Source organism: Orcinus orca, chromosome 10 (assembly GCF_937001465.1).
Source record: "Orcinus orca chromosome 10, mOrcOrc1.1, whole genome shotgun sequence".
Classification (NCBI taxonomy): Eukaryota; Metazoa; Chordata; class Mammalia; order Artiodactyla; family Delphinidae; genus Orcinus; species Orcinus orca.
The window spans coordinates 8,812,997-9,966,429 of NC_064568.1; the positions used below are offsets into that span (position 1 = coordinate 8,812,997).

At 40.1% G+C, this 1,153,433-nt stretch overlaps 2 protein-coding genes and 1 long non-coding RNA gene across 7 annotated transcripts; all 3 read right to left on the reverse strand.

Moving 5' to 3' along the window:
- Positions 1-106,053: 106,053 nt before the first annotated feature.
- GRM7 (glutamate metabotropic receptor 7) lies at positions 106,054-959,306 on the reverse strand. Of its 5 annotated transcripts, XR_007469857.1 has the most exons (14): positions 958,470-959,306; positions 680,459-680,675; positions 524,035-524,176; positions 516,546-516,700; positions 434,744-434,884; positions 396,747-396,947; positions 386,522-386,661; positions 273,194-274,129; positions 158,488-158,734; positions 152,631-152,722; positions 149,782-149,928; positions 148,182-149,696; positions 147,955-148,075; positions 145,148-145,925 (listed from the first exon to the last, which is right to left on the reverse strand). XR_007469857.1 is itself a non-coding variant. In XM_049693592.1 (11 exons), exons 1-10 carry the CDS (start codon positions 958,986-958,988, stop codon positions 152,652-152,654), a joined length of 2,769 nt encoding a protein of 922 aa, XP_049549549.1. In that variant the 5' UTR covers positions 958,989-959,306; the 3' UTR covers positions 106,054-107,232; positions 152,631-152,651. The 5 variants fall into 5 exon arrangements, 3 of the variants coding, with proteins under 3 accessions (XP_049549549.1, XP_049549550.1, XP_049549551.1); XR_007469856.1 differs by having other exon boundaries at positions 148,182-149,928; XM_049693592.1 differs by lacking the exons at positions 145,148-145,925; positions 147,955-148,075; positions 148,182-149,696; positions 149,782-149,928 and adding an exon at positions 106,054-107,232.
- On the reverse strand, positions 172,384-215,373 carry LOC125960309 (uncharacterized). Its single transcript, XR_007469876.1, has 3 exons — positions 215,341-215,373; positions 215,127-215,208; positions 172,384-172,513 (listed from the first exon to the last, which is right to left on the reverse strand). It is a non-coding gene; the product is annotated as an uncharacterized LOC125960309 (long non-coding RNA).
- Positions 959,307-1,134,743: 175,437 nt separating the features above from the next.
- On the reverse strand, positions 1,134,744-1,135,887 carry LOC101284096 (calmodulin-1-like). The gene has a single exon (XM_033437215.2). The coding sequence runs from the start codon at positions 1,135,817-1,135,819 to the stop codon at positions 1,135,370-1,135,372; it is 450 nt and encodes a 149-aa protein (XP_033293106.2). The 5' UTR covers positions 1,135,820-1,135,887; the 3' UTR covers positions 1,134,744-1,135,369.
- Positions 1,135,888-1,153,433: the final 17,546 nt, after the last annotated feature.

Consider the following 1,153,433-nt stretch of genomic DNA (forward strand, 5'->3'; position numbering starts at 1 on the left):
CTTCTTTTCCTATTTGGATTCCTTGTATTTCTTTTTCTTCTCTGATTGCTGTGGCTAAAACTTCCAAAACTATGTTGAATAAGAGTGGTGAGAGTAGGCAACCTTGTCTTGTTCCTGATCTTAGTGGAAATGCTTTCAGTTTTTCACCATTGAGGACGATGTTGGCTGTGGGTTTGTCATATATGGCCTTTATTATGTTGAGGAAAGTTCCCTCTATGCCTATTTTCTGGAGGGTTTTTATCATAAATCGGTGTTGAATTTTGTCGAAAGTTTTCTCTGCATCTATTGAGTTGACCATATGGTTTTTCTCCTTCAATTTGTTAATATGGTGTATCACATTGATTGATTTGCGTATATTGAAGAATCCTTGCATTCCTGGAGTAAACCCCACTTGATCATGGTGTATGATCCTTTTAATGTGCTGTTGGATTCTGTTTGCTAGTATTCTGTTGAGCATTTTTGCATCTATATTCATCACTGATATTGGTCTGTAATTTTCTTTTTTTGTAGTATCTTTGTCTGGTTTTGGTATCAGGGTGATGGTGGCCTCATAGAATGAGTTTGGGAGTGTTCCTTCCTCTGCAATTTTTTGGAAGAGTTTGAGAAGGATCAGTGTTAGCTCTTCTCTAAATGTTTGATAGAATCCACCTGTGAAGCCATCTGGTCCTGGACTTTTGTTTGTTGGAAGATTTTTAATCACAGTTTTAATTTCCGTACTTGTGATTGGTCTGTTCATATTTTCTATTTCTTCCTCGTTCAGTCTTGGAAGGTTATACATTTCTAAGATTTTGTCCATTTCTTCCACGTTGTCCATTTTATTGGCATAGAGTTGCTTGTAGTAGTCTCTTAGGATGCTTTGCATTTCTGTGGTATCTGTTGTAACTTCTTTTTCATTTCTAATTTTATTGAGTCCTCTCCCTCTTTTTCTTGATAAGTCTGGCTAAAGGTTTATCAATTTAGTTTTTATTCTCAAAGAACCAGCTTTTAGTTTTACTGATCTTTGCTATTGTTTTCTTTGTTTCTATTTCATTTATTTCTGCTCTGATCTTTATGCTTTCTTTCTTTCTACTAACTTTGGGTTTTGTTTGTTCTTCTTCCTCTAGTTCCTTTAGGTGTAAGGTTAGATTGTTTACTTGAGATTTTTCTTGTTTCTTGAGGTAGGCTTATATTGCTATAAACTTCCCTCTTAGAACTGCTTTTGCTGCATAGGTTTTGGATCATCGTCTTTTCATTGTAATTTGTCTCTAGGTATTTTTTGGTTTCTTCAGTGATCTCTTGGTTATTTAGTAACATATTGTTTAGCCTCCATGTGTTTTTGTTTTCTGTGGTTTTTTCCCCCTGTAAATGATTTCTAATCTCATAGTGTTGTGGCCAGAAAAGATGCTTGATATAATTTCAGTTTTCTTTAATTTACTGAGGCTTGATTTGTGACCCAAAATGTGATCTGTCGTGGAGAATGTTCTGTGCGCACTTGAGAAGAAAGTGTAATCTGCTGTTTTTGGATCGTATGTCCTATAAATATCAACTAAGTCTATCTGGTCTGTTGTGTCATTTAAAACTTGTGTTTCCTTATTAATTTTCTGTTTGGATGATCTGTCCATTGGTGTAAGTGAGGTGTTAAAGTCCCCTACTATGATTGTGTTACTGTCGATTTCCTCTTTTATAGCTGTTAACAGTTGCCTTATGTATTGAGGTGCTCCTATGTTGGGTGCATATATATTTATAATTGTTATATCTTCTTCTTGGATTGATCCCTTGATCATTATGTAGTTTCCTTCTTTGTCTCTTGTAACATTCTTTATTTTAAAGTCTATTTTGTCTGATATGAGTATTGCTACTCCAGCTTTCTTTTGATTTCCATTTGCATGGAATATCTTTTTCCATCCCCTCATTTTCAGTCTGTTTGTGTCCCTAAGTCTGAAGTGGGTCTCTTGTAGACAGCATATATATGGGTCTTGTTTTTGTATCCATTCAGCCAGTCTGTGTCTTTTGGTTGGAGCATTTAATCCATTCTTGTTTAAGGTAATTATAGATATGTATGTTCCTATTCCCATTTTCTTAATTGTTTTGGGTTTGTTTTTATAGGTCCTTTTCTTCTCTTGTGTTTCCCACTTAGAGAAGTTCCTTTAACATTTGTTGTAGAGCTGGTTTGGTGGTGCTAAATTCTCTTTGCGTTTGCTTGTCTGTAAAGTTTTTGATTTCTCCATCGAATCTGAATGAGATCCTCACTGGGTAGAGTAATCTTGGTTGCAGGTTCTTCCCTTTCATCACTTTAAATATATTGTGCCTCTCCCTTCTGGCTTGTAGAGTTTCTGCTGAGAAATCAGCTGTTAACCTTCTGGGAGTTCCCATGTATGTTATCTGTTGTTTTTCCCTTGTTGCTTTCAGTAATTTTTCTTTGTCTTTAGGTTTTGTCAGTTTGATTACTATGTGTCTCAGTGTGTTTCTCCTTAGGTTTATCCTGCCTGGGACTCTCTGCTCTTCATGGACTTTGGTGGCTATTTTCGTTCCCTTCTTAGGGAAGTTTTCGACTATAATCTCTTCAAATATTTTCTCGAGTCCTATCTCTCTCTCTTCTCCTTCTGGGACCCCTATCATGCGAATGTTGTTGCGTTTAATGTTGTCCCAGAGGTCTCTGAGGCGGTCTTCATTTCTTTTCATCTTTTTTCTTTATTCTGTTCCACGGCACTGAATTCCACCATTCTGTCTTCCAGGTCACTTATCCGTTCTTCTGCCTCAGTTATTCTGCTATTGATTCCTTCTAGTGTGTTTTTCATTTCAGTTATTGTATTGTTCATCTGTTTGTTTGTTTGTTCTTTAATTCTTCTAGGTGTTTGTTCTTTAATTCTTCTTGGTCTTTGTTAAGCATTTCTTGCATCTTCTCCATCTTTGCCTCCATTCTTTTTCTGAGGTCCTGGATCATCTTCACTATCATTATTCTGAATTCTTCTTCTGGAAGGTTGCCTATCTCCACTTCATTTAGTTGTTTTTCTGGGGTTTTCTCTTGTTCCTTCATCTGGTACATAGCCCTCTACCTTTTCATTTTGTCGATCTTTCTGTGAATGTGGTTTTTGTTCCACAGGCTGCAGGATTGTAGTTGTTCTTGCTTCTGCTGTCTGCCCTCTCTCACTCTCTCTTGATTTTAAAGAATTCACAGCCCCAGCTTTGTCCCGAATCTTGACTCGGTAGACTTTACCATTAACGGAAGTAAATGTATATCAGGAGTGTATCTAATTTATCCTGCTCCCCATTGGAGACATCAATAGCAACGAAACCCATCCAGGGAAATGGTCTTCCCCCAAGAGCAGTGAGTTTGCCTCGACTAGTAATCCCCAAGACCGTTCTCTGGATTGGAACCTTGGGAGACTGTGGGTTTCATGACTTCCCAGCCCAGAGGCTGAAAATCATCATCTTATTCCTAGACATGAAAAAGAAAAAAGCAAAAACAAAACCTTACCTAATACATATAAGGCAAATGAAGTCTTAAAAAGAATAAAAAATAAGCCCAAGTTAAAACAAACAGACAACTTTGCCTTCATATGTATATTAAAAAACCTAGAGGGGAAAAAAACAAGCTGTTAACAAGGGTTTCCCCTATGTTCAGAGGTTATACGCAGCTGAAATTTTTTCCCCTTATTTTCCAGATGGTCTGCAAGGGCACAGTTACATAAAGTGTGAATGTGTTTTAAAGATTAACTTTCAAATGTGACAGTAATAAGACAATTGGAGTATGTAATCCTTGCCCAGTATCAGTGAACTGGCCACAAAGGACACAGGCACATTGGACGTCTGCATTACCCCTGTCTTGACCCTGCAATGCTCTTTGAGCAGGAACTAGGTGTAGTAAGGATGGCCGTGGTTGTGTAACGGAAGTCACCTGTCAAGAGATATTTTGGAGTGAAAATACCTTTTTCTTTTTTGGAATACTGTGGAGGCTTTCAAATGCCATCAGGGACATCTATTAACATTCATACTGCCTTTTTGAGAGAAATCATGAAACTCTATTTGTTGTTGTTAGTTCCTGTTACCCAACGTAGTGATTCGGTATTTCTGTACATTTCAAAATGATCACCAACGATAAGTCCAGGTACAATATGTCACCATACAAAATATTTCATAGTTACTTACTGTGTTCCCCACAATGTACATTTCATGCCCATGACTCATTTTGCAACTGGAAGTTCGTCCCTCTTAATCTCCCTCCCCTATTTCTCTCCTCTCCCACCCCTCTCTGGTAACCACCTGTTGTTTTCTGCATCAATAGCTATCTCTGTTTTGTTTGTTCATTTGTTTTGTTTTTATTTAGATTCCACATCTAAGTGAAATCATACAGTATTTGTCTTTGTCTGATTTATTTCACTTACCATAATACCCTCTAGGTCCATCCATGTTGTCACAAATAACAAGATTTTTGTTTTCTTTAAGGATGAGTGGTAATCCCTTGTGCATATATAGCACATCTTCTTTACCCATTCATCTACTGATGAGCACTTTGATTGCTTCCATATCGTGGCAACTGTAAATAATGCCGAAGTGAACTTTGGGGTGCATATATCTCTTGTAACTAGTGTTTTCATTTTCCTCAGGTAAATACTCAGGGGTGAAATTGCTGAATTGTATGGTAGTTCTGTTTTCAATTTCTAGAGGAATCTCCATACGTTTTCCATAGCGGCTGCACCGATTTCCATTCGCACCAACAGTGCACAAGTATTCCCTTTTCTCCACACCCTCGCCAGCACTTGTTATCTGTGGTCTTTTGATGACAGTCATTCTGACAGATGTGAGGTGATATCTCGTTGTGATTTGGATTTGCATTTCCTTGACGATGATGTTGAGCATCTTTTCATGTGCCTTTTGGGCATCCGTATGTCTCCTTTGGAAAAATGTCTGTTCAGGTACTCTGCCCATTTTTTGATTGTGTTTTTTTGGGTTTTTTTTTTTTTTTTGATGTTGAGTGTATGAGTTTTTTGTGTGTATTTTGGATATTAACGCCTTATTGGGTATATCATTTGCAAATATCTTCTCCCTTTCAGTAGGCTGCCTTTTCGCTTTGTTGGCAGGTACCTTCACTGTGCAAAAGCTTTTTAGTTTGATGCGGTCCCATTTGTTTACTTTTGATTTTGTTTCCAATTCATGAAACGTTTTTAAGGAAGAAGACCAGCAGGCCTTAAAGGAGAGACGCTAAAATTTATTTCACAGTATCCCTAGTTTGGAAGAGCATAGAGAAGAATTGTTGAGATGCTGCTGCCATTGTAAAAGAGTGTTTAACAAACACACATTAAGCCTCTCTGTTGGTCTACTATGATAGATTGGCATTTGGGTTACAGAGAATGAAGACCTTTCTTGTGGCTTCTCACAGTGGGTTTGAGAAGTGAAACAAACATGAAGAAATGATATTAAAATATGATATTTGCTGAGTGGGAGGGATGCAGAAGAAAGGGGCACGGAATCCAGCACTTAGCAGGTCAGTGTGTGCTGTAACCTCTCTCTCTCTTTTGATATCTCAAAGTGGTTAACTAATGAAGTTACTTCACGGAGGAGCTTCCTAGGGTGCAGGCACTGTTTTGGTTTTTTTTCTCCCTCGTATGAATTATTTACTTATTACTCCATCTCCCATAAAAGCATGGGGGTCTGGTGCTACTTCTATCCTCATTTTACAGCAGAGGAAAGTGAGGCACAGAGACATTTAACAACTCACCGCAAATCACCCAGCTGGTAGGTGGTGAATCCAGGATTGTAATCTAGGTCTTTCTCACTCCGGAGTCTACAGCCTGGCCCCTGTGCTATCTGTCTCAAGGTGGAAAAGTGTCGTTCCTCGATGACAAGTGGCCATGGCAGGCCCTCAGAGGATAGACCTATCTCAAGACCAGTGTTCATCCTTCTAGGGTCAGTCTGGTGAAGGACAGAGAGTGATCCATGAAACTGTCTTACTTCTTTGATACATGTGCCATCTGGAATGTTTGTAGCTTGGAGGAAAGACGAATGCCTCTGTTTCAGGTTGTAAATTATTTTTTATTGTTAATTTTATTATGTTTCATAAATATACCAGACAGTAAAAAAGGTGGAAAGCAGAGAAGGAAACTGAACTTTATTTTTTTGCTCCTGGTTCTAAGTGAGAGTAAGTCTTGCCATTGACAGCTGATTAAGCACCTCTCAAGCTCTCTCTTGATGCAGAGATGGGGAATTCATGTCCTCATGGTCTTGCGCGTGTGCTATCAGTTGCCTTTTTGAAGGCCCCCAGCATACAGGTACTCAGAAAGTGACCCTTGCCTGCCTTTTCTTCAAAGACCTGCCTGTCCTGTGACCCTCAGGCTTCTTTGCATGGCATTCATGGAGTCTGCCCCAAATCCTTTTCCCACCTCAGTGCTAACTTCTCCCAGCTCATGCCTTGTACCCTTTAGTCTCTCTTTGTTCATGCCCTTTGCAGATATGTCCACATGGCTAAGTAGTGACTATCTTTCAAGGTTCTGATCAATTACCAGTCCCCACGCACACTCCCCTCCCCTACCCCCATGAAGCTTTCCCTGTGAAGTTTTCTTTTAAGTGTTATTTGATTACCTCCTTTTGAGAGAGGTTTTATATATATATATATATATTTGACTTAACAATGATAAACGTTTGAGAAAAAAAACTAAGAAAAATAAAGATTCTCAGAAAATGAAGGAAAAAATCCTCTACTTCTGCAGAAATTATCTTGGAGAGGAGGGATCAATGTCTTATCTCTCTGGAAGATCGATCTGGGTTTTTTCTTCTTCCTTTATTTTTATAGGGCATTGTCTTAAATGTACAGTATAATTTGTACCCATGTATGTGGTGAAAACAGTTTAGCAGCATTGCCCTAATTCTTCTCATTAGAAGTGTCTATGGGATGGAACATGTACTACTAAAGATATTTATGGAAACGGGAGTGTATAATGCTACATCTCTTTGTAATATACTTGTTTTTTCATTTCTCCTTCACTATTTCTAATTGCTTCAAGAAATAAAACCCTGTTCGATGCTCATAAGTCTTTAACACCCCTGACACTGATGAATCTCCCCTTTTTTTTTTTTTTTGGCGGTACGCGGGCCTCTCACTGCTGTGGCCTCTCCCATTGCGGAGCACAGGCTCCAGACGCGCAGGCTCAGCGGCCATGGCTCATGGGCCCAGCCGCTCCGCGGCATGTGGGATCTTCCCGGACCGGGGCACGAACCCGCGTCCCCTGCATCGGCAGGCAGACTCTCAACCACTGCGCCACCAGGGAAGCCCGAATCTCCCTTTTTAGTCAAAAGAACATGCCTCAAGCTCCAACTCTTCAGTAGGCAAAAGCATTTAACTAGAAATTGGTAAAATTGATGTATTTTCATTTTGTTTGCTTTTATGGTTAGGTATTTGTGGCCATTGATGCTGGTTATAAAGTTTTCTTTTGAAAAAATCTCTGGGAGTTAGTGAGGTGATTTAAGGAAAACTATTGATTCAGTAATATAGATGCTTAATAGATGTGGCAAAAATCAGGCATCGATTCACAAATGAATAAAATTTGAGAGACAAACAGGTCTAGTAAATGTAAGGGCCATTCAGTGATTCCTTTCTCAAATGCTATACCTGAAAAGTCGCCCTCCATGGACCTCATAAATCAGATATCATATAGGCATAAATAAAGTTCCCTGGGACTTTATTTTACTGTGTTGTATACTAATTACACCCACATACGTGTGTGTGTGTGTGTGTGTGTGTGTGTGTGTGTGTGTGTGTGTGCCTATGTGTGTGCGCTCCTTGATGACAGGGATTGTCTTTACTTACCCTGACTCCTGACTGCCTCTCATGCTCGGGTCCAGCAGTCGCCACAATGTGCCCACATACACTGAACTAAGCCCTGTCCTGTGTGCCCCCTCCTCCCCAGTCATGCCTCATCGCCCCTCAGTGACGTGCCCTTGAGCCATCCTGAGCTTAGATGAGAAGGACATTGAAAGTATGCAGAGTGTCGAGTCCATACAGGTTGGTGTGTAAGTCTACTAAACCCAGGGTAACACTAAGAATAGATAATGCTATGTGAGAGAGAGTCGGGTCCAGTTTAGTCCACGCTGGCAGAATTGATGGTTGGTGAGAATAGACCAGGGAATGATAGTTTTTTATAACAATTAAGAGTATACTCATAAAGACTAGCTTAAAAAGTACGATGCTGTGTAGTACTGGGGTGGCATGATCATGAAATTGTATACTTGTCATCAAAGGTCTAAGTGACTAGTCAGTTTATGTACAGCAACCTGTATATTAGTATTGCATCTCTTGGATCTTGTGTGTGTGTGTGTGTGTGTGTGTGTGTGTATTTTTTTGAGTGAGCTTAATAATCAACATCAGGTATCAAAATAATGAACCAAAATCTTAGACTCACAGAATCAGAATTAGATAAATACCAAATCATGATCCAGTTCATCTTACATATTGAAAGGAAGGGAAACAAAGACCCAGAAATGTGAAATGATACATCAAAGCTCCACTAGTAGTTGTTAGCAGTAGTACAGGCAGGACTTAACTGGGGATTCTCTATCCCCAACGTGTGTTTTTTTTTTAACCACCCTTATGTTGTATCACATTACACAGATCCACTAGTTACATGGTAATGCATTTCTGTTTCAACATATGCTTTATTTCAAATTCAGTTTACTTTGATCTTGTAGCATGCCATCTAGCACTCTGCTACTCAAAGTGTGGTTTTAGAAGCCGCAGAATCCGCGTCATCTGGGTGTTTGTTAGACATGAAGACTCTTGGGCCCCACCTCAGACCTTTTCTATCCTCATCTTCATTTTAACAAGATCTCTAGATAATTTGTATTACTTTAAATTTTGAAAAGTTCTTTTAATTATCTCCTAGAGCTCAGAAAAGTGTTTGAACTGAATGAGGAGGTTGGACAATCTTTTAGCTCAGTGGCTCTCAAACTTTTTGATACATAAGAAAAACTAGAGAGTAACTTTTAAGTGTAGATGCTCGAGGATCATACCCAAAGATTCCATTTTAGGAGGCCTGGCCTGGACACCAGATGGAATTGTTTTAACAAGATGTGCAGGTGGTTCTAGTGCAAGAGATCTTTGAAAAATTTTGTTTTAGCTTTTTCTTAGTTGGGTATTTATAAATGACTTTATTATTTTCCTTGAAATAAGTGCCTGGAGCTCATTTTTAACACAGTTTTCAGGACTAGAATAGACTGGTTAAGAGTCTGGGATAGATGCCTGAGACAGTCAGGTTAGTAAAACATGATATGTAAACTATTCTGAGAAACTTCCCGGGAATGGCATCACTGCGCTTCTCCAAAGAAGTCCAGATAACCTTTCTTTCCTCAGTTCTTCTTTATTTCATAGACATGGCCAACGTTAAAATGATTTAGCTTTAACAGCGTGAATTTTGTATTAGGATTCTCTGTTGTGGGCTGTCTGAACCCAGTTGAGACTAATTTAAGCAAATGGGAATGTTTTGCCCTGTGTAACTGAAGAATCGGGAAATATTTAGTTGCAGGATCCAGAAGTTGGATGCTCAGGCCACTCTTCTTCCAGTTCTCTCTCATCTTGGCTTGCCTTTGTTGGTTCTCTTTCTCTTCTCCTGCAGAGAGGTGTTTTCTGCTAAGTGGGGAAGAGGGCTGCACACAAACACCAGTTTGCATTCTTTGGTCTTTCCCAGCTCCAAACCAAAACAAATCCTGGTGAACGGTTCTGATCAGCCTTCTTTGGATCACAAGCCCATTTCTGGACTTCTTTGGAAATAGGTATTAATATGGCCCATGCCATGCTGCCAGTAGCCAGGACTATTCTTGGAAGTCCAGCCAGATAATGTGTTGTTGTCAGAGTTGAAGGAATTACTAGACAGAAAAATAGTAGATTTCGTTGAAACCTGAAACAGCATCAGTGCTTTGGGAACAACCAAAGTATACACTAGCAGGAGAATCAGGCAAGGATGATGTATACAGTTAACCCCATGAACAGCACAGGGCTTAGGGGAACCAACACTCCACGCAGTCAAAACTCCACGTATAACATTTGACTCCCCAAAAGCTTAACTACTGATAGTCTACTGTTGACCAGAAGCCTTACCAATAACAAACGAACAACACACATTTTGTCTGTTCTATGCATCTACATATAGTTTACACGTTCATGACATACTTTTCTCTTAATCTTTTTGATATTTCTAGGCTACACAGTTTATGCGTGAGTTTGTTCAAACTGTCACACATTTCTAAAATACTGGAATTATTATTTTTGTTTGTTTCAAATGAGTTTTTGGGGTTTTTTTTTTTGGAATAAGTCTGCGTGTCATTTGCTACCTGTTGAAAGTTTTTTTTTTTTTTTTTTTTTTTTTTTGTGGTACGCGGGCCTCTCACTGTTGTGGCCTCTCCCATTGCGGGGCACAGGCTCCGGACGCGCAGGCTCAGCGGCCATGGCTCACGGGACCAGCCGCTCCGCGGCATGTGGGATCTTCCCGGACCAGGGCACAAACCCGTGTCCCCTGAAATGGAAGGCGGACTCTCAACCACTGCGCCACCAGGGAAGCCCTGAAAGATCTTAAGGCCTCTTGTGCTTTTGCTATTACGTAGCCCCACTGCTCATATCAAACCTCTGCCTGAATCACACCTGCTAATATCCCATTGGCTGAAGCCAGTCATGTAGCCAAGTTCAAAGTCAAGGGGTAAGGGAATTCATTCCCTCTCTTGTGGGAGGAACCTCAAGTCTCATGGTAATTGGTGCAGATTAAAGGACCAAAAAAAAAAGCAAATTTCTTTTTCTACTGTCTACTCACACCAAAGCATTTCTCTTGGTCTCACATAAATTCTAGTGCCCACATCAACATTGCCTTTTGGCTCTTGCCTACTAGCTGTGTCTTCTAGGACTGTAGTAAATTATAGTAAGAAGTTGTGCTCCTTTTTTCTTACAATATTTTTGAACCAACCAAAGATGTAAAAGACTAGGCACACCCCAAACATCCAGAAATCTTCTTACTTATAAGCATATTCTGCAGTATAAGCTTTTGTCTTTCTGACTACTGTCCCTTCATCACAATAACTAAAACATGGTGGTTTCCAGGTTTTATTCTTATGAATTGGTTCTGAGATCTTCTAATATGAGAGCATTTGTCGTGGCAGCAAGTACTCTCAATTTAGGATACGATTTCTAAGCTCAAATCTTAGTTAAATAGTTATTATCTATGAGCATCAGTTTACTCATCTGTAAAACAGAAACGATAATCCTTCATACCGTATGTGTGAAGATCAAATGGGTTTATAAAATATGTGAAACAGATTTTAAAGATGTCGCAACCAGTTAAGTGCTTTACATTTGCTATTAATACTAGTTGTTTACATTTTAGAGAATGTCTTCTCTCAGAAATGTGGCTTTGCTGGGCTTGGTTTCATGGTTCCCTTGATCGATCTTCTGACTGCCAGCACCGGAAAGAGTTAAGGAAGGACCCATCACTGATCAAAGGAACGATCTGAGTCCACGAGTGCATAGACTTTTACACCTCATCTTGTTAAATATTATAAGACAAGATTATTTAGTTGGATGTACCTAAGTAGACTTACTATCCTTGTTCATCACTCAAATACACTTTGACTCAGGTATTTACATTGAACTTGAAAGATAGCAAGTCTGTGTGTGGACTGGGGTTGGTGGTATTTTCCACAAACTGGTGGGACAATCCCGTAAGATTTGATGGTCCTGCCGAGTATGGTTCTGTGTCCTTTATGACAGTTGGAAGTTTTGTTTCCAATGGGGTAAATGGGGCTGCCTACTTTGGATACTTTCTTCAAGGTGCAAGCAGAAGCCTGCTATGTCTCAGGAAACTGATGTCCTCGTCTCCCCAGGCCATTGGTCATCTTGGGGTTAGTTCTTCAGTCTCACAATGTTAGTGTCTCTGCTGTAAAAAAAAAAAAAAAAAAAAAAAAAAAAAAGGGGTAAAGCTTTCTGGCTTGTGGGATCTCTTCCAGCTTTAACACTCTAGGAATCTATCGATATGCACCGATGTCCCTGGAGCTGTGCAAACAGATGGTGCGTATCCAAGGGATTGTTAGACCATGCTGGCTGACTTCCCCACAGTGGGGTCTCAGAGCATCCGTCACTCATGCTCATGTATCACAGCATGGGTAAATTGTGAGGGCACAGTTCCAAGCCTGGTCAGTAAACATTGGGCTTGGGTTTGCTTGCAGTCCATTTTGACCTCTGAATCTTTCTTCACCCTGACCCAGTTATTCAAAACTGGTCTGGTCACCTTCCAGCTTCGCTCATTTTGATTTGCAAAATTCTGACTATTTTAGAGTGTCTAGGAAACATCATTTTACTTGATAATTCAGGATTACTGAATATTTTTAAATTCCAATTCTGTTCTCTAAGCCAATACTTAAGAAAATAGTGAAGGACCAGTTTTGTTTGTTTTATTTTAATATCCAATCTATTACAGACCTATACTTATGAAATCACGAATTTGGATGTTGTGGCAGTTATAGATTGCTATAAATCTTTTTAAATGCTTGCACTCAGTTTTGCACATTATTTGTTTATATGCATGGATGTATTTCTGGATTCTCTAATTCTGTTCTGCTGGTCTATTTGTCTATCCCTGTGCTGATTCTACACTGTCTAAATTACTATGGTTTTATAATGAGTCTTAATATGAGCTAAAATGAGCCCCTTATCGTCTGAGCCAACCTTCTTTTTCAGGAGTTACATGGCTATTCTTGGCCTTTGCTCTTCCAAGTAAATTATAGAATCAGCAGGTCAGGTTTTACAAAGAACCCTGATAAAATTTTCACTACAATTTAATTTAATTCACTTATCAGTTTAGGAATAGTTTTGATCTTTCCAGTAATGTATCTTCTAATATCTATGAGCATGATTTATTTTGCTAGTTATTTAAATTTTGAATAAAGGTTTATAATTTTCTCAAAATATTTTCTTGTATATATTCTTGTATATATTTTATATTTATTCCTTGGTGGTTTATATATTTATTGCTATTACAAATGGTATTTAAAAAGATGTTAGAAAATATACTTTCCAATATTTTGTAGTTATTTTATAAATATACAATTGATTTTGGTATATTAATTTTATATCCAGCAACCCTACCAAACTCATTCTTTAAATAATTTTCCCATACTTTTCCATATAATCATGATTTATGAATAATAACAATCTGGTTTTTTTCCAGTCTTTTTATTTACTATTTATTTTCTTATCTTATTGCAAGTGTATTAAAGTATTGTATTAGTTTCCTACAGGGGCAAACAAATAGCACAATCTGAGTGGCTTAAAACAAGAGAAACTTATTTTCTCACAGTCTGGAGGCTAGAAGTGCCTAAGTATAAGTAGGGTTTTGATCACTCTGAAAACTCTAGGGAGGGATGCTTCCTTGGTTTTCTAGCATCTGATGGCGCTAACACTCTTTGGTGGCAGAATAACTCCAGGCTTTGCCTCTGCCTTCACTTGGCTTTTCCTCTCTTTGTTCTGTCCTCTTCTTATAAGCACACCAGTCCTTGGACTTAGGGGACATTCTAAATCCAGGATCTCAGGATCTGTAACTAATTCTGTCTACAAAGACGCTATTTTCAAATAAGGTCATACTCTGAGGTCCCAGGTGGAAACGAATCCTTTTTTGCTTCTTCTTTTTTTTTTTTCCTTTTTGGCTGCACTGTGTGGCTTGCAGGATCTTAGTTCCCTGACCAGGGATTGAACCCACACCCTCAGCAGTGAAAGGGCCAAGTCCTAACCACTGAACCACCAGGAAATTCCCTGGAAAGGAGTTTTGCGGAGACAGTATCCAGCCCACTTCCAAGACCTTTACTGGGATGAGAATAGAAAAAGTGGTAGTAGGCATGCTTATCATAGTCCGAATTCTTGCGAGGGCTTTCAGTATTTCACAGTTACCATAGTTTGTGAATTCTAAAGCACATGATTTTTCACAGTTCAATAACTTTACAGTGTCATAAGCCTAACAGTCGGTGATTACCATGGTTTAATTGGTAACATTTTTTTCTTTGTAGTGCATCTTGTAATAAATGGTACCTCAGGTTTAATAGAGTGAAATAAATTTAAGTTTTGTTACAGGTTTATTTTGGATGTTGTTAACTATCAGCAGATTAAGAAATTCTCTTCTATTTTTACTGTAATGAGAAGTTTCTCATTTTGTTTTTCCTTTTTATCATGAGTGAAAGTTGTTTCACTAAATGCTTTTTTTCTTCTACTGAGATACTTATGTGATTATTCTTCTTCAGTTTGTTAATAGGGTAAATTTCCTTAAAAGATATTTTAAGTTTAGACTCGCTTTGCATTCCTTTGATAAGCTCCACTTAGTTATGTTATATTACATTTTATAGGCACTGTTGGCTTCATTTCTGCCAATTAAAAAAAAAAATTCTGCAACGTGAATGAGATTGGCCTGCAATATTGTCCTTCACCTTGTTATTCAGGACTGGTTTTATAATCAAGATTATACTTGGTCATGATGCATCATTCTTTTAATCTACTATTGAATTTAGTTTGATAATATTTTGTTGAGAATTTTTATATTCATGTTCATCAGGGATATAGGCCTGTACTTTTCTTGTGATATTTTTGTGTGACTTTGGTATGAGGGTGGTGCTGGACTCATAAATTAAGTTTAGAATGTTTCCTCTTCTGTTTTTTTGAAAAACATTAAGAAGGATTGGTATTAATTCTTCTTTAAATGTTTGATAGAATTTACCTGTAAAGCCGTCTGGTCCCTGGCTTTTCTTTTTTGGGAGGGTTTTTTTTTTTTTTTTTAAAAATTATCAATTCAATCTTCTTATTCCTTATGGGTCTTTTCAGGCTTTCTGCTTCTTCTTGAGTCAGTCTTGGTAGGTTGTGTGTTTCTAGGAGTTTATCCATTTTTTCCTAGGCTATCCAATTTACTCTTGTATAATAATTCAAACAGTCGCTTGTGAGCTATTCTATTTCCATGGCATTGGTTATAATGTCTCCTCTTCCATTACTGATTGCAGATCAAAACAACGAGGTATCATCTCATACCTGTTAGGATGGCTATTATTAAAAAAAAAAAAAAAAGGCAAAGAAAAAGGTTGTCAGTATCGGTGAGGATATGGGGGAAAAAAAGTAACCTTTGAACATTGTTAGTAGGGATGCAGATTAGTCTAGGGACTAGGAAAACATCATGAAGTTTCCTCAAAAAGTAAAAATAGAACTACCAAATGACCCAGCAATCCCACTTCTGCATGTGTATCTTAAGGAATTAAATCAAGATTTTGAAGAGATATCTGTACTCTCATGTTCATTGCAACATGCAGACAACCTCAATGTCCATCATTGGATGAATGGATAAAGAGAACATTGTATATACATATTATTTTATTATTTATTTATTTATGCATGCATGCAGGCTGTGCCGGGTCTTAGTTGTGGCACGTGGGATCTTTTAGTTGCAGTATACGGACTTCATAGTGGTGGTGTGCAGACTCCTAGTTGTGGCATGCATGTGGGATCCAGTTCCCTGACCAGACATTGAACTTGGGCCCCCTGCATTGGGAGCATGGAGTCTTACCCACTGAACCACCAAGGAAGTCCCTATACATATTATTTGACCCTAAAACAGAAGGAAATCCTGCCGTTTGAGATAACATGGATGAACGTGGAGGGTGTTATGCTAAGTGGAATAAGCCAGGCACAGAAGGACAGGTACTGCATGACCCCGCTTATATGAGGAGTTTAAAATAGTCAAACCCAGAGAAACAGATAATAGAATGGTGGTTGCCAGGGGCTGGGGGAATGGAAAAATGAGGAAGTATTTGTTAAAGGCTACAGAGTTTCAGTTTTACAAGATGAATAAGTCACAGAGACCTCCTTTACTTACTGTACCATCTACTGTACAGCATAGAGCCTGTAGTTAACAAGACTGTATTGTATACTTCAAAATTGGCTAAAGGGTAGACATTATGTTAAGTGTTCTAATCGCAAAATAATAATAATAATAATAAAGAGGGTGGGAGGAAACTTGGGTGGTGATGGATATGTTTATGGTGTAGGTGCTGGTTTCATCAGTGTCTGCTTACCTCACAACTCATCAAGTTGTATACATTAAATATGTATAGCTTTTTCCATGTCCATAATAAAGTGGTTTAATATAAGATCATACTAACAAAAATAATTGATAGTTTTCCCTCTTTTTATTCTCTGAAAAAGCATCTATATACATTGGAATTATCAGTCCAGACTTTCATTAAAACTTGCCTGTGGGGCTTCCCTGGTGGCGCAGTGGTTGAGAGTCCGCCTGCCGATGCAGGGGACACGGGTTCATGCCCCGGTCTGGGAAGATCCCACATGCCGCGGAGCGGCTGGGCCCGTGAGCCGTGGCCGCTGAGCCTGTGCGTCCAGGGCCTGTGCTCCGCAATGGGAGAGGCCACAACAGTGAGAGGCCCGCGTACCACAATCAAAAACCAAAAAAAAAAAAAAAAAAAAAACTTGCCTATGAATATATCTGGGCCTATCTTCTCTTCTTTTGGTGAGAATGTTTAAATATTTGTTCAATTTCTGGGACAGATTTGGAAATGGTGAGGTTGCCTTTTCCTTCCTGATTCAGATTTGTTAAGTTAGATTTTTCTAGAAACACGTCCATTTTGTGTTTTCAAATTAGCTGGCATAGAGTAAGAATTGTTCCTTAGAGCTCCTGCTGTGTCTCTAATGACACTTCCTTGGTGGTTCCCAATACAGATCTTTCTTTTATTTATTGATTTTTTTAGCCAGTTTGACTATGGTTTTTCTGCTACTTCATATCTTAACTGACTCAGTGAGGTTTTAGCTCATTTTGTACTATCTCCACTTTTATCATTCTTTCTGATCTCGTAGTTAAATCTATTTAAATGATTATTCTTTTTAGGTATTTTAATGGCTACCTGTATATTTTTAAACGATATAAATATTTTACTTTTCATTTCTCTCAAATTTTTACTTTTGAGAGAGGTGATTTGAAATAAAGGCCCTTCCTTTGTTCTTAAAGTAACTATTTATAGGTTAGTGGGCCTGTTAATCAACCTAAAGGGTTGTCTTGAATGATGGTCTGTGTTACCTCTACCCCCGTCTCTTTTAAAAGTGGTCCAGATACCACTCAGATGCAGCCATAGTTTCCACTTATTCAGGAACAGACTGTAATATGAATCTCATTTCAGCAACTCACTAGCTCTGTTACTTAGATCAAGAATTTCACCTCTGCAGTCCCAGTTTTCTTATTTGTAAAATGAAAATACAGCAAATCTCACATGATCATTGTAAGACTTAAATTAGGGGACAATTGTTAGTGTGCCTAAGACTGGCCCTTCATAGAATAGATGCTCAGGATATGTTATTCTCCTACCCCTGTGATAAGTATCCTGTTATAACAGCATACTAACTGTTCTGTTTAAAAACTGTACAAATGACCATGTATCAGTTATCCAGCATTTCCCAATAACTTAGTACATCATCTCATTTTATAGGAATATGTGGACAGAGGTTATTTCTCTGCCTGTGCATATACATTGCATAAAGTGGAAGACAAATTAATGGACAGTGGCATTGTGAGAATCCTGATCTTTCTTTTCCTTTAAGGCTAGCGCTTTAGAGAGAGCAGAGTGTTGGTTTCCAGGGGCTGGGAGTGGGGAAGATGGGAAGATGTTGGATAAAGGATGCCAACTTTCAGTTATAAGATGAATAAGTTCTGGGGATCTAATGAACAGCGTAATGATTATAGCTAATAATACTCTATTATATACTTGAAAGTTCTTAGGTGAATAGATCTTAAACATTCTTATCACAGCTTAGAAATGATAACTGTAGGACATGATGAAGGCATTAGCTAATGCTATGGTGGTAATAATTTTGCAGTATATAAGTGTATCAAATCTATACTTAAACTTATATAATGTTACATGTCAATTGCATCTCAGTAAAGCTGGGAAGAAAACAGAATAGTGATTTAGAGTCTCTTTTGTATCATAGACCCTTTGAGAATCAAGTAAAATTCCTGGACACTGGGTCCCCCCAAAGGCACATTTGCACATTCTTTTAATCAGAGCTCATATATCCTTCAAAGGCTATCCATGAATTGAGGGGTAAGAATGCCTTGGTTAGAAAGTAACAGTTTTCTGTAAGGTTAGCTGCAGGTCATATATTCGACAGCACTGATGTTCCGATTCCATGCAGACCAACAAATCTTGAGTTAGAATATGAGTTTGAAATGGACAGGTAGATTTTTTTGACAGTTATTCCTTTTGGTATCAGTCATAATGACCCCGAATGGAAACCAGAAGCAGCTTATGTGTTTAGAAACAGAATATGAAAACATTTTTCAACTGTCAGATGTTCTGAGGAATGCGTCCCCTGTGAAGTCCCAGTGAATCTTACTTTGAATGCATTTAAAACTTTCAAAACTCGGCTCCTACTTTCCGTTTCCTTTGTGTTCCAAGGTATTGTAGGATGACTCTGTATGCAAGCATAAGAATCTACTTAGAGGCAAAAAAATACTTAGTCAATAATATGAGCAGTATGTCAATAATAAGAGCACATTGCCCTTTACCTTTGTTTCAAAAACAAATAGAGCTTTTTTAGGCCAAAGGAAAAATATGTGCACCTGTGCGGGAGCGTGCGCGCGCATACACACACACGCGCACACGCGCGCACATGCACACACCCAAGAAAGAATAATGACACAAATTTTGACCTCAGGCCCAAAAGTCGAAAAATATTAGAACAATGGGATACATACAAGAAGGTAAATTTCAGAGGAAATAAGTGCAAAGACTTGAATTAGAAAATAAAATCCATAATGAATAAATATATATGTTAAAAGCTCCTACTGTTAAAAGGGGTGTAGTGAGGATTAAGTGGGTGATACATGCAAGTACCTGGCGGGTAAAGGAGACAAGATTGTTATTAGTTCCTACTCTTTATATTAATTTTTTAAATTTACAAACACTGGGCTCTAGCATCTTTTGCTCCTTCTCAAAATATATTTTACAAAGTAACTTCATAGTGGAAATCATTTTGCTGGGGGAATGGTTGATCTTGTCAAGTGAACCATTTCCTAGGATTTGTTAGAACTATCCGCATATGAAAAATTATTTGCCCGCTAGGAAAGACCAAATACATGGAGTAGTTTTGATAGGAGTAGAGATCATAGCCTTCTTTAGTCTTCAAGGATGACTGGAGATAAGATCCAAGCTCAGAGAATACCTAAAGGCAAAACCGGGCTTACCAGCAGAGGTCCTAAATGTAGGAGCAAGGTGCTCGGTTGGAAGGGGTTGGAAGGGATCAGAAAATATGTACTTAACAGAAAAAATTCTCTAATTTACAAATATCCTCCTTATTATTTAGGACATTTCTAAGAATCAAAAATGATTGAAAAAAAAGGTCTCATTCATGAAGAACTTAGATAAATGGTGGGGAAAGCATCCCACAGTAATTGCCAAATCCATCCCCAGCTACTAGACTGTTCTGTTGTGCACATTGATGTCATATACCACCGCTAGATGTTTGTCTTCCAAATTTATTTAAGCAAGTCCCTAAAGACTTTTACTCAAGGACTCTCTTCAAAGAATCCAAAGGCATTATTTTGTTGTGGATAAGAACACAAACTTTGATTGAAAACCCAAAATCTAATCCTTGAACATTCGTTTGCAAGCTGGATGACTTTAGGCCCTTGAACTCCAAGTCTGTTTCCTTTTATGCTAATGGGGTTTATAAGAGCCCTAACCTTATAGGATGACTGCGAGCTTTAAATGAGGCTCTATATGTTTAAAGCACTTAGTACAGTATGCAATACATAGACAACGCTCCATGCTAGCTACTATTGTTTTTGACACTGTTATGGATCGTTTGACTAGGACAGCAGACCTTAAGGAAATTAGTTGAGAAAAAACACATTGAAGGGAAGACAAAAGTCTTAATGCAGTAAACATGCTTATTTGTAGATATACGTGAATAAGCAAACAGAAGCTGTGCATACATGAAGCGTTAGATGCGGAAGAAAGGGAAATGCTCAGAAATGCTGACGTGAGGAAAGTCATGGTCATTTCTGGACGTGGTGGGACAGAAAGGTGAGAGGTGGCCCCACTTCTCAGAAGTAGACACCACAGGCGTTTCCAGGGGCAGTGTCAGCACGGGTGGCCTAGGACATTTTGCCATCTGTTAGTTTTTATCAGAAATACTTGCAAAAGTCATACTGCATAATTAAGGTGGCTGTGATAAACAATTTTTAATGCCTTCATCAAGATGTGTGCAGTGGTATTTTTCCCAAAGATCATTTCTCTGTTGTGTTAAGGGGCGGAACTAGGAAGATGGATTGGAAAATAGAAATGATTCACCAACTCTCTGGGGAGAACTGAGATACATATTTATATTGGTCATTTATCATTCATTTACTACTCAGTGGCTTCTTATATCCACACTCACTATGTTACCTGTCTTAAATATTCCCACGTGAGTGATTTTTCTTAGCAGCCATCTAGAGGGGTCCTAGTAGATGAGACCTGTCTGCATCTTGGTACCACATTTGCTGAGCAACTACATTCTGTGTTCCAAGAATATGTATAATCTGTTGATTTACGTACAGGGGACTTCTGTGTTGTTCCACTGATTGATATGCCTGCTAGACCCAGAATCTTACAGAAAATTGCTTGACCTTAAAAATGGTGCTTTAGGAAAGTAAGAAATTAATAAAATAGAAATCATAGGCAGTAGTATTGGGGTTATATGGACCTCCATCATTTTGCCTTGACTACATTAACAGCCTCATCTTCTGCACAGTGCCAAAGCATTGTTTATGGTTCTCTGTACTCATTCCATCTCTGAGCTTCAAGCCTTTCCTCACCTCATCTCCCTGGCCTGGAATGCCCTACTACTTCACTTTTTTACCTGGCTAAATCTCCTCAGGGTGCTTTAAGACTTAGTTGAACTAATTCAGTGCATAATATTTAAATTGTTTAAAAATTCATGTGCCATGGACAAGGATGGACCACCATGGATGTGTCTTGTAAACAACAGGTAAGCCTAATAATGTGGAGTGAGTAAAGCCGAGAAACTTTTCACATATTTATTTGCCATTTGAATATCTACTTTTATGAAGGATCTATTCGAGTCTCCTGCCCATTTGATTGGATTTGATATTTTTCTTATTGCTCATAAAAATCTTGTACCTATTCTAGATATGCACTCTTCATCAACTGTATGTCTTACAAACATGTTTTCCTGTGCTTTAGTTTCCTTCTGTCCCTCTCTCTCTGTATATATGTATAACATCTTTTTCTAGTCAAATTGAGAATGAGTTGCATACATAATGGACATTTACCCCTAAATACGCCAGTGTGTATTTCCTAAGAACAGGGACTATTATTTTATATAAACACAATAAAATTATCAACTTTAAAATTTAACATTGATTATTTTAATTTGCCAAATATTTCTGATTTTGTGGATTGACTCAATCAGATTATAGCACTTTCTTTTTCCTCCAGCACAAGACCCACTCGAACATCAGGATATATGTTCTGTTCATGTCTCAAGTCTCCCCTAATAGGAATATTAGGAATGTCTTTTATGAAATTGACATTTTTAAAGAATAGACTTATTTTTTTTTGTAATAGATGTTTCCCTTTCTGGTTTGTGCTTTCTCATGATTAGATTCAGGTTACATAAGAGAAGTTGTGTCCTTCTCAGAGTATCCCACGTGGTGTTCATCTGCCTCTAGCTGGTGATGTTAATTTTTTGTTTGTTTTTTTTTGTTTTTGCGGTACGCGGGCCTCTCGCTGCTGTGGCCTCTCCCATTGTGGAGCACAGGCTCCGAACGCGCAGGCTCAGCGGCCATGGCTCATGGGACCAGCCGCTCTGCGGCATGTGGGATCTTCCGGGACCGGGGCACGAGCCCGTGTGCCCTGTATCGGCAGGCGGACTCTCAACCACTGCGCCACCCGGGAAGCCCAGTGATGTTCATTTTGATCACCTTGTCAAGGAATCCAATTTCTCCACTGGACAGTTTCTATTTTTCCTAACTTTCCAGTTCTAACATTCTCTCTGTATATACCAGTTGGTGCTCAGCATTCTAGTGGACAAAAGAGCCCTCTTCCTCCTCCATTTCTTTATATGTTGGATTGGCCAAAAAGTTCGTTCGGTTAATGAATACATTCAATAAAGTTCTCGGTGAAAATGAAAACTGCCTTTTATTTTTACTTAAAATGAGGGAACTCTTTGGCCACCCCAATACTTATCTATCCGGGTACCATCGTTATGGACTTAAATATTCCCATTCTTTCATCAGTTTATAACTTATTAGTGTATTTAATTATTTTGGTGCTCAAATTATCCCAGATTTGGTGGGATGCAGTAGGTGCACCTTCAACCTATATTGTGTCCAAGCTCCCTGCTGCCCTGTAATGATTGCTCTCAACATCCGTAACCTTGCTGTGGCAGGAAAGAAGGGAATTTCTCATCTCTTACAGAAATCTGTTGGATTTGTTTTCTTCTCTCTTACAGGTAATTACGATAATTAAGATCTATTTTTTCTAGTAAAATTGAAGGCAAAGCTGATGTGTGGTTGGTGGCCTTCTTAATTTTAAGGTCTCCTTTCATAGGGTGTGTGGAGTGTTTCCTAATCAAGTAGCTGCCATCTTACTCCTTATTTTTAAGTCCAAGACTTAAAATACTTCCAGTAATGTCAGTTTTACTTTTCCAATTTTAACCCATTTATGTATTTTATTTATTATATTTCAAATAATTTTAGCTATTTCCATTTTATTTCCAGTCTTAAAAAGGAAGCTATAACTATTTCTTCATTAATCATAAAGTTTCTTGTAGGCTTTGGTGGATAACCATAATTAGGTCAATAAAGTATCATTTCCAGTGAAGCCGTTTTCTGAGCTCTGAAGTATTCTTTCTGACAATTTTTTAATAGATTTTTTTGAATTAATCACTTTTCTAGGTTTTAATTCTATTCAGATTGTTTATTTTTCTTATGTCAAGGTAGTAAACAATTTTTCTAAGATTTTGTTTTTTAATCCAAATGGGCAGATTTATCCTAAACGTATAGTTATTCAAAATCCTTTCTAATTATCTTTGTAATACCTGTAGGTTCTGTAGTTATATCTCCCTTCTAATGTATGATATCAGTACTTCGTACTTTTATCTTTTTTTCGTTATCAGTCTTCTTATGGTTTACCAATTTTATGTCTTTCAAAATACCAAGTTTTGACTTTGTTGATGTTCTCTATTGTACTTTTATTTTATATTTCATTAATTCTTCCTCTTAAATCTAGTATTGCCTCCATTCTAATGTCTTGAGTTTCAGTTGTTATTTCTTTATTATTTCTTAAAATGAATGCTCAGCTCCCAAGTCTTCAGTCGCTCTTCTTTTTAAATATATGCATACACAGTTGTAAATGTTTTCCTTACACCATGGCTTTAGTTGAATCATGCAGCTTCTGACAACTCATACTTTTGTCATTCACTTCAAAATATTTTCTAATTTCCATTTGATTTCTCACATAAGCCATAATATTAGAAGTGATTAGTTTCCATGTTTGGGTTTTTTCTAGTTATCTTTTTACTATTCTTTTCTACTTCCGTTTCCCCGTGGCTAATAAACCTTTCTTTATGACTTCAGTTCTTTAAAATGTGTTATGACTTTCTTTTTGGCAAAATATATGATCGATTTTGGTAAATGTTTCCAGTGTTCTTGAAAAACAATTTATGTTCTGCAGTTGTTCAGTGCCGTATTTTTATGTCAACTAGGTCAACTTTATTGTGTTTCTCAGATGTGTCCTCACATTTTTTTCTCTGTATTCTCTCAGTTTCTCAGAGGTATATTAAAAAGTTCTTCTATGATTAAAGATTTGTCCATTTCTCTTTCAATTTTTGTTTTACATATTTTGATATTAGGTTATCACTGCAAAAAAAACTAATCTTCCTAGTGATTGAATCTTTTATCATTATACACTATCCCATATTTGTTCTAATAATTTTTTCTTGCCTTAAAGTCTAATTGGTCTGATAGTCGAGTAAATGCATCAAACGTATTTTTGTTAGTATCTTAGTCTGCTCAGGGTGCCATAACGAAATACGCTGACTGGGTGGCTTAAGCAACACAACTGTATTTTCTCGCAGTCCTGAAGACTGGAAGTCCAAGATCAGGGTGCCAGCAGGGTAGTGTTTGGTGAGAACTCTCCTTTTCCTGTAGGTCACTGCCTTATCACTGCGTCCTCACAAGGCCTTTCCTCAGTACGTGACTCTTCTTAACAGGCCACTCATACTATCAGGTTAGTATCCTACCCTTATGACTTCATTTAACCTTACTTACCACCTGAAAGCCATATCTCCAGGTATAGTCAGTTAGGGGTTGGGGATTTAATATATGAATTTTGTGGACACAGTCATTCCATATCAGTTAGTTTTGTGTAAGGTATCATTTCATACTTTTATTTTCAACCTTTCCACATCCTCGTGTTTATTGTGTGTGCATTTTTTTTTTTTTTTTTTTTGCGGTATGCGGGCCTCTCACTGCTGTGGCCTCTCCCGTTGCAGAGCACAGGCTCTGGACGCACAGGCTCAGTGGCCACGGCTCACGGGCCCAACCGATCCACTGCATGTGGGATCTTCCCGGACCGGGGCACGAGCCCGTGTCCCCTGCATCGGCAGGCGGACTCCCAACCACTGCGCCACCAGGGAAGCCCTTGTGTGTGCATTTTTAAGGCATATGGTTCTGTTTAATTTTTCAAATCATGATTAGTATTCAGTCTGGCAATATTTGTCTTTTAACTGAAGTATTTAATTTATTTGCATTTAATTTAAGTACTGACACCTTTAATGTAAACCAATAATGTTACTGTTTTCAGTGTTGGCCACCTATTCTGTATTTTTTTTTCTTTTTTTGTATACTTAAGTACATTTATATTATTTTACCTATTTCCCTCACTATCATATTGTACATTTTTTGTTATTTTTTTAATGGTAATTCTAGAGAGTATAATATGTATACCTGTCTCATTAAAGTATATAAATTGGTATGTTTACCATTTCCTAGAAAATGCAAGGACTTTATAATCCTTTAAAGTCACTTAACCCACCTTGATTTTTATTTGTTTTAGTTTTGTATGTACATCAAGCTCCACGTACTATAGGGGTTTTATACAGTCAGTCTTTATTTAGATTCATCCACATAGTTTTGTTTCTGCTTCCCTTCCTATTAGAAGAACTTCTTTAGGTTTTTCTCTTGGTGTGGGTTTGCTGGTGATTAATTCCCTCCTTTTAGTTGTTTGAAAATATCTTTATTCCCTCTATGTTTGAAGGATGTTTTTATGGGATATGAATGCTTGTTCTTTTCTTTCACCACTTTGAACATATTCCATTGTCTCTGACTTACATTATTTCTGTTGGAAATTCAGCTTTCTTTTTGCTGTTCCTTTGAAGATAATGTATCAGGAGTGGTGTTCTTAAGATTTGTCTCTTTTCCTTTTGTTTTCAATATTTATTATGAGGACTCAAGGTTTAGTTTTCTGTATCTTTGTCCGGCTTGGTGATTGTAGCAATTCTTGAATTTGTGGCTTGATATCTTTCTGCTATTAAAAAAAATTCTCTGTCTATATCTCTTCAAATATTGCTTATAAAACGTTTTCTCTCTTTACTCTTTCTGGTCATTCTAATAACATATATTATAGCTTTTCCCTGAGTCCCATGTGCCTTTTATTATTTTTTCATCTTTTTAAAATTTCTCTCTGCTTTAGTCTTAGTGTTTTCTACTGACCAAATTTTGGGGGTGGGGGGAGGGTGGAATGAATGGGGAGATTGGGATTGACATATATACACTACTGATACTATGTATAAAATAGATAACTAATGAGAACCTGCTGTGTAGCCCAGGGAACTCTACTCAATGCTCTGTGGTGACCTTAATAAGAAGGAAATCCCAAAATGAGGGGATATATGTATACATATAGCTGATTCACTTTGCTGTACAGTATAAACTAACATAATATTGTAAAGCAACTATACTCCAATTAAAAACAGAAAGCAAAAAAAATAAATAAAAATTCTCTCTTCAACTTAACTAATTTTTTCTAACTCCACTTATTGCATTTTTCAGTTTCATGATTTTCATTTGATTCTTTTTAATAAATTCCAATTACCTCCTGAAATTCTTTTTATCATATTTTCTAATGTTTTCGGCTAACAGTTGTTTTAAAATCCCTGTCTGATAGCTCCAATATATGAATCTCTTGTTAGCATTTTATTTTATTTTTAATTTTTAGCCATTTGCTTTGCTTTTTTCTTGTTTTTTGGACATGTACTTGTGACTCCTGGTATGTTGAATGACATAATTTTTAAACATTGGATGTCAGATATGGGTGTAAAAAATTGCAGAGAGAATTCCATGGTCTGGTGTTGTTATCTTGTGTAAGATAAAGTTTGATTTTGCTTCCAGCAGTCAGCTCGGTTAGGGAAATACGTCTTAATATAGCTTGGGGTTGAGCTGATTTCAGCTGGATTCTAGTCTTTGTCAGTGTTAGTCTGTTTCTGTTTGGCCCTTCTTTGGTGTACCCTTTCAGACATTCAACTGATAGCCTGAGATTTTTACCTGGCCCCTTGTTATTGGTGGCCCTTAAGCTATGGTTGTTGTTCCTGAGCCCCTTGAGATTACATAATTTTCAACTTTAGCCTCTCAACCTACTGCTTTATGCCCATTACTGCTTATCTGGTGTCTGGTATCTTTATGCCTCTACTGATAATTGTTGCTGCCATAATCAGCTTGCAGGCTGCCACGTTGAACTGGCAAATACTGTGAGGGAAGATAGCTGTCCCCAGTGTCAGGATCACTTCCATATTTCCCTTTTCTAAAGATCTTGACACCCCAGTGCTCATTGCCTTGGTTCCTCTTCGATACCATAGGTATTTTATCCAGAATTTCTATTGTTTTCATTGGGAGAATTGTTCTATTCTTAGTTGGTCTGCTAAAGATGGAAAAACTGTATACCACATTCTTGTAGAAGATTTTAAGTGTGTTGATTAGTATGATGTTATCCAATTTTTATTTTAGAAAAGATCATTCATTAGGCTGACTAATTTGGGGTAAAAGGAGAAGCCCAAGATAAGCTAGAGTTTTCACAGAAAGTTGCATTACATTTAAATTCATCAGACATATTCTTCATTAAAGCAGGTAATTAAAACCCTTTATCTAGTGAAGTGTCCCTTTGTAATTAACCATCTTGTTTTCACAAATCCTGAGAATTTAGATTTTCATTAAGTGAAGAACCCCTGTTATTTCTCTGGCTATTTTTCTTGGTATCATTTGAGATTTTAGAAGTCTTTTCAAGTAAATAGAGAGCTTGGTGTTTAAAGAAAACTCCACATAGGCCTGTGAAGATTTTGGAGAACCACATGACTTTCTTTTTTTAAACCAACTGTTCCAGGAAATATCCATTTTTAAAAGATGATTTGCTGACACTTCACATCTTGAATCCAAGTTGCTGATTCATGCAGTTTGAAGTTCAGAGAATTGCTTAAAGTTACAGCTTCCCACGAAATAATCATGTGGATGTCAGAGGAAGTTTGTAGAGCTATGAAGAATTGTAATTACATAGTCTGCTTCTATAAACTGCAGTCTGATAGATAAGGGACAGATTGAACCATGGGGCTGACAGCTGAGCTGTTATCGATCTTTTGTTTTTAAAGCTAGCAGTGATGTATCTCATGCTATAACTTCAGTCTAAATCCACATAAATATGAAATTGCCGAAGTGAGAGTAGGACACAGAGCCAACAAGTTAGAAGGTGTGAGTGTGTAAAACTATAAAAAAAAAAAAGTGCATCACTGATAGAACGAATGAATTCTTGAGGTTATCTTGTCATGTTAGGTATTTATAATAAACTTTACAGCATCTTGGGACGTAAAGAAAAACACCAGCTAATATATGATGCCGTTATATTATGAAGTCATATATTGCATCAATCAAAAAATAATATTAGGGCAATTTCTGAATAGTTTCATACACTTAACTATTTAAAATGCTTTAAAATGTCAAATTTACCGTATTTCTTCTATCTAAGATGCATATTTTTTCATTTTGTCATCTCTTAAATCAGTACTCAGGTTATATCTCTTTTGTAATTCTTCATAAATAAATGGTGCTAAATAAATCCTGCCCCACCCAAGGGATAAACCAGTTTATAAGAATAAAAGGGAAAGTTTTAATTGTTTTTTTTGTTCAATCATTTTCATTCTGTTTGTGAACCAGTTTGACTACCTTGGTAGGACTTTTAAGCACAAGAAATATTTTAGCTTTGTTTTATTATTAAATATATTAACTCAAAGATACATAAAAGTAGGGCTTCCCTGGTGGCGCAGTGGTTGAGAGTCCGCCTGCCGATGCAGTGGACGCGGATTCATGCCCCGGCCCCGGGAAGATCCCACATGCCGCGGAGCGGCTGGGCCCGTGAGCCATGGCCGCTGGGCCTGCGCGTCCGGAGCCTGTGCTCCGCAACGGGAGAGGCCACGGCAGTGAGAGGCCCGCGTACCGCAAAAAAAAAACCAAAAAACAAAAGATACATAAAAGTAAATAAACGGAGACATGTGTCACCTACCCAGTGGAAAGTTTATTCTTTCCATTCTTCCTTTCTTCTTCCCTAGGTATAAACCATTTAAGGTTAGTGACTATCTATTATGTATAGAATTACATAAATTTTACATATTACGTAGAGTATGTCTTTATACTTTTACTACATGCAAGTATATGTACACAATATATGGTATTATTTTGCATTTATATAATTGAAACATTATATAAATGGGGCGACGCTATATGCAACTAGTTCTTTGTTAGTATTATATTTTTGAGGTTAATGTAGATGCATGTACCTCAATGATTTATTGCCACATGAGATTAAATTTATGAATAAACTTCAATTTTTGCTTTCCTCTGATTACAAAAAATTACATTTTTCCGATTTTTTTTTGTTTATTTCAAACATTGTGTAATCAATATACTTGCACGTCTCCTTGTGCATGTTTGTAACAGCTTCTCTAGGCCATTTGGTTGGAAGTGCAATTCAAGTATAGAGATTGCCAGCTTGCTCTCGGAAGTGGTTGTGTAAATTTTTTTTTTTTTTGGTTGTGTACGTTTATACGCACACCACTCTGTATGATTTCTCATTTCCCTACACATTTGTCAATATGTGCCATTATCTAGGACGTTTCAAAACAAAACTTTCAGATTCCCCGACATCATGACCATCAAGCAGAAAGATACTTTTAAATGTAAGAAGTGGAAAAAGCAAAGTCAGAAAAAACAAAGTCCTACAGTTTAAATGTTAGGTAATAAGAAAAGACAGCTCTATTCCCAAGCACACCCCCCCGATTAGAAAAGCAGTAACATATGTCTTGTTGTTGGACCAAAGCTAGGCAGCGATGGCCTTCATTTCTCTTGAAATTATATAATTTCTCTATGTAGCTGTCATAAATAGCTCATCTGGGAATGTATCTAGCCAGTGCTACCCTAACGTTGCAGTACAGAACAATAGTCAAAGAAATGTGTCTTGAAAAACAAATTCCATCTGGGAAATGATACATGCTGTATCCCTCTTCTGAAATTTAGCAAAGCTCTTATCAATTCCACTATGAGAAAGCCTGTCTAATTTTATTTAACCCAGCTTTTCCCAAACTTATAAAAAAATAATCTAACCCCTACTACTAGGAACACAGTAGAGAATTCCAATCTAACCCTCCTCAAGCCAGTATTAGCACCAAATTGAATATTCAAAACCTGGGCTCAGATCCAGACTTTACCATTAATTTGTTCTGTAATCTTAGGCAAAATGTTGGCTACTCATGAATCTTGCTTTTCTCATCCATAAAATGAACATGAAGTCTTCTTTACAGGGTATGAGAAGTAATAAAATGGTCTACACAGAGCACCCAGCATGGACTGGCACACGATAGGTATTTAGTACATGCAGGGTTAACCCTTTGTTTCCACCTGCTTGAGGAAGTATCATGCACTTGATTCTCCATAATGCAAAGTCTTCGTTTCATTCTCTAAAACGACCCCTTCCGTCATACGTGTATAGGCCATCTGCTATACGTATGCCAGGACTTAGAAAATCATAATGGTTCATGATTATATAAACCTCAGTCATAAAAGCCTTAATGTTTCCAGCCTGTCCTAACAGGAGAGACTTCTTGACTTCAATTTAGCTTCTGAAATTTTCCTTTCACTTCCTTATAAGTTGTTTGACCTACAGCAATGAAGGATGCCTGAAATATTTGATAGTTATTCATACCATATTTTCTCAGAGCCTCATAGAACCACTGGGCTGGCAGATTCCTGCCCTGATTGTTTCCACTCCCAGAACGTTACAGAAGAACCTGAAGGTCGAACAAGTTAAATGTGAACATTTAAGCAAGGAAAGGAAAATGCGGTGTAACATTTCCACCTCCCATGGAGCTTACGTCTTCAGCTTTGGGTTCATACATTGAACCTTTACATATGACCCTAAACAGGTTACTTAAACTCTCATAGTCTCAACTTCCTTATCTGTAAAGTAACTAAAATTATATTAGTCTACTTCAGTTTGTAGTGGGAGGAACGGGTGATGTAATACAGCCCCCAGACATGGGAGGAATGCTTAACATGGATTCATTCCTCCATGGACTTGCTTACCTTGGAGTTGCCTCCCTCTGCTCCAGAAGTCTATTGAGGTACTACTTTTTTTTTTCAAATCCTTAGTGAGTTCAAGTTCAGTGTCTACAATGCTAATGGAAAGAACAAGTCTGGCAAGTGTCTTGGATAGAACTGATGAGGTTGCATTTAAGTGAAAAGTGTGTTATAGCAATTATAAAATTTATCCTCATCTCAATAAGTTTCCTTCTCAGAGAGAATAGGAGGAGGAGAAATGCATCTTTAGATGTTCAGATGAATCCTCAGAGCCCTGTATTATCATTGTAAGAGAGCTACAATTTATTGAGCAGCCTCTATGTGCCAGGCACTGTGATAAGAATTTTATCAGATTACAATTAGTGATCCCAGTGGTTTTTACAGAAATTGCAATAGGAAAGAAAAGAACTTCTTACAACATGGCATGGTGATAGTGTGGGATGGAGAGGTTAGTAATTCCAACACTACCACATCCTAATATTTATTGAGGGCTTGCTGTGTGACACATACTGTGATCAGCACCTACAACCTGGGTATTTACTGTTCCCCATTTTTTTACACATTAGGAAGCCAAGGCTAGACAGGTTACTCAGTTGTCCAATGTCACACTGCAGGTGAATGTTGAAGCCAGGGTTTGAATCCAGTTTCTTCTGACACTACAGCCCACAGCTAGCTGCCTCCTAAAGACGGCATCCGGAGTCCTGGTGCTTGTTTCACCGTCCTCCGTTGAGCAGTGAGTCTTATAAACTTGGAAAGTGGATTTCATTTCCCCCTAGAAGGACTCCCGTCTCTCAAAGTGTGATCTCAATTTAAACGGGATCACAAGAATGATACGTAGATTAACTCACAAGAAGATACCATGTATCTTTCCCTGTAGACACCCACTTGCAAAACCAAAGTGTTTGGACAGTTGCTTCACCAAAAATGAAGACTGAGACCCAGTAGGGGGAGTGAAGTGTGTCATTGCAGAGGCTAAGGCGTTGGGCTAAAACAGCCTGCTGCGCGCTCTCCTTAAGAGAGTTCGACCACTCTCAGGGAGGCGGTTGGGTTGAGGTCTAGCCCCTGGGACAGTATCAGGCTCTGTGAGCCATCCTTGCTATGCATTCCAAAGCTGACCACCTTCTAATGGGCATTTCTTTTCACTAGCTACAACAGAACCACATCTTTAGCGAGGGATGGGTTCTTAAGTTCAAAAGGAAGTACTATTACCCAATAGTATTGGATTTCCCTTAAATTGATTGTAAAATATAGTACCCCATAATTATATGCGCCGTTAAAGGTTGCTGTAGCAGCTCGTTTTCCCAGGAGTATGTATCGGAACTGATTGTGTTTGTCTATACAAGTATTAGTTTACTTTTGGGACCAAGTAATAGAAAGATAAGCAGACAAACGTAGTAAGGTAGATAGCTAGTTGGAAGCAGCCGCATGGCACAGGGATATTGCCTTGGTGCTTTGTGACAGCCTGGAGGGGTGGGATAGGGAGGGTGGGAGGGAGGGAGACGCAAGAGGGAAGAGATATGGGAACATATGTATATGTATAACTGATTCACTTTGTTGTAAAGCAGAAACTAACACACCATTGTAAAGCAATTATACCCCAATAAAGATGTTAAAAAAAAAAAAAAAAGAAAGATAAGCAGGAACTGACATTAACCATAGGATCGGCTAACTCGGGTTCTGTCACCTAACTCTCCCTCAGTGGCATGTGTTCGTTTGGTGAACTGGTGAATGGAGAATCACTGTACAACGACTACTGAAGTTACTCCTTTTCTCTTTTATCCCCTGGAAGCTAAGATTTCCAGTTAATAAAATATGCACATAATATCACCTTTCATTTACCTACTTTCACCCACTTTGCATTCATTTTTCAGTTTAACGCTTATAGGCCAATCTTATTTTATTTCTAACTTCTTGAGGGATGTTGAACACTGACACCCAAGAGCTGCTAATACTCATGTTTGTTACCTTTACACTGTAGAAAGGAAGAGCTAAAACTGAGACAGTTACATGGTTTTTCCCCATCACTGGTAGAAAGTGATCTTTCCAAGGTTTGATACTAAAGCCCGCTCTCTTCCTACTGTAATCACGTTTTTAAAATTGATTTTCATTCAGTGTTGAATTATCCTCTGCTGAAATGTGCTTGAGGTCTAGAAGAAACGTAGATTAACAGACGAGAGAGAAGGAGAGAGAGATTTCAGTTTCTGGTTTTAGTTGTTATCACGCTGTTTAAAAAAATGAGCAAATTCTAGGTCACCTGGATGACCACGTCCTTCGTGAGGACTCTGAGGGTTTATCAGAGTCTGTGTATATGTTGTATTCAAATGATGTGTGAGAAGATATGCTAAGTTAAATTTTAAAATTTTGTGATGAGATTTCCAAAATCAGAAAATTGTGCCTTTGTCCCCAGTGAAGGACAAATGATATCATATTAAGTTATGAAAAGTGATATCCCAGGAGTGTTTGAATAGAGAAAAGTGGTAGGCAAATCCAAACTGTCTGCAGACCCTATTGTAAAGGATGCTACGTTCTCTTGAGCCTGCATCTCAGCAGTAAGTACCGCATTCACTTTGTGGGCTCATGTTTCCAAACAAGAGAATAATGTTGTTTCAGTGGTTTTATAGTTTTATTCCATTTTTATGAATAAATGTGATTTCAGGGTTGAATAAGTTCTAGAAACATAAGAACTTTCCATAGTCTTCTCTTTATTCATATTTATGGTGGTTTATAGAAGATAATTTTCCAACATAGGGTTGGGGGAATTCCATAATTTTTTTTCCATTTTAAATAAGGTATGAACATTGATCAGACTAGGAAACACTGCGTGTATTTGTTTGTTTTAGCTAACACTTATATAGCACTTATTATTATGTACTTTCAGAGTATTGTTAAATCTTTTCAGTTCTAAGGGGTTCTTTCCTTCCCCACATTTAACCTCTCCAAAATTAGTATGCAGTTCACTGTCAGGTTTTTTTCCTACTGGTATTAAAATAGCAGTGCCTCGAGCATATTAAATTCAGAGAAATTTGGTAACTCATTTAATTCTCACATTAACCATTGGAGACGTATTATTATCCTCACTTTTAAGGTATGTAAACTCAGGAGTAGAGGTGCCAGTGAACTTGTCCAAGGGCAAACAGCTAATAAGTGAGGAGGTCAGTATTCCCACTCAAGTAGTCCAATTAGAGAGTTCCTGCTCTAACTGATGTAACTGCAGTGCCTGAAACAAACATACTGTTAATAATGTACAAATTAAAATTTGCCAACAGTTATTACCAAATCGTCACAGCTTAGCAAGTTGCATACGAAATTGCCTTGATTTCTGATTCATACCCCTTAACATTCTTACCAGACACTGCCACTGTGTCATCTCAAGACTGTAGAAGATTGACAGGTGCGTGAAGCACATTGAATCTCAGAAGATACAGCTGGGAATTGAGTGCCTCTGAATCTATAATGTGATGGAATGTGTTCTGTCTTCCCCAGTGCTTAATTTAGAATAACTGGGTCTGTTGTCATTCCCTCGTTTCGATTTTTCAGTTTGGGAACGAATGGAGCAAATATTACATACAGAAGAGATTCAGAATAGCCTTCAGAAGGGTAGGAACACCAGTCTTGAAGACCCACCAGAGAATTTCCCAGGGTGATAAATGCCAAAACAACCTCTGTTAACGAGGACAAAGGGAAAGGTTACCGTTTGTTGTAATGTCTCCGATGCTTCTTTTTTTGTTAGGAACTTCTTGACTTTAGACAACTGACCAAGACAGGAGGGCAGAGTTAGAATAAGGCAGAACTGGATGCCCTTGTGTCAGTAAATACTATGGAAGTCATTGCTTGGATGAACCCTCTTAAATATAAGAATGTATACTAACTGGCATGATTGATTGAGGTAATGCTTTGGTCCATGGCCACTTGTGTGGTCTTTAAGGAAAAAGAGATTCTCCCTCAGTGACCTGTGTAGCCTGTGGTAACCATTTTCTTAGATATTTGCAAACAAAAGTAGCAATACCAGTCATACATTGTTAAAAAAAAAAAAAAGAAAGAAAAGAAAAAGAAAGTTTGTGATATTGTTTCTTCAGTTGTGCTACTTCGTGTTTCACTGTAGATAGATAGATAGATAGATAGATACTGCATATAGTTCCCTGAGGATATTATACTTTAGCTGCAGACAAGGTGTTGTCAGTTAGCTTTTATTGTGAAACAAGCCTCCCTAAAACTTAATGGCTTTAAAACAACAGCTGTTTGTGTAGTCCATGGCTCTGCAGACCGGCACCATGGGCTCGCTTTAGCTGAGTGTTTATTTTGGTCTAGTTGCTCTCACTGATGTGCGTTTGGTCATCTGTTGGGTTGCCTAGGGGATGGCTCATGTCAAATAAGCTAATCGCTGACAGCTCACCTCGGTTCAGTGTAGTCTCTCATGTTCTAGCAGATTAGCTGGCAGGATTCACATGGCAGCTGGTCAGGTTTCTAAGAGACTGAGTAAGAGCTTGCAAGCTTCCTTAGGCTCAACCTCAGAATGGGCACAGTGTCATTTCTGCCCCATTGTTTGGGCTAAAACCAATCACAATATCAGCCCATATTCAAGGAGAAAGTAAGTAGACTCCATCTTTTGACTGGAAGAACTGCAAATACACATTCCAAAGAATAAGGATACCGGAAGGGAGGTAGATCAATGACCGTTTTTGCAATCTACCACACTTAGCTCTTCAGCTGTCCTATGAGTTGATATTCTTTTTTTTTTTTTCTTTTCCCCCTCTTCCTTCTTGTTACCATTCATGGGTTTATTCCAGCAGAGCATATACCGTCTGATTTTTGTTTTGGGGTGGGGAAGGAGATAGAAGAACCCACAGGCTATAGTTTCCCAAATGAGCAACCATAACGCCTTGCTACTTAATGGTGTCTGTGATTACATGATATCTACAAGTAATCCAACCGTAATTTCAACCTCTTCCTCCAACCCACCAGGTTATGTAAAAGGACTGATTCAGATGGAATGGGAACTCTATAGAACATGAGTTCCTGACATGGCAAAGGGATTGGGACCCGTAAGATTTGAAGGGCAGTGGAAAGGCACTAGGATCTGTAATTCGGGGAAGAAGTGTCTCAGAGACAGCACAATTGTACCCAGACATAAATTAGGCAAGGAGTAAATTGCTTTTATTTGGCCCTGAAATTCTGAACTAGTACCAAGAAGTGGAAGTTATAAGAGTCAAGGTTATGCTTTATTATATGGAAAAAGTGTTTTGAACCATTAGGGCTTTTTAGAACTAAAAAGGATAGTATAAGCTAGTGGGTAACAGCATGGTCCGATCTGGAGTCAGATTGGCCTGAGTTCAAGTTCTGTTTGTCATGCTTCCTATCTGTGTTCTTAGACAAGTTCATTAACTTCCCTCATCTCTAAAATAGGACTAATAACTATTATGAGGATTCAATGATAACATATATGGAAGTTCTTCTTATAGTGGCTGGCAGGATAAGAGCTCAAAATAATTCATAGTTAATAATAAACGTATCTTTAGGCCCCAAACTGACTCTCTGAACAGCACGGTTGGTGAAACACCAGGCAGTTAAGAATACTAGTTTCCTGGGTAATGACACCTGTCTATAATACTATTGGAGATTTTCTCCCACTCTGTTATAATTGCCCCTAGCAAGTCAGTAAAAAAAAAAAACCCTGCTTTACTTTCTGTGTATAAAACACATTATTACTATTTTGGTCCAGGCCTAATTACCTTGGATTGTAACCTTGTTTTCTTTTGTTGGAGTAATCGATAATTCCCAGTGTACAAAGATATCTACTTACGACTAAGACTTTATCTGAAAAATCATTATTTTCATGATCATAACAGCTCATTTTCTTCTTTCCTGCCAACATCATTCTTCACCAGACCATTGCTTTAGGTAACGTAGAAAAAAAAATCAATTTGAGGGAGAAAATGCAGTGCCCATAGGAAGTCAGAGCAATGGTAGATGGTGCCCAAAGCACTGGCTTCTGATTTCCCGTCCACTGGAGTGCAGCTTGAGATTAGAAGCAGACCACTCAGCCAGTGGCTGCCTTATCAGTTTGTTTGTAAATTGGGGCTTTTTGAGTTGCAGGGCATTTCAGAGCTTTAGCTGTGCTCCTGATATGCCTGGGGGACTTGGATGAAAGATGCTATAATAGCACTCCTGGGAAGCTAGGTGATTTGAGTGATCCCCTGATGACGTTTGCTAATGTAGGCTAGCGATCAGGAGAATTAAGTTAGATTTTTAAAAATCCATTTCCTGTGTCCAGCTGCTGGGCTTAGAAGAAACACCTGTGAAAATTCCTACTCTGTACTGATAAAGAACTACCATAACAATCCTTTGCATAACAGCTGCTGTTCTCAGATATCTGTATCTATATATCTGTATCTACATGTACACCTTCATCTGTATCTATATCTATAACTGTCTATCTGATATATATATATAATATATATACATATATATTCTATATGTGTCATATATATTCGTATATATTACATATATAATTCATAGCTATATATGGATAATAATCATATGTATGAATAAATAAGGTAGAAATCAGTTTACAAAGGATACTAGAAAAACAGCACAATTGTGACCTAGTCCTAAAGGTTGCTTATAGGAGGTAAAACACTGAAATCTCATTGCTTCAACAGCAGCAGCTAAAGGCTTGGAGTTTATAAGTGTAATGTCTTTTTGTTTTGGTTTGGTTTGGTTTGGTTTGGTTTTTTTCCGGTACATGGGCCTCTCACTGTTGTGGCCTCTCCCGTTGCGGAGCACAGGCTCCAGACGCGCAGGCTCAGCGGCCATGGCTCACGGGCCCAGCCTCTCCGCGGCATGTGGGATCTTCCCAGACCGGGGCACAAACCCGTGTCCCCTGCATTGGCAGGTGGACTCTCAACCACTGCGCTACCAGAGAAGCCCCTGTAATGTCTTAGTTCTAAGACTCCTCGCTAGCTAGAGTTGTACTCTGATACAGCTGCACTGACCAGTGTGATAATCGCTGCCCGTTACGGGTACTGAGTGCTTGAAATATGGTTGCTTCAAATTGAGACAGACAGTAAGTATAAAAGACACACCGGATTTTGTAGACTTAGTACAAATACAAGATTGAAAATGCCTCTGTATGATTTTTATGTTAATTTTAAAGTGGTAACACTTTGGATATAGTAGGTTAAATAAAATTGTTTCAAAAGATTCTTTTCAGTTTTTTGTTTGTTGTTGTTTTCCTTAATGTGGCTACCAGAAAATAGAAAATTACATATTTGACTTGCGTCTGTGATTCCCATTTTCGTTCTGTTGGGTAATGCTGGGCTAGAGTTTCACTACTCACATGAGATCCCCAGAGCAGTGATAACAGCATCCCATCCCCTGGGAGCTTATCAGAAATGCAGAATCTCAGGTCTTGTCCCAGACCTACAGAATCAGAGAGCCTTCATTGACGAGATTCCCCATTAATTCATTTGCGCGTTGAAGTTTGAGAATCGTCGGGTCAGAGTTCGGAGGAGCTTGAGTAGATTGATTAGGAGGAAAGGGCTCCTTGAGGGTTGTTAGTACCCTCGTTTCATCTGTAATGTAGTGACTTCAAGTTTCTTTGGTGCGTCCAGCTGCAAGTTTGGGGCTTGCCAGCCCACCCTCACTTCTGACCCGCCGGCTACAAAATTTGGGAGCTCCCTCTACATCCTCAGGTTTGGTAACTCCCTGAATGGTTCACAGAACTCAGGAAAGTGCTCTACTTCCTATTACAGTTTTATTACAGTAAAATGGGAAAAATTGGGAGGAGCTACACCAAGAGACATAGGGTGAGGTTGAGCGGGTCTCCATTGCCAAGTCACCTTGTTAGCTTACACTATCCGGGGGCCCACCTCAAGCCACCTTGTTAACCTAAAGTCAGCGGTAGTCTAAGAGGCCCCCCATGAATAACAAAGACACTCCTATCCTTGGGAAATTCCAAGGGTTTAGAGGCTCCCTCCTAGAAACTGGGGACAAAGGCTAGTCACGTTCTTTATGACACAGGAACCTCTCTGTCCCTAATGCCTGTCACAGTGCCTGGAAGATAGTGAGCACTGTTTAAATATTGGGATAAATGAGTTCCCGGTGTCTGGCATAGAGCCTGGCACTAAGTGAGGGCTTAATAAAAATCTGGCGGTAGAATGATCATGCTTTGAACTCTTCAGGTAGACATGCTGTCTCAGAACTTGGCCTTCTTAGCAACTGGCCTTCTAATGCCTCATAGAGATGCAACATTGTTGAACAGACTTAATTACCATAATGGAGGTGAAGTCCATAAATCTTTACTACTTCTAATGCCAGTGCCCTGCTAATGGAGGGAAATCAGCTCTATAAAATGACTGCAAAATGGTATATGAGGCTTTTTCTCTTGTAATTAATTGTTGACACTTGATGCTCATGACACTTTGGGGGAGGAGAAAAAAACACCAGTTACTAATACTTCAAGCAAGCTCCCATAAATTAATTTTTTTAATGATTACTTTGGTGTCCTCAATAAAACATTGCTTTGTTGCGAAATGGTTTTTACAGAATTTTTTGATTCCCAAATTATTGGTTGGAATAGCTCAAATGCTGCCTCCGTCGGCAGAAGCAGTGAGGGGAAAACAAAAATAACAAGAGTTTTCAGTTTAAATAAGATTAAACCAGGCATGATATTGAATCAGTGGCCTAATGTCAGTTACAAACTGTCAGTGATTTCTGTGAAAGTGAAGGGCGTCGGTGGATAAGGAGAGTGGATTTGGAATCAAGTGCAGGGTGGGCTGCGTTTGTGGTTTGTGGTTTGGGCAACAACTTCCCTTTGCTTGTGAGTCTAGGTCAAACCTATTATGAAGTTCAGGACACAGAAATGAGCTGGTGCTTCCATGTTCATAAATCTACAGCCTTGTCTAGAACCCGTTAGCTAAGTGATTTCAGGTGAGCTCCCTACCCTCCCGACATCAGTTTCCTCATCTGTAAAATGGGAGAATAATTCCTGTTTGAAAATAGCGTCTCCCTGGCAGGTTGTTGAGAGGGCTCAGCAGGGCTGTGCACGTAAAACCCATAATGTGTGTGATGCTGAGCTGCACCCCAGTAAACGTCAGCGCCCTCTATTTGGACCTGCAGGTTCTCTCATGTCACGTTCTTTACACTTGAGGGATATAATTGGGTGAGTGATGTTTTAGAAAATTCATGGTTTCAGAGTTTTCTTGGAAGGACCTCTTTTTTGTTTTTTGGTTTTTTTCAGGTGGTCGTTTGCTAGGTCAGACAATTCCAAACAGCCCACTTTGCCTCTGTGGCTGCGGTATTTCTGATACATGTTTACTCTGCTTATCATTATTTTCATATGGGAGATTCGTTATTTTTCTTCGTTCATGTGGCCAGTAGTTCAGGATGAGATGAAGAGCAGGCGCTGGAACCGGGGTTCCCCTGTGGATGGTTTGCTGTGAAGTACTGTCGCCTTTCTTGTCCTCTTTTTTTCAGAAACGACCTTCCTCCTTCCCTTCTGATTTCCATACAGAACCACAGGTGTCCAAGGACTTTGGAGTAGGCAGCAGTAGATTTACTGGTGGCTGTAGATATTGGGCAAGTTTCTTAACCTGTCTGAGTCAGAGTTTCTCTGTCCATGTGATGGGGATGAGACTTCTTGCCTTACCTGGTATGGAAATCGACACGAGACAGCGCTTCAGTGTCCAGCTGGCTGGGAGAACGCCTCTTCCTTCTCAGCTCTCCTATCGAAGGAACGCTGGTGCTGGCTTGGCCACTGGTGACTTTCCGTGCGTTGGCTCCTGACTCATATCTAGACAGTCAGGTGAATTGATGGCAAAAGAAGCCATGTCTCCCATGGCGCTCCTTACGGGGTCTGTGATTCCCTTTGAAATACTTCAGAGACGCCCTGATATGCGCTGTGTGTAGGTTAGTAGGGGCAGCTAGAATTTTGATTAGGGATTTGCACTAGTGGTCAGCTAGCCGCTTGATTAGAAAAGCTCTACTCTGAAGGTGCCTCCTGCGGGGCCTTCAACTATCTTTATTTCTGAGTAACCAAAACATTTTGCCCACTAGCCTAATAAATGAGTTGATTGGAGAGACTCATTGCTTACTAACCAGCATAATGGTTGATAGAAATGAGCTCTCATGTGAAAATATGATGTGTAGGGTATTTATAATGTATGTAGGATATGGTATGTAGAATATTTATAACGTATGGTATGATCTATATCATATTATGACATCTCAGCCAAGCCACATAATAAGTATATGTGTGTGTATTTATATAGTTATATATATCTAATAGATACATATTAAATATATATAATCTATTATATATCTATGTATTATGTGTGTGTGTGTGTATAATATGCACACAGTTATAAATATCAAATAGTTCCACCCTTGCAGAGGCAGGGCATAAGAATGTGGGTGAGATTGGTTGGAATCCTCATTCAAACAGACCAACTGTGAACATATATCTTTGAGGCATTTGAGGTAATCCGAATCTCAGCTGGGCATTAGATGATATTAAAGAAATAGTACTAATTGCTAGGTATAGTAATGGTATTGTGGTTAGATTTGCTTTAAGTCCTTATCTATTAGAGATAATGTATTTAAGTATTCTACAGATGAAAGAATATTAAATCTTATATCTAGGATTTGCTTTTAAAAACTCTAGCCGCATCTGCTACCTAAAACAAAAACAGATGACAAAAATAAAAAAGCAAAAACAAAACAAAAAATACCTGGGAGGACAGATAAAATGAAACTGGCAACATACTAGTAGTTGTTGGCAACAGGCATATAAGGAGTGATTCAACTTTTCTCTCCTCATTTGTATGTGTTTAAAATTCTCATTAAAGGGACTTCCCTGGTGGTCCAGTGGGTAAGACTCCACACTCCCATTGCAAGGGGCCTGGGTTCGATCCCTGGTTGGGGAACTAGATCCTGCATGCACGCCGCAACTAAGAAGTCCACATGCTGCAATGAAGATCCCATGTGCCACAACTAAGACCCAGCGCAGCCAAGATAAATAAATAAAATAAATAATAAATAAATATTCTTAAAAATTCCTATTAAAAGTAACCTAGTGAGCTTCCCTGGTGGTGCAGTGGTTGAGAGTCTGCCTGCCGATGCAGGGGACACGGGTTCATGCCCCGGTCCGGGAAGATCCCACATGCCGCGGAGCGGCTGGCCCCGTGGGCCATGGCCACTGAGCCTGCACGTCCGGAGCCTGTGCTCTGCAGCGGGAGAGGCCAAAACAGTGACACGCCCGCGTACTGCAAAAAAAAGTAACCTAGTGGGACGTCCAAGATGAATCCTTAGGGAAGGTGTGAAGATGATCCTGGGTCCAGTCTCAGGTGATGTCTGGGTGCTGACGCTGACTTTAGGCTGACTCATAATATCTCTGGGATATTGTTGTATCTGTTTGTAGTAGACCTTTCTGGAAATCTGGTGGTCAGAACCTCTACAAGGACAGTGAGCGAGGGCTGTAGGGATTTACAGAACAGCTGTACAAACTGGTTTGGCCTATTTGCTAATAGATGTTTGTTTTAAATGTGTGGATATGACAAAATGTGACCCAAGACTCATTTTTGCTGCAACCTAGTAATGGGGTTATAGGTGGGTAGCTAACCCCTACTTCAGACCACCCATTGGTGGTATCAGCAACGTTCACACTGGGTTATGTCAGTTCTCAGCGGCACTGCAGAGAGTGCAAGAGCTGACTGAGAGGGAGCTGGCCTGAGGAGCTATGCCCCTGTCGCAGAGGTAGAAGCGGGAGGAGGGGGGGAATGGCAGGTGGTCCCACAGACGTCGTGATTGGCCTTGGACGGCAGGTGCACCGTGGAGCTGGCTGAGGGAGGCCCAGCATGGCGCACAGCAGCGCTCCCCGACCTTTCTGGCATCAGGGACTGGTTTCATGGAAGACAGTTTTTCCACGGACACGGTGGCGGGGGGGAGGGTTCAGGCGGTAAGGGGAGCACATGGGAGCAATGGTGAGCGGCAGATGAAGCTTCACTCCCTGGACCACCCCTCACCCCTGCTGTGCGGCCCACTTCCTAAAAGGCCGAGGACCATAACAGTCCGAGGCCTGGGGGTTGGGGACCCCTGGTGTACAGAGTGGAGTTCTGCCAAAAAGGGAGCAGGTTAGGGACCTCTGGAGACCAACGTGGGGGTGGAGAGTTCAGCTTCGCCGGGAGAGTAGAATCACCCAAGGTTACCACAGGATGCAGAGCCCCATCAGGAGAATGCACTTTATTTAGAGAGGAATCCTAGCAAGAGTAAGGCAAGCACCCTTGCACCCCTACTCAGTAATGGCATTTGATGACTAAAGGAATTTGTAGGGCATGATGTAGGAAACAAAAATCAGGGACTCATTACTAGAGCTAAGGGTCAAGGTGAGACTTGCGTTTATGAAAATGGCAGAAGCTCAGTTATCCTTGGGTTGTCAGGTCAGCGTGAATATATTATGTTGAGCCATTGAACTAAGTATCCTTAAAATCCCTCTTGGCTTTTTTTTTTTTTTTTTTGGCGGTACGCCGCCTCTCACCATTGTGGCCTCTCCCGTTGAGGAGCACAGGCTCCGGACGCACAGGCCCAGCGGCCATGGCTCACGGGCCCAGCCGCTCCGCAGCACGCGGGATCCTCCCGGACCGGGGCATGAACCCGTGTCCCCTGCATCGGCAGGGGGACTCTCAACCATGGCGCCACCAGGGAAGCCCCCTCTTGGCTTTTGATCATATTGGTTAATAGGGACTAAGGGCACCAAGGGGTAAAGATGTGAGGTGGATTCTATGAAGAACCTGCTCCCAGTTGCTTTTCTTCCACAGACATCTCACAGTGTGGCCACATCATTTATTGGGTGTGCTATTTTGTGTTTTCTCTCCCTGCAGACCCCATTCTTTGCAGACCTTTTGTTCAGTTCTTTCCGCTTCAGGAGAAGTTGTGTTACTGAAACAACAGCATAGGTTACCTGCCAATTTTTTCCCTTTGGGCCTTTTTTTTATCCCTTAAGGCCAAGTTCTTAAAAAGATGATGCGTGACCGAGGGAGATGATGCCCAGGCCAGAGGAGAGATGCCCCCAGAGAAGAGAGAGAATAGGGGTCTGCGGAGCCTGTGGGCAGTGGGGACCCATGGCTTGGTCCTGCTGTCGCTCTGGGGAGATGCACAAGTCACAGGACATGAAATGTGGGATAAGCAGAAGAGAGTGCGAGGTAGCTCCAATGGAAATCTATGCCTATAACTTTCTGGGTTAACTGATTCTAACCTCTAATAGCCTTTGAGCTGTTTTGCAAGTCATGCAGTTGTAACTAATAGTAATGCAAAATAATTCTTGTCTATATACATGCAAATAAATTCTGTCCATTGGGAGATCAATTGACTGCTTTTCCCACCCCTTGCATCTCTTTGAAAATTCATTTCCATATTTCTTTACTTCATGTAAATGTATACTCCTTTGACTTCTCCTTCAAACTGGTGGTAATATCTTACCAATACCCTCATTAATCATGGATTAAATAAAATCCTTAACAAGTCTTCATTTTATATCTGATTAAAAGGTAGAGTCCTGATTCTACCTTTTATGAAATTTATCATCTAACAACAGGATGGGGACATGCTACAGCTATGGCATCTGGACAGTAGCCCACGGGAACCTGTAGCAAGCTTACCTAAGTCACTTGGACTACTTGGTTGTCATTTTCTCTTGGTAAATGTCTAATTGCCCCCAATAATTAAGCGCAGGGTAGCTAGTCTCCTCCCCTACAGTCTTGCTTTAAGAGAGCAAGGTTTAGTAACAGGGAGTCCCAGAGAGAGTCTGCCACTTATATCATGTCAGCAAAGAGACGTAAGAAGGAATAGGCAGTTCCTGAAGACTCAGTGAAGTACCCACTAGGCCAAGCACTCCGAAGCAGATGCACTGATATTCTCACGGCTGGATCAGCTGGCCTTGTGCTGGGATTAGGTGACAGGAGTTCTCTGTGAAACAGGACGGTTGCAGGACTGTTGGTGTGCACCCCGCAAGCCTATAAGCCCTATACCTGCCCAGCTTCAAGGCTGAAGAAAGAACAGAGATGTCCATGGTCTAATGGATGGGGGATCTTACATGTCTGAAGCAAGGTCCTGGGGCAACACCCCACCAGGTACGGCAGATGGTGGGCAGGACAGGGTAGCAGTCTTTGCTCCCGGGGGTGGGGGGAGGTTACCAGTTATGGGGGGAATTGATGTCAGGTTGGCTCATCAGTTACCAGGGAAACTAGCAGAGGGGCACGCCCCTCACCACCCTTTTGATAAACTATCATGGTGATGTTCTGGTCTAAAGATTAGAACAGTCATTCTCTGGGGCAGGGGCAAGTATGTAGGAAGGTCAGTCATATGAGTAGGGTGTAGGTGAAGCAGGCCCTCGTCCAGGGATGTACAGAGAGCAAGAGAGCAGCCATCTTGGGTGGCCTGATCCTACAAGGACCAAAGAGGTCATCCTAACCTAGGATACTGCTCCCAAGGGTAAAGCTACTGGGTTTGCCAAGGCCTTAAATATTGTTCACTGAGGGCGGAAGTCCTGGTTCAATTTTTCTGGCCCCCCATGTGTTCAGGCACGGCTCATTTCACTAAGAAAAGTCCATACTGTCAGCCCCGTGCTACTTAGCAAACCCTTTCTTGCCAGTTTACATAAAGATATTTGAAGCACTTTTCATGGCACCCCCTGGGGTGTGACTTTCTGGTGAGGTTCTTCACGTGTTGGGGTCTGCCTGTAGGGTGTAAAATACAGCTAGTTTGCACACACATGCGTATCACACTTCTTGCTGATATCAGTTAAGAGAAGTTTCAGCAGGAAATTTGAACAGAGGAGTGCTATAACCACGTGTCTACTTTAGGACATTGTCCGTGTGAATCTACTAAAGATTTTTATACAAATGCGTCGTCCGATTCAGCACTCCTGGGGTGGGGCTGATCATCTGCAATTCTAACAGATTCTCAGAAGATGCTGACGTCAGCTGCTGGTCCCTGGAGCATACTTTGTATAAGAAGAGTTGAAAGCAGGAGTCTGCAAATATTTCTTTAAAGGCCGAAATAGTAATTATTTTCAAGCTCGTAGGTCATATGGTCTCTGTTGCTACTTAAGTCTGCCATTATAGCATGCAACCAGCCATTGAAAATACGGAAATGAATGGATGATCTGTGTTCCAATAAAACTTTATTAAAAAAAAAACAAAACAGAAGTTTGGGTTAAGCCTACAGGCCTTAGTTTGCCTGTCCCTGGTTTAGAAGTATCATTCTGGCAGTAAGTAGTATACAGATGGATTTGAAGTATCGGGTGGGGATTGGAGACAGGTAGCCCAGTTCAGTGGAAGAAAATATGATGAAAGCTAATAAATGCTTAGACGGGGACAGAGGAAATCAAAAATGAAAGTGGAATTGATGGGACTTGACAGGGATCCACAAAATAGCAGAGCTGACATCAATATCGGATGGGTTTTCGGGTCCTCAAGTAATAAAATAAAGCATGACTTTTCATGGGCACATTTTGGGAGGATTCATTTTGGGTCTGTTGTTTCCAGGATATGACAGCTTTTGTTACTGATGTCTTTCAGGATTTATGGAAGCCCAGGCAGCATTATGCTCCCATTAATGATGCAATATTGGGAAATAAAATCGTGAGGTTTCAGGTTTCAGAGGGAAAAAAAAAATGTCATTTAAACCTTTCTACTGAAATATGAATAGATTTGTTTTCTGCATTAATTGCAGTTTTAAGAGTTAAAGAATTGTATCTTTACAATTGTTAAATTGCTAGTTGTTAAATAATTGAGTTTCTCTTCTCAAGGGCCTCTGGTGGGTGATAAGGTATATTCAAGTCAGGAAGTATTCTGTCTCTGTTAGTTATTTATGATTAAAAAGTGAACTTGAGAGCCATATCTCAAATTTGAAAAACTGAGTATCTTTGGAGGGAGTATAGAGCAAACATCTCTAAGTTAAATAACAGAAAGGCTAAAGTATATCACAATGTAATGTGGCATCAGTTGAGTCCTAGAGAAAAGTTAAAAATTAGTCCTGCCAATAAAAATTTAGGAAGTACTTATTACCTCTTTCAGTATTCAGAATAAGGGCCAACTTATCCAGAGCCCAACACCGTTATAAAACCCATGAAAATGAAAAATCCCATAACAATATTTAATTTCCAGTCTACCTTCAGTTTTCCACAAGAGTCCGTGTAAAATCTTTTGAGAGCTTGTTTTAGAATCAGCATCGGATCAAATTTCATACATTGTATTTGGTCGTTACTCCTTTTAGTCCAGTGTTCTCTAAGTGTAGGTCCTGAGACCACCAGCATCAGCATCACCTGGGAACTTGTTAGAAATGCAAACTCTCACATCCCACTTCTAGTGTCCTCAATCAGAAACTATGGAGATGTGAACGAGCATCTGCGGTAGGGATTCTGATGCTTGTGAAAGCTTGAACACCGCTGCTTTAGTGCAGTCGTGAGTCTGTTTACCTTGAACTGTTCTCCTACCCTTTCATTAAATGACATTGATTTTTTTTTTTTTTGCAGTTCATTTTCTTTTTTTTTTAACATCTTTATTGGAGTATAATTGCTTTACAATGGTGTGTTAGTTTCTGCTTTATAACAAAGTGAATCAGTTATACATATACAAATGTTCCCATATCTCTTCCCTCTTGCATCTCCCTCCCTCCCACCCTACCTATCCCACCTCTCTAGGTGGTCACAAACCACCGAGCTGATCTCCCACTGCTATGCGGTTGCTTCCCACTAGCTATCTGTTTTACGTTTGGTAGTGTATATATGTCCACGCCACTCTCTCACTTTGTCACAGCTTACCCTTCCCCCTCCCCGTATCCTCAAGTCCATTCTCTAGTAGGTCTGTGTCTTTACTCCCGTCTTACCCCTAGATTCTTCATGACCTTTTTTTTTTCTCTTAGATTCCATATATATGTGTTAGCATACAGTATTTGTTTTTCTCTTTCTGACTTACTTCACTCTGTATGACAGACTCTAGGTCCATCCACCTCACTACAAATAACTCAGTTTCGTTTCTTTTCATGGCTGAGTAATAGTCCATTGTATATATGTGCCACAACTTCTTTATCCATTCATCCGATGATGAACACTTAGGTTGCTTCCATGTCCTGGCTATTGTAAATAGAGCTGAAATGAACATTTTGGTACATGACTCTTTTTGAATTATGGTTTTCTCAGGGTATATGCCCAGTAGTGGGATTGCTGGCTCGTATGGTAGTTCTATTTGTAGTTTTTTAAGGAACCTCCAGACTCTTTTCCATAGTGGCTATATCAATTTACATTCCCACCAACAGTGCAAGAGTGTTCCCTTTTCTCCACACCCTCTCCAGCATTTCTTGTTTCTAGATTTTTTGAGGATGGCCATTCTGACTGGTGTGAGATGATATCTCATTGTAGTTTTGATTTGCATTTCTCTAATGATTAATGATGTTGAGCATTCTTTCATCTGTTTGTTGGCAATCTGTGTATCTTCTTTGGAGAAATGTCTATTTATGTCTTCTGCCCATTTTTGGATTGGGTTGTTTGTTCTTTTGTTATTGAGCTGCATGAGCTGCTTGTAAATTTTGGAGATTAATCCTTTGTCAGTTGCTTCATTGGCAAATATTTTCTCCCATTCTGAGGGTTGTCTTTTCATCTTGTTTATGGTTTCCTTTGCTGTGTAAAAGCTTTTAAGTTTCATTAGGTCCCATTTGTTTATTTTTGCTGTTCTTTCTATTTCTCTAGGAGGTGGGTCAAAAAGGATCTTGTGATTTATGTCATAGAGTGTTCTGCCTGTGTTTTCCTCTAAGGGTTTGTTAGTGTGTGGCCTTACATTTAGATCTTTAATCCATTTTGAGTTTATTTTTGTGTATGGTGTTAGGGAGTGTTCTAATTTCATACTTTTACATGTACCTGTCCAGTTTTCCCAGCACCACTTATTGAAGAGGCTCTCCTTTCTCCACTGTACATTCCTGCCTCCTTTATCAAATAAGGTGACCATATGTGCGTGGGTTTATCCCTGGGCTTTCTATCCTGTTCCGTTTTTGTGCCACTACCATACTGTCTTGATTACTGTAGCTTTGTAGTATAGTCTGAAGTCAGGGAGCCTGATTCCTCCAGCTCCGTTTTTCATTCTCAAGATTGCTTTGGCTATTCGGGGTCTTTTGTGTTTCCATACAAATTGTGAAATTTTTTGTTCTAGTTCTGTGAAAAATGCCAGTGGTAGTTTGATAGGGATTGCATTGAATCTGTAGATTGCTTTGGGTAGTAGAGTCATTTTCACAATGTTGTCTCTTCAAATCCAAGAACATGGTATACCTCTCCATCTATTTGTTTCATCTTTAATTTCTTTCATCAGTGTCTTATCATTTTCTGCTAGGTCTTTTGTCTCCTTAGGTAGGTTTATTCCTAGATATTTTATTCTTTTTGTTGCAATGGTAAATGGGAGTGTTTTCTTGATTTCACTTTCAGATTTTTCATTATTAGTGTATAGGAATGCCAGAGGTTTCTGTGCATTAATTTTGTATCCTGCTACTTTACCATATTCATTGATTAGCTCTAGTAGTTTTCTGGTAGCATATTTAGGATTCTCTATGTATAGTATCATGTCATCTGCAAACAGTGACACCTTTACTTTTTCTTTTCCAATTTGGATTCCTTTTATTTCCTTTTCTTCTCTGATTGCTGTGGCTAAAACTTCCAAAATTATGTTGAATAAGAGTGGTGAGAGTAGGCAACCTTGTCTTGTTCCTGATCTTAGTGGAAATGCTTTCAGTGTTTCACCACTGAGGATGATGTTGGCTGTGGGTTTGTCATATATGGCCTTTATTATGTTGAGGAAAGTTCCCTCTATGCCTACTTTCTGCAGGGTTTTTATCATAAATAGGTGTTGAATTTTGTCGAAAGCTTTCTCTGCATCTATTGAGATGACCATATGGTTTTTCTCCTTCAAGTTGTTAATATGGTGTATCACATTGATTGATTTGCATATATTGAAGCATCCCTGCATTCCTGGGATAAACCCCACTTGATCATGGTGTATGATCCTTTTAATGTGCTGTTGGATTCTGTTTGCTAGTATTTTGTTGAGGATTTTTGCATCTATGTTCATCAGTGATATTGGTCTGTAGTTTTCTTTCGTTGTGACATCTTTGTCTGGTTTTGGTATCAGGGTAATGGTGGCCTCGTAGAATGAGTTTGGGGGTGGTCCTCCCTCTGCTATATTTTGGAAGAGTTTGAGAAGGATAGGTGTTAGCTCTTCTCTATATGTTTGATAGAATTCACCTGTGAAGCCATCTGGTCCTGGGCTTTCGTTTGTTGGAAGGTTTTTAATCACAGTTTCAATTTTAGTGCTTGTCATTGGTCTGTTCATATTTTCTATTTCTTCCTGGTCCAGTCTCAGCAGGTTGTCCATTTCTAAGAATTTGTCCATTTATTCCAGGTTGTCCATTTTATTGGCATAGAGTTGCTTGTAGTAATTTCTCATGATCTTTGTGTATCTGAAGTGTCAGTTGTTACTTCTCCTTTTTCATTTCTAATTCTATTAATTTGACTCTTCTCCCTTTTTTTCTTGATGAGTCTGGCTAATGGTTTATCAATTTTGTTTATCTTCTCAAAGAACCAGCTTTTAGTTTTATTGATCTTTGCTATCGTTTCCTTTATTTCTTTTTCATTTATTTCTGATCTGATTTTTATGATTTCTTTCCTTCTGCTAACTTTGGGGTTTTTTTGTTCTTCTTTCTCTAATTGCTTTAGCTGCAAGGTTAGGTTGTTTATTCGAGATCTTTCCTGTTTCTTAAGGTAGAATTGTATTGCTATAAACTTCCCTCTTAGAACTGCTTTTGCTGCATCCCATAGGTTTTGGGTTGTCGTGTCTCCATTGTCATTTGTTTCTAGGTATTTTTTGATTTCCTCTTTGATTTCTTCAGTGATCACTTGGTTATTAAGTAGTGTATTGTTTAGCCCTCATGTGTTTTTTTTTTTTACAGATCTTTTCCTGTAATGGATATCTAGTCTCATAGCGTTGTGGTCGGAAAAGATACTTGATACGATTTCAGTTTTCTTAAATTTACCAAGGCTTGATTTGTCACCCAAGATACGATCTATCCTGGAGAATGTTCCATGAGCACTTGAGAAGAATGTGTATTCTGTTGTTTTTGGATGGAATGTCCTATAAATGTCAATTAAGTCCATCTTGTTTAATGTATCATTTAAAGCTTGTGTTTCCTTATTTATTTTCATTTTGGAAGATCTGTCCATTGGTGAAAGTGGGGTGTTAAAGTCCCCTACTATGATTGTGTTACTGTCAGTTTCCCCTTTTATGGCTGTTAGTATTTGCCTTATGTATTGAGTTGCTCCTATGTTGGGTGCATAAATATTTACAATTGTTATATCTTCTTCTTGGATCGATCCCTTGATCATTATGTAGTGTCCTTCTTTGTCTCCTGTAATAGTCTTTATTTTAAAGTCTATTGTGTCTGATATGAGAATTGCTACTCCAGCTTTCTTTTGATTTCCATTTGCATGGAATATCTTTTTCCATCCCCTCACTTTCAGTCTGTATGTGTCCCTAGGTCTGAAGTGGGTCTCTTGTAGACAGCATATATATGGGTGTTGTTTTTGTATCCATTCAGCCAGTCTGTGTCTTTTGGTGGGAGCGTTTAATCCATTTACATTTAAGGTAATTATCGATATGTTTGTTCCTATTCCCATTTTCTTAATTGTTTACGGTTTGTTATTGTAGGTTTTTTCCTTCTCTTGTGTTTCTTGCCTAGAGGAGTTCCTTTAGCATTTATTGTAAAGCTGTTTTGGTGGTGCTGAACTCTCTCAGCTTTTGCTTGTCTGTAAAGATTTTAATTTCTCCATCAAATGTGAATGAGATCCTTGCTGGGTTATCTTGGTTGTAGGTTTTCCTCCTTCATCACTTTAAATATGTCCTGCCAGTCCCTTCTGGCTTGCAGAGTTTCTGCTGCAAGATCAGCTGTTAACCTTATGGGGATTCCCTTGTTTGTTATTTGTTGTTTTTCCCTTGCTGCTTTTAATATGTTTTCTTTGTATTTAATTTTTATAGTTTGATTAATATGTGTCTTGGCGTGTTTCTCCTTCAATTTATCCTGTAGGGGACTCTCTGTGCTTCCTGGACCTGATTAACTATTTCCTTTCCCATATTAGGGAAGTTTTCAACTATAATCTCTTCACATATTTTCTCAGTCCCTTTCTTTTTCTCTTCTTCTTCTGGGACCCCTATATTTCGAATGTTGGTGTGTTTAATGTTGTCCCAGAGGTCTCTGAGACTGTCCTCAGTTCTTTTCATTCTTTTTTCTTTATTGTGCTCTGCAGTAGTTATTTCCACTATTTTATCTTCCAGGTCACTTATCCGTTTTTCTGCCTCAGTTATTCTGCTATTGATCCCTTCTAGAGTATTTTTAATTTCATTTATTGTGTTGTTCATCATTGCTTGTTTCCTCTTTAGTTCTTCTAGTTCCTTGTTAAATGTTTCTTGCATTTTCTATATTCTATTTCCAAGATTTTGGATCATCTTTACTATCATTATTCTGAATTCTTTTTCAGGTAGTCTGCCTATTTCCTCTTCATTTGTTAGGTCTGGTGGGTTTTTACCTTGCTCCTTTATCTGCTGTGTGTGTTTCTTTCTTTTCATTTTGCTTCATCTTACTGTGTTTGGGGGTCTCCTTTTCGCAGGCTGCACGTTCATAGTTCCCGTTGTTTTTGGTTTGTGTCCCCAGTGGCTAAGGTTGGTTCAGTGGGTTGTGTAGGCTTCCTGGTAGAGGGGACTAGTGCCTGTGTTCTGGTGGATGAGGCTGGATCTTGTCTTTCTGGTGGGCAGGTCCACGTCTGGTGGTGTGTTTTGGGGTATCTGTGGCCTTATTATGATTTTAGGCAGCCTCTCTGCTAATGGGTGGAGTTGTGTTCCTGTCTTGCTAGTTGTTTGGCATAGGGTGTCCAGCACTGTAGCTTGCTGGTCGTTGAGTGAAGCTGGGTGTTGGTGTTGAGATGGAGATCTCTGGGAGTTTTTCGCCGTTTGATATTACATGGAGCTGGGAGGTTTCTTGTGGACCAGTGTCCTGAAGTTGGCTCTTCCACCTCAGAGGCACAGCACTGACTCCTGGCTGGAGCACCAGGAGCCTTTCATCCACACGTCTCAGAATAAAAAGGAGAAAAGAAGGAAAGGGAGGGAGGGAGGGAGGAAGAAAGAGGATAAAATAAAGTAAGATAAAATAAGGTTATTAAAATAAAAAATAATTATTAAGAAAAAAAAAATTTTTAAGTAAAAAAAAAAAAAAAGACGGCCGGACAGAACCGTAGGACAAATGGTGAAAGCAAAGCTATACAGACAAAATCTCACACAGAAGCATACACACTCACAAAAAGAGGAAAAGGGGAAAAAATAATATATCTTGTTCCCAAAGTCCACCTCCTCAATTTGGGATGATTCGTGGTCTATTCATGTATTCCACAGATGCAGGTATATCAAGTTGACTGTGGAGCTTTAATCCGCTGCTCCTGAGGCTGCTGGGAGAGATTTCCCTTTCTCTTCTTTGTTCGCCCAGCTCCCGGGGTTCAGCTTTGGATTTGGCCCCGCCTCTGCGTGTAGGTCACCGGAGGGCGTCGGTTCTTCACTCAGACAGGACGGGGTTAAAGGAGCCGCTGATTCGGGGGCTCTGGGTCACTCAGGCCGGGGGGGGGAGGGAGGGGCACGGATGCGGGGCGAGCCTGCGGCGGCAGAGGCCGACGTGACGTTGCACCGGCCTGAGGCACGCCGTGCGTTCTCCCAGGGAAGTCGTCCCTGGATCCCGGGACCCTGGCAGTGGCAGGCTGCACAGGCTCCCCGGAAGGGGGGGTGTGGAGAGTGACCTGTGCTCACACACAGGCTTCTTGGTGGCGGCAACAGCAGCCTTAGCGTCTCATGCCTGTCTCTGGGGTCCGCGCTTTTTGCCGCGGCTTGCGCCCGTCTCTGGAGCTCCTTTAAGCAGCGCTCTTAATCCCCTCTCCTCGTGCACCAGGAAACAAAGAGGGAAGAAAAAGTCTCTTGCCTCTTCGGCAGCTCCAGACTTTTCCCGGACTCCCTCCCGGCCAGCCGTGGCGCACTAACCCCCTGCAGGCTGTGTTCAACCCCAGTTCTCTCCCTGTGCTCCGACCGAAGCCCGAGCCTCAGCTCCCAGGCCCCGCCCACCCCGGCGGGTAAGCAGACAAGCCTCTCAGGCCGGTCGGCACCGATCCTCTGTGTGGGAATCTCTCCGCTTTGCCCTCCGCACCCCTGTTGCTGCGCTCTCCTCCCCGGCTCCGAAGATTCCCCCCTCCGCCACCCACAGTCTCCGCCCGCGAAGGGGCTTCTAGTGTGTGGAAACCTTTCCTCCTTCATGGCTCCCTCCCACTGGTGCAGGTCCCGTCCCTATTCTTTTGTCTCTGTTTATTCTTTTTTCTTTTGCCCTACCCAGGTACATGGGGAGTTTCTTGCCTTTTGGGAGGTCTGAGGTCTTCTGCCAGCGTTCAGTAGGTGTTCTGTAGGAGTTGTTCCATATGTAGTTGTATTTCTGGTGTATCTGTGGGGAGGAAGGTGATCTCCGTGTCTTCCGCCATCTTCTCACATCTCTCTGGACATTGACTTTTATCTTGCTAATTATCTTGTTGAAGGGTCTGCAATATACGTTTGCCTGCTAACATGCCTACTTTTCGCACCTTTCTTAGTCCTCCCATTGCAAAAAGAATTCAGAGAGATAAATCATATGTCTTTTCCAAAGCCTTCCAAAAATAGCTTTGGGCTTGAATATTTCTTGCAAGTGAAATGGATCATATTACAACCATTTCCTTGGGTTGTACTTTGTTTTTTCAGCCAAGGGCATCTTCTCTCTGCCACCTGTTTGTTCTGTCTTGCTGCACCAGATTATTACTACTCTCGCTTTCAATTCCTTTGTTCATTTCCAGGATGATATTTTTTGTGGAGTGTCTCTTCAGAATGTTGCCCTTCTCTCTCCGGGTTTTATCAGCTGTCTGCTCATGGCATGGAGTCATCCATTTCACTTATCACATTCTCCTATTTCAAGCTGTGTTGTTTTAGAGGATTTGTTTTCAGTATCTCATCTGACCATATCCTATGTGGAAGTGGAGTCTTTGTTCTCTTAGATTTTGGTGTTTTCTCCCGCTAGTCCCTACCAATTCACTTAGATGCCAGCTCTGAATCCTCTTCTGTGGCATCTGTCCTGACAGTTACACTGAGTTTCTTTTTGCTTCGATTTGTAGGACAAAGCCAGTTTACAGTTAATATGTTTCTGCATTCTCACAGAAATCTTCAAATCTCCGCAGATTACCCTACTTTTTTTCTTTAACCCAGGATGCAACAGCTCTGTGATACTTTACAATGCACGTCACCTGCGTATGAAAGTAAATCAAGGTGTGCATTCTACCAGTTACCATCCGCGAAGATAAAGGTAGTTGAACAGAGTGCAAAGGGAAGTGAGTATCTTCGTGAGCCATTGGTGACGCATGCGCATGCAGAATTAGTAAGCCAAAACAAATGGGATTTTTTATTCTTTCATAAGAACAAAAAACAGTATTAAAGGATAATTTTCATATCTAAAAATGCAAAATCGTGGCTCTCCTACAGGTATAAAATAAGCACATGTTAAAAATTTGACCTAACTTATTAATGAGTGAGCCAGACAGTTGTTATCACAGGCTCACAGGAGAAGTTTCAAAGTACAGTTTATGTGGAGTAAAGGAAGGTTGAAATGAGTGTGCACATGGACCCCAAACTCTTGTTTTCCATGGGAAAAGGGGTGAGGTCAACTGGCCCTCTCCCACAGAATGTATTTCCAAGTCTGTGGATACAATTTGTTGAGCAGTAGTATCAGTTGTACATAACTTAGAGTGGTGATGTAGCTCAAGGGCAGTGGAAGACTAGAAGCAGATAACTGAAGATACACTCAAAATATTGCAGTGTTGGGCTTTCCTGGTGGCGCAGTGGTTGAGAGTCCGCCTGCCGATGCAGGGGACGCGGGTTCGTGCCCCGGTCCGGGGAGATCCCACATGCCGCGGAGCGGCTGGGCCCGTGAGCCATGGCCGCTGAGCCTGCGCGTCCGGAGCCTGTGCTCCGCGACGGGAGATGCCACAACAGTGAGAGGCCCGCGTACCACAAAAAAAAAAAAAAAAAATTGCAGTGTTTTCCACTGGGGACACCAGTAATTCTTTTTAATATTTTTAATTATTTTATATGGTTTAATTATAGTATATGGTTTGTTAAAAAAAAAGTTGATGGCTTGCAAAACGCTTTAAAATGTATGCTTTTGAGCATGACCTCACACTTGTCAGATAGGTTGGTGGTATCTTCTCATAGTCTGCCTCAGGCAGGTAAGCTTGGAAAGCACCTAGCATGGAACAGGGTGGGTGCCCCAAACCGTGTCGTCATCCTTAGGGAAGCAGTGTTGGAGGTGGTGAAGAGCAAGGACCCTGGAATCATGTATTGTGTACCTCGCTTTCCTCATCTGTACAGTGGGGACAAAATAGTACCAATCTCATGGAGTTCTTATGAAGAGTCAAAGAGGCTAATCTGTAGAAGGTGCTGGGTATAGGGACTGGCCCAGTGAATGCTGCCTGCTCTTGTTACCATTGCTTGCTGTTCACTCTTACAGACCTGGTCCAAAAATAACACTGGATCTTCTGCCTCCAAAACCCACGTGCATCCTCTTCCCAAGATGGTACATTGCATTGGGAAGGTTGACATATATTTTCAAACTTTCAGATTTGACGGCTTTGTTCTTTTTCTCATGTCAAGGATCATGGTGGTGTGTGGAGTGCAAATTTTGTTACCAAACACAAGTTCGTGTGCCTGATACACAGTAAGGCCAAACAGACTGAAATGTTGGAGTTTGGAGCAAAGAAAGGTTTATTGCAGGGCCATGCCAGGAGATGGGTGACTCGTGCCCCCAAAACCCTGAATTCCTCAAAGGGTTTCAGGAAAGTACTTTTAAAGGCAAGGTGAGGGCGGGGCATGGTTAGTTGTGAACTTCTTGGTGTCGGAATCCTTTGTTCTTGCAGTTATCCGCACAGGTCATGATGTTCCTGTAAACTTCCAACAAGACAAATGTTATTCTCTGTTCTGCAACCAACTGTTTATTTGAATGGACTCATAAGGGTCAGAGCCTTGAGAATGGGCTGTCCTGTATATTTCAGTCTATGGGCAACATTCTTTTCCAAAAGGGGCAGAGCCCGCCTGTATATTTCAGTCTATGGGCAACATTCTTTTCCAAAAGGGGCAGAGCCCGCCAGCACGACTAAGCACAGGCAACAGAGCCCAAAAGTGAAAGAAATATATCTAATATGGAGTTAGTTTTGTTCTTCCCTATTACAGTTTCATATTTGAATGAGAGGAAGTTGAGAGCAGTTCTTGAGTGGAAAGTCCCTTGGGATCCTCTTTTCATCTCCATGTCGGAGGATGACTTGTACTGTATTCATCCAAAGCTGAGCTACGCTAATACCCGGCCCTAGCCCTTGATGTCTGCTTAAATGGAACCTGAAAGTAAATATTTCTGAGCTCGCAGGCTGACATTTCAGCATCATTAGGAAGATGGGAAAGAGTACAGCCAAGACCAGTGTCAGGTCTTGGTTACAAGTCAGTGCTATTTGCTCTCTCATCGCCATTCTGTGTCCATTTACAGATGAGAACATGTGTGGCCCAAGGACGTTAACTGGGCCGAGCTTGGGTTTGAATGCTGGTCTGACTTTAGCACGTGACTCTCTCAGCTCCGCTCAGAGGGGTATGTGGTACAGTGGATTCCAGATAAATTCACAATTTGGCAAATAGGAACTAAAGAGTAAGTTAAGGGTCTAGTGACTGAATCTACTTCGTAGAGTAGCAGGCTTAGCTTCTGGGGATGGGACCTGAGCTTTGGTGAAAGAGTGGGCTTTGGTGCTAAGTATTTTAAGTGTTGAACGGGAGCTCTTAGCTCTCCCTGGACCAGGACCTGCCAAGGCCTGAGGTGGCACTAGGGGTATCACGCACAGCCTTGGCAATATTGGCTGGAGCATTGGGAGGCCTGGAGAGCCAGCCCCGGGCTGCAGAGACTGGGATGGGAGCCAGCCTGAGTCTCCACCACACGCAGCCCCGAGGATGGAGGTCAGCAGAGGTTGTCATGGCAGTGGAAGGAAAGGCCAGTATTATCCTGACTTTGAGAGCTCTGTTGCTTGTTTAGTTGGACTTTTGGAGCAGGGAAACAAATGTTTCTTTTTCTGAGAGGGAGTGTTACCCTGTATAGACAAGGGCAGAAGACAGGCATCTTGCATTATCACAGCTGGGGCTCCAAGCCCTATGGTTGATTCCAAACTTGTATGTATCTCCTTACAACATTCTGGCCACCTGTGTTAGTTTCCTAGGGCTACCGAAACAAAGTACCACAAAAAGGGTGTCTTAAAGCAAAAAACAAATGCATTCTCTCACAGCAGTGGAGACTACAGGTCCAAAATCACAGTGTTAGCCAGGGTCATGCTCTGGAGGAAGGCTCTAGGGAAGGACTAGACTTCGGGAAGCTCCTTGGTTTGTGGCAGCTTCACTCCAGTCTCTGCTTCTTTTTTTACATCACTGTCTCCCCTCTGTGCCTGTGTCTTCACCTGGCATTCTCTTCTCTCTCTCTCTCTCTCTGTGTGTGTGTGTGTGTGTGTGTCCAGATTTTCTTCTCCCTATGAAGATAGCGGTCATATTGGATTAGGGCCCATTCTAATGATCTCCTGTTAACTTGATTACACCTGCAAAGGTCACATTCACAGGTGCTAGCGTTAGGACTTCAACATACCATTTGGGGGGAACACAAGTCAACCTGGAACACTGCCCATTCTTTTCTCAGGCTCCCTTTTGTTTTCCAGGCTTCAGGTTTTCACATATGGTAATTATTTGTTCTTGTGTCTATATATCCATCCTTCCGATCAAAAAACATTTAGTGATGGCCTACTGTGTGTAAAGCATTGCACTGAATTAATGATGCACACAAGCAGGCAGGGAACCAGCCCTTCTAAAACTTCTAGTTGAAGAAGAGAGAAAGAAAAACAAGTAAACAGATGGATGAAAGAATCTCAGACTGGACTTAGGAGGAAAGCAAGGGGTTGAGACTCCAGGGTAACCAGGGAAGGTTTTTCTGAGGAGGTTACAGCTGAAATGAGACTTAAATAATGAGAAGTAGTAGCCATGGCGAGCTAGAAAATAGTGATCCAGACCAAAGGCATAGCAAGTATTAGACTCTGAGGCAGGGACCAGCCAGCATAGTTGAGGAGTAGAAAGGTGACTGGTGTGGCTTGGGAGTTGGAATAAAGACAGATTTGGAGATATAGGCAGAGACCAGATCTTGCGGGACCATAGAGAAGAATTTGAATTTGAAGTTAGGCTAACAGCTCACCAACATGCTATCATAAGACCAACGACATGCTAATAATAGTTATTAGAATTTTTTAAGCATCTATTCCCTGCCAGCCATGCAACCAGGCATTTCTCACATGTCATTTTATAGTGACCACAGCCCTGAAAAGGAGATATTATGAGAGTTCTCAGAGCACTTGTTCACTCATATTTATAGAGCATGTGACATATGGCGGACAGAATAGTACCCCCCCTAAGGGTGCGTTGATGATCCCTGCCCTGGAGTTGCATACACTCTCGTAAAAACATCTGCTAACAGGTGACCGTGCTAGCAGTTCAGGGACAGGGCTGCAGCTGCCCCGCCACTCTGGGCTTCAGTTTACTCCATGCATCAAGTGGGGAAGGCCTAACTTTCTCCCCTCACGGTGATGGTGAAGATTCAGAGTGACCAGTGAGAAGTGCCTGGGCCAGGTAGATGCTCAGTCTCTAGAGGTTATTATTCAAGCCGTGTGTGTGCTGTGAGCGACAGCTGCCCATAGCACACACACAGCCTGCGAGAAACGCAAGACCCCCCGGGAAAGGGGAGACAGGGAAGGCTGGGAAGGGAGGTGAGCTGAACCGGAAAGCAGAGTGGGCATTCCTCAGGCAGGCAGGGAGGAGGACGGCAAAAATCCAGTTTCCCTTAAGCGTAATGCATTATCATCTTTACTATTAAAATCAAGTGTGAGGAGCCCATGCACCTGTGGTTTTGATGGAAAGAGGCTTCACACTGTAATTTTTTTAAATAAATTGATTGATTGATTGATTGGCTGCATTGGGTATTTGTTGCTGCACTCAGGCTTTCTCTGGTTGCGGTGAGCGGGGGCTGCTCTTTGTTGTGGTGCACGGGCTTCTCATTGCGGTGACTACTCTTGTTGCGGAGCACGGGCTCTAGGCGCGCAGGCTCAGTAGTTGTGGCACGTGGGCTCAGTAGTTGTGGCTCACGGACTTAGTTGCTTCGCGGCATGTGGGATCTTCCCAGACCAGGACTCGAACCCGTGTCCCCTGCATTGGCAGGTGGATTCTTAACCACTGCGCCACCAAGGAAGCCCTTCACATTGTAATTTGACATCTCAACTGTGTCTAATGCTTGGTAGGAGATGTGTTAGGATAACACTTGTCAGTCACAGTTCTGCCTATAATTTTAGTGAAAATGAGAATCATGTAGTAAATAATGGGCCCATTCAAGGGCCTTCTGTTTACAAGAATGTAGTGTTGTCTTGTCTTTTTTAAAAAAGGCATATATCCACTTGCCCTCTAGTGACAGTATTTTGTATTTCACTCAGGTTCAGAAAATAAGTTGCCTGCTGGCTCTTCCAACAAATTTCCTTTCTGTAAGATGGAGGCCCACTGTGAGTGTAAGTCTACTAAAATGGCCTCTGTGAAGTGACTTTATCGTGGAGATAAAGGAGATAGGAGATAGGAGAATATGTCAAAGAGGAGATAGGAGAATATGTCAAAGAGGGAGTATGGACCGGGACCTCTGGCAAGTTACTTACACTCAGGATGTGGTCTCCTCACCTCTGCATGAGCTCTTCCCCCCACTGGAAAGTAAGCTCCATGAAGGCAGGGATTTTTTTTTTTTTTTTTTTTTTTTTTTGCGGTACGCGGGCCTCTCGCTGTTGGGGCCCCTCCCATTGTGGAGCACAGGCTCCGGACGCGCAGGCTCAGCGGCCACGGCTCATGGGCCCAGCCGCTCCACGGCATGTGGGATCTTCCCGGACCGGGGCACGAATCCGTGTCCCCTGCATTGGCAGGCGGACTCTCAGCCACTGCGCCAGCAGGGAAGCCCAAGGCAGGGATTTTGTTCGCTTCACCACTGACGCCCAGAGCACAGAAGAGTGCCTGGCTTACAGCAGGTGGAAGAATGGATGCACAGTAACGGGTGTGCAGGTTGAAAGCATCAGTTATGAAGCGCCCTAGTGCGTGGTCAGGCAGGTAGCTAGCGGGTGCTTGACTGCGTGACGGTGTCCTTCATTCTCTGGTTCTTATCACTTCCTTTTAATTTTGTCTTAGTCTTATTTCTCCGGGCTGTTTTCTTGCCATTCTCTCTTTGGCCATTTTGAGCAAAGTTTGGAAGATGCATAGAGAAGACAGTTAAGGATGGAGCTATTTTAAGTCTGAAAGACAAGGAGACCATTAGCAGACCCTTCCTTCTGGTTGATAATGTTTCATGTTTCATGCTTTCCTATGAACTGTTTGTTTCTTTCTTTCTGTAGTGTACTTTGGGGCTAAATCATGTGCAGTTGACACATGGTGAAACCTGGAAGTCTAACTGGGTCTGTGTCTAACAGTTTTCTACTGTTCAGTGTCAGTTAAGTTGGCAGCAACATCCTGGGCTTTCAGGAACGAGGTTAGCTGATTTTTTTTTTTTTCTGATCATCCTCTTAGTAATTGTTTTGTTACTTTCACGGCAGAGTTTACTGCTCACTTCTGCTTTAAAAGGCAGGACCTGGGGGACCTGAAAGAAAAGAAAAGAAAAGTGATGGTGTTTTTCCCTGCTGATGGCTGAACATGCCCACTACATGCCTTCAACTACTTGTAGTTGAAAAAACTACATCATCTTCAAGTGTCTTTTAGGATCGTTCAGGCTACAGAATAAGGGTGAGCCAGGAGCGGAAGGGGCAGTTCTTAAAGTGTTTTTTAAAGTCTTAAGAGTCTAAATCCTTCCTTAAACAGTAACCCCCTTGGAGAAAAGAGAACGTATCTTTAGAGCTCCTGCCCAGCATCTGAACGCCTCAGAGTTCTATCAAGTCGGAGTTGATGCTGAATAGATACCCTTTGAGAGGTAGGGGCGAAGAACGGTTATTGATTTATTTTTTGATCATGACGTTCTCCAGCTCAGAAGCGAGTAATGCTTCCCAGTGGGCAAAGGATGACGTGTAACCTTCTTAACCTCACATTTAAAGACTTCGGGAACCAAGTACCAATTTATCTTTTTGACCCCCATCTTCTGGTTTCCTCCCCATGGGGTTCCCATCAAATCATCCTCTCTGCTGGCCTCCAGCTTTACTTCATGCTTTCAAATTTTAATTATATTTTTTTGATTAGGGAAGGGTAGATTGATGGAGAAGAAATCTGAAAAGTACAAGACACAAGATGGCATTCATAGTTGTATTTGGAATTAATCTTTGTTGGTCATTGTCATACTACTTCCAGGTTTTTAAAATACATGTCTGTATGTAATTACTATGTTTATATAATTTTTAAAATTGTAAAAGTGATGTAGCAAATTACAAAAGTGATATAGGAAATACTCCAAAAGAGAAGGGGTGTTTACAGATAAAATTAAAGTTTTAAAAATTATCCTTGCCAATCCTGATTTCCTCTTACCTTCCCCAGAAGTAACCACTGTTTGGGTTTTGTTGCATACTGTTAATTTAATAATACATGGTCTTATTCTAGGTTCATTTTAGTTCACATTAATAGCATCATACAGTGTGTATAATTCCATAATTTTCTTTTTTCCCTCAACCATGTTTATTGAGATCTAGCCAGTTGTTCCAAGGAGTTCAAATTCATTGCCCTTAAACACTACTCCCCACTGTATGTCTGTTTCTCCATTCACCTGCTGGTAGGTAATTGGGCTGTGTTCTCATTTTTGCAAAGCTGCGGGGGAAACGCATGTGATCTTTCATGCATATGTAGGAGTGTATCTCTAGTGTGCCCAGAAGTGGTACTGCAGGCTCATTGTATCTGCACACTTGCGGTGATCATGGAAGCTGCTGAATTTCTCTATTCTTTTACTAGTTTACATGCTCACATAGAGTGGACAGACAAATATATTTCTCAGATATTCTTTCTCTCTTCCCTTAAATTTCACAAACCCAGGGTTCCCTTTATTCTCTTCTCCTCTTGTGGAAACTCAATCTGTTTATCAGGATTCCACTGAGATAACATATATTGGGTATTCCTCTCATTTGACGTTTACTCTAGATTTGGACCATTTTTGTTGGACCTGTTCGTGCCCTTGCCAGAGTGAGTCAGTCAGCTTAGAGGGCACACGGCCCACACACTCCTTTGTGTTCCGTATGGCCGAGCCTCCTCGCTGGCCCCTCGTGAGTGCCAAATACAGCAAAGTCTGACCTGGCGTGAAGTTTAGGTTCTAAAGTCCGTTGAATGGTGAACGTCCAGGAGAGTCAAAATCACCCTTGACTTCTGAAAACAATTGCTCATAACGTGCTACCTCCAAATAAGTTACTCGTAGCTCGTTTTTTCTGGCAGCATCACACCTAGTCAGTGCTCCTTTGCTTGATCAGCAGACAGGTAAATGAGATGCACCCTGTTGTGATAAACATCTACTGTCATTTTCAGGTACGTTTCACTTAGCATGTGAGAGACATGGATTGTGAGAGGCATGTAGGAAATATAAATGATGGTGGCTATAGCAGAGAAACACTCCCATCTCATTCTCCTATTGGGACATTCATGTTCATTGACTGGATCAGATAAGATCACCTGCATCATTTGAAGTCCCTCCCCTTCGTCTGCCACGTGCCCTCAAACACACACCGGTAACCTGGTGTGCTTCGTGATGTGACCTCACTGAACATGTTACATAATACCCGGATGTGGCAGGGGATCAACACCATGACTGGCGCACATCAGCTCCTGCCCTCTTGGTCCTGCCCCGCCCACGCTTTCTGCCCCAGCAAGAGAAAAGGCTGAGACTGAATCCAGTAAATACGGCAATAGGGTCGCTTTGTTTTGTAATCAATCTCCTAATAGCCTCTGGGATTCGCCAGAAGTAAAATTTACCAGTATTAGGCCCCAAACATTTTCTAAGGGTCATTTTCACTCTACTTTTGTGGAGAACATTTTATTTAAAAGCTCTGTGGTGCAGCCATGATGGGGAGTCAGTAATGGCGGAAAAAAATTGCCCTGAATATGTACAGGCATACTCCTCGGTGCCTCCGGCACTTGTAGACCTAATTTATTCTCACAGTGCAGGAGAAATTACTCATTGATTCTTTTAAAATATAGGTTTTATTTTTATTTAGGTATGACAAGGCCAACAGATCAGATGATGGCCATTGAACACATAATTGGTTACTCACAGATGCCAAGAGGAGGGGGCGTACCATGCTATGGAGATCCACAGAGAGGGAAGAAAGTGTGGGAGGAGTAGGTCAGGAGGCAGAGGGAAGTGGGAGAAATGTGTGCAAGAGCCTTTATTGTGGTTTTGGGGGAAAGAAGGGGCGAGGCTGGGTAACGAGGGTTAGGATTGGCTGGTTTGAGGCATTTCAGTGGGCTCTGGAGTGCAGGAACTGTCCCTGGTCTTCTGGTTCCTCCCTTAGGATGATTAGGACAGGTAGATAGTGGCCTGGAGTGTGAGAGTCTCATAAAAAAAAAAAAAGTGGTGGGCGTGTGGGCTGTGGATTGGTTGGTTGGCACAGGCAGTGCAAGCTTGAAGGCCAGTTGTTTGCTTTCTCTGGGAATCTACCACCCTGGGTTGGAGGATGGGGGTGATGGCAGTCCTTGCTGGATCAGCAAGGTCCCACCTATCAAAGCATCAGAATTTAGGAAATTAAAAGCATGGTGAACACAGTGATACCCTCCATGGTGCTCTTTCTCTAGGTGTGACTTGGTCTCACATACTGTATTTTGTGCCCCTCTATGAAGACTATAATGAACTGTCTGATAAGGGAGCAATATATAAAAGGCCACAAATGGAGTGTCAGCCCTGAAGGAGAGGAAAGGCTCCTGGGAGCAGACAAACATCCTGATTCCTACAGGTATCCTGCAGGTCTGCTCCCGTTCGTGGTGTCCTCCAGACTAACCTGTTACGATGCCGTCATCACTTGCTCCCTGAAAGAAGGCTCGTGGTTTAATCTGCAGTTTTGTGCAAACTGGTTGCCTCTCTCAGATAAGGCATTTGCATTTTAGGTGTAAAACCAACTGATCTGTGCCGTCAAATTGACTTCCTCTCTTAGGGTCCAAAGATTTGTGAAAATGGCATCAACATTATCCTGGGCGGGGGGGCAACCCAGTAATTTGGGAAACACCCTGACCCTTCCCTCACTGAGGTCTGATTCTTCTTGTCCTGAAATCTTTCTCATGTCCACATGTCTGTCGCCATTTCCCCTCCATTGGCTGACTTCAGAAGCACTTCTCTCACCTGGGTTATTACAGTTTTAGACCATCCCTTCTCTTCCCAGGAAGAAGGAGAAAAATAGAAATCTCCAAAATCATGAATGAAGTGAGGACATTACTCTCAACCCTACAGAAATTAATAGGATGATAAGGAAATATTATGAAATACTTGATGCTAGCAAATCAGTCAGTTTAGACAAAATCAACAAATTCCTAGAAAGACAGGAATTACCAAACAGATCTCAAGAAAAAATAGGAAATCTGAATTGACCCATATAAAATGAAGACATTGTACTAGAAATTAAAGAAACGGAGGAATAAACAAACCTTTTCACAAATAAAAGTCTAGGCCCAAAGTCTAGGCTTTCCTGTTGAATTCTATCAAACATTTTTTTTTCCTTTATTAAGGAAGAATCCTTATCCTGCATAGACTTTTTCAGAAAAAAAGAGGAGGGAACACTTCTCAAATCATTTTATGATGCGAACATTATGATACTAAAACCAGAAGAATTAGAAGAAAAGAAAACTGTAGACCAATATCCCTCATGAACAGAGACACAAAGGTCTTAACAAAATTAGCAGATAAAATCCATCAGTAAAAAAAAGACTATACATCATGAGTAAACAAATCTATATCAGGAATTCAAGGTTGTTTTAACATTTGAAAATCACCTTATGTAATATACCATATTGCTAGAATAAAAGACAAAAAACACATGATCATCTCAATACATGCAGAAGAAGCACTTGAAAACATTCATCACCCATTTATGATAAGAGAAAAAATTCTCAACAAATTCAGGAAGGGAATTCTTCAAACTGACAGAGTATCTATGAAACCTAAGGTGATTTTTTTAAATTGAAGTATAGCTGATTTACAATGTTGTGTTAATTTCTGCTGCACAAGAAAGTGATTCAGTTATACACATATTTACATTCTTTTTCATATTCTTTTCCATTATGGTTTATTACAGGGTATTGAATATAGTACCCTGTGCTATACAGTAGGACCTGTTGTTTATCCATTCTGTATATACTACCTTGCATCTGCTGATCCCAAACTCCCAATCCATCCCTCCCCCACTTCCCCTCCCCTTGGCAACCACAAGTCTGTTCTCTATGTCTGTGAGACTGTTTCTGTTTCGTAGATAAATTCATTTGTATCGTATTTTAGATTCCACATGTAAGTGACGTCATGTGTTTGTCTTTCTCTTTCTGACTTACTTTAGTATGATAATCTCTAAGCCCATCCATGTTACAGCTAACATGATTTGTAATGATGAAAAACCAAATCATTTCCCTTAAGATCAGAAATAAGACTATTCACTCTCACCACTTCTACTGAGCAACGTACTGGAGGATCTGATCAGTGCAAAAAGGCGAGAAAAGTAAATTAAAGCCATACAGATTGTAAAGAAATAAAACTATCATTATTTTCAGATGACATAATTTTGTATGTAAAAAAATCCTAAGGAATCTACCAGATGTCTACAGTTACTAAGAAAGCTTAGGAAGGTAGCAATTCAATTCACAATGGTATAAAAAGAAACAAAAAATACAGGAATAAGTTTAACAGAATAAGCGTAAGAACCATCCACTGAAAACTACAAAACATTGCAGAAAGTAATTAAAGATGTAAATACATACACACCCTGTGCTCATGAATTGAAATTCTCAATATTGTTAACACGGCAATTCTCAAATTCATCTATAGATTCAGTGCAATCACAGTTGAAATCCCCTCAGGCTGTTTGTGACTAGGACATGTCTTGGAGTTGATTATTCTTGGTTAAATTTAATAGGTTTCTTGTAGGCTCCTTTAATATAGATTCAAATCTTCTTGTATTTTTAGAAAGATTTCTTATGTTATAGTTTTAAATGTTCATTATTCCTTACAGTGGCTATAGGAAGGAGATTTCTCCACCTGCCATTTTATAGAAGATGTAGGTGCCACCCCAGACATTCTGACATAATTGGGCTGAGCTGCAGCCTGGGCATTGCAGGCTCTTAAAGCTGCTCAGGTCATTCCCATATGAAGCCAAGATAACAACAGATCCAAAGGAAGGTGGACCAGCTCCAGCCCATCAGGGCCATGAGGGAGGAAGGACCCAGATCTACTTTTTTCTCATTTTCAAAATTATTTTTCACAGTTTGAGAGTTTGAGTTACAGTGTGACACGTCCTAGTTCAAAGTTGTCTCACACCTTTGTAAACAGTATATAGAGTCGCGGGAGCTCAATGTCTGATACTTGGCAACCAGTGTGTCTGGCATCAAGTCGTACAGATCATTGTTGCCTGATTGGAAGTGGGATGAGATCAGACCGAGGGTTTTCAAAGTGTGGTAGGTGGACCAGCAGCACCTGGGAACGTGTTAGAAATGCAGATTCTCAGGACCAGGCCAGACTTACTGAATCAGAGGCTCAGTATGTACATTTCAGCCAGCCCTCCAGCCGATGCTGCGGTACACTCAAGTTTGGAAATTGTTGGATTAGATTCTTTTATCATTTCCTGCTTTCTCTCATTCAGTGGATAGTCTGCAGTAACAGAGGGGACCCATGGAAGAGATCAAACAGAACAGTAGTCAGAACATCAAGATTCAGCTGAGCTCTGAGTGTGCAGGTACATGGAGTTGCACGAGGCACGGACCCTTCCTTTAAAATGGGTTTGGAGTCCAAATCGGAAAGCTGAGCTGATGGGTGGCATTTTATTTTGTTTAGTGGATCCCTACAGTTTGCAGTGTACATTTACAGCTAATCCAAGTTCACTTTCAAATAACGCTGTAGCACTTCACAGCTAGAATGAGTACCTTCTAATCAAATGGTACTGATTCCTCCCTCCCATCCATTGCATCATTGCTGTCATACATTTCACTTATATATAAACGTACATAAGGACATAGATTCATATATATGATATATATGTAAGCATACATGATCCAATACATTGTTGGTATTATTATTTTGAACAAACTGTTATCTATTAGTTCAATTAAGAAAAATAAGTTTTTATTTTACCTTCACTTATTCCTTCTTAGATGTTTTTCTTTATGTGGAGCTGAATTTCTGATATATATTATTTTCCTTCTCTGTAAAGACCTTCTTAACATTTCTTGTAAGACAGGTCTACTGGCAACAAATTTCCTTAATTTTTGTTTGTGTGGGAAAGTATTTCTCCTTCACTCTTAAAGGATAATTTTACGAGCGCAGAATTCTTTGTTTTTGTTGTTGTTGGTTTTGTTTTTCTTTCAGCTTTGAAAATATTTCACTCCACTTACTTGCACGTCTTCTAACTTGCATGGTTTCTGAGGAGAAGTCGGGTGTAATTCTTATCTTGTTCTTCTATAGGTATTCTTTTTCTCCTTTGGCTTCTTTCAGAATTTTTAATTTATTTTTGATTTTCTGTAGTTGGAAGACTATATATGTCTAGGTGTAGAACTTTTTTGTTTGTTTGTTCTGTTTTGTTTTGCATCTGTTCTATTGAGTGTTCCCTGAGCTTCCTGGCTCTGTGGTTGGTGTCTGCCATTAATTTGGGGAAATTCTCAGTTATTATTGCTTCAAATATTTCTTCTGTTCCTTTCTCTCTTTCTTGCTCTTCTGGTATTCCCACTATGCACATGTTCCCCATTTTGTAATTGTTCCACAGTCCTTGGATATACTGTCCTGCTTTTTTCCCTTTGTTTTCTTTGCTTTTTTTTTTTTAAAGATCTTTATTGGAGTATAATTGCTTCACAATACCGTGTTAGTTTCAGTTGCACAACAGAGCGAATCAGCCATATGCATACACATGTCCCCATATCCCCTCCCTCTTGAGCCTCCCTCCCATCCTCCCTATCCCACCCCTCTAGGTCATTGCAAAGCACTGAGCCGATCTCCCTGTGCTATGCGGCTGCTTCCCACCAGCCAACTATTTTACATTTGGTAGTATATATATGTCGATGCTACTCTCACTTTACCCCAGCTTCCCCCTCCCACCCCATGCCCTCAAGTCCATTCTCTATGTCTACCTCTTTATTCCTGCCCTGCAACTAGGTTCATCAGTACCATTTTTTTTTTACATTCCATATATATGTGTTAGCATACAGTATTTGTTTTTCTTTTTCTGACTTACTTCACTCTGTATAACAGACTCTAGGTCCATCCACCTCACTACAAGTAAATTTCGTTTCTTTTTATGGCTGAGTAATATTCCATTGTATATATGTGCCACATCTTCTTTATCCATTCATCTGTCGTTGGCCAGTTAGGTTGGTTCCATGTCTCGGCTATTGTAAATAGAGCTGCAGTGAACGTTGTGGTACATGACTCTTTTTGAATTACAGTTTTCTCAGGGTATATGCCTAGTAGTGGGATTGCTGGGTCATATGGTAGTTCTGTTTTTCGTTTTCTAAGGAACCTCCATACTGTTCTCCATAGTGGCTTTATCAATTCACATTCCCACCAACAGTGCAGGAGGGTTCCCTTTTCACCACACCCATTCCAGCATTTATTGTTTCTAGATTTTTTGATAATGGCCATTCTCACCTGCGTGAGTTGATATCTCACTGTAGTTTTTTAGTTTTAAGCTGTTCTATCAATATATCCCCTAGCTCAGAGATTCGTTCTTCAGCTGTGTCCAGTCTACTAATGAACCCATCAAAGGCATTCTTCATTTCTGTTCCCGTGTATTTTATTTCTAGCCTTTCTTTTGGGCTCTTTCTAAGGATTTCCATCCCCCATCTGTTCTTATATGCTGTCTACTTTGTCCATTAGAGACCTAAACGTGTTCATCCTAGTTGTTTTTATAGGCCTGGTCTGATAATTCCAACATACCTGCCACGTTTGGTTCTGATACTTGCTCTGTCTCTTCAGATTGTGATTTTTGCCCTGTGGTACGCCTTGTAATATTTTTTGATAGCCAGGCATCATGTACCAGGTAAAAGAAGCTGCTGTAAATAGGCCTTTAGTCATGTGGTGGTGACGTGTGAGGGGAGGGGACACTTTCTAGAGTCCCGTGATCAGGTCTCAGTCTTAGTGAGCTTATTCCTCTAGACAGCGAACTGCACAAGAATCTGTTTTTTCTCCCCCTTAGGTGGTTCGGGATGGATAGAATGGGCTGGAGGTGAGTGTTTCCCTCCCCTAGGTCAGTTAATTAGGGTAATACCTAACTGCTGCTAACACCCCAGCAGGTTTGCCTCTGGTTAATTAGTTTCCCCTGAGATTGGACCTTTGTAAGAACGCAGAACGCTCTAGTGTGTTTCAAAATGGCTCCTTCTCCTCTCTCCTTGCCAGAAGCCTGAGGGGATTTTTATCTGATACTTAACTGTGGGACCGTGGTCCAGCCTCCTGAGGTAAATATCACAATATTGTTGGGCTCCTATGAATGGGTTCCCGCACCCGCTAGGTTTTTTAGCTCTCGGAATTGTCCACACTGAGCTCTCAGCAACCCATCAATGACAGTTCGGGTTTTCTTACCCCCGGCATCATATTTTTATTAAAACCCCAGGTCATTCTACTATTGATCCAGAGTTGAAATGAAAAGGGCAACGAAAAGGGCACTGAAAAATTTTAGCCAGGGACATGACTCGATCAGATTTTTGTTTTGAAACCACTCTGGCTGTAGTGAGAAGATGGATTGGATGAGGACTGAGAACAGAAGGAAGCAGGAGGCTGTTGCCGACATCGAGATGAGTGGTCCTAGTGGCGTCTTACCAAAGGGAAGCGATGGTTGGGATGAATATGTGAAATTTTAGTTTTATCGCCGGCAAGACCTTGTAATTGATTTGAGTGAGACTGCAGGAGACGAGTTTTTGAGACCCAGGGACCAGAGGAATGTGGAGGAATGCGGTGGTCAAAATGATTCTAAAGTTGACGGTGGAGCTTGACTCATCAATGGGGAAAATAGTGAGAAAGACCCACCCGTGTCCAGTCAAGTCCAGAACTGGATCAAAGGGACCAAGATGGTACCACGGAGGCTTCAGACCCTGTAGCCAGGAGGCAACACACGTGTTTTAGGCGACTTGATCGTGTAGCTTTCTCTAAATCAACAAGAAGGGGGACGTGACATGGTGAAAGTGCTCTACTAGGTGGCGTAAGAGGTAGGGTGCCAGGTGGAGTGGAGAGAAGATAATTAGGAGAGAGAAAACTGAGGGGGAAGAGAGCCCTGTGCTGAGGCTAATTCTAGTAGAGAAGGTGTTGAGTAATTATAGGCCAGAACTAGTGTGATAGCACTGGGGCTGTAAAGAAGGGGGTCATTACAAGTCAAGTTATAAGGGAATAATCAACAGGGCCCGTTGGCTGATTCAACAATAGTAGGCATGGGGCTGAAACGAGGATGATCAAATGAGGAGTAGGTTTTCGCAGACAGAGGAAGAGTTTGGTTTGGGTCATGTTTACTTGGAGGTGGTGGTGGATGCGAGCAAAGGAAGTGCCCGTTCAGATGGCAGCTGGGGAGAGAGGCGTGGAGTGGTGGCCAAAGGATGTCCTCACGGCACCCGCCACGGCCAGGGGACACTCAGGTTAGACTCCATGTGTTTGCTCTTTGTATTTGGTGTCGGTCTAGTGCACCGTGAGCTAGAGTAGGACGGGCTCCCCGAGATAAATAAGGATGCACCCTTGGTATCAGACTTCCAAACAGGCAAAAACAGAAGCTGGCATTTGTGATGTGTGGCTTCGGTGAGGAAGTGCTAAGGCACTAAGTGCTAAGTGCCAGAGAACTCTGGGTGCCGACTAGGGATGGCGCCAGGACTAGTTTATGGTTCTTCTTCTCACCTGCTGTTACCTTGTAGCAACAAGGTTTGGTTCTTTAGTTCGGGGGCTGGCAAACTGTAGCCAGCGGGCCAAATCCAAGCCACCCTCTGTGCTGGTAAATCAAGTGTTACCACAAAACAGGCCCACTTGTTCATTCACGTATTCTTTTTAAAGATGTTTTGGATAAGGACCATTTTTTTAAGTCTTTATTGCATTTGTTACAATATTGCTTCTGTTTTATGTTTTGGCTGCGAGGCATGTGGGATCTTAGTAGCTCTGGGACCAACCAGGGATCAAATGTGCACCCCCTGCATGGGAAGGCGAAGTCTTAACCACCGGACCGCCAGGGAAGTCCCCATTCACGTATTATGTGTGGCTTCTTTTGTGCTCTGAGTTGATTAGATGAAATAGAGACCATAGGAGCCACAAACCTACAAGATTTACTATCTGGCCCTTAGCAGAAAATATTTGCTGACCCGTCCTCTAGTTCACCAGGGTCTACACCACTATGAGGCTCAGAGCTTCTTTAACAACCCCACCGACCACCTGCACCTCCAGCACCCCAGCACCCATCTGTTCATTCTCAACCAACACGTTCTTTGTTCTAACCAAGTTTATTTAAACTGTTCTGCAGGTTACATCACCTGACAGGTCTGCACGGAGAAAGTAGTTATGCCCCAGAATTTGCCCATCTTTTCCTTATTTGAGTGGGATTGACCCGAGTCCTTTGCCATTGTTAGTAATTAAAGGATCAGCTCTTTCCCCATGAAGCTCAAGGTTTGAGGAAAGTAAGGAACCTTCTTTCTTGCCTGGAATGTATGTGCATGTGGAAGAGTTTTTAACCAAGGAGCTGCTGAGAGCATCCCAGCAGAGAAAGGTGCAGGGAATTATTGGACAAATTTTAGGGAGGTTGAGCCATGATTGCGAAATGCTCAGAAACCTGTGATTGACCTGAACCCTGCCTGACCTCAGGACTTGATAGTCATGTGAACAAATAACTTCCTTTGTCCTTTAAGTCAGTTTGAACTGGGAATTCAGCTCTAGGCAGCATAATGAGTCTTAAATGACCGAGGCTAACAAAGCGACTTGTCATTTTCCCTGCTGGTGAGCCTGGGGGAGCCACACCCCCTAGCCAGAGGCCAGCAGGGGAGCCTGTGGCAGCGGCTCCACCTGGAGCCACCCTCGCAGTGCTTCTCCGGCTCAGCTCGTGCCGTCTGCTTTGGCCTCCATCCCTCTATACTGCTGAGAGTTGCTGCTGCCTCCTCCGTTCCCCTGCATGGCGGCTGCTGGGGTCTGTTCTGGTCGGTGTTGGGATGTTCTTCCTGTTGAACAGCTTAGCAACAGCCTTCACTGTTCAGGTACTTGGTCCTTTTATGCAATTAAATTATATTTGTTAATTTTTCTGTAGTTTGTAAGGAGCAACAATTAACACTGGAAGGTTTTGGCCAAAAAAAAAAAAAAATGACATTACTATGGAAGGATACAGGGTAGATCATATGATGGGAAAAACTGAGTCACCAGAACATGGGAAGGACAGGGTCCTGGCAGCTTTCAAGGGCCAGTAAGCAGGAATGGGTGGACGTGCTCTTTGGTGTCCAGCTGCTGAGGTGAAGCCACTCCAACCGTCTCGTGTCCTGCGCTGTCACTCAAAATCTAAGTTCCCAAGAGACTGACCCAGAGTGGGCTACATGTTCACCCCTTGGCTGCAAGAGCATAGGTGCAGGGGGGCGGGGCTTGACGGACAGGCTCTTCAGAACCATATGTAGTGGGGAATGCGTAGTTATGCGAAGGAGAATCATGCATGACTCCCCAAGAAAGGGAGACCAGATAACGCACAGGAAAACAACAGGGACCCATGATCGAGCTCTGCTCGGATGCATGGGGGCCATGGGCGGTGATACTTTTGTCACTTAAATTAGTGGTTCTTAAAGTTGAGGATGCCTTAAGATCACCTGGAGGGCTTGTTAGAACACAGATGGCTGGGTTCCTCACCCTGTTCCTAATGCAGTAGCCCTTGGGTGAGGACCTGAGATTCCATATCTCTAGCAGATTCCTATGGTTTTGCTGATACTGCTGATCTGGGACCCCCAGACTTGGAGACTCACTGTTTTACATAAATGGTGTTCTTTTTGTGGATGGTTGTTTAACGTTTTGTTTCCCCAGCGGTAATGCCTCAACACTTCTACTCTGAAAAAAATGGAACTCGCTACCTTCCTTGTTATAACTCAATAGGTGTTAACTCTGCCATTAACTTGGGAATGATAGTGTGTGTGAGAAAGTGGGACCTCTTTTAAATTGTCTTTGAATAGACCTTACTTAGTTGTCTTGAGGGAGTGTCTGTGTCTTGACCCAATTGCAATGTACGTGTGAAAACTTAGGATGAAAATCAAATCCTACAGTGTGTTAGAATCTATCCATTCTGACGGCTTCAGATTCCAAGTGACAGTGGAGTCACCTTTTTCATACAAATGCTGTGTCAGGGCTTTATTGTCTAAGGAGAAAAGGTGTTGCTCAGTCTTTCCTCTGATAAGTTGCCCCTTAACAACAAGATCCTTTGCTATTTTTCATAGAAAGAGGGAAAAAAAGAGATGGAGTTGATAGTACGGCAGATTTTGGTGAATTTCTAACTGACTGATTGATTGAAGAGGTTCATAGCCCAGGAAGGAATGCTGGAGGTACTCTGGTGACACCATCCTTTGCAGATAATGTCCAGAGAGGGGACGTACCTTGACCAAAACTCACAGAAAGTCAGTGTCAGAAGTGGAACAGGATTCCAGGTCTCTCGAGCCTCAGCTGTGACAGTGATGGTGGGATCAATACTACCGTTGTAGTCATTATCATTGTTAGCACCTTCGTGAGCCACAGTGCTGGTTACCGTTAATGGAGCTTCTAGCTTGTCCAGAATTACGTTAAGTGCTTAACTTGTATTTTCGAACTCAGGGGTCAGCAAACAATGACCTGTGTCCCATCTTGGTAGATAAAGTTTACTCAGGACACAGCCATCCACGTGCATTCCATGTATTGTCTGCGGCTGCTTGGGGGCTACAGTGGCAGAGATGAGTAGTTGTGACAGAAATCGCCTTGACCCACAAAGGCTAAACTACTTACTGTCTGACCCTTTACAGAAAATCTATTCTGCCTTATTCTCTGAGCTATTCCTGGCGTCAGTCTGTGGAGTCAGCGTTACAGTGCCATTTCACTGATGAGGAAAGAGAGGCTCAGAGCAACATGCCGCCACATCATACATGTCATTGAGATGAGCTCCAGCTGGAGGTCCATCAGTCTCCAAAATTTGTTGCCTGTACTTTGTATTATTTCTGATGAACTTGGTTAACTGTGTGGCTCATAGCTTATTGAAGTAGTAGAGTGGATTATCATATGGTGACTTTTTTCCCTCCTTTAAGCAAAATAAAGTGACATTTAAAAACCGAATAATGAGAAACTGGTCCCTACCAGATAATCACATCACAATGGCATGTTTACTTTTAAAAGTAAATCATGTCTTATGGCAATTTCTAAGTTAATGAAATGATTATGTTACCAGCTAAGTGGATTTTATTATCCCAGGCTTTTTGCAGGACACCTGAGACTTGACTTGTAGGCACTGAAAGAATTGATTGCCCAGTGGGAATTTGAGGCCAGTGCCTCGACTCTTCCTCAGGCGTACCTGTGTGTTTGCACGAGGTGCTAATTACCCAGTGCTTCAGTTAAGCAGGTGTTTTGTGTTGGTTTAAAATGTCCCAGTTTGATCGTTTAACTCTGGATCTCAATTTTTACAGTGTATCACAATCATCTGGGAACGCTTCAAAATCAAAAACCCAAGCCCAAGTCCCATCCCCCCCAGATTAAGTAATTGCTCATTTACTTACTTTTTTTTTAAAGATCATTCTGGCGTGTAGGCAAGGTTGAGAAAATCTGTAAAAAATACTTTTATCAATGACGTGATATTTGAAGACAGGCATCCCTGGGTTATAGTCTCCCTTGCAGCAGGCAAAGTTAAAAATACCTTACTTGGGGCTTCCCTGCTGGCGCAGTGGTTGAGAGTCCGCCTGCCGATGCAGGGGACACGGGTTCGTGCCCCGGTCCGGGAGGATCCCACATGCCGCGGAGCGGCTGGGCCCGTGAGCCATGGCCGCTGGGCCTGAGCGTCCGGAGCCTGTGCTCCGCAGCGGGAGAGGCCGCAACACTGAGAGGCCCGTGTACCGCAAAAAAAAAAAAAAAAAAAAAAAAATACCTTACTTGAATGAACAACAAGGAAATTAGATGTGTTATCTTGAGGATCTTATTTCCCGCTCTGTGCATCCATTTCTATTTTTCCTTATCAGCCGGTCCACGTTCACTTGATTGTCTTTAGGAAAAAGGAAGGGCCAGATAGTATAGGTTAGTAAAGTATATTATTCACAGTCACATACCAGCTGTCTGGGGTGGATGAAAGGGTGCATAATCCGAACTCAAGGAAAGTTAAAGATTAGTTCTTAATTTACTGGATTCAGAGCAGCTGCTTCACAATTAGTAGCTGCCCTTGCTAAGTTGCAGATTTCTGTGTGCTACCCGAGCTCTGCTGGATCAGAAGTTTCAGGTGGGAGGCCTGGGGATCTGTATTTTTAAATGCCGTGAAGATGGGTTTTATGTGCACTAAGTTATGAGAATGGAGTATATCAAATCATATGGTTCTATTGATGTTTGCATGTTCCAGTGTTGAAAGACAGAAGGTAGGGGAAAGGGGCCCGTATTCAGCTGGCAGAACGCTCCATGCGTGTTTGTCACATGCCACGTACGTGCTCATACACATTTACACACACATGCATGTATGTGAATACATTTCATGTGGGCAGGCACCAGTGCACTCCGACATCCGCCCTTGCCCTCCCTCTGCCTACCACAAGCTCTTTGTCCACCTCACTCTTCCGTCATCCAAGTTTCAGCTTAAGTGTCACTCTTCCAGAAAGACCTGTCTTGACTGTTAGTAGGTTTATGGCAACCGTGTCCCTAATCTGACTCCTCTTTGTATCGATGCCTTTGGCAATGAGGTTTTGCAGCTTCCTGCATTAACAAGTGGAATCTATTTCCCTTCCCCTTGGATCTGGCCTGGCTATGTAAACTTACTTGGACCAGTAATGCGCCACCAGAGTTCCAAAGTGTTAGTTACAGGCCTCAAGACACCTTGCGTGTTTCTCTTATTCTCTCGGAACCCTTTCCCCACCATGTAAACAAGCCCAGGTTAGCCTTCTGGATGATGAGAACCACAGGGCCCAGTCGTTGCATCATCCCAGCTGGCAGTCAGACATGTGAGTTGAAGCCATTCTATTCCAGCTAGCCACAAGCTGATCACTCAGCTGACTGCAGATTCCTGAGTGAGCCCAACCAAGGTTAGTCCTACCGGGTCTAGATCAACAGAACTGCTTAGCTTACCCCTCAATTTGTGTGAAATGAAAATTACTATTTTAAGCCACTATGCTGAAAGAAATACTTGCTATTTTCAGTCAGCATATTTTGGGGTGCTTTGTTATACAGCAGTAGCTAACTGATACAACCATCTTTTCCAAAGGCCTCACCTCTCTCTGTCACCATTTTGTATATATTCTATTTCCTTTTCATTATCTGAAATTAACTTGTTTTTTGCCTGACTTTTTCCATAAGAATGTTAATGCATTTAAATTAGAGTCTCTTTCTGACACGTTTGCTGATGAGGCTCCAGTGCTTAGAGCAATGCTTGGCTGGTAGCAGACACTCAGTAAATATTGAATCAATGAATATGCTTCATAGGGGCATCGCCTACAGATTTAGCTTCCTAATACTATTTTTCTAAGGCTTATCATTAGAGAGAGTTAAAATTTACTCTCAAGGAGTTTATAACGGGAACTAGTAGGATGTGGTTTATCTAGTGTATGATGGGTTGCTGGAAAATGCCAACTTGAGAGAGGAAATAAGCTACCCTGGGTGCACAAAGCCTGTCATGGTAAGTGCAGTGTGCCCACATGCCTAGTATCCCAAGTGGGTCATGTCAGATTTTGTTTTAGTCTCACATTCTTTCTGCTGCATTGGCTACTGTTAATACTTGGGAGGTTGGGGAGATATTTTAAAGATATGACATCTTTTAGACAGGCCTTTATATTTTCCAGGGAATCCATTGTCTGTGACACTCTGTCCATAGGTAATGTTTGCTTCTTGTGCATTGAGAAGGAAATCCCATGGGATGCTTTGGTCTAAGCAAGAACATTAAATGCTTTGGACTGATTCTTCTCTTTGCTGTCAGCTGAATGTCCCTTACAATGTGTCTCTTCTTTGGGGTACCTAACTCTCATTTTTCCTTCCCAGTTTGTCTTCATCCAGAAGCAGTATAGTGTAGTCATTGAGAATCTTCACTTTGAAAGTGGATTTCCAGAGTTGGCACACAAGCTCCACTTTTAACCACTTTTGTGACCACAGGCAAATCATGTAGCATTCCTGTGCTTCAGAGGAGTAATGATAGTACCTGCCTAGCAGGGCTAATGTAAGAATAAATACCTAATGCATGAAAATCTCCTGGACCAGAGCCCACGAATATAGTAAAAGCTCTGTATGTATCAACTGGTGATATTATTATTGCTATTGGCATCCCTTATCAAGTATTTCTGGACAAAATAGGAAAATGAGTATTAGAATCTAAAGTTAGTTAGTTATCACGTTCCTGTAGCAGGGTCACTAATAATTACTTTTAACAATTACAGTACTTAAATTTGATGACAGCTTAACATTGTAGCAGACTGGGCACTAGATTCTTGATACTCCATCCTGCTGAATGCTTGTCATGGCCCCAGGAAGCAAGCGGTGTGTTGCACTTTTGCAGATGAGACAGTCTAGGCTCAGACAGGTTAAGAACCTTGCCCGGGGCTGCACAGAGAGTAAACCAGGGTTCAAACCTACGCAGGCTGAACCATACAGCACTCAGTTCTACCTCTCACTACCCATAAGAGAAACAAAATGAGTTGGAAGTCACCTAAAACAAGAGACTGCTCTTACTGATGATGCCATTTCTGGAGAACACTGGGAAATTACCTTCGCATAAGACCCAAGAGTTTGTGCGACATTTACACATGCGTGCTATTGTTCACTGCAGTTCCCAGCAGTCTTGAGAGGTAAACGGCGTCCTCTCTTCCAGTGTCCAGAGAACCAGGGGTTGGAGAAACTCAGTCACTTACTTTAGTCCACAGCAAGTGACAACACCTTGACGTAATCCAGAGGCCCCAAGTTCAAGTCCTCCACTCTTTCGATGGTGCTATACTGACGAACTAGCATTGGCTTATTGATTTGAAATCTCTGACTCTCAATCTGGGAGGTTTTAGGGCTATGCTGAAATATAATTTGATAATTTATGACAACAGGTATTCTTTAAATGCATGGGGGCTTAAAGTATCACTATAAAGAGGAAGTTTCAGCCATTCTTCTAATATTTTCGGATACTTTGGAGAACTCATTGCCTGCAGTTAACTAACCTTGTATAGAAATCAATTGTTCGAATCTGTTAATTAAAATCTTTAGGTCCTATGTCTATTTCTTGGTCACAGTCTAATTTCATATGAGCCATTTTTTGGAAGGCTGCGTAAAACAGGTTTTAGGTGGAAAAGTATCGATCAGTATAACCTTGTAAATGGTGGCATTAAGCAGACTTATTTAAGACTTCTCAGAGCCTTCAGTGTATTAATATGTGTTATGAAGCTCTGAAGATATCACGTCACACGGCCTGACAAGTTTATTTGGCCACAGAACACCCTAGGACAGGGGTTGGCAAACTATAGCCCAGGGGCCAAACCCAGCCTACGGCTTTGTTTTGTTTAGCCTGTGAGCTAATGATGTTTTTTTTAATGTATATATTTTTTTTAAAGAGTTGTTAAAAACAAAGAAGAATATGCAACAGACTGTACATGGCTTACAAAGCCTGAAATATTTACTATCTGCCCTTTCTTTTCAAAAGTTTATCAAACCAAATGCTGCCTTCCAGTAACATCAACATCATTATCATCACTGCCACCATCATGGCAGCTTGTCTCCAAGATGGCCATTAACCATTCCTTCCCCTCTTACACCTGCAGACAAACCTCCCAACAAAAGGTGATGTCTGGCCTCCTGTTCCTTGAGTCTGGGCTGGCCTGGGAGTTCCTTGACCGATCATACATGGCACCAGTGACATGGTGGCAGTTTTGGACCTAACCAGTAAGAAAGCGTGGTTTCCACCATAGTCTCTTGTAATCCCGAGGCACCATTTATAAAACAGTCAACTACCCTGCTGGAGATAGGCCCTGAGACAATTTGAAGAGAGAGAGTGGCCTAGCCCAGCCCAGCCTTGCACCCATTCCCATCAGGCTACCAGATGTTAGTGCAACCAGCCTAAAGCCTACAGATGAAGTCAGATGCCAATGGAATGTCAAGTGACCCCAGTTGGTGCCACATGGAGCAGAGTAATTGGCCAATTGAGCCCTGTCTGAATAGACCCACGTGAGATACGATACAGTGGTTACAGCTCCTCCGCTTGGGGAGAATTGGTGACACAGCAGTAGATGGCTGGAGCAAGCTTCATGCTCACCCTCATCTCTGCCATTATTGTTACTTTGCAGAGAGTCTCCAGGACTGGCATCTCCTGACACTGACTTTGAGAAAATCTCATTTTGAGAATGTAATTCTGTCTTCACAATTGAGTGTTTTCATTAATTTACACAGACTGTTCCACAAATGGTGTAAATGAACGAGGTTTAACCTAGCAATTACTCTATCAAATACCATCATATGCAGAGCACTGTGTCAGGTGTGATACACCTGCTTAAGACAAGAAAGCAGCCCAAACCTCTGAGCTGCTTAATCTCTTATCTCCAACTAGATCTTGCCGCTTGCTTGTACACTGTCTAGGAGTCAGGATTTCAAAAAGCTAAACCTCTGCTATCTGGTTGTAGCAAAATCTCTTTAGGGAGTTATAAGATCCCATCACGAGAAAAAAAAGATCTGTACATATGCACTAAAGCCCAGCACATAACAGATGGTCGGTGATTGTCTCTTGCAGATGTTCGTTTTAAATGCAGGAGGGCATCATTCCTTCACTCCTGGATGGTTGATATTTTCTCCTTGTTGACGATTCTGCAGCATGAGTCTTGTATAAGCAACAGGGCACCCCGATGACTTGCTTTAACCTGTCTCTCTCCTGATTACAAGATTTCAGCATGCCTGCCATCTACAGAACATCTCATTTATTTAGCTGTGCACATATGCCCTTCCACAGTCTAGCTCTGGCTTATCTCCCCATCTGCTGCCTGGAATTGAACATCACTGAATTTTCCTTGTTCGTGGAACACGCCATGTCCTCTCACATCACGTGATTTTGCACATGTTACTTCTGCTTTCCTAAATGCCCATCCCTGGTTTTCCATCTAATTCATGTCTTCTCGCTATGGCATTTCTAACTCCTAATTCGTTTCCTCTAGTATGTTTTTCAGAATCCCCCAGAGGGAGTCTGTCCCGACCTATATACCCCTCTTACAGTTCTTAGAGATAATCTGTATCTTCTAGAGGTTATTTCGCTTCTCAAAGCCCCAATTTTTATTTTTTTTATTAACATTTTTTTTAATTAATTTATTTTTGGCTGCGTTGGGTCTTCGTTGCTGCGCGTGGGCTTTCTCTAGTTGCAGCGAGCGGGGGCTACCCTTTGTTGCGGTGCGCGGGCTTCTCATTGCGGTGGCTTCTGTCGTCGCGGAGCACGGGCTCTGGGCGCGCGGGCTTCAGTAGTTGTGGCTCGCGGGCTCTAGAGTGCAGGCTCAGTAGTTGTGGCTGGCACACGGGCCTACTTGCTCCACGGCATGTGAGATCTTCCCGGAACAGGGCTCGAACCCGAGTCCCCTGCATTAGCAGGCGGATTCTGAACCACTGCGCCACCGGGAAGTCCCTCTAAACCCCAGTTTTTAAAATCTGGGAAATGGGAATACTGTGGCCTACCTGCAGGCTTGTTGTGAGGATTAAACAAGATGTAGTCAGTGCAGGCACCTGGCACGTGCAAGGAAAGGGTCTTCTGTAAAGCTCGGCTGCCTTGACGTTCCATTTATGCGTGACTTTTTGCTCCTTTGCCACCTCCTCCATCCCACTCTGAGGTGCTCTCAGGCAGGTACTGTGTCTCTGTTCTCCTATCCACAGTGCCTGTCAGAGACCTGGTGCTTGGCAGGTAAGTGTTGAATGCACAGTTTTTTCTAGTCTTCTTACTTACCCTGACTAGTTGCTGGCTTTTGGTTAGGACAGCTAGTCACTCATTGAAGGAAAACATTCAAATAGAAAGATAACACAGCTGCCAAAGTCCTCCTTTAGGTCTGGAACATTATAATGTGCAGAAGTCGTCATGCTAGGTGTGGTCATTTGTCCGTCTCCATGGATGGTGACGTGCATAAGGCCACGGCTGCTGCGAGTCAGGTTTCATGGTGGACAGCCAAGGACAAATCTGGACCCAGACCCAGTCGTTCCCCCACATGACTCCGTGCCTTCCTTGCAAGAAAGGAACAGTGAAGACAACAAACTCACATTGCTTTCAGGTGTCAAATTTAAGAATCTTCATTTTGATTTATCCTTACTTGCTGCGTCTCTTCCGCCTACCAGGTGTCTGTTACAACACAATGAGGTGTGCAACTTCATTTAGATGCTCTTACCTTCCCTGCTGATTGATTTTGGAGTCCTATTTTTTTTTCTTAACAAAATTTATTGTGAATTCAGCTGAGGTTTTATTTGTAATAAATTGTTTTTCATTGTCATGTGAAATGACTTGGTGTGGACAGCAGTGAGAGTCACTTAATACAAGTTGGATTTGTGGGCAGAACGCTGGTCGTTTACGTGGACCTTCTGGTTCCTCATCACCCTTCAGAGAAGGATGTGCTTGGTCCGGAGTGTATCTGGGAGCATCATACGGCTGTGGAAAAGCAGAACGATTCTGATCCCTGTTGCCCTCCCCTTTAATGGACCAAGAATGAGAGGGGTTTCATGGGGCTACAGGCAGCCAGATTGCTTCGACTCCAGGCAGTGGAGGCTTAGGTGCCAGATACTTAGGCAAGTTCTAGAAGATACTAGTTGCTCAGTACCTGGAAAACTAGGCCAAAATATCCTGTAGCAGGGAGGCCCATTAAAGCAAGATGGCTGTTTGAGGGGCCGCAGTCCCATAGGAAGTTGAGTTTGGCTGTGGCCCCTCCAGGTGAGGTGGCAGAGAGAAAATCCTAGCGAACTTGTTGCCGAGCAACCCAGAGAAAGAACCTGGGCTCATTCACTGGACAGTCCTGCTTATCTCCACATGTATTTTTTGCTGCTGTTTTTGCACTCCGTCACTTGTATCCATAAATCCAAAGCAAGGACGTCAGTGAAGTATCTTTGATGCTCTAAGCATGTATCACAAAAATCTGTCCAAATGGCCTATGAACATGAATAAAATAAGAATTTTAATATCCTGTAACAAAGGGTGCCATGAACGAGTAGGTGTGACAGGGATGGATTTGGAGGAGAAACCCCGCTCTTTGAAGCCCTCTCTTCCATTTTCTTCATTTTTTATTTTGTTTTTCATGTTCACCACTGTTGTATTGCCTTCCAGTTCTACGATGCTGGCATAGTAGTTTGTCAATATGGATTGTTGAATCTCTCTGTCATAAAGCAGGAAGTTATTTCTGGGAGTGGAACATACGTAGCAGTAGCACATACTCACCTCTGTAAACCAGCTCAGGCGATGGCAGGATGGAGCGTTAGCTCTAAATGTAGCTCCCCATAGCAGGGCGTATTGGTGCTCTGCTTATGTTCTCTGGGCTCTGCCGTTGTAACCTACTCTGACTGACTTCAGCTGCCAGCCTCTGCTTCTCTGTGTAAGGAATTTTTTCTAATGGTCAAGCCCACCCTGCTTCTGTACATGGCAGACAGAACTAGAAAATAAATGTCTCCTGTTACCAGCTCCCAACAAATGAATGATGGGGACTCCTTTGTCTCTGCTGGGGTCATTTTTTGGGACACAATTCTAAACTGGTTCTCAGAGTTTCCTGGGAAGACTGTTCTAGCTACTCCCAGAGATATCTTTCTTAGTGGCATGCCATCTGTTGTCTGTGTGCTCTGTCTCTTTTCTCCATCTTCTACTGGATTTCCTTGCAAATAAACTGCTAGTCTTCTTAGTATTTTCTCTGTTGTTGAGATAAACCAAACCAAAACATGGTCAATGAAAAATTATATCTTAAGAGTCCATATGTCTTGGCAGAGATCCCAGAATTGAAAGAAATTGAGTGAAGAGGTCCCATGAAAAGATGGCATGACTAGGATAACAACCTTGAGATGAAATCCAGGAAATTTTTCCCGGTGGTCCCAGTATGCCCCAAATATACCAATTGTAAAGCTAGACACTTTGTGGAATCACCCCAGTGGAGTAGCTTTGCAGACAGTTTAATTCTGGGATCTGGCTCTCAGCTGTATAATGTCCTGGATCTTTCTTGTAACCTGTATTTGGGAGTCAAGGTGCTACCTTCCCAACACTAAGAAGGTTTAGAGCTAAGCTGGAATTTGTACGTCCTTTCCTGTCCATCTTAATCTCTTTTTGTTTCTAAGGTAAATACGGTGGTAGAGGGTAGATACAAGAAACATCTTTTAAAGAGACCGCATGCCTGCTATTGGAGAAAGTTAAAGAACTTTAACTTGCATTTTGATATTTGAACCTAATGACAGAGATAGGGAAATAAAGAAAGTCAGTTTTAGGAGGAACCTTGAGGATCTGCTAGCCGAGAGACCCATCTCATATCTTCATAGCTCTCTGATCTGCTGTATATAGTAGGCAACCAGTAACTATTTTCTGAGTGTCTATTTGAATTAATCAAGTGTCCTCCTGACAAGCTTGAATGTAGCTACTAATTGAAGGATGGCTCCCTTCCGGGGCAGTCTTCTCCATCCTCAGTTATCCCAATTAGCAGGCCTTCCTTCTGCTCTCCTGTGGTTTCAATCCATCCGTCCTAGCACTATTTCTTAAGGCCCTAAAAAAGAAACTCAGAGTTGACTTACCCTTCAGCTACATTGCTTTGTGTTTTTCAAGAAATACTCTACTAGTTTTTCAGTTAGTTTTTCACGTAATCCACTCGTGAATTCTGCTTGGTTATCTGCTCATGAATCATTTTCATTGTATCTGTCTAAACAGACCTCTCCATGTGTAATTTCCCATAAAGTGTAACTCCGAACAGTGACTGGAGTATAATAACTGATCTAGTGGTCTGTAAAATCAGACTGAAGTGTGGAAGTCTGTTCAAGTCTGTATGGTTCTGTACCTGTCTTGGCTGTCAGGGCCCCAATTATACACCGGCCTTTTCTAGCAGGCTTCTAATTAGGTTGAACCAGTTGGCAATTTTGAGTCTTATGGTGGTAGTTCAGTTATTAGAAGCAACCAGATGATGTTCAGAGCTAAGTCTAATGAGCAAAGTGGATAGTAACATTTAATTTTTGCTGTGAAGATGAGGCGTTACTCAAATAATTGGTAGGTTTTTATTTGGTGGTTCTCAAAGGGGTGTCTATTTAAAAATACAAGGCTTGTCTTAACTTCTGCCTGGCTCCTCAGAGATGATTAGGGGCTACAAATGGCAATCTCAACCACATGCCCCTTAACTAAGAGTTTTACTACTTTTAATTAAGAAGATACTATATGCATGAATGAACGTGGGATCAAAGCTTGGGGTCCTCATGACTCTTACTGAGCTCCCCAAATTTCTTGCCATCCCCCCAGAGTCTTCTGAGCTCTGGCGTCTGAGTTGTACCTGAGGAAGTAAACTTGAGGGTTAATGATTGAGGTGACAAATGGATTTTATGTCCATAGCCCCCTCCCCTCCCCTCCCCAGTTTCCTTGGGTCAGTTTTTCTAGTATCTATACTAGTAGACGGCAGTTCCAGAATGACTCATGATTTCTCCTTTGTTCATCAGTCTCTAGTCCATGTGATGCTTGCTCTTTTGCTAGCACTCAGGGAAGTCTTGAAGTTAGCTCTTGGTGGGACTTTAGGAAGAAGAGTAAGTCTGGAATTGGATGTGGGGGATGAGGAAGAGGAAGACAGCAAGAATGATGCTGGGATTCTAGCTTGTGGTTGGTGGAACCATTCACAGATAGAGAGAATATTGAAAGGAAGACCAAGTCAGGCATGACATTGATGAGTCTGGTTTTGGCCATGTTGAGTTCGAGGTGCCTCTGAGAGATCCAAGAAGAAATATGACATATGTGTCTGGATCTGTCAGCTCTGATTCTTAGAGAAGTTACAATCAGAAAGAGAAATTTGTAAATCACCTGCAAATAGGTGGTAATAGATAGGATAATTTCGGGGCATAGTATATAAGAATGAGGAGGGCAGAAGCCCTTAAATTAGGCTTAGATGAAATCTCATATTTGTTGGCTGGGTAGAGGAAAGTGAATTTAAAGACAAAAAGAATCAGACCAATAAGAAGAGTAGGAAGAAGTCCAGGAGATGAATCTATAGATAGACACTAAGAAAAAAAGGAAAAAGAGTATTTTGAAAATAAGGGAATGGTCAGTACTGGTGAATGTAGCTGAGAAGCCAAGTTAGATCCTTAAAGAATACCCTTTGCATTTACCTAGATGCCTTTGATAAGCTGAAGGGAATCAGTTTAGCAGGTAAATGAAAAATCCCAAGTTTTTACATTTGTGTACCACGTAAACCACCACAGTTCCAACACTGGCTGTAAATCACATCTCAAGGAGACATTTCCTGGATATTCACACCATTGCAACCTCATTTGAATCAAAATGCAAACTACTGTGATGATAATCTCGAAGATAAGGGGCCCTTTGTTATTTATGAGTTCTGGTGAATTTAGGAATTTATTGAATTTCTACCCACCCTTCCCAAATCATACTTGATATTCCTCTGCTCAGAAGTTTCCTAAGACCCCCTTTTGCTTACAGCATGGCTCTGTCTTATGTATTGTTCACCGAGCCGCTCCTCCTGTTTCTTGCCTTATCCCCAATAGCTCCCCAAATAGCTCCTGTGAATGGAATCCTGTGTATCTGCTGTTCTGTGCCTTTTGCTATGTATGTGATTAATGTTTGCATTCCTGCTATAACAAATTACCATAAATTTAGTGTCTGAAAATGACGTAAATCCATTATCTCACAGTTCTGTAGGTCAGCAGCCTGGATAGAGCATGGCACAACTGGGTTTAGGGTCTCACAGGCTGAAATCAAGGTGTTGGAAGGGATGCATTCCTTTCTGGAGACACTGGGAGTTGATCACTTCCTCAGACTCATTCAAGTTGTTGGCCAGAACCAGTTCCTTGTGGTTGTAGGACTGAGGTTTCTATCTCCTTGCTGACTTGTCAGCCGGGACGGGTCTTTGCTCTTAGCGTCTGCTCATTGCTTCTCACACTTGCCTCGGGCCCCCTTTCAGCAATGGCAGCTTGGTTCCCCCTCAATCTTCAAACCAACTTCCTCTTCTCTCCCGTTTCTCACAGTTGAGCCAGAGAAAAATTCTCTGCTTTTAAGGGCTATTGTGATGAGATTGGGTCCACCCTGGTCATCTAGGGTAATTTCTCTACTTTAAAGTCTGCAGCCTTAATTAAATTTGCCAAGTCCCTTTTCCCTGCAGGTTCTGAGGATGAGGACATGGGCATCTGAGGAGGGAACGTTATTCTGCCTACTCAGCATGCCTGTCTTCCTCTCTGCCCCCTGGTGTGCTCCCCCTGCACCTTCAAATTCCAGCTGAAATGTCCGCTCCACTCTGCACACTGAAGGGATGTTCCACATCCAGGAAGAATCAGTTACACCCTTGCTGTGTCTCCTCAAGCCTCTGGCCATGCTTTCAGTTTTATCCTATTATTTTATTCCTATTGGTGTATTTGCCTCTACCCCAAGGATATAGACATTTTGAGGACAGAAGTGATGATTTATTCATCCCTGTGTCCCCACTGCTAAGTTCAAGGCGGGCACGTGCAGCAAGTGCTCAGTTCACTGGACTGAACATGGAGTTGCCACCCATATTCTAGAATATCCCGTTTCAGTGACCTGTCAACCTCTTCTTCTTTTCACCTTTCCCTGTCTCTTCCTTCCTGCTCCTTCCCACTACTCCACATCCCCCTGGAGTGTGGAACGTGTGTCTACACTCACAGAAGAAGTGAATCAGAGTGTTGCGTTTCCTTGTTAGATTTTATGCGGCCCCATATTTTACACCATCCCCAAGTCCCTGTGATGCAAGCAGCAGAGAACTGGGATCTGCAAACCTTTGCTGGGCAGGCTCTTCTCCTTTGAGATATTTTAACTAATCCTTTCAAAGACTTCTTGTGATAGGTATGACCTTTCCCCTGTTTCACTGAGGAAAATGAATTATGGAGAGGTCAGAAGCTTGCCTGAGGTCCCAAGACGCCCAGTCAGTGGGGAGACGGATGCTGTGAGTCTAGGCCCCGGGTTTCTGGGTCCACGGCTCCTTCTTCTTGCCTCAGCTCACACGGTTTTCACATTATTCTCTCTGCCTCCACAGAGGCCCCACGAGGGGCCTCCTGACATCTTTGTCGCAGGCAAGCGTGAAGTTCAAAGATGACCTTCCATGTTCCTCCTCCCACGGTGCCTTGTGACTCCTGGATTCCTTGACCTGGGTTCAGCCACCTCCATCCCAGCAGGGACTTGCAGATACGGCTGGTTTTTGCGGGCTCTGCACCTCAGTGTGTCAGATCCAGCTCTGTGAGATGCATGAAGAATCCGATAATAGGAGAGACTCCGCCAGAAGAGAGAGGCGCACACCCAGCATGAGCAGAGGCCTGGTAGGTCTCCTCAGAGAAGCCCTGCCTATGACCCGAAGCATTCTGAGTACAGAAAAGAAGTGTCCAAGGGAGAGGGAAGAAAGGAAAAGAACAAAAGGAGACGAGGGAGAACATTTTGCCTTAAGATGTAAGACGGCAAGCTCCTGTTGGCATCTAGAAAAAGAACTGTGCCATGGGTTTGTCATAAAAGATTTGTTCACATTTAAATTCTAAACCTCCTCTATAATAGGCAACTTTGAGCAGGTTTTTAATTTTTTTTAAAATTTTTATACCAGTAAGAAGTTGTCAGGTTTTTAAAGCTATTTTTCTTTTAATTTAGTTCAGCTGCCCTTCAGCTTATGGTGCACCGGGTCATCCTCTGTGTAGCTTGTTATAAGTCGATGGAATTGTCTGCTCTGGAGGGCACCCTGCCTTCACCCCATCTGGGGACGCGCTCATGCAATATTGGCTCCCCTCTCTCACTCTCACAGCCTATGGGCACTTCCCATATCATAGGGAAATGGAATGTAACATTTAAATGTTGCCTCGGAAATTGCATCCAATGGTGTTGATGGCATAAAAGGGAGAGATTAAATGGTCCAGTGTTTCAAAATACCTGTGTGTATAGCTTTGCAAGCAGTACGACTAAAGGGGTGCAGTATTCTTAGGAGGAAGGCCTTCTCCCAGGTAAACACCAAATCCCTTGATCTTGAATATTTATTGTAGCAAACTGATCTCCCTGGCTTTTGTCTGTTCTCCTTTTAATCCATTCTGGCTTTAAAATAAATACAACCCATCCAGAATATATGAGATGATATTCATAGAACTCAGTCATGTAGCTTTTTAAATATGTTTAGATTATATCCAGCTTTGATCATTGCCCCAGTGTAATGGGTGCTTCCAGCTCAGGGACCAATACTGCACCTGTGCATGAAGTGAAGATGCCCACCGATTGGGGGAGGGTGGCTGGCTTTGCAGACTCTCCTTGGCCCCGAGCACTTCTCTGTCTACTGCCTAGGGCACTGCTGTAGGCAGGGACCAAGCATGCCTGGATGAAAGGAAGCCAGCCGGTTGGATTTCCTAAGGAACAGGAGTCTTTTGTGGAGTCGGATAGCTTCTAGGAACTCAGGTGTGCTGGAAGGATGATACATGGTTTGTTGAAAGAAATGGCAATGTTAACATGAACTTGGGGGTGGAGGTGGGACGGCACAACGATCAGTGCTGGTCAGAGCTGGGAGGTCCTAGTCGTGATCTTAGCGGTTCTGACTGCCTTTCAGACGTTCCCACCCTGACGTCACCCCATATACTGAATTAAAGTTCATTTCTCCTCTTGCCTCACAGTCAAGATTTTACCTTTCACAGTCCAGCTCCTCAGAACACAGGCAGATTCTTGAGAAAACGTAATCTCTCTCCCGATGGCTGTTGGAATCTGACATGCTGTTTGGAGGCAAGCAGAGCTCGTTTTGAACTCCAGCTCTGCCACTGGGCAGGGATTTTTACCTCTTTTTTAGTTTCTTCGTTCACGAGGAGGAAGAAGGTCCGATCAGGAGGATGATCCTAGCAGAGGTGGCCGTTTATTAAATGTTTACCTGATGCAATAATTGAGTGAGGAGAACACAGAGATGTCCATTTAATTCGTTTTGAGAGCAAAATCTATGTAATAGTAGATACCACTATCTGCATCTTACAGATGAGGAAATCTGAGATTTACTAAGCTGGAAGTAATTGATGGAAGTAATGGCAAAGCTGGGATTGAAACATGAGTCTAGAACATGACTCTCGGTTACTGTACTAGTTTCCTATGGCTGCCGTAACAAAGAACCACAAATGGGTGGCTTACAGCAGCAGAAATGTATCCTTTCTCTGTTCTGGGGGCCAGGAGTCCAAAATCAAGATGTCAGCCGGACCGTGCTTCTTCTGAAACCTGTACGGAGAAACCTTCCTTGCCTCTTCTGGCCTCCGGTATTTGCTGGCATTCCTTGGTGTTCCTTGGCTTGCAGGTGGATGGCTGCAGTCTCTGATGTCCTCATCACGTGTCTGTCTTCTCCTCCCGTGTCTGGGTCTACCTTCCGTCTTCTTAGGAGCGTAACACCGGTCCTATTGAATCAAGGGACTCTCCATCCTAACTCCAGTACAACCGTGTTTTAACCAAGTACATCTGCAATAACCCTATTTCCAAATAAGATCCCATTGTGAGGTGCTGGAATTTAGGGCTTCAACACACCTTTTTAGGGGACACAATCCAACCAGAACAGTTATTACAGTATTGAAATAAATGCCTGCAGGTTCGTCATGAGGAAGAAACGGGATGTAACACACTTGAAGTATGTGGCACGTAGTAGACTCCAGGAAATGCTAATGTTCCCAAAAAGGTTATTTTAGGAGATAATACCTTAATCCAAAATATATATTCAAAAGGTGGGAATTGCAGGCAAGGTGACGGGGTGTTGAGGAAACGTTTTGGGGGTGTGGAACATTTTGGATCACTTTAAAATACAGTTACACCAGGAAGGCAAGAGCCTAATTGGTCTTCTCTTTCCTTTCATTAATTTCAGACACTGTAACTGTTGAACCACAAGCCCATTTCTCATGTTCTCTTCAGCAGTCTTTTTGGCAAAATTTTTAAAAATAACAAGGAAAAGTAAAGATGTGAACGCTTTTCTTCTACCAGATGATGAATTGAAATGCAGGTATCCTGTAAGGGGGAAATACACAAAAGCTAGGGATGTGTGTGATCCTGTTTGAGTTCTGCCTTGGTCAAGGAAGCGTGGTCCAAGAACCAAAGGACAATTACAGAGTGATTTAAAAATTGCATCTGAGTTTCTTACTTACTAAGAAAGAGGGAAAGAGTCCATTGCCCTAGTTCTTAGAATTCCCATTCATTTCCCTCACGCCCCAAGACCCTCTGCTTCTTTCTCTCCCAACTCCGTCATCTCTTTCACTACAGGGCTGGCCTGATGTCTCTTGTCCCCTCCTCCCTGCCTTTCCAGCAGTCTGAGTAAAAGTTCTGGATGGCAAGAAACAAACTGGGCAAAATGTACAGGCTTTTTGAATAAGCAGAAGAAAGGACAGGTTGGCAATAATCAGGCTTATTTCGTCTCCTCGCATAGGACAGTGAGTTATCTTGGGGTTGAGATAATGTTAAACTTGGTTCGTGTACCAGTTCCGCTAATTTTCCAGGAGGCTCGAGATAGAGGCACCTATCTGTGGAGCATCAGTTTGCCACTGTTAAGAGTATTGTCGACACGCAAGGAACTATGCTAATCACTGGGGAAGTTCAGTTACTTTATACACTGACAGCTACTCCTCAAGTTCAAGGCTTGAACACACAGTGGGTTTCCAGAGCCTCCTGGGTGTGCCAACCCTTAGAGTCAGCTCAGAGCAGCAGGAGCTAGGAGGCAAATACTAAGGACGGGTGGATCGTTCTACCCAGGATTCACTGTTCAACTTGAAGAGATGTTCTTAAGGTGTGTGTCACAGGCTCTTGAGTCAAGTTAGAGACCTCATGAATCACAAACTGGGATAAATTTTGAAAGAATTGTTAAAAAGGTACAAGAATCAGATTCTAAAATAATTTCAACTGCCTGGAGTCATGGGTCTGTTCCAGGAAGATTAAATTTAAGAAGGATGAGTGTAATTTCATGAGTATCGGTCCAAAGAACACCCTGACTGCCAAGTCCATGAAACGGCGTGGGGAGCATCATTTAGAAGCAGCCCCCTGAACCGTGGTGTGGGGTCGCAATTTGCTGTTAGATCAGGAATGGTCATTCGTTGGTGTGATGACAGTACAAATGTAAATAGTATCTGAGACATCCTTGGTGTTCACAGGATGGACCAGCTACTTCTGGAATGTTTTGTTCAGTTCTCCTTGGGCTTTAAGAGAAAAACTTTAAAATGATAGTTTGTTTGCTGGACAGGAAGCTGAGTAGCAGAGACAACGCTGAGTCTCTACTGAGAAAGGCCCACTTGGCCTGGAGAGAGAAGACCATCTGTTGGGTGGCCACAGGTCAGAGAATATAGTCTGGCTTGGTGGGGGTCCAGAGGAAAGAGATAGGACAAAGGATAGATGATGTGATAAGATTTCAGTTGAGAAGGTCACTTTTAAATGTGACCTGTATCTCAACTAAGATTTTCCCACCAATTCAGGGGTTGGAAGCCCGTTCCTCTGCCTGTGGAAACATGATGTTCTGCCCGAGTTTGCATGCACCTACTTGCATGGTTCCAGATAATACACTTACAAGGCTTTTATGATCATAAAGGACTTTGCTGAAGATTTGGAATGATGAAGAGATTTACACTACAGCATTTAAAAAATACTTCAAGTTCAGTTTTATCTATCACTATTTTTAACCATTCCTCAGTCACTTCCACAACTTAGAGCCCAGTATCCCACCCAGTTGCTCAGTATTCTTTTCTTCCCTCTTCTCCCCTTGCTCCGCTCTCTTTTTCCTGTAGAGCTATCTAGCAGTGTCTTTTCTTATCTTGCGTCCCACCATTTCCTGTCTATAGGGTCTCTCCTTCCTCACATAACAGGCTTATCAGGTGTCTTAGTCCTTCTGGGCTTTTATAACAAGAGTACTATAGACTGAGTGGCTTATAAACAACAGACATTTATTTCTCATGGTTCTGGAGCCTGGGAAGTCCAAGATCAAGGCGCTGACAGATGTGGTGTCTGGGGAGCACCAGCTTCCTGACTCAAAGAGAGCCATTTTGTCTGTATGCCCACGGGGTGGCAGAGGTGAGGGAACCCTTTGGGGTCCCTTTTATAAGGACTCTGATCTCATTCCTGAGGGGTCCATCCTCATGGCCTAACTCCCTGGGCGGTCTCCAACATGACCCTTCCTTCTGACAGACTACTGTTCTGTCTTTAGCACTACATTGGGAATGGTCTCATAAGAGCTCAGTGTGGACCATGAAGCCACTGGCTGGGGCCACTGTTACACTGATTTGCATTATTTGCTTAACAAGTATGTGTTGAACCTTCCCATGTGTCTTTTATGGCGGTTGGAATGTGACATAGGGAAAAATAAGATGACACGTTCCTTATGGAAATAAGAATGTCACTGCTATGGACTGAATGTGTGGGTCTCCCACATACATCTGTTAAATCTTAACCCCCAATGTGATGGTGTTTAGGGGTGGGGCCTTTGGGAGGCGATTAGGTGATGAGGGTAGAGTCCTTATGAATGGGATTAATGCTCTTATAAAAGAGACCCCGGAGATCTCCCTTGTCCCTTGTACCATCTGAGGACACAGCAAAAGAACAGCCATCCGTGAACCAGGAAATGGTCCTCACCAGACACTGAATCTGCCAGCATCTTGATCTTGGACTTCCCAGCCTCCAGAACTGTGAGGAATTTCGGTTGTCGATAAGCCACCCAGTCAATAGTATTCTTGTTAGTGTGGTGCGAACAGACTCCGGTACCATATGGCGAAGGAGGTGTTCGTGTGTGTCTCTGAGAAAGACCTGTGGTGGATATTTAGTGGGGAAGAAACGTAGTAGGTACCTTGACTTACTCCATGGAAGGATCCAGACTTAGGTGATTTGCAACTTTCTTCCTTAAAGATGTGTGTGTCTAGATTCCTCTTCTTCCCTGGTGGATCATGGGATTAAGAGCACAGTGGCTAACGAATCCTGGTGAGTTTGTGTCCTGCTTGTTTTCTGCTCTGTGGTTATTTGCTGATTATGATTTCACACTGTGTACTTATCAATAACATTCATGCTCACGGAGCCTGCAGGAAATCATTAAGAAAACTTGATGATTCCAAGACCTTACTTTCCAGGAGAAAAGGCAGGCAGAGCAGAAAGATTGCTCTCAATTTTCTTTTTCTTTTATTGCTGTGAAATGCCCTCTCTATGGCAAGAAGCAATACTAGAGATATTAGTGTGGTTACACTAGCTTTCTTTTGGTTGCTTTTGTAAGGCGTGTCAGTCTCCATCTGTATTTGTTTCCTAGAGTGTCTGTAGCAAATTACCACAGATGTGGTGGCTTAAAATAAGTAAATATATTGTCTCACTGTTCTGGATCCCAGAAGTCTGAAATCACCTGGCTGAAATCAAGGTTTCAGCAGGGCTGAACTCCCTCCAGAGGCTTTAGGGGGAGAATCCCTTCTCGCTCCTGGTGGCTGCCAGCATCCTTGGCTTGTGGCTGCATCGCTCCAGTCTCTGCTTCCTTGATCACAGGGCTTCTTCCTAGTCTGTGTATCAGATGTTCCTCAGGGTCTCTCTTATAAGGATACATGTGATGGCATTTAGGGGCCACCAAGATGATCCAGGATAATCTCCACATCCGAAAATTCTTAATTTACTCACATCTGCAAATACTGTTTTTCCAAATAAGGTAACGTTTACAGATTCCAGAGATTAGGTCCTGATATCTTTGGGGCCACCATTCAGCCTACTCCACTAGTCTTTTATTTGCAGGCTTTCTGTGCCTTGTATTTAAGGAATGTCTCTTGTAAGCAACTTAAAGTTTTTCTTTTTTTTTTTTTTTGTGGTACACAGGCCTCTCACTGTTGTGGCCTCTCCCTTTGCGGAGCACAGGCTCCAGATGCGCAGGCTCAGCGGCCATGGCTCACACGCCCAGCCGCTCCGCGGTATGTGGGATCTTCCTGGACCAGGGCATGAACCCGTGTCCCCTGCATCGGCAGGCGGACTCTCAACCACTGGGCCACCAGGGAAGCCCTTAAAGTTTTTCTTTAAAAACAAAATTCAACAGTCTCTGTCTTTTAATTGGCATACTTAACTCATTTATATTTAACAGAATTGCCCATTTATTTAGGTTTAAGCCAACCATCTTACTCGTTGTTTTCTATTTGACCTATCATTTTATTTTTTTCTCCCCTTTCTTGCCTTCTTCTGGATGAATAAAATATTTTTCTATTCTCCACTGCGTTTTCTTGTCAACATCTCCTGTGTGTGCTTTTGGATAATGAAAACTAATTTGCATCCAGAATCATAGTTGCAAAGGCCTCTAGGAAATGTATCATTCAGCTTTTCTACCCCTGCATTTAGAAGAAGTTTGGAAGGGATTTGAGAGAGGAATTGCACAGCATTCAACACACATAGTGGGTTGACAGGGCTGTGACACTTTTTTTACTTTCTCTGTCATCATTACACAGCAAGACTCACTCTGTGTTCAGAGCCTTCCCAGAGGGGAACAAGTGGCTTGGAGGGGATGGGTGGATGAATATAAGCCTGGGAATTGAACTTAGCAATAAATAAACATCACATTAGGATACCTTTATATTTTTATAATACTTCCATAGTTTGCTGAGTGGGCTGAACTGAGGAAATGATTACTTGGCTTCTGTTCTGATTTTGAAGGGCTGTCAGGATGTCTAGTAAGGTACTTAATGACTGGGAATAGAGAACACAAGTCAGAAAGAAATTGAAAAATCTTTTCAATCAGTAGGTGATATGGGCAAAGACTGATAAAAGGTGTACACATCTGGTTTGATGGGGTTGAACATACACTTTCTTTATTGTGTCTTTGATGAGTTCTGCCTCAATTTTGGATGGAAACAACATACCTCCACAAGTTAGAAATACACTTAATTTTAATTTTGGTATAAAGCAGATGAGAATGGAATAAAGCATGGGGGGGGGGGCGCAGAATTAGATCCGGGCTCAATTCTGTTCCAAGGCAATTTGGTACAGAAATTGCAGCCTGGTATGGTGCATCTCATTGTGATTCTCCATGTACTAGCAGAGGAGGCTGAATAATTTGCCTTAAAATACAACCCAGAATGGGAGTGAATATGAGGATGGTTGCTGTTACCCAGAGAGCAAACAGGCCTCTGAAACAGGCTAATGATCGGAGTGGTCCTTGCCAGCCCTGGTATTTCCTGTGGTGAGTTTTAGTTAAGCAGCTCTCAGGATGACACACATTTAAGAAGACTTCCAAAGGCAGCTTTGTGGAATGCAGCCTGCCCACATCCTCTGCTCTGCAGAATTCTCAATGAGGAGATTCTCCCCTGAATCAGCACACGAGTCAATCTTTACCCTCAGTGTCAACGTTTGGGGTAGGTTTTTCTGAATTTGATGTTATTTGGAGATTTCCTAGATCACCATTTTATAATTATAAAGAAGTTGCTAGAAGTAGAAAGAGTTTATATAACATCTCCTGGGCAAAAGTTTGACATACTGTTTTCTCAGCCAAGATGCATTCCCAGTAACGTACTCCTATTCTCTACTTCGTGTGTTGAAGAGTCCACATTTCAGAGGGGGCTAAGTGATATGTTTCTGGCCAAGAAACTGTAAGAAGTCTTGAAGAAGAGTTTCACTTACTGAATAAACGGCAAAGTCTCAAGAAGAGGTCTTACAGCTTTTTTTGTTTTTACTGCTTAGAGGGTATGTGTGATGTCCAGAGGTGCAGCAGCTATTTTGTGACTGTGAGGATGCAGGTTACATATGTGTTGAGTTTTCTGTTGCTTGCAGCCAAATGCAGTCCTGTTTCATCCAGTTAGTTGAATATTTTAAACTTTTTTTTCTGTATTCTTCCTCTTTCATGTGGATACTCCCTCAGTGACACAGTTCCTCATGCATTTTCTCCCATACATCCCACCTGCACACAGACACACACATGGGCACATGGACCCATCGACAAATCAATCCCCAACCCTTACCAACCCCGTGTTTAAAAATTTTTTAAATGTGTGTCAGGCATATATTATTTATGTAGTCTAGATTTCTTCGATTCAGGAGGGGAGGAGGGACTTCTCTGGTGGCGCAGTGGTTGAGAGTCGGCCTGCCGATGCAGGGGACGCAGGTGCGTGCCCTGGTCCGGGAGGATCCCACATGCCGCGGCTGGGCCCGTGAGCCATGGCCGCTGCGCCTGCGCGTCCGGAGCCTGTGCTCCGCCACGGGAGAGGCCACAACAGTGAGAGGCCCACGTACCGCCAAAAAAAAAAAAAAAAGGGGGAGGAGAAGGGGGCCAGTCATATCAGAATGAGATGACGGAGTCAGGGTTACTAGCATCAGCCATCTCAATTTCCCTGGGTTTAGGGGGCGTCCCAGGAGGTTGGACTTGCAGCACTAAAACCAGAAAAGCCCTAGGGGTGATCGGTCACTGTCCACTGAGAAGCTTGCTCTGCATGGAAATGGGTGTTTGCCAGATCTTGTGTTTCTCTATGATGGGTTCTTGCTGTGGACATGAGGTTTCCCCCTTCCCCCATCCTCTCCCCTCAGCAGCTAGGAGGTCTACTCAAACCCATACTCTTTGTTAAAGTAATTGATCGATGGATGCTTAGAACGTAGGCCTAACGCCGCTCTCTTGCTACAGTGACTAGTTCATGGACAGGTATTTATCTAATGTAGTCCAATCAAAGTGAAGTTTAGGACCTTTCTTTGATAGTTGGGTAGAATGAAGCCATCCTTCTTCTGCTGAATTGGAATAAAAACTGAATATCATCTTGTTGGTGCCGACAACCATTTTATGGCGAAGGGAAGAATTAGTCCTAGGAGGATGCCAATAGGATCAAAATAGAGCCAATATATGGAAAGAGGTTTCATCCTTGGTAATAGCCTTAAGTTGCCTGATACAGCCTTGCCTGGGGCACTCTGTAACATAGACCTTTGAACTATATGAGTCAATACATTCTCTTTATTATTCAACCAAATTTGAGCTGGGTTTTTTCTATTACTTGTTTTTAGGTATATTCTAATGGAGTGTCCATAAAGATCTATGGACCAGGTCAGAAAACAATGGTTAAATGGCCTTCCTTAATATGTTCCCTTTGATACTAGTTTCTTGTGGCAAAGTAAACTGGTATTCTGGTTTTACACATTAGTTTCTTTAGCTTATTTAATGTGAACTGTGTACTTCCTCAGGATACTGACAATATTTAGTTTCTGACTTTGTCCTACTGGGGACCATGGTATATGTTCTTCTTAAAAAATTCAGGGCTTCCCTAGTGGCGCAGTGGTTGAGAGTCCGCCTGCTGATGCAGGGGACAGGAGTTCGTGCCCCAGTCTGGGAAGATCCCACATGCCGCGGAGCGGCTGGGCCCGTGAGCCATGGCCGCTGAGCCTGCGCGTCCAGAGCCTGTGCTCCGCAACGGGAGAGGCCACAGCAGTGAGAGGCCCATGTACCGCAAAAAAAAAAAAAAAAAAAAATCAATTTATTTAAACTGAAAAAAAAAAAAAACAGTTCATATGTAAGTACAATCAGACTCCTTCTAGCCCCTCCTACACAGTTTCTGGGATGCCTTAGGGAGAGCTTTCTTTTTGTTTGAAAGGTCTAGATTCAAGCTGTATATGTACAGAATATATGTGTGTGTGTATACATATATAAGCACTGTATTATGTATTTCTAATATGTATATATACACACACACCATGTGCATATGTATATTTATTCCTAATATATATTTCTAATATTAAGCCTTTGTTGGTGTATGTATTGCAAATACCTTCTTACAGATTGTAGTTTATTTGCACTTGCTGTAAAGTTTCTTTTAATGAACAGTACTCAATTGTAATATAATCAAAATTAATTGTTCCTTTCATGGTGAGCCTTCTTCCTGTCTTTTTTTTTTTTTTTTACATCTTTATTGGAGTATAATTGCTTTATAATGGTGTGTTAGTTTCTGCTTTATAACAAAGTGAATCAGTTATATATATACATATGTTCCCATATCTCTTCCTTCTTGCATCTCCCTCCCTCCCACCCTCCCTATCCCACCCCTCTAGGTGGTCACAAAGCACCGAGCTGATCTCCCTGTGCTGTGCAGCTGCTTCCCACTAGCTATCTATTTTACATTTGGTAGTGTATATATGTCCACGCCACTCTCTCGCTTTGTGACAGCTTACCCTTCCCCCTCCCCATATCCACAAGTCCATTCTCTAGTAGGTCTGTGTCTTTATTCCTGTCTTACCCCTAGGTTCTTCATGATATTTTTTTTTTCTTAGATTCCATATATATGTGTTAGCATACGGTATTTGTCTGTCTCTTTCTGACTTACTTCGCTCTGTATGACAGACTCTAGGTCTATCCACCTCATTACAAATAACTCAATTTCGTTTCTTTTTATGGCTGAGTAATATTCCATTGTATATATGTGCCACATCTTCTTTATCCATTCATCCGATGATGGACACTTAGGTTGTTTCCATCTCTGGGATATTATAAATAGAGCTGCCATGAACATTTTGGTACCTGACTCTTTTTGAATTATGGTTTTCTCAGGGTATATGCCCAGTAGTGGGATTGCTGGGTCATATGGTAGTTCTATTTGTAGTTTTTTAAGGAACCTTCATACTGTTCTCCATAGTGGCTATACCAATTCACATTCCCACCAGCAGTGCAAGAGGGTTCCCTTTTCTCCACACCCTCTCCAGCATTTATTGTTTCTAGATTTTTTGATGATGGCCTGTCTGACCGGTGTGAGGTGATATCTCATTGTAGTTTTGATTTGCATTTCTCTAATGATTAATGATGTTGAGCATTCTTTCATGTGTTTGTGGGCAGTCTGTATATCTTCTTTGGAGAAATGTCCTATCTGCTTTAAGAACATGTTTTCTACACACAAGGACAGAAAGATACTCCTCTGTATATTCTTTTTTTAGGCCTTTTTTGGACATTTATGTCCTTAATCTATCTGGAATTGATTGTGTATAATATGAGCAAGTATTCTAAGTGTGTTTTCCGCATGTATACAGCTTTTTAAACAATGTGTCTGTGATGAAGGTACACATGCATAACTCCATGTGTGGGCTCCCACTCTGGCCCTTGGGGCGTTGGCTCTTCTGCTGGGTCGTGTGTGCTGGGGGCAGGTGGGAGGTGAGTGCTACAGTGCGTGGGATGGCCCATCATCCTGAGCTCCCGGTATCCATCCGTGCAAGTCGTCGTCCCTCATATCCGTGTTTCTCTTAAAACCGTGCTGTGGGGAGATTTAAAAATACATCACTGGGGCTTCCCTGGTGGCGCAGTGGTTGAGAGTCCGCCTGCCGATGCAGGGGACGCGGGTTCGTGCCCCGGTCCGGGAGGATCCCACGTGCCACGGAGCGGCTGGGCCCGTGAGCCATGGCCGCTGAGCCTGCGCGTCCGGAGCCTGTGCTCCGCAACGGGAGAGGCCACAACAGTGAGAGGCCCGCGTACCGCAAAACAAAACAAAACAAACAAACAAAAAATACATCGATGTCTAGTTGTCCCTCCAAAATTTCTGTTTGAATTAGCGTGGAGCCTGTGAGTCAGTCTTTTTCCAAAGCCCCCCACCCGCAGGAAATTCTCCTATAAATGCAAGGTCCAGAAGAGTTGCTGTAGAGTTTATATCCAGAGATGAATTTGAGTAGGGAGCCGGGACCACGCTGTGCTCGCTTGCCATCTTAGGATGATTTTAAAATTAACTTTTCCCGCTGATTGCAAATGTAGCGCATGTTCATTGCAAAGGAAACCAAAAGTACAGGAAACGATTTTTGAATAAAAAATAATTCATATTTGTGCAGCTCATTTGTACATTTTGTTAAAGATTTATCTTGGTATGTGTATTTATGTAGTTAGAATCATCTCGAAAATAACTATGGACGTTTTTCTATAACATTCTTAATTACTTTAAATACTGTTAAAGAGTCTATCTTATTATAATAATTATATAATGTATTATTCATACATATACTTATCCTGTGAAATCTTATTTGGTTGTGGTTAGGGATTTATTATTTTATTTGTGGTGATCATAAGTGCCGTTTTGGGGTGAACAAGAAACCATGTTGTGGGCATTACAATTGCGTGGTTTATAGTATTGGGTCCAGAGTCAGTGAGATCTGGCTTCCAGTCCCAGCTTTGCCACTTATCAGTTGCATGGCATGAGGGAAATTATTCTCATTATTACTGTTGAAAATGAGGATAATATTAGTCCCTCCCACATAGGGGTTAAGCGGGGGGAATATGAATTGCTTAAAACAATCCTGAGCATATACCAAGTACCTGATGAATTCATGCGCAAAATGTCCAGGCAGCAGCAAGGGCGGCCCTGCCCTCCTTGGCTCAAGGATCACTATGGTTTGCCTGACCTATTTCTCTGGTAGTAAATGTTCCATGGGAGGGTGACGGTCACCAAGATGAACTCTGTCATTGTCCTGCTCAGTAGCCAATGCAGAGCTTGCTGGAGAGCCTGTTTGTTCGAAGGCGACAGTAACAATAAATATGCCAGTTGCTCTAACAATGGATGCAGCTGGCTGGCTGGCTCAAATTTAGCATAATGGTTCCCTAGGATTTCCTTTTCTTGTCCTAAAAAGGTCTCTGCAGTTAAGAGGCAAATGCACCTTCTCAACTATGCAACCAGGTGTGCACATGCCTGGGGGGTGTTCCTGCTTGGATCTCCATGTGCTCTTGGAGCCCACAGGATAGCAAAACATAAAGGAACAGCAAACGGAATAAAGAGTTGGTGTGGCCAGATTTTCTAAGTGGAAGTGAGGGAGCCATGGAGGAAGAGAAGAAGCTCAGTGAGGAGAGGACAGCTCTGGGTTGGAGTGTTGGGCTGTGAATCTGCTTGCCCATCCTGAAGAGGTCACCTCTGGATCAGAGAGCAGCATCTGAGAAATGTTTGACACATCGTCTATAATTCAGGCTTCTTGAGGGCAAGGGGTTTGTCTTTTTACCTAAGTGCTGTTTCCCCAAGAATTTAGGACAGTGCCTGGTATGTGGTAGGTGCTGAGATCCTTTGTTGATTGAATGCTCTACCACTGCCTAGCATAACACCCAAGGGGCGGTGAAGAGAAAAGAAGTGCTTCTCGGAACCTAATTTGGACCAGCAAGGAAGACCTGGTAAAGAGGAAGCTTGGGGGAAATGAGCCAGGGGGCAGCAGCCTGCACGTAGCCCAGTGGCCAGATGAGGCTTTAGAAAACAGATTTCAAAAACTCAAAATATCGTAATGAATTCGAGACCGGAAATAAAAAGATGACAATCCCAAGAGCAGGGAGAGGCACTTAAGAGTAGAATTCTGCATCTCTGGTCATGACCCCAGGAAAGAAAAGAAACATGATTTAAAGAGACACAGGTGGGTACATAGCAAACTTTCCCAGAAGTTACTGAATAGATTTCAAAGAATTCTAGGGGGCAAATGCAGATGTCCATGAAACAATGATGGGAACCTACAACTCTAACCCTAATCGTAAGTCCAGAATGAAGGCAGGTGTGCAAAATGTGTGAGAGCCAGTAAAAATGTCTTTCGCTTGTTCGTTTAAACCTTTTGTCATGTGCAAAGCCAGACTGTGGGAAGAGTAGTTTGGTTGCTTGGATTAGACCAGAGGTTCTCAAAGTATTGTGCCTGGACCCAGGAGTATCAGCGTCACCTGAGAACTTGTCTGAGATGCACATTATCAGTCCCCATCCTGGATCTGCTGAATCAAACTCTAGAGCTCAGTATTGTGTGTTTTGATAAGCCCTGCAGGAAATTCTCATGCCCACTAAGGCTTGAGACGCACTGTATTAGAGCATTAACCCTCCACACTACACATGAAAATCATCTGGGAAGCTTACAGAGAAAAAAAAATGTTCCAGCTGTACCCCAGACTGATGAAAACAGACTCTCTCGAGTGGGGTCTGGTCATGGATCTGTTTTATAAGCCCCTTGGTGAATCTAATGTACCATCAGGGCTGAGAATCAAATTCCAGTTCAAGTACCAGGACAGTCGTCCCTGGGGATTTTATTAGAACCGCAGGACCCTGGGCCCTACCTGCTCAGCATTTTTAAGAAGCTCCCCAGGTGACTCCTAGACACATGAAAATTTAAGAAGCATTTGTATAAGATAAAAGTTGTAGGAAAGAAATCAGAATTTGCACTTTGCCTCCACTTTCTCTTTATTCATGGCTCTTACTACCTCCTTTTAAAGAGGAAAAGCATGGGACAGGAAGAGGCAAGATAAACACCTGGGCATGTGAGACACGAAACATGATGAAGACTTGGTATCAATGAAAGGCAGATGCCAGGCTGGCCATGTGAATGAGAGAAACGTATATTCTGTAAGACAGGTGGTTAAGTTGCCCACACTTCTTTGGCCATTAATTGCATTACCCGTTGGCCAAGCAAAATGGCCAAAGAAAATAAATCCACTGGGTCACAATCAGGGTCAGCAGCCAGTGTGTGAGCCCAGGCCTCGGGGATGAGTTTGGGAGTGTGAAGGTCCAAGGGCTGTCCTGTAGGTTCCTAGACAGGCCCTGCCCTCCCCCGTCCCCTTAAGGCGTCCCGAGGGATGGGGACATGCTCAGAGTCCGCAGGCGGTGGGTTCACTGCGATGCGGGGGACTGCCCTGTTCAATATGGTCAGAAAAGACCTCTGACGTGACGATGTTTAAGAAGAAACTGGAAAGGAGTGAGGAAGTGAAGCAGGCAGATACTTGGGGAGAGAGAAAGGTTGTTAGGCAAGAGAATAGAGGTGGGATATTCTTTTTTTTTTTTTTTTTTTTTTTTTTTTTTGCGGTACGCGGGCCTCTCACTGCTGTGGCCTCTCCCGTTGCGGAGCACGGGCTCCGGACGCGCAGGCTCAGCGGCCATGGCTCACGGGCCCAGCCGCTCCGCGGCATGTGCGATCTTCCCGGACCGGGGCACGAACCCGCGTCCCCTGCATCGGCAGCCGGACTCTCAACCACTGTGGCACCAGGGAAGCCCAAGGTGGGATATTCTTGATTTATTTGAGGAAGAGCCAGGGAGTATGTGTGGCTTGGGGCGAGTGGACGTCCATTTAGCTGCCTGCTCTTGACAACGCACCCTCATATATGCTCACGTATTAGAAGTAGTTCTAATAACACTGTCCTACGGCGCGACAGACACACTTGAACTCAAATACTGGGTTAGGAACGGGGATTGTGGACAATGGCTGGGAACTGCATTTTGAGGATGAAATAAGTTAACGTATATAAAGCATACATTGTAATGCATATGATAGGGATGAAGCGTAGAATGCACGTAAAGTATGTAATATATAAAAAGAACAACGCCTTGTACGTAGTGCTACGGAAGCTTTAGGTTCGTTCCCTATCATCACCTGAGCACCGTTACCTCCATCCTGCCCCGAGAATCCAGGAACAGAGCAAAGGTCTTTGACCGTAGCTCTTTCCAGTCCTAAGTGGAGTCGCTTTTGTTATTTCCTGTGCACTCTGGGTTCTGCATTATCAGGAAAGGCTCTTACGTAACTTCTTTGTGAAAATTATTTCTACCACGTAGCCAGAAGGTGGCCTGGCTTGCCCACGCGTTATTTTACAGATTCCATTTCCACGTCTGGAATGAGAAAGCAATACACACAGTTTTATTTTCAAGACAAAATGTAAAAACCATGTTGGTGCTGACATGCCTTGTAGGAGTGCTGGTCATAATAGCTAACGTGTATAGTAAGTTAACCAAATGCCAAGCACTGTTCTAAGCCCTTCCATGGAGTCTCTTAATCCTCCCAGCCCCGTGAGATAGGTAGTAGTATTAACTTGTTTTCCAGTTGAGGAAATGGACGCTTCAGAATGTTTCTAGAATATTTCTGTAACTCCCTGCAGGGCAGCTAGCAGGAAGGGGAGCCAGGTTTCATAGTACATCGTTTGGCTGTACAGCTTGAAAATGTGGATAATCCAAACTCATTTCTGCTGTGATTCGCGTTTCTCCCCAAGGTCTGTCCTTTGAAGGGTGTTTCAGAGATAGGAAAACCCGGGAGATAGATTCGTTTTTCTCAGTCCGACAGTGAAATGAGTTTTCTCTTCTTTGCACACACGTTACCTGGGCCAAGAGAGCTGAGGGGCGGCAGGAAGAGGTCACCAGATGCCAAAGGTAAAATCAGGTGTGGGCTTTATTATTCACAGTAGAAAATGAGTCACAGATGCGCAGTGGTTCCTTGAAATCCATTTTGGATTTGGGGGTCCAAGCCTGAGTGCTAAGGACCAATGCCACCCTCTGCAAATAGACATTATTTTATGTTCCTGACACCCAAGTTACTACGAGTTGGTCTGCGAGGGCCTTTCCTACTGTTGAATTTTAGTAAACCCAGGTCTTAATCTTACTATCAGCGTGACCAACCTGTTTATTTGAAAACAGAGGCAAATGCTGTACGATAGTTATCTTTACTTCTCTTTTGGTTAAGTTTTGGGGAGATGTTTATCTTTTCACTACATTGCCCCAGACTGCTTTTTATTGACGCTAGTGTTTCTTCTTCCCTCCAGCACTTTCGCTATCTTGGTTAGGTAATTTTCTGAGAAAATGTCTGAGGTTCTCACGTATCAACTTCAGTTACAAAGAAACAAAATGCATGGGCTTAGTGACAGCTTTTCTGTGAGAGGATTTAGCACCTCTGGGTGAATACATGCATATCAGCTCCAGCTTCACTGTGGGCTACAACTTGTTGTTCTAACACATTTGGCTGTCTGCATTCCTCCCTAACTTAAAATCTGTATGAAATCAACTGTCACTAAAAAGGGATTAAACAACTAAAAATATTTATTGCGGGAAATAAAAAAGTTAACCAAAGTATTTTATTGATACATTCTTAGACAATATCACAGAATTGAAAGAAAATGGAAAGGGGTATTGTTCAGCGAGGGTGTTTTTCCACTAAATTGGCACATGAGCAGCAGAATTAACGAAAGTACTTATTACAAACAGTAGAAAACACACATGCTTTTTGTTTTTAAAGTCCTTATCACACTGGTCAGTCATAGGGGGGCATGAACCAAACCTCAAGACGTGAAAAATCCGTATTCTTTTCTTCAGATAGCTTAGTCATTATTAAAATTATTGCAAAACACCCATATCCTAACTAAAATAACAAAAGAGAACACAAATACAAATATTGAACATAAGTGATTAACGCGTACTGTAAAATACATTACTGGCATGCATTCCAAAGATCAAGACCTCTCTTCCGTTCGGCCAATACCTTTCTTCCGTGTGCCCTATCTTATACCAAAGATAGGTGGGGTGTACCTTCCCAGCACAGTTTTTGGTCTTTAAATATCTTTTTTGTCTTAAAAAAAATAACGTGATTTGCAGCGGTACTATCATCATAATTATACAGTCATGTACATACATTTTTCATTTTCGTCTGCTGAGAGCTTTTTAAAATTTTAATTGTTTTAAGGTTTTCCCAAATATCCCACCATCTGAGAGGATAGGGTTCTATGGAAAGAGGGCGTTCGAAAACAAACAGTGAACTGAGGTACAACATTGGATGGCAAAGTGCAAAAGTCCTCACAAACTGTACAGAAAATTTCAAAACCTTGCAGCCTGGAAGTACAGACATAGAAAGACAGTTCAGCCCCAAAACAGTCACTAAGGCTCTCAAAGGTTCACCCTAAAGAGCCTAGGCGGGACTTGAGTCTCAACGCTCCCTTTGGTAGGGAAGGTCCAGAATTGCAGCCGAGTTGGCAGTGCTCTTGCCAGTGACTTATTAAGCCAAGATAAAGTAAGAATATTTCATAAAGCAGCTGTGTAGGACACTTGGATCCTCTATCATTGGTCTCCCAGCTGGGGATGCTCCTCCGGTGATGGGCAGCAGGCAGGACCAGAAGAGTCCTATGCCAGGTTGGGTGACAAAATAACTGAGGGTCTTCCTCCTCCAGGGTTCCATGGAATGGAAAAGGTTAGATAACCAGGTTATTATAACTGACATACTTCTTTTTTGCAGCAGGGCCTGAAAGAAAAATGTGAAAGAGTCAGTCATGACAATGACTCTATCTGCAAAGGTAGAAGCAGAATTAGATCTATGATGACTTGGGTGCCGGGGCAAGATGGGACAATGCAAATCGTGCTGGATTTCTTTGACTGCTTGTAGGATTTTGGCCACTAAAATCTGCTGTGCCCAGCAATTCTCAAACCATCTGGGTTCTCTATTCTGCAATATCTCCAACCTCCTTTTTTATGGTCCGTACCGTGAATACATTTATCAGTCCGTGTCATGCTTTCGAATTAGCTCAAAGGACCCACTCATGTTGCAGTAAATTTCCTTTTGTGATCTTCTCCCAGACCTTCTCATAATAAATGGCCTTTGCTTGGCAAAGGTCTGTCCTGGGTCACTGGGATTAATTGAGGTTGGCTACAGATTAGACCAACCAGAGTGCCTTCTCTGGTTCTCATTTACACAGTCAAATTACTATAGGTTGACTTTTATAGTGTTCTCATCAGTAAGTTGTAAATGGTAATTTGCAGAATTGTTTCCAGCAAGGTGTGAAGCTTACTTAAATCTGCCCAGAATTTCAACATGCACAGGCTACATTTGTTTTTCTTAAATGTACACTACTTTCTTTTTCTATTTGATATAGCGATTTCAGGACTCATCTTCATGCACTCCCTCACTCATTCATTCGTTTATTTTATTCAGGTATCTGTCAGCTGCCTACCATATGGCAGACAAGAGGCGAGGCACTGGTGAGCAGCTGATGAGTCAATCAGACCGTTTCCTGTCCTTGTGCTGGAAATAAAGACACCGAGATCCCAAGGTACATCCCTGCTTTATGTTTTAGTTCTCTATACCTGCTGTCATGAGACATGCTTTGTGGTTTTGCATTAGCTTCTGTTGGATACAAGATAACCATCGTGTAGCATTTATTGATGACTTTACTTACTGTTCTTAGGTTCTAAATTCTTTTGTTCACTTAACACAAACAAGTTGCAAGAATTCTTCCAGAACTCTTTTTTTTTGTTTAATTAATTAATTTATTTATTTGGTTTTGCTGGGTCTTAGTTGCGGCAGGCGGGTGGGATCTAGTTGCCTGACCAGGGATCGAACCTGGGCCCCCTGCATTGGGACCGCAGAGTCTTAACCATTGTGCCACCAGGGAAGTCCCCAGAACTCTTAAGTAGGGATTTCTGTGTGAATTTAGAGGCAGGGAGAAGCCACAGTAACATACTAGGAGAGGGTTTGTATCTGAACTTTGAGAAATGCAGCCAGTGTGTTACAGAAGTATATACAACAAGACTGATCTTAGGTTCTGGATTAAATATTGAGACTCTCCTTCTGACAAATTCTGGTTTGAAGATGTAGGCTCATTTCTCTAGTCAATCATGTTGCATTTGTTAACTAAAATTAGAATGACAAAATTATGTTATTGTATTATTATATCTTATATATATTATAATTATATGAAATTGAGGGTCTCCTGGAAAATCCGTCATGAGACTGGTCACTGTGCGTCCTCAGTTGATAAATGCATGGCTTCATCAATGCCTCGGTCTTCTAAGAAGGTTCTCATTGTTATCACAGCCTTCATTGTCGTCAATGAGATGCTTGATTTGAGGACGTGTAGGAAAACTTTCTAAAGATTTTTTTTTTTTTTACCCTGAAGTCTATTTACAGTGTTGCAGCTAGGGAACCCCAGCTTGACAGTTGCAAGAAATAGTCACAGCATGGCTTGTCAAATGCCAACATAGTAATTATCCTCAGGACAAAGGAAAGAAAAACAAACACAAAACCCAGAAGCTTATACTGACCTAAATATCGAAGACAACCTCTATTGCATGGTTAATTAAGATTATTTTCTATATAACCGTAACGGTCTAGTGAAAAAAGCCAAACGTATTTGAAATTCCTCAAACAGTTTACTTTAAAACACCAATTACTCAGGAAGAATCTTTGTGGAAAGAGTAAGAAACCTAGAAAATATTGTCCATGAATTGCAAATCTGAGCATTTGTTTGCATTAAACTATAATCAAGATGAGGTTATATTAAAAAAAGAAACTAGAAGTGATGATAATAATGGGAATTCACTTTTGCTTGGCACGGATTATCTTCTTGTGTTCTCTGGTAACCTTGAGATGAGAGCTGATGATGCTGCGTTTGGACTCACCTGACTCAGGGTCTGATTCAGCTCTAGCGCTTACTTGAGATATGATCTAGACCGGTCCCATGACACTGAACTTCTCTGAGCCTTTGTAAAATAAGTAGAATAATTGTCACCCTGTGGGTCGTTAATGGCACAAATGTATGAAATATCCTAGTTTCTCATCTGATAACATAATGCATAAATGTATTTTTAAATTACAAAGTTCTGTATAGATGATTAGCCCCAGTGCATGCTTTCTTTGCAGAACAGCTGAGAGACATAGCAGCAAAATGATAATGGAGTTGTGTAAATCCTAGAATGACAATTTCTTTCTTTTCCGTTTTTTTTTTTTCTAAGAGCAGAGAAAGGTTTACAGCAGGGCCAAGCAAGGAGAACGGGCGGCTCATGCTCAAAAATCCCAAACTCCTAGAATGACAATTTCTGTACTTTTCAGAGCACTGACCAACGTATTGGAATGTTTATTTTTAAACCATTGTAGCCTTATGAGTAAATAAAATAAGTGTCTGTGGTGTCTGATAACTCCCATTTATTTGAATAGCAATGTAGTTTATGGCCTAGGAAAGAAAATTGCTTAGCTCTAAATAGTCGTGCAGTGAAATACTCTCTAAGGAAGTAGGCTTTTTATTGTTAAATAGCTACAATTTTTTTCTCTTATAAAATTGTAAAAAATTGTAAGTTTCAAGGAACAATAGTAGTAAGGCATGGTCCCTATTGAATTTTAAAAATTATCTTTATCAGAAGTTCTCAAAGCAAGGGATCTTGAAGAGTTGATGTTTACAGTGAGGCAGTGCTGTGGACACTGGTTTCTGGAATGAATTACTAACACACCCTTGCTAGTTAAGAAAGGTCAGACATTCCAACTTATTCTTGGCATATTGTCAAAATCAAGCTCAATTAACTTCAGTGAATTAGTTGTTTTCTGTTTAATTTTCTCTGAGCCTTTTTGTCCCACAAAAATTTCTCAAAGTGTGTTCTGTGAAGTGCTTGTCACTCAGATTATAGAAAGTGAAGGATAAAAGACAAAAATGGAGAAGAACTTGAGTCTAATGGATATTGTAAGAAACACTGAATTATGGGAAACAGTGAATAAGTAAAATTAAATAGGGCTCTTTTCTGTACCCCATATTTAATTTCTTATTTTTTAAATAACAAGGAATTCTGTAGTTTAGTAACAAAGACTATGTGTTTTCCTGAGCTATTTTAAACATTTTATATGTGTGTGTAGATATGTACTTATCAAGTGTGTGTGTGCGAAGTGATTCAAACAGCTATAGAAGGTGAACATAATATATCACAGCCTCCAAAATAAGACGTTAACATATTGACATCTTTGCTCCACGTGCCCCTCCATCCACCCGTGGGAAATAAAGCAGAGTGGAAGCCAGCCGGGCACCCCCCAGACTTCCCCATCCCCACTGCCAGTCTTCTCCTGCCCCTCCCCCCCACCAAGGCTACCATTCTCCTATTGGTCTGGGTCCTTCCCAATGTGGTTTCATACCGCTATTGTCTTATTGCCCATAAACTGTAGATAGGCATTGCTTTGTGTTTTTTATTAAATATCGACAAAAGTTGTATCATTCTGCCCATAGTCACTCGCAAACTGTTTTTCATATAACTTTGTGGTTTTAAGATTTATTTATGTTGATTTGGTCATCGTAGTTACTGTAGAGTTTTCTTTTATCCACACGGAAAAGTTTCTCTAACTCTTTTCTTACTGATGGACTCTACTTTCTGTTTCCAGTAACAAACAGTGCTAGTGTCTGAAAAACAGCATCAGTTACAGAGTTAGGTAACAAAGCTATAGACCAGGAGAAACTATTTGCTGCATATTTAACTGACAAATGATTGGTACCCCAAATTTTTGAAATGTATAAAAGACAACTTAATTAAAAAAGGAAGGTATAAAAAGGTAATTTGTAGTGAAGAAGAAAAATGCTTAACCTCATCAATTTGAAAAATACAAATTAAAATCATAAGAAGATAGTATTTCATGCCCATATCCTTACAAAATAAAAACGTGTGCTGATGCCATGAACTGGTGAGGGTGTGAAGAAGTAGAAATTCTTAGGCCACACTGGTGGAAATGTAGATTAGTAAGATCACATGGGAGACATGTCTGGAAATATCTAGAAAGGTGAAGATAGTCATACCATGGACCCAGCAATTTCCTTAACTGGTTACCTTCTGCTCTTTTCTTGGGTTGTAGTTTCCCAAAGTCACTTTCTCCAGGGAGCCTTTCCTGACCCCCTGAATTCAAGCCAGGTGTCCCTGCTCCTCTTTCGTGGCCTTTCTGTTTTTCCTTTGTCGTCCTTAACACAACCAGGGTGCATCACTTTTTCTCATGTTTACAACACTAGCTCTCCCAGGACCTTTTCTTCCAACTGCCTAGGGAGTGTGTAATATATAGTCATTGCTCAGTATTTATTACTATATGTAATAATATATGTATTATTTAGTACGTGTTATCATAGAAGGGCCTCTGCTCTCTGAAGTTCTTGTCAGCTCTACGCGGATCCTATGGGGGAAACAGACCACAGAAAATACGTGGGAACATCATGCACTTGGCCATCATTATTTTCCCTCGGGTCCCTGTGGTGCTATTCTGTACAAAGCTAACCATTGTTATAGCTCCTCAGATTTCATTTGTAAGTTAAACCACAGCACTCTTTTTTCCCACTTTAGCATCCAAGGAGGGCCACCATAGCCCAGCTAAAATTGAGAAATCAATTTTCAATTCTGCCATGAAAGGAGTCAATGAACATTTGTGTTTCTTTAAAAAACCTAATTGGTGCTTTAAGATGTAGAACGTCAAGCACAGGTTTACACGGTTCTTAAAATATGCATTTAAGGCAAATATATAAAGTCTCTGTTTTGAAACATCTTTCAGCTTAGCCAAGCTAATATCTGGGTAATTTGATTGAGGCTGTATACGTTTTGCCTTGGAAAATAAAGATGCACTGGATTACTGCATCACAGATCTCTGCTTTTTCTCATTATGCCCTTTGCCTGGGCATTGAAACACGTTTGCGTATTTGCGGTTTCAGTATATTATGGATCCCAGCATTCTGCAGTGCAATGATGCATCCAATATTGAAGCTGTGCATCAAAGCCCTTCTTAAGGATAACGTTATAAATAAGGCGATAGTGATAAAATAGTAGCAGGACGGTACTTAGTGATCACAGATGAAAAGCTGGAGCTGAAATCCCGGCCTCACTCTTTTTGGGGCAGGAGATTCACAGTCCGTCATCCTTCATTCATTTCATCACCTGTTACCAAGAGTTCACAGTGTGCTAGTGGTTTGGCTGAAAATCGGAGGCACAAACCTAGGGAAAAATAGTCTGTATCCTGGAACATTTCCCGGTTCAGTGCAATTCAACCCATATTTATTGAGCACCTTCTATGTGTCAGACACTGTTATAGGCGGGGCGATATAGCTGTGTTACACTGTGGTGCAGTTCCTCCTTTTATGGCGCTTATATTCTACTAGAGGAAGGCAGATCGTTAAAAAAAAAAAAAAAGAAAAAGTAGATAGAGCCACTTCTTATTAGTCACAGTTACTGTATTCTATGAAGTTGCTGTAAACACTGAATTAGTGAATACTAAACCATTGCTCCTAGGGTAGGTATAGGGCCAGGTTCCTGTGAGCCTCAGGTCACAACATTTTTTGTCAACCAATCAATACATAACCTTGTGGTATGTTTGTTTCACATCTCGTGTTGATTCATTACTATTGAACTCATGGTCAGTAGGGCTACAACCCACGCCTGAACAGAGCTTATCTAACGTGTGTCCTTTTCTCTGTAAGGCACATCGCACCCACCCTGCACTTAAGGAACACTAGACAGCACTGCAGCACTCTGCCCGGTGTACAATCACCCAAAGAAGTACAGAAATGTGAAATACAGCTATTAACTAGACTGCAGAAACACACTTCTTTTTGCACATGAGAGCTGAAACCCTTGTCAGCCTGAGCTTAGAACATGTACGTCCAGTGACAAATGTGCTCTACCTATGTCCACAAACAATTGCTAGAAAACACCACGGTGTAGGTTTTGGTGCTACAAATCAGGCTTAGTGGGTAGGTGAGTTCGCAAATTGGGAACCCCTGAACAATGAGGATCAACACAGTGATGATGTCAGACGATCTCAGACACCTGGGGAAAGGCTGCCAAAGGGGATAGCGAGGAATCGGGCAAAGGTCGCTGACCTCAAAAAGGTGGCAGTTGAGGTTCAAAGGGGGATGTCATTGGAGCAGAGTTTGGAAGGAGATGAGCGAGGAGCTGTGCAGATACTTGGATCACAGAGTGATGGCAGGTGCAAAGCCCTGAGGCTAGGCTGGCAGCTGAAAGGCCCGGATGCTGGAACAAAGACAGTGAGCAGAATGGTGCGTGGAGGATAATAACAGCCCTGGCAGGAGGTGGTATCACTAACGCGCGCGCAGAGGAAGGGTGGAAAATCGTGCCTGAGGCCCTCGGGAGAGGTTTCAAAGTAGAGGGAATATGGAATCGTGCTTGAGCAGTGAATTGGAGACACTTCCCTGCCTGGGGACATGGGGGTCAGGGCACAGGTGTTGAACATTCCACCTGGAGGGTACCACGTTAGCTTTTTCTGTGAAGAAGCTGAGGGTTTAGGGAGAATAGCAAAAAGTTTGAAGAGTTCGGCCTGTACAGGGCTCATGCAGAGAAGAAAGAATGCTGGAAGAGGTGGCAAGGGTATTTTATGCTGCACGTAAGGTTCTGGATATGAGGATGAACTGTGAGAATTCAGTGCCAATATTTGAAAGAAGGAGAGAGGGTTCCAACAGTAGCCTGAAGGATGGATTGGAAATGGGGTAGAGGTAGAGGATGGGAAGTGCAGGAAGGGAGATCATCTTGGAGGTGATGGAGTGATTAGGATTGTGTTTGTGTTAGGTGGAATTCCAGGACAGTACTACAGTGGGGTTCTTGATGAGGAAGCACCTCGTGGGGCCACGTTTGCCCTCACCACCACCATGCTGTCTTGGGGATGAGAACATGAACAAGAGCCTCCTTGGCCGTTGTCATGGAGAAGCATCCTGGAGGCCTGAGCTATATTGTTTTTTTGTTTGGTGTTTAATTTGGGAGGGACTGTGTGTGACACGGCAGTCAAGTTCTGTTGAGCTCAGCTCAACGGACTCTTGTTTTGTGGCCGCAGATCATAGAGGACCAGTGGGCTCAAAGGAGAGGAAACCAGAGAAGACTCCTGACCTAGGCAGAGAAAAGAGATGGAGGAAACCTGAACGTTCCTTCCTTTCTTGGAATCCAGATGAGTTTAACTTTGTGGGCAAAAGGCAGGGCTTGAGGACTGAAGCTCTGTCCCGAAATAAAGATGGCTGGAGTATCGCAAGGACTGTATATTTGCGGATCCTGGCTTTGGAAGATGGAAGGATTAGATTTTACGACAGGTAATAGAAATTAGGCGAAGCTTCACTTCACAACAAATATACAGCAGATGTGTACTAAGTGTTAAACACTAGTTGCTGGGGATACAGAGGGAATAAGACATTCCCCTGTCCTCAAGGAGCTCTCGGTCTAATAGGCCAGATTCCCAAAACTACGTACGTACACATACATATGTAACAAAATGAATGAGGGATGCTAAGTCTTTGGTTTGAAATTAGTTGAAACTAATGACAGGGAGCCTACTCATGTGTCTGTCTGACAGTCCTTAAAGCTTCTCCCTTTGGCTTTATGCTTTCTGCCAGGATTTTTCTCCTTCCTTCTGAGATAAATGCAGTGTTGAGGACCCTGGTATTCCTGCCCCGATCTGTTTCCTGGAGCGTGAAAGTTCTCTGATCTTCACGGCTATAGGGCAGTTCTTCTCGTCACCCAGTCAAAGGCAACGGGAGAGTTGTTTATCATAGAGAACGGTCAGGAGTAATCACAACTATTAGTTGAAGGAAGAGAAAAGACAGTTTGTATTCAGATAAAAGATGGATGGAACAGACCCCTAGCCATTCCATGCCTGAGTAGAGACAGGGGCTTCTACTGAAGAAACTGAAGGAGAGCCCCAGAAACTGCTCGTGGCTGGGGTCTAATGTTAGCAAGCCTGCGTCGCTCACTCTGGGCTCCCGTTACCGATCACAACCGCACAACCTGTGCTTGACTATACTCCTTCCATATTTTTCACCTTCATTGTTCTCTACAGCAGTGCTTTCTCTCCTCCTCTTTTCTTATACACAGGGCAAATCTGTTACTGTATTTTGTGTAGGGTGGATTGAGATTGTCATTGAAGGTTAACCCCTTCAATGCCAGTCTCAATATTAGGTTCAAGATGTTTAAGATTATTTAACAATCCCTAGGGAGATCTATCAAATTCCTTTTTTTTTTTTTTTTTTTTGCGTTACGCGGGCCTCTCACTGCTGTGGCCTCTCCTGTTGCGGAGCACAGGCTCCAGATAGCAAATTCCTAACTTTAAATTGACGGTTTACAGTCTTTCCTTCAATGTGTTCTGTTTGCCCTGAGGCTGTGTAATGGACCTGTCCACAGTGCCTGTTCCTCTTTGAACTCTTGGTCAGATGACTTGGGATATAACTCGACGGATTCTAATAGGAGACTGGAATTCCCATTACTGGAGTTCAGCAGGGGTTTGTGGAAGTGCGCACTTACCTGGATTCAAGGCACTGGGTCTGGAGAGATTTGATGGGGAAGTTCAGGGTTGCCATGTATAGGGAGGGATAAAGAGACTGAAGCTAGGAGACTGGGGACTGAGTGATGAGTGCTATTAGAGGATTACATTGAACTTGCTTAGACGTGATAATGAGATAACGGTAAAGTTGGAGCATGTCTGCCTTCTGTGATGAACTGAAACATTTTGGAGTGATGTCTTATGGTATCTGACGTAACTGACTTTCAAATGGCTCAAGTCAAAAACACACAGATATATATGAATCCAATATAGTAAAATATTAACAGCGAGTATCTCAGTGGTGGATTATACCACTACTCTTTCTGCTTTTCTGAATGTTTGAAAAGTTTCACGTCCAAAGTGAAATGTATGCTTCACAACTTTGCTGTGAAGTTGCCCTACCTTTATCTCATAATGTCTGCCACCAAGAAGTAATACTCTGCAGGCAGTCATGTATCTCGGAGAAGAGATAAAAAGGAGTTGCAGTACTTTGTGTGGCCTGGTGTAGAACTCTGACGATCCAAATTCAAGAGTGATCATCAAAATACCCACCAGAGTAAAAGGCAGAGGAGTGGGAAGATATAAGGACACAAGAGATACAAGGATAACCACTCGTCAGCTGTATGACCTTGGGCAAGATACTTTATCTCTCTGTGCCTCAGTTTCCTCATCTAGAAAATGGACATAATAATAGCATCAATCTCTAGGGTCCTTAGGAAGATTAAATGAGTTAATATATGTAAGACACTTAGAATGGGGCTGGGTATACTTTTACTCAATGTATGTAGCTATGATTAGTCTTCCCTCTGGATGCATTTAGAGAATCTCTCTCACACTCATAACACTGACTCGTTGTGTGTGCATATGCTTTTCCCTTGGAAGAAAGAGTTCCTTCCAAAGCAGAAGGTCAGGCTGCCTGTACAGGGAAACTAAATTAGTTGTTTGATTTTTGGTTGCTGTTAGGGTGTCAGCAATGATCCTTGAGGAGGTTTAAGGAGTTGTCAGAGCACCTAGCGCATTTCATCTGTTCACTGGAGAAGGAATCCGTCAAGTCATTGTCAACATGTTTCCGCTTCCATCCGGTTGCACTGCCATCATTAGCTAGCATTTCAACTCTGCAGAAGCGTGATACTGAAATCTTGCACTTTGACAGGCTGTATCGGTCAGCTGGAGGCAAAGGGGGAAGCTGGAGCTTGGCGTTTTCTATTACGGCAAAAATGGCAGTTCCTTACTGTACTGACAGACTTGTGTACATAATCAGTGGCTGCCGCCACTCCTGCGTACGATCCACGTCCTCTGCGTGCAGTATCGGAACTGGTAACCGTTGATTCTAGGGATGCTTATTGTAGCGCCGTTAGGTTATTTGTAAAATCAATTGCTGGAGATTATAAATGGGTATCTATTTATATATTGCTTTTATCCATTTTGATTTAATAAATTCGATCTCTGCCGACGAGTGCCCGCAGAATGTCAGTTGGATTAGCCGAAGCGGGTCATCCTCTGTTTAGTCACTGCTCAATTTTGCAGTTAGGGACTGAGCTGTGTCTGCATTGATAAAGCAAAGTGAAGACTGGCCCAAGAATCAAGCTGATTCTATCACCAAGACGAAGACTGACGCTATCCATGGGCGTCTATGACACCTGAATGTATATGAACGTTGGGTCCATATTACCCAGGTTGGTTATCTAACAGACTTAGCAGTTATCACTCAAAATTCCATATTTTCCAGGAAGCTTTTATGTACACAGCACACCAAATGACCTGTTACATCTCAAAGGGTGGTCTAACTTATACAATTTGATTTAAAACTGAGTAGGGTGAATCCTTGCGGAAACAATCAACATTGCTGAGTGGATGGGACACTAAAATTTTTTTCTCTTGAGAGTTTTTCTTTCCAAGATGTTAAGAAATATGTCTCCTGGACGAGGCATCAATGAGTCCATACTTGTGCTCTGAATGTAGTAGCGTCTGTTGAACACTTAGAATGTGCTAGACACTCCCCTAAGCCCTTAATAGTCACAAACCCTTTGATCCTTCCAGCCAGCCCTGTGAGGCAGGTACCAATATTATCCCAACTTTACTAAAAGACATCGAGACTTAGGGAGACGAAGGAACACATCCACTGTCATATCAGATATTCCCACCGCTTTTTGTGGGGTTTTTTATCCCCACCTTTTTCGAACTTTGGTTTTTGATAGAGCGAGAGAGGGCTAGGAGAGGTGGGCTGACGTCACGGGCCATAGATACTTCTCACTCAACAAGGACTTACCGCGTGTCTGCTCTATACCAGGCGGGGCTGGACAGTAAGTTCCAAGGAAAGCCTGTCTGTGGCTCACGGCTTCTCGAGCTTCGGCACCCATCACCCCTTGATTTCTTGCCTGAAACTCCAGGCCCCCGTCCCCACGAATGTTCAGCTTGTTGTAGGAGGCGGTGAATCCTGTAGGAGGTCTCAGTGACTGAATAGGGAGCCTGGATACTTCGATTCCAGGAGCCTGCGGCGTTCGCCTGTCGGCAGTGACGGGCCCTGACAGCAAAGCCTGTCACGGAACGTTCCGTTGCTCAGCATCGCCTTCCTTCTCACCAAGGGAGCCAGTGCAGGACAGATATTTTGAAAAAGAAATGCGGTGTCCGTTTAGGCTCAGAGGGAGGTTTTGAAATAGGTGTTGTGATCACGGGTCACCCTTTAAATCCCCAGCCACAGGGCTGAGGAAGAAAGTTGAAGATGACCCAGCCTTTGCCTACCCCCCGGAGATGAAGAAGATGGCATTGCCTGAGTGGTGACGCCACGCAGTGGTGTGGGAGGTCACGTGAAGCTGGGGTTCACGAGGTGACTCTCAGGTCCTCAGACTTCCGGGATAGAAGTCCCAACTTTGCTCTATAAACTGTGAAAGGTCTCTGCGCCTCAGATTTTGTGCCTTTAAATCGTGTACAGTATCAGGATGGTGATAGTCATGATGTTGGGAGGATCAAAGGTAATGTGCTTATTAGCATACAGTGCGGGACGCTTACGGAGATGCTCTTTTCGCCACCACCAGCACCTCCCTCTCCTTCACGGTTCCTCCATCATAATTGTCACCATTGCAAGCTAGTCGTCTATACAAGATAAGGGAGTTCAGGAAAATGGTCATATCTAAACGCAGCTGGTGTCCCGCATCTCATAGGATCAACTCCTTTCAGAGGATGTCACGTAAACACGAAATCGCTGAGACACTTGGAATTGCCGGTTTCGCTGTTAGGTACTAGAGAGTTTTAAGGTCCGAACACAGTCTCCATTGAAAACCCTTAGGCTCTTGGGGAGGAGCCTTCCAAGTCTATGCTACGTGTGTAAGGAGACTATTTTTTACAAAGAAAACACAGGAGCACAGTTAGAAGGTAAATTTTTACATCACTTCAGAAGATAAGAGTGCATCCCTAGATGATAGGGTTTGGCTAAAGAAATATTTTAGTTTCTGGGAAATTCCATTGTTTTTGGTGACAGCAACACGGCAAATTCTTAAAATCTAGGTTGTTGCATTGCTAAGGAGAATAGAACCCTTTTTTCTTTCTGACAAGTATTTCCAAACAGTTAACTGTTCTCTGAGATAGTGACTGTTCCCTGGGAGATGTCACCTCAAACTGTCATAATAGTCACACCATTCACGCCACCATGACTACCTGTCTCATTGGAGTAAAACAGCAATTGGTCAATAAATATTTACCAAGTCCCTAACATGAGCCGTCTTCCGTTGCAGGTTCTAGGGCTGTGATGGGCGCACAAACACATAAGGCATCACCCTAGCCTTAGAAGAACTTCTACACTGGTAGAAACCCTAAACTACTTAGGCGCATGCCAAGGTTGCCAACTTTAGCAAAATTGTCACCAAAGACCCCACCACTCTAAAGGCAATCACTTGCCATTAATCAGTCCTCCATGACTTTCTGTTTATGATGTTGTTTCTGGAACAGATGTAGACACCAGCCTGTCAGACAGGAAGTCCAGACTCTTGGCTTGGTCCATGGTCCTTGCTCACGTCGCCACCCCAGGTCTTTTGTGTGGGTGAGTCCTGGCTTTTTTCATTTCTGTTTTCATTTGCAGCGCCACTCTTGGTATGCTATTGGTGTACTGTCTCCGTTGTCAGCTCCCCAGTGTCTAAGTGAATCAGTTTTCTCCTTTTGTTGGCTGCCTTCCAGTAATGCCATGTTGTCACGTCTGAGGTCTCTTAGAGGCTTAGGACAACTCTTTCCTACTCTTTTCAGTGTTGCCTTGTTCCAAGGCCGCCTCCTCTGTTACCTCCCACACCCGTAATGATGATCAGTCAGCTGGCTGTTGAGGTTCTTTTGTCGATTGTGAGGAAGCTGGACGGAAGGGGCAAATATGGGATGAAGCCGAGCCGTTAGACCTCGGAAAGGGGATAATTTGAAATAGTTACTTAAAGATAACTTGCTTAATAAGGGTAATGGTTAATATTTGTAGAGTGCTTGCCGTGCCCAGACATGGAGCCAAGCATTATAGACAGAGCATCTCATCAGTGGTCTGAGAAGATGCCTTCATTCTCCCCATTTTGCAGATGGGGAAAGAGAGGTTAAGTGTGACTACCAAGACCACAGAGCGAGATGAGCCAGGCCATTTGGCTCCAGAGTCCACGTCCGAACCACTGTGAACCCCTTCTTTTAATAGGCTGTGCGCTTGCTCATCTACTTCTAGAGATTTCTAGAAAATGGAAGTACTACAAAGCAAGAGAGGGGAGAAAATGAGTGAGCAGGGTTTAATGACCTATAAGGTCCTTCCTGCTGGCCTGCTCTAGCATCCCTCTGGTGCCCCAGTAAGTGAGAACTGAGAAGATGTAGTAGTGGGTTTTGAAAAGTGGAGAGCAGAGTTCTGTTCATAGTGGGTAGCATTTGCTCTCCTGAACACCCTTCTCCTTTCTCCCTGCCTCTGCAAAAGCTCACACCTGGAAATAGAATCTCATTTCTGTCCAGCACTGAGGCCTCTCCCTTCCAGCTGCTGATGAGCCATTACACCTGGCGAGCTACAGGTTGCCAACAGATGTCCAGAAACGAGTATGTATCAGTTCTCAATGGGACAAGAATTTGCAATATCTTGGGCCCTTGTATTTGAATCCAGGTTTCCGTTTAGCTTGCCATAACTTCTGCATTTGGACAGTCTATCCATTGCTTCTCTAAAGACCAATTCAGGTAGGTGATGGATTGAAACATCTGTGATAGGAGAATCCTTTGGCCGAATGGCTGACTCTTTTCGGTGTCTCAGGGGAAATAAATACACCAGCAGTTTCCAGACCTTCTATCACTGTCTGTAGAATTCTCCAATCAACCTGATTTTACCTTTCCAAATCTGCAGTCAGCAGGAGGGTTCTGCTTTGCCTCTATCTACTGGCAAAGACATTAGTCTGATTTCAACTTATTTTTTTAAGATCAAAGTTTTGGAAGTATTTTCTATACAATTTTTTTGATGATTTCAAAATGAAAACTCAAATTGGCCCACCCATATTGTTCGTCCATTTTTAGATGGGGAAGAAGAAACGAGTCAGCAATCAGCATTTTGAAAAGAGGGAAGAAAAAGAACGATCCATTTTCAAGAAATTAAGAGAATTCCAGGAAGATATCCGATATTCTAAATTTCCACACTTGCAGTCTTTCTGTGGTTAGCACCAGCAGCCTGACAAATGAACCCAAGGCCATTTCAGAACTCCCATCTGAGCAAAAAAGATTAACTCATGCTCAGCACGCTTCACCAAATAAGCAGAGTGAGGTGATGTATTTTTGAAAATAAGAATTTCAGCGGTAAGGAATGAAAGAAAGAGAGTTTATCAGGTAACCCCAAGTCAACCAGAAAATTCAATATGCCTTGAGCACCCGATTCCCCTTGCTCACTACTTAATCAGAGTGTTACTGAATCAGTTTGAACTCACTCACTCACTCTTCACCCGGCTGTTTCGGTGTCCTGTAAATACAGCCCAAATATCAATTTCTGTAACAGAGCCTACCATAAAAATAAAATCATTCAACCCACGGGATTAGGGTGTCCAAATGAACTATATTATGTATTCAACTTGGACTGGGGCTATTAATTTCATTCCATTTTGGTGTCCTCGGTGGCAGTCTCTGAGCAAACTCAGGCAATGACAGCTCTGTCCATTTCCCTTTTACAAAAAACCCTACAGATGCTTTCTACTTCTTAATATATGCCCCAGGCTTTGAGATGTTGACATGTAAAGTACTAAATATTGGTATTACTTTCGTGGGAAATGGTGTTGGATAATGGTCGATTTCCAGACCCTCATTCATATTCTGAAAAGTATTATTTTCTCTGTGGGCAGAAGAAATGGAAATGAAGGCAATAAATGTGGCCCAGACCTTGGGTAGTTATGGAAAGAGTGTGGGGAATTGCTGGCCAAAGGAGTAGGTGTTTTAGAAGGGACCATAAAAAGGAGACAGCTTGTGTGCCGTTAGCGAGATGCGAATGGGTGGGGGTATGTCCATCCTGTGTGTCTCTCAATTAGGAAACCATTCCCATACAGCATGTTGGAAATCTCTCTATTGGCCAAAGTTCCAGAATTTGGAACCAGACTTTGGGTTTTTTCCGATACTCTGGCGCGCAGCACACAGGATGGATTCCTTGGAAGGGGAGGGTCTGGTGGTACAAAGGAAGGTACTAGTCAGGAATTCAGGGGAGAGGAATAATACTGCAGAGGGGAACCGGGCCTAGGGGAGGGCACTGAGTTCCTGCAGTTTCTTTGTAGGAGCAGGTAGAAATAGCAAAAGGAGGAAAGGACACACATGCGCGCACACACACACAGATAAAATGTAGTGGGAGGTGAAGAAAAATGGAGAAACGAATGATTTAAAAATTAAAAGAGGGCTGAATTTGTAATGTTTGAGTTATATCTTCTTTCTCTCCGTGTATGCAGCATGTCTCTGAGGGACATGGTAATAAATGAGACTCTGGAAGCTGACTGGGAGTCTGAATCCCTGCACTGCCACTTACTGTGTGACCTTGGGTAGGCTGGTTAACCCCTCTGTGCTTTAGTTTACTTAACTGTTCTCTGAATACCAATAGAAACTGTTCATTGAGGGGTTCTGAGGATTCAGTAACACTGACACTTAGGAATCATTTAATAAGCATTTGCTCTTGTTATTATGTCAGTCCCTGATAAACATTCACATGGCCTTCTGTCTCCTCTGTTGCTTTGCTTTGTCAGAGACACAGTTGGAGACAAGGTATAGAAATAAATTATTTCAATTTTAAGAGAAGTGCTACCCATTTAATAGGAATTGTGTGATGAATTCCTCTGTAAACTCATTTTGGAGGCATAAGGGGTTCCAACGTTTGGGTTTGCTTATTACTAAGGGACTGTATCTCTTGGTTCTGGACTGCTCTTTGCTTGTATTCCCAAGCTTCGGCATGTGTGGTGTTTGAGCCACAAGTTGAGCCACAATGTGGTGTTGGCTCTTCTGGCTTTGGCAGCGGAACAGCGGCTCTGGAGTTTCCTCCCCACAGAAGCTCTGAGGGTCCTGTGTTGTTAGAGCAACTTGAACGTTTATTGAGACTTAACAGGAAACAGTTTACGGAGCCCCGAGCTGGTGGGTTTGGCCTCTGTAAGTAGCCCTAGGATCCTCTCCATTCCATCTCAACGCCACCAACCTCCCAAGGAATTTTGGTACCATTTCTAGGCCTTGCCTAGACCCACAACCCAAGGGGTAGAGCTTCCAGAGGTTATTAGAAAGATCAGGCTCTGAGAGTGTGGCAGTTTTGATTTTTGTCTTCCCACAAGCCCAGAGGTGGGAGCCGAGGGCCATCTTCCTTCCTCTGTGGCTTCTCTTTACTCTTCCTCCACGTGGCCCAGCGAAAGCAGACCAGGGGCTGCTGCCGAGGGTGAACAGGGGAGCTAGTTCTTCGAAGAAGCACCTCGGTGTCTTGTGCTCTCCCCGCCTCCAGCTTTGACAAAAGGAATTTTCCATGTGCTGTGACCTCAGTTTGAACACAAGGGTTGATGATAAAGACCCAGCTAAGAGGAAGCAATCTGTAGCCCTCCTGTTCTGGTAAGGTCTACGCACAGATTGCCCTTAGGGACCTTGCAGGGAATCCAGCTGACGATCATGTCGCCTCCATCTTTGTCACCAGCCATCACCCCTTTTTCATTCAAAGATAAGGAGAATATTCTCCGTGCTCTGAAGGATTTTATTGTCTGTCTGTAATCTTTAATCATTCTTATTTATTCATGGTCAACTAAGTCATTATCCCTGCAGCGAAAATAGTATTTTCTTGTTACAGTCCCTTAAGTTGACTAGCATGCAGTGCTATCCCTGAGTACCCGTAATACGGACACTGAATGTGTGGTGTATCAGGCTCTGAGAACATTCAGGTGCCTCCTTGCAAATGGGTATTGACCATGTTTAATGTGCTGTAATCACTCAGCGGATATAGCCACTTCACTACTTTAGTGAATTACGTAATGGTTCTCCGTAAGACTCGTCCACCTAAGGAAGTATTTACCACCACACAGAGCACTTGGGTCACAAGTAACGCTTAGAGCTGAAGCAATTTATGTATATATTCAGAATTGCTTAGACACTTCCCAAAAGATTTCAAAGGAAGGGTAGGCGGTATTTTTCTAATTCCTTTAGGTAGAGATTCCTTGTCTACCTGTCCCCTCCCCCCCGCTGCCCCTAAACACAGTTTCTTTTAGCTTACAAGAAACTTTTTTTAAAGAAACGGCCTTCTTGTAAACGTCTTTTAAATTTGAAAACATTTTTTCTCAAAAAGATTATATAAATTAGTATGAAAAATACAGAAAGGAAACGGCAGGATTGACCACAAAACAAATGAATAAGAAGCAGAATCAGCGCTTAAAGCCACAGTAATTGATGGACAGTATGAATTCCAGTCAAGTTCTGGTCAATCCGCTAGCTACTGGGGTTTAAATACTGAACGTACATGTTCTACTGCTCCAGTCCTTAGGAAATTCAGAATACTCCAGTCGGGGAGGGAGGGGTTGGTACGTGATATCCATTTACTTAACGGTAAACCAGTTTTGGCGGAAACAAGTTCTGTTCCCAATAAAGTGGAACAAGGAACCAGCATATTGGAAATCATACTGTCTTTAACTTTTAGGTGATCTATGTTTGTTAGGGCCGTTTGTGTAAACTTGTACAATTGACAGTATCCGCTTAATCCGTGGAAAAAGTGTCCAGTCTCTACAGATTGGATGTGAAGCACTTTGACCCTTGAATATCCGGATCAAACTTGGCTCAGATATTGGTAGAGAGGGTTGCAAAATTCCCTGTTGGGCCATTCAGTGACAATGCCTTTAAAACCCACAGAAGCAGAAGGAGAGAGAAAGGGATCATTTCTCTCTGAAATGGAAAGGGATGTTTGTGGTCCTGGGAGAGCCTTGAACGCCCATGTTTCTGGCAAGGAGAAGCTTGGGTTCAGCCATTGCTTTGGCTGGGAGTAGAAGCCGCCCGCTGGGTGGCTGTTCATCTGCTATTGGCTTGGAACCAAGATCGATGTAGCATTTTTCCACCTGCAAGTCTTCATTGGTGGGAGCAAAGCCATGCGCCAACACCATCACCCCCACTGGACGATGTTAGCTGTGGCTTTGATGTGTCTCTTTGGACTTGGGAATAAATGGACTTAGTTACAGCCTTTCAGGATCCAACCAGTTCTTCAGCAGAGGAGTTTCTGCACAGAGGGAATGATGTGTTGGTGACCCCTGGCTGGTGCAACCAGACTCAGAGTAGATACACAAGTCAGCATGAGGCAGATTGGGAGAGCAGACTGGCGTCAGAGTGCCCTTTTCAAACTCTGATGTGCCTGTGAATCACCTGGAGATCTTGTTAGACTGTAGATTCTGACCCAGTTACTCTGGGACGGAGCCTAAGCTCAGGCGTTTCTAACAAGCCCCAGGCGATGCTGCTGTTGCCAACCCAGTGACCAGACCTTGACTCTAGCAAAGCATCAGAGACATTTCTGGAAATGTACATCCCTGTCGAGTTCTGTTTATCACACCTGACCTTGACGGTACACACAAGTAGAAGGAGAACTGACACTTTACACGTGACTGTGCAAATCATCAAAGTTGGTAGAACAGAAACGGACCCAGGTCGGATTTCGATCTTCTGTTTGAGATACCCAAATGGTTGCCGCAGTTCTCTATTCTTTGCTACAGAGGTCTAAAGAGAATCCGTGCAAGCCTCCCGTCCCCAAGTCTCCTTTGTATCGTAAAGTATTCAGAATAAGTCCAGGCTTTCTGGGTGGCACAGATTGGTGGAGGGTTTTGTTTTGCATCCCGGCTTCATTCACTAGATAACCTTGGCAGTACACGCTCATTAAAATGAGACGCAGAAACACAGAAATGCGTGCTTAGATGAGACTGGTTTCACCTGCCTTCCAACGCCGCATCACAAGACTGACAACAGAGGCTCCCTCTGCTTAGTGCCAGGGGGAAAGAAAGGAAATATCGGGCATGGTTTTCAGAAATGCCCTTCTTTGTGTCCAGATCAGCTTCTTGACCAAGTGCACTTCCCAGGACCTAGGCAATGGAGGGAGACGGCTCAAGAAAACCCACACCACGACCAAGGAAGCAGCGTCCGTGGCCCATGCTACCCACGCCGCCCAGGAACAAACCCCATTCTGATAGGTTTCTTTCTTTAACAGTTTGAATAATCATGATGCCCTTGTCATGCATTATTCTAGGAACTTTATTTGTCTCCAGTCCTGAAACTATTCTGTTCTCTGCAGCAGCTATGGCTTTTACATGGGAGAAAACAGCAGTTCAGATCAGGTAACTCGAGGCCACAGAGGAAATGAGAAGTGGAGATGGAATTCCCGTTTGTAAGCGCTCCAGAGTACTTGCTAAACACTTCGTGGCCACTTGGACTCCACAGGGGGGACGTGTTAATGGGTTGAATTGTATCCTCACAAAAAGATACATTAAGTCCTAACTCCCAGTACCTGTGAACTGACCTCACTGGAAATAGGGTCTTTGTGAGGGAGGATTGAAGAGAGAGAATGGGTGAGAGAGGGAGGGAGAGGTAGAAAAAAGATGGGGGGACAAGGAGGTGGTGGTGTCCTAACAATAGACCCTTATGCTGAGTTCAGCCCAGGGGGTCACTGATGTGGGGCTTCAGCCCAATGTATCTGATAAATGGTATCAAGTCTAAACATTCCATGAGTACTGTTTCATATAATACACACACACACACACACACACACACACACACACACACACACACACACACACACACACACACACACACACACACACAGAGTGAGAAAGATGTCTTCCATTGTTTTCATTTTATAAATGTGAAAATCAAGGCCTAGAAAGGATAACTTGCCCCAAGCCACCAGGTAGTAGAAAATGGAGCCCGCAGTCCCATCTGTCTGACGCTTCCGTCTCCTGGTCCGTGTAGTGGGCAGGAAGGCTTGTCCACTTCGGGAGACTGAGGCTCTCCTGCAGAGCCCATTAAGTCAGAGACAGGAGCGCTGGATACTGTGTGGTCTCCTGGGACTTGATCATATGTCAGCAGGACAGAAATGCTCATTTTAAGAAAGTCACTGACTGCCAAAGGCTTGAAACCTTCCCATGCACCTGTTCTGTTAGTTATCATGTGACTCATGTAGTTGCAGAAAGAGCAGGAAGTAGATGGACTGTTTTTGCTGTTTTAACAACATATTAAAAAAATCTTAGAATGACTTGCCAGTTTATGCTTTGGTCTTAGTTGCGGCACATGGGATCTTTCATTGTGGTGCACGGGCTTCTCTCTAGCTGTGTCCCGTGGGTTTTCTCTTCTCTAGTGTGGCGCACGGGCTTAGTTACTCCCCGGCATGTGGGATCTTAGTTCCCTGACTAGGGATGGAACCCGCGTCCCTTGCCTTGGAAGGCGGATTCTTTACCACAGAACCACCAGAGAAGTCCCCATACCACACTCTTGACGGCGCCCTTAGAATAGACTTACAAGTTCTGCTTCTACCTAAAAGTCTGCCGTCATTCCCTTCCACGCACCCGCTCCCTCTTTACAGTAGCCTTCTTGCCATTCTGGGGCCTGCCAAGCTTGTACCTTCTCCAGGGCCTTTGCACTTGCTATATGCTCACTGTACACTTGCTTCCTTGAATGTCTCCCCAGAGATCTTTGCATGGCTGGTACCTTCTCATCATTCAGCCTCATCTCCAGTGTCACTTCCTCAGGGACATCTTAACTAAAATAGCAGGACTTCCCTGGTGGCACGGTGGTTAAGAATCCACCTGCCAATGCGGGGGACACGGGTTCGAGCCCTGGTCCAGGAAGATCCCACATGCCGTGGAGCAACTAAGCCCGTGCACCACAACTACTGAGCCTGTGCTCTAGAGCCCGTGAGCCACAACTACTGAAGCCCGTGTGCCTGGAGCCCATGCTCTGCAACAAGAGAAGCCACAGCAATGAGAAGCCCGTGCACCGCAACGAAGAGTAGGTCCCGCTTGCCGCAACTAGAGAAAGCCCGCGTGCAGCAACGAAGACCCAACGCAGCCAACAACAGAAATATAAATAAATAAATTTATAACTAAAATAGCAACCCCTACCCACACTATCTCTATATGCCGCCCTAATGGTTTTCTGCAAACACATCCTTTATTTGCCTCTCATTTCCACTAAAACAGAAGCCCCGCATCGGTAAGGATTTTTCATAGATGCCGTTGTGCCCGAAACTTAGGAAACGCTCACCAAAGATGTCTCGTGTGAGTAAATGAAATTGGGCAACCACAACAATAACAAGAACAAAAAATGTGAGAAAGACAGGTACAGGGCAATGGGGATGAATAGGAAGGACATTGCAGTCTTAGATCAGATAAATGCTTGGAAAACATGACAATAAGGAGAGCACTGAAGCCATGATAAGGCTCAGGTTGAAACAAGCAAAGGAGGATTCTTGGCAGAGAGAGTAGTACATTTCAGGGACTAAATATTGTTCAGCATGAATAGGGTGGATGATGATGTTGGGAGCTGGGAGAGATGAGGGTGAGATCTTGTAAGGGTTTTGCCCCCCCAAGCTGATGAGGCTGAACAAACACATCGTACACAATGGACAAGCCTGAGGCAAGGGAAGGACGGAGCCCAGGATCTTCTGATAAGTGTTGCTTATCTAGCAGGACCAACACCCCAGCTGCCCTCCACCCTGTCATTTAGATGCTGTCTGGTCTGGAATATTCAGTTGTGCCCAGGTTTATCCCTTGGGTCTGCGGCTCCGGTTGGCATCCTGAATTACTCCTTGTGCCACCATCTGGCAAGGACCCAGGAACATGAGTGACAAGGCAAAACAAGGCACCCTGAAATTACCTGTAATGAAAATGACTGGTAATCTCCAGCGATTACTGTGTTTGTGAGTGACAGGGTTGCGCTTTGTGCAAAACCTTTTGCTGCAGCAAAATGGGTCCCGGGAGGTTTTCAAGTTTGAGAGTCTTTTTTTTTTTTTTTTTTTTAATGAAAATAGCTTCAGATCTTCAGCATCTTGCATTCTTTTGCTCAGATAATGAGGGTGATTATGGTTATTTAAATGTACTTTATAAGGAGATACACTGAACCTCTTTTAAAAATGTGCACCCAGGTTAGAATGAATGCAGTAGTGCGATTCTCATACTACAGCGCAGTGGGTCAGCATTTAGAATCCAGAGGTCCCTTCCCAGGGTCTGTCTGGATTCTTAGAACACACACAGGTCGCAGAGAAAAAGGGAGCTTGAGTCAGGCAGAAGGGAGCAGCTAATGTGCATCGAAAGGCTGGAATACGGGGAGTGAAAGTCGGACCCAGGATAGTCTGCTGGTCCATCTGCATTGACCTATTTACTGCTGTCTGTTGTGAAGAAAAGGGGTTCAGAAATCATAGGGAGAACCCCACAAACTAAGTTTCTCCACACCAGTGCAGGGAGTTTGAGAAACACTGAGCTGCTTACTGAAAGCAGAAATTTCCAAACTTGTTTCGATCCCAACTTGAATGAATCGTACTTGGGAAGCCAAGATATATACCAGAGGATGGAGAAGTTACTCTGGTTGATACAGAGGGGAGGGGCCCACACAGCAGCCTCCACCCCCTTAGTCGCTGGGCTACTTCCTGATGGTTCTGTGCCATTTTGAGAGTATGTTTTGCAGTGTTAAAATTAGATGTAGTTTTTAATTATATATTATATATAATATAATTTATAATATAATTAAATATATAAATATATAATACATAATATTTATATTTTTATATTGATATATAAATTACGTGTAATTTTTTTTCCTGAGAAAGAAAGCTTAACCTAATGCACTTCTACTAAGGCACACCTTGCCCCAGGTACCTTCTTGGGTCCATCGCAGGTTGCTCAATGAGCTGGGGGATGTCGTCCAACCCTAGGACATCAGGTGTCATGCAAATGAATGTTTTCCAACCTCCATTACTGAGCTCAAACTCTCCATCCCAACTATGCCTGTCCCTCTCCCAGGCAAATTCCTTTGCTCCTGTGAATGAGAGTTTTGGGCTAGCCCTCCATACTCTGTCAACTTCCCATTCCTGTATCTGTCAACATAAGTGGACCATGCTATTTCCTTTCCCTCTGTCTTACCCTACAGACCATACGCTTCCACCCTGTCAACTCCTGGTCAGTCTTTGAGACTCAAATCCAGCGTCACCTCTTCCTGGAAGCCCTCTCTTGTTTCCCTGGGCAACGTTAGGTCTCTGCTCTGCTCTGCCCCTGTAGCACTTTGTGCTTTCCATACAATCAGACATTCTACTGCCTTGTTGATTTATAGCCATATTTGCTTACTATATGTACAATTACTTGTTCACTGCTTTCCACATATCAAGTTTAAATAATTCACTTAAAAAAAAAACCTAGATAACAGTATACATAAAAGCATGTTTTTAACATTAAAAAACAAACAAACAAAAAGCTCTGGAACCAGAACTAGATATGTGTTGGGATTGAAGGTTAAAAAAAAAAAATCAATCATTAATCAATCAATCAGAGATTTGGTGAGGCAAGGATAATGACAGAAGAAACTGTAAAATCCTGTAATTCTGTGAAATTAACCAAGATAAATGCTCCCTGAGATTCCCAATTTTATAAACACCGCGAACTTCCCTTTTCTGAATTGGGAATTCATGAACAAGCTTGCTTTACAGAGCATGGAAAATAAGGCAGATTGAAACCTTTACAGTGATCTGTTCTATTGTGGTGCTAACCAGGACTGAACCCTGCCAAGAACAAAGTTGAGTGGCCAGAGGGTCGAACCAGATGCATACAGCACAGGAACCCCCCCGTCAGAGGCCACTTATAACGATTCTATCTTAGAGAGCCTATAAGGAACGGAAAAGATAAAGGGAACTCAGAATTTCTGAGGCAGAGATAGCAAGAGTCAAAGTAGTTCCTGGGAATTCTTTGGAGGAATCTGGCCTAAATTTTGGGAAATTTCTGGTGACCATAATCGTTGCACCATCTGCTGCTATCTTTTAAGTAACATTTTCATCCTTCTTTAAAACTGATGGCTTCAATTAAAAAAAAAAAAAAAAGGTGGAGTATCAGTGAGCATGCCACCTTACCATGGTGTTTGTGGTTCTTGCACCATCATTTACACTGACACATCCATGTCAGTCTCCATGGAAACTGCTAGACTTTATTGAGCGGCAGAGTGTCTGCAGTAATGGTGCTAAACAGGAAACCATGCTGTCTCTCTGTTTCCTTGTGTTTTTTCATCAGCTATCTGAAGGGAAGATCTTAGAATCTGGCCCATTAACTGTAAGAAATGACTAAACCAAGAAACTCAGAATTTGGAGAAAGATGAAAATGCTGAAATGGAGACTAACTTCCCTTTGGGGCAATTTCAAAAGATGTACTTTTCCCTAGTTGACCACAGGAAGCAGGATTTTGAGGCCAGTAGGAGAAAACAGAGAAATTCTTAGAAGAAGCTTTCTATCTTTAATGATAACAAAACTAGTTCTGGGTGAGGTGGGATCTAACCTTGGTTCATATAATCTACTTTTATAAGAAAAAGGGCATATTTCTACAAGCCTATCCTCCCATTTCAATGCAGTATTAACTTGAACTCCATTTCTACTGCTAGTGGCATTAATCATCAGTTTTTGATGTTACTGACATATTATATAGTAAAGAATTTAACCTTTCCCAAAAAAGAGGTCTGACCTTTTGTTCTTGGCTCCTGGGATGTAATCTTTGTTTGCCGGGATGCCTCAGGCGAGCCAGGTAGTAACAATGTGATGTGATTTAGGGTTGGGGCTTTGGGTCATGTGGTATCAGTTGACCTGGAGACTGAGTTCACCCCTCTGGGCAACCAGTCAGTCATCAGTGATGAAGATAAAATGGAGCCCTGATTAGAACTCTTAACAGTGAGGCTGGAGTGAGCTTCCTTGCTTGGCAATGCTCTGTGTGTATTGTGGTACGTCCATGCATCTTGACTCCATCAGGGAGAGAACAGTGACAGCTCCATGTTTGGCACTTTTCCTGGACTCTGTCCTGTGTGCTTCTTCTCTTACCTGATTTTAATCTGTATCCTTTTCCCGTAATAAACCATAACTTTGAGCATAACAGCTTTCACTAAGTCTTCCTAGCAAATTATCAATCTGAGGGTGGTTTGGGGAATCTCCAAGCTTTGCATTTGGTGTCAGAACTGGGGCAGTTTTTTGTTTTGCGGTACGCGGGCCTCTCACTGCCGTGGCCTCTCCCGTTGCGGAGCACAGGCTCCGGACGCGCAGGCTCAGCGGCCACGGCTCACGGGCCCAGCCGCTCCGTGGCATGTGGGATCTTCCCGGACCGGGGCACGAACCCGTGTCCCCTGCACCGGCAGGTGGACTCCCAACCACTGCGCCACCAGGGAAGCCCAGAACTGGGGCAGTTTTGAGGACTGCTCCCTCTAAACATTGTAGCTGACCTAAACTCTTCACACACATATAAAGTATTACATAGAGTCACGCATAAAATATATAGAGGTAGACATAAAGATATCTTCATAAAGCTCTTGGAACAATTGGCCTTGTTGGAGAAATTGCCCTCCACTTCAGAGCACAGATAAGTGATCACAAGTGAAATCAATTGAATTCGGGTCCTACAGCTCTGTAAATATGTCACCAACCCACTTTGTTTTTCTATAACCGGGGCCAAAGAAGTCAATGCGTGTTTAGGTAAGCACTGCAGTCCAAGTCAGTGGGATGTCTTTCAGGTGGAGAAGTAGAGTTGAAGGCCAATTCATCATCAAGTCTTGTTGCTTTTATCTCTGAAATATTATCTCCTTTTACTTCTCTCCATCTTCATCACCACCTCTGTAGTCAAAGCTAACATCATCTCCTCAACCAATGGAATATCTCCAAACTGAATTATAGATGTTTACATATAGCTACTGCTCTACACACCTGATGGAGTGGTTCATTTTAAAAATATAAATTGCATCATTTGTTCTTTATATTCTCACCTCGTTTGCTTAAAACTCTTCAATGACTCCCCATTGCTTTTAGAACAAAGATAAGGGTTTCTAATTTGTTCTATAAATTTCTGTGTGACTTGACACTTAATTATTTCCTGGGCTTTATGTGGAAGTACACTTGCCCTTGATCTCTTCCCTCTAGTCACACTGACCTTTATTCAGTCTTTTGTATTTGCCATGCTTCTACCGCAGGGCCTTTGCACATGTTCTTCTCTTTGCCTAGGGGCTTTCCCACCACTTTGTGTTACTGATGGCTACACATCCCTCAAGCAAGTCTTAAGAAAAGATACTGTTGATCTGCGTAGCTAGTACTACTTGAGATTCCTAGTTCCCTATATTTCTTGTCCACAGAGGGTTCTCACAGTTGCAGCTTCATGTTTATTTATAATTTGATCACCTGTGTCCCCAGCTAGACTGGGTTATTTGAATTTGGGTGTATTTATGGTTCTGCACTTTTAACAAGTGCTGTAGGTCACTTTGGGGCAGGTGGGCTTCAGACTGAACTTTATTCAGATAATGATTGTGAGGCAGGATGCTTGCAGCTGTCCTTTGGGGATTGAATATTAGTTGGAGACAGTGATGATAGAATAAGCATGGCCCTTCGACATCATGGTTTGCACTTAGGAGGTGCTTTCAGATGTTTTTCCCCTAGTGGATTTGTCCTGAGTCACTCCTTTCAGAAAAATGCCCTTGATTTCTAAGGATGGCATGGGTAGGACAGCTGGCCAAGGTGTTGCCATCTTGGGCTCTAGAAATGCAGAGGTTGTGACATCATAATCCCTTTTGCTGCAGCTAGTTGAGGCCTGGGATAACCAGCAAAGCATATCAAGCCAAGGACAAGGAACCTTGTCCGGAAGCATGGGGTTCCCTTGAAGTCTTCCTGAGCAGAGAAGGAAATGGTGACTTGTCTCAGGTTCCTATAGGTGAAGGGCACAGTGAATGAGAACCAGTTCCTCCCATTCTCCCAGAAGCCTTGGCCAATGGGTGCTCTCCCACCTGGGTATGAGGTTTATTGTAGCAGGTGCCACTGCCCAAGGTGGATAAGAGCCCCATGGAGCTCCAAGAGGAGTTCACTGATGACGTGTCCAGAGAGCCATGCAGTTGCAGGTGGCAGAACAACATGGCTGCGTGGGCCTCCTCGCAGGTCCACATCCAGCTGGTGACCCCATGTATTTGCATTCGCACATATATTCTTTCTTCTGTCCATTTGTGACGGACGCACCCTTTTGGAGGCATCCTAGCCTGGTAACTGGTCTCAAAGCACGAGTGCATCAACAAATTAAAACATCATCATCATTTAAAACACTTGAGAGGGAAAAAAGCTTGAACTGAATTCAAGATCAGTTCATGTTATCACAAGACATTTTAATATTACTTTTTTTAAATAAAGGAGAAGCTATTGGATTCTTTTAATATAAATTTGACTCATACAATTCTGAATTGCTGTAAAAAAATGCTTTTAAACTTTTTACCATCTACTCATACAAAGATTTCACTTATGTTCTCTATTAAGAATTTGAAGAGGGCTTCCCTGGTGGCGCAGTGGTTGAGAGTCCGCCTGCCGATGCAGGGGACGCGGGTTCGTGCCCCGGTCCAGGAGGATCCCACGTGCCGTGGAGCGGCTGGGTCCGTGAGCCATGGCCAGTGAGCCTGCGCATCCGGAGCCTGTGCTCTGCAACGGGAGAGGCCACAACAGTGAGAGGCCCGCGTACCAGAAAAAAAAAAAAAAGAATTTGAAGAGCTCATCGTCAAAAAGTCTTGACTGGAAATTGTTCATAGTCATTTCAGTTGATAGGAACTCTCTTTTCATGGAAGCAAGCTCAAGTTTTCATTTAAAACAATGAAATTTTAGGTTTTGAAGTTTGATACAAATTCAGTATTTAATCTCTTCTTTAAAACTTTTGATTATTTGGTAATATAAATCACATGAATTTTTTTTTCAGCAAGCTTTACATAGAGTCCCCCAAATCCTCTCCAGTGTACTGAATATGCCTTACCAATATTACTGTTTTTTACATGTGGCAAGACATGGAAAAGCATTGTTCTAATGCATAGGTGGGATGCGTGAACAATCTATTAACAGTCTTGCTATTTTTTTGTGCTGATCAGTTGGACCCAGCAGGGATGGTGGGGCTTAGATATTGGCTGTGAGGAACGAGGGATATTTATTTTGGCGACAAGAGGATATATAAAGCATCAGTTTGGTTTTCTTAACAACAGCTTTCAAGTTACCGGTGCTGCAAATGAATTTTCTGTATATCCTCAAGACAAGGAGCTTTGTGTAAATTTCGTAAGAAACCACATGACCTTCGCGAATCTCAAAACCTCCCTCAGACTTATTTTGCGCAGGGGTCAAATGTGCATTACAACCTCCATCTCGGGGGCCATGGTCAAGCGTAAACAAGTCGTGTTTGTAAATACTTAGCATAGCGTCTGTACCTGGTAAGCATCTGAAGATGGATAGGATTAGGCCAGATGGTGGTAAGTTTCCTATCATAGAAGTATTCAAGCATATTATACATGATCGTATTTGGGGGGTAACATAATGACCTTTAAATCAGTGACCTTAAGTTTCCTTCCACTGCTGAGACTCCCAGACTGGAGGTACTAGAGCCCTCTCTGGAATTAACACCAGAGCCCAGGTTGTAGGCCATCCAGCAGGAAAGTCTCAGTGTGAGGTCCTTCAGCGGCCCCCATAAGAATGTCTGGGTAAGAAGCACAAGGACCCTCAAACTTCTCAGGGAAGCATTTCCAGTAGCGTGCATCACACTCCCCTTGAGGGCTTGCTAAAGTACAGATGGATGGGCCCCAAGCCCAGAATTTCTGGGTTAGCAGGTCTAGGGTGAAGGCCAAGAATTTCTGCTTTTACTAAGTTCCCTGGTGATGCTAATGTTGCTGGTGGTGGGACCAGAGTAGAGCAGCTCTACATCAGAGCAAGGGTTCTCTGCCCTGGCTGGCATTAGGTTCACTTGGGGAGATATTTGAACTATAGCTGCCTGCACCCCATCCTAATGCAACTACCTAGAATCCGGGGTGGTGGGGTCCCGGCATGGATGTAGGTGAAAAGGTCTCCAGGTGCTTCCGATGGGCAGTGAGTGCTGAGAACCAAAGAGTCAGACATCTGTGTTTCAGCCTGTGATCATCTGGGCCCCGTTTCCTAGACTTCAATATTGGACTAATACTTGTGTTCGTTTTGTTATTACTATCGTTCTCTTCTGAATTTCTTTTCTTTTTTTTTTTTTGAAATGTCATAGTGACATTTGAAACACACGAGTGTTTTTGTATTCTGTTCCAACGATGATAAGTCTTCCTCCTGATTATTCGAGAGCTGACTTACCATTAGCAATTAGATGAAAATCTGCAGCCCGTAATTAAGATCAGTATATATGACAGTGCACATGGGTCTTGAATATGTTATTGTTTATCTTTTTATTACTTCAGGTGCTTTAAACCATTGTACTTGTAAGAATAACCTAAAACACCTCGTAAGTGAAGTTACAACTTGCCTTATTTTTATGTTTTCTGCTGAGAGAGACAGAAATACCTTCAGATAACAATAGGTAGTTGAATTACACCAAGGTTTCACATTCACTATTTAATTTAATTATAGGATGGTTCTGTGAGCTTAGAGTAAAATTCTGGTGTGTAGTGGGCTCACAATTTTCATAGGAGTTAGGTTTTACAGGCAGCATGTTCTGCGAAGATTTGGGCATGGTCAGAATTTTCCTCCACGATACCTTCAGTCCACGTAATCTGAAATGAGGTCCAAAGACCAACACCATGGGCACCACACAGGAGCTTGTTAGATACATGCTGAGTTGAAGCATCTCTAGCTGCCACTTAACAAGATCCTGGGGTGATGGCATGGACATTAACATTTGAGAAGCTCTTCAATTATTCATTAACCTCTAAGAACTGGGACTGCAGAGGCAGGAGAGTCCGGAGTGACTTACTTGGATTCTCTTTGCATTTTTGCTGAGGCTTCACTTTCCCCCTGGAGTGGAGGCCTGGCTATAGGCTGAACAGCAAAAGCAAGAAAAACAATTCTTCCTTCCTTCTCGTCTTCCTCTCCTCTCCCCCTTTTCTTCTATAGAATCCATGGCGGTTGAATTAATGGTAGTTGAAAATACGTGCATCACAACTCCTGTAGTATTTCATACATTAGATCTAAAAGTGGATCGTCCAACTACCATGTGTTAGGTTGTGAAGGTACAGTGGCAAAGAGGAAAAACACAGCTCTCGTCACCATAAAGCTTAGCCTCTGACGCTGTCTAATTGGAGACGATAATGGGCAGACCTGATTTACATGAATAGTACTGTGTCCTGTTCAACTTAGGGTTTGATTTCCAAATCATTCTAGTGCGGAACATCTTGTGTTAGGCATTCCTGTTCACTGACCATCCACTCTTTAGACGAAGAGGGCATGTTCTGAGTGCGGCTCCTACCACTGGTTCAATTACACACCTCCTCCAACTTTCATTGAGGCCAGAAGGGATGGCACGAAACAGACACAACTACGTGTGTCTTCTGCATGAGCGCCTAGACCGAGGCCTCCAATGGCCAAGGAGAAGCAACGGCGTTGAGAAGGAAAAGGATCTTTTGGGCGAGGCCGGGCAGCATGCCAGCAAAGGTCCCCTCTGTTGCTCTGCCCAAGCCCCGCACAATTGCACGGTCCCAGGCGCATCTCGGGCTGCTGCTGGTACCCAGTCCACGCCTGAGAGCAAAGTCCCCAGATAGTCTAAACAATTTCATACTCCTGTTCCCTGGAGGAAAGGCGGGGGTTGGAGGGGATGCTTCGTTTTCACTGCCCTCTTGGGATTTTATCAATTGCACTTTCTGGTTGCTTGATTTCTGTTCTGTTAACGTCTGTCTTGGAGAAGAAGAAAGTGTTCTCACTTTTGAAGGGAAGGAAGAAGCCAGCTATGAGATGAGGACTGATCCCCTAATCCTATGATCCGAATTTCTTCCTGACGTCTTAAAACTACTTACATGGACGCCAGCTGTTTGCTGCCCTTAAAATGTCACAAGACATTGCTCAGTGTCCCGTCTTCCCAACAATGCTTGGCAGGTGTTTGGGTCTCGATGTCTTTACGTGCCTTTCATCAGTACAGGAACTGAAGTTCTTGGTAACTGTTCTTCCCATAGGGTGGCTGCTGTGTGATAATCTATACCGTTTACTCAGAAATTGCAACTTGCCTCTGAATAAAAGGAACAAAGCACATATTACAGGATATTTATGACTAAATCTATTGACTATTTATGAAGAATCAAAAAATTAGGATTCTTCATCACAGACAAACTGGAAAGCTTGAAAAAGCTCCACCTGTTTAAAATTTCAAATCGTTAGTCCAGTGCCTGAGCTAGACTTCGCCATTCTATTTGAGAATCTTTTTTTAAATAAAAGTTGTTGAAGAGACGGCGTTCTGTAATACATATTTTTCCCAGGACAGTGCAAGCCGAGGGTCTGAGGTTATTTTCAGGAGAACTGATATCGAGAGGCTTGGATCCTACAATTACAGCCTGTCGTCGAGACCAAAGTGAGATGGGTTGTGGGGGGCAGGTTTCTGCCTTGAGTTGTGAGAGGTTCACAAAGTGACCGGGATGTGCTCTCACAGAACGCAGATGATTCCTTATCTGAACACAAGATATTCACATTCACTATTTAATTTAATTATAGGATGATTCTGTGAGCTTAGAGTAAAATTCTGGTGTGAATTTGCAAGAGATTGCAAGGCTGGTTTCATCTCTCACAGTCCTGAATGCTTCCCTGATATGCTGGCTTGGAAGGGATACCCCTTACTGGATGTCAGCCATACATCTCACCACATCCTGGGACCTTAGCTCGGGCCACCTCACGCAATCTTGAAAGAACCTGTTTAATGAAGTTATTCAGATCCCCGTGCTGTCAGATGAGGCAGCTGGGATGGGAAGCTGTTTGTCTCAGAGTTACGCCCTGGCTGATTCCAAAGCCCTTGGCTCTGACCCTAGGCTGGCTTTGTGTCAGAGAGGCATTGTTGGCTTTCTCTGAGATCAGATACTTTTTCTTCAATCAAGTTATTCTTCCCAAAAGAATTCCATCTTTGAAACTCTGAAGTTCGTTGGAGGCTTGCAGCTGCACTAGGTTCACAATGGTCACGGCAGCCTTGTAAAGAGTGCTAAGAAAATCCTTTCTGATCCTTCCCAATGACACAAGGAAAGAACTCACTAGAAGCCAGAACAGGTAACAGAAGTGCTTGAGGAATGGATGGAATTATATAATTAGGTGGGTGGTTATTTACCACCTGAGGCAGAGTTCTGAATTAGATCATTTTAAAACCACCTTTTGTTTTACAAAACTCATATGTTTATTGTAGAAAATTTAGAAGGTGCACAGGTCTTTTTGCCGCTCTGAACACATACCCCCTTGGCTTGAAATTGTGTCCATATAGAGACCTGGGGAGAGAATATTTCCATTTTCTCCCATGGTGGCCAAGTGTCCAGTAAATATTTCTGCAGAAATGCCCCATGTGAAGTTGACAGAACCATAACTGTGTTCACACTTACACAGTGACATGGGGTCTGACATTGGAGCTTCTTAAGAAAACTGGGTAGTTAGTTGTTTTCCCATATCCAGAAGCTCTCTTACCTAAAATGAAACTTTGAGTTCTCAGCTTTCAGGTCAGAGATTGGATGCATTCCAGGGACCAGTGGGTGAAATGGCTTCCTGAACTTTTCCTCTGTTCTTGTAGATTATCCCTTGCTATCTTTAGCTTTAGGAGTTTTGAACATATATTTTATAAAGTCTGCGAACACATCCTGTTCCAGAACTGAGAACTCAGAAGTCTGTGTTGTCTCTCCCAGGACCTCCTGCCCTGCTGCTTCTGCAAGTTATCTTTTCTGCTGCTCGTCAGTTATTAAACCCCAGCTGTCCCCTTTCTTTCTACAGGATGCGTTGTCACAGCTTTCAGGATAGAACAGGAGAATATTCACACTTGAGTTCTAATATATTTTTCTGCCGCTCTCCAGCCTCACACGTTATGTGCTTGTCCACTGATTCTTAACCGGGGCACCTGTGCCCCCAGAGAACATCTGGCAATGTGAAGAGATGGCTCTGATCATCCCACATCTGCAGGATGGAGGTGCCACAGGCATCTAGTGGGCAGAGGCCAGGGATGCTGCTAAACCTTCTACATACAATGCCCCGGACAGCCCCCGCCACAGAGAACTGTCCAGTTCCCAGATGTTACCGTTGCCATGGCGGAGAAGCCCTGTAGTCTAGCTAAACTGGAAAATGGACCTTCCTTAAACACACCACGTACCTATCACTGGAAAGCATTGAATTGGTCAGAAGCACGGCCTCCGCCTCCGGGCCCCGATGGCTGAGATCCAAAGTTCTCTACTTACTAGCTGTGTGACTTTGGGGAAATTACTTAAAATCTCTGTGCCTTCCTTTATCTGTACAATGGACCTAATGATGCATATCTGATGAGGTTAATACGGTTAAATGAGCTAATACACGTTAAGTATTTGGAATAGTGGTGGGTGCACGGAAAATACTCAAGATCTGCTACCCGGCGCCGCTCATCATGTTGCCACCATTTCACGCACTTCGTCATTTTCCTTTCCCATCCCTTTGTCTGCAGCCCCCTCTCCCACGTTGCCTCATTCTTTAAGCCACAGTGAGAATGTCCACCTGTCACTCAATGAGAGCGAAGGGCTACTTTGAGCCCTCTTCACATACTCGTATTGTGCATCCGTGTATCAGGTCTGGTAAGGTCAGTTATTCTCCCTTGTCCTGTGGACGATAAACTCCTGGAGGAGCGGCAACTTGCTCTATCTCAGCTTTATACGCCCAGACCCTGGCAGCAGTAAGCAGTCCATAAGGCACGTGGGGTGGTTTTGATCAGGCTGCATTAGAAACAAGACTCGTTGATGAAAAAACAGTGAACTTCTCCCTTTCTTTTCTGACTTGATTTAATCTCTTTAATCAGCTTCACAAGGTCGTTTGATTAAAAATAAGATGCCTGGATTTAAACTGGACTTATGCAGTGTCTTTACAACCCATGCGGTAACCGTGCCAGAAGGCACGAGCTAAAAACGTGTAAGGCAGAATCCTGTCCCATCACACACCGTGCACGCATCTCCCGTGGCGTCAGCCCCCTGGCCTTGGGGAGATAAACAGCGTAAGTTGTTATCTGGTGTTAATAATTCACGCCTTCTTCTGCAGCCATCCATCTTTATTCTCCATTCTGGCTGAGCTGTTTACCTTTCCGTAGATACGGTGACCCAGTGGCTACTCAGTGATGGTGATTATCTACAGGACACACAAAAAAATTTTTTTTCCAGATTGCACTATAATCTGAATCTTCTATAATGAGGGAGTTTTTTTCCCTCTCTCTCTCTCTCCCCTTGGCTTAAAGATGAACTTGTCAGTCCTAAGATATTGCACCTCTTTAATGAAGGGGTGCTGGGGTATAACGGGGTCAGAATGACTTCTAAAGCTATTTCCATCATTAACACCTTGGCCGATTTTCGTCATCCCCTGAGCTGTAGTTTGTACATCCGTAGATGAGGATGATGCTACCTGCCTCATCGTGATGCCCTGAAGACGAAATGAGATGCTGTATGTGTGAGCACATGATAAAACCAAACTACGAAATGTTGAAATGTTATATAAGGGCGAGCTGCTTGTAACTGTTAGTTGTTGGTGTAGTTTTTAAAAATCGTGTGGATTTTTAAAAATCTTCTTCTGCATTTCTGGAACATAGACTCATTGATACTCCTCTGTTGACAATATTTAGTAATCAATATGATCAGTGTTTTTGTTTTAGTTAGAAAATTCAAAAATAGGAAGAGAGAGTTTTTACTTTCCCTCTGCCTATGCAGCCCTTCTGCAGTTTCAGTTCTGGAATGAGAATTGGAGATGCTGGGGGAGGTTTCTCTGGAGATGTAACGTGTTCAACCAGTTTGATAGAGCTGGTCTGGGGTTAAGTATATTACACTGGTTCTCGTTCCCAACTTCACCTACTAGTTTTTTTGTGTGTTTTTTTTGTTTGTTTTTTTTCGGCACGCGGGCTTCTCACTGCTGCGGCCTCTCCCGTTGCGGAGCACAGGCTCCGGACGCGCAGGCTCAGCGGCCATGGCTCACGGGCCCAGCCGCTCCACGGCATGTGGGATCTTCCCGACTGGGGCACGAACCCGCGTCCCCTGCATCGGCAGGCGGACTCCCAACCACTGCGCCACTCGGGAAGCCCCTCCCCTGCTAGTTTTACAGTAAAAGTTCTCCCAAAATATAAATCGATAGCAGAGACTCCTTTAGATGATGTATAACATCACTAACTGTTCGTGATCCAGATAGAACTTTCGCTTGCTGGAAGTGATAGACACCTTTTGCTTTGAGCCTGTATTTTTCCCTCACTCTCAAACATTCACCAAGCACCTGCCCGGCAGTCATATCAGGGAGTAACCAGGCCTATAGGACAAATAAGATATGTCAATTTAACTCTAAGGAAAAGGACTGAATTTTCCAGCCGACGCTAGAATTCCGCAGTTGACCATTCACAGATGAGAAGTACCAGAAACATGCTCCTTGAGATGGAGCAAAGGCCCGCGTTCACATCTTCGAATATTTAACTTGGTTTTTCTGTTGCTGAGCAACATTGGTATGACAAGCAAGCATGCACATCGCTTCCCCTTGGGTGGCGATTAAGAAAATCATCCTCTCTACTAGCTACACAGACATGTGATGACTACAAAGTTGCCACCGGGCGTGCTTTTCAAGAATTGTGTGCAACTGTGTGATTTAGAATCAATACAGAACAATCTAAATAGTATATGAAAGGAATGGAGAACCGCCCCAACCGAGAGAGGACCATTTCTGGAAAACAGCTTTTTTTGTTTGTTGCTAACAATACTGATTGCACACTCCACAGTGTAGACTACTCTTGACTAGATGCTACCAAAGAAATGGACCCCACCGCTCCCAGAGAGAGCCTGGAGACTGTTTTCACAATCAGTGGAGATTGCTGAGAACAAAACATATCTCTCCTCTAAAGGAAGTTCTTACTGTCCTTTTTGTTTTCCCTAGGCTCAGCTGTCCAGTAGAACTTTCTGTGATAATTTCAGTGTTCTGTATCTTTGCTGTCCAGTAGGGTGGGTACTGGGTTATGTGCACCCACTGAGCATTTGGAATGTGGCCAGTGCAACTGAAGAACAAAATTTTAATTTTATTTAATTCGAATTAATTTAAATGTAAATAGCCACATGTGGCTACTGTATGAACTGAGCAGCTATGGATCAGTTGGTGATACTCATAATAAGAATATCAGCTAATGACCGACCATTATGTTATGAACCAAGCATTGTGTTAAACATATGGACTAATTTAATCCTAATAACAACCCTACGAGGTAGTTACTAATATTGTACCCATTTTGAAGATGAGAAGACTGATGCACAGAGAGTAAGCAGTGTGCTCACATCACAATGTAGAACAAGGCAAAGTAGGAGTTAGCATTTAGGCTGACTCTTCATAAGATCACGGTGAATTTTTAAGAGCAATGGTAACTGAAACAATGGTTATTCTGACACTTTTCCCTTCCTGATTGGGCAAGAAGGCTTGAGAAGCATCAACAAAAGTTTGAAAATAATCTCTCTGAGGACTTCCCGGCTAGACAAAATCAGAGTTGCCCTGCTGAGCAGCTTGAAATGATTGCCTAAGGATGTATCAACTCACTTTGCCCACAGAGGCTGTGACCTGTGACCCACTAAGTGCAGGAAAGAAAACTATTAACCCAGCTTCTTATCTGGTGTTGTCATGGAGATTCAGCCTTAACGGAAGATGGTGCTGTGTTTTCCACTCCAATAACAGAGCTTCAGTCAATTAGCTTCATCTTTATTTAGTTCGCAGTACCAGCCTGGAAGAGTCTCTTGAGAGAAGACCTTGAAATAGCTTCTTACTGTTCTAGCAGACAGCTAGAGATGACTTCCTGGGTGCATGGTAGATGCTGCTGGTCTGATAAACCTGAATAATTTTTTTTTTAATGAGTCTTTTTAATATTCTGGAAGACCCTCTGCTGTGTAGGTAATCACCATCGCATATCACCATTACACCAACGCCATATTGCATGTGTTGATTATCAGAAAGGATTAAAAAAGAAAAGTTCCCAAACCTGGATGTGCATCAGAATTCCTGAGGAAGAGTTTTAAATACAGGTGACATTTCGATGAGCACCAGGTTAGGGAAGAAAAGATTTAAATTAGATAGAAATATAAACTAAAATGCATTTCAGATTTCATATTGGCAAATTTTCTGCCATAACTAGGCTATTTAAATTGGTCCTTGGTATTTTCTTAAATATCTGGGACTAACTGGTAGTAATAACAATGTAAACATCGCCACAATGGCGACTGTGTTGTTTATTTATGCCCGAAGTCAGGAAATAGGTGCTGTGCTATGAAATGAAGCTATACGTGTATTTGAATGTCATTTCCCAGGTAGCTCCTCTGATAGTGCAGTGAAATTTTGGCTTTAAGGCACCTTTGCTCCAAAAGTGATCAATACTAAATAGCTTGACAAGAGAGGAGATGGATTGATATTTCAATCTGAAAATCCGGCAGGTTTTTCCAGACAAAAATCAGGGGCACATGGATTACTTGACATTCTCGAACTTTATTGCAGGGGGTACAGAAAGAGAATGGATACAAGAGATCACATGGAAGATCAGATTGGATTCTCCGAGTTCTTTCCTAGAGGAAAGACAGACAGAAAAATCCAGTTAATTTTAGGTGACAGAATAACGCTAATGGCTTACATTTGAACAGCTACTGTGCCAACTCTGTTCCTGGTGCTTTACTTCTATTTAGTCCTTATCACTGTCATTTGAAGTTATATGTTACAGATGAGGAAACTGAGGCACAGAGATGATCTTTTCCAAAGAGTCAGTATTTTGCCTGCTTGGCATGAATAGTAGCCCCCTCTATGCTGCTTCCCTTTTGTCATTTCTTTTGCTTTATACGGGAGTTAGGTAGGCGCCCCATTAATACTGCTGTCTCTGCTGCTTGATCCAAAAGACACTGAGAATCCAGCCCCGAGGGAGAAGCTGGCTTCCTCAGTAATAGATCATGGTACTCCGCAGTAGGGATCTCTCCCCCACTTGATGGCATTGATGTTTCCCCAGATAAAACCCCTCGATAGGTCCTAATAGGTCAAGATCTCAAGCCTCCTTTACTGTCCTTTCTCCTTATTTTGGAATATTGAGAGGACATTGTATAGTATGTGATAAGGACCACCTGGGCTAACATCATCCTAGACATTGGACAAAGTCTCTTCCGTTCATTAAGTTAATCGGCGGGCTGGATAGCAGAGCTTCCTCGGGATGCTCAAAAGGATGCAGGAGATACTTGCCTTTGGCCAGTCGCCTGACTGTATGCCAGTACAGATGCTCAGCTGTGGTTGGACTTTTCACCTGAGTGGAAACAACAGCTCAAGTCTCAGTCTGGACTGTGGCAAATCATGGGAAATTAAAATGCAAATGAAATTTGCAAACATGACAAAAAACGAGGGAAAGAGGAATTAAGTTCCTAGAATGAAAATCTAGCGTTTTTCATGCTAACCCCCGGAGGCCAGCTTAATCAGATTTTCAGCTAACATAGACGATAATGAATGGCCCTGGCATCCAGCTTCTGTGTAGAGCTTTGCAGTGGCAAAAGCCGAGAGAGAAGGAGCGGGTGATAAAGCTGGGGTGGGAACTGGCTTTGCACCTTTGTGTGCCAGGAAAGTGGCATTTTTTTCATGCTAGCAGATCCTTTTCAGAGTTTAATTTCCTTTGCTTAGGTTCCCATGCCAAACTCGATCACCTTATACAGAGGTAGAATCTGCTTAGAGTCATCAAAATATGATGACTTGTGGTTTTTCGTTCTGAACAGGCTGCACTCTGCCCAAGTATGTTATTCAGTGGATTTCAATGCATTCTCAAGAGTTAAACATTTCTAGCTCTAGAAAGCCATGTTCTCTGAGGTGGGAACAATAGTATTTAATTTTTTCAGACCACCAAAAGAATCCAGTATTAGGTAAAATGACATCAAATAGCCTTATCATTCACAGTACCATTAAGAAAAAAAAAGAGAGAGAGAGAGAGAGGAGAGTGCACATCTTATTCCAAAATAGTCCTGAAAACAGATTATGATATCTGCCCCGAAGGGCCTCTCTCATCTTCAGGAAGTTGAAGACCTCTGCAATCAACTGATGAGAACAGTAACTGCTCATTAGATAGATTATGTAGACAGAAATATTTTGTCCTACTGCATGTAATTTTAGCAAAGTTTGTTAGAAAGGACTCTGGCCAGGAAACCCAAGTTCAGGCATCCACCCATTGGTGTGTGGGTCACTGGGAAGTTGCTTCACTGTTCTGAGCCTCAGTTTCCTTATCTGTTAAGTGGGGACAGTAAGACCTGTCTCAGTGGGTGGCTGGGCACTTTGTAAGTCTTTAGCAATAGGCATAATATGGTGCAATTATAACCATCATCATAATTTATATTATTGTTGTTATTAATGTTAAATTGCTGTGAAGCACCATGCTAGGTCCTTTGAAGACTGAGATGAATGAGCTTGGCCCTTTGGGTCAGTGCTGTGTTTGATATAAGCTTGAGAAATACCAGACTTCAAAATATCAATTCAGATCTGAGAGATCTTGTGAGTTGACTTTGTTGTGATATCCCAGCCTTGAAAGGAAAAACCAAGTGTGTTTCACAAGCACAGATTGAGGGACTCTATTTCCATCAGCTGTTATTCTGTCGCCCAAGACACGCCCAGCATTATTATGTGTACTTAAAATGCACTTCAGCTTGCCAGTCGGCCTGGAGTACACCCGTCAAAGTTAATCACAGGGAGTGGTTCATATATCAGGAGGTACGAGCCTAGCTGTCCTAGAGCAGCCTTGCAGAGTGAATGATAGCCTTCTCTGTCGATTTCACCAAGCCCAAGACTATTAATGACGCATCAGAGACCACAGTGACCCGTCTCAAAAACAGAGCTTGTTGTACTTAGAGAAGAGGTTCCTGACTTCACAGGCAAACTAGATGTCCTTCCTTCCAACTCTGATGGTTCATAGTAGGTAAAAAAAAAAAGTAACCATGAAAGAAGAGGAAAAAGGAAAGCCAATTACGATAAAACACAGAGATGATCAGGGACTAACAGTGCTACCGTATCTATGCACAGCCCTTTATAAAAGAAGGCTTTCACGTACATGACGCCATGCAAGGTCCACGGTATCTCATCAAGGAAAGGTTCCTCCTGTTTTACACAAGAGGAAACTGAAGGTTAGATAGGACCTGACTTATTCAAGATCACAGAAGTCCATGAGGTGATAAAGCTTATGCTCTCCAGGGTATCAGAGCCAGGGTTAGGACCTTGGTCCAGTTTTTCTTATTCTTGGCCGGAGGGAAAAAACAGCATGCACACGGTCAGAAACGACCACAACTTGGACCACAACTTACAGAATGTGAGATGGCTGACTGCCGCCATGTCGTCTAAGTGTTTGGGTCAGCTCAGCAAGAACAGGCTTTGGAGTCATTTTCTCAATCCTCTTTGAGCAAGCTGGGGTCTCCAGAGGTTACTCTGAAAGAGGGCAGAGATATAAGAGGAATTGAAAACTAATCTTAAACTTGAAAAGAAAAAAATAATGAGAATATTCATGTGGATTATAAAGAGAAATAATGATTACCTTTGATTCCTAGAGAAAGCTAATTTAAAATGCAGCCGAGTTCCACTGTACAGCCAAAAAGAAAAGAAAAGAAAAGTCTGCGGAGCTGAGACATGTCTTTAGTAGCAGAAACCAGAGTCACCATCTCTTGAGTCCTGAGAAGATGCTCATTCACAGTAGTTGGGAGGAAGAGAGATTGTAGAGATTAACTGACCTGGTTTAGGACACACGCTGTTTTCTTTTCAAATGCAAATGAAACTGGGGGCCTAAAACACAACATCTGTCCTTAATGCCAGTGTCTGAGAAAACGCACTTAATCAATGTAATGGTTTTTTCTGATTATTATGTTTCTGTTTTTACCAAATTAGAAGTGCTTAGCATTCATTTCCAAAGGTAACTGAAAACTGGTCTCTGCAGTCCATGAAAGGAAATAAATAGGCAAAAAACTTTGCTGGTTTCATCCATGGGGTTAGCTCCTCAAAAGAGATGTTATTTACGCAAGTGCAGATGTAGCGCTGACCATCCGTTTTAAGAGTTATCCATAAAAGATGGTTTAGAAAACTGTGACATCAGGATCAAACATTGCCTCTTTTGTGACTTTAGAGATTTTATCTGGAAGACTGCACTTCCGCTTGCTGAGGCTGTAGACTGGATACCTTCTTATTATTAATAAATAATTACTCAGTAGATATTTACTGTTACCTGTGACGTCCTAGGTGAGGCTAGGAGCCTCTGGTACGTGAAGTATTACACTCCATTCATGCCACGGACATTTTCTGAGACCCATTTGCAGGCCCTGCGCTCACGGCACAGAGATAAAGGCAACTTGGTCCCTCCGTACACAGGCTCGTGTCATCCCCCGAAACCATCTGCCTCCAAATACAATTCTCCAGCCTCACAGAACTGCTTTCCAGTCCCGGGACAGACCACATTCGTCTGAATACAAAAGCTTCCTTGCGCTTACTTGTTTCCTGCCTCCGGTCTTTTCTTTACCACTGCCTGGAGTCCTTCATCTTTTCAGAGCAGCTCAAACAAAACCCCCCGGGCGATGCTCTCCACATGGAACTCACTGCTACTACCTCTCCTAAGAGCCCCTGTCCCTCTGAATTAAAATTGCTTACCTGTGAGTCCTCCATTAGATCTGGGGTCCCCTGAGGGTACTGTCCACTTCTGTCCCCCTACTCCTAGGCAGTTCAGGGCTGACCCAGGGGAGCGGTGCTTGACAAACGTTTCTTTGATGGACCCCACTTAAAATACTCTTGTGTTTCATAGATCCTGGCCAGATGGTGCAGTGCCAGGCTTAAATGTAAAAGCTGACATAGTTTTCAGGACTCCGGAGAATGATGTGTTTGTTCCTTTGATGCTAAGAACCAGTAGACATCCCAGCCATGTGAACTTTCATCCCATTCTTTAAGTCGAACCAAAGTTGCAGAACAGAGAGGGCAAATATTAATTGCGTTTTGAGGATGCTGAGGTCCAACCGTGATGAGAGACATGTTGGTGCTTCACAGAGCTCTCAGGCAGAAAGACATATGCCTGCAAGATTTATAGCTGCATTTATTTCTGAGGTGATTCTCTGTCAAGGTCAGGGAACATATATTCTTTGCTAAGCTGTACTTACAGAGTGTTTTAAAATGGAATTTAAACTGAGGGAGTCTCCAGTTAACTCAGGGTTATTGCCTTGAACGTCGAGGAAGAGGGGGAGTCGCAACACATTACCAAAACTTAGATTGCACAGTTCCGAAAAGATTAAACATGTGCGATAACCCTGTTATAGAAATTATAAGAAACAAGAGATTATTCTTTTTTTTTTTGACAACACCATGTAATATGTTAGTGAAATGTCCATAATATCGTAACGAATCTACTTGCTTAGAACAATATACGTGGACAAAATAAGACTCCGGACTGCCCATGTTTGCAAGGCTGAATTCAACTCAGAGTTCTCCAATCTGAAAAACCATCCTGTGGTCTGAAAATTTACCTCCTAACGTAACCTGTTTCCTGATCTGGTGATGATGCCAGACTAGTTGAGGTTTCTGTGTGTGGTGAGTTTTTGTTCGTTTGTTTTTTGCTTAATTGCAGTTTAAAATAAATATCACTAGATTGATAACACTGCAGGATTTCAAAATTTAGAACTATTCAGACAAAAGATGCAGGCAGTGCTGAGTCAGTTAATGTCTGACGTCCTGTGTCTGTCAAAGGAGAGGGCATTATATGGAATGCGTTTTCGAACCAGGTCAAATTCTGTTCTGTCTGAATTTGAACCTGCTTCCTCTAAACACCCCAAATCAGATGTTTGATTTGCTCACTCTTGTCTGCCATTGTTGGAGCATGGTGGCCTTTTTTTTTTACTAGCACAGCAGTACAAAAATTCACTCTGGAATTTATAGATTTTTCTTTACTGTTTCATGGCCCTGAAAACAACCACACAGAAATGGACTTGAATGAACAACATGAAATGTCTTCTGTCACTGTTCGCCCAAGCTTTCCAGTCTCACTGTAACCTGAACGTGGTGATACACTCCCCTCTTTGAATACCTGTAACTTCGACAAACTTCCGGTCCCAGTTATTTTTAAGTAGCTATATAAGATGTTTATCATTAATTTATGAAGCCACTTTTAAATGGACAGAAAAGGAGAGCACCAAATCAAACTCTTTGAAACAAGACAATCCTAGCAAAAAGTTTATTTCTAAGCAGCACATCCTAAAAGAACTTTTTAACCGGAAGGTTGACTTAAAACATTTTCATCTTGCACTCTTTAAACCAAAAGGCACCAACCGAGAATGGAGCTAGGGAGAATTTTTTAATGGATTGAGATTAAATCCATCATTTTTACCCAGGGAAACTTCCTTCTCATTTATTCTCAGGCAGTTTCATGTAAAAGGACTATTAAAGTGATGAGCTGCAGTGTTTTGACAAGCACTTGTCCTGCAAAAACTTGAAATCTCACTGGAATACAGTTATATATTCATGGGGACAAAAGAATGCCCTATTTAAAAACTAGGACAGATCGCGTTGATATGGAAAAAGGAAATAGCTATGTGAACAGTACATCTGAAATTAAAGACTGAGTTGCTGGCATCCATGTAAAATCAACAGGAAATGTAATTACTCTTTGGAAGTACTCCTGTCCTGTCTTACAGTTCTTAAATGGATTAAAAAGAAAAAAAAAAAGAGATATTATTTGTACTCAGCATACCATTATCAAAACAAAGATGGAAAGAAACATAGAAATGATCTGGTAAAAAGTTCCATGTTAGGAAAGAGGAAGACTAGCCCACATTATGAAGCGATATTTCTCCCCTCCCATGATAGGACCTCTCTGCTATCTTTCATGGAATCTCTCTAGAGAGAAGTCTCGCTATTGATTTTGTAAGTATAGTAGGAGGTTTAGAGGAAAACAAAAGGGGGCCTTTTCTTCAAAGCCACCCCATGATTTTAATAACTCTACTCCATGTTTTCTACTGTTTGTTTTCCCACAGTTTGAAATGCACTGACTCCAGCTGGACAAGGACGTTTGCCAAAGCAAGTGTTATTTTCACTATACTGTCATATCACTTAGGCTGAAACAGGGAGGTGCTGCTATTACTACTACTGCTGCTATTATTATTTCATAGCATATATCCTTTAGTTGAGAGCTCAAAGTGATATATAAGCATCAATGGTGAGTCAGTAACAACTCTTATGGCAGCCCACTCCCATGCCCCCGTTCACACGTCACACAAGTCACCATTTCTTCTAAGGTGTTAGTTTGAATACCCTTGGTATTTATTGGTAATTCTTGGGTTTGACTAATGTTGAAATTTATCTTTAGACTCTTCAGGTCTTTCACTGAACCTTTCCCCGCTTTCTCAAATCAGTGAAGTTGGTCCACTGTTTCTCTAAGGCAGAATTATGAGTCCCAAATCATCTTCAACACAATATCAAGCCCAGCCAGCAAACCTTTAGTATTTCTTTGCCACAAAGAAGGAACCATGACCATTTTGGGTTTAAGGTGGTAGGGTCATTCATTGCTTTTTGAATGAATATATTTCTGGGGATGTATTTAATTTAAAGATAAACCAGAACAAACATATTTACTAAGCTTATGAAACACCCTCCTCTCTTCCTTCAAGTTTTCCACATTGCCTTCTCAAATCATAGTCTGAACACATGCATTTAAAAATAATCTCTCACCACTGGGAGTTTTAAAGTAGGCTGACCAGCACCACTTTTGCCATTATTGGCTACTTGTTCAGGAAAGACAAATGTGCACGCGCCCAGTCCAGTCACATGTTCTCCAGAGAATAAACCAGGCCCGTGACCCACAACAGCCCTTTACACTATGCTTAGCAAATATCTTCAAAAACGCGTTTCTTCATATACATGGATTTCTAGGTAATCATGCACAGTTTTCATGGAAACATTTCTAATTCTCAGTGGAGACAAGAACACACAAATAAATAAAAAGTAGATTGTTTCTTACCTTTTGGAAAGCAGGCAAAAGCTATACTGTTGGTGGGATAGTGTACCAAGTAACAGACTTTTGTACACTCTTTCTTACTGGTGGTATACAGTCTACAGGAAAAGTAAATATATAGGTATGTATAAAATAAAAGTGCACACAACATTCCTTTTTATTCTTTTTTCTTTCCTTTTGGAGAAGAGGCTGCGATAGAGACCATAGACATTATGCCTACTCTTTCACTGGGTTCAGTAGCCTTTGGAAGACCAGTTGACCACAATTCAGGTACCTCTGAACATGGGAGTACAGGTGCCTCTTGGTTTAAGGCAGTTGGGTTTTACTTGTTTGAACTGGAGCAGGTGAGGGAACCAGCCCCCAAATAATGTATCTATCTGCTCAGAGCATTTTTTTCTTCCTGTTGCCATCCTATTTTTTCTCAGCCTAGTCCATTCATGCTGACCTGCATGATTAGTCCAGAAAGATGAAACAAGTAACATAATCATGTAGAGAATGTCAGGGATCCAAACAAATGAAGAAGCAAAACAAAACAAAACGAAAACCAAAAAACCATAGCAAAGTGACACAGCGTAGGAGCGTGTTCCAGCATTTTCTAGGCATTGTTACTTGTGTAGGGTTTGGTGCCCTCGTCCATTTTCTAGCAGTTGGGGGGTTTAATTGAACAGCACAAGTTTTTATTTATATATTTTCTTTACAATATATGCAAACTGGTAATTAAAAAACAGCACCAGAATACAAACATATAGTTAAAAAATCTTATTTTTGATTGTTTACTTTAGGTATAAATGGTCATTCTTTTAAAATGTGCTTCATTGCAATATGCACATTGTCTTAAGCTAGTCTTTTGCACAGTGTGTGTCCAGCCTCTCTCTCAGGGTCAGTTTATCAGTCATATGGCCCCATATCCAAAAAGGCGGTGAATCCCACGCTGTCCACCTGCCTGCCATCTCTAATTGCTAGGCAGTTCCAGAGTAAATTATCTGTAACCGGTCAGGGTACTTGAGCAGTTTGTCTGCACTGCCTGGGGGCATTGGCTCCGAAAGTGGATGGTAGTTTAGAACCTGGTAGCTTAGGGCTGCTCATCCTCCGTGCACTGCAATCCTTTACAGGTCAGGAAAGCATCTGACCAGAGGATAGTTCACAGAGCATCTTCTGGTTGTGACTAGTCCAGGTGAGGAAGGGAACGGTCCTTACCCACCATCCCAATAAAGCTGTGCTGCCTCGGTTAATACTATTCATCCAACGGGAAAAAGGTCTCGGTGGCCACGGATAAGCCAAGAACCACGTCCTCCTGTTGATCTGGCATCTTCAAGTTTGCCTCGAACATACATCTGCCAAGTCAACAATAGAAAGTTGGGGGAAACATGCCACATTCAGGACACAGCTGCGAGAACCAGAGCTCGAGGTGCCTTTCTTCTTAGAGAAGGCATCATGGTGGCCAGATCTAAAGCTATCCACATTAGGTCAGGCACTTGTGATCCTCTAGCAGCAGAAATGTTGTTTTTATACATAAAAATACAGTAAGTAGCTGAGCTGCACGCTTAGGGCCCCTGCTGTTTTTCAGTCTGAGTGTAGAAACCAACAAGCATTGGCCCAACTCTGACTGTCCAATAGGGTGGCAGTTCACAGATACATTAAAATTTTTGAGCAGATTTACTTTTTTGTTGAATCCACGCAGAAAGAAGTTTTTCTTTCAGACAATGGAATTTGAAGTGAAGAGGCAACCTAAGAGGAACACTGAACTTCTTGGGGAATAATCAAGCAGTGCAGGGGCAGTTTTAATTTCTGCCCGTATTAAGCCAACAAGCAAATTCATCTTTACGTGGACATGTAGTTGCTGTGTGCCATTGGATGAGCAGAAGCGAGCATGCACCAGATAGCGAACTGCAGTGATGGAGCAGAGCTGTGAGAAATGAAAACACTGAAGACTGAAATACATTGAGACTAAACGTGTAGAGAAACAATAAGGCACATTTCTGTTCCATGATTAACTTCGTAGCTCATTCTATAAATTCAACATTCTCCCAGGTACACTCCCTCAGAGAATAGCAGACAGAATTTCCCCTTTGGAAAGACATATTCCTTTCTTAAGTACGTGGTCTGTGCTTTTATTTGTTTCTTTTTAACCAGACAGTTTAATTTCAGCCAATAATTTGTCTCTGTTACCAAAGTGCAGAAATTTGACATACTTTGAGCTATATTTGGTATTAAATAGAATAGAAAAATAATGTTCTCTCTCATCAAAACAGTCATGTCTATTTTCATTAATTGAATTTTCACTACTGTCCTTTTTATACATTCACTTTTGCATTACCAAGGACTGGTTTTCCAGATATAACTGCTATCTATGATATCACTATTTCCATATTAGTGGCTCCTTAGGGATCGTTTAAAATAGCTATAGGTTTGCATTTTTGTCTCACCTCAGATATTTCATTCCGTTCAGTTGACTTCGTCCCAGATCAGCATCACTGCTAATACCTTGGGAGGTATTTCAAATATGGGCTGAGACTGAGCGTCCCAGAGTGAAATCCTTGCTCTTAAGATCTCTGGCTGTGCTCTCCAATGGAATAGTCACAGCCATGGATGGCTATTCATATTTATTTAAAATGAACTAAAAGTTTCAAGTGTATTTCATCAGTTAAGTAGCCATGGTTCAAGTTCTGAATTGCCACAGGTGACTAGCGGTTTCTATACTGGACAGCACAAACAGAGAACATTTCCATTCATTGCAGAAAATTCTACTGGACAGATTTTGTGCAGAGAAGGTCTTTTGATTCCTCTCAGGGACCTTTGGGAGCTGGGTCGTCAGAAACCCCAATGTTTGGAGGTACATGAATCTCCTCCTATAATTCAGCAAATATCTGGGCAAATTATTGACGATTAGTTTTAGGGAGTGTCTACACAAAACCAAAATAACTAAAATAATTGTTAAAAATCTTTTGGATTGGCTATAAGACAAAGGCTCTTTTTGGTTTCATTTTTTTCCCCCTGAACTATTTATTCTTTGTTCTGTGTAGACACCAACACATCAACAGTGACAAAACCCAACAAAACTTTTTCAAGAGAAAGGCAGCAAATGAATTCCAAATGGCATAATTGTCGTGACTGACACAGGTCATAAGATGCTTGGATTTTTGAGTTAGTAAGATGAGGCCTCTACCTGGGCAGCCTTCTTTGAGCTCAGGTTACTCCTGTCTTTGCAGACAACACAGCAAGCAGGAATGCATTTCACAGCACATTAAACCAAAGAGTCCACCGCACCGCCACACATCATTAGATTCTGTATATGCAAGCTGTATTACCAAATGAAGAAGCCAAAAGAGTAATTTCTGCATTAGAATTACGACATGTCACCGATGTTCTGAGAAACAGAGCAGCAAAGAGCAACAAGCATGGGTTTGGGAGTCAGACCTGGGTTTCGGACCAAGCCCTGCTGCTAACTAGTGTGGAACTTCGGTAATATCCCTTGATCTCCCTACGCCTAGGATTCTTCAGTAAAAGGAGAATAATGATCACCAGTCTACAGAGTTACCATGAGGAGTAAGAGATCTTCCACCCAAAGCATTCTGTTTACTGCCTGTTTCAAAGGGTAGCTGATGGGTTTTTGTTATTATTAGTGTCAGTGTTAGTATTAGCATTTTAACAGCCACTATCATACCCCACATAGCCGCCACAAGGATAGAACCTCATCATTAAAGTTAACAACAGTTAAAATGTTGTTTAAAAAGCTAGTTATTTCTAAGTAGCGTAGTGTTAGATTAATTATCCAACTTCAGAACTTCTGATTTGGTCATTAATTTTCAATACATGTAGACTTTTGACCATATTTTCTGCTTACTGATTTTGGACATATCTTGTTAAGTGTGTGTGTGTGTGTGTGTGTGTGTGTGTGCGCGTGTGTGTGTGTGTGTGTGTGTGTGTGTATACAGATATAAATGTAAAACTGCTGTTGGAACATCTTCAGGGTGAGGGTTTTATGAAAAATCTGGCAAGGGGTCCTAGAATAAAATGCTACAAAAGTATAACTGTGCAGGTATATTTATCAATACAGGATACATATAAATAGATGCATAAAAATGTTCATGGAAATATTTTTATTGGCCAGTTCCATCTGCCTTGTGGTGTTTGGTATGCCTTTAACGTCACCATCACGTCTGTGTAACCAGTCACACTGAAATGTGGGCTTTTTCACCTTTACAGAAATGGAAGAACATTAACATGTAATTGACATACTGTTTTTTTAGATGTGTGAGATTTGATGCCGCACTTGTGACATAGATATTATCATCTCCATTTTATCCATGAGAATGCTGAACTTCAGAAAACCTCAGTAATTCTCAAAGCCACACCGCTGGTAAGTGGAGTAGCTTGGATTTGAACCCAGGTCTGTCTCAACCCGAAGCCTCTTCCTACACCACATTGAATATCACAGCAATTCTCTATCTATTCCCTTTCCTTGGAATTGACCATTTTTTTCTGAAGACACAAGAACAGAGCCTGACCATCCATTGTTTCTCCCTCCTCTCACCTGTCCCAGGATCTCTCCTATTAAAACGTCAACGTGAAGCCCATGATGTTGTTAATGGGCCTTTGTTTCCTTGTCCACAGACCCTCAAGCCTTCACCGTAGTCATTCAGCCAACTATTTAGAAATGGATTGGGCCAAGATCATGGATCGTTGTACAATAGTTGTCAGGGTTAAACTCAGTTGTCTCCTGGTTTTTAAAGATCTCAGTTGTAGAGCATAAAGGATTACGTCAGAGTATTTAGAATAAGAACTACTTTCTGCTTGGCAGTAAACCTTTGGCTACAACAAAATCAGCTCATAACTGAACAGTAAGTCTTGAATGACTTAATGGCCAACCTGAAACCTCCTCTAGTTTAAAACAGGAAGTATCGTGAACACGCTAAACTGCCTCATTCTATATGGAACTAGTCAAAATGTCCTGGAAGACAAATCCTAGGAGTGATATGTTTAATCTGAAATGCACTCTTACCACCATAGTATTAGTAAAATTAGCAAGTGGGGATTTTAAGAATTTAACTCTGGTTAAATGGTCTTTCTTTCCTTTTCCTTTTTTCTTTTTTTCTTTTTTAACAAACTAGTGTCTGTATGTCCATCATCTTTGTGGTCGTTCGCAGGGATGAATAAAGGCTACCCAGGCATTGCAGACAGGCCATGTAGGTATCAAATCTGGCATTTCATCCTTAATCCCACCTCTAATATTTGTCTTTCACGGGGTGAAACTCCTGTGGAATTGTCTGGTAGGTGTTTTCCCCACGTGGGCATGCCATTAGCGTGGTAGTGTCTGGGCCTGTATACTTGCATGAATGTTTACCGGCTTTATTCAATATGCGATGTGTTTTTTGTTTCTACAAGGCTTGGTTAGTAAAGAATCATAACTTTCTCCCCATTCACGTTCCAGTGCAAGGAAGTTATGCTTCCAAAATTCTTAAATATTCCAATTGCTTTCCTACTGCTGCAGTTCAATGGGATGTCGAAGGTTCCCTAGCAGGAAGCTGATCCCCTAAGAGGAAGGGAACGAGGAAGGTGGCTCATCAGCTGTGCTTATGTCAGTTGGAGGGTTTGGGACCAAAGGATAAGAAGCCAGGGAAGGGGGAGATTTCACACTTCTGAAGCAGAGCCTCTGAAAGCTGCTTTCCAACAGGGAGCAAAAAGAAAAGGGTGGCAAGAATGAGCACACTCTTAAGAGCAGACGTGAGCATTTGCCAAGGCAACCCAGCCCGTAAGACAAGAACGGTCACAGTCTTTCTCCAAAGAAAGGCAAGCACACGCCACGTTTGCCAGAGCTTCCTGATGCAGGCTGGGGAGATGGAAGGAAAGGAGAGATACTTACTGTTTGGGTCTACGTTCTCACAGAGTTCTGTCTTGGCCTCACCGTTGGGTCTGTCACTGGGCTTGTGTGACAGCCGCGATGACATGGTGGCTGCTGTGACTACGGCCTTGAAGCTTCGCTTGCGTTTCTGGACATTGAGTTCAGGGTGGAAAATGATGATGTACACTTTCGGCATGTATAGCATCCCCAGCGCCACTGATGCACTTAGGTTCATGGAGATGGTAAGCGTGGTAGTTTGTATGTAGAGCTAGGAGACACAACACACAAGACACTATTACAAATAAAATGACCGCAGAGGGAGGCTAAGCACTTAACAACGATGTCGAGCATGGCTGTGTCTGGGAGAGAAAGCATAACAATCCCCGGGGAGACAGAATGGCTCTGCACATTTCTTGGAGAGTTTATACATACATACATACATACATACATACATACATATATATATATATATATATATTTTTTTTTTTCCATTGATTGAAAATCATTGGGGGAATCCATGTGCAGGCCTGTCCTGGAGAAGTATCCTTCATTCAAGTTCAGGGTCAACCTTGAATCAGACTTGAAGTCCCTTTACTCAGAATGGCAGCTGGATAGGAAACCATGAAGATCATATTTGCAACCTTGAGTAAGGGGTAGTTGTTTCTTTACCCCTCATACATTCACAAAACAATTAACATTACATGATCTCTTGCTACATAGCTAACTCTGGGACCTTATTTGAAAAGTCATTATGTCAATATTTGTATCTTTCTGCATGTTTTTAAGAAAGGGTTCACCTTCACCGTACCTACATAGTAGTGAGTTGAGTTTCCCTGGAAGGTAAGCCCTTCTCACTTCATGCTGATTTACAAAACACCAATGGCAAGGGCCAAGATGTAGTGATGTCGGCTTGTCCGGTCTCCACACATTGACAGTTGCTAAAAGGCTACAAAGCCTCATTCTGACATGCGTTACGTGTAGTTCGGACGGTACCCCCATAGCTGTCCTTGTGTCCTTTCGCTTCCTTGAGAAATCAGTAGAGCAACCCATTCACTTACTGTTCAGTGTGTTAAATCATTGTCTTGCCTAAATTGGAAAAGATGAAGGTTGAAGGGGGTGGGGAATGGTAAGATCAGTAGCTACAGACAACTTGCCTTGGTCCAGTTGCATTAATGACGTGCCCTGTCATGATCCAGAGCCCGTCATTCATTTAGACATGTTTGAATCTAAAGCCTAGATTCAATGTGAGGTGATGGATGTGTTCATTAACTTGATTGTGGGGTCATCATTTCACAATTGTACACATTGTCTACATTGTACACCTTAGAAAATAATGTTGTATAACCTAAATATATGCAATTTGTAGTCATCAATCATACCTGAATAAAGCTGAAAGTAAATGAATAAACAAACAGGTAGATAGGTGAATGAATAAATAAATTTCAAGTACATAAAAAAAAAGAAAGCCCACGTGACTAGCTCCCATGGCCTTTTACATCAGTGGAAAACCTAGCCTCTTTACAATGTATTTGATCATGGTTTTCCACAACTATGTCTTCCCTTGTATCTGAGGATAAAATCCCCATCCTTAATAGATTCTGCAAGGTCGCACGTGGTCTTCCCCCTGCCTCATGTTTCAGACTAATTGCCCACCACTCTCCCCCACCTCTCTCCCTAGGACACCGTCCATGTGGCACTCCTTCAGGTCTTGAAGATGCTGGGTTCATCCAACCACAGACCTTTCTACATGCATGCATGTGATTTTCCTTTATTCCTGTCTCCTTCTGTATGGAATGTTCCTCCTCTGCTTCTTAGAACATCCATCCCGGTCTGCCCTACCCCCACAGCCTCAAGTCTCGGCCAGCTTCTTTACCTACAGGCACTCAAAACACTTGTTTTTTTTTCTTTTGGTTTTTGGGGTTTTTTTGATTATGGCTCTCCATTTGTAATCATCTGCCCACTACCCTGATTGTTTGACTGCCCAACTCCCCAACTAAGCCACAGGTTCCACAAAGGCAGGAATCTCGTGTATGTAGTGTGTCATTGTGTCTGCAGTGCTGGCAAAGAGTAGGCACTTAACGGTCATGCAGTGGAGGAGCTCATGTGTTTATATAAGGGGCACGTTCTTCCTACTGATGAGTCTGTGGTCAAACAGCCTTTCTCTAAATATACAAGAATTGGCATCAGACCTATTAGCTGCCTGGCCGTTTCCGACCTTATTTCTTCAATCTGAGGCTCTGGAGAAGAAATTAAAAGAGACTTTGCCATCTCTTCTGGAAGGAATACTGTTATCCAGCAAACGTTAATTTGAATGGGCATGTCTCTGAACGCTTTAAGGGAGCTGCCAGCCGCTAACTGTATAATACATAACAAATGTAAAATATAAAGACAAGACGATATTGAATTAATGATCCTTTTTTTCTAACATCTTTATTGGAGTATAATGGCTTTACAATGGTGTGTTAGTTTCTGCTTTGTAACAAAGTGAATCAGCTATACATATACATATATCCCCATATCCCCTCCCTCTTGCGTCTCCCTCCCACCCTCCCTATCCCACCCCTCTAGGTGGTCACAAAGCACCGCGCTGATCTCCCTGTGCTATGTGGCTGCTTTGGTTGTGAACTAGACCATGTTTTAAAGTTCATCTTTTCCTGTGAGAGTACCTTTAGACCTTCAGCTCCATTCTGCTCTGCTGCCTACCCTATCCGAGAAAGTCTTACCATAGAACAGAGTGTTATGAACCTAGGCAATGTCACTTCCTTCCCTCATGGTCATTGCCGTCGTCCTACTAACGAGGGCTTTGCAAACCATGAATTAGCCAGTCCAAGAAAGAAAGGGCTATAAACTAACCCATGGGATCTTAAGCTTTGTTTCTCTTTCTCCACTCAAAAGCAAATTTTGCAGTTGAAGGAATCATCCATAGCTTGTTTGTGTTGAGTTTATGATTTCTATATAACTGTAACTTACATACGCTTATGTACATGTGTAAATGTTTGTGCCTGTATGTGTATACATACATGCTTTTCCTCAACAAAGACTACTTAGCAATTTAAGACTTCAAAAGCGATGCTGTTTATTTTATGGAGGGTTTAATTTCGTTATTTTCAGGCTAGAGTCCGTCAAGACTTTGATACTCGTTTTGAAATTTTTATCATTTCTGGTGACACTTCCGAAATCTATGAAAACCAAAAGGAACGTCACTGACCAAATTCCTATGCCCCCAAACCCTCTATACATTGCAGAGTGGTTAAGAATGAGGAATCTAAAGCTAGTCTGAGTTCAAATCCCATTTACTTGTTTTGTGACCTTGGACGAATTACTTCACCTCTCTCTGCCTTAGCTTCCACATCTGTAAATGGGAATAACATTGGTCCCTGCCTCATGATGTTATCTTGGTGACTGAATGAGTTACTATTTGTACAGTGCTTAGGACAGGACCTAGCGTGTAGTAAGTACTATGAAAGTATTTTTAAATAAGTTATATGGGTAGATAGGAAGGCTGCAGTCTGCAGAGAACACAGAGGTATTGATTCACAGGGATAGAACCCCACTCAGCCCCAGGAAGGGAGCTAAGTCACTCTTTTTTTTGGCCTTTGGTGGGACGCTCACCTTTTGACTCTGAGTTTTCATCCCAGCAGCCCCTTTAGTACATTTTTTTTAGCAAATTGCAACATATTTATTTTTAGTCTGAAGGCTATTCCTGTTTTACCCAGCGCTTATTGTAAAATGAACATTGTGTATTGTAAAATTACCCTGTTTGATTTGGGGTATTGTACACCATTTTACTTTCTCCTCCTTATAATTTCTTCAGAGATGGGAAGGTGTTGGTGAGCGTTACCGATCCCTTTTATCAGAGCACAGGGGTTCTGGCACTCCTAGCTGGGATCAAGCCTCTCCCTGGGACTGACCTCTTCCTGTCTGGCTGTCTGAGGCTCATCCCCAGTGGAGAAAAGTCTCCCCGACCACAGTCAATCCTCGATGGCTTAGGCTGTGGGAAGGATGCTGACTGCCTTGCGATGTCCACGTGTTTGGACACTTAAGCCTTAATTTTATCATCAAGTTAAATCAATTTCCAGAATCCAGTTTCTATGCCTTGGTTGAATGTGGCTTTTCTACCAAGCCCCATGTGTAATCCAGCATATATAACCAAGGAACATCTAGGCAAGGGATTCAGAGTCAAGCCGGCAAAGTGTTTTTTAAATTTTTTAAATTATTATTATTTATTTTTTTAATTTTTGGCTGTGTTGGATCTTTGTTGCTGCGCATGGGCTTTTCTCTGGTTGCGGCGAGCGGGGGCTACTCTGTTGTGGTGTGCAGGCTTCTCACTGTGGTGGCTTCTCTTGTTGAGCATGGGCTGTAGGCGCGGGCTTCAGTAGTTGTGGCACACGGGCTCAGTAGTTGTGGCTCGTGGTCTCTAGAGCTCAGACTCAGTAGTTGTGGTGCACAGGCTTAGTTGCTCCGCGGCACGTGGGATCTTCCTGGACCAGGGGTCGAACCCGTGTCCCCTTCACTGACAGGCAGATTCTTAACCACCGTGCCACCAGGGAAGTCCCCGGCGAAGTGTTCTACACGATACTCTAGAACAGCAGTTTTCTTAAAATCTGATGCACGGAATGCTTGGCGGTAACCATTCTGTCTCTCAGTTTCCTTACTTGTAAAAGGAAGATAATAATAGTTCAGTTTTCAAATGGTGGCTTTGAAGATCTAATTCATTAATATATGAAAAGTGCTGAGACTTCCCTGGTGGCGCAGTGGTTAAGAATCCTCTTGCCAATGCAGGGGACACGGGTTCGAGCTCTGGTCCGGGGAAGATCCCACATGCCGCAGAGCAACTAAGCCCGTGCGCCACAGCTACTGAGCCTGTGCTCTAGAGCCCGCGAGCCACAGCTACTGAGCCCTCATGCCACAACTACTGAAGCCCAGGCTCCTAGAGCCCGTGCTCCGCAACAAGAGAAGCCACTGCAATGAGAAACCCGCACACCGCAGTGAAGAGTAGCCCCCGCTCACCGCAACTAGAGACAACCCGCGTGCAGCAATGAAGACCCAATGCAGCCAAAAATAACTAAATAAAATAAATAAATGAATTTATTTTTTTTAAAAAGTGCTTAGCATAACGCCTGTGAAACCCATGAAATGTGAGCTGCTAATATTTATATTTATATTCTGCCTAATATTTATATTAGGAGGCTGGGGTATAGATCTCCAGATAAGTCTTCCTTAGTAACTGCTGCCATATATTTTAAACTTTTAATATAGGTCTCATTTATTAACTAGAAAGTAGTTTCTGAAAATCCAGGCCTATTCATGTCTTGTCTGATTGACAGGTACCAGCACGTATACTGTTAAAGACACAGCTTTGTGCTGACGGCAGCGTCAGGCAAAGCCCAGCTGAATCTGCCCTGCGCACTTTCTCACCTTGGCCTCAAAGTTCATTGTCAGATAAATGTGAGTGCGTATCATGAGATGCCGCTGTTGCTTTAGAAATCGGTATAGCATTTAGCGTCAGTTGAGTTCTTCTGTAAGTCTTGATTGCTAAGATACTGAGAAAGTTGAAAACTCTATAGTGCTCTTGAGCGAACTTTGAAACTTGCCATCTCTTCTGTGGAAGTTTCAGAATCAGTTTAACTGAAGACTGTTTTGATAGATTCCAGGGCAAGCTGTTAGTGACCACATGCTGTAAATTCACTGTGACCTCTATTTGCCAGATAGGCTATGTGAGAGAGACCTTACTTTTCCACTATCGGTGCATTCGTCCACTTATCAGGTTGCCATTTTCAGTGAGATACAGTCATCCATCAGTATCCACGAGGGATTGGTTCCAGGACCCCCTGAGGATACCAAAACCTAAGGATGCTCAGGTCCCTTATATAAAATGATGTAGTATTTGCATATAACCTATGCACATCTTCATATACTTTAAATCATCTCTAGATTAATTATGATACCTAATGCTTTGTAAATTCTATGTAAATAGCTGTAAATACCATGTAAATGTTGTGTAAATAGTTGGCAGCATGCTGAAAATTCAAGTTTGCCTTTTTGGAACTTTATGGAACAATTTTCTTCCAGACATTTTTCATCCTCAGTTGGTTGAACCCATGGCTGTGGAACCCGTGGGTATAGAGGGCTCACTGTACTACCACGTGGCCTCACAGACCATTGTGGTGGCGATAGGGCCTTCTCCCTGCCATCAGGGGGCCACACTGTAGTGGCAGAAGGAACACAATCTAGAATCAAGTAATGCGTAATGTAGTAACTGCACATCGCATCCTTTTTCTCACAGTGTCTACTGGCCCCTGCTTTCTTCTCCCCTTGGCATGTCCTCTGCTCACCTGTTCTGCCTCTGATAGCCTGTTTGCATTTGATGTTCAATCCAAAGATTCCTTCTACATAAAGCATCCCCACGTCCCCAGTCAGGACGATCGCCCTGTTGGCCCCTTTGATGAGGTACAGCTCCAAATAGCACTTAACCTGGTCTGAAGAATACAGTCAGTTGTGCTGTAACGCGTGCTTTAAAATGCAAATTCATCCTGATGAGATCGATATATTAGGGAACGATTTGAGGATAACACGAAGTTCACCAAGTTTACAAATGTGTGATTTCTTCTGCAAGAAACACCAGGTGAGCACAGCAAACTGCACCCGGCCAAACCCAGCCTTGTGGGCTACACAAAACACACACACGCCCCGCCCTCAAGCATCTGCCCAAGTCCCCCTCCACAGTTTCATGATAGCTCACAAGCAGCAACACTTCCGGCACTCGCTTCCAGGTGCAAACTTTACGTCCTTTCTTTATAAAGGTAGAGTGACATACGTATTACAATATTTACGCATTTCTTAGCCATTGAACAGGTGTAGAAACGATGCCACCATTTTTATTAGATTCCTTTCTTTTCTAATGTCACTGATGACGTTTCTGCGTGTTACATCCTTAACCCGATTTCTCCCATAAGTCTCGTTCATTCTATTGCACAATTTTGCTTAGCATGGTGAGTTTTAAGAACATACATGTCACATTATCGCAGAACTGACTGGATGATAGATCCGACGTCTGCCACAAAGTGTGCACTTACTAAATTCTGCCTGCACGAGAAGTTCTACCCTTGAAGCACGTATTAGGTGTGAGAAATAGCCTTGGCATTCACAGTTGTTTTAAGAAAAGCTAGTATCTGTAGCCTGTTAGTTACCATCATCATCATTATTATTTTGCTATTATTTGTGTGCCTCTGTTTCCTCATTTCTAGAGTGGAGATTATAACAATAGACATCTTGTAAGGTTGCTGGGATCAAATTGGACCATAGTAAAATACACAGGAGGGTGCCCAGCATGTAGAAACCACTCAACCCAGGGTGTTATTATCACTGATTGATCTACTGGCTGTAACATAAAATGCCTTATTCGCTCTGCTGTTCTTTTTCCTATAATTTTAATACATTTTGAAATGATCATCTTTCTTATGGAATCCACCAAATAACGACCTGCTTTAGGGAAAGCCATCTCGCTGAGTTTGCTTTCTGTTTTGTTTAAAAGTGTACTCAAACCCCTGTTTTATCTGTCATTGACTGTTTTATGAGAAGTAACCTATTATGTGCATTCCCAAGTGACCACTGACAAGTGGGACAAGAAAGCTTTAGCGGAGTCTTTTGGTAAGATGGGAGAAGTTTCATAGTTCTCATGGCATTCCAAAGTCTGTACAATAAAAATGAAAAATGTGTCTGATATAGTCAGAGTAAAGAGGAAGGGTACATCATTATCTGACAAATGTTTGGAACATTCATATGTCTAAGTTGAAATGGAAGCTCTTGGCAGGTAAGACCAGTGTTTTCAATCCTTACCACCTGCACCCCTTGCTTCCTAATTAGAGTCACCATTTTTTTGAGAAATAATAAGATACATGGCTGGAAATGAGACAGGGTGTTTGCAATGGGACTTCTTCAATCGTCTAGAGGGTCAACATACTGAAGGCTTTTGCTTAGTTATGAAATAATGCATGATGGTGAAAGGATTCAGTGTAATGATGAGGAAAAATACTGTTTGTTTTTTTTTGGGGGGGGGAGATACTTGGATCTTCTAGAAGGATGGTATTGGAAAAACAAGGTGTTTCTTGTTAGAAGTGGTTTCAAACTTGGCCTTGGATCGTTGGTTGGTAACGTTGTGCGAGCTACTTCACTTCTGGCACGCGACAGAGTCAAAATTCAAACCCTAGGAATTTGTTACCAGAGTGTCTGATATAAAACCCTTCTCATTCTACCCCTACCACAGAGACCTTCTCACCGTTTTGAAAATTAAAAGCTAGCACAGTGCCCGGTGGCATGCTCAGAAAATGTGAGTCTTTATTAGAGTAGATGGCCCCATTTCTGTAGAGAGTTTTCATGCTATTCTATTTAAAACCTATTTTCTTTGAATAGGTGATATATAGGTAGATGATAGACAGTATACATAAAGAAATACACACACACCAAATATTATGGGACACAACTCTGTGGACAGGCGTCTGGCATGGAATTATAAATAATGAAGGCAACTAGATAATTATTGGACAAGACCTAGTTTGACTGTGTTTCATTTTTCTCATTTAGTATCTCCAGGCAGACATGATGTTAAGTCTACACACAATTACATTATGTATTTGGAGGGACATAAGACACACACTCCAGGTGAATGCAAGTCAGTTTCTGGACCGTGAGATAAGTGATTATGTCAAGCTTGAAATCACCTACATCTCAGTTCTTTGCTCTCCTGACCAGAAACCTGATGCTGTGTCTATTCCCACATAGCATCATCGGAGAGATGCTGTGACTCCAATTGACCACGTCCTTGGGAAGCTCAGGGTTTTGCTCCCGACGCCATCCTACCGAGCTGCGTGCCATCCTAATAGCTAATTCTTCCAGGCAGTCACTTCTGAGTTTTCTGGATACACACTAGCCCTGTGATCCCTCAGTTTTGATTTTAAGAGTTTTTCCTCTCCCAGCTACAAGGTAGGAGTTTTACTCTTTTATGTAGCCAATGCTGGCACTATTTGTTCTCTTGTATTATCGGAAAGGTTATTTACCATTCCTCCTGGTTCAAGAGCCCCAGTGTTAGGTCTCTGTCTTGCAGTGATTTAGCATACAAAGGCAAAGCGTTTTCCCCACTATTAGCCTGGAGAGGCACACTTCCGCCAGATCCCATTGGATCCCCCGGAATCCTTGGCCGTATTCTTCAAGACTGAACCTAACAGCATTTTGTAGGAGGCAATGTCAGATTCTGTTTTATAATGTGAAAATACTGGCTTGTACCTCACTGGGGAATACATTAGGTAATAAATGATGATGTTCTCTATTACTTTGCGAGTAAACCAGGGCATTAAAAGAACAGTCTGAACTTAACGTATTCCATTTCTAACGTTGTCATTTGAAATATTCCACGTATAGAAATGCAAAGCCGTCTAATCTTGCCAACATTTAAGGTCACCTTTATAGTTCTTGTGAACAGAAAAAGACAGAAATCAAAAGAAAATACTGATGTCACATTAACGGCTAAAAGAAAGAGACAGTCTTGGCATTTCTTGGGAATAGTCGATGTGTTTCAAGTAGGGCTTGTAAAGTGTTCATTGAAACTGGACCCAAGAGTGTCATTGACCTGAAGACAATGTCAGATTCTTATAAAAAGACAGCGTGTTCTTTTTTTTTTTTTTTTTTGTGGTACGCAGGCCTCTCCCGTTGCGGAGCACAGGCTCCGGACGTGCAGGCTCAGCGGCCATGACTCACGGGCCCAGCCGCTCCGCGGCATGTGGGATCCTCCCGGACCGGGACACGAACCCGTGTCCCCTGCATCGGCAGGCGGACTCTCAACCACTGCGCCACCAGGGAAGCCCTGACAGTGTGTTCTTAATCTCAGTTTTCAAAGCCATTGACGATGACTTCCTGATGAATTTTGACAGGTTTTCATCATGGCGGTTAGTTTTGTGAGTCTTCCTGTTCCGTTTGGACTGTATCTTTCCCACCTTGCCTCTGAGCTATGGTAGCTCCCTTCCTGCCCTTCAATTCTTCCTTTCCCCTTGCATTAGCTCACATGTGTCGCCTTTGCTTCCCTGCTTTTCCACTGCCACCGGGGCAGCACTGTATGTGTGGATGGAGACAGGCCCCCTAACTGCTGGCCTGACGCTGTAGTGTGCTGTGGTACCCACTCAGCCAATGGTGTCCCTGGCCAATGGGCACAGCAGCCAACGTCGGGGACCTAGGAGCTGAATTGCCCACCCAGGGGTAACTTGTGCTCTGAACTCCTCAGCAGCAATCTTAGTTGTGTAATGGTTTAAATCCAGAAGGAGAAAATAATTGCAATCAGACTGCCCAGAAAATTGTAGATAAACAGTGCTCAGCCTATGCTCCTAATTGGAACTGTGAGGGCTCTGAGATGGGGCAGAGAAATAACACTCACCTTCTAAGAGAAACAGAACAAGAGGAGTGAGCCTGGCCGAGGAGTAGTGGCTACACGGTTTTGATCTTACCTTCACAAGATCCATTTTCCTTTCCTTTTGTTTCCAGGGTCCTGGATCATGGATCTCAAAAGTACTGTTTCCTACCCACTTACTCCCGAGGGCCTGCAGTCTGGCCTCTATCCCTGCCTCCTCTGTATCTGCCCTCTAAACCCTCCCAGACTTCCTATCAGACCCGAGAGGTTTCTTTCCAGGTTGCATTCCACTTTAAAACTCAATGCTGGGCTTCCCTGGTGGCGCAGTGGCTGAGAGTCCGCCTGCCGATGCAGGGGACACGGGTTCGTGCCCCGGTCTGGGAAGATCCCACATGCCGCGGAGCGGCTGCGCCCGTGGGCCATGGCCGCTGAGCCTGCGCGTCTGGAGCCCGTGCTCCACAACGGGAGAGGCCACAGCAGTGAGAGGCCCGCGTACCGCAAAAAAACAAAACAAAACAAAACAAAACTCAATGCTGAGGACAGTAGTATAGGGGGCTCCAGCTGTCTTGATGCTTAAACTCAACTTCCCATCACACTTTGAATGAAGAGCAAAATCCTTAACCTGGCCTCAGGAACTCTGCAGGGTCCCCCTTCTGCCTTCCCTCACCTTCTCTAAGTCCTTCAAATATGCAGTGCTCTGTCCAGCCTCAAGACTTCTGCACATGCTGTTCCCTCTGCCTTAGATGCTGTTCCTACTCATCTTTTTCTGGCTACCTCCTACCTGCCTTTCAGGTCTCAGTCTCACTTCCTCGAGGAGGGCTTCTCTGACCCTCACATATGAACTCTGCCCTTCCTCTCTTGTCTGCTCATAGAACATACTATTTCCCTTCATTACGTCAATCACAAGTTGCGATTATTCACTTGCAGGGTTATTTAATAATTATCCCCTCAATAGAAATATTCTCATGAGAGCACAGGCCATCTATTTCGACCTACTGTACATAACTCCTGGAACATAAAAGTATTCAGTTCATAACAGTTGAACAAATGAATGAGTACAATCTAGGAAATATATGTTGTGCAGCCAAGAGCCTTCCAACATACGACAAATGTACTGGCATTGGAGTCCAGAGTTCTGGGTCTGGAGGTAGGATATGCCACCTACTAGCTACTGTGGGATCTTAAGTAGCTCACTTAGCCTTTCCAAGCCTGGATATTGACACACCATGAGGTGACTAATGGCATCTACCTCCCAGAGATGTGGCAGAGGAGATGGCTTGTTAGTGGTCCTACTTCTTAAACTCTTCTTAAACTCTTAAACCCTGAACCCATGGTCAAAGTGCAGCCCTGCTACAATATATGTGTATGTAGCATCGGATAATGTAACCACGTCCAGAGGCTCTTGGGCTTTGAAGAACCATCATTTCTTCCCATTTCTCCAGATACTTTTTCCTCTAGCCATTTCATTGGCTTCCTTTTTTCCCCCGGTCCTTTAACTGGGGCACTCCTCTGGCCCAGTCAAGGCATTCAGAACTAACAGACAGAGGAGGAAAAACACAGAGGTAAATTATCCCCTGTAACAGGAACAGAACCAGAATATTTTGTGGAAGTCAGGGAAGGAGAGAGCACTCAGAAGTGAGCAAATCTAGGCAGGCACCATGTTTAATTTATCTTGGCATCCTTGTGCCTGGCACAGGGAACACGTTGAATGTATATTCGATGAATGAGATGGTCTTCACTCATTTGACGAACCCAAGCCTAATCTCCATGTCACAGCTCATCAGGTCCCCCCAGCCACACTGACCTCTTTCACTTCCCTGAATATGCCCTGCTCTCTTCTGCCACAGGGCCTTTGCATATGCTTTCCCCTTTCCCTGGAATGTTCTCCATCCCATCTACCTCATTCTTTTCATTCTTCAGCTCTCAAGCATCACTTCCTCGGCCGAGACTAGGTCTTACCACCCTGTTATAAGCTCACAAAGCGATCTTAATAATTGACATTTAAACATTTGCGTGTACGTGTGAGATTAGCATCTGTCTCCCACACCAGGAAGCGTCTGCTTAGCTCCCTGTAGTGTCCTCAGTGCCTAGCACTGTGGGTGGCAAAATCAAGGAGCTTCGTTGATACTGTTAAGGAAGGAAGTTTTGGGGACACAAAGAGAAGAGGTGACATTTGCGGTCTTTGGCTTTTGTCTCCGGATTATCCCAGAGAACAGAGCCAGAAGGGTACCCGACAGGAAGGAGAAAAAGTGTGATGTTCCCGTGGATTCCCTGTAAGGGGTACTTCCCACTTGGCCCAAGTCGGGAATGGACTCTGCTGTCCTGGGAGCTGCCACCTACGTCTCTTTAACCCCCTATCGTGTGTTCACTAGACAATAAAGCATAATTATCAAGAGTGACTCCTTTGGAGCCCGAAGCAACATTGAAAATCAACAACCCTGCCCCTTTGGGAAGGATGGGAGCTTCTCTTTCAAAAAGCTTGGGCTAACACTCAGGTTAGCACCCAGGTGTCTCCTCACTAGAGAAAATGAAATGGTTGCCATGACAACTCGATGAAGAGTTCAGGCACTGAGTTTGTTTGTTTGTTTGTTTGTTCTTGACAAAAAGCTGCTGACACAGACTTAACTGGTAACGTATATGCATTTGTTTTTTTCAATTCTGATCCCTCCTGGAGTTTTTCTGAATCATCAATTAATATCACTTAAAAGAATCCACCTTTAGAAAGTGCGATGGCTCAGACTAGGATAATAGCAGTCAAGAGAGCTGAAGGGGACAAATGAGAGAGGTACTGGGAGGACAAAAATGAAAGGGCATGTGGATGGACTGGATGGGAAGAAGTAAGAGTAAGAGAGAAACCAAGGGATCGCTTTTTAACGTTCTGCCTCCTTTTATGCAAACCCTAGGACAGTAGCATCGTAAATCACATCAACACTGTACAAACCCCAGAGTAGGTTTGAGCTCCCCTAAAAGCAATACAACGTGTCTGCCCTTCCCCAGGCAAGGGTGGACTGGCGAAAAATATTTGCAAGGGATTTGAATCGATACCAGCACATTTGGATCCTAGGCCCTCTTCCGGAGTGTAAGGCTCCAGAAATCTATACCAGCTTCATCTCCTTCAACCCCAGTGAGCTCTTATCCTAATCTAGTCACAGGCACCCAGAGCTAGTCCTTCACCAGCATTTACATGTACAGTTAAGATTTTCTTCCCAAGCCTCTACCCAGCATTTATTCCTACTTGGAATTCTCAACCCTCGCTTAAGAAAAAAAAAGAAAAACTACCTTCTCTAGAAAGTGCAGAAGAGATCCTCAAAATGGTTAAATAACGGGCATGCGAGTAGATTACTGTCTCTCAACAGAAAATACCTAGGCTCATGTATAGAGCCCTTAAATAACTTAAGAAAAAAAATTCTTAGACAGAGGTCTGTTGTTTCTTCAGACTCTTGAAATGAAACCATGTCAACCTTTGATAGAAACTAAGAAAAATGCATGAATGAGTCCTAAAAAATAATTTTAAAGGCAAATTTTCTATTCAGTCTTGGCTTATGGAATCACCATACATTATTTATGGGGGGAAGACAAAGCGTGAAAGGTCTTCTTCGTAGTGTACTCAATGATGTCTACAGAGGTCTCAGGCCCACACATCACAGTGCCCTGCAGAAGAAGTTTCTGAAAAGGTTATTCTCATTTATGTGCAGCGACATGTTTATCATCTTTAACATGGGGATCATCAGCTTCACAGGGCTGCTGAAACAGTCCAACAGGCATCGCAAATCATGTTGAAAACGGAGCTGTCCCTGTAAAATCTGGCTTTGTGCTAATAGTCTTTTTTAAAAAAAAATATTTTATTGAAGTACAGTTGATTTACAATGTTGTGTTAATGTCTGCTGTACAGCAAAGTAAAACAGTTATATATATATACACACACACACACACATTCTTTGTCATATTCCTTTCCATTATGGTTGGTAACAGGATATTGAATATAGTTCCCTGTGCTACATAGTAGGACCTTGTTGTTTATCCATTCTGTATATAATAGTTTGCACCTGTTAATCCCGATCCTTCCCTCCCCCGTCCCCCTCCCCCTCGGCAACCACAAGTCTGTTCTCTAGGTCTGTGCGTTTGTTTCTTTTTCATAGATAAGTTCATTTGTGTCATATTTTAGATTCCATATATAAGTGATATCATATGGTATCTGTATCTTTCTGCCGTACTTTACTCAGTAAGATAATCTCTGGGTTCATCCGTGTTACTACAGATGTCATTATTTCATTCTTTTTAATGTCTGAGTAGTATTCCATTGTATATATTGTACTAATGTTCTTTATCTCAGGACTATTACCTCCATCTACTTGGTTGCACAAATTGGAACTTTTAAGGGTCATTCTTTAACACCTGCTGTTCCCTCACATTTTACCCTTTGTATCTAGTCTGTTACTCAGTTAGCTAGTATTATCTGTAACATACTTCTGGAATGTGTTCTCTTCCCACTGCCCCAGCCCTCATCTTCAATATGATTAACCAGTGAATACACTTAAGCACAGAGAACAGTGGGTACCATTTGTAAATTCTCAAGTTTTAGTTGTGATGATGGTGGTGTGGTGGTGATGAAGACGATGTACTTTCACACTGTTCCTAGGATGCTACTGTAGCATCCTAACTGGTTTTACTGCATCCGTTTTTGCCTCCCTCTAAATAATACTGTCCAGAGTAAACAAAATGATCTCTATAAAAACTGCAAATCAGACCACATGGTCCCCTCTAAAACATCTTTCAAAGGTTTCCTGTTGCCCTACAGTATCCAGCCGAGCTGCATTTCCAACTTCTTAGCTAGTCTCTTGACTATGATTTATCCATGCTGGCTTCTTGGGTGCTCCAAGCTTATTTCCAGCAAAGGGACTTAGCACGCACCGTGCATAGCATTCTCTCTGCCCGCAATGTTATTTTGCCTGAGTTCTTCACCCAGGTAACTCCTAACTCATCTTTGAGGTTCACCTTCATGCATTTTCTTGCACAGTCTTTCTGTGACCGCCTGCTGCCCCACCAACTTGAATTTTCTCCTTCCACGATGCTCTCACGTAGCAGCCTCGGTGTTTTTTACGCATAGTGCATGCTACAGTCAGTAATCATCGACATGATCATGGATTCATTTATCTCAGCACTTGCTCTCCTCCTAGAATTTAAGGTCTGTGATGGCAGGAAGAGACCTATAACCAATGAGGACTTCAAAAAGTATCTTTTTAATTAATAAATAAAGATAACAGTCCAAAAATAATTTTAAAGTAAGGTACAGATATTAGCATGCGAATGAGTAAAACTTTCTCTCTGAGCTATAATAAATACATTTTGAGTAGAACTTAGTTCTTAGAGTGAACACATTCAGAGAACGTTAAGTTAAAATCCTGAGTTTCCCGAGAGCTCATATGACTAGTGCAGGGTCACGGTAATCAGGAATAAAGCTAAGATGTAACTTGAAGTCTTTTGACTTTAAAGCTCATTTTACTACACTGATTTTCACATTCAACTAAAAAGCCTATTTAATAAAAGAGTAAACCACAGAAGTGTTTAATTTTTCATTCTCCAAGGCTTTAATTGCCAATGCTTAGAAAAACAAACAGCTCTAAATATTTCTAAAGGGAACTGACAGGAAAGTCCCCTTCTTGACCACAGATTACATATTTGTGTAAGTGTGTTTTCTATTTCAGTCCATATTCCCTACTAAGAATAACGAGCAAACGTCCTCTGCGTGCGATTGAAATTGTGTCCAGTTTCCTTGTCAAATCCAGCAAGGCTTCAGCGTTGCTCTTTTTCCCAATTGTGCACACGCTTACACTCAGGCAGATGCCCCAACTGATAAAAGGTGTGCTTGAGCAGGCAGGAAAAAAGGTCAAAAATAAGCAGTACACAAGTGGAATGTAGATATTGTCTGAAGCATGAACAGGTTGCAGTGTCTGATGGTTCTGTCCACATGTGTTTATGAGATGATGACTGACTGACTGGAGAAGGTCAAGGGTAGACCAAGGAAAGTAGGTGTAGGGGAGGAGGGGGAATTAAGCCACATCAGGAATGTAAACTGAAATTCTTTGATTTGCAAGTAAACACTGAGTATCCCAGTGTCTTGTTCTTTGTGTGGTGGGACAGGACTCCATCTCCCTCTATCCACTTTCTAGCTGTTTAGCTTATGCAGAAGATGGGATAAGTGAGGGCCCTTGGCAATTCCTCTCCAGGAAGAGACTCTTTGTGCATAATAATACATAAAGAGATAGGCTGAAAGGAGATCCAGACCTTTAGCGGGAAAGGTCGTGGACTACACAGACCGAGCACTGGCACCCTGGGGAAAGTGAGCCAGGGACATTAGGAAGAGGACCAAACGGGTTTGTTCCCCAATGACCGTAAGAGAGAGACAACCCTGGGGGTGGCCTCATATGCAAAGACTTCTGCCTGTCAAGGAGTTGGGGGATCAGTTGGCTAGGGGAGAGGAAACTCTACTCGGGCTGGGAAATGTAGCTGTAACCGTAAGGAACTGGACATTTATACATATTTCTGGACCCTGGGAGGCTTGGCTGGCATATAAGGTGTTATAGGTTGAACTATCCCATCCGTTCCTTCCACGAAAAAGCAGTTATAGGGACCTAACACCCATTACTGATGTTTCCGGACAAGCTTCCCTTGTGGTCGGAAAAGTGATGCTCTTTGTGTTAAAACTTAGGACTAACCAAGACATGAATGGTGTAGAGATGAGGTCACTGGACTGAGGTATCAGGAAACCTGAATTCTAACATCTGCTCTGTTGCTTCATAGCTGTGGGCTTTGGACAAGGCCATTTGTCAAGACATTTGTGACCGTGTATTGCTACCTTCACCTTTGAACCCCAGAAACATGTGTCTACCTTCTCAAACTAACAACAGTTAAAGAAAATAAGACCTATATTTTCCATTTTATGCCATGAATTGAGGAAAGTTAAGCCACAATATGAATAAAATTTGATTTTTGAAATAATTGGTATACCCGCAACGTATAACAGTGATGAATAATTATATGCCAGTAATCGGATAAGCATTGTAAACAATTAGGCGTGCACAACTTGTACAAGAAGTATCAACCACGTGTGAAATACCAGGAGGAGGAGAGCGTCATGGATGTCATGTGGTCCCACGCAGCTCTGAGGGATGTATTCCCCCAGAGGCCGGCGATGCAGCTCTCAGCTGGCGGCCCTCTTTGGGAACTGCCTAGTCTGAAGAGACTCCTACTGTCTAAGGTTCTGCCCCCTCCTCCTGGGCAACCTTCAGATAAGCGCTGGGAGGTGCTGGGGTGCGAAGGCTCAGCCCCTTTTCCGGGAGGACGCAGCTTTGAGGGTGGCTTCAGCTGAGACCCTGTTGGGTCTGCATCACGGCACAACCTCTTCCTTGGCCCAATCCTGTTTCTTTCCTTCTACCTGTTGGTGTTGATACCCCCGAATAAACACGTACTCGTGCCCCTAGGGAGGCCCACCCGAGACTCGGCATATCACTTAGCACTCTAAGGCCCAGCTCAGTTTCAGTCGCGATCAAGCACTTCCTTAATACAACTCGTTCTGTAGCTCCTTTTGCAGCATACACCCCAAAGAGCCACTGAAGACCCTACAACATTTCCAGCATGTGCTAATAAGTAAGTCAGCACATTGCAGACAGAGCCTAGCTCTCTCCCCAGAGCGAATTTCTCCAGATTCTCTATTGACTACCTGTTAACTGACCTTTTTCCCTCTCTCTCGTCCTGATACAATGTAAGCACATACACTACATATATTTTCCCCAAAATTTGATTTTAAAAGTTTACACATGTTCAGAAACTTGGACACAGGATGAAGTACATCTGGACAGTCCTCGCTGAGATCCCACCACCCTGTTTTTTTTCTTTCTCTCTCTCTTTTTGCTACACAATTGTAAAGTCATATACCTTATGATATTTCACCTTTTTATTTCTATATGCGTCACCTAAAGAAATGGACGTTCTACTATATCACCACAATACTGTTACCACACCTAAGAAATCTGACCATGATTCCACAATGCCATCTAACATAGGAAGTCAGGTTCCCCCATTTTTACAAAAACGTCTCATAGGATTTTTCTCCAATTCAAAATTCAGCCAAGGTTCACGCAGTGCATTTGGTTATCTCTCTTTAGATTCTTACAGAGTGGTCTCCATACCTTTGGTTTTTAAATACCTTTACTGATATAAATAATAAACTGCATATATTTAAAGAGTAAAATTTGACGTTTCGACCCATATACACCAGTGAAATCATCACTACAATCAAGACAGTGGACACACACCTCGTCTCCACGAGCTTCCTCGTGCCCATTTGTAACCTGCTCCCTTAACCCTACCCCACCCGATCCCATCTGCAAACAACCACTGGTCTGCTTTTAGCCCTTGTGAATTAATTTGTATTTTCTAGAGCCTTAAAGAAATAGGATCATAATATGTACCCTTTTCTGTGGAGCTTCTTTATTAATTCAGCATCATTATTTTGAGATTCAGCCATATTGTTGAATGTTCAATAGTCTATTCCTTTTTAATCCTGAGTAGTATCCATTGTATGGAAGTATCACATTTATTTAACCATTCATCTGTCAGTGGACACTTGGGTTGTTTCCAGTTTGGGGCTATTACAAATAAGGCTGTTGTGAACATCATACCTAAGACTTTGTGTGGACATGCATTCATTTTATTTTGAGTAAATGCCTAGGAGAGAAATGGCTGGACCATATAGTAGGTACTGGATTAACTTTGTAAGAAACTGGCAAAGTATATTCCAAAGTGGCAGTGTTATTTTAGATTCTCATCAGCAGAGTATGAGACTTCCGGTTCCTCTAAATCCTCTCTGACGCTCGGTATGGTCAGTCTTTTTAAATTTTAGCCTTTCTAATAGGTGTGTGGTAGAATCTCACTGTCGTTTTAATTTGCAGTTTCCTAATAACGAGTGATACTCAGCAGGTTTCATGGGTTGTTTGCCATCTATATATCTTCCGTGGTGACATATCTGTTCATACCTTTTACCCATTTTTTTTATTGGCTTGTTTTCCTATTGCTAATATTTGAAAGTTTTGGATTCGAGATCTAAGACCTTTATCAGATACATGCTTTGCAAAGGTTTTTCTCCTACTCTATGGCTTGTCTTTTCATTCTCGATACTGTCTCTTGAAGAGAAGTTTTTAATGTTGGTGAAGTCCAAATTGTTACTTTATTCTTTTATAGATTGTGCTTTCATGTGATATTTAAGAAATCTCTGCCTAGCCTGAGGCCACAGAGATTTTCTCCTATGTATTTTAGAAGTTTTATGGTTTGCGATTTTATGTTTGCATCTATAATGTACTTTGCATTCTCTTTTCTTTTTTTTGGATATGGCCAGCATTCTAGCACAGTTTGTTAAAAAGGCTGTCCTTTCTCCACTGCATTACCTTTGTAACATCAGTTGCCCATACATGTGTGTGTTTATTTATGGACTCTCTGTTCAGTTCCATTGATCTATTTGTCTTCCTTTATACCAATATCATCCTTTAGTTTTATAACAATTTTTTAAAATTTATTTATTTTATTTTTGGCTGTGTTGGGTCTTCGTTGCTGCACGCAGGCTTTCTCTAGTTGCGGCGAGCGGGGGCTACTCTTTGTTGCGGTGCGCGGGTTTCTCATTGCGGTGGCTTCTCTTGTTGAGGAGCACGGGCTGTAGGTGTGCGGGCTTCAGTAGGTGTGGCACGAGGGCTCAGTAGTTATGGCTCGCGGGCTCTAGAGCTCAGTAGTTGTGGTGCACGGGCTTAGTTGCTCTGCGGCATGTGGGATCCTCCCGGACCAGGGCTCGAACCCGTGTCCCCTGCATTGGCAGGTGGATTCTTAACCACTGCGCCACCAGGGAAGCCCGTAGTTTTATAATGGTTTTTAAAATCAGATGGAGCACTAACACACCACTATAAAGCAGTTATACTCCAGTAAAGATGTTAAAAAAAAAAATCGGTTGGAGCTACCTCTCCAACTTTGCTCTTTTTCAGAGTCGTTTTAGCTGTTCTAAGTTCTTTGCGTTTCCATGGGAATTTTAGAATCAGCCTGTCAATTTTTATAAGAAGCCTTTTGAGATTTTGATTGGAATTGGAGTGAATTTATACAGTAATTCAGGGAGAATTGACATCTTAACAATATTGAGTCTTCCATCCCATCAACAATGTATATCTCCCAATTATTTAGGTCTCCCTTAACTTCCTTTCAGCAATATTTTATAGTTTTCAGTATACAGGTCTGTCATATTTTGTTGTTTTTCAAGACAATGACTTTCTGGAAGATACCAGGCCCACCCCAATATCTTATCAAACGCCCCGCATTTTGCTTTGTCTGTTTTGGTACCATTAGATTCAGGTCAGGTAACCGTGAGGAATACTTCAAGGTGCTGTTGTAGGCAAGTGCGAGCACCCTGTCAGGAGGCCACAATGTCAGGCTGTCCTGCTACTGGTGATGCTGTTTGATGACATATTTCAGGTGGTGATCACCTGATATCACCATTATAAAGGTACAGTTTACCTTTGTAATTGGAAAATAATCTAGGAGTGATACACTGGGACACGTTTGTTTGTTTTTTTTAAGGTTCAACCATGAAGTTTTATACTCATCCCTCGGTATTGAAGAATAGGAGTTACTTTGACTATTTAAGAATTTCGGTTTGCAGAAATTTAAAAATCTTTGCTAAAAACGCAAAGAAATGTTTGCCATCAATTACAGACAGCGTGAGTTTAAACCTTTAAAAAGCTTGCATGCCTTATTATCTTTTCATATATTAAAAAAGCAGCACGGGGAAAAAGCTGAAGTGGATGTAGACAGAAAATGGACGGGTAGTGCTGGAAGAATTGAAAGACCCAAACAGAATCTGGGTCACATATTTTAGAGTAAGTGTTTGATGATTTCATTTTATTTGCTGTTTGCAGTTCTGTGGACTGTAGGATAAACAAGGATATGGATTTTCCTAAGATATCTTACTGCTGTTTACAGAATCCTTTTCACCCCAAAATATTCCTCTTAAACTGTCTAGGCAGCATTTATCACGGAAGGCATCATTAACTTTCTTTACATCAGCTCTTTCTCCAGAAATTGACTGTGAGTCAATTTCACCACATTTCGTACATTCCTGCTGCTGGGAACTCTCGCTGTTACTGAATGTCACAGATTGAATAAGCCGACAAGATGCCATGCAGCAAGCCGAAATTACTGCCAACTTCTGTCTAGGCAAAAGGCTACCAAATAATGGCAATGAGCCCATCTTGCATTTCCTAAAACTGAATAGTTCTAGTGCCTCAGAATCAAATGTTTTCCCTCTCCTACTCTTTAGAATACTGTCTATTCAGAAGATGTACAGTGAGCATGGATTGGGGGCTCTTAATACCAAACTGTCTAAACTCATTAGGAACTGATTGAACTAGGTTTATATAAAATTCACTATAAGACGCAGCAAGACTTAATACCCCAGAGAGTCATTTTTAAATGTCAGGGTGCTTTGTATGGATGGGTACACACATGCCCATTCTTCCTTCATCCAGTGATAAGGAATGACTTTTGATACACATGAAGTTGGGAATGATAGAGAAACATATAAATGCTATTCATCCCGAACAACTCTGGCTTAGTCATCATTCTGTGATTTAAGTCCTTGGAGATCTAGCAGGTGGGGAAACACATAGCTGGGAGTAGAATGGTTTCCCCCAAGCCCCCCTTAGTTGTTGAGTTGGAGAGATGCCTGGAAAACGAGTGTGTATTTTACCTGCCAGCCTGGCCTGTGTATTGAGACCTCTGCTCCTCCTGTCCGTGGTCAGGGGTGTCCCTCAAGGACCAGCTAGTGTCAAGATTCCCTGACTTTCCCAGCAGAGCAAGGTGTTACCTCTCCTAGAGTTACTAGAACTAAGTTGATGTGTCTGTTTCCCCTCCTCTCTCCATCACCCCCATGGACTTTGAGGCTTTCTGAAGCATAAGTTATCCGTTCCGAAACTCCATCCCCTTGCATTAGCAACTAGCAAAGTAGTGGACACACGCTAAATATTCGTTTGAAAAAAAAGGGAGGAAATTCTTACTTGTTTTCTTCGCCTTGATATTTCACAACTCTGCCCTTCCTCAGTGGAAATTAACATCGAGTGAAACCCTTTTTTCCTCTTCCAAAAGCATGTTCTAGCTACTTTAAAACTTTTCTTCTTCTATCGACTCGGCAAACAGCAACGCATGACATCACAAATGAACCCTGTCCAGGTATTTATGCCTGGGTTTATATATGATGATAGATTTAGCATCTCCATTAGTTTCTACCCAGGGTGTTCTGGTGCTGCAAAGGCATGACCCAAAGAGTCACTATTTTGGGAATATCTTATTTTTTTCCCCAATTCTACCCCTTTTCATTTCTGCTTTCGTAACATGTTTCTCATTGGTGGGAGTCTGATGATACCAGGATGGGAGAACTCCAGCATAACACAACCCCTGCAAGGGAATTGTGGCTTCTACAATAACACTTCCTGTTGACATAACAGGAAGCACGGAAAACAGGGTTTTTACTTTCCTGAACACACACGTGCCATTCACTTGGCAGTCATTACCTGGTTAACTGCATTAGTTCACATGAAAACACTGTAGATTTTCCTCTGTCGATTTCAAAATATCCTTGTACTTCACCCAAAGTAAATACTTATTATGTTTTCAGTAGCACAAGTGTTCAAGGGGCATTAGTCATTGTGAATTCACTTACCAGCTCAATTGCTATGGAATTATGCCGATTTTAGGTGGTCTGTTACTTCACTTGCTATCCTGGTATTTTAAGGGACAGTCTGAAAGCCCCCAGTTATCTTGTTTGTGTCTCTAGGACCTCTTCTTGACCATTATTTTTTATGCTTCCCTTTTCAAGTGATATTCCTGAGCTAAGGTAGTAATTTACACAATTTTAAGTGGAGGCATTAAGCTTGACTCCGACATAAATGAATGCTGACGTCCAGAGAGCTGGGGTTGAACCTGCCTGCCATGGGGGTGCATAAAACACTACGCACTTTTTCTTCGTCTGCCAGCACACACATTGTACGTGTCATTTTGAATTTTCTAGGAAACACACATTTAATCACACACTCATATTTTAATTTACGGACAGGATCGAAAGAAAGTCTAAGGTAAAGACACATAACCATGCTACATTATTATCACTTTTAATCAGCTGAAAAAATGGTGTTATTATAACTTAATTTTATATGTATTACATGCATTGAAATCTCTGGAAGACAGATGAGAAACTGGATTTTTTTTAAAAAAGGCTGATTGTGGAGAGGGGAACTAGTTGCATGAGCAGGATGGAATAGGAAAGAAACTAATTTTATTCTTCTGACTCTCAAATTATGTACTCTGGCATGGGTCATCAATGAAAAACTTTACTTTGCCTTAAAACACGGTATTATCCTCATATTACGGGTTGTAAGTTGACGTTTTTGATATAACACATATATGGTTACATAGTATGTATGTGGTGGAACCCAGATCTGTCTTACACGTGGTTCCTTTATAAAGAAACCGTGCAAACGGACGCATTTATTTTTGGACTTTCCCACATGTCCAAAATGTCTGAGATGGGCAAGGATGAGCCTGTTTCTATTCAGGGTGAGAAGTTGTTACTCCACTTCGAACCCATATGGCGCTTTGGGAAAGCAGAAGTTCTTTCCTAGAATCCTTTCTGTTGTGAAGTCCTTAGTGTCTGACAGCCAGGACATTTGGCAAACCTAAACTGAGGTGTAACGAGGGGGAAGTCTTACCCCTAAATCCCACCCGGTGAGCACCGCCCTTTTTCAGTGAGGCCGCAAGGCATAAAGGTGCCTTTTTCAACCAACCAAAACCCCATCCGGAAGTTGGCCAGTGCAGTGGGTTGAATTGTGTCCCACCCCCAAATAATTATATATCTGAAACCTGTGGACATGACCTTATTTGGTAAAAGGGTCTTTGCCCACATTAACATCAAGGATCTCGAGATGAGAATATTTTAGGTTAGGGTGGACGCCAGATCTAATGACAAGTGTCCTTAGAAGAGAAAGCACAGGGAGGGTGCTGTGAATGTGAAAGCAGAGATGGGAATGACGTGCCTACAAGCCAAGGGAGTCAAAGAGGGCTGGCAGCCTTCAGAAGCTGGGGGAGAGGCCTGGAACAGACCCACCCTAGAGCTCCTAGAAGGAACCAGTCCTTGCCAACCCCTTGACTTAGGACTTCTGGCCTCCCAACTGTGGGAGAATACATCCCTGTTCTTTTAAGCCGTCAAGTTTCTGATCACTTGGCCGCTCTAGGAAACTAGTCTAGGGGCTCATGCAAACCACGAGGGTCTTTATGGACACCACAAACCTGGGACTGATTTCTCGTCCCTCCCCTGCTCTGTATTCCTTTCCCATTCTTTCTTCTTCCCTCTCCGTCTTTGTTTCTTTGTGCACTCAAGAAGCCGTAACAAAATACCACAGCTTGGGTGACTTAAACAACAGAAATGTATTTCTCAGAGTTCTGGAGGCTGGGAAGACCCAAATCACGGTGCTGGCATGTAGGTTTCGTCCTGCAACCTCTTCTCTTGGCTCGCAGGTGGTTGCCATCTCACTGGGAACTCACAGGCCCTCTTTGTGCGCACGCAGGGAGAGAGAGGAAGCTCTCCGGTGTCGCGTATGTAATCCCATCCTGATGGCCCCATCCTGATGGCCCCATCCTCGAGAACTCATCTAACCCTCATCACCTCCTAAAGGCCCCATCTCCAAATACCATCACACTCTGGGGGTCAGGGCTTCAAACAACACGTGAACTTTGGGAGGGGGCACAGGTATTCAGTCCATAACTCGTTTTTCTTCCCTGCTTCCTTCCTTTTCCTCCTTTGGGTCCACTTCACTGAGATATAATTAAATTCGCCGATTGTAAGTGCATAATTGGATGAGTTTTCGTAAACGTATGCAGTCACGTACTATCACTACAACCATGAATATTTTCATCATCCTGCAGAATTCCTCTGTGCGTGTTTGAAGTCAGTTCTCTCTGTCTACACCCTGCCAAATGCCGGTCTGCTTTTTTAACTGCAGTTTTGCCTGTGCTGTAAGTTTCTGTAAGTGGGATCGCGTTGCATGTTGCTTTTGGTGTCTGGCTCCGTTCATTCAGCATAATGCTTTCGATACTCATCCATTCGCTTGCATGTATCAATAGTTACTTTTATTGCAGATGAGTGTTCCATTGTAGGGCTGTACCACCATTTGGTTATTCATTCATCAGTTGGTGAACATTTGGGATATTTAAATTTTGGGGTGATTATGTATAACTTCGTGTAGACATATGTTTTCATTTGTCCCTTTAGTTCAGTGAGTCTGGAATTTGACAGTCCCTATAATTTCTAGAATGGTGGCCCTTTGGCTATATTTTGAAAGAAGCTTGCCTGGATGCTCTCAAAGTTCTTCTAACTCTGATATTCTGCGAAGAACATGAGATAATCTTGATCTGGTACTCAGCCCTTTCCTCAATTTGTAAATAAACAGTAGGTGCTTAATAAATATAGGCTGATGAGAAATCAGTGTAAGTAATTAACTGATTCCTTCTCTTGAGTTGGGGCAGCCACCCCCAAGAAACCATCCCATGTGTCCAGAAAGGTGAGAAGCTCCCATTTCTTTTCAGTCAGCTCTCTAATGTCCGGTAAGCATGGCCTGATACCTTTCACCCTGTCCTACCGTTCTCTTGCTGTTGGGCCTTGGCCACAGGACTTCAGTTCTCTGAGCCTCAGTGTTTTCACTATAAAGTGGGTGTGAAGATAACGCTGCTAGGGTTGTCGTGTGTGTGTGACATAAGTGAAATGGTACATACGATAGGCTGAATACATCAGTTGGCGTTTAGAAAATGGCTCATAAATAATAGCTGTTGTTGGTGTTGTTATCTGGGGGAATGGCAATCTCTCTTTCCCCTTAGCTACTACCCGTGCTTCCCCACTTTTCCTCCTGTCCTCCTGCAAGGATTACACACAGGCAAAAGAGATGACCCAGTGGGGTCTGCAAAAGGCCAAAGCTTTGAGAGTTCAGAGGGGAGGAAGCTAACAGCTTACCTGTTAATGCTACAGCTCTGGGTCTATGAAATTTACTCTTTGGAGGTTTTGGAGAGAAACTTTCAGCCAATATGGGGGCAATTCATTAGAGAAGCTGAAGGAACAGTCGTGTCTTCCCAGTTTGGGGGATTTTGATGAAAATTTCCTGCTCTTCTGCATCAGAGTTAACTATATATCTCATTTAGGTCTTTGACAACAAATCAAGGTGAACCTCCTGTATTTTGTGTGAAATGTTAGCATCCATCTAGTGGTTTTTCTACATTACTTGGGAAGAACCTACCCCGGATGTTCTTGGGGTTGGAGGGTCCCACCTAGACCTAAGATGGGTTTGTCTTTAGCCAATTAATTTTGTTTAAATGGGTCAATTCACAGAAATAGAACTATGAACAATCGAGGCAATGGAAAAGAGTGTCCCTGTATAAGTCCGCTGACGTCCTTCTATGCTGTAAGAGGAAAGGAGAGAGACAAAAGTGGGGAAAGGAAGTACACGTCCAGCCTTCTCGAGTAGTAGAGATGACCACAAAGACAACATAAATGTGGGCAGCCCGGTGGGATTATTTTCTAGTACTGAAATGGGAGTAAAGTGATAGAGGGCCTTTCATAGGAACAACAAATAAGCCACGGCTACAGTGTTCATTCTAATTCATTCAATGTTCATTCATTGCTCATTCTAAGAGTACTTAGAATGAGCCAGGGCTGTGCTCTGTGTAATGTAATTTATACATGAGCTCATATCAGCACCACCAAATCAGCCTCAGAGGACTTCCGTTCCTCAGATGGACCTACAGACTCAGAAAGTGGGACCGAACTCTCCATTTTCAAAGCCTAGGTTTCAACCTCTTTATCTGGAAACAAGCCAAAATGATGAAATATTCTTTAAAAAACAGCGCCGTACCAGTAACTCATCCAGGAAAGGGAGCTTCTGGTTCCCTCCATTAGATACCATATTCATTTAAGAAACAATGAAAGTTTCTGGGGCCATTCATTCACAAGCTAAAGACAGAGTAAGGGAGAATAATGATTGGAGTTGGTGATGCTTTAATTAGAGAGATTGCACAAGGACCCGAGATGTCACGCAGCAGCTGTGGGCGTGATAGATGGAGCCAGTTCCACCTTCCTTTGTCATTCTCACGTCGAGGAGGCCAGTTTGTTGAAAGGACAAACCCAAGTCTGCATCCTGTGGCATTCTCACAGTATTAATTACCTTGCAGCTTATTTATGTGTTCCCTCTACTTCCACAAAGGTCTTTTTCAAAGATATTGTTAAGCGGCTCACCATAAAACTATATGAGCTCAGAGAAAAAGACCAGAACACAACAAAAGAGAGGATGGGAGGGGATGGTTCAAAGGAGCCCGAGTCAAACGGAGGTCAGGTGGTTGCTGTGAATTGTGGGACAGTGTTGACAGCACCTATCCAAAGTGCCGTGATCAGTAGTGGCTTAAAATGTGCCTATTATTTAGCTACATTTTTGCTATATTATTTGTAACATTTTGCTACTATTGGCATTATTTTAAAAACATGGAGATTTCAGAAGTCATTGTAAAACCATCTAAAGATTCTCATCAGCGGGCGCAAGTCCTTGAGTTGAGCCCAGGGGAGGGTGTGTGCTGTGCAGACGCCGGGGCCATAGGATGGGGGAGACGATGCATGTCAAGTAGTGAAGACAGAATTTTCATAGAGGACTCATCACTCTCTCCACTCAGCTGTCTTTGTTTCACTATTCTGGGAGTATGATGACGGTTCAGCTGTGATTTCACAGAAGTGACTTCATTTGTGCATGTGTAGATCAGCCACACACAGTGTTACATGTCCGTATTTTCAAGGCTGGCACGGATACATCACTGGGTCATTGGATGCCATCACTGGATACACCGAGACTAATCTCACCGTCATCTTTCCCCTTGCTCTTCTCTGTTTTTTTTTTATCTTCTTTCCTTGTGCCTTCATTTGTACCTCATCCTCGAACACTCTCACACACTTTCCTTTCCTTCTTTATTCACAGAAAAGAAAGGAAAGGAGCCAAAGTAAGGACAGCTACTAGCGATGAGAATTAGAGCGTGATGCTGACTTTCCTGGCAGAGAATAGAATGAGGGAAGACAGGAGGGATGGCGCATCAGGATGATTTAAGGAGGGGGGTGGGGAGCTCATCAGAGCTATAGCAGAATGTGGAAGCATCGCTGGTCTTAGAGCCCTGGCCCCCGCTTTCGGGTGAGTCATTTGTCCCGTCGCTTTTTCTATTTATATATATTCAGAACAAGCCAGCTGCCATTCTCTGACTTGGTACCCTGACCTAGACGTCCCCTGGCTCAAGTAAATGCACTGCCCATCAGGCTATTTTATTCTTTTCTTCCCCCCCAGTGTTGGACAAAATGTCCTATTAAGATCTTGTCCAATTTCAAAGGGAAGCAGGAGGAGGCAGACAGGGTATTCAGAATGTTGACCAACCTGGGCTGTGGCTCACAGGTTAAAAGCATATGCCAGACAGGTGTGCTAGGTCAGAGGAAGGGATTCCTCCCCCGACCTCCAGTCCTACTTGTATTGGCTGGAGATGAACTTGCCATACGCCCAGCTCCTCCCCTGAGTTGCTGTTTCTTCTGTAAAGTGAAGGGTTTAGACTCTGTTCTCTCATCCCCCTGCACATTCACAATTACAGCCACGGGGAGAGAGCAACTCTTTGGACCCAATGTCCTTGGTTGAAATTCCCTCCACGGAACCAAATAACCATTCTTCACACATTGGCAGAGCCAGTACTGCGGATTCTTTCCTGAGGAGGTCTGAAGAGATGTGTGTAAATAATTCTCTGCTTCTCACCCTCCCCGCCCCTGGCCTCCTCAGTTACAGAACAGGAGCTTTGTCAGTTCTCCCAGCTTCTAGAAATTCACTTCTCTGGTCCAGCAAAGCAGGCATTCAGAAGCCTATAAATAATCATCTGATTCCCACGTGTCTGTAATAGCAGAGAAGGTGGTGCTGCAAACACTTAAATTTGCAGTTCACAAATAATGCAAATGAATATTGAAGGCTGTAGCTTGCATGATGCCTTAGCAAGTAAAAGCAATCTTTTCTTTCTTTCTTTCTTTCTTTCAGGACACAGAGAACCTCCCCACCACCTTCCTTCTTGCTGTGGCTGTAAATCCTTGCCCAGCACAAGATCCATGGCTAGGTTTCTCTTTTTCAGAAGCCAAACTCTAGGGAGGAGAAAGAAACCCTTTGGGTACCTCAGCTGTGGGATCTTGTCATTTATCCAGAGTAGACTTTAGCTGTAGAAACACCCTGTGCTATTTGAGTTTCACGTGTTGGATGCAAAAGAAGCTACCTTCTTTCCTTCCCAGTTTTCTTTCAAAAAACAGGAACTACACAGCTTGAGTTGGGGTGGGATCAGGAGACCCTCATCTTCAATTTTTATTTGCATCCTTGCTGTAATATTTTAAGGACCCTCTGACTTGAGAATTTTCACGATGAGAATAAGTATTAACATGGACTTCGAGTTTTCTCAGTCTATTCTTAGAAAATGGCCTCTGCTTATTAGACTCTGTGAAATGGAAATGAATGCCACACATCACAGACAGTGCTACGGTAATTAATAATTTTACACATCGGAAACCACGTTAGGTCCAGAGCCTCAACAGGTGACAGGGAGAATGCCTTCTGCAAGGTGAAAGATATGTTCTTTACTGATGTGAAGAGCTGTCACCGATTTTGTGTAATCATCAGTAGGCTCTTCGCTCAGTGCTTTGTACACAGCATCACACTTAAACTCTGCACACCTTAGAAGATGGGCAGATGGGTCCTATTATTGCCACCAGAGGTGAGATAAGAAAGGTAAGCTCGGGACTTCCCTGGTGGCGCAGTGGTTAAGAATCCACCTGCCAATGCAGGGCACACAGGTTTGAGCCCAGATCTGGGAAGATCCCACATGCCGCAGAGCAGCTAAGCCTGTGCGCCACAACTGCTGAAGCCCACGTGCCTAGAGCCCGTGCTCTGCTACAAGAGAAGCCACCGCAATGAGAAGCCCGTGCACCGCAACAAAGAGTAGCCCCCACTCGCCACAACTAGAGAAAGCCCGCGCACAGCAATGAAGACCCAAAACAGCCAGAAAATTTTAAAAAAAATTAACAACAACAAAAAAGAAAGGTAGGCTCGGAGAAGTTATATCCTAATTTAAGGTCATATAGCTGAGGAAAGGCAGAGCCAGGATCCGTAGCTGTCTTGGCTCCAGAGCCCACATGTTTAGAGCGAGCGAGGTCTTGAGAAACACTAATAGTTACTTAGCGTCACTGGCTTCAAAATATCATGAAATCGTTTCTCAAATGGCCATATTTTCCTTATGCAGGATAAAAGGTTTCCTCCCCTTACTGAATAAGCTGGATATGCAGACGTAAGCATTCAAAGCAAAATAATGGAGGCAAGAACATAACAAATAAGTCACCCTGTAATTAAGTCCTCACACTTTCCATCTGAAGCCTAGATAATGATGTGCTGTAATTATTATAAAAACAACAATCTATTACCACCACTATGAAATTAACAATTATTACAGAATTCATATTGGCCTGGAGCACCTCTCCTTGCTAAGGTGGCGACCCACCCCTGCCCGCAGTCCCCATTTGTTTTTTTTTTAACCAGTAGTAGAAATAAATTTGTGTGGAAAACTCCATAGACCATCTTGTATAATTAGGAATAACTTGGGGAAGGAGGAATGTCAACAATCTTTCACGTTCACGCATAGTTGATTTACAAAGTTGTGTTAGTTTCACGTGTAAAGAAAAGTGATTAGTTTCATATATATATATATATATATATATATATATATATATCTCACAACAATCATTTTTTACCTAAATGTGAATGTTATTTCTTTCCCCAGAGAAGGACAAACTGACTCTGTTAAAAATGTGCTGGTGTAAAAATAGTCATTTCATGAAAGTCAGCAAGGGGGGCGGATGTGTGTTGGGGGCGGGTAATACTGCAGTGTCCACATACCCACTTTGTTCGTATTTCTCTGCTACTCCGAACCACTCAACAAAAACAAACACCCTCTACAAGAAGGCAGAGGTTTTGTCTTTTTTGCAAACTTTACCAGAAAGGTTTGTCTTACCACCTCAGTCAATTGAAATACATAATAACTCGAAGAGGATCTTAATTTCTTCCAAGGAGGTTACGTTCTTTGCAGAGGGAGCTTGGTGCTGTCAGGCAGACACGAGGAGGCCAAGCGGTTGGGGGGAAAAGATGTAACCACAGACCCAGGACCCTCTGACTTGACTTGTCAGGACCCTGGTATGAGAATGAGCGAAGCCCGCTGGAATCCACCTGTCTGTGAACACCACGCCCTGGCGTTTGCCACCTCCCAGGAGACGTTTTTTTTTGTTCGTAGTGTCTCTAAGCCTGTCACCTTGGAAGAAACCATGCTTCGTACACAGCTTAGCTGAGCTGACTCTGAAGAGCTTTTGATATCTCACAGGATGAAACTTCTGTGCCCCGGCTGTTAAGGGAAGTCAGCCCTTTCTTGATCCTTATTGTGTCCTAGATCGAGGAGTCTTTCTTTATCACGTTTTTTTCCCTTTTCCTATCCCTCCCGCACAAAAAGACGACTCTTGGTTTTCTAGTACAGGCGTCAGAAATGAAACTACACGTAGTTAATAATTTACAGTCATAGTCACTATAAAAAGAAGTTAAAGGATTCTCTCTTATCTTTCTTTCTCAGAATGTCCTTTGGGAGCTCTAAAAACACTTAGGCTCAAAGGATAGAGAAAGGAGACACGCTGCTTTGGATTTTCTGCCATACAAGGAAGTCGTGTCCTACTTTCTTTCTCAGTTGGCAACCTCATAAACCATTAAGAAAATGGCGGTCAGGCCTAGTGAGCTTCGAAAGCCAAATAACTCCCCTCTTGCTGAAATCCTCTTTGTAGGGCTAAATAAATAATAAGCCATACCTGTAAGGTGAATAATGGAAAGGATTAAAATCCAAACTGGGCGGGTACTTTTGATTTGTCCGCCCCTCCTTGCTACCTCCCGAACCCATGTCTTCCTCGGTCTACCCCATTCCCTTCAATAGCCACATCATGTGTTAAAGCCAGTGATGGTCTATGCATCTTCCCTTCTCCCTCCCCACCCCAGCCCCCATCCTGTAGCTTGTCATGTCTGCTGGTCCCAAATCCACATCTGCCTACTTCATTCCATCTCTACTGCCACCAGCCTTTCTCACCTAGAAGACTCCTAAGTGCTTTCCATTTTCACTCTCGCTCTCTCTACAATGCAGATGGAGGGATTTTTTTTTTTATGACTTTAAATGAAATGATGTAACTCCTGCATTGAAAACCCTTCACTGGCTTTCTCTTGTGATGGTATTCCATTGCAGAGACCTCAACAGTCTACTGTGCTTCTCCGCAGTCTGGCCCCTTTCTTCTCTTTGCCTGCTGTGTCTCAACAAATCCACCTCCTGTAGTATCTCCAACTAATCCTTCTCTCTTCTGCTTGAGGTAGATGGGCAAGGAGGCTCAGGTGGATGTGTTGTGTCAATGGGCAAGGTTAGCTAAAGTGGAAAAAAAAACTGCTTTCTGAGAAACGGGCAAGAAGGAAGAAAAGGGAAGTGTATGCACTCATTCTTCCTAAGGTCAAGGATGGGGCTCGTGCCAAGCAGACCACGTAGGAGGCCATAGGCAGGCAGGTACCCTTTGATCCAGAAGCAAGAGGAAAAAGAAGAGGTTCTCTAGGCTGATTCATACATGGACCCATGTCCACACCCACCTCATTACACCTGTTTCGGTTCCTCTTTCTTTCCATCTATGTAAGCATCCATCCATGTACGCGGCAGACTTTCATGGAGCACCAACTACGGGCGGATGGAATGAAATGCCAAGGACACATTGAGACCAACGAAAGAGGCAGATGAATAGCCCTTGGGCTGTCAACCCAGCTCACCTCCAAAAGCATAAGCTAGTAATGCAGTGCTGGACTTGGGCCCTCTTCCTGCCTCAGCCCTTGAAAATGAATTCCAGAATATGGCCTTACCGTGACTCCCCAAGGAAATGCCACTCTGATTAATGAAAACAGTTCAGTTGTGCAGTTACACTGCTTTAGCCTAGGAAAGTGTCCTTTTTGACCAGAAGAGGGTTTGTAATCTAGAACCATTACTATCATCAGAGATTCTGAGCCTACCCTCCCCCTGACAGATGCACACATATACACAAACTCTTCTCCCTCACCAAAAAAAAAAAAAAAATCATTATGAAGCAGAGCGAACTCTGCATTTGGCTTTTTTGGGCTTGGGGAACAAGGCAAAAGCTGTTGACAGAAAATTACAAGCATGTCTTTGGCCCGAAGTGTACTGCATGACACTAAGAAGGCCCGTCAAGAAGCTGGATATTGGATCTGACAGGACTAACTGCCCTGTGATGGCGTGAAAATGAACCGTGGCCCACCCAAGCAAACACACTTGAAGGTGGAAAAAGCAACCAGCGTGACAGCTGGGGCTCAGGGACCCTGCATTGATACAAAGACTTTTCTTTTGTCATGAGATTGGGAACCTGCTCATTAGATTTAAGTCCAAAACCAAGCAAGAAAAATAAAGATGTGATATTCTGATAGCTCTTTAACGAGGTTTATGAGGGATTAGCAAAAAGACCCTTGGAACTGGGTGTGTTAAATTCTGTCTCAGGGTCCTCCTAATTAGCAGGAGGCTTTGGACACTGAAAGGAAAACTGGGGTCAAAGTGGGGAAGATGACCCTTGCGGAGGCTAAATGCTCTGGCACATAGCTCAGTCGTCAACAGGTGCAGAAGGGCTCAAGTTCAGTTCTGTCTCCCAGCAGCACACAGAACCACTGCTGCTGCTTCCAACGTTGCACTACCGAGGGCCCAGGTAAGATTTCATGTCTTACAACTCTGTGCTTTGTAGAGATCGGCTTGCCCGTTGGGTTTCAAGGGTCTAGAAGCTAGAGAGTGCAGACTTGTGAATTGTGTTTCATTGTTCTGCGGTGGCGGCCAGAGATGCAGTTTCTTTGGGGTCAGCTTTGATCCATCTTCCTCGGTTCAGGAGGCCCGGGGAAGTAACCAGTGGTTCTTGAGGCAAAGTCTGAGTTACTCCTCCTGCCTAGTGAGACGCAAGGTTCATCTGGGGGAGGAAGAGCTGGACTTGGGGGGCGGACTCAGCCCTAGGGGGGATGGAACCTCCCTCCTTTTTGTTCCCCATTTCCAGGCTGAATCCACGTTCCAGCTGAACGGGGCTTCTGCAGAAAGGTGCCCCTAGTGAGAATGAGGCTGGCGGGGAGGGGGGCAGCCTGGAGTCTGGAGAGAAATCCAGGCAGGAGGTTGATCCATAAGGAACTCAGCAAAGACCAAGCAGAGGTTTCTCCCCTCTAGACCCAACCCAGAAGGGAGAGTAGAAGCTATGTCATTTCCTCTGGGAAAAGGAAACAATTTTCCTTATAAACCAACAAAATTACATAGACTATTTGTAGATTGGCAAAGTGTTGGGGGCAATTTTCCAGGTAACATGGGACTAAAAATCTACCTGGAAAAATCCAGGTAATTGAGCCAAGGAACTTTCTGTGGTAAATGATCAGGATAAATGCTTCACACTCTCATCGTCCCAGGCTGGCATTCCAGGGAGTACCCTTTCAAAGAGTGTGAAGTGAGGTATCATTTTAGAATATTCAGCATGGTGAGGAATAAAGAGGGATAAAGAATTGTTCCTCACTTTCCATGTCTTTTGATATTCTGGAAACTTGTCTGGAAGGCAATTGAATTGTTTAGATAACTTGACAAAAAGAGTCAAGAAAAATCATGTTACTCTTTGACATAATATATATCAAATGGCGACCAGGAGATAAGGGAGAGATCAGGTCTGTGCTATTAAAACTATTTCTGCCAATTGTAGTATTGGAGGATCTGTAGTCATGGAAACATGTTCACGCATATCTATAGCTTCATCTTCATTCTTTCTGGTCTTCTGTTGATATCTCAGGCATGACACGTGCTAAACTGTACTTTATAGCCATGAGGAGGATCATGTATATATGTGTATGTGTGTGTGTGTGTGTGTATGCGTATATATGTGTGTGTGTGTGTGTGTGTATGAAAAATTTCTCTTCAAGGCCAAATTTAGGAAAAAAACAAAACCAAGGAATGGCCCTGGCCCTTAGATGACCATGCAGTCACTCCTCAGGAAGGAAGGAGCTGATAAGGGGAAGGGACATACGGCATCTGTCGTCGATGGGTAAATGGTCTTGAAAAAGAAATCGCCCTTTCTTTCCTCCTCAATATGTAAAACACTTAGACACGGGGGTGCTGTGATGACCCTGAGGACCATGTTATTAATGACTTCTTTTATGCTTTATAAAGTGCTTTTCACTTAAATTATCTCTGATCCTTGCCACACAGTCCTTCCTGGTAAGCGTTATTAGCCTCATTTGACAGTTAACAAAGATAGAAAACAAGTAAGGCTTTAAGAGAGAGTACATAACCTGGTAGCCAGAGGACAGATCCTGACCTAGAGAGTGGCATGTGGTGTGTTAAAAAGTTATGAATGAATTACAAACATTTAAAAATCTCATTTTCCTGTAAAACCCTGCATTTCCAATTTCTCTTTAAAAAGTTCAATGCCTGGCCACCACCTTTCTAGAGCTAGGTAGGGATGCCCTCCCATAAGCAGGACACGAATGCTTCAGCTTGTCACAGTCCCACTGTGATACCCTGTCGCCCATTACCGCCCTACTTTATTAAGCTCCCTGCCCAGTCCTTATGGACACTAGAGTCTTCAACCAGTTCTCCAGAAGGATAACAAATGTGCTTAGGATCAAATGGCCAATTCATGGTAGAAGCGAAAATTAAAACCAGAGCTCTGGAACCAAGTCCGTCTGTGCTTCTGTCTCTATGGAGCAGTTCTCAAACAGAGTGACCTGATCCAGATCTTGGAATCCCAGGTACGGGGTCCAAGAATCTGCCTTTTGAACAGTCACCCAGGATGTGATGTGATCGAAATGCTAGACTGTGATGAAATGCAAGGAGCAGTGCTCTAAGCAGTTAGGAGACCTAGGGTCCCTTTGGTCCTTCGACTAAGCTAGTCCGTCTCTCTGTCATTGAACCCTCAAGTCTTTGGGCACACACAAAGTGCTGTGTTCTCTGACTCTGGATTAGATAACATTTTGGGGACCCTAACCCAGGTTGATAAGCGACACATTTTTCTATGCCACTGGGGTATTGTGCGATATACCCTGTTTATGTATTCATCGAATATTTATTGAATGCCTACCTTGCAATATGCACCATGCTTCGCTATGAGGAATCAATATGACAATTAAGAAGTGGTTATTCAGTTAAGCTGGGCAACTACTGAATCCCAAGACAGACTGAGCTGTGAGCCTCAATTACCCAAAAGGTACTTCAATATTTACTTATGTTGGTAAGCACAGGGTTTTTCTTTCTTTGTTTTAAATTTAATTTTTATTTTATCTTGGAGCATAGTTGATTTACAATGTTGTGTTAGTTTCAGCTGTACAGCTAAGTGATTCCATTATACATATACATATATCCAGTGTTTTTCAGATTCCTTTTCTATATAGGTTATTATAGAATATTGAGTAGAGTTCCCTGTGCTATACAGTAGGTCCCTGTTGCTTATCTATTTTAGATAGAGTAGTGTGTATATGTTAATCCCAGACTCCTAATTTATCCCTCCCCCTCCCACCATGTTTCCCCTTTGGTAACCGTAAATTTGTTTTCTAAGTTTGTGAGTCTGTTTCTGTTTTGTAAATAAGTTCATTTCTATCATTTTCTTTTAGATTCCACATATATGTGATATCATAGGATATTTGTCTTTCTCTGTCTCTTAGTGTGATAATCTCTAGGTCGATCCATGTTGCTGCAAATGGCATTATTTCATTGTATATATGTGCCACGTCTTCTTTATCCATTCCTCTGTTGATGGACATTGGGTTGCTTCCATGTCTTGGCTATTGTAAACAGTGCTGCAGTGAACATTGGGGTGCATGTATCTATTCAAATTACGCTTTTCTCTGGATATATGCCCAGGAGTGGGATTGCTGGGTCGTATGGTAGTTCTGTTTTTAGTTGTTTAAGGAACCTCCATGCTGTTCTCTGTAGTGGCTGTATCAATTCACATTCCCACCAACAGTGCAAGAGGGTTCCCTTTTCCCCACACCCTCTCCAGCATTTATTGTTTGTAGACTTTTTGATGATGGTCATTCTGACTGGCATGAGATGATACCTCACTGTAGTTTTGATTTGCATTTCTCTAGTAATTAGTGATGTTGAGCAGCTTTTCATGTGCTTTTTGGCCATCTGTATATCTCCTTTGGAGGAATGTCTATTTAGATCTTCTGCCCACTTTTCGATTGGGTTGTTTGTTTTTTTGATATTGAGCTGCATGTGCTGTTTGTATATTTTGGAGATTAACCCCTTGTCAGTCGCTTCATTTGCAAATATTCCATCCCATTCTGTGGGTTGTCTTCTCGTTTTGTTTATGGTTTCCTTTGCTGTGCAAAAGCTTTTAGGTTTAATCAGGTCCCATTTGTCTATTTTTGTTTTTGTTTTTATTTTCATTGCTCTAGGAGGTGGATCATAGAAGATCTTGCTGCGGTTTATGTCAGAGAGTGTTCTGCCTATGTTTTCCTCTAAGAGTTTTATAGTATCTGGCCTTTAATTTAGGCCTTTAATCCATTTTGAGTTTATTTTTCTGTATGGTGTTAGGGAGTGTTCTAATTTCATTCTTTTACATGTAGCTGTCCAGTTTTCCCAGCAGCATTAGTTGAAGAGAATGTCTTTCCTGCATTCTATATTCTTGCCTCCTTTGTCATAGTTGAATTGACTATAGGTGCATGGGTTTATTTCTGGGCTTTCTATCCTGTTCCATTGATCTATCTTTCTGGTTTTTGTGCCAGTACCATACTGTTTTGATGACTGTAGCTTTGTGGTATAGTCTGGAGTCAGGGAGCCTGATTCCTCCAGCTCTGTTTTTCTTTCTCAGTATTGCTTTGGCTATTTGGGGTCTTTTGTGTTTCCATACGAATTTACAAATGTTTTGTTCTAGTTCTGTGAAAAATGCCATTGGTAATTTCACAGGGATTGCATTGAACCTGTAGATTGCTTTGGGTAGTCTAGTCATTTTCACAATGTTGATTCTTCCAATCCAGGAGCATGGTATACCTCTCCATCTGTTTGTGTCATCTGTGATTTCTCTCATCAGTGTCTTAGAGCGTTTATACTACAGGTCTTTTGCCTCCTTAGGTAGGTTTGTTCCTAGGTATTTTATTCTTTTTGAGGCAGTGGCAAGTGGGAGTGCTTCCTTAATTTCTCTTTCTGATCTTTCATTTTAAGTGTATTGGAATGCAAGAGATTTCATGTATTAATTTTGTATCCTGCAGCTTTACCAAATTCATTGATGAGCTCTAGTAGTTTTCTGGTAGCATCTTCAGGATTTTCTATGTATAGTATCATGTCATCTGCAAACAGTGACAGTCTTACTACTTCTTTTCCAGTTTGGATTCTTTTTCTTTTTCTTCTCTCATTGCTGTGGCTAGGACTTACAAAACCATGTTGAATAAAAGTGGGCAAGAGTGGACATCTCTCTCAGCTTTTCACTGTTGGGAAGCACAGTCTTTTTCCAAAGCCCACATGGAACTCCCATGGTTAATACTGTCCTATGATGCCATATCTTTCATGGTGGCCATCACATATTTAGATTCACTTGACTAAAGGTCTTCTTCTCCAAAAGTAACTTGAGGATTTCATTTTCCAGACAATGCACTATGAAACTACTCAAGCATCTGATTTTTAACCCTAAATATTTAACTTGTTTGCATGAAATTCACAAGAACTGTAATGCTTGCCTTAGTCTCTGAGAGTATAAAGATGCATGTACCTAAGTTAGGTTGTATACCTCCCCTAACCATTTATTTGCCCTAACCATTTATTTGAAATCCTTAAGGAAACAAAAGGTATATGTAAACTCTAGTGCTAACATTTTCAAAGGTAACTAAGTACTTGCTACTCAAACTGCGGTCCCAGGACCAAACTGTATGAGTACTTTCAAGGAGTTTACTCATGATGTAGTTTCTTAGGCTCAAGTCTATACCCAGCAGGATCCCCAGGTTACTCCTATGCACCTGAATGTCTGAAGAGCCCTCAGTTAGATTCCCTGTTAACAGTTCCAACTAACCTTACTGTGGTCATCATTTCCCCATATATATACTTGAATCAAGTTGTCACATGTACAACTTAAGTTTACAAAATAGTATGTCAATTACATATAAAAGCATGGTGGGGAGGAGTTCCCTAGATGTGACTGTTTTGGGTTTGTAGATTTATATCATAAGGATCTTTAGATGCGAACAAATTAGGCAGTAAGAAATAGAAAGTGTTGGGGATATTTACATGCCAGCCTGTCTGGAAAATGTTGATTTTTTTCATGACATTTCTCCAAGCTCGATTTCAAATAGAGATGGTGGGAAAGTGAGAGAGTGTGGACACATATAAAATGAAAAACAAAAACAAAAAAACCCCACAAATGCCGAAAATATTGTCTTATGCAGATTCTTTATGCAGTGAGGACATTAACACCTTGTCTTTTAAATGTGTTGTATTTAGCCTGTTTTTGTTGTTTTTAATGTTTCTCAAAATCTTCATGTTTCTATGTAGTCAGGTCATTGGACATTATTTGCTTTATTACTTCTTTATTGTTTTTATTACGTTGAGAATAGTGAACAGTGATTCTCAACTTTGGTTACACTTTGGAATCACCTGGAAACCTTTGAAAAACTGCTGATGTTTGGATTCCCCACCTTGTCCCTCCCCCCCGCCAGGTACCCTGCTTTCATCAGTCTGGTGTCCTACATAGGCCACAAGGTTTTCAAATGCTCCGCAGGTGATTCCGTTGTGTCATCAGGGTTCAGTATTATTGCCTTAGAAAGTCCTTCCCTATAGCAAGATCAAATGATATTCACCTATATGTGCTTCTAATTAGATTTTATTCTAATTAAAATTTCTTTCATGATTTTTAAAGATTTTTTTTTCATAATTTTATCCTGTACCTGTTTTTCTCTGCAGTTTATGATAAAATTTTGGGCTCAACCTAGGACATACATCTTCGAACTCTTTGAATAATGCTCTCAGCTCTCCTTTCTGTCTATAATTCCTCTTGTATCTTTCCCTTTTAGTTCCAACAGATAACTGGAGATAATGAAACTCGAGATGACTTATTATTGCAGTCATAAAGGGTCAGAAAGTAACACTAGAGAAGTAATAAGTTCTGGTCTCAGAGTTTTAGGAGGAAGCAGGAAGAATTGGGATTACTGCTTCAGTTGCAAACAGTCACTATTGGAAAGCTAGCTTTTCACCGACTAAATTGGTGAATAGTTAACTGAGTAAATTATTCAGTTTAGATAGACTCAACCACAGTCTTGACAATCACCCAAATGGCCCAGTGGAAACTTCCTTCTTTCCAGAGGCTCGAAAATTCTACTCTTGAGCAGTTGCTCTATAATTATTCCTCTCCTGAGTCTAAGGTGGTTGGTGAATGGACAAAGGGGTTGTCAGAGGCAGATCCCTCTCTCACAGTAGTCGTTGTCATGCTTTAGTTGAGAGCCAGAGGTCTCGACATTGCATTATATAGTCCTGACTCCGGCTTGGAGACAAAGTAATATGCCCCTTCTCCGTAAAAGCAGATGGCATCACTGCAGAAAGCTTTTAAGCCTTTGCAAAAGTTCTCTTATTTTCTGTGCCCCGTTAAATTGCCACTCAGTCCTAAGACTTGAGTAGCCTGAAGTCCCAGCTACTAGCTATTGCTATAAATGATACCTCTGCTTCCCTTTCCAGTCACTGTCTACATAGACAAAAAGGGCAAAGGGAATATATTTTCCTTCTAAATATTTCCTTGATGGGTGTTCAGGCTCTGAATTCTTCAGCTTCATCACATTCTGTTATTTGAGACTAAGTAGAATTTTTGACATTTGAGTTTGAAATTTGTGGTCATAAATCCGCAGAAGACAGGGCATGGTGACCTATCTCAGGCGTATGGTCGTGTCAAAATGCAGAGTTTCATTGCCCAAGGTATTGAGCCTTTGCTATCAGTTCTCACAGACAGATAGTGCTTTGCCTCCCTCTTCACATCATGCCAATAAACCCGTCACCTCTATAAAATAGCTGTCCCAGTGGCCTAGGACATGCCATGCTGCTCACAGGTGATATTTTCTACTGAAGTCATCTGGCGACCCAAGAAAGGAATTGATCATTCACTCAGTCTCATCCAAGAAATATGAACTGTACATCCCATATACATCAGAACCCCGTGTGGGGTACTGTGGGAGACAAAAGATAAACTGGTTGAAAACTCCACCTTTAAGAGGTGATTTGTTAGTGGTGGGACAGAAACGATAAGGCAGGCAAGGGTTCCTTAGAGGACGCGGCCACAAGGTGCCCTTGGAGTTCAGAACTATATACATAAACAATGACAAGACTGAATCTCAAAAAAAAAATGTTTGAGGTAAAAGAGACTCGACACCAGAGAGTACGTAGGGTACAAGTGCATCGTATGATGTTCAGAAGTATCCAGAACTAATCTAAGAGTCCGAATAACAGTTGTTCAGAGATGGGTACTACCTGGAAGGGGACAAAGGGAGCTTTCTGGGTTATGGAAATCTATATCTCGATGTGGATGATGGCGATACAAGTGTCCACATGAGTCAGAATTCACCCTCAATACACTTAAAACTTACATACTTCACTTTGTTTTGTGTGTGTGTGTGTGTGTGTGTGTATATATACACACACATATATAATCATTAATTTAAAAATAGTGTTGTAGCAGTTTAAAGGCAGGAGCAGTGGTAAACTTGCAAAGACGTAGAGGGCAGTGACATTGAGATGGGCCCTGAAGAGGAAGAGCATTTAATCAGAGCACTTCCCTGGGAAGGAAGGAGAAAACAGCCGTACGGAGTGTCCACTGCAGGATCAGCAGTTCCGTGAGTCTTGTGTTCCCCGGGCCGCTTGTGCAAGTAATATTTGCAATCGAATTTATTAAAGGACAGAATGGGGGGGTTCAATTTAAATCATCAGGTTTATTAAATGCTTGGGGCAGCAGAGAGATGTGACTATATCTGTGCTTGGGCAAGATGAGTCAGGCCCCAGTGTGTCCCGCAGCTGGGAGGAGGGAGAGGGGATGACAGAAATGAGTGATGAGGCTGCTAGGGTTTCTCAACAAGCAAAGATTGGTGCTGGACCTATTTAATGGGAGCTAAAGGAATGGGGAGAAGGCACAGATTTAATATGCGTGGCATAGGGACTGTCTCTGAGTTGTGCCCATGTGCGAGGTAAGGGACACAGAGAGGTCAAAGGTGTTAAGATTGGCTGGGAGGAGGCATCAACAAATGAGTAAATGCAGGGAGAAACAGAGGTCTGAGAGGGGCTGTTGGACGTCCTAAGTCAGAGAAAAGCCAGGGCAAGTGAGTAAGCACAGTTTTTAAAAAGTTGATGTGGACTTCCCTGGTGGCACAGTGGTTAGGAATCCGCCTGCCAATGCAAGGGACACGGGTTCGAGCCCTGGTCCAGGAAGATCCCACGTGCTGCAAAGCAGCTAAGTCCGTGCGCCACAACTACTGAGCCTGCGCTCTAGAGCCCGTGAGCCGCAACTCCTGAGCCTGTGTGCCACAACTACTGAAACCCACACGCCTAGAGCCCGTGCTCCACAACAAGAGAAGCCACTGCAACGAGAAGCCCGCACACCGCAACGAAGAGTAGCCCCCACTCGCCGCAACTGGAGAAAGCCCGCGCACAGCCAGGAAGACCCAATGCGGCCAAAAATAAATACGTTAAGTAAAAAAATTTTTTTTTCCATCATCATCATAGAAAATCCCTTTGGGCAGTGCTGATCAATGAACAGCCGTGATTAATCCCACCTACCCATACTGCAAGTGTATTATGCTCTTCAAGAGATCTTCTATAAACTATTGCTTTTTGTGGATAGAAGATTCAAAACCTGGACCCTTTACCATTAGCCTTGAAAGATCTGCAGATATTTTTGAACATCAAAGTACAACATTGGATCCCAACCATTCCCACCCTTGGTGAAAATTTGGCAATGCGTTTTAATAGCATATTCTTTCAGTTTGCAATGGGAAAAAGAATTGTTGATGTTTTCATGGCTGTTGTTGAGGAAACAGGTTCCCAGTTGAGCTAGGAACGAATAAGATGACATGTGACAGTTTAGTAGATTATAAGCAGTTTGCTGGTGAAGGAGAAGTTCTGATACACTGCCTGGTATAGAATAAGATTAGTTATACAGTTCTCAGCTGAAACCTACTGTTTCTCGTAGACGACTGTGACATGATTGGCCAAGCCTTCCAAATGTCACCCTACACCTAGAGGGAAGGGGAACAGGAAATGGACCTTTGAGTATGACATCCTGTGCTAGACACAATGTTGGCGTTCTCAATATCTGATTGTATTCCAGATGAAATGAGGTCTACAGGGCTTTTTGAATACTAAATTCATAGCAGCATCTTTGTGCGCGAAAAGGGAGCATAACATAGAAGACGAGTTGGGAAATTTTCTCTTAGGCTGCTGTCAGCGTCTGTTATACACACACCCCGCAGTCAAGGAGTAGGATATCGCTATTTATTGGAATGTAATGAAGTTGATGAGAACGAGCTGTAACAAAAGAAGCAAGGTCAGCCTGGAAGAGTCTTGAAGGTAAATCATGGGGGTGTACGTAGGAAGAAAGAAAGTCACGGCAATGCCTTGCAGGGAAAGAACAGCAATGATCATTTTGGAAATGTTTTGTTCGCCTTTTCTGATAGGCTCTTGTGCTTAGCAGACCAAATGGAACTAGTCTGGTCTTGCTTTCAGAAGCTTTCCGAGCAGTGGAGGCTCAGAAGGGGCTTCAGTGTTTCGGACAGCAGCAGTTGCGGTTTTATTCCTCCCTCCCCCTAGCCACTCCTGTTTTGTTCAGTGCCCTCTGCTCTGCACACTCACCTCACTGGTCTTTTGCCCAGTTTGTGCTTCTCTCTCGTATTGTCCTATTGCAGCACTGAATTTTAAAGGTTAAGATATTGACTCTGAAACAAAAGTTCCTAATTTCCAATCCTGGCTCCATCGCTTGTTAGCTGTGTAACTTTGGACAAGGTACTAAATCTTTCTAAGTAAGTCCTGAGTTTCCTCTTCTATAAAAGAAGGATGATTACCTTCTTCATCAGGTTGGTGTTAGGAGTATTAAATGAAGAAGACAGTAATTGTGGATATTCCCTGGCACACAGCAAGTGCTGTATTAGTTAGTATATGCCATCATCAGCAACGTGTCCTGTCTTCAGGAAAGCTTTGCAGCACCCTGTAGCTACAGTCACATTTTAATCCTGTGATCATTCTATAAATGCATGTTTCCTCCACTCTTGCATTGTCCTGGACCGTTCTAGATGTTGATGCCCTTCTTACGCCATTATCTAGTATTCCTCATAGGGCATCAGGCCAGGTTTGGGGATGGATGCCTGCTTGGTTCCACCTGGTCTGGGTGATCAATCAGAACACTGTTCCATTTTGATTCTGCCTCTGTCAAAGTATAATCCCATTTTCTGTTTATGATTCTTAGGTTCATTCTGTAAAACTCAAGATTGGAAAGCAATGCTATACATGATATTAGGAAGCAAAATTGTTCCGCTCAGGGTCTTCTTGCCCTATAATTAATTTTTTTTTGACTTACTAAAATCTCTAAATGCAAACCTCCATGATTAAGTCCAGGCTGGGGAAGAGAGAGATGGTGGTCAATTAGAGCAGATGAATTTGAGAAATATGTAGGAAATAAGATATTTACGTGTCAGAGGTTGTTAAAAACAAAACATAGCTTCCCTGGTGGCGCAGTGGTTGAGAGTCTGCCTGGGGGACACGGGTTCGTGCCCCGGTCCCGGAAGATCCCACATGCCGCGGAGCGGCTGGGCCCGTGAGCCATGGCCGCTGAGCCTGCGCGTCCGGAGCCTGTGCTCCGCAACGGGAGAGGCCACAACGGTGAGAGGCCCGCGTACCGCAAAAAAAAAAAAAAAAAAAAAAAAAAGGCCCATTACTGAGTTGTTTATTGCTAAGCTCCACACCTGAGACTTAACCGCGTTACAGCTTTAGCTCTCCCAGAAGTGGAATCTTATACCAGTCCATCAGGAATCGCCGGACCACTCGTTAGGTCATCTGCCTGCCAGCCCCTTGCAATAACGAACCTACTTTTTTGCCTAGTGCAGCCTCCTTGTTCCTGCTCCCTTCTGCCTTGAGAAGTATTCCTTCCGTTTTCTGCAGCTCCTTGGAGATGCTTTTAGCTTCTAGACTGGATGCTGCCTGAGTCATGAATTACTGAATAAACGCAATAAGATCTTTACAGTTTCCTTAGTTGAATTTTGTTTCTTTACAGCTTGATGGCAGTGGTCGCATCTGAAGGAGACTTCTGATGGCTCCGAGGACAGTGGGAAACACAGGTGCTGGTAACCGTGAACGCTTCGAGTTCTCTTTCTCACCATTTCCAAGGGCCGTGGCTAAGTTCCCCTCGGGTCAGTCTGGAGTGACAGGTTCTAGCCAGTGCTGGTTTGGTTCCCAGTTACGCTTGGGAATAGCTGTTGGTACAATTAGGGCCTTCTCTTGGCCAATCCACAGTACCATCTCTTTGGTTACTGCTGGCGTCCACCGTTCCATTTCCTCGGTTACTGTTGGTTTCTGTTAATGTGCACACGAAGTAAAGGAGTAAATAGTCCTCTTGCTAAGGGGAATCTGGGAAGGCAAGGCTGCAAAACTAGTGGGCGTGGGGTCGAGCACATAAGAGCCATTAGAGTGCTTGCCCCCCAACTCTGACTCCCATGCTAGGATAAGGTGATCACAGAATGCGTTAGAGTGAAACTAGTTAGTTCACCCCCAACCTCGAACAACGTTCATGCTACAAGGTGCACTTTAAAACGTCATACAATCCCCAAACCAGCAGCACGGCCCTCTTAGGTATAAACTTGGCTCCAGCAGACCCCAGACTTAGCTAAAGAATTGGGATCCTCAAGTTTCAAAAAAGTGAGTGCACCACCTTTGGGCACAAATGCTTATTTTAAGAACTGAGGTCCTGGAAGCTGTGAATATCTACAAGAGTGGCAAAATCTTACACTACAATGGCCCCTTTGAGGAATGTTCCAAACACCATTCATTGAAGTGCTCTTGAAAGCAAGGGCTCCCAAATCAAACAGCATGGGATACCTATTTTAAGTGTCACGCGGAGGCCTCCAAAAGGCCGAGGAGAAAGCAAAGGTACAAGAGGCAGCTATAAAACAAAGAACTGTAAGGCTGATGTGACTGTACCTACTGCCCTCTAGCCTCCTTTACCTGAGAACTCAGTCTATGATCCTGTGCCTGAATAGCCTTTCCACTCTGCGGAGCCTGCAAGGCTGTAAACCAAGGTCCTCCAAGTGCGGGGCCTTGGAGGTGCCTCCACATCTACCGGGGAAGGACAGCGCCTTCCAGGGTTGATGGGACTCAGGGATTCTCGAGTAAGCCGCTACCAGCTACAGCTTTAAACAGCTGAAGGGAAAGTAAAGTTAAAAGTAGTGGGAAATCTTGTAAAATTCTGGTAGATACTAGGGCTGCACTCTCTAAACCCCACTCAGCCGGAGCCTGCGGCTGGGATCCTAGGAAAACTGCCAGAAGCCTGCGAAAGGGGAGAATGCTTACCAGTGTCAGCTCTCCCGAATCTCTCTGCGGCGGCCCGGTGAGAGAGGAAGGTAACATTTTACACTGTCCCTTTCTTTCGAAATCCAGACGCCTTGGTTTTTGTCCTTTGTCTCCCAAGGACAGCTACTGCCCTTGTCTCATTTTGTGTCCTGAGAACTTGGCTGGGCAACTGTCAGGTTGGAGGCCCCAAAGGTAAGACCAGACAGAAATGTGGGCTGTGCTCCATTTGTGGCCAGCAACCTACTCACTGCTGCCGGCTCTCAGAGGAACTGTGTCTGGGTCTGTCTTTCCTTTGGTTATCTTTGGGAGTGGCTGTGGATCCTGGGAGGGTAGTATCTTTTGCACGCTTTTGGGGGACACCTCTTGCCTCCATGGGGTTCTTCAGTACTGCTAGGAATACTTACCGTTTGTCCAAGCTGAAAACTGACAACATATTTGAAAGGATTGTTGAAAAGTAGCGTCTTTGGGTCAGAAGTTGCCCAACTTGGAAGCTGGTATCAGAGGCAGATAAAGACACTTTTTAGGCCCTGTCCCCTAAGCCACAATGAACTCAAGTACCTAGAGGGAAAGAAAATCATTCCAAAAATGAGCAGCTCTAAGTCTAGAGCACAGGGTTTTTTTGATTTCCACTGTAGTTGTAGGTCTTCTCCCTGATACAAAGCAATGTGGAGATAGTTGGATGGGTGTGTCAGCCTATGATGAGGTCATTCAGGTTGCAACCTGAGTCTATGAGGAATTAAAAACAACTGTCCTTGTCTTGTAAATTGAGTCTTTACAAAAACAGAAATGCAGCTCTAGAAGCAATTCAAAGGCCACCTATCCTTCTTACCAATCCCCAAACCTCCCCTATTCATGGCCAAAGGTTTGCAGATAATTGTAAAAGATTTAGACTTAGGAAACAAATCCTCCTTGCTGGAATTTACATTCTATCTCTGTGCCTTTTGAGATGTAAATGTCCTACCTGGTCTTCTCTAGGAACCAAGATAATTCTTATCAGAAAGAAAAAAAGAAGATACAGAAAGAAAAAATAAAAGAAAGGCTATTTATTTGAAAACTAGGCCTATTAAAAAAATCTTTGATTAGTGGTAAGGCTTAACCATCTGAGCAGTAAGCTTAACTTACTCCATCGGCCGAAACCAGAATTTGTATCCAACCGTTCTTTTATAAACTAGTGAGTTTTGCATTATCATACCTGCTTCACGGCTTAAATTGTAAAAAAAAAAAAAAAAAAAAAAAAAAGTCTATTAGGATCTCTGTCTGTGTGTCTGTTTGTCGTAGATGAGGTACTTTTCTACATGCAGATGAGAGTACCAACTTTAATTTGTAGAGAGCTCTATCGAATTGCCTTACAGACACTCTATTAATTAAATATACTCTCAGAAATATAAAAACTAATGCAAATGCTTTTCAAGATCATGTGATCTAGGATAATCTTCAGTAAACAAGCACGCTTTAGAGTTACCAGTATTACATATTTTTATTCTACCTAGGCTTACTAAAAGTCCAATAAGCTTACGTAATCTCTGTTACAGAATTTTTTAGCAAGAAAGATAACGTAAGCTTGGACAAACGGTAAGTATTCCTAGCAGTACTGATGGCGGTTAGCTGTTTAATGTCTCATGAAATTTTCACGAGTAATCTGAATGTAATTGTTAAGAACAAGCAAATTAAATAAACTTTTCAACAATAACTGTGCTTTATGGCATGCCAAAAACAGCTTCCAAATCGTTTTTGGTAACTTGAAACCCTGAGGTTATACTGCAATAAGTTAAATAATGGATATTCATCGAATATCTAGATTAATTCCAAATAAGGTAAGACACTAAAACATTCTGCCACTCCACAGAACGCTACTGTGGCAGTCCACAATTGCTTACTTCTTAGTATATACCAAGGAACTAAGGATTCTAAGGGTTCAGAATTCTAATCACCATATGGAATTATAGTGACTTGGAAATAGTAAGTATGAAAGGAACCAACTGTTTGGTTGTTCCTGCCCGAAAATAAAATAGGACAAAATTTGAAAAAATATTAAAAAGGCATCTCGGGAAAGGAATTTTATGTGTGGTCAAGCTAGTTTGGACTGGATCTAGTGAAGCTTAAAAACATGAGATTTGATACCAAAAGTACACTGGTGCAAAATTAGACTGGTGCAAAATTAATTAGACTGGTTTTCTCTCCACTAAAATGACACAGTGTTATTGTACTTTTGGTCTGCTTTTCCGAAGAGACTGTGAAAGTTGTTTACCTTTGAAAGTAGTCTGCCTGGACTGCAGAGATTTTTGTGTTTGACCAAAATAATTGACGGTGCTTCCGGTTGTCTTTATCAGGTCTTTGATTACTTAAGAAAACCCAGCCTTCTCAACATTACAAGAGGTAAAAGTTTTGCTTATAACGACATACCTGGTTTTCCCTTGACCGTCTTTTGTTGTCACTTCGGCTACACAGATAATGAAGTATTATAACGATCTGGGATCCTGTTTAATCCAATGTTCAAACTTTGATGTATTCCCGAAGTCAGATTTTAAGTGGGGTCTTTCTGACCTCAAACGAACTTGGATATTTCCCAGAGGGTCCCCAGAAAATGTCAAGGGGTTTGCTGCTTACACGGTAAGATGTTAAAATAAATTAGGCTTATTGGCTCTGTTAAATTATGCAGGAAGCATTATTGAGGGGGCTATGTTCTACTTTGGTGGGAATAGGACTGAGTTGACGCCCTGCATTCAGTTTGTGCCTTTCCTGGAGTTTCTTTCTTTTCTGTTCCTCCCGGAGGAGAAGGGCCGAAAAAGGGCCATTCCAGGGCGCGGCGCTGGGCTTGCCACATCAGGGAGCGCCGCCGGAAGTTGGGCGCACAGCCTCCCGCCGCCCTGCCGTTGGGCTGGTGGAGGCCGCAGCACTGCTAGGGTTGCATCAGTCTTCCTGTTTGCACTGTTTCTTTTTGTGACCATGGCCCCGTCTTAAGTATTGCCAATTGAGAAACGAAACCTCAGGAAACCGAAACTTAACTAGCCGCTCTCGCTTCTGTAATTACGCTTGCTGACCGCCCCCCCCCCCGCAACTGTCCAACCAATCAGACGGCGACTAGTGTCTTTGTTCAAAAGTCAACCTGCAACCGTCCAACCAATCAGACGGCGACTAGTGTCTTTGTTCAAAAATCAACCAATCAGTACTCCCCACCCCCGGAAAGCCCCGCAGAACGTCCCGAACTTGTTTGTACCTGTCTATAAAAGAGCTGTACTAAACTCCGCCAGGACCTCTTAGCGTCGCCGGCAACGAGTGCGCGGAGGTCCAGGTTCGAACCTGCAATAAATGACCCTTGCCGTTTGGCTTTGACTCTCGACTCTGGTGGTCTTGTGGAGGGGCCTCGCGACCCTGGGCATTTCATTATCAAATAAGAAGTGATGCTAAACCTTCTTAGGTTGTATTTGTATGGATGGATGCATGCTACGAATGTAATATTAATGTTCTAAAACTGTATAAAATCCTAGAAATTTGATGTGTCCTGGTATAATATCCTTTTCCATTTATTTATTATCTTAATTAACCACGGACATTTGTAAGTCCATTTGCATTTTATCTTGATCACTGACACCACTGCCACATTATAAGCTGTGTGGAAACTTGGGTGCATTTTCACAGGTAAAGAAGGCTCTACCTGACACCTGGTCCTGTGCAAAAACATGGAGACCTCAAAATCACATAGACTGTAGAGGTAAGACCTCAGATCAAGAATGTTTCCCTCCATTTCTCCTTCCTGCTCTGATCATCTTTTTTCCTACTGCTCACGCCATGAAGGTCCTCATGATACTTTTGTCCACTTTTTGCCTTGCTCTGGGCTGGAAAGGTAGCGCCCCTTGCAAGGAGTCGGGGTGGGATAATAATCCAAGCATCAAATGACTGCTGGATTTGCCACGATTCTGGTAATCCTCTAGTTCTGCCAATGCCTCAGGTTTCTCAGAAAACAAAGTCAGCCCCTTCTCTTTTGTGTCAGACTCCCGAACTTGGGGGCTTTGCATCCAGGCTTTGTACAAAGAAAGGGCTAGGAGGCAAGCAGGATAAGTCCACCTGTGTGTTCTACAGCCCCTTACATTTTACCAGCCTCCATGGCTGTCATCTTTGCAGTCCTGAGCCACGGACTCAAACGGGAATTACCAGGAGACATTCATGATTCAAACTTCGCTTCCTTCAGCAGATTCCTGCTAGGCGGGCTAAGTACCCTTACCCTAAGTGCAAATGAGGCTCTGACCAGGAACAGTTCCTTAGCTCTTGAAGCTATTACAGAATCTGCTGCTACAGCAAGAGCTCCCCACCAGAAATTCCCAGATTCTCTGCCCAAAGTTGTTCTTGATAATAGGAGAGCCCTTGATTAGTTAGCTAACCAGGGTGTTTGCGCCATGGGCAACACCACTTGCTATACTCGAATTTGACACTTTGGGGTAAGTTGAGACTCAGCTCCCTAATAAGATGACTGAATAAAAGTCGGTTGGCTTAAAAAAGTGACTCCTTCAGTGGGACTTTCTTTGGCTTATTTTGATTGGTTTGGGTCTTAGGGAGCCTGTGTCTGAAGTGAGGTCCAGACATTGGGAATTGTACTGTTTCTGATTATCCTAGTAGGTCTCTCTGGTGTGATATAGTCTCTCCAAAGCTTTAAATGCATGTTCACAGCTGATCACCACACAGATGATCACCTTACGACTAAGAACTTCAGACAAGGATTGAAAAGAATGACCAACTTCAGGCATGTGAACCTGCCCTTGGGACCTGTGAATGCCACAGAGACTCAGCAAAACACTGTGAGAACTCCAGAGCCGTAGCTGGGGGCAGTGCTGATACCTTAAATGTTTATCCCATCTCTAAGGCTCAGAGTCTGATCTCAAAAGGGGGAAATTGTTAAAAACAAGAAAACGGGCCCACCGTGGAGTTCCTTACGCTAAGCCCCACTTCAGCAAACCGAGAATTAAGTGAATTATGGTTTTGACTCTCCCAGAAATGAATCCTGAACCAGGCCATTGGGAATTGCTGCATCAGTACTAGTTAGGTCCTCCGGCTGACTGACCTCTGTCGTCCCCTAAAGGAAAGTAACCTCACAATAACCAACCCGCTTTTTTGGCCTAGTGTTAACTGTCTTTTCCCCACTCCCTTCTGCCTATAAAAGTTTTTTAGTTTTCCGAGGAGCGTCCGTACCGTTCCCAGCAACAGTGTAGGAGGGCTCCCTTTTCTCCACACCCTCTCCAGCATTTATAGTTTGTAGACATTTTGATGCTGGCCATTCTGACCGGGTGTGAGGTGCTACCTCCTTGGAGTTTTGATTTGCAAAAACGGTAATTCAAAAAGATACACGCACTGCAATGTTCATAGCAGCATTATTCACAATAGCCAAGACACGGAAACAACCTAACTGTTCATCCACAGAGGGATGGATAAAGAAGATAGTACATATATCTACAACGGAATACTACTCAGCCATAAAATACAATGAAATAAAGCCACTCGCAGCAACATGATGGACCTAGAGCTGATCATACGAAGTGAAGTAAGTCAGAAAGACAAATACCACGTGATCTCAGATACACGTGGACTCTAAAGTACGGCACAAATCACCTACGAAACAGACGCACGGACACAGAGAACAGACTTGCGGTTACCAAGCAGAAGGGGGGATGGACTGGGAGTCTGGGATTAGCAGATGCAACCTGTTACATATAGAATGGATAAACAACAAGGTCCTAGTGTATAGCATGGGGAACTATATTCAACATCCTGGGATAAGCCATAATGGAAAAGACTGTAAAAAAGAGTCCCTTTACAGCAGAAATTAACACAGCAGCATAAATCAATAAACTATGCTTCAATTTAAAAAAAATGAAAATGACAAGTCTTGCATTTTGTACAGCTCCTCAGAGCTCCTTTCCATCTGTTAGATTGGATGCTGCCCAATTCATAAATCAGTGAATAAAACCAATAAGATCTTTCATTTACCTCGTTGAATTTTGGGTTTTGTTAACAAAATTAATGTTGCTGTTCCTAAGGACATAATTAATTATTGTTCTCCACTGCCATCTGAGGCATTTGTTTCTGTCATTGGAATAAAGCTTTACCTAATTATCTCAATCTTCATTTCCGTATGTTTATTAATTTTCCTTTATTGATGAGCTTCTTCCATATTGTCCCTGGTCCTCTGTTCCTTTACTTTGTACCTCCTACAAGCACAAGTCAAACACGCAGAGACGCTGCACGCAGTAGAATGAGACCACTGCACTTCATCCCTGCCAAATGTATTTTCGACACCGCAGGCGAAAACTGTTTGTTTGTTACTCTTAAAATATAAGTCCAGTCATATCCCTTCCTTGCTTGAAATTCTTCAAAGCCTTCCCACTGCACTTACAATAAAAACCCATCCTCCCATCCCCAGGCCCTCCACAATGTGACCTGTGGTTCCCTGGAGCCCCTCCACGCGCACTGGCCTGGCTTTAGTTCCATAAACGGATGAGCTCCGGCCTCTGCAGGACCTCTCCACTGCTCTTTTTCTGAAACATGCCTATATTCACTGTTAGCTTCCTTAAGGTCTTATCTTACATATTACTTCCTTAAAGAGATTGTCCCTACCCCCACCTGGGCAGGGGTGCGGGGCAGGTGGTATTTGGCCAAGTCTGGAAACATTTTTGTTGTCACAACCAGGTAAAGGGGGATGCTGCTAAATAGCCTATGATGCACAGGAGAATTCTCCCCCTCCCCGACCCGACAAAGAATTATCCAACAGAAAATGTCAATAGTGCCAAAGCTGAGAAACCTTGGTCTAGCTCCACCACTGTACTGAAAGCTTCATGAAGGTAGTCCCTTCCCTAGCTTATTTGTCTGTGGTCCCAGAACCTAGCAGCTATCCTATCGGATGAATGAGTGAATAATAAATAATAATAATAAAGGAGAAAAGAGTAGGTGAAGCCCCTGACAGCCGAAACTATCCAAATGCAGGGACCTCCCATTCCGCTAGGAAGCCCATTCTGCTGGGATGGTCCCAGGGAAATAAGCATTCTTGGCTGGGATTCTCCAGCTCTCCCCTTTGCAGGCTGCTTCTCCCTGAAGCACCATGTACTCCTCTGTTGGAATTCTTGTCATGTACAAAGCTAGAGATGTGTAGTCAAAAGAGACTGACCCAAAGGCGAGGACTGCAGGGCACAAAGAGAAAACACAGTGGGTACCAGCCTGCTGACTGCCCACTAGTGCAGCACCCACCTTCTACATGGCACTGTGACATTGGAGGGGCCAACGGTATCCCCACTGTCTGGTTTCCACAGCTGAAAAGACGACTAATGGTCTCTGACCCAGTGGCCAGATTGGTTGGCCAGCAGTCGGCTATGAAACAGACCGTGGATCCAGAGGGGACCAAAATGAGAGCTTCACAATCATTTCCCCTTTTATAACATCTCAGGGTTGCAGTGATGATTATATTTGGCATTTCTGGGAAAGTCACCTCATCATTAAAAGAAAAATTCCTCCTAGAACAAAAAGTTTTAAAACTTGTATCGAAACACAAATGACCCCAAATAGCCAAAGCAATCTTGAGAAAGACAAACGGAGCTGGAATAATCAGGCTCCCTGACTTCAGACTATACTACAAAGCTACAGTCGTCCAGACGGTACGGTAATGGCACAAAACCAGAAATCTGGATCAATGGAACAGGATAGAAAGCCCAGAATTAAATCCACGCATGTATGGGCAATTAATCTACGACAAAGGAGGCAAGAATATACAATGGAGCAAAGAGAGCCTCTTCGATTAATGGTGCTGGGAAAACTGGACAGCTACATGTAGAAGAATGAAATTCGAACACTCCGTAACACCATACATAAAAATAAACTCAAAATGGATTAAAGGCCTAACTTTAAGGCTGGATACTATAAAACTCTTAGACGAAAACATAGGCAGAACACTCTGACATAAATCACAGCAATGTCTCTTTGGATCCTCCTCCTAGAGTAATGGAAATAAAAGCAACAACAAACAAATGGGACCTAATGAAACTAAAAAGCTTTTGCACAGCAAAGGAAACCATAAACAAGACAAAAAGACAACCCACAGAATGGGAGAAAATATGTGTAAATGAACCTACCAACAAGGGATATATGAACAGCTCATGCAGCTCTCTATCAAAAAAAGCAAACAACCCAATCCAAAAATGGGCAGAAGATCTAAATAGACATTTCTCCAAAGAAGACATACGGCTAGCCAAAAAGCACATGAAAACATGCTCAACATCACTAACCGTTAGAGAAATGCAAATCAAAACTACAATGAGATATCACCTCACACGGGTCAGAATGGCCATCATCAAAAAGTCTACAAACGATAAATGCTGGAGAGAGTGTGGAGAAGAGGGAACCCTCCTACACTGTTGGTGGGAATGGACATTGGTACAACCACCATGGAGAACAGTATGGAGGTTTCTTATAAAACTAAAAATAGAACTACCATATGATCCAGCAATCCCACTCCTGGGCATAAACACTAAATCCCTTACATATGAGCAAGTTCTGTTCCAAGAGCAAGTTCGTACGTCCAACAAAGTTAGCCTAGGTACCCAACTTTTACAGATAACGCCAGACCTGTGAACTGACTTATGTGATTGGACATGCGAACGCATGTTCACGTCTTTGAAAGTTCGCAACTTGAAGTTTCATATGTAGGGAACTTACTGTATCTGGACAAAACTGTAATTCAAAAAGATACACGCACCCCAGTGTTCACTGCAGCACTGTTTACAATAGCCAAGGCATGGAAGCAACCTAAATGCCCATTGATAGATGAATGGATAAAGAAGAAGTGGTGTATGTAGATACACAAACACAAACACACACACACACACACACACACACACACACTGCAATATTACTCAGGCATTAAAAAAAGAATGAAATAATGCTATTGGCAGCAACATGGATGGACCTAGAGATGATCATACTAAGTGAAGTACGTCAGAGAAAGACAAATATCATATGATTTCACTTATATGTGGAATCTAAAAAACAATGATACAAATAAACTTATTTAGAAAACAGAAACAGACTCACAGTCTTAGAAAAAAAACTTATGGCTACCAAAGGGGTAACGTGGGAGGGAGGGAGAAATTAGGAGCTTGGGATTAACATATACACACTAATACAGATAAAGTAGATAATCAACAAGGACCTACTGTATAGCACAGGGAACTCTACTCAATATTCTGTAATAACCTATACGGGAAAAGAATCTAAAAATTCTGAAAAAGCATGGGTATATACATATATATGTATAACTGAATCACTTAGCTGTACACTTGAAACTAACACAACATTGTAAGTCAACTATACTCCAATATAAAATAAAAATTAAATTAAAAAAATAAAATAAAAAAATAAATTAGAAAAAAATTTCCTCCTTTACCTATTGGACTGTGCATTTGGTGGCAACATAGGTGATGGGACAGAAATTAAAATCTAAGTAACATACATCACAGATCTCTGAATGCCGAGTAATACTGAATGTGCAGCCGCTCCCTGAGGGTCAACAAGCTTCACCCAAACTTGCAAGTCTGTGAAATTCAGAAATGTGACATGTGCTTAACTGTTCTTGATACAGTGTTGTCCTTTCCTTTTCTATAAAGAGATTACTTCACTTTCATGATAATGTCAAAAGTCCTCACAGGAAACAGAGCTCAGCTTACCAAAGTGGAGAGGTAGGATGAGGCCGCCTTCTAATAAATTGTAAGGGACAAGCCGAATTTGCCTTCCCAGTTTAAAGTGATTTCTAAAAGTCTTCAGTAAAACGAGAGAGAATACATTTTTTTTCATAGTAGCAGTCCCTGTCCCCTCATTTTCTTCCCTCCGATCGGGGGGATGTGCATCTGGCTATACTGTCAGCATGGTGGGCAAGTTCAACACAGATACAGCTCATCACTGAAATGTGATTGGACAATCACCTGTTTTTGTAAACCGGTACAGCATTGGCCAGCTGCTGAAAATCCTGGGGCAGATCAGCCAATTCTGTTGTCACACTTCTTTGTGACACAAGAAGTCACACTTCTTTGATGTGTCTGATCAAACATCTCAGGGAAGTTTCCTTAGCTTGATAGAACAGATGAAATTCCTCCCCCCTGAAATCTGTGTTGCTAAGGGGCCTTTCTTTATGAGTCTCTCCCAACCCTCAAATTATTTAACCTTGAGCTTGGAAATCATCCTTGTCATATGAAATCTGGGGGCGAAAAATAGGCAGGGTAGCAGGCTTATGTATGACCGTGCACCTCAGGCTAAATTTCAGGTGTCAGATTATACTAACAATATAACCTACTTTCCATACCACTTCATTTCTAACTCTGAAGAGAGTCTAATGATTAATTCAAATTAAACTACTCCAAAGCCAAAATGATATGTGTTATAAAACACGAAAGTGAGCTGGCTGAAAAATTTTAATTTTCCCTACTTATTAGCTTTCTGGTCTGGGAATAAATTAAAGGTGCTAATTTCCTGGGTTTCAAATCTATTTTAGAATGCACTAGGCTGAAAGAGAGAGATAGAGGGCAGTGGCGGGGGGAATGGAACGTAGCATAATTTTCTCATCTTTGAGACAGAATTAAGAAACTTGGTTATCTTTTCAGAATTGTGCTGGCTTATGAGATACTATTTTCGAGTTTGAGTGACAAGCTCTGTTACCTGGTCCATAGGATACTTAGCACAAGACAAATGCTTAAAGCTCTGTATCAGTTTGTCGTGGACTGAACTGTGTACTCCAAATATTCATATGTTGAAGCCCTAATCCCCACTGTGAGTAGATTTGGAGGTAGGGCCCGTAAAGGTGGGCCCTAATCAGATAGCAATGGCACCCTTATAAGGCAAGGAAGAGATGCCAGACGACTCTCTCTCCACGTATATATAGAGAGAGGAAAGGCCACATGAAGACACAGCAAGAAGAGATCTCACCAGAAGCTATCCCTGCTGGAATCTTGATCTCAGAATCCCAGCTTCCAGAACTGTGAAAAAAATAAATGTCTGTTGCTTAAGCCACCCTTCTGGTATTTTGTCACGACGGCCTGAGATTATACACAACTCCACCTCCTTCTCTGTTTTGGTCATATAAGTACTGTACGGTGTATTACAGTAAAATCCCACAAGATCATTTCTTGGGCAATTTCAGCTACCTGGGTGAACCCACCATTAAACAATGAAAATAGCTGTTCCAAAACCCACATATTTTAAGCTGTGATAGTTAAGTCACTTCCCTCCTTCACAGAGCCTTTATAAATAATATTACCTATTAGCCTAATAGAAGCATACTGTCTTTTCTAGATTATTGCAATTTTTAGGTATAGGGTAGCTGGAGATGTGGAAAATATATCCTCACGTCTACTCAAAACAGGACAGCAGTTGAGGGTGAACACACACCAAGAACAAGCACTGCTTAAAGACCAGTCATCTAATGGGTCAATGGTGATACACAGCTAAGTAACCACTGTGTAGTCTGAATGATGCCTCTGCATCTTTCTAGAGGTGAGCATCCTTGGGCTCAAATACCAACGAGGTGGCTGGGACTTGGGTCAAGTGCTAGGAGCTGACTAGGACTACTGTCACTTCCCATCCTTCCACTGCCCAAAATGTTCCTCAACCAACGCTCGTTAATACGTGGTGATGGAGTACAAGTGTCTCCTCCTCCAAGAAGCCCTCTTTGACTCTGCAAACTTGAGTTCAACATAGAATGACTGAATTACAAGTGCTCTTCGAGATGTCTGGTCCAAATTACATTATCTTACAATGGAAAAATTTAAGGCGAGTGAGGTTGCCATCATAGGACCAGGACTCCTAGCTTCCAACACTTCCTTTACCTCGACACAGTAAAATATTTACATACAAAACAATTTTAATCTGTAACTGAAAGAAGGAGGAGGCCCAGTTGGTAATGAGTGCTAAGTGTCAAGCACTGAGGATAGGGAGATGAAGAAGAAATAGTTCCAGTTCTTTGTAAAGTCATGGCCTGGGCAAGTTGTGAAATGTACCAGTGGCTTAGAGTAAGGACTTGATCTGAAGTTACTGCCACAGTCCCTGAGCTGGCACACAGTAGGCCCTCAGGAAAAGTGTGTTGGTTACATCAGCTAATAGCTATACTACAATGTAAGTATACACGACCTGTTTTAAGAGGAAGGAACCATGACCCTGTATATCTTGATACTTTGATGAAAAGTTGCCTCCATTTTTATAAAAATCCTGGGAGCTGTGCTTTGGGGTTCTAAAGGAAAATGGTAGATATAGTCTGCCTGTGAGGAGGACATGAATCTGGAGGGGTCAGAGGGCTGAGTGTTAGGGTCTGAATTGTGTCTCCCCACAATTTATATTGGGTTGGCCAAAAAGTTCGTTCGGGTTTTTCGGCACGCGCCTATGGAAAAACCCGAACGAACTTTTTGGCCAACCCAATATGTTGAACTCCCAGCCCACAGTACATCCAACTGTGACTGTATTTGGAGAAAAGGTCATTAGAGAGCTAATTAAGTGAAAATGAGGTCATTAGGGTGAGCCCGCATCCAATATGACTGGTATCCTTATAAGAAGAGGAAATCTGGGGGTAGACATACACATGAACAGAGGGAAGACCGTGTGAAGATAAAGGCAGAAGACGGCCTTCTGCAAGCCAAGGAGAGAGACATCAGAAGAAACCAACTCCACGCCTATCTCTCAGATTTCTAAGCTCCAGATCTGGGAGACAATACATTTCTGTTGTTTAAGCCACCCAGTCTGTGGTACTTTGTTATGGCAGCCTAGCAAACTAACACAATAGGGAACGCACAACTTGAGACACAAGTGTTTCTAGCAAGCTACAGCAGCGAGCTTTCACCTCTGTCTAGTTGAGATCTTGTGGTTTTGACACCGTGTGAAGATCTGTCACGCTGACCTTTCTGTACCTCCGAAGGAAAATTTCTTACTGTCTTGATGAATATGAGCTGCGACTCTTCCAATAGAGAGTAATTAGTTTCTAAGATATCTAATCTTAATAAGCTAACAGGACCCTCTGAAACAGAGGACACGATCCCTGTTCTCTATCCACTGAAAGCTAGAGCATTAATTTGTACTCCAGGTAACATTTTTGAGACTGATTTGCCACCTAAGGTGTGTGCGCTTCATTTCAGACACACTCTGATCAACATGAGAAAAAACACGACCAGCTTTCTTCTTGGTTTTGTACGTGTTAACTCTAAGTGCTAAAAATAACACGGACTGTGCTTTATCACTTTTCCAGTCTCATTTTGCATTTTGTTTGATTTGAACCACAATACTCAAACTTGGGTGCATTTCCAATTTATAGGCAAGAAAGCTGAGGCTCAAAAACTTCCTCAGGGCTTCCCTGGTGGCGCAGTGGTTGAGAGTCCGCCTGCCGAGGCAGGGGACACGGGCTCGTGCCCCGGTCCGGGAGGATCCCACGTGCCGCGGAGCGGCTGGGCCCGTGAGCCATGGCCGCTGAGCCTGCGCGTCCGGAGCCTGTGCTCCGCAACGGGAGAGGCCACAGCGGTGAGAGGCCCGCGTACCGCAAAAAAGAAAAAACTTCCTCAAAACTGAACAGCTCGATAACAGTTGAGGTGGGACAGCCGTCCCATGATGCTTCTCTCCCACTCAACCACTGACCCTTTTAAACCAGGCAACATAGGTATTATTTCAGAGTGTCTAGAAAGTGAAAAGTCAAAGGGAGTGATTGCCTAGGCTCTTGGAGCTGGCCTGCTATAAGACAGTCATAAGGTTAGATCCTGACACGCCGAGCATTTGGTTCTTCTCATGGTTCAACTGCTCCCCCGATACCTCCCAATTCATACGTTAAAGTCCTAAAGCCTCCAGTGCCTCAGAATGTGATCTTATTTAGAAATAGGGGCGTTTACGGGGAGGGGGAAGGGTAAGCTGGGACGAAGTGAGAGAGTGGCATGGACCTAGACACACTACCAAACGTAAAATAGACAGCTGGTGGGAAGCAGCCGCATAGCACAGGGAGATCAGCTCGGTGCTCTGTGACCACCTAGAGGGGTGGGATAGGGAGGGTGGGAGGGAGACGCAAGAGGGAGGGGAGATGGGGATATATGTATATGTATGTATAACTGATTCACTTTGTTATACAGCAGAAACTAACACACCATTGTAAAGCAATTAATACTCCAATAAAGATGTTAAAAAAAAAGATATTCAGAAAAAAAAAGAAATAGGGTCATTGTAAATGTAATTAGCAGGATGCGGTCATACTGGAGCAGGGTAGGCCTCTAATTCAATAGGACTAGTGCCCTTATAAAAGGGGGACATTTGGACACAGGCGGGCATGCAGAGGGGATGCCAGGTGAAGGTGAGGCAGAGGTTGGAATACTGCTTCTACAAAGAATGCCAGAGCTGGTCAGCAAACCACCAGAAGCGGAAGAGAAGCACAGAGCAGACTCCACCTCGCCCTCAGAAGGAACCAGCCCCGCCAACACCGTGGACTGCCAGCCTCCAGACCTGCGAGTCCGTGAATTTCTGTTGTTTAAGCCACCTAGTCTGTGCTCCTTTGCTTCAGTGCCCTAGCAAACTGATACGGTCCTGGTACCCAAGGATGCTCAGGTGATGGTTTTAGAACCGACAGAGGATCTACCTTCTGGACATTTCATCCTGGAGGATCCCATCTATCCACTTACCTCATGGAACTGCTATTTCCTACCCAACAGGACGCCAAGCCTCCATCCAATACCAGTTCGGGAGCTACCTGTCCAAGTAAGGCCTGGGAGGAAGGGACCAGGGCTGACACTGCAGGAGCCTCAGAGGAGGGAGAGCTGCCCAGAGAAACCGGCCCCTGAAATGGGCCTCCTTCACCTCGTGTGATAAGGCCTCTGGATCTCCTGCTGTCCTAAAATAGACCCCCTTCTCCCTAGAAAACAGCTCTACCATGACCGACAACACGATCCCCATCTTCTTGAAACAGCCCTGCTTCTGGCTCTAACGGCAAAGCTGTATGTAACCTGCACACCTTCTGACTTCTTGTTCTCTTTTAACCCCGCTTCTTCGCTCACCTTTTCTCTCCTCCTTCCCTTTGCTGATACTGTCAGCGAAATGCCTGAGGCAAACAGTGCCCCCTCCAGCCTGGGCCTCTCTTTGGAAGTCCTACCATTTCAAATGCCTACGGCCCATTTCCACTTGGATGTCCAATCATCGGTTCAGTGTGAACCTATGAACACAGCCTGTACAAAAGACAGAGCAAAAGCAGACAGACAGCATCTTCCTATTTCTTTACCGCATGAGCTGTGCAGCCCTTATTAGTAAACCACTTCGGAGCCTCAGGTTTCCCATCTGTAACAAGCAAATTATTATTATTATTATTTTTTTTGCGGTACGCGGGCCTCTCACTGTTGTGGCCTCTCCCGCCGCGGAGCACAGGCTCCGGACGCGCAGGCTCAGCGGCCATGGCTCACGGGACCAGCCGCTCCGCGGCATGTGGGATCTTCCCGGACCGGGGCATGAACCCGTGTCCCCTGCATCGGCAGGCGGACTCTCAACCACTGCACCACCAGGGAAGCCCTGCCTTGCTTTTTGCAAGAATTTCATCTTTTTTTTTTATTACTCTCCCGACTTTGAACTTGGGATTCTTTTCTTCTCATTCCTATTTTCTCCAACAAATCTTGTTATTTCTTTGAAAGGTCCCTTGCATGCATTTGACTCCGCATTCCAAAGGCACCACCTCACAGCTGACCCTCATCACAATATAACAGCTACTAGAGGCTTCTGAAGAGTTCTCCTGTCCTGGAAACACTCCCACTGCCCACTGTACACTGATGTGTATAAACAGACCTTCCTAAAGCTTTGCTTTCCTTTCCTGCTCCAATCTTCCCAAGGTTGCCAGCCAGGGGAAGTTCAAACTTTGAAAAGACAAAGTAGAACGGCCAGAAGATTATAACTAATCTTATCTGCAGTAAGATTTTTAAGATACGTTAATGTTCACGGAGGCCCTAAACCTTTTCCATACACGATCTCAGTAAGTCTTTATGACGATTCAGAAACAGTAGATTATATCACAGTCGGTACAGATAATTGGTGAAGAGCTTAACTGTAGATCCTACAAGCTGCTGTAGCACTTTTCATACAGTAAAATTTTGTAATGTGCGAAAAGTATTATGTAAACAACTCCACGTATAGGTTTTGCTAGTGTTATTAGACATTCTTACATTATCAGATACTAGAGTACACACAACCAAGTGTAACTGCATAGGTATTCCAAAGCCAGATGAAAATGATCTGCAGTTTCTGAGCATGCAGGTACAATTACGATTTCCTATGCGGGGTCCTACTTCACATCCTTAATCCCTGGTGTTCACATGGCCTCACTCAGAGGCCGTCCTCATCCCACACGTGAAACAGCAACAAACCCACTCTGATCCCTCATCCTGCTTCACTCTCCTTTATTTTTCTTCACAGCAATCACTATCAGCTCACTTTCTACATTTTTGTTGAATGTACACTCTGAGACTATTGACTTCGGTGCATTGCTGTATCTAATTCTCAGAACAATCTCATTAGATGGACATTGTTACCTCTCTTTATAAAGGGCTGAAATTTAAAGGGCTTTAGGGGTTTGTGCCTGTGCCGGGGGCTTCACGTTTCAGCGTCAAATACCAAGAGCACAGTCCTACAGACACGGCTTCGCCAGCTCCCATAAGCCCGTAGGGGTTCTGCCTCTCTTACTGAGCCTGGGCTAAGTTTTCTTTCAGATTTCACCTCGATCCCTGCTTGAAAGTGGGTCACTTCCACCCTGTTCTACGCCCCAGGACATCACTTCCCTCTCCATAGCACTTAGCGTCACTGCAGTTTTCCACGTATTTGTGGGATGACATAAAGCACGGCACTTCTCCTACCTGACCACAATTCTTGATAACAAGGGCCATGTCCATTACCCCCACGGGTGGACCCTTCACTCACGGTATGCATTCAACTAGATATTTGTGAAAAGTATGAGCGTGGAGCCCCATGTGTTCAAAGCCAAGGTGCTCTCCTGCACTTCGAAAGAAAGGGCAACATGGCACAGGTCGGATGATACAGGCAGAGAAGTTTCAAGCCTGGATTTTGCTCATCTTTTGATATCACATTCCTACCACAGAGTAGGTGCTTCATGAATATGTCATTGAACGGCTGAAGAAACTGACACCTTAAATCCATCCCTGAGCCATTTATAATACTCTGCTCTTTAGTCTTCAGGACAAGAGTGACTCTGCCTTGTGATTTGGGGTAACTCCTCTCCAAGCTTCAGTGCTTTTGTCTGAAAGATGGAGATGACCACACCTTCTTTCCAGAACTGCAAATATTAAGCGAGATAATGGATCCAGACATAAACTTACAGTCTGATGAGGCGAGAGATGTGCTGTTCAAGCATCTCCCCCAGATTCATCGGCAGTATTTTAACACCCCATTCCCCTTTATCTTGATCCCATCTTTCATGTTCTTGCTTCTCTTGGTGAAAAGTCCTCCAGGCTTTCCACGATGTCAGCACATAGCTGGGCTGCCACAGTGACGCCCGTGTCGGCTTTTTCCATTAGGAACTCCTATTTTCAGGAGCTCCGTGTGTTAGTGGAGACTCTGTGGTTTCCTCATTTTCCGTAATTGCTGTGAGCTACCACCTTTCTCCATGTGAATGACATTTCGCATACTTCCCTGGTCTGAACAGCACCCAAGAAACCACGTTTCATTGATCAGGGCTGTTTTCTTTCCTTTGAGAGCGCATTTAAAAAATAAATGATAAAAAGGGTCCTGTAACAGCATATGGGTAAGAAAGACACGTTTCGGATATTCAGGCACTTCCCCTGCCTCTCACCCTCAGCTGAAGGGACTAATGCAATACACGTCTTACGGCGGCATTCCGGTGGACGCTAATTTCATCTATAATTCTTCTGGCAGAGTCCACATTCTGTGTTTAATTAACTAAACGACTTGAGCCATCCAATCCTTGTTGCTACTAATGTATCACAATTAGAGCAAATGGTAGCCATGGAAACCACAGGCTCCGTCATAATTCGTCAAACAAGGATGGCTTTATTTTGGAGCCCATCAAGTACACGACTCTGCACACCATACGGTTATTGCTGAATGGGGATTTGGTCATTTTGGAATGTAATGTGAAGCTCCTCATTTCAACCGAATCTCATTATAAGGAGTCTGTCATTTTACTCAGGTTGCTAAGTTCCATTCATTTCCAGATCCCTCATATTTGTGTTCATTTAGAGAGGTATTGAAGTCCATAAAAATAGATCTGAATTCAGATCTAGCCCCCACCTGTGGGGGTGGGGAAATGCATCCCTTTTCTATGGTATAACACGGAAAAGATAAAAATCTGTTTTGGGCTAATGCTGGGACAACCTGGAAATTAATTATTCACCTGCTTCTCTAAGTTGGGTTTTTCTCCCTACTCCCTTGTGGCAGGAATATTCGTTTCAATTATTTGGCCACCAGGGTCTGCTCCACCACTGGCAAGGTACACTATCGAAATTCTGGACAAGGCTGCTGTAACATAACAGGCAAGGAGATGGGATCTGTTGCTCCCAAATAGGCATTGCTAAATGGTAGCTTTTACCATTTGGGTCATTTTAAAGCAATTTCTGTACTGTATAACCGGATATCAAAATGAAGAGAAAAGTAACAGGCTACATGCCTCGACCAGCATATAAAAGCCATTTCAGGAACAAAGTCACATACGTATAGGGACGGGTACCTCGTATATAATATCGGTGCTGGGCCCACGTGCCGGTACACTGCCTGCTACGATATAAACATAAACCGAGAGTACTGACCTGCTACTCATTTCCTGAAGATCCCTTTCTGAAAGTAAACTGTGGTTTTAAGTTAGAACCGTCCATGGAGACAGTCACTTAATATTGTATCGAAAATCCTGAAACATGACCCTCTTTCCCTAAAAGATGTTGGGGTCAGCGGAATAACTAGAGTTGGCAGAAAGAACAGACAGTACCTAGTTAAATGTAAATTCTGGATAAAAAAAAAAAGGGATGCATTTTTAGTAGGAGTATGTCCCAAATAGTGCCTGTTTATACTAACAATGATTCATAGTTTATTTAAGATTGAAATTTCATTGAGCAAACTGTATTTTTATTTGCTCCGTCTGGCAACTCTGGAAGCAAAATTTGTGCAGAGATCATTTATTTTTCAGTCTTGAAACACTATTAATGCTGTTACAGGTCTCCTTTTCTACGTCTTCATACTCAGCTCCCTACCAGTAAGGGGAGGGGCCATGAGACTTGGGAGAAAAAAAGTGGCAAGAGTGGTGGGATCTTTGTGGTCGGCATTCAGTTGGCTGCCATTTCGAAAAGAAAGGCAGGGCTTCCCCGGGGGCGCAGTGGTTAAGAATCCGCCTGCCCATGCAGGGGACATGGGTTCAAGCCCTGGTCCGGGAAGATCCCACACACAACACGGAGCAAGTAAGCCCGTGCGCCACAACTACTAAGCCTGTGCTCTAGAGCCCGCGAGCCACGACTACTGAAGCCCGTGTGCCACAACTACTGAAGCCTGTGCGCCTAGAGCCTGTGCTCCGCAACAAGAGAAGCCACTGCAATGAGAAGCCCGTGCACCGCAACGAAGAGTAGCCCCTCGCTCGCTGCAACTAAAGCCTGCATGCAGCAACGAAGACCCAGTGCAGCCAAAAATAAAAATTAATTGTTTAATTTTTAAAAAAGAAAGGCAAAGGCAGAATTTTAAGAAAATGGCACTGGACTGCCGGAACGTTTCGGTAACACCTGTCTCACTCATCATGGACAACCGAGGCTAGATCCGATGAACTCTGAGGAAGGAGAACTTAGAATGTTAAGACATAAAATGTGAGACTGTTTATGAGTCCCGGCCATTTCTTCCAAGGGAGAACTCTCTCACACAGAGTTGCATGCTTTCCATCTGCCGTGAGTAAGCCCTCCACACACTGAATCCTGCCATAAGTAGGCCCACGATCCACTGAGAGCATGTTGCCTTAAACATAAATTGCTGGATAACTTCCATGTGCCACTGCTTTGGCTCAGAAGACATACGGCCAACACGGCAGTTGACAGTGATCCCTGCAAGATGGGTCCCTTGGGAGTGGCTTCCGAAGTCACCTCTCCAACTTTCATGTTGTTCCAAAAATGAGCTCCCTTACTCCACTAAGCCACACTGGTTAGTACGTCGGCCCTTGATATCTTGCTTTCGGTCTTCACTCAAACTCCTGAAACCAGGTAGCTCTTTCTACGCAAAGGCCAACATTTTCTGAAATCCATCCATTTCTCCCTTCCTTGTAAGTACCCGCGGGTGGACTCAGAGCCATTCTGTTGCACAGTCCGATTCACTGACACCTGACATTTGAGTGACACCCCAATTCCTCAGTTTCATCAGTTAGGGCCACTTTAGCCTTCACATTAGGTCGATAACCTAAGTTGTTAGCTGGAGTGGCGTCACACCACCAGAAAGGAGAAAAGTGCCTTCAAGTTACAGTTAATTAACTTCATTAAGGGCGACAGCGTTCCGTGACATGTACTGGCAACGTGGGCAGACTAAGATGAGCCTAGCGCATCTCATTTCCCGAACATCCTGGGCTTTCTTGTGCCTCCGCCCCATCGCCTTCTCCTCACTAGCGTTAGGGTCCAAGGAAAATTCACCTACATACTCTCCAGTCTAAGATAGGACCAATTTCTGACAATGTATCCTCTGGACCGCCAGTGATAAAAACTTTTATAAAGCAACATTCACTACAGCTTTGCATTCCCCGAAGGGACCGAAAGTGGGCAATTTCTGCTCACAGACTGGTGTGTTCCTGGACCAGAGGACTGGACCTTCAAATGGCTTTTCTGCATCATGATCAGGAAGGGGCTGCGGACATGCCTGGCCCGCCGTAACTGACACCCTTCAAGGTATGTCCTCCTAAGAGACCCAGTGGATGGAGCAGTTGCTTGACAGCTCCTGGGAAAGAGACGAGGCTTTGTGTTGGTGAGTCATGCAGGGGATTCTAGGTTACAGTCAAGATAGACTTTGAAAACTAATGTTCATCCAGGCTCAATTCAATAGTCTATTCTTACTCTATTTGCAATATTTAATTGGGTTCTTTAAAATCACTGTTGGCAATAGAAAAAGGACCTAGAGATCATCATACTAAGTGAAGTAGGTCGGACAGAGAGAGACAAGTATCATATAATATCACCTATATGTGGAATCTAAAAAATGATACAAATGAACTTGCTTACAAAACAGAAATAGACTCACAGACAGAGAAAATAATCTTATGGTTACCAAAGGGGAAAGGTGGGCATAGGGATAAATTAGGAGTTTGGGATTAACATATACACACTACTATATATAAAGTCGATAATTAACAAGGCCCTACTGTATAGCACTGGGAACTCTACTCAATATTCTGTAATAACCTGTAAGGGAAAAGAATCCAAGAAAGAATGGATATATGTACATGTATAGCTGAATCACTTTGCTGTACGCCTGAAACTAACGCAATATTGTAAATCGATTATACTGCAATATTAAATAAAAATTACATTAAAGAAAAATAACCTACTTGGACCTAGAGTAACCAACAATAATAAAATCAAAAACAAAAACCTTGCTCCCCCGTCCCACCTCTTCTCTGACCACTTGGAAAGTGGTCACGTTTCCTAAATGTTCCTTTTGACATTTAGGCACACAGTCTTGGACTGCTACGGCTACTATTGGCTAGCTAGACCCGGCATTTTCCTTTGAACAAAAACTTAGGTGGGACTTAATGAACGCTATGCAAGTTCCAAAGGCAAGAGTGCTTTCTAAGCATTAGCTTATTTAATGATCACGCAACCCTACCATGTAGATACCACCATTTCCGCATTTTACAAATGAAGAAACTGAGGCCGGAAAGGTGAATGATTCACTCTAAATTATCCCCACCTCTTTCATGCAGAGGTGGGGTTTGAGGCTTGGCTCTATATAAAAAATTTTAAAAATGAAAGTAATAACTATATCAGCCAACAGTTACGACGCACCTACTGTGTGCTGGTCACTGAGATAAGCGTTATCCAGTCTTCCCTTCAGCAGTCCTGTGCTAAATAAAGGTGTTCCTACCCTCTCGCCACCACTTTGCCTATAAGAACACTACGGCACAAAAGGGGTTCAGTGATCTGCCCAGGGGTCAGTGCTGCACCCAGGGACAGTGGTGCCGGCCCAGCGCTCTTAAGGGCCGCGCTTCGATCCCCCTCACCACCCCATCCCATCCCGCCAGCCCCACGCCCCACTGTCCTGGGGTATTTATTACCGAAATGCAATGGTTTTCGTTTACTTCTTAAAATCCTTGCTCTTTAATAAAGGTGAATATTTGTAATTGTTTGTCCAAAAACAACTCCCCTCAAATCTCTCCAAACTCTTCTCTCTCTCCAGGAAGTTAATATCTTAAGTGTCCTGCTGCATTCACTCTGTTATTTTGTGCATACGGCTCTATCAAGCCTGTCCACCCTGTCTTAGAGTTGTTTTCTGTTTCAGATTTTTCCTCTCCTTGATTTATTTGTTTCCTCACTTGCAAGTTTTATATAAATATATATGTACACACATACAGACATATATACATAAATATATGGTTTATGTATATATACTTTATATATATATACACACACACACACACACATATATATATATATAAATGGTTTCTGGATTGTTTTTCTCAGTTCTTCAAATATTTTTCAAATTTATATTTATAGATTTTGCTTTTTAAATTTAGCTGTTTTTTTTTTTTTTATCTACAGTGTCCTTTTTGTATAAGACATGACGTATGGGTTGAAATATTTTTTCCTCCCATAATGGATAATCCAGCTCGTCCCACATTATGCACTGAGCAGAACATCCTAACTTGATGATTTACAATGACACTTTTATTATAAACCAAATTTTCCCATAAACATGAGTCTCTTTCTGTACTCTCTATTATGTTCAGTTGAGCAATTTATCACCCTTACAACAATTCCACAACATTTTAATTACATTGGCTTGGATGTATATACTGCCGTGTGATATGGTAAATCACTAACACTCCTTTTCCAAACTTGTCGTTATTCTTGTTTCTTCCAGATTAGCTTTAGAATCAGTTTACCTAATTCCATTTTTATAATTTCTATCAGAATTACATTGCATCTATAGGTGAATTTCGAACTGAATGATCAATTCTTTTTTCCCGCCAGAAGCCTTACTCTCAATTCATGAGGCATCTTTTAAGTTTTCCTTTCTGAAGTCAGTCATTATGGCAATAAAACTATGGTCTAAGGCAGGGTTTCTAAGCTAATCAGTGCTTTTAATTAGTAATTTCAGGCTTCCCATTGTGCTGATCAAAAAAATGTTGAGGTTCTCCTACATGTCTTATCTCCTCTTTAAGACGTTTATTACACATACAGAGGAGACACCATATATACATACTTTGTGAGAGAAGAAAAACATACAGAAAAATGCATGATCCAGGAGTTAATGAGCGCTAGATTGCGGTGTGCGGAGAGTTCAGTGTGGCTGGAGTCTTGATGGGAAGCTGCAGGGGTGGGGGAATGATCTCGGTCCTGACAGACCGACTCAAAGTTTGGAGCAGCCTACGCCATCAGCAAAGCGCTGGCTTCCCTGCCTGCAGCAGGAATTCTGGGATAGCATCCTGGGCTTCAATGATTCAAGAAGGATCGTCTGCATCACGTGTAACAAGCACACAATACATGGATGTATACACTTGAAAATATTCTAAGCCATGAAGAAAACGTTTTTTTTTTTGCACGGGGGTGGTCTTTAGTGTTGAAAGAGCCGTATGCTTTTCATCTCAGAAGCTTAAAAATGTGTGCAAATTGTTGCCCGTGGTAAAGTCTGTTAGCGTAAGACATTACATTCTCTACATAGAAAGTAAACATTTTTATTTGACCTTTGAGTAAAATAATATCTAACTAGAGCATCATTAAAAATTGCATTTGGGGACATTTCTGCTAATGGCTTACACCTTATTTCAGACCAACCCTTCCATTGAGGACAACACGAAAAACTGAACAAACTTGAATATATTTTTACCTATCTACCTGTGTAGATATCTTATCTAGTCAGTTTCAAGCACTGAAGAGCTAACAGACAGAAAAGAATCCCAGGGGGATTATTCTAAGTGAGAAGGGAAAAAAAAAAATCGGAGTGAAGCAATCCTGGCATTTCGGGCAGCCTTTTCCCCCATCCTCTTCTATTTTGTTTTTCCTCAAGAACCACATGCTTATTCTGGAAAAACCTCCTATATATCCAATCTTTAGTTTGAGACTTCTTAGGGCCATAAGCTAGAAATAGGGACTACCTAGGGAATCAGCTTAGCCTTGCTTAAAAGCAAAACTCAGTCTTCTCTGGATAGAATATTAGTATCTACTACTTCAAACTATCTGTATGACTTCCCTCACACGGTGTCAGCAGGCATTAATTATTGGTATTCAACGTAACAGGATTGAAAAAGGATGGCAACAAATTCATAACTTAGTGCATTAGAATAGAGCTCAAGAGAAAATGGATTTAGAAGATTTGTCAGAAGCAAAAAACCCAAAAGAGAAATTTATGAAAAACAACGGACACATTAAGACATTCTAAGTTACTTAAACTTAGAATTTCAGTATTAATTAAAATTGAGCATGGGGAAGACATAATATTTAATTAGATAATGGCTGAGAATGAATAAAACTGATAAAATATGATGGAGACAGTGATACACCGATTTTAAAAAATGCCGCAAAACTCTATGGCAGGATGGATACACACACGCACATGCACACACAACATACAATTGATGAAAACCAAGGAGGATATCTTGAAAACAGATAGAAAAAAATTAAATACATATTGCTTTCAAAGGAAGAAAACTATGGCTGACTTCTCAACAAAATCTAAGTCAAACACCATAAAATGCTATCTTTAAAGTGGAACTGATAAATAGCATATGATAATGCTTATATGTGGAATCTAAAAAAATGATACAAATGAACTTATTTACAAAGCAGAAACAGATTCACAGACATAGAAAACTTATGGTTACCAAAGGGCGAAGGGGAGGGGGGAAGGATGAATCAAGAGTTGGGGATTAACATATACACACTACTATGTTTGCAGCGGGTAACCAGCAAGGACTTACTATATAGCACAGGGAGCTCTACTCAGTACTCTGTAATAACCTCTATGGGAAAAAAATAAGAAAAAGAATAGATATATATGTGCGTATAACTGAATCACTCTGCTGTATACCTGAAACATTGTAACTCAACTCTATTTCAGTAAAAAATTAAAAAGTAAGGTGGAACTAAATTTCCAAACAAAAACTGAACTGCCCAATAGGTATGACACAGACAGAAGGAAAAGTGAGTTCAGGTCACAGTTCAGAGATTTAAGAAGAAACGATGGGTCAGAAAGAATATGTAAGCGGGAAGGTATAAATGAATCTTAAATCTATTATACAATAGTACTGACTTTTCTGGTATAAAATGCATAACAACAGTGACATACAAATAAGGAAGGGAGTTCATGGAATTACTATTCCAAGACATCAGCAGTATCAGAAAAAAAAAATGGTAAAAGTAATCATTCCTATTAGACTTTGATTCAAGATGCCTGTTAGGGGTAACTAAAAACAACAGGTTAAAGCAGGAGAGGGAAATGAAAACGTTCTATATTTGTTTTGTGTTCCTTTCTTTCTTTCTTTCGGATTAGTCAAGAGTGACAAACTCAAAGATTAATCTTGCCAGATTAGATTATAAAATAAAACCCAGCTATACACTTTAAATGTAAGGGGAGAGAAAGTCCAAAGCAGGATAGAAGAGGTATTCCTCTTGAACTTGACTGTTTACTGTAAACCATCTGAGAAGTGGGCCAAGGTTGGGAATTCTGGGGGTTTTAGCTTCAACTGGCTTCTTCAGTTTCTGCCATCACTCCACACCTACTAAGGAGTGAGTGACAGGAAGGGGGCACAAGGGGCATTTCCGGATGCTGGTAATGTTCTGATTACCAATTTGGGGCCTGGTTATCTGGATGTGTTCATTTCGTGAAAATTCTTTGAGATGTCCCTGTATGGTTCAGGTACTTTATTTAAATTAATCAACTCGATTTTTTTAAACTAAGGTTTACCACAGGTTAAACAATGATCTTATCAGAACTTCTAATATAAAAACTAAGTTTTCCCAGACTTTCCTTGTATCAAGACTTAGGTAGGGTGTGTAGATTAATCAAAATATCAAAATGTGGAGGTCTTGATGTCACGAGATGAGACCCAACATCATCATCTTCTGAGTCAGTTTAAATGATGCTCTCACGCCATGATGTTTAGAAGAGGCCTTAGAGAGGAAACTTAGGCTGGGATCACCTACTTCCCCAGTCATGGGTCATGTATATTTGGGACGTACGTTCTCCCTTGTTAAAGTAAAAACCCAACATTCGGCAACTTCTAGAGAAAAGCAGCAACTCAGTACACTCAGCAGATGAGGACATTTTCTCCTCCGCTTCCCTGCCCTGGGAGAAATGACGGCCTTATGTTTATTTTCTGAGTGTCAGGGATGAATAATACCACATATTTGGAGGGTTCATCCAATGCCCAGTCACCATCTGGGCTGAACTCTAGCTGCCTTTACAAACGTTTTGTCAGCCATAATTGAATCCTGTTGAAATACACCTGACATACATATGCTCTGGTCGGGATACTGAATGCAGAGGCTGAGTGCTATCTAGCAGGTGGGGAATAACCATGGAGGCAAATCTCTTATTGGTCAAATGAACCAAACCTTTACTATCTAAGCAAAATCTCACTAATCTAGTAGTCCCTGATTGCAAATCCACATTCATTCTGACTAAGTCAAACAGGCAGAATTTTTTTTTTTTTAACATCTTTATCGGGGTATAATTGCTTTACAATGGTGTGTTAGTTTCTGCTTTACAACAAAGTGGATCAGTTATACATATACATATGTTCCCGTATCTCTTCCCTCTTGCGTCTCCCTCCCTCCCACCCTCCCTATCCCACCCCTCCAGGCGGTCACACAGCACCGAGCTGATCTCCCTGTGCTATGCGGCTGCTTCGCACTAGCTATCTACCTTACGTTTGGTAGTGTATATATACCCATGCCTCTCTCTCGCTTTGTCATAGCTCACCATTCCCCCTCCCCATATCCTCAAGTCCGTTCTCCAGTAGGTCTGTGTCTTTATTCCTGTCTTACCCCTAGGTTCTTCATGACATTTTTTTTTAAATTCCATATACAGGTGTTAGCATATGGTATTTGTCTTTCTCTTTCTGACTTACTTCACTCTGTATGACAGACTCTAGGTCCATCCACCTCATTACAAGTAGCTCAATTTCGTTTCTTTCTATGGCTGAGTAATATTCCATTGTGTATATGTGCCACATCTTCTTTAGCCATTCATCCGATGATGGGCACTTAGGTTGTTTCTATCTCCGGGCTATTGTAAATAGAGCCAAACAGGCAGAATTTTAACTCAGCTGATAAAATGTATTTCCGAGGCAAACTGAAAGGGTAAATATGTTGGGAGGTTGTTTGTAAGGTCTTCACATAAATATGTTAAAAAAGACTTTGAAACGGTAATTATATATTCATACTGCTGATAATTATATGTTCACATTATCTGTTCATTAAAGCAGCTCATTAATTTACTTTGAAAGAGTAATTGGTTCAAGTTACTGTGCATATTTGAAGGAAATGAAAGTCTGCTTCCTTGAAGATAAGCAGTGGATCTTTTGCTGAATCTAATGTCCACAAACTCATTCAAATTCATGCAGTTTTACTGAAGTTGTCTTTAAGAATTCTTCCCGGCTGCCCAAATAAACGGTATTCTCTCCTCTAAGTCTTTCCAGATACTAACGAATCTGAACAACTATTTCCCAGACCTTTTGTAGTCATCCATCCGGAATCCCCTCCACCCTTCATCTTAATTCTGCCCTTGGATGCCACAGGGACCAATCTGAGCCTCTGCTCCAAGACGACCCGCTGCCTATTTTAAGAAAGCTATTATGACTCTTCAGCTTCTCCAAGTTAAATATATCCTATTTCTTCCCTGAAGAAGTGAGATTAGAGCTGAGTTTTTCAGTGAGCCTCTTGAACTTGGCCACTCACTCTAAATCCAGACCTAACCTGATTCCAACCTTTCCAAGGAATTTCATCTCAGAGCTCCCTCCTCAAAAGCAAGGCCTTGTCTCGACTTCCGCACACCTTAGCTCAGGGCCTGGCACATGGAATGCATATTTTCCAATGGTTTTAACTGCTTAGGAAACATGATCACAATTTAATTCTGAAAACAAACTCATGGCAGTAGCTAGTGATACTATTGTTGACACGCCCATTTTACAGATGAAAATACTGAGAAACAGAGAGGTTGAAGAAAACTGACTAAGGGCATGTAACCCAACAGTGGTGAGCTCGTATCAGGGCCTTTGAGGTCTGGCTCCGAAGTCCAGGGTTTTTACTGCCAAGCTACTAACCATTCTGTCATCCTGTACTGTCAATACCATGAATATAGAATTATACTCCAAGACTTTCAGAACAAAGTCTTGATACAAGAAAGCATGTAGCAAAGCAACCCAGGTAAAGGAGTGAGTCTAACAGAGGTCAAGGGATTTCAAGGTAACAAAAGTTAGGATCAAAATTCTGGGCTATTAGCTTTCAGTCCAAAGCTCTTCCTATAGTATTCTGCATAAGAACTGTGAATATCTCAAAAACTATTATCCATAGTTTTCAAAAATTATCATGTATGATTTTGTACTCTCCCACTCTAAATTAACTTCCATGCTGGAAACCTCTAGCCCTCTGCTGGCAAGTCTGGCCGCACAGGACTGTGCATTTTTCCACCTTTAATGGGCATATGCAGATCACCTGGGGATCTCATTACAACAATGCAGATTCTGATTCAGCAGGTCTGAGGTCAGGCCTGAGATTCTGCATTTCTACCAGGGCTCTCAGATGATGCCAAGGCTTTCGGTCCATGGGTCAGCTTCTGTGAGCAATGACAAAGCTGTCTGGTGGTCTGGGCTCCAGTTTCCATTTCCAGCCGTTGGGAGGCTCGGCCTCAGGGATCAGAAAGACCCCATCCAGCCCTCGTAAGTCTATGACACTTTACTTGTTTCTCTCTGGCCTCTCTCTAACTTCTTTATTCTCTTGGCCGACTCTTCAGTATGTTTGGAGTGACTTCAATAGGTGTGTGAGCGTTGAGAAAGGCCTTCCAAACAGACCCCCCCACACACACACACCGCTTTGCAACTTAGTAAACTCCTCCCTAAGGCACGGATGCCTCTTCTATAAAATGCACATAATCCCTCGACTACACTAGGTAGCTGAAAGGATCCCAAGGGTGGTGTTTATCCTTCGGCCCACTGTAAAAAATCAATAGACAGTAGTTTCTAACCCCCCTCACCAGCACCACTCCCAAATAAATTACAGGGCCAGCCACATCACCTGCCTTCCCAAAAGTTGTCTAGAGCTTACTAGTATTTTCTTTTTAAGTAAATTGTACCCATTATTATCAACTGGGAGTAAGTAGAGTCCTCTCTCACTACTATCCTTAAAAATAAGATGCTTCTCTTTAATCGTTAAGTCCACAAGAGGGGGCCAGTATATGCCAAGCCACCTTAGAGAGAGTGGCCCAAGTCCAGAAGTCTAAGGCCAAAAATGACACGAGGCCAGAAGACCTACAGGAAGAACGGAGGGAGAAGAGAGGGGGTTGGTTGGCCAGGTAACCTTAGATAAGGCACCGTCTAAGAGCCCAGGACTGATAGATATGTCTGGTTCTCTTGGCAAGAGCACACAGACCGAGGAGACAGTTACCAGGTGAACTAACTCGAAGCCCTTAACCATTCAGCCATCTGGTCCCACATTATTTGCCTGACCACAGGAAAAGGAACGTGCTCGTCATGCCGAACTGGATATGCTGCCTTCAGGGACAGTTCTGTTTGACGTTGCGAACGAATGACCCGCCAGTTCAGTTTTGATAATTCAGTCGCCTGAGCTGGGATGACTGGAGTGGACTTATTATAGAGGTGGTCATTGAATCAGGTGGTCCCAAAACTGACAGGAGCAAACCCAATTACATCCACTGAGGAGTCCTGTGGAGATGACTACACAGAACAACGTGACCTACAGTGACCTGGGAGGCACTGACCGTGGGAGAAGGAGAGCCACTGTCCACAGTGCAGTCATGGAGGGCTTCTCCTTTGCGCTCAGCCCGGAGGGGTGAGAGATGCTGAAGAAAGCGGGATCTGTACTGATCAGGAGGTGGTACAGAAGCAGTCAAAGTATAATAGGGAATTGAGCATCATGTGTTCCAAGGCTGGAAAGAGAGGGCTTGGGGAGGAAGAGGGTGAGGGCTGTGACAGCACACTGGATGAGCTCGGTTGGAAAGGAGGCAAAGACGATGCCATGTGGGTCCTTTTGGTCTTTGGAATTCTAGACTTTCTACAAAGAAGAATAGTGGGTGCAATGGGAAGCCATTAGAAAAGTATAACTGGGTAAAAACATAATCCCTTCTCTCACTCTTTTGTGGAGAAGAGAAGGTGTGAGTCGGGATGGAAATGGAGATCCCGGTCCAGAGGATGTCATCAGCCATGGGGAAGGATGGCAGTCTGGATTCAGCCGGTAGCAGAGGACACAGGAAACACAGAGGGATTACAGATACAGATTCCAGAAAGGACTTGATCAGAGGCTATTTCACTGTCCCCAAAGGACTCTCTGCATCCCCATTTTCCCTCCCAAATTCCTTGTTTCCTCCTCACCACACAGAGCTCATTCATCTATATATCACAGCTCACTGTTCTCACACTCATCCTTTTCTGCCAAATTACAGGCCCCTCGAGACATAAGGGCAACCTTTTCTTAGTAGCGCTCACTACTGGCGAGGCAGCGTTCCAAGGAATTTGAGTGGATTGATTCATTTAATCCCTACAACAACTACAAGAAGATGAGTACTATTAGCATCTCTACTTGGTAGATGAGGAATATAAGGCTCAACAAGCTTGACTAACATGCACATTGTAGAATTAAACTGAATATGGTCCATGAGGAAATGTACAAGTCTTTTCTACATTATTCTCTAAGATTGCTTTGCATTCAAAAGCTACCTAATATTTGAGGGTTGACAGTACTCCTTTGGCTCAGCTATGTCTAGGGAACAGAAAGCTCTTATTGCATATTAAAAATCTTTTTATTGATATTTGGGTTTTTTTTTTTTTTAGTTTTCAGAGCAGGATGGTCCAATAACTGTTTCAGCTAACTCTATCCTGTTGGCTATAATCTTCCACTGCAGTGCACAGTGTGATGACAACAGGAGAAACCAAAAAACAAAAGCAAAAATCTTTCACCTCTAAGAACGTGCAGCCTTGGAGATTATCTGGAGTCTGTGGAAGACTAGCATTTAGATTTCTACAGGGACAACAGAAGAGGCCAGATGTAATGACCTGAATCATGAAAATAAGAAACAAAATGCTTTTGTCCCAAGATGCTTCTTTTGGACCTATTTTATACCTAATCCATTTGCCAGCACCTTGGCAAAAGGTGGCTTGCGTTTTTTCCGGTATACTTCTTGTTAGGTCAATTACCCACTGAAAACTAAAACATCCCCCCGCCCCGAACACACAGCAGATCTCTTATTGCTCAGGAGAACTTTCGTGGCCATAGCCATGTATTTTAATAGAAATGGGAACATAAACGAAAATGCCTTATGACATTGGAGAGATTAAAAACATACTGTCGGGTTATTTCATCTGCACGGTAATTGCTTCATTTGACTAGATTTAAAACCAATGTCAGCAGGTCTGTTGGAAATTCCTGGTAATGGACTGCCATGTCAACTGGTGTGTGTGGGGCGAGAGTTCCAAATTACTCGGAAAAGCATCTCTATTATGGCTAATTCTTTATTCAGTGGACAATTCATGAGTGACCTTTTGCACATTTTTAAAGAATGATTCCTAGACGTAACTACCATCACGAGACATTAAAATCCTACACTATTTTAGACTTAAAATCCAAGCCCAGGGCACTTAGCCAAGAACTTATCCAAGTGCCTTACATTCAGTAAAGATGCCCATTCGTACTTGCTGGGTGACCACCCCTCTTTCCAAAAAGTTAAAACAGAAGCATCAGGCATAGAACAGAAATAGTTGAGTCTGTTTTATGTGAGTAAAACCAAGTTGGCCGAGAACCAAAGTTAAAGGGCTGGAAATCCATGTAGCATGAATATGTAGGTATAAATGGGACAGCTATATTCTGAACATAATTCCACTGGGCATCCCTTGTCTTAGTGTTCCTGATTTAAGGGAGTCGTTCTCCAAGGGGGTTCCCCAAGTTGGCTGTTGACTTGAAATTTACCACCACCAAACTGCAGGTGGGTTCCAGACGTGACCCAACCATCAGATTGTATTGCTAGCGCTATGCGTGCCAACTCTCTCCGTGACTGCTTCATATACTGTCCCCTCTCCTTAAGACCTCAACACCTCCACCCCAGTCTTCATACTCATTGATAGAAGCCACCAAACAGAAATTTCCACCAGCTTCCAAATCCACATTTATTCAATGACCTACATCTCTGCCCACGTACCCTGCTTCCCTCCTGGTGAGGCGGATGGGCCATCCATCCTCAGTTCAATTCATCGCTCCACTGGCGCCCTAGGGCTCATCTACTCTCCCCTACTCAAGACAATATTTCTGGCAATTTCCACCCTCCAGCCTGCATCATCATCACTTGTTCCCTGTCTACTAAATCATCCCCATGCAATACATATAGGCTACTTCCCTTACTGGCTAAAATATCATTTCCCAGCTTCTCTGGAGTTGTGGATATCTAGATCGTTTCTAAGAAAGAATACTGTACTGCTGAATTAAGTATGTTTGCTTCCTACTTGGAGGTTGTATCTGTCCACGGTGTACATGAACATATTCATGTTTGTCACTTTGACAAGTTGTACGAGGGCGATATGGGGCGGTACGGAGGTAAGTGTGCTGATGAGCTCCTGAGCCTGTTGAAATGCTGGTGTATGACAGGCTGTCCTCAAGTATCCACCCCTCCAGTTTTCTCGGTGAAAGAGCGGCTCTTCACTTTGGCTAAAACTTATAATTGATAGAAGTGTTCGAGGTTATACTTAGGACCAATAGTTTCAGGAAAATAAAACTATGCGTGTGCTTCTGTGGTTTTTCAAGGCAAGTGGACAATCAGGCTTTTATGTTGTTGTTTTTATCTCCTTTAGACTCTACACTTTACACTCTTGGCGTACCTTACACTCTTACATTCTTAAAACTGATCGAGGACTCAAAGGAGGTTTTCTTTGTAGATTGTAACTATCAATATTTACCACATTGGAAATTTAAAAGGAACCATTTTTACAAGGCTCATGTAACGATTCAGCTGACGATGCAAAGATGAAAACATTGTATATTAAAACATCTCACTAACAGCATAAACTTACTTCTGACCTCATGGACCTCTTGAGGTCTGTCCTAAAATCAAGTGTCAGTTTGTTCCAGAACATCAAAGAGCATGACTGACACTACTTAGAGGATAAAATGTATTTGCCCTTGTTTATAATTCCGGAATCTAAAAAGCTATAAAATGGGTTAAAAAATTAATAAAGCTTTTTCAGCTTTGATGGAGTTTTTTTTTTTTCCACTTACTGATTAATGCCTTAGGTGGCAATATGAAGAATTATTTTTTCCTGTGTAATCTGTCTAGATAACAAATATTTCATTTTACCAGATTTTCTATGCTTTATGAGGATTTTTTAAAAAATGAATTTATTATTTATTAATTTTTTGGCTGTGTTGGGTCTTCGTTGCTGAGCACGGGCTTTCTCTAGTTGCAGCAAGCGGGGTCTTTGTTGCGGAGCGCGGGCTCTAGGCACATGGGCTTCAGTAGTTGTGGTACATGGGCTTCAGTAGTTGTGGCTCACGGGCAGTAGAGCGCAGGCTCAGTTGTTATGGCGCACGGACTTAGTAGCTCCGCAGCATGTGGGATCTTCCCAGACCAGGGCTTGACCTGGTGTCCCCTGAACTGGCAGGTGGATTCTTAACCACTGCGCCACCAGGGAAGTCCCCATGATGACCTTATTATGCCCTTGATTATTAAGAAAACAAAGCTTCCTCACTTATAAACAAGCTATATTTCTTTACAGTGGTATTAGCTTGTATGCTTGTCTTGTCTTTTATTGTCACATCTTCTTCAAGAGTACAAATCACCTCTGACCAAAAAAAAAAAAAAAGTTTTCCCCAAATGAGATTCTTAATGGAGGAAAAATATTAAAACCCTCAGGTTATCTTTTATACCTAAGACTTATCTCTGAGATTTCATAAAGAACATCTAGAATCACGAAGATTTGTTTTTTCACCTCATGAAAAGAGAGGAACTAGAAATATTTAGGTTCCTTTGCTATGTTACTATTTATGCATTGCATGGGTAAAAGTCAACTTAGGAGAGCTGGTGAACCCTTCCCTAGATTAAATTTGTATAAGGGAAACGTTATGAATATAAATAATCAGAAATTATATGCTTTATGGGCAGTTCCTAGAGATTCACTAGTGTCCTCACCATGCATATGTTTCTATTTCTCAGACTCTGACTTATGCTTTCTCTGATGACAGCAGGCAGCAATAGCATAGTGCAGGTGTTGGTCAACAATGGCCCACTGCCTGATTTTAAATAAAGTTTTATTGGAACATAGACAAGCCCACTTGTTGACATACTGCCTATGGTTGCTTTTGCACTGTAATAGAAGTGAGTAGTCAGTAGTCCACAGAGATCTTATACCCCACCAGCATAAAAGATGTACTACTTGACCTTATAGAGAAAGAGCTTGCCAATACCTCATATACTGTTATCATCTGTAATTTCAGTTATTATTCAAAAGACTTACTTGGCCACAAGCTCGCCTCTTTTATTTAAATCTAGCATTTTCTACAACAATGGATTTCAACTAGGAATAGACATCATCCTTACCTAAGGAGTTTTATAAAAAATGCAGATACCTAGGACCTTCTTCAGACTTACTTAATTCCATTAGTTGACATTCTTGCCATATTCTTATTATGTCACTGGTATCCTGTGTATATTATTTCTCAGGATTATTGTATGTTATGTATCAACATTTTTTCCTCTGTAAAAATTATTTTCATATATTTTTTATAAGTGATAGGTAGTATCGATTCTCTATCCTAATCATGATTCTTGGAAACATTCTGTCTAAAACGTTTTTAGGAGTGGCTTTGTCATCTTGCTTTGCATGTGACAGAAACAACCAAATTTCCTTGTCAGTTGCATTATTCTTGATTTGAACTTTCACCAGACCTTCCACATTTGGAAATGTCTAGTAATAAATTAACCACAGACACTGTAAGTCTCTGCATTTCCCTCTGACTTTTCCCTGAAGGATTTGCAATCAGCTACAGACCTTCTCAGAGCCCCGAGGGGAAGAACTCTATCACACTTGGACAGTATCATTAGCACAACTTTCCATTTATACCAAGATTTCCAGACCCTTTTTAATTAAAAAAAAAAAAAAAAAAAAAAAAAAAGGCAGCTTCATGAGGCTCTTACCCAAAAGTCCAAAAGGAATAAGAATTAATTATCTAGGACTGAATGGACTAGTGAGGGAAATTGTATTGTTATTTGTTTGCAATCTTGTTGATGTGGCCTAATGTCCTGTTTTTTGAATAGATAAGGCAACTCTTTCTTCCTCCTTAAGCTATCTGTAATAACTCAGAACAGATTTAGTAGGTTCTGCTTTTATAAACTGAAATGAAACATCTGAAATGCTATCTCATTTGCACTTTTTCACTGACTCTCCCACCCCCAATTCAGAAACTCTTAGTGAATTTTCTTACTTTACATAACTGTAACATTACTGCATAGTAAGAGTCTGTCCCCCTTTTTCCCCAAATATATAATAGGAAATACTGGTTATGCACCCAAAGCCTCGCATGGTATATTATATTTGAGGATGATATTTGCTTAATCAGGTATGGCAAGCCACGTTGAAGGCAATAAGATTGACTTTTATGGAGTCCTCACAAGAAAAAGAGTTTGGTACCTGGTTTTAGGGGTCTCAGCATTACACAGGTGTTAAGGAATGTCACTTTCTGGCAGGCCAAGAATATTGAAATAACTCGGGAAACTCAAGAGAGAAACTTACCCACATTTATAAATACTGGAGGGGAAATCTGGCAGGCTTTCCCTTCAGTACTGGAGTGGCCTCCTAGCCTCAGAATGGCAAATGATAGAGCCTTTAAAGGTCCAGTCTGGCATTCCTTATGAACAGTTCTAGCAGAGCGAACTTAAGTTGTTGCAGATAGTAAATTAATACTAGCTGCACCTATGTCAATAACCAGGCCAAACCTCATGAGACCAGTCTTGTTTATAATCAAGAATAATCGGATAAACAGCAAGGTCCTACTGTGTAGCACTGAGAACTATATCCAATATCCTATGAGAAACCATAGTGGAAAAGAATATTAAAAAAAAGAATGTGTGTGTGTGTGTGTGTATACACACACACACATACACACATATATATGTATAACTGTATCACTTTGCTGTACAGCACCAATTAATACATTAAAAATCAACTATACTTCATTTAAAAAATAATAATCTTTTTTTGACATTACTTTGGTCCAAAGGCAAGAAGAATAAGAAAATTGAGAATATGCAAAAAGATGAAAATGGAAAGCTATGCATTTTTCAGAGCAAGCCCTTCTAGGTTACCTGATCTGGCCTTTCACTGCCTTTGAGCTATTTTACACTCTGTAACTTACAGTTAACTAACTGTAATGCAAAATAATTCTTCTTTATAGACAAAGAGATAAATTCCGTGCAGTATGTCCAGGAGTGTACTTGACATTTGACTCCCCAGGCCCCCACAGCAAAAGCCAATTTTGTGTCTATTTGTACATTCATTTCAACTTTTCTTTATTCCATACAAATTTGTGCCTCTTTGATTTCTCTTTTCAGGTGGTTTTACTATCTGCGTGGAGCCCACGTTAATAATGTGATGAGTTATATAATAAAATCTGAAACGTGTACATTAACATTTGTTTAAAATCACTTGCAAAGTTGCATTGTTTTCAATAGTATCAAATTAACTTGCATCCCACCTCCCTGCTTGATTGAAGCTCATGACACTACACTACAATATTCAGAAGGAAAACAGACAAAATCCTTTCATTCTAGAGCTTATACTCTAAAGGAGGGAGAGGAATGATGAATAAAATAAGTGTATAAATTATATAGTGCACCTGAAGGTGACAGTGCCACGAAGAAAATGAAAGATACCATCTCTGTGAACTGCTATGCTGGAAATTGAATGCACTCGCACAGTTTTTTTCTCTGGGAGGTAACAAAACTTAGAAGGATGATTCTTCAAATCATCCTTCATCAAATAGGATGATTTTAGTCCTATTTCTGGCCTATCAGGGGTTTTGGTCTCTGTGACGTGTATCATAACGTAATATAAATTTGGGGGCTGAGGGCAAATAAGCAAAAACAACAACTTCCGCTACGTGACACACCATTTTAACAAGTGATAACCTGCCTTTCCCCAGATTACAAAAGGCAGCCTCAGACCAACAGATTTTAGTTCTGATTGGACAGATAGATTTTTTTTTTCCATTAAATAAGTAAAGGTTTTGCACTTGAACGAGTATGATACGTATCCGGGTCTTTGGGAAAGAAATCTGAGCACTTTTGTATCAACTGAAAATAGTCAAGTTTGATTAAAAGGCACATATCTGGGCATTAGAGCCATACTCAGTGGTAGTTGTAACTAGACAGGATTTCTTTCTGAGGTACAGCTGACCTCACATTTTTGAAGGAAGTCGGACGTCTGCGATTTTATGTCTCATTTCCCATACAAAGAGTTCACAAGATATCCCCTCTTTGGACACTAGATGCTTTGCTTATCAGAGAACCTAAGACTTCTAAAAGTTTAACTTACTCACTCATACCCTCCTGCCAACAAGCCTCTGGAAATAGTATAGGGGCTACAATAACGACTCATAGTTGGTAGCGATGGCAGAAGAACCTGATTTTCTACCAGAAACGTCAAAGCACAAAACTTGAAGCTTCAAAGACTTTCACGTTGACTACCAGCCTACCTTAGAGAATTCTAGCTTATAAAAACGTAATTTCTTCTGAAATAACTTTCTTTATTATGAAACAGTAGCAGGCAAATTAACTACAAGTGCATCTCCATAAAGATTTCTATTCCAAGAGTGGAAATTTCAGAAAATCAGTGGAAGGCTATGCATGAGTAGTTCCCTGATGCTGAACGCGGGGACGCAGGGGGCGGGACCGGAGATGCGTGAATTGCTGTCTCTGTGAGACAGCATCTCCCCTTCTGGAGGCAGGCATATGATCTGTAAGGAGTCACAGGGGGGAAGCACGCTGACTTTCACTTCTTTCTTTTTCATCTCTTCTGGAGATGATAATTGGAGGGATGGGTACTGAATGAATGTGAAGAATGAAATATGACAAAACAGAAAAGAGCTGCGTTAAACCTTGGTGTTCATTTTGTTTCCTTTCTTTCGCACTGTGAAAAGCCTGATTCAAAATGTGCCACTGATTGAGAAGAGGGCGATGCTGCCACTTCCCCCATGTATTCTTGAGTGAAATTCCAGTGCAAAGGTATCAAAAGCAGGGCTGCTTATACACACCATCACTTTTCAGACTGGCTCTCCCCTTATCTTTTTTTCCAAAGATAAGTATCGAACACACATAAAGTGACAGTCTTCTTGGTCTGTTAGTGTGTGTCCTCTGATGAGACCTCCTGAAGAGATGCTTGACTCTGCTGGCTGCCCATCAAATATGTTTCCTTTCCTCCTTCTAGCATGATTGATTATTTTTTTAATCTGCCCACCTCAGCTACCATGATGGTTACTGACCAGTCTTACCCAACCAACATGTGGCATGACCCTGGCAGCTACTACTGGTCCAGGGAATGGCATGAATTCTAAATTAGCTTAACAAGACTGATGGGAAGTAGTTATTTCCCGTGAACGGGGATGAGGGTCTCTCTCTTTCCGACTGGACAGCAACAAAGAAGCTGTTACTGGCAGCATCTTGTGAGCGTGAATGCAGACAGCAGAACACAAACATGGAAAGAGGCTGAGATCCTGATGGCCTGTGGAGACACTGACCACAGAGTACCCGAAGCCTGGCCACCTCTGGACTTCATGAACACACATCTCTTTGGTACTGAAGCCATCTTGAGTCAGATTTCTTTGTGGCCCAAAACATATTAACTATATAAAAGATTTAATGTACCTTTTCTCCAAGAATTCAACTTCAGCAGGTTATATCAAGTAACTAAATTTCTGAATGGTTTTCTTCTCCAAACTTCTATTTTTGCATTTTTTTCACTCAGCATGCAATTATTTAGCACCTGTAGTCTGCCAAATACTGTACTTTGATACACAGAGCGAGATACAGCCCCTACTCTACCTAACTTGCGGTTTCATATAGGTGTTCTTAAGCTTTTGGGCACCAAAGTCCTCTGGCAGTCTAGGGAAACCTGTGGACCCCTTCTCAGAACATTGCCTTCAGATGCATAGGATAAGATACACAGCATGACCAAAGGAGAAGATATGTTAAAATACAGTTAGAAAAGTGCTTTTAAAACAGTGATATTATCATATATTTGCTTCTCTATTAATGCCTTAGATAATAAGATCAAGACGGTGGGTTTAATAGCCAGCAGAATTACAAAGTAATGATGAACATCAATGACATACTGAGGTAGCTGTAACAAGTATAATGTGGTCTGAAGACATCTGTGAGTTTTCAACATGTGCAAAGACCCTGTGGCAGCGCAAAACATGGAAAGTATTGGGGATTAAAGACGCTGTAGCCGGATCACAGAGAAACAGCAAACGGGTATGAATGAGGTTACATCGGTGAAGACGAGTTGCTTCTCTCTGTCTCTGTCTCTGTCTCTGTCTCTCTCACACATATACACACACACACACTAAAATAACTATAATAAGGAAATAGCACATGAAATGAAATAACTATAGAAAGGAAATTGCAGATGCAGCTTTGGAAATGAATGGTTCTATTCATCAATTCAGTTAAACACCAATTTTCCCAGAGACACTATAATCTCTAGTCAATTATAATAAAAAAAAAACCTTGATTGAGATGATATGGGCAAATTATAAGACATTTTCTCAGTTAAGAATCATAGACTTAAGATGATGGTAAGATCCATTTTATGGACGGGGAAACTGATGTCCAGAGAAGAGAGCACACTTGCTGGAAGCCACACAGGTAGACAGCTGCAGAGCCGGATCCAAGCCCTGGTCCTTTCATTCACTGTCCTCCACTGCTTCAGAACACCCAGCTCAAGAGGACAGGCATAACTAGGTCATTTGTGTTGCTAACCGAGAGCTTTTATTGACGACTAAGAGCTCTAAGGAGAAATTCAAACAATTATCAAAATCTCAACTTGTCCTCCTTTGGGCCCCATCTCCCACCTCAACCCCTGAGATGCAGAATGAGAATTGCAGTTGGTGCATCTCTCATCTATTCTACACTGTTTTCTGTGATAAAGAAAATCCATTTCCCACTAAATTAAAATTGCTTTTTCATCCTAACCAACACTATACCCCTGGTACACACCAGAATAAAAATAAATTGATTTTTAAGTAGCCACTGGAAGAAAAGAACAAAAAAGAAGCATAAAAATCATGGTGCCGTTGTGTGCCTTTTGAACAATTTAACTACGAAAATGGATTCCTTTCCTGGAGACAGCCATTGTAGCTCCACGGTGGCAGCATTTCTGGGCAGTTCATCAGCTTCAGTAAAAACGTCAGTTGTCCAGATATTTTGTAGGACTGATGCTAAATGACCTGTTTGTTTGAATTTTTGCTAAGGTAATAAAACAGCTGATGAAATACACCACTCTGTCATTCAAAAAACGGGAGTGACTTGCAAAGGGCCTGGACAACCTTTATCTCCTCACTAGAAACACATACCCCAACCATGTTATGTCAGGGTCTGAAAACCCAGCAACCAGCTGTGTGCTCCTGAAACAACAGTTGGTAAGTGACAATCTCACCTCGGGCTGCATGGGTTCAAGTTGCCAGTTATCCGCCTGAACTTCAAGAGACCAAGATCCTTTGTCAGTTACTCTCTCAACTGTCCTTCTGACAATCTGTCCTCCACTTTCACAGTCACGTAAAGCCTGCTTCTCTATGTGATGCTCTGCTAGTCACTGAGCCTGCATCTTTCTTTCGATACTGAGCAAGCACAGCTGTCCCTGTGTCAACCTCTGGGTAGAGGAGCGGAGAAAGCTCCCACTACTAAAACTCACAGCCGGTGTTAGTGCAAAAACGGAATGCTAATGTTTTCAGGTCCAGGATTTCTCATCACTCATCCAGGATATAGGAACTAAAGTTTAAACATATGTCCATAACATATCATCAGGTGATGCTCTGGACAGCTCTGGGGATGTACCATAGCCAGTAAGAAGCAAACGTCTTAACGTCTTTTAGTTTCAGGGTTTTAAAAAAAGAAAGAACAAAAGACTGTGTAAAATTCCCAGCGTTTAATTTTATATGGCAAATCTTACTTTTATAATTTAAAAAATTCAAGAAGGACTTCTAAAAACGATGAAAAAGCCATTAGCAAAGATACTGAGGTGCTATCAGCGCATTATGAGAAATATAATTTACGTGAGCCCCAGTCAAATGAAATCAAGGCTGCCAGTGATGATGGGACCCAGGCAGGTCACTTCCAATCTGAGTCTCTGACCTCAGATCTGTAGAATAGAAGAACTGGGCTAGATTACACCCACAGTTCAAATGTCTTGTGAGTGGAAGTTCTCTTCCAAGTGGCCTATATGAAGATTTCAGGGAAAAAAAAACTTCAGTCCTTGCATTCTTGCCCTTTGCTTTCATTAACTCTAGATATCTTCATAAAATCCAAACTGGTAGTCCTTCTGGAAAGACAAATTCGCGTTTCCAGTCATCACTGCTCCATTTTTAATCCACCAAAGTCAATTATTGATTATTCCACTATGGATACAAAACGCTTATTTTTGCAGCAGGGAGCAACTCTCTGCCCTGTGCAGAAGTATGTTTATCCAGCCCACTCTGAAGTGTGCTTCACTAACTACAGAAGTGTCCATAGGATTTTCAGAAACTTGAGCAAAGGTTGCAACTTTTAAAATTAATTTTACAGGTGTTCCAAGGATTAAAAAGTTCTAGTTGGTTTAATGCCTTCTGAAGGACAACTTCAAGACCCTGTAAACAAAGCTCATGAGCAAGAGATCCCTTTGGTGGTAACTGATTAAATGTTTTAAAGAAAGTATCCTTCCTCTATTGGAAGGGTTGGGGGCATTGTGTCTTTACTGAGGAGGCTGGATAAATGGGTGGGGAATATGACCTAAGTGTACGTGTGTTATCAAAGGACAGGTGGGTGGTGACAGCATATCCTGAGGCGGAACCAGTGCTTGCCCGACATCCCTTGCATCTCCCAGACACTCTGTCACCCTCCCCTGCTACTGCAACCTCTGAAGTCACGTGTTCCACATAGCGTAAGTAGACGATAGAGATTCACTACCCAGCCCTCGTCAGACTCTACTTGGTCGGCAGCCACTGGGATGTGCGGATTTGTCTTCATACCCTAGCCTGGATTGGCTAATACAAGTCTTTCCATCTTTACATTAGATATTGATGGCTGCAGAACAGAATCTTGAGATCCAGAGAAGGTACTGATTTGCATGCAAATTTTACTGTTTAACAAGGCTCAACACCTGGCATTGATGGTCAAGGGGAATTCGTCCTCTGGTCTTCCTGACAATCTAGCTCTCTCTCACTCTCCATCTGTTCAGGGGAGTAGGAAGCAGAAAGAGAAGGGAGATACTTGCTGTCTTGCACATAATAAGGGGTCTGTTGTCCTCCCAGAACTTCTCCTTTTCCTTCTCTGTGATTTGTCCTGGTCAGCTGGAGAGCATGTTGAGATGCCTGTCCTAGTTTTCCTCCACCCCTGGTACCAGCCAGCATTATAGGATCTATCTGTTGAAAGGTGCAGTTTTAACTTCTAATGCCAGCCATGGCTCCAGCAAATAACATACTTTAAAATCTCATGCTCATGGAAACGAACAAAAACATTGAGCCACGCCAAGAAACAAAGCAATTAGAAGCCTTCCTATGAATACCATCTAATGGATGGAGTCATCATACCCTTCACGTATGCTAACAGCCCTAAGGAGCAATGTGCTATAACCGGTACAGCCAACTGTAGTCAAGGAAGGCAACTTACTAGCCCACTGGACTGCAGGGGTCCGCAAACTATAGCCTGTGGGCCAAATCTGACCTGCACACAAAGCTAAAAATGTGGGGTTTTTTACATTTTTAAAAGGTTGTAAATAACAAATAAGCAAACAATAGTAATCATGTCACTCTTAAAATGGTGTGCTCACTCTTCTGTCGTTTTAAGTTTTCTCTCTCTGCCGTAATCACTGTTTCCGCCATACAAACATTCAGAGACACCCTCCCTCAAGCCTATACCATTCTCCACCTACCACTCAGGCCTCTTACAGAATCATTACAGTATCTGGTGGAAAAAAAAGGAACAAAAGCACAACAGGGGAGAGGAAGGGTAAAGGGAAGTATCTGGCAGCTCAGTGTGAGTTGAACAGATCATGTTTACCCTCTGAACCCTTCTCATCACTGATTCATCTTAAATATCACCTCCTCGGTGAGGCCTTGTCTGACCAAATCTGAAGTCGCACTGCTGTCTCCAGCCACCCTCTATTCCCATTCACCAGTTTCTTCAGAACACGTGTGACTATCTAAAATTATATGTTCATTTTTCTCCCTCACTAGAATGTAAGTTTCATGAAAATACAAGCCTTGTCAATTTTGATCACTGTACTCACAGCCTAGACAGTGTCAGGCGCAAAGGTGCTATTCCTAAATACATACTGAAAGAATGAATGAATCAATCAATCAACAACTGACTAAACAGATCATTTCTTTGCAGTAAAAGTCAATGGACCATATAAGATGAGAAAGTGTGGTCCACATCAGAAACACACACACACACACACACAGAAAGGAAGGTCAGGAAATAGAAGGCAACTTTACCCCTCCTTCCACAGTGACGTTAAATTGATACTTTTAACCCCTTGAGAGGTGAGGCAACTCACCATCTGCTGGTTTTCCCAGATCGTATATTTCATTTTGCTTGTGGTGTGAGAGCCCTGAGCACCGAGGAGAGGCTGCAACGCTGCAGCAGAGGCCCAATGGTGCTCAGGGATGTATCTGGAATCTCCAGTCAGCCCTGGCTGCAGCTCACCTCTGCAACCTGCTTTGGTCTGATATGTTTGTGATGCGTTTTCAGGATGAATACTGCCCAAGGCCAGTCGAGGAGACAGGTCTGAAGTTTCACCTTTTTGGAAATGAACCCCGATGTTAGTCCAGCCACTTCTATATTTACATAAAAGATGGTGATAGGGCTTCCCTGGTGGCGCAGTTGTTGAGAGTCTGCCTGCCGATGCAGGGGACACGGGTTCGTGCCGTGGAGCGGCTGGGCCCGTGAGCCATGGCCGCTGAGCCTGAGCGTCCGGAGCCTGTGCTCCGCAACAGGAGAGGCCGCAACAGTGAGAGGCCCGCGTACCGCAAAAAAAAAAAAAAAAAAATCTAAGTCAAATGATTTTGCTTTCATACAAAACCCTCTAAAGGATTCCCATCTCATCCAACCTGATTCACATGAATCGATGCTGTGTTCCCTGTCCTTCTATGCCCACCTCCTACTATGAACCTCCTTACAAATACTGCTCTCCCTGTTCTCTCAAACATTCCTGACATCCTTCTGCCTCAGGACCTTTGCACTGTTCTTCCCTGTACCTGGAATGCTCTTCTCCTAGATCTCATAGCTTGCTTCTTGACATCTTTGCTCACAGTTCATCTTCTCAGTGAGGCCTTCTTTGAGTACCTATTCAAAATTGCAGATACTGCCCTCCCGCCCCCCACATCCTGGCACTTTTTAAATTTTTTTCCATATTATTTGTCATAGTCTGACATTCTCTATAGGTTTCATATATTTATTTAAAATGTTTCTTCCCTCCATTGGAATGTAGACTGAAATATTAATCTCTTTGGCTTCCTGCTATTTCCTCAGCGTATACAACCAGGCCTGGTGTGTGTGTGTGTGTGTGTGTGTGTGTGTGTGTGTGTGTGTGTGTGTGTGTGTGTGTGTGTGTGTGTGTGTGTGTGTGTGTGTGTGTGTGTGTGTGTGTGTGTGTGTGTGTGTGTTTCCATATATATGGAATGTATATATGCATACATATATAAAATGAATTAACTAATTCAATTCTTATGATAACCTTTTAAGATAAATATTATTGACATTCTCATTTTGTAAGTAAGGAAGTCGACACACAGAAAGGTTAACTAATTAAACCAGGGTAATGATCGTAAGAGACTACTATGAACAAGTATACACCAAAAAATTGGACAACCTAGAAGAAATGGAAAATTCCGAGAAGCATACAACCCAGCAACAATGAATCATGAAGAAATACAAAATCTGAAATGACAAATTACTAGTAAGGAGATCAAATCAATAATCAAAAACCTCACAACAAAGAAAATTCCAGTGCCATATGGCTTCACTGATGAATTCTACCAAACATTTAAAGAAGAATACATAACAAATCCTTCTCAAACTCCTCAAAAAACTGAAAAGGAGTGAACACTTCCAAACTAATTTTACAAGGCCAGCATTCCCCTGATGCAAAAACCAGGTAACGACACTACAAGGAAAGAAAATTAGAGATCAATATCCCTGATGAACATAAATGCAAAAATCCTTAACAAGATATTAGCAAGCAATATTCAACAGTACATGAAAAGGATCACACACCATGATTAACTGGGATTTATTCCAGGGTTCAACACACACAAATCAATCAATGTGATCTACCACAGTAACAAAATGCAGAATAAATATCCCATTATTATCTCAATAAGTATAGAGAAAGCATTCAACAAAATTCAATATCCATTTATGATAAAAAGTCTCAACAAACTAGGTATAGAGAAAACATATCTCAACATAATAAAGGCCATAATGACAAGTCCACAACTAATATATGGAAAAAGCTAAAAGCTTTTCCTCTAGTATCAGAAACAAGACAACGATGTCCACTGTCACCACTTTTATCCAACACAACATAGGAAGCCCTGGCCAAGAAATTAGGCAACATAAATAAATAAAAGGCAGTCAAATTGGAAAGGAAGAAATAACTATCTCTATATGCAGGTGACATTATATTACAGAAAAGACTCCACCAAAAAACTATTAGAACAAATAAACTAATTTAGTAAAGTTGCAGGATACAAAATCAATATACAAAAATCAGTTGCATTTCTATATACTACCATCAAACAACGAAAAAAGAAATACCTAGGGATACAAAAATCAGCTCAAACTGGGAAAACACTAGAGCTTAAGACCTGAAAGCATAAAGCTTCCAGAAGAAAACTGGAGGTAAGCTCCTTGACATCTGTACTGGCAGTGATTATTTTGCATTTGACTTCAACTACGAAGACAACAAAAGCAAAAATAAACAAGTGGGACTACATCAAGCTAAAAAACTTCTGCACAGCAAAGGAAACCATCAACAAAATGAAAAACAACTTTTGTAATGGGAGAAAATCATATATAAGAAGTTAAAATCCAAAATATATAAAGAACTCATACAATTCAATAGCAAAAAAAAAATCCCCAAACAAAACAAACCCAAATAATCTAATTAAAAAATGAGCAGAGGAACTGAATAGACATTTTGCCAAAGGTATACAAATGACCGACAGGTTAACGAAAAGGAGCTTGACATTACAAATCATCAGGGGAATGCAAATCAAAACTACAATGAATATCACCTCGCATCTGTGAGAATGCCTAGTATCAAAAAGACAACAGATAACAAGTGTTGGTGAGAACGTAGGGAAAAGGGAACACTTGTGCACTGTTGGTGGGAATGTTAACTGGTACACCCACTATGGAAAACAGTATGGAGGGTCCTCAAAAAATTAAAAATAGAACTACCATATAATCCAGCAATTCCACTTCTGGGAATATATCTAAAGGAAACAAAATCAATATTTTGAACGGGTACCTGCACCCCATGTTCACGAGAGCATTATTTACTATAGCTAAGTCATGGAAACAACCTAAGTGTCCACCAGTAGATGAATGGATAAAGAAGATTATATATATATATATATTTATATAAGCATACATATGTATGTATATATGAAAAAAAAGAAAAAATATGTGAACAAAATAGCCGTTAAAAAGAAGGAAATCCTGCCATTGCTACAACATGGATGGAGCTTGAGGGCATTATGCTAAGTGAAATAAGTCAGTCAGAGAGAGCCAAACAATCTCTTGTAGGATCCCTCTTATACGTGGAATCTAAAAAAAAAGAACTGAAAGAGACAACAGGTGATTGCCAGAAGTGGTGGGGAGTGAATTGAGTGAAGATGATCAAAAGCTATAAACGGGCTTCCCTGGTGGCGCAGTGGTTGAGAGTCCGCCTGCCGATGCAGAGGACACGGGTTCGTGCCCCGGTCCGGGAAGATCCCACATGCCGCGGAGCGGCTGGGCCCGTGAACCGTGGCCGCTGAGCCTGCGCGTCCGGAGCCTGTGCTCCGCAACGGGAGAGGCCACAGCAGTGAGAGGCCCGCATACCACCAAAAAAAAAAAAAAAAAGCTATAAACTTCCATTTATAACATAAATAATTTCTGGTATGTAATATACAGCATGGTGACTATAGTTAACAATACTCTACTGTATATTTGAAAGTTGCTAAGAAACTACATCTTTAAAGTTCTTATCATAAGAAAAGAGAAAACTTGTAACTATTTGAATCGATGGATATTAACTAAACTGATCGTGGTAATCATTCTGCAATATATACATATGTCAAATCATTCACGTTCTGCACCTTCAACTAATATAATGATATACGTCAATTCTATCTCAATAAAACTGGAAAAAAATTAAAATTAAAGAAAAATTTTTAAATAATCCAGATTAATAAAAAAATGATTTGATCAGTTTAGACATCCATTTGTAGTTCATAAGAATATCCATTTTTCCATGCCCTCACCATCATGTGAATTTTTGGATTTTTTCATCAGCTTTACTCTTCTGGAGACTGAAAATAGTTTGTGAGATGGGACATTTTTATATATTCAATGGTAATCAATTTCAATAAATCACTTCCCCAATCAATTCCTTCAGTTTAGAAAGCGCTTCTCTGTCCAACAATGCCTAGTCATCCTTGAAGATTTGCTTTGTCTGTGTCATCTTCATGCATATATTCCTCCAGCAAATTCTCTCTCTCATCTCTCACTATAAACCTACTTTCCTATGGTTTTATATTTTAGTGATTTTCGCAGATATTAGTTTACATGGCTCTCTCCACTTCTAAACTGTTTATTTAGGGGAGGGGCTATATCTTACTCCAAAACAGATTCATTCATTCGTTCATGCATTCATTAATTCAACCCACAGGGATTCATTGAGTGTTTACTAGGGCCAGTCACCATTTGGGGTCCTAGGGATCCAGAAAAGAACCAGACAAACCAAGTGTATGGGTGAAAAACACATAACACAACAATAGCTGACATAAGGTACTGATGAATGCTAGGACGGAACAGAATGTAACAGGGATGGAGAGAGCTTGGATGGAGGAGAGTTAAAAGACCCCTCTGATATGAGTCTGTAAGCTGGGAGCTGAGTGATGAAAAAAGGCAGCATGAGAAGTTCTCGGTGACAGCAGCCTTGACAGAGGGCACATCTGTGCAGAGGTCCTGGGAAGGAAATGGTCTCAGTATGTTAAGCGAAGAAATAATTTCAGCAAGACGAAAGGGAAATCACTGAGCATGAGATGCACATGAAACAAGGATCCAAGAGACAGGAAAGCACCAGAGCATCCGAGTCAAGGACATCAAACTTCTTTGGTCAAGATTCAGATGATAAGTATTTTCGGCTTTGCAGGCCATACTATCTCTGCCACATCTACTCAAGTCTGTCCTCGTAGCATAAAAGCAGCCATAGGGAATATGTAAATTAATAAACATGGCTGTGTTCCAATCAGACTTTACTTATAAAAGCAAGCAGCTGGGGCTTCCCTGGTGGCGCGGCGGTTGAGAGTCTGCCTGCCGATGCAGGGGACACGGGTTCGTGCCCGGTCCGGGAAGATCCCACGTGCCGTGGAGCGGCTGGGCCCGTGAGCCATGGCCGCTGAGCCTGCGCGTTCGGAGCCTGTGCTCCGCAATGGGAGAGGCCACAACAGTGAGAGGCCCGCGTACCGCAAAAACAAACAAACAAAAAACAAGCAGCTGGTTGGATTTGGCTCACAGGCCATAGTCTATGACCTTGATCTAAGTCTTACAGGCTCTAAGGACGTGCTTAAATACTATTCTAATTTTGATCGTGGCAGGGAGGTAAAAATAATAAATTATGATTATCAATGAGAAGCCACTGGAGAACTTTTCTTTTAAAAACGAGGGATAAGATCCCCTGTTGGTGGGGTCTCTGGGCCTAGCATGTTACAGGCACTTAAAAATGGATTGCTAAATAGCAGAGACCATTCTAAAAGAAAAGGAAACTATTTTAAAATCCTCTCTCCTAGAATGTCTAGCTCAGAGGTAGTAGGCACCGGAGGGCAAAAAAAGATGGTGTCATTATGGGGAAAAAAACCTTTCGTATTTGCTGTTTCCGTACATCTACTAACCTGTTTTTTCAGAACTGTGCAATGGGAGGCATTGGATCAAAAAACTGACTGTTGGTTATAAGCCAAGCAATCAACTAGAACATAACAGCTGAATGGAATGCACAGACACGTTGGAGAGACGATTTTCAATTTTAGGTACCTGAGGACCCATTACAGACATTGATGCTTCTGTATCAGGCAGACCGACTGCCAGCATCACTCATTAAGAAATCATTTCCTTACATTTTCTTTTTGTAACAGCTGTAGTGGGAAACTGGATTTCTATGACAAAATGAAACGATAGTCCCTTCCATTTCCCAGAGCTGGTTATTGGGATTGAAAATTTAACGAGCTTGCTTACAAATCATCCGCACAGCTCTTAACCCCGGAATCAGATGGTGAAGTCTCCTTCTCTTACGTAGGTCTTCCTAGAGTGTTCGGTTCAACTCCTGTGTCAGCAGTTTGCCTCTGTTTGTTGTGTATAAGCTTTTGTGCCATATTTTCAACAGCGGGAAATCTGAAGATTGTGAGCCCATTTCCCACTACGATATAACTGGGTAATGTCCCGATTTCAAAACTATTACAAAAATGCCAAAGACCTATACACTTATCTCTACCCCTGTCCACCCAGCAAGGATTCTGGGAAAAGGGGATTAAAAATTAAATTAAATTTCACTACACAAATGAAAACATTTGGGTGGTTCCTTGCCTCTAGTTAAATTTCTTAAAATACAATTACATAACCTACTTCTAGCTCTCAAGATCTGGAACATTAAACAAGGAGATAATAATCCGATTACTGGGTTAAAACGAAGCACCTCATTCATCTGGCACATGATCCAGCACCAGGCAGCAGCCCCTCACCACATCTACAGGGTAATCTGGCCATGGCATCCGAACCTAGTCACTTGGACAGGGCACTGGGAAGGTTACTGGAGAAACACGATGGAACTGGTTGAATTGAAAGACAGATTTAGCCAGCGTACATATCCGGTCTTGGATGCTAAAACCCGGGGCTTTGGGTCTGCTAGCCAGAATTTCCCAGGTGTGAAAAACTGACTCATATATACATCAAGCCTCTTTGGCAACAGTTTTAGCTTCTTGGAAGTGAGAAATCAGAAAAGATCATTGCTTCGAAGTTCAGAGGTGAAGATTGGAGAGCCTGTGACACAGGAAAGAAAATAGGACTTTTTGTTTCATCAGTTAATTGTCTACCAATGGATTTTTACTGATGACCCAGTGTGCCTGAAGTTCCTCCTTCACGTATATAAAGACTTTATTTTTTTTTTGCGGTACGCGGGCCTCCACTGTTGTGGCCTCTCCCGTTGCGGAGCACAGGCTCCGGACGCGCAGGCTCAGCGGCCATGGCTCACGGGCCCAGCCGCTCCACGGCATGTGGGATCTTCCGGGACCGGGGCACGAACCCGTGTCCCCTGCATCGGCAGGCGGACCCTCAACCACTGCGGCACCAGGGAAGCCCCTATAAAGACTTTTGAACCCTCAAGGAATTGCTAATTGAGTGGCACAGGCGTGTCCTTTAAATTCCTTGCCACCCTGTGCTCTCAGCCTGGCCCTACAATTGCTCTGTTGACTACCTGTGGCTCCCCTCTCTTCTCAGATACCCTTATGTGCCTGAGATGTGAATGGGAAAATGTCACTTCTATTCAATCAGAGTTGAGAAATTCCACATGAGCCCTCCTTCAAGTCTGTAATTGGATTATCATTTATTTGAGACCATTCCCTTCCTGATGCACTGACTTCCCAATGGCTTTATGTCCCAACCCAGGCAGACGTGGAGAGTCAACTGTAGTGCTGGGCAGGGGTAGAGGGCTACCAAAGGCACAGGCTAACAAGCTGGGCTCTCAGAGGGTGGGAACTCCATAGCAGACAACATGCACCCTGATTCTCAAGACAAAGGGCCAATCAGCTGAGGACAGCTTTACTCATTAGGAACTGCTTCCGGTTCAAAAGCCCCCATCACCTTTGGAAAAAGAGGGAACGGTGGCAACACAGTGAGAATACCCAAAGCACGGGGAAATGTGTATAGACGGTATTTCTACTATATAGATACTCTTCAAAACAAACTCTTACTAATACCCATAATATATATCAACTACTGAATACTATCGACTGCAGTTTCACCTGCAGGTCCCTCTCTTTACCTGGGGAGGGAGAGTGTAGACTGGAGGCAGTGTTTCAAAGTCTCCACCCCACCAACCATCCTACGAGAGAGGGGAGTGAGCAGAATTGCAATTCCCAAGTCCATCTAACTTTCTCTGGTGTTGGAGGTTTGCTGGCCCCTTCACCAAAAGGGAAGAGAAGGAAAGTACATGGCTACCAGCTCTGATCCAAGTTTTTCATCCAACAGACTGTTTTCACTCTTCCCCACCCCACAGGTTGCATACTATCATGGATCTAAAAGTCTGGTTATAGGAAAAACCCATTTAAATCTTTACTGGTAACCACTGTCTGTCTGCCCCGGACAGAACTTCACATATTAACTGTAAAATGTTCTGCACCCAATTCCAACATATGGGACTTCTTTTCCCCCAGTACTCTGACACCTGCAGGATATCCTACAAATCAACTCAGTTCTGATACTATGGAAGATAGCATCATATTCCAGGTCAAGGACTCAGTCCCATGAGACTGCACCCCCGACTGCACTTCAGATGCCAACTGCTTGTCCAGGTTGTCACCTGTGCTTCTGACCTACTGGCTACAGACTGGAGGTCCCAGCAACCCCCTCCTTGGGTTGGATTATTTTGCTGGAGTGGCTCACAGAACTCAGGAACATTGACTAATTAGATGACTGTTGTTTTCTTTTCTTTTCTTTTTATAAAAGAATATAACTCAGGAATGGCCAGAGGGAAGATATGTATACATCACAGGCATGGGGAAAGGGAAATGCTCTTGGAGCGCGCCGCTCTCCCCAATTCTCCAAGTGTTAACCAACCCAGAAGTTCTCCAAACCCCATCCTTTTGGGATTTTACGGAGGCTGCAGTAAGTAGGCACGAATGAATAAATCATTGCTCAATGCTGACTGACCCAGAGGTCAGGGGTGGAAATAGAAGTTGTAACTCTAATCACAAGCCTGGCTCCTGGCAACCTCTCCCAGAGGCCCAAAAGGTACTTCATTAACATAACAAAAGACACCTTTACGGCTCTCCTAGCTTAGGAAATTCCAAGGGTTTTAGCAGCTCCATGCCAGAAATGGAATGAAGATCAGATACATATTTCTTATTATAAATCACAATGTTACAACTATCATGCAAACCATTACTCATAGGCCATGAGTAATCTTTCTAAAACATAAATCCCGCAGCATCACACCCCTGCCCTAAAACTCACTGAAGCTCACACCCCAATTCCTTAAAAAACAAGGTCAAACATACAGGATGCTCTAAGATTTCACCTCTACCCACCTCTCCAGAGTTAGCTCTTGCTTTCCCTCTAAGCCACACTACAGCCTCTACTTACAGTTTCCCCAAATGCATGACTATTTCACCTTCTGTTCACCCTCCTGCCTTGACTTAGACAGAAATTTTTGCTAAGGGGAGCTTAGGGTGGAAGGTGACAGTTCTCCTTTCATGAGCATTTACCATTTGTCAGAGAATGTGTGAGGTGTTCTCTATACTCTCATTTATACAATTCTAGTTTTATTTCCGATGCAATTTCTTGTGTCAGCACTGTGCAAATAGGCCAATAGGTATAAGAACACTGAATTTTTTTTTTTTTTTTTCTGCATTGGGTCTTTTTTGCTGCACGCGGGCTTTCTCTAGTTGCGGCGAGCAGGGGATACTGTTCGTTGCGGTGCGCGGTCTTCTCACTGCGGTGGCTTCTCTTGTTGCGGAGCACGGGCTCTAGACACGTGGGCTTCAGTAGTTATGGCTCGCGGGCTCTAGAGCACAGGCTCAGTAGTTGTGGCGCACGGGCCTAGTTGCTCCGCCGTGTGTGGGCTCTTCCCGGACCAGGGCTCAAACTTGTGTCCCCTGCATCGGCAGGCGGATTCTTAACCACTGCGCCACCAGGGAAGTCCCAGAACACTTAATTATTAAGTTTCAAGAAAAAGGAGGAAGACGAGAAGGGTTTCTGTGCAAAGCAATTTTTAAAGGCTTTATTGATATATAACTGATACATAAGAAACTGCACACATTTGAAGTGTGCAATTTGATGAGCTTTGACATATAGACACACACATGCTTGAAACCATCACCATAATCAAGAAAGTGAACACATACATCACCCTCCAAATTTCCTTGTGCTCCTTTGTCATTCTTCAGCACCACCCCCAGCCTACAACTGATCTGCTTTCTGTTACTATAGATTAATTTGGATATTAAAAAGGATTCGAGGGCTTCCCTGGTGGCGCGGTGGTTGAGAGTCCGCCTGCCGATGCAGGGGACACGGGTTCGTGTCCCGGTCCGGGAAGATCCCACGTGCCGTGGAGCGGCTGGTCCCATTAGCCATGGCCGCTGAGCCTGCGCGTCTGGAGCCTGTGCTCCGCAACGGGAGAGGTCACAACAGTGAGAGGCCCGCATACCGCAAAAAAAAAAAAAGAATTTGATATAAATGGAATCATACCTATACACTCTTTTTTGATCTGCATTCTTTCACTCAGAGTAATTACTTAGGATTTATCCATGCTGTTGGACGTATCAATACTCTGATGCTTTTTACTGTACAGTAGTATTCCATTTTATGAAGAGACTGTAATTTGCATATCCATTCACCTATTGATGGGTGCTTGGATTGTTTCCAGTTTTGGACTATTAAAAATAAATCTACGGGTCTTCCCTGGTGGCACAGTGGTTAAGAATCCGCCTGCCAATGCAGGGGACACGGGTTCGAGCCCTGGTCCGGGAAGATCCCACATGCCGTGGAGCAACTAAGCCTGTGCACCACAGCTACTGAGCCCACATGCCACAACTACTGAAGCCTGTGCACCTAGAGGCTGTGCTCCGCAGCAAGAGAAGCCACTGCAATGAGAAGCCCACACACCTCAACGAAGAGTAGCCACAACTAGAGAGAGCCTGCACACAGCCAAAAATAAAAATAAATAAATTAAAAAATAATAAATCTTTTTACAAAAATAATAGATCTACAAAAAAATTGACGTGCAAGTCTGTGTATGGACATATTCTTTCATATCTCACGGGTAAAGATAGAGGACGAATGGCTAGAGTTTTACGGTAGGTGCACGCTTTTCATTTTAAGAACCTGCCAAACTATTTTTCAAAGTGACTATACTATCTTTGACATTTCCACCAGCAGAGTATGAGAGCACCCATTGTCCCACATCCTCACCAGCACCTGGTATCATCAGTCTTTTAAATGCTGTGCTAAACAATTTAGAGAACTCATTTGTTCTTAAACAAACATAGAAGGAATAATTATACCCATTGTGCAGATGAAAAACCCTAGGACCAAAAAGGTTACATGACACACCCAAAATGTGCAAAGTCCAAAATGTGATTAGAGTCAGAGCACCATAAGATGAGGGGGTAGGGAGGAACGGTCTTCTAGGACCAGAGGGCAACTGGGACCTGAAAGAAATGCTTGAGAGACCAGGACGTATTATGAACTACAGTACAGGGATCTCCAGCCCCCAGGGCTGGATTTGGCAGTCCTCTGACTGCTCATCAGTAAGCTATGTTTCATTATGATTTCCTGCGCTTTGAGAAGAGTTGTTGGTGAAATGATGGGTGGTCTCTGATGCTCTTAGAAATGCCGAAGAACAGAGATTTGTCTCATTATCCTGATACCAGTTATAAAGGTGAGGTCTGGGTCCTGGTGACTAGGTCTTTTGGTGGCTGACGTCTCAAAATGAAAGCCATCTAATGGGAAAACTGGGCTCCAGGGAGCACACTATGGGGGGCAGATTCAACACTCTTGTTAAGTCTTCTTTTTAGCAGAAATATTTTTCTTGAGTACGTCTCTGTTCAGACCTTGAATGGTTGGGGCCTTGAATGGTTTTAATGTAGTAAGTTATTTCCTTATTAGTTCTAGCTCAATTCAGTTTTACACAGGCTCTTGGGTTTTACCTGTTGAACTACCTTTTCTGGTTAAAGGAAAGGACTGAGATGGTGAAGGCTGCAATTATCCTAGGTGACAGCACTTGAAATTAGCTGATGCATCATGAAGGGAGCAAAGAGGACTGTACTATTCCAAGCCATTGGCTAATACCAGATGCTCAAACAGCTGGCTTCAGAGGGCTGTTTGGAGAGAAGCTCAGCTATCACCAAGGTCACAGCAGGAAGCAGAAAAGAGATGATTTCACAAGATTTTGATAAAAATTTGAACAGACAAAATTAAATAGCAGAAGTAATGCCTCAACCACCAGTATGCACGGGTAGAAAAACGGCCTCAGCATCGCCTATGCCCTGGGACGTTTCTCTCCACTGTGTTTAGATGCAAGGTGAAGGTCTTAGTAAGCATTCCAGAAGGGAAAAGAAGAATTTTTATTTTAAAAAATGTTTGTGTATGTGTGTGTACTTATACGTCTAGAGGTAGAGCCATCAGACTGTTGACAATGACTGTCTCTAGAGGATGGGATAATAGGAGTCCTTTCTTTCCTCAGTTGCTGTTTGAAAAAAGATTAAATAGTGGGCAACGTTACTTGCAAAACCCACAAAATAGAAAAAAAAACCCGTATCTCTGATTTCAGCAATAAAGCAAAGTAACACAAAAAGGAAGATAAGACATAGCCTGTTCGCGTATTCTTTTAATGTTCAAAACAGCTTTCAGACCTGCTTTATCTTTTCTAGTCCTTCAGGCTTTCTTTGAGGCAATGCCATCCTTTGATCCATCTACGACAAGAGCTACTTAACTAGTTCTCTAGTTGCTTCACCTTGGGCTCATCCTCCATCCTCAAGTGCTATCCCTGGGATTCACTTTCCCAGATATCCTATGCTCACACTCCTCCCACACTTGGAAACTTTTGTTGGATCTCCATAGCTTCAAAGAGAAAGTCCAAACACAGCTCCTCTTCCACTGCATCGTTATCTCTGTTATCTCTGACTTGAGACCCCCAAAACCAGAGAGGGGGCAGGACTGCACCACAGGGAAGACCACGCATAATTCAACATATGCATAAGGGGATGTTTCATCCTAAGAAAGAACAGCTGGTGTTTCGGCTTACACGCTCCAGTATTTCAAATTAATTTGGCCCACCCCTTAGGAAAGAGGCAATTCTTGCCAAAAGTTTGATGTGGGAATGAAATGTGGGGTTCACGTTGTTTCAAAATTTGCCCATAGAATGAGGTTTTCTTAAAAACCTCTCAGGTTTGCAAGAGTCAAAATGACCTAAGCACAATGTTGTCTCCTCAGTCCACATACTGTAGGTTGAAAACAGCATCCCCCTACTTTTTCACATGTGATAGAATTTCTTAATGGATTGTCTTAGCACTTCCTCTGCCTGTTCACTTCCGGCCCCTTGTTGCATTTTCCATGAAGCTTAAGTGGAGGTCCCTTTCTCTGTGTGTCCATACTGCATTCTTTGTGTGACGAGTGCAGCTTATCTCACACCAGGTGATATTTCTTTGAAGGCCTGTGTGGACCACTAGCTTTCAGCTCCTGTCTGACAAGGATGGTGCCTTCTTTACACCTACATTACAGCCCTTCCCAGAGCCCTAGGGGCACAGTAGGTGTTGCACAATTGTTAGTTCAATTGCTAAAAGGTCAGGAGAAAATTTTAATCAAATGAAATAGTGCAGAAGCATTAACCAATATATTACTTCCAAAGAGAACTAGGTCTTTTCCTTCCTGTACATCTTTGGGCCATTAAAAAAAAAAAAAAAAAAAAAAAAGATGTGTGATCAGAGACAGAATAAAGCCTAATTCAAACACACCCCGTTTCTCTGACTATTCTTTACCTTTAAGCAGATTAATCTTAACAGAAGCTGTTCAAGGACTTCAGTACAGTGACAACACACAGCTGCATGGGGAGAGATACCGAGGGTCATTCATTGAAACCCAACACTACCTCAGAAATGGCACGTGGATTTCACATTCCTTTCAGTTCTGATTTATTGGTAGTGGTTGCCAAAAAAGACTATGATTTCGCGTCCACACCGGGGTTCAGGGGAAGCTTGCCGTTAGTCATTAGTGATGGCTGCCTCAGGCATGGATGAGGGAAGGTGTCCCTCCCTACCAAACATTTCTGATCCTTAATATGAGTCCTAAGCTTGTTTTGCTTTGTGTTTAGATTCTGGGGAGCTACTGCTCTAACTGGAAGATCAAAAGATCTTGGCATATAGTCCCAGCCCTTCAAGAAATACTCTGGGGGACACTCCTACCCGCCTGCCCTCTTGCTATGTCTGGTTCCAGGGCCAGGTGCCTTGGTTCTGGCTTTTCAGGTCTCTGGTCCAAACTTTGAAGTTGACACTTTATTCAGACCTTTTGACTCTAGACTTTGTCTTCGACCATGGATAGCATCCTTCTGATCTCTTGGTTTCTTGTGGCTTCCAGGTGTTTGGGGTGAGTATTAATTTACCCCCAAAGTCTTTTAAATTAGAAATCAGGAAACATTTAGCGAATGTCTTTTGTGGATTAGAAAGAAGATATTTAGGCAGTTTTAAAAAGCAACCTTGGTTTCCACTGGTGTTTTGCCAGCATGCTTGTTTAAAAAATCTAGAGTTTTATGCCCATCCTATCCTTACTGAGCCAGTTGCGGAGGGTGGACATGCGATATTTTTTTAAAACAAATTTCTCCGGGGATTACCACAGACACAATTTTGAACCACTGAGTTAAAAACGCTGAGCTGGTGCAGAGATCGCCAACAATGGCCCTAATTCTGTCATTTAGTGGAATATGCTTCAGGGAAAACCAAAGAATCCTGTTATTTAAGTACTGAAATCCCCCCTGGTTCTGTTCTGATACGTGCACAAGAGAGGTTTGTGGGTCACGTTACAGAAAACATAACTCTTTTCCTTCAAGACTCTTTTCTCAGCATTTTTCTGTGACCAGAAAATGCCTCAATTCTTTTCTTTCTCCCCTTCTCACCAACCCATTCCCTGCCCCATGCAAGCAAACACACGTGCACAGAGGGAAAGACTTCTGAGACCCTCTGATCCTTTCCCTTTTATACAAAGGTCTACTTTGCTTTTGTAGAAATGGTACAAAGCTTGTCTCCCTGTCCCTGTGTAAGATATGATATATTGGCTTACCCAGAAAGTCCTCCAGACAACAACAGGCTCAAAACAATGGAATAAATACAGCATCTATAGGGATTCCCAGATTGGAGCAGCATAACCTGTATCCTCCCTACCTGGCTTCATGAAAAGCTCTTTGTGAAGAAACACCCACGAGTCAAGCCTTTGTTTTCCATGAAAACAATCCAGTCCTCCAACAGATTGTGCCAGTATATAGCAGTAGCATATTATAGCACTTCACCACACACGCAAGCTCTTGCTGTGCCGTCATTCTACCATTTGCAGTGTCTCCTTGAATCATTTCAGTCACATAAATATAATTCCTAAGATAAGGAATCGTTATTTTTTGCCTAGAGTTTCCCTCTTCCATCCCTGGCCACGTCCAAGATCCTCATTTCAGAAGTCACAGGGCCAGCAATGATAAAACAAGGTAACAGTAATATCCTCTTGCATCCTCCATAACAAAAGCAAAAATAAACTTCTTGAGGGTTGATGTTTTGCAAGACAACAAGGAACATTTCTCATACCTTATGCTGTGTTAATGAACTCAACTGATGAGAAATTTCACAAAGAAATACTCATATAATCAAAACAAATTCAATATCCTGAAACAGTAAATAGATATTACTGAACTCACTGCCTAATTTTTCTTTTTTTGTGTGTCTTGTAACAATGGAATTCTTCCAGTTGAAACACTTCAACTCTTAAATCTAAACAAAAACGGAAGGGCTATGATTTTGTATGTATTAGGTTGGCAATAATGCCTTTTGCTGTGATATCTTTTTGCATTTTGCAATTTGCTGCCTTCCACAATTTAAATTCCATGGTTACACCAGTCCCTCCCATCAGGAAACTTACACAAGCCTCTTAGATGGCCTCATCCACCACAGGGCAGACAGCAGAAGCAAGAAGAACTATAATCCTGCAGCCTGTGGAACAAAAACCACATTAACAGAAAGATAGACAAGATGAAAAGGCAGAGGGCTATGTACCAGATGAAGAAACAAGATAAAACCCCAGAAAAACAACTAAATGAAGTGGAGATAGGCAACCTTTCAGAAAAAGAATTCAGAATAATGATAGTGAAGATGATCGAGGACCTCAGAAAAAGAATGCAGGCAAAGATCGAGAAGATGCAAGAAATGCTTAACAAAGACCTAGAAGAATTAAAGAACAAACAAACAGAGATGAACAATGCAATAACTGAAATGAAAACTATAATCAATAGCAGAATAACTGAGGCAGAAGAACGGATAAGTGACCTGGAAGACAGAATGGTGGAATTCACTGCTGCAGAACAGAATAAAGAAAAAAGAATGAAAAGAAATGAAGACAGCCTAAGAGACCTCTGGGACAACATTAAACACAACAACATTTGCATTATAGGGGTCCCAGAAGGAGAAGAGAGAGAGAAAGGACCAGAGAAAATATTTGAAGAGATTATAGTCGAAAACTTCCATAACATGGGAAAGGAAATAGCCACCCAAGTCCAGTAAGCGCAGTGAGCCCCATACAGGATAAACCCAAGGGGAAATGCGCTGAGACAGACAGTAATCAAAGTGGCAAAAATTAAAGACAAAGAAAAATTATTGAAAGCAGCAAGGGAAGAATGACAAATAACATACAAGGGAACTCCCATAAGGTTAACAGCTGATTTCTCAGCAGAAACTCTGTAAGCCAGAAGGGAGTGGCATGATATACTTAAAGTGATGAAAGGGAAGAACCTACAACCAAGATTACTCTACCCAGCAAGGATCTCATTCAGATTCGATGGAGAAATCAAAAGTTTTACAGACAGCAAAAGCTAAGAGAATTCAGCACCACCAAATCAGCTCTACAACAAATGCTAAAGGAACTTCTCTAAGTGGGAAACACAAGAAAAGGACCTACAAAAACAAACCCAAAACAATTAAGAAAATGGTAATAGGAACATACATATCAATAATTACCTTAAACGTGAATGGATTAAATGCTCCAACCAAAAGACACAGGTTTGCAGAATGGACACAAAAACAAGACCCATATATATGCTGTCTACAAGAGACCCACTTCAGACCTAGGGACACATACAGACTGAAAGTGAGGGGACAGTAAAAGATATTCCATGCAAATGGAAATCAAAAGAAAGCTGGAGTAGCAATACTCATATCAGATAAAATAGACTTTAAAATAAAGAATGTTACAAGAGACAAGGAAAGACACTACATAATGATCAAGGGAGCAATCCAAGAAGAAGATATAACAATTATAAACATATATGCACCCAACAGAGGAGCACCTCAATACACAAGGCAACTGCTAACAGCTATAAAAAAGGAAATCGACAGTAACACAATAATAGTGGGGGACTTTAACACCTCACTTACAACAATGGACAGATCATCCAAAATGAAAATAAACAAGGAAACAGAAGATTTAAATGACACAATAGACCAGATAGATTTAATTGATATTTATAGGACACTCCATCCAAAAACAGGAGATTACACTTTCTTCTCAAGTGCACACGGAACATTCTCCAGGATAGATCACATCTTGTGTCACAAATCAAGCCTCAGTAAATTGAAGAAAATTGAAATCATAGCAAGCATCTTTTCTGACCACAACGCTATGAGATTAGAAATGAATTACAGCGTAAAAAATGTAAAAAACACAAACACATGGAGGCTAAACAATACGTTACTAAATAACCAAGAGATCACTGAAGAAATCAAAGAGGAAATCAAAAAATACCTAGAAACAAATGACAATGAAAACACGACAATCCAAAACCTATGGGATGCAGCAAAAGCAGTTCTAAGAGGGAAGTTTATAGCTATACAAGCCTACCTCAATAACCAAGAAAAATCTCAAATAAACCATCTAACGTTATACCTAAAGAACTAGAGAAAGAAGAACAAACAAAACCCAAAGTTAGCAGAAGGAAAGAAATCATAAAGATCAGAGCAGAAATAAATGAAATAGAAACAAAGAAAACAATAGCAAAGATCAATAAAACTAAAAGCTGGTTCTTTGAGAAGATAAACAAAATTGATAAACCATTAGCCCAACTCATCAAGAAAAAGAGGGAGGGGACTAAAACCAATAGAATTAGAAAAGAAAAAGGAGAAGTAACAACTGACACTGCAGAAATACAAAGCATCCTAAGAGACTACTAAAAGCAACTCTATGCCAATAAAATGGACAACCTGGAAGAAATGGACAAATTCATAGAAAGGTATAACCTTCCAAGACTGAACCAAGAAGAAAGAGAAAATATGAACAGACCAATCACAAGTAATGAAATTGAAACTGTGATTAAACACCTTCCAACAAACAAAAGTCCAGCACCAGATGGCTTCACAGGTGAATTCTATCAAACATTTAGAGAAGAGCTAACACCCATCCTTCTCAAACTCTTCCAAAAATTTGCAGAGGAAGGAACACTCCCAAACTCATCCTATGAGGCCACCATCACCCTGATACCAAAACCAGACAAAGATACTACAAAAAAAAGAAAATTACAGATCAATATCACTCATGAATATAGATGCAAAAATCCTCAACAAAATACAAGCCAACAGAATCCAACAACACATTAAAAGGATCATACGCCATGATCAAGTGGGAGTTATCCCAGGGATGCAAGGATTCTTCAATATACGCAAATCAATCAATGTGATACACCATATTAACAAATTGAAGAAGAAAAACCATATAATCATCTCAATAGATGCAGAAAAAGCTTTTGACAAAGTTCAACACCCATTTATGATAAAAACTCTCCAGAAAGTGGGCATAGAGGGAACTTACCTCAACATAATAAAGGCCATATACGACAAAGCCACAGCAAACATCATTCTCAATGGTGAAAAACCGAAAGCATTTCCTCTAAGATCAGGAACAAGACAAGGGTGTCCACTCTCACCACTATTATTCAACATAGTTTTGGAAGTCATGGCAATCAGAGAAGAAAAAGAAATAAAAGGAATACAAATTGGAAAAGAAGGAGTAAAACTGTCACTGTTTGCAGATGACATGATACTATACATAGAGAATCCTAAAGAAGCCACCAGAAAACTACTAGAGCTAATCAATGAATTTGGTAAAGTTGCAGGATACAAAATTAATGCACAGAAATCTCTTGCATTCCTATAATATTAATGATGAAAAATCTGAAAGAGAAATTAAGAAAACACTCCCATTTACCATTGCAACAAAAAGAATAAAATACCTAGGAATAAACCTATCTAGGGAGACAAAAGACCTGAATGCAGAAAACTATAAGACACTGATGAAAGAAATTAAAGGTGATACCAACAGATGGAGAGATATACCATGTTCTTAGATTGGAAGAATCAACATTGTGAAAATGACTATACTACCCAAAGCAATCTACAGATTCAATGCAATCCCTATCAAATTACCAATGGTATTTTTTACAGAACTAGGACAAAAAATCTTAAAATTTGTATGGAGACACAAAAGACCCCAAATAGCCAAAGCAGTCTTGAGGGAAAAAAACGGAGCTGGAGGAATCAGACTCTCTGACTTCAGACTATACTACAAAGCTATAGTCAAGACTACAATCAAGACAATATGGTACTAGCACAATAACAAACACATAGATCAATGGAACAAGATAGAAAGCCCCGAGATAAACCCACGCACCTATGGTCAAGTAATCTATGACAAAGGATGGAAGGATATGCAATGGAGAAAAGACAGTCTCTTCAATACGTGGTGCTGGGAAAACTCGACAGCTACATGTAAAAGAATGAAATTAGAACACTCCCTAACACCATACACAAAAATAAACTCAAAATGGATTCGAGACCTAAATGTAAGACCAGACACTATACAACTCTTAGAGGAAAACATAGGAAGAACACTCTTTGACATAAATCACTGCAATGGAAATAAAAACAAAAATAAACAAATGGGACCTAATGAAACTTCAAAGCTTTTGCACAGCAAAGCTGTGCAAATAAACAAGACGAACAGACAACCCTCAGAATGGGAGAAAATATTTGCGAACGAGTCAATGGACAAAGGATTAATCTCCAAAATATATAAACAGCTCATGCAGCTCAATATTAAAGAAACAAACAACCCAATCTAAAAATGGGCAGGAGACCTAAATAGACATTTCTCCAAAGAAGACATACAGATGGCCAAGAAGCACATGAAAAGCTCCTCAACATCACTAATTATTAGAGAAATGCAAATCAAAACTACAATGGGGCTTCCCTGGTGGCGCAGTGGTTGAGCATCCGCCTGCCGATGCATGGGACACGGGTTCGTGCCCCGGTCTGGGAAGATACCACATGCCGCGGAGAGGCTGGGCCCGTGAGCCATGGCCGCTGAGCCTGTGCATCCGGAGCCTGTGCTCCGCGATGGGAGAGGCCACAACGGTGAGAGGCCCGCGTACCGCAAAAAAAACCCACAAAAAAAACCCCACAAAACTACAATGAGATATCACCTCACACCAGTTAGAATGGGCATCATTAGAAAATCTACAAACAACAAATGCTGGAGAGGGTGTGGAGAAAAGGGAACCCTCTTGCAGTGTTGGTAGGAATGTAAATTGATACAGCCACTATGGAAAAGAGTATGGAGGTTCCTTAAAAACTAAAAATAGAATTACCATATATCCAGCAATCCTACTACTGGGCATATACCCAGAGAAAACCATAATTCAAAATGACACATGCACCCCAATGTTCACTGCAGCACTATTTACAATAGTCAGGTCATGGAAGCAACCTAAATGCCCATCAACAGACAAATGGATAAAGAAATTGTGGTACATATATACAATGGAATATTCCTCAGTCATAAAAAGGAACAAAATCGGATCATTTGTTGAGACATGGATGGATCTAGAGAGTGTCATACAGAGTGAAGTAAGTCAGAAAGAAAAACAAATATCATATATTAACGCATATATGTGGAACCTAGAAAAATGGTACAGATGAACCAGTTTGCAGGGCAGAAGGTGAGACACAAATGTAGAGAACAAACATATGGACACCAAAGGGGGAAAGCCGCGGTGGGTGGGGATGGTGGTGTGCTGACTTGGGCGATTGGGATTGACCTGTATACACTGATGTGTATAAAACTGATGACTAATAAGAAAAAAAAAAGGATAAGGAAAATAAAAAATTTTAAAAAATTTAAAAAATAAATTCCATGGTTTCATGTACTCTAGCCATATGCCTGGCATGAAGGCACGCGCATTTTCATTCCAAATTCACTGTTCCCAGTTGGCAATTTGGTACCTTTAATTGCGTCAAACAGCTATGTAAAACAGCATAATCCACTGAGAGTACACAAAGAGAAATGCGTGCCTTCTAAATTCTGGTATACAAAGCGCACTGCTTGAAGACAGCTTAGTTTTGCCTGTAGTCCGGTTCTACCTATGCAAAGTTTTCTAGAACAACCAGAATCAGTGAATCCAGTTCCTGAAAACTTGCATCCTTCTCAGGTTTTTAAATGAGTAAATTATACCCCTGATCTTAACTGACAAGATTCAGAGGAAGAGATATGGGAATATATGTATATATATAACTGATTCATTTTGTTGTGAAGCTGAAACTAACATACCATTGTAAAGCAATTATACTCCAATAAAGATGTTAAAAAAAAAAAAAAAAAGATTCAGAGTCATGACTAGAAATGGCCAGAAATGACAAACGAAATGGTAGAGACCCATAATGCCAAATTTGCATTACAGCAAGGCTCATCTACAGGACAGCTGCCATGAGCCCTGCCTTTTATATTCCTCAAGCACAAATTTACAAGAAAAAGCTCTAATATTTTTATCCTGTTGCATGGGAAATTGTGTTTAATAACAGAATAATGTTTATCTCGATAGGCTTTGATGATGAACATCAGACCCTACAAAAATGTCCATGATTATCAACTTACGGCCATACACTGCATTTCACTACCCTACCTCATATTTTAATATTCCCTTGGCCCAGGGATAAAGCAATGAAATGAAGTTCAAGTTGGTTTCACAGAGAGTAAACATGCCTTATGAATTTGAAACATACTTCCGGACACATACTTCGCTCACTGAGCATATGTTCAAGAAGAACTTCCTCTAAGAACTTCCTTTTATGACTAAAACCGTAATCTGGAACCATTCACTGTCCTTGGTTTTAGAATTCTATGTGCTTTCTTAAGATATTTGCCTTTTTCATTTTAAACACAGTTCAATCTTATAGCTGCTAAATCAAACTGTTTAGGTAAAAGACATCTTTTCAGTTGGAAAACCAGTCAAAGTCCATTCATCCTTTCTATGATTATAAACAACCGGATTCAACTAATTCCCAGAAGCAGAGATTTGTAAATGTGTAGACATTTCTACTTCAATCCTTGTTCTCCCCACTTAGGGCGCTGAGTCCTTGAATGTTGAAGAGACTTCTCCAAAGTGACGTGGTACCAGGCTAGACGCCTGATGTGCTGACTTCTAATCAAGCTGTAACTGTGCTCCCCCTATAGAGCGCGCCAGTGAGGACTTAAGTCTCAGTTCTGGCTTCAGCTGTACCGACATGCCAGAGCTACCGTCACTGAGTAAAGGTCACCACATCTTAAGATCAAGCTATTAGCATTGCCCAGTTTGCATATATACAAAACAATATCCAGGTGAGCACAGAGGTATGTGAATCACGTTTAGAATCAACACGGTAGCATTGCCTGATTCGCGCACGTGTCAGACCTACAGCTACACATGTATTAGTTGCGTTAAGATTCAACATATTAGGACTGCCTAGCTTACAGACTCATAAAAGACATAAAACTCTATATATGGGGAGGGGGAGGTCATGTACACTGAACATATCTAGGATCAACATTTTAGGGCCCACCAATTTTGAAAACTTTGAACTTTTGCAGCCAGGTGACACTTCCCCTGTGACGTACTGGCCCTTCCACTGCTGGAGACTTGACTCTCTGATATCGCTCTGCGTCATTTGAGGCAATTACTGTACATCCAGCTGTAGGGAGCCTATAGACTGGAATGACAACCAAAGGTCTCCTATATCCACCCATTTAGAGATACATGTAGATACAGACATATGTTGTATAGTTCACACACATGATCCAATCCACAGTGAGCGCCTACACAGCCACTAGGAAGAGAGAGAGCTGGTGATGACCATCCTTCTCCTGGGAAATAACGGACTGTGGCCCTCCTCTATTATCCCAAGGAAATACATATGAAAGAAGAGGGAGTGGGTAATGAATGAATAGGAAGGTTTAATTTAGACAGATTGGATTATGTTATACTGCATAATCTCTTGCTACATTGCATCACTCTCTAATCAGTTGACTTGAAAAGTCTATACCTCTGGTTGGTTTCCAGTGGAATGACTGTATTGGATTGGCCAAAAAGTTCGTTCGGGTTTTGGGTAAGATGTCACAGAAACATCCGGAAGAACTTTTTGGCCAACCCAATAGCACAGCCCAAGGCAGGTTTTGGACTTCTGTAGCACTGATGCCTATTAACTCAGGATTTGTCTAGTCTTGGGAATACCATTCTGCATTTTTAAAACCTCTTGCTCTATACAATCGATTTGGCTTCAATATTTTCAAAAAGGAACACATTTTTGAAATGCATGGTGTGCGGTGTGCATTTTCACTTACCTTTTCCGCCGACTGAGCGGTGCCAAAAAAAATGGGAATGAAGGCAAGCCAGACTATACATGTTGTGTACATGGTGAATCCAATGGGCTTGGCTTCATTAAAATTCTCTGGGACACCCCGAGTCTTGATGGCATACACAGTACATGTGACCATGAGAAGAATGCTATATCCCAAGGAGCAGATAATCTGGAGATCCGTAATGTCACATTTGAGAACTCCCCGGGCCTGCTCAGGGTTCATTGTCTTATGTTCATCATAGTCTATGATGATGTTGGGTGGGTCAACACCAAACCAAATGAAAACACCTAGAAGCTGAACTGATATTAAACTAGAAGTGATCGCCAGCTGTGATGTTGGGCTTATGAGTCTGGGAGCTGTCACTGACTTCTTGCCCTGTTCGAATATGCGATAAATCCGATTGGTTTTTGTCAAAAGGGCTGCATAACTGATGCACATACCCAAGCCCAAGAAAACTCTCCGGAAAGAACACACTGCCACGTCAGGTTTGGCTATCATCAGGAAAGTGATGATGTAGCAAAGAAAGATGCCCGTCAACAGAACATAGCTCAGTTCCCGCCCAGATGCCCGGACGATGGGAGTGTCATTGTAGCGGATGAAAGTGGCCATGACAAATATAGTGGCGATGATCCCCAACATGGCGAGGAAGACAGGGATGACGGCCCAGGGGGAGTGCCACTCCAGTTTGATGATGGGGATATCCTGGCAGCCGGTTCGGTTTTCATTGGGTCGCTGGTCGTAGGGGCAATGCTGGCATGTCATCTCATCAAACTGGTACTGGTAGCCATCGCAAGGCTCACAGGTCCAGCAGCAAGGAGTTCCCTTCTGTGTCTTCTTTCTTTGCCCAGGCTTGCATGGCAGTGTACACACTGACGGCGGGATCTCCCGGAGTCCTTTACCCCACTGCATGTCCTCTATCTGCAACAAGAAATAAGAAGGTGCAACAGGTAGATTAGTTAAGAGGAAAGAAAAAGACCAATAACAACAAACAGTAATGATAACAACATGTGAGACTTGACAAGGTAAAGTAACCCCCAGCTGTAGGAGCTACAACCAAAATTCAACCCCACACCATTTCACTATAGCATCCTCAGTCTTCACCACTGTAGAGTGTGCCAAACATGCCGGATTGTTAAGAATTCCCTGTGGTAGCTATTGGAAATACAGATTCCCTGTTCCCACCCTAGACCCCGCGTTCCCACCCTAGACCCCCCCCCCAAATAAGAATATCCTGAAAAGGAGCCTTTGGATCTTCATTTTCAACAAGTACTCAGAGGATTCTTAGGATTAGATAAAGTCAGAGACTACTGACATGCTCTCTACTGCCGCCTCCTGGGTAATAAGTGCAAATGTCCCAAATTAAGTTAAAAATCTTAAGTAACGTGAAAAGCTATATTCATTTCCCTTATTAGATGCTTTTGTTTTTTTTAATTGTTTTTAAATTATTTTGGATGATATTGCAGTGCTAACCACCTTTTCTAAAATTCTGTAGGCATCACTGTCATTTTCATTGAGAAATTTTGAAGCAAATGAACCTATTCTATTTATCACAGAGGAGTGATAAGGTTCATTATTGAAAGTTTTAATTGTAGTTAACGAAGCATTTGATAAGAAAGTAATATGGTCTGGAAACCTTTCAAGATGAGCCATGTACCTATTTGGAGATGAAATTTAAACTAAAACACTATATCCTAGAGGAGGATGAACGTGTGCTTGCTTATTTAGAATATTGGCTTTCTGGAGGGGAATTCATAATTAACAGTCTTCTGAGAAATAATGGCATCAGAAACAAAGAAGAACTTTATTACGGGGCTGATATCTCATCTTTTCCAGCACAGCATCTATTCTTTTTTTCCTGATATCAGTTCCTCACTTTTTTTTTTTTTCCTATGTACTTTCTGTGAGATGGGATTTACACGGAAACTCCAGGGGTGACAAGCAAGACCCAGGCTAGGCCAATTAGGATAGTGCGTCGTTCTCAAGCTTGAGTCCACATTAGAATCACTTGGAGGTGTTTTTACAACCCAGCGTGCTGAACCCCACTCTCAGATTTTCTGATTCACTGGGACTAGGATGGGGCCCGAGAGTATATATTTCTAACAAAATCACAGATGGTGTTGCTGGAGATTCTCTAGTCATCACACTTTGTCAACCACTGATACATTCCAACCTCCTAGCCCCAGAGACTGGGTCAGGGATGGGGTCATTACAGAATGGCACAACATTTAACTTCACGGCTTTTACAGAGATTACGTAGGATGAAAATCTTTGTTTCTGCTGGATTTGCAGGTTCCAGGATGTAAGGATGCTGGTGCTCATGGCTATAAAGAGGAAGTTATTTCTCAGAGGAAGAAGCCAATATCAAGGAAAGCAGAGTAGAGAATTGAAGAGAAAGATTACTGATAAGCCTGTTTAAGCTCCTGGTAACGGCTCTGCCTGAAGCAGGTTTTCCCTATATTGTGTCATTATGTGACTCAGTAAACTGCTATGCTGAAGTACTTTGAATTGCATTTCTCTTACTTGTAACCAAGCGTCCTGAAAAATATACCTACTAAATGAATAATTTTAGTATCTACGTGTTGCAAAAGATGTACTTAAAAAATACACGAATACATTCCAATGGACAAATCTGGCTGATACTCCCCATATCTAGTTAATCAAATTTTTAAGATATGTGAACAAAAATATAGGTTAGAAAGATACTGGGAAGTCTTAACTATTTTTATTGATTGATTGATTGATTGATTGATTTGGCTGTGTTTGGTCTTCGTTGCTGTGTGCGGGCTTTCTCTATGTTCGGGGAGTGGGGGCTACTCTGTTGTGGTGTGAGGCTTCTCACTGTGGTGGCTTCTCTTGTTGCAGAACACGGGCTCTACATGCGCAGGCTTCAGTAGTTGCAGCATGCGGGCTTCGGTAGTTGTGGCACACGGGCTCAGTAGTTGTGGCTCAGAGGCTTAGATGCTCCGCGGCATGTGGGATCTTCCCAGACCATGGATCCGAACCCGTGTCTCCTGAATTGGCAGGCGGATTCTTAACCACTGCACCACGAGGGAAGTCCCTGAGCCTTTTTTAAATGCATACTTTTAAGACATAAGGGGGGGAACTAATTTATTGCTCAGTGGAATTGGAATGCTCTGTTAAAACAGGATGCAGTGTATAGCAAGGTGTGATGATTCCATCAAAACTTGAATGAGAACTACATTCAACATCTGAATCAAATGTAGTTAACTCTGGGGAAAAGAACGGCTCAAGGATTAAACTTTATAAAATATTATAACCTTCTAGTGATTGAATTTAAACTTTAATCAGAGACCCAAGTATCTTTGGATGACTCCTATGAACTCATCTGCCTGAGCACAAAGCCCAAGTCAGCACTAATAAATCTAACCAGATATAAAACATAATCATTTCTTTCTCAACATCATCATTTTTGCACCAGTAGGTCATTGTCAGCCATCCCAAAGTCATAAAATTAAGGAAATAATTTGTAATAAGGGAGAAAAAGACATGCATTAACTTTATAAACGTCCAATTTCAAGAAGTTGGAACCTAAAACATTGCTATTATTAACACAAATGTTTCAAAATATCAAAGTAAAAGGCCCTACACATGGTTAGGAAGAAAGACTAACAAAAAAAACTTACAAATAAATATCATTAGCTAAACTTGAGATCACCTGATTCCAACACGAGTGGGAACTAATATACCATATGATTAAACTTAAGCTATGGAATAGATGTAGGGCTCATACAAATATAAAAACAAATTATCATTATATGTAATATTTTACAGCCAATTTCATATGTTGCCAGCTTGCAGTCCCCCCTCACCACAAATAAAATGGTCAGCAATGCTGAACAGCTTTTTTTCTCAACTTAACCAAATGTATACAACAGCTATAACCACAAACATTACATTGACTACTTAATTTGTTTTCAATTTTCATTTAAAGTAGATCTCAACTCAATTTAATTGTATATATTAAAGCAACAAAGTTGCTTCTTGCTCCAAATGAACAGAAGTCTAATTTACTTGCTTTGCCAACAAAAATCATTATTTATTGAAAATATAATTTATGTTCCATTAAGGTACCAACTAACCTTTAAGAGCTCCAGTAAGTGAGAATTTTGTTAAAGTGACACGTATGATTTGTGTATAACTTTACCTATCCACACAAATTTAGTGCCTTGTTTCCTAAGAAGAAACAGCTGCAAATGACCAGGGGCACCTATTTTTTTTAAAGAGGGTAACAATTTAGGGTTTTGAAAAATTAACTGTAATGTCAATTGACTTTGTCAAAAGGCTAGAAGGAATGCAAATTTCAAGTTTGTTCTAAACTCTGCAACAAAACTGTGTTTTATTTAGTTAGCAGGAAAGCCAAAGTTAAATTGCAGAAAGATGTAAAAAATTAATAAATAGAAATCTCAATTAAAGAGTGTCAGGAGAAGGGGGAGATCTCACGCCCGGTGCCCATAGCTGAACCCAACAGGAAGAAGATTCCTCTTCCTTGGAAGGACTCGACCAATGAAAAGCCATGAACCTTTTACTATTGCCCTCCAACTTCCTTTTCCCCTCTACAAAAGTGTTCTCCTTTCCTTGCTGTCAGGGGTCTTGCGTGTGGCTTGCCACGGTTTCAGACCCGAATTGCAATTCTCTTGCTGATCTCAAGTAAACCCATCTTTGCTGGAGCAATATATGTCAGTCTATTTATTTCAGGTCAACAAAGATTAGGGAAAAGGCTAGGATGTTTACCATCGTCTTCTTTAGAAGATACAGTTCTAAATTCCCTGATAAGAATGCATTTTCTTCCCGGACATCCCAAGTTTATGGTTATTGGATACTGGATCAGCTCAGTAGCTGGCTCATGGCAAAGGACTGTTGAGATCTCAGCCCTTGGCAAGAGAATACACCTATAAAGCTAGTATCATCAATTAACACCATGCATGGCGCATAGATTTTATGGATAAGTGAATCAATGGTTTAAAAAAGAGAAAATTAGGTAACTCTGGCCAATGAAAGCAAAAATAAGCCTTTTGTGGAGTCCTAGGAAAGCGTTCTTCACTCTTTAAAGTAGAGACACAAAGAAGAGAGATGCTGTCTTCAGCCTTTGATGTGTGCAAATGTGATAGATGGAGCTGCAGCAGCCATTCTGCCACCACGAAGAGACAAGCTGAAGGAACAAAGCTGATATGCTGATGATAGTAAAACAAAAACAAAAACAGAATTTGTATCTTTGATGCTCTCAAAGTAACTTTCTAGGCTCAACATGGAGCCACTCCTGTATGGGGTGCCATGTCCGTAAGCCAAAACTAAGATAACTTTCACATTCCTGTGAACAAGCTTCACTCGAACAGAAATGCAGTACATCTACATCTACAGCCAACCTCCAAAGGCTAAGTCAACTCAGGGGCTTCTCACCCCAAAAAGGGTTGACTATGTGGGCCCAGCCCATCAGATAATTTTTATATGTCTTTTCCTTATTCCTTATCCTATGAGAGCTTTCCGCTTTCCACCCCATTTTGCAGTTCTCTGAAAGAAGACTGTCCACAAAATGTTAAATAAGGTGTGTCTGTACTGCCTAAATTGTCTTCTTTAATCATTTATTTTAACAGTGGCAATTTTTTTTTTTTTTTTTTTTTGCGGTACACAGGCCTCTCACTGTTGTGGCCTCTCCCGCTGCGGAGCACAGGCTCCGGACGCGCAGGCTCAGTGGCCATGGCTCACGGGCCCAGCCGCTCCGCGGCATGTGGGATCTTCCCGGACTGGAGCACGAACCCGTGTCCCCTGCAACGGCAGGCGGACTCTCAACCACTGCGCCACCAGGGAAGCCCCAACAGCGGCATCATTTTGTCAACCAAATGAACCAACACTGGTACCACCCTACCCTGACCTGCGAACATGAAACAATAAACTTCCCTTGGTTAACCAATACCTCATGGGTAGCCCACTACTTGCAGTCAAACATTCTAACACACTCTTTCTTGTTTCTGCAGCTGGTACGTGAAGGCCTGAGACTACTGGACAGTTCGGCAATAATTCAAGTTCTTGCCTGGGTAGTAGAGAGTTCCAGGAGGAAAGGAAACTTGTGAATCACACGTGATCGGATACACTTGTCTTTGTCTCCTGAAAGCACTCAGAAAAGAGGGCGGTAAACACCTGGACTCAAAAAAATCAGCTGTGACTCCACTGCTTCGGGCTCAGACAGAATGAAAAAGGACCTGTCAGCTAAAGTTCTTTAGCACATGTGTTTGGCAAGGAAAAACTGGGGTCTGGCTCTAGCAGAGAAAGCTATTCCACCGGGGACGTGTAAACCTTATAATCACTGGAATTTTAAAATAAAACCCAATGAGTTGCTGTCTTACTGCCAAATGCAGGAATCAAACAGAGAGGATTTTTATAAACACTGTTCAGTGCATCCATTTTTATCTAGAAGACATCTTCTCTCTGAAGGAAAACTGTGTCACTGCAGGGATATTTTCCCCAGTGAGGTTTCATTTGCATTTTCCAGCGCACACTCTGTAGAGCGAGCTGGCTGGTGCTTTTGTTGCATAATTCTTTGCAACAGCATCATTTTAACTTACTAAAACCTTAATAGAATGAGCTAATTTAACAAGAGCTTTCTTATTAAACACCATTTGTTCATTAAAATATATTTGTCCTGGCTAATTTATGAAAAAAATCTTTTCAGGAAAAATGCACAAGGATGCTGAATTTCTAATACTAGAAAAGAACCAGGTTTAGGTTCCGGTGGGGAGTGGGTAAGGTAGAATGGCTTTACAAGGAATTTTGTAGTATCTCAATGTCTTTTTTCTTTTTTCTTTTTTAAGCCTCAGCCCCGATTGTTAAATTTTAGGCAGCAGGACTGGACTATAGAACAGAATTTCGGGACTGCTATAAATGCACTTAATTCAAATTCTACTTATTCAAAATTTGGAATTATTTGTACAATTCATCGTGTTTAATATACTCTAGGAAGAAAGTACCATACACTTTCTTCATTAAAGCTGTACATAAAAGAGTACATAATTGACTAGTTTTTAACTACGGTAGTCCCTGGGCACCCACGGAGGGATTTAGAGCTTCATCTCACTGTAAAGCACCTCGAGGTCCAAGATGTGGACAGCTCTGTACTGCTACTAAGACCTTTTTCTTTAAAAAATTTTTACTGAACTATAGTTACAACGTTGTGTTAATTTCTTCTGCACAGCAAAGCAACTCAGCTATATGTGTGTATATATATATATATTCTTTTTCATATTCTTTTCCATTATGGTTTGTCACAGGATATTGAATATACTTCCCTGTGCTGTACAGTAGGACCTTGTTGTTTATCCATTCTGTATATAAGAGTTTGCCTCTGCTAACCCCAAACTCCCATTCCTTCCCTCCCCTCCCCCCACCCCTTGGCAATCAGAAGTCCGTTCTCCGTGTGACTCTGTTTCTGTTTTATGGATATGTTCATTTGTGTCATATCTTAGGTTCCACACATAAGTGATTTCATATGGCATTTGTCTTTCTCTTTCTGACTTAATTCGCTTAGTATGCTAATCTCTAAGTCTATCCATGTTGCTGCAAATGGTATTATTTCATTATTTTTAATGCCTGAGTAATATTTCATTGGATATATATATATGTATATTTATATATATGTATGTATTGAATACACACACACACACCATCTTCTTTAGCCATTCCTTTGTTCATGGACATTTAGGTTGTTTCCATATCTTGGCTATTGTGAATAGTGCTGCTATGAACACAGGGGTGTATGTATCTTTTCCAATTATAGTTTTGTCTGGATATATGCCCAGGAGTGGGATTGCTGGATCATAAGGCAGCTCTATTTTTAGTTTTTTGAGGAACCCTCCGTACTGTTTTCCATGGCGGCTGCACCAATTTACATTCCCACCAACAGTGTAGGAGGGCTCCCTTTTCTCCACACCCTCTCCAGCATTTGTTATTTGTATACTTTTTAATGATGGCCATATGACGGGTGTGAGGTGGAACCTCATTGTAGCTCTGATTTGCATTTCACTGATAATTAGCGATGTTGAGCATCTTTTCATGTGCCTCTTGGCCATCTGTACGTCTGCTCTGAATTAAGACCTGTTTTTGAATTATGCCAGCGGCTCCCAAACTTGACTGCACGTTTCAATCGCTTGGGGATCTTCTAAAAATTCCAAATAGGCAGCAGGGTGTTTGAAAGCTCCTCTGGTCATATGTAGACAAGTATGAGAAAGAATGAACTAAACTCTCTGAAGGGCTGGAATTTAGGAGAAAATATTTGCTTTGTTTAGAGAATCTATTGACTGCAGGCTTCTATTCTTGACCTTAGGATGCACTAGCTCTCATTAAAAGTCCGAGAAGGTCACCTAAAATTCTCAGTTATACTCTTATGGTTTAATGGGAAAGTATGGCGCTGTAGTGGAATTATAAATTTTCACAGTTCAGGAAGGTCTCCGGACTTATATTTCATAATGTCATTGGCTAAACAACTTAAAATGCCTAGAAAGGCTCAGCCCATAAAGCAAACAACTGATGTGAGAGTAAAAGAGTGCTTCTCCTCAAAACAAAGTCTAAAGGAACACAAAATAAATTACATGTCCATGCAAATACATATTGAATTATACATCAAGAATAGACTTCATTAGTAGTTCTGCCAAAATGATCTGCATTTACTCTTTCTTTTTTTGTTTTGTTTATTTATTTATTTTTGGCTGTGTTGGGTCTTCGTTGCTGTGCGCGGGCTTTCTCTAGTTGCGGCGAGGGGGGTCTACTCTTTGTTGAGGTGCACAGGCTTCTCATTGCGGTGGCTTCTCTTGTTGCGGAGCACAGGCCCTAGGCGCACAGGCTTCAGTAGCTGTGGCACGTGGGCTCAGTAGTTGTGGCTTGTGGGCTCTAGAGCACAGGCTCAGTAGTTGTGGCGCACGGGCTTAGTTGCTCCGTGGCATGTGGGATCTTCCTGGACCAGGGCTTGAACCCGTGTCCCCTGCATTGGCAGGCGGATTCTTAACCACTGCGCCACCAGGGAAGCCCTGCATTTACTATTTCAATGCTTGCGTTTTCCTTAAGTACAAGGGGAAAGGCGGGTGGTATTTATTAAATTTGCATAATTAAAAGCTCCCAGACCGATTGAACAGTTTGCCCCCAAAGTAATTCTACATTTCTTTCTTTATCACACCTTTTTCTATACCTCTAACTAAAAAAGGGTTATCTTTACTTGGCTTCAGATCTTCCTTTTTTTTTTTTTTTAATTTTATTTTTTCCAGAAGAATCAGGACAGCCTTCTGGGGAACCTTCGAATTTTCACAATGTTGATGCTTTTTCAAAATTACCATATACTCAGTTGGCCAAACAATACATATCTGCTGACACCAGTTAGCTAACTCTTTCAGAAACAAAACTGCCAGAAGAGCCATCTCCTTATCATGTGCACGTTACCTACAAATCATCTCTTATCTAGTCCCCGCCTGGGGACACAGTTCCCTAAATGATGCTTACCGATCAAACATTAGGTATTTAATCTTGCTTGAATTATTAAAAACATTTGAAAGTAGTTTTTTAAAGCACGGATTTAAGAATAATTTACAATGTAAACGTATTCACATGGATGCCTCAAAAATACCTCAAATAAACTTGTTCAAAACTGAATTCACGATCTTCACCGTGAATTGGCAAACTATGGCCCCCAGTGCGCCGAATCCTGCCCACCACCTGATTTCATAAATACAGTTTTCCTGGGACATCACCACACTGTTCATTTACATATTGCCTCTAGCCGATTTTAGGCTACATTGGTAGAACTGAGTAGTTGTGAATGCATGGCCCGCAAAACCTAACCTATTTACTATCTGGCCCTTTACAGAAAACACTGGCTGACTCAGAGGCAATGACAAAGAAGGACAAAGCCCTAGCGCATGGCAGCTTTATCAATCCATAAACCAGAAGCTGTGTCATCGCTGACATCTTCCTTTCCTTTGGTCCCCACCCCTTCCCCCCATATCTAAGTGACCAACAACTTGTGTTGGGTTTCCCTCTTGCAATCACTTACATTAATTATTTTATCCAGCAAACTATATATTAAGTAAGGTTACTGGGTGCTGGATCCCATTTTAATTGTCGGGAGCAAAAGAGACAGAAACGAACGCCTTAGAGAAATGAATCCTCTTTTCTCACCTGTTATCACACCTCCTCTGCAAAAGCTTTCTATGCGGCTTCTTCACCTCTCTTTCCTGCTGGCCTTTCCCTAATCCCATCCTCTGCACCAGAGGCAGGAGGATGCTTCAGCATGGAGATGTGATCACGTCACCTTTTTTGCTTAATTCTTCAGTGGCTTCTTATTGCTCTTTAGCCTCCTAGCTGAGCATCGTCTCAAAGGGACACACACCAGGTGGCTTCTCTCTCCTGGCTCTATGAGTCCCAGGAAGCACCCTGCCCCACGGTGGCTTCTGTGCTGTAACTAGCTGTTCAATACCTCTTCCGCTTACCGGACACTTGCTCAGGATGCCCCACCCTCACTGGGTTGGTTCCTCCTTTTATAACCTCTCAAGGATCCCTCCTCAAAGAATTTAACACCATTTGTAATTATGCAGATATGTGACTCATGAAAATCTGTCTCCCAATTCCTCTGTAAACCCAGTGATTTCAGAGCTTCCATCCACTTTACTCAATGCTGGAAACCCAGAATCTGAGAGGGGAATCAAGAACACTGGCAGGTGAAAGAGGTGAGAGAAAAGACTGACCACTACTGTAGAAACGATTTTCCCCCGGCCAAAACTGGAGTTTAACTGTAAGTGGAGTCGATCAAAGGATCCATAAGGACTTACGTGAGTCTCATCTATTTGTTGGTCATTTAATACACATCTAAAGAATGGAAGTTTATATGTGGAATGTCCTTGGCATTTGGAGAGAAGAAAGGGAATTAAATCTGGAGCACCAAGTTGCTAGGTAGTGGAAACACGAACACAGCTAACACACCATGGGGAGTCAGAACAATCGCCTGCAGCCAAGGACAGAAGTGGATTTCAATAGGTCCCTGACCGCTCTCTGAACATTCTCCTCCGGTAAACTTAGCTACAGCTCAAAATAGAAAGAACACGAGCTAGGAAGTCAGCCTTTCCTGGGTTCAAAGACTGGCTTCGTCACCGCCAGACAGTATGACCCAAGGCGAGTCAACCATGTGAAGCGTGTTTCCCTAGCTTATTTGTTATGAATGACATGCATTGTGACAAAGGAGACAGCATGTGTAAGGTGTGTGTCTGAGACATCGTAAGTGCCTAATTATTAATTTTTACTGGAATATTTTATGCCTTCAGTGATCAACGTAAGTCTAATTAATCCAGGCAAAAACTTAAAGATGGCTATTGTCAGGCCTCCCCTCTCTCTTGAGCTCTGATTCTTCCAGCCACATATTATCAGCAACTAATGCTGTAGTGGCATTTCAGACTCTACATATCTAAAACTAGAAGTACCGCCTTCCTTCCCATTTTCTAGATCTCTCCACCCACCCTCCAACCTGTCCTGCTATACCAGAGGAGTTAATAACATGAGCCTTGGACTCAGACAGACATGGGTTCAAATCCTAGCAGAGTGACACTGGCCAAGTCATTTTTTTTTTGTTTTTAAATTCTTATCGGAGTTGCTTCACAATTTTGCATTAGTTTCTACTCTACAGCAAAGTGAATCATCCATACGTATACAGTATTCCCTCTTTTTTGGATTTCCTTCCCATTTAGGTCACCACAGAGCACTGAGTAGAGTTCCTGCTGCTATACAGTAGATTCTCATTAGTTATCTATTGTGTACATAGTATCAATAGTGTATATACGTCAATCCCCATCTCCCGATTCATCCCATCCTCCCCTTTTCCCCTTGGTATCCAGACGTTTGTTCTCTACGTTTGTGTCTCTATTTCTGCTTTGTAAATAAGATCGACTCTACCAATTTTTTCAGATTCCAATATATGCATTAATATATTTGTTTTTCTCTTTCTGACCTACTTCACTCTGTAGGACAGTCTCTAGGTCTATCCACATCTCTACAAATGACCCAATTTTGTTCCTTTTTATGCATGAGTGATATTCCATTGTATATATGTACCACATCTTCTTTATCCATTCTTCTGTTGATGGACATTTAGGTTGTTTCCATGTCCTGGCTATTGTAAATAGGGCTGCAATGAACTTTGGGGTGCATGTGTCTTCTTGAATTATGGTTTTCTCTGGGTATATGCCAGCAGTGGGATTGCTGGGTCACATGGTAGCCAAGTCATTTAAGCTCTCTGAACCTTATTATTATTTTTTTCAACTGTGAAATGCACATGGCAATGATTACCTCCTAGAATTGAAACCGAGCAGGACCCTGTGGGGCTTCTGGGCACAAAAGCCTTTCTGTGTCCCCTTCCCTGAGTTCCAAAGGGCAGATTCAAACCATTGCTAATCAGGGAAGGTGGGGGCGGGGGGGGATGCAGAGACCAGGGAGGAATGGCCAAGAAACAATGGTGCAGCCTTGGGGCGGGGTCCTGGTCCCCCTTCAAGGGACACACATAACAATATCTTTGAGCTCTTCTGCAGAACTAAAATCCCCACCAAATGGAAGGTGTTAACTACCTGATGAAGCACTCTTCATATCAGAGAAGGTCACAGTTGGCCCCATCATCACCTGATGCCAGGTGGCCCTTATCAACAACCCCGCCCCTTGACTATAATACTCCTCACAAACCCACCCCCCGTTAGGACACACAGTTCTGAGGGCATTAGCCCACTGTGGCCCCCTTTGCCTGGCAAAACAATGAAGCTATTCTTTTCTACTTCACCCAAAACTCTGTCTCCAAGAATTAATTCGGTGTCGGGGTACAGAGGCCAGATTTGGCTTCAGAATTACTGAGGAAATGAATGTATGTGAAGCGTGTAGTCTGGCCCATAGTAAAAGCTTAATGAGTTTTATCTACTGCAATTATTATTAGCGACTGTACTGTCATCTTTGACGCCTCCTCCACCTTGCTCCCCTCAAAATATAGCGAAGTTTGTTCCAATCTTCTCCATAAACCTCTTTCCTCTTTGTCCCCAAACGTTGCTCTATTAAAGTTATCATTATCCTGTCCTCTCAGTTACTCTCTTTGCTGTCAGTCTTCCCTGTCGGTTCTTATTCCTCTCCTCCGCTTTATTTCTCTACATTGTTAAGTTACTATCCGAAATTAAACATCCGGGTGGTTACTTCTGTGTTCATCTCCCTCCATGTGAAGAGATCACATTTTCGTTGTTTCCTTATGTCCACCCTATGCCTAGAAGAGAGGCTCACAGATGCTATTCGTCATGAAGTTGCCAGGGCGGCTTCTTGGAAGGCGAGTGTGGTTCTACTGCACCTTCATCACCCTCCAGCCCCACCCATACCCATCTTCCTTCTAGCAAAGGGCACTGCTTGCGCTTCCCTTCAATACCCTATGGTTCCCTATTTGCATTATTTAGTTTATACTCATCCTTTTAGCTGTCATGCTTTTCCCCTAATTCTGCAACCATTCAAATAACCCAAACCTTCTCTGAAGCCTCCAGGCTGGAAATGCCCTCTCCCTCTGTTGACATCTCTCAGCATTTTACCTGTGCTAGTCTCCTGCCTCTTCTGCTTCCACTGGGAAAACTGGAGCTATTATGTATTTGTTTAAATGCCCAAAAGAGGCTAAAAGATGGAATGAAACTTGGACAAATTCTATTCCAAGAAAAGACATAAGGGGATACACCCTTAGGAGGAAATGCCTTCTTTTAGTGCCCGTGAATGCTCCTCATTCTTCCTTTTTGTTTGAGCCTCCCAACTCTGACTTGCTTAAATATGACAAACTATACAAGCAAGAACAACAGAAGTCCTCATATCTCTGCTACTAAATCTTCTTTTTTAATCCGTGCAGCCATTCATCTTAGGTTTGCACACTCCAGACAACTTGCAAATTGCTTTTCACCCACTCACCTGGGGTGAGTCATGCTCTCTGCCAGGTAAATGGGGAAGAATGCTGATCAGTTAGTTTACCCTCTGAGACAAGAAGAGCTTTTCATTTTCTGTTTTCTTTTCCCTCCTTTCTATTTGTCTATTCTCAGCCTCCGAATCTCTTGCTTCCCTTTGCTGAACTAGAGGATAGAAATTGTTTTCATACAGATTATTTAGCATCATTATCCCACATTTCATTCTGATGAGTACGAGCCCTGCAACATAATCTTCTGAACACAGAAAACCACACGGTTCAGTATCACGATGTCAGGGGAGCCACAGTGCATATTAGTTTATTAAAGACCCTGAGAAGTAATGCTATTAAGGAGAGATCATGCTTTGATTTAAGACAGTGCTTTCTAATTCTTTGGAGTTCAGAACAAATAATTCTTTCCCCTGTTGTAACATTTATTATCTCAACATACTGCAGAATCTGTATCCCTCCAGTAACACTGTAGAAAACACTGACATTGGTTAACTAATATTTTGATTGGAATTCTAGCATTGCCTTTCAGATCTTTTCCCTTCTTGGACTAGTGTAACCTGTGGGGTCATGGAAAGTCAGAGAACACTAGTTCGGTTGTCAACTCTCAGAACGCTAGCTGGATCGTCTTGGGCTTCTGTGCGGCTTAATTTTCTCGCCAGTAAAATGGAGTTGTTGGAGAATCAAATCTGACTGCATATATGAGAGTGTGTTAAAGACAGTGATATCCAATTAAAATAGGTATTTTAATTTCTTCCTTCTAACTTTCATTATAAGAAGCAGCTCTTACTTCATGCGGTTTTCAGGTTTCTCTTGGCCACTGCCTCCACGCCTTTGTTCATGCAGCCTCTGCTGACTGTCACATCCTCTCCCCTACCCAGGTTATCAACACGGAGCCAGACATGTCCTCCTTGTGAACACCTGGTGAGCCAAACTAAAAAGCTAACCTCTGTTTTATAGAGAAATGGGTTACTGCTCTCTACAGACTGAGCGTAAATCCGTAAGTCTTGTTTCAGAGCACATACTGTCCAGTGATGAGTTGGACAATCATCTCTTTCACAAACACCTCCAGGTTAATCCAAGGAAATAACTCAAATGGTTGGTTTAGCTGGCAGCTCAGAAGATGTGGTGGACGTGATATATTTGGTTAAGTGGTCCTTTGGTACCCTTCAAACAACATTTAATTAGGTAGCCACCTACTGCCCCTGGATTCTGTCCCATGCCCTAAGGAATTTTGCAGAAAGCTGTTGAGATGCATTTGTGTTGACATCTATATCCACAGGTATACAAACAAAATTAGGCTATTTAAGAAGTGGAATATGTATATGTATAACTGATTCACTTTGTTATAAAGCAGAAACTAACACACCATTATAAAGCAATTATACCCCAATAAAGATGTTAAAAAAAAAAAAGGAGTGGAGTCTACTGCCTTACACATTTGGAAGTCCACAAAGCGAAGAGAGGAGTGGCCTCTCCAAACAGCACATGCTATAGAATGAATGTCTCTGTTTCCCCGCCCCCTCCAAATTCATATGCTGAAGTCTAATCCCAATTGTGATGGTGGGGAGAAGGGGCCTGTGGGAGGTGATTAGGTTTTAAGAGTGGAGCCCTCATGAGCAGGATTAATGCCCTTAGAAAGGGACTCCGGAGAACTCCCTCACCAATTAGGATACAGTGAAAACATGGCCATCTTATGAACCAGGTAGCAGGCTTCACCAGGCACCGAATCTGATGGTGTCTTGATTTTGGACTTTTGAGGCTCCAGAGCTGTGAGAAATCAATTTCTGTTGTAATAAGCCACACAGCCTATTGCATTGGGTAGTAACAGCCTGAATGGTCTAAGGCAGCCTATTTGTTTGTTTTTACACTGAGAAGCTAGGTTATCTTAGGAAGGTGAGACAAATTAAGTGTTTATTTCATTCAGCTTATATTTCCAGGACCGCTGGAACACAAGGAAGATGAAAAGTGCTTTTTCATCAAGAAAAGTGCACACAGTCTACAGGGACTATGCTGGTCAGGAAGGACTTTTTATGCCAAGATTCTGAAGTAGATGTAGGTTGGCTTTCGTTACACCAACCTTCTCACATCCTCTTGTATTTCTCCCGTCTCATAATTCAAAGGCCATTTACTGAGCAGTTCCTGTGTTCCATGCACTACATTAAGCAATGGCTATACAGATAAGATAAACGATTATTGCCTTTCCCTCTAGAGGATCCTGGTGTCATGGTAGAAATATGCATGTAAACTCAGTAAAATGCAATAGAATTCAAAATACAACTGTGGCCCAAATGGTCCTTAAGCTGTCTTTTCTAGAATATTGGAGCAGAGTCTCTGAGGGTGATTAAGTGTTCTTTAGTGAGAGTAGATGGGGAAAAAACATTCAGGAAGAGTGAGAAACTTAAGGAAATCCAAGAAAGCACGAAAGCACTTGATTCAAGGATGGCAATGAGGATGAGGGGCTGTAAGTAGTTTAAGGTGAGTGCAAGGAAGGAATAAAGAAGATAACGTTAGAGATACAGGCAGGTGCCACTCATGGAATATCAGTTCGCTCATTTTAATTCAACAACCATTTCTCGGCCACCCAATGCACCAAGTGATATTCATTAGGATACAACTGTTAAACGGGTTGGGCAAGACTTCTTCAAGGAGCTCAGAATTCCTGGGACAGCTGAAGCAACATTACAACAAATTAATAAACTATATATTGTAACAGGTGTCGAGCAGGAATGCAAATGCAAGGGCAACACCAGGGCATCTACTTTAAAAAGAAGATGAGAGGGGCAGAAAAGGTGACTTTTAACCTGTGACCTGAACGGTGAGGAGACATGCATGGGAAGTAACAGGGCAGGTGCAAAGGCGCTGAGGCAGGGAAGACCTGGTGTGTTAGAACAGTGCTTCTCAAACTTGAATGTGCCAACAAATCCCCTGGACATCCTGTTAAAATGCAGATTCTGATTTAGTCAGCCTTGGGGGGGAGGGTGGACTTGAGATTCTGCATTTTTAACAAGCTCCCGGGTGATGATGCAGGTCTGGGGACCCCATTTTAAGAGGAAAGTGTTGGAGGAACAAAATGTCAGAGGGTTTGTCCAGAGCTTTGCGGTGAGGGTGGAGAGGAAGAAATCCCATTGGGAAGGATACGGTTGGCAGCAGGCCTACAATTCACCTCCAACTTTACTTGGGGTGGGAGGAGGGTGAATGAGGGAGGACCTTCCAGAAATATAGAAGAAAGGTTGCTTGGTCAAATTTCCTTTTGCTGGGACTTCCCTGGTGGTCCAGTGGCTAAGACTCCATGCTCCTAATGCAGGGGACCCAGGTTCCATCCCTGGTCAGGGAACTAGATCCCTTATGCTGCAACTAAAGATCGCCCATGCAGCCGCAGAGATCCCGAGTGCCAACTAAGACCCAGTGCAGCCAAATAAATAAATAAATATTAAAAATAAGTACAGAAAAACACAAATTTCCTTTTGCTAACAATAGACCTCCTGGTGGACAAACAAATGGTATATCCTAGCTTGAGATTTTATATCTATGGAATGCTTTAGTGGGATGTACCTAGTCTGCTGATTCCCAGAAAAACATCATGAAGCTGTGTACCTAAGTTAAAAATAACGATGCTTCATGGCCAAAACAGTTCTTACTTTTGTACATAGACACATACATTACTTCAAGATTTAATTTATCACTCTGGGCCAAAGTGTGACCTTAGGCAAGAGAGGACCTGAGGAATAATATTGGTACTTCCAGACCTCTCCCGACTTTGCCTGTGTCTCACAGCTATTTGTAACTCTGAAATTAGGAGTAAAACCTGCGACTGGGTGTTAAGGACTCAATAGTGTCCTCCCCAAATTCATATGTTGAAGTTCTAACCCGGCCCTCACCCTCAGAGTGACTGTTTGGAGACAGAGACTTACAGGAGATTATTAAGGTCAAAAGAGGTCATAAGGGTGGGGCCCAAATCTGACAGGACCAGCATCCTTATAAGAAGTGAAGAGTCGCCAGGAATATGTGTTCAAAGAAGAAGGGCCATGTGAGGACACAGCAAGAAGGTGGCGTCCACAAGCCACGAAGGAGGGGGTCTCACCAGAGACCCTTTTCATTTCTGAATACCAGGTCCGTATTTTTACTCCCAAAACCTCTTGAGACCTAAAACTTCACCAGAAAAAGTTTTATTCAGCTACAACCTATCAGAAAAGACTTTCATTTGTCAACAGTACAATTTTTATTATTGAACATTCACTCTATGCCAGGTATTGAATATACTCTACCCCTAAGCCTCATTAAAAATCATGCAAGGTAAGAATTATTCCCTGTACCCTGTGAATAAAGAAACTTTGGCTCAGGTATTTTTTTTTTACATATTCATTTATTTATTTTGTTACTACTTATTTGGTTGTGCCAGGCCTTAGCTGCGGCAGGTGGGCTCCTCGGATCACGGTCTCCTTAGTTGTGGCACATGGGCTCCTTAATGGCATCTCAAGGGCTCCTTAGTTGCGGCTTGCCGGCTCCTTTAGTTGCAGCATGTGGGCTCCTTAGCTGTGGCATGTGAACTCTTAGTTGCGGCATGCATGTGGAATCTAGTTCCCTGACCAGCGATCGAACCCGGGCCCCCTGCATTGGGAGTCTTAACCACTGCGCCACGGGGGAAGTGCCAGCCTCAGGTATTCAGTGTCTGAGTCCATAAACTTTCTGTTTACAACTTGGTGCCTTTCAGGCCACAAAAATAACGGACTTTAAAAAAAAATGTATTTAGATACACATCTTCTAACAATTCAAGAGATGCATAATCACATACAATGAAAAGTTGGTCCCCTTTCCATTCTTGCCAACAACTTCCTGGAGGTAAACACTATTAGCAGTCTCTTGTACACCTTTTAGTGGATTTGTGAAAATATCTTCACTAATTGCATTGCTTAACGTTAATTTCCGCGTGTGTGTGTGTTTCCAGGAGAGACAAGAGACAAAAATAAAGAAGATGAGCTCCAAGGGGTTCAAAAAATCATTCATTAAATATTGATCCTGCTTGTTTCTAAGCATCGTTTTCTTCCTTGCCCAGCTCTGTGGCACTCTGAGGTTATATGCAGGTACAAAAAGCTGCCCGATTTGGAAATGGCTGGCTTAAGGGAACACAAAGGAGCTTTGCATATTCATGCCCCTGTTCAGAGTTCTTTTTAATATTACTAATTATAAATTATTTGAGGATTGTTAATGAGCTCAGGACTCTTACTGTTACAAAGTCTGTTTAATTTCGACTTTTGGTTGCTGCGTTCATGGGCAAAATTAAGTTTCTCAAGATAGCAAAGAGTTCTAGTCATCCTAACATGTGTTTACACACCCTCTCCTCTCCCTCTTTTCTTTCTCTTTGTCTCCCGTTTATGAATCTCTTCAGCCTGCAGCGGCCAGGCCACATCTACCCCTCTGCGCATCCTAGACACTGGTCACAGTGAATGTCTTCCTCAGACACAGCTCAGATTCTGTCATCTCCAGAAGGCACAAAGCAGTCCCAAACCTCCCCCTCTATAAACCCAGAGCATCTTGTTTCATCCTCCATTGTGGGATTATAACCAATATTTTCCTACGAGATTACTGTACATTCCTAAGGACCAGAATCCCATACTGTCTCTCAGAAAACCAACATAAAGTGGGTACAAAGGAAATACCTTGTGGTGGAAAAACTTGCAGGAGATTGTGGTTTCATATAACCCTGTGACCAAAAACATATTTTTCTTGTCATTAATTGTATGTTTTTAGGCCACTGAGGAGATGTTTCAGAACTTTTTTCTGAGCTGATAGATGAGGGTGGTGTCTGCCTTACAAGGTTACTAGAAAGATGAACCAGGATACATTAAAAGCACCCAAAACGTGGGAGGCGATGAAGACATGGTAATTCATTTCCTTTTTCTTCCTTCCACAATATGTTTTGTGAAGTGACAAATAATGTCATTCTAATTGTAATCTTAAATTGATATTAAGATTTGAAACTTCAAAACAACTTCTTCATGGTCTTTCTCCCCAGATTCGGCACCATGTCCATGGATGGCACGACTTTCCACGCAATTTCGGGACTCAGAAGCCCTGGAGGGTCTCTTTGGACACTTCCTCCTTCTCATCTTCCACATGTGATCCATTGCTAAGCCCTATGTGTTTGGCCATCTAAGTGCCTGCACTTCTCACTGTGCACCTCCATCCCCCAGACACTGAGCTGTCTTGGCTTCTCATGAAGTCCTTGACTCTTAGAGGAAGCTCCCCTCTGGTCCACACGCATCCACTCAACTCCACCCTCCAGACACAGTGATCTTCTCCAGAGGCAAATCTGACCTAGTCAGCAGCCTACTCTTCTCTGCTCAAAGCCCTTACACGGGTTTTCATTGCTCTGAAGTGAATGACCATTATTCACATGGCGGCCTTCAGCACCCGCTCTTCTGGCCTCATGCCATATGCCACAGTCCCCTTAGCTTTCTTCAAAGGCTTACCCGCGTTTGAGTCATTAGAGCACATCTGCCCCCTCTGAAGAACAGCTTTCCTTCCCCTTGGGCCCAGATACCTGCTACTCCATCCATCAACCCTCAGCTCCCGGGTCACCTCCTCAAGGAAGCCATTCCTCGTCACCCATTTCAGTGAAATCCCCTTGTAATGGACACTCAGAGCATCATTTGTTGTCATGATGCCGTTAGATATCAGATGTGAGCGAGTGTTTGATTATCATCTGTTCTCCCTACCAAGTGGCAGGTTCACTGAGGGCAGGGACAGTGTCTGGGTCACCATTGTGTCCTCATGAGCCAGCACAGTGCCTGGCACAAGAGAGACAACCCATAACGATGAGTCAAGTATCGTGCCTCTTGAGCCCTAACACAGAGGTGAAGAGAATTCCAACAAAGAGCCTAGTCTACGTCAATTGTCTCAAATGCTGACACCCCTGTAAACACTTCACTTAGAAATTAGTCTTATAAAGTTAAACAATGCCCTTGGCCCTTCATGAAGAGTGTTTCTTTTTGTTTGTTTGTTTGTTTTGCGGTACGTGGGTCTCTCACTGTTGTGGCCTCTCTCGTTGCAGAGCACAGGCTCCGGATGCTCAGGCTCAGCGGCCATCCACGGCATGTGGGCTCTTCCCGGACCGGGGCACGAACCCGTGTCCCCTGCATCGGCAGGCAGACTCTCAGCCACTGCGCCACCAGGGAAGCCCCGAGTGTTTCTTTTATGTAGGTAGAAAGGGCAGGCTTCTGACTGCAGGGTAGGGCAGCTACACAAGTGACAGCAGTATGAGTTGGATCTCCTGAGCACAAAAGGGAAACGTTTAGCAGACTAATGACTTGAGGGGCTGCTAGTGGTTCCACTGTGATGAGTAATGATTCTCCGCCTCAACTCTCAGTATCTGCCTTGAATCTAAGTGCCAGCACGTGAAACTATTTGCCAACTCAAGATTCCGGCTGCCAAACGCAAGACCCGGCATCCGGGCAGTCAGCATCATGTTTTGATTTTCCATGAAAAATATACAGATTGTTAGGACAAGATGGAACCTTGGAGAAAAGCTAATTGAACACATCGTTTTCAAAGAGGGAAAAGAAAAACAGCTATTTGCAAAATTTGAGTTAAAATTAAAACCATGCATCTACCCCATCAGAATCTTAGTTAGAAGGTGGGCATGGGGAGCCTGATATAACCAAGGAAATTAGCAGAAGAGAAGAGAGTGTAGGCTATTCCAGTACTGGTTTGCAAAGGACCAGGTGAACTTTCACACTGAGGTGGGAATGGAGGGGATAGTAACAAAGAGTTAGACGATAGTGTTTTCTGCCACACTGGTTTAACATTCTAAACCTCCTTTAACATTCAAGACCTCCCTTCAGGTCTTGCCTTCTCATTACTAATGACAACCATGATAATAATTTAACTGCACTGATTTACTTAGAATAAACCAATCTGACCCTGTGCTAAATATTTTTGGAGTGCACTGGTTAACTTCATCTGCTCTCTCAGACCGCTCTATTATTTTCACCCACATTTCACAGCTGAGGCATAGAGACGATGCACAACTAAACCCAAGGTCCCCAGCTGGCAAGTGGCAGAGCCAGGAAGGGACTCAGGCAATCTGACTCCGGAACCTATGGTCTTAACCAAAGTCACTTCCTGGGTGACACCATCAACTCTGTTCTCTTCTGCTGTCTCCTGTATCACAAAACAACTAGAGATTCTTGTAGGCGCCCGGGTGAACCAGGTTTCCGACGCTCCCTCGAATTTACACTATAAGGTGAAGTGGGGGGAGCCAATGGCAGGCTGGTGTGCCTGCTGGACACAGAGAAGGGAGGGGGCCCTAGACAGGGCAGCACTGACTCAGAGAAAGAGTCCAGACCCTGGGAAGACTGAAGAAGCCCAAGAGGTCCTCTCATCCCCATACCAACCCCAGTTCCCACTGTCTAGCCACACTGGATTGTGATGTAAATGAGAAATAAACTTTTATGATGCTACTCTGCTGAGATTCCGGATGCATTACCAACATTGTTGGTTTCCTCTACAGCACTCATCACAGTTACAGTTTTACTTCATTTGTCTGTTACTCACTTAATGGTGTTTTCTTTGCTCAGTTGCAAGCTCCCTGAGGGCAGGGACCAAGTCTCTTTCATCCACCACTGTAGCCAGAGCACAGGAAAAGCCCAACCTCCAGCAAACACGTGGTCAGATTTGTCAAATCAAGGTTGGGAGGCTGGGGAGTGACTGCAAGTGATCAGGGACTCTGGGTCACAGAGTGCTTCCTCCCCAGTGCCTATAAACCTATGCTTAAATAAAAACTTTATGTTCAAACATATTCTTCTCCGAGAGGGGAATTAGTATGGAATTAGAATGCAGCACTAGGGGCTGTCCCTAGGCCTGGCAAACTCTACCTGGCATGATTCACTGTGGCTTTGGATGGAGGGTGGGGTCCTAGGAAGCTGCGCAGAGACCTGAGGTCCCCGTGCCCACCCTGTGAGGCCACCTTCCTTCAGCTGAGCTCAGGAAAACAGATTAAGAACTTAATCTACCTTCATGGTGGGTCTGAGATCCCTTCTTGCTCTTATAGCCTCCCTGAAATGATACAATGCATGAATGAAAGAAAGAACCCCATGCCTGAAAGCCTGCCATGGGCCAGACACTATGCTAATATTTTTTACCTTAATCCCCAATCAATCCTCTGAGGCAGGTAATAATCATAACAATAATAACAAGAAAAATACTAACGCTGGCTCCCACTTACTGTGTAACTATTATGAACGAGGCATAGGCATTGTCCTACGTGCTTTACACATGACTACATTTAATTATTACAAAAGATCTATGAACTAAAGGTCAAGAACCATAAAGGTTCTGGGATTTGAACCTACCTGATAGCTACCAAGTTAGCCTGCCACCGTCTCATGGACGCTGGCAGAAGATACATCACCCCTGGGTCAGAGACTAAGGACAGTTTTCTCTTCACGGTAACAGCAAGAGCCAGAGGTACATCACTTGTGCTGGTTTCCCAAGCCCCACTTCCCACAGGGCAAGGTGCAGAGGGCCAGATGGGTACTGCACACGCTCCGGGCTGACGAACCCTAGGTTTAGGAACCCCAGTGTTTTACGGGGCTGACATGCAAACCTGTTCAAGCTCTGACATTATTTTCATTTTCTGGGGCAGAAAACAAACCCATCCTCTGTTCCATAAGGAAAAGCTTACTGCTACCTTTCAGAGTGTTCACTATATAAATATCCTTGAAAAAACAGCCTGGAACAAAAGCAGGAGTGAGTGGCTAGATCTGAACTTGGGGGTTGTTTTTAAGCTCCTTCATCATCTTTAGCCTCTGAGCAGCCATCTTCATTCAAATGGAGGTTTCCGGATGGACAAACATTTGGGGGATGGACCTGCCTCTCTTCACATTAGCTCACCTGCTTGCACCGCACCACACTATGATCGGCCACCATCTACCTGAAAGCTTAGCATGATGGGAGAGCAACAAAAAATAGATCTCGCCAGTCATCGGGATACAGCCTTTGTCCTAGTAGACTTGGGAGGTGATGTCTACTGGCTTTAAAATGAATTAAGAAACTCCCACAAAGGAAAACAAGCAAAGGATATGAAGAGACAGCTCCTTAAAAATAAATAAATAAAGCAAGCCAGACAAAAGGAAATGGGAATGGCTAGTGAACATATGAAGAGAGCCCCATGTCACTCAGAACGAGTGAAATTCGAATTAAAACCCCCTGGAGACAACACTGTTCAGCTATCCGGCTGGCACAATCCCAAACTTTGACCACTGCTTCACCATGCTGGGCTGTGGGGAAGAAGGCACCCCTTAGGCTGTTCACATTATAAAAAGTTACCGGTCGCTGCATTATGCAACAGCAAAAGACTGGACACCACCCAGGGCCAACAACTAAGAAACTGGTTAAATAAATTAGAGCTCATTCAGATAATGGGACACTGTCCAGCTATTATTTTAAAAAACGAAGGAGCTCTGTACACGTATCATATGGGAAGGTAACTAAAATGTATTATTAACGGAAAAAGAGCAAGGTCTATTAGGAGAGTAAGTATATTGTGTGACATTTTGTGTAATAAGGAAAAAGATGATCGTAGTCAAAATCCATGTTTATATTTACTTGGACGTGCGAAAAAAAACTTGAAAGCATGTGTAAAAAGAACCAGGAATGATACTGCTGGTGGGAATTTTAGAAAGATGGCAGATATGTTCACTTCACAATTTTCTATACCTTCTAGTTGTTTGGACCATTTGAGCACATTTCCCTTAAAAGTTAAATTTAAAAATGCAAACACTAAAAAATTATGATCAAGGATTATCTCTTCTGCAAGATTAAGTCTCAGGATTCGGGAAAGTTGGTCTTCTTGGATTTCACTAGGCAACTGCAAAATCCTCTGGCACCATCACTTGTGAAAACAGAACTGATTTTGCCATTTGAAAGTAGCATGTGGATTCCACAGCTAGTTGCTGGCTTTCTTTTCTTGTCTTGCCTTTTGTAAGTAAGATGCTGAGAGAAGATTTTTTTCTCCCTACTTGGCTTTCTAGGCAACTTTTGGGAAAATCTTCCTTCAAGTTCTAACTCACGGTTGTTCTTCCTAAAAATAGCAAAGATGCTTCAACTGCACCTAAGCCTTCTTTCTCTCCCCACACACTTGTCCTATCCTAAAGGTGTGCTGTAAATGTTTCCAATCAACCCTCTGAGGGAAACACCTCAATTTGTAGTATTTGATGATTTTGTTTGCTATAAATACTCACCACAGACTATCTCAATTTGCCAATATAATGCCATGCATGAGGTGGCATAGCATATACTTATGTAGTGTTTCCACTATACATATGCAACTGAAGTAAATAACCCCAAGCACACAGATAACAGTAAAATGTAGTAAAATAATTAGAAAATATGTTTTGAGTATTTCTTTCTTTTTTTAATTGATCATAAGCCTGTATCATCTAATTTTAATAATCGTTGTTTAAAAACTAACTCACTAATCACTAGAGAAATGCAAATCAAAACTAGAATGAGGTATCATGGCACACCAGTCAGAATGGCCATCACCAAAGGCCTACAAATAATAAATGCTGGAGAGGGTGTGGAAAAAAAGGAACCCTCCTACACTGTTGGTGGGAATGTAAGTTGATACAGCCACTATGGAGAACAGTATGGTGGTTCCTTAAAAAACTAAAAATGGAGCTACCATATGACCCAGCAATCCCACTCCTGGGCATATATCCAGAGAAAACCATAATCTGAAGAGATTCATGCACCCCAATGTTCACAGCAGCACTATTTACAATAGCCAAGACATGGAAGCAACCTAAGTGCCCACTGACAGGGGAATGGATAAAGAAGATGTGATACATATATACAATGGAGTATTACTCAGCCATAAAAAAGAATGAAATAATGAATAAAAGAATGAAATAATGCCATTTGCAGCAACCTGGATGGACCTAGACATTATCATACTAAGTGAAATCAGACAGAGACAGACAAATACTGTAAGATATCGCTTGTATGTTGAATCTAAAACAATGATGCAAATGAACTTATTTACAAAACAGAAATAAGCCCACAGACATAGGAAACAAACTTATGGTTACCGAAGGGGAAAGGGGGAAGAGGGATAAATTCGGAGTCTGGGATTAAAATATACACACTACTATATGTAAAATAGATAACCGACAAGGACCTATTGTATAGCACAGGGAACTATACTCAATATCTTGTAATAACCTATAACGGAAAAGAACATATAAAAACTAACTTGCTAATTTCCTAGAAATGTAATAGATAGCTCTCGTGAGCTGGTACAAGGCGGTAAAAGTGGGATCCCCCATGCCACCACCCAGAGCGCTCCGCAAGGGCACACGCTCTTTCTACACTCCGCTCACATAGTTGGAGAAGCTATGACACCCACACAGGTTGACTGGATAATAACAATCACCACAGTGTACTGAGCCCTACAGAGTTCTAGACACCGTGAGAAGTGCTTTCAGTCAGATTTCATGCTACCTTCACATTAACTTTACAAAGGTTCAACTATTGGTTCCCATCACAAAATGAGGAGACTGAAGCTCGTTGTTCTTAGAAATGACACACCTAGAACCACAGCCCAAGCCAGACTCACGCCTGTTCGTAACTCTCATGTTCTGCTTCTTTGAGACATCTTCAAGATGTGATTTCAATTGAGTTGTACAAATGAGAGGAAATTCCAAGGTAAACAACCGAATCTTTAGATTGATCAACAGATAGCCCTGCTTCCCACCCTCCCCAGAAAACACATTTTTCCTATCTCTGCAAGATGGGGTTTTTTTGCCTTAAGTTTGCCATTTAAATATGGTCTGGATTTATCTTGGGACACTTTTCTTAGTCATGCTCTGGGGCGCTGGTCATGCTGGCTGGAAAAATTTAGGATGCAAACTTGATACACATTTACCTCTGCTTTTTCCCTCGTCCTTGCCACCCAGAACCACGTCTACAACTCCACCCTCCTGGGGCCTCCTTTTGGGATCCACAGTCTGGCCTTTCTTTTTTCCGAACGAGCTCTTCGGGAAAGCGTCACTGGTTATCCAAATGACTAACCTGAGCGCCAGTCAACAGTATTTTCAAAATCCAATGGAAGGACACTTCTTACGTTATGTCTATGCCTAGAGGGAGGTTTATGCCTGTATTTGTTTTTGTTACTTTGTTTTTCCTTTGGGTACATGGAGAACAGATGGAGGGGGGAGATCAACTCCTAGGCGGGAGTTTGACAAAGTTTGCTATACACTGGAACCATCTGGGGATCTCTAACAAATACTGATGCCTGACGACAAGGAAGGACCTTAAGGGCATTATGCAAAGCAAAACAGGTCAGACAGAGAAAGGCAAAACACATATGATCTCACATGTAGAATCTAAAACAGACAAACAAACAAAAGAATGGATTTACTGATACAGAGAACAGATTGGCGGTTGCCTGAGGTGAGGGGTGAGTGAAATGGGTGAAGAGGGTCAAAAAATACAAACTCCCGGTTATGAAGAGGTCCCACGGATGCAATGTAGAACATGGTGATTATAGTTAACAATACTGTATTGCATATTTGAAAGTTGCAAGAGAATAAATCTTAAAATTTCTTGTCACAAGAAAAAAAATTTGTAACTATGCGTGGCGATGAACATTAATGAAATTTATGTGATAATCATTTTGCAATATAATATAATGTCATGTGTCAATTACATTGCAATTAAAAAAATACTAATGCTTGGGGATCCTGCCCTTGAATTTCTGGTTTCATTGGCTGGGGACGGGGCCTGGGCACTGGGATGTTTTGAAGTTCCCTTGGTGATTCTTCTGTGCAGCAAAGTTTGGCAAACCCTGTCCTAGTTATTGAAACTTCAGCCTGTGGACGGCTGTGCTGGGAAGGCCAGTCTCCCAGGGGCTTTCTCATCATCCTCATTCAGGTTCATTACTTAACCCTTCAATTCATCAAACTTTCACTGAGCCCTCCCTTACTACCTTAGGCCTCAGGGATTCATGCGGATTCAGATGCGTGAGATTCAATCTGATTCCGTTTCCCAGTGGCTCCTTGCTTTTAAACAAAATTAAACAACTTCCCCCCCCACCCTCAAAAAAAAGAGTTGCTTGCTAAATAGAGTGTAACGCAGCTGGCAAAGGAGAATGTTTTCCAATGGCTTATTAAGTTATTCTAACAGAGACATTTACATGCATATAATTAATGGACCAATTACAAATTGTTTGGTTTTTCTGTTCATTAAAGCAGAACCGAGATTTATTAGAGCAGGAACCCAAACAAAAGCTCTTATTGTACAAATGATCCAAGTCGCTATAGAAAAATTAGAATATAGAAACTCAGCATGCCTGTAAGAGAAAAATAACTCTAGGTTCTTCAGTATTCATTCAGTGGAATATATGCCTCATTCAAAGTCAGTGTTAATTCATGAATTCAGAAGCTCCTGAGAAGAATTTACATCTTCCGCTGCGTACGCTTTTAACCAAGCCAAGGTCACCCGACCAAAGGCTTTGTTTCTGAGGAGGACACAGTAGTGTTGAAGCTATATTACTTCCATTTCCCAAAGCAAGCTCTTTCGTTTACGGTCTGCTTAGAGGTTTGGATCGGGAGATCTGAATTATTCAACGGCACCACTGGGGTAAATTAATCCAGGACATATCCTGATCCTAGTGCTGTTGTTTTCCTTACTAAATTTCCCTGGCGGTTTCCACCCCAGGGCCGTGGTCAGCTCTCTGTAAACAAAAGGCCCAATTATGGTCTGAGGGATGGGTAGGTAGATGGATACCTGATAAAGCAAATCCACTAAAATGCTGAGTGTGAGAAGTCCGTAAGAGTTCACTGCACCGTTCTTTCAAATTTTCTGTGTGTTTGAAAATTTCTGTGATGAGATGTTGGAGAGAAAGAAAAACCTCATCTTACCCTGTTTCTGTATTTAGAACCTCACTGCACATGAATGAACAGTGATCGACACTTTTGGTATGTTCTCAATAAATCTGGGCTAAATGAATAAAGATAATGAATAAGAACGAATTGATACTAATAAACAACGTACCAGACACCACACACTGTGCTAAGCGATTTGTATTATCCTTTTCATTTGAACCACACATCAAACCCGTGACGTAGGTGCTGGCATTATTTCGGTGTTACAAAGAAGGAAACCGAAGCTCAGGGAAGGAAAGGGACTTGCCTAAACGATTGACCCTCAGAAGGCTCAGACCTCACTCCTTGCCTTCATTATTCTTTTAGTTGAATTATCATACACATCCAGTAAAATACGCATATTATAAGCGTACAGCTGTGAGTTATCCCAAAGTGAGCACACCCATGTAATCTGCATGCAGATTAGGAAACAGAACATCCCCCAGAACCGTCAAAGCTCCCTCCTTCTCCTTCCACTCATTTCCTTCCTGCCCCAAATTATCCTCTCTCCTGACTTAAGACCAGAGATTCAACTTGTTTGTCCTCATTCTTGCTGTGTCCAAACTTCTGGGGCGAAGTTCTCTTTTTGCAAAGTAACAGCATTCTTAAAGACTTTCTGGTAAAAAGGGAGTTAAATAAGCAGCTACTCTGTACCAAAGGGAGTTAAATAAGGTCAGATGCTTTCTCCTCTGCCTACCAAGGAAGCAGAAATCACTCACTGCGATAAGACAGAAACAGGGCCTGCGAGCAAAGGCATCATACTCCACTCCTTGGAGAGCGCAGAGATGACCAGACTCTTAGAATTGGCCCACCCGACAACGAGATGAGCTCTACATTTGAATTCTTCCTTGCACGCATTCATTTATCAAACAGACGTGGTAAGTAATACAGAGCAGTAGGCAATTAACAGAGGCCCTCAACGTGTCAACAGGAGAGTTAGAGATCAACACACAAAAATAAAGATCTGATGTGATTTTTTTTTTTTTTTTTTTTTTTTGCGGTATGTGGGCCTCTCACTGTTGCGGCCTCTCCCGTTGCGGAGCACAGGCTCCGGATGCGCAGGCTCAGCGGCCATGGCTCACGGGCCCGGCCGCTCCGCGGCATGTGGGATCTTCCCGGACTGGGGCACGAACCCGTGTCCCCTGCATTGGCAGGCGGACTCTCAACCACTGCACCACCAGGGAAGCCCCTGATGTGATTTTGATCCGTGCTATTGGAAGGTTCAGACTGGATTTCAGCAGTGGGAGCAAATATATGTATTTCTTACTTGCTATGTAGCCGGTATAAGACTAAACGTTTGCTTTACACCGTTCTCAGTTGACCCTTGCGCATTGACTGATTCATTGCTTCCCCCAATCCAATAAACATCACTGTGCATTTCTCATGTGTCATGTGCTGAGGAAACTTATAAATAAGACACATCTTTCTTGCTAACCTCTAACTCACATCTGGGGCACACATTCTCCACAAGGGGCAATATTGTCCCCAAGGGGACAAGAATAGGTTCTAAAGGGGCAAAAAAATTGTTAAATCTTACAATGTTTCACGGCCCTCCAAAGGACCACAGTACACAAACTGATATATAGAATATCCGTGGCGTGAAAATATCATGGGGAAGGGAGAGCACAAGTAGGAAGAAATGTCAGAAATACCCCATGAGGGACAGTCGTGAAAAACAAGGAGACACACATCGGCCTAGGAGACAAAAAAACAATAATATTAAATCATGCAAATTAGAACAGGAGACATTCAGGGACCTTCAAGAACAGGAAACTAGGAGTCCTCATAAGTGAGGATTTGGAACTGATCTCAGGTTGGCATCTAAAGGGATCCCTGGAGCAATTATAATCTTTGATTTACAAATGAGACACCTGCTTACGTAGGTTGATCACTATCTAAGACCACTTACCCATCTGGTAAGTGAGAGACAGATCTGATTTCAAACGCAGTGCCCTTTCTACCTGATTTAAGTCCCAGTGTGTGTTTGCTCTCTGGGCTTACAAGGGACAGAACTGGAATTCTATCTCAAGTCTTTCTTCTCTGAACACCAAACACTGCATTTCCTCCATCCTGGCTGTAATCAACTAAGAGCTTCATATCTAGGTATCTTTTAGGTGGAATTGTAGAATTCATATGATTGACTTTTAATAGTGAAAAGCTCCGATTTAAGGAAAATCTAAGATCCTCGGCAAAGAAAGCACAGAGACTCAGCTCTTACTGGGTCAGCCATAAGCCTGGGAATGAATCTGTGCCTTTCATTTAAAGGTAACTCAAGTGCAGCACCATCCCCAGACACGCATTCTATCTCCTGTCCCTTGGGGCCGGTGTTCACGTGGCTACAGACTTTGGTGTTGTCTTACTGCTTCCTAAAGTTATATCCATAGAATCCTCTTCTTGTATTCAACGCTAGCCAATTCTCCCTTCACGACCTCTCGCTAAAACGTTCCTTCATAAAATCACAAGTGTGTAGATCTTTCCCAATTCCTGGACTCCCGTCTTCTTACTTCAAGGATGTAACAGGCGGGCTCCCAGACCTGCTGCCAAGCCAATTGGCTGAAATGTACCAGCGAGAGTGAAACACACACACAAAGTAGCCTCAGGACAATGCTGTCCTCCAGGCTTCCGGAGCAGGTGCAGGAGCTGAGGGATACAGGGTTGGTCCTTTGGGAACTTCTGGGCTGGCCCCGACTGACATCTTTGCTTTCTGATAAATTCCCAAATCACCCTCCTACCATCCCCTCCACTGCCACCTATGCCCCTGCTATGCCTCCCCCTCATTCATTGTGTTGAATAGGTACTATGATCAACCCTGTTCTCCGGACAACATTACCAAGACTTACAGAAAAGTCGAGGTCATATAGTACATGGTGGAAATGAAAGGTCTGTCTCATTTTAACCTCTCTGAACGCTCTATGTAAAACTGACTTCCCAATAATGCCGTGTGTTTCAGAGAAGACCTACCACACTTGCTTCCAGTTTATTCTTTCACTTATTCATTCATTTATTCACTCAAACAAAAAACTGAGAACACTCGTTGTGCACCAAGCCAGAACCAAAGGGTAAAGATTCCTGCTCTTCACAGAGTTTATATTTGGGGGCAGAGGGAGAAGGAACAGAAAATACGTAGTAAATAGTTAAATCTTTACAAACTGTTTTTATTTATAACTTAACTGTGACTTTCTACAAATTTCTATGAAGTAAACTATCAGAGAATAAAGATATAGGGAATAATAAAGAGAGATAAGGGTCTGCTTAAGCGAGGGTAGGATAGGAACCCCATCTTAGAGGAGGTGTTATTTAAAACTAAGACCTAAAGATGGAGGAGAAGCAAGTCATAGGAAAGCTGAGGGAGTGTATTCCCAGCTGAGAGCAAAAATCCTGTGGTAGAAACTGACTTGGATACTACAGGAACCAAAAGATCAGTGCAGTAGAATAGTGGGGAGACAAGCATGAGGTCTGACAAGACCAGTGATATGGGTTGAATTGTGTCCTCCATAACGATATGTTGAAGTCCTAACCTCCAGGACCTCAGAATGTGACCTGATGTGGAAATAAGGTCTTAGCGAGCATCATCAACTTAGGATGAGGTCACACTTGATTAGGGTGAATCCTATTCGAATACGATCAATGTCCTTTTACGAAGAGACACAGACACACAGGAAGAATGCCATGTAATGACAGAGGCAGAGATTGGAACGATGTAGCGGCAAGCCAAATAACGCTGAGGATTTCCAGCTACCAGCAGAAGCTACAAAGAGGCAACAAAGAATTCTACCCAGAGATACAGAGCATGGCTCTGCTGACACCTTGATTTAGGACTTCTAGGCTCTGGAACAGTACGAGATTAAATTTCTGTTATGTTAAGCCCCCCAGTGGTACTTTGTTATGGAAGTCCTAGGAAAGGAATGCAAACTTATAGATGTCAGGCAGGAATTCAGCTATCACTCTAAGTGATTAAAGGCAGGACAAAGGGGGGCAGCTGGAAACACTTGGGACTTGCTGTAGCAGAGAGAATACATGACGGTGGCTTGGCCTAAGTTTGTCACAGTGAAAATGCAAAGAAAGGGCTAGCTAGGATATATATATATTTTTAATTGGAGCCTGTAATTCTATGTAGGACAGTGGGAAAGACACAGGAACTAGCATTCCTCAAGTCACTTTGGGTAAGTTCTTAAAACTGACCCACACTTTTCCCTGTGAAGTATCAATCATAGACTTGCCATGAAGGTTTACACAGTGCCTGGCACATGATAAACATCTAATAAAAGTTGCCTGCCCTTGGTAATGTTAATATTATTACTACATCAGAACCTAACAAAACCTGGTACAAAATGTGGCCCCCAAAATTGTGTACAGAGTTAAATTTAGTGCCAAAAATTTGAGTCCAAATTACTATTCTCTTCACTTTTATTTTAAAAAGTTGAATAATATGAAATTGCTGATACTTGACCATTTTTGGATCAGTATTTCATTCCTTTTTATTGTCAAATAATATGCTACTGAATGGAAAGACCACATTTGTCCACTCATCGGTTGATGACTATTAGGTTGTTTCCACTTTCTGGCTGTTATGAACAATGCTACTCTGAAATTCATGAACAAGTTTATGTATCGACATACGTTTTTAATTCCCTTGAATACACAGCTAGGAGTGGAGTTGCTGGGTCATGTGGTAAACCCACTGTTAACCTTTGGAGAAAATACCAGACTGTTTTTCAAGGCAGTTGCTTCAGTTTATATTCCCACCAGCAATGTATGTGGTTTCCAATTTTTCCACATCCTCGCCAACACCTGCTACCATCTTGTCTTTTGATTACAGAGACAATTTTTAAATAGGGGTATAATAAGAAAATCCGCTTTGCAAAGTTATTAAGAGGAGCAAATACGATAATAGATATGAAAATGCTTTCTAAATTGCTAGCTGTCCTCATTACACTGATGAAAGCAAGGAAAGGAAAGAACATACAGAGAGTGTTTTTTGCCTGTGCCACAGAGACACACAAGATATTTTAATAACTAAGTAAGACAAGCCATCTTTGAAATTCAATTCGGTGCCAATGCTATTTACAATTCTAATGAACTCTTAAGGCTGAAAGAACCCTAGCAATTTAAGCATTTAACCTCTTCTTCTGCATTTCAGTGGTCTGCCTTCACCAGGTTGTCAGCGACTGATGGGGGATTGGCTTTTATAAAAAGCTAGGAAAACTTCAGCAAGACATTTAGAAGAACTTCCTGATTGTAATGTGAAAGGCGCATTTTCTTTTTCACGGAATTACACACTCTATCTGTTCTAGGAACTTTTTTGTTTCAGAAACTTGCCTCAAACTCTGCAAGAGGCCAGGGAATAAATGTCAAGATGAGGGTTTGGTGGAGAGTGGTGTGGTCTTACCCAGCTACTGTGCCCCTTGGTTCTCTGCTGATCTGGGCACAATGAGTCACCTCGACGGACATGTTACATGGCCTCTGTGTATTTAGAATCCCAGATCTCATCTCTGAGAATCAACCAACTGAAAGTTAATTTTAGAGGTGCATGAAGAGGAACCACATTTTGCATCGTTTGGCAAAGGGACAGTTAATTTGAGGGTGGAGGCAGCTGTGAGTTCCTCGCCAAAAAACAAAGGCAAAGCACAAAAAAAAAAAAAATTGAGTTTTTCTTCTGTGAGCTGCAGCCAAGCATAAAATCACATCCTACCTGCCAAGTCCCTGTTCTGATAACGCGCTTACTAACTTAGGTTTATCCGGAATTTATTCATTTGAGTTTGTGAGGAAAAGAAGAAAAACAAAAGGAAAAACAAGATCTATGATAAGTAATGGTCCTGACACAGCCAATAGTCCTTCTGAATCCTTCAAAACCTATTAAGCTGTGTTTAATTGCATGTTCTTTTTGTCACGTCTCTTTCTTTTTATTTTTCTTTCTGGTTGCTATAGAGCGCTGAACCTGCATCTAGCTGCCACTCTGTAATAATTCCTGATTTGAATAAGTCCTGATTTGAATATGATTTTACCAATACTTGAAAAACTGCCAACACGCTTATACATTTTTACCAAGCAACAGAGCTGATTCAATTAAGCCTTTATATTTTTTCAGACTTGTAGAAAGAGTGAGCATTTGCTGATACAGTTCCTCCAGCCTGGCGTGCCGGCTCCTAGCCCAGAGGCAGTAATAGCCAAAGTGGGCCAGAGAGAAAGCCCGTATATCTAAATGCATTCCCAGCATAGGCAGTAACCCCTGTTTTTCAGTCATGGAACCAGCAGAAACAAGGAGATGATAAGCTTAAACCCAGCTCAACTTCGGAGGCTGCTACTGGGTACACTCCTTCCAAATACTCTTTTCATTTTGCCATGACTAATCTGGAAAAAGATAAAAATAAAAAAACTCCACTGAAGCTTTCTTTTCTGCCATGTTGATCCAAACTGCAGAACATACTGGCTTAGACCAGTAGTTCTTACACTTTGGGGGGGCCCTAACAATCTGTCGAAAGCAATAGACTTTCTCTCTTAAATATGGACATGTGCACTCTTTAGGTGACGCATTTACACAAAATTCATCAGCCCCTGGGTCCCCTTCCCCACCAGCCTGCATTCCAGAGGGAAGGAAGCTTATGTATTCCACCTCTGGGGAGTAACCCCCCACCCCCACCCCATGCAATGCCTGTACCTATCAAGCCTTCAGAACATTCTGTGGGGCTGACCTGAGGTCTGAGCCATGTGACAATTGTTTTGGGAAACACCACGTGAAAAGCAAGGGCCTGTGGACTTCTGCATGGAGATCGGGGTTAAAATTAAAGCAACCCATTTGTCTTTTCAGCTATTTACTTATTTTATTTTTTGGAGAGTTACTCCCTTTTCCCTTCCAAGTTCTCTTGCATCTGCCCTGGTGAACCCCACTGCTTGCCTCAGGCCGCAGAATCATACACTCAGTTCCTAAAACAGCGTTTCATTAGAGCCAAAGATCCACTGTCAGTGTGCGTATGTTGCTCTTCAGGGGAGGCCTGAGCTGAGAGTCAAGGACCCTAGTTTTTGTCAAAAAGGTAGATACTTTCGGAAATCAATCCATCACGGAATAAATAAGAAGAGGAGAGAAAAAAAGGCACATGCAGAAGAGGAGCTGGCAGGAAGAGGAGAGAAAACTGAAGCTCAGAGGTGTGACGGTCATGGTCAAGTTTGCATGGCTGGCCAGGCTGTGCCCTGCCCTGACACCTGCTCCGGAGGTCACCTGCAGCTCTGACGAACGGTTGCAGTGGATGTTCTATACTTCCTTCCTCAGCCGCCTGTGCTTCTCTTCCTGATGGCTTTTTCTGGCCACGGGAGCTTGCCTGGCCCATGCAAGTGTTATCTCAGAAGTACTGGGAAGTTAATACCACATATGACTTATCTATGGTAGCAGAACAAATTACCCTAAACTCAGCAGTCTAAAACAACAAGTATTTATTATCTCCCACAGTTTCTGAGAGGCAGGAATCGGGGAGAAGTTTAGCTGGATGGTCCCAGATTCTTTCATGAGACTGAAGCGAGGTGCTGGCCGGGGCTACAGTCATCTGGAGGTTTGACTGGGGCTGCAGCATCCACTTCCGAGATCACCGACTCAACTGGCTGTGGGCCGGAAGCCCAGAGGAGCCATGTGAGCCTCTACACAGGAAGTGGCAGCTGGCTTCCCCCAAGGGAGTGATGCAAGAGACAAAAAAAAGGCAGAATGTCTTTAATAATGTAGCCTCAGAAGCAATATCCCATCACTCTGCCATATGTGAATAGTCACACAGACCAGTCTTTTTTTTTTTTTTTTTTTTTTTTTTGTGGTACGTGGGCCTCTCACTGCTGTGGCCTCCCCGTTGTGGAGCACAGGCTCCGGACGCGCAGGCTCAGCGGCCATGGCTCACAGGCCCAGCCGTTCTGCGGCATGTGGGATCTTCCCAGACCAGGGCATGAACCCGTGTCCCCTGCATCGGCAGGCGGACTCTCAACCACTGCTCCACCAGGGAAGCCCCACACAGACCACTCTTGATCCATGTGGGACAGGCCCACACAAGGGAACAGATACCAGGGGTGACTGGAGTTACCTTGTTGGCTGGGTAACATATGTCCCCAGGAACAACCTTTATCTGTGAGAAGTAGGAGTCACAGGATTAAATACTTCATTTCTGGTCTTGGGGGAGACAATTCTCAGTTGTGCCCTCCAGAGTCCTTCAGACAGTGCCAGGTGGAATGAAGTCCCAGTTGCCAACAGTAGTAACTGTTACTGGCTTCCCTCTGTTCCCTACTTATCACCATGCTGCCTGGGATCATCTACCAAAACGCCACCTGCTCTCAAGCCCTCACCTCAGAAGCATGAGCTAAGACAGCAAGAAAGCAGCAGAGGTGGGGAAACAAGCCCAGGGGTTCTACTTCCTCAGCCCATGCTCTTAGCCACCATGCTCTTTTGGTTCTGGGCTGCAAAAAAGGATTAGAAGCACGTGCCTACTGTTCCTGTACACTGTCCCCCAAGAAGCCCCAGCAGAGAAGCCCCAGTTCCTCACCTTGAGCATCGCAAGGAGCAGGGCTGCTGCTCACCCACATGGTGCCTGATGCATGTTTTTCAAAGCTACACCCTCCCTGTGCAGAAGCAGACCCTAGACTTGTGACTTGGCCAGTGGATGCTGTCCTTGTGGGATGTTACCCTCCTCGGGTGACACAGCATCTGCTAGGTGCATGGCTTGGTGAGTGAAATATGGGCTGGTTTTAAACCACTCTTGGCTTTCCCAGCGTATACCACCTTCCCTACTGGATGACAACAGGGCTATTTCTGTTGGTCTCCCTGGAGACCGACATGGAGAGTGGGGAGTCCACATCTTCAATGCCTGACAGAGAATTTGACTATGCAAGCAAGAAAATTACATCACATGGAGGTTAAGTGATTTGCCCAAGATCACAAAGGCAGCTAATGGCAAAGTCCCAAAAGTCCAGGTGAGTGCAGGTAAGTCCCCTAAAAGGTAGAGGTGGTTTTTGTCTCTACGGCTCTGAGCTACTCTTGGACCTCTCAGGACTTCTAAGCCATTCCCACACCTGATACCGGTCATCCTGCAAGGTCCTACAACTACTCTGTGACTGTCCCAGATTTATTACTAAAGCAATACTCTCTGTCACCTTCCCAGCGCTCTTAAACTTTTCCCTACTTCGTTTCAAATGGAATCTTCATTTTCTTCCCAATATCCATCCTCCTCCAGTTGTCTCAGCCCTGGTCCACAGGTCCTCTAAGTCAGTTATAGTCGTCCCATTTCTTGAGACACTAATAGTTTGGAGGACGGATATGACGTACTTCTGGCCAAAGATACCCTGGGGTCTTAGGGAAACACCCAGGAAAGTTTTTTTTTTCACCCTCAGAAAAGAGACACATGGGAAGAGATGGCATTTGAGCCATTTCTGTTACATGTCATGTTACACGTCATTTCTCAATGTAACACCTGATACTCGCACAATGACCCTGAAACAATGAAGAAGGTCAATTGGAAGACAAATGACAAACAAAGATGGAAAAGCAGGAAGAGGGGAAGAACGTGCATCTGGATCCTTACGATACTGAGATGAAGCATGAATCACCCCCTAACCACCCTGCCTATGGTCTTTACACTACACTATGAAGAAACGCATCTCCTATGGTTTGAGTCAATCTGAGTCATGGATTTCTGTTGCTTGTGGCTAAAGGTAGCTAATGAATTCCCCACCTGAGCCACATCTGGATTCCCACATACTGTGTTTTGTTTCCACTGGTCATAATGATGCCAAGTACGCCATATATTCTGTGAGGACAAGGACTGTGTCTTCAACTTTATAGCCCCCACAGGACTGAGTGCAGGGTCTTGTTCACTGTAGCTCCTTAATAAATGGGGCAAATGGGACAATTGATAGTTTACTTGTACTTCAAAGGAACTTTTGAAAGTGAAGTGAAGCACAAGAGCAGTTTACTAGCTCTGTGTGGCCTGCAATGTCATTTCTGAGCCTCATTTTCCTCATCTGTAAAATGGGTGACAGTAAAGAATGCTGTTAAACACCCAAGAGGTGGAATAAACCAGGCTCAGGTTCAAATCCTGGCTCTGCAATATTCCAACAGAGCAAGTTCCTTACGTCTCTATGCCTCAGTTTCCTCATTTGTAGACTCAGACAATAACATTTATCTCCAAATGTGGTAGTGAGGCTTAAATGAGATAGTATATTTAAGGTACTTAGTACTTTATATGCCACTACTTAATGCTCAGTTAATAAATCACCTGTGGGGTTATTGAGCGGATGCGGTAAAGTTGTACTCACAATGCGTGACACGTAGTAGGAGTGTAATACATCACTACGGGAGAAATTACAGGTGCAAGTCTTGGTGTGAGGCTGAGATAGACCAGCTCTTATTACCCTTTGGAACTGGGGGAAGTCGGCAGCTGAGCGTAGACCATGTAAGTATCTTTTACCTGCGGGAATTAAATATTGATTTCATTTTCACTTCATCAAGTCTCCTACTGATTTCAACCAGGCAGAGTGGAAGATGGCAATCACTAAACAGACACCGAATAAATATCAGGAAAGTTTGCTCTTCCTTCAGGATTGGGGCTTCATCCAGACTGTAAGAGCCCTTTGGTGAGGCCACATGGCCCGCTGGAGAGCCTGGCTTGCTCTTTTGCGTTAGGGGCATAGAGATGACTCAGCCATCACAGTTGCCCTCAAGGACCTGAAATCTTGTGGTCTCTTGATTTTAAAAATCAGCCTATTCCCTAGGCTAAGGCCTTCGAGAATGTCTATAATTTTTCTTGTGATGTTAGAATTTGATATGCTAATGACAGGGCTAAGGAGAAGTACCAGGATCAAGAGTTTGATCAGACACTGAAGGTGGAGAGTCCGACCAATGTGTTAAGCAGACAGGTCAAAGTTTTTGGAGGTCCAGGGCACCACATCGATGGTGGGTGAGGAACCAAGATATGGAACCTGAGGGAAGTCTGTCAAAAAGTCATGGAGCAAGAAGAGTGGGCCACATACATACAGTAAGAGCTTCTATAATGTTAATGACCCTGATCTCATGAGTCTGTTCTTGTGACTCTGTTCTAAGGAAAGAACCTTGAGTTTATTGGGTTGGCTTGTGCCATTTTGTTCCTGGAGGGAGCTGTCAAGCATAGCCTTTCTCTACCCATGAGGTGGTAGATCATGACACACACCCCACCAGTCATGGTAACTGGCCATAGCCAATGGACATGTGACTTTCACCAGGACAGAGATGCCCTGTAAGTCTCCCCACAACCTGGAGCTACACAGAGAAAGGCTTGTTTCCTCCCTTGTCAAGAGGCTGTAAAGAGGCCAGCCTGTAGCTACTAGTGATCAGGTCTGCAGACTCAAAGAAGCTGGTCTGGCCAACGAGAAGAGAGGAGAGTAGGAAGGGAGAGAAATAGCCCCAGGATGATGGCGTCCCAGACTCCAGTAATTCTCAGGGGAGCTCATCACTAGCTGTCCCACAGGTTCGTTACATGAGACAATAAATCCACCTCTTTTTGCTTAAGGTATTTAAGATTCTCTTACCGGCATAACAACACAGTAAAGGCATAAAAAGTTTGAAGCACAAAGATATACTTTGCTGCAGATGCTTAACTGGAGGTGGGGTTTTGGCATATCTTAAGATAACCTATAATGCAACCACTGAAATTCTTTGTTTTTCTTATTAAAAACGTTAAGAACGTATATGCCAGGCACTGTGTCACACTCTATCAGCATGAGCTTATTTAAGCTTCACAACCGCCCAGAGGTAGGGACAGCTTTGCTGTATTTTACAGAAAAGGAAACTGAGGCCAGAGAGGACGGAAAACAAACCTAGGTTATAAAGGCACTTAGTGACAGTCTACGTGGTGCTTAGAGTTTTTTCAGATTTCCAGAGACCAGGCTCTAAACCTCTTTGCTATAGGGTTTAACAAAAACACATAATAGCAGATTATTATATAAAGTTAAATAAAACAGAATGGCAGAAGAGAAGATGACACATACAAAATAAAAATCATCATACAGGATATATATATATAACAAGCAGACTGGGGGGGAAATGCCACGATGCACATGGAGGTGAAATCACGAGTTATTTTAAAAGCATCCTTCTTTGTCTTTTCAGTTTCCCAGGATAAACATGTATTACAATTACCATGGGGAAACGTACTGGGGAAATAACCTGCTTTTTAGCTCTAAGGTAAAGCCCCTTTGTCAGTTCCAGTCTTGCGGTCAGAAGTGGGATTGGTTTTATTGCACCTCCAGATCAGCACGGGAACCACGAGTTAAAGTAGCGCCCTAGAGCATTGCATATTTTCTTTATTCTCTTTGCCGCCACCGTCTTGCCCCTCCTTTTTGTATCCCTTCAACTCGAATCTGTGCTGGAGCACACTACCTGAAGTTTATGGAGAGACCCTGGAGGGCTGGAGGAGGGGGGTAGTCAGATAAGCTTTGACAGAAGACAGAGGGTCTATTATCGGACGACGCCCACTGCTCATTCCTCCTCTTCTTCTGCTCCTGCCATGAATATCCTGTGTGACCTTCGTATCTGAATCATTTCCTTACCTTGACATCACTTCTAGGCCAGCCCCACCACAGTAGCCCCAGCATCCCTCACCCAACCCCAATGCCTGTGTCAATTTATAAGCAAACATTCTGCTGATTCAGGGACTGCTCTGCTTACTCATGCAATGGACACGCAGGGCCCTGGTGAAGGTCTGATTTCCTCCTCATTCCTTTTTCCCCCTCCCTGTCTCAAGCCCCTGCACTTACACCTGATATTCTCAATCTCCAGTTCTGATTCATGTCACTGACTCCCCTTCTGGTGCTTTGCCAAATCCCCAAAGTTAGACAAAAGTGAGGATGGATGCCTAGCTAGTTGACTGGATAGGTGGGTTCTTTAATTCAGAAGTGCCTCTTATGAACCAGAAGCTATCGTAAACATTCAATCAACAAACATTAGCTTAACACTACTCTGTTTTAGGAACTACACTACACACTGGAGATCTATTTATTCACTGCGACAAGTATCGTGTGACCACTTGGAGCTAGGCACTGTACCAGAAAATGGAATACCTAGGATAAAAACTCTCGAACTTTAGTGCGTAAGAACTTTCTAAGACTCTCCTTAAAAATTCAGTTTTTCAGATTCCATTCCCCCAAAGTTTCTGAGTCAGTTCACTTTGCCTGGGATCAGTCAACTGCATTTCGAATAATAATACCAGATGGTTCTGACACATGGCTCCTGGACTACCTCTGAGCAACAGTGAACAGCGATTCAGGGAATCATCTGAATTCACTTAAGGTCCAAGCTGAACTCCATCCAATGCCCTGGTGGTCTCAGCGACCTCTGTTGGAGGGAGATGGGAGGAGAGGGGCTTTTCCAGAGCCACCTGGACCTATTTGCCTTGGAAAAGCATCAACCTTGAAACCCAGAACCCTCAGCTGACATACTACCCGTAGTTAACCTCTTTATTTTTCTCCAAGTCAGGACATATTTCCTGGAACCCTTCCTCTCTCCATCACTGCATTTCCATGACTAATCCTTATCCTCTAACTTCCGTATGATCCACCCACCTCCTAATGGGATAGTGACCCTGACGGACCCAAAGGCAGAATTAAATGACATGCTTATCTAATCCTGTCTGTCTTTGAGATCCTGAAAAATTCCTCTGCTTCCCAACATCTTTTTCTGATGGTACCAGTATCAGGAAAGCACTCCCCTGTGTTTTCCCAGATTGGCTTATTTCCCTCAAGTGTCAAGGACGTGCACTGTACAATGGCACATTTATGTAAGTGCTATTAGTTGCTGGTTTTTTATGCCCAGGGTGGAATACAGCAGGGGTGCGCCCTGCTACCAGCTCAGAGACGCTTTGCTTGCCACTCTGCTCTTGTAAAGCCCATTCTGGCCAAATGGAATGCACAGGACCAGCAGAACGCTTCAGCAGTCTCTTAGGTTCTGTCTGTTACAGGCAACTAGGAGACTTGCTTAGTTGAGGGTCCAAGGTTTCATTAAGGATACAGAGAACAGGAGAGAGCTGGACAATTTCACACTGGAAAAAATTCCTTCCATATGTCAACTATTCCTTCCCCTTCTCTGACCTACCTTTTTGTTCAAAGGCACTGCAGGAAACAATTGATGACAAACACCTCATCGTGGAGTCATAGGGGAATAAGGGAAGAAAATGTGATGAGGGAAAAAAAACAAAAAACACAAGAAACACGGGAGGATTAGTCAACTCAAGACTGTGAGGCATAGACAGCAGAAATTTATTTCTCACAGTTATGGAGACTGGGAGGTCCAAGAGCAAATGGTACTGGCCCATTTGCTTCCTGGTGAGAGCCCTCTTCCTGGCTTGCAGATGGCTGCCTTTATGTTGTGTCCTCACATGATAGAGAGAGAGCTCTGGTGTCTCTTCCTCTTCTTATAAGGGCACTAATCCTATCACAAGGGCTCCACCCTCCAGACCTCATCTAAATCTAACTTCCTCCCCAAGGACCCATCTCCAAACACCATCACATTGGGGGGTTAGGACTTCAACCTATGAATTTTGGGGAGACGTGATCCAGTTCATAGCAGTGGGCTTCAGAGGCTGTTCTGCCATCTTCACCTTGTGACCTTGATGAGTTACTTAAACTCTCTGCGAGACTTCTACAAATCCAGAGAAAGGCGATTGAGAAGTAAAAGCATTCTGGAAGCCTTGGAAAGTCGCCAGAGATGTAACTCGAGGCAGGAATGTTTGGAAAGGAATTTTCCGGCTTCCAAGTGTGTGTGCGTGCGTATCTGTGTGCACGTACACACACGGCAGGGGGCGGCAATAGGAGAGGCAGTAAAATGACCCTTGGGAGGTGAAGAGGACGGCAGATTTTCAGCACTAAAAAAGAACAGTAGCTATAGATCTCCAGATGGAGACAGAGCAGCAGTAAGATAGTACACATGGGAACACAATGCCAGGGACATTTCAGGATCCTGGGAGAATTGGCAAAGTGGAGAAAGAAGCACAGGGATCTGCAACTGCTGTTCTTGGCCTGTTTCTAGGTTTCCCAGCCCTAGTCTTTTTTTTCCCAGTTGATTGCATCTGTACTTATAGAAGATATGCTACAGAATGATGTAAGAGTCAAATTTGGGGCTTCAAAAGATAAGATCCAGTCACAATACTGTGGTTTGATAAGAAAGATCCAGGTCCATCCTACTCTCTCCCACTTTTCTTCAAGCTACATGAAGATCAGAAGCTACGGTCCAAGCCAAACCTGAAGAGCTCTGTGGATCCCCAAAGTGGGCTGAAGCACAAGGGCTGGTGTAACCTTACGGGAGCTGCTCCCCTGAGTCGGCCCAAGGGGGAGTGAGATCCTGGGCTCACGCTCCAGCATCAAGAAGAGAACAAACGGTCTGTGTGGCACGTGGATGCATCTGGGGCTCCGGAGGCTTCACCGGCTCCACTGACCAATGGCCTATCAGGGAGCCTTAGATGATTTCACATGAAGAAAACTGGGAGCAGACTCAGACCCACTGAGTCGCTAAGTGTAAAAAGTGGCTCGGGGGCAACTCAGGGTTTTGTCTATTCTTAAGAGACAGAGCAGTGTCTCAGAGAGGCCAGACCGGAGTACATCCCATGGTGAGCTTCGTGAGATGTGAACCCAGAGACAGGAAGAGGATCCCCTGTGGAGGGACACCGATCTAGAACTGAGGCCACACCAGCCATCCACGATGCAGTGAGGGCACTGTCCATATGGCCAGCGGGAACCCAGGAAAAGGTGGGAGGAGGGTGAGCGTGGTCAGCTTGACATCAGGTTCCAATCCCCCAGTGGAATGTCAAATTCATACATTTAAATTTATAAGTCCAAAAATAATTCCTTGCACATTTGAGTTTCTGGCCTCATATTTCCACGCACTTCAGCTGGATCATCATCCTATTATCGATGTGACCCTCCCACCCCCTACTCCACTCATTAGGAAAAATAGAACCTGGGTCACAACCCATTAGCTGCTCAGAATTTGGAGGGGTGGAGGTGTCAAAGGAGCATAGTGACAACCTGGGATATACGAGGAAGGGGAACCCCCAGTGTTTATCGCAGGAGTGTGCAGCAAATACGTGAAAAGTAGAGTTACCTTCACAATTACATGCGACGCTACGAGCTGACAGGAGTATGTCCCTCAGGAAAGCAGGCCATTTGGATGATTTCCCCCAGGGAATGGAACGTATTTTAAATGGGAATCTGAATGCTACAATTACAGCTCAGGTGTCTATGTAACAGCGTCCTAAGCCTCAGACAAGGGCCAGGTATGAATTGGGCCTCAGGAAACATACTTTCCACACCCTGATCTCCCCTGAGAAATAGAAGGGGAAGAATCCGGAGAAAGGAAACTTGCACTGGGGTCAGTCTCAGTTGATTCTGAGCTTTAGACGCGTCTTATCTTAATGGACAAATGTTAGGAGTCCTAGGGTGGTGTTTTATCACATCCAGAGAGTATTTGAATTGGGGATATAAAGAAGACAGAATTTAAGAGAAGTAAGCGATGCAAGGAAGACCACAAGTCACGAGGTAAGACCAGACACATCCCTGGCAGACCACAAAAGTGGCTCCTTAAACCTGCTAATTCAGCAGGAGCATGCCTGCCTCCTTGTGATCTTGCCTTTCCTTCAGGGTTCTAGCAACCATGGATAATCAGATTACCAAACTCTTACGGGAAGATGATGTTTCCCAAAGATGGCCCATCTCACATGCTCTTTTTACAATATGACTGACATCTTCTCCCTCAAGAGATCTTTGTCCCCTCTTCTTGGATGTGGGTAGGGGAAAGGGATTGCTCCAGCCAACAGACTATGGTGGAAATGACGCTATGGTTTTTTCCAAGGCTGGGTCCTTGGACTATAGCTTCCACCTGTCTCTCTCAGTCTCACTCTTAGGACACTTGCCCTTAGCAACCAGCAACCATACTGTGAGGAAGCACAACCTAGCCTACGGATAGATGATATGGGTAGGCCCATGTGGAGTAGAACTGAGGCCCCCAGCCAACAGCCAGCATCAAACAAGAGCCAGTATCAAACAAGAGCCAAGTGAGTGAATGAATCTTCAGAAGATTCCAGTGCTCAGGCTTTGCGCTGCCCCAGCTGATGCAAAGTGGAACAGAGATGAGCTACCCCCACAAATTACAGATTCATGAGCAAAATAAATGTATCTTGTTTTGAGCCATTAAGTTTCAGAGTAATTTTTTAATACTGCTTACAGTTAACTTACTGATGAATAGGTCTCAGGTGCTGCTATGGACTGAATTGTACGCCCCCCCCCCAAACACCCCAGAATTCATACGTTGAAGCTCCAACCCCCAACATGATGATCTTTGGAGATGCGGCCTTTGGGAGATAATTAGGGTTCGATGAGATCATGAGGGTGGAGCCCTCGTAATGGAATTAGTACGTTTATAAGAAGAGAGCAATTGTAGAGCTCTCTCTTTGCCATGTGAGGACACAGCATGAAGGCGGCCATCTGCAAGCTAGGGAGAGAGCTCTCACCAGGCGTGAATGGACCAACTCCTTGACCTAGAACTTCCCTGGAAGATATACATTTCTTTTGTTTAAGCCACCCGATTCTATGGTATTCTGTTGTGGCAGTCTAAGCCAACAAGTGCAGGCACCTAATACTACTCAGGCACAAAATGGTAAATTGATCCCTGAATAATCCAGAAATGATCTTAGTTTTGCTTCATTGGTAACGTGGAGTTATCTATGCCCCCTCTGACCTCTGTTCCTTCTGCCCCAATTAATCAGGAGTAAATGAATACTATTCACATCAGAAGCCCCATATAACAACAAAGGTTCTAGACCTGGACTATGTTATAAACATATTGAGTTTTCAGAAGCAATATAATGGCTAAATTATAGTAAATTAGTTTTACTAGTGCAAGTAAACACTCTCAAGATTACTGAGAAGCAACTTGGTTTCATGAAGAGTAGTGCACTTACAGTTAGAAAAAATGGGTGGAAATATTCTCAGTGTCATTTTCTAGCTGATCCAGTCACTTAATTTCTCCGGACCTCAGTCTCCTCAGATGCAGACTGGGTTGAGAATAATGTCTCCTTAGCAAAGCTCCTGTGAAGATTGAATTAAGTGGGACAATAGAGGGAAAAGTGCTCAAAATTATTGCCTGAATGAGAGTTATTTCAAGAGATTCTTTAAGAAAAGGACTAATGTTAAAAATAGTCAGCCAAATCTTAACATTAATCAGAGGTCTGGTTTTCACTAAGGAAAATTAGGGACTTATTTCATTAACCTATGTTCAGAGGTATTACATGAAAGTACTTTCCACGTACTGATAACCATCTTACTCACTTCTATTTAAGAGGCTATTATTTTAACTCCCCCTGGCTTCTCAGAGTTTGATGGCCTGATGTTAGGCTTTTCACCAAAACATAAGCTATAGTAAATGAGGGCTGGCAGCTGCAGTATTATAATTTTGACGTTTGAAAAATTCAGCTGGTCCAGAGGTATTCTTCGTAGCATTTTAATGTCAGTGAGCTAATAGCTTAGTGACAGAAGCCAGGTGAAATCAGTAAGAGCAGTCTTCGATATGGACTCTCTTCCTAGGAAGAGAGGAGAACACTGGCACCTTTCTATACTCTTGTTTGAAGCCGATCGTAGCCGAATGACACAAGGCGACGAGGAGCTCTCTGGCTATGCCAGGCAGAACGGGAACCTGTTTCCATGCTGCTTTCTGATGCACTTTCCATAGGAGCCACCAAATGGCATGAACTTGGAGCTACCTCCACCCTGGGTTCGATTTTTGCAAAACTTTCGTTGGCATAGTTCAAATTCCCTAGCCCCTTGGAAATGCTGCCATGGCCTTGGTGGTAGAAGACACTGAGGCTCTGGTGGAGAGAGGACCACGTCACAGCCGTCCTCTCCTGGGGCTTAGCTGCTAGGGTCGTCAGCCACCTGATATCTGCACCTTGGGCAGCAGTCCAGATCCCACCTCTGCCACATGGGTACTTCACTTACAACTTCGGGATAAAGGAAGTTCTGAATTATTCGACCGTTATGTAGGTGAATTAGGATAATCCGCGCACAATGCGAATGACTGGGGCACGTGAGCCCTAAAAAGAACCAGCAGGGGCTTCCCTGGTGGCGCAGGGGTTGAGAGTCCGCCTGCCGATGCAGGGGACACGGGTCCGTGCCCCGGTCCGGGAAGATCCCACATGCCGCGGAGCGGCTGGGCCCGTGAGCCATGGCCACTGAGCCTGCGCGTCCGGAGCCTGTGCTCCGCAGCGGGAGAGGCCACAGCGGTGAGAGGCCCGCGTACCGCAAAAAAAAAAAAAAAACAAAAAAAACCCCAGCACCTCGTCTCAATAAGTAATAACTACTGTTATAACAATCCTATCAAACATTTCTTAATTTAGGCAAATAACATTTATCCTTCATTTCATCAGTATTCATCAATGTTTCATAACTATGTGTAAAGTGAGGACAAAGCAACTACTGTACAATTAAAACAAAACAAACAAGAACAACGAAACACCTCCGGACTTCCACCTCAAAATACTGCCAACAGGAAAGGGAAGAACACAGCTGGAGTCTCAGCGTGATTCACGCAGGCCGGGCTAGTCCACTGTCTCTCCTCTCGTCAGACCCTTTGTCCGTGATGCCAGGAGAGTCAGAGAGATAAAGCTGCCGTGGCCCCGCTTGTCAAAGGAATTGTGGATGGGATCAGTCTACCCCAGGGAAGCTGGCAGCAGAGAGACTGGTATGCTCGGTGGTGGGAGGTGGAGGCGGTCTACACAGAGGTGCCTCCCAGGAACCTGGAATTAAGGTTCTCCTATAAAAACACCTGTTTGATTCCCACAGAGATTCACAAGGTCATCTCAAGGCAAATAACAAGGTGCAAAATCTAGCAGAATTAGATTAAACCGGCGTGAAAATATGTTGAAATGCTGTGTCACTAAGGAGGACCATGGAAGCAGAGAAACAGTCACACTGCTGAGGTAGATGTCGGCAACGCCCATCGAAGAACTTGCAAGCGCCTCACGAGTACACATCCCCATCGTGGCGTAGGTCCATCAGGTGCCGGTGCCTGGATCCTACCCAGCCTCCAGTGCTTCTTCCGGTAACTTGGGTAATTTGGTTTCCCCTGCAGTTATTTTAGGAATCAACTGCTCTGGTCACACTAACTTGAATGAAGCTACTCCTGACAATTTCATTTCTCTTTCCAAATGAAGGAAATAAGCATCTGCTTTGTACATCCGCCTCATGCAAAGGTCACTGCTCCCTAGTTTTTGCAACAAGAGACATCCAGCCCTAGTTCAGCAGATCTGGGACGTGAGAAAGCCTGAGGTCAGGCTTTCAAGGCTGAGAATCTAACCCTTTGTTGTAGCTAAGCAACTGATTACTTGTTGCTACGTCCTAATAGCACCATGCGAGTTCTCCTTCATAAGGCTGGGGAATTTTCATGGAGGATATCTATCACAGGTAGGTCATGCTCTAGTTTCCCCTTTGATGCTAGCTTGTTAAAATACTGGCAAGTTTAATCTTGTAGTTTTATTTTACCATTTAATGCCTTAAAATTACAGGCAAAAAGTTAGAACACTGGTTCTCAAAGGGATGATTTTCACCCCCCAGGGGACATGTGACAATGTCTGGAGACATATTTGTTGTCAGGAATATGGAGGAAGGGGTACCACTGACATCTAGTGAGGAGAGGCCAGGGATGCTGCGAAACCTCCTACCATGCACAGGACAGCCCCCCTCCCCAACCCCCTCCCCCTCCCCAAAACACACATCAACAACTATCTTTTGCTCAGGATGTCATAGTCCTGAAACTGATAAACCATTAGTTAAGAGAAAATGTGTTTTTATTTCCCTGTCTTCCTACCAGTGCTCTTGTGTTTCAGAAAAACAGAAACTAACATCTCCGGGGCAATTTGCAAGGGTAGTAACTGCTTTCACGTGTATTCTTAAGTTTCACAACGGCCCCTTGAGGTATTTGTCAGTAGTCCCCTTTTACACGTGGGGAGAGTGAGGGTCAGAAAGGTTGAAGAACTTGCCTTGTCACACAAGAACGAAATTCAAACCCAGATTGGTTTGATACGCTACACATCTTCTGTGAATTGAGATTCCTAATTAGAAATCAGGAAAAAAAAAAAAAATCCAGCTAACTCCCAAACACCAATTAAGTTTTAGAGGTATTAAAATACGAGCAATATTTCACTGAAAAGGACTCTAGAGAATGAAATCAAGTGCTCGAGTATTACGGAAAGTATTCCATTGGGATACAGTGGGAAAAGGGTCACGAGGCCTCCTTCAATCATGGTTCACACTTAGAGCAAAGTCAGGCTCACCCTGGACTTGGACTGTACCATGCCATGATGTGTGTTAATTATTACATTCTGCAAATGAGATGGCCCGATAGTTCTGACAGGGGAGTCCTGGGTGCAGTGCCCAAGAGCTGCAGGGATTCTGATTCAGTAGGAATCTGTAGTATTAACAAGCACTTCAGGTAGTTCTGTTGCAGGAATTCTTTATAATTACTGCTTTAAGCCAGCCCATACTGAGCGTCTCCTAGAGTGAGCCTCTGTCTCCAACTTCTTATTTTTGTCCTTCCCTGGGATTTTTCAATAGGACAATTACTTATTTTTGTATGTAGTGTACTCTGATTATTTCTTCAAAGAAAAGGGACAAGAAGATAATTAAAATATAATTGGGTGCAACTAGAGATTATCATATTAAGTGAAGTAAGTCAGAAAGAGAAAGACAAATACCATATGATATCACTTATATGGGGAGTCTAAAATATGACACAAATGAACTTATCTACAAAAGAGAAACAGACTCACAGACGTAGAGAACAGACTTGTGGTTGCCAAGGGGGAGGGGGGTGGAGGAGGGATGGAGTGGGAGTTTGGGGTTGGTAGATGCAAACTATTACATACAGAATGGATAAACAACAAGGTCCTACTGTACAGCACAGGGAATATATTCGATATCCTGGGATAAATCATAATGGAAAAGAATATAAAGAAGAATATATGTGTATAACTCAGTTGCTTTGCTGTACAGCAGAAATTAACACAATATTGTAAATCAACTATACTCCAATAAGATAAATATTTTATAATCTTAATAAAAACAACGTTAGTAGCTGCCATCTTTAAGTTCAAACTACACACCGGAGTTTTCTCTAGAAGCTTCATTTGCAATAACTCATGAAGACTCACCCCAGGCACTATCACTACCCCCATTTTACAGCTGGTTAAATGGATTAAGACAGTCCCTCAAGGTGCACGGTTAGTAGTGAAGAGCTGAGTGTGGTAAAATGAAGCATTGCGGGGGCTAGTTGAAAGATAATTGTAAATATGCAAATGACCATAGACAGGAAGGATGAAGTGCAGTAAAGGAAAAACCTGCTTGGCCCTGGCAGTGCAGAGAAGCAGAAGAGAACACCCAGGGCAGGAATCGGGTGAGAGGTGGCCTTTAGGTGTGCCTCGAGGATCCAGTTGGTCTCTCCTTGCTCAGTCATGGAAGGGAGTGCAATTTCTCCCTCCGTAAGGAAGTGTTAAACAATTTGTGAATCTGGGTGCAGGGTATGTGGGCATCCATTTCACTGTTCTTAAGGAAGACACAGCCCAGGAGATGGAAGAAGCTGGATGAGAGGCAAGAAAGCTTTGGGTACTGAACAAGCGATTTTAATTTGGTGGCCATCGGGGGAGGGAGTGGTGCTTGTTTCTGTGGTTTTTAATCCATGTGGTAATAACTATTGTGAGCGCTCATTCCTTTTACGTAAAACACCAGGAGGGAGGTGAGAACATGCGAATCCATGATACCGCAGGCTGCACGGTCCTAATGGAAACACCATTTTGCAGACTTTACAGGTAATCTGTTTTCTGGGCAACAACCTTCTTAGGCTGAATTCTCGAATGGCTTCCCTGCAATACGCATAGATATTGAAAGCAATTCCCTACTCCCTGGACTCATTTATTTTCTCCAGGTACTTCCTGGCAGCCATCTGTAACTGTAAACAATAGTTCCATTTGGGAAAATTAAAACTGACTTTCTATTATGCTCAAAATACTTAATTAGTATTCCCGCCTCTGCCACATTAATGAATTTTTTAACACGGTGACCACAGCTAGTGTCTGGGAGGGGGAAGGACGGCCCCGGAGTCGGAGTCCAGACTGGCCAGTCCCATGCTTCCCCATCCTGCCTCTTCTCCTTCCTCCCCAAGAACGTCTATCTCAGCTTCTCTTCCTCAGAGCAGCAGTTGCTAGGGCCTCTCCCAAGCGGGCTCCAGGTTGGGTAAAAATGTTGTCCACGGCATCAACGGAGGGCTTTTTTGAGAGAAATGAACTTCATTTCACACTCTTGACTTGAAGGAAGAATGCCCACCAACACTCCTACACCAATCCCTCATATTCCCGAAAGACTGCTTATCTCCAAACACAAAACAAAAACATAAATACCACCCCCCATACCTACTTCCTCCCAAAAAAAGATTCTTAAAAAAAGAGCTCTCTTCCTCTGGAACCCAGAAATAAGGAAAGTAAAGGTGGAGTCACAACACACTCGTGTCAAGGCCATGGGAGAATGCCAAATATTTTACACCATTACATACAACACACACACACACACACACACACACACACACACAGAGTCATTTTCTCTAACGACTGCATATGGTCTCTATAGAACGTGCATTTCTTTCAGAGAAGCTTTGACCCTTACACTGGAAGGGTCAACTTCTTTTCTTTCTATCACATTTAACATTTTAAATAAAAGTGAATTTCACATTTTTCAGGCTTGGAAATGACCTACATCTCCTATCTTGTTTAATACGAGCCTCTCACAAAGGATAAAACTAAAACGTTTTTTGCACTGAGACCTGTTGCTCTTAAGCATTTCCATGGTCACTGACTGAAGCTTTTTAATTTCCTGGCAATGCCTCCTAAGGGCAAAGGCTGGACACACACTGAAGATAGGAGGCCAAGAAGTCCAATGCTTCCTAGTCTCCCCTCCTTTCACCTCTCGGGACAAGCGCTGATGCCTCTGTGGTCTCATTTAGACATCTTCAGTTTAGCTCCATTCAAAGGTGATGGAAAGCAGTTCTGAAACTTGGTTGAGAAAATCAAAAGAAATCTTTAAAAATAAAGTCAGTGCCTCCCCTGGTGCTGGGCTACTTTGGCACGAGATGGTGCATCACCGGGTATGATCAGCTTGAACAAAACGCAGCTGAAGAAACGGAAGTTGAAACTTGGGATGAATGGGAACACACTCCAAATTGAGGAGTCCACTCAATGACAAGAGGTCACTGTGTCAGGTGTGTACACCCATGACTGCTCAGCAGCCTCTGAATGTGACCAGGTAGCAAACAGCTTCTGTTTCTCTTTGGAAGAAGAAGGCAACAGGCTCAGCTATGATTTTATCTTGGCATCGCTGTTCAAGTCGTGAACGTCTGCTCTTTTTGCTAAGTTTCCATATGATGGGGATATTAGTCAAGGTTCCCTCCACCCTCATCCCTATAGTCATGGGGTGGGCATGTACACTAAGCCACACTATTCAGCCTCCCTTTTTGTGGAATTTGAGATCTGAGCTGAATAGAGACGGGGGTGAACAGATTTCCTCTGATGGTGGTACCACAAGTGCCAGCCTCCTCCTTTCCGCTACCTAGATTCCTAACAATATCCTGGTTTCTGAATTCCCTAAGTTCTGATTGCCTGGCTTGAATTCCATGAGCTAACTTAGGAATCGGCACACTTCTTCTGTAAAGGACCAGGTAATGAACATTTTAAGCTTTGCTGGCCAGACAGTCTCAGTGACCACTACTCCGCTCTGCCATCACAATGCAAATGTAGCCCCAGAAAACCCATAAACAAAAGGCATGGCTGTGTCACGACAAGACTTTATTTAGGGACGCTCAAATTTGAATTGCATGTAGTTGTCACATGTCAGGAAATATTGCTCTTGTTTTGATTTTTTTCAATGATTTGCAAATGTAAAAACTATCCTTAGCTTGTGGGCTATACAAAAACAGGCGGCAGGACTGACTTGACCTGACCCCTATCTCCCCCTGGGCTAAGGCATCTCTCTCTGGTAACTTCCTATATTCTACCTAATCTAAATGCAGTCAGTTTCTCTTGCCTGAAAGAGAAGAAATCTGACTCTAATGTGCACTGAATTTATCTGTATCTAAAGGACATCGGCTACAAGGCTCCCCAGTGAACACTTATTCAGTTCCTTATTTGTTCATTCATGCATTCAATCTGTGTTGAGCACCTTTTATGCTCCAGGGACCATATGTAGCAGGCACTGAGAATACAGCCATAATTCAGGCCAACACCATCCTGCCTTCCTAAGGGAGCTTTCTACACAACAGGCATGGATGAAACTGATGGGAAACAAAGGCAGGGATTTAAATTATCACCTGTGGCTGCACAGGACACTCTCTGGGGAGACTGGATGTTCAAAAGGCATGTTCAGAGGGGGGAAAAAATTACAAAGTTCAAGATGGTAAGAGAGGGTGCAGATGATTGAGCTCCTAAATGATCCTTCTAGAAAGAAAAACAAGGTAAGGTCTACCAAAAGGGGAATTTGAAACTCTAGTGAGAAGGAAGAGAAATAAACAGTCAAAATCTCAAAAATCAATGTAAACAAGATGCATTTGATAGGACATGTTTATTAATTAAAAAAATAAACAGGGCTTCCCTGGTGGCGCAGTGGTTGAGAATCTGCCTGCTAATGCAGGGGACACGGGTTCGAGTCCTGGTCTGGAAGGATCCCACATGCCGCGGAGCAACTAGGCCCGTGCGCCACAACTACTGAGCCTGCACATCTGGAGCCTGTGCTCCACAACAAGAGAGGCCGCGACAGTGAGAGGCCCGCGCACCGCAATGAAGAGTGGCCCCCGCTTGCCACAACCAGAGAAAGCCCTCGCACAGAAACGAAGACCCAACACAGCCAAAAATAAATTAATTAATTAATAAACTCCTACCCGCAACATCTAAAAAAAAAAAAAAATTAAAAGAAAAGAAACAATAAATATTAGAGATGACACTGGCTTACTTTCATAGCTTGTCTGGTGTGGACGGAATCACATATATAAAAGGGATCTTATCTAACTCTCTTCTGCCAAGATATGTAATTAAACAAGCAGAACCAAGGTTTTGGCTTTTCAAGTCCTTATTGATGATTCCATATCCTTCCTCTTCTGTGTTCTTTTTTTATCCCCTGATATTTAGGTTTGGGAGAGTCTTCTTAATTTTAAAGACAATCTCTCCAGCTGAAAATATAAGCCCGGCCCCACTTGTCATGTACTCAGAGGAAATAAATTGTGCTTGCCTTTTCTATCAAGCCTTTCTGAAGTGCTACTAAAGAAAGATTACTGCTAGGTTGACCTTAAGACCGTCATTCTCTGGGCTTAATTAAGTTGGGTGAATATACTTGCTCCCAGATGGATTATAGTCGAAGTCCATTATGAAGTGGCTTATGAGAGCACAGGTTGGATCTCCCTAATATGGAACTGAGAGGTCCAAAGCACTTCCTCTTTCAGTCGTGGCACGCCAATGCAGATGTACCGTCAAGTGGAGACGGTGCTGAACACATGGCAAGAGCTCAATAAATACATGGCAAGTAAGTGAAAATATTCTGAGCTGACTCTTATATGACATTATTGCTACTTTCCCAAGGATTTTGTAAATTCTCAACTTCTGGTTTCATTTTCCTCTCTATTCTTCTCAGAGGAAATGCCCTATGAACCACTTTTTCCATAACAACTTTTCAATCTACTAATATGAAAACTGACCAAACATAGATGGCTAAGAATACCCTTAGAAATACATTCCCACCTCACCACGGTATTGCTCATTAACAAAAGTAAACAGCTTTAAGAAAATCATTTCTGAGAATTTAGTGTACCATAAACAAACTGACCCCCTTTTACATATATATACATGTGTGTATATATGTGCACATATATCCATGCATATAAATTATACACTAATATTGTTGAGTGGACAAATATTTGTTAAACACATTTTTTGTGTTCATATTTAAATATAAGGATAAAACACCATTTGAGGTAACATTTAAAGAAATACAACTTTGTGGAACAGATGTGTGTTTTCTCCCCAGTATCTCAACTGTTATTTATCACTCCTTAGTTTAATCCTCACTTTCTTTCTGTATTTCCCACAGGGCATATTATAAATTTGATTTCTACTTCTACTTTATCACTCAAAGGCTAGCCGACATATTCTGGTTTTGACAGTCTCACTACAGCTATATCCCTCACCACCTCCATTCACTGGATTAACTAGGATTAATTACTTGACTATTGACTGAATTAAGTATAAGAAATTAGTAAGGAATTACTTAAGTATCTGAAAAGGAAACACTGCAGACCAGTGCTTTGAGCACCTAGACATTCAAAATACCACTTTGGTTTTTAATACTCTAGGTAAGGATATAATACATATGGTCTTTTTCTGCTCTCAGATACTACAGATCTACTCTTGGAATGAGGATATGGCAAGAGGAGTGATTTCTCAAATTAAAAATCAAGTACTATTATCAGAAGAAGGCAAATAGGTGTTGAGTAATGCTAACGAGGAATTATATCTTTTTTTTCAACCAGAGACAGAAATATGTTAGAATCTCTATCTTCTTTAAAAACTGAACCCTACATTATACACTATGAATTCTTTTATAAAAAAGAAATAAAATACTCAGAAGTCTGAAGATAAGCAATACTTTCAAGCATCAGAACAAACTAGAATAATCTAGTGTTTTCTCAGTTGTAATTATCTATCGAGCAATAGTCAATTCAGGTTTATTCCATCTGTCCTGAGTAGGTAAAGTTAGCGGAATCAGTTCTCCAACTGGACTATGTATTAAGAGAGGACGTGGCCTCAGCTTTTATCTGCTGATAGGTCAATTGGCTTCCATTAGCTTGCACACCTTATCAGAGCCATGGTTGTCCCTTTACTCTGACAAATCTTTGGAATAGAGCCACAGCTGTCCCAGAAGCAGCTTTCCCTAAAATACAATACATCTGCTCATACATCTCAATGTGGTAATACAAATTCTGTATGTGTCCAAAGTCAAAAGATGTGTTTGGTGTTTACTGACCCCAGCAGCTGTGCCCCAACCAGATGTTCCCTGCTGAGCCTTCTACTGTGGTTCCTGCTTCCAAGTCCTCTAGACTGGACTGTTTCCTGCCTATTTCCAAGCCTGGTTCTCCAACTTCAGAAGAGAAAATGCCATTTAATTCCCTTTTGCTTCAACTAACCAGAGTCCATTTCTGCTGCTTATGATAAAATGTTCCCAGCTGCAAACCATTTATTCAACTAATATTTTTTAAATGCCCGCAATCTGTGTGGCACTTGTGATTCAATGACGGGCAAATGTCAGGTCTCTGCTCATAGGAGCTCACAGCCTAGAAGAGGTGATTATAAAAATGGCAATGAGGTCTGTCTGATAAAAGATAGGGGGCATGGGAAGGGTGCTGTGTCCCTTTGGATACAGTGATGGAGAGGTGACCCTCTGGGGGTAATTACAGAGCTCAGATCCAACTACAGAAAAGGAGGGACCCATTTGAAGAGCTGGGGCAAGAAGAATCCATACAGAGGGAAGAACAATTACAAGGACAGGAGGAGAGAAGGACAGGAGGACAGAACTTGGCAATCTCTGGTCTCTCCTTATCTGCCCTTCCAATCACTTGGGGCTATAAAATCCTTGCGGGCCAAACCCACTCCCCAAAATGTTACCTCCTTTCTCTAAAATTATTTTAACACAAAATTTTTGTTTATTCTCAACTTGTTTGATACATTTGAGGCTTGTTTCTCAATAAAATTATAAGCCCTTTCAGAGCAGGAGAGATGTCAGACACTCTGTTTATATCCCCACACCTTATGGTCATGGTAGGTGTCCCATAAAAGTGCAGCAACTGAGATGCCAAGTGCCCAGCAAGACCAGATTATTGTTAGTCTGTCACCATGTGTGGCAATGATGCTGTAAAGATGTTGCAGTGTTTCTCTCCAAGGGTTGTCTTATCTCTGCATTCATTAATTAAAGCAATTAGGATGGAGATTCTTTATACATCCAGTCTAGCCCGGAAAAGCTGACAGTTCAACTGGATGCATCCGCTAGGTCCCTAAAGTTACAAGATCCTAGAATTGGCAATTGACTTCAAAGGATTTAGCAAACAATGACAAACACACACACACTTCCAATCCCAGCTAACACACAGAAATAATCATCTTTAATACACTGCATTAGGGGGGACCTTCAAGATGGCAGAGGAGTAAGACATGGAGATCACCTTCCTCCCCACAGATGCATCAAAAGTACATCTACATGTGGAACAATTTCTACAGAACATCTACTGAATGCTGGCAGAAGAGCTCAGATTTCCCAAAAGGCAAGAAAATCCCCACATACCTGGGTAGGGCAAAAGAAAAAAGAAAAAACAGAGACAAAAGAATAGGGACAGGACCCGCACCACTGGGAGGGAGCTGTGAAGGAGGAAAAGTTTCCGCACAAGAAAGCCCCTTCACTGGTGGAAATGGGAGGTGGGCAGGGGGAAGCTTCAGAGCCACGAAGGAGAGCACAGCTGCAGGGGTGTGGAGGGCAAAGCGGGAGATTCCTGCCCAGAGGATTGGTGCCGACCAGCACTCACCAGCCTGAGAGGCTTGTCTGCTCACCTGCTGGGGTGCGTGGGGTTGGGAGCTGAGGCTTGGGCTTTGGAGGTCAGACCTCAGGGAGAGGACTGGGGTTGGCTGCATGAAGACAGCCTGAGGGGGGCTAGTGCACCAAAGTTAGCTGGGAGGGAGTCCAGGAAAAAGTCTGGACCTGCCGAAGAGGCAAGAGACCATTGTTTCAGGGTGCGTGAGGAGAGGGGATTCCTTCCCCGTGTGCCCAGAGAAGGCACAGTACCGCCTAAGCAAGCTCCAGAGATGGGCGCAAGCCGTGGCTGTCAGCGGACCCCAGAGACGGGCATGAAGCATTATGCTGCTGCTGCCGCCACCAAGAAGCCTGTGTGCGAGCACAGGGCACTATCCACACCTCCCTTCCCGGGAGCCTGTGCAGCCCGCCACTGCCAGGGTCCCGGGATACAGGGACAACCTCCCCGGGAGAACACATGGCGCGCCTCAGGCTGTTGCAAGGTCATGCCAGCCTCTGCTGCCGCAGGCTCGCCCCACATTCCAATTTGACTACCGTACCCCTCCTTCCCCCGGGCCTGAGTGAGTAGGAGTCCCCCAATCAGCTGCTGCTTTAACCCCCTCCTGTCTGGGCAGGGAACAGATGCCTGAGGGCGACCTACACACAGAGGTGGAGACAAAACCAAAGTTGAACCCCAGGAACTGTGAGAACAAAGAAGAGAAAGGGAAATTTGTCTCCCTGCAGCCTCAGAAGCAGCAGATTAAATCCCCACAATCAACTTGATGAACTCTGCATCTGTGGAATACCTGAAGGGACAATGAACTGTCCCCAAATTGAGGCGGTGGACTTTGGGAGCAACTGCAGACTAGGGGTTTTCTTTCTGTGACTCATTTCTTCCTGAATTTTCTGTTTAACTCACTTTAGTTTTTAGCACTTGGTATCATTGGTAGATTTGTTTATTGGTTTGGTTGCTGTCTTTTTTAAATTATTTTTTTATTTTAATAATTAAAAAAAAATTTTTTTTCTTTCTTTTTTTTCCTCCCTTTTCTTCTGAGCCGTGTGGCTGACAGGGTCTTGGTGCTCCGGCCAGGTGTCAGGCCTGAGCCTCTGAGGTGGGAGCACCGAGTTCAGGACACTGGATGACCAGAGGCCTCCCGGCTCCAGTTAATAGCAAACGGCGAGGGCTCTCCCAGAGATCCCCATCTCAATGCTAAGACCCAGCTCCACATAACAGCCAGCAAGCTCCAGTGCTGACGCCCCATAGCAAACAACCAGCAAGACAGGAACACAACCCCACCCATTAGCAGAGAGGCTGCTGAAAATCATACTAACTTCACAGACACACCAAAACACACCACCAGATGCAGGCCTGACCACCAGAAAGACAAGATCCAGCCTCACCCACCAGAACACAGGCACCAGTCCCCTCCACCAGGAAGCCTATACAAGCCACTGAACCAACCTCATCCACTGGGGACAGACACCAAAAACAACGGGAACTATGAACCTGCAGCCTGCAAAAAGGAGACCCCAAACACAGTAAGTTAAACAAAATGAGAAGACAGAGAAATATGCAACAGATGAAGGAGCAAGGTAAAAACCCACCAGACCAAACAAACAGAGGAAATAGGCAATCTACCTGAAAAATAATTCAGAGTAATGATGGTAAAGATGGTCCAACATCTTGGAAATACAACTGAGAAAATACAAGAAATGTTTAATGAGGACCAAGAAGAACTAAAGAGCAAACAAACAGTGATGAACAACACAATAAATGAACTTAAAAATTCTCTAGAAGGAATCAATAGCGGAATAACTGAAGCAGAGGAACGGAAAAGTGACCTGGAAGACAAAATAGTGGAAATAACTAAAGCAGAGCAGAATAAAGAAAAAAATGAAAAGAAATGAGGACAGTCTCAGAGACCTCTTGGACAACATTAAATGCACCAACATTTGAATTATAGGGGTCCCAGAAGAAGAAGAGAAAAAGAGAGGGACCGAGAAAATATCTGAAGAGATTACAGTTGAAAACTTCCCTAATATGGGAAAAGAAATAGTCAATCAAGTCCAGGAAACACAGAGAGTCCCATACAGGATAAATCCAAGGAGAAACATGCCAAGACATATATTAAGCAAACTGCCAAAAATATTAAAGAAGAAATATTAAAAGCAGCACGTGAAAAACAACAAATAACATACAAGGGAATCCCCATAAGGTTAAGAGCTGATCCTTCAGCAGAAACTCTGCAAGCCAGAAGGGAGTGGCAGGATATATTTAAAGTGATGAAAGGGAAAAACCTACAACCAAGATTACTCTACCTAGCAAGGATGTTATTCAGATTTGACGGAGAAATTAAAACATTTACAGACAAGCAAAAGTTGAGAGAATTCAGCACCACCAAATGAGCTTTACAACAAATGCTAAAGGATATTCTCTAGGCAGGAAACACAGGAGAAGGAAAAGACCTATGAAAACAAACCCAAAACAATTAAGAAAATGGTAATAGGAACATACATATCAATAATTACCTTAAACGTGAATGGATTAAATGCTCCAACCAAAAGACACAGACTGGCTGAATGGATACAAAAACAAGACCCGTATATATGCTGTCTACAAGAGACCCACTTCAGACCTAGGGACACATACAGACTGAAAGTGAGGGGATGGAAAAAGATATTCCATGCAAATGGAAATCAAAAACGCTGGAGTAGCAATACTCATAACAGACAAAATAAACTTTAAAACAAAGACTATTACGAGAGACAAAGAAGGACACTACCTAATGATTAAGGGATCAATCCAAGAAGAAGATATAACAATTGTAAATATTTATGCACCCAACATAGGAGCAACTCAATACATAAGGCAAATGCTAACAGCCATAAAAGGGGAAATCAACAGCTAACACAATCATAGTAGGGGACTTTAACACCCCACTTTCCCCAATGGACAGATCATCCAAAATGAAAATAAATAAGGAAACACAAAGCTTTAAATGACACATTAGACAAGATGGAATTAATTGATATTTATAGGACATTCCACCCAAAAACAATGGAATACACTTTCTTTTCAAGTGCACATGGAACATTCTGCAGGATAGATCATATCCTGCATTACAAATCAATCCTTGGCAAATTTAAGAAAACTAAAATTGTATCAAGTATCTTTTCTGACCACAACACTATGAGACTAGATATCAATTACAGGAAAAAAAAACTGTAATAAATACAAACACACAGAGACTAAACAATACACTACTAAATAACCAGGAGATCACTGAAGAAATCAAAGAGGAAATCAGAAAATACCTAGAAACAAATGACAATGAAAACATGATGATCCAAGACCTATGGGATGCAGCAAAAGCAGTTCTAAGAGGGAAGTTTATAGCAATACAATCTTACCTCAAGAAACAAGAAAAATCTCAAATAAACAATCTAACCTACACTTAAAGCAATTAGAGAAAGAAGAACAAAAAACCCCCAAAGTTAGAAGGAAAGAAATAATAAAGATCAGATCAGAAATAAATGAAAAAGAAATGAAGGAAACAATAGCAAAAATCAATAAAACTAAGAGCTGTTTTTTTGAGAAGATAAACAAAATTGATAAACCATTAGCCAGACTCATCAAGAAAAAAAGGGAGAAGACTCAAATCAATAGAATTAGAAAAGAAAAAGGAGAAGTAACAACTGACACTGCACAAATACAAACGATCATGAGAGATTACTACAAGCAACTCTATGCCAATAAAATGGACAACCTGGAAGAAATGGACAAATTCTTAGAAAAGCACAACCTTGCGAGACTGAACCAGGAAGAAATAGAAAATATAAACAGACCAATCACAAGCACTGAAATTGAGACTGCGATTAAAAGTCTTCCAACAAAAGCCCAGGACCAGATGGCTCCACAGGTGAATTCTACCAAACATTTAGAGAAGAGCTAACACCTATCCTTCTCAAACTCTTCCAAAATATAGCAGAGGGAGGAACACTCCCAAACTCATTCTATGAGCTCACCATCACCCTGATACCAAAACCAGACAGAGATGTCACAAAAAAAGAAAAATACAGGCCAATAGCACTGATGAACATAGATGCAAAAATCCTCAACGAAATACTAGCAAACAGAATCCAGTAGCACATTAAAAGGATCATACAGCATGATCAAGTGGGGTTTATCCAAGGAATGCAAGAATTCTTCGATATATGCAAATCAATCAATGTGATACACCATATTAACAAACTGAAGGATAAAAACCATATGATAATCTCAAAAGATGCAGAAAGAGCTTTCGACAAAATTCAACACCCATTTATGATAAAACTCTCCACAAAGTAGGCAGAGAGGGAAACTAACTCAACATAATAAAGGCCATATATGACAAACCCACAGGTAACATCATTCTCAATGGTGAAAAACTGAAAGCATTTCCTCTAAGATCAGGAAAAAGACAAGGTTGCCCACTCTCACCACAGTTTTGGAAGTTTTAGTCACATCAATCAGATAGGAAAAATAAATAGAAAGAATCCAAATCAGAAAAGAAGAAGTAAAGGTGTCACTGTTTGCAGATGACATGATGCTATACATAGAGAATCCTAAAGATGCTACCAGAAAACTACCTGAGCTAATCAATGAATCTGGTAAAGTAGCAGGATACAAATTTAATGCACAGAAATCTCTGGCATTCCTATACACTAATGATGAAAAATCTGAAAGAGAAATTAAGGAAATACTCCCATTTACCATTGCAACAAAAAGAATAAAATACCTAGGAATAAAGCTACCTAAGGAGACAAAAGACCTGTATGCAGAAAACTATAATACACTGATGAAAGGAATCAAAGATGATACAAACAGACAGAGAGATATACCATGTTCCTGGATTGAAAGAATCAACATTGTGAAAATGACTGTACTACCCAAAGAAATCTACAGGTTCAATGCAATCCCTACCAAACTACCAATGGCAATTTTCACAGCATTAGAACAAAAAAATTTCACAATTTGTATGGAAACACAAAAGACCCCGAATAGCCAAAGCAATCTTGAGAAAGAAAAATGGAGCTGGAAAAATCAGGCTCCCTGACTTCAGACTATACAGTAATCAAGGACAGTATACAAAGTATAGTAATTAAGATAGTACGGTAGTGGCACAAAAACAGAAATACAGATCAATGGAACAGGACAGAAAGCCCAGAGATAAACGCACGCACATACGGTCACCTTATCTTCGATAAGGGAGGCAAGAATATACAATGGAGAAAAGACAGCCTCTTCAGTAAGTGGTGCTGGCAAAACTGGACAGCTACATGTAAAAGAATGAAATTAGAACACTTCCTAACACCATACACAAAAATAAACTCAAAATGGATTAAAGACCTGAATGTAAGACCAGACACTATAAAACTCTTAGAGGAAAACATAGGTAGAACACTCCATGACATAAATCACAGCAAGATCCTTTTTGACCCACCTCCTAGAGAAATGGAAATAAAAAGAAAAATAAACAAATGGGACCTATTGAAACTTAAAAGTTTTGCACAGCAAAGGAAGCCATAAACAAGACCAAAAGACAACCCTCAGAATGGGAGAAAATAATTGCAAGTGAAGCAACTGACAAAGGATTAATCTCCAAAATATATAAGCAGCTCATGCAGCCCAGTATCAAGAAAAAAAAACAACCCAATCCAAAAATGGGCAGAAGATCTAAACAGACATTTCTCCAAAGAAGATATACAGGTTGTCAATAAATACATGAAAGCAAGCTCAACATCACTAATCATTAGAGAAATGCACATAAAAACTACAATGAGATATCAGCTCACACTGGTCAGAATGGCCAAAAAGTCTACAAACAATAAATGCTGGAGAGGGTCTGGAGAAAAGGGAACCCTCTTACACTGTTGGTGGGAATGTAGATTGATACAGCCACTATGGAGAACAGTATGGAGGTTCCTTAAAAAACTAAAAATAGAACTACCATATGACCCAGCAATCTCACTACTGGGCATATACCCTGAGAAAACCATAATTCAAAAAGAGACATGTACCACAGTGTTCACTGCAGCACTATTTACAACAGCGAGGACATGGAAGCAACCTAAGTGTCCATCGATAGATGAATGGATAAAGAAGATGTGGCACATATATACAATGGAATATTACTCAGCCATAAAAAGAAATGAGATTCAGTTATTTGTAGTGAGGTGGATGGACCTAGAGACTGTCATACAGAGTGAAGTAAGTCAGAAAGAGAAAAACAAATACCGTATGCTAACACATATGTATGGAATCTAAAGAAAAAAAAAGGTTCTGATGAATCTAGAGGCAGGACAGGAATAAAGACACAGATGTAGAGAATGGACTTGAGGACACGGGGAGGGGGAAGGGTAAGCTGGGACGAAGTGAGAGAGTGGCATGGACATATATACACTACCAAATGTAAAATAGGTAGCTAATGGGAAGCAGCCGCAGAGCACAGGGAGATCAGCTCGGTGCTTTGTGACCACCTAGAGGGGTGGGATAGGGAGGGTGGGAGGGAGATGCAAGAGGGAGGGTATATGGGGATGTATGTATACCTATAGCTGGTTCACTTTGTTATACAGCAGAAACTAACACATCATTGTACAGGAATTATACTCCAATAAAGATTAAAAAAAAAAATACACTGCATTAGCACCAGACAGAGAGAGTGTACACCACGTACTACGAAGTGGAGGGTCCCTCTGTATTAGATGATTAAAAGATAATGTTTCCAGCACAACTGATTACAAAAAACGGAATAACCACCAGAGATACGCCAAAGGGTGGGTAAGTGATTTGCCTGGAGAGCTCCTGGAAATTAAAAGAACTCCGATAGATTGTATATGATGTAATATGCAAAGATGTCTCAAGCAAAGCCTGGAAAATATATTTTTTTCCTTCCTGGTGGAGAGGCCACTGTAGAAGAAAATAAGGGAGATGAACATTATCTGGCCTCTGTCTTTTCTTGGGAATTCTTCATTTGTTACTGAATTTTAAGAATTCTTTCGGCTGTTCGCTTTTGTCAAAAATATTTATGTGGGGGGAATGACTTGACCTTAGGAGAGCACTTGTGCCATCCGGCATGGTTTTCACCTTGCCTGCTTTCTACACACTCCCTGTGGGACAGGAAAAGTAATATGCTATAGAACAAATCACATCTATCAGTTATTACTAAGTCTATATATGGGCAAAGAAGCAGTCGGGAATTTAAACTGAGGAACACAAGTCATAATTTACTGTAACACTGAATGGAAACCATCTAGTTACGTGGACTCTCAGAGTTTCCTCATCTGTAAAACGGGATTTATCACACTTCAAGTGTTGCCTTAGAATTCAAATGTATGGTGATGAATATTCAAACAACCACCGCCACAACAAACAAAAAAATCTTGCGTTTTGCTTTTGATTTCTTACAACCAAGATTCTCACCCACTTGGGTAGCAGCAGCTATTTAGTGAGCAGGAGAGAAGCATTTTTCTGGATAACTACCAACATACCATACATCTCCTCTGAGCCTCTCAGGACACAGAACATTTCACGAGACAGAGATAACAGTGAACCTATTAAAAAGGGTCAATTAGAAGCATTCAGCCACGCACACATATACACAAAAACACGAGAATTAATATTCACCCCGATTTCCTCTTTGAATCATGCATTTTGGTTTGTTAGTTGGTTTGCTTTGGTTTTATAGCTAGAAGGAACTCAAACTTGATCTAATTCCAACGTCTCATTTTAATGTCAAAGAACTGACGCCCAGGGAGAGGAATAGACTTGATTCCTGTCTGCTGTCCACCCACGTGGCGCCGAACATCAACTAGAAAAAGGTGTTCAATCCTGTGATGTTTTTAAGAGTAATGTCTTCAAATGAGAGTATATTCCAATGAGAATGATCCAGATGGTAAGTGGCCTGGACAAAATTCCTTAGAAGAAAATAGGGATCATTAATATATGATTTATTGATTGTTTACTGAGGGCAGTCATTGAGCTAACAGCTTTAGTACATTTTCGCTCTTGACTCTCTATTGCCAATATGAGAGCAGCTCTACATTTAAAATTGCAGAGATAAAAGGTAGTGAGGCTTAGTGCGGTAAAGTAACTTGTCCAAGCTCTTAGGTAGTAGCAGAGCCAGTGTTAGCTTTTGGCAGGAAAAAGCTTTTTGCAGGAAAGAGGTCTCTGCAGGAGGTACCCCTTTGTCTTGTCAGCAAACTTAAACCAGGCACCCCCATGCTGTAGTCATCTCTGGCCCCAGCACACCTTTTAAATCTTTTGATCACATAATACCATGCCTAACTTGTTGGTTCTCTGCATAGATCAAAGAATTAGAAACGAAGGATGAGTAATTAACAGATGACCAGATCTCTTCCCCTAGCTTCTCCTTCAGTAATCTCGCCACGAACAAACTGTGTGAACAATATAACATCTCAACAAAGATCACGATGAGTCGACAAGCCTGCACACACACCTGCACACACGCCTGTACACACGCCTGCACACACGCCTGCACACAATGGGGGATGGCGACAACTCTGACCCCCTATCTCAGCGATCAACTGAGATTACTTTCTTGTTTCCTTTGAAAAGCTTTCATGGTTGAGCAGAATCTTCCGAGGTGGCTTCTGGGGGACAGTGAGTCCACCACCTCCCCAGACTGCCAGCATTCTAATTAAAAGCACTTTTCCTTTCTACCAACATTTGTGAGTATTGATTTTGTAAGCGGCGAGCAGTGGGACCCGATTTGATAACACCAGAATTTATGTCCAATTTTCGTTGACTCTGAAGACAAGTGCCCTTCACCACGATGCCATGCGGCATCGTCCATAAAATGAGGCAACAAGTTCCACTGGACAGAAACCTTAGTGGAAGTTGCATATGAAACCCATTCTACCCTTTTCTGCTCTATGATCATAGAGCAACACTATCTAGGTTTTCTGATATCCAGTCCCAAGCTCTTTCCAATTGTTCACTTCCATTGCATTGCACAGCGTCTGGTGCATACATAGTATATTCTCAATAACTATCTGTTCACGGAAAAATTGCAAAAAATGTTAACATCGTTCAAATACGAATTATAACATTCATACAGAAAAACCGTTGTGAACAAGGTTGTAAACCATGCGGCAAAGAAATAGGTACTATAATAGGTAGCATAGTCTATTGTTAGATAAGAAGGTGGGGCTGTATTTGAGTTCCAGTTTAGTCATGTACAAGCTGTGTGACATTAAGTACATTACTTAACCTCTCTGAACTTCAGCTGTCCAGCTACAACACAGAAGGATAAAGGGTAGCAACAATAGCAGTTGGCTATAGTGGCTTCACGGATATGATCAAAGCATAGAGTCTGACACAAGCAATCAATAAACGGCAGCCTTGATCACTGCTCTTACCAGCTATGCCTATGAGAGTGGTTTCCAGCATGAATATGCCAAGATCTCTTCTTACAAATCAGAAGCTGTCAGTGTTCCCTAAGAATTTCAGAAGCATCTGCTTTTCTGATCTTAATATGGATTTCCAAAATCTACTTCGGTTCCTTGTTCAAAAGCGTAAGCTCTGATGAATTATTCTAATGATTTTTATCAAACGCAAAGTCCTCTGTAAGACTCTAAAACAGAGATAAGGGTATTATCTGCTTTATAGACTTGTTTGAGACTTGAGTTAATGAATGACACACTTGGGAGGTGCCTGACACCACATATTACATATTGAACTATATCTTACATATAGACTAATTTAAAAACAGCCAACACTATGAAGACCCTGACTCACCAAGTCCAGTGTGTGTGGGGTTTTCTTCACACCCCAGACAATGTTCTTATACTAGCTGGGCATCCTACAACTCACTTTTGACCCTCATTACCTGGAGATACCATCAGATCCTACAGGTTAAGGGCTCAGTCCTGCAAAATTGCCCCCCGACCCCAACTGCAGATGCCAATTGTAAGTTGAGGTTATCCCCTGTACTTCTGACTACACGGTTATAGATCTGACGTTCCCATGACCTTCTGTGCTGTTCAGGTTCGATTAATTCGCTAGAGTGGCTAATAGAACTCAGAGAAACATTTTACTTACTCATGTTACCTGTTCATTATAAAAGGTTGTAACTCAAGAACAGCCAGATGGAAGAGATGCCTAGAGCAAGGTACAGGGAAAGGGGGTGGAGCTTCCATGCTCTCCAGGGTACCCGTCTCCAGCACATCCATGTGGTCCCTCACCTGGAAGCTCTCTGAAGCCTGTCTTTTTGGGTTTTTGTGGAGACTTCATTATATAGGCCTGATTGATTAAATCATTGGCCACTGGTGACTGAATTCCACCTCCAGCTCCCCCCAGAGATTGGGCGGTGGGGCTGAGAGTTCAGAAGCTCTAATCTTGCTTGACTCTGCTGGCAACCAGCCCCCAACCTTAGGTGCTTTCCAAAAGTCACCTCCTTAACCTAACCAAAGACACCTTTATTGGTCTCCTCACTTAGGAAATTCCTAGTGCTTTAGATTCTCTGTGTGTGCCAGAAAAGGGAGGAAAACCAAATACATATTTATTTTAAATCACAATATCACAACTATGTAGTCCCTAAAATGTTAACGGGTACATCAGGTATCTTTTGCTTCATTAATTCTGTGAAACAAAAGCTAAAAGCTAGATTCCTAAGTGCTTTACAGTGACAAATATTTTCTCACTCTCACAGGTACTCAGGTTGACCGATTTGGCTGGGGTCGGTTGGGCTCCGCTGGCCGGCTCCATTTCATGAGATGGGATGGCTGAACTTGGATGGAGGCTGCAGGCTGAGTTTGAGACTGATTTCTGTTTTTCTCAGCCTCCTATTCCACTGGACCCACAAGGCATGCTTTTCTTACTGTGAATTTCAGGAGTATAGGCGTAAGGCAAATCATGCCTCAGGCCAGGGACCAAAGCAAGTCACGTGGCACAACCCAAGGAGGTGGAGAAGGGACGTACATCTGCCAAAAGGGGTGAGGGATGGAAACGAAGATTTGGTAAATACTCATCAAATCCATGACAGTTGGATTCCAAGTATTCATGACCTGGTTAGACCCATGTAATCAAAATCATCCAGTAACAGATGAACTTCCCTCCAGGCCTCCAGCCAGCCAAACCCTCAGGATGTGGATGATTGGATAAGGGCAAGTTCAATTCCCCTCAAGGGCAGTTGAAGAAAACTGGCCTTCTGGCAGCGAGGCTGCATTTGAAATTCCAAATAAGGAAAGCCAGTGCTTAGGGCACTGCTCAGAGAAGCAAATGCCAACTCCAAACTCTGATTACCATCAAAGGGGATGACACCTTCAATATATCTCAACAGAAAAACCATTTCCTTCCAGATCAGATGACAGGCGATATAGGAATACTGTGCATTTGATTCGACAGACTGCTTAATATACAGTGGACCAAAAGCAGGACTAAACCAGGGAGATAAGAACTCATATGGGCTTCAGGTTAAGTGGGCACCTTACCTAGTCTGTCGAAATAGATTTGCAAAAATAGCTCACAAGGGATAACGTGAGAGTGAGAGTGCAGGGGGGAAGGTACAGGGAAGTGAGAAAGCACGATGTCTAGGACCTACTCTGTAATTAAACTGTCCGATTTGGGCTGAGTGGCTACTTTCTCAGACTCAGCAGTTTTACCTTGGGAGTGGTTAAGAGTTGAGCTTTAATTCCTAACTGTGATCATGATATATGATCCTTTTAACGTACTGTTGAATCTGGTTTGCTAACAGTTTGTTGAGGATTTTTGTATCTCTGTTCATCAGCGCTATTGACCTATAAATCTCTTTTTTTTGTGGTGTCTTTGTCTGGCTTTGGTATCAGGGTAATGTTGGCCTCATAGAATGAGTTCAGAAGCACTCCTTCCTCTTCAATGTTTTGGAAAAGTTTGAGAAGGTTAGGTGTTAACTCTTCTTTAAATGTTTGCTAGAATTCACCTGTGAAGTCTGGTCCCGGACTTTTGTTTGTTGGGAGGTTTTTTAAAATTACTGATGCACTTTCATTGCTGGTATTCAGTCTGTTCATATTTTCTATTTCTTCCTGATTCAGTAATGCGAGATTGGTATGCTTCTAGGAATGTATTCATTTCTTCTAGGTTGGCCATTTGATTGGCACAGAATTGTTCACAGTAATCTGTTATGATCATTCGTATGTCTGTGTGTTTAAAGTCATGCCTGCTAGAGAGTAATCTCTCATGCTGTATTAGCCTTTAGGGATGTCAGCAGCATAACCATAATTACAACCATAACGAGAGTGTAAAAGGATTTACTCTATCAGGGATCCTCGAAACAGGATCTCTAGATTACAGGGCGCGGTGGTTGATAACAGGTCTGCAAATTCATGGAACACTAAGAGGCAGTATCCGTGCCACCTTCCTTTGCAACTGGCATGTCTGTGATTTAGAAGAAGAGAACATTCTGGAAGCTCCAGGTGACTCCTAAGGCAAGGTGAGATACAGCCTGCAGCTTCTGCTGGTTTCTGACGGGGCACCCTCTCCGGGAGCTGCCAGGTGCCGCGTAAAAAGCCCAGAGATCTTGAGGCTGCCAAGCGGAAACACCACAGCCCGAGACCTCACAGGGAGTAAGCGATGCTCAAGATGCCCCAGCTCTTCTAGCCCAGACCCACACCTATACATGGAGCAAAGAAGGTCTGCTAGCCCCACCACCACCTGACTGCAACTACACGGCAGAACCTGAGCGAGAGCTGCCTCACCAGGCCTCGTCAGCCTCAGATTCAGGGCAAAAGCAATGATTTTTATTGTTTGAAGTCACAGTTTTCCCATGATGTGTCATTCACCACTACACCCCCAGATGAGATTGCAGTGATCACGCAGCCACCACAGTGGAAGCACAGAGCCAAGGTAGCCACGGCGGGTGGGGCTCTGGCTCACCTTCTCTGTGTCCATCAAAACAGCTCTTTCCCGCACTGGAACTCTGTATACATATTTTTTTTTCATTTTAAGGGAAAAAGCCTTCTACTGCTAAAAGAAAAAGTTTGAAAACCACTGAATTAGGTAATACCTCCCATGTTTCCAAGTCCACAGTTTCAATAATGAAGTTCACATTAACTAATAACAATGGCTGGGTATGCACTGCGAGTATGTACAGTTAATCAGTATGTTTTCACCATGCCCACCAGCCCAAGGTCAACCCACTCTGAAAGAGCAGAGGCAGGATTTGGACCCAGGCATCCTGATCTCAGGGCCCACACTTCCAATTAGAACAATGCAAGAGTTAAATTGGGCTATGCTGCTTACCAAAGAATAGTGGTCACGCTACGTAAGGACAGGTATGAACAAGGGCCACATCCACTTGTAAGTTGAGCAGCTGCTACATGGCCCAGTTGGCTTCTAAAATACTGCCCAACCCATAGAAAAGGGAACCCTCCTACACCACTGGTGGGAATGTAAATTGGTGCAGCCACTATGGAAAACAGTATAGAGGATCCTCAAAAAACTAAAAATAGAGTTGCCATACGATCCAGCAATCCCACTCCTGGGCAGATATCCAGACAAAACTGTAATTCAAAATGATACCTGCATCCCAGTGTTCACAGCAGCACTATTTACAATAGCCAAGACAAGGAAACAACCCAGGTGCCCATCGACATGAATGGATAAAGAAGATGTGGTACATATATACAATGGAATACTACGCAGCCATAAAAAGGAATGAAATAATGCCATTTGCAGCAACGTGGATGGACCTAGAGATTATCATACTAACTGAAGTCAGTGAGAAAGAGAAAGACAAATATCATATATCACTATATGTGGAATCTAAAATATGACACAAATGAACTTATCTACAAGAGAGAAACAGACTCACGGACATAGAGAGCAGACTTGTGGTTGCCAATGGGGAGGGGGAGGGGGAGGGGGATGGGGGAGGGAAGGATTGGGAGCTTGGGATTAGCAGATGCACACTATTATATACAGAATGGATAAACAACAAGGTCCTACTGTATAGCACAGGGAACTATATCCAAAATGCTGCAGTAAACCATAATGGAAAAGAATATGAAAAAGAATACATATATATGTATATGTATGTATAACTGAATCACTTTGCTTTACAGCAGACACTAACACAACATTGTAAATCAACTATACTTCAATTTAAAAAAATACTGCCCAACCCAAATCTCTGACCCCAGCTCCACTTTCTTTAGGGTGGAGAGGTGATTCATCAAGTAATTTACACACATTAACTTCTCTAGTGGGTAAGCAATTACCAAGGGGACCCAGATAATAGAGGAAGAGAGACAAAATGTATTGGTAGGAAATGCCACAGAAATAGTTTTTTCCAAGCAAGGTATAGAACCCAAAAGGGCTACGTACAGGAGAGAAGACAAAGGGTAGAAGAATCCAGATGAAGAAGAGATGAGGAAATTTGAGACTAACAGAATTAGAAGAGGTCTGCAAACAATGAGCTGTATTTCCTTTTTGAATCGTTCCAAAGGATCAGCCTGACTGAAAGAATAATCAATAATACTAATTTATTATTAACACTATTTATTGAGCCTCCAACACATACAATTATGTTTAGTTCATACAAGCGTCCTATGATGTGGGCGTTATTGTTTGCCTTGTGCACATGAGGAAACTGAGGCTCAGACAGGTTCAACACCAGCCCAGCCCACGGAACTCATAAATGGAAGAGACAGAATTTAAATCCAGGATTCAATGACGGATTTCAAATCTATGCTTTTCTCTGAGAGACATAAGAGACATTCTGGGGTGAGATTATCTCCCTTTAATTATACACATAAGGCTCATATCTGTATTTAGCAAACACCTGAGTCTTCCATCTTTTTTTTTTTAAAGAACACAAGAGAAAATTACATAAGAAGGATAGTCCCTGTACACTGAAAATGCTACCATGTAATCTGCAAGAAAATGTGACTCTGAGACAAAAAGATAAAACTAGCCAAGTACTGAAATCTACAATGCTGTACTGACAGGGGCTACATGGAGAGAAATCTAAGATCAAAACCGTGTGGGAGGAAGGAGGGATTCATGAGGCATAAAAGATCTTAACAGGTGGCTTTAGGCTCCATGAGAGACTGGTAGGTGGTTTCTGATACACTGTGAGAAACCCCTGCCACATTTTTTACTTATGGACACATGTCATGGCTTGGCTGTAATTTGCTGTGTCTGCTTTGAAGCACCTCAGGGTTTATCTACTGAAGTGACATAAATTTCACACATGACTGACAATAATTCACACCACACTGTTAAACTTACATAAAATTTGTAAGAACAATAAAGAAAACTTCAGATACTCTTTTGCCAACTTTTAATATTTTGCCAAATTCTTTATCATATCCTCTCTTTCTCAATGTGTGTGTGTGGGGGGGTGGGGGGATGGGGGTGTGTGTGGGTGTGTATCCCTTTACACTTCCATGTTTATTTCCTAAGCATGGGGTCATCCTCTTACACAACCACACTAAAGTTATCAAATCAGGAAATTCAACCAATGTCTTGCTATTTTCGAAGAAGATGGGCCAGTTTTCTTTTCGTTTCTTGCTTTCTTTCTTTTTTATGTTTAATAGATGTCACTCACTTTGAGTGTTTCTAATGTTTCCTCATGAGAGGATTCTGGTTAAGCGTTCCTGACCGGAATACTACAAGGATAATGATATGTCCCTTCTCAATGTACTATCATATCCAGAGGCTCATGGTATCCACCCGCATTTCCTGATGATCACTCAGTCAAGATGCTGTTGGGCTTCTCTACCGGACAGACATACTTGCAATTGATAAGTAATCTATGGGGAGACACTTTAGCAGTACTAACCTTTGAGTCCATGATTAAGGGTCAGACCCCCATCTGCCTATGGGTCTCAGCTTCCACATTCCCTACTGATATGAAGGATGCAAGGTGAGCTTCATAATGAACATCTGGGCATTGCCTGTTATAAGAAAGGGTGGCAATAAAATATGTATTTCATACTTCCTCTTCAGACAAGCTGAGATAGATCCACTTTTCCTTGCTCTTTCCCATTAAGCAAAACTGTGAACTCTGGAAATAGCACAAGAGACAATCAAAGGTAGAAAGAAGAAGATAATCTGGTTTGGAAACCCAGGATGGCAGAAGGGCATAGTGGCAGAGCATCTTGCATCCCCCTATCAAATAGAAGGTGACCCAGGCCCAGTGTTTCCCTGTTCATGACCATGTAATAGAAGACAGTCCAAGCAGGCTTCCTCCTCTGCCAGAGAAAACAGGAGTGCCTCTTACAACATCAGGGGAGTCTGACACCACTGAGAAGGGAGGTCATTTGGGAGTCCCACCAGATATAAGCAGCCGGGGGGAAACACTCTCTTTCCTCAGTGGGTCTGAGGTTCCCCTTTTCCCTGGAGAGATACTGAGGTGGGCAGGACAGGCCAAACCAGCAAGTGGGACCCAGCTGTTACAAGGGTTTGGTCTAGGGAGGCTCTCTGTCCCCATGGGCCTTGAGACTATTTTCCCCCATCCGGCGGTGATGGGTGGGTGAGGGAGGGACCTGTCTAAGCAAGCAGCCTGGTCGGAGGGTCTTTCCCTGCAGACCCAAGACTCTTCTCCTTCCTCCCTAATCCAGAGAGACCAGGAGAAGGGGTGAGCAGTAGGAGGGTCGCACCACGGCTCTCCTCCAAAAAGACACCTGGCAGCCTGGCCTGAGGAAACCTCTTCTTCTCCTTCAGGCAGCAACAGCAGGGGACCAATGGAAGCACAAGCAGCACCTGATACACCAAGCAGACCAAAATAACACTGCCAAGACAGCAAAAATTAAACTGTCACTGGAACCACAGTTTATAGAAGGACGCCAAGAACCACCTGTTAAACCTTAATGCAGTAACTGCCTGCAAGAATAAAAGATTCAGGCAGGTCCCAGCATCTCCTAATACAATAAACAAAATGCCCAGGATACAAGTGAAAACCACCCACCACGCCAAGAACGAAGAAAATCACAGCTCAAATGGGAAGAGACAACCACATGACACCATCACTGAGTCAATTAGATGTTGGAATTATCTGACGAAGATTCTAAAGCTGCCATCATAAAAACGATTCAACAGTCAGTTGTAAAATCTCTTGAAACCAATGAAAAAATAAAAAAACTCATCAAAAATAGTGTGTGTGTGTATATATATATACACACACACACACACACATATATATGTGTGTATGTGTGTATGTGTGTGTGTGTGTGTGTGTGTGTGTGTGTGTGTATCCCCAAATGTAAATGACAGAACTTGAAATTATGGCAATAAAAACATACTCATAGGGTAAGCTCAGGAGAAGAATGGAGATGACAGAGGATAGAATCAGTAAGCTTGAGGACACATCAATACAATTTACCCAGTTTGAACAACAGATAGACAACAGACTGAAAAACAATGAAGAGAGCCTCAGTCACCTGTGGAATAATAACAAAATATGCAATATTTGTATTTTCAGAGTCCAAGAAGGAGGGGAGAAAGAGAGTAAGGCTAAAGAGCATTAGAATAAATAACTTGCTGAACAAGGGGTAAACTGTTGATTCTAGTAAACTATAATAAGTCACGTATGTATATTGTAATACCCTAAATATCCACTATGAAAAATATACAAAGAGATACACTAAAAATCACTATAACGGAAACTAGTTGGAATCCTCAAAAATGTTGAAGTAACCCAAAGGAAGACAAGAAAAGAAAAACAGAAGAACAAAACTGGAGAAAGCAAATAGAAAACAAATAATAAGATGCAGAATGAAGCATTGATATATCAATAATTACCCTAGATGTAAATGGTCTAAATATGCCAATCAAAAGACAGAGATTGGAAGAATGGATAAAACTATGACCAAAATATATGCTGCTTAAAAGAAATTCACTTCAAATTCCACTACATAGGCAGGTTGAAAATAAAAGGGTGGGGAAAATATACCAAGCAATAATTATCTTTTTTGTTTTTAAAAAGAAGGAATGCTTATATTATTATCTGATAAAGTAGACTTCAGAGCAAAGACAGTTACTGAAAGGAGAATGTTATAATAATATTAAAAGGATCAGTCCACCAGGAAAACACAATGATCTGAAATGTACAATCATCAAGAACAGAATCTCAAAATACATGGAAAAAAAATTGATATGGCTGAAAAGGGTTACAGATAAATCCACAATTATACCTGGGGTTTCAAAACTGCCTTCTCAGCAACTGGTTAAATAACTAGACCAAAGAGCAGCAAGGATACTGAAGATAAGAACAACACAGTCAACCAGAAGGATCTAATTGACATAAATAGTCCACTCAACAAGAGAAAAATATACATTTTCTTAAGTGCTCCCTGAATATTCCCCAAGATAGACCGTATCCTGGGCCATAAAACATACTTTAACAATTGAAAAGAATTAAAATCACACAGAGTGTTGTAGAACAGCAATGGAATCAGATAAGAAATCAGTAAGAGAAAGACAAGAGGAAAATCTCCAAATATGTAAAAAATTAAACAACACATTTCTAAAGAATTCATGGGTTAAAGGGCAAATCTCAAAGAAAAATTTAAAATATCATAGAAGTGAATGGACATAAGTCTGACACACCAAAATGTGTGGGACACAGTTAAAACACTGCCAAGAGGGAAATCTGTAACACTAAACGCTTACTTTAGAAATGAGAAAAGTTCTAACTGCAAGAAGCTGGGAAAAAAAGAGCAAAATAAACACAAAGCAAGTGGAAAGAAGGAAGTAATAAGAGCAGAAATCATTGAAACTGAGAACAGGGAATCTGTAGAAACAAATCCATGAAACAGAAACCTGATTCTTCAAAAAATCAATAAAATGGATCAACTTTTAGCAAAACTGATGAAAATAAAGGGAAAATGCAGGTTACCAACATCAGAAGTTAAATAAGATATAAAACAACAGATCTTACAGTCATTAAAACAATAAGTGAAGGTAACCAACATCTTTATATTCCTAAATTCAGCCGCTTAAAAGAAATAGACCAATTCTTTGAAAACTATAAACTACCTAAACTCAATTAAGATGAAATAGACAATCTGAATAGTGCTATAACCATCAAATGAATTGAATCTGTAATTTAAAATCTCCTGAAAAAAGTAATCTCCAGGCTTCACTGAACAACTCTATCAAACACATAAAGAAGAATTAACACCAATTTCATCTAATCTCTTCTAGAAAACAGAAGAAAACACTTCCCAGCTCATTTTATAAAGTCAGTATTACTCTGATAACAAAATGTGGCAAAGGCAATACATAAAACAGAAACCACACACCACTATCTCTCATTAATTAATTAATTAATTAATTAATTATTATTATTTGGTCTCGTGGCTTGTGGGATCTTAGTTCCCCAACCAGGGATTGAACCTGGGGCCATGGCAGTGAAAGGGCCGAATCCTAACCACTAGACCAGGGAATTCCCTCTCATTAATTTAGATGCAAAACTTCAATAAAACATCAGTAAATAAAATCTGACAAGGCATACAAATAATTATACAGCATAAGTAAGTGGAATTTATTCCAGATATGCAAGAATGGTTCAACATTAGAAAATGAATTGATGCAGTCTACCATATCAACAAACTAAAGAAAAGAGATGTTCCCCACTGTCACTGCCTCAGTGCCAGGGTCCTGGCCAGGTAGACCAGGGAAACTCAAGAGGTTTTCTGGAAAAGGGGTATATTCCTTTAAATCCTACACTTTATGAAACGCTACTTGTCATGCAGGCATTTACTAAATAACTCTCAAGTGCTAAGCTCTGTATGTAGTGTTTCTAAGCTTTATCTTATTTAATCCTTATTATTGCCTTTACTTTTCAAATAAGTAAACAGATTCAAAGAAAATGACTTGCCCAAGGTCATACAGCTATTATGCAGAGGAGCTGGTGTCCAGCTCCAACACCCAGGTTCATTATTATTCCTTCCACGGGTGATTGTAAGTAGGCTATCACAGTATCCGGTCAGTTTAAAAACTGGAATGAAATGTAGGGTTTAGAGGTCCCACCTTCTTACCATATTAATGAGAAGTGGAGGGACAGCCCCACAGGTTCCTCCCTGGGAGCCCAGGGCAATGCCCTATACAAAGCATAACAAATCTTTTACGCAAATTACAAGCCAGAGAAACTCTAACTTTAAAGGCCAAAGGCCTATTAATCTTGCTCTCGATTGTGTATCCTCTCTAAGTCAGTCGTTGTCTTTAATATTTTGTTACGTAAACACAACTATAAAATAAAAAGAAATCAAAACCTGTAAAATAATTTACCTATTCGGAGTTCCGAAACTCTAACAAATCATCTCTTCTCATGTTTGCAAGTTTCTCTCCAGTCCTTGTTTACCTGCACATGTTATTTTTACAAAATTATTTACAGAGTCATTTGATACATTTTAACTGGGCACCTGATATAGGGTAAGAAATTTGCTGGACTTTGGGGATACGATAAAAAGCAAAAATAGACTGTCTCTATTCTCATGAAGCTTAGATAATCATGACTCCATTTTTATTATTTTTTCACAGTAATCTTACACGTCCACATCATTCTATTTTGAGCCGTCAAAACATTCCATTCAGGTAAAACATAATTCACCTACTTCCTTTTACTGTAGAATGTTTTGTTCGCAGATTTTTACTATTTTAGATGATAATGAAGTTTTTTGTTTGTTTTTCTTTTGTTTTAGATGATTTCTTTACCTTTCACTCCAAGGAGTAGGGCTTTGAGGTTACAAGAGTATGTTCCTTGTCATGGTGCTTAAACATATTGCTGAATTTATCTCTGAAATAGCTGACTATATTTTCCACAGTTACCAGGAAGATATACTGAGTCTTACCACATGTGTAGTAACACAGAGTATTGTGATTTTTTTTCTTTTTTTCTTCCTTGCGGTACGCTGGCCTCTCACTGTTGTGGCCTCTCCCATTGCGGAGCACAGGCTCCGGACGCGCAGGCTCAGCGGCCATGGCTCACGGGCCCAGCCGCTCTGCGGCATGTGGGATCTTCCCGGACCGGGGCATGAACCCGTGTCCCCTGCATCGGCAGGCGGACTCTCAACCACTGCGCCACCAGGGAAACCCGAGTATTGTAATTTTTAAAAACATTTTTAATGAGGCTTTTCAAACCAAGTAGAGAGATAGCCTAATGGACCCTCATATGTAAAACACTCACTTTCAACTGTTATTAATGCCACCTTTTGAACTATTTCTTTTATTGGAGTGGCACTGGGAGAGGATTATTCATCTGTTTCACCCCAAATCCACTAAATCAATGTGCTACAAGTGATATTTCAATATCGTAGTTTTAAATCAGTGTGCTACAAGTGATATTTCAATATCGTAGTTTCAGGATAAGATGAATCCAACTATTTCCTCAACAAGTCAGTTTCTATTTAGAGCATGTCACATGGAGAAAATCTGAATTGCTGCCATGTTTGGATGAGCTCAAAATGTAGCTATGCTTCTGTATGCCAAGGAGGAGGCTTAAAGAGGAGATATCTTTTTTTTTTTTTTTTTTTTGCGGTACGCGGGCCTCTCACTGTTGTGGCCTCTCCTGTTGCGGAGCACAGTCTCCGGACACGCAGGTTCAGCGGCCATGGCTCACAGGCCCAGCCGCTCCACGGCATGTGGGACCTTCCCGGACCGGGGCACGAACCTGTGTCCCCTGCATCGGCAGGCGGACTCTCAACCACTGCGCCACCAGGAAAGCCCAAGAGGAGATACCTTTTAATTCTTCAGTTCACCTAGCATTTGCTTTACTTTCATATGTTTCAGAGTGCTCTTGTGTGTAAGCCTGTATTTTGCCCTAAAACATGTATTTTCTCTGCTATAACTTTAGTTTTAAGTGATGTTTAAGTGTAAGATACCTATGTGACCCCAAAGTAAAAACAGTGGGAAAGGAAATGGCTCAGGAAAAAGAAAAAAAAAATACAACAAATTTTCATTATATTTCATGTATAAACTCCATATATTGAATTTTGATGGCTGTTTATTTATATAAACTTGCTTTATTGCTCAATTGATACCTTCTTCCCCCATTAATATTATGTGTGTTTGTATATGTGTATATTATATATATGCACATAATTAATTTATAATATTATATCATAGGGAATTATATATCATATTAATAATTATACACATAATCAGACTCTTCTGGTGCTACTGTGTATTCTATCTAAAGAATCTGGCTAGGTAGACTTCCGGGAAGATGGCGGAAGAGTAAGACGCGGAGATCACCTTCCTCCCCACAGATACACCAGAAATACATCTACGCGTGGAACAACTCCTACGGAGCACCTACTGAACGCTGGCAGAAGACCTCAGACCTCCCAAAAGGCAAGGAACCCCCCACGTACCTGGTTAGGGCAAAAGAAAAAACTAAACAGAGACAAAAGGATAGGGACGGGTCCTGCACCAGCGGGAGAGAGCTGTGAAGGAGGAAAAGTGTCCACACACTAGGAAGCCCCTTCGCGGGTGGAGACTTCGGGAGGCGGAGTGGGGGAGCTTGGGAGCCGCGGAGGAGAGCACAGCAACAGGGGTGCGGAGGGCAAAGCGGACAGATTCCAGCGCAGAGGATCGGGCCGACCGGAACTCGCCAGCCGAGAGGCTTTTCTGCTCGCCCGCCGGGGCGGGCGGGACTGGGAGCTGAGGCTCCGGCTTTTGTCGGAGCGCCGGGAGAGGACTGAGGTTGGCGGCGTGAACACAGCCTGCAGGGCGTTAGTGCACCGCGGCTAGCCGGGAGAGAGTCCGGGGAAAAGTCTGGACCTGCCGAAGAGGCAAGAGACTTTTACGTCCCTCTTTGTTTCCTGGTGCACGAGGAGAGGGGATTAAGAACGCTGCTTGAGAGAGCTCCAGGGACGGGCGCGAGCCGCGGCTAAAAGTGCGGAGCCCAGAGACAGACATGAGATGCTAAGGCCGCTGCTGCCGCCACCAGGAGGCCTGTGTGCGAACACAGGTCACTAGCCACACGCCCTTCCGGGGAGCCTGTGCAGCCCGCCACTGCCAGGGTCCCGGGATCCAGGGACAACTCGCCCGGGAGATCGCACGGCGCGCCTCAGGCTGCAACGTCACGCCGGCCTCTGCCGCTGCAGGCCCGCCCCACACTCCGTGACCCTCCCTACCCCCCAGCCTGAGTGAGCCAGAGCCTCCGAATCAGCGGCTCCTTTAACCCCGTCCTGTCTGAGCAAAGAACAGACGCCCTCCGGCGACCTACACGCACAGGCGGGGCCAAATCCAAAGCTGAGCCCCTGGGAGCTGTGAGAACAAAGAAGAGAAAGGGAAATCTCTCCCAGCAGCCTCAGAAGCAGCGGATTAAAGCTCCACAATCAACTTGATATACCCTGCATCTGTGGAATACCTGAATAGTCAACGAATCATCCCAAATTAAGGAGCCCTGTGGATGAAAGGCTCTTGGTGCTGCAGCCAGGAGTCAGTGCTGTGCCTCTGAGGTGGGAGAGCCAACTTCAGGACACTGGTCCACAAGAGGCCTCCCAGCTGCACATAATATCAAACAGCAAAAATCTCCGAGAGATCTCCATCTCAACGCCAGCACCCAGCTTCACTCAACGACCAGCAAGCTACAGTGCTGGACATCCTATGCCAAACAACTAGCAAGACAGGAACACAACCCCACCCATTAGCAGAGAGGCTGCCCAAAATCATAATAAGTCTACAGACACCCCAAAACACACCACCAGACGTGGACCTGCCCACCAGAAAGACAAGATCCAGCCTCATCCACCAGAACACAGGCACTAGTACCCGCCACCAGGAAGCCGACACAACCCACTGAACCAACCTTAGCCACTGGGGACAGACACAAAAAACAACAGGAACTACGAACCTTCAGCCTGCAAAAAAGGAGACCACAAACACAGTAAGATAAGCAAAATGAAAAGACAGAAAAACACACAGCAGATGAAGGAGCAAGATAAAAACCCACCAGACCTAACAAATGAAGAGGAAATAGGCAGTCTACCGGAAAAAGAATTCAGAATAATGATAGTAAGGTTGATCCGAAATCTTGGAGATAGAATGGACAATAGAATGGACAAAATGCAAGAATCAGTTAACAAGGACCTAGAAGAACTAAAGATGAAACAGGCAACGATGAACAACACAATAAATGAAATTAAAAGTACTCTAGATGGGATCAATAGCAGAATAACTGAGGCAGAAGAACGGATAAGTGACCTGGAAGATAAAATAGTGGAAATAACTACTGCAGAGCAGAATAAAGAAAAAAGAATGAAAAGAACTGAGGACAGTCTCAGAGACCTCTGGGACAACATTAAGCGCACCAACATTCGAATTATAGGGGTTCCAGAAGAAGAACAGAAAAAGAAAGGGACTGAAAAAATATTTGAAGAGATTATAGTTGAAAACTTCCCTAATATGGGAAAGGAAATAGTTAATCAAGTCCAGGAAGCACAGAGAGTCCCATACAGGATAAATCCAAGGAGAAATACGCCAAGACACATATTAATCAAACTGTCAAAAATTAAATACAAAGAAAACATATTAAAAGCAGCAAGGGAAAAACAACAAATAACACACAAGGGAATCCCCATAAGGTTAACAGCTGATCTTTCAGCAGAAACTCTGCAAGCCAGAAGGGAGTGGCAGGACATATTGAAAGTGTTGAAGGAGAAAAACCTGCAACCAAGATTACTCTACCCAGCAAGGATCTCATTCAGATTTGATGGAGAAATTAAAACCTTTACAGACAAGCAAAAGCTGAGAGAGTTCAGCACCACCAAACCAGCTCTACAACAACTGCTAAAGGAACTTCTCTAGGCAAGAAACACAAAAGAAGGAAAAGACCTACAATAACAAACCCCAAACAATTAAGAAAATGGGAATGGGAACACACATATCGAAAATTACCTTAAATGTAAATGGACTAAATGCTCCCACCAAAAGACACAGATTGGCTGAATGGATACAAAAACAAGACCCATATATTTGCTGTCTACAAGAGACCCACTTCAGACCTAGAGACACATACAGACTGAAAGTAAGGGGATGGAAAAAGGTATTTCATGCAAATGGAAACCAAAAGAAAGCTGGAGTAGCAATTCTCATATAAGTTTTATATATATATATATATATATATATATATATATGTAGTTTGCTTGAGTGCAGTGTTTTTTGTTTTCTGTACTGAATTCATTAGCATGGGTCGGTATAAAATTTAGCATAGGTCAATATGTAATTTGTAAACTAATAAGGTCTTAAAAGTGAGGAATTAAGTCTTTTAAATTTAATTATTTATTGTAAAGAGCAGAATAGCATACATAAACAGGTGCCTAAGGAAAACTTGTATTCTAATATGGAACTCTCATGAACACCTTTTTTTTTTTCTTCTAACGGTATGATAGTAGGCCATTTGATTATTTTTATGGCTTTAACTTTACAACAATGAAATATTCGTAAATTTTAAAAAGTATTTTTCTTTATTTGATGCGGGTGGGATACTGGAGAAATGAAATGTCAAACATCTATTGAGGAATCCATACTTGTCTATATATTGTGTACTTTTATTTCAAGAACTGATTTAAAATTCCTAAAAGGATGCTATAATAAGTTATTATGCCATTTTACAGACTGAATTAAGTGAATTTCAGGGAGGTATGAAACTTGCCTAAGGCTATCCAGCTACCAAGCGGTAGAAGTGAGAATTAAATCCAGGTATACCTATAAAAAAAAATAAAAAAAAGAAGAAGGTGAGGGCAGCACCAGGGTATGGGGTTGTTAGTTTTATAGGGGTGAGTAATTTCATACGCTGATGAGTGGGAGGAGTATTCCAGCTATTTTGGGGAAGGGGTGGGGATTTCTAGGAACTGAGCCACCGCCCACTTTTTGACCTTTATGGTCATCCTTGGAACTGTCATGGCACCTGTGGGTGTGTCGCTTAGCTTGCTGATGTGTTACAATGAGTGTATACTGAGGCTCAAGGTCTAGTGGAAGTAGACTCGTCCGCCATCTTGGACCTATTTTGTTCTAATCAGTTTATGTTGTGTCCTCGGGCTATGTAATTCTTTTAAAGGTTGTGCCCTGCCCCCTTTCCTCCTGTTTCATATTGAATATATAATATTTACCAGAGTATGTTTTAATAATTAATACATGATATATTGTATAATTAATTTATATATCATATATATAATGATATCTATAGGTATTTGTTCTAATAAGTCATTAAAAATAAATGAATTAAAAAAAAATAAAATAAAAATAAAGAATCTGGCTAAATCACAGGAACTATGCACAGCAGTCTCCACAATGACCCAAAGAATCAAACTTATAGACAGATGTTATGTTTGCCATGGCTATATAATGCAGAATAGAGAGCTAGTGTTTTGAAACTGACATATCTGGGTTCGAATCCTGACTCTGCCTTCTTTTATCTGCTAAGTACTATGTAAGACTTAAAGTAACGCCTTAAGCCACATTTGTAAAATGTAAATAACACAGTGTGCATAAAAGGCTGTTGTGGATATTAAATTACATTATGTAACGTAAAGTAAATTACCTTATATAAAGACGTTCAACAGATGGTGGTAGTGGGAGAGGAGGGGGTAAAGGAAAACAAGGAAGGAGTAACATTTATTAGTTCACATCCAATATCTTTCGAAAAAAGAAACAAAACAGAAAAAAAATTTTGACCTATTATCATGATTGCCAAAACTTGTTATTATTTATAATTTCATTTCATTGTTTTACTTGAGATAATTCTCTAGAATCCTGTGACAGCTTGATAGAACAAACTGCTTAATACTTGAACCATGAATTGCTGTCACTGTCTTTGTATACGTCTTAAATATAATCCACATTCATGCTTCAGTTGGTCTATATAGTCTTTCGGGTTTTTTTCCTCTGGACAGCAAATAGAACAGTTTCTCTCTTAGGCTTCCCGTGATTGTTTTCTTCTAACTTTTTGTTTTCTTCCAGATTACCAAGGTCCTTGTTTGCATATTTTGTTGCAGTCTTCACTGAATATGATAATCTTCAGGTCCATCCATGTTGCTGCAAGTGGTATTGTTTCATTCTTTTTTAAGGTTGAGTAATATTCCATTGTATATATGTACCACATCTTCTTTATCCATTCATCTGTAGATGGACATTTAGGTTGCTTCCATATCCTGGCTACTGTAAATTGTGCTGCTATGAACACTGGGGCACCTGTATCTTTTTGAATTAGAAAATAATCTTCTTTGGGTGTGTTTGTGTGGTAGTATGAGTGCGTGTACGTGTCTGAGCTGTGATGTGAAATATATTTCTTAGTATGTACCACAGTCAAATAAGTGTCCAAAAATATGTGTCTCCACAGATGTGGAGACACTTTAATACTGTGAGGATGGTATTAGTACCTACTTCATAGGGTTGTTGCTAAATGTTATTAAATGTTAAACAGCTAAAGTACTTGAACCAACACCTGCACAAAGTGAGCAACTGTTATAGGTTGACAACTATTACTAGTTGTTAGCTATTGTAGGTCCTGGTGATAGTGCCCCTCTTTTTCCGTATATGTGAGTAGTGTTCTTTGGTACAGACTCTAGCTCCATTTGTCCACTATTAGTGCCTTCTTCTACAATAAAAAATAAAGGTCTTTCTAGATCAGTGGTTTTCAGAATATGGAACAATAAACAGTGGGGAGACGAGTCTGAAATAAGACAACTAACTTTTTATTTTTCCAGGAACATAAAAACAAACAAAATAATCTATGTTTTATCACCATCACTGCCACCACCATCACAATCCCTTAAGAAACAAGAAAACTTAAATACAAATAAAATAGGAAAAAAATCGCCAAATAAAGTTAACCAGATACATTAAAATTTATGAAAATCTTGTATTTTACTTGTATTTCCTTAGAGCAGAGTGAAACATATTCTTAGATCAGAGTCAGTTCAAGAAGCAACAGTTAAGATCCACATTCCTGCCTAGTCCCTGGACTCTTTCTAAAACTTCAAAGCATATGCTCAACTTCTATGAGATTCTGAGCCTATTTCTGGAGGATCTGATCACATATACCATATCTGCTTATATATATGCACTTACTTATACATTTACTTATGTCAATATGTTAAAGGCGCCTCAAGTCAGAGCTTCTATATACCATCAGCTACTTGTGAGTTGCTGGAGAAAAACAAATATTTAAGTACTTCCAATTTTCAGCTTCACTTTTGCATGTGGACAGCCTGTGAATATGGGTTAATAATCTGTGCCATTAACTTCCTATGTACAGTGGCACAAAAAGTTCTCTTGGTGGTGTAGCAAGAGACAAGTGATATGAAATGACCTATACGTTCTGAACAGATCTCCCAGAAACTTGAGAACTGGTGATGTTACAGCTCAGCTCCCTCAACCTGCTATACTGCATACTTCCCCAACTAGATGAATCTAATCGGTGTTCCCAGGGCATTCTCGGTAGGTGAGCTGAGAAACTCATTAAGGAACATTTCAATGATAAGTTCTAATTCTCCTGAGAGTGTGTGCATTAAAAAAAATATTGAACCTAAGGAAAAGGAGGGGTATTAATTATACCTACTGCTGTGTAACCAATCACCCCAATACTTACTGACTTAAGGCAACAAACATTTATTTTGTCACATATTCTGTGGGTTAGAAATCTGGACACAGCATAACTGGGTCCTCGGGCTCAGGGTCTCTTACATCAACTGCTACAGCCAGGATGGCAACTGGGAAAGTCTCGCCTTACGTCTCAAATGGGGGATGGTCTTCCAAGCTCATTATATGGTTGTTGGCAAGGCACAACTTCCATGGCTGTTGAAATGAGGGCCTCAGTTCTTTCCTGGCTGTCAGCGGGAGGCCTCAGATCCTTTGCCCCATGTGTCTCTTCACAGCATAACTCACAACCTAGGAGCTAACTTCCCTCAGAGCAAGCAAGGGAGAGACAGTGAGACAGAACTCCCAAGGCAGATGCCAGCGTTGTTACGTAACCTCATCTCAGAAATGAACAGCAGCGCCTTTGTCTATTTTATCTGTTAGAAATGAGTCACGAGGTTTGGCTGAAACGCACAGGGAAGGGAGTGCTCGAGAGCGTGAATCCAGGAGGTGAGGACCACTCAGTTATGTTAGAGGCTCTGCCACAAGAGATTAGAAGGCAGCATCTAATCCAATCCTAAATGTCTCAACATTAGTAATCAGTGAAGTCAAGTTATAAGGAAACTGTACAAACATAGTAAAAGTGGGACTATTTCTTTTCTGTTTTGTTCCTATTGCATCCCAGTTCTAAGGAAAGTGCCTGACACATAACTAAATGAAGTAATGCATGGAGGATATACCAAGCCAAGGCCCCTGTCTGGGCCTCCCTTTATTCATCGTCAGAATTCATCTTCAGCCCCAGCTTCAGGGGCTTGGAGTATGTAATTCCTATTCTACGATTCCTCCAGCTCTGGGCACTGGAGGAGACGAAGTTTCACATATTACGGGGACAGTCACATCTTCTACTTAGTATACTGATATTATCCAATGTAAAGCAAACCTCACAGTATGGACAAATAGACTTAAATGGAGCCTTGGGTTGGAAAAAATAATATTACCCACCGGCACAAGTGAATATTAAGAAAATGACAGAACTGTCACTTTTTTATTCCTTCTGCAGTTCCACTTAAGTGCATAAAATATTCTGATCCAATTAGATTTGACAAAGCCCACCAAAAACAAATAAACGTATCAGGAAGACAATGAAGGTTTATTCCACTGCTGTTAATAACACACCTCAGCATAAGTCTTTATTTTACATTTACATATTGTTTCTTTATGAAGTGCTCTCTAATAAGGAAACTATTCACTATTCGAAAACAATTCTGGAAATAAACTGATTTTAGAGCCAGATCTTTGAATCTTTATATCAGAAAGTGTTAAACCAAATATTTTTTTTAAAAAAAAAAAGAATGAAGCATTTCAATTTTACTACTCTTGCTAAAATATTAATAGTGCTTTTAATAGTAAGATTTTAGTAAGAGCAATTTTCTACTTTTAACACAATAAATTATTTAAAATGTTTCTTTCCTCTTTAGCAGATTCTTAATATCTATTTTGTGTGCTTTATAATATTCCTAAATAACAGTATGGTAGTCCATATGTAATTTATATATTCATATACAAATACATATATATGTATAACCATAAGCATATACTGATATATCTTTATCTACCTACATATATAGAGAAAGAGAAAGAGAGAGGAGAAATTGAGAATGCTAAAACATACTTCTACTCTTTGGGATTTCTAGTATAAAGTCTTTATAAACCATCCTCTTACCTGGAATAATAAAAACCAAATGGCCTAACTGGCTTTCCTACTGCTCTTGTCACCTATAACTCAGCCTCAGTCTCCAAACCACCGAGAGAAACCAGATCATATCACTTCCCTACTTAAAAACCTTAAATGACTTCCCACTGTACTTTGAAGGAAGTACAAACTCTTCCTCCCAGGGCCCAAGATTCACTGGCAGACCACTGACCTTGTCACCTGTCGTCCTGTCTCCTGTTCACCTTCCACTATCCCAGTGGCTCCTTTCAGCTCTCAGGACACAGCAGGGTCCCCTCTCCTTAAGAGCGCTCTCTGTTGCTTTCCGTTCCTTCTATCAAGTCTGTTCTGTCCCCAGATTAGTATGCCTGGCTCCTTTTCACCCCTGTGCCAAGTCAACTGTCACCTCCTCAGAGAGATTTGCCTTCCAATCCAAAATATCCCTCGGTATCAGATCACCCTATTTTACCTTCCATACAGCACCTATGGTAGCTCTTTATTTATCTGCTGCTTTACTGCTGTCTCCTGCACTTGAATGCTGTGTTCCCAACGAGCAGAAATCTACTCCCTCCTGTTCAAGGTTGAACCCTCAGTATTTAGAATCCTGCTTGAAACACAGTAGACATTCAATGCATGTATATATTGGGTGAATGGATGAATCAATGAATATTGATTCATTGTCATGAATGAATCATAAGTCATATCATTAATTTTCTTATTGCTCATTTCCTTATTTAAGAAATGGGAGGGGCTCCCCTGGTGGTGCAGTGGTTGAGAATCTGCCTGCCTCTGCAGGGGACACGGGTTCGAGTCCTGGTCTCGGAGGATCCCACATGCCGCGGAGCAACTAGGCCCGTGAGCCACAACTACTGAGCCTGCGCGTCTGGAGCCTGTGCTCCGCAACAAGAGAGGCGGCGGTAGTGAGAGGCCCGCGCACCGCGATGAAGAGCGGCCCCCGCTTGCCACAACTGGAGAAAGCCCTCGCACAGAAACGAAGACCCAACACAGCATAAATAAATAAATTAATTAATAAACTCCTACCCCCAACATCTTAAAAAAAAAAAAAGAAAGAAATGGGAATTCAAGAAACACATACCTTTAACTTTGTTGGGAACACGGAATGAGCTGATTTAAGTAAATTTTCCATGGGAAGGCTGACACACACTATGTATACAATAGATGTTGGTTCCTCCCCTTTTCTCCCCAAGGGATGCGTAATTTGCTTAAAGACGCATATTTGAAAAATCATCCTAAGACACAACAGAGCACACGAATCCTCAGAATCAGAGGAACCACAACCTTGACCTTTTCCCAGAGCATTTCTGACAGCTTGTTGGTTAACCTCTCACTAGTAAAGGCTGCTCATCCTGCCACTTTTCCCACTTAAACATCTACAAAAACCTCTAACCCTACATGAACTTTCTACCAGAAAATAATCCAGTCACCCTAATTTAGTCTAGAGGGTCTTTACATTGGACTGTACTGTTGGCCTGTACATGGCATAGTCTCCTTGAAAGCCCCCAGCCTCTCTGATCACTGGCTTTCTCCCAAATCAGGGGGCGCTTCACGACGGTCTGACTAAGAACATGCTGGTCCCTGCTGGTACTGTCTTCCTTCAAGACCGAACTCACATATAGACAGTCAATGACCTTTCCCAGTTCCCCCAGGTCGAGTCAGATTGCTGGTACCACCCATCATGGGAATTGGTCACCTGCGTATCAATTTCTCCTCCCATTTGCAGTTAAACCAGGAGGCAAATACCTTTCCTTGGAAGCAGTCAGATGACAGATTCTTTGTCAAGAGCAGCGTCTATGCCTCTGAGACACACTTAATCAAACTCACCGGGTTCACAGGACTGCCATGGTGTGAAATACTAATTTCTAATTAGCAAAATGCTTTGACCTCTGATGTGCTTTCACACCCTCAGTGCTTTCTGCAGCTCACAGCAGGGCGGTCTGCACAGCTGCAGCAGACGCTGGGCCCAGTTACACTGAGAATCTTTCCTCCAAATTCTCTAAGAGCCTTGCGTAGGCAGCTTGTGGGGTCAATAGCCCCGTTAACAGATATGACTCCTTTTCTCTCCCTGACACAGCTTCCTGATACCAAATCATATTGAGGGCTCAGTCACGGTGATAACAATTATTCTGAATCCTTCAAACAACCCTGCTAGCTGGTTATTATTCTCCCTTTCTCAACCGAGGAATCCGAGGTCCAGAGAGGCCATAGAAGTTGCTCAAGGCCTTGTAGCCATTATTTGACAAACCTAGGATTCAAATCTGAGTCCATCTTACTAGCTGCCTACCATATGCATCAAATCAAAGGATGACTTTGAACTTGCTTTGACAAGTATAAACATGGATGCGTCCCAGCATGCAGCCCAATGCCCTCACTCACACGCGCCTGCACAGCTCCCATTTCCGTAACCATTCTGGACTCTAATATAAACACTTCCGTTTTAAAATGTGTCGCCTTTTAACAATGTGTTTTTAAATTTCCATAGGTAAGCACTTACTTGACTGTTGTATTAATTATATGCAGCTCAGTCTTAGAGCCCTTTGATAAATAAGGGTTATGAGCCATTGTTTCTCAAAGTGTGGTCCGCAGCTCATCTACCTCAGAGTTACCTCTAGCACAGAATAATGCTGTTCCCAGTGAATCAGAATTTCGGAGGTGGGGGGCGGCCTTCTGTAATCTCCATCTCAACTTTCATCCCATTCATTCAGCCCCAGCAGCATTCGGGGTGATGTGAACGTCGGGCAAAGATTGGATCTCTAAGCTCTACATTTAACATCTCCTATCCCCGACTAACAGTTAAGTCTGTAATACTCACAATGAATCCCTACTCCCGGAGCGCAAGCAAGGGAAGAAAAATAACCTTTAGTGACATCATTCTGCTAGGTAGCTCTTTAGTTAACCTTGCAACACACTGGTGAGTTGACTATTACGGGGCCAATTTCATACTTAAAAGTTCAGAGCTGTGAAGTCATTATTAACACAGCTCTAAACCCAAAGGCCAATTTAATTCCAACTGCTTTGAGGTTTGCTTATATATAACTCACTTTCTCTTCTATTAGCGGGGAGGTTGGTCCTTCCGTTTTCCATACACCACTCCTTGTGACTTCTGTTATGTTGCTCGAAATGTGCACTTTCACCAGCTGGAACCTGGGAAACACACTGCAGGGGCAGGAGAACAACCCAATTCTGCCACCTTGAGGGGTCTGGCTGAGTTCTGCATACTTGGTTTTCATTTCTGCCACTTAGGTAGGTAATTCCGGGCATCTGTGCTACCCAGTTAGCCTCTGTGATGGATGACACTGTCTCCCCCACTTCCTCTGTGACTCCCAACAGCTCTGACAACCAAGCTCTGCACACGGGAGACCTTCAGTAAACGCTCTTGACTAATGATGGCATCTGTGTCTGACAAGCCCAGTAGCCACTGTGTACTGCAAATGAACGGGCTGGGTCCAAACTAAGAAAAGCGCCCAGTCCTTTATCCCAGAGGCCTGCTCCTGGGGTCATATACATTTCCCGAGCAGCAAAATAAGGATAAGGGATAGAGTTAGGTAACATTTAGGTGAATCTAAAGATCTTTTCAGCCAATTTTCGTTTTCCTTTTTACTCACAGACAGGCAGTATGCAACAGTGGTTATGAGTGCAGAATATGAAACCAGAATTCCTGGGTGTATTTACCACCTCCACTAATTACCTGCATAACCTTGACCAACAGTGTTGTTGGGGACCTTGGGTTCCTCGTCTGTAAAATGGGAATAAAAGTAGTACCTATCTAATAAGTTATCTGTGACAGTTAAACAAGTTAGCACACAGCATAGGGCCGGGCATACAGCAGGTCATCAGAATGTTACCGATGACTAGTTATTGTTGATCAAAGATCTCTTGCGAAGGCCCTACGTGGTAGACACGGAGCCAGCTCCTTTGCAGGGATTATCACAGAAACTCTGTGAAGGAGGTAATTATAGAGGTGTAGTCCGTTATGCACTCATACCTCCTTGGCCCACTTCAGTGGTCCCCTTGTGGAGAGCCCCAGTACACGTCAATTACTCCTCCAACAAGCTGAACATGACATTCTTTGTCATCCTGCCTGATGGTGTTCTCTGGCCACTGGTAGGTGGGAATGCTGGGGAGACAGTGTCCATGGAGCCTCCCTCAACCTGTGAGTCGCGGGTGCTATAGATAAGTCCCCCAGCTTCCTTGCCACGATTCTAAGGATGTCCTAGACACCCTCTCGGAGTCTCCAGTGAGACTTAGCTCCAGGCACCCACAGTGATAACCTGTCTGTAAACACACTCTGTCCTGCCCCCCTTCCCTTTCATTGCCTTCCTCACCTACCCTCGTACGTGTTTGCTTCGATCGTCTCCCCAGTGCTTGCATCCAAACCCTTGTCTCACTATCTGCCTTTGGGGAAATGGAGACTAGGACAGTGCTGCTGTCCCCACTTTACAGGAGGGCCGCTGAGGCCCAGAGAGGTTAACTGCATGCCAGAGGCCATACTCTCTTCTCCTCCAAGACGTAATTGTCCTCTGGTCCTTAGCATATGACTTTAATATCATAAAGTCAGGGTTACAGTGCTCTGGGGACATTAAGTAGAATCAGTTGGGAATTAGGGAAGATTGTGCAGAGAGAGTGACATTGGATCTGCTCCTGCAAAGACATATAGGCAACTGCGTGCCTGGGGGAGGCGGGCGGAGACAGGACTGAAAAGCAGCCATATACACGGGAATGACCTTGTGAGCTGTTAAAATATTTACTAAAATCCCCTCATGCAAGTTGGTGAATAGGACTGCCCCCTCCCTCCAGGACTCCCCACTGCTCTGCAACCCCACCCGTCCCCCAGGACACCCTGGGTCTGTCCATGATACAACAACTTATGGGGTAACACAGCAGAATGCTGCCAGGACTCTGGTCCAACAATGGCTGGTGACTCTGACTGGTTGGTCCCCAGACTTTACTTGTTACTAAATATTTGCAATAAATATTCTTGGCAAAAAGAGGGGCACGAGCAAAGATATTTACAGATTAAATCCCATGGTTCTTCCTCTCCCCTTGCTTTTCAAGGTCCCATTCATCACACAGCTAAAAAATAAACGTCTACGTGATACGCTGGCCAAGATAAATTTTTTTTCTTTTCCAAGATAAATGTTTAATGCCATGAGCAATTACCCAGTCAGAACCTTCCCCATAGCACGACAGCTGATGAAACAGAGCCCAGCGCTTAGCTGTGAAGACTTCCACCTAAGATGGCAGAAACATATGGTGTTTCAACAGGTCAGTAACTCCCCAGATTTCCCACCAGTTGGCCTGAAAAACACAAAGCCTGCAAATTCACGGTTACTGAAAAGCGCTCTCAGTGTGAGGTTCGGTGACCTGAGCAAAGGAAAATGACTGCAAGGGAAGTACCAGCACAACAGATTAACAAAGACGAGATTAACAAGATTAACAACAGATTAACAAGTTCATGTTTAAAGTTGGACAGCTGTATTTTTCACATTAAGGAAGTCACCTTTTCTGACACTTCGAACTTGCTCTTTGCTCTTCCGGGGGGAAAAGAACAAAGACTCCTGATTAAAGACTAACACTTCCTTCGGAAGGTAACAACTGGACATCAGAGCCCCTTTTATACCATGCTCTAGCTTAGAACTTGATATGTACCAAAGTCTCCTGAATATATTTGTATGTCATTTCACTTTTTAATTGGAAGATACGGGCTTTACAGGGAGGAAGGGAAGTTAGCAATCCCATGAGAAATGGCTGCAAGAAGGGGATCCCAAAACAGTCAAATTACATTTCAAAAGGCATCTTTTAGAAAGGAACCTAGGACGATTTTTCTTAGTGGTGATCACAGTGAAGAGGAAGAAAACAGAAATAATAAAGACACACAACTCAGAAACAAACATTCAAAAACAGAGGCAGGCTAACAGCAGCCCCAAAGCTTTGGCCTCTGTGGACGGTTCCTTCTTAAACAAGTTACCTAACACAGCTAAATCTGTTACCTCTGGCCACATACATGGGGTGCCTTCTGAAAATAACCATCTTGGATAGTAATCGGTCTTCACTGATTCATTCTGGAAGTCAGCTGGCATCTGCGAGTTAAAAAGGTAAGATGGGGCTTCCCTGGTGCCGCAGTGGTTGAGAGTCCTCCTGCCGATGCAGGGGACACGGGTTCGTGTCCCGGTCCAGGAAGATCCCACATGCCGTGGAGTGGCTGGGCCTGTGAGCCATGGCCGCTGAGCCTGCGCGTCCGGAGCCTGTGCTCCGCAACGGGAGAGGCCACAACAGTGAGAGGCCCGCGTACCGCAAAAAAAAAAAAAAAAAAAGGTAAGATGTCTGAAGTACACACTAGAGTTAAGAAGGGTGGTTAACGCTTCCTTAGTCTCTGTCTGCAGAAGACTTCCTGTCCCCTCTTAGCCCTCTCTCTGGGTGAGGTTAGGCTCTGAGTCTCTGGGGGATGCACTGTTTTGGGAAGTTGGGCATCTTACTAGGTTAAATGCATTTTATAAACGAACTTTACCAAGGTGCTTCTGCCCATTCCAATAATATAACCTTTCTAAACTGCAGCTACACAGCTCTCTCAACTAAAGTTGGTTCTGTAAGGCCAACTGGCACGAGGCAGGGGAACGCAATCAGACTCACAGGTTGCATCAGACCGAAACTTTCCGGACCACCCAGTTCCAGAAACTGACCTGGAGACTTTCCGGACCACCCAGTTCCAGAAACTGACCTGGGGAATTTCCACCCGGCCCAGTCTTCCCGCCTTTCGAGGGGCGGGACTAATGGTCCCCCAGGATACCCGAAAAGACCACCAAATAAGGAAAACCCTGCGCCCTCCCGGATTCGCCACACCCCTTTCCCTTCTTCCCCTATAAATTCTGCCCAAACCGTCGCCCGGGCGCGACTTCTCTGGCCCCTTTCTCTCGGGCCGGTGAACCTTGCCCGGGAGCGTTCCCAAATAAAGCTTGCTTAAGCTCTCCTCTGTTTCTCGGTGCCCTTCCTTACATTTGGTGCCGAAACCCGGGAGGGGTACCAAGCCCCGCGGGTTACCGCGCGGGCCGCTCCTCCCCTCCCCCGGGAGACAACCAGGGAACCTCTACTCATCCACCCGATCCGGCAGAAAACGGGGTAAGTCCCCCTCCCTTGTGCCCTCCGATCCTCAGAGTCCCTGCCCATCGGACTCCCTGTCCTTAATCGCGGCCGGCCGCGTCAGGGACTCCTCCGTTCTCTCTCCGGGCCTCGGGCAACTGTGGAGACGTCCCAATCTCCTGACCGCCCTCCGACCTGCCGTGAATTGGAGACGGAGACCAGGGACGCCTCTCTCCCTCTCCATTCACTCAGGGACAGCTGGGGGTCACGGCAACCTCACAATCGAAACCAGATTCTAAGACGCCCCTGGGGTGTCTCCTAGCCAATTTTACAGCCCTCGGTTTCTCCCAAGATCTCCGTCGCCGACGGCTTATTTTCTATTCCACTGTGGCCTGGCCACAGTATCTTCTAGACAATCAATCCAAATGGCCTCCTGAAGGGACTTTCGATTTTAACATCCTCCGTGATCTAGATAATTACTGCCGCAGGACGGGCAAATGGTCCGAGGTCCCCTATGTCCAGGCCTTCTGGTATTTACGCTCCCGCCCTTCCCTCTGCGTCGACTGTTCCACTTCCCAGATCCTTCTTGCCAAACAGACATCGCCTGCATCCAAGCCCCTAATTTCCTTTGACGATGATCCCTCTCCACAAGCCGACCCACCCGAATCTCTCGCCTCTCCCCACTCCAGAGCTCCCCTCTAACCTCCACCCTACACTGAAGCGGTCACTCCTCCTCCCGAACCCGCTCCGGCCCCTCCAACCGCTCCCCCGCCTCCCTCAACGGTTTCTCCTCCCACGCCCCTTGCTTTGCCAATTAGTGCACAAACACGCTCTCAGGACTCCCAAGATACAAATCTCCTCTGCCCTCTGAGGGAGGTGGCAGGAGCGGAAGGATTAGTTAGAGTTCATGTTCAAATAGAAAAGCGATTAGGCTCCTTTTCTGCCGACCCTTCCCGTTACATCAAAGAATTTCGCTCTCTCTCTCAACCTTACGATCTATCTAACCTGGCACGATATCTTTGTGATCCTATCTTCTTCAAACTGCTGCCCGAAACCATGCAGATCAGGTTCACCTTACCGACAACTCCATGCCTGTCGGAGCGACTGCCGTACCTGGCACCGATCCAGGCTGGACTTATCAGGATGGCCAAGATGGCCGCCGTAAACGCGGCCTCATGGTCCAATGCCTCCTGGCTGGCATGCAGGCTGCCGCTCATAAGGTAGTCAATTTTGAAAAACTAAAAGAGATAACCCAAGAACCTAACGAAAATCCAGCTATCTTTCTCAATCGCCTTACAGAGGCCTTAACTCTCTACACCCGGCTGGATCCTGACACCCCGGCAGGGGCAACGGTCCTAGCCACCCATTTTATCACCCAATCAGCCCCGGACATCCGAAGGAAATTAAAACGGGCAGAAGACGGCCCTCAGACCCTATTCGAGATGTGGTAAAGATGACCTTTAAAGTCTATAATGGCCGTGAGGATTTGGCAGAACCCAGCCGACAGGCTCGGATGCACCAGAAGGTGGCCCTCCAAGCCCAAGCTCTTGTAGCCGCCCTAAGGCCGGCCATCTCCCATGGATCACAGCATCCACGGGGTCCGCAGAAGGCAACCCCGCCGGGGGCCTGCTTCAAATGCGGAAAAGAAGGCCCCTGGGCTCGCCAATGTCCCAATCCCCGACCTCCTTCTAAGCCCTGTCCCAGCTGCGGGCTAATGGGCCACTGGAAGAGTGACTGCCCTACGACTGGCCCTCCCTCAGCGTCTCCACGCGGGGGGCAGGCCGACCCAACGGCATTACCACTCAAAGTGCTGGGATTGGCTGACGACTGACGGCGCCCGGACTCGAAGACCCCCATCACCCTCACCGAGCCCAGGGTAATGCTACAGGTAGCGGGTAAGTCCATCTTATTTCTGGTGGACACGGGGGCTACCTGTTCGGTCCTGCCTACCTATTCCGGGCCAGTTTCTCCTTCCCAGATCTCGGTCATGGGTATTGATGGCAAACCATCCTTCCCACTCCAGACCGGTCCACTTCCATGTCATAACGAAGGACTCCCTTTTACTCATTCCTTCTTAGTCATACCATCCTGCCCAGTTCCTTTGCTAGGCCAAGATGTCCTTTTCCCACTTAGGGGCCTCCCTCCAGCTGGTTAGACTTGACCCTAAGATCCCCTCCTCCCAACTCCTGCTTCCTCTTCTCCACCTGCCTCTAGAACCCTCCCCCCTCCTATTCCCCTCTTCCAATCACACCAAACCCAGTCAATCCCCAAGTCTGGGATACTTCTAAGCCCATAATAGCAACACATCATTCCCCCATCCTCATCCGCCTAAAGGCCTAAATTGGGCCATCAAGGCGCCAATTTCCCATCTCTGAGACTCACCTTAGGGGCCTACAACCTATTATCACCAGACTTCTAAACCAGGGACTCCTCATCCCCACGGACTCTCCCTGCAACATCCCCATCCTGCCTGTCCGCAAGGCCTCTGGGGATTGCCTGGTCCAGGACCTCCGACTAATCAATGAGGTGATAATTCTCCTCCACCCAGTAGTACCAAACCCATACACTTTGCTCTCCCATATTCCCCCGTCCACCACCCATTTTTCGGTCCTTGATCTCAAAGATGCCTTCTTTTCTATCCCCCTACACCCTGATTCCTACTTCCTTTTTGCTTTCACCTGGACAGATCCAGATACCCACGCTTCCCGCCAGCTCACCTGGATGGTTCTTCCCCAGGGCTTCCACGACAGCCCCCACCTCTTTGGCCAGGCTCCGGCGCAGGACCTCGCTTCCTGCCCTCTCACCCCCAGTATAGTCCTCCAATACGTGGATTCTCTCCGACGCTTAAAAGAAGAACTCCAACGCAGGCAACGACAATCCACCTCCCCAGTTCCCGACTGGTGGCGGTCCACCCTCCATACCTGGCTAACACCAACCTTAGGCCCCTTAATTCTCATCTGTATCTTGTTCATGCTTGCTCCCTGTTTTCTTAGGTTCCTTCGCAGGCGCATGGGGGAAGCCTCTCGGGTGGCCACAAACCAAATGCTCCTCGGTCCTTACACCTTGCTTCCTACAGAACCCCCCACTGGTCTCCCTTAAGCCTCGGACCTCTGGTCGCCCGACTCCCCTTTCGGCGCCCCCATTCAGCAAGAAGTAGCCAGAGATCAGAACGCCGCCCCATTACACCAAAGATGTCGGGATGTAAGGCCAACTGGCCCGAGGCAGGGGAATGCAATCAGGCTCACAGGTTGCATCAGACCAAAACTTTCCGGACCACCCAGTTCCAGAAACTGACCTGGGGACTTTCCACCTGGCCCAGCTTCCCGCCTTTCGAGGGGCGGGACTAATGGTCCCAAGACTGCCAACGATACCTGAAAAGACCACCAAATAAGGAATACCCTGCGCCCTCCCGGATTCACCACACCCCTTTCCCTTTTTCCCCTATAAATTCTGCCCAGACCTTCACCCGGGCGCGACTTCTCTGGCCCCTTTCTCTCGGACCAGTGAACCTCGCCCGGGAGCATTCCCAAATAAAGCTTGTTTAAGTTCTCCTCCGTTTCTTGGTGCCGTTCCTTACAGGTTCCAGAGAAGACATCCAAGGTTGGAATATTTTACTACTGTGCAATTTCATTTGTAAGCATCAGTTTGGGGCCTAACACTTGCTGCGCCCTGGAGGATCCAGTGCCTCTGAGAACTTCATGGAGGTGGTTAAAGAAACAAAGCTGCCATAGGAGAGGGGCGGTCCCACTTGAGAGGAAAAGGAAAAGAAAATGATGCAGGGCTTCCCAAGGAAGCTGGAATGAACAAGCCGGGGCCCGTGTTCAGTTCAGGGGTGGACTATGGCATTTCAAGTACAGATGTGACCAGATACAGAAAGGTCAGAAAGCATGTGACAGGAGCACAGGGTGAGGGGTGAGACAAAGGCCCCCGGGGGAGAAGGCAGAATGGGGGAAGAAGGCCCACCCTGATCTGGAGGAAGGGGAGAGGGGTGGAGATGTTTGGCACCAACAAATAACAGGTCATTTCAGGTGTTAAGAAAAGCACTAACTATTATCACAATGCTCACAATACTGGTTGTTCCTAATAAGACGCTTGGCAGTGAAATTTGCAAGGCATCCAGGAAATCTTCAATAGTTTTGCTACAATCTTGCCAGCTAAGGACTACAAAACAGATCAGTTAGTCTTCTGCAGACAGTCCCCTGAAGCGGGATGGTACTCATTTGCGTGACAATAACAGTGATGAGAGAAGAGCTATTGGTCCCACCGCTCCTTGCCGGGCTCCTGACATTCTAATCCGGCACTCTTGATTGAATCCTGTAAACTGGCTTTTACAGCCAAGGTGATCTATACTATTTTTAAAAATTAATTAATTTTTGGCTGCGTTGGATCTTCGTTGTTGCGCACGGGCCTTCTCTAGTTGCAGCGAGCGGGGGCTACCCTTGATTGCGGTGCGCGGGCTTCTCATTGCGGTGGCTTCTCTTGTTGCAGAGCACGGGCTCTGCGCGCGCGGGCTCAGTAGTTGTGGAGCGTGGGCTTAGCTGCTCCACGGCATGTGGGATCTTCCCGGCCCAGGGCTTGAACCCATGTCTCCTGCATTGGCAGGCAGATTCTTAACCACTGCACCACCAGAGAAGCCCTTGATCTATACTTTTAATGGAAAAAAAAAATAACTCTCAGGAAATAAACGCACAAATCACGTAACTGACTATTTACCAACTTCGATGGGAGCTTCTTATTGAAGCATAAATCATTTCAGGGCAATTTCAAACAGCCACTTACCTTTCCAATGCATATCCATCAATGTGTTAAAGCTCGCTTCCAGAGCGTGATTTCAAAAGGCAGGCATCATGTTCCCTGCTAAGATAAAGACCCTCGGGTCCTATTCACTCATTGTGAAGGCTCTGTTGCAATATGGCTGCACGATAAATGAAGAACGCCTTTGTTATTTATGAAAAGTTTCGCCTTTAGATGTTTTCCCACCGCATCTTTTCTGTCTTCCTTGTTCTCTGCTTGTTACTTCTTCCTCACTGTCATAACTGGGAGGACTGTTAGTAGGCAACTGAAAACGCCCCCTACACCTGAATCGATGAGTGTTTGTTCAGGAGGTTGTAAGGAATGAACACCTGTTGGCCAGAGAGCTTGTCTGAATGGCGGGCGAGACAATTCCAAGACCTGAGACAAAGAGTGTAGCTGGAAGACCACTCCTCCTAGGCTCCCCTCACTCCATTTTCCGAGAAGGACAGAGATTTCTCGTTGAGCTCCATAATCAATCAAATGAGAGACGGTAACTGTTGGGGTCAGAAACTCCTTGAAGCCACTTTTATTCTTAACAATGGGAAATCAGCTGTGCAGCTGTGTAAAGACCAGCCAGAACGTGTTCCCAGGCATGGGAAACACATTCATGAATTTGTCCTACTGAGGGCGGGATGGGGACATCGCTCATTCAGATTTACTTTGGAGGGGAGTTTACTACTCTCAACTGCAGATTTTTTGGAGAAGCTATCTGTAAACAGCATGCTATATCAAATACTGGAAAGTGAAAGATGGCATGAGCAAAAAAAAACATCCCTAGGAATGGCAGTGCTCACCTGAGAAAACTGGGTGTAGGGTCTTCCAGGTTCAGTAACCAGAAAAATGAAGTTTTTAAGACTAAGCCCCCTACTTAGGACAGACCCTGTAATTTAAACAGTGTGATAGCGTCAATTATAGGGCTGACCTGCTTAAGTAACTGGAGTAGTTTAGGATGACATATGCTCGGTGGTTGTTCTATTTTGGTTCTAAAGGTTGGAGGATAGTAGAAAAGGGAGATAAGTTTGACTTTTCACCTTGGCCTATGACATTTGACCAAGAGTGAACCCTGAATGTGGGTAAAAGTGATGCCACCAAGTAGCCTGTCACTTTGTGTCCCAGAACTCCACTGAGGATGGCTCTGCACACAGCCGGTTTATCAGAGACTAAAGATTTCTAACTCTGACTACCTGCTCACAACAGCTTGCCTGCAACCACCCAGCTTAACAGGATCAAGGAAAGTAAAACTGTCTGTACTAATGTGATTCTACAATCCAAAGAAATTCTTACCCAGGAAGATAAAAGGTACAAATATTTTTCAAGGTTTGTTTTAGGAACTTCCTGAAAAATCCATCCATTTGAACAATGTATCACCCCATTCTCAAAAAAAAAAAAAGAAAAAGAAAAAGAAAAGAAAACATTTCCATCAGGGTAAAGAGCTCATTTTCAGGACCAATAATCGCTCAACTGGGCTAAATCCCCTCATCAAACAAGAGTTTCGCAAAAAGACTTGCTTCAAAACCCTCCTTGCCGGATCCACCGATTCTAAACTGTACTATCACAGACTTTGCCCAATTCTGATCAAATCTCCCCCATTAAAAAAAGTCCCTTACTCCAGACAGCCAAACTGTAAAAATATTTGCCCTTGCCCTCCCTCTCCTGAGACTCTATCAAGACTTTCAAGATGGTAGCCCCCTTACTGCAGTGAACTACAAACGTGACTTTGCAGTATCAACAGGCAATTTTGGTAGCCATGTCAGGGCGTTGACAGTCAACAGCTTGCAAATTCCAAGCTATTTGCTACAATGTTCTACTGCTCTATGACCTTTGATATAGACCAGAGAGTGTCAGAACTAGGTATACACCTAAGAGTGGAATTTCTAGTTCACATGGCAACTGTATGTTTAACTGTCTCAGAAACTCTGCATTTCTGCTTTGTCATTTAAAGAGAAATAATGCAGTGAGAGCAAAATGCTCAGGACTGTGGAGGCTAAAAGAGGAAAACGTTGGAGGTCAACAGAACTCACCCTTGTAGCTTAGCTAAGCCTCCTATGGTATTGGCATCACTTCCTCTTCTGTTAATCTTCAATCCCAACCCCTCACTTGAGAAGGATTCTGTCTACTTATCATGAATTTAGGGTTCTTAATTCAGGGTTCTTCCCCAGACTTTTCCAGGTATGTGATTAGAACATTTATCAAACAGATTAGCTCAATTAGATACTAAAGATGCTTAAGAAAACTGCATACAATTCTTATCTGTTTACACAAATAACGTTAACTCTCAAGGATGAGACTCAAGGATGTATTTTACAACATGGGGAATATGGGCAATATTTTGCAATAACTGTAAACGGAAAGTGACCTCTAAAACTGTACAAAAATATTTAAAATATGACACCGATAGAGGGGTATTAAAATTTTTAAAAATTAAAAAGAAAAAAAATTAAAAAGAATGTTGAGAATGTAATATGGATTTTATAGGCTTCGTCAAAAAGCAAAGTCATGTAGTACAGAACTGTGGTTAGACAAAATAATCTGCCCCCCTCTAACCCCTCCCCCCAACAAAGATTTCCACATCTTAATTTCTTGACCTGTCAATATGTTACATTACATGGTGAAAGAGACTTTGCAGGTGGAATAAGGTTACAGACCTTAAAATAAGGAGATTATCCCAGATTAGCTGGGTGAGCCCCGTGTAATCCCACTGGCCCTTCAGAGCGCAGGAGGAAGGCAGAAGAGTCAGTGAGAGATGCAGCTGCAATAGAGGAGACAGGAAGCCTTGGAAGCATGAGAGGGACTCGAGGAATGAACGGCAGCCAATGCATCAAGGCGGCCTGGAGAAGCTGGCAGCAGAGAAACAGAGACTTCAGTCCCACAACCACAAGGAACTAAATACTGCCCAGGACCTGGCAGGAAACACATTCTCCCCTAGAGGCTCCAGAAAGAGACAACCCTGTTGGCACCTTGATTTTAGCCCAGGGGGATCCCTATTGGACCTGTGACCCACAGAACCACAAGATGAGAAATTTGTGGTGTTTTATGCAACCACGTTTCTGGTAATTATTATTTTTTTTTAAAGATTTTCTTTTTTCATGTGGACCATTTTTCAAGTCTTTATTGAATTTGTTACAATACTGCTTCTGTTTTATGGTTTTGGTCTTTTGTCCATGAGGCATGTGGGATCTTAGCTCCCCAACCAGGCATTAAACCTGCACCCCCGGGGCTTCCCTGGTGGCGCAGTGGTTGAGAGTCCGCCTGCCGATGCAGGGGACGCGGGTTCGCGCCCTGGTCCGGGAAGATCCCACATGCCGCGGAGCGGCTGGGCCCGTGAGCCATGGCCGCTGAGCCTGCGCGTCCGGAGCCTGTGCTCCGCAACGGGAGAGGCCACAACAGTGAGAGGCCCGCGTACTGCAAAAAACAAACAAACAACCAAAAACCTGCAACCCCGGAATTGGAAGGCAAAATCTTAACCACTGGACTGCCAGGGAAGTACCTCTGGTAATTATTTACGGCAGCAAGAAATATGACAAGAAGTATGACCATGAATCTCATATGCTTAGTTATATCGGGGAGAGTACAGCAATTCATTCTCAAAGCGTCCTGGTGAAGTAGCCGTTTTGCTTGACTTGACTCGATTTTAAATACACAAGGGAACTGAGGTTCAAAGATAGTAAATGATTTGCTTTATCTGAGGAGATAGGACTCAAAACTTGTGCTTTCGATGCTGTCCTACCTTATAAGACTATCTCACGGTGGGTTGAAAACACTTCAAATCTGATTCCTACATTTCCATTTTAACACCATCAGGTCATCAGATTTTTGGCTTCCCAGGGCAAACAGGCAGGGGCTACATAAACTCATCTCTTTCCTTTTCTAATTTTGGAGTGGCAACAACAGGTGAGAATCTCTGTTATAACACTTGAGCTCTCTAAACTCATCCTTCTTATTATTTCTTCCTTCAAATGTATTTTGCCTGAGCCCAAAACACAGTGAGTAATGAAATTCAACAATTTCCCCACAGAACATAGGCGTATATTAATAAACAAGAAGTGATTTGCTGGAACGCCTACACTGCAAACGAGAAATAATGGGGGTTCAGGCTTCTGTAATGCACAAGTTTATGAAACCATATTGATAATTATAAATACTATTCATCTTCCAGACGTTCATAGACAGAACACAGTTATACATCATTGGTTACTAGAAGAAATGCTGACAACACAAGGGTGATCTTGGTTTCTTTCATTTTCAGTTTCTTTCAGAATAGGTACAAATACACGCCTCCACACAAAAGCATTGTTGACTTCACTAAAGCAGTTCTCTTTTGCAGGCTGTATTTATTGACCCTTGTAAAAAAACATGATTACATACTTACGGCTGTTTTGGTTCACTAACACTATTAGTATATTATTGTTGATTGTTAGAAAACAATTCCCAGAGACCATTTATAAAAAGTCAAGCATACGTGGAAACCAAACTAGTGGAGATAAGTTAGAAACTACTCGAGGTCTAGATGAGGTGCGTGAAATGAGATGCCTGTGGGTGTAAGGAATGAGGAGAGGGGGTGGAGTTAGCGGGGTGTCAGGCAGTAAGGGATAGTGGGGTCTGTGGTGACATGGAGAACACACACCGCGTCTGAAGTGGGAAGCCTCTACTTAGATCCAGTTAGCTGTAACTGCATGGGACAAAGGCATATTATTGTCTGATCTTCTGATTTTTCAAAAGAAAAGCCAGAAATATAGTTATTCTTAAGTTTTTTTTAAAACTTAAAGTTTTAAAACTTTAAAGTTTTAAAACACACCTGCTGTTTGTGTTCCGTTTGAGATCTCTAGTGTCAAGTTGGCTGACAACTGGAAAGCAGTACATACTCTACCGGATTGGTACACGTCCTGTGTAAAATATCACAGATTTAGAGACACTGACAAACGGAAATAACGTTTGGCACTCTGGTCTCAGGTTAAATGCCATCTTGTCCGAGAGGCTGTCCTTGTCCTGGTTCACAGACCTAGGAATTGGGCAGGACCATGGTTATAAACCAGAGCCCCACGATCCTAAATCCTTTGTTGTTTTGACTCTTTCTCTAACGCAGCATTAAAACCTAGAGAGGCAGGCAGCGGATGCGACCAGTGTTAATGGTGTGATTATGAATCAATTCACTTTCACCAGCACAAAAGAAGCCACTGACTCCGCTGCTTGATCCCTCAAGAATAATAATCCCACTCCGTGTTCTCAAATAGCCACAGATAGGTTTCTAAACCTAAAGATCAACTGGAACAAAATTAAAACCAATCCTTTTATCCCTTTTCCTCCTTTTTTCCTGACTGGCTTTATCATTCAGAGACCAAAAAAGTCTACCTTGCAGTGTGAGCCAGCTTTCAGACCACTTGTAAAATTCTTAAGAAACTTGTCTGGTAAACCAAGGTCTTGAATGGATCCCTGAGTCACATGGAATTGCTGACTGCAGTAGAATTCTGGATACATCTTCTCATCCATTCATGCAACAAGCACTGGGAATTCTGACAAGTCAAAACTGACAAGCCCAGCCCTAAGTAATTTATAACATAATTGAACTGTTTGCTTATCTACTCATCTATTTAATATAAAACAAGCCATTTTTACATGCTAAGTATTACGCTAGGTGCTGCGGTATAAAGAAGAAAAAAATACAGCTGAGTGCTAGAAACTGACATTTTCAACAGTTATGGATGAGGCAATAAACTAAGGATATTAAATTATTATTACAGTTGCTATTGTAGCTAACATTTGTTGAATATTTACTATGTGCCAGGCACTGTTTTAAGTACGCTACATACAGTACTACATTTAATTCTAACAATAACCTTATGAAATTGGTACTATTGTAATCCTGCTTTACAGCTAGTAAGTGGCAGAGCTGAGACTCAGATCCATGTAATCACATCAGCTGCAAACCTGTAGCCCTAATCACTGATAACAAAACTATAAATTATAAGATATGAGCCATTAAGTATGATGAACAATAAGGTGATTCCGTAAAAGAAGCCTTCACACTGAAGCTGAAAGAAGCACTAGATTTTGACAACTTACGTATTTTTCTCTTTGTCAACCTTGATTTTGGCTATCCATTACCCCATATCTCACGCAGTGCATTGAAAATTAGGAGTGTGATTAGACTTCTAAAACATTTTTACTGTTGCGATTATGAAACAATAGAGTGATTAGTAGTTTTATGGGCATGGTAAATAAATCTTGATTTGGGGAGAGATAATTGGATTAAACAGTAATTGCTGCAATCAACCGTACTTTTTATGTCTTTAAACGCCCGTGAAAGCCTAAATTCTAACCGGCGTGAAAGAGTCAATATTTAACAAAATCACAACTCTTAAAATTAATTTTTTATCACCTCAGTTTAATGAAATCTGAGAAAATTCTGCTTATTGAGGGTAGGCTGACATTTTATTTCCCCCAATTTGGGCACATTAAAACATTTTTTTTTTCATTTTGGATTGCTGTAGTGAATGAGATAGTAGATAGCAAAGTTACCACACTTAAAAGTCGCCTTCATTCATTGATAAGGGAACAATCCAGAGGGGCTATAAATGGCTTCCAGTGAAGGTTTCCTAGCTCAAAGGATGTCACCTCCACCTAGTTTCCCTAAGCTTTGCCTCATTTTCCCTGGAGCTCCTGGCTCTGTGGCCTCCAAATGGCTCCCTGGGGCTCCTGAGGGCCACACCCACCTCCAATAGGAGGTGTTGGATTGGCTGGCAGATTTCCAGTGGTTCATCCTGATTGGACAGTTTACTGCCCATCATCACTATGGCCACGGTGATTGGCTTAGGCTAAATCAGGTGTGGCCCCTGGACTTGGGAACTACGCCGGGCAGACCACATGGCTGAAAGAAGCTTGGCGCTCTTCCCAGAGGGAAGAAGTGTGCTGTGGCTGCTTTCTGTAGAAAATGTCTACCATTAAAAAGAGTTCATGCTAATTTTACATGTCTTTATATATTAACAACAACAACAAGCCCAAATGGCTGCTATGCTCCAGATATTAGTTCTAGTAGGTACATGAAACAATAATTAAAACATAGATTCTTTTACGAGTTTTCAGTCCCTAGGTAGAAAGTCAGTTCAACAGGGAACAAATCACTTATAAAGCCCCCCACACCTCAGAAGATCACAAAGTTGGACTAGCCTACATACGGGCAGATGACAGAGGTGCCAATAAAGGGTAAGTGATATTTATTCAACCTTCCACTTAAGAGACTGTGCAGTTCACTGTAGGAAGCTGCCCATTAAGAGTAGGTTTTTTTTTTTTTTTTAACTTTAATCAACAATTTGGGATTTTAAAGAACATCAGTTATTTGAAAAAAGAACATTTTAAGCGTATCTAAATTTCCTACTAATTGCAAATAACTGAAAGATGACAGAAGTCACCTTTGTTTCTAATATGCAAAACAGATGTAGAGTTTATTCACATTATAAATTTATAATTTTTTAAACTATCTATGTTTCATTTCTTGTTTTTCCCAAAATATTCCCCATCCCAATTTTTAAACAGGACTGCATTATTCATTTAAAAAAAATTTTTTTTCTCTTCTCCATCTTGGGAACTACTACTTATCCTTCAAATTCCAGTTCAAATGTAAGTCAGTGCCTTAAATCAGAACCTATCTAAATGCTGTAAATGCCATTTATCAATTACAGAGCCCTGATCCTATTCTGGAAACTCCAAGGGCAGGGATGTGCCCCTCGTTTCTCCCAGCATCTCCAGGAGCTCCATCCTTTCTGACACCCTGCAGACGAGCAATAGATAGGGTTGCATTATTCCTTTGCCTGCTTCCCTGCCGGGAAAAATGTTTTCTGGAATCTCTGCATCATACTGTACAAACCTGAGAGAATAAATCAGGGTTCTTTCTGTAGGGGTGGTTAAGTGGGAGAGTGAATGGCTTTGCTCTTAAGGATTTCCTTCTGATGAATTCTTGTTGGTGCAGAAATATTGTAGTAGCAAACCATGTGGTCATGTGTTAGCCTGAGAGGAGACAGGGCCTACAGCTATTACTCCGCCAGTGAGGGCTCAGGGTGCATTCTGTAACAGATAGTGCACTCCTAGGCATCTAAATTCCAGAGGATTGGGTACAGAATGGTACAGTCTGGTCTATAGCCCTGGGATTATAAGACTCTAAAACCTTGACTTCTTAGCTAAGAAACTCACTTGCAATTACTGACCACAGAGAAAGCTCTCCAGGAAATTCCATTTGCTAGAGATGATCTAACTGGGGATTGAACGAGTACCCCCAAGTCTGTAAATGAGAAGTACACTTGTCACTTGACATACTTTGTTTTATTTCATTGACTAGGAGAAAGCAAACCTACAAAACTAAGTTTGCCCCAAATTCACTCTCACAGAACTTTTAAGCGAATCAGAATAATTAGAGCAAAAGTAATATCTTGAGCACGGTGATGCTGGAGGGACAGGATACCAACCACTGGACAGGCTACGGGCTATGGCCCGGGTCTTCAGTGAGAAGGGTGGAGTGCCCTCTGAGCATTGCATTCACCTCCATTTTAGTCTTCTCTTACTGATTCAAATTGGACTTTGCAGTATCGTAAGAAGCCCATAAAAGGCATTAACATGGTAACCTCTTCCCAAGGCCACTTACCACAGTGGCCACCCTCTGAATTGACCCAGCCCTTCACGGGTCTAAAATTGTCCCTGTTCCTGGCTCAGCCATTTGTACCTTTAAGGTGCATGCTATCCTGAGCATCAATTACTGGGTTCAGCTGAGGATTCGTGGTCCTGTCTGCTCTTCCTGCCGTACCACTCTCAGCATGACAAAGTAGAATCAGAAATGTTCCTGTTTACTGCTAAGTCAAGCTTACATCTCTGGTCTAGCTTCTGTAAACAAAAACAAAAGTCCCAAGTATTTATGGTCGGCCCAACTTGCCAGGCAAATGAAACAGGATCTTTTAAATTCAGTGCTATTTAGAGTAGTTAGACTGGCACTGTGTCATTTTCTATGAGGTTTTTCAAGGCCTTGGGTTCTCTGCTATTACAGTTTCTCTCTCTTTCTCTAATGCATTTCAAGGCCCGTTATAGATTAACAACTTACATTTTTTTTTTTTATAACTATGACCCGAAACTCTTTTCTGAGCTTCAGATTTATATCCGTTTCATTTAGGCTTTCATATATTTGGGAAGACTCAATTGGGATTCTCAATTTTTCTCCTCCCATTCCCAGGAGTCTCCCTAATCTCTTGTTATAGCATCCAAACGGCCTCAAGCTATACACGTGGGATTCACTCTTATTTTTCCTTCAAACCCAGTATTATTTTCCCTTTAATCCCAGTACTGAACCCATCACTAAATTATGTTATTCTTCCTATAAGATATATATGTAATTACAGATGTACATATACATATATATGTGTGTGTGTGTGTGTGTGTGTGTGTTTCCACTCATTTCATTACATCTCCACTATTACCACACTCTCTAAGCTAGTGGTTCTCAAAGTAAATACCATCAGCATAACACAGGGACTCCTTTGAAAGGCAAATATTTGGGCCTCCTTCCACTCCCAGATGTTCTGAATCAGAAATTCTGGGGGTGGGCCCAGCAATACGTGTTTTTACAAGCCTTCCAGGTGGTTATGTTGCACACTGAAGTTTGAGAACCCCTTCTCTAAGCCATTCTATTTCAGCTCGACAACTGCAGTGCACTCTTAATTGGTCTTTCCACTCCCATGCTTGCCCTTTGCTATATTACCTTCTCAGTAGACAAAATCATTTTTATTCCTAATTCTGATCCAGTCACTCCCTTGCTTAATACTTCTCTATGGCTTTGAAATGCACTCAGAATAAAATTTTAGAAATATTTACCATGGCCTGCAAGGGACTGCCTGCTCTGGCTCTTACCTACTGCCCTAACTTCTCCTCCCCGTCCCCTCCCTTAGCTATACCATGGAGTGTCCGCCTGCTGACCCGCTCCGTGGATCACTCTTTCTTCCCCCATCATCTGCTCTTCATCCAATAGGCCCCTCTCCACCTCCATTATTCCTTCTCCCACCCTGCCTCTTACCACACTTGGGAATTTTCACACAAATATCTCTTGTTTACCATGTAACTCTGCCCTAGATGTTCAATTACGTGCAAACAGGGACCATGTTTATTTCGATTTCCACTGTGTACATACTGCCTCCCACAATGCTTATCACATGACAGGTGCTTTCAAACAAACAAAAAACCCTGCTTGTTGAATGGCTAATAAGATACAATTCGTATAAAGCTTAAAATACAAACCAAACAGAATAATCTTCCTGTCAGCTCACTGGGATGGTGATACAGATACAAGCAGAGCCACGCAGGACAATGTACAAAGGAGGTAAACGTCCTGTCATGGCTTCATCAACCCCCCCTTTATGCACAATCCTTCCTTCTAAAAATCATGACCCAAGCTCTACTGCCCCCAAGACATCAATTTTGCATTCTACTCTCAAAAAGCCCTGATCTCAATCATTTCCAAAGTGCCTCCTAAGGTGTACACCAATAAAGGCTAATGGCATAATTTCCAGGTTTGGAAGAGACATTAGAAGGACTTTTCTGGGATAGGGCCTGTGATGGTTCTTTGTATGTGTCAACTTGTTGAGGCCACGGGGGTGCCCCAGTATTTGGTTATACGTTATACAGGGTCTGTCTGTGAGGGAGTTTCTGGATGAGATACACATTTGACTTGGTGACCGAGTAAAGCAGTTGCTCACCAGTGTATGTGTGCCTCAGATAATCTGAGGGGCTGAGCAGAATTAAAGTCTGAATATGAGAGAATCCTCTTTCTCTCTGCCTATCTTTGAGCTGGGACATCGGTCTTCTGCTGCCTTCACACTCAGACTGGAGCCATTAACTCTCCTGGGTCTCCAGCTTGCCAAATGCAGATCTTGGAACTTCTCAGCCTTCATAAGAATTGTGAGCCAATTTCTTATAATCAATCTTATAATCAATCTATCTATCTATCTATCTATCTTATTGGTTCTATTTCTCTGGAGAACACATAATAATGCAGGGCCCTGCCAGACACAAGAAAATGGTGTTTGTCTATATTACTATTTCAAAGTAGATCTGTGGACCTTGGCAAGCCCTACCTGACTTATAAGCCTGACCCAATATACCTGTCCACAGTATCCCTGGTGAATGTCATACTCAAGCTTGATGCCACATCAAAGGACCTGCTGTAGAACTTCTTGAAGTGTAAATGGTCCAGCACATCTCAGCAGAAGAGGCCCTGCAGCACGCCTACTGCTCTGACTTCTGCCATCACCCCCAGGCTCCAGGACCTCAGCCACCAGGCTCAGGCCTGGCCTATTTAAGTTCCCTCCCAGGAGGGGAAGACAAGCAGGGGATGCATGGTGTGCTGAGCTCCAGCTGTGCTGGGCCCAGCCAGGGTGGAGGGACCCTAGCCCGTGTGTTCTTTATTCCCTGGGAAGACTGGGTATATTCATTTAAACTAACCATTAATTTCAAATAGGGCATTGTAAGTATTATTAGAAGCACATTATTGAATGTTGAACCTGAAATATTAAAAAAGTAAAAAAAAAAAAAAAAAAAAAGGTGGTTGGAAAGCTGTCAGCTAACACCTAGGCAGGCATATTCCAAACAGAACCACTTCAGGGGGATGTAAAAGCTAATCACACAAGGCCACTCCATTATGATGGTGCAACAAGGTCACTCTGCCATCATGTGTGAAATTAGACAGAAACAAGGATGCTCTGCAACCACAAAAATAACTCAACATCTCCCTCTTCCAGTTCACATAAGTGTCTACTGTTTTTTTGTTAGTGACAATTCTTGCCCAGCTCTTGTCGTCCCACCTCCTAGATCAAAATCACCAAGACACTGAGTTATCAAATTGTCTCTACCACCTAAGATGACCTAACCCAAAACTGATCCCTGCTTCCTGAAACCTTCTTAGAAACACCCAACTCAGCCCAAACTCTACAGTGAATCCCATCTGAACTCCTACATCCTGAAGAAGCTTTGGTGGCAGGCGCTTGTTTTTCATGCAGCGAGTTAAAGAAACCTAACTGTGTTTGACTACAGATGACTTCCTAATGGGCTCTGACTACTGAACTTTGATACAACCTTGCACAAGGAAGTGCTTGCTCACTCAAGGTCATGCTTTACAGAAAGAAGGAGTGGTTATGGAAATTAACACTGATGTTACCCAGAGATTCTCAGTATAAGCCAAAGTGACTCAGTAAAAAAAACAAAAAACACAACAAAACAAAAAAAACACCAGCAAATAAGGAAGGAAGGAAGGACAGAAGGGAAAAATAATTTGACCAAGATTAAGATCTCCTCAAAGTATTAAGGTATGAGCTGGTAACTTGTCTGTAAAGCAATCAGAGCCTCAGATTACACGAGATGATTCACAGTTGCCGAGTATAACGTCAGGAATGAATTCCACACACATTTCCTATCCGCGCCATCATCACTGCTATCATTGCTGTATTATTATTGGTCATCAGTCCCTGCTGATGCCCGTAACAAGTTGAATGTTCACTTGCGGATGCTCACAAACATACAGACAAGAAATGTCTGCCTCAGGGAGCATATTACAAGCCTGTTCATTCATCACAAAAGCAAAGGAAGAGGAATAAGCAAAACTCACATTGAGCTGCAGTTCATCTGTCCACTGTCCGATCAGGCGGTAACCAGGGTTGCTGGTGTTTGTGGTCTGGTACTGGAAGATGTCGTAACGCCCAGGGGCGTCCCCATTCTTGTTAAACATGACTGGGGTGCCTGCGCTGCCTGGTGAAGACAAGACAAAGACAGATTTTAGAGTTAAACGAGTTTCCTTCTATCTCTTGCTTCCCAGGTAATGGTCTGGAGACCTGGTGATGAGCAAGGTAGCTAGGAGGTAGCCTTGCTGTTTAATAGGTTCCACCAAGATGCCCCCACCATTCACGATGGTCTGCAAATGCTAATTATGGAAGGTGGGAAGACAACCTGTTTCCCCCTTTGAACAGCTCAATTTTTTAATATCTTAAAATATTTTATTCTACTTTGTCCTCTCTTTTAAGGAATAACAATCAAATGTGCTATTTTCAAGAGAAAATATTAAGCTTTGTTGTTGTTATTATTATTTTAGTGTCCATCAAACACTAAATTGTGGTCAATAAAGAATCATTTCAAGAAATAATAAATACATTTCAAAGATGAAATACAAGAGAATCAAAAAACAAGCTCAAAAGTTCACTTACATACATAGTTGAATACTCATTGCATTTAAAAAATACTTCTGGCTGATTATTTCTAATTTGCTTTAAACGATAACCAGTCTTAAATGCTTAGCAGTTTGCCTGGTGAATGCTTCATAAACAACGGATTCTTGCTCAATTTTCTATTTGGGTCTTATTTAAAATGTCTATCTTAAGATAAAACCAATGTTTTGGCACAATTAGACACTGAAGTCAATTTAAAAAGACGAATGCATGTTTTGAAGAAAATATATAATTCAAAGTTGGATATGAGTGAAAAGTCTCTTAACCTTAATCGTGTGGAACAAGTGGCAAACCATATACAAAGAATGGCAGATGTGAGTTTTGTTTACTTTCAGCAATACAGCAGTTACAAAAGAATCACCAAAAGTTTTTCACTGAGTGGTATTTCTCTGTTGATCTTTAAGAAACAGGAAAAATACCACTGGCTTCAGCATATGTGACTACTGTCTGCTCTTCCTATAAGTCAATACTAGATCAATATTCCCAGCAGAAAACAGTGTATTTCCTGTCATTTACAAGGAAGTTTACAGATCAATTACAGGCTGAAACAGAATCATGAGAAGAGAAGACCATTTTGCTGTTTTTAGGGGAGGGATGGGGTAAGTCTTAGGTAATGAGCATGAAGCACTTTTGATAATTCTTATTAAAAATGTCAGCTTCTGATGGTGGCAGAACTCTGCATCTGGCTAGCAGTCATTAGCTTCTGCAGAATTTGGGCCAATGTAGTATTTGCATTGATGATATGGATGAAAGAAGAACTAAGGCGTGTTAACTGGACAGGAGAGAGAACGCTTGCAACAGTAGAAAAGGGTGTCTACACTAAGGAAGCAGGCATGACACTGAGAGTGATCCCACACAAACGATCACTCAACACAAGAATGAAGTTAAAAAAAAAAAGGGGCCCGAAAGAGGGACAATATATTGGGTGACAAGAGGCATATGAAGTTGCAATCCTGGGCTGAAAGTTACCCCTGCTGGAAGAGAGGGTCCAGCATGTAGGCAGGATACAGGGGCAGCTAAAAAAAACTCCACACTATCTTACAAGTGTCAGGCACAGACTTTTATGACACTTCTGCCTATTTAAAAAAAAAAAAAAATCAGAGCTTGTGGTAGGTTGCAAAATGGTTCCCCAGGTAGGTCTAAGTCCTAACCCCCAGAACCTATGAATGTCATCACACTTGGCAAAGAGATTTTGCAGGTATGATTAAATGAAGGGTCATGAGATGGGAGAGATTATCCTGGATAATGTAGGTGGGCCCAGTATAATCACAATGGCCCTTACAAGAGGCAGCAGGAGTCAAAGGAGGAAGGAGAAGATGTGAGGCTGAAAACAAGAGGCTAGGGTGATGCAAGGAAGGGGTCCTGAGCCCCGGAAGTGCAGGTGGCCTTTAGAAGCTAGAAAAAGCAAGGGAGCAGATACTCCCCCAGAGCCTCTAAAAGGAACCAGCCCTGCCTTCACCTTAACTAAAGCTCAGAGAGACCTGTGTCAGACTTCCAAACTACAGAGCTAGAAGACAATAAATGTGTGTGGTTTAAGCTAGCAAATATATGGTAACCTTTTAATGGCAGCAATAGGAAACTAATGCAAACCTGGAGGACACAGAGCAATGAGCTTCCTAATTTCACAGGTGAGGAAGTATACTTAGGTTCAGAGAGGGCAATCATTTGCCTCAGGCCCACTCCGCTCATTAAATGTGAATAGTGCACAATAACTGGTTCTGGAATCCCCTAGAAAGGGTTTAAATTCCAGGTTTACCGCTTCCTACATGTGTGACCTGTATCAAATTATTCAGTCTCCCTCTACTTCTGAGTGTCACTAATACCATTGTCATACGGTAAGAATTAAATGTAACAATGTACACAAGGTGCTTAGTCCCATGCCTTTTACATAATAAATGCTCAATGGATGGCCACAATTTTTTTTATATAGTTTTCATTTTTATTATTGTTTTCTTTGCTAATATCTCAGGACCAGACCCTGATGCATGCCGTCAGACTCCCAGACCAATAATGTTTTCCAGTGCATCAAAGGAGTCTCTCCTAACTGGTATTTAAATTTCTCCCTTGGTGTAAACATTTTAAAAATTTTCCAAACAGCAGGCTAGAATCCACTCTGGGAATGGGCATTCATCCATGAGCAACGCTGATTTCACCCTATGAACTTGAATTTGTGGCTGAATCTGTCTGTGGCCAAGGTCACCATTTCAATTTGTTTCTTCTCTGTTTCTCCTAGACACTAACCCCATGGTCCACAAAGACACCCCTTTAAGCCCTCTCTGTAGAGGAATCAACAGAAATGTTTCTTATTATTTTTCAGGAAGACATTAATATTCAGATACCTCTCTTTCACATTGGATACTAGGATTCATGTTGTGCTTTGCTATAATTCTACAGCTTCTAGTCATTAAGTAATAGGACGTGAGCTTTTCAGAGTCTTTGAGAGGATGAAGAATATCAGAGGCCTGGGGCTCCAAAGGACCTCAGCCCCCCAGGTAAATATTCACCAGAAAGGTACACACTGCCTCATCTCTCTCCCTCCCTCCCTCCTTACAATCCTTGTGAGGAGAAATGATTCTTGTGTTGCCCTTTCCATTCTCATTAAAGTTCATGCTTAGAAAAAATAAGGCAGAAGAGCTGAATACATTACCTAAGTGATGTGTAACAATGTAGGGTGTGGCTCTGACCTTTTTGATGGATTCTACAATGCAACTGGCATTTTTCAGGCAGTTTTGTTTTTTCCCCACACAACTCCTTTTCAACATCACCCCTGAACTTTTTTTTTTTTTTTTTTTTGTGGTATGCGGGCCTCTCACTGTTGTGGCCTCTCCCGCTGCGGAGCACAGGCTCTGGACGCGCAGGCTCATTGGCCATGGCTCACGGACCCAGCCGCTCCGCGGCATGTGGGATCCTCCCCGACCGGGGCACGAACCCGCGTCCCCTGCATCGGCAGGTGGACTCTCAACCACTGCGCCACCAGGGAAGCCCCACCCCTGAACTTCTTGAAAGAGAAAAAGAGGGATTGTGTTCAATGAACTCTATATCAAAAAAAATAATGATAATAATAAGGACCAAACAAATCCAGAGAAAATAAATAAGTTATCAAAGGAGAAGCGATCCTCTGCTGGAACCTCCACAATGTATCAGGGCCAGAACACAAGTGTCCTAAAGTAAAGGCAACAGGGCCACTTGACCAGATGGGATACTCAGAGGAGAGAACGGTTGAGAGAATGCACTCAGGTAGGAAATCTCCTTCCCAGATGAGAGCATCTGAGTGAAATTCCTTTTTTTTTTTTCCTGGATCAAGAAGGACTGGAGATATACGATGCTCCGATGACAAAACAGTCTTCAGAATCCAAGTACTGACCTGACAGGTTTTCTCTTCTCTTCTTACCACCCCATACACAGATTCCAGAAAGGCTACCTTGATTCGTGTTCCGGTTACCTTTTGCTGCTCAACCAACTATCCTAAAACGTGGCACTCAAAAAAAAAATGACAATCTGTATTTTGTAATTTGGGCAGGGCTTGGCAGAAACAGTGCGTCTCTGGTCCACTCACATCAGCTGGGGCTATGGCTGGAGCACCCACGTGCAGCCTGACCCTTGGCTTCCTCCTAACATGGCAGCTGTGTTCGTAATACAGAAGTCACAAGAGAACCATGCAGAAGCCCGATGGCATTTTGTACCATAGAAGTCACATAGTGCCACTTCTGTATTAGCCATAGGTTCACTCAGACTCAAGGGGAGGGAACACAGATCTCATCCTCGCTGAAGAAAAGCTAACTTCATGTTTCAAGAAGACCACATGAGATATGCCATCTTTATAAAATATACCCCAACCCAATTTGTTTTCTGGAAAGGAGTAAATCTAGGTACAGACAGGCTTCACATGAAAGACTTCACTATATAACAATTCTCTAAGGTTGTGTATCCAAGACAACAAATTTGTTAAATTGACAAATACTGACATCTGGTTGGATGGGCCAACATCCAACATCAAGATAACTCAAATTTAGGCTCAGGACATTGCATTCATTTGGGATGACATAATTAGCCACCTTTTCTGTTGGTGCACAAGGGGAGGTTAAGTGATTGCTGAAGATGTAGCAATACTTTTAGAGCATTCTATTATCACTTCCTAAATTGACGCTTTCATAAATGTGAAGGTCGGGGTTATTAAACTGTACTCTCTCTACTGGTCTGGAACAGAACTCCCAGGGGTATGGAAAACTCTGTACTGAAGTAACAGAAGAGCACGATTAAGCTTACTGAGACCAAGAAACATCAAGATTTTTCTAAAACATGCAGAAGAGAGAGGCTACAGTTTTCACAATGGACTAGAAAGAAACTTGAGTTCTAGGTCTGTCTCTGTCATTTGCTAGCTGTGGTTGGACAAATATTTTCTCCTCTCTAAAATGTGATCCCTTTATCTAAAAGTCAGGAAACTGAATTAGTAAAAAAATGTCAAGCTTCTTTTCACCCTAATTGTTGCTCACTTAAAGCGACATGAAAGCCACTTAACTAAATCTAACATAGTTTTTTTTTTTTTTCTGCTTTACAAAACTGTTGAGTCCCACCATTAATGAATGTCACACGGCCCTGGGAGTCTTCTGCCTGCCTGTCCATATGGCAGAAAGAATACCCTTAGGGAAAAGGAGATTATGTTGACAACAGAGAATGACTACAATGATGACAAAGAAAGGGAACGGATTGGCCCTGCCTGTGAGCTCCCACAGAGCCTGTGTTCCAAGATGGAAGAGCAGGAATGTTGTAATAAGCCCTTTCTCTCAGACACTTAATAAAAGTCAAGAGAGCAGGCCACGGGGTTGGGTACCCTAGGTACCAGTTACAGCATCATCAATACATAACTGTGTGGCTTTAGACATCATGATTCTTACGTTCTCTGTGAATCAGTTTATCTGCTAAAAAAAAAAAAGGAAAATAACAGTATCTAAGCCATTTAGTATTATGAATATTAAAGAAGCCAATACACAAAAAGTACTTAGGACAGTTTCTGGCACATAGTAATCATTTGATAAACGTAGGGCCTGTGTCCAATCAGAAGCTCAGCATCTCTGGCTCATCGGTGGTAAGCCCGTCTTAACTAAAGTCTGCAAGCGTTAAATAGAAGAAGAATCAGATGAGAATCACCAAAAATATTCTCAAAATGACTCTTCTTTGTTACTGGCCAAAGAAATGTGATGCTTATCTATGGACCAGCATACAAAGCCCAGAAACTGACCCCAGGATATGTAATGAAATTTATGTGTGCTTTTTCTGGGAAAATTTGTTATATATTTTAGGAGATTCTGTAAGATAAGGAAGAAACTACGAAAAAAGATAATTTGTAGGCGAACCATTTTTGTGGGTGTATTTATAGTCATTTTTGTCTCCATCTTAACTCGGAAACTGTTGGTTCCAAAATCAGATATGGTTCTTCTTCACCCAGATACTAGGTAACTCCTGAATGATTGATACAATATTGTGGGTTTAAGTGGATTATTACTTACAAGCAGAGAAGCAAGATTTTTTAAACCATAACATAATTATCTAAACCAGGAAATTAACATTGATGTAATACTATTTAAAACTAATCCGCAAATGTTATTAAAATTCCTCCACTGTCCCATTCGTATCCTTTTTCTGGTTTAAGATCAGTCAATGTTCCCACATTGCATTTAATAGTAATGTCTCCTTAGTTTCTTCTAGTCCGGAACAATTCCTCCATCGGTCGTTCTCATGACCTCAACACTTTTGAAGAGTACTAGCCAGTTATTTTGTAAAATGACCTTCAGTTTGGATGTCTGGTGTTTGTTAACATTAGATGGAGGTCATGTATTTTTGGCAATAAGACCTCAGAAGTGATGTTGTAACCTTCCCAGGGTTATCTTTTTTTTAAATTAATTAATGTTTTATTGAAGTAGAGTTGATTTACTATTTGTTAGTTTCAGGCATACAGCAAAGTGATTCAGTGACTCACTTTTCAGTATATATATATATATATATATATATATATATATATACACACACACATACACACACACACACACACACACACACACACACAATACTTTTCAGATTATTTTCCCATGTAGGTTATTACAAAATATTGAGTAAAATTCCCTGTGCTATACAGTACGTCCTTGTTGTTTATCTATTTTATATATAGTAGTGCGTATATGTTTCTTCCAAATTCCTAATTTATCCCTCCCCACCACCTTTCCCTTTTGATACCCGTAAGTCTGTTTTCGAAGTCTGTAAGTTCTGTTTTGGAAGTAAGTTCATACGTATCATTTTTTAAGATTCCACGTATAAGTGATATCATATGATATTTGACTGTGTCTGGCTCACCTCACTTACTGTGATAATCTCTAGATCCATCCATGTTGCTGCAAATGGCATTATTTCATTATTTTTTATGTATTCCATTGTATACATACATATACCACATCATCATCGTCTTCTTCTTTTTTTTCTTTTGGCTGCACTGAGTGGCATGTGGGATATTAGTTCCCGGACCAGGGATCGAACCCATGCCCTGTGAAGTGGAAGCATGGAGTCCTCACCACTGGACTGCCAGGGAATTCCCAACTACATCTTCTTTATTCATTCATCTGTCGATGGACATTTAGGTTACTTCCATGTCTTGGCTATTGTAAATAGTGCTGCTATGAACATAGAGGTGCATGTATCTTTTTGAATTATGGTTTTCTCCAGATATACACCCAGGAGTGGGATATGGTGGCTCTATTTTTAGTTTTTTAAGGAACCTCCATACTGTTCTCCATAGTGGCTGCACTAATTTGCATTCCTAACAACAGTGTAGGAGGGTTCCCTTTCCTCCACACCCTCTCCAGTGTTTATTATTTGTAGACTTTTTGATAACAGCCATTCTGACTGGAGTGAAGTGGTACCTCACTGTAGTTTTGATTTGCATTTCTCTAATAATTAGTAGCATGTGATGTTGTTAAGTCTCATTGCTGGTGACACTAACCTTGACAACTTGGTTAAGTGCTGTCTTCCAGGTTTCTCCACTTCAAAGCTGCTCTTTTCCCCTTTGTAATTAATGTGTTCCACGATGAAGGACACTTTGAGGCTATGCAAGTATCTTATTTCTCATCCTGCTTTTAAGCCCCATAATTTTAGCATCCATTGATGATTCTTGCCTGAAACAGTTATTACTGAGGTCTTTGCAAAATGGTGAGTTTTGTATTTCCATCTTTGCCCCATTCCATCGTGCTGTCCCTTCTCTTGCGTTTACGTATCCAAGTCAATTATTTATTTATTAGTATGGACTCATTGATATTTATTATATTCTATGAGCTTAACCCACTGTTGGCCTAGAATTAGCCAGTGGGATCTTCTTCAAGTTGGTTCCTTTGCCCCTTCCACATGGTCCCATCAGTTTTTGAGCACTTTCTTGCTTTGCGGCACAACATTGTTTCAAATTCATCTTCTACCTGCCCTGCTCTGGCCCGAATTGAGAGTTTCACTAGGGAGCCCTAGTTCTTTTCACTGGAGAACGGAATTTATAAATAACATGCGGGCGCAAGTGCAGTCATTTCTACCAGGCTGTCATGGCTCCTAGGCCCTCTCAGTGGACAGAACTAAACAGCAGAGGTTTGTACACACACAAACATACCCATATGCATCTCCCTACCTCCCCATCTGCATGTGTATTAAAAGCCATGAGCCCATGCTTGTATCTTCTGTTCTAATCCAACAGAACAAGTCTTATTTTACCTTTCTCCCATCCTTATTAGTAATTTCTTTCTTTGACTCTCGTTATCCACAATATCTTTTATTAAATCTCAGTCCTCTTATGGACATAAATAATCTTCAGAATTGTGGGGAAAAAAAGGTACTAACTTCCTAGGGATTGTGAAATATCTCTGTACAGCTATTCATGTCTTCAGTCTTATAGTATATAGTCAAATACTGTCTTGCAAAATTATTTGCACTTTATCTTTCTTCCTCACTCCCTTCAGTGTGGTTATGTTATTCATATGTAATTTAGTTAGGTTTTATTACTGTATTAAATTTTGTATTACCCCGTGCAATGGTTATTTTTTAATTGAGAAATAATTGACATTCAGGATGGTTAATTTTGTGTGTCAGCTTGACCAGGGATGCCCTGATAGCTGGCAAAACTTTATTTCTGTGTGTATGAGTATGTTCCTGAGAGAACTGTTGAACTGAATAAAGAATTGTTGAATCGTTGAACTGAATAAAGCAGGTGACCTTCCCCAATGTGGGCAGGCATCACCCAAGCCCTAGAAAGCCTGAACAGAACCAAAGGCAGAAGAAGGGCAAATTCACTCTCTCTGCTTGAGTAGAGACACCCATTTTCTCCTGGCTTTCAGAAACAGATCAAGACTTACACCACCAACCCTCTGATCCCAAGGCCTGTACACGTGGACTGAATTACACCGCTGCTTCTATGATTCTCCAGCTTATAGATGGCAGATCATGGGGCATGTCAGTCTCTATAACACTGTCAGCCAATTCCTAAAATAAATCTCCGGTTGTATTTCCCACTCATCTCTACCCATTTATTTTAGGTAACCAATTACTTTCTGCCCAAGTTTTATGCTTTGAGAAATAAATGTGTAATGTGACATGTGGTTGGTGTGGAAAATTACAACCATTACTTGCATTAACTTGAGTACCTAGAGCAACTGTCCCTTCCTTTTCCTCTTAACCCCTCCCATTCCTGCTTACATGCACCAAGAAAAAACTTGGAAAAAGTCCTTCTATTTTAAGAAAAAGAGGGCAAACCATAACCCCCCCAAATTTATTTATTCATTTGCTCACTCACTACTCATTCATATAATTGATTCAATCATTTGAAATGCTATAATTCACATACTCAAGAGTAAATTGCAATCTGACTACTTAACTTATGAAACACATAATGTCAACACTTAGGATTCCAAAAGAGACTGGAATTGAGACATCTAAATATTTTTAATGAACTCAAGCAAAACAAATCACTTGACCAAGAAACTGGAATTTTGAAATACCTGTGTGGACATATACTGGATGAGTATGAATAGGTTGCTGTATTGCCAAAAGACTTGGGTATCACCCAGTTCTGTATCACCCAAAGTTACATCATTGGATATTCTGGTTATCTCGTTTACCATATGTCAGAATATTAGAATTTTGATGTATACAAGGACGTTAACAGCATACTGGGCATAATTTGACTTCTTGGATTCAGAAAGTATTGTAACTTGTTATCTTTCAGTGCTTCAATGTCGTTATGAGCACTTGTCATTTTTATATATAGTATTTTAGACATACTAGGGTTGTGTGGCATCCTCTAGATGTTCTTTTCTTTCTTTTTTTTTTTTTTCGGGATGCGGGCCCCTCACTGCTGTGGCCTCTCCTGTTGCGGAGCACAGGCTCCGGACGCGCAGGCTCAGCGGCCATGGCTCACGGGCCCAGTCGCTCCACGGCATGTGGGATCTTCCCGGACTGGGGCACGAACCCGTGTCCCCTGCATCGGCAGGCGGACTCTCAACCACTGCACCACCAGGGAAGCCCTAGATGTTCTTTTCTACAATATAAAGGCCCCGTGTCAGCCTGAAAAATGAAAACATGGAGACTCACCATTGAAATTCACATTGCGGATATACTTCAACAACTTCTTGCCCCCAGCTTGCTCCATCTCTGGACAGACACCCCGGTAGTCAGCACAGAGATCCTTGTTCATGTGATGAAGGGCATGAGCCATTGCGTACACTGCGTCAATCACGAACTGAACTTTACCCTCCTGCTCATAGGTGGAATCTTTTCCAATTCTCTCCTGTCCTGCACATTAAAACAAGAAACACACACAAACATTGGTGTTGAGTAGAACGCCTCAATTTGCATTTACTTTCAAATATGCTTAAAGAAAACAATGCTTTGAGTACAGTCACGCAGGCCACGTATCCATGTTTGGCTACCATGTTCGGTTGCTTTGATAGTTTTTGGAATTTGACTTTGGAGCACATTACACGAACCTTTCTGATGCATTAGATACATTTCAGAAGCAGCACTTCAAAGGATCACAATAAAAGCCCTTGTAATAAGCCAACACACTATTCAAAACATAGTGGCCCCATAGAACCAAGGGATTGCTGTGATTAGAAGCTGGGCTGCCACGTGCAAATCTTCAAAGCTCACTTAGGCTAGAAAGGTGATACGCCGAAAGAAAATGAGACAAAACTAATGAAATACCACCCCTGAACTCATTACCTTCTTCTATACACCTGCTCTACTTCCTGGGTTGCCTGTCTCAATTGTCCATATTACTGGCAACTCTGATGCTCAGGCTGGAAACCCTGATGTCATTTTTTCATCCTTTCCTGTCTCTTACTCCACCCTCCCACATACATATATCTAATGAAGAGCCAAAACCTCACCTGAAACAGTGAACAGTTTTGGCCACACTACCAATGCCCTATTTACGCTTTTCTCATCTCCCATCAGGACACAATGCTAGGTGTCTCTCTTCATCTAGTGATTCCTCCACGTTCACTTTTCCAAACCACAGAGCTAATCACTTCACCCCCGTGCTCAGAATTCTTCAGTGGTTCTCCACTGCCCGCAGAATGAAATCCAAAGCCTTTCCCCTGACAACAGAGGGTGTTCATCATTTTGTTCCTATCTGCCTAACAACAGTGAGAACCGGCAGCGATGAAGTGTCCTCCACTGTCTTGGAAGCCTTATATACAGGATTTTTATTTCATCCTCACTTTGTCAGTTAAATATTATTAGTCCTCATTATACAGATGGGAAAGCCGAGCCTTACAGAAATTAAATCACCTTCCGAAGGTCATGTACAGGAAGAGCAGATGACAGCCCAGGTTTATCAGAACCCCAAACCAACATTTCTCTCACTTCATGGGCCCTACCTCACCCTTTTCCTAGAATTTAAAACATATATATTTTTTGCTCCAGACAAGTATGGCTATTTTTCCCGTAAACATCATCAGCTCTAACGTTAATTATCTTCGGTCATTCCCCTTGTTTTGCCAGAAATATCCCTCCTTGCTTTTGCCCATCATAACTTAATTCTGTCCCCGTGGCACAATCCAGTGTTTGCTTACACTTAGCTTCTTGATCAGAATTAAAGATTTTCAAAAAACATTTCAAATCTTTATTATAAAATTATCACTATATTTTAATGCTCTACTAGACTTTCCTTTTCTTTCTTTTTTTTTTTTTTCCTTATATCCCCAGCACTGAACACAGCATTTAATATCTGGTAGATTCTGAACAATACTTGTATTAAATTAGGCATCCGTTAAGTACATGGTAATACCAGGAACTCTCTTTAGACGTCTTGTCCCTCTATGACAAATAATTAACCACGGATTGAATTTCACTTTCGCAGCAATATTTCCCAGATTGTTTTCTATGACACATTTGTGTAGGAAAGAAACAGTAGGGATCCTACAACCCCTGTCCCTTCTCCTGCAAAACGAAGTGCTCCCGACAGCCACCGTATTAAACGTTATTAGGTTTCTTTACTGAGAGACTGTTTCAGAGTATTTAATATAACATAAAGTATGATTTCCAAGAAGGAAGTTCAGAATTTCCCCAAATTACGTGAATTCATATTTTTTCCTTTTCAGAGCACACATTAATATCTCAAACGGCAGACAGTTCTTTGTTTTGTATGTATCTCATTCAAGTACCAATCAACCTGGTGCTCACTGCTCCTCATTGGGTCTAGGCCTTTTCAGCGTGTCTGGAGCAGGAATCTTTTTTGAAAAAGATAAACTCCATCATGAATCCATACTGCTACTCTGAATTCAAATTCTGGACTACAGGACTTGTACTTAACTCGACACTCCTACTCCTCTACCTCATTTTTTTTTTTCAAGAGGAAAATCCTGGTTCTTAATGACACCATTCTAACTATTTATTTGTTTGATTCCATAATACACAAATAACATTCTTAGAATAAATGTCTAACCAACAGTCTCAAAATGTAGTGGAATGAGAAGCCTTGGCGTATATGTCTTTTTCAATTCTTACCGGAATATTTTGGTGATTTATTCTGAGAAACGGGATTACTTTGTTCAAGAGTCAATCTGTATGTGTTTTTGCTAAATACTGGCCAATTCCCCTCTAATGGGTTTGTACCATTTTGTTCTCCCACCAGCAAAGAGAAAGAGTGTTCCCAACAACTTTGACAACCAAATATGTCCTTTGACAACCAAATATGTCCTCAAACTTGGATTTCCGTCAGTCAGCCAGGTGAGAAATGCTACCACAGTCTATTTTTATTTGCATTTTTCTTACTATAGGGGAGGTTGAACATCTTTGCATATAGTTAAAAGCTACTGTATTTCTTTTCTGCAAACTGTTTTTATAAAAATTTGGTCATTTTCTTCTCTACTTTTAAAAGCTTTTTATTAATTAAGCATAATAAGTCTTTGAGATTAAGTTGCAAATATTTTTCCTAGTTTGTTATTTTTCTTTTACTCACTTTAGGTATTTTCCAAATAAAATTATATTAGATTAAAAGATGTTTTTCTAAAAAAATTATCAATTTATTTTCTTCTTATTGCTCTGGATTTTCAATCATGGTTTGAAAAAATGCTCCCACCCCAGGCTACAGAATATTCCATCTGTGTTTTCTTCTTGTATAATTTTATTTTTTAAACTTAGATATTTCATCCACTTGGAATACATTCTGGTATGCAGTATGAAGAATCAAAATTTTAGCTTTCTCCATATAGCTTCCTAGTTATATGCCAGTTCATCTTTTCTCACTGATTTGAAGTGCTTCCTTTATTATATATTAAGTTTTCCATGCATAATTAGATGTATTTCTGGATTTTTAAAATTTGTTTCACTGTTTGGTTTGTCTATTCGTGGGCCAACAGTACAGCTTCAATTATAAACTCTTTATAACATATTTTAATAACTGGTAGAGTTAGCCCCTCTCTCACCGTAATTGTTCCTTCTTTTTCAAATTTTATGTTGACTTTTGTTTATTTACTCAAATGAGCTTTATTAACTACTAACCTATCTTGAGAAAAGAAAAAAATACTTGATGTTGAGTTTATGCTGTATTTATTTATTTATTTATTTTTTTTGCAGTACGTGGGCCTCTCACTGTTGTGGCCTCTCCCATTGCGGAGCACAGGCTCTGGACACGCAGGCCCAGTGGCCATGGCTCATGGGCCCAGCCGCTCCGCGGCATGTGGAATCTTCCCAGACCAGGGCACGAACCCGTGTCCCCTGCATCGGCAGGCGGACTCTCAACCACTGCGCCACCAGGGAAGCCCATATGCTGTATTTATTAATCAACTTAGCCAGAATGGAAATTTTTACAAAGGTGAGAATTCCCACGTGTGTCTTTTCATTTGTTCAAGGCTACTGTTGCTTCCTTCAGTAGTGTTTTAAAATTTTTTCTCACATAGGTTTTGAGTGTTTCGTGGAAAGTGAGCCTTGGTATTTTACTTAGTTTTGCTATTATAAATATGGTTTTCTTTGCTAAGTATTTCCTCTGGTTTTTGGTTGCATACATAAAAGTTATTCTTTGTTTTGTTGTGGTTGTTTTATTATTTTTCAACTTTCTATCATAAAAAAATTTAAATACAGAGGAAGGTTGAAAGAGTTTTACAGTGACCTCACCAACTAGATTCTTACATTAACATTTTACTGCACTTACATTATAAGGCAATTCATTTTCTAATAATTTTATAACCTGCTACTTTACAAATTTCTCTTATTTTTTAGAGTACTTAAAAAGGCAATCTTGATGGCATTATGATCATTCTAAAATATATACTATGAAACGTGTTCAGACTAGTAATTCAGGAGAACAGTTTCTAGCCTGCATTCATAAAGACATTCATCTCAGAAAGAATGCCTTGAAAAACAAGTGCAGTATTTTAAATAATGAAATATTTCATTATGTTCGAAACATTATAGGTTTACCCCTCTCCTGAAGAGTCATCAGGTATGTTAGCTTATTAAGGGCTCTGAGAAACACAGGTACATTTCTCTTTGGGGCTACCAGGACTTGAAAAAGGTAGCCTTACATCAAGAAAATCAGAGCTGGCAAGTTAACAACAACAACAAAAAAGGCTAACTTTATTTCCCCTACTGTTGCAGATGCAACTGCGTGCCAAGGTCAGAGTCTCTGGTTACTCATCTAGCACCCCCACCTCCTCCCCTAACTGAAATCTGCTTCTCTTCAGGTATCGGCAGCCACCAAAGGAGTGAGGGGTTCAGGACCTCTCCTGAGTCTCTCCTCATTTGTCTCAGCCAATCCAGTTTCCTCCTTGGCAAGGACTGATTTAGAAACAGGCATGGGTTACAGTTCTAGATAATGAGATGAAAGAAAAGAGTTTATTGGGTTCCACATATAAAATGATACAAATGCACTTATTTACAAAACAGAAATAGATCCGCAGACATAGATAACAAACCTATGGTTTCCAAAGGGGAAAGGTGGGGGAGGGATAAGTTAGGAGTTTGGGATTAACAAATACACACTACTGTATATAAAACAGATAAACAAGGACCTACTGTATAGCACAGGGAACTACTCTCAGTATCTTGTAATAACCTATAATGGAAAAAAACCTAAAAAAGAATACACGTGTGTGTGTGTGTGTGTGTGTGTGTGTAACTCAGTCACTTTGCTGTATACCTGAAACTAACATAACATTGCAAATCAACTATATTTCAATAAAAATTTTCAGAAAAAGTTTATTGGGGAACTCCTGAGAAAGTTTATTTGCTCTTAAAGAGAGATGAACTCAACTGCATCAAAACAATCACACACCCCCAACACACACACACACACACACACACACACACACTGCATTTACTCTAGTCATTTTGCAGTCCTGAGGCAATTACCCAGCGTACGAATAAGAGCAGAATAAAAATGTGGCAAGGATGTGAAAATACAATCAAGCTGTGGGTTAGCCAAGCCTAGAATTACCCTACTTTTTTTTTTTCCCCAAGTGACATACTCAATGGCTTATCCATTTAACTACAGCTTGATACTCAATGTTTTCCAGGTTTACTTGAACACTACACTTCTTATTCATGTACCATTTTATAACATCTCAAGGGACTAGCGTAAGTACACCTTCTTCCCCCCAAAAGTGAGAAAAAAAAAGGGTAGTTTTTAAGCAATATTTTTAACAATGTAGATTGAAATAGAAAAAAAGAAAGCATTTTCAATCAATTCTCGGTTAACAGCTCCTTCTTTCAGGCTTTCTGATGAACTGAGATGTTGTAATATTCTTTTCTTAAATGAAGTTCATCCTTTTCATCACATTTCCCAGGAAAGGGTTTGAGGTTTAGATAAAATAAGGAGAACTCTGAAGCATTAATTATTTTTCATTTCTCCAGCATGCAAAGAAGTTTTCCTTTTAAAGTCTCCCGATTTTCTGATGTAATGTTATTTTTACCCAAATAGTTCAGTATTTATCTTCAAAACGCACACTCCTTTAAGCTTACGTTGAATAAATTTTCAGCTGCACTACGCAAGAAAAATCTACAAGCCCTCTCACGACCAGAGTTTCTAGTGTTCGTTCTGCTGGTGAAGTCTTCTTTCTTTGAAACATCTGCTTGTTTTGCTCATTTTAACATACTGCTTTCTCAGAATATACACCTTAGTTAATATGCATGAGCAAACTATCAGGGAGAAAAAAAAGGCACAGAAAACATAAGAAATTACGGATCTGAAATTATTAATATAAACAATCCCACTGCAGTACGAAAACCAAAAGGAAGAGGAGGTTGGGCATAGGCAGGGAAAAAACCAAAGATATTTGCTAGTGCGACCTGAAAAACCTACCCAAACGGTCCTGTAGATTTGAACAACTGGCCCAGTGTTTACCATATGTTTCTGTGGGAGTGATAAATTATAATTGGTGTTTTGATTTCACATATTAATTGCAGTTATTTGCATCGGGAAGACCTCTTGGAAGTTATATATGCTCGTGCTGACTGTGCTTTAAATGCTGCATTACACAAATATATTTTATTGAATGTAAAGCCACAAACTTAAAAATTTCTTGAGGCTGAAGTCCTGGGTAGTACTGTATATAATTAACTAAAATACTAATGCTTGGTTATACTGCAAATGATAAACACACTCATAAAAACAGGAAGAGAATATGTCACAGGAGCTCTGAAAATAGAGTCAGGGCATATATAGGTGCTGACAGAACTGCTAGATTCTGGGTAAAAAGGATGCAAGGAAAGCAGGGTGGATATCCTGGAACACTAGAAAGTGTTGCAGGGTTCTAAAAACGCTACAGTTACCAGGCAAGCCTTATTAAAATGCTACTGCAGTCCCTCCCATACTTTATTTAAAAAATAATAATAAATAAACAAATAACTTGGTTTACTGGATAACTTTTTTTCCCCTCATGGGTGTACCTTTTTCTTTTAAGATGAATGTCAATGGTAAAATAAGATTCTGTTTTATGCAAATTTGCTTTTTTTTTTTTTTTTAACAGTGAACACATTCATAGAATCTGGGGGTAACAACCCGTAGCAAGAAATACCAATTGAAGGAAAGTCAGAAGTTCTGCATTGAGACAAAAAGCCTTCACTGCTGCTGTGCCTCTATTTGGAGGTGAGGCTGAATGAACCTAGCAATTGTGAAGAGAACGATGGGCGTCCCTGTCACAGTACGACAGGCAGCCTGCGCTTACTGTGTTCTTCCTGGGCACCAGGCTCTGCGCTAAGCACTTTTCATGGTTTCATGTTAAACCCTCACAACGCTTTCTTGGGTACCATTCCCCATCCCTCTGTTACTTCACTATACCTTATAGACCATCTGCTAAATTGTTCCGTCCACATCTGCACACGGAAAAGCGATGAACCTGGAGTGTTCCCCTTTGTTTCTTTCCATTTTCAACTTTAGTTTAGAGCCACAAATAATCTTAAAGTTCATGCTAGCCGTGATTTTTACATCCTCTTACCCCCACCTGAAGGTTTCGCTTGCGTTTCCAGCAAGGAGGAAATGGATGGTTTTGACAACCACCATCATAGCCTTCCCTGACCTCTCCTTGGGTGGAAAAGTTAATGCCCAGAGAACCTGCCAAAGCGCTGGCAGAGGAACAACAACAACAGCAGCAAAACAACTGATCCTCCACCTTCGATGACAAAAATGTGACTGTAATTGAACCATTAACATCCTCACGTTCTGCAGTGAACACAGCGAGTCCTATGTTACAGACTCAGAAACAACTCTAGCAAAGGTATTAAAGAGTGTCTAGCCACAAACCCTCACTTCTAACCTTTTTCCATGCAGGATGCTTCCCAGAAGACTATTTAATCATCACAGCTGAGTTTTCTTCTACTCTTCTGTTTTCGATTTCCAGATAGGTGCAGATAAAGATATATGCAGTGAGTCAAGGTGTGTGGGACAGGAGTAGGCTTTGCACAGTGCACACAGGGCACCAGATTGGAAGCAAGGAATGTTTTAGCCCCAAGTTTCACACCTCCCCCAACGTGTGGAAGGTGTTCTGAGAGACTGAGCTAAGGGCTTTATTTCCAAGAGCAGTCTGTTGTAGATAACGCCAGCCCGTTGAGCAAAGGTGAGAACAGGGCTTCTGAAACTCACACAAGAAACCTTGCTGTACCAAGCAAGAACAAGACGGGGTTTCTTAAACAAGTGCATGGATACAGTTTCCATTTCTCACCTAGATTTCTTCTCTTCTGATTTCTTAAGCTAAATTTCTGTTTATATAGTGTTGGTTGCTTCTTCAATGCAAACGGTAAAATCACTAGTGAAGCAATCTCTCCGGACATGACTTCAAGATTAAGAAAAAAGATACTGCTATAGATGCCTGGTCTCGTAACCCATCCCTCAGCAGGAGCCCCTCCATTAATGAGGTTCTGCCCCTCTGAAATTCTGTTTATGGCATTCCAGGAATTGTATTTAGGTTGAACTTTCAGGATAGGGGGGTGGAGAGAGGGAGGGGGAGAGATGGAGGGGAAGAAACCAAAGAAGGAAGGAAGGGAGGGAGGGAGGAAGGAGAAAAGAACAGAAAGAAAGGAGAAAAGAGTAAGAAAGATCAACCTGAACCTGACCAGGCTTTTGGATATATTAACTAATTTACATATAGCTGATTCATTTTGCCATACAACAGAAACACAACATTGTAAAGCAACTACAATAAAAATTAATTAGAAAACCTAATTTATAGGAAGTAGAGAAAATAAAGAAACATGTAAATCAACATTGCAGAGATGCAGAAAACAAAGTCCAAATGTAAAAAATTCTACAGAAGTAGTAATAAACTGTTTTCTTCAACACATAAGTAGCAAAAGTTAAAAAAAGTGGAGAGAAACATTTTAAAATTTTTAAAAAGACTTAAGAGATATATCAAACAGATGTGGCATATGGACTTGGTTTAGATCCACCTGTAAACAAATCAATGATATCAAGACATTTATGACAGAAGGGAGAGACCATGGGATGACGATGGGGAACTACTGCTTTGTTGGTTTGTGTGTGTGTGTGTGTGTGTGTGTGTGTGTGTGTGTTTCTTATATATTTTTAAGAGTAGTTATCTCTTAGAGAACATACTGAAATATTAAAAAAATCAAATGTCTGGGTTTACTTTGAAACGGCCAGAGGTGAGAGAGAAACATTCGGGGTACACGTGAACATAAATTGGCTATATATTGACTATTGTTGAGGTTGTGTGATGGATACATGGCGACTTATTCCACTCTTCTCTCTGCTTTTTGTGTTTGTTTGAAAGATCACATGATGTCTGTAAAAATAAAAAGGAGAGAAGGAGGAGAAATAAGAAGGGGATGGATAAGGAGATGGGAAGAGGAGAGGGAGGGGGAAAAAGAACAAAAAGAAGAGTATTGGGTTGAAGAATAGGGGAAATAGGCAGGGAGGAAACAGAGGAGTTGAACTCAGCTGCCTGTAAGGGACACAGTACATGCCAGACACCCAACTAGAACCAAGGGACACAGATATGAACACAAAACGCTCTCATGCGTGTTCTCACTGTTCACAGCTCCACTCAGATGCTTCTGCCTAAACGCTGTTTCCACGTCTCATCTCAGGGCTGCGAGTATGACTCTGCTCCGCAGGTATTTAGGAAACGGCACACGTAGGACAGACGCTACGGCATATGGGCGGGGTCATCTGACTCCCGGGGTCCCAAGTCACTTCCTGGAAGCAAAGTAAGCATGTCGTGGGGAGGGAATGATTTCATCTCACTGCCATGATGCCCCTTTGCCTTGTGAGATGCAGAGAAAAGGCGTAAGGGAGTTGATCCCACTACAGGGTTTGAAAGGACTTAGCAGAATCATCAGCCCAATGACAGTATAAATAAAAAGAAAAAGCCATGGTTTAACTCCATCTGGGTTCTGTGTCCAGGGCTGGTGACTATAAATAAAAAGGAAAAATACGCATATATGTATGTTGAGCTCCCTAGAGGCAAGACTGGGTCCTAAACATTGCTATATACCCAGAACCCAAGGATGAGTGAATATCCTGGAAAGAAAAGGGAAATAATGAGCAAGTAGTTTTTGTAAAAAGGTAGAAAAGAAAGATTATAATCCTTCAGCCGGGAGAGCTGAGGGCTGACACGGAGCATTTAATTCAGGTGGCCAAATGACCCCAGACAAACGTGGAGAGGAAACAGTAGCACCCCGAACGCCGACATTCGGGATCCTTTTTCTTAAACAGGGTTCTTAGGTGCCTAAAGACTCTACTTATCACCGTTTTCAGTTAAGTTATTCAAGTGCCGATGATAAAAACATTCTGTTAGCTCTTTTTTCAAGGCAAGATTAATTTTACACTCAATTTTATACCTATGTACACATACCTTACAACATATACTTTTGACCATTGAGTCATGATCATCAGAAGTGAAATAGTTTTCTTCCTACTGAACCCTAACAATATTCATAACAGAAATAAAGTCGATACAATTCTCGACTCAGAGGTTCTGAAGGCTCTGAGCTTCTTAGGAATGTCACATTCCATCTGTATTTAAAAAAGAGTAGAACAGCTAACCCGACAAGGAAAAAACCTTAACCAGGTGCTAACCAGAAACCTAAAACTGACAATTCAACAGTCAGAACACACTGGATGATTTGGCTAAGGAGCTACTAGCCACATCCATGCTACCCCTGGAAGGAAATTAATTAAGTAGTATTGGATGAAACCCTTTTGTAGACTGGTAAAGAGGAGGTTCTTGATACAAAGTCTAGAAATCCAGACTTAGTTTAAAACACATGTAAGCCAGTACGATTTAATGGGAAAAAGCCCTTCAAAATCTCTGTATTTTGAAACCAGTGTGATGGTACCTCCATCTCTCCTATAATCAGGGCAACCATTTCAAGAGCTACGAGCATGCAGACTCGTATCAGACAAACCTGGGTTGAAATTTTGCCTCTGCATTCATTGTACCTGTGACTAAATGGGAGCTATACAACCCTTTACCAAACCACTCGAACACGTTCAAGTTGCCTGGTATTCATAGAGGGCTGTGATGAGCAACAGCAACAATAGCTAACATTCATTCAGTAGTTTCTACTCTCCAAAAACTATTCTAAGCACTCTACATACATCATCTATTTCTCATAATCACCCTAGGATGAACATACGGTTATTATTATTGCCATTTACCGGTAAGGAAACTGAAAGTTTATTTAAATAACTTACCCCCAAAGTTACACAGATAGCAAGTGGCTAGTCAAGAGTTGAATCCTGTTGTCTGACTCTCAATTCAAAGTGTGAATATCTTTTTATGGTGATATATTCTGCATTTAGTAAAATGCTACGTCATAAATGAACTGCTCAATCAGTATTGACAAACACAAAGCAATACACAGAACGTTTTTATCACTCTGGAAAGTTATCTTGTGCCCCTTCACAATTAACCCTTCTCCCTCCACTATGAAGCAACCATTGATCTGTAATCTAACGTAAGTTACTTTTGCCTATTCTAGAAATTCATATAAATAGGACCATACAATATGTACTTTTCTCTGTCTGCTTTCTCTCACTCAGAAAAATATTTTTGAGATTTATTCAGTTTGTGGCATGTATCAAAATCTCATTCTTTTTTATTGCTAAGTATCATTCCATTGAATGGATATATTAGAGTTTAATTATCCATTTTCCTTTTGATGGGCATCTGGGCTATGTCTAGTTTGGGGCTTCTCAACACCTATGGAGGGTCTGTGATTTCACCCGATGTGTAAGAGTTTAGCCTGTCATGGTTCTGTGGACACTGGCTGAAGATGTGAGACCCCTGGTTCAGAGCCAGGTACAGCAGGCAGCACAAACATAATGTTTGCTCAGAGCCCCCTCCTTACCACCCCCCTTCCTCAAGTCCAAGGTGGTGAAAGAGAGCAGTCCAGGTAGATGGTGCACACGCAATGGGTTTACATTAGAACTTTCAAACTCTGAGCTCAGGGAGACTGAATCTTGTATAAAGGATTTCAAGCAAAGCTACCTGACCTTGGTTCCAGAGGGAGATATTACCTTTATTACACTGGCTAGTAAACAAACCATCCCTATGCTTCTTGACGATATGCTATCTGTATCTTCCAAGGCCATTGACTATATAATAATACCTTGAAAAGCTAATCAGTGCACCTGCTCTCAATATAGCAAAGGACACCAATAGAGGATTGTCCCCCAATAGGGCAATTATGAATAAAGTTGCTGTGAACATTTCTTCACAAGGCTTTTATGGATATGTGTTTTTATTTCTCCTGAGTAAATACTTAGGAATAAGAGTTGCTATATTATAGGCTCATGCATGTTTAACTTTTAAAGAAGTTGCCATGTTCCAAAGCAGGTGCACCATTTTATTCTAATATCAAAAATGTATAAAAATGCAGGTTTCTCCATATCCTCTCCAATATTTGATGTTATCAATCTTTTCCATTTTATCCATGTGTATTAGAACCTCACTGTGGTTTAATTTGCATTTCTCTGATGAATAATGATGATTTTCATTTTTTTCATGTGCCTATTGACCATTTGTATTAGACCTAGTAGTTTCCCTTTGCAAGCATCTTAGAAGTTCAGCATCCCAGGCTATGCAAATTCTCTACCAGAGTAGTACAAAAGTCCATGAGGCCACAGGGTTAACGCCTGAATGATGGTCAAATTATATTATTTATTTTAAGAAGGGGGTGTAGCCAAGATGGTGAAGTAGGAAGACCCTGAGCTCACTTCCTCCCATTAGCACATTAAAATTATAACTATTTACAGAGCAACTATCAATAAGAACAATCTGAGGGCTAGAAGAAAAGATTTTCCACAACTAAAGATATAAAGAAGGAATCAAGGAACTTCCCTGGTGGCGCAGTAGTTAAGAATCCACCTGCCAATGCAGGGGACACGGGTTCGAGCCCTGGTCCGGGGAAGATCCTACATGCCGCGGAGCAACTAAGCCCATGCGCCACAACTACTGAGCCTGCACTCTAGAGCCTGTGAGCCACAACTACTGAGCCCGCGCACCACAACTACTGAAGGCCGCGTACCTAGAGCCCGTGGCTCCACAACAAGAGAAGCCACCGCAATGAGAAGCTCGCACACCGCAACGAAGAGCAGCCCCTGCTCGCTGCAGCTAGAGAAAGCCTGCGTGCAGCAATGAAGACCCAACACAGACAAAAAGATATATTAATTAATTAATTAAATTAAAAAAAAAAGAAGGAATCACAATGAGACAGGCAGTAGGGGTGGAGACATGGTATAGTCAAGACCCACACCCATCTGTAGGAGGCCAACAAATGGGAGGATAATCGTAATTGCAGAAATTTTCCACAAGAAGTAATGGGTCTGAAACCCACATTGAGCTCCCCAGCCCGGGGTCCTGTACCAGGAGGACAAGCCCCCAGAACACATGGCTTTGAAGGTCAGTGGGGCTTGCGTATGGGAGAGCCAGAGGACTACAGGAAACAAGAGACTCTGCTCTTAAGGGGGATGCACAAAATCTCACACACTCCAGGACTTGGCACAGCAGCAGTAATCTGAAGGAAGCCTGGGTCAGAACCACTTACTAATTCTGGAGAGCCACCTGGAGAGGCAGGAGGTAAACTGGACTCCCACAGGGAAACAGATGCTAGCAGGAGCCATTCTGGGGAGATCCTTCTCCCATGAGGGCACGGATGCTGCAATTGCCATTTTGGAATCCTACCGTCTAGGCTATTCGTGCTGGAGGCTTACTTGACCACCAGCTGGTAGGTACCAGTCCCAGGATTCACCAGGCCAAGCAGCCAGCAGTGTGGGGACTTGGCCCCACCAACCAGTGGGCCAATAGCAGTCCCAGGAGCCCGGACCTCACTGCTAGCCACCCTGGGACACAGGCCACCAATGGCCTGAACCAGCCCTGGGACTCCCCAGGCCACACAGTCATTTGCACTGGGACCCAGTCTCATCCACCAGAAGGTCAGCAGCCTCCACACGAAGCAGTTCCTGGCAGCCAACCAGGTCAGGGCCAGCCCTGCCTACCAGCATACCAATGGTAGTCGGCCCTGACACAACGGAAGGGCCCACCCAGCCTACACAGGGGGGCACCCTTAGAGCTCTGGTGACTATAGGGGAATGTGCTACTGGGCCCCACAGAACATCTCCTACACGAGGCAACCTAGCCTTACACCTAAATGATCTAGAAAAAACAACAAACAAAACCTAAAGTTAGTTGAAGGAAAGAAATAATAAAGGTTAGAGCAGAAAGAAAGGAAATACATATTTAAAAAACCAATGAGACTAAGAGCTGGATTTTTTTTTTTTTTTTACAACTTACTGTGATTTATTTATTTATTTATTTATTATTTTTGGCTGCGTTGGGTCTTCGTTTCTGTGCGAGGGCTTTCTCCAGGTGCGGCAAGCGGGGGCCACTCTTCATCGCGGTGCACGGGCCTCTCACTGTCGCGGCCTCTCTTGTCACGGAGCACAGGCTCCAGACGTGCAGGCTCAGTAGTTGTGGCTCACAGGTCCAGTTGCTCCGCGGCATGTGGGATCCTCCCAGACCAGGGCTCGAACCCGTGTCCCCCGCACTAGCAGGCGGACTCTCAAGCACTGCGCCACCAGGGAAGCCCGAGCTGGATTTTTTAAAAGGTCAAATTGATAAACCTTTGACCATACTCATTAGGAAAAAGAGAGGCAGGGCCCAAATAAATAAAATTAGAAACGAAAGAGAAGTTAAAACTGACACCACAGAAATACAAAGATCATAAGCAATTGCTAAGAACAATTATATGCCAATAAAAGCAGCAACCTAGAAGAAATGGATACATTCCTAGAAATATACAATCTCCCATGGCTGAATCCGGAAGAAATAGAAATATGAAGAGACCAATTACCAGCAATGAAAATGAATCAATAATTTAAAAAAAAACCTCCCAAAAAACAAATGTCCAGGAGTGAACTTCACAGTTGAGTTCTACCAAACATTTAAAGAAGCTTTAACACCTAATCTTCTCAAACTTTTCCAAAACATTAAAGAAGAAGAAATGCTTCTGAACTCATTCTATGAGGCAAGTATCACCCAGATACCAAAACCAGACAAAGACATCACACAGAAAAAAGAAATTTACAGACCAATATCACTGATGAACAGAGATGCAAAACTCCTTAACAAAATGTTAGCAAACCAAATTCAACGGTGCATTACAAGGATCATAAACCATGCGCAAGTGGGATTTATCCCAGTGATGCACAGATGGTTCAATACCCACAGGTCAATCAATGTCACACACCCCATTAAGAAACTGAAGAATAAAAATCATCTGATCATCTCAATAGATGCGGAAAGAGCTTTTGACAAAATTCATCATCTATTTATGATAAAAATTTTTTCAACAAAGTGGGTATAGAGGGAACATACCTCAACATAATAAAGGCCGTTTATGATAAACCCACAGCTAACATCATGCTCAATGGTGAAAAGGTGAAAGCATTTCCTATAAGATCAGCAAAAAGACAAGGATGCTTACTCTCACCTCTTTTGTTAACACAGAATTAGAAATCCTAACCACAGCAATCAGATTAAAAATAATAATGGTAATAATAATAGAAAGAAGTAAAAGGAATTCAAAGTGGAAGGGAATAAGTAAAACTGTCACACTTTGCAGATGACATGATACATAGAAAATCCTAAAGATGCCACCAAAAGCTATTAGAATTAATTAATACATTCAGTAAAACTGCAGGATACAAAATTATTATAAAGAAATGTGTTATGCTTCTATACACTAACAATGAGCTATGACAAAGAAAAATTAAGAAAATAATCCATTTACAATTGCATCAAATAGAATAAAACACCTAGGAATAAATCTAACCAGGGAGGCAAATGACCTGTACTAGGAAATCTATGACACTGATGAAAGAAACTGAAGATGACATAAACAAATGGAAAGATATACCATGCTAATGGAATGGAAAAATTAATATTGTGAAAGTGATCATACTATCCAAGGCAATCTACATAATCAGTGCAATTTCCATCAAAATGGCAATAGCATTTTTCACACAACTAGAAGAAATAATTCTAAAATTTGTATCAAAACACAAAAGACCCCAAATAGCCAAAGCTATCTTGAAAAAGAAAAACACAGCTGGAGGTATCACACACTCTGGTTTCAAACTATACTGCAAAGCTACAGTAATTAAAACAGTATGGTACTGGCACAAAAACATACCCATAGATCAGTGGAACAAAAGAGAGAGCCCACAAATAAACCCATGCTTATATAGGCAATTAATCTACAACAAAAAAGGCAAGAATATACAATGCAAGAAAAATAAACTTCTCTATAAATGATGTTGGGAAAACTGGACAGCTACATGCAAAAGAATCAAACTGGACTACTCTCTTACACCATATACAAAACTAAACTCAAAATAGGTTAAACTCTTGAATGTAAGATCTGAAACCAGAAAACTTGTAAAATAAAACATTGGCAATATGCTAACTCTTCCACATTGGTTTTAGCAACATTTTTTGGATATACCTCTTCAGGCACATGAAACAAAAACAAAAATAAAGAAATGAGGCTACATCAAACTCTAAACCTGTTTTGCACAGTGAAGGAAGCTATTTTAAAAAAAGGCCGTCTACTGAATGGAAGAAGATATTTGCAAATAATATATCTGATAAGGGGTTAATATTCAAAATAAAGAACTCATACAACTCAACATCAAAAACAAACAAACAACCTGATTAAAAAATGGGCAGAGGACCTGAATAGACATTTTTCCATAAAGACATACAGATGGCCAACAGACTCATGAAAAGATGCTCAACCTCACAAATCATATGAGAAATGCAAATCACAAGCACAATGAGGTATCACCTTACACCTATCAGAATGGTTATCAAAAGACAACAAATGATAAGTATTGACAAGGATGTACAGAAAAGGGAATCCTAGTATACTCTTGGGTGGGAATGTAAATTGGCACAGCTACACTGCAGTCTTTTTTTTTCCACAATAGCCAAGATATGGAAGCAACCTAAGTGTCCATCAACAGATAAATGAATAAAGAAGATGTGATACATACACACACAGACAAAGACAACACATCCAATGGAATATTACTTAGCCATAAACATGAGTGAAATCTTGTAGATGGACCTACAAGGTATTATACTAAGTGAAGTAGATCAGATAGAGCAAGATGAATACCATATGATGTCACTTATATGTGGAATCTAAACAACAACTGAACAAACAACTAAACAGAAACAGACTCAGATACAGATCCCAAACGCGTGGTTGCCAGAGGTGAGGGGGTGGGGGGACGGCTGAAATAGGTGAGGGAGGTTAAGAGGTACAAACTTCCAATTACAAAATAAATGGGCATTAGGGGTGACATCTACAACCTGAGGAATATAGTCAAGAACACTGTGGTAACTTTATATGGTGACAGATAGTAACTAGACTTCTCAGGGGGATCATTTTGCAACGTACACAAATATCAACTCATTATGCACCTGGAACTAACGTAGTGCTGTAGGCTCACTATAATTCAATTTCTACATATATGTATAGGATTCATTTTTTACTTATCATATAAACTGCAGCCATTTAATGATACTTTGCAAGACCACAGCAACCCAAGTTCTAAATGTAGTTGACCCTTTGCCACTTCATACATCTTGTAAGGAGTCCCTTAGAACATAAGGTCTCTTTGGTGGTTTCTAAATGAGCTAAAGGAAGCAGTTTATAAGTTGTTTAAATCGTATTCTCCTAAGGTCATAAACTTTTTATAGGAAAAATTTATGTGTAGTTTTTTTGTTTTTGTTTTTGTTTTCAGTGTGACGTTAATCCTTTCATGCCAGGCGGGGCCACTTCTATGAGTCACTGCTTTCAACAGTAAAGCAAAATGCTCTGGTTCGAATCCCAACGCTGCTAGACACTAGCCAAGTGACTTTGGGAAAGCCACTCATCAGACCGCTGTGAACTTTGCTTTTATCTTTCCATTCGGGCGACTATAAATATTATCAGCTCTGCCAACTCTGCTGAGTTGTAGGGATGATCAAATGACACAGGGGACGTTAAAACAATTGAAAGACTCTAAAGTGCATCTCATAAAAAAGACAAATCAGTACCCAAACACACGGAAAAAATATTTCCTTGCAAGTTTTCTAAGAAGTGCAAATCAAAAGAGAGGTAACATTTTAGTAGTTTTGCCAGTGGCTGAATAAATTAGTGCAGTCCTTTCAGAAAACAGTTTGACAATACATTTCAATTCTCCGGAAAAAAATGTCTACTCTGAATCTGTAATGATAAAAATAGGTAATGTGTATTTTACTATTGCTTCTCTAACGCTCCCTGTATGTCAGGCATTGTACTAAGCGCTATACTTGGACAGGTGGCCTTGAGCAATGAGGGGACTAGGGATGCCGACCCTTCACACAGGTGAAAATCCGCGTGTAATTTATAGTCGGCCCTCTGCATCCGTGGTTCCTTGTCATCCTGGATTCAACCAGCTACGCATCATATAGTACCCTAGTGTTAACTACTGAAAAAAATCTCCGTAGAAGTGGATCCACGTAGTTCAAACACATGTTGTGCGAGGGTCAACTGTATAAGCTTACTTAGTGCTTCTCCTCAAAACACAAAACTGTCTTTGGTTATTATTATCATCTACGTTTTACAAATTAGGAAAGAGGGCACAGAGCTGCAAGGTCATTTGTGCTAGGCTTCATAGCTAGTATGGGGCAGGAAGCACAATTAAATTTAAGGTGATTTGGTTTCAAAGTCCTCACTCTTTACTCCTCCATTTAATAACTTCTGGAAGTTCATCCTCAGAAAGTAACCCCAAATAAGGAAAGAGCAGGAGGTCTTAAGAGGTCTTCTGCATGTGTTTTGTATATACTTGCCAATTTTGGAAGTGATGTAAGTAAAGATTCAGCAAGTGATAGCAAATAAAGTCTTTCGACTATTACATACTACTTAAAATAACCAAGAAAACTAACAAGTACAGTACTTATGATCCACAAAATTAAAAAAAAAAAATTAAAAGATGTCTCAATTTCTTATTATCGCCATGTTAGGGTTATAAGATTGACAGAATTTTTGGTTCTGCCCATGGCAGCATTCTAAGGGTCCTCAAGAACTATAAAAGTGGTATGCAGAGGTCTCTTTCTTATGAATGGCAAGACCAGGGTCAGGAATCCCAGTGACATCATCCTAAATTCTTTCTTTCCATGAGTGCTAGTGAATAGGACAGAGCCAATGAGATAGAATTCACTATTTTAATAAAAGTTTACACACTCTGGTGTCAAAATCAGAAGAAAGTTAGACACAGGTGAACAATCAGATACGCTGTCCCCAGAGAAGGGAAGTAAGGTTTTAGAGGAGCACATGCTCAGAGTTTATTACATTGCAAACTTTCTCCATCAGAGGACTGAAACCCCTTTCAAGGACAATGGCTTTTCCTTTGGCCATGTCCTTCCCCTACTTATGGGTAGGAAAGCAACTCAATGATTTAAAGGCAGACAGATACACACTCCCTCCATTGGCCAAATCAATAGAAGACAAACCTAGAGCCCAGAGCTCCTTCCAGACACCCAAGCTTAGAGCAGACATCCAAACAACAACAACAACAACAGAAGCCTGTGGTCACACACGTCACTTTTCTTTTCTTAGGCGCCACAGCGGTGGCTGGTGCAGTATCCTGAATGTTGTGGCATCATGACACCAAATTTGCTATGAGGTGTCTACCCAGGAGGGCAGCTTAGAATGGAAGAAACAAATAGTGACAAAAGGTTTCTGAGGTGGCCAGATCTGGGTATGGATTCTTTCTGACTGAGCGACCATGAGCGCGAGGTGGAATTGGGCTCCCTAAGCCTTGGCTGCCACTTCCTGCTTGGGCAACGTGTACCTTCCCCTGCTTCCATTTTCTCATTTATAAAACAGTGAAAAAAAAAAAAAAAACAGCTATTTCAGAGGGTGTGGTAAGGATTAAAAGAATTAAGATTTGTTTCATTTTCCTCAACTAAAAACTGAGGATAAGGAAAAGACAGTCTCTTCAGCAAGCGGTGTTGGAAAAGCTGGACAGCCACACGTAAATCAATGAAGTTAGAACATATCCTCACCATACACAAAAATAAACTCAAAATAGCTTAAGGACTTAAATATAGACATGGCACCATAAAACTCCTAGAAGAGAACACAGGCAAAACAAAATTTCTGTCTCTGACAGAAATCGTACCACTGTTTTCTTAGGTCAGTCTCCCAAAGCAATAGAAATAAAGGCACAAATAAACAAATGGGACCTAATCAAACTTACAAGCTTCTGTACAGCAAAGGAAACCATCAACAAAATGAAAAGACAACCTGCATACTGGGAGAAAATATTTGCAAATGATGCAACCGACAAGGGCTTAATTTCCAAAATATACGAACAGCTCATACAACTCAATAACAAAAAAACAACCCAATCGTAAAATGGGCAGAAGACCTAAATAGACATTTTCTCAACGAAGACATACAGATGGCCAACAGGCACATGAAAAGATGCTCATCCTCGCTAATCATTAGAGAAATGCAAATCACAACTACAATGAGGTATCACCTCACACCAGTCAGAATGGCCATTAAAAAAGTCTACAAACAACAAATGCTGGAGAGGGTGTGGAGAAAAGGGAACCCTCTTGCACTGTTGGTGGGAATGTAAATTGATACAGCCACTATGGAGAAGAGTATGGAGGTTCCTCAAAAAACTAAAAATAGAGTTGCCCTACGAGCCAGCCATCCCACTCCTGGGCCTATACCCAGACAAAACTCTATTCGAAAAGATACAAGCACCTTTATGTTCATAGCAACACTATTTACAATAGCCAAGACATGCAAACAACCTAAATGTTCATCGACAGATGAATGGATAAAGAAGATGTGGTGTGTATGTATGTGTACATATATTTGCTGTACAGCAGAAATGAACACAATGCTGTAAAAGCAACTATACTTCAATAAAATTTTAACTAATAACATAAAATCGATAACCAACAAGGACCTACTGTAGAGCACAAGGAATTGTACTCAATATTTTGTAATAACCTATAAGGGAAAAGAATATATGTATTGAGGATCATTATCATTTATGTCAAGTGCTTAATCTGGTAGCTAGCACATGGCAAGCATTCAATAAATATTAATTATTATAATTACTTTTCAAAAGACTCTCAGAATAAAAACCTTAAGTGTAAAACTTGCAAAAAGCTAAAGTTTTTGTTCGTTTAGATGTGTATTTGTCGACTTTTTTGCAGGATGAGAGACAGTCATTTAAGTAAGTACCTAATAAGCACTGACTATTTTATAATTTTTATTACTAAGGTTTTGGCCTTGGATCTAATTTCTTCCTCATAGCATGCAAAACGCAGCAATTCTTCAGTTATGAGAATAACAATAATCAACAGAGGGAAGGATATGGTCAAAGTTGGGAGGCTGATGCATTCCTTAGTCCTCTGTTCCTGTGATATTTTTAAAAGGCAGGAAGGGCTTATATGTTACAGTTTATTGGATTTGCGGGGTTTCACATTTTTACTTAAAATGGAGAACTTGTCAACTCAAATAAATGCAGATCTTGCTATTTTCTTTCAGGGTCTTGTAGATGCCAACATAATGGACTTATGAAACATTTAACACGTGCATTGCAATAAATCCTACAAAACCCCTAATTCAATCCGTTTGCCCAGGCTGATTGTCCAAATGAGAGATTCTGCTTCGGTGCTTGTGAAGGGCAGCCAGCTGGGCTCCCCAGGAAAACATAGGCACGTACGACCTGCCCCTCCTCTCCCAACTTGATCAACTGCATTGATATATTTTGTGCAGATTTTTGTTTTATGCGTGGCAAGTAAAATTAATTCCTCAACAACTACTTCTGAAACTTCTACTCTATGCCTGACCCCAGCTGGGACTGGGGATACAAAAAAAGGCATAAACAAAAAAGTGAATGCCTGGTTTCACTGAGCTTGCAGCTGAGTACAGATGGAACATCATGTACAAAGGCCCTGTGATAGCAAGAATCCAGGTGTCTTTACAAAACTAAAGGCAAGTCAGAGCTGCACCAGAATGAGACGGGGCCCTGCCACAGGGGGCCCTAGAGACCGTGCTGAGAGCTTGCCTTCTTCTTATGAACAATGTATGGACACTGAGATGCCTTAAATATTGGGGGTAGCAGGATTAGTCTTGCAAAAATTGCTAAAAATAGCACCAATTTACGTTTTGAGCCGTTCTTCAAATTCAATAGCACTTCTGCAATCTCAAAACTTGTTCAAGGAAAGAGAAAATCTGTTGACATACAGTCCACGCCGGAGGCATGATTTATGTAGGCATGTTAACAGCCAGGCTGACAGATACTTGAAGTCCAATAACTATTTGTCCTAATGATTTTTGTACACTTGTATCCACAGAAGAATTGCTTTGGATTAGCTCTTGGCATAGTTTTCTTTTGATTTGTCCATGGTTTCTTCAAAATTTAATTCTAAAATGTAGCCATTTGTTACAAACTTGCCGGAAACTTGCTTGTGACAGTTGCATTTTTCTCAAATGAAAAAAGCAATAGCATCTTGTAATTCAACATTTCCCTTCCACGGTAAATTGCCCAATTGTGCCAGAGTATCAGACCACTTTGGTAGCTCAGTTTATAACTGCTACTCTGATATTGGTATGCTCTCCCTTCAAAGTATTATTTTGCACTTCATCCAGTTTCAATCTCCACCATCTGTTTCGATAAGGCTGCAGGACTGTTTGCCCCACCCTAAAAGGGCAGGAAGTCCCATGGGAAGGAGATACATTCCAAGAGAATTTTATAGTCCTGGCTGCAATTCCCTGTTGCAAAATTATGCTGCCTATGAGACAGGGAATGTGATTTTGTGTCTTTTTTCTTGGTACAAGCTACTAACTTTTCATCAATATAACAAAGTTTGAAAAATACTGCCCTATTTTGAGCTCAGGAGAGAAGAAACAAGGTCAACTCACTTCTCCACTGCAGCTGTTCCTAAGTGAGGACCTGAGGGATCAATCCAGGATCATAATCAAAGATGTTCTACAAAAGAGCCCTTATGGGGCTGGGTGTCAGCAAGTAAGGAAACTGCTGTATGAACAAAAACATAAAGTGACCCCCAAATGAGAATGTGCCTACTCATGTTCCAAGAGTCTAGGAAGGGAACTAGGCATCAGAGGAGAAAGAGCACAGGGAGAAATCATCCGCATTTATCACGTGGTTGACCCCTCTGAGCCACATCTTCCTCATCTGTATAATGGGTATAATAACCCCTTGCAGACAGTCAGGGCTGTGGTGATGATTTCTATCTTTTCCTGGAACAATTTTTGACTGTTGTTTTCTACTTTACCCTCCTATTTGCTTTTTCCACAGCACTAATCATAACTTGCAATTATTTTATTCATCTTCTTTTGGTTTTCCGCCTTCCTCCTGGGCTGGAATAGAAGCTCCCTGAAAGCAGAGCCCGCATCTTCCTCCCAGCTCAGTTGCTAGCCCCGTGCAGGTGCTCGACACACATTTGTGAAAGGAACAAATGAGGAGGGAGAGAATGCATGAGAAAACAATTGCGTGCCATTAGTTATTGGGATTATTTTTCTCATTAGCAAATACGCTCTCAAATACGTCACGGAATTGCTCCAAAGTTTGGTTTTGTTTTAATCTGTAAAAGGAGGAGGATACGTGTCATGTTTATTCACCAGGCTGATAGGGGCATCACACTGGATGATATAAACACATGAAAGGATACTGATCTGTGTACAGCACTTTATAAGGCCAAGGATGTTTAAGGCAAAGGAAGAACACAGCTGAGTATGAAAATAAAAAAGGATAGGCAATTTGAGTCATGGGGCAGATGCTTTTTTTAAACAAAGCCAAAGGTAACTTCAGTCACCACAAACATCCATCACAACGACGGCATGTAAACCCACTGCACACAAACTATTACCACTGGGCACCGTTCTATTGAATCCTTGCGAGCCATCCCATGTAGTAGGGACTATTGTTATCCCCATTTTACAGATGAGCAAATAAGGGGCTGAGAATGTTTCAGTGACTTGCCCATGGTGACAGAGTAAGGGAAAGAGCTGGGATTCACACCTGGGCAATTGGCCTCTTCGAGTCTTAACCATTTTTCAAGAGCTAATTAGCGTGGCTTCATCAGGCAGCTTGAACACGTGCTTCTACATAATAGAGCTATGAGCACCCAGGAAGGCAAACACGTACTATTAGACGATGAGGAAATGGGAAGTCTTCCCACGAGGCCACCACATACCTGATCTAGTGTGACTGGAAAAACTAAGACAAAGTGAGAAGTCTCTCTCGAAAGTTTTATCTGGGTTTATGTATCTGGTAGATATTTATCTTGTGAGCATATTTTTATTCTCTAGAAAGATGAACACGATGCTGCATACACTGTAAAAGCCTCAAATGGTTTTGGTATTCATGGTTCTCTTTGGAAGAAGTAAAAGGGGGGAAAAAAAAAGAAACATCTGTATTACTAGAAATGCTTCCTAAGGAAAGCTATATTCCAATCTAACTTGCTTGAGGGTACTTGATTAAGTCATGCCACAGCCCTTTCTTATACCTACTAAAAAGCCCGTAAGCAGCCAATTTATAATACGTACATTGCTTAGAAGAGGCACTTTGCTTACAAGGACTGCTGCTGAGAAGGGGCTGAAGCATGAATCCCCCTCACTCGGGAATTCCTTCTCATCAAGTGCGTAGCCTGACAGACTTTACGAAATACGGCAAGGCCGTAACTCCAATCTTTAAAGCCACTGCCTCCTGGAGCTAATGAGGAAGAAATGACACACAGCTCAGATAATTATGCCTTCTAACGCTTATGGAAATGCTTTTTGCCTGGATATCCCTGGGCTTTCAACTTGGTGTTCCACAATCGGGCCTGATTCTGCGTAGAATCCAAGCCAGCTCCTGTCCATGCCGTGGCGGCTGGACGGCAAGAGGAACCTGAGGAAACATGGCCTGAGCTAAAATGGGGCGCTGCTGAAGACCCCCCTTTATGCTCCGGAGGGTTGGTGGCAGAAAGAAAAATGCGTTTCCTGCAGGGTCCACCGATAAATATCTATTTGAGAAGGCTGACGATAGCCAGCCTCTACCTTACACGTCTGGTCAAGATTTGAGAAAATGAGCTTTATGAATTTACCGCTACGCTTGCGATATTTCATAAACCTGTCCTGTCATCCACGACTCTTACGCTTTGGTTGTACGGACACAGTGGTGTAGGGCAATATTCTTATATATTCATATATTATTGGAAGCTACAGAGCTCTTATTCTTTGCTTTTAAGAAGTTTGTAAGAGAACACTAAAAAAGTAAAATAAAATAAAAAGACTGACTTGAGTTTTAAGTCCAGTATCACGTGGTCAATATGAGGCTCTGAGCTTCAGAAGTTGGAGTCCTGGAGGATTCAAGACATACAGCGCACGCCATACGCAAAAGAATTAGAAGGATATGGTTAGATCTAAGCTGGTCTCCTCCCTCAACCTGTAATAAAGACAGTTAAGAATGGAAGATGAGAAGAAAGAGACTTACAGGGGAAGCCTGTAAGTTGCATGCGGGTGTGTGCCCCTGGAAAGGGTCCTGGGCTCCAACACCTCCCCCAGCACAGGCTCAGGAGGGCGGTAGAAGCCATCACAATCAGAGCTGAGCCTGGAGGAGCCCTGAGGCCAGGATCAAAAGTCCATGCCGTGCTCACCTCCACATCTCCACTCCTAAGGGACGGTATCACATTCCTGGAGAAGGATTCCCAGACAGGAAGAAGGCGTGGATAGATGCCAAAGGCCCAGAGCAAAGGGACCTCACAAACAACTCCAGGTCCCTGGCCTTGACAAAGTCCTCTGTAAATGAGGTTCCACCACACTGACTGGGTGGAATGGACAACTCTACAAAGACTGCGTAAACTTCTACAATCACTGAAATGGAGGGGCAAAACAAAGTTATAGGAAACAATCACAAGTCATATTTTTTGCACTACTGGTTTGGTGGCCCGAGAGCTGTACTTACTATAACGTAACCATAGGAGAGGCTGCAGTGTCAGCACTCTCAGAAGCGAGGCTGGTCACATCTTGCTTACCTTCTCTCAAATTTATCAAGTGTTATAATTGACATATTTGATGCTGTGCTGCCCATTGAAAACAGGCTACCTTTTTGTTCTTCAATTCCTTTAGAAAGATAACTCTACTGGTTTTAAAATAATCAAAGAAGATAAAATTTCATATCTAAGTGAATTAAAAGTAAAGCCAGAGAAATAACATAGCATTTAATATGATTTAATGTTCCACTAAAGCCTTTTTTCGTCTATTACGTATAGGAATCCAAAGTCATACCCATAATCATCTTTCATGGACACGGGACTTTTATTCAATACTTTTATTCTGAAAAGTATTTAAAAGAAGTCTTCCAAGAACAAAGAAGACTTCAGATGTGAATTCAGATGATTCTAATTTGGGGAATACTATATTAATTAGCATTTACCTAGCTAAATTCTATTAGTAAATTCACCCAAAGAGCTGCTATAAAATGCTGTACTACATCCCCAAAGCCTTTCTGAGATGATTCTGAGACATTTAATACTTATTTAATGTTCATTTTAAAAATAAATGAATGATTTAACATAAAAAAATCTAATAATTTGGCTTATATTTCCAGTTCCCACCCAGACAGAAGCCAGTCATTGCAGAGGCAGGTAGTGGAAGACTTAAGGATGATGGCAGGAAGAGAAACACCAAGCAAGATGTTGATGTCCAGAGATAAGGCCGCAAATCAAACACTTAACGAAGAACCATATTAACGCACAGTCCATAATGGATGCTCCAGGCAGATTAAATCATAATTAATCTTCGTTGAACCTCGGTTTAACAAAGCGCTGAGGTGTAAAAATGCATTTTACTTTGCTTCTCATCAAAATGGCTTCAAAGAGTCTTAGAGCAACAAAGGGTGAGACATTATTTGTCTATAACATTTTGTTGTGGATTCCTTAATCATGCTGAATAAATTAAGGTCTCACAAGACAACATCTATTTAACAATTAAAGGTCAATTCAGAATAGAATAATAAAATGACAGGGAGAACTAATTAGTAGACTCAAATTTTTCCACACATATATTCTCAGAGAACTTGACTCACTTAAGTCTAATTCCTTTGTCCTGATAGTTTAAAAATTATACAGGCTCAACTGGGCCTGGGTCCCAGGTGAGGATAAAAGACTTTAGAAATACACGCTTTATTCACTAACAGCATTTATTAACAGGATTTTGCCACCCCCAAGAGAGTGACCTTTAAACTATTAGCTTTGACAAGTGAGGTGAAAAGAAAAACACAGCTTAAGGATACTGACGTCCCAGAACATGGACATTTACCAGACTATACTCTTTGGCCCTTGCTATCTTTCCACAGTAAATATTTGTTGATTAGGGACTCAAAACAAAATCATATTTGTTTACTGTGTGAGTTGAAAGCACTAGCAATGGAATACGTCTTTTTACAAAAAAAAAAAAAAAACCCCACAAAACAAGAAATATGTCACCAATTTATTCTTCCTCTATCATCTCAAAAGGAAAACAAATCTCTGAAAGTCAAGTTGTCCCTTCATGGAATAATGGATTTCTAAATGCTGAGTTACTTGTTTTCAGCAAAGAGATAATTCCGCAGAATCAGTATTCAGAGTGGCATTTGACAGGACCGTAATGTTAGTTAGACAAATGTCTGTATAAGCCGTAAGATGTGACAGAGTGATAATTTTTACGGACTGCCATAGGCAAACACATTCACATTCTCAAAACCTTCTGAGTTCAAAGAATGGGTCTGGGAGCAAAGACCTTGGGGATGCTACTAACCACATAGGGATACAGCACATCAGGGATAAAACTGTACAAAAGTTGGGACATGAGGTACTCAGCAAGTCCAAGCTCCTATAATGCTTGGCCACACTCTACATTATGGTGTTGAAATTCCATAAGCTTGGGGCCTCATTCCATTCAGAGCATAAAGTTGAATAACGCTTGCCTACAAACTTTCTGATACCTTAGTATATTGCTATGCAATGTGCGCCCCAGTGAAAATCTCTGGTATGTATTTACGTGCTGATTCAAATCCCTGGCTTTATTTGCCTCCTAGAATTTGGTGTACATCCTGATTTTCCATAGGACTGACATAAGGCAATAGGATCTTCATGAAACACCACCCTGCCCTGTAACTGCTTTCAGCCCGGAAGAGCAGATAATTGCCATTACTGAGCTATTACTGTGTCCTAGTATCATTTTAGATCCTTTTTTTTTTTAACATCTTTATTGTAGTATAATTGCTTTACAATGATGTGTTAGTTTCTGCTGTATAAAAATGTGAATCAGCTATACATATACATATATCCCCATATCCCCTCCCTCTTGAGTCTCCCTCCCACCCTCCCTATCCCACCCCTCTAGGTGGTCACAAAGCACTGAGCTGACCTCCCTGTGCTGTGTGGCTGCTTCCCACTAGCTAACTATTTTACATTTGGTAGTGTATATATGTCCATGCCACTCTCTCACTTCGTCCCAGCTTACCCTTCCCCCTCCCCGTGTCCTCAAGTGCATTCTCTACATATGCGTCTTTATTCCTGTCCTGCCCCTAGGTTCTTCAGAACCAATTTTTTTTTTTTTTTTAGATTCCATATATATTTGTTAGCATACTGTATTTGTTTTTCTCTTTCTGACTTACTTCACTCTGTATGACAGACTCTAGGTCCATCCACCTCACTACAAATAACTCAATTTCGTTTCCTTTTATGGCTGAGTAATATTCCATTGTATATATGTGCCACATCTTCTCTACCCATTCAGCTGTTGATGGACACTTAGGTTGCTTCCATGTCCTGGCTATTGTAAATAGAGTGGCAATGAACATTGTGGTACACGACTGTTTTTGAATTATGGTTTTCTCAGGGTATATGCCCAGTAGTGGGATTGCTGGGTCCTACAGTAGTTCTTTCTTTCATTTTTTAAGGAACCTCCATACTGTTCTCCATAGTGGCTGTATCAATTTACATTCCCACCAACAGTGCAAGAGGGTTCCCTTTCTGCACACCCGCTCCAGCATTTATTTCTTGTAGATGTTTTGATGATGGCCATTCTGACCAGTGTGAGGTGATATCTCATTGTGGTTTTGATTTGCATTTCTCTAATGATTAGTGATGTTGAGCATCCTTTCATGTATTTGTTGGCAATCTGTATATCTTCTTTGGAGAAATGTCTATTTAGGTCTTCTAGTCATTTTTGGATTGGGTTTGTTTTTTTGATATTGAGCTGCATGAGCTGCTTATAAATTTTGGAGATTAATCCTTTGTCAGTTGCTTCGTTTGCAAATATTTTCTCCCATTCTTAGGGTTGCCTTTTGGTCTTGTTTATGGTTTCCTTTGCTGTGTAAAAGCTTTGAAGTTTCATTAGGTCCCATTTGTTTATTTTTGTTTTTATTTCCATTTCTCTAGGAGGTGGGTCAAAAAGGATCTTGCTGTGATTTATGTCACAGAGTGTTCTGCCTATGTTTTCCTCTAAGAATTTGATAGTGTCTGGCCTTACATTTAGGTCTTTAATCCATTTTGAGCTTATTTTTGTGTATGGTGTTAGGGAGTGTTCTAATTTCATTCTTTTAAATGCAGCTGTCCAGTTTTCCCAGCACCACTTATTGAAGAGGTTATCTTTTCTCCATTGTATATTCTTGCCTCCTTTATCAAAGATAAGGTGATCATATGTGTGTGGGTTTCTCTCTGGGCTTTCTATCCTGTTCCATTGATCTATATTTGTGTTTTTGTGCCAGTACCATCCTGTCTTGCTTACTGTAGCTTTGTAGTATAGTCTGAAGTCAGGGAGCCTGATTCCGCCAGCTCCATTTTTCTTTCTCAAGATTGCTTTGGCTAGTCGAGGTCTTTTGTATTTCCATACAAATTGTGGAATTTTTTGTTCTAGTTCTGTGAAAAATGGCTTTGGTAGTTTGATAGGGATTGCACTGGATCTATAGATTGCTTTGGGTAGTATAGTCGTTTTCACAATGTTGATTCTTCCATTCCAAGAACATGGTATATCTCTCCATCTGTTTGTATCATCTTTAATTTCTTTCATCAGTGTCTTACAGTTTTCTGCATACAGGTCTTTTGTCTCCTTAGGTAGGTTTATTCCTAGGTATTTTATTATTTTTGCTGCAGTGGTAAATGGGAGTGTTTCCTTAATTTCTCTTTCAGATTTTTCACCATTAGTGTATATGAAAGCAAGAGATTTCTGTGCATTAGTTTTGTATCCTGCTACTTTACCAAATTCATTGTTTAGCTCTAGTAGTTTTCTGGTAGCATCTTTAAGATTTTCTATGTATAGTATCATGTCATCTGCAAACAGTGACAGTTTTCCTTCTTCTTTTCCGATTTGGATTCCTTTTATTTCTTTTTCGTCTCAGATTGCTGGGGCTAAAACTTCCAGGATTATGTTGAATAATAGTGGTGAGAGTGGGCAACCTTGTCTTCTTCCTGATCTTAGTGGAAATAGTTTCAGTTTTTCACCATTGAGAACAATGTTGTCTGTGGCTTTGTCATATATGGCCTTTACTATGTTGTAGTAAGTTCCCTCTAGGCCTACTTTCTGGAGGGTTTTTGTCATAAATGGGTGTTGAATTTTGTCAAAAGCTTTTTGTGCATCTATTGAGATGATCATATAGTTTTTCTCCTTCAATTTGTTAATATGGTGTATCATATTGATTGATTTGCATATATTGAATTCTTGCATTCCTGGGGTAAAACCCACTTGATCATGGTGTATGACCCTTTTAATGTGCTGCTACTGGAACCTGTTGGCTAGTAGTTTGTTGAGGATTTTTACATCTGTGTTCATCAGTGATACTGGCCTGTAGTTTTCTTTTTCTGTGACATCTTTGCCTGGTTTTGATATCAGGGTGATGGTGGGCTCACAGAATGAGTTTGGGAGTGTTCCTCCCTCTGTTATATTTTGGAAGAGTTTGAGAAGGATAGGTGTTAGCTCTTCTCTAAATGTTTGATAGAATTCGCCTGTGAAGCCATCTGGTCCTGGGCTTTTGTTTGTTGGAAGATTTTTAATCACAGTTTCAATCTCAGTGCTTGTGATTGGTCTGTTTATATTTTCTATTTCTTCCTGGTTCAGTCTCGCAAGGTTGTGCTTTTCTAAGAATTGCCCATTTCTGCCAGGTTGCCCATTTTATTGGCATATAGCTGCTTGTAGTAATCTCTCATGATCCTTTGTATTTCTGCAGTGTCAGTTGTTACTTCTCTTTCATTTCTAATTCTATTGAGTTGGGTCTTCTCCATCTTTTTTCTTGATGAGTCTGGCTAATGGTTTATCAGCTTTGTTTATCTTCTGAAAGAACCAGCTTTTAGTTTTATTGATCTTTGCTATTGTTTCCTTCATTTCTTTTTCATTTATTTCTGATCTGATCTTTATGATTTCTTTCCTTCTGCCAACTTTGCGGATTTTTTGTTCTTCTTTTTCTAATTGCTTTAGGTGTAAGTTTACGTTATTTATTTGAGATGTTTCTTGTTTCTTGAGGTAGTATTGTATTGCTATAAACTTCCCTCTTAGAACTGCTTTTGCTGCATCCCATAGGTTGTGGGTCATCATGATTTCATTGTCATTTGTTTCTAGGTATTTTGTGATTTCCTCTTTGATTTCTTCAGTGATCTCTTGGCTATTTAGTATCATACTGTTTAGCCTCCATGTGTTTTTATTTTTTACAGATTTTTTTCCTGCAATTGATATCTATTCTCATAGTGTTGTGGTCGGAAAAGATACTTGATACAATTTTAATTTTCTTACATTTACCAAGGCTTGATTTGTGACCCAAGATATGATCTATCTTGGAGAATGTTCCATGAGCATTTGAGAGGAAAGTGTATTCTGTTGTTTTTCGATGGAATGTCCTTTAAATATCAATTAAGCCCATGCTACTTAATGTGTCATTTAAAGCTTGTGTTTCCTTGCTTATTTTCATTTTGTTGATCTGTCCATTGGCGAAAATGGGGTGTTAAAGTCCCCTACTACGATTGTGTTACTGTCAATTTCCCCTTTTATGGCTGTTAACATTTGCCTTATGTATTGAGGTGCTCCTATGTTGGGTGCATAAATATTTACAATTGTAATTTCTTCTTGGATTGATCCCTTGATCTTTATGTAGGGTCCTTTTTTGTCTCTTGTAATAGTCTTTATTTTAAAGTCTATTTTGTCTGACAAAGAACTGCTACTCCAGCTTCCTTCTGATTTCCATTTGCATGGAATATCTTTTTCCATCCCCTCACTTTCAGTGATATCTTTTTCCATCCCCTCACTTTCAGCATCCCCTCACTTTCAGTCTGTATGTGTCCCTAGGTCCGAAGTGGGTCTCTTATAGACAGCATCTATACAGGTCTTGTTTTGGTATCCATTCAGCTAGTCTGTCTGGCTGAATTTAATCCATTTACATTTTAGGTAATTATCAATATGTATGTTCCTATTACCATTTTCTTAATTGTTTTGGGTTTGTTATTGTACGTCTTTTCCTTCTCTTCTGTTTCCTGCCTAGAGAAGTTCTTTTAGTATTTTTTGAAAATTTGGTTTGGTGGTGCTAAATTCTCTTAGCTTTTGATTGTCTGTAGAGGTTTTAATTTCTCTGTCGAATCTGAATGAGATCCTTGCTGGGTAGAGTAATCTTGGTTGTAGGTTTTTCCCTTTCATCACTTTACATATGTCCTGCCACTCCCTTTTGGCTTACAGAGTTTCTGCTGAAAGATCAGCTGTTAACCTTATGGGGATTCCCTTGTATGTTATTTGTTGGTTTTCCCTTGCTGCTTTCAGTATTTTTTCTTTGTATTTAATTTCTGACAGTTCGATTAATATGTTTCTTGCTGTGTTTCTCCTTGGATTTATCCTGTATGGGACTCTCTGTGCTTCCTGGAATTGATTAACTATTTCCTTTCCCATATTAGGGAAGTTTTCAACTATAATCTCTTCCAATATTTTCTTAGACCCTTTCTTTTTCTCTTCTTCTTCTGGGACCCCTATAATTCGAAAGTTGGTGCGTTTAATGTTGGCCCAGAGGCCTCTGAGACCGTCCTCAATTCTTTTCATTCTTTTTTCTTTATTCTGCTCTGTGGTAGTTATTTCCACTATTTTATCTTCCAGGTCACCTATCCGTTTTTCTGCCTCAGTTATTCTGCTATTGATTCCTTCTAGAGAATTTTAAATTTCATTTATTGTGCTGTTCATCATTGTTTGTTTGCTCCCTAGTTCGTCTAAGTCCTTGTTAAACGTTTCTTGTATTTTCTCCACTCGATTTCCAAGATTTTGGATCATCTTTACTCTCATTACTCTGAATTCTTTTTCAGGTAGGCTGCCTATTTTCTCTTCATTTGCTTGGTCTGGTGGGTTTTTACCTTGCTCCTTCATCTGCTGAGTATTTCTCTGTCTTCTCATTTTGCTTAACTTACTGTGCTTGGGGTCTCCTTTTCGCAGGCTGCACGTTCGTAGTTCCCGTTGTTTTTACTGTCTGACCACAGCAGCTAAGGTTGGTTCAGTGGGCTGTGTAGGCTTCTTGGTCGAGGAGACTGGTTCCTGTTTTCTGGTGGATGAGTCTGGATCTTGTCTTTCTGGTGGGCAGGACCGCGTCTGGTGGTGTGTTTTGGGGCATCTGTGACCTTATTATGTTTTTAGGCAGCCTCTCTGCTAATGGGTGGGGTTGTGTTCCTGTCTTGCTAGTTGTTTGGCACGGGGTGTCCAGTACTGTAGCTTGCTGTTTGTTGAGTGGAACTGGGTCTTAGCGTTGAGAAAGAGATCTCTGGGAGAGCTTTTGCCATTTGCTATTACCTGGAGCTGAGAGGTGTCCAGTGGACCAATGTCCTGAACTCGGCTCTCCCACCTCAGAGGCTCAGGCCTGACACCTGGCTGGAGCAACAATACCCTGTCAGCCACACAGCTGCTAGTCTCCTGCAGAGAGAGTAGGGGTGGCGGCTGTGGCTTATGGTGGGGACAAGGACACTGGCAGCAGAAGTTCTGGGAAGTACTCCTGGGCATGAGCCCTCCCAGAGTCCGCCCTTAGCCCCCCACCAAAGAGCTTCTAGATCCTCTTCTTGAGTGCTCTCATTTAATTCCCACAACAACTTTGGATGCAATTAAACTTTTATTATTCCCATTTCAAAGATGAGGAAAGGCTTTGAGAGATTAAATACTGTCTCTCACAGGGGTATTCAGAGATAGCCCTGAAATACAATGCTAGTCCTCTTTCATGCCAAAACCTCTGGTTTCGCACACACTTTGGCAGAGTATTTTCCTGACACCAAGATGGCCTCAATCTCTTTTGCAGAGACATAACTTCACCTATTTATTTTCCTTCTTCTCTTGACCTTGGTAACTCCACAAAAACATATTTTTCCCAAAGAGATCATATGCTAAACTGGTCTCTGTGTCAGCAATCTACTGGCAAGTGTTAAGGGTGAACACATTTACCCAGTGGGGTGGGGAGGGGAGGGGAGCATAAATTCAACCTGAAAGAAAAATCACGTCTGATTTTTCTTCCCATGAGCAACAAATAATCTATGATGAGCTATCTAAAAATGCTTAATGTGTGTGTAGTTACCACTATCTCCATTAGAAAATATAGCTCTACCGTGAAGTAGCATGAATGGTATTAGTACCTTTCAGATAGAGTTTGTGTTTTCTGTGAAAACTTACACCACCAATAAACTGGCTCGACTATGTGACTCCTTGGAGGATGGCAGCCAAGATAACCCATGAGCAGGATGGGTCCCTGGCGAGTCTTAATTTATATCAATGACAACTGAAATAAACCCCCAGGGAAAGTAGGATGAAGAATGTCTAGCTCTCAAGGTTGAGAGACCTTGGAATTGGGTATCAAGGAAAGTTGGGATGTTCTTAAAACACTGAAGTATGTGGTAGCTTTCCTTGTTTGAAGGAGATTTTAAATGCATATGGATAATTCATAGGAATAAGGATTCCATGGTTGTTCAGGTAAGAATCCATGCACATGTAGCCCAGTGTTAAATTATAAAGCATATGCAGTTTATTTCATGTTTAATAATAATTTCTGTTCGACAATTATTCTTCCTTTCATGACTTTTTTTTTTTTTTACCATCTTGGGTTTTTAGAACTCCCTGTTTTCCCCTGACGCCAGGAATGTGCTCTCTCCAAATAGTTATGGGTCCCACGACTCATGTTCAAAACTTGTCTGACCAGATGATTGATTCAATGATCTTGACCTCGAATCTTGAATGATCCAAGACTACTTGGAGCTAATATATAGTAAGTAGCTCATGACGGCTGAAGAGGCTATATATCCCAGAAAAAAAAATGCCTGCGTTTTAGTGTGTGTCCAAATCCTAGGAATGAATATTTTAAGACTTTCTTGTTCTTTAGCAGAGACCAGTCACAGAGAGAGGTCTGTGAAGCGGGCTGTTTTCTGCAGCCCTGAGATCAAAACTTCTACTAACTGCACTCTGCGATGCCAGACTCCACGATCGGCAATGCCAGACTACTTAGCCTACCTCCTCATCTGGTTGCTTCTTTCCAATGTGCCCGTTCTTTCAGTGTTTCAAAATCTGGGTACCAAGCTTTCCCTTACATCACCCACACCCTTAAGCCTATCAATGGCTTTCTTCTCTCATCCATTCTTCTCTTTCATTAAAACAACTTCTCACTGCAAGTATTCTCATTAATACACTTTAATATGTCATTTCTCTCCATTTTTTCTTTCCCTGTGGTCTAGCAAATCTTACTATGTCTTTTCTCCCACTTTTCCACTTCCAAGTTGAGGTATACCTAAATGTCAAGATTTTTAAAATAGTATTCTGGGAATACTTCCAGAGCAAGTACAAGTTTAGTTGAATTTGGAAAAGAGAAAGTACGAGGAAGAATAACAAACACAGACCATCCACATTCTTATATCCATTAACAGGAAGAACAAAAGACACAATGATAGTAGTAATATCGACGTCCACTCAGTACGGCACCTCTTACCACAAGGGAAGTGGTAAGTAAGGAAAGGGAGAGGGGCCTCAGCTAATTTACCGGGTGTGATCATAGGTCTCTCACATGGAGGAAGCATGATATGAAAACATCAACACTTCTGTTTCCATTTTTTGAAGGTAGTGGCTTGGATAATGAGCTTACATGTTTTTATAAACCCAAATTCTTGATAATCAGCACTGAAATGTGACTACAGGTAAAACAGCCTGGTTAGAGTATATACGAAGACTGGAGATGAGCCTTAGACAGAACGATCCTAACGGCCGTCAGACAATTCATTCCACCTTTCAGACTCTACAAAACATCAAATGTCAGAAAGAGCCAAAAAACTGTCACCAATCACTGAGGTACTTGTAGTACGTTTGCATGTCCCCGTCATATAGACAAATTACCCAGATGTCAAGCTAATTTTTCAACTTCTACTTGAAAGCTTGGTGTCACCTATAGGTCTAGTCAACATTGACTTAATTTTCCCCCAACACTGTAAGGATCCTATTATTGAAAACACTGTTGCTATACACTACGGGCTAGAGAATGTGGCTAATCTGATACTCTAGTTAACTGAGTTAGGCATCCAACCGTGCATCATATTGATTTTGTACCATTATTGTTACTCATGTCTCTGTTGATATCTTACCTCTCCTTTTTCACAAAAAGAAAACTCCTTGAGGAAAAGGCCTAAACTTCAGCATCCTTGCACCATTCGTGCTGTTTTAGTACCACGTTCTACATGCATTATTCTTCATTAACAGATGTTTACTGAATGGGGGAATCTACAGTATCTGAATGGCCAATATTCGAAGGCCCACATTGCAAAGAAAAACTACACATGAGTGTATACAATACGAACGTCTCTTTCTTGATCACACTAAAGACATTTTAGGGTTTGTCGTACCTCAAGGGCATCATTACAAATGTTGAAGGCTACTGAAGCATAAAATTGGGGAATGCTAATTAATAGAGGGCTAGGTGATGGTAGAACACATCACACCCTTGTGTAAGACCTCCCACAACTTCCAGTATCCACAGGATAAAGACCAAAATCCACATACATCCCAGCATAGCTTATTCCTTGTATCTCTACACCTGCAGCCTCGGCTCACACATTTATCCTATTCACTGTACTGCATGTTTTTCTGCTTTTCACATCCTAAGAGGCACCATCGTTTTCCTGCTTCGAGCCCTGTGCCGTGCTCTTCCTGCACCAGAAATTCTCCAATCTGGTCTTCCCCTTCCCCAACCAGCCAACGTCTACTCACCTTTTGAGAGAGCTTCCGCCTTTAACATGAGTAAAATTCCTTGATTATACGCCCTTGCCTCACTCAGAACATTTACTGCAATTTATAATTATGTATTCATAGCAAGGTCGCTGGAATAAGGTTTCTCACTACACTCTAAGCAGCGTGAAAGCAGTGGCATTACCTGGTTTGCTCACCACCAGATCAGCGGTACCTAGCACAGTGCTTAGCAGAAAGGAGTCGCTCAATATATATTTGTGAACCAATCAGTGAATAAACATGTGATGTCACCTTCTGATTACTGCATATATATATGTGTGTATACACACAAACACCTACACCCACACAGGGTTAGCCAAAAAGTTCGTTCGGGTTTTCCCAGAAGATGTTACAGAACATTGGAATTCTCATTACTCTAACCCCAAGTACTTTCTTTCCTTAATCAAATATATTGTTTTCACATTTTTGGTCATTTCTCTGCTGATAGTTAAATCTGATGCTGGTATGGAATTTGTGAGAGACTTTGGTCTATGTGAAAATGACTTTATACTCCTGGCTACAACATGAACTAATATTTACCAGCGACAGCATTCAAGGCAACATGACCTCTTCTGAACTCAAAGCATCAAAGAAAATGTCAATTACTGCTAGACGGACAGGCAGAAAAGAATCCACTCTTGTCTGTACTGCTCTTGCCGCTCAAGTCTTACGTTCCTGTTCCACTTTCTGAGCAATCTAGTAAAATTCAATTTACTTTTTCAATTCATCTGCAGCCAAGCTTCCTTCTGTCAGCTCTGCAGACATCACAATGCTGGCCACGCAGAGTAACAGGAGAAGGACAGTGAGAATGAAATTACCTGTGCACTTGCGATCTGTGTCTTCTTTCTTTGACCCACTAATTGTCAACTTGCAGTTGAAGTTTTCCTCCCAGTATTCGGCAAACCATACGTTTCTTCTGTTGTTTTCAAGCGTGCGGGATGTAAAGTAGGCATCAAACCCTAAACAGAGTTAAACGGAAAGGTTACTGCTTGCGGGGCATGGCCGGGACATTTGGAAATAAAAATACCAATGATGGTTTTTCTTCGTTTTAGTGGACTGGACGCTTGCTCTTTTGTGTCAATCAAAAAAAAAAAAAAAAAAAAGTGAGGAAAAAAATACTAATGCTAACTCCTATGGCAAAATCCCTAGTTCAATCTGTCAGGCAGATGTGTGGCCTACACATGAACTTTCACAATGAAATCTGCATTAGAGACCTTAGCAGTGACACAGTGATCACAACATCCCTTGTACCTCTAGGGAGTAGACTAGGTCTTTATCATCACCAAGATAATAAGTGATCATTTCAGTGCTTACTGTGGACCAGACTCTCTGCTTTACGTAGATTCTTTCATTCATCTCAACAGCCTATGTGGTAGTTGCTATCATTTCCATTTTGCCAATGAAAAAAGAGAGTCTTAGAAGACATAATAAAGTGCCCAAGGTCAACCAATATGCCGTATTCTGCATCCCTACGCATGTGAGTTACTGACCTGTGATTATCATTCTAAGAACCCTCTTGCATTTAGTAAGGGCCCATTATGGAACTGACTTTCGAGTCAAATGGAAGTTTTTGAAGAGGCCATAGGTAAACTGACCCCAACGTAAGGGTAATGCTTTTTCTAAAGAGTGTTAGATGAGCAGACTCGAGAGAACAAGTGCCCAGGAAATCTCTAGCTACCTCTTTAGGATAGTGCAGCTTTAAATGGGCCAGTGGTCCTGTGAGAATCAGATTGGATTCAGTATCACAAGGGCTGGCCTTGAATCCCAGCTCCACTAATCTCACTAAGTCGGGGAAACACGAGCAAGTACATGCTGGAACTTTCTTATCTTCCTTCCGTTTACCTGTAAGATGATACCACCTGTTTTCCTTATGGCATCTTGTTTGTGGCAGTGGGAAGACTTTGGAAACTCATGGAGTTTAAGGTCAAGAACCATAGGAGAAGATGGACTTACATTCACATTATGTAAATTATTCAGTTACTCTTATTTAAGCCACAAGAGAAAAACAGCTCTCAACTCCACAAGTGGAGCACGTCAGTTTAATTTTATTCACTACTACATTCATGGCCCAACATACAGTAGCCCTACTGTAAGTGGAAAACTTGAAATAAGTAAATGAGACAAAGAAAAAAAAAAAGAAAAAAGAAACCTATACAGGAGATTATACTTTAGAGAAAATAAAAAGAATAGTCTATACATCTTTTAGTTATTTTCTAGGGTGCTGTGAGAACATGATTCTTGACCCGGTATCCAGGAAACTGTCCTTTCATACGCGCTCCTTCGCTGACTTGAGAGTAATCGAGCTGCAGCATCTGACTCACTCTGATATCAACACTGATCGATCCACCTGTCTGGCTGGAAGTCCCATCCCACCTCACTGTTCTCCCATAACCCGGTCTCCAGAAGACTGATCAGTAAAAGAACAATCCCTCAATAAAGGGAAATCTTTGGGGGAAAGACAGAGTCCCCCAGAGTTTCCGGGAACACTACATGTATGCGCTTGGTCACGTACATACATACACACACTCACAATGGTAACTAGTTAACTTTCACTTTTCTCTCCATCTATCCCCCTGCCAAACCCCCGCAAGGGGGAAAAAAAAAGGCAACAGTGGTAGACTGTGACACTGATGGCCCCTGATGGACCATGCTTCCTGGGCTTCACGCCCTCGCGTGGTCCCCTCTTACGCAGCCTGCCTCTTTGTTCATGAGACACTGGCAGGTGCGATGCAGGCAGAGGCTGGAAAACCCTTTACTCACTGTGCCTTGTCCTTGAGAGACTCCCCTTGGAATCCAGCTACCATGCTCTAACACGAGTGGCTGGGGTACGTGACATCATGTGGAAAGAGAAGAGCCCAGCCAGACCCCAGCCCTCTCAGTAGAGCCTTTGTGGACTTTGCAGCCGTCCAGCTGACTGCAGTAGAACCACTCAGCTGAGACCAGCCACGATTGCAGAACTGCGGCGATTCATCTTTGAAACCACTAACACTTGAGGTGGTTTTTTCCGCAGCCACAGACAACTGAAACACTGCTGCATTAGCACGGCACCCTAAGCCCCTCTTTGTGAGACACCCGAACAACACACTCTTAAGGAAGAAGCAGCCTCCAGAGAACACAAATGGAGATAAACTCTTTGGCCACATGCCACAGGCCTGAAGCTCAAACCAGACTCAGAATAGGAACTACTAAAATGGCTCAAATTGTACCACCGATACATACATTCCCCAGCTCAGAAGAAGACATCTTTAGAGGAAACCTCATCACTGAAAAAGTCCATCACTTCAAAACACCTCTCTCTTCAGCCTGTGTCTGCTAGAAATGCAAAAAAGTGGTAGTGAAGGAAGGACTAGGGTGCAGCTAGCTAACACGGTGGTAGGCAAGAGAAGGCAGCAGGCGTCTCCCTCTGTTCTAAGAGAGAACCAACAGATTTCTGGAAAGCCTGCGCTATAACAGGACGTGGATGAGCAACAGGCTTTCCTAGTCTGAACTCCATCCTTTTACTCACCCATCCAGTTCACTCCCAGCCTCCTTCTCCAGCTCACAGCAGGGACTCACTTGCAGGCTGAATTCAGCTTTCACTCTCCCACGGAACGAGCGACCAGCTTCCCCGGGCATGTCAGAAGGGGTGGAGGTTTGGGGTGGGGCCAGAGAGGCTCCCTTTTTAACAAGCCCCAGGTGCTGTGCATGTAGCTCCCGCTTTGAGAAGCTGGACTTCTCCAATCTTGGGTTTTTAACAAGATCCAGGTGATTCTCCTGTTGCCCAGATTGTGAGAAGCAAATCCTGAGCTTCTGAAGCTGGGATTTAAGCCGTTCCAGCCCCATTTGTTAAATGTCAGCCTTGTCACCTTCTCAGCCTCGAATCTTTGCCCTGGTTCAGATGACAGGGTCTTTGCTTTGCTTCTGCAGTTGAGACTTTTGCTTAGTACTGTGTTCAGTATGGCAGGAGCCCTCCCTTGCATCCCGTGGCCTGCAGATGGCTAGGGGGAGACGGAGGGCACCGCGTGACCTGCGGGTGAGTTTTCCTGGTGTGTTCGCTCCATTGCTTCTCAAGGCTCCTTTGTAGCCTCAAAGGCTGTGTGCCTCAACTTTGTCTCCTGTTATCACTCTGGGCTCCCCAGCCCAGGAATTTCCATCCTGGTGCAACGTTTTAGCGCTTCTAAGAAGGTAACCTTAAATAGCCTGTGTCTTTGAAATGGAGCAGGACACTGTGGTCCTTCTCCCTTCATGTCCTCTGCCTGCCTTTGGTCTGTACAAAAACTTTCGCCAAAGTATAAGTTTAATCAGAGAAGTGAGAAAATGCAGAAGCAAAGGAAAGCAGTCAAACAGGACAAACAATAATAGTTTAGCCATTAAGCAAAGTCAAGGACCTCTAGTTCCTCCTCAAGGGCTATAGATAATATGCTGAGCCATATCCTGTGAGCTGTCTTGTAGATGCTGAAACCACCACCATGTGGAAGAAGTTAACTACATGATGACCAGACTGTAGCCATGCCATAAGCTGCCACCATTCTGAGAACTGGCCTCAAAGAAGTGGGAACAAAGTGACCCTGGAACTAAAGATTAACTGTACTCAAAACAATCAGGATGACGCGGATCAGACCACGGCATGACCAAGTTCAAGACGACTGTCAGAGCTGACTGTGCTGTTTCTGCATGTAGCCCCCTCCCTCCAGCCGTGACCCCTGAAACTCCACGTTAAAAGCTCTTGCCCACTGACTGTCAGTCCGGGCATCGGCCTGTGGATACGAGTCCGCCCTCTCTCCCTGGTTGCTGGCCTCCGGAGTAAAGCCAACTTTCCTGTTCACCAACCTTGCCTCTTTATTGGCTTTTGAGCAGAGAGTAGACAGGCCCCACTTTTGGTAACATCTTCACTACCTCTTCTGAAGGCCCATGGCCTTGAGGGGTAACTCAGAGCCCTTAGCCAGGTACCAACATAGCATACATTGGCTTTTGGGTGGTTTCCTAGAGATGTGAACTGCCAACCCACAGGAGACCTGCACTTTTTCTGTCAGTAGAAAAACCATATAGCGTAGTGGTGAACTACACATTGATGTCACAATGGGGGGTTTGAACTGTATGAACTTGAGCACATTATTCAGTTCAAGGTTCCTCATCTGTAAAATGGGGTTAATAGTAATACCTACCTCATAGGTTTGTTACAAGGATTAAACAAACTCTTATTTGTAAAGCACTCAGCATTCTGCCTGATATAAACTGTTGGTTCTTCAGTAAACATACTCAGCCAGTAAACATTTACTGAGCACCCACCCTGTGACAGGCACAAACGTTGGGATTAAAACCTACCTGTCCCTTATGGGATTTACGGCCAGCCTGGTGGGGAAGATAGACTTGAAAAAGTATCATTTAAATAAATATAAAATTACACCTGTGATAGCTTCCATGAAGGAAGGGTACAGGGATAGAACCGTGTTAGGGAGTCAGAGAGGGCTTCCTGGAGAGAGAAGATACACAGATGAAGAAAGGGAAACATAGGGAGTGGGGATGAGCAGAGATTGGACATTTGTTCAGATGGAATAGCTATGCCTTAGGAATACTTAAGTCATTCTCACATTTCAAAGCATCCCAGGACAACTGGCCTCAGAATCAACACATATACATGGACCATCTTCTGTGTATATGCTATCTAGGATCGCTACTAAAACTCTAATAGACTAATGGCATAAACGTTTATCCAGTGGATGAATAAATATATCACTAAGTTAGTCTCCCAAGTAGTCGTTAAAAATCCTGATGTCAGACAGATTTACATTTGCTTACATAAAAAGTTGTACCAATAGTTATAATTAGAAAAATAACAAGCATTATATATATTTTTTTCATTAAGTGTCACATAAACCCTAGGAAGTAGGTACTGAAGTTATTCACACTTTAGAGGTAGAAACTAAGGCTCAGAGAGGATTCTGGGCTCAAGTCTGGCTAATTCCAGACCCTGGTGTTTGCTCCCATGTAGAGCAGTGATTCACACAGTTGGGTGGGTATCGAAATCATCTGGAGAGCTGATAACACAGAGGTCAGGCCCACTGAAGGTCAGATCTGGGTCTTTTTGTTTTTTCCCAAGTTCATTACAGTTTCTATAGCCTCACAATTGTACCTTTTTTTTTTTTTTTTTTAAGGACGAGGCTATTTAATACCAGATGTACAGTCACCAAGGTGCAACAGAGAGTGAGGGATTGAAGCAGAATTTTGAATAACTCTAATCATATATGCATGTATGGGTGTGTGTCTGCGTGTTTCACAGTGAATTAATACTTTCTTCTCATTTCGGTGAGAGCTCTGAAGAAAAGTGATCTGGACACACGTCCCTTTATTATTAGTTAAATTACCTGAGTTTTAAAAGACTAGGGTTTCAGTTCATAGAAAACAGAATAAGAATTACCTTAAGGGAGAAAATCATTCTTTTATGCGGAGCTGATGAAATTCTTAGTATTAAATTGTGCCTTTTGTTGGACAGATGATTTTAATTCCAGAAATTAATCTACAGGGAATTCTAAAGCAAATAGCCCATGTTGAACAATATTCCTATAATCTTGGAAGTAAACGGAGATCAGCATAGAAATGATGAGCTGGGTTTTAGCTAGTATTATAAAATGACATTTATATGGTTCTTTGTTCTTTTAACTGGGATGTTGCCTTTAAACTCCTCCTGAAATCTGTGGTCAAGACAAGAGCGTGCAAATCAATAGACACGTAATTCATCCCGAGCGGTATGTCTGGGAGGTGACCTTTCCAACTGAGAAGGAAGAAAGCTCTCCCAGGTGCGTAGTATGAAAGGAAAACTATCAGTGTCAAGAGCCCTGCTCGGCTACGGTGAACGGAGAATGACATACTAATGGAGCTTCATGAGGCATGAGAAAGTGACCAGTGGCCCTGACTGCTGCCTTATCCACACAAGTCATGCACTGCAGGCTAGAGTATCCCTGTCAGCCTACACGGCAGGGAGGACCCAAGGCTTCCTATGCGCTCGCCTGTAAACGGGAGGCTCTCAGCTCTTCCCGCTCTGCCTCTGCCTCTGGAAAGATGTGCTCATGATTCAGAAACACAGCTCCTGGCACATCATAGGGAAGCGATACTGATAGAATAGATGAATGAATCGATGAATAAAAAGAAGAGGCAAAAACACAGACAGAGACAGAGAGAGAGGGAAAGAGCGAGAAGGGGGGAGGGGGAAAAGGAGGGGGGAAAGGGAAGGAAGGAAGTAGAAGAGAGGAGAAGAGACAAGAGGATGGAGGGGTGGGGAGGGAAGATGGAGACACTGATGAGGAAAAGCAGCCAGGAACTCACGTTCCCTCCTGCTGAGAGGGTCAATCAGAACAATACATTTTGAAAATAAGCATTTGTTTTATTCCCTTTTCTAGTTTTAGAACTCACGGTAGTGGGTTAAATTGTGGCCCCCAGAAGATATGTCCATTTCCTAACCTCCTGAACTTGTGAATATGACCTCACTGGGAAAATATTTGGATACTGTCTAACAAGAAATTATATTGCAAATGTAGTTAAGGCTCTCAAGATTGAGGTCATCCTGGAGTATCTGTGTTGGCCCTAAATCCAAAGACAAGGATACTTAAAAAAGACACACAGAGGGAGGGACCCACAGGGAGAGGGGGCTGTGGAGAAGGCCGTGTAGAGATGGAAGCAGAGACTGAAGTGATGCAGCCACAAGCCAAGGGAACCCTGGAGCCACCTGAAGCTGGAACAGGCAAGGAAGGAGCCTCTCCCAGAGCCTTCAGAGGAGTCACGGTCCTGTCCACACCTGCATTTCAGACATCTAGCCTCCAGGACTGTAAGAGAATAGAGTTCTGTTGTTCTAAGCCGCTAAGTTTGTGGCCACTTGTTATGGCAGCCCCAGGAAACAAATACAACCATGACAAGTCAAAAATCCCATGTTAGTATCCTTTCTCCTAGCTTTTCTCCCATCCGAATGACATCATTTGATTCCCAGATGTGACACACTGATGGCTTATGGAATATATTTAACCTACAGACTTGTCCTCTCTATTTCGCCCCAGAGTATTTTAAAAGCTAATTAGAGAATCAGGAGATTTATTTTGTAAGTCCAGATTTCTGGCTTCCCTTGTAACGATAGACGGTCTGGAAACATAGACCCCATCCCCACGTGGCTGCCGTCAGCAGGTGCTGGAGAACATGTGTTCCTTCAAGCGTCCTGAGCTCTTCCTCTCGCAGCATCCTTCCCCCACCGCTACCACCTCTGACAGTTCCCACCTGAACCTCTTTTCTTGTTGGTAAGATGTGTGTGGTTGTCCTGGCAGACACCAAGCTTTCCACCACCAAGAAATGCACCTCTCTTTAACACACCTTGGCTGCAACTCCAGTGATATACAAACTCCCCTGAAATAAGAGATACTATCTCAGGCCACTAAGAATATATCTTTGAAAAAGCTATTATAAAGGAAGGAAAGTTGGAAAAGTGGCAGCATATAAAATTGAGAGAAATCATCTATTTTGGTATACACAAACAAAATCACTTCTAAGATGTGTACAAGAGACTATCACCACTAAAATAGCTACAAAAAAATACCTATGCAAGGACAAGTGTATCTTTCCATTTAATTAGGTTGACTTTTGTCCTTCATTAGAATTTTAAAATTCCCCTTTTGTCCATTCCCTTGAAGCTAATTTGTAAGTTTTCTGTGATCTTAATAGAAAATATTAGTATTTTCTTTTTCTAGAGTTAGACAAGCTGCTTTTACCATTCATACGGAGAAAATATAAAAACCAAGAGAACTCTGAAAAAGAAGAGCAACTGCATGTGAGTGTTTGGGGATGTTGATGAAGGGAGGTGAAGAAGAGGAATACAAATCCTACCAGGTATGATATTGTGACGATAGATCATAAATCTCTAGGAATAAAAAGAATCAATTTGGCAGAAGACCAAGGAGATCAATAGACCATTGGAATAAAACAGAAAGTCCACAAATAGACCCAACTGCACGTGAGAATTTCATAGAATAGCGAATAAAGCTAGCAATTCAGGTCACCAGGGACACGCTGCCCTTTCAGTAAAAATCGAATAAACACCAACCTGTTGGATAATTTGTTGGTTTACAAACTTGGGAGTTCCCTGGGTGAAATGTGAAACTGGCCCCCATACACGGAAGGCAAGGAGAGACCAAAGAAAGAGAGCGAGCTCTTCAGGTTGGTAGGTGGCAGGTTTAACAAGCAAGGGAACTCACAGATGAGGCTAGTCTTGGGTAACTGCCTGCCAGAATCTTAAGAATTGAGACAGAGGCCTTTATACCATCCGGACAGTCTCAATACCACCTCACCTTCTAAAGGCCACTTCCTGGAAAACGGCTTTCACTGTGAGAATGGTGGGTCGGCTTGAGGGTCAACCAAAGGTCAAATCCTCTGAAGGACCTCCTCCAACATAAATGCATAATGATCAAATTGGATCCCAATTATAAATTTAACACTGCATTAGTCCACAAGAAACATGGGAAGAATTGCATGGATTTAACCAGAGTAAGCGAACGTGGGGTGTCCGGTCTTCACAAGAGGGTGACTTTTGCACAGCTGTATAAACTAGGGGTCCTTCACCCTTGTTTTGAGGCCTCCTGCTGCAGGATATCTGCAGTGGGTTCCCATACACGTGGCGTGTTCCCAGATATCCTCTGCTCTTGCCCTGCCTGCACTCGGGCAGTGCTGTGGACAGTCAGTTCTTTGTGTGCTTCTCTCCAGAAACTTTAAGTTCCTGGCAGAAAAAGACTCTGCCCTGCTCATCTCCACCTTCCCAATTCAAGTTTCTGTAAACATTTACTGAAGTCAATTGAAGTTGGAGACATGTAAATCAGTTTGGCAAGAAGATCATTACTGATCTGTTGGGACAAATTTAGGCTCTCAGAAGCACCCACAGAATTTGCTGGCTGTATCTACCGATGAGAGTGGTGGAAACCAGCCATTATTTTTGAGAAAACAAATAAGAATTATTGCAATGGAAATTATCTCACAAAGAACACAACTCCCATGGGGAGTGTTTATGGATGAGGTGGAGGGAATAATGTTTGCAATATTATTCCACAAAAGGCCTCCAAAGAGCTGTTGCATGTTATATAACACAAGAAGGGCTGCCATCTTTCATTCCTTTAAATTGCCTGGGAAACAGAAGGGCACTTTATATAATCTGAATATACTTACATGGGAACGAATATGGGTATAAAAAGCACATATTAAATTGATAGTTTAATAGTTAAAAAGATTAAAAGCATACTCTGGAACTAGAATTCTAGGGTTCAATTCCTGACTTTGTTACTTGCTAGCTAGATGACCCTGAGCAGATAACCTAACCAGTCTAAGTTTCTCCATCTTTAAAATGGGGATGATGATAACATCTGCGCCACAGGATCGATGCCAGGCTTCCACGTGGGGATGTAATGCAGTGTTTACAACAAATGCATGGCACAGAGCAAGAGTCTAAATATTAACTAAGTTAATAGAAAATTAACACACACACACACACACAAGGTGAGAAATAGAGAACAAGAAGAGGAAAATTAGGATAATTTGAACTTTAACACTAGGGACTATGCATGACATACTCAGTTATCAACATCCCGGCTTGGAAATCACACAGACCTAAGTTTGAATCCTTGCTCTGCCACCGACTAGCTATTTTCTTTAACTTATGCTAAGCTGATCTCTCAGGTTTCTACTGTTTGTGTTTTGTTGTTCAACTGTATATTTCTTCACTTAGTAGTTTTTTCTTTCATTCATTCATTCACTCACTCACTTATTCCAGAAAAGAATTAAAGTAGCACCTCCACTTTCTCATTTATAAAATAAGGATGGTAGTACCTTCCTTAGAGAGGGATGTAAAGGTTGAAAAATATTGAGGTTAAACCAACAACTTAAAGTTGCTGAGTAAATGTAGGTTCCTTTCCTCTTGTGAATGTATGTAGATTAAAAAAAAAATTGAAGTATACTTGATTTACAATGTTGTGTTAGTTTTGGATGTACAGCAAAGTGATTCAATTATATATGTAGTTTTTCAGATTCTTTTCCATTGGAGGTTATTACAAGTTACTGAATATGGTTCCCTTTGCTATACAGTAGGTCCTTGTTGTTTATCTATTTTATGTATAGTAGTGTGTTTCTGTTCATCTCATACGCCTAATCCATCCCTCCTTTCTCCCTTTTCTCTTTGGTAACCGTAAGTTTGTTTTCTAGGTCTGCAGTTTTAATATCAGTTCCAGACACTAGAAAGTAACTGCTTTCCATACTTGAAAGCCCCTCATCGTTCTCCTATGCCCTGTGCAGCCATGTCAACTTAATAACCTGAACATCTGTTGCTTTAGGGTGGCTCAGGATGCACAGGTAGTAGAGATGAAAGGTAAAAGGCCATCCCTCTAGTAGGGGCTTTAGGAAGTAAGACTTGAAGAGGCCATCTCCTGGAGGTCACAGGCTGCTCCTGCAGAGTGTGAAAATTGGTGGTGAGTCAGGGTGTGGTGGAAGGTTCCTGCTCTGCTCCCTGCTACCCCACCCTCATTATGAAGCTCAAATTGAAACTCTGCCTTCACTATTTCAATATTCTGTACAGAACCTTGGTAAAGAGCTTGACTCAGTCACTAAGGTTACAGCATTACTCTTGGGTTCGGGTTTTTATTGTCATTGCTGTAATTTCTTGCCTTCCTCCCCACCTGTCTTCCTCATCTTCTCCTTCCTACAACCATACTACGTTATTTTCAAGATATCCCAAATATCCATATCTTTCTTTCCTCCTCAGTACCAATGAATATCAGAACTGTGCAATCTTGACCATGACAGATACTGGTACTACATATCAAAAGTCATAAAAACGGTGCAAACTCTGCTCTAGCAATTTTCCTTCAAGATACTTATCCTAATGGAAGAAGTATACGTACTTTTTTTAGAGAAGATGTGTCAAGGGCAAGGTGATATTAAGGAATTATTAATTTTATCAGATGTGCTATATAGCACGGTGATTATGGTGTTCTTATCAATTAGAAATGCATTCTGAAATACTTTAGGTAAGAAGCCGTAATGTCTGAAATTCAATCTGAAATGTCCCTTCACAATAAAAGTTCAGAGGGGACAGTTAAACATGATTTGCAGGATATCGACGGCATTTGAAGCTGGGTTATCAGCTCTTGGAAGTTTATGATACGATTCTCTCTACTTTTATGTATGTTTGATAAATTCTATAATAGACTATGTATAAAGCCGTTAGGAAGATGAGGATTTGAGCACTGTTTATAATAATGAAAACTTAGAACCATCATAAATGCCCCAAACACATGATTAAATAATATCTATATGCTGCGAGTATGCAATCATTAGAATGTGACAGACAGGAAAGTGTAGTTTTAAGAGAATACCTAGGAACCAGGAATTCAAGTCAGTGCGTTATAGTAAAACATGCGAAGACTACTTTGATAGTATGGCTAGTTTTTATATTTAATACTCATCAAATATCAATAGCTGGTTATTACTGGAGGATGAATAATGTTTATTTTACTTCAGCTCAACCATTTTTTCTATTTATATATATATATAAAAAACATATATATAAATAAAACCACATACATACATAAAAACGTATATATGTGTATACATATAGTTTATAAACGTATATCACCAAAATATATGCCCATTCCATATAATATTCAGTCTCTTGCAAGTAGTAAAACTTTGTAGAAGAGCAGTTATCTTCCAAGGTGAGTTAATTCCTGCTTCCATACATATCAGATTTTCACAGACGTCATCTATGAATCTATTATTTGTGACTTGACGTAAAACAGACATAGTAAATATACTCACGTCACCACTTCCTGCATCTGCAACCATAGCAGACATCGACCATCAGTCATGATGATCAGCCCTAAGGAGGCTGAGCTGCAACTCCTTTACGGTTAGTGCTTTAGAAAGCTAATGTTGATCTGGCTTTTTGTAAGATAAATATATGTGTCATCCTTGATATGGCTGTATATTTTTAAGAAATTATTCCTGGGAATTTACTATATATAAAATAGTATTCTTGGATATGAACATTTAAATAAATTGATGATAACACAATCTCATACTTAATGGTTGACTACTCTGCTCGTAGATTTGGCCTAAATGCTTTTCATGGATTTCACATATTGGACATAAAAACACCATTCTTTGCTCTCAAAGAAGTCTCAGCCCAATAACGTATCTTAGAAAATACTAAGGAAAACCATATGGTGCTTTTGCTAAATATCATCTGTTTAATATTTTCATGAAATAAATGTGGTAGATGGTAGGGATTGTCTTTATGGAAAATCAAAAATAGAAGGGTGTGTTGCAAACATTGTTTATTGATTGGTCAGTGTTTTTGACTTAATCTTATTGTTTACATTATAAAGGTTTTTTGTTTGTTTGTTATTTCTGTAGTTTTCAAAAGACTTTAGATTTTCTATGATTTTCTACTAGTCCCCAAGAGACTTCCTGGAAGGAGACAAGGACTGGGTTGAAAGTTTCTAAATTTCAAAGAACACACAACCTGGTATGCTACCTCTGCTGCCATCACGGTTGAAGTCCTGCCCTATGAGTAGCAGACCTCAGGGCAGTTCCTTCTTTACCATTTTTTTTTTTTTTTTTGCGGTACTCGGGCCCCTCACTGCCGTGGCCTCTCCGCAGGCTCAGCGGCCATGGCTCACGGGCCCAGCCACTCCGCGGCATGTGGGATCTTCCCAGACCGGGGCACGAACCCGTGTCCCCTGCATCGGCAGGCGGACTCTCAACCACTGCGCCACCAGGGAAGCCCTTTTTTAAAAAAAAAAAAAAAAAAAAAAAGCAAACCTTCAAGAATCAGTCATCTACTGGAGTTCCTCTTCTGTTTGCTGAACTCTAAGACCCCATCTTAGTTTCTACACTTTCTTAATATCCAGGAAGAGACTGGAAAGTTAAGTTCAGAAAGGTGGTTGGCCCTATGACCTAGCTGGAGAAGGTCGTACGAAATCAAAGAAAATCACCGAGGATGTGTTAGGAAATTTCCCAAATTAGATTTGCCTTTCATAAAAGACAGCCTTTAGATAAGAAGGGCAACGGCTTGCCACGAGCTGAGGCTACAGATGCATCTCCCTTGGACTGTTAACGACACACAAATCTTCACGTGTGTAGAGCTCCTCTTTTCAGGAACTATCCTCTGTTCTAAACGACTATTTGCAGAGTGTTTATGTCTAGAACAGAGTTCACATCCCTGCCTATCCATTGGAATTATGTATGCAACTATGCCTGGACTCCAAGCCAGACCAAGAAATCAGAGTATCTGCTGGTGGGCCTAGACATCGGCTTTCTAACTTCCCAGGTGATTCTTATGTGCAGTCTGGGTTAACAACACCTGCTCTAGAATATTAGGCGATTTGATCACTCATGTCCATTTTACACACAGCCCCAGAAGAGCTGTCCAAGGGATACCAGAAACAGAAGATGAGGTCCCTTGAGTGTATCTATTCTTGCTATATGTATCAGGATTACATGCTCAAATGTCTTCAGAAACATCAAATAAGTATTGAAGTATGTTGCCATCATTGATTACATCTCAGTGCCAATCTTTGAAAATTGTTACTCATTATATGAAAGGTTTCCGAAGCAATACCTTGCTACATATTACAGTATACATATGTTTATTCAAGCTTGGTAACATCCTAATGAATGTAGGATCACATTTGTTTCCACAGTAAACTTTGTGAACATGTTATATACATATAATGTATATATATTTTATGTAGAAATGTTTAAGAATTTTTTGAGTCATAATAAATTATGCTTATATTCATGTATAGATATGATTTTCCAACAATCATAGTCTTACATAATAATGAATTTAACCCAGAGAAAACACTGAATAGTTCAACAAATGGAACCGACCCATTTTTCCAGCGAAAAACAGAGCAAAAGCCAGACAAACTTGTCAGAGAATGATTCTGCATCGTGGACGCTTCACATTTTATTTTTAATAACCGTACAAGAACCACGTTGCCTGGTTACCGTCTTCATTTTGTACTCTGATCTAAAAATGTCTCAGCAGCCAGAAGTTTTCAGTGAGCTCCACACCTAAACTTATATAATCAAACATCTATAACAATCCAGGAAGAATTTTATTAAAATGATATTTCATTTTCTTCCTAGTCACAGATTTAGCCACTGCTTAAAAGACTGAGTGAAAAAAAATTAACATTTTGAAGGAAGGACTTTAGTTATGCTGATCTGAGAGGGGAAAAAAAAGACTAGAAAAAAAGTTAAAGGAAACCTGGTAAAACCACCATACTAGTGTCCTAAATATGTGACCATTTACTACTCGAATTCCTGGAAATATAAAGCAAAAGAAGAAAAAAATATGTAGACCAAGAAAAGCTTAATACTTAAAATATTATCTAATAATTCATGACAAAGGTGACTTTTATTTTGGGGTATTTTCAGGTTTTAGTAAAACTGTCTAACATCTTTACTTTTTGATTCCTATTGTGGCAACTCCTAATGCCTGCTATTTTGATGTACATTTTTCTCTGTGTTATTTACCAGATTAATGAAGACGTCATACTTTCAGAAATGTAAAAATAACCTGAGAATAGATACCGTATGTGAATAAATGTCTTCATGTAGAGATCAAGTTCAGGAAGCAAATGCAGGTCATTCCATTCTTTCACCACGCAAGTTACCAAGCTATTTCTGAGGTGGAGACAGTGCATGAGGTGCTACAATAGGAAAGGTTATTTGTTCTGAACTCTACTCTCTTCTGCTTTTGGGTTACTATATCCTATTTTTTAGGAATCTGCTTATACATTCATATAGTTTCATGAGGTGCTGGCTGGCTGAGTTAGGGGTGAGTGTCTTAACTCAATCTGGGTCAGTCAACTTCCCTTTCTTGGGAACCCCAAATTGGAAATAATGAAATTTCAGTCTCAACCCAGACTGCTTGGTATTCAAACCATATGGCAATATAATAAATATGGTCTCACCTTGAACGTGATGTTTCCAACAACTAAATATGGTCAGCACTGTTTGCACCAGAGCCTTACTGATAGATTTCCCCTCCTCTAAGGAGCAGGCCGCACGCTGAGTGCCCTGGGAGAGCTGTGTGACCATTACAGGCAGAGCCTGTGCTTGTTAGCAAGCACCAAGGTCAGTAGCATTATCTAAAGGAATACATCCCCATTTTAATCACCAGGGGTTGCTTTTTTTGTCATCTAAACTTCAAATGTGTCTTGGATGAAATCAGAAAATGGCATAATAGAGCAATTAAGCACAGCAGAAATTAATGAAAGCAAGAGACCCCATGGCAGAGAGATTATGAAAACACAGTGTTCACCCCTCAATTCACTTTCAGTCTTTGAAGGTAGATAAGAAAATACAAACAACAATAACAGTAATACTGAGTCATATTTATTGAAAAAAAATATAAATCATGATCCTGGGCTTAGAGTGTTAAATGTGTTATTTCAGTTCTCACAAACATCCTATGAGTTAGACATCATTATTATCCCCATTTTGTGAATGAGTAAACTGAAACTTCTATAGTGTAAATAATTTGCCCGAAAGTTCATAGCTAATGAGCTGAAGCTAAACACAACCTGCCTCATTCCAAAGGGTAAACTCCTAACGACAATGCAAGAAGAAATGAGAGAAGAAAGCCATAGAAAAATTTGGAAGGTACTCTACTAATGTTACAGGAATTCAGGGAAGGAAGGGGAATGCCAGGCTGGAGTTACATGCATTCATACCATGGCAGAACTGTGATCTAAGCTCAGCCTTGAAGATGCAGACTTCATATACACGGGAAGGACTAAAGAGAGCAGAGGATAATAGCAATAATAAAGGGGTGAGGCGGCTTTATCGTACGTATTTCTGGATGATGAATAGACCGATTTGACCACAATGGATGCTTTCTCAGAGGAGAACCTTCTGTAAAGATACTATGGAATCAGATGTGGGAGGGTCTTAAGGCCATAGAAGTTGGATATTATATCACAGGCATTGTGACGTCATTGAGGGTTGGTTCTTAAGAGTGGATACCTTGACAAGAGAAGGACTTGAGGAGGACTACACTAGCAGTACTGGGAGGAGAGTTCATATTCGTTGAATGACAATGTGGTAGAAGCCTTCATGTACGCGGTCTACTATAGTTCTTAATATACCCTGGAATATAGTAACTACCGTGTCCGTACTTGGATGTCAGGGAAGACGCCTCTTTCAAGGTCACCAAATGGTAAAGGTAGGCAAAATATTTTAGCCCTAGTCTGTTTACTTGAAAACCCATACTCTTAACTATTCAATGTGAAAAACACTAAATAAAGAGATACTGGAGACCTGGAATGAAAATAATAACAATTAACATTGATGAGCATTTACTGTTTCTAGGTTCTATGTGATTTACATGAAATGTCCTATTTAAATCTTCCCAAAGCCCTGGCATAGGACCTACTTTACCCACACTTTTCCGATGAGAAAAGGGAAGCAGAGATAGCTTGCTTCCTTTGCCCATGGAGATGGGCAAAGCATTCTATCCTTTCTGGAGGAGATGAGATTTCATCTAGATTCTCTGGCTCTAGAGCCTGGGCTCATTGTTCTGCTATGAGCCTTTCAATTACAGCAGCAGCTGACCAAGAAATGAGCACGAAAGCTAGAGCAGAAAGTTTGATGAGTACAGATGGGAAACAAGAACCTGCAGGGAGAAGAAAAAGACCAGTGGTGATTGGATCTAGGGTTTGGGAAAAACGGTTGAAGTTGAGGTCCGATTCAAGAGTGGCTTGAGAGAATAATTGATTGGTTTATTGATTGGTTGATTGAGGATTATTTAGAAAGATGGTGTCATTTCCAAATCTCTGTGCTTTAGGTGATGGTGGCACCATGAAGGAAAATGCTCTGAACTATAAAGCTATAGATGCAAAAGTCAAACAAATGCACATGATGCTTGGAACTGAAAGAATACATTTAAGGCTTTTTTTAAAAAAGGAAAAAAAACGTATACACAAAGGAGAATGGCACGTGAAGAAAGGAGCCATGAGACATGCCTACATCTAAGAATGTCAAAGAGAAACAGAGATAGAAGGGAATGGTCAGAGAAACAGGGAGAGGCCATACAATACTTGTAGAATCTCACAGCTCCACAAGATCCAGGGTCAGCCTCATGAGCGTGTGACCTGACACTCACACAGGACTTCAAGTTTAGAAGGGCCCTGTGCTTCAGTTTAATGCTCTCATGTCACCATCTTGAAATTCTTAAATAATTTTTGAACAAGGGTCTTCACAGTTTTACTGTTCACTGGGCCCCATGCAAACATATAGCCAGTCCTAGAAAGATAGGGTTTTCTTTTAATCATGGATGTAAAAAATAGTGTGTAGTGTATGGCACAATGTTTCTCACGTTATGCATGAATTTTATGATGCCTGGAAGGACAGTAACCAAAATTTCAATATGGTAAACCTCTGCGGGGGGTGAGCTTTAGTTTCCTCGTTATGCTTCATTTTGGGGGAGGGGGGTTAATTTTTTCTTCACATTTTCCATGCTCTTTAAATTGTTAACAATAAGAGAAAAAGTTTTATAATCAGAGAAAAGTGGTGTTTAAATTTTGAAATCAAATAACGAACATGGATGGTAAGGAAGTAGAGCCTGTGGGTTTAGATACATACGTTCAAGGGAGATTCACAAGACACACTCCTGGGGACTCTGTGTTTCCCCCTTTGTTCACTGAGAACCTATATCCTACTGTTTACAGGAAAAGGGAATAATATTAGAGTCCGTGAAGTTCTACTTTATAACCCAAAACTTTTTTATATATACACAGGAAAAATAAGTTGATACAATAAGCCAGAATGCTTTAGAACAAAGAAACAGCCTAACCAACGCACAGCTGCTCCCATAGAAAAGGAACAATGGTGCCATTGGCATCAGATGACGCACACAAAGGGGACTTGGGCCTTTCTCATGAAACAGGCCACTAAATGGAATTCCTTTTAGACAACCACGAAAACATGTTTCTTAAGCTACTAATCTTAACTTCTTAACTACTAATCTTTGTTCGAAAGAAAAAGACACTATCCATACATTTCCCAAAGCTTCATATAAACATTCATACTACAATAATCATATAATAACTAATAATACATAATAAATAAATAAATAAAGATAAATCAGAATGTCTCCAATACATTAGTTAAAATGCGGAAGCCGAGAATGTGTTGAATTTTAGGGTAGATGAACTAGTGAGAATTTAACAGCTATCTTTCTCAGTTTGTAAATTTTTTTTTTTTTTTAAAGAAAGTAAAACCAAGATAGCAAGAAAGTTAAAAGGACAGGTTTTCTCATTACCTCAGACACTTTTCCTCAAATTCATGCTTTTAGTTTATGTGGTTTTGCACGTTCATTCCACTACAGCTAGCAATTATAGGTTATATTAAATCCAGTATGTGAGTATTAGGATTTTTAAAAAGTTTTTACTGGGAAATTGTTCACTTTATCCAAAAATTCCCCCCAGGTTTATTTGGGTCTCACTGATGACTTTTATATAATTTTGACCAAGATGAGCCCTGTCAGAGATGAGGATCATAGATAAAAAGGAACCATGATGTTTTGGGGTTAATTTTTTTCACTGGTGGAAAAATGAGAAGAAGAGATGCTATCTGGTGTTAAACTCTATACTTGACTTGGGAGAGAAAAAAGACAAGCAAGAAAAGTTATTTTAAATTTATTTTGAGAACAAACGTGGACCCTATTGGTGAATATGATGTAAGTCAAATGGATGACAGAAAAGTCAATGAGGCTAATCAAGGTCTATTTTGACTCTATATTTTCATTCAAAGAAAATTATACTTAAAGTGGAAAAAGAAAAAAAAATATATACAATGGGAACTAAGTCTCCAACCAGCTGAGGAGAGACTAAGGGCATCCTGTCATTTTTCATGAGTTCAAATTTAAGTCCAGACCAATTATACTATGAGCGTGCTGGTAGGACTGAAGGGAAGAGTCCCAGAAACTGAGGACAACTGTAAGAATTCCGGTGGTGCCGTAAGACCTCAGACGGAAAAAAAAATATTTTCCCTGTTTTAAGAAGGTGATGATAAAGGAAAATGAATTGTAGAAAACTTTGATGCCATTCTCCGGAAAATTTCTCCACTTTTATAACAAATGGTAGGTGAACACAATAAAAGAATTTAATGTGTCTTGACAAAAACAAGGTGACATAGTCTTTCAGTGACCAGGCTAGATATGCAGACAAAACATGTAGAACACTTTACGTGTCCTCATTGGGCGTGTTCATTTCATGACCATCTTTTACAGATCCTGTGAACAGACAAAAGAAATGCTGTGTAGATGCAAACTATTACATATAGGATGGATAAAAAACAAGGTCCTACTGTATAGCACAGGGAACTATATTCAATATCCTGTGACAAAGCACCATGGAAAAGAATATGAAAAAGAATGTATATATATGTATAACTGATTCACTCTGCTAACACAACACTGTAATTCAACCATACTTCAATAAAATAAATTAAGAAAAAAAGAAAAGCCATGTAAATCTACCATGTGGAGAGATGTGAGTAGGTGGATTTATACCTGACTGAACTAAAGATTGTTGTTGAAGAATGCTTCAAAACAGCAAGAAGGCAAGGCAGCAGAGAGAAAGGACACAGTTTTGGGAATCAGGCACATCTGGGTTCACATTCAGCTCCTATTCCCTTGTAGCCATGTGTGACCTTCGGAATGTTATTTAAATTTTCTAAGCCTGGGTTCATCTCTAAGGTGAGGATAGCAATAATGACTTAGAAAGGATTTAAAACCATAACGCTTTGTAACATTGTATAAAATGATATGTGTAAAATACATGCAGTGTCTAAGCTGAGAAAAACTTACCATCTGATTATTGTTATAACTGTCATTACTGATATGAGTATGGCCAGTACTACTACATCTGATGAGAGGTACTAAATGGTGTGCTACGAGTACCTCTCCCTGGTCCCGATCTTTTCGCGGTTCTAATCAACAGCTTATTGAATGAAGACTTAGTTGATACGTTTACCAAATTCTTATGCAGCTTGAAATGTAGAAATCTAACCGTGTGATGGGAGACACACAGCAGTCTGAAATGAATGAGGTGAAATATGCATACACAAAAAGCCATTTTAATTGTATAATACACATGAAGAAAACTGCATAAATCCTAGTTGCATGGTAGAATGAATACTTATAAAGCAAGCACCCATGTAACCAACAACCAGGTGAAGGAAGAGAACACTGCTAGCCCCCAGGAGCTGACCCTTTGCCATCACGTTCCACGTTTTCTTTTATAGCTTTGGCATATAGTACACACCATGTACAAGGTAGAAATAAGTATATTTCAAACTTAATATAAATGAAATTATATTGCATGCACTTTGTACTTTGCATCTTTTAGTCAACATTTTGTTACAATCTGAAGTTATTCCTATAGATGTATTCCATTATGGCTCATTTATTTTCATTGTTGTATAGTTTCCAGGATATGCATATATCACAGTTTCTTTATCCTTTTTGTCATTGATAGATAATTAAGTTGCTTCCAATGTGTGGCTTTTGGCAACAAGAATGCTATGAATATTTTTGTTCAGGTCTTTTTCTTTTTTTTTTTTTCTTTTAGGCATATGGAGGCTGCATCAGGGCATCTGCAGCATCTTTTTAAAAATTAATTAATTAATTTTAACTTTTTGGCTGTGTTGGGTCTTCTTTGCTCTGCATGGGCTTTCTCTAGTTGCGGCGAGCAGGGGCCACTCTTCGTTGTGATGCGCAGGCTTCTCACTGCGGTGGCTTCTCTTGTTGCGGAGCACGGGCTCTAGGCACGTGGGCTTCAGTAGTTGTGGCACGTGGGCTCAGTAGTTGTGGCACGTGGGCTCTAGAGCGCAGGCTCAGTAGTTGTGGCGCACGGGCTTAGTTGCTCCGCGGCACGTGGGATCTTCCCGGACCAGGGATCGAACCTGTGTCCCCTGCATTAGCAGGAGGATTCTTAACCACTGCACCACCAGGGAAGTCCCTTTTGTTCGGGTCTTGCAGTACATTTGTGTGCATATGGAAGAATATTCATAAAAATATATTAAACTTACTATTTAAATTATTTTTCTATTTTCCATTGCCAAGTACATACAACTTAATTCATGCAAGTTAAATCTGTTCTTTTGACACTTCTGCATATAAAAAGATACGTAGAAATAAGATTCAGAAGACTTTAATGATAATAGCTGAACATTATTACATATGAATTTAGGTTCAGCAATGTACCTTGACCATAAATAAGTGCTCTTTTAATCAATATGTCTAATACATTCCTTTAAAAAAAAAACCCATAAATTATATTAAAATAAATTAAAGTCACATTCTGTATGGTCAAATGGAACATAATTTAACTTCCTGGAAATGCATTTTTCCTTACTTTGATAAGAAAGGATTTTTAAGGTATTGTTTGCAGTTTTTAAAGGGAGGCTTTAATTTCTGTCTTTACCTCTGAAGGGAAATATAAGCACTGAATGTTATTTGGAGGTTTTACAGATGAAACATTTTCCATTTAAAGGAAATTTACAAAGGAAGGTTAAATGTTGTCTTTTAAAGTAATTATTAGTCACATGTATTGTTAAAATATATTTGTAAGATATTTGAATTCTGTAGTAAATTCCTTAAGTTTCTGACACTTACTGGAAAAAAGAGAGAAGGGAAGGGCAGTCAAAAGTTTTGATCAGGCAAAGGTGAAACCCTCCTAAATGCTCCCTGATACTTCAAAGGGCACTTAGAGTTTAGCTGTTCCATTACTATGCAGATACCCACACTGTCCAACTAGGTAGCCACCTAACAACTGTGACTATTGAGCATAAAAACGTAGCTAGAGCAGCTTAGGTGTGCTCTAAATGGAAAAATACATCCAAGCTTTTGAAAACTTAGTATAAGAGAATGTAAAATATCTCATTCATAATTTTATATTGATTAGATGTTGAGATGATCCTATTTTGATATATATGGGTTAAATATATAAAATATATTAAAGTTATATCACCTATTTCTTTTTTACTTTCTTAATGCTATAAAATACAAACTTACATATATGTTTGTATTACATTTCTATTGGACAGCACTGGTATAGACAAATAAAATATTCTAAGAGCTCACATTTTTTTCAGATTCACATATTTATTTTATGATAGTCCTCAAATGGATATAAATGTATTATTATTTTTTGGCCTATAATGTCATAAAAAGTTCATTTTTATACCTACAGTAAAGTCTAGGTGGTCAGTTTATTCCTAGAGAGAATTATTAATATATCTAGATATAAAAAATAAACTTCACAAAGCTAAAGAGAGGCTAGAGAAATTATAGTTCCACTTAAAAAGGTAAACATTAAGTTTATTTAAAATAAATCTTGAGGTAGACTTCATCTATCCCCACTGTGGTATAGGTATACTGATGTATATTTCATTGGGTTAATATTTGGATGACTTAAATACAGATGTGTTTCTATTTGAATATGTTTGCCTTCCAATGTAGAGGAGAAAGCCAAAAGATTAGTTTAAGTAGTCTCTGGGGGAATCTAGGACATTTCACATTGAACTGCTTCTTGATGGTGTATCTCAAAACTAGCTACTAAAGACCAACGTTTGTTGGTCTTCAGAGCATCTTATTTGACAGGTAAATATTACTATGCAATAATTCAATAGGGAAGTATGTGTATAAGCAGTAACTGAATTTGTGCCATTTTTTTGTATAGTTATGTACACAAAATATTGCTTCTTAATAGCATGGAAATGACCTAAAACCTCATTTTCTTTTTTATCTGTTTGGATCATAAAGTTTATAGTTTCCACTCCTCCACAAACCATCACCCTACCCATTACTATTTTCACTGTGTCCCCTCAGCTATCACAGTTCTGCAAACCAACCAAAGAGCCAGATGGAAGAAACATAGCCACCTATTCATCAGTTTGAGCACTTCTTAGATGTCAGGAGTTATGCCACTAGTTTTAAGCATCCGTCTTTTTAATATATCTAAGTGAAACATCTGAAACCATTTAACATGGAAAGCCATGAAGAAAAAGAGGATATGATACTTCCTTTAGTATCAGTGCTTTGATTACCAACAGTTTCACCCTGAAATTTGGGGCGTGGGTGTCCTTGACGGTGCATCCGGATGGTTCCAATATTCAAGACCACTCACGAGTAGCACAAGAAAAATCAGTGCAAACACATCACTGACCGGCATGGTTAAAATCCCAGTCGAGTCCCTTTCCTTGAGACATGGTCTGTGGGTAGCAAAGGCAGGGCATCCAGTGTGTGAAATGAGTAGTAAATGAACTCTCCAGAGTCCTACGGTGAACTGAGATTGTGCATTGTACTTTGGTTACTTAGACTTAGGAAATCCTACCATCTTCAAGGTCTGATTCCTTAATATAATTGAGAGGGCAGTCTTCCCAGGCTTCATCTAATGTCATTTTAAGTTGCCCACTTCTAAACTGAAGAACTAGAGACAAATGCCCACTCTCAGACTAACATTTTTTGGTATTGACTTCTACTCTTGCTTTTTGTTTCCCCTTTTTAGTCAAGAAACTTTCACTGAGTGTCTTCTATGTACCAGTTATTGTTTGCAGTGAACTCAAACATTAGGGAACAAGACACATGAAAATCTTTGCCCCTCGGAGTCTACATTCTTCTTAAGAAGCCAGAAATGGGTTTTGTTGCTTGTAAAAAATTCCGAAGGTTGGAGGAGGGATAAGGAAAGTTCAGGAATAAGGCAAACATACACACCATGACTGCTCTCCTCTGCATCACAATCAAGAGCTTCTCTAACACAGCAAAAGAAGAAAATGAAACAAGAGTCGTACAGATTAGAAAGGAAGATACAAACTCATCATACTTTGCATCCAATAGACCTGTATACATAGAAATCCATGGCAGTCTAGAAGTAATGAAAGTTCACAAGAGTGCTTGGCGAATATCAACACATTGAAATTAACACGTGTCATAACAGTAAGAACAATGTAGAAATCTCAAAAAAGATCCAACTCTCAACAACAAAAGAAGCCCTAAGTAACCAGGAAAAAAAACAAAAACAAAAAAACTTTAAAAAGAGAGAGAGAGATGAAGGATAATTTTGGAGAATTTAAGAAAACACTATTGAATAATAGCTCTTGTTTTTCTTACCTGTCTAGAGATGGTTTGATGGTGATTCTTAGTTTGAGTTGCAGATTAAAAATTTTTTTGATATAACCTACGGATCATTATCCTAGACATAAATGCACACACACAAAACACTATGGTGTTTGACTGTTTGTCTGAATTCCGAGGTCCACTTATTCTTAGTTGGATGATATCAAGTGTTCCTCCAACTCTAAAACGATTCTGTTATTTCATTATTATTGTTTTAAGACAATATGCATAGAATATAATAAAAATCACAGTAGTAGTTGATATTTAGATTAATGAGATCCTGTTCTTCTAGGCACTGTGCTAAGCACTTTCTCTACAATATCACATGAATCCTCACAACAAACATAGATTGTAGTCACTATTACTATTTCCATTTATGGATGAGAAATTGAGGCCCAATGAGATCAAGTAATCCAAGTAATTCAATGTGGTCAGGCTCTTTGGAAATATCTTCTCATAGAACCAACTGATTTATAATTTGTTTTTCTCTTATCTAGAGAACTTACCTCAGTTTGTATTTATGCCCCTTTGTTTCATCAATTAATGCTTGCCTCCCCAACGGACCACAGTCTACAAGAATAGAGACCCTAGCTAGTTTTGTTCACCAATGAAACCTCATTGTTTGCACACTATGTAGGACTTAGTTATCACTCAATAAATTTTGGCAGAATAAATTAATGAATAGGTGAAAGAATGAATGAATTAGGAGTGAATCTGTCCAAATCTGCATAGCTTTTGAGTAGGAAAGCCTGGATTCCTATCCAGATCTAATCGATCGGAACCCCAAATACTGCAAATGAAGTGATAAAACATATATAAAATTAAAAATATATAATACTTCAAGAGTAATAAAGTTGAGCATCGAAAAGAAATATACTAAAGAATAGAATGAAACCAGGGAAGTAAACAGATGGAACACAAAAACGTATGTGAGGAAAGTAAAATTGGCTTTGGGCTCTCCACTGGCCAGAGCTAAGAGAGAAAAATGAATTCTGCTTCCAAATTTGAGTTTTTCCATCACCTTATACCATCTCTCTCATAATCTGCCATTTTTGGACACTTTATCTTATGACCTCAGAACACACGGCCTTCTTTTCGAATTCTTCACCTTAACCCATTTTTTTTCACAGAAATTTTCAACGCTACCGTGGAAAAATACCAGTTTCCCCAGGGTTATACACTGGAAAGAAGAACAAAACAGAAGGAGCAGAAGTGGATCTGGCTGAGCAGCTCCAATGGGATGCAGCAAAATTCTGGCCCCCAGGACTGAATCTTCATGAGCTAGAAGAGTGCAGAGGACACACTTCACTAGTCATATTCATCTTTGCTATCTCCAAGTTAGCATGGCCAAGATTGAGCAGACTTGGAAAACTGAATGTCACCATCTGGGTAGGCTAGAAGGGGCCAGCGGTCCTTGCCACCTTCTTTGTGTTCATCTTGGTGTAGCATCTCAGACCCAGACAGTTAATAATTCATGGATTTACCAAGCAGGTGTTTATACTATCAATGTGTGATGGATCCTAAGCCAGAGAAAAAGGAATACAGACGTCAAGACAGAACAAATGTGCACAGATTCCACCTGATGGTGCATGAATTCATTATACATCAGGGCATTCATCCATCAATATTTCAACTCTAGTTGACGCCCATGTGATATAAAATATCTTCTGAATAGAATATAACATGTTCTGAACAGAATATAATGTGCATGGTGCAATTTTTCTCTTTACCTCTTGTTTCAAACTGACCTCCTAGATTCAAGAGCACAGATTTTCCACAGCAGAATGTAAAGACTTCTTAAGGTTGTTTGTGTCCAAAGTAGGTCATTCAAACCACTGCCTGCATTCACGGGGGACACATCTAAGAGGCCTCTGAACAATACCATACTTCTCTTAAAGGGCGACCCACATTCATTTTTTACAAGTAAATATGAACTCTCACATTTCAAGCCATGCCAGCCTTCCTTGCTTACTGCTCAAGTTTCTTTCATTAGTTTTGAAATCTCATTTAGAGCTAGAGTGGAACAAAAGGTTGGTACATGCTAACTTTGCACTGCTTTCTGTCAGTGGGAAAGAAATAGGGCGAGAAGTTCTGGAGAGTTGGAGACCCAGGGAGATGACAGCGGGGAAGGCAGCAGTGTGTGAAGTTGCACCGAGGAAGTGGATGGGGAAAAATCTGCTTCAGCCTCTTTGGAAACACGGCACCCAGCACAGCTAAGGATGCAGAGAGCAAGAAGGGGCCAACCAAGAGATGCCGAGCTAGGCTAACTGTAGGTCTACCTCATATTCCTAGGTTTAGAAGGAACATGTGTAAAATATGTTCCCCCAAAAGATTTGCTTTAAATTTTTTTTTTTTTTTTTTTTTTTTTTTGCGGTACGCGGGCCTCTCACTGTTGTGGCCTCTCCCGTTGCGGAGCACAGGCTCCGGACGCGCAGGCTCAGCGGCCATGGCTCACGGGCCCAGCCGCTCCGCGGCACGTGGGATCTTCCCGGACCGGGGCACGAACCCGTGTCCCCTGCATCGGCAACCGGACTCTCAACCACTGCGCCACCAGGGAGGCCCTGCTTTAAATTTTAAATCTCCACCAAAGGTATATATTTCCTCCTGAAAATTAACATATTTTTATTTTTTTACAGATTTATAAAACATTTGGTCAATTTCCCATGAAAAAGAGAAGTAAAAATACCTAAAAAAAATCCAGAATACAAGTTTAGTTTATATTATTTAATATATTACATTGTGTTATATTGCAAGATGTGATATTATGATTTATAATAAGAAATAAACATTTGGTCTTAGTCCCTGTTCTGCCACAGAGCTGGGAAAACTCTTAGAATTTCCTAAGTGAGGATAGCAGTACAGTTGTCTTGTTATGTTAATGAGGTGATTTCTGGAAAGCACCTGAAGAGGTGGGCTGGTTGCCAGGGGAACCGACTCTGTGATTAGAAGCTTGGAATTTTCAGTCCCACCCCCGTGACCTCCTGGGAGCGGGGAGAGGCTAGACATTGAATTGATTGCCAATGGCGAGTGATTTAATCAATCATGCCTAACTAATGAAACCTCCATAAAACCCCAAAAGGATGGGGTTTGGAGTCCTGCGTTGGCAAACACACGTAGATCTGGGGAGAGCGGCAGAGTGACGCCCTGGGAGCAAAGAAGCTCTGTGCCCTTCCCCCATACCTTGCCCTATACATCTCTTCCATCTGGTTGTTCCTGAGTTATATTCTTTTACAATAAACTAGTAATCTAACAAGTAAAATCTTTCTCTGACTTCTGTGAGCTGCTCTAGCAAATTAATCAAACCTAAGTGGTGGGGGGGGTGGGTAGTAGCTAGAGCCTCCAATCAGTCAGAGAAGCTCAGGTGACAGCCTGGACTTGCACTTGGCATCTGCAGTTGGGATGGGGGGAGTCTTGTGGGACTGACTTCTTAACCTGTGGGATCTGATGCTATCTCCTCGTATATAGTATCATAATTGAGTGGAATTATAGGACACCCTGCTGATGTTTGAGAACTGCTTGCTGGTGTTAGGGGGAACCCACACAGTGGAATGTGCGCTCAGAATTGTTACAATATATTATATTTTATCATATTCATATTTAGTTAACATTAGCTAGTGTAATATTATTTGATACAATCAGCTTTTAAATGCCTCTAAAATGCTAACTCTCCTTGTCATAAAGAGGATTCTCAAATAGAATGGATTCTAACATGACGTTACCTATAAAGAGAAGTACAGGAAGTGAGACACTCTTCTTAGTGGTAGATCTATTTGGGTGGCAAGAGGACCCCTTAGCTCCACTGACTGATATAATACTTAGCTCTTCTTTCTTTCGAGAGGTAGAGAATCCACCTCTGTCTGACTTTAGCAATCAGAAAATTTTAACTTCACGTAAATTTAGATGTCCGGGTGTTCAGTTACTTCCAGGCTTGGGGGCTGCAAGGCACAAGATACCATAAAGGATCAATTACTCTCTGTTTTCCACTTCTGCCTTTTACTCTGGAGTCTCAGATTCAGACTTCACATGGCAGCAAGATGGTGGTGACAACTGCACCTTCTACAACCTCTCAAGTTTCAGGAACAGACAATATAAGGGAAAATGTCTTTCTCTAGAAATCCGAGAGCCTATTGGCTCTACTTGGGTTGTGCAGTCATTTCTCACCTAGTCAGGAGGCTGTGTGGAATGCCTAGTCTTGACATCATGTGATTTGCCTAGCATTCAGCTTACAGTCAGCTCCACTAAAACTACATGGCTTGGGATGGAGATGGGGGGCTTCCCAGAAGAGACAAAAGTGTATGACTAGATTCTGGGAAATGAAAGCAAATTGTTCCCTATAACTGAGAACCACCATTTTGTCCTCCACAGATATACAGAAAGATCAGAGATTTTTTGCAAATAAACGTTAGTAGTATTTAGTTAACTAAGTGGCAACTTCTGATGTCTTTGAGACTCTAAATCCAAGAGTTTTGTATTCTATGAACACAACTAGTATTCAGTATTTTTAACTCTTCTTATATAATTTCTTGTTATGTAAGTCTTTCTATTTGGTTTTTTAGAGTAGCTGCTGGACTAATTGGACCATGCCTTTCATCAAAAGACCTAGTTCACAAATTGCAGGGGATACAAACACACAAGCATGGCAGGGATTCAAACATCTGAGGTCCCTTTAATGTTTTTCAACCCTAACACATTTTGGTTTTAATATTTCTTTCTGCCGCTCCAGGTGGTGCTTGCAAGTACCGGTTTCTTCCTTCTCCTCTTCCCCTCGCCCTCCTCCTTCCCGCCTCCTCTTCCTGCTTCTTCTTCCCCACCCCCACCTTTCTTATCGCTACTACCCCATGCGCGCCAGGCACTGTTCTAAGTGCTTTATAAAAACATGATCTCATTTAATCCTAGTAACATTTTACAAATGAGGAAAATCAGGTGCAGAGAAACAAAGTAAACTGCCCCAATTTAGAGAGCTAGTGTGTTGAAAAGCCTCGGGTTTAAACTCGGTTTTCCCAGGTGTCGCAGTCTGCGCTTCACACCCTATGGTCAGGCTGCCAGTGCACATACACTACTTAACCTGAACTTTTGGTTGAAGGATGGTAATAGGAACTCTATTCGAAAAATCTCAATATTTTTCCCCTCCCGACCAGGCAGATAGAAAGGTCTTATCCTAGGTCAGTGGAATCTGTGTAATGAGTTTGCCAAAGGAAAGAAAGTACATGATACAATCTGATAGTTTTATATTTTTCAATGGTTGATTTGTTCTTCCTTTCTCCTAATATGTATCTGGATCTACTCTGTCTAGAGCAGTGTTTCTCAACTGGGAGTGATTTTGTCCCCCCAGGGGACACTGGCAATGACTAGAGACATTTTTAGTTGTCACATGTGCGGAGGGGTTGCCCATCTAGTGAGCAGAGGCCATGGACGCTGCTAAATATACCACGTTGCACAAGACCACCTCCACATCAAAAAATTATCTTGCCTCAAATGGCAATAGTTCTGAGATTAAGAAACCCTGCTTTAGTGCTTATACACTAACGATGAATTATCCGAAATGGAAATAAAGAAAATGATTCCATTTACAGTGGCATCAAAAACAATAAAATACTTAGGAATAAATTTAACCAAGGAGGTAAAAAACCTCTACGGATGGTCCCTGTCTATTGATGGTTCCACTTACGATTTTTTGACTTGCTGATGGTGCAGAAGGGATATGCATCCAGTAGAAACCATACCTTGAGTTTTGAATTTTGATCTTTTCCTGGACTAGAGATATTTGGTATGATATTCTCTCCTGATGCTGGGCAGCGTGAGAGAGCCACAGCTCCTAGTCATGGGATCGTGACAGCTGATACACTTACATCGATTCTGTACCCATACAACCATTCTGTTTTTCACTTTCAGTACAGTATTCAATAAATTACATAAGATAGTCAACACTTTATTGTAAAATAGGCTTTGTGATTTTGCCCAACTGTTGGCTAATGTAAGTGTTGTCAGTCTTTTTAAAGCAGGCTAGGCTGAGCTATGATGTTCAGTATGTTAGACGTAATAAATGCACTTTGGCTTACAATATTTTCAACCTATGATGGGTTTATGGGACCTAACTCCATAGTAAGTTGAGGAAGATCTGTACACTGAAAACTGAAAGACATGGGCAAAACAGATTGAAGAAGACACAGAGAAATTGAAACGTATCCTGTGTTCATGGATTAGGAAGATTAACATTGTTAAATTGTCCAGAGTACCCAAAGCCATATATAGATGCAACACAATTCCTATCAATGTTCCAGGCAGTTTTTACAGAAGTAGAAAAAATATCCTAAAATGTATATGGAAACACAAAAGACCCCAAACAGCGAAAACAATCCTGAAAAAGATGAATAAAGTGAAAAGCATCACACATCCTGATTTCAAGCTATATTATGAAGTTATACTAATCAAAACAGTATGGTACTTGCATAAAAACAGACACATAGACCAATGAAACATTATTGAGAGCCTTAAAATAAGCCCATGTATATTAATACATGACATGGGAGCCAAGAATACTTAGTGGAGAAAAGACTGCCTCTTTAACAAATGGTGCCGGGAAAATTGGATACTCACAAGTATGTGAGTTATAACTAAGAGAATGAAACTAGACCCCCATCTTACACCACTTATAAAAATTAACTTGATATAGATTAAAGACTTAAATGTGAGACCAGATACCATAACATTTCCGAAAGAAAACACAGAAAAAAATCTCTTTGACATGGATCTTGGAAATTATTTTCTGGATATGATACCTAAAGCATAAGCAAACAAAATAGAAAATACTTAAGAGGGACTGCATCAAACTAAAAGCTTCTACATGGCAAAAGAAATGATCAACAAAATGAAAAAGACAACCTATGAAATAGGAAAAAATATTTGCAAATAATATATCCAATAAGGGGTTAGTATCTAAAATATATGAAGAACTCATGCAACTCAATCATAAAAAACAAATAAACCGGGCTTCCCTGGTGGCGCAGTGGTTGGAGTCTGCCTGCCGATGCAGGGGACACGGGTTCATGCCCCGGTCTGGGAAGATCCCACATGCCGTGGAGCAGCTAGGCCCGTGAGCCATGGCCACTGAGCCTGCGCGTCTGGAGCCTGTGCTCCCTCCGCAACGGGAGAGGCCACAACAGTGAGAGGCCCGCGTACAGCAAAACAAACAAACAAACAAACAAAAAAACAATTAAAAAATGAGCAAAGAAACTACATAGATGTTTTCCCATGGAAGAAGATATATGAATGCCCAACAGGTATATGAAAAGATGCTCAATATCACTAATCATAAGGAAAATGCTAATCTTATTAGAATGGCTATCATCAAAACGACAAGAGTAAGAGATGCTGGAGAGGATGTAGAGAAAAGGGAATTCTTGTGCACTGTTGGTGGGTATGTGAGGTGATACAGCCACTAGGAAACCAGTATGGAGTTACCTCAAAACATTAAAAATAAAACTACCATATGATCCAGCAATTCCACTTCTGGGAATATATCCAAAGGAAATAAATACACTAAGTTGAAGAAATCTGCACCCTCCATATTCATAGCATCATTTACAGTAGCCAAACCATGGAAACAATGAAGATAAACGGATAAAAATTTGTGATACATACATATATATATGACTACTGTTCAGCCATAAAAAAAGGAAATCCTGCTCTTTGTGACAACGTAAAGTGATATAAGTAAGAGAGAGAAAGGCAAATACTGTATGATCTCATTTATATGTGGAATATAGAAACAAACAAACTCAAAGAAAAAGAGATCAGATTTGTGGTTCCTGGGTGGGGGTGTGGTAGTGAATGGGAGTGAGGGGAGGGGCAACTGGGTGAAAGTGGTCAAAAGTTACAAACCTCCAGCTGTAAGATAAATAAGTATTAGGGATGTAATGCACATGATGACTATAGATAACACAGAAGTTGTTAAGATAGTAAATCCTAAAAGTCCTCATTACAAGGAAATATTTTTCTTTTTTTTTTGTATCTGTATGAGATGATGGATGTTAACTAATCTTATTGTGGTAATTATTTCACAATATATGTAAGTCAAATCATTATGCTGCATACCTTAAACTTACACAAATCTGTTTGTCAATTATGTCTCAATAATAAAACTGGGGAAAAACATAAGCTAAGAAAAAGAACCAAAAACCCACTGCTTTAGGATAGAGGTCAGAACATTTTTTCTGTGTAGAGCCTCACAGTAAACATTTCAGGCCTTGCAGGTCATAGAGTCTGTGGCTCAAGTAGTTAACGCAATCTCTGTAGTGTAAAAGCAACCACAGGCAATCCGTAAGCAAATGGACAAGGCTATGTTCCAATAAAACTTTATCACATACACAGGTGTACAAGGAAATGGGTCAGATTTGTCCTGAGAGCCATATATTACCAGTCCCTGGTCAAGAGTGCCCCTGAAGCTGTTACACATCAGGAAGACTACTTTCAGTCCCAACGCACGGTATCAGGGAATCCCAGCTTTTCGTAAATACTCCATTATATTCTCCTTAAGAAACTCAAGGCCACGTTGCATAGGAGGGGGGAAATATGTACATGGCATTTATTAGGAAGACAACCTGGTTTGAGGATTCCAGCATTTATGAGTGACAGTCAGCAGAGTACTTGCAGCAATGGGCCATGAACTATCAGGTGAGAATCAGAGGGCAGAGGCAACATCCTGTTTCAAATGGAGTGGTCTGCCCCCCTGGTGAGAAATGTTCAGACAGCTGGAACCAGCTGGGGTGTGAGCCTGTCATAATGCTGGTCAGCAGGATACAGACACCAGGTCAGCAGGAACGTTTAATTAAAACAGTACCACCTTATATCTTTGGAGCACTCTGCCATCTTGAAAATGCCTTCACCTACATTGTTTCATGGCATCCCTGGGAGAGTCTCATCTGGTCAGTAAACCTTTCTGAGCTATAACTAACAGGTATTTGGATAACAAAAGCAAGTGATACTTGAACTTTTCTTTCAAGCAGAGTATGGTCTAGTGGGGAAGAAAGAGACAACAATGGTGTGTGTTCATTGAAAGAGCTCTTCATCTGGAGGAGGACGGTGACACAGCCTGGTTTTGGGATGAGGCTAAGGGAAGATGGGGTCACAGGGGTTTTTGTAGGTTGTTTTGCTTGAGTTGGGTGCTAAAATACATAAATCAATAAAAAAGAGGGGTGGGTGGTGAGAAAAGGAGGAGCACATGAAGAGTTAGTCAATCAAACTATGGGGTGGCATGGTGGCGGAGAGGAAGAGGACACTGCAGACACAGGGAAGGCAAAGCCATGGAGGTGAAAGACAGCAGGACGTGTGGTGTGTGACAGAGGGATGGCAAGAAGTCAGGGGAAGCCCAAGATTACATGCGGGGAAGAAAATAGAAATAAAGCATGGATGTTTAATGAAAGCCAGTTCATGGTTTGTCCTTAGTTGCCATTCAGAAGGGTACGGACTCGAACCTTTAGATTATGGAGTATTTGGAGGTCAAATCTCAAAGCTCAAGTCACAACACAAAGTCCGAATTTGAGAGCAGAGGCGAAGAGGCCTGGTAGGAGGCTGCTGTGTCATCTACACGGGAGAGGGGGCAGTAGAAGACAAAAGGAAGAAAGGGAACAGATTCAAGAAACACTTAGGAGGTAAACGTTTCAGAACTTAGAAATCCTCTCAAATAGTCAGGGCAGGAATTATCAACTCATTTAATAAATAAGAGATAACCAAGTCCGAAATCTTCAGTCATTAATTCACTATCTCAAATATAGATGTTGAGGGTGAATGCAAGTCCTCTATCTCACGCTCTTCTTTCTATATTTTTATTTTTATTTATTTATTTTTTTGGCGGTACGCGGGCCTCTCACTGCTGTGGCCTCTCCCGTTGCGGAGCACAGGCTCCCGACGCGCAGGCTCAGCGGCCATGGCCCATGGGAGCAGCTGCTCCGCGGTATGCGGGATCCTCCCGGGCCGGGGCACGAACCCGTGTCCCCTGCATCGGCAGGCGGACTCTCAACCACTGCGCCACCAGGGAAGCCCCTTTCTATATTTTTAAACTAATGTTTCCAGAGTGTCCACATGTGCTGGATCTCAGGAAAGCCTGTTGTAACCATGTTTTAAATTACTTATGCCTCATGCGAAGAAGTGTTTTTACTTGGACTCTTTCTTACAAGGAAACTGAGGTTCAGAGACATATGTAACATGTACCATGCCTAAGGATCCAGAGGTAATAACAAAAAAGGCTGGATTCCGCTGTGCCACACCGCCTCTGCCGAAAAGCATGCCACTGAGACGACTACTCTTCAGAACCGCACTTCCCTGGCGTGACAGCCATTAGTCACATGTGGCTATTTCAATTTAGGTTGCCTAAAATAAATAAAAGTTGAAAAATGCAGCTCCTCAGTCACATGAGCAGCATTTCAGGCATTCTATAGCCGCACATGGCTAGTGGCTACCATATCGCACGGCAGAGAAACCATTTCATCCTTGCAGAAAGCTCTATTAAGTAGGGGGTTGCTGTGGAATATGAAATCCCAAAGAGGTGTGCCTCATTCCTAACTGTTAAAGTAGAAAACTCAAAGCAGACTTTTGACGTCACAAACCCAGATTCAAGGGGGATCGGCGGCCATTTTATTTTCTTTCTCTCCATCCCTCAGTAGCAGAGACCCATTTGTGGATATGAGTTCTACCTTAAAACAAGGGAAAGCAGACTGTGAATAATAAAGAGGAGTTTAGGCAAAGATGCTCTGGGCTTTTCTTGTAAAGGACTGGCTTCTCAGTGCTATGTTTATTAATGCAGTTTAAGGGAAATGGGAGATTAACTAAAGAAGATGGATAAAGAAAGTCTACCTAACAGACACTATATGGGGGATTAAAGCTTAGTTTAAGCATTCAAAGAATCTGATTTTTTAAAATATGCCCATGGGAATAAATAAAATAAAATGAAATTGGCCAAGCTAACATCATTGGGCATTACATCACAAATCAATTCGGGCTAACCAAATTAGGCAGTCTTGAAAAAGCAATGACCCAAGAATAAAAGCTACTTATGATTTTGAAAGGAAAACTTGGCAAACAGGATTCAGAAAGCAGCGTATCAGTGGTGACCAAGATAAGGTACCACAAATAATTAAGGTATTAAGCAGGGAGTGGCAGCTCTTCTTTGAACTGTGAGACTTTATTCAGTGTCCTTGCAAGAGAATAAAACAGTTTGAGTACCTTCAGATTTCTTAAACGGCTGGATCATAATTCCAAATTCCAGAAAGATTTCAACCATGCTGCTCTAACTGTGCTTTCCACATGGCAGTTTGAATTATGCTGGCTTAGTGATACATTATATAAGGCTTTTCTTTTTTCAAGAAAAATACATTGAATAAAAGGAGAAAATATAACTCTTCTCTACTGCCAAGGACACGTTTCCTTGAAAATTCACACACAAAAAAAGGCTTTCTACTGTTTTTCTTTTCTCTCCTATCCCCTCTCCCTCAACACACTCCTCTCACACGTACAATAAAAGTTGATGCAGGTCAAAATTGCTGTGGGAAGATAGAGCATAGCCTGCAATACCACGATGGAGTCTTCATTGACCTTGACGAAGATCCGAGTATCAACACTTACCTGATTTGTACCAAAGTGCTCAACTTGAAAATAACTGCTACTCCTTGGGAGCTCTTATTCTGAATCGTTCTGCTACATGTTACAAGGATGAGTAGTTGTGCAAATATTACAGCCTCTAAACTGTGACCAAAGTGAATGGCATACAATGAAGGGCTCCAAAGTGTTCTGAACAGTTACAGCCCCAAAGCTAATTGGGAGCCTGTTTGAGGCATGCAGACTGCTTTCTATAATACAATTCTGGTTCTAAAGACCAGTTAGCCTTAAAGGTAAGACTTCACTCCTGACTCCATACCTGGATTTCCCAACATATGTTGAACATCAACCACTTGTGTACAATCTAAGGACACAAGGCAAACATTTCCAACACCAGGGGTGTCTGAAGTGTCTTATGGGCTGGAGCAAATCCGCGTAAACATCTTTACATGACTGCCTTGCTAATATTTAAAACCCAACAAATCCTAATGTGGACACTATCTTCTGCCCCCAAATAGTCTTCTTTACGTAGTCATCCCTCACCCTCCTCAGCAGCAGCTTCCTGCTACAGTGCCCGTGCTTCTGCCCATGACACTCATCAGCGTCCAAAGCTTCTATGGCATTAGGCGAGACCTTCACCTACAGAGACAGAGTGTCTGACTGGATATCTCTTCCTTCAGACTAGGACATTTCCCCTACCCATCCTCCAGCAGATCCGATGGCTTCTCTCTCCTTCCTGAGCACCTCTTACTTCTTTAGGATTATCTCCAACTGTATCTTCAGGGTCTTGCGTTCTAGAACACTGGTCTGCATACACCAAGCCCACTAACTCACAGATCTATACCTCGGCTCATTCTCTGTGCTATGTCTGTTAGCAACACCTTCCCTTTTCAAAATCCAATTCTTCCTTCAAAGCATTATAGCAAATAGGTTAAGCCCATGGGCGGTTGTTTGTTTGAGTCACACAGACTGACCTGAGTGCAAATCCCAGATCTACTATCTACGTGTGTGTATGTGTGTGTGTATGTGTGTGTGTGTGTGTGTGTGTGTGTGTGTGTGTGCGTGCGTGCGCACGCACTGGGGGTGGGACAGGGGAGAGAGAGACACAGACAGAAACAGAGAGGGACATCAAGTGACAGAGGCAGAGAAATGTCTATCTCTCCCCTACAATATTGGGTTACCGGTAGCAGCTACCTCCTGGTGCACTGCTGAGAATTAAATAACCCGATACATGTAAAAAGAGCTTGGTTTAGTCCCTAGCACAACATAAGCCATCAAGAATTATTAGCTATTACTACTAATCACATCTAGCTTAACCAGCTTCTAGTCTGATACCCTCTTTCTTTCTCAAGGGTTATAAGCCACTTACTGCAATTACTGTTTCTTTTAGTTATGGATTAATTATGCCTGTGTCTCACCAAGTTGTCTGCAACTGCAGAGGAGAATTACAATTTCTTTTTACGTCTCCTAGATCAGTGCTCTCAAAGCGTGGTCTGTCTGTGAACTGCTTGCTGTTGAGGTCCACAGTGAGGTGGCTTCACAACTCGAGTCGGCTTTTAGAAGCTAAAACTTTTTAATTCTATTTTACAGAAACATTAGTCTGCAATGGATTAAATTATTATTATTATTTTATTATTTTTTTTTTGCGGTACGCGAGCCTCTCACTGTTGTGGCCTCTCCTGCTGCAGAGCACAGGCTCCGGACGCGCAGGCTCAGCGGCCATGGCTCACGGGCCCAGCCGCTCCGCGGCATGTGGGATCTTCCCCGACCAGGGCACGAACCCATGCCCCCCGCATCGGCAGGCGGACTCTCAACCACTGCGCCACCAGGGAAGCCCCTAAATTATTTTTTAATAGAGCTTTACTACAGATTGTGAGTTCCACTGTCCCAGACTATGTAAGTCCCACAAACGGACCTACAGTAGACGGCCACTGAATACTCAATAGGTTCTGAGAGAAGAAGAAAAATTATTTGAAATAGTGTTTCACTTAGAATCCCTGCTGTTGGTCAAGTTAGCAGCATATACAGATAACCAATGAGTCAAGCTTCTGAAAGCAAATTCAAGGCTTGAGGAGGTTTAAGTGTAGATTAATTTATTGGGTCCTGAATTTCAGAAACTCTTTTTAAAAATTAATTTTAAAACATCTCCTACCACGTTTAAGACACACTACCACACCACTGCCTGAAGTATGGAAGAGGAACTGCGAGGACTGATTTTGACTTTTGTAACACCAGACATATTCACTGAATTGCAAACCCTAATATTGACAGGCGCCATTCCTTCCGTGAGGGAAGGTGCGCTATGAAGTCACGGAGGAAGAAAAGGGATTATTTCTGCCCTTATGTGCAGCCCTTCTGCTGTTCGTCCTTCAGTTGAAGTTTTCTGGAGACATCTTTAACTCTTTCCCTTCCTCCAACTTAGACCCAAATCATCCAAGCCTGAGGCATATGTGGATATGAAGAATGGGTCTTAGGGAGATGTTACATCAACATATGACACGAATGGACACTGCGGAACTGATTAAACTTATTGAAGAACTTTTAATTGACTAATTTGGAGGGAAAAAAATCCCCCTCAGTATCAGCTATTTAAGCCTTGGTTTCAGATATCAAAATACCTTTTAGTTCTCTGAAAGAGCTAATCAGAAATTTCATTTGTTTTAAACCCAGGAAAGTAGATGTCTTCAACAGAATTCATTTCATATATTATGCAGTCACCCCACAGACTATGCTAGGCAGAGTGGCTATAATCAAAGTTTGCCTTGCTGTTGTTTTTCCCAGAGAAATTTCCTGAGAGATGCTCATATTTTTTCAGCTATTTCCTTTATCTACGGGATCCTTGATTAGTTCAGAATAAAGATAAGAAAAATGGGAGAAAAGAAATTGTAAACCAGAGCATAGTTGTTTTTCAAAAAAAAAAAAAAAAAGCTCTTTCCCACAGATCTCTGCGAGATCTGCCTTGATCCTGGGATTGAGCACCTACTGTGTTTCTGGGACTATAATCAGCATTAGTGATACGACACATGAAGGAAGCATATTTCCTGTCCTCGAAATCTCTAGACTGTAGTGGAATAAACATAACAAAATGAATTGACAACTACCATTTCGAAAAAAACACTGATGTAAGAGGGAATTATAAAAACTCATCTGGCAATGACGGCTAATTGTACTCCGACATCCTCTCCCCTCTTTTAATAATAGAATTCCCACGTTGTAGCTACAGACATGGCTATCCGGCTAAACATTACGTTTTCCAACTTCTGCTGTAATTGATCGTGGCCATATGAAAAAGTTACGTCTAAGGGGATGTGAAGAGAAGTGAAGACTGCTTGACTAAGCACACGAACGGCCAACACAAGAACACACATGTTGACTACACCTGAGTCACGTCACCAGACCCGACTCACTCACCTCTATCCAGCTACATAATGCAAAGAAAGCTTATCTTGTTTAAGCTACCTCATTCCGGGGTCTCTTTGTTACAGCAGCTTAGCATATACCTTAACTAATATAAAAGCTTGGGGCAGTTTCCCAGGTTCTGGGTACATTTAGTGTAATGGATAACAGAGCATGCAAAAACTTATGGTGAAAGAGGAGACAGGAGCTGGGCCATAACGGATCCTGAAGCTCTGTAAAACATATGGACTTTATCTTACGATCAGTGTGTATCACGATTAGGTACGCCCTTTAGAAAGAACTCTCCAGTTGCGTTGTATAATACAGAGGGGGAACACTAAGATGGATAAGTCAAAATAAGTGAGAACTAAAGACGCTCGGTACTTAGTAGAATCTTTGAAAATGGAAAAACAATGGTGGATTCAGGGTGAGCATGGAAAACATCAACTACTATCATTCATTTTTCTTTACCCAATACGTTTTTACCAGACTAATCTTCTATGCTAGGCTCTGTGTTTGATGTTAGAAGTTCAGCTGGAATCAAGAATAGCTATAGTCCCAGACATGTTTTGCTCCAAGAGCAGTTTGGTCCCATACCGGGCCCATCTGATCCTTGCTGGCCCTGGACTGCGGTGCTTACTATCATCACACATTTACACATTAGGAGGACAAGTCTCAGAGGATTTTTAAATACCTTGATCCAAATCTGGCTTGTTTGCTGCTAAAGCCCAGGCTTTTACATCTACATCATGTAACTCCCTGTGGAATACCATGAAGCAATGCAGGAAATAGGTAATTACTATTTTCAAACAGTAAACGCTGAGGCGATCCAAAGGCATGCGTTACATGAATGGAAACGAATTATGTGAATGATTCATCACCACCAACGAAAAACTATTAAATGAGTCCCATTTTACCTGGTGCCAACACACAGCTCTAAGAACTTAACTAATGAAATTTAAAAAAAAATAAACCCTATGTGAAGAAAAAGAATTCATTTTGTGATGTGGTAAGGAAATATAATTATGTATCACTCCAGCTTTGCCAATCACTTCCATTTTTTAATTAGTGGCATCATTATAAGTTGTAGCTTGACAAACTCACTGTTATATTCCAGGGAGCAGAACTCCCATCAATGCCTTCTTAGTCTTTGTAAGCCCATCTCCAGAGAGATGACAAGCTCACTCAGGTAAAATGTTTTCTTAAAGTGTGATGGTCTTACACTTGATGTGTGTCTCTTGTACTTGTTCTATTTTCTCCAAATAGACATTATTTCTTGTACTCTCTTAAGCCTTTTTAAGATTCTTACTCTACTTATTGTTTCTCTCTGTGTTTTGAGAATTGATGTTGTTTTTCCACTAAGAGTCAGATTTAAGGAATAATTATGGCAAAGGGAAGAATGTAGAATGTGAAGTTTTGAGGGAATGTTTGCATCAGCTACCCACAGGACCCCATCTACATGGCTGACACAAAGACCATAAGGGGATTTTACTATCCAGACACTCTTCAGAATTTTTTCAACTGTGAGTACTACTTTTTTGGTTTGTTCTTCCTCTCTTTTAGAGCAATCATTCTATACTACATTGTTAAAATACACTTGAGTTTTGTGAGAAGACACTGGAAGGTTTTTTTTTTCTTGATTCAGGTATAATTTTTATTCAGGGCCATCTCCCAATCCCACCCCTATTCTCCTGTAGGAGTTCAGCTTGGTCTAAAGAAAACACAGGCAGGAAAGTTAGAGTCAAGATAAATAATAGTCATATTCTACTAAAAACTGAAAAACATCGTTCTAGTATTTTGTCAGGAATTCCCAATATATTTTAGTAATGGAGTCGGAATATAAAATAACTTGATTCGTGCCACATTCAGGTTTTAGACCAATACTGCTCTTACAAATAAAAGTATCCCCCCAAAAGAGCCCAGTCATATCAAAATCCATTTTCAAGATAACCTATGGACGACAATATCTTTGGCTATACAGCAATGATGTACATTCTGAAAAAAACAGTTCAAAAAACAGAGGGCCATGAAGGGGTAAAAGAGCAATACATTATAATCCTGACCCCTTTTCAACAAAATGTTATGATTCTTCTCTAGAAAGCATATGGAAGAAAATTGTCAGCACTCTTGGAGCAAGGTACACTCATGTAAAAATGGACAGACCAAACCTAGGAAACCTTAAGTAGCACAACTGTAGAGATGACCTGCAAGCCACTCTGAACGTAATTTTATTAGACTCCTATAGGAATCCCTAGGGAGATCACAGTAAGAGTAAGAAAGTGTACTTCCAAGATAATTTTGAAATCAATTAAAATAACTCATTATAAGTATAATATAACCAAGCATTATAATTTACCTGACCAGTTCCTATTAAATTTATTTTGATTAAATAGAGATTTTAATTTCCTATGGCTTTTGCTAATATTACTTTTAGGAGAAAGACTTAAATGATACGAGAGTCTTATGATGTTATGTATTATACAGAAATTCTAGAGATTATCCCTTAAACTTAATCATTTGATCATACAGTGTTTTTTACTTTTATGCTTTAAACCAGAGGGAATTTGCTTATAATTGAATCCATATAAAATCATTCATATCCCTGGGCATTCTCTGGTTTACTCTGGAATATCAGAACACCATTGGGGAAGATTCTAACCTGTAAGAATATTAATCAATGCTAGTTTAGGGTAGTGTCAAGTTACATTTAAAACAAAGAAGAAAGAGAGAAAGAAATGTAGTACACAATTATGGATTACTCTTGGTGTTATGAACTAAAAGTGATACGTATTAGCACCTTAAAAAGAACCTCTTCCAAGTCATTTCAGAAAGCAATACAGTGCATAGTTATATTGTAAAGGAACACCATGAACACTTGGAGTAAACTCTGAACAACACAAAATGACAAGGTCCTTACGTTTCATGATTGAGTACTTGTACTAGGATCAACGATCCAGCAATAGACTCATACACAGATTGAATTAGGATAATATTTCCAGCAATATAGGTGGAAGTCAAGATAATATGCTTTGGAAAACTATAAGTTGTTTCATAAAGTAGCTCTAGAGATGACAAAGAAACTGGACTTAAATATGCTTAGGAAACATTTGAACATAATTATCTTATGAAAAGAAAAAAAGAGTAAGTCTAATACACCATATTATATATAGATTAAACAAATATATAGAACAAAGTTACTAGATTAAAATGTATAAATAGATATTCGATTATTTCATCTATATTTTGAACATATACATATACAAAAAGCAAAAAAAACACTCTTTTGAATTTTGTTATAGGGAAAATGGAAGGTTACTTCTTGTTGGGGGATAAATAATATATCTGGTTTCATAACGATTGGGTCATTCCCTAAACTATCAAATGCTCCCTGTAGGCCATGCCTAGTCATGGTAATGAACTTGACTTGTTAAGTTACACAGAGCCAGGGCATACAGAAACATTGTGCTTCATCTACTTTGATACCATGAGTTAAAAAATATCCCCTCCTGTCCACGAATACCTTCAGGACTTGAGTGACAATGAGTATCAGTGCAGAATAGGTATGGAGAAGACGAATTCAAAATCAGAACTGTTCCTACTGTGTTTGAGGAACAGCCCGCCATTTTGTTCTGAGTTCTGCATGACAAGCTCATCAGCTGGACCACTTTATGCTAAGAGAAAATAAGCTGACATGTTCCTACAACCTGCAACGGAGCGTTTGCAATGGCCAGTCTGTTAACGAATAGACAAAGAAATTTATGTCAAGCTGTAACCAAGGAAAACGATGAAGAAAAAGTACAGCGAAGAGGAAGAAGAAATAAAAATGTTCAATGTGAGGAACTAAGCTGACAGAAGCACCGAAACAGACTTTAAGAACCTGCCAGACTGCATTCTAAAGGGTGCTTTATGAAAATCAGGGGAGGGAAGACAGTTTTGTGTTTTAAAGGACCACATTCACTTTTGTCCACCTGTCAATGACTAAGATGAGGACCACAGGGACTGCATTTCCCATCTCCCTTGCATCATGAAGGGCCACTTAATTAGTACTCACCAATAAGACATGAATGGGAGTGACATGCATCTCTTCTGGGGCAACACTTTTGAGAAGCTTGTGTATCTTGTCCCCATTCTCTGAATTTCCACAGGCTGGATATAGGTATCTATGAGGCTGGAGAGCAGTGATTCTCAGACTTGAGAGTGCATCACAATCACCTGGAGGGTTGGGCAAACACAAATTTCTGGGCCCGTTCTCCATAGCTTCTGATGCAGCATATCTAGGATGCAGTGCTGTAATTTGCATCTCTAATAAGTTTCCAGGTGATGTGGATGTTGCTGGTATGAGGACCACTTTCTGAGGGCTGGAGGAGCCATGTGATGATGAGAGGAGTCTGTGTCCTTGAATAACTGCATGAACAAAACCACCTGCTGATCTTGGACATAAGCTTCTATTATATTTGTAACTTTATACATTGATAAAGCAGTTATCACCATCCTAAATAATAGAGTAAATGAATAAGGAATTTTCGAGCATGGTATTCATATTTAACCAGGACGTGAGGAAAACACAGAAGAGAAGATATTTCTGGTGACGTGGAGGAACAAATATAAACAAGAGACCAGTGATAGGGAATAAAAAAGGGAGTGACTTACAGGTGAGAATGGAAATGGACGTCCTAGTATGGTTGGAACGTGTCAACAAAGAGAGTGATTTTGTTGGAGGAAACAACATTAACAAAGAAGGGGAATCTAAGTCTCAAGATATAAAATGGATTCCTTGGGAATGTGGCCTAGAAAATTTAACTCGGACTTCCCTAGTGGCGCAACTGGTTAAGAATCCGCCTGCCAATGCAGGGGACACAGGTTCGATCCCTGGTCCGGGAAGATCCCACATGCCTCAGAGCAACTAAGCCCGTGCGCCACAACTACCAAGCCTGCGCTCTAGAGCCCATGAGCCACAACTGCTGAGCCCGCGTGCCACAACTACTGAAGCCCTTGTGCTGCAACTACTGAAGCCCGTGAGCCTAGAACCCACGCTGCAGATAAGCCACTGCAATGAGAAGCCCACGCACTGCTGTGAAGAATAGCCCCTGCTCGCTGCAACTAGAGAAAGCCCGCACGCAGCAACAAAGACCCAACGCAGCCAAAAATAAATTAATTAATGGATTTAAAAAGAAGAACTGTACAAATACATACTCGCTTTAAAAAAAAAAGAAAATTCAACTCAAAAGAAGGAATGAAAGGAAGTTCCTACGCAAATCATTTAACAAGGCTGTAGAGATATGGGAACATATGTATATGTATAACTGATTCACTTCGTTATAAAACAGAAACTAACACACCATTGTAAAGCAATTATACCCCAATAAAGGTGTTCAAAAAAAAATGGAACAATATTACTAATAAAATACAGATATACATCAAAAAAAAAAGTTACTGCTTAAAAGAATGATATCCTGAAGTTTAGATGAAAGGGCTGAGGATGTGGAACTCAGGAGGCCATGCAGAAGTCCATTACCATGACACAGAATCATTCAGATTTACTAGCAGGGTGACTTTGTGACAAGGTCACTTGATCAATCATCCTCAGTTTCCTCTTCTGTAAAGTAAGAAAATGGCCTTCCAGGGTTATTACAGGGATTAAATGCAAGTGTGCATGAAAAGCATTCGGCACCATGCTTCGCTGTACACCCACAATAGTTATGAGCTAAAAGATCAGAATTCAGATGGAAGAAATGGAAAGGAAAGAATAAATCCAAGGGACGACATCAAACAAGCATTTTGAGGACTTGGTAACGAATCACATTTGCTGGAGAAGGGTTGACGAGGACTCAGATGAAGATGTCTAAGCTAGGATGCCTACAAAGAGTGGGATAAGGGACAGAAAAGCTGAAGATACAAAGATAGGAAGATGCAAGACAATGAATTGCTATATATATATATATATATATATATATATATATATATAGTTTCTGTTTCTATTCCTTTATCTCTGGTTCACACTGGTCAAAGGTAGACTGATGGATGCCCTTGAACAAAATGGGCTGTTGGGATGTCTGTATATTACAGATCCACAAACAACTATGGCAAAAACAGGCCATACTTACTTGAAAGAACTCATTGCATGGTAATCAGATAATCACAGGCCCACCTATGATAAAAGATGTACTCCAAATTTCATTCGTGGCACTGGAGAGAATATCTTCCAAGTTAAAACGACTCATTTCCAAGCACATTTTGTTGGCATGTCGGCAGATGTCTCAGGTGACCCAAGAAGGGTTCAGAAAGTGGAAGGATCCACTTTGGGGTTAATCTATGGCTGTACAGTAAGCTCCAAATACCCACTTACACAGGAAATTGGAAGTTGTAACAAAAGTCTAGGCATGTTGTCACCAACTCAAAGACGCTGTCAGGAGTAGCCTTGAAATATTTCTAAACATGGGGTGATCACACTGTGGTAACGACATTCCATTTAAATTTCAGAGCCATCCTTCTCTCTAAATATAGCTGAAGGCTTCTTTGGAACTGTCATGACATTTTATCGATTTCACTAAGTGACCTGGATTGATTGAAAACTTGGAGAAGCTTAAAATGCTAAAAGTTCCTCAAGGGCGTTTTTCCCTGGTGGATGTCCTGTCTGTTTTCAATACAGCGTTCTTCCTCCATAACCTGACTGCCTGACCATTTTATCTATCTGGTTTCTTTTAGAGAGCCTAAGCATAGCAAGCGATCTCACTAGATCTGAACTGAAGTCAGAAGTCCCAAGGTAGGTGTTAGGGGCTGTGATACGGGTTTAAGATTTCATGTTTTAGACCGACAGTCTCTCCTGATGCCAGAGCATATCTCTAGAATTCCCATCTTACTAGAAAGCATCAGATTACATATAAAGGATGCGGTTTCAATGATAAAATCACAAAAACTGGGAGAGATACTTTTAAAAAGGAAATATCGGCTGTGTCCTGAGCTCACTGGCAATGCATTTACCACTGGGTGCCTTTACTGCTCACTTAATAATGGAACAGCAATAGGGAGATGAAGAAAAACATGCATCTTATAATTACCCATTTCCAGAGGAGAAATAAATGAAAACACAGTTCTATCTTTTTCTCCCACACCATTGCAGCTATATCTAGACATTTCTGGGAATCATTGTTCTCTTTGCATCCCCACAGAATATGATTTTTCTCACAAGAAAATGATTCACTGCAGAAATTAAACAAGCTGTTGCAGTGAAATTCGTGGGACTTTTGCTAGTATTTCAGTTCGTGGCTCAGTTCAAAAGAAGAGAATCACGTCATCTACTTTCTACACAGATTGAAACACAAAGACCTTCTGATCACTCTTGAAATTCACAAAATCCCACATTGAGAAAACTGAGGTGGGTTCTTAGAACTGCTACAGGTCCTGCTGGAACACGTGACAGCTGGTGTTGCAAAGACTAACTGCAGACAAATAAACTGTTAAAATCTGAAATCAGTGCTTCCACAGTATTGAAATCATCTAGGCATAGAAACCAGCGGTGATAAAAAACCATATTATAAGAACGTTCTCCCTCAACTATGGTCACCATCATTTAATTCAAATAAAACATGATGGTCTTTGCCGCATGTCTGCTAGATGCATAAATGGCTAGATTAGTGGCTAACTATTAATTAGTAGCTTTTCGAATATGTAGTCAAATCTGCTTGTGGGAGAGGAGTATGGTTTGATTTATACTTTTTAATTACTTCTCTGTATTGATATCGCTAATTATAATGTCTTTATATTCCATTTAAAAGCTGCAACTGTACCTTACATTAATACATCACTATTTTTAAGGTTTAAAACATCTTCCAACACTGTTTGACATAAATTGCAGCAATATATTTTTGGTTCTGTCTCCTAAAGTAAAGGAAATAACAGCAAAAATAAACACGAGACCTAATTAAACTTAAAAGCTTTTGCGCAGCCAGGGAAACCACTGATGAAATGAAAAGACAACCTACTGAATGGGAGAAAATATCTGCAAATGATATGACTGATAACGGATTACTATCCAACATATATGAATAGCTCATACAACTCAGCATCAATAAAACAAACCACCCGATTAAAGAAATGGGCAGAAGAACTGAATAGACATTTTTTCCAAAGAGGAAATGCAGATGGCCAACAGGTACATGAAAAGAAGCTCAACATTGCTAATCATCAGGAAAATGCAAATCAAAACCACAATGAGGTATCACCTCATACCTATCAGAACGGCTATCATCAAAAAAGAACATGAATAACAAATGTTGGCGAGGATGTGGAGAAAAGAGAACCCTAGTGCACTGTTGATGGGAATGTAAATTGGTGCAGCCAGTGTGGAAAACACTATGGAGATGTCTTTAAAAATAGAGCTACCATACAACCCAGTATTAAACTCCTGGGTATATATCCAAACTAAAAACCAAAAACACTAATTCGAAAAGATACATGCACCCCAATGTTCATAGCAACATTATTTATGATTGCCAAGATACGGAAGCAACTTAAGTGTCCATCAACAGATAAATGGATAAAGAAGATATGGTGTGTGTGTACACACACACACACACACACACACAATGGACTACTCAGCCATAAAAAAGAACAGAATTTTGTGATTTGTAGCAACATGTATGGACTAGAGATTATCATAGTAAGTGAAGTGAGTCAGACACAGAAAGGCAAATACTGTATGATTTCACTTATATGTGGAATCTAAAAACTACAACAAACTAGTGAATATAACAAAAAAGAAGCAGACTCACAGATATAGAGAACAAACAATAGTGACCACCAGGGAGGGGCAATATAGGAGTGGGAGAGTGGGAGGTACAAATGACTGGGTATAAGAACGGCTCAAAAATTGTACAACATGGGGACTATAGCCAATACTTTGGAATAACTATAAATAGAAAGTTACCATGAAAAGTTGTATAAAATTTTTCAAAATTTGAAAAATAAATTAAAACAAAAATCTTCTTCCAAGTTCAACTTGATTTATTTTTTGAGACTCTCTGGGCATAAGCACATCTTAACTCAGACTCCTGCAGTCTCAGCTTCACAAGAATGAAAAATGAGTATTATCTAAAAGCGGAGTTGATCTTCACCCAGCATAGTGGCTAGCCGTATGCAAGAATCAAATAGCTGACATTTATTCAAATACCGATTATGTGTTAGACACTGTGCCTGAAAGAGGCTGCAAACAAGTTCTTCTGGTCATCAGAAAACCAGAATAATCTGGAAGCCCTGAGATATATTCCAACAGTCACAAGTGGAAATCATCATCATTATTTTATGGGCAACTCCATGTAACATGAGCTCAGATCAAATTCACATTTGGATATTCATAACGCAAAATTCAAACACTACCTATATAGCAGATCAATTTCTCTCTCTAATCACACATTCTGGATTCTTCATCACTTCCCATGTTATGCATTTTCTTATTTCTAATAAACATGATTTGGTAAATATAAAACTAAAGTTATATATATACATAAAAGACCTCACGAGTCAGAGAAAGAAGCCTTTGCTGATTGGCATGTTCTCATTTTAGGTTCAGACGAAGTCACCCTTTCAGCTGTAGCCTCTGCGTCAGGGCACCAAACTCCCAATTCTCTTATTCCCCACCTGCTGTTTGCCATTTGTAGCTGAGCGGCTTAGAAGAAATATCATGGCAACTGCATCACTGTGGACACATGAAGGAATGATGAAAAGAGCAAGGTATTTCAGATGACAGATTTCAATCATCATCATGAGAAATGCCACTCAAAACACAATGGTTTTTTTTTTTTTTTTGGTGACAACACAATTATTTCCAAGCTCTCCCAGTGTTTCTGGAAAGAAGCATCCTGCTCTACCTTTAACAAGAGACGATGCTGAAGAAGTTTCAGCAGTTGAGTCGTTCTTATGACAAGTGTTAGCCTTTTTTCTGAGCACCAATAACCGTACAACAGCCTTCTTCTGTTTGTGAATCAATTTCACAATCGAAAAACTCAAACTATGGATGACACAGTCTGCGAATAAACATTTCAAGTAAAAATAGCCTCCTAAAATAAATAGCTGTCACCTACTGTAACCTTTTATATCTTAGTGCCTCCTGTGGCTGAAAGAAGCCACGTGTTAGACGCATTATCCTAGGTAGGGATGCTAATTCCCACACACTGAGCAGGTGAGTAAATGCCATGTGCACTAACCACCATGAATAAATGATACTAGTCAACATACTGTAATGACCCTGTTAAGTCCCAGTCCTCTTTAAAGCACTTAGTATATTTGAGCTCACTGAAGTCTTACAATAACCCTATGGGGGGCATTATTATTATATGTTACATGTGAGGGATTTCAGGTACCCCAGAAGTCTAATGACTCATCCGAAGCCACAGGCCTCATAAGAGGTGGGGCTAGCACTTGGGCAGGCGGACTGACTCTGGAGCCCATGATCTCAACCCGATAATATTAACTAACCAGCAATGGTCCTCAACGTGTGATGCCGGGCCCAGAAGCATTAGCGAAACCTTGTTAATCTTGCGAATATGAACTTGTTTAGAATCAGAAATTCTTTGGCCCCAGCCCAGACATACAGAGTCAGGTACTCTGGGCTAGAGCCCAGGAATCTGCTTGAACTCAATATTCTGCACGGAATTTTGAGGCAGGCTCACAGCTGAAAATCACTAGTAGAGGGTAGACAAGACTTGAGCAGAATAGGTTCTTCCCTCAATGAACTCTTTAGGCAGAAAATAAAATTATATCTCCTCACGCTAATTGTAAACATAGTGACGATGTCTACCACGGACTTGGATTTGGAAGAATGGATGAGCAGGACACAGAATACCTCCTTTACACCCTATAGAGACACGGAGGAACCTAGGATCTAGACGCTTTTGGTGTTTGCTGGCAAGTTTAGAGGTGGAGATTGGGGGCTCACGTAAGAAAAGCAACGGAAGCCAGGAGGGACAAAACTTACAGTTTGTTTTGAAAATCATCACTCAAGGGAGTCAGGGAAAATATGATCTCTGGGTCCCTGAGTCATTGCACTGTCACTTAAAGCAAACAATTGAATCCAGTGCCCCTCATGGTGCTAGGACACAGACCTTGCAGGGAATTGAACTGAATTGTGGGAGCTCCAAACGGAAGACAATGGGCTACAATAAAGGAATTGCTGTTTCTCTTACACCCTATCCTCACACATGTTTATTATTTAGGAAAGCTTGGTGCTTTGTACCACCTACCTTTCCTGAACGCGTGATCTGTAATTTTAAACTTACATTCTGTCCATATAGTCTTGTCTCCTCAATGACAGAGGCAAAAGATTAATAGTTCACAGCATGGGTTCTCAACTCAGACAGCTCAAATCCCAGCTCTTCTTGTAACTTGAAATGAAAACTAGAGCAAGTTATTAGACTTCCAAGTTTTAGCTCCTTCAATATGGGGTCCTATCCAAAAGGTTTCGGCAAGAAGCGAAAACATAAAAACGACATAGTAAACAGTCAATAAATATTTGCCTTCTAAATCAGACGAGTTCATTGTTGGGGCAGATGAATCTTTTGCGCCCTGCCAAGTGCTCTTTGAATGGAATTGATTCAAAAAGACAAAAACTTCTGGCTAAGGCAGTTTTGCTGATCTAATCGATATGCAGAGTATACTGCTTACAAAAGTTTACTTCTATTTACTAGATTTTATGCTCTTGTAAGAGAGAGGCACTGTTTCTTTTTTGTAAATTAATTAATTAATTAATTTTGGGGCTGTGTTGGGTCTTTGTTGCTGCACACAGGCTTTCTCTAGTTGCGGGGAGCGGGGGCTACTCTTCGTTGCGGTGCGCGGGCTTCTCATTGCAGTGGCTTCTCTTGTTGCGGAGCATGGGCTCTGGGCGTGTGAGCTTCAGTAGTTGCGGCTCCTGGGCTCTAGAGCGCAGGCTCAGTAGTTGTGGCGCACGGGCTTAGTTGCTCCGCAGCATGCGGGATCTTCCCAGACCAGGGCGCGAACCCGTGTCCCCTGCAATGGCAGGTGGATTCTTAACCACTGCGCCACCGGGAAAGCCCCAAGACACTGCTTTATGAGCCTTTGCAATCCCAATATGTCATGAGCTTTTGCAATCGCCTGACACATAGTAGTGTTGAATAAACATTTGCTAAGTGAGCAAGAAAAACATGACCTTTTACCATTATTTGTAATATTATTTCTACAACCCTTGCACACACAATCTTTAAACGATATTCTATCATTGCTTGACATTAGATCTATTGCATTTTTTACCCCCAATGTATTCTCAAATCTGAGGAAATGTTCTTTTCCATACCATCAGTTGCCTGTGGCCTTTGTCTTTTGTTCAGAGATACTGTATATCACTTTAGTGAGTCTTCTCTAAAGCTCTCTTTCCCAAGCCAGAAGTTGTTCCAAAATTAACAACACTTAAGAACAAAGGGAATCATCTGTCGGCGTGATCTTTCTTCATTCCCAGCCTTCAGCTGGTTTCGGTTACGCTTGTTCTTTGCTGCACAAAGCTGTGGCAGCTTCAGGCTGCCCTTGCTGCTGCCAGGTACACAGAGGGGAAGCAGCACATACTGGTCCTCAGAACTGTGTGAGGCTTGATGCAAGCACACAACTCCCATCCCTGAGCTGTTCCAGCTCATTTCAGAGACAATTCAGATTGACTTTTAGGACAGAACTTTGATTTTACTTAAAGGTCTTGGTCAGAGATTGGCCGTTATTGATCCTGTTGGTCATCGTGGATGCTTACGTTTCCCCTCTCCAGAATAAAATAGTGTAAGTGGTTGACCTAAAACTGGCATAATATCATGGTTGAAGGCAAGGACTCTCACTTCTGAGGATGTCCTCCTTCTAACCAGGAGGAAATATGGATTCGCAATAACAGATATTTATGGAAAACGGAGAATATTCATGGAGGCGCTGACCCTGAGCACTGTGAGGCATTCAAGAAAGATGAGTGGGATGCCATTCTGTATCAGAAGGAGCTTATTGTTTTATGCACGGAAGATCAAAAACTATCCTAGTTACTGTGATGTGAGACCACTTATTCAACATATAAAGGAATGTGTCTTGAATGTTTGAATGTTAGAAGAAATGTAATCATATTACCTTTCTCCTGCATATTTAAAATTATCTTTAGGAAAGTCATTTCTCAACTTCACAGGGATCTAGACTTTCGGATAATAATCTTCAGAGCCAAAAACAGATTGTTTTCTGGCTCGTATTTTTCCTCTTGTGCTGTCCAGTTGGACATAAACAGTGAGCAGTCACTGGAGGCATCACATACTTGATAGAATGTGTTCTTTGAGGTACTTGTGCCAACTTGACCACCTATTTAGGGAAAAGAGTCCCACAGCTCATTTGTCCAAACACCTTGGAAGTTCTCAGAAAAGCTCATCGATTCCCCTCTCCCATCCATACTGAGACATGACTGACCTTGCTCCTTTCCATGAGCTAGCTCACTTCTCCTTTAAGTCAATTCCTTTGAAACATGGAACCTGCCCAGCCGGTATGCTAATCTTCTAGGTGCCCTCTGCTGAACTACTGTTGCAGCTGATTCTAAAAGCCTAAGAGGATGCAACTCAGAGACTCCAGGGGGCCATCTTAAGATTCTGACAGCGCACCATGGAAATCAACATTTTCCTAACTCAACAGCAGGTGTTACAGATCCTATCAGAGGCTAGTAAACCTAAGACACCCTATTTACATGAAATGCCGATTTCCCCTGAAAGTTTATACCTTGTGGCCAATTAACTGCAATTACTGAAAAGATCCTTTCCCCGTAGGACTTGAGCCTGCTTGATAAAGGGAAAGGGTGGCAAACTAGAAATGGAGCATAAGTTGGCACCTTCTAAGTTTCTTTATCTTTGTCCTTTTGATTGTTTTCCAGTCTAACTGTTAGAGGTCTAGATGCTACCCAAGTGACCTGTGAACAGTCACAGTTACTCCAAGATGAAATGGATTTCCCCCCTTGCTTTTTCTCAGAGAGATTCCAAATATTTAACTATACTTCTACCTGGCACATGTTTGAGATATGGCTTTTATGATCCAGTGTGTATTTTCAAATGATTGCTAAATACAGTTTTCTGTGGCTTGAGGATTTTTTGATCTCTAAAATGTTATTTTGTAAATTCTGATGTTTTTCTGAAAGACAGAGATGTGAAAAGATAATATTAGGGGGGTGTTGGTTATGGTGAGCTTTTCTGGCCTGGAGGGGAGTGTCTATGAAATTATTGCAAGTTCAGTGTTCAGCTGGCGGAAGGCCAGGCTTCTAGGCCCAATTTTATGTCTGCAATCGTGAAGTTAAACAGAAACAATTTGCTGCTTTCAGTACTCAATTTTATAGGGTTGTTCGGGAGACAATGACCAATCATTATTTCCACAGTTATGTTCTCGAACGAAGAGAGTTTGCTAGTTTTAATACCCATGGGACAGCGATTGCAAGCAATACAGATGCTTTCATAAAGCATCCATGATAGTGAAATACAAAAGGCCAATGTCCTTCAGGTAGTCGTAAGATGCTGCTCAGATTTCCTAAGTGGCAGCCATAGCTGCTTACCACATTTAAGGATTCATGTGAGAGGAATGTATTCTTATTTGAAGGAAAAGATCTTTCAAAACTTTGTTGTTACTATGTTGTAGATTCATAGATGACCCAGAGGGGAATAGACAGGCATAAACCTACGATTTCAAAGCTTATGTATGCTACTTAGAAAGACTATTTGATATAGTGAAGACAGATTATTGCTTGTCTCAAGATAGATTATCTTTGACTATAGCATAGTTCCTTCTGTTCCAAGAGACTCAACGGAAGCAGGAGGCAGCAATCCAAGTCTGACCGTCACTATTAACCATGTGTGATCTTGGTTCTATTTCTTTCCCTGTAAATTAGATGAACTGTATATCCTCCCCATTCCATCTCCTCTCCCCACTCAAAGTTGTTGGAAGAACCACATTATATAGTGAGTGGGAAGGAGCTATGTAAGCTCCAAATATCTGTACAAACTCAGAGCAGCAGTAACTCATGAAACACTGAGTTGACCTTCACTTTCATTGTAACATGGTGCAGTTGCATTTTACTCAGTGTCACAAGATTTGCAGCCTACTCTAGGCGAAAGGAAAATTTCTATTGGATATACCTTCAAAATACATCTACAATCTGACCACTGTCCGCCAGTACCTCTAATACCACTCCAGTCAGAGTCACCATTACCTCTTACTTCCTTTAAGTTTTAACATCCTTTCCCAGACATACGCAATGGGACTGCTTTGGGTTGGTCCACTTGTCAGTGTTGTACTGCGTGGGAACCTTCACAAAGTATTAATGAGGTTTAATTCCTTGGTTCTTCCCTAATTCTCGAATGCCAGAACTGCTAGAGCCCTTTGAGAGCTACCTCTGTACTTTTACACATGGGGAAACTGAGGCTCAGTGAGACAGGAGACCCCTCTTATGCCATACAACAATTATGAGGCAAAAGACAGGACCACAACATGGGGACCTTGTTACGTGACACAGCAAAATTTCCTGGGAGAACGTGCAAAAACGAGACCAATACATCTACAATTCAAGCTGCAGGGCTTCTGGGACTTCTGGCTATAAAATCCATGCTGCTCGTAGAGATTGGTTAGATGTCTACAGGAGGAAAAGTGCATCATGCTTTCAGAGTGTGATATTTTGTCTCTTAACATGTAACTGGTAGTGTGTCCACCTGGAGTCCCTGCTTCTGCTGCATTTTCAGACTCTCCCCCAATTCGTCTCATCCTTTCACCTAGGCTTTTGAGCACATAACTCTCCTCTTCAAGAAAATTTCCCATTCTTCCAACTCTGCCTGTCAAGATTCTGCTGAGTTCCTGCTTCATCATGAAATTCTTCCCGATTGCCTCATCAGACATACTCACTCCACTACAGAATGTTTTTGTAGTTTGGCCATGAAACATCACGCCTGCTATGTATTCATTCATTTAAAATTATGTATTGAGTATCTAATGTGTACGAGACCTTATTTTTAAAATTTTAGTCCAGCGGGAAGATAGTGTTAACTAAGAGAGACGTGGTCCCTTATCTTCTCCCGTTTTTGTTCTGCTGGGGGAGGCAAGTAATAAGCAAGTGAATAGATAAGGTAATGTTCTGATAGCACTAAGAAATGTGAAGAAAATCAACACAGTAAATAAGATAGAAAATAAGCTTTTACAGGGGCTCAGGGTAGAAAGAGACTCTTCAGACAGGATTTCAGGAGGACCCTCTCTGAAGAGGTGACAACTTAGCTAAGAGCTAAATGACTGGGAGAAATCAGCCCTATAGAAATAAGGGAAAGAAGAATCCAGGTAGAAGGACCATCTTGTCTCAGGTCCTAAAGGGGGAACAAACATGGAACACTGGAGGAAAGGAAAGGAAGCCACTATGACTGCTACAAAGGGGCAGACTGCAGAAGACTAGGAGATGAGGATGGAGGTCAGTTTATAATCCTCATAAACCAATACAGAAACTTGGGTTTTCTTTCAAGTGAAACAGAAGTCATTGGAGGGTTTCACGCAAGCTCTTCCTTATATTATTGCAGAATCATTGAAAACATGAACGGTATTTTAGACCTTTTTGTGCCTCTAACAGGAATAAGACAAGGCTTCAAAATAGTAGAAATTTAATATATATTTGACAAACTGACTGTAATGTGAAATGTATGAGACCTTTTGGGTTCATTTAGGGAGGATTCCATCTATGTGAAGTAGATAACTCACGTCTCAGTCTCCGACATTAACGTTATCTTCTATGTCGCATAATTACATGTCTTCTTCCCAGTGGTACTCTTAGGGTTAATATTGGTTCTATCCTGTATTTCCCAAACAGTATCATTCATGCACTAACTTCACAATTTTTGCTAAACCTATGAATCATCTGTACCATTGATTAATATATTTCTGTAAAACAAAACACCTTTTATTCAAATAAGCATATTTGAAAGGGAAATGCATACATACATGTATGTGTGTGTATACCTGCATGCATACATACACACATATAAACGTGTGTTAAAGGGAAACATAAACACACAAATAGATGCACACACTACAGTACTGAATAGCTATGAAATCAGGAATGTGATATGCTAGATATATTTTCAAACTACATAAAATACATGCTGTTTAAAATTTTTAACGTTCATTTATGAACACCTAAAATCATTTTATTGATGATACACACACACCCTTTCAGAAACCATGGTCTAACTGATTCACTTGTCTTTATTCTTAAAGCCCTCTCTTAATTCCTCAAAGCAGGACAAGGAGAAGAGTAGCCATCTGGTAGGGGCTGCACACACCCAGTCAGGAAGAATAAATCAGGCTGCAACTTCTCAGTTACTGGTGATACTGTTCTGTGCATCCTGGGCCAAGTAGCTTCTGCAAGGTCCAACGTGAGTGGGTGGCAGGGTAAAGCAACTTACGGGGAAGCACAGTTGAAGGGACCCACTTGCTGAATTATGGATGAAGGAGTCTTCCATCCAGCTGTCCCACTTACAGTGAGCATCTGGGGAAGCTGTTCCTCTCCTAGCAGAAGTGGCATCAAAGTAACCAAGTCTAGGGGAGAATCTGTCATCAGATTGTTCCTCTAGTGACTCGTGGCCTTGGTTCAGATACTTTGATGATCTTTGGTGGCAGAAGGCAGGATATGATTAATACTGATGTCACGGAACTAGCGTCCTTAACACAGGCCAGGTTATAAATATAAGGGGGCCTGGGATCTGGTTTTAGTTTAGGTTCTTTATCAAAGCTAACTCCCAGTGAACTTTAATTTATGTTCAGAAGGAAGAGAATCTACAAAGAGACTAGCTGGCCCAGTGCAATACAAGGTAGACACACCGAAACATCAGACAGACGTGACACATACCCGTCCCCACAAAAACTTCCCAGTGTTTCTACCATGTGAAAAACTTCAATTCTAGGCATCATAGGAATAAATCATAAATCTGACCTGTGAGGGGTTTGCCACGTGGCTTTCTATATCTAGTAAAATTCACATCAGAAAGGAATGCATTTAGCTAAAAGACACAGAATTAATGGCTAAGAGGACCATAAATAGATAGGGTGCATTTATCTTTCCTAACCAGTATTCTGAAGGCTGAAGTCTCTTGGGCCAGTGTTAAGGCTCAATGATGTCATCAGAGACCCAGGTTTATTTAAATTTCTACTCTGCTGTCTTTACCGTGTTGGCTTAATGACTCACAGGGGAGAGATGGCAGCTCCAGGTATCATGTCCCCCTGTAAGGCATGGAGGTGGCTTAAGGTACAAAGGACTGTGTTGCTTACATCTCCTGGACCAAAACCCAGTCACCTGGCGCCTCTACGCATCAGGGAAGCTCAAACATTAAGTAAGAGGCGGCCTAGCAGTGAGGGATTGCAAATGCTTTGCGGCACACCAATCAATAGTTTCTGTCACGGCAAATCTTTCTTCAGAGACTTCTCAACTAGGCCACGTGATCAGGGTATGAACAGTGTCAACAGTATTTTTATCAAATATTATAGGACACAAAATCATGACATGGAGTCAGTAAATTTTTCCTAAACTGTCATCCTCGATAAGTCAACCATGTATAATATGAGTCATTTCATAGACAAATTTTTGTTAACCCTAGAGTTTAATTCAATGACTGTGGTTTAGATTGAATTTTAGTAGGTAATGCTGGACTGCGATAGAAAAGCGGGGGTAACCTCCACGGAAGGTCAGTGCATTTGGAGCTCAGTAATCCAGAGGGAAGGGCTGGATTTGGGCCAGCAAGGAGGCAGGTCAAATAGTACAGGAATCTTTTGGCCTTAGGTGAGAAGAAGCCAAAATCGGACACCTCTCTTATCAGTGACTTGTCACGTCCCCAATCAAATGTCATACAAATTACACAAATGAAGAAAAAACAGTTCGCCTTTGCAGAAAGCAAAAGAAATGGCAAGGGTTTCACAATAATGAATGTGTGAAGTGCATTTCAAATACTATTTGTTATGTGTGCATAGAAGGATATATGCTAGAAGGCCAGCCAGAGAGACAGAGGAGAGAGAGAGACAAAGCCTATGCAGAGAAAGGAAGGCTGATGGATGGATGGGTGGAGGCACTGTGTGTAGGTGAGAGGTTGCAGAGATGAAGGGTGGAGTAACAACCAGGATAGTGGTGGTAATTACAACAAAAATGACATTTGTATTTACTGTGTGCTAGGCACTTTCCCAAGCAGTTTACATGTATGAACTATAAGCATTTTAAATTAAAAAGCTACGACAAACAGGCTGTTACTATAGGCAGGTAAGGGAAACCACTCACCTATTTCCCAAGTCCCCTCTGTCCCCCAGGTAGACTTGACTGCAGTATTGTTTCCGCAAAGCTGCGTGGAGGAGCCCATCTCTCTGCATAATTAGGGACTGAGCCCCCTCCTGGCTAGAGCACAACAGTACTGCTCTCTCTGAAGACCATCACAAAGCCGCAGGACCCAGTTAAATGAGGGTCTCTTACAATAAGGCAAGGGTATGAGAAGGGAGAGTCACGTGATCTCAGCCCCCCATCTGCCCAAGCAAATTTCACATTAACCAGGAAGGACTGGATTCAACGTGTAACGATAAAATAAACACTCTCTCTCCATTCCAGGGGTTCGCCTTTCTTGAGGATGTTGCTCTGTGACTGGGTGTATAATGTATATTCACCCAGAAATCTCCTCCTTCTTTCAAAGCAGACTTACACATATACTCCCCTCTTCCCTGTGTCCGCATTCCCCACCCCACGTGATCTTGAGCACAAGCTCGTGAATCTGGAGCTTGTCTTTGCTCTTTCTGTCCCTGCGTCTCTTTCTTTTCCATCTGTCTGTCTGCCTGTTTCTTTCTCCAGGCATATCTCTCCCTCTCTCCCTCCCTCTCTCTCTCTCTCTCTCCTCTCTCTCCATCTCTCTCCATCTCTCTCTCTCTCTCTTTCTCTCTCTCCATCTCTCTCTCTCTCTCTCTCTCTCTCTCCCCCCCATCTCTCTCTCTCTCTCTCTTTCTCTCCATCTCTCTCTCTCTCTCTCTCCATCTCTCTCTCTCTCTCTCCCTCTCCCTCTCCCTCTCCCTCTCCCTCTCTCTCTCTCTCTCTCTCCCTCTCTCCCCCTCCCTCTCCCTCTCCCTCTCCCTCTCCCTCCCTCTCTCCATCTCCCCCTCGGGTAGCCATCTTCCGAGTCCCCCACCCCTCTTCTTGTTCTCTCAGCCCCTCTCAGTCACCCTGTCTCCCAGACCTCAGTCCCAATCCCACCTTCTAAATGTCCTTTACTTCTCTTCAATGTCTCTTCCTTTCTCCCTTGATACACAGAGCCCTTAGTTAAACCTCATTATCTAATGATACGGCCAATAACTAACAAAGACATCTCCTGGAAACACCTTTAATGTTGAGCCCTTTAACAGAAGAAAGGCTAGAGTCACTATGATGCATCACCATTTGCAGGTAAAAAGAATATAATAGTAATACACCTGCAGCTACATTGAATAAGTATTCAAGACGAAATTAGCCCAACATTAAAAGAAAGAAAACTCTTATCCAATAATGATCATTTGAACTTTTAAGTAGACCTCCCCGTATGAAACTGCATGATTAAGGTGTTGTTTTCCCTTCAAAACAAGTGAAAAAAAATTATTTTTGGCTGACTGTTGTTCAACAGTTGCTGGCACCCTTAATGGCTGCGGTTGTCACTGAAATCTAATTTCAAAGCTCTTTTCACTTTGTTAAGAATCGAGCGCACTCACGCTTTTGGGAGGATATAAGGGGTTGTTTATTTTCCTCAGACAATCTGGACTTCATTTTACTATAGATACAGTGGGGCCTCTGTATCCATAGGTTCTGCATCTACAGATTCAGTCAGATGTTGGATGTGGATGGTCGACTGTATTCCCTTAAGCAGTGATGCATGAGGATTGAACGCATGCTCCAGCCTGGTTTCTGTGTTGTTTCTTACCCATGAACTTATTTAGGCAAACATCTCTTCATGACCAAGAGAGAAAAATATATATATAAACTAATGAAGTAGGGAGAAAGCCCAGAAACCCCCAAGTTTTCATTGCTACATCATTTGAAAGGATAAATGTATCCATATTATATTTTTATGCTACAAATATTTAAATGACTCAATATGTGGAGATTCTTATAGAAATGCAGACATTATTTGTTTAGCTTTGGGCAAGTTATCCACATATCCATTTTTTTTGTCTATAAGATACGGATAAAAGCAGTTCTTACTTTCAAGACTGTATTTCTTAACCTGGCACATTAAAAGGGTTTAACAGGTGCACTAGTAATGTCATTCCTGTTATCATCATCATCATTGCTGTTATGATAAATACTTCCATATAATTATTTTAAAACCCTATCCATGGAGGGAAAATGAAACAAAGCCTCCTTATAATAATTATTATTATTTACACAGCTAATTTCAAGGGAATCCTGTTTTTGTTTCGCTATTGACTATGATCTGAATATTCTTGAGTTTTTCTTGGAATCAAGCATTAATTTGCTAGAGACCATTCACATTGACAGTGACATAAGGAGGTCAGATATAACCTAAACATAGCGTAAGTCACCAGCATCTTCATGAATGATACTGATAATTAAAACAATGAATTCAAGACGTTTTTTGAAAACCCATGTTACCCGAAAGTATTGGAAAAGGGCCAACATGCTGTGTTTCAGTCGGTATATATATAAGAAATTCCATAAAACCCTTTTAAAAACATCAGACAAAATTTTAATGCTCAATTTATCCCTAAAAAGCAAATTCCCTGAGGTTAGAATAAATGAGAGCTCCAAAGGTCAGTGTCAGAGTAACTGACTTTTACCAAACTGGTATTTGATTTAAACTGGAGAGTGTTCAACTATGCACTGAAACAGGAAAAGAGAAATTTCTTCTACGATTTGTTGTATAAACACAGAAAAAATATATATATAACAGAGATCATAAATATCAAAAAACAATCTGTTTCCTAAGAAGGAAATTATGTGATTAATTACTCTACCTTAAGGACTTGTCAGAGGATAGTTTCTATACTCATTAAATTCACCAAATAATTGAACTCTCTACTTAACATATATTGCTATGTAAACACACAGATCATGAGGCAATCGAGTTTATAGGTAGAACTACCAATAGAAATTTCATCTAAATTTAAAACCTGTTAGTTTCATCATTAATCTCAGGACCTCATGAAGTCTATAATACTTGTGAGACAACTCAGGCTTAGATCATAAATAATCTCTTCCAATACAACGTGCATTATATTACCATATCTCTCTGTATTCTCTGACTTTCCCATGTTTTTCCATCCATGTGTATTGCTTTTCTTTGTGGCTTTTCTTTATGACTGCATCAAAAGCTGATCCAGGGGGCTCAATGACAGTGAGACATAAGATGAAGAAAAGAGTAGTAGGATACTTTGCTAACATGGTACATTAGCTGAAAAATGAGCAAGAATATGGATTTACCCAGTAAGACATATTCTTCAAAATTAATAAAACAGGGATATTTGTTTCTTAATACAGTCTCTCGGCTTGAAGTAGGAAATATCAGGAATTACATTGTCAGAGTACCATAAAACAAACATTTATGATGTATCAATGCATAAACACTTTGTGGTGTATGAGTACACTGGACTATTACTCAGCAATAAAAACAACCAACCGCCATTATATGCAACAGTAAAGACCCATTTCTAAAACATTATAGTGACGGAAAGAATTCAGACACACAAGTATGCAAACACACACGCAGAGTCTGATTCCATATGTACATGTGTGATTCTACGAAGTTCAGAAATAGGCAACATTGATCTACTGTCAGATGAATAATTCTATTTATATTAAATGAAAGAGAAGACAAAATTAATCCCTTAATTAGTGATAGGAAATGGAACCAAGAGGATTTATCTGGCGTGACAGAAATGTTTTTTGTTTTGATTTTTGTGGTGGTTACCTTCCTGTGTGTGTGTGTGTGTGTGTGTGTATAAAGTCATTCAGTGGTGCATTTAAGATCTACATATTCTCATCTATGCACATTACCCTCCAATGAAAATGTTCAAAAGGTTTAAAAAAGAAGCCAACAGGACACAAGAATAAATTAGTTTTTAAGTCAGGAAATGCGACTAAAGAACAGTGAGAACACAAGAAGGTTGTATTATAGGTGAGTTTAACTTATCTTGAGCTGTGATAAGTTAAGGGAGCTTACTGGCTTTTGTATAACATTTACTAGTAGCTTCAGGAAGGCTGGACCTAGATTCTTCCAAGTAGCAAGTCACTCTTCGGGAGCCTTTTGCTCCCCCATAGGCATTCTGGTTCTCTTAGGATAAATGCTGGTATCCAAAGGCTCAGATTGGTCCACATGCCATCAGGAAAGCATGTTCAGGGTTGTTTACGATTTGGTTCCTGCCAATCTCTCCACCACTCAACCAAACTTCTTCACAACCTCCACCTCGTTCTAATATGTCAACATGCTGTTTGCTGCGTTCGGCTCTTTGCAAATTCTGTTCTCGCTAAAGGGAACACCTCAACCCCTTCTTAACTAGATCACCTACTATTAGTTCTTTAACTCTTGTGTCACCCACTTTTGTCAGCTAATGCACTCTATTAGTGTTCATGCAAACCCCTATTCTCACAATTCCCCCTCTGACATTAATGAGGTAGGAGATAGATGGGCCCCTGGGCTGGACAGCTGGTGTGTGTTTGTCAAGTGGAGTAAAACGGAGGCTGTGTTTCCCCAGACACTCCAAGGACAAAGTTAGTGGCAAGAGCTGAGCTCTGCTGAAGAGGTAAGACGAGCACTCCTGAGGTCAAGGAAAATGTCCCTGACTGTACATGCACAGGAAGGCTCCTTGGGGGTCAAAAAGGAGAGGTGCTATCCCATAACAGGTGATGTCAGGCCTCCCACAGGCCTCCGCGCTGGAATCCATCTTGGCGAAAAGACACGCAGACAGATGGGGGCAGACCCTAGGGCAGGTCAGATGCGGGAAAAGAAATGAGACAATCGGCCACAGGTAAACAAAGACCCGGCAGAACTGTCCTATATAAATGATGTAACCGCCTCCTTACTGGGCTCCCCATCATTAGAGAGGACACCCATACCCTTTCTCCCTGGGTGTGTATTTCTGCCTTGCTTCAGTCGTAGATAAACAAACTACTTCTCTGTGTGTTCTCCTACTTGCGCTGCATCTCTAATAATAAACTTTGCACCTGTTTTTACAGTTTTGCCTCCTTGAAACATTCTTGCTTTCAAACCGGGGCATGAGCCAGGGCCACTGTGCCTCTAGCCTCCAGCCCCTGGTGAGCTAGCAGCTAGGATTCCTGGTTTTCATCCAGGCTACCCAGGTTCAATTCCTGGGCAGGGAACTAAGATTTCTCTTCAAGACCGCTCACTGTGTCTCTCTGGAATCATTATGATGGTCTGATTTTTTTAATCTGACTCCCCAAATACACCAAGAGTACTTTTAATATGGGGGTGGTATCCTATCCCTTATCTCTAGAACTTATTAGGATTTCTGGGCTGTACTCAAATAAAGTGTGTTGAATTTATGTTAAGTAAGGGGCTTCGAAAACTCAAACATGTTGTCTTGTGCCAAAACCTCCTCGAATCCAAAAGACAAACTGTTATTTTTGTCTAAAATGTGAATTTTAAGAAAAAATAGTTTTAGCAAAATTAAAGAGGATGGAGCATTAAGAGGTTAGGGAAGCAACTTTCTAAGTCAAGTGACAAATACTGTGAAAGACATCCTCTTTCACAATTGACTAAGAGAAGAAAAGAGTTTCTACTTAAAGTTGGAAGAAGGTCATTTTAACTTTAAAATTCGAATTAATCTAATAGCACACACCTAACATCTAGAACATACTGAACCTGAAAAAAAAGATTTCTAACTTTGAGGGGTTTTTCCCCTGCTTATCGAAGAAAGAAGAGATTATCAAACATCTAATTTTTGTTAAAGAACATTAAAGAAGCCCCTTCAACCTGCCACTTTTTATAAATGATTTTTCTTTCAGCCATCCTTTTGGCTAAGTTAATGGCCCTTTAAATTGTCACTCCAGCTTTGCTTTCATAGGCAGCTCTGCATTTAATCGTTTCAAGGGCCTCTCTCTTATTATTCACACTCAGTCTAAACTAATGACATTTTTTAACTACTGTAGGTACAGTTCTTCACAGCCCACAGGTGAGTTTGTGGGCTCTTGGGATGACCCACTGCTGACAAAGAAAGAGGCCTTATTCTCAGTCTTTATCTAACTGCCTTCTTCCAGGTGACGGACCAAGTCAGGGCTCTTCTAAATGGTGAAAACAGATAAAAAATGCTTTCTTTTTTCTTGTGATAAGAATTTAAAAAATAGCTCTGAAAACAGAAGAACAGTATGTTTGGACTCATCAGTTTCAAGGATAGGGCTTTTCAAAGGGTTAAGGTATTTGTGATTTTCTTGCCCTCTACTCTCTATTTGTATATTTCTTCCTTTCTCTCAGCTTCCGATTTTACACTTCACCTCTCCCTGGTTCCCTTTCCTGTTTTTCTTCTTCTTCAACTTCTCCTCTATTAATTTCATTGTTTTCTAACTGTACTATACATGAATAAAACCCAAATGGGTATTTTCAGTTTTTTTTCCATCTATTTTAATCCTGTCCTCAGAACTTTGCTATACTTGTGATTTCTTCTCTTTCTTCTTTCATCTATTCCTCTTGGCAACAGCCTTGTTAGTTCTTTTTGCCTACTTTGCACACACACACACACACACACATTTTTTTTTTTTGGCAATAGATAATCAGAGAACGTGAGGGCTACAAAATTTCTCACTAATCATTTCATCCTTTCCATTCATTTTCTATATGAGAAAACTGGAGTGGAAATATTTTCCCATGCCTACTTAGCACTGTAGCTCAATGGTGGTGCAACATAAGAAGTGAGCTCAGTTATATTCATACCTAAATTCACTCTCTCTGTATCTAGCAATACAGTTGGTGGTGATTATATAACACACACACACACATATGCACGCACACACCCCACATATTTTCTATAAGCCAAAATATAAACAAGTACAAATGTATGAAACAAATGCCTAGAAGTAGACTGCATCATGTTGCAACGATAGTAAATACTTGCCTTCCTCTAAGGCTTTTACTCTATGTGTCATGACATGACCTCATATGCAAAATTGGCTTGATATTCTGGAGGATGGAATTATTATTTGTCCTATATATTGCCCCTCTTTTGCCATTTACAGTGGAATATCCTTTGAATATACTCAAAAGATCTGGGTGACCGTGTCCTCCTTCCTCGAGGTCTGTGGTATGAAAACTGGGAGAGGGCAGTAGTAATTCTAAGGGATGATATTTAACTATAGACTCACTCTTCCATTGCTCTCTTAAACGTACTTCAACCAGGCTTTTTCCAACCCCACTCCAATGTGACAACTGGTCAAAAAATCACCAATGAACTCCACACTGCCAAGTTAAATGGTCAATTCTCCATTACCTCTACCTGACTAAGCAATAACATTTTGATGATGCTGATAAAATACTTATACTCTGAAATATTTTCTTAACCTGGTTCCAGGAAACCAGGCTCATGTTGTTTTTATGTGATCTCACTGGTCAATCTACTTTCTCCTCTTCCCAGCCTCTTAATATTGGAATGTTAGAGCAATCAGTCTTTGGTTCCCTATTATTTTCTATATATCTTCTTTAAATGTCATCTCTACTTCAATGATTCCAGGAAAATAATTCTCTTTCCAAAAGCCTCTTAAAAGTTCCAGGCTCACATTCCCAATTGTCTACTTCACATCTCCACTTGGATGTCTAATAAATATTTCCAGCTCAACACATCCAAATTTGACATTGTTGTCTGTTCACACAAAAACTGCTCTAATTACTGTTTTCCCCATCAGCTAATGACAATTCCATCTCTCTAGTTGCTGAAGCAAAGAACTTTGCAATCATTCTTGACTTATCTTTCTTATGTCCAAAATCCTATTGGCTTTACTTTCAAATTAGATTTTAAATCCATACACTTCTCATTACCGTCATTGCTTCCTCCCAGTTTCATTCTACTATCATCTCTTCCATGGTGTACTGTAACAGCATCAGAACCACTCTCCCAGACTCCATCCTTGTTCCCCTATATTCAACCGAAGAGCTAGTATTATCCTTTTTAACATGTTGGACAGATCAAGTTATTCTTGTGTTCAAATGCTGCAAAGATCTTCTACTTTACTCATAATAAATGGTAAAATCTTTATAACGGCCTTCAAGGTCCTGTGTGATCCCACCCTCCCATTCCTCCCATTATCTTTTGACTTTAGCTCCTTCTTGCTCACTCTGTTAGAGCCTCATCAGCTTCCTTCTTTCCCACATACACCAGGGATCTTCCTGCCCTAGGACACTTGTACTGCTTTCTATGCTCAGTATAATCTTCCCCCAGCTATATACTTTGTCCCTTCACTTCCTTGAATCATTTATCAAAAGTTGTCTTGTCAATGAAGCCTACCTTGACCACTCTATTTAAAACTGCAACATCCACCACCACTGCTGATGATGTCCCCTACCCTGCCCTACTTTTTCTTTCTTTATAGCACTTGTCAGGTGTGATGTCAACAAAACAACAGAACAGGCATCTCCAAACTCCTGTCCCTCAACAGAAATATTGAAAATAAGCAGAAATTGTCAAAACCAACTTTGCCAGAACTCTGGACAATGGTCAAAGATTTACAGTAATTAAGTGAATGCTGAATCAAGAAAAAGGCCAACTTGAAAACAGTAGAAAAGCTTTGCGGCATTTTTATTTTCTTTTTCCCACCCTACCCTATCTCAATGGCAGTCTTGAAGACCTGAAGACCACAGCCTGCATTCATAGGGGGAGACCCTAGTACTTGGTTCTCAGGACAAAGCAGAGTAGACTTTATTAGCAAAGTACTGTGTTTCTCTATTCCAACCTTTATGGGGACTACCTGAAGGATTGACACAACATACTTATCTCTGTTTTACCTAACGTGGGACTCATTGAGGGAGGGAAGAACATAGGCATTGTTCATAAACATTATAAGGTGAATGGAAAACCAATTGCCATCTAGAACAAAATATTATGGTGGAAACAAACAAAAGACAGCAGAAAGCCTTGGAGGAAAATCTGAAAAGAGTTTCTTTGGGAAATTAGGACATTCAGAAATGCCTGTGTATACTGGGGAATTTAGAAAGTCACACATATATCCAGGGCAGGATGGATGCTCAGAAAAATCATGAGAAGACCTGACCTTAAACTTTCATCTTTGACTAATCTCTAGGTTCAGCACAAGCAGGAAGTAAAGGCTAAGGCAGAATTACAAACAGCCTGGTTATGTGTGGAAGGAAGGCCCCAGAACAGAGCCAATCCACAAAGACTGAGTGCTACATGTTAAATTAAGTCTCCCTCAAAATTCACATGTTGAAACCCAAAACCCCAGCATCTCAAATGTGACCTTATTTGAAATAGGTCATTACAAATGTAATTAGTAAAGTTAAGATGAAGTCTTTAGCGTGGACCCTTTCCAATATGAAAGGCATCCTCATAAAAGGGAAAATCAGAACAGAGAGACATACACACATAGGGAGATCATCATGTGAAGATGAAAGGGACCCAAGAAATACCAAGATTGCCAGCAAATCATCAGAAGGTAGGCAAGAGGCATGGAACAGATTTTCTTTCATAACCCTAACAAGGAATAACCCTGCCAACACCTTGAACTTGGACTTCTAGTCTTCAGAACTGTGAAACAATAAATTTCTGTTTTTTAAGCCACCCAGTCTATAGGACTTTGTCATGGCAGACCTAATAAATTAATCAGCTGTGAAAAGTATTCTTTTTGTTTTAGCTCCTGGCATTCAAGGAAATCTCTGTCAAAATACTAGCTGAATACAAGCTAACAGAGCAGGCAGTTCAGTGACCACACATGATAAGGAATACTGTCTTTAAGTTTGGAGAAGTCACTAAACAAACCAACAACTTCTGCCTTTGACAAGCAAGAACATCAAACCCTGGGAGAGATGGAGAATATGAGTTTCAGAGGTACCACATTATAATATTCAAATGCCCAGTTTTCAACAAAAGAATCACAAAGCATACAAAGAAATAGGTAGGTATAGTACATTCAAAGGGGGAAAATGACATAAACCATCCATTAGTATGCCCAGACATTGGACTTACTACAAAAAGATTTTGAGTCAATTGTCTTAAATATGCTCAAATATTTAAAGGAAATCATGAATAAAGAAAGAAAACTAGGAAATGATGAATAAACAAAATGAGAGTATCCATAAAGAGATAAAATTTATACAATTTACCAACAGCTAACACTGTCTATTATTTACTTATTTATTAAGCCTATTAATAATTATCTCTCTCCCTCTGCTATACTTTAATCTCCACGAGGGAAAGAATTTTTGTTTTCGGGTTACCAGTACCTGGTCAGTGCCAGACAGTAGACAGCCAACATTTGTTAACTGACTGACAATAAATGATCTCTTCCACATCTAACAGCTCATTACCTATAATTCTGTGATATAAAGAGACATTAGGGCTTTCCTGGTGGCGCAGTGGTTGAGAGTCCGCCTGCCGACGCAGGGGACACGGGTTCATGCCCCGGTCCGGGAAGATCCCACATGCCGTTGAGCGGCTAGGCCCGTGGGCCATGGCCACTGAGCCTGCGCGTCCGGAGCCTGTGCTCCGCAACAGGAGAGGCCACAACAGTGAGAGGCCCGTGTACCGCAAAAAAAAAAAAATAAATAAAATAAAATAAACATTAATGACGATGTGATGACAGTGAATAGAATTTTGGAGTGGGTAAAAGAAAGGGGGAGGTATATTTATAAAGCAAAAATTCCAGAATGTGATGACTCAGGGAGGAAAGTTGCTGGAGCTATAGTTAGAGGAACAGTATGTAACCTTGAGCACACATTACACACACAATCAGTTCTCAGCTGGGCAAAGAGCACATAAAAGTCATGATTTATTTTAAGCAAGGAATCAATGCAGTGTGGAATGTGCTAAGTGAATGGAATCCCAAAATAATATTATCAGTGTCATATTCCTCGGCCTAAAAAATGTTTTATTAAGACATTTTCACATTCTGCTTTTCAAATCAAAATTAAAATTAGGTTATCAGTATTTATACATTTCTAATTTCAACACAGTAGGGTATCTGTTTGAAATATTACATCTCTCTCCTCTCTTTTTTTAAAATAATGTTTTTGCCAATCAATGAACCATAGCTGTGCTGATTTCACAATTATAAAAGCATTCCCTAGCTTACATTTTTCTTCAAAGACAATCCTTGCATAAATATTTTCATAGAATTCCTAATTCCTATTCCTACATAGAATTCCTATGTATATAAAATGGCTTCATTTCATGATAAAATTTAACAAAATAACATTACGTATGTTATTACCTGGTTCTAACTGTAGGCATGTATAGTGAAGGCAACAATCGTTCTTGAAACTATCTGAATTTTTATTTTATTTTACCTTATAGTCTAAGTTTGTTAAAAAAATTATATATCTACAAAAAAATCTACAGCTAACATCATACTTAATGGTGAGAAACTCAAAGCTTTCCCTTACTAAGATAAACTACAAAGCAAGGATGTCCCCTCCCACTATACCTTTTCACTTTCATAAAGGAAGTCTTTGCTAATGCACTAAGGCAAGAAAAAGGAAATATAAGTTATATAGATTGGGAAGAAGACATAAAACTATCCTTATTATATCCTTAGGTATAAATCTAATAAAATATGTACAAGATCTATATGAGAAAAACTACGAAACACTGATGAATGAAATCAAAGAAGAACTAAATAAATGTAGAAATACTCCATGTTCATGGAGAGGGAAACTTAATATTGTCAAGATGTCAGTTCTACCCAAACTGATCTATAGATTCAATGCAATCCCAATAAAAATCTCAGGAAATTATTTTATGGATACCAACAAACTGATTCTAAAGTTTACATGAAGAAGCAAAAGACTCACAATAGCTAACACAATATGGAAGGAGAAGAATGAAGGTGGAGGACTGATGCTACCCAACTTCAAGACTTACTATAAAGTGATAGTAATCAAGACAATGTGGGATCTGAGAAATAATAGACAAATAGGTCAATGGAACAGAAGAGAGCATCCAGAAATAGGCCCCCATAAATATAGTCATCTGATCTTTGACAAAAGAGCAAAGGCAATACAATGGAGCAAAGACAGTCTCCTCAACAAATGGTGCTTTAACAACTAGACATCCACATGAGAAAAATTTAGTTTAGACTCACACCTTACACGCTACACAAAAATTAACTGAAAATGGATCCTAAAACTAAATCTAAAACACAAAACTATAAAACTCCTAGAAGATAACGTAAGAGAAAATCTAGATGACCTTGGGTATGGTGACACCTTTTAGATACGACATCAAATATACCATCTATGAAAGAAACAAGCAGTACAGTTTGGAAAGGAAGTTCCCAATGAAATGTTTAACACAAATAGAGGCAGCCTCTGCTGTACTTTCTGCTTTCTGAGGAGGTTATAGGTCTTTTATTAATTATAGCATTGCTTAGAAATAATATTGTGGTTTAAGGCAATATTTCATTTCTTGGCATTTTCTCTCATTCCCCTAACAAAACTTTATGAGGTGTGTGGAACATCCCAGGTAATCAAGGAAGACTAAAGTAGGGTATATCTAAATTGGAGCCAAAAACATTTTAGTTCAGTTCTTCAAAGCTTTGATCTCTGGTTTTAAGAAAAAATAAAGAAACTGTTTCTATCTTGAGTTAGAAAATGCATGAAATAACCAATTTTTTCATGCCAGGTCCAGAGTGCTTTTTGTCTTTTCTTACACGAATCACAGATTTAATTCAGGAACCAAGCTGTGCTATACACCCATTTGAAAATCATCACCAATAGTCAGAACCATTGGAGTCGGCTTTGAAAATCCACCCTTCATTATGCTCGCTCCCTAATGTTAATGATTATGTCAGAGATGAAAAGAACCTGGCCCATGATCCTTGCTGGCTATAAGTAGAGGATGCCCAGGACAGCCTACCCTCAGAGAAGTAGAGCATTTTGGAGGGCAAAGAGTGGGAGGCGATTTGGGCATTTTGTTCTGAGGACTTGTTCAGGGCTGGAGACAATGACTGGGGAATCCCTGTTAATGGGGCAACAGAAGAGAGGGAAATGCCAGGGGTCCCTTGACTCATCAGACACTACAGAAGAACTAAAAATGATAGAAGAGTTTTGGCTCAGGAGCTGGAGAAGTGCTGCCAAGTCTGGAAACACTCTGAGATCTCCCGTGAATGCTGGGCAGACAACAGGGCCAGGGGTGACCTTTCCCGGGCACGGTTCCTATCATCATCTAATTGAAAGTGGGGGAAAATGACCCCCTGGGCTAGCAAACACTGAGGACTTGTTTTCTACAAATGGAAAATAAATACAGATAGAAGCTAAAAGAAGATGAACATGACTTTCACAGGGGCAATGCACTTGCTAGCCCTTTGGCCTAAGGCAATTTGTCGTTAATTGTTCATGCAGATACACAGAAGAGAAGCCAAAAATGTATGTGTTTGCCAAATGTGTTCAAAATACGATCGAAAGGAAAAAAGACATGTTGATTATTGATTGGGTTTTTCTTATTTACATTACAAGGTACAGCATTGCACAACCCAGGCAAAGATAGAGGGATGTAGCAGTATTATGACTATTTGGATGATGTCCATCCCAGTAGCATCCAGTATGGAACAACCAGCAAAAAGGAAAAAAAACACAGGAGAGGAAAACTTAATTGCTCATACAGAATACATTCTGTAGTTTCATTTGAGATATTTCATAGCTTTGTTCAGAAAACTTGGTGCGATGGAATGCATTTCCTTTTTCATTTCCTTAGGAGTGTGGCACTATAAATGCACAGCCACAATCCTGTGGTCCCATCCTAAACATCAGTGAACTAATCTTGGCTGCTCTTTTTATCAATGCAGAAGACAATATGGCTAGATAGAAGCCACGCCATTTCTAAACAGTCACATGAAAAGCCTCATGTTCTCTCTGGGGAGGAATGGAGAGCTTGGCATGAAGAGTTGCTGTTCTGTCACATTTCAATAGTACTTTCATTGCTAATACCATTTCTCCTCCATCTCATTTTTGAGACCACTTTTTTCTTGGCAGATTCAGGATGCTGTTTTGTGTCTAATTTAATAACTTTGTGTATCCCTATATATATATGAAAAAGTATTTTGTTTCAAGAATTTATAAAATTTTTGAAGTACTTAGTAATTTCCTAAAATATCTTGAAGCTGGAGGTAGAAACCATGGAGTTACTAACATGCCTATGATGTACCTACCGCTTAGGAAGAGAGGACCTCAGAAGAGACCCTGTAATCTGTTGCTTTGCTTCGACACCCACCCAAATCTTACACTTCACCCCTCCACAGAGTCATCTGAGTGAGCTTTCTAAATCCCTCTTATCACATCCCATTTTCATACTCAGATGCTGCCTGAAATACAAATTTCTAAGTGTAGTTTCTAAGACCCTTCATGATCCAACTCTGGTCCACTTATCATCCATATTTTTTGCTGTACCTTTATGTTTCCTGTAATTCCTCCATCCATCTAGGCATCCAACCACTTAAAAACATGTTTGATCACCTGCCATATCCAGGCCAAGTTCAAGGTGCTGGTGGTACGATGACGCATAATGGATAGGTTTCCACATAGAGACAAGTAAAGAGATATCATAATGGTATGGAGTATGTAGGGTGCAATAGAAGCAACAGAAGGAGCCCCTAACCAGACGTGGATGGGGTGCAATGGTTGCAGATGGCTTCCAAGGAAAATTAATATCTAAGCAGAGACCCAAAGAATAGAAAGGAGTTAATCAGGCAAATAGCGCAGTGACCACTACTCTAGGAGAGGGAAGAGTTTTCCCAATGAATGGGAAACTTTTTAAAGAACAGGAAGGGGGAAACCATGGAACCAGAGAGTTGGCACCACATGCAACACCTCTGGCTGCATCTCTGTCTTCTGTCAGGAGCATTTGCAAAAACAACATTTAGAGAGACCTTCAAGATGGCAGAGGAGTAAGACATGGAGATCACCTTCCTCCCCACAAATACATCAGAAATACATCTACATGTGAAACAACTCCTACAGAACACCTACTGAATGCTGTCAGAAGACCTCAGGCTTTCCAAAAGGTGAGAAACTCCCCATGCACCTGGCCGTGTGGCTAAAAGGGTCCTGGTGCTCAGGCGGGGTGTCAGGCCTGTGCCTCTGAGGTGGGAGACCTGAGTTCAGGACATTTGTCCATGAGAGACCTCCTGGCTCCACATAATAACAAACAACAAAAAATCTCCCAGAGATCTCTATCTCAACGCTAAGACACAGCTCCACTCAACGACAAGCAAGCTACAGTGCTGGACACCCTATGCCAAACAACTCTCAAAACAGGAACACAAACCCACCCATTTGCAAAGAGGCTGCCTAAAATCATAATAAGGTAGCAGACACCCCAAAACACACCAATGGACGTGGTCCTGCCCACCAGAAAACAAGATCCAGCCTCATCCACCAGAACACAGGCACCAGTCCCCTCCACCAGGAAGCCTACACAACCCACTGAACCAACCTTTTGGCAGACATCAAAAACAACAGGAACTATGAACCTGCAGCCTGTAAAGCGGAGACCCCTTAACACCGTAAGTTAAGGAAAATGAGAAGACAGAAAAACACACAGGAGATGAAGGAGCAAAGTAAAAACCCACCAGACCAAACAAATGAAGAGGAAATATGCAGTCTACCTGAAAAAGAATTCAGAGTAATGATAGTAAAGATGATCTAAAATCTTGGAAATAGAATGGCGAAAATACAAAAAACGTTTAACAAGGACCTAGAAGAACTAAACAGCAAACAAACAATGATGAATAACACAATAAATGAAATTAAACATTCTCTAGAAGGAGTCAATAGCAGAATACCTGAGGCAGAAGAACGGATAAGTGACCTCGAAGATAACATAGTAGAAATAACTAAAGCAGAGCAGAATAAAGAAAAGAATGAAAAGAACTGAGGACAGTCTCAGAGACCTCTGGGACAACATTAAACGCACCAACATTTGAATTATAGGGGTCTGAGAAGAAGAAGAGAAAAAAAAGGGACTGAGAAAGTATTTGAAGAGATTATAGTTGAAAACTTCCCTAATATGGGAAAGGAAATACTCAATCAAGTCCACAAAGAGCAGAGAGTCCCATACAGGATAAATCCAAGGAGAAACATGCCAACACACATACTAGTCAAACTATCAAAAATTAAATACAGGGCTTCCCTGGTGGCAAGGTGGTTGAGAGTCTGCCTGCCGATGCAGGGGACGCAGGTTCATGCCCTGGTCCAGGATGATCCCACATGCTGCGGAGCGGCTGGGCCCGTGAGCCATGGCCGCTGAGCCTGCGCATCCAGAGCCTGTGCTCTGAATGGGAGAGGCCACAACAGTGAGAGGCCCGTGTACCACACACACACAAAAAACCTAAATACAAAGAAAAAAAATATTAAAAGCAGCAAGGGAAAAACAACAAATAACATACAAAGGAATCCCCATAAGGTTAACAGCTGATCTTTCAGCAGAAACTCTGCAAGCCAGAAGGGAGTGGCAGGACATATTTAAAGTGATGAAAGGGAAAAACCTACAACCAAGATGACCCTACCAAGAAAGAATCTCATGTACATTCAATGGAGAAATTATAACCTTTACAGACAAGCAGAAGCTATGAGAATTCAGCACCACCAAACCAGCTCTACAACAAATGCTAACGGAACTTCTCTAGGCAAGAAACACAAGAGAAGGAAAAGACCTACAATAACAAACACAAACAATTAAGAAAATGGTAACAGGAACATACCTATCGATAACTACCTTAAATGTAAATGGATTAAATGCTCCAACCAAAAGACACAGACTGGCTGAATGGATACAAAAACAAGACCCATATATATGCTGTCTACAAGAGACCCAATTCAGACCTAGGGACACATACAGACTGAAGGTGAGGGGATGGAAAAAGATATTCCATGCAAATGGAAATCAAAAGAAAGCTGGAGTAGCAATTCTCATATCAGACAAAATAGACGTTAAAATAAAGACTATTACAAGAGACAAAGAAGGACACTATACAATGATCAAGGGATCAATCCAAGAAGAAGATACAATTGTAAATATTTATGCACCCAACATAGGAGCACTTCCATACATAAGGCAAATAAAAGGGGAAATTGACAGTAACACAATCATAGTAGGGGACTATAACACCCCATTTTCACCAATGGACGGATCAACCAAATGAAAATAAATGAGGAAACACAAGTTTTAAATGACACATTAAACAAGATGGACTTTATTGATATTTATAGGACTTTCCATCCAAAAACAACAGAATATGCTTTCTTCTCAAGTGCTCATTGAATATTCTGCAGGATAGATCATATCTTGGGTAACAAATCAAGCTTTGGTAAATTTAAGAAAATTGAAATCATATCAAGTATGTTTTCCACGCACAACGCTATGAGACTAGATATCAATTGCAGGAAAAAATGTGCAAAAAATACAAACACATGCACGCTAAACAATACAATACTAAATAACCAAGAGAACACTGAAGAAATCAAAGAGGAAATAAAAAAATACCTAGAAACAAATGACAATGAAATCAGGATGACCCAAAACCTATGGGATGCAGCAAAAGCAGTTCTAAGAGGGACGTTTATAGCAATACAATCCTACCTCAAGAAACAAGAAACATCTCAAATAAACAACCTAACCTTACACCTAATGCAATTAGAAAAAGAAGAACAAAAAACTGCAAAGCTAGTGGAAGAAATCATAAAGATCAGATCAGAAATAAATGAAAAAGAAATGAAGGAAACAACAGCAAAGATCAGTAAAACTAAAAGCTGGTTCTTGGAGAAGATAAACAAAGTTGATAAAGCATTAGCAAGGCTCATCAAGAAAAAAAGGAAAAAGACTCAAATCAATAGAATTAGAAATGAAAAAGGAGAAGTAACAACTGACACAGCAGAAATACAAAGGATCATGAGAGATTACTACAAGCAACTATATGCCAATAAAATGGACAACCTGGAAGAAATGGACAAATTCTTGCAAAAGCACAACCTTCCGAAAATGAACCAGGAAGAAATAGAAGATATAAACAGACCAATCACAAGCACTGAAATTAAAACTGTGATTAAAAATCTTCCAACAAACCAAAGCCCAGGACCAGATGGCTTCACAAGTGAATTCTATCAAACATTTAGGGAAGAGCTAACACCTATACTTCTCAAACTCTTCCAGTATATAGCAGAGGGAAGAACACTCCCAAACTCATTCTACGAGGCCACAATCACCCTGATACCAAAACCAGACAAAGATGTCACAGAAATAGAAAACTACAGGGCAATATCACTGATGAACATAGATGCAAAAATCTTCAACAAAATACTAGCAAACAGAATCCAGTAGCACATTAAAAGGATCATACACCATGATGAAGTGGAGTTTATCCCAGGAATACAAGGATACTTCAATATACGCAAATCAATCAATGATATACACCATATTAACAAAATGAAGGAGAAAAACCATATGATCATCTCAATAGATGCAGAAAAAGTTTCTGACAACATTCAACACGCATTTATGATAAAAACCTTCTAGAAAGTAAGCATAGAGGGAACTTACCTCAACATAATAAAGGTCACATAGGACAAACCACAGCCAACATTGTTCTCAACGGTGAACAACTGAAAACATTTCCTCTAAGATCAGGAATATGACAAGGTTGTCCACTCTCACCACTATTATTCAACATAGCTTGGAAGTCTTAGCCACAGCAATCAGAGAAGAAAGAGAAATAAAAGGAATCCAAATCGGAAAAGAAGTAAAGCTGTCACTGTTTGCAGATGACATGATACTATACATAGAGAACCCTAAAGATGCTACCGGAAAACTACTAGATCTAATCAATGAATTTGGTAAAGTAGCAGGATACAAAATGAATGCACAGAAATCTCTTGCATTCCTATACACTAATAATGAAAAGTCTGAAACAGAAATTAAGGAAACACTTCCGTTTACCATTGCAACAGAAAGAATAAAATACCTAAGAATAAACCTACCTATATAGACAAAAGACCTGTATGCAGAAAACTACAAGACACTGATTAAAGAAACTAAAGATGATACAAACAGATGGAGAGATATACCATGTTCATGAAATGGAAGAGTCAACAGTGTGAAAATGACTACACGACCCAAAGCAATCTACAGATTCCATGCAATCCCTATCAAACTACCACTGGCATTTTTCACAGAACTAGAACAAAAAAATTCACAATATATATATGGAAACACAAAAGACCCCGAATAGTCAAAGCAATCTTGACAAAGAAAAATGGAGCTGGGGGAAACAGGCTCCCGGACTTCAGACTATACTACAAAGCTACAGTAATCAAGAGAGTATGGTACTGGCACAAAAACAGAACTACAGATCAATGGAACAGGATAGTAAGCCCAGAGAGAAACCCACGCACATATCGTCACCTTATCTTTGATAAAAGAGGCAAGAATATACAATGGAGAAAAGACAGCCTTGGTGTGGTGCTGGGAAAACTGGACAGTTGCATTTAAAAGAGTGAAATTAGAACACTCCCTAACACCATACACAAAAATAAACTCAAAATGGATTAAAGACCTAAATGTAAGGTCAGACACTGTAAAACTCTTAGAGGAAAACATAGGCAGAACCGTCTATGAAATAAATCACAGCAAGGTCCTTTTTGACCCACCTCCTAGAGAAATGGAAATAAAAACAAAATAAACAAATGGGACCTAATGTAACTTAAAAGCTTTTGCACAGCAGAGGAAAACACAAACAAGATGAAAAGAACCCTCAGTATGGGAGAAAGTATTTGCAAATGAAGCAACTGACAAAGGATTAATCTCCAAAATTTATAAGCAGCTCGTGCAGCTCAATATCATAAAAACAAACAACCCAATCCGAAAATGGGCAGAAGACCTAAATAGACATTTCTCCAAAGGAGATATCCAGATTGCCAACAAACACATGAAAGGATGCTCAACATCACTAATCATTAGAGAAGTGCAAATCAAAACTACCTTGAGGTATCACCTCACTCCAGTCCGAATGGCCATCATCAAAAAACCTACAAACAATAAATGCTGGAGAGGGTGTGGAGAAAAGGGAACCCTCTTGCACTGTTGGTGGGAATGTAAATTGATACAGCCACTATGGAGAACAGTATGGAGGTTCCTTAAAAAGCTAAAAATAGAACTACCATACGACCCAGCAATCCCACTACTGGGCGTATACCCTGAGAATACCATAATTCAAAAAGAGACATGTACCCCAATGTTCATTGCAGCTCTATTTACAATAGCCAGGACATGGAAGCAACCTAAGTGTCCATCGACAGATGAATGGATAAAGAAGATGTGGCGCTTATATACAATGGAATATTACTCAGCCATAAAAGAAACAAAATTGAGTTATTTGTAGTGAGGTGGATGGACTCTGTCATACAGAGTGAAGTAAGTCACAAAGAATAAAAGAAATACCATATGCTAACACATATATATGGAATGTAAAAAAAAAAAAAAGGTTCTGAAGAATATGGGAGCAGGACAGGAATAAAGATGCAGACAGAGAGAACGGACTTGAGGACACAGGGAGGGGGAAGGGTAAGCTGGGACGAAGTAAGAGAGTGGCATGGACATATATACACTACCAAATGTAAAACAGATAGCTAGTGGGAAGCAGCTGCATCGCACAGGGAGATCAGCTCGGTACTTTGTGACCACATAGAGGGGTGGGATAGGGAGGGTGGGAGGGAGACGTAACACGGAGGGGATATGGGGATATATGTATATGTACAGCTGATTCACTTTGTTATAAAGCAGAAACTAACACACCATTGTAAATCAATTATACTCCAATAAAGATGTTAAAAACAAAATGTAAAGAAAAAAAGAACTGGAAGGTTTTAAGGATCGCTACAATGAAGGATTGGGCTGCAGAATGAATTATTTAAAGTTACCCCAATATGCCCTGCTCCTTCACTCCTCTGCTCCCACCTCCTGGGTTTGGAGTAGAGGAGTTTCTTCGCATTATGTGATGAGCTTTAGTGCATCACTTCCTGTTTTACCTCCTCTCAGGCATCTTTCCGCAACCACAGCATCACCACCCTAGACACGCTTGCATTTTATCTTACCCCACACCATCTATCCATGTATTCCGCACTGTGCCTGCAGTGTTTCTCATGTTACATAGTCATCAACTATTTTCTGATACATTTACTGAGCTCCATATGCTTTGAGGATGGGATTTTTGTCCTCTTCTTATTTTTCCAACTCAGCACAGAGCAAAGCACACAGTAGATAGTTAAGTTTTTAGTGAAAAGGAGTGGAAAGAGTTAAAATAGCTTTTATTCTTGTAGCTCATCTGCAGATGTATTGGGTTGGGTAGGAAGATAGGCAATCTTCTCCGGACATATATTTGGGAATGAAATTAATTCAAAGCCTCTCAATGAACACATGGGTGACTCATGGGATCTTTATCTCCCTGAGATAACACAGAAAGGAAACAGTGACAGAACCACAACCTGGCTTGTTTAAAAAGGCCCACAGAGAACATGCAGCATTCTGGGGAGAATAATTACTTAGATTGGAGTAGAGACAGAATAGAAAGAAAGGCAAATATTTGATTCTTTGTGAGTGAGAGGATGGAGTTCTTTTTAACGTGCAAAGCATGTTTTATGGAATCTTTGGAGACCTTGCCCATCCGAAAAGGAAGACAAAGCAGGATACCAGCGGAGGAGTTGTTTTTCTTTACAGCGTCTTCTTTTAGCAATAACTATTCAAATTAAAGGAGAACATAAATTGTAATCAGCAACTTTTGTTAGATCAGAAAGATGCCAATAAATGCCCTCTCCTCCTTCTACCTCTCGAAGAATCTTTGCAGCAGCAAGGAAGGCAAAGGAAAAGAAAAGGGACAGCAATTTCAGAAGGTAAGAGAAAGAGAAAAAGAAAGCAAGAACAAAAGAGCCCCAGGAAGGCAAGGCGATGTTGGTGCCTGAGCTGGACCATACAGTGTATGATCTTGGGGGTCAGAAGAGACCTCAAGAGGTAATGGGGGAAAAGAATTCCTATAGCTGCTGGAGAGGGTGTGGAGAAAAGGGAACACTCATGCACTGCTGGTTGGAATGTGAATTGGTACAGCCACTATGGAGAACAGTATGGAGGTTCCTTAAAAAACTACAAATAGAACTACCGTACGACCCAGCAATCCCACCACTGGGCATATACCCTGAGAAAACCATAATTCAAAAAGAGTCATGTACCAAAATGTTCATTGCAGCTCTATTTACAATAGCCAGGACATGGAAGCAACCTAAGTGTCCATCATCGGATGAATGGATAAAGAAGATGTGGCACATATATACAGTAGAATATTACTCAGCCATAAAAAGAAACGAAATTGAGTTATTTGTAGTGAGGTGGATGGACCTAGAGTCTGTCACACAGTGAAGTAAGTCAGAAAGAGAAAAACAAATACCATATGCTAACACATATATATGGAATTTAAGAAAAAAAAATGTCATGAAGAACCTAGGGGTAAGACAGGAAAAAAGACGCAGACCTACTAGAGAATGGACTTGAGGATATGGGGAGGGGGAAGGGTAAGCTGTGACAAAGTGAGAGAGTGGCGTGGACATATATACACTACCAAATGTAAAACAGATAGCTAGTGGGAAGCAGCCACATAGCACAGGGAGATCAGATCAGTGCTTTGTGACCACCTGGAGGGGTGGGATAGGGAGGGTGGGAGGGAGGGAGACGCAAGAGGGAAGAGATACGGGAACATATGTATATGTATAACTGACTCACTTTGTTATAAAGTAAAAACTAACACACCATTGTAAAGCAATTATACTCCAATAAAGATGTAAAAAAAAAAAAAAGGAATCCCTATAGTTATCCTGCTACGGAAATAATGGAGAAATTACAAAGGGAAAATACTCTTAGAAAATGCAGCTCGCTTATATACACTTTTATTGTGTTATTATTTCACTTCTTATTAAGGGTAATGATCTCTCAGAAAGCTCTTGCAGCATAATAAAACAAAGGATATATGCTAATTGGGATATTATTATGAAAATAACATGATCTTTTCAAAAGAAGACTATCAACTAAAAGAATAGACCAGATATAGGGCCTCATTTGTATTTCATGGCTGCAAGTTTGAAACTATCCTGCATAAATTATGTAAAAAACCCAACCCACAAAGAGACACACGTTTAGCCACCCTACACAGCACCAACCATTCTCTTATAGTATCATGCTACTGAGAAAACTCATACCTTCCACAGTCGCTCGCTTGGGCTGAATGGTGATGGCTCCTTCTGCAATATCTTCATGCTGGTGCAATGGGTTTATTTTGGATCCCCAGCTGTCTGATCCCACCCAAAGGAAATGGCCTACTTGGTCAGCTCTTTTGGCTGCTGCAAGGATCTGCCTGTGGAGAGGAACATTAAAAATATATCTTAATGATAAAGAGCAGCTATTGAACACATACATATTAGGAATCAAGCAGAAGAAAAGCAAGTTAATATTTCTCAAAAAGTAAGTGATCAATAGTAAGGAAAAGGATTTACATCCTTAATATATGAAGAGTTTTTGTAAACCAATAAGACAAGTAATCAAAGTAGCTTGAGGTAAATAGGCAGAGTATTAAAAATCAAAAGATAAAAGGAGTAATATAAATAACCAGTAAGCTGGTTATTCACATACATTAAAAAGGCAGAAAATGTGAATTAGAACACAATATTTAACTTTGGCCAAAACGTTCGTTTGGTTTTATTCTGTGTTGTGAGTTTTGGCATGAGGCTGGAGACATGAGCACTCCCATTTGCTGCTGGTAGTATGTATCGTTTCTGGAAAGCAATGTATCAGTCTAAATGAAGCATCTTGAATTATTTATAAAAATGAACATAAATTCATATTAAGCTTGAAACATGTACAGCTCATGTTTATAAATGAAAATAATATACAAATAACAAGGGCAATAAGGGCAAATAAAAAAGGGAAACTCATTCTTCATGAAATTAATACAATAATATTTTTGGAAGAACAGGGGATGGATAAGAGGTAACTACATTTGTGCAACAGAAACTACTTTGGTGGGTAATAACAGCAGTGGTGGTTGGTTTGCCTCTCAGGACTTGCAGATACCAGGTACCACAGATGTACATGGTTCAATACAATATGACTGGTTGAAAAACTGTATATGAAATTGCAAAAACCAAAGGTCTCCTTCTCTTTCATCTGGGCAGCATAGGGAATGGTAATTTTCCAATAAAATCCTAAGGAATAGGTTCTGATACTGTGAACACCCAAACAGTAGAAGGTGGTAGATGTGAGGTGGTGAGTTAAACATGACGGTGGTCGGAGTGAGGGAAGAAGTTAAATTACCATTAAGAAATGAAATGGTAAATTTCCTCTAGGAAATCTTCACCTGGCTTACAGAATTCTAGAAACCAAAGGTGTGTTTTCCCAGGCAGAAAACAGCTTCTCTGGAAAAATCTGAACCACCCCAGGAAAAAGATTCTAGATACTGATACAGAGTTATTCTCTCATGGAATGGCCACTGGGATGCCTGACCAGTCCACCCAGAGCCCTGTCAGTTGACAAATTCTGCCCACGTACATAGAACTCTCTGTGTCTTACTCAAATGGAAACTGCCGGAAATGACACATCATTGGGGAAAATTCCCAAGGTAAAATAGAAACCAAATAAATTAACAAGGGAAAGGACATTGGCGTGGAGTGAGGCAGAGAAAATATACCAAAAAAACAAACAAAAAAGAAACAAAAAGAAGCAAGTGCAGTTAAATGAGAATTATCATCTCTATTACCAAGAATGATAGAAACAACAATAAGAAATAACCCTCAGCTATTAAAAATATGAAACTAAAATTAAGTTAGAAGAGATAAAGAAGAAAGTGAAGAAACATTTTCAGAAAGCAAAACGACAACAAAAAGGTACAACATACACAAGAAAAGATAAGTGTCTTAAAGAATAAACCCAGGAAGACTTACATCCAACTAACAGCATTTCCAGAACAAATGTAAAGAGAAATGAAAGTTTTAAATATCTTTTTAATGAAAAAAAACCTGCAAGGAATTGAAAGTATGAATTTCCAAATTAAAAGAGACTCATCCAGCAATTTAATGGGGGGAAATAAAGCATGTCACAGAATTAAGAATTCTGGAAAAAGTGAGAATAAAGCTTTCAAGAGAAAATTGGGACCTCTGGAGAGTAATAAGCAGAATATTACCAACCTCTCAAGAGAAGGGGAAAAAAAAAAAAAAAGGATGACAGATGATGAAGTAATGCCTTCCAAATTTTGAGAAAAAAACATTCATAATCTAGAATTCTAATGTTTAACACACACAGAATCTCTATACAAATAGAACTGGCATCTATAAAGGTAGAAAGACAGACAGATAGACGGAAAGACAGATAGATAGATAGACAGATATCCAAGGGATCTTAAAGATTTTCCTATGCAAACTTAGAATCTCAAATGCCTTGCAAGTTTCAAGTCTTGTAATTCATTAGTCACCATAGATACTTGCTATAAATCATTTACGTGCCAGGTATGATGTGTTTAAAAATAAATATGAGACCACACCTTACATTTCCAACTAGTAATTAAGTGTGGAGGCAGGATGAGAGTATTTTTAGGCATGAAACACACAGAAAAGTTTTTCTTTAATTTTTCCTTTACTAGAAAATCATTGGAGGGTACACTTCAGCAAAAAAAGAAAATAAATGATGAATAAAAATGAAAGAAAGAGAGAGAGAAAGAAAAAGAAAATCTTAAAATAATAGAGACCAGTCTAGTTTAAAACAGAAAGATAGAGCTTTCAGGAGGGAAGTGTCCGAAAAAGTAATGGAACTCGCAGATTATTTTATATATATGAACATATGGGAAAAGTGATAGGCCTAGGACATTAATAATAAAATATTAAAGATAACTATGCAAGTAAAAACACTGTCATATTAACTCCAGGAAAAACAAAAAGTTTTTCCCCCAAAATCATATCACAGAAAAAATACTTGACGCTGTAGTATATAATATTTATACAATCATAATAATGTCAACTCTGATTTTTACTAAATGAAAATCTGATAGAACAATGTTGGGAAGATAAAGGAGGTGTAAAGGAGCCAAATTCTACCTCACATAAGAGGAATTGATAGATAATATTTTAAAGTAATAGTTCCAAAATTGCAGTATAAGCACATTAGGCAGGTAAAAGCAGTAGAATTCACTTAAAGAAATATAATAATTGCTCAAGGAGAACAAAACCAGAGAGTATGGTGGGATGGGACAGGAGACCAATGTTTTGCATCAAAAATGTTTTAGTCATATTTTGTTTTTTTAAAAAATTATGTGCCTTTATTATTTTCACAAAAATAAAACACAATCGTTTATACTTTATCCATAGAGATACCATTTCTATTGATACTAATCTACCCAAAGGATATGATTACTGATGCTGTGAAAATCGTATGTTCATTACTGGAGATAACCTAAATGCAGAGCAATAAGGGACTGGTTAAAGAAATGATAGTGCATCCAAAGGACGGATTAGAGACCAATTAAAATTATACATAGTTTGATTTCTGCACGGTATTGTTAAGGAAAAAAAAAGTCAAATTAAAAAAACTGAAAAAGATTATTCAGTTCTTACATAATGAAGGCTGGCCCCACATATATGAATATATGCGTACTTAAAAGTATAGAGTTGTATGACAGCACAGAAAAATAAGGATAATACACAATTTGTTGCTAATAACAGTTCATTGAGAAAGTGCTGATGAGGTTTGAAGAGCATGAAAAGGATGGGGAGAAGCCAACTATAACAAGGTAAGAAAGACAAAACTGATATAAACACGAAAAGTAAATATTCACTTTAATATGTTTACATAAAAGTGTGGGTTAATTTATTAAGAGAAATAAGATTGAACCATTTAAACATATTATTGTATGAGATGTGAACTGCAAAAAGTAGAATATCAAATTCTATGCGATCCTGATTCTGTTGGGGAAAACTTACTTACATTTAGAATAAAATAATTGCAAATGTTAAACCAGAATTTTATTAGTGGTTATCTCTGAGTGTTGGGATAGCAAGTTTTATAGGGGATTACTTGCGATCCTGATTTGTGATTATTCTCTCTAACCTTTAATTCTTCTAGATAAGCAGGGGGCAGAGTAAAAGTAAGGATTCCTTTAACTAAAATGCAACGGCAAAAATGTTTCCATTATTTTCCAGTGGGTTACAATAGCCCTGTATTACTTTTATAATCAGAAAAAAAAGTGTTTCAGGAAAACAATACACTCTTGTCTAACATTCAAATTATCAGTACCCATGACTGATTAAGCACTTAGCTTCAAAGTCTAGATATTAAGGTCTTCTCACTGCTATTCTCTGACAAAGTATTTGAAATTAATGTTCTAAGAAATCTCAAAATTCCCCATCTACAGTGCAGATCTTCTGAAAAAAGAAATAACATAACATTGTGGGTTAACAGTGGGCTTAAGTTCATGTTTTGAAAGAAACTTATATATGCACTTGACTTTTATTACCGTGCTCAAAAACTATTACTGCTGTCACTTCTATGAGTCACACTACACAATGGTATTCAACCACAAACTCCCATGCAAAAAATAATGAGCATAGCTGTTGAGCAGATTTTATACCTTTTTACATCGCAAACTAAAACCTCACACTACCTGCAAGTCAAGGATATTACAACCAATTAATCACCAGAGCTATTAGTAAATAAATCTTTTATGTGCCATGTACATAAATATAAACAGGGGGCCACACCTTATCAATGTATTACATATTTTAGAATGTGCAAAATATGTATGAAAAAAATTTATGAGATGATTAAGAAAAGTATGAGTTGACAAGATCTGGAGCAAAAGAAAAGAAAGAGTAATATTATAACAACAAAGTGCCTTAAATAACTAAATCACAAAGTGTTGAAGAAAATGCCCTAAGAGCGAGAGAATCAGCATTTTGTAAGGAGAGAAATGATACGTCTAAGGGGTGATCAGAAACAGTTTCATGGAGAAGGGCACGTTGGAAATAAACTTCGAAGAACAGACACAATCTCAACAGGTAGAGAAGTAGAGGAGAAACACCATGAGTCAAAGCCCCGATGGAGGAGTGATTAGGACACGCTGGAGGACCAGTCATGCATTGTAGGTGGAGAACTGAGTGAGTGAAGGCAGGGTCTACATGCAAAAATAGGACCACATTTTAAACCATCGTGAAGTTCAGAGAGAGAGGCCTTTACTTAAATTATTAAACAGCCTAGGCATTTGATTCATTCTCATTTGATGACATTCACTGAGGATCTGCCATGTACTGAACACTGTGATAAGGGCTAAGGATATGAAAGGGACTCAAAAGGGGCATCATCTCTGTCTTAATGAGGGCTACAGACTAGTGGAGAATACAGACACTATTTAAATGATCAAAGGATGTAAAATTACATCAGTGACATAAACTATGAAACTGAGTTGTTATGAGAAACTTATCAAAGCTACATTGTTCAGAGAAATCTTCCCTCAAAAGCAACACTATCGACGGCACTAAAATGATGAAGTGGGGAAGCAAAGCACTCCAGGCAGCTGGAAGAGAATGTACAAAGACCCAGGGAGGAGGAAACACAAATGGCCCCTTGCCTGCAGTACACAAAGCACGAGGGAGCATGGGATGAAATAAAGCTAGAAAAGCACAAGTCCAGATCATCATAGAAAGAGCTCAAAAGGATTTTCATTTTACTGACGGGAAGACTGAGGCCTCAAAGAGTTAGGGAAGTAGGGTGTGGGGCGAGGCTTGCCCAAGGTGAGACGGTGGTCATTTAAGTAGCAAAAAAAAAAAAAAATCCATCCTCGGGTATCCTGACTTGAGGTTTAATACTCTTCTCATTTACTCGTCCTGCCACCCATGTCAGAGCTCAAAACTGTGATGGGGTTAAGGTTATGAAAGGAAGTCAAAAGGGGCATCGCCTCCATTTTAATGATGTGTACAAACTAGTGGAGAATACAGACTCCAATTAAGTGATGGGTGGATTCAGAAGCAGATGGAGGATACACATGGAGGGGGACACACAGGACCGGCAGGCTGGCAGTGATGGAGGTGCAATACTCCACGTGGGGGTAACAATGGCCTGGAACCTTCAACTTTACTCTTAATAAAATATATTCACCTTCAAATTAAGCAACATATTATTTTGAACTGTGAGACAAACTAAGATTAAAAAAATCCACACAGCTTTCCCATCGGCAAAGGTGTAAACTGGCAACATCTCTTTGGAAAACAATATTCACATTTAAGAAGGAACGCATCTTTGTCCTGGAAACTTATTTTCCAGGAATTTCTGTTTTAAATACTTACAAATATATAAAGTAATACACTTGTAATTATTATATATTTGCAGTATGTTAATATTATATATCACACATTGTAAAGTATGTGTATATTAACATTTCATATTTGCACACACAGATTTGCGGAAGAGAAAGTTTATCGCAACACAATTTGTAATTGCAAAAGTCTGTAATCAAACTTAAATGTCAATCAGGAAGGGAGCAGTTAGATAAATGACAGGAAATATATAAAATGCAATTCTGCATGGCTATTGAAAAGACTGAATAGATCTATAGGTACTGACATCCAGAGACTTCCACGAAAAAAGAGTGAGTGAAGGCGAGCAGGGGGGAGATCAATAGTGTTCTACCATTTGTGTAAAAATATACACACTGTCCCTAGAAAAATATACAAGACACTGGTTATTAGCTATAGCGTCTGGAAAGGAAAAGTTGTTAGCTACGGGACAGGATGAATGCATCTTTTTTTTTTTTTTTTTTTTTTTTTTTACGGTACGCGGGCCTCTCACTGTTGTGGCCTCTCCCGTTGCGGAGCACAGGCTCCGGACGCGCAGGCCCAGCGGCCACGGCTCACGGGCCCAGCCGCTCCGCGGCATGTGGGATCCTCCCGAACCGGGGCACGAACCCGTATCCCCTGCATCGGCAGGCAGACTCTCAACCACTGCGCCACCAGGGAAGCCCATCTTTTTTTTTTAATCTAGATTTTTAAACAATTTTTGATATTTTAAATCAGGTGTAATTACTGTTTGTTCTAAAAATGATAAGGATTGCGGACCAACTGAGGTGGCAGTGGTCAGAAATGGAAACAGGGCCTATTTGTGTTCTAGAAACATTTCAAAGGTTAGCCCTCCATGGCTTGGCCAAGGAATAAGCTAAAAAGGAAAGTCAAAATTAACAATCAGATTGTTGACACCAAGGAGGATCAAGGTAAAGAAAAAGACGACAAGTGGATTGGAGAATGTAGAGATATGACAAGCTTGGTTTTGAACACATGAAGTCCAAAGCAGGAGTAATATGGCCAGAAATATAAGGCAGTTTTACATTAAGAAGAACCACTCTAGATAAAAGTCTGTTACACGTGGATATATTATTTAGTAAAAGAACCTTCAGAAAGTCCAGGGGTTTTCTCTTTTTACAAGTAATTGAATACAATTTTTTAGCTAATGGGGGGAAATATATGACAGAAACATGCCGCTGCTTCCACGGTTCGCTCTAATTACTTCTGTGGGGTAGAAAGCGCGAACAGACTCTGCCACCATGTAATTATCGATTTGATTCTGTGCTATCTTTTCCCCTTTGTCTGCCAGGATCCTGATCTTTCTGTCTCCTAAATCGCAACATGCATATTAACGAATTTCACCAGTCAGCCTTACTTGATATCCTCATCGTTGGCAAAAATCACGACAGCCCTGGAGTTAGGTGTGTCCAGGAGCTGTTTGATAATTTTATCGAAGTCAATGGTCCTGTCTTTGCGTTCTTGGGGGATTCTCACGGACTGGGCAATGCAGAGCCCACCTGTGTAAGAAAAGAAAGCAGAGTATCAATAAAGTTCTTGCAGAGATACCAAACAAACCAGGGAAAGTAGACGGGGAGGAGGAACTTGCAAATTCTGAGTGCATAGCGCTTCCTTGGTGATTTGCTGAATGAGGAAGGCTGAGGATATTATGCTGAGTTCATACCTGGTGCACCTTCCATGGTAAGGCACAGCCTCATTTTCTTAGTAATGCACTTGTATGCACAGGAGTACCAGTGATACTCATTCTGGAGAGGTAGGTTTAGGTAGACAAACTGGATGGGAGGGCTTTAAAATGAATGTAAGACACTACAGGAAAACCACAGTCAACTACAGTATAAAAGTACTTGAACAGGTAAAACTCATGTCAATTTCTATTGCTTTTCTGGTGTTTGCATTCTCATAGTTTTTTCCCCTTTATACCCGTTCCAACTTTTCAAGCTCACAGCCAATGGAGTAAATCTAAAAATAAAACAACAAGAACAAGATCAACTATTATAAGTCAGAGTAATAAATTTTTATTGACCACATACTATGTGCCCAACCTACAAATGTGTGTTCTATGTATGTTATCTGATCTTAAAAATCCTTATAAGGTGGTTAGCACTGCCCATTTCATGTTAATAGAAAAGGGGATTAAACAGAAAAATAAATGTGTTTACTCCAGACTTCTCAGGACCATTATGGTATTAACTGGCTTATGAATATCAAGACAGGGGAACATGCAGCAGTTTAGCAAGCAACTGATACCCTCTCCACTACTCAACACCTGCTTAGTAGCAGCTCCTGGATCTAGTGGTTTTTGTTTGTTTGTTTGTTTTATGAAACACAACTTAAGAAAGGCTTGCATAGACAAAAGAGGTAGAGAGGATTATTTGTAGGAAAAGCCCCAAAGGTCATCCAATGGGCAGAAGACCTAGGGGCAGAGACAAGAGGAAAACCTTGTTCTTTTTGTAATGTGGAGATACCCATAATTAACAAGCTTATACCCAGAGCATCGACAACTGGGAGGAAGCTACTAGGCTTCCATAAGCATAGAAAAGTATAAACTCTAATCCAAAAGTGAACCTCCATTACATCTTTTTTGTTTGTCTGTTTGTTTGGTTAGTTTTTGTGGTACGCGGGCCTCTCACTGTTGTGGCCTCTCCTGCTGCGGAGCACAGGCTCCGGACGCGCAGGCTCAGCGGCCATGGCTCACGGGCCCAGCCGCTCCACGGCATGTGGGATCTTCCCGGACCGGGGCACTAACCCGTGTCCCCTGCATCGGCAGGCGGACTCTCAACCACTGCGCCACCAGGGAAGCCCCCTCCATTACATCTTAATCCCAATCAGTGTCAGCTCTCTCTAAGTGGCTCTCAACCTTCAATGTGCTTGAAATCACCGGTGGTCCTTCTATAAAGTATAGAAGTCCAGCGACACTGTCAACCAACTTGACCTGACATTTACAGAGCGATCCCCAGGACAACAGAAGAGTAGACATTCTTTTCAAGTGGGAAATGGAACATTCATTAAGCTAGACCATCTTCTGGGTCATAAAAGAGAAAAAAACCCTTAAATTCAAAAGAACATTATGCTCTCAGACAATAACAGAATCAAACTGAAAATCAGTAACAGAAAGAAAAGAGGAAAATCTCCAAACACTTGGAAATTAAACAACATACATCTAAATTAACTTGGAAATTAAACAACACACATCTACCCACGTGTCAAAGAAGAGGTGTCAAGGGAAATTTAAAAGTATTTCTAACTAAATGAAAATGAAACGGCAACATCTCAAAATATATAGATTACAGCTAAACTGATGTTTATACAGAAATAGATATCATTAAATGCTTATGTTCGGAAAGAAGAAACATCCAAAATCAGCAACCTAAACTACTTTAAGAAATAAGAGAGGTGCTTCCCTGGTGGCGCAGTAGTTGAGAGTCCGCCTGCCGATGCAGGGGACGCGGGTTCGTGCCCCGGTCCGGGAAGATCCCACATGCCGCGGAGCGGCTGAGCCCGTGAGCCATGGCCGCTGAGCCTGCGCGTCCGGAGCCTGTGCTCCGCAACGGGAGAGGCCACAACAGTGAGAGCCCCGCGTACCACAAAAAAAAAAAAAAAAGAAGAAGAGCTAAACAACTCCTCCCCCCAAAAAGCAGAAAAAGCCACAATGATAAATAAATAAAAACGAAATACCTATTAAAATAGCTTTTAAAAAATACTAACAATACCAAATACTAGAGAAGGTGCAGAGCAATAGGATCTCATTCATTGCTGGTGGAAATGCACAATGGTACAACCAGTTCGGAAAATAGTTTGGCATTTCCAAAATGTTAAATACAGAGTTAACATATCAAGCAGCAGTTCCAATCCTAGCTGTTTATCCAAGTGAATTGAAAAGTTATGTTCACACAAGTGTGCTCGTAAATGTTTATAGAAACTTCATTCATACACACTAAAACTGGAAACAACTAAGACGTGTGTCAACAGGTGAATGGATAAACTAACCGTGGTCTACCCAGGCAATAGGATACTACTCAGCAACAAAAGGGAACTACTGATTCTTGGAAGAAGGTGAATGAATCTTAAATGCATTTTGCTAAGTGAAAAAGTTAAACCCCAAATACTACATATTATATAATTCATTCATATGACATTCTAGGAAAAAGCAAAACCATAGGGGTGGAAAGTAGATCAGTGGATGCCAGTGGTTATAGGAGAGAGAGGAGGGGTTGACTACAAAGGGACTGCACAAGGGCACTTGGGGGCAGTGGAAACGTTCTGTATGGTGCTGTGATGTAGAAACATGACTCCAGGCACTTGCCCAAACCGTAAGAACAACGCGTCACGACAACTGGACTCTATGCAAAATCAACCAAGAAGTTAGGGGATCCTAAAATGGAACGCAGACTGTGACAAATGAACTGCATTATAAATGTATCAGAGAATTTCACTGAAGGGGATGAATAGGAAAGGAGCTGTCCTAAGTAACTTTTAAAAATAGTGTATGACTGGAAACTCTAAGGATAAAGACAAGAAGAACAGCACATAAAATGGTACTCTCATTTGTAAATTTTCCACAGGGATACAAGTTAGCAGTGCTGGAACTGCTACCCATACTGGAGTCAAACAAAACAAGAAAGAAATTGTATGTAATGGGAACCAGGTTTCTCAGAGTTAGGTAAAGAATTTAAACGCAAACAAGAGAATGTGGCTAGAATGGAACAAGCGGCGTGAGGCGGAGTCAGACATAGCGTAAACTCACGGCTTAGAGTGAGACGCTTGCATGCGTGGGTTATCTCATACATATGTACATGCATATGTGGGCTAGCATACATACATACATAGGTACCCTACCACTATCCACTGAGAGAGTCTAGAAGTAGTGACACTCCAATGCAACATCTAGTGACCAGACTGGTTTTGAAATACCATCTTTCAACAAAAAGAACCAGGTCTCTTTGGAGAAATGGGTGATTCTGAAGTTGGGGCAAAGCACATGCAAGACAAGTCTGGATCAACTTGTCATGTCAGGAAGCAAGAAGTCCACAAAAGAAAAAAAAAAAAATGGAAAGGGGGATGTCAGAAGGACGTAGGAGCCAACCTAAAAGAGCTCGCAACGAACAAAGCTAGAATAATATTAGCAACAAAATAAATAATGATGGTACTGAATGACTATCCAAGAATACACACAATACATACTCAGGAATCCATACTATTAACAAATAAGTGACCAAAATAATCAACAAATAGGAAAGATGGACTGAATCCTACTCACAGAACAATCCCAACTAATAAATTTTGAAGGAATGAGTGACATGGAATATTACCATTAGAACATTAGAGGAAAAACTGCTGCAGGCAAGGCCCACTGAGGAATGCTAAAATGCATGTGGGAAATTATAAAGAGACACTGAACATTTATGTGACTTAAAAGAATCTCACCCCAAATATTTACTAATTATTCTGGTGGTTTAAACATATGCCTACAACTTCTTTGATATTCTTCCTTTGAAGAGGTAGAGATTAATTGTTTTGCCCTTAAGCGTTGTCTGGACTTAGAGCCTAGCTTAAGAATATGGAAAAGGAAAAAGAATAACTGAACAGTGGATAAACTCAGCAGACTCTAACTGGACCACTAAGTTAACATCACTAGTGCTAAGTCACGTTGATTTAATGGGCCCCCTGATATGATGTGATGATAAGGGTGACCCCCATTTGTATTTTACTCTGCCCCAAACCCATAACCTTAATCTTTATCTGCTCATGAGAAAATGTCAGAAAAAAATTCCAATTAAGGGACATTCTACAAAATACCTGACTTGTACTTTTCAAAATTGTCAAGATCATGAAATAAAAGACTGAGAAACTGAAAACTGGATTGGATCCTTGGACAGCAAAAAGACATTCATGTAAAAACTGGTGAAATGGGAATAAAGTCTGAAGTTAAGAGTATTTTTACATTGTTAATTTCTCAATTTTGATAAGTGTACACTAGTTATTTAAAGTATTAACATTTGGGGAAAATCGAAGATGGGTATATAGGAATTCTATCTTTGTAACTCTTCTGTAATCTAAAATTATTTCAAGATAAAATGTAAATACACACACACAAACACACACACACACACATCTACCTGTCTATCTAATCTACCTATACCTACCTACCTTTCTGGGTCTTATCTGTAACGAATTCTTATTTAGTAAGTAGTGGAGCAGGCCCAGGAATCTGAACTTTTAACAAGAGCTTTAACTCAGTGGTTCTCATGCATTCATTCACCTGGAGGAGTTGTTTCAAAACACGTATTTCTGGTCCGCCCCTCCAGAAATTCTCATTCAGTAGGTTTGGGTGGGGCCTAGGAATCTGCATTTCTAACAAATTTCCAGGTGATGCTGATGTAGGTCAGGGGACCATCTTTTGAGAGCACTGCTCTAGGTGATACTGCTGCAGGTGGCCAGGAGATCGAGAAATATTCGAGAAATATTCACTTGGGTATCTCCAAATTGGTTGTAGCCAACTTAGGTAAAAGTAGAACTTAGGCATGGATATTCCAGCCAAACATTTTTAGGGCGCTCTTAGGATGGTGAGACAGGGAGAAAGAAGGAAGGGATGCATCGTTATGCTTTGTTATAAGGTTTCCAGCGATGCAGAGAGAGAGCAACAGGAGAAATATCCCTTGGGAATGGCGCCTACAGTCTCAAGGCCGTAATCGCTCCAAGGCTGGAAAACATCAGGGAGGATAAAGGGATGAAACCATCTGTAAACTGTTCTAGGGCTGCTGTGGGGAAGAAATGGCCACTTTACCACCTTCTCGGCAGGAGAAGGGGAATAATTCTGGATGGAAACCCAGCTTCTCATCAGGATTCAATTACAACTGAGTGGTTAAGCAAATGAGAGCGAACTCCATTTGGCGACACAATTAGTGGAGGGGCGGCCCGCACTTGCGGGTTTCGGGCTCAGCCAGCGCGCGCTGGGGGAACCGATGTGTGGAGTTTTGTGACTGCAGAATGGAGACGCTCACCACGTCTCAGAACTGCCCGCAGGTGAGCAAAATCAAACAACTCAACGGAAGAAAGAAACTAGCTGTCAACAGGGTAACGAGAACGGTCACGTTCATAAAGCTAAAATGTAAAAAGGAAAGAAGACTGAAAAACAAAGGATGAGAGAGAAACGTGCTGTTTTGATCTTTTCCTCCTGGAAGGCTTGAGAGGTACCTGCTGGAAAGACAGTCATTTCATTTGCCTCAGACCCAAAGGAGAATGTGGCAGGTAGATAAGTGTACGTATATTGCACACAGGTGACTTTGACCCAGGCATTCATTCAGACCAGGTCTTGTGTGTCTGCCAGCAAGGAATGAAGTGGTGCACACACCCGCACACACACACCCGGTGTTCAGATGTCAGTTAGCTTATTTCTCAATCATGGTGATATCTCAGCACACTACACTCAGCTCTTCTAACGTGTAACCAATTTTTTCATCTCAAGCTACTGCCCTATTGAATGCAAACTTTCCATGGTTCATGTTCTAGCTTAGTCCCTCAGAGTGGATTCCGCTCGCACACTGTTACATATCTGATGTTATTTAGTCACCTCAGCACCTGAGCAACCCACATTTGAGAAACTATTGGTTCAACACCACGAGCTTAAGAACCTAACTTTTGAGGTGCATTTCTTTTGTGTGTGAAGACTAATTGGAATTCGGCAGCGGCAGCTGGCATCGCAACTGACGATGAGGCCTTGCATTTCTATGCGGCACAAACACGTAGGAAAAATTGGACGGTATCATCATACATGTTGCAAATGGACGCATGTCACAGGACAACTCCGTTCATAACACGTCAGCTTTGACTGAAAAAGCCCACTGTCAGCAGCCTGAGGACATACAAGCCACTGAGGTGATGGAAAGAATTTCAGCATGTCAGAAATCAATCTGCTTTTCAATTTGGAGCTGAAAACTGGTCAGTTTTCTGTCTGTCTGTGGTAGCGAGCAATCTATAACTGCAAGAGAAGCTTCAGGAATCAGGCCACAGAGTGTTTCCATTAAAAATACTCTTCTCTCCCAAATGATTATGGATTTTTTTAGGAAAGCATTTCAAGTTTGCAGCCCAGTTCTGTCAGAGCTCACACATGATACACTCTCTCTGATGATCTGGTCTATGATTTAGATATGCCAATTCACGTTAGCAAATATTTATTGCGACTCTACTATGTGAAAGGCTCTCTAGGAATTTTTTTTTTTTTCTGAAGGAATATATGAGGGCAGTATAAAGAGTCTTAGAAATGACTGTGTTCCATTCTCCATTACAAACGGGGCAACTGAGGTCTGGAGAGTTTGATAGTGATGATATTAATCACAGGAGAAAGACTGACACTCACTAAGTTCTGTGTACGTGTCAGATTCCATCCTAAATGCTTTATATCATATTCATTAGTTATATAACCCCATGAGGCAGCTTTGCTAACATTCCCACTTGGACAGGTGGAAACAGAGGCACTCCGAAGTAACTCACCCCAAATCACAAATTTAATGACAGCGGAGTAGAAGGATTTTTGCCTTTCAAAATATAGCTCACAAATTGCAGGGAGAGGATGACAGACGTCACAGAAGCTGATAAAGACGTACCTAACACATCTTGTTAGAGGAATCACCAAAAGCGTGAGGGAAGAAGTTTAGTCTCAGATGGGATGTTTCACATCTGTGTAGGGGGTCAGTGGAAGGATACTTAATGGAGGGAAGACAGAAGTCAAACTGGAAAAGTCGTTACGGATACGATTGCCCAGCCCTCCCTTCCTTCTTGGCTAACAGATTCCTGGTTTTGCTCAGGGTGGAGAGATGTCTGGTCCCAAGCAACAGCCTATCACAGATCAAGGGGGCAGTTCTACTCCCGAATCTCCCAGCCTCTTTTTAAGGTAGAAATGACCATGATATCCATGAAACCGGTAGGGGTTGCTGGAGACAGTTCTGGAAAAACTTGCTCGTTTTGGAAAGGAGAGAGGGAAAGAAAGAGGCTGGCATCCCTCTTGCTCCAGCCTTTAGATGTTATGTCTAGAGCTCTTACTGTCCTCTTGACACCATCCAGCCACAAGGAAAATGATGAAGAAAAACACTCTGAAAATAGGAAACCAGAAAGAAAGAACTAGAGTCCCTGATGTTATGCATCGTTAAGCAGAAGCAATAGTGCCAGCAGCCACTTACCTCTGAACTTCCTGACATGTGAGAAAACAAACCATGCTTTTATTTGACTACTAGCATTCAGTTTTCTGTTATTTGCAATTGAACACAATCCTAACTTATCCTTGCCTTTAAAGAATTTCCAGCCCATTATAAAAGGGAGAGAAAATTCCTGACAGTGTAAACTTTCGAAGAAATGTACAATGCAGAAAAAGGCCAGGAATCACAACTGCAGTGTTGGGAGATGCTGGGAAAAAGCAACCGATTGGCACCTGCAGGTATCTGTGGGCAAGACGGCTGCGGCGGGAGAGGGAGACAAAGTGGAAGAGAGTAAGTAGCCACGTGGACGTGGGAAAAGGTACCCAGGGTCAGAGGAGAGGTGGGCAAAGATTTTGGTGATTGAGGCATATTTGTTGGAAGCCTGAGAATTACAGGCTCAGGGTTTTTGATTTTTCTTAGTCCCTAACTGGCTGCATAATCTTTCACATACGCATATTCCTTTCCAGATTGAGAGGGAAGAGGATAGAAAGCAGGAAGGCCGGAAGCAAGGGCAGATGAACTCTCAAAGGAAATGCTCAGGAGCCAGACTGGAAAGAGCATTTAGGGGAGCTTGCAGAGATGAGCCTGCCTATAGCAACGTGTACTAAAAAGCAGCGGTTAGACCGATGGGGCTGGGGTTGCATTGCACGAGACTTTATGAGACAAAAACCATAAGAAACTATATGCTTGGATGAAAAACGTTCTCCTCTGTCCCTGCCAGGAGGCACTATGTCTCTCACTAAGAGTAGAACTCATGTGCTGTCTGGACAGGTTACTGAAAGCTTAATCCATCATATCTTTCAGCCAAGAAATGTTAGACTTCACATCTCACTTAAATACGTTCAGCAATTTCAGGGGCATCACTGTGCCTGAGAAGAATTTGCATCTTACTTTGGGAGTCATTGAGATTTAAAGCAATCTTGAACAGAGCCATGCGTATTCTAGCTGGCTTGATCTGAGAACCTAAGAAATGAAAGCACACTTAGTCCCACCCTCTGATTTTAAAGATGCTGACAATGGTCTGGAAAGGGAAGGTGATGGCCAACTCAGCATCAGAGCCGACGCTCTGAAATTAACACGTTTTTTCTTCTTAAATTTCTGATTTCATCCTCTCTCAGCTGGTGATGTTACACCCTGAGTTACCCTCTTTGCCATTTTACATCCACGCATTCATTCATTAAACAGAAAATTCACTTAGCATCTGGCATGTCTCAAGCATTCTTTTAGTTGCTAGGGATAAAGAAATGAACATAAAAGAAAACCAGCCTATTCACTCTCAAGGGGATACACACTAATAAGACAGCTTTTCCTCTTGATTCTCTTTCAAAACTGTGATGGCCTCTGAAGATGCTCCGAGTTTTGCCTGCAACCAAAATCCCAGCGCGAAGCATCAAGTTATTCTCAGCAGCTGGTGACTTGGCAGGTCGCGAGCGGGTTAATCAAGAACATGCCCTGATTCAAGAAGCCTTTGGAAGGCGAGCTGTTCCTTTCCCTGAACAAGAACTAAGAAATTGCCTGACGTTTTACAGTCACTGGTTTTCCCTGTGACTTGAGCAGCCTCGGCCGTCAGAAGCAACTGTGTCTCCAAGCAGCGACTCTGTACGGATGGACCACTGTGCATCCCCGGACAGTGAAAAGGAGGCCAACTCATGAACCTCAAACATGACCGCTTTTGCCAAACCACTGTTTACATTTAGTCAAGTTCCCACTTGGCTGTGTGGGGGTGAAATGGAGCAAGCTGATTTTAGGATTCATTTTATTTTTTTAGATTTTTTGTGTGTGATCTTTTCTTAAAAATTTTTTATTGGAGTATAGTTGACTTACAATGTGGTGCTAGTTTCTGCTATAATCAGTTATACATGTACATATCACCACTCATTTTTACATTCTTGAAAATTAGGGGATACCTGGATAGCATGTCTGTGTGGGAATCCATCCAGAGAATTCAACTTCAGTGGGAGTTTAGGGCAGGCATATATATAAATATATACACATATATATGTGTGTGTGTATATATATATGTAGAGGGAGGAACCATTTTAATATTTCATTACATTTCTAAGGCAGTGGTTCTAAAGATATGCTCTTACCTTTGTGAATTCCCTAGTAATCTGTGTACGCATTTCTTGCAGTACTATACTAATTTAAAAAAGAATCTCCACACTACTAGTTTTCCTGAATAAATTAATAAGTGATTTATGCCATTCCTCATTGGTTTCACTAGAGTAATACCTTTCCCCCATAAGGACTCCCTTTATTGGTTCCAAAGACTTTTTAATTCCTCCATTCTTTTTTTTTATTGAAGTATAGTTGATTTACAATGTTGGGTTAAGTTTCAAGTGTACAGCAAAGTGACATATATATACATATACATATGTATACATATACATATGTATATGTATATATATGTGTGTGTGTGTGTGTGTATATATATATATATATATATATATATATATATATTCTTTTTCAGCTTATTTTCCCTTATAGGTTATTACAAAATATTGAGTATAGTTCCCTGTGCTATACAGTAGGTACTTGTTGGGTACCTATTTTATATATAGTAGTGTGTTTATGTTAATTCCAAATTCCTAATTTATCTCTCCCCCTTCTCCTTTGGCAACCTTATTTGAACACCACCAAGTACTAAAGGAGGTGGGGAAAGGTGAGGTACTCATTCATTTTATAGATGAGAGGACAGAAGCTTGGAAGTTAAATTGATTTGTCCAACACCAACACATGCCAGGACACAAATTGAAAACAACTGACCCTCAGTCCAGAGCTGTTTCCTCATCAGCTCTGAGGATTCTGATGAGGTTCCCCCCACATCCCACCCTTACTCTTTCCTCCATCACGTTTCTCTCAATGAATCAATAAACCAGCATAAATGGAATGCTTAAAACTCCTATGACCTTCTAGGCCATCAAACTTTTCTAAACAGTGAACATTTTTGTTAACTCTTTTATAATAGTATCTTTTCATTTAATGAATCAGTGCCAGAGATTTTGAACTCAACCCCTTCAAAAAACAAACATCTCTCTCTTTGTATATCCTTAGAGGATAAAAATAATTGAGTCTTCATCCTGTCAATGAAAAAGGGATAATTGTACTCAGATCTCAGGCTCATTCAGCACGGTTGATGGAATGTTTAAACACATAGAATTCAACTTTATAAAAAATATAAAGAAAGCATCCCTTTCATACGATTAACACTATCAATTTGAATAACGGTTTACAATACTGGATATCAAAATCAGACTTCTCTCATATGACCTGCTGTCATTGAAACTGTGACCTCTGCATGCTAAAAGAGAAATTACACTGAATTTTTAGAATTGTGCTATTTTCAGCATCTTTTTCTGCAGCTCGTTCCCCACCTCCCCTTAGTGTCTCTGCTAAGATAGATCAGTACTGCAGCAAAATATTGTTCTCTTGAGACTTGAAAGAGTACACATATCAATAAAAGCCATTTTTAAAGAATGTGAGCATTTATCATTGTTAAAGGAACCTTGCTATTTATCAGCGTGTATGTCTCAAATCAAAGAAGTGGAAACAAATGAATTCTGCATTTAATGGCTTTAGAAATATCTCACCCTCACCATTTTTCACACGCTCAGAGGGATTTCTTCCCCTCCCTCACTGAAGAGTGTAGTGTTTAAGGCTTTACGTCACATGACACTTCTCTTGTTTTGATTGAAGTATAATTGATTTACAATGTTGTGTTAATTTCAATTGTATGGCGAAGGGATTCCGATTCTTTTCCCTTATAGGTTATTACAAAATATTGAGTATAGTTCCCTGTGCTATACAGTAGGTCCTTGTTGGTTATCTATTTTATGGGGATTAACATATAACACTTCTTTAAGCACAAGAGATAAAGCAAGATGCTGGATCACAACACGGTCTTCATCTATGTGACTAAATCGGGTGGCTTTGTATAAATGCTTCCCACGTCCCAGGAGATGACTGAACGGTTAACAGCAACGGAGTGAAGAGTTCATTGAGTTTTCCAAGGGTCTTGGACAGAATAAGGCATGTTAAGTGGATTCCTCCATGTTCCACTTTACTGGTCTGCCCTTGGAGAAATCTCGCTCACACTTCTTCTGTTTCCTTTAGAGCATTCCCACAAGAACTCAAGCCACACGCCAGGCCAGCGAGTTTGGGAAATCAATACTTCCTGAATTCTTAGGTCACTTAAGACTTCGAAGAATTTACTGCTGTAAATGTCTCCAGACACGTCAGTGTATCATTTGCAAATGAGATGTGGGCTTATTGACAAGACTGTTCTGAAATAATCTCATTCACCTCCTTCCATATTATCAACCCCGCTGGTTTAGATGGGGTGCAAGCCTTCTCTCCAGGAATCGGGAAACAGATCCTTCAACCATCTCCCAAGTTTCACTCAAAGCTGCACCAGATAAAGCTGAAGTCCTGTTCTAAGAAGAGGCTGTTCGTATTAAACCAGGATGACATTTTTTCTTCAGTGTATTTGCAAATATACGTGCCGTTTGTGACCTATTCATTTTTATTGTGATTTGATAATAGAAATGAAAGATTTTGCATCCTTAAACCCAGAGTATATTCAAAAGAGGAATAGGACTTCCCTGGTGGCGCAGTGGTTAGGAATCCGCCTGCCAGTGCAGGGGACACGGGTTTGAGCCCTGTTCCGGGAGGATCCCACATGCCACGGAGTAACTAAGCCTGTGCACCACAACTACTGAGCCTGCACTCTAGAGCCCACAAGCCACAAGTACTGAGCCCATGTGCCACAACTACTAAGCCCACATGCCACAAATACTGAAGCCCGCGTGCCACAACTACTGAAGCCTGCATGCCTAGAGCCCGTGCTCCGCAACAAAGAGAAGCCACCTCAATGAGAAGCCTCTGCAGCGCAACGAAGAGTAGCCCCCGCTTGCCGCAACTAGAGAAAGCCCGCGCGCAGCAACGAAGACCCAACGCAGCCAGAAATAAATACATAAATTTATATAAAAAAAAGGAATAAATAAAATCACACCTTTAATGACCTCAATATAAGCGAGAAGAAAGGAAGAGACATGAATGCAGATATCCTCAAATCCTAAACAGAGACATGAATGATTAAATAAACCATGGGCAGGTTTGAATGCTTTATGTTTTGGTTAACAAAAGGGAGAAAAAAAGAATAAGAGAGGATAGGGCATCATAGTCACCTGTCATTGCATATGCAAAGGGTTACTGAAACTGAATAAATGAAATAAAAATTAATGAGAAGTCGATGTTGCATAAAAATAAAACCCATGCTTTCGAAGCAACTGAGCCTGCAATTGGATTGCTTCTGGTAAACAGAGGTGCAGGTTAGCGTCCCAGCAACACCCACAAGGGAAGATAATGAATTTTTCTACCCAGAGTATAATAGGCAGCAATCACACAAGCCTCAAGTTTAACGATTGTGCCAACAATGCCAAATTACATCTTGAAATGTGATTATACAAGATAAGTCTAATCAACCAGATGTTAAACGTTTAACGCAAAATATTAAGAAAATGCACGTAATCTTGTAAAAATGAATATGGGTTTTAATTTAGGTTGAACCGAGCAACCACCTTCGTGATGATGTGAGCTCCGAGCATTAAGCTAGCTCTGGAAAATTTCCCTCCCTAGAGTGGAAGGTACACTGTTTGTGTCATTCAAATACCTTAATTAGAGACTAGGATCAGATCTGGATTGCCACCTTTTGACAGTGTTGTGAATTAAAAGAATCAAATAAATGCACACCATCATCCACATCTAAAGAGAGTTTCTACTGGGTTGGCCAAAAAATTCGTTTGGGTTGTCCGTACCATGTCATGGAAACCCCGAACGAACTTTTTGGCCAAAGCCACATATTTATATATGGCGTGAATTCAACCCACGTTACCTGCTAATGACATTGCACAGAGTTAAGCTCCAAATGCTGTATACACACTAAAATCACTGATGGGCTTCAGGAATTACTCTAAGATAAATGGGAAGAAGAAAATTCCATAAGGAAAGATGGTAAATAGAAGGTGACAAGGCATTAAAAAAAAAAAAATCAAGAATCCTGTATTCCTCTCAGACCAAAGTGTGAGCTGTCTTATCAAAAGGGGTTGGAATTGACATATGCACAATACTATGTTTAAAACAGATAACCAACGACGACCCACTGTATACCACATGGAACTCTGCTCAATATTCTGTAATAACCTAAATGGGAAAAGAATTTGAAAAAGGATATACGTATATGTATAACTGAATCACCTTGCTGTATACCTGAAACTAACACAGCACTGTAAATCAACTATAGTCCGATATAAAATAAAAATTAAAAAGGGGGAGGTTGGGGCTTCCCTGGTGGCACAGTGGTTGAGAGTCCGCCTGCCGATGCAGGGGATGCGGGTTTGTGCCCCGGTCCGGGAAGATCCCACATGCCGCGGAGCGGCTGGGCCCGTGAGCCATGGCCGCTGAGCCTGCGCGTCCAGAGCCTGTGCTCCGCAACGGGAGAGGCCGCAACAGTGAGAGGCCCGCGTACCGCAGGAAAAAAAAAAAAAAAAAAAAAAGGTGGGGGGATGTTGACATCACACCGAAATTTTAAAAAGCAGTGGACTATGTGGAAGTTAGAGGCGTCTAAAATTTCCGCAGTCGTAGAATATACACTCAGTTCTGTCTGGTCCTCTGGGACATAGGGATTTACCTGGATGTTGTAAAGTATATGCTCACTGCCCCTTACAACATTTTACCTAGAGTGTACTACCTGTATGTTTGTGGACTATCTCCCCGTATAATTTACGGTTGTGTGCTTTTGGAAGGGAAAGCACACTAAGAAGCATGGGAGGTTTACTATGCACTAGACCCAACTGAATGAAGGTGCTCATGGATGACCTTCATTCAATAAAATAACACAAAAACACTACAGGTTGAATCAGAGGCGTACTGCAGTGGGGTGGTGCAAATGATCAGGCAACGAAAGATGCGCCATCTGTAGGGAATTTTAAAAAGAAATTACAGGTTTTCTGCTTTTTATTACACCCATAGGCTAGTCATTCTAAACAACGGCAGGAAAAAACGCTCCACTCCAAAAAATTTTAGTTGATGGGAGTCAGGATCTGTAAAGGGTCAGAGAGTAAATATTTCAGACTTTGTAGGTCACGTGATCTCTGTGGCAGCTACTCAACTCTGTTGCAGCCTGACAGCAGCCAACTTCCTTAGAAGATGTGTAAAAAATGGTCATTTAAAAAATTATTTATAACAATAGGCAGCTGAAAAAATGTAACCCATAAATCAAAGTTTACTGACCCCTGGTCTAAGTTCTAAACAGCTGCAGTGACTACTGTTTTGATAATATATACATAAGCTCCAAATGAGCACCATTTTTATCACTTATTCTTTAACAGACATTGTATTCTACTTGTAACAGAACTCAGAGAATCCCAAATTATGCAGCTGGCTCCTGATATACACAGATTCACTTAACATATATTCATTTCAAGAGTAAGTTCATTACAGTTAGGGATAATCCAAGCTCACAGCAGGCATAGCTCTTGCCTCCAACTCCTCTAATATCGCATATTCTTAAACAGTACATTTGCAATTATCAATCACATCACAGTAAAGACGAAGAAACACTGCAATACATCCGTTCTGTTAACTGTTCTAAAGCAATGGATTAATGTCAGTAACTGGTATCAGTCACCGTTTTACGTAATTTTACAGAAACAGAAAATTCAGACGGTCTTACAAAATATGATAGATGTTTACGATTAATTTTTCACAAAGGTATTTTAAGGAAGTATCTCCAAATGTGGAGACATTGGAAAAACTAATCTCAAAGAAACGAAGATATCAGTGTTCTGGCAATTTCGGGAATTTCTGATGAAATGGGAATTTCATGAATTTTGAATATTATGGTTATCTTTAAGAGTTTTACTATTTGTATATCTATTGCTTCTTGTGGGAAAAAAACTTTTTGAAATAAAATTAATAAAAAGTGCTCTCTGATCAACTTTGAACAAATATAGATGAACAAATCTGGCTAAGGTGTCTACTGAACACGCGTATGCAAAGATCAGTTTTTACAAAATAGTTGACAGATTCGCAGAAGTTAAAGCTTCCAGACAGAAACCGGGATGCTATTTGTTACTACAATGGGCCAAACAATATGGAGGTACAATATTTTCCCTTTTTTTTAAAAAAAGATAATGTATTTAAAATGTATCATCTCTTACTGTTTTTCTATTCTATACTGTAATTTTTATTTGTATACTTATTTATTTTATTATAAGCATGCAGACATATGAAATGCAATAAAGTAAGATTTTTACTGCTAGAATTTCTTCCATTATTACTCTTATTATTCATTTCATTTCATGATTATTATTGAAAATTTTTTTGTCATGTAGAGGAAAGAGTTGTTAAAAAATGATTTACTTTGAGTGTCAAACAGGCTAAGTGCACCAAAGGTAAACAATAGTTTTGTTTCATAAATGGAAGAAAAGGTGAGAAGGTGATTTCCCCAAGACTAGCCAGGAGGTAAATTAAGTCTGATTTCAAAAGTAGGTGTACAGGCACACGAAAAGATGCTCAACAGCGCTAATTACCAGAGAAACGCAAATCAAAATACAAGGTACCGCCTCACACCAGTCATGCCCCAAAGCCTCAGGTGGAGTAAACCTGAGTTTGGACATGAAAAGCCAGCCCTAGGTTCCCTAGGCAGTGCTCTACTGAGACTTGATTAAATACAGATTGCAATAAAGAGGCAGAAGGTGTCACAACCTGTAAATACACCTGGTCAAAACTTTCGCAAACTGCATCTCCCTATTCAAAGCAGATGACAGAGCCCCTCCTATTATTATAATTATGTAATACAGCACTGATATTTTAAAACATATCTGTCCAGTTTGACTGTTAGCATTGGTCCTCTGCACTAGTGTGCAGATCCAAGAGAAAGCACACGTGTACACACACACACACATATACACACCACATACACATATCACGCACATGCACCACACACATGCAGACACAGACATGCACAGACGTCACAAACACACCCCACACATACTATACAGGCACACATCACACATGAACACCACACACACACTCCTCACTCTTGAAGCCAACTACTCTGGGACTTTGGTAATCAGTATTTTGTGACTATGTATATCTATGCTTATGAGTATTGGGATTTCTACTTAGCTAATTAAACCTAGGGAAATTAGTGTGTTTCTCTCAATTTCCTTCAAAGCTCAGTTTTCTATCACAACTTAATGAGTTATTAGGATGCTATAGAGACAAATTAAGATTCTCTATTATGCTTTCCTTCCTCAGAAAGATACTGACACTGTAGTTCCAGTTATATTTGAACTGTCATTTTACAAAGGTATAGAGAGCACTTTTAATTACAAGATCTAATCTTCTGAATTGGTTTGATTAATACGTTGCTGGAATCAGCTTTCATATAAAATTGGTTTTATTCGAATTTTAAAATAAAATATCAGGTCAGGAACTCCATGTTATTTCTTTAAAAAAAACAAAACTGCTGAAGTGTTTTATGTTGTCAATAATTCTTCTTTGTGAAGTTTTTAACTGCCAGTAAAAATCCATGGGTAGAAGTTTGAAGAATCTTTCAGTGATTTTGGCTCCAATAGGCTACATGTGTGTTGATACTCATCTGAAATGATTTTTTTAAATTTATTTTATTTATTTATTTTTGGCTGTGTTGGGTCCTTGTTGCTGCACGTGGGCTTTCTCTAGTTGTGGCGAGTGGGGGCTACTCTTCATTGCGGTGCGTGGGTTTCTCAGTTCAGTGGCTTCTCTTGTTGCGGAGCACGAGCTCTAGGCATGCGGGCTTCAGTAGTTGTGGCACGTGGACTCAGTAGCTGTGGCTCATGGGCTCTAGAGCGCAGGCTCAGTAGTTGTGGCACACGGGCTTAGTTGCTCCGCAGCATGTGGGATCTTCCCCGGACCAGGGCTCGAACCCGTGTCCCCTGCATTGGCAGGCAGATTCTTAACCACTGCGCCACCAGGGAAGCCTTGAAATGACACTCCTGATAAAAGCATTTCTTTCAAATAATGCCCCAAAACCTTTAAACTCAACTCATCCAGCCAAATGCCTTTCCAAACTCTTCTCCCTGGTTGGTTTCCATTTAACAGTTAAGTCTTCACTTTGAATTATTTCTGGTTTTTGAGAGTCAAAAGTACTCTTTCATATGCATTAAATCAAGATCGCCCCATGAAGCATGGGGCTCATTCTTCTTAGACTATTTACTTGTTTGCATATGAATTTGGTGTTTGTGTTTATTTTCTATTAATAACAGTAACTGAAAAGTAAAATCCTCATCCAAACTTGTATTGAGAACTCAGTGTGTGCTAAGCTTTGTATTTCACATCTCATGTGCACTATCTAATTTAAATTCACATTTTTATGAGGTTGAGACCACTCTTGCCTTCATTTAACAGACGTGAAAACTGAAGCACAAAGAGGTTAAAGAAAAAGACCTTTTTTTCTAGGTCGTAGGGTGACAGCATTAGCATCTAACCCAGGCTGTCTGACCCTAGGACTCATGTTCTTGACATTTCCCACAACTCAGAACTTGGAATTAGAGAGATGAAAGTCAAGGCCATATAAAGAGTAAGTGGTAGGTTAAAGATGTGAATATAGGTTTCCCAATAAACCAACCAAAATTGAAACAGAAAAGTAAAGTAACCTGCCTACAATTAAAGAATTTGAGATTAGGTCCGGTGACGAAAACAGTCCTAAATCGCCAAGCCCAGGGCTCCATTGTGTGCTGGTTAATCCTCGGATGGGACGGAAAGGAAGGAGGGAAACTCCTCTGGTCCACATTTCCCAAATGAAGCCCCACTCCCGTAGATGTGAATAAAAGAGTATTTGGCTAAATATATGTGGTGATTCTTGCACAGTATATCTCACTCTTGGTGTTTCATGAAGTGATTTTAATACAATAAAGCTTTTTAGGAGTCCTGCATAAAAGATACCTTCGTAGTTATGTTTAATCAATGTTGCCCAGATTTACTAGTTCACAGATCCTATTTATGTAGGCGGCATAATGACACCCCAAAGATGCCCAATCCTTACATCCCAGAAATGCTGATTATGTTACATCACATGGCAGGGAAAATGTAAGGGTGTAGATGGAATTAAGATAGTTAGACAACTTGACTTTGAGGTGGGGAGATGCTCCTGGATTATCTAGTGGGCCCATAGTGATCACGGGGTCGTTGTAAGTGAAAGAGGGAAGTAGAAGAGTTAGGGAGAGATTCGAAGATGCTACACTACTGGCCGTGAAGATGGAAGGTGTCCGTAAGCCAAGGAATGGGGTCAGCCTCCAGGATCTGGAAATCGCGAGGAAATCAAGTTCTCCTTCATTCCAATCTCCAGAAGGAATGCAGCCTTGCAGACACCTTGGTTTTAGGCACCTGAGGCCCCTTTTGGTCTTGGACCTCTAGCACTGTAAGATCATCTATCTTGTTTTGTATTGTTTTAAGCCACAACTTTTATGGTAATTTTTTATAGCAGTAAACAGAAAGCGAATACACCATTTTCCTTGCAACACCTACTCTCAAATTTAATTTTGGAAATACTGATCTAGTCCATCATCCTGGCTTGAAGAGACACATCCTGAAAGCTTGTGGAAAATGGAATTCTGACGTTTCAACGTCGTGTTTCTAAAATGTTAACGTGCACAAGAATTGTGTGGATATGTTTTGAAAGTATAGGCGCTGATTCAGTAGGTCTGGGGTGGAGCCTAAAGTTTTGCATTTCTGAAAACCTCCCAGGTGATGCTGGCGTCGATGCTGCTGGTTGATGTTCACATTTAGAGGAGCAAAGTTTAAAGGATACCAAAACAACAACAAAACAAACAGAAAACAGCTCCAGCCTTCTTAGGAAAACTCTGGTAAAAGGAATCCCATGAAATCTGCAGATAAATGATCATGGAAACGTATTTGTAAGTACTGCTCCATCCACCAATTTTTATGACACAGAAAAATTTCTGCGTAAACGGGATGGAGGAGAAACGTTACAATTGATTGAGGTCTCCTATTCCTAACAACTGAGAAGCTGTCTGCCTCACTAATAAGACAGAAGAGGTAGGACACGCAAAAGGAGGTCTTATAAGATATTCTCTATTTGACCATGAAGTCATATAAAATATCTGTTTAGCACTGTAAAAAGAATTAGATTTACATAGAATAAGACAATAACTAAAAAACAGACTCCGGAAGGTTCTGCCTTATTCTCTTTTAAAAACTATACTTTAAAACAAATTTTATTTCCATGTTTCACCCTTGCTTTAGAAACACCCAAGTGCATGGAACCAGAAAGCCTCATCAATTATCTCACCACTTACCTGCCTGGGGGAAGGAAAAGAGCTTAAGTAAATTAGAGGATGCCAAAGAGAACCATTCTCTGCTACCTCTGCCAGCACAAGAAGAACAGATGCTTTTTTTCTTCTTTTTCCTTTTCAGAGTAAATTTAGCGTCCATGAAAGGTGCCAAGTTAAAATCCCTAGAAACGAATGCATTCTCCTTACCTGCAAGTCTGGCAATGGTGATAAAAGCTTTTTCATAAAACTGCTTAGTCCCATAGGAGAGCTCATTTCTGGACCATTTCTACGTAATTGGTCTTTATATAAGGAGAGAGAAATTACAGACTCAACCATTAGCGAGCCGTCAATTGTAGGTGCTTTGAAGATTAACTCAAAATACATCATTCTGTGCCTCGAGAAACCTTTGTTTCAACATCACCACATGTGTACAGTGCCGTAGAATTTACAAAGCACTCTGTGATAATAAACACTTACTGTAAACACTTTTCTGAGCTCTTGCTACGTGCCAGGCACTACGAGGCTTTGTATCAGTGCTTTACATGTTTTAACATATTTACCTCTCATGACAGCCTATAAATAGGTATCGTTGTTACTTCAATTTTGCAGATGCACAAGCTGAAACACAAAGGCACCACATACATCACATATGTCGCCTACGATCACACAGCTAACCAAGAGAGGAGCCAGGATTTGAAGCTAGGATACTGGTTCCAGAGCTCACTCATTTAATAATTATACAACATAACTGCTGTCACAATTCCAAAAAAAAAAAAAAAGACAAAATTGCACTGACTGAATGATGAAACTGATACCCAGGGAGCATGAGATGCCAAATGTCACACATGAAGTATGACAAGAAGTCATATTTAAATGCAGCGTTCTGCCTTCAGAGACCAAGGACTATGCAACTGGTCTGGATGCACTGACTCAACATGCTGCCTTTTACTGAGTTACTGTTAGCGTAGATAGATTCAACTTCCCCCATAAGAATAAAAGAGAGGTAAACGTTTTTATGACTAATGAGGACATAAAATGCTAAATATTTTGGGCTTTCCAAAGAAACAATAATTTAGCTTTTATTTTAATAGAGCAAACACACCCATTTCTGATGGGACCATCCAGGCATTGGAAGAAACTCAGGCTGGTGAGGTTCCCTTGTGGTCACCAGCTCCCCTTTCGGACACTGAGCCAACAGTGAAGTTTTCCGGAGAAGGACACGGGCCACGGTTTTCAGCACCAGGAGAAACAGTCCAGATATGACCATGTGTTTGGTAAAACTGCTTCCCAGCAGGAAAAACCATAACCACAACTCAACAGGCTTTTCAGACTATCAGTTCTTTGGTTTCAACGAATATAGACCAACTCAAGCTTTCTTTCTCTCTTACGTACATGAACACAGACATACACATCAGAAGGTAAGGAGCCCTGGAGAAGCAGTCACACCGTGGAAACAGTGTTCAGCAGGGTCTTACAGGAGCGCAGCTGAAAAGGCATGAAGGTCAAGGGTACCTACTCCTCACCTGCTCTTTAGGGCACACCTTATGGCTGCTTGATGTCTTACCTTCCAACCTCCTTTCATCTTTATACTCCAGTCTCCACAGAGAACTTCCTCTGCTTCCTCATGGTTTCTGCTCCCTCATAACTTTAGCTTGCACTCAACTAGAGGAGGCTGTGATGCCAACTCTTAGAGCCAACACCAAGGCTAACTGGCTTTTCCTCTCAGTACTGCAATGTATGATTTGGTCAAATGTCCACACCTCATGCAATCAGGTGTGCAGAGGGGCAAAGGAGGAGCACCCTTTGTAACAGATATCTTTATCCAGACTTCTTCCAGTTGGGATCATGGTTATAGTAAGAGGAGATGTGGGTCATGCTGAAATGTACCTATTCTGATCACACTGAAATTGATCCAGGTTAGGCCCACGCCTTGATTATTTAGAATAAACTGAGGGGGTTTTTTAGGGCTTAAGGCTTTCAGATAATATGAGTCGTACCTTTACTTGACAAAACATTCCAATAATTAATGAACCTCAACACAACCCTTACATAAACTCAGTTGTGAGTAAATCAGTAATATGTTGTTTTTATATGTGTTCAAAGACTAAAGCATTATCATACAATAGTTAATATTCACACCAAAGTGTATATTAGAATCATAAATTCTCAGGGGTGAAAAGAAACTACAGAAATCATCTATATTGGACCTGACATTGTTTTCCCCTGAGATCAAAGCAATGTAGTTTCAATAATATTGATATTTCTAATCTTAGGCCTCCCAAAAAGCTAAATGATAATTGTATTTGATATTTATTTGCTTTGAAATGCCTCAGTTTATATCCAGCCCATTCAGCAAAGACCCGAGGATTCCCTTTATTCCAATTATATCTCACACATTTTCTCCCAATGCTCTTGCTGATTCAAACTTTATCATAGCTCTTGCCATACCTTCTGAACTTGCTCATACACTTGTCTTACCACCTGCATAGTGACTACCTGATAGCAGGAATCACAACTTACTCGTCATTATGTCCTTAACCCCAAGTAAATACCTATGTAAATAGGTGCTCAATATATGTTTGTCAGATCAATAAATGAATCAAAAAGTCTATACATTAAATAATCAGTAAGTTAGAAAGAAGACTAGAAAAAAGGAAATAAGATGGTCTTTTAAGAAGCTTAAGAAGGTGAATTAAAACAAGGACGTCACTCACTTTTTTAAATATAAAATACTATTCAGTTAATAATTAAATATATGTTTTCATTTACCTGAACACTGATTTGCTTAAAAAAGACAAATTGTAGAGTTTGGGTTTTATCAAATTTTAATTTTTATCTTATATTTAGTTTAACCATGATAAAATTAAAGTCAAAAACAAAATCAAACCAACAGCCTAATACTAATGCTTAATTAAGATTATTTTTCAGAAATTGCTTTAAGGCATCTTCTATTAAACACAACCTTATCATTTTGAGTGGATCTTAAATATAGCTTTTATGCACCTTATCACTGCTAAGAATATTTATGCTGAGTAAATCAAACTCCCCATAATATATAAATGCTACTGCAAACTTAATTTAATAATCAAAATGTTATTCAATAACAACTGAAAGGCAAATATTCAAAAGACAAGATAGCAAAGCAAAAAGTATTTATCCTCACAGCGATATATGACTTACAATTCTTAATATATTGAAAACTCATCAATTATTACTTAGTCCTATAGTAGCCTGAGGAAAAAATAGATTCAAATATAACAAATAGGTATCACAACCATCTTTTTAAGCTAGTAACTATGAAAAATGTAAAACATGCCAGTACTTTTCCATCCATTTTCTTTTCTCTTCATCTTATTCTCTCTCACCCTACTCCTTTTTAACATGTCTTATTAAAAGAAAACTATAAGGACATAGACAATGCAATGAATGAAAATACTCAAAATGTATAGGAACAACCATTTCTTCTTAATGAACAGATGATGATCCAGACAGCTAGATTCATACCATATGAACATCTACCCCAGGCCACTACTGATTGGTTCAGAATGTCCATCTTGATCAAATGTGGCCAGTAAGAGACATCTTTTACAAAATAATGTGGATAGTAGATAGAAATAGATTGTGTTTTAAATGGTCTTACCTGGCAAAATAAAGCACTGGAAATCTCCTTCTAGCTCACACATTTTTGTTTTCTTAGAAAAGCATCTAGTTCATGAAATCTAACATTCTAGAAATCACTTATCCAGATTAGTGTGGTGGGCCAAAGTCTTTATGAGGGAGAAAATATGAGGTTAAAACTGGACTTTAGGGTTGTAATGGTTCCTTTTCTGTGTCAAATCAACCGGGCTCTGGGGTGCCTAAATTAAACATTATCATATCTATATCTATATATTTTTTTCATTCAAGTCCAAGTCCAAGCAATGAGAGTTTGGTCATGTGGTAGATTAAGCATCCTTTCTTTGACTGAACTAACTACCAATTATAATACTGTTTTTCATTGGTTCAAGTTCAAAACAAACAACCCTTATAACAAAACCTAACTGTAATCTGGGAAGGCGTTGTACTTTCACAATAAACCAACTGTCCTTGAGCATAATGATAACAACAATAACTAATATGTTATATTACTGTACCAATAAAGTACTTTTCTATACTTTATACCATGTATGTGGTTCTCACTTGCACAACAAGAAAAAAAGCAAACATCAAAAGTCAAAAATACTTAGGTGTTACAAGTCCCAAGGGCTAGGGCTGTATTTCATTGGGTCAAAAAGATAAGTGATCACGTGGCCTCACTTTTGGTTTGAGCTAGTCCGAAATATAACCCACAGAGAACCTGGCAATTAGAATTCTAAGAGTATATTCTAGTCCTCTATCTTAGCCATTGATCCTGCAGCAATTTTCATCTAAGATAGTTACGGAGCACGCACTAAGTCCTAGACCAGATCACGAACCGGAAGTACATTAAAGATTAAGTCCAGTGTGTAAAGAGGCTCCCATCTAGGGGAGCCTGACACAGGACACTGTTTTAGCAGCTACTGTGTATCTTGGCAGGGAATCAAGAGAGAAATTAAACAAATTAGCCTTTTGCAATTAACTGGGTTGGGGATGAATTCACAGTTTTGGAAGGGAGATACTAAAATTTAGAGGATGTTCATTTTCTCTTAAACCGAGGCAATGTGTTTACAATAAAGGGACAGGCACTGTTATACATATATTTCATTGAAGAGGTAGTGGTTAAAATGAGAAATTTTAAATGCAGCGTGGTGGTGTATCATCTTCTGCAATCGCCTAAAACATGCCCTCCTATGCGGTCCTATGTCTTAAGGATACGTTCTCAGTGACAGCTCTTAGGAAGGTTAGGTCAAACTCTTCGTCACCAGGTTGGGCATCACAAGGTTGCATCATCCCAGACTCAGTTACTCACGTGGAAACTGAGTGTGTGTGTTCTCCGGCCTATATCATACGGAAGCTGAGGCTCCAGATGAGTTGCTTTACATCATAAAATAATGTACAAATGTCTAAGAATAGGAGAGGAAGAGAGGAAGAGGTCATGGAGGGGAATAAGGAAAGAGATGGGGAGGAAGGACCAAAAAGATGACAATGGAGAAGTAAGATGAAGCTGAGGTGTAAGAATAAGTGACTGTGTCCTAACCACTCAGAAATGACTTTCTTCAATAACACATGTGTATGAGTTAAAGTTCCCTGGTATGTCTTTCTTCTCCATGAATCTGTCACAATATTTAAGAGTTCTGTTTCCTTAATACTTTTAGATGGGGCTGGGAAATACCCTGTTAAAACAGAAACACTGATCTCCCTGGAAGGGTACAGAAAGCAGTTATCAGCTGCTAAGAGTACAACACAAACGTGATAAGATTCGATAGGCACTCAGCTGAGACAGCCCTGAGAAAACAGAAAGCTACCAGCTCAAGTGGCTTTTTTTAAATACTAATATAGGATAGACTGAGGATGCATTTAGGCTGATAAGAGAGGAGTGTTTTTTGAACTTCGACGTACGGTCCTCTCTACTCCTCAGCTAGGGACCTTGACATTGTGTGATTCTGACTCAGTGAGTCCAGGGTGAGGCCTGAGAGTCTGCATTTCTAATAAACTCCAGGTGATGCTGAAGCTGCAATATTTGGAGGATAAAGAACATGCAACTTGGAGAGGCAACAATTCTTTTTTTTTTTTCTCGGTATGTGGGCCTCTCACTGTTGTGGCCTCTCCCATTGCGGAGCACAGGCTCCGGACGCGCAGGCTCAGCGGCCATGGCTCACGGGCCCAGCCACTCCGTGGCATGTGGGATCTTCCCGGACTGGGGCTCGAACCCGCGTCCCCTGCATCGGCAGGTGGACTCTCAACCACTGCGCCACTAGGGAAGCCCCGAGGCAACCATTCTTAGGCCAAGCAGAGGTGTCACAGAGTAAATCCCTGGATGAATAGGAAGCAACATAATACATTAAGAATTGAGAAAAAGTAACTCAAAGAAAATGAGGAAGTGCTGAGAAAAATTTATGTCTTAAGATGAATGCTTCTTAAGCATTCATGTTTATCCACCATTCAATACCTTTTTGTCCATGATTCAATACAAATGTTAAAGATACTATGGTGCCTAAAAGACCATCTCTGTCCACAATGAGGTGCAGTCTAGCTAGACTCCAGTGGAGAGCTAATTCAGTTATCAATCCAGCACAGAAGAAATGACAACAAGTTAAGGTTTAAAGCAGTGGTTCTCAAAGTATGGTCCCAGATAAGCAACATCAGCATCACATGGAAACTTGTCACTAATGCAAATCTTCTGGCTTTATCCCACATCTATTGAATCTGAAAATCTTGGGGTGGGACCCAGGGGCAGGCACATTAAAAGCCCTCCAGGTGATTCTGATGCACACTGAAGTTTGAGACATATTAATCTAAAGGAAGGGTAGGAGTTAATATGCAAAAGATTGGGGGAATGGGGAGGGAGGGTTAAAATGAGAGGCGAGAAGATGTTCCCAGTTAAAGACACAGCAAGAGGACTTGGGTCACAAAACAGCAGCCCACAGACTGAATTTGCTCATATCTTCCTTAGGCAACAGAAAAATCAACTTTAATTTGAAGGAGTAGGAGAAGCAAGATCTTCTTGCATTTACATCATCAGCCTGGCCCCCAAAGGCCTCTGGTTTTGCCGGCTTGGCTAAATGATCACAGGAGAAACGGTTGAGAAGTCACCCCCAACTCTTTAGTGCAGTAATTCTCAGCGTGGCCACATATTAGAATTACCTCAGGACCTTTAAACAGATGTAGTGGGTGAACGCAGAACAATTAAAATGGATCTCTGGGGCTGAGTCCGGGCATCAGAGTTTTTCCAAAGCTCCTCAGATGATTCTAATGAGCAGCAAAGGTTGACTGAGCACCGTTCAGTTGGAAAAATAAGAGTCAGCAAAGTTATGCTTCTGGTAGAATATCTCTGATGAAGCTTAAAGCAAGAAAGAGTATGGGAGTGTCCATTCTGACTTTTTTGTACAAGTCCCTTCTTTTCACATTGGGAAAGATTTTCTGTTAAATTTTCGGTGTGTTTTTGTGAGCAGAATGAATTGTGGATCCCACTATACAGCAGTAGTAGAAACCATGTGCTTCCATGGAAGGTTATGCCTTGTTTAGTGAACACCTTTCCTTCTAGGCTATCTGCTTCTGATTTTATGGGGGTTCTGTCTTTTTATTGCCTTTGAGATAGGTCACAACTCAGAATCGCAGATAACTGATGGCAATAGGCAATAAGTCGTGTTCAAAGACATGCAAATACCGTCTGCCTGGTGGAGGTTCCATTGACTACCCCTCCCCCCAGTCCAATTTTGCATCCATGTGCAAGTATGCTTCAGTATTCCTGATCTATAAATGTGTCTGTTCTTTGGATTCTCCTCTGAACTGGTTATAACATCACCCAGGGTCCTCCATTAATAACTAGTTCAATAAAAATTTTAATTGGTTCATTTTATATCTGTATGAGAGTCATTTACCATTATTGAAAGATTATATTTTAACACAACCTTGACTCTAAATTAGTGCGGAAGACATATGAGAAACGTGGAGGTGTGAGGGGGGTCTCTCTATGGGGGCTAATGAAAAACCTCAAGGGGTGTTTATAACCAGCTGGGCGGGTATCTATTCCCTTCTTTCGCTGGGTCTGCAAACTAAGCTCTCACAACAATACGGTTCTAACCCCAGTCCCTAGACATCTCATCAGAATACCAATTCATACAATTTTCTCATTAACCCATTCCACAACATTTTAACATTTTAAGGTCTTGGAGTGACAACTCGATTTCATTATGGGAGACAGAATAATCTTCTTGAATTGTTTTGCTAATAGAGAAAGAAAAACAAACAAACAAAAACACTTCAGCTTTCTTTTCTCCTTGCCAACCAAAGATAGTGAGGTAGGCCTAATCGATAGTTGCCAAAATATATAACACCATCAACATGGACCTTTTAAGTTCCTGTAATCAGTATACATCAATGCATTTCAATTTTCCACAAAGAAGCAATTTCCATCTTTTTTTTGACTCAAAAAAAAAAAAGGAAAAATCACAATTAACAACAAATTCCAAATGCACTAAGAGTTATGAGTTTCCCTGAAACAGAAAAAAGCACAAGAGAACGATATCCAATTTCAACAGATACCTCCCCTCTGTATGGAAAACTACCAGTTGCTATTACAAAATCAAAGAAGGGCCCTGTTTAAACACTAAAGGGGGCTCCTGCAATCCCAAAGTCAAAGGGTCAGTTCAGTGGATATAAAACAAGTTCAAGTTACATTTAAATATAGAATAAAACTTATTTTTAGAATAGTTGGTTAGGTACCTCTGTTGGAAAAAAAATGAATTATTCAAGTTTAAAAAGTGCATGTGACTTTATGATTGTAGGTTCAAGTACATTCAGCAACTTGAAATGGGATACAGTGCACAGTTTCTGTTTAGACTGTCATAAAATAAATATATTTTTCTGGGTTTCATTGAGTTTACGCCAAAAATCCTGAGCTGCATGTTTTTTGCTGTATTGAAAAAATAAAACAAAACAGAAGTCATTTTGTTTGGTAAAAAAATAGGTAAGTAGGCGCACTGTGTTCCCTACATAAGGTTTTCAAAGGTAAGTAATAACAATGTTCAAGCATTGCTAATTCAGAGATTTCTTTGTTACATGTAATTTCTGGGTACAACTCTGGTCACACGCAAACAATCCTTTCTGATGTTACTTGTCCTACCTTGCAGAAAGCAATTTCCAGCAGCCTCTATCTCCACTGAGAAACTTCCATGACGTGGTTTTATTTTTCAAGACCAGTTCTTGTAATTTCATGCAGCAATTTAGGTGACTGTCAAGCATAGTGTGTTCAAACTAAATGCTTTCTTTTGAAAAGTAACACTCTGCTGTACTGAATCCTTCAATTTGTAGCCAGAAAAACTGAGTTTTAATAGCACTGGCTTTAACTTGTATTTTGGATTTTTTTTCCCCTTGAACAACAGACTGGTATTTTTTTTTTCTTCTAGTATATTATTATACTTACCATACCTTCCTTTGGTTATTTCATCATGGTGAGGTGTATCAGAGCTGCTCGCGCGTGTGCGCGCTCTCTCTCTCTCTCTCTCTCTCAACCCTTTTTCAACTTCATTGTTATGGAGACAGAGGTGCTCTAGGGCTTACTGGATCTCACAGCGACCCTGGAGTCAGGTTGGAGACACTGCCCCACACCCAGCACTGACCACTGTCTAGCTCAGGGGTCCCAAGGCAACATCGATGGCCGGATACCCTTCCCCGCAACGCCACCTGGCCTCCCAGAGCATTTAGGAGGATTACGGAGCTAATGCCATCAGAAGACTCGCACCTCTCAGCAGGGCCATCTTTGGAAAATGAAAAAGAAGAGCGTTCAGGCAGCTTAGAAAGGGAGCAAGAGAGGCAGCCTGGCCTGTTTTGTACTGAGGCAGATTGAGAGAAAAGTGCAGCTCTCAAAGACAGGGAACGACAGGACAATCTCCGCCCACCCCCACCCCACATCCGGATAGCAACTGGCACAGCGCTAAGCTGGGTTTGAAATGTTCTCTCTCTCCACCATGTTTCTTTGCATTCTTCTGGCATCACTTTAAGTTAAGCATTGTCCCTTTTCTTTTGGAACAAATCCCTTTAGGTGGGAATCATGACCTCACCTACAGCCCTCTCTGAAGGCCATGGAATGGCTTTTCTGCGGGACAAAGAAACAAAGTTACTCGTCATTTCTTTGCTACTGCTGCTGCCGGATAAAATGCAAATAAAAAAAATAATATCCATCTAATAGGATTATTATGAGTTATGATCTACAGTACTCTTCCAAACAGAGCCTGACGCATCGTAAACATTACACCTGTTGTTTAAATAAGTAAATTACACAAACAGATACTTCCTTCAAACTTCTGCCCTTAATTTAACCTCAAGTCAGATCAAAAGTCTGGACTAAAATGGTTTCCATTCAAAACATGCCCAGAAATAGAGTGTTAGACCCTAGTAAAGAGGCAGCTGGGCTGTATTATTTCTGATACCCTTTCTAGTATAGGATATATTTGAATGTGGCCCGAGTCCTTGGGAAAGAATTCACAAATACCCAGTCGCCCACGCACCTAGAAAAGGAAAACGCGCCTGCTAAAAACTGTACCAGTGACTGGGAAGTTAAATTTGAACAACTGCCTCTCTACCAGCCACTAAATGCATATCCCCATTGGGAAAAATACATACAGATCCAATAAAAGTAAAGAAAATTATTAACCCCTAACTAATCATCAAGTGAACACTGATTGAGTCTCCACTCAGTGGCAGGTTTAATGCAAGCTGCCTTGAATATTCACTCCTTTGGGCTACCTTCACTTGACAGGTGAGGGAACTGAGCCCAAAAGAGTGACCTTAATATGTTTGACACACTTGCTGTTAAGTACTTTTCATTTGTTCACACACTTAGTCATCACAGTAATCCTCAGTTTATAGAACAGTGCACTCAACTCCAACAAGTCACTGAGGTAGTAACTGGCAGAGTCTGGATTTTAGTCTCTGAGACTCCAATGCTTATTGTATCCATAACCAAAGCAGACACTTGACCACAGCCTTAGGGATGCAGAGAACAAGATGCAGACTTTTCTCAGGGAGACTCAGTTTATCCCTGAGTCTCAGCTCTTCATCCGCAAAATGAGATGAACACAGCAGAGTATCTCAAGGGGCCTGTGTGGGGCTAACGTTTTGTGACTGTTGGAAATCAAAATCGCTGACCAGAACCTTTCCCATGAAAAACAGCGAAGAATCAGTGCTATCGAGTACCTCCACAACGTTGCTCTACGAGTCCCACTTTGCTTATAACCACCCTGTGAAGCACCGGGCTCTTCCACGTGGCTTGAGCGTTTCCAAGACCTCAGTTTTACAAATGAAGTAATATTCTTTAAAAAGTGCAAAATGTATTGAGCAGCCAACATGGACTTTGGAATTCTAATTAGGCAGCCTTGGCTTGCTAGCCAAATGCTCTAGCAGGAAAGAGGGAGAAAAGAGATTCCAAATGAGTGGATGAAAGGCTGTGACCACAGACAGATCATTTACACTGTCAGCTTTGACTGTTCCATCTGGCTCCAACCTAGCAATAGCCCAATGCCAATGCCTTTCATTTGGAACATACTGCAGGGTACACTCATTAATTTTCACATATACCTTAAATGAGTCTTGCAAAGTACTTTTACAAAACGCTTGGGGTTTTCAGTATTCACCTTGGATTGCCACATTTACATATCCTTTCCTGCTCCTTCGGCATCTGTGTGCACGACTGGACCCTTCCCACCGCTCAACTACCCTTTTGTCATCTTCCTTTCCTCTGATGCTTCATAAGCTCTTAGAATGGCAACAATGCACTCAGAGTTTACAGCACAGATTTCCTTGAAATAATAGAGGAGGATACGAGGAATGATGGCAAACATCCCTAGTCTTACAGTATACAAGGGGCTAACTGGCAGCCCACAGTCCCAACTCAGCCTGCAGGAATCTTTTGTTTATACTTTGTCTTAATGGATTCAAATTAGTGGCCACCACTTCAAAAATTGGAATGTTCTTGGAAAAATCGGGATTTATAGCTCTCCTTGGAGAATCAGACAATTTAGCCACATGGGTCCCTTTGTCCACGGCTGAATAGTAGCTTCGTTTCGAACAAGGATGTGCATCCTGGAGTTGCCCTTGTTCATGCTACTCCCCGCTGCTTTCATACCCCGTCTGCTTCCTTTGGTTTTATTACCTACTTAGATCCTAGGCCTCCACGTTTTTGAATTTTGGCATAAAGCCTACTTTCCCAACCTGATCACCATTCCTTGGTCCCCTGCGCTCTAGGTTTAAGCATGTTTCTGTCCATCCTCCAATGACCCTAGAAGACAGGATACCAATGAAGTAAGAAGGGAGCTAGCCAAGAAATAGGACAGTGAAAAGACAGAGAAAAAGGTTTAAACCTAGAGAAGGAAGCCGGCAAGGAAACACTATGTTATATAATAGCTTAATAATGATTAAACAAACAAATAAATAAATAAAGTGGTTAGATAATGGACTTTGGAATCAGGTCGCCATGTCACTCACTGGATGTGATTTGTAAACTATTTTATTTTCTGGGCCTGAGTAGTGTCAGCTGAAAAAATATATGATGCCAAAAGGTACTGCCTCACTTTTAGGGCTGGAGCCTAAGGATGAAACAAAATGCTTTGCACACGTCCAACACATAGATGGCTCAATCACTGGAAACTCAAAAATGTGAAAGAGCAAGAAGTTAACTGGGTAATAATACCTATAACTTCCTATGGCAAGTCACTGACTTACAAAAAGAAGGCGAAAAGGAATGAAACTTTTACAGCCATTAAGCATTCAGTAAGGGAATCCCTTACAAGGGTCAATGAACGAAACTTAAAAGTTCACAAGACTGCGGTGGGCATTATGCAAGAGGCTACAGGTGGACATGTGAAATCCAATGTATACTAATCGGAATGGTTTTGCAAAAGTATTGATTACTTTAGTTAATTACGACAGTGATAAGAATTTGTTTCCTACTGCTAGGTTTCTATCTAGGCTCAGTTGGATATGAATATATAACCTCACATAATAGATGTGAGCTAACTACACTCATAGCTCAATTCTACTTTTAACTGAATTATACAATGTTGCGTTAGTTTACAATGCTGTGTTCGTTTAGTTTCAGGTGTACAGCAAAGTGATTCAGTTATATATATATGTATATATATTCCTTTTCAGATTCTTTTCAATTATAGGTTATTACAAGATATTGAATATAGTTCCCTGTGCTATACAGTAGGTCCTCGTTGTTTATCTATTTTAGATAGAGTAGTGTGTATATTTTAATTCCAAGCTCCTAATTTATCCCTCCCCCCCTTTCCCCTTTGGTAACCGTAAGTTTGTTTCCTACGTCTGTGCTCATGGATAAATTCTTATGATACTCTTGTGGGAGAAAGAGGAAGGAGTGGAAGCTTAATTAGAGCCAAATAACTTTCCTCTCTAGATACCAGCATCCCTGTGAGCTACTGAGCTTCCTGGTACCACGAAGTTTGTTGACATGGAGATAAGCAGATTTCAATGGCTGTTCAGAGAGATTCGCTCTGCTACTTAAAACACTAGGTCACTCTTTACCAAAAAGACTCTTGATCTTGCATGATCAAGATATCCTCACAAGGACTTCCCTGGTGGCGCAGTGGTTGAGAGTCCGCCTGCCGATGCAGGGAACACGGGTTCGTGCCCCGGTCTGGGAAGATCCCACATGCCGCGGAGCGGCTGGGCCCGTGAGCCATGGCCGTTGAGCCTGTGCGTCCGGAGCCTGTGCTCCGCAACTGGAGAGGCCACAACAGTGAGAGGCCCGCATACCGCAAAAAAAAAAAAAAAAAAAAAAAAAAAGATATCCTCACAAAATGTCTTTCTGGGTGGGACTGGGAGATAATAAGCAATGTGCAGACAACAATGTAACAAAATGGACATGGCCTCCTAAAAACGCACTTGATAGCAGAGAGGCCCTTCATAGAAAACCTTATAGGTCCCTCACCCAATCTGCCCCTACCTCAAAGGCCTCCCTCATTTAGGATTTCCAAAAAAGAGTGAGTCTGATAAGTAATAAAGGGTAACTTGCATTACTCAGTAGCCAGAACCTTTAAGTAAGACATGGGAAATGGGGCAAAGAATTCCACGTACAACCCACTTCGACTCTTCCAAGCCTTTGCTTAGGCAGATCCTCTGTCAGAAATGGCATCCTCTTCTTTTCTGTTTGGCATATTCTACTTTTGAGGTCTAGTTACCTAGACATGGGATTCTCAAATACCCTGAGAAACATAATCACTCTATCTTAGATCCTCTTAGTAATTTTTAAAAGTCTCCAGCAGAAAATTTATCAAAGTGCTGCTCATTTATTGAACTAGCTCTATACTCTACTAGATAATAAATTCTTCAAGGATAAGTGTCATGCTTATTCAGTTTTGCACTTCCAGACCCTAGAATATTCCTTAGGACATGACATAGTAGGTATTCAGCAAATGGTTCCTGGGCCCCTTTCTTTAGGGACTTGATGTCCCTTATTGTGTGTGTGTGTGTGTGTGTGTGTGTGTATTGGAAGTCTACAGTCTACAGTCTCACAGACAAAATAACCATCATACTACATCAAATGGGTCACCTCACTCTAAAAACTCCCAAAGCTTCTTACCAGAGAATAACTACAGAAAACCACAGAGGCACTCCAGTTACCATCCTGCATTTTCTCTGATACTGAAGTGATAAAATGGTGAGCAGGTAAACTTTTTCGCTTGCTTAAATGTGTTCCTTTAACAAACGACAGTCCGAAATCATTCTTATTCATTCATTCATTTATCCACTCAATAAATGTGTATTTATCGAACGTCTCCCATGCATCAGGCAGTGTTCTAGGGACTACACTGAATAAGACAGTCCCTTTTTCATAGTGCTTTCCGTCTAACAGATGAACCCATAAATTAACGAATAAAGCAGAATTTCCTAGAGTAATAAGTGTGTCCTGATGTTTGAGTTGATCCCTGAAGGATAACAAGGAGACGAGCAAGCAGGCAAAGCTCTGGGGCAGTGCTGTCCTGGACAGAGGAACCAGCCAGGTGGGGGTTCTGGAAGCAGAGAAGCATAGTACACTCTGGAGGAATAGGGAAAAGGCCAGTACACAGAATGAGGGGCAGAGGGGGTCATGCAGGAACATCCGTATCAGCCCTGTGACCTGGTGAGAGATGTGCATTTCATCTAAGTGCTAAGGGCGCGATATACCCAGGGGAGTGGCACGGTTAGATTTATAACGTGACTTATGCAGCTCTGTGGAGAAACAGACTATAGAGGAACAAGGATGGAAACACAGCAACCCTGGCAGGGGAGTTTGCAGTGATCCAGCTGGGGATGACATTTCATAGCTGGTTGGTGGGCTTTGTGGTATCCAGGTAGAACCTGCTTTAATTATAAGAAAAATTACATAGCTCTCATCAACACTGTCTTCAAAGGAGAAAGCAAGCCATTACTGCTAGAAGTTTCACTCAACCAACTTCTCTCCACCACCTTTTATATGAAAAAGGTACATGGTTTAAACGCCTTGAATGAGTATAATAATCATCATTAGACCATTTTGGGTTTTGTTCTTCTCTGAAAACACTGAAGCAAATAAACCGTGTTGCCAAAGCATAAAATTGAAATGGGGGTATTTCTGAGCACCCTTTTCTAAACATCAGCTTTAATTCAAAATCATGCTTGAAGAGTCAAGGCAATGTGTCGATTCCTTATTTTATGCATAAAGAATCTGACAACCGGAAAGGACGTGGGGTAGACTGTTTGCTCCAGGAGCTGGCAAGGCGGTGGCCCCTCTGAGAGTTGACTGAACATCACAGGCTGAACACTAGTAGAGGCAGGATTTAAAACCAAATGTCGCTCCAGAGTCTGAGTGGTCTACAGTATGGGACCTCTCCCGTTTAAAAGGGCCTTGGGCATTTTTCTAGTGCAGCCCCTTCATTTTACTGGTGAGAAATTGAGGTTCAAGGACAGTAGGTCTCCTGCGGAGAATAAATGGGGGTGTTGTGCCTCTTCACTGACTAGTTGCAGTGAACAGAGATCCCCTATGAAGACCAAAATCATCACTTCCTTACCATGAAGAATTTGTAGACGAAGGTGGAGAAAGGTCGTTTTCTTGGGATATTTAACAGAATATTTGCCCTTCCCTCAAGACTGATCCAGAAAAGGATTTGAAGATATCCTCTCTTATCTGTTTATCAGCTGCAGAATGCTCAGAGCTTTGAAAGTCAACCCGTTAACAGCAATGATTAGAGAAGTAACTGCTACAGCATCTCCCAGTCACCATGTGCTAAGCTGAGCTAGGTGCCTTTTATACATTATCTAATTTAATCCTCACAACCACCCCATGAGGAAAGCGCTCCTGTTATCCCAGTTTTACCAAAAACTAAAGCTCAGAGACGATAAGTAACTAGCCCAAACTCACAGAATAAGTGGCACTGTTAAGAGTTTGAATCCGAACAGTCTAATTCTAGAGCAGGGCTCAGCCAACTATAGCCTGTTAAACAAATCCAGCCCACGACCTACCTTTGTAGATACAGTTCCACTGGGACACAGCTGAGCTCACCCCTTCCTCTACTGTCATGGCTGCTTTTGAGCTACAACGGCAGAGGTGAATAACTGCAACACAGATCATATTGCTGGCAAGGCCAAAAATATTTACTATCTTGCCTTTCAAAGAAAAAGTGCTGAGCCAGAGCTTGTACTCTTAACATTCTTTAAGAAATGTTTACTGGGTGCTTACAGTGTGTGGGGTACAGTTCTGGGTGCTCTGGGGGTTCAGTAAACAGACGGATAAAGCTCCCTGCCCTTGGGAAGCGATACCCCAAGACCTGCTGCCTCTTGAGCAGATCTGCCTACATAATTTGTGGAGCCCACTGCAAAATGAAAATGGGGCCCTTTGTTAAAAAAAAAATGTATTAGTAGTTTCTAGATGGCAACAGCAGAGCCTTACACCAACCACTGTGGTGTGGGATGAAGATGGCCCTGCTCCTTATATAGCCTTGCTGACATCGGCTGTGAAACAACCGTGCCCACGAGAGCCTAGCACGGTAACCTTGATCCATGAGGGAGGATGAATTCAGGCTCAGATTCTGCATCTTCAAAATGAGAATCATCCTTCTGCACTTGTGGTCCTGGGCAAGCTCCTGGGATGGGGGAGAAGGCTGGGTGGCCACCCACATGGAGCACGTACCATGAGAGTTCACAATATGCAAAGCTGTGCGCCTTACCCTTGGAAACATTAATTCACTGATCATCGTCCTTTTTTAATCAATACTTAGGTAGCCGTCATTTGTTAGCTTACATAAATGCTGAACAATTTAGTTTTCATGTTCTGATTTAATCAATTATCTTACAATAGGATAATGAAACAACTCAATTTTCAGTTTCCATAATTGTCTGTTTCATGAGGTACTTGAAGTGAGCATTTCTAAAGCATTTTCTGAGAGGCCTTTCCAGTGCCCAAGAGATTCTTCAGGGGTCCCTCAAAGGGTGGGGATCTCATCAACCTAGTCCGAAATGGGGGGCAACATTAAGAGGGTAGTTCAAAGCCCCACCTCTGGAGTCTAAATCCTGACTGTACCATTTGTTAGCACTGTGACCTTGGGCAAGTTACTTAACTCTGTGTGCCTCAGTTTCCTCAGCTGCAAAGTAGGATTTGAAATAGAATCTACTCTTAGAGATGCCGTGAGGATTAAGTGAACTGAAATGCTTAAAATGCTTATAACAACATTTGGAAAATGATGAATACTATATAAGTTTCATCATCATCATTTCCTGTGGATGGAACTAAAAGAAAGAGATTATAAACTACAACATCTAACTAGGCCTGCTTAAGTCAAAAAGGTATTAATGGAAATGACTAAAGTTGATATTTTAAAATAGAGTGATGGGCAACATCTATACTGAAGAATGCACGGATGAATGTACAGATGTATACTGAGGAATGATGGTCTAAAGGACCATCAACCACTCAGCTTTATAGCCAGTTGCTGGCACGTCCAGGACTATTCTTGGAAAGCCAAAAATCTAGCTATCTGCAGGAAATCTCCCAAGTTTTCAGTGTTGACAAAGAATTCAATTTCACTTAAATAACCTGGGCAGGTCAAACAACATCTAACCTCATCCCCTAGTCAAACATTTTACGAGCTTTGCTTTGTAACATCCATCAGATTCTCAAAGGACTGTGAGCTCCAGAAAAGAGAAGTTTTACTTTAGAGCATCAGTGGAGAAATCAACATTTCTCAGCCGAGGGCACACCGTTCTCTTTGGGAAGGCCTAATGAGAAGGTGTCGAGCTCTGCATCTAAAAGGACACCAGGGCAATGGGGGAAACAGGTGAGAAGGGAAATACAACTTGCTCTCTCCAAGGCAGTCATTTCTACGGCCAACCTCAGAACCAGCTCAGACTAGCTTTTAACACCAGGGAGCTTAGAGTTAATGCACTTTCCTTTCTATAACAAATTCTGTTTTCTCTGCCTGATTTCCTACCTGGGCGTCTTCTCTTCCCTCTTTCACTATCAAAAACAACTGAAGAACAAGTTGTAATTTAATCTGAATGCAGGTCAGATATCTTCCACTGATTTTTATTTTGGAGGGTGAATGCAAGGAGTGGATTCCCTGTGTCCCCACCTTCAGTTTTAATATTTACTTCTGGTAATTGAGGGAAAAAAAAAAAAAGCCTTTGTCCTCTGGCTAAGGGAATTTATTCATCCATTTTGGGCCTCTCACTTCTAGCAATAGGAATGGAAGAGTAGTAAATCTCTTTGATAATTTGCTCTCGAAGGCAAGTTATTTGTATGACTTTTAATGCATACAAGGGATTTAAAGGCCTTAAATCCTACTTGCCAGGGGATATTTTGAGGGAGTCACTCCACTTGCAGGATCCATTACAGGACTGGGCACACAAATTGAGTTCACGGAAAAGACTGAATATCTTGGAACTGAATCCGAATGGTGGCCAATGTCCTCTGAATATTTTTGCACTGCCGCCATCTGAACAGGGTAGTGGCCTATATGGTTCCCTGTCTCACAACAAGTATCACAATTAAAATACAAGGACCATAATAACCTAATACTACTTTAATCGTCTATCTGCTCTCTTATGGTTATATCTAAGGACTGATTCAAATGATTCAAGTATACAGGATCTGAATGGCATTTATTATTCTTTCATGTATTTTATGCCTATTTTCATGATATTGCCATGCTGCCTCTGTGAAAAATATAACAATACCCTCACAGTGACACTGAAACCCTAAAAAAAAAAGAAATGATTTAAGGTCAGGCATTTGAGAGAATAACTATTATCTCGACTCTAGCCAAGTACACTTTTCTCAGTAAATGAAACACACTCCTTTTTTCTTTCTTTGGAAACATTAAAATTCTCCCTGGTTATTCACATTTTTAATAGCCCCTTGTTGAACTCTATCAACTCCGCCTGACTCCCTCTCAGTATATCATTAGTGAAGACCTAATACATAACATTTGCCTATGTCTGCCAGTTGCCTACAGAATAATATCTAAACTCCCTACCAAACTTCAGAAGGCACTTTACCATCCACCCCGAGTCAACCTCTCCACCATAATGATCTCACACATTTTAGTCTGTACTTCGTTCCAATCTAGCCACATTGATCTTCTCTCCGTCCTTCTTTTTCTTAAGCTTCCCTAATTGGACTCTCTCACGAGCAGTCAAGTGCATTATCTAATACATTCCTAAGTGAACTAGACTTTCCTCAACTTCCCAAGTGCCTACCATGCAAGGGTTTTAATCTTTTCCAGTCTGCCAATTATTTTTATTTTTCCTGAATAACAGCAGATGTTTAGTGTTTCTGTAAATGCTTACTTATTAACACAAATTATTTCTGCAGTTAAATAATGTTAGAAAATACGTTCATTCTTTTAACCACTTCTAAGTGCTTCCTGCCAACATAGAAAAGTAAAATTATACCCTCTGGCTCCCAACGGTCGTCATTACCAATTACAAGGAATGATATAATCCTTTGAAAGAAATTGCATAAAGGAAAATGAATCTTCTGAGTTGTTCTTTTTTTCTTTGTAGCTCTAATTCTTAAGGGATATCTAGTTTCAAATGTATTCTTCTATCAATAGCTACTCTCCTTTTTTTCTGTAGAATACTCAGCTAAGCACTTGGCCAAAAAGAATAATGTGACTAACTTTTGCCCAAGATATATGAGCATGAGGATGCCTACAACGTCCGGCCATGTCATTAAAGGAAAAAGTTGTTTCTTTTTCCTTCTCATTTCCTGCTTCCTGGTGGGAATGCAGATATGTGGCGTGCCGTCTTGATTCTTGCTGGTGAGGGCAATGTCCTTGGCATGGTAGACAAGACAGAATTAGTTTGGGCCCCTGATGACCTGTAGACAGAGCTGCTCAGACCTTAGTGAGACAAAGATATACCTCTCTCTTGTGCTTATTTTGTTATTTTTGGTCTCTCTCACGTACAGCTGTATTTATAACAAATACAGAAGTATCAATCCTTGTGTATTTCCACAGATTTTTCACATGCAGAATTCAGGAAGCAATAACTTTCTAACGTGGTGACTTGTCTATGCCAATACTTTTCATTTTGGTGATTAAGAAGTGATTTGTTCAGTCATGCTCTTTTTTACCTCTAAGTCTAATTTCATTTCCCTTATCAGAGTCAGTTTCCATGTTATTAAACCACATGTAAGTTTTAAAGTCACACAACACTATGGTTTTGAAGATAAGCATTCAATAATGCTCCTTACCCACATTTCCTAATTGTCTCCTAGGTATGTGGCTTATATAACACATAGGATTATTCTGTCCACAATAATACTGAGATACCTTCCAATCTCCCTGCTCATTTACCTTCACTCCAAGAAATGGTAGGCAATTGTAAAAGCTAAACAAAGCCCAAGAGATAAATGCGAGGAGATCGACAGATGGCACGCTAACTTTTATTCTCTAGAGTCCTTCTGCTTTACTGTCCAAAGCTGGATAACTGCTTGCAATAAAAGAACATCATGACAGGTAATTCCATAAGTACATATAATTCACCTTTTAGCGGAGGTCACAAAACCTCTTTGAGAATCTCAAGAAAGCTATGGAAGCTCTATCCCCCAAAATGTACATATCAATATACATATACACTTAACATATAATTCTGTGAAGTCGCGTCACAGACTTCTAGAAGGCCAGATGCGAATTCCAGAGTAAACACACAGACTTCACATTGCTATGAATGTCTATATCCATGTCTATTTCTATCACTATCTACATATTTGTCTCCTGGATTTTTAATAAACATAGTGTTTAATAAACTATTGTGTTCTTCTGATCTCCACTTATGTATGATAATAAAGGTGATAAAAGCAATAAGAGGAGCAAAACTACCTGTACTGATGACATCCTACGCCCTAGATACTAAACACTTTTAGTCTTGACCTTCAAAATAAGTCTCCTATAAAGGTGATTTATAGATGGCATATCTGAAGCACAGACAGTAGGTATCACTGATCAAAGGGACCCAATTAAAGGTAACATATTTGAAACGAAAATCATTTAATATGGAGCCGCAACTCAAAACTCTCTTATTATGTTGGATAAAATTAAGCCTACTAGTTAATTTCATCTCAAAAAAACTTTCAATTGAGGAATAATTTCCATGTTAAACAATGTATAACATTTTAAGATGTTCTAAGATTTAAGATTCATATAAGATTAAGATTCATCTTTATATATTTTGGAGATTAATCCTTGGTCCACTGATTCACTTGCAAATATTTTCTCCCATTCTAAGGGTTGTCTTTTCGTCTTGTTTATGGTTTCCTTTGCTGTGTGAAAGCTTTTAAGTTTCATTAGGTCCCACTTTTTTTTTTTTTTGTTTTTACATCCATTTCTCTAGGAGGTGGGTCAAAAAGGATCTTGCTGTGATTTATGCCATCAAGTGTTCTGCCTATGTTTTCCTCTAAGAGTTTTATAGTGTCTGGGTTTACATTTAGGTCTTTAATCCATTTTGAGTTTATTTTTGTGTATGGTGTTAGGGAGTGTTCTAATTTCATTCTTTTACATGTAGCTGTCCAGTTTTCCCAGCACCACTTATTGAAGACGCTGTCTTTTCTCCACTATATATTCTTGCCTCCTTTAGCAAAGATAAGCTGGCCATATGTGCGTGGGTTTATCTCTGGGCTTTCTATCCTGTTCCATTGATCTATATTTCTGTTGTTGTGCAAGTACCATACTGTCTTGATTACTGTAGTTTTGTAGTATAGTCTGAAGTCAGGGGGCCTGATTCCTCCGGCTCCGTTTTTCTTTCTCAAGATTGCTTTGGCTATTCGGGGTCTTTTGAGTTTCCATACAAATTGTGAAATTTTTTCTCCTAGTTCTGTGAAAAATGCCAGTGGTAGTTTGATAGGGATTGCATTGAATCTGTAGATTGCTTTGGGTAGTAGAGTCATTTTCACAATGTTGATTCTTCCAATCCAAGAACATGGTATATCTCTTCATCTGTTTGTATCATCTTTAATTTCTTTCATCAGTGTCTTATAGTTTTCTGCATACGTCTTTTGTTTCCTTAGGTAGCTTTATTCCTAGGTATTTTATTCTTTTGTTTGCAATGGTAAATGGGAGTGTTTTCTTAATTTCTGTTTCAGATTTTTCATCAATAGTGTACAGGAATGCCAGAGATTTCTGTGCATGAATTTTGTATCCTGCTACTTTACCAAATTCATTGATTAGCTCTAGTAGTTTTCTGGTAGCATCTTTAGGATTCTCTATGTATAGTATCATGTCATCTGCAAACAGTGACACCTTTACTTCTTCTTTTCTGATTTGGATTCCTTTTCTTTTTCTTCTCTGATTGCTGTGGCTAAAACTTCCAAAACTATGTCGAATAATAGTGGTGAGAGTGGGCAACCTTGTCTTTTTCCATATCTTAGTGGAAATGGTTTCAGTTTTTCAGCAGTGAGAACGATGTTGGCTGTGGGTTTGTCATATATGGCTTTTATTATGTTGAGGTAGGTTCCCTCTATACCTACTTTCTGGAGGGTTTTTATCATAAATGGGTGTTGAATTTTGTGGAATGTTTTCTCTGCATCTATTGAGATGATCATACGGTTTTTCTCCTTAAATTTGTTAATATGGTGTATCACATCGATTGACTTCCATATATTGAAGAATCCTTCCATTCCTGGGATAAATCCCACTTGATCATGGTGTAGGATCCTTTTAATGTGCTACTGGATTCTGTTGGCTAGTATTTTGTTGAGGATTTTTGCATCTATGTTCATCAGTGATGTTGGTCTGTAATTTTCTTTTGTTGTAGTATCTTTGTCTGGTTTTGGTATCAGGGTGATGGTGGCCTTGTAGAATGAGGTTGGGAGTGTTCCTCCCTCTGCTGTATTTTGGAAGCATTTGAGAAGGATAGGTGTTAGCTCTTCTCTAAATGTTTGATAGAATTCACTTGTGAAGCCATCTGGTCCTGGGCTTTTGTTTGTTGGAAGGTTTCTAATCACAGTTTCAATTTCAGTGCTTGTGATTGCTCTGTTTATATCTTCTATTTCTTCCTGGTTCAGCCTCGGAAGGTTGTGCTTTTCTAAGAATTTGTCCATTTCTTCCAGGTTGTCCATTTTATTGGCATAGAGTTGCTTGTAGTAATCTCTCGTGATCCTTTTATTTCTGCAGTGTCAGTTGTTACTTCTCCTTTTTCATTTCTAATTCTGTTTATTTGAGTCTTCTCCCTTTTTTTCCTGATGAGTCTGGCTAATGGTTTATCAGTTTTGTTTATCTTCTCCAAGAACCAGCTTTTAGTTTTATGGATTTTTGCTATTGTTCCCTTCATTTTTTTTTCCATTTATTTCTGATCTGATCTTTATGATTTTTTTTTCTTCTGCTAACTTTGGAGGGTTTTTTATTCCTCTTTCTCTAGTTCCTTTAGGTGTAAGGTTAGGTTGTTCATTTGAGATTTTTCTTGTTCCCTGAGGAAGGACTGTATTGCTATAAACTTCCCCCTTAGAACTGCTTTTGTTGCATCCCATAGGTTTTGGGTCGTTGTGTTTTCATTGTCATTTGTTTCCAGGTATTTTTTGATTTCCTCTTTTATTTCTTCAGTGATCTCTTAGTTATTTAGTAGTGTATTGTTTAGCCTCCATGTGTTTGTGTTTTTTAAGTTTTTTTCCTGCAATTGATATTTAGTCTCATAGTGTTGTGGTTGGAAAAGATACTTGATACGATTTCGATTTTCTTACATTTACCAAGGTTTGATTTGTGACCCAAGATACGATCTATCCTGCAGAATGTTCCATGAGCAGTTGAGAAGAAAGCATATTCTGTTGTTTTTCGATGGAAAGTCCTATAAATATCAATAAAGTCCATCTTGTTTAATGTGTCATTTAAAGCTTGTGTTTCCAATTTATTTTCAGTTTGGATGATCTGTCCGTTGGTGAAAGTTGGGTGTTAAAGTCCCCTACTATGATTGTGTTACTGTCGATTTCCCCTTTTATGGCTGTTAGCATTTGCCTTATGTATTGAGGTGCTCCTATGTTGGGTGCATAAATATTTACAATTGTTTTATCTTCTTCTTGGATTGATCCCTTGATCATTATGTGGTATCAGTCTTTTTCCCTTGTAATAGTCTTTACCTTAAAGTCTATTCTTTCTGACATGAGAATTGCTACTCCAGCTTTCTTTTGATTTCCATTTGCATGGAATATCTTTTTCTATCCCTTCACTTTCAGTCTGTCTGTGTCCCTAGGTCTGTAGTGGGTCTCTTGTAGACAGCATATATATGGGTCTTGTTTTTGCATCCATTCAGCCAGTCTATGTCTTTTGGTTGGAGCATTTAATCCATTTACATTTAAGGTAATATCAATATATATGTTCCTATTACCATTTTCTTAGTTGTTTTGGGTTTGTTTTAGTAGCTCTTTTGCTTCTCTTGTGTTTCCTGCCTGGAGAAATTCCTTTAGCATTTGTTGTAAAGCTGTTTTGGTGGTGTTGAATTCTCTTAGCTTTTGCTTGTCTGTAAAGGTTTTAATTTCTCCGTCGAATCTGAATGAGATTCTTGCTGGGTTGAGTAATTTTGGTTTTAGGGTTTTCCCTTTCATCACTTTAAATATATCCTGCCACTCCCTTCTTGCTTGTAGAGTTTCTGCTGATAGATCAGCTGTTAACCTTATGGGGATTCCCTTGTATGTTATTTGTTGGTTTTCCCTTGCTGCTTTTAATAGTTTTTCTTTGTATTTAATTTTTTTTTTTTTTTTTTTGTGGTATGCAGGCCTCTCACAGTTGTGGCCTCTCCTGTTGCGGAGCACAGGCTCAGGATGTGCAGGCTCAGCAGCCACGTCTCACGGGCCTAGCCGCTACGCGGCATGTGGGATCTTCCTGGACCGGGGCACGAACCCATGTCCCCTGCATCAGCAGGCGGACTCTCAACCACTGCGCCACCAGGGAAGCCCTGTATTTAATTTTTGATAGTTTGATTAATATATGTCTTGGCATGTTTCTCCTTGGATTTTTCATGTATGGTACTCTTTGCGCTTCCTGGACTTGACTGAATATTTCCTTTCCCATGTTAGGGAAGTTTTCAACTATAATCTCTTCAAATATTTTCTCACACCCTTTCTTTTTCTCTTCTTCTTCTGGGACCTCTATAATTCAAATGTTGTGCTTTTAATGTTGTCCCAGAGGTCTCTGAGACTGTCCTCAATTCTTTTCATTCTTTTCTTTATTCTGCTCTGCAGCAGTTATTTCCACTATTTTATCTTCCAGGTCACTTATCCATTCCTCTGCTTCAGTTATTCTGCTATTGATTGCTTCTAGAGAATTTTTAAGTTCATTTATTGTGCTGTTCATCATTGTTTGTTTGCTCTTTAGTGTTTCTGGGTCCTTATTAAACTTTTCTTGTACTTTCTCCATTCTATTTCCAAGATTTTGGATCATCTTTACTATCATTTGCCTGAATTCTTTTTCAGGTAGACTATTTCCTCTTCATTTGTTTGGTCTGGTGGGTTTTTACCTTGCTCCTTCATCTGCTGCATATTCCCCTGTCTCCTCATTTTGTTTAATTTACTGTGTTCGGGGTCTCCTTTTCGCAGGCTGCAGGTTCATAGTTCCCATTGTTTTTGGTGTCTGATCGCAGTGGGTGAAGTTGGTTCAGTGGCTTGTGGAGGCTTCCTGGTGGAGGGGACTGGTTCCTGTGTTCTGGTGAGTGGGGCTGGATCTTGTCTTTCTGGTGGGCAGGGCTGCAGTCCGGCGTTGTGTGTTGGGGTGTCTGTGAACTTAGTATGATTTTTGGCAGTGTCTCTGCTAATGGGTGGTGTGGTGTTCCTGTGTTGGTAGTTGTTTGGCATGGGGTCTCCAGCTCTGGAGTTTGCTGGCCATTGGGTGGAGCTGGGTCTTAGCATTGAGACAGAGGTCTCTGGGGGAGCTCTCGCCAATTTTTATTATGTGGGGCCGGGAGGTCTCTGGTGGTCCAATGTCCTGAACTCGGTTCTCCCACCTCAGAGGCTCAGGCCTGACACCAGGCTGGAGTACCAAGACCCTGTCAGATACATGGCTCAGAAGAAAAGGGAGGAAAAAAAATTTTTTTTTAATTAAAATAATAATAAATAATTAAAATAATAATAATAATAAAGAAGAAGAGAGCAACCAAACTAATAAACAAATCCACCAGTAATAAGAAGCGCTAAAAACTAAAGTAAGATAAACATAGAAATCAGAAACAAATAGTCGCAGACAGCAAACCCCAAGTCTGTAGTTGCTCCCAAAGTCCACCACCTCCATTTTGGGATGATTCGTTGTCTACTCAGGTATTCCACAGAGGCAGGCTACAGCAAGCTGACTGTGGGGATTTAATCTGCTGCTCCTGAGGCTGCAGAGAAATTTCCCCTTCTCTTGCTTGTTCATAGCTCCTGGGGTTCAGCTTTGGTTTTGGACCCACCTCTGTGTGCAGGTCGCCCTCAGGCATCTGTTCGCTGCCCAGACAGGAGGGGGTTAAAGCAGTGGTTGATTAGGTGGCTCTTGCTCACTCAGGCCAGGGAGAGGGAGGGGTACAGTAGTCATAACTGGAACGTGGAGCGAGCCTTTGGTAGCAGGGGCCACTGTGACGTTGCATGAGCCTGAGGAGCACTGTGTGTTCTCCCGGGGAAGTTGTCCCTGGATCACAGGACCCTGGCAGTGGCGGGCTGCACAGGCTCCTGGGGGTGTGTGGATAGTGACCTGTGCTTGCACACAGGATTCTCAGTGGCAGCGGCAGCAGTATTAGCATTTCATGCCCATCTCTGGGGTCCAAGATGATGGCCGCAGCTTCCACCCGTCTCTGGAGTTCATTTAGGTGGTGCTCTGCCTTCTTTGGGCAGACAGGGAAGGAATCCTCTGTCCTCATGCACCCTGAAACAATGGCCTCTTGCCTCTTTGGCAGGTCCAGACATTTTCCCTGACTCCCTGCCGGTCAGCTGTGGCGCACTAACCCCCTTCAGGCTGTGTTCACGCAGCCAACCCCAGTCCTCTCCCTGGGATCTGACCTTCGAGGCCTGAGTCTCAGCTCCCAGCCCCCACCTGCCATGGCGGGTGAGCAGACAAGCCTCTTGGGCTGGTGAGTGCTGGTCAGCACCTATCCTCTGTATGGGAATCTCTCCACTTTTCCCTCTGCATCCCTGTTGCTGCGCTCTCCTCTGAAGCTTCCCCCCTGCCCACCCCCCATCTCCACCAGGGGCTTCCTAGCATGTGGAAACTTTTCCTCCTTCACAGTGCCCTCCCAGAGGTGCAGGTCCCATCCCTATTCTTTTGTCTCTGTTTTTTTCTTTTGCCCCATCCAGGTACATGGGGATTTTCTTGCCTTTTGGGAAGTCTGAGGTGTTCTGCCAGCGTTCAGTAGGTGTTCTATAGGAGTTGTTCCACATGTAGATGCATTTCTGATGTATTTGTGGGGAGGAAGGTGATGTCCACATCTTACTCCTCTGCCATCTCGAAGGTCCCCCCCTGGATTATGTCTTTTTATTACTGATTTGTAGGGATTCTTTCTTTATAAAACACAATATACACGAGCTATTTATATACAATGTTTCCTCCTAATTTGTGGCTTGCCATTCTGATGATCAGAACTTTTAGTTTTAACTAAGTCAAATTTATCGGGTTTTTTTCTTTTATAATTAGTTTTTTTTTTTTACAGCCTAAGAAACCTTTCCTTACCCTAAGGTCATGCATGTAAACTATTACGTGGTTTTTTCCCCCCTTTTTTGGTAAGAGCTTAATAGTTTTAACTTTTACGTTTTTGATTCTGTTTAATATTTATGTATGTTTATATATATTTTTTAAATATAGATATATAGTTGTTTAAGAGATGTGGGTTGAAAGGACTTTCCTAACCCTACTGAATTATCTTGGGGCCTCTGTAGAAAATCGGTTGACATGTGTGGTCATGGCAGTTTCTGGACTCCTTATTCTATTTCATTGATCTCTTCTTCTAAACATATGCCAAGGTGATAGTCTCTCGACTCCTGTAGCTTTATAATAGGTCTTGAAATCTGGGATTGTAAATCTTCTAAGAATATTTTCCTGTATTAAGACTGTTTTGGCTACTGACTGTTCTAGGTCATTTGCATTTTCATACAAATTTTAGAATCAGTTTTACGATCTCTGCACAAGAAAGTCTTGGGAGTTCAACTGGGATTGCACTTCATCTATAGATGGATTGGAGAACGGACATAGTGGTGTACCAGGGAAGCTGCTTCATGTCTCATTCGTGTCTCATTTAGACTCACGAGGTCCAAATCAGCCACACCTGGTACCAGTCTGTACAAAAGGATTTAGATCAGGCAAGAACGTGTCAGCAGGTTATAGTCTTCTGCTTAAAGTAGAACTTATATATCTACCTAAATAGCCATCCAGGAATGACTGTCTTTGATCTACTAAGAGATGACGGCTGAGGTGAATGGAGACACAACCCCAATTGTGGATGCGAAGTTCACCTTCCTTAGAAGCCTTAAGCACACAGGAGCCAAAGGCTCTTGTAATAACTTCAGAGACATAGTTTCCAGGGCATATCAAGAGATATGTCACCTCACTAAGCGAAGCCCAAAGTTAAAGCTTTCCACCAGTAATTTATAATACGTCCCAGGCAGAGGCAATAAGCCTATTGCTTGGGGTTACAATTATCATACTGCTGATGTTTCACCTTTTTCACATTTCCAAGGGAGCAGAGCTAGGAAGCTTTGTAGAAGCCTCATAATTTTTGATTTCTAATAAACTTTCACTGTACATGAACAGGTGCAGGCACTGCTTTGAGAACAAATGCGGGTTTTAACATAGAAGGAGAAAGGATTTTGTTAAAAATGCACTCAAAGACGAATTAGTAATATTAAATCATTCTAACTATGAACAAGTTAAATTTCTCCAGTCATTTATAGCCTCTTTCATTTCTTTCAGCTATATCTTGAAATCTTCAGGGTAAAAGTCACATATATATATTTTAAATTTATTACTAAGTAGTTTGTTATTTTGATGTTATTTCAAAAAAAAAGGCACTGACAATATAAGAAACTTACAAGTGAACAATTTCATTTACTACCACTGTAATTTGTATTTCCTCATATATCATAAGACCCCAAGTAATTGCTATTATTTTTGCTTGGAATAGTTAATTGTAATTTAAAGAATTTAAGAATAGAAAAAAATAGTGATTTTTATATACATTTACTTTTCTAGTGTTCTTCACTCCTTTCCAAAGATCAAAATTTCCATTAGGTATTATTCTCCTTATGCTTATAAAATTTGCTTTGTCATTTGCTCTAGTGCAAGTTTGTTGAGATTAATTCTCCCAATTTCCATGATCATTTTTGAAGTATACTGTATTAGTCAGGGTTCTCCAGAGAAACAGAACAGTAAGATATGTGTACATAGGAGATTTATTATGAGGGATTGGCTCAAGCATTTATGGAAGCTGAGAAATCCCATGATCTGCCATCTGTGAACTGGAGGCCCAGAAAAGCTGGTGGTAGAACTCCAGTCCAAACCTGTAGGCCTGAGAACCAGGGAAGCCCAGCTCAAGTCCAAAGACTTGAGAACCCAGAGAGGCCAATAGTTCAAGTCCTGGTTCAGGTTCGAAGGCCCCAGAAGCAGAAGCACCAGTGTTTGAGGGCAGGAGACGGATATCTCAGATCAAGAAGAGAGCACAGTCCCCCTTCCCCCACCTTTCTGTTCTATTTGGGTCCTCAAGTAACTGCATAACGCCCATCCACAGTGCTCAGGATTCGAATGCTAATATTTTCCAGAAACACCTTCACAGTCACACCCAGAAATCACATTTTATTAGCTTTCTGAGCATCGCTTAGCCCAGTCAAGTCGACAATAAAATGCACCATCACAGATATTTCTTCTGGATCTAGAATTCAAGATTTGTGGGTTTTCTTACTTTTTTTTCTTTTCTTCTTTTCCAATTCAGCATTTTAAGGACATTTTATTGTTTCTCACAAGAAGTCAGGCATCACTGATCATGTCTTCCTCTTTTTGTTTTTCTCATGTCTCTCTTCTCTCTGCCTACTTTCAATGTCTCATTTCCTTTGGTTTTCAGCAATGTGACCATGATATGCTTAGATATGATTTTCTTTTTCTTACCCTGCTTGAGGGCTAGTAAGATTCTTTGATTTGGAAGGTACTGTGTTCTTCATTTTAAAACCTTTTTTGTCATTATTTATTCTAATATATGTTCAGCCTCTTTTCATCTCTCTTCCCATTTTGGAATCTAAATAGACATATATTATGCACCTCGATATTATTTCACAGCTTTTTAAGGTTTTGCTCAGCTTCTTTAATCATCTGGGCTTCAGTTAGTTGATTCCTATTTGTCTTTCCTTAAGCTCATTGATCAAAGGATCTGTTAAGTCCAACATGCTGCTAATCCCATCTAATAAATCTGTGACTTTAAATATTGCATTTTTCAGTTCTAGGTTTCCATTTAGTCATTTTTAAGTGTTCCTGTATCTCTCCTGAATATAATATAATAAAACATCTAAGTGATATAGATGTCAGAAAACCTAGATTGTAGAATACAGAGAGTATCTATGATTTTTCCCATCCCTCCATTCTCTTTCTTTTGGTAATTGTAGTTTTACTTTGGGGGTGTCAACTACAAATTGGCACTTGTCATCTACCTCTACAAGGATTAAATCAGGTGCCGCTGCAGCCGCTGACCTTCAACATCTCCTGAAAGGAACTCAGGGTGGCGATCAGCAATGAGGCACTCCGTGCTCTTAGAAAAACTGGCAGAACGGCTCTTCAGATAGTTAGATATTTTCAGGAGCTGATTTTATGAGCCCAATTCTTGCATCTCCTCGTATCTAAAAAAGCACTACATTCCTTCATGGTGACGTCTGCTCCTCGTGACTGACAATAACCCTCATGAGACCTTCTGCCAAAAAATATGTGCTTCATTGCATGTACTCCCCCTTTACCAAAATCACATATATTTTGACTTTCCCCCCCACCTCTTCGAAGGAGTTTCTCAGAGCTATCTGAAATGCTGTCTCCCAGGCTATAGTCCTCATTTTGCCCCAAATAAAACTTAACTCACAACTCTCCTGTTGTGCTTTTTTTTTTAAGTTGACAGGGAGTTGTCTCTTTCCCATTTGATTCAGGCTTACGCTGCCTCAAAAGGCAATGAGTGACTTACACTCTGCTGAGCACATTGATTGGTTTAGGGCTGGGTTCCTATTCCATTCAGAACCAATGAGACGTCATATGATTTTCTATAGGAATCCTGGGAAGGAGTTTCTTATTCTTGGAGAAGTTTAACCCAGGAGTCTGAAAAGTCTGGAACTGCTGAAACCACTTTGCTGCCATCATGAGATTATCAACTTCCTGGAGCCAATTTGAGCTAAGGATTGAAGATGTTCCAGGGGAAGTTGGATACACAACAGCGAGCCTCAACTTTACCTATATTGCATGAGGCAATAAATACCATTTTACCTTAAGCCAATCGAGACCAGGCTACTGGTAGCTCTGTTATCAGCTGAATTTAGGCCAGAGGTTTGCAAATGATGTATTATGAAATGTGTCATAAATGAGTAAAAACTATGCTTAGATCTTAATCTTTCAGCCTTCAGGAAGGCCGGAAATGGCCTAGAGTCACTGCAGGCCCCGGGCTGGTCAGCTTTAGCCACTAATAGCCTCAAAAGGTTACCCAACTTTGTCATATGCATATCATTATCTTCCATCTGTGCACTGCTATGAAAACGTTTGGAAAGCATTGCCTTAAGCAAACCATTTCGTATGTCTAACTTCATTTTTATAATTTGAAAAATGAGCAAGATATCTTTAATGGATTTTTAACCTATGCCAATTTATGACTCCACACTGTCAATTTTGTCAGCAAAATTCCAATAGCAAAGTCCAAAACCATACTGTATAACCATGAGGAGAAATGGGTTATGTCAACACTGAAAGAAACAAATGGAAGGGCATAATGAACAAATGGAAAGACACTTCACACATAACCCTGGAACACACAGGGGCGCTAGAAATGAGTCTGCAGAAAAATAATCCTATTCAATAAAATGGATCAGTGCCCTTCGTCTGAAACCTAAATGGTTTGTAGCAGTGCCCAGTTTTAAGAGAATCCTACATCCTGAACTCCAAACTTGCCAAAATAGATATTGAGTCTAAAGGCCGAAGAACACTGAAGTTTCCATCACTTGACTAATACCCACCAATTTTTAATAATTGCGTTCACATGTGCAAAACAATTGTCTGAAGTCCCCCCCAAAAAAACAAAAAATCAAGGCAACAGCATTCAAATAGTCTATTGCATAACACAAGGCACAGTTTGAATCCACATTCAAATATCTGTCAGATATCTGTCAGATACCATAAAGAAAGACGCACTGTATTAATGTTGCAGGAGATCTCAATCCGTCCTCTAGTCCAACTCTGCCATTTTAAAGATGAGAAAGACCATGCTAAATGTGATCATTTTCTGATGAATCAAATAAGTTCTCTGGTCATACTACTCTCCACCATGGTTGCCTAATTTGTGGTGCACACCCCGTAAGAGATCCCATATTGTGAACCCTTGGGGTTCCTTGGGAAAGAAACAGCATGCCCTATTTCTCTGGACCATTTAGCTCTAGCCAGTCAGAGAACCATTATTTAAGTTAACATCTTTGTTTAATCTTCTTCTGATGCTAAGATACATCCAGCAGGGAATCAGATATAAAGATCGAGCACAAAAAGCGGTTATGAGTTAACAGCTCAGTTGGTGGTATCTCTGCCTGTCCACTTTCTCAGAGATAAAGACGTTGTTTCCATCCCATTTCACTGAAGCTATAAAAAAGTTCCATAGGTTAAAAACCGAGGATTTCAGCAAGGAATACAGGAAAAAAACAGGTGTAATGATTGTCGCTATATGCCAGCACTGCTGGGAAACTTACTCCCAAGGCATGATGACAGAGCTGGGACCCTCAAAAGCTGGCAGATCTCTGAAATGTTCTCACATGCAGCACGCACATCTGTGCATAAATAGAGATCTGGAGAGGTGCCCTGGGAAGCTGGTGAGAGGAACCACGTGACTTACTCAGTTGGCAAATCTGAAGTGCTGCCAGCTTCCTACGTTCCCCATTTTTCATGCTGATAGAAGGCTGGAATGGCTTTAGAAATTCAGGATCAACTCCTCATCTGTTCATGTCTTCACTCACCAGCTTACCCAAGGGTGTAGTCTGTATTTAGCCCAGCCTCTAGCTCATAGTACGTAAACAATCTATCTTGGTTGAGTACATTTAACACAAAAGTAAATAGTCTTGCCTTTAAGTTTTCCTTTTCCTTGCTTGATCTCAGGTTTATGGGATGGTCTTATTCAGGAGTTTCACATTTTTAAAAAATCCCTAATTTAAACTTTAAAAAGCAACGCCCTCTATAGATAACCAATAATGTCAATTATGAGTATTAAATGAATTGATATGTGTAAATTATTCAGAACAGGGCATGACACATATATAAGCATTAACAATTATTATAATCATAATTGTAATTATTATTGACTGCTAGTACTACTATTATTATTATTCATATATTTGTAATCCATATAGATACCTTATTCACATTCCACACAGAAATCAAAATCAAACCTTTCTGGTCAAATGAAGTCATGTGCTATGTTGTTCATTGATTAAGGCCCTTTCAAATTTGAGATTAAGGAAGGTCAACATTAAAGCAGACTTAGGCTGAATTACATTTTAATTAATCCAACAACCATCTACTGACTACTTATGTGCCAGGCACTGTGCTAAGAACCATTTGAGAGAGAATTAGTGAAAGAATAAGTAGTCTGAGGTGAGACTGAAACTTTCCTGAAAAGCAGGGGAAAAAAATCAACCAGATTTTTTATTTTTATTTTTTGAACATCCTGTATCAGTGTTAGAAGTGGGAGACCTAGGTTGCCAATGCATATTTCAGGTTTGAGGGCTGAGTGAGACACATCGTCCTTCTTACAAGCTAGATCTTCAGTATACACCAACATTTAACCATATATTAGTAGTTACATATAATTATTAATTATCATATGTAATTCCCTCATTCACATTTCAAACTACTTAAATGTCTTCTTACAAATATCAAATCTATTTTTGAGGTCACAAACTATAAGTCAGTGGGCTAAAATTACTCCCAACAGATATATTTATTTGGTGCCTCTTAAAATTGGGAGCTTTAAGATTTAAAAACGACCATATGTCTAGATGCTTTAAAAAAATTCCAGGATGTGGCAGTAGGGAGCCTACAATGGCCACAACCAGCTGCATGGCCACAATAGCAGCTTCCTTATTTAGAAAAGGTTTGTCCTCTCCAGGGTGTCAGTGTCCCACTAATCACCCCATGAATGTGCATGCACTTAGCTCACTTCACTTCCTTATATTACTTGCTCGGTCCATAAAAGCATTGCAGGCTGTGACCTCTGCCCTATATCCATAGATTTCTAATATAATCCTAGAAGATTACGATGCACTGCAAAGTTAATGAAGCTTCAATTCAGGGCCTCTCACTAACACAGCTCCTTGCAAGGTCTTCTACTTAATTTTATATCGATATCAATAACGCTATCAGTATGGATATTTATTTTAGGAGACTGCCCACCACCACAAATAAGTTTGGGTTCCGTACCACCTAGATCAGCCTCTGCTGTCTCTAAGAGACTGTCGAACCAGAATGAAAAACCAACCCACAAAAAAACAACCAAAAAACACACATGCTAAAAGACTGCTGCCATTCCTAACTCATGGATGTTTGATGGAAATCCACTGAGAAGAGTAGATGTCTGCTCTTACTGGGCATTTTCTCTAGTAGAAGAAGGAGAATTAATTGATAAAGTGATAGAGTGTCTTTACTCAGTACACTTGTTAAAATCTGGGGGATTGCTTGCAGCCAAAAGTAATTGAAAATGTGTCAAAAGTTACAGCCAGGCTACTTGGTACAGTGTGTGATGCTCTGATTTCAGAAGTGCAGAAGTAACTTGTAAATTAAAGCCTTGAGAGAAAATGCTGATGCTGAAAGAAGCAGCATAAAGCCTTAACTCCTGTGTTTCTCGCTCTCCAACCTGGGCTTTCAGAAAACCTGTTAAATGAACAGTATCTTTTCAGAGTCTTCAGGAAAATGTTCCAGATCAAAATGTTTCCCTCTAATCACAGTGCCCAGGGCCTGAAATTATGTTCTTAAGAGATGGTGGTGATGAGTTATGGACATTTAGGAGGATGTCTGTATTAGGAGGATGTCTGTAGAAACTGCGAGTGCTAGGAAGGGGGTCTCCCCAAGTAGAAACAGAAGGTTAAGTCTCAGGAAGGTTCAGCCTCAGTTGAACTCCACAAAATCTGGAAATCCAGCCAAAGCAGCAAGAAGCCAAAATAAAGGCAGAACTGACACAAGAAAGTCAGTAACAGACTCGAGATCAGGGGTTCGGCAAACTACGGCCCACAGACAATTGGCCTGATTTTGTAAATAAAGTTTTATTGGAACAGCCATATCCATTCATTCAGATACAGACCATGGCTATGTCTGCATTACAACAACAGACAGCAGTCGTTGTTACAGAAGCTGTGTGGTCCTTTGAGATAAAGTCTGCCCACAGAGACTCCTGTTCAGATCACTGTTTGGCTTGAATTTGGACAGGAAGGAGAAGGAAGAGTGAGAGGAGAAAACTTCTTTTATTCAGAGCCTATTATATTCTGGATACTGTGCTACATGCCTGATGAAAGTAAGTCATTTCATACTCACAATCACTCTATAAGGTAGGATTCTCATATTCTACCAAGGAGCAAACTATGGCATCAAGAAGAAGCAACTTTCCACACCATGTGAAGAGCACTGTGATTGACATCATCTTGATCCAATCCTATAGTGTGTGCAATATATCCCTTAATGCTGTGGGGTTGGATTTTGAAGGGAAGAAATGGGGTTTAATGGTTTTTTTCCTACCACCTGGAGTAGCGCCAAAATGCAAGGGATAGAAAAAAGAGTAATTATCTACCAGACATTCTGTAGGATTCCCAGAAAGGACTGCTTAAAGTTGAAGGTTTTTTTGTTTTGCGGTACACGGGCCTCTCACTGTTGTGGCCTCTCCCGTTGCGGAGCACAGGCTCTGGACGCGCAGGCTCAGTGGCCATGGGTCATGGGCCCAGCCGCTCCGTGGCATGTGGGATCTTCCCGGACCAGGGCACGAGCCCGTGTCCCCTGCATTGGCAGGCGGACTCTCAACCACTGTGCTACCAGGGAAGCCCAAAGTTGAGGGTTTCTTAAGACAACTGCTAAGCATCAACATCAGAAAGGGATGGGGAACAAGAGAAATGTCAAAAGGGAAAGGACAGGGGCTTCAGGCTTCTGCTCAAATTGTGGTGCTGCCACTTAATGACCTAGTGACTGGGACAAGGAGGCTCCTCTGAGCTCCAGTTTCCTCATCTGTGAATGGAGATAAGATACTATCCTCTGAAATTCACTGAGGACCAAATGAGTTAACTTTGGTCCTCACAGGCTTGTACATGAAGAAGCACTTAATTTCTTCCTTTTTTAAATTAACAGCATCAGTGCCCTGGGTCACTGAAGAAGGAAGAACAAATAAGAGGCAGAGAGCTCCCTGTATCAGATAGCTGTTGCTGTGTAACAAACCGCCCCAAAGCACAGTGGTCTGAAACAGTATGCATGTATTGTTGCTCAGGAATCTGGGAGTGCTTTTGCCGATCTGGGTCAGGCATGGCTGACCTTTCAGGGCTGGATTGTGGGTCTGCAGTCAGCTGGGTCAGAGGCTGGGGCTCAATGTTGTAGGAAAAGTGTCACTCATCTGTCTGGTGGTCAGCTGGCTCTTGGCTGTGGCAAGTATAGTAACTGAGCCCTGGATCTCTTATCATCTACAAGGCCAACCTAAGCTTGTTGGTAAGGCATCTGGGCAGAGTTCCAAGATGGAAAGCAAAAGAAGGCAAGGCCTCTTGATAGCTAGATTGGAAACTAGCATATTGTCTATTTCCAACATATGCTAATGGTCAAAGCAAGTCATCAGGGCAGCCCATATTCAAGCAGTGGGAAAAATTCTCTCTCTTGGTAAGAGGTGCTATCAAGTCACATTGCCTGGAGCATGAACATAGGAAGGCGTGAAAAACTAAGACTACAATCGATCTAGCACAGCCCCTTCTTTTGAAAAAGGAGAAACAGTAATATTCATCCACATTTGCGGTAAAGATAAAATGAGACAAAGTATTTCAAAGGTCTAGCGCATTGTTTGACACATTCTTAGGCGCTCAGTAAGTAAATCTTGGTACCTTTGCTATACCGATCTAATTTATGCAATGTAATTCAATCAAACATTTTCTAAATAGGTTGTGTTTTTTCTTTCAAAGAAATTCTGAGCTCCACACATACTTAATTCAGGGTGAGGAACAAATTATATGCATGTTATATTCTTCTCATCTAGTTGAGAAATTATGAATATTATCCATGTAGGCAGTTCAAAAATAGGCTATGTTTCCGTTGTGAGTTGAATGCATTTGCATCTTTCCTGTGACACTTTAAATAGAGCAGAAAGATGAGGAATGTGCTGCCACTGGCTGTGAAGGATCTGCTTGGTGGCTGAGGTCAAATGTCTGTGGCTGTGGGTAGAACCCTGCATCACAGTCCTTGAGGACTGGAGACAAAGCCCGGTCAATATCTGAGCATCATGGGCAGCCCAGGAGTGCTAGTCAGTGCTGCCATCTGTATACGTGGTGGCCAAGTTACCAGGATAAACATCTCTTCAGAGAAGCTTAAGAAGCAAAAGACTCTGTACCCGCCCATGCACAGAGAATGCTGTACCAAATACAATGAGTGACTTGGCTTACATATTAAGAGCTGAAAAATGCTATTTACAGGAGCAGAAAACTGCAGAGGCACCGTGCATGAAGCACTATATACAAATAGCCAGGACATCCACATCTAACTAGAAAGGAAGGAAATACTGGCCACTCCTGCTGTTTACTGTCAGGTTGATTAGTAGTAACGAGCAAGGTAACATAGGTTTAAGGTGAAAAGCTTTAAAACCTGCCTTTCTAACTTCAAGACTAGAAACTCTACTCTAATAAGGGAGGTGCTTAGATACTAATTAGGTATCAACATAGATCTAGAGCAGGGTTGGGGGGACATAAATAAATATTATGAAGAGTTCAGTCTCATTGCAGGCCAATAAAAAGAAAGATGAATGTCGTACTGCAGAGGCCAGTCCTAAGATGGGTCAAAGAAAAAAAAAAAAAACTTTAATGAGTTTAATGAAAGAATCTTTGATCTGGCTCCTTCCAGGAATATCAAGGAGTAAAGCAAAACATCATCTCTAATGGAGAGTATATGCTGGAAAGATGTCACAAATCTCTTCCTTATCTTGACAAACCATGTTAACAAACGATCCCTCAGTAATTATTTTGCAACCAAATCGTGTTTTGTAAACTAATGAACATTTCCTCAAAACGTAGAAAAATGATTACCTTTTGGTGTTGCCAGAAAAAAATATGTGGGGAATAGAACTTTTTCTTCCCCAGAGAAAGGTTATCGCACCATGTCATGTAAAGAATCACCCTTAGATACTTGATACATGTGTCATTAATGGACATTTGTTGAACAGAGATTTTATGGAGTGTGTTCTTATGAACTAGGCTCAATGCTCAGTACTTTATGAACATTATCACAACCATACAAGCATCCTATGATATGGGTACTCTTGTTACTGGTTAGGAAACTAGGCCCAGAGAGGTAACTAGCTCCCCAGGAGGGGGGCTGCTGGTACGTGGTAGAGACGGGGACCCAAACTATGCAGCTGGAATTGACTTTAATCACTACACTCCTTTCCCCAGTTGAAGGTAATTTTTTTTTAATTTTTATTTTATATTGGAGTATAGTTGATTGAAGGTAATTATTATTACTAAAGAAGCAGGTATACTTTTTCTAATGAATCTCAGAATGCAAGTCAAGAGGTCAAATTTGGTTTTCATTTCTCAAAGTTATCTTATTTTTCAGAACTTTCTTGAAGCATTATTTCTGCCTAAACATGACACAAAATTTCATTTTCCTAAACCCCATTGCTATTTGCTTCAGGATTCCTTTTCTTTGGCTATTATAAAGTTTTGTACTTTAAACACTGAAAATTGCATGGCAGACATTAAAGTATGGGGCAACTAAAAGTAGGACCCATGGGTAGAAATTGCAGGGAGAAAACCTAACATGCTCCAAAGTCCTTAACAATGCCATGAGCTGCTTTAGGATATGATAAATTGCTCATTGTGGGAAGTATTCAAGAAAAGACGAGGTAGCCTCTCAAAAGGAATGCGGACGATTAGAAGGTATTAAATAACAGCTGGGGAGGGGGTGGATTTGATGGCCTCCCTCCAGCCTAGAGGCTCCATGGAAACCCAGTCACTGGGTTTACTCACTGCAGTCTGGAGTCATTTTGTAAAAGGAAGGATCTGACTTGCTGAAAAGTCGTGATCTTTGTGAAAATGAAATAGAGCAGTTCTAGTCACTTGAGCCTTGTCTTTCCTCCAGGACAATGTCTTCCATGTAGTGGATACTCAATAAGTGCGCACTGCTCTATTGCTCGTAGTTGGTACAATTACCAAAAGAACACAGAGTCTTTCATAGTTCCTGTTACAGATTTTTATTCTCCCTGCACAGAATAAGGTGGAAGACTTTAAGAAACATCACTTACAATAGCTGGTACGATCTGATATCATAATCATAACTTTATATTCTTCTATGAATCCTTAACCACACATTTTGCAGAAATTACAGCAGTGGTTCCTTCCCCCTATATTAGAGGATTAGTCACTGATGTTTAATCAGTGGAAGGATCATAATTAATCAAAGTGCCCATTTAGAAGAACTTGCCAGTGGTCAGGAAGACTTTTTAGCCTTCTGACAAATCTTATCTTGAAAAGCTGCAATACGCAGATTAAATAAATTGGGCTTTCTCTATTCAAAAGGTAATTCTCTAACTTCAGTTACAAAGTTTTCCAGAATTCTAAACTAGGACATATATATTCTAGTCTCTATTTCAAGAACATATTATCGGATTCTGAAGGAAAAAAAAAAAAAAGGTCTGAACACAAACTTGGTAACTGCTTTAAATTTATTTAACACAATTATTTTAACATTACTCTCACTATAGCTGTGCAAATAAGAAAGAATCTGTATTCAGACAGGCTCTTAATTTACTGAGCAATCCCATTAGGGTACTCGTAAGTATCCATAAGTATCCAGATTTCACTATCATCTGAAGATTCACAGAAAGGGGTCACCTGGAAGAGATCCTGATAGGGCTAAGTCGAAAGGCCTGAAAGTTCATCCTAAGCAACCAGAATCGAGTCCATCAGTCCCTGAGTTAGAATCATAATTCTGCTTCTTAGTAGTTATATAACCTTCATCTGCAGAATGTTGCTAATAAAAGTAGCTACTGCAATCATGTAGTGGAGTGGATAGACTGAATTATAACCTACAAAACACTCAACACAGTGCTTGGCACATGGTAAATGCCCCCAAATATTAGGTTTTCATCACATACTGTAAAAGAGCCCCACATCCATCTCTCAGGAATTACAAGGCATTCAAAGGGATGTTGACTGACTTACATCTCTGCCAAACAAACTGACTCTGAGAAACCTCTTTCCCTTTTACACTTCTCCTCCTATCCTCTGATACTTCAGTCCATTTTCTCCCACTTCCATCTAGGTTGTTCTCACCTGGTCTGGTTCAGAAGAAGTCTATAGTGGGTGTTAGGGAAGATAAATGCTCAGATTCTATCTTCCTACTTTTTGTCATACCTCTGCCCCAACTCCTATGATAAAAAGTTCAGTCTGTAATGATGAATATACGTCAGTATACATTTGTCTGAACTCATAGATTGTACAATATTAGAGTGAATCGTTATGCAAACTATGGACTTTGGGTGGTTATAACATGTCACGGTAGGTTCATTAGTTGCAACAAACGTACCACTCTGGTGGAGGATGTTGATAATTGGGGAGGCTACACATGAATGGTGGCAGGGGGTAGGTGGGAAAACATATCTTCTCGATTTTGCTGCGGACCTACAACTTGTCTTAAAGAACTCTTCAAATTTACAAAAAGCATTAATAAACTCAGAAACAAAAGCTCAGTCTGACTTTGAAAAGGTGCCCTACGTTTTATGAAAAATTAATGTATATTTTGATTCAATCCAGAGCCAATACTGAGAATTTGACTTTTTTACAAGATCTGAGTGAGAAAAAAATGTTGGAAGAGACTCTTCCCATATACAGGACAGAGCTTTTTCATGTCTCTGTACTGTGCACATGTGCTATTTCTCCCCTCTGTAACATCATTTCTTGAAACTCCGACTTGTGTGTCAAAAGGCATCTCTGGGCTTCCCTGGTGGCGCAGTGGTTGGGAGTCCGCCTGCCGATGCAGGGGACACGGGTTCGTGCCCCGGTCTGGGAAGATCCCACATGCCGTGGAGTGGCTGGGCCCGTGAGCCATGGCTACTGAGCCTGCGCGTCCGGAGCCTGTGCTCCGCAACGGGAGAGGCCACGGCAGTGAGAGGCCCGCGTACCGCAAAAAAAAAAAAAAAAAAAAAAAAATCAAAAAAGGCATCTCAAATGTTACCACGTGCATTGAGTCTTTCGTTTCCTGCTTCCTCAATCACTTATTTCTCTGTCCAACTTGATTATCCTTGATACATTTCTGCTCAGTGCGGCGTTATAGTTCTTCGTTCACATCTCTCTCACCCAGTGGCTCACATGGGCTTGGGATTGCTCTGTATCATGGTATCATGGGCACCTAGTACAGTGCCGGGTATAAACTGGGACCTGAGAAATGGTGAACTGAGGCACTGCCCCACTAGGGGGCAGTATTAAGGGGGCAGATTTAGGACTGGGCTGCTTGGGTAAATCCAAATCTGCCTCTTCCTAACTGGGGAAACTTGGGCAATTCCTCAAATACTAAATGCCTTAGTTTTCCCATCTGTAAACAGATGATCATATCTATCTCACGGAGACCTTGTAGGATTAAATAAATCAGTGCATGGAAAGTCCTCAGGTCAGTGCCTCCCACGTAGTAAGTGTTCAATAAATGCCACCCGTTATGATGACTGTTGTTGTAGTTGTTGTTATGGTGATTTGCCTCTACAGATCTGTCACGTCACTGCCCAGGAACATCCCAGCAAAGATGTTTTCACTGGTTCGCCTTGGAACTTGGCCAATATAGAAAGTGTTCCAGAAGGAAAAAAAATATACTCCCAATTAAAAAAAAAAGACTTCAGATGAAAATATTTTAGAATGCCATCTGTTCATATGCTCATATGGCCAATTTGATGAAATTCTAAAGAAACATTTAAGTGCTGATACTGTGTTATCAGACACCTTTCGACTGGGTGTTGAGTTTATTGGAATAATCTTGGCAGGGCACGTGTTCTTTGGATGGAGTATGTATACAACAAGGAAACTGACTCAAATCCAAGAATCACTAACCCACCTGCCCAATGTTTAATCCAGTGCCCAAGTCTCAATCCTAGAACTTTCCAAAGGAGGGGGGATATCTAGATGTTTTTTCCTGCAGTATTACTACCCAGAACCTCCTCTTTTCCTCTAGCTGTCTTCTCACTTCCCTCCCCATAGAACACACACAATTTGTAATAGCTCCAGGTTTAACCCTATTGGCTGGGCAGCTTTTCAACGCTACTGGGAATGAGGGAGTGGATGGGTGGGTGTAAATGCTGTTTCTTGCTGTCCGGTTGAGATGGTAATGACCTGTGTCACCATCTGCCCACCACAAGATTCTTACATACACGGAAAGGGTCTTAAGCAATAGCGGCTTCCCAGAAATGCTCCGACAGGCAGAACCCTGCTTCACTCCATTATTTTCTCCCTGAGCCATGCCTAATGCTGTCTGCCAAAATTTCCTAACACATCATACTTTAAGTTTTTCAGACTGTTGTCTATTCACAAATGCTGTTCAGAAAAAAATGCTCTTACGCAAACAAAATCTCTTTGAAATCTCCTTCAAGCCACTGGCCCATATCCAACTTCTCATCTGTGGCCGAGTTTCTCCTTACCTTCTACACCGCTCTCATTGACTTCAGAGGAATCTTGGATGTTTACAGGAGAAGAATCAAAGTTACACCAAACGCTTCCTAGTGAAAAATGAACCTTTGCTCTGAGTTGAACACTAAGGAGCAGCACATATGTAATCAGATGACAATGATTCTAGTAACTTCTACAAAAGAGCAACCTGGTGACCCTTGATAGGGGATGTGAAAACCCAGCATTACATGATCTTGCCTACTCTTAAGATACATATTACTTTGAAACGACAAGCATCTCCGTGGTGCCTTTTTTATATTACTTTTTAATTCCTTCCAAGTGTTGGGTATAACATTGTGCTTGTTTCTATTCTGAAATGTGTGAACCTATATTGAGGTCACTATTAATTTAATCAATTTGAGTAGGTAATTTCTTTCCTACATAAGGGTTCACGTGGAAGATGGGAAACTGCTGATCTACAAAGTCTACAAACATAAGGAAGCATTAAACAACTGTCAACCAGAAAAAAAAAAAAAATGTGTCTAGGGTAAGCCTAGTGGGGGAAGGGAAGAAACTCATTTGTTTTCTCTCTTTCTCCCACTGCTGTTTTTCTTCTCCAGAGAGTATTTCCCATTAAAATCCACCCATTCTTCAATTTTTTTTTAAAACTATATTCAAACCACCTCAACATTTTTTAAAATCCCATTGAGTATACTAGCCAGGATAGTGGACAAATGACCAATATCTTTATATGCAGATGAGTGACAGTTTACAGAATACTCATAGAGTGCTTGGGTTTGAACCCTAGCTCTGTCACTTCCGCGTGTACGAAGCTGGACAAGTTTCTTAATTCTCTGTGTCTCATTTCCTCAGCTATAACAAGGAAATAATAATGAGTCTACCTCATAGGGTCATTGTGAAGATTAAATGAATTAATACATGTACATGTTTAAATCAATGCCTCTTAGGAAATGCTCAAAAAGTTACCTATGGTAAAAATATTTCTATAGAGCAACAATTTGTCTCTCTCTTTTGTTTTATTGTCACTAATTTTAACACTGGAAGGTAAACACAAGACAATGCATTCCCCTACACCATCCCTCAGATTAATAATTGAGGCCAGGAAGATTAAGGGACCTCTTCTAAGGAGTCATGTAGTTGATCACAATGGAAATAAGGGAAAGTACTCAATCTACTTACTCTCATCCCATGAATCTTTCCACTGAAAGATGCTATGAAGGCTTAAAAGAAGATCCTGACTTTCTTTCCTTTTGGGTAAAAATACACATTCACTACTATGTCAACATTTGTCAAATTTTTAAAGGAAACTATTAATACCCCATCTCAATCAATAGGGGGTCGACCACATCTTCATCTGGTCGTTATCAAAGCTATTATCCTTTCCCATTCTAGATACCAAAATCATAGATGTCAATATTATCCACACTGAGAAAGCCAAGATACGGAAATATTAAGTAATATCACATACTTGGTAGCAGAGCCATGGTCAAAACCCAGAACACTTGACTCTAAACTCCTTGAGCCACTTGTGGAAGGGACTCATGAGAACGGAGAACATGGCTATGGAGTCCTCTGTTATTCTTGCCCATGAAATGTCCATTTCCACTTCTTCTGGGAACAGCCCCTTAGATTTTGATTTGGAAAACCCCCCCTCTCCCACTGGACACATTCTTAGCAGGACTGCTGTACGTGGTGGCCTCACAATGCCCTCCGCTCCCGTGCAAAGGATGGAAACATGACCCAACCTAGGTGAACCATTCACCCTTGCCCAAACAGTGCAAGATTTGGAGGAAATTCTCAATGGTTCCTTAAACAAGGGCTCAAGACTGGATCCCTGAAGACGTTGTGTCCTGAAATTCCTAAATCCTGTTTCCCTACTAGTAAATTTGTTTTTTGTTAGTGTTAACTAGAATCAATATCTATTTCTTACTGCCAAAAAAACTATAACTTATACATACCTGGGCATTTACCTTAAATATAGCTGTACTGAATATCTACTCTGTTATTTATTGATATAACATCCAGCACTGACCCTTCCCCCGCTTAGGTTATCAGCACTTCTCCTCACCTATTCTTGGTTCATGTGTTTCAGTCTGGATTGGCCTCACCAACAAGACCTGGGGTGACACATTCCTAACACTAAACTCCCCACATCACGGTTACAAGCTCAGTGATGGGAACATGACATAAATTTGTAACATCAGAGCTAAACACAGGCATTTTTTTAAGCAACAAATTAGGAAGGAATACCTTTCTGGTCACTCTGTAAAAGGAGTGACTGAGTGAAGATTATTCATTGTGAAGTACACACTGAACAAGACAAAGGAAGAGATCTAATTCTGACAAAGTGTTTGAGCCCAGGGGTCCAATGATCCCTAAAGCAAGGAATCACCTTGGATTTTCGTATTATTTGAGAAATTATATTGCCTGTTTTATGAGTTGTATTTTATGAGTTGTATTTCTGTCGCTTACAACCAAGAGAGTCTTACCCGGTATGACAGGAGTGAAAATTTCTCTCACAATTTGGTTCTGACGCTAACCAATGCATGGCAGTGAGGCTGCCCTCTGATACCTTTCAGGAATAACTGTAACTTAAAAAATAGCTCCCATTTGTTGAGTTCTTACTTTGTGTTTTTGCAGTGGTAAGCATTTTATTTTGCCATTTCATTTTAAGAGTAGTAATATCCACACGAGGAAGGTAGTACTATTATTCCCTTTATGTAGATGAGAATTTCAAAGGAGAGAACAGTATTTTTTTCAAAGTTGTACTGAAAGAGGTGGGCATCAGACAAAATCCTAGGTCTCTGTGAACTCAATGACTCTACTTTCTCTGGGACAACACAGTGAATAAATGAAAAAAAAATGATGTAAAACACTGTAGGGTAGGCACTGCAGAGGCAACAGCTAGTCCATTATCTGCTAGAACTCTAACAACCGTGTTGTACAGAGTTGCCCAATTATTCCAGAATAAATGATTGCCCTTTACTTCCAAATGCCTGAATTATGAACATTTGTTCAATGTGAACCGAATTCTTGTGATTTCCCATGGATTAGTGTAAGTGGTAAAATTACAAATGGTAAAAAGTAATCCAAAAAGAAATTATTGTATCTAGTATAGAAAATGATTAATATATGACTAAATAAGACTGCTACAGTTAAACAGGCTGAATATTGCAAGAGACACCTTAATTAATATTAAAATAATTTAAATAAAAATTACAACCAAATACTACAGTTGGAATCTATTTTCTTCTAATCATTGCTAGATAATTCCTTAACTTCCAGCAAGTCTTAGTTAAACGAGAATGCCCTTGAGAGTGCCCTTTGAAGATCCTTCACGACAGGTGAAATTTATTTATGGAAACAAATTAGAGCAATGCCACTCTTAGGCTTTGTATGGTTTGATCATGAAACAAATGTTTGTGATGAAATAATAAAAACCCTTAAAATGGAGTTTTATTATCATGCAAATTCCCCAAGTACAGACTACAGAGTGTATCACAGCATGAGGACTTTCACAAAAACAAAGTAGATAAATGAGGGAATGAGTTGAACATAATGAACAACAGGACAGGAAGCTCTTGTTTTATATAATTTCAAAGAGAAAATTCCAACTTTTCTGAATTACCTTCTGTTTTGGATACACCCTAAGGTGACCTGATGATCTGAAGTCTTGTATAACCCCCTCCCCTGAGGGCAGGCAGATCCTTTGAATCAATAGAACAGGGCATAGTTAAGGGGATATCACTCCACGATTATATTTTATAAGACTCCATCTTAGTGAAGTGGAATAAGAGAGACTTTTCAGCTGGCCTTGAAGAAGCAATAACCAGGGAGAGGTCAACATGGTAGGGAACTGTGGGAGGCCTCTAGGGCCTATGGTGGCCTCTAGCTGACAGCCAGTGAAAAGCCAGGGCACTCAGTCACAAAGCAACAAGGAAATGAATTCTGCTATCAACTTCAATGAGCTTGGAAGTGGATCCTTCCCCAGTCAAGCCTCAGATGAGACTCCAGCCTGTGCTGACACCATGAATGCGGACACGTAACTTTGCCCTGATTTGTAACTTGTAGTGTCTGTGAGATAATAAATGGATGTTTCTAAATCTATGGTAATTTGTGACACAAAAAACAGAAAACTAATATACATTCTGTTCTGAAATTTGTGTTCTTTTATATGTTGGATGAGTCTTAGAACCTGACATAGGTACACAGCAAATATTTAACTAAGTGAATGTTATTTTTTTTGAAGCCATAATTGAGAATACTACCTTACCAATAGAAGGTACTGACACTCTTTATTTCAAAAAAAGGCCATGAAGATCTTAGGGTGATATAAACTCCCTAAACTGCTCACCACTGGTTTTGTTATTCTCACAGAGACCCACGTAAATAATTATTACAGGTGGATTATCACATGAAGCTGATTTTCCAGGTAACATTTGTAAACTACTGTTTGAGTTTCAAAAATTCAGAACCTCCCCTAAAACAGTTTATGGGACATCGCTATCATATAAATGAGATAAATATACATATTAATTTTTTAAGACCATGCTACATATGTTTAATCTATAAGCAAGCTCATAATATTCTAAGAACGTAATCACCTTGGCAATTTGGACATGTCCATTTCTAGTTAATTGATTCATTTAACATACAAAAGAAATTGCTAAGTTTGACTAGAAACTGTAGTTACATATTGCTCAAAATGTTGTAAACTAGTATAAATATTTAGAAAAGCAATTTGAAAAGTTTGAATGAAAAATTTGATAGTAAAATTACCTATGATACATTATTCTGACTGTTTCTTAAAATATATGTGAATAAAAAAAGCCAAAAGTAACATTAAAATGAAAATATTAATTCTGGTATTTTCTATGAAAGCAAAAAGAGTAAACCACAATGTGACTCAGCAAGGAAGTAGTGTATATATATTATGGTGCACAAACTATCTGAATATTATATTAAATAGCTATAAAATTATAATTATCAAAACTAAAGAAAACATGTAAATTTAATACACAATTTGTAATATACAAAGCACAACAGGAGGGCACATAAGAATGAGCAAAATGGGGGCTTCCCTGGTGGCGCAGTGGTTGAGAGTCCGCCTGCCGATGCAGGGGACACGGGTTTGTGCCCCGGTCCAGGAGGATCCCACATGCCGCGGAGCGGCTGGGCCTGTGGGCCACGGCCGTTGGGCCTGCGTGTCCGGAGCCTGTGCTCAGCAACGGTGAGAGGCCCGCATACCACAAAATAAAAAAAAAAAAAAAAAAAAAAAAAGAGCAAAATGACTGAATATGGGATGTATAAAATGTTTGATATTTGGGAATAAGTGGTGACTTAGGTATATGCACCCAACCGCCTCTATGACTCTCCCCTTACCCCCATGCTACACATGCTGCATCAAATACCATACTGTCAAAAGTTTATAAACATGATTAAGGAAATTTACAGAGAGAAAAAGTTCCTCATAATTGTTGGTACTGAAAATGTATCCCCAAACTTTGAGATATTTTTCTAGGATCAGTGGTTTGGAGAACTAATTTAAAGAAATATAATTTGCTTAGTGAACACCCTCCAGTATGCTCTCTCCTTCTCTTATACTTCTTAAATAGGAAAACAAAAACAAAAACACTGGACAACAGGATTAGCCATGCAATCTACAAGGACCACTACCTTGTAACTATTTCCTATTCTCGAACAACAGCTTTTGAATGTAGTTGCTCTAGGATGATCCAAGGCAGGAAAGACATCAAAGAGAAAGCCAGTAAATAATCCCTGAGCCAAAAATAAAAGCAGCAGGAAAGAGATCATGAATAGCCATATACTATAAAATAAATGAAGACCAGGTGAAAAAAATCTATAAAAATTAGATAACAGAGCAGCTTTACCAACATAAAGAGAAAACCATGAAGAGATCAAATTCCTTTGCACAGCCACCTGCAGCCGCAGCTTCCTCCTAACAGTCTTCCAGCTGGAAAATCCCGACATTGGCCATACGTGTTTCTATCACCAGGCTCTTCATATTAAGGTTCAACAAGAAAATTTCAAGAGTATCCTTGTGGGCAATGATATGGGCAAAGGGACTTTTCTTGCCATGTTTGTAGAGAAGATCAGACCAGAATAGACTTCCCCATGTAAAGGAGAATAAACCAAAAATATCCAAACCATGAAAAGTTTCTGTAAAAAAGGATGACTATATATAACTCAAGAGGGAGAAGCACAGTTTATTTTTGAAAAAAACAATTCTTTAGGGGGAAAAAGAATATTACAGAGAATATACCTTGTGATTGCAATAAAATTAGATATAAGATGGAACATGAAATGAGAGATGAACCAGGAGACAAAATCTGCAGAACTAAAAGTAGCCCCAGAAGCAGTGAAGAAAATAAACAATATGGTAGTGGAGATGGAAGCTTAAGAATTCTTCCAGTTCTCAGTAGGAAAAAAGACAAGGATCCATAAAATAACAGTTATGAAATTATAGTATGAATATCAGAACAAAACAAAAATTGAGATGATTAGCAATCCTCAAAGACTAGAATAAAAGAAAGTCACATAATGCTTAATGTGTAATATCCAAAAATTTTCTGAGTACAGATGCAAATTAATACCAATTAATTTGAAATATTAATAGCAAAAAGTCACATGTGCAATACAGTCAACATATAAATTTCAAGAACAAATATCTAACTAGAAAAATAGCATAGGCAGAAGGGGAAAATATGTTGTTTCCTCTCCAACATTAGTTTAATAATGTGAATAAAACTATGAGAAAGAAATTGTCTGACTTCAAAATTCACTGTCTAGATATGCTGTCATTTATGTTGATGGCAAGAGATAAATATTCGTACATATTCATTGCTAAGAAAACTGGATAAAATTACTGAAAGACTGGCAATGAACCCAGAAATAATTTTAAAATAAAATGAATTCTAATTAACACTTGTGAAGTGTAAGGCAAATAACAAGATCACACCAACAAATCTAGGATGGAATGGTGTGTAAAAGGAGACTGAGATTGAGCTAATTTCATTGCCTGCTGTATTCGTTTTCTATCACTGTCACAACAAACCATCACAAATTTAGTGTTGTAAAACAATACCTCTTTATTATCTCACAAATCTGTAGGTCAGGAGGCTGATGGGCTCGGCTAGTTTCTCTGGTTTGAGTCTCACAAGGCTGAAACCAAGGTGTCAGCAGGGTTGGCATTCCTTTCGGGAGGCTCTGGGGATGAATCTGCTTCAAGCTCTTTAAGGCTGTTGGCAGAATTCAGTTTTCAGTGGCTGTAGGACTGAGGTTCTCTTTTCTTGCTGGTGTCGGCTGGGGGTCAGTCTCAGCTTCTGGAGCTGTCCACATTTCTTAGCTCATGGACCCTTTCTCCATCTTCAAGGACTGTTTTGGTGGGTTGGGTCCTTCTCATCCTTCAGATCTCTCTGATCTTCCCTTCTGCCCCATCTCTCCTCTTCTTCTTCCAAACACCTCTCTCTTAACTCTTCTGCCTTCCTCTTCCACTTCTAGGGCACATTTAAGGGCTCATGTGATTACATGGGACCTTTCTATAACCTTAGACTATCTCCCTATCTTAATATGATCTCATGACATCTGCAAAATCTCTTCACAGCACTACCTCGATTATTGTTTGATTGAATAATCAGGGGACAGGAATCCTGGGGGGTAGGAGGACAGCTTGAAATTCTGCCTACCACACCTGTCAAAGGAGGTATTCAGACATATCTTCATGTTGTTGGTGATGATTCATAAATATAACTTGAAGAAATATTTTTTAACTGAAAGATAATTATTAAGAAATTTAAAAATAGGGTATGTTTCCTCCAAATCATTCAAGAGAAATGAGAAAAGAGAAAACTCAAATTAGATAGCAACATAGATAAAGGAGAATGGAAGGAAGGAAACATGTAAACAAAAAAATTAGAAAGAACTAAAATTTATAATTATATTATTAGAGACAATATGTGAAAATAAGTGCAAAGAAAGTATAAAAATATTACATGAAAATGTGGAAGGTTGTTTAAGTAACCACAGAGTGAGAAGCACTTATGATATAAAATACAGAATCCACGTAAGAAGAGATTGGCTAGGCCAACTAAATAAAGGGTAAATATTTCCACAGCTCAAGAAACAATAAAATCAAAAGACACAGTGGAAATCTAGTTGATGCACAGTTCCTACAAATCAAAGAAAAAGAACCCAACAGAAAAATAAGCAAAGGAAATGGATTGAGCACTGACAGAAAAACAGACAAATATTTTTTAAACATCTGAACAGATACTCTACTCATTAGAAGAAAAATAAAGATTAAAAGACAGAGAGGTTCTATCTTTGCCCTATCAGAGTAGCAAAATGCAGAATGTCTGATAAATATTTTGCAAAGGAAACATCTCTTATATTGCTGCTGGGAGTTAAGATGCATATAAACTCAATGGAGGGTAACTGGGCAATGTGTCTCTTGTTCTTTTTTTTAAAGAAACTTTATTTTAGAGCAGTTTTTTGACTTACAGGAAAATTGTGAAAACGTTTGCTGAGACCTCACACCTGTTTTCCCCTGTTATTAATATCTTACATTAGTATGGTACATTTATCACAATCAACCAACCAGTATTGATGCATTATTATTAACTAAAGTCCATACATTACAAAGATTTCCTCTTTTTTTGCCTAAAGTCCTTTTTCTGTTCCAGATGTATCCAGGTACCAATTTTAATTAGTCATCAGGCCTCCTTAGGCTCCTCTTGGTTATAGCATTTTCTTAAACTTTCCTGGCTTTTGATGATTTCGGCAATGTTGAAGAATACTGGTCAAGTGTTTTGTAGACTGTCCCTCAATTGGGATTTGTCTGTTGTTTTTCTCATGATCAGTCTGGGTATGCATTTTTGGAAGGAAGATTGTATAGGAAAAGTGCCATTCTCATGATACCATATCAAGGGAATATATCATCAACACAACTTACTACTGCTTTTCATCTCAATCACTTGACTGAAATAGTTGGTCACGTTTCTCCACTATAAAGTTCCTCTTTTTTTTCCCCTTTCCATACTGTGCTTTTTAAAAGAAAGTCACAAAGCTCTGCTTTTACCGTTTGTCCTAGGGTTCCATCTGTCTATTTTTTTTATTTTTTATTTCCATTTTTTTAGTATAGTTTTTAGCTCTTGTTATCATTGGTGGATTTGTTTTTTTGGTTTGGTTGCTCTCTTCTTTCTTTCCTTTTTTATTACTTTTTAATTTTTAGTATTTATTTTACTTTAATAACTTTATCTTATTTCTTCTTTCCTTCTTCCCTTATTTCCTTCTATCCTCCTTTCCTTCCTTCCTTCAGTCCTTCTTTCTTTTTCTCTTTTTCTCTCCCTTTTCTTCTGAGCCACGTGGCTGACAGGGTCTTGGTGCTCAGCCAGGTGTCAGGCCTGTGCCTCTGAGGTAGGAGAGGCAAGTACAGGACATTGGTCCACCAGAGACCTCCCAGCTCCATGTAATATCAAACAGTGAAAGCTCTCCCAGAGATCGCCATCTCAACGCTAAGACCCAGCTCCACTCAACGACCAGCAAGCTACAGTGCTGTACATGCTATGTCAAACAACTAGCAAGACAGGAACACAGCCCCACCCATTAGCAGAGAGGCTGCCTAAGAGCATAATAAAGTCACAGGCACCCAAAAACATACCACTGGACATGGCTCTGACAACCAGAAAGACAAAACCCAGGCTCATCCACCAGAACATAGGCCCAGTCCCCTCCACCAGGAGGCTACACAACCCAATGACACAACCTCACCCACTAGGGGCAGACACAACGGGAACTACAAACCTGCAGCCTGCAAAAAGAAGACCCCAAACACAGTAAGTTAAGCAAAATGAGAAGGCATAGAAACACACAGCAGATGAATGAGCAAGGTAAAACCCACCAGACCAAACAAATGAAGAGGAAATAGGCAGTCTACCTGAAAAAGAATTCAGAGTAATGATAGTAAAGATGATCCAGAATCTTGGAAATACAGTGGAGAAAATACAAGAAACATTTAACAAGGATTTAGATGAACTAAGGAGCAAACAAACAATGATGAACAACACAGTAGATGAAATTAAAAACTCTCTAGAAGGGATCAATAGCAGAATAACTGAGGCAGAAGAACGGATAAGTGACCTGGAAGATAAAATAGTGGAAATAAGTACCACAGAGCAGAATAAAGAAAGAAAAGAATTGAGGACAGTCTCAGAGACCTCTGGGACAACATTAAATGCACCAACATTTGAATTATAGGGGTCCCAGAAGAAGAAGAGAAAAAGAAAGGGACTGAGAATGTATTTGAAGATATTATACTTGAAAACTTCCCTAATATGGGAAAGGAAATAGTCAAACCAGTCCAGGACATGCAGAGTCCCCGAAAGGATAAATCCAAGGAGAAACACACCAAGACACATATTAATCAAACTATCAAAAATTAAATACAAAGAAAAACTATTAAAAGCAGCAAGGGAAAAGCAACAAATAACATACAAGGGAATCCCCATAAGGTTAACAGCTGATCTTTCAGCAGAAACTCTGCAAGCCAGAAGGGAGTGGCAGGACATATTTAAAGTGATGAAAAGGAAAAACCTACAACCAAGATAACTCAAACCCAGTAAGGATTTCATTCAGATTCAGTGGAGAAATTAAAACCTTTACAGACAAGCAAAAGCTAAGAGAACTCAGCACCACCAAACCAGCTTTACAACAAATGCTAAAGGAACTCTCTAGGCAGGAAACACAAGAGAAGGAAAAGACCTACAATAACAAACTTGAAACAATTAAGAAAATGGTAATAGGAACATAAATATTGATAATTACCTTAAATGTAAATGGATTAAATGCTGCAACCAAAAGACATAGACTGGCTGAATGGATACAAAAACAAGACCATATATATGCTGTCTACAAGAGACCCACTTCAGACCTAGGGACACATACCGACTGAAAGTAAGGGGATGGAAAAAGATATTCCATGCAAATGGAAATCAAAACAAAGCTTCAGCAGCAATATTCATAATAGACAAAATAGACTTTAAAATAAAGACCATTACAAGACAAAAAGAAGGACACTACATAATGATCACGGATCAATCAAAGAAGAAGATATAACAATTGTAAATTTTATGCACCCAAAACAGGAGCACCTCAATACATAAGGCAAATGCTAACAACCAGCCATAAGAGGGGAAATCAACAGTAACACAATAGTAGTAGGGGATTTTAACACCCCACTTTCACCAATGGACAGATCATCCAAAATGAAAATAAATAAGGAAACACTAGCTTTAAATGATACATTAAACAAGATAGACTTTATTGATATTCATAGGACATTACATTCAAAAACAACAGAATACACTTTCTTCTTAAGTGCTCATGGAACATTCTTCAGGATAGATCATATCTTGGGTCACAAATCAAGTCTTGGTAAACTTAAGAAAACTGAAATCGTATCAAGTAGCTTTTCCGACCACACCGCTATGAGACTAGATATCAATAACTGGAAAAATTATGTAAAAAATACAAACACATGAAGGCTAAACAATACCCAACTAAATAACCAAGAGATCACTGAAGAAATCAGAGAGGAAATCACAAAATACCTAGAAACAAATGACAATGAAAACACGACAACCCAAAACCTATGGGATGTAGCAAAAGCAGTTCTAAGAGGGAAGTTTATAGCAAGACAATCCTACCTCAAGAAACAAGAAACATCTCAAACACCCTAACCTTACACTTAAAGAAAACAGGGAAAGAAGAACAAAAAAACCCCAAGTTTAGGATAAGGAAAGAAATCATAAAGATAAGATCAGAAATCAATGAAAAAGAAATAAAGGAAACAATAGCAAAGATCAATAAAACTAAAAGTTGGTTCTTTGAGAAGATAAACAAAACTGATTAACCATTAGCCAGACTCATCAAGAGAAAAAGGGAGAAAACTCAAATCAATAGAAATGAAAAAGGAGAAGTAACGATTGACACTGCAGAAATACAAAGGATCATTAGAGATTACTATAAGCAACTATATGCCAATAAAATGGAAAACCTGGAAGAAATGGACAAATTCTTAGAAAGCACAACCTTCTGAGGCTGAACCAGGAAGAAACAGAAAATATAAACAGACCAATCACAAGCACTGAAATTGAAACTGTGATTAAAAGTCTTCAAACAAACAAAAGCCCAGGACCAGATGGCATCACAGGTGAATTCTATCAAACATTTAGAGAAGAGCTAACACCTATCCTTCTCAAACATTTCCAAAATATAGCAGAGGGGGGAACACTCCCAAACTCATTCTATAAGGCCACCATCACCCTGATACCAAAACAAAGTGGTCACAAAAAAAAGAAAACTACAGGCCGATATCACTGATGAACATAGATGCAAAAATCCTCAACAAAATACTAGCAAACAGAATCCAACAGCACATTAAAAGGATCATACACCATGATCAAGTGGGGTTTATCCCAGGAATGCAAGGATTCTTCAATATACGCAAATCTATCAATGTGATACACCATATTAACAAACTGAAGGAGAAGAACCATATGATCATCTCAGTAGATACAGAAAAACCTTTTGACAAAATTCAACACCCATTTATGATAAAAACCCTCCAGAAAGTAGGCATAGAGGGAACTTAACCTCAACATAATAAAGGCCATATATGACAAACCCACAGCCAACATCATTCTCACTGCTGAAAAACTGAAATCGTTTCCACTAAGATCAGGAACAAGACAAGGCTGTCCACTCTCACCACTATTATTCAACATAGTTTTGGAAGTCCTACCATAGCAATCAAAGAAGAAATAGAAATAAAAGTAATCCAAATCAGAAAAGATGAAGTAAACCTGTCACTGTTTGCAGTTGACATGATACTGTACATAGATAATCCTAAAGATGCTACCAGAAAACTACTAGAGCTAATCAATGAATTTGGTAAAGCAGCAGGATACAAAATAAATGCACAGAAATCTCTTGCATTCCCATACACTAATGGTGAAAAATCTGAAAGAGAAATTGAGGAAACACTCCCATTTACCACTGCAACAAAAAAGAATAAAATACCTAAGAAAAAAACCTACCTAAGGAGACAAAAGACCTATATGCAGAAAACTATAAGACACTGTTGAAAGAAGTTAAAGATGATACCAAGAGATGGAGAGATATACCGTGTTCTTGGATTGGAAGAATCAACATTGTGAAGATGACTATACCACCCAAAGCAATCTACAGATTCAATACAATCCCTATCAAACTGCCACTGGCATTTTTTACAGAACTAGAACAAAAATTTCACAATTTGTATGGAAACACGAAAGACCCCGAATAGCCAAAGCAATCTTGAGAAAGAAAAATGGAGCTGGAGGAATCAGGCTCCTGGACTTCAGACTATACTACAAAGTTACTGTAATCAAGACAGTACGGTACTGGCACAAAAACAGAAATATAGATCAATGGAACAGGATAGAAATGCCAAAGATAAACCCATGAACATATGGTCAGCTTATTTTTGATAAAGGAGGCAAGAATATACAAGAGAGAAAAGACCACCTGTTCAATAAGTGGTGCTGGGAAAACTGGACAGCTACATATAAAAGAATGAAATTAGAACACTCCCTAACACCATACACAAAAATAAACTCAAAATGGATTAAAACCTAAATGTAAGACCAGAAACTATAAAACTCTTAGAGGAAAACATAGGCAGAATACTCTATGAAATAAATCACAGCAAGAGCCTTTTTGACCCACCTCCCAGAGAAATGGAAATAAAAACAAAAATAAACAAATGGGACCTAAAGAAACTTAAAAGCTTTTGCACAGCCAAGGAAGCCATAAACAAGATGAAAAGAGAACCCTCAGAATGGGAGAAAATATCTGCAAACAAAGCAAGTGACAAAGGATTAATCTCCAAATTTTACAAGCAGCTCAATATCAAAAAAACAAACAACCCCATCCAAAATTGGGCAGAAGACCTAAATAAACATTTCTCCAAAGAAGATATACAGATTACCAACAAACACATGAAAGTATGCTCAACATCACTAATTATTAGAGAAATACACATCAAAACTTCAATGAGGTGTTATCTCACATCATTCAGAATGGCCATCATCAAGAAATCTACAAACCACAAATGCTGGAGAGGTTGTGGAGAAAAGGGAACCCTCTTGCACTGTTGATGGAAGTGTATGTTGATACAGCCACTATGGAGAACAGTATGGAGGTTCCTTAAAAAACTAAAATAGAACTACCATATGACCCAGCAACCCCACTACTGGGCATATACCCTGAGAAAACCATAATTCAAAAAGAGTCATGTACCACAGTGTTCACTGCAGCACTATTTACAATTGCCAGGACATGGAAGCAACCTAAGTGTCCATCGACAGATGAATGGATAAAGAAGATGTGGCACATATATACAATGGAATATTACTCAGCCATAAAAAGAAACGAAATTTAGCTATTTGTAATGAGGTGGATGGACCTAGAGTCTGTCATACGGAGTGAAGTCAGTCAGAAAGAGAAAAACAAATACCGTATTTTTATTGTAATGTCTTTTAAATGAAATAAAAAGTATAACAGCCTTGCTGATTTGTAATTTTTTCTTCAAATTTTAGGTTTGGATAATCATTTCCATTTAAAAAGTCTGCAGTAAGAACCTGGACCCGAATGGAAAAATCAACTGCAGGTAACAAGGCTGAAGAGGACAGCCAGGAAGCCATAGGGCAACAATCAGAACCCCATACTCTGCCAGCTGAGTGGGAATAGGTCAGTCAGCCCACACTTAGGTCAATCCTCCACGGGACCAGAATTCGCCAGAATCCCATCAGCAGTCTCACTGAAGTTCTGTAGAACCTCTTCACTTCCTTTCTCAATCTGGACATCATAATCCTTCATTTCTCCTTCAAATGAGCTCCCTTCTGTTGAGAAAGGCATTTTGTCTTTTTGCTTATTTTTCCCTTTCTTTGCAATTTCAACAACAGTTAAGCAGACAAATGACCTTAGAGGTATACCAGCTTGCCTAAAGAAAGGAAACCATTTCCTCAGGATGCAAAAAAGTAAATGATGTGATCACATAAGTTACTAGAAATCATTCCATTTAGCTGGTTACAGGGATGCCTGAATCACATATCGAAGAAGGATCCCTGGCGTGACACAAATACCCTAAAATTTAGTGATGTAGCAGAATTTAATATTGGCATATCCAACACCATCTATAAAGCTGTCGGTTGGGTCACTTGTGTTTCTAATGAACGAACACCAGCACAGAGTACAAACACACACACACACACACACACACTCCTCAACATTTCTCAGATGCAGACTTTCAACTTGAGTAGCAGAAACATGTTACCAGATTTCTGCAAGAATAGAGAACATTTTATTTTGGGTATTTTTAGGGAGAGTAAGGGCAGTGGTATTAGTAGCCTGCATATAAAAGAATGTGGCCACAAAAGATGTGTTATTTTTCAATTCTGAATGAGACTTTAAAGCAATCTCAAATTCTATGTACTATACAGAACTGAGATAATCTCATTTGTTCACAGTGTTGGCAAAGACAGCTTTAAAATATTCTGTCTTCAGTTGTGGTGTGTACTTTTATTATTTTGGGGAAGGGAAAATTAAATACTATTTTTAAAATTCTGCACTCAAAGTCTATCACAGACACACACATGCACACTCACATACATATATATACATTTGCTTTCTATCAATTAACTTAGGGTACTCTCGTTATTTACAGAATTATGCTAACATATGAAAATAATGAAAAGACATGGAAAATTCACACATTTTGCTTTCCCCAGCTTCTAAATGACAAAAGTATTGGCATTAAACCACCTGTAAAATAAGTTATGTTTCTACAAAGTGAATGGATTATCAGAAAGCGGTAAGTTTCCAAGGCCTTTCTAAAACCTTTTGGAAATAAAAGAAGATTCAGAGCTGAGGGAAAACATTCACTTTGTTACTCTAAAGAGATCAGAATTTTTAAAACCTTTACATAGAGATAGGACTAACTTGTCTTTTAAAATCATGACTATTTGACAGTTCTCATTCCTGTCCTCTGAGGTGGAATATCTTTTCCAGGTGGGTTTTCCAAAAAGAGACAATGAGAGTCTCCCAGGCAATACCAGGCATTGACTCGGTGGGAAAGGTGAACTTTGTCTCATTTTGCAAAGGCTGTGTTGAGGGTAATGAGTTAAGAGAGAAGCATGATGTCTAGTTCTTCAACATTTCATTCACAAGGACATGCGTGTACTTTTTAAGGTTTGTAAGACACTCTTATGCACTCTTACTTTTAAAATATATGCCAACAACCTTCTGAGGGTAGAAAAGACATTTAATGTTAATATCACTTCAAACACGTGGAGGAAACAGAGACATAGATGAGCTCCTGGCTGGGGCTTGCGGAGACTCAGGAAGTAAGCATCAGAGCCAGGACACGGACTTCACTTTTGACTTTAAAATCTCCGTTCTTTCCGACACAGTAAAACAATTTTGAATGCTCAGCAGTGTTGGGGTACAAGCTTTTGCCCCAGATTTTTAAAATCAGAACTTCAGGGGATAAATCTTAGGGAAATACGTATTTTATCAACTCTGCAAGGGATGCTTATATGAGACTAAGTATGTTATCACATGATTAAATCATTTGTCTTTTTTTTGTGTGTGTGGAGGTCACTTTTAAAGTACAAAAACTATAATTTCATGAAACAGCAAATATGTTGTCTCACTTTGAAAGAGGTTCCGATGGGGGCATACGATTCGCAAAGGAGGCTTCTAGGTCTTTCTGAACACTAATGTCAGACAAATCCTGGGGTGCATAAAGAATTCAATTTATAAACACTGAAACCTTCTCAGGAACATTCTGTAGGTGCCTGAATAACTACGCCAAGAAAATGATAACCAAAAAAAAGCAATCAAAGTCAAGATTATTTTTTTCAGTGACTAGCAAATCATACTCTTTTCTTCTGTATGTATTTTTCAAACCTGGCAGCATTTCCTTTCCTTCTAGTGCACCTACAGGATGATATATGCGATCTCTGAAACCTGGCTGGAGATGAAAAGTTTGTTGGGCAATTAAATATTTAGAGGTATGAAGTTTGAAGTTCAAGTACTTGTCTGCATGTGTAGAAGAGTTTGCGGCTTATTTCATTCAACAAATATTTATATACCAGGCATGAAGTCAGGTACTAAAGTTATGGGAAAAAAATGGAACACAGCTCCATCCTCTAGAAATTCGAAACGTAGAGGGAAAGACATGAGAAAACACAATAGAATGACCTGTAAGAACTGAGGTCCTAAAGGCAGGGCTTTGACTTTATTTTGTTTGCTGCTGAATCTTGGGACCTGGAATATCAACAGGAACACACAGGGGCTCAATACATATTTGTGGAATTAAGAATTTGAGAAATGATAATTTTTATCCAATTATCAGGCTGTTCCTAGATATGATGAGCTTTTCTCACTTTCTTGTATATTTGCATATTTGTGAGCTCTACAGTCATTTTACTGCCTCGTAGGTGACCTTCAAAAATGTAGTTTAAACAGTATCTAATTCTTTTAACTGTGGCCTCCTATCCCTGAGAACCATCACTAAGTTTGTTTTCCTCCTCTTTTGCTGATTAGCTCATATGACCTCTATGAACAGCCCAAACTATCACTGAATGAAGTTTTTAGGCAAACGTATCTTCTTCGAATAGCACTTTTTGTTTCAAAGAAAGGAACTGAGATACTACTTGGTAATGAGACACTAAGGAATCAGTTATAAGGCTCTTTGCCCCTCTTTACTGGGAGATAAAATGATGAAATTATCCGTATCCTATGTGATGAATGCTGTAGTGAGCCTCCTAGACCCCCTTCAGGACAAAGGCCCTCATTCCTCCAACTGCCAGGAGTGTTGGCAGTTGATGGCACTCCTAGAATTGCCCTTGTCCAAGGTCATGCCCCCTCCCCAGAGGCAGACCATGTCTAGTGACTTGTCCATGTACCTCAAGGCATGACAACTTTGAAGGGCCATCCTAGCCCAGAGTTCACTGTGGGATAATTTGAGCCCTTTGTTGAGACTGCATGGATGTTCAACCTCTTCCTCTGCCCACCTGGTCCCTCCACTTCCTCACAGGTGTTCCCAAGAGTTCTTCCCAATAAACCTCCTGCACACACATCTTTGTTCCATAACCTATATCCCAGACAACCCAATTTTATATTAAGGCGTATTTGGTTTTTGCATAACTATGATTAGTCACTTCACATCCCTGGGCTTCAATTTTATTCTATCTGTAATGTTAAAAGCTTGAAGTGGGTGATGTCCAAGGGCCTTCCTACCCATACAGTTGTATGATATCACCATTCAATAATGTTATTATGAGATAAATAAGTGGCAAAGTCCACAGATTTTTGAAAGAGAGAAATGATGATTATTAAAAATTTGTAGGGGAGTATTTGGCTAATACTGTTCAAATCCAATTTTCATATCAAGATGACACAAAAATACCTTCCTTATCTTCTAGAAGACAATCCTCTAAGAATTTTATTTCTGACTTGTTGAGCTGATAAAGGAGTCTTCCTTGCCTTGAGCAAGGACTGACAGAATTGGCTAGTAAGTATCTCACTTGGAGCTCAGTGAAAGCATGAGGAAGTAAACATGTAAAAATGGAACAGAATCACGATTCTGAAAATCCTAAAAGGCCTCCAAATAGCTAAACGTTTGGAACCAAGTTTTGTAATGCAACAATGGTTGTTGCTGTTATAATACTACTAACAGCCTCCTCACCTCTCAACCACCATTCACTGGACGTGTGCCACGTGTGTACTTAGTCCTACTTAAACATGAACAATAACTTGGCAAACTTGTTATCGTCTCCATTTTTGGAGGTGATAAGAATGGAGTCAGAGACGTTAAGTCACTAGCACAAGGGTCCATGACCAGTTACTGCTTGAGCTAGGATTTAAGTTGAATCTGTCTCCATACCTTGTTCTCTTTCTTCTCATCTACATTACCTCCTGGAGGGCAGAGTTTCCGGGCCAAGGAAGTACACTGAGAGACAAGTATGTACCAAAACACAAAGACTGTGTCATGAAGGCTCCTAAAATGATTCATTTAACCCCCAAAATTGGGATTTGAGTAACCAAATATGGTCTGATTGGGATAACCCACAATAGCTCTTTTAGAAAGTGTGGATTGGATATACAATAAAGACATCAGAGAAAAGGTGTGTATCTTTGCAGGGGTACATGTGTGCTTGAGGAATGGAAACTCGACCTGCAGTATCTTGTCAGTGTCTGGCTCATAATGGATATATAATAAATACTTGTTGAACTGTTGAAGGTATTGCTTACACTGAATCTACTGGCATTAGTACAGCACCAAACTATTCATTCAAATAAGTGGTTACTAGCTGATAAAGAAAGCAATGGATGAATAAAAACATAAATAAAACTTCAGAATGTTCTTTATTTGTTCCCACTCAGCTTTAGCCAGGTAAGTTCTCCTTGTCTTTCAGCTGGAAAGTATCTTTCTCAGAGATATTCTCCTTCATCCCCATCCCTTCCTTCACTCTCAGGAGATCAGGTTGTCCAGTTAAGGATTCCACAGTACTCTGGACATTCTTTTCTCAGCGTTCATCAAAGTTTGCAATTATATATTTGACTGATTATTTCACTAAATCTTTTTATTTTTTTTTTGGCTGTGTTGGGTCTTCATTGCTGCACACGGGCTTTCTATAGTTGTGGCGAGTGGGGGCTACTCTTGGTTGCAGTGCACGGGCTTCTCATTGCGGTGGCTTCTCTTGTTGTGGAGCACAGGCTCCAGGCATGCGGGCCCAGTAGTTGTGGCACACGGGCTCAGTAGTTGTGGCGCACGGGCTTAGTTGCTCCATGGTATGTGGGATCTTCCTGGACCAGGGATTGAACCCCATGTCTCCTGCATTGGCAGGCGGATTCTTAATCATTGCACCACCAGAGAAGTCCCTTAACTAAATCTTTACAGTTCCATACAGGCTAGACTCTTTCCCTCTCTTTTTTCTTTGTATCTCTGGAAGTTACACAATTCCTCCCACATAGATGTAACTTAAATATTTATTGTATATGTGGATAGACGGATGCATTTGTACTGAGTGGATGAATGGAGAAAGAGAGAAAGTGAAAGAGAGAAGACAGAAGAGAGAAGGAGAAGGAGAAAATGGAGGAAGAGGAGAAGGGGGAGGGGGAGGAAGGGAGGGAGGGGAAATGGGGGAGGAGGAGGAGGAAGAAGAAGAAGAAAAGGAGAGAAGAATCAGGGAAACCAAGTATATATTTTGGTTTTCTTACCATTTGGTGGAAATGAAAAAGTTGGAAAGGATCTAAATCTCAGTGTAAAAAAAGAAAAACAAAATAAACCAAAAGAAGATCCAGGAGAATGGCAGAAGCTAAAGAGGAGCTTGGAGAACTATGCTGCATTTAGAAGGGGTGGATTAATTGCATCGTTTGATATACAAACATGATTCTTCGACTGGGAATCTATAGAATTTGAGACTTGGAGAAGTCAAGACTGGGGAGGTAGTTTAGAAGGGGACATGCATGCCTGTAACAGTTGATCGTATTAAAAAAAAAAAAAAATAGTCGATGTTGAGGGAATGACATCTGTTCATTGGAAAAGACGACGTGCTAGCCCACCAAAAGAAGCCAGCCAAAAAATGGTCAGAGAGCCAGGGGCCCTGAAGAACACTGAGTCAGAGAAGTCAAGAGTGGGAGAGTTTTAAGGAAAGCAGTCATGGTTAGTGATGTCAAAGGCAGGAGAAGGGTCGGGAAAAAGAGCTGGCTCCTTTGCATTCCTCATTAATCATGTGTGCTATTAAATCCAGCGGGAAGCCTGAAATGCAAAATGAGTTTCTGTTCATCCTTATTTTTACAGCTATTCCTAGTTGATATGCAGAAGGAAGACTTTTCTCCTGGGTGCCTTTTTTCTTTCTTTCCTTTTTAGAAGTTCAGAAGGCTAATTTGGAATACTGGGAATTTATTGGCCCTTTTTATAGATTTATATAAACTTCAGTCTTCAAAATAGATCCTATCTCTGACACTCACAGCTGATGGATTTACCTTACTCTACCTGGTAAGAACTACAGCCAGGCTTCACCAGTTATTGGTTAAAGGCTCCAGAACTCCTACTTAGAAACCCAAAATGACCGTCACCAACTCCAGGTTCTCTCAGGGTCTGTTTCTCCTCCAACCTGCCTCAGAATTCCAGAGGTACTGGAATTTTCCTGTAAAGAATCTGATTTGAAAGTCCAGTAGGAGCTTCTGCAAATATAACAAGCACCCCAGGAGTTCTGGATAGGTATCACAGTTTGCAAAACTACAACTGAATTTATGCAGAATTCACATTTGTGCATTTGCCTTTTAGAAAACTTGGTCAAATCATACATATATTTTAATCAAAGGTGAGGTGCTTTCATCAAATGTGAAGAAGTCTACCATTTTTCTTATTCATGCTAAATATCACACAGTATAAGAGCCTGAACACCTCAGTAACAAACACAATAATAAACACTTAGTGGCTTACTTGTGGAACTGCCTTTCCACGTGGGAATAAACTAGTGAATAACATTTCTTTCCATGATTCAGCACCACCAGGGGTAGAAACTTCTCCATTTAATACTAGAGTGGTTTCCATTTTTAATATTGTGTAGCCTCTATTTTATTTACTATTTATTCAATTATTCATCACACCAGGCTTCCACCAAAGATAACATTAATCTTAATAAGGCACAAAACAGGATGGGACACTATAATTCCTCAAAAACAACAGCACACAACATGTGCATAACTGGCCGTATTGCTGTATCATTGTGTCTTGTCACATGACACATCTGGAATGTGTGAGCAGAGGGCAGAGAGGTCATAGAAGGCTTTCATGGTGAATAGGGTCCTCAGTTTTCACTCAGATACTGAGATATTCAGATACTTCTTTTTATACTACATATATCGAATACTTCCTTTATTTTTGGAGAGTAAGGTCTTAAATTAGAGGGAAACTTCCCTTAAAATCCCATCTGGGGTGCTTTCAGCATTTCTCTTCTTGATTCTTAAAAACACATTCGTTCCGTAACACCTGGTCCTATGCTTCCACATCCCTGCACTCCCTAGAGCTTACCAGTTAAAGAAAATATATATATATATGTATATATATACATATATATATATATACATATATATATGTATGTGTGTATATATATATAAAATTAAGTCTCTGCATTCAGGATAGCAAATCCTTCGAAGATACCCCAAGCCTCATTTGTATGCTGAATGGCACACTAAGGTTTATAAGACAGTGGTGGGAGTGCTTCTTTGGGTACATTACTAATGGCTGTGAAGCCACTGCAGCTAAGAGATGAGAATGGAGTAAAATCCTCCGTTTGTTTAAGCTGATAATACTTTCGCCAGCTCTGTGCAGCCAAAGCTCTGTGTGAAGTTCCTCAGCTCGGATTCCTTGACTCAGCACCCAAGCCATCTCCAATTATCTCGAAGAATGTGGCAATAGTTGAATGCAAAGGGGTGTTGGATGTGACGGGGCTGATGAAGATGGGGCTCTTAAGTCGCCTGAAAGGAAGCACTTCGTTACTGTGCCTGAAGGATCCTCTGCGCAAAGGTAGCCGTGAGTGAGTACTTGCTGTGAGCCCATCCTGCTTAAAAGTTGTACCCTCTGGGTCTTTTCACTTCACTCCTCTCATCCCTTGGTCCTTAAAGGCGAGCTACACATCCCTCCTGCCAAGTTCAAACTACTGCTCCTCTGTCCTCATGTAAAAAACAAAAATAAAAATTAGCCTTTGAGACCCATGCCGAGCAGTTATGCCCGCCTCTACCTCACGCACCTCATCTCCTGCCCCGTATTATGGCTCTTCGCTAATCTCCTTGCCAGCTCGATGTTCACTGAACACGTGGCAAGTGGTTCATACTCTGCCTCTTCAGTCTTAAACCCTCACCCCTGGATGACTTCCATCTACCTTCAAACTACCTAGTCAAGAGGCAGCTCGTTAGTTCCGTATGATTTTTCCTGTACATTCCACATTAGCTATACAGGCCATGGTGCAGTCCCTACTCACCTCTTGACACTTTCTGAATCTGAATTGTGCCCTTTTTTAAAGCTTTAAATAAAATGCCTGGCCCTCTGGCAACGACCTCCTTTGACTCCAGCTCTTGCACTCCTGCACTCAGAGTACGTTGATTTTGGAGGTTTAACCTCTATTTTCTCTCACTCTGTGGGTCCCCTTCTCTCATGTCCTGTCCCTTTAACTATCCAACTTAGATCCTTCATTTTTGTCCCTTTAGCTCGCCAGCTTGGATCCTTCATTTGATTCATTTATTCATTCAACTAAATTCTTGACTTCCTAGCGTTTGCCAGCATTACTCATCCCTGGGAATACAGCAGTAAGCAGTATGGACAAGATACCTCAAGTTGTAGAAGGTACATTCAACCACGATCTTGTTGAACCCTCGAATCACTTGATTTCTTGTCTATCGCATCCTCCTGGAAAAACTCTACCCAAGGTTATGCTAAATGTTCTTTGCTCTTGGCTCTTACAGCCCTATGCCTGAGTGCTGCTAGAAAAGACACACTGCAGAGCAGTGTGGAGTGAGGGCACAACTTGGTTAAGCAAAATCAAAGAAAATAGCTTGTCTAACAGGACTGTAATAGGATGTAACAGTAACCATCCATGATGTCCTGAGTCCCCCACAGAACCCAGTATAGTCCTGTGATGATAAAACAATGACAGGTAGTATTTATTACAGTGAGTGCTGCGTAAAAAAGGTGCCCTGTGGGCAAGGCTCCCTCCTGCCTTGTGCCCTTCTGTAGCTCCACCACCTGGCACCATGCCCAACCCACAGAAGGTGCTAATGTAGATTTGAGAAATACATCTGTAGCTCACAGATGAGAAAACTGAACCAGAGAGAAGCTCAGTAACTTTCCCAAGGTCACACACTAGCAAGTACAAGCCAGCGGCGCCAACCTGAGGGCTGTAGCTCTAGACTATCCGGGTCTCCAGTCCACTGCCCTGATTTCATGTCTTTGTGTCACCTCATCACGGTCACCACTAAGAGAGACATTAAGCTCAGGGAAGGCCAGGGACATGTCTATTTTGCTCTTTTCTAGTATTACTGCCATTTGAAAGAAAAAAATTAGTAACTAAAGGAGTAAGTGAATGAATAAATGAACAATTGAATATGTGGAGAGAGACAAAATTGGAAGGGTATTAATCCTTTCTAATTCGGAGGAGTAATTGTGGTTAAATATTCTGTCGTCAACGTACTAACGCCATTTTCTAAGTGTTTTCTCAATGTATCTCGCCGCACTTGACCTTAAGGCAGCTGTACTAAATATAGACGGCCCAGTATATCTAAATGACCCTTCGAATAACATTTCCCCTTCGTGCTTCAGGTACCTCTTCAAGAAGGAAACAGCTTTGAGTAAGTAAATCCCATTTTCATGGTTATAATTGCAGAGGCATCTGCAAGATTAAAATGTGCCATTTTCATCATGTTTTTGAACAGATATAGCAGAGCCAAAATGATCTGGAAAGAGAGCAACATATTCTGAAATTTATGCTACAAGTGTCTTAAAAATGTTAAATACCCACTATAATTCTACTGCTTCATTACAGAGTTTAACATCCTACACATTTAGTGTTCAAAGCTGAAGCCAAGGAGACAGAAGCCTCAACTTGATGTAGACGCCTCGATTTATGGAGATGCTGTGATAAAGAATTTGCTTGTCGAGCTTGGGTGTTAGAATATTTTATCAGTTTACTGGGGTTCCCGGTGTGGCTGAGACGATGTGCGTAGAGGGGATAAGGGACAGGATATAAAAAGGGAGGCTGCAGATGGAAAGGAATGTGTGGTAAGAAATGAAATCTTCATATTCCAGACCAATAGTTGGCAAGCTTGTCTATGTATTAGAACCACCTGGGCCACTTTAAAGACTCAGGATGCACAAGTCCTGCCCTAGACTGATGAACTCAGGCTCTCTAGGAGTGGGACTCAGGCATCAGTACATTATCAAACTCCCCAGGAAATTCCGAAATTCAGTCAAGGTTGAGAACGACTGTTCCGCGTCTGATGAAGACAGCTGTTAGAAAGTGGGGGGTCACAGCAACTCATCTGTGCAATGATAAGTGCACTCCTTCAACCTTTGCACGCTCCCTAGGCAATGATTTGTTCTCTTCTGCTTTCTTTGATTTCTCTTTCAGGTTACATTTAACTTTTCATGCTCTCTTTCTTCATTGTCGTCACCTTCTCTCCTTGCAAATGGCCCATACGGAAATGATCTCTAACCAAAATTCCTACTTCATTTTACATATGTATCTTGTCCAGATTTTCAGCCAAAAACCCGCTCGGGCACTTCCTGCACTTTCGCTTTCCACAGCACCTGGGGGCTCTGATTCTATTACAAAGCCAGCTGTTTGGAAGCACGCATCCATTAGAGCATACCAAATGATAAAAGAAGGCTGAAATGGCTTCAAATTTCCTTTACATCACCTTGTTCTTGAAACCAATTACAGTCACACTATCGCAAGCTACCCTGAAAGCTACCAACACTTCTAAGTTTTCTCAGGTGCCATCTCTCCCATTTCATTTCTTGCAAAGGTTTAGCAAATGTATAGATAGACTCTCCTGTCTTGCACCTCAGAATCCACAGGGTTATTTTTTCCTGGTCCAAGATGATTCAGTGTCGCCATTGTTAGCACTTGTTATACATCCTGGGGAATAAAGGAGGTTGGCTTTGCCAGTCATGCACCCTGCTTTAGGAAATGTGCGGTTTATTAAATATATAACACTTGATTTCTTTTGCAGCAAAAGTTTTTAACCACGGGCAGAGAAAAAAGCACAGATGTTGTAATTTAGTTGTGCAATAAATTGGTTGGCTTAATTTAATGAGCAATTATTAATGAATTAGTAACAGATAAATAAATTCCATAGATCATCCCTAAGCTTCCTTTTAGCCCATAATGATAGCGTCTTTCCCACTGAACATCTTATAGGAGCTGCTAACAACTTCCCAAATTAGCAGATTTAAGTTTCATTACCTTTTGATTTCCCTATCTGTCTTCTAAAGAGAGATCTAATGAGCAGAGTGGCCACAAGGAGGCAGTGAAAAAGAGAAAGAGAAAAATGACGCAAAAAGACTAAGAAACACAGAAGTGCACTCCCAGCCCCACTCACCATGTCACACCACTGAGCACTATGTCACAGCCTCTTCTCTATAAGATTTCAGTGTATATTTGCCTTAGAACTAGGGTACTGATTCAAGACCATGAGCAGAGACAATCATATCTGATACACTGAGGCCACTGGGGGCAATTTAAGAACGATTTAAAGACACAGAGCGCAATTCTAGTCATTTCTATTTTCACCACGGTGTTAAATATAAAATATAGGCCCTTCAAATGAGTTTTTTTTTCAATATGGTGAAAAACATCAGATTACCATTTTATTTTCCTTTTTAAAAATCATCTTCATGGCCAGTTTACTAGTCCTCCATGAAAAGTATGATCATTACTCCGAGCTCTTATCTTGGTTTTGCTTTCCCTGCCTCCCCTCAATGGCTCACCATACTCGCATAATTAACCACACACTACCCTGAACGGCTTTGTTGTATTTTCAAATACTGAATTCATCCTCAAATAAAGATTTACCAACTCAGAGCATATTGAAGTCAATGAGTCTTGACATTGGAAAGCAATTTAACACAAAGAAACATGGTGTAAAAGTACTGAATAAAAATAACACTGCTTAAAAATCCTACTTTGTGTCTGGTACTTGATGAATTACGTGCCCCTGAGCTAGGGAGAGCCCTTCAAGGCAGACTCTCCATTCCCTGATGCCACCAGGAGTGTATTTTTTTTTGACTGACCTAGCTATGGAGTTGAAGTGCACAATTTTACGGTCCTATCTAGAGATCTTTCCCAAATTATTAATTCAAAGTTATAAAATGCACAGGAAAGTGATGACACTAAATTGAATGTACCATCCACCACCCAAGAGTCCCACAGCGTCAGTCCCTTTGAAATGATTACTACTATTATTTTTAACATGTTTCTGAAAACCACAACCAATTCACCCACTTCATATAAGCACTGATATTAACTTAGAAAGATAAAACATGATGTGTGGAAACAGCTACCTTACCCAGTGAAAAAACAACAACAACCACAAAAGAAAAACTGATGTTGTTGGGAGGCTAAAACCCTAGTCTTCATATTCTCGCAATTCAATCTGAATATAGAGAACGTATTTTATCACCCTTTCACACTACTCTCCCCTTCCTGTACTTATTTTTAAAGATAACACTTAAATAAATCACCCAGAAAGCAAGCTGATTATTATTTACTTATCAAGAGCCAACCTTTTTAGTTTTCACTGAATTAGTTACTCACAAATGAAACACAGCTCAGAAATCCCCAACATACTGACCCAGAACATAAATTTCATGTCTTTTCCCTCTTAGAAAGCTATTTTTAATGAGTAATTATTAATGAATTCATTTCCAAATGGCGAAAGAAAACATTGCTCTACAATTAATGCAGCACTGGGTCCAGTAGTTTTCCATTTCTATTAAACGCAAGGGACTGTCCAGCAATGGAGAAATCAGTTCTTGACATACGGTCCAGGCAAGAACCCTTCTAACACTCGGTCAAGTCCTTCTTCCAGTCTCATTACTGATTATTTCTGCCCAGTACCCATTTCTCCATGTTTTCATGTATGTGTCCATCCTTCCTTATGAGGTAGTCTGTGTGCTTCAGGGAGAGCTGATCTTCAGACCTGATGCGGCTAAGACCATCCTTTTCCCTTTGCCAGCAATGGACTTAGGAACCCAGGGCTACGCCAGTTGACTTCATGAAATTTTCTCGGCTAAAGGGATTGGTTAAATAATTGGCAAGTAACCCAGTATTGGCCAATAAAACTTATTATTGCCTCTAACAGAAAGGTAAGAAGAATATATAAAGTTCCAGGAAGGGTTAAAAAAAAAAGAAAAAAATTGGTAATGTAATTAATAGTAGAAAATAATACAAACTTCAGTGATTGCCACATCCTGTCAAAGTAATACATATTTCCTTTACTTATTACATAGAGAGATCATTCCATTTAAAAGAATCATATTTAAATACAGATGCCTGTATCTTACCTCTTATCCATCTACCAGCCTATCAGTTATCCATCAGACAAGGTGAAAACTCTGACTTTGATATTAACTAGCTATATAATCCTAGGCAAGTATCTTAAACTTCATATGCTTTCATTTTCCCATCTATGCATTGGGGATAATAACTGCATATGAAGGGATTATCTAGTGTATCATATTAGATAGCATTGGCAAGGTATTTACATAATGCCTTCCTAGCAAAAATTCAAGAAAGTTTAACTGTACTCATGACTATTAATGTCTTGTCTCTAAACTGGCAGCAACATCCAACTTGGAGCTGCTACAGAGAATCTAAGGGCGGGGAGTCCCAAAGAACCCAGTGACAGACCCAGGAAGGAAACACCTTTTCTACAACAGTACTTCTGGTTCTAGAATATAAGCCGTGGTCCCCTTTGATAAGCATAAAAATCTCCTCTACTGTTTTAGTATTATCTGATATTTCCAAATAAATTCAAGATGAGAATTAGATTCAAATTAAACCAATTATAAAAATCACATGTGTTTTTCCAAATTACCCACGCCCCTCCCTCAAACTCTAGATATTCTAACATTTCCCGTAAGTATGGTCCTATAGTACAAATATTAGAATCACCCCAGGTGATGCAATTTATTAAAATGCAAATTTAGGAAGGAAGAAATATAGTGGGACATGGGGAAAGGCCTGAGAAACTTCAATTTTTGTAGTTATTTGTGGTAAATTTTTACACACATTTAGATGTGCAGAATAATAATCTAGGGCACTGGTTCTCAAAGTTTGATTCCCGGACTAGTAGTGTTAGCATCACCTAGGAACTTATGGGAAGTACGAATTCTTGGGCCCCATCCCAAACGTGCACAAACTCTAGGGGTGAACCAAGCAGTCCCTGCCTTCCAGGTGATTCTAAAGTTTGAGACAGTCTAAAGTTTGAGAACTACTGCTCTAGAGTCTTGTTATGCAAAGTGTGGTCTAAGGAACAATGCCTGGACATCACCCAGGAGCTTGTTAGACATCAGAAATTTGGGCTTCATCCTAGCCCAAGGGAATCAGATTCTACAATTTAACAAGATGCCCAGATTATTTCTACACACAGTTGAAATTTGAGAAACACTGGGCTAAGGCAGTGTTTTTCAAACTTCTATTAAAGTAAAAAAAAAAAAAGTAACTTCCCAAGCCCCTTCCCTGGAGATTCTGGTTCTGAAGGTCCGGGATGATTTTAAGATTTTACATTATATATAACATTAATCCCCGATAATGAATGGTATCAGGAATGTTTAGAAAATGTAGCTTCAGAGAAAAATTCCTGGGTAGCACCTAAATAATGAATCATTGCTCTATATAAGGATTTCTCAACATTGGCACTAGAACCATTTTGGGTCACATAATGCTTTGTTGTGGGGCTATTCTGGGCTGTGTAGGAGGTTTAGAGATGTTCCTTGTCTGCCCACACTAGGCAGCCTCTCCACTCATGACAATCAAAAACATCTCCAGACACTGAAAGTGTCCCCTTGAGGACAAAATTCCCCATCCTCCATTGAGGGCCACCATTCTTAGAAGACAACAGTTTCATTTACCTATTACTGTGTAATACTCTACTCTAAAGCTTAGGAACGTAAACGAACAACCGTTTGGTTTTTTTCTGGGTCAAGAATTCAGGAGAGGGTTAGCTGAGTGGTTCTTCTGCTCCATGTGGCATCGGCCCCTGACACTCGCTCAGTTGCCTTCCGTTAACAGCCGAACTGGAAGATGCATGAGTACCTCACTCACACATCTGGTCTCTCAGAGCTCTCTCTGTCCGTGTGATGTCTCAGCATTTGCCCATGCAAATCAAGCTGCTTTACAGCACCGTGGACCGATCCCCCAAGAGAGTAGAAGGTTCCAGCCCTCATGATGGCTAGGCATGGACTTGTCACAGTGTCATTTCCTCCACAGTGCGTGGATGCAAGCAAGCCACAAGTGCAGATTCACAGGGAGGCTCATAGACCTTATGCACTTACAGTGTGGGAGGCACTGACAGAAGCCATCCACAGCGAATCTTGCAGATATCAAGTCCACTTTAATAACAGGAATGGTTATACCCCATTTATAGATCTCATTAGACTTATTTTTTTTCTGGAAAATGCACTGTTGAAAGAATTTTTTTCTGGCTTTCCAACTTCCCTGCTTCCATTCTAACCTCATCCCTCTTTCGGCAAGTAAACTTTTTGAGTTATGACACGCATGCTGTAAAGTATACATAACTAAATTGTAGAGCTAGATGAATTTTACATCCTGGATCAAGATATAGAAGGTTATCAGTACCCCCAGCAGCCTTCCAGTCATTACCTCCCTCCAAAAGTAACCGCCAAATTCAATCAACATAAATTAGTTTTCTTCTACTTTTCAATTTCATATGAATGGAACCATAGACCATTATCCCTTTGTGTTTGGATTCTTTTGCTCAACATCTTGTCTGAAAGATTCGTCCATGCTGCTGTGGTGTACCTGTCCTTCATCTCTCTTCTTCCTTTTATCTTTTATTTCTCAGCTATGTTAACAGTCTTTAAAAGCTGATTCTACAACACCTCTGATGAAAACTCATCATCAGCTCATGGTTCTCCACTATTTCCAAAATAATATCCATGCCTAGCCTCCACAATCTCACACCAATCTCTTTTTTTTAAATCTTATGTTACTCAACCAGAATACTCAACTGGGCTTCCCTTAATCTGCAACTTCCACCATATTTTCATTCAGCCCTCCTGGGTCTTAGAATGGAGAAATGGACTTCCTTCCAAGGTCCTATTTTTTATTGTTTATTTTGTTTTGTTTTGCTTTGTCTTGCTTATTTGAGTTGGCTGGGCTTTCAATTTTGAGTTTTTAAACACTGCAGAGACTACACACTCTGCCATCTGGTCAATAGAGAACTCATAGAACAAGAAAGCTGAAGTTGTTTCTGGCTAAACTGGGAGAAACCTTGAGGTATAAAGTATTTTCTCTTGAGTAGTACCTCAATTATAAGCAGGAATTCTGAAAATATAAAACTTGACTGAGATTTCAAAAACACAAACTGATTAGGAACAAGTAAAGGAGAAGTTAAGAAAAAATACTGAACAGAGGTCTGTGTGAATGGGACTATATTATCTTGAAGAATTACTCATCTTTCTGTATTAGGAATATGTCAAGAAAAAGAGTATTGCTTGAGTCTAATAATCACAGCTTTGGAAGTACCATATATTAAAGAACTGAAGGCATCAGAGAAGCCTAAGGGTCCAGAAAGGAGTGATTATTATTGAGAGAATTGTAAATTTTTATTTTGAACATGAAGGAATAGTGGAGATGAGAGATGTTTTTAATTATTTGAGACAATGTTATCTGTGTCTCCATCTGGTCTAGAACTGTGTCTAACCTGTGGGTGCCAGGATGGCATAAACATCAACTGACCATGAGCTCTCATCACCAGAGGGGAGGTGGAGTCCTGACTTAGGTGTAAGTTTGCTCTAATAACATAGTTCCCAGATGCTGGTATATTAACTAGAAACATCAGTCACTTGGGCAGGTTTTACCAAGCAAAATCCTCTAGTTCTACTTTTTAACCTACTGACTCACATGCGATATGGTGGTGAAGAATATGCATTTTTAAGCAAGGACCTAGTCAAGCTCTAAGACCTCGTTTAGTTCAAGAAATACCTACATCTGCTGGAAAAGGGTATATGAAAATGTCTGTAATTATAAATATGCCAAACTATATAATTGTGATAAGTATAATAAAAAAAAATAAGAAGCTTGAAGTGAAGCTGTTAATAAGGAAATTAGAGGTCAAGAACATCGCCACTAAAGAAATGCCATTTGCGCTGAGAATGAAGAATAGGGAGGGGTTTTCCAGGCCATGAGCAGGAGGAAGAGTGTTCCAGGCAAAGGGAAGAGCACGTACGTAGGCTCTGGAGCAGGGAGAATAAGTGTGCATTCCTCAGGAACTGAACTGCAATGTTGGCCCTTCCCTAGGTCTCCAGTCTGCCGACTTCCCTTCAGATCTCGGACTTGCCAGACTTTTATTTACATACACACATCCTCCTGGTTCTGTTTCTCTAGGGAACTCTGACTAATACAAATAAGACTTGACAAGCTTAGAATTGGGAGCCATTGCAGACAAATGCTGTTAGCAAATAGAGACTGTCACATATTTAGTTCGCACACTTTTTTATCCTAATAGCTTAGTACAGATTTCTAGAATGGACTACCAGATTCATAGCCTCCCCAAAGCCCCTTTATCTCTTTAATATTCTCTGCTATGCCCTTTATAGCTTTACACACACACCCATATTATTTAATAAAGTCCAATCTCAAAGTTTTTGCAGCTCCCCGCTTTAAAGATTTTACTGGATAAATCACTAAAATAAAGTTGCTTTGAAGCCAATTTAACTCCACGGCCCACAGCATACCAACTACATAGTTTGCAAACCCCAAATTTCTTTTTTCTCCAGAACTTGCACACAGAGTATAGTTGAACAACAAGAAAAATTCAGCGGTCTTCAAGTTAAGAAAAACAACAATTCCTTTTCCTATGAGAAATAAATCTGTAAAGAACTTCCTTTGAATTGGAGTGCATGGTGGGGGGTTTTCTTGTCACGTATTTTCATGGCTCCCATCCAAGGGAAGCCACCAAACTAAATCAAGTGAGACAGAGGAGGCAGCCTCCCTGCCTCACTAGCGCATGGAGGGAGGTCAGAATTCTTCTTGAGGAATTCACACAATTCAGAGAGCAACTATGGCTCTCAATTTTCTCACTACATAATGCCGCCTGCGTGACTTTTTTAAAAAAAAAATCATAGACAGTATTTGAATGTTATCACCATCAATGTAGTTTGATAACCTACTCTTCATAATGCGCTAGGCCAGGTATTAGGGACTGAATGACTGATTACATACACTACTCATTCATTCATTTCACAAAGACATGATGGATGCCAAGGTCCGTGCAAGCCTCTGGGGATAGAGCAGTGAACAAGGAAAGATGAAACATGGATCTCTCCCTCTTTCATTGGTTCCTCTTTTATTATGGAGGGGCGAAATAGACTATCAAATGATAACTGAGCAAGGTAATTTCAGAAAGCAATACGTGCTGTGACTATGATTATGAAAAGAACAAACACTTAACATACATTTTGGGCAAGGAACTGTACTAAGAAGCATTGGCTCAATATGGACTCATTTTACCCTCATCACAGCCCTATGAAACAGGTATTATTATCACCTCTGTTTAACAGATAAGGGCACCAAGTCATTAGGAGGTTAAGTCATCTGGCTGAAACTACGTAGAGCCAGGATTTGCCTTCTGACTCCAGAGTCTGTGATTCTCACGTTCATTCTACATTGGGTGCTGTGAGAGGAGGGTACTGGGGTCCCACATTAGATGGGATAATCAGAAAAGAGCCCCCTTAGGACTGACGTTCGCTCTGAGACGTGACTAATATAAAGGATCCAAGGATTGAAAACACTCCAGACCTTAAATGACTTATCAGTAGAAACAGACATCTAAAACAACAACAACAACATAATGTACCATTTTTAGAATGCTCCCTCTCAGCCCCAAACTGTGGTAAGCTCACTAATATGCTTCACCCAGTTTAGTTCTCACACAATTCCTACCGGGTGGCACCCCCTCCCCCCATTCTAATGAGTGGGAAATAGAGACTAAGAGATAACAGAGAGCTTGTCTTGAATCAGCAAAATTCAAGGAGTGATTCTATGCACAGGCTCTGGAAAAGTTTGGTGATGGTACAGGTGAGTAAACCGGAAACTGCAACTGGAAAAGGAAAAGTGACTTAAATGAACAGAAAATATCAATATATATAATATACAGAATTTTTTCTATTAGTTAACAGAGATGGAATATTTGGCTTACTAGAAGATGTCTAAAGCAGAGAGAACATCTCTTTTTGAAAAGGAAAAGAGGGGAAGAGAACTGACTTTTTTGAGTGTCTATTATATGTTAGGCGCTATGCTCCGTGCTTCTTGGAGCCAGTGGACTGTACTTTTTGAACCTGAAGTAGTCAAGATATCCACGAGCAGCCCAAAGTCCTGAGGCTGAATTCACGTTCATGGTTGTCGGCTCACTAATCCCTGGTTCTATGAAGTTTCTTCTAATTTTCAGAATTCTGGTCTCTGGTTGTATATGTATTTATGTGTCAAAATTCCCACACTTTTGTTATAGCTTATATTTTAGGTCCTTCTAAAAATATCGCTTCTTAACTTAGTAAATTACCCCAACATGTGTCCTTAAGTATATGTGAGTGAATGAGAGAGAAAGAGAGAGCAAGAAAAAGAGTTTGAGAGCAAGAGAGAGGGCATACGAGAGAGAAGGGAGGGGATGACACACAGAAAGAGAGATACAGAGAATGGATATGAATGGGTACGTCACAAAGTATCTTAGCCATCATGGATGCTTCAAAGATGTGGTACCCTTATATTACCATTTGTTAGTCCCATTAATTCATAGCTTTGTTTTTATTGTTGTTGTTGTTGCCATTTTTTGTTTGTTTAATTTGCACAACAGCAATCAGGTCCTTGGAAGAAACAGAACGAATGAGAGGTCCACTGAATTCTTGACCTTCCCAAAGCGGTCCAATGGCCAAGAAGGTTTCATGTTCCATCATGGAACTCCCAAGCTAACCACAATTCAATGTTCTGATTATTCCCAAGTGTCGAAAAAAGAATTAATAAAAGCAAATAAGCAACTTAAAGTCTGCCTCTACCTATAAACAAACTCACACAATCACATATCAGTAACCTATTTCCTTTTTCTGTGGTGTTTCTCTAGTTCACAGATATTCATGCCATTAGCCATCCATCCAGGCAGTCACCCATTTATCCTCTAAACAAACACTTACTGAGCACCTATTCATTCCAGGCCTATGATCTTAACCAGAAGTATAGTTATAGGAATCATGAGCCTATAGGTGGTGACTGAGGTCATGGGCATGGAAGAAATTTACCAGAGAAGAAACAATTCAGTAAGAAAAGGAGGGCCCAGGACAGACCTCTGAATAATGCGGACATTGAAGCATAAAGAATTATGAGCTAGGGAAGAATAAATGGACCGAAAATTAGGAAGAGAACAGAAAAGATATTCCTTTTTAATAGGAACAGAAGGCTCGGCAAGACGCAGTCAGATGAAGAAGACTGGATTGGTCCAGAGGATTAGGTGCTCAGGAGGTTACTGGAAGGTTTTACCTTGTGACATCTCAGCACAAGGCTGGAGATAAAAGCTTGATTACTATGGGTTGAAAAGTGAAGGGCAGGCACTGAAGAGAAACTGTAATCAGAGATGATCTACTTGAAGAGTCTGGCTGTGAAGAAAAACAGAAAGGGTGAGCAATAAAGGGATATTTCAAGTCAAAGGATAGTGGATAGTATAAGATGGAGGTGACCCGAGCACAGTCACTGCCAGTGCAGGGGGAGAAATTGGAAATGCAAGAGAGAGAAAGCAGAGGGTCAAGAGGCACTCAGATCAGGAGCATAGAGACAGAGATATGGAAGCTTTGAAGATGAGACACACCTCTTCCTTGGGCACTGGAAACAGAGGATGAAATTAGATGCAATTCCATGTTTTTAAAGTGTAAGAATAGGAAGGTGAAGGTGAGCTCATCTAAAAATGCTGTTCTTCTAGGTAGCAAAGGCACCCTTTAAGTAATGACTTAGGAGAGTGGGTGGGGCAGGTATGAGATAGCTATCCTGGAGAATGAGAGACAGGGCTAAACAAGGACACTGAGAATTATTGAGTGGGCACAAAAGAGGCAGCTGAGTTTGACATTTACTTGATAGCACTGAATCAGAGTACGCGTTTGTCAAGGTGTGTCCATGGACCACTTGAAATGGATTCTCCTGGAGTCCTTGCTAGTAATGCCAATTTGTGGACCCCACTCCGGACCTTACTAGGTCTTCTCAGTAAAGTTCGGAACACGGACCTAGAGCAGTTTCTCAAACTTTCTCAGTCCCAAGAGTCACCCAGGCTCTTGTTTCTGGACCTTCAGCCAGCTCTGTTGAGTCAACATCCTCAGCAGAGTTCTGGGGTCTGTCCTGTTAATGAGAGGCCCGGATATTCCTGACAATCAGTCAAGTTGAAGGACTATAGTTTAGATGTGATGGAGCCTGGTAAGGAGTATTAGTGCCGTATGAGTTCACAACAGGTAGTTCTTTTATTTTTAAATCGATACATAGTAAAATTGGCATGTTGGGATGTTCCACCATATGAACTGGAGCCCATTTGTAAATCTGTATAATCACCACCACAATGAGAATAGTTCTACCAACCCCCATCCCCCCACTCCCGCCAAAAAAAGCTTACCTTTGCTTTACAGTCAAATTCTCCCCTAATCACTAACCTCTGGCAACAAACCACCTGCCTTCCCTCTCTACTGCCTTGTCCCTTTAAAATGTCATATAAATGAATCACACAGTGTAGAACCTTCTGAGACTAACTTGTCTCACTCAGCACAATGCCTCTGAGATCCAGCCAAGTTGTTGCTTTTATTAATATGTCTCCTTTGTATGGCTGACTAGTATTCCAATATACAGGTATACCACAGTTTGTTTGTCCATTTACCAATTGATGGACATTTCGGTTATTACCAGTTTTTATGACTATGAAAAACGCTGCACTGAACACGTGTGAAGATTTCTGCATAAACATGAGCCTTCATTCCTTTAGCATAAATATCCAGGAGTGACATTTCTGCAAAGATGATTTCTGAATTCATTAGCAAACAATTATTGAGTAGTTGTTGTATATAAAATGAAGTTTTAACCGTCTAGGAACAGAAGACTTGTCACAAAGTTGAATAAGATGCAGAATGCCCTTCAACACAAAGTGGAAGAATTGGGCATGCACACCTTTCTTACAAAGGGGTGAAGGAAGGGTTAAGGGGCATGGGCTCACGATGGAAGTGATGACCTGTGGGCTGAATATCAACATATTCAACTTCAAGGTCGGTATGGAAGGACCTCCTTCTCTTCTCATGGTCATAGCTAATATTATAGAACCATGTAGGCTGTAAAGCAATAACCAATCTAAATCAAGTAAAAAAAAATTTAAACCTTATAGAGATAATTTTGTTCACTGCTATATCAAAAGATTATCATATAATATTCAGTCAATAAATGCTTGGTAAAGAAAGATTATATATAATATAAATATATATCTTGGAGGCTCGGGGGCATAACTATTGCAGAAGAGGTGAGAAGATAATAATGCAAGTTGTTAATACTGTGGAAATGAGATCAGACGCATTTAGATAATTTTTTACGTTGTGAAATCATGGTTTGGGGATGATGGGAAATAGATTTCCCATATACTGGCACACCTTTTGTCGCATGTCTGCCTTACATCTGGCTTGGGTGAGCCAGGGGCTGCACCTGTCCTTCTCCAGGTCTAAGAGCATGCTTAGCTCAATGGCATGTGTGAATTAAGGATTCGACTCTGCCTTTGTACTCTACATGGGGGATCCCAAGGGGGAAAAGAAACCCATCAGTAAACTTCTTGCCACAAACCAGTAAGAAGCTTGCAAAATGATGAACCCTAGAGACTTGCCCCACCCCAGAAATCTGAAGAAGTGGCAAAAGCAGACCAGCGTGTTAGTATGAGTAGCGCTCTCCATAAACAACTTAACAGAATGAAGCAAATTTGTTTAGAAGTAAGAGGGAAGGAACCAGGGCTGTCAGATCTCGCTCCCACATTGGAGCAAACAAGAGGGTTTAGAATTTCCCTTGGCTTTAAAAATAGGCCCAGGAACCCGTGTGTCTAAAACCAGCATGCATCTGTTTTGAAATCTGCTTCTGAGTCTTTATTTTCGCTAAGAAAACATCCGTTTGGGAATGTTACCAGAAGACACACTGCATGTGGAGAATAACAATTGGAAAGACTTAAGCTGGTCAAGAAATAACCTGGCTTATTTGAAGCGAATGCCAAACACCTGCTTTCCCCTGAGCATCCTGCTTCTAAAACCATGCACACTGGACAAGACCATTAAGGAAGCACAGACAGAGGATACTTGCAAACATTAATAGACTGATTACTGGACTAGAGTGTAATCACAATCACGACCACGGCTCCTGGTTTAGGACACGAGACAGGACTGATACAGACATGAGGGCTCTATCAATGTTCAACAACCTCTCAGAAAAAAACAACTCGCTCACCATGAAAATCATTGTGGAACATACGTGCGTATGTGTATAAAATACACAGTGCGATACACTCAGCAAAAGAGGCAATATTTAATCATTCTGATACAGTGCTGGAGCAATCACTATTTATTCCTTATTCTGCAATGTGACATTTCCGATGCTTTATGTTTGATTCATGACCATTAAATTCCTGAATCCCTGAGAAGCACATAGGCGCACAAATTATTTTTATTACTGTTTTTGCCTGGCTGATGGATACATATTTTAAATTTACCCTGAATACCAGCTCTTCCCATCTTGCCTGCCATTTATCCCATCATATAAGACAAAAGATTGAGGTTATTGTGCTCCGTGTCTCTCTTCCATTCATCCATAGTCAGCTGCTGCTAAGCCCCGTAAACATTTCTTAGAATATTTTAAGGCAATTGCAACACAAATAATGGTAGCAACAGCAGTGGCAGACAGCTTTTCTTGAGCATTTACTACGTGCCAGGCAATGATCTAAAAACTTCACAGCAGTAACCCTCAAAACAAAGCCAAGAACCGGATAAATCCTCATTTGATAAACAAGGGGGGGAAAAGTACATGACAAAAGATAACACATTGCTCAATATCATAACTGGAATGTAGGAGAGTCAGAAGTTGCAGGAGAAATGAGAGAAATACAGAAAGGGGAAAGTACAAAGTAGGAGAGATCCAGGCTTTTATTCTCAAACCCCCCAGTGACTCATTGCCTCCTCGTCTATATATGTGTGTACGTGTGTGTATACATAAGGCATACACGTGTATAATTACATATATAAATGCATGTGTGTGCGTATATATATGATCTGTGTATCACTATGTGGATCTGGTTTCACTGTTATGGGAAACAATCACCTCCCAGCTGAGTTAACTGCTACCACCACCCCCGACCCTGACAGAAAGGGGGAGCGCAGAGCTAGTGATCATACCAGGCACAGATCTATGGCCAGGAAGGTACGACTCAGCTAAGAAATAAAAATTCCAAAGGCTTTTATTTCTAGATGAGGCCACAAATCCGGCTATTGTAAATGAAAAGTAACTGAAAGGGATATGGCCACTTCAAGGTTTTTAAATAAGCAGGCATGTCAGTCACTCTACTTCTCTTTTCACCATTTGGATACAATCATGATGAGATCCTACAGAACGTCAGGGCCACAGGAAGAAAGGAGGCTGAGTCCCAAAATCACCACAGGGGAGGAAGCTGCCCACCAACAAAAAAAACATGAGTGAGAGAGAAACTGCTGAGTTCAGCTGCTCAGATGGAGAAATCCACTTATCATCACTGTCTTTCCGATCCTTACACATTCAAGTAAATCCTGTGTCTTTACTCATTACTCCCTACCTCTTTCACCTGAAGAAACCAGGAAACCCTTTTCTGCCCAGGCAATGAATATTTTAGGCTTTGAGGGCCACAATAGTTCAGTTTCATATCCTACTTTATTTTTTAATTACCCTTTAAAGATGTAAAAAAAAAAAAATCTTCACTCGAGAGCCCTACAAAAACAGGCTGAGGGCTGGATTTGGCCTGCAGACCATAGTTTGCCAACTCTGACTTACAATATCCTACCAGCCTAAAATTTTAATTACAAATTATATTCTATCACATACCCACTTGCGAAGCTCTTTGGACCTGCACTTCCTGTTTATCAGCTGTAAAGTGTTCGCCTGGATGTTTGGCCCTTGCTCAGGCTGGTAATGCTGACCTCCCATCTTACTTCCAGTTACCCGTCAAAACACGTCCATCTCCTCATTCCCCACTTCACACACGTCTCTCGTCCCGTGCCTAGACCCCCCCTGGACAGCACGTCTCTAAGCTTCTGCCCAACTTCAGTGCCAAGTACAAGATCTGTTCAGCCAATGCCCACTGCACGTTTTTCTGTCTCTACAAACCTTCACCAGGAAACTCTGATCCTTCTACTTTTGTCTTTCTTCTGAGTTTCTGAAGGAGGGATCTTGTATCACACTATGTGGCACTTAATTATATCCTTGGGAATCAACTCTGTACTAGTTACTGTGCTAGGCACTGAGACTACAACAATGCATACGTCACAGCCCTTGCCCTTGACAAATGTACGGAGGACTAGGAAGACCAGTAGGCAATGACAATACAAGGTTGTAAGTGATGCCAATGGGAATCAGAGAGCAGCACGGGAAGCACATAAAGAATAGCTTCTCTCCTGCCACATTTTATTTCAAAGGCACATCGTGTTGCTAGCTAGAGAAAAGGAGAAGATGGGTGTGTGTGTGTGTGTGTGTGTGTGTGTGTGTGTGTGTGTGTGTGTGTGTGTGTGTGTGTGTGTGTGTGTGTGTGTGTGTGTGTGTTCTCCCATCCTGCTAAGGGAATGAGGAACATTCAATTGATGGAGATCCAAAAATTCAGACCAAATCAATGGCTTATTGTGGCATACTTCATATGAGGGCTGTCTTACACACTTAGGTGTACTGGAAGAAAATACAACATTTTAATTATACTAGTTCTAGGAAAAGTTTGAAATTACTAACAACAGAAGACTAATTAACATCAGGATCATCAAAATAAAAATGGAAAAGTAATATACTCCAAAGGAAACTGTGATTATCCCAGAGAGATGAGCTAAAGATCATTATTACAGTGGTATATTCAATATGTCTCTGAGCTACACAATAACCAGCACAAAAAATACACAATAGAGAGAAAGAGATAGATAATACTGTCTAATAAAAGAAAGATCAGTTAACCACCAAAGTTGAATTACCTGGTGAGATGTTTATTCTTTAAAAATAACTATGCACTAGCACAGGGGGATCAGCTCCGTGCTTTGTGACCGCCTGGAGGGGTGGGATAGGGAGGGTGGGAGGGAGGGAGACGCAAGAGGGAAGAGATATGGGAGCGTATGCATATGTATAACTGATTCACTTTGTTATAAAGCAGAAACTAACACACCATTGTAATAAAGATGTTAAAAAAAATAACTTTGTGCTGAACTTACTGATTTTAATAAATCCAATTAAAATATGTTGAATGAACAATTAGGATTGACACCACGGTAATCAGTATAAACTTCTTCCTGGCAGTAACATTTAAACAAAATTTATTGCCTGGATTCTCATACAAGGACAAATAAAGTGTTCATATATAATAATTTTTAAAAAATCAACTCTAGAAGACAGCATAATTTTGAAGTACATATCTGTACTTGAATTTCTTAAGAAAAAAGAAGCAAACAAAACCCCGATGCACATGTTCCAAGCATTCGACTTTTTTGTTGATTTAAGTTGATAGGGGTTTAGAGCAAAAAGATAAAAACAAAATTTGAAATACGGGTGATTATGTAGTCGATTACACTGCTCCTGCATTACACTGAATGTCCACAGATATAGGAAGGCTTCTGACAGGAGCGGAGCGGCTGCTGTTTAAAGAGTCGCTAAAGAGTTCCAGAATGACTGGAAAACAGGTTTTGTCTCCCGATGATGGACTACACATCTCTGCTCCAGTAGCCAGCCACGCCCATGGCATAATTTTGCTAGGAAAATGCAAGACCTTAACTCATAGTTTTGGTTAGACATTACTTCCAAGTGAAGAAGAGTGAGAAAGTGCAGGCCAACACCGTCCTCAGAAACACAATTTGCTCAACTTCTTGGTAAGGTATCTGCCTCTGGCCCCAGAAATGTATGTGCTGGCACAATTTGGAAACTTTGAAGGGCAGGTGCTCCCAGTTAGCGACATCAATCATAATGAATTAGATCTCGTGTGTCGGCATGTATCCGAATGTCCTAGAGAGTTTGGTAAAACTGATCGCTGAGCACCATTCCCGGAGTTCCTGAGTTTGTTGGTGAGATGTGAAACCCAAGAGTTTACATGTCTCTCAGAACATATAGTGTCCCCGTGATGTAGATGCTCTGGGGGCCACACCTGAGAACTACCTCAGGGATGGAATAGTACTAGGATGCCTGGATCGCATCTCATATGAAAGAGCACTGCTTTTTAAGGTGCTCACTCTTACTGGGTAGCAGCAAAACAGCCATAGAAATCTAATTAAAATGCCCAAATAGCATTACATAGTAGGATCTATCTGAACATTCAGGAAACCTGGCCAAAATGATTTTTTTCTGTGCGGCATAAGTTGTCTTCAGTTCTTCTCTGAGGTTTTTACTTAGCAAGCAGGATCAGACAGACTTCTGGACATAATAATAAATAATACAACCAAGGCCAAAAAAATCATTTCTCAACTCCCTGTGTGCAGTGGCACTGTGACATAGAACTAAGCCTTCCAAACTCCCTGTGAAAGTGATGAGGTCTATTTTGGAAGAGGTGAGTATCACAGGATAAAAGTAGAAGCTACTTTCTTCACCCTCATTTTAATATGGTCTACTAATTAAGGCCATGGCGCCTGCGTTCACAGAGACTAGAGTTCAAATCTTTGCTTCAGCATTTACTAAATATGTCAACTTGGGAGAGTCTTTTCCAATTTTCCAAGCCTCTGTTTCCTTATCTGTAAGATACTGGTAGTGCCACTTAACTCATAAAAATATGAAATTAAGTAATCTTTTTAAGAGAATAATAAGAAAGCCGCAGACAGGGAGGAAATATTTGCAAAAGACACATCTTAAAAAGGATTATTATCCAAAATATACAAAGAACTCTTAAAACTCAGCAATAAGAAAAAAATCTGATGAAAAATGGTCCAAAGATCCTAACAGACTTCTCACCAAAGATTATAAACAGGTGGCAAATAAACATACAAAACTATGCTCCATGCCATATGTCATCAGGGAAACGCAAATTAAAACAATGATGAGATACCACTATACACCTAATTAGAATGGTCAAAATCCAAAACACTGACAACACCAAATGCTGGTGAGGATGAAGAGTAATAGGAACTCTCATTTATTGCTGGTGGGGATACAAAATGGTACAGCCACTTTGGAAGACAGTTTGGTGATTTCTTATAAAACTTAAAAAAAAAATTCTTAAAGTATGATTCAGCAGTTACATTTCTTGGTATTTACCTGAAGGCGTTGAAAACTTATGTCCCCACAAAATCCTGCACACAAAATATTTATAGCAGCTTTATTCATAATTGGCCAAAACTTGGAAGCAACCAAGATGCCCTTCAGTAGGTGAATGGACAAACTGCAGCACATCCAGACAATGAGTTATCAAGCCATGAAGACACGGGGAGGAAATGCACGTGCGTATTACTAACCGAAAGAAGCCAATGTGAAAAGGCCACATAAACTGTTTCCAACTATATGACATGCTGGAAAAAATAAAACTATGGAGACAGTAAAAAGATCAGTGGTGAAACTGGGGTTGAGGCTGGGCTGGGAGGAGAGATGAAGCTGCAGAGCACAGAGGATTTTTAGGGCAGTGAAAACACTCCATATGATACCATAATGATGGCTACGTGTTGTTATAAATTTGTCCAAACCCATAGAATGTGCGACACCAGGAGTGAACTTTGGATGATCATCCTGTGTCAATGTAAGCTCAACAATTATAACAAAGGTACCACTCTGACGGGGGATGTTGATAAGAGGGGAGGCTGTGCATATGTGGGGTAGGGGGCTTATAGAAAATCTCTGTGCCTTCCCTTCTGTTCTGCTGTGAAACTAAAACTGCTCTAAAAATATCTTAATTAAAAGATATAGAATGCGTAAAAACACTCAGTGTAGTTACTGACACACACTAAATGCTCAGTATAAATATTGTTCTGTGTATTACTACTGTTATTGACAACTGGGTGAGCATAGAACATCAATAACTAGAAACGCAAAGTGAAATAAAAATGGATCAACAAGAAATATCAAGGCAGAAGAGGACTGGCAAATGAATAAAATGTAATGGGTATATATCACAACATGGTTTGTAAAAACAAATATATTTGAACACATAAATATTCATCAAGAGTAGAGTGCTTAAATATATTAGCGTTCATGAGATGAAATACCATACAGTCACCAAAAATGATAATGTAGTTTTAACTTATTTATATGGAAAGATACTATGATGCATGGAGTGGAAAAAAGCAAGCAGTATGCACAATAGAGGAAAAGATGCACATAGGAGGACAGAGAAGAGAGAAGAATTATATCGGAATGCAGCTATATTCCACGATGTTAACGTTATTTATCACTGAACAGCAGAATAATTAACGTATTTTACATTATTACGTGTAGAGTTTTCTGTTAAAAGATAACTATAAAAGTATATATACATATATTTCTGTCATAAATATACATATATATGTATATATTTTATGACTGTAATATATTGTTTTTATTAAGAAAAAACAAAACTACTTCTATTTTGGAAAGTGATACGTAAAACCAATTAATACAGCTAATACAAGGAGCTCTATGAAAAGACAGAGATCACAACAGGAGGACAACTCTTTAGGACAGGATAAATGGAGATATTCACAAATTTTTTACTTTTTCAAAAAAGGGAATAGATTATTTTCCATATAAAGCTGCATCTTCTACTATAAAAGTGTGCTACAGAGTACATTATGTCTCCAATACAGTGGCTCTGTCTCTAGTCTCTCTCATTCTATTTATTTATTTCATCCTCTCTCTTTCTCGCTCCCATTTTCTCTCCTCACTGTCATAAGATTAATCATCCCAAAACACAAATTTGATGTCACAGTTTTTGCCATATATGCTTATTAGTTTTCTTTTGCACGTTTGTAAAGCTAATTTTTTGATATATTTAATATCTAACACTGTGTGACTTTAAGGTATAGAACATGTTGATGTGATGCACTTATATACTGTGATATGATTGCTATTGTAGAGATAGTCACCCCCTCTATCATGTCACATAATTCTCATTTCTTTTTTGTGCTGGAAAAATTAAGATCTATCTCCTAGAGAGTTTGATGATTACAATATTGTTGTCTCCATTCACTGTACTGTACATTAGCTCGCTAGTACTTATTTACTAAATACTAGTTGAAAGTTTATACCCTTAAACAACATTCTCTTACTTTCCTATCTTCCACTCCTTGGTAACCACCGTTCAACTCTCTGTTTTTACAAGTTTGGCTTTTTTATATTCCAGATAAACGTTATAGCATGCGGTTTTTCTCTTTCTCTGTCTTATCTATCTCACCTAGCATAATGTCCTCAAGCTCCATCCATGTTGTCACAAATGCCAACATTTACTTCTTTCTCATGGCTGAATAATATTCCATTGAATATATATACCACATCTTCTTTATCCACTCATCTGTTAACAGATGTTACTTTCTTTTTTTTTTTTTTTTTGCAGTACACGGGCCTCACTGTTGTGGCCTCTCCTGTTGTGGAGCACAGGCTCTGGACGCGCAGGCTCAGCGGCCATGGCTCACGGGCCCAGCCACTCCGCGGCATGTGGGACCTTCCCGGACCGGGGCACAAACCCACGTCCCCTGCATTGGCAGGCGGACTCTCAACCACTGTGCCACCAGGGAAGCCCAGATGTTAATTTCTTTAAGTGGTATCTTCCATCAGGGTCACGCTTCTAAGCATGGCATTCAGAACTATCCATTCTTTGTCTTCAAACTATTCCTTTTCTATAAGTTCAACTCTTAATGCAATATCTTAAGTTCCAACTTAAATTTCTCTTCTTCTCTAAAGATTTTCTTAATTTCCCCACCCTGAATTGTTTTGTTTCTTTGAGTTTTTATCACACTGTGTGTGTGTGTGTATGTACTCACGTCTTCTTGGTTAATGGCACCAAGAGCAACCACAATGAAAACAATGGTACAAGTAGAAATTAGCATTTAGTAAGCACTTACTTAGTGCCAGCCTCATGACAAAACCTTTCTATGCATCACCACTTTCCCAATTCTCATTAAAATATAAGGCTCCAGATGTTAAAGGCATGAAGTGTTTTTCTCCCTTGTACACAACGAGGAAGTACAACAGACAGGACTTAGTTATGGGCTTTTCACTGATCTGGAAACTTTCACATCAAAGACCATGACATTGACGCTTATCCTTGAAAGCTCACTGGATGTACATGTGGAACTTTCACAACTGTGGATGCTCAGACACAACTGAGAACTGGAGAACCAGAATCCCTTGGAATAAGGCAAGAATACGTATACAGATCTACCTACCTATCTAGAGAGTTACTGAAACACCTTAATTTATAAAGACTCAGATGATTCGTATCACTTTCCCTCTTGAGCTAAACCTATCATTTTTATTCATCTATTTTTTACTACTACTACTATTATTATTATTAAGACGTTAATTTTTAGAGCAGTTTTAGGCTCCCAGCAAAGTTGATGGTAAGATACAGATATTTACCATATATACCTACCGCTCACTCAGGCATAACCCCCTCCCTTATCAGCATCCCCCTCCAGAGGCATACATTTGTTATAACTGATGAATTTACATTGACATGTCATAATCATCTGAAGTCTATAGTTTACATTAGGGTTCACTCTTGGTGTTGTATATTCTATGGGTTTGGACAAATGTATTACGAGATATATACCATTACAGCATCATATGAAATATGTTCACTGTCCTAAAAATCCTCTGTATTCCACCTAGCCATCCTTTCCTTCCTCCAAGAACGTATACTTTAAAGGTTTATAATTCATTTTGACACCAAGCCTGTTTGAGAGTCACCCCCACTATGCTATTCGGTTATCCTCACTATGATGTGATGTGATGTGATGGGTTGCGTTATACTCCCCTTGAAAACTGCTAATAGTTCAAAACCACTGTCTTTTTATATTTTAACATATCTCCCTCTACCCCATACCTACTACCTAGCACAGAGCAGAATCACAAAAAAACCTGCTACATAAAATCATATACGATTGCATAAAATAACCTATTTCCCTGTGGACTTCAGCGATGGAAGATACTATCAATGAAAGAATTTCACCGACTTCAGGGAGAATACTTTTACCTTGAACATGGCTTCTTACCATTGGTGAGATTACGGAATGTTTCTTCTTCAGAAAAAAAATGCTTCTTACAATTAATTGAACGTTTCCTACTTGAGGAATTGGGGGATGAAATAAAACATACAAAGTCACTTGGAAGGAGTTGGTACCCTTTCTGAACTTGATATTTAACAAGAGCTAAAAGCAGAACACAAACTGCTAGATTTATTGGGCTGTAACTTTATCCTTTTTTTTTTCCCCTGAGATCTTTCTTTCTTTATTATTGGGGAACCAAAGGTAAAAAATAAATAAAAAAATAAAACACACTAAAACAGACACAATCCTGTCCAAAAGATTTTTATTGAAGCAATAATGTCTAAAAGGTATCAGAAAAGATACCGAAGGGAGGAAAATCTGCAAACTACAACAAAATAGCTAATTACAGGGAAGTCAGTTTTATACAATGCTTGGATAATGGCACATTAAAGGGTATAGAGCTTCAGGCTACCTAAAGTTTAAAAGATATTTAAGTGTTCTTTTATTTAAATAGGGCTTTTTTTTTTTGCATTATCAGTACATTCTGAGAGAAGCTTTTTTATTACCTACATAATTCTCTTAACTTGAATGTTGAAGGTATGTGAAAACGAGGACAATGGGTAAGTGGGAAAAAGATGTAAAAGTTGAGAACAGTCATAAGCAGAACGAGACTGTACCACTTTGGGCCTCTGCCATTCTTTAGCCATGAACTTAGAGAAGAAAACAACAGACTGATATTATATCACATTATATATGTATATAAATCTAGTTAGGATTTATATACCAAGTGTCCATTAGACTAACTTCCTAGAGCTTTTCTTAAGTTTTGTGTAATTTAATATTATTTTAAAAGCAGGGCCAAAAGACATTTTGTCTATAAGAAATGTCAAAGCACAAGTTATAAAATATAAAGTTTTTTTTGTTGTTACTTTCAGCACTTTTTAAGACACATGAGAAGAGAGGAAATTAACAACTGTCCAGGTAGTTAGGGTGAAAAAATGGAATCTGGATTTCTAAACCTTGGCTAAGGCTCCAAAACAATGGGCTCTCAGTGGAAGAAAGCATTTAAAGCCTGGGAAAAATGGATCTACACTAAAGAGAGACAAATCTAACTGAAGTGTCTCTCAATTCAAAGGAAAAGTGTGTGTGGGGGGGAATACAGCATGATAAATACAGGAATGTAGGATGTTCAATCATTTTGGAGGCCACCAGGTATGGCAAGAAGAGAAGGGCACTAGTGTAAGAGCTCTATGGTAATTTATAATGGAATATTGGAAAGAAATTTGAAACCATATTCAATATCTTCTATGATTGAATATCCATGCTCAAAACATAGATAAGTAGGAACTAAGACTGGAGCAGAGGGGAAACCATTTCAGCAATCAACATGGCTCTGCGGAAGGCGATTCATTTAAAAAAATGGTCATGGGATGTTTTGCTCAATTAAAAACAAAATGACTTGTTAGGAATGGATCTTAAGTAGTGGATGCGTTAAGGATAAAATGGACTGGCTTAAAATTTAAAAACTCAAGGGTAGCAAATAGGAAAGAAAAGTTCAATAAAATGAGAGCAAAAAGGTGTTAGATGCAGACTCCTAGTCAGATAGGATACTTCTTAACTCTATGACTGACACAGAAAACAGACTTAAAGGTAATGGAAGATGTAAGTTTGTCAACTATCTGCTAAAGTGCTTCCTGGTTAGAAAGAAGCATTTTTAAATCCTTGGCTTGACTTGGGGTCTATTAGAAAAAAGAATATGAACTTTGGGGTCAGAATTTTGGGCTCTGGATTTGAAGGCAAGCTCTTCACATTAGAAGCTGTGATGTGAGTGAATTACATCTGCCAGAGGTGACTGTGTCATGGGTCTGAACTGCATTTCAATTGCTGGGCAACATTAAATATATATATATATCACCCTGAATGCCACCCTAGTCAGCACTTATGTAGCCTGTTTAGTGCAGGTCCACAGAATGTTGTTTGGGATGCACTAGCCTCTAATGAGAGGTAAAAGGTATAAGAAGTGTAAGCCTCCTGCATATAGTAAGAATGCAATGCACATTGATTCCACCATTTTCTTTGCAGACAGTGACAAAGAAGCCATTCAATGTCAATCCTGACCAAGATTCTCGTATAAATTAAAAATAAGATGATTTGTAAACATGTTAAAAGGAAAGTAGCAGTCACCATAGTCCAGTCTGGTTTACTACGAGCAAGTGTTGCAAACTAACTTTTGTGATCATCTGTTTTAAAACTTATGATCTCTAAAAAAGTGGTGCTGGGAAAACTGGATAGCCACATGCAAAAGAATGAAGTTGGATCTTTAATTATATATGAAATTATCTCAAAATGTAACAAAGACCTAAACATAAGAACCAAACTATAAAATTCTTATAAGAAAACCAAGGGGAAAGCTTCATGACATTGGGTTTGGTAAAGATTTCCTAGATATGATATCAAAACACAGGCAGCAAAAGTAAAAGTAGACAAATTAGGCTATACCAAAATTTAAAACTCTTGTGCATAAGAGCACAGTCAACAGAGGGTAAAAGCAATCTTCAGAATGAGAGAAAATATTTGCAAATCACGTCTGCTAAGAGATTAGTATCTATCAATAAAATACATAAAGAACTCCTACAATTCACAACAACGATATAACCCTACTTTTTTTAGTGGCAAAGGACTTGAAGAGACATTTCTACAAAGATGATATACAAATGGACAAGAAGCACATGGAGAGATGTTCAACATCACTAATCATCAGGGAAATACAACTCAACACCAAAGTAAGATATCCCCTTGCATCCATTAGAAGTACAATAAAAGCCAACAACAAAAACAACAAAATGTGGTGGAGAGGATGTAGAGAAATTAGAGCTCTTGTGCACTGTTAGTGGGAATATAAAATGGTAAAGCCACTAGAGACAATAGTCTCATAGTTCCTCAAAAAATTAAAAATAGAATTATCATGTATGGTCTATCCATACAATGGAATATTATTCAGCCTTAAAAAGATGGAAATTCTGACACACACTACAACAGGGATGAACCTCAAGAACATAAGGTTCATCTAAGTGAAATAATCAGTCACAAAACAACAAATACTGTATTATTCTACTTACATGAGATGCCTAGAGCAGTCAAATTCACAGAAACACAAAGAATGGTGGCTGCCAGTGGAATGAGGAAGGGGAAAAAGGGGAGTTGTTGCTTAATGGGCACAGTTTCAATTCTGCAAGATGAAAAACTTTCTGGAGATTGTTTGCAACAATGTAAATATACTTAACAATACTGACCGTACACTTAGAAATGTTTAATATGGTACACTTTATTGTATGCATTTTTTTTACCACAATAAAAAGTTAACACATTGATTATTTTTTTCATTGTTCCTAGACCATCATTTCTTAAACTGTGCTCTGTGAGTGTCAGAAGATGTCAGTTTATAGGAGGTTAGAAAAATAACACACAGGAGGGAAGGAATTCCAAAGTCAATTAAGTTTGGAAATTGCCTTGTTAACCAACTTAAAGGGTTTCTACTCAGGACTTCCTAGAGCCGCTTACTATGCTGATGTGCAGTGAGTCTCTGAGTAGTGAATAAGGTATGGAAGATTACTAAAGCTTTCGTTTTTTTGTGTAAAGTAAAAAAAAAAAAAAAAAAAAGCAGATGTAAAATTGTTTTTTCCACTATGACTTGGTTATGTCTGCATGAAGTGAAGTGAATCCCTAGCTAGACCTGTTCTCCCTTAAATATGACAGAGCCATATGACAGAGCATGTATGAAGTTTAAGATGAGCCTTATATTTCTTATTCAACACTAGATATATTACAACCCCCAAGTCACCAAGCAGAGACAAAGAGAAAGCAAGTTACATGGTGTCTACAGGGAAGAACAGTTCAACCAACTCTTGTTAAGTTCAAACCAGTCACTTCAGTTTAACAAGTAAGTAGATAATATCAACCACCTATTTTGAGGGACGTGAGATTTCTTTAACCCAAGGTACTATTTAGAATTTAAAATATAGAGTAGAAAAGCAAACCAGTGGTTAATTTCTGTAATCTAAGAGAGGCAATATTGGAGAAAACCAATATGTAAGCAAGCTCTGACTGTCCACATGGAAAACCTGGATCTAGTCTTTACTTTTGAGATACAGTAGAGTTGCTCGTATAACTTAAAGGCGTCTTCGTTCAAACAAACAAAAATGATTAGGAGGGAGGAGAATTAAATATGGCAGATGCTTCCACTTGCTTATGCCCTATGGTGAATATTTCCTGTGAGCATCCATGGGGTTGGGGGTGAGGGAGCAATGAATCTGCCATTACCTCCATACACTTCAGATACCATAGAGAGCTGTCCTAAGTTAGATCCTAGAGTATCAAGATACTGTATTTTTTATTTTTTTAACATCTTTATTGGAGTATAATTGCTTTACAGTGGTGTGTTAGTTTCTGCTTTATAACAAAGTGAAACAGTTATACATATACATATATCCCCATATCTCCTCCCTCTTGCGTCTCTCTCCCACCATCTCTATCCCACCTCTCTAGGTGGACACAAAGCACTGAGCTGATCTCCCTGTGCTATGTGGCTGCTTCCCACTAGTTATCTATTTTACATTTCGTAGTGTATATACGTCCATGCCACTCTCTCACTTTGTCACAGCTTACTCTTCCCCTTTCCCATATCCTCAAGTCCATTCTCTACTAGGTCTGTGTCTTTATTCCCATCTTGCCCCTAGGTCCTTCATGCCTTTTTTTTTTTTTTTTTTACATTCCATATGTATGTCTTAGCATACGGTATTTGTTTTTCTCTTTCTGACTGACTTCACTCCGTATGACAGACTCTAGGTCCATCCACCTCATTACAAATAGCTAAATTTCGTTTCTTTTTAGGGCTGAGTAATATTCCATTGTATATATGTGCCACATCTTCTTTATCCATTCATCTGTCGATGGACACTTAGCTTGCTTCCATGTCCTGGCTATTGTAAATAGAGCTGCAATGAACATTGTGGTACATGACTCTTTAAATTATGGTTTTCTCAGGGTATATGCCCAGTAGTGGGATTGCTGGGTCATATGGTAGTTCTCTTTTTAGTTTTTTAAGGAACCTCCATCCTGTTCTCCATAGTGGCTGTATCAATTTACATTCTCACCAACAGTGCAAGAGGGTTCCCTTTTCTCCACACCCTCTCCAGCATTTATTGTTTGTAGATTTTTTGATGATGGCCATTCTGAATGATGTGAGATGATATCTCATTGTAGTTTTGATTTGCATTTCTCTAATGATTAGTGATGTTGAGCATCCTTTCATGTGTTTGTTGGCAATCTGTATATCTTCTTTGGAGAAATGTCTATTTAGGTCTTCTGCCCATTTTTAGATTGGGTTGTTTGTCTTTTTGATATTGAGCTGCTTGTAAATTTTGGAGATTAATCCTTTGTCAGTTGCTTCATTTGCAAATATTTTCTCCTAGTCTGAGGGTTCTCTTTTCATTTTGTTTATGGTTTCCTTGGTTGTGCAAAAGCTTTTAAGTTTCATTAGGTCCCATTTGTTTATTTTTGTTTTTATTCCCATTTCTCTAGGAGGTGGGTCAAAAAGGATCTTGCTGTGATTTATGTCACAGAGTGTTCTGCCTAAGTTTTCCTCTAAGAGTTTGATAGTGTCTGGCCTTACATTTAGTTCCTTAATCCATTTTGAGTTTATTTTTGTGTATGGTGTTAGGGAGTGTTCTAATCTCATTCTTTTACATGTAGCTGTCCAGTTTTCCCAGCACCACTTATTGAAGAGGCTGTCTTTTCTCCACTATATATTCTTGCCTCCTTTAGCAAAGATAAGGTGACCATATGTGTGTGGGTTTATCTCTGGGCTTTCTATCCTGTTCCATTGATCTATCTTTCTGTTTTTGTGCCAGTACCATACTGTCTTGATTACTGTAGCTTTGTACTATAGTCTGAAGTCAGGGGGGCCTGATTCCTCCAGCTCTGTTTTTCTTTTCAAGATACTGTATTTTTTAGATACCATCCTTAAAACAAACCCAAAACATTTATTTGGTGTTCCATTGGAGAAATAGGTATCTGTTTCAATGTTAAGGAAAAAAAAAAAAACAAACTCTCTTAGACCAACCGAAAGATGGGTCCATCTGCAACTTTTGTCCTTTTGTACGGGAGTCTCAGGGATAATTTTGACAATATGCAATTCCTGCTTTATGGGCTGATTCTTGACCTAACCATTATACTCAGCTTATCTGCCTGTAGAAACCAAAAGGCTTAGAAGAGAGGAATCAGAGCTGATTTATTCTTCCTTCCTCCCTCCCTCCCTTCCTCCCTCCCTCTCTTCTTCCCTGCCCTTCACTTCCCTTTCCTTCCCATGGGCTAAAAACTGAGATATTGTCATTACACAGCTAACGTGTGGACAGTGATCCACATGAATGTGATGTATTTAAGACAAGAGTAGGATCACCGGGCCATTTAAAATTCAAAGCGCAGAAAAGAAGGAAAAAGTCTTATAATACAATGTAAAACAAATGATGTATAATGTCAGGAAGAGAATGGCGGGAATGAGGCATTGGTAAAGACTAAAAAGAAGGTTTCTAAATCAATTTTTATCTTGGCCTTTGCCCAATACATCAGAGGTGTTGCCTTTAGGGTAATTTCAATTAACTGGCAAATGTTCTTAGACACTGTGTCTAGACTTTCTGATGCCACGATATGACTTTGGCTTCAATAAAACACAGAGAAATTATTCTCTAAGAAACCCTGCTTTCACATTAGCTGAAAGGTACGCTTAACCAAAATGTTAAATTCATTAAAGAGACATCTGTTAATAAGGAAGGCAACTAATCAGCAAACCTGAGCAAAAGCAAGAAAGAAATTAAGCAAAAAAGCAAACTAACATTTAACACAAGGCTGTATATTTTGAACAAGGTGTAAAAGGAATTATTTCTGAGAGGCAAAGGACATTACTATTGGAATGGAAAATTCTATTTTAAAAGTATTTGCATTTGTGATAGGATTTAATCAAACTTGGAAACTTAAGTAATAATGAATTATAGGTAATGATAAGAAAGTGTTACTTTTGACTCTTAGAGCATACATTAAGACAAGTGGTTTAGTAAGTAGTACTATTAAAAACACATTATATGTCCACATTCTTGAGATGTAAAACAAAAACAACATTATCTCCCTTTCTTCCTTCCCTTCCCTTTCCTTCTGTTTATTTTAATTAATAATCACATGATATAACTGGTTACCCAGAGGAGTGAGACATTGGTCTTCCTGTCATTGTAAACGTGGGGACAAAATAAATACCAAGATGACAAACAGAATGACTACATTTTCAGACAGCTCATATTCAGGCAGTAGAAATAAGACCAGTACCTAAGATAAACAGAAAAGGTACCTGTCATTTTAGAACAACAGAAAAAATGCCCTGGTTGCTCAGAGAGAACAGATATTACTTGCACCTTGATATTTCAACTTCCAAGCACCCTAAAGGGTATGCATTTGGGGGCCTATTTTAATAATAACAAAGCCAAGCCTCCAGAAGTTTAAACAGCCTGCTCAGTGGTCTCATTAAAACAACAACAACAACAACAAAGCAACATTGAGGTCAGAAATCTGGAAATCTCGCTTAAGAATCCATACTCTTTTTTTTTTTTTTTTAAATACATGGACTCGCGTATTTTTTAATTAATTAATTTATTTATTTTTGGCTGTGCTGGATCTTCGTTTCTGTGCGGGGGCTTTCTCTAGTTGCGGCAAGCGGGGGCCACTCTTCATCGCGGTGCACTATCGTGGCCTCTCTTGTTGCGGAGCACAGGCTCCAGACGCACAGGCTCAGTAGTTGTGGCTCACGGGCCCAGTTGCTCCGCGACATGTGGGATCTTCCCAGACCAGGGCTTGAACCTGTGTCCTCTGCATTGGCAGGCAGACTCTCAACCACTAGGCCACCAGGAAATCCCCCATACTCTTTTTTCCAATACTGACTCCTCAGTACTTGAAGAATTGGTTGAATCCTGACATGTAGATTAGAAGTTAAGGAGGATGAAAACAGAATAAGCAAAGAGAAGGCTTCAGAAAATTTGGGGTCTGTATGGAGAAAAATGACAAGCTCACTCTCACTTGAACTTTGATTTCATTGAATGGCACTACTTAAGAAGTTAGGGACAAGAATAAACAAAGATTGATCACAAGGTTAGCTTCTGTGCTTCTTTAGGCAAAAGGGAGGCATAGAACTTTGAGTGGAATGACTAAAGATGATCCATTAAGTCACAAGTGTAAAATGGAGGACTGGTTGGGTGAATTGGCTGTTATAACAGTTGAGGTAAGGACATGAATAACCATAGAGAGTGTGAAGACAGAAGGATGGGGTGTGACCAAGATATAAGTAACCCAAAGTTTTAGCCAATAAAATAGCTCAAAGAAACAAGAAAGAGAACTAAGTGGAAAAACAACTGCAAGGTTTCCAGTTTAAGTAGTTAGGAAGGTCATTTTTAACTATTTAACTTACTTTTCTAGGAGTCGTTAAAATTATTTAATATTTAATAACTTTAACAGAAGAGCATTTACTTAGTTTTGAAGGTAAATTTATTAATAGCAGGTCAGTTGCATTAGTTTTCTTCTCTGAAAGATAAAGATGAAAGGATGAGCTTGCAAAATCATAACACGAGTGTCACATTTTGTGGATTTCTTTGATTTTTTTTTTACCTAATCTATAAATGCAAATCCATTTCTTGTTAAGTTTTCCATGTCACAGGGTATCATCTTAATCAAGCCCAAGTCAAAATCAGAAATCACATAGAAAAGGTTATAACTAATAATGCAAGTATAATTTCTTTCAAATGTATGCATATGAATCGATAAATGATAGATTAGGTAGATTAGGTAGATGAATAGATGATAGATAGATAGATAGATAGATGAAGAGACAGACAAAGATTAGCCAACAATGAAGATATCACTTCTACTTTTAATGATTTTGTGTTGACTTCTCTGGCAGTTTTGTTTTACTTTCGATGATGTTTATTGATAAAATGTATCAATAAACAAGTTAATTCATGTTGTTATCCATTATTAAATTGTTTACATATTTTTTCTGTATACTGCCTTAAGCACTAAATTAAGAAGTGATGTAATAATCTCTTCCACACTACAAGCAAAGTCCAATAATGTCTGTTTCATTGAGACACTACAACAGTATCAGCCAATCTTAAAAAATAAATAACTCAAAATTGCTAAAGATTATAGAATCATGGCAATCTTTGAATACTGTGCTAACTTGATCGATGTAGGGCTATGATATCTGCATAGAACAGGACTGTTGGGAGCAGCTGCTGGCTGCATTGCAAAGCTGTCCCTAGCTGAATATGGGAAAGTTATCATTTTCATTCAAGTTCTCAAGAGTTTAAATACATGTTCCAGAAGCAAAACTGAAAACATCAATTTAGAACCAAGTTTAACACACACTTTTCTTGGTTTCTCCCCATGCCTTTCCTTTCCAATGTCCTCAGTGGAATTTAGTCCCTGATATCTCTCCTCAATCAAAGGAGTGGGTCACTTAAATTCTTGACACTATGCCGGGACATTCCACATACTATATCATTATTTCTCTTTACAAACCTGTATGTTAGATATTATTACCATGCTCATTTTACTGAAAAAGAAGTTGTGGCTTAGAGTATGTAACAATACTTGCTGATTGCCTACCAAAATTTCAGACTCCACTTCCCACAGTGTAAAATTGTCCAGATGGAAGCTGCCCTGCCTACAATTCTATTTCCCAGCATCCTGTGCATCCAGGCATGACCACATGACTAGTTTTCACCCACTGAAGGTGAGGATGGAACTTTTAAGAAGCAAATAGACCTTCTCCCCTACCTCACTCCCTATTTTCCAGCTGAACACAGCAATCTCTGAGGATTCAGGGGGATTGCACAACCACAGATTCAAGGAATAAAGACTAAGGACTAGTAACTAAGGACTCCCATATTGGACAACAGCTAGAAATAAACTTGTACTGTACTTTGATTGTACACTGAAACTTCAGTATTTGTTTGATATAAACATCAATGCCCTAACTAATACGGGGCTTCAGTATAACTTCCAAGGTCAAAGAGCAACTAAAGATAACCGCTGGGAGCGAAAGCTAACCAGTCTGGTTATAAAACATTAAAATTTAAGTACATCCCTGGCAAACAGTTCTCCCTAAATCACTGTGTTCTCAGTCACATCCTTAATATTTTTACTGGTTTCTCGTTGTTTATAGAATAAATATATGACTCACCTCTCCGATTTGACCTGAGCTAACTTTTCAGAATCATCTGATGCTTGCCATTTCTCATCCACATTCAAATAAACCTGCGCCATTCACCACCTCTAAACACTGTGGGGTTTTTTTGTTGTTTGTTTTTATTTTAACACTGTGTTTTTTCATCACTAAGATTTTCAAGTGATTTCTGCTTCCTGGAAAGATTTCTCCCCCATTCCCACACTTAGCCTTATTTAGATCCTAGTCACCCTCTGAAGTGGAGGTTAAATGCTACCTTCTCGAAGCTGCTTTCTACCTGCCTCGATAGAAAGGTTTCTTTATCTGGTCATTCCACAGAAATCCAACAACTCATCCAGGAGGAATTTTATACTACACACAATGGTGGCAGCAGGAAAGAAAAGAGAAAACAAATCCTACTCATGAATTTACATTTTGGAGGAACTGAGACTCCTGCCTCATTCTGGAGGAAGAACTCAGACTTCCATGGGGTCGTGGAGCACGAGCCAAGCTGTGAAGCATGGGTGGAATTTACTTGGTAAATGCATGGTGGATGATTCCGGGGGAGCTGGGGAGAGAAATCTAGGCAGAGGGAGGAAGATTTGTTTAATCTCCAAGTCTAGAGCATCGTGGTACATTTGAGCAAAGGAAGAGGCCAGTAGGACTAAGACACAAATAAGCAACACAGAGAGGAACACAAGACACCGTGCTGAGCCAGGCGGGAGCCAGATCGCTTAGAGCCTTGTACATGTGAGGATTTTGGTCTTCATCCAATGAGAACTGGGAAACCACTGGACAGGTTTAGGAAAAGAATGATGCACGCAACGCATTGTGTAAGATTGTTACGGGCGCCAGATGGAGGGTGGATTAGAGCAAGAGAGGAGGTGGAGAAAGCAGCTGGTAAGCTTTTGCTGGGGTCCACTGTAATGATCTAAGTAATGTGAGACAGTGCATTGATCTGGACCAGGGTAGTGGCAGGTGAAATGGAGAGAAGTGGTTGAATCTAAGAAGACCGTAAGTAATAAGGGCAAGATAACTTGATGGTTAATTTGAATGCAGCTAGTTATATTCATGAGGGACTTAGTAACACTTTTGGGAGGCATAGAGATTAAGACAGGAGCTAAGAAGCCAAACCAACAGCCATTGTTTAAATATTGTCTCTGTCCCTTCCTAGCTCTGCGATCTTGGACAAGTTTCGATACCTCGGTAGCTTCCTCTGGAAGATAGGGAAATTAATAGTATCTACCTTTCAAGACTGTTCCATATATATGTATATATGTACAAGACTGTACATATATATGTATACGTGTGTGTTTGTGTATATATGTGTGTATTTATTATTTTTCCTATGAAAGCATAGGTGTATATATATTTATCGTTCCCTGGTAAAATGCTTATTTTCTTAAGGGTGGGACTGGCATAGAAATAGTATCTAATAGAGAATTAATACAGGTATACTAAAAATCTACAGCTTATTATATACATCATTTTTCTAAAATTTAGTCTAATGGTACCACTGGGTTTAATTCTTCAAAGGAAGTATGTGTTTTCCCACAGAACTCGAAATGCTTATTATCATGCGACCAAATATCCAGAACTTGTTCTTTCCAAAAATATGACATCAGACATTAAGTTTACAGCCATTGACACAATGCCCAATGATGCCGTTTTGCGGCAATATGCAACATTATACTATATAATGTGTGACAGAGGACTAGGTGACGACTAACGTGGATGTTCTGTGGATTGTGAGCTGCAAAAGATGTGTGTTGCTTTGAAAGCTTCTAGCAAGAAGTAACAGACTGACTCAGCTCTGTAAAATAAGCAAAGATTACTGAAATTGCTGTTCCCTGAGTTAAAGCCACAGTGTCATAGAAATACGACTGGAAAATCACCAAGTTAATTTCTTTACCTCTAGAAGGACTACAGGTAATGTTTAAATGACAGAGGATTATGAATCCAGCTATTTCGTTTAAGAATTTTAAGCGTCCACCACATCACTTGGCTAATCTCCCCTCCCAGATTTAGCTCTCAATTTTGTTACTCTAAAAAAAAGCGGAGGTTTACCATTTCAAAAGCCAGAGGGCATCCCATATATTCCTTTAGCAAATCCTTTGGGTGTTTAACAGCTCATGTCTTACTGACACTGTATCATTTTGAAAATTTTGTGCTAAAAGGATGTATGTGGAAATGGAACACACTGACAATTTCAAATAACAGCATGGAAGTCCTTTTCCCACATAAGTGCTGAAAGACACATTATTTCTAGCGAGAATATATTCTAAACACACTTCTGCAGCCAGGGAGTAAGTGGATGGGGAACACTGCACGCTGTTTTCACTTCACTGCTGATGCGCTGTCTTCCTAGGGGAAGCTGTAGAGAGAATGCTTTAAACTGTGAAGCTTCCCTGACTGCACATGTCCCTCACCCGGCGACACGTGATGCACTGGCATTTATTTGGTGCTGGTGTTTAGCGAGGAGGTGGTGTTCCCGTTTCCTAAATCAGGGTTCTTAACAAGTCATGCCCTTGCATCCTGTGGACCATGTGCCAAGGGCCAAACAACGGAGCCAAGTATGCAGGTCTCTTCCCTTTTGTTTATTTAACACACACCAGCTGGCACCTCCTTAGGGGGTATGATCCAGTGGGGGGATAGACAATCACATCACTGCATAGATAACAACAATGTTGTAAGCGTAATATATTCTAAAATTAGAACTCCATGGTGCTATGACACCTATGGTTAAGGGTTGAACGGTGTCCTGTAGGTAAAGATCTGTTGGATTCCTAACCCGCAATCCCCCAGCATGTGACCTTATTTGGAGGTAGGATCTTTATAGAGGTAATAAAGTTAAAATGAGGTCATTATTGTGAGCCCTAATGCAATATGACTGGTGTCCTTATGAAAAAGAGAAACTGGGACACAGACACACACACACACACACACACACACACAGAGGAGAGACCATGTGGAGAGATGCAGGAAGAAGACAACCATCTCAGCCAAAAAGAGAGGCCTGGAACAGACCCTTCCCTCACAACGCTTAGAAGGAATCAACCCTGCCAACACCTTGATTTTGGACTTCCAGCCTCCAGAACAAGTGAGACAATGCATTTCTGTTGTTCAAGCCTCCCACTCTGTGGTACCGTGTTATGGCATAATGGAGGTCAGGGAAGCCCCCAAAGACAGGTGACAAGTGAGCCGAGAGCTGATCATTAACCCGGCGAAAACACAGGACAAATGCTCCAGGCACGGGGAATGGCATTACACAAAACACGTTTCAGCACACACGAGACTCTGAAGGACAGCCAGCATGTACGGAGTTTAAGGACCAGGAGAAAATGAAAGGCAAGGTGAGGCCAGAAATGGATGTTGCAGCCAGATCATAAAGGGCCGTGTAGGTCTCATTAAGGGTTCTCTTTGTAGCTCAATCTTCTTCTTACATCTTCTCTTAGTCTATAAAACGGACCACCCTTAATCTTTTCCCCTGAGTAGAAGAAGCCAAATACCCATAAAACGCCCCTGTAGTAGACATCCGTTATGTCACCTCAGCTCCTTTTGAATAATCTTGCTACGTGTGAAGGTCGATCAAGGCTGCTTAGCGTCACTTCCCCAGCTTCCTTCACATCTAATGTCTAAGTCTGTCGCAAGGATCCACCGACTGGCTTCAACTCTGTTGACAGTTTGTTTCAAAATTAAGCAAGGTGAGGAAGTAGCCTCCACTCTGAAGCCAAGAGTGGAGAAAAGCATCTGGTGCTCAGGGATGCTAGTAGTTTTAAGAAGTGGTCTCCAGGTTGGCAAAATCACAGCTGCGGCAAAGTGATGCTCCTGTCAGCTCCACTGTAGCCAGAACCTTTGCTCAGGTCTCATTGGCCAGTTAGTCATCAGACCACTTGTAGGGTGTGCTTTGGTCCATTATTCCTAGAAAATTCGCCTCCAAGGTGATTCCCCATGAACCAACCAATGTCCATTTAATGTTCGTTCTACTTAAAATAGCCCAAATCTGCTTTTTATAACTAAGAACACTAATAAAGGTTTTGCTTCCCTAGTCACCACCAGGATAGAGAGGGCAGACCTCCATCATGCCTACACAGGTTCCCATGTCACTGGTTCTCAGAGCTTGGTCCTCAGACCAGGAACACCTGGGAAGGAGTTAAAAATATAAATTCTCAGGCTCTATCCCAAACCTCCTGAACCAGGAACTTTAGGGATAAGGCCCTGAAATATTTGTTTTAAAAATTTCTTTAGGTGATTCTGATACAAACTAACGGTTCAAAATCATTGTCCTATATACCACCACTTTTAATACTTTTTCAGGTGTTAAAAATGTCTTCCTTGCTATCAGACTCTGAGCTTCTTGGGGGAAATCACTGTCTTATTTATACTTATATTATCAGTGTTTAGATTCAACTGGCCCAATTGTTGAATGATTGGCAAAGAAACATCTCTCTTCTTCCAGGAATTCTGTCTACCATGTCTGTATCATAAGGGGATGAGTGACAATATACCCTTTTCCTTAGAACAATACACACATAACAATAGTACATGAATCAAATATGTTATATAAAATAAAACTAATGTATAGTTTTACCTGAGATTCGGCTGACTTTCATTGCCATCTGCTACTGCCTGATTCACTTTTCAAAGCTCAGATAACATTACTCTTTACATCTCACTCAAGGATATTATTTCACAGAGCTTCACACTATCCCACACCCAATTTTCTGTTCTTTTTTTTTTTTAATTTAGTTGGTCTGGAAGTTTAAGAACTCAATTTAAGTGAATACTGTTTCCACCAAGCAATCCCAGGACGGAACCACCTAGTAGAAGCTGGGAGTGCCAACTGGCTACCTAAGCTCTTCTTAACACTAAGGTATCAGGTGGGCAAAGAGTTGGCGTCATGGTGTTGACTGGAATGAGGAACATTTATTAACAAAGGGACAAAAGGGTACTTCTGCAAAATGGATGCCCTGTGGTTTAGGACAGAATCCTGGGGAAAACCTGCGGTGGTGTTGTACTTCCACTCCCAGAGAGAAAGCCTTCCAGAAAATAATCCCACCCCTATATAGACAAGACTCTACAGAAGGGAAGCTCTGATTAGGTTAAGCTCTAGGCAAAGAAATAGAAGGGAAAGAAATCAAAGGGAAAGCCAAATAGGTCTTGGCAGGGATGGGGCAGCGGGCCGAAGTCCTGAATACAAGAAATGGCTTTACGAGCAGTTGATAAAGCGTCTGAATACCTATATACGTCTAGACCAAAAGAACAAACAAACAAAAGGTGCGTGTGAGTATCCATGCACGTAAAGAATGCAAATACTTTTTCTCCTCTGTTGTCATTCTTTTCTCTCTGTATTTTATATGGGTAATGTAGAAGTAACTAAATTAGACATTGGTCCACCATATGCTAAAAATCAAAACAAGATCAAACCTCACCATGGAGAGGTTGGCCATTACCCCGAGGTAGTTACTCCGTAACAGCACTTCTCAATGCAATATCAGGTTGCACTGAGTCTCAGATTTTAATTGGGCCAGATTCTCTGAGGAATTTGGATTTTTTTTCTTGACTCTGACAGACTCAGATTCATTGTGGCTGATAGGACAAGATTCTAGAAAGAATATTCATGAGCACCTACTGCTAAAGGTTCTGATGTGTTTTGATCTCATCTTCAGGGACTGCTTATTCTAGTCTGCCTTGATTGCCGTGACATAGCCAGGTATTCTTTCACTAAATTCAACATTTCCCTTAAGCTAGTAAGAATCAATCTGTGTTATTTGCAACCAAAGGACTCTTAACTAAGCACCAAACAGCACTCTGCGAAGGCACAGGCAGAGATGTATGAAAAACTACATAGATCTTCAATCTAAATAGGGCTAGGAAAAGAACAGCTATCATCACAGGTTACTGATTAGAGACGGTATCTCAGTGGTGGCATAAGAAACTAACAAGTTTCAAAACTGAATGCTTACTGTGTGGTTCATGCAAATTACACTTATTAGGGATACTGTTTCTTACTTGGGCAATAATAATAATAAAAAAGAGAAGCTATAACACTATAGTATTTTTGCTTAGAGTGGTGACGAGGAAATATTTGATTGATTGGAAACAAAATCACTTTCTTAAGATTCCATTAACAATAGAATAGTGAATATTAAAATACAAAGAGCCATGTTGTCTGCGTTATTAAAAAACTGTCCTATCATTTATCACTTTGTTGGAGGTGTAACGGGCTTCCATCCCATTCAGCTGGGCAAAGCTTATCTTATTTTGTAATAAATGAAATAGAGTAAATGCAAAGGTTGTCACGATTTACAAGACATTTCATTTAAACACAGAGTCAAATTTTATTCACTTCCTCATCAGATAAATGCCAAGGCAACAAGGGCATTTATTATTAATAAAGCAGTAAGCAGGAATCCTGGGCCAGTGCTTACAGTGGTGACTTCTGCACTGCCCAGGGACTAATTCAAGCAGAATCATTTTCTCTGATGGATGTCAGTGTCATCAATTGACATCTGTTCGTTAACAAGCAGCTGCCCTGGAATTGGCTTAGAAAATGCACGGATTCGGTGTCCATGCTCTAGCGGTTAGAAGGGCAGGCTGAGGCCACATTTCTGGGCTAGCGTCCCAGGTCTGTTACTGTCACTTCAGTCTGCCCTGGAATAAAACTCAGTCTACATGACACTAAAAGAATCTCCTAATTTGGGTGAAGGCAGTGGCTGGGGAAGGGCATGGGAGGGTTCACACCCATTTGTCATCCCAGAGAAAACATCTCCTGTTAACTACTGGATTACTCATTCATCAGCTGATGTAGGGGGAAATTCTAACACTGAAATATATCCATGGCCATTACTGAAAATGCTTGCTTAGGCTACTGGCTAAATTGTATACCTAATTCCTTGGTCCTGAAAAATATTACAATGATAAAGGCGTAAGAACAGGGAAAAGAATACACCTATGCCACTATTAGAAATTCAAGGAAAATGTTTCCCTATTTAAACACAGGGATGGCTCCTTTTCTTTTTTTTACACTTTATTTTTACTTTTTATTTTTTTTTTGGCCATGCCGTGCAGTTTGCAGGATCTTAGTTCCCTGATCAGGGATTGAACCCGGGCCCTCAGCAGTGAGAGTGCAGAGCCCTAACCACTGCATGGCCAGGGAATTCCCTATGCTTTATTTTTTATTTATTTATTTTTCTTAATTAATAGCTCCTTTTCTTAAAGGAAAAAAATTAATAATTTAAATACCAGCTCCAGTCCTTTGCCCTCAGTGTGGAGAGACTGCTAAGGATAAAGTTATACAAGATCTCTCTGCCCCAGTTTCTCCATCTCTAAAATGGGTGATGATAACCTTTAGCCAAATCAATGAGCTTTCCAGATAACATAAATAATAGTAAGATAAAGAAAATTTAACACTCATATTGACGAAAGTCAAGTTTTCCTTTGACATTAAAGTAAGAATGTATCTTCAAATACTTGATAATTTAAAACTACTTTAAAAGCAAAACTGAATTTGCAATTACTGAGAAAAATTCACTGAGAATGAAAAATTAATTGGCAATGCCAAATAAATAATACAAATGCTGGTATTAGAATGTACATTTGGAAAGCCAGATGGCTCAACTGAAATTTTAAGCATAAGAGCTTCAAAGGAGTTTATCATTAATATGTGGGGTTTTTTTTTTGTTTTTTTTGCGGTACGCGGGCCTCTCACGGTTGTGGCCTCTCCCGTTGCAGAGCACAGGCTCCGGACGCGCAGGCTCAGGGGCCATGGCTCACGGGCCCAGCCACTCCGCGGCATGTTGGATCTTCCCGGACCGGGGCACGAACCCGTGTCCCCTGCATCGGCAGGCGGACTCTCAACCACTGAGCCACCAGGGAAGCCCAATATGTGTTTTTAAGTAAATGTTTTTAACTAAAATTTCCTAAAGAGACTTGTGGTAACCAATACTTTTTCCTTAATGTCATGATCATAGGTACCTAAGTCCCTGTGTTGTGATAACTTGTATAGATATTAAACTTAATAAGTATAATATATTGAAATTATACAGTAAATACTGCAACTTCAATATTACTTTATATTAGTGGAAGATTTTCTTCTTCTCTGGTGTATCTCAAGTCCATTACTGTTCAAACTAATATGAAACTTGAATCAAAAATGTAAACCAAGCATGGTCTAACACTTTAAAATATATTTATATACTCCAACGATAAAGTGAGTGGACCAGAGAAAATAAAACATTTGATTCAAATTGACAGTTTAATTTTTTTCTAATTTTTTTTTTTTTTTTTTTTTTTACCATATCATACATGGTACTACCAGCGAGCCAGTGATTGGCCTTCCATGAGCAAATCTAGCTTATAACTGCTTTGTATAGTATACTTGACTCTGGAATCAATGAAGGCATTTAAGCAAGAAATGCAGTTGCTGGGATGTGCCAGGGGGTGGTTCATCAGACAGCACAGTCGGGGTTGGTGAGGAAGGTGGGAAGTAAGGAAACATTCTAGGAAATGCTACCTCAGTATCTCACGTGAGGGCTAATGAAAATCTAAAATGGACATCAGTTATGTTTGCTTCCTGGATTCATTCATTCATTTATCTCTAGTGGCATCCTGATATGTCTATGGGAAAAGGTACAGTGTTAGCAGAGCAATAAATATAGATGTGTATCTTCCCACTATGGGAACAACATGACTCCTACAGACTACTTTTCTGTCTTTGCATTTCTTTCATGTTTTCAGCTTGTTCTCATATTACACTGCTATCACCTGGTCATGGGCAAGGGACCCAGTTGGCCCAAGTGGATCCTTCTTTTCTGGAATTGCCTTGGAGTCAAGTGTTACGAGGACTGAAGACGTGTTTGAACTTATTCATTACAATGGCAGGGCCAGTAAGAAGTGGGTGACTCTTACTAAAACTTTCAGATTCTCATCAACTACTTCACTTCTGTTAATCCCAATACATTTCTTTATAGTTAAAGCAGTGATAGTTTGGTTCTGTTGCTTGCAGCCAAAGAGTTCTGACTCCTATTGCAACATCAATGGAAGAGAATAAGGTCTAGCAACTAATGGGACTTGAAAGAAAGAGGTGAAAATGTGACTCTGTTAATGGTGATGCTGGACACAGATTTAGGGATGTCACGTGACACAGACGGCTTGCGGCATGGGTGATAACTCACTGTAGAAAGGCAGCTTTGAGAAAAAGTCTCACCATTCTCGGTCGCTTCACCTCCACAAGTGCCCAAAGGTATAATGAGACTCATTTTGAGTCTATGTTGAGCTTTTATTTTCTGATAAGCAATGGAGTGGGATGATCTCAGAGGTGGCCAGTTGACTGCTTACCATAGGGGCTGTAAGGAAGTCCATCCAACAGGGAAGCTGTCAAGAGGACTTGTGCACTGCAAGGGAGGTTAGTACCTCAGGAGTTAGCCTTTTGTTTCAGAGATTCCATAAACATCACATAAAAGGATCAAATGAACTTTTTAAAGAATGGCAGAGGCATGACCTCAACTAAATCATTGCACACAATGAGATTCTTTCTTTGAAGGTAATAAGACATTCCTACCTCAAGCTCTTTAAACACTGCTGTCCCTTCTGCCTAGAATAATTTCTCCCCAGTTTGAAAATGGCTCAGTTCCTCACTTCATTTATCTACCTGTTCAAATATCTCCACCTCGGAGAGGTTTTCGCAACCATTCTATGTAAAATAACACCCAGCACACACCCCATCCCTCTCTCCCCTTAACCTCCTTATCTGCTCACTGCTGTTTTCACCTGCTAGTAGAAACTCCATGAGGACCACGGCTATTTGCCACTGAAAACTAAGAAACTCTAACAGTGATGAGCAGAGAGCAGACGCTCACTAAACATAGGATGGAAAGTTCTACTTTGAGTTCTGTACTTGTTTTCTTCAAGAGAAAGAGAGACCTAGCGGTTATGCTCTCTGAGTAAGATTCTTTTACATTTCCAGTGAACAGTGAAGGAAGCAAGCATTCTTCAACAGTCATGGAGACAAACAGCCAGGATGCAACTTTTGGCGAGCTTGCCTAGCTACCCCTATGAGCCTGCCTTAGACTGGTGTACCTTGTGATACCATTCACATGGACTGGACCTAGGCAACGAGCTCTTTGAGAGACAGGCCTGGTGGTTTCATGTTTGTATCCTCAGCCCAATACAGTTCAGGGTAGCAGATGTTTGGAAGATGGAGAAGATGAGGGGAAAAAAAGGAAGAAAAGGGATGACAGGAGTGGGAGGAATTAGAAGAATGGGAAGAAGAAACATGGGAGTCATAGAATGGGAAGTGAATGTAAAAAACACTCCAAAAATGCCTTCTTAGAGCCCTTACAACTCTGACAGCTATTTCTCTCAACGCTATTATATGATACTCCTGTATTTAAGTGTTCTCCTCAGTTTGTCTAATTTATCTCCTCTCATTCTTTACTGAACTTATTCTATTCAGGCTTTATCTTCACCTTCCAACAGGTTATGTTTTTTTCAAAGCCACCAATGACCTCCATGTTGATGAATCCAATCATCAATTCTCAGGTCTCATCTTACTTGATTTTCAGTTCCTCATCCCTGCTTATTGGAAACACTCATTTAAGTTGGTCTCTGGGGCGCCATACTTGCTGGTTTTCTTTCTACCTCTTCAGGCACTTCAGATTTCATCTTGCTGGATCCATCCAAATTCTAGTCTTGTAACTATTCTGTTGACTCAGTCCTCCAGCAACTTCTCTGCTTAAGTGATTACATCCCAACTCATGGCATTAAATACCATTTATACGCTCAAGAATTCTCCAAATGAGATCTCCATCGTGAACCCTTCCTCTTAGTTCTAGATTTGTACATCAAAAGGCCCACTCAGTTTTCCCACTTGGATATACTGTAGGCATTTGAAATTTTACAAGAACAAAATAGGGCTCTAATTTTCACTCGCCTCCCCACACCTGCTCTTCAAACTTCAGTAAAAAGTCACCACCATCCAATTAGTTGCACACAACAAACACCTCTGATTCATACTTAATGTCATTCAAACCCCAAGGCCAAGTAATTAACAAGTGCTACTGGCTGTCCTTTGAATTAAGCATTTGTCACCATCTCACCCCATTCTCCCTTTTTCAAGCCATCTGTGTCCCCCATTATAATGTAAGCTTCAAAAGTGAAAAGACTTTACAAAATTCATTGTTGTATAATAATTTCCAAGTAGTGATCATATTCTGCAGTATTTGCAACAGCTGTACTGTGTTATGAATGGATCTGTGAATATTACAAAGTCACAAGAACTGCTCCTACTACTACAGTTAGTTGTCCACATTTATAATCAAATGAAATCCCAAATTTCAGTTAGTAGTTCATTAAAATAAAGATGCATGAGGGAAAAAAATGAATGAACTCTGTCTTTTTAACTGACCTATCCCCCACACAACATGATTATATGTTTACTTTCTGCTCATCTCTCTAGAATGTACAGGAAAGGTCTAGATCTCTCTTTCTCACTCCTGACATCCAGAATCATGCTTGACAATCAGTAGACACTCAATAAATATTTGTGGAATATATGAAAAATAGAAGTAATATAAGAATTATCATTATTCTATTTCTGGTTAGGATTATCATTATAGCAGCTAATGTTTATAGAGTATTTATTCTATGATGGGTACCAATGGTAAGCAATTTTATGCACTGGATTATCTCATTTACTTTCCATGAAAGCCTCTGAAGGAAGGAACTAGTATTATTTCTGTTTTTTAAATAAGGAAATGGAATCTTTATGAAGATAAGTGACTCACACGTTTCTCTAACAGGCAAAGCTAGATTTACAACCGAGGTACATCTGACTTTTAATCACACTCTTAACCATTATGAAACAGGAATGTGCGGGCGTTCTATGGTTGTTTGGGAACACGATGAAAAACGCAAAAAAGAAAGAAAGAGAGGAAAGGAGGGAAGAATGAATACCAGGCATTGAGTATTTTCCCACTTCTTTGTCGCAGTCTCTGTGTTCCTCCAAAGAACTTGAATAAAGCTTGCTTTTTCTCCCAGACTAAGCCCCTTCTCTTTGAAGGAAAATAATAAAAGAGAAGTTAGTATTACACTTGCTCCCTTCTCTGATGACTCTACTAAGAACTTGAAGGCTGCAAAAGCTAAAGCAAGTTGATCTTAAACCAGGTAATAGTTCTGCCCTATCAGAAAGAGATTTCACTTGAAACTCGGTGGTTTATGGTTTCTCATGGTAAAATTGTTCTTCTTAATTTAGGGAAAACACTCATTTTTGATCTCCCAACTCAATAGAACCAATGTGGCTTTGTCTTATTCCAAACATATCAATTGTGCCTCTATTTTAATCTTAATCTTTCTGTGACAAACATAAAAATCTATGAAAATCTACTTCATGTATCGAATGCACTAAGCAAATCCTTTAATCTATGGGCAGAATTAGTTTAAACTTCCATTTAAGAAAACTAATTAGGTCTTGCTTTAAACAAACTCAATAGCACTGATAAAAGAAAAATCACTAATTTTACAATCTTAAACCTAGTGTTAACACTGTGTAAGTTTTCTAATCCATCATAAACTCTCAGCTGAACCGACCTTAAGAAATGAGGAAATACATGTGTCTCCAGCAGATTGCCATGGCGGTTTGTCCCCCTAGTATTACACTGGGTGAGATGAAAGGCTCTCTGGAGACGTGAGATTTACAGAAAGATTTGAATGAAAAGGGCAAGTAGATTTATGGATTTTAGATGCCACAATTTTACTACATAAACAAGTGTTTATTTAGCATTTACTATTTCCATGGGACTGTGTTACAAGCTCTCCTCAGCATGTGGACTGGAAACGCCCAAGAATTTTCATTTCTCCCCTACCATTTTTAATATCTGTAGCTTCCCTTGAGGAGTTCATAATCTTTCATGTTCTAACAGTGACAACATGAAACAAGTACTGCCACAGATATATTTATAAGTCTCAGGAACAACACACAGGAGTGGAGATGAGCAGAAATGAACATAACAGAGAACCTTTACTGAGGGATGGGTTTGCCAGGCAGCTGGGCTTGGGAGGGGATGTTCCAGGCAGAGGAAACTAGCTGAGTCAAAGCCTAGAGGGATGGAATGTTTGGCGTTTGGGGACGGGCTTGTCCAAGGAAAATAAAGGACAAAGAAAACTAAGCCAGTGGCCAAAAGAAGTTGCGAGAAGGGAAAATAAATTTAAAACAGAATAAAGGGTCTTCAATCTTCTTTCTCTGCGTTACCCTACTCATTGAACTTTGTTCCATAACAGAAATAATAACCCACACCTAAGTATTTGCATTTCAGTTCTATATATGCTTACTCAGTTCTTGGAAAAGTCGATATGTATATTTTTGTAAATACTGTATGGTTTTATTTGTATGTGACACATAAAAAACAACAACAGAATAACTGAGCCAACCAACCCAAGCTGAAACAAACAGCTCATACAACTCACCAGCAAAAAAAACCCAAACAACTCAATCAAAAAATAGGCATTATGCTAAATGAAACAAGCCAGAGAAAGGAAAATACTGTATTACATCACTTATATGTGGAATCCAAAAATACAACCAACTAGTGAATATAACAAAAAAGCAGCAGTCTCACAGAGTCTCCTCTTTTACACAGCATTTTCTCAACTGAACAATTAATGGTAGCTCTATAAAGCTAGTTTTACTAGAAACTTTTCTGTCTGTAAGTGTCTCCCACAGTTTTGGGAAAGTGTTTTATTACGGTCCATGGCAAACACAACCAGAAGTTTCTCATCCCTATCCCAGCATGCAACGGGTCCCTGTCATTTCCTTTCTCAACAAGTCTCATTTCTTCTGGGCTTCAACACAGAATGTTCAGCCACCTTATTAAACTCATGCCCCTGCAGGGAAGAATTCAGCAACAAGCCCTGTCTACTGGCCCTTCTTCATTTCAAAGAAAGTTTATTTATTCCCATTATCAAAATCCCGCAGCCACAAAGTTTGCTTTGGAGAAATTCTGGGATTGTAAAAACATGAAATAGCATTTCTTTTTCCAAGCTGCTCAGCACAAATGAGCAAAAGCCATTCTTATCATGTAAAAATGCTCCTCTTGACCCTTACCATTAGAATGAGGGCTCAGATATTGTGGGATTTGCCAGTAGTGGTGATAAATTCCCCCCTACTTGCATTTCTTATACCTTAAGTCGTGGGGTAAGGTAGAGCTAACTGAATCACCTGATGATTGGACTCTGGCTCTTAATGAATCCTGTTACAGATGTAAAGCTTGGGAAATTGCATTCCCTATCTTTTTAGCAAGCCAGTGGTTTGGGGAATCATCTACAAATATTTAAGTAGTTAATGATTTCTCTTGAGGATCTGTTTAATGGAAAAGGAAAACACTTTTACTGCAGAAATTTAAGACAATTGCTTCAACTAGAACATTTTCCAGTGTGCTTGATAAGGCATCACAGGGAGAGAGAAGAAAACCTACCATATCATATACGGTAGTGCACATGTGTAACGAGCACCAGTCACTCCTGCTTGTCACTGTTTGGATATTAAGATCTGATGTTTGTCTTAGAGCATTGGTTTGCTTTCTCATTGGAATCTGAGTTTGGAGCACAGAACTGAAAGCCTAAATGGAGCTGGAGCTGATTCACCCTGTTGGTGGTGACCTGAAGAGATACATCTTCATCTCCTGCTTCCTGGCCTATTAGACTGTTTTCCTGTCTGTTTCAAGCGTAGATCTTTGTTCCTTCCTCTGATTCCTCATAACCTTCCAAATAAACCCATTTATTTTTTCTTTTGCACCTACTGTTGGTTTATGTTGCTTACACTCATTTTTTTTTCTTTTTGGTAATTCTCAAACATTTTTGACCAAATTATTTAAATACTTAATAAAGAGTAAACAAATAAAAATAGCAACAACAAAACCACAATGATTAAAAACAACTTCCAAAATAACTAGAAATTCTCTTATGACTCATGGCACCAGCTCTGTCCCTCTAGAGCATAATACAGGTCATGATATAAAAATGTACAATACTCAGTATTTCACTGTGAACTAATTCATGCATTTTATACTTAGAAGGCTGACTTCAAGGCAAAGTTGCTTTTTTGTACACACTGAAATGTAAACAAGGTTTTATATTTTCACATAATAAATGTGCACAGAGGATGAGTTCACCTTTAAAAGGAGTGGACACAAGCCAGGTAGTAAATAATACTTACCAGACAAAAACCAGTCAAACTGGGAATCAGACAGCTCAAAAGAAGAGTCTTATGCTGTCAATCCAGGTTGCCACCAAAAACCATTACCCTAACATGAATGCAGTAATCTAAGGCTGAGCAAATTTGTGCAGAGAAAATAAGCTACAGTTAAACCTTAGTTCACACTGTATAGGGAAACTGAAACTTTACTTTGTTCAGTAACATTAAGGGAGTACCTTGGAAAATACTGTGATCCAAAGAAAACATTAGAAGTAAAGGGGTTTATAACCAGGGCCCATCACCTCCCTGGTTATAAACCCCTTTACTTGGGGCAGAGAATAATCATCACCTGATTATTCTCTGCCCCATGGCCTCCCCCTCATTTTCAGCATCTCGTGATCTTGACTCTACTCTAGTAATTTTCATCACTAACGCTTAGCCTCCAACCAGCATCTTCTGTCTGCTTTTCTGTTTGTCTCTTCAGTAAGAGATTTTTTTTAGAAATTTAAAAGTGTTTGGGATAGAGACTTACAATTTGGTTGAGTGTTCTATACAGATTTAGCAAAACATACAGAACAACTAGGAAATATGTGGAAGTTGATCCAGTACAAGTCTTCAAAAAGACAATCACTTGAGTTAACATATATATTTTCATTACAAAATATGCTTGTTCTATCTTTTTCTTTCAATTTAGATTTAGTATGCCCAAGTATAACTCATATTCAATTCCTTCAAAATATAGTAGGAGGAGTGATGTCAGCAACGTGGCTGAATAAGACGTCCCTCGTCATATCCCTCCCTCAATAACAACAATTTGTCATCCATCCATAGACAAAAGTGCCTTTGTCTGTGGGATACAGTACAATACACCAAAGGACCCAGGAAGAGTCTCACCCACCCATGCATCAGGTAGTAAGGATACAGACCTCGGACATGGACCCTGCAGTGCCCCATGAACTGAATGCAGCTCTCCTTGGCCATTGCCCATGAGCCCCTGGAGAACACTGTCTTACAGAAGCCCCTACAGACAAGTGAGTCCTTGTGGAAGGTCAGATTTCCAGTGGAGAAGTTCCAGCACACCAGCTGAGTGACAAAATATGTTTGGATGCATTGGACAAGGTAGGAGAAACAGTTTAACTTTACTCACGTCACCTCTCCTTCATGGACTCACAACTCAGTGCCAGAAGAAACCTTCTCGGCCGATGATCTCTCCCAGGGCGGGGAGGAGAGCATGGGAGTGAGCACCCAGCTCACTGTGTGGGACACTGCCAAAGAGGCCCAGTTCTACCTCACCCCATCCTGAGTATGGACTTGCATGGCTGGAGGGATAAAAACACACTGGGAAAGAGGCCGATGGGACTCTCAGAAGGCATTAAAGGGATGTAGATCCTACTAAGTGCATCGCAGACACCATCAAGAAGTCCACCCATGAACCGCTGGGGACAACTTGCCCACAGTGGTTGGGGTGAGGTGCATAGAGGCCCCCCTGCACTACATGTACCTCACCCCCACACCCCAAACTGTGACTGGCTGTCTATTTGTGCCCCTGATGATGGCAAGCATGAGCTTTGGCAGGCATCTAGTGAACTTGTGTGTACAAAGCCAATAAAAATCTGTGGACCAGGGAGAGACCACAAACTTGAGGTTTAGCTCCACCCTTGGGAAAGCAAAAGGGAGTCTGCCAGCACCCAGCTTGGTGTGTTGAAGGACTAGAAAAGACATATAAGCTTAAGAATTCTGCCACAAGAGGGAGCAAGAAGCATGGAGCAGGGATATCCACAGAAGGACCAAGAAAGTCTCAGACTTCCTATCATGACTGATGGAAGTTACTTCTCTCCTGAAGTCAGTTAGTAATGACCAGAGGAGGTGACTGCAACATCAAATGCAAATACAACACTGTAAGACTTCAAGAAACATAAAAAATAAAGGAAAGATGACACTACCAAAGGGTCACAATAATCTTCCAATAGCCAATCCCATAGTCATGGAGATCTACAATTCATCCAATAAAGAATTCACAATAGCTCTTTCGAGGAAGATCAGTGAGGTACAAGAAAACACAGACAATTTGATGAAGTCAGAAAAAACAACACAGAAACAAAATGAGAAGTTTAGCAAAGAGAAATCTTAAGAAAGAAGCAAATAAATGCTAAAGCTAAAGAATATAATGAATGAAATTTTAAAATGCAATAGAGAACATCAACAGCAGAATGAATCAAGCAGAAACAAGGATCTATAGATTAGAAGACAGAAACTGTGAAGTTACCCAGTTAGAGGAGAACAACAACAACAAAAATAAGAAAGAGGAAAGGATATGTGACCTACCAGATATCACCAAAAGAAGCAATATGTGAATTATTGCAGTGTCAGAAGGATAAAAGATGGAGAAAAGGGTACAAAGTTTTTTTCAAAAATAATGACTGACAACTTCCCGAATCTGGGAAGTGATTTGGATATCCAAGTTCATGAAGCTTATAGGGTGCCAAATGATTCAACTCAAAGAGATCTTCTCCAAGACACTTTATAATAAAACTGTCAAAAATCAAATCAAAGAAAGAATCTTAAAGACAGCAAGAGAAAAAAGCTTGTAACTTACAAGAAAACCCCCATACGATTAGCACTGTATTCTTCAGCAGAAATCGTAAAGGGCAGGAGAGATTGGAAGGATCGATTTAAAGTGGTGAGAGAAAAAAAATGAGAACTAAAAACATTCTACCCAGCAAAACTGTCCTTCAGAAATAAGGAAGAGATAAAGACTTTCCTAGATAAACAAAATCTAAGGGAGTACATAACCATTAGACCTGCCTTACAAGAAATGCTGAAAGGAGTTCTTCAACCTAAAATGAAAGGAAGCTAATTAGTAACACGAAAATGTATAAAAATATATAACATACTAGTAAAGGTAAGTATGTAATCAAATTCAAGTATGGAGTCAAGTTCAGAATACTTAATACTGTAATGTGGTGGTGTTTTAAACACTTAACTTTAGTATAAAGGTTAAAATTAAAAGTATTTAATACCTATAGCTACAATAGTAGGTTAATAAATACATGATATAAAAATAGGTAAACTGTGATATCAAAAATATAAAAGGGTGGGGGAGTAAATAGAGTTTTGTATGCAATTAAAGTTGTGTTGTTACCAGCCTAAAAAGACTATTATATTTATAAGATGTTTTATGTAAACCTCATGATAGCCACAAAAGCAAAACCTATAGTAGATAAACAAAAGATAAAGGAATCAATGCGTACTATGGAAAATCACCAAATCACAAAGGAAGACGGAAGGAGAGGGAGAAAGGAATGAGAGAACTACAAACCATTCAGAAAACAATTAATAAAATGACATTAGCAGCCCTTACCTATCAATAATTAGTATTAATGTGAACAGATTAAATCATCTAATCAAAAGGCATAGAGTCACTGGATAGATTAAAAAACAACCCACAAGACTCAACTATACATGACTCATGTCAGTTTTAAGAACACACATAGGGTCAAAAGGAAGGGATGAAAAAAAAAACATTCCATGCAAGTGGAAATCAAAAGAGAACAGAGGTGTGTTATATCAGACATGACCGACTTTAAGCCAAAAACTATAACACCATGCTTCAAAGGCTATTTATGGTTAAAACAAGGGCATTTATTTGGAAGGAATAGAATCATGGAAGTTGGAATACAGACATTTGGTAAGAAATTGATAGGGCTGAGGACACTGAGTCCCTAAATTCTGATGAGTAATTTTTACCAGTAGCAGCCTTTCCACTTCTATCCACGGGAATTAAGCCTGCATTAATAACAACAACAACAACTATACAAGAGACAAAAAAGGCCATAGATACTGATAAATAGGTCAATTCAATTCATCAAGAAGATATATCAATAATAAATATATATGGATCCAACATCAGAGCACCTAAATATATTGAGCAAATACTAACAGATCTGAAGGAAGAAATAAATAATACAATAATAGCAGGAGACTTCAATACCCCACTTTCAATAATGGATAGATAATCCAGACAGAAAATAAATAAGGAAATGTTAAACTTGAACCATACTTTAGACCAAATGGCCCTAAAACAGACATATACAGAACATTCTTCTCAACAGTAACAGAACACACAGTTTTCTCCAGAGTACACTGACCATTCTCCAGGACAGATCATATGATAGGTCACAAAACAAGCCTTAGCAAATTGAAGAAGACTGAAATCATACCAAGTATCTTTTAGTATCTTTTTCAATCACAGTGGTCTGAAATTAGAAATCAATAATGGGAAGAAAACTGGATATTTCACAGTATGTGGAGATTAAACAACACACTCCTGAACAACAAATGGGTCAAAGAAGAAATCAAAGGGAAATTTAAAAAAAAACATGCATACCAAACTGTTTGGAATGCAGCACAAGAAGTTCTCAGTGGGATTTTTTTTTTTTTTTTTTTTTTTTTTGCGGTACACAGTCCTCTCACTGCTGCGGCCTCTCCCACTGCGGATCACAGGCTCCGGACGCGCAGGCCCAGCGGCCATGGCTCACGGGCCCAGCCGCTCCGCGGCACGCGGGATCCTCCCGGACCGGGGCACGAACCCGTGCCCCCTGCATCGGCAGGCGGACTCTCAACCACTGCGCCACCAGGGAAGCCCCCTCAGTGGGAATTTTATAGCAATAAATGTCTACATTTATATAAAAAGAAAGACCTCAAATAAATATCATATCTTTATACCTCAAAGAACTAGAAAAAGAACAAACTAAGCCCCAAGTTAGAAGAGGAAAGTAAATAACAAAGATTAGTGCAGAAATAATGATCTAGAGACCAGAAAAACAACAGAAAGATTGACAAAACTAAATGGTGGGCTTCCCTGGTGGCACAGTGGTTGAGAGTCCGCCTGCTGATGCAGGGGACACGGGTTTGTGCCCCGGTCTGGGAAGATCCCACATGCCACAGAGTGGCTGGGCCCGTGAGCCGTGGCCATTGAGCCTGTGCGTCCGGAGCCTGTGCTCCGCAAATGGGAGAGACCACAACAGTGAGAGGCCCACATACCGCAAAAAAAAAAAAAAAAAAAAAAAAACTAAATAGTATTTTTTAAAAAAGATAAACAAAACTGACAAACCTTTAACCAGAAAACTAAGGAAAAAAGAAGAATCAAATAAATAAAATCAGATGTGAAAGAAAAGACATTAAAACTGGTAACACAGAAGTAATAAAGATCATTAGAGACTATTATGAATAATAATTCACCATGAAATTGGATAATCTAGAAGAAATGGATACATTTCTAGAAACATAAAACCCACCGAGACTGCATCATGAAGAAATAGAAAATCTGAACATACCATAATAAGTAAGGAGATTGCCAGTGATCAAAAATCACCCAACCAAAAGAAGTCAGGATCAGACGGTTTCCTTGGTGAATTCTACGAAAACTTTAATGAAGAATTAATACCAATTCCTGTCAAATTCCTTTAAAACTGAAGAGGAGGGAACACTCCCAAACTCATTTCATGAGGCCAGCATTACTCTGATACCAAACCAAAATAAGGATATTACAAGAAAAGAAAACCAGAGGCCAATAACCCTGATGGCTATAGAATGAAAAATTCTCAACAAAATACAGTTGCCCCTGGAACAACATGAGCTTGAACTGTGTGGGTCCACTTACAGATTTTTTTTGTTTTTTTTCCCAAACACATACTATAGTAACACATGACCTGTGGTTGGTTGAATGTGCAGTTCAGGAACCGCAGACAGGGAGGACCAGCTGTAAAGTTTTATGTGGATTTTTGATTGTGTGGAGAGTAGACACCTCTATTTTATTTTTTATTATTTTAAAAGTTATTTATTTATTTAATTTGGCCATGCCACACAGCTTGCAGGATCTTAGTTCCTCAAGCAGGGACTGAACCCATATCCTTGGCAGTGAAAGTGCACAGTCTCAACCACTAGACCTCTGGGGAATTTACTTTTTATTTTACTTTTTTAGAGAGTAGACACCTCTAAACCCTGACACCTCTAAACCTCACATTGTTCAAAAGTAAACTGTACTGACAAGCTGAATTCAACAGCACATTAAAAGGAATATACACCAGGTAGGATCTTTCCCTGGGATAGAAAAATGGTTCAACATGCACTAATTAATAAATGTGACGCACTACATCACTAGAATGAAAGATAAAAATCATATGATCACCTCAACAGATACAAAAAAAAAAAAGCATCTGAAAAAATACTGGGTTCTTTCATGATAAAAAAAAACAAAAAACAAATTGGGTATAGAAGGAATATGCCTCAACCAAATAATGGCCATGTAAGATCAGCCCACAGCTAACATCATACTCAACAGTGAAAGACGGAAAGCTTTTCCTCTAAGATCAGGAATGAGACAAATGTGCCTACTCTCACCACTCCTATTTAGTATGTTACTCTTAAATTACTGGAAATTCTAACTAGAGCAATCAAGGAAGAAAAAGAAACAAAGGCATCCAAATTGAAACAGAAGAAGTAAAACTGTCTTTGTTTACAGATGCCATAATTTTATATATGGAAAATCCTAAATACCCCACAAAAAAACTGATAGAACTGAAAAACCAATCCTGTAATTTGCAGGATACGAAATCAACCTACAGAGATCAGTTGTATTTCTGTACATAAACAACAAAACATCTGAAAAACAAATAAGGAAAGCAATCCCATTCACAATAGTAACAAAACAATAAAATACTTAGGAATAAATTTAATCAGAGATGAAAGTTCTGTACACTGAAAACCGAGACTTTGAAAGAAATTAATGAAGACATGAATAAATGGAAACACAGCTCATGTTAATGACTCAGAATAATTAATATTGTTAAAATGTCCATACTACCCAAACCCTAGACAGACATTCAATACAATCCCTATCACAATTCTGTGGCAATTTTCACAGAAATGAGAAAAAATTCTAAAATTTGTATGGAACTACAAAGACCCTTAATAGCGTAAGCAATCCTGAGAAAGAATAACAAAGCTGGAGTCATGATATTTCAGATATCAAGCTGTATTACAAAGCTATAGTAACCAAAACTGTATGGTACTGGCATAAAAACAGACACATAGACCAACAGAAGAGAATTGAGAGCCCAGAAATAAACCCTTGCCTATATGGTCAATAGTATTTGACAAGAAAGCCAAGAATACTTAATGGGGAAAGGATAATTTCTTCAACAAATGGTATTGGGAAATTGGATAATCAATGCAGAAAAACGAAATGGACTTTGTCTTACGCCACTCACAAAATTGAACTTGAGCAGATTAAACAGAAGACTTGAAACTGTAAAATTCCCAGAAGAAAACAAGGAAAATGGTCCTCGATATTGGTCTTTGAGAACAATTTTTTGGGTATGACATCAAAAAGCACAAGCAACGAAAGCCAAAATAAATAAGTTAATTATATCAAACTAAAAAGTTTCTGCACAGCAAAAGAAATAATCAACAAAATGAAATGGCAGTCTACAGAATGGGAGACAGTATTTTGAAATCATATATCTGATCAGGGTTAATATCTAAAATATATGTGAAACTCATATAACTCAATAGCAAAAATACAGACCAAGGGGAAAAAAAAAACAGTCTGATTAAAATATGGGTAGAGGAGGGCTTCCCTGCTGGTGCAGTGGTTGAGAGTCCGCCTGCCGATGCAGGGGACATGGGTTCGTGCCCCGGTCCGGGAGGATCCCACGTGCTGCGGAGCGGCTGGGCCTGTGAGCCATGGCTGCTGAGCCTGCGCGTCTGGAGCCTGTGCTCCAAAACGGGAGATACCACAGCAGTGAGAAGCCCGCGTACTTCAAAAAATAAAAAAATAAAAAAAATAAAATATGGGTAGAGGAGCTGAATGGTCATTTTTCCAAAGAAGATATACAAATGGCCAACAGGTACATGAAACGATGCTCAACATCACTAATCATCAGGGAAATGCAAATTAAAACCATGATGAGATACCACCGCACATCTTTTAGAATGGCTATCATCAAAAAGACAAGAGATGGGCTTCCCTGGTGGCATAGTGGTTGAGAGTCCGCCTGCCGATGCAGGGGACATGGGTTCGTGCCCCGGTCAGGGAAGATACCACATGGCCCGGAGCGGCTGGGCCCGTAAGCCATGGCCACTGAGCCTGCGCATCTGGAGCCTGTGCTCTGCAACGGGAGAGGCCACAACAGTGAGAGGCCCGCGTACCGCAAAAAAAAAAAAAAAAAAGAGATAACAAATGTTGGCAGGGATGTGGTAAAAAAGGAACCCCCATGCACTGTTGGTGGGAATATAACTGGTAGAGCCACTGTGGGAAACAGTATGAATGTTCCCCAAGAAATTAAAAATAGAACTACCATATGATCCAGCAATTACATTTCTGGGTATATATTCAAAGGAAATAAAATCAGGATCTCGAAGAGATATCTGCACTCCCATGTTTACTGCAGCATTATTCACAAGAGCTAACATAAAGAAAAAACCTAAATGTCCATATAGGGATGGATGAATAAAGAAAATGCGGTATATACACACATACACACAATGGGCTACTACTCCATCATGAGAAAGAAGGAAATCCTGCCGTTTGCAACAACATGGATGGAACTTGGAGGCATTATGCTACGTGAAATAAGTCAGAGAAAGACAATTACTATATGATCTCACTTATATGTGGAAGCTTCCAAAGCTGAACTCAAAGGAACAGAGAGTAGAATGGAGTTTCCAGGGGCTAGGGAGGAAGTAATTAGGGCATGGCAGTCAAATGGTGCAAACTTTCAGTTATAATATAAGAAAGTTTGGGGAATCTAAGGTACAGCAAGATGACTACAGATGACAATACTGTATTAGATACTTGAAAGTTGCTGAGACAGTAAGATGGTGTCTTCACCACAAAAAAGAAATGCTAATTGTGTGAGGTGACAGGCTCTGACTAACCCTACCATGGTAATCGTTTTGAAATACATATAAATGTATCAAATCATCACGTTGTACACCTTAAACTTCAATAATGTTATATGCCAATTATATTTCCAGAAAGCCGGGGAAAAATATACTGGGATCCCAATAGATAAATGATGCAAACTGTAAGGAATGGCACCAAGAAACGGGGTAGAGCTTAAACAAGCTTTATTTGGGAACGCTCCCGGGCGAGGTTCACTGGTCCGAGAGAAAGGGGCCAGAGAAGTCGCCCGCGGGCGAGGGTTTGGGCAGAATTTATAAGGGAAGAAGGGAAAGGGGTGTGGTGAATCTGGGAGGGCACAGGGTATTCCTTATTTGGTGGTCTTTTCAGGTATCGTGGGGGACCGTTAGTCCCGCCCCTCGAAAGGCGGGAAGGCTGGGCTGGGTGGAAAGTCCCCAGGTCAGTTTCTGGAACTGGGTGGTCCAGAAAGTCTCCAGGTCAGTTTCAACCTGTGCCTCTGATTGCGTTCCCCTGCCTCGGGCCAGTTGGCCTTACACAAACCCTAAAGCAGGATGCGCTCTGTGGGTCTACTGTACGCCACACTAATTTCTACTTCCTATCTTAATTACTCGCTGGTAACTGTTGAACAAAGCACCCACAAGAACACACTGACAACACAATTTACATTAGTTCATCAAAAGTGTGTAGAGTAGAATTTGTACTAAGTGCATCACTGTATATCAGCTTTTTAGAAAATAACCCTCATGATCCTTATATGGAGTGAAGGAGTAACTACATTTTTGCTAAAAAATTTTTACCAGAAGAAGCTATAATTTCTGTGGCCTCTAGGATTAAGACATTGAAAACAACATATTTCTATATAATTAGTCACCATACATCAAACTTTCTGTAGTTTTAATTCTGACAATTTCATCTTTCCCAAGGGAATTTATCTTCTTTCATAAAAAATATGCTGGGTATGCCCTTGTGATGTTGATTTTTTAAACTTTCAAATTTAAATCCAAAGGATCACTAATACCTTAGGGAAATTAACCTTTTTTATAGGTCGACATTTTCAATAGGCATCATTTATTTTTAAGCTCTTCTAAATATATACCTTGAATTTTTCTCTTGAGACCTTCATCATTATTATGATGACTTCACTTTTAATATTTCCCCTTGTATGTAAAAGCCTACATTGTAACCTATATGCTAGTTTCTCAAAGGGTCATCCTACTACTATGGCTTGTAGAGTGTGAGGACATCCCAGTCATAGCTACCTAAAAAGGAGCTTGCTTGATAAATAATACCACCTCTAAAATATTAATGCAATGGAATAATGCCATCTAATAATTACTGGCAATATGTTTTAAGTGCTTGCTATTTATGACATCCAGCCAAAAGAGTAACAAGAAATGTGAAGAAGTGGGAAAAGGCAAATTTGGAGCTACACAAGGTCACAGCATTTCAGTCAGTTAATGCAGTATGTCTTTAGGATGGCTACTATTACTGCCAGAGATCTTGATCATCTAGCTGTCCTTCAGTTTGCCTGGGGAGCGCTAATGCAATTGATGTGGGGCTTTGTAGAATTTCCTATAATCTCTTGAAAGATTTAACAGCAGGGATCCATTTGCCAAATAAAAGGTAAACAGATCCCTCTGTGCAGGTCTCAAAAGGGCTACATTTACACACGTGGAGTTGTTCAAAATACAAAATAATTTAGGAAAGAGTTGAGCTCCAGTAAATAGATATTTTCCAAGGAAACTTGTATTAATTTAATGTTTCTTGGACTGGAGTGTCCTTCTATTTTTCAGACCTATCCATTTGACTAATTCCAGGGCCTACCTCCTTGCCTCTGTTCTGATGAGCACTGCATTCTTCTCTGTGGGTGCCTATACTTGCCTGTTCCAGTGGAGTGGAACACTCTGGCAAAGGCAACCCAAAAGGCAGCATCTTTTTAGACGGTGACCACCCCACCTTTTAGTTAGATCACTGAAATGACATTGGGAAATAACTCTTCCTCACTGTGCACAGGCTTAGCAGGACTCAAAATCAAGGTGTCCTACTTTCCCACAAGCAAAACATAGGTAGGCCCCATAAGCACTTAAACTTAGGCTTTATATAGTTCCTCCTGTTCTATAAGCTAACTAATATTCTTCCAATATTTTACCGCTTTTGCTGACATTTATCAAAACCTATGAGATTCAAAACCGGGAGTCTTTCCCAATGAACATTTTTGTAAACCCTGGGAAAAAAAAGGTTGACTTGAAGGCTAAATGCAGTGTCAATTAAACAGGTAGAATAAATCAAACTTTCTGGCCTGTAAAGTTTAGTGGTATAATGATAACTATTACAAAAGCATGGTTACTTTCTGAAGTAAGCTACCCCAGAACAATGATTCTCTTCCCCTCTACTCAAATGACCAAGAAATTCTATTGTTCAAAAGAATTTTCTGTATCTGAGCCTCTACTCCAATCTTAAAAGATGACCTATGTTGCTTTTCACTAAACCTTTAACTTCAATGCCAGAATCCCAAGTCCTTTTCCTCCTTAGCATATGCAACATATGGTAACCAGACCCAAGTCAATGAATAAAGGAGGGGTTCATTTTATCTTCAGATCTTTTTGCATGCCTCCACATTGCTCGGGTGCAGTGAAGGTAAGTGGAAGAGATGAGGAGGAGCTGCTAAGATACGCTTTTTCACTGTCTATGCCTCCAAGCAGCAAAAACACTCATTTATCATCCATGTTAGTCCCACTTCAACAATGACATTCTACTGCCTAGAGGAAGCCCATCTTTGCCATCAGGGTGACATGCATCTGGGGATTCTCTAAATCAAGGGAGACTATTTTTCTCAATAAATACATGATGACTTTGCAAACCAAAGCAGCAGAATGCTAGCTCCCAGTCAGCTACTTTAGGAGTTAGGGCCAGAACCACAAGTTCTCAGCCCAAAAGCCAAAGCAGATTCTGCAATACTTCTTATGTTGGGTCGAAAAGCACTTTCCATCTAGTAATTTCAGTCAAAATTTTTTCAAAGTGATGCTATTTCTCTTATAACATTTAAAAATTTAAATACCATTAAACAACTTTATTTGGCGTTTTTAACATGACTCTTTTCCTAAAATGTCATTCACCACCCTATTTAGGGCAGCCGTGTCTGCTAACTTCTACTTACCTTTGCCGCTTAGCTAAGCATCTACCTTCTTCCAGAGTTCTCCTTTGCAGCATGCCCCAATAAGGCTGTGTTCACTGCTCTACTTACATATTTCTAGTCTCAGAAAGCAGATCTTTTTTTTGTCTTTTGGTTGTTACTACTATAATTATTACTTATTTTTATCCTGGAAGAGTATCTTACCCAAAGAAAGTACTCAGATATTCAATGTATGAGTGTAGGCATATCACCAGATTTCTTTTCCTGTTTTTCTTCTATAATGTCAGTTTATTATAGCCAATTAATGATAACTAGAAAACCAAAACTGGGAAATCTTCCAACAGTTTTACTGTACCTACTACAAACTTGGAGTCATCACCTCTTATGTTACTAGTAGAGTATTTTTGTTTGTTTGTTTTTGTTTTTATTTTTATTTTTTTTTGCTGTACGCGGGCCTCCCACTGCCGTGGCCCCCCCCGCTGTGGAGCACAGGCTGCAGACGCGCAGGCTCAGCGGCCATGGCCCACGGGCCCAGCCGCTCCGCAGCATGCGGGATCCTCCCGGACCGGGGCACGAACCCGCGTCCCCTGCATCGGCAGGCGGACTCCCAACCACTGCGCCACCAGGGAAGCCCCACTAGTAGAGTATTTTTAAATTCAGTGTGCATTTATTGAGCCTAGTCTTTGTTGGACATTATCCTCGAGTATAGAAAGTCAAATACAACATAATTCCTGCCCTCAATAAACTTACATTCTAAAATAAATGAGTCATGGATATGAAATGTATAGTGTGGGGAATATAGTCAATAACTATGTAATATTGTTGTATGGTGACATACTCTATGTAACTAGACTTATCATGGTGAACAGTTTGAAATGTATAGAAATACTGAATCACTACATTGTGTGACAGGAACTGACATAGTGTTGTAGGTCAAGTCTACTTCAAAAACAAACAAACTCATAGAAAAACAGGTCAAACTTGTGGTTACCAGAGGCAAGGGGTGGAGGGAGGGAGAACTGAATGAAGGCAGACAAAAGGTACAAACTTTCAGTGATAAAATACATAACTGCTGTATGTTGTATATGAGAGTTGATAAGAGAGCAGATCCTAAGTGTTTTCATCACAACAATTTTTTTTCTATTTCTTTAATTCTGTATCTATGTGAGATGATGGATGGTCACTAAACTGACTGTGATAATCACTTCATGATGCTTGTAAGCCATATCTTCATGCTGTACACCTAAAACTTACACAGTGCTGTATGTCAATTACACCTCAATTAAAAAGGAAGATAAAAATAAAAATAAGCTCACATTCACATGGGAGACGATGAGACAGATTACAATGATCACAATAACATGCAACAAATTCCGTGACAGTTACGCACAAGGTGTTATGGAACTCATAGAAGCAACACTCTTCAATTACATTAATGAAGGTAAAAGCCAAACGTCTGAAGTAAAATCTCTCTAGATTAAGTAGAAAAACATTTATTTAAATTATTTTGCATAATCTGCAGAATCACCGGGGAGACCAGGGAACCAAAGTTACAAAATGAGTTGAAACAAAGGATGACTGGGCTGTCAGAACCAAAGCTAAAACAGTACCACAGAACCAAGTTAGCTGGGGCACTGCTGCTGCTGCCCTTGGAAATGGGAAGCTGGAGATTATACTACTGCTGCCATTTCATGCTAGAGAACACATCTACCCCTGGAGCATGGATGTTACTGCTGCTGCTGTCAACAAGATGGGTTTTCCATTGCCCCTGCTTCTTTGTGTCCCTAGCTCTTGATCCATCTATGGTGGGTATGTCTGGGTGTGTCTGATTAGCCGAGACTGGGTGACATGGCTGTGCCCTAGCTTTGAAGGAGGCTGGGGACATGAGTATCTGGCCTCTTAGGCGTGCTATGCAGCCTCATTCTCTCATCAAGACTTGATCGATTGGTCATTCTCCATGACTTTATTCATGGAGAGGTACTTTAAGGTGCTGTGCTATTTAAAAAGACGAATGTACACACTGTGATCCAAAACAGGACCATGAAGGAAGACTAAGGCAGGGCTAACCTTTTACTCCCAAGGAGTTATGTTTTGGAGAAATAGACTGTAGTTAGCTGGTAATCCACACAGAAAGCCAAGCGTTAGCAAAGGCACAGAATATCCTGAAACCCATGGAAGTGAGACTGTGGTGGGGCAAGGAGTGTGTGTATGGGGACTTGAGGTGGGAACTAAAGATGGCAGGCCTAGTGTGGCGTGAGATGGGTGACTAAATCAGACACCAGGTCAAAAAGGACCTATAGTCCATGCTACACACGTTTTACTCAATCCTCTGGGGTAAGGGAAGCCAGGAACAGACAAAAGAATGGCTGTATTTGTATTTTAGTAAGTTGATCATTTTAGTAAAATGGATGCTATATTGGAGGAGCTAATCTGGAGGCATGAGTAACTGTAGCTGTGAATCACGGTGAATAAAGTGGAGCCCAGAACTAAAGTAACTGCACAGATAATGGGGATGGGGGGACATTCTCAAGATGCGCTAAAAGATCCAGTATGGGTTAAAATCTAAAACGTGGCGCTAACCACTGAGGGTCCAGAAATTAAAATAAAATAATAAAGCTTCTTCTTGAGGAACTTACAGTTTCGTTTTAAGCACAACTGAAAATAGATGATATTATGAGAATGCTTGTGATTTTGTATTTTGAAATTAAGTCCTTATTCAACACCTGTATTTAAGCTGGGACCGCTGAACAGTTCATTAAGGAAACACTCCAACCAGACATTAAAAGGTCTCAGAATTTTCTATATTCACCATGATACAGACAAAGGCAAAAAAACAAACAAACAAACCGGAAAATCCTCAGATCTAACATAGATACATAGATGGGGGTATTGGGAATTATAGCCTTGTTGCATCACACTGCTGTAAATTTTGTGTGGGGACAGTAACAGGGAAGAATAAAGCAGATTTAGGGCAGGGGTAACTGTGACATACCAGAGCAAACAGATCTAGGATACAATTTTTGTGACCCACAAGTCACAGAATTATATATCCTCAAAATTATGTATCATACGTCCTCCCTCTACATGCCTTTTTCTCCCTAAAAGGCAAAGGGAAAAATACAACTGTTCCTTCCTTTTCTCTTTCCTTTAACAAATATTTGCTGAAAGCCTTGTAAAGGCCAAAATTTAGGCTAGATGATAGGGTCCCAAGGCAAAGTCCTTGACCTCACAGAGGTTACAGTCAGGTGCGGAAGGCTGACAACAACCCAACGAAAGAGAGCACTGCATCTGTGAAGCAAGGAGGAGCAAAGAATCCTCTAAGCAGAACAGAATCCTGTAATGAACAAATCCAACTAGTTCCTAAGGTCTAGGAAAAACGGAGGACTGAACAATAGTTACTAATAGTCAAATCTTCACCTAGTTATGCTAGGTAAGAATATTCTAGGTCAAGATAAAGTATTAAATAAAAAGAAGTTCTAGAGTTTACCTGACTAATGATGAGACTAACTGAAATAACTGTATAAAGTGATCGGCATGAAATACCAAAAGATAGCTCAAACATTTTTTCTGGTTTTGAACAGTTGATATGTCTCACAACACCATGGCAGTAAAAAATCATGACTGTTTTTGTCATATTGTGAAGCAGTGGTCATGGGATTCTCCTGAAAATTGTCTGGCAGACTAGAAGAGTTGTATGTGATGTCCTTACTCTTGTAAACCTTGACTCAAATTTAGTTCAAATGATCTGGACTATATTAGTGACTTATGATATCATAAACGTTTCCTTTGCCCCTTACTTAGAAAAAGGAGTCTTTATGTCTAATTTACGCTACTTAGTTTATTATGTTGACATGAATTTTAAAGCACATTGGGAGTGAATCGTCTCTCATTCTCTGTGATACTCATCAATAAATTGCTTTTGTCGATACTGCATGTGCCTCCATTCAAATATCCAGGGCGATTTATGCAAATATAACTGTTCTACAAATATCTCATCATCTGAGAAAATCATGTTACAGTCCTTTCTGAAAGTTCAACAAGGAGCAGCAGCCATGCATATTTAAATATCTCATGACTATATATGAGACGAAAATTATTGAGGTTTTCTGACAGCTTAGAGGAACTGTATGTAAGCCTTCATGTCCCAGACAAATTAGATGGCCCCCTGCTGAAGGATGGCTTCTTTTTCTGACATCCTTGTCTTGATTTGTTCTATCAGAGTCTGACAAAGGAGCGTGCACCCCATGTTCTATGCGTGGTGGAGATCTTTGAGGCTCCAGTTTTACAAGCAGCCTTTGGTTCAGGACTTAAGTCTAAACTTTGGAACTAAAGCATTTTAACAGAGTGAAACTCTTACAGACATTTATAAAGAAGAAGAACCACAATCTTCAAAATCAAACTGTTTAGAAAGAATGGAAGTAACTCCTTGGAACCTTCCAGCAGAACAAAGAAACAACATCGAGCTTATGCTCGTGCTCTCCCCCCACCCTCACACACACACCACATACATAGGACAACTTGAATAGCTCACTTCCTTTTCTTGTTATGCTTCTTATATGATGGAAGCATATTAGTAAGAAGAGCAACCATAACTCAAAAAGACACGTGCACCCCAATGTTCATTTCAACACTATTTACAATAGGCAGGTCATGGAAGCAACCTAAATGCCCATCGACAGACGAATGGATAAAGAAGATGTGGTACATATATACAATGGAATATTACTCAGCCATAAAAAGGAGCAAAATTGGGTCATTTGTAGGGATGTGGATGGACCTAGAGACTGTCCTACAGAGTGAAGTAAGTCAGAAAGAGAAAAACAAATATCGTATATTAACGCATATATGTGGAATCTAGAAAAATGGTACAGATAAACCAGTTTGCAAGGCAGAAATAGAGACACAGATGCAGAGAACATATGGACACCAAGGGGGGAAAGCAGGGGTGAGTGGTGGTGGTGGGATGAATTGGGAGATTGGGATTGACATATATACACTAATATGTATAAAATAGATAATAAGAACCTGCTGCATAAAAAAATTAAATTAAATGTAAAAAGGAATAAACATACATCCCCAAAACAAAACCCAAAAATAGATAAATAAATACCATTCAAATTAAGAAAAATAGCAACTCAGCTATTAAAGGCAAATGTTATCTATCACTAGTTATTTTCAAACTTTTGAAACTCAAGCAAAAATGCTACTGATTTATAGGAAACTAGTGAGGAACACTAAGAATTAGGTGTCATTGGGTGTTGTGTTCCCCATACATGATCTTATTTCTTTTACCAACCTGATCATCATTAATCTCATTCTCTATATTAGGAATCTGAGAACTTGGAAAGTTCAATCACGTGTCAAAAGTTGTACAGCACAAAAGCAATGGAGCCCATTATTCAAATCCAGGTCTTTCTGATACCTCAGTGCTTGCTTATGTATATGCCACACTGCCTCTCCTACAGATACACCTTGGCTTGTATCTTTCTTGAGGGTAAGGTTCTAGAAGCAGCAGGCAAAGGAAAAAAGTAAACACTGAAAATTACCCTTGAAAATTCCCTAAGTATGCATACTTCCCCGAAATTCCAAAAGGGCAAATTTTAAAAATCCTTTTTCTTTGTATTCTGAATTAGAATATATTGCTGTTTCTTTGACTGAAAATCAGAGGAAGTAGTTGGATTCTTCTTAGAGATCGTGGAATATGAATGTGTATCTCTATACACTGGAATCACCTCTGGGTTAGCAAGATGCTCACAATATGAGAGGCCCATAGAAGTGACACCCACTGAAGAAATGATGGGATCATGTTTCCCATCTCAGGTTTTTTTTGAAGTAATACACACACTGAGTGAGTAAACTTACCATACTCTATTTCAATTATAATTCTCCCTCCTCTTTATTTCCTCTTTTTTGAAGGGATGGGTAGGGAGTTGAATGCAGGGGTGTTTGTTAAGCACACAAGTGAATTCACTTAAATTAACTGCACATATGCTACGGTGCCAAAGAAATTTAATATAAATACACGTCAGCTATCATGATACTTGAGGTGAAGAAGAACCGACTGCAAGACATTACCTGAACCCGCAATGTTTTCTGGCATTTCGGCAGCTGGCTGTTTAGTTATATTCATCCCCAAATTCAAACGCTTTCAGATTGAAGGATTTCATCCAAAATGGCGGACAATAATACAATTTTATTTTTGAGTTGGGTCATTTCAATAAATTGATATGATTAGCTAAAATTATGAGCTGGGGAGCTCAGACCACATTACCCAAACTTTTCCTTTTTGAAGAGTCATACAGCAGACTCATATCTTAAGTTTTCACTAAGTGACACCAGGAATAAACAACTTCACAAAACTCACCACTGACCTGTCTATAGAGTAGTCTTTTATAAAGGCCAACATTTGTCTTGATCCTGTCCTTACTGAACAATCAACATGATTCTGACCTTCTGAACACTGTACATTTTGTAACAAAATGGGTAGTGTCCTTTGCTTTGTCCAGTACAACGTGCAGTATTAAATTTGAGATCCACTTGCAGCAATTATGTAGAACAAGAAGGTATCTGAACTTTATTTCTGAGCTTTATCTTACTATTTTGCCCATATTTTCTCTTCATCTTGTCTTACCTATTAGCTATTATGCCCATATTTTAGATACGTCTTTAAGCGGGCCTCTCACATTATTTTGGTCAAAGCAGGAGTCAAAGAAAAAAAGAAAGAAACAAACACATAGCTATCAAAAGTGGTTAGACTTTTCTTTAAAGATTCATGAATTCAGTTGTTAATGAGTCTTAAAAATCACAGTACGCAAAACACAAGGCCAGAGTTAAGATTTCTTCCCTAATCAGAAAGTTTTTCGCTGAATTATGCCAGAAACGCTTCCCTTAGAAACAAAGCAGCTGGAACTACAGTAGTGACTCAGACGACACCACCTCTCTTAGAGTCTACGGGACAAGACAGAAATCAACAGCAGCAGCAAATTATGCTAATGTGTGATGACTATTGTGGGAGGAGCCACTAGAAACACAAGACCAAGCAGACAGAATCCAGGAAGTTTTGTGTACATGTTTGCTTGAACCTAGAAATGGCATTTAGGATAAGCCCTGTAAATGACCAGGAGCTCGGCAGTCAAAGGTGTTAACAGTGACAGTATTTCAGCCAGAAGGAAGAGTACAAGACTGACCCAGCCCTCCAATGAAATCTTCAAATTAGAGATCATGATAAGGTGCTGAGTTAAAAGCACAAGGTTCATAAACAAGTCGGGGTTTCCTTATTTCAGTAGCCATGTAAAGACACACCATCTATATGCGGGAGCATTACATGCCTGAGGACGTCTGTAGTCTGAAAGCAAAATACTCAACGCCATGTCTTCAGGATTTACGACATCTTTCCTCTGAAAAGAACCTCTGTTTCTATTGCCTTGCTTGTTTGTTTCCTTCATGGTTAGTTAACTATTCTGGGCAATGACAAGTTGGATAATATTCTTACCATCAAAACTGAGGACCAGACTTTAGCCTAAGAGCTTTTTAGGAATATCCAAGCATGCATTTAAAAAAATATAAATATGCTTACTAGATCCAATATTTCCATATTGGGAAGCCTGTGTATTTATTGTCATTATTCCTAAGTTTGAAGATTTTTGTCTCGTTTTTTCAAAATCTGCCCGATGGAAGCCAGCATTCGAACCCATTACCTCCATTTTGAGCTTATTAAACATATATAAAAGAGTCTTCTCCAAATGCTACCTAATAGAACTGTCTTTCTCAAAAGAATCTAAAGTTTCAAAGACTATTTGTCTGAGTACATTCTACTGCCTGGATAATTTACTTAATTTTGTTTTGGCCAAGTCACTCAGAGCCCTCGGTGTCATTCCCCTTCAAAGCAAAGTGTCCCTGTGGTTGGGTTCTCATAATTTAAACAACTGTCTCCATTTTGGAGACCGGCGGAGAGAAATGACACATGAAGAGGCACATTTAGCCACACTTGCTCATGTTTCCATATAACAGCCTGCAATCCACACTATTATCTATTACACAGAGTCAGATATCAATTTTAGTACCTATTTTTTTCTCTCCATTTCTTCCACTAATACTTAAAGGGATTTCAGTTTCATAGTTTTGAAAATATTCTCTTCCAAAACAACAAAGCATTTTAAATGAAGACTTTGCAAATTCACTTCACAGGCGAGGGGGAACTCGAGCGTAGGGATAGGGTGATTACCAATAGTGTTTGTTTAATAAAGACTGAAAGAGCTCTACAAGCCACAGACATTCAAAGAGGGTCATCTTGATCATTGCAATCTCTTCCTACCTGCCTCTTTGGAAATCTGCGTGAAGGATTCCACACCTTTCTCTCCATAACTTCCTTCCGATGCGAGAGTAGACACATAATTCCAACCCAGAGCCTTTACGATGTCTACCATGGCCTGGGCTTGGAAGGAATCGGGCGGGACCACACGAGAGAAGAAGTCATAGCGACGGTCATCACTTAACTCGGGTGCCGTTGATGCATAACTAATCTGGGGGATCTGAAAAGATAAGAAATCACCACATGAGGGCACACCATCAGGATGTGAGAGATTCATGTATACTTATGACAATTTACTTAAAATACAGGGCTTGAGCTCCAAAGGGGAAGCGTGTTTTGCCACACATAGCATGGAAGTGTAGACCACCTAAATGCAACCAACCACCTCTTAACAGCACAAGAAGCATCTACTTTTATGCTTTGGCCTTTTATTCTCCTCTTGGAGAAAGGAATGGGAATGGAATGGCAATTACACAGAGCATGATGGTTGGGAGGAAAAATAATTTTAATCATTCTGTCTAACATTGTGAATCATGCTTTACTTCTTATACATTAATAGAAACAAAAGACACAACAGCCTAACTGGAGTGTGTATAGAGACTGGTTCAGTTGACACATCTCATGAATACTGGTAGACGTCATTAGTCATCTAACATCGATTGAGTGCTGATCACCTATGAGGAAATATCTAAGTAAGCTGTGTGCATTATTTAATTTATTCTTCACAAGAACATTATGAAGTATTGATAGCTCACTAATACCCTTAGACCCAGGTAAGGGGGTTCCCTGCCCCAACACCATCATTTCAGTTCTTCTGGCACTCTGGAGGGCCTTTCTCAAAATTTTTTAAGTTTCATTTGGATGCTGAGAGAGAGCTGACAGTCCTGATTGAGTGGAGCCACGTGGACCTCTGATTCCCATTTTTTTGCCTTTAGAGAATTCTCTGACCCTCTACTGCATGTGGGATTAACCAGATGTCTCAAGGAGTTCTAAAACTTGTGCCTATACGAATCATCCTAGAGCAGGACCCTGGTTCCAAGAGGACAATTTAATGAGCAGATTATTCCTCTTGACGGGCACAGTATTTATTCTCAGGATCATTTCAGATTACACTACCTGAGTAGTCCTGACATGCTGATTTTAGTTAAAGAAAATTACGCATTTAGAAAGAAACCTTGAAAAGAAAATATTTACCCAGGATCCCAAATACTCTAGGAGAAGACCTGAAGCAGCTATAGATGAGAAGCATGGCTTAGGGTCTAACGTCAGGATCTCTAAGCTAGTTACTTTTACAAAGAATGCTCCCCGGTTGTTTCTCTTAACACTAGCATGCAGAAGACTATGATAGGTATGATTAGAATGATCAACTCCTACAAAATTCTGGTTGTAAACTCTCCCAGGACTTACCCTTGTTTTAGCGTAAAGATGTCTCATGTATCTAAAAGCCAGTTTTGATCTTTGCTCAGACAAAGCCCAACAGTGCAACTCTTTGCCCCAAAGATGTCAAAGCTACACTCAAGTTAATTCTTTGAGCCCTGATAATTCTACTCAATATTAACCTACTTTTCTCTTTTTAGGGCAGTTTGCCTCAAGTTTACCCATTTGACATTGTTTAAAGCTGGTTACCACCTCTGTAAAGCTCATTTCTCCACCAGCCTTTCTATGTGAACATTACAGTCAAGTCTTGCCCTGACGGTAGGTGACCCACCATTTTCCACGCAGCCCATCCCTGATGCAGTTCTGCTCTATGACCACCAGGGGCAGGCTCTCCGTTCCTGACTCGAAATCCAAAGCCACCCTGAGAAAGGCTCCAAGTCTCCTGACCGTCTGCACCTGAGTAACTCCTCAATTACAGGGGTAGTGAAGTGCAGTAGAAATAAAATGGGATTTGGTATTGAGAAGATCCGGAATCGAAGCCTCATGTTTCTGTTCACTAGAGTTTACTGTGGTGAATATTTCACCTCACTGAGTTGGTTACATTATTAATTAGTATAAGATTGTTTTGAAGGGCAGGAATAACAAATGTGCATTGCTTAGCATGATGCCTGGGACAGTGTGGGTACTTAATACATGGGGTAACGACAATCAGAAGACAGAAAAGTGTGTGTTTTCTTACTAAGTTTATGCATTCTCCACATTTGACTTCCCAAGTTCTCTGTGACACATTAGCAAAAACATTTCCCTCACTGTCCTAAGAAAATGTTTACATATTCCTATCATTATTGCTTTAGAAATAATATGTACTATTTATTTAACTCTTTACCATGTGGCAAGAATATTCTAAAAGTTTGGGGTTTATTTTTAATGTTTTAAATTGTATTTATTTATTTTTATTTAAGTATAGTTGATTTACAATATCGTCTTAGTTTCAGGTGTTCAGCTCAGTTATATATATATATGAAACTTTTCAGATTCCTTTCCCTTATAGGTTATTACAAAATATTGAGTATATTTCCCTGTGCTATATAGTAGTTCTTTGTTGGTTATCATTATCACTAAAAGTTTTATATGCATTACCTTATCTAACCAGCAGTAAAAAGTCTTCACTATACTTTATTATACTATACTATTATTAAGTCATTTTAGAAAAGAAGAAATTGAGACTTGAAAGTAGACTATGACCTTGCCTTAGGTCACAAAGTTGTAAGACAGAGCAATACTCAAACCTGACACAGCCTAATGCAAACTTATAAACTCTTAACTATGATATTTTGCTGAATTGTTGCTAAAACATTTGAACAATAAGCATAAAATAACGAAGGGTATTAGATTACTGTAGTCTAGGCCAAGTTCTGTCCACAGTACTGACTACAGAGCCACTGAAAGCAATTTTACAGGTCACCCTTAGACTGTTGTTAAAACATTTTATATAAATGTCTTATTAAAATTTATACAAACGTGTGAAAAGATTGAGTTTCCTATGTTTCATTTATAGTTCAAGGGTTATAAATTTTAGGTGAAAAATATCAACTGAATAAAGGCTTTGGACGAAAATTAAAGGGAAGGAGGAGGGAGGGACGGAGGGAGGGAGAGAAATACCTTTTCTTACAAGAAATAAAAAAGGAAGAAGCCAAGCATGGCGATACATTTCCATCAATTTCAACTTGTGGACATGCAAAATCTTTGTGCTGTTGCACAGATGCCTTCCCTGCCAAAATCCCTTTCTACCTTTGAACAAGTGCTAATGAAGATACATCCAGCCCTCTACTTAAATTAGCATTTATGTAGCTGTGGTAAAACATCGCAATTGTGAAATGCCTCCAGTGCAAATGCATTTTCTAAACTGTGCCCCAAATTTTAGTAATGAAGATCCTGGTGAAGCAGATTTATTTCCTCACTACCCATTGAAATGATTGCTGTCAGTGGTTTATCCATTCCATTATAAATAACAAACACCTACCAGCTTAAGACTCATATGTCCCTTTAGGATCACACACACATCCTACATTCAGGGGTAATTATTTGTACATTATGCATATAATGATGCTAGAATAAGATTTCTTTTGGATTTCATTTCTGAGATAAAAATATGGCTATATAAGGAAATTCTGCCCAGCAATAGGAGATGAAGAACAGCAAGAATGTATGTAACCTATGAAATATGCTCTGTTACTTATCAACTATTATCCTGTATATTTAGTTACTTGTTTTCAAACTAATGCTTAAGTCTACAGGGTAATTATTTGAAAGTATGTATTATAACTGGTACCTGAAACTGACCAAATTATTATAAGTCGTCTTTAGTGATTAACTGACACACTCCCCTTGATATCATAGCTATACTTTCTTTTTCTGCTATTGAATCTCTACCCTCTTGCCAGCCTCCTTCAGAAATGTAGAACGGATCTTTTGATGAAGACAATTTAGTATAATCACACTTCTGCAACATGAAAATAAATATCCCATCTCCCTTTGAGCCTTCCTTTCCCCAATTTAAAAACCAAAAAAGTTTCATCTTTATTGTAGGACTTAATTTTCATCTCATTATTTTGTTTTTCTTTACTCTTTATAAAAAATTTGCCTAACACACAAAAATGGTTTTGCTAATGTTGAGCACCAAATAGGGTTAAAAACATCTCACACTTTTAAATTATCATTTAAAATTTATGTAGGCATTTTTCACAGAACTAGAAAAATTTCACAATTTGTATGGAAATGCAAAAGACCCCGAATAGCCAAAGCAATCTTGAGAAAGAAAAACGGAGCTGGAGGAATCAGGCCCCCTGACTTCAGACTATACTACAAAGCTACGGTAATCAAGACAGTATGGTACTGGCACAAAAAGAGAAATATAAATCAATGGAACAGGATAGAAAGCCCAGAGATAAACCCACGCACATATGGTCACCTTATCTTTGATAAAGGAGGCAAGAATATACAGAGGAGAAAAGACAGCCTCTTCAATAAGTGGTGCTGGGAGAACTGGACAGCTACGTGTAAAAGAATGAAATTAGAATACTCCCTAACACTATACACAAAAATAAACTCAAAATGGATTAAAGACCTAAATATAAGGCCAGACACTATCAAACTCTTAGAGCAAAACATAGGCAGAACACTCGATGACATAAATCACAGCAAGATTCTTTTTGACCCACCTCCTAGAGAAATGGAAATAAAAACAAAAAAAAAAAAGTGGGACCTAATGAAACTTAAAAGCTTTTGCACAGCAAAGGAAACCATAAACAACACCAAAAGACAACCCTCAGAATGGCAGAAAATATTTGCAAATGAAGCAACTGACAGAGGAGTAATCTCCAAAATTTATAAGCAGCTCATGCAGCTCAATAACAAAAAAACAAACAACCCAATCCAAAAATGGGCAGAAGACCTAAATAGACATTTCTCCAAAGAAGATATACAGATTGGCAACAAACACATGAAAGAATGCTCAACATCACTAATCATTAGAGAAATGCAAATCAAAACTACAATGAGATATCATCTCACACCAGTCAAAATGGCCATCATCAAAATATCTACAAACAATAAATGCTGGACAGGGTGTGGAGAAAAGGGAACCCTCTTGCACTGTTGGTGGGAATGTAAATTGATACAGCCACTATGGAGAACAGTATGGAGCGTCCTTAAAAAACTAAAAATAGAACTACCATATGACCCAGCAATCCCACTACTGGGCGTATACCCTGAGAATACCATAATTCAAAGAGTCAGGTACCACAATGTTCATTGCAGCCCTATTTACAACAGCCAGGACATGGAAGCAACCTAAGTGTCCATCGACAGATGAATGGATAAAGAAGATGTGGCACATATATACAATGGAATATTACTCAGCCCTAAAAAGAAACGAAATTGAGTTATTTGTAGTGAGATGGATGGACCTAGAGTCTGTCTTACAGAGTGAAGTAAGTCAGAAGGAGAAAAACAAATACCATATGCTAACACATATATATGGAATCTAAGGGGAAAAAAAGGTCATGAAGAACCTAGGGGCAAGTCGGGAATAAAGATGTAGACCTACTAGAGAATGGACTTGAGGATATGGGGAGGGGGAAGGGTAAGCTGTGACAAAGCGAGAGAGTGGCATGGATACATATACACTACCAAATGTAAAATAGACAGCTAGTGGGAAGCAGCCGCATAGCACAGGGAGATCAGCTCCGTGCTTTGTGACCACCTAGAGGGGTGGGATAGGGAGGGTGGAAGGGAGGGAGACACAAGAGGGAAGAGATTTGGGAGCATATGTATATGTATAACTGATTCACTTTGTTATAAAGCAGAAACTAACACACCATTGTAAAGCAATTATACTCCAATAAAGATGTTAAAAAATAAATAGATAAAATAAAATTTATGTAGAAGTGAACTTTCCTGACACCTTTTAAGCACTGTAAAGCAAACAGTAAAAGCAATAAAACCATCATTCTTCAAGTCATCAGATGTAACATTTTCCCAATCCATACATTATCCTTAAAATAGGAAAAGGAAGACCCAATTCACTCTAATTGGACTTTTAGAATATTTATGCATATTTAAGAATTTCTGTAAATTGAAGAGAAACAGGCTAGGCGAAAACTACTTTCAAGAAAATCACAACGGACATTTAAGTAACTTCCATCTTCTACACACTGCAAAAACTGTCAAGTCATCAATATGTGTACCTCACCAATACAAGCGACTGTGGTGACTGAATTCTTTAGGTGGACTGAAAGAATGACCCAAATTAGTGGCACACACCACTCACTCAAGGCTCCCTCCTAATCTCTCCCACGTTTGCCCTAGAAAGCAGTGGTCAACTGATGAGTTTTTCTGCAGCACTAGTTTTCTTTGGTAAGAAGTGTCACAACTCTCATTATACAATTATCTGTTTATCTGTTTATTGTTCGCACCTTTCCTGGAGAGTACTGACCTTGTTCATCATTTTGTCACGACTGGACAGCACCGCACTGGGTACAGAATACGAACCTTATCGTTATTTGTTGACTAAAAGGGTAAGCCGGTGAAGTAATGAATGAAGTTATCTGAAGGAAACAGAATCCCTCCTGCACAGCGTTGGTGTGGCCAGAGGGACCCACAGCACTTGGGAGTCATCCCCGCCCTGGAAGGGGCTCTGAGGGGCAGCTGAACTCACAGCAGCAAACACTTTTGTCACTCTCTCTTTTCCCTGGCACATTTTCCCCTGGGATTTCCTTCTTCATCACTGGCAGGTAGAGCAAGCTGACAATGGATCGGGGTTCAAAGGTAAAGGGACCTAGGGAGTCACTTAGGGGATTGTTCGCTCTGGTGTTTTTCCCTCTATGCCTGAGACCTGACAACTCCAAGCACCAGACACCACAGTGCCCAGAGTTCACTCTGACTCTGCGAGACAGACTTGGTGTGAAGCGCTTTTACTTTCCAAGTGTTGACAAGATAGAACCCTTCTAAATTTAGCTTTATCCCATAATCACTCTAAAGGCAAAGGGATCCCACAGGCTTGGAAACACACTCCTTTAGGCATCATCTTAGTGTCAACCTCTGTCAAAATAACTGAAGATCCAAATCCAGATGTGGACTAGATCACAATAATGCAAATATTTTAAGAATCCAAACTGTTGCTCCTATTCCAACATGAACTTGCCGTGAAAAATAAATACTAAACATTTATTTTAAAAAGTAGAACCATTTCATGTATGTAGAAACAAATGAAAGATCTGAAATTTGTTTCATGCATGTTGAGCTGCTTCTTCTTCTTTATATTATAAGGGCAGCGGCTATAACAAAGTCAGTCACCTGGGGACTTCTTACCTTTGGAAAGGTAAATGAGGTTTATGGCCCCACCAGCTTCCTGGGGAATTTGCACAGCCAAGAAAGGCAATCCAAAATGCACTAACACTTGCTCCAGAGGGAAGTTTCCACGAAACTTGTAAAAGGCAATTTTTGGAAGTATCATGAGCAATTAAGATACGCTTCAGTGTACCTGTTGAGGTATTAACGAACTCCCAGTGGGGCATTATTAAGTTCACAGTCAGCAGGAATTTCACTCGTAGTTCTTATTAAGCTCTATTGATATGGACTCCCCACAAAAGGAAAAACGGTCAAATACTGCATTCAGGCTCGTTCTCTGAAGCACCACTCTCCATGATTTATATGTATGTCTTCTCTAGATAACATCTCTGCTCGTATTAGGACGGCTGGGCGTCAGTTCTGATTTTTGATAGTATTTACTTCAAAGTACTGAGGAATGACTGATAATTTTGAATTTGTTTAAAGTCTGGAATTTCACTCAACCTTAAATTCCTCACAACAAAGGTTATCATCAAGTATTGCAACTCTTTTTCCTCTGCCTTTCATTTCTTTGATTGTATGACACCAAATACATTAACATTCTGTAAGTGGTAGTAACCATTTTCTTAGAACCAAGTAATTTTATGTGTGGATTGCAAGTCAAATTTGTCTAATACATATTTTAAAGAATGTTATTATTTTTATTATTATTGCTTTATTAAATCTCTCTATATACCAGGCTTTTGGAGGTGAAATACTTTACATATATAATCTCATGAGACTTTGCAGCACGCTATAGTTGATACAAAGATTATTGTCATGAATACTGACGGTTTTGCCTTCCACATCACTCTGTTCCTGTAGTTTATGTGGAGATGGTGGTACTGCAGGATCCAGATGCTGTGTGTGACACAAACGAGCCTATCAGAACACAGCGTTCCTTTAAGCTACATAGCTGACTCAAGGGAAATCACATGACCTGACCGAGACCAAGGTGAACAAGTGAGATGCAGTATCAAGGTGAGGTCAGAATTTATAGACAAAAGAAACAATCTTCTTACTGAAATGCCTGAGAGGAAATAATATAAGGCTGTGGTTACTGATGAGGATGACGATGAAGATGATGATTTTACCGGGGGTAGGGAGGAAAACATAGTATCCTTCACATCTCACACTTGGCAAATGTTAGAAACAGCGCTGGAGATAAAACTTGTCTCTCCCTATTTCCTATGAAACATGGAAGATCAGAAGAAAGCTATAATTTTTGGGTGGTTTATAGCCACCGAAACAGCAACACATGTAGCGGCCATCTAGTGGGACACACTCTCCAGGATTATTTCTCTAGCCATAAAATGAGGCGACTCATATGAGCCCAAGATATACCACAGAGAAACATGCAATATTTACAAAATGAAAACTGTATGCACCATAGTCACATACAGGGCCCTTCTGTCCAGTGTTATTTGCTGAGATAGGCATCTTGGTTACAAGTGTGAGAAAGGTTGCATGAGTGTGTAGTACGTAAACAGGCTTTCTGTGGCCTTCTGTAGATTGGAGAAATACCTCTACCCATATCTCCATAGCATAAAAAGACAACGGACAAAGGGAAATTTCCCTCCCAATATGGTACCACAGAAATCACCAGTGTACACTTTACCAGGCAAACAGACAGAAGGGCAGAAATGATTTTTATGACCTACCAGGGTCCTTCCTCATCTTACATGTCTCTGAATTATCTCTGTCCAATATCCCTATAAACTATATATTAAGAAACAAAAAGTAACCAAAGTAAGTGTTTTAACATTTCTCAGTATATTAGAAATGATCGTAGTTCTCTTTCAGGCTCTGAGGGCCAGATTCTCACACCAAGAGGTTTGGTCTTTCAAACACTCAAGGGTGACCTTTAAGGTGTTTTGCTAGCAGTACAAATGTCAAATCTCTGTAGAGTAGCATCTCTTGACCTTAGTACTATTGACATCTGGGGTCAGATAATTCTTTGTACAGTGGGAAGTGTAGAATGTTTAGAAGCATCCCTGACCTCTGTCACTAGATGCCAGTAGTATACCCTGCAGTTGTCATCGTCACAAATGACTGCAGACAATGCAAAATATCCCTGTGTGTGTAGTGTCTGTGGTGTGTGTGCAGTGTGGTGTGTGTGCGGTGTGTGGTGTGCGGGGTGTGTGTGTGCAGTGTGGTATGTGTGTGGTGTGTGGTGTGCGGGGTGTGTGAGTGGTGTGTGTGGGTGTGGTGTGTGTGTGTGTGTGTTGTGTGTGTGGTGTGTGTGCGTGAGGTGTGCGTGCGTGTGTGTGTGTGTGTGTGTGTGTGTGCGTGCAAGTGGTGGGTTGGGAGCGGGGAGGCTGTTCAAAATTGCCGTGGTTGAGAACCACTGGGCATGAGGTCCGTCAGGGTAAAAGGACAACCGCACTCATAACAACATGGTCACAAAATGAAAATAAAAGGAGATCTTTTTAATGTCTTGTGGCCTGTCTCTACCTTACCTATTTTCATTTCTACCTGCCAATGGTCCCAATTATCAAAGCTCAGCATGCTTCCCTGCCACCTTTAGTCATCCGGTCTCTTAGCAGAGAGCACAATGACAATGCTGACAAAAGGCTCAGTCCTTTACAAGGACACAGCCAGGAGACTCTTAAAGTGAAGGAAGTCTGTTTCAGGAGAGAATGAAATCAAATTCAAACTTATTTTCTCTCTGAGAACCATTGCCACCTTTATAAGTACATTATAGTCCCAAAAATCTCGATTATTAAGGATGGTTGAACATGGAGTGTTAGAGTTAATTGAACACTGTAGCAACTATGTGCTAGACTCTGTGTGAATTCCAGTTTTGAAAAAGCACGAGCATAATAAAATGCACTTAGAAATGCTACCGAGCAAGATGCAATCTTCACTCAATGATTCAGAAGCCACTGTCAGGGCCTGGCAGAGCTGCAGGAACATTCATTCTCATTGTATAAGACTACAGATGCAGATGTTCCAGAGGTGAAGTTAAGTCTGTGCTGATCCTTTGATTCCCTGAAAGAGGCTTACTTGACAAAAATTTCTTATTTATTTTTTTCCCTTATGAAAAGGGAGAAAACTAGGCTGTTTATTTTAGCTTTTGTATGGCTTATATTCCAAGTAAACAAGCATTCAGTGACTATACGTTCATACAAAAAGATGATTCATTAGAGTTCTGCACAGTAAATAATTCCCTATTATTTAATTCAGATAACACATTACTATACCAATGACATATGACCAGGTTTTTTTTTTTATCTGTAAAATTTAGGAACTATAGATATAATAATTAATAAGGTAAACCAGTTTTAGAGATCTGACAACCTAATACGTAACTATATACGTACACACACATATATGTGTAAATATATATATATGTATACATATTCACATATACAGAGAGATACAGATCACAAAGGAAACAAAACAGCTAAATAAAAGAAGGACTGACGGTGGTACCATAGATAAGGTAGAAGGTAAATTCTGAGTTAAGAGTAAACTTGCATTTTAAAGCCTCCAAAATGTTCTAAAGCACAGACATACACACACATACAAAACATCAAAGTTATTCCAAAGTATATCTATAATCAAATTCATCAGAGCAGATAAATTTATCAGACAATTTTACAGAATGAATGTATTTAGTTCTCCGTGGCCTTATTTATGTATGGGCTGTGGACAGGCCTGAAATACCTGCTTCCTATCTTTACTTATTTAAACCCTAATACTTCTTCAAGGTGCAGGTTTAACACATGCAAACTGCTTTGGGGAATTTCCCGTGATTCTCTGTAGCTAAGCAGAGAGTCCTCTCTTGGTCCTCAACACTCTTTGCCGTTTGTTACTTAGCTTTCGTCCCAGTTTTATTATTACCAGTTTTGTATGCTACCGGACTCCTTGAGGAGAGAAACTATGTCTCTCCTTTCTTTTATGTATCTTACTGGATCACATCATGTACATAAGGCTGGAGTGGCACTGGTATTTGAAAATCACAAGTGAGGATGCTTTGGGCTACAAGTAACCTTACGGCGAGTCCTACTACTCAGTTAATAGTGGCTCAGATAATACGATCACAAAATAAATCTGGACTGCAGCGGTTTCCAGACTGGCACAGTGACTCCTCCATGCCAAGGGACTGGATTTTTTCACTGAAGTTCTCTTAACCTTTGCCTCAGATGCATCAGGTGGTTCCTGGTGCTCCAGGCATCACACTTCACCTGATATCATTAAGAGAAGGAAGGGGGAGCGCTGGTAGACAAAGGCTTTCTCTTTTATCTATTTGATTTTTGATCAAGGAGATTTTGTTCTGAAATGTCCCCCTCCTCACCATCTTTTCCTCATATCTCATTGGCTGAAATTATGTCATCTTATCATCCATACGCTAAACAGTGATTGCTGTGATTGACTTATGATTTAACTTCTGATGATGGATTTCTTGTTGCCAGGAAAAAAAAGAAAACCTGGGTTCTCTTAGCAGGGCAGAAGACAGATAAGTGAATGATTATCTGGTCACAAATAAATGTCTCGTGGCAACTACGGAGTCACCAATGTAAATGAACTTGAGTTTGGCATGCTCGTAAGCATGCAAGAAGTATTTAAAGAATGCATAAGGAACTCCCTGAGTGCATTCATGCATTGTTACTCACCACACGGGGGAACATAATATGTGGCATTTACATGTGGTCCACCCTCCTTTTCTTCCACAGAATCATTAGATTAGTCTAGTTCCCCAGAAACCACTTCAGTGGATGGAACCGGTCTAAATCAAATACTGAAGGGTCATTAAGGTGAGAACAACTATGAGAAACTGGAATTTTGGAGAAGACACAACCAAGAGGTGTGCAAGATAACTGGAGGATAGGAGGAAGATTTCCCCAGCAAAGAGGCAAAGGGAAGCCTACGCTGGGAAGGACGGTGGTAAAGACAAATGTAGAGAGTAATGAAGAAGTGGGGTTCTTTTGAAGAAAGTAGAGAAACTTGTATGGCTTGAGGGTAGGATCCATAATTCCACTGAATTTATAGCAAAGAATAAAACAAGGTGATGAAATAAAATTAATGCTTATTTAAATTGATCTTGTTTCTTCTCTTATTACAATCCTTATTCTTACAGACTAATAAACTATACAACATCTTTCTATGTCAGTGATGGCACTCTTGGAAGAATAGTTAGGTGATACATAAACAGAAACCCCAGGAGTTACTAAGTCCCAAATACCTCCAGCGTAATAATTAAGAGGCTCCTTCACTCAAATACTACCATCACTCAACAAGGAGGCAATTAGGGAAAATGTCATTGATTCTTCAACAAGGTCTCTGGGACAAAAGGTTTACATAGTTTCACCTGGTATATGAGGCAGGCTATTCCCTGCTGTCAGGGGTGATAAGGAATCTGCCGACTTTGTTAATAAGACTCTCCTCTGTCTGCAGATCACAGGCAATAGTGGAAGAAGCAAAGCTGAGCCTTTGTCTATTTCCTCTCAGTCCATCTTCCTAGTTCCTGGATGGACATAGAAGAAGTGAAAAGGAAAAACAAATACTAAAGCTTTGGGAGGGTTAGGTCTTAGCCAGAGGTCCAAAATACTGGTGAAGTTCACTGAGGATTAAGAGGCCTTGATATCATTGTTGTGAAATATTTGAATTTACAGTAAACAGAACTGCAAGCAGCATGCCAGTGGGGCTTGTACTGGTTTCTGCAGTCCTGTCATTCATTGGCCCAAACACCTTCCTCTGGAAATAAAATTATTTTACCCATCTCTGTTTTAGCTGCAGCTTTTAGGACCTGAAATCAGGAGACTGTTTCTTGGTTAAGTATGTGTGTGAGAAAATACCTCCTGTAAAAATTTCAAGGTATTTTTCAGATTGCAGTAGCCTGGTAGGTTCTCTTCACTGCGTACGGTTGGAAATACTGATTGTTTTAGAATTTACCATTTTTAAGATTCCTTCCTTGTATACTACAACTTCTGCTATCACATCACCTGCTACCATATCGTCTTCTAATGACCATGATTGCCTATTTTTTACCTGTAATTACATTTTAGGTTGACTGCTTCCTGTGGAGACTGAGGAGGAGAATGTCATGAATGATGTACTACTAGTATTGTTAACTGTTAACACAGTTGCTTCTGGAAAGCATTTGAGATGGAACTGCTAATCCCCTCCACGATGCATGGATTCCCATTAGAGGCAGGTCTTGACTGGACTTGGGCATTTTGTCCTCTTACTGATCTTTCCTTTAGAAGCCAGGTTGCAAGGACAATGTTTCTCAAATGCTCCAGGACAGGATGTTAGTGCTAAAGGATTCAGATCTCTACTTTTAGAGAAGGGAATAACACTCAGAGAGGGAAGGCAATTTACCCAAAACTCTCCTTGCCATAGAGTCACTGGGAAAGGACTAAAATCACATGTTTTGACTAAGTCCTACAGTGATGTTTCCAAAAATCTATATTGTTCTAAATTTTTAGTCCGTCTCTGTATTAGATTTTAGAATTAGTAAGACATTTCGATTTTTAATCATTAAGACTTCAGAAATGATTTGGTTGCAAAAATAGAAAAGTCAAAATAACAGTTGCTCAAAAGTATGTTTATTTCCCTCTCACATAAGTTGATAGGTAAACTGTCCAGAGCTGGCATGGCAGTCCCATGATTACCAGGCACCCACACTCTTTGTATTTCTCTGCTACACCACTCTGTCAAGTCAATTCCATCCTCAATGCCACATAGGGTCCTGGATACTGCCAAAGTTCCAGCGATCATGGACTCACTCCAGACAGCAAGATGGGAGATACGGAAGAAGACAAAGGGGCACCGTTTCCAACTGGGTGAAGTCCTTCTACGGCATCTTCCCAGCGTTGCATACAACACTGCCATCTATATACCATTGTCCAAAACAGTCTCATGGTAAACCTCATTGCCAGAAAATACTTTTGAAAAATGTAGTCTTTTAGTTGTGTACACTGTCACCCCAAAAAACTGAGTTTTATCACTAAGGAAATAGAAGGAATAGAGAGAGAGTGGCCGTCGCCTGCCACAGCCTTGAAGGATGGATGAGAGTCGGCCACGTGTGTCTGTGGGCCAGGGACCTGAGAAGTAGATACAGGTGACAATTTAAGCCAACTGTTTACAAGGCAAAGAAAACCATCAATATTCAATAATTCCCTAATAGCATATCCACCACAGTTGAGTACAGGTGATAACGTTGGAAGTACACTTCCATTGGGATTAGCTTATAAACAACCCCTACACTGTACTCCTATTTCTGTGAAAACATTCCAGGCACTAAATTGGTATGCTTCTAATGGCATGACCTCTATAATTCTTCTGCTATGAACATCCATGAAAGTTCGCTAGAAGTGTTCAGCCTTCTGCCACCCAAGACTCTTTTTAAAAAATGGTTTAATATGGACAAGATTAATTATATATATATATATTTTTTTTTTTTCTTTTAATTGTTCTCCCGACTTCAACTTACAGACAACTTTGCGATAATTTAGTCAAGTTCCTTGTTGTTTTCAGCCATAATATTCCTCCATGGATTGGAAAGATAGCTCCCTTAACCTTCTCCACTTTGAGCAATTAAGAATTTCGCCACTACTAATGCCAAGAAAACACCTAAAGCTATCATCCCAAATGAAGGATCCATTAGATTTGTTTATCGTCATGATCAGCCCATGCATCCTGCAGCGATGAGCTGTGGGTGTTGGTGCCTGGTTTCCAGCAGTCAGACTTAAGTCATGTTTATATTCATGCATAGAAAATAAAATAGAAACAAAAGATAATTTCCCTGCTACAGTGTCGAGCAAAGGTATGAAGACACATTTTATTTCTTACAGGGAATGGATATACTCTTTACAAAGTCACAACTCTTCAATGGTCTCAAGCAGATCAATAACTAAGTAATGTTTTGAAAGCTGAAGAAGTATGATGGCAGGTAGAGAATTTTTTCTGTTTCTGAATATTGACAAATATTCAAATATTTGTCTTTCTTTTATATCTGCCAGATTTGTTAAGCAAAGGACCCCGTACATTAATTTTGAACTTTTTCTAGTCTTCCTGTAGCCACCTTTCACCTTTATCTCTCTAACATTATATTGTGTGTGCTTTCTACTTAAAAGAATCCTATTTATCCAGGCTGCCTCTATTATACCTCAGACAAAAGAATTCACTCTTCATTCTGATCTTAATCTATTGCCACAGTAAAATCAATAATCATGTTAAGGAACATTGACATCTCTGTTTCTGACATAGAATTCACGTAAAACTTTCCAAATTTGAAAACTGGCCATTGTGGTTTGACAAACAATATTGGAAGTAAAACAAATGTGAGAAAATTCCAAGCTAGTTTCTCTTAGGTTTTGAAATAAAATATTTGTACATATCCTATGTGTGTGTGTGTATGTTTGTGTGTATAGTATAATATTTACTACCTTACTATTTACTATTATTTTATACTGTACCTTTTCATATCGTTTACTATTATTTACTATGTATATCATTAATGACAAATGCTACATATATATAACTTAAAGGATATGTCTTCCTAGTTAGTATAAGAAAATAAACCTAAAAACCTCCTTACACTCTAAGGAATATTTTAAGTAAAAGCTTTTCTAGAGAATACTAATAGTGGAAGGAAGCCATAAACAAAATATAAAGACCACCCACAGAATGCGACAATACTTACAAATAATGAGAACGACCAGGGATTAAACTCCAAAATATACAAGCAGCTCAATATCAAAAAAACAAACAACCTAATCAGAAGATGGGCAGAATATCTAAATAGACATTTCTCCAAAGAAGACATATAGATGGACAAAAAGCACATGAAAAGATGCTCAGTACTGCTAAGTAGTAGAGAAATGCAAATCAAAACTGCAGTGAGGTATAACCTCACACTGGTAATGATGGCTGTCATCAAAAAGTCTACAAACAATAAATGCTGGAGAGGGTGTGGAGAAAAGGGAACCCTCTTGCACTGTGGGTGGGAATGTAAATTGGTACAGCCACTATAGAGAACAGAATGGAGGTTCCTTAAAAAACTAAAAATAGAGCTACCATATGATCCAGCAATCCCACTCCTGGGGATATATCTGGAGAAAACCATAATTCAAAAATATACATGCACCCCAATGTTCACTGCAGCACTGTTTACAATAGCCAAGACATGGAAGCAACCTAAATGTCCATCAACAGAGGAGTGGATAAAGAAGATGTGGTACATATATACAATGGAATATTACTCAGCCATAAAAAAGAATGAAATAATGCCATTTGCAGTAACATGGATGGACTAAGTGAAGTAAGTCAGACCAAGACAAATATCATATGATATCACTTATACGTGGAATCAAAAAAAATGATACAAATGAACTTATTTACAAAACAGAAGCACACTCACAGATATAGAAAACAAACTTACGGTTACCAAAAGCAGAAGGTGGGGAGGTAAACTAGGAGTTTTGGATTAACATATACACACTACTCTATATAAAACAGATAATCAACAAGGACCTGCTGTATAGCACAGGAAACGCTACTCAATATTCTGTAATAACCTACATGGGAAAAGAATCTGAGAAAGAATGGATATATGTATAACAATCACTTTGGTATATACCTGAAACTAACACAACATACTCCAATATAAAATAAATCAACATACTCCAACATAAAATAAATTTTTTTTAAAAAAGAATGCTAATTATGAAGTAGGAGGTAACCACCTTGAATTTAACAGTTATTGGTGACATTATGAATGCTGAATCGTTAACTCTAATTTGTATGAGATGATACAGCATTGTTGGTAGATTTGGATGCTCTAATCCATTTTCTTTGTAGTGATGGTGAATCTAGCCACAGTGACGGGTTTGATCCTCTCTCTGATCACTTCTGTTCACTGAACACTTCACTGGAGCCATCCTGTGGAAGATGTTAGGGACACAAAGAGATGCGATCTCTCATCAGGGGAGAGAGAGCTGTGACATTGTAAAAAATATAGTAAAGATGGCTGCTGTCTCAAAATACAAAAAGAAGAGTATCTCGCCAAATATCTCCTTCAGACTGTTGGAAAATAAGGGGTATCACTTTTTAGTGAAGTGATGATCTCTTTTAAGACAAGCATCATGCCAATTTGGAGTAGTTTGCAGCTTCCGACCACTGCCTACCTTTGCATAACTCCTCTGAAGCAGAAGGTTTAGACAACTGAGGTTCACTCAACCTGTTAAAAGAGGGCTTTGTGCATCTTGCTCCCAATATCTCAGAGACAAGGTGTCCAAAAGCATTTTTTTTTAACAAACTACAAGTTCTCTGGCTATGAGAAAAACAATGGAAGGAAGTCTGAGAAGGGAGAGAGAGAGAAAGTGGAAAATGAAGAGCTTAACAATGGATAAAGAAACAAAGACTGAGAAAAAGAGAATTGGAAGTGGGAGAAAAAGAGACAGAGAAGGAGGGGAGTAACCCAAACAGTTTCTTAAGAAGTCAGTAACTTTTATCTTGGGTTGTTTAACACTTGGTGGATTAAGGATCCTTTCAAGTTCCCCATGATGTAAACAGTAATTAATTCAGTTCCCCTCCAAACCTCACATAGTCCTGGAAACAGTGAAAGGTTATATATGAAACAAAATACTGGCAAACAAGATGCTCAGGCATTTGCAAGCCTGATCATTCTTTCAACTACCAAACGATGCCCCCTTCAAAGTCGATAAACCATCATGCTTCACATGTGGCTAGTGGTTTCTCACAGCCATTGAAAATAACCTATGCTGTCTACAGCAAGGCAATTAAAACATCCAGGGAAATTTTCAATTCAATGCTCTCTGAGTGTTGCAAATGTGACCTCCACTGACTACTTAAAAATGGGAGTTTGAGTGCTAAGTTACAATAATAGATGGTACTTTCAAAATGGTAATTTCAAATCTTAACAAGGTACCTGAGGGCCAGCCTATTTTGAGATAGAAACCACTGAGCCCATCATTAGTCAAGTTCACTTAAGGTTAGACTCAATTTGAACCACCTGAGTAACCTTCCCAAATAGCACATCTTCCCAGCCAGCAAGCACCTTGGAGCTATTTCCAGTCTGACTTTCCTTGGCTCCCAGGCTGTTCTGATCCTATTTGCTTTGCAGCAAAGAGATTCTGTTTTTCTATTCTTCTGTTTCCTGACCCTGCACAGAACAAATTATAATTAGGAAACCATCTGAGGGGAAGGTGACAATTCAGTTGTCAAGTGTCATGGATAAACCCCATTTCCATCCACAAAAGCAAGGCAAACCTCTCTCACCCTCAAAATAGATACAGAGGGCATGCTGTCATTAGCTGTTTCACTGCCCTGAGAAGGAAGCAGTCACAGAGAGGACAGCAACTACAAAAAACAGAAAATGTGAAGGAAGAGAGAACTCCCTCACTGTAAATATTTTCACTGCCAACCCGTCTCTAATATGGTACGAAGTGATGCGAAAGCCACTTCAGAAAGTGCCCCTTAAAAGGCTAACTCAAAGCTGTCACGTTAGCGTGCTGAACGTAGCCCAACAGGGCAGTCAGGGATAAATGAGAGCCAGTGTTCAAAAGGCAGAAAATAAACAGACGTGTAGCTTGCGGTGGCAATGTCTATACAGCCCAGCCTCAGTATGAGATTTCAGCTCAGAATGGATTAAGGAGACGTTATAACCTTCTTATTTTTAGCCATTTGGATACAAGCTTTAAAAATCTGTTAGCCAAATAGTTTTTTTTTTTAATCTCAAATTATGTTTGCCCACAATGGGCAATCTTTGCTCCATGTATGCTCTGTGAAAAGCCTGGAGAGTGAAGCATGTATGCAAGGATTGGGATGGGGCCAGAAAGAAAGGAAATATTACAAGTCAAAAAGAATATTAATTTTAGGCTAGCATAGTATGTCTCAGATACATAAAGCAACGCTAGATTAGTCTGTGGGACTATATCATAGGTATGTTTCATTATTTTCTTAAATATTCTTTCTTGGATCCATTTTCTTTCTCGTCACAAAAGTTCCTTTTGAGGAGAAACAGCCCCGGATAGAAATCAGTTTGTGAACAAATGTCTGAACCGCCACCCTGTGATTAAAGAAAAGTATAGTTGGCGTAATCCAGAAAGTTGAAAACAAGCTAAATTTCGCTTCTATCCATCCTGAGAAATTAACGAGTATATTATCAGTTGGTAGATAATTTAGTCAAAATTACTCTTGGCTAGCCAGGTTCCGAGTCTTGCCTCCCCTTGCGCGTCTTGATTTTTCCGTGTTTCTGGATTACCTGTAGCTCTCCCTTAAAAGGAAAAGGTCCCGCATTCCCACAATACTTCAGATCTAAGCTTTCTATACTTCACTTGTAACCCTCCTCAAATTGGGGTGCTTCCTCAATCATGAAGTTGTCAAAACCAAGGTGTACTCTTACGGGTCAGAGTTCTAACTTCTGATTTAATCATACCTTTTACTTCAACTATACCCTTACAACACCATAAAAACAACCGTATCCATGGCAGCTCCATCCCAGCTGATTATGTTTTACACTACAGGATAAGCAGTAGCAGAGCAGGGGTGATGAGAAAGGGGAGAAATAGATGCAAAATTGGTAGATTAGAACAGGCAATAGGCCAAGACAAGGACAGGACATGAGGGGACAGGATCAGGTCCAGGACACGATCCATTTTGCAGGGACACGGAATATACAGAAAATAGAACTCAGTGAAATGGAGACCCCCCAAACTCACGGGCAGTGAGGCAGGACTGCGAACTGATCTACAGGAGTTGACTAGATCAAAGGCCCAGCAGACAAGACCTAAGTGGCTGAGAAAGATTTTATCGGTGAGGCAAAGGCATTGATATTGTTCTTTTAAAGACAAAGGCAGGTCCAGGAAGCAATCGTCTCCGAGGATGACGACCAAATTACTGAGAGGCCTCCACTAGACTGAGCAGTGAGGGAGTCAGAAAGACAATCCCTAGGGTAGTATACTCCAGAACAATGAGGCATCCCACTTCCTTAAGAAGAGCACGTAAGGGACATTCGGGCATGGTGACTGATTGCCACTGTTTAAATACGCCAACTTCCCTAAGTAACTGGTCATCCTCATCTAAGTAAGGAAAAGGAAGAACAGAAGAATGTGTTTAAAAATTCTTGGCAAACATTCCTGTGATGATAAATAAAAGTGAATTTGAATAGAGAAGGAGGAAGAAAGAGATGAAAAGAACACACGATGGGCAAATCATCTGTGTGAATTGTGCATTCACCACTGACATATTCAAGTGGTACTGATGAACCTAGTGGCAGGGCAGGAATAAGACGCAGACGTAGAGAACGGACTTGAGGGCACAGGGGGAAGGGGAAGCTGGGAGGAAGTGAGAGACCAGCATTGATGTATATACACCACCGAATGTAAAATAGACAGCTAGTGGGAAGCAGCTGCATAGCACAGGGAGATCAGCTCGGTGCTTTGTGACCACCCAGAGGGGTGGGATAGGGAGGGTGGGAGGGAGATGCAAGAGGGAGGAGATATGGGGATATGTATACATATGGCTGATTCACTTTGTTGTACAGCAGAAACTAACACACCATTGTAAAGCATTTATACTCCAATAAAGATGTGGAAAAAAAAAAAAACCAAGAAAACCAAAATAGAGAGGTTTCTGATTATAGTGATTCCAATTTACCAATTTCACTTTGAGCAAGGGTGCATAATTTCCATGTTTCTCAATAGGGAAAATGGAACCCTTTCAAAAATTCCCAGAGATGCTTTTTTATAGCTAGCGAGTTGTTCCTACTGCTGATATTCAAGGTTAAACAGATGCCCCTCCCCATGATAAAGTCCTTGCTAAGAGCTTATTAGTTGCTTTCACTCTTTGATTTACCTTAGACTTAAAAGCTAACTATTATTTTTGAAAAGTAATTTGTATCTAATGGCAGGTATCTACCCTGACAGCTGTTTGCTAAATAACATCTGCTAGATGCAGGAAAATGTTCTTTTACATCTTCAGTAATAGAAAATGTTAGCACTGAAATATCTTTTGCTCACAACTATTTTCAAAGTAGAATAAAACTTAGATGATTACTGTACAGGTAAGTCAGTCACAGTTTTCAAAGCATTTTACCACCCTTTTCTGCAAAAGCCATCTTGGTGAAATATGTAGTTTTACCAAATTATTTTATACAGTTTGAAGAGCTAATCATATTAAACCACAGGTAACGGTAATTTGATTAATTCTCAATATGTGTCTTAACAGTCATTTTGTCTTTCAGAGTAAGGGTTTCATTATTTTTCGGTACGCGGGCCTCTCACTGTTGTGGCCTCTCCCGTTGCGGAGCACAGGCTCCGGACGCGCAGGCTCAGTGGCCATGGCCCGCGGGCCCAGCTGCTCCGCGGCATGTGGGATCTTCCTGGATCGGGGCACGAACCCGTGTCCCCTGCGTCGGCAGGTGGACTCTCAACCACTGCGCCACCAGGGAAGCCCGGGTTTCATTTTTCAAATACGTGTTTTGACAACTTACAAATTTATTATATATAGTATTCAGCACATTTTAAATAATTTCTTAGTCTGTACAATGTATGTATTTTGTTCTTTATGGCTTATTACTTCTTTAGTCAGGATAAAGAACTTCATATTTTGGGCAAAATGTAGTAAACATAAGATTGTACTGCAGAAATGCCTGCCAAGACATCTGCAGATGGGCTGCTACACCTCACCTTCCCAACCAGGTATACCCACAGCTATTCATGATACACTTCTCAGCAAGCTTGGGTGTGGCCATCATGTATTGGTATCATTTTCAGCATGATCCATAAATCCCACCTCTTCTCCCTCACTGATCTTTACACTCTAGTAGCTCCGGGGCCCTTATATCCATAGATGTCCAATGTATATTCAGTTGCTCTATGAGGATGGATTATCCTTTCACTGGGATTGAGTGGGAGATGGAAAAGAATCAGAAGTAGGAGGCAGAGTGGATCATATCGGAGCCTTTGTTGTAAGGATATCTGAGAAAGTGAATCCATAGCTGAATATTTTCAACAGACGGAACGTTTTTATCCCCCTCCCCGCATATGCTGAAATCCTAACCCCCAAAGTAATGGTTTGAGGAGTCTGGGCCTTTGAGAGTAATCAGGTCATGAAAGCAGAGCCCTCAGGAATGGGATTAGTGCCTTTAAGAAAGAGACCCAGAAAGGTCCCTTGTCCCATCCACCATGTGGTGACACAGTGAGAAGATGGCCATCTATGAACTAGGGAGCAAGCCCCGGCCACACACCAAATCTGCCAGCACCTCGATCCTGAACTTAGCCTCCAAAACTGGGAGAAATAAAGTTTGGGTTTTTTTAAGTCACCTAGTCCATGGTATTCTCTTACAGCAGCCTGAACTAAGCTGATACTTAAATACACCAGAATGGGGCACAGATTTAAGAAAGGGTGCATCATAAAGACTAAGAAGGTATTCACACACTCATCAACAAACCTTTGTGACAGGCAAAGTAATGTAAACATCATTCTTTAAAATGGATGAATGGATGACAAAAACCACACAAGAAATCTAAAACTACAGCAAAAGTCAAACAGTCCAGCTTTCTATATGTGTAGCTGGAGCTCATGGTCATTTAGTCACTTCCTTTTAATGAAATCTGTCATAAGGTACCTTGAGTTCCTAGGCCAAGTCCAAAAGAAAGTCACTGGCAGTAGCGGAAGGACCTTATGATCATACTCTTTCACCTACAGTTCAACTCAGTAAATATTTATTGAGCTCTGTGTGTGTCAGGAACCCTGCTAGGGCTTGGAGCATGTAATGGCTAATGAGCTTAAAGTGTGGATTTGGAGAGAGAAGGAAGAAAAAGTCACAATAATGGAGCATGACAAGTGTTGAGATCCATTACGTGTGGGATGTTAATGGGGGCACAATGAAGGGCAAATAAACTGTGACGAAGCTTTGTGACAGTTTAAGATTCTCTGCTGCTTGAGTTTTATCATTCCAACTGTCCTAACAAAGAAACACTATTTTTCTAGAAAGTTATAAAGGTAACCTTATTGAGGTCTAAGTATACAACTGGCTCCAGGCATGTAGAATACTGTGAGAGTTTTAAGGTTATTGATCAAATAAATAATTCTGATCCAAGAAGTTTATGGATTTGAGGTTTTGATTGGTTTTAGAAATAGACAAAAGCCTTTGATCCACACACGTGGTTGAAAATGTTTTGCATATTTCACGTGAAATATATATATGGGAACACATATATGTATTATAAGTATTGTAAATATATGTACATATATACATACATATATACATACATATATGTATATTTTTAATATTGACAATACATTAAATACATGCAGTAGAATCCAGGTATTATCTTGTAAAATTTGCACATGGAGTTAATTGTTGGACAGATCTTATCATGTTCCCACAAAGCTATAACTGTCTGACAGAAAATATTTACTACCTCAGGCTAATAGTCACTTCTATAGCAAGAGCACTACACTGTGTAATCCTCTAGGAAACACTAAAATTAACACTGACGGATCATGATGGAGCATGAATATCAAAAAATCTTCCCAGCTTTTTATGTTAGGTATGTTAAGGTGAAATTTGACAACTACCTACCATTCAAGTATGGATTTGGGAGCTTGAGGGCTTAGATACGCAGAACTCCAGTCACCTATAGAAAAATCTCACTTTCTCCACACTTGACCCAGAGCGTTTTTTTTTTCTCACAGTAGGCTTTCTGGTACATGAATATTTCAGTCATGGCGTATATTGGCTTTTTCCAGCTTTTTCTTCTGATTTTTTACCTGAGCCAAAAATCTCAAAGGTCTTCAGTGTTCTTAAATATTATCAGAGACATCTGTGCTTGTTTATGTTATCTCTCAGTCTCCTGGGATTTATTTGCAAGATTGTGGAAAAAAAGTCATCATTTGGTACCTTAATGAAAGATGGTCCTCTCTAGAAATCTCACAAGGAAAAACGTATTAAATCAAAAGAAAACAAATGTCATGTAAACACCTTTTACAATGGGAGGAAATGCGCTGTGTAAATGAGACCTCCCATCACGGTGAACTGTGAGAGGAAGTCATCTTCTAAGGGTACTGACTTGATTTTGCTCTACTTGGAATAAATCTAAAAAAAACTCAAGAAAACCAAAGATGAGATGGTTCCATCCCTAAAAATGTGAATGTATTATATGGAAAAACGATCCTAGAGAATTTTAAAGAAAATGTGGGAGATGTTAGGCAAGAGCATATATAGCATTGGGGTGCCAGAATGATATGACTCGTCACACACACGCACACACATGCACATACACAGTTTCTAATAAGGGACTGCACTCTTATTTCCTCTTTTCAGTTACTGTTAGAAAGAGAAAAGGAAAGATCAGGCATTTTGATTGGGACTTGTTCCTTCCACCCTGAATCATGTGATGGTGGAGATCCCAGGGGAAAACCTCAATACAGCACCATAATGAACACTGTGATTCTTTTCCTTGCAAGGCTGGTGGTGTTCCTGCACCTCAACTGGACTGCAAGCACCTTCAGGACAGAGACTGATTTCTCTCTGTATCCCTAGAAGTGATCTGGTGGCCTGGCATGTGTGGGGTCATCTTTGCTGCTAGCCCACCTAGTTCTAATTCCTTCTTACAGTTCCACCTTTACATGCAAAATCTCAAATTGCTAGAGCCAAAGCTTTATTCTCTCACTTGGGTTCAAGCCCTAAACTTATATATTAAGTGGTCAAATACTGCTGCATAGGGCAAATTATCCGTCTCCACCATCACAAGCCACTGAAATTTTGAATACTTACGAGGAACCCGTTTATTTCCCAATTTCTTTTCCAAAAGGTACCCAAAGTATGAGTATTGGGCTGTGTTGATGAAATTGTTCTACAGCAAAATAAGCCTTGTCATTATTTAAAAAGAAGAAATAAAATAGAGAATCATCTGAAAAAGGGAGGTTTAGATTTTCCTCCCGATGACCAAAATCCGTAGAGCACAATAACTAGTGTATAGAATCATTTTTTCTTGGGACCATTCCAAGTCATTGCTTTTCTATTTGATCCAGAAGCTACTGCCTTCTTGTAAGGGCAAAGTAATCATATCACTTATTTACAAATACAGTGGCAGTTCACTCTTAAGATAAGGGTATAGATAGAGACAGACAGGAAGAGACAGTGGGGGAGTAAGTTCCAGAGTCAGATCACTGGATACAAATCTGTGGTTTTCCACTTATCAGCTGTGCCCCAGTATCCTCATCTGCATAAACGCCATGATGACAGGTTGTATATATTCAAGGAAGCAAATATAAGTCACGTGTCTAATGGTGCCTAACAAATAGCAAAGCCTTGGATCAATGCTAGTTGAACCTCAGTTATCGCTGTGATTCAGGATTTTCAGTTTACGGTAAAACTGGCAGCCCCTAGAGTAAAGTGACCAATCAGACAATTGTTGTGGTGGTCACCAAAGAACAGCTACGCATTCTAAACGGGAGGAATTATTTTTGCTACCATTACCGCACTCTGTTGGTACTGTCTTTGAGTATCCCCATCAAACACGAGAAGCATGCACCCGTGGAACATGCTTATAAAAAGTCTAGGAGAACAATACTCACAAATTTTAAGATCTTTAAATCGTTACTTCTCAAGTTTGCAGTTTGCTTGCCCGGAGCCTTGCATAATACTCCTTTGGAAGAATCTAAGTATTCAGTGGCCGTGATCAGACACTTAAAAGACAATGTATAAACAACATAATTTCCTGGTCCTTGTTTTGTGCTCAAATGAAGTCACATCATGTTATTAATTTACAAGCGTTAGATGTTTCTAGGAGGTTGAAAGATTCACTTCCATCCTGGCAATATATATTACTGATTCAAGTTTTCTCTTACCAACCTTTCCATTTGTTCAGAATAATCAGGAAAGTTTCTGGAATGGGGCAGATGCATTGTATTCTGTTCTGGGCTCTCTCTTGAGTAGTCAGAGCAGGCATCATTTAACTAGATGATCTGAATGACACTGTTACATCGACCTGTCCTGAGCAACTTCCCATCACAGTCTCTAGGAAAGACCAACACTTGTAACAGATCAGCCCTTCCGTCAGAACGGAAAACAGACATGAGGTTATCGTCCACTCACCTTTTATAGACCATAATATGAGAAAAGGGCTCTTAGAAATATTCTTTAGTGACCGTCTATAAACTCACTGATGGCATGAGGGGGAAAAAATGTCTAAAATCTGAAGATGGTAGGTTTCTGCTTGTAACCACACGGTAGAAATGGGACTTGAGACAGAGGCTGACATTCACTGAGCAACGAGAATACTTCAAGCACTGGCTCAGTTACTTGGCACACAATGTCTTGAACATTCCTTACAAAACTTCAGCAAGTATGTTAATGCTAGTTTTACAGATACGGAAACCACAGGACAGAAAAGTTAAGCGATTTGCACAAGGATGCAGAGCAGGAAGCTGAAGCAGACGGTGAACCAAGACTGTCCTATCCTCACGTCCATGATTCCTAAAATCCAACACGGTGATTAAGATCACATGCTTTCTCATGTGAAAGAGTTAGGTTCAAGTCACCTCTGGGCCACGTCCTAGCTGTGTGACTTTCGATCAATGACACAGACGCTCTGTGTGACTTAGCATCTGTGTGACTTAGCATCACAACCGTGCATTGGAGAGGTAAGAGTAAATAACAGAGTAATAAAGACGACTCATGCTAAGCTCCTTCTCTCAGCACCTGGCACACAGTCAGTGCCCATCAAGTGGTGGCTTTCAGCACCTCATCCATCCTCCTTCTCATGAACAGCCAATTACAGACAGGCAAGGGGAAACAGCATGCCACCATCAGGAGAGGGCCAAACACAAGACGGGGGCGGTGATGCTATCCAACCAGACCTGAGATCAGCAATGAGTAGGTCACCCTGAGACAGTCATTAGAAACTGATGAAACTTGGTCCAACCCTGATCCTGACTTTTTCCGCAAACCCTCAGTGTTTCACTCACAACTAACTATGTAATTAGTGATACACTCAGAGCTTACCCAAAGTGCAAAGTTTAGACCTGCCAAGAACACAAGTTCTGGGGTGATTCCAACAGAACCAGGTGAGTCTGGCAGGGGTGGTTACCAATTGGCTCTTTTTGTTTATACCAAAACAGATTGATTAGCTTGACTGATCCTATTTGTGGCCTTATTAGAGGAAAGGGGAGAAATCCTTCTTTTTTTTGCAGAAGGAGACCGCATTTTCTAGGTGTGCACATCTTATTTTATTGTATGAATTAATTTATACAAAATAAATTAGTCAATTTTATTTATATAAAAACTTTACTCTTCTGGATTTTAGAACAAAGTTCCTGAGTCTATCAGGGGGCCATCAAATGCGAATGTATAAACCAGAGCTTAAGAACTCTGGCCACATACTGGAGAATAGGTTTTAGTAGTATACGGACTTTTCATTATTGTTTTTGTTGTTATTCTTGTTATCAACAAAAAAGCCTTTGAAGTGAGGTATGTGAAGGAACTGGACATCTTCAGAATGGGCTGCATTTGTGTGATGACCCTGTTGCTCACTGAACTATTGAAGTTTAACAGCCAGACAGCGACTTCCACTTCTAGCAGTTATGTGCTAGTGTTCGCCTCTGAACTTAAGTAACCCAAGCGCTATAAAAAAAAGTCTTTGACCTTCCGAATGTTTTTCCAAAATTTGAAGTTTTACTTCCAGTAAGCTGGACTCTTATATTTGCTATGACACAGCTGATGAGAAAAGAGTCTGGTGCTCTACTTGCCTAACAGACAACGTGCGTAGTTGCTAAATTCAAGGCACTTGGAATACGACAGATGTGGGCTGGAAATCCAACTCTGAAGATGTAGCACATCTTTGGGAAGGTACTTAATCCATAAAAGGAGGATAATAAGATATTTTATAGAGATGTTAGCATTAAAAATAATATGTATAAACCACTTATCCGGATACCAGATGAATATTAAGTTCTCAAATATCAATTGCTATTTTCCCTTTAGTCATCATCATGGGCCAACAGACTATTAAGAGCTGTCACAGGATCCTAGTGATGGCTTATGAACTGGGGGTGGGAGAGATACTGTAACTCTCACATCTAACACCATCCAGTGTAAGATGCACCATTGCTTTTTTAAAATACCACTAAGAACAACAACAATATAAAATGCTACAAATAGGTTATGTCACTTGTTCTTATCACTTAGAATTATTTTGCATTTATATAAAGACTTTTCACATTTACTGAAATACATTTCAATCACAATTTTTTAACGCACGCTCTAGAATGTAAAAAAAATGAAGTGGTTAAGATATTTCTAAATGGATAAAGAAGATGTGGTCTATGTGTACAATGGAATATTACTCAGCCACAGAAAAGAATGAAATAGTGTGATGTGCAGTGACGTGGAGGGACCTAGAGATTGTCATACTTAGTGAAATAAGTCAGACACAGACAAATATCATATGGTATCACTTATATGTGGAGTCTACAACAATGGGAGAAATGAAGTTACAAAACGGAAATAGAGCCACAGATGTAGAAAACTTATGGTTACCAAGAGGGAAAAGGGAGGGGAGGGATAAATTGGGAGACTGGGATTGACTTACACACACTACCATATATAAAATAGATAACTAATAAGAACCTACTGAATAGCACAGGGAACTCTACTCACTAATCTGTAATAATCTATATGGGGAAAAGAATTTTAAAAGGAGTGGATATATAAATATATATGTATAACTGATTCACTTTGCTGTGTGTGGAAACTAACACAATATTTTAAGTCAACTATACTCCAATAAAAATTAATAATAATAAAAAAACAACTCCATCACATTCAAGATCCAACTCTTCTCTATCACTTTTCCCCTGGGAAACAGCAATGTCTGTGCTGTATTATATGCTACAGAATTTTCACCTCAGCTCATTTTTTAAGTGTTAATGCTAGCACTCTCTTTCCTGACCAAACTCAGTTCTGTCCCTTTCTCTAGTGACTCAGATGCCACTGGAAATGAGGAGGCTTCTGTTCAACATCTGTAGGAAGTTGCATTCCTACTGTCTGATGTGTTACCAGCAGTCCTGCTGATGCGGTCACACCAGTCACGGGTGACTTTGACATTTCTCTCTTCTACTTGAGAAATGGAACCATTTCTCTGGCCTTTGGTGGCACTACTTAGCATGTGGCACCAACATACGTAGCACCAGCCATGCACATAACTCAACTGAGCTGATGACAGCCAGAGCTCAGGCTGGGTGTGAGCACACGAAGTCAGGCAACTGAGAGACTGCTGCCACCTACCAGGCTAATGGTGGCTGTAATTTAGCAGCAATAGTATGACACATGTCAATGTCAGAGATTTTAAAAAAGTCAAAAATGCATTTTAAAAATGATAAAACATGAAATCTCAATTGCCAAACTATTAAGGCGAGCACATCCCCTTCCATAAAAATGACCAGATCCCTTCTATTATCTATTTGTGAATGGACTGCATAATGCTTGCTCTCTCTGAGATCTGCTCTTTGCCCCAAACACTATTAACAACTTCAATAAACCTCCTGTCTTTTGCCCTCCTGCCAACTTAAATTTCAACTTCATCAATGTTTGTCCCTTGCCAAAACTACTGGGCAAATTGAGAAATACACTTTTTTATGCAAAGTCAATCTCAGGCTTAACTTTAAAAAGCCCTGAAATGGGGCTTTCTGGAGGGCTGATAATTTACTGTGCTTCTTGATCCATGGTGCTGTTTACATAGGTGAGCTCACTTTGGGGAAAAAAAATTGAGCTGTGTACCAGTCTTAATTTTACAGCTCAGTGAGTTTTTCACATAGTGAAAACCACTATGTAGCTATGATATACACACTTTTCTGCATACATAGTATAATTAGAAGTTAAAAATAAAACAAAAATTAAAAACGCCTCGAAATATTCTGAAGAAAAATATAGAGGAAAATATACAGCAATAATCGAATATAAGTCGAATATATACTACAAGTTGAATCTTGTTTTACTACGCAATAACAATAGATCTAGTTACAACTATAGTGACTCTTCAAACTGAAGCTCTTGCTCCGCCAAATCTGTCAGTTAGGGGCAGGGCCATGTCTTAGCCACTCATGTTAGAAATGGGTTCCTGATATTTCCTTCCATTCTCTCTCTCTCCTCCCTGCCTTGAATCAATTACCAAGTCTCCCTGATTTTACTTCATAAATGCATCTTGACTTGGTCCCTTGATGCTTATCCCTAGTACCAGGCCCTAATAGCTTCCTGCCTGGACCTCTATAATATAATAAGCTTTAAAGCAACTCTGGCCTCTAGTCTTGTCTACTTTCAAGCCATTTTGTCACCATGTATCATGAAGGAATCAATTCAAATGCATGTCAGGCCATGTGTCTTCTGTGCTTCAAACTCTCCTTTGGAGACCCATCCATGGTGCAGGCTCAGCACTGAGCAGGAGATACAAGAAGCTTTATGAGGCCATGGTCAACCACTGCAACTATCTCCACGTCACACCCTGCCTTGCATGGTAATCTCGAATAGATGTAAAGCCCCCTACACCAAGCCACTTCTCTATCCTCTGGCTCTGCTCAAGCTGCTGCATTGACTTGAAATAGGATTCTTTTCCCCACCCCAACTTCTCTCCCCATCCCCAGCCCCATCCCTTCTTCTCCAAGCTCACTGCTTATATTTCAACTTGTATCTCAGACATCATCTTCTGCAAGAATCTGTCCAGGACTCCCTCTACCCATGCTGTGTTGAATGTTCCTCACCTGTGTTGACTTTCAGAGTGTGTGTACACTTCTCCTATAGATCTTGTCATTCCTTGTTGCTTATTTACACTTCCTTCTCCCTTACAGAAGAGTCAACAAATACTTCTATACATCTTGTTCATTCTGACTCTCAACCTAGCATCTGGCCCTTAGTAGGTGATCTGTTAATGTTTTATGAACTGAAATGAACACCAAAAGACTCACTGAAATGCGAGGGTGACTCTAGCAAGAATTTAATCGCCATAATTAACCCGAGGCTAAGTAAGCTAATATAATCAGCTCACTCTATGTGTTTATGAGATTTTTGGCCTGTTTCTTATTCATTTCTACAAATCGGTATTATATTTTACATTAGAGTTTCCTACAAGGAATCCTACATGAATTGGTTGAACATCTTGCATTGAAGCCTTTAAAATTTTTCTCTGTAATCAGGGCTTCCCTGGTGGCGCAGTGGTTGAGAGTCCGCCTGCCGATGCAGGGGATACAGGTTCGTGCCCCGGTCCGGGAAGATCTCACATGCCGCGGAGCGGCTGGGCCCGTGAGCCATGGCCGCTGGGCCTGCGCGTCTGGAGCTTGTCCCCCGCAATGGGAGAGGCCACAACAGTGAGAGGCCCGCGTACAGAAAAAAAAAAAAAAATTTTTTTTCTCCGTAATCAAAACCTCTTGGAAATTTAGGTAGTGTGCTAAATTACTTGGCCACTAAATGATTTTCCATAGTCAATGGATTGAAGTTTTATAGCTTCAATGTTTTACAATAAATAATGAGATTTAGTCTCCAGGGTGGAAAAGCCTCATGTCCCACAGAACTTTTTTTTTTTTTTTAAATACTGCTAATTATAGTCAGAGTAGCAGTGAAACGCATTTGTAGATAAAACAGTTTGGCTGTGATTTTTGTTCACGTAATCTAAGGGAAGCTAAACAGATTTAATTTAAAAGTGGGAGATAAAAACATGAAAAAAGAAAAATCCATTCTACATGAGAAGATTGTGTTTATAATGGAATCATGGAGACACTCCTCACACCAGTGGGTTGGATGGGGAAATTGTCATAATTGCTTGAAATGGTGTTGCCTTTCTCTAAATTGGTTATTACCTGCATCCATTTCCCAAAAGATCGAAGAAATATACAGATGGAAGTTTCCTTTTATTGGCAAGTGAATTGATTCATTTGTATAGCAAGCCTTTATTTTTAGCACATGAAACTGAATATAGCAGATGAGATGAAAAAGAATCCAACCTCCTCGTTGCTGAACTGAAACAGCAGAGGAGAATGGTAGAGAATGCCCTAACAGCATCAACATATGGGCCACTGCTTGTCTATTCCTGAACAGTACATTCAGGGCAGTGATTCTTTTTCCTGTAGATAACCACATCTCAGCAAAATATAGCTAAGAAAATAGCTAAACATAAAAACTTGTGAGGTTGACTTTAAATTCTTGTTGTGGACTGTAGTTTGGTACAGTGGTGGGGGGCAAAGCTTCATCAGACATGGCACAGAATTTGGTCAAATCAACAGCCTTACAGCAACATTATAACAACAACATAAATTGTACAAAGTTAAAACAGAGAATAATCTTTGGCTTCTGATATTTTTTAGTATTTATCTCTCCTCATAGCTTTTCTTGCTGATCAAAGTAACCACTTCCTTGAACTCATTGAGGAGCATGCAGCTTCCTCCTTATTCTATATCAGCCCGTCTTGTCCTCAGGGCATGGCCATAGACGTATACCTGGGGGTCTGTCTACTTGGACCTTCCTCATTTATCAGTCCCTGAGATAATTTTCTAAATTTAAACAAAAATAAACCTTAATATTACTCTTGGGGAAAAAATACTTTATGAAACTGCCAATTGCATTCTACCTCTGAGACAAATCTGCTTCTGAACTCTGCTACTATGTACGTTGAATCATATCACAGTGTACAAAGTTGGGGAGATTTCTCTACTTTGAAACCAAGTACCTAACATGACTGCAACCTCCTTCTGAGGATAAACAACTTGGTATAATCCTTCCACAGACGTGGTTTGTTTTGTGTGGCATGTGATTCCATTATTTTGGCTATAGTGGATTGGACCAGGAAACTACTTTCTTGCCCACAGTAGCTGTGGGAGCCCAGTGGCCTCGATCTACTGGACTTTAGAAATCCAATGGGGAGAGTCTGTAACGGATGGGGGCCAACTGCACCAATCTTTCCTCTGCTGTTACCATGAACATGAGACAGAGAAAAGACAGTACAATAATGGAGACACAGAGATCTCAAGGGGACAAGAAAGAAAAATAAAAAAATCAGAAAAGAAGAATGGCTGAGTCTGAGGTGCAGAAAAGTTACAGTAGAAGCAACACCTGCTTCTAAATGGAAGACAAGATCACTGGTTCCTCAGAGCCAGAGAAGCAGGTCTACAATCTATAACAAATCAGCAATGTTCCAGTTTCCCACAGAGCCTGGCCGTACCTGTTCCCAGACTCCTTCATAACCCCCATCACTTAAGGTCACCTGACCACATCACTCCTGTTTTGCAGCCAGAGAGAGCCTAACACGGCTCCCCTACATGGTTGCTGACAGTCCATTTTTACTCTGAGATATAGACTGTAGAAGACTGGATGGTTCGCTGAACGCTATATCAAGCAGCACTTACTTATAAAGTTAAACCAGCTCCAATCATTGTACAAATATCATTTCCACTAAAAATGGCACTGCCCGAGCAAACAACCCTACTGCTTGGAACAGTTAATAACAAGTGGAAAATAACTGTCCCCAAAAGGCTCAAATGTACCTCTTTTCTACCCGTACACAAATCGTTGTTATCTCTGCCCACCTTGCTTTCAGTGTCAAGCATCCTATAATACTCAAAAACCTGTCCTGTCTTCATCTTTTATTCCGTTATTTGAAACTGAGTCTCTGGCAATCTCCTGACACTTACACTAGCATAGAAATATGCCAAGTAACTCCTAACTTGCCAAACCTATTTTTTTAAATTTTTATTGAAATAGAGTTGATTTACAATGTTGTGTTAGTTTCAAGTATACAGCAAAGTGATTCAGTTATACATATATATATATTCATTTTTCTACATTATCTTCCATTATAGGTTATTACAAAATATTGAGTATACTTTCCTGTGCTATACAGTAGGTCCTTATTGGTTATCTATTTTATATATAGTAGTGTGCATATTTTAATCTAAAACCTAGTTTTCATCTCTTTAGTTTCCATCTTGCCTTCCCTTTACATAGCATGGTAAAGATGACCACCCTTTCTTCTCTGAAACTCTCCAAAAACTGTTAACTTCTTGAGAACATCTTGCCAACCTATTTGCAACTAAGTGCATTCTGAACTAAACTTTACCGACAACAATTTTATTGGTATCTCTTTCTAAAATATAAAACCTCAAAGCTACTGGCTCTACTGGAACTTTGAGCCCAGCATCTGTTACATACTATTTATGGGTGATCAGTTCTATTTCACAGGATGTTATTCCAGGGTTGAACTCTGCTGTGGCATATGTCTTGTCTAGTATACATCTTTGTTATACCACTCATGAAAAAGTACATTGACATGTACTTTGACATGGTAATTGACATGTTTGTTATCCTTGGGAAGCTCCTCCTTAAAGAGCATTCATCCACATAATAGATTTGTGGGACAGAACCACTTGGGAGAACTGGTGTAGACTTTACTATAAAATCTATTACATGAATATTCACTCAGCAAACATCTATTAAGCTCCTGCTAGGCACCAGACATGCATCTAACTGCTAAGAGAACTAGACTGTATCCTCCAGGAGTGAATAGGAACAAGGCATGTCTGTTTAGCTCTCTACCATTTGCGCAATGCCTAGGAGAACACATCTCGAATCGAATGGGCACTCAGTAATATTTTGTTAAATGAATGAAAATAAATCCGACATGATCTGAGTCTTGTCTCATCAGCATTAAGTCAGGCTAGCATGTCCTTCACTCTGTATGTCACAGACCCATGGGTCTTATATCAGTTTAAAAAGGTAACTCCTTCCTAGCTCGGGGCCTTAAGGGTGGTTTGTATTGTTCGCCATTACATCCCTAGCAAACCACCAGACTTTGCACTAAATATTCAATCACTTGTTCAGGGAACAGAGTGATTTCCTCTAGACATTTGCTGAGTATTATCTCAGGCAGACAGTGCTGGTATGGACTTGCTCACCTGTCAGTTATACACAATCTATTTCCTGGCAGCCATTCAGTAAAGGCGTAAACAGAAAACAATATGTTTGCTTTAGTCCAGATCACCATTCCGATTTCATTCCACAAATAGTTTGTCAAGTGTCTAAGTGTAGCAGTGTCTAAAAAGTGTCTAAAAGCAGCAGTGACAAATGCAGGTGGAACTAGGTCACTAGCAGAAATCAAACGGGGTCCAAATGCCAGAACTAAAATGGACCTAGTGCCAAATTAATCCAATTGTAGCCTTTGCTTCAGCTGGATCATCCCTTGTTTGTTCTAACTCAGCTGTTGCCATTATTCGTTTGTTGATTACTGGGCATTCTTGGAAATGCACAGGCATCCCATTCATTTGGAGCTTTGTTTTCCTGAAAATTATGGCGCACATTTGGATTTTGTTTTTTGATAGCTGCCTAACAGAAATGTCCAAGAAGTTTGAAAATTCAGGCATTTGATGAAAAAAGAAATGGACCACAAGTAGGGTCAGTAAGGAATGTGAATGGCTTCAGAAAAGAACAAAAAGAAGAAAAATATCTTCATTACTAATATTCAAGATGTTACCGACTTTCTCCAATTTCTCTTATTTTTCTCAGAAATTTAAATTTTGCAGAAAATACATAATCCTTCTATTTTAGATTTAACTTACCATTTTTAGTTTAAAAGCATGTCACTTGGTGAATATTAGTTGAGTGAATGAATGAAAAAAGCAAATGAACTGAGTGAAGTAGGAATGAGTTGAATGGGCAACACAAAGCTTACGTACATTTTCCAAACAAGGTTTGTGAGAAGTTAATAATTTTCCAGACAGAATTGCACTATGTAATTTGAATTATGGGAGAAAATACCACTATAAATTCCAAGTGGGGGACAATGGAAATCAAATTCAAGTTATTCCAATATTAATAGTGGTTTTTGACATATTATTGTGCCTATTTAATAGTAATCAAAATTCTCTATTTACGAATCTCAAATACAATATACAGAAAATCATTTAAGTTTATTCCCCCTACTCCATTATAAATTTTTGCCCTAAATTTATAATTCCACTTATCTCACAAAATACTTGAGGGAATTTAAAGCAAACCAACGAAAAGAAGGTACAGTAGATGTGGTAGCGGACAAAATCAATGAATTACATTTATCAACATTTCCAAGATCTCAAAAAAATTTTTTTAAATAAGTAAGAAAGGGAATAGTTTCCACAATGTAAATCTCTGAAAGACTTAAGAGAGAGCTTGTTAATCCCTAACACTGTATATGTCTAGTCAATTTAGTCAATTGAACTAGGCTGGAAAAACCACCCAAAACCACAGAGAATGATCCAACGTTTCTAAAAATAACTTCTACAGGAGGGATTTGGGAAACTTGCCATAATAACACTTGAGTCATTTTGCCACCAGTTGTGCTGTAAAATGCGAGAGAGAGATTTCTCATTGTGGTGGCTTCTCTTGTTGTGTAGCACAGGCTCTAGGCTTCTCTTGTTGTGTAGCACAGGCGCTAGGCATGTGGGCTTCAGTAGCTGTGGCGTGTGGGCTCAGTAGTTGTGGCTCACGGGCTCTAGAGCACAGGCTCTGTAGTTGTGGCACACGGGCTTAGCTGCTGCATGCCATGTGGGATCTTCCCAGACCAGGGCTCGAACCTGCATCCCCTACATTGGCAGGCGGATTCTTAACCACTGCGCCACCAGGGAAGCCCTGTATTTTTAACGTTTTGAGGAACCATACAATTTTCCATACTGGCTACATCATTTTAACATTCCCACCACTGTGGGTCCTTTATTATCTCTTGTGGAGGAAGCTATTCAGCCAGCCTTCAGTTCTATTTCAGCAGGAATTACTTCATATGTAGCAGTATATTTGGTGTGTCTGTGGGAGGAGGTGAGTTCAGGGTCTTCCTACGCTGCTGTCTTGGACCCAACATACTATATTATATTCATTAAAGTTCTGGACTTTGGACCAGACAGACATGGCTTTGAATCTTAAATATGCCAAATTTTAAGTATTTAACGTTGCAAAATTTGTGTCACTTTGTGAGCCTAAGATGCTCTATCTGTTAAATAGGGAAAACCACAGTTTCTACCTCATAAGATTAAATTAATAGTTTTCACAGGGCTTGAAAACTAATGAGCATGTTGATGTTGGTAGCAGCTAATAATATGGGTGCTTGCTGAATGCCAGATAGGCATGATGCAAAACATTAAAAAATGCTTAGAAAAAATGTTAGCAATTATTATTATTTGGTATAAAAACAAGGTACAAGTAATTTAGCTAATAACAAGCAGCTAGATGCAATACAGTGTTAGCTGAGGCAATACCATGACTGAGGGAGTAGGTTCTGCAGACATACTGCCTGCTGCATGTCTGTAAATATGTATGTCTCCCTGTTTTTTGTCTTACACATTGTCTAGGAGGTACTTTTGGCATAATCAATCATCAGAAAGACCACCAATTCCTAGTAATTGGCAACTAACCTTCTTAAAATTCAAAGGATGGTAAAATAGTCTTACTTTACTCTTCCCTTCTGGAAGCCTTTCAATCCAACTTATATTCATTGGATGGGCAAGAAACAAATTGGATAGCTTTGTGATGTGAAGTTACCAAGATCTGATAGTTGTCTTTGCAGTGGTAGTCAATGGAACACGATTCACAGAGTAACATTTCAGAAACAGAAAAAAAAATTGAAAACCAAACAGATTATGGAACTGGCGTGTATTATTCAGCTCCAACTGTCATAACAAAATACCATGCACTGGGTGGCTACAACAAAAGAAATCTATTTCCTCCCAGTTGTGGAGGCTGGAAGTCTGAGATCAGGGTGCCAGTATGTTCAAGTTCTGATGAGAGCTCTCTTCCTACCTTGTAGACAGACACCATCTCACTGTACCCTCACATTGCAGAGAGAGAAAGAGCAAGCTCTCTGGTGTCTCTTCATATAAGGGCACTTATCTCACTATAAAGTCCCCACCCTCTTGACCTCATCTAAACCTAATTACCTCCCAAAGGCCACATCTCCAAATACCAACACACTGGGGATTAGGACCTCAACATATGAATTCTAGAGATACAATTTAATCTAGGGTATACCTATTGGAGAATTTATGAAGCTAGACAAGAACCTAATGTTGGAATTCAAAACACCTGTAGCAACAAATCATAACGGTGCATTGAGTGGGTATATTGAAAACACTGGAACAATTTTAATTTGATGGGCTCCAGATTCAAGTAGTTATTATAATGAGATTCACGTCTCAGAAATGAAGAAAAGGAAAAACAAAAAAGATCCAAGGCTAATGAGCAGCACACAAACATGGTGTAAAAAAGATAAGCAATTGAATTTAAAACATATTTGATTGGGGAGGCATGGAATAGAAAGCTGGATACTGAGAGAATATGTGACCTGCTTTACCCCTGTGCCCTATAGAAATGCATTGTTCTAGGACTACTCATCATGGACTCCAGAGGGATAGGCTCCAGGCCACTGAATGCTTAAGGGCAATCATGAGCTTGCCTCTGTTTAGACCTTTGCCTCTCTGTTTTTTTCTTCTTAAATTTCCTTAAGTTGTTTTTGATCTCACTTTGATTTATTACTATCTTTTTTTCCCTGCCTAAAGATCTTTGCATTCTCAAAAAAGTGTGATTTACTTTAAAAAAAAATAAGTGAACATGGAATTATTTTACTTGCTAACATGCAAAGCTGAATGAAGCTTGAGTTGGCAGGCATCAACTATAGGAGGACTGTGCTGAGTTTATCCATTCTCCCCACAAGAGCACTTAAAGAATGCTAAGAAGATAAATAAATGAGCTAACAGGCTAACTGCATGGCACATGTTAGTAATTAGTTAGCAACCAATCTCTAGAAGGACTAAGTTATAAGTACCCTCATAAGGCTGGTTCAGTTGCAACTGTAAGTCCAAGAATCCATTTTCTTCATTAAAAGGAATATGCATAAAATGTCTGAAGCATCCATGATAATGGCAAAGACCTGAAGAGAAAAAGCCCTAGGAGATCTCAAAAAACTGAAATTAGAGTGTGATTCACTACAGAGATACTGCACATTGACAAGTTCAGTCTCTAGGTTAGAGTTTCAGGAACGAATTGCATAACAACATTAATTGCAACAGATTTATACAATTTAATCCTTGACAGTTGTTAAGGATTTGTCAGATAACAAAGCTGAGGCTTAAAGATATTCACTTTCAAAAATATTATTTCAGAAGTGCAAGACTACTCACTTGTGTTGCACGAAAGTCTCCACAGGTAACAATTACTGCATGTGGTCAAAATATCAAGGAAAAATGATTTGACTATACTAGAGAGTGACTAACACCAGACAGAAACAGGAGAATTTCTGGAAGAAAAGAACTACACTGGTTGAGGCCATCTGTCCATATCGTTTATCACCTGGGGACACTGCCCAGATTATACAGAGGAACATCTAGAGGTGTCAGAAAATGGAAGTCAAAATTGCCAGAATGCCTGGAAAATGAGGAGGAAGAAAGATTCCTGGAAAGGAGGGAATGCATTCCAGTTGAAAAAGCCCCCCAGTCTGCATAGCTTTATAACATAAGGAAAAGGAGAAAGAAACCAGATTATGGAAGTGAATTTAAGAAAAGATAAGAAGTTAGACAAACAGAACCCAATGTTGGAACCCAAGTATCTATAGTGACCAGGCCAGAAAGGTACAATGTCCAGGTGTATTGAAAACATCGGCCACAACAATCTTATTTTGGCAAGCTCAAATCCTTGCTGACCCCTGAGCTAAATTTGCGTGGACTAAACTTCAAAAAATCCCAGCAGAAAGCAATAGCTGAGAGTCTGAAAAAGCTGAGCCACGATTTCCCCTTCTGCCCTCTATAGGAGAGACAGAATTGAGAGTTTGAACCCTAATAAATACAAGAGGACTGCTAAACACTTCAGAATCACACCTTAGGGACAAGGGCTAGGGGCTCGCTCTCAGACCAAAAGACAAAACCAAAACAATATGTGAAACAATACCTCCGTAAGTCCAAGTGAATTGTCCAGGACTGGTAACAGCATACTAGAACAAAAGCCAATATTCTTAAAAGAAGAATGATAAAATCCAGAGTCCATACAACATACATATTTTTTTTAATTTCCAGTATAATTTTTTAATCAGAAATCCAAATAAATATAAAAATATGATCTACAGTCAAGAGAAAAAAAATCAGTAGAAACAGGCCCCCAAGTTACCTACTTGTTGGAATTAGCAAGGAAAGTATTTAGACGAGCTATTATAAATCTATTTAAAATTTAAAAGGAAACATGGTCAAATGAGGAATCTTGGCAGAGGAAATAACCACACAGAAATTCTAGAATGAAAAAAAATCACAGTATGTGAAATAAAAATTTATTGGACTGGCTTAAACAGAACATAGCTAAGGAAAGGGTCATTGAACTGGAAGACCGATAAACAGACTTAATCTAATGTGAAGAAAGAAAAGACCAAAAGACTGAAAAAACAAAATGAGGAAAGCCTTAGTGACCCATGGGAAAAAACTAAAATCATCAGACATATGTGTAATTGCAGTCTCAGGAAGAAAGGAGCGAGAGAATGGCATAGAAAACATATTTAAAGAAATACTAGCCAAATATTTCCCAAATAGTTAAGGAAAACACCTTAACCTACAGATCCAGGAAGTTCAACAAACTCCAAGCATGATGAATAAAAAGGAAATCACACCTAGGTACATCATATTCAAAATGCTACAAACCAAAAAGAAAAAGAAAATCTCAAAAACAGCCAGAGAAAAATAGCACATTATATAGAAATGAACAGTGAGTTGTGAAGAAACATTGACTTCCCTTCAGACAATGGTAGCCAGAGAACAATAAACAACATTGTTAAGGTGCTGAAAAAAATGAACTTTTAACTAAAATCCCACATTCAGGAAAAAAAAACCACATCCATATGAAGGCAAAACAAACACAAACAACAGTAACAACAACCAAAATAAAGCATTATCAGGCAAACAAAAGCTAAGATGGTTGGCAGCAGAACCGCATACAAGAAATGCAAGTTTCTTCAGGCTGAACACAAGAAGGAATGAACAGAAACAGAAATGGTAAATACGTGAGTAAAGAAAGACTATTTTTATTTAGTTGCTGCAAAAGACAACTAAATGTCTCATGCAAAAATTTTAACATTGTGGTATGGGATATACAATATATGTAGATGTGAAATAGTTTGCGGAAATTTCACCAAGGAGTAGGGCAAGTTAAATGAACGTAAAATTTTGCAATTCTCAGCTTTTCATGTGAATTTATACAATACTATCTCTAAATGGACTGATAAATTAAGGATGCAGACTGCTACTCATAAAAATATCACTAAAAAACACACAAAACTTTATAGCCAAAAGCCACGAAAACAATCCAATAAATATTTAATTAACCCAAGAGAAGGTGTGAAAGGAGGAAAGTGGAATTAAAAAAAGAGATAGAATCTATATACTATGAAAATAGTCGATTCAACCATATCAATGATTATATTACACGTAATGTACTTACCATTCAACTGAATGGAGTACAAAATACAGTTACAATCATATAATGTCTATAAGACCTGCACTTTAAATATACGGCAGTAAGAAATGGAAAAAGATAAATCATGCAAATAGTAAGCACAAGAAAGCTCATAGGCTATCTTCATATCTGACAAGTCTTCCAACAGAGGAATACAAATTAAAAACAAAATAAGATACAAATATATATCAATCAGAAAGGCTAAAATTTAAAAGACTGGCAACATCAAAAGTTGAAGTAGCTATGGAACAACTGGAACTCTATTTGTTGGAATAAAAAATGGTACGATTACTTTGGATGAAAGTTTGGGAGGATTTTTTTTTTTTCAAGATAACGTTAAACATAATGCTACCCTATAGCCTAGTAATTCCACTCCGAATTATGTACCCAGAAGAATGAAAATACTGTCCACAAAAAGACTTGTACAAGGACATTCATAATGGCTTTTATCACAGTAACTCAAAACTGGCAACAACATAAATGTCCATCCACTGGAGAATGAGTAAACAAATTGTGGTCTATCTGTAAGATGGAATACAACTCAGCAATGGAAAGGAACAAACTACCAAGGCACACAACAATACAGATGAATCTCAAAAACCTATACTAAGCAAAGTAAGCCTGATGCAAAACAAGTGCATAGTATATTATTACCTTTATCTAAATTTCAAGAACAGGCAAAACAAATCTATTGTAATAAAAATCAAAATGTGATTTGCCTTTGGCATAAGGATTGGTCAGAAGACACAAGGAAGCTTTTTGTGTTGATGGAGATTTTCTAAATCTTGATAGAAGTGGTTCCCTATCTTGGTAAAAGAAATGTTTATGTGGGAATAGACATTTATCAAAACTCGTACTCTTAACATCTGAGAATTTTACTGTATGTATATTTTTCTTCAATGAGAAAAATCTCATTTCCAAATAATGATAAAACTGAAATTTTAAAACTCATCTAAATTCAACTCTCATGCTTTTTTTCACTATTGCACACTGCACTTGTTAACACTAAACTGAGCTGGGGATTTTAGACTATGATTTAGGTTAGTATTTTGGGCTTATGAAAATATTTCCTATTTTTGTTTTTGTAATAGCAACATCTTCCCTTTGTACAATTTTGTTTCTGTAGGGAAAAAAAAAAAAAGAAGTGATCCCTTGGGAAGCTGTGTCAAGTTCTTTAAAACTGCAGGGGTATCATTTAACAAAGTTGCAGGAAATGCCTGAACTTCAGTTCCAGAGGGACATTCCCATATTACCAAGGATGCAGTCCATGAAACAGCAAGTTATTTTCTAAAGCTGATATTTCAACAGTCATGTAGAAGAAATGAAAAGTACACAAAAATAGAAAAGTTCATGAAGTCAGCATATTATAAAAAGTCAGGTTCTTTAACTCTGTTCCATTCTCCTATTGCACTTTTATATCTACACCGAAAATCTGAGTCAGTGCCTGTGACTTTCTATGGAGAAAATAAAGAATTTTTTTTTCCTTTTGTAATTAAACTTGTGACCTTTTCTGGGCTCAATGTCTTTCTTCATCCCTTGTATATGTAGTCATTCATTCAATCATAACAGTTATTAAACTACTATTATAAAAGAACATTAAGTCTGAAACAAGTTCAAGCACAAACAAGATACAGTTCCCGGCCTTACCAAACTCATAGTCTAATAACAGTTAAGGATAATTAAAAAGATAATGCTAAAACTTTTTAATAAGTGCTGGAATAAAGAAAGGCCCATGATTTCTCAAAGGGCGAAATAAAGCACTGTTCATCTAACACGTATGCATGTCAAGTCTCATCTCTTCCTTAAATGGAATATGCATCACATGTATAGCCCATCACCCTAAGGAGCTCAAACAGATGGCAACACCTTCTTCCAGTACAAACAACGTTGTTACCCATCTTAGATGTTTCTTCATTTGTTTTTTTAATGGCACCTAAGAATATTTCTTAATATCTTTCTCTGCCAGAGCTATAACTGTAGTCTCACTGAAGAGTAAAACTGAAAATGAAGACCATGATTTCACCTTGAAGTTCTTCTTGAGCTAATGTCTTCCCTGCTGTTTAGTGGACCAAATAAATACGTGGGGCATGTAATATATAAAATTAACTCACAAATGACAAAAAAATATCATACGTGATTCTAAATTTTAGGATTGGTGGACATTTTTTTGCGTGTGTGGTACGCGGGCCTCCCACCGCTGCGGCCCCTCCCGCCGCGGAACACAGACTCCGGACGCGTAGGCCCAGCGGCCACGGCGCACGGGCCCAGCCGCTCCGCAGCACGCGGGATCCTCCCGGACCGGGGCACGAACCCGCGTCCCCTGCATCGGCAGGCAGACTCCCAACCACTGCGCCACCAGGGAAGCCCCTGGTGGACATTTCTTAAAGACGTCATCATTGGTTTAATAGGTCAGAAGTGAACCTAGAAAACAGTAGTTTATCCGTGGAATTATTTTATGTAATATGAAACAGTAAATTAGATGTTCAAGGTAGTCTAATCCATCCTAGTCTAGATTTAGATTTTACTCTTATTATTTTAACATGGGAAGGACTCGACAAATAACTATCTACTAGATTTGGAATTCATCCAGTCAATCAAAGTGCTATGGATTACATTTCCTGATGTATCATTTCAACATTCATGACACACAAAGTTGAATCACTAGAAGACAGAAACAGCTATTACTAGGGAAATAAGGGAACGCTGTAAAGAAGTTAAAAATGATTCTGAATAATCAGTTTCAATTCTGGAAATTAACAGCTGCTTTGAAAACACAAAATCCATACACTTCAGGCTTCATTTTGCTTTTGTCCCTTTGCCATTTTAATGTTTGTCATCAGGGTATAATAACTGAGAATACACAATACATTGGGCTTTCATCAGTTACCCATCTCCTCAAAGAGATTCCGGGATTTCTTATGGACTTCTACAAGCCATACATATGGCAAATTCAAAGAATGTTGGGTAATGATTAAAAGAGAAAAAAGTTCTAAGAAGAAAGGGGTGATTACAAATGTTAAATGAGGTAGAGGAGTCAAGGAGTTTTACATGTAGACCAGGCCATGGGATTTGCTAATGGAGAAGTTCTGGTGACCTTCATAGAAGTTCTAAGTAGTGTAAAGAGTGTGGAGACCAAACTGGCAAGCACTGATGAAGGAAAGGACGCAGGGGAGAGTATTCTATTTATTCATAATATTTAGTAAAGTGAACAGGACATTCTTTATGCCAGGTACCCTAATTCTTTCATATTTCATACCACTCTATCGACACTTTGTTAGTGGATGGGTTCAATGCTGTCCTCAAGGTTTCACTGAGTGAAGGACACTGAGACACCACATTCTAGGAAGAAGAAATGTTTTAGGGACTGTTTATAGTTTTCCATAAAACACTCCTTTTGGGCCAATGTTGTCAGAGCAGTTCATCTGATTGGAAAAAGAGACTAGCCTCCAAAGGTTCATTTTTTTTACCAGGGTGGATTGTTACTTCACTGGAAAACACAGCAGTAGCCACTTTCTGGTTGTCTCACATCCCCTTAGACATGACAATGGGTAGGTACAAGGCTCACTTTGATCATCAGTCTAAATGGTGAGGGGGATAGGGTTCCCAACGTCTGGGTTAGGTCTGTCTACCATTCTCCCTTATCTGTTACTGGGTAAGTGATCAAGTTGGCTTTGTCCTGCAAGCATGGTGGCTTCAATATAAGAGCGAAGTTGTGGTAACACTCCATTAGGGCCCACATGCATATTGTGTTCTCATTTGTTCCACATTCAAGCCTTTTGTGTTTATGATTCATCAGTTACAATTCAGATGGAAGGAAAGGTAATAGAAAGATGCTCCACGACTCTAAATATTGACTTGTTTTTGCCTTCATTTCCCAAATATACAACAATTTTGATTACACGTATCTGCAGTATAATAAATAATGTATCTGGTCTTTGCCCCTGGCTCCAAGCAAAAGCTTTAAAAACGCTTAGCATTTCCTGGATGATAAAAGCACGTTTGTTATGCTAATGAATGACTAGTGCGAGGCCCCTAGGCAGTTTCAGAATGGACGTTCATCAGCGGAAAGATCAACAGTATGAGAAAAACATTGGAACTTTGCACCATCCCAACCTCCTGGGAAGGAGACAGGGGCTGAAGATTAGTTTAATCCTGTGGCCAATAATTTATTCAGTTACACCTGTGCAAAGAAACTCCAGTAAAATCTCTGAACATCAAGGCTCAGTGGAGCTTCCTGATTGGTGAACACATTGATGTGCGTGGAGGGTGATGCACCCTGATGCCAGAGGAAGAGAGCATGGAAGCTCTGTGCTCCCTTCCAGCCCTCACCGTATGTGTATCCTTTATAATAAAACTGTAATCATTGAGTATAGCTCTGTCTTGAGTTCTGAGTCATCCTAGCAAATTGAACCTGATGGGGTTGTGGCATTTATTTTATTTATTGCCAGTTTCTCAGAAGTGTGGGTGTCCTGGAGACCCTCCACCTGCTGCTGGCATCTCAAGGAAGAGCAGCCTTGTGGAACACTGAGTCCTTAACTTATGAGGTCCGTGCTCATTTCCGCTGGTTAGCATCAGGACTGGATTGCTGTACCTCTAGCTGATGTTGGCCAGTGGGGTTGGTATAGAATAGAACCTTAAGAAGCCAGCTGGATTGAGGTAGCTTTAGGATAGAGGAGGCTGTGATATTTTTGTAGGCATGATAAAAGAAGTTTATATAGAAGATACTTGAAATATATCCATAAAAATAACTGATACACAGAACTATGAAGTTAATATATTATCTTCAAGAGTCTTGGTTTCAAGAAATGGATACAAAACACATATGTGTATGTGTACATATAAACAAACGCACAATACACACACAAGAACTCACAATCCTCTACGTGTGTGTATATATATATATATATGCAACTACATGTATACACACACATACACCCATACATATACATACATAGAATAGTCACACACACACACACACACACACACCCCACACACACATATTCTCAAAGGGTAGAGGATATTGATTATGTAGTTTTTATAGGAATGGCAGAAAAGCCAGAAAGCAGGTTTAAAAATTGGTCAGAACCTTATCAAAATAGGGATAAATCAGTATCATAAGGAAATAACACCTTTTGCTAGAATCACCACCAGCATAGGACACAAACACCTGTCACTATAACCACAACTGTCCTCGGAAATTGGCTGGTACTGCTAAAGATGAGTTCAGCACTGTGGTTTTGACTCATGAGCTTGCAATTCAAAGCCTAGGATTAAATGAGCCTCATGGGCTGACCCTGAACTCGGGTCCACAAATTGCAAAGGTCTTCAACCAAAATGCAAGGGAAGCACTTCTGGCTTCTTTGGTGGAAGTCAGACTTTGCCTTCCGGCAAGACTCATGTGGTTTAGAATTCCCTAAACATACATCAGTGTATATTTGACAAACACGCAAAAATTACAAATCCTCATTTATTAAAGCAGTTTTTAAAGTTCAATTAACAGTTGGAATTGATAGCTTCTGAATCCAAAGTTCTCTAGAAAACCAACCCCTTGAAAGACCCCAATTCTCCACCTTTGTCCCACACACTTTCAATGTTTTTTTCATGGACATTTTCAAACGTATATCAAAGTTTAAATTTTTTTTTTTTTACAGCGAACACCCATATATCCATTATGAGTTTCTACAATTGGCATTTTATTATATTGCTTATCACAAGCTTATCCCTTTATTCATCCATCAATCTAAGTTATTTTTCAAGTACTTCAGAGTAACTTGTAAACATCAGTACACTTACCTCTAAATATTTCAAAATGCACATAAGTAACAAGTGTTCAATATTTTTAAAAATGTATGTAAGATTCATATACACTCTAAAGCACAAATCTTGAGCAACGTTTGAGTTTTGTATTCACCTGTGTGATCCAAGCGAGATACACAGCATTATAATCACACTAACACTATAATCCTGTCCCCAAAGCTCCAGAAGCAATCATTCTTCTGATTTTTCCCACCGTACTTTAGTTTTACCTATTTCAGAACTTGATATAAAAGGAATTATACACTATTTATTCTTTTTTACGTAAGACTCTTTTTTTTTACTGGTATTATTGGTTTTTAATAAGTCTGCTACTTTTCCTTGAGAAAATGAGTATCTTAGAGGATCAAAAGAGAAGTTGGTAAAGAAACTGAACCAGCAGCCAAAAAGAAATATGGCTAACTAGACACACAAGAAAGAATTTCCTCTGAAACCAAAATGCTGACCACATTCATTATGACATTTTCTATTTTTATCTCATCTTTGTATTTCATGAAGATAATATAGAATATATTCTATATGAAATATGAAAAGTACTTATCCCAGATAAAATAGAAAGCAATGGCTTATTATTTAAGCAATCAGTGGAAAAGAATGTTGTGTTGCGTCTCCCAAAGTCCCAGGCTCCCCAGAATGTGTGCACTCAGTGTGAATAAGTTTTTATTGTACAAAAGAAAGAGTCAAAGCAAGGGGAGAAAAAGCAAAATGACAGACATTAAACTTGATCATTTCTTGAAGAAAGGACATCGGTTTGGTGATAAATTCCTCATTGAGGAACGCTTTGAAATAGAAAGAGGGAAGTCTCAAATTAATGAGTTTATAGATGAAGTCAAACCACTTAGTAATCCAAGCGAAAGAGTAGAATCCGGGGATTCACTGTTTCTATTTCTCCATCTGTCAGATAATTAAAGTTATTTACTTTCTTTTGAGAGGTTTAGGGACAATTAATTAATTTCTTGAAGTATGCTGAAGGTGAATCCTTTTCCTTTCAGCAAGTCTCTTCCTTCCGTTTACTAGATAGCGCATTACCATAAATCAACACTAGAGACCGAGAGATTCTACCAGGGCAACCCAAGAGCATATTACAGGGGACGGACAGGTAACTAAAGCAACAGGGATGTGCCAGACGTTCCAGATTAAAAAAAAAAAAAAAGGATTTGGTTCCCATTGAAGTACTACTTTTCTATCTTATTCACTGAACATTAATAAATGTCCCTTCTGTGTTAAACACAGCAATGTATTCATTAATTAGGGTATCCTTGATTAAATAAAGATATATATATATGTATGTTTTGGCTGTGTTGGGTCTTCGTTGCTGCTTGCAGGCTTTCTCTAGTTGCGGTGCGCGGGCTTCTCATTGCAATGGCTTCTCTTGTTGCGGAGCACGGGCTCTACGCATGTGAGCTTCAGTAGTTGTGGCACACAGCCTCAGTAGTTGTGGCACATGGGCTCAGTAGTTGTGGCTCACAGGCTCTAGAACGCAGGCTCGGTAGTTGTGGTGCACAGGCTTAGTTGCTCCGGGGCATGTGGGATCTTCCCGGACCAGGGCTTGAACCCGCGTCCGCTGCATTGGCAGGTGGATTCTTAACTACCGCATCACCAGGGAAGTCCCATGATCTAGTATTTTTAACATTTATTCTGTATTAGACTACACGCAAAATGACTTACATGTATGAACTCATTTAATTTCCAAAAGGTATAGTGTTTCTAATACATTTTATTATTCCCATTTTGCAAATTATGAAATAGAGCCTCAGCAAGTTTAATTATTTTGCCCCAATTTATATAGCTAAGAAGTAGCAGAGCCAAAATATAAGCTCTATAGCCTAAAGTTTTAATTACACTGCCTGCAAAAGCTATTTAAAGTTTTTCCATGTGATAATTAAGTTTAGGCAAAAGTATAGCCCAGATGGGACTCCATCTGGTACAAGGAAAAGAGTATTATATCTGGGAGACAGGCAACATATTTCAAGCCCAGTTCTGCCATTACCTATCTCTTTGGTCTTGGTCAACTTAATTCTTAGTTTTCTATCTGTAAACTAAGAAAAATGGCCTAGGAGATTTCCTATGTCTTTCCTCATTCTGGGTCAACCTTCTTAAGACAAAAGCCATTTCCTCCATGAAATGGTATTATGTCATAATCTGGCCTAACCCTGGTATGCATAAAGTAATTTGTATGGTCAATTACGTCGGCTGGATGTAGAGACCTGAGTAAGATAATCTGCCACACTTGTTCTTTGTTTTAAGGAATTGTGCTTTTCTTAGCCTGCTTCACTTGTCTACAGAGCCATCTCTACTATCTGACATTAAATTAGCTATCTGTTTTCTGGCTGTCTATTCCCCTGGAATAAAAGCTCTTTGAGGGCAATGGACTTAGTATTTATACTATCTCCTGCTGTATCTCTAGCATCTAGAATAGTGCCCAGTAAACATTTACTAAGCAGTTGTTGAATGAAAGATAATGATTAAAGAATTCAATATCAAGATAAACTGTCTAATTAGTATAGAGCAAGAAAAAAATATATATAAATACTTTTTTTAAACTCCTGCACTTGGGCTAATAGTTTCTTCTCTGGTTGTTAGTTTCTAACCACATTACTTTAAATGGGATGACACAGGCAACAACATCTATAAGGATCCCTGGTTCACAGTAGGTGCTCAATAGCAGTTCCCTGAAGCTTAGCATAAAACCCTACCTGGTTGCAATATCCTAAATTTTAAAAAGCAAAACAACTACTTGATCAAAGAGTATAAGAATTCCCTCCTATCTCCCAATACACGCATACACACACACACACACACACACACACACACATACATATATATACACATACACACACCCATGCCATCAACTCAGTAGTATTTAACTTCTCTATTTTTGTCTGCCTATATGACTTTGGAAAGTCAATTAACCAAACTGGGCCTTAGTTGCCTCACTGGAAAATTAAAAATATTCTAATCTCCTCAAGTTTTCAAGTGAAAGAGAGTAAATGGCAACGTTCTATGTTTGCCTCCTAAATCAGAGTTTAAAAATTCAGTAATTTCTTTAAGCTTAACATTGGGAGAAAGTACTAGAGGGCCTACCTTTCTGCTTAGCCCCAAATATTCCAGCGGGGCTGCTATAAACATGACTGCCACCTTTCTCACAAACATTAACCTAATCTTCAGACTTGGACATAGTAATTATCAGAGCCCTGAGAGCTACTTCAGGATCCCAAGTGATTCATGAAGGCAATGGATGCCCCCCTTCAAAGAAGAGTATCACAGCTGAAAACATCAATACAAATAATAAGGAATACGACCTAATGTTTGAATGCTCACTGAGTGTCAGTCAAAATTCAACCATTTAGCACAGATTATCTTATTGGACGCTTCCAATAAACCATTTTAGAGAAAAACAAACAAAAGTACAAAATGATTGTCAATTGTCCAAAAACACACAACTAGGAAGTCATGAATCCCAGATTGAACCCCGAAGTTGTAACTAAAACCTCTGCTCTTAGTACTATGAATGGAACAACAAATGTGTCTAATTTAAGATCAACTAAGAAACTACATCTATTAAGCATTCTGTCCTGAAGGTGGCTAATTAGCCATGGAAAACATTTGATTCAGGCACTTGTAACTAGATACTGATCTGCTCCATCGTCGTCTTACCTATTCCTTTACTCTATGGCTTAAAAGAAACTTTATTCAATACGTTCTTCCATTTTACAAATGAGAAAACTGAAGTTCCAAGTAGCAAAGCGACACCATGAGACTCCTCAGGGGTTGATCATTGCAATATCCGTCAGGAAGGACCTTTCCTACACTGCGCTAAGGCAAAAACCTCACACTGAGTACAAAGTATCATAAGTAGCTACTGGGTCATTCAGAGCTTCTAAAATTATTCTGAGTGGTTAAACTCAGCCTGTACCACACTGTCAAAAACACTCACTCTTGACATTAAAGGCCGGACTTTAATTAAGTTATTTATATAGGTTTTACTCCAAATGTGTTTGTCGAAAAGGCAGAACATATCAAAAACAAATTGTGAGATTCTGCTACTCGCTACTGCATCTCTCCTCCTGCACATAAATGATTTAATGAGATAATGGGGCTCTAGATGGGCACGCAACCCAAAAGGGACCAGATGCTGCCAAAAATGTCATTTCCTGATGACTGTAGCAAAGGGAATGTTTCAAAACATTCTAGCAGCAGCGCACCACGAGGCACTTCATAATGGGCTTTGCAGCCATTTATAATGTACTTTATGTGTTGTGTTTGACGAAAATAATAAACAGCATCTATCAAATAGCAGAAATAATGTCTTGTGCTACCTACTGTGGTACCTTTTTATGTCGCTACAGGGACCGAGAGGATGTTTAAGTACCAAAAGGTGCCTTTAGTTATCAGCGTTTAACAAATTCATTGGCTACTCCATCACAGGTACCTTTTGGCAGGTCACTGCTGGACCCATGGATAGATCCTTTTGATACTTATGAAACTGTCAGATTCCTCTACCTCTCTGCAGAGCTGAAGAATTTATAGCAATTAATTGGTACACAATGCAAATTCCACAGGATGTTTCAGAATAGGAAACATACAACGTCAGTATCTTGGGACAAATAATTACAGGTACATTTAGTATGTCAATCATTTGGAGTCAAATTTTAATGTTCATCTCAATGTGTCTTCATTATTCTAATATGATTCTTAACGGCCATGTTATTTTCTTAAGTTGTTTGAAAAAGCTCTACTATCCCATAATGGTTTAGGATTTTTTTTAAGAAGCTAAATCATTTTCCTAAGCACTTCAAAGGCTCATTGCTAACCTTGAGTTAGCAGCTACTACATGATAGGGGATCACTTTCTTAATCCTAGAATTTCTTCTCTTTGTTTTTTACTGTATTAACTATCGCTAGTTGCCAGTCTGAGTTCCTTAGGGATGGCAGAAGAGTTCTCTGCCTATGGGCTAATAAAATCCAATATTTTCTCTTTGGCCTGGAATACTATCAATTCTCATGGTCATACTAATAACCTATAATGGAAGAGAATGTAAAAAAATAATATATATATATATATATATATATGCGCACACACAGACACATGCGTATGTATAAGTGAATCACTTTGCTGTACACCTGAAACTAACATATTGTAAATCAACTATATTTCAACATATATTTTTTTAAAATAAAATAAATCAATATTAGGAAAAATGTTTAATTCCCTATTGACATGATAAGAATAACTATACAATATCAATGAATTAACCAGTTATCAGAGCTGAGTGTCAGTTGGTCAAAGTCTCCAGTCTTCAGGGGGTGGAGACCTCAAGCAGCATCACAGTTGGGAGAAGTCTTGCATTTTGAACAAATACCATGTTCTGGAAACTCTTTCTAGTTTCCTACATCTGCCCCCCTGTCCCATTCCCAACGCCACTTCACTTAAGCCAAGATTACACTCATATAGCCTCCTAACAGCTCTCCACATCCACTGAGCTCTCCCCAGGACCATCCTTCGGACCATCTTCCTTAGTGGCTGCACATTGCTCACACACACAGAGAAACAACCTAAATCCTCATGGCAACATTACCATACACAAATTCCACTCATCACACGCCTATCCGTTAACAAAAGCAAACTTCGATACTCCTTAGAGTTCATTTCTTTTAAATGCAATACTAATGTAAGTATTTGGCTTTGTCTTCCATCACTGCTCTAGTCAGGCCTCTCTCTCAGCACCCCCTGAAATGCAGTTATTTTCTAGCTTTATTTTTTCTATCTTCCCCTTTCTTGGACAATTCAAACACAAGGTCTTCAAAGATGTAGTTTCCAAATTCTCAAACAAAACTTAAAAGTCAATTCATAGCGTCACCTCAGTCCTGAATGTCTGTCATTCAGTGCTTACATCAGCTATCTTGGTGCTCAGTCACTGACTGCCTTCAATTATAATTTTCCTGGCTATAAATTCCCCCCAGACTCTGCTTCAACAACAGAAACAATATATACAATCCTTCTGGTTTTCTCACAGCTCAGAGTCGGCGTTAGTTGAATGAATACTATTCAATGAGAATGAATATGTTTGGAGAACTGTGAAAGCAACACAAACAGCCTTCAAAATAAATGGATACACAAAACACTCTATTATGTGGAACCCACAGCTGATTCAAGAAAATTACATAATATCATACCTTTCTCATTGATTTTATGACTTGATGTTTTCTTTATAATACTTCTTTATCCTATTTTCTCTTCTATAGATTTTATGCTATCCCTGGCACTACTGAATTCTGTGAGGCATTAGGTGAATACTTTGAAATAAAGTAACTCTAGCAAATGAAATTGTAATTTCCCAAAAGATATACATTTTACCAAAACCACTAGAACACTGAGAGGTTATACCAAAAGTAATGAAAAGTTCATACACAATTTCTGTAACTGACATTTCCTTTTGGTTGGGGAAAGCTGGCCTTTTCCTTCTGAGTGAGAGCAATAATAAACTGGCCACCGTGTAAGTTCTTGCTTTTAAGAGCTCAGCAGAAGGTGCACACAAATGCATCTTCTCAGGATGTTATTTTCACCAAATAATGAGTTGAGTGTTTAGAAAAGTCTTAACTAAGTTCTTTTAAAAATCCCTGTTCCGTGCTCTACTTGTGGCTCTAAGAAGTAGTTTCCAGTTCTCCAATCTTTGGATTAAAGGATGGGGGGGATGGGGGAGAGAATCACAGGACCCACCTTGGGCATTCCTACTGGCACCACTGGTGCTCCTCTGGGATGAGAAGTCAGTAAAACTGTGGGATCCAGCATGGCTTGGGTGACTTTTAGAGATGGAAAGAATGAATAAAGGGATTCTCTCAACGGCCCATGTTCAGAATTTAGATGTGGACACTGTAACCATGACTCTTCCGAGGCCGCGGACTTCAACGACTGTTGCTCCTCATCAACGTTGGCACAACTGCAGCCATTAAACAAAACTCAAAACCCCACTTATTCTAGGTAAACACCATTTACAATGTACCGTTTCTGCCATTTTTTGATTCCATGTAAAGTCTCTAATTCTTGACTTCGTAATCCATTTTAGATTCCTACTGAAAGACTTTTTGAAGACTCGCTTAGCTTCTCCTTCAAGATATATTTCCGGCAATGTCCTTCCTGGCAATCAGTTCCGTACACTTCCCAGATTTTGGCAACCATGAAGGAAGGACAGGCTGACTTTTTCTTCCATCATGAGGCCCCTCTGTACAGAAGCTCAGGCTTAAGTCCCAGGAGTGGGGAAAGGGTGCTGAACACTTAGCAAATGGACTGAATAATGGAAATAATGCTTAACTTCTATGGACCACCTACAGGTTTACTGCTAGTTACTCCACATTAATCTTCTCAGTATGACCATTCTAGGGGTTGTCATTATTATTTTAACAGATAATGAAAAGTGAGGTTCAAAAATGCTAAATACTTTGCTCAGGGACACATAGTTATTAAGCAGTAGAGAACCCAGGTCTGCCTGACTACAAAACGTAAGGCTTATTCAACTGTTGTGCCCAGGACACCATGCTGTACCTCTGATAAGGGTTAGCCAACGTGGCCAAATAGTTTAGTGCTTTTATGTCGATATGAACTAAGTCATTTAATATTGATGTAGTCCTTTAATTCCCACAACCTTTGGAACAGGTAGGCAAGTATCATTTCTCTGTTACAGATAATGAAATTAACGTTGGAAACCCTAACGCTATAGAGTCCTTGTACTACCTCTGTGACACATCTTCTCTGGGGAGCTTTCAGCTCTGAGATCATTCATTCACTCACTTAATCCCTTTCATCTCTGTACTCAGGGCGTTAGAACAGCGTATTGACTTATAATAATAGTATTTAAAATTTAGGTGCTTTGGGTCACCTTATCAGGACTAAAACTATTGAAAAATCACCATTTTTCTTTCCCCTCAGTTGTCCTGCTCAGGTCCCTAGATCCTGAAAGTTTTCTTCTCTCAGCTGTATACAAGCTTGTCTTTGTCCTAACTATCAATTGGAAAAAGGTCATGATGGCTATAAATAATCTTTTAGTTAGGGTGAAAAAACTGAGTCTATTCCAAAGTAGAAGATAGGCAATCGCTTAGCAGAGAGCTTGGCCCACATCAGATAGAACCATCAGTTGCATCCAAAAACTTAATGAAATTAAGAGAACTGTTTACTTGGAGGAGAGAAGGGATACGTTCCACGAAGTTTAACCTCCCAAGAAGGTTATTTCATCTAGAAGACTTAGAAAAACTCTCTTGAAAAACGAAATCTCTTAATCATTAAATAGCTCTCTTAGGCACAAGAAGAAAACGCATACCTATCTATCAGATATTTGGGGGTGAGTTTTTAAGTGGCCCTTAAACTTCCAAGTCAGAGTTTTCCGCTTTATTCTATTACTTTCATTCTGGCCTTTTGTAATGTCTTCCTTTATTTATCACTCATCGCCTCATCCAGGAAATGTGCCTGTTTCATGTCCTTATTTATTTTCAGAAGAAAGACCCAGGATAGCAGCTACGCCAACTGAAACTGTAACTGGTTGCAGAAATAGGAGCCTGGGCTCCTTCATTTGACCATAGCCGGCAGCCAGAGGGCAGCCTCCCTGTGAAGCAAAGTTCCGTCCTGAGTTCTTGAGCCTGGATACCCTCTTCCTATTCTTTCGTCTTTTTCTTACACAGCCTAACAAGAAAGGACAAAAATGAGGCCAACCCCTTATTCCCTTCAGTTCACTGACAATTGCTAGGCCCTTTGCACCTTTCTGTTCTAAGTGGCTAGGTTCCCTGGTAGCTTCTTATTTTGAGAAATGAACATAGTGCTGAGTAGGAGAGTAACATCCAGTTGCCAACCCCCAGCCCTTCCAATCAACAGTGATCTGCACGAAAGTCACCAGGGTATTTAGGCAACTATCACCAAGGAGAGGAAATATTTCTTTGGAAATACTTTTTCCTTTATATCTCTCTCGCTTTTACCTTCTAAAAACCCAATGTTCTCATGTATTCCTCTACTTTAAAAGTCCCGAATGCTCAAATCCAATCTAGCTTGACTGACCTGTGTTTAAGAAGAACATGAACTTGTGTTCCTAAAGGCTTTTTAAATGTTAAGGTATACATTTATACACGCATATAGATTTATACACACATACACACACACATCGTCACATGGATATTTATTTATCCTGAAAAAGCACCACTTTGGATAGTCATACTAGATAAATTCAAAACCCAAGCAACCGCAAAATGCAAGACATCTATTCTATAGATTCAGTGTGGTTCCAGTGAGCATAACTGGGACCAGTCAGTTAAAGTTAAAAAGGATGCACTGGTTCAATATAAAACTCTGTCTAATAAATAGGATGCTTATGAGGCAGATTTCCCCATCACTACAAACAGTAAGGGAGAAGTCTTACAGACTATACACCAGGAATACAGAAGAAGGTATTTGGAGAAGATAGGCCTAGATCGTCTGGTAGGGTGTCTTACATTGCTAAGATTCTATAATCTATCTGGATTTTTCCAATAACTGATGTAATTAGAGCTGAGCTTTTCACTACATTTGAAGAAGGACTTTAACAGCAATAGACCCACACTGCACAGTGGTGAAGCTAAAACTCAGTTCCAATTTCATATGTTTCTCCAACAATATCACATATCCTCTTACGACTCTGCCCAGGAAAAACTGGCATATTCACTGTTCAAGTGAATGTTAGAAAGAAAACACAATGCTTTTAAAGATAACTGATTCTATGTTTGTCCTCCCAAGGGACATTTGTTTTTTAAAAAGGAACATAACCATGAAAACTACACATAATCGGAGATAAAATGTGGAGAGCAATAACGAAACACCATCTGCCCCAGTAGAGAAATCACTCAAATGTTAAACAGATCTTCTCTTTTTGCTATGATCTCAGATTTAATAAAATAAAACAAAATGTATTTAGCCACCTCAACTGTATGTAATAGGCACACATGCACATGATATGTATATATATCTATGCTAGACATATACATATGATAGATTCCTATTTATATTTATTTAGCTACGGTTGTACTTTTTAAATATATAGATATATTATATATAATTTTATTATGTCTATAAATACATTTATATGTTTATTACTTCCCTGAAGATTCATGAAACAATTTTATTTTATTTTAAATATTTACTTGTGCCTTCAACATTATCCTTTTTGTTTCTACTACAGTGTGTGCTGTAATACATTTTCCTGAAGTAAATTATCTTTCTTTCGTGTTGTTGATACGATTTTTATTCAATTTGAGCATAATACCATTCCTGAAAATTTTACCCCAAGGTAAAACATGGAATTCTATAATAATAGAATACATCATTTTTTTGTAACCAGCCCATAAGTGTATAATAATTATTGCTACAAGATAACTATTTACTACTTTGTAAAGTGAATTTGAAGACATGTTTATAATGACACCAAATACCTATAATTGTGAGGTAATATTGTCATACATATATATCAAATCTATCTTAATTTTCTTTCTAACTTTTCTTTGTTCTTGTTACATAACCTGCGTAAGTATCCAAAATGAGGATTGATTTGGGTAATTTCAGGCTACTTTGTGCTCTCTAAACAGTGTGTTATTCTTCTAAATAAATAAATCAAGAGGGAGCCTTACATTATGGGAGAGTTTGTAAGGAGTATAAGATATCACTCTCTTTGTTTCAGGGCTTATTATTAGAAATATTATTATTATTTTAAAACCTCATCTGACATATTGGCATTATGATATTTATAAAACAGTAGAAAATGTCCACAGCCCCTTACCTGCACTAGACACTTTCCAGTGCAAACAGCAGAGGTGAGCATCTTGTCATCTCACTTCAAAAATAAAACAGCCCTGCTAGAGCCCTTGTTCATTTTTCCAACTAAACTTGAAACTGAACCTTTGCCTGTCCAGAGAGGAGACCATGGGAGGTGTGTGCAAAACACACCCATCAGTTAAAGCATTTTCACAAACATCACTTCTGAGTCTCACCACACATTGAATGACAGGACAGAGTTATCTAACAAAGCCAGACCAGCATCATGAAGAGAGAGTCTTTGCAATGCATGAACCAGAATGGCAGCTGCATGTCCAAGTAGCTAATGTCAAGGTGAAGTAGCTCTGAGCTAAGCCAGATGTGAATGGAAAAGTTACCGGGCACAGAGAAATGCAGTTGCAGAGCCCATGAGGGTAACTGGAAACTATGAACGCCCACAAGCACACACAGCTAGCAATTATTAGACACATACAGATTAATGGATCTTTCATCAAATAATCAATTTCAGCAAACTTCTGACTCAGGAAGGAACTTTATCCTTAGCAACTCAGCACCAAGTCATTACAGCTCAAAGTCTGCCATGACAATTTTTATCACATACTTTACCTTCTTAATTATGCACACCACACACTGTTTTATATCTGATTCATGCATTTGCATCTTTAAAGTATGCTGACATTTCTATTGGGTTTGAAGAGCCTTTAATGACTTTAAACAACTGAACAAGATCCATGTTTCAAGACTGGGTCGTTTCCACATCTAGAGGAGAAGGTAGATATTGTGGCCAGCGACACAGCTCCTCAGAAAGAGGCTTAAAGAACAGATGAAGCCTCCTCAAGGATTTTTAACTTAATAGTTACCACCCAGTATGCCAACCACTCAACTCCTACTTAGGGACTCAGCAAAAAAGCTAGTTGATAAACGACAGGACCTATTGTATAGCACAAGGAACTATACTCAATATCTTGTAATAACCTATAATGGGAAAGAATCTGAAAAAGAATATGTGTGTGTGTGTGTTTGTGTGTGTGTGTGTGTAATTGAATCACTTTGCTGTACACTTGAAACTAAGACAACGTTGTAAATTAACTATACTTCAATTTAAAAATTTTTTTTTAAAAACCTACTTGAAGTTAATCTTTGTTCAATTTTCAAGACACCTAGAATAGTTAGCTCTAAAGTTTATTCTGGTTTCCAACACTTTCTTCTAAGTTTGCCACTTTGGAAACTCTGGAGCATCAAAATATATCAGAACCATAATTCAGGACAGAGCTATGCAACTACAGTTGTTTACAAATAGGTAGATTACTGCCATTACTTTAGATTCTTAATTCTGTAAGAGGGATAAATAAAACTAATTATTCCATTATAAATTCATGCATATGGTTAGTTAAAAAATATAAACATTCAATTCCTTCAACATCAAGAAAATCTATTGCATTGTAAACAAAGGGGAAATTTGGATAACATGATACATAATTTGGGTATGTGAATTTTGTAAAAGAAGAAATTATATATCAGTATCGAATATAACTTTGAGTCTGGGCTGTTCAAAATTAAATTGATTGGTGCAAATTAGGCCTAGCAGATTCTGAACAGGCCTGATATGAAACAGATTTCACAGACTATTAATATCCTTGGTAGTAACTACATAAAGATGCCACACTATGGACTTCTAAAGCAACCCAGCCCCTCAGCAGGCTATTAGATCAGATACAGAATACTACCCGAGGATATGAAATGTTGATGACACCTTTGCCTTTCAAAGTAGTAATGGAATGATTTTCATTTCTGGCCTCATTAAAACATACTTAGTCATTTAAAGGATTCTATTAGGTGATCCACAGCACATGACAAGTTGAAGGAATTCTTCTTGGGAGAAATTTAAGAATTCACTTTCCTTTCTGAGCTCATTTTAAAAATGCTGCCCTAGATAGTTCTTTCATCTCTGCAGGTCCTCTTCTAGTTTCACTTCTTGAATTAAAAAATTCCAGAATAGCAATGTATCGGTCTCCACATAACAACTTAAACAGATTTATTAAGAGAAACAGAACTCCAGACTTGAATATCCAACTTCCTACTCAACAAGCCTACTTGAATGCCTAACAGACACACTGAAATGAACACAGCCAGAACTAAAGTGATGCTCGTTCCAAACGTTCCTCCCAGGGTCTTCCCTCAGCCTGTGTTGACTGCATCCCACCAGTTTCTTAGTTCAGAAACCACAGGATGATCCATTTCTCACATACACTTTACATTAAATCGTCTGTCCGTCCAATTAGCTTTACCTTCAACATATATCAGGAATCTGACCGCTTTTTTTTTTCTTCTTTTACAATTTTAAAGGTATTAGTGCCCAAGAGCAATGGTTCTCCATTGTTGCTGAGCACGAGTTTTTCCTGGAAGGCTTCTTTCTTACAACACAGATTCCTGGGCCCCACCAACCTCTAGAGTCTCTAAAATTCAGAAAGTGGGACCCAGGTGATGTTGATGCTGCTCCAGAAAACACCCTTGAGAAAGACTGTCTTAGACTAAATTCCCATTACATCTTGCCTAGTCTATTTCAGAGACACATCTCTGGTTTCCCTTTGCAGCCCTCGTTCTGGCAGGTTTTCCCTCAAGAAAGTATCCCAGATGATCTGCTTTAAATCTAAGTCAAATTATGTGACTCTTCTTCTTAAAATCCACCCATGACTCGTATCTCAGTCAGAGAGAAATCTAGAGTCTCTATAATGACCTAGATTACAGATCATTATATAGCACCGGGGTCCCCGCCTACCTCTCAAACACTGAATCCTCTCCAGCTGTACTGGAAGATGCTCCAGGAACATCCAAACACGTTCCCATCTCAATGCTGCTCAGTTTGCTGGCAGCTGTGCCTGCAATACTCACCCTCCACATTTTGGCAGGATACTCTCGCTGAGAATGTTCAAATGGCACCCTACCAGAACGGTTTTCCTATTCCCTCTTAGCACGCCCAGAGAATGTATTTAAAATTTAGTAAATGTATTTAATTATTTTGCATCTGTCTCCCCCTATGAAAATACAAGTAATCACAAGAGTAAAGATACGGGCCATTCTGTTTACCGCTGTATTCTCAGCATCTGGAAGAGTATCTTCTTACACACATTATGGGATCAATCTGTAAAAAAAATAAATGGATATAGGCCTAGAAAAGGAGAGATGAATTAACATAAGATTATTTACTGTGCTTTGTATCAGGCACCATGATGGACACTTACTTTATGGCATCATTTATATCCTTACAAGCACTGTGTATTGTAGCTGTTTTTATAAACAGTAATAAGAGGACAAGAGGAGGGCTCAGAGAAGATACATAATTACCTTAAATAACACAGGTATGAGTTGGGGCCTGGGATTCGGAGTCAAGTCTTTGTGCCTCTGCAGCTTAGATTATGCTTTTTTCATTGAACTAGATTAATTCATTTGGTAAATATTCTGAGTGTCAATATGTCAATATTTATCTAGGTATAGGGCACTTAAGGACAGTAATAAAAAGAAGAAAGAGAAGGAGAAGGGAGAGAAGGAGAAGAGGAGGAAAAGAGCGGGGAGGAAGAGAAGAAAGAGTTGTTTCCATTTTTAGTCTGGTAGAGGGGAAAGACGATATAACCACCATATATTTTAATGTCTAATTACAAGATAAGATGAAGCTAATGGAATATTACAGTCCTAGGAGAGTACAGTATACAACAAAGATGATTACACCATATTCCGGAGCGCAGACTGGACTTGTTACAGTTCAGTTGCCTATGAAACAGCTAAGAAGAGACGCCAGTTAAGTAGGATGGTCTATCAGTGTGAAGTCAGAGTGAAAACACAACTGCCCATCTCCATGTTGGACTTGTCATACGTTAGTCAGTAACTTCACGGCTACGAATGATATTTCCAAAGCAAAATGCACACAGTGAGGAGACAGAGGACCAAGTGTGACAAAGGGAAACTCTGGTATTACAAAGTCCACAGGAAAAGTGTTTCGTGAGGCGAAAAATATTTAACAGTGTCAAAAATACTGAGTGACTTAATACAATTCGGCTTTGACCTTGAAAACACCAAAGTGGTCGGTGACCACATTTTGGATGGAGTTTTATGGATAAAAGGGCAGTATGGAGAAGTTAATGGAGTGAGTGGGAGGGGAAGACAGAGACACACTATAAACACCAGAAAACACATGAGAAAGAGACGGCACAGGGATGTCGCTGAGCAGTTCTTTATAGAGGCTTGGCTGCAATGAGTAGAAAGAATTAGGGCGGCTGTGTTAAGGAAATCCACAACTCTTTGTCCCACATAAATGCCATTTGTTAAGTAAACTCTGGCATCAGACTTTCTAGCTATAAGAACAAACACACATTTTTTGAGATCGTCCTCCATGTCATCTATCAACTCTACCACAGGCAAGCAACAACAACAAAATCTCAGGATTCCAAGAGGACTAAAAAAATGCCAACAGGTGGTGAGCCTATATTTTCCCATTCACAGAAACCACTGACTAACTCGTTATTGAAAGCACAGGTATGTTACTGGTTAAACACCCTGCAGTGACCCTAGTAGGCTGTAGTCCCTATCGCTCCAGGCCTAAATCCTCCCCATCGTTCAAGGGCAACTGCATATAATACCTTCCTAAATCCCACTAGACTCTTAAGTTCTCTGAGAAATCCTAACACAGTCACTGTGAGCAAACATCAAGGGAGTGATTATTTCAGCCCGAGCCTTATGGGAAGTCCTTTAAGAGATCATCTCAGTTAACCACAACTGGACAGTCCTAGTTAGTAGATCCTCTCACCACCACCATTATCTACCCCAGTGTTTCCAACTAGAATGTGCCAACTAATACCCTGAGGAGCTTGTTCAAATGCAGATTCTTTAACTCCAGACCATGGACAAGGCTTGAGATTCTGCATTTCTAACTAGTTCCTAGGTGACACCTACCGGAATCTCAGAGACACTAAACCAAGGCTCGCAGCCTTTATAGAACTGGCACGTTTCCACACACCTGGCATAGATTCTGGAGTTCATCACCCAGCATGATTCCAAAGCCTGCACTCTTCAGCAGGGTTCAGTCCGCCGCAGCCCACAGGCAGGACTGGAGCACAGCCAGGCCCCACTGTTGAAGTGTTACCGGTGGCAGTGTTTGTTGACGCTACAGATGGCGGAGTTGAGTTGGCCGTGACCAAGACAACGTGGTCTGCAAAACCTAAAATATTTACTATCAGACCCTTTTTCGAAAAAGTTTTCCGACTCCTGCTCTTAATCATTGCCCTCTGTCATATTAATTTTTAATTTCCTAAATTCTCAGAGCTGGATACATAGTGTTTTGAAACAAATGGTTACGAGCCATTCAGCTTGAAAAACTAGCTCCCATCCACCACTTCGTATCATTTTATCTGCAACTCTTATGATACATAATTTTCTACTTCTTGCTATATTTATCTAATACCTGTATGATCACACCCTGGAACAGTGGTCTTTACAGTGGGGTACACTTGCCTAAGGAATGTTCCAGAGAGCCCACTGTGGTACAAAAAGAAAACAATGGACCTTCCACTTGAATTTATTTTGCCTTATTCTATTTAAATATTTATATTCATATATGCTTTAGGATTACCCCTAACGTGTATTACAGCGACCTTCTCAATAAATCCTGAATGAGTAACTGACCCAAATGTACACTCTCGCCCTGCCCAGCAGAGGGCCCTGTATATATCAGGCACACAGTAAAGTTTTACAAAGTACTCATTCATTTAGTAAAGTTTTTCTTTTTTTCTTTTTACTTTAAAATCCTAGATGTGATTACTTTCATTAAGGTTTTAGAATCTGGAATGGAGGGAGATAGCCAGAAAATAAAAAGTTATTTTGAAGCACGGAAGGGAAAATTCTATCTTCCAGGCATGTGGCACAGAGAACTGCTGAAACAGGTTGGCAATGGGACCAGAATATTCAATGAAAGACTCTCTCTAGAATATTCTGTGAAAGGTATGTGGCAATTCAGGCCTTCGAAGAAGGAAGTTTCGTAGCGGGAAAAGAGATAAAGAGGACACCATGCATGTGGACTTGAAGGAGGGTAGATAAGGTACAGAAGTCAAAGGGAAGAAAGACCTCAAAGATGATCCTGGCAAAACAGCACATGAGGTTGAAATCCCTGACGGCAGCAGCTAAGGCTGCCTCCTTACTGCTCAAAATCCTCTCCTGACCGCTTTGGGTTGGGACATTCTGAGCACTGGGCACCAGGACCTTCCCTAGGACAGCTGTCGCTCTGAGTGCCCCAGTCCTCATTCTAGGGCATCAATTTTCACTGGAAACTACAGCAGAAGATGGATCTGAGTCCCGTCCAGACTCCAAATTCTGTGCCAATTCTTTTTGCATGAATCCCTGACAGGAACCCTTTTCATCCCATTTGCCTCTTTCCCCTGGGATCAAATTACAAAAACAGACTGGCTGAAGGAGGCTCTGCCAGAAGAGAAATTTCTGCTTCAGTTCTCTTCCTCAGACCACGAGGCTCACTGGAGTGAGGGGCAATGAAAATGCTGATAAGCAATTCCTGGTTTTCATTCTTATGGTATAGCATCTTTAGAGAGCTTTGATTAAAAACTGACCACTTGCAAAACAGTGTTAGAAGCTAGCTAATATGCTCCTGCTTTTAAATTCGGTAACAATCTTTCTAGGTAGATGTTAAATGCATTGGAAGAATAATAGAAATTAATTGAAACCAGGATGGTCTTTCCATTGGTGGTACTCAAATGATACACCATAAATCATCAGTTTTTTTGTTTTAATTTTTCCAAAATGTTATTGATCATTACATGTAGAACACACTAAAAATAAAGTCCTAGAAATATGAAATGAAAAATGTATAAAATAAAATTTGGATTTTTTAGTATTATTATATTCAACAGACAAAGTTACTGTCAAATTGTCAGGACAGTTTTGAAGTCTTTTTTTTTTTAATTGAAGTTGATTTACTATATTGTGTTTCAGGTGTACATTAAAGTGATTTGGTTATACCTATGTATGTATTTATATTCTTTTTTTATTCTACTCATTATCAGTTTTACAAGATATTGAATACAGTTCCCTGTGCTATACAGTAAATCTTTGTTGTTTATCTGTTTTATATATAATAGTGTGTATCTGTTAATCCAGTACTCCTCATTTATCCCACCCCTCTCCCCCTTCTCCTTTGATAACTGTAAGTTGTTTTCTATGTCTGTCAGTGTTTCTGTTTTGTAATTAAGTTCATATGTACTATTTTTTAGATTCCACACACAAGTGATATGATATACTATTTTTCTTTCTCTGACTCACTTCACTTAGTACAATAATCTTCAGGTCCAGAAATGCTGATTCTGAAATTTCATACTTATACTGCCACATAACACTAACAAACACAGCTGGCAGAAGTGCACAGACCACACTTTGAGTAGCGCTCCCCGCCTCACACAGACTTGAGAGCAGTGCTTCATACACCGCAGCAAAGAATGTTTCCACTCTTAGCTCCTACTGCTTGCCTCTCTGCGCCCTGTGATTCAAGCAAAATTATTTTAACCCCATGCTGATGTTTATAGGATTTCCTGGATCTGAATGCAAGCTCTACCACTTACCACTAGCGCAAGCTGAGGCAAGTGCTTCGAATTCTAAGCCTCATTTCCTTTTGGCTACAAAACTGGGATAATGATAGAACAAACTCCATAGCGTTATTTCGAAGACCAAATGATTCAATGCATGTAATATGCTTAGAATACAGTTTAGTACATTGGAAACACTCAGAATGTGTTTATTGTTACTCCTAATAATAATTATAACAAGTTATCCTCATCCTTCTCCTCTTGTCATATGTATTGCCTTTCAGTGCTGTTTCACCTGTCAACACTATCAAGGGATCTTTCTCTTTAAATCCCCACAATTTTGTATTCTTATTTTATCTTTGTGATTTAGAAAAAAATCCAACAATAAGAGAACATTTATGGAATGTTTAATCTCAATGACATTTCCGTCTCACCTCCCTCAGGGCCCCTACACAGCTCTTGTCTAAGGCCGGACACATTCTCTATTTCTCCCGTTCTTTACAGATGAGGGCAAGAAACCATGACTGTGTCTTCTTCATCTTAATCAGGTGTACCTAATCTATCCTAAACCTAGTCAGAGCTCAATAAATACTTATTGAAGTAAAGTCCCAATAACCAGTCAAACCTGGAAATCTTAGCATAAAGTGTCTACAAGGGACTAACATATAAGTTTGACAGAACTCATGAACAAGTGTCTTTGCATTAGATGAACATGACCTTGTTTCTTTTTCTATAATGAACCCTTAGCCTATCCCATAGTCATTTGGGAATCAAAGATTTCTTGAAGTTTGGCCTCCCAATCAACTATTAGAGGAAGATCACAATAGTTTTGTCATTCAAGTAAAAAAGATGGCCTACTTCTCTGTAATACGAAGGTCTAGCGCTGCCTTGAATCAAGGGGCTTAATCAAACACTTCTCATGTATACCTTCCAGCTCCAAGGATTTAATGGAGTACATGACCCATTATTTTCAAACTGTATTGCCATTAGCTAATCAGCACCCATTTTGACAAGGCAACAGGTGTAGCACAAAGAAGCCACCTTTTGAGATACAACAGGCAATGTATTCAGTGTGTTTTCTTCATATCTCAGATCCATTTAACTATTGTATCACCATATCGATCTAAAAGGATCCTTACCACATCAGTCATGCATTTTGTATTATTTGTCCTTAAAAGTAAAATAGTGATTCTTAACTATTTGTTACATGGAGCCAAGAAACATATAAGATAAAAAAATTTTCTGTAGTCCTTGCTATCAGGTAAAAATACATCTCATTAGCTACCCTAAAGTTTACTTAATAGAGGAGCCATCAATCTCCCCTTATGAACACTTACATCCTTCTTACAGGTCCCCTGCAAAACCGGTAGGAAAGCCCTCACATTGAGGAGGTGAGTTCAGTATCATAATCTAAATTTAGTCAGACTTTAGCCAGGGTGATAGGATTCAAGAAACCAGCAGACCCTCAAACAAAAAGACACATTTTGAAATTCTAAGACTATCATTATCTCTCACAGTTTCTAGACACACAGTGTTAGGGGACATTTTTCACCTTTAGTAACTTGAGGTGAGACCTTTAGATGTGACATAATCCAGCAGATAAATGAACACACAGACAATAACTTACCAAAAATATTTAAGGGTTCAAGGGCTTATAGAACCCCCTCTATGACAGATGCTTTTTCTGGCTCCACTGTGAGTGTTTAGGATCACTAACAAAGCAGGAGGGGAAGGGATTATACACCAGAGCCACATACAAGAGATACTGCTGGTTATTTCCAAACAGAAATCTCACCCAGATAGAAAGTGAGCATCTTACTGTCACCTAGAGTGATCCAGCACTACCAGCGGCAAATCCTAAGCTATAATGTGAATTTATCCATGAAAGGGGAAGACAGACTTCTTCATTTCCTTGCAGTTGTCATGGCAACAGTGGGACTGAATTTAACATTTTACTCAAGTACTTTTGCTGGTTCTCTGAGATTAAGAGATACTGAGTAAATATTAAGTATTATTATAAATCAGTAGTAATGCTTCTGCAGGTTTAACATGACCAAATGGAATTCATTCCCAGAGGAATTCAACACTAACTTCCTACATCAGCTAACTGCAGAGGCAGTTTCTTTAGTCACTGACTGATACCAAAAATACAATCATTGTCAAAACAGTAAATTTGGCGTGACTCCGCATCAATAAAAATTGTACATACTTAATGCAAAGGACCTGGTTTTACTACAAGATTCTTTCTTGTTTTATGGTTCCTTTTGTGACACACTTTTCTAGCCTCAGTGGGGGAACAAGAGTTTTTCATCTATTTCTCAGACATAGCTCACTCTAATGCAAAGGCAGTGAGTCATGAAACCATCGCAGCACTTGAGGAGAAAACACCAAGAAACCTAACCATGCTTAGAAAGTAGAGGAAAGTGTTCCCTCACCTCTGGAATGGTTAGAGTATTTTTCCTCCTTAATAAGAAGGACAGAAGCAGGAAGTTTATCCAGATGAAACTTGTTGGGTCTCTCAAGTCCTAGATGTTCCTTTGAGAGGTGTTAAAAGTTACTTTAACAGTGACAGAGAAATGCCACCTATTTGATTCCCATCAACTCTTTTCTGGCTTTTTTCCCCTAAGACTGAAATACTCGACTCCAAACTGGAAAGCATCTTCAAAACAAATACCCAGGCATAGATAAATGGGTCTAGGTAAGAAGCAAACAGAAGAAAAAAAAAAAAAAAAATCCACCATCCCCTGCTAACCTTTACTCAAATGGGACCCACTGACTGTTTCGTCACTGCAGAATGTGAAGCTGAACTTTTTAAATGAACACTCTGTGACTATCTTCTTTTGTGGAGAATGAACACTCTGTCTCACCAGGGGATCTAAAATGGAAAACCCTCCACACTCTTGAAATAAGTCTTGGACAATAATTTTAAAAGGCAAATTAAAGAAAAAGTCATTTTAGTGATGTTAAACCAGCTGACAATTCACAAGCCCAGTGTCACACTAGGACTCCTAGAAAAAATAAAAAATATATATATATTTAAATCAATAGTCTTCTATTTGATGTGCAAAATTTTCATTAGCAATGTGTGTATTTCTCAGTTCTTCCCCCTCTCAATCATTTAAACTTGCATTCTCACAACACTAAAAAGGAATTATGAGCAACTGTCTGTACTAAGTCATTCAGAAGCTCTCTCAAGGTACAAATTACTGTGGGAAAAGAGGAAGAAAAGGGAGAAAAATCAGTTTGATGTCCATTACATTCCCACAGTTTCTGTTGGTTTTTTTTTTAAATTTTTTGTTATGTGTCTGACTATTTCCATCAAACCAAAAGAACAGATCTTACTTGAAAAACAATTTATGTACTTCCATTGGAATAGTATTTATACACCACTGTATTTTTCTGTAGCATTAACTATTAAATTAACATATATTAATCGCAAATTAGTTCGATTTTTTTTGGTATTCATTTGGAATTTATACAAATCTTTATTCCATAAGGAGCGAGTGTTAAGCATCTGGGGTGGATTTAGATTCTACACAGTCTAAAGCTGGTTATTCTTCCTCATCTACCTGGGGAATTATAAACATAATACAGTTTGGAAACTGTTACTCTGAAAGTTAACCATTTTGTAAAACATTTATTGGCCAGCTATTCTTTTCCAATGTTGGGTTAGACTCTGAAGATATAAATATTTTTTTGAGACGTGAGCAAGTATACTCTTCCTCCATCTTCCATACATTTCCCCAAAGGAGACTTAGCTTATCTTCCCAAAAGAAAATCCTGTGGTTGAATCTACACCACTCACCCTCAGTATTCACTTCTCCTCCTGCTCTGTGGAAAAGTGAATCATTTGATTGGTATGAGTGCAAAGTACTTGGAATGTACTGGGCTGTCACTGTAGCGGAAAATTTGTGTCTCAAAACCAGATCAGGGTCTACCATGTTGCTCTCCTACTTTGTCAGCTTCTTGGATCCATAAACGTGTTTTATTTGAAAACTCTTCCCCCGTAAATGAGCTTTTGGCCAGTCTGTTAATCACTCTATCTAGACACCCACTCACAGAGGTATGCAACCAGGAACACCAAATTTCCCTCGCCACCATGTGTGGATGTGTGGTCCACGTACGCCAATGAAAAGTTTCCCTAAAAATCACATATACCCACTGGAAGAAAAACTACCTTTTTACTGCAGTGTCTACTTTCGGCACATTACACGGTCTCATTTCCCATTCAATACTTCATTCCCTTCTTGCTCTATACCTTTGGAAGCTGACCTCTACGGCCTGCACCAACTGGATTTTCTTACATGCAGTTGGGTTGGGCTCATGGGAGGCCCTTGAAGATTAGAGGGAATGAAGAAAGTGGCTGGAATGTCTGTTTTCCCAGTTCTCTCCCCCTGGGCTGCAGGTTGGCAGTGGCTGTGTTTTTCTACCGAAGGCCACAGCTACAGTTTGGTAGCCCTCTCTTGTAACTGCAGTGCTGGATGGTTCTGGTAACCCACCCTACCATTTATTCCTTCAGACCAGGCCTGCAAGCGTTCTCCTCCACACCACCACAGAGTGCCCCACCATCCCTAGTAGCCGTCTCTTAACCTGCCTGAAACTTGCAAATAGCTTCCTCATTTAAGTCTCTTTAATCATCACTTTGACTATACCATTTCTTTCCTGCAAAGTGTGTGTATATATATATATATATATATATATCTGGAATATATATTCTAGATATATCATATGTCATATGATACATCGTATATCTATATATATCATATGTATATATATCATGACACTATGAAAATGAGTCTTAGTCTGAAAATGCCCACTTCATCTACCTTATAGAGAAAGCCTGCATTCAAACTGAAATCCACTGAGAGAACTCGAGCTAAGAGATGCAGAAAAAGTGATGAACACCTAAAAACTGTATTTTTAGGCATGGCTACAAGTACACCTGAAGTCAGCAAAACCCCTGAGCATGTCAGTTACATGATTTCACACATTTCCATTTTCTTTGAGGTAGTTTTCGATTGGGTTTTTGACACTGGCAACTGAAAAGAATGTAATGGAATGTATGCACTGCTGAGAACCTTCATGCTCTGCAACATCAATAATAATTATATGGTTTATGAGAAAAGGAGGTTTGACAGCAAAGCCTTCAAAACCTGTACAATTACAACTGTGTCTCACTCACCAGCAAAAATAATCCTCATAAAAATACTATCTCATTTTCAAAAAGACACACTACACTTTCAATATAAATAAGCCAAGGTAAGCAATGCTGCATAAAACACTATCAAGACAGAGTATATGATAAAAACTGGTCCTTGGAGAAGGCCATGAAGTGTATGCGTATCCAAGACAGTAGAACACTGCTCCACAGTTTACTGTAACCAGCTGTGCTCGTGTACTTTCCGTTTAACTACTGTTACTGGATGGCAAAAATCCTTAATGGACTGGGGGAAAAAGGTGTATAAATCAAGGTGACTTCCACATTATGCTGACATCCTTGTCCTATTTATAAGTAACATACGGTTAATTCACATCACAGAAGCATGTTGTACCAGAATAGACTGTAGGTCTACACAGCTATCATTTTTTCTTTTGCTCAGTTGTTCCACCAGTGATTTAGAAAGATGTATACTTTGCATTTATTTTATCAGTAATTACCTCTAAGTATTTTAAAAAACACACCTGAATTTGTTTTTCATTTCCATGCACTCTCCCAGTCTCAGATGATCTGTCATAAAAGACTTGTTTCAGCGTCACAGATGCAATATTTTTATGCACCATGAATTAAAAGACATCTACAGTGTTCTCCTATTTCTTATAATAACCACATCACAGGGTGGCAGTTGTTCTAAATAGGCTGGGGTGTGGGGTAAACTGCTCCTTTATTTTAAGTGAAAGATAATATATTCATAATATATTTATGTAATCAGTATTATAGTTAAGCTTAACTGAGGTAAATACTACAAGTTGAGATATCCTGGCACAAACTGGCTGGTAGTTCAGCAAACATGTTTCCTTTCTTTCTAGGCACACAGCTAGATTATGGCCCCCAGGCTTATATGCAATCAGGTATGACCTTATGAGTAAATTCTGGCCAGTGGACTTTGGACATAAATAATGTATTACCTCTCCAGACTTGAACCATGGGTGCCTCTTCCTGGTCCGCACTTCTCGTTTCCCCTTCTGTCTTTCCTGCCTGCTGATAATCAGAGTATTCTGATAATCAAAGTATTTGTACGTTAAAGATGGCAGACCCTCTGTCAGCTTAGACCCCTGAATGACTGGGTGGGTCAGAGGTTCTGAACATATGTACCTACCACTTTTTATTCTACATGAGTTAGAAACCAATTCTCATTGCTTTAAATCACACAGACTTCCAGGTTCATCTGTTACAGAAGCTTATGGTGCCTTAACTAATACATGCAGCTGCTATTGGACTTCATTAGGTTCTCATTCAAAAACTGCAAACTCAGATGGAGAACAAAAAGGTAACTTTAAAAAGTTTTTGTGTTAATCTGCAAGTAATCCAGCACATAAGTGCATAAGGAACAGTCTGGGGTCTTTCCCAGAAGGGAGTTTCAGCTACATGCCAGTGGGTTTCATCTCAGTTGATGTGTTTTAACCAAGACATTTTTGGTTGAAAGGATCATAAACCTATCCAAATTATTTCACATAACAAGGAATTATTTTAAGGTACATAGAGTCTTACTAAATTTACGGAGACTGAACTTTGCGCAAAGAAATCAGGATATGTCAGGAACTGAGGAATCTTGCATCTGAGGCGCAGCTAGTGTTTTGTTTTCTTTGTTTCTCCTGCTGTTTCTGCATGTTCAACCCATCCTTTCTCCAACCACTACCTCTCCCTGCTTACCCATCAGGATTATGGTCTAACATGGATGGTGTAGGGGAACAGAATTTTGCCACCCCAAAATGTGTTTCTTTGGCATGAGAATTATATTAGGCTGATTATTTTTAAGAAACAGAAGACTAAGAAGATTTTCTTTTTACCTTCCCCTTAACTGCTGAAAGGAGTTTAGATAAAGGGCATGTTCCAGGAAGGGAACTATAATCAGAGGTAACTGCGGGCATATATCTGGAGTAAACTCTAATTAGAAAAGATACGTGCCTCTCAATGTCCATAGCAGCACTGTTTACACTAGCCAAGACATGGAAGCAACCTAAGTGTCCATCGACAGACGAATGGATAAAGAAGATGTGGTACATATATACAATGGAATTTTACTCAGCCATTCAAAAGAATGAAATAACACCATTTACAGCAACATAGATGGACCTGGGATGACCATACTAAGAGAAGTCAGACAGAGAAAGACAAATATCTTATCACTTATATATGGAATATAAAAAAAATGATACAAATGAACATATTTACCAAACGGAAGTAGTCTCACAGACATAGAAGACAAACTTAGGGTTACCAAAGGGGAAAGGGGGTAGGGATTAATTAGAAGTTTGGGATTAAAATATACACACTACTGTATATAGAAAATAGATAAACAATAAGAACCCACTCTATAGCACAGGGAACTATACTCAATATATGTAACAACCCATAATGGAAAAGAATCTAAAAAAGCATATACATATGTTATATATATATATACACACAATATACATATATATATACACACCATATACATATATATATGAATGACTTTGCTGTTATATATATATATACACAATATACATATATATGAATGACTTTGCTGTTATATATATACACAATGTACATATATATATACACAATATACATATATATATGAATGACTTTGCTGTTATATATATACACAATATACATATATATATGAATGACTTTGCTGTTATATATATATATACACAATATACATATATATATGAATGACTTTGCTGTTATATATGTACACAATATACATATATATATACACAATATACATATATATATGAATGACTTTGCTGTTTTATATATATATATACACAATATACATATATATATGAATGACTTTGCTGTACACCTGAAACTAACACAACATTGTAAATCAACTATATTTCAATTTTTAAAAACAGGAGAAAATGTGAGCTAGGTCTGGTAGACTAAGGGGAACTTGGCAAGATCTGCTTGTTTGAGGTCCCCTCTCTACCCCACTGTCACTGCACAGCATGGCAACCTCTGTTTACCAAACATTTGCTTTTCCCATCTCCCTGTCAATTGTCTTCCTTTCCTTTGAAGTCCCAGAACCCTTACTCACTTCTCCTTAGCTCAGGATGGCATATAAACTGCAATTGTCTGACTGCCTGTGGGTTCCGTATTCTTATGAGGTCCCCGCACATGCATAATTACATTTGTTTTTCTCCTGTTAATCTGTCATGTTAATTTGATTATTAGACCAGCTAAAGAACCTAGAATGGTAGAAGGAAAGATTTTTCCTCCCTGACAATGGCCACCAACCCAACGTTTACCAACACAAAACAGCATTCTCTGAGTTCAAATTCTTGACGGAAGGAAAATGAATGGCTATGAATGGATCTAAAACATGAAGATGATCTGCGATTCAGTGAGCCCTGTATACCAAGCCTTAATCAGATCTTAACTGTCCTCGGGTTAGTGATCTGTTACTCTCCAGACCAACTGGTCTGGGCAGGAGAGGGCTGGGCCACAAGTCCATACACATACATCAGGGAGTGTGTGTAAGATAAGGAACACTAGATGTGCGTAGAACGAAAAGGCAGGCTGATGAGTTAAATTTTGTTTGTGCTACTTGTGAAGGGGAGGCAGGAAGCAAATGCTTCAAAGTGCTCTTTTCTCAGTCTGGCTTTCTGGTGTTTATCATGGCTCCCCAGGACACCAGCAGAAATTGGATGGTCCCTCAGACAATCATTACTATTTCACTTACAGTCTTAGGACAGTTTTTCAAGGGAGAGTTCCAAGCATAAGCTATTCCTCTTATAGAGCTATTCCCTTATGAAGAGGCACAGATAAAATAAATATTTTGTAAAATTCCATCTCTTATGCACTAGGCTTGACAGCCATTACCTAAATTTTTAAGTTTGTTAATGATAACCATCTAATATTGATAGATGTTGTCTGTTCTTATATAGATTAATAATTTCATTGAATTTAGATGTGGGAAGACAGGATTAGACAAATATGCTAAAAGTCAACTTTGTACTTGGAATCTTCTATTGCTTATTATCATTCTCAAATTATGCCTTGGGCTGACCCATTATCTGGGTCACATTTCTTCAAAACGGCACACGCTCTGGATTGATTTGCACAATTAAAGGTAGTGAATCACACTACACATCTTATATTTCTTTGCACTTATTCTAAAACAGTGTAATGTTGTAAGTATAGTACGTACTGTATTCCTTAATTTATGTTGATTCTCTCTTCTTAGAATGAAACTCTGAAGCCCTACTCTCTCACTAAAATGATACAGTATCTTCTTCATGTCCATTGAACATATATATACACATTATGTATGTTCAATGACGTACACATATGTTCAATAGATACTCAATATAATGCTTTCTCCTGCCCACTAACTGCCCATCTCCTGACTCCCACGCTTTTTCTCCCTCATCTTCTAAGATCCTTCTAAGCTGCTTGATTCTTACCATGTTAATTTCTGCAAGAGTTCCAGTACCATTCTCCTTCCTGGAAGATCCTTTTAACATACTATATAGGTAACAATGGGGGAAATTTGCTACTTTGTGTTTTAAAAGGGAGTTCAAATCCCAGCTCTTACATTTACTCTTAGTTTGAAAGACATTTACTTAACTTCCTCCAGCTTCAGCTGCCTTGCTTCAAAACTCAATGGCAGAAACAATTTTGCTGGGTTTTTTGGGGGACAGTAAATGAGACTTGTACATGCAAAGCACCCCGTATAATAGTTCCTGTTCATTTCTTTCCCTGTCAAATCGTGTTTATACCATATAACGTTCGGATCAAATGTCACTCCTTCTCATTAAATCTATGTTTTATCATTTTCTTTGCTGAGGTGTCTAATTTATGTGCAGTCCCAGTTGTTCCCATCACGGAAGATCGAGACATAAAACTTTTATTATTTCCTGTCATAATTCCAAGGTCTTACTTGGGAGGAAGTGTAGTGTGGTGACTAACAATGACCAGCTCCAAGTTTGAACATCAGCTTGCTATCTGCAGAGACTTACACAAGTTACTTTAAGTCTCCGCCTCTCCTTTATTCATCTGTAAATGAGGGTAACGGTAGTGACATTTTCTACGAAAAGTAAATGAGTTAGTTATATGTTATAAACTTTGAACAGTATCTGACACATAGCTAAAGCTCTAATAATGCTGCCTATTATTATTGTTACTGTTAGGAATACTATTATTACCATGTTTTATAGCCAACATTCACTCTATAAGTACCAAAGAACAATTCAACCAATATAAAAGGAATGTGTCCACGTCATGTTGAATTTTCACACACAGCCTTATGAGATTTATCTTACATACCCCAAATCCTAATATGAAGAATGTGATTTTTCAGGAGTTTGCCCTGATATAAATCTTAATATTTTTATGAAAACACATCACAAAATGGCTGTATTAACATGACAGTGAATTCTAAATAAAGCTTAAAGGGCATTATATTACATTCACAGAAATAGCTTGGGAGAAGGCTTATGGATTTGACGGCAATGTGTGCTATAAATCAGTCACCCAGTATGACAGTAGGCACTGTGAAAGGGGATGATACATCTCATATGAGATGGGAAAATTGCTTGAGAGATAAACAATGATATGTGTTACAAACATATGCTTCAAAGACATTGCCTTTATCTTTCCCAAAAAGATTTTTTTTCTTTCCTACTTTTCACAATAGAAATAAGGCTATTTCTTCACTTACAGACACAGGGAAATATATCTAGGCAGGAAAGAAATAAGCATATTATTTTTATTTGACATGATTAATCCAAAAAGGCATTTGAGTCACTGTAATGTCAGTGCCTGTATCGAATATACACCTCAACTGGAGGGACTTAACATAACAAAGGTTTGTTTATCATTCTTGTAACAGTTCATTAAGGATGTTCCTGATTCATGGGTGGCTCTCTTCCCCAAAGTGATCGCTTCTACTGTGCGACTGGTGACTCCTACAACCACAGATTCCTCTGTACTCAGTCAACAAAGAAAGAAAGGCAAGGTAGAAAAGGCACATCTGTGTCCTGCCATCTTGTCCCTACAACACTATATCCTTCCACTCTTACTCAGGAGACAAAAACTAGTCATACAGTCCCACCCAAATGCAAGGTGGGACTGAGATGGTGACAGTGGCAGGAGCTGTGAAGTTAGTACCATCTGGACAGCCATTCCCAATGGTTTTATACTACACCACAGCAAGGGAACTGGAATCTTGGTACCCTGGTCTCCTCCCACAGTTAGATCAGCTAAACACTCTAAAAGAAAACACTTGTAGTTTTGAACCCAATGGCCTTGCCAATTATTTAAAGGCAATAAAAGGACAGAAATAAAGTCCAAGTGGAAGGGACCTCCTAAGAAACTTTGTTCCACCTTCTTAGAGTTCTCCTTCTTCCCCTCAAATAATTGTGGGATAAAGGGAAAGATCTGAGGCTGGATTTTTCCAAGCATATGTACACTCTGTCCACTTCTAAGAAAAGAAAACTATTTTAGCAAGATTTAGGTTACATTTTGAGAACTCTAGCAATCTTCTGGGGAATATTTAACACTAGTCATGATCAACAGAGCTCACATAGACAAACCTCTTAATCGTTGGAGATGTCCTTTTTCTTATCTCATGGTGAAAAAATTTGTAAAGACTTTTCCAGTTACAGTAATCTGTGAATTCAACAGTAGTTGGGAATGAAGAAGAAGGACAGATTGTACAGAAAGAGTCTATAGTCACTCTTTAGACCCATTTCATCAATATGAAATATTTTGCTTTGGAACATTCAAAAATTAACCTCAGTCTCTCAGTCCTGTTTGGATTCACTCTGTCCTACTTAAAATGTGTAATAATGAAATACCAGTAAATGTACTCAAACCAAATAAACGACAACGTTGCCAACAATCAAAACTGCAGGGTCATAAGCACCTAGAATCATAAAGACATGACGGAGAACAAAACAAAACAAAACAAAAACTCAGTGGAACCAAAGAGAGCCAAGCCTTTCCAAACCTAACATTTAATATTAATCATTGTAAGATCCTAAATCAACCAATTCACATGGAAGAAAAAGCTTTAATATAATGCTTCTGTTGACCACTTCTAAATGTAAAATGCATAGAACATAAATCTATAAATAACAAATTATTTAGTTGACACTTTCTAGAGTTAGTTTATAGATGTTTTTAGAGCTAGTTACCTAGAACTACAGGTAGCCTAAAGAAAGAGCACTGGATATGATCAATCATCTCACAAAGGCCAAAACGCTCAGCATCTGGATTTCAATAAAAGGGGATCTGAATTTACAAAATATAGAATGCTTGATGTGGTTATACTCATAGAAGTTAAGGTCCGAGTGACTGGTTCTACTTCAAATGAGACTATCACCATGTGCCCAGAAAATTTAATTAGGTCACAGAAGAGGAACTAACCAAATATTAATGGAAGGTCTAGAAACTGAAGGTCACATATTATACAAAACATATCCTATCCAGATATCTGATGAATCCATGGCCTTACTATTTATCATTCATTTACCTGAGCAGATCAATTGGCTAAAAAGAAATTAATCAGTAGAGGATAGAGTACAGTGGAGATGGAGGTCATCCTAATAATGAGGATGTGGTCTGTCGTTATACAGTGATGCACTGAATTACGAATTACACTGCACATCCTAAAATCGTGTTGAGCCTCAATTTCTCCAGCTGGAAAATTCAAATTGGGGAAAAAATTTAGCGATCAGTTCATCTTACTCCGACATCCCAGTATTCTAAAGCAGACATGCTGTAGGTCATATATTCTCTAGAAATAGCACAGTGTTTTTTTTGTGTGAAATGTAATGACTTGCCACAATTCAATCATGAACAAGAAAATGCTTGATTTGTTAGAGAGAAAGCTCTTGGGCCTTTTCACCTGCAATGTTAATGAGAATTAATTATTTAGGGAAAAGGTGATTCACTGTATCAAAAAATAGTAAAATAATATCTAAAGAAGAAATTTAAATCACCCATGTTTCTACCACCTAGAGATAACCACTGCATTACTTTTGTACTATACTAACTTTGAATAGGTTACTTGAAATGAAGGATCATCTATAAAACAAAAGATATGTATAAATACAGGGGTAAACAGATTCCAGAGGTAATACAACTATTGTAATTAAAACAACTTCTCAAACATTCCCTTAAGCCCTTGAGAAACCTTTATTTGCATAAACACAACCCATATGTTAATTGAAAATAATTCCACTCTAATTCAAACAAGTTTCTTAGGGATCTATCAGAGACAACACTTACTTTGTCAGTCTAACTTTTCATACCAGATGGTTTTGAAATGAAATGAATTTCTAAGATTTTCATTAATTCACACATTTATACAGACTTCCAAAGTCCAAATTGGTATATTTAATTGTAGTGTAGGATGATTTAGAAAATTAAATCAGATAAGGAAAAGAAAATGACATTTTCAAAATCTTATATCTAATAAGGACATCTATGAGGTCTACAGTAAAAGCAAGCACTAAATTATAATATTAATATAATTTAACAATTCAAATTCAAGGTAATGACATAACAAAATATTATACTAATTTTAAAAGAAAATAATTAAGATTTCTGTCTGTTATCCCACTATTTGAAAAGAGATTCAAGATTTTAAAAATGTCTGGATGGCATATCTAATAAATATAGGTAACATGGCACGCAGAAAGTTTTCTTTGCAGACCCCATAATGACTGGGCTGGGGTGGGAAACAGATCCCAGAGAAATAAGCAGTCATCTTCCAGAGTTGCTTCAAGAGCTGATCTAGTACTGAGTTGCTTCTCACTTGAACAACTGGACATATTTATTCCAAGATGAGTGGCAGTGGGAACTTATTTAACAAAGACTAATGATTCTCCTGATCAACAATGAGAGAGCCACAAGTGTGTGTAAATGCAGAATATACGTATTTAAGTTCTTGATTTTAATGTGTAAAAGTGACGATCATTAAGTACAAATTCAACAAAATGGTCTTCAACCTATAAAATAACTGATTTAAATAAGGATGCAACCAGCTTGTTTGGCAACCTCAGAGTAATTACTGGCAGTAAAAATGGTTATGAGGGACTTCCCTGGTGGTCCAGTGGTAAAGAATCCGTCTTGCAATGCGGGGGACGTGGGCTCAATCCCTGGTCAGGGAACTAGGATCCCACATGCTACAAGGCAACTAAGCCCGGATGCCTCAGCTACAGAGCCTCCAGGCCACAAACTACAGAGCCCATGCGCTCTGGAACCCATGTGCCACAACTACACAGCCCACAAGCCCTGGAACCTGTGTGCCACAACCAGAGAGAGAAAACGTGCATGCCACAACTAGACAGAAGCCTGTGTACCACAACAAAGAGCCCGTGTGCCGCAGTGAAAAGATCCCACATGCCTCAACGAAGATCCCACATGCTGCAACTAAAACTCACACAGCCAAAAAAAAAAAAAAAAAAGAAAAAGAAAAAAAGAAAAGAAAAGAAACTATTTTAAAAAATGGTTTTGAAAAATAGCTAATGACAAGCAACAACTCTCCTAAGTTGGAAGGGAGGGAGGGAGGGAAAAAGAAAATCCAATGTATTATTTGGTATCATATCTATAATATTAGAGAATGAATTAAAACATCATTCAAATACTATAGAAGATTTGTATTTGGTCCAAGCAAGAAACAAATGAACAAAAATGGGAAAGGCATAAAGAGTGATTGATATCAAACCAATAACTGAATTTTACTTTGGGGTAATGATGGGATAAGAGAGACCAGATTTATACTTTATATGCTCACCTTAAGCAACAGGAAAACTGGAATATATATTGATAATTCATATGAATAGATGTGAAAATAAATATTTTTATGAGTATATATACATATGCATATAATACATAAGTATTCATACACCATATATTGGGTTGGTCAAAAAATTCGTTTGGGGTTTTCCTGAAGGAATTTTTGACCAACCCATATATACATACCCATGTATGGTGTATGAAGCAAACTTCAAAAATAGCAAATGGCTTTCAAGTAGCTGTGCACCAGAACAAAATCCTACACTAATTAAAAGAATACAACAAATTTGGCAACAAACAAAGTAAACTATGCAATGTCCAGCAGCAATCGCAATTTTAAAACTTAAAAAAAAGTAAAGCTCAAATTCAGTACGTTTGCAGAATACAAAATTAATACACAAAAATCAGTTGTGTGTCTATACACTAATAATAAACTATCAAAAAGAGAAATTAAGAAAAATCTTATTTACAATTGAATCAAAGGGAATAAAATACCTACAAATAAATTTAACCATGGAGATGAAAGATTTGTACACTGAAAACTACAAAATGATGATGAAACTGAAGAAGACACAAATAAATGGAAAGATGTTCCATGCACATGGACTGGAAGAATTAATATTGTAAATATTTCCACAGTATACAAAGAAATCTATAGATTCAATGCAATATCTATCAAAATTCCAATGACATTTTTCACAGGAATAAAAGAAACTATCCTAAAATTTATATGAACCACAGAAGACTCCAAATAGCCAAAGCAACCTTGAGACAGAAGGACAAAGCTGGAGGCATCAACTTTCCTGATTTCAAACTATATTACAAGGCTAGAGTAATCAAAATAGTATGATATTGGCATAAAAACAGACATACTGACCAATGCAACAGAATGGAGAGCCCAGAAATAATCCCATACATATATGGTTAATTATGCCATGGGAGAAGTATAATCTCTTCAATAAACGGTACTGGGAAAACTGGACAGCCACATTGAAAAAAAAAAAGAAACTGGACCCCTATTGTTACAACATACACAAAAATCAACTCAAAATGGATTAAAGACATGCATGTAAGACCTATAACCACAAAACTCCTAGATGAAAACATAGGCAATAAGTTGACATAGGTCTTAGCACTGAAATTTTAGAGCTGACTCCAAAAGAAAGGCAACAAAGGAAACAAAAAAGTCAACAAGTGGGGACTACATCAAATTAAAAAGCTTCTGCACAGCAAAGCAAACGATCAACAAAATGCAAAGGCAACCTATGCAATGGGAGACAATCTCGAAAAATCATATACAAATTTTCCTTGTCTTACAATGGGGTATATCCCAATAAACCCATAATAAGTTGAAAATAGCCTAAGTCAAAAATACACTTGATACATCTAACCTACCAAACATTTTAGCTTAGCCTCACCTACCTTAAACGTCCTCAGAACACTTACATTAGTCTACAGGTGGGCAATATTATCTAATACAAAGATTATGACACAATACAGAGTTGGATGTCTCATGTAATTTACTGAACACTGTGCTAAAAGTGAAAAGCATACAGAATGGTTGTCATTGTGTCAGTTGTTTACCCTGGTGCTCGTGTGGCTGACTGGGACCTGAAGCTTGCTTCTGCTTCCCAGCATCACAAAAGAGTATCACATTGCATATCACTGGACAGGAAAAGACAAAAATTCAAAAAGTATGGTTTCTACTCAATGCGTATTGCTTTCTTACCATCATAAATCAAAGTGTCATAAGGTGAACCATCATAAGTAGGGAACCATCTGTATCTGATAAGGAGTTAATATCCCAAATATATAAAGAACTCATACAGCTCAATAGCAAAAACAAATTCCAAATTAAAAAATGAGCAGAATCAACATTTTTCCAAAGATGACACCCAAATGGCCAACAGGTATATGAAAAGATGCTCAATATCATTATTCATAAGAGAAATGCAAATCAAAACCACAATGAGGTGTCACCTCACAACTGTTAGAATGGCTATCTTCAATAAGACAAGTGTTACTGAGGATATAGAGAAAAGGGAACCCTTGTGAACTTTTGGTGGGAATGTAAATTGGTGTGGCCACCAGGGAAAACATTATGAAAGTTCCTCAAAAAATTAAAAATACTTAGAACTACCATATGACCCAGCAATCCCACTTCTGAGTAGTACCTCCAACGGAAATGACAACAGGATATTGAAGAGATCTGCACTCCTATGTTCATTACAGCATTATTCACAGTAGTCAAGATATGGAAACAATCTTCTGTCCATCAATAAATGAATGGATAAAGAATATGTAAGATATATATTTTACAGCAATGAGAAAGAAGAAAAGCTTGCCATTTAGTACAACACAGAAAGACCATTAGGGCCTCAGGCTAAGTGAAGTAAGCTAGACAGAGAAAGACAAACACTGAGTGGTATCATTCATAGTATCCCTTATATACGGAATCTAAAGAATGAAAGGGTAACTCATTGAAACAGAAAGTAGAAAAATGGTTACTAGCAGCTGGGGATGGGGGAAATAGGTAGAAGTTGGCAAAAGGAAACAAACTTTCATCTATAAGATGAGTAAGTTCTGAGGATCTTACATAAACATGGTGACAATAGTTAATAACACTTTACTTTGTAGCTGAAATTTGCTAAGAGAGTATACTAATATGTTCTCACGAAAACCAAACAAAACATAAATATGAGAGATGATGAATGTGTTGATTAACTTGATGGGAGAATTCTTTTACTACATGTATATATTAAATTGCTATGAAGTACACTTTAAATATCTTATACTTTTATTTGCCAATTATACCCAAAAAAAGTTGAAATTAAAAAAAAAAAACTGATTAAAAAATGGGCCAAAGACCTTACCAGACACCCCACCAAAGAAGATTCATAGATGGCAATTAAGCATATGAAAAGATGCTCCATATCATATGTCATCAGGGAAATGCAAATTAAAACAACACTGAGATATCACTGCATACTTACTAGTGTGTGACGAAAATCTGGAACACTGAGAGCACCAAATGCTGGGAGTATTTGGATCAACTGCAGGACCTCTCACTCATTGCCAGTGGGAATGCAAAATGGTACGCACACTTTGGAAGGCAGTTTGGTGGTTTCTTACAAAACTAAACATACTTTCACTATATGATCCAGTAACTGCACTCCTTGGTATTTACCCAAAGAAGCTGAATGTGTGTGTCCACACAAAAACCTGCACGAGAATGTTTCTAGCAGCATTACTCATAACTGCTAAAACTTAGAAGCAACCAATATGCCCTTTAGTAGGTAAATAGATAAATAAATTGTGGTACATCTAGACAACAGAATATTTGACGCTAAAAAGAAATGAACTAAAGGCCATGACAAATATGGAGGAAGCTTAAATGCATATTACTAAGTGATAGAAGCCAATCTGAAATGGTAATTCCAACTGCATGCCATTCTGAAAAAGGTAAAACTGTGAAGACAGCAGAAAGATATATGAATGGCAAATAAGAATATGAAAAGATTCTTAACACAATTAAGCCTTAAAAAGATGCAAATTAAAACTACAACGAAATACCACTACACACCAACTAGAATGACGAAAATCAAAAAAAGAAAAAGCAAGTATCATTGAGGATACAGAGAAACTGTTACTCATATGCTGCTAGTTGGAATGCAAAATGACATAGCCACTTTGGAAAACAGATTAGCAGTTTCTTGTAAATGTACACATGCACTTAACATAAAACCCAGCAATACATGACTAGGTATTTACCCAAGAGATATTAAGACATATGTCCACTTCAAGATTTGTTCTAAAGCCTTTATAATAGCTTTATTCCTAATATCCAACTGGGAAGAACCCAAACGCCCAGCAAGTAGTGAATACATAAACCACAAACTATGATGTATCTAAACAATGCAATACTACTTAGCAGTACAAAGAAACCACCTTCTAATACTTGCAATAACTTAGATGGATATTGAAAGTATTAAACTGAATGAAAGAAGCCAGACAAAAAAAGATTACACGCTGTTTGATTTCATTTATGGAGAAGGCAACACTGCAACAAGAGAAAGCAGACCAGTGGTCACTAGGGTCTGTTGGTGGGGGAGGGAATTGAATTCAGAGGAGGACAACAAAGAAATTTAGAGGATGATGGAAAAGTTCTATATTTTGATTGTGATAGGGATTTGGATTTTCAAATCTTACAGAATTATACAATAAAGTTGGTGACTTTTGTATGTAAATTATACTTCAATTAAACTAATGAAAATAGAAGAAAAAAATCGATGTCTGAAAGCTAATCTTAAATACTTAGATTTGGACAATCCTCAAAGAGTCCAATAAGTAAACTATTATATGAAACATTTTTTTTTTTTTTGTACTCTTGTTAAGCAGAAAACTGAGCAGGATGGATAAATACTTTTGACCACCACGGTACCTCAGGTAATGAAGATGCCAAATTAAAAATCAAGGCAGGGGTGACAAGGCTGGGGAAGACGGCGGAGGAGTAAGACGCGGAGATCACCTTCCTCCCCACAGACACACCATAAATACATCTACACGTGGAACAACTCCTACAGAACATCTACTGAACGCTGGCAGAAGACCTCAGACCTCCCAAAAGGCAAGAAACCACCCACGTACCTGGGTAGGGCAAAAGAACAAAGAATAAACAGAGACAAAAGGATAGGGACGGGACCTGCACCAGTGGGAGGGAGCTGTGAAGGAGGAAAGGTTTCCACACACTAGGAAGCCCCTTCGCGGGCGGAGACTGCGGGTGGCGGAGGGGGAAAGCTTCGGAGCTGAGGAGGACAGCACAGCAACAGGGGTGCGGAGGGAAAATGGGAGAAATTCCCGCACAGAGGATTGGTGCCGACCAGCACTCACCAGGCCGAGAGGCTTGTCTGCTCACCCGCCGCGACGGGTGGGGCTGGGAGCTGAGGCTTGGGCTTCGGTCAGAGCGCAGGGAGAGGACTGGGGTTGGCGGCATGAGCACAGCCTGCAGGGGGTTGGTGCCCCGCAGCTAGCCGGGAGGGAGTCCAGAGAAAGGTTTGGACCTGCCGAAGAGGCAAGAGACTTTTTCTTCCCTCTTTGTTTCCTGGTGCGCGAGGAGAGGGGATTAAGAGCGCTGCTTAAAGGAGCTCCAGAGACGGGCGCGAGCCGTGGCTAAAAGCTCAGACCCCAGAAACGGGCATGGGACGCTAAGGCTGCTACTGCCACCACCAAGAAGCCTGTGTGCGAGCACAGGTCACTATCCACACCCCGCTTCCGGGGAGCCTGTGCAGCCCGCCACTGCCAGGGTCCTGGGATCCAGGGACAACTTCCCCGGGAGAAAGCACGGGAGCCTGAGGCTGGTGCAACGTCACGCTGGCCTCTGCCGCCGCAGGCCCGCCCCGCACTACGTGCCCCTCCCTCCCCCCAGCCTGAGTGAGCCAGAGCCCCCGAATCAGCGGCTCCTTTAACCCCGTCCTGTCTGAGCGAAGAACAGACGCCCTCCAGCGACCTACACGCAGAGGCGGGGCCAAATCCAAAGCTGAGCCCCTGGGAGCTGTGAGAACAAAGAAGAGAAAGGGAAATCTCTCCCAGCAGCCTCAGAAGCAGTGGATTAAAGCTCCACAATCAACTTGATGTACCCTGCATCTGTGGAATACATGAATAGACAACAAATCATCCCAAATTAAGGAAGTGGACTCAGAGGAAGATCTATTATTTTTTCCCCATTTCCTCTTTTTGTGAGTGTGTATGTATATGCTTCTGTGTGAGCTTTTATCTGTATAACTTTGCTTCCACCATTTGTCCTAGGGTTCTATCCATCCGTTTTTAGTTTGTTTTTTTAAATTTTTTTCTTAATAATTATTGTTTATTTTAATAACTTTATTTTATTTTACCTTTTTTCTTTCTTTCTTTCCCTCGTTCCCTCCTTTAGACAACGAATCATCCCAAATTGAGGAGCTGGGCTTTGAGAGCAAGATTTATGATTTTTTCCCCTTTTCCTCTGTTTGTGAGTGTGTATGTGTATGCTTCTGTGTGAGATTTTGTCTGTATAGCTTTGCTTCCACCATTTGTCCTATGGTTCTATCCATCCGTTTTTTTTTTTTAAATATTTTTTCTTTCTCTTAAAAATTATTTTTTTTCTTTTAATAACTTTATTATATTTTATCTTACTTTATTTTATTTCACTTTATCTTCTTTCTTTTTTTTTCCTTCCCTCCTTCCTTCCTTCCGTCCTCCCTCCCTCCTTTCTTTCCCTTTCTTTCTTTCTTTCTTTCTTTCTTTCTACTTCTACTAATTCTTTCTTTCTACTTTATCTCCCTTTTATTCTGAGCCGTGTGGATGAAAGGCTCTTAGTGCTGCAACCAGGAGTCAGTGCTGTGCCTCTGAGGTGGGAGAGCCAACTTCAGGACACTGGTTACAAGAGACCACCCAGGTCCACAAAATATCAAACGGCGAAAATCTCCCACAGATCTCCATCTCAACACCAGCACCCAGCTTCACTCAACGACCAGCAAGCTACAGTGCTGGACATCCTATGACAAACAACCAGCAAGACATGAACACAACCCCACCCATTAGCACAAAGGCTGCTTAAAATCATAATAAGTCCACACACACCCCAAAACACACCACCAGACGTGGACCTGCCCACCAGAAAGACAAGATCGAGCCTCATCCACCAGAACACAGGCACTAGTCCCCTCCACCAGGAAGCCTACACAACCCACTGAACCAACCTTAGCCACTGGGGACAGACACCAAAAACAACGGGAACTATGAACCTGCAGCCTGCAAAAAGGAGACCCCAAACACAGTAAGATAAGCAAAATGAGAAGACAGATGAACACAGCAGATGAAGGAGCAAGAGAAAAACCCACCAGACCTAACAAATGAAGAGGAAATAGGCAGTCTACCTGACAAAGAATTCAGAATAACAATAGCAAAGATGATCCAAAATCTTGGAAATAGAATAGACAAAACACAAGAAACATTTAACAAGGACCTAGAAGAACTAAAGATGAAAAAAACAACAATGAACAACACAAAAAATGACATTAAAAATACTCTAGAAGGGATCAATAGCAGAATAACAGGCAGAAGAACGGATTAGTGACTTGGAAGATAAAATAGTGGAAATTACTACTGCAGAGAAGAATAAAGAAAACAGAATGAAAAGAATTGAGGACAGTCTCAGAGACCTCTGGGACAACATTAAATTCACCAACATTCAAATTATAGGGGTCCCAGAAGAAGAAGAGAAAAGGAAAGGGACTGAGAAAATATTTGAAGAGATTATACTGGAAAACTTCCCTAATATGGGCAAGGAAATAGTTAATCAAGTCCAGGAAGCACAGCGAGTCCCATACAGGATAAATCCAAGGAGAAACATGCCAAGACACATATTAATCAAACTGTCAAAAATTAAATACAAAGAAAACATATTAAAAGCAGCAAGGGGAAAACAACAAATAACACAAGGGAATCCCCATAAGGTTAACAGCTGATCTCTCAGCAGAAACTCTGCAAGCCAGAAGAGACTGGCAGGACATATTTGAAGTGATGAAGGAGAAAAACCTACAACCAAGATTACTCTACCCAGCAAGGATCTCATTCAGATTTGATGGAGAAATTAAAACCTTTACAGACAAGCAAAACCTGAGAGAGTTCAGCACCACCAAACCAGCTTTACAACAAGTGCTAAAGGAACTTCTCTAGGCAAGAAACACAAGAGAAGGAAGAGACCTACAATAACAAACCCAAAACAATTAAGATAATGGGAATAGGAACATACATATCAATAATTACCTTACATGTAAATGGACTAAATGCTCCCACCAAAAGACACAGATTGGCTGAATGGATACAAAAACAAGACCCATATATTTGCTGTCTACAAGAGACCCACTTCAGACCTAGAGACACAAACAGACTCAAAGTAAGGGGATGAAAAAAGATATTTCATGCAAATGGAAACCAAAAGAAAGCTGGAGTAGCAATTCTCATATCAGACAAAATAGACTTTAAAATAAAGACTATTACAAGAGACAAAGAAGGACACTACATAATGATCAAGGGATCGATCCAAGAAGAAGATATAACAATCGTAAATATTTATGCACCCAACATAGGAGCACCTCAATACATAAGGCAAATACTAACGGCCATAAAAGGGGAAATCGACAGTAACACATTCATAGTAGGGGACTTTAACACCCCACTTTCACCAATGCACAGATCATCCAAAATGAAAATAAATAAGGAAACACAAGCTTTAAATGATACATTAAACAAGATGGACTTAATTGATATTTATAGGACATCCCATCCAAAATCAACAGAATACACATTCTTCTCAAGTGCTCATGGAACATTCTCCAGGATAGATCATATCTTGGGTCACAAATCAAGCCTTGGTAAATTTAAGAAAATCGAAATTGTATCAAGTATCTTTTCCAACCACAACGCTATGAGACTAGATATCAATTACAGGAAAAAATCCGTACAAACTACAAACACATGGAGGCTAAACAATACACTACTTAATAACGAAGCAATCACTGAAGAAATCAAAGAGGAAATCAAAAAATACCTAGAAACAAATGACAATGGAGACACGACGACCCAAAATGTATGGGATGCAGCAAAAGCAGTTCTAAGAGGGAAGTTTATAGCAATACAATCCTACCTTAAGAAAAAGGAAACATCTCAAATAAATAACCGAACCTTGCACCTAAAGCAATTCTAGAAAGAAGAACAAAAAAACCCCAAAGTTAGCAGAAGCAAAGAAGTCATAAAAATCAGGTAAGAAATGAAGGAAACGATAGCAAAGATCAATAATACTAAAAGCTGGTTCTTTGAAAAGATAAACAAATTGATAAACCATTAGCCAGACTCATCAAGAAAAAAGGGAGAAGACTCAAATCAATAGAATTAGAAAGGAGAAGTAACAACTGACACTGCAGAAATACAAAAGATCATGAGAGATTACTACAAGCAACTCTATGCCAATAAAATGGACAACCTAGAAGAAATGGTCAAACTCTTACAAATGTACAACCTGCCAAGACTGAATCAGGAAGAAATAGAAAATATGAACAGACCAATCACAAGCACTGAAATTGAAAGTGTGATTAAAAATCTTCCAACAAACAAAAGCCCAGGACCAGATGGCTTCACAGGCGAATTCTATCAAACATTTAGAGAAGAGCTAACACCTACCTTCTCAAACTCTTCCAGTATACAGCAGACGGAGGAACACTCCCAAACTCATTCTACGAGGCCACAATCACCCTGATACCAAAACCATACAAGGATGTCACAAAGAAAGAAAACTACAGGCCAATATCACTGATGAACATAGATGCAGAAATCCTCAACAAAATACTAGCAAACAGAATCCAACAGCACACTAAACGGATCATACATCATGACCAAGTGGGGTTTATTCCAGGAATGCAAGGATTCTTCAATATACGCAAATCAATCAACATGATACACCATATTAACAAACTGAAGGAGAAAAACCATATAATCATCTCAATAGATGCAGAGAAAGCTTCTGACAAAATTCCATACCCATTTATGATAAAAACCCTGCAGAAAGTAGGCATAGAGGGAACTTTCCTCAACATAATAAAGGCCATATATGACAAACCCACAGCCAACATCGTCCTCAATGGTGAAAAACTGATTTCCACTAAGATCAGGAACAAGACAAACTTGCCCACTCTCACGACACTTATTCAACATAGTTTTGGAATTTTTAGCCACAGCAATCAGAGAAGAAAAGGAAAGAAAGGAATCCAAATTGGAAAAGAAGAAGTAAAGCTGTCACTGTTTGCAGATAGAGAATCCTAAAGATGCTACCAGAAAACTACCAGAGCTAATCAATGAATTTGGTAAAGTAGCAGGATACAAAATTAATGCACAGAAATCTCTGGCATTCCTATACACTAATGATGAAAAACCTGAAAGTGAAATCAAGAAAACACTCCCATTTACCACTGCAACAAAAAGAATACAATATCTAGGAATAAACCTACCTAAGGAGACAAAAGACCTGTATGCAGAAAATTATAAGACACTGATGAAAGAAATTAAAGATGATACAAATAGATGGAGAGATATACCATGTTCTTGAATTGGAAGAATCAACATTGTGAAAATGACTCTACTACCCAAAGCAATATACAGGTTCAATACAATCCCTATCAAACTACTACTGGCATTTTTTACAGAACTAGAACGAAAAATTTCACTATTTGTATGGAAACACAAAAGGCCCCGAATAGCCAAAGCAATCTTGAGAACGAAAAACCGAGCTAGAGGAATCAGGCTCCCTGACTTCAGACTATACTACAAAGCTACAGTAATCAAGACAGTATGGTACTGGCACAAAAACAGAAAGATAGATCAATGGAACAGAAGAGAAAGCCCAGAGATAAACCCACGCACATATGGTCACCTTATGTTTGATAAAGGAGGGAAGAATCTACAGTGGAGAAAGGACAGCGTCTTCAATAAGTGGTGCTGGGAAAACTGGACAGGTACATGTAAAAGTATGAGATTAGATCACTCCCTAAAACCATACACAAAAATAAGCTCAAAATGGATTAAAGACCTAAATGTAAGGCCAGAAACCAACAAACTCTTAGAGCAAAACATAGGCAGAACACTCGATGACATAAATCACAGCAATATCCTTTTTGACCCACCTCCTAGGGAAATGGAAATAAAAACAAAAATAAATAAATGGGACCTAATGAAACTTCAAAGCTTTTGCACAGCAAAGGAAACCATAAAGAAGACCAAAAGACAACCCTCAGAATGGGAGAAAATATTTGCAAATGAAGCAACTGACAAAGGATTAATCTCCAAAATTTATAAGCAGTTCATGCAGCTCAATAACAAAAAAACAAACAACCCAATCCAAAAATGGGCAGAAGACCTAAACAGACATTTCTCCAAAGAAGATATACAGACTGCCAACAAACACATGAAAGAATGCTGAACATCCCTAATCATTAGAGAAATGCAAATCAAAACTACAATGAGATATCATCTCACACCAGTCAGAATGGCCATCATCAAAAAATCTAGAAACAATAAATGCTGGAGGGGGTGTAGAGAAAAGGGAACCCTCTTGCACTGTTGGTGGGAATGTAAATTGATACAACCACTGTGGAGAACAGTATGGAGGTTCCTTAAAAAACTAAAAATAGAATTACCATGTGACCCAGCAATCCCACTACTGGGCATATACCCTGAGAAAACCATAATTCAAAAAGAGTCATGTACCAAAATGTTCATTGCAGCTCTATTTACAATAGCCCGGAGATGGAAACAACCTAAGTGTTCATCATCGGATGAATGGATAAAGAAGATGTGGCACATATGTACAATGGACTATTACTCAGCCATAAAAAGAAACGAAATTGAGCTATTTGTAATGAGTTGGAGAGACACAGAGTCTGTCATACAGAGTGAAGTAAGTCAGAAAGAGAAAGACAAATACCGTATGCTAACACATATATATGGAATTTAAGAAAAAAAATTTCATGAAGAACCTAGGGGTAAGACAGGAATAAAGACACAGACCTACTAGAGAATGGATATGGGGAGGGGGAAGGATAAGCTGTGACAAAGCAAGAGAGAGGCATGGACATATATACACTACCAAACGTAAGGTAGATAGCTAGTGGGAAGCAGCCACATAGCACAGGGAGAACAGCTCGGTGCTTTGTGACCGCCTGGAGGCGTGGGATAGGGAGGGTGGGAGGGAGCAAGACGCAAGAGGGAAGAGATATGGGAACATATGTATATGTATAACTGTCACTTTGTTATAAAGCAGAAACTAACACACCATTGTTAAGCAATTATACTCCAATAAAGATGTAAAAAAAAAAAAATCAAGGCAGGGGGAGGATTCAACATGGCAGTGTGGGAAGATGCGGAGTTAGTGTCTCCCAACAACTAGGGTGCCTACCAGCCGCTGGTTGGGGACCCTGACCCCCAAGGAGATGGGAGGAACCCCAGAGTGAACTGGTAGGATGCAGGGGGACCGAGGTGGGTGGAGAAGTGGAGGCCAGACGAGATTGGAGTCCTTGAGGCCAGGGAGATCAGGGGAGGAAGGCAGGAGGAGACCTCCAGGAGGAGCAGGAGAGGAGTAGAGGGCGACTGCCCAGCCTACTGGGGCCCGGGGAGCCTGCTGAGCTCCCAGGCCGATCCTCCACCCTCCAAAGCCCCCTCCAGGCCACGTAGGTCCTTGAGGGCATAGGAGGGAGGCCAAGGAGATGAGGAGAGGCAGGCGGGGGATGGGGGTGGGGGGCAGCCCTGCAGGAGGAGCAGGAGAGGGGGCGTTTGCCCCACCCACTCAAGCCCAGGAAGCCTGCTGGTTTCCAGGTGAGGTCCCTTGCGCTCTGAGACCAGGGATGGGGGTCATGCCTGGAACCCTTCTGTTCCTTGAGCTTAAGCCCCACCTCCCACAGCCCCCAGGGCCATTTCCAGCACCTTGGGTCCTGAGCATTGGCCCCGCCCACCTCCCAAACCTCACCCTGGCTTAGGCCCTGCTCTCCACAGCCAAGGCCTTTCCCCACCCTGACCCCATTTTTTTTTCTTTTCCCTCCTCCTCTTTTTTACTACTGTGGTACTGATGCACCTTCCAGTTGCTGATTCATCTATATTTTTATTTTTACATTGTTTCTAACATATCTGTTAGGTTCCTAGTTTAATTTTATTTTTTACTTTGTTGTTTTCTTTTTTTTTTTTTTTTTGCCACCCCACATGGCTTGTGGGATCTTGATTTGTGAGCCTGGGGTCGGGCAAAAACTCCTCGGTGGGAGCTCCGAGTCTGAACCACTGGACTAACAGAGAAACTCAGAACCCAGGGAATATTCATTGCAGTGAGGTCTCACAGAGTTCCTCATCTCAGCACCAAGACCTAGCTCTAACCAACAGCCTACAAACTCCAGTGTTGGAAACCTTGGGCCAAACAACCAGTAAAACAGGAACACAATACCATTCATTGAAGAAAAAAAAAAAAAAAAGGAGACATCCAAAAAATGTCACAGATGTAGGAGCAAGGTAAAAACCTGCAAGACCAAATAAGTGAAGAGGAAACAGGCAACCTACCTGAAAAAGAATTCAGAGTAACGATATTAAAGATGATCCAGAATCTCAGCAATAGGATGGAAGCATGAATTGAGAAAATACAAGAAATGTTTAACAAAGATCTAGAAGAACTAAAGAACAAAGAAACAGAGATGAACAACATAAAAACTGAAATGAAAAATACACTAGAAGGAATCAATAACAGAATAACTGAGGCAGAAGAAAGAATAAGTGAGCTGGAAGATAAAATGGTAGAAATAACTGCTGAGTAGCAGAATAAAGAAAAAAGAATGAAAAGAATCAAGGACAATCTCAGACACCCCTGGGACAACACTAAACACACCAATATTCGAATTATAGGTGAGGAAAAGAAGAAGAGGAAAAGAAAGGGTCGGAGAAAATACTTGAAGAGATTATAGTGGAAAACTTCACTAACAAGGGAAAGGAAATAGTCACCCAAGTCCAGGAAGCACAGACAGTCCCATACGGGATAAACCCTAGGAAAAAAGACCAAGCCACATATTAATTAAACTAACAAAAATTAAATTCAAAGAAAAAATATTAAAAGCAGCATGGGAAAAACAGAAAATAACAAAGGAATCCCCTTAAGGTTATCAGCTGATTTTCAGTGGAAACTCTGCAGGTCAGAAGGGAGGGGCAGGATATACTTAAAGTAATGAAAGAGAAAAACCTACAACCAAGATTACTCTACCCAGCACGGATCTCATTCAGATTCGATGGAGAAGTCAAAAGCTGTACAGACAAACAACAGCTATAAGAATTCAGCACCACCAAACCAGCTTTACAACAAAGGCTAAAGAAACTTCTCTAAGCGGGACCAGTCCCTCCCATCAGGAAACATGCACAAGCCTCTTAGACAGCCTCATCCACCAGAGGGCAGACAGCAGAAGCAAGAAGAACTACAATCCTTCAGCCTATGAAACAAAAACCACATTCACAGTAAGATAAACAAGATGAAAGGCAGTGGGCTATGTACCAGATGAAGGAACAAGATAAAACCCCAGAAAAAAAACTAAATGAAGTGGAGATAGACAAACTTCCAGAAAAAATAATTCAGAATAATGATAGTGAAGATGATCCAGGACCTCGGAAAAAGAATGGAGGCAAAGATTGAGAACATGCAAGAAATGTTTAACAAAGATCTAGAAGAATTAAAGAACAAACAGAGATGAACAACACAATAACGGAAATGAAAAATACACTAGAAGGAATCAATAGAAGAATATCTGAGGCAGAAGAACGGGTAAGTGACTTGGAAGACAGAATGGTGGAATTCACTGCTGTGGAACACAATAAAGAAAAAAGAATGAAAAGAAATGACGACAGCCTAAGAGACCGCTGGGACAACATTAAACACAATAACATTCGCATTACAGGGGTCCCAGAAGGAGAACAGAGAGAGAAAGGACACAAGAAAATATTTGAAGAGATTACAGTCAAAAACTTCCCTAACATGGGAAAGGGAATAGCCACACAAGTCCAGGAAGTGCAGAGAGTCCCATACAGGCTAATCCCAGGAGAAAAACACCGAGGCACATAGTAATCAAATTGGCAAAAATTAAAGACAAAGAAAAATTATTGAAAGCAGCAAGGGAAAAACGACAAATGACATACAAGGGAACTCCCATAGGTTAACAGCTGATTTCTCAGCAAAAACTCTGTAAGCCAGAAGGGAGTGGCATGATATACTTAAAGTGATGAAAGGGAAGAACCTACAACCAAGATTACTCTACCCAGCAAGAATTTCATTCAGATTTGATGGAGAAATCAAAAGCTTTACAGACAAGCAAAAGCTAAGCGAATTCAGCACCACCAAACCAGCTCTACAACAAATGCTAAAGGAACTTCTCTAAGTGGGAAACACAAGAGAAGAAAAGGACCTACCAAAACAAACCCAAAACAATTAAGAAAACGGCAATAGGAACATACATACAGATAATTACCTTAAACGTGAATGGATTAAATGCTCCAACGAAAAGACACAGACTTGCTGAATGGATACAAAAACAAGACCCATACATATGCTGTCTACAAGAGACCCACTTGAGATCTAGGGACACATACAGACAGAAAGTTAGGGGATGGTAAAAGATATTCCATGCAAATGGAAACCAAAAGAAAGCTGAAGTAGCAATCCTTATATCAGAGAAAACAGAATTTAAAATAAAGAATGTTATAAGAGACAAGGAAGGACACTACACAATGATCAAGGGATCAATCCAAAAAGAAGATATAACAATTATAAATATATAGGCACCCAACATAGGAGCACCTCAATACATAAGGCAACTGGTAACAGCTATGAAAGAGGAAATCAACAGTAACACAATAATAGTGGGGGACTTTAACACCTCACTTACACCAATGGACAGATCATCCAAACAGACAATTAATAAGGAAACACGAGCTTTAAATGACACAGCAGTCCAGACAGATTTAATTGATATTTATAGAACATTCCATCCAAAAACAACAGATTACACTTGCTTCTCAAGTGCACACGGAATATTCTCCAGGATAGATCACATCTTGGGTCACAAATGAAGCCTCAGTAAATTGAAGATAATTGAAATCATATCAAGCATCTTTTCTGACCACAACGCTATGAGACTAGAAATCAATTACAGGGAAAAAACTGTAGAAAACACAAACACATGGAGGCTAAACAATACGTTACTAAATAATCAAGAGATCACTGAAGAAATCAAAGAGGAAATCAAAAAATACCTACAGACACACAATAATGAAAACACGAAAATCCAAAACCTATGGGATGCAGCAAAAGCAGTTCTAAACAGGAAGTTTAAAGCTATACAAGCCTACCTCAAAAAATAAGAAAAATCTCAAATAAACAATCCAACCTTACATGCAAAGGAACTAGAGAAAGAAGAACAAGCAAACCCAAATTAGCAGAAGGAAAGAAATCATAAAGTCAGAGCAGAAATAAATGACACACAAACAAGGAAAACAAAAGCAAAGATCAATAAAACTAAAAGCTGGGACTTCTCTCGTGGCGCAGTGGTTGGGGGTCCGCCTGCCAATGCAGGGGACGCGGGTTTGTGCCCCGGCCTGGGAGGATCCCACATGCTGCGGAGCGGCTGCACCCGTGAGCCATGGCCGCTGAGCCTGCGTGTCCGGAGTCTGTTGCTCCGCAACGGGAGAGGCCACAACAGTGAGAGGCCCGCGTACCGCAAAAATAAATAAATAAATAAAACTAAAAGCTGGTTCTTTGAGAAGATAAACAAAATTGATGAACCGTTAGCCAGACTCATCAAGCAAAAGAGGGAGAGGACTCAAATCAATAAAATTAGAAATGAAAAAGGGGAAGTTACAAGAGACACCGCAGAAATACAAAGCATCCTAAGAGACAACTACAAGCAACTCTATGCCAATAAAATGGACAACCTGGAAGAAATGAACAAATTCTGAGACAGGTATAACATTCCAAGACTGAACCAGGAAGAAATAGAAAATATGAACAGACCAATCACAAGTAATGAAATTGAAACTGGGATTAAAAATCTTCCAACAAACAAAAGTCCAGGACCAGATGGCTTCACAGAAGAATTCTATCAAACATTTAGAGAAGAGCTAACACTCATCCTTCTCAAACTCTACCAAAAATTGCAGAGGAAGGAACACTCCCAAGCTCATTCTACAAGGCCACCATCACCCTGATACCAACACCAGACAAAGACACTACAACAAAAGAAAATTACAGACCAATAACACTGATGAATATAGATTCAAAAATCCTCAACAAAATACTAGCAAACAGAATCCAACAAAACATTAAAAGGACCATACACCATGATCAAGTGGGATTTATCCCAGGGATGCAAGGATTCTTCAGTATATGCAAATCAATCCATGTGATACACCATATGAACAAATTGAAGAAGAAAAACCATAGGATCATCCCAATAGATGCAGAAAAAGCTTTTGACAAAATTCAACACCTATTTATGATAAAAACTCTCCAGAAAGTGGGCATAGAGGGAACCTACATCAACATAATAAAGGCCATATACGACAAACCCACAGCAAACATCATTCTCAATGGTGAAAAACTGAAAGCATTTCCTCTAAGATCAGGAACAAGACAAGGATGTCCACTCTCACCACTATTATTCAACATAGTTTTGAAGTCCTACCCACAGCAACCAGAGAAGAAAAAGAGATAAAAGGAATACAAATTGGAAAAGAAGAAGTAAAACTGTCACTGTTTGCAGATGACATGATACTATACATAGAGAATCCTAAAGGTGCCACCAGAAAACTACTAGAGCTAATCAATGAATTTGGTAATGTTACAGGATACAAAATTAATGCACAGAAATCTCTTGCATCCCTATACACTAATGATGAAAAATCTGAAAGAGAAATTAAGGAAACACTCCCATTTACCACTGCAACAGAAAAAATAAAATACCTAGGAATAAACCTACCTAAGGAGGTGAAAGACTTGTACTCAGAAAACTATAAAATACTGATGAAAGAAATCAAATGTGACATAAACAGTTGAAGAAATATACTATGTTCTTGGATTGGAAGAATCAATATTGTGAAAATGATTATACTACCCAAAGCAATCTATAGATTCTATTCAATCTTTATCAAACTACCAATGGCATTCTTCACAGAATTAGAACAAAAAATCTTACGATTCATATGGAAACACAAAAGACCCCAAATAGCCAAAGCAATCTTGAGAAAGACAAACGGATTTGGAGGAATCAGGTTCCATTACTTCAAACTATACCACAATGCTACAGTAATCAAGACAGTATGGTACTGGCACAAAAACAGAAATATAGATCAATGGTACAGGATAGAATGCCCAGAGATAAACTCACACACATATGAGCACCTAATTTATGCAAAGGAGGCAAGAACATACAATGGAGAAAAGACAGCCTCTTCAATAAGTGGCTCTGGGAAAACTGGACAGCTACATGTAAAAGAATGAAATTAGAACACTCCCTAACACCATACACAAAAATAAACTCCCAATGGATTAAAGACTTAAATGTAAGACCAGACACTATAAAACTCTTAGAGGAAAACCTAGGAAAAACACTCTTTGACATAAACCACAGCAAAATCTTTTTTGACCCACCTCCTAGAGTAACAGAAATAAAAACAAAACTAAACAAATGGGACTTAATTAAACGTAACGGTTTTTGAACAGCAAAGCAAACCATAAACAAGACAAAAAGACAACCCTCAAAATGGGAGAAAATATTTGCAAATGAAACAACAAAGGATTAATCTCCAAGATATGCAAACAGCTCATGGAGTTTGCTCATGGAGTAAAATCCAGTTAAAACTGGGCAGAAGACCTAAATAGGCATTTCACCAAGGAAGACATACAGATGGCCAAGAGGCACTTGTAAAGATGCTCAACATCACTAATTATTAGAGAAATGCAAATCAAAACCACAATGAGGTATCACTTCACGCTAGTCAGAATGGCCATTATCAAAGAAGCTAGAAACAATAAATGCTGGAAACGGTGTGGTGAAAAAGGAACCCTCCTACACTGTTGGTAGAAATGTAAATTGATACAACCACTATGGAAAACAGTATGGAGGTTCCTTAAAAAACTAAAAACAGAACTACCATATGACCCAGCAATCCCACTACTGGGCATATACCCTGAGAAAACCATAATTCAAAAAGAGACATGCACCACAATGTTCACTACAGCACTATTTACAATAACCAGGACATGGAAGCAACCAAAATGTCCATCGACAGATGAATGGATAAAGAAGATGTGGCACATATATACAACGGAATACAGCCATAAAAACAAACGAAACTGAGTTATTTGTAGTGAAGTGGACGGACGTAGAGTCTGTCATACAGAGTGAAGTAAGTCAGAAAGAGAAAAACAAATACCGTATGCTAACGCATATATATATGGAATCTAAAAAAACAAAAAATGGTACCGAAGAACCTAGTTGCAGGGCAGGAATAAAGAGGTAGACATAGAGAATGGACTTGATCACATGGGGTGGGAGGGCGAAGCTGGGGCGATGTCAGAGTAGCATCGACACATATACACTACCGAATGTAAAATAGTTGGCTGGTGGGAAGCAGCCGCATAGCACAGGGAGATCAGCTTGGCACTTTGCGATGACCTAGAGGGGTGGGATAGGGAGGATGGGAGGGAGGCTCAAGAGGGAGGGGATGTGGGGACATGTGTATGCATATGGCTGATTCGCTTTGCTATGCAACAGTAAATAACACAGTTTTGTGAAGTAACTATACTCCAATAAAGATTTTTAAAAAAATCAAGGCAAGCAAACTCCAAGGCAAACAATCAATTGCAACAATCATTCGTTCAAAAAAATTTTTTGGGGGGTCTAAATATTCTGTTACTTCTTCATAATTGGGAAGCTCCAAAATTAGACCCCTGAAGCAAAGTATAAGAAGAAAATTTCTAAAGCAATGAGATCACTTTTCCCTAATGTGATTCCCTAATAATGATTTATTAATTTATTAGGTTAGGACTCTGCTTCCATGAAGGGGGTGGGGACCAACATCTTGGCTTCTGGCATAAGGAATTAAAAATTAACTCAAATATCATTTATAGCTGAGCAAGTTAATTAGATTAGATTTATTTAGTTTCCAAACTATTAAATAAAGTTGCCCATTGATGTTGAGATTATAGGCTGATGTGACAGGTCAGCAACTCTTCCTATTTTCATTATCTATTCTGAATGCTTCTAGAAATATTGTTCTGGCTGAAATGGGAAGGTCTGTGCTAAGTGATGTGTGCAATGGGATGTCTCTTCACACGTCACACTTTCCTAACTGTGGAATTTTCCGTGGACCCACTTTTTCAAAAAATTTTCTTCAGGAGTGGTTTCAGTTAAAAGGAAAAACTCATCCAAGACTCAACTGATTATATGATCCACAGCTAGACTCTCTTCTGAACTTCCAGATTTTTACATCTGGATATGCGCTACCTGAGGGCCTGAAAGACAGAAGTGAAGGTTCTCGTGTATTGCCGTCTTGGATTCAGCTTCACAATTATCTTCCCTTACAATCTGTTGGGAACTTTACTACCATGTTCAGCTGAGCAGGAATTTATGTTCTTCCACTCACTGGACGTGAACCACCCTGAAGTTCAGGCCAACCGTTATTTTCAATGAACTAATTAATCTCACAGGGTTGGGGTGAACATCAAATGAGAAAAAGTCTAAGTATTTTTGTAAAGTTTAAAGGATCTTTGATAAGGAACTTTCCTGCCCAAGATGAAGCCTTTGATTCTGTACATCTTGTATTGTAAGCCCCATGTTTCCTCACTTGCAAACATCTGTCAGATTTTTACCTTAAATTTGCCATGCAAAACTAAGGAAATATATGTACATGTATGTATGTGTGAAGGTACGCATTTTCTACATATATAGGACATTGTAAAAATGGGGAAAAATTAAGTTTTAATACTTCTACTCACACTTTCCTGGGGAGCTTTCACATGTGGACATATTTAACCAAATATAAAACAAATAGAATTCTGATTTCAAAACAACTGAAAGTTTCTTTCAACTGGCATCTAGTTGGTGAAGAATCAAACACTGTGGAGTAAAGAGTAAACATTCGTAAGTTGAATCCTACTGTAACACAAGACAGGCTGGGTGCTTCAAATTCCGGCAGATGCCATTACATAAGCAATATTCAATACAAAAACATTTCTGTACAAATTACGGGAGAGTAAATTAGAAAGAATGTTTGTGGATTCCCACCCCTGCATTTTTTAGGTTGTGATTTAATTTGCCCCTGAGGTTATTAGCTGTACCTCTGAAAAAGACATGTGGATTTACTTTCTACAACTTTATTAGATTCTCTTAAACAATCTACTTGGTCATTGATCCCTATTAAAATATGTACATTAAGGGAGATATCTGAGGTGATTATATTGGATAAACCCCGGGTTTAGAGATGAAACTATCATGGATTTAAATTTCATTCCTAACCTAAGCAGTTGTGAGTCACTCAAGATTTATAAACCTTGATTTCTTCATAAGTGGAACAGGATTCCCTTATATTAGTGAAGTTGGCATTGAACAGTTTGATGCATGTAGGCTTCTGGTTGAGAGCAGACGTCCATGTCAGTTTTCTTCTTTCTTCATTAGCAGAAGAGTCTTCTGTTTCACAAAAGGCCACATGGGTGAGGTCCACAGAAAGTTCCATAGTCTTGAAAGAGTGGTGTATGAAGAGACATCCCATGGCACACATCACTCAGCACAGACCTCCCCATAGCCCGTAGCCTTCCAATCTCACCCCTGTGCTAATTCAGTACCACGCTAGCAGCAGGAGTGGAATTTACAACTATCAAACAGAGGCAAGTGACTTCTCTGTTGAAACCCCCCAATGGCTGTGACCCTGGATAAAGACAAAACACTGCAGTAGGGTGGGATCTCTACCTTCCGTGTCCATGGCCTCTCACACTGAACTAGGTTGGTGTGCAGTTTTTGAACAAGCCACGGCCCCACCTCCTCCATGACAGAACCTCTGTACAGGCAGCTTACTTTGCATGGGGCACGTGCTCACCCAGGCCCCCGATCTCCCTTAATAAACTCCTTACTTATCAGTTAGCTTTCAGCTCAATAGACAGGAAGGGGCCCCGAACACCTAGCCGGCCAGGTTTCCTTTGCATAATGTTTCCTCTACATGTTTCTCAGGACATAATTCTATGTTTATTCTTGTGGGGTGATTTTATTAATAGCTGCCTCCCTCACTGTATGTGTTACATGCTGTGTGAAAACAGTAGTGTCTGGTTGGGGTCCCCATTTATTTCAAGTGCCTAATAGAGGCTGGGAACAGAGTGAGCTCTCAATCAATACTTGTTTAATGACCAAGTATGGGAAGAACACATGGACATGGATGAAGGAGTTATTTCATTTCAGGATTTTAATATGTATTTAATCCCTGAGTAATCACACTATGATGATTCACTTAAGTTCCAGAAGCATACTTTCCTTCATCTAACTGAGGAAAAGAATCCTTAAGGGAAAGAAATTGTAGAGGCGAAATAAAGCTTGTCTTTCTAAAGCTATAAACCTTATTTAATTGTAATTAAGTTCATACACCCCAATGCTGCTGCTGCGGCTTTTCTTTTTCCTTTGAACTGATAACCTGCACCTACTTTGGCCAGCAAAACAAAAACACAAGCATCAATTTAGCATAAATTTCAATTAACTATTATTTAATGTGAACACTTCAGACACTGATTTTAATGACAAAGTATTGATTTTGTGTATGTCTCAGTATACACAATATCACAACAAACAAGGATGAAAAAGCTATTCAACTCTCCCATGTCAGATGCTAACCCAACTCTGAGTTATGGGCTTTGACATATAAAAAGACAGTGACTCAGTTATGCTTGGCTCAGGAGTGAGCAAATTTGAAATGCTATCTGTTACTTTGCTTATCTCTTATCTGTTACTTTGCTTATCTCTTATGCTTGACAATGTAAGTCGGAGATAATTAAAAATATAGGAAATCAAACTTTGTGGAGGACTTTAATATTCCAAGAACTTGATGCACACATTCAGCTGCATTCCATTTCATTAATTATGTTCATGTCAGAGGAAGTTATTTAACATCAAAATCTTCACATTGCCAATACCTAGCATCAAGAAAGTACAGCTGAAAAGAAATATAATTAAGCAGCAAGGGTCTGAATTACATTGGTAGAATTGGGAATTTGAAGTCTCCCAGAAATTTTCAAAATAAAGATAAACAGATTTTTAAGGGCAAAATCATCCTTGTAATCCATACAAATACCCTTTGAAAGATCACCCAAGCTTTATGACAATGCTGACCCAGAAGTCCCTTCCAGAATCTTCTTTAAACAAGGAGTCTACATTACAGTGAGGTCCTTCTATTATTACTAAGGATAAAACAGTCTTTGGGTAGAATGTAGAACACAGCATTCCATTATACAACAGCTCCCTAATCAGGGAGGGGTTTACCTAAATATAAGGGACCACTTATTCATTCATCATGTAAACCTTTATCATCAACCTCTAGAAGAAGTTCTGGCTGAAAATGTACAGGCCTGGAGGATTATTCTGACTTTGTCACTTACTTACTGTCACCTTGAGCAAGTCACCTCACCTTTCTTGCTCTTGGTTTTCCACTGGCAGGAGAGATGGGGGTTGGACTGGCTGACTCCAACAAAATGCCAAGCTCACTTTTAAATTCAGATATATTATTTCCCAGTCACAAGGTAGCTCTGACCATTCACATTGGATTTGGGTAACAACAATTCTCTAGTACTTACATGTTTACTGTGTATTACAAGTGTTGACAAACTTTTCCTGTAAAAGGCCAGATAGTAAATATTTTCAGCTTTTTAGGCCGTAGAGTCTCTGTGTCACAACTACTCAATTCTACCATTGTAGAGCAAAAGCAGCCATTGAAAATACATTAGTGAGTTGTTTTCCATAAAACTTCATTTACAAAAACAGGTGGTGGGCCAGATATGACCCATAGACTGGATTTTTCCAGCCTCCGGTGTATACCATACAACTACAATGATGGATTTGCAGATAAGAAACCTCAATTCTATCCCTAGACCAACCCAAATGGCTCAGACATATTTAATCAATATTTCTATTCCTCTTTTCAGACTTCACTTCCTTATCTCTCACTCATTCTTTATTTACATACTGCTCTGCCTTTCTCTTTCTTTACAAAAGCCACATCGCTGCTCTTACAGATTTACTCCCCAGAATTCATTAGAAAATAGTTCGTAACAAAAATGCAATACTTTCTGGCAATGATGGATCCAAAGGCTTCCATCTCAGATTATCCTTTCCAGAAACTAAAGTTTTACCAACCAGATAAGGTTTTGCCTCTGAACGCATTCTTTCTCTCTTCAATAATCTGCGACTAGGCTCACTCGCTTACTTGACTTTACCTCTTAGAATAAACCTTTCAGAGAGGACAGCTAGTTACCCGTATAACCTGTATATGCCTCTTCAAGGGGAGTGCCTGGTATAAAATATACTGGAAATGACAAAACTGCAAACCAGAATATGCAACAAATCTGGCTGCTGCTAGATTCAGAAAACGACAGTAAGCAAAGGCAAAATCTGAAAAAAAGCGTCCATCTTCCCACCATATCAAGCCCCAACTGCAAGCAGAGTGCTAACAACTTTGTGTGGTTTCTCATGTTGAAGAAATGTTGATATTTGGACAGAAGCAATAAACACTGTGACATATAAATTATTTGTAATGAGTCAAGCTTCAGCTCCCCAAACTCTCTGCTAACTGCCCACACTCATGACCTTCAAACTCACCTTAAGGTCCAGTTTAGGAAAGTCTACAAACAGTGCAACTAGCAACACCTTCAGATCCTAATGGGCACCTCGAGAGCAAGGTCTCCTGTAACACTGTCCCTCCTGAGGGGCAGTAGAAAGGAAAAGGAGAAAGAGGGAATCTACCCAGCTATTTGAGAGGATTACTCATCCAACACTTGGGTTAGTTTCTTTGAGTTTTTAGGACCTTCTTTATCTTGAGAAACATACAACAGGCTCATGAGTCAGACAAATCTGAGTGAGAAGGTAACATAAGGCTTTGTCCAGCCACCAAAATGGGAAGGTCCACCTACAGGCAAATGAAGAAAAAGTCCATTATATCAGTGCCCACCTACATCAGAGTGATGCTGACTTTTGCTGTGCAGTGCACGGAAGGAGGGGAGAGATAAACAGAAGATGGAGACATGCAAGTATAACCAAAAAAATAAACATGTTAGAAGCTCTTAAAGGTGTGCCAAACAGGAAGAGCAATCTAAAAAGCCTTCTCTTCTGTGGTTGAATCTGGCTAGATGCTCATTGATTCCTCTTTCCTCCTCGTGGTCTCAAAGAAAGGAGCCCCAGGCTCTCTTCCATGTAAGATGGACCCTTGAAATTTGAGGCTTCTTGCATTCTCTCTTTCCTTGTTGCCCAGGCAAATGCAGAAGATTCAGGAAGAGGTTCTGTAAGATGCCAGTATCACAAAATGGAAAGCACTTCACATTGAACGCTTCTGTCAAACATCTTGATTAGAATTTATATGCTTTGATGTTACATCATGGAGATTTTGTGCCATTTATTACAGCTGATGTTAACAGCCATAACATCAAACTTAGGAAATTCAACCTTATGACATTTCCCAGTAATGAACAAGGACAGGTTACCTGTCAAAAGCACACTGCATTAGCACATGGCACTAGTGGTCCCAAGTGCACTTGAGAATAGCTCTTACAAAGCTTTGTCTATTTGTATGGAATTGAGCTTCCATACTGAAAGCTAAAAAGCAAAGAAAAATAGGCTATTGAGCTACTGATGCAACAATAAGTATCAACAAAATGGGAATTAAATGCTTCAACTTATTTCACCTCAAAAGTTTGTAAAGACATAATAAGAATAATAAATGACCTGCAAATTGGGCTTTATAAAATAAATATCAATGCAAGTTCAGTGAAGAGATGGAAAGAAATCTTTATGAGCATAGGTGATCTTTACCAGATGAAGTTCATTCTGGGGCTTTTTGAGAACTTATAATTGAAATTGCTCATTCTCAGTCAGTGTAACTTCAGCAATTAAATTCTCTGCTAGCCAAAATGGAAAACCTCACAACTCATGAGCATTGGATAGAATACTGAGAAGAATGTTTTTCTCATCAGTGGAGAAAAATAATCTCTTTACTTAACAGTGATCTGGTTCTACCTATCAAAGCTTAAGAGAAAGATGAAAAAGGATCAAACTGGCTCCAGGTAGCTTAAGTACATCCTAGAACAAAGTTCAATAATATTTATAAAAATATAAAAAAGATCCAGAACTCAACAAGATCAATTCACAATTTTTGATAGCCAATCAAAAGTTACCAGGAAAACACCATTTATAACAAGCCCACAACTAACATCACACTCAATGGTGAAAACTGAAAGCTTTCCTCTAAGATCAGAAACAAGACAAGGATGCCCACTGTTCCATTTTATTCAACATAGTACTGTAAGTCCTAGCTAGAGCAGTTAGAAAAGACAAAGAAATAAAAGGCATTGAAATAAGCTGTCTTCACCAAAAACCTTATAGAACTAATAAACAAATTCAGTAAAATTGCAGAATACAAAATCAATATACAAAAATCAGTTGCATTTCTATAGACTAATAATGAACTAGCAAAAAGAGAAATTAAGGAAACACTCTCATTTACAACTGCATGAAAAAGAATAAAATATCTAGGAATAAATTTAACTAAGGAGGTGAAAGACCTGTACAGTGAAAACTACAAGACACTGATGAAAGAAATTGAAGACACAAATAAATGGAAAGATATGCTGTGCTCATAGATTGGAAGAATTAATATTATTAAAAGGTCCATACTACCAAAAGCAATCCACAGATTCAAGGCAATCCCTATAAATAATTTTAATGACATTTTTTTCACAGAAATAGACCCAAAAAATCCTAACATTTGTTCAGAACCACAAAAGATCACGAATTGCCAAAGCAATCTTGAGAAAGACGAACAAAGCTGGAGGCATCACACTCCCTGATTTCAAACTATGTTACAAAGCTATAGTAATCAAAACAGCAAGATATTGGCATTAACACAGACATAGAGATCAATGAAAGAGAATAGAAAGCCTGGAAATAAACCCACACACATATGGTCAATTAACTTACAACCAAGGAGCCAAGATTATACAATGGGGAAAGGATAGCCTCTTCAGTAAATAGTGGTGGGAAAACTGGACAGTCTTATGCAAAAGAATGAAACTAGACCACTGCTTTATACCATATACAAAAATCAACTGAAAATGAATTAAAGACTTGAACATAAGACCTGAAACCATAAAACTCCCGGAAGAAAATATAGGGCGTATGGTCCTTGACATTGGACTCGGCAATGATTCCAAAAGCAAAGGAAAGAAAATCAAAAATAAACAAGTGGGACAAAAATTATCAAGCATACAGAAAGAAGGAAAATCTGACCTATAGAGAGGAAGAAAACCAATCAACTGAAATCAACCCAGGAACGATACAAATGATAGAATTAACCAACAAGGTCATTAAAACAATCACTATAATTGCATTTCATATGCTCAAGAAGCTAGAGGAAAGCATGTGCATGCTAAGTGGAGACATGGAAGACTGGAGAAAAATGATGAAAATAGTACTTCTGAAAATGAAAACTATAACGTCCAAGGTGAAAAATACACTGGATAGAACTAAAAGTAGATTAGAAATCTCTGAAAAGAATATTCGTGAATTTGAAGATTTTTAAAAATGACACTTCTGAGTCAATGGTTTGGAATGTACCTGAGACTCTGCATCTCTAACATGTGTCTGGTGCAAACAGCGCTGCTAGTCTCAGAACAATCCGTGAAGGAGCAAGGGACCAGAGTCATACACGGTACCCTAGACAACAGAACCAGGCAACAAGCTTAAGATTTTAGGGTGGCAGAAAGAAGGCAGAATCATGAAAACACACCCCACGATGGAATAGTGAGGGTTTTGTTAGAGGTGTTGAAAAAGTCACCGGTATTCAGCCATGTCGTAGAGAGGCTGGAAATACAACACTTCTGAGCTTCCCTGCAATGCTAAAATTAGATGATTCACTAAACTTAAACTTCAAGAAAATATGTTTTATAAACTCTCAATATTGGAAGGTGGCCATGGAAAGGATATACTGGCCTAGTGAAAACAATACAAGGGTAACAGGTTAGGGAATAACTTCACTAATGGAGGCAGCAGCATCCGTCTACCCAACAGATATTTATTAAGCTATCACTGTGTGCCTGGTACGGGGAAACAAGAACAAATAAGACTGGCATTCCTGAACTTGGCAAAACGATCATTTTTAAAATGCCGTGGATAGGACAAGGGAAAACGGATATGTCTTCCTACTCATAAACATTCCAAAACACTGAATGATACAGGAGATACCAGTCTTCATATTCACAAGAGCCACTTAACTACAAAAGACAGATCAGCTACAACAGGTCAAATCCATAGTCGGGGAACAGACTATAGTTTCTCTAGGAATTCTCAGAGGTTTTTTTTTTTTTTTTTTCCTAGTTACTGTGCCAGAATAACGTAAGAACGACATTTCTCCTGAACTAAATGTCAACTTTGTATTGATTGACACTTCCTAGGTGGAAGTTACGTGTTTTTTGCTTTCTCCTATCACAGTACATCCAATATTATACATGTAACATGAATTTGCTATACTGTCATCTTTGCAAGTAAAACAATGCCACTATAGATTTATTAGCATATGTACTGCTCTAATCCCTTGAAAGGAAATAAGTTGTCACAAATGCTCAGGGTAATGAAGGTTACTTTTTACTTCAGTTCACTTCATTAGAGAAATAAAGACATAAATGGAATTTCTTGATCCATATAATAACTGTCACAAAACATAAAAAATACTTTCTCATTTAAGACTAAGTCAATTTTCTCCATGTCATTTGCCTTCCTTTATGGTTAGGATCATAAGTATCACACCACCGTGTGAAAGGAATTCGGGAAATTTGGAAGTCTTGGGTTTACCTCAAGTCTTTCTTAACAACTTGTTCTTTCTTCAAAGGAACCGGGCAAATTCCATAATCATAAGATTAAAAGAAACCCAGCAAGCTCAGCTGTCATTTTCTGATACTTGAGCCAAGAGTTTTTTTGTTTTTGTTTTTGTTTTAACGTGAGGTCATTTTCTGATACTTGAGCCAAGAGTTGTTTTTTGTTTGTTTTTTAACATGAGGCAGTGGAGCATAAAGCAGTGGTCCTCAAACTTTAGCATGCACCAGAATCACCTGGAGAACTTGTTGAGCCACAGATGGCTGGGCATTCACCTCCAGAGTTTCTAATTTAGTAGGTCGGGGATGAAGCCTGGGAATTTGCATTTCTGATTCCCTGGCGATGCTGTTGCTGCCTTCTGGGGATGCTACTTTGAGAACCGCTGGCATAACACTTGAGAACATGGGTGTTGGTATAAAATAAAACAGGGTGTGGGTATTTATTAATCACCTTGTGATCTGCATCCAACCCCCTTGAGCAAGTACTGGTAAGCCACGGCTTCTTCATCAGTAAAATAAAAATAATAACTGTTATCAATGGCTTTTTTTTTACTGATGAGAGAAGAATGCTTTTAACAAATTCATCATTGCATGTCGGGCTGTAGGCATAAATAAACGTTAGCCAGCTCATCAGCATGAACAGCAGTTAATCATGTAGATACTAGCTATGTAGCCTTTGGGGAAGGAGAGCCTAGGTTTCATAACCAGGTGAGTTGTTTCCCAGCTCCTCACTGTACGAAGCTCTTCCCTTCCTATCCATGAGCTCTGACCCTCAATGCTAAGGATTTTCTTGGGTAGCTTCTAGTCAATGAGCTTTGCTTTTGCTCTCTCTCATCTGTTGATAAAATCTTTTTGAGCTCAGGGAAAAAGAAAGGGAAAGGAGAACTGGGCAAATCGGTCAAGAGTTGGCAGTATAGTAAGGTTGAGGGTAGAGGGAGGATCCACATTCTTAAGACTGATCTGTAAGGCTGTGTGCCAATGAATACCTTGGAGGCTCCCTTCTTGGCTGGCTACAGAGTAGAAGTTGGTTGAGCAAATCTTTTCTAAATAGTATGCAACAGTGTTTAAGTTTATATAGGCGTACTAGGCATCAGACAGCCTGGCCCCTAGCCGAGGATGGAGCTACAAAAGAAGTTGCAGGGCATCAACTCATCTTTAGTCAACATACGGGGTTCCAGATGTGAGGAGAAAACTTTCATTAGTTTGAAAGACTTTTCTTACCGACTGAAATTATACTATTTCTCATATTTCATCAGCAGAAGAGAGTAGCAGACTGAAAAAAAGTGACTATCTCTTTAATGTGAAAAACAATTAGACTTTAGTGAAATTAGTATAACAGAGCTTGAGTACTTAACATTTAGAAAATATTTCCATGTTTATGAGGTCTCAGTTTATTATTTAATAACTAGAGACTTGGAAATCTGCTTAGAATATGATTTCCGCTTTGTGGTGTCTATGACTACTCTCTCTTTTATGAACTCACTGTAGTCAGATGCATGGCTGCCGCTACAGTAACAGGTTCTATTTCTTGAGGAAATTAAAATATTTGTACCAAATAAATTCTTCCTGTTCCTACAGGCATTTAGTACAATAGCAAATACACTGCATGCTTTCTGGTTCCTTTGTTCAATCAGACACGGTATTCTTAAAGTTCTTCTCAGTTCTTCAAAAGGTGTGGAAAAATATTTTATCTCTCTGTAGAAAGGCACCCGAGTTCCAATTAGGGTGAGAAAAGTAAGAGCTCATTCTGATCTAGCACTTCCTGTGTGCTAGGCACTATTCTGAACACTTCACAGGCATGAACTTATGTAAAACAAGACCAGGGTGTAGTTTCGTTATTCTTGTTTTCAAGACGAGGAGACTGAGACGGGAGCAGGTTAGGTAATTTAACCAAAGAGTCACTGCTAGTAAGTGACAAAGCCAGGTTCCCAAACCCACGCAGTCTGGTATCCTGATTCCTCATAACATAGTCATGTATAGAGTATGCGTCTTCCAACCTGAGAAGCATAACTCTGTTCTTGACAGAGGTCACGTAAAGCCCACTTGCAGCCCATCAGTTGAGTGAGCTAGTAAACTACATGTAAAATATTGATGCTTTTTCATCTGGTTTGGAAAAAACTCATACAGATATTTAAATATTTCTAGGTATTCACCCAAGGCCTAAGGTATTCCTAGGTATTTGAAGCATCATTAGAACTATTAATAAACATTCCAACACCTTAAGCCATCCATCTACTGATTACCCATGCTCTGTGCCATCTCTATTTCAGGGAATTCAGGGGGCTTAGTGGTTAGTCTGTTTCACAGATGGAGAAACTTGACACTCAAGATACACCACTCATACATGGATCACTCATTCGGTCACGCCCCCTTCATTTCACCTATTTCTGGAAACTTTTTGGCCAGAGCATTGTAGGTGGAGGGATTTGAAACACAGGGCAGTTCAAGATTTGTCTGAATCTTACGCAAAATTTGTGACTGAGTTTGTAACTGCTATTCACTCTGCTTTAAAAAAAAAAGAAAAAAGCAATAAAGGTGTTTCTAAGTCTTTAGAAAAGCAGTGATTTAAACTGCAAAATTATGGACAATAACAAAGAAAATGAAGTTTGATGTCATTTCTGTATTAAATGGGAACCCTTTGCAGTCATTCAGTAAAATAAAAGCATATAAGATTTTAACAAAAAAGTCATCCAAATAAAATGTCTGCTTTACAATTCAATTAACTCTTCACTGAACTCTAACTGGATTCTACTTTGCCGCCCCCCTTTCCCAGAGGATATTTTTAATCAATTAGATATACAAGTTAGAGATTACATAAGCATCTCCAAGCATGGTTATCTGGAGGCAGTGCTGAAGAGTATGACCTCCGGAGCTCTTCTCATTTTCAAAATTTTCATTCAGACAGTGGTCAAGCAATATGAGGCACATTCTCATCCCACAATGCAAGTAAATTCACTTCTATAAATAAAGTTAGCCAAAGAAATTACATTTGAATGTCCTTATGCTTTAATGTCCTTACTCTTTCCTTTTCTTCTCAATTCTACTCTAAACCAATGGCCACAACTCAGTTATTAGCCTGTTCTTTATCTCCCCTTTTCAGGGATATTTATTATACAATCCACAAACCATAATACAATAACCTCTATATGTGGGCTGTACAACAATTGGTTTGGAGTTTGGTCAACCTAGATTTATGTCCTTCTCTGGCTCCCTGACCTCAGACAAGTTAATTCATCTTTGTCACTCTTAGTGTCCTCATCTGTAAAATGGGAGTAATAAAAACACAAGAATAAACAACTCGATGCAAGTTAAAGGGAGCAGAACATGCCACACCAATACGGGATTGTAGGAATCGAGGACATACCCCCCTAAAATATGCCACTTTGGTATATTGATTATTTTGAGCTGTAGGTGCTTGGAAAACAGCAAATTCAGGGAAAGGATTTCTCTGAACTCCTCTTATCTACCTAAAGATAAATCCTCCACAAGGAACTGGATTGCCACAAATCCCCTCTCTTATCCCAGAAGAGACTAGAAGTGGACTCCATACCCAGACAGACTATCAAATTTTCCACCTCTTCTTCTAAAGGTCCATTCATCTTCCCTAAAAACTGTTTACTCTTCCCTAAGAGGCCTACAATCTCCACCTCCCTTTTTCCTATTAAGAAGATATTTAATCCTGAATTCTAAAGCCATGTCTTTGAGAGTTAGTCACTTTTCCTAGGTATCTCCCACGTATACATCAAGTACACATGTTAACAAATATTTGCATTTTATTCTTGTTGATCTTTTATTACAGAGATCTCAGTTAAGAACTCAGAAGGTTAGAGGGAAAATTATTTTTCCACTCCCGCAGAGTCATTTAGCAACAGAGCCCAGCACATAGCATATGCTCAATGAAACGCTAGCAATCAGGAAAGACCCATGCAAGCTTAAGCCACGTATGTGTTAAAGAACTCATGAATATTTCAAGACAACGTACTTGCGAAGGTGGCTCTGGGAATGGTCTCTGCAAGTCCCTCCACCCTCGACATTTCCTCGCTTTCACATGTCTATAGGCTCATGGGAAGGCAGATCATTGTTAAGACATGATACCTCCTTTTAAATTATGTCTAAAAGGAAATATGTCATTTGGGCTGTTTCCTGCAGACAGCACTTTCCTTATGCAACTCTGAACAGGGCTTGAAGCAGCATTTTCTATTCTTTATTTTCCTCACTGCCTTTCATGCTTGCCCTCCTCTTAAGGTGACATTTTATTCCAGTGCGATTCTAAGTCACTGGATAGAGTACCTGAAATGTCCTCTTCCCTAACTGAGTAGCAAGAAACCCTAACTAGATGCTTCTGCTTCCCTTTTTTTCTGTAGCTATTTCAGTGGTCCAGAGCTCTGGCGTTTCAGGAACTGTGCATCTCTGATGTCAAAGAGGAATCTTTTATTGACAAGTAACCCTACCCCTTCTGCCACAAGGTAAACCCACAGTCCACGAGAGGGTGCAGCTGCTCAGTCCCAGAAAGGTGGCCAGTGCTAAGAATCACCCCTCCACCTGCTCTTCCAACTGTGTGCCCAGGGGCCTCCCCACAAAACAAGCCAACATCAACCCTCCAGGAAGCCATGTTCTCTGTACAAGCCTAACTCACCCAGACCTGCATCCTCTGGCTCCTTCTCCTTTCTCTGGATGTCTTATCCTTTCTGAACATCTGAGAGGTCTCCCTCCATACTGCTACACTGTCCCCCAGCCATCATCACAAGCCCTTCCCTCTTGAGCTAGAGGAGGGGAGGGAATCAACACAGATGTCAACTGTCCAGCTGAAATGGACTTGGCCAGTCACACTATATTTGCATTGGGTCCTGGTTACTGTACACAGATCATTGGACTTCTTATTGCCCTTCATCACAGGCATATGTGCCTGGTTCCTGCGTTTAAAACTGCCAAATCTGAGAAGAGAGTACCACTTGTGATGGCTTTATGCTCCTCAAATTACATGGCTACTCAAGTCTGGAAGAAAGTCATAATACTCAAGTTTTATTACTATTTTTATGCTTTAGTCTAGAGTAGCTATAAATCAAGTCCAGATGCCTCTATTTGTGAGAGTCATTTGTCCAGTCAATGCTCTGGGGTTGGCTCTTTTTGGATAATTCACGTGTAGGCCAAATATTTCAGTGGTTTGTTTTTCTCAAACTTGCCTGATTATCACAAGCACCTGAGGTAGCTTCTGACACACACAGATCTCTAATCCCCACCAAAGACTTATTAAACTTCTGGAGATGGGGTCAAAAAATCTTTTTTTTCCCCAAGATGTTCCCCAAGTGATTTGGGTAATGAGTCCAATTTAGGAACAAATGAGCAATGATGGAATGAGATCAAGGAACGTGGTAAAATCTCACCTAGAGGAACACCTTTCCCTTTGCCTGCCCTGGGCAGGTTCCTGTATCTTGTTGTAGGGCTCTTCAGCTTAGGGGGAACAGGTGTATATGATCAAACTGAAGATGACTATTAAAGGAAAGAGTCAAACATGCCTTATAAATAGTGTCTGGGCACTGTAGCCAGTAACCATATTTGAATATTTTGATCATTGTTCTATTGTACCTATAAACTAAGGCAATTCCCTGAAGAATGCACTTAAAGAAATATAATAAATTGGCAACTGGCTTCCAACTCTTCCTCACTTTAACCCCCTGGAGTCACTTTCCCTCAAGAGCCCCTGCTAGGGTGGCCAACTCTCCCAGATTGCCTGTGATGGACGTCTCCCAAGGATGCAAGACTATCAATCTAAACCTGGGACATCCTCAGCAAATTTTTCTTATTGTTTCTTAGTCACAGAAAAAGTAAATCAAGAGGCTTGAGGAAGCAGAAAAAGATAAGGGTGACTGAAGATAGGCCACCTGCAGCCTTAAGGGGAGACGCCTTTCACAGAACATTTTATATACGGCGGGGCTGTGAAGGAAGCACGTTTCAAGAATACACCTGGGAATATATGTGTTTAGCATGAGAGGAACTATAGTTTTACGGTTATATGTTCAAGGTGTTTTCATAAACAGTGTTGCTTTTGATGTTTATCCCTAAGTAACAGTACAAAACAGTGAAAACTTGATTTTAAACTCATTTTCTTTAACAGTTCATGCTAAGTTTCTGTTTTTTGTGAGTTGAAGAGCATATCCCCAAATTCATATCCAAGTTTCATTTCTGAAACTTCAGAATGTGATCTTATTTGGAGTTAGGGTCTTTGCAGATAAAATTAGTTACAATGAGGTTTTCCTGGATAAGAGTGGGCCCTAAATCCAATGACTGGTGTCCCTATAAGAGGAGAGTCCCAGGGACACAGACGCATAGAGAGGAGAAGTCCATGCGGAGACAGAGGCAGAGACTAGAGGGACGTGTTAACTAGCCCAGGACCGTCAGCAACCGCCAGAAGCTAGGAGACAGGCCTGGCACAGACCCTCCCCAGCGCACTCCAGAAGGAGCCAGCCCTGCTGACACCTTGATTTCAGCTTCTAGGCTCTGAAACTGTGAGAGGATAAACTTTCACCCAATTTGTGGTAATCTGCTCTGTCACCCCTTGAAAAGTAATCTGCTGTGTAAGTGGATACATTAAAGGGCATTGGAAAGACCCCTGCAATGAGAAAACAGAGTCTAAATTCTAATCCCAGTATTGCCTTTGACTCACTTTTTTAAAATTTGAAACATGTTACTTCCTGGCTTTTAATTTCCTCATTTGCAAAATGAGAAAATGGACTAGAACTAGACGATTCCCAAAGAGTTTCCCTCCAACCCCTCATAATCCACCATCTGAGAGGAGCTTTTTATTATCTTTGTATTATCATTGTGTCGATAGGTTTACCAGTCACTTCCTACTCACAACGCATACCACAGTGTCTCACAGCAAACAATTTGAAACCCCACACATCTGTCTGCTCCTGCTTTAAAAAACACTCTAGGAAATTTGACCCAAAACACGCTGGCTGTGGAGGAGAGAGGGTCTGTCTCCAAGTACATTTCTGGTTGACTTTCTCCTGAGCATGAGTAATAATAATAATAATTAATATTTATTGACTACTTACTAGGCTTTACTCTCTTAAGTGCTTTGCGCATATTATCTCCTGTAATCCTCACACAGTCTAATGAAGTTGACATGAAATATAGAATTGCTTACTTGGGCTCCTCATATCTAACCAAATAACTCACAGGATAAACTCCAGGGCATATAAGCATAGTTTAGGCTGAAAGTCACATCTGTCCACAGCTACGTAATCATGTGTTTGGGGATGAAGTATGGATTCTACATTCCTCTCCCTCAGAGGGAGTGCGTTTTAGACAGCAAAATCGTCGAAGTATAAGAGCATGCTGTTCCACAAGCTGGCTTCCCAAACTGGCCCCCGCAGTGGCTGACATCTGTGTGAAATGCCTTTTACATATTTTAGGAGATCAGACACTTGAAACGCAATATTCATCTGCATCTCTTCTTAGAGAAGCATTGAGTACCATTTCCCTCAACCCCTGATGAATGTTAGAGTGTAGGTGGGTTAACAGAGAGGGCACAGGTCACAAGATTGTGTTAGTATGCTCAGCTGAGTCTCCTTGGCCAAGTCACTAATTTCTCTACGTCTCTGTTTGATTCATGTTTACCATATATATTACCTCGATGCAGATTTGTGCTAGGCCTTGCACTAGATACTAGGGATAAATTAGTGAAAAAAATGGAAACAGAACATATGGCTTACCGGGGAGACAGAAATTAAACAAATAAAGTTGTATATTTATACGCTGATATTAACGTATCAACACATAATTAACACATGATATTAGCAACACCAAGGACTATAAAGGAAAAGTGTCTGCAGTAACATTCTAAAGAGGGTCCAGATTCCAATGGAATTCAAGGAAGGTCACTTTGAGGACATGAAAGTAACATGCAAGTTAAGCAAAGGGGAGAGCTTTCTAGGAGTCTTAGGTGAGGAAAGGAACTTAGTGTTTTGAAGGAAGCGAAAGCAAGCAAGCACAGCACAGTAGAAACAAGGAGGAGACAGGCGTGGGATGAACTGACTGCATTTTTATCCTGAGTTTGATTGGCAGATATTAAAATTTTTATGACTGTGAAATGAGAAGAGTGGTATTTATTTCATTATTTCCTACCTAAGGAATAATGTGATAGTGTTCATGAATATGCCTTATATAAGTGTCATACAAAATAAGATATCTCTTGCTACAAGTATATTTTTTTCAATAAGTATATAAAACATAGAGTCTATTTCTTCTGTTTCAAGAATTGTCCAAAGATAGCCAAGAGGAAGATGCTTTAATATTACACTTCAAGAGAGCTAGAGTACTTGGTAAACCTCATTCTAAATCATTTACTTCTAAATAATAGATGCTAGACAATTTTATGACAGGCATATTAATTATTAATTTGGATAATTCAAATTGATTTCAAATTATACTATATCATTTTCTATTAAATCTCAGAAAGACTGCAAGGAATTCATTAAATTCCAAATCACTATCATTAATTTTCATTGAGATGCATGTATACCAAATACATTCCATCCCTTAAAGTCAGTGATTTCCAGGATCGGTTTGATCAAATTCCTGTGACTATGAGCCAGGTCTTGGCTGTGCCCTTCACAGATAACCATGGCTTGTGGATCAGAAGGCCATCCTTCTGAAATATCCAACAGATGTATCCAACAGGATGACTATTATGTCAGACTTACTATTCTTAACACCCTTTATTAGGTATAATAGAAATACAACACATATTTAAAGTGTTCAATTTGATAATATATGACATAGTATATGACTATTATAAAATCACCATGATCAAGATAATGAACCTTCACGATGAGCGCTATTCACAATAGCCTGAAGTGGAAACAGCCCAAATGTCCTATGATGCGTGAGTAGATAAATGTGATGTGGTGTATGAAATTCTTTCACTCGCTACAGTGTGGGTGAACTTTGAAGCATTATGTTGAGTGAAAAAAGGCAGATACAAAAGGACAATATCCATCACTTCTACAAGTTTCCTCCTGGCTCTCTGGAACCTCTCCACCCCAGCCTGTTTTGCTACCACTCCCCGCCCCCCCTCCACCACTCACAAAGCCACAGGCCATCACTGATCTGCCTTCTGTCACTAGAGGTTCAACTGCATTTTCTACAGCTTTATATAAATGACATCACAGACTGTATACTTGACTTCTCTCACTGAACATAATTATTTTAATATTCATCAGTGTTGGTGCCTGCTTGAGAGTTCATTCATTTTTAATTGCTGGGCATTATTTTGCTGTGTAGATATCACAATTTTTTTATCCATTTACCTATTGATGCATATTTGGATTGTCCCCAGTATTTGGCATTAGAAATAAAACTTCTATGAACATTTATGTACTAGTCTTTGTAGAGATGTATGCTTTCTTTTCTCTTGTGTATGAACCTAGGAGTGGAATGGCTGGGTCATATTGTGAATGCCTAATTTTTTACTGCAATAAAATATATGTAACATAAAATGTACCATTTTAATTATTTTAAGTGTACAGTTCAGTGGCATTAAGGACGTTCACTTTGTTGTGCAACCATCGCGACCATCTATCTCCAGAACTTTTTTAACTTTTCAAACCAAAACTCTGTACCCATTAAAAATGGTTCCCCATTCTCCCCTCCCCCCCACCCATGGCAATCACCATCCTACTTTCCCTGTAAATTTCTCGGTACCTCATATAACTGGAATCATGCAATATTGGTTATTTTATGTCTGGCTTATTTCACTTAACCTAATGCTTCAAGGTTCATTCATGTTGTAGCAGGAGTAAGGATTTCATACACCACATTTTATTTACCTATTCATACTTCAATAGATATTTTCGTTGTTTCCATCATTGGCTTTTGTGAACAGTGCTGCTAACAGTGTTGGTATAAAACATCTGTTGGAGTCCCAGCCTTCAATTGCAGAAGTGGAATTTATAGATCATAGGGTTGTTCAATTTTTTGTTCAATTTTTTGAGGAACTGCCATATTGTTTTCCACAGACGCTGCACCATTTTATATTCCCACAAGCAGTGTGCAAGAACTTCCATTTATTTTGAATGCCTTTTTAAGAAACTGCCCAGTTATTATATATCTCATCTAGCAGTTCCTGTTCCTCTGTGTTACTGCAAACACTTGATGTGGTCCGTCTTTTTCATTTTAAAGATTCTCATAGGTGTGTAGCGGTAATTCATGGTGGTTTTAATTTGCATTTCCCTAATGACTAACCGTGCCAAGCATCTTTTTATGCATTTATTTGTGCAGTTAGCTGACACGACCACAGGGATCACACCTTGTTTCCCATCCCTCAGGAAGGTCTGTTCTTAGTTGCCTGATTTTCAGTGTCTTAAAAAAGCGTTATGATTATTATTTTTTTTTTTTTTTTTTTTTTTGTGGTACGTGGGCCTCTCACTGTTATGGCCTCTCCCGTTGCGGAGCACAGGCTCCGGAGGCGCAGGCTCAGTGGCCATGGCTCACGGGCCCAGCCGCTCTGCGGCATGTGGGATCTTCCCGGACCGGGGCACGAACCCGTGTCCCCTGCATCGGCAGGCGGACTCTCAACCACTGCGCCACCAGGGAAGCCCCAAAAGCATTATTTTATATATTTTCTTTTTCATAACAGTTGTTTCAGATAAGAGCCTAAATCTGGTACCTGTTACTCCATCTTGGCCAGAAGTGGAAGTCCAAATTTACTATTTTTAAGCCAAGGTTGTTATTATCTGAAAGTTGTTAAACTAATTAATACATTTCCTTATCCTGGTCTTTTATAATCCACTCTTGAATCAATCTATAAACATATTGTCAAATATATACTACACATGTATAGAAGAGCTAACTACTTCTTACTTTTAGTATTTTCAAAAATATCAGCAAAGACAGGTGTCCACTTACAAGAGGCTTATAAACCCATTGCTCAGAAAAAGCAGAAATAGTTATTATACAACATCATAAGCTAGAAGTAAGGCAGACAGAAATACTTAGTAAGGTGACTTTTTCATTGCTGTCCACCCAGGTTTGCTCTGAGCTGTGCTAGGCACTTGGAGAACCAAAATGAAAAAGACAGGATCTCTGCCCTCTAGGAGCTTACATGGTAATGGAAGGATATAGGAAATACTTAAATAGGATCACGTCAGATAAGCAGTAGAAGAAAATAAGATAGGATCATCAGGCAAATATGATTTAGGAGGAACAAGAGTGACTTTATGTGGGGTAGCCAAATAAGTCCTAAGACCTAAATGATGAGAAGGAACCAGCCAACCCAATATTTGGAAGAAAAGCCTCAAATCACTAATCATTAGGGAAAGGCAAATGAAAACCAAAATGAAGTATTACCTCAATACCTGTTAGACTGGGCATCATGAAAAAGATAAGAGATAACAAGTGTTGGTGATGTTGTGGAGAAAAGGAAACCCCTGAGCACTGTTGGTGGGAATGTAAACTGGTGCAACCACTATGCAAAGCAGTATGGAGGTTCCTAAAAAAATTAAAAATAGAATGACCTTGGGGTTGGAATCAAGATGGCAGACTAGGAGGATGCGGAATTTGCATCTCCGCACAACTAGGGCACCTACCAGGCACCTACGAGGCACCGGTGGGGGACCACAGATACCTAAGGGGACAGGAGGAACCACCAGAGACTGGGTAGGATGTGGGGTGTGGGGGTGAGTGAGGGGGGAGCAGAAGTGGAGGCGGGACTGGACTGGCACCCCTGAGGGGTGGCTGGGTGAGAGGAAGGGCTCCCACACCTGAAGGGGGAAATTGGGGGACCCCTGGGAGGGCAAAGGATCAAAAGAGATCCAGTTTTCCCCTGCCCACTTGGGCCCCAGGAACCTGCTGAGATCCCAGGCCTGCTCTGCCCACAGAGGCCCACTCTAGCTGCAAGGGTCCTGAGGGAGTGGGAGGGAGGGAAGGGGGAGCAAAAGTAAAGGCTAGACCTATGGGACCTGCACCCCTGAGAGGTGGCTGGGGGAAGGGAGGAGTTCCTACACCCAGAGGGACCCACCTTGGGGGAGATGGGGGAGGAGGGAGCAGGGGTATGCAGGAAAGGAAGGGAACACGGCCAGCGCTTTCCCTGCCCACTTAGGCACCAGGGAGCCTGTTGGGCTCCCAGGCCTAATCATCTGCCCTGGGAGCCTCCCTCCTCCCGGGCGGAGCCCAAGCCCCACCCCTACAACCCCACCCAGGGCCCCACCTCTACACTCGGAGACCCCCTCTAAGACCCCATCCAACCACCCAGGGCCTAAACACCACCCACACACCCTCACCCATGGCCCTACCTCCAAACTCCCAAACTCCACACTCCAGAGGCCCTCATTTGGACATGCTGCCTCTCCCCTTCTGCACAGGTCCTAAGCAGAGGCCCGCCCCAAGCTTGAACGTCACCCCACCACCCGCCTAGGTCCCATCCCGCCCTAAACCCCGCCCCTGCTTAAGTTCCACCCCCAGCCAAAATCCACCCCCATGGCCAAGGCTTTTTTTTTTCCTTTTCTTTTTTCCTCTTTTAAATTGGGGTTCTGTTTTACCTTTTTGATTCACTGTTGTTGATTTGTATTTTTTCTAATAAATCTTTCATTTTTCTAATTTTATTTTACTCTTTATACTTTGTTATTGTTCTCTCCTTTTGGCTTGTTCCCCACCCCCCATTTTTTTCTTTATTCTGTGGTTTTATTTTACCTTGTTGCAGTTGTTTCAATTATATTTTTATTTTTCTTAATATTTTTTATCTAATGTTATTTTGTTTTTTATTCTTTGTTATTGTACTGCTCCTTTTTTTCTTTTTTTTTTTTTATTGCTGTGCCACATGGCTTGCAGGATCTTGGTTCCCAGGCTGAAGATCGGGCTCCAGCTTCTGTGGTGGGAGCTACAAAAGTCCAAACCATTGCACTAACAGAGAACCTCAGAACCCAGGGAATATTAATTGGATTGAGGACTCCCAAAGGTCCTTATCTCAGCACCAAGACGTGGCTCTATCCAACTGCCTGCAAATTCCAGTGTGGGACACCTCAGGCCAAACAACAAGTAAGACAGGAATGCAGCCCCACCCATCAAAAAAACAAAACAAAACATGAAATGACAAAAAAATATGTTACAGATGAAGGAGCAAGGTAAAAACCTGCAAGACAAAATTAGTGAAGATGAAATAGGCAACCTACCTGAAAAAGAATTCATATTAATGATAGTAAAGATGATCCAAAATCTCAGAAACAGAATGGAGAAAATAGAAGTAACATTTAACAAGGATCTAGAAGACCTAAAGAGCAGGCATACAGTAATGAACAACACAATAACTGAAATTAAAAATACTCTAGAAAATAATCAAGAGCAGAATAACTGAGGCAGAAAAATGGATAAGTGAACTAGAAGATAAAATGGCGGAAATAACTGTCAGGGAGCAGAATAAAGAAAAAAGAATGAAAAGAATTGAGGACAGTCTCACAGATTAATGGGACAACATTAAATGCACAAACATTCAAATTATAGGGGTCCCAGAAGAAGAAAAGAAAAAGAAAGCATCTGAGAAAATATTTGAAGAGATTATAGTCAAAAACTTCCCTAACATGGGAAAGGAAATAGTCAAGACCAGGAAGTGCAGAGAGCTTCATTACATGATAAACCAAAAAGAAACACGCCGAGACACATATTAATGAAACTATCAAAAATTAAATACAAAGAAAAACTATTAAAAGCAGCAAGGGAAAAGCAACAAATAACATAGAAGGGAATCCCCATAAGGTTAACAGCTGATCTTTCAGGAGAAACTGTGCAAGTAAGAAGGGAGTGGCAGGACATATTTAAAGTGATATAAAGGAAAAATCTACAACAAGATTACTCTACACAGCAAGGATCTCATTCAGATTTGATGGAGAAATCAAAAGCTTTACATACAAGCAAAAGCTATAAGAATTCAGCACCACCAAACCAGCTTTACAACAAATGCTAAAGGAACTTCTCTAAGCAGGAAACACAAGAGAAGAAAAAGACCCACAAAAACAAACCGAAATCAATTAAGAAAATGGTAATAGGAACATACATATCAATAATCACCTTGAATGTAAATGGATTAAATGCTCAAACCAAAAGACACAGACTGGTTGAGTGGATACAAAAACAAGACCCTTATATATGCTTTCTACAAGAAACCCACTTCAGATCTAGGGACTACATACAGACCTACATACAGACTGAAAGTGAGGGGATGGAAAAAGATATTCCATGCAAATGGAAATCAAAAGAAAGCTGGAGTAGCAATACTCGTACCAGATAAAATAGACTTTAAAATACTGTTACAGGAGATAAGGAAGGATACTACATAATGATCAAGGGATCAATGCAAGAAGAAAATATAACAATTATAAATATTTATGTACCCAACATAGGAGCATCTCAATACATAAGGCAAATGCTAATAGTCATAAAAGGAGAAATTGACAGTAACACAGTAATAGTGGGGGACTTCAACGCCCCACTCACACCAATAGACAGATCATCCAGACAGAAAATAAATAAGGAAAACACAAGCTTTTAAATGACACAATAGACCAGGCAAATTTAACTGATATTTTTAGGACATTCCACCTGAAAGCAGAAGAATACACTTTCTTCTCAAGTGCACACAGAACATTCTCCAAAATAGATCACATTTTGGGTCACAAATCAAACCCCGGAAAATTTAAGAAAATTGAAATCATATCAAGCATCTTTTCTCACCACAACACTGTGAGACTGGAAATCAATTACAGGAAAAAAACAGTAAAAAACACAAATGCATGGAGGCTAAACAGTGCACTGCTAAATAACCAAGAGATCACTGAAGAAACCAAAGAGGAAATCAAAAAATACCTAGAAACAAATGACAAGGAAAACACGATGATCCAAAACCAATGGGACACACCAAAAGCAGTTCTAAGAGGGAAGTTTAGAGCTATACAGGCCTACCTCAAGAAACAAGAAAAATCTCAAACAATCTAACCTTACACCTAAAGGAACTAGAGAAAGGAGAACAAACAAAACCCAAATTAGCAGAAGGAAAGAAATCATAAAGTTCAGAGCAGAAATAAATAAAATAAACAAAGAAAACAACAGCAAAGATCAATAAAACTAAAAGCTGGTTCTTTGAGAAGATAAACAAAATTGACAAACCTATAGCCAGACTCATCAAGATAAAAAGGGAGACGGCTCAAATCAATAAAATTAGAAATGAAAAAGGAGAGGTGATAACTGACATCGCAGAAATACAAAAGATCATAATAGACTACTACAAGCAACTATATGCCAATAAAATGGACAACCTGGAAGAAATGGACAAATTCTTGGACTAGTACAACCTTCCAAGATTGCACCAGGAAGAATTAGAAAATATAAACAGACCAATCACAAGTAATGAAATTGAAACTGTGATTAAAAAATCTTCCAGCAAACAAAAGTCCAGGACCAGATGGCTTCACAGGTGAATTCTAACAAACATTTAGAGAAGAGCTAACACACATCCTTCCCAAACTCTTCCAAAATACAGCAGAGGGAGGAATACTCCCAAACTCATTCTATGAGGCCACCATCACACTGATACCAAGACCAGAAGAAAATATCACAAAGAAAGAAAATTATAGACCAATATCATTGATGAATATAGATGCAAAAATCCTCAACTAGCAAACAAATAATAGCAAATGGAATCCAACAACACATTAAAAGGATCATACACCATGATCAAGTGGGATTTATCCCAGGGATGCAAGGATTCTTCAGTGTATGCAAATCAATCCACATGATACACCATATTAACAAATTGAAGAAGAAAAACCATATGATCATCTCAATAGATGCAGAAAAAGCTTTTGACAAAATTCAACACCCATTTATGATAAAAACTCTCTAGAAAGTGGGAATAGAGGGAACCTACCTCAACATAATAAAGGCCATATGTGACAAACCCACAACCAACATCATTCTCAATGGTGAAAAACTGAAAGCACTTCCTCTAAGATCAGGAACAAAACGAGGATGTCCACTCTCACCACTATTATTCAACACAGTTTTGGAAGTCCTAGCCATAGCAATCAGAGAAGAAAAATAAATAAAAGAATACAAATTAGAAAAGAAGAAGTAAAACTGTCACTGTTTGTCAATGGCATATTATACATAGAAAATCCTAAAGATGCCACCAGAAAGCTACTAGAATTATTTAATGAATTTGGTAAGGTTGCAGGATACACAATTAATGCACAGAAATACCTTGCATGCCTACACACTAACAACAAAAGATCAAAGAGAAATTAAGGAAAGAATCCCATTTACCATCACAAAATAAAGAATAAAATACCTAGGAATAAACCTACCTAAGGAGGCAAAAGACCTGTACTCAGAAAACTATAAAACACTGATGAAAGAAATCAAAGATGACATAAACAGATGGAGAGATATACCATGCTCCTGGATTGGAAGAATCAATATTGTGGAAATGACTATATTACCTAAAGCAATCTACAGGTTCAAGGCAATCCTGGATTGGAAGGATTGGAAGAATCAATATTGTGAAAATGACTATATTACTTAAAGCAATCTACAGGTTCAATGCAATCCCTCTCAAATTACCAATGGCATTTTTCACAGAACTAGAACAAGACATTTTACAACTTGTATGGAAACACAAAGGAACCCGACTAGCCAAAGCAATCTTGAGAAAGAAGAAAGGAGCTGGAGGTATCAGGCTCTCTGATCAGACTATACTACAAAGCTGCAGTAATCAAGACAGTATGGTACTGGCACAAATACAGAAATATAGACCAATGGAACAGGATAGAAAGCCCAGAGATAAACCCATGCACATATGGTCACCTTATCTTTGATAAAGGAGGCAAGAATATACAATGGAGAAAAGACAGTCTCTTCAATAAGTGGTGCTGGGAAAACTGGACAGTCATATGTGAAAGAATGAAATTAGAACACACTCTAATACCATGCACAAAAATAAACTGAAACCGGATTAAAGACCTAAATGTAAGGCCAGACACTATAAAACTCTTAGAGGAAAACACAGGCAGAACACTCCATGACATAAATCACTGCAAGATCCTTTTTGACCCACCTCCTAGAGACATGGAAATAGAAACAAAAATAAACAAATGGGACCTAATGAAACTTCAAAGCTTTTGCACAGCAAAGGAAACCATAAACAAGACCAAAAGACAACCCTCAGAATGGGAGAAAATATTTGTAAATGACCCAACTGACAAAGGATTAATTGCCGAAATATACAAGCAGCTCATGCAGCTCAATATCACAAAAACAAACAACTGAATCCAAAAATGGGCGGAAGACCTAAATAGACATTTCTCCAAAGAAGATATACATATTGCCAACAAACACATGAAAGGATGCTCAACATCACTAATCATTAGAGAAATGCAAATCAAAACCACAATGAGGTATCACCTCACACTGGTCAGAATGGCCATCATCAAAAAATCTACAAACAAGAAATGCTGGAGAGGGTGTGGAGAAAAGGGAACCCTCCTGCAGTGTTGGAGGGAATGTAAATTGATACAGCCACTATGGAGAACAGTATGGAGGTTCCTTAAAAAACTAAAAATCGGGGCTTCCCTGGTGGCGCAGTGGTTCAGAGTCCGCCTGCCGATGCAGGGGACACGGGTTCGTGCCCCTGTCTGGGAGGATCCCACATGCCGCAGAGTGGCTGGGCCCGTGGGCCATGGCCGCTGAGCCTGCGTGTCCGGAGCCTGTGCTCCGCAACGGGAGAGGCCACAGCAGTGAGAGGCCCGCGTACTGCAAAAAAAAAAAAAAAAAAAAAAAAAAAACTAAAAATCGAACTACCATATGACCCAGCAATTTCACTACTGGGCATATACCCTGAGAAAATAAAAGTTCAAAAAGATACATGTACTATAATGTTCATTGCAGCACTATTTACAATAGCCAGGACATGGAAGCAACCTAAGTGTCCATCGACAGATGAATGGATAAAGATGTGGCACATATATACAATGAAATATTACTCAGTCAAAAGGAATGAAATTGAGTTATTTGTAGTGAGGTGAATGGACCAAGAATCTGTCCTACAGAGTGAAGTAAGTCAGAAAGAGAAAACAAATACTATACGCTAATACATATATATGGAATTTTAAAAAGTGGCACTGATGAACCTAGTGGCACGGCAGGAATAAAGATGCAGACATAGAGAACGGACTTGAGAGCACGGTGGGGAAGGGAAAGCTGGGATGAAGTGAGAGAGTAGCACTGACGTATATACACTACTAAATGTAACATGGACGGCTAGTGGGAAGCTGTTGCATAGCACAGGGAGATCAGGTTGGTGCTTTGTGACGACTTAGAGGGATGGGATAGGGAGGGTGGGAGGGAGGCTCAAGAGGGAGGGGATATGGGGATATATGTATACATATACCTGATTCACTTTGTTGTATAGCAGAAACTAACAGAACATTGTAAAGCATTTATAGTCCAATAAAGATGTGGAAAAAAAAAATAGAACTACCTTGTGATCCAGCAATTCTACTTTTGGGTATTTATCCGAAGAAAACTGAAAACACTAATTGGAAAAGATATATGCACGCCCATATTCATTGCAGTTTTTTTTACAATTGCCAAGACATGGAAACAAGATGAGTGTGTGTACACACACACACACACACACACACACACACACCAGAATACAATTCAGTCCCGTTTGTGACAACATGGATGTACCTCGAGGGCGTTACGTTAAGTGAAATAAGTCAGAGAAAGGCAAATATTATATCACTTATATGTGCGAACTAAAAATAAACAACTCATTGAAAAACACATCACTTATATGTGCGAACTAAAAATAAACAACTCATTGAAAAACACATCACTTATATGTGCGAACTAAAAATAAACAACTCATTGAAAAACACATCACTTATATGTGCGAACTAAAAATAAACAACTCATTGAAAAACATATCAGATTTGTGGATACCAGAGTAGAAAGCAAAGGTGGGGTGTGTGTGGGGATGGGTGGAAGAATTAGATGAAGGTGGGCAAAAGGTATGAGATAAATAAGTACCGGGGATGTAATGGACAACATGATGACTATACTTAATACTGTTGTACTGTATAGATGAAAGCTGCTGAAAGAGTAAATCCTAAAATTTTTTCTCACAAGGAAGAAAATATTTTTGTGTGTATCTGTACAAGATGATAGATGTTAACTAAATTTCTTGTCATTGACTAAATTTGACTAAATTTCAAGTCATTCTGCTCTACACCTTAAACTTACACAGTGCTGTATGTCAATTATATCTCAGTAAAACTGAAAAAAAAAATGATTTGGAAGAAAAGAAAATATGTAAGGAGGGAACAGTTTGGCATGTTCAAGGAAGAGAAAGAAAGACGATATCATTGAAGCATAATGAGTAACTGGGAGAGGGGTCTCCAGTGAGGGGGGCTGTCACAGGAATATGCAATTTCTCTCAATTCAATAGAAAATCACTGGGGTTGGGGACAGCTTAAGCAACAGAGCGATGACAACCTCTTATGTACTTTGTCTCTCCCCACCCTTCTTAAACGACGATTCCAGCTTCTATGTGGAGAGCAAATACTACGGAAGCAGAGTAATAAATAAAAGAAAAACAAAAAGAAAGGTAAAGGCCAGTTTGTGTTATTGCAGAGTGCTGGGAGAGATAACAATGCAAGAACATAAATGAGTGAAGCTGGCTGCATAAAGCCAAAAGGGAATGGTGTGTGATCTTTAGCAAACTGAATAATGCATTCCTAGTTACGGAGGATGGTTGCCACTCTGTTCTGATTAACTGTTGCCACTTTAAATATAGACCCAATGTTGCCAGCTGTTGCAATGCTTCAAGGGTCCAGATGCCCAGATTTTTAAGATATTCTAATTCTGAACTACTGTATGGAATGCCTCAAAGCGTCACTGGGAGAGACCAATGCTGTGGACCAACAGTTTGTGGTGCTTGGTAACAACTAATAGTACAGAAGGGTTTAAAGGCTGGATGTAGGTATTTGGGATAAGAGAGGCTGAATTCTGTGCTGTGAACTGTGCCGATTAAAAGCTCATCATGAGACAGATGATGCGGGTAAGGAGTGGCTTCGTGGGAGAGGTGGAATTTGTGCTGACCCTTGAAGCCTATGTGTTCTGAAGCGGCAAAACATAATGGGGAAGGCATTTTAGAGAGAAGCCATGGTAAGAGGCAAACCAATGAGTTCTGAAAACCCAAGAGGTGTTGGGGGTAGATGAGTCAACTGGCCAGAACCAGGAGTCTGGTAATGGAGCAGAAGGAAAGCCAGCTGGAAAGGTAGATTGCGGTCAAATCCGTGAGTTTGGGCAGCTTTGGCGTTCAACACAGAAGTGCTATAATCCGATCCTATATTTTCTGGTGAGATACAGTCAGGGAGTAGTGACTCAACAATCATGTTCTCTTAGTAACTGTTGCATTAAATCAGCTGAATGAAGGGCAAGAGAGAACTTATCGGAGAAAATTCTAATTGCTATCATCAATGATTATTCTTACATAGGCATAACTTCTGAGCATGCATATTCATAAATGAGCGTTTTTCTCTCCCCTGTTCTAAGTGCCAGGAGGATGTTTCACTTTTAGGCAGTGCCATGGTGATAAATATTCCAAACTCTATTATTAAAGGCATATTTAATCCCTTTTGCAAGAACAGAGCCAACTCCCAGGGTTAGAAAAAAAAAGACCTTGAATCTTCAATGCCATGAATGAATCCTTTTGTCCTGTAGCATTTATAAGCAGGAGTGAATGATGGGGACCTCAAAGAGGCATTTTATTCAGGATTCAGCCATCCTTCTTCGAATGAGAAGACTAAAGTTATCCATGGTATGGTTATTTCTCCTAAACAGAGTTCATCTGTCAAGTACCGAGTCATCACTCCTGATCTTACTGGCCACAAGGTGCCTGGCAACTTGGAGGTGGTCCTGATAGGTAAGAACCTCGGCTGCTGCCCAGAGTGCAACCCAGCTTGCCTTAGACAGCAAGGCTGCATGAGTCATGTTCCCCAAATCACCGGGTTATGCGAGGTCATCATGCTCTCTGATATGACGGATGTGATGCTGCCATAATCCCGTCCCTCTGCCTCCACCCCCTTTTGATTAGAGTATAAAGTAGGTAATCAGCCCAGAGGAAATGCAGTTTAGTCATTGTCAGCGAGTAGGCGGATGATAAAGAGTCACAGGTAGTATCACCTAGCTGCAGCTTCTTAGTCATATAAGACTTTGCAAGCTAAGTGTCATGAGACATAAGGGGTTTAAATACATCAGTGCATTAATTCTGGTACTGGAGACTCCTACTACTTGTAACTAAATGGTAGATCCCCATGCAGAGTAGGATTTGCCTTTTAAATGAAGATGCTGCAAATGCCATTCTCTCAGTCATGGTCACTTGCTAATCCCCTCTACCTAGAGAGCACAGGAGGCTGATGTTAGAATAAGATGTAGGCACAGCAAACACACGTGTAGGAAGGCCAGAAACAGAAAAACCAGGGAAGACACAAAAGAGCGAAAGAGGGCAGAGGGGTGTACTAGTAATTCTATTCTTTTTTTTTACCTCTCACTGATGTGGCCTCTCCCGTTGCAGAACACAGGCTCCGGACGTGCAGGCTCACCGGCCATGGCTCACGGGCCCAGCCGCTCCGCAGCATGTGGGATCTTCCCGGACCGGGTCATGAACCCGTGTCCCCTGCACCGGCAGGCGGACTCTCAACCACTGCGCCACCAGGGAAGCCCCTAGTAATTCTATTCTTAAAACATACGTGCACAAAAGCATGACTCAGGGAGTTGACATCCCAGCCTTTAAAGAGGCGATTGCGAGATCTGGGGAAGTTGGAATGTCATATTTTAAGACACTTCTAAAGATTTGTCCCCAGCTTTGTGTAAACAGGGAACTTTGTGGTGAGCAGAATATACCCCTCTGATCCCTGGAACCCAAGGATATATCTATTACAGGGAAAGGGGGGGATTAAGATTGTACATGAAATCAAGAATTCCAATCAGCTGACCTTGAAGGGCGGAGATTATCCTGGATGATCCTGGTGGGTCCAATATATTCACAAGGGCCCCATATGTGGAACAGGGAGGCCGAAGAGAGGGTCCAAGTGACACACTGTAAGAAAGACTGGCCCAGCCATTCCTGGCTTTGAAGATGGAAGGGGGCCACGAGCCAAGGAACAGGGGTATAGCCTCCAGAAGCTGGAAAAGGTAAGAAACAGATTCTTCCCTAGAACCTCGTGAAAGAAACACAGCCCTGCCAATACCTTGATTTAATCCAAAGGGATTCATTTCAACCTCTGGTGTCCAGACGATAAGATAATGCGTTTATGTGGTTGTAAGCCTGTAAGTTCACGGTTATTACTTATAGCAGCCATGGCCAACCACCCATGAGCATGTGCATTACAGTATCACTTTTATGTGGTGAGATTCCTGGAGCAGAGGTGGTTCGAAGGAGAAATATCCAATAACCTCCCCCCGCCATATAGAGTCACGGTAAAATGACGTCTAACAAATAGCCCCTTCCTGGCTCAGCTCTCGCTCTGCCTCTCATGCTCTGGACTGTAACTTTGTGTACTTGTCATCTGTTGTCACACTGGGGACTCTATACATGCTGTGGGCTCTGCCTGGAAACCTCTCCCCACCTACTTGTCCCAAAAGTTCTCTCTCTGTTCCCAGCGACCCTTGATTTCTCACCATCTCCTCTACGAGGCCTTCTATGTTCACCATCTTCCTTCTCAGGAAAAAGGAACTTTCTCTCCTCTGTGACATGATGCCAACGTCAGGGTAGCCGTGATTTAGTCTGCTTCACTTTGGAACCAGAGTGATTCCATTTGGTTTGGTGGGTTTGGGTTAGTTTCTTTTCCTTTCCCACATAGCAAGAAGATTTATATTACCCCTCTCTCCTGGAGAAGGTTTAAACATTCAGCCTTCTCTGACCTAGATAAGAGGAAACTAGTTTTTTCATGACTAAAGTTTCAGACTTTGTCAAATAGGTCTCTTGGTAAATAAGACAGAAGGAGGATGTGAAGAGAGATCACCCTTGAAAGAAAGAAGAGGAGGTGGTAAGATTTCCTCAGAACTAAAAAGAGACTAGGGGAGAGACATTATCTAAACTATTTGAACAGATTGTCCAGCAAGGCGTGGACCTGCTGCCCTGGGATAAAGGTCTGGTTTGTGGTCTGATTACTAGAAGATCACAGAGCTGATGGGAGAAAAGAGGCTGGGCCTCTGTCACCAACACCTCCTATGATGACTTTTATCAGCATCTCACCTCTCTGCCCTCAGGAGGGTACCATCCATTCTGTTTGGTGCCCTTCCGATTATCTCATGTAAACAGTCTGCTGCTGGTTGAATCCTGTTCCCAAAAAAGATATGTTGAAGTTCTAACCCCCAGTAGCTATGAGTGGGAACGTATTTGGAAACAGATCTTTGCACATGTAATGGAGTTAAGATGAGGTCATTAGGGTGTGTCTTAATCCAACATAACTAGTCTTTAAAGAGGGAAATGTGGATGGAACCATACAGGGAGAATACCATGTGATGACAAAGAATGAAGTGATGCAGCTGCAAACCAAAGAAATCAAGGTTTACTGTCGTCACCAGAAGCTGGAAGACAGGCATGGAATGGAGTCTCCCTCAGAAGGACCCAACTCTGCCAACACCTGGATTTTGGACTTCTAGCCTCCAGAAATGTGAAAGAACAACTTTCTGTTGTTTTGAGCCACCCAGTTTGTGGTACTTTTTATAGCAGCCCTAGGAAACTATCACACAATCCTTCAGAAGGAGGCCTGTTAAGTCAAGAAAAGAAGAGACCCCTAGACACCTAGTCGGGTAGGGATGGGGAAGCCCCCTGTTTTTGCTGCTATGGTTGCATGATGACCTTCATGGGGTCAAGGTACTTCTGCCTGCATGGGTCTCTTCCTACATAAAAAAATAAAATAAAATAAGATAAAACTTATATTTTACAACTGCACTGGTATGAAGATTAATGTATTAAGATCATATATTCAAACATTTTCTTTAACCTAAAAGTTTAGTTTTTCCTTCTGATTTTAAAAGAAATTATTTTCTTGGGCTCCTAGACATATGTGGACTCTGGGCACAGCACTTATTATATCTGTTGAAGAAGTCAGTCCTGGCTGCTGCAGAACCTGAACTCTTTGAGCTGGGACAGTGGTCAATGACATCACCATACACTCCATAGTTTTCATATGTCTTTTTCATAGCTGTCCTTCAAATAGGATTACATGCGGTTAACTACATAGTTAGCATTGTGTGAAGTGTATTTCTGTGTGAAAGGCCCTTAGTGTTGTAATGTGTTAGGCAAAGCTGAGGTTTTGTGTTAGGCAACACCAGGTTTTCAGCAGTGCTAAGTACTACAGAAGCAATATATGGTGAATTGTAGACATTCCACAAATTATTGTTAACAAGCAGAAAGATAAGAAAACTGAAGAAATTGAACCATACTTTGTCTTAAAACCTTTTAAGCCAAGTTTCCCTAGATAGGTTTCATCTCTTTGATTCGCTCATCAGAAACGTTCTCCCTCCCCAGATACCTGTGCAGAACTGAGACTCGAGAATAATGCCCCACAGTGTTTCTGGATGTTCAGCTTCCAATCCTCTGGCAATTTCCACGTAAGTGACCTTTTCTAGGTAATGAAGGCACTATCACTCAAAGTCTAGTATAACTTAAAGTTCATTCACTTAAGGTTCTTTATGATGTAATACTAAGCGGATAATTATGAACAGGCTAGGGTTAGGGTTAGGGTTAGGGTTAGGGAAAGGAATAGGTTTCCTATCCTCAACCCAGAAAGAAAAAAGGAATCAGGTCAAATCAATGGCTTCTTCTCCATTAAGACAAAATTGCTTTACAGCATATTATGGGAAGATATCCTTGAGTTAGTTGGACAATGTGTGCATCCGTATACTTTGCCTAAACGTCACTGGGAATGTACAAGGGAAATAGAGAATCCATCACCTTAAGGACCATACAGTTGTTTGGGAAAAGAGAGAAAATGCATATGTTTCATAGCTTGAAAATAATGATTTGGTCATTATTATCACATTTATATTCCTGTGACCAGTGAATCAATAAAAAATTGTGTCTAGGAAAGACAGAATCTGGCAGAGTTTTTTAAGGTGATCTGATCTAACCACTGCGCATGTATCATTTTAGAAGGAAATCCGGTCTCCCTCCTCCCTAAAAGGCTCCATCCACAGTCAGAGCTGGGGACGTCCTCTTCCTGATGCTCAGAAACTGTTTTACATTATATAACTTGGCCATCATCAAGCTGAATGATAATCTATGCTCTTTCAACCAGACTGAGCATTTTTAGACAAGAGATACTATCTTATTTTATCATGAATTTCCCAGCATCTAAGCAGAATCTTGCATGTAGCAGACACTCAGAAAAGATTAGATAAACAAATGCATAAAAAGGCATGAATAAGCTCAAATTCCATATTTACATACAAGATCATCAGGATGTTATTTATAATGTCGTATATAGCCTAAAAAGGGGGGCTTTAGGCAACAGATTTCATAATTGCACCCCTTTAATTGTGGTTCTCAAACTTTAATGGATGTACTAATTGTGTAGGTAGCTTGTTTAAAATTCAGTCTCCATCAGAAATTATGATTTCATAGGTGTAAGGTGTGAGGCAGGAATCTGCATTTGAACATGGAAGTCCAATGTCTGATAAATAATTTGAGAAACATTAAACAGTGGGGTTTCCTATGGTGCATCTGACTGAACATCCAGGTTATGATTTATTTTTTAGAAATATACATACTTTCTACAGTGAAATAATGATTACGAGAACATCTTAAAATTTAATTGAGCAAATCATGCTGCAGTACAGTGCTTTGGAAGCTTTAGTGTGCACATAATTCCTGGGGATCTTGTTAAAAGGCAGATTCTCACTGAGTCTGAGGTGAACATAGGATTCTGCATTCTGAAAAGCTCCCAGGTGTGACCCTCAAGGTGATGAATTCTCTATTTCCCTTCTGTGTTCCCAGTAGCATTTAGGCAATGTATACAAATGCGTGTGGATGTTGCTGGCTCCATGGAACACACTGTTTGAGTAGCAAAGATGTACAGCATCTCTTACTGAAATGTGGTATGTGATACACTAGTCTTATAAGATACACCTCACCAAAAGTGTTCCTTGGGTGAATACACATTTTCAGGACTGTATGCTATAGCTTGCTCTTGGAGCTATCATAACACACTGTAATACAATACATTAAAAGTGGTATAAGTCATACAACACATTGTGACTATTTTAAGGTCATAAAGTTTATTTTAACTAGTAACTTGCCAGGAAATTGGCACTGTCTAGTATATGGGACATCTCTTGTCCCACTCACAGCCTCTCAGTCCCACCCCAGCTCCAACAGCTGCAACAACTGTGTCCTCCTGGCTCTGATTAGCTTCTGTCCCGTACACCCTGACAGCACCTCGCCTTGTTCTGGCACCGCGTTCCTGCGCATTTCCTGCCCTGGGCGTGTGCTGCAAGCCCAAAGGCTCCAGCAAGGGACCCCAGCAGAACATCCTTGGCCCATACACATAGGCAACCCAGGAGTGCAGGACAGCTATTGCTGTGGGGTCATGCTCGTCCCGAGGGGGATGGGTAAAACTTTTCTCCTTTCATCCCAAGGTATATCATTCTCAGACATAGTTAACAAGACTCCTCAGAAGGTCCCATGGGGTCAAACACAGACAACCTGTAGGTGTTGTCAAGTTGGTAATGTATCTTTGCCCCTTTCTCTGTAACTTGACCCTTTCCTGCACTCCAACTCTCTGGAATCATTTCCCAACTAAACCGGCCTGAAATACATCTAGTCCAGATTTACTTGAGCTGTAAATAAAATATACACCTGATTTCAAAGACTTTGGTATAAAAAAGGATGGAAATGCCTTACTAAGAACTTATTATATTGAGTACATATTGAAAGAATATGTGGAATATATTCAATTGTGACAGTGTGATGTACAGTAGGAAATGTATATTTGGGTCTTCATCCTCATGCCTGTCACAGAGCTCTCAAAACCCTCGGAATTTCCTAAGTGCTAAGAGTGATAAAGGTAAAAAGTGTGACTTTTGTTATTCATAACAAACCCCTTTCAACCATATCTGGAGTTTACGTTAATGAGGTGACCCAGGACAGTCTCCTAGGGGGGCTGGTTATCAGGGGAACCAACCAGGTAACTAGAGGGTTGGAAATTTCAACTTCCCTGGCCCCCAACACACCCTCTGAAAGGGGAGAGGGGCTAGACATTGAGTTCCATTACCAATGGCAAAAGATTTAATCAATCATGCCTATGTAATGAAGCCTCCACGGAAGGCTAGTAGTACAGGGTTGAGAGCTTCTGGGTTGCTGAGCACACTGGGGTGCTGGGAGGGTGATGCATCAGGAGGGAAGACGGAAGGCCACACCCCTCCCCCAATACCTTGTCCTTCACACCTCTTCCATCTGGCTGTTCCTGGGTTTTATGATTTTATAATAAACTGATAATCTGGTAAGTAAACACTTTCCATGAGTTCTGCGAGCCATTCTAGCAAATTACTGACCCTGAGCAGAGGGTTTGGGAACCTCTGATCTATAGCCTGTCATCAGAAGCACAAGTGACAACCTGAACTTGTGACTGGCAATTCAGTGGATAGGTGGGGACCAGTCTTGTGGGACTGAGCCCTTAACCTGTGGAGTCTGTGCTAACTCCAGGTAGTTAAACAGATTGCAGAATTGCTTGATGTGGGGAAAAGCCACACACAACTGCTATCAGAAGTATTGAGAGTAGAGGAGAAAATGGAAAAAGAGGGGTTTTTAAATTATTATTTCATCAGTTAAATAAAGTACACTATTAAAATTAAAGTCTTACCTGGTTGTTTTTACTTTTTTTAAAACATGGCTACGAGAAATTTAAAATTAGATGATGTGGCTCTTATTTTTTATTTTTTTGCGGTATGCGGGCCTCTCACTGCTGTGGCCTTTCCCGCCGCGGAGCACAGGCTCTGGACCCGCAGGCCCAGTGGCCATGGCTCACGGGCCCAGCCGCTCTGCGGCATGTGGGATCTTCCCAGATCGGGGCACGAAGCCGTGTCCCCTGCATCGGCAGGCGGACTTCCAACCACTGCGCCACCAGGGAAGCCCTGTGGCTCTCATTTATGTTGGTTAGCACTGTCGTCAACTTTGTGGAGTATCCTACACCCTTCCAGAAAATTGCCTCTCCCTTTATTTAACTCAAAGGTAATTATTAGGGTGCTTGGAACCAAAGGATCCAACCAGTAAATCTATTAAGAAAACAGATAAAATGAAAAGTTACACAATCATCTCTTATCTCCATTTATGCCCATTCAACTAGCATTAATCCAGCAGTCAGGAAGAACGAAGACAAATCATCACTCACAGTCATTCTCTAGGTCAATGGTCCTCAATTCTGGTTGCAAATTCGACCACGTGAACATCTTTTTCAAATATTCTGATAAGGGGACCTCACTGAAGACCACTTCTGTGCATACGAATAATTTGGGGCTTTTGTTAAAATGTAGATTCTGATTTAGTAGATCCAAAATGTGGCCCAAGATTCTGCTTTTCCAACAAGCTCCCAGGTGATGCTGATGCTACTGGACCACAAACAACAAATTGAGGAGGAAGGTTTAAAACCGAAGGTATAAATTGGAGTCGAAATTGCCAGAGTTTGCAGTCACAAGAGACATGCATTCTTCTGTGAAGAAGATTGTAAGAATTACAAAGCTAATCCCATTTCATCCTGGTGCAAACCTCATGGGGGCTTCCTTTTTGCATCCCTGTATTTTGCATACTTGTACCTCTCCACCAATGGGTACCCTGGACCAGTCACTCAATCTCCCCATGATTTTTTTTTTTTTTTTTTTTTTTTTGCAGTACACGAGCCTCTCACTGTTGTAGCCTCTCCCATTGCGGAGCACAGGCTCCGGACGCGCAGGCTCAGCGGCCATGGCTCACGGGCCCAGCCGCTCCGCCGCATGTGGGACCTTCCCGGACCGGAGCACGAACCCGTGTCCCCTGCATCGGCAGGCAGACTCTCAACCACTGCGCCACGAGGGAACCCCTCCCCGTGTTTTATTTCCTCCCCTTGAAAACAAAACAGCAGTAGCTATCGACAGGAGTAAAAGGTACTTCACATTTTGCCTTTAGAGTGCTGGTGCTATAGTATATACCCAGTAAAGGTCACTTTGTTTTATTATTATTACTATTATAGTCAAGTTCAATTCTGTACTTTTTCAGCTATCAAAATTGTGACCCAAAGAAGGAAAATAATTTGCCTAAGGTCACATATTTAGCTTGTAATGAGCTAGCCTGGGTTTCAACCCAGATTTCAAAATCCTAAATTCACTGCTCACTCCTCTTCAGTGGTATTCTATTCACTTCTCTGGACGTCTCTGTACTATAGCAGTTGTTGTACTTTATGGTGATTATTACGTTTACTTTTTGTGGTTTAAAATATGCCCCCAAATCTTTTGACACTTTCTTCAAAAGGTGTAGCCTAATCACTGTGTGCAGGCTAGAACCATGACTCACTCCTAATGAACAGATTAAGGCAGGAGGCACAGTGCGTGACTGCTGAGACAAAGTCGTAAAAGGCACTGTGGCTGCCATCTTGCTCCCTGTCAGATCACTCCCTTGGGGAGAAGCCAGCCGCCATGGTGGAAGGATTCTCAAGCAGCTGTATGGAGAGGAACTGAGGACTTCTCACCACAGCTGGCAGGGAAGTGAGGTCTTCTGCCAACAGCCACAGATTTTGTCTCAAAGCTATTATTTCTCCCGTACAAGTTTCCACTATACTACACACATTCTTCTACTCTTGCTTATACAGTGAACAAGTGTACACCTGCCCTTTGGCTCAGGTTCACAGGTCTTCCCTGGAGAAGTGTGTCAGGCCAGTTAAGCTTAGGGTGTCTTTTTCTGATGCCTCCTGGGAGCACTGGAAAGTTCTGGGCCTCAAGAGGAATAAGCGGGGCCCAGCCGTATGGGTGTTCAGAGAGCTCCGTGCACAGAGCTCCCTGCCCTGGTGCTGAACAAGGAGAGAGCCACCTTGGAAGTGTCTCCTCCAGCCCCAGTCAAGCCTTTAGATGATGACAGCCCCAGCAGACATCTTTTTTTTTTTTTTTTGCGTTCCATATTTTTTATTTTTTTTTTATTTTATTTTATTTTTTTAACATCTTTATTGGGGTATAATTGCTTTACAATGGTGTGTTAGTTTCTGCTTTATAACAAAGTGAATCAGTTATACATATACATATGTTCCCATATCTCTTCCCTCTTGCATCTCCCTCCCTCCCACCCTCCCTATCCCACCCCTCCAGGCTGTCACAAAGCACCAAGCCAATATCCCTGTGCCATGCGGCTGCTTCCAACTAGCTATCTACCTTACTACGTTTGTTAGTGTGTATATGCCCATGACTCTCTCTCGCCCTGTCACAGCTCACCCTTCCCCCTCCCCATAACCTCAAGTCCGTTCTCTAGGAGGTCTGCGTCTTTATTCCTGCCTTACCCCTAGGTTCTTCATGACATTTTTTTTCCCTTAAATTCCATATATATGTGTTAGCATACGGTATTTGTCTTTTTCTTTCTGACTTACTTCACTCTGTATGACAGACTCTAGGTCTATCCACCTCATTACAAATAGCTCAATTTCATTTCTTTTTATGGCTGAGTAATATTCCATTGTATATATGTGCCACATCTTTATCCATTCATCCGATGATGGGCACTTAGGTTGTTTCCATCTCCGGGCTATTGTAAATAGAGCTGCAATGAACATTTTGGTACATGACTCTTTTTGAATTTTGGTTTTCTCAGGGTATATGCCCAGTAGTGGGATTCCCAGCAGACATCTTAACTGGCCCTTCCCGAGAGAGCCAAAGCCAGAACCACCCAGTTAAATTTCCTGAATTCTTTACCCACAGAAACTATGAGATACTATTTTTTGTTGTTTTAAGCTGCTAAGTATTTGTGTTAACTTGTTGAGCAGCAAGAGATAACTGATACATTATTTACTCAGCTGTGTTCTCTAATAGACTGAAAGCATAGGACCTGGAATAGCATGTATTAATCCATTCACTCATTGAATCACTCATTCTTTCTCACATCCATCCATCTACTCATCAAACATTTATTGAGAACCTGCATTTCAGGTATTGCTCCTACATGCTGGGCATGTAATAGTTGAATGCAAGATAGACCCTCTCCTTACAGAGCTTACAGTCAAGGCAAGGAAAGAGATTACTATTCAATAAATATCTGATAAACCACTTGAGGTAGAATATAGTGAATACAGTAAAATCTTAGCTAATATTGTTTTAAAGATATGCTAATTTCATTGTTTTTAATCACACTGAACCAACTCTCTTCCCAGGTTCAAGACAAGCAAGGAAGCCTAGAGCAGAGTCAGAAGCTGGTGAAGCCCAGGGCTTTTGTTTGTTTGTTATAATCCCCTTGTAAACTAATACTTAGGCGATGATTATCAAGAGATGTAACTACTAAAATATTCAGACCTCTAAAAACTTCAGACCTCACATGCCTGCAAATGGAAATATACAAAATCTCTATGGCTGTACATATATTATTTTATAAAGACAAAATTTCATTAAATTTTTATATCTAATTATCAATATACTTAATCCCAGAGAGGAACGAACATCACAAGGAGAAAAATCCAAATTCAGGAAAAATACACAGGAAAAATAATGCAGTTTCTTCCACAAATTAATTATAGGAAAAATAAATAAGAAGAGGGAGGGTATATTGATAGACTTAAAAATTGTTTTAACTTATAATATATAGCAATCAATTACAATGTATTGCTTTTATTTAGCTCTCAGTCAAAACAAACTCTTAAAAGGAAAAGAAATATGTATTTAAAACATTAACAAAAATTATGAAACCATTAGGAAAACTTGCACACTGAGTATATATTTGATGATGTTTAGGGATTATGATGTTTTGATTAAGTTTTTTAAAAGTCCCTGACATTTAGAGACATCTACTGAAGTTATTAGAGGTGAAGTAATATGATATCTGGACTTTGCTTTATTAAAAAAAAATGGTTCTGAAGAACCTAGGGGTAGGAGAGGAATAAAGACCCACACGTAGAGAATGGACTTGAGGACACGGGGAGGGGGAAGGGTAAGCTGGGACGAAGTGAGAGAGTGGCATGAACATATATACACTACCAAATATAAAATAGATAGCTAGTGGGAAGCAGCCGCATAGCACAGGGAGGCCAACTCGGTGCTTTGTGACCACCTAGAGGGGTGGGATAGGGAGGGTGGGGGGGGAGATGAAATGGGAAGGAGATATAGGGATATTAGAAGAAAATAATCTACAGGGGACAAGAGTACAGGCATATAATAGTAGAGTCTATAGATGACAGTAGTTTGGACGAGGGTGACAGAGCAGTGGAGATGGTGACAAATTGTAGAAGCAGTAAGATTTCCTGATGGATCAAACGGTCTAAAAGGAAGATAAATGTCAAGGATATTTCCAATATTTTTGACTTGGGCAATCGAAAGGAAGAGGTTGGCAATAACTGAGATGAGAAAGGCTCTGGATACAGCAAATTCAACATTTTAAGCTTGAGTTGCTTGTTGGATAACCAAATGGAAGTGTGAAATATAGAATTAGATTTATGCTCCGAAGTTTATGGAAAAAGTCTAGGCTGCAGACAAGGTTCAGGAGTTGCAAGCTTCAGATGTTCTTTGAAGCCTCATGATAAACTCTTGTGAAGAGAGCGAGTGTAGAAAAGAGAACAAGTCCAAAAATGCTTTGTTTGTAGATGCGGACATTTTTCAAGTTAAAATCAGAAACACTGTTTTTGTCTGAAAATCATTTTGAGAGACTTTATATAGAAAAATTCCACAAAATTACACTATCAAGAATGATAAAAGTACCTTTTCTACTTGAAAAACTAATTTCTATTCTTCTCTGCTAAAATGCTGTCATGCGTTGAATGTTCTATGATTTCATCATAGGTGAAACTGGCCAATGACCACAGTGTGCTACAGACTTTTTTGATCCAATCTTCTTAGATGCAGTCCAACACTTATCAGCTATATATGGAATACTGTGGCACTATAATTCTCATTAGTGTTACAGAGTCTTTATAATGTCTTACTTCTGTTACATGAAGACTAATAAAAATTTATTTATTTATATGTTTGGGTGCTACTGAAAATATATACCTTTCCAGTAAATAATAAAACGTTAAAAATTAAAAAAAAAAAAAACAAGGTAGAATGAACGAGAAGGACAAGAAAGACCGCGGGTTGATAAATTAGGAAGCTCAGTGATGAGTAAGCGGAGTTTCATTAAATACTGTTTTCTGTTTTTATATGTGTTTGGAATAATAATGAAGAGTCTTGTTTTGTTTTGTTTTAATTGGGAGATTTCAGATAAAACTCCAGGCTTTCAGAGTCTCTCAAAATATCCAAGCATCAGACAAGGAACTGGAGCTGAGAACTGAGACCTCTTCTTCGGATATACCAGGCTGTCTGAAGGTGACTGTGACCCTCACTGCTTCTTATGCATTTGCTGGACCAGCTTCACTCAGGTACGTTATGCTCCTGCTCACACAATGCATTTGATCTCTAGGAAAACTAGACATTTCTGTAGCAGCACCTTGGAAACCAGCTGTGGTTTGGTACTCTAGTGTCAGGAAAAGAAAATGCAGCCCAAGACACAGAACTCAGAGGCAGGGTTAATCTGATTTCAACAGTTTAACCTCTTTCTGAGGTTAATTCAAAAGCTTTATTTTAGAGGAAAGCTCTCTTCTAGGAACCTTCATTGGCAAGACAAAGGACAGAATAAAAATGAACCCCCAGACACCCAAATGGCTGATCTGCTATTTCCTAAGGCTTTTGTAGGCGCTCAAATATAAAATGATACCTTTCCCACTGTTTCTATTACAGATTCACTTAACATTTTAAAATCTCTTTTTAATCCTTCAGGACTGAAGAAAAGAGATTCCCATTATTATACACAGGGCTCTCAGTAGAGGTATCTCTGCCTTTTTCTGTTTCTAGCTTTGCTTTCAATTGTTAGTCAATTATAGGAATAAGTTTTTGATGTTATTAAATGGATGCCACTTTAGATAAAACAGATTTTTCTCTGCTAAAACCACTGTCATTGAGTAAGTGAAAAACAGGAAATAATTGTCCTGTCTCTGCTCTCTACATTAAACTGGGGAAAAAATGCATTGCAAAGACTAAAAGTGACCCCAAAAAAGCATCTCATGGTGGTCATATACCACCATATAAAAAGGTCATTTGGGGATTCCCTGGTGGTGCAGTGGTTGAGAGTCCGCCTGCCGATGCAGGGGACACGGGTTTGTGCCCCGGTCTGGGAAGGTCCCACGTGCCGCAGAGCAGCTGGGCCTGTGAGCCATGGCCGCTGAGCCTGTGCATCCGGAGCCTGTGCTCCGCAACAGGAGAGGCCACAACAGTGAGAGGCCCGTGTACCGCAAAAAAAAAAAAAAAAAAAAAAAGGTCATTTAAAAATTAAGGTATTTAGTGAAACCAGTTATAAATGCTTTTAAAGAGAAAACTTGGCACTAAGAACATCAGAGTTGAGGTTTACCAATTAACTGTAATAAAGTTTACTTTCTTGTATTTGTGGATAGTTCTTTTATGTATACGGGGTTTCAATTATGTCCACACTATTATTTATTATTATTAACAACAGTAATAACAACAACATTAACACATATGCCAGGTACCATTCTAGCCATTTGTATGAATCATCTCATTTAATTCACGTAACAATTTTATAAATTAATTGTTATTAACCCCTCTTCCCCAACATTTTTGTCAGGTAAGAGAACCAAGGTTTTGGGATGTTAAAAGCCTTCATAAAACGTAGAGTTAACCAGGAAGAAACAGGATGCAACCTAAGAATTCTGACTTGACATTCTAAGCATTCTGATAGTCTTGGCCTCTATCTAACGCACCATTTTTCTTAAACTAGGTATCAACTATATGATTCAAGGGATCTGGAAGACCCTTCGCCCACTGACTCTGCTTCTGCAATAGTTTTCCTGACTGTGCAATGTCACAGGGAATTATTTTGTTTTTTGCATTTCCTGGCAGGACTATGGTCTCAAATATCCATAATTTTGCCCAGTAAATTCCCTGCAAAGGGGACTGAGACTTGAAAGAGGGATGCTGTCCCTCCCCACAAGATTTCCCATCTCCTGCTACAGATGTGGGTTTGCAGGTATAGCTGGAAAACCCATTGTTTTCTTTGTTTGTTTGTTTGTTTTTTTGCGGTACGCGGGCCTCTCACTGCTGTGGCCTCTCCCGCTGCGGAGCACAGGCTCCGGACGCGCAGGCTCGGCGGCCATGGCTCACGGGCCCAGCCGCTCTGCGGCATGTAGGACCTTCCCGGGCTGGGGCACGAACCCGCGTCCCCTGCATCAGCAGGCGGACTCTCAACCACTGCACCACCAGGAAAGCCCCAAGCCCATTGTTTTAAATGCTGGGATTAGAGAAAGGGTTTCCTTTGATAAAGATCCAAGCAACTAGAGGTAATTTAAAGTATCTTCCTGGGTCCTAGTATTTTGGAGTCAAGTCTGAGAATCTGTAAGCTGCTCAACTACCCAAACAATTGCATCCGATTCCAGAGATTTCTCAAACTCCCAAAGCACATCTGAGGAATCTCCTAGAGATCCCCGGACGCTTGTGTAAGAACCCTTCCTCTTATGGCTACCCCACAGGCAGCGTCAAAAAGATGCCCATCATTTCCAAAAATTGAAAGTGGGCAGTAAGCACAGGATCAGGCAAACAGAACTGGTATGAACCCGGCTCTGCCACCTATCAGCTCTATGACCTTGGACAAGTTCTCTACCAACCCCAATTTCCTCATTTCGAAAGTTGTTTCAAGCCTAGTCACTGAGTCACAGTTGTTGGAGGTTTAATTATATTATGTAGTTTAATGCTTAACACAGTAAATACTCAATACATGTTATGGATATGGTGAAGACAGGGTGATACAGATGTTATTATCACTTTGACATGATAAACATTAATAAAACCAAGGAAAGGATAAGGAGCTGTTTCATTTCTGGGGACAGAAAGGTGGGATCTAGCTTAAATGAATAAAGTGGAAACTACTTGCCTTGGAATAAACAAAGGCCTTCATGACAGCAAGAATTCATGAATACTGAAATTAGTTCTTTAGAGAAATCATTAGATCCTAATAATAAAGACTCACAATTTTGAAGAAGGTCCTTTCGGATCCATTATTTAATCCAATTCTCACAAAAATTTTCTGACAGTCATTATTATCACCTGCATTTTTCAGATAAGAAAACCTGAGTTAGAGAGAAGTGAGATGTTTTATTTAAATGGGTGCTATTATTATGCAGCATAGACAGAATTTGAATCTTATTCATTGGTTTTAAGGTCATGGTGGGGGGAGAGAGAGAGAGAGAGGGAGGGAGGGAGGGAGGGAGGGAGGGAGGGAGGGAGGGAGGGAGGGAGGGAGGGAGGGAGAACCACAGAAGACCACAGAAGAGATCAGAGGGTAAGCCTACCCAAGCTTTGAAGTCCACTTGTAGCCCTAAGATGAGGTAAAAACAACTCAGTCCTTCATTTTAAATTGTAGGTATAAACTTGTATTTGAGGGAAACACAAAATCATCATCCAGTAGTTTTTTTCTCCCCTTTTCTCCCTGTATAAACTTGTATTTGAGGGAAACACAAAATCATCATCCAGTAGTTTTTTTTCTCCCCTTTTCTCCCTGTATAAACTTGTATTTCAGGGAAACACAAAATCATCATCCAGTAGTTTTTTTCTCCCCTTGCAAATCATTTTCCTTTAACATGATGGTATTTTAGTTTTGTTTCCTTTTGTTTGCCTGTTGGAGGGGATGCAGATTTCCAAATAATTGAGTTTCTCATTCAGCAGCTTTCTCCTGGTTGAGGAGAGTCCTCTTAATTAAATGTAAACACATTTGGCAAATCAGTATAATAAGTGTCTAAAGGTCTCCCATAATGATGTGAGTTGTCATCCAGTCCCCATCAGTGTTTGCTTTGAATGCAAAGTGATTTTCTTAAAGACCAGGCCCTACACAAAGGATGAGCTTGAATACAATAATCTAACTAGCCCATTCTTGACAGAGACAACAGAGAATTACAAATACCAGCTTCCACTGAGGCACCAGGATATTTTGTAGATGCTTCAAAGCCAATTCGCTCTATGACTAATTCTGGATTAGAGATACCTTGTCATAAGAAGAGAATCCATCCATTGTAAGTGACTCAAATAAAGAGGCCAAAGGATACCTATAGATGAGTTTACTTATTTTTCTATTTTTTTTATTGAAGTATAGTTGATTTACAATGTGGTGCCCGTCTCTGCTGTGCAGCAAAGTGAGTCAGTTATACACGTATAGACATTCTTTCTTATACTCTCTTCCATTATGGTTTATCTTAGGAGGTTGGGTATAGTTCCCTGTGCTGTACAGTAGGACCTTGTTGTTTATCCATTCTAAATGTAATAGTTTGCATCTACCAACCCCCAAACTCCCAGCCCATCCCTCCCCTTCCCACCTCCCCCTTGGCAACCACAAGTCTAATCTCTATGTCTGCGAGTCTGTATCTGTTTTGTAGATAGGGTCATTTGTGCCATATTTTAGATTCCACATGTAAGTGATATCACATGGTATTTGTCTTTCTCTTTCTGACTTACTTCACTTAGTATGATAATCTCTAGTTGCAACCATGTTGCTGCAAATGGCATTATTTCATTCTTATTTATGGCTGAGTAGTATACCACTATGGGACCTAATCAAACTTATAAGATTTTGCACAGCAAAGGAAACCAAAAACAAAACGAAAAGACACCCTACAGAATGGGAGAATAAATTTGCAAATGATGCGATCGACAAGGACTTAAATCTCCAAAATATACAAACAGCTCATACAACTCAACAACAAAAAAACAAACAACCCAATGAAAAATGGGCAGAAGACCTTAATTGACATTTCTCCAAAGAAGACATAAAGATGGCCAGTAGGCACATGAAAAGATGCTGAACATCACTAATTATCAAAGAAATGCAGATCAAAACTACAATGAGGTACCACCTCACACCGGTCAGAACGGCCATCATTAAAAGTCTACAAATAACATATGCTGGAGAGGATGTGGAGAAAAGAGAACCCTCCTACAACACTCTTGGTGGGAATGTAAGTCGGTGCAGCCACTGTGGAGAACAGTACGGAGGTTCCTCAGAAAACTAAAAATAGACCTACCATGTGACCCCACAATCCCTCTCCTGGGCATATATCCAGAAAAAACTATAATTCAAAAAGATACATGCACCTCTGTGTTCACAGCAGGACTATTTATAATAAGCAAGACATGGAAGCAACCTAAATGTCCATCAAGAGGTGAATGGATAAAGAAGAGTTTACTTATTTTTTCATTTGCATTCTCATTGTAATTAACAGACATCATCCATACCAGCACTGCTCCATCTAGCTACAACATGTGGCAAGGTTGTGTCATCTTTCATTTCCTCATTATATGGTGGACTTTTGGCTTCAAAAAGATGGTAATTTACCTTAATTTGAAAGCAGGACAGGAAGAGAGGGAACGTTTTGAACATTTCTTGTATTCCTAGTTCTGAAGGGACAGTCGGGCCAGAGACCAAATGTCCTCAGTGTGAACAGTCAGTTAATGAGTAAATGGTCTCCTTCCCAATTCTGAAACCCGTCAAACTATGTGCGGTGTCAGTTTGGATTTAATTTGAAGCCACTGCCAACTACTGTATGTAACTCACTTAGTGTTTTCTGTCTCGAGAAAGGAACAATCTACGGATGAGCTTGAACTTTTTGTAGGGCATCAGCTAATTTAAAACCTTTTCATAAATAATATCAAAATTTCTAGTAAGAGGAAATTATATGCCAAATTTTTCAGGGCAGAGCAAACTCACACAGGAGTTGGTACTTCCGAACTTTTTTATTTTAGGCCATGAGGCTACTTTGAGGCACAGGTGCAGTGACTGGGAATTGGTTAAGTAAAGAGAATGTGAGACAGTGCTTAGGGATGCTGAATTATACCAAATATTGAGAGAGATTTGCTAACATACTTATTTGAGTCTCTGTGAGTTAGTAAGATAACAGATATTATCTCTATTTGGGGTATATAATATCTTCTACAGAAAAGTTAAAATTGCAGGGTAGATCTCTAAAGCCAATAATAGCAATAACTAATATTTCTATTAAGGCTTCTGCTGTTTTATATACACTGTGCCATTTAATCTTTGTAACCACGCTACAGGGTAGGTGCAGACATCGTTTCCATTTGATTGATGGGAAACAGAAGCTCAAAGGGCCAAAGAAACTTGATGAGGGACACACAGCAGCTGTTAAATGGTAGAGCCAAGAGTCCAGGGAAGGTCACCTGCCCCGGTTAGGAGCCCTCTCATCACTGGCCACACTGTCACTAAACCATCTGAGCTGGAGACCCAAGATGAGATACTTCTGTGCAGTATATTCAACCTATCCAGAGATAATAGTCACATTAATTCTATCAAGTTGTCTGTCAAGATTTGTTATTCTTAATAAACAGACCCTCTTATATGCCCTGAGATATTCTGCATTGTTTGAAGTTATTTACATAGGTTTTAATGATCAGTAATATTTGTCAAATCTTTTGAGTCACCTCTTTTTTATCCTTATATTTTCTTCAGATCCTAACACATAGTAGATGCTAAACAAAAGCTTGTTTACCTTAATTAATTAGAAATACTTCAAGTCAGTGCACGAAAATCAATGTCCCTTTTGCCTTTTCAGGTGTAAAAAAAAATACATATATAGATGGGTATATGTAATGTTACATTTTTATAAATTATTTTTCTAGTTATGAAAATTAATTTAATAAGGATTTGCAAATTTGTCCTCTGAATATGATTTAGTGTGTCTTCTGTTATTATTGTTATATGAAACACTGAATAACAAAGTTATGAAGAAGGGCAGAAAGGATATAACAGCCACAAAGACTATTACTATGGCAAAACAGTAACTTCTCCTTTGACCTTCCTTGCACCCAGAGTAAAAATGCAAAGACAACTGGATGAGCAATCTCTTCAATCTGGAGCAAGGATGCACATCAACTCATCAAGAAATGATATTAACAGGAATTTATCCAATGGACATTTATGCTGAGTGACAGTTTCTTAGACTATGGTTCATACCAAATAGAGATGTGCTCTTTAAACACTTTCTGGTGATCTAATTGGTGTTACTTTGAAGCTCAGGGTATATACTCAGCTTCAGTAAGAATTAATGATCCAATTAGTTTTCTGCCTGTTACTCTAGCTATCTAGAAATTATAAACGCTACAACATACAGTAGACCAGTGGCTTCTAAATTCCTGGGGAACTCTTTCAAAATAAAGAACCAAGCCCTACTCCTTTGAAATTCAGATTTGTGCATATAACGGATTTGCAGGGCAGGGGAGAGTAGGAGGGTCCCCACGTATCTATTTCTCCTGATTATAGCATTTCATTTTTCCTTTGAGGAATCCTGCCTGCCTCTCCTGGATCTCAGTGGTGTGGTTTGCATGGAATTGACTCTCTACTCTTCATTACACGAGTGGGCACACGGCAGGGTTCTGGCCAGTCAGAGCCTTCCTCTCCACTGATCACACTGCCTGGCTGAGCAGTAAGAAAATGAGACTGAGTACTGAGCTCCTTGTTGGAGCTGTTAGGAAACAGACACCCTCTTTATGCTAAGCAGAGTGTGAACGTAAGAAGTAAGCCTGCCGCTGCCTGTGCGCGGAGCCAGCAGGGTGCCAGCAAACACTCTAATGTCATTTTTGGTGCTTCTGGATTTTCCTACAACTGAAATAATCCTGGATTTTTACATTTAAATTGAATTTTGGATACTCACTAGTGCAAGAGTCATAACTAACAATGCCTCATCATCATTTTTTAAAAATCATACAAACAAACCTTTCCAGATGGGTTCATGATCAGCCAAGTTAGAAAACCACAGCATAAAATATTTTCAAGAAGCACATGTAATATATCTTCGAATATCCAAATTAGCATATATTACTAATGAATATAAGTTCATTCATAAAATGCAATAAGTATTACTGAAAGGTTTGAGATGCTTTCAGAACTTTAAAGATGTCAGAATTGGATTATAAGATAAAATTTATTTATCAGACTCTTAACATGTTACATGAGTGCCATAAGTGACTCTGTCCAAGGATGTGGATTTCCTTTACTTGGGTGGAAGTGGAGTCAACCAATGCCTACTTGGCTAGATCTCCTGGGATACTCACCTCTACCTATGAGGAGAGTCTTTAGGCTTACAAAGAAGCTAGCCCTGAGAGAAACTCCTGAGGAAAACTGTAAAGCCCATGGCCCTTCCTGGCAGTGAAAATGAAAACCCACATCTAGCATTTGCTGTTCTACCATGACGTGGAGACTTGGCAAAGGACGTGAACTGCCACCTGGACATCAAGGTCAACAGCCTGCTGGCTGCAGAATGTGGGGCTCCTGGTGTGTACAAGGTATACGATCATGATGCTCCTAGAGTCTAGCATGCAGCCGAAGGGCAATCTGTAGAGGAGACTGTGCCTGGGGATGGCAAGCAGGCGTCTCTGGTATTCACAACTCCTGGCAGCTGCCTGAAATCTAAGTCCTCTTGTATACTGATTTGTCTGTCCATTGTCTGATGTGTTTTTTAGAGGCTTTTTTTTTTTAAAATATGGGCATCCAAACTCATTAAGTCCCTAATCCAACAACACAGTGCAGTTTGTAAATTAGAGCTTCCTCATTATTTTGAAACACTTGACATGGAAAAAATATGACTGGATTTTAAATCCATTCACATTATCACAATAAGCTGAAAAGAAAGAGCTGTTACCATCTTTAAACCTAATTTGGTATAATTTTTAAATGGGTCTAAAATTAATTTAATTATTTTCTTATCTACTTGTGTGAATGAAATTTCTTGTTAAAGATGCTTATCAAGAATATGAAGAGATCATCATAAAAATGTCTTGATCAGAAATTTCATGTAACCATTTCAAGTATTAATCTAGTTCTTAAAAATAGCTTTGTCTTCAAAGGAAAGTTCAAGTTTTTCATTACTAATAAGTTAAACAGATTTTATTTAAAATTTTTACCCTTTCAGTATTGCACATCTGTCCTATTCTATAATTCTACCCAAAGTTATATAAAAAAATGAGTATTTTCACCACACCTCACTTGTTTCAAACCCTTCCAGTTAATTTTAGTACACTGCAAACATGTAATTCTTATTTTCATTTTTTACTATTGTAGACAGTCTCTAAGATGGCCCCCAATTAGCCTCATGTCCTATTACTCATTCACTTATTCTCCCATTTTGTCACCTCCTTCATTGCCTATAGCTGCGTGTATAAGCATGGGGTACTGCATACATGATGAAGTGGACTTCCAAGGCTGGATCATAAAACTCTATATGGCTTCTGCCTTGAGCCCTTTGGGATCACTTATTCTGGGGGAATCTGGCTACCACGATGTTAAGATGCTCAAGCTTCCCTCTGGAGTGGTGCAGCTAGCAAGGAATTGAAGCTTCTCTCCTACTTCTCTGCTAACTTGCCAGGCGTGTGAATGTACCGTCTAATAAGTGAATCTTCCAATTCCTGCCAGGCCTTCAGCACGAGCTGACATCTAAAACCTCATAAGGTACCCTGAGTCAGTTAAACAGCTCTAATTATTCCTGACTCACAGAAACTATATGAAATAATAATAATAATACATGTTTATTGTTGCTTTTAGCTGCTACTTTTAAGGGGTAGATTGTTACACAGGAATAGATACATATAGCACTGTATTACATCATTATTGTAGTACGACATTACATTAATTACTGCTACAATAGCAATCGTCCAGCACTTAACTAAAATTGCAAAATAAAACAAAAATGAAGCACCTGCTTAACAGAGACCTAGACTCAATCACTAGCTCAGTGACTCATTTCTACATATCAGTCTTAGAGTGAGAAAAATTCATATTAGTTTACCAGCAATATCTCAGATTTTATATAGTATGATTCTCTGAGGACCACCCAAAACTGTTAGATCACTGTACAGCACTGTAGTGCAAAGAAATGTCTGTCTATGCAGAACACTGTAACTCTTACTGCCCCTACCATTAGGCTAGGGACCATTCTTTTCTTTTTTTCCCACATCTCTACACCTCCAAGTGGCTAGAGTGCTCGGGATAAAGCAGGTATTCAATAATAGCCTTTCATTTATGTATTTGAAATACATTTAAGCATCTTACATGTGTATATTAGTGATTCTTTATGTTTGAACATCATACAATCTGTTAAATGGTGGATAACATAAAAGCTATGATTTAATGATTAACATTATCTACTAGGCACATTAGCTCTAATTTAATTATCAGAGCAAACCTATCATTATTCTATTTTTCAGATGGCAAAACTGAGTCTAACAAAGACTATGCAAACTTTCCCAAACACGAACCTGGAAAGTTGTGGAGTGAGATGAGAAATGAGGCAGGTATGTCAGATTCAGGGCCTGTGCTTCTAATTCACAAGGTATTAGCCTTTCTTCAGAATTCTTAATGATTCAATGGTCCAAATTATTTGTCTTTTCATACTTCTAATTTTTTTTAAAACTAAAACAATAGGTATGTAAGGGAGTCTCTCAAATTATCTGGAATGTTTCCCATTAATTAAAAAGGAACATTGAGGCTATAACTTAAGATTATTTCCAACATTAATCAAAAACATATAAGATTAAAATGAATTAAATATCTCAAATAAGGTATTGGTTTGGAGGACTCAATACACACTGCAGTACGAGTCCGTGCAATGTGAGTCCCCATGCCGATGGGACTCTTACCCGCAAGTGGGGTGCAATTCATGTTTATTGCAGAGAAAAGTTTGAGGCAGGGCTATAAATGTGAAAACTAAAGTTTTAAAATAATTATGTTTTTCATTCAAAGAGCTGGTCCAAAGACAAATTAATAAACGAAACTTACATTGAGCACAACTTGTTCAAAAATAAGTTAATTTTAAAGCCCTTAATTCAGGTCTAAAAAGTGATACCATTCTAGTACTCAATTTATCTGCAACTTATACTTTTTTCAGTTCAATTTAAAAGTTAGTCTTATTATATTTTAAACTCTGAAACAAGCTGTTCTTCATATATGGGAAGAGCCTATTTACTGGTTTACAAATAGATATGTTTTTTTCATTTGGTCTTAAAAGATCTACAAATAAATTCATAATTAACTAGCTTATCTATAAATTACACATAGATAAAATTAACATGTATGTCCCTCCCTCAAACTACACCATATTCACAGGTACACACATACAGCTTTTATAAAGATCTGCGTGACTACAAAATCTCCAATAGTTTTTTATGTGTATTATTATATTTTTTAACTTAATTTTGAGTTATGTTGAAGGCTAGGGTATCCGTTACCACCATCACTTGATTAGAACTTTCTGAAAAGGCCATTACTGCACTGAGCATTGCATAACTGGTAATATAATGGGGAATATTACATTATTCCCCATTGTTGGTTCTCTTTTTCTTCCCCATTGACATATGCCTTGAAGGACCCCCGTAGTCAGTGTACACATCCCTGCCTGTTAGGCTCCATCATGTGACCTGCTCTGGCCAATGAAACGTAAGCAGAGGTGTCACAGACCATGTTCAAGCAAAAGTCTGGCTTTGACCCCTGCTTTTCCCACTCCATGAAAACTGCCATGCCAAATAGTGGCCACTACGTAAGCCTGAGTCCCAAAAAAAGAGAGATGTGGAAATATGTCAGTCTATAGCTGCTGGGCTATTTAGAATACACTTGTGGTTGTAAGCCAGCAAGATTTGAGGACTGTTCATTAAAGCAGCTGACTGCAATAATCATCTTCCAATAGGACTATTGTGCAACTTAAAGGAGATAATATCTTTGAAGGACAAGAGACAGGACCATGTACTGAATGCAAGAACAAACTATTCCATTTATTTCAGACAATACTATGTGAGGTAGGAATTTGTATTTGTTATACGTATAAGGAAACTGAGGTTCAGAGAAACTAAGTTGCTCCAAACCACAGCACAAACTAGTGGTACAGATGGAAATCAAATGGAGTTCTTATGAATTCTACTTCTAGCCCATCCTTTTCCTATTATACTTAGGAACTTTGAAATGTGCTTTGTAAAATGTCAAACCCCATATCATTATTTTTTGTAGATATATTCATGCTGATGAAAAATTATTATGAAAAACTTTAACGTAAGAGAGATCTTCAAAAGTATTATGTAAGCCACTCTACTATGCTCATATAGTGCATAATGAAATTAATGCAGTTTATTATTCAAAGTGCATATTATGTTCTGAAGTTTAATTTGAAAATGAAATTAATACATCCTATTTTCAAAAAAACATAATCATATTCACTTAAGCTACTAAGATATTAAGCCAAAGTTTCTATTAAAAGGAGATAAAATAAATTATCCCTGTAGAAAAGCAACCTCATTCATGGCACCAGACCAAGAAAATATTAATTGTCCAATATGGCTAATAAAACTAGGTTAAATAAAAAAGAGACAGAGAATAAAACAGCTATGGAATAATGAATTAACTATGTGCATATTAAAATTTTTACTCTTACAGTGAGAAAAGATAATTAAAAACAGGATTCTAAAATTACTGACATATCTGCTTTTGTTTTTTAATCACAACTTGTTACTCTGTTGAAGGTATATGTATATTTTTTTATTCTGAAGCCATTTCTTGCGGCTTTAGACTATTTATAGGCCAGGGAATCAAGTGGACAATTTTCCTTCCAACCTGCCTCTGTGTGCACCTCTTCCCTGGGTCTGTTTGCCACGGATTTTGATTGTGGTGAATAAGAACCTCTCAGCTCCCATAAGGAATCCTTGACGCAGACTTCTGAAGCAGGAAATCAGCCACGTAAATGAGAGACAGGAGGTAAGACATAAAGCCTGAAGGGAAGGAAGAGACCCTTTGCCTTTGTGACAGAAAATGTGAGGAATGTAACAAATTGGACTGAGATGACTCTCACTATTAATGGAAGGAGAAAATTTGGTGCATTTTTCTCAAAGAGATATCCAATAGTTGTGAGGTTGACCAAGAGAAGCACTTTTTTAGAAAATAAGGGAGTTTAGGAGCCAATTCACAAATGTAACATTGCCCAGAGAGCCACTGACTAGTTTATAGAAAGCTGAAGTTTACTAACATAACAGTCATGCTTTATAAATCACTCTTAAAACCAGACTGTGCATTTATTATGTAATATTTCAGAAATGATTTTCCCTCACTTTAGTTCATTAAATAATTCATTTAAAATATTTTTATTGAAGTATAACATATGTGCAGAAAAGGACATATGTTGCAAATATGCAGCTAGATGCATTTTTACAAAGAGAGCACAACTATACGACTGGCAGTGAACTTGAGAAGTACAAAGTTACTAGTGTCCCAGAAGCATATTTTTCGTTCTTTCTAGACCTGAAAAATTATCATTTGAACTCAAATTTCATTTGTATTAGGGTTTAAATGATATGGAAGAAGTGAGGAAATCTCTCCCCATGGACCCTTGGTTAGACATAATATGTTCCCTAGGTGTTATTCTCTGGCCTTCACTGTAGCCTCTCACAGTGACTTTCTTTGGGTGTACTCTTTTATGTGTTTTATTTTGATGAAAATTTCTAAATGTTTGCACCATTTTTTTAAAAAATAACTGTTCTATGCAATTTTTATTTCCCTATTTCTTTGAGTCCTGATATGACTCAGTCAGATTAAGTAAAGATCTGAACCCAAATCAATTTCACGTGATCCCTTTTTAACAAATATTCTAATAGAGAAACACAAATTGCCACTGTATCTCTTCAGACCTCAACATTCCTCTGGTATGTATCAGACAGTATAGACTAGGTCATGCTGCTATAACAAAATCAATAACTCATGGTTTAAAGTACATATTATTAAAATATGGCCTACAGGCTGGATCTGGCTGCTGCCTGCTTTGATAAATAAAGTTTTATTGAAACAGAGCCATGCTCATTTTTTTTTCTTATTGCCCATGACTGCTTTTGTACTACAATGGCAGAGTTGCATAGTTGTGGCAGAGGCTGTATGACCCACGAAGTCAAAACTATTTACTATCCTGTCTTCTTCAGGGAAAGTTTGGTGACCTCTGCTCACAGCAACAAAGTTTTTGTTTTGTTTTGTTTTTTATCACAATGTTTCATGAAGAACATAGACTGCTGACTGACAGAAACTATGCTCCATGAGGATTCCAGGATGAGAGAATCTCTATCCTTTTAAGATGCCAACACGGATTAACCAAAGGGGAAAAGAGCATGGGAAAGTGTACACCAAGTCTTAAATGAATCTCTTTTACTTACTTTTCATTAGACAAAGCAAGTTATGTAACACTGACTGAGGTCAAGATGGTGGGAACTATAACCTGAGTGCTCTGGGTGGGGAGAACCAGAAATAGTAACTGTACATCCTTAAAGAAAATCTCCTTCTAAACAAATAAATACAAAACTCAGCCATCCAGACACATAATTTCACTATAAAAGACCTCAGAAAAATACTATATTTTTTAAACAACTACCATATGTATCAGGGGCTATGATATTTAAAAAGATATTTTATGTTACTATCACTGGCCACAGTCCACAAAAATAAAAATCATACTCAGCAAGAAGTTGTCTTTAAAAAAACCTGTGATGTTTTAAAGAAAAAAAATTATATGTCCAGGATAAATGTTCTACTAGTGTCCTTTAAAAAGTTTCCTTTACGATTTTCAACAGAAAAAAAAAAAAAAGAACTTTAGCTTTTTATTTCAAGTACTGGGATATTATGGCAATTTAATTACTCATTGGGTCAATTTAAAGAAGTAGTGTCTCCATCCTTTGGACTCTTAGTATATCGTTAACAAATTTTATTTAGGATGACAAACACTGTTCCATTTACACAGAAGCAGGTAGAAAACATGAGAATAAGAAAATTGCTTCGGCTTCCCTCGTGGCGAAGTGGTTGAGAGTCCGCCTGCCGATGCAGGGGACACGGGTTCGTGCCCCGGTCTGGGAAGATCCCACATGCCGCGGAGTGGCTGGGCCCATGAGCTATGGCCGCTGAGCCTGCGCGTCCGGAGCCTGCACTCCGCAACGGGAGAGGCCACAACAGTGAGGGGCCCGCGTATCGCAAAAAAAAAAAAAAAGAAAAAAAAAGAAAATTGCTTCCCCTATCCCTGTAAACATGCTCATGTCTCCTTTACCAGAAAAACAAAATCACATTCCTCCCCTATCACATCCCTGCATTTGGTCTCCGTTCATGCTGCTCCTTGACCATCAAGGTCTCTGGAAGAGTAATTTACGTAACTACCCAGCCCAACAGTCTTTTCCCAGTCAGAGAAAATAAAATATTACTCAGAAATATTTTACCTTGAAAATGCCTCTTTTCATGGACTCCAAAGACCCAATATTTTCCCCCTTTCTTCTTCTACCTCAAAATAATTCTTTCTACATATCGTATTAAAATCTCTTTACATGATCACATTTACTAAGATGTCACTCACCAAATTTCCACTAATAATGTTATTTTCTATTCTTGACTACCTAGTCATTCTTCAGCAGCTACCATTGCTATGCAACTGACTCCCAAATCTACAACTTCAAGCCTCAACCCATTTCCAAATTATCACCTCACAACAAGTAACAGGAAATGAATTTATTGCTTCCTCCCTCAATCTTCCTGCTTGCTGACTTTCTTCCTTGTGTCAGGGTATAACACAGATCACCAGCTTCAAAGCCTTTATTCCTACATCTCCTTCTCTATCTAATCCATCACTAAACCCTGTCAGCTCAAGAACCATAATTTCCTGTTTTGTCCCCACTGCCAACATCTTTTTCAGACCAACATAATTGCTAACCTTGAACACTACAATATGCTCCTGGCTGGTTTCTCCACATACATTGTCTACACCACCAAGCTGTCCTTTGTGACACTAGATTACTTGTTCCAACATGCTATTCTTCTTAAGTCAAAAGCATCTGACTACCAGCCACAGTACAAACCACCCAGCTAGGCATCTAAGGCTTCCCTCCATCTCCTTTCAAGACCACTGACCTGACACATGCCATATATTTTAGGACCCGTATTAGCCATAAAGTGGCCAATCTTTATTAATGTCTCTCATTTTATACTTCCTTGCCTCTTCTCAATCTGTTCACACCCCTGGGAATGCCCTCCCCTGATATTAACCATGTCATTAAGCTCCAAGGCTTGTATCATTATGTGACCTGCTCCTTTTTGATACCCCACCAAGGCTCTCTGTCTGCTTCCTCATCCTTAGATCCCTCTTCTATCTTTCCCTGTTCTGATCTGTGTTCCAGGACGCTGACCTCATTACCCAGCCTCCCACATCGGCTGAGTGTGAGTTGCCTTTGGCCAATGGGGTGGAGCAGCAACTCTCTGGGAAGAAAGAGAGCTGCAGGTATTTCTTCCTGACTCTCTCCTTGTTTGAGGCCATGTTCTCTGGCGGTGGCTGCTTTTCCTGATGACTCCAGCTCCTGTGGAGGAGGTCTCCTCCACGCCTCCACCCCTTACCTGGCTTCAGAAAACTGTTTCCTCTCCTGGCCCCTTTAGGGCTGATAGCTTCCTGTGACTGCTACTTCTGCACCTTCGACATCCCTTGTTAGTTCTGTTGAACCTATCCAGACCTCTAAAAATAGTTCCTTCATTAAAGTTTTTTGAATTATCTGAATTGGATTCTGTTCCCTGTTGGCAGCCTTACTGATATGAAGCACCGACATAACCCACTTATGAGCCCCCAAAGGCAATTTCTTCCTGCTTTGGTGACGTCTGGTCAGTTCTGCGTTGCATTTCACTTATTTGTATATGTGAAGCATCTCTACCATTTGACTGTAGGTGGTTTCAGGTTAAATACTTATCTTTGCAGACTCCAAATAATCAGTGGACTATCTGGCATGTACGGAGACTCAATAAATACTTGTTTAATTGAGTTTACTGAATAGTAGTAAATTATGTAAAAGAACACACAGCATAATGGACAAGGCAGGGAAGGAAGATTAAGACCAATTTTTTTTTTTAACAAATGCTCATTTTCAAAACTATCATGCATCTCAATTTGTAGCTACGCCCCTAATCTCCCACTACTTCTGTCTTTCCACTTCTGCCTTTGTTTAGGCGACAGTACCTCCTCTCCACTTTCCTGTTTCCACCCCTCTGAACCCTCTTTCAGTTTCCCCTTAAATGAAAAAATTAAGGAAACAAAATATTTATTAATATGTCTATGTTCCACACTGGTAACTTTAAAACAGGGATAATAGTAGTAACTTTTAAATGTCTTGGATGCCTGCTATTTGGGAGAAAAATGAGCAAAAAAAAGTGTCTTCTTTATTCTAGGTAATTCTTAATTACAATCTCCCATTCCAGAATTAATAAACCTTAAAAAATAAAATGATCCCCATTTTTGGACCCCCCTGAAAGAGTCCATGAAATTGTGCCATTAGATTTCTTTGCTCTCTTGCTGTTTTAATTTTCTTCTCATGAAACTTTTAAATATCAAAAAAGCAATGGACTAAAACATATGGCTAGAGAACCAGCATCGTTCAGAGATTTTGGCAAAATAACCATCAAATCCAGAATCCCACCACCTGCCTTCAGTTTTCAAGGAATTCAAAATAAAAGAGGAAGTTGGGAGCTTCCCTGGTGACGCAGTGGTTGGGAGTCCGCCTGCTGATGCAGGGGACACGGGTTCGTGCCCCGGTCCGGGAAGATCCCACATGCCGCGGAGCGGCTGGGCCCGTGAGCCATGGCCACTGAGCCTGCGCGTCCAGAGCCTGTGCTCCGCAACGGGAGAGGCCACAACAGTGAGAGGCCTGCGTACCGCAAATAAAAAAAGAGGAAGTTGGGAAGGGCTGCCTGTATCTAGCTACCAAGAAGTCCAAGGGATGCCCCCTGTTAGCATAAACGATTAACGGTTCTGTTAGATACAGCCTTTTAGGAACGAAGGAATATAGGTAATCAGAGAGGAAATGGAGAGTCAGCTGGCACTGTGTGCTCTTGGACGTCACAGAAAAAGAGCAACTTAGGCATGAGAATCTCTGAAGATAAATGGAAGCAACTGCTATTCACATTTCTGAATGTTTCGTCAGTGTTCCAGGATAAGACTCATTAGCACTCATGAGTCTTCCTCTTTTATTCTGGAAACTATATTTCTGGTCATGAATTCCAAGATAACATTAGCTCTTCTCGCAGCTCTGTTACACTGATGATTCATACTGAGTGAATGATCAATTAAGACCCTGGCGTCCTTCTAACCAATGACACTCCTCAAGTCATATGAGCTACCGACTCTTTGAACACAAAGTATGGAACTTTTCCTTATCCACATTCACTCCTAGTTTCTTAGGTTTGGTCAATTCCCCTTACGACTGTTTTAGATATCTTATATATTTGTCATCATGATTGTTAACAGTGGTATGATCCACAATAAGAATTTGGAAAAAGGAAGAGAGGTGCTGACAGGAGGAAGGAAGTCTAAGATAAGCATAGGTTTTACACTCATTTACCGTAGCCAGAACACAGCAGTTAAAACTACAGAATAAGGAATAAAATACTGGGTCCTTCCTCTAACCAGCTATGTCACCACAGGCAATTCACCGCACGCTAATGGCTCTGAGTTTTCTCTGTGAGTACAGTAGCCTTTTAAAAATTCCATATGTTGTGGACTTACTATTCTATGTTGATCTAAGTACTGTTAAAAGCATGAGCAGATGAGGTAAAGTATATAAAGTGCATGAAATGATAAAAGTATATTATTTCTTCTGGACCAAAGAATAAGCTTCCAAACTGCTTTTGGAACAAATAAACACCTTCAGATGGTATTTCCAAATGTGTATTCCACTGACTGTTACTTCTAAAAGCTTTGTGTAAAAGGGTTATCTTTGGGCTTCCCTGTTGGCGCAGTGGTTGAGAGTCCGCCTGCCGATGCAGGGGACACGGGTTTGTGCCCCGGTCCAGGAAGATCCCACATGCTGCGGAGTGGCTGGGCCCATGAGCCATGGCCGCTGAGCCTGCGTGTCCGGAGCCTGTGCTCCGCAACGGGAGAGGCCACAACAGTGAGAGGCCCGCGTACCGCAAAAAAAAAAAAAAAAAAAAAGGGTTATCTTGTGAATTTACTTTGAGAAATGTGGTACATTCTACCCCAGCCCATGCCCACTTAAGAGAGCTTCAGAGTATGTCTGCAATCTGAAGGATTTAAGAAACCCCTTCCTAAAGAAAGTGGATTTTGGTTAAACTACCATTAAAGAAATGATAAGAATTCTCCAGATATACGCCCAGGACTGGGATTGCTGGATCATATAGTAGCTCTATTTTTACTTTTTAAACGAATCTCCATACTGTTCTCCATAGTGGCTGCTCCAATTTCCATTCCCACCAACAGTGCAGGAAGGCTCCCTTTTCTCCACACCCTCTCTAACATTTATTGTTTGTAGATTTTTTGGTGATGGCCATTTTGACCGATGGGAGGCGATACCTCATTGTGGTTTTGACTTGCATTTCTCTAATAACTGGCGACGGTTATCAGAACAGAAAAGTGGGTAGGAGGGATAAATTAGGTGGTTGGGATTAACATATACACACTACTATATATAAAATAGATAATCGATAAGGGCCTACTGTATAGTACAGGGAACTCTAATATTCTGAAATAAGCTATATGCGAAAACAATCAGAAAAAGAATAGATATATGTGTATGTATAACTGGATCATTTTGCTGTGCAACTGAAACTAACAAAACATTGTAAAATATACGATATAAAATAATTTTTCTTTAAATGACAGGAAATCAGGAGCTTTATTTGGCAATAACATCTATTAATATCTCAAGGATCAACTTGAGTTTTTGGGAAACACTGCCTTAGGAACATTTATTTACATGGCCTAACAACAATCCTACCTTTGGTGTGTGTGGGGTGAAGACATTGCCAAATTCCATGATAATTTGCAATTAAAAAGACATAAAATGTAACTAATTTGAACTTAGAGTCCAAATGGAAAATTTGGCACAGTAGGAGAATGTGCTGTTTGGAAGATGTGCAAATGAAAATTTTAAGACGTCAGTCTCCGGCACAGTTAAGCGAAATGGGAAAAAATGATATAAAACATTATAAAGTTGTAGTATGGAAAAAAAGAGAAAATACAGTAGGTACATTTTACACTGTATACCTGAGCTGGAGCTGAAAAGTGCTGATTCTTTAAGTTTTTAGAGTTAATAATTACAAGGATAACAGACAGAGAGGGTGAAGATGGCGGAAGAGTAAGACGTGGATATCACCTTCCTCTTCACAGATACACCAGAAATACATCTACACGTGGAACAACTCCTACAGAACACCTACAGAATGCTGGCAGAAGACCTCAGACCTCCCAAAAGGCAAGAAACTCCCCATGTACCTGGGTAGGGCAAAAGAAAAAAGAATAAACAGAGACAAAATAATAGGGACAGGACCTGCACCAGTGGGAGGGAGCTGTGAAGGAGAAAAGGTTTCCACACACTAGGAAGCCCCTTCACGGGCGGAGACTGTGGGGGGCAGAGGGGGGAAGCTTCGGAGCCACGGAGGAGAGCACAGCAACAGGGGTGCAGAGGGCAAAGTGGAGACATTCCCGCACAGAGGATCGGTGCCAACCAGCACTCACCAGCCCAAGAGGCTTGTCTGCTCCCCCGCTGGGGCGGGCGGGGCTGGGAGCTGAGGCTCGGGCGCTCCGGGAGAGGACTGGGGTTGGCAGGGTGAACACAGCCTGAAGGTGTTAGTGCACCACGGCTACCCAGGAGGGAGTCGGGGAAAAGTCTGGACCTGCCGAAGAGGCAAGAGACTTTTTCTTCCCTCTTTGTTTCCTGGTGCGTGAGGAGAGGGGATTAAGAGTGCTACTTAAAGGAGCTCCAGAGATGGGAATGAGCCGTGGCTAAAAGTGCGGACCCCAGACACGGGCGTGAGACGCTAAGGCTGCTGCTGCCACCACGAAGAAGCCTGTTTGCGAACACAGGTCACTATCCATACCCCCCTTCCAGGGAGCCTGTGCAGTCCGCCACTGCCAGGGTCCCGGGATTCAGGGACAACTTCCCCCGGAGAACGCACGGCGTTCCTCAGGCTGGTGCAACGTCACGCCGGCCTCTGCCACCGCACGCTCGCCCCGCACTCCGTACCCCTCCCTCCCCCCGGCCTGAGTGAGCCAGAGCCCCCGAATCAGCAGCTCCTTTAACCCCGTCCTGTCTGAGCAAAGAAAAGATGCCCTCCAGCAATCTACACGCAGAGGCAGGGCCAAATCCAAAACTGAGCGCCCGAGAGCTGGGCGAACAAAGAAGAGAAAGGGAAATCTCTCCCAGCAGCCTCAGGAGCAGCGGATTAAAGCTCCACAATCAACTTGATGTACCCTGCATCTGTGGAATACATGAATAGACAACGAGTCATCCCAAATTGAGGAGGTGGACTTTGAGAGCAAGATTTATTATTTTTTCCTCTTTTCCTCTTTTTGTGATCTGATCCGTGTGGATAAAAGGCTCTTTGGTACTGCAGCCAGGAGTCAGTGCTGTGCCTCTGAGGTGGGAGAGCCAACTTCAGGACACTGGTCCACAAGAGACCTCCCAGCTCCACGTAATATCAAACGGCAAAAATCTCCCAGAGATCTGCATCTCAACACCAGCACCCAGCTTCACTCAACGACCAGCAAGCTACAGTGCTGGACATCCTATGCCTGCCAAACAACTAGCAAGACAGGAACACAACCCCACCCATTAGCAGAGAGGCTGCCTAAAATCATAATAAGGCCACAGACACCCCAAAACACACCACCAGACGTGGAACTGCCCACCAGAAAGACAAGATCCAGACTCATCCACCAGAACACAGGCACTAGTCCCCTCCACCAGGAAGCCTACACAACCCACTGAACCAACTTTAGCCACTGGAGACAGACATCAAAAACGATGGGAACTACGAACCTGCAGCCTGCAAAAAGGAGACCCAAAACACAGTAAGATAAGCAAAATGAGGAGTCAGAAAAACACATAGCAGATGAAGGAGCAAGGTAAAAACACACCAGACGTAACAAATGAAGAGGAAATAGGCAGTCTACCTGAAAAAGAATTCAGAATAACGATAGTAAAGATGATCCACGATCTTGGAAATAGAATGGAAAAAATGCAAGAAACAGTTAACAAGGACCTAGCAGAAATAAAGATGAAACAAGCACTATGAACAACACAATAAATGAAATTAAAAATACTCTAGAAGGGATCAATAGCAGAATAACTAAGGCAGAAGAACGGATTAGTGACCTGGAAGATAAAATAGTGGAAATTACTACTGCAGAGCAGAATAAAGAAAAAAGAATGAAAAGAACTGAGGACAGTGTCAGAGACATGTGGGACAACATTAAATGCACCAACATTCAAATTATAGGGGTCCCAGAAGAAGAAGAGAAAAAGAAAGGGACTGAGAAAATATTTGAAGAGATTATAATTGAAAACTTCCCTAATAAGGGAAAGGAAATAGTTAATCAAGTCCAGGAAGCACAGCGAGTCCCAAACAGGATAAATCCAAGGAGAAACACACCAAGACACAAATTAATCAAACTGTCAAAAATTAAATACAAAGAAAACATATTAAAAGCACCAAGGGAAAAACAACAAATAACACACAAGGGAATCCCCGTAAGGTTAACAGGTGATCTTTCAGCAGAAACTCTGCAAGCCAGAAGGGAGTGGCAGGACATATTTAAAGTGATGAAGGAGAAAAACCTGCAACCAAGATTACTCTACCCAGCAAGGATCTCATTCAGATTTGATGGAGAAATTAAAACCTTTACAGACAAGCAAAAGCTGAGAGAGTTCAGCACCACCAAACCAGCTTTACAACAAATGCTAAAGGAACTTCTCTGGGCAAGAAACACAAGAGAAGGAAGAGACCTACAATAACGAACCCAAAACGATTAAGTAAATGGGAATAGGAACATACATATCGATAATTACCTTAAATGTAAATGGATTAAATGCTCCCACCAAAAGACAAAGACTAGCTGAATGGATACAAAAACCAGACCCATATATATGCTGTCTACAAGAGACCCACTTCAGACCTAGGTACACATACAGACTTAAAGTGAAGGGATGGAAAAAGATATTCCATGCAAATGGAAATGAGAAGAAAGCTGGAGTAGCAATTCTCATATCAGACAAAATAGACTTAAAAATAAAGACTATTAGAAAAGACAAAGAAGGACACTACATAATGATCAAGGGATCGATCCAAGGAGAAGATATAACAATTGTAAATATTTATGTACCCAACATAGGAGCAACTCAATACATAAGGCAAATACTAACAGCCATAAAAGTGGAAATCGACAGTAACACATTCATATAAGGGGACTTTAACACCCCACTTTCACCAATGGACAGATCATCCAAAATGAAAATAAATGAGGAAACACCAGCTTTAAATGATACATTAAACAAGATGGACTTAATTGATATTTATAGGACATTCCATCCAAAAACAACAGAATACACATTTTTCTCAAGTGCTCATGGAACATTCTCCAGGATAGATCATATCTTGGGTCACAAATCAAGCCCTGGTAAATTTAAGAAAATGGAAATTGTATCAAGTATCTTTTCCAACCACAACACTATGAGACTAGATATCAATTACAGGAAAAGATCTGTAAAAAATACGAACACATGGAGGCTAAACAATACACTACTTAATAACGAAGTGATCACTGAAGAAATCAAAGACAATATCAAAAAATATCTAGAAACAAATGACAATGAAGACACGACAACCCAAAACCTATGGGATGCAGCAAAAGCAGTTCTAAGAGGGAAGTTTATAGCAATACAATCCTACCTTAAGAAACAGGAAACATCTCAAATAAACAACCTAACCTTGCACCTAAAGCAATTAGAGAAAGAAGAACAAAAAAACCCCCAAAGTTAGCAGAAGGAAAGAAATCATAAAGATCAGATCAGAAATAAATGAAAAAGAAATGAAGGAAAGGATAGCAAAGATCAATAAAACTAAAAGCTGTTCTTTGAGAAGATAAACAAAATAGATAAACCATTAGCCAGGCTCATCAAGAAAAAAAGGGAGAAGACTCAAATCAATAGAATTAGAAATGAAAAAGGAGAAGTAACAACTGACACTGGAGAAATACAAAGGATCACGAGCGATTACTACAAGCAACTCTATGCCAATAAAATGGACAACCTGGAAGAAATGGACAAATTCTTAGAAATGCAGAACCTGCCAAGACTGAATCAGGAAGAAATAGAAAATATGAACAGACCAATCACAAGCACTGAAATTGAAAGTGCGATTAAAAATCTTCCAACAAACAAAAGCCCAGAACCAGATGGCATCACAGGCGAATTCTATCAAACATTTTGAGAAGAGCTATCACCTATCCTGCTCAAATTCTTCCAAAATATAGCAGAGGGAGGAACACTCCCAAACTCATTCTATGAGGCCACATCACCCTGATACCAAAACCAGACAAGGATGTCACAGAGAAAGAAAACTACAGGCCAATATCACTGATGAACATAGATGCAAAAATCCTCAATAAAATACTAGCAAACAGAATCCAACAGCACATTAAAAGGATCATACACCATGATCAAGTGGGGTTTATTCCAGGAATGCAAGGATTCTTTAATATACACAAATCAATCAACGTGATACACCATATTAACAAACTGAAAGAGAAAACCATATGATCATCTCAATAGATGCAGAGAAAACTTTCAACAAAATTCAACACCCATTTATGATAAAAACCCTGCAGAAAGTAGGCAGAGAGGGAACTTTCCTCAACATAATAAAGGCCATATACGATAAACCCACAGCCAACATCGTCCTCAATGGTGAAAAACTGAAACCATTTCCACTAAGATCAGGAACAAGGCAAGGTTGCCCACTCTCAACACTCTTATTCAACATAGTTTTGGAAGTTTTAGCCACAGAAATCAGAGAAGAAAAGGAAATAAAAGGAATCCAAATCAGAAAAGAAGAAGTAAAGCTGTCACTGTTTGCAGATGACATGATCCTATACATAGAGAATCCTAAAGATGCTACCAGAAAACTACTAGAGCTAATCAATGAATTTGGTAAAGTAGCAGGATACAAAATTAACGCACAGAAATCTCTGGCATTCCTATACACTAATGATGAAAAATCTGAAAGTGAAATTAAGAAAACACTCCCATATACCATTGCAACAAACAGAATAAAATATCTAGGAATAAACCTACCTAAGGAGACAAAAGACCTGTATGCAGAAAATTATAAGACACTGATGAAAGAAATTAAAGATGATACAAATAGATGGAGAGATATACCATGTTCTTGGATTGGAAGAATGAACATTGTGAAAATGACTCTAATACCCAAAGCAATCTACAGATTCAATGCAATCCCTATCAAACTACCACTGACATTTTTCACAGAACTAGAACGAAAAATTTCACAATTTGTATGGAAACACAAAAGACCCCAAAGAGCCAAAGCAATCTTGAGAACGGGAAACAGAGCTGGAGGAATCAGGCTCCCTGACTTCAGACTATACTATAAAGCTACAGTAATCAAGACAGTATGATACTGGCACAAAAACAGAAAGATAGATCAACAGAACATGATACAAAGCCCAGAGATAAACCCACGCACTTATTGTCACCTTACTGTTGATAAAGGAGGGAGGAATGTACAGTGGAGAAAGGACAGCCTCTTCAATAAGTGGTGCTGGGAAAACTGGACAGGTAGATGTAAAAGTATGAGATTAGATCACTTCCTAACACCATACACAAAAATAAGCTCAAAATGGATTAAAGACCTAAATGTAAGGCCAGAAACCATCAAACTCTTAGAAGAAAACATAGGCAGAACACGCTATGACATAAATCACAAGATCCTTTTTGACCCACCTCCTAGAGAAACGGAAATTAAAACAAAAATAAACAAATGGGACCTAATGAAACTTCAAAGCTTTTGCACAGTAAAGGAAACCATAAACAAGACCAAAAGACAACCCTCAGAATGGGAGAAAATATTTGCAAATGAAGCAACCGACAAAGGATTAATCTCCAAAATTTACAAGCAGCTCATGCAGCTCAATAACAAAAAAACAAACAACCCAATCCCCAAATGGGCAGAAGACCTAAATAGACATTTCTCCAAAGAAGATATACAGATTGCCAACAAACACATGAAAGAATGCTCAACATCATTAATCATTAGAGAAATGCAAATCAAAACTACAATGAGATATCATCTCACACCGGTCATAATGGCCATCATCAAAATATCTACAAAGAAAAAATGCTGGAGAGGGTGTGGAGAAAAGGGAACACTCTTGCACTCTGGTGGGAATGTGAATTGGTACAGCCACTATGGAGAACAGTATGGAGGTTCCTTAAAAAACTAAAAATAGAACTACCATATGACCCAGCAATCCCACTACTGGGCATATACCCTGAGAAAGCCATAATTCAAAAAGAGTCATGTACCACAATGTTCACTGCAGCTCTATTTACAATAGCCAGGACATGGAAGCAACATAAGTGTCCATCATTGGATGAATGCATAAAGAAGATGTGGCACATATATATAATGGAATATTACTCAGCCATAAAAAGAAATGAAATTGATTTATTTGAAGTGAGGTGGATGGACCTAGAGTCTGTCATACAGAGTGAAGTAAGTCAGAAAGAGAAAGACAAATACCGTATGGTAACACACATATATATGGAATTTAAGAAAAAAAATGTCATGAAAAAACTAGGGGTAAGACACGTATAAAGACACAGACGTACTAGAGAATGGACCTGAGGATATGGGGAGGGGGAAGGGTAAGCTGTGACAAAGCGAGAGAGAGGCATAAACATATATACACTACCAGACGTAAGGTAGGTAGCTAGTGGGAAGCAGCCGCATAGCACAGGGAGAGCAGCTCAGTGCTTTGTGACCGCCTGGAGGGGTGGGATAGGGAGGGTGGGAGGTAGGGAGATGCAAGAGGGAAGAGATATGGGAACATATGTATATGTATAACTGATTCACTTTGTTATAAAGCAGAAACTAACACAGCATTGTAAAGCAATTATACTCCAATAAAGATGTAAAAAAAAATACACAGATTTTTCTATTTCAATCATACCTTAATAAAGAGGTTTTAAAAACTAAAAAAAAATAATAATAATTACAAGGATAACATTAAGACCTGTCATTAGGAGACTCAGTCTGTAGGAAAATAAACATAGTGCTTTAAGAAACATAATACCCTCAGTGATTGAACAGAATTCTTGGAGAACACTGGGTCCATCTGGAGAACACGGGGTCCATCTGGTGCCTGCTGGAACTCCTGATGGCCACCCCATAGGTCCAGCTGTTAATTCCTAAAAGAGTGGTCCATGTTGACCTATGAAAGCTGGAATTACTGCTGCTCCCCTAAGTGCCAGACTTATTCTCAGGGCCAATTCATGCAGGGAAGGACTCTAAGTCTATGGGCCTTTAAGGATACATTGTTCTTCTGAAAGGCAGCAACAGTATCAAGGAGATGATCTCCACCATCATCATCACCAACCTGGCCCAGACAACTGTCAGGTCTTCCCTGCACCATGTCCATAGCCATCTTCCAGTCTCTCTGCTTCCAGAAATCTTCCTGTATTGGGCCCTAATACTCCACTTTTCATATAGCAGCCAATGTCATATTTTAAATATGGTAATCTGATCATGCCACTTCCCCGTCAACATCTCTCTACCGGCCTCCCATTGAACTTAGGAAATAGTGGTTACAACTAACAAGCAAGATCTAGCCTGGACTAGTTCTCAAACTTTACCTCGATGTACTTCCACTCCTCTTCTCTCTGCTCCTTGAACACCTGAAGCTCACTCAAGTTTCAGCTCAATTGGCTCGTTCTTAGAGAAGTCTTCCCTGCCCACCTTGTTTAATGTAGTGTCAGCTACTTTTCATAAGTTTATCAAATTGGAATTTCTTTGTAGCAATGACAAGCTCTAAAACTACTTTCTTTTTACTATTTGTTGTCAGTCTCCACTACCACTAGAATGTTAGTGCTCTAAATGCAGGGAAATCATCTTCATTTTTCACCTGGAACTCATATCTTTTCCTACCACATAATGAGCGCTCAGAAGGCACTTATCCGTAAGGCAGGAAGAAGGCTAGAAGGGAGGAGGGGGAAAGGCAAATAGCGAGGGAAGTAAAAGAAAAGGGAATGGAATGGAAAGGGAAGGAAGGGACAGAGGGAAAACAAACTAGAAAAAACAGGGTTTAAGAGGGAAGGGTAGGACACAAAACTATATCTTAGTAGGTGAAGAATTAACTGAGTAACAGGCCAGGATCAAATTTTGGAAAAAGACATCATTTAGTCATTTCTTAATTCATTTAGCATTTATTAAGTGCTTACTAAGTAACAGGAACTATGCGAAGAACTGAAGGTATGGAGATGAAAAGCATAATACTTCTAGTCCAGAAGCTCAGTCTCTCACTCATGAGAGAGAAAAAAAAAAGTGAATGACAGTGGGCTGATGAGTGCTAAGATGGAAATATGAAAAGAATGGCCATGAAACGTGAAAGAGGATCTCTTACCCTCACACACAGGTGAAGCCAGGGCAGGTTTCCTGGAAAAATGGCATTCTAATGAACAAGCAGACACTGGTCATGTAAAAAACGGCAAGAGGCTATTCCAGACAGACGGCTCAGAGGAGAAGAAACAGAGAGTTTAGAAAATCATCATGGTTAATTCCATGACCATGAAATAACTAGTCAGGTATGAGGCAGAGGCCAGGTATGAACCTCAAAAGGGTGACCATAAAGAGCTACGAAAACAAGGAGTCAGTTTCGGGAATGAAATTATTGCTTATGGTGGAATTACTGGAGTCTTGCAAGCCCTTAACTAGATGAATTTGAGTCTTGATAACATCTCTGGGGAGGGTCTTCTCACACATTATTTTAGAAAAATATTAAGGTACCATATATATATCTTTATAATTTACCCCTTTGGAGTCAAGCCCATTCCCAGAGTTGACACATGCCCTTGCTGCACACAGACAGAAGTGCTTCTGCCAGTACCTGCATCCCTTTCTTTGCACTTCAGCACCAACAGCTGTGCAATAGTGGAAAGAGAAATGAAACTCAGTGGGCAAGTAGGAATCCACGTCCACAGTCTACCTTCTGGGAGCCACGTGACACAGGTCAAGTCATGTAACCCCTCAGTTTCTCCATCTATAAGACAGGACCCATAGGGCTTACCTACAAACGCATTGTAGGGATTAAACAACATGACGCTTATGAAGTGGTTTGGAAACATATGCTGAAAATGTGATGAATGATGGAAACACAGGGAGTTGTGAGCCTTGGCTCCAGCTGTGGTCTCGGCCTCTGTGATCTGTCTGAAGCTGAAGAAAAAGGTGAGGAACTGAAATGGGCTGCTTTCTTCTCTAAACAGACACACAGACTGTTTGGCACAAGCAGACGCATCATGATACAATACATGAAATCAGCAGCCTACTTTCTAGGTCCCAATGGGAAAAGGCTTAATTCTACTCCAGAAACAGCTTCTCAACAGTCTATGACCTTACTTTTCTTGCACTTTATTTTCTGCCAAACTCTGACCTCATAACCATCATCAGGATGTGACAGTGTACCACAAGGGTTGTTTGACCATTTCCCTCCATAATGGCTAAAAAAAAACCATTCAGGGTGACTGCCTTATCCAGAAGAACATTTGTATCACCAAAAAATGGATGTAGACGTGTTCACAGTGGGTGTGGGATGGATGTGGGGGAATGAAAGGAGATTCATGAAGAAAAAAGTTAATTTCTGCAGCATAGATATGGCAACTTCTGCTATGATTACTATAGAATACCTGGCAATTAATCATTAATGAAAATAGGTTACTGAAGAATTCAGTAAATGCTGATGGAATGAAGTCTCTCTACTCCTTAATAAGGACTGTCATTGTAACACATCGGCTTTTAAAAGAGTTAAGATACATACGAGACAGGAGGATCATTAATGAAAGAGACTTTAATTGCACTGATGAAATACTATTCCTTCTCCCCAACTCTTGTGCGCTCTGCTTTTTGTCATGACACAGGTCTAACTGATGGAATTAATAATAATAATGATAATATAGTTACATTCATTGAGCTCTTGAATTTATAATTCACCTTCTTAATCAGAAGGCTGTACTGTCCCCAAGACAAGGTGCTAATGCACTGATGTCTATTTTAGCAGAACTAGAGATAATGTCTTAAAGACTGTCTAAAACTCCTCCAATACCAAATGTGGCAGAGAAACAAGAGAAATATTTCTGAGCAGGTGAGCTTTGATTTGTCCTTAGGTTATTCTATGGAAGTGTCCACCTGTCACTGTCCTATGCTTGGTAGAAACTCTGTTGTACGATAAGAGAAGAAAACAAACCATGCAAGGATTATTCTGGTAGTTTTATGGATTAAATGAGATAGTCTTTTTAGTGAAATCTACCATTTTTTGGCACTCAGAAAACTGGAAACTAAAAAAAAAAAATCATTTGAGAGTAGAATTGTAGAAAAAGTTTAACTCATTTAAGTCTACAAACAAGAATTCTGTAAAAGTGGTTTCTTCCACGATGCTTAACTAGTAAATGAACTGCATTTTTCAATGTCAAACCAGAAAAGAAAATTATTCCACAATAATTTACCGGTTTGTAACGCTCTGTCAAAACATGAAACTTTGTTTTTTGGAATAAACCTTGAGCTCATTTTATGTACGAGAATTACGCTAAACAATGAGGCCCTCAGTAAACACCTAATTCACACAGGGTCATTGATGTGTCCCCCTTTATTACTCTTGACCAATCAACTTTCTGAAACCATTAAGCAGAGTAAACCCTTCTTTCTACACAATCCATAAAGATTCCTAACCACAGAAACCCTAGACGTTTTCCTCAGTGGGTTTATGTCAGTTCCTGCTCTACCCCCAGCATGGAAATGCCAGATCTAATTTTTCTGAAAGTATTATCCTGAAAATGAACTATTCACAGTTTATCATTTTTCCACTTTTATTTATTAATTAACTTGGCAAGTTTTCTTCCCCAATATTCTTGGATAGTCAGAGATATGTGTCACTTTTTAGTGGTTTGAGGTTGTGCCTACATTTTCTAGCCTATTGCCTTTGCAATTCATTTTTGCATATTGAGTGCAAAGAATCAACAAAAGAAGAATTTCTAAAGGAAAAGTAGAGAGGATTTGATAACTAGAAATCATTAAAGAATAACTCTGCCCACCAATTTTTTTTTCAAAAGGCAAAGTAAACGATTCCATTTCTGAGTATTTACTCTAGGAAAATGAAAAAGTATATTGATACAAAATCCTGTATATGAATGTTCCTAATAGCTTTATGTGCACTATCCCCAAACTGGAAACAACCCAAATGCTCTTTACGCGTGAAGGAATAAACAAACTGTGGTATATCCTTAAATGGAATACTACTCAGCAACAAAAGAGTAAGCTAGAAATGCACACAACAACTTGGATTAATCTCAAAGGCACTATGCTGAGTGGAAAATGCCAGTTTCATACTGTATGCTTCCACTGATATGACATTCTCAAAAGGACAAAATTTTTTATAGTGATGCAGACAGATAAGTGGTTGCTCGAGGTGAGCAGTTGGAGAAGAATCTGACTATAAAGGGATGGCATGAGGGAGGGTTTTTCTGGAGGGTAATGTAGCTGTTTTGTATCCTGACTGTGGTGCTGTTTCCATGGATATATATACATGTGTTAAATTCAAAGAACTATACACCAAAGTCAGTTACATGGTACCATAATTTAAAAGGTAAAATTATAAGAAAACTATGACCATACCAAGTCTTGGCAAGATGGTACAACCATTTTGGAACCCAGTTTGTCAGTTTCTTAGAAAGTTAGGCATAGACCTACCATACGACCTATTCATTCATTCCTAGGTGTGTATTTAACTGAAAGAAAACACACGTCCACACAAAGACTTTTAATTTTGTTGAGTAAAAGGAGCCAGAAAAAAGGGGTATGTACCGTATGCTTCATTTATATAAATTTCTAGGAATTGCAAACTAATGTGAAATGGCAGAAGGGAGATCAATGGTTTCCTGGGATGGGAGGAGAAAGGGGCAGAAGGTGGGATTATAAAGGAGCATGAGGAAATTGGGGGAATAGGTGATAGATATGTTCATTATCTTGGTTGTTATGATGTTTTTACAGGTGTATATGTATGTCAACATTATCAAAACTTTCCGTTTAAATCTGTGTAGTTTACTGTATGCCAATTGTACTTCAATAAAGCTGCTTAAAAAATAAATGAATAGATTTCCTTTGTAGTGGTGAAAGAAAAAAAAGTGAAATTATAGACAAAATTATGTCTTATAATTGTTTTTTACATGCTACGTTCTTTTTTCTCCCCACTGACTTCCTTGTACCATGTATCCTGACAGATCAAAATATAATTTCAATATAAAACACACAGTCCTCTCCTGCAGGTTAGAAAATCCAGAATCAGAAGCTATCAATTTGAGGGTGATCAAGTGACCAGAGAATGATGTGTGAGGGAGACGACTTCCCTCCATTAAGGAGAATGATAGTGCACTGAGTAATTACCCTGCAGTGCAATTTTTACACCCGAGATGGACCAACACCAGCCTCCAGAAATAGACAATTATTTATAAAAAGAACCAAGGACTTCTGGAGCCTCATTTACATAATTTTGGGCAGGGATGGGGAGATTCCATTGTCTTCTTCTAAGGCCCTTGTTCACCTTCAACAGAGAAGGTGCTGGAGAAAAACACCCACAGCAAAAAAAAGCCCAAAAATTGTGGTGAATTACATAATATGCCTAAATTTAGACTGTGCATGTAACTACATTAGAGTCTTAAGGCCAAAATATTTTCCCTTAAAAGAACACATCTGAAGTATAAATGAATCACACATTTATAATTTAAATATCAAAAACATGGAAATCAGAAGTCAGTTGGGTCCTAACATCCGTCAGAGTTTTGGTGAAACTTTAACTGAATTCCATTCCATGACCTCCACAAATTCTTGCCAAGACTCCTGTTTTCACCTCTGTATCTGTCCCTCTAACTTAGTTCTGCCACAAGGCAAGATGAAGATAAAATTTGGCTCATTCACGACTTTGCATCAAGGAAAAATCCCTTCCTAAGATAGCGTTTTGTAACTTCAATAATTTCACCGGCTTACATTGGATGTGTCATGAAGAGGGGTCATCTCCTCCGATCTATAGCCTTTTTCTACCTCTCCAGCTTCAAATTTTTTCTCTACACGTTCTCTTGTTTCTTTTCTGGGGTAATAAGCAATTTCTTTTTTGTTTTTCCAGTAGGGAAACTCACTCAGGACCTAGTCAGTAAGTTTTCCTAACCTGTCTCTCTAATAGGAATTTGTGAACAAGGGGCTAAGAGAATACTGAACACGCCATTACACCTATACTGGGGTGAGTGCTTGCTTACCACACGGTATTTAAAGCATTTAGTCCCATACACATGTGAGATGTATATCACTTAATATCCTTATAGTTAAACAATAGTAGTCCTTACATAAGGAGAATTGCTCTCTTTACACGAGTGACATTTGTCTTAAGTTAGGAGAACACAACCAGAAAGGATCATAAAGATTATTTAACCATGAGGTCCTAACCTGAACTCAGAAAACTGATTTGTGATGACCTTCAAAAAATAAATACTACCTTTCCCCCGAGACTGTATACAACATTTTGTGTATGTGTGTTTCTCTGGAAAGAAGATAGTTTTCATCATCTTCTCTAAGGGTTTGTAACCTCCAATAGTATTAAGTATAATTGAATTAACCATTAATACTATGATCTGATTACTCAGGTAAGAATTTTATTTGCTTTTCCTTCCCAAAGTTTCTTGTTCATTAGAACTCAAACAAACAAACAAATAAATGACACGTTTGAAGTTGAGGATAGCAAAATATACTTCGTTTAAACATGTGGCCCTACAGAGCATTAATTCTGAAATCTTAGAAGCTGGATGGTAAACAAAAGAAGCCTTGTTGAGATCTGAGACTGTTTCAACCAGATTTAGTAATTATGTCTCATTCCTGTGTCTTTATAAAGTGGGGTACGTAATCTCTCACAGAACCACATGCTTAATATGCTTGCTGTGGTCAAGATCACTTTATCCCTCGTGATCTAAAAGTTCATAAAAACTCATAATTAGAGACGGGGACACACATAAGGGAATGTCTTTTAAAACTGTAGATCATGAGCTTCCCTGGTGGCGCAGTGGTTAAGAATCTGCCTGTCAATGCAGGGGACACGGGTTCAAGCCCTGACCCAGGAAGATCCCACATGCCACGGAGCAACTAAGCCTGTGTGCCACAACTACTGAGCCCATACGCCACAACTACTGAAGCCCACGCACCTAGAGCCCATGCTCCTCAACAAGAGAAGCCATGACAATAAGCCTGCACACAGCAAGGAAGACACGACACAGCCAAAAATAAACAAAACAAAACTGTGGATCATGGCTCATTAGTGGATTGTGAACCCTATTTTATAGCCAGATTATCCAGCCTTAAAAACAAGTAATCCAAAAACTAAACTAAGCTACTTTAAAACAAATATATTAATGTAGAAGAGAAAATATGAGAGAACATCCTTTATAGGAAGGATAAACACTGCTTTTTAAACTTTGGTTTTGCAACTACATGTATGTGTACATCAGCATGTGTCTTTAGTGGGTCATGATACAAAATGTCTTATGGAGAGCTGTGGTCAAAGAAATGTGAAAGCCCTGATTTTGCCTAATTCCTAGACATAACCGACAAGGAAATGGAGGCCTAAAGAGGTGAAGTGATTTTCCAAATCTTACACAGCTAGAAAATGCGAGAATCAAGTTGAAATTCACAACAGTGTTCTTGAAAATCTCTTACTAGACTTCTCTTTCAAAAACGAACTACAGTCGGAGGTGTTTCCTTGAGATCTTTCACAGCAAGATTTGAGATCTTCTGGTAGACCTGACTTTGACCATTTCTCTTTTCTTCTCAAACCACAAGTACATTTTCTACTGCCTCATTTTCTGCTCACAATTCTTTACTGAGAAACAGAAGAAATCAAGAGATTCTCCATGTATTACCCCATTGCAGCTACTCACCTACATGCATTTATACCCTTAAACTATGTGTTTCAGCAGATGTACTGTCTCTGCCCCTAATGCCAACCCCTCTTTGTGCGTTACATCCTGTCCCCCTTGCTTGTTCAAAATTCCTCTACTAAAGCTGTCTCCATTTTCTCCTGCATCCTGATTATCTGCCTCTCCTGGATCAAACACATCAATATACAAACGCACTCTAGTATTTCCCAATGTGTCCCCAAAGCACAATCTATCCCACCTCTCCTTCTGCCATGACATCATCCCCTCCCCTTTCCAGCAAAACTCCTTGAATAACTTCTCTATGCAATTCCCAGTTTATCGCCTCTTCTTTTCTAAAAAAGTGCAGTTCAATCAGGTTTCCACTCCTATCTTCCACTCCTCCAAAAAGCTGTCTTGGTCACAAAATACTTCACTGTGATACATCTGACACCCCTCTCCCACTTACTTAATGGGGCTACAGCTCTTAACATAGTTGATCACTTTCTCCTCCTTGAAATAACTCTTTTACTTGGTTTCCAAGACACCGCTTTCTCTTTGTTTTCTTCCTATTTCATAGAAGATGCTTTTCAGTATCCTTCACTGGTTCCCCCTCATCCAATAGACCAGACTGTCAAAAAGGTGGTGTCCAGGGCTCAGTGCTCAGACGTCTTCTATCTTCAACCCGCACTCATCTCTTGATAATCTCAACAACTGCATTCGCCAGGCGTCAAATGCCATCTTTAGGCTGGCAGCTGCCAAACTGATATCCTCATTTTTAATCCCCAGAATGCTTTCACTCAATTGCCTATTCAACATCTCCAGTAGCATGACTAGAAAATAAAACATCTGAAATTTTTTACCACACTGAGCTCCTGATCTTTCTGCAGATGCTAACTTCAATTCCACCACCCACCCTGCAAACATGCAAGTCATATCATTTTCCTACCTTTGCAAATAGCTGTCTTGCTTGTTGTTCATGGTTAAAACTTTATAGAGTCACTCTTGCTCCTCCTTTACATTCATGGTTTACATCCTCTCCATTAGTAAACTCTGCTGACTTTATATTAAACACATGTCAAGAATCCAACCACTTCACTTCAAAGTTAAAGTGCGCATTGGTCTGAGTTGACTATCATCTAACATCTTACTGTAGGAGTCACGTAACTGCTCTCCCTGCAATCCCCCTCATATAGTCTTGCTGTAAACACATCAGCCTATTGGCTCATGCCCAACTCTGATCAAATTCCTACAATAGCTTCCCCTCTTCGTCAATCAACACCAGCCTTTAGAATGGCTGCTAAGTCTCCATAGGATTTACCTCTTTGACTTCACCTCCTTTTACACTTCCTTTGCTCACTCACTTCAACCACATCTGATACCTTGTAATTCCTAGAACATTCTAGGGACATTCCCACCTCAGGGCCCTTGCACCTGCTATTCTCTCTGCCTAGCAGTTCCTTTCCCAAACAGTCTGAGGACTCACTTTCACTTTCTTCCTATCTGGCTCAAATATCATCAGATCACTGAAATCTGTCTCGATCACCATATGTAATACGAAAGCCTCATTCGTCCTCCTGTATCTTGAATTTATTTGCTTTTAAGCACTTATCGCCACCTGATATATTTTGTGTGTATTATTTTATTTTATTTTATTTTTTTTTGCGGTACACGGGCCTCTCTCACTGTTGTGGCCTCTCCCGTTGCGGAGCACAGGCTCCGGAAGCGCAGGCTCAGCCGCCCTGGCTCACGGGCCCAGCCGCTCCGCGGCATGTGGGATCTTCCCGGACCGGGGCACGAACCCGCGTCCCCTGCATCGGCAGGCGGACCCTCAACCACTGCGCCGCCAGGGAAGCCCGTGTGTATTCTTTTTTATTGTCTATTTTCCCCACTGGCATGCAAGCTCCTCGTGAGCAGGGATTTTGCCTGATTGTTTCACTTCTATAAGCCCAGTGCTAAAAAGAAGCACAGTGCACAGTAGGTGCACAATTAAGAGTTATTCATTTTTTGAACGAGTGCTATTTGAAAAAATAATAATAAAAGTAATACAACCACCGCGGTAAAAACGCAAAGCATTTGTAGGTACCACAATAGCATCTGCATAACCTCATTTTCGTCTTGCCACCGCTTTTTATGGTTGATGTACGTTATGTTCCGTTTTACAGAGGAGGAAAGTAAGGCTCCAACTGCCAGGGAAACCGGCAGAAACCAAAAACTGGCAAAATCATCCTCTGGCTCTACTTCCAGTTCCAGCTCCCCCTGAAATGCTCCATAAATATACTGACCTGGTGCAGACACCGAGACTTGCTACTGAGATCCCCCCTCAGGAAGTGACTTGCTATCCAACTGCAAGGAGTATGATTTGCTAAAAGCCTTGCTGTTGGCTTCATTAGGATCCCCCTCAGCTTCTGAGCTGGGTTCAAGCTATTTTGGGCACCAATGACTGCACAAGGGGGTGGTACAAGGACCCAGCCATTTCTGCTGGGCGTAAGATGCTTCTAAACAACTGCCTTTGCTCCAGGGCTGCTCACGGGCCTGACACAGACGTTCTCAGCTCTAAGCCACAGCCTAGTGGCTCCGCATGCCCACGCCTGCCTCCTCTCTGTTACTCTCACAGGTTCCTCTGTAACAGACCTTCTGCGCTGTCTTCATCTCAGCATCCACCTCCAAACCAGCACACACCAACAGATGAGACCCTTGGCACCCTAGGGATGGCACTGGATGTGCAGGTGAGGGACCTCATCAGATACACTTACCATACATTTCTGGCCCACTCTGCAAGAAGGACATTGTTTTTTCTTCTTCACCTTCATCTTCTGCCTTCTTTCAGAGACTGGGGGACAAGGAAAATCAGAACTCTCTCACTGTGAAAAACTCCAGGACTGCAGAAGTTTGAGGAAGAGGCGGCACATTAAAAATCTAATTCAGAGAAAAGTCACAGGAGTATTTTAATAACTGAGTGCCTTCCTGCCCTGGGATGCCAAACACACTTCAAAAGGGAATGGTATGGGCTTCCCTGGTGGCGCAGTGGTTGGGGGTCCGCCTGCCGATGCAGGGGACGTGGGTTCGTGCCCCGGTCCGGGAGGATCTCACATGCCGCGGAGCGGCTGGGGTCGTGAGCCATGGCCGCTGAGCCTGTGCTCCACGACGGGAGAGGCCACAGCAGTGAGAGGCCCGCATACTGCAAAAAAAAAAAAAAAAAAAAAAAAAAAAAGGGAATGGTACTGCATGTTCTGACATCCATGAGGTGAGAAAATACCACTTAACACAACCCACATATCTCTCAGAAGTTTATGTTGATACTAAAAATCTCTCTTTTACAAATTTAACTGGAAATAATGACAGATATATTCAGATACCTCAACTATAAAACAGAGACAATAATACCTACTTGTTAGGTTGTGTGAGGATTAAATGAGATAATGCACAGTAAAAAGCTTGGTACAATGTTCAATAAACATTACTTGCTATTGTTTTTACACTAAAGAAATGCAATAAAAACTGTCCTTCGGGCTTCCCTGGTGGTGCAGTGGTTGAGAGTCCGCCTGCCGATGCAGGGGACACGGGCTCGTGCCCCGGTCCGGGAGGATCCCACATGCCGCGGAGCGGCTAGGCCCGTGAGCCATGGCCGCTGAGCCTGCGCGTCCGGAGCCTGTGCTCCGCAACGGGAGAGGCCACAACAGTGAGAGGCCCGCGTACCGCAAAAAAAGAAAAACAAAAAAAACAAAAAAACTGTAAGTTTCAGAAATTAAAAAAAAAAAGAACAAACACAACAAAAGGGATATGCTTTCAACTTTTAATTATAGGGTCACCAGAAACCAAAACCAAAAAAAAATCTGGTCTTTAGTGTTTGCCGATTTCAGTGGTGTAAGTACTCCCACCACGGTCAATTTCAGGCTACCAACATGACATCATTGACAATGGAGTTGAGTAGAGATGGAAGTAGTTGCCAATATTTAATTTTTGGTAGCTTTCACATACAAATTGGATTTTTTGGTGTACTCAAGAAAAGTGATCGGCTTCACTGGTGGTGCAGTGGTTAAGAATCCACCTGCCAATGCAGGGGACACGGGTTCGAGCCCTGGTCTGGGAAGATTCCACACGCTGTGGAGCAACTAAGCCCATGCACCACAACTACTGAGCCTGCACTCTAGAGCCCACAAGCCACAACTACTGAGCCCATGTGCCACAACTACTGAAGCCCGTGCGCCCAGATCCCGTGCTTTGCAACAAGAAGCCACCACAACGAGAAGCCCATGCACCGCAACGAAGCGTAGCCTCTGCTCGCCGCAACTAGAGAAAGCCTGTGCGCAGCAACAAAGACCCAATGCAGCCAAAAATAATAAATAAATAAATAAATTTATTTTAAGAAAAAAGAAAATTGACAGCCTGGGCCCATCTCTCATCTAACAGCAATCATTTCCTGGTGAATGTGTAGCACGTGCAGCAGGATTAGGCTTCCTGCTCTGGGACACTTTTCACGATGACTCAAAAGACGGGAGAAAAACTTTTCAGTCAGCCTCTACCTGTCCCTGCAATAAAAACCTCTATTGAGCCAAAGAAACCCAAAAGTCTTGGCTATTTCTTTAAACAGAGAAGAGGACAAAGTAAATAATAATGGGAACAAAATATCACAATAAATGATCCTGACAATGTAGCTAATATTAGAATTGCTTATTTTTAGCTAGACATTGTGGCAAGCATTCTAATGATCCCATTTCATTCTGTTAACAAGATGGTGAGAGAGGTATGGTTATTATCTGCATGTTCCAAATACATACACTAAGTGTTACGGGTTGAATTGTGTCCTCACCAAAATGATAAGTCCTAACCCCCAATACCTCAGAAAGTGACTAAATTTGGAAATAGGGTCTTTAAAAAGGAAATAAGATGAAAAGAGGTCATTAGGGTGGGTCCTCATCCACTATGACTGGTATCCTTACAAAATGAGGAAATTTGGACACAGAGACAGATATGTACAGAAGGAAGATGACTGAAGAGACACAGGGAGAAGATGATGGCCATCTGAAAGCCAAGGAATACCTACGGCTACCAGAAGCTGGGAGAGTAGCATGAAACAGACCCTTCTCTGGACCCTTCATAGGGAGTACGGCCCTGCCTGCCAGCACCTTGATTTTAGATTTCTGGCCTCCAGAACATGAGACAATACATTTCTATTATTCTAATCTACACAGTTTGCAGGGCTTTGTTATGGTAGCCCCAGGAAACGAAGTCTCAGAGGACAAAAACATGGCCCCAACTCAAATAGCTATCAAATTATCAACTTGACTGACATGAGGTTGTTTGTTTCTTAACAAATATTGACGCTCAGATCTTCTTACCCTCCCCCTTCCCTGTTCAGACACTGACTCAAGCACCTGGGGTGTCACACTGACAGGGGATCCTGAGGCACAGCCAGGATGGAGAACCACTGTATGTCTCCCTGGACCCCACACCGGCCATCGAGATACTGCGCTGACATCACACATTCCACATAGGACACAGGAGTTTTTCTTTCATATTTGTTCTACATCAGTATCAAACAGTGTCCATTCTAACTGATTACGTCGCTAAAATACCAACCCCGCCCCCCAAAACAGTATCCCTCCTTCAGGAAGACCCAAAAAATGACAATTTATAATGTATAGTTATATAAATTCATTTCAATTTCTGTAAAAAAGTGAGAAGACATATGTACCTAACGCTAGAGTCATCTAATTACAGGAAATCAAGGAGAGCTTATTAAGGTTTAGCATATGAACAAGGCCTACGGAGACTACTAGCACTGGTTGAAAGCCAGTAAAATCCCCCAGTCACTGTGCTACAACGCACTCACTTACCTGATATTAGTTAACTCTAAGTATCATTATAATTTTGCAAGCTCTTATTATCATTCCTCCTTATGAGTGAGACACCTGAAGTTGGAAGAGGTTAAGCTTCACTGCCAAGGATCACCTAAGTTATAAACAGCAAAGCCAACATTGACACCCCCAGATCGTCACGCTAAAACTCTTGCTGTGGCTACAATATCTGGGCTCCGTATATTTTATTAGCCATTACAGAAACTACTTTCACTGATCAGCTACTGCCACTGTTTTCATATCAGACTTTAAAAAATGTCACCTTTCTCTTTGACAAAGTTTGGAACTTTCTAACAGATGCACGGATTTATCACATATATTGAAGTTTAAAAAGGTTTCAATTTTTAAAAGGTGTCTTTGCAGAGTGAGGATAGAAAGATAGGGAAATGGTTGTACAAACTCATTTTTAGCTAGTTTTTAAATTCAAGCATGGTTGATTTACAATATTGTATTAGTTTCAGGTGTACAAACTCTTGACTGAATCCAATCTAATGAGCAATCTTTGGAAAGTTCACCAGTTGGTAAAATCTGGCTCTGCCCTCTTAGAATACGTATTCATTGCAAGAAATGCAAACTGCAAAAATACAGCATCTTCCATTTATAGCTGGGGCCCCCAGAAAATTCCCCAGCTTAGAAGATCTCTGTGTTACTAGTCCAACCTTGCATCCTTACATCTTCTCCTATTTAAGGTTAATCTATTTTGATCTGCAAAAGAGAACAGCCAGTTATGAAGGAGGATTATATTGTCACAACTCTTTCACCTCCTGCCTACTCTAATTATGTGGTCTGAAACAGAAGGAGATTTAATGATGCCATGGAAATACATAAATTCTAGAAGCACAAACAATTCCCTGAATCTGGCTATTACTGGTGGAATCACAGTAAATTCTTACCACCATCACAAGCACCTGGGCTGGGGGAAAACCTAAAGGGCACTTAATACAACCACCAATGATATGAGTATTCCCTCTAAGAAATTCCTTCAAAATAATTCTCCTCCCAGGTTCGAAAATCTTTCAGATCGTCTTGGTGCAAATGATAGGGTGTGTTGACACAGATCATCAAAAGAGTCTTTCTTTTCAGTGTGGAGAGTGTTTATCAACTCGAGTGTGACCTGTTAGTGGAAATGCTAAAAAGTTGCTCAGCTTCCCTCCCCAGCCTGTCTGTTATCAGCAGACCCTTCCACTGATGCAAGCAGAACAGTGCTCACTTATTCTCTCCAGAAAGCACCAAAAAGTGGTTGATCACAGGCAGAAATTGGCTTGAGGAGGATGAAGGGCAGCCTAAGATTTTAAGTTTAAAACGGATCTTCTTCTAGTGCCTACTTGAGCTGTCAGGTACAGACCAGAGGTGGAAGTGAAAGGTGCTGCGGATAAAATGAAAAGCGAGAAGGTGCTGTCTATAAACCAAAGTCATCAGGTCAAAAAGAACCAGAATTGTGCTCAAGTAGCTTCCTACTGTCCTCTCCGTGCTTCAGTCACACTAGCTTTCAATCAGCTCCTCTCAAGTGGCAAGCGGCACGCGCCCTCCCACCCAGGGTCCTAGACATGTGGTTCCCACTGTCGGGACTTTTCTTCAGCTCTCTCTCCACCAGGCGACACCTACCTGTATCCCTCTGATTTCAGCCAAAATTCCACTTTGTCAATGAAGCCTTCTTTATTCATTTATTTTTATTTCATTTATTTATTTTTGGCTATATTGGGTCTTCATTGCTGCATGCGGGCTCTCTCTAGTTGCGGTGAGCGGGGGCTACTCTTTGTTGAAGTGCACAGGCTTCGCATTGCAGTGGCTTCTCTTGTTGCGGAGCACAGGCTCTAGGCAAGCGGGCTTCAGTAGTTGTGGAACACAGGCTCAGTAGTTGTGGCTCGCAGGCTGTAGAGCGCAGGGTCAGTAGCTGTGGCGCACGGGCTTAGTCGTTCCGTGACATGTGAGATATTTCCGGACCAGGAATCAAACCTGCGTCCCCTGCATTGGCAGGCAGATTCTTATCCACTGCACCACCAGGGAAGCCCAATGAAGCCTTCTTTAAACACACACATTCCACCCTCATGTTTCAGAGCTAGAAATAGAAGCTCACTTACATTTCCTTTATAGCTCTTACTGTTTGTGCTTGTACATGTGTATAGTAATTTGATTTATACTGGTTTCCTTCATTAAACAATGAAGTGCACAAAAGTAGAAACAGAGTCTGTTTACTCATTCATCTCCCCAGTTCCTAGCATATAGTAGATGCTCAATAAACATCAGCTGAATGAATAAATAAATCATTGGGACATGTTAAAATAGGTAACATCTCTCCCTCCAAATATTTCCTTTGCCCTCACGTCATCATGTACAAAGTCCCTCCCCACATTAGCAAAGCATCCCTTTCTAATAATACATGGCATTTAACTTAATTTTAATATTATGACTTTAATTGACTATTACATGAAATATCTGAAAATCTAAATAAAAATATTAAAAATAATTTGATCACTGTAAATAATAATTATATGTAAATGCATATTTTTTAGACACAAGTATATATACAACACAAAGATCATATTATAGGAAAAATTTCATAATATTTTTATGAAATTAACACTCACAAAATCTTTCCAAGTCAATGTAGATGTACATCATGATTTCTAATGACTGAATGGTATTCCATTACAGGAATTCAGTTAACCAATTTCCCTTTTTGGACTCTTGGGTTTTATAAAATAGAATTAACTTCATATAATGGGATACTATGCAACAATTAGAAATGTTCCCTTTTCTTGGACTAAGTTTTATAAAATGCTATTAATTCCATAAATGGAATATTAAGCAACAATTAGAAATGCAATTGACATTTAGATTGCATAATATTTATCATACTACTCACTTTAAACAAAAAGAAATGTTTATGGATATATATCTCTTAAGGGATCATTTTGGTAGTTATCCAATGACATTCAGTGTGAATTAATTTATCAGCTCACTTCACTCAATGCCACCTAAATAAGAGTTAGTTCATAATTGAATTAGGGTATTTATGAGGCCAAGGGTAAAGGGAGATTGAAAATAATTCTGCAGGAGAGAGGAGGGATGAAGTTTACATTCACTGGGGGTGATGCTGATTTAAAGAAAATATGTCAACATCATGTGTTTTCATGTGGGTCTTGAAAAAGAGGCTAAACAAAAAATGAACAATAAACTTTCCTTGCTTCACAATTCTCATAGGAAAGGTTCTAAATTAGAAAAAGTAAAATTAGAAACCAGATTAATGTCTTTTATGTATATTAACTGAGAAGATCTTTACAGAAACCTTACAAAGGAGGTATGGCAGGCTTTATCATCGCCATTTTTAAGATAAATTAAATGAGGTTGAAAAAATGTGCTATATATACACATAATGGGATATTATTCAGCCTCAAAAATGAAGGAAACCCTGCCATTTGCAACAACATGGATGAACCTGGAGGGCATCATGCTACGTGAAATAAGCCAGGCACAGAAAGACCAATACTGCATGATCTCATTTACATTTGGAATTTAAAATAGTCAAACTCATAAAAACAGAGAACAGAATGATAATCACCAAGGGCTGAGGGAAATGGGGGAAATGGGGAGACGCTGGTCAAAGGGCACAAACTTCTAGTTATAAGATGAATAAGCTCTGCAGACATAATATACTGCATGGTGACTATAGCTAATGTAATGTATTGTATACTTGAAATCTGCTGAGAGTAGATCTTAAGTATTTCCTCCATAAAAAGAAAAATAAAAGGGTAACCATGTGAAGTAATAGATACATTAATTAGCTTGACTTTAGTGATCATTTCACAATTATCTGTACATCAAAACACTACGTTGTACAACTTAAATATAACAATTCTAACATGTCAATTATATCTCAACAAAGCGGGAGAAAATTAAATGAGGTTCAGCTGAAGTGACATTAAAACTCTAGCCTGGGGCTTCCCTGGTGGCACAGTGGTTGAGAGTCTGCCTGCCGATGCAGGGGACACGGGTTCGTGCCCCGGTCTGGGAGGATCCCACGTGCCGCGGAGCGGCTGGGCCCGTGAGCCATGGCCGCTGAGCCTGCGCGTCCAGAGCCTGTGCTCCGCAACGGGAGAGGCCACAACAGTGAGAGGCCCGCGTACCGCAAAAAAAAAAAAAAAAAAAAAAAAGATTACTGTATTTGTTTTTCTTTTTTTTTTTTTTTTAAAAAAAGAAATCCTCTCCCCTTTATTCTCCTATCAGGTTGTTAGTTTTCTTAGTGAAACCTGAAACTACCTCCTTCACTGCTTTGGGAAGGTAATTCATGTTGCATGATGGAACAGTTGTTAAGGGCAAAATTCCAGGCAGTTCTGGGTTTGAATTCCGGTCATGGCACCCACCACCAGTTGTGTGGACCTAGTCAAATTACTTGTACTACTGGAACTTCTTCAGGTTAAAACTCTTTGCACTTGCATTAAATGGGTCAACTGGATGAGAATAAGTATATGTCATCATTACTAGTCATTAAGAGTTTTGTCTTCATAGACTATTGAAGGATGTTTTAATATATTCATGTTTCTCAGGTTTTGGAGGAGGAAGAAGAAGAAGGATGCATGGGCTGGATAGGACGGACATGTAAGTAGAGAAGACAAGGTGTGATTGATGGAGGGTAAGAGGTAACATTTCCAGTCAGTGGGGAGGTCCACTGACACACTAGTGTGAAACCAGTCCGAATACCCATGCGTTTTTCTCAAGCCATATTCTACTGTTTAGGTTCAGGGGGTTAACAGGTGGAGAGTTGGAATGGGGTTGTCATGTAGGTGGAACAGATGGAAAAGGGGCAAAGGAGTTAAAGGTATGCGCAAGAGAGTGAATATGAGGAGAGATGTAGCAATTACACTGGGGAAGGAGGAATTGATATGAATGGGGTTATTAGGGTTATTTGTGTGATATGGAAAGACAGGAGGGAGCTGTGAGAACATGGTATGCTAGCAACTGAGATTTGAGAAATGGTCCTCCTATCCATGATGACAGGTACATCCAAAACAATGAATGGCTCAAGTCTGGTGGAAGAGAAGATCACCAAATGTTCAGAGGCCAAGGAACTGAGAGAATGGGATCTGGGCAGATGAGCTATGGGACTTTTCAAATCTCCAAAAATAATGACAAGAATAGTGACAGAAAAATAGGAAGCTGCAAGCAAAAACATTCAGGAAATGAGGAGAAATGAATGAGATTTAATAGATGATTATGACAGCCAGGATAGTACAGTTTGTTGGCACATACTTGATACAAGCTGAGGCTTTGGGTTTTTGTTGTTGTTTTGTTTTTGTTTTTTTAATTAGGAGAAATGTCTTAGAAGCAGCACTGGGGGGGAAAGAGAATGACAATCTAGTCTCTAAGCTCTACAATAGAGAGCTGTCCTTCTCTGAGGAGACAGTAAGGAAAGCTGTGTCATCAGGGGAAGTCAGTTTGTTTTTTTTTTTTTTTTTGGCGGTACGCGGGCCCTCTCACTGTTGTGGCCTCTCCCGTTGCGGAGCACAGGCTCCGGACGCGCAGGCTCAGCGGCCATGGCTCACGGGCCCAGCCGCTCCGCGGCACGTGGGATCTTCCCAGACCGGGGCACGAACCCGCGTCCCCTGCATCGGCAGGCGGACTCTCAACCACTGCACCACCAGGGAAGCCCGGAAGTCAGTTTTTTACTCAAGCCAGATGATAAAGGAAACATTAAAGGAAAATACTGAAGATTGGGAATTTTGGTAATGACAGACTATATATTCTAAAGGATACACAGAAACTATTTGGGGAGTGAGGGATTGGAAAGAGACGGGAGATTAAATCAGATCAAGAGATGTAAGAGGTTATGGGGATAAAAATTAGTATTTAAATATCTTGAATGCTTTGACTTTTGGTAGTTACAGAGTAAAATGGGAATAAAAGCATGATGAGATTAATCCTGCTGGTCTTCTGGGGGAAGGTAAGTGGTGAAAACAGATATGGAGACATGCTGACTGCACTGGTGGGGAGTACTGGTTATACACCATACTGGTGGGCTTTCAAAATGCTAAATGGAGGTGGGGTCCTGGCTAGGGAAGGGGAAGTCTATGTCGACTTGGACAACAGAATTTGGGGGAGGTGGCGATCTATTAAATCCAAGAGAGTAAAATATATCAAAAAGAGTGGAAGTCGGGAATCAGACAATGTGAAGAAGTTGGGGACAGAGGAGGAATTGATTGGGGGTGGGCTATCCTTGAGTCATTGCCTGGTGGTGAACACTCCTTAAAAGACAGAGCTGGGGAGTAGAGGTTTACCTAATGCAGCGCTGGAATTAATTAGTTGAGGTAAAATATGTTTAGGAACATAGGAGTCTATCACTCAGAAGTGTGGGAAAAAAATTCATCTCCCAGTAGAGACACTGCATTTTACACTTGCCATAAGGAAGATGAGTGTTGATGGGGGTCTGTATGATCCTGGGCTGATGATCCATAACACACATAGTCATAAAGATAAATGGGTTCTAAGTGGATCTGGTGATAGATTCTATTCACACTTCTGGTACTTCTTATTAAATGACTACAAACTCATTTCAGGGATATATGTTCTTTGCAATTAAAGATGAAAACCAGGCCCCTTAATGAGCCCGTATAGGGTAATACATTGTCTAGTATTAGCATCATGCTATTGCCACTTTTCAGGAAGCACTGTTTGCTAGAGTCTTTCGTAATTTTACAGATAATCATGAAGTGTAATGTAATCATGGGAAAGCATTTACAGGAAAACTTCATTTATTTGGCATGATTGGGAAATAAATGTTCCTACTTTATTGTTTTAGATAACTCAAACATCCCCCTGGAGAATCCAAAATTTAAAGAAAAAAATCTGTTTTCAATGAACTTCTTTTACAATTTGTTGTTTCTTTAAATACGGTAAAAGAACATAATTTAATCCTTTCTTGACTACTTAGACTAAGCAGGCTAGAGTCATATCTGAAAGCTAGGTAGCCAAGGCCAAGATATTTAACTTCTCTCAACTTTCCTTTTCTCTTCTATAAAATCAATACCAATTTTATAGGGTCATTATGAGAATTTAATGAGATAATGCAAAGAGAGCTTAGCTCCATTTCTGTCACACAGAACACAATCAAGGGTACCTATGATTATCAGTAGCCTCATCAGATCAGCACCTTAATTGGTAACATCAAAATCTGCCTCCACTCCAATCAAATGATGGCATCAGATCATATGACCCTTGACAAAATGACCCTAGACTACTGCAGTTTCGAATTACAGTTCCGTGTTTTTCAGTATCTTCACTCTTTGCTGCACTGTGTGTGCCTATACACAACTGCATTAATTTTTCTCTTCAACCACTGGATTTTCTGTTTCTAATATATTCTGGTATAACAAACTTGATACCTGAATCTACTAGGACTGTGGAGACTAAGTATAAAATTAATTTTGAATGAGAGCCAGAGGGACTCTGTCATAAGCAAAGTCATGGATATTAGTGTATGAAATTGGTGACATCCACGTTGGTTATTGAGAAACATTTCTTGAATTTAATTCATCTCAATTTTTCAAATATTTGTCAGGCATCTGTTATACAAAGTCTAGATCACTGTCATAGCCTTTTACTTCATGATCAAATGCATTAGAGCACTTAATATGTTCAAGATGTGCTGTTGTACTACGTATTAGGAATGCAAAAGTGATGAGCTAGGCCCTACTTTTAATTAGGGAGGCTGACCAGAATCTTCGCCATTGTAATATCTTAAGATTGGTATAGAGGGTCAGGCTTAAGTTATTTTACCTAGACCTGAGTTTTCTAGGGGAAATGATATTTAACTTGGTTAAGTAAGAGACAAATAAATGAAGAGAAAGGCAGGGACATTGGGAGTGTAAAGGTCCAGAGGTAATAAAGAACTTGGAAAAGTTGATGACCTGAATAAAGCTCACTGCAGGCGAAACATAAAATGGAACCGGAGGATAATACTGAGTTGTAACGCTGAGTACGTACATTAAGCAGGGACACGGATATGCAGACTGTGTAAACCATGGTAAAGATTTTGGGCTTTTTTCCCAAGGATTATGAAGGGCTGTTTAAAGGTTTAATCTGTGAAGTGATATACTCAGGCTTAAGGTGAGTATATCATGTTTCAAAGGTCATTTTATGATAACCACAGATAATGGATGGAGAGTACAAGTCAAGGGATGGGGGACGGTGAGCATGCTGCCCAGTGGTCCGGGGGGGAGACTGCAGTGACCCACACTAGAGCATGGGCAGTACAAATGGTAGGGATTTTCACGAGGGAAAAGCTGTAGGACTTGAAGACCAATAGAATAAAGGGAGTGAAAGAGAGGTAGGTGTCAAGGCTGACTTTCTGTGTTGCCCAACTTCACAGATGGTGGTACAATTTACTGAACAAAGGAATACTGACAAGGGACCACATTTGAAAAAGAAGGTCGAGAACTGAGACTCAAAACTTGGCAAATTTGAGGTACCTTTGAAGTACATACTTATCCCCTGGGAAGGGACCAAAAGGTGCCCCAACTCTCCTCCTTCAAAGATTCATTACTGTGTGTATTCCAACGTCTTATGCTGTCCCATCAGTCAAAAGTCCTGATAGTATGTCCCAGCAAGGCCACTTCTAAATTTTTAGCAAGAGGAAATGAAAGTATATCATCCACCCAAAGACTTGTAGACAAATATTCCTAACAGATTTAGTCATAAAAGACAAGACTGGAAACAACCCAAATGCCCATCAGGGAGTGCAAAGTTAAATTGTGGTATATTCTTGTAGTGGAACGCTATTCAGCCATGAATAAGTAAGTGAATAAATGGAGTAAGCTATTGATATGTTCAATGACATGAATGAATCTCAAAATCATTATGCTGAGTAAAATAACCCAGACCAAGAAAAAAAAGCATAATGCCATTTTTATAAAATTCTAGAAAATGTAAACTAATACATAGTGAGTAAAGCATAGAGAGAAGAAAGCACTGCAAAGCTGCACAAGAAAACACTGGGAATTATAATATATTTGGTATTTTGTTTGGGATGCTGGGTTTGTGGGTCTACGCATATATTAAAACTCACAGTAGTTAGTATACTTTAAATATGAACAATGTATTGTGTGTAAATTGTACCTCAATAAAGTTATTAAAAAGTCAAACCCCTGATCACCTGCTTCCAACCAGGTGAGCTCTCATTCCCTGTTCTATGTCCCATCATAACAACCTGTTTGATAATTAGCAGCATACCTGTTTGCTCCTTCTCTCCCTGTGGATTTCCAGCTGGGCGCCAAAAGAGATTAAGCCCCTTTTGTTCCATGTGTCTCTTACAAACCTAACACAGTGAATGAAAGGATGAAGCATTGGTAGTCTCACTCATGCTGGTAAATATCTGAGAATGAACATCTTTTCCTAACAAATCAGGTCCTCTGAGGACAGGGCAATAGGGGATGGATCAATGGTGGATGCTAGGAAAGGTGTCTGCTTACTGTGCTCCGGTATGCAAGTGAGGGACAGGAGGGTAAACAGGAGAGGGAGTGAGATATTTAGCAAACAGTGCTTTAACTTGAGACACATGCAGAAACCAGTAAAGAAAAATCTACATGGAGGTGAAACACAATATAAAAATTATCTCATTTAATTTATGCTACCTATGAGACACCAAAGAACAATGCTTACATTTTAGGAATGGTGTTGGAAGTGCAAATCGAGAGGGAGATTTTGTGCATATGTTAGATGCAGCCGTCAGGGAACACCCATTCTGGAATGAAGCAATGTCACGTCACTTTGGGGTTTCACTGTCATTCAGCTTCACCCTGAGCTCACTGCCCTCAGGAAGCCAGCAGGTTAGACGCTTTAATTGAGAAGGGAAAGCTTTGAGTCCTGGGAGATATTCCTGTAGCTGAGAGTTTAATTTTAACTAAATGGAAACGGCTCATGAAATAAAAGCAAAATTGAGTCTTCATGGAACATTTTAGGATTGTACATGGCGGCAGTCCCAAGATGAAAAACCAGGGTCCAAAGGTAATCTTAAAAAGATGCCTGTAGGGTCACTTAAAGCATCTGAAATGACCTACCATGGAAAATAAAATCCTAATGGGCAAACCCTTGTGCTTTATCTATACATACAAATGGAAAGTTAAATAGTTATCTAGCTGTTTTTAGATATTCAATTTTATGCAAACGATGTTATTCTTAACGGCATTTTTGTAAGGCCCTCATTGCATACCATTTTAATTAAATTTTCATTTATTTAGCGACTGTGTTCACTGCCACGGAGCTGTAAATTATAATTTAAGATATAATTATTTCCTGATTTCAAGGATTAGCCTCTCCCTGCGCTACTTAAATAATACTTAAATAATATGATAGAAATTCTGTGATTCAACACTCAACTGAAAGACAAGAACAGTGTTTCAAGGGGGTTGGAAGAAGAGAGATCTATGTAAGCAATATGGAACAAGTAACTTTGCAAAGAAGTGATGGGCTTTGAGGCTACTCTTGAAGGATTCTTGAACTGGGGAAGTGATATAAGATAGAGAAGGGCATCCACATAGGAGAACAGGAGGACTACAAGAGAGATACCACAGAAAGCTCTCAGGTTTCCCTCCTTGTTAAAAAAAAAAAAATCTTATGGTGTCTGAGTTTGTTCAAAGTCTAAGAAAAATATTAGCATAGCAGGGCTTCTCTATAATGGTGTGATGATCGAACCTGAATTAGAAACCACCTAGGACAGAGGGAGGGTAAAAAGGCGTCAATTTCTCATTGTCTCCCATCAACACCCATTGTAGACATAGTTCATAGATTAAAATCCTTTTTGACTCTGGACCTCAGATTGGACTGCCTGGGAATATGGTGCTCCACAGCACAGGCTAGTTTGATCTGTTTCTGGATTTATTTTTATGCTTATTTTAAACTTCTGTAGTGAGAGATACTCTAGCAGGGTACTAAATATCAAAATGGAATTCGTCTTTACTAATGGCTTTAAAGTTAATCTGGGTTAGGGATTATAAAATTATAGATATTAGTATTTCCCTACTGTGTGATGAAAGCAACCCATGCTATACCATGCATTTAAGAAATGTCACCACACAAATCCCAAGATGGTCTTCCTCCACAATTCCAATGGCCAAACCCTTCAGGAACAGAACGCCATCCTCTTCTTAAATAATAATGTTACATATAGTACTATTTTTAGAGTTGCTTGAGGGTTTGTTTTCTTGTTTTTTGGTTTTTGGTTTTTTTTGCGGTATGCGGGCCTCTCACTTATGCGGCCTCTCCCGTTGCGGAACACAGGCTCCGGACGCGCATGCTCAGCGGCCATGGCTCACGGGCCCAGCCGCTCCGCGGCATGTGGGATCCTCCTGGATCGGGGCACGAACCCGCGTCCCCTGCATCGGCAGGTGGACTCTCAACCACTGCGCCACCAGGGAAGCCCTGATTTTTTTTTTTTTTTTTTTTGATGTTAACTATAACAGGCCAAGTAGGAGGCATAACCAATATGAGAGGAAGATCAACTTGCCTAGGGCCACAGATACCGCAAATAAAAGAAAATAATTTTAACACGTATTTAATATTTTACAGGTTCTAGGCAAGATTCTATGAACTTTCACATACGTTAAAATCACCATAACAACTGTGTGAAGAGAATATTATTAGCTCCATTTTATGGATGAGGAGACCAAGGCTCAGTAAGATTAAAAGCAACAGAACACAGATATAAACTCAGGTCATCTGACCCCGATCCCAATATTCTGTCTACTGTATTATATTGTCTCTTCTTTACAATCATAGTAATCATAACGATTAAAGTAACATGTATTAGGTACTTGCTCTATGCCATCTTCTCTGCTAAGTGTTTTATATAAATCATCTCATTCCCAGCATAATGTCCCTAGAAAGGAATATCACTGGCTAACATTCACAGATTCAGAAACAGGTTGATCAAGGTCACACAGCTGATAAGTAACCCAGCTAGAACTTGAAATCTGAGTTTAGAACTAACACTCTTTATTAATATATTTTGCTGCCTCTTACAGGATAGTGCAATCCTAAAAGTGAATTCAGTTACAGGTATTAGGACCTTATTCAGGCAATATCTATGTGACAAGGTGAGGGAGAAAATCCATTCTCTTGGGGAATCAGACAGCAAGCACACATTGAAATCTCACTAGAAATTAGTTACAGGAAATAATACGTTTAAATGTTTCAGTATATCATCCTCCTCCACAAAAAGGACACTTCCATTTTCGCTTAATATCCTATCCTTAATTAGCAATGACAAGAGCCTCAATTATGGATTGCTTTCTATATGTGCCTAAAACCATGCTTAGCACTTTATATAAAAGATCTCATTTAATCCTCACAACCAGACTATTAAGTCTATGATTTCTTCCTCTGAATCAAGGGAACAGTATACAAAGCTCAAAGAACTCGAACAGGTACTAACCTACCTAGTTAAGGGAAGCAGAGCAATTCTGGCCCACAAACACCTTGGAAGCTAATCATCTCTGCCTTTCACATGGAAGCCACAGTTGTGAGATTATTCAGCAGTCACCTGGTGAGATGGAATGCATTTATCTGATACGACTGTGGGAAATGTGCTATAAAAATAAACCCAGTGTGCCTTGCTTGTTGTGCCGAAGAAACCTCCCTGGACAGTGTGAGTGGATAAAATATTGAAGAAATATTGCTGCCCATGGTTAGAGTTAGAGGGATGGGAAAAAATGAAGCATATATTTGAGAAGGGAATAAACAGCCACAGACTTCCTTACTTTTGTCCAGAGAATGTGAGCAATTCAGCAAACAGCTCACTAGCCTTCCTCTGTGTAAAACTATTGCTAGACGTTAACTTGCCAGGGCTGCAGGACCCAGCACCTCCTGCATGTATACTCTGTCAATGGAATGTGAGCAAAGGTAATGAATGCCACTTCTGGGATGGAGTGATTAAGAGCAGAGCCTCTACACCCTTTTCTCCTCTGTCTTCCAACTACATTCCAAAGGCTTTGAGGCCCTAGGAAATAGAGTCAGGACATAGAAGAAGCCTGGGTTCCTAATTCACCTCATGGAGAAAAGATCTCAGCAAATAAAAAATATCATGTTGGATTATGTCCTTAAAAGCACAAACTCTATTAGATAGATTTCCATCTTGGGCAGGTGAATACTCAAATACATAATAAGACTAAATAAAATATTTTTCTCCTGATATTCTGTTCATAAGACTATAATGATGCTTGTCCAACTGTACAATAATTATGTGTTAACCTCTATGACTCCCCTCAAGACTGGGAGACCCTCCAAGGTAATGATAATGACTTTTTCACCTTTCCAGCTCAGCACCTAGATCAATACCAGGTATAGTACCCACAGTAACAAATATTTTGTGAATATATGAATGATGTGTAAATAGATGAATACAAGTATGAATAAATGAGTGGAGAGACTGGAGTATACTGAGAATAAAACGATTATTTTCATAACAAGACCACACAAATTACTTTCCATTTGACTTTAGAATGCATTTTGGAACTTACATTTAAATGTGGGTGTGTCCAAATCAATTCAAAATCATTCAAATAATAGAATTAAGTCAAACCATCAGAGGTTTAAAAAAAGAAAAGAAAAAAGCTTGTCTCTTTTTCTTCATCCTCAATTTCTCTCCCTAAACCTTTCTGGCTTAGGCAAAGCACCAACCTAACTTGAAATGTCCTTTTTCATTCAAAGTGTGTTACCTTCCTGCTGAGTGTCTTAAGTAAAAGTTAAAGAATAAATATGTTCTCAGCTCCTGTGAGGCTGCAGGTTTAGTCTAGGTAAAGAAAGGGTAAAAGAGAGAAGTTTGCCATTTTTTATATTACTTTCAAAGTTCTTCAAAGCTGTTTTAAGTCACACACCTGAATCAGAGGGTACCAAGCAGTCCGCTTAGGTATACAGTTCTGAATCTAATGTAAGTGGGACATGAGATAATGATCCCCTCAACCCTTGGGGCTGCCTGGTACAGCCTGGGTTACCCAGAACCCTGCAACTATTCACATTCAGCCACAATTAGCCTCTCTAGGGTCTCCCAGGAAGGTTACCCAAGAGAGACAGAGTCAGACAAAAGGTCAAAAGTGGTCTCGGATGGCAGACACAGTGAGAAACGCCACACCCACGGGTCCATCAAAGTTCTCTCGCCATTCAACCAGCGGGCATCAACTTGTGCAACAGCCAGCGGCGAGTATGCCAGTGCTCATGGTGAACAAGAGATTGCTAGGACTGCTACAAGAACTAATGATCCAGAGCAAAGATACAGCAGGTCAGGGGCGGAAGTCCCAGGAGACCTTGTCAGCGTGGGTTTAGGTGGTTACCCGCCCATCTCTGTCTTCATGTAAAGATGATATGACCGCCTAGTCGATGTGGAGGCTCTACCACAGCCTGTGCCTTCTACCATCATTATTGGGACATACCTTATAAAAGCAACCACCAACTTGGAACGAAATCAGTCTCATACACATCATCAGATGATACTGCAATGAGTTTTTGTGTGCCAAAGAGAGAAGAAACTAGATTCTTTTAAAAACAGTGGCTTGAAAATTTTTGAATGATTGTAAAAATGATTAAAATTTTCTTGTCTAATGTGACGATCAAAAATAGAGAGATGTTATTAAAACATTGATTAGAATTACAGTCACAACTTCAAGAGTAAGATCTGGTAAACAAAACAAACAAACAAAAAAACCAAAAAACACTTATGTTTGTGGAAGCAACTACAAGTTTCTCATTAAAATCCTGAAAAGCATTACTTGAAAATTATGTAAATTAAGTATTTGATATCTTTCCCAATACTTTATACTTTATTATGTCTTGTTATTTTAAACTTTTATTTATATCAGTTGTTTTACTTTATCATTGTTCAATAGAAAGGCTATACAATTTTTACCAAGCTCCATTTAGATCCCCTCTAGTTTATTCTAGTATAGCATACAAGCATCATTTAATAAGTGTGCCATGAAGTGAAAACAGTAAGCAGTAGTACCCAACTATATAAGCAGCATATTAATATTCACAACTAGACAATGTGTTCTAGAGTCAAAGGGGGCAGAACCCAGAAGATACCCTTAGCCTATTGATTAGGTAAATATTCAATTTAAGATGATATATTCCCTAGACCACACAAAAAATAGATACCAGTGTAATAAGATGTGAGGTCTGTAATTTTATCTAGCAGCAATCGCTGCTGCCTTAAGGCAGCAATCGCTGGTGTTTCATGAATTAATTGCCTACCGTGGAGCTTTTCAACATAGAATACAAATTAATCCCACACACCTTACTACTATAAAATTTACTTACATTTTTCATGACACATGCAGAATCTAAAGATTTATAAATATGGAGTAGATAATGCTTTCCATTTAAATTTGGCATCAAGCTATCGCTCTGAGCCCAAAATAACAATGCAGACAACGCTGGTTTAAAAAAAATCCCAGATTTACTTCATTTTGGCTGTTTGTTCCTTTGCCTAAGTGTTTGGTTTGTTTGTTTTCTTTAATCTTACTCTCTAAAGCCAAGCCAAAGTTCTTTATTCGAAGAATCAGATATTTTGACTGATGGTGAAGCAGATGGATCACAAAATTAGGAGGTAGGACAACTGGATACTTCTGATTACAGCTCTTTTACAGAATTTTTTGCTTGAGTATGGATCAAGTCCCTTCTTATTTGAGCTAGAGTTTCCTCATCACTAGAATGAAGGTTTTCATTAAATATTTCTGAGTGTTCTTTTGAGCAGCATGTGAATTTGTGATCCTAACTTGCTGCAGAAAAAATTTAAATGTATATCATCTTAGAAGTATTTATACTAGTTATAAATTCAAACAAAGTAGGGATTTTAAACGCTGAATTATCCTGATTTTATGCCATGCTGCCACTAATAAACAAACAGAAAGTTCCTTGATAGTGCTTCTCTATTATGGGATATTGATATATTTTGGGATTTGAGGTTGGATTGACCTCCCCCTGTTTACAAGACACAACTTTCTGATTTGGTACCTGCTATGTCTCCTATTCATCTTTTTGTAAGACTTTTTAAACATTAAGCAAAACCCTCATGGTACAGAATTTCCCACAAGTGGCCCACATTTCAAAAGTAGAATTCAACTGAGACTTGAAGATGGGCCACACGCAGCACACCTTGCTGACATGTTCCTCTACCCATGTCCCTCCTTTTCTCACTGCCTGGTAATCGAAGTGTTTTTTTGTCAGTGGTGTCAAAGCCTGTCTCCTAGGCTGTCTTATTACTTTTAAATCCCCGATAAGTCCACCACAGTGATCCACCTCCTTGCATTTTATAGGTGCTCAAGATCTATTGGCCAAGCCAACACGTGTCTCTCAGTTTCTCTAGACTCGCAGGTCCTTAACTGCAGACCCTAGGGTGACTGGGAGACACAGCAGCTGGCCTGGAAGAAACTGTGCATAAACCACAGATTTTCACTTATGCAGCTTTGTGCATTAATTCTGGATAAGCACATGATAGAATGTCATATGTGTGAATTTTATTTGTCAGGTGTAGTGATGGTGGGAAAGAGGCTGGTAATAGCTATTGTAGACCACACTGCATTACAAAAAATCTGATAAATCCAAGCAATTCAGTTCAAAATGGTCAATTAAGGGGAAAAATGCAGTCAGGTAACTTGATAATTCTACATGATACATTAAGTCTCTCACAGACTCCACCAAAATGAAAGCAAAAAGAGTTGAACGAAGGTAGAGGAAGATTTTCTTTAAGGTCCACTACTTGATTTCTTTTAGCTCCTAAATATGTGGGAAGCAGTAAAGCATGGTGCTCAGGCCATTGTACTCACCTGATCTTGGAGTTGGGCAGTGTAATTTGTGCACTGGCTGAACAGATGGATAACTGATCATAGGCAAATTCTTAACTTTTCTCTTCCTCAGTGTCTTCATCTGTAAAATGGGGATATTATTGGTACTTACATCTTAAGAGCTTTGTGAGGATTAACTACACTAATCCATGGACAAGAGACATGTTGTCTACATAACAGGTGCCCAATAAGTTACAGTGATTGTGTTGTGTTGTTGATAATGCCCATGACAACAACGATGGCATGTGTCTATTTTCATCATTATAGTGTGATTACACGTCATATATGTTGTATCTCCTTGTTCTGAGATTAACATAGCCTCTTTTAGAAACCACCAAAAGGCTCAACAGTATTGGTTAGAACCATCTGTGAGCAACAAACATTCAGAAACAAACATTCAATTAAGACGACCGCTTGCAGAAGCAGTCCCTGAAGCATATCTGATCTAGAAGGGATGCCCCCATGCACTTCCTGCTGGGAGAGAATCTTCTATTGTTGCCAGTCAGGATCATTCCCTGTTGGTTTGAATTAACCTGAAAGACCCTCAGCAGTTTAGGTATGTTTAGCTCAACATCGCAGATTGTTTATACCTGTGACGCAGGCACGTCAAAAAAACCACCACTGAGCCACTGGCTTAGGGTTTCCAGCTGAAGCTACAGCGGTTCTTTTCTGTAAGCACAGGAAATCAGCCAAGCTCAGTTTGCTTAAGACATTCAGGTAAACCGTTTGCTTGGTCAGAGCACTCTCTCCCAGGAACGACCAAGATATTCTGAATCATTTACTTCTTTCCCATCTGCCATTCTTTTCATGAGGTGGATTCCCCAATCGTAAACACAGAGAAAGTGTTTAATCAGAAGCAGCCAGAAGTGATTGGTGATAACTGGGATTTAATGGCTCAATCTCAAATCTAGTTTCAGTTGTGTTTCACCAGAGATTTTTTCAGATTCTTGCTATGAGAGTTTGGCAGAAGACAATAAAAATCATGATTCCCTCACTTTTTTCTGATGTTTTGCTATGGCAGTAAATAATATGTTCAGTATTCCCCTGGAAATATACAAAGCACTTTACGTGGTGTGTTCATCATTTACCTCTGACTAAAATGTCCAAATGACTGAGAATTAATGAAAATCATTATGGATAGGAGCAAAGGATGTGTACCAAGATGTTCACTAAAGCATTGTCTACAATTGTGAAAATGAAAACTTATATATAATAAACTGTATAATAATAGGCATGAAGTATTTACTACTACATGGACTACTATGAAACCATTAAAATAATGATGTAGAAACAAAAAAATGTGAAAAACGGGTTTTAAAATAAAACAATACACACTAACATTAGATTATTTAGTTATTATTCTGGGTCCAACCAGAAGAAAAACAAACAGTAATTTGAGCATGGAAAGTGTAATGAAAAAACTATTAATTATGAAAGAGGATTAGAGTAAGGAAGGAATGGCCAGCGACAAGTAAAGAGAACGCCAAAACACAGTTAGCTGAAATAAGGAGAGCCGCTAACCCTCCAGCTGAAAAGAAGACCTGCTCCTCCCTGCCCACAGGACTGAGGTCCCGACCCGGTTGAAAAGAGCATGACTGTGGCTCAGTGGATGGTAAAGAAGTTGCTGTGGTGTCTCATGGTGGAACTTTCTGGAAATAGGCCCTCTGTAAGTTACTGGAAATCCACCTTCTAGGGTTCTAGTAAAACTATGCACGGGGAGATTTCTCACCTGAGGCGCTACTCCAAAACTGCTTGGTAGAAGAAGCTGACGGTAGCTGTCGTCCACTGCTCTCTCTGCGCACTGCTGAAGCCGACTACCGGAGAAGTTGTGAGCCCCGGGAGCAGGGCTGAGGACGCCCTCGGAGCCGCAGGAGTGAGTGGGTGCTGAAGACGCCACCAAGAGCCTTCCCAGCAAGCACCGGGGCATCACGAAGCCACACCTTCCTCAGGTGCCATCAATTAGGAAACCCTAACATCACACGAGCTGGCCAGGGAAAAACTATTTAAAGGACCCACAGCACTTTACACAGAGCAAGTAACAAAAGAGTGAATTTCGAGCTGAGAGGTGGTAACCAATGTTACCTCAAGAAAAATTAAATTAAAAAGAAGTTTTGTTTTTGTTTTGCGGTACGCGGGCCTCTCACTGTTGTGGCCTCTCCCGTTGCGGAGCACAGGCTCTGGACGCGCAGGCGCAGCGGCCATGGCTCACGGGCCCAGCCGCTCCACGGCATGTGGGATCCTCCCAGACCGGGGCACGAACCCGTGTGCCCTGCATCGGCAGGCGGACTCTCAATCACTGCGCCACCAGGAAAGCCCTAAAAAGGAGTTTTTATCACATAATCAGTGAAATGCAAATTCAAGCAATAAAATGCCATTTTTGACAAAAAAACAAACTGACACAAAGAGTATATAATATTAAAAGGTTAACAATGGCTCTCTTTGGGTGGGAAATTATCAGTGAATTTCTCATTTTTCTTGGAGCATTGCCATATTCCTACAATATAAATGTAAATAGATTTCCAATGCACAAAAATAAAATACAATTATCAACTCAGCTACCCACTAAACTTAATATTCACTCAATAACTTTTACTCTGTATTTAATTACAGCATAAAATGTAAGAACAAATGCAATATGGATGCTGTATATTAAAGGGACTCGATCAGTCTTACTCATGTTGTGGAATCAAGGAAAGGACCATTCAAGCCTTTCCATGAGTTTCTCTTCCATTCTACCTAAAACTCCCTCTTGCTGGAGGAATTATGTCCATCAAATTCTAGTTATCCAGATCAACACATTTAATATATCTTACAGGGGTATTAGTGCTTTGTGTGTGGGGGGGGGGAGGGGTGGTGGGTACAGGTGAAATAAGTTTAGGAAATGATCAATGTACCAAAGGGGAACAGGTTTACATATCATTGTTTCTATCTGTACATACCACACAGGTTTGTACAGAACTGCAATAGTGTTTGCATCTAGCTAGAGCCTGGATATGATTCTGCTTTACCAACCCAACAAGGAACTTCTTCTGTGCACATGATTGAATCAAGGGGAATGAACATGTTTGGGGGAAGTTTTAAAGGCCTACACAAAGCACTACAGCTCTGTCAAGTGCTGTAATATAATTATAAAAGTTTTTTTTAAAAAAATTTACTGTTGCCTTTCAGTCTACCTTCTTGTCTTTTACTACGCTCTACCTTATTTTAAATGTGATTTAAGGAAATGCTCCATACTTTCTTAGTCTGTCCCTCCCTTTCTTCCTCTCTGCCTTATAAAAGAATAAATATATAATCGAGCCAAAAAAAACCCTCCAGCTTATTTGTAAAAAAAGCTTCAACTAGCAACCTAAGTGTCCATCGACAGATGACTGGATAAAGATGTGGCACATATATGCAATGGAATATTATTCAGCCATAAAAAGAAATGAAATTGCATTATTTGCAGTGAGGTGGACGGACATAGAGTCTGTCATACAGAGTTAAGTAAGTCAGAAAGAGAAAAAGAAATACTGTATGCTAACACATATATATGGAATCTAAAAAAAAAAAGCTCTGAAGAACCTAGGGGTAGGACAGACATAAAGACGCACACATAGAGAATGGATTTGAGGACACGTGGAGGGGGAAGGGTAAGCTGGGACATAGTGAGAGAGTGGCATGGACATATATACACTTCCAAATGTAAAATAGATAGCTAGTGGGAAGCAGCCGCACAGCACAGGGAGATCAGCTCTGTGCTTTGTGACCACCTAGAGGGGTGGAATAGGGAGGGTGGGAGGGAGGCACAAGAGGGAGGAGATTTGGGGATATATGTATGTGTATAGCTGATTCACTTTGTTATAAAGCAGAAACTAACACACCATTGTAAAGCAATTATATTCCAATAACGATGTTAAAAAATAAAAATAAAAATAAGCTTTAAAAAAAGCTTCAACTGCAAAGGGACATGTTACCGCCTGCTACCATCAATATAATACCTAACAATTTATCATTGACGCTGTAAGAAAGTTAGTGGTGTACCTAAAACCATCTTTTATTTTAAATATCCCTTGTTGTGCTAGTGATGATTTTCCTTTATTATCCCCAAGTCATAGATTTAAACCTAAAGAGACAAACCCAATTTCACCTCTCTAAATTATTCTACTGTAACCACATGTACCCTAACTGTAGGAGATGCTTGAGCCATTTTCTACTTAAAATTCCGAAAGACTCGTGCTCACATAATCCCCACGGACACTTTTGCAAATGACCAAAAATTTCATCAAGGCCACTGGATCAGAACAATTAGTGGGTTGGTACATCAAGTAAAAAGCAATATAAAGGGTTAACACTAAGAATACCTTGAGGGAAAAGCCTAATTGTGTGCCTCTGTAGGTAAGACATCCATATTTCTTTTAAAATGCTTTTACGGCAGTACTACAGATGCATGTTAATATACCCTGCTTGATTTAAAAAAAACTTTAATGGTGGAACATATCAAATTCAAATCGCACAAGTTGCAGCGCCTGATTTTTCTTAAAAGTCCATTTTTACTCCTTACTCTTCAATCTTGACATCACCTTTAGAATGCGTCCCCAACACCTGTCCCCTGATCCAGGCAGGCAGTGGTATTTCCTTACATCTATGTTTCTTTTATCACATTGCATCATAATCATTTACTTAATCAACTTTCTGCTACAATATGAGTTCTGTGAAGCCAGGATCCATGTGTTATTAAGTTTGAATCTCCAAAGTTTAGTGGATTTGCTGTTTCAATAAATATTTATTAAATGTCTACTCTTTCCCAGATGTGTGTGCTGGGTATAAATAAGGTGTCTTGTCAAAAAGAGAGATGCAGTTCTTGGGCTCATGGAATTTAGAGTTCAGTGAGGGAAACAGTAAATTAACAAGAAAACATTCTAACCAATAATTACAAATCCATACAAGTTCTATAGCATAAAAGAGAAAGACGTTGCGACACATATTAACCTGGGGGAGTTTCTCGGGATAAACAGGACAAGGTCACCCTTGGAGGCCACTTGGAAGCCACTTGGAAGTATGTGAGGCTCAACATAAGGGAATAGAGTGTGTGAAGTTTCTGAGTCCAGGAGAACTCAGCAGGAATAAATGGAGGAGTGAAGAAATAAATGATTTGGAAATGAACACTGTAGCAACATGATGGAAAGTTGAAACATTACCTGTGCCTCTAAGAAGCTTATAAACAGCAAGGAAATTGAGCCCGAGAATCCCCATCCTTTCAGTCCTGCATGTCACTCAACCTATTTCTATTCTTTTTTCTTTTAACCAAGGCAGACATTGCTAATCAATCACAGCATTCTTCCCCCCAAGGCTGGACAGAGCTTAAATTTTTTTCTTAATTCAGTGCTTCTGCCAACCATTACCACTCATTCAAAATGGGCACCCAAGATGATACCCTTTTGCCCTTCCTGATGTAAGTGGTTAATACCATTTTTACCTAATTAATAAAAAAATTTGATATTGGCTTGAGGGGGACAAGAGGTAGCAAACTGAACTAATATATATAAAGCAGTGAAGGTTGTAAATGGATAAGAAGCCTGGCTCATTACAGGTGCTGAATGATAGGAGTGATTATAATGATGCTGGGAAAATATGGGGCATCCAGTAATTGATGGGAGCTAGCATTTGAGGTTACTCCTGAGGGTGAGAGAAATTACCAAGTGGGAAGCACTGAGTCACTGAAGTCACTCTTTCATAACGTCATAGTTTTTAGCTAACATAACGTCATATGTTAGCTTGGGACAGCCAAGCTAATATTTTCTCAAAAATACAGAGAAAACAATATCTTTACACTCAAGCAAAAAAAAAAAAAAAAAAGATCGTCATCAGAAAGGATATATGCAGTTGGAAACTAGCATCTTGACCTAGTCCTAGTACATTTAGAAATGAAACCTCATCAGCTTTACTGACTTCACCACTTAGTCCGTGTACCAGAACTTCAGCAAGCCAGAGTTAGCCAGTCTAAAACATTCAGTTTTCCCCCACCTGCACTGAGTGAACCATGCATCTTAGGTATAAAATGACAGCATTTATAATTTAGTACGAGCTAAACCCAGAAGTACTCTAACGTATTATTAAGGTTGAAAATTTCTTAGAAACCAAAGAAATACAAAGGTTTAGTTCTTATGATGACATTAATTGGAAATACGTTGCATCTACTACATGTTGAGAATCTCCTTGGATATGAATTGATGCACTGAGACCTAGCCATAGGATATAGCTACCCAATCCACTGCCTACTTGTAAGTTCTTCTGAATAAGATTTTATTATATATTGTTTCACTTTAGAACTGCCTACGTTGGGCAGAGTAGTTTTCCTGAGTTATAGTAATAGTTACCACTTTGAGCGTCTGTTTTATGTCAGTGCCGTGCTAGGCCTTTTATATATATTATTTATAATGCATACACTAACCCAGTAAAGACTGACCTGATTTCTACCTCACAGACAAGGCAACTGCAGTTCAGAGAATTTAAGGAACTTGTTCAATTTACGTAACTAAATCAATGATAGGGATGGGATTTGGATGCAGTTCTGTCTCACTCCAGAGCTCATGTCATTTTCACTACCCTTTGTTTGCACGTTAGCTCTATCTCATTCCACAGCCACACACAGATTAGGGAAAATTAGAAGACCACCCCAGACACCACATTTGTAAGGACCTGCCTTTAGGAAGGGGGAAAGCGGGCTAGCTTGTGGGGGAGAGAGTTGTTCCCGTCTGATGCTAGGGCTTGTACAGCCTCCATCAGCCCCGGAATCTCTCTGACAGCACCTGAGCAATGTATGTGATCAGCACTTTCCACCTTCCTTATGGCTACATATGCTGATTAATTGTTCCTGGTACAGATGCTCATTTTAACAAGTCACTCGTTGTAAATAGGGCCAGGTGTAGGGCCCATTTCCTGCTCCACCCACTTTATTGAAGCCAAATACTCCATCTATATCCTTCCCGAGTTGTATCTCACAATTATAGACAATAGGCACTGTGAGTCTTAAGCATGAATAGATTGACATAAAGGCATTCTCTCTTCCCTAAAAGGAAAAAAAAAGGTACACTTACTGGGTGATAATATGGCAGGAAGTCTGCTATATATCTTTATAGACAGGGTACCGAGGTATAATTATTTCACTTTAGCTCACAGATGCTTTCACTCTTTTCCTGATTTTCGTTTTGTTTTGTGCCACTCATGACAGACCAAACCATTTTTGCACAGATCAGGCCCTGCAGCTCAGGGCCGACTCTCATAGATACTCTGAATCGAGTACAGAGATGAGCAGCTGGGAAGATGGAGGAGGCAGTCAGGGAGGCAGGGAGACCTGAACAAATGAGTAACGGGGACCAGGAAGGAGGACAGAAGCTCCGTACGTGATTAAACATGAATATGGACCCTCTTGCCAACCAGATGCATCATCTTTATGCAACTGGAATGACCCCTTTTCCCACACCTCCCTACGCCACACAGAATGCTTTGACTGATTTTTATTGACAGCTTAGCATGTGCTATAACAGCAGTAGCACACCAAGTAGAACAGGTTGACAGTGTGGCAGATACCGCCGTCCCTTTCCAATGTTTGTAGGCTTTCTGAGCAGGCCATGGTTGTCCTGTGCACCTCACTCCTTTTCTAGCAGAGGCCAAGCGATGCAGACATTAACTATGCACCTAAATGAGACTCCTAATGAGACAGAGCAGGACCCTATGATCCTTTCCCCTAACCATGTCCTCTGCCTGCTTTTTGTCTGTGAAAAATCTTTAGCCAAAAATTAAGTTTAATCAGAGAAGTGAGAAAATGCAGAAGCAAAAAATAAAAGCAGTCAAACAGGACAAAACAATAATAATTTATCAGTAAGCAAAGTTAAGGACCTTTAGTTCCTCCTCAATGGCTATAGATAATATTCTGAGCCGTATCCTGGGAGCTGTGTGAAACCCCACTAGGTGAAGAAGTTAAGTACATGATGACCAGACTGTAGGCATGACATAAGCTGCCACAATTCACAATTCTGAGAACTGGCCTCAAAGAAATGGGAACAAACCGACCCTGGAACTGAAGACTAACAGTACTTAAAACAATCAGGATGACACTGGTCAGACCACCGATGACCAATTTCAAGATGACGGTCAGAGCTGACTATGCTGTTTCTGCATGTAGCCCCCCTCCCTCCGTCTATAAAAGCTCTTGCCCCCTGATTGGGTGGGTGCGCGGAGCTGGCCTTCGGTCAGGCGTCCTCCCTCCCACACCCCCTGGTCGCCGGCACCCAAAACAAAGTAAACTTTCCTTTCCACCAACCTTGTCTCTTTACTTGCTTTTGAGCGGCGAGCAGCTAGACCCCACTTCCGGTTACAGTAACAGGAAAGGCAGAGAGAAAAAATCATTTAAATACATGATGTAGAGAACACAGATGTAGAGAACAAATGTATGGACACCAAGGGGGGAAAGTGGCGAGGGGAGGGTGGTGGTGGGATGAATTGGGAGATTGGGATTGACGTATATACACTAATATGTATAAAATGGATAACTAATGAGAACCTGCTGTATAAAATAATAAATAAAATTTTAAAAAAAACATAAGTGGCATTTTATGCACCAGTTCAAATAAGGGGGAACCTAATCATTGTGAATGATAAACAAGTTTGTGAAAAACCCACTGCTTATTAGGACAGCACGCTCCATGTAAAAAGAAATTTTCTAATGGTAAATATAGCAGAAGGCTACAATTACAACCTTTCAATGATTGCAATCCACAGAAAAGCCATTTAGTGATAAATTGGAGAGCAAGAGGAGATTAGCACCTGTTTAAGCTTCCATTGATTCTATCACGTTGTTTGCCTGGCAGTAACTAGGCTATGATGGAAAAGTTGAGAAAAACTCATTTTTCCCCTATCTAAATATTATTAATTGCAAGCATTAATTTTGAAAGATTTGTGGCTCTTTGGCAGAAAAGGATCTGCTTGACAACTACTAATTATACTTAATAATAAATAATATTTATCATTTACTTTTTTTTTTTTTTTTTGCGGTACGCGGGCCTCTCAGTGTTGTGGCCTCTCCCGTTGCGGGGCACAGGCTCCAGACGCGCAGGCTCAGTGGCCATGGCTCACGGGTCCAGCCGCTCCGCGGCATGTGGGATCTTCCCGGACCGGGGCACAAACCCGCGTCCCCTGCATCGGCAGGCGGACTCTCAACCACTAGCGCCACCAGGGAAGCCCTACATAATTATTTTCATATTTAAATCCTTTCACAGATTTTGTTTCCTTATATGGAATATCAGTGCAACTTGACTGCATATAATGTTATGATATTTCTGTGAAACCAGCCCCAAGTAGTAAGCTTTCATAAGAAAATTGGGGCCTTAATCTTATCTATATTAACAAGTGTTAACAAATCATTAGAATTTCCTTTTTCAGCACCTGAAGAGGCGGGCAGTATTGAACAACTATCTGAGGAACACTGAACTGACTTTTTGCCAAAACACCCAGTTAACGCCAAAACTGTGCAAAAATATTTAGAAGAGGCAGAGACATGAGGCAACAAGATCAATGAGAGACGTATTAAATTAAAATAAATACCTATCTCTCTATCTGCCTACCTATCTATCAACAGGGTGAAAACAAAAGAGCAAAACAAATGAAATCAATATACTTAATATAGTTGTGAATGTAAAGGTCTGAATATAGATTTTTTAAAAAATTGTCTGTACGAGTTGGATATTTGACCTAGTGAGTACATGTGTAGAAATTTATTCTAAGGATTTCACAGAAATCTAGGTACCATGGCATTAATTGGAATACTATTTGTGAAAAAGAAAAACTTGGAAATAATTTGTTTCCAACAATAGGGCATTGTTTAAATTAGTGATATCACATGTTGAAATATTAAATAATTTTTAAATTTTCTAAATGAGGAATATTATATCATGTGGGAAATTGTCATGATAACATTAGGTGAAAAGGTACTAGAAATAAAAATTATATAAACAGTATATCTTAGCCTTATTAAATAATGTATGTATAAAATATATGTAAATATATGTTTAGATAAATACATATGCACATATAAGTGGGAAAATGCAAAAATGGAAAAGATAATATTTATCTCAAAGTTCTGCAAGTGTATTTATATTTTTCCTTTACATTTTTCTGTATTTTATAATTTTTCTACCATAAAATATTAATTACTATGTATTTTTGAACAACTCTATTTTTTAAAATTGTTTTTACATATAGAGTGGTCACGTGTTTGCTTAACAGAGTACAAGTGAAAAGTAAAGGCTGTTTTTGTGGTTCTCGTGATGTTTAAAAGACTAAAACAAGTTCTGAGACCTCGAAGTCTACTTTGGCCACACAATTCCACATCTAGTCTGGGAGCTCATCATAAGACTATCAAGCAACTGGGTGAAAAAGATATTTGCTGCAACACTATTTATAATAGGAGAAAGATGGAACCAACATTAAGGTCTACCGAAAGGGGATCTATGAAATGAATGGTGCTACAGCCACTGCCTAGAGCTACAGCTATTAAAATGATCATGTTCCGGGAACACAAATTCACCCGGGAGGGGCTGTTCTTGCAGGCTGTTTGCATCAAACAGGAATCGCTGACGATGAAGCTCTCGTTGGAGAACACCTCCCAGGGCATCAGATGTACCTGCGCTTCAACTTCCCCCATATCCAGGTAAGGCTGCACACCAAGTATCACCAGACTGTCCACTTTTCAGGAGAAGCTGCAACATGCCTAGGCTTTTCAGATGTTGTGCAGGCCCGGGGGTTGGACTCGGGGGTGGGGAATAAAATGTCTATGGGCAAAAAAAAAAAAAAATGTCTATGGGCTGAATTTAACTAGTCAGCCAAGAGTTTGCAAACTTTGATGCAGAATTAAATTTATAACTATGTAATAATGTCCAATGCTTACATTAAATTTTAAAACAGGGGTTTAAAACATTATGTTTTTATTTAGGTTAAACTATGTGTATATGTTAGTATGTTTGTGTGATGTTCACACAAATGAACATACACACAATATAGGGAGATAAAAAGCAGAGATGAATGGATCTGAAAGTACTTTTTTTTGGGTAGTGGGTTATTTTGAATGACTTCAGGGTTTTTTTTCCATACTACTCTATATCTATATTCTACTATATAAAATATTGTATATTTATACTATTCTGTATTTTTATTTTTGAAACAAACACATGCAGATTTTATGATATAAGAATTATACAATTATACTTAATAGAAATATAGATTTCCTTTTTTGCATATGTTGTCTCATTCTGTCTCAGAAGGACCATGTCAGAAGCACTAGATCCAGTTCTGAGCATTGCCTTTTTGGGAGTATTTTAGAAAACAAAAGCAAGTACAAACATCAATAAACAAGATGGGGAAGGGCCTAGACATACTTTCACAGGATTTTTAGGAAAAAACATTAGATGTTTTCCTGAAGAAAAGTAGACTTCAGTTGTGTGATAATGGACTACAAAGATGTGAAGTGCAAACAAGGGTATTTGAAACTCAAATATTTTTCTCTGTAGTTCCATCAGCTCAAGCTAAGACCAATGGGTGACATGCTTCAGGAAGGCAACTATAAGGAAGTACTTTGTAGAAATTATAGCTGTTCATATGCTGGATGACTTAACTCACCAAGTAGAGCATTCAAGATACGAGGAGAGCTCAAACAGAGGCCAGATTACCAGTACTTTTATAGCATGAATTTTACATTGGATGAGGTGATAAAACAGATGACGTCAACTTCTAAAATCGAGATCATATTTCCCTTTGAGTCCTAACACTATGATAATATAATCTCAGTTATGGTATAAAGCAGGTAACTGATTTGAGAAGGGTACTGAGTTTGAGGACATATTGACTGATTCATTCCACAAATACTTTACTAAGGGACTATGCTAAGGGCCTGGGATCCCATGAAACAAAATGCCAGCAGAAGTGAATCCCTTTAATGAAACAAAGTATGTGGAAGACAAATCATTAAATGCTTACTTACAGTAAAGCATGCAATGTGTCCTGAAATAGGAAATATAGATGACTATATGTCCAGGGCTTGCCCCAAGAGCAAGTCTTCTCTAAATGGATTATTTTTCTTTTCTCTTTCTTTACCTTGTCTTCCCCACTTATACCTCTACTCTCTGCTTCAGTGAAAGATATTTCTCCTTTCCACTTCTAGCTAAAAATAAAACAAGTCTCAGGTGTCAATTTACTATGTAACTGTGGGTCCCTCCCTGTATTACAAAACAAGACTCAGGGGACAGTGAGTCCTGATATCATGACCTCCAAAAGGGTTCTCTGAAAATTTCAATAGTTTTAGAGTCTTTTCTACACCTTTTCCAATGATTCAGGTATGGAGGTTTCTATATCTTGGGCCTAGAATTCCTTCTACTGAGTGGTGAGTCGATGTGGTTTTAGTGCTTATATCCTATAAGTTCTTTTAATTAGTGTCTTATAGCCTCCCAAAGTGTTTATATATATATGACTGGCCACCATTTAAAATGAAAAAAAATAATTTACATTGCTACTTATCCTCACTGAGTTGCCCATTTAAGAAGCAGAACTACACTGTCAGAGCATCCACTTTTGTAATACCTTAGCCATAGTATTTTAACATATATAGTAGTTCTCAATATTTACAGTGTATTGGAAGCACCATATTAGTCAGGGTACTCCAGAGAAACAGAACCAATAGGAGATATATAATAAATATAATGTAATATATGTAATTGCTTTAACATATGTAATTGATATTAAACATATATTAAATATTAAATATACTGTATATTAAATATAAGCTGGAAACTAGGAAATCCAGGGGTGTAGTTTTCAGAACTGACGTAAGTCACAGTCAGAGGGCAGGGGATCAGATCAAACACTCAGGCAGAGAAAGCAAATTCTCCTTTCCTCTGACTTTTTATTCTTCTGGGGCCCTCAAGAGATTGGATGAGGCCCACCTACACTGGGGAGGGAAATCTGCTTTACTCCAGCTACCAATTCAAATGCTAATCTCATCTGGGAACACCCTCACAGACCCACCCAGAAATAATGTTTAGCAAAATATCTGTGTATCTCAGGATATAGTTGAGTTGACACTTAAAATTAACCATTACTTCTGCAAACCTTAAAATATACCAATGCCTCAGTCCAACCCCCAGAAATTCATATTTAATTGGTATAAATTACAGGCTGGGCTTTAAGATTATCAAAAGCTCCCCAGGAGATTTTAATGAATCACCAAAAGTTAAGAACCACTAACATCATAGAACATTTCTTTCTTGATGAGAAATCAAAATGCTTCTCACTTTTAGCGTTGATGCCCTGGGAGAGATATTATCTACCTCTGTAAGGTGCCTTCAGAGTATCCCACTGTACCCCATGTAGTCAGTATTTTCAAACAGGCCACTGCAAACATGTGCCTCCAAGTCTGGTAAAAGCCAATCCAAATATTTTTCCCCAGTATGGTAGCAGACGGTAGAATTTCTTTTATGATCACCACGTTGTATGGTAGGCATAATTATTCCCATGTAGATGGTGAACTGAGATTCAGAGAAAAATAGGGGTGCATATTGCCACAAAGCTAGCAAACGTAAAAAATTAGGAAAAGGTCAAGTTTTCTGATCCAATTTAAATAAGTAGCAGGTATCATTATTTTATTTATTCCACAGATACTGCTGTCAGGGGTGAGTAGAAAAAAAGCAAATGAATGAAAATGTAGTCAGCCTATGAACGGGAAGATTAGCTAGCATCCTTCACACAAAAGACCTGATATGTACTCGGCCACTAGGGAGGTTTAGTCAGCTGTATTTACAGTCCCATAAATGGAAAGAAGCATCATGACAAAAGGAAATTCTATGAATCCAGGAAAAAACACATCAAATTAAATAAATAATTCACAGGCAGAGCAAAGATTACAGAGTTGGCTCTGATAACAAAGTATCTAAAATAAGTGGTGATGTGTTTCTCCAACCACACAGGCTGCCAGTCCAGGTGCAAAGGAAAATAAATAAAACCATTATAGATCTAGTAAAAGTTAAACAGACAATAAAAACCAACAATGGAGATGAATTTTAAGTTTGTGATTCTTTGAACAATCCTCAAAAGATTTCATTTGCTCTGTTAACGCAATGTCAAGGCCATTTTAGAAATAAAATAACATTTTTCTGCTTGCTAGAGTTTAGACATAAATCCTCAAACTGTATTAAATCAAGATGCTTCTAGAATCATAGAGCTAAAGATCATCAAGGATTATTAAAGACTATAGTCGCTCCCTCATTTTACAGGTGAGAAAACCAAGGTGGTAAATGATTGTGTGATGGGCTTAAAGTCCACATGATTCCCATCAGTGGCCAAAACAAGATTAGAATGCAGGTCTCCCATTCCCTCTTCACTTAATTATTCATCATTCTTTAGTCATTTTGAGCACAACTAGTGCACTGCTGTTTGAAACCTGACCTTTCCAATGGCAGTCAAAATGCCATACTTTAATAGTGCTTCCATTGTCTTTGACCAGAATATTAAATAACTGGCAATCATGTTCTGAGCTTCTTTCCAGATGAATTATATGTTAAGCTCTATTTCAACATTGATTTGTAATATACTTTAAAGCATGTTGATCTTCCTCTGGTCTCTTCTTACAGTTCTGAGCTACATCAATGCTAGAGTTCCTAAAATTTGTGATTTTCTGAATGGCCATCTCTACTATGTCCACCAACCCAACAATAGTCACTGCTTGTTGCTAGACAGAAAAAAAAAAAGTTAATAAATTTACAAGTGAAATCCTGTGTTCATTTTTTTAAAATGGAAAACAGAAACCTACTTGATTTAGAATCTAGACCCTAGAAGCATACATAGGGCTTAAAGAAATGTATGATTCTTCTATGGAATACTGGAGAATTCTTGTTTAATCAATGGAAGCACATCGTTAGTTTACTCAGGTCCCTAAAAAGGTGGAGGACCTCACTTAAACAAGTGACTATCTTAGTTAATGTAAATAGAAATGCATTTCCAGCTTATTTATGGTTGTTCATTTCTATACCGTACAGTGGTCTGTTTCTCAGGACATCAGAATAAAGGGCAAATTGATAGGTGAGAAGGATAAGTGGTATAATAAAAAAGTTAAAAGCATGGGCTACATGACATGAACAAGTTACTCAGCCTTTCTAATCTTCCATATGCACATCTATAAAACAGGGAATAAAACATATTACAAAGAGATATGCTTCTCCTCCCACCATGCTTTGGCCTTCACATGTTTGGGAGGCATAGGATATCCAGTGCCTTTCCCCTCCATCCTATTCTTGGAAGAGGAATTGTTAATGTTACTGGTCAGTAACCAGAACATCTATGGAGCAATGGGTAGAATTAGTACATTTGAAAGTGACAAACGTGTCACATGGTTCTGTCCCAGTAGCTCAGCTTATGATTCACAGAATAAGGCATGTTAGCTTAAGCTTGTCCCATGACCTAGTCATCTGTGATTTGGGGGCAAGAGAAAGAGAGAAGGAAAGCCTCAATTAGAATTCCAAAATGAAGTAATAGCGGCTAGCTCACTAGTAATAAATAATACTTTGGTCTTTTCTGATTATTGTTTCTTGTGTATGGAGCCCTTGGCAGGAAACTTAACCACCCACTTCAGAGGTCTGTTATGAAGTCCGATAATGGTATAAAAAGTGCACAGTGCAGTGCCTCATATGCAATAAGCCGTCAAAGAATATAATCTAGATGACCTTGGATTTGCACTCAAACGTTTGTTATTAAATCAGTTTGCATGGGACTAGTATCCAGAGCCTCAGGATAAAGTAGATTCATGTGAGTTAATAAATGAAAAGCTCTCTGAAATTCTAGATGGCAGGTCATGCTAACTCAGGTAAGTGGAAGCTGGTGGCTGGGCGTTCCCTCAGGACACGTGTTTTGATGGAACGAGGACTCAGGGTGTAGAAACCAGCTTGGCAGTGGATGGTAAACCATTGCCCAGCACATGCTGCCTCCTGTTAAGCAGAAGGCTCTCATGCAAATTGCTTTCTAAATCATTAGCTGTCAGCAACCCTCATCTCTCCTCCTGCAGCTGTTCTTTCTGATTTTGCCTGCAAACTTTTCATATTGGGCAGGCTCCCAAGCCAAACACGTTGCCCCTCTGCAGGCTTTTTTCCTGGGGGCGAGAAGTGAACCTCACAGATAAGTCAAAGTAAGGATGCACCATGGACTAATACACACTGAAGGAACAGACTCCTTTAAGCTAAGGTGATGAATGCCTTTGAAAGTAATTTTCATGCGGCTTCCTATGAGAATGTCAGCCAGGCTCCAGAAGTTATATGCTGCAATTTTAAAATTATCTGCCTCTGTAGACTTCTAAAGCTTCTATCAGCTAAGAAGTATCTTTCTTAAAAAAGAAAATATTTTTATACAATTTTAAAGACTACTTTCCATTTATTACAAAATATTGGCTATATTCCCCCTGTTGTATAATACATACTGGAGCCTACTTTACACCCAATAGTTTGTACTTCCCACTCCCCAATTCCAACTCTCAAATTGCCTTTTCCCCCTCCCCCACTGGCAATTACTAGTTTGTTCTCTATATCTGTGAGTCTGCTTCTTTTATGTTATATTCACTAGTTTGTTTTATTTCTTAGATTCCACATATAAGTGATATCATACAGTATTTATCTTTCTCTGTCTGACTTATTTCTCTTAGAATAATGCCCTCCAAGTCCATCCATGTTGCTGCAAATGGCAAAATTAATTTCATTCTTTTTTATGGCTGAGTAGTATTTATATACATATATGTATGTAAATATATATATATTTAAATTATATATATATTATATATATATATAAAATCTTCTTTATCCATTGATCTGTTGGACACTCAGGTTGTTTCCACGTCTTGGCAATCGTAAATAACGCCGCTATGATGTTACGAACATTGGGGTGCATGTATCTTTTTGAATTATAGTTTTGTCTGGATATATGCCCAGGAGTGGGATTGCTGGATCATATCGTAATTCTATTTTTAGCTTTTGAGGGACCTCCGTACTGTTTTCCACAGTGGCTGTACCAATTTATTACATTCCCACCAGAGGAATGTGTGGGAAATCTCTGTACCTTGTGCTCAATTTTACTGTGAACCTAAAACTTAATTAATTAATTAATTCCCAGCAGCATCAGCAAATAAGACCATGCATTTTTTTTAAATCTTTTTTTAAGGCATAGTAAATATTTGCTGAATAAAATGAGAAACTCTATCTCGATTGGGTGGATTAAATCAGCAGAAACTAAGCTTCACCTGTGATTTTAGCAGCTGAACTGGTTAAGAAATTCAAACCAGAACAGGCACAAGTCCTCTCTGAACAAGGTAAGGTACAAGAAAAGGAAGGATGGATGTTGTAGGCAAATCATAACACTCTGTCATGGCTAAATATAATATCAGGAATTAAACAACTTGAAATCATATAAAAATTTCCTTTATTCGTATGCCCCCTCCCACATGAAGCCGAAGGAGAGCACACATCTAAATCAAGCAGGCAGAGGCTCCCACTATCTTATATATGAAATCAAAATTTTAAAGTGTTTTCTTCAGAATCCCTTTTGCCTGGGTGCAGAAGAAAAAGTAGCTGGTCAGTGCACCCAAAGGTAAAATGAAAAATAGTAAAAGCAAGTTTTTCTACATTTTTTAATTTAAAATCTGAAATACATTTCTTTAACACTCTTCTTATTTATACCCATGTACCTTAAAAACCAAAATTAAAATTAAATTGTAGTAGAGCAGAGGAGCAAAAATTTCCAGCCAATCCAAAGGTTAAGTGGTACCTGATACACTGTTTGAATAAAGTTACGAATCCATATCCAGACTCAGCTAGAAAATTAAAGCGTGCTGTGATCACTCGGTACGAAGAGGGGTCATGGCAATTGATTTTATTTATACACACTTTCATACATAATAATTTATCAAATTTGTCCTACGCCACTTTCCATGCTTATTTAATCCTCATTTAATCTCTACCAAATGAATACTGTGAAACATGTTTAATCATTATTCCCATTTCCAAGATGTGGAAACTGAGGCAGGAAGTATGGTACATCAAAATTCAGAAATTTTGTCACTCCAAATATCTCCAGGTCTAGCTCTTTAACCTGTATAACAGTCTTTTTCTCTTTTCCTTGCCGTGTGAAACTTTCATCTTCTCCCACTGTCAAATCAAGTTTTAACTCTAACCTCTCTTGACCTCCGCTATCCACTGAAGGATACCTTCTGGCTTCCTAGAAAAGCTTCACCATTCTTAGCAGAGTACTTGAGATCTAGCAGGTGCTTTGTTAAGTGAATGAGTTAATAAACATATAAGAGAGCATTCAAATCGCCATTTAAGGGATGGAGAAACAGGCTCTGAAAGATTAAGTAACTTCCTTCATGTAAGGGGTCAAGCTGGAATTCAGATTCTAAAACCCAAGTGATTATCCTCAGAAAAATCTAAGTTATCTTCATTGGGATAGAATATGCTCAGTCTATATCCCTCACTAGACTCTAAGGAACAAGAAGGCAGTACTAGGTACCTAATGCACTTCATTTTGGGTAAAATTTTCATTTATGCAAAAATACTTGTGTAAAGATAGACTAAAGCCTTAAGCTTTCCCTGCTGGATTCCCTGCTCAACTGTGAGTACTCCTGTGATGAAAACTCGCCTAACGCACTGAATGACCTTGACCAAGCAGCTTTCCTTTACAGCCTCCATTTTCTTTTCTGTAAAATACTGTTGACAGGACATGTTCCACCTCATAGAAATGCGTTTATAAAGCACTTTGGAAAGCATGAAGCTTTCTTCAAAAGCAAGTAAGTATTTTAAATGTCATTATTATAGGACTCCTTAGAAGGAGCCTTTTTATGGTGAAAAGAAACCTTAGCTTATCAATTGTGCGACTCAACCATAGAAAATTTAAGGCAGAACATGGATGACACAATAATAATTCCAAATAAATCCTTCTAATAGTTAAGTAAAGAGAAGTCAAAATTCTTCTCTGGACTATTTTGATTTAATACAAAGGGCATCCCTTTAGAAGTTATGGAAGTTCAGACACAAAGCCTCAAACTCTAGATTGCAATGCGACATTTGTTTCTGAACTTCTGCTGCCAGTCTTGCTAACAGTTCACTTGCAAGGTAATATATTACTGCATTTCATTTCTAGGCAAGAACATTATTTACTCACAGGAGAAATACTTTCCTGAGGAAAGACTGTCTTTGGAAACTTTCAAGGACATTTGAGAAATGCTTCAGCCCAAGCCACAAAATTATGAGCATGCTTTTGTGTCTCTCTGTTCCCAGGGCACCATTTTTAAAAATCTTTCATTTAAGTTTATTGCAAGCATCCATCTTTCCTTTCCAAAAAAATAGCAATTAACACAACTTCATTGATTTCCAGTCTTCCTAGGTGTCATTTCATAATGCACATATTTTAAGCAGTTCACATCATCATTTTCATCGCTTTCAACATTTTCCATGTTGTCTCCCTACCTGAATTGTGACCTTTTGTATGGAAAGTTTTATTTATCACTTGCATCTTACTTTGAATAAATCTGAAATCAACATTCAGTATTATTTAATTATTTTTATTTTCTTCAGTATGTTTCTAACTTAGCAAACTATGGGTAAAAATGCCATGTAACAACAATATGTGATATTTACATAGAGCCCATGTAGTGAACATAGTCCTAAACTCTTACCAAATCCTCACCAGACCCTATAAAGTAGGTACTTTTAACCTTGTCATTTGATAGATGAGAAAACTGATGCATAAACTGGTTAAGTAACCTATCTGAGGTCAGATAGCTAGTGATTACTTTCCCCATCACCACCACTGTTTAGTTAATGCGTCCTTCCCATCTCAGTTCAAACGGCACTGACACAAAAAAGCCTTTCTTTGACGTCTTGAAAATACTGGGTCTCGTTGCTTTTACAGCATCATGTTTATTATTCATTTCACATATTTGTGTGATTATCTAATTATATTTGAACGTATTTTTCCTAAGGGTAACTCTAGTCCAGCTGTGCTTTCCAAATTATGAAATCCGGGACTACGTGGGCTATGTCTGTTTTGCTTATTACTATAGTTTCAGTATTTGGTGCATGGTAAGTATTCAGGAAATGTGCTGGATGGATGAATACAGGACTGTGTAAGAACACATAAATAAATGACTGGATCAATAAATTTGGTTAATCATAACATAAACAACAGTGCCATGTTAAAATTTTTCTCTGGGTCTATACACAAACTCTTCTCAGACAGGGTTCCCGTTTGCTGTCTACACCGCCAGTTGGAAGAGAAAAAAGCCAATCAAGGTCTGACTGTCATTATGTGTACAGGCTGAAGCTGATGCATTAGGTTGAGAGACAGGCTGATTTAGGAATAATTTTACTTCTGGCTGAACTATATATAGAACCAAGTCTTACCTAATAAAAAAAAAATCTACTTTTAATATGTTTGTGTGAAAATGAAATAGGAGCATCAAGCCCATTAATTGTGATATTTAATTATATCGTCCCATTTCCACATTCATTTCCATGAATTTGGATGCCTTTAGGTCAAGCTAACCCAAGCATTTACACCACCATGATAAATAGTGAAATATCAATGGATACACAGAAAGAAAACTTCCCAAATTTAGCAGAGAACACATTAGCATGAACTTGTAAATTTAACATTCAAGTTCATTGGCGTGCAGAGAACCAAGTGACTTTTGTTAAAGTAGGAAATTTTATGACTATGTGAAGAGATGAACATTGAGAAAGTGCTCCCTACTTTAAAACCAGGACATTAGAAATATTTTAATGAATTTATTTTTTGCATATCTGCCATCTAGGTGACAGTAAAACTCAATATTTACACATCAGATTTTTAAAACATTGTGCATATATACTGTATACTGCTACAGAATATAAGTTGCCCCAAAATCTCCAAGATACAATCTGGGATCAAACAAACAGAATGACAAGAAAAACCAACTGTAATATTTTGACACCTCTTAATTATTAAATAATTATGTTTAGAGAAATAAAAGTTAAAAAATTGTGCTCTGAAGAGTATTTAAAATATGAATGAACCTTCAAGATGGCAGAGGAGTAAGACGTGGAGATCACCTTCCTCCCCACAAATACATCAGAAATACATCTACATGTGGAACAACTACAGAACACCTACTGAACGCTGGCAGAAGACCTCAGACTTCCCAAAAGGCAAGAAACTCTCCACGTACTTGGGTAGGGCAAAAGAGAAAAGAAAAAACAGAGACAAAACAATAGGGATGGGACCTGCACCTCTGGGAGGGAGCTGTGAAGGAGGAAAAGTTTCCACACACTATGAAGCCCCTTCACTGGTAGAGACAGGGAGCAGTGGGGGCGGGGGGGAAGCTTTGGAGACACGGAGGAGAGCACAGCAACAGGGGTGCGAAGGGCAAAGCGGAGAGCATCCCGTACAGATCGGTGCCGACCAGCACTCACCAGCCTCAGAGGCTTCTCTGCTCACCTGCCAGGGCAGGTGGGGGCTGGGGGCTGGGAGCTGAGGCTCGGGCTTCAGAGGTGAGATGCCAGGGAGAGGACTGGAGTTGGCTGAGTGAACACAGCCTGAAGGGGGCTAGTGTGCCACAGCTAGCTGGGAGGGAGTCCAGGAAAATGTCTGGATCTGCCTAAGAGGCAAGACACCACTGTTTCAGGGTGCGCAAGGAGAGGGGATTAATAAAGCACTGCCGAAACGAGCTCCAGAGACGGGCGCGAGCCGCGGCTATGAGCGCAGACCCCAGAAACAGGCATAAGATGCTAAGGCTGCTGCTGCAGCCACCAAGAATCCTGTGTGAAAGCACAAGCCACTGTCCACACTTCCCCTCCCGGGAGCCTTTGCAGCCCGCCATTGCCAGGGTCCCGAATTCCAGGGACAACTTCCGTGGGAGAACGCACAGCGCGCCTCAGGCTGGTGCAACATCACTCTGGCCTCTGCTGCGGCAGGCTCGCCCCGCACTCCGTACCCCACCCTCCCACCGGCCTGAATGAGCCAGAGCCCCTGAAGCAGCTGCTCCTCTAACCCTGTACTGTCTGGGTGAAGAAAAGATGCCCTCAGGTGACCTACACGCAGAGGCGAGGCCAAATCCAAAGCTGAGCCCCAGGAGCTGTGCGAACAAAGAAGAAAAAGGGAAATCTCTCCCAGCAGTGGAATACCTGAATAGACAATGAATCATTCCAAAATTGAGGCGGTGGACTTTCTGTGATTTTGTCTGTATAGCTTTGCTTCTACCATTTGTCCTATGGTTCTGTCTGTACATCTTTTGTTTTTTTGCTTTTTAGTATACTTTATAGTGCTTGCTATCATTGGTGGATTTCTTTTTTGGTTTGGTTCCTCTCTTCTTTCTTTTTTAAATTACTTTTAAAATTTTTAATTTTTTATTTTAATAACTTTTATTTTTTACTTTCTTTCTTTTTTCTCCCTTTTGTTCTGAGCCGTGTGGCTGACAGGGTCTTGGTGCCCTGAAGGGTGTCAGGCCTGTGCCTCTGAGGCAGGACAGCCAAGTTCAGGACATTGGTCCACAAGAGACACCCTGGCACCACGCAATATCAAAAGGTGAAAGCTCTCCCAGAGATCTCCATCTAAACGCTAAGACCCAGCTCCACTCAACGACCAGCAAGCTCTAGTGCTGTAAACCCTATGCCAAACAACTAGCAAGAGAGGAACATAACCCCACCCATTAGCACACAGGCTGCCTAAAATCATAAGGTCACAGACACCCCAAAACACACCACAGGATGTGGTCCTGCCCACCAGAAAGACAAAATGCAGCCTCATCCACCAGAACACAGGCACCACTCCCATCCACAAGGAAGCCTACACAACCCACTGAACCTACCTTAGCCATTGGGAGCAGACACCAAAAACAGCAGGAACTATGAACCTGCAGCCTGCAAAAAGGAGACCCCAAACACAGTAAGTTAAGCAAAATGAGAATACAGAGAAATACACAGCAGATGAAGGAACAAGGAAAAATCCCACCAGACGAAACAAATGAACAGGAAATAGGCAGTCCACCTGAAAAAGAACTCAGAGTAATGATAGTAAAGATGAGCCAAAAGCTTGGAAATAGAATGGAGAAAATACAATAAACGTTTTACAAGGACCTAGAAGAACTAAAGAGCAAACGAACAATGATGAAGAACACAATAAATGAAATTAAAAATTCTCTAGAAGGAATAAATAGCAGAATAACTGAGGCAGAAGAATAGAAAAGTGACCTGGAAGACAAAATAGCAGAAATAACTACTGCAGAGCAGAATAAAGAAAAAAGAATAAAAAGAATTGAGTACAGTCTCAGAGATCTCTGGGACAACATTAAACACACCAACATTCGAATTATAGGGGTCACAGAAGAAGAGAAAAAGAAAGGGACTGAGAAAATATTTGAGGAGAATACAGTTGAAAACTTCCCTTATATGAGAAAGGAAATAGGCAATCAAGTCCAGGAAGCACAGACAGTGCCGTACAGGAAATATCCAAGGAGAAACATGCCAAGACACATATTAATCAAACTATCAAAATTAAATACAAAGAAAAAATATTAAAAGCAGCAAGGGAAAACAACAAATAACATACAAGGGAATCCCCATAAGGTTAACAACTGACCTTTCAGCAGAAACTCTGCAAGCCAGAAGGGAGTGGCAAGACATATTTAAAGTGATGAAAGGGAAAAACCTACAACCAAGATAATTCTACCCAGCAAGGATCTCATTCAGATTGGACGGAGAAATTAAAACCTTTACAGACAAGCCAAAGCTAAGAGAATTCAGCACCACAAAACCAGCTTTACTACAAATGCTAAAGGAAATTCTCTAGATAGGAAATACAAGAGAAGGAAAAAACCTCCAATAACAAACCCAAAACTATTAAGAAAATGGTAATAGGAACATACATATCAATAACTACCTTAAATGTAAATGAATTAAATGCTCCAACCAAAGGACATAGACTGGCTGAATGGACACAAAAACAAGACCCCTATATATGCTGTCTACAAAGGAACCACTTCAGACACATACTAGGGACACATACAGACTGAAAGTGAGCGGATGGAAAAAGATATTCCAAGCAAATGGCAATCAAAAGAAAGCTGGAGTAGCAATTCTCATATCAGACAAAATAGACTTTAAAATAAAGACTATTATAAGAGACAAAAAAGGACACTACATAATGATCAAGAGATCAATCCAAGAAGACGATATAACAATTGTAAATATTTATGCACCTAAAATAGGAGCACCTCAATACATAAGGCAAATGCTAACAGCCATAGAAGGGGAAATCAACAGTAACACAATCAGAGTAGGGGACTTTAACACCCCACTTTCACCAAAGGACAGATCATCCAAAATGAAAATAAATAAGGAAACACAAGCTTTAAATGACACATTAAACAAGATGGACTTAATTGATATTTATAGAACATTCCATCCATAAAGAATAGAATATACTTTCTTCTCAAGTCCTCATGGAACATTCTCCAGGATAGATCATATATTGACTTGTCACAAGTCAAGCCTTGGTAAATGTAAGAAAATTAAAATCGTATCAAGTATCTATTCTGACCATAATGCTACAAGACTAGATATCAATTATAGGAAAAAAAACTGTAAAAAATACAAAATCATGCTGGCTAAACAATATGTTACTAAATAACCAAGAGATCACTGAAGAAATCAAAGAGGAAATCAAAAAATACCTAGAAACGAATGACAATGAAAACACGATGACGCAAAACCTACGGGATGCTACAAAAGCAGTTGTAAGAGGGAAGTTTATAGCAATACAAGCCTACCTCAAGAAGGAAGAAACAACTCAAATAAACAATCTAACCTTACACTTAAAGCAAATAGGGAAAGAAGAACCAAAAAACACCCAAAGTTAGCAGAAGGAAAGAAATCATAAAAATCAGATCAGAAATAAATGAAAAACAAATGAAGGAAACGAGAGCAAAAATCAATAAAACTAAAAGCTGGTTCTTTGAGAAGATAAACAAAATTGATAAACCATTAGCCAGACTCATCAAGGAAAAAAGGAAGAAGACTCAAATCAATAGAATTAGAAATGAAAAAGGAGAAGTAACGACAGACACTGCAGAAATACAATGGATCATGAGAGATCACTACAAGCAACTCTATGCCAATAAAATGGACAACCTGGAAGAAACACAGAAATTCTTAGAAATGCACAACCTTCTGAGACTGAACCAGGAAGAAATAGAAAATATAAAGTCACCAATCAGAAGCACTGAAATAGAGACGTGATTAAAAATCTTACAACAAACAAAAGCCCAGGACCAGATGGTTTCACAGGCGAGTTCTATCAAACATTTAGAGAAGAGCTAACACCTATCCTTCTCAAACTCTTCCAAAATATAGCAGAGGGAGAAACATTCCCAACCTCATTCTACGAGGCCACCATCACCCTGATACCAAAACCAGACAAAGATGCCACAAAGAAAGAAACCTACAGGCCAATATCACTGATGAGCATAGATGCAAAAATCCTCCACAAAATACTAGCAAACAGAATCCAACAGCACATTAAAAGGATCATACACCATGATCAAGTGGGGTTTATCCCAGGAATGAAAGCATTCTTCAATATCTGCAAATCAATCAATGTGATAAAGCATATTAATAAATAGAAGGAGAAAAACCATATGATCATCTCAATAGATGCAGGAAAAGCTTTCCACAAAATTCAACACCCATTTATAATAAAAACCCTCCAGAAAGTAGGCATAGAGGGAACTTGCCTCAACATAATAAAGGCCATATATAACAAGCCCACAGCCAACACCGTTTTCAGTGGTGAAAACCTGAAACCATTTCCTCTAAGATGAAGAACAAGACAAGGTTGTTCACTCTCACCACTATTATTCAACATAGTTTTGGAAGTTGTAGCCACAGAAATCAGAGAAGAAAAAGAAATAAAAGAATCCAAATTGGAAAAGAAGAAGTAAAGCTGTCACTGTTTGCAGATGACATGATACTATACATAGAAAATCCTAAAGATGCTACCAGAACACTACTAGAGCTAATCAATGAATTTGGTTATATAGCAGGATACAAAATAAATAAACAGAAATCTCTTGCATTCCTATACACTAATAATGAAAAATTAAGGAAACACTCCCATTTACCACTGCAGCAAAAATAATAAAATACCTAGGAATAAACCTACCTAAGGAGACAAAAGACCTGTATGCAGAAAACTGTAAGACACTGATGAAAGAAATTAAACATGATACAAACAGATGGAGAGATATACCATGTTCTTGGATTGGAAGAATCAACATTGTGAAAATGACAATACTACCCACAGCAATCTACAGATTCAATGCAATACCTATCCAACTACCAATGCATTTTTCACAGAATAAGAACAAAAAATTTCACAATTTGTATGGAAACACAAAAGACCCTGAATAGTCAAAGCAATCTTGAGAAAGAAAATCAGAGCTAGAGGAATTACGCTCTCAGGCCTCAGACTATATTACAAAGGTACACTAACCAAGACAGTATGGTACTGGCACAAAAACAGAAATATACATCAATGGAAAGGATAGAAAGCCCAGAGAGAAACCCACGTACATATGGTCACCTTATTTTTCATAAAGGAGGCAAGAATATACAATGGAGAAAAGACAGCCTCTTCAATAACGGTGCTGGGAAAACTGGACAGCTACATTTAAAAGAATGAAATTAGAAGAGTCCCTAACACCATACACAAAAATAAACTCAAAATGGATTAAAGACCTAAATGTAAGACCAGACGCTATAAAACTCTTAGAGGAAAACATAGGCAGGATACTCTATGACATACATCACAGCAAGATCCTTTTTGACCCACCTCCTAGAGAAATGGAAATAAAAACAAAAATAAACAAATGGGACCTAATGAAACTTAAAAGCTTTTGCACAGCAAAGGAAACCATAAACAAGACCAAAAGACAACCCTCAGAATGGGAGAAAATATTTGCAAATGAAGAAACTGACAAAGGATTAATCTCAAAATATACAAGCAGCTCATGCAGCTCAATATCAAAAAAACAAACAAGCCAATCCCAAAATGGGCAGAAGCCCTTAATAGACATTTCTCCAAAGAAAATATACAGATTGTCAACAAACCCATGAAAGGATGCTCAACATCACTAATCATTAGAGAAATGCAAATCAAAACTGCAATGAGGTATCACCTCACACCGGTCAGAATGGCCATCATCAAAAAAATCTACAAACAATAAATGCTGGAGATGGTGTGGAGAAAAGGGAACACTCTTGTACTGTTGGTGGGAATGTCAATTGATACAGTCACTATGGAGAACAGTATTTAGGGTCCTTAAAAAACTAAAAATAGAACTACCATACGACCCAGCAATCCCACTGCTGGGCATATACCCTGAGAAAATCATCATTCAAAAAGAGATATGTACCACAATGTTCTTTGAAGCTCTATTTACAATAGCCAGGACATGGAAGCATCCTAAGTGTCCAGTGACAGATGAATGGATAATGAAGATGTGGCACATATATACAATGGAATATTACTCAGCTGTAAAGAGAAACGAAATTGAGTTATTCATAGTGAGGTGGATGGACCTAGAGTCTGTCATACAAAGTGAAGTAAGTCAGAAAGAGAAAAACAAATCCCATATGCTAACACAGATATATGGAATCTAAAAAAAAAAAAATGAAAGAAAGAAAAAATGGTTCTGAAGAGCCTAGGGGCAGGACAGGAATAAATACGCAGACATAGAGAATGGACTTGAGGACACGCGGAGGGGGAAGGGTAAGCTGGGACAAAGAGAGAGTGGCATGGACATATATACACTACCAAATGTAAAATAGACAGCTAGTGGGAAGTAGCCACATAGCTCAGGGAGATCATCTCAGTGCTTTGTGACCACCTAGAGGGGTGGGATAGGGAAGGTGGGAGGGAGATGCAAGAAGGAGGAGATATGGGGATATATGTATATGTATAGCTGATTCACTTTGTTATAAAGCAGAAACTAACACACCATTGTAAAGCAATTATACTCCAATAAAGATATTTAAAAATAATAATAAATAAATAAAATAAAATGTGAATGACTGTTTTACATGTGATTCATCACAAAATCATAAAAGTGCAATTCTCCATTGTATATGTTTAAAAATATATTCATGATGCTGACTAAGGTCCTCATATGACTGTGGCTTTGGTCTTGAAACATGTAGAAATTTTTTCTTGAATTTCTATCAAACACAACTACCCAGCTGCCATTAACAAGTGATGTGCAAAGTCAGATAGGGTCAACGCTTGTAGGATTAGGTAGGATTAGGGAAAATTTTCTCCATTCTGTGAAGTGTCAAAGTCATTTATTGAACACCCACTAAGTGTAAAACAGGGCAGGACACTAAAATACTGAAAAAATGGACATCATATACTTTAAGTCTTCAAAGAGGTGATACTGACATTAAAACATGTGAAAATAACCAACAAAATGAAGAGTGCTATACTATCATTTTAGATAACAAATATGTGAGTTAAAATACATTTCTATGTGATCAAATATAAGCTGTTATTATTAAGGATTGACCACTATATTTGTATTGAGGAGAACTGTATTGAAGCAGCCTATGAACTTATTAATGGTTTATTGATTGATTGACTTATAGATGTTGGAAAGCAAAAATTTTCTTAAGGTCAAGTTGTAAAGGTAGGAAAGTAAAGACCATGTAGGATTTACGATTGTGAAGAATTTGAAAGACTTCCTAGGCAGATGAAATAGGGATATATTGGAATATAAGGAAAAGAACTTGTACTCCAGATAAGTGAATGCAGTTGGGTGAATGGATATTTGCTGTATGAAAGAAATGGGGAGAATTACTGGAAGCGGATTTTGGTGGATTAGAGTATGAGTATCTTGAATGCCAAGCTAGGGGATTGAGATTCCATCTGGCAGGCTGTTTTTGAAGGATGGCATGCCCAGGAAGCCAGGGCTGAGTAGTTCATTGCTAGTCATAGTCAGGGACTCAATCATTCAGCCTGGTTCTCTAATTTTTCTACTGCAGGAAATTCATCTGAAGAAAGGTTGGGTGGAAGACTGTGACGGGCTGAAGACCACTTATCCTTACCCTTACTACTAAAATCACTAAAATGCTAAACCTTCAATGGAACAGCCTTCTGGCTTGACTAGGAACACTACTTCACAAAGAAAGGATGAAACCAAAAGGTTTACCAAACTCAGACCTAGAAGTGGGGAGAATGGTGGGAAGGCTGCAAATAGTCAATCATTTAATACTGAATGGAGAATTAAGGACTCTAGAACTAATCTTTGGAGAAAAGTAAGAACAGAAAAGATAAGATTTGGAACACTCATTATTCCTGTTTTCATATAACAGGGTTTCTTGTCATCCACTATTCGTTATCTACATCCTAATTTTAAGGTGTCTATAGATTCCAGCCCTTCTAAGTCAGCAAACTGCTCATCCTGTTTCAGCAAATTACTCACTGATGGATTCATAACATAAACATAATACCGTATAATAGAAATAAAATTCAAATCAACTTTAAAGTGAAATTCTGAATTTTAAAGATATAATATCATGAAGCCATTGTAAATAATACCAGAGATCTGCTGGGTTACACATACAAAGCCATTGATAAATGAGGATGTGTAGTTAACGATTTAAAAAAGAGATACAATAGAAGTAAAAGATAAACAATTGAGTATCAAATAATTAAGAGAAGGCCTTGGAAAACTCTTGAATTTTTACCAGAATTAGCCTGTCTGTTTGAGCTGCTAACATTGAACATGCAGTGAAGGACAGTTTACTGTCCCATAAATCAGTTTTGCTGAAATAATCACTCAAAACAAAATGTAATTCTTTTTTTTTAATTGTAGCACTTGTGCTTAATTAAAATTTAACCTAAATTTTACTGGCTATAAGAGAAAATATACTGGATTCGTATATATAATAACATATTTTGACATAAATTTCAAATGAAAATTATTTTCAAATGTATTTTCAATTACTCTTCAGTCACTATTTACAGATGATTTTAAGTATATGGATTTTTTTTTATGTACAAATCATTCTTGAAAAATAAGGATTCTTTTACTTGAGTAGGACTTATCTTAATCCAGAGATCAGATCTAGGTCCAAGAGACAAAATTTTAAAACTTAAAATTTTCTAATAGTAAAAGGCACTTAAAAAGTTAAAACCTCCTAACAGACCAGCATTCCGACTATAGAAGCAGCTGATTTATGGGTAGTGAGCACTTTGTTATCAAAATACTCATCCACAGCTGAGTGAGCCTATAGCATGGATACATGGTAGATTTCTGTACCAGAAATTGGATGAGCTTGTGTGTGGATCTCCTTCCAAATGCTAAGATTTCAAGGGCTTAACTGAGACCAGAACAGCATTTTCCAAAGTTGCTAGAAACAGAGTCCTTTAAAATGTTCCACTGACAAAGGGTTGTAGAGCCAAATAAAGTTTAAAAACACTTCAGACCAAACACTACTTAACAGTGAAATTCACAGAGCACATTATAGCTCATTCCACATCTCAAAAGTCCTCCAGTCACGAAACATGTTTAAATTTACTGAACCCAGGATTTCTCAAGTTTATTTTATAACAAAATCCTTTTTCTTACTTTTTTTTTCTTTTTTGTTGACTTCACGTTCACTAATGTCCCATGGGAGCATAGGTGCTATTCAAAATATTTAACAAACTTCAAGTGAAGGCACTAAACAATCAGACGTCTGTCTGACTAATTAGACTGACCGTAAAACTAGTGGTCTTTGGATCACTATTTAGAGGAAAAATCTGGTTTAAAACTGAGATCTTAATTGATAATCTAATACCATCAATCTGCAAAGTTGCCTTAATTAGTAGGGTTTTTTTTTTTCTTTTTTTTTGGTTATAGCTGCTGGACTTAAAATGTAGCTGATATAATGTAAATCATTTCAAAAAGGTCAAACGTATGATGTCACATGTTCTCTAGCATCAAATCCATTTCACTAAGTCTAAAATAATCTCTTTCAAGAGACGCAATATCTTTTTAACCCTGGAAGGTTCGGTTCTAACCTTAAAATAACTTAAAGACACTTTTCAAAACTAAACTAAAAATTGAAAAAATAAATAATAAGTAGAAAAAGGCAAGAGCTAAAGTAAGAGACATTTTCACTGGCCATTAAAAAAATTCTCTTCTTAAATCTGATTTTTAAAAATTAATAGAAAAGACTGGCAATTAACTTATTTTCCCTGGTGACTACTGCCTGTTTGGGGTGATACAAACATTTACCTAGATAACTGTGATTTAGGAGTAATAAGAATTATATTTTTGGTCTCTGTCCCAGTTTCTGTCACAGAGTTTCTAAAACCCTTGGGATTTCCTAAGTGATGAGATGATAATGGTGTCTTTTGTTATGTTAACAAGGTGATCTTTGGAAAGCACCTAAGGATGGGAGCCTGTGGAGCCAACGTTGTGATTAGAGGTTGGAACTTTCAGTCCCACCCCCTTGACCTCAGGGCAGGGAAGAGCCACTCAAGATTGAGCTCAATCGCCCATGGCCACTGAGTTATTCAGTCACGCCTGTGTACTGAAGCCTCCATAAACCCCCAAGGACAGGGTTCAGGGAGCTTCCCAGTTGGTGAGCACATGGAGATTTGGGGAGAGTGGGCTCCATGCTTTCTCCCCATACCTTGTCCTATACATGTTTCCTATCTGGCTGTTGCTGAGTTTTATCATTTTATAATACACCGGTTAATCTAGTTAATAGAATATTTCTGTGAGTTCTATGAGTCACTTGGGCAAATTAATTAAAGCTAAGAAGGGGGTCGTTGGAACCTCTGATCGGTGGTACAAGGGTCAGAAGCACAGGTGACAACATATACTTGGTGACTGGCACCTGAAGTGTGTGTGTGCATTCCTGCTGGACTGAGCCCTTAACATGTGAGATCTGATGCTATCTACAGGTAGATAGTGCCAGAATTGAGTTGAATTATAGGACACCCAGCCGTTTGAGCACTGCTACGCTCTCTCATTGGAAATGGGGTGCTCAGGACCACTTAATGCTTTCCAGGCTCCGGCTTCTGTGAATTCATGACAACAGTAACCTCTGAAACATACACATGTACCTTTGCCTATGTCCACAAGAAACTTCTGATAGACACATAAGAAATTAATAAAAGTTGCTAAGAAAGAGGGTAAGGGACCTAACATTGGTTGGATGAGGGGGAAAAAAATTCCAGAAGGAATTACTACTACTATTTATCTTTTGATAGTATGTGATTTTTAAATATGTGATCTCATTAGATTTTCCAAATACAAACAAACAAGATAATTATCGTTTTTTAAAAAAAAAAAGCCTGAAGAAAATGTAGTTTTATATACTTCAGAAAAAAGAAAATTGAGGGAGGATTTGATTATAGTGTTCAGTGGGCCAAGAAATGTGAAGAAAAAAAGAATTACTATAAAGGGGCCAGAAAAATGATTTAGGAGAGAAGACTTTAGGAGACACTTTCTGATAAGCAGAGCAGTAACTCTTGCCCATTTCCTTTGTTTTTGGCCACGAATGATTAAAGACTCCTGTGAAAGGGCTACAAGGGGACTAGTGTCCACATCAAGTGGATAGCGCAGATCCTGATACCAACTACTGGAAATTATCCAGGGCCCAGGAAAGAAGTGCTGGTAAGCTGCAGTTGCCGGCACAGTGCTTGGTAGATGTAAATATTTGTGGGTCTGCTAAATTAACGGTAAGACTATAATTCATAATATCTTGCACACATACTAGATTGGTAAGTTTTCAGTGGATGACTTTATCACCATTCCGAACTCAGTTAGATGGAACAGTACTCCTCAATGACTGAGAAATCAATCCTCCTCAATCTTCATGTATCACCACCTGCAAACATTGCTCTCTGTCACAGATTACCTGCCTTCAGGTATGGATGAGACAGTGAGATGCATTTCATTCTCCTCTTCCTGGACACACAGAACAATGACCTTTTCTAACCTCCCTTGGAGCCAGGCAGAGGTCAAGTTTTTGCATTCTTGTTGAAAGGGTATGGGTCTACCACTTTCAGGCCTGGCCAGGAGATATTATGCATGACTGCCCATGCTCCCTTCTGCTGTGGTTTAGGTAGTCATGCATTTAAGACAACACCTCAAGGTGGAGGGGGCATGGGCTCCTGATTCACTACTTGAAAGCAATCTGCTAAGAATGAAGCACCTAATTCACACTGGTCTCTGACAAGAGAAATAAACATTTATTAAGTTAAGACACTTGGCTTTCAGGAGTGTTTGTTAGACTACCTAGCATCAATTACCTTGAGTAATTCATTGCTAAACTGGTACACTGGTAATAACCACGGACTAGTGATGAGTCTACTTAATTCCAATCCTCTCCATTTCTCATTGCTGATTTACTCTATACTCACCAGAAATTATTTTTCATAGGACTTCATGATGACCATGTCAGTCTAGAATTATCCATAGTACCTCTATGTCTATCTCTTCCTCCAATTCAACTTCCCAGTAGGAGACCTGGCATTACCCCTCTGTGTAGATACAACCATGGAGGATCAGGTCCTAACGAGATCGTATCTAGAAGGGCCCTGTTCTGCAAGGTTTATGGTTTATTTTGCTATACCTTGGATTCATATGTTGGTTTAAAATTAAAAGTGACATGATTTTTGAAGGTTGAAGCTGAGTGGCTGAACCAAATTTCTATAATCAAGTTAACATATATTTTCCCCCTGAGTCTGTACTAGGTCATTTCTTAAAAATTATTTTTTCTATCCTATGAATCTATATGCTTACATGAGCATTAGCTATTATTCCCAACGTCTATGTTATGGACGGAAAATAGGACTATTCTCGTGTCCCAACTCAAATCAAACAGTAAAGCATTGTTTACATTATACAAGGTTTACATTGCACAGGACTGTTTATATTCTACAAGGATCCTGAGGTCACGTCTAGACCCAATGGGAAAAAATGTCATAATAGATTAGTAAGGACTGTAATGAAGATGGAAGGGGAAAGTGGTGGCATATGTGCTAGGCATTTATTTCCCCAACTGAGGTCATTTCCTTGTCATGTACAGTAAAAAATCACAAAGTTACTGTAGTTGCTCGTGTGCTGCAATCCACTGCCCACCCATCCATCCATTTAACATTTTTGAGGACTTAATCTGTGCCAAGGACTCTACTCTCTGCCTGAAAGGCAAGTGAAAAATACAACCCAGGTCTTTCCTGAAGGAGCACATAAAGGAAGACTGATCTCTGAATAGTAAGTGACACAAGATAATGGCTGAATGGGTGGTTTCTTTTATCGTGCACTTGCAGGATAGAAAGAAGAGAGAAAAATAGCTCCAAAGAGTTGGACAGTTATATTATCATTGATTTTCGAGTGACCACCAATTAAAGGGCATGCTTAGCAGCTAGAAATGAGGACCTCATTAGGTGACTACAAGAGCCAGACACTTTCAAAACGTTCCCCTAAACTCGCAGTTCCATTTTCATTTCATGAAGAGACAGCTTGGGAAGTCAGAGGTCACGCTCTTGTATGTCCACAACAGGAATGATTTAAGGCACCGGTAAGCTCCTGCTGAGCTGCCACCTAAGGTCATACGACTGTGAATCATGGCGGGATACAATGACTTGGGCAACATTCTTTCCTGCAAATACGTACAAGATGGATGATGAATAGTATTGAAGTATAATATATGGTGTCGATCATGAATTTAAATTCCCTCAGAAATGGAGGAGAAACAATTAGCAAAGGGCATTCTTGACTTCGTTGAGCAGCGATGCCTCCCTGACTCCTGAGACACTCATTTTCAGCAGTCAGGCCACAAGATGTGTCTTCAATTTCTGCAAAATCTAGTTCTAGCTAGATTTTGGGAACTAATGGGAACATGATCTTAATGGATGTCTCATGTTTCTCATGCAGTGTGGCTGTGGAATTATATGGGATGGAGTCAACAAAAAAGACAGGTCCTTTTTTACAGCATTCTTTATATCTGTTCAATCTTGTCACTACCATAGTGTCCTACTAAAAGGACGTTTCAGGGACTGTGTGAGGCCTGGTACAGTGCGTTTTTATAGTCAGAGGGGGTCAGCGGATGGAGAATCACATGAGAGAAAACAAGAGGATGAGGTGCTATTCCTGGCTCCGGCTTCACCTCAGAGAATGACCTTGGCAGAAGCACTTAACCTCAGTTTGAATCTTTGAACCTCAGTTTTCTCATCTGTGAAATGAGGAAAGAACATCTGCCCCTTTGCTCCCTCTCAGGATTGTTGGAGGATTAAACAGATCAGGGCTATAACCTGAAGTATGGTGAACTCATGAGGAAAAAAATTAGACATCACTTAAGTATATAATATTCTTTTTAATCATTACTAATTTCCAAAGGTGAAGAAAACCTTGTTAAAAAAAATATGTAAGCTGATTGTTTTTCTGGAAACAAAATAAAGCCTCAACTAGCAACCCTGCATTAAAAAAGAGAACCTGAAATTCACATTCCAAATCTGCTTCGAGACAGAAAAACCCCCAAATTCCTTCCAGTTTCCTAAGATTTTTCCACTATAATTTTTTTTCATTATTGTCTTCTTCATAAAATGTTAGTTATATTTTGGGGTTTTGCTATTGCATAGTTTAGCATATATAAGGAAATTGTCTTTCCAATTCACTAATAAGAAAGGGAGTACAGGAGAGAAGAAGGAAGAGAGGGAAGGAATAAATAGAGAACAAACCCACGTGGCTAAAAGAAACTGACCTGAGAAGACAAAACAATTCATAATTTAAAATACTATATAATACAAATGAAGTTAAAGATGTGTTTGCCCAGAAGAGGACTGACTTGAAGTAAACTGCTATGATTTTCTGGATTACATCCTGTATTTCCCTACTTTAATGAAACAGTCAGTCATAGAAGAGCTCTATCTACAGGGAAATTATGAAAGAAATAATCTTCATTTCTCCATGATTCTTTAAAACCAAATTGGACTTTATTCCTTCTTATTTCTCTCTCAAACTCCACTCCTCGACATAGAAAATAGCATTCTGGAATGACTTAGAATTAGAGATCAGTCAATATTTCATGATTTTAAGGTTCTTCATTAGGAACAATGTGAATTCGGGCCCAATAATCCTAATCGTAGCTTTTTCTTTAGTTCTAGAGTTCTATCAGGCCATGTTGTTAGAGCACTGTTTACACTTATTGCCAATAGCCTCTGGATTGGAGGTCAAACTCTTACTTACCTTCTTCAGCATACCCTTCAATGATTAAATACCCCCAAGGACTTTTAAGAATCATTTTCATCTTGTCAATATTTTTAAATTGACATCTTAACTTTATAGTTGTTTCGCCTGTGAGGGAAAGTGACTAGGGTGATGGAGGGTTTTTGCTTCTTTGTATTTTTTCAAGTACTTATTACTTTTTAAATTAAAATCAAGGAACCAGCACAAGAATGCTAGTAAGGTATAAGTGAGATGCAATGCTTGGTGTGCATAAGGGTTCAATAGTCCACTGTGAGAGCACAGCCTTTTGAACAACCTCAGTGATAAGTGGGAACCACTTGTCCAAGACTATTTTATTTAAGATGCAATACTCATTTCTATCCCCTTCAATACATTTTAAGTACCCCAAGCTAGAATAATGGGGCTAGAGGTGGAAGAAGAATATTATACCAAACAGGGGCAATATAAAAAAAATTACAATCAAATTTTCCTTATTAAAAATATAAGTCAAAAACCTAAATACAATATTATTCCACAGAGTTTTAAGGTATATTAAAAACACTGTGATAGGATGTTTCAAAAATTATGGTACAATCCCCTTCTGACACCCTCATTCCTGAGTCACCACTTCAGCAGGACTGGGCTTTGGCATACTCAACCCACATGATGAGACAATAGCAAAAGAGCTTGACGGCTCAGTTGCCGAGGACTAGCCCACTAGGTTCTGAAGACAAGTGGACCAGGTGCTCCCACTGTCCATGCCAACCACCAAACCTGTGAGTGAGGCTGTCTCAGACCAGCTCTCACTCAGCTGATCCATCAGTTGACTAAAACTGCATGAAGGAGCCCAGATAAAACCAAAAGTAAAACACTACCCAGATGAATCCAGTCCCAAATTGCCAAGTAATTGCTATTTTAAGCCACTAAGGTTTTTTGTTTTTACATCTTTATTGGAGGCTAATTGCTTTACAATGGTGTGTTAGTTTCTGCTGTATAACAAAGTGAATCAGTTATACATATACGTGTGTTCCCATATATCTTCCCTCTTGTGTCTCCCTCCCTCCCACCCTCCCTATCCCACCCACCCCTCTAGGTGGTCACAAAGCACCGAGCTGATCTCCCTAAGCCACTAAGTTTTGAGGTGTTTTGTAATACAGCAAAAGATAATCTATACTATAATACGATTTGGTCAAGTGGGTTTATCCCTAGAATGCAAGGTTGGTTCAGTATCAATCAATTCATGTGATTCATTGTATTAGTTAAATAAAAGAAGAAAATCATATCATCATATTTTTAGATAGAGGAGATAAAAAGCATCCCATGAGGTTCAAAATCTATTGGGTACGGTAAATTTTATAACACTAGATCCAAATAATAACTATCTTTCCTTGATAAAGGCTATATACCAAAAATACATGGCACATGTATACACTAACAAAAATTATTATACTACTAATTTTTTTTAAAAAATTAGCATTTCCTTTAAGAAGAGAATTGAGATAAAGATTTCTAACATTACTGGTCTATTGGAACTGACCTTTTTGGAGCTGTGTATTGAGAGAAATAGAAAGAGAGAGAAGGTTTAGAAGAATATAGATAAAAATGTCATATTTATAGATTGTTTTGATTATGTATTTCATTGGAAACACAGGAAAATCAATAAGCTATTAAATCTAAGAAAAGAGCTCAACATAGGGGCTGGAAAAAAATTAATACACCAAAATCAATTGTGTTCCTCCATAGCATCAATATCTAGATACAATACAAGATGAATTTACCATAGTAACAAAACCTATAGAGAGTATGGGGTTTCACCTAATAAATTATGCAGAAAATCTTCATAATGAAAACTTTATTAGAGGACACATGAGTAAAAGAGATATATATCACAGGTATGGATGAGATGACTTACTATAATAATATAAATGTCCTTATATTAATCTATAAAATTAAATGCAACTGTAATAAAAGGCCAAGCTCTTTTTTTTTTTTTTTTTTTTTTGAGTGACAGCATAAAAAAGTGATTCTAAAATGTATCTGGGGGACTGCCCTGGTGGCGCAGTGGCTGAGAATCCACCTGCCAATGGAGGGGACATGGGTTCAATCTCTGGTCCGGGAAGATCCCACATGCCACGGAGCAACTAAGCTGGTGCACCACAACTACTGAGCCTGCACTCTAGAGCCCATGAGCCACAACTACTGAAGCCCACGAGCCTGGAGCCTGTGCTCCACAACAAGGGAAGCCACTGCAATGAGACGCCTGTGCACCACAACAAAGAGTAGCTTCCTGTCCCACCCCTCGCTGCAACTAGACAAAGCTCACATGCAGCAATGAAGACCCAAAGCAGCCAAAAAAGAAAAAGAAAAAAAAATAGAGCAGATTGCTCTATCTCCTATAAAAAAATTAAAATAAAATAAAATGTATCTGGAAGAATAAAGTTCTCCATACAGCTAAGGTAGTTTTGAAAAATAAGCTCAAAATGGAGAATGTGCCCTATACATTAAGATATATTGGGAAGTCATGATAGATAAGAACTGTGTGATGCCCTTGGAAGAAATGGCAAACAAGAAAACAAATCAAACAGGTGGCCTAGAAATAGAGCTATATACAGATAGGAAGTTGACACATGAAAGAGATGGAATCATAGTCCAATGGAGGAAGGTGAATTACAGCTTTTGGGGAAACAGTCTCATTTTAAAAAGAGATATGAGACTGGATCTTAACCTAGTGATATCACTTACGTTGTACCCAGTCCTATATAGCTCACCTAATCTTCACCAAAAAATCCACAAGGCATAAACTATTATCCTCATTTTACAGGTGGAAAAACTGAGGTATGAGAGATAAAATGACTAGCCTAAGAAGTACATGGTGGTGCTGGAACTTAAACCCCACAGAAATCATTCTATTAACCATTATGTTATATAATTCCACCTAATGTACAAAACTAAAATACAATAGTTTTAATATCTAAATGTGAAAAATAAAATCTAGAGAGAATAAAAGAAATTGCAAGGTAATATATTTGTGATTTCAGGGTAAGAGATGAAATAGATCTTTGAAAAAAAAGAAGCATACATTGTATGAAGCAAAAGTGATGAATTTATATTAAAATTATAAATTTATTAATATAAAAAATATGATTTAAAAAAATGGGCAGAAGAGCTGAACAGACATTTTTCAAAAGAAAACATACAGATGGCCAACAGGCACATGAAAAGATGCTCAACATCACTAGCCATCAGGGAAATGCAAATCAAAACCACAATGAGAGATCACCTCACACAGATCAGAATGGCTATCATAAAAAAGAACAAAAATAACAAGCCTTGGCGAGAATGTGGAGAAAAGGGAACCCTGGTACACTGTTGGTGGGAATGTTAACTGATGTAGCCACTAGAGGGATGGGATAGGGAGGGTGGGAGGGAGACACAAGAGGAAGAAGATATGGGACATATGTATATGTATAGCTGACTCACTTTGTTATAAAGCAGAAACTAACACACCATTGTAAAGCAATTATACTCCAATAAAGATGTTAATAAAAACAAAACAGAACAACCATATAATCCAGTAATTCCACTCCTGGGTATATATCTGAAGAAAACAAAAACACCGATTTGAAAAGATGCATGCACCCACATCCAGTGTTTATAACAGCATTGTTTACTATAGCCAAGATATGGAAGCAACCTAAGTGTCCATCAACAGATGAATGAATAAAGAATACGTGCCATATATATACAATGGAACACTGCTCAGCCATAAAAAATGATTAAATGTTGTCATTTGCAGCAACATAGATGGACCTGGAGGGTATTATGCTTAGTGAAATAAGTCAGACAAAGACAAACACTGTAATGATATCACTTATAAGTAGAATCTAAAAAATAAGACAAATGAATGGATACAACAAAACAGAAACAGATTCACAGATATAGAAAACAATCTAGTGGTTACCAGTGGGGAGAGGGAAGCAAGAGGGGCAAGATACAGACTGGGAATTAGGAAGTGCAGACAACTATGTATAAAATAAATGAGATACAAGGATATATTGTAGGGCATGGGGAATATAGCCAATATTTTATAATAACTTTCAATGGAGCATAATCTATAAAAATATTGAATCACTATGTTGTACACCTGAAATTAACATAATATTGTAAATCAATTATACTTTAATAAAAAATTAGAATTTTATGTACAATAAAGGATACCAAAGTCAGACTGAAAAACAGTTGATGGGTAGAAGACATATACATTAGCTAAAACCCAATAAAGGACTCAACATCTGAATACAAAAGCTTCTACATCTCTAAAGGCACAGAATACTCAATAGAAAACTGAGCGAAGATCATGAATAGGCAATTCATAGAATGGAAAACGTTAATAGCAAGAAAGTATATGAAGACCTAACTTTTCTAGAATCAGAGCAATGCAGAATTAAAACACCTTACTTCATATGAATCCACACATGCCAAATTTCCAGAAGTTAAAATGCAAATTATGCTGTGGAGCAACTAAGCCCGTGCACCACAACTACTGAGCCTGCGCTCTAGAGCCTGGCAGCCACAACTACTGAGCCCGCGCGCCTAGAGCCTGTGCTCCGCAACAAGAGAAGCCACTGCAATGAGAAGCCTGCGCACCGCAACGCAGAGTAGCTCCCACTCGCTGCAACTAGAGAGAGCCTGCGTGTAGCAATGAAGACCCAATGCAGCCAAAAATAAATTAATTAATTAATTTTTAAAAATGCAGATTAACAGCATGTGACAAAGGATATGGCAAGAGAGAAATTCCAAGTATTGCTGGTGAGGGGAAAATGGTACAGCTATTCTGGGGAGGAATCTGTGAAATAAGGCATATATATGACTTCTACGAAAGAGTGTATTAATGCTTTATGGTGGACATAAAGTGTTGAAAATAGCCTAAGTATGTATCACCAGGGTAATGGATAAGCAAAACATGGTATTAACATATGGTGGAATATTAGACAGTGGCCAGAAGCAATAATTTCTATGGAGCAACACAGACAAATTTTAAAACAATAATTTTGTGTAGAAAAAATAAAAGAATAGGATGTGATTTTTAGTCAATACTACTTTTGCAAAAATTAGAAAATACAAAACAACTTAGTATTCCAAATATATACATATGTTTAAAATAACTATGAAAGGTGAGTTGGGAAATTACATATTAAATGGCCCAAATGGTGCTATATAGGGGAAAATAAAGGAAATAAATCTGGCAGAGGAACGTCAGGGCCAAAACCAACCTCAAAGTATTAGAAAATAGAGTGACCATACACACTGATGATAGAGTAACATGAACTGAGGCATAGGGTCCCTTTTGAGTAAATGCCTTAAATACAAACTAAAAAAATAATGTCGTAAGATTTACAAGCACTATAAAAGTATTTAGCATTATTGCAGTAGATAGCAGAAATATATAACCTTTCAACTTAAATAAAAACAAGACTGATGAAATATCAACTTTGTTCCCAAGTCATCCTTGCTAAGGAAGAAATAATAAATCAGCTTTTAAGATAGAATTTTTTACAATGAGAGATAAAAAAACAAACAAAAAGAAACCCTAACTGTTTATCCCATGAAAGGAGAAAAAAACAATTTGGAAAGTCAGAGTAGAACTCTCTGGGGATAATATTTAACATCAATTTTTTAAAAACAGAATTTTAAGAAGCTGGTTTTGAATTGTTTATAGAGTTTCTAATTAGCATGCTGAGGAAATACAGGGTCCATCTTAATCCAGAAGCAAATAAAAAGTTCTGACTCTTAAAATTCTAGGCTCTAGAGTAGGTGCGTGCTGGTGTGCTTGTGTATATGTGTGTCTACATTTGCGTGTGTTTTCAATAAACTCAAGAGTACATAACGGTGTATGTTATTACATTGTAACAATTCTTAAGCAAGTCTAACTGAAGGTCAGTGGCAAACAAGTAGATGCCTCTTGGGTGGCGCCCCAAACTCTCAGGTAATGCGCAGATCTGGCTTGGCAATCATGTTCTGCTTTTAGACATAATGCATTTTTATGTTCTTGTTAGCACTGAAAGACTAACTTGAATATTTTGCAACTGATGAAATGGACAACAGAGCAGTAACCTACAGTTTACAAGTATTGGGAGCAGTAAAACTTTAGTTCTAGATTTAACTTGGATTTTAGTCCTAATTTAACTTGGATTTTCTACAACGCATTTTTTTCCTATAAACTGGAGGTATATACCACCATAATCCTAAAAAACCTGTGACTTTGGGCTTCAGGGGTCTAAGCCTTCTCTCTAAGTGACTGAAAGGTACAACTGGATATTAGACCTGTCTAAAAATTGTCCTTTTCTGTCCTCATATACAAGGGTTCAACTTGATTTTTGGATAGCTGTCCTTAAAAAAAAAAAAAAAAAATGTGCAAAGAGCTAATGCCTTTTGCTACAAGACAAAACAATTTCTCCTGGACATGCAGTAATAGGAGGCAATGCCATGTGTTGGAAGCATGCACATATTTTATGATACATATTAATCTGGAGGTTAACAGTTAGGTGCTCTGGTTGAAGTACATAGTTTATTTCAAACATACATATAATGTTAACCCACTTTGTAACAAAGCCTTCAACATTTCATATGCAAATTCGTTTTTCTTTCTAGTTTAAGCCCAAGGAAATCCCTATAAATCTTGTCTCCAAAGAGAAAATATAAAGAATCGATAAGATTAAAGAGTTCTTATCAATTGTATAAAAAACTAGAAATGTACTAACTAGACAAAAATGTAGACGTCTAAGAGAACGTCCAACAAATAGAAAAGTAGAGGACTGCACTGAGATTGCAATCCTGAGAAAAATACATTATTTCTAAATGAAAAAGTAAAAGGAGATAGTATAGATTAAAGCCAGAAGAAAAATTTAAAACCTACAAAAATACGAGTCAATACAAAGTTAAAAACCCATTAATTTTACTATATACCCAGAGGCTTCATGAAAGATCTCATGAATATCACAAATTAAAATAAAACAAACAAAAGCCAGAAATATTGTTTTCCCCAAATTGTACTACTACCTGCTTATTGCTTCAGTGGTAAGAAGAAAAATTATCTTCAAATAGTTAAATTGTATACCTACTTATATTTTAACTCTTAGGTGGATCTTGTTATATAATATATATGATCTCTAAAGAAAACTTTTTGATTGTTTATTTTGGCATCTGTTAGGAAATTCCTATTTAATTAGATAAATCTCCTTAGATAACTCTTAAATAAAAATAGATGCAAACATAGTATGTTTCATATCATTCATTTTAGACCTCTAAGAGTTGGAAAAGCTCAACCTGGAGAAGAAACTAGTTTTACTGAGGGAAGAAACTACTTTCCAGTTTAGAAGAGGAGGGATTATCCCATTTCTGTAGAGGAAGCAATCAGGAAGATACAAAAAGAATGATCCTTGCCTAGTGCTAAGGCCAGAACTACTGTGAATACTGTACCAGATCTTGTAAAAACAGCCACTGTGCTGGCACTCACAGGCCTGGGTCATGGTGTGTTCAACGATAAAACTTTGTTCCAAAGGATGGAACTCCTTTGGGCCAAAAGGCTTTCACCTGCATTATTCTATTAACCTCACTGTTTTGTTATGGGAAATGTGTTTATTTTTTGAAATGACATTGAAATATATCCTTAAAAGGACACTTTAGGTCTCAACAAGATTCTTGTCTCTTTCAGTCAACACATTACCTTTTAGAAATCAACAGTCTACTTCTTTCTTTAAATCATCACATTTCAAAGCTGCAGCAGCAAATAAATGTTAATATAATTTTTCCAAAACTGCAGTCTCCCTAAATTTCTATGCTGTCTTGTTTATCCTGTTTTTTCAAGGTAAAGGTATCTTTCCAGTTTTCTTAGCATTATCAGGATTATGGATTTTGTTCACTGTTAAAGTTCGTTATTTATGGACATAAGTTAATGTAAATGCAAAAATATCTCGTATTATTCACAAGCTGGCTGACTTAAATCACTCGCTCTTAAAACAACTTTACTGCTCTCCAATCTGTTCAAATGCACGGAAATATAAATTCAGGATGATGTGGCTTTTCTGCAATGCTTTCTTTTCAGGCTGCAGTCTACATGACAGCATTACACCTTATCCTTGCTGCTGTTGTTGTTCAATCTATAAAATCTCTCTTGAAGACCCCCAAAACAGCTTGTAATTTAAACTTTTACTTTTGGTGACTCACTGTTTTCAAATTGCCATCTCTGACCGTATCCCCCTTCCAGGGGAATTTATGCAGACCCTTAACCCATAATTGCTTTACTCTTTACCTCTATTTCTGGGTTCTTAAATTAACTGTTACATCAGTGTGCTTCATTACTCAAATTATTTTTTCTTAGGAACTTTTCCTGGAAGTAAGTTCATGCTATTTTTGACAAGCAAACATTTGACTTCTGAAAGAATTCTTATGGAAATGGGTTTATATCCCAAATGCACCACCAAAAATCTTTGTGACCTTGCATAAACGTCCCTTACCATTTCAGGTGCTATCTTTGCTTGACTCCAAAGTGAACTGATTAAAACTATGAGCATCTAGCTGTTATGCACTTTTGTCTCAGTTTGGTCAATGAATCTCTCAAAAATCCATCAGATTTTCATTATTTTTATCATTAGCCTGTTTGTATAAAATAAGTTACCATTTATGGAGCCAGTGTTCTCCTTTATTCCGGCATCCAATCACTGTAAATATTTCTCATGGACACATTCTTAGAAGGCCTATGAATAACCTGGCCTCTTACTGATTCTCCCTTTTGGAGTCTTACTAGCCAGACTTCCCCAATAACTTTCAGAGAGAGTTTTCCCCCTTCCCGGGTCTTCTTTTTGACTTCTATACGCCATAGAACTTTCAAAAGTCATCACACCAATACTAATATTACCACATACCCTCCAAAAATCTCCAAGCTGTTTATGCCTATTCATTAATACTTTATCAAAACTTGTCCAAATGAGTAGTTTTAGCACAGATATTTTACACATTTTAGCACAGACATGCTCTGTTTAAGGCTGACAGATCCATTAGGAATTAACTTTCTGGTACATTTTCCCTCTGACATTTTCCTCACAACTGCGTTTCCTCATAACTGAGCCATCAGTTATCTCTTGCCTATAGAAAGGCAGATAAGAGAAAAGAAAGCTAAGTGAGAAAAGATATGTAAATGGACTAGCACAATATTGGACACATAATAAGTATTCAATAAATGATAGCAAGTATTCTTACCCTTACCCTCACATTAGTTTATATGTATTAAAAACTGATTACTGGACTCAACTCCTACTTCCATTGCTCATTAGATCCTCACAGAAGCCTTGGAGGAAGCGAGGTTTTATCCCCATTTTACAGGTTGGGAGACTGCAGCCTAGAGGGCTTAAGTACCTTAACTGAAGTCATATAGTCAAGAAATAAGCCTATATTTGTCACAATCACTTGCCCATGCTTTGACGTGACACCACCACCCATCATTTACCCAGCTTCACCAAGGTACTACTAAATTTTTTACTCTTATTCTCCTCTCTTTGCTTCATGCTGCCATTGTCACCAGCCCAGTCAAATTCACTTTTAATTTTCCAATGTTAATGAAGGGAGTAGAAGGTGGAAATTGAGGTTAAAGGAGGAAACTTTAATGTTATTCAAGGATGACTTCATCTTAACTTCCAGCCTTCGTCTACCTGTTCTCTGCTCCAGTCACACGCAGAGTATTTGCTATCTCTTCCATAAGTCTTGACTTTCCTTGTCTTTATGCCACTTTTCTTTTCTCCATTTGCAATGAATCTCCCTTTCCCTTGGTTCTTCACCATTTCTTACTCCATACTCTCCATTAAAATTCAAATCTACCTTTAAAGCCCAGCTCATATACCAGTTCTGTCCTGCAGTCTCCCGGATCTGCCAGGTCAGAACTAACCACTTGCTCCTCCGTGCTCCTGCAACGGCAATGATGTTAGAAGGGCGAGTGATTTTACAGCTCGCTCACCACCTGCGGGAAATATGTCCTATTTGCCCTTCCACATCCTTTCTCCACCCAACTCTATATGGATGGCTTGCATGGCCTGTCTTAGTAAGTGTCCTTGCTCTGGCTTCTGTTTGGCTCACCAATGAAGAGTACCAATAGAAGATTGTAGGGAATGAAGGACGGGAGTGAAGTTAGGCTATTAATTCTTGCCAAATTGTTGGGAGTTGGCTGCACCCCCCAACTAACGTATAGTGCTTCTCTGTGGGGCGTCACAGCATCTTTGGGGAGGACTCTCTCTCCAGCAAGGCTTCCTTTCTCTTTCATCTCCTATAAAGTAGCCACACTTTTACTGAACCCAGGGCACTACACTATCTCTTGATTCTCTACATTGGGCTCAATTTATCCTTATTGATGTACCCCTGATTTCCTGCTGAGACCCTGTCTGATGAACTTCGTAATATGCTCTTCTAAGCTGTTAATTTTACAAACCACATTATTACACTTATTAGAAGAATGTCTTCAGGATGTGTCAGTAAGCTCTGATTGATGATAATGGTAAACAGCTAGAATTTATGGAACATAAAGCATGCTTTGGTTACTCTCTTGAGTACACCGTGTGCATTATTCTAATTAATTAAAATCACTATTAGCTAAGCAAGGCACACAGATGCTAAGAGGTTCCCAGAAGTAACTTGCTCATGGTCACCCCAGTGTCTCAGTAGTGTTTAGGACTCAGATCTGTCCAAAGCCTAAACCTTAAGTTCTAGGTCTAAGCAGTGGGTCTCCAACTTGAGTATGCATCAGCATCACCAAGAAAGCTTGCTGAAACAGGTAGTGGGCCCCACCCCCAGAGTGTCCGAGTCTGTAGGTCTGGAGCAGGGCCCAAGACTTTCACTTCTAAAAATTCCTACGTGCAGCTGATGTGCTGGTCTGGGTACCAGACTTTGAGAACCACTAGTCCAGGCATTTTAGGTCTAGAATTTCAGGTGTTAGAATAATTTTCTGGTGATAAATGTCAAAAAAAAAAAAAAAAAGCACTGCATTTTTCTGTTTGTAAGGAGGTAATAAATTCAATCTTAAAGAGTCAATAATGGGACTAAGTATTTAAGAAAGAAGAGTTATTCTCCAGGAAGATGGGAGGAGATGGACATTCTAAGGACAGGAATGCCCTTTCAGGAAACTTGCAAAGGGAACAGAAAAATAACATAGTAAGATTCTGCTATCCAGTGTTCACAGAACATGAGTGGGATACTCGACTCTAAAATGGGAAGCCAACTTTTGCTCACCATATACATACCTTATTCAGTACAAATGTTTATTAAGAATCTCCAAAAGCTAGACAATAGGCATCAGGGCTACACTGATAGAGCAGATAAAGTGCCTGGCCTCAGGGAGCTTGTGCTTCAGATGATGTACATCAGCTAGATAGACTGAATGATGGATACTATATTAGGTTCACACTTCGTCTCAAGAAAAAAATATATCCATAGACGTGATCCAGGAGTCAAATGGCAAAAGACCTAGCCTCAAAGTGAGGGTTAATTTCATTAAATGGTAGGTAAAAATTATTTTATATGACGAGATAGGCTCTGCTTAAAAGACACAATATTCCTCCAAACGTATTATACAAGCCAGCTTATAAACCTGTGACTTTTTCTAGGAGAAATGTTGCCTTCTTTCCCAAGAAGGGAGCAGTAGGGGTCGGGGTGGAAATACTTTCATCATCAGAGGCACAGTCTCACTACTACTGCTCAGCTCCAATTCTCAACCTTCTGAATGGTTTCCAGGCTAAGTAATTTAGCAAAGTGATGAAGAAAAAATGGCCCATTAATCTTATGATGTGTGTTATAACTTAACTCTGGGTTTAGCATAGGAAAAATATTATTTGCATGGATTAGAAATATGCTTTATGGCTGCATATATTATTCACTCTGAACATTCTAAAATTATTAGCTGGGTTGACATGATGAACTGCACAGGAGTACTTCTAGATGGCATCTCAATGTCATCTGTTACTCACATCATATAGGTCTAGGAATAAGTATGTATTTTACTCAATATGAGATCTTATTCCGAACACCAAAATATGCCTGTTTTTATTCGATGGTTATCATCATGAAACTACCAGCTAAATATCATTTAGAAAATTCAAAGCAAGTAAATTACTATATTAACTGTCCAACTATGATTATGACTTTCCTCCACTTATAGCTGAACCTAATATAATGATCTGGTCAGTCTGACTAGGAGGATTTATTCATTAATTTACTCAAATGTTCTGAGGTATATTTTGAAGGACTTAAATTATGGTCTGGTTTGTAGGATCTAACACTAAGGGTGCAGGTTTATCTCCTACAAGCTCTGTGACCTTGCCCAAGTGACTTAGCATCTCTGAGCCTCACTTTTCTAATCTATAAAATGGAAACAATAATAGAACCCAAGTTGTAAAGCTGAAGGAAAAAAAGTAATAGGGTAATGTATTTTGGCACAAAAGAGCAGTTACGCTGATGGTCATTATTTGTGAATACTGTTGCTAAGATTATTGAAAACCTGTTGTGTGTTAGGTGCTGTTCAAGGACTAGAATTTTAAGACTGTTCTTCACCTTTACCCCAGTTCTACCTGCAAAGTTCTGCCATGCACTGGAAAAACATACTGGTATTTCTAGGGAAGGGGACCACTCAGGTGACATTTTTGTTTCACCAGGTATATAAAGTATACAAAAGTTATAGTGTATCTTTTAAGCCCTTTGGACGTCTAGTTACCTTTCACTAGAATGATTCTAGTAGATCCTGATAGATAATCTGAGACAAGGTCAGGTCAGTGATGTTGGTACCTTTTCTGGCTTAAGAGCATAGAGCAGAAACACAGGAAGAGAGGTCTTCCTTTTCCACTCCTGTTACTAAGAACCCTCTCGAATAATGACAATCTGAAACAGATCACTACATTGTTGCATGTTGTAGAATCAAAGCAGTGTACAAAGCAAAGAGCACTGGCCTCCATTATACTTGCATTTCACTCGAGATTCACTTTTCTAGACCGTGGAGAAAGCAGATGTTCCAACACTTTCCAGGTACTGGAATATTACAAGCTGGCCATCTCCACCACTGCATGTTTGATCACACTATTCCCTGCAAATGGAATGCTGTTCCGTCAAGGTCAGATTGACCAGTGCAAATACCTGATTTTATCGTACGGTCAGAACCAAATTAACTTACTGAAATTCTGCCCAGCTTAGGGTCTACCTTCTCTGTGAAACCTCCTGTGAGATCCCAAGTTACATACAACTCTATCTTCTTCAGAAGACATTGTATACTATATAAATAGTAATTTACATATAAATAGATGTATATGTGTGTGTACTTCTTTGTTACATTAAGTTATAACTCCTGTGGCTTCTCTTCTTAATTAAACTGGACCCCCTTATCATCACAGTGGCCGTGTACATCATTGTATCCTCCAAAACATTCAGAATAATATCATGGATTCAGTATATAGTTGTTTAATAGAAAACAATTAACTAACCACTGCAGAATACTAGTGTCTCTCAAGGTGTGTTCAGTGGATCATAAATCCTATGAGACAGTCCATGAAGGAAAAGATTTCAAATAAATTTGGGATCTGTTGTCCACTACATCTCCTTATCAGAGACTCATAATTCACAAGGCTCGTAAAAAGCTCTGCAGCAAAGAAACTGTTGACTTAGTTTGACCCAGTATTTCTCTTACAAGCGTATCAGTTCTGGAGGTCAAGGACATTTTCCACCTCTAATACAACATCTCTACTGCCTAGTAGAGTGCCTGGCACTTAGTAGACACCTAATAAATATTTGAATAAGTTTCAACATACATTCCCCTTTTACGCTATAGAAGAAAAACATAGTATATAGTATATTTTGATTTACTTAGGGAGAATAATAATATGAATAGATAAATTTACACAAATCATTTTAAAGTACATATATTTGATAATACTTTTTTTCACAAATCTACACAATGGCACATTTAGTGGTGATAATAAACGAACTACATTTGCTTCTGAAAACTTGCTAAGAAGGATGGCTACTAAAAACTACAACTTGAACCCAAAACAATTGATTTAGTTCATTGGTCCCCACTCCTTAGCAGTTTTAATATAGAAGAAAATAGCCGCATATATTTCTTTTCTGCCATAGTATGACATCATATAAGGAATGCTATGTTATTAGCTAGAAATAAGATTTGCTTTTGTTATTTTAGTACATTTGATCACATAAGAATAATTCTAGATTTTTTTCCCTCCTGTGACTCTCATAGCATCCGCATCTAAAATAGACTTTGGAGATTTAGATCAAATGTCATATCAATTGTCCTAGACTGCTTACTATGTGCTTTCACTATAGATTTTAATGTCAATAGAGAAAGGAGAAGGAAAAGTCAGAGGGAAATGAAACAGGTGTATGCAACACCCCTCTCTACTACCGACATTTCTCAGAATTCTGGGGGAAGTTGCATCTATAAGTGGAAAGTTTTTCACCATGGAACTCACGGTGGTTGAACTTCTCATGAAGAATTTTTTTTTCACTACTGAAGAAAAATATGTTTGATTTTACCATAACTGAAAAGTTCTCCTGTTTCTACTTCTGAGGTTTGCCCTCAAGACTACTGTTTACCTAATGGAAGTGACTCCTATGCATGGAGGAAAAAGTGCACCATTTGAAGGAAAAGCTAAAGGAGTGATATTCAGGTAGCTCCTCATTCCACCAATGAAAACATACACATAGATTTTCCACTTTACACCTCATTTTCCACCTTATTTTCATGATTTTGAAATGAATATGTAGGGTCTGATGAGTTTGTCAATAGTCTATAATTATTAGTGTTATTAAAATAGAATACAAATGATAAGCCATATGTAAAAATGCTGTGTGAATAAACTGCTATACCCCAAATAATACAAATGAGTGAATGGCAGTAAATGCTAAGAGGGATTAACAACATAAAGGATATTAAAAAAAATGATGACCGTATTTCATATTTATGTGTCTTTTTCTCTCTCACTCTTTTTTTTTTTTTCCTTTTTTTGCGGTACGCGGGCCTCTCACCACCACAGCCTCTGCCGTCGCGGAGCACAGGCTCCGGACGCGCAGGCTCAGCGGCCATGGCTCACGGGCCCAGCCACTCCGCGGCATGTAGGATCCTCCCAGACCGGGACATGAACCCGTGTCCGCTGCATCGGCAGGCGGACTCCCAACCACTGCGCCACCAAGGAAGCCCTTCCCTCTCACTCTTACTCAACTCCTAAATAACTAAGAGAATATGCTCACAAATGGTAAGCATGTTTTGGATGTTCGATGTGTGTTTGTGGGAAAGAACAAAAAAAAAAAACTGCCTCAATTAGGTCAAATATCATACAAGAGATGAATGAGATTAGAGATGGGATTGGGATTTGTGTTAGTTACTCAATAGCTAACCAGTCACAGATATGACAGTGTAGTGCAATACGCAAATATACTTTAAACAACTTCTCTTAAGTTATCTACTGTCTGTAAAGACGATCACACTCAACTGCTCTGCACTTAACCCCAGAGCTTCTGAGTTAGAATCTCTTAGAAATAGGTACACGTTTCATTGCTTTGGCAACATTTACATGGCTCTGCATCAGGCAATACAACTGCTAAGATCACACTCTGGGAATTCAGGAAAGGCTAGTGTCCAGTTCTGGTCGTTCTACCACCCAACTGCGATCTAGGGTAAATTCCTGATTAAAAAAAAAAAAAAAAAAAGCCCTGAAGATGCTGAAACAGTATTTCCTACTTCACAGGGTCATCATGGGGATAAAAGGTCATTAGGATAAAGTGCCTCTCACCCAGGAAAGACTGATAAATGCTACTGATGCTACCATCATCATCATGACCGATCAAGAACATATTGCCACATGGAAATTCAACGTTCCCTGGGCCATTCACAACTTTCCTTTAAAGGACTCATATTCTATGTGGGGTCTTAACACCTTCAAATAACAGAAAATACAAGTCTTTACACCTTTTTTTCTGTAGCTAATTTTGGCATCTTTCACCTCTGTCCACTTAAGTGTTGGTTTAGCATATTCTTGTCACACAAAGAAGCTACTTCCCAAAGAGAGGAACAATGTGTCAGGTGACAAAGACCTTGAGCGAAGTCTTTCACATCCTAGATTGTCCACGGTACAGCTCAGCTGGTCTCTGGGTTGGAAGGCCTGGGTCTACTTTGCTTGTCTGTTACAGGGGAAAGGACATGGTCCTTAGCATGTGGTCTGTGAAACAGAGGCAGCTGCGGGTAGAATTATAACACAAGCAGAACTGGCTTCAATTCTTCCTTCTTAGGTCTTTTTCTTCTTGTTCAGCTGTTCAAGGAACTTGCCTGCCCTCTGTCCCTGCCAGGACAATGTTACATCTGCCTGGATAAGTAGGTCACCACTGTATATCAGGAAAGGTCTTATTTGTAATCATCAGGAACCAGATATGGCTAATTTGAGCAGAAAGGGAAACTTTTGGAAGTTTATGGTTAGGTCTCAGTAACTAGAAGCAGACTAAACAACCGAAAGCCAAGGCTATGCTATTGCAATTATAGGATCAGGCCAAAGTGATGTTATAAGTCCTACCTGGCCTTGCTACCAAGCAGGAATAGGAAACAGGAGGTGGACCCAGCACTGCTGGCCTTGCTTCTTTACATCATTTATTTGTAATTCAAAATCCAAGAGAGGGGGGCTTCCCTGGTGGAGCAGTGGTTGAGAGTCCGCCTGCCGATGCAGGGGACATGGGTTCATGACCCAGTCCGGGAAGATCCCACATGCCGCGGAGCGGCTGGGCCCGTGAGCCATGGCCGCTGAGCCTGCGCCACGTCCAGAGTCTGTGCTCAGCAACGGGAGAGGCCACAACAGTGAGAGGCCCGCGTACTGCAAAAAAAAAAAAAAAAAAAAAAAAAAATCCAAGAGAAGGGTGCAGTTGGCCAACCCGAGGTTGCCCGACTGTTTCCATCTGTAAGGGAGACTGAGCATGTGAGTAAACAGTGTATCTGACATGTTCAGCTTGTATAATGAGAGGAAGGCTCTGTTTCTCACCAAGACCCACAAAGTGGAAAATTCCCCAAAGAGAAAGGAATTTCAGATCAGATGCTTGGAAAGTTAAAAACAACAAACAAATGCAGATGTGGAATTAAAGACATAGAGTAATTAAGAACCTATATGTGGAGTGATTCAGGCCTGAGGTCACATCTGGAGCAAGATACTCAATCTTGCTGAGCTTCAATTTTCTCTAGAGGAAACAATGTGGAAGATGATATCCACATGTAACTTGTGGTACACATGAAGGAGGGTAGTACAGTATATGATGCCTGGCACATCCTATGCATTTTCTAAAACTACTAGTAGTACTATTATTATTGTTACTTATTATACAATTTATTGTAGAAATTAACAGGGAGAGTATTAATAAATGTTAATACAGTGCTAAGTGTCATTTATGATCTCAACTAATTATTTGTTGATTCAACAAACATTCCACATATCAGAAAATAACCTGTTAGTATATATATATATATATTTTTTTACAGAAGAAAAGAAACCCTGAGGCTTAGAAAGTGTAAACAATGTACCAAAAGTCACTCATTTAAGACGTAATGGAATATTATTCAGCCTTAAAAAATGAAGGAGATCCTTTCATTTGTGACAATATAGATGAAACAGGAGTGCATTATGTTAATGAAATAAGCCAGACAAGATAAATACGAATGATATCATTTATATATGGAATCTAAAAAGAAAAAAAGCCACTTTCATAGAAACAGAGAGTAGAAAACTGGTTGCCAGGAGCTGGGGTGTGGGTGGGGAAAAGAGGGGAAGATTGGTAAAAGGGTACAAACTTTCAGCTGCAGGATGAATAAGGTCTGAGGATCTACTGTATAACATAGTTACTACAGTCAGTAATACTGTACTGTATAACTAAAATTTTCTGAGAGAATAGAACTTAAGTGTTCTCACCAAAAAAAGAAAAAAAGGAAAAAGGTGTCATGAGCTGTTAGATATATTAATTAACGTGATGGGAAGGATCCTTTTGCAACGCATATGTATATCAAATCATCATGATATACTTTTTGACTATCTTACAATCTTGTCAATTATACCAATAAAACAGAAAAAAAAGAGGTAATAAAGATGAGATTCCAATCCAGGATTATCTAGCTCAAAAAACTACACTCTTAACCATTACAATATAGTATCCATCCATATGTTGTAACTGTAAAATGCTTAACACAAAGGAAACGTTAAATAAATGGTATTTATTTTAACTCTAATGCTTACTAGATATTAGTTATGTGGTATGCTTTACTTCTAACTACAACGGTATAAGGTGCAAATTCTTGCTACAGAACATAAAAGCCCCTGTGGTACCCCGTAGGATAAACACAGTACCTGTAAATCTCTCATCTCTCAACCCAGAGTCTCCTCAAGTTGGAGGTCTTTACCCCCTTTATAATGTGGGAATAATGCCTTTCCCACATTTGCACTGGGCATGAAAATCCATACTTCCAGGTGTATACTGAACCTCCACTTAGCTCCTCGTCACCTTGGAATCACCAGACCAAAGATCATTTATTCCATTAATATAAATGATCTAGGGATAGAAGTACAGAATATACAGAGAGTATTGGAGGAATCCAAACAACAAGTCCTCCACTCTCGAAACAAATTTTAGAGTTCCAAAAGTAAAGAGCAATGTTTGGAAATAAAACTAAAAAGGAAACTAACAACATCTACAATTAGGCAAGTATTTATTATGGGCCAGGCTACTTACTAGGCACTTGATAAACATTACAGTTCATCTTCCTGCAGTCCTTCAAAGCATATAATATTGTTTCTATTTCATAGAGAAGAAAATTGTATCTAAGCAGGTTAGTGATTAGCCCAAGACCACAGGGCTAGGCTGTAAGAAAAGAAGGCCAAGTTTCAGTGGTCAAAATGGTGATGGATGTTATAACTAGAAGATTATGGCTAATCAAATAAAAATATTCAAAACGGTCCTAATGTATTATTAGGATTTCTTTAGAATAACTTGGGTGGCTTAGTGAATACAGTAGTGGTAGGCACTATAGTCTCTTTAATTTGCTAATCATACAAATCTACTTTAATATTCTTGGTGACAAGGAGCTAACTACTGATAAGACAGCTTCTTCAGTTTTGGGGCTACTCCAGGGTGAAATGCAGTAACGTCTTACTGCCTGCAATGTTATCTAGTTCTACCAGGGGGAATAAAGCAGAACAAGTAGCCACTGTTCTTGACAAATGGATACAGTTTCAGTTTTTCAAAATATGAGTGTCACATTCATTCATTGTATCAGATAGATCTGTCAAATGGCTTTGCCCATTTACTAATGGATGGCACACTGCAGACACACGTTGGGTCAAAGGACTCAATGTCACCTCACTGATACTGTCATCAATATGATTTGTATTGGCATTTTGTCTCACTCTGACTTTAAGGACTATGCGGGGAGATCCAAGTCTCCAGACCATGGACTGATCACCTCTGCTTGACACAGTATTCTCTGATCATTTCCAGAGGGGACCAAGGATGAGCTCTTGTACTTCTGAGTCTATTCACCCTACCTGGCAACACATACTAGCTGGGCTGATTGGATCAAGCAGGAGCCCCAGAGTTTAAATTTCCAGCTGTTTTGGAGGAAACAGAGGCTATGCCCCAATCCCATAACCCCTCACTTCTTACTGCTAGCCTATCCTAGGCTGTTCTTGCTGATAGTAGTATTTCATGCTAAAAATTAATTTTGCTTACCTGATGGCAGTCACACAACCTCAAATGCCATTTTTATAAATAAGGCAACCAACAATGGAGTGTGATTTAGGGTCTTTTCTTCCGTAGACCCCACCTACCCTATAAAATCTCCCATTACTGCATCATGGAGACTATAATCCCTTTCTGAAGGAATAGATTCTTTCCAACCATAAGATGAAATAAGGATTTACATTTCCATACTGCCCAAAAGGAAATAAATTGATTACAAAATGCAGGAGAATGACTGATTTTCCATATTTGTTGTGTTCATTAAAGGGTTTTTGAATAGATGACAATATTAAAGAAGTTCAACACACACAAAATAAAAATTAATAAATGAAGCGAGGAAAATTGCATTTATAACAAACAACAAAATAAACACATTGATATATAAAAGGTTGTTATAAATTGATGAAAAATGGATGTCATAAAGTCACAAACTAAAAACTATTAACAGCCAATAAAGATATGTTCAGCCTTGCTATTATTAATCAAAGAAATACAAATAAAATAATTCAGGTGTCATATTTTACCGACTAGAATGACAAAGTTTTAAAAAACTTGATAATAGTGGTATTGATATTGATAACACTGGTACTGATGAGTGTGTGTGAGAAACCACACTGCATGTTAACTTGTTGGTAGAAATAAAAAGCAGGGTAACCTTTCTGGAAGACAATATGTCAGTATGTACCAGAACTGACAACCAGCCATTCAAGTTCTAGAAGTCCATTCTAAGGAAATAAACAAATGCTCAAAGACATATGAACAAGGATGCTTGTCTCATTGTTTAGCAGAGCAAAACAGGAATTATCTAAATGTTGAACAGTAGGGACTAGTTAAATAAATAATGGAATGCTGTTCAACCATTAGAAATGATGCTGCAGATTTTTATTAGGTGATAGGTAATCATGCTTACATTACTAAATAAAAATGTTATAGAACTGTTTTGTAGTTTGATATAATAATTAAAGGTATTTTATACTTGCATTGTATTTATATGCACCCCGTCACAAAAAAGTTTCAAAAGATACCCTCAAAAATGTTACAGAGATGATTTATCAGAAATGGGATTTTGAGTTATTTTTCCTTTTTTCTTTAAATCCTTTCAATTTTGGAGTTTCTGCAATAAGTCTGTATTATTTTTACAATTAAAAATATTTAAATTGGGGCTTCCCTGGTGGCTCAGTGGTTGAGAGTCCGCCTGCCGATGCAGGGGACACGGGTTCGTGCCCCGGTCTGGGGAGATCCCACATGCCGCGGAGTGTCTGGGCCCGTGGGCCATGGCCGCTGGGCCTGCGCGTCCGGAGCCTGTGCTCCGCAGCGGGAGAGGCCATGGCGGTGAGAGGCCCGTGTACCGCAAAAAAAAAAAAATTAAATTTACAACAAAAGGATTTAAATTCCTCCAGTTTCCATTTATTGTCCACCCTGGCTCAGGGTATTTGTCTAAAAAAAAAAAAATCAGCTTATTTTCTCTTTTGTATCAATCTAAATTTACTTTTCATAAGTTAACTATTTTAGTCTGGCAAAAGTTTCACACAGGAAAATTGTTAAGGTCTGAGTATTCTATTACCTTTAAAAGCACTGGAAACTTTGAAATTATTTCTTTCAGAATTTTCATATAATACTGAAAGGCGGGGGGAGGTAGCAAAATGAAGGGATAGATAGTAGTAGTCAACTTCAATTAGGAAAGAGCAACGAGAGGCAGCTTGTACTCTTTTGATAAGGCAGAAGCCCCATGTGTCAACTCATGCTAAAAAATGTATATATACACACACATATATACGTTTGTGTGTATTATATGTATATATGACACACACACATAATTAATCCACAGTCTTAGGCTAATCACTCATTGTGGCAGAAACAAGAGCTGTTGACTACACTTTAATTAGCTCCTCCAGCCTGTAGAGGCATCACTAGGACCAAGATAGGAACAACATTCTTCATCTCCGCTTGCATCTGGGTATGGTTCTATCCCAAAGAATGTGACCAGAGGTGACCTGAAGAGTTTATGTCTGAAGGATAACGAGTTGATAATTGTAGCTTGCAGCTTCCTCTCTCCTTTCCTTTTCAGGAAAAATGTAGAGCCACTTGATGAAGGTGGTGGGTCCCTGAATAACTGAGCAGAAAACTGACCCTCAGACCACCAAAGTCCATACTGCACTCCTGAGTGAGTGAGAAATGAACTGTCCATGTGTTGCTCCACTGAGGTTTAAGGTTTATTTAGTGTTTAACTAATGCATTTTTTCTTTAAACTTCAGTTGCCTTCTCTGTAAAATATTCGAAAAGGATCCACTGTAAGCTTTTTCCATTGCTTATGTTTTTATCTTAGTTTTTAATTCTCAGAAACATTGTGCGCATTTTACCTTTTAAGTTAGTAAGTCTACTTTTTTTTCCACAAAGACGGGTTCTTCAAGTTATGGAGAAGTCATAGCAGACTGTTGCTTCAGTTTAAGATACGCATTCACATATGAGATGAGAAGGGTGAGGACCCAGAGAAACGCCTTTGACAGAGGGGAGTGAGAGCATACTGAAGAATGTTTAGTAATAAAGAATTCAGATGGGAGAAACGGATGGGTTACATCTAACAGATTTGCTCAAAGGAATTCTGGAAAGGCAAATATGTGAAAATGTATAGCAAAGACATGAAATGCCTTTTGGTCCCTAAATGGATTTCATTTCAAAGACGTGCATATTGCAAATGCATGCACCATAACACTTCTCTGTCCACTTCTAGAATTTTCTAAAGCCTGACAGAACATCTGCAGAGAGAGGATGTCATTCCAAGATAATCAACTGCAAGTTACTAAATTAAGATAAAAATGTCCTTAACCTTGAACAGGTTTTAAAGAGATTTTAGATGAAAGGAGCCCTCTAGGGTGTTGTATAATTATATAATTTTACCCTTTCTAAAAGGCTATTTACAGATACATAATGTTTCCCCTCCATTCTTTAAAGTAAAATATAGGATAAAAAAAATAGTTTGGGGATAATATTTGTTTGGGACAGCAGGCACTGCTAATCAGTACCACTCTCTCCTTATTCCTTACTATCAGAGCCCTGGTTTAGGAGACCCCATTATCCTTAAGGCTAAGGTGGCCAGTTTAAAATCCGAGCTGATGAGATCTAAGTGCAAGTCTGCTGACCATCTGTGGTAAAAAAATTTGCTCTCTGAGTTAGACACTGCCTTTTTTTCCTTAATTTCTTTTTTTTTTTTTTCCTTTTCTTTCTTCCTGCCCAAATTGTTGGAACACTATTGGAGATTCTGGGGTCACTTTGAAGCTATGTGGACGTGCTAGAGATGTGGAAGCTGGAAGAGCGAAGCAACCCAGTCCCCTGGTGATGCCCTTCAGCAGCTGGACTAACGCTAGAGGGACTATCTCCAAACTTCCTGCTACCCGTGGAAAGTAAGGTAAATCACTCATTCACTTTCTGTTACCTCCTAACTGATCCAGAACTCTAACCTCAGGGTTCTAGAACCCTTCTCAGTATCCCATAGTCATACTCGTGTTCCGGACTCCTGATCATCAGACTTGCTTATAGCAGATGTATGGGGAGGGCGGGTTCTTCCGGAAGCCCTGATACTTCCTCCCCTACTCCCACCACACACAAATAATGATCTTTATGTCCACTCATCCTTCTATCTACACTCAGAGGCCAGGGCCCCCAGGAAGGCTTCACTGACAACCCTTTACTCCTCTCTATGTGCAGAAAGGGTAGAGGTGTGGGCTCTGGAATCAGACTTCCTAGACTTGAATTCTTAATCTGTTACTTACCAGTTTAGGACTTGGGCAAAGTAGTTACCTTCTCTGGACACCCCTGTAAAACAGGAACACTAAGCAGCACCTATGTACCTTACTGAAAGGATTAAATGAGCAAATGCAGGTAAAGTTCTTAATTTTTTTTCTTGGGTCAATCAATTCTAGCTGCTATTGTTACCTTTGGCTAATTTAGGGCAGAGTCCCTTTGCCCTCCTTTGGTTCTCTGGACCCGTCTCATTCACAACACACACAATCGCATACTGCAGAGTTTTGAAAGGTGGTTCTCAAAATGTGGTCCCTGGGCCAGCAATATCAGCCACACCTGGGAACTGGTTAGAACTCTGGCACTGGAGCCCAGCAATCTGTTTTAACAATATTCTCAGGCAAATCTGATGCACACTAAAGGTTGATGACAACTGAGAACATCTGTCTCAGACTCTCCTGGAGGCATTCACCAAAAATAGAGTTACAGGACCTTAACACCTGATCAGCTGGAGAAGGGGTCTAGTAATTGCCCTGGTTATCATGCTTGTCATGATTTTTCAGCACATAAATGTTTGAGAATCACTGCCATTTTGAATGTGTGTTTCACTTGTCTGTTTTTCCAGTGGACTTTACTTCCTTGCAAGGAAGGTTTGTGAAGATTTGTTGTTGTTGTTTGCATTATTAGTTTTATTATGCTAATTCTAGAATCTCTAGTGCATAGTGCAATCTCAGGCAGGAAGTAGTGGCTCATTAAAACAGGTATCCCAAAAGTCTTAGTAGAACTTCAAGATTAATTCCTTCAGGAAGAGGTAAAATTGTCATTAGATGCAGATTGTATGATACTATATATAGAAAACCCTAAAGACTCTACATGAAAACCACTACAACTGATAAACGAATTCAGCAAGGTAGCAGAATACAAGATTAACATACAGAAATTGGTTGCATTTCTTTATACCAACAATGAAATATCAGAAAGGGAACGTAAAAAAACAAGGCCTTTTAAAATCACAACCCCAAAAATAAAATACTTGGGAATAAACCTCACCAAGAAGGCAAACACTTATATGCTGAGAACTGCAAAGCATTAATAAAGGAAAGTGAAGATGATTCAAAGAAATGGAAAGACATCTCATGTTCTTGGGTTGGAGGAATTAATATTGTTAAAATGCTCATACTACCCAAAGCAATCTACAGATTTCATGTGATCCCTATCAAATTACCCATGACATTTTTCATGCAATTAGAACAAATAATCCTAAAATTCATACGGAACCATAAAAGACCCAGAATTGCCAAAGCAATCCTGAAGAAAAAGAACAACGTTGGAGGCATAGCCACACCCCAGACTCAGACAGTACTCCAAAGTCACAGTAATAAAAGCAGCGTGGTATTGGCACAAAAACAGACATATGGATCAATGGAACAGAATACAGAGCCCAGAAATAAATCCACACACCTCAGTTAATCTTTGACAATTAATCTTTGACAAAGGAGGCAAGAATATATAATGGGAAAAAGACAGTCTCTTCTGCAAGTGGTGTTGGTAAAGTTGGACAGCCTTATATAAACCAGTGAAGTTAGAACACATCCTTTCACCATACACGAAAATAAACACAAAATGTCTTAAAGACTTAAACATAAGACATGACACCATAAAACTTCTAGAAGAGAACATAGGCAAAATATTCTCTGACATAAATCATACCAATGTTTTCTTAGGTCAGTCTCTCAAGACAATAGAAATAAAAATGAAAATAAACAAAGGGGACCGAATCAAACTTACAAGCTTTTGCACAGCAAAGGAAACCATAAACAAAATGAAAAGACAACCTACAGAATGGGAGAAAATATTTGCAAATGATGCAACCAGCAAGGGCTTAATTTCCAAACTATACAAGCAGCTCATACAACTTGATGACAATAAAAGCAAACAACCCAATCAAAAAAATGGGCAGAAGACTTAAAGAGACATTTCTCCAAAGAAGAAATACAGATGGCCAATAGGCACATGAAAAGATGCTCAACACTGCCAATTATTAAAGAAATGCAAATCAAAACTACCATGAGGTACCACCTCACACCAGTCAGAATGGCCACTATTAAAAAGTCTACAAATAACATATGCTGGAGAGGGTGTGGAGAAAAGGGAACCCTCCTACAACACTGTTGGTGGGAACGTAAGTTGGTGCAGCCACTGTGGAAAACAGTATGGAGGTTCCTCAGAAAACTAAAGATAGACCTACCATATGATCCAGCAATCCCACTCTTGGGCATATATCCAGACAAAACTATAATTCAAAAAGACACATTCACCCTGATACTCACAGCAGCAATATTCACAATAGCCAAGACATGGAAACAACCTAAATGTCCATCAACAGATGAATGGATAAAGACGATGTGGTACATATATACAATGAAATACTACTCAGCCATAAAAAAAAGAATGAAATAATGCCGTTTGCAGCAGCAACATGGATGCAACTAGAGATTATCATACTAAGCAAAGTAAGTCAGAAAGAGAAAGACAAATACCATGATACCACTTATATGTGGAATCTAAAATATGACACAAATGAACCTATCTATGAAAAAGAAACAGAATCAGAGACATAGAGAATACACTGGTGGCTGCCAAGGGGGAAGCAGGTGGGAGAGGGATGAACTGCGAGTATGGGATTAGCAGATGCAAACTGGTATATATAGATTGGCTAAACAACAAGGTCCTACTATATAGCACAGGGAACTATATTCAATATCCCATGATAAACCATAATGGAAAAGAATGTGAAAAAGAATGTATATACATATGTATAACAGAGTCACTTTGCTGTACAGCAGTAATTAACACAACGCTGTAAACCAAGTATACTTCAATAAAAAATAAGTTAATTAAATTTTAAAAAAGATTAATTCCTTCAGAAGAACAACTACTCCACACACAAAAAAAAAGCACCCTTTGAAAGTTTAAATTTTTGAATTTCTTTGCCACTTCCTTAGTTTTGATCATCTTGGACAATATATTTTTAATATTGACTTTTAAAAAAAAATTGTTTCAGTGTTTGCTATCCTTAGAGAGACAGAAACAGATAAGTACAACTAAATACTTATTTTTCAAAAGTCTCAAAAGTATAAGGGAAATGAAAGTAATTATATCTTCAAATGATTTTGGGGTATGTTTTTAATTTCACACTTCTGATACTATTGAAGATTAAAACTGTATTAAGACATTTGAGACATGCCGCATTGGTATTAAATGAATTTAATTTTGTGTAAAGTGGTAGAAATATTTTCTTCAGCAAACATATCTGCAGATATAAAATCACAACCATAAATCTACAAAAAAGCAAACTATTGAATGAAATCTGATTGGTTATTTCCCTGCAGTATGGATCTGCTAATAATTTAATTTACTACTTGCTAACAGAAGCCAAAATTTAAATATACATATATATATATGTGTGTGTATATATACATATCTTCAATTTTAAATCATTCATATATATGAACAAGTATACATACACATATATAACAATTGTTCATATATATATATATACAATTTAAATTAAAGAAAGTACATCTGGTGGCCTATTTTTTCCCCCACGATTTCTAAAGAACACCATATTCTACTCTAGGCAGTGGAATGTCAATCCACCTTAAGGGTTGTTCAATGAGCATATCTGAGAAACCACTGGTTTAGCCAATGATGTACTTATTGAGGGAGGCCCTAGTGCCACTGTCAAGAGCTTATCCACAGGAGAGATAAGAAGGTACTTGTTTGGTTTGTGAAAAGAAGGAGTAGTGAGGAATGGCAGGTAGCTGCAGGCTGATGACACGTGATGTCCATATATATGTAGAACCAACACACCCATAATTGCACCCATTTTCCATACCTAAATCCAAAGCCTTTATATCATTAATCCCAGGCAAAAATGGTAAGATTCATGTGTGTTACTATCCCACGGCTTCACGATGCCTATAAACTCATATGAGTATGTCTTAGTTTTATCAGTGGAGGACAAACCAGGCTTCTATCACCAAGCCCCATTCCATAACAGGCAAACCAGTCCAAGACTTCTCTGACTGCTGCAGGGGAGTCTATGGAAGGGGCGCTCACTCCACTGTGATGCCTAAAATGCCTTTGCACAGAGCAAACATTCAATACATGCTGAGTGAATGAATGAGTGAACTGGTGTCATAAAACAGGCTTATTTCAGGGAAATTCCATTCAACAGGCTGGCATTCCTTCCTACCCATCTTAACTGTTAAGCTTGCAATCAGACAAAAATTTAATTATAAAACGTTAGGGCTGAGGAAATTTTAGAAACTGTCTACTCTCCAGAGGTATACAACTTTAATTTAGTGGTAAAAATCACTAGGAGTGATTTAGGAGTCTATCAGACCTGAGTCCAAATTCCACATCTACCATATTTTAGTGAGCAAATAACTACTTCTGAGGCTCTGTCCATGTATGCATTATGGGATATCATAATAACACATACATTAATTGTATGACTATCAGGGGATGAAATGACACAATCCATTTGTCATGGTCAGCTAAGTAATTTGCACCAAGTAAGCACTCGAGACATTAGCCAATATTAATAGCGGAGAGATGAAAACAAAACTCTGGGACTGATGCCTACCCTAGTGGCCCCAGTGGTCATAATGACTTTCTTCCATTCAGCCTGCTCTCTTCTCACTAAGACTAAGGAAGAGAAGATGAACAAATTAGGAATAACAATTTGAAAATGTTTTTATACTCCTTGAATGAATGGAATTATAATAAAATGATTCATGAGTTCTGAAGAAATATGATGAGACTTTAGATCTTTATGTTAGTTCTCTACAAAACCAATTTATGGCCCTAAGATGTACCTTCCCACCCAGCCCCATCCTTACGAGGATCGAATATCATTGTAAATGGAAAAGTCAACAACACATAAGCAACAAGCTAAGTTACAAGCCAGTGAAGTCTCGGAGGTTTGATAGAGAAAATTCAGATTTATCATTATATGTAAAAATAAGATGATATGAAGAACTCAATCTAAAAACTATTACCTGGAGATCTATAATCTCTATAATAGTGCTATGAAAAGTAAACAGCTAGAAATCTACCTAGATGGTTTTCCTTATAAGAAAGCACTTTCTGTATAACTTTTAATGTATTATTGATGAGAACAATTCAACAAAATTCAAATAAATATCTGCAGATGTCCTACAAGAAGAAAAGCACAGAGTTAGATGCGACAGGGGATAACTGGACTTCAGGATGAGTAAGACCCTATACTTGACCTCAGTAAATTAACATGAAATACAGTGGATGAGTCATGTACAGAATGTCAGAATTCTAAAAGGCCAAGCTAAGTACCAAAAGGAACATGTGGGGATTCTTAAGAAGGAAATAAAAGATTGGTTAGTTGATTACGAAAAGGCAGAAGGGAGTAGGTTCCCTTTGGCTGCTCTTTGAAGAGATCACTTCCTTTCCCCCCTAGTCCTGAGGCTAGGGTGGCATGGGCAATAGAGGAATGTGGGGATTGAGAATCATTTCTACTCTCACCAGAGTGGCTGGAAGCAGATTTTCTTACCAGGATGTAGTAGTATGCTAATATTTAAGGGTTCTTGAGGTCAGAGAGAAGGGTTTGAATACTCCGGCTCCATCTCTTGCTGTGGGTCAAGTTTCTTACGTTTCTTGCTGTGGGTCAAGTTTCTTACCTTTCCAACACCTCAGCGTCTTTATCTGAAAATTGGGGATGATGATAATGTCTCCCACCTGAGTGTGAGAACTACATGATACAGTGCATACGCAGGGCTTAATTTGGTGCCTGGCACACAGAAAGTGCTCAGTACAGCAGGCGAGTGTAGTGACAATAAAGGCAAAGATGATGGAGGTAGTCCGGGTGTTGCCCCCAGAACAGGTTCTGACTGGGAGAGAGTTAAAGCACCTTTGGGTTCATGGGGGTTTATATATAAGCAACGGTTGATCAATGTGAGCTGGTTGTCCAAACGATTATGTGCAATCTAAGAAAAAAATGGGCCTCGGATTTGCACAGCTACTTAATAATATTAGCAGTGGTAGTAGTCAAAGAAGCTAAATTTTATTAAGTGTTTATATGCCAAACAACGTGCTGAACGCTTTAAAAGGATTTACTCACTTATTACAGCGAGGCTATACGCTAGGTCCTGATAATGTTACTCGTCTCTTTCAGATGTTGACTGAGCCTCAGAGGGGTTACAAAAGCACCTAAGATCCCGTTGTCAGTACATGACGGAAATGAGTTCAAATCCAGCCTGTCTGACTTGTTCTTAATCACTAAGGTATGAAATTAAGCATGTTGCCCTTTGCCTGATTCTCCTTCTGAGGCCTGAATATTTCACTTAGCTCCCTGAGTGCAGAAGAGAGAAAATTCTCTCTCCTTGACTGAACTTGGCATCAATATCCAACTCCCCTTCTCAGAACGGGTTGCTTCAACGAGCAGCAATGAATGCCGGGTCGTGGACCAGTCACCTTGATGACTAAGAGTCAGACACTAGGGAAAGAAAATGCTCTGTGACAATCCTACCCTTGTACAGAAACAAGACAGAAATTGGGGGACAGGGCAGAAGATAGTGGAATAAGGCATAGGAAAAATAGCACCTGGCATCGTGACAGTAATAATAATAATAGTAGTAGTAGTAGTAATAGTAATAATAATAGACTTTACTATGCTCTAGGCATTGTATTAAGTGCTTGGTGTAAGTGACTTCATTTTAACATTGAAAACAAGTCTATGAGGATGAAATATTATTAACATCATTTTATAGGCAGGAGTATTGAGGTGCAGGTAATCAGGTAAATTGCCCAAGCTCATATGGTTAGCAAGTGGAAAGCAGAGATTTGAACCAGAACCTACACTCCTAACAATTATGCTATAACCATTATGCTGAAGACGTAAGAATTCCAGTGGTCTTTCCCCATAACCCACTCCTGCACTCCAGACTTGAATAGTCCAAGATCAAGAGAGAGCAAGCTTGGAGTTGCCACTCTTCAGTGAGTTTCAATCATTTCAAAACGGTGTATTTGCTAACAAGATGCACTTCCTGTGATAATCTTCTCAACCAGGTATCAAGAAACAGGAAGCAAAGATTCAAGTAACAGTATGTTCCTACTTATGAGGAAGGTGGGACAGCATAGTTGACACTGGGCTTAACTGTTCTGGGAAACGTGGTCCCAGTAGGCATACACGCTGGTACATTTTCCCCACCTACCAAATACAAAAGCAGTATTTTGTTTCCATGTTGCTCTTCAAAGTTCCACCTCATTCGTGCCTGTCATTCATCCTCTGGCCTCTTCCTGTCTCCATTTCTGTACAGAAAGGTGCTGAGTCTCTGCTCTCGGATACGAAAAGCGTGTGTTAGGAGAGGGAGCCATGGTACCTCGATGTCTTTTTTTTTTCATCTTAATTCTATTATGCCAACTCCACTGAACTTAATTAGAGTGAATACAGAATTACACAATTACCCTCTGTTCTATTCTTCAGATGTTATATTTTGATAAAATTTACTACATGCTGCTCTCCCCTTGAACACCAGATGAACACTAGAAATGGATGTGTGTTGACATAAAATCTGTTATAATTACAATTAAAGTATAGCTTACATAATGATAGTGTTAACATAAAATTATAGATGTGTAGAGACAACGTGGTCATGCATTTTTTAGTATAAGTACATGCTTAGACCAATGTCTGTTAGCGGAATGAAGATGGAAGAGAATTCTGGTTAAGCCACAAAGGCTGTTTAAGGACTTGCAGATAGCTAAGGGGAACTCAAAGACCAGTAAGATGTTTCCCCTGCCATGTTTGCAATTGCAAAGTGAAGGGAAGATGGGAAAGTAAGTACCCCTATGGAAATTACAAGTACATTTTTTTCCTTGAATACCTGGGTAAATGCTTAAATTCTAATGTATATCAGTGATGCAAATTTTCAACTGAGTTTGATAAATCATAAAATAATAATTATACATATATGTATATAAAACTGCATGGAACTAGACAGTTCAGAGTTACTTCTAATTAAAGAGGTACCCTATGACAACTAACTTAAACCTTACAAAATATGGTTCCAAGTACCCTATCAGAGTGAAAAGTAGGAGACTGAAAGGTTTATTGTAAATGTTTGTAGTCACGGTGTCTTAACTAAAACTACTGTGTCACAAATACTATTAAAATAATTGTGACATTTTATTCACTTTTACTGCAAACAACAAAACAAACTATAGGTATTTTTTCATTTCAGGTAATTATTTTAGCTAATAGTTATTAAATGTTTTGAGAAGACAGAGTGCTAATTGCATTACTTCATTTTATCTTTAAAATAGCGCTTCCATGTAATTATTCTTAATATCTCCATTTTATGAAAATGTATCTCTAGTTTAGACCTTTCTTCAGAACTGCAGACTTGTGTATCCAACTGTGTACTCAGCATCTCTACTTGGACGTCACGAAAACATCTCAAATCTTATACCTCCAAAACTGGTCTTTAATCCCCCGAACATGCTGTACCCCAAATTTTTCCATCTTAGGTGACAGTAACCACACCTTTCCAGTTCCCCAGGCCCTAAATCTCGAATCCACCCTTGACCCCCTCTTCCTTTCCATTCTTGCATTCAATCTACCACGAAATGCTGTCGGAACCTTCCCAATGTGCCACTTCTGAGAACTACCAGCCACTAGCAGCCTGGTGCAGGCCACCAACATAGACCTCGAGGATCCTGTAGTGGCCTCCCGGGATTCTCCCTGACTCCACTCTCTCCCCACATCCTCAAGACCACAGATAGAGTTATGCTTTTCAAACAAGAGACAGTTCATGCCACACCTCGGCTAAAATCCTGCCCCTGGCTGCCTACATTTAGAGTAAAAGACACAATGCATGTGATGGCCTCCCAGGACTTACCCAATCCATCTCATCACATATCCGACCTCCAGCCCTCCTGCTGTCTCTTCCTCCCCACTGACTAAGTCAGCCAGGGTGGCCTCCTTGATATTCCTCCAAGCTGCCCGGCATATTTCTGCATTAGAGTTTTGGGACTGGTTATTCTTGCTCCCAGGGAGTGGTCTCCCCCTCATACATTCTGACAACTCCCTCACTTCAAGTCTTTGCTCAAATGTCAACTTATAAAATCCACCCTGACTACCCTATTTAAAAACAGAACCTACCTGTACACTCCTCCAGCACTCCCAACCCAAGCCTCTTCAGTGAGCTTCACATCCTTTTCCTTATCCCGTAGCGCCCATCAACTTGTGACAAAGCATAGAATTTATTTATAACATCTGTTTCCACACGAGAGTGTAAGGAGGGAGAGAACATGCAAGAAGGAGCACGCAAGCAAAGGCTCTTGTCTAATTTATTCATTGATACGTCCAAGCATAGAGAACAGGAAGATGCTTGATAAATAGTCCTGAAAAAGATACAGATGAGGAAACTAGTAGTAAAGCTCAGAAAGTTTAAGTAACTTCCTCAAGGTTCTAGAGCTAGAAGAGGGTCACAGTAGAATTCACACTTGGGGATGTCTAACTTCAAATTTCTTAGCCTCTCTGCTACCTTTTTTTTTTTTTTTTTTTTTTTGCGGTGCGCGGGCCTCTCACTGTTGCGGCCTCTCCCGTTGCGGAGCACAGGCTCCGGACGCACAGGCTCAGCGGCCATGGCTCACGGGCCCAGCCGCTCCGCGGCATGTGGGATCTTCCCGGACCAGGGCACGAACCCGCGTCCCCTGCATCGTCAGGCAGACTCTCAACCACTGCGCCACCAGGGAAGCCCCTCTCTGCTATCTTAAGTCCATGCAATTCAGGATTTGTTTTAATCAGTGCCATGGAAATTCTCACTCCACTGAATAGTATCACTAAAGTGTTCTCTGTCTAGATTTATATATATATTTTCCATTTAAACAAAGGAAACAGAAGAGGGGAATTCATCATGGGTTATTGCGGTAATTTTACAGCAATTTTAGCAATAATGACATTTAAGTAATAGTGATATTTAATGATAGCATAATAATAATAAAATAATAGCTCTTAAATGTATTGAAGACGAATCGCATGCTAAACTCGGTGCTAAAATATTTCCATGTATATTTTGTGCAAAATCCTTATGAATATTCTATCAGTTGAGCTTTATGTGTAACTCCACCAGGCATACTTCTCTTACTCCGCTTTCAAAGATAAGGAAATTGATGAGAAGTGTGGTAACCGTTTGATCAAGATGAGACTGGTAATAAGTTGTGAGTATGAATTTAAATTCAGGTCTAACTCCAGAATTTGATTCTTAATCCCTACATGAAAATTCTGATAATTCCTTTGATAAGAGTATGTTTTCTCCTGGAAAACATCCCCCATTATGTCTGCCTGTGCTCATACCTTCAGAACACAGTCAAGTTTGAAACATGATAAAAATGTTTAAATAGTGTGCTTTAATAAATAGAAATATCTTCATCTAAACAATAACACAAAAAGGCAGGCTGAGCCCTTTGAAGTGGCTTCGTTGCTATCTTCCATCCAGAACAAGAGAAGGAATCAACAGCTGCAGAGTAAAGAAAGCATGAAACCCAGAGATGGAGGATTCTGTAAATGACCAATTACAAGACTATTAAGCCACACTTTCATAGCAAGAGGCAAAATATTCCATTAAACTGAAAATTCTTCTACCCCTCACTCCAAGGCCCACACAAACATAATGTTGCATTTATTAGGATGTATTTCCTGTGCTCTATCTACTTGACTTTCAGCAACTGTATTAATACAGTCCTTTCGCTTTGCACATATATCTGAATGATGGATTCCATCACTGGAGTTTTGTAGAAAGAGTGGAGTGACTGAAGTAAAGTTTGGGAAGAGCCATCATAATCCATAATGATGGGCACTGAATCAGGACAAGAAGAAACCTCTCTTCTCATTTACTTGAATGAAAATTCTACTATATATTTATTGCCTCTGTACAGGGCCATCTGTTGAATAGTGGAAAACAAGCATCTTTCATTTGGAGGTAGGATTTGTGTGCTCAAGTTTCTATGGGCCTGCAGAATTAATCTTGTTTGAGAAATGAAATAAAATGTAATTTCTTACTGTAAGTAGATGTGGTTAAGCAACTGGCAACTTTGATGTTTTTAAATCACTGCAGTTTCAGGGTAGGCAAATCTATAATTATTTCAAGCACTTCTTTATTGGTGCAACAATTGAGCAGTGTACATGGTGGTCAACAACCTGGGCATTGTCAGACGACTCCAAGTTTGAATCTAGACTTTGCCACTCACCAGCTATGTGACTTTCAGCTATGAGAAGCACTTTCTTCAGCTTTACAGGGTGGATTATTATATGCCCTTTGCAGAACTACTGTAAGAACTAAATGTATATGGGCACAGTGGCTCATAGTAAGGGCTCAAATTAGTACTGTGGTCACTACTAGTAGTATTGAAAAGAAATTAGAACTTCTATTCTCATAAAGTGGGATATGTGTCCCTTTATCATTGTAATTTCATATCATTTTACTTTTGACCTTATAATTTAATAGCTTGATCCAAGAAACATTTAGCAGTAAATATAATCGAAAGAAGATTACTTGTCAAACATGAAATACTGTAGTATCAAGTGTGTTGGCACAATACTCTTCTCAGATAATTAACCTGTAAAAATATGTTATTGTCTTCTTTTTAATTAAGCACATTGAACATATATATTTACTGTGCCAATTGGCGAAAGGTCCATTAATTAATCAGTCTAACTATATGTTGCATAAACGTCTTCTAAACATAATCGTATATGTATTTTATTTGTTGGGAAAATGTGTTTGAGATTGTTCTTTTCTGCCTATTTAAAGTAAAAGAGGGTGAGAAGTAGAGTTAGGCTTAATGTACTTTGTACTCCATTATGCCATGAAAATGCTTCTGTGCCCTGGAGACAACAACAAAAGATTTGCTTTAATGACAAGAATCAAGTATGTTCTAAAGCTTCCAGGTAGGAGGCGTATAGGTTGCAGTTTATATCAGAAGTCTTTGCTCTCTCTCTCAACTGCGTCTAGATGGGAAAGATGTGGTCACAAATGCTTCAAGGTGATATAGTAAATGTTGGAAAGAGGGGGGTAGGAGGCAGAGTTTTGAATATCTCAGACCTGAGCTAGAAGGATTTTATTTAAAGAAAATAGCGGATATGATTTTTCACTTAAGGAAGCAAACGTGACATTAACGTAGGAAATTAGCTCTTTCAGCTATGATGCTTTCAAATGCACATGGCTGAAAACAAATTCAAAATAGTCAAAGGAAATTTAAAAACAAAAACCAAACAACAACAACAACCTCAACAAACAAGTACTAGAAATTCAGGGATGCAGCCATATTCAGATACAGTTGGATCTGGAAGTTCCAGAGTATCAGCAGGGTTCCAGCTCTCTCTCCATCGCTCAGCCCTGCTTACCTCTGCAAGACTTTATTTTACAGAAAGTCTCTTCTTGTGCTGCATGGTCACTGGGAGTCCCAGAGTCATATCGCCCCAGCTTAGAAATTCCAGAAAGAAAAGACAATTCTTCCATTTTTCTCTGAGAGAAAAGTCCTGGGGAGGAGTCTGATAGACTTAGCCAAGGTCAGATGCCTACTCATGAGCCAATCACCTGCTTTACTGGAGTTCAGTCCCTGGGCGACTCATCCCCGGGGCCCGTGAGGAGGCAGGGTGGCATTATCTGGCAGTTCTCCAAGAAAAGCCTGCTGTTTTTGTAAGATGAAAGGGGAGAGGACATGGACAATGAAACCTGTATCTGCTTCTGTAAAATCCACAGAATCTTACTCCCTGCCCTGTGTCGATGACCATGCAGTAAGCTGACCCAGGAGGTCATTTTTCCCACAACAGTCTTCATATATATGACTAAGGAACACACTGGTAAAAGAATATGGGACAAAGTCTGAGTATGAGAAGTCAGCTAGACTGATATTAACTAAAAAAGCTGTGTGAAAATATCCTTAAAAATTGCCCCCAACTCACTCAAAGTCCAAAGTTGGAGCTGGAAATACAATGTCATGGAGTTTGGATAAGAACAGGTTTTCTCCAAGCTGAACTATGACACAGAGATTAGAGACTTCTAGAAACTATACTTTTTCAAAGAAAAAAACATCACATGAGAAAAACGAGGCCTAGAAAAATTAAATGACGTAAGGTAACATAGCTAATTAATGGCAGGACTGAGACTAGACTATACTTTGTGTAATTGGCTATGGTCTTTTAAATCCATGATACAACGTCTATATGTAACAAATTTGTTAAACCCTAAATGTTTATGAAATTCAAGTAATCCATTATCTGAATTATTCTTGAAGAGAAAACATCCAAAGACTTCTTAATTGTATGAGTATACATACATAAAATACACGTGGAGGTAACTTCAAATATAGTATGTGTCTGTCTCTATTCCTTCCCTCTCCACTCTTTTTAAAAAATGCCCCTTTAAAAATTGCCCACTCACCATCTGTTAGGTAAATTTGCAGAAACACAGTAAATGTGGAGACAGAAATTGTTATAGATACTATTCCAAATGGCACTGACACCTGTATTTATGAAATTTTTAAAAGGGTAAGTTAGAGTTGTTTTTTTAAAAAAAAAATCCCACTATAGTAACACCACATCATCCTAGGTGCCCAGTTTTATCCAGTTACATAAGATGGAGAAAGAGAGAGAGAGAGAGAGAGAGAGAAACAGAGAGAGAGAGGAGAAAGAGAAAGAAGAAAGGAAGAAAACCAAGTACTTATGTATAAAATGTTGTTCCCAAAGTTTGAGATTATACTCAAGCATCAATGAACAGAAGGAAAACACTTGCAAGTTTACAAATGTATTTCATTTATGGCATGAGGGACACAGGTTTAGATTTGCAACACGCTCCCACAAGGGTCAAATTGACCACTTTTTTCTATCTAGTTGCTCTTGAGAGAACAAAACAATTGAAACAGATGCCATTCAATTCCAAGTCTATAGCTTAGACCATGTCACTGCACATGAAATATTGTTCATTCAGAGTCAGCACATAGCAAGAGTAATTTATACTCTCAGAGTGTTTGCTCTCAAGTCAATAGCAGAGAAGCCTTGAATAAAAACGTTCCCATTACTTTCCATTGTAATATACCTTACTTATAGCCCATGAAACAGTGGTCAGGGGAGATTTATTCTTTGGACACCATATTATATAATCTCTCCACTTTAAGCCATCCCCCACTCTGCGATTATTTTTTAAATATGTTACTCGTAGTCAATATTAATTTACATTTAATCTTTCTTAGCATTAGGAGAGTATTATTTTGTACAGGCTCAGAAACAAATCTCCCGAAATTCCTCCCTGATGCTCCCTTCAGGCTGAAAATGCATTGCAGGGTGGCTGCAGTGACTTAATTCTAGTTGGCAGAGCCCTGGCCACACACTAATTTCATTAGCCTCAAACTCCTGGATTTGAAAGATCCACTGAATATGATTCCTGTCCTCTGACATGTCACTTACTAACCAATTCAGTGTGCATACAGAGGAGAGAAAGCACTTGCTCAGCTCTGGCCCACCGGCAGGCAGATGAGAATTCCCAGTCAGAGACACTGTTTACATCTGAGTGGTCATTCTTGCCCGGGTCCTCATTTTCAGGAAGGAACTTCAATCCAGGCTTTGCTGGCAGCTGCAGCATTTGTTACATCCATTACTATCTCCTTGTTCCTTCTTGCCCCCCAGTGCTTAGCATCCCCCATTTCAGTCACTAAGTCTTCCTTCCCCCAGCCTAGAAGCTTACCTCACCATAAATTTTTATCTCAAATGATAGGTTTGGCACATTCCCCACAGCACCCCACAGGGACTGGGGAAAAGAAAACTCAAATCTCTGGAGAGCTAAGAATTCAACCATTTAGAGGAGTTTCTTTTATACAGGACAGTCTTCATTGAGCTGAACCCTGCAATCCCAGAGAAGATTCACCTACCCGTTCTTTTCCTCTTTCCCTAAAGTGACTGTGCCTTTGAACAATGGGTCTGTGTTCCACTATTCTCTCTATTCATTTTGCAGGTTTACAGAGGCTGGGAAACTGGGGACTGGACTTACATGCCAGGAGCTTCTAAGATCACACGCAAAAATAAGGCTACTGGAAGAGATTGTTGGAATCTATCTCTGTATATTTGAACATGGGCAGTGGTTAACCAGGATGCTCACACCAAGCTTATATCCAGCTTGCAGCACAAGCTACAAGTTGGTGCATCCCTCCTACTACCAGCCTCTTCTCAATAAATGCAGGTGAAAACTGGGGGCTCTTTTCCCTCAGCTGTTCAATCCAACATGAATAGCTGCAATTTGCAAATTAGAGGAAAATGACAGTGTTTTCTCTGAATGGTTTTGGTCCCAACCCACACTGCTAATGCTGGCATTCAGTTCCTTTCCTTCCCAGCCCAGGGAACGGGGGAACTAAGCATAAGGCAAGCGTTTTCTTTTCTTGCAAGTGCCTCAGATCCACACACCAGAGAAGGAATCAGCTCCCCCTGGAATCTTTTTCAGCAAACACAATCCTTCAGCCTAGTCGGCAAGCTCTCTCTTGACTTTAAGATTTCACTCTTTTTTCGACAGGCAGGCCCATCTGCAGTACTGCCCAAGCTCCAAGTGAAGGCACCAAAATAATTTTAAAAATGTCAAACAGCAAATGTGCCTTCAACCCCCAAAGCTCCAGTAAAAATACTGTGAGGTGCCCCTGTGGTTCGCAGGTGACCTCTGGCCTCATCCTCTCTGCAGCGCTGCCTCCTCAGGTTCTCTAGTTTAAGCTCAGAGGTAAAGGAAGTGCTTCTGGGTTTTGCTTACAACAACCCAGGCTCTTCCTGAAAGCATTACCTCAAAGCGAAGGCTGCCCAGAGGCACTTTTGGCTTTGCAAACATCTAGAGATCTCCATGGTGGCATACTAAAGAGGTGCTAGGGATGCTCAGAGGCTCAGAGGGGCCATACCAGGCTGCAGCTTTAGACAGGCACCCCTCCTTCTGGCACAAACACAAACTTCATACTCCTGGGTGCTGATGTAGTGACAGCTTGAATCTCACAAGGAGTCCCCTCCAGAAACCCAACATGCTTCAGGATAGGCACTTGAGAGGGAGCCAACTTTTTAGCTACGGGGAGCATAAGGGTCAGCCAGAACATCTGGAGAAGGGACTAACTGAGCTTGGGTCCTACCAGGCAGGGAGAGAGCTGTGCATTAGGAAAGGATCACTTCAAGACAGAGATGAACAAAAAACTTGGATATAGGGGTAGAGAAGGAAAAGAGAGGCAGAAATTGAAAGGGAGAACATAAAAACAGAGAGACAAAAAAAAAAAAAAAAAAAAAAAAACCAGCAGGGAGAAAGAGACACAAGGAGAGAGACACACAGGAAGAAAGACAGAGAAACAAGAGAACCCATAGTCACGCAGACCCTGAAACTCAATTTCTTCATCCAGAAGCCATCCATCTATACCCAGGGCGGCACAGGAGCCGTGGGGCCGAGGCTGCGGGAGCAGGCGGTGAGAGAGCACTGCAGCACCGCCCACCGCTCAGCTGGCCCGATCCACCGTCCTCGCATCTTCCGCCGTCGCCCGCCTGCACCCGGAGCTGGAGGACCGCCCGGCCTTGCTCAGCGCACCCTACTGCCTCCCTCCAGGCGCCTTCTTGTCTGGCTCTGAGAATCGTCCTCAAAACCCAGGACTGGGGTTGGGGGCTGCGTTAGGGAGGTCGTGGGAAAGAATGGGCACAGGGTGGGTGCAGAGAAAGCAATTGTGTTTCGCAGTTAGCATGAGCTCACCTCCGGGCTCTGAGCTGGCAGGAGTAGAAAGCTGATCGCCCGGCTCCTGCCAGTGGCCGGATCGCAAAGGCAGTTTAGACGGTGCAAACAACTGCCCAGAGCAAATCACCTGGGGGCACGTCTGCGGGTGGCTTCTCCCCGCTTGAGGACAGTCCCCACGCCTTCCGCCCCATGCCCTCGCAGAGACAGGTTACAGGTCGGGAAATCCAACCCGAGCGAAATGGGCAATTAACGTCCAAATGTAGGTGAAGACCTAGCCTTCGGTTTAAGAACTGCCTCCCTAAGCTCTTCTCGAAATTTTCCAAGGGAGCTGCAGCTTGTCGGGCGGCTTGGGGCAGGGAAGCTGGGGAGTTGAGAAATGCCTAGTTTCTAGGCGTCTTCTCATCTTTCATATTCCTTGCGCCTAACTGGCTCTCACAGGATCCCGGCACTTTTACAAGCCTGTTTTGGAACCATATTTCACTCTAATGCAAACCCATTTAAATCATCGCCTTGTTTTTCGGAGACTGTTTCTTGTTAATGGGGCCATAAATCCAGAATGTCAAGCCGGATGGAGTGGAGCGCGGACAGGGGAGAGATAGAAGGGAAATGAATCAAGCAGGGCAAGTACCTCCTCGGGTGAGGTGGGAGGGATTCGGCAGGATCTCCAGGGTGGAAATGAGCGAAGGCTGACCATACCCCGCACCCCCGGAGTCCAAGCCAGCCTTCAGGATAAAGAGCGCGGGGAGCTACGGCGCGCTCTGCCCCGGAGGGAGCGCCCCCCTACCTGGAAAAGCCTCAGGATGTTGGCTACCATGATGGAGACCGAACTCCCCGAAGCCCCAATCACTCCAACTACTTTCTCGGGCTTGACGAAAACCGGAGGCTCGCCGTTGGTGCAGCGCACTTCGGAGGTGTCCTTCTGGATGAGCGCCTGGACGAAAGTGAGCGACTGTTCGAGCGCATAAGTGTCCCTGGAACAAGTGTCCAGGATCCGCGCTCCCAGCGTCACGTTGGGCAGCAGGTTGGGATCGCTATTGATCTGGTCCAGGGCGTAGAGCATCGCTTCCAGCCTGTGGATCCCGTTCTCCCTCTTGATGTCGCCGCAGGGCACTCCGCTGGGACCCTTCGCGTGCACCGGGAACAGCCCCCCGAGGGTGACGTCCCCCTCGATCCGAATGGAGTGCGGGGCGTACATCTCCTGGCCGCGCGCCGCCGCCGCCAGCGCGCACAGGAGCACCTCCAGCACGCAGCAGGGGAACTTCATCAAAGTCAGGGCGCGGAGCAGCTTCCCCAGCTGGACCATGCTGCTCCCGCGGCTGCGGTGGTGGCGGCGGCACTGGAGGGGACGGTGGCGGGCTTGCCGGAGTCCTGGCCCCTTGGGGTGAGCTCCTCCGGGGAAGCCCAGGGTCTCCTGCGGGCGAGGAGGGTGGGGGCGCCCGGGGAAGGGCAGCCGGCGAGGGTTGGGGGTCCCGCGGCGCCTGCCAGCTTGGGGCGCCGTGCGCTCTCGGGTTCCCTGGCCGGTGCGCCGCGCTCGAGCTCGCGCTCGGTGGCTTGCAGCTCGAGCTCTCCAACAGCCCAGCACTGGGGAGAGAGCGCGGATGGCTATCGCTTTAAATGCGCGTTCGGCTCCCTCTCCTCCTCCGCCCACTCCCTCCCACCCTCGCTCGCTCTCAGGCTCTCCCCACCCTTCCCAGCGCCCGCCCTCCCCACGGTTTTGCATCATCACGCAGGGAGGGGCTGCGTGCTGAGGTAAGGCGGGGGGAATGGGTGGGCGGCTGTGGGGGGGGAGTGCCTCCGATTGGGAGTTTCGAGGTCCCCAGGGAATCTGGGGATTGCAGGTCGCAGGCGAAGGCTGAGCTCCTGCTTCTGTCTCAGTGTAGAAGCCGCTCGCTCGCCCGCCTGCACCCACACGCACATTCTAGGCACAGGGTGGCATCAGCCCCGGACAGGGCGGTTCTATTTGGGGCTGACTGCTTCCAACCCTGAGGTCCGGAGCCGGGGCTCTCAGCGCCGGAGAATGCGAGGTAGTCGGAAGTTGATGCCGCCAAGCATGAAGGGTAGTAGGGAGACCCCAGTCTCTACTGCTTATTCGTCTGTGCCAGTTTTTCCTAAGAAAAACACACATACACACAGGAGCCTGATTTATGACCTAAAGAACCTTTACGCAGAGACTTCTCCGGGGCCAGGCACTGGGCTAGCCTGTAGGGAAAGACGCCAACAAGAAATGCTGGGAATGGAAATGCATCTTTGGTCTTCAGGGGTTACTGTGGCCGGAGCCGGATGAAGTAACCCTGGTCTCCAGTAAATCTGTGGCGGATTCGCTCCTTTTCTTCCTTTCATCGCAAGAGACGGAACAACTGAGAACTCTGCAGAGCGCACTTTCTTCTCTGGCGCTGACAGGCTCCCTCCTACCCATTTCCAGAGATGCTTTTGGGCTGATGTCAGGTTTCCTCGGGCAGGAAATAACAAGAAAGAGGTGACAGTAGGAGGAGCAGACAGAAATCTCCCCATCGATCCAGTGATCCATTCTTTTTTTTTTTTTTTCCTGGCTGAAGATTTGGGGGGTTTGGGGAGTGGAATCAGGATGCCAGAGCAGGTTGTAGTGCAGTTAGGAAGCTGTTTTTCAAAGGTGTCCCCTCCTGCAGGTCCAGCCCAAACTTGGCCCAGTAAAGCAACAAGTGGCCCTAGTTCCTACACAAGGAAGGGCAATGTATCTGCCCTTGGTGCCCATGTGTACTGCTTATGGAGGTCTCTACTCTTGCTGAGCCTTTCTGTTGGAGTGCAGTGAAACTGTCTTATACAGAATTGAGGGCGCAGAGAAAACCAAAACAAGACTATACTTCCTGTTGTAATGTTAGTGTACTAAAGAAAAATGTCCTTGCACATAAACAAAACAACACACACACACACACACCCCTAAAAAGTCAGAAGTTGGGAAGTTGGTTGTCTCTTCCACCAACCACCTGTATGACCTTGGAACTTCTGTTCCTGTGCCTGAGTTTTACTTTGCCCATCTGTAAAATGATGAAATTGAATTGAATGTTTTACAGGTTAACTTTTAACTTTCAAATCCTCTGTTGAAATAGGCCATGCACCTTTGGCCATGGTGTTCTTTTTAGACCAATATCCTTTGTTGCTTTATGTGTAGGGCACCCATTTTTTGATACCCAAACAACACTTCAAACATTTCCTGGTACAGAGGATTTTTTTCTTGTTGACCATTTATCTTCCTTCTAGGGAGAGTCCAGTCCATCATTTTCTTTTCAGACATGCCCCTCCTCCAGGTTTCAATACTTAAGGTTTGAGGAGGAAAAAAACCTTCTGGCTACAGTGTTCAAGGAAGGGAATAGAGGCTAACAAGAGTTATGCAGGGCTAATCCCTGGACTTCTGCTGGAGTAACGAGGGTGATGACATAGGGTTACCACTGTCCAATAGACAATCCGTGCCGGAGTTAAAAGAAAAAGGAGCCTCCTTCCTCTAAATGCTTTATGTATATCTTTTGGACAATGTTACACTATTTGATTTTGTAAAAACATACCATTTTACTGCCACCTTCAAGAAAAGTGATGTAAAAGCTATGCGAAGCTACCCCTGTATACAATGTGATCATCCATCACTCATAGATGTGATGCCCTGCTATATAAGTGCACACCTTGTGCAACCTTATGCTGTGATGCGCCCGCCCCTTCCAGCCAGCCCTGGAGCTGCGAGGGTACTCGCAGCTGGGAGCCAGCTGTGCCAGAAGCTCCCACATAAACAGGGAAATATTTGAATCCCATAATGAGAGATACCAGAGAGGAGAAAAGGCAGAGAGAAGAAGGGGTGGGGAAGAGAGAAAGGGACCTGGTTAAAACATGTGAACTCCTGGATCCACATGTGCCTGAAAGATTGCCTGTTTTTTTTTTTTTTTTCAATTATATAGTATTTTATTTCTGTTGCTTGAAGTCAAAATACCCTCTTGTAACTCACCTGTTCTGCTATTCAATACACTGGATCAAAAAGGCTGGAACAAGCGAAATAGATATCCTGTTAAGGCAGCATTAGCTAATTTGGAAAGGGGGAAAGAAGCAAAGCAATAGAAAGGCATCCTTGGGACACAAATACTGTGATCCTAGTATTTAGGCATCAGTACCTCAGGCTATATTTGATAGAGACTGTATCCTTATTTAGTTTTTAATTTAAGGCTATTTAGTAGGCACTTGGTGCCAAAAAATATATTTGAAGAGCTGTGTTACAAGTAAGAACACTTGAGTTTTCACCTGCCCATGGGAAGATCTATGTTCTCCTCTTCCATTTCCAGGTCACAGCTTGCAACTGCTCAACAAATAGTTCTTGGCTGACTGTTGAATGTCGCCTTGTTCTGTGTTCTCTCTTCGCTCTGCTCATTCTCCCCAAACATCTGGCAGCAATCATTATCTTCTTTTTGTTGCAGTCATCTGTGTGCATGTTTTATTTCCCTTGCTAAGCTGGAAGATCCTTGAGGGTAAGGGGCTAGGTATTATTTATCTTTTTATCCCGGACAATGTTCAAAATGGTGTTTTGTACCTAAGAAGCACTCATGTGTTGAATGAATCAGAACTGGTTTGCCATTCCCCACTGCCTTTATCTCACAGTGACAGAAGCATAAAGTGGGCAGAGCAGAAACGACAGCAAATAAACTGTCCTCTTAGTCACAGAATGCAGTTTCTAGAACTTAAAGAATTAGATTTTGAAATAATTTTGTTTTACAAAAATTGCATAAGATTGAAACACTCTAACCTTAAAGCTCTCGATCAACTGTAAAGGAGGGCTTTAATTGGCTCTTCCTGAGTCAAGTGTTTATTCCTGGGCTGAAACTGGGGCCATTGTCATAACAGAAAGTGTGATTTGTTACCACAGAAAGAGGAAAGTGGCGCTGGGCTTGCAAGATATTTGTATCTTCAGCCAGAGGGCATAGGATCTGGAACTTAATAGGTGACACAGTATTTGTTTGAGATTATATGAATGAAAAATCTTTGTGTAAGAGTGATTAATCTAAAACTTGGCCAGTCATTGTCCTAGTGTCATATTAAATTGCAGGAGAATCTAGTTTTAGGCACAAAGATCATAAATATAAAATGTGTTCCCAGGCTTGGTTCTGTGTAGTCAGTAATCTGTACTCACCCAGTCATTAATAAAAATGAAAGTTAAGGACTCAGTCCTAACTTATATGCTTAGCATTGTATTTTTTAACAATCTCAGTTTTATTTTCTTTGTTCTCCCCTGTCCATCATCTTCTGCAGAAAATAATGTCTCCACTTTCAATTCCCTGTCTATTCAAATCCAATTTGTAATTTATAAAGTTGTCCTCCTTAAGGGCTGCTGCTTCTGCCACAGTAATGTACTCTGGCCATTATTATACTCTTCCATCTTTCATGTAGGTCTCCATCCATAGGTTTTGTTTTCATAGCTTTTTTTTTTTTTGGCGGTACGCGGGCCTCTTACTGTTGTGGCCTCTCCCGTTGCAGAGCACAGGCTCCGGACGCGCAGGCTCAGTGGCCATGGCTCACGGGCCCAGCCACTCCGCGGCATGTGGGATCTTCCCAGACCAGGGCACGAACCCGTGCATCGGGTTCCATGCATTGGCAGGCGGACTCTCAACCACTGCGCCACCAGGGAAGCCCAGCTGCTGCTTTTTTTTTTTTTTTTTAACACAATCTTACATTTGTATTGCATTACTGGGTCAAGGTCACTTTTTTCTTGGCGGGGGGTGGGGGGAGAGAGAGAGAGAGAGAGGAAGAGAAAAAAATTCTATCTCATCTGTTGTACTTTCCTGTCATATTTACTTATAGTAGATATCTTGTGTCAGTTACTCCATCTATTTCCTACTTCCATCTTTTTAAGGAGCTCTGATTTTGTACATTCCCTAAGTTGGTAGGGGCGGGAATGTTCCTGATGTTCCTTTGGTAACATCATGGGCTAGCTATTCCTCTGGGAAACAACCCCTCTCAGTCTGTAAGAGTTGAGATGGAGCTGTTAACCTTAATGCCTCACCTATCCAAACTCAGGTGTGGACACACATCTAGTGTTGGCAAAATTGAGCCCTCCTTTCCCCCTGCTGAGGCTGAAGGGTTCAAGGATAGGTAAAGGACCTCAGATGTTACGTACTGACACTTGCATAAGGCAGATCTATTCCTCTTGACCTCTTATCTAGGAAGACAGAAATGGGGGCTTCCAGTAGCTGTCTTTTCCATCACATGGATAAACCGCAACTGAGAATAAAATCAACACACGTAGAGAAGCAGATCAAATATACAGAGAGAAAAGGAGAGCCCTGATGAGTCATCTGAGACTCTGGATCTGGCAATGGCTGAAGCTGTATTTGCCTTGGAACATTCCACTTGGTCCCCCAATATATTCCATCCCTTGCTTAAGTTAGTGATTCATTTCAGTTGAGTCAAAACTGAGGATACTAATTTAGATTGTCATTGCTTAAAGATAAGCAGATAATTTTTAAAAATACCTCCTGATTCTTAGATTCCTGTGAGAATGAACTATAGAAAGTTTAAAACTCTATGACATGGAGTGTGGTAGTAGTCTTAGAGTCACCTCTTAACATGAATCCAGACCTTGAGCATATGATATAAAGCTCCAAATGACAGTGACTGCAAATGACCAGTTGAGTGGGAAGTAAGATTAAAACTTAAGAAGGCTGGAGTATAACTGTGAATTTTTAAATTGTCTTAAAATCACAATTTATGTTTATCTCATGATAAGATGAAAACAGGAAAACAATGATCTGAAGTCTACAGGATTCAACAAAAGCAATAAAAAGAGAGAAGTTTACAGCAATACAAATCTACCTCAGGAAACAAGAAAAATCTCAAATGAACAACCAAACCTTACAAATAAAGGAACGAGGAAAAGAACAAAGTCCAAAGTTAGTAGAAGGAAAGAAATAAGACCAGAGCAGAAATAAATGAAATAAAGACTAAAAAAAATTTAGAAAGGATAAATAAAATTAAGAACTGGTTCTTTGAAAAGATAAAATTGATAAACCTTTAGCCAGAATCATCAAGAAAAAAAAAGAGAGAGGACCCAAATAAATAAGAAATGAAAGATGAGAAGTTACAACCAACACCACAGAAATACAAAGAATCATAAGACATTACTACAAACAATTAAACACCAATAAACTGGACACCCTAGATAGAAGACATGGACAAATTTCTAGAAATGTTACAATCTCTTAAGACTGAATCAGGACTAGAAAATATGAACAGACCAATCATCAGTAATGAAATTGAATAAGTAATAAAACACTCCCAACAAATAAAAGTCCAGGACCAGACAGTTTCCCAGGTGAATCCTATCAAACATTTAGAGAAGAGTTAACACCTACCCTTCTCAAACTATTCCAAAAAATTACAGAAGGAGAAACACTCTGAACTCATTCTATGAGGCCAGCATCACCCTGGTACTAAAACCAATCAAAGACACCACAAAAAAAAGAAAATTACAGGCCAGTATCACCAATGCACATAGATGCAAAATTCCTCAACAAATTATTAGCAAATCGAATTCAACAATACATTAAAAGCATCATACACCATAATCAAGTGGGATTTATCCCAGGGATGCAAGGATGGTTCAGTAACAGTAAATCAATCAATGAGATAAACCACATTAACAACCTGAATGCTAAAAATCATATGGTCATGTAGTATAGGTTTTTGTATGTGTGTGTCAGACGTATAGGGTGTGATAGTTCACCTATCTAAACCTAGTAGTAAATCTAAACTAGTAGAGTTTCCTTTATCTTTTAGAAGAATAACACCCTGCTTACTTACGGGCCATGGATGCATTTGAACCTGCTCACTGAACCTCACAGATTTCTTGAATCAACCATGATGTGAGGTTTATTCTGTTTCATTGAACATCTACTGTCTATTAGGCACTAGCATGGGCAGTTTACATGCAGTGAGTCAATCTGTGTGAAACCTATAAAAGAGTTACTATTTTTATTATTAACCTAATTTTAGACAAGAAATTATTATAATAGCTAACACTTATCTGGAACTTACTATGCCCCAGGTACTGCTTGAATGATTTACACATGTTGATTTATTTAATCCTCATAATAAACTAAGGATTTATCTCATCCCCAACACATAAAAGGCAGGTATTATTATTCATCACCCCTATTTTTCAGATGAAGAAATTGAGGTACAGTGTTTTTAAGAGACTTGCCAAGGACATAAAGCTAGGAAGCACAGAGCTCAATTGGAAGTGAGGAACTCTATCTTCAAAGTCTATGTTTCAACCCCTCTGCCACCTAAGCTTTTGGGTGCAGAAACAGAGCTCATACCCATGTCTAAGCTCAGCAACACTTTTAACTATTGTACTCTGTTGTCTGTCTATGTATTAGACACTAATCCCTATCAGCAGTGTTTCCAGAACTATTCCTCTTGGATGAATCACGTTCTGGGTATGTCCAGTGAACCACTGAACATAAAATGTTTAAATTATTGGAAAGTTCTCTCTGGGGAATGTATTAGTATGTCTTACAAGACCATCTACCATGCTTAATTCCACTAATCGAATTAAATGGAATTTTAGACCATCTATCATTTTTTAATATTCACATCTCATTTAATATTCAAACAATATTCCTTAGGGTAATTACTCATATTCTTTGCATATCTTGATTCTTTGTGATGTGGGCCCATTTCTCATGATCATATCTGCTTTGAAATTATTTAACGTAAGTTGATACTAGTATCTTCCCCATGCAAGTTACTTATCTTACAATGATTAAAAAATTTTTTTATCATTGTGTTGTGAATTCACAGCATTTTAAAAATTATTTTTTATTTTATTTATTTTTGACTGTGTTGGGTCTTCATTGCTGTGTGCAGGCTTTCTCTAGTTACGGCAAGCAGGGGCTACTCTCCATTGCAGTGTGCTGGCTTCTCACTGCGGTGGCTTCTTTTGTTGTGGAGCACAGGCTCTATGCGTGCAGGCTTCAGTAGTTGTGGCTCGCAGGCTCTAGAGCGCAGGCTCAGTAGTTGTGGTGCACGGGCTTAGTTGCTCCAGGGCATGTGGGATCTTCCTGGACCAGGGATCAAACCCATGTCCCCTGCATTGGCAGGCGGATTCTTAACCACTGCGCCACCAGGGAAGTCCCTATCCTATAATGATTTTGATTCTTCAGTTCCTCAACCCTCCACCCCATTAAAATAAAATCAGAAGTGGGATCAAGTCTCATTTCTGTGGGGAGAAGGTAGCAGGTAAGCTCTTGTAGACATTCATTCAGTCAATCAATCTCAGTTGAGGACTCCTGCTTCTAGCCATGATGGAGTAATTGGCCTCAGGATTTTCCTCTCAAAGCTAATCATTAGAAAGTTAGAATAACTTAAACAACCCTTTTAAGACTCTGGGCAGCTAGGAGCTCAGGACTGTGTTCCCCAAAGGAGGGGGAACAAATGAGGCAAGCCCTATGAATGTTCCTGCCTGGTGCCACTTTTCAGACCCAAGCTGAGCATGGTCAATGGGCTAATTTGAGAAAACAGAGATCAGAGTTCAGAGAGACTCCGGAAGCTGCAACTTGCAGGCAAGAGTACAAGACAGACAGGAGGCACACAGAGAAAGAGGGCTAGAAATATGTATGGTAGTCCCTCGAATTTTGGCTCAACACTGAACTGGGAAAACACAGGATGAGGATATGGGACCCTAGGAAAATAACAAGTATCAGGGAACTGTAACAGAGCTCACACAGCACTGGGAGACACTGAAGTGCTAACCCTCTGGAGGGGAGAAATCTTTCTGAAGACTCCGACAAATTAGTAGAGACCCAGAAAGGTTACACTTTAATAGCAGGGCTAAATACCCACTGGAAAAAGTCTTAAAAACCAACCTGGAAAGGATCTAGCTGCCCTGCAAGTAACCTAACATCTGCTAAAACAAGATTCAACGCTTTTTAAAGGAAGACAGTGAAATGAAGACACAACCACATTATTTTTACACTGTACAGAATCCAATAAAAATTATAAGGCATGTGAAAAGGCAGGAGGAAAAACTAGTCAATAAAAACAGATCTAGAAATGACAGATTTTAGAATCAGCACAAATACAAAAAAAACAGTGTGACAGAATTCTAAAATAGCCCCCATAATTATATAGTGAATGGGATTTTGCAGGTGTAATTGAGGTTATTAATCGGTTGGCTTTGAGAGAGATTCTCCAGGTGAGCCTAACCTAATCATGTAAGTCCTTAAAATAAGACTTTTCTTTGGCTGGTCACAAAAGAGTAAGTCAGAGAGATCCTAAGTGTGAGAAGGATTCAACATGAAGGAGGTTCTCTATTGCTGAGAGGGAAGGAGCCATCTGGAAGGGTCTGAGAGCGGCCCTAGCAGCTGTCTGGCCCCTGGATAACGGCAAGAGAAGACAAGGACGTCGTCCCTACAGTTGTAAGTAACTGAATTCTACTGACAAGGTAAATAACCTTGGACACGGATTTTTCCCAGAGCTTCCAGATAACAGCTCAGCCTGGCTGACACTCTGACTTCAGTTCTGTAAGAAAAGCCTCAGGAGAGATCCCAGCCAAGCCACCCATACTTGAGTACCTAAAGATCTGTGAGATAAATGAGTATTGTTTTAAGTCACTAAATGTGTGGTAGTTGTGTCACAGCAATAAGAAATAAATATAAACAGCTAGTGTAAATATGTTCAAGAATTTGAGGGAAACATGAACCCAATGAGGAGAGAAGTGAAAAATATAAAAATAAATGGAATGTGTAGGGCTGAAAAATACATTGTTTGAAATTCACTGCATCTGTGTAACAGCAGTTGCACACTGCAGAAGAAAGACAAACTTGAACATTGTTCAAGACAGACCATATATTGTTCCATAAACAAGTTTCATACACTTAAAATTATTGAACTCATTCTGATAACAATGGTATTAACTTGATAATCAATAACAAAATATCTAGAAAATCCCCAAATATTTGATATTTAAACACACTTAACTCACAATTTAAAGAAAAATCCAGATAGGGGCTTCCCTGGTGGCGCGGTGGTTGAGAGTCCTCCTGCCAACGCAGGGGACACGGGTTCATGCCCCAGTCCAGGAAGATCCCACATGCCGCGGAGCGGCTAGACCCATGAGCCATGGCCCCTGAGCCTGCGCGTCCGGAGCCTGTGCTCCGCAACACGAGAGGCCACAACAGTGAAAGGCCAGCGTACCGCAAAAAAAAAAAAAAAAAAATCCAGATAAATTAGAATATACTTTTAATGACTGATAACAATAACAGCCTGTCAAAATCTGTTGACTCTATCTGAAGCAGTTCTTAGGGAGAGATTTATAGCTTAAAGCCATATAGTAGAAAAGAAAATACACATTTAATTAAATCATCTAAACTTTGCATTCGAAACTAAAAAAGTAAAATAAATTAAACTCAAAGTAAAAAGAAAGAATAAAAAGTATAAATCAATAAAATAGAAAAGAGCAAAAAGAGATAAAACCCAATAATACCAAAAGCTGTTCCTTGTAAAGACCAGTAAAACTGAAAATGTCTAAGCTGGACAGATTAAGAAAAAAAGAAAGAAGAGAGAAATGACCAATATAAAAAGAAAAAGCATCACTCTAGACCCTAGACTCATGGAAAGGAAAATAAGGAAATGTCATGAAAATTTTTATATCAAAAAATTGATAACTAAGTGAAATGGACAAATGCATTGAAAGGCACAACTTACCAAAATTGACTCAAAAAGAAAGAAAAAAATCTAAAAGCTTTATGTTTGTTAAATTTCCTTTACAGTGAAAAACCTTCCCATGCCTGGGGCTGGTGGTGGGAATGGGGATAAACTGGAAATGGGCATGAGAGATCTTATTAGGGTAATAAAGATATTCTAAAACTGATTTATGTTGATGGTTGTATAATTTGGTAGTTACTAAAAATGACTAAATTGTGTCCTTGAAATTAGTGGATTTTATAAGTAAAATTCATCTCAACAAAGCTGTTTGAATAAGATAAACAAAGTAACTATAAAAATCCTTCCCACAAAGAAAATTCTAGGTCCAGATGGCTTTCCTTGGTGAATGTGATCAACAATTTAAGGGAAAATGTCAATCTTACACAGACTCGTTCAGAAAATAGGGGAGAAGGAAGCAGAAATGGTGAAAATTTCACAAAACATGTATTTTACAAAGAACTTGTACATAAGGAAGATTATATATTACACACACATACAGAAAAAGTATATGTTCACTGAAAAAGGTACACAAAAGGCAGTAGGCACATGAAAAGATGTTCAGCACCATTAGTTTTCAGGGATAAGCAAATTAAAACCAAAATGAGATCCCACTACCTATTACAAAGGTTAAAATGAAAGACTGACCATTGTGAGTGTTAGAAAGGATACAGCAGAACTAGTACTTTTATACACTGCTAGTCAGAATGCAAAATGGTGCAACCACTTTAGAAAAGTCTTTCTCAGTCCCTCATAAAGGTAAACATACACTTATCATTCAACCCAACATTTCCACTTGTACCCAAGGAAATAACAGTATATGTCCACAGGTATTTCTGTATAAATGTTTATAGTGGTGTTATTCAAAATAACTATAAAATGGAAACAACCTAAATGCCCATCAAAAGGATAAATACATGTGGTATATCCATACAATGGAATACTACTCAGCTATAAAAGGGAACAACTAATATACACTAAACAGATATATCTCAAAAATGTTATAGGAAGTAAAAGAAGAAAGACAGTGTATGCAATATGACATCTTTTATATGAAATTCTAGAAAAGTCAAAGTTAATATGTAGTGAGAGCAGATCAGCCTGGGTCTGAGAATAGGGGACAGATTGAGTAAACGGGTATAAGGTACCTTTCCAGGGTGACGAAAATGTTATATATCTAATTTGTGGTGGTTTTTAGTATATAAAGTTTTATGCTTAGTTTATATTTTATAAACTCATCAATCATATATTTAATATGCATATACTTTTGTTTATGTAAACTATACCACAATAAAGTTTATATATAAGGTTAAGATCCCATTATCTGGGCAAATTATTCAACTCATCCATTTTTATTATCTATAAACTAAAGAGGTTTTTTTCTTTTGTGGCTCTCTGAGATTTAACATTTCTTTCAGCTCTAATTATATGCCATGATTTTTATATAAGTTTTGATAAAATAACTTGCATGATGCCGCCTCATGAACTTTTACACTTATATTTATGTTGCTTCTTGTAAAACATTATTTCCCTATAATTCCAACAGTGATTAATATTATAACTAATACTTTAAAAAAGGAATTGATAAAAGTGCTTTAGAAATCTCTTTCAAATACTGATAATGTCTTACTTAGGATGTTAAGACCATACCTGTCTTGCTCCTACTTCGGGTCCACTCTTAGAAATCTCTGAATATAAAATGCGGTGGTATCCCATGATATTATCCACAATAGTCTTCTCTAAGCCAGATTTGTCACAGTCATGTCAGCCTTCTTCACATCCTGTCACACTTTAGCAGTTATAAAGATTGGTTCCTTGTGATTTTTCGTTAAGTCTTCCTTTCTGAGGCTTGTTCATCCTGGTGTTCTTACCTATAGGAAAAGGTTTCAAGTCCATGGGATGGTAAGTCTGCATTACATAGTTATTCCAGTCAGGAAAGATATATGGAGAGATGGCCAGTCTATAAAAGGTAACCTGATAGAGTCAAACATAGTTAAGAACCTGGTTATTTATTTCGAGAGCAGCTCAAAATTGTATGTCTGCTAAGAGTTGGGGCACTTCTGACTCAATCATAACTGAAAAGATTCTTTAGGGACTCTATGAAATCAAAAGATTAAATTAAGACAAGTTAAAACAACTTTAGAGGGCTGACAGAAATGTTCTACATCTTGATAGGGATAGTGGTTACATGGGTAAATATATCTGTCAAAAGTCATGGATTCACACACTTAAGATGTGTGCATGTTCTCCATATAAACATAACTTGAAAAGGTTAACAACCATTTTACAAGAGTAACTTTACAATGGAGAAACATGTCAAACACTACCTCAGCCAGGTGATCAAGGTTAATATCAACAATGATAAGCCACATTGATAGTATATACCCTTGATGTTATGTGATAAAATTGGCACTTTACCTCTGTGATCTCCTCCCCCAAACCCATAACCCCATTATAATTGTGAGGAAAATATCAGAGAAATCCCAGTTGAGAGACATTCTACAAAACATCTGGCCAGTACTTCTCAAAAGGGTCAATGTCATCAAAAACAAGGAAAGCCTGAGAAACTGTCACAGTTAAGAGGAACCTAAGGAGACATGATGACTAAACATAATGTGATATCCTGGATGGGATCCTGTAACAGAAAAAATACACTAAGTGAAAACTAAGGAAATATGAATAAAGTATGAACTTTAGTTAATAATAATGTATCAATATTGTCATTAATTGTGACAAATTAATATAAGGTGCTAATAATAAGGGAAAGTGGGTGTGGGGATATCAGAACTCTCTGTACTATCTTTGCACCTTCTTTGTAAATATGAAGCTCTTCTCCTAAAATAAAAGATTATTAAAACCATTCTGAATGAGAGACAAGTATATAAAATACGTGGGAGCTCAAACATATCCATGAAGGAGGCAGTGTTCATGTTATCATATAATTTATTGTCAAAATCTGAACATGTTTTGAAGTAGAAGGGGATGCAATTAATAATTGTATCAGGACAAGAGGCATAAACTGAGATGTATGGTCCCCCTAAGTACAAAGTCGTATTAAATATCCAAGCTCTTGTTTCACACGTCCTGTGTTTCAATCCAAACTCTACCACTTGCTAATTAAGTAAATTATTTCACCTCGCTGAGCATTATTTGCAATTTGAGAAAGAGAGTAATATTTACCTTGTAAAATTTGGGAGAATTAAATGAGATGATCAAATTAAAGAGCTTACTTAGCAAATGCCTGGCACATAATCAGTACTCAATAAATGGTAGATGACAATTTGTGTATATTTGGACATTAGTGAATTTTGCTGAAGCATGCCTGCATAATTACACTGAATCCTCTACACTAATGCATCCTCTTGTTTTTCATCCTAACCAACAGTAATCATACAAATACTTACTCTTTAATAGTTAGCTCAGATGTGACAACTTCTAGGTCCCACCCAGGATGTGTTAGGAGACTGAATGTCGTCTACAATAATGATGATGATGGTTATCATCATAACCATCATCATCATAAATGATACTGACTACATAGCTTCTTTTCCTTTCAGTAACTCTCACTTCACCTTATCTTGGTGGGTCTGTCAGTATCATGGTCCCAGCACCCAGCTGCAGAAGTGGTACATGGACAAGGCTAAGGCACATCCTCTTAGATACAGAGATTGCTCCAGAAATGGGCCTAAGACTAAAGCAGAGTCAATAAATGTCATGTGAGGAAAAGAGGTAACTTTACCTTTGGAGTCATGACCTCTAATGACATTAACCCAGATCTGCTAATGGTCTTCTTTGCAACAATGTGGAAAGACAACTCAGAAGCAAACAAAATTAAGAGGTAGAGAAGGAGATAGAGTTCAGGTGCCATGGTTTGAACTCCTGAGTCCAGCTGTGCATGGACTCAGGAGTTCAAACCTGAATGCATCCTCATGCAAATTTTTTTTCCTACTTAAGCTAGTTTGAATTCCTTTTTCTGTCACTTACAGTCGAAGAAGCCATAAGTAATAGAGTGAACTGTCTGTCTCACTCTGCACTCGCCTACAATAGCTTTTATACTATTCATGGTTTCTTGAATTTTTTTTCCCCTCCCTAGACTTACATCTTGGATAAAGACTGAAGTTCAGAGACTCGGTGTTTAACAACTTGGAATCCTTCCCTCTTGGTTGATAATTTGTAAATGTTGGCTGAATAAATGAATTATACAGTTCTTACACAGGTGAGCTCAATTACTGGTCCTCCATCATTAGAATTTGCAAACAGTATGTGAACAGAAGGACACAGTCTCTGGTTTGATTCTGGACATTTTCCTCCTCCATTATCGTCTCTGTTTCAATCTGTTATGAGGTCATTTTTCTCTGATGCCTTGCTTCTCCTTGAAGAACAGGTTTTTGTGAGATAGCTCACACATACTCTTTATTTGTTCATTATTCCTGCATTAAAGTTCAAGGGGCTTTTCTTGTTGTGTCGTGTTAGTCTTTCATCTGTATAGCTGTCATTTTATTTCTATGCATTTGCAATTCCTTGCTCACATTTGCTCAATGGGAATATTCTCCATGCTCAGCAGACCTCTTTCAATTGTAAGTGATGGAAACCTAACACAAACTAGATGAAGCAAAAAAAAAAGGTTACTTTGTTGACTCATGTAGCTGGATGTCCAAGGGGCAACCTGAGCTTCAGATACGGCTGGATCCAGGTGATTAAAGAAGTCTTGAGGCGCTTCATCGTTCAGGGTCTGTTTGCCTTTGTATCTTTTTGCTTGGTGGCTTAGTTATCTCCTGTTGTGGCTAGGCTCTTTGCATTGACAGGCAAGATAATCACTGTCCCAGCTACTTTATAAAATCATTACAGGTCAAAATGCTAAAGTAATAGATATCTCTATGCCAATGACCACAGAACAAGTACAGAAAGTAGCATGAAAGTAATCTAGTTGGGCAAAGCTGAGTCATGCTTTACACCAGGAAGTGATCAGACACTGTGGCTGAGAGACTCAAGAAAACTATGTGGGTGATAGAGGAACAATTCCACACTGGGATTAATAGCTGTCCACTAAATACAAAGTAAAAAAACCAAAAAAAAAAACAAAAAATAATTCCCTTTTATTGTAACTAGGGAAAGCTAGTCCTCAAGATAGCCCTTTCTTCATGACTTTTTCCATCTTCCATTCTAAGACACATCTGGACATCAAAATGGCAAGCTTAAAATCCCTATCACCATCACCATACTCTACTCTAGAGTCTGACTGCCTTGTCCAGCCATCAAAGACAAATATTTAACTCTTTTTGCCTATTACATGTAGGGTCACATAATACAAAAAGTTAACAAGAACTGAGTTCAATTAAATTAGAATATTAAATATTTTTGTGGACTCTCCACATCGACCAAGCACATAGTCAACGCTCATGCAGCCCACTTCATCTGCTTGCATTAAGGCTTGACTCCCACACCTGCCTCACTTCTTACAGCCACGACTGTTTTCCTTAGAATTTCTAAAATATCACAATGGACTGCTTAAAATCTTGGAACAAATGTCTACTCACAATAGCTAACATATGGTAAGATTATCTTCAGTTTGGTGTCTCAGTTTGGATCTAGACTGTACATTATTTAGATTAATCGTTCTCAACCAGGGGTAGTATTGTCTCTGGTGGATATTTGGCATTCTCTGAGACATTTCTGATTATCATGACTGAGTAAAAGACTGTCATATCTCCATGTATCTGGTGGGTTGAGGCCAAGGATGCTGCTAAACATTATACAGTGCATAGGACAGCAAACAACAAAAAAATGTGTCACTCCAAAATTTTAGTGCTGAGGTTGAGAAACCCTGATCGAGATGAATACATTTGGGGGAAATTTTTATTTTATTATTTAAATTCTTTATCACATACAGTATGAAGAATATAAACAGGTAAAGAAATAATTATTTGAAGGAAAAATGCAGTAGGCAAGAATAATTATTGATGATTTTAATTCTCTTTATAACTCTTTTCTTTCATTATTTCTTTTTTTTTTTAAAGCCATCATGTCCTATTATGGAATTCCAATTGGGTTCTTAGATCTTTAATAGAACAAAAACGTGAAATAAAAATCAAAAAGCACTAAAACACAAGAAACCATGGTCCTAGTTCCCATTATATCTTTTAGTAGAGTTATGACTTGGGAAAATCATTTAATCCCTTAAAAACTAATTTTCCAACTTTTCAATATGAAATACTTAAATTATTGTTTTAAAATAAAATGTTAATCTACTAAAGAAGAACACAATGTAAAAAGAAACCCAAAGAAATGCTATGAGGGGAGAAAACCAAGGAATCAAAAACCCTAATTTAGCTTACCTTCTTTCTCCACAATGGTACTGAAACAGAAATTTTTCTAGAGTCATCTCACTAATCACTGAATTCAATGAACTCTACTTTCCTTTCCAGCTCTAATGTTTAATTACTAAATCAAACTTTATCTGTCCTAGGCTCCATTTTTAAAATATTTTGCTCTCTATCAAGGATTAAAGTTTGACCTAATAAAATAACCAAATCTATCCTCTTAGAAGCCATCAGGGAGTAATATTTCTGAGATAAACAGAGAGGAATCTTAGAGAATTATTCGAATACTTATAAGAATAATGCCAATCTAGAGCAGGTGACATTTTACATGAGGATGCCATTTTGCTTCTGCCAAATTATGTGAGAAGATGGTTTATTCAAGACTTGTCTAAAAGGGACAGCTCCAAAATGCCAAGCCACAGAGCAAGCCACGTTCCAGAAACAGGAACAAGTGATGGAAGATCACTCCCGACAGCATTCACTTGATATAAGAAAACAATATGTCTCACATACAGAAAACCAGTTATGAATTGAAAAGAAAATTTTAAGTATGAAACAAAATTTTCTTTGTTAACCAGTGGATTCTTCTAAGAATGTTTATGCTCAAAATTTCAAATAAGATTTTGGAATGCCAGAAAATGAGCAGGAATGTAAGACCAGTAGAAGTACTTACTAAGAATGTGTTCATCTCTTCTAGTTTGTCCATTTGTTGGTGTACAATTGTTCATAGTAGTTTCTCATATTCCTTTCCATTTGTGTGGTATCTAGGTGTAATGTACCGTCTTTCATTTATAATTTTATTTATTTGAATCCTCTTTTATTTTCTTGATAAGTCTAGCTAAAGGTCTGTGTGTTTTGTTTATCTTTTCAAAAACACTCAAGTTTCAGGGATCTTTTCTATTTTCTTTTTAGTCTCTTATTCATTCATTTCTGCTCTGATCTTTATTTGTTTCCTCCCACTAACTTTGGTCATAGTTTGTTCTTCTTTTTCTAGTTCTTTGAGTTGTAAAATTAGGTTGTTTATTTGAGATCTTTCTTTTTTCTTCATGTAGGTACTTATCACTAAAAACTTCCCTCTTAGAACTGCTTTAGATGCATTCCATAAGTTTTGGTATATTGTACTTTCATTTTTATTTGTCTCAAGAAGTGGTTTTGATTTCTCTTTTGATTTCTTCCTTGACCCACTGGCTGTTCAGTAGCATGCTGTTTAATCTCCACATATTGGTTAATTTTTCAGTTTTCTCCTGGTAAACTAGGAGAAACTAGGAAACTAGGAACTTTTAGTTTTATGCAACTGTGGTGCAAAAAGGCTTTTGATATGATTTTAATCTTCTTTATTTTTTTCAAAGAAGACAGTCAAACAACTACATGAAAAAGTCCTCAACATCACTAATCACCGGAAAAATGCAAAACCACAATGAGATACCATCTCATACCTGTCAAAATGACTATTATCAGAAAGACGAGAAACAACAAGTGTTGGCAAGGATGTAGAGAAAAGGAACTCTCCTGCACCATTGGTGAGAATGTAACTTGGTGCAGCCACTATGGAAAACTAAGAGGGTTCCTCAAAACATTAAAAATAAAACTACTACATGATCCAGCAATCCCATTTCTGGGTATATATACAAAGGAAATGAGAACAGGATCTTGGGAGAGAGAGCTGCACTCTCATGTTCATTGCAGCATTATTCACAATAACCAAGATATGGAAACAACCTAAGTGTTCCTCAGCAGATGAATGAATAAAGATGAGGTGGGGGGGTGTATATACATATATACATATCATTCAGCCATGAGAAAAAAAGACATCTTGACATTTGTCACAACATGGATAGAACTTGAGGGCACTAGGCTAAATGAAATAAGACTGACACTGAAAGACAAATATTGTATGATCTCATTTACATATGGAATCTAAAAAAACCAAACAAACAAAACCCAAAATTCATAAAACTTGTAGAAACAGAGAAAAAAAGGGTGGTTACCAGGAGCTGGGAGGTGGCAGAGAAGTGATATGTTGGTCAAAGGTTATAAACTTCTAGTTATAAGATAAATAAGTTCTGGGGAATCTAATGTACAGTATAGTAATTTACGTTAATAATACTGTATTGTATACATGAAAGTTGCTAAGAGAGTATATCTTAAATATTCTTACCACAAAAAATAAATGGAAATTATGCTACATGATTCAGGTATTAGCTAATGTTATGGTAGTAATTACTTTGCAATATATATGTGTATCAAATCAACATGTTGTACACCTTAAATTTACCCAATGTTATATATCATTTATATCTAAATAAAGCTGGAAAAAAGTACTTACTAAGTTTCTTTGCTTCATGCCTTCTCCTCTCTTAATCAGCCTCACCAATTATTTTGGTTTAAGATTTTCTGCTAGGTTTTCCCTTTGATGCATCTTTCCTGGATGTCTTTGTGAAGAAAACATAAACGAATAGAAATTCCATTGCATGGCTCTGTCACTATTTGAGTGTACACTTGACTTCAGAAGGTCTTTATTTGCACTGAACCTTTAAACATGTTGAAGTTCCGATATTTGGGCTTTCAAATCTAATCAAACTTATCCTGGAGTAGAAGGGATTCACACTTCAACACAAACAAGGTTTCTTTCAACCTATCACATGGGTGGACTTTGAGGGCATTATGCTAACTGAAGTAAGTTGGAGAAAGACAAATACTGTAGGATATCACTTATATGTGGAATTTTTAAGAAGTCAAATTCATAGAAACAGAGACTAGAATGGTGGTTACTAGAGGCAGGGGGTTGGGGGTAATCAGGAGATGTCAGCCAAAGAGTACAAACTTCCAGTTTTAAGATGAATAAGTTCTCTAGGTCTAATTACTTTACGGTGATTTTAGCTAATAAAACTGTCTAATATACTTGAAAGTTGCTAAGAGTAGACCTTAAATGTTCTCACCACAAAAAAGAAATGGTAGTTATGTGACACGATGGAGGTGTCAGCTAGCACTACGGTAGTGATCATTTTGCAATATATAAATGTATCATATCAACATATTGTATACCTTAAACTTACACAATGTTATATGTCAATTATATATTAATAAAGCTGGAGAATTTTTTTAATTCCTGTTGTTTCTTTCCCTTCTTTCTTTTTCTATTAGTGTTAAATATCTTGGCTTTTTCTTTTTATTCCAAAGCAAAATTTCCCAAGTGACTAATATAGAATAGTAATCCCAAAAAGTGTTCTTTTTTTTTTTTTTTTTAAGAAAATAGATGACCAAATATACCCTCTTTGGGATATTTGCCAAATAAAATTTGCCAAATAAATTTTCTGAAGTCCTGCAGCAAAATTAACTTTTTAAATTGTTTCCTCAAGATATCTCACAAGTGAACTCTACCCCAATGCTCTCCTTTATATTTTTCAAGTAATAGCTACTAAAACCTGTGAAGATAGCAGAACTCATTCTGGAAAATGCTGGTCTTTTATTTGTATTATTTCTTTCCTCCTCTTTCCTTCTTTCCAAGAATTTGCAATCTTCATTCTGGCTTATATGTTACTCCCTTTGTAGCAAAGCACTTTTGCAAGAATCCCCAGTGATGCTGAATGTCTGATTTTAATAGTGTCTTTTAAGTCTTCATCATAATTGAGTTTTCTGCAAGGTACAAGAAACCTCCCATCATTTACTACCTGGTTCTCTTTGTCCCTTGATTTTCAAGGAACCATTTATATCATCTGATTCTCACTCCTTTTATAGGTCTCTTTTCCCCCTTGATTCTCTTTGTATCATCTTATAAATACATCTTCACCAGGAATCCACTGTTAGTTCTACTATTTCTTTTGTTTTATTTCCTCTTCTTGTGTGATCTCATTCACTGCATGTGTTCAATTATAAGTGTATACTAACGACTCTCAAATAAGTATCTCCCGCCCAGACTCCAGTCCTGAGCCTAGGAATCAAATTTCAGTGGTTCCCAAATACTAGTCTGTAGTTTACAAACTTTGGGTAGGAATTTCGTGTTTCTTTTTTTTTTTTTTTTTTAAGCTCAGCGCTCATTAGAGTGCCTTCATCATTACACATACTTGATACATGTTGGTTAGATCAAAACTCTGAACCAAATTAACTACATGGTTTAATAATACATCTGAAAGTTTGAAGTCTATTTAACTTGCCATTGGTTAAATCACTTAATTTCTCTGTCTGTCAGCTCCATTTGAAAATTGGAGAAGATAGACGAGATAATTGCTATGATTCCTATTAACATTACCTTTCAGTTTCTAAAGTCTCTATTATCTCTTTTAAGATGAAAAAAAAAATCTTGTAAAAAAAACACCTAAAACAAGAGAAGCCTTAACTAAGCAGTTACGTTATTTCAGTTTGAATGCATTCATTTAATACACTTTTCTGAGTGCCAAATATGTGTCAGGCACTGGGCTCACAATTTTATTAAGACAACTAAGAAATACTAGGTATAAACAGAAAGATAACTCTAAAGAATGTAACTTACATTTCCTTTTTAAGTCTTATATTTTCTTATATATGAGTTAAAAAAATATTCCACCAAATCTTAATTGAATCTAAAATGAGTGTGAAAAGTGGCCTAAAAAACTTATAAATTCATTGTTAAGGGTACCACTAAATAAATATTTATGCTAAAATATTTTCATAATTTTTTAAACTTGTAATAAAGTCGATCCTAGTTGCAAGGACTTAGAAGGCAGTCTTTAAAAAAAAAAACTGTGTTGGGCTTCCCTGGTGGCGCGGTGGTTGGGAATCCGCCTGCTAATGCAGGGGACACGGGTTCGGGCCCTGGTCTGGGAGGATCCCACATGCCGCGGAGCAGCTAAGCCCGTGAGCCATGGCCGCTGAGCCTGCGCATCTGGAGCTTGTGCTCTGTAACAAGAGAGGCCATGATAGTGAGAGGCCCGCACACCGCGATGAAGAGTGGCCCCCGCTCTCCACAACTAGAGAAAGCCCTCGCACAGAAACCAAGACCCAACACAGCAAAAATTAATTAATTAATAAAAGGTGTTGTTATAAAAAAAAGACCTGGCACAGCCAAATAAATAAATAAATATATTTAAAAAAAAAACAAAACTGTGTTAAACATTAAATAATTACTTCATTTTGTGTTTGCTATAAATTTCGAAAATATAAAGGAAAATCAGAGAGAAAATAATATTAGCCTGATATTGATCAGAAGTGCTGGAAGGCAAAATAATGACATCTACTCATTATCAGAGTTAAGAGATGTTATGAATGGGGCATCTGGCACATAGCAGTTCATGAGCAAAAAAAAAAAAAAAAAAAATCCATAAAAGCATTGGATATCACCCTGCTCACAATATTTCAGAGCTATATATATGAATCAGAAATCTCAGGAGACTGAGAAATATTTAAATGTAACCCTCCTCATACTGGAATGAAGTACTTTAAAATAAATAGTAGCTGATGTAGACTGACAATTAGTGATAAGGGCACATGTTTTTATCCAGATATTTTTACATCTTTAAAACTCGATCTAAATTATCAAGTAAAATTTTACATAAAATACTGAAGAAAAACTGGCATAAGAATAAATGACATAGGGGCCTATTTTTAATACGTGAAATGATGTACTTTTAGCTTTTGTGCTTGGTGGGATTTACTACATAAAACATGGATGAGTGTTTGTTATCTCCCTTTTAGACCCTCACTGCATTTAGAGTCCAGTCCTTATTCACCTTGGTCTTCCCAACACATAGTTGAGTAGGTGTCCAGGAGAAGGGGCTCCAGAAGGCTATTGAATTCAGCCAGGCTAAAAGACACAAGAAAAGAAATACAAAATACATGCATGATTGATATTATTATATAAAATGTGTGTAAACACGGGAGAAGCCCTTTTAACTGCTCAGTTTAACTCACCTATTGGGTTAACTAAGAATCCCAATTTTCTTTGCAAGATTTAAAACTTATGTTCATCAACCAAGGACTGCACCAGGATACTAAATTATGGTCTAATACTCTCCCATTTCTGCCACCACCACATAAGCTGCATTTTATCAAGAATAATTTGTGCTTTTTCTCAATTTTTTTCCCCCAGGTGTCCTTTTTATTACTTCTTTGTTATTTATATAACCTAATGGAATATGAGCATGGAAAGAGCAGTTCTTTTGAAGTCTGTGCTTAATGGTTTCAAAATACTTAAGCAGGTTACAAACAAAGTCTTGAATTATGTATAGAAAAACATAAATTTAAAAAGTTAGGCAGAGGAATATAAAATCTATGAGGATTATAGTCTTGGATCATTTTACAAATACATTTATGTTCTCATTTCACTTAAAAAAGACAAACAACATGGAAATAAAAGACAATGCATTATAAATACAGTTTATACAACATAAGTAAATTCATGTTAAGAAACAAAATAAAACAAAAACCAAATAACAGTAAATGTAGCCCTGCTTCAAATTATTATAAAGTGAATGACAGTTAAAACAGTACATCTATATCAAACATTTTTAAATGACTCCCCTCTTTAAATTATTTCTGTCATTAATTGACCAGTGAGGCCAGTCATAGTGAATAAAAGACTATTCTGTCCAAAGTAAACATAATATATGATACCAGATGTCAAAATTTAAAACACTTTCCTAGTACCTCTTCTTACAGGTAAGCCAATTTCTTTCTTTGTTGCCCATTCTACCATGAAGGCTTGGCCATGAAGTTTGTTACCTCAGGTAAAAATAGAGCAAGTTCAGCACAGAATAACACAGTCACTATTCAGCTTCAAGTCTCAATGCTGACTTATTTTTTTTCCTATTAGAAAAAACTTATCTAATACCCTATGTCAACAACAATATCAGAATCTCAAAACTCCAAGGGATCTTGTACCTAACAAGGTAGAAGGCAGTGTTGGATTAAAAAAATATATTAATTAGGTGTGTATTTTAGTTAGTGGTCTCACAGTCATTTATATATAACTTTTAAAAAAAACCTCTTCTTGCAAGAGAGGTACCTAGAAAATTATTTTGCTTTGAAGGTCTGCTTTTTAAATTGCATGGTGATGCCTCTTCACTTGCTAAATACCCTGAAAGTTCTTCCCTCTGAAAAGGATTTGCTAGCTGTTGTTTATAGCTAAGGAAAGAGTGGCTTGATATGTTTAAGAAGAGAGTAGACATGAGATACTGTCAGGTCTGCACAGGATTGGAGAGGGATCTAGAAGTCCCGGTACACCCCCAGTGGAATTGCTGAGAATTGAGAGCTAAACTTGCTGGGAGGCTGAAACCACCATGGTGAGGGAATAGGTAGCCATGGGATGGATGCCTTGACATGAATAGTCTACGCCAGGACCTGGAAATCAGGCATTTCTGAGACTCAGAGCATCTGAAGCAAAGAAAATCAAGATGGAGCCAAGTTACTGCAGAAAGGGAACCACTGTACTCTGAAAAGACCATGAGTTACACCAGCTTTAAGCTACTTCAGCTGCAGGTAGAGCAAGATGTGAAACCATGACTCAGAGTCTAGTTAAGATCACTTATGGGTAATCTAGAATTTATTGTAAGTCAGGAAGAGAAGAACATGCAGACCATAGGCCCCTTTGTCAAATCTGTGGGCACAGATAGGTATCCCTGTGCACCTAGAGGGGGCCTACATTGGGAAGGAAACGATGGAACACCCTTTGAGATGGGATGAATAACCTTGATAGTAAGTGTGAACTATGACTTCACTGAGTATTCACCTCATAATGAATTACATTCCCTTAGGAAGTTTAAGTTTTTCTGAAGTACACTTATGGAGGAATAAAGCATCATATTTTATTCTTTCCACATTTGAGTGGGAGCAAATATGTGTGTGTATATATATATATATACACACACACACACACATATTCACTCAAAGATATATACATACAAATCTAAGAATAGAAAATTAAAGTATCTGGGAGGAAAACCATCTTGATCTCTCTGCAGAGAAAAAAACATTTGTTTGTTCGATTGATTCTATGGAAATTGGAATGAATGAAAATGTGTAGTTCTTGTCTTCATTTTACTTATTAAAATGATTCATGAACAGTTTTTAAAAATAGGAACTCTTTAGTATACACCCTCAGAATGTTTTCAGACAGTCATAAGAATTCATGTCCCAGAGTTAAATTATTCTGATAGATGTAAATATCAATATCAAAGAAGTGCAGAATAAAAAATTCTTATTTTAATACTTCTTAAGTGAAAATGGGATATTGAGGCAGTTAACAGCTGAGGGTAAGATGGGGGAACCCATCTTAGATGAGGTGCACAGGAAAAGTATCTCCAAGTAAGAAACATGTCAGGCAGGACAGAAACATGAGAAGGGACTAATTACAAAAGGAGCTGAGAGATAGAATAAAGAAAAAAGAGAAAGGAAGACAGAAAGGCTGATAGGAAGGCATGCAGGTTAAAGAAAGGAAAGGAAGGAAAGAAAGGGAAAGAAAGAAAGAGAAAGATTCTCCCTCTGGGGGAAAGTGTGAGGCTAGGTGTTGGAAAAGAGATCGGAGCACAGAACTAAAATAAGAACAGAGTAGCTGCAGTGAGATGAGCAAGGTGGAAAGTGACACCAGATGACGTTGGAGCAAAGGTCAGCAGCCAGGACATGGCAGTCATGAGAAGGCCTTGCTGTAACTGCAAAAATGTAAGAGCTGTTCATTTTTGAAATATCAAATGTCTGACAGGGCAAAAAGAAATGAGTCCTTTGCCATGATTTAAGAATTCTGTGATCATGCTTGCCTTCTAAAGTACTAAAATCCTTTCTATCACAAACACTTCTCACAAACACTTCTCCACTCTGTCGAGCTTTGATGCTCTTCCTACCATCAATTCCTAATAATGCAAAGATGCCCAGTGTACGAGCACTGTAGAGTGTGCGTGTGTGTGGTTTCAGAAAATAATATTGTTTTTTTTTCCCAATAGGAACGAGAATGTTTTGAGGCTCAAGCATCTAGGCACACACAGTTCAACGGATTTACTTTGGGTCACATGCCTGGCCTACCACCTAGATCTACTTTACCATTCTCCTAACTGTGGTCCAGAATAGCCACAGGCCATGAGTTCTAACAGATGTGATCTCCTCCTGTACTTATAATGACTGCTTCCATATTTCTTTCTCTTCTCTTATAAACTCTGAGTCCACAGTCTAATCCCCCACCTTCCTTGGGGTCAACTAACAAACCTATTTCATACTCTATTAATGATTCTTTCTTTTTTAATTTTTCCAAATATCTTTTCCAAAGCAGAGATTATTAAATAAATTATTTCCCAGAACACTCAGAAATGATTGAATTAATCAGAAAGTTTTAAGTAGAATTCATTTCTGAGGAATACACGAATTTCTGGAAGGGGGCAAATCATGATGAGTTCCTAGACTCTTTTGCAAAATTTGGAAGTTCATAAAATAAATTAGAGGTTTCAGGTTGTTTCAATCTGTTTTCTGAGGAAACCTATTTTCTGAGGTTTCAACCTGTTTTCTGAGGAAAATAAAACAAAACACAGTAACTGCAAGCACTATAAACTCTTACAATTAATAAAGGTTCCAAGGTTTTTATTATCTTTATTTTATTACTATTATAAATAATTTTAAAATATAATGTACTATGAAAGTCCTTTTGTATTCATTAATTGTATTTATACTTAATAACCACTGGAGTTCCCTGATATTTAATTAGATTATTTATTTTTCATTTTGTTAGGTCAGATTTCAGTATCTAAAAGATGAGTGGGGTAGCTGTAACTTCTACTAATGAAGACACTGAGTTTTTGGAGACATTTTCTCTAACCCGTTTTCCCTCAAGTGCTTTGCTTAAACTATTTTTCCAAAGTAAGATAAACTTTTTCAAAGCCTGAATTAGGGTAAGTTGAGACAAACATATTTCATTTCAGATATGCAATGAAGAATATATTCTTAAAATTGCCAGCAGCAGTAAATGACATACAAACAGAGCAAACAGCAGCACGCTGAGCCCCAGCAAGTCCGCCTGTCCTTTGTGTGCATTCTTTTCATCTTTCCCACAGTCTTTAGGTGTCGCTAAAGAGGCTCCTAATAAACTGTTATATAGTCTTAGTATTCTAAAAATTGCAAGGAGGAATCATCGATGTCAAGAATTCTTTGAAAAAGCTACGTAAGAACCAAAGGTTGACACTCTCTCACTCTCTCTCTCTCTCTGAGTGTGGTTCCCAACAGGAAGCCAATGTGTACTGCATGCCTAGGCTTGAGTCTAAGCAATTATCTCTTGGCTAGAGTCAGGATGAGCAGAGATCCAAGTGTCATGGCTATATGACACTGAGAAGAAAGTGGCATTTGGTGGCTGAATGAAGCAAAACTCTGATCTTTGATTCATGGTGCTGTCATGTATCCTGGGATGAGCTAAGAAATTAGTGTGTTCCCTTTCATTTGTTGAAAGGAGCAGCCAAGTCTCTGTGGGTGATATTCTGTTAGGAACTGGAAAATTCACTACACCAGAAATGGGCAGCCATCCTAAATTTTCTATAAGACAAATTAACTTGGACAATATCATTGGAACTTCTACCTGGGGTGATCCAAAAGTAATGACAATTTCGATCAAAAAGTATAAATTCAACTGTATTTGAGTTAAGAGGGCTCATAATCACTAATAGAAAAACATCAAAAATATTTTCCTTCAGACTATACTACAAAGCTACAGTAATCAAGACAGTATGGTACTGGCACAAAAACAGGAATATAGATCAATGGAACAGGACAGAAAGCCCAGAGATAAACCCACCCACATATGGTCACCTTATCTTTGATAAAGGAGGTGAGAATATACAATGGAGAAAAGACAGCCTCTTCAATAAGTGGCGCTGGGAAAACTGAACAGCTACATGTAAAAGAATGAAATTAGAGCACTCCTTAACACCATACACAAAAATAAACTCAAAATGGATTAAAGACCTAAATGTAAGACCAGACGCTATAAAACTCTTAGAGGAAAACATAGGCAGAACACTCCATGACATAAATCACAGCAAGATCCTTTTTGACCCACCTCCTAGAGAAATGGAAATAAAAACAACCAAATGGGACCTAATGAAACTTAAAAGCTTTTGCACAGCAAAGGAAACCATAAACAAGACAAAAAGACAACCCTCAGAATGGGAGAAAACATTTGCAAATGAAGCAACTGACAAAGGATTAATCCCCAAAATATACAAGCAGCTCATGCAGCTCAATATCAATAAAACAAACAACCCAATCCAAAAATGGGCAGAAGACATAAATAGTCATTTCTCCAAAGAAGATATACAGATTGCCAACAAACACATGAAAGGATGCTCAACATCACTAATCATTAGAGAAATGCAAATCAAAACTACAATGAGGTATCACCTCACACCGGTCAGAATGGCCATCATCAAAATATCTACAAACAAGAAATCCTGGAGAGGGTGTGGAGAAAGGGAACCCTCTTGCACTGTTGATGGGAATGTAAATTGATACAGCCACTATGGAGAACAGTATGGAGGTTCCTTAAAAAACTAAAAATAGAACTACCATACGACCCAGCAATCCCACTACTGGGCATATACCCTGAGAAAAACCATAATTCAAAAAGAGTCATGTACCACAATGTTCATTGCAGCTCTATTTACAACAGCCAGGACATGCAAGCAACCTAAATGTCCATTGACAGAAGAATGGATAAATAAGATGTGGCACATATATACAATGGAATATTAGTCAGCCATAAAAAGAAACAAAATTGAGTTATTTGTAGCGAGGTGGATGGAGCTAGAGACTGTCATACAGAGTGAAGTCAGAAAGAGAAAAACGAATAGTGTACGCTAACACATATATATGGAATCTAAAAACAAAACCAAAAAATTGTTCTGAAGAACCTAGGGGCAGGACAGGAATAAAGACACAGACATAGAGAATGGACTTGAGGACATAGGAAGGGGGAAGGGTAAGCTGGGACAAAGTGAGAGAGTGGCATGGACATATATACACTACCAAATGTAAAACAGATAGCTAGTAGGAAGCAGCCACAGAGCACAGGGAGGTCAGCTCGATGCTTTGTGTCCACCTAGAGGGGTGGGATAGGGAGGGTGGGAGGGAGATGCAAGAGGGAGGAGATATGGGGATATATGTATATGTATAGCTGATTCCCTTTGTTATACAGTAGAAGCTAACACATCAATGTAGAACAGTTATACTCCAATAAAGATGTGAAAAAAAATTTCTTTTCTTCTTGCAAGAAGATGCCTAGAAGATTCTGTGTTTCTTTCTAATCAGGTTGTAACGCCCCATCTCCCGTTAAATACCCTGAAAATCCTTCCCTCTGAAAATGATTTGCTAGCAGCCATTTACACCTTATAGTGAATTAAAGTCATCATATCTTTCCAGCCAAGGGAATACAAGCTTGTATTGAGAATGCATTTAAGAATTTGTCTTCTAATGAGGAAACCACAGAGAATGGAAAAGATGAAGTAAAATGTAAAAAGGAAATAGCAAAAAAAAAAGAAGGAATAGGGTGGGGGGGAGGGTAAACGGAATTCAGGATAAGAAAAACAATTTTTTTTTTGAGCATGAAATCAGTGGCAAGTGTGGTGCTATTAACTTTCAAGGTCCTAAAGCCCTTTAGTTCCCAGCCGCAGTCGTGATCTCAGATGAATTTTGAGAGTGTCCTGAGATTTCTACCCTGAATTGTCTTGTTGCCTTCGGATCCTTCAACATTTGCATCAGCAAAATATATGGAATTAGAGACTCAGCTGATAATATCAAGGTAGGTAGGACATCAACTGCTATTTTTGAGCTTCCTAGTACTTTTTTGATTCCATTGTGCAAACAGTAACTTTCAGAGAAAAGACTTTTGTGAATCAAGAGTTAAATTCCTGGTATAAACAAGAGACTTAGAATATTGACCTAATCTGCTTTAATCACTAGCACAATAGAACAAGGAGTCCTTCTTAGTTCTAGAAAACATTAGAATTAGTTGCTGCGTTGGATCTTGTGCTGATAAATGAACCCACTATCCTCCAGCCCTGTGCCAACCTCAGGCAGGAAGGGGGTGGAAAAATGTGCAAATAAGATTTATCATTTAATCAGCACAAGCTATTATTAATTACAATAACATTTTAGGTTGTCCTTGATTTCAGTCTGCATAAAAACTGCAGTGCTATTAACAGGCAGTTATACCAAAAAACACCATTGATTTTTACTATTATGCATTTAGAAATTATGGATATAATTATAAGGGAAACATAACGATATTTATAATGTTTTTCATTTGAGAATTCTGAACCACATGATAAATTATTGCTATTGTCCAATGTAAAACAATACAACTTAAAAGGATTATAAGTAATTCATCTAAGTCATATTCTCATTTTAGAAACACCTAACGTGAAAACAAATTCAAAGCATTTTCTAAATAATCTTATTTGCCTTCTTAACACACCTGTGAAATTTTTCTCTTCTATTTTACAGAGAAGAGAAATGCTCTCATCTTTATAACCCTTAGATTTGCAAATTTTCCTCACTTCCGTAATCTAATTTTATCTTCATAACATCCACGCGCTAGGTTGAACAGGCGTTAATATTTCCACCTTGTATAGATTAAAAACAAGGCTATGCTCTTCTCAAAGGCACATGAGAAATTGGAAGATTCACATTTAGATTGTGGATCTCCCCATCTCCAAGAACAAAGGTTTTGGTTTGTTTTGTTTTGTTTTAATCAAATAACAGAGCACAGAAAGGTTATATGACTTGCTCAAGGCAACTGGCAGAGCAGGAACAAGGAAAACATCTGCAGGTTTCAAACTTAAGTGTGTATAACAATCACTGGGTTCTGATGAAAAATACAACTTGCCAAGCCTTATCCCCAGGGATTCCAATTTGATAGTTTTGCTTGGGGCCTAGGAATCTGCTTATTTAACAAGATTCAACTGTTTCTGATGGTGATGGACTACAGACTGCACACTGAGACAAATGGCCCTGCCACCAAAGTCACAGTTTATAGTTTATGAAGCAGAGAAGCAAATTTGTCGTGGACCCTAGAAAGTTGCCATGGGTGCCCTATACAGTTTACTCCACAGAGGATTTTCCTCTTGTAAGACATCAATATCTGTATATCAGTATCTATATCTTACTTTTATATATATCTTACTTATTGTAAAGTATATATATAATAAGTACAGTAAATATATATCTATTATAAAATATTTTATATATTATAAACATGTTAATATATTTATTTATAAATATACTTCATTTATATGTAATATATGTGCATATTTATAAATATATAATACATTTATAATAGAGTCATATTAAATATATTTGTTGAAAGCAGGTATGCCTTTTTAGAATACAAGTTAACATGATCTAAGCATTATGTGCTTTATAAATATTTTGTACTATATATAAATGTCTGCAGTATTTAATTCTTAAACAGCCTTCTAAGGTCTGGGCTAAAATTATCCTCATTTTACAGATGAGGACACCAATGCACAGAAAGTTTAAATGACTTGCCTAGGCTTACACAGCTTGATACTGGAGGAGCTTAGATTTAAGCCAAACTGCTTAGCTGTTAGGAGTAAAAGAGTGTTTATATGGACCTAATAAACTGTCAGTAAAATGCAAGAAGTTATAGTAAAAGAGGAAAACTCCACAAATCAGAAATATTTCCACTTAAGGTTCACTTTAAATTGAAATGAACAGGGCCTACCCTTTGCCTCTTGGCTTATAGTGAGTTCACTGCACTACTAAATAGCAACAACAACAACAACAACAACAACTGATAGAGGTGCACTGTATTTCAAGAATGAGGGAAACAACACCATTTCTTATTTTTAACTTAGAAATTCGACAAGGCTGAAATCTTAAACTATTACACAGGGGAAAGAGGTGGGAGGAAAACACCAATTTCATTACTGTAACGAAACACAGAAAGTTCTCTGGACTTGAAATCAATGCTATGGCTTTGACACCCTTGTTTGCCAGATTTCCATACTTCAGCAAGACACTTTTATTTCTTTGAGTCTCATACATGGAGGTTGTAAGCACATTTCTACCAGATTTGGGTACTGGTTGAAATAACATATACAAAATTTCTGGTAACAGAGCTCATGTTCAGCAAGTGTTGTTTTTTTTTTTTTTAATCTTTATTGGAGTATAATTGCTTTACAATGGTGTGTTAGTTTCTGTTGCATCACAAAGTGAATCAGCTATACGTATACATATATCCTCATATCCCCTCGCTCTTGCGTCTCCCTCCCAATCTCCCTATCCCACCTTTCTAGATCGCAAAACACTGAGCTGATCTCCCTGTGCTATGAGGCTGCTTCCCACTCGCTATGTTACATTTGGTACTGTATATATGTCCATGCCACTCTCTCACTTCGTCCCAGCTTCCCCTTCCCCTTCCCCATGTCCTCAAGCCCATTCTCTACATCTGTGTCTTTATTCCTGTCCTGCCCCTAGGTTAATCAGAACCATTACTGTTTTTAGATTCCATATATATATGTTCGCATACGGTATTTGTTATTCTCTTTCTGACTAACTTCACTCTGTCAGACTCTAGGTCCATCCACCTCACTTCAAATAACTCAATTTCGGGTTTTTTTTTATGGCTGAGTAATATTCCATTGTATATATGTGCCACATCTTCTTTCTCCATTCATCTGTTGATCGACACTTAGGTTTGCTTGCATGTCCTACCTATTGTAAATCGTGCTGCAGTGAACATTGTGGTACATGACTCTTTGAATTGTGGTTTTCTCCAGGTATATGCCCAGTAGTGGGATTGCTGGGTTGTATGGGAGTTCTATTTTTAGTTTTTTAAGGAACCTCCATACTGTTCTCCATAGTGGCCATATCAATTTACATTCCCACCAACAGTGCAAGAGGGTTCCCTTTTCTCCACACCCTCTCCAGCATTTCTTGTTTGTAGATTTTTTGATGATGGCCTTCTGACTGGTATGAGATGATACCTCATTGTAGTTTTCATTTACATTTCTCTAATGATTAGTGATGTTGAGCATCCTTTCATGGATTTGTCAATCTGTATATCTTCTTTGGAGAAATGTCTATTTATGTCTTCTGCCCATTTTTGGATTGGGTTCTTTGTTTTTTTGATATTAAGCTGCATGAGCTGCTTGTATATTTTGGAGATTAATCCTTTGGCAGTTGCTTCATTTGCAAATACTTTCTTCCATTCTGCGGGTTGCCTTTTCATCTTGTTTATGGTTTCCTTTGCTGTGCAAAAGCTTGTAAGTTTCATTAGGTCCCATTTGTCTATTTATTTATTTTGCGGTACACGGGGCTCTCACTGTTGTGGCCTCTCCCACTGCGGAGCACAGGCTCCGGACGCGCAGGCCCAGCAGCCATGGCTCACGGGCCCAGCCACTCTGCGGCACGTGGGATCCTCCCAGACTGGGGCACGAACCTGTGTCCCCTGCATCAGCAGGCGGACTCTCAACCACTGTGCCACCAGCGAAGCCCCCATTTGTCTATTTTTATTTCCCTTGCTCGAGGAGAAGGGTCAAAAAGGATCTTGCTGTGATTTATGTCACAGAGTATTCTGCCTATGTTTTCCTCTAAGAGTTTTATACTATCTGGCCTTACATTTAGGTCTTTAATCCATTTTGAGTTTATTTTTATGTATGGTGTTAGGGAGTGTTCTACTTTCTTTCTTTTACATGTAGCTGTCCAGTTTTCCAGGCAGCACTTATTGAAGAGGCTGTCTTTTCTCCATTGTATATTCTCACCTCCTTTAGATGAGGTGACCATATGTGTGTGGGTTTATCTCTGGACTTTCTATCCTGTTCCATTGATGTATATTTCTGTTTTTGTGCCAGTAACATACTGTCTTGATTACTGTATCTTTGTAGTATAGTCTGAAGTCAGGGAACCTGATTCCTCCAGCTCTGTTTTTGTTTCTCAACATTTATTTGGCTATTTGGGGTCTTTTGTGTTTCCATACAAATTGTGAAATTTTTTGTTCTAGTTCTCTGAAAAATGCCATTGGTACTTTGATAGGGATTGTATTGAATCTGTAGATTGCTTTGGGTAGTATAGTCATTTTCAAAATGTTGATTCTTTCAATCCAAGAAGATGGTATATCTCTCCATCTCTTTGTATCATCTTTAATTACTTTCATCAGTGTCTTATAATTTTCTGCATACAGGTCTTTTGTCTCCTTAGGTAGGTTTATCCCTAGGTATTTTATTCTTTTTGTTCCAATGGTAAATGGGAGTGTTTCCTTAATTTGTGTTTCAGATTTTTCATCATTAGTGTATAGGAATGCAAGAGATTTCTGTGCATTCATTTTGTATCCTGCTACTTTACCAAATTTGTTCAACAGCTATAGTAGTTATCTGGTAGCTTCTTTAGGATTCTCAATGTATAGTATCATGCCATCCGCAAACAGTGATAGTTTTACTTCTTCTTTTCTGATTTGGATTCCTTTTATTTCCTTTTCTTCTCTGATTGCTGTGGCTAAAACTTCCAAAACTATTTTGAATAAGAGTGGTGAGAGTGGGCAAACTTGCCTTGTTCCTGATCTTAGTGGAAATGGTTTCAGTTTTTCACCATTGAGAATGGTGTTGGCTGTGGGTTTGTCATATATGGCCTTTATTATGTTGAGGTGAACTTCCCTCTATGCCTACTTTCTGGAGGGTTTTTTTAATCATAAATGGTTGTTGAATTTTGTTGAAAGCTTTTTCTGCATCTATTGAGATGATCATATGGTTTTTCTCCTTCAGTTTGTTAATATGGTTTATCACATTGATTGATTTGCATATATTGAAGAATCGCATTCCTGGGATAAACCCCACTTAATCATGGTGTAGGATCCTTTTCCTATGCTGTTGGATTCTGTGTGCTAGTATTTTGTTGAAGATTTTTGCATCTATGTTCATCAGTGATATTGGCCTGTAGTTTTCTTTCTTTGTGACATCTTTGTCTGGTTTTGGTATCAGGGTAATGGTGGTCTCATAGAATGAGTTTGGGAGTGTTCCTCCCTCTGCTACATTTTGGAAGAGTTTGAGAAAGATAGGTGTTAGCTCTTCTCTAAATGTTTGATAGAATTCGCCTGTGAAGCCATCTGGTCCTGGCCCTTTGTTTGTTGGAAGATTTTTAATCACAGTTTCAATTTCAGTGCTTGGGATTTGACTGTTTATATTGTCTATTTCTTCCAGGTTCAGTCTCAGAAGGTTGTGCTTTTCTACAAATTTGTCCATTTCTTCCAGGTTGCCCATTTTATTGACATTTAGTTGCTTGTCATAATCTCTCATGATCCTTTGTGTTTCTGCAGTGTCAGTTGTTACTTCTTCTTCATTTCTAATTCTATTGATTTGAGTCTTCTCCCTATTTTTTTGATGAGTCTGGCTAATGGTTTATCAATTTTGTTTATCTTCTCAAAGAACCAGCTTTTAGTTTTATTGATCTTTGCTCTCGTTTCTTTCATTTATTTTTCATTTATTTCTGATCTGATCTTTATGATTTCTTTCCATCTGCTAATTTTATTTTTGCTGTTGTTTGTTGTTCTTCTCGCTCTAATTGCTTTAGGTGTAAGATTAGATTGTTTATTTGAGATGTTTCTTGTTTCTTGAGGTAGGATTGTATTGCTATAAACGTCCCTCTTAGAACTGCTTTTGCTGCATCTCATAGGTTTTGAGTCATCATGTTTTCATTCTCATTTGTTTCCAGGTATTTTTTGATTTCCCTTTGATTTCTTCAGTGATCTCTTGGTTATTTAGTAGTGTATTGTTTAGCCTCCATGTGTTTTTATTTTTTACAGTTTCTTTCCCTGTAATTGATATCTAACCGTATAGTGTTGTGGTCAGAAAAGATACTTGATACGAGTTCAGTTTTCTTTAATTTATCAAGGCTTGATCTGTGACCCAAGATATGATCTATCCTGGAGAATGTTCCATGACCACTTGAGAGGAATGTGTCTTTTGTTGTTTTTGGATGGAATGTCCTATAAATATCAATTAAGTCCATCTTGCCTAATGTGTCATTTATAGCTTTGTGTTTCCTTATTTATTTTTACTTTGGATGATCTGTCCATTGGTGAAAGCAGGGTGCTACTGTCGATATCCCGTTTTATGGCTATCAGCATTTGCCTTATGTACTGAGGTGTTCCTAGGTTGGGTGGGTGCATAAATATTTACAATTGTTATATCTTCTTCTTGGATTGATCCCTTGATCATTATGTGGTGTCCTTCTTTGTCTCTTGTAATAGTCTTTATTTTAAAGTCTATTTTGTCTGATATGAGAGTTACTACTCCAGCTTTCTTTTGATTTCCACTTGCATGGAATATCTTTTTCCATCCCCTCACTTTCAGTCTGTAAGTGTCCCTAGGTCTGAAGTGGGTTTCTTGTAGACAGCATACATATGGGTCTTGTTTTTGTATCAATTCAGCCAGTCTATGTCTTTTGGTGGGAGCATTTAATCTATTTACATTTAAGGTAATTATCAATATGTATATTACCATTTTCTTAATTGTTTGGGGTTTGTTATTGTAGGTGTTTTCCTTCTCTTGTGCTCCCTGCCTAGAGAAGTTCCCTTAGCATTTGTTGTAAAGCTGGTTTGGTGGTGCTGAATTCTCTTACTTTTTGCTTGTCTGTAAAGGTTTTAATTTCTCCGCTGAGATCCTTGCCGGGTAATCTCGGTTATATGTTTTTTTTCCTTTTCATCACTTTAAATATGTCCTGCCACTCCCTTCTGGATTACAGAGTTGCTGCTGAAAGATCAGCTGCTAACCTTATGGGGATTCCCTTGTATGTTATTTGTTGCTTTACCCTTGCTGCTTTTATTATTTTTTCTTTGTATTCAATTTTTGATAGTTTGATTAATACATGTCTTGGCGTGTTTCTCCTTGGAATTATCCTGTATGGGACTCTCTGTGCTTCCTGGACTTGACTGACTATTTCCTTTCCCATGTTAGGGAAGTTCCAGTATAATTTCTTCAAATATTTTCTCAGTCCCTTTCTTTTTCTGTTCTTCTTTTGGGACCACTATAACTCTACTGTTGGTGTGTTTAATGTTGTCCCAGAGGTCTCTGAGACTGTGCTTAATTCTTTTCATTCTTTTTTCTTTATTCTGTTCTTAGTTATTTCCACTATTTTATCTTCCAGGTCACTTATCTGTTCTTCTGCCTCAGTTATTCTGCTATTGATTCCTTCCAGAGAATTTTTAATTTCATTTACTGTGTTCTTCATCATTGTTTGTTTGCTCTTTAATTCTTAGTTCTTCCAGGTCCTTGTTAAACGTTTATTGTATTTTCTCCATTCTACTTCCAAGCTTTTGGCTCATCTTTACTATCATTACTCTGAATTCTTTTTCAGGTGGACTGCCTATTTCCTCTTCATTTGTTTGGTCTGGTGGGTTTTTACCTTGTTCCTTCATCTGCTGTGTATTTCTCCGTCTTCTCATTTTGCTTAACTTACTGTGTCTGGGGTCTCCTTTTCACAGACTGCAGGTTTGTAGTTCCCGTTGTTTTTGGTGTCTGCCCCCAGTGGCTAAGGTAGGTTCAGTGGGTTGTGTAGGCTTCCTGGTGGATGGGACTGGTGCCTGTATTCTGGTGGATGTCTTACTGGTGGGCAGGACCGCATCCTGTGGTGTGTTTTGGGGTGTCAGTGACCTTATTATGATTTTAGGCAGCCTCTCTGCTAATGGGTGGGGTTGTGTTCCTGCCTTGCTAGTTGTTTGGCAGGGGATGTCCAGCACTGGAGCTTGCTGGTCGTTGAGTGGAGCTGGGTCTTAGCATTGTGATGGAGACCTCAGATCTCTGGGAGAGCTCTGGCCAATTTATATTATGAGGGGCCGGGAGGTCTCTGGTGGACCAATATTCTGAACTCAGCTCTCCCACCTCAGAGGTTCAGGCCTGATACCCGGCCGGAGCACCAAGACCCTGTCAGCCACACAGAGTTCTGAAGGCTGGAAGTCCAAGATCCAGGAGTCTGCTGATTCTGTTCCTGTTGATCTCTCTTCCTGGCTTGTAGAACGTCGTCGTTTTGCTCTGTCCTCAGTGGGGTGTCCTGTCTCAGTGGCTCCGGAGATGACTCCCAAGAACTTCCCAAGGACCTGGACTCTGCAGGCTCTGGCATGCAAGGCATGGGGGGATCAAAGTGGGAAAGAGGGGAGTTTGGTGTCAGGAGAACCCAGGGCAGCACGCGCTAAGCTCGGCCACAGAGGTGTTCATCCCCCAGCAGCCCCATCGGTTTGGGTCCTCCTTCCCTTCAACTCCCTATTGACACTGTCAAAGCCCGGAAGGCAGCTAGGCATCCTTTAAGCGCTCTTCCCGTAACTCACTTTGCTGTGTTTAAACCCCCTTTTCTGGATTCACAGGAGTTTGTGAGGGGAAATCCAAGCCTGCCATCTCGTTGCTTCTCCCGTCCCTAAAACAGGTGTCAGAGCTCAGGCCCCAGCTGACCAAAATTGAGCAAGTGTTTCCTAATGGTGATTTCTACCCTAGGATTCCATTGACTAAGAAATTACCCTTTAGGAGTAGAGAAAATTACATTGGAGGTGGAAGATAATGTTCCAAGGTAGACCCTTCCCCAGAAGCAGATTTTTATCAGACAGGAAGAGATTTGGAATCCACTGCTTATGAAATAAAGTTGGTTTACTTTTTATATTCCCTGAAAATTGGTATGACTCTTTTATTTTGATTTTTTCAAGAAGTTCTTAGGTTGTAGGGACTGTATGCAGCTCTATTTCTCCTACCAGATATAGCACTTCCAACCTGATGATTATCACACCACTTCATTCTCACTCTTAACATGTGAGATAATTATTATTATCACAATTTTCATAATTTAAAAAACTTGAGATTCAGCAAAGCAAAGTGACTTTCTGCCATCAAATTTAAGCCCTTTCCACTATCCCATATACCCAGGATTCTGAAGCCCATGCCACAGAAACCTTTACTGGTTAAATAAGTGGAGCATGATTTATTAAGAGGCTGTTAGGTGTCTTCCAGGACTTCTAGGATGTTGGCAATCCAGGCCAGGAATGATATCTAAAGTCAGGCTTCCCTCCCCCTGGCTGAAAAGTAAGTTGGGAAAGCTAGCGTTTGGATATTTTAGCTGCAATAGTGAAGGGCAGGCTCTACCTCATAAGGTAGGTGGTATCCCTAAGTCTAGGAAGAAGGTATAGATATTGAACGTCTAAAAAGAATGATAAGATGCACCATATATCCTGTTTTAAATGAAGAGTATGTGCAAAGATGAAACAAATTAATGCTAGATGTTTACATTAATAAACTCTCCTATATTTAAGTATTAAAAGTCAATTATATACAATAACTATATGTATGTGTGTGCTTATTCCTGTGTGTATATGCATACATATGTATAAAATATCAATGTCCAGTCATTTCCCAGTTACTGGTTAAATATGTATAGATTATGACAAAGCAAACAAATTTTGCCATTTGAAGAACTTAGGTTTGAGAAGTGACACCTCTCCTTGCTCTGTGGTCTTGTTCAGGTTACTAGATCTCTTTGAGACTCAGTTTCCATCTGTAAAATGGGGGTGTAAATGCATACATCAAAGATAGGTATAAGGATAAAATTACAATGCCTCAATACTTAGTACATAAAGTGTTCAAAATTTGGAAGCTTAAAGAATAAAGCCAAACAGGACCATGAATTTTTGTTTTCAGCTAACAAATGTATAATAAATATAATAATTAAAGTACCATCACATTCAAAATGCTTTGTGAGAGATGGGAAAGATTAGGGAAGGCTCTACTGAAAAAGGAAAATTGATATTTGGGCTCAACCTTGGAAAGGTGATTGAAAAAACTGTTAACAGATTTTGAAATAATCAAAAAGAAGCCATGATTGCATGTCCCAAACCTGGAAAGACTTATGAAGACTTGGAATATTGTCCTCTCTCTGTGTGCTTTTTAGGTCTCTCAAACATGTAATAAGTCTTGAGACATTATAACTTCTAGGTCCATTCCAACTCTGACCTCCTATTATTCCTATTTAGTCTTAGGCTTTAGTTCATCTACCTTTGGCACCTTGAATCTGTATAATTTTACTCTCAGGCCAGAAACAAGTATCCAATGCCGAAAGTGGCCATTTGGGTTTTATTTTTATAATGCTAAACTTCCTTCTATCAGTTGCATAGCTCCAAGAAAGCTGCCTTTTCTTAGCATCATAAATATTTCTTCCTCCTCCAGTACCACCTCTGGTAATGCTCTGTGACCACCACTCAGTAAATATTTACTGAGAATGACATGAATGCTTTTTCAGTCAAACAAACCATGAATTTGAGAGTCATTGTTAAATACATAGTTCATCTTGCGGAAAATGTCTGGCACTTGTAGTCACTCAATAAATAATAGTTGAGTAAATGAGTGAATATGTTAATTTAGGTGTGTATGTTGGGGAGGAGAGAGATGGAAGGGTAAAGAAAACTGCAACCAGCTACACTGACTGCAAAGGCTGCAGAGAAAGGAAAAAGAAAAGGACTCTTTGTGTAGATGTGAGGTAAACAGAGAAAGGAAACTGGAAGAAAATCTGGATAACTTCATAAAGTCTAGCCATATGGTGTCTGATATAGATTGTCTTTCATGGGTCTTCATGAGATAGTCAGTAAAAATATCAATTCCTCTTTAATATAATGTAGAGTTGGGTGTTCCTAAGATATGTCAAAATGCTGAGGTTTGCTTCTCCGAAGGTGGTGAGAGCAAAGGTTGTCACATTCTGGTTATGGATTCTAACAGCGCTATTTGCTTCAGGCAATCCCACAGAAACCAAGTTCACATGCCTTTTATATCAGCTTTTTTGATTTTTAATGCTCTTCAACAGGGAAATAAAAAGTACTAAATTAACCTCCCTCCCCACACCCACCTCTCCCATTCCACACACACAAATCTCAGCACGCCATAATACTAAACCAATGCATCCCTACAGAGTCCAGGCTGGTCAGATACTACAATCAGAGTTTTCACCTAAAATCTGCTGAATGTCAAAGAAACTTTAAATAAAATGAGGTGGAGGTGGAAGAGAATCATCTGAAGGGAGTGTTTACTTTGAGATTTGCACTTATATTTTAAGCTTTTGTGCATGTCTCAACAAAATATTATAACTATTTGACTTGGAATCTGAATGTTTTGCTGAAGAAGGGATGAGTAGTTTACACACTTTAAAAATAAATGTATACTGAAAAGAGAATTGTAATAAATATTTAAGAGTACTACATTTAAGCATGTGTGAATCAGCAGCTTAAAGACAAAATGTAAATATGATAACTACAATAAATTCAAATCAAGTCCACCTGTATAGTTGCTAGCTGATGGTCAATGTGGTTAAGCATTCTGAACTGTTTAAAAACATCTAGGGACTTCCCTGGTGGTGCAGTGGTTGGGAGTCCACCTGCCAATGCAGGGGGTACGGGTTTGAGCCCTAACTCGGGAAGATCCCACATGCTGCGGAGCAGCTAAGCCCATGCGCCACAACTACTGAGACTGCGATCTAGAGCCTGCAAGCCGCAACTGCTGAGCCCACGTGCCACAACTACTGAAGCCCACGCACCTAAAGCCTGTGCTCTGCAACAAGATAAGCCACCACAATGAGAAGCCCACGTACCGCAACAAAGAGTAGCCCTCGCTCGCCACAACTAGAGAAAGCCCATGCACAGCAAAGAAGACCCAACACAGCCAAAAATAAACAAATAAATAAATAAATTTACAAAAACGTCTAAAATAGGATGGATGACAGTTATTTAAGATCCAAGATAAGGATAATAAGGTTTTAATAGCAGATTTATTGGATAATCTCTGAGAGCTTCACTCCATTTCACAAATGGACAGGCAAATTTCTGCATGTAAAGTATACATTTCGAGAAAGAATATATTTTGGGTGATAGTGTTAGCTTTGTTACATTTATGAGAACTTAAATAAAATGATTTATTTGAAAAACATATTTCAGTTCAACCTTTTCAGTTATTCAGATTTGCCCTGTATTCTTCATAATTAGCTCAAGTTAGTGAAAACCTACTATTCCTTTCATTTACTCATTCATCAAATATTTATCTACGGGGCTTCCCTGGTGGCACAGTGGTTGAGAGTCCGCCTGCCGATGCAGGGGACACGGGTTCGTGCCCTGGTCTGGGAGGATCCCACATGCCGCAGAGCAGCTGGGCCCGTGAGCCATGGCCGCTGAGCCTGCGCGTCCGGAGCCTGTGCTCCGCAGCGGGAGAGGCCACAACAGTGAGAGGCCTGCATACCGCAAAAAAAAAAAATTTATCTGCATGCTACTGCTGAGGCATATTGCTTAGTACCAATACAACACAAACAGAACAGAACTCTCTCACCTCTTAAACTCACTAGATACCAGGGTAGATGGACATGTAAAAAACAAACAAACAAATGAAAAACTGACAAATATTTATCTTATACCTTCTATGTGCCAGATACATAACAACCCAGGTCCATCCATATTGTCAAAAATGGCAAGACCTAATTCTTTTTTATGGCTGAGTAATATTCCATTATATATATATATATATGTATATGTATATATAAACATATATGCATCCATTCCAACAACTGAATGAATACAACAGAACAGAAACAGAAATACAGATAATTACAGAGAAATACTGGTTACCACAGGGGAGAGGGGTAGGCAGGGGCAAAAGACATGAAGGGTATTAAGAGATACGAACTAGCAGTTATAAAATAAATAAGTCTCATGGATATAATGTAGCGCACAAGGAATATAGTCAGTATTTTATAATAACTTTGTATAGTGTATAGTCTATAAAAATATCAAATCACTATATTGTACATCTGAAATTCAAATAATATTATAAGCCAATTATACTTTACTTAAAAAATATGCACTTGAAGTTGGGCCTGCAGGTGACTTGCTTAGGCCTATATTATGTGAGCAGGAACCTTTATGAGTTGGCACACAATTCATTATTTTTCCTTGCACCTGATAAGGTGATAAACAATATTCCAAGTAGTGGAGGGTTCACCAACCTGTATCGCTGAGTGAAGACAATGAGAAGCAGAGACCCCTGACGACCCAAGATGGATTATGGCCCAAGTAAGATCTTTGTTGTTCTGAGCCACTGAGCTTTGAGGAATTTTAACACAACGTAACTATACCCATCCTAACTGATATGGGGACTGTATTAGCTAAATGACTACATTGCCAATAGGTCTGTTCTTGTCTTCATTCTTCTTCCTGTATAAAGCTCAAAATGTTTACTCTCACCAATTTATGGCTATTACCAAAAAGGGAGAGAGATATTTGATCTTATTCTATACACAGTTTGCTAGGGGCTTATTAAGATTTTCAAACTGAAAACTGAATGTTCTTTTATCCTTCACTCTTATACTAAATTTGGTTGATTTGGGTAAATTTTGTGAGCAGTATCACTTAAACATACTTACTCAAAGGATGTAACATGGATTGTAAAAACTCAGCAGAGATTAATTGTAGATGCTGGATCTAGCATTCCTGTTTTGATTCCCTTTTCCTGCCATGAAGACTGTATTACCTCTTCACAATACTTTTCAGCCCAATTAGAGATCCTTCTAGATGTAATAATCCCAAGGTCCTTGAGTGTTAGAGTTATCAAGTCATTATCTTCCAGAAGTTTCTTCTGCCATGTGAAAATGCCAAGCCTGTATCAGGCTGAGTCATTCAGAACCTGTCTGTTCATATATCACCCACCCCTAACATGTGGAACTCCAATACCAAGCTGGAGGCTGTCACACATCAAATCCTGGTTAACAAAATCCAACCCACAATATAACACCTGCCAGTGATAATATTATGACTGTAACTCACATTGTTCAAGTGCTGACCACAGCACAAAGAGAAGATTTTAGTTTGTGATATTTTTATGACTTATTTTGGAGCCCAGGAGGAGGAGCAAAAAAAAACCATAGATGGTCACAAATTGCTAGTAACTAGCCTTTTCTGATTTGCTTCCAGCCTTCAGACCTGAGACGCAATGCGCCAACCTGAACGGAAAGAAATAATGATCCCATTCATCAGTCCTAAGTAATAATTCATAAACTCTGAACTATGTTACTGTGTGTCCTTTTATGCAAGCTTTACTTCTGCTGGTAAATAATCATCAATTTAATTACAGAAATAAATCTGCTATGCCATCACCATGAACTTGAAAGTGATAAAAAAGTTTAATAAAATAAAATAAGCCCCAGAAATAGAGAACTCAATTAGATGCCATTCTTTGGGCTCAATACTGTTTTATTTTAGTTCTTAAAAGACCTCCTGACCCCCCTGAACATGGCTGCCCAGTGAAGATAATTGCTAGTCCTTCATATTAGTAGTTACCTTTCTGAGTTGTCTTTGTTATAACTAGTTTCTTATTAGTCCCAGGGTCTTTGTCAGGCAAGCTGAACTCTTGTCTGTATTGTATATTCTTTTCCCCTTGCCATTTTTTTCCTCTTTTTTTGCTGTGATCTTCCTGTCCTAGAAAAGGTAATTTCACACACACTGAATTACTGCAATTTAGGTCAGAGAGACCAGGCACCATGAAAATAAGATCTTTATTTAGAAAAAAAAAAGTTTCTGATCTATTTCTCCTGTTAAGCTTGTGAGAGTTTCACCTTCTTTCCTGTTACAGATGTTGTGAAAAAGACACTTTTAAAGCACCCTTTTAAAAACTCCTGAGAGGTATAAATATGCTAGTGTCTTTCCATAATCTGTTCAGGGTAATATCACATCTTAGGAAACAAAGGTTTCTGATTTGGATCCTTCTTTTGATGTCATTGGTAAACGCTCTGTGACTTGGTTCAAACCAGATCTGATCTTTTACCTTTTTATGTTAAAGTCCATGGGGGGTTAATATACTATAACTATTTTGGTTTTTGAAGTTTGTGAAGGCTTAGGGGATTATTTTGAAGGGTTAAATTTTATTTTACATTTGCTAATAAATATCCATTTATTATCTGTGGGAGGGTGTGCATATATCCTCATACACTGTGCTGGCATTCTTCCAAGAGCTTTGCAAAGATTATATCATTTTAACAAACACAGCAATCTTATTTTATAAATGAAGAAACTAAGACTTTGAGAGTTCAAGCAACTTGACCAAGATTACATAGCTCAAAAGTGCTACCGTCAGCACTAAATCCTCAAGGTTGGAGAGCACAAAGTTCTAACTCCATTTCTCCTTGTTTTGTCCACCTCTACCATGCCCTGCCACCAAATGACTACACAGAGGGACTGAGTCCAAGTCCACAAATACTGCTGAAGGCCTTTAATGGACAAACTGCAAGACCAGATGCTGTAGGGCATGCACAGAGGGATTAAAAAGAAACCCACTGTAGTCAAAAGTCTCTAAAAAGAGAAAAATGAAGTGGACAGAAAAAGCCATTTTCCTTCTTTTTTGACTGACAACCTGGTCCAGCCAATGTTTACTCTTTACCCTGGAGGGATATTCCACTAACTGAAAGATGAGGTGGTTTGCTAGATTTTATTTATTTTTTTGCAAGATTTTAGTCATATCTTCCCACCAGATGCCTCAAGACTCTATCAAGGACTTTACAGCACGCTAGTCACCTTAAGATATCTAGAGGAGTAACAGCTCTACGGCATATGTAAAAATAAGATGGAAAGGAAACACAAAAGACCCCGAATAGCCAAAGCAATCTTGAGAACGAAAAATGGAGCTGGAGGAATCAGGCTCCCTGACTTCAGACTATACTACAAAGCTACAGTAATCAAGACAGTATGGTACTGGCACAAAAACAGAAATATACATCAATGGAACAGGATAGAAAGCCCAGAGATAAACCCATGCACATATGGTCACCTTATCTTTGATAAAGGAGGCAGGAATGTACAGTGGAGAAAGGACAGCCTCTTCAATAAATGGTGCTGGGAAAACTGGACAGGTACATGTAAAAGTATGAGATTAGATCACTCCCTAACACCATACACAAAAATAAGCTCAAAATGGATTAAAGACCTAAATGTAAGGCCAGAAACTATCAAACTCTTAGAGGAAAACATAGGCAGGACACTCTATGACATAAATCACAGCAAGATCCTTTTTGACCCACCTCCTAGACAAATGGAAATAAAAACAAAAATAAACAAATGGGACCTAATGAAACTTAAAAGCTTTTGCACAGCAAAGGAAACCATAAACAAGACCAAAAGACAACCCTCAGAATGGGAGAAAACATTTGCAAATGAAGAAACTGACAAAGGATTAATCTCCAAAATTTACAAGCAGCTCATGCAGCTCAATAACAAAAAAACAAACAACCCAATCCAAAAATGGCCAGAAGACCTAAATAGACATTTCTCCAAAGAAGATATACAGACTGCCAACAAACACATGAAAGAATGCTCAACATCACTAATCATTAGAGAAATGCAAATCAAAACTACAATGAGGTATCACCTCACACTGGTCAGAATGGCCATCATCACAAAATCTACAAACAATAAATGCTGGACAGGGTGTGGAGAAGAGGGAATCCTCTTGTACCATTGGTGGGAATGTAAACTGATACAGCCACTGTGGAGAACAGTATGGAGGTTTCTTAAAAAACTACAAATAGAACTACCATACAACCCAGCAATCCCACTACTGGGCATATATCCTGAGAAAACCATAATTCAAAAAGAGCCATGTACCAAAATGTTCATTGCAGCTCTATTTACAATAGCCCAGAGATGGAAACAATCTAAGTGTCCATCATCGGATGAATGGATAAAGAAGATGTGGCACATATATACTATGGAATATTACTCAGCCATAAAAAGAAATGAAATTGAGCTATTTGTAATGAGGTGGATAGACCTAGAGTCTGTCATACAGAGTCAAGTAAGTCAGAAAGAGAGAGACAAATACTGTATGCTAACACATATATATGGAATTTAAGAAAAAAACATGTCATGAAGAACCTAGGGGTAAGACAGGAATAAAGACACAGACCTACTAGAGAATGGACTTGAGGAAACGGGGAGGGGGAAGGGTAAGCTGTGACAAAGCGAGAGAGAGGCATGGACATATATACACTACCAAACGTAAGGTAGATAGCTAGTGGGAAGCAGCCTCATAGCACAGGGAGATCAGCTCCGTGCTTTGTGACCGCCTGGAGGGGTGGGATAGGGAGGGTGGGAGGGAAGGAGATGCAAGAGGGAAGAGATATGGGAATATATGTATATATATAACTGATTCATTTTGTTGTAAAGCGGAAACTAACACACCATTGTAAAGCAATTATGCTCCAATAAAGATGTTAAAAAAAAGAAAACAGATCCTGAATTAAACGCATGTGACTCTGTTGCCTGAGAGAAGGCAGTGCTGGTGATTTCACATATATCTGAATGTAAACTGAGGCTCTAAAATCTATGCCTGGGACCAATCCTGATGCTGCTCTGATTAAGGTTAAATGAGAAATCTCTTTCCCAAAATGGCATCTTTTAACGTTTAATAAAAATTAACTGAAGTGCCTACTATATGTGATGTCCTATACTAAGTACCAGGGATTCAGAGGGAAACACAAATTACCCATAGTCTTTCCATCAAGGGTATCCCCTGTCTGAGGGAGGCAGACATTAAGCATGTTAAGGCACGAATAAAAATCTAATTATAGGTGGCGATTAGGACTCTACTGAAAGGTGCTGGTGGGAAGTGAGGAGCTAGTGAGAACAAAGAAGTGGAAGTACTATAGCTTGGGGCGGCAGTGTCTCACTGTGTAGCCAAAGCCCCACCTGAATTTTTTCTCCCTCTTATATGATCACCTTAACAAACTATGCAGTGACGTTTGGTGTGTTTTGAAGACATAGCTTGTGTCTTTGTATGCAATGTTTTTAATCTGCCGTAGGGGTTTGCCATATCTGTAAACTCCACTACTAGGTCAAAGGTTCCTGACCAGCCTGCTTCAGATACCTTAATCCGAGTGTCTAAAGAGCCGATGAAAATATTTACTTTTTAATTTTGATATATTTATATACAGCAAAACCAAATTAATGTTCTGCTTAGCAAGAAACATCAACTCAAGCATAATTTAAAGTTTATGAGAACTTTTAAATAATGTCTTTGACTACTCAGCTTTAGAATTCGGCACAAATTATATTTTAAAACTCTCATAGCAAATCTAAACTTAATTAAAAGAATATTCTAAGTATTTTTTTAAAGCCAGTGATGACATTATGATGTCCAAATCCTATACCATTAATATGTAAATAACTGTAGTCACATACTTAAAGTATGTTTTCTGTCAAACCCATTCAGCTGCAACATGCATTTATTGTAGTACAGTGAAATAAGAAAAAAAAACGTAATTATTGGTCATTCCCACCAGGACAGTAGGAATCAGAGATATGGGAATAATACTGCTCTCTTGTTAATTCATAACACTCAGAAACCTGATAGCTAAATCCCTGTGTGTCTCTTTTCCTATAACAAAATTTTAGAAAAGGATGATAAAAAGGAAATAAAAAGGGAATACAGTTTTCCCTTAACTTCAATCAAAGTTGGGTAAATGTCAACATTCTGGAAGAATCCAAGAAACACTTGACAATGGCAAAATGATCAAGAGTGACATAATCAACAAAATTCTATTTTTTTTTTTCTGTTCTGAAGTTTGAGGAGTTGCACTTACTAACAAGATTACACACTCTTTCGTTTCCATTAAAAAATAAAAATAATCATGGATGATACAGAGGAGAAATTTACAATCTGTACCTTTTATTCTAAGTTACACAGTTCAAGTTGCAACTGTCAGCTCCAAATATATTTTATAATAAGGGCACAGAGTTAAAATCTTGATGGACAATAATATGTCAGGTTGCTATGGACAAAGAACAAGACATTTCCACTATGACTTCTGGAAACAACCATTATATTGGTGGTCTTCCCTATTCCCCAAGATTAATAAAAAATGACTGTCTTATGTTTGCTTTACACAGGCAGACAAAATCTTTTAAATTCATGATTCAATGTTCAACATTCTAGTTGATTATTTTAATCACATCACACACAGAAGTACTTCAATCATCCAATATTTCCCAGGAGGCACAGCCTCGAGTGCTATCTCTAATCTTTTTAGAACACCCTCTTCTGCTGCCGTTCATTAATTAAACAGAGTTTTGCTGATGATTCTTTTGGCTGCTGTTCCCCTAGAAGCTGCCCGATCTCTTGTCATCATATTGTTTCCTTCATCGCAACCACGCTGGCTCAGCATCAATTATTTTCCTCCTTCAGAACTATTTTCCTCTCTTTGACGACTTGATAAATCTTTACAACCAAATTCTACCTCATTTATTCAAATTACTTTTCTTCAAAGGCACTACCGCTCTGTCTTTGTAATCGTTTCCTTATTCCCCAAAGGAGTTTAAGACTCCAACATCAACTACAGACATACAAAAGTAAGTGTCCAGATTAAAGAGCAAAATTTCAAGCCAGGAGCCAAGTTTGATACTAATATCCGTGTCATTCAGAAAGGGTCAGGAACTGGGGTAACAACAGTAATTTATTCATTTATTTTCATTCACTCAATGTATTCAGTGCTATAAATCATTCGGAGCTATATTTATTAAGTATCCATGTTGTGTCACCAGTGTTCTGGACACTCTGGTGGGCAAAACGGAAGTGGCATTTTTTGCAGACTGTGTTTCTCAACAGAGTCATACCCACATGTACCTCTCATCATGTAACTTTGACATTTCCACCACAGAGGGATCAGGGCCTATGTTCTTTCCCCCTGAATGTGGATGCACTTGCAACTATGGCAGAAGTAACGTTATTTGACTCCTGAAGCTAGATTTACAAAGCCACATGGTCTCTGCCTGGTACTTCTGTGACACTCACGAGTGGCAATAAGTTACTATGTAAGTAGTCTGACTGCTCTGAGGTGGTAGCCATGCTGTAAGGAAACACAAATAAGCAGCCAGCAAGAAATGAATACTCCAGTTTTGATTGAGTTCATTACCGAAAGTCATCACCACCTTGCCAGCCACATGGGTGAGCCATGTAGAAAGTGGATCTCAGCCTCAAGTCAAGCATGGAGCAGAACAAGTCATCCCCACAGAGCCCTGCCCGAAATGCAAATTCCATAACTACTGTTGTTTCAGTCACTAAAACAGTCACTAAGTTTTGGAGTGGTTTGTTACTCAGCAATAGATAACTGCTACATCCCAGACCTCAGAATACTTACAGCCTACAGTGGAAGATACAAAATGTTACCAACTTACATCTCTATGACATACTGTGATATACACCCTGTTGTCATATAGTTCACTGTGTTTGGGTCAGTGGAGTAAGAACAAACACCCTAGGAAGCCACACTTCCAACTGAAACTGCACCTTTGTATGAAAGAGAAAGAGCTGTTTCTTCCTCATAAACTTCACTGCCATTTACCGGAACACATGGCATATAAACCCAGGATCATCACGAGCATGAGAGTTATGTGTGCAATTCAGTTACAGCTCTAGCCAAAGCCTTGGCATTCAGAAAGCTCCAGAAAGTCAAAGTCCAGGAAACCAGAAAACAATTTAACCCCTTTTGCCAGAACACTCTTCCTAAACCTTAATATAATCATGGACTATTAATCCCACTGCTGGGAAGCTTTCTTTTTAACTACCACACCTGGAATCTAATGATAATGATGATGTTACTACTCTATTGCACCTACTACTGATAATAATACATTTATTGATCGATTACTACTACTAAATATTTTACTAAGCATTGAGTATATATTTTCTCACTTAATCATCAAGTAACCCTATAAGATAAATGCTAATGTTATCAACATTTCATGGAAAAGGAAACTGAAGCATAGTAAAGTGAACTCAGTTGCCCAAGGCCACCCAACGTGTGAGCAGTGGTATTGTGTTTGAACTCAGATAGCTTCAACCCACAGCCTGTACTCTTAACCACTGTGTACACTGTCCTCTCTTGTACTACGGCAATGCCTTTCTCAGTTTACTCATCTTAACTGCCCAATTGGTAGCAAGTTCCTGAGGGCAAGAATCAAGTCTTAGTCACATTTTATCTGTATAACCAATAATGAAGTGCCTGGTACAAGCATGTTTGGTGCTATGTAGAGACATTACGTAAACGCATGATGGGATGAACTGTATAAGTCACTTCTCCTTCCTGGTAATATCCTTAACAGGAAGGTGAGGTGATTACAGTAGGTAGTCAGAAATATCCGTTTCAGCTCTGAAATTCAATTATTCTCTGACCTGTACTACCTTTTTTTTTTAAAAAAAAAAAACCCTTCACCCTTAACATTTTTTGAAATTTATTTTATTTATTTATTTTTGGCTGCATTGGGTCTTCGTTGCTGCGGGCGGGCTTTCCCTAGTTGGGGCGAGTGGGAGCTACTCTGCCTTGCAGTGCACGGGCTGCTGATTGCAGTGGCTTCTCTTGTTGAGGAGCATGGGCTCTAGGTATGTGGGCTTCAGCAGTTGTGGCACGTGGACTCAGTAGTTGTGGCTCACGGGCTCTAGAGCACAGGCTCAGTAGTTGTGGTGCACGGGCTTAGTTGCTCCGTGGCATGTGGCATCTTCCCGGACCAGGGATCGAATCCATGTCCCCTGCATGGGTAGGTGGATTCTTAACCATTGTACCACCAGGGAAGTCCTGACCTGTACTACCTTAAAGTGAAGCAGGAACTGAGAATTTTCATTGCCTTACCCCTAGACTAGAAAATAATATGTTTCATAGGGTTGTACTGAGACTGCCTTCTCCTCTTAGCATTGGGATTTCCTGTGCTACTTTAATGAAAGAGTTCATTCTCTACAGATCCTTGAGAGTCACTCTTCCTAGAGATTGGGGGAGAAACAGAAAAATCCTCAAGGCCCACAGGGCTTGGCAGTTCTTAGGGGAGACAGAGGTCAAGGTTGGGATGCCATTATCACTCTTTGGGTCTCTTTGGTCCTCAGGAATGACCCATTCAAGGCCTCCTCATCACAAGGTAAGAGCAATGAGAAGCTGAAGCTCCTTATGCAAGGTGGCAAAATGAACTCCACATTTTATAGCCTAGTTCTTGGATTTTGATAAATAAATGCTGTGGAATGCTGAGTTGGCTTTAGGAGGGAGATGATCTAGCTCTGTTACCTAGTTTAATTTTGCTTTTTTTTTTTAATTGGGGGAAGAGGAGGGAGGTATTAAGTTCATTGCCAAGCAAAATTACTCAGCACAACCCTCCCTATTTGAGCTCTCACAAATGAGAGGCATGGATCTCTGCCTCAGATTCTCTGCTCCACTTAGGTGTCAGAGACATCACATCAAAGCCTTTTATTTTTCCTCTCAGAAATGCTTGTATTTTTCCCCTCTGACATCTACTGACTACTCTCTCATATAATTTACCTGGACTTCCTGGGTTGTAATGTTTTACTATTTCCCCAGCAATGACTTTAGAAAAACATTTTGTTACCTACAGGAGACAGTTCATGCCCTCCTTTTCTTACTTATAGTCTTGCCAAGTTGTCTGTAAAATGAGTCATTTCCCTTACTCACTAACATGGTAAAAAGAAAGTTGCCATCTTTGGCAGGGAAGGAAAATAGCCTAAATGGGTAGAAACCCTGTTTGACTAAAGGGTTAATATATGGCAGTCTGACACTACAGATATTTAAACATTTTCCCTGTCTGTAACCACAAGTATTATATTACATTCCTATTGGATCTGCCTACAGTAGTACTCCTGGAATTTATATCTCTTCTATGAGCCTCACTGCTCTGTGATTTCCTGGGGACCACTCCTAGACTCATCTTACTACTCATCCTAGTGGACCCTTGTAAATATTGACGCTTGGTATCTGTCATTACAGTGATGATTGACACAGGCAAGCACTTCTGCAGAGCCTGCCAAGACGACTCATTCTCCCAGGGTTACCCAACTGCCTTGCTCACATTGTATGTCAGCCAATTTCCTCCAAATCAATGTGGGAGAGCACCAGACTTCTATTTTTTGTCTCTCCTTTGTTCTTTGACAACAGCATCTAATGACCACACTCTCCCTCCTCTGTTTCCATGGCTAGTAACCCTGAGGTCACTTTGACTCAGATTCTTTCTTTGAGATGAACATTAGTCAGACTGTTAGGAATTCATGTATGTATAGCTTGGCAAAGAGATATATAGAACATTGGAATGACAGTCACACACCGTCCTGGGCTTTTGGTTTCCCTTATTGCTTTCAGTCTACCTCACTGTGTAGAAACACTGAGCTCCCTGCTTCTTTCTAACCTTCAATGGTTTGGTATCTTTGATTGCTTAGTCTCCTTATAAGATCTGAATCCACAAATCTCCTCTTTTACACCTGTCATGAAGAATTACAGCATTTTTGAAACATGCAAATAGTCTCTTTACTGCTTGGCCTCCTTCCAAACCTCTACCTTCCTTTCTTCCATTTATTCATTAGACATTTATTGAGCACCTATTATGAACTGGTATTGTTCCACATACTGTAGCTAACTTGTTCTACAAAAGAAATGAGATTCTTGGTGCTTATATTTCTGGAAGGCACGGAAAGGAGGGACCAGAAAAAAAGAATAAACTATAAACAAGATAACCATTGAAGAGATGAGTTATCTAACAGCAATTATAAGGGGTAAATGTAATAAGAGAGTGACGGGGGCAGTGGGACTATCAAAGAAGATTTCCGAGTTCAGATGAAATGATCCTGAGAAGGAAGGGAGGAGTTCCATATTTGAAAGAAGCTAAGATAGTAAATCTTAGAAGTTCTTATCACAAGAAAAAAAAATTGTTTGTAACTGTGTAAGGTGACAGAAGGTAACTAGACTTATTGTGGTGATCACTTAGCGGTATATACAAATACTGAACTATTAGGTCATACACTTGCAACTAACATTATATGTCAGCTTTACCTCAATAACAAAAGGAGCTAGCCATGCGACCAAAGTTTTACAAAAAGAACATATTTCAGGCAAAGGGAACAGCATATTCTGTGATGGGAAAAACTTAGCTAGACAAAAGAACAGAAATAATGCAATAACAATGGTTGAACCAAGCGTAGGAGCAGGAAGGCATCGCATCTCACCCACGTTACCAAAGGTTAAACAAAGAATTAGTAACTATAAAGAGGACACTGATCACTTACTTCTCTTCATTTGTTTCAATGACACGTGAAGGAACTCAGCCTAACCCATTAGATACTGAACCAAAAATCTGTGAGACTGCAATCAGGCAACCAATTCAGTACATCTGGTTCTATTATGTTACCGCAGCCTGTCTTCCTTTCCAACTTTCTTTCATAAGAATATCTTTGAATTCTACAGAAACATGAGTGTGGGATATAGCATAGCACCAAATTTTGAGAATTAGGAGATAGAAATATATGCACATGTGTTCCAAGAAACAGCACAAGACTATTTAGAGTTATGCTATTCATATCAGTCAGACGAACAAACGCCATTTATTCTAAAATGGATTAATTTTAGAATACTTACAGTAGAATAAATTGTGATACATTCATACAATAGAATGAAAATGACCAAGGTAATGCTACAAAAAAGAACATGAATTACTATCACAAATGTTGAGTTGTGTGAAAGAAGACACACATAAAGGCACATACACTACTACAATTCAGTTTATCTGAAGTTAAAAGTACATTTAAAAACATTTTTTTTTTTTTTTTTTTTTTTTGCGGTACACGGGCCTCTCACTGCTGTGGCCTCTCCCGTTGTGAAGCACAGGCTCTGGACGCGCAGGCTCAGCGGCCATGGCTCACGGGTCCAGCTGCTCTGCGGCATGTGGGATCCCCCCCTCATCGGCAGACAGACCCCCAACCACTGCGCCACCAGGGAAGCCCTAAAAACATCATTTTTGAATGCATGTGAATGTGGTAAAACTATAAAGAAAAGCTAAATAATAATCATGACCCTCAGAAGAAGGGCAGTAGGGAGGGGGGAAGGAATGGAGTCAGAAGTGGTCTGGGCTGCTCAGCAAATCTGGGAAGCAAGCAATTATCCATTTTTTGACCTGAGTGGCATTACATACGTGTCTTTTTTCTTTTTGATAAATCAGTGACCTACATATCTTTTATTATAGACTCATCCTTAAGGATACTAAATTTCACAATAAAAATTGGTTAAAAGTAGAGAATAACATAGTTCCTAACATACACTAAATATTCCATTCATTAAAAAAGATGGTATTATTAGTTTGGATAAGACATTTCTCCTTACCTGGAGAAGCATTAGGTGAAATGTTTTCTAAGTACCCTGATAGCTCAAAGGAAAAAAAAAAAAACACCTATTTTAAGAAACAGTTTAGGGACTTCCCTGGTGGCACAGCGGTTAAGAATCCGCCTGCTAATGCAGGGGACATGGGTTCCATCCCTGGTCCAGGAAGATCCCACATGCCGCGGAGCAACGAAGCCCGTGCACCACAACTACCGAGCCCGCGTGCCACAACTACTGAAGCCCGTGCACCTAGAGCCCGTGCTGCGCAACAAGAGAAGCCACCGCAATGAGAAGCCCTCACACCACAACGAAGAGTAGCCCCCGCTCACCACAACTAGAGAAAGCCTGTGCATAGCAAGGAAGACCCAACGCAGCCATACATACATACATAAATATATATACATATATATAAATATATATATATGTATATAAAAGAAAGAAACAGTTTAACCTACTGAGTCTACTAGCCTACTCTGTACACAGTTCCCTCAGTGTAACATGAAATCCAGATTTATGTTTGTACAAACTAACATTTGGAAATAAGCATTAATAAATAAAAAAAATATATTCATCATTGCTAGAGTAGTTTAGATCTTACTATGTGTTCCATAGCCATTGAATTTCTATTTTGCCTTTCTTTACATGTGCATAACTAATAGACTCATTGCAATAGTTTGTCTGTTTTCCCTGCTACTTTAACATCTGAATGGAGGTAGGGCCCATTCTTGTTTTAATGACTGTAGAATCCTTGGAATCTGCAGTACTATGTGGCACACAGCAGGGCGGGCAGTGAAGAGTGTTCGTGGTTCTACTGATTGAAGTTATCCTATCATAGGGCTCACGGTACTTTTAGAAGTGAAAAGTAATACTAGCTGTTAGAAGAGATGCACGCAAATTCTCAGTGATGGATAGCAGCTTTACTGGCACGGTCTGGAACAGTGGTGCTCCTGTGTCACTAGTGATGGGGCACAGTGAGACAGCCTGGCAGAGCCTCCGTCACCAGCGACACACAGGAGCACCCCGTTCCAGACCCTGCCAGTAAAACTATTATTAACTATTACAGTTTGGTTGAGCCGGCAAAAACTATTCAATTGACTTTTTTCACCCAGCCTTATACACGCTTCCCCACCAGAAAGCAGGTGAAGGAAAGGTTGAATTGGCATTTGAAAGGATTTCACTTCTCTCCTTTCCAAGCCACCCTTCAGTGGGACCAATATCAGTGATTACTTTATGTTATGAAACTAGAGAGTAAACAAACATTTAATTTATGTTTTTGTTTGGTTGTGAAGACGTAGATGTACACACACACACATACCCACTCACTTTGTCTCTCTTGACAAACAGAAAGAGAGAGAGAGTACTTGCAAGTGTTTTAGAGAATGTCTCAAAACATTCAACATTCAAAACAGAACAGTTCTGCTGGAAGATTAATATTCGTTCTCACATAGTGCTGGGTAAATTTGAAATTAAAACCTCTATTCCTTGATTCATATCAATAAAGGGATATTTCCAAGAACCTCTCTTTCACATCAAAACCTTAATTTGTCAAAGCAAACAATGTCCTTCTTTTTGCAAATGCTTATTACCTTTTCAGACTATTCCTAAACTGCACGTTCTTTCTTATTAAAAGTCTGCTATAGATATGTTGGCCATTCAAGACAGATGCTGAAATTTTTAATTTTCTAATAGGTTACCTTCAAGTGCTGAATGATCACCAAGAACTGGAAATGGTGGATAATCTGCCTCTGTGATTCCAGACTAGAGCTCACGGAACCTTGGGGTAATCAACATATAGAACAGCATCACAGCACTGGGGTGGTTTAAACATGGACAAACTGGTATAGGTAATGTGGTTGAGAATCAAATCACTGAAGTACTGAAGATTAAACAGAATTAATGAATATTATGCTGCAGTCTCCATAAATGAGCCAACAAATATGCAGCGAAATCCTGAACTGCAAAAAAAAAAAAAAAAAAAAAAATCCTGAACTGCAGCCTTGAAATAAGGAGCTTAATGTAATTCAATGTTTATTGGTTGCCTAGAAACTAACTTAGAAGGGGGTTGGACAGGCAGGACTACAAAACATGAAGGGTTCATAGGTTTAATAAGGAAATTATTAACTCTGAACTGTGTGGCGATGTGAGATATAAGTTCTCCAGTGGTCTCCTCTTCCACAAGCCCCTTAATATATTAGAAGGCAAGGTTAGAGGGCATGCAGAGAGGTTGCTATACAATGACAGAGCAGTGGTTAGAGCTCCAGGCAATCATGGACAGCAAACGTCATCATATTCAAACCTGCCGTCATTGCAACCAGAGATTATCTCCCCTTCTTGAAAAACTGCATCTGTGGGTAAAGCTTGCTTATTGACTTTTCCTAAAATATCTTTCTCGAAACATACCGCTTAGGACTTGGTTATTACATGAGAAATGTCACCAGTTAATTAGATTACTAAGAACGCTAAACATTTAAAAAAGGACAGGTAGGGGATGGGGCAGTTGAATAGCTTTTATATTAAGAAAATTAACAGGCTGTGAAATGGGGCATGCGACTTCATTCAAAAGCCTTTTGGAAGAGGAGGGACTAGTTTTTAAGTTTTAATTGCAAATCGCAATATCTTAAGGAGTCACTGATATCACTCATGTCAGAATCCCTGTCGTTAGTTCAGCTTCTTGCTTTTATTCAGATATAGAAACTGAAGAGCTGATGCCCAGGTGGCAATTGAAGAGGTATCATTTTAGCATTTCCTCTAAAACCATTAAGTCAATAGCCCTCTCACTTTTAGCACAGTGCCCACGCAGTGCACGTGCAGTGCACACACAGGAGACATCGTGCTTTAGCATCTTAGCTTCAAAGAGCAGCTCAGGGAGGACATATTTTCTCCTAATTATTCTTGACAGGAATTAGGTCAGATTAATTAGTTTAAAATTCACCTGAACAACAGCGTCTTTGCTAATTACTTCAGGGCATATACATAATTCATTTACAACAGGGAAAAAAGGAAAAGACTAGGGGAGAATTCAAACCCTGACCCCTTTGGTGGACAATTCATAAAGGTCCCTTTGTGACCTAAAAGGGGGCATAGGGAGCAGAGAGTATCTGGAGACTTTAATTCAGAACGAGGATAAATGTTTCTTTATATAAATATCCCTATTTATATATTTATTTGTTTTAAAGTATCCATATTTAAATTATTTTTAAAGATACATTTAAAAATAGTTTAGAATATATATGTCAGACAGAGTAAGACAGTGAGTGGTTAAGAACATGAATTTTAGATAAAAGATTTTCCCAGCTCAACCCCTTGCAAGCTTTGAGACCTTGGGCAACGTACATACCTCTTGAAGGTTCAGGTTGTCCTTGTTAAACTAATAATAGCATTTAGCACCTACCTTAAGGCTTGTTGTAAGAATTAAAATATGAGATATGTAAACCACAGCATGTGACAAAGAGTAAGTAATATTTGTTAGGTATTATCATTTCTACAGAAACATAGGAAATTAAATAAATGTTTGCCTAGACACTTTTAAGCTAGTCCTAAAAATTACCTTTAAAATGAATTATACCTGTTGGCTTGAACTGCATTAGAAAAGCCCCTTTAAATTTAGGTTCAAATTTCTACAGGGAAAGATGGATTAAAATATTTCAGTAGACTAAATATCCACTGATATTAAGCAAAAGTCAAAAGTGTCCAGGGGCTCTCAGGCTGATAGGAGAGTGTTAGTGTGTATTACTTGTCCAGGGTCCTACTCAGGTCTCTGAAAGCATTTCGAAACCATTGATTTGTCAGAGAAGCCCAAACGAAGATTTTTATATGAAATCTCCTAATATTTAAATGCTTGCTCAGAGGTTTTTTAATAATCATATGAGACAAATTTATTCTCACATTGGTTTTTATTAACTGAAGAATTCTAGGATAAATGATGGATTTGGGAACTCATAATCCAGCATTTAGATACATATAAACTGAAGACTAATTTTGCTGAGAAAACAAACTAGGTTCAGCCTCTGTTACAAAGGATCGTTTTGATTTCCTTTTCAAATACTAGAATATATTTACAGCTTAAAAATTAGATGGAATAGAAGCCATTAAAACTGATGACACTGAAGGAAATAGTAGAAATATTTTCCAAATGCAGACCCAAGTTGAAAATAAAACTTGTAACACCATCTGCATCAGCGCCATCTATTTTGTTGCCTAACACATATGTTAACATCATTGTCACTACTTTAATTTACACATCTCTCTTGAAAAACAACTGGATACTGAAGAGAATGCACGCCTCACCAGGCATGTGAGGCAGAAGTCTGGATGGTGCTAATCACATGTGGCCAAGAAGACGCTTTCTTATTTTCCATGAAGGAACTGTGTGTCTTAACACTACCATTAATCTACAAGGACAAAATGTGAATAGAATCCTTTGACTATTTTAGGGTGAAACTCAGCTATTACAGTGAAAAAAAAAAGGAAATAAATGTGCTTAGGGTGGGGTGGGAAAAAGAATGCAACTATCTTAAATTGCCAAATGGCTGATTGGAATAATCATCAGGTACTGGCCATTCCTGGTGTTGTGTCTTCTCTTCTCCAGAGTAACAGACGCTCGTGAGATACTGAGTCTGAGGAGGTCACAGATGCCCGCATTTCTCCTCATTGAGGAGGTTGCTGAGTTGGTTGGATGTGAATAAAATGCTCAGAAACAGATTAATTAAAACAACAACAACAAGACTTCCCTGGTGGTGCAGTGGTTAAGAATCCGCCTGCCAATGCAGGGGACAGGGGTTTGAGCCCTGGTCCGGGAAGATCCCACATGCTGCAGAGCAACTAAGCCCGTGTGCCACAACTACTGAGCCTGCGCTCTAGAGCCCGCGAGCCACAACTACTGAAGCCCACAAGCCTGAAGCCTGTGCTCCACAACAAGAGAAGCCACCGCAATGAGAAACCCACGCACCGCAACGAAGAGTAACCCCGGCTCGCCACAACTAGAGAAAGCCTGCGTGCAGCAACGCAGACCCAACACAGCCAAAGATAAATAACTAAATTAATTAATTAAAAAAAATAAAATAAACTAACAACAGGCGCCCTATTATCTTTGCGGAAATGAAAGAGGCAAACAGATTTTCGCTCATTCTGTTTTTGTTTCTCAGGGGTAAATAAGCGGTAGTTGGCTTTGGGTAAGAGCTAGCTTTCCAGAGTGAGGAGGCTCACCCGAGAAAAGGCTAAGCTTTTCAGTAAAAAGGAGATTTAAGCTTCTTTTACTTCACAGCCTAACGTTTTTGTTAAACTCTATTTCAGTACCTAGGTCCCAAAATAATTTTGGGTTGAGTTGTAGGAGCAGAAGGGGTAATAGGTCAAGAGTTATGAGGGTGTTTTCTCATGTAAATGGTGGTTTGACATTGTTGATATGATACATATATTTACCTCGTTGTGTTATGATTAATACAGAGAGAGTGTATAGGGCAGTAATGACTGTCTTAGCCCCTATGAGGATAATGGTGATATTAGACTAGAAGAAAGATGATATTACTACAAATAGTTCTCTGATTAAGTTGGTTGATTGTTGGGGGCAGGGCTAGGTCTGTAAGATTTACTAGTAGTCATCATGTTGCCATTAGTGGAAGAAATGTTTGTAGACCATGGACTAAAATTATGTTTCAGCTATGAATACGCTGATAATTTGAATTTGCCAGGCAAAATAATATAGATGATGTGAGGCTGTGGGTGATTATTAGGGCCGTAGTTCCTATAGAACTTGAAGGTGTTTGGGTAAGAAGAGCTACTATGACAAGTGACACGTGCTTAACGGAGGAGCATGTGATGAGCTATTTTAAGTCTGTCTGGTGCAAGCAGATTATAATTATAATTACTCCTTAGAAGGACAATATAAGGAATGGGTACCTTACATACTTTGCTATGGGTTTCAGGATTATTGTGATTCGTAGCCACCAAGTTTGCGTAGTAGGGCTGCAAGAATCATAGATCAGGCGATAAGGGCTTCTACGTGCATTTTTGACATCATAGGTGTAATCCATAAAGGGGTATTTTTACTATAAAAGCCATTTTACACACTAATCATGTGAAAATATGGGATCAAGAGTTAGATATTGTTTGGGCTCAGTACTGCATTGTTAAAAAGTTTAGTGAGCCTGTAGTATTTTGGATAGACATTAGTGCAACTAGAAGTGGAAGGGATGCCACTAGTGAGTAAAATAAAAAAGTAGAGTCCTGCATTAAGCCGTTCTGTTTGGTTTCCTCATCAAGTTATAATAACTAATGTTGGGACTAGTGTTGCTTCAAATAATATGTAGAATGGAATCAGTTCCGTGGCCTTGAATGTTAAGATTAAGAATATATGTAGTATGATTAATATAGTAATAGACAGTTTGTTTGCTTTTTTCCCAAGCCAGTGATTCTTTAGGTAGCTGGAATTGCCTAGCTCTGAGTGTTAGTGGTAAGAGTCATGTAGTTCAAGTTGGTGAAGGTGCTGACAGAGGGTCAGAGAAGATTAAAGTTAAGGCTGTTGTTAGAAAGGCAAAGACTAACAAAATAATTAGTATGCTGTAGGTTGTGGTGTGAATTCAAATTATATTGCTTTTTGATAAACATGTTAGTGGCATGAATATAATAGTTAGAACAGTAATTTTTAACACTGGAGAAGGTTTGTATTTTGTATGCAATCAATGCCATAGGTGTTTGATAATATTCCTAGCAGGGATAACCTAGTGCAGCTTTTCAGGCTGTGAATATTAGTTAGATGATGAGTATTATGCTAGCTAGAGTGAAATGGACATTTAGAATTATTAGGGTTGCTATAATTAATAATGATAATATTATTTCTTCTTGACATAGTAGAGAAGATATTAAGTGAGATCGATATATTAATAGCCCTATAAGGGAAACTGTGAATGCTGGAATAATATTTATGTAGACAAAAGATACTCAGTAATTATGAATTTAATCATAGTTTAACGAGACAAAACCATTTGTTTTCATTTAAACTAATTATCATATTTGTGTCATTCTGATCACTTTTGAGTTCACTCACAGGCTATACTTATTGCTAGTAGTGAGATCAGGATTAGTGCTATGATGAGTATTGTTTTTAGGTTGCTAGTTTGGACTGCTCAGGGCAGGGGCCGAAGGGGGGCAATTTCTCTCGATCAAGGGGAGAAGTGTAACGGCTACCAGGAAAATCGTCATGGAAAATCCTATGGGGTCAGATCCGCATTTGTAAGGACTTGATTCTTCTGTGTCTGTCTTTACTAGGGGAAGTCAGAATTCGCTAAGTACAAGTAGTGAAGCTAGTACTATGTTTGTGGTTAATGCTATAAGGTGTATTATTCTTTTCAGATTGTACCGAAACTAATTGATTGGAAGACAACTGCACTAACTGATACGAAAAGAACACACCCTCAACTCCATTTCACTGTACAGTAGAAACTAACACAACATTGTAAAACAACTATACCCCAATAAAAGAAAAAACAGAATAGACCCTCATCAATAAATGGGGATGTATAGAAACAGCCATACTATGTCTACAAAGTGTATCAGGCAGTGGCTTCAAATCTGAAATGAGTTGAAACTGTAGTTGGCACAGGCAGCAGACAATGAGGAAAAGTAGAGCCAATGATCATGTGTAGGCCATGGAAACCTTTGGTTATGAAGACTGTTGACCTGTGTACTCCATCTGAGATTGTAAAAGCTGTTTCATAATATTCTGAGGCTTGCAGTAGTGTAAAGTAAACTAGGGAGATTGTAATAAAAAGAGCTTGAGGAATATGCTTACAGTTTCCTTCTATCAAGCTGTTGTGAGCTTGGGTAATAGGTACTCCAGAGGCCAGTAAGACAGGTGTTGAAAAGTGGTACTTCTAATGGATTTAGGGGGTGAATGCCTGTTGGTGGTTAGAAACCACCTAGTTCAAGTGTAAGGGCAAGACTTGAGTGATGAAAACCTCAGAAGCAGCCTGTAAAAAAGAGAACCTCTGAAATAATAAACAGAATTATGCCATATCAACATCCTTTTTGAATGAAACTGGTGTGTGATGGCCTTGAAAAGTGCTTTCCCTGGTGATGTCTCATCATCATTGACATATTGCTAACATACTAGTTAATCAGCCCAAGGATAATAAAAAAGTTGAGTTAAAATGGAATCATATGACTAGATGGGATGTTAAGAGAAGGGCTAAGAGGGCTCCTGTAAGAGGTCAGGGACGAGGATTTACTCTATGATACGCATGGGTTTGGTGAGTCATTACTTGCCATTGTGTAGGCAGAGGCTCACTCACAGGGTGAGCATGTTAGCTTGAATAAGGGCTACTGCATATTCGAGAAAAGTGAGAAGAACAAGACTAATAAATATAATAAGGGCTGTGGGAGGATTCATGCTTAATAGGGAAAGGGATGCTCCTCTGATGAGGTGAATTAACAGGTGACTGGCTGTGATACTGTCTGTTAGTCGTAGGGCTAGGGCTATTGGTTGGATAAATAAGCTACTAGTTTCAATAATTACTAGCATAGGGATAAGAGGGATTGGTGCCCCAGGTGATAGAAAGCGGCCTACAGATGCTTTTGCTTTATGGCAGAAGCCAGTGATCACAGTGCCTGCTCATAAAGGGACCACTGTGCCTAAGGTTATTGAAAGTTGCATAGGGGCGCAAATCAGTTCAGTAAGAGGCCTAGTAAGTTTGTTGGCCAATGAATAAGGGACATAAGGATTAATGTTCTGGTTTGTCCTTTATAGTTCTGGATGTTCATTATTTGTTCTGACATAAGCTGAAGAAGTCAGTGTTAAAGAGAAATTATGTGGTTATTAATCAGTCGGTTGAGTGCGGGGGAAAAATACCTGGAAACATAATAATTAAAAATAACAACAGTCAGCCCTAGTATTGTTGGGCTGGATTTGGGCTGGAAGCAAATGGATTTTTGTTCATTCTGTTTTTGTTTCTGTTTCTGTTTTTGTTTCTGTTTTTGTTTTTGTTTCTGTTTCTGTTTTTGTTTCTCAAGTGTTAAGTAAGAGGTGGCTTTTTTTCTCGGTGACAGCTAGCTCTCTAGAACGGCAAAGCTCAAAGAGAAGAAAGCTAGCTTTATCAATATCAGTATCAATATCAATACTTTGTACATAATCTTTGTATTTCTTGTATCAACCAGCTGTAACGGATATTATCATTGCCACTGGCAGGGCCAGCACATCAAGGAGTCAAGATGTGGGGTCTGGGTGAAAAAGATACAGATGAAAATCTTTAACATAGACCATCTGAGATCTTTGCCTACCTCATAAAACTGTTTCAGCATTAAATTTTACATAAGAAATATTTTAGCAATGTCTTGATATATAGTTACTCTAAAATAATAGAGGATGTTATTGTTGGTATGGTTGTGGCTTTTATCTTTATCAAATAAAACCTAGTCCTAAATTTAAAGAGGTTCCAATTGAAATAGAGAACATTAACATTAACATTAACATTAACATCAATGCAAGCAAATGAGAACCAGAAAAAAAAATATCATGAATAAAATTTCACTGTAGTATTTGACTACATTATTGATTGTTTTTATCGTTATGAAGTATGAACACCTGCTCTTTCGTGAATGTCAACTCTGGGTTGAACTGTGTTAGGCGCTTTACATACACAATCTCATTTAATCATCCTAACATCACTCTAAGGTAGGTATTACTATAATCCTCGTTGTAAATATGAGGAAATTGAGCTTAAATGAAGTTCAATATTGTTCTCAAAGTCCCCCGGATGGTGGTGATGCTTAAGCTATGACAGCAGATATTGATCTCAAGCAGGTAGCAGGATGTAAGGACTTCCATCCTTCTGCCCCACTGGACCCCACAGTACACCATCTAAATTTGTTTGGGCATATTTACACCATCTCTCTACTGTTATGTGTTTGCAAGAAAGGATGGAGTGGAGTGGCAGCTCATGTGATGGAAAGGGTAGAAAAAACTCAGTTCCACGTTTAGCCCCATGGATGTGGACCACCACTAGGGGTCAGGCTAATATTCAGGCATATTTCAGCATTTTTTGGCATAACCATAATGCACAAAACACAAAGCAGCACCTTAATTTGCTCCCCAATATCCAAATGTAAAACAGAACAGCTCTTTGGAAAAGTATTTGGTAGTTTCTTAGAAATTTCGACATAAACTTAACACACAACCCATTCTTTTTATTGCTGAATTGTATAATACATCCATTCATAAGTTGGTAAGATGAGAAGCTCCAAAAAAATTAGAGATAAGAGCAGGCCAAGGGTGAGGTAAGACTTTGACTCACGCTGTTTCCTTCCTAAAACATTCACCCCTACCCATATCCTGCTGTAGCAACCTCCATCCCTTCTAACTTCTTTTAAAAGATTTTGTCTCTGCTTCATGTCTCTTCATGCTCATATGATATTCAACCCTCAACCCACTGCAATCTGGCTTCAGCCCACATTATTCTACTGAAACTATTCTTGCCAACTTTGTTATGACCTCCTTTTTGTTACATGTAGTAGGTGTATTCCAGTCTTCATCTTTACTTCCTGTCTCAACACTTCTGACCCTGTTGATGATTCCTTCTCTTATACTGATTCTCTTTCCATGTAATTAGTGATATTTTATACTTTTAATTTTCCTTCCACACCTATGGTTACTTCTTCACCAGCCTTCTTTCTGGGTTCCTCCTCCTCTGTCCATCTTTTATGTGCTGATACTACTTAGGCTTCTATGCAAGATCCACTTTTCCTTTTACTTGACAGTGGGGTCAGAGGATCATCTGCATCAAAATCATGGTAAGGGACTCTATTTGTCAAGCGTGTAGATTTGTGAGCTACATCCTATACCTACTCAGTAAGACTCTGGAGTTGGTACCCAGGATTCTGAATTTTATCACACCTCCTGGGTAATTCATCTGACCCCAAAGTTTGAGAATCTCTTCAACATCTTCCTTGGGTAATATCATCCATTCCCAAATGCTCAATTACCATCTACCTGATAAAAGTTCTAAACTTTATACCTCTAGGTCACATCTCATTACTGAGCTTCAAAATCCACAGGCCCAAATTTCTGCTAGTCATTTCATTTAGAGTCCTACAGAAACATAAAACTTTCTATGCGCCCAAATGATCTCACTACCTTCACTTGCAAACTTCTGTGTTTTCTATCTTTGGAAGTGGAACCAGCCACCACTGCTGCAGATTCCAGAAATCTAATTAGCTTCTCTGACCTCATATCCTCACCCTCCTCTACTTCCAAACAGCTGTGAAGCTCTCTCAATTTAATCTTCTAAAAAAATGATGATTCCAGCTACTTCTCTCCATCAACATTTAGTGCTATTCTAGTTGAGGCCAGCATCATGTATCATCTGGAATCACTATAGCAGATTCCAAAAGAGTCCCTCAGCCTCTAGACTTAGGCTCTCACCTAACTGATCTTTTCTTCACAGTGAAATGACTTTTCTAAAATGTGAACCTGACCAGGCAGCTTCCTTATTTAAAACCTTACTACAGAATCCCAATGCTCTTAGAAGGATGGTCATGCTTCCATGGTACAACCACAGCTTACCGCCTCAGTCTTACTTATTGTCCCAGTCCCTGTTTTATCTTTTAAGAATTCTAACTTTTAGTCAAATTTAATTTCTCTTCTTCGAAGAACACCACATCCTCTTTTGTCTCCATACTTTCACGTATTATGCTCACTGTGACTGAAAGATTCTTCTCCATCTCTTTGCTTGGCTGAATTCTACTAATACTTCAGGTATCACCTTCCATATCACTTTCCCTGGGAACTCTCTCTGACCAGCCCCCCCACCAAATTCAAATAAGAGGATCCTGCAGTGTGTGATTATAATACGCTGTACCAACCCCATCATAGCACTTATTATCGTGCATTTTAAGCTTCAGTTTACTTAACCTTTCCTGCACTAGACTATAAGTCTAATGGAGGCTGGAACCACGTGACCACAACTTGGAATGTGCCACTATATATCTACTGAATGATTCAACAGGTGAATGACTTTTTAAAAAATAACCACAATCTAAAAAAAAGTGTTATAATCTTATATTTTCAGCTTTCATGTAATCAAATTAAAATCAAGGCTGGGAAATTACATTCTAGATCTTTAAATGATAATATGAACATTATTTTAATATAATATTTGAATTTTTAAGAATATATAAATATACATTTATTAATATTTTAGGGAAAATTATTAGACAGTGTTCACAATTAATAATTTCAGAGCCACCTCAGTATGAGCCATAATAAATTATATAAAATTCTTTTCACATATTTGGATATAAGAAATACCACTATAAATTTTAAGCTATTTAATATTGTATTCCTATTTAATAGTACCACAAATTGAATAAAGTTCTTATTTAAATAGACATGAAAAAGAGTCTTGCTCAAGGTCTTTTATCCCTGTTTATTCACTTTCTCTGAATGAATGGAATTTAAAAAGCTATAATATACATTCCCTTATTTGAAAACATATTTTCCTCCTCTAAAACTCATTTTTTTTACTCCGTAGATTTCAGGATGACCTCTTCACTGGCAATTTCAAGGTACTTCACTAACTTTTGCATATGGGCTTTTTAAATAGAACCTGACCTCTTTGAACTTTTGTATTTGAAATCCAGAAAGCAAATTCTCCTAGGGTTCCACATTAGGATTCTTCAGCTAGAAGCTAAGACTGGATATGCACAAAATCAAATATCCAAGCCCTAGAAGTCTGTCCTCATGCCTCCTCACTCAGTGGCCATTCCATAGCACACTCAGCTCTGCACAGCTCCCGCAGAAATTGACCAAGGTGGGGGAATTCATCATAGATCCAATTCAAGGTGTTGTTACATTGCCACCTCATGACAAATCAGAGCTACGCAACTTCAGAGGACATTGGTATATCCACTGGGATACAGAAATTGATAACAGAGCTGGAAGGTTAATTTTTGCCTTCATATAAATGCTGAACAATTTTTAAAGATGCAAATAATGGAGTTTGGAAGACTAGTTCCTTCACTTACTAGTTGTGTGACCCTAAAGCAAGTAAGATAATGTTTTTAATGAGCCTATATCAAATTAAAAATAAAGTGTGGCTTAAGTGTACCACAAATGACCTCACACAGGTCCGAAATTGAGTTCTTTTAAAGGGCTGGTTTGTGAATTACATAAGAATATGAGATATAACTCAATATACTAGCATACTCCCTGGTACTGTACACCATTCTGGTTAGCACCAATGGCTCCCAATGACAGGACACCGCACTGCCTGGAAGAAAGTGTCATGATATCAAACAGTAGGGCAGAACTCCACCAAGTAATACTGAATACTTTTATTAAGGAAACAGAAAAAGAAAATATGAAATAGTGGCAGTTTCTTTGCACAAAAGCTGAGTAAAAATTGTTACCCTCAGGGTAGAAAAGTTTCTTGAATTGGGAAATCATACCCTGAGCTGAGAGTTTGGAACATTTGTTCACAAACCTATTAACTTTTCTATAGCTTGACATTAAACATCGCAACTAGTTTATTCCCTTACCATCTGGGCCAGTAGGCCAAATTCTACCCTGAATTTTTCATTCCTATATTCCCTGTGGCTGTTTTTACTGATCTGCACGCCCTTTCTCAACAAAAAGTGGCTTTATTCCTCCCTTTCTAATTTTCAGAAACATCTTTGTCATCCTTATGAACTTTCAGTGAGGGACATTCAGCAGAAAGGGGAAAATATATGTAAAAGCATCTTTGTGATGGTTGGCAGAAGATATAAGAGCTCATATCTGTGCCCTTGGGTGATTATGTACCCACTGGGGCTCCAGGTTTCTCATCTGCTCATCTGTGAAATCAGGAGAGTGATCATAAATACTATTATAAGATTTTTTTTTTCTCTAACAAAGTAACTTTCATATACATTATCTCATTTAATCCTTATAACATCCTTATCTCCCTATGAGGCAGATAACACACCCAGCAACATTTCATAATGGTATTATACAAATCCGCAAAGGTGAATGTGAATCACTGCGCCAGTCAAAAACTCTCATTTAAGGCTGGAGGGAAGATTACTTGTTAACATGCAACAAATATTTCCTGAGCACCTACTGTGTGTTTACCACTGTATCTACACAATAAGGATGGAGTAATGAACAAGTCAGAATACACCCCTGTCCTTAGCAAGCTTACATACGAGAGTGGAGAAAGACTATAAAGTAGGAAACCAAATAATAAACTAGATGATTTAGAGAGGGACATAGCACCATGAAGATACTAAAGCAGGGTAATGGGATACAAATGCATGGGGGTGCCTTGGAGGTACTACACTAGGATGATCGGGAAAGCCTTTCTTAGGCAACATTTGTTCTCTATCCTGAAGGATTAGAGGTCAGAGGTATATGCAGTTCTAAGAAAGGTGACTTTTGTAAAACGATCGACTACAGAACCCTAAGGTGGGAGTTAGTTTGCTATGTCCAGTGATCAGAAAGATCTACTATAAACGATGAAGACAATGACATGCGAAGAGGAAGTTAGATAGGAGCCAGTTCACATAGGACCTTATGAACCAGGTTAAAATTCAGATTTTATTCAGACTGTTATGATCATTAATTGGAAGGATTCAAACATAGGAGTAACATGATCTAAGCTGTTTTCTAAGACATGTCACTTTGTGGGCTATGTATGTCAAGATGGATGCCCTGGGGGCAAATGTAACAATGCCGAGAAACCACTTACGTAAACTGCTGGAGTTCAGGTGAAAACTATGGTGGTACAGACTGGGATGGCTGCCATGGAGGGAAGTATTCAGATCCAATATGCAAATAATAAATGGCTGATGGACTGGCTGTGGAGGATGGAGAAAAGAAAACATATCAGAAAGTGCCTCGTATACGTATGTTTATGGAATCTTGTCACCTTAGGATTGAAAGAGAGCTTAGAATGTAGGTAGTCGTACCTCTTTACACTACATGAAGAAGCTGAAATTCGGAAGCCAAGAGTGACTTACTTTGCAACATGCAAGTAGATAATGACATAACTGGAGACTAGACATATGTATTACCCACCAATCTCAGGCATCCTCTTTTTTTAAAATCGAACTGTAGTTGATTAACAATATTATGTCAATTTCAGGTGTACAGTAAAATGATTATATATATGTTCGTTTTCAGATTCTTTTCCATTATAGGTTATTACAAGACATTGAATATCGTTCCCTGTCCTATACAGTAAATCTTGTTGTTTGTCTATTTTATATGTAGTGGTATGTATCTGTTAATCCCATACTCAAAATTTATCCCCACCTTCCCCCTTTGGTAACCAAAAGTTTGTTTTCTGTGTCTGTGAGTCTGCTTATGTGTTATAAATAAGTTAATTTGCATTAATTTTTAGATTCCACATATAAGTGATATCATATAATATTTATCTTTCTCTATCTGACTTACTTAACTTACTACAGTAATCTCTAGGTCCACCCATGTTGTTGCAAATGGCAATATTTCATTCTTTTTTAAACGGTTAAATAATATTCCATTGTATATACATACCACATCTTCTTTATCCATTCAGCTGTTGATGGACACTTAGGTTGTTTCCATGTCTTAGCTATTGTAAAGAGTGCTGCTACGAACACTGAGGTGCATGTATCTTTTTGAATTAGAGTTTTCATCTTTTCTGGATATATGCCCAGGAGTGGGATTGCTGTATCATATGGCAACTCTATTTTTAGATTTTTAAGGAACCTCCATACTGTTTTCCATAGTGGCTGCACCAATTTATATTCCCACCAACAGTGTATAAGGGTCACCTTTTCTCCACACCCTCTCCAGCATTTATTATTTGTAGACTTTTTGATGATGGCCATTCCGACCTGTGTGAGGTGATACCTCATTGTAGTTTTGACTTGAATTTCTCTAATGATTACTGATGTGGAGCATCTTTTCATGTGCCTGTTGGCCATCTGTATGTCCTCCTACCCGTCTATCTATCCATCTGCTCATCCATCCAATGTATCATTCACTAATTTATACTTTCAACCTTTCATTTATTTATTCATTCAATAAGAATTTACTGTACGATTAGTTTTTCCACACGGTTCTAGATTTTATCATTCTGGATCAAATACTTAAATTTGGTAGAACAACACTGAGGCCAAAGTTGTGGGTGCTAGACATGATTTTCAGAAGCTTCAGACCAAAATCCTAACCTTGGGCAAATACCACGCTAAGATTCACCCTGCTTTCCTGAAAAAGATAATTATGGCTTCGGACAGTTAAACCCACTGGTTGAAAGATAACTCATTGCATAACTCTTCTTCCTCCACGTGGGTCTCTGTCATATTTGTATACAGAAGATGACATTTTTTAATGACGCCATTATTTTAATGACGACCAGCGAGGAAAACATGCGTAAGGCTATATATAAGGTTGCCACCTTCAGAGCCTAAACTAAAATTTATGACAGGTTGTCAAAGGAATGTTATTTCCATGATTATAAAACTCTTTATGAACAGCAAAGCTAATTGTGTTGAATAATTATCAGACCAAAATACAAAGTTTTCAACTTAATAAGACTCTGGACTTAAAATGAAGAAACCCTTTCCTCAGAAGAAATCTGCATATTGAATTCTGTTATTCTCCATATTTAAGAAGTATTAAAGTAGTGTATATACATACATAGCTTAAGAAACTCTGATAATGAGGAATGGTTCTATCATTTCCTAAAAGTTTCTGTGTAAATTTCATATACTAGCAAATCTGAATACATCTGCTATTAAAAGCACAAGTGTGCCCCCTTCTGAATAAATGAAATATTGAGTCCTATATTTGCTCTTAAAATAACAACCACCCTCCTTTCTGGACCAAACTGAATAAAAGAATCTGGGCAAATATGAGCAGCAAGTTTTAAGAGCACGCTTTTTTAGAAACATTTATGATTGGACGCCTTCTAAAAAATATTCCCATGATATCTGCTTTGTCTTTTTATATTTGTTTGTCCTTTTCCACAGCTGGAATCTTCTAAAATAAAGCACCCCAAAAGAAATTATGATCTTGTTCTGGACAGAGAATGAAAAACCATGTTGCTAAATAACTCAGAGTGGAGTTGAAAGAGCTAGGTAGAGTGTTGGCATCTCTTTCAGAAACTGAAATAGTGATAGAGATGTCAGCAGAAGTGAAGTGACATTCCACTGTGACAATTCCATTATGGTTTGAAAGACAGCAGCTACATAAGCTAAGTATTCATGTTGACTTCAAGTTCCACTCTGTTCTCTCAATTTTGCAGCTGAGAAAATAAAGACTCAGAATGATTAAGTGGTTTTTGGAAAATCACTTAACGAACAAGCTACACTTTCCTACCCTCAATCTAATGTTCTAACTATGGTAAAACATAGTGACACAAATTAACTATTCTGGTAGTTATACATATGTGATGGATTCCATCTTTAAATCCATTCATTTCAATCTAGATTCTCCTTTTTATCTCTCTTCTAGTAGATTCAGAGCCAACGACAATTTTTGACAAAAATATGGCATCATGTTTGATTTGTTTATGTTGGGTTGTGTGCCACTAGACTATTATAAAATGCTATGGAAATAAAATGTTGATGATGACAATGACAACAGCAACAGTTATGATAACAAGATAAAATGAAATGTATGATAAAGTCCTAACATTATCAGAAGTTGAGAGTTAAATGATATCTTAAATCATAGTTAAATTATATCTTAAATCACTTGAATGAATGAATGAACTCAGAATAAGTTCTCTAATTCAGAGGCAGGAAATACGGTCCTTTGTCTTATTTCTACTGTTATAGCAGCAAAAATAGCTTGTCTCCTTTTAAATACAAAGGCGGGCTGATTAAGCCTATAGCTACTGTGCCAGGATTTAGTGGAATGATGAAATTTACATAAATATTTAAGATTTTCTCTCTCTAGCAAATTTTTCATTTCTCGGCTATTTGACATAGGTTGAATCTAGTTTTTCACATAGTATGTGAAAATCTATGTCCTCTATGTAAATGTATTCTTATTTTTTTCCAATGCATTTCAGAAATAACCAACTGCAGATGCTTTCAGAACTTTGGCTGAAATAAACACAGATCCTTGAATGGAATAAATGCGGTCTATCATCAACTCAAATTCTTTTCTAACACTATTCTTCCACGATACTGCAAAGATTCTTCTTGCCACCAATATATCTATTACTGAATGAAGTCTTCAGAACATTGCATTAAAAACTATTAGAATGTTGAATCTTTAAATTGTTGTCCTCAGTGAATAAAACTGACTGATGAAAGCACATTTGTAAATGTCAGTTGCCATATGGCTTACATTTTGGCTAATGATCAATCCCAAGATAAATCGATCATTGGACAGCTATCACAATAAAACCATGAAATGTTTACTACCTCCCTTATTTTCTCTCAGACTCATATCACTAACTTGTGCCAATATTTATGTACATTTAAACCATGCTCACTCCTTCTTACTGCAAGATTCAACCTCATCAATTTAGACTGGCAACCTATTACTTGGCCAATATATTAGTTTCAAAGAAGACTTATTGAACCAACATATATAAAAAACTCTTTGAATTAATAAGCATTGTATATTCATTGACAAAATTATGTTCTCAACTAAAACACACACTGTGATCATTAACTCACAGTCATTGCTGATTATGCATAATCGTGCAATGAACCATCTTGTAAACAGCCTCCATAGTTCTTATTTAGAGAAACTTTAAAACATTCAGACTAGTAATTACATTGAATAATAGCTTAATTTAAATCATAAAAGACCTCTAGTGGATTATTTCTTCTCCACTATGTGATAGTTTCACACAGAAAGGAGCTATAAATACTCATGAATCAATATGCACAGCAAATAATTAATACTGAAAATAAATACTGAAAATAAATTGAAGAAATTGAGTCCAACACTCCCAATACTCCCATTGCCACTTATCCCAATCTCCACTCCATATGCACACCACCTCTTTCCTCCTTCCTTTTTTTTTTGCTTTCAATTATTTTTTTTTTTTTTTTTTTTTTTTTTTTTGCTGTACGCGGGCCTCTCACTGTTGTGGCCTCTCCCGTTGCGGAGCACAGGCTCTGGACGCGCAGGCTCAGCGGCCATGGCCCACGGGCCCAGCCGCTCCGCGGCATGTGGGATCCTCCCAGACCGGGGTACGAACGCGTGTACCCTGCATCGGCAGGCGGCCTCTCAACCACTGCGCCACCAGGGAAGCCCTGCTTTCAATTATTTTTAAGATAGAATTCACATGCCATAAAATTTACCCTTTTAAATATATAATTTAATGATTTATAGTATGTTCACAAAGTTGTAGAAACATCACAACTGTCTAATTCCCTGAGGTTTTCATGATGCCAAAAAGAAACCATGTATCTATTAGCAGTCACTCCTTTTCTCCTCTCTCCCCAGCCGCCTGCAGCCCTTAAGATACTTTTTGTTTCTGTGAATTTGCCTAGTCTGGACATTCATATAGATGGGATCATACAGTAGGTGTTTTTTTGTGTTTGCCTTCTATCACATAGCATAACAATTTCAAGGTCATCCATGTTATAGTATGAATAAGTAATACTTCACTCTTTCTTATGGCTGAATAATATTCCATTGTATGGATCTATCACATGTTGTTTATCTCAGGATACAAGAACAGTAAACCAAAATCAATTACAGATCCATGTACTTTCCTCTTTCCTTGACCTTTGAAATACACCATGAGTTTTTCATCTGAGAATTACCGAAATATGAATATTTCTTCTACTACCATTATATTTTTGTCAGGACAGTTCACTGATTGACTGATTGAGGCTATATGATGTATTTACCAGTGTGGCACCTATTTTCTTTTTTGATAACTGCAAATCATTTCTCTTTTGTGAATTTGGTAACTGCAAATCACTGCATATCCTGTGGTCTCTGCTTGAGTGATTAGGCCTGAGACAAAGACCTGACTAATCAACATATTCCATCCCTTTGACTACAGAGACTGGTTCAAGGCTGCACACCAATTAAAACTAGTCCAATCTCATTAGGACATTGCAAATTAAAACAACAGGACACCCCTACACTTTTTTTTTTTTTTTTTTTTTTGTGGTACGCGGGCCTCTCACTGCTGTGGCCTCTCCCGTTGCGGAGCACACGCTCCGGACGCGCAGGCCCAGTGGCCATGGCTCACGGGCCCAGCCACTCCGCAGCACGCGGGATCCTCCTGGACCGGGGCACGAACCCACGTCCCCTGCATCTGCAGGCGGACTCCCAAGCACTGCACCACCAGGGAAGCCCCTACACATTTTTTACAATAGCTAAAATCTCAAACACTGAAACAACAACTACTGACCAGGACATGGAAAACAGGAACTCTCATTCATTGCTAGTAGGAATAGAAAATGATATAGCCACCCCAAAGGCAGTCTAGCAGCTCCGTACAAAGTTAGCCATTGTCTTATAATACCATCCAAAATGTATGCTCCTTAGTATTTATCCATTCGACTTGAAAGAATCTCACACAGATATTTATGATAACCTTACTGAAAACTGCCAAAACTTGGAAGCATTCACGATGTCCTTCAAAAGGTGAATGGATAAACAAATTGTGCTATTTCCATATAATGGAATATTATTTAGCAATAAAAATAAATGGACAAAAAGACATGGAAGAAACTTAAAACATATTGCTAAATGAAAGAAATCAGTCTGAAAAGACTAAATACTTTTCAATTCCAATTACATGACATTCTGTAAAAAGCAAAGCTATCACTGGTTGCCAGAGGTTCGGCAGAAGGGAGGGAAGAATGTGTAGTTGGAACAGGGAGAACTTTTACGGCAGTGAAACTATTGCTCACGATACTGTAATGGCAAATACATGACACTGTGCATTTGTCATAATCCATAAAACTGTACAACACAAAGAGTGGACCCTTATGTAAACTGTGGACTGTAGTTAATAATAATATATCAATACATGATCAACTGTAATAAATGTACCATATTAACACAAAATGTTAATATGAAAAACTGTGTAGGGAAAAAGAATATATGAGAACTCTGTATTTTCCACTCAACTGATCTGTAAACCTAAAACTGCTCAAAAATAAAGTCTATTAACTAAAAAAAGCAACTGGTCTAATGAGTCACAATTCTAAAACTTCTGTTACAATTATTGGAAAAAGCACATTAAAGACTACTTGGGAGCTGCCACATGAAGAAGGGCCTGCCCATAAATAAAGCCAATATGGGCAGAGCGCTATGAATGATGGGAAAAGAGAAAGAGAAAGAAAAAGAAAAAGAAAAAGAGGAGAGAAAGAAAAAGACTTGTGGAGGCCAGCTGTGCTTGAACCCAGCGCTACCCCTAAGTTTTTCAACTATGTCAGCCAAAAGAATCCCTTTAGGTCAGAGTTGAGTTTTCTGCCACTTGCAACCAAAAGACTCTTGAATAATACAGTTCTACAGGCTCAGGTCAATACTGCAGTGCTACTTTTAGATAATGAGTTAGAATCAGAGATTATTTTTAGAGTGGGAAAGGGAACAATTTCAAATATCATAACAGACCTCCAGAAATTGACTTAAAGACGATGAAACAGATTTTTGTGTAAGCAGTGTTTCTAACACTGGATATGCCAGAGCCCAAGACGGTCGATAGAGTTCCCTCAGTGGCTACTGTGGACAAGAGAAGGCAACAGGTGGCTGGAGACAATGAGCAGACAAGGCTCCAAACTCAGCAGCAACACCTCTTCTTCTTTATTTACTGGGCATCTTTGCAAGTACTTCTTTGAACGAAGGATTGTTCAGTCAGGACAAAGTTTGAAAACCATTATTTTTGCAAGATGAGTAGCTCCCCAATTCAGGCCATGCTCAGTTCCAGGAAAGGCCTGCAAGGGAACCAGCGAGCAGCACTGAAACACCTGCCTTAAAGCTGAATTTACTGATAATTTATTGTTACTGGGTGGATCAGAAAACCTGATAACTTTCTCAGAAGAGACAATCAGTTTCTACAGGGAGAGGGGAGCGCGGCACCTTAGAAGATCCATTCTGATGTCATAACATAGTAGAAAAAGGGGGAAAGGACAACTCCACAGAAGTGTTACAAGAGCAAGGACCAAGCGATACTGATCTCAGTGCACACCTTGTAGACCAGGACTCTGATTTTATGAAGGCTAGCTTAAAATGGTCTTTCCAAACTGTTTCTTTCTAGAATATTTTATTCCATGGTACTTCATGGAATACATGAATGGAAGTGTGTAGCCCTGGAGTTGTTCAAACCAGTGCCCTTGCTGCTGTCACACTAACACCATAGTTCAGTCTACACTTTACCAGCCATCACAGGCTGGTATTGCAGTCTTCATGCCTTGCTGGTAAAACGACCTCCTAGGAAAGCAATGCTCATGGTCATCTTGGATTCCCTTAGAATTCCAGAACATCATTTTCCAATCTACCTTCCAGTCATCATTTCCTACCCCAAATTTTCTCCAGACAACTTCTGAAATGTTTAATATATATATATATATATATATATATATATACACTTAATTTTGAGGTTCACTCCTGTTCAACAAAACTCTTGCTTTCTGAAAAACTGTTTTTTGTCTGTTGAAAGACCTGCACATAGCTATAAGAATGTAATCATCATCATCGTCATCACTCACTGTTGTGCTCCAGTGTACTTCCTATATATATAAAATCCCTCTTCAGAGGAGTCTCTAATTTCTAAATAAAACACTGCCTGATTTCTCTAAGGTGTCCTGAGGATTTCTCCCCCAAATAACTGTCTATTTAGCAGGTACAACTGGCAATTCTGCCAACTGGGATTCCTGCTGCTAAGTGGTTTCCCATATTGTTGTGTAGGAAGCAATCGTGACACCAACTTCTGAACTAACCATGGAAATAGCAGATCTCACACACACCTACTCTCCACAAATCATCATGGACAGTTTCTCTCTTTCATATTTATATTAAAAAAAAAAGGGAACAGATGATTCATGTTACTTGCAGGGGTGGATATAAAAATTCTCCAGCTATTTCTTGTACATCACAGCCATAGAAAAGGTTTCAAGAAAGAATGGAAGCAGAAATGAATAATTTTGGACTTAGATCTTGCCTCTACTGCTCTCTCAAGAAGGGCACATAATAAGAATGTTTTTCCTTTCATCTCAGAGTTCTGGCAAATGTTTCAGAAAATGAGAATTAATCCAATTGCTGAGAAACAGTTTTTAGTCATAAAAACCATGGAAAGCAATTTTTATGAGCATTCTGAATGATTTTTTTGATGACGATAATATTGAAGATGGAAAAAATAGCAAGCTAAATCTCTACTTTCTTTGTAATTAGCTACATTTAAAGACCAACATACCTCTTATAGAAGCATGTATACTTTGATAACTGCACATCCTTCAAAGAGTAGTTTCTGATAGATTAAACTGTATAATAATTCTGCTACAGGATTCCTTTTTCACTAAACAATTTTATGTAATTTTGAACATGCTTATTCACCATTATGCCTAAAAACTAATTCACACTGTAGCTCCATTTTCATGTGTAAGATTTCAGCTTTTAAGATAATCACTTGCAAGTTTAAGCAAGGTCTTGTACAAACCTCAAAAGAAAACGCAAGCAGTCACTTTGGGCTGTGTCACGTGTCAGATTTAAATTCTACATGCATAAACTTCATACTCACCTACATGATTCAATACATTTTCTTTTACAGATGGACACTAGTACCTTAACTGTTAGATGGAAATATTAACACGTTATATTTATAAGAGATGCCTAGACATAGAGTCAGGGGCTCATGTCATGATTGAATGAGATACAAGACTCTCACCTTAAGAGAGAGGAATGGGGGTGCAGATGATGTCAAATAAACTAAGGCTAATTGTGAGGCAGAGATGGGTATTTCTTTTTACTAGCTAAACTAGCTCCACCATCTGGAGGGTACAGCCAGTTCCCAGTGGAGTTCAATCACCAGTTTTTGAATGAAAAGATTCTATTTTTCATTTGGGGGAATTTTCCTTGTTCAAATGTTATACATAAAGTAAGGCTATTTTGATATTCTTAAGTGGCTCACTATTTTAAATTTGCATGGTTCAGTTTATAAAAGTGTGGCTCCACCATGAGACAGATCAAGGTGTGTAGCACATGGAAGATTCTCTCACTTAATAAATGACCTTTCTATAGCCATCCTCATTCATGTTCTGGGACACTGATCTCCTTGCACACATCATCACGGAGAAGCAGAAATATTTTATACTAGGATAAATTATTTTTCGGTCTTGCCCCTAATAACTCATATTTAATTTATCCTTTCGGTATCAGGTCAACTACGTGAGATCCAAACAGAGCAGATATCTAATTTTACTCCTGTGCTTCTAAACAGACGGCATGGGAGAACACCCATCTATGAGAGCAGCTCTTCAGACTTCATATTTCACACTTTAGTTTCAAAGAATGTCTCTAGTTCTACACATTCCGAATGCACCTAAAAGAGGCATGAGGAATGATTGAACCCTACGACATTTCCTTTAGAGTATTTCTGGGCTGTCTGGAAGGACAACAGAGATTACATACTGAATGTAGTCCATTCAGTTTTACAACTGAAGTTCCTTAAGCCCAAAGAGGTAGACTTAATTATCCTCCAAAAGTTCTAATCCTGTGGGCTAGAGCCCAGTATACTGAATCCTTAACTGATTTCTTAACTCCAAGTAGTTAATGTGGTGTGTGCCATTCTGCCCAGTTATTTATTAACTGGCGGTCACTGCATGAGGCTCAATACAAGATGTAGTAGACAAAGGACAAACTCCTTTTCAGTTCTTTTGGTCAAGATATTCCCGTGTGTAGTCAGATCACCCCAGTTTGTAATCTAGCTCTGCCACTTACTAGCTGAACAAGTTACTTAGCCTAGTACCTCTTTTTCTCATCTGTAAAATGGAGAATTTAGAACCAACTTCTTAGCACGTGTGTTGTGAGGGCTCAATAAGAGCGAACATGAAATGCTTACTACAGAAAATGCACAATAATTTTTAGCCATTGTGATGTGTTTTATCATTATTAGTCCAGTCTATTTATAAGTAAATAAATAAATACTCTATAGTAGAACTTCCTTGAGAACACTTTGTACTTTGTGCCCTTTCTGTAACTAACTTGCTAGTCTTCATTTCTTTCCCTTTCTTCTGCATAATAAAAAATGTAGTCTGAAACATATTATTTGTCTAAATTGCATGGGCCTAAACAGTGTAAAATTTTCCAAGAACTGTGCATGGGGATTTAATTGTATGACATCCAATAAAACCTATGCAAGAGAATAAAGCAGCAATGTAATGGGGGGAAAATGCACCCAGAAAGAGATTACCAAAATATTTCCTTCACTGCTTCATATTGATTTTTATCAAATGGCTCCTGAGTTCTCTAGGAAAGTCCTGGCAAATATCTCTATTGATGACTATTAAGTTCCCTCTACAGTGGAAACACTATATAAATGGCCTAACAAGAAATTATAAAGCTATTGTTTATTGTTCTAGAGGGAGTTTTAGAACCCTCTAAGGAAACTATTTCCTGTGGAAAATGATGGCTTCATGAAAATCTTAAGCATGAATTCAATCAATAACGTGCATACTTCTACAAAGTATGTAATTATTCATATGTAATATATACAACACAACACATATGCATGCCGAAATAAAGAAAACCGCTGGGGTTGTTTGTTTCTTGCTACCTTTCTGTTTCCTTGTTTGTTTTTAATAAAACCCTGCGTTCAAGTACAAGAGCTACCTAGAACTGTGCACAATAAAGTGGAGGAAAATGGTGGCATAAAGAGAAATCGGAGCAATGGACAGTTGCTTTGGATACGTTAAACAATTGTGTTAAACAACTGTGAATTATTAACATCAACTGTCTTAGCATTTGAAAAATGTTCTTAATAACCAAGTCACTTATTTCCACCTCTCACAGCCATTCTAGAATAAAGTTTTAGAGCACAAGGCTCCAGGTTCAGACTTTAGGTTCCATGCTAGTTCAACTACTTTTTGCAACAAAGTCTCAGTTTTCTCATCTTTAAAGTGAGGTCAATATTAGTATATATCTTGTAAAATGATTAGCATAAATGTCTGGCACATAATTAAGCATGCAAATACACATATAAACTGAATTTGTTTTTCCAGGCAATGTTCAAATGGTATTTGCTCAGCAAAAGTCAACTGGTTTTAAAATGAATGCAAGCCAATTATTTTTTCTGTCTCCTATTCTGCTTGGCTATTCAGAATGTGAGATTTTGCAACACATTAGACATTTAAGATTTAATTCATTACAGTTAATTATTTTTGCTACTTCTTCCTTATGTAGAAACTGAGAGTGAATTTATTTATACGTATGCATTTATGTATTTATTTTTACTTTTCTTCCCACGCTGTCCTGCTTCTCCTATTACTCACATAAACCTTGGGGATCTGCCTCCTTTGCTATCTCTGTAAGATTCTACTGGTGTCATGCAGGATTTCTCAACCTCTATACTATTGCTATTTGATGCTCTATAATTCTTTGTTGATGGTCTATCTTGTGCATTGTAGGATGGTTAGCAGTATCCTTGGCCTCTACCCCAAATATCCCCACCTCCTTGTGACAATCAGCAATGTCTCCAGATAGTGTTAAATATCCCATGGGAAAAATGCCCCTAGCTGAGAACTACTACAGTAACATACTGGTTAACCATATGCTTTAGAGTTAGAAAGTCAGTTCTACCCCCTGTTTTTGACAACAGCGGACATTCAATAATAACTTGTGAAAATTAAGGCTGAAACCTATAAAAATCATTTCACCTCATCAGTCCTTATTTTCCTGGTCTCTAATATGAGAATAATGAAGAACCTATTTTAGAGACTTGTTTGGATGGTCTTTAACAGGATTTAAACAGACAATATGTGTTAGCTACTGAGTTTAGTTTGGGTATCTGAAGTGGAAATCAGATGGGATTGAACTTGCAAGGACTGAATTGGGGGAAATGCCTGTGTGAGAGATAAAGGGCCAGGACCTGGGAAAGTGGAGTCCCTGGACCATCATGCAAGTCTGACTCTGGAAGCATGGCTCGGTGGAAATGCCCTTAACTGCCATATACTCTAAGAAGTCTCAGCAAGACATAGGGGGTTTCCTGGAGCCATACTCAGCCCTTACAGGAGTTCTGCCTGCCTTCGAATCCCTGCCATGCTCAGTCCTTCACTGAGAGTCACCCATTGTAGTAGTCGGTGCGACCACTACAATGGATATAAAAGCTCAGGAGCTGGGGTCCTTGGTAAGTTATGCTCCTTGTAACTGGAGGTCTGCCAGGTGCATGCTCATGGATGCCATGTACTTTACACAATTTTTAGCTAGATTAAGCCCTTATTATTATTTTTTAAATTATTATTACTATTTTCATTACAATTACTAGTCCTACTCATCTGCCAACGACACTATGCGGCAGCCCCAATGTCCCAGCCCTCTTCTGAAATTCCATAGCACGTATTGCTTGAATCACCTTCTTGGCATTCATTAAACATCTCTATAAAGGACATCTAGTAGGAATCCCAAAATTAACATATCCAAAACAGCACACTCCCAGTTCCCCCACCCTGGCCCAAACACTTCCTTCCCACTCATTACCAGTTCGGAAATGGGCCCCATCATCCAGCCAGTTGCTCAAGCCAAAGCTTAACTCACAGTCTCATCTTTGGCTCCTCTCACAGGTCACACCCTATTCATAAGTGAATCTTGTCGCTTGGCCTTTAAAATGGAGCCTAAATCCAACTGCTTCTCTGTTCTCCAGGTTCGGCCCCTCATTCCACCTGCCAATCATCATTTCTCTCTCTCTCCTTTGCAGAGTGAAAATTTGCATGGAGAAATAATAAATAACTAAACTGCTTGGGTCTAAGGCCTGATATTGTTGCCTAAGCCAGAAGCTGGCAAACTTTTTCTTAAAGGGCTAGATAGTAATAAATATGTTCAATTTTGCAGGTCAACAGGCAAAATCAAAGAAACTATGTAGCTACCTATATAACCATTTAAAATGTAACCATTTAAAAATGTGAAAATCATTTTTAGCTCTCAGACTAAACAAGAAGAAGTCAGTGGGCTAGATTTGGTTGTGGGTCATCATTTGCCAACCACTGGCCTAAACCGTCATCTCTCAACAAACAGGTCATCTACTTTCCTCCTCGACCTCCAACACGATTCTCCAGGGAAGAGCCGGACGATTCCTTCACAACATAAATAAAATTATTTCACCCTGTTTCCCTCAGCTTTTCCATAGCTCCCTGTAACCACAGTTATGAACTATGAAATCCCTGCCTTGGCCTGCAGGGCTCTGTAGGTCTGTCTGCCCCCCTCACTCCGTCTGTCTGATTTCATCCCCCCTTGCACTGCCTCCTGATTTTCATCCAGCAGGTACACTGGGTCTTTGGGGTTCCTCAATGCTGCTCACATGTTCTGCCTCAGGGCCTTTGCTCCGGTGCCTTCCTCTGCTCTTCTCTGATAGAGCCACCTCACATTGTGTCTCTTCTAAAAGAGAAGCCTCTCCTTAAGGTGCTAGCCAAAATGTCACTGTCCTATCACCTTCTCCTCTCTTACTCTGCATTGTATTTCTTCATAACACTTATTATTGCCAGGTAGTATGTTCATTTGTTGGTACTCTGCCTCCTCCACTAGAATTTTAGCTGCAAAAATACAAGGATGTGACAGTTCAGAGGACATCTCCATGCCAAGAAGAGTTCCCAGCACTGACTAGAAAGTGCTCCAATATTTTTTGAATAAACAAATAACTAGGGTTTTATGACTTTTTAACAATTCACTGCATTGTCTAGGTTAATGCCAAGCACCTTCAGGGTTTGAGTCCCATCTTCCATTTCTCTCTATTCTGTTAACTCTTCTGTCTTGTACATAATTCGTACTAAATGTTTATCAACATTAAGCTCACAGAATATGCCTCACAGTTATTTTCTTTCTTTCAGTAAAATATATTTCTTTTTTTGTCAATAGAGCAACAAGTCTTTATTGTTTTCTTCTGGTAATAAAACTAGTACATACTGACAAAGAAAATGTATAAAAATATAGAAGAATTAAACATGCCCTAAAATCCCATCCAAAGATATAATCAGTGAATTGGTTGATCTAGTCCTTTTGTGTTTTTCTATGCACAAATTATATCATTTTTATTTGAATGAGAATGGGATAATGCTCTCCATAATGCCTTAACACTTTACGGACTTTCTTTTTAGTTAATACTAGGTCTTTGATATTTTTACATGCCAAGAACTTAGAATCTGAGATTTTGCCTTGAAAAATAAAACAAGGAAATATAAAAGAGCCATTAATTAGGATACTTTGAGAGTAAATCAGTGTAGACTGACAAGTACGGGGTTGTTAGTGAGCAAGAGCAGACGGCACCTGGGGGCCTGCGTGGCTGAATGGCAAAGCCTAGGTGAAGCTGAGAGGAAAATGTCACCTGTAGGTGAACAGACCACCTAAAAGATGCAGAGTTAACAGTCTGAATTCCACATGAGTAGAAATGAGATCGAGCAGTAAAATAAGAGAAGTAGCAAAGTTACAACAGAACAATCAAATTGGTATGCTTTTCGGCAATAATTGTGAAAGGTCTGGAAATGAGAAAGCGAGAACAGCTAGTGGCTGCTATATAAAGAGAAAATGAACAAGATTAAACAGCTCAAGTTACTCAAGTTAGAGCATGATGACTTCTTTAACAATCTGGAAAGGGTTTTGAGGAAAATTTAACCAAATGCAGATACTTTATGTGCAAAATTAAGGTTAGAAAACTTGTTTTCTGGTTAACGTGAAGATACACATTTCAAATGCCATGTTATTGCATTGTATAACCTAAATTATTATTGCTATTATCATCTTTTCTAGTATCCTTAACTCTAGTTAGATATGTCAAACATTTTCACAAGACAGAAGTGATGCACCAACAAAATAAAGTAATATAAAAAGATTTTCACTATTTTTTTAAATGGGGTTGTTCAAATGGAAACACTTCTTGCTTGTGCGGGGTTATTAGGGTTTATACTGACCAATCTTCTTGCTGTGCATTTTTTAAAAAATTTCAATTACTTTCTGCTCAGATGTTGAGTTTTTTGTTTTGTTTTGTTTTTTTTGCGGTACGCGGGCCTCTCACTGTTGTGGCCTCTCCCGTTGTGGAGCACAGGCTCCGGACGCGCAGGCTCAGCGGCCATGGCTCACAGGCCCAGACACTCCGCGGCATGTGGGATCTTCCCGGACCGGGGCACGAACCCATGTCCCCTGCACCAGCAGGCGGACTCTCAACCACTGCACCACCAGGGAAGCCCCAGATATTGAGTTTTAAACTAGATTTCATCTCTGTTCAGTTGTGATTCTGAGTGATTCTAGTGTAATCCTTTGAGCCAAAAGCTACTGCTGGTAAGGCAATACTTATATACCCATAACCCCCATTTCAGATGCGGCTGCTTCTCTTTATTTATTCCTCCCTTGGCTGTTGGAGTTGTGCAGAAACATTCTGAGTCCCTTTAAATGAAGGCATGCTTACCATGTGCGGAACCATACATCAAACTCTTCAGTACACACTTATCAAAGGTGGCGGTATGCTTTATTACATGACGTCTTATAAAAGCTATTCATTTCCCTAAGTTCATTCTGGCTACTTTGAAATTGAAATGTCTCCTCCATGTACAATCCAAATGAGTTTGACGGTAAAGTAAAGGCAAAATATACTAGCTTAGCATTCATACATGTAAGACATTCTCACCGTGCATCCCTTATATTTCTCAATGGCAATGACCGCTTTTTTGGATTATCCCCTGAATTTCAGTAACATGAGTTATACGGAATCTGATTTTGTGTGGAACTCTCACTTGTGGCTATATACAATAATTATTACTTACACTATACCGTACCGAGTATACATGAGACACTATTTTAAGCACTTTACACATATTAATTTACTAAGTCCTTAGAACAAAAATAGATATTATTATCCCCATCTCAGATAAGGAAGCTGAGGCTTAGAGAAGTTAAGTAACTTGCTCAAAGCCATAAAGGCAGCAAACAGCAGAACCAAAAAATGAACAAGGCAATCTGGCTCCACTGTCCACTTTCTTAATCATTATGTTCTACTGCTTCTTACTAAATTAACTGATCTTATTGGCCATCGGCATCTCTTAGCTGCTGCAAGATTATTAACCCAGGGCCAATAAAAGACTCATGTGTAGCAAGGGAAAATAGAAACTGGCCCCGCTTGTAAGATGATCTCAAGGCATCAAGGATTAGTTTCCTTGAGGCAACAACTGCGTTTAATATTATTGGTGCCTGGCCCATGGCAGAAACTCAGTTAAAGGAGAATGAATCCATTCAGTTAACAAACATGCAGTAAGTGCCTGTTATGTTTAAGCATTGTGCTAAGACACTGTCAGGATAAGCCAAAGGATGTCTCTACCCTTGAGGAGTTTATATTCCAGTCAAAGAAGACCAACAATAAATATAGAAAAAAACTCACAAGCCAATATCAAATTGTGATTATCTCTATAAATGAAATATACAGGGTGATATATCTGAGAGGGTTGGGTGTGACTTAAAAGAGAGTACTCTGAAATGGCTTCTTGGAAGAGATGACATTTGAGCAAAGAGCTGAATAGTAAAGTCTTATAGACTTATAGCAGTCTTACAGAAGGTAGGCAAGAGGATTCCAGGCTTTAAAGAGGGGCATTCCTGAGGAAAGGAAAGAAGGAAGCAATGATTTAATTGAAAAATGAAGAAGCAATCAATGTTCATGGTGTGGTCTTTCTAGAAGCACCCCTTTTTACGAATCGAGATATTTATTTTGTCACCTTACCCCTATTTGTAAATAGCTGTGCTTCATTTAAAAGTTTACTTTTACCCTTAGTTAAAGAGTCCACATCTCAGGTTCTCTTTTTCACCTAAAAATCATACTCTTTCTTACCTTGCAGGGGTTATATGGGGATTGCAAAAATTATTAGGTATGAAGGTGCTTAGAAAACATAAATGTGTTGGGCTTCCCTGGTAGCACAGTGGTTGAGAGTCCGCCTGTCGATGCAGGGGACACGGGTTTGTGCCCCGGTTGGGAGGATCCCACATGCCGCGGAGCGGCTAGGCCCGTGAGCCATGACCGCCGAGCCTCCGCGTCCGGAACCTGTGCTCTGCAATGGGAGAGGCCACAGCAGTGAGAAGTCCGCGTACCACAAAAAAAAAAAAAAAAAAAAGAAAGAAAGAAAACATAAATGTGGCTATAGAGGGCATAGCAGTAAAACCTATCATGAATAATAACTCTTCTCACTTTTTACACTCCCAAAATGATCTCTCACCACTTTTCTTCCCACTATCTGGGAAGATACGGTCCAGAAGAACAAGATCCTTTTGAGTTAATGCACCTCCTACAAAGCTTAGTAATCCTGGTAATTGGCAATGATGAGAACAGATGCTTTCCCAAGGTCGTTCAGAAGAAGTCTCTTAGAGACCATTGATTTCATTTCATATTGTCACTTAGAGTCTCATTAGTATGTCCCTTTATCCATCAACTTCCTTGATATTCCATGACAACAGAATAATTTACAGCAACCCTTTGTCTGACTCACAATGAATTCAAATTCACTGGAGGCATTTCATTTAGTGCTCTTGTCAAAACACTTCTGGAAACAGAACTGTCTTCACCTGACCCCAAAATCTTTTATATGCCACTACTTTACAAATGACACTTTAATCCTCTTAACTTTTGCAAAGCATTTGCAGATCCTTCGATTTATTTGTTCAACTCCATGAAGGCTTACCATGTGCAGGGCACAGATCTGGGGGTGGGGGAAACAAGGAAGACAGTATGGTCTCGCCTAACATGCATCTAAACAGAAAAAGCTGAGGCAGAGGTGCTGAGCAGGGATTGACAGTAATTCTCAAAGTGTGATCCCCACACTTTGTGGATCATAGGCGGCTTAAAATTATATCATTTACATCATTTAATTAAAGAATGGATGTTGGGCAATCAAGCTGGAAAGTAGACATCACTTTCTCTATGAAAAAGATAGCAGGTGTCTTACATTGGGGAAAATTGTTTATACAAAGTCCTTTTACCAACAGTACCTGAGCTTCACCTTGTATCAGGAGCTGTAGTGGATATTGCGGCATACTCAAAACATTTATAGTCTAATTCAATGCAATACATCAGCTTTAGACATAAAATGCTATGGGAGCCCAGGGAATGGTCATCTAAGCTGCCTGAAAATGTTAGCCTGGTCAGAAAAGTTGTCCCAAGGGAGTGAAAACTGAGCTTGGGAAAGAGGCAGCTATAGGAACAATGGTTTAATCTTATCCTCTATTTCAACTCTTCTAAAATTATTTTGTCTTCATTCTGGGCTTATTTACGAGACTGAAGACCAAAGGAAAGAAGTCTTTGGAAGGGAGAGAGAACTAATTCCTGACTTCTAAATATTGAACACCGACACATTTTAAAACTATTTTCCACATCCTCTTACATTTTCACCTTTATATCTTCCCCAAAATACTGTCTTTGAAGAGAATGACAGTCAGAAAAGGGTTTAAATAGCACATTTTTTTCAGTCTACTGATACCCACGTCAGTAGAAGCCTACAGGGTGCAATATCAATCAGCTGTTGGTTTGAGTTATGGGAAGGAGTGGGTCCTGTTTATATATCTTAGATATCAATAAAACGGTCAAAAGGAGACGATCAAGGTAAATATTACAGTGATAATATATTTGCCAGAGTCTAGTCTCCAACCCGCATGCTATCGGCTTGCCTTTTCACACAAACAAAGAGAGAAAATCACAAGCAAAGCCTCTGAAGCTACGAAGTTTCTTCTGAGGCTCGGTTCCCCAGCCAGCAATCCTACTCCAGCTCTCACAGAAGCAGCCCTGGGAAGACGCCCAGGGTATAACAGGGGAGCCAGGAGGAAAGGAGATATACCTTTAAGGTAGGCAACCACAGAACCCCTGCAAACACTGAGACAGAAGCACTCAAGGAGGGCAGTCTTGGCAAAAGAGAAAACCCCCTTCAGGTGTCACAGAAACTTACAGGGGGCGGGGGGGGGGGGGGGGGGGGGGCGTAGAGGAAAGATACAGAGAGACGGTAAACAAACACATTTCTTTGATATGCTGGCCTCACTCCTTCAGGCAAGTTTAACAGGGTAAAATTGTGGCTGAGAACTAAGGCCTGTTGACTATACAGTGACAAATACTGGGAAACTGTACAGGGCAGGGTACTCGCAAATTCTGACTGACCAGTAAGACTTTCCCAATTTTGGTCTATTTACATATCATCTTTATTACCAATTCTTTTTTAAACCAGGCTCATTCCTTATTGAATTGACTTAAATATTGATATATTTAAAGAAAAACACTTCATATTTTCATACACTTGATTTCTATAAAGGAAAACCTGTATCACCTGGCATAAATAAAAGACAATTCTAAAACTAAAGGCAATGAAAGGAAAATGGTGTTCGGAGTCTACCTGCCCACAGAAGGCTCAGGCCCTGGTCATTAAAGAGAGGTTCGCCCTCCATCCCCTTTCACCAGCGACCTGCTGGTCGATGTTAAGCAACTGCCTGAGAGAGGAGGGTGGCCACTGTAGCATTTTATGATTTCTGTGGTGTAAATACTCCTACCATAGCCAATTTCAAGTTCCCAAGGTGACGGACATTACTGAACATAAATGGCAGGAGATGCAAGCAATCAGCTTTTGTGATGTCTACAAGGCAGCTTCAACACACCAGGGCCTTGAAGTAATCAGAAGCGCTGAAAGAAAACTGAAACAGGAACATTTTCCTTATTATATGTTTCCATGTAATTTAATTCCATTCTAGTATCATACCCCCAATCCTGTTACTCTATCACCAATGGTATGTATGCCATTTTGGAAAATATAAGTCTTAGGTAACCTCCTTCTATTTCACGGCCTGATTTCTCAGGTACAGTTGTATATGACGCTTGGTCTACTTTCTCTGTTATATTAAATTTGATCTATCTGTAAATAGTACATAACAAATAAAGATAAAAATGTTGTAGGAATAAGCATCTATTTTAACTTTGTGAATACAGCATAAACACAAACTAAAAGGAAAAACTACGCTAATGTCTTTAATCTGAACTCTTCTTCTATGGAAAGGAAATGGGGCTTTGTTCTCTGAATTTATCAGAAATTTTCAAAATGTCTGCACGAGACAAAGTTTGGAGACAAAAAGTATGTACATATTTTATTCTTGTTCAGTTTCCCCACTTACATTGTGCATCCTCTTTAGACTTCTTTGTACCCTTCCAGCTACTTTTCCTATTGTTTTTAGAAAGAAAGTAAATTTTAAGAGAGTTTTATTTTGATGAATCCTGATGGCATTTTCAGGCAGCAGATATACAGGCACCAAATGACACAGCTGAGAATAATGAAGCTCTTACATTAAATCAAAAGGCTTGTGATTTCATCTCAACAATGCAGATTCAGCAACTAAGACCCTGAAAGCATCTATATAGAATTCAAATGAGTAAAAGCAGAGATGGAAAACGTCCTGAATTTCTTCAGAATGCCACATCAAATCAAATAAGATGAAAATTACCAAATTTTTAAGAATGTGATGTTATTTTAAAGGATAAAGATTCAATGCTATCCAGAAATGAGATGTGAACATTCAGAACACAGGAGGGTATAACTTTGTCCTGTCACTTCCATTTTATGAATTTATGTAGAGATTAAATTATTATAGCCTGCTTCAGCTCCCAACCAGTTCCTCAGAAATAGAGGAGAAATTTAAGGGTTATTTAAGGGAGCATTTACATCGACAGAGAGAAGGCATAATTTGTCAGGGGAGACTCTTATACTTTCTTATTCTACGTAACGCTCAACTGAGCTGACATTTTAGCAAGTTCAAAGGCTTAGCTGTTTAAAGAAAGGTTCTGCATTCCAAAAAAATGAGGAAGGAGATTGTGAATAATGCCATTTAGGTCTTCTCCCTCATCCTCATCTTCCCTGACCACAGATGTTGTCTGCTGCTGATAACCATAAAAACCTCCTCTCAGGCTGAAATCCATGGGGCCCATGCTTCCCCCATCTCTCCACAATAGATAATAATAAGCTATCTGCTGAGACTTGATAATATTACCCATTAAATATGTCTTCCATTTCTTGTATCCTCTCTATTTTCTAGTATCATTCCTTTGGTCAGACCTTCATCATTTCTTGCCTAAACTACTTCACTCCAGTTTTAGCCACTACAAACTCCCACAGTGATAGCTCTGAATGCCAAGTCTGACTGTGTTATTCTCCTGCTGAGAGGACCTCCACATCAGCATGATTTCCAGCTGCCTAAAGATGACATTCAAGGCCACGGTGAACTGGTCCCTGCCTACCTCTCCAGCATCATCTCTTGCCATTCCTCCCTTGAACTTTATCCTGCAACAGGGCTGGTTTTCCTCCCTCTGTGTCCTTGTTCATATTACTCCCTTGTCTGTGAGGCTCTTTCCCTCCCCTTCGACCCCAATTAGTAATAAAAATAAGAATAGTTTATATTGATACTGCACTTACTACACTCCAGGTACTGTTCTAAACATTTCATTAATACTCAATCAACACTGACAGGCATGAACTATTTTAAACACACCATTAAAATCACACATTTATTGTATAGGTATAGCTGATTCACTTTGCTGTACAGTAGAAACGAACACAATATTGTAAAGCAACTATACTCCAGTAAAAATTAAAAAAAAAAAAAGAAGTCTGTCCAAACTGGAAAAAAAAATCACTATTTTAGACACCGAGGTTAAGTAACTTGCCTGTGGTCATGTAGCTAGTAAGTTTTAAATTCTGGGCTTCAATACTAGGGCTCCACCACTCTGCAATATTCTGTCTTTACCCTAGTTAAGTCCAATCCAGCTCTTCAGACCCAGTCACCATCTCCAGCAAGGTTCCCCCTTTTCTACTCTCCAGATGGGAGTGTATGTTCTTCCTCTTTGCTCATGTTAAGTCTTTCTATAAATTCATTTGCCACATTGTATTATCATTAATCATTCATGTGTCTCTCTACCCTTTGAGATTATCACTGACCATGGCTGATTTACTTTTATATCCCAATGTCTGTCCCTCAATAAATGTTAAGTTGAACATAAATGTAAATAAATATTTTACATTACAGAAAAATATCAGAGGATTGATTATAAGGCACTTCAGGACATGACATTTACATGTAGTTCTCTCTTCCACTATTTTCTATACAAATATGCCCCGTATTGCATACATCCAGAGCTTAAGCAAATATCTACTGAGGGAATAACAAGGTCCATGATGGGATTTTAATGAAAACTACAGTCTTTGCAGTAAATAGTGAGGCTATTCTAAAATAAAGAAATACAGTAACAAATTAAATCAAGATAGACAGGAGCCTCTGGGTTAGATATATCTGGTGTACAAATTAAATATTTGGAGGATTTATTAGCTGACCTATGTAAATGGGCAAATACAAAAGTTCTGTTTCAAATATAAATAGGTAAGTCTGCAGGAAACTGTGATTTAATAACTGTAGTTTAGAAAAAATTTCTATTATAAATGAAGTATTTTCTGCCACTTTAAAATACAGTTGTTTATATATAACAAGGCTATTGATTTCTGTATATTAATTTTGCTCCCAGGCATCATTCTGAGTCCCAGCTGATTTTCTTGCATCGTTCCATTATGTCAGATCTTTTGCAAATAAGGATAACATTATCTGGTTCTTCCCAATTTTTAATGCCACATTTATATTTTTGACAGAGGACATTCTTGTCTTCTTCCTAGCTTCAGTGGAGAGTTATAATATTTTTCCATTAGGCCAAATATAGGCGTTGGGGGAATACATACTTGCATATGCATATATTAATTTTCTATTTTTTGATTTAAGTGTCCAAAGCATTGACTTTCATTCCACTTGTTTACAGTATAAACATTTGAGGTTACATATATTTTTTCTGATCAGTCTTTCAGTTGTGTCTCACACATTCCCTTACACAGTGTTTTCTTTGTCATTATTTTTTATATATCCTGACTTTTTTTTTTTTTTGGCGGTACGCAGGCCTCGCACTGTTGTGGCCTCTCCCGTTGTGGAGCACAGGCTCCGGACGCGCAGGCTCAGCGGCCATGGCTCACAGGCCCGGCCGCTCCGCGGCACGTGGGATCCTCCCAGACCGGGGCACGAACCCGTGTCCCTTGCATTGGCAGGCGGACTCTCAACCACTGCGCCACCAGGGAAGCCCTATCCTGACTTTTTAATTTTGATTTCTTTGCTGATCTAAATTAAGAAACATGCCCTCCTGATCTCTCTCTCTCCATCTATCAATACCCGTCTACCTATGCTACCTATTTTTTCTCTCCCTCTTGCTCTCTCATTTATTTTTCCAGGTGCTCAGCCATTACTTCGAATTTTGATCTTCATTTCTAGTTTAACTGCATTGGGGTTAGACATGGTTGTCTATAATAGGTCTATATTTAGAATTTCTTCTTTTGATAAATATTTAATTGGCACAGGGTCTAGATACTGTTACATTTAAATTATATCGACTTCACCAATTTGCCATTTAGTCACTTACCTTTTGTATACTTGATCTTCATGGCCTGAGATAGATAAATTACTCTCTCCTATAACCAAAGTGTTTTGTCTAGTTTTTCATTGTTTACTGTATTTTTTATGAACTACATTAACTGAAATTTTGTTTCCCTTGTGTATTATTAGCTTCTTAGGGCTGCTGCAACGAAGTATCGTAAACTCGGTCATTTAGAACAAAATTAATTTACTGTCTTTCAGTATGGGAGGCAAGAAGTCCAAAATTAAGGTGTCCACACGGCCATGTTCTCTCTGAAGACTCTAGGGGAGGATCCTTCCCTGCTTCTTCCTAACTTCTGGCACGTGCCAGCAATCTCTGGTGTTGCTTGGCTTGTGGTGGTATAACATCAATTTCTTCCTCCATCTTCACACGTCCATCTCCCTCCACGTGTCTCTTTGTCCAAGAATCTCTTATAGAAGAACACCAATGACTGCATCAGAGCCCACCCTAATCCAGTACGACCTCATCTTAATTTGATTACATCTGCAAGACCCTATTTCCAAATAAGGTCACACATTCACACGGAGAGGTTTAGGACGTGAATGTATCTGGGCACAATTCAACTCACAACACCTTCTCTATCACAATCAATGCTTTTTGCCCTGATTTATCTTTGCCTATATTAAGAGCACAAACCTTATTTTTCATATGTGTAAGCTCAGTATGGTGTTACAATCCTTTTACTTTTAATCTTTCTGATTTAGATTTATTACATATATACAGCACTACTTTGGTTTTTGCTTTGTAACAGAGACTCTTTTCTTTCAGTAAGTGTATGCCATTTATATTAAAAATATAGGATTTATATTCATTCCAGCAACACATGTTACATTTCCTCTTTTATTGCTTTATTTTTTCTAAGTTCTGTACAATTCTTTGCTTCATTGTGTGTGGGTTGGGTAGCTTACTATGCTTTGGAAACTTTCTATCCTGTTTTGGGACATATTACTGTTTTATTTTATACCTACAACATAATTTATGTTTAATCTTCTATTTTGTAGACACTAGGGAAAACTATGGTTTAATAACCTTTAATGACCTTTTTGCTGGAATGCCCAAAGAATTATATTCTTATCTTTAAAATTCATAACTTTACTAGGTTGTGTTTCAGTTTTAACTATACCTTACTGATTTTTGTTGAGGCATAATATGGTTTCAATTCTTCTTTTGTTTCAAAAATGGATTCTTGAATGATACCCTAGAAGATGTTTTCAGTTCCAACCTTAGTAGGAGGGTTTTTTAATTCAAGGATACGAAACGTATTGATATATTGGCACTGCTTTGTTTTCAGTATCTATCCTTTTTTCCTATAACCCTATTTAATATATTATCAGTTTCCAGTCTGTGTGTTCACTGTTTCGGCTTCCATAATCTTCACTGTGTTTTAAGCTGTCCCTGAGGCTTTTTGTTGGCTTGGTTGTGTTCCTTCCTAAGCTCTGCCAACTCGGTTATCATCTGTTTCTGTTGGAACGTGATTATAATTTCTTACCTGAAATAATATCCCTGTATCAAAATTTTTAAAAGGCTTTTCACACTTTGGAGATATCACAGGTTCAGTTCTAGACCAAAGCAATAAAGCAAATATCTCAATAAACCTAGCCACACAAATGTTTTTGGTTCCAGTGCATATAAATGTTATGCTTACACTATACTGTAATCTATTAAGTGTGCAACAGTATTATGTCTAAAAAAACAATGTATGTACCTTAATTAAAAAACACTTTATTGCGAACCATCCTCTGAGCCTCCAGCAAGTTGTCATTTTTTGCTGGTGGAGAGTCTTGTCTCCATGTGGATGGCTGCTGACTGATCAGGGTGATGGATGCTGAAGCCTGGGGTGGCCGTGGCAATGTCTTAAAATAAGACAACGATTAAGTATGCCACATCAATGACCACTTCCTTTCACGAATGATCTCTCTGTAGCATGCAGTGCTATTTGATAGCATTTTACCCACAGTAGAACTTCTTTCAAAACTGGACTCAATCCTTTTAAACCCTGTCATTGCTTTATCACTAAGTCGATGTAATATTCTAAATCCTTTATTGTCATTTCAACAGTCTTCACAGCATCTTCACTAGGAGTAGATTCCATCTCAAAAAACCACTTTCTTTGCTCATTCATAAGAAGCAACTTCTCATGAGATTGCAGCAATTCAGTCACATCTGCAGCTTCCCCCTCTAATTATAGTTCTCTTGCTATTTCCACCACATCTGTAGTTTTTTCCTCCACTGAAGTCTTGAACCCTTCAAAGTCATCCATGGGTTCGAATCAACTCCTTCGCTGATATTCTGACCTCTTCCCATGAATCACAAATACTCTTCATAGCATCTAGAATGGTGAATCCTTTCCAGGAAGTTTTCAATTGACTTTGTCCATATTCATCAGAGGAATCACTATCTACGGCAGTTAGAGCCTTACAAAAAGTATTTCTTAAATAATAAGTCTTGAAAGTCAAAATTACTCCTTGATCCACAGGCTACAGAACAGACATCGCCTTAGGAGGAATGAAAACAACGTGAATCTTGTTGTACATCTCCATCAGAGCTCTAGGGTGGCCAGGTGCATTGTTAATAAGCAGCAATATTCTGAAAGGAATCCTTCTTTCTGAGCAGTAGGTCACAACACTGGGCTTAAAATATTCAGTAAAATCTGTTGTCAACAGATGTCCTGTCATCTATGCTTTGTTGTTCCATTTATAGAGCACAGGCAGAGTTGATTTAGCATAATTCTTAAGGGTCCTAGGACTTTCAAAATGGTAAATGAGAACTGACTTCAACTTAAAGTCAGCAGCTGCACTGGCCCCTAACAAGAGAATCAGCCAATGCTTTGAAGCTTTGAAGCCAAGCACTGACTTCTCCTCTCCAACTGTGAAAGCCCTAGAAGGCATCTTCTTCCAAGATGAGGCTGTTTTGTCTTCATTGAAAAGCTGTTGTTTAGTGAAGGCATCTTAATTAATTATCTTAGCCAGATCTTCTGGATAACTTGCTACAGCTTCTGTACCAGCATGTGCTGCTTCACCTTGTACTCTGAAGTCATGGAGACGGTTTTCTTTCCTTCAACCTCATGAACCAACCTCAGAGAACTTCAAATTTTTCTTCTGCAGATTCCTCACCTCTCTCAACCTTCATGGAATTAAAGGGAGTTAGGGTCTTTCTCTGGATTAGGCTTTAGCTTAAGGGAATGTTGTGGCTGGTTTGATCTCCTATCCAGACCACTAAAACTTTCTACAAATCAGCAATAAGGCTGTGTCACTGTCTTATCTTTTGTGTCACTGGAGTAGCACTTGTAATTTCCTTCAAGAACTTTTCCTTTGCATTCACACTTCACCGTTTGGCACAATATGTCTAGCTTTTGACCTATCTCAGCTTTCAACATGCTTTCCTCCCTAAGGCTAACCATTTCTAGCTTTTGATTTAAGGTGACAGGCATATCAGTCTTCACTTGAACCCTCAGAGGCTACTGTAGGGTTATTAACTGCTCTAATTTCAATATAGTTGTGTCTGAGGGAATAGAGAGGCCTGAGGAAAGGGAGAGAGATGGAGAATGGCCGGTCAGTCAGAACACACAAAACATTAATTGATTAAGTTTGCCTTCTTACACAGGTGGGTTTGTGGTGCCCCAAAGCAACAGTAACACATCAAAGGTCACTGATCACAGATCACCATAACAAATATAATAATGAAAAAGTCTGAAATATTGTAAGAATTACCAAAATGTTCACAGAAACACAAAGTAAGCAAATGCTATCGGAAAAAAATGGCAACAATAGACTTGTTCGATGCAGGGTTGCCACAAAACTTCAATTTGTAAAAAATGCAATATCTGCAAAGTGCAATAAAACTGGTATCCCTATATTCGAATCCATAGCAATATATTTAGTCACAGTACTCACCCTCCCCATTACAGCATTTTTCTGATGGGTGTTCTCTGTCTGCCTTTTGCTTTTCAGGCTCCATTCCCCACGCCTCCTCCCCAACCAACATATCTTTACATAGACATGTTGGTTCTTTTGTAATATTGTTCACTTTGAATTAGGTAAGTCCTTCCTAGGCCAGGACTATTTTCAGGACTTTATAATAGAGAGAGGCCAGAGCTGCAACGGCTCTGGTTCAGAGTGGAGATTATTATGACAAGAGAGAGAAAGAGAGAGAGTGCCAGAGCGAGAGAGAAAGACAAAGAGAGAGACAGAGACAGAGAGAGGGGGGGGGTAGCTTAGCCTTTACTCCCCCCTATCTTTCTTCTAGACCTTACCTTACAGAAGACTCCCAGCAAAAATGACATGTGTTACCTAATTCAACTCCCCCTACCCTCCAATCCCTGCGGTTCTGTGCTATCAAGTTTACAAATCAGGAAGCTTTGTAAACTGTGCATCTTGATCTTTTGTTACAAAATATTGCCATTTTGGCCCCTTGGTATACACTGGATATGGGAGCTTCTGCTGCATTCTGCTGCAACAGTGCTTCCCTTTAGTGCCCTCCCACCACCCACTCCCCCTCCCCCGCCCCCAATCAGATCCTTTCTTCCCATGGCACTCCTTCCTAATCATTTAGGGTATTTTGTGATTTGAGGTGTTCAGGTATCTGCTACTTTGTGTTTCAGTCTCTTTCCATTTCTGAGTTTTTTCACATAGAAAAGGGTGGAGGTATGTTCATTTTGCCACTGTATACATTATCTTATTGATGTCCTGTGTCCAATGTTCAACACATTTATTAAGAGCCTACTCGAAGCCAGGCACTGCTTTAACCACTGGTAGCGGAGCAGTAGGAAAAACAAAAAACAACCAAATACACCTTACCCATTTCCCCACCCTCATGAACTAAGAATGACTAACATAAATAACAAATACTTTAAATACATGACAACCTCCATCCTCCATATATATGACGTGACTTAAATAAAATATAATTACAGTAAAGAAAAATTCACAAACACACCCATACCAAGATGACTCTACCCAAAATACCCTAATGGCCTCCAAATTAATATCCCTCACTCAACTGCCAACCACAATTCATCCTTAAAACAGCCAGAAGTATAACACAACTCATTTATCTGTTTAAAAATAAACTTCAAGTAATTTTGAAAATTATGTTATTTCTTCCTGAGGAAAGAGTTATAAAGTAGAAAGTGAGTACAAAATAAATAATGCTTTTAGAAAAAGAAGAAATATTCAATCATCCTGTTTTTAAATAGTTACAATATGTATCTTCTAGATTGTTAATACCAGATAATATGCACTTTATTGATTTGTCATCTTTAAAAGCTCCAGGATACAAAAACTCAATTTAGATTCCCCTATGATGATCTTAGAAGGCTTTGCCTCTTACTTTTTTTTTTTTTCCTGCCAGTTAAAAGGCTGGCTGGAATTCAGCTTGTTGCGCCCCCTGGCTACCTCTAGAAATTTTCTTGTACTTCCCTGCACTACCTGGACTCTCACAGGGGTCAAGCCTGACCTAAGCACCTGAAATGAGGGTAAATGTCCTTAGATATTTACTCTTTCTAATCTCCCCTTCCTTTTCCTCCCTTCAAAGAATATAAGGTGATTTTTGTTTGTTTGTTTTTGTTTTTGAGAGCAGTATAGCAGTAGTGACTCTTGAAATTCAATCCCTTTTAATTAAAGCAAAAAAAGGGGGGAGAGTAATTTCTGATAGAAAATGATGTCATTTGAAAGTATGCCCCAGAGAGTAGAAGATGATGGAGAATTTTTCTCCCTTCAGCAATGAGAATCTGAAAACTGTATATAAATTGACCTGGGATAATTTAAATCTTTTTTCTATTGATTTTCATTACCATCATACAAGGCTAATAGTAACTGGTATGAAATTTATTAGATTTTTATTTTAGCACTTTTCGTTTATTTTTTTTACTTTTGTTTTTAATATTATGCTTGAGTGCTTACACTGTGCCTAAGTGTGGTACTACATGCCACAGAAGCACTGTTTCATCCACCCTCACAATTGAAACAATTAGCCTCATTTTAAAGAAAATTCTTCGAAGCTGTACAGTTACAGTTAACTCATGGCAGAACTGGAATTCAAATCCAGGTCTGTCAAATACCCAACCCAACTCTCTCAGCTGTTACATTGTACCACCTCTCTTCTAGTTCCAGAGGGTCTCATTCTGGACACTTGGAAGAAATGTGAAAACCTGGGCCCATTTCCAGGATTTCTGACACACTGGCTGGGATGAAGCCCAGGAATCTGTACCCTCCACACTCTGTTCTGTGCCAAGTTTCAAAACCACTACTTTAGAAAATCTCTTCACTAAAATAAAAATTGTAATTAAAGTTTTGTATTGTTTCTACTAAGTTTATTTTTCAAGTAAAAGATTTTCTTCAAAATATAAAACAAGTCCCTTTTACTTCAAGATGGTGGAAGAGTACGACATAGGGCTCACCTTCCTCCCCACAAATACATCAGAAATACACCTACACGTGGAACAACTCCTCACAACACCTACTAAACGCTGGCAGAAGACCTCAGACCTCCCCAAAGGCAAGAAACTCCCCACATACCTGGGTACGGCAAAAGAAAAAACAGAGACAAAAGAATAGGGACGGGACCTGCGCCAGTGGGAGGGAGCTGTGAAGGAGGAAGGGTTTCCGCACACTAGGAAGCCCCTTCGCGGGCAGAGACTGCGGGTGGGAGTTGGGGGCAGGTGGGAAGCATCAGTGCCACGGAAGAGAGCACAGCAACAGGGGTGTAGAGGGCAAAGTAGAGAGATTCCCGCACAGAGGATGGGTGCAGACCAGCACTCACCAGCCTGAGAGGCTTGTCTGCTCACCCGCCGGGGCGGGTGGGGACTGGGAGCTGAGGCTCGGGCTTTGGAGGTCAGATCCCAGGGAGAGGACTGGGGTTGGCTGCATGAACACAGCCTGAAGGGGGCTAGTGCGCCACAGCTGGCCGGGACGGAGTCCGGGAAAAAGTCCGGAGCTGCCGAAGAGGCAAGAGATCATTGTTTCAGGGTGTGCGAGGAGACGGGATTCAGAGCACCGCCTAAATAAGCTCCAGAGATGGGCACGAGCCGCGGGTATCAGCGCAGACACAAGAGATGGGCATGAGAGGCTAAGGCTACTGCAGCAGCCACCAAGAAGCCTGTGTGCGAGCACAGGGCACTATCCACACCTCCCCTCCCGGGAGCCTGTGCAGCCCGCCACTGCCAAGGTCCCGTGACCCAGGGAAAACTTCCCCAGGAAAACGCATGGCACCCCCCAGCCTGTTGCAATGTTACGCTGGCCTCTGCCGCCGCAGGCTTGCCCCGCATGTGTACCCCTCCCTCCCCCGGCCTGAGTGAGCCAGAGCCCCCAAATCAGCTGCTCCTTTAACCCCGTCCTGTCTCAGCGAAGAACAGACGCCCTCCGGCGACCTACACGTAGAGGCAGGTCCAAACCCAAAACTAAACCCCAGGAGCTGTGCAAACAAAGAAGAGAAGGGAAATCTCTCCCAGCAGCCTCAGGAGCAGCGGATTAAATCTCCACAATCAACTTGACGTACCCTGCATCTGTGTAATACCTGAATAGACAACGAATCATCCCAAAATTGAGGCCATGTACTTTGGGAGCAAACATATATATATTTTTCTCCTTTTTCTCTCTGTGTGAGTGTGTATGTGTATGCTTCTTTGTGTGATTTTGTCTGTATAGCTTTGCTTTTACCATTTGTCCTAGGGTTCTGTCCTTTTTTTTTTTTTCTTTTAGCACAGTTTTTAGGACTTGTTATCATTGGTGGGTTTGTTTTTTGGTTTGGTTGCTCTCTTCTTTCTTTCTTCTTTTTTTTTCCTTCTATTTTTTATTACTTGTGAATCTCTTATTTTTAATATTTTTTAATTTTTATAACTTTATTCTATTTTTTCTTCCTCCCTCCCTCCCTCCCTCCCTCCCTCTCTCTCTCTCTCTCTCTCTCTCTTTCTTTCTCTCTTTCTCTCTTTCTTTCTCGCTTTTCTTCTGAGCTGTGTGGCTCACATGGTCTTGGTGCTCCAGCCGGGTGTCAGACCCATGCCTCAGAGGTGGAAGAGCCGAGTTCAGGACATTGGTCCTCCAGAGACCTCCCTGCTCCAAGTAATATCAAATAGCGAAAGCACTCTCAGAGATCTCCATCTCAACGCCAAGACCCAGCTCCACTCAACAACCAGCAAGCTACAGTGCAGGACACCCGGTGCCAAACAACTAGCAAGACAGGAACACAACGCCACGCATTAGTAGAGAGGCTGACTACAATAATAATAAGGTCACAGACACCCCAAAACACAGCACCGAACGTGGTCCTGCCCACCGGAAAGACGAGATCCAGCCTCATCCACCAGAAAACAGGCACTAGTCTCCGCCACCAGAAAGCCTACAGAACCCACTGAGCCAACCTTAGCCACTGGGGGCAGACACCAAAAACAACGGGAACTACGAACCTGCAGCCTGTGAAAAGGAGACCCCAAACACAGTAAGTTAAGCAAAATAAAAAGACTGAGAAACACACAGCAGATGATGGAGCAAGGTAAAAACCCACCAGACCTAACAAATGAAGAGGAAATAGGCAGTCTACCTGAAAAAGAATTCAGAATAATGATAGTAAAGATGACCGAAAATCTTGGAAATAGAATAGACAAAATGCAAGAAACATTTAACAAGGACCTAGAAGAACTAAAGATGAAAGAAACAACAATGAACAACACAAAAAAATGACATTAAAAATACTCTAGAAGGGATCAATAGCAGAATAACAGGCAGAAGAACGGATTAGTAACTTGGAAGATAAAATAGTGGAAATTACCACTGCAGAGCAGAATAAAGAAAACAGAATGAAAAGAACTGAGGACAGTCTCAGAGACCTCTGGGACAACATTAAACTCACCAACATTCAAATTATAGGGGTCCCAGAAGAAGAAGAGAAAAGGAAAGGGACTGAGAAAATATTTGAAGAGATTATACTGGAAAACTTCCCTAATATGGGAAAGGAAATAGTTAATCAAGTCCAGGAAGCACAGCGAGTCCCATACAGGATAAATCCAAGGAGAAACACGCCAAGACACATATTAATCAAACTGTCAAAAATTAAATACAAAGAAAACATATTAAAAGCAGCAAGGGGAAAACAACAAATAACACACAAGGGAATCCCCGTAAGGTTAACAGCTGATCATTCAGCAGAAACTCTGCAAGCCTGAAGGAAGTGGCAGGACATATTTAAAGTGATGAAGGAGAAAAACCTACAACCAAGATTACTCTACCCAGCAAGGATCTCATTCAGATTTGATGGAGAAATTAAAACCTTTACAGACAAGCAAAAGCTAAGAGAGTTCAGCACCACCAAACCAGCTTTACAAGTGCTAAAGGAACTTCTCTAGGCAAGAAACACAAGAGAAGGAAGAGACCTACAATAACAAACCCAAAACAATTAAGAAAATGGGAATAGGAACATACATATTGATAATTACCTTAAGTGTAAATGGATTATGTGCTCCAACCAAAAGACACAGACTGGCTGAATGGATACAAAAACCAGATCCATATATATGCTGTCTACAAGAGACTCACTTCCGACCTAGGGACACATACAGACTGAAAGTGAGGGGATGGAAAAAGATATCCCATGCAAATGAAAATCAAAAGAAAGCTGGAGTAGCAATTCTCATATCAGACAAAATAGACTTTAAAATAAAGATTATTACAAGAGACAAAGAAGGACACTACATAATGATCAAGGGATGAATCCCAGAAGAAGATAGAACAATTGTAAATATTTATGTATCCAACGTAGGAGCACCTCAATACATAAGGCAAATGCTGACAGCCATAAAAGGGGAAATCAACAGTAACACAATCATAGTAGGGGACTTTAACACCCCACTTTCACCAATGGACACATCATCCAAAATGAAAATAAATAAGGAACCACAAGCTTTAAATGATACGTTAAACAAGATGGACTTAATTGATATTTATAGGACATTCCATCCAAAAACAACAGAATACACTTTCTTCTCAAGTGCTCATGGAATATTCTCCAGGATAGATTATATCTTGGGTCACAAATCAACCCTTGGTAAATTTAAGAAAACTGAAATCATATCAAGTATCTTTTCTGACCACAACACTATAAGGCTAAATATCAATTACAGGGGAAAAAAACAGTAAAAAATACAAAACACATGGAAGCTAAACAATACACTACTAAATAACCAAGAGATCACTGAAGAAATCAAAGAGGAAATCAAAAAATACCTAGAAACAAATGACAACAAAAACACAATGACCCAAAACCTATGGGATGCAGCAAAAGCAGTTCTAAGAGGGAAGTTTATAGCAATACAATCCTACCTCAAGAAACAAGAAACATCTCAAATAAACAACCTCACCTTATACCTAAAGCAATCAGAGAAAGAAAAAAAAAACCCCAAAGTTAGCAGAAGGAAAGAAATCATAAAGATCAGATCAGAAATAAATGAAAAAGAAATGAAGGAAACGAGAGCAATAATCAATAAAACTAAAAGCTGGTTCTTTGAGAAGATAAACAAAATTGATAAACCATTAGCCAGACTCATCAAGAAAAAAAGGGAGAAGACTCAAATAAACAGAATTAGAAATGGAAAAGAAGAAGTAACAACTGACACTGCAGAAATACAAAGAATCATGAGAGATTACTACAAGGAACTATATGCCAATAAAATGGACAACCTGGAAGAAACACACAAATTCTTAGAAAAGCACAACCTTCTGAGACTGAACCAGGAAGAAATAGAAAATATAAACAGACCAATCACAAGCACTGAAATTGAGACTGTGATTAAAAATCTTCCAACAAACAAAAGTCCAGGACGAGATGGCTTCAAAGATGAATACTATCAAACATTTAGAGAAGAGCAAACACCTATCCTTCTCAAACTCTTCCAAAATATAGCAGAGGGAAGAACAGTCCCAACCTCATTCTACAAGGCCACCATCACCCTGATACCAAAACCAGACAAAGATGTCACAAAGAAAGAAGGCTACAGGCCAATGTCACTGATGAACATAGATGCAAAAATCCTCAACAAAATACTAGCAAACAGAATCCAACAGCACATTAAAAGGATCCTACACCATGATCAAGTGGGGTTTATCCCAGGAATGCAAGGATCCTTCAGTATATGTAAATCAATCATTGTGATACACCATATAAACAAACTGAAGGATAAAACCATATGATCATCTCAATAGATGCAGAAAAAGCTTCTGACAAAATTCAACACCGATTTATGATAAAAACGCTCCAGACATTAGGCATACAGGGAACTTACCTCAACATAATAAAGGCCATATATGACAAAGCCACAGCCAACATTGTTCTCAGTGGTGAAAAACTGAAACCATTTTCACTAAGATCACGAACAAGACAAGGTTGCCCACTCTCACCACTATTATTCAACATAGTTTTGGAAGTTTTAGTCAAGCAATCAGAGAAGAAAAAGAAATAAAAGGAATCCAAATTGGAAAAAAGAAGTAAAGCTATCACTGTCTGCAGATGACATGATACGATATATAGAGAATCCTAAAGATGCTACCAGAAAACTACTAGAGTTAATCAATGAATTTGGTAAAGTAGCAGGATACAAAATTAATGCACAGAAATCTGTTGCATTTCTATACACTAATGATGAAAAATCTGAAAGAGAAATTAAGGAAACACTCCCATTTACCACTGCAACAAAAAGTGTAAAATACCTAGGAATAAACCTACCTAAGGAGACAAAAGACCTATATGCAGAAAACTATAAGACACTGATAAAAGCAATTAAAGATGACACAAACACACGGAGAGATATGCCATGTTCTTGGATTGGAAGAATCAACATTGTGAAAATGACTGTACTACCAAAAGCAATCTACAGATTCAATGCAATCCCTATTAAACTAGCAATGGCATTTTTCACAGAAGTAGCATAAAAAATTTCACAATTTGTATGGAAACTCAAAAGACCCTGAATAGTCAAAGCAATCTTCTTTTTTTTTTTTTTTTTTTTTTGCGGTACGCGGGCCTCTCACTGTTGTGGCCTCTCTGGTTGCAGAGCACAGGCTCCGGACACGCAGGCTCTGCAGCCATGGCTCACCGGCCTAGCTGCTCCGCAGCATGTGGGATCTTTCCAGACTGGGGCACGAACCTGTGTCCCCTGCATCGGCAGGCATACTCTTAACCACTGAGCCACCAGGGAAGCCCCAAGGCAATCTTGAGAAAGAAAAGCAAGGTGGAGGAATCAGGTTCCCTGACTTCAGACTATACTACAAAGCTACAGTAATCAAGACAGTATGGTACTTTCACAAAATACAGAAATATAGATCAATGGAACAGGATAGAAAGCCCAGAGAGAAACCCACACACATATGGTCACCTTATGTTTCATAAATAAGGCAAGAATATACAATGGAGAAAAGACAGCCTCTTCAATAAGTGGCGCTGGGAAAATTGGACAGCTACATGTAAAAGAATGAAATTAGAACACTCCCTAATACCATACACAAAAATAAACTCAAAATGGATTAAACACCTAAATGTAAGAGCAGACACTATAAAACTCTGAGAGGAAAACACAGGGAGAATACTCTATTACATAAATTACAGCAAGGTCCTTTTTGACCCACCTCCTAGAGAAATGGAAATAAAAATAAACAAATGGGACCTACTGAAACTTACAAGCTTTTGCACAGCAAAGGAAACCATAAACAAGACGAAAAGACAACCCTCGGAATGGGAGAAAATATTTGCAAATGAAGCAACTGACAAAGGGTTAATCTCCAAAATTTACAAGCAGCTCATGCAGCTCAATATCAAAAAAACAAACAACCCAATCCAAAAATGGGCAGAAGACCTAAACACACATTTCTCCAAAGAAGATATACAGACTGCCAACAAACACATGAAAGGATGCTCAACATCACTAATCATTAGAGAAATGTAAATGAAAACTACAATGAGATATCACCTTGTACCGTTCAGAAGGCCATCATCAAAAACTCTACAAACAATAAATGCTGGAGAGGGTATGGAGAAAAGGGAACCCTCTTGCACTGTTGGTGGGAATGTAAATTGATATGGCCACTATGGAGAACAGTATGGAGGTTCCTTAAAAAACTAAAAATAGAACTCCCATACAACCCAGCAATCCCACTACTGAGCATATACCTGGAGAAAACCACAATTCAGAAAGAGTCATGTACCACAATGTTCACTGCAGCACGATTTACAATAGGTAGGACATGCAAGCAAACCTAAGTGTCGATCAACAGATGAATAGAGAAAGAAGATGTGGCACATATATACAATGGAATACTACTCAGCCATAAAAAGAAATGAAATTGAGTTATTTGAAGTGAGGTGGATGGACCTAGAGTCTGTCATACAGAGTGAAGTAAGTCAGAAATAGAAAAATAAATACCGTATGCTAACACATATATATGGAATTTAAAACAAATAATGGTTCTGATTAACCAGGGGCAGGACAGGAATAAAGATGCAGATGTAGAGAATGGACATGAGGACATGGGGAGGGGGAAGGGTAAGCTGGGATGAAATGAGAGAGTGGCATGGGCATATATACAGTACCAAATGTAAAATAGATAGCTAGTGGGAAGCACCTTCATAGCACAGGGAGATCAGCTCGGTGCTTTGTGACCACCTAGAGGGGTGGGACAGGGAGGGTGGGAGAGAGACACAAGAGGGAGGAGATATGGGGATATATGTATAACTAATTCACTTTGGTATAAAGCAGAAACTAACACACCACTGTAAAGCAATTATACTCCAATAAAGATATTAAAATATATATTTTAAAAACACAGAAAAATTTCAAAAAATGAATTCTCTTTAATCTCACCAACCAAAGATAGCTATTTTTTCACATTTTGATGTGTTTCCTTTTTTTTACATACAAGTATAATCTTTTGGTTGTTGTCTCTTTTAGGCCATCTACAATGCTCCATATGAGATGCTATGATTTTAATATTTACTGTTCTATGATAAGCAGTTTTAATTTATCATACAGGTCCTTCTAAAGCTTGCACCAGTCAGGATACTCTAGTGGTCAGAAAACACAAATTCAACTTATACTGGCTCTCACAAAAATGAGGATTTACCAGTTAATTTATTACACTGTGGAAAGGACAGAGTGAAACTGGATTCAGAGACAAAACACCAGCAGGCCTTCCTGTCTGACTTGTTTTCTCTCTGCCACACCGTCTCCCCTCTCCTGACTGGCCTCCTTTATCACTGCTTCCTGCTGTCTTTTGGATTTTCTCAGGCCCTCAGGCTGCCTTTTCTCATGATTTCCATGTGGCAAGAACCATAGGCTCCTATCTTAAGAATGCACTGCATGGAGCAGAAGTAGATTTCTCACGCTTATTCCAGTATAAAAAACCTTTTTGGTCTTTGTCTCGTGTGGTGTGCCCATCCCATGGATCAACTGGCATAGCCAGCAAAGGTAAAGTTTTATGATTCATACAACCTGGACCCGCACTTACTCTTGAGGCCAGGGGATAATATTCTATAACTGCAATACTGCATAACCACAAAACTTGAGGACAATTCACAGCTTAACCTTTTCCACATGTAAATAAAATGAAAATATATGTATTTGACAGAAGTAAAATAGCTAAACCAAAGAGTTAACAAATTTTAAGGATTTGATATATCTCTTAATTGTTTAGGAAAAATATTTTACCTGTTTACACTGTGACAAGCACTGTTTGCAGGCACTGTTTTTACCATACCCCTGCCATTTTTCACTATTTTCTTTTAATACCTTAAAGCAGGGGTCCGCAACTCCTGGGCCGCAGACTGGTACCAGTCCGTGGGCTGTTAGGAACCGGGCTGCACAGCAGGAAGTGAGCGGCGGGCAAAGGAGTGAAGCTTCACCTGCCGCTCCCCATCACTCGCGTACCGCCTGGACCATCGCTCACATTACCATTACCACCAGAACCATCCCCCCACCCCCACCCCCCGGTCCATGGAAAAATTGTCTTCCACGAAACCGAAACCGGTCCTTGGTGCCAAAAAGGCTGGGGACCGCTGCCTTAATGTACATCATCTGGGTATATATAAACTCTAAAAAAGAATACCCAGTCATTATGCAATCAAAATGTTTAAAGGACTATGTAGTTTAGTTATTAGATAATTCCCATGTGTATTCTACTTGTGAATTTTTACCTACATAATTTTTTTCCTGAACTCTAAAATGTTACGATTTACTGATTATTCATTAGTGACATTACATCTGGCATAAGTAAAATTCAATTATGTTGTAGAAAATTATTGTTTCTAAAATTATAAGTAACATTGCATTACTTATTTAACAGGATGTATTATGTAACAGTATGACTTCCTGTGATATATGTGACAATGTATAATATACACAAGTGGATTATACCTAACAGAAAAAAGAGAGAATCTGATCGGAAAGAGATAAAAAAGATAAAAGGCCTGGTAAAGTTCAGATAAATTAAAGCTATCAACAGGTCCTCAGGCTGTGAAATACAAACAATAAAAATATAATTTTTCTTTTGTCATAAAGTTGTTAGAGGTCTCTATGTTATTTTCCTCAACCCCCAGTGCTTATAGGAAACGATATAATGCACATATATAATACAGAGATCACAATCTGTATAGTAATAACAAGTATAGAAAAAAATGAGGACTCTGAGAAATCTGGAGGATTTAGAAAAATTCAAGAAGGACCTCGTACAAGTTATGGTCATTAAACAAAAGTGACTTAAAATATATATGGAAATAGTGGCTAAATAAACAAAGGAAGGAATCAACTTCAAAAAGGCTTTCATTCTCCAAATATTAGCAATAAAAAAAGTAAATAACAATTACAATCAACTGAAATTAGTCAAATTTGTAAAAAACTTCCTATGATAATACACAAAAATAGAAAGTACTATTAAACGTAAATCATGCACGAGTTACCAATAATATTCACACACACTTAAACTGCAACACAATTAAATGAGTTCTACAACCAGATTTTTTTGTCAGAACTTAAACTGGCAATCACAGATGGTTTACATTAAAAATTAAACAATTAAAGAATAAAAAGAAACTATGAATGATGATATAAAGTTGTCACTGAACTGTCATAGTCTTTGATATTTTAAATAATCTTATTTATGTCTGTTATACTTTCACAAATGGAGCAATCTTCAAACTAAGATTAAAAATTGCTGGACAACCATCAGTACAAAAGATAAAGAACAAAACGTCAAATCAATAGGGAAATAAGTTATTGATACAAATACACACACATACACGCACACGCATTGCTTCAGAACCGCTATTTCCCAAAGCCTTTTAAAAATAGAGCAGTTTGGATGCTCTATTAAAGTTTGGATGATGACTATACTGGACCACATCACCCAGCTAAAATAGTCAAGCTCTCCAAATCTAGTTGGTGCACTGAGTCTGGGTGTAAAAAAAAAAAAAAAAAAAAAAGCCCAAGCCAAAACAACTTAAGTAGTAAACTATATACTAATACTCATCAAAATATTGACATTATATTCAGGGTATACAGAGAAACATTTTAAAAACTAAAAAATATAATAGTAAATCTAAAGACTGCATATGCTAATCATTTCCTGATCAATTACATAACCCCATAATCTGGATAAAATTAAAATAAAACCTCTTATTTGGCAATATATAACTTCAAAATAGAATATCATTAAAATTTGCACAATTCAAACAATAAGGAAATAAATTTCATACATTACTAATACAATTGAAACAGAAATTCCTGCCTACAAGTCAATGTGATAGAAAACTTTAAATTCTAGTAATTTTTATAGTGTACACTATTGTCCTCTCTGGACTGTTATCACCAAATTCAAAGTGCAAAATGAATGACCACCAGCTACACACATTTTGTTTGCCTTTAATAGATAAAGTAAAATATTAACTTTATAACTGCTTGACTCTGTCTTCCCAATAATGGGAAAAAGGAAAGAATTGCTCCAGGAGAACTTTGGAAGACTTCCTTCTAAAAAACCTAAGTTTCCATGTCACACATTTTTCTAGTCTCTGTAAAAAAAAAACTCATTTGTTAGCCTTGTCATAAGTGGTTCCAGTAGACTGGGGAAGGCCAAAACTTGCATGGAAAGGACTGAGAAAAAAAGAAGGAGTGAGTAGAGACATTTTCAAGGATTTTTATCATAAAGCAAAACAGGGAAATGGGAGAGTAGTGGAAAGAGACTGTGGGCCCTAGGATGGGATTTACTTTTAAATAGGAGAGCTAGTTTATGTTTTTAATGTTAATAGGAGTAAAAAAAGGAGTCAAGAATGAGAGGCCACAGCATTCCGTGAATAAGCACAATGAAACAGGATCAATGTATTAATACTGGCTTTACTTAACAGAAAGGGCATCAGGTGCATGGGCAGATTTGGTAAAGGGGTGGTGAGGGAGAAGTGGAGGAAGTGACAGAGAAGACGGGATAAAATGACTATTCCTCTATCAAAGTGAGTCACAAAAGGAGGAGAGAAAAGATTTAAAGGTACTCTCTCAAAGAGCAGTTATTCATCAGAAAAATGTGATAAGGACCCGGTTAAGATCCATGGTTAGAAATTTAAATGGCATCAGTCAGTCAAGTTGTTCAGCCATGTTCACTGATCAGATGTAGACATGAAATAAGTAGAAATTTAGACATAAGGAGAGTTGGGGTCTTGCTAGGAGAACACACTAGAGAAAGAGAGGTACAAGGGAACAGCAGGTGTATGCCAAACACGCTTACTCTGATGGGCCAGGAAGTCTATACCGGAAAAGGAGGGAAGAAAAACATGAGGACCAACTGCTGAAGCCTTCTCTGAAATGCTGCGGAGATGCAGAAGGTGCTATTAACAGATTACATTCCCTTAACCAAAAAAAAAAAAAAAAAAGAAAGAAAGAAAGAAAAAGAAACAAAGAGGAGTTGGAGTTCTAAGAGGGAAAGGAAACACAGTCTAGCTGCAATGAAAAGCAAGCAGGATCTCCATCTCACTTGTAGATCCTGTGCATTGAAAGATGAGGGAGGAAAAACAGCCACCTCTGCAGAGGTCTACAGAGGAGGCAGAGACCTAGGAGAAAGCAGGGTCCAGGTGGGGTGAATGTGGGGGACCACACAGGCAAGCTTGCTGATGAAGGACAGTGACTCCCAGGGTGGGGAGTGGGAGAGACTGGGGATTTCCAGAGGAGTCAAAAGACTGGATCTGAAAAATGATATTGACAGCATACAACTTACAAAATTTTTCAGGGAAACTGCAACAAGAGTTGTGCACACTTTCCTTAAATACTTAAATTTCACTTTAAGCAACACATGCAATTATGAATGATCCTTTCAAGGTTTCTACGAGAACTCTGGGATCACAAACAATGACACTTCACTGTTTAATTAATGCTGCTAAGGTACAGAGAAGGATCTGTCTGTTGGAGCTGCCTTAACTGAACTAATGAATGTTTGTTTAAAAAACGGAATGTTTGTTTAAAAGTCCCAAGTTCCTCCCCTCTTTTACACAAATAACCACTGGGTACAACATGATTATCCTTAGTGAAAGAGAGATTCAGATCTGATAGAATGTGTGTGGTGGGAGTTCCACAGGAGAGTAAAAGAAGTATTATTTTTAAAGAACAAAGGCATAATACACGGACCCTCTGCTGTCTTCCTAGCCTTTTGTTCTCTCGAGTTTTTTTTAAAACCAGGAATTAAGCCTATTCTAGAGAAAAGAGTCACTCGATTTTTGGAAAGTGCCTAGTATAGTTCTTATTTTAAAAATAATTAGAAATTCTTTCTTCCCAAATTTTATAAACAGTAAGTAAAATTCACCCCTAAATCCACCAACCTTTCACATCACTACTATCATTTTGGGATGACTTTTTATCTCTTTTTTTCTCTGCATAAAGATAATGTGTTTGTTAAATTGGCATCATAACTGTAGACAGTTTTATTTTTCATATTTTACTTTGTTGTTTTAGGTTGTATTTTTTAACCTGACTTTGTACACCTTTCCCCACATAATTTCTTATCATCAAACTCGTCGTTAATTTTTAAGGACTGTGGAGATTATGGAAAATCCATATCTTATCAGTTTTCTCTTATTGGATATTTTGATTGTTTCCCATGTTTTTGGTACTATAAAAAGACCACAAGGAACTTCTTAATACTTCTTTAAGTGTCTCTGATTATTCCTTTAGGTTTTAAATTCCTAGAAATGGAATTCTGAAGTCATAGGAGAAAAAGTTTTTTGTAAACATGACTATTTCACCTCCTAATGTACCTATTTTTAAATTCTGCCATTGTTTTAAAGCAGGTGACTCTTACGGCTTCACATGCTAGCTAAAAAGCAGTGTCTTCATTGGAAATTATTTCCACAAGGGCCTTAAAAATAGAGCTACAAATATATCTGTTAAATTTATAAATAGTCTCATTTCAGCAGCTCCTAAACTTTGGAAAAGCCATGCTCTGTCTCCAAAGAGTTCAGAGGCGAATGAGGACGCTTGTCCTACGAAAAAAAAAACCCTGCTAGGAATTAATTCAAATAAAAATGGAATCTTTATTGCATTTAAGGAACATGACACAGCTAACATAAAAACAGTGTTTCCTTTTGTGTCTGCAATTATTTTTTTTTTCTTTTTTACAAAAAAGCTCTTGCTTTTAGGACGTAAATAAGAGATTGCAACTCATTGTTCAAGTAACCATTTACCCGGTGTCAGTTAAGCTGGGCCCACTTTCAAAAGGAAATTAATGATAAACTTCAATTTGAAGCAAGTCAAAGCTACATATATATTATGGAGCTCATTTCCAAAAAATGACACAAAATTAAAATGAAATAGCCTCTAAAATTTGAGAACCCTTGGGTACAGTAAATCTTAGTTATAAGAGAAAATGAAACATTCTATGATAAGATCAGGTCTGATAAGATAAAATAAAAACATGAAGCATGATACATAATGTCAGAAGGATCAATATAAAATGTGAAATGAACGCACAAATTGCATAGTCGGAGTCACCCAAAGTGTCTGGAAGTGACAGGGGAATTAAATCGCGAGTAAAAAGCTAAATATTAAATGAGGTTGAATGAGCAATACATCATTCCTAAATCTACCTAGGTATTCCTAAAATGTGTGTCACTTTTTCCCTGGAAATAACTAAGATCTAAGCCAAGGTTAAATACAAAACAAAGTGTGAACATGCTCACCATGCAATTTAGACACTGGTATTGTGTATATGTGAGGGGAAGGAGATGAGAAAATATGGTGTCTGGTAGCCGTAAACCACAATTAAGAGAACCACAGATATTTATTCTTGTAAAACACAGTCTGACTTGCTGACTTACTCTTAATACCTAACCGTGAAATTATTATGGCAAAACCTGCAGGAACTGGGATTGCCAAAAACCTACTGACACTGAACCACAGAGCAGCATGACATTCATCCCACACATACCTCTCACTTACATTATTCTTTAACGAGCAAGAAGGTACATTAAAAAATTTTTTTGAAACACATTCTCTTTGTAGTAAAGTCACTTGGAAAGAGGAATAGCCTCAAAGCTTGTCACGGCTGGAATTCAACTCTATCTTTGCTGCTTGGTCGCTCATAAGCTGAAACCATTCCCAGACTCCTGTGAACCTCAGTTTCCTCATCTGTCAAATGTTAACTATGAATGTTAACTAAGTGAAAACATGGAATGTTGCAAGCACAATATCCGTTACTGGGTCATTTTCAAAACCTGTTCATTTCTTTTTTTCCAGTCACTCTTTAACTTCTAGTGGCTGCAGAAATATGAATTGATCTTAATTGAACTGTTCCTGCCTCTAGTGTGTGGTTAAAATCAGTCTCTGAGATGAAATACAAAAGGGAGAAGGAGATGGCTAGAGATATGATTAATGGTACAGGCTTTTAAATGTTGCTTTTCAGGCTCCTTTTGAAATCCAATGAAGAGGTAGAAGAGGTAATATTATACCCTCTTCTAGAAACAAAACCTGAGGCTCTGGATGACAATGACTTTGAGATCAGTGTTCTCCTTCTCATGCTAATAATGCATCTTACATGTTCTATATGAATAATGAGAGTGATGTTTAAAAATTGTTTAATTTTTCCTACACTTTTTTTTTTTTTGCGGTACACGGGCCTCTCACTGCTGTGGCCTCTTCTGTTGTGGAGCACAGGTTCCGGACGCGCAGACTTAGCGGCCATGGCTCATGGGCCCAGCCGCTCCGCGGTATGCGGGATCCTCCCAGACCAGGGAACGAACCCGTGTCCCCTGCATCGGCAGGCGGACTCTCAACCACTGCGCCACCAGGGAAGCCCCCTTCACTTTTTATAGCACCTGGCTTTCACCTTATTTCCAGTTTTTTCAAGGTATTTGTCTGCCTGATAGAATTTACTATAGAAGAAATGCCAAAAGGAGATACTCTGACCTTCACAATTCAGTAGGACAATGGCCTTGAAAACCAGGCTATTGTCCTCATAAAAGATTTGCTAAATTACTTTCTTCTTTTTCAGTCACTTCCTGTGACTGACCTAGTTGGACTCATTGCAAGAATCCCCCATTGTGTAGAGATCGAAGCCTCCAAGTTTTACAATTCCAAGAGGGACCATCCTCATATCATTCAATGCTTTTTTCTGGAGGATGCCATTACATGAAATACGATCTGAATAATGTGCAAAGACGTATTTCTGTCCCCCATTAAAGTCAGTTGGAGTCAAGAAGATGAAAAGGAAGTAAGAGGAAAACAATTTTTGCTGCCCCCTTAGGTAGTGCAATGGAGAGGTCAGGGGAGAGGAAGGCGTGAAGGGAACAGATGCTGTGCATGTCCCAGCTGGGGAAGTGCATTCCGTAGTTCAGGAAACCATGGAGGCCAGGGATTCTTGCCTTTACATACTTATTAAATTGGGAGGAATAATAGGCTGCTCCCACATCCATGTGGAAATCGGGCATGTGAAAGCCGAGGGCTGCAGACGGTTAGTTTCCTGGGTTCCCTGCCCTTGGGTCTACTGTGGAGAATGCACAGCCAAAGCAGCTGAACATTTGGCTGGGACACTGGACAAAGGAGATCATCTCAGGGGCCCTGCTCCTAGAGTTACAGGCTAAATGGGATTCAAAGTCAGACACTCAGAGGGTGGACAGCACCAGCAAGAGCTCAAGTGATGCTGAGGTAGCCAGAAAGCATCACATGGCCCTTTCTGCACCCAGAGAAAAGATGCTGACTACAGCCCTGAATGCCAGTAGGGCTGACAGCTCCACGAGGACAAGGGGCACTGCTCTGCAGGCCAGAGTAAGGGAAGAATGGCAAGAGGAAGCAGAAGCACGCCTTCCCCTCGTACCCAAACACCATCTTTAAGAAAGAATCAGGGATGTTTCGGGTAGTGTGGTCTTTGAGGGAGAGTAGGGAATTATATTCAAATACTCTAAGCAATTTGAAAACGTCTTAGATTACATATTGGATATATTTTTATTAATAATCTGAAGATTGAGTTGTAGGAGGCAAATACAAATAGTTACAGACAATATAGGAACGTTTCAGTTTTCCTTCCTATACCTAAGTTGAGTAAGAATTATATGAGAAATGCTACTACCTAAAGGTGTGCACAGTTTACATTTTCACATCTCCTAGAGTTTATAAAACAACTCCAAATAAGTTTTGATTTTAGAATCAGATTATAAAGATAGAAAACATGTGGATTTTGCCAAGAGGTCTGGGACTTCATAAGGCAAGAGAAGCAGGAAGGAAAGGTAAAGGTTCGAGGTTATAATAATCTTGAAATGGCAGCATAATGGCGGAGATCTTGCCTTACTACGTATGGAAGCACATCAGGAAGCTGAGGCAATTACATCAGTATAGCACCGAAGTGGGAATGCATCATCAGGGAACCAGAGTAGGACCCTGGAATGAATATAGACATATAGACACATGTATATACATGTCTATACATATATATGTGTATATACACACATACACATATATACACATACATATACATACACACATATATATGTATACATATTACTACAATTATATATACAATTTTCCACAGACATATATATACTTGAGTAGAAAATATATAATTCAAAATCAAAAGGTAGAGGATGGACCTATTCAGTAGAATGAATATCTACAACAGGTTACCATTTGGTGTGGAAAAAATGTTAGATGCCTACCTTGCATACCCCTTCCCCACATGCATACATTACAAATGAAATTCAGGATAAGAAAGTAGAAAATAAAACATAAAATGCTAGAAGAAAAAAATATATATATATAAAATTTGAATGAAGAAAGTGTACTTATTCAAGAATGAAACAAAAGCCAGAAGTGATAAATAAAATTAAATAATATTAACATTTAATTTAATTAAAAACTAGAATTTTAAAGTAAAAAAAAAAACTATATGGCAAATAACACCATAAACGACTTTAAAATAAAATACAGATTGGCAAATTGTTTACAAATATTAAAAACTGATGTACTCAGTGATAGAAATTATTAGTTGGAATATATACTAGTGCAACCTGTTGCAGGGCAATTTGCTGATAACAATCAACATCTTAATTGTTGATACATAAGTTTCCCCCATCCACTTACACCAAGACAGTATTTTGAGAAAGAAGCAGGGATTTTAGTGAGGGAGGTATTTGTGAGAAACTAGGGCTCTGCATGCAAGAGATGCCAATTTTTTCTAAATGCACTGGATTACATACTCATTTAAATATTTCTTACTAATAAGCAAGTTCATTATCAGCTTTTTATCATCTGGACAAAACATTCCTACATATGCCTATAGAGATGCACAAGGACAAGAAGTGAAGGACTGTTTAATAGGAAAAATAGCTTTCACCTATTATTGACAAAAACTGAGGTAGATCTCCATCCTCAAATGTTGACAGAGTTCAGTAACATGTTCCTGTATCAAAGGAAGCAAGTTGTAGAATTGTATATGTGGTATAAACAAGTTTCATAAAAAGTGAGGATACAAAAACCCATTATATACACATACCTATATACAACACACACACATGTGTGTGTGTTGTATATGGACGTAAAATTTGGAATAATCTTCACCAAGCTTTTAACAGGGAAGTAAAAATAGAAAGGAGACATTTCCGTTTAATCCTGACTTCTTTCCTTTCATTGTTTTCTTTCATCTTTCTTTTTTTTCTTCCTTCCTTCCTTCCTCCCTTCATTTCATTTTTTTCTTTTTGAAGTTTAAAACATGAAAGGGGTTGCTATTTATTTTAAAATATATTAGATAACTAAACCATCTTTGTATAACAAAGCAGGGTATAATTCTGTATGTTGATTAGAATCAAAATTTAATGTAAGAAAAATTAGTAAACACACTCAAAGATTTATTCTCAGTTGGAGGTGGAAATGGGGGAAAATTTGTCAAGATATGAATAGCAGCTAAAGTGAAATATTTAATTTACTTTATTTTATTTGTAACTCAACAATTATTGTGACTATTTTAATATCCAAAATAGATTACAATTTAAAAAAATTATTACAATTTATTAAAAGTCATCTACCTATTTTTAAATATCTCTCTTTTTACCTATTACTTTGGCAATTCTGAATTGATAACCAAGATTATGTTTCAGCAAGCAGAAAAGAAGATACCTGTCTTAGGTTGGGTTCCCTAGAAGCAGACTCTGAGATTGGGATTTGATTTGGGTGAACGTTTATTTATTTATTAGAGAAGTGCTCCCAAGGGAGATTAGTAAGGGACTGCAGAAGGCAAGCAGAGCAGGAAAGAGAGGGAAGGATGGAATTTTAGGTGATGTCTCGCTCCCATGTCTATTCTTGCAGTGGTCGCAGGAACATAAATTAAACTCAGTTATCCAACTCCAGGCAAAGTGCTTGGGCTTTTAGTTATTCAGGGACTAAGGGGCACTGCTGCAGAAAGGGCTGGAAAGGTGGGAAGTTAGCTCCCAGGAACTCTGCAGCATGTGGGTAAAGGCATTTCAGGCGCCTGAGGGCAGCTGTCCTAAGAGAAGTGCAGGTACAACCTACAAGCAAAGCAAACCCAAGTCAGGAGAGGAATGCAGCCAAAGAGGAATAGGGACCCAAGGAGATCTGGACAGAGCGCCCATAGTACTCATTCCAAAAGGGATTTTATTTTATTTACAAATACTGATTCATTCAAACTATTGAGCTGAACAAAGGTCTTTTCCTGTTCTCACGCTATAGGGGAAAAAAAATCAGAAATTTCAATTGAACAAAGCTGCAGAAGCAGTAATTCTAGTTCAGAGAGGTTTCTGAGAATTCCAGTTTAACAGCTCCAATTTAGTCAGACCAAAGGTTAAAGTTCTTAATATTTTATGGACCTAGACCTTCCAGTTCTAAGATCAAAACAGCAATTCAGCTCCTGTTTCTACTTTTCTTCAGGATCTATTTCTTTTTTTCCCCCAAATTTCAGCATTCTTTTCTACACTCTGGGAAACTTAGCAGAGAAAGAGTATACTTTTGTTTTAGAAAACTCTGAATATTTCACAGAGATAATCCCAGTTATTTATTCTTTACTTATTCTACTGCATCCCTGGACACTAGGGAAATTGACTCCTTTCACGTTGATCTTATACAAAATTTAAGCTGTAAGGCAAAGGAAACAACACAAAACAAGATATACCCAGAGATGGAGATTAAGGACTCAAAGCCCCTATGAATTAGTTGTGGTGTCACATAAACATGGCTTCTCTTTCCCCACAGAATCCTGGTATTCTTACACATTTCTCCTTTGGAGCCTTGGGCAAGTCTCTTAAGTTCTCTTAACTTCAATTCCCCTTACTGGTTTCCTGGTAGGGCACTAGCACACAGTAGGCATTCAGGAAATACATGTTTGATATATGAGTAGAAGGAGAATATGTCAACCTTATTTTGACCTCTGTACCTTAGTGCAGGTTGCTCTATATATCTAAAATATATTCATCTATTTTTCCTATCCACCTGTATTAGTTTTCTATTGCTACCTAACAAATTTTCACAAATGTAGTGGCTTAAAGCAACACACATCTATTATTTCACAGTTTCCACGGGTCAGAGGTCTAGGCAAGGTTTAGCTGAATCCTCTGCTCAGGATCGCACAAGGCTACAATCAAGGTCCCAGCTGGGCTGCACCCCTCTCTGGCGCCCAGGCTCCTTTTCCAAGTTCACGTGTTTGTTGGCAGAATTCAGCTCCAGCCAACAGTGGCACTGAGGTCTCTGTTTTCTTGCTGTCTATTGCCTGCATGCTGCTCTCAGCTCCTAGAGGCCATCACAGTCCCCTGCCATGTGGCCCCCTTACAGGTCCTCTCTCAACATGGCAGCTCAATTCTTCAGAGCCAGCAAGACACGGCACTCATCCTACAATCTCATATCTCACTCTGGTCTGCTCTGCTCAAAACTGTGTGTGTGTGTATAATATACATATATATAACCATAGAACCAGAGATATGTGGCATATATGTATATGTCATATATTATACATATATGACATACACATATATATGTATATATGATTGGAAAGACATCCTATTGCTTTTCCTATATTCGACAGGTTAGAAGGAAGTAAGCCACAGGTTGTGTCCACACTCAAGGGAAAAGATCACACAAGAGGAGGTCACCTTCATTCATTGGGGGTCACTTTATGGAGCACTTGCCAAACTATATTCGTCCCATTGACTTCAAAGTCAAACTCAAGTCACAACCTTCTCCTTTGATCCCCAAGCACCAGAGGCTAAATAAGACAGAACTAAGCGTTTATTTATGGTGATATTTTTCATTTCTCATGTCCTCTCTCTCTCTTTCTCTCTCTCTCTCTCTCTCTCTCTCTCTCTCACACACACACACACACACACACACACACACACACACACAGAGGCACCACGTCACATCACATGTTTAGGGCTAAATGCTTAATGGGTATTGCTTGAGATTCCCCTAACCTGGAATCTTGGAGATATCTGCAATCTTTATATGTGCTTTGGTCATACTATCCAAACATCAGCAAATGATGCTCAATTTTTTGCACACTTACAATCCTCACTTCTTCCCCACTCATCAGTCTTCACTCTATTTCAAACCTCAAACACATCATGTCTGAGAAAAGCTTCTTGGTTGTGCTTCACGCTTTCAGGCTCTGCTAAGTTCGTGAAACCCTACCCACGTTACTCCCTGGCAATATTACCATACAGTGATCTCATGTGATCCTCATGGCACAGGCCAGGTTTTTTCTTTAAAACATTTGAAAGCACTTAAACATGTCATATTTTGACCAGCAGATGTATAAAGACCAAAAATAATTTATATGTTGTGTTTAGGTAACAAATAAAATAACATTGGCAAAATGTCAAACAAAACAGACAAAATGCCACGTTTATATTAAATAAGACAAGTTTTATGATAAAATAAGTACAAAAAACTTTGTTTTTAGGACATAAATACAAGATTAGTTTGAAGTTGCTTTGTTTTTAATTTTTCTCAAAATTAATATGTGTAAGAACACCCCTATTTTTGTAGATCAGTGTGTGGAGCAGGAAAACTGCTAAACAGCTGTTGGTGTTATAATCAGCTGTGATCTAAATGGATAAATGGTTCTACTCAGTGTGCTGGCTTTCAACGCTGTCTCTTGAGTCTGACACAACTCAAGTCAGTCCTTGATGTTAAGGAAGCTCACGCTAAATACTGATGTTACAAAGTACTGTGCTTAGAATGACTGAAAATTAAATTCAAAAAGGGAAAAAAAATCACAACAGAACCCGTGATGGCCAAGACCTATACAACTGGACACAGTGAACAGAGCCTGTTGTTTTCTTCCGTCTGTGTCACGGGCATGAGGCTTAAGCTGTAGTTTTTAAACATGCAAGAAACCTACATGTTGCTAACTTCACAGATTTGAAAAACATGGAGCTATTTATTCCTCTATTTACTTAACAACATTGGGCTGTCTTGGTGCCTTGCTGAATTTTGGGAAGTCAAGCAGGAAAATTTAATATTCTGATGATCCCCAAACATCCACTTTGGTGACTAAATTTTATTTAAAGCTAAAAAAGATAAAGAGGTAAATTTGTTAACAAATTAGTATGTCTTGCCCAAGGAGCAACACAGGAATAGAATAACTGATTCTCATTCTTCCATGGTTTAAACAATATTTCCTTTATAAGCATTCATTATTGAGTACTTCAAACTACTGATGATTGCAGGGTGTTTTAGCATATGACTGTGGCAGCATTTCTTTCCCATGGTTAAAAAAAAAATCATCTTCCAGACATGCTACAAAACAGCAGCTAAATCATTCTGGACAGTTGAAAATGTTCCTTAATAATCAGGAAATATCTATGTGCAGGTCAAAACTGTGTTATCGGGCTTCCCTGGTGGCGCAGTGGTTGAGAGTCCGCCTGCCGATGCAGGGGACATGGGTGCGTGCCCTGGTCTGGGAAGATGCCACATGCCGCGGAGCGGCTGGGCCCGTGAGCCATGGCCGCTGAGCCTGCGCGTCCGGAGCCTGTGCTCCGCAATGGGAGAGGCCACAGCAGTGAGAGGCCCGCGTACCACAAAAAACAAACAAACAAAAAAACCAAAAAAAAAACCTGTTATCTAATGACATATCCTAATATCTCTTTATGTGTTCATTCTATTTTGTTTTGTTTACTGTATCATGAGCAATATTGACACTATACTTTTGTGACTTAAAAGGCCCATTTTTAGACCAATGTTTGCTTTAGTTAAATATACCACTGTTTTAAAGGAAGTGCCTGAAATTCTCTTTAGATATTTCCTCTGACTGGACCATTTACTCAGTACCTGATTCAATTTATCTTCTCGGTTCTAATATCCAAGCCTCAACAAGAATCAACAATCATTCTCTTCAACAGAACTGCTGCAATAAATAAACTACTAAAACGCCAAATGAACCAAAGTCAGGGCATCCATGGGTGCTATGACCGACGCACAGATGTCACCGTGCGTGCTGCAGCCACACAGATTTGCCGGGAAACTGCTCTGCCCATCGCCCTCACATTGTGGAGCCATGCTGTGTACCTTGCGATGCAGCCTGCTCCCTGGCCTCAGCTACAGAGCTCAGGTGAGCAGTCAACAAAACATGAGCTGTCTACAGAGCAGCTGGCTTCCAAAAGGCATGAGGTAGGTGACCTGATCACCCCCTCAGGAATTTGAACTAAGAACACAAAGAAATGGGAACAATGAATAGTATGAGAAAGGCATAAAGGAAGAGGAGAAAACAGAAAATACCCCTGCAAAAGAAAAAACTCTGAGGAAGCCATGATACGTAGGTAGTATGTCAAGAAAACAGAGAAACAACACAGAAAGGACCCATGTGTGTTCCGAGAAAAAAAGGAAGAGAATAGCCAGTTCATAGATTTGCCAGTTTCTGAAGCTTCCCAGCTATGGGTATCCTCACAATAATTATTTTTCCTCCTTTGAAATTTCTTGAATGTCTCTGTTTTATATAACAACAACAACAAAAATTACTTTGATACTAAGGTCATGGTGTGATATTAAACTGCAACACAATCAGTATGACAGGGACAGTGATCAACCTGAATGGCTGCTGGATGTAAAACCCGCTGCTCGGACATCTGGTGGCCTGGCTGAAATAGCCACCCTGATGATACCATGCAATATGTGCATCTCTAATTCGTTGATAACATTATACAAACCAACCTGTGCTCACGTTTGCCTTTGCAATCAGTGTAAAAACGATCATAAAGTTCAAAAGTACCAACAGGATTCCAACCTAGGCCTCTCTGACTTTAAAGCGATATTAATTTTAACTGGAGATTAGACTATAAAAATAAGACTCGCTGACACGTATTGAGTGCTTAATAGACATCAAACACTTCATTTAGTCTTTACAACAATTATTATTATTATAATGATCTATTATGGGTACCACCGTAGAGTTGAAGAAACTGAGAGTTTGAACAACCGGCTCATGGTCATTGTGGAGTCAAGTTTTAGGGACAGTCTAACTCTTCAGCTACCATTTTTAACCCTGACACTACACTGCCCACCACTATGAGATAACACTCATAATGTCACCTCCAAAAAGTCTGACACAAAGCAGGGAGCTGTGACAATTACACATCACTGCAGTAGCCACACCGCACTCTCAGGGAAGGCCCTGTTCACATTCTTTGACTGCTCTTCTGGGGTCAAGAATGAATAGTAAACGCCAAGTGCACTGTGAAGCTAATCTGGAGTTGCTACTTGTGGGCTGAGGCCCATGGTTTGAGGGACATAATATTACGACATAATGTGACAAGATGGCTCAGCTGCCCCTGCACAGTCTCAGAAACTGAGAGTCATAAGCAACCATAAATCACCTAGAACATCTGAATCATGAGTCTAGAGAGGGCAGCAAGTGCAGAGCACAGAGTAAAGAGGCTGTTCAAGGAGAGCCAGCAATCAAAAAACGCTGGGCTTCGTGGGCTTTTCCACAACAAAAATTGCATTTTTTCAGTAAGTTGTTTCCGCAGGTTTATGAATTAATGCACAGAGCTTCACAGAGTTAAGACAAAGACGGTAAGGAGATAAATATCCATGATATACCAGATACTTTCTTCAGTGCTTACCATAATAGGAATTTACTCAGATAAATATATAACGACACTCCTGTGTATAATATTATTCTTAAAGCTCAATAAGGAAAAGGTCAGAATTTTATTTTCCTTCCATTTTAACATCCCATGGGCACTGAACCTATTCTGTTCGACAAGAATCAGATAAGCTCCTACCATCTATGCAGCAATGAGCTGAGTGCCCAGGAAAATGCAGAAGTAGTAACAAACAGCATGCCTGCCTCGAGAAGCTTATATCGACCCACTGCTACTACTCACAGCTGCTCTTAGGAAAGCATCGCCAACAGAGTCCACTCGTTTATTCACTCTTGCAACAGTCTGTGAGTGCCTCCTTTGTACTACAAGCAATGCTAGAGTTTAAAGCAAAACTAGAGTTAAAGAAAAAGGAACTGATGGGTCAGTGAAACATATGAAAGTGCCAATGAAATATCTAGAAAGTCTAAAATGAGATCCCCGCTTTCCTAGGCTAACAAAAATGAGAGTTTTTCCAGATTTAAGGGAATTCCATCAGGGGCCCTTTAGAAATAACGGGATTCTCTGTTTCATATAAGTATCATGGTCTACTGTGGGCGATGGTATGGCTAGTCTCTATGCCAGTTATCTTTGGAGCTATGACCCTCCTACTGGGTTAATATATTTAGACTAAAAAGGAGAGATCTGAGAGCTTGCTTCCTCTCTCTGCTCTATACCATTGAGGATACGAGGAGAAGACCGCCATCTGCAACCCAGGAAATAGGCCTTCACTAGACACCGGAGCTGCTGACACTTTGAGCTTGGACATCCAAGACTACAGAACAGTGAGAAATAAATGTTTCTGGTTTAAGTCACCCAGTCTATGGTATTTTTGTTACAGAAGCCTGGATTAAGACAGTAGCATACTTTTTTTAATGGGTATGTCTTCATGCCACACTTAACTGACTTACAAGTTACCAGAAAGCACTAAAGCTCAGACTTCTTTTCTTACACTCTTTGTGCTCATGTACACACACGAAAAAAATGGACAAAATTTGGTCACCAATGCTACTGTATAAACTCTTCATGATCTGGAGGAACATTATTAAATTACTCTATCAGCCTTCTCTCCTTTAGGTTGAAAATACAAATTGTGATGACATTTCTACCTAGTTCTTTCTTTCCAAGAATAATCTAAGTTATAGCTCTCTTACCAATTAGTAGGCAGTAGATCCTGAGGCTCTTAAAAATATTTTAGGGGAAAAATGTCTTAGCAATGGAATATGCCATCGGAATAGCAATTATAACAGTGCCTGAGGAAGAATGGGAAGAACCTTCAAGGTAAACAATTTTTGCAAAATTAAACTCACATCTGTTTTTACTTTGGCCTGGAGATAAATATTCTCTACTAATTTAACTTGTGAAAGAACTCATTAGATTATATAGGCAAAGCACCAGATGAAGAGAAATGAATGAATGCTACAGTAAGTTCTTCCATTTACTATTTACAGGATCTAATCAGGATCCTTTTTAACAATTACAAAATGTCAGAACTGTAGTACACAGTCTCTATGATTCTCTTCTCTTCTGAAAGTTAATGACAAAGTAGTTGCAACCATTAAATCTCATATATCTGTTTATGTGGAAAAAACAACTGAAAAATCATATTAGTTCATATTGATCTCCTTTTGCAATTGTTTTTTACTGTGATAAGAACATTTAACATGCAATCTACCCTCTTGACAGTTTTTTAAGTGCACAAGTAGTGTTCACTACAGGCATAATGTGCTACAGTAGGTCTCTAGAATTCATTTCGCATAACTGAAAACATACATCCTCTGCACAGCAACTCCCCATCTCTCTCTCTCCCCAGCCCCTGATAACCACCAATCCACGCTGTTTCTTTGAACTTGCCTATTTTAGATACCTAATGTAAGTGGAATCATGCTCTATTTTTCCTTCTGTGACTGGCTTATTGTACTTAGCACAATGTCCTCCTAGTTCATCCATGTTGTTGCGTACAGTAGAATTTACTTTTTTTAAGGCTGAATAATATTCCGCTGCATGCATATACCTAATTTTCTTTATCTGTTCATCTATCAATGAACAATGTAAGTTATTTATATATCTTGACTATTGTGAATAATGCTACAACAAACATGGGAATGCCAATATCACTTTAAGATACTGATATCAGTTCTTTTGGATCTATAACCAGAAGTGTGATTACCTAATCATATGGTAATTCTATGTTTAATTCTTTGAGGAATCACCATATTCTTTTCCATAGTGGCTGCACCATTTTACATTCCCAAGAACAGTGTACAAGCATTCCAGTTTCTCCACAACCTTGCCAATACTATCATTTGTTTTATACACTTTTGATTAGCAAAATCCTTAACTAGCATTTAAAATATTAAAGGGAAAATTTCTACCATTTAACTTCTTTTGGGCCAGCTTCCCTTTTAATACATTTGTGTAATGAATGAAGACAGTTTAGTTGACTTGTTTTTCAAAATACTTCTTCCAGCAACAATCTCTATAATTTCGCCCACAGTCTAGAGCCTAGAGCTGTGGCTCTTAAGCCCATTCTAAATCCAGAACAAGTTCCATACTCTGGGAAAAAAATACTGAATTAATATCTTGGATGTTCAATATTAATATGGTCTTACAATGATGTTGAATGGATCTTGCCTTCTAATATGGAATCCAAACACTTTTTCATTAAAGAGAATTTATGCATAATAAACCATCTTCATATTTAGTGATTTAGTGGCCATTTATTTAACATACGGCCATTTATTTAACATATGAAAAAGCACCATTAAGCATATGATTAAGAATTAAGCGTATGGGGCTTCCCTGGTGGCGCAGTGGTTAAGAATCTGCCTGCCAATGCAGCGGACAGGGGTTCGAGCCCTGGTCTGGAAAGATCCCACATGCCGTGGAGCAACTATGCCCGTGCGCCACAACTACTGAGCCCATGTGCCACATCTATTGAAGCTCACGCACCTAGAGCCCATGCTCTGCAACAAGAGAAGCCACTGCAGTGAGGAGCCCATGCACGGCAAGGAAGAGCAGCCCCAGCTCGCCGTAACTAGAGAAAGCCCGCACGCAGCAACGAAGACCCAACACAGCCAAAAGTAAAAATAAATAAAATAAATGTATAAAAAAAAAAAGAATTAAGCGTATGATTCTGTAAGTTGGCACTTAGGAACAGGTGGTTCTTCTAGTCTTGGTTGGATTTACTGATGCGTACGAGATTGCTTACAGGTCAGCTGAGGCCTGAGGCCTGCCTGGTCCAGGACAGTTTCAGCAGGCAAAGCTTCCCTTTCTCCACGTGGTCTCTCGCCCTCCAGCAAGCTGCACTGGACTTGTTCACCTGGCAGCTTGCAGGGATCCAAGAGAGCAAGAGGAAGAAGGCAAGGGCTTCTGATACTCTGGCTTAGAACAGGCCCACTGCCACTTCAGCCATATTCTATTGGCCAAAGCAGGTCTTAAGCCACAAAGCCAGCCCAGGTGTAAGAGATCGGGAAATGGATTCCTTGATGGGAGAAATGAAGATTCACAATGCAGACAGCATAGATAGAGGGAAGCAGAAACAACTGTGGCCATTTTTATACTCAATCTCCTAAATGGCAATTTTTCTCACTTTATTTCATGCCTAAAGTCCTATCTTGACACTATGTTCTGAGAGACTAGCTCTCCTGCAAAGCTGTCATGGCTCAATCTAAATACAAAAGTCTAACCTCCAAACCCAGTCTCCATAGTTTGCTTCTTACCACTTATGCCAGGAACTTTCTGATGTCAGCTTTTCACCTGATTACTTCCCATTGCTGCATTCTCCTCTAAATGTGCTCCACAGACCTACCTGGTCTCTAAGAACTAGGTTCAGTGATGTTCTCTAACACAGTAGTGTCAGTTATTCTCTCGGTTTCAGTCATGTCTTGTATTGCCCTTTTTATCATGCATGAGCCTCTATTCTGGCACTAGCAAAACCACTGGCACAGTAAATAATTGTAAAATGGCACTGACATGAAGAATGCAGGGAAGTGGAAGGCAGAGGAGTTAAGTGGAAGATAAAAGCAACCAAGAGTGATGACAGAGTGAATTCCAGTAGAATCTGCACTATTAAGTCCCCGAGATGGAAGGAAATCATGATAGGTATGCTGACGTCACTACTGCCAACCACTATTTCTACAATAATATGTGAGGGGGGAAAGAACCTTGTAGTTGAATTCCTTTAGAAACCCCCAAGTCAAGACTGAGATGACATGATGTAGAGTGACCTGGAAGAAAGAATTAAATTAGCCTTTGTACGTGCCAAGCCAACGACGATGCTTAATGGAGTCTTTCTCTGGTCAAAGCCCCAAAGAATAGCTGTTATCAAAAATTGGATATTTCATTTTTAAATTGTATAGCAGCTGTCAATTCCAATATGGAAAGGTAGAGGACTGGGAGCTGTGAAAAGCAGCTACTTTATATTTACGGACAGCTCAGGAGTCTAAACAATTCGGGTCTAATTATGTTTTCATCATGCACTCACTTTATCAGAAACTTCTGACCTGAAATATGCCTGCTTAATGGTTTTATCACGGTGAACCAGGGAGTGGTTTTCAGCTGGACTGGAGAATCATTGATGTGAGCTTCAGGGATGCAAGTGGATTTTATGTCGTTTACTATCCAAAGAAGAAAATAGATATATGGCCAACAATTTAAAGAGGGAATTTGCTAAAGGGAGGAGCTGCAGTGTTTCTTTTTGGACAGTGATGACTGGGTGACTTGGTAACAATTCAGGGTCAAAAACAGAAAAGCAAAACTACTAAATGAAGACCCAGTCAGGATCAAGATAGTCAAGATGATGTAGCTAGGCTAGAGTCAGAAAGAGGTCAAGTGATAAAATGGGGAAGACAGAAACCGGGAGGAGAGGCCAGAGGAAACACATGCTTCGTAGCCCCCCTAGCAGAGACACAAGCACTGCGCAGTCTCAAACACTGCACGGTCACTAAGAGTCAGGGCCAACACTTTGCCTGCCCTTAACTCTTGAACACTAACAGTAGGGACACTGGTTAAGTTGTGCAATTACAGATCATGCTGATGATCTGTATTAGCCACCTAAATACCGACTATTAAAGGCAAAAATATATTTAAATCAAGAACAAATGAGATTCCAAATAAAGATATGATATATAAAAATGTTTAGAGCTTATTCATTTATTTATTTTAAACACCATTGATTATAATATGATGCAACTTTTGGTTAACAGCTTTTCTAAACCATTCACAGTTTTTCATACAAATTATTTGTTTTTCATTTAATAATAAAAATTATTTAAGAAAGCCCCAAGATTTCAAGAGAAATGAGACTTCCTCCATCTCCTATTCTTACAAACATACACATGTACCAGTATGACAGCAGCATGCCCCGTTCTCTTTCCATTGTATATATATGAGAATTTCTAGCTCAGGATGTTTTCCTGTCTAGAACATCCGTTATTTCAGAAAGAACGTTAATGAACAAAATCACTCAAGCCGAACCCATTCCCAACTCAGTGACAATAAACTATGACTCTTGGGAAAAAAAATAAAAGTTTTCAGCAGGCCATGGAAGAATTCAATGACATTAAAAAAAAAAATTCTTAGCACAATTTAAATTTCTAGTGGTCCAATCCATTTGTGTATGTGTACTAAATGACTATAATCACTTTCCAGAATCTTAATTTATTTCACTGTTTGATTAAAACACTGTGTGATGCTGATAACCTTCAAAAAATGGTTTTCTGGTCTTTTATGCAATAATTGGTGTCAGTATGTGATTAAAATATGCATAAGCAGAGAGAAAGGTTGGAGGGGAAAAGGTTCTGAATATGCTTTCATTTGAAGTATTTCTCACCATCATCTGTAAATTAATATATACCTTTCTTGCTCTGTTTTCTGAAACTGAGTAACACATCCACTGGAAAGGGAATATCTTGATTTTTTTGTTGGCTAAGTATTGAGTACATGATTGAGAAAAATTTATTTTCAGAACTATAATGTTCAGGTTAAAGCTTTTCAGACACAGTAAGAAAAGCATGATATTCCTAGCTTTTATAAAGTTATTTACTTTTGTCAAAATGACTTAAGAGTTTGTGTGTTTATGCATAAGAACTAGAAGGGAATGTACGAAACTAGAAATAATCCATATGTTAGAATAGTGAAATGAATGAGAAGCCTTTCCTCTCTTTTATCAAATCATTTTAAAAGTTGTTGGAACACTAATTTCATATGAAAAATAAATTTTATTTGCAATATTACCCCCAAATCTAAAAATATTCATTCTATATAAGACAGTTGTCTTAAAACTGCAACTAACATATATTTAAAGAAAGTGAGGAGCTCCGTTTTATATTGCTAAAATTAAATGTGTAGGCTACGTGTAATGAGAAAGTATGCAGAATTAAGCTGTTTATGTAGTTTAAGCACATTTAACAACAAATCAGATTTCCAGCAATTTCCATGCACCAAATTCCCAAACACTGAAATAAAAATTGACTGAGAGCCAAAAGCCTTGCTCTGAACTCCTATGTTAAAGCCAAATTCTCTCAGAGTCTACTGACTCCTCAGTAGCTTATTATGCTCAGTAAACCTTCTTATCAGGTTGTGCCACCCATGGCAGATTAGGAGCAAAGAATAGAAGGATTTGGGGAAAGGATGTGAGGTGGGAAGAATGGTGAAAAATGCAAGAAAAGCGATAGCTGACAGTTTGACAGACAGGTCAAGATAGAATGGGCTGTGCATTAAATCATCACCATAAAAATAGCAACTGCGGGCTTCCCTGGTGGCGCAGTGGTTGAGAGTCTGCCTGCTAATGCAGGGGACACGGGTTCGAGCCCTGGTCTGGGAGGATCCCACATGCTGCGGAGCAACTGGGCCTGTGAGCCACAACTACTGAGCCTGCGCGTCTGGAGCCTGTGCTCCGCAGCAAGAGAGGCCGCAACAGTGAGAGGCCCGTGCACCGCGATGAAGAGTGGCCCCCGCTTGCCACAACTAGAGAAAGCCCTCGCACAAAAACGAAGACCCAACACAGTCAAAAATAAATTAAAAGAAGGCTCAACATTTTAAAAAAAAAATAGCAACTGCAATACATGTTTTGCAGTTACTATATGTTTCTCATGTTTCTTTTATTCTGTATACTTTTATACTATAAACTAGGCACAGAGTGATCTGAATGGATTATTTTATTCTAGTCCTCACAACAAATCTGTGTGATATGTATTATAATTATTTCCACTTTATATAAGAGGACTGTTAGGCTCAGAGTAGGTAAATAATATGCCCAAGGTCTCAGGGTTAGCAAGATACAGAGCTAGAATATGAATCCTGACATTCTGACCTGAGAGCCTGCCCTCAACATATTAATGGTATGATTGTGATTAATACGTTCTCCGCAAGAAAGTATGCAGATGTCTTTACAAAATTATTTGGATTAAATAAAAGTAATGTGTAAGGGCATAAGGTTCAGTTAGCTAGAAAACCCATACATATGGGTACACTTATTCTAATCAGTGAAGCAGTGCTGTTTCTCTCCACTTGCTCACTAATTTTTACTTCTAAGTTAAAACTCAACTCATGTTGAATTAAATTAAATGAGAAGTTCAATAAAATGTACTTAACAGTACCCAGTATTTTTCTTTCCAGACATTTTAAATTCTTTAAAAAATTTCCAGAAACACGATTACAGTTCTCTCAAGGGTTTTTAATAAAGTCTAAGTAGATGTTCTGGTATTAGCTTGTAAAATGCTGAGTCAAAGACTAAGGGTAATTTAGTCTTGAGAACTTTTAAAAGAGTTATAGTTAAGTCACCTCAGGGCCATATCCTATCTGCTAGTTCTATCTTATTATAACTTTTAAAGGAAATACAGTGGCATTTTCCCTCCTCAGCCATATTCAGAAACTGGTAATAATAAAAGCATGGTTGGCTGTGTTTGCACAGTTGAAAGTGTCTCAAGTATTAAAGCTTTTTGAAGTGTACCCACCAGACAGGCCAAAGTTCTTTGGCATTGCTATGTTTGTTAAAAGTTAAACCAAAGGGACTATTCAAGGTAAGGAGGTGAATTATATCATTGGAGTTGATTAGTTTCAAACTTCACTGTGTTGAATAGGTAATATTTCTAAGGTGCCATTTGCCCAGAGTTTTCTGAGATATATTCTGACAACTTTGCAACCAATTGCCTTACATCTGGTCTGAGTATCTTTAGAAGACTGGTGGTTAAAAAACAAACAAACAAACAAACAAATGAACCAAAACCAAAAAAAACCCAAAAAACCCAAACTTTCCTTTATAGATAAGAACATAACCTTAGCTCAGCACTCTTTACTAATTTGTAGGCACTGCTTGGAAGACTTTAGGCCATGTTTCACTGGCGGAATCAGCGTGGTCAGACACAGGAGCCACACACACAGGTGCGTCTGATTTCAATTGGCTCCAACATCTAATTGAAACAGGTATCCAAAGACAAAGAAACATAACAGAACCTGCCCTGAAAAGGAATGTAAACTTACATGATCTGATACCTGAGAAGGAAGAGAGATGGACATAAATAACAGAATTTAGTGTAAGCAACTGAATATTTTTGAGCTCAAACAGCGCATCTAGCTCATCTGGTTATCAAAAAGACAAATCCTTACAAAGTTTGGATTCGCTGCCATCACTGACACTCATGTTGAGATCAAGGTTAAACATCATTACACGCATACTCTAGATGGAACTGGGCATCAGAATCAAGTGTGTGCCCTTGACCTTTTTGGGCCTCAAATACCTCATCTGCAAATTGGGGGAACTGGACTAGTTTGGTGGCTTAAATTTTTTTTTCTTAGCAGCACCAGAAGTTTGTTCGTGTGTTTTTTGTTTTTGTCTGTTTGAATGTTTTGTTCGGTTGTTTTTTGGGTTTTTTTTAAGGAGTACTATGTGGAAACATCAGGAAAGAAACAATTGGTTACACAGGGATGACTCTGAAGCAAAGTGGAGTTATGGAACTCATGCCACCTAAACGCCAAGGAAGCCTCCCAAGAAATATGTGGCACAGAGGAAAACCATAAGACTGAATAATCTCAAAAGTTTATGATTCTGTACTTTTAACTTCTGTTATATTGATCTGCTCTGATTTCAAAACCAAACTTGTGCAAAGCAAAAACAAAGTTTGCCACATGCAATTTGGATACTAAAACGGCAGTCATTTCAACTGCCACTTTTGAGGCACCAAAATTCTGGGATTGAATTATCCTTCTAGACTACAATCTCAATTAATAATATTTATGTCTTTTTTTAAGAGAACGGATGACTTTTCTTTTGTTAATTGACATCGGAACATACTACTAAATTTAGAAACATTATCTGAGTTTTCTCAAAGAACTCAGGCTTAGATTCTCAGAAACTAGGACTCAAAAAAACTTGGATCTCAAAAACTTGGAATACACTTGGATCGCTTGTGGGAAGAACCTGTAGGGAAGATTTCAGAACTCTGGACTGAAAAGGCAAATTTTAGCACATGTTGGAAAGGAAAAGTTGTGCCATGGGACTAATTCAATGAACTTTAATCCTCATCTAAGACTCCTTAGAATCATGTGAGGCTCTTTTTTTTTTTTTTTTCCCTGTACGCGGGTCTCTCACTGCTGTAGCCTCTCCCGTTGTGGAGCACAGGCTCCGGATGCACAGGCTCAGCGGCCATGGCTCATGGGCCCAGCCGCTCCACGGCATAGTGGGATCCTCCCAGACCGGGGCACGAACCCGTGTCCCCTGCATCGGCAGGTGGACGCTCAACCACAGCGCCACCAGGGAAGCCCATGTGAGGCTCTTTTAAAACATACTTGTGCTCAAGCTCCACCCCAGACAAATTAAATCTGAGTCTCTACAGGTGTCCTAAGATAGAGTATTTTACTTTGTTGTTTTTTACATAACTTTTAACTTGAGAATAGTTGCACATTTACAAAAGGTTTTAAAGATAATTTTGAGACTCTCCATATATTCTACACCCAATTTTCCCCATTATCACCTATTAGTAATATGATACATTTGTTACAATTAGTATATAAAAATGATATATGTCATGCCTGATTTAGATTTTCTTAGTTTTTACCTAATGTCCTTTTTCTGGTCCAGGATCCCATCCAGGACACCACACTACATTTAGTCATCTTGTCTCCTTAGGCTCCTCTTGGTTGTGACAGTTTCTCACACTCTCCTTTTTAGTGATGACTTTGACAGTTTTGAAGAGTACTGGTCAGGTATTTTGGAGAATGTCCCTCAATTCAGATTTGTCTGATTTTTTTTCCATGTTTGAATGGAGGTTATGGACTTTGGGGAGGAAGAGCACAAAGGTAAAGTGCCTTTCTCATCACACCACATCACGAGGACATGCCATGACACGTCCCTGATGCTGATATTTATCGTAGTCATTCGACTGAGGTTTATCAGGTTTCTCCACTGTAAAGTAACAATTCCTTTGTCCGTTGGTACCACACTACTTGGAAAGAAGTCGCTATGTGCAGCCCACGCTTATGTGAAAGGGAGTTATGTTCTACCGCCTTGAGGGAGGAATAGCTTCATCAATTATTGACACTTATTCTACACAGGAGATTTGCCTATTCTTTCCCATATATTTATTTATGTATTCAATTATTTATTCCTGTTAGTATGGACTCGTGATATTTACTTTATACTTTGGGTTATACTCCAGTACTGTGTTACTTATTTTGCTGCTCAAATTATGACAAGATTGGCTACTGAGAGCTCTTTTATTTGCCCTTGTGTCCCCTGGACATACCCTATCATTTTGTCTTTTTGAGTTCCAGGCTTATCTTGCATATTCCCTGCCCAAGCCTTAGAATCAACCATTTCTCCAAGAAGCGCTGTTTCCTTTTACTGGGGAATGGTATTAGAAACCAACATCCAGGAACTTGGTGTGCCCGTGGCTTCCAAGACGCTGTTGCTTCTAGGTCCTCTCAGAGGACAGAGCTAGAAAATAAACGTGTGTATTACCAACCCATAAATATCCATGTATCTATACTGAACTAAATGTGAGTTCATACTGATGTCTCCAACTCTAATTTATTACTCCATGGATCATTCTAGCCTTCTCTCCTCTTCCTTAACTATTATACAAGCCTCCCTCCCCCACCAGCAGTAAGAAACTTGGCTGCAACCATTCACCATCTACTTACTTAATTGTTCACTTCCAGTATACATGGATAGTGCTTTCGGAATTGTTAACCTGTGCCTCTGTAGAAAATAACTTTACCTACTGGAGTGCACTGCTTATGTCAAGTTCCCATTGCCTTTAATCTCTGTTCAAATCCAAAGTTACTAGCGCGGCACCTTTTTCCTCCACCTCCTTCAGTGTTGTTATACATTCGTAATACAATTAGATTCTTTGTTTACAGTCTGCATTCCATCTTAAGAGACTCTGATTTCATTGATTTTTTAAGTTTGTATACAGTAAATTTCAGTGTTTGAGCTGTAAACTTGTGTGGGTTTTGACAAATGCATAGTGTCAAGTATCCACCACTAAAATATCATACAGAATATTTTCGCAAACCTAAAAAAATAACGTGTGTGTGTGTGTGTGTGTGTGTGTGTTTTAAGCTCATCAGTGTGCATCCAAAACTAAGAACCCCTAGACTTTTTCTGTCAAGGTCAGGTTCTGGTGTATCCAAGGTCTTAGTTTCAGTGTTTTTGCATTTAGAATCTAGAAGACTGGTGTGCTTCTTACTGAGTGCCCTAGCCAAGTTAATCTCTCTGTTCAAGCAATGGATCCCACGCTGAGCATTTTTACACCTGCCTCAGAGTTGTCAAAGGACTTAAATGGATTATTGGCAGTAAAGCGCATTTACAAAATTGGAAAGGAGTAGGTATTTAGTAAATGTTAGCCATTATTATATTGTTTTCATTACCGCTACTAGATTGGAGTTACTCCAATCTAGCTTGTCAGTGTTATCCCCATAGCTTATTAACATACCTTTCAAAGAAGGAGACAGGGAGGGAGGGAGGGAGGGACAGAGGGAGGGAGGGAGGGAGAGGGAGGGACAGAGGGATGGAGGGACGGAGGGAGGGAGAGGGAGGGAGGGAGGGAGAGGGAGGGAGGGAGGGAGGGAGGGGGGGAGAGAGAGAGAGAGAGAGAGGGAGAGAGGGAGAGAGGGAGGGAGAGAGAGAGAGTCTTTTCTTTTAGCTTTTTAATTCTTAAGCATTCTAGGTTATGCATTAACTAGGTTGCTGTCCCACAGAATCACTTGGGGTTATATAAAACTTCTGAGGCCCAGTCTGCGCCACAATTAGTAAATTAGAAGCTCTGACTGTACAGGACAGAAAAACTGGTTTCAGTGCTGTTTAATGATCCCCAGGTGATTTCAACATGTACTCAAGTTGGAGAACCATTCAGCAGAGTGGGAGTGTTCCTCTTACTCCAACTCCAGATTTCTCTGACTCAAGTTTGAGGGAAAAACCCCACAAAACTTCAGAAAAAGCAGCTTGGCTGAATGTGCACATGAGACACAGAAAAAGTAATATTATAGCTGTGATAAGTAACTTTCCCTGACTTCAAGCTGGTTTCCGAATCCAGTTCTCAGTACTGCATTTCATTTGATTTGCTGAACACAGTTAATGTGAGGGCCACTTAAGCACCTATCTCCATCAGGTCTTCTGGATCAAATGTCCTGTTCTCTATCTTTTCATTGTTTCCTATTCCGGATGGTAACTATTTATGTATTTATGCCTCAACAATTACTGTTATAACGTTCCATTTGATTCTGATCATTTCACTGCTTGGGGGACAAATAAATACATATTTTCTCTTTCCCTCTCCTCTCCTCTCCCCCTTCTCTTCTCTCCTTTTTCTCTCTTCCCCCCCTTCCTTCTTTCCCTTTCCCTTCCCTCCTTCCTTCTTTCTTCATTCACCTCAGCACTTCCCAAACTACTTTGAAATAACTTATTTTAATGTAAGATGTTAACAGATTTTGAAAATCAACACTGCCTTGGTCAAATAGCTTCTAGAAAATACCATGTCCTCTCTCCAACACCTGCAGAACATGTTAGCTTATTAAAAGCAATGTAATGTTCTCCAATGATATAAATCTATTTATATTAAATTGTCCATAAACATTTGCTAAGGAACATTTGGGGCAGGAATGGGAGAGGATGTACACTTCTTATAAAAAGCTCTTGTCCATGATACAAAGTAGGAAATAACACAAAAATCATACAGTAAATACTGTATACATTTCTCCTCCCCCAAATGGTGCAGTTCAGTGTCCCTTATTTTTTACACTCGAAACCTTATTCCAATCTGCTTCATAGGTTTTAGAATCACTTTCTAATTAGACAATTTTAAATGTTCATACTCAAAATTTAGTAAACATCTACCATGTTTAGGCATTTGTATATATGCCATCTCATCAATTTCTTTACATTAACCCTGTAAGAAATTATCCTCATATAAGGAGAGGGGAAAATAGGCTCAGAAAAATTAAAAAAAGAGTCTGAACCAGGGTTCTCAGCCATGACACTATTGATATTTGGGGTCAGGTAAGTCTGTGCTATGGCAGGCTGACTTGTATGTTGTAGTATGTTCAGCAGCACCCCGGGCCTCAACACACTACATGCTGGTAGCACCTCCATTCCCTAAGCTGTGGAAACCGAAATGTCTCCATACATTGCCAAATGTCCCCTGTGGGGAAAAAGTGCCCCATTAGTTGAGAACCAATGGTCTAACGCCACAGAGCAAATAAAATGCCAAAGTCAGCATCTCCAGTTTTCTGTCTAGACACTTAGCTGCTTCTCAAAGATAAGGCCTTTCTGGTTCAAGACCTATGATGTGTCTTTAATTGCTAAGCCCTTTCTAAAAAGCCATCATCTTTGTTACATGATGCATCATCTTTTATTGGTGAAACCAGCTAGTATCAATGAGTTCTGCACCTATGTATACTTTGGCTTGGGCCATGGGAACACCCAAGAGCCACTGGCTCTTGCCTTGTAAATGTGTGACACTGATATAAACTGGAATATCCAAATGAATCCCTAAAACAAGTAAAACAGATGGTAGGTCTGTAATTTCACCTCTGGATATACAGCACAACATTATTATTAGAGCTCCAAAGTGTAATAATCTCTGAGTGTATATGCCATTTTCCAAACTGGAATCAAGTTTCTTTACCATTATTAAATCTTTCAAACACAATGACGATGATTAGATTTTATCTGTCTGGCATTTTGTTTTTGTCTTCTAAATGTTAGTTAGATTTCTGTTTCATAGATTCTTCTTTCTCTCAATTATGGGATTTCTCTTGGTTCTGAAGTCTCACTACAGGTCAATCTCCCTAATTTCCTCATCACCTACATCATCTTCATCTTTCTTTTTAAAGTTCCCATTTTGTTGTTGTTGTTGTTGAGAGAGAATCCCCATATTCATTTTTTTCCTATTCATAGGTACTTGTCTCATCAATAAATTACCTCTTTCCTGCCCCTGAGGAAGCTGAATACCCAACTACCACCTACTAATCAAGTAATAACACATCTGTAATTAGATACATAGTAGATAGATAGATAGATGCATAGATAATTCCTTCTTAAGATAATCATTTAAAAATTTTTTTCCAGGTAGTTTTCCTAGATAAAAGTCTTAACTGAGTAGAAATATCCTGTTGAGTCTAATTTAATCAAGAAAAAAAACCCCTCAAAATTGGAAAAGGCATCAATAGTAATCCCAGCTAGACAGAAGAAGGTTAGCTTTTAACAAATATTATTTGAGGGAGTTAGAAAGTGGGCTGTTCCTCACTTCTCCCTACTCCATAACTTCTTTAAAAACCTCTCTCTATTGCCACTATTTATCTTCTTAAAGATTGAGTCCTTGCTTCTACTAAGCATTGAGATCTCAGAAGTTCATGGCCAGAATGAAAATACATCTTTTGGGGACCATATTTTTCCAATTGTATTTTATTTTATTGAAATATAGTTGATTTACAATATTAGGTTCAGGTGTACAACATAGTTATTCAATATTTTTAGAGATTATACTCCCTTTAATGTTATTACAAAATAATGGCTATATTCTGTGCTGTAAACATATCCTTGTTGCTTATCTATTTTATACACAGTAGTTTGTATCTCTGAATCCCATACCCCTATTTTACCCCTCTCCCTTCCCTCTCCCCAGTACTATCCACTGGTTTGTTTTCTTTATCTATGAGTCTGCTTCTGTTTCATTATACACATTTGTTTGTTTTATTTTTAGATTCCACATATAAGCAGTAACATATAGATTCTGTCTTTCTCTGTTTGACCTATTTCACTAAGCATTAATACTCTCTAGGTCCATCCACCTGTTGCAAACGGCAGAATTTCATTCTTTTTTATGGCTGAGTAATGTTCCTTTGTGTATATACATATACCACATCTTCTTTATGCATTCATCTGTTGATGGACAGTTGGGTTGATTCCGTATCTTGGCTATCGTAAATAATGCTGCTATGAATGTGGGGTACATAAATCTTTTCAAATTAGTGTTTTCATTTTCTTTGTATACATAACCAGCAGTGGAACCGCTCAGTCATATGGTAGTCCTATTTTTAGTGTTTTGAGAACCTCCACACTTTTTTTATAGTAGCTTCACCAATTTAAAGTCCCATCAACAGTGTGCAAGGTTAAATGTCCATAACAAGGGAGACTATGTTCTAGAATTACAGAATCATACAACTCAACCAAACATAAATCTGAAAATTTGTCTCACTTAGCTTCTTAACCAAGCCAAAATCTATCGCATACCACTCTCTTTATACCCCTCTCCTGCTTCATTTTTCTCCAGAGCACTCATACCATTTGATATACCATCTATTTTACTTCCTTGCTTATTTTCCTTCTATGCTATTATATGTAAATACAACAAGGGCAGCAATTTATCCATTTTGTTCACACATATCTCCAGTTACCCAGAAGATTCCCTGATACATAAAGACTCTCAATAAATAGTACTGAGTAAATGAGTTCCACACAAAAGAGCTGACAGCTTCAGATACTAGTTGAACATCTCTTGTGAGAGTGAGCTCACTGTCTCAAAAGGCATGGCATTCTATTGATGATCTGTTTTAAAAAAATAAGGCTCCTTTGTACTACCTCAAGGTATAGGTGAGAAGTAATATGCCCAAGTCAAGAGGAAATGCAACTATAGCTCTATGTCTACATGTGCTAACTAACTAATCAGTGAATGCTTTCTTTCATCATGGCATACATTTCTCACTGTCCCCATTTTACTGAGCAGAAGCCTCAGTCAGTCACTCAGGAATCTAAATACCTACAATATTAAGAGTCAAAGCATGAGTTCTCTAAGAGCAAGAGCTGGAAGGTATGTTCACCACAAGTTTCAATGACTAAAACTCAAACACTGAAAACATAACTGGATGGGCAAACTCTGCATTTCCCCACTGTTAGGGATAAATCTTGACATCTCACTAGCTTAATAAAATTAACATTTATTTCTTGTCACACATATTTAGTTGTGTAATAGATGGTCTCTCTTGTAGCTCAGAGATGTCCCTGTAAAATAACTGGGTTGATAAAAAGAGATATCCTCTGGCTTCTTCCCCAGCATTCATATTTCCTACTTCCTCCAGCACTGTGAATTTCCATTTGTAGAGAGGCCATCTAGGTTGGCAGGTATTGGGTGCACTGCCAAATGAAGGAGTGGACTCTGACTAACTAAAGCGTATCAAGGCATTCCATTTTCTTGTGATAAAAACCATAAAGAACCTGAGAACGAAGCAAATATTGTAAAGGAAGAGTGGAGTAATACAAAGTGATGCAGTCCTTAAAGAAGTTTTTGAACCACTAGATCAAGCCTTACCTGAAGCTTGCATTATATTTGGATTATTAATTTACAGAGACCATTAATTCCCTTTTTGCTTAAGTGAGTTTGAATCATGCTTTTTGTTGCTTGTAGCAGAAAGAATCCTGACACATATGATCTAAATGATAAAACTTCCAAAGTCCTTTTCAACTCTAAAGTTCTGAGCCTCTGTTTGTCTTCTGATTGAGGATTACTCAGAATTAAAAACAAAATAAATTCAAAAGTGCTGCCAAAGACACAGCAAGAGTACTCCAGAGAGAGATGGCTGAGCTGAGGAAACCTCGGCAGAAAGCCTCTCCGAAGGCACACTCCTCTGAGGGGAACTGATTTATGTTAGGCTGATGTCTGCAGTATTTTACAACTGTAATGGCCAATAAATAAAAAGAAACTGATTCTGTCAACTTATCACCTCTCTTATCATGAATGGAAAAAATGGAAGCGCCTGATCTTCTAAAAATTATATACAGGTCAACTGGGGCTCCCATTCTGCCTTCTCTAAGGAGGAAAGTAATTTTGCATTTTCAAAACAGGATATAGCATCATGTTAACATCACTTAGATTCAGTGATGCCCAGGATTTTTAATTAGCTTAAAAGTACATTTCAATTGTACAATACAATGATGTTCACATTTTAGGCATGCAACTGGGGGGTAGGAGGCACTTGTCTTTTTGTGTGCTTGGGTGCTAATGACACCATAGCACAAAACTTCCTACAACACTATTACAGGTGAAACTGTATAATAACTGGAGGTATCTCTTTTCCTCATTTTATACGCAGATTTTTAGAGGGTTTTTTTACTGAGCCAATTTCTCTTCAAACCTCATCAGTAGCTCAGTGCTGCATTCAATTTGTATTTTTTTCAATTAAATAAAATTGGACTCTGTTTACTAATTATTTACTTTAGGTTAAAAAGAAACATCTGAGAACCCTGAAGAAGGAACACATTGGGATAGTGTAGTGCTTGACCACCAAAGGTAGTGCTTAAAAATAAATTCTGGGGCTTCCCTGGTGGTGCCGTGGTTGAGAATCTGCCTGCTAATGCAGGGGACACGGGTTCGAGCCCTGGTCTGGGAGGATCCCACATGCCGCGGAGCAACTAGGCCAGTGAGCCACAACTACTGAGCCTGCACATCTGGAGCCTGTGGCTCCGCAGCAAGAGAGGCCGCGACAGTGAGAGGCCCGCGCACCGCGATGAAGAGTGGCCCCCGCTTGCCACAACTAGAGAAAGCCCTCGCACAGAAACAAAGATGCAACACAGCAAAAAATAAATAAATTAATTAATTAATAAACTCCTACCCCCGACATCTTAAAAAAAAACCAAAAAACAAATCCTGGGATGAATTGGGAGATTGGGATTGACATATATACATTAATATGTGTAAAACAGATAACTAATAAGAACCTGCTGTATAAAAAAAATTTTTTTTTAATAACAAATTCTGAAGCCCATTTTCAAATATTGATTCTACTACTTATGAGCTGTATGACCAATGACAAGTTATTTCACCCTCTGTACCATATTTCCTTTATTTATAAAACAGAGATGATAATAATAATGTTACAAACAGGATAAAATGTGTTAACATAGATAAACACTTAGAGCACTGCCTTGTAGAGCTATTGCTCTTTTGGCTTCTGATACCACATTTCCATATCTGGTAGATTTTTATAAATTTATTTCAGTTAAATAAAATACAATTACTGTTAGAAAAATGTGAAGTGGACAATCATACAGTGGTATGTAGAAATGAAAAAATGTCAAGTGCTATCTTGTTCAAAAAGAAAATAACAGAAAGAATACAGGGGAAGCAGAATCTGGAGAGCAAATATTAAAGAATGATATGAAACTGATGAAAAATATATATTTTATGATTCAGAATGTAAAACACATTCCAAGCATGAAAAACAAGAAATAATTCAAATCTAGGTTCATTACAGAGAAACTTCAGAATATTTCATGGATCTTAAAAAAGGGAGGGAGGGAGACGTAAGAGGGAAGAGATATGGGAACATATGTATAACTGATTCACTTTGTTATAAAGCAGAAAGGAATAAACAAAAAAGAATCAGAAAAAGTGGAGTTGAACTTCAAAGACAAGAAAAGTAAACTCACCTCAGACTGCATCCTATCTCTACCCCAGACACTGTAAATCTGCAACACCCATTGGATGGTACCAGTAGCAATGAAAACAAAGATACCGATTCAGAAAACAGTTTAGAGGTAAAATATCAGGATTTGGTGGTTCATTACCCGGGGAGAGTGAAGAAAGAAGAAGGGACCAAAGATGACTGTAGAGTTTTTTGATCCAGCAAACTCAGGAGGCTGTTCTTCCAGACAAGATGAGAGACAGTGTGCGGTCAGAAGGATCATGAGTTCTCACATGAACTTAGGAGTTTATGGAAATCTATGAAAACCCCAAGCTACGGTGTCTTATGAGAAGTAGAAAGTCGAGCCTGAAGCTCAGCTGAGAAGTCAAAACTTTAGACAAGACTTTGTAGTTATCAAAATAGAGTTGGTAAAGTAAAGCTGTGAGATGAATAAAGTCACCAAGAACAGCCAGTGGAAATGAAGGGTACCAAGATAAAAACCTTGGGAAAAGCCCACAAACAAATCATGGGACACACAGAGAAAGCTGCAACTGAAGAATTAGAAAACCAGGCAAACCCAAAGTCATATAAATCTGAAGAATGAGGAGTTTAGAAAAGTGTATGGTTATATATCAGTTAGACTATAAGAAAGAGGAAATTTAACTTTAAATTAATTTGATCATAAGAAACTTTATAGAGTTTGCAGATAGCTCAGTTCTGTAATTCATTATTTAAATAGCTTAAAAATGGCAAAGATGGAAGTTTTGCAAAATTTCTTCTCTGCCATCTATAGCATGTGAGAGTGCCTTTCAGATGCCCCAGTTCCAGATGTAACATGTATTCACAATGATTCCCACTAGAAAAAGAGGCATGTTTCATTTGTCTTTTTTGATTCACAGAAAATCTTCCCTAGACACAATCCTCCCAGCTGTCCACTTTCAATCTGTTTCACTGCTCACTGGTCACAGCATAGTGAAATGATTTTTCCCAAACCAGTCACTGGTAAGGAGAACAGATATCACCTATGGTTAACTTAAACTGGTAAAGATCCATCATCTTTCCATGCTCTTGCAGGACTGAACCAAACTGAAATTCTGCCAAAAAGTTGGGAGCAAGGAAACGTTTTAGGTAGGAACCAAGAGGGTCCCCTAAAATGGTCAGTAGTATTAAATAATACACAGCAGTAAATAAGCTGGAAACAACAAGAGGTCATTTGACTAATTCTTTAGACAGATGCTATTTAGATTCCTTTTATATTCCAGGCACCTTTGTATGGGATACAAAGATGAGAACGGCGCAGCCCCAGCCATTCAGGTGTCTATGGTTCTGACAGAGAAGCGTGCAGAAAACAGCTGGGACTGAAGGTCATATGGTAGAAATACAACCTACTTATTTTATCAAGAGTATCACACCACAACAAATTTCCACAGAGATGAATTTGCTCAAAGACAGTATAAAACTCTAGTTGAGTATATTACCTTACCCAGAAAGCCAAACTTTTATGTAACTATCTTTCTGGTCCTAAAATATTTAGGGTTTGGATTATACACATTTGATTTGGATGAAGGTAAAATCAGATGGAAATTTCTCTTTGATTAAATGACTTGCTAGGTATAGTATTTCAGACAGTGGAATTAAATTTGAGAATCTATACCTGTAATTTCTGCAAAGTTTATTTTAGTTAAAAACAATAGCTCGTCTTAATGATACTGAGTCTAATCTTACAGTAAAGCAGGGTAAGTAATACATTTTCTGAAAGCAGGTTTATAGGAGAGGAAAAGGAAAGAATGTTAACAGCCACGTGTTATGCAAAGTTTCTCAACTTATCTGAGTTGGTAAGTATAGACCATTATGATACTAAAATTGAAAAAAAGAATCAAAATTCACAACTTGGGATATTCTGTTGTTGATGTTTTGTGTAGACTCACAGGATCCTCAATGTTTCGGCCATTAGACTAACAAACACTTTGCTGACAATTAATTTTTAATCTCCTCCTATTAATTAAAAAAAATTATCCCTATTACCTTAAACTATCCAGAGATGGTTTGAGAGTAAATTCTGTTTCCTCCTTAAAGTTTAATTTTTTTTTACTTCTTTGCTACATTTTAACAATTCCCAATATGTTAGCACAGTCACTCAAATTTGTCAACATTTATAAATGTGCTAAAGATAAACTATCAGGCAAGTGAGAGACAACGTGGTGTTCTTTTGGAAAAAAAATCAGATAAGAAAATCCTGACCTCAATATCCATAACTGTTTTTCCTTGTTTTGTTGGATGAGTACACAGAAGACTAGCTGAAGTCTCTGTGAGTGGAGATTTCACCCAGATACCTCTCTACAAGTCCAATAAGGAAATTCTAGATCACTGTGGACATGGAACCACAACCAACATATCAAAGGGGAAAGAGAGCTAAAAGTCAGGTGTATGGAAATGGAAAAAGTCACTTTTACCTTTGTAAGTCAGATCGGTTAGTGTTAATCAGAATAAAGTCCTAAGTATGGTCATGAGCTAGTTACTTTAAATGGGATATGCTGGCAGCTGTCCTGCCACTATCCATCACCAAAATTCATGAATATATAATAACTGGGGCTAAAATGTATATGATAGGTGGACATTATTTATAACTAAATTTTAAAAAAGAAATTCTGAAGCCCTGTGCTGGGAATTCATTAATTCAGGAAATAAATATTTATTATGGGACTTGCTTACATTCATTTTAATACTGCTGAATTCTATACAAAGATTCCCAGTAGTGAAGTGAGGCTGAAGGGCAACAGTATGTAAACAATTCAGGCTTCTCCATCATTACCTCTGTAGAAAGAACTAGTCATATGAGCTTATGTATAATTAGCAATGTGCAGAGGGAACAAGGTCAGTGGGCTTGTATATTCCTTCATTGCTGAGAGCCTACCATGTGAAAGGCACTATGCAAATAAAATATCCATGCGAAAGGCACTAACAAAGCAGAGAAAAATAGGCATCCAAATAATGTTCATAAGGTAAACAATAACATTGCCTAAGAGAGGCAGGCGGTAGATTACATTATTGGTCCCCAAACTTCACGTGTTTCTGAATTCACAGCCTTGCCATGGCCTCATCTTGGGGCCGTGTAACTTTGGGCTCTTGATTTTGTACTTGGCCTGTGACCAATAGGCCAAAGATATGTGAGCAGTGATGATAATATGACAATTCTGAGCAGAGGCTTTAGGAGGTCTTTTATGGTTCTACGTGTCTTCTTGTGCCTCATTTAGATCCACACTTAGATGGCAACCCAGTCACCATCATGAGAAATACATGCAATAGTTATATAGTGCCGGGAGCAGGAAGACCAGGGCCAGATGTGCTGAACTGGAGACATGCAGTAAGAAGAAAACTGCTGTCTAGACTGGCTGAAGCCCAACCAACCCACAGACATATGAGCAATGATAAATGATTATTATCCTAATTAACTGAGTGTTGGGGAAATCTGTTATATAGTGTTATTTTCACAAAATCTAACCGATAAAATGCACCAAAAAAATTATATAAAAATTTAAAAACCAGTTACGTCAACCTAAGGAGAGGATTATAGGTGTCTTTGCTTTTAAGGATGGGCAAATAAGAACTTAGCCATTTGAAATAGGTGAAGTTGGGTGTTTCATGTTTGAAGAGAAGTGTGTGAGAAAACACATGGGAAATAGATTATCTATGCCTTTGCAGACACAGAAAGCAATCTGGGAATAACATGCCTCAGCATAATTCTCTGGCCTGCAGATGCTGTAGTGGCTTCCTTGTTCAAGTTCATGAAATGAAGCTGGAAGAGGAGAGAACTGAGAAGGATCTGGGACAATCCCCACACCCCCTTTCCTCCTGTCATGATGATCTAGAATGGTGACTTTCCCATTCAGTCATTTCAGTGGGATCTGTCTTGTATCCTGGCTGGCTGGAAAAGGAGAAATGAGTAGTTCCAAGATTAAGTTGTAGATTTGTAATAGTGAGAAAAATCAGACATTTAATGTGGAGATATGGTATTTATGGTAATTATATCATATTAAGATGGTACTAAGATGGTGACAAAATTCAATTTATAAAATATTTTGTAGAGACTATGAAGTTAGATATGATTTACCAGCCCATCAGTTTGAAAGGATGAATATCTTTTACTGTTTCATAATACATGTTGCTAAGCACTCACAAGATTCTCCAAAGAATTTATATATAATTATGCCATTAAGGTAAAAATGATGATAATGGTAACATTAAATTTGGGGAAACTAACACTGACTGTTTTTATAAATAATTTTCAGTTAACTTACATTGGATTTATTTTCATTAGTTTAATTTTATTGACAAAATGCCTGCATGAAGTTAACTGGCTTTAAGTTCTATGAATGTCACAATATCATTAACATGCCATTTTTTGTGTGTGATGTAGCACCTTTAACGAGAATGCTGCTCAAACAAGGCCTCAGATACTCCTGTGCATAAACTACACACTGAAAGTAAATTAGGCAATTTAGAAAGTGTTTTCTACCGTCTTAGGTTGCTCTTGAATTTGGAAGTTTGAGGAAGCAGTCTTGTTTATTTGTGACCAGGTGTAAAAAAATGGGCAGATAATTTCAAATGTGTTTTTGGCCACTACTGTCAATTTTCTTCTTCTTTCTCTATGGCTCCCCCAGTAGGCAATAAATACTTGATACAACTGTAGTATAAATATTTTAGATTCCCATCAACCCAACCATCAAATACAGAGGAAAAGTGCATTTTAGCTTTTCTTCTCCAGATTCATTGTTCAGATTGCCCTCTCCCTGTGAACTGCTTTGCACAATGTTACATGGGCAGAAAAGGCAGTGTGTCAGTTTCAAACCTTGGCTATGAGAAGTATTTTACAGAGGTCTTTTATTACTAAATTTACTTAGTAATCGCCTATTTTTCATTTTCATGCTATTTGTATACATCTTCTTTGGATAGTTATACATATGCTAAGGAACACTGTGTCTCCCCTTAGACACACTTTTCCTTCTGCCGCAAAATTTCATGATGACATTCAGAGACATAAGGCCACACATATGCATTACACCAAGCATGGGAGAGGCCAGAGGCTGGGGACTTTCCTGAGTCATAGAGAACACTGAGAAAAGGTGAAAGGAAAGGACCCAACTCAATGGCTCTCTTTGATTGCTTTCATATTTCCTGCCACTGGCACAGCTATATGGCAACTCAAATTACAATTAGCATTTGAACCTTCCTTAAAATCTCCATCTCTGTATTTGCAGTCAGAGGCTGTGCTGCACTGCTAACAATTGTCATTTTCAAAGAAGACTCAGTGCTAAAGCAACAACAGCACAGAAGAAAGAAGAATCTTTGATGGAATAACCTTATTTTCCTTTCTGTAAAATTTTTCAGGAAGGAAGTAGATACCAATATGTACTCCACTGAATGGAGTGAGCCCCTGCGGAGCTCTCAGACTTAAGTATTTGGCATCCCCAAGGAGGAAAGAATGGTCTATTAGGACTCAGAATCACAGTAATTTAGACGTCTAAATAATGTCACCTTATTTTGTAACCAAAGATGGTGAAGGAGAACATAACTATAGCAAATGCCAGCAGGTATTTCAGCGGCAAATCTTGTATAGCAAAGGAGGTGAAATAATGCAGTTTCATCTCACTAAGAAAATATGTGATTTCAGCATGTATTTTACCAACATGGCAGCCATTTTTCTTGCTTCAGGAACATTCCACATCCCACACCTGAAACAGATACCACTGCTGCACACAATGAAAAATAATTTACCCTCTTGAAAAACCTGCAGTTTCAGAAGTAAAGAAAAAAAGAGAGAAAATGTGGAGAAAGCTGTTTTCAAGGGGCTTGTCCAAGACAGATCTGTGAATATACAGCAATATTTCTATTTATTCCCCAAATCCCTCCCAATCATCAGCCTTCCCTAAAATAATTCATTTTTTTTGTTACTCTGAATGAAATTCCACCAAAAATAGATTAATCTGGGTTAATAGTTTCTTTAAAAACCACTTCTGGCAGTTTGTCAGGCATTTATTCACATATTCATGACACTTACCATAAATGCGTATTTAGAATTTTGACACTTCCATCTGCTAGACAGGACAAGAGGTAACTCATTCAGATTATCTTTCTTCCCTCCACTGCATGAAGAAAATAACTGTTTGGTTTTGTCATTGTTTGCTTCTTTAATGCCCATGGATAATATAAAAACAGAGACTGTATTACTTATCTATGGCTGCATAACAAATCGCCCCCAAAACATAGTAACTGAGAGCAACAACATGTATTGTCTTACAGTTTGGGTAGGTTGGAGATCTCAATGTGGTTTAGCTGAGTATTTTGGCTCATGATCTCTTGCAAGGCTGCAGTCAAGGAGCTGGCTATGGCTACTGGTTCATCCTAAGGCTCAACTGGGAAAGGATCTCCTTTCAAGCTCCCTTACATGATTTTTGGCAGGATTCAGCTCCCTGTGGATTTTTGGACTGACAGCGTAGGGTGTTCACTGGCTTCTGGCTGGAGCTGCTCTCAGTTCCATGCCTCGTGGCTTCTCCACAGAGCAGCTCATATCACAGCAGCTTGATTTATCAGAGCAAGCAGGTGAGAAGATTCAGAGAGAGGACACCCAAGATTTAAGTCAATAGTTTTTTTATAACCTAATATTTGAAGTGACATCCCATTATTTTTCCATATTCTTTTCAATAAAAGCAAGTCACTAACTCTGGCATACATGCTAGGGCAGGGGATTATAAAAAGGCAAACAATTTGATATTATTTACAAAAATACCAGGGGGCAGGATCACCGGCAGCCATTTAAAAGGCCTTCTACTACAGAGAAAGATATATTTTGGAGGATGAGAGGACAGACAAAAATGAGTGGCTGAGGAGTCTTGGTGGAGAATTTAGGAAAATGCATGGAACTAGGCATGAACATACCATAACCACATTCCCAGAAATAATTTGTTACAACTGCTTTTTGAAGGGGATACTCTTATTATTTCCAATTTCCAATGGAAAAACCTGGACCTGCTCAGGATTTCACAGCCCTTGAGTGATGCTAGAATATTAACTGAGACATTTGAACCCCAGAATATACATTTTATCACTGTACTATACTAGAAGGAAGAAGGTTGGAAGTGTCATAAAAGGAAGCTGTACAACTGCCAATAATAAATAATTGTTTTTAAAAAAACTTTAGATATTATCATAAGTCTTATCAGACCAGAGGAGAATCTATTTTTTCCTCTCCTTCATCTTTCTATTTTGGTTTCATGCTTCAAAACAACTCACATTGGCGTTGCTTATATGAGGGATCACATTCATAATAGTTTTAACTGAAAATTTTACTCTGATAATTGTAGATTTACATGAAATTGTGAGAAATAATATAGAAGACTAATAGGAATATACACACTTCAGCCAGTATATTAATTTTCTATTGCTGCTGTAACAAATGCCCACATAACTAATGGCTTAAAGCAACACAAATTTATTACTTATTCATTCTGAAGGTCAGAAGTCCAAAATGGGTTTCACTGAGCTAAAATCAAAGTGAGAGCATGACTGCTTTCTAGAGGCGCTAGGGAGCTCTGTTTCCTTGTTTTTTCTAGCTTCTAGAGACTGCCTGCATTCCTTGGCTTGTGGTCACCAGTCAGCAATTGCATCACGCCAACTTCGGCTTCCATCATCACATCCCTTATCTGACTTTATCTCTCCCTTCTCTCCCTTATAAGGATCCTTGTGATTATACTGGATCCACCCAAACAATCCAGCATAATCTCCCCATCTCAAGATCCTTAACTTGATCACACATGCAAAGTCCCTTTTATCATATGCAAGGGAATATATTCAGAGGTCCCAGGGATTAGGACATGCATATTTTAGGGAGCTATTTTTCAGCCTACCTCATCTGGTTTCCCTCAATGATAACATTTCACAAAACTATAGTACATTATGACAACTAGGTTACTGACATAGGTACAATTCACCAATCTTACTCAGATTTCCCCTGTCTCACTCATAATAATGTGTGTATTTAATTCTATACAATTTTACCATTTATGTAGGTCTGTGTATCCACCACCACAGTCAAGACATGGAATAGTTCCTTCACCATGGGGATCCCTAGTGTTGCTCATTTATAAACAGGAGGGGGTCTCTCCTGACCCCCTCTCCCTCTCATTTTTAACCCCTGGGAACCACTAAAATTTTTACCCATTTAAAAAATGTTGTCATTTCAAAAATGCTATATAATCATACAGCATATGATCTTGTAACCTTGCAGGATTAGCCTCCTTCTATTCGTCATAATTCCCTAGAGAATCATGTAAGTTATTCGTATCAACACCCCCTTCCTTTTTACTGCAAAGTAGTTGTTTATGGAATGTATGTGCCACAGATTTTTTTTTTTTTTTTTTTTTTTGTGGTACGCGGGCCTCTCACTGTTGTGGCCTCTCCCGTTGTGGAGCACAGGCTCTGGACGCGGAGGCTCAACGGCCATGGCTCACGGGCCCAGCCGCTCCGCAGCATGTGGGATCCTCCCGGACCGGGGCTCAAAGCCGGTTCCCCTGCATCAGCAGGTGGACTCTCAACCACTGTGCCACCAGGGAAGTCCTGTGCCACAGATTTTTGTAACCACTCAGTTGCTGAAGGACATCTGGACTGTTTTCAGTTTGAGGGTTATTTATAAATTAAGCCGCTACGAATATTTGTGTACAGGCTTTTGTGTGAATTTTTTATTTCTCTGTGATAAATGCCAGGCATACAATTAATAGATTTTATAGTTACATGTTTAGTTTTATAAGGAACGGACAAACTTCCTCAGAATGGCCGTACCACTTCTCATTCTCACCAGCAATATTTGAATGATCCAGTTTCTGAGTTCTTGTCAGCATTTGTTGTTGTCTATTTTTTATATCAGCCATTCTGCTAGGTGTATAGTGATATTTCATTGTGGTTTTAATTTGCGTTTCCCTGATGGCTAATGATGTTGAACATCTTCTCATGCTCTGATCTGCCATCTGTATGCCCTCTCTAGTGAAATGCCTCATGAGTTTTTTTTCTTATTTGAACTGTTTTGTTGTTGTTGTCTTGCTGTATTTTAATGTGAGTTTTTGAGAGTTCTTTATATATTCTAGATATTAGTCTGCTGTTAGATATCTGTTTTGCAAATACTTTTTCCTGTCTTTTCATGTAGGATGTCTTTTCATCCTCTTCATATGAACTTTCAAAGAGCATATGCTTTCAATTTTAATAAGGTCTCATTTATAAATTTTTTCTTTGATTGGTTGTGATTTTGTTGCCAAGTCTATGAACTCTTTGCATAGATCTAAATCCTAAATATTTTCTCCTATTCAGGTTTTTTTTAATACTTCGTTTTACCTTTAAGTACACCATCCATTTTTTTTTTGGTAACTTTTGTTTAAGGGGTAACACTCAGGTTTAGTTTTATTATTTTGTCTATAAATGTGCAATTACACTAACACCATTTCAAAGGCTATCCATCCTTCACTGATCTGTCAAAAATCACTTGGGCATATTTGTGTGGGACTATTTTTTGGATTCTCTATTCTGTTCTATTGATACATCCATCAATCCCTCTGCCAATACTACACTGTCTTGAATACTGTAGTTATATAATAGCACTAAATACCAAGTAGAGTGATTCTTCCCACTTTCTTCTTCTTTTTTAAGAATGTCTTAGCCATTCTAGGACCTGTACCTTTCCATATACATTTTAGAACAAGCTTGTCCATTCCTATTTTTAAAAAATGTTGGAATTTCATTAAGCCTATAGATAAACTTTGGGGTAACTGACATTTTTCCTATGTTGAGTCTTCCCATTCTTGAACAGAGAATGTCTCCATTTGTTTAGGTCTTCTTTGATTCCTTTTAGCAACATTTTGTAATAACCAGCATACAGAACCTGCACATGTTTTGAGATACACCTAAGCATTTCCTTATTCTTGGGGTGAATGTAGATAGTATTATATTTTTTATTTCAATTTCCTCATGTTCATTGTTTATATATAGAAATATGATTTTTATGTGTTCATCTTGTATCCTAAAACCTTGCTGAACTTACTTATTAATTCTAGGAGGGTTTTTTTTGGGCAGGTTATATTCTATGTAGACAATAACATCGTCTGGAAACAGGGGCAATTTTTATCTCCTTTTCTGATCTGCATGCCTTACTGCAGTGGCTAGAACCTCTGGCACTATACTGAAGAAGAGTGGTGAGAAAGGAAATCTTTACCTTGTTCTCAGTCTTAAGGGAAGCACATTCAGTCTTTCACCATGAAGTATAATGTTAGTGTAGGTGTTTTACAGCTGCTCTTAACCAAGTTGAGATAATTCCCCTCTATTCCTAACTTTCTGGGAGTCTTTAACATGAATGGATGTTAATTTTGTCAAATGCTTTTACTGTGTCAACTAATAGGATTGTATGATTTTTCTTCTTCAGTGTGTTGACATCGTGGATTATATTGATTGTGCTTCTTCTTTTCCATTTTTATTCTTCTTCCTCTGTTTCTTTATGTCTGTTTTACGTTTTTCATTTTTCAAAAATTTTTTATTCAAGTACAGTTGATGTACAATATTATATAAGTTACAGGTGTACAATATAGTGATTCACAATGTTTAAAGGTTATATTCCATGTATAGCTATTATAAAATACTGGCTATATTCCCCAGGTTGTACAATATATCCTTGTAGCTTGTGTTACATAATAGTTAGTACTTCTTAATTCCCTACCCCTATATTGCCCCTCCCCACTTCCTTCTCCCCACTGGTAACCACTAGTTTGTTCTACCTGTAAGTCTGCTTCTTTTTTGTTATATTCACTAGTTTGTTGTATTTTTTAGATCCCATATATAAGTGATGTCATATAGTGTTTGTCTTTCACTGTCTGACTTATTTCACTTAGCCTAATACCCTCCAAGTCCACCCATGTTGCTGCAAATGGCAAAATTTCATTCTTTTCTATGGTTGAGTAGTATTCCACTGTAGGTATATACACATCTTTTTTAACCATTCATCTTTTGATTAACACTTATGATGATTCCATATCTTGGCAATTGTAAATAATGACGCTGTGAACACTGGGGTGCATATAACTTTTTCAATTAGTGTTTCAGTATTTGTTGGATATATACCAGCAGTGGAATTGCTGGGTCATATGGTGGTTCTATTTTTAGTTTTTTTTGAGAAACCTCCATACTCTTTTCCACAGTGGCTGCATCAATTTACATTCCCACCAACGGTGTATGAGGGTTCCCTTTTCTCCACATCCTTGGCAACATTTGCTATTTGTGGTCTTTTTGATGACAGCCATTCTGACAGGTACGAGGTGATATCTCATCGTGGTTTTGATTTGCATTCCCCTGATGATTAGCGAGGTCGAGCATCTTATCCTGTGCCTGTTGGCCATCCGCATTTCCTCTTTGGAAAAATGTCTGTTCAGTTCTCCTGCCCATTGTTTTAACTGGGTTATTTGTTTGTTTGTTTTATATATTTGGGTGAATAATATTGATTTGTCCTCATGTTTACTGATTCCTCTGTTTTCTCCACTCCACTACTGAGTCTACCCAGTGAGGTTTTTATTTCTGATATTGTATTTTTTCCTTTGTATAATCTACTTTTGTTTCTTTTAAAAATAACTTTTATGTTTTTGGTGAGATCTTCTATTTTTTTCATTTGTTTCCAGAGAGTTTGCAACTGGTTGTTTAGGATTTTCATGATTCTGCTTTAAATCCTCATCAGATAATTTCAACATCTGATTCATTTCAGTTTGATGTCTGTCAGTTGATTGTCTTTTCTCATTCAAATTGTCATTTTCTTAGTTCTTGGTATGATGGGTGAATTTTCACTTGTACCCTGGACGTATTTCCTATTGTGCAGCACAGTCTGGACCCTAGTTAAGTCTTTCATTTGAGCAGGTAGCCCCCCTGTTTAGATATAAAATGCTGCTCCTAGTGTGCTTTGTGGGCTGGGTTCCTTAATATTCTAATTTTCAGATCTTTTGTGGTATTATTTTAGTCTGATGCCCCTGGGGCTCCCACTGGCTCTTGCTGGTATTTCCTAAGGAGGAATCTAAGAAATTTACTCAGGTGGGACAACTAGGTGTCCCCTGGTGAAGGAAAAGTTAGCAAAGAGAAGAAATTCCCTAGCCAGATGCCCATTCGTGGTTGGATTCTTCAATCAGTGCTCCCCCATCTACAGCTGCCCCAGTATCTCTGCTATGGGTTGAAGAGGTGAGTTTCAATCCCAAAGTGAAAAGGAGACCTTGTGAGTTTGACACCTTGCATGGCTGAGTCCCTCCTGCCACTTCTGTATGACTGCACTGGCATCTCCCAGTGCAGGTAGGAAGTCTTGGGCCTGCAGGGGGCATCCTTGTTGGGAGTTCCCTGTGTTAGGATCACCATGCCTTGCGGGATATGGAGAGAACTTCCTAGACCAGGTGATGGGATGTGCCCCACACTTTCTCTGGTGTCACTGGGAGAAAGTGACAAGGAGGCTTCTCCAATCAGCCTGCTTATTGTGGTCTATCTTGCAGTGCCATCAACAGCTCCAGCATCTCTCTGTGGAGGAGGGAGCTTCAGGTTTGGTGGGAAGGAGAGTGTTTTATGGCTTGCTTATTGTTAGTGGATCTCCAAATAGATCCTCTTGCCAGTTCTGCCAGTTCTGCTTTCCATGGGGCTCTGGTTCAGTCTGTGTGAGGAATGTGCCTACTCGTGCTGCCATCTGTTGCTAGACTGGGGGTCAGAAATTGCTGAACCCAGGTTCCCTTCTTCTGTTGAATGGGGGTTATAAGACACTCCGTGGCTGTGTTTATCGTTTATTCCTGAGGCTCCTAATCAGCTTCCCTTCTTACCGCATTTCAGAAATCTCCTTTGGTTGCCTCTTACACTGTTTCCACCATTTACAACTGTATTTAGTTGTACTTAAAATTTTTAATTTAGGGGAGAAGCAGGAAGAAATAGGTATATGCCATCTTCTCCTGACCTTAATAAATTCATAATAACATTTTTCAAAAACACTTTCCAGTCTGAAAATTGTTCTGAGTATTTAAAATTGAGTATCAGTAAACATGACATGTAAGCTGGGTAGGGAAAACCACATAGAATCAGCTTTTCTCCCTCACCTCCATCAAATTTTAGGGTTGTCAAGACAAACAGAATTCATATAATTAAATCCACAATGAAGAATCTTAAAATTCTTTACAAAAAGCAGCTAACTTTGTTACCATGTGATTCTGTACATATTTTATTCTCCTACATGACTGAGGCAAAAATTCTGACAAAAGAAGATATCGCATGAATTTATGGAACAAGTTAATGTGCTACATAAAATACACTATAATTAATTAGTATATCGCTGGCAATTCTGACTCTAAAAAATGGCCACATGTAAGCAACCCAGCAAATTTCATCTGAAAGCACTACTGAAAGAGCTGCATAGAAAAGGCTTTTAAGAAAAATGTGTGTGTGTGTGTGTGTGTGTGTGTGTTTACAAATAGAGGTATGACACCTAATGGCAAATGTAAAGGAGTTACTGCATCTGTTGATTTTAACTGATGGATGTTTTGACCTTCCTGCTCAAGATGAAACAAAGAATTTCTTCCCTGATTGCAATGTTATCTGCAGCAGTGCAAGCAAACGGTGATTCAAAGGAGGTTTTTAGAGCCCTCAGGGAGTCTCAGGCTTCAGAAGTGGCATCCATGGCCCTTCAAACTTGCACCACACAAACAAGCAAATATTCAGGTCAGAAGCTGAACATTTCATAGAATGCATCCGATTAGATTGTTAGGTTGTTGAATAATGGGGCCCTGACTCACTCTGTCCTGAGTTAGCAGGTCTAGGCATCCTCTGAGCTCAAGCTCACCAGCTAAATCTAGTTCTTCATTTTTTTTATGAATTATCTCAGGCTGACTTTGTGACTTGTAACTCAGAATCACAATCTAATACATATGATTTTGGGAGGCCTTTAAAAATTTAATTTAGCTCTATGCTTATTGTTGACAAATTTCACTTGGTTGGGAATCAAAACAGAGGATAGATCCACATTGATAAAAACATGATGAGTATTTCCTCTATAACTGTGTCAAAGCAGTGGCCCACGAGGAAGCAAGGTAGAGTGGAGTACATCCCAATGTTTTTAGGAGGGAGGGATTAAAAATTCAATATTGACTACATTATGAAAAATTGACATAGATCAAATCCCATTACATCTAAACCTTTAGGGCAATTGGAATGTTTGCTGTGATCAAAGTCTGTCATGAAAACACAGCTGGATATCACGTTCCCAGATGGAGAGAAGCTAAGATATTATCACCCTCTCTGGTGAATTTACCAACATAAAAGATTCATTTTACAGTATAAGGAAGAGAAGGGTTTTATACATAAGCATGCATTCTTTATCTCCCTTCCCTTCTCCAAGCTCCTGAATCATTTTAGACAGGCCCACTGCTCTTTGCTTTGGGTGATGGTAAATCTACTACTTCTTTCCCAGATAGGTTCTTGGAATTTCAGAGGTGAGAGGAAAGAGGAACAGGGAGGTGAGAAGCAATTATAAATTACTGAAACACAACATGTATTGTTAAATACTATATTTAACAATATTATACTATAAATACTATTACATAATAAATACTATATTTAACGTTTTTTTTCCTTCAGCATCTTTTACACTGACACTAGAAACATTTACAAAAAAGAGAAATAGAGAAAGAGAGTGAGAGAAAGGAGTAAAGAAAAATAAAAGAGAAAGTATTTGTAGAGGCTATTAAGTCAAATGATATAAGTACTTTATAGTCATTTGTATAGAGTACTTTTATGGCAGCTTTATTTAGTTCTCATCCTAATTATATATTTAAAAGAAGGATTGCAACTACTGAAGATATAAATTCATTTATATACTCTTAAAAAGCAGTTAATCAAAATGTCTTGATTTATATATATATAATTTAATACACACATAAAGTATTCTGAAATATCTTCCCAATTAAGATGACAGATTTTAAATAAATATTTTATTGAATGTTATTTTGCATTAAACCTAATGTTGCAAGAAGTTGTGCCTACAGTACTGTCAGATTAATTTGGATTTTTCTCAAACATTATAATTATCACATCCTCTTTCTTCCCTCCCTTCAGTGGCTTCCTTCAGATAAAACAAAAACAACAAACAAACAATTTAACCTGCCCTTCAAGGCTTCACATGTTTTCTTATTTCCTTTCTTGCTCTGTTTCTTCCCTTTATCTCTGTCTCTCTCTGTCTCTGTCTCTGTCTCCAGTTATACATTTAAGTCCTTCCCATGTGGTAGGCACTATTCTAAGTCCTGGTGCCACTACATGGGACAGGACAGTCAGGCCCTCTGCACTCAGAGAATACCTGTAATGAGGAAGGATGTTTAATAGAATGAGCAATGCTAAGCTTAAGCCAACAAACCCCAAATACAGGAGTTAAGAGCGTGATTTCCAGAGCTGAGTTTTAATCTTGGCTTCACACCCAATTAATCACTAACTCTTGATAAGTTACTTAATCTCCCTGAGGCTACATATTTTCCAACAACAGACAAGAAACAATAATAATGTGATGAAGAAGAATGACAATGGCTGATTTATAGTTTCACTGAGAAGACTAACTGAGATAATACTTTTAACCATACAACTAGATATTGTTAAGAACTCAACAAATGTTAGTTGCTATCATTACCATTACTCTTACTGTTGTTGTTAAGGGTTGGGCTACGTAATATACATGTGCTTAAGGAGTTCAGCTAGTTGAGAACTACCAACCATCTTCCTGTGACTTGTGACAATTAATGGTTTTTAATGACCAAAAATTACTCCCCTGGAATCAAACTGACTTGGAACAGGTAACCAGGATACCTGAAAATGGCCAACAGAATGATCTTCCTCCCAGTGCTCTTCCAAATTAAGGGGATAGAGTGATGTTCTTATAAGCCAATACGTAACCTCATGTACATGTGCAATCTGCTGAGACAAGGGAGAAAGCAATGCCCAGGCTGGCAGCCCACTGCTCCCGCAGAGCCAGGTGGCATTCACACAGCACATGCTGCCCAGCTCCTGGGTGGCTGCTTGTCCTATCTGCTTCTTTTCAACCTGACAGGGGTCGATAAACCACTGCAGAGAACAAAATGGATGTGCAGAATAAAAATGGTGATGAAGAAATTGAGAATCTTGAACCATACTTCATTCTGGTGAATAAAGGACAGGTCACTCATTCTAGGATATGAATTTATTTTAAGCTCTAATTATTATTATTGAGACTTATGCAAGAGGGAACATATGAAGCATGGATTGTAACTCGGTTAACTATGAGGGTGTCAATGACCCAGGGAACAAGAATAGGGGTAAATAAAGACGGCTTGTGAAAGGAGTCACTTCTAGATCTTATGCTGGTATTTCCACACAATTTTTTGTTCAGATATTTTTATGCTCATTACTGAAATTACAATGAAAGATAAATGAAGGGTGCCCACACAAAGAGCTTCAGGATCACCAGGGTTATTACTTAAAAGAAAGTAATTTATATTTCATTGTAGGAATATAATGATTCCATCAAAGCAAAAAGAAAAAGAAAAGGGAAAAAAATGTAGGTCATAGAGGAAATGACTTGGTTTGAGGAACATGCCCTGTAATACAAACAGTCCTATACCAGGAATTAGGGATCCTGGTGGAAGTTCCAATACATTTCTAACTGGCAATGCAACCCTAAGCCACTTAAAAAAGAAAACCTCTGATGCCCAATGCCCTTGTGCATCCAGTGCAGGAAACCTTTAAAACCTACCTCGTATTTCTCAAATGGAGTTGTGTGGATTAAAGGAGAACCAGATGTGGTTCTCCTCGTAAGCTGTAACTACAAGCAGCCATGAAGGCATCCACAATTCATTTAACTAAATCCTACAGATGTGTTTGTTTGGACTTATGCTTTTACCAGAGTATTGTTTTACTTTTTAAGCTATAGGTCCTGACTCTCACTGGACCTGTGACTGCTATGATTTTGAATTGACAGAGTCACCACTTCTTCCATCCCCTTCCTCATCTGTTCCCTTCCCTGGATGGATTTCGTTGGAAACATACTGAACTCTAAACCTTTCTACTCTTAGTGTGCAAAGTATGAACTGGGAATGGGCAGCACTGGTATCAAAGGGGAGTTTGTTAGGTATGCAGACTCTTGGGCTCCCCTCCAACTCCAATGAATCAGACAATGAATCTTTCATTTTGACAATATTTGCACATTACATATGAGGAGCACTGACCTAATGCCATCTAATGGTTTCAATCATCATTTGTTCCATACCTCGGTTGCCTAGATGGGGGTAGAGATCCCAAACAAAGAACGTAAGATACTAAAGCTGAAAAGGCCCTCTCTGGTGATTTAATCCAGACACCTCATTTTACAGGGAAGGAAAAAGCCTAAGGTCATAGTCTTCCGGAGCCAGTGCAGAACTCATCAGGCATGAATCACGGGTGCTTTTCAATAATATCACGTTAGTAAAAATTTACTTTGCGATTGAGCGTTTCCTTTTTCTTCCTCCAGCCACAGAAAAGTTAATCAGTGGTTCCCAGGGACACCCCTGGTCTTCGGAGTCTCAGGCTCCTGTGTGCATGTACTTATTTACAGTAGAAAACAAACATAAACCACGCATTGGAGACCAAGGCCATCTGGGTAGCCCTAGGGGTGGATTGGCTTATTCTGATCGCTTTGCCTCTGGCTCCTCAATTATCGACTAGGAGATGATTCAACTCTACAGAGACCTTTGACAGTCTCAGCTGAAAAAACTCTGAGAAGTGCAATGCATTACTGTGTCCTGCAAGTGAAAACTACACCATTCTCTGAACTCTCCCCATATCTGGAACTGAAACTAAAATTAGCAGCTGCCATTTCTATGCCATACATAACCCCTTGGCTTATTCCCAAGGTCACAGCCGAGGCTGCTCTGCAGACTATCCAGTCTAAGCACGTGGTTCTCTGTGGAAGTAACAGTACATAGTAGAGAGAGCAACAGGTGTGGGGTTAGAATTTCTGGGTTTCAGCCCCAGTTGCTCCTCTTACTAGTGGTGTGCACTCAGGCTGCTATTCCACCTCTCCCGGCTTCTGTTTTCCCATTTTACATGGCCTTACTACTATTTATGTCACTGGATTTTTTTCCTACATCCTTGCTGTTGACACTGTGTTTTCCATGTGCCTTTGGCCTCAGTGTAGTGACCAACTTCCTACTTTCCCAGTTTCCATACCTTTTTCCCCCTCCTAAGACCACTAATTCTCTATCCTGGTGCCCACAAGGCCCCAGGGAAATGACTACTCTCAGCTCCTCCAAGAGAGTGTGTGACTTAGTCAAGTCCATGAGCACATGCAGTGCTCTCTGGCCATAATGACTGAGTTTGGTAGATGGCATGTGAACGAATGTGCTAGCCCGACAGAGTGGATCTCAGGGCTGTCCTGGAAACACTACAATCAAGAAGTTCTCCTCCTCTTCACTGTGCGGAGACAACATGATGTGTAGAATTGCTACGGACATCAGAGGAGCCAGCCTGAGCACAACGCTGACCCACTGAGGCAGCAAAGACAAAAGAACTGCTGAGCTGGAGCCCTAATGACACAGTAAACTTCTGGATCAAGCCACACCTAAAAAGCAGCCTTATCTTTGTACATTTCAATTATCTGACCTAATTCTCTTCAATGTTTAAACTAGTTTGAGTCTGGTTTTCTATTTCAGGAAATTCAATCATACTGACATAAACACTTTGGTCTCAACAAAACTTCCAAGTAGTCAAGTTTTTCTTATGTTACTTATAATTTGTCCCACTCCAAAAGACTTCAGCAAGTGATATCTGAACAGGATTCTCTGAACAATGAGGTAAAATATATATCAGTGTTTTGTAAATTGTGAGATACTACAAAAATCTAAAATACTATATTTCACAAAGCAGTGAGTCATAAGTAAACTATTTGATCTGTGATTTTTATCTTAATTGGGGTCAAGAAGCCAAGGAAATCTGTGAACCTTATCCCCCTATACACAAACATGCAAATCTCACGGAGCTCATACACAAACTACACAGGACATTTATGATCTCTCCAGAACTATCTCTTGGGAATGGTCCTTAATTTGTGGACCGTGGGCCTGTGAGTTACAAAGAGATTGAGAACTACATATTATCTTAAATGCCAATGAATATTAAGAATTCCTGTACTGAATATATCTTATTAGGAAACTCCCACATCTATGCTATATTAGAATTCAGTCAGAACTCCATTACATAATAATTAAAGCCATAATTAGAGATGTTCTACTGAAGTCAATTGTTTCATGCTTTCCTTCTGAATTCCATCTACATCCATCTTTAAACTATTTTGTAACGTTAAGGATATCAATAAAGGAAGTGACCCAGATACCAGTCAGCTCATTTTTCTCTCACTGGGAAAAACCTTTGCGTTTGGCTCCACAAAATCAATTCGATTGTTATACAGTTCAATACGTGAAGATAAAAGTAACTCCAGAGATGTCTACGGCCCTCTCTCAGAATCAAACCAGAGAAAGGAGAGGGCAATTGGAAGGTAAGAGAAAAGGAATCCAGGGGCAGGTTCAGTCTTGAGAGGAGTATCCCCATCCTTCCCCACCTCAAACACTATAAACCTTGAAACACAAAACTTCTCGGCACAAAAGAAGAACAATGAATTTATGATCCAAACTTGTGCAAAGAGCTGGAGTTTGGGAGTCAGGAAAATCTTGATCTGAATTCCAATTTTGCTATCTTCTTGCCGTGTGACATGGAGAATTTACCTAACTGATTTCTAATCATTGCCCCTGCTGTTATTCTCACCCTCACTCCATAGTCTACTCTCAGAACGCTCCTCCTTGTCCATGCCTCCCCGGCCATGCCCAAACGCACGAGTTCTTCCCTAATGGACTCTGCCTGTAACAGTCGTCCCCAGACCAATGCAGGGCTAACCCCACACCTTCTTCAAGTGTTTGCTTACTGCTCATATACCTGCCACTGAGGTCTCCCCCGACCACCGTACTTAATACTGCAACGTGGTCCCACCCCACTCCCTTACCTGGGCTGCTCTAAGTTTTCTTTTTCTTTTCTTAGCATATATCACCTTTACACACCACACGATATTAATATATATGTAAATATTATGTTTACTGGGCCTCTCCCCACTATATTATAAACTCTACAGAATTAAGAGAGCTTCATCTATTTAGTTCTTTGGTGTATCCCCATCAACTAGAAGAGCAACTAGCACATGATAGGAACTCAAAAAATATTTGATTTAAATAATCAAACAAATTAATCTCTGTGACTTTTTTAGACCTGGAAATTGTAAACAAAAATGTATTCTCATAAAGTTTTCTATGCACTAAAATGTAATTTTATTTGCCTAACAGTGTTTACCAAATAGTTGGTTAGTAAATGTTATTTTCCTCTCTATTCTCCCTAAGCATCTTACTGGAAATTTGACAGGCTGATACTAATTATGTTTTAGAGGCTAGGTTCTTTATTCTCTGCCATCTTTGGTACTTGGGCAACCAAAATCCCACGTGATCAGGTGAACAGCATGTGTTTGATCTTGGAGACAAAGTCAGCATATGATTATTTCAAGGAACAGTCACGCTGGAATATGAATATAAATGCAGAATTAAAATGAGGGGACCAAGTAAAAAATAAAAAACTAAAATGAAATGGATACAAGTGCTATTTGAGCAGTGTTTAAGCCGAACCCCTAATTCATGTTACCCCATGAAGCAGGAAGATGACAGATGAGCAATCAAGATCAAGGAAACAGTTGTTAGAACCCAACATGGGAGCTACTTGGGTCTAGGTTTTTACTTGAGGAAATTCCATTTCTGGAGGTGTATGGATTCTCATGGCTTCTAGGAGAAGTACTGAAGGTTTGTTTCCCTTTTCCTCCAACCATTGTCTTATTTCTATGTAAGGATGGATCCAGACCAGAGGAAAGACACACAATCCCTGATAATTAGGAGTTCTAACACAGACTGTCCAAATTTCTGGAAACTTTTCGAGTCAAGGGCAAAGGGCATGCTAGTTATAAAACACCTACCAATTTAGTTTATTTTGGGGGGAAGGAGGATATCCAGTTGAGAAAAGAGGTTGATACAAGTCACTTTACAAAGAGAAGAATATAATGTACACGACTGTTCCAGGCAGACAGAAGAGGGAAGAGAGAAGCACGTGGGTGGTAGGAAGAAGCATGGAGGAAAGGAAGTGATGCATGTGGCTACAGGTATTCCCTGACCACAATTATTTTTTCTAGTTCGTCATTTTTTATTTGCTTGTTTGTTTTAACTTTGTTTATGCTAATTTTTGTCAACTAAAGGTTATTTTTTTCAAGTGTAATATCATCTCTTTTCTTATTGTTTTTCATTTTGAGTCAAAATTAGACAGTTTTTCCTTCTCCAAGATTAAAGCGGAATTTAATCATTTTTCCTAATACTAGTATTATTTTATATTTTACCATTAAATCAATACTAATAATTATTTCTTTCAAAATAATAAAAATTTACCATGTACTAAGACCAGTACATGAACTAACCCACTTAGTCCTTATTATAATACTGAGATGGGGATTTTATCTATGTATGTATAAAAGGGGAAACTGAGGGTCAGAGAAGTTGCAAGGTCATACAGCTAATAAGCTGCAGTGTGACACAGCCAGAAGTTCAGCCCACCCCTGATTCTGGAATATTTAAATACCACTGGAAGGTTGGTTTACTGAAAGACACACAGTCGGAAGAATAAATTTATGGGGGTGAGGTAGTGGTGCCTGAGAAAAGCAATAGGTCGTGCTATTTTACGAAAAAAGAGAGATACAATAAGACAAATTACGTTCTACAGAATATTATATTGCTTGGTTTTGGATATTTTCTCCCACCGATGCAACGATTTATGAAAGTGATTTTTCTTTTTATTTCAATGAATCTAACAATTTGCTGAACAATTAGGATTTGTCATTTCTACTATTATCTTCCACTAATATCATTCCCATCTGTACATTCTGATAAGTACTACCCGTGTTTATTTTTATTTATTTATTTATTTATTTTTTTTTTGCGGTACACGGGCCTCTCACTGTTGTGGCCTCTCCCGTTGCGGAGCACAGGCTCCGGACATGCAGGCTCAGCGGCCATAGCTCACGGGCCCAGCCGCTCCGCGCCATGTGGGATCTTCCCGGACCAGGGCACGAACCCGTGTGCCCTGCATCGGCAGGCAGACTCTCAACCACTGCGCCACCAGGGAAGCCCTACCTGTGTTTATTTTAAAGAGGAAAATGATCTTATGCATAACAAAACCTCAAAACTAATTAAAGAGTGTCTGAAGGCATATCTCAAAATACAGGCTTAGACACTATGCTCAGAGTTTTAGTGTGATAAAACATACATAATGCAAGAGCAAAAGAGTTAGGAGAAAGTTCAGCAAAAATTATTTGAACTTCCATTAAGAGAGTGTTCCAGCTGTCTCTCTCCTCCATCACACCATTAAGCATCCCATTATCATTAGCTCTCTTTGTCAGTTTTAACAATTTTCTTTTCACCTAAACACCACTTTACTCTCTGACTCAACAAATGCAATTTGGATCTCATTAACGTGGTTGGTGTTAACCTTAGAATAACAAGTTAAAACTACCTTTCATGTGTACTGTGAGCTTGACTCTCATTTAAATCAGGTAGCTGAGTTTCTTTGTCATGGTCATAGGCTGTCCCTTCCAAATAGGTCAGCGAGCATGCCTTGGGGACCCAGAATCTCAGTAAAGTCACCAGTCACTGCAGTTAATAAATGGGTATGCAGTCCCATTCAATAACAGAAAATACAGAGAAGTAAATGATCTTTTCTGTAATGCAAAGAGCTCCTGCTTACAAAATAGAAGACCTAGGTTCTAATTACAGATATTAATTTACAATTGGATATGGACAGATCACTTAATCATTCGTTTTTCAGCAGAAAAACAAAGGTATTAAACTGAAGGGTTGTAAGTCCTCTCCAGTTAAAAGACACCAGCAGACATCTGGTGCCTGTGCAGATACTCTTTTCAGACAAGTGCACTCATCCTCCAGAAGACCTGCAAGTCATGTTCAAATCTGTAACCTTCTGTGGAAAACTGTCCTTGGCCAAGTAGGGGAGATGCCTTTTGTCAGGTTAAACAAGACTCCCACCTCCAGGTGGGACAACTCCAGTACAAGCTATGTTCCAGAATATCCCCTCGCCCCTAGACTAAAACAAGACTGTATGTAAGACCACATCAGTTCTCATCTATTTCTTCCCTATCCTGCTTTACTCACTCTTAAGTGGTTCAGAAAAAGCACATTCTCCATAATCATAGCGCACCCAAATCCCTGACTCAGGCGCTCCCTCTAAGGAACTCACATGACAAAGGATTTTCTACTCTGCTGATGACTTGCTGAAATGAACATTTTCAAGGAAGCACTTAATAAATTAGTTACCTCATATATAAGTTTAGAGGTTAGTAAGACATTTCAGGCAGTGTCAGCTTAGATAGGAACTACTATTCATGGTAAGTCAAGGATAGATTTCCTAAAGAAAAGATATCTGAGCTGCCTGGAAAAGTGAATTCTAGGGGAAAAGGCATCCCAAGCAGAGAAAACAGCATTGGCAAAGGATGAGAGGTATCGCAGATGCATACTTGCTCCAGGAATGCAGGCATAGAAGATAGATGAACTTTTAAAGTACAGCCTTGTGGTAGGAGGGGAGGAAGGGGCCAAGTCATTATGGAAATGACATTATATGACATTATTAAAATATGAAAATTACATTACAGCTAATATTTCTTAAGACTTTACTCTGTGCCAAGTTCTTGCTCAGTATTTCCAACCTACCAATATATTTCATCCATTCAGACACCACAACAGACATACACACTGGGTAGTGTTATGTTTCCTTTCACAAGTGAGGAAACTAAGGCACAGAGAGGTTAACACAGATAGCAGGTAGGAACTGGCAGACCCTGGATAAAAACCTTGTCATTTCAAAGACTACCTCGTAAACCTCTGAAAAGTGATGGCCTCCCATAACCATTTACAACCTTTATGCCCCAGTAATGAATTTGGAAGATGAGGAGGAAGGATTGAAGGATATTAAGCAGCACAGTGATGTGATTTTATACAAGTTTGATAAAATTCATCCTCGTAGCATGTTTTATTAGAAAGTTCCATCAAACCAAATGGAAGAATAAATGAAACTAAGGAGATTAGGAAACTACTGAGCATTTTAGCCTTAGAGACAATTCAGTGAACATTAGTTGGCTTAGGCTGCTGTCACAAAATACCATAACTGGGTGGCTTAAACAACAGACATTTATTCTTCATAGTAGTGAAGGCAGGAAATTCAAGATCAATAGGCTGGAGGATGTGGTTCCTGCTGAGAACCTTCTTACTGTCTTGAAGAGGGCTGCCTTTTCAATGTACATTCACATGGAGGAGAGAGAGAGAGAGACTCTCTTCTTAAAAGGACACTAATCTCTCATGACAAACCCAAATCATCACCTCAACTAAACCTAATTACCTCCCAAGGCCCCACCTCCAAATATTATTGCACTGGGCACTATGGCTTCAACATGTGAACTGTGGGGGGACAAGAACATTTAGTCCACAGCAGACCCTGAACCAAGTGGCTGTGGGAATATGGAGGAGAGGAAAGATTTGAAGATACTTGTGGTTCTTTTCCTTCTGGTAGAAGTTTAAAATAATAGCCATGTGAATTTTGTTGATATAAGGTCATCAGATGTAGCAAATAAAGACACAAAATTCCCAGTCATATCTGAATTTCAGATAAGCGAAGAATAATTTTTAGTGACTGTCCCATGCAATATTTGGAAAATATTTATACTAAAAAAAATCACTTGTTTAGCTAAAATTCAAATATGCTGGAGTGTGCTACTGAACTTTATCTGGCAATCTTAGTCCTGGGCCATGTGTGGTTTTAGAATTTGGCCGACAACACTTGCACAAATATCTGTGTAAGAGCAGAATAAGTTCTCCCTCTACTACCATGCAGGAAATGTAACAGAAACTGTCTTCTCTATGTTCTCAATATTCCAACATCTGCCGGGTTTTCAGAGGGAAAATGAAAACCTACCTGTAAAAAAAATGATGTTTTGATTTCTCCAGTTTAGTAAAATATTTAGTCCTGTGGTTCACTAAATGGCATTAATGAGAAAATAGGTCACAGGACTGTTTCCCTTGAGGTGCAGTTAGCAAAGAAAAGCATATGGCATTTTACAGCTGGATTTTACAACCCATAGTTTTGTGCAATGACCTTCTTTTCTGATGAAGAACTGGAGACCCCAAGCAGTTACGGGACTTACCAAAGGTCACACAGTGAGCAGCACTGATCTGTGACACCCACTGTGCTAAGTCAAATATAAGCACTTTATCATTTAATCCTCACCACAATACGAGAGGTAGTGATATTATCACAATTTTAAAGTTAAAGTGAATTTAGCTCATTTTGCTTGAGGAGGCAGGGCAGAAAACAGCAGAGCTGAGATTTGAAATGAAAACTGAATCATGAGTCTATTGTCTCTTAATCTTTACAAAATCAATCTCCCCCCCTCCCTCCATTCCCCTCTTCCCCTCCTCTCCATCCCCCCCCCTTATACACACACACACAGAAAACACATTCACCATTCTACCTTCTCCTACTGCTCATAACATATTTCTACTGCATAGTGTACCTCCAAGGGGGTTAAAAGTATTGTGCATTTCTTGACACAAATTCAGTGCCAAGACAAAAATAAGCAACGTGCCCTGGACTAGGAGTATCATAACACACAGTTATACCAGGCTTCAATACCAAAGCATAATGATCAGATGACCCTGTGACTCTTCCACTGGGACACCTGTATTCTGTAATGTTTTTCCTCATCCAGACTTCTATCTCATTAGCATAGTTTTCCATACAGTATGTGAATTGTAATAGTGCCTGCATTTTTATATTTTACTTATTTTTTTAAGGGAACTTCATTATTTTTACTTATTTATTTTTGGCTGCATTGGGTCTTTGTTGCTGCGCGGGCTTTCTCTAGCTGCAGCGAGCAGGGTCTACTCTTCGTTGTGGTTCATGGGCTTCTCATTGCAGTGGCTGCTCTTGTTGCAGAGCACAGGCTCTAGGTGTGCAGGCTTCAGTAGTTGTGGCAAGTGGGCTCAGTAGTTGTGGCTGGTGGGCTCTAGAGTGCAGGCTCAGTAGCTGTGGTGCACAAGTTTAGTTGCTCCGCGGCATGTGGGATCTTCCCAGACCAGGGCTCAAACCCGTGTCCCCTGCATTGGCAGGAGGATTCCTAACCACTGCGCCACCAGGGAATCTCACCTATATTTTTAATAGACTTTTATTTTTTAGAGCAGTTTTAGGTTCATACCAAAAGTAAGCAGAGAGTACAGAAATTTCCCATATACCACTCTGCCATTCGCACAGCCTTGTTCAATATCCCTTACCAGAGTGATACATTTGTTACCGTTGAGGAACCTACACTGATACATCATTTTCACCACAAAGTCCACAGTTTACATTAGGGTTCACTCTTAGTGTTGTACACTCTATAGGTTTTGACAAATGTATAATGACACATATTCATCATTATAGCTATTGTCTGAATTTCAATTCCATTTCTGACTTAGCAATTACAAATCTGACTAGAATTTGTTTTAGAAAATAGAGTATCTTTATAGAGTATCAGAAATCTTGGGCCACAATAGAGTTAGTGAAATGTTTGAGTAGGAATTCGTAAAAGTTTGTAAAGCAATCAATATTAGCCAGCAGCTATATAGCTTTGACAACCTCTGCAAGATTTCCAAATACTATTTCAAAATTTGCTTCAGGAAATGTATATGATGTTACAATAGTAAGTAAAGATACTTAAACATATAAGTAATGAATCTTCTTGGGAGTCCAGAGTGAATCTAAATTGTTTCTATGTTAAATATTAACTTGTTTTACTAAATATCATCTTGTTCACTACAGACGTGTGAACATTAATATATCAGGGAAAAGAGTGAATTTTATACTTACTACAAATTGAAGGATGGCCTTTTCATTATGCTTCCTTCTGAAACATAAAGCACTTCAACCAAGGAGGTTAATCTGTAGCAAAATGATCTTCATTAATCTAAACTCTCTGAAGGCTGGATCACTCAGGCAGAGCATTCTAGCATGCTCACACTGGTCAGCTCACTTTCAATATGTGAACATAGAAAAAGAGACAGCTTTCTTGGTACTGGATTTAAAAAAACAGTTTTGAATTTTCTCAGATATTCATAAGGAGTTATAGTTTCTCAAGCTCCTTTCTTCCCCTAAAACATCAAAAAAAAATTGTATTGACTTAATGACCCAGTGCCTGAAATATTTGGAGTGCTCAAGAACTTTAAATGAACCTATGTCATGCTTTAATGTGTGTGACTCAAGATTCTTTGAATAAACTAAAGTGATATAATTATAGAATGCAAGTGCTGGTAGAATCAGCGGTATTCACTATCAGTCCAATTATTAACAAATAGCTATACTCAAGCCATTGAAAAGTCCTATTGATTGTACCACCAAAGAATATCTCAAATCTTTACATTTTTCCCCATCACCACGTCAACCTCTCCTGTCCAAACCTATCATTCCCCTCTGCCTTCGACAGTCTCCATTCATCCTAGTTTACAGAGCCCATCTCCCCTCCTGCAGATACATTCCTTCAATATCTGCTGCTAGTGGGAGCTTTCTAAAATACATTTTGGATCAAGTCTCTACCTTAAATGGCTTCCCATTACCCTTAGAATAAAGTCAGAAATCACTCACTGCCCTACAAGCCCCGATAGAGTTAGTTAGCCCCTGCTTAGTTCACCGCAATCATTACACTACGACGAGCTCTGCATTCACTGGACTTCCCCACACTGGCCTTCTCTCTGATCCTTTCACTCATCACGATCTTTTCAGTCCCAAGGCATGCCTTCTTTCTTCCTTTCCTTTACCACTTGGTTACTTTCTACTCAACCTTCAAGTCTCACCCTAAATGTCTCTTTCCCAGGATATCCTCTTCTGACCCCTTAGGAAATTTAGGTAACCATGCTGTAAGTTCTCTCCTAAACTCTTCCTTTAAAGTACTTGCTGTAATTTTCTCCAAACAATTATTACCCTGAGTATTTGTGTAAAATATTTCTTCCTCCACCAAGCTCTCTGAAACCACATGTGCATTTTTCATCACTGATTCCTCTAACTATCATGTGGCACTCAAGTTTGGCTGAAAATTAAAATAGAGATTTAAAAAACGCTGATGCCTACGCCATGTCTCAAATCAATTAAATCAGAAACCCTGGGAGCTGGCCTGGCTAGCATTTTTTTTAAAGCTCCTTAATATTTTATTTTTAAAACTCTCAGAGTGACTCAAATGGAATTCAAGCTTAAGAACATGTGAATTCACACAATGTTTGGCATAAAATAGATGCTCAAGAAACACTTGTTCTACTAAAGGAAGACTAGATTAGGAATATGAGATAACCAGAGACAAGGGGCTCACAGGGAAGCAAAGCAAGTAACCAAATTTAAATGCAACAGAAAATTTTTGAAGAACCATCTATGCATAAGGTTAAGCTTTGGTCTAAAGGGTGGAGATAAAAATAAAAATTAAGCATTACCCCTATCCTCTAAGAAGACACAGCTAAGTGTAGTTATACTCTAGTTATACTCGAATATAACAAATTTGTTACAAAGGAAAGAGTCACCTCCCAAGAGAAAAAAGAAATCTTCTGTTGGATTGGGAAGCAGGAAAATTACAGAGGTATGAGAATTGGGACCACCTGCATCCACACAGCTTAACTCACATGACTGTGAACTGAGGACACCTCTGTCAACAGAGTTAATCATTTGTTCCTGGAACATTGCCCAGAAATGTTCAGATTGTAAAACAACAGATATCTTCCCTGTTTGCATTAGTAAATTCCTACAAACCTATATACCTGAACAGTTTGCTCACCTTGGCAAAAATGTCTCCTACTTTAGATTCCTCATGTGGGCAAACAGCTCATTTGTCAAACTCACTTCAAGACTCTCATCATGCTATGATCACCACTGATAAACTATTATATTATGAACTTTGCCCTATCCTAATTAGTTTCCCACCTTGAAATACCTGCCTTAAGCTAAGTGAGCCAAGAGATCAAAACCCTCTAAATCCTCTGCTGACCTCCCCATTTTGAAGCCCTACTAAGATTTTTTCAGTGAATCTTAAGAACAAGAAATCCTTTCGAAAAATCCTTTAACATAGATCAGATTTCAAAATCTGTATCCTTGGTGGAAACCAGCCTTGTTAATAATAAAACTGTTTCTCTGTATGTCTGCAACACACACAAATAAGAGGATGATTATGATCAGGGTTCGTATTTCACTTCCAAGCCAGGGCTTTAGTGCATGTATATAAAAATTCAACAAGATGGGTATCATGACATATGAAAGGTGACTAACTGAAACCAAGAGAAGAGATGTCATCCCCAATTCAAAGAGCCTTCTGCCCTACAGAAAGTAGAGTGGTCCACTTTAGAGAGTGTCTCAAAGCACACCTAACCTTTCTACTTGAGAATGCTTAGGCCATACAGAATGCTACTGTATTTTTTTTAAAAGCACTTTTTTGGTAAAAATTGCTTAAATAAAAAAAATCATAACAACAAAAATACAAAAAAGTAGAAAAAACAAAATCCCTCTACTTAAAAAAATTACTCATATTGTTTACATCATTTCAGATCTTGCTTATGCAAATAAGGAAATAAATCTATTTACATATTGCATGTATTTACGGATAGATGGGGGGTGAATGAATGCATGGGTGGTGGATAGATAAGGAGAGAGAGATAAAGAGATGGTTAGATTGATAAAAATGGGGTCATTCCACAATGACTTTGAAAGTTTCTGAGTAAATTTTGTTTTGCTTGATTTTGACGAAGATATTGAAGAGAGGATCAAGTAGTTACTGAATCATAAGCACTCTTCACTGTAAGAAACAAACTTTCTTAAAGTATCCCTCTAACAAAAATGTGATTTAAAACAGCAAGAAGTCATCTCCTTATTTTTACTAATGCTACATGATTTATTATTGGAAGATATATCTATCTTCATAACGTAACTGATGAAATACCTTACAATAAAGTTCTATTATATCTGAAAGTGTAGGCTTCTCAACAGGCTCTTTGAATTATGAATTGAGTGAGCATCATGAATAATTTCAAACAAAATAGATTCATTTCTTTCTCCACACTGGGGATCAAGAAATGTGTGTTAAAACAGGTGAAACTTTGGGATCCTAAAACTAGAAAGTATGTTTTAGAGTTGCTTAACACAAGAAATTCAGTATGTGGACATTATGTGGAACATTCATAGACAAATTCCCTCTTGCTACACTGGTATTTTGCAAATAAACTGGCAAATGTCAGCAACTTGTATGTTAGAAATGTCTTCTTTTTTTTAGAATAACAAATAGTTTGCTTATGAACTTACATTCCCCCCATTCTGTGAAAACTTGGTATATTTAGTTTAAATATGAGTTAGAGTTTGAAAAGTATCTTAAAAATCTAGGCAAAGCTTATATTTTCTGATCTTAGAAGCTAAAGATGTGAAAACACTGCCACATATATGAATGTAAGTAGAAGATGTCATGAGATTTCCCTCTGGAAGGATGGTTCTATTTTGCCCCCACTGGCAACTTGTATAAAGACACTGACAAAATAATCTCTATCCTCTACTCCACCCCTCCCCTGCCTCCTGAAAAGTCCAGAGTCCAATGCTAGTTGTGGTAAGACTGGAGAGGACTAAAGAGTACACTGGGCTGGGGAGAGAAGGAAGAGGAACTGGCATTCACTACAGAGCTAGGATGTACCAAGGTTTGATTCTTTACCTTCACAGTCTCCCAAAATCTTCACCACAGTACTGTGGATTTCTCCAAAATGCAGACAGGAAAGAGAGCTATAGAAAAATTAATGACCTTCACAGAGGCAAAAGGCAAGTTGTTCATGGACCTGAATGAGCACTCAAGTCTTTCGATTCCTAATCCAGTTCACTTCTTACTATTCTGCTCTGACTCTATAATAGGAAACAATACTCATAAAATATCCATGGCTACCTATCATAATAAAAAATTAAGAAAATAACCGACTAAATGTATTTTATCCCAGTTAATCATTTATGGAATCACAATCTGATTTCTGGCCTGGCTGATTATAAAGCTCATTCTACATTACTTATGTATCCTTCCTTTTAGATTGTAAATATATAAGCCCCATTAAACTAAGGAATGTATTCCTGTGTTCATTGTTGAAACTCTTGTGTCTGGCACTATGCTTGTCATGGAATTATTATTTTCCAGGCAAATGCATATTAAATAAATATAAACCATTGAGGACATGGCGTCATTGGGTCCCAACTGGAAATGGTTTAATGTGGTTGATGTAATGTTGCATGAAGTAATTTTTACCTCAGTTGATTGACCTGTCTTTCTCTCTCCCCCTCTCTCCCTCTGTGCCTCTCTCTCTTTCTTTCTCTCCCACTGCTTACCTGACCACAGGCCCAAACTGGTTCATAATCTAGAGGGAAGCAGTGATGCTTAGGCTCCCCTGAAATCCCAACCTAAGTGAAACAACAAATAACAGGAAGAGGGTGCCCCATTTTCAAAATAGGACTTTCATTACTTGTAGAGCTGGATTTAACAATGTACCTTGGAGTATGGACAAAATTGGGCTTGTTACTTTTTCTTTACCCTCAAATCCAAAATCCTGGGATTCCCTTCTGGAAGTAGATCTGAGGGCCTGGAAGACTCTGAGCTGCCTCTGTTAGCAGGAGAGGACATGAGGCTGAATCAAGTCTACCCTTAGGTACTTGGGTACCACGGAGAGGGGGCGGAAGGAAGAAGAGAGTGAGGACCTCAACTTTCGCTTTAGACAGACCACTGAATCATTCTCACTGGTATTACTCATTCCTCTTCCAATAGTAAAAAATAGTAAAAAGGAGCAGAAGACACAAGGGGATCAGAGGCCTTCTCGCCAACGGGAAAGAGTAAAAATCCTGTCCCTTCCATGAGTGTGTGCAGAGGGAGGTACTAAGCTAACCACTGTCCATAATGATATGAGATGAGAAACACTGGAAATGAACGAATGGGGAAAGAGAAGAGCAGAGAAAGCATGTGGCTTATTTTGAGTCCCTTTTAAAGCTGGGTGATCTACATATGTTTCCCAGCTGTATCGTTCAGCTATTTTTTTGCCTCTTTTGTCATGTGAGCTAACAGCAAGACAGCATGTCAGAGCTCAAGCAATCCCAGCACCACTAGTTGGGAAATTTAACTAGGTGTCCTCAAACCCTGCTGTTAACTAAGATTTCTGTGATGCAGTAGGCTTGAAAGCCAAATAAAGCAACCCCTTTAATTTACACTAAGTAGGGTGAACAGATTTTCAAGTGCAGCAATTTGAGCCTGTGGGCAGGCAGGTACCACCAGAGAATGACAGAGATAAAACAACAGCAGCTGGAAAAGGCAGCCTAGAAAATGTCTCCCAAAATAGCATAAACCCTTGGAAACAACAGTCTCAGGGGAGTCTAAACCTAAGATAGGATTCAAGGTGAATCAGAAGTGGGTATTCAAATAACCATCCATTTAGAAGATTAGCATAGAATGAGTTGACAAGAGAAAAAATTTATGGATTAAATAGGCATTATTTAGAAGATATTCCCATAATGAGTTATCTACTTTATTATTCAATTATATTTATGTTCTGCTACTTTATTTTTTAATTGTAATTTTTTTATTGGAAAACAAATATACAACTTGGAATGGATTTGAGGCAAATTGTGCCATAAGCAGATTTTCTTTAAGTGGCTAAAACAAAGTTTAAAAAGCAAGTAACAATAAAAGAAAATATTTCTGGTACAGGACCAGCAGTACAAAAAAATAGTGTACGAGTACCTGGATAAAACACCCATTTTGCAATAGTGCAACTTTTAAGTACATATTGTTGACTGCCCATAGTCCACGCAGAGTTACAACTCCACACTTCAACAACAACATGCTGACAGTTCCTAAAGAAAACTACTTAAAGAAAAAGGCATCACCCAGATGTTCCCTCATTTGACCAACTTCATCTAAGTTTAGATGTGCAGAAGGGCTTATTAGATATATCCAGAGTTAGCCACATGCAACATGTTACTTGATCAATTTTTCTAAAATAAGGTTTCAGGACAATGACAGTAAGATAAGGGAAGAAAACATGGAGGAATGAAGTCCTAATTACCATACATGCATATTTTTTTTGAAAATAGGAGGAATCCTTTTATAGATAAGTTATAAACAAAGAAAAGGCAAATAAACAATTTTGTACAAGAAATATAACACATTCTGTACAATGTCTTCACTTTGCTGTCATCATTTGTACAAACTCTTCATAGTTTACTTGACCATCACCATCAATATCTGCTTCCCTGATCATTTCATCAACCTCTTCGTCTGTTAACTTCTCTCCAAGATTTGTCATCACATGGCGGAGCTCTGCTGCACTAATATAGCCATTACCATCCTTATCAAACACAAGGAATGCTTCTCTAATTTCTTCTTCACTGTCTGTGTCTTTCATCTTTCTTGCCATGATTGTCAGAAATTCCGGGAAGTCAATTGTGCCATTACCATCAGCATCCACCTCATTAATCATGTCCTGTAACTCTGCTTCTGTGGGATTCTGCCCAAGAGACCTCATTACAGTTCCCAACTCCTCTGTTGTTACAGTTCCATCACCATCCTTGTCAAATAGTGAAAAAGCTTCTTTGAATTCTGCCATCTGCTCTTCAGTCAGCTGGTCAGCCATGCTGCAAGCGCTACCAGTCTCCGGGACTCGACTACACAACCACTCAGCTCGCTCACTCCACTCGGACTAATTCTGTTCTGCTACTTTAATCGACTTATTTTATGCCTAACAGAAACTCAATACATGGTTGATGAGTAAATCTCCAATCAGAATTCATCCCTCCTTTACCTCTATGCCTAAGGAACAGAGTCTGAATCTGTTGCAACAATACTCCCTGTGTGGAAGTCTGGAAAGAAAGTAGAAAGATTTTTGACAAGTACAGTGATTGAAGAAAGAAACAGATTTGAGAGATTCCAGAGGAAGAAGCAAGGACCACGATGACGAGGGAGAGGTGAAATTTTGGGTGGGTGCAATGAGGAAGGAGGAAACCTCCAGAATGATGGCCAGGTTTGGCGTGAATAAATGGCTAAACTATCAGTTCTCCCAAAAGAGGGTTACCTGATTTATAATGTTTGACACATCCCTTATCACACAAAAGTGCTCGATTGCTTGAATTGTTTTGAATAGTGTGTTTTCATTAGTGCCAATAATAAAAACATAATTAAAAGCATGTTTGTAGTGAGAGGCAATAAGTTCATTTTTGCACATGACAAATTTAAAGTTCTTATGGGACCACTAAGCAAAGAGGTCCCATTGCTTGTTGGATATGTACGAATGGAGCAGATGGGAAATAGGGTCTAGATTTGTAGATATGGTGTTGATGAGATTATTGAAAGCAACACAGTATAAAGAGAATATGTAACCTGAGAAAAGAAGAAGTCAGACATTGGAATATCAACATTTAGTGAAGTGATAGGTAACTATGATGAGAGAGGGGTGGAATAGCCAAAGATGTAGGAGAAAGTCCAGGGCAAACTGGTTTCACAGAATTCAAGGTGGAAAAAAAATCATGTGGAAGAGAGTACTCAACTGTGCATTTCACTGGATATAAATTTTATATCAATTAAAAAAAAGACCACTTACCCTCAGACATCCTTTACTAATTTGTTTTGGCCTAGATTGTTTTGCTTCTAGAGATTCACTGCCTCTACTGGTGTGTTGAAAAAGCAGCCTCCAGTGGTTATGGTTGTGGAGAACTAGGATTTATGGACTAGGTACGTTTTTTTCACATAGTACATGCTCAACAAAGTGAGTTGAACTAAATTAATTGTTCTTCAGTCACAAAGAAACAAATGCTTTCCGTGACGCTCTCTTAGGGCAAAGAACATTGGCTTAAAGTGAAGATCCTGGGACTATGCTGGTAAAACAGACAAGACTGTTTGCTTGAAATACTGAGCCACGGTCCAATCGTTGTTTGCTGGCTGCTGTGGCAATCTGAAGCTCACAAGATCAGCATCTTTGCTCTCCCTTCCCCTCAATTTTTGGTTGTTATGGTAGGGACAGCAAGCCAATAGTTATGCTTAGCTCTGAGTATATGATCAATTATTTCTTTCTTCATAGTATGCTTTCTTAAAAAGCCAAAAAGTGCATTTTTACCCTAACAAGCCTTTTAAAAGTTGCTCATAGTGTGCCACTGACAACAATAGTCCTAAATTTCAATTTCTACTCCACCTCTCAGACTTGCTTTATCTTTTTTAGATCTTCTTTTCTTCTCACCCGACGAGAACGTTTTTCCAGACCTCAAGAATCTTGAGAAATCCACTGAGTCCACAACACCAGACACTGGGGTCTTGCAGAGGCACACAGTTACTAAACAGTTGCTGACCCTTCCTTATAGCTCTCTATCACTTTCTTGTTTCCACTCGTCCGACTTCGGAGCTCTCTTGAAAGCCCATCTCCCTTAAGCTACATTAAGCCCCTCTCAATTCCACCCAACATTTTTCAATGGCTCCCTGCTTCCTTAATCTCTACTTCCCATCTATTCCCCTGGTAAAAGTTAGCTTCTCTAAATTCTTCACTTATGTTTTGCATTGACATGCCTTATGTCCAGTCATTTCAGTGAAAAGAAATATCCTAAAAGGGAAGGATTCACCAAGAAGAATGAGGACCATTGATGGACTATACTTTTGCGTGTGTCTTTGAAATTCCAAATTCATCTTCAGCATGTGGTTATATCATATGATGAAGTGAAATATCAATATGTTTAAAAATATAATTTGTATTTGTGATGAAATCTAATTTATTGAAGCTATATTTCTATACACACACACACACACACACACACACACACAAATGGCTATGTTCACAGTTCCCTAAATCTACCATATTTTAAAAATGTAAACATTTTTATATTGGTAGCTACATTACCCCACTGTTTTACTTACTTTACTTAAAAAAAGTATTTGCCTTCTTGTTAAAGGAAAGCTAAGTACGGTAAAAAAAAAGTTACTTTAAAACTATAAAAAGATATATCAGAAGAAAAAAAAAGTATGAGAGGCATGTAGGAATTTCAGAGTTTTCTCATGGGCATGGTGAAGTGAACACTAGAATCAAGTTAGAGTTCTACCACATACTATTCCTATGTTTCTGGACAAGTCATGGAGTCTATATTCATGATCCATAGGGATGCTGTCAGAACCAACAAGATAACCTACCTAAAATTGCTGTGTGCTCTTGTGTTCTCCCAGAATTGTAGTGAATGGGAATTATTTGGATTGTGTGGAAACAAGTATATAAAGCAAGCTCCAGAAGAATTACGTTTTCTTTGTTTTTCTGATCAGGTTCGATACTATGATCAGACGCATTATATAACCTCTAAATGCTCTTGTTCACTGTAGAATATAACTAAGTACTTCTATTCAAAACCAAATCATGTTACCCATCTGACTATAATAACTCACACGCTGGGTTGGCCAAAAGTTCCTTCGGGTTTTTCCGTGGATGTTACGAAAAACCCAAAGGAACTTTCTGGCCAACCCAATATTTTGAATTCAAAAATCTTTGGATTACAATGCTTACGTGCCAATAACTTTAGCCATTGGTGTTGACATATAAAATGAAGGTAAATGCAGCATCTTTCTTACACATTTCACTACTGCTTAGCAAATGGCCCACAAAAGGAGTATAATACATATACTAAATTTGATGGCATAAATCAACGGATAAATGAATGACCGAATGAATGACATACAGAAGCTACGGCATGTTGAGGCAATGAATGCACTGAGTGACTGATGGGAGTCACGGGGTTGTGAAGTTGCTGGGAAGCCCACCTCACACTTCACATCTGGCAAACCAAATCACTCATTTTTGAAGCCCCAACAACGAAAAAAAACTTCCAGCTACACAGTTTCTGAACCTCAGGCAGGACTGCTCACTCAGAACTATGTCTATCCCTCCTTAAGATCACCTGCCATGCTGCACGACAACTGGCACCGGCATTTGGCCTGTCAGACCACAGACCCCCTGGAGGACGAGCTGTGCATTTCTGAACACACAGAGCCTGGGACTGTGCCTGACACACACAGAAGGTCTTAACAAGAAAGTAAAGAGCTAGTTGAATAAAAGAGTACTTTACATTTCACTTGAACTCCTTACTGAATAAAGACAATAATTTACTCTTCAGGGGAAAAAAAAGAAAACGAAAAACCCATCAATTAAGTAATAAGCTCAGTAGAGCTGGGAAGGAAAAAGAGTAAAACAGGCAGTCATAGCACAGCTGAAAAGCAGACTCGACCATTTATTCTCCTTCTGCACTTAAAACATTTGAGAATGCCATTCTCAGAAAATTACTATAAACGTTCTCATTTATATAATAGGAGAAGCCAGTGCGTGTTTTCCTTCTGTAATTACTGTTATCCAAGAAATCCCATTCAGTGCACACCCCCACCCCTTTCCTTCTCAAAACCACAAAGATTCTCAATTACCATTTAGTAGGTTTCCTTGTATATGGGCACTAGATGATGAGAAAGTAAGTTCTACCCCCTCCTCCTTCGAGCGTAAATAAAATGAGGGCAGGGGTTTCTCATTTACTTTGTTCTCTGCTCCTTCCTCAGCACTTCGAACTGTACCTGGCACAGAGCAGATACTCAATAACTAACTGTTGCTTGAATGACTGACTACATATTTGATAATAAAGTCATAAATCCTCTCAGCCGAAAAATCTTTGTTTTCCATTCTTAGTATTTGCTTTTTTTGGGCATGATATCTAAATGTAACCAAAGAAAACTAATAGAAAAAATTTTAAAGATACCTATTAATTTTTATACATATTCTTCATTCATTCTCTTTACTCCAATTTAAATCTGAAAATTCATATTAAACAGCCAGAAGTGTCCTAACTAAACTCAAGAAAATGGAGGCAGTGTCTTCAGATTTACTGATTTTAAAATCAGTGTGTGAGTTGACTAAATTTGTTTATAGCAGTTTTTGTTGAGCAGAAAGTTTTAAGCATATTTCTTAATGCTTTCATTGTGCAACTTAACTTTTTTCCACTGTAAACATATAAAAATGTAAATATGCAGTGAATCCATAAGTGATCTGAGTCCTCTTAGTTCACTCTGCCTTCCCACAGGTGTGTATTCTTCTAGCACTAATCTTTGAATTCTATTCAAAGCAGTGCTGATCAATATAGAAGTCCTGAACTTAACTACTTCGTTACTGCAGAGTTTACAGAAGTGAATTCTAGGTGAAATTTCTAAATGATGCCTTGTTACCACTGGAGATATTAAGTATAGGGCAATTTACCCTGTGTTGCCATACATTTCACAAAGCTGCTAAGTTAAACACACTGCAAAAATAACTGCAATGGCAATTTTAAAATTTCTAAACATTTAGAATATTTCAAATAGACTAAAAGTTACCTAGGGGAAAAAATAATGTATATTCACCACAACACAGATTCAGTTTGCCAAATCTGCCTCAAAACTTTTGTTTTTAATGGACGAGATCTTCACAGATATAGCTAAAGCTTTCTGTGAACTGCTGCTCAATCTCCCACGTCCTCCCCCACCAGCCCTTTCCCAGGCACTCCCTCTAATGACTTTGGTGATTATCATTACTGTCCATATTATTCTTTTACAAAATATTTCTCCCTAAACAATATTTGCAATATTTTCCCTGTTACTTTAAACTTTATATAAACTGTATTTACAACATGCTCAACATAGAATAACACCCGATAAATGCTGTTAGTCTTTTTGTCTTTTTGCCATGGCATATGCTTTTTTTTTTTTTCTCTCGACACTGCATTTGAGATTTACTATGTTGAGACATGTAATTATGATTAATTCCCTTTAGCTGTGTCACTGGGCTCTAATCAAACCACTCCTGTCTGAAAGCATCTTTTTCTTTCTTTCGCCCAGCAGCTCCCGGGATCCAGCCACCAGCTCAGGAATGCCCCTCCCCCAAGACTACTTCCTTTGACCTTGGTTTTTTAAAACACTGTCTTGGTATAGAGTGATTTTTTCTTGTAATTTAAATAGGCCTAGCATTATTGTTTTCATTTAATGGACATGAGATAATTTAGAGGTTTTAAAGTGATTTTATGTATAGAACATGTAAACTGGATAAATACATGAAAGAACAAGTAAAAGAAAGACCTTGTAATAAACATTACGTACTGTATTTAATTTTTTAATGCAAATGATTCCATAATTAAGTCTGTATATGTTTCCCTGCTCATATACTAGGGAGTTTTTCTAAAGTCACAGCTAGTAACAGAACTGCTAGGTTAAAAATGGGTACAATTTTACTTACTAGATACTACACAATTGTTCTGCAAATTAGGCTTATCAAGCTATGCAAAAGACAATAGGGTCTAAAAATGTCCCTTTCTAAACACCCTTACCAACATTTGGTATTGTAAGAATTTAAAGTATTTTAACGATTTCCTAGATCTCCTTGTTTCTCATATATTTCACCAATTTCTAGTGAAGTTGAACATCTTATCAATTCTTTATCCATCAGTCCAGTATGGTCCCTTCTAGAAATTGCCTGCTTCGATCCTCACTTGTCCATTTTCCTATTAGTTACTGTTCTGCTAATTTATAGAAATTCTTTATAAATATGAAATATTGATCCTACATTGTTTACATGTGTTGCAAACATCTACTCCCAGTTTATGACTTGGCTGTTTATAGTGATTTTTATTGAACAGGATATTTTTATGTGGATCAATATGTCAACTCTTTTATTCAAGGTTCGAATTTTACATTTCATTAAAGAAACTCATTCTTATTTTAAGTTTATAAGAAATCATCTTACATTTTATTTTTTTAATTTTAATATTTTATTTACATAATTAGGTATTTAACCTAAATGCAATAGATTTTTTTTTTATATTTGAATGGTATAGATTTTTTTTCTATATGGATAACATAGTACTTCCAGGTTAGTTATTTACCAGTCCATTTTTTTCTTCAGTGATCTGTAATGTCACCTCTATTATGTATCACGTTTACATTCACATGCAGGCAACAGCATTCTTTCCCTGGTTTAAAAAATCTAGATCAAGAGGACAGTAAGTTGTTTTAGTCAGCTCAGGCTGCCATAACAAAATGCCACAGGCCAGGTGTCTTAAACAACAGACATTTATTTCTCACAGTTCTGAAGGCTGGGAAGTCCAAGATCAAAGTGCCAGCAGATTCAGTGTCTGGTGAGAGCTGATTCCTGGCTACAGAGGGCCTCCTTCCAGCTTGTGCGTACATAGCCTTTCCTCCATGTGTGCTTGTGGGGAGGGAGTTGACTCTCCTGTCTCTTCTTCTTATGAGGACACGAATCTCATCATGAGGGCATCACCCTAAACCTAACTACATCCCAAAGGCCCTCCAACCATCACACTGGGGGTTAGGGTTTCAATATATGCATTTGGAGGGGGCACACAAAACACTGAGTCCATAACATAGGTGCTCAATAAATGTTCTTTGATGCATCAAAAAGTAATTTAGGGCTTCCCTGGTGGCTCAGTGGTTGAGAGTCCGCCTGCTGATGCAGGGGACGCGGGTTCGTGCCCCGGTCCGGGAAGATCCCACATGCCGCAGAGCGGCTGGGCCCGTGAGCCATGGCCGCTGAGCCTGCGCGTCCGGAGCCTGTGCTCCACAACAGGAGAGGCCACAACAGTGAGAGGCCCGTGTACCACAAAAAAAAAAAAGAAAAAGAAAAAGTAATTTAAACTGATTCTCTGCAGAAGCCTATTACTGAAACATCTTTTAAATCATCTTTCCTCTCTATGAATATAGACCTAACCCTAGCTATAGAGGAGCCACATCATTTGGGTATTTAGCTTATAATATTCTAATTGTACACATCTAGGGAGATAAAGAGAGAAGGAGAGGAACAAGAATTTAAGTAGCCTGAGTGAGTCTGCCTGCCCTTCCATGCACTAAATATAACCAGGAGGGTAGTGAACAGGGAGACACAAATTAACTGTGCCTACAAGGGGTGTCGGTCCCTGGGAACCTCTCTCAGAGTAATCAGCTTGCAGTGTGTGCAGTGTGGTTCTAGTTTAAATATATGCATTTTTCACATATGTATTTTACTTCATAGAATTGTACACAAATCTATTTACACTGCGCTTTATGTCAAACTTAACGGATTTCTAAAGGCATTTTTTTACTATACATGGTTTTTGCCGTAAGTGTTGACTAAACCCTAATTGCTGAGTCAGACACTACTCCACCGTAATCAGTGTGTCAATAGAACATCAAAATACTCTTCTTCTTTAAACAAGAGGTCAGATAAAAAGAAGCTTCTAGTCTTCACTCACAGGTGAACCAAGAGATGCAGGGATAAGAGTGATTTCTGAGATAAAGCCAGCATGAAATAGAAAACTAGTGAGGATGTGCTGTATAGCAAGGGGAACTCTACTTGGTGCTCTGTGGTGACCTGGATGGGAGGGAAATCCAAAAGGGAGGGGAATATGTGTATACATGTGGCGGGTTCACTTCACTGTGCCGCAGGAGCTAGCACAACATTGTAAAGCAACTATACCCCTGATTAAAGAACAAAAATAAAAACAAAAAACCCCAGCATGTCTTAGTTTCCAAGGTAAACACAGGTATACCAGGACCCTGAAAACCTGGAAACAGAGCCTCCGTCCACCAGCAACAACTGGGCAACAACAACTTGGCCCTTTCCTCCTGGATGAAGAAATGAGTTTGCTGACACTGTGTTTGTTTCAAGACCCAGAAAGTGCCAAATACTATGAAGTCACAGAAATGAACATGACACGTTATGGTGTAAGCTGCTCTTCTCAAAAGATGGCAGACACATTGAATAGAAAAGGGTTTGGCTGTACCAAGAAGTGAGTTTCTCAAAGCTACAGAGAGAATGACTTTGCAGGGACAGTGGCATTGCTGAGAAGGTGAGTCCTTTAGGAACACTGTTGACAAACAAAGCTTTGCTGATAGTGGCTACACCTGCCAATTCTCTGTGTGGCTAACTCACTTCTGATAACCTTTTATATCAGCTTGTTATGTCAGGAACTTAATCCAGCCCAGCAGTGGTTTTGTGGTGCTGTCCAGACAACCTATTCTCACCTGAAATGCGTCAATGGCTGTATCTATCCAATGGCAAGTAAAATTAGAATAATGTTCCCAACAATTTATTATACCATGATAATAGTTTACCTGAGGAACTGGGAGCAGAATTCATTCCCCATTCTTTAATGCATGATTCCTTTCTGACTCAATCACAGGATATTAGCTCTTCTAGGTATCTCAGAGATTACCAAGTCCCATAATTTGGATAAGAATCTGAAAAGTAGAGGCACTGAGTAGTCCACAGTCACAATGCTAAGAGGCAGAGCTGGTCTTAAACACCGCTTTCCTAAATCTTTGCATCCTAAATCTTCGCTCAGCATTTGCATCCACAAAGCCAAATGCCAATAAGCTAATCAGGATCCTATCAATGCAACTATTTTCTAGCTTAAACAATTTACTACTTTAAGAGACTAGAGACCTAAAACTTTGTGCTCCTAAGAGCTTAAATGGAATGACACAAGAAAAAATCTGTACAACTGGGGTTATCTGTAACGCTCTTTTTTTAAAGTTAAAAAAGAAAAAAGAAAGAAAACGGCCATAATTCTTCTCCACTGACTGGGTTTATCTGGGGTTGGTTATTATTTCAGAGAGTATCAGGTTTTAGAGGGACAGCCAGGTCTCAATGGCATGAAGACAGGTGTACAATTTTTTCTGAAGCTCATCAAATTAATAATGACAATAATAATAAGACTAATAATATGATAGCTAGCTTTTATTGAGTTTGTGGGTTTGTTTTTTTGGGTTTTTTTTGGCCACACCACACAGCATGCGGGATCTTAGTTCCCAGACCAGGGATTGAACCTGTGGCCCTTGCAGTAGAAGCACAGAGTCCTAACCACTGGACTGCCAGGGAATTCCCTATTGAGTTCTTATTAGTATCTAAGTTCTATCTATCATTTAATCCTCATAATAAACTATATGGTAGATATTATTTACCTATGAGAAAACTGGGGCATAGAGGAATTTTAAACCTTATGGAGGAAGGAATTGAATCTAGGAATGCCTCCTTAAAAATCACAACCTTAATCATTCCTTACTGAGATGATCCTCTTACAAAGATAGGGAGGTGGACTTCAGAACTCTCATCGTCTTTTCTGGATTTAGAATTTTAGTTCACAAAAGGTGAATCTGCTACCTGGTTTGCTGGTACACTCAAAGAGCTAATGATCCTTCCAAGGTAGAAATTCCCTGGAAGGGAGTAATTCACAGCCTGGGGAAATGCAGACCAATATGTATAACACGGTAAGCAAATGAGTTCTTTCTATTGCAGTGTCGAGGCTGACACATTACATAGCATCCTCTCTGCATCCTGTGGATAGCAGCATCTATATAATGTACTCAAAATAAATAAGGCTTTGAGTGTATGGGAAAGATAATCACAATTCAATTTACACAGAGACATGAATCGTCTACTGTACGTTACAGTGACTGCTCAACTTCTCAAAGAAAACATTCGTTCTTCTTTCCCAAAGAGCATCTTGCTCATCTACTAACTTCATATTTTCAAATACAGCTGTTTCCCTCTCAGATGTCAGAAATGCCACCACACACACTGGATCCCTCTGAAGGGATCAAGAGAGAGTCAAGTTCTCCAAAGTGCCTCATGAGCACAAGAAGAAGGTCCAAGTAGTGTATGAAGGGGGATGAGACAGTTTCCATTCTCTTCAAAGATGGCTACTCTCAACTGTAATGGACTGTCAGAGAGTTGCTGGTGAAGAGGGACCGACACACTGCTGCAGCAAGGCACACAGGTGCAGAGTTTTGGAGTATCTACAGGAGAGCCTTCCATCCCTCAGAGCCAACAGTATGGCAGTGATTCCAAACATACAGGCAAAGCTCCACCCTCAAGGCCGTATTACACGTACGTGGCTAAAAATGGAAACTTTCCTACTGTCCCAAAATGGGGATGCTGTTAAACACATATGGTGCATTCTCATTAAGGAACACTATGTAGTCGCCAAATACCACACTTAAAAAGCACAAACAGTAAAAGATAACAATAAATATTAGATTCTACTACTTTTATAAGTTTTGTAGTTTTAACTTATTCTCTCCTTTTTTTCTCTCTCTTACTTTCCTTTCCTTTTCTTCCCCATTAATTCAAACAAAAAACTACATCGGAGAAAGTGTGGTAGGGAATATACCAAAACGATGAAAGGAGCTCTCTGTGAACTGGTCATCATCATTTCACTTTAAAGAGGGGAAATGTAAGGATCAAAGCGGTCCAATGTCTTTGACTCCGATATACAGTACTGGTAAATTGGGGTGATATAATACCATGCTGCTTCACACCTACCCACTGAATTTAACACCCCCCACCCATTCCTCAGTTGTGAAATGATGACCTTTCTGATCTCTTCAAATGCTGGTGTAAAGGGGTCCAGACACATATGACTGTGAGACTTGCATGTTCTTACCATAAAAAGTTCACCAAGTTAAATGTATTATAATTTCAGAAGTCATATTATTAGAATTAAAATTATCAGGACTTTAATGTGTATATTATAAGAACAAGTTCTAGTTGAAATGCATTATTTTAAATTAATGAGCAGACCTGAAAATCCATCTTCATTCAGTCATTCATTCACTCATTTGCCATATATTTATTGAGCACATTTGGTGTCCCAGGTCTTGTGCCTGACTCCAGGAATATAAAAATTAATAACATAGGCCCTACTTTCAAGAAGATCAATGTCAAGTGAAACATGATATACACACACACTAAAGTTGCACACACATGCTATGGTAATTATAATGATAGGGATATTCCCAGGTATGAGTTAGAGAGGCATGAAGCAAAGTAACAGCCTGTGAAGGATTCCTGAAGAAAAGAAGGGAATGCCTTAGTCAAATTATATAGTATTAATAGAGACATCTAGGGGGTCAGGGATAAGAAAGAACATGCCAAAGAGCTGGAAAACACTGAGTTCAAAGTAAAGAGAGACAAAGGATGAATTTTTCCACCTGGAGCAGATGACAGCAAAACTTGTTCACCAGTTATAGTTCAGACGCGAACCACTACAGGGAATTGACAAGATAATCAAATTAATGCTTATATTCATCTTTACCATGTATTTTCCATAGCTGCTAGAGCTCTCCAATGGTTATATAAAAGAAGACTTTAGTGGGACAAGCCATGTCCCCCCGCGCCCAAGTACAACAAACCAATTTGTTTAAGACATGCTGAAGCCTTGAATTAGGGAAGTGGTGGCAGGGATAGAGAAGGAAGAACAAATTCAGAAATTAATTAAATTAATCTATATGATCAAGGTATGGACCATTCCAATATATACACAACCTCAGGATTTGCATACTATTTCAGGGAGTCAAATAATTTAAAGCTCATCCTACGTGTCTATGAATACTCAATTAAGAATCCTTCATCTATAGTAAGTAAAACTGTGATGAATACCTGTGGAAATTAATTTTCACTTCAAATTATCAAACTACCATTGCTGTTAAACACCTAAAATGAAGACTGGCCTACTTCTCAAACTGATTCAGTGAAATTTTATTTTAGATATGGTTTATTAGGGGGCTTCCCTGGTGGCGCAGTGGTTAAGAGTCCGCCTGCCGATGCAGCGGACGCGGGTTCGTGCCCCGGTCTGGGAAGATCCCACATGCCACGGAGAGGCTGGGCCCATGAGCCATGGCCGCTGAGCCTGTGAGTCCGGAGCCTGTGCTCCACAACGGGAGAGGCCACGGCAGTGAGAGGCCTGTGTACCGCCAAAAAAAAAAAAAAGAGAGAACAGATTGATAGTTGCCAGATATCAGAATGGGGAGGGGGCAACAGGTGAAGGGGGTCTAAAGGTACAAAATTCCAATGATTAAGATTGAGTTTGGGTATGTAAAGGACAGCATGGTAACTACTGCTAACAATACTATATTGTATATTAGAAAGTTGTTAAGAGAGTAGATCTTAAAAGCTCTCATCAGAAGAAAAAAAATTTGTAACAATGTGTGGTGACGGATGTTAACTAAACTTAGTGGTAATCATTTTGCAATATATACATATATCAAATCATTATGTTATACATCTAAAAATAATACGTTATATGTCATTTAAATCTCCATTAAAAAAAATCAGATAAACCCCAACTGAGGGATATCCTATAGAATGCCTGACCAATATTCCTCAAATTGTCAAGGTCATCAAAGACAAGGAAAGTCTGAGAACCCTGCACAGCCAAGAGGAGCCTAAGGGGTCATGAAAACTAAATGTAATGTGGTGTCCTGGGTGGCATCCTGGGACAGAAAAAGGACATGAGGTAAAAATTAAAGAAATTTGAATTAAGTATGCACTTTAGATAATATTAATGTCTCAGTTTTGGTTCATTTATTGTGACAAATGTGTTATACTAACGAGATGTTAATAATCAGGCAAACTGGGTATGGGGTATATAGGAACTACTCATAGTACCTCTGTAACATTTCTGTAAGCCTAAAACTATTCTAAAATTTTTAAAATTTTATTTTTAAAAATGCACACGCCTGGGCTTCCCTGGTGGCGCAGTGGTTGAGAGTCCGCCTGCCGATGCAGGGGACACGGGTTCGTGCCCCGGTCCAGGAAGATCCCACATGCCGCGGAGCGGCTGGGCCCGTGAGCCATGGCCGCTGAGCCTGCGCGTCCAGAGCCTGTGCTCCGCAACAGGAGAGGCCACAACAGTGAGAGGCCCGTGTATCGCAAAAAACAAACAAACAAACAAAAAATGCACACGCCTTTTGACTCAGAAATTCCACCTCTAGGAATTTTATTCTAAGGAAAAATTGGAAATTGGCACAAAGATATTAAACACAGATAAATTCATTTTTGCAGAATTATGGAAAGAAGGGTAAGACGACTAGGTAAAAAGCCAGAAACCTGCAACAGGAGTTAGAAAGCTAAATCATGGTACATCTGTGGGATGGAATACCTTGCAGCTTTTTAAATTGTGGAAGAATATTTTTAATGACATGCAACGTCTCTGATGTTGGATTACATCTCTGCATGACTATTATACTTCAAAGAAAAGGTTACTCTAAAAAACTTAATAATATATCTTGGCCATTCTCACTTAGTGTGTGGTTTTATCATTTAGATGTGTGGTTCAGATTTTCAGAATACGGAATGCTAGTAAAAACCAACAGTCAAAGAATTAAACTGTAGAATATGATAACTTCAATATTTTATTATTTGGCCTTTGTCTACACTCCCCTCAGCTCCATACCCATCTCTAAACTATGGCTAAGGAAGTGAGAATTAATATAATTAACAAAGGAGGCCAACATTACGAGCATCATGAAGGAAGAAAATGAGAGAAAAACTGATAATTAAAAAACTGTCTAAATATTTCTTGAATAAACCAAAATTTACTCAGTGAAACTTTAAATTTAATCACATAAAAAAAACAGAAAGAACCTAAAAATCTACTCTTTCAAAAACATTAATTACTCAATAAATACAATTATAGCAAAGGATATTCTGTTTCTTGACTTTAGTTAGGGTCCATGTATGGGTTCACTTTGAGATGATTTACTGAGCTATAGGCGCTTTTCTTTATGTTAACTTCATATGTTTTCTTTATGTTAACTTCATATGTTTTCTTTATGTTAACTTCAACGAAAACATTTAAAATCTAAGTATTGAGAAGTAAATATGGTTGCAAATGCTTTGTATGGTGTGGATCCCATGTGAAGAAGAAAACTTTGAAGGAATTCATATCTAGCTAAGACAAAAAGAACTGAAATTCAAAGATTGAACCCTTTAAGTACAATAACAAAAGAAAAACTTGTCTGAATGGGTATATGACAAATAACATCTATTTAGAGAACTTAACAGAAATGACTTTACTGTAATTAATGCAACTGCCAGTCCTTTCCAAGATAACACTCTATGATGATGGAAATGTCCAAATCTTCATTGCCCAATACAGTAGCCACTAGCCACATGTAGCTGTTGACCATCTGAAGTGTGGCTGGTGTGACTAAGAAACTGAGTTTTCAAATCAGTTTAAGTTAATTGAATTTTAATAGTCATATTTGGCTAATGGCTACAGCACAGCTAAGAGTAAGCAATGTGAAACCAACTATTTAGCTTTAATTTTCAAGTTAATAAAATTGTATGTACTGGAAAAAATAAAATGAAACCCCACTCTTCAGTCTCTACGTCCCCTAGTCTGAAGTGCCTCGTTACTGCTGATAACACCTGCATGGCTGACCATTTACTCCCTAAGAGAAGAAAACTGACACTGCTTATAAGTCCAAAATGACACTGCCAGTGAGCTTTATTTTCTAATGGAAAAACTGCTTTCTAGTTAGACAGGTATCTCAAAAGGTCTAATGATTTGCTGTCATGAAAATATATGTTTTGTCACCATCTTTCTCTTTTCTTTTTTTTTTAAGTCAATAATAGGCTACAACTACTAGAAAATTATTTACTTTTTCTTGAAAATATTGGGACAATCACAGTGTCCCTGTTTATGGCGCTATGAAGCTAGAAATTTGGTTATAAATGTCCAGCTTTCCAATCATGCACTGTATCATTTTCACTCTAGAATGGACCATTTCTCTACAACCCTGGAACCTTACATAAACTTCCTCTCCCTATATTCTCCTACATTTGGACAATTTCAAGTAGGCCTTCAGAATGCAGAGTTCAAGTTCTCCAAATGCCTTCCACAGTATTCACCATTTGATTTTGTCTCTCTACTATGACCTGCTCTACGTTAGGTAGTAGTACTGAATATTATGATAAGAGATTGTGATGCCTATTTAATTTTCTGTCTTCACAAACTATAAGCATGTGAGGTCAGGGGTTGTACCTTATTTGCTGTACACATATATAGTTTATTAATATTTTCTGGGTAAAACGAATGAAATAAATCAAATATTACTAAATTAACTACATCACTAGAGGGGTGAAAAACAAAGGACATATGTTAATTGTTTTTTTGTTTTTTGGGTTTTTTTTTGCGATATGTGGGCCTCTCACTGTTGTGGCCTCTCCTGTTGCAGAGCACAGGCTCCGGATGCGCAGGCTCAGCGGCCATGGCTCACGGACCCAGCCGCTCCGGCATGTGGGATCTTCCCAGACCGGGACACGAACCCGTGTCCCCTGCATCTGCAGGCGGACTCTCAACCACTGTGCCACCAGGGAAGCCCTGTTAATTGTATTTAAATTCATTTGATTACACACATGAGCAACAACACACTCTTCTCTAGTGTCTATGGCATATGAAACAAAAGAAGGGTAATAGGCTGCAAGCCTAAGGAAAAAATGTAAGAGCTGAAAATGAGAGATTTAACAAAAGAGGAACATTTTGTATGTTTGCATATATAAATGCCTTCAGATATAACAGGGGTCTGCCAATTTTTTTTTCTTAAATGGCCAGATAGTAAATAGCAAATATTTTACGCTTTGCATGGCATAAGGTCGCCATCACAGATTCTTTTTTGGGGGGGTAACAACCTTGTAAAAATGTAAAAACAATTCTTAGCCTACAGGCTATAGAAAAATAAACTGCAGCCTTCATTTGGCCGACAGATCATAGTTTGACTACTCCTGACATAGAGGATTAGCACTACTAATGTGAACACTTAAATGATTTGTCATGCTTTGCCTCAAAGAAGAAAATTGGCACATGTGGACAATAAATGTTACACTAGTATGAATCTGAGTCTTCACATCCCATGTTTAAAAAGGAAAGACATAGAAAGAAAAATAGTCATGGTAATTTAATCAGAACAACGTTGACCCACTTACAGATGTGTTTGCAGATGGCAATCTGTATAAAATGATCTGATTAATAAGGCCTGACATATGATAACACCAGGAACCCACACTCCATAGGATGTTGAAAATATCTAAAAATGCAAGTTGCAGAAAAGGGCTCTTCCTCATAGGCTCATGGAGCTTCACTGAACTAGATGAATCCTTCTTTGGAAAGTCTTATCACCACTGCTGGTTATGAAAGATATTGTATCCCATATCTACATTTTGTTTTTCTTTGGATTTTACTTAATCAGAGAAGTAAATATTTTAAAAGGGAGGCAATGTACCTTTTCTTTGTTCTGCCTCTAGAATTAGTGTATTATTCTCCAAATGATGCCAATTATTAGATTTTAAAAAGTGAACACAGTGTTATACTTAATAAATGCCTAAAAAGAGAATTCTCTTTCCTCTTATAACTGAGCAGGACCTTATGGGGCCTTCCCAGGACAAACGTCCCCACCACCCCGACCCCGGCCACATGTCCTCTGCCTGCCTCTTGTTTGTAGAAAATCTTTATTCCCCCAGGCCTCCACTGAGTCATAAAAGGCTGGCTCAAGAATTAATGGTTGAAAGAATGTGAACACGTAGTAACAAAAAACAGTAGTTGGACCAGGAGAAATGGTAACAATGTACAGTCACAGAATCTTTAGTTCCTCCCTGAAGGACATAGATAACAGCATCTGACATATACTCTTGAGTTGTTTTGCATATACTAAAACCCCCACTAGACAAAAGAAACTAACTGCACGATGTCTATAAGCACGTAGGTCCCAGACCAGCTGGGGCCTGAGGACTGATGATGTTAATCCCTTGACACCATCCTGTTAACTCACCATCAACCAATCAGAAAATTATGCAAGAGCTTACCAGGCACCCTGCAACTATCTCCCTCATCTTGCCTTTAAAAACCCTTCCCTGAAATCCATGGGAGAGTTCAGGTCCTTACTTGGCCTTTCAATAAAGGCTGCACTTTCCCTCACAAGAGCTTGGGTTTACTGTGTGTGGGCAAGTGGACCCAAAGGTCTAGTTTGGTAACACTCTTTCTGGCTTACTGAGTGAATTCTCCATTTACATCTTCTTTGTAGCTGCATCTTACAGGCTTAAGAACAATAACTCACTACAAAGCACGTAAACAGAATGTATCTATTATCTCAATACCTTCAGACATGGTTAGTACTTACATATTCAAGTACAGAACAGACAGTCTCCTAGAGAACTTTAGCTTTTCAAGAAACACTGTAAAATGGTTCTAAAATAACCCCTTAATTTTGAGTGAGAGAAATGTCTAGGAAAAAAAAATAGTGTTACCCACAGAACAACAACAAAAAACTGGCTAAACGGAAATCAATCTTTTTTTTCCTTTTACATTGCAAAAATTGCTAAAGTGGTTAAGGTAGCATATAATTTTTCTTTCTGAAGAATTTTGTCCAGCCTGACAAGTAAA

What these genes read in the sequence shown, in the direction of transcription:
- GRM7 (XM_049693592.1), bottom strand. Translation starts at nt 958,988, where the DNA reads ATGGTCCAGCTGGGGAAGCTGCTCCGCGCCCTGACTTTGATGAAGTTC. An exon ending in GCCAACGATGAGGATATCAA is followed by an intron (nt 516,701 to 524,034) that starts GTAAGGCTGACT and finishes TCCTCTCCACAG; the next exon opens with GCAGATCCTTGCAGCAGCCA. An exon ending in CCGCAATGTGAATTTCAATG is followed by an intron (nt 386,662 to 396,746) that starts GTGAGTCTCCAT and finishes TGTCTTCACCAG; the next exon opens with GCAGCGCAGGCACCCCAGTC.
- LOC101284096 (XM_033437215.2), bottom strand. Translation starts at nt 1,135,819, where the DNA reads ATGGCTGACCAGCTGACTGAAGAGCAGATGGCAGAATTCAAAGAAGCT.